At 36.5% G+C, this 1,073,258-nt stretch overlaps 1 protein-coding gene and 1 pseudogene across 2 annotated transcripts; both read right to left on the reverse strand.

The window, feature by feature from the left end:
- Positions 1-436,633: 436,633 nt before the first annotated feature.
- Positions 436,634-626,551, reverse strand: LOC132430509 (large ribosomal subunit protein uL6 pseudogene; annotated as a pseudogene).
- A 5,103-nt stretch (positions 626,552-631,654) lies between these two features.
- Positions 631,655-923,688, reverse strand: NXPH1 (neurexophilin 1). Of its 2 annotated transcripts, XM_060019884.1 has the most exons (3): positions 923,554-923,688; positions 922,526-922,689; positions 631,655-633,592 (listed from the first exon to the last, which is right to left on the reverse strand). In XM_060019884.1, exons 2-3 carry the CDS (start codon positions 922,577-922,579, stop codon positions 632,831-632,833), a joined length of 816 nt encoding a protein of 271 aa, XP_059875867.1. In that variant the 5' UTR covers positions 922,580-922,689; positions 923,554-923,688; the 3' UTR covers positions 631,655-632,830. The 2 variants fall into 2 exon arrangements, with proteins under 2 accessions (XP_059875867.1, XP_059875866.1); XM_060019883.1 differs by lacking the exon at positions 923,554-923,688 and having other exon boundaries at positions 922,526-923,204.
- Between the last annotated feature and the right edge of the window lie 149,570 nt (positions 923,689-1,073,258).

A 1,073,258-nucleotide genomic window follows, 5' to 3' on the forward strand; every position in this document is an offset into this window, starting at 1 on the left:
TGCACTGAAGTGAAAGCCACCCTCCTCCCTTACCACTACCAGTGAATAGAATCAGTGGCAAATCCTTAGGTAGTGAAACAGCAAGTTGTATTAGAAACTGCAAACAGCTCTATATTGTTGAATACAATGCGTAAAGTAAGGAACGGTAGAATATTATACTGATGTCATAGATTCGTCAGGACCAAAGACCTTCTGTGCCATGATGAAGAATTTAGGATTTTAGCCTACACACAGGAGGAGAATCCAGTGAAATTGTTTCTTCTGTTGGTATGTTTAATTGTTGAACATTTAATTGAAATATAATACATACAAAAGGGTATGCAAAATGTATACCTCAATAAATTTTCACAAAGTCAAAATGCATATGTAATCCCTACCCAGATCAAGAAGTCACAACAGTGCCAGTCCCTAGAAGCAGCCCTTAGGCTACTGCCAGTCATTAACAGGGCAGCCAGTTCAAAAAGTTACCTAATAAACTCCCCAGAGGGAATATATCTACTTGGAGGGAAGGAAGATTGAAACAAGTAGTTATTTTCTTTCTTGCGTTGTCTTTAACAAACAGGAAAAAGAGAAGCGTCACTGAAGTAGAAATAAATTCATAAGACACTGTGAATGAATGGAAACTGAGACAACTCAGATTTATACCTTTGTGCCATGCTAAATTATTCCATGGAAAAGGTTCACTCTGGCCCTCAGAGACATTTGAAAAAAAAACAAACAGCAAAAACAAGGAGGGTAATAAAGACTTCTTACATTATTGTGCTATAAATACTGAAAATATGTTTCCAAATGTGACAAGAAATATTATGTGTGACTGCAGATGCATAAATGGAGCAAATGTAATACTATTTCCTCAGAGGCACCGATAAAAAAAAGACTATTATAAAGCACTACAAAATAATTTCTTTATCCAAAAGCTTCGAAGCAGTTATTAAACCAGCTGTTTTCAAAAGTACACAAATCTGCCAAGTTGCAGTTGGGTAACTGTTAAATGTTAAAGAAGTGAATGATCAGCATGGAGCAGATGGTCTGGGAATGGGTGAGAAAATGGCAATGTTAATACCACCAGACTGAGATGTTCATTTGTGCTGTGGTATGTGCAGACTGGGTGAATAATGAAGGTTCTGTAATAATTGTGCAAATCCCAACATTATTAAATCTATTCAGCTGGGATTTCTTAATATATGTGAAGCACTTGATGTACTTGGAGAAATACCTCCTCTTTGGCTAAAGCTGTTCTCATTAACTTATACTGCTTTATTTGCGGTGACCTCGGTGTTCCCGTTAAGTAATGAGTGGAATAAGAATTAGAAATCCTCTTTCAGTCTAAGTATTAGAAAGGAGGGAAAATGTTAAGAAAAGTGTCAAAGCATGATTGTTGCAAGAGACTGGCCCACGGCGTTAATTTACCTATCAAGTTCAGTTAGTGTTTTTTTAGACTATTTAGGAGTTTATAATTAGCCTTGAACTTTTGGGGTTTGAGAAAGTTGCCTTTCCCCAGTCAATGGCTATTTTACCTGAAAGGGAAGAAATCCATATTAACATATTTTATGGTTTTTAGTTTAATCTGGGCATTTCCAGATTTTTACCACAATATCACTTTAAATATTTATGAAAAGTGTTTGTGGAAAGCAGTTATCTATAGCAGTTTTTCTCAACCTGCACTATCTTGATAATTGTTTTGGGGGCTGTCTTTTGCAGTGTAGAACATATAAAAGCATATCTGGCCTTGGCCCACTAGATGCCAGTAGCAACCTTTCCCCCCAAATTGTGAATGTACCAAGACATCTCCCATTCTTCACTGAGAACCACTGGTCTATAGGAAAGCCAAGGGAGCATGTGGCTCATTACTTCTGATAGAAAAAAGAAAAGAAAGAAAGTCAAAATGCCTTGAAAGTGCCAACAAAAGTTGGAATTTTTAACTGAATTTGGCTTTAAGGAAAATACTGGTACAGAGTCCCATGATAAGACTAAAATGCCAAATATAATACTTCGGTTCTATGAGTGTGAGCTATGTGGTGTTCCCAATTGTTGGGAATGAAATGAGATTCAAAAACAAGTGAGAATAAAGAAGATACAAGCTAGGTGTCTCAAAATATTCTCTGGATAGTAGTCCATTGAGATATTATTAAAAATAAAGAAGTATGAAGTCAAGTAGATTTTGAGATATGCTACATATTACAGCTTCACATTGAAGACTTATTTTGCCCAAAAGCATATTAAAGGCTCTAAGATGTCTTACAGTTAAAAAAAAATAACTTCAAATATTTACCCTTGGAATAACATGTGTGTGCATGTATGAGTGTATAATATATAACTTCTCATAGAAGTAGTATTCTCCAGATTCATTTTAAGCAGCCAAAATGAAGTCACAAAATCTGCATCCTACAGCTCATATCACTTACAAGATAGCCCATTAAATCTTTGTCTAGAGCTTACCCTCTGCTATTTTAGAGATCATTGTGAGAAGTTGAAAAGTGGCAGGAATGTGTTTGTACTGAGAGGTGGGGTGTTAGAGCTACGGCAAGCAGGGAAGATTGGCTGTAGGCAGATTCACTGATACGATACGAGCAAGACCTGACATGCCACGAAGAGCTAACTTTAACACTGGAGACCAATGAACTATTGTAAACATTAAACAAAAGCAAAGTTTATAGAAATTTAGAAGAGGTACAAATAAACCTGCACACAGGAAAGCCATTCATTCCAGTGCTAATAGTTACTAAGGCAGATGTTCATTAATGAACATATTCACTAATGAACTGATTATTAAGATATTCCATTTAGACTAAATGCACTGTTTTCTCTGTCATATCATACTTTTTTCTGCTTTTCAGATACTGTAAAAATGTATTCATACAAACACTAAGCAAAAACGGTAAGGAATTTGTTAATATTGTGAAGATTGCAGGATTTCATGAAATCTAGTAAAGTGAGTTTTGAGAATTAATACAATCAACACAAAGCTATTACCAAGTGAAGATTCTAGCAGAGTTAGCTCAGTTAATGACAGAAGAAGAAAAATGTAAAAGAGAAGAAGAAAAGAGATCTTTCAAGAGAGAATGATTTGAATATCAAAAGATGGAGAGCTTTTTGGAATTTTGATGAAGGAAGTCCTTGAAAATTCTTGCAAAAATGACCCTCCGCATCTTCACACTGTTAATTCCAAATATAGTGCTATCACTTAGTTTTGTCAGGAAAATTACTCCCTACAGTTAAAAGTTAGCTTATATTTATAATTATAACCAAAAATATAACAGATAATAGTTAACTAACCTATTTGTATAAATTTTAGTTTTATGCTTCAAAACAACCATTTGGAACAATCAGACATTCACAGTATGTATTATGAATTTTTGATCCCACCCTTGGAAACCTCTCTAAACGTGACTTTTTCTGTACCAACAAAGAGGAATGTCCTGAATCTCAGAAGGTATGAGACACTCTACCTGCAAAGGCCATATGACTCTTCTGAGATTCAGTCCTACATTTATAAAATCACTGTGTTCTGTTTAATTACATTTATAAAGAAATGTAAGTAATAAACGTATGTATAAATATATATAAACTATAAATTTCCTACACACTCTACACATTTGTTATTGCACACTTCAATTTTTATAATGAATATCTTAGATCAGTTTCAGAAAACAAAAAAAGTGTCATTTTGGAAACTTCTCTTTGTTAGTGTATTTTCAATGCTTTAATGGTTAAAAATCAGCCATCTGGAAAAAAAAACAACTCATTTTATTTCCTCATTGTATCAGATGCATAATGTGAACATTTTTTTCTGCTTAAAAAATCCAAAAAATATCCTGTTTTTACACTGTGGAAAGTTTGGAAAATGACAAATAGACAAAATGGAGAAAACCACCATTATCTTTATACCCAAAGATAAAGATGCTTAAAATTTTATCACTATTCCTCTAATCTTCCTTGTGTATTGATCAATTTAAATTAATCTGAGACATGTTCTCAAGACATTGAAAGCCTTTTGTAATCATTTTAATGTCACTGATGCATGTAACATACTAAATATTCTTGTCCTTGGCTATTTAAGTCTTATAAATATACTACTATAAAACAAAACTGTGCTATTGTTGTTGTTTTTAGAATCCCTAATGTGAATTTTAGATTATTCTCTAAGGACAGGTTTGTGGAAATAAAAAGTTTAAATGAAAGACTATGAAAATTTTAAAAATTTGTGTTTTGAATTTCCAGAATATTAAAAAAGTAACCTTAGGGAAATACTTAAGAAAAAATGTGTAGGACTAACATAAAGAAAAACGTTAAACACTATTGAGGGATACAACAGTAATCCTGAATAAATAGAAACATATAACTTGTTTTTGAATTTAAAAAATCAAAATTATATGCTTAATTTTAAACCTGAAAGATCAAACACATATGTTTATCTCTGAACCATCCCAAAATTCTACTAAAATGACAGCGATGGAATAAAGCACATATACAGCCTCAAAGACAAAGAGAGGAAGAGTTGACAAAAGTGATTTTGTGGAATATGGAGAGTCAAGGTTTGCTGCTCCACAGACTATATGTGAGTGTGGAAGGGAGCTGTGTTAGGGACCTCTGGGAATAACAAAAAGCAGGCTGGTTCTCCAATAAGGGCTCAGGAATTCAAGGCATCAGAGACTTTTGAAGGTAAAGGTACATGGTAGGGCTAAAACTGAGAGGATGTTTGGATGTCTATGGAACAGTTAGACCCTGAGATCTTCATCTGCCCAAGTATCCAGGTTTCTGTTCCTCCCTCATTCTTGCAGAAGACAAGAGGCTTTCATGCTGAAGTTTACGCTGGAGGCTTTGTACTCAGTAAAACCAGAAACAGGTTAGGGAGAGAGAAGACAATTTTCTTCCAACAAGGGAATATTCTCCAATCCAAGTATGTTGATAGCTAAACTTAAACTCATGAGGCAGAAGAATCTGATTCATCTTGTGGGAAATGGACTATAAAAGGGGGCAAACCACCCCCCTCCAAAACAGTCAACAAAACCTCTACACCCTAATCCTGTACAAACACCAAGATTATAACATTCTTAATGTGTTGCTATTACATATAAACGGACAGCCAAGGGTCACCAGATGTCTGATAAAATCCCTTAACATGAGCAATAAAAACAAAAGTAATAAATGGAATGAAGTCAGAGGAAAGAGGAAACTCAATAAGCAGAAAAAACTTAGAGGAAAAGTCCTATATATAATGTTACAGATAAGAGAAGATATTACATTATGAGACAAAACAAAGTACTATTGAGGGGAAAAGAATATTAAAGCAATGTAGGTCAAGAGAATGTCCCTAGAAATGAAAGATATGAAATTCTAACTTAACAGCTAATAGTTTGCAATTCAAATTTGAGGAAATCTCACAGGAAAGAAATATAGAGGAGAGAGAGAATAAAAGTAGAGAAACATTCTAACAAACTTATCATCAATTTTGTAGAACTCCTCACCAAAAAAAAAAAAACAAAAACAGAAAAAATAGAGAGAAAGGATTTATCAAAGGAATAATACAAGAAATAATATAAATAATAATAATATAAAACATTTCCTGAAAACGAGTTTATAGAACAGGAAGTCTCTAGTACAATGCATGAAGAAAGACTAACACCACTACATTATCATGAAGTTAAAATACCATAAATAAATAATCCTGAAAGTTTATATCAAGAAAAGAGTAACTTCTATATAAAAATTCAGAATTCAGTATAGATTCCATAACAAAAACACTATTTATCAGAAGGAAATATTTCAACCTAGAATTTTAAACCCAACCAAATGATGAATCCAATGTAAGGTGAGAATAAAGATATTTCAGGCATATAAATTAAAACAACTGATTTGTCATAAGCACTTTCTCAGCAATCTACTCTAAGGTATTTGTTCCTAAAATAAGACAGTCATCTTAGAAAGAAGATATAAGATCCCAGAAACAGGAGCTCAAACATCAGAAAGTGAAGGAGATTCCCAGGATAATATTGAAGGGAAGTCCCAGAATGCTAGCCACACTTAGGACCTAGAGATCTAGAAGTTCTAAGTGGGTCACAAGGCCAGGGCTCCTAATAAGATGATGAAAAGAGAGGACAGATAGGCAATCCAAGGAACTCAGATAATATTGAAGGGAAGTCCCAGAATGCTAGCCACACTTAGGACCTAGAGATCTAGAAGTTCTAAGTGGGTCACAAGGCCAGGGCTCCTAATAAGATGATGAAAAGAGAGGACAGATAGGCAATCCAAGGAACTCAGAAACTACTTGATTTGTTTGTCCATACAGGGAGTTTTATATTTGGGAAATTATATTGTATCAAAAATTTTACGCAGGGATAGAAATAAGCAGAGAAAACCCAAGCAAATGCGAATAAAAGAAGCAATTAGCAGGCTTCCCTGGTGGCGCAGTGGTTGAGAGTCCGCCTGCCAATGCAGGGGACACGGGTTCGTGCCCCTGTCCAGGAAGATCCCATGTGCCACGAGGCGGCTAGGCCCAAGAGCCGTGGCCGCTGAGCCTGTGCGTCCGGAGCCTGTGGTCCGCAACAGGAGAGGCCACAACAGTTAGAGGCCACAACAGTGAGAGGCCCGCGTACCGCAAAAAAAAAAAAAAAAAAAAAAAAAAAAAAAGAAGAAGCAATTAGTAACTCCAGGGGAAAAAAACGTTTTTATAAGAAAAGTGATCTTAGTATGTTGTCAGTTGTGTGGGAAAAGAATGTTGCCAAACATTGCTAGAGGAAAAAGAAGACCTATTTATTTAGTAATAATCAAAACATAACATGTGAATAGCCTTTGTTCTAGCAATTCCTCTTCTAAGGAATATGACACATAGAAATATTCTTCAGAAATTTCTGGAGTATAGGCACAAAGATTTTTGTGGTAGCAAATCAATACTAGGGTAAGAGACAGAGGGAGAGAGAAAAAGAGAGAATTTAAATATTTAAATACATATTAGTAGTAGTATGGGATACTATATCAGAAAAAAAGAGAGAAAGTTTTATGTACTAACATGGAATTATGTCCATGCCATATTACAAGTGGAAAGGTTGTAAACAATTTTATTGTCTTATTCCATCCATATATATTTATGTAAATAAATACATATACACATGTACTGGTGTGTATATGTGTGTGTAAGAGCCAGCTTATATTCATGAGTGTGTGATCTAGATGTATACATACTAAAGTATTTTCAGTGATTATCTCTGGGACTTAGAAATGGGGAATGGGGCAACTTTCACTTGCACTACTTTTTATGAAGTGTGTGTTATTTTGCAATAAAAATTAAAATACAGAAAATAAAGACAAGTAGAATTCATACCACAATCTGTCTTTGCCTCTGTCAATCATTTATTCTACTTTTCTCCTTATGTAGTTGTCACCCACAAAGTAAGGAGGGTGCAGAGTGAAATATTTATGTCTAAGATCCATGCAATCTGTTATTTAAAAACTGCAGTTTTCTGGGTATATACAAATGTGTCTTTAGTATATACAGAAAGGATATAAAATTAAGGTCCCTGGTATTTCCACATATGTTAAAAAGGCACATTAAGATACTTAAAATAGCGTGATTGGCTATTTAGAGTCCAGATGATTATATGTTGGAAAACATGCGCACGTTCCACTTCCTAACTAATGGACGTTATCATCCAGATGGATCTGGCTATAGATAGAAATGTTCTCCTAAGTGGTAATCAGTGCCTTTTGATAAAACATAAAATTACTTCTTGGTTGAAATAGTTACCTCAATTCTGGGCAGCTTCAGTCTCTTTCCAAAATATCTTGGCAAAAGAGTAAGTAAGAAACATGTAGGAAAATTATGTATTTCTTTTAAGTGGAGCATCTTTGGAATGTAGAATCTAGTGGCAATAGAATTGGATAAGCTGATTGGAAAGCTAGTTGTCTGAGGCACCTCTGGAATGCTGCTTTCTATGATTCATAGGATGTTGGTTTTTCTCCAGATATACATATATATCTATATGTATATGTGTATATATATACACACACACATATACGTAAAATATATAAATTAGTAATGAGGAATACCACATTAGTAATGAGCAATACATATAACTTTAATTCTATTTTGTCGTAAAATTTCACACATTCACAGTTTCCGGGACTTAAAACATGGAAACCTTTGTGGAAACTTATCCAGTTTATCACAGAAGGCCTCTCTGATAATGTGATATTTGAATGATGAATAAGAGGAGGTAAGGCAGTAAGTCATGTAGTTTTTAACAGAAGAACATACCAGGCAAGAGGGAGAAGAAATACAAGAGTTCTGAGTAGGAGAGTGGCCTGTTCAAGGAATAGTAAGGATGTCAGTGTGGCTTGAGTGAGGGAACAAAGGGAGAGTTACAATTATAGACCCAGACAAATGAATTTGTGGAAGTGCAATCACTGGGGCTGTAAAACAAAGTAAGAACACTGAATTTTACTCCAAATGAGATGGGAAGTAATCCAAAATTTGTGAGCAGAAGAATATCATAAACTGATTTTTTTTACATGATATGAAAAAGTTTGTGAGACAAATCATTGTTAATATATATAAAAGAAAATGTAGCAAATTTTAAAAAGTAGAATTTAAGGAAAAATATGAACTATAACCAAAATAAAAGACTAAAGTATACTGATAAAATAAAACCCTTTAAGACAATTTAATAGACCTGATAATGTATATTTCATACATATACACACACACATCTATATATCATATATACATATTTCATAGAGTGAAAGGAATATATACAATTCACAATAATTGTGAAAGACTGACATATTTTAGATATTGACAGAATACACTAAAAATTAAAGATACTTGGGTATTAAGTAATCAATGTAATTTTTAAAAACCTGTTAAAAAAGAAAATAGCATGTTGTAATCAATAAATAAGGAATTTACATTTATTTCAAACATACACACACATACACATAAAGACTTGATAGAAAATAACATGTGTACCAAGATAAAAGTACATATATATATACTATATATATAGTTTATATATATAAATCATATATCTAAATTATTCAGGATCCGTGTCTGTGGTCTGTCTACGTTCCAAGCGCACCTTTTCTGTCATATGGATAAGAACTGTTTTCAGAAGCAAGCCTCCTTAAAAACCCAAGGCCTTATTGTGCTTTGTGTAGTCTTAGTGAAGCCTGAAAAAAGCTACCCGATGAATTTCCCTCATTATGTGTAAGTAGGGCTTTTTCTTGAACAAAAAACACTATTAAGAAGCCTTTAAGATATTGGGAGCATAGACATCAATTATATTCTGATCTGCCACTTATACAACCAACCTTCTAGCTTCTTTATGAAGTCTATAAACAAGCAGGAAGACTTTGCCCTCAGGGAGACTATTATTTAGCTTGGTAGTCAAGACATAGTCATAAAGAACTAAGCAAACCACAGGGCACGTGAGTGTCCTATAGGAGTGATCAGATATCAGCACTTAGTGCTTCTTCAAGATGTGCCACAGTGAAAATGCTTTAATAGATGAACCAACTATGCATCTCCACTTTCCCACCTCCAGGTTTTCATGAAGAATGATTGCTATCTATCTTCCCTCCCTTGTTACTCTCAGTAGCCTCAATGAAGCATGAAGTCAGTAGTTTCTTCTCAGACACTGACCACCTGTATCTTTATAGTACCTCTTTGACCAATAATTCTCTTCAGATTCAATAAGTCACCTCAAAGGTGGAAGTATCGATACCATAATATCTCTTGACAGTAATATATACTCTGTCTGAGCTTCATCTCTGAATATTAGAAGTAAGTCTCATATTCCCTTTTCTGTCATTATGTTTTGGTGAAAGACAAATCATAATGGGGAAATAATTTTAATGAAGAGGATGATTAAAATGATGTGGTAGATTAACCAGAAAGTGCCTGCGTATAATAAATCAATGTCTAACTACAAAGATTTGCCATTGTTGTAAAAATACTCACAGATTCTTCTAAAATAGACAACATCTTATACATTTGAGAAGCCCCAAATTGGTATAAGTCCTCAAAATTTCAACGAGGAGCAATACCTACTCAATATATTAATTATATTTTTTCAAGTTGCATTAATATAAATTAATATTTTCTGTACATTCTCTTTTCCTTCCTAACACATGGGTCCAGATGGCTCTGAAAGATTGTAGTTTTTAGGAATTTAAATAACATTTTTACCACGTAACAGAATGTAGTAGGATAGAATCTCTACCTTAAAAAAGTTCTGAGAATATTTTGTGGCAAGCTAAAATAGTGGCTATTTTCAGATTTGATTTATATAATTATAGGCTGATTTAAATGACAGAGAAAGAATTTCAGTAAGGATAGAGTTTCCAGATTATAGTAAAAGCAAGATTTATTTTAAAAAACCCTATTGAAAAACAATAATTAAGAAAAATCAACTTAACACTATGATACCTCGTTATAAAAGTTAAAAAAATTTTAAACACTGGTCTCTCTAGTAAACAATAAAATTAAAATGAGACATTTTCTCCTTATAAACGTGACTGCTATTAAAAATGTAATACTTAAACATGGTGAATACATGAGTAAATGTACCGTGTTTTATATCTAGTAGAATTATAGGCAGGTAAAATTCTCTATAGTAAAATTTGGCTAAGTATGTTGAACATCATAAATAATTCCAATTCTAGAAATTCATTAAAATGAATTAGTCAAACATTTTCAATAAGAACTGGTAGAAAGATGTTAATGAAAAATGGGAAATAAACCCTCAACGGAGGGGCTGTTAAATTAAAGAACATTCATTGATGGAATTCTATGAAGCCATAAAAATTCTATTTTGGAAGGATATTTATTTCCAATGTACAGTTTTTATAAAATGTCTATAAATGCATGACTTATAGCATGTATATGATACACATAATATTAATGATGATGTAAACTTAATAGCCACAGTAGAGTTCTCTATAGGAACATTTGATTTCCTTTTTAAAATATTTTTGTCCTTGCACATTTTGTAATAAATAATATATTAATTTATAATCAGGAAAATATCTTTAAGATATGCTTTGATTTTACAGACCTCTTGGTATTAATATCTTTTGACCTCATAACAAATGCAAACATACCTAAGTATTTTCTCCAGATCAGAATACATCTACAGTTTTGTATGAACATTTCTATACATTAGGATTATTGCTAGACTGTTTATTCTCCCATAAGATGTGCAGATAGTACGTAGATTTTTCTAACCATTTAAACTATATGTATAACAATTTTTTTCTTAGGGTTTAAGAAACAAAAACACTAGCAAGGTATATATGCTGCATCTTAACTTCCATATGGATAAACAGACCCTTTAAAATCAGTAGATAATAAAGCATTAGAAAAATAGTAACATGTTACAAATAATATAATATAATTTGCAATCTAAGTGAATACATTCAACAAAGCTCTGGATTTTTCAACTGATCTCTAATTTCCAAAAATCTTTTAAGGAACATTGTGCCACTGGAAGATATATCCCTATGCTACTTGATTTCACACCATATAAATCTCCTTCTGCTTTCTCACAAGGAGCCACCTATATAAATTTGTTTCTCTTGGTAATAACAAAGGTGGGTTAATCCCATCTCAGAAGCAAACAAACCAATCAAAATACAGCAGTGAACAAGATGGTGGGTGAGCATTAGCAATCTTACTAAATAACAACTTTACCATCAAATGGTATTAACACTTTAAAAGAATTCAATTTTGACGGTAATTAGAATTATCAGAACATTTGTTAACGTACAGAAATATTGAATCACTGTGTTGTGCACTTGAAACTAACGTAGTATTTTAGGTCAATTATACTTCAATTAAAAAAAAAATAAAAATCAGTTTCTTGTACTAAAGGCAGTCATATTTTTGAATATAAGCCATTTCTGAATATAAGCCATTTGAGCCTAAAATTCTCATTTTAATTAAAACCTGTTTTAAAATAAAATATTAACTTTAACATATAGAAACATAACTTTTCTTTGTCTTGTTTCTCCAATGTGCTAATCTGATTTTTCTTCTACTAAAAGGACTTCCTTTTAAAGAAAATATTAAACATTTTTGCCAATAATCTCTGTTTCTATGTCTCATTTACTCTTTTGTTTTATCGTCTGGCATAGACTCTGTTCTCCACATTTTGTTGACTGGAATTCTGTTTTGTTTTTGAAATTGAGAATGGACAAGGCCTTTTGCAAATGTTATGCCAATACACAGCAAACAGTAATATTGGGGGAGAAAAGAATAGAGCACCATTTGGTATTCTAATGATTATCATAAATGTGCATGTGTGACACAGCCCATTCCAAATCCAATCATTAAAATGAGTAACAGGATGAAATTCTATGGTGTTCTGGGCCAAAGTTGAAAGAATAACTGTTGTCAGCTGCAGTATCATTTGTCTTTTTTTTCTCAGAATTCTGGTGATAAATATACAAAATGAAAATGGAGTTATCACTTTTCTCTAGTAGTGGTTCTGCCACTTTCATCCCAAATGGTAAATGGAAGTTGGTTTATAACCTTGTAGTGATCCACTACTTAAAGTCTTCCTAAGAAGACGTATAACACTGGTACCAAAGAATACATAAGGAAAAGACTACAGGTAAATATAACCCTGAATATCAGGGAAAAAAATAAAATTAATTAAAAAAAACAGCAAGCTGAGTACAGATTTTTGTTAAAAGAATCATGCCCCATGAATAACTAAGAAGCCCCCAACTATTCAACATTAAAAAATCATTAATAAAATTAATTGTATTCAATATGTTTTTCAGAAGAATATTAATATGGTCACCTCCACAAAGATAATAAAACACATAAAACTTTATTCTTAGTAAAAAAAATTAGTAAATATATTTTTAAAAACTTGACTAGATGGGTAATTCCTTTGTATTATGTTTAGAAATAGAAAAGAAGGAACAAATATGATAAAGGAATGACTATATAAAAAACATACTTGAAATAAATATTACAAGTAAAAAAGATTAACAATGTGGATATTATCAAAGGAAAGAACTAAAAAGAGAAGTTGCTAATGAAGATTAGAAGAATGAACTTTACATAATTAAAAAAAATAGAGATATTAAATAATTAGTTACATAACACTTCAAATTTGCTAACAAGTTTTAAAATTTAAATAAAACTGATGATTGAAAATAAAATTATAGATATTGACTAAACTGAAAAAAAGATCTAAAAACATTAAATAAATTTAATCGGCATCAAAAATTTACCTAATTATAGGTTTACAGCAGATTTTATTCAAACTTCTAGTAATATTAGAGCCTATGTTTAAAATATTCTTACAGAGAAACAGGTTAAAAGGGAAATTTCTACAACTGTATTCCAGTATTAGTATAAATTTAGCAGAACAAGGCATAAATGGTTTAAAAGGAAAATTCATAGAACAACTGTTCTTACTAACAGAACTGCAAAAATCATTATGTAAAAAAATCCACATAGACACTTAGAAACTTGTCACGGGATGTATATTTTACATGACAAGTTCATCAGCATTCATCTGGTGGACTGCTACACATCTCCTCACTCAGATTCAGGTCCCTGAAGCAACCATCTCAAATCTTTGCAATAACTACAGCAGAGGAAAAAGAGAGTTCTACAGAGTCTTATAAGTTAAGAGTGCCAATCATATCACATCTACTCACAACTGAATTCCTAGAAGAAACCATATGAATGTGCCCAAATACAAGTGGGTTCAGAAATATGGTTAGGAAACACAGATGCGTGCACACACACACACACACACAGAGTTAACAACCCTCAATAAAATAAAAATGTTATTTCTTCTTCAATGAGATTCAATCCAATCACTTGCAGAGAATACTGAGGATAATTTAAAACAAAAAGATTTAAAAGAGTGAATTGCTCTTACTACCTATTTGAATATATTATTAATCTCCAGAAATATCTAGTAAATAATATAGCATGATACAAAGTCAGATAAGCAGAAAAATAAGTGGACTGGAATAGAGAGTCCAGAAGTAGATGTAAGCAAATAAAAGGAAATATATGAGAAAATAAAGTTGACATTTCAGAACAGTGGGAAAAAATAGGGACTTTTTAATAGTGATGAGATGATCAGCTTGCCATTTGAAAACAAAGATTAATGCTTTCTCACTCCTTAGAAAAATATACTTCAGATGGATCAGAAGTATATATTTAATTAAATGAAATCATAAAATCATAAAAAAGTAGACAAGAAACATTCTTAATAAAAAGTCCTGCAGTGAGACATAATGGTTCAAGTTCCCATATAACCAGCAACTAGCCAAGTGATCTTGTGCTGCTGAGTCTCTCTAAACCTAGTTCTTATATCTGTAAAATGGACATATTAAAAACCACTAATTCATATAATTTTGAGAATAAGAATAGAAAACAATGTGCCTTTCATTTACCATAAGATCTGCCACAAAGTATTCAATAAAAATGATACTAATTATTATTAATATTATAATAATGATTGCATTATTAAAAAGGCACTTATCACATGTGGTTGAGACTTGATTTGGGAAGCTGAATTACGCACAAGTTTCATGACACCTTTCTTGTCAAATAAAAGGTAATTGAGTGGAATTACTAGAAGTTTTTTAAAATGTAAAGAGCTTCATTTTGTCAATCAGGTTAATGTTCTAAATTAAGTAATTACACATCATTAAATTAGTACTTATGAGATCCAATTAATAATTCATCTCCAACACCTTTACTTAAAGTTCTTTGGAATCACTGTATTTATTCAGTGAAGAGTGAAATAATTTAATTTGCTAAGCATTCACAATTAAGGGTACTATCACTCTCTTCATTAGAAAGAAGCATTACATGCAGGCAAATTGAGGTCACTTTGGAGGAAGGAACATCTTCTCTTGGAGATCTGTGAGATTTGGGGATTATTTTTTCTACTGCCTCAACCACATATTGTTTGCCTAAGATAAAGGGCATCAACCTGCCAGTTCTCCTAGAGAAAAACCAGAGGATGAAGCCTGAAATAGAAACCCTTAGACTTCAGTAACATTTTGAATATCTTTCCCTGATGAACGCCTTTCTCTGTGATTAACTATTAAAAAACATTAGAAGATTTATTTTATTGAAACCCTTTTTCATGAAGTTCTAAACATCAGTCAGATGCTTTTATACTAAAATAAACAGCTGTTTGCCATTGAATCACATGTTGCAGATTTAGGAACAGAAAATTACCAAACTCGTACATTATGATGTACTTAGATTGATCTTTATTCTGTTGTGTGAGAGGAACCTCAACAAACTGAAGATACAGAGTTGAAGACATGCCCTAAATCGGTGAGTGATTTTAGTAATCTCTTCAAGATTGGTCTTCGTAAACTGGGCAGAATGAAATTATGTTTTAATATTTCTTTCATGTAACTTTCAGAAAACATAACAATTGATGATAGGCCATGATTTTCTCCTAAGAAGAAAAGTACTCAAGAGAATTAAGGAAATTATATCTTGAGCAAGGTGGAATTTAGTATAGCAAGACTGGGTGGGAAGGATGTGCTGGAACATAGAACCAGCTCTCTCTAGAGGATTCAGTAGGCTTCTGGGGGAAAATATTGTTAAGTCAGGCAGGCAAAACATAAGTAAAGTAACTATAAAGCAACAATGAACAAGTGGTAGGTAGTGATAAGGGCAGAGGGGATTCAGGAAGTAGACAGGGACACAGAACTCAGTTCCCACAGAGAGCCCAGCAGGTGTGAATTAGAGCTTCCCTCATGAAGGTCTAAGCTTAAGGTTTCCAGTGCAGAGATTTGGACAAGAGGAACTGTGAGGCCAAATTATTACAACCAGAATTCATCATAGTTAGTTGAGAAGCCCGAGAGACAGTGCAGAGAACTTTGAATCTCTCAGCCCCACATTTTTTTTAATTAGTTGTGTTTTTATGCATACCTATTACTTGGAATTTTTAGACGCTTTGGGAAATGCATTGAGGTATGATTACTAAATTATAGCAGTAGGCTTTTATGGTATTTTCATATTTTTCTCATGCAAATGGGTGCAGAGACATGCAAGAAAAGATGGCTTCTTGCAACTAAAAAGAAAAGAAAAGAAAAGAAAAAAGCAGAGATAGAAAAGCAGGAGAAAAAAGCAAGACTAGACAATGACCAAAGAAGAAAAGCTAATTTTAAAAGAGAGACTCATTTTAGCCACATACACATCTTAATGTAATATTTAATGGTAAGATAGTTTACACGACTTGAAGACAGCTCTGAATATATTTTTGAGGGTAAAGAATGGAACTGTTCTCTTTTTAGTAGGTATCTAATTTGCCATCCCAGAAACGTACACATCTATTCAAGGAGAGAACATTTTCTTTAGGACATGTGCCCTTGATTTTCTTTCAAGGCCACTTTTATCTGAGAAGCAATTTACCTGAAGAAACTGGATTTCTCATATTCTCAATTTGGATTTTCTCTTTTCAGATCAAAGAGGCAATTTCTACTTTCACAAAGGTTTCTTGGTTTATCACCCTGATGGACTTTACATTTATTAAATGCTAATCCTCACAAGTTTACAAATAGCTGAACACATAATTACCACCATTACACTTCATTCAGCAGTCTGCACAGTTGGTGTTTGATGTAGCCAATGCTGCTCTGGGGTGGAGCAGTCAGCGCTTTTCAACAAGACTGAATCCGAAAGAGAGAGGCTGTGCCATACGGACTCCACTTTATAACCCTGCCTTACTAAGCAAACAATGGGAATCCTGATTCAAATATTAAAACTCTTGATTCCTGAGAAACAACACCAACCTCAAAGTGCACATACGGTCTAAGAAAAAAAGGGGGAGGGTAGCAGGTAACTTTGGTTGATATTTTGAAGTAAAGTAGTGGTTAAATAAATAAAAAATATGGAGATCTGAAGGCACTCCTTTTCTGACATGCCAGATAAATCTCTTTATTAGCTGAGTTGTGTGCTTCTACGCATAACCTATTTCCAGTCTATGTAAATTACATGATTCTTTCAAACCAGTACTGTCTCTTTCTGAAGAGAAGGAGAAGCAGAAGGGGAGAAGAGGTGCATAAGTTAATTTTTATTGCTTTCACTTGACTGAGAGTTAAGTTGGAGGCTTTAAAAAATCATGGTCTGGCTGAGTAATATTCCATTGTATATATGTGCCACATCTTTATCCATTCATCTGTTGATGGACACTGAGGTTGCTTCCATGTCCTGGCTATAGTAAATAGTGCTGCAATGAACACTGTGGTACATGACTCTTTTTGAATTATGGTTTTCTCAGGGTATATGCACAGTAGTGGGATTGCTGGGTCATATGGTAGCATGAAAAGAAATGAAATTGAGTTATTGGTAGTGAGGTGGATGGACCTAGAGTCTGTCATACAGAGTGAAGTAAGTCAGAAAGAGAAAAACAAATATCATACGCTAACACATATTTGCGGAATCTAAACAAAAAAAGGTTCTGGGCTTCCCTGGTGGCGCAGTGGTTGAGAGTCCGCCTGTCGATGCAGGGGACATGGGTTAATGCCCCGGTCCGGGAAGATCCCACATGCCGCGGAGCGGCTAGGCCCATGAGCCATGGCCGCTGGGCCTGTGCGTCCGGAGCCCGTGCTCCGCAATGGGAGAGGCCACAACAGTGAGAGGCCCGCGTACCGCAAAAAAAAAAAAAAAAAAAAAAAAAGGTTCTGATGAACCTAGGGGCAGGACTGGAATAAAGACGCAGATGGAGAATGGAGTTGAGGACACAGGGAGGGGGAAGGGTAAGCTGGGACGAAGTGAAAGAGCAGCACTGACATATACACACTATCAAATGTAAAATAGATAGCTAGTGGGAAGTAGCTGCATAGCACAGGGAGATCAGTTCAGTGGTTTGCAACCACCTAGAGGGGTGGGATAGGGAAGGTGGGAGGGAGACGCAAGAGGGAAGAGATATGGGGATATATATATACGTATAGCTGATTCACTTTGTTATACGGCAGAAACTAACACAACACTGTAAAGCAATTATACTCCAATAAAGATGTTAAAAAAAAAATCATGGCCTGGAAAATAAACCCACCATCTTTCATTTAGCCTGTCTTTTATTCACTAAAATTAAACTATTTATTTAGAGAAAGATGTTGCTTCCTTTTTGACCTTCATATTAACTTTACAACCCAATTCCCACATATTCTTTGAAAGTTGCTGAAATAATTTTTTGTAAGTCAAAGTTCAGAAAGCAACCCATAAGTGGGTCTAAATTGCCAAAATAATCTTTAATTATCTGGAAGAATCTAGTTCAATATAAAAGGATATATGCACGACTGAATGGATGTTCTCTTTCTTGCCCCATCTTACTCCTTTTTGACTGTCACATAATTTTAACCTCTGAAAGCTTTTTTAGTTATTTTTCTTTTTACAACATCTTTTAGTTATTGAAATCATAATTTAGTTTAACAAGTGAGGGAAAATATATATAAATTAGTAATCAGAAGTAGCCCCACTGACCTCCCACCTCCAGCTAGTGATAGGTTTGATAATATTTTGGTATATTTATAGATATTTTAATGGCTGCAAAATATTTTATCCTAGTATGAGCAAATAATTGTTTGCCCATTTTTGCCCTTAAGGATTTTAAGTTTTTACTAGTACATAAAATCAGTATCTTTAGTTTTTGCTATTTCTGTAGGATAGATTTCTTAGAGAATGATCACTAGGTCAAAGGCTGTGAACATTTTTTAAAACTGAAGTTTAAAAAAACTGCTGGTTAGGATGTCACCATATTAATGCAGGGTGACACAACTCAACCTGTAATACCTCTCCATCCAACTGCCCACACACACCACTCCCCACACTCCCCAAGCTGAGCCCTGCTTCAGACTAGCTTTCTGCTGTGAAGGGAGTGTTTGTGTCTTGATCTCTAGTTACTCACTTTGCACTTTTACTTACCCTCCTTTGCCACCCACTAACCTGCGTATCCAGGATTGAAGGTGGCAGAGGAGGGAGAGGGGACAAGAGGCAAGAATGTTCCTACTTAACTACTCTCGTCCACAGTTGGCAGCTTCATCCTTGGGTTTGGCAGGTATTTAAAAACAATGACTTCTTTAATTGGATGCTTTTAAGGAACTCTTGGAGATCCACCATTTCCTCTCCACCCCGCATTGTTATAAACCTTATCCCAACAGCAGTTTATACCAAGAGTGGAATGGTAGAAATGGTCAAGGGACACATTGTCTATAAACACAGTCAAACAATATTAAAGCCAATTAAAGCCAGTCTGCTTTTCATTATCATCATCATCCACCAGCCATTCTAAACAATGTGTTTGGTAGAGTATTTCTTTCCTTCCTCTCCATGTAAGTTCTAAACAGTTGTTGCCATTATTGTTGAATTTTAATAACATATATGAGAGCTTCAGATTAGCATAATTTTGTTAATTATGCTTTACTAAACATTGTAGTTTACATGGAAGTTTGATTTGGAGTACTCCCAATTATACAGTCATCCCTAACACACAGGCCCAGCTCCATGGATTCATTTTGAGAAAAAGTTCACAAAATTTAGAAATTACTCAAGTTCTCTTTGGGTACAATTTTTGTCTTCTACTCCTATAGTACTGCATTTCAACAGTAGATCCAAAATTAAAATAATACTGCAGTGACAGCAAACATGAGCTTTTATAATTTTGGCATTCTATGTGCCGACTTGGAATTTTCATCAACCTTTTGTCTGCAGAGATGTTTGAAAGCTGTTAGATTGGAACAATATTGCAATTTATGTTTTTCTGTTGTTGGTGTTGCTAACTCTAAATTTCTGGATTTGTCAAAGCTCTTTATTATCTTTCAGACTTTTCCTAACTATTGGCATATTGTTTCCTCATGTGAAAAACAATATTTGAGAATAAAATTAATGAAAAGTATCTTGAATTAATTATGAGTGAAGATAAATGGATATATTCTATTTAACATAGCATAAGAAGATACATTTTCTTGAAATCAATGACAAATTTTCAGAAGTTAAAGGTAAAAAACTACCATGTTCATATTTATATAATGACTGATAAGTCAATCTTTAAAAAATACATTAATGTAATTAAATGTATTCATCCATACAGTAATTAAAATGCATTAATTCATTACACTTTCCCTTTCCATTGTGTAATATTTCCTTTATGTCATTATGTTTTAATGTTTTTATAGGCATGAATACACACACAATTCAATAAATAAATTTTCACTGGCTATATTTCTTTTCTGAACATTATTTTAAATTTGTATAACTTCATGATTTTTCCTGAAAACATTTTTTTTCATACGGAGATTGGGATTTTAAAATATGATCTGTTCCAAGTGTCAAATGTACTAGGCAAATCACTGAACTACACTTTACTTGAAGCAGGCAATGCGCCTCTTTAATTTATTTATGACTTCACCACAGCTTCTAGATACCTGTGGCTTATATAATTTTTTCTTTTGTTTTGTTTTACTAGAGCAACATTATTCCTTCAGGTGATCTTTTTTGACAAGATCTGTAATAAAACCAGGATAATTTAATCTGTGTGTGTGTTTGTCTCATGATTACATTGGATCTACAGCAATATTCATGCATTTTTTGTCTCCCTTATTTTACCATAAAGAGTGTCCTGTTTTAAGGTGAGATCATGCAGGATCCTGTGTAAACCTATACACAGGATATACATAAATCCCAGTAAAAACAAAACACTCACTCTTTCAGTTTGAAAGTGATCCTACATCATTCATCTGCTCCCCTCTAGTGGGTCATTTAATCAAAAATGGTACCATATTGAGATCTAAATGTTTATCTTTGTTATGGGTAGATCAGTAAAATGACTGGATCAGACTTAGTGTTGAGCCATAGGACCTATACATAACTTCCATCCCTGCACCCATACATAATCCAGTCAAGGGCTCATTGTGCAAGCACTGGGATGGCCAAGGAGAGAGATTAACTGTCAACAGCTGGATGAGAACCAAATGTAAATGCCTCATCTGTAATGATGATCTCTGGTGGAAAAGATTCTCACATTTTTTTGTTCACTCCCATAGGTCCATTTACATGCCTTTTCCTCAGAACTCCTTATAGTGGATCTTCTAATCCTGTTTCTTCAAGGTCCCTGAAAATATAGCTAGCCCATACTCTGCATCCCAAAAATCAATGTATATTCTCATCTCAGGCCATAACTCCCTCCAACTGAAATTAATTATCAGATGTATTGCTTGAAGTTTTGCTCACAGAGAGGATTTTCCCTCACCGCTCTTTCACTGTCACCCTGAATGCTGGGGGATAGAACATCTGCAGTCTATTTTTGCCTCACACAAACACATGGAGTTGCCCATCCATGAGCCAGGTCAAGTGTGATTCCTTTTTCACCAGCTGGCTATGGAGATTCTCCCACCAGGTCATAGGCATGAGCTGAATGAGAGGTGATAGTGCATTAGAGGCAGGTAACATGAGGATCTGGGCCATCTGTTTGTGAAAATTAATTGCAATCTCTGGACTGCTCAGACAACCTCAAATTTGCCATTCCATTGTGCGCTGGATTGCTGCTCTCATCTTATGACTATGTGGATCTGATGATATCCAGCTATTTGATGAGTACCTCCAGTCTCAGGATTACTTAACTTTCTGTTGTATGTCACTTGGTCTCCACTAGTGCCCACTAGCATTCCAGGAGCTCCTTTATGCACAGTGGATAATTTTCTTCAAAAGATAGCACGGTTGTGCTCCAGCGCTCCAAGGATATGCACTAAGATTCTGGTAATATGGCTTTTCAGTTTCTGCATTTTATTTTTATCAACAATGAATACCTTTAGCAAGTGAGATCTGCCAGTTTATATGACTCAATGGTTAGGGCCATTTGCATGAAACCCTGAACCTGCTGCAAAGCTCTCTTTTGCATTGGGACCCACTGAAAACTGGAAAACTTAGTTGAAATGATATCCCCAAATATCTTACATATTTTATCTAAAATCCAAGAGACCTACTAAGAAATGTTGTTCCTCCTTTCTAGTAGTAGGAGGTGCAAGGTGCTATTAACTTGCTATTTTACTTGGAGGGCTTGTTCTGGAATACCCTAGATCACTGGACCTCTAAATTATCCCCATTATGGGAAGCCCTAAATCTTTATAGGGCTTATTTTCCACTATATGACACTCATATGTCTTACTAGAACAATCAGAAAAAGTAGACTTCCCTCTTACCAGGGTACAAGTAACATGATGACATTAACTTAATGTCCCCATTTGATGTTCTTGAGAATGTCCAGACAATCAAGCTCCCTGTGACTGTATTGTGAGAGAGACTAAGAAAATTAACTTAGCCCTGGGGTACACTTATTAATGTCTAATGCTGACTGCATTAAGTAAATGAGAATTTCTTCTGATCCTCTTTCCTGATAGGGATTGAAATGAGTACATTTACCAAATCAATAGTCACAAACCAAAGTAGAGGCTGTATTGGATTTGCTCAAGTGAACAAAAAATCTAGGACAGCAGCTGTAATGGGAGCTATAACTTTGTTAACTTTAAGAAAACTTACTGCCTTCTGCTGTAATCTATCTGGTTTTGCAAGGACTGGACTGGTGATTTAAAGGTGGATATGCTAAGGACCACTACTGCTGCATCTTCTAAATCTCTGAAGGTAGCACTAACTCTGCTATTTCTCTCATGATGAACTACTGCTTCTGATCTACTATCTTGGTCATGGCGTGGCATGTAGTCAGTCAGTAGATTTTCTGGTCTTAAGTTAGTAATCTACTTTAGCACACCCATATCTCTAAGCTCATTGAGTCTTCTCCAGAGCAAGGACATCTCATTTACTACGAGCCACTGCATTTTCCAGTTTCAGGGAGATATCCCAGAATCATGGCAAGAATGACTAAAGGTATCCTCACACGGATATTAACCCCCAAGAAACTAGAGAATGTTTTCGTATCAATAAACTAAGTCTTATATGTTGGAGCCCCTCCCTTCCATCTACCACTCTCAAGATCCGTTCCTAAGCATGCTCACTAACGTGTTGTACATATTAGTCAGATCTGACAGCTCTTCTGATAATTAATTCCTTTCCTTCTAAAACAAGGATAGTACTTGTCTGGTTTGGTCAGGTTGAAATTTTATCAGTTTAAAAGTCAATAAAGGGAATAGGTGGAAACAAATCTTAAGACATGCAAGTATCATTTTGAAGGAAATTCACATGAAATAATCTGTGAATGTTTTTCAGGCAAGGGAGGCTACTACCTTCTTTCCTGGAGATACAGAGTCAAATCAGAACATTCAAAGGGTCCAGGTGTCCTATATCCAGTGTCAACATACCTCCCTGTCAGGACCCTGATTCTGCCACCGAAAACTTGCCGAAGCAGTGAAAAAAGCCTTCTCTGCAAGTTGATTATTCTTACAATCAGTTTCTTACCTCCAATTGCAGAAGATCAGGGTCACTTTAAACCCTGTTATAGAGGAATACTGGGTTCACACCATGCTCTAAGTTGGTGGTCAGCTGATTTCAGTATGCCATTTTCTTTCTTGAGCACAACTTCATAGTTCTTGTAATTACCATTGCAATCATATCTCTAAAATGCTAGAGGGACTGCATAAGCCAGTTCATGCCCTCCACTTTCTAATTTACCACATGCAGTAAAGTTGCCACCTGCTGGGCAATTATCCAATTCCAGAATCTCATCCTAAGTATCTGCTTCCTAGGAACTATTTTGACATCAACTTTCTTAGTTTACGTTTCCCCAGGAGATCATATGGAATGACTCTGAGTGCAGGTAGTTTATTTGGGAGATACAGGGTACAACAGTAGGAAAGTAGAGAAATGAGACAGAAAAGAGAATGCAGCCAATAATATGGATGTTATTAAGCCAGCTTCAGTGGTGGGACAGGAGCTTAATCCTAACAGGATATGGTGCAAAATACACTCCCCTGAATTATTCTATCCAAGGAGAGAGGAAGCCTGGATACTGATGTACCAACTCCTGAGAATCATTGGGTATAGTCTAATACTGGGGGTTGTCAACTTTCAAGCACTTTCGGCCTGTCACAGGTCTGCAAGAGGCACTTCCTTACACAATTGTGTAAAAGGTTTTCCCAACTGGCAGTTGAAAGTTGGCAAAAACACAAGAACATGGTAAGGTCTGAAGAAAATGATTGGGAGTATAATATTGTCTGCTACAAAAAGCTGTATAATTTGCCTTTCACAAATTGGATTTTAATCCACTTGGGATTGATTATTTTTTTTTTTTAATGTGACATTTGGAACCAATTGTATTGGTGGGTTTTTTGTTTATTTGTTTTATTTTCTTTTTCTTTCCTTTCCCCTTCCTTTTTTCCCTTCCTCCTTCCCTCCATCCCTTCCTTTCTTCTTAAATATTCTTTTACATTTTATTCGCAAATGGATAGCTAATTGTCTCAGCAACATGTATTGAGACCATCTTTTCCCACTCATCTGCAATACCACCTTGACCATATACCGCATGTCCAACTAAGACATATATTTGATGCCGATATAAATAGTATCCTTTTTAAAACTTTCATTTTCTATTTGTTATAGGCTAACAAAACTTCAACTGGTTCTGTAAAATATTAAGTTAGTATCTGACAGATAAATTTTTGTAATTCATTTGTATATTCTCTTGATTGTTATGTATATAATGATGCTCTTCTTGAACTATGAGTTTGTTTTTTTTCTCTCTCTCTTTTCTACTCCTTATTCTCTTCACATGTTTTTCTTAGCTTACAGTGCTGACTAGAACTTTTAGTACTAATGTTGAATAGGAATAGTGGTAGTGACCATTATTTTCTTATTTCTGCTCTCAAAGAAAAAGCTTTCTGTGTTTCACATTAACTATGATATTTGTTATCTATTCCTCCTCCCTTAATATGGTTTTAACGAACATCTTTCTTACTATTTTTCTAAGAGTTTGCATTTGTTTAAATCGTGAACACATGCTGCATATTATCAAGGATGTTTTCTGCATCTATTAAGATGTTCATGTGATTTTTGTTCTTTATTTTGTGATTGTGATAAAATATAAGAAATGGAGTTTCTTGTGTTCATTCAGTCTATAGATCATGATGCATCATCTTCATTATCTTTTTGATATGTTATTGCCTTATTTTTCAGTGGAGGGAAGAGGGCTGCTCTCTATGTTCTGAGTGAGGATAACCTTTTGATACTGTTCTTTTTAGAGTTTGGAATCAAGGCAAAGAAAGATGAGTAGCCTGCTCTTTTTTTCCCTTCTTATCTGAAATTGTTTACATAAGACTGGAATTATTTGTTCTCTCAAATTGAGAATTCACTGAAGAAGTCATGTTGATTTGTGTGTTTGTGGAAATTTATTTATTTTTACTACTGATTGAATTTATCTTAAATTTACAGGGCTATTCAGGTTCTACTATTTCTTCTTGAGTTTGTAAATTATATTGTCTAAGAATTTATCATATCATAAATTTTTAATTTATGGCCATGTTTCTGATAAGTCTCATTTCTTTTTTAATAAAATTATTTCTTTTCACTTCAGGATTTTATTCTTTTGTTTTTTGGTGTTGATTTTATAACAGCTAGAGTGCAAGGTGTACTTAAAATTATCAATTAGTGAATTAATTTGATAAAACAGGCATTTGAGATTTATTAGTCCTGGTCTCTCTACTGACTGCTTAGGAGACGGGAAAATAGAGGGCTTTAAGTAAGAAGAAAATACTTCCATTATGTCAAGAAGGCCCAGGTTGTCTGAGCATTTTAGAACTGGAAAATAATGGTTAAATTTAAGAGGGTATTGGGACTTTAAAATGTCTGGCGATAAACATTGAAAAGCAGCTAAGATATAGAATTTGTTTCTAATAAGGGATGCACATCTAGTAGGGTGTGCTTACATGGAATAAGCAAGTGAAACATTAGGGAAGATTGCGCAGATACCCACTGAAAAGGAATTTGAAATGGATTTTATAGGCAATTTGGTGTCGTTAAAGCCAGTTGAGCAGTGTTGTGATTTATGAGGGTCCTTTTTTTTTTTTTTTTTTTTTTCCTGCAGTACGCGGGCCTCTCACTGTTGTGGCCTCTCCTGTTGCAGAGCACAGGCTCTGGACGTGCAGGCTCAGCAGCCACGGCTCACAGGCTCAGCCGCTCCGCGGCATGTGGGATCTTCCCGGACGGGGGCACGAACCCGCGTCCCCTGCATCGGCAGGCGGACTCTCAACCACTGCGCCACCAGGGAAGCCCCTTTTGTGAGTTTCTAATAGGCTTTTATTCATGGAAATATCATACAGTTCACCCAGACTATAAAATATATTAGAATGTAGTAAATTCCTTGGTAGTTGTAGGTATATCCACTTTATTTTCTTTAATTTTGTTACTTGGGGAAAAAAATGAATACTTTCAATTTATTGGTTACAAAGCTTTCTCTCTCTGTCTCTCTGTGTCTCTCTGTCTCACTCTCTCTCCTCAGTTTAATGGTGAAATTCCATAGGGATAAAAGAATTTAAAGAAGTGAAGTAACACCTATGGAGAGATAAGGCAGTTTTTAACTGTTGTATGGGAGGGCTGATGGCTGCCTTTGAAAGGAGAGTGGAGAGTCAAAGGAAATGTTTGAGGAAAAGCTGGAGAAAGTTTTGAGAGATGGGCCTCACTGCCCTAAACAGGTCATTGCAAGACACCTTGGAATTTCAGGGCAGGAAAGTCGAAGCACCAGTTCTCACTGAAGGGACCTGTGGAATAACCTGAGGAGAGTCTTGGAGTCCAGCCCATGTAACTACATTAGTCTTCTAATGTACTATTTTACATTTAGTACCTGAGCAATACACCAAGTGATATTTTATTTAGGTTTATTAAAAAATAGTTTACATTTGATAAGTTTAGCTGTGTATAACCTAGAATAGACTTTATCAGACTGGCAAGGAATTTGCGGCTATTAAATCTTTATTAAAATAATAGAATGTAGTGTTCAGTCTGTCTTTTGTGTTAGAAAACTGAACAGAGACCTTCCAAATGTTGCTAATGATCCTGTTCAATTATTTTTTTATTTAGTTAACATATATCACTTTCTGATACTGACAATCTATCTTAATTGTGGATGCCCTATTAATTCTAAGCAAAGAAATGTAATGATAATACCATGGTTGAGTTTATGAGATTATGAGAATGATATTAAAGCATATTTCATTAGTTGGTCACAAACATTCCTTCCTCTACATAGTTAGTTTAGGGGAGTGCGATGTCTATTATTTATTATACTATTTCAAATAACCAAGCAGGAGTCTACAGGCCTACCAGTTATATGGATAACACTAAAGTTCAATTGAACAGAAATTTATTAAGTGTGCTAGGAATTGAACTAGGCATTGTGGTACAAAGCAATCTGCACAAAGTCACTGTCTTTGATGTGTTAAACATAACTGATCAGATTTCCATTTCCTGTGACCTGAATGGAGAAATGGAGGAGATCAAATAAACAGCCCATGTGAAGAAAGGAGAAAAATTATGTGCAACTATATTTATCAGACTATATGAAATCATTGCATAATTTGCACTGCCTTCTGTTTGATTCTAAAATGAGATTGCAGTGGGGAAAAGGAAAAGTTTTTTAAATGGCTGAGTCATTGTAGTTAAACAAGTATAATTGTCCTTTTCATCTCTAACTGCCTGAATATGCACTCTTTCAAATCTTAATATTCTTTATAAATATGGGTGTATTTTCTTCCCCCCTTTACATTTGGATGTTTCTTACTGTGCTCTGATACGATATTTATATTTCTCTTTGCATATTCAAACTTAAAAACAACTATGTATATATTCCTGCATGCTTATGATTCCAGTCACCATAAACATGATAGTATATATTTATTGAAAATAAAGATTAAACCAGATCTTACTCTTAGGATGACTGTATTGAAATAATCATGTGTTTAAGAAAACAATTAAAAAAATAAGTATTACAAAAGTCTATTTAAGTAACATCTAATTTTAGACAAAATAATCTGATACTGCAAACAATTGGCTTGTAGGTTAACATCTTGTGATACCACATTGTGACTCAGTACCAGTAAACTCAGCCTTGGAACAAAGAGGAAATTTAAATTCATTTAATTTTCACAGTCCAAACATAGATCTTTGGGGGCAGACTGCCAGCAGTTTCCTTCTGTCAAAAAAAAATAAATATTGCATCACTCCTATCACAAAGACAAAAAACACAGCCAGCATTTTGAATACCGTATCTACTGGCTTTTATTCAAATATTCAAATAAGCAGTATCTTTTTCCTGTGGAGAACGAGTCCCCCCTCTAATTAGAGTATAAAAAATGTGATGGATATAATGCAAAATGTGACCATCTGCATTTCTCAGTCTTGTCTTTCCCAGTTAGAACTCGCAGGTGTCTCTTAAACAATGATGAATTAGAAGGAAGGCTCTTTTTTTACTCATTTGTCTGTTAACTACCTTTATGATAATAATGCATTTGCATTTTTAATTTCTTCAGCTGTAAATGAGCACCTCTGAACCACTTCCTAATTATTTTACAATTTTCTTGTATTGTTCATTATTCATGCTTTCTATTTACTAAATAAAAATGACTTTTCCTCTGAAGGACATTTGCAATTCTTATTATACCAAACATAGATCATTTGGCTTCGCATAAGAAATAAGGAGTAAGAGAAAATATAGAGACATGGCAGTAAACAAAAGCAATTAAACGGGCATACCTGTTCACCTCTACATATAGAACAGAGTATAGGACAGGGTATATAATCTGGTGTATTATAAGTCATGCTTATTGATTTCTAATTGATGATGTAAAGGTTTCTACTCAACTCATTTCAGAGAGTGGTACTACAGAAATGTGAAGACATTGTTGACTAGTAGTCAATGAAGATAGGAACCTATGTAAATATTTTCCTGCAGACTATGTACATAATTCTTTTTTAAAAAGCAGAGTGATGTTGTAAATGATATGGTGAAAGAGCTTACCAGCTACCTGGTGTATGTAAAGATTTATTCTAAGGTAATCTATAATGTGTTGGAGCCAGTTCCTACGGGCTTATGAGAACCATGGCTCACATCTCTTCCAGTTTTTTTTTTGCGGTACGTGGGCTTCTCACTGTTGTGGCCTCTCCCGTTGCGGAGCACAAGCTCCAGACGCGCAGGCTCAGCGGCCATGGCTCACAGGCCCAGCCGCTCCGCGGTATGCGGGATCTTCCCGGACCGGGGCACGAACCCGTGTCCCCTGCATCGGCAGGCGGACTCCCAACCACTGCGCCACCAGGGAAGCCCTCTCTTCCAGTTTATATTTAGTGAAATCACTGGTGGCCTGAAATTGGCGAGGGTGAAAATATTTACACCATGGAACTAATTGAATGCTAAAAATTAGGACTAGTCGGTTTACTAGCACACAGCTAGTTATGAGGCTTTTAAATTCCTTCTGCTTAGTAAAAGAATATAAGCAAAATAATAGCTGATGGTATCACTTTAGCAAGACTGTGATGATACAATTGAAATCAGAAATTGAAGAGGTGGTAATTAGAATGAGGTTGAAGGAAAGGTGGATGGCATTGTCCCTAGTGATAGCTCTAATTGACTTGCTTTCTTTATATGTTGACATATACAACTGCTAAGAGGAATCCCATTGTCTCCTTCTTAGGGGACTAATATGATCAGATAAATTTATATTATAGAATGCAACTTTTTTTTTTTTTTTTTTTTTGCGGTACGCGGGCCTCTCACTGTTGTGGCCTCTCCCGCTGCAGAGCACAGGCTCCGGACCCGCAGGCTCAGTGGCCATGGCTCACGGGCCCAGCCGCTCCGCGGCATGTGGGATCTTCCCGGACCGGGGCACGAACCCGTGTCCCCTGCATCGGCAGGTGGACTCTCAACCACTGTGCCACCAGGGAAGCCCCGTATTTATATTATAAAATAATCCTGTTGCTCCTTTTTCTCTTACTTCCCATGGTATGTCCATGTAAGAGTAAATCCATCCTCTATAATGGTTATAATGCTTGTGTTATGGTGAAAGTTGGTAGCAGTTCCATTAAGCTCCTTGAATTAGAAGGAATGCTTATGTAGGAAATTAGCAACCAAAGGAAGATCAAAGAGTTGAGTGAACTGTTCTAAGGAGATATTTATTTATTTATCTATTTATCTATCTATTTAGCCTCTGGTGGGAGGAGGAGTTACTATTTATTTGTGTGTAGTAGTTGTATGTACTTAACATATATATTCTCTGTGAAAACATTTTTTACTGAGCTTGTCACTTATCTCTCAAGCGCCTATTCTTGTCAGCATCCATTTAGTACAGAGGGATGGATCCAGGTTTTGTGAAAACTGAAGCTTAAACAATTTGGGGATCTCTTCTTCAGGAAAATAATATAAAGCTATGAATATAAAATTAGGTGTAAACTTGAATATTCAATTAGAATACAAAAGGAAATTACAAAAAAATATACACTTTAAAAGTACTGACAAATACCAGCAAAATCACAAAAGCCAGAAAATTATGATAAAAAATTGAAAATAGTTTTTCCATAGAGGAAAAAAAGTAATAAATTTAGTCTTTTCTTAGGTTGATCAAAGAGTGTTTATTATCACTGGTATTTTGATGGGTTTTGATGATAACTGAAGCCTCCATTTACAGGTTTACACATTGGATGATTTTAAGAATTTTTCAGACCATCTTCTGGTCCCACATATCTCAAACCTCAGTTCTTCTTTATCACCCTCATACTTCAGATACCAGACCCCATAGAACATGTTCATTCTCTAATGGCTCTTTATGAGTGACAAGATTTGAAACTTGTTTCATACTTAATGACAAATTTGCCTCTGGATATGGAGTAGGTAGGTGGAGTAGATTACAATTTAAATATCAAGCCACGCTTCAAATAGCAAGTATACTAAAATGCTTTTAGCAATAAACAAGTACATAATTTGTACATTTAGCTCCTCACCATCCAGTAAAGAATTAAATGTTTGTGTGGTACGTGGTACATGGTCTAAGATCCCTCCCTTTCTCCCTCTTTCTCTCTCTCTCTAACTTTGGACCACTAGCGGTACACTGTAACTAGAAAATAGTTGGGACTATATGCAGACTCATCATGGGAACCTGTTTAATGTAATTTAAACTTGATTATATTTATGAACCAAGCCAATGATATACTTTTATTTTGCTGTATTGCATATTATCATTCTACTTATGTTAGCATACCTGACTAAGAAATAAAGATACGTGACATCTCTTTTTTCCTGAATATGGTAACATGATTTCTGAACATACTTTGAAATGTTTATCTACTAAATTTAAGTTATAATTTTTATATACTGTGTCAATTACATTTATTTTTTCGTGTGTGATCTCTCACATTCAAATTTCATGAGTTAACATTTCAGAGGTACTTATGTTATTTAAGAAGTGTATTAATTTTTTATTATTTAATTTCTTTGGTTTATACTATGCTTTTTTCCTAACAACTACTAAACTTCCATATTTATCTAAATAGTTTATATTTGCAACATATAATTATGAAGCCTTCACTATAAAATATGTACTCTGCTGGACCCTAAGAAAACAATGATAAAAATAAATTTCTCATGCTTTTGATATTATTAAGATATATAGTTATATTAAAATAATTGGTCTTTGAACTTTTCTTTTCTATGATTCCTTATATGTGATAGGTTTTTCTCATTCAAAAGTGTCCACAGAACTTGAGGAATGAGTATTGTTTTAACGGGAATGTAAAATTTTAAAAGTAAATATTTAGTTTAGTTGGATTATGTTTAATTTAACTTCCAAAATAGGTTCTTGGAGCCCAGTCAGAAATTATAATTTGGTCTTTAATTTGTTTTGTTAAGAAAGGAAACAAACAAAAAATATCCCCCCAAAATTAAACGGCAAACTTGAGGCTTGCAAATAGTGTCCCTTGTCTCAGTTGAATCAGACAGAATAAGAGAATAGAGTGGGTACTACCATAAAGGAAGTTTTAAGGCCATAGAAGAGAGGCAAGACAGGGCAGTGGAATAGTATCATCAATTGTATGGTAACTTCTGTGAGCTGAACGATTTACCCACAGTAGCACCCATCCAAGAGATCTGCACAGGTGAGCTGTGATGAGGAACCATATTAACTTTTCTTTTCCGATAACACCTTGGTAAAAGCCTTAAGTTGAGAATATCATCATGCCAACAGCAACCACAGAGAAAATGTGACACCTATCTACATAGGCAGACTTTGCTGAGCCCTATGAAAATGTCTATTTTGGACAGCATTCTCTACAATGGCTCAGGACACTTTCAAGCTCCTAAACAGAGATTGAAATCCTTAAGAGAACAAAGTGAAGGATAAAGCCCCCAATGCCTATGCTTGGAAGTGACAGGCAAATGGTGAAGCTCCTGCTGGTGCATGATCTAATATGGAAACATGCACATGGTTATAATTGAATGAGGTCATTCAGTTAAATCTGAGCTTAGGACAAGGAGCATATTAAATTACTTTTGTTATATGCCTCACCATATTATTGCTATATGATTATAAGTGATTCAGTCAACAGAAATTATTGACCACTTTTGGGTGCAAGGTAGAGTGATGAAACATGTAGAAGTACAATTACAATCCCATTTAATCCAAAGCCCAGGATTTAATCATCTTAAATTATTAAAATTTCACCAGAAGCCACAAAAATAAGCAAAATTCATCTGACCCACTTAAATGGAAGCATAGACTCATATACTCTCAAACTTAGCAAGAGTCTTAGATGCCATGCTGGAAAACACATATTGCACATACAAATTTTTTAAATCAACCAAGACAATTAGTTCCTACTTCTTAGAGAAGCTTACTCAATTATTGATGATCTGTAAATATTCATTTTTTTAATGAATAAAATATGCTTACTTATAACTTTAATATTCTGGTACTTATTCTGTTTTCTAAAACTGCACACCATGAGTAGAATTTGTCTTCTAGATCTGTGGTCCTTTCTTTGTTTGTTTTTGCTGGGACATTCTGGACAAAGTAAATATTTGAAGTAGTCCCACAGGCATAACTAAATTTTTTAATGTGCTGTGGCATAAATGATGTTGGCCACGAAATTTCTAGTATTACCTAAAAATAAATCCCTTTCTTTTCCAGCATGTCTTTATTTTCTACTGCTGTGGAGAACTGCTACTCTCTGCGAGAAATAATTTTTTGAATATGTGAAGATGGATTTTATGCTACCAGCCCTAAAACTTTTTTCTTTTATGTGAAATATAATAATATGGAGGGACATATAATGAAAATAATTTAATGCGCTCTTGGTCCTGAGCTTGAATTTAACCGAATGATCTTATTCAATTTTAACCATGTGCACGTTTCCACACTAGACCATGTAACACATGAGCTTCACCATTTACACATGACTATTTACAATTATTCTCTTTTCCAGACTGTACAACTCAGATTCCTTCAATAACATCTCATATCTCATGTCACTGACTCTCATCATCATAGTGATTATTTTTCTCATTAGAGCAAAGAATAATTGAGATCTAATGTACAGTAAGCACTGATACGGATCAAAGATGAGCTAGTTTCACTTCTTGGTCTCCAGGAACTTACAACCGAGTGAAGCGTAGGTAGTTAGATGTAGGATGCAGCCAGTTTCTATGATTAAATATATTTTAGAAGGGAGTTAATGGAAATGAGGAAGAGGCTTTGCTATGTGTGTGTCTGGAAGGAAGAACGTTCAGGCAGAGCAACAACAGGTGCAAAGGCTCTAAAGCAGGAACCCTAAAGCAAGGAGGTTTAGTGGGTCTGGAATAGAGTGAGCAAGTTTCATGGGGACCCGTTCAAGCTAAAGTGACTTACCAAAGTCCCACTGCTACATCTTTTAGCTATGATTTTCCAACTATACTTCAAGGTATCTCACTGTGTGTGACAGGGAGTGGGGAACTGGGGTGGTGGGGTGGGGATTCAAAAATTACAGGCTAAAGAGAATGTAACTTCTTAAGAGTGTTATTTGAGTGGAAGTTTAGTAATTACAACATTACAGTTATTTTAAAAGCAAATATAATTATGGTGTTTATCAGCACTTTTCAAATTTGATGTGCACATAAATCACCTGAAGATCTTATTAAAATACAGATTAGGATTCAATACTCTTGAGACTTATATTTCTAACAAGCTCCCACATTATGCAGATGCTGCAGGTCCAAAATCATATTTTGAGTTGCAAGGTTTTCTAATACAATACGTATATTATTTTTCAAGATAAAAGTTAAAATACTCATGGGGGAACTCTATAGAATAAGTTCACAAACCCCAAGCTGTGTGTTTATTTCTCTATTTTTTTCCTCTAGAGATCTTACACCTTATTTGGACTGCACCCACCAGATGGTAATACTCTGTGCTTTCAGTTACAGCACACATAACCAATTCAACTCTATAACACAGGGCTCTGGGAGAAACATTAGCAAGTTAATCTGTCTTTTATGAGCTATCTTTAATAAGCAAAATTTGCAGTTCTAATTTAAAAATGAGTTGCAAAACCAGTTCTTCACAAGAGACATTTCAGAAATTATATTAATATCTATAATTAAATGAAAAGAACAAAGTACCCATTGATCAGCCTTCTACAGAGGCAATCATTATCAACTCTATTAAAAAATATCTGGGTTGGTAGAGGGACATTCACTACTGTCATGGTGTGAAACCAGTGCTATACTTTCTGGCATGAGTCTTAGCTTAGAACAGCTCATATATCCCAACTACCTAAGGGTCAATCATCCTTAATTAATTTATATGCCTCATCAGTGAGAAGCATCCATTTGATTTATTAATACGCCTCTAGAGAGCAAATTAGCTTCCTTGGCAGTTCCTGACATGCTTTGAAACAAGTACAAACAGAAATTTCTCTTGCTAGCTCTCTATCTGGCTTTGATAAACAAAATCCTTTAAAGCTAAGAAAAGATTTACACAATAGCATGGGTATGGTGACAACTGCAGAACTGAAGAGATTTTAGTCATAATCCAACTCAACATCAGCAGTGTTTCTATTAAGGAAATGGCAGCCCAAACAATATAAGTGGCATACACGAGTTTCCACTGCTGGCTAATGGTTAAACTAATTATGACACCCCAGATTTCTGGACTCATTGTTCCATAAGAGCCACACCCACCCCTCTCACCACTTTTCTAAACTAGGTTCTCTTAACAAAACTGACTTGTGACACGCTCCCTAATATATCATAAGTATACGTGCCTACTCACTTAAAAGTATAAAACATATATATGCCCTGTGAACTTTATGAATTCAACAAAAATATAATGTAGAATATAAATAATTAATACTATTATTATGACAGCCATGGCATCTTTCACATAACATGTTCTAATTCTTCTAAAGAAAAGTATGGTCATGAAAATTGATTCAGTGTATTTTACTAACTGCAAATTCTATATCAATTTACACAGTTCCCCCCTCTTTACATTAATGTTCTAAGAGAAGAGAAGGTGATACTTTATTAGTAGTATATTTCTGGCTACATGACAACTACATCAAGTGCTGTATCAGGGAAATGGCTCAGTCTTGACTTCTGAGCCTCTAGGACAAAGTTAACCAGGAGTCTATGGCAAAAGGACCAGACAAGGGTCAGACACTTAAAAAGGTATTCTGTGGGGTGAAGCAAATGAGGAAACTGTAATTCCGGCAGAGTAAAGCAGAGGTGTGGGTGAGGTTTCCATTGTAAAAACAGCCACTGGAAGGACAATGGACTCCAGCTCAGCCAGCATTAGGTAAGGCTGGAGAGGCAGCTCTCCATCACATAGGGATATCCATCTGTATCTGACAGTGTCATTCCCTCTAAACTCACAGGTTAATTTCTTCATGCCCAGGTTACATACTCCTCACTGGATTTATCCATGCAGCAATGGAACTTAATTTTCTCCCAGCAAGTTACAAAGTTATTTTTAGGGATCTTAAAGTTCATTTTCAAAATAATAAAACAGAGGCACAAAGACACTAAGTTTCTTGCCCAAGGTCATGCAGTGAATTAGTGGTAGAATAGCTACTAGACTTGGGTCTCATTATGTACAGATTATGTAATTGGAATATATCTGAAAGTCCACAAGTGAGTTTTGGGGTTTCCTAACTTCAACTTACTAGATCAGTGTTCTAACTAGCACAAATAGGATCTCAGATTTGTTTGTTTTTATTTTTAAAGGAAAAATTCAATTCCAGTTATATAGTCCATTGTGGTTGTATCTAGAATAAAACATGCCCTGTATTGTCCATCACTTAATATTTATTAAGTACTTATTCTCTCAATATCCTCAGATTGTAAGTAGCATTGAGGAGACACATCTGTTTTATTTACTTTGTAACTTGCATCTAACCCTAATATGAGATGGTACATATTAGGAATTCAATACATTTTCAATAAATGCGAAAATAGTATTACCCCACAGCTATTAGAATGGTTACTATTTTTTTAAAAAACACTAAAAGATAACAAATGTTGATGAAGATGTGAAGAAAAGGGAACACTTATGGGAATGCAAATTGGTACAGCCATTGTGGAAAAAAGTGTAGAGTTTCCCGAAAAAATTAACAATGGAATACCGTACGACCCAGCAATCCTACTTCTCAGTATAAGTCGATAAGGAAATGAATTCAGTATTTCAAAGTGATATCTGCACTCCCATGCTCATTGCACCTTTATTCATAATAACCTAAGATATCGAAACAACCTGTCAACAGATGAATGGATAAAGAAGATGTGATTTATAAATATATAAATTATTCAGCCATGAGATGGAACATCCTGCCATTTGCAACAACATGGATGGATCTTGAGGGCATTATGCTAGGCAAAATAAGTCAGATAGAGAAAGACAAATACTGTATGATATCACATGTGTGTGCACTCTAAAAAAGCCAAACTCATAAAAGCAAAGGGTAAATGGTGGTTACCAGGGCATGAGGGTAGGGGGATAAGACAGATGTTGCTTAAGGGTACAAACTTGTTAACTAGTAGTAAATAAGCCCTACAGATCTAATGTACAGTATAGTGAATATAGAGAACAATATTGTACTATAATCATCAAACTTGCTGAGAGACTAGATCTTAGTCATTCCAACCACTAAAAAGAAATGGCAATTATGTGACAAGATAGAGGTGATAATTATTGCTACAAAGGCAACATATTACAATATACAAATGTATCAAGTCAACATGTTGTATACCTTAAATTTACACAATGTTGCATATCAAATATATTTCAATAAAATAAAATGCTCCTCCCCAAGGAAAAAAAGCAGTGCATCTAGATGGTGTTTGAGATTTTTAAGTGACCCTTCTAAACTTTATCTCAGTGGAACTGAAACTGACTTTAAAACCAAAATCCAAATGCTGATGCCATGGCTTACATACTTCACTTGTCTTGATTACTAAATGGTTCGTAACCCAGATGACACATTCAACAAAGCTTTATTTTATTTCTACATGTAATACTTCATTTATGTAGTTTCTACATAAATTCCCTTAGATAATATTGCACTGATTACTAGTCAGTTGAAATATCCTCCTTCTCCTTTACTAGTATTGGTGAAAATACTACAAATATAATCAAATAGCTTTGCACATAGAATTTCTTTAGGAGATTTATTTTAAAATATTATATTACATATTAATTATTCTGTGAAGATTTAATCTGAATATTAAGAATCCTTGGGTTATCTTAATCTGTAAATGCATCACTTTGCCTGTAAGTGTAAAACATTTTCTATCCCGTAGGCTGGCAGTTGAGTCTTATAAGGGCAATAGTTTCTCTCCTCAGTCTCCTGAGTTTCTCAGCTGTCTTTAGACTCTAGTGTCTGTGCCAACTTTGTTGTCCTTTACTAAATAATATATATGACCCATCTAGTGCTGACCCCAACATGTAACCTGCATGGAGTCTTTGAGCTAGCAGGAGTACCCTCTCTGCTCAGTGCAGCTGAACTGCCTTTCTAACATCTGTTTTATACTCTCCAAATTGCTTAATCCATATTCTACTTTGTTTCTGGTCTTCTGAGATCACAGAGGCCAAAGCATATTTGCTGCTTGCTCATCCTAAATGATGCAAAATTCTCACCATATTTTTTTCCAGTCACATAGGGGATTTGATTCTCTGATTTTACAGGTGACTTTTGTTTCTCTCTTTCTGTGGTTTTCCTTTCTTTCACTAGAAAATTACTGCCAGTTTCTCATTACCTTCCTTTCTCTTTGAGTGGTTTTCCAACCTTCATGCTATTAACTCCCTTCCTCTCTCACAAGCTGTAAATTTTTTTGTTTATTATTATCCTGGTTTCAACCATTATTGGAAGTGCTACCTTAAACTGTTATAAGAAGTTCCACCTTCAAAAAATATGAACTCATGCTCATACTTAAAAAGTAAGAGAGCTAAAGTAAGACAGAGAACATTTGCAAGAAACAAATAGTTCTATATATCTGAAATTATTTTTGTCAGAACACAGGTACAGTACGTGCTGTAAACACTTTCCTATAACACAATATGCACTGAATTGCCCCTTTTATTGCTCACAAATGGAAGAAAGAAATAATAGTGAGGGAATGAAAATTACTGACCCATTGTGTTGATTATATATATTCGCTATAGGGTATTCTACATAGTGCCTGATGGGGAATCCACCCAACCATTTCATTCGATAAAGAGAAAAAAAATTATAAAGCCACCGTTTCCAAGATCCTCTAAAGTTTTAAAATAGAAATAAATAGATTTTATAAATGTTTTTCTTAACCCTGATAAAATAAAATGTTCATAGCAGGGTGTCTGGTAACAAACTGTCTTCTGAAATTGCGACAGGACATTCTACATGCCTACTGGCCATTTAATTTAATGGGATTTTTATTAGTAGTACACACACTGGTTATTTAAACCGCAGGGGTCTTTGCAGGTATAGGCACAAAGACAAGAGAAAAAGAAAAACCAAAAGCTGCAATTTCGGTTTGTAAAATTAAATATTTACATTTTGTATTCATTTATTTAAATTATATTCCTACTAACTTGTTTTTCCAAAGCATGGGGAAGAATATCACTTTTAAACAGGTGCAAATACCCAATATAAGGGATTTGGTTTTTTGTGGTACGCGGGCCTTCCACCGCCGCGGCCTCTCCCGCTGCGGAGCACAGGCTCTGGACGCGCAGACTCAGCGGCCATGGCTCACGGACCTAGCCGCTCCGCAGCACATGGGATCTTCCCGGGCCGGGGCACGAACCCGTGTCCCCTGCATCAGCAGGCGGACTCAACCACTGCGCCACCGGGGAAGCCCAGGGATTTGTTTTTAAACCATTCATTTCTTTCAACTCCCAAAGCTGGTAGTATTATAAGCAATTTGCACCTACATTTTCTTTAAGCCTAGTAACGGACAACTCAAGGTAAACAGAAATAAACCCGTATTTCTAAAATGAGTTTATTTTTTATAAATGTTACCATATTTTTCTTATGAATCATATATAAAATGCCAAATATGTATATTATGGTTTAATATCACACATCTAATTATAGATTTAATAGTCCAATGTTTCTATAATTTAGGAATTCTAGAATTCCTAAATCTATGCAATGAGATTCCATTTAGTTTCAGTTGAATACATGTGCTCAATGAGGTAATCGAAAGAGACCATATTACCATTAAACCAGCATGTTAGTGATCAAGGATTCTTTGAATTTTTTTCTTTTTCAAACACTTTCTTAAAGTTCTGCATAAATGTTTTACTTGAACTAAGTGTGAAGATCATTCAAAGAACTATTGTAAATCAGAATATAACTGAAAGGTCATTTTTGTGGTGTTATCAATTTTAATTTTTAAAAAACAGTGAAGATGTGTTAAGAAAAATCATTTTATCCTTCTTAGAACTAGGATATATTCCAACACTTAAAAAATTAATTTTAAAAAAATGAGAGGAAGATAATGAAGAGGAAAGGGAGGAGAATAATGGTGATGAGGATAATGAGGAGATTTGATTTTGGAAAACAGAGGATCTATTCTGACTCTAAATCAAAGTTCTTTGTGCTTTTCTGTGTCCCCTCCAAGTTTGGATAGTTGCTGAATGTTGAATTTCCTGCGTTGTTTGAGTCGTCAATGTTTCTGCATTACTCTTGATTCACTATTTGGTGAAACTAGGTTGACAGATATCATCCAAACCAAGACACTTCTGAAAGTTGAGAGCAGTGCAGTTTACATTGGCACAACAGATATTAACTAAGATTATCTTGAGAAAACGAGGAGGGATGATCAATCTTAGCTTCAACCATCAGACTTGTGACTTAGCTCTACCAAAATTGTATGATATGCAAGTGCTTAAAATCAAAATAGGTAAAATAGTTTACCCAAGAAATATATGTGATAATATACAGTTAATTAAGTTCAAAAAAATCTGTGAAAGATGTGATATGAACTAGATTTGAATGATAGGGAGGTTTTATACAGAGTAAAAGAAAATAAGAAAAATGAAAGAAAAAAGAAATGAGACTGATTCAGAGATAGGAAAATTTCACTTACTTATTTTTCAGGTTAGAAAGGACTTCCAACATGTTTCTTTTTATAATACAATTAATATTTGCCCTTTTAAAGCTGTCACAATAACTTTAAAACTGCCATTATAAGGGCCAGTATTAATATCCTCAATATTCACTGTGAGAAAGGAGGAGAAACAGCAGTTCTGGATGAAGTTTGCCCAAGACCCAGGAAAAAGACATGGTAAGTAACTGTCAGATGTTTGGTCATAGGCTTTTTTTCTGCATGAGTGGGCAGGACAATTTGAAAGCTGTGAGCTGTGCAATTTGGATGCTTCTCTCCTTGGTATGCGAGTCAATTGATGTAGGGTGAATGATTATAACACAAACTCTTCCAGAACTCTGCTAGTCATAAAGACAAAGAGTTTGGCTTTATTTTCTTTGTGGTCTATCAACCCTGTACAAGTAAAGAGGGAAAGTTTCAACAAAATATCCAAATTGTCCAATTAGATTTTTCAGCTTGATTATCAAGAGAGTAGAGAATACACCCATAATTCTGAAAAGGCCTGCTAGGGAGAATTTTACATAAACCAAAATCTGATCATGTTCTACTTTATTAAACAAGTACAAAAAATTCTGTATTTGCTCTTTGTTTATAGTAAACTATATATGGTATTTAGGATAACATATTTGTCATAGTGTAGAATGTTCTGAGTCCATGCTTTAATTAGGGTAGTTTATTTTTGTTGACCAGAAAACTTAGGAAGTAAAGATACATGATTTTCATTGAAATTGAGACTTTACCAGTGACTTGTTGGTTATATATATTGTAGTTAAGTGTTTGGGACAAAGTGCACAAAATTGTTATCTAATATTGTGATTATTTAATGGCAACTAAAAATCTTATAAAGGATTTACTCTTCTGTCCAAAATGGAGTAACAGAAGGCTAAATTTATTTTCCCACCTGCAACAAAAACGAACAAAAGATGGACAAAATATATGAGACAATGGTTTCAAGCCATAGAACACTAGGCAATGAAGAATAATGATCACTGATAGAGGGGGTGGGGGAGGGGTGGATCGTTCATGCGTCCCAGATGTAGAGAGAGTATCCAGGCAAAATGTAGCACAAAGGAACATAGACAAAGTCCAGTGGAATCTTTGAGTTGAAGAGATGGAGTTGAGAGTCCAGAGAGATTAAGACTACTCGAGCTCATAAAACAGAACACTAAAGGAAGCAAGTTGCACAACATACTCTTGAGATCTGAAGATCGTCCCTTTTGAGTATTTAGGTGAGGACTGATCAGTTTATATATCTGAGGAAATAACCTAATGCTGTGTAAAGAACCTCCCAAGTGGGTTAAAGGTAGCAATCCCAGCTGCCACAAAAGGTAGTTTGTGTGTATCTCCACAAGCCAGACTGGAAAACCTCATACTTCACAGGCGTTGAGTAGTCAGAGGATATTGAGAATAGTATTGGTATTCAGAAGAATATTTAGAAGTATTCAAAATAATGCCTCAGTAATAGGGGAATAAGGAGCCATAGACTAAACACTGCTGTGTTCCTACTTCTAGAAAAGGACAATAACTAAGCTGCAACCCAAATAAAACTCCAGAATATTTATAGAAATTAAAAATATCCAGCAAATATAAGATTAAATATACAGTGTCTGGAATTCAACAAAAAATTACCAGGCATGCAAAGAAGAAGGAAAATATGATCCATAATGAAGATTAATTAAAGCCAAACTAGAACTGACATAGATAACAGAGTTAGCAGACAAGACATTAAAACAGTTATTATAAAAGTATGTATATGTTCAAAAAGCAAAGTGGAGATATGGACATATTAAAAAGACCAAAATCAAATTCTTAGAGACGAAATGTACAATAATTGAAAAGAAAAATGTACTGGATGAGATTAATTGAAGATTAAACAGGGAGAAGAAAAGATTAGTTAACATGAAAGTATAGCAATAAAAACTATCCAAAATGAAACAAAAAATCAAAAGAGAACAATAAAGTATGAAAATAGCATCAGTGGACAGTGGAACAAATTCAACGGCTTTATATGCATACAATTTGTCACAAAAAGGTATGAGAAAGAAGGTAACAGAAGATAATTCTGAAGAAATAATGACTGAAATTTTTTTCCAAATTTTATGAAAACTATGAAACCCCCAGATTCAAGAAGCTCAACAAGTACAGGATTCTGAAGAAAACCACATAGAGGTAATTTACAGTCATATCACTCAAATCAAGTGATAAAGAAAAATCTGTAAAGTAGCCAGGGAAAGAACATATGTTATGTATAAAGAAACAAAGATAAGGGTAACAGTAAATTTCTCTTCAGAAACAATAAAAATTGAAAATGAAAAGATAATGGTGCGATGTCCTTAAAGTATTAAAATTTGCAGAAACAATCAGCCTAGAATTCTATACTCAGCAAACACATTTTCAAAATACAAGGGCTTAATTAAGGTTTTTCTTCAGGCACATAAAAGCTGAAGTAATTACTCATAAGCAGATGTGCACCACTCTAAGAAATGTTAAGGAAGTGTTAATGATACTGGATGTAAATACAGATCAACACAAAAGAATGAATAAGAGCACAGGAAATAGTAATCATATAGGTAAACATATGATATTTTCTTATTATTTATATCACTTTAAAAGATATTTGACTGTTTAGATAAAAAGTAATAATAATGCAATATGGGGATTATAATATATGTGATTAGAATATTTAAAAAAATAGACTAACATCTGGGAGCACAGAAATTGAAGTATAGTATTTAAGATTCTTATACTAAATGTTAAGTGGTTTACTATGGCTTGAAGGAAGACTGTGATAATTAGAAGATGTATAATATGAACCCTAAAGTTGCCCTAGGGACTTCCCTGGTAGTCCAGTGGTAAAGAATCTGCATTCTAATGCAGGAGAAGCAGGTTCGATCCCTGGTTGGGGAACTAAGATCCCACATGCTATGGGGCAACTAAGCCCACACGCCATAACTACTAAGCTCACAAGCCTCAGCTAGAGCCCATGTGCAGCAAACTACAGAGCCCACACACTCTGAAGCCTGCGCACCGCAAGTAGAGAGCTCACGTGCCTTGGAGTCTTGCATGCCACAACTAGAGAAGAGAAAACCTGCCACCACAACTAGAGAGAAGCCCGCACACCACAACAAAGACCCAACGCAACCAAAAAGACAATAATAAATAAAATAAATATTAAAATAACAAAAAAAAGAGGCAGAGCTTCTTTTAAAAAAACAAAAACAAAATAAAGTTGCCCTAAAACAACGGAACGAAGAGTTTTAACTAAGACAACAAAGATTCATAAATATAATCATAAAAATAGCCAATACAGAAGACAAAAAAAGAGGAAAAGGGGAACAAAGAAAAGATAAAATAAATGAGAAACAAATGAGAAGATAGACTGAAACCTAACTCTATTACTCTTCACATTAAATGTTTTAAACACCACAATGAAAAGGCAGAGATTGCATTATTGGATACAAAAGAAAGACCCAAGTACATGCTGCCTATAAAAATCACACTTTAAATTTTAAAAATGGTTAAAAGTAAGAAAATGCAAAAAGACATATGATTCTAACATAAATCAAAAGCAAGTTGGAATGGTTATATTAGTATCAAAGTAAATCTGAGAACAAAGAATATTACCACTAATAAAGGTTATTACATAATGTTAAGAAGGTTAATTCATCAAGATGACATAATGATCTTTAACATTAATGCATCTAATAACAGAGTTCCAAAATAAAGGAATCAAAAATTGAGACAATGGAAAGGAGATCTAGACAAACTCACAATTCAAAGGTTGTAATCTTCCCCCTCTCAAATGCTAATTGAAGAATCAGAAAAAAACAAAAAGCAAGTAGTTTTCCACAAAACTATCTTGCAACTTGACCCATTTGACCTATAAATCACTCCACCTAAAAAACAGCAGAACACATTCTCTGCAAGTGCAATGGAACATTTAACACAATATATGACATTCTGATCTATAAAACTAAGTGCAATGAATTTAAAGGAATTCATATCTATAAAAGTATGTTTTCTGATCACAAATGAGTTAAATTAGAAATAAATAACTGAAAATCTCTGGAAAATCTGCAAATATTTGGAAATTAAATAACACATTCTCAAAGAAAAATCATAGGTCAGAAAATAAATCAAAGTTGAAATTAGAAATTATTTTGAATTATACATGTCATCTAAACACTTGTGGAATGCCAACAAAATAATGCATATGGGCAAATTTATAATACTATTATTCTCTATTAGAAAACAAGAAATTTCTCAAAATAATAAGCTAAACTTCCACCCTAGGAAATTACTATTTAAGGGTAAATTAAACACCAAGTTGCAGAAGAAAGTTAAAAATAAGATCATATTGGAAATCAATGTAATACAAATCAGAAAAACAATAGAGAAGAAAGATTAGAGAAGAAATAAAATTTTCTTTATTCAAATATGACATGACTGTCTATTTAGAAAATCTGTGGGAATATAGTTTTTAAAGCCACTTGAATGAATACATGAGTTTAGCAACTTGTCAGTACCATACAAAACTAATTGTAGTTCTATATACCAGCAACAATCATAAATTAAAATAAAATAACAGTTCTTATATTATCACATATAATGTATTAAATATTTAGGGATGGAATCCACAAAAGATGTTTAATACCTGTACACAGAAAATACAATAAAAATTGCTTAGATAAATTTTGTTTAAAAAAAAAAATAAACTACATAATTGGGGAGCTAAAACAAGACCCTGGGCAGGAAGACTCAATATTGTTATGATCCCAGTTTTCACAATTTGATCCATAGATTCACTGCAATGTAAATCAATATTCTTAGCATACTTTTCAGTTCAAATTGTAAAGCTAACTCTAAAATGCAGATAGAAATTCAATTTCCTAGAATAGCCAAAATAACTTTGACAAAGAACAAAATTATGGGAATAATGCTGCTTACTTTCAAAATGTATTTTTAATGCCTCATTTTACAGAGTGTGTGGTATTGACGTCAAGATTGGTAAATAGATCAATAGAACACAAAAATGAGTCTAAAAGCAGACCCAGGCACATGTGTACAAATGATTTTCAACAAATGTTCAGACATTTCAGTGGCGAAAAGATAGTAGTCTCCTCAATAAATAGTGCTAGAATAATTGGATATTTGTAAGTTAAAAAAAAAAAATTTGATCCATACCATGAGTACATACAGAAATGAATCTGAATGGATCACAGACATAAACGTAAACCCTAGAACTACAAAACTCACTGTCAATATTTCTAGTAATAACTTTGCATTAGGTGAAGATTGCTTACAGATGACACCAAAAGAATAATTTATGATTGAAACAAAAATGATAAACTGAATGTCAAATTTAAAAACTCTGTGCTACTAAAATCATTGTTAAGAAAATGAGAAGAAAAATAAGCAGACTGTAAAAAGATATTTGCAAGGGACATATCTGAGATCGGACTTGTATTCAGAATGTATAAAAACTCTCAAAACTTAATAAAATAACCATTCAATACTAACATTGGCAATGTATTTGAACAGATATTTCAGCAAAGAAGATAGATGGATAATAAATGAGACTATGGGGACTTCCCTGGCGGTCCAGTGGTTAAGAATCTGCCTTTCAATGCAGGGGGTGTGGGTTCGATCCCTGGTCGGGGAGCTAAGATCCCACATACCTTATGGCCAAAAAACCAAAACATAAAACAGAAGCAATATTGTAACAAATTCAATAAAGACTTTAAAACTTTTCCTCATCCAAAAAAAAAAAATCTAAAAAAACAAAACAAAACAAATAAGCATATGCAAGATGCTCAACCTTATTCGCTGCTAAGGAAATAGGAAGTTAAACAAAAATGAGATAACACTACATGCCTATTAGAATGTTTAAAAATACAAAAACTGACCATACCAAGAGCTGGCAAAGATGTGGGAAAACTGGCAGTTTTATACATTTCTGCTGCGGGTGAAAAATTATGCAACCACTTTGCAACATAGTTTGGCACTTTCTTAAAAAGTTAAACATAACATCTACCACAAGATACAGTCCATCCACTCCTAGGTTTTTAGCCCAAGAGAAATGAAATCGTATGTCCATACAAAGTTTTACGCACAGACAAATGTGTCTAGCAGCTTCATTTTTTGTAGTCAAATCCTCGAAACTAGCTAAATGTTCATTAACAATTGAATGGATAAAGAAATTGTGGTGTGTCCTTACAGTAGAGTGCTACTCAGTAATAAAATGTGAAGATCTCTTTATACTTGCATCAACATTTGCTGAGGAAAATAAACTAGACAAAAAAGAGTACATGCTTTTAAATTCTATGTATATAAACTCAAAAATTCAAACTTATTTCTAGTGACAAAAAGTAGATCAGTGATTTTTGGAGGGTGGATGGGGATGTAGGGAGGTGTGGAATTTGGGGACTACAAAGGAGAGCAAGGGAAATTTTGGAGGGATGTCTATGATCACTATCTCGATTGTGACCATGGTTTCATGTGTTTATACATATATCCAAAGTTATTAAGTCACGTATTTTAAATAAGTACAGCTTACTGTATTCTATCTAAATTAAGCTTCTAAATATAAAACAAAATAAAACAAACAAAAATATATGACATATATAATAAAACAACATATTAAAATCTCTTCAGTCCCATCTGGAAAGTCTCGTACTTAGGATTGGTAATGCTGGAAGAAAACAGTACATATGTATGAAAAATTTCCTAGACAGGTATCACCTGTAACATTTTATCTTTTAGAAAACCTCCTTTTAACATAGCTCTTTGAATTGTGTTGACATTTACTTTCAAATAAACCCATACATGTTGCTGTTTTCCATTTCAGACTATAAACTGACAGTTGCTTTTATAAAATTTCTGATCATATCAGCCTTAATAATTTTTAAAGTTTTTTGTTATGGAGATAATTTAATCTTTATAATTCTCTTGAGTAGAACACAGTGATCTTTCTAGGCTCTACTATGTCCAGAAGAGTTTACACTCCTTTTAGTATATTCCCTAAATTTACTTACTATAAAAACATTGACTAAATAAATCTAAACCTACATAACAATTTTATAAAGAGCCTTAAGAATTTTGAAACTTTCAAAACTAATTAATTTCAAAAAGAGAAGCTACATGGACTAATAATCAAAGCATATATAGCAAGGAAAAGGTATTGATTTTGAGTCTGTCTTAAAATTTGAATTAGAAATAATCTCTTAAGATTTGTGACTTCATGCTTATGAAGCATGTTCTATGTTTTTCATAAGGAGGATATTATAAGACTAGCCAAGGTCAGCTGACTTGATTAGTTCGGTTGGAAAAAAGAGGTCATTTTTATAGAAAGAGTAATTATAAATAATCTTATTTCAAGGGAACCTCATCATAATGCTAGATTTAAAGGGTAGTATTACCTCCTGCCACAGAGGTTAACGGTTGTTGAGTTTTTATTTTAAAAGTCTTTATAGTCTGAAAAGCATATTTTTAAAATATATGAATATAAGTAATGAAGAATTATGTTGTAATGATGGTCTTCAACTTGTGGAACACTGACATTATACTGAAACTTTAAGTACATGTTTATTGAAAAATAATAACAGCCTCTCTATATCACCTCTTTTGAAATAGCTTCCTAACTTTTATCTCTCCTTTGATACTCTCTCCTCTTAAGAGAGCTTCTTTATTTCTGTCAACATGATGATTTTAAAAACAAAACCTGCTCATATTTATGTCCTCAAAAATATTCAGTCTGACAAGATAAAATGCATATTCTTTAGCACAGGCAAAAAGCCCTTTGAAATATAAGCCATTTCTACCTTTAAGCCTTATTGTTTACCTTGACAAAATTTAAGGAAATTAAAACAAGCATGGCATATGAATCAGAATAACTCAAGAAGAATGAGAAGACAAGGAGAGAGAAAATCAGTTAAAGAGGCTTTTTCAAGAGTCTAGGTGAGAAGTGGTAACTTAAGCTATGACAGTGGGAGAAGAGATTAAAGTTTATATGCGACTGAGGAGTTATATTTGACTGGAGTTGTGGGGAGTGGGACAGAAAGAGTTTACTATGAATACAAAAATTTATCTAGGTGACTGGATGTGCACAAAAAGGAGGAGAAAGTTTGGGATGGGGGATCATTTGTCTTAAACATGTTGATTTTGTTGAGCTGTGTGTGGCATTTTCAGATTCTGACATTGGCAAAACATGAGGATATATGTCAAAACCTGAGAAAAACGGCAAAAGTCAATGACACATAATGGAATTCATTAGAAGACAGATATTAAGCCAGATAAAGTAAGTGAATCACTTAGCAAATATTTTCAGTCTAAAAGAAGACAACTGAAAAGAGATTCCTGGCTTGAATGGAGGACCAGGAGATGGAAAAGGAGCAGTTAGTGTGCTACTGTAGCAGTTAGTGTAGTTTAAAAACCAGGGGTAGCAGAGATAAATAGTGCCCTCCAAATATGTCACCAAACAATTCCTTGCAGTTAGATGGGGCCACATGTATAATTGTGGCCAACAGACTCTAAGCAACAGTGACCTGAGGAAGTCAGGAGCCAATATGTTTCCTCCTTTATTCTCTTTTCTTGTCATTGTAACCTGGGAGACCAAACGCTCCAGATGATGTAAAACCAAGATGGAGAATACTGGGCTTCCCTGGTGGCGCAGTGGTTGAGAGTCCGCCTGCCGATGCAGGGGACACGGATTCATACCCCGTACCGGGAAGATCCCACATGCCGCGGAGCGGCTGGGCCCGTGAGCCATGGCCGCTGAGCCTGCGCGTCCGAAGCCTGTGCTACGCAATGGGAGAGGCCACAACAGTGAGAGGCCCGCATACCACAAAAAATAAAAATAAAATAAAATAAAGGAGAAAACTCCCCAAACAACCCACATTGAAACTGACATAAGCAAACATAAATCTGACCATGTTAATCCACTGAGATTTCAGGGTTCACTTGTCACTGAAACATGGCCTATCTTGTCCTGCCTAAAATGACAGTAACTAGTAATGTCATACAAAGAAAAAGTGGATTGCAAAAAAGGGAATTATTATATATAAACCAAGCACAATAAAATCCAATATAAGTCTACTGTAATTAGCAATCATGTTGTAATTGGTGATGTTAGTATTAATTTTTCCTGTGACTATCAGAGGCTGAAGCCAGATAGTTATCAGTTGTAGGATAAAAGGAGAGAAACAAGTAATCATAAATTGTTCTTTCAAATGTTTGATGATAAGTTGAAGAAAATACAGTGGTTGAAGGTGTGGCAAAATAAGTAAATTACACTCAAAGTTTTGTTAAATTAAAATGGGGTTGGAGGGATTTTAAAAATACTCTGAGATAGCAATGTAATTGAAAATGTCATCATTATAGTCATTGCATTACTCATATTTACTCTGTGATGATAAGAAAGTATACTCTTAAATTTCATATGGAAAAATAACAGGCAGTTCACTAACAAAGGAAAAGTAATAACCAATTGCTTTGATGTGGATATGGAAATTCTGGCAATTAGAAGTTATTATTGCTGATTTAATCTTAGTTCTAAATCTCATGAGTCACTATTTAATACAAACAATTTTTTTCTAAAGTACCTTACTTTTATTTGTATGAAAACAGCTTTGGAATTTTTATATAACCATGAAGTCTAAGTCCTCAGTTTTATGTTTTGTTTTGATCAAGAAATATGATATACTGATGTACCTTAAATCTTACATTATATGCATTAGGCTAAAATATAAAAGTTTTCCAGATAAAAAATTTGCTACTTAGAAATTGGATATTAGAATCTGTTGAGTACCTATTGCTTTTACTTAAAACTGCCTGAGTTTACTGAGTAAACTACAATGTACTTATTTTCACCTTATTAGAAGAAACTATCTACCAGAAGTTAATTCGGTAGGAAGAAAATTCTATAAGGGTTAGAACTTCACACAAGGGTTCTAACTGAATTTAGCTGGAGCAAGACTAATGTACTCTTTTAGCAGATCCAAGTGAGTTTCTTGACTCTAAGGAATATTCCTTTACTATTCTGCTCTTGCCCAGGATTATAAAAGAATGAGAATGGGCATGGATTACAAAACCAGCTTCAGCCTTTCTCCTAGTAGTGTCAGTTTCCAGAGGGAGGTTAGGTGATTACTGAGGCAGTGATAGAAGTGACTGTCCAGGGGCTTCTCTGGTGGTGCAGTGGTTAAGAATCCGCCTGCCAAAGCAGGGGATACGGGTTCGAGCCCTGGTCTGGGAAGATCCCACATGCCGCGGAGCAACTAATCCTGTGTGTCACAACTACTGAACCTGTGCTCTAGAGCCCACAAGCCACAACTACTGAGCCTGTGTGCCACAACTACTGAAGCCTGCATTCCTAGAGCCCGTGGCAACAAGAGAAGCCACTGCAATGAGAAGCCCGTGTGACGCAATGAAGAGTAGCCCCCGCTCGCCGCAACTAGAGAAAGCCCACTCACAGCAACGAAGACCCAATGCAGCCAAAAATAAATAAATAAAATAAAAATTAAAAAAAAAAAAAAAAGAAGTGACTGTCCATGTTCTGTCAGCCCATGATGCTACAAGCAGGTAACAATTATTATCTTGACAGTTATTCTCCCCTGTTCAAAGAACCTTTCTAACAAAACGGGTCTATAGAACTGCTTGAGCTCTGCTCGCATAAATAACATCACTGGAGCCAACCATTTTAAGTTAAACTAGGACAGGCGCCATCAATAATCCATGTTTTGTATTTGCACACTGGGGCACTCTATTATGTCCCAATGACAGTATCCCAGACATACTCATTACACATACATTCACTCATTTGTTCATGCATTAGCCTAGAATCCATTGCCTACCAATTTGTGTTAGGAACTGTGCTAGAAATACAAAACGTAGTAAGACAGAGTTCCAGTCCTCATCTGTTCACAGTAAAATAGAGACAGATGTATGAAAAAAGATGAGTGCAATAAAATGTAATAGGCACTATGATAATATTCTATACATGGGGCACAAAAGACAAAGGCAGCAATTCAATCTTGAAGGTCAGTAAGTACTTTACAGAAGTATTTATGAATGAATCTTAAAGTTCCATGCTTACTAGGAGGTGCCATAGCAGAGGCTAAAGGTAAGGATAAAGATAACATGCCATTTTAGGTATGATTGAGGCAAAGATGCAAACAGAAGCAAGTTGAGAGGTAAAGCTGGAGAGGTAGAGAAGAGCCAGGACTGGGAGTCTGGTTGCCTATGTAGAAGAAGTGGACATTATTTATATAGTCATTTGAGAGTCAACAAATACACAGATGCATCAAATACAATCTCCAACTAATATAATGTATTGTTATCTCTGTCAATTTATTTTAAAAAGTTATTTCTATATTTAAAACATTATCAACAAAACAATCAAGGCATTGTAGCATGGTAGCAAAGAATGTGGACTCTGGAAACAGATTGCCTGGGTTCAAATCCCACTATGGTACCAAATGCCTGTAGTTTCTGTGCCTACTTTCTCATTAGTAAAATGGAGATAAATATAACAGCTAACTCATGGGGCCATTGTGAGGATTATATGATTTAATATAGTTAAAGAACTTAAAACTGTAAATAGAATTTAATCAGTGCTATGTAAGTGCTAAATTAGCCAATAAAAAGGTCTTAGACCATATTTCTATAAGATTGACCCTTTGAGAAAGAAGCTTACACAGCTAATAAAATTTTTGTCTCAGTCCCTAAAAATATTTACTTATTACATAATAAAGTGCACATTCTTTAACACAGAAAAAAAAATTTCTTCAAAAGCTAACCACTCGTACGTTTACAGCTTCTTCTCTTGCTCCAATGCAACTTATGAAAAAATAATACAAGTCTGAAATGTATGTAGCAGTTATAACTCAATATTTTCCATCCAAAGATAAGTATAATTAAACTCTCAAGAGTTCAACTAACCAACTTTCAGAGTTGACCATCATCAAAATATACATACAGTTAATGCATTCCCTTCCTAGGATTGTAGATGTGGGGAATTGGATTGTGAGTAGTAACAAAATACATAGAAGGACAACCACTCAATATTTATGGCCCAGCTGAGGTGAGAAAGGGCAGTCTGCACTGTGGAGTAAATTACCAATAATTAAATAAATAGATGTTCAAAGGAATGCATACCTTATGGCTATATATACTATAGGACTGTCATGCTGATGAACATATTGTATAAAATGTACAATATCTAATATTGTGATAAGTAATTAATTTCCCACGAGAGAGACCTGTCTCTGGGAGAATTGGTAACGTAAGTGATTTTCATGTATGGTTTCCCCAATACATTTTATTCATTTAAAGTTGTACTTCATAAAATAATTTATACTGTAGTTCATGTTACAGTTTGGTTAAAATGAAAAAATATCACTTGAGAGTATTGGTTGTACATATGCTAGTAGAAAATTATACTGAGGAAGGTATGATGTATTTTTTTAAAGTCTAATGTACAATACTTCAATTATATTATTCAAAGATGGTTCATTCAATAGATATTTGTTAAGTAGTTTCTTTTTACTAGACATTGTCCTAAGTTTTAGTTAATCGGTGATGAACAAGATTAATATGGTTGTTGGCAGGAAGAGTTGCAGGTTCAAAAACCTAAAGAGTTGAGAGGTCTTGGCATGTTTGAGCAACTAAATGAAGCAAAGCCTGAAGGAGGAGTGTAAGGGTATATGAGATGAGTCAGTCAGGTATGAAGAATTTTTAAGTCCTACTTTGATTTGAATCTTATCCTAAAAGCAATGAGGGATATTTGAATTCCCATATTTACTCCACTCCTTCAAAATCCCACTGAAATGAATTAAAAATGGGAAAATATGACCAAAAGAAATGTGTAGTCCTGAAAAATAGGAAATGGTGAAATCAAAGTGCCTGCCTGTTTAAGGAGCTTTTGCATATGTAGTAGAATGGATTGTATTGTAAGAAGAAGAAAGACTGACTAGCCAATGTTTCAACTCTGAGCTATGGATCATAGAACCTCAAGAGGTATAAGTGAAGGAATTTTTCAAAGTAACTCCAGGCTCAAAGAAAGAGATATAAACATGAGCAGGTCATAGGGCATTTCATAACAAGTGGTTGGGGGCAATCTAACACCTGTAGAACTGAACCAGGTGCTTTACACAGAGCAGGGGCCATCTCCAGATTCCGCACCTTCATATATCAACAGTGACCAACGGCAGAGATCAATGAGTGATATGTAGAGGGATGGAGGAAGAAAGAAGGGAGCAGAAGCAAAGCAAAGTAAAGAATGCAGTGTTGTAATAGGTTCCTAATGGTCCGTTCTGCTAGAGAGAGAAGCTGTGCAGTGTGTGATGCAACTTTGTGTCATTTGCTATGGCAAGAGCAAATACAGAAAGAGGAGGCAGGCTCAGAGCAGGAATCAATTCCTATTATGTCATTGTTCTCTCCAGTATATGTATACCATTTTAAAATTACAGGTGAAGACTGATACCCATAAAATTCCTGGGAACTTCTGAAGCATCTGATCCACCAAAGAAAGAATTCTTGCCAAGCTGCCACCAACACCCCAATGCACCGAGATAAAGTGTTTTTTAGACCCTCAACCACTTGTCCGGCCCTAATGATGATTTGCCCTGATTACTAACCCACAATACTAACCAATGAGTATATTTCTGACCTTGAAGGATCCTTTATTTCACCTTTCTTATCTCAGATATCAGATTAAAGAAATCTCTATTTACTTCTGACACAACATCCATAGTATCTTTTCTCTGTTTTAATCTTATGCCTAAAAGCCCTATGCATTACAAGTTATCAATTCTTTAGTGAGTGAGAAGTTGACAGAATGTATCACCATTTCAATAACTATGACTCTTTTCCTCAAGGACATGAGAGTACAGAAGTAAAGTCAGGAAAGCCTGAAACTTCAAACAATTACCCTTTAGGTATTCCTGTTTTCACCAGCTTGGGAATCATTTTATATTTAATGAATGATTAATAGAAATACAGATGTGGTCTGGTTTAAGAAACTCAGAGTATATAAAATTCAAATGTTCAGAATAGATGGTCAGTTTCATTATATTTATGTTATGCTTCCTTTAGTGAGCACTTTTAATGCATTTAAATTATAATTCAATTTACCAGTGAGATGAGTTTTTCCTAACTTTGAAAATACCTGTATTCTGAAAAGGAAAATAGAGGATATATAACTTGCATTTGTTTTCATATAGAATATGAAAATAAGAAGCAAATGACACAAAACTGTTTTTTATTCCCCCAACTTTCTTGTATGTAATACAGCATTGTTAACTACATTCAAAATGCTGTGTATTAGAACCTCAGGACATATTCATCTCCTAACTGGACGTTTGTATTCTTTGATCGATATCTCCCCATTTGCCCCACCCCACCCCAGCCCTTTGTAACCAAGCTTCTACTCTCTGTTTCTATACGTTCAGATTCCACATATAAGTGATATCATACACTATTTGTCTTTGTCTGACTTACTTCTCTCAGTATGGTGCCCTCAAGCATTCCATCCTTGTTGTCACAAATGGCAGGATTTTATTCTTTCTCATGGTTGAATAATACTCTATGATATCAATCTATCTCTATCTATCTATCTATCAATATCACAACTTTGTATGATACCACATCTTTATTCATTCCCACATTAACAGACACCAGTTAAATTGTTTCCACATCTTGGCTATAATGAATAAGGCTGCAATGAACATGGGATTACAGATATCTCTTTGAGATTCTGTTTTCATTTCCTTCGGATAAATACCCAGAACTGGGATTGGTAGTTCTACTTTTAATTTTTTGATGAGCCTCCATACTGTTTTCCATAGTGGCTATACCAATTTACATTCCCACCAACAGTACACAATGGTTCCCTTTTCTCCACATCCTTGCCAACAATTGTTATCTCTTGTCTTTTTGATGACAGACAGCCATTCTAACAGATATGAGATGATATATCATTGTGATTTTGGTTTTCAATTCCATGATGATTAGTTATGTGTGAAATATCTTTTTCTATCCCTTCACTTTGGGCTGTGTCTGTTCTTAAAGCTGAGATAGTAGTCTCCTTAATCTACAAATTTGTCAATAATTATCACTGGTCACAGCATACTTATTTTATTAATTTTATTTACCCCTCTTCCTAAAATACAAATATGCCTGTTTGGCAGATGAAGTGCAGAACAAGAATGATAACTTAGTTTTAAAGCATTTGCATTCACAGAAAATATTGTGACTAAAAATTATCATTCAAAATATAAGATGTTTGGGAAATATTAAATGGAATATACATATGAATTCAATGCTTCAAATCTGAGGTAGTTCACCTATATCAGTAAGTGCCAACATCGCTACACTCAAGGACTTCTCTTATGAAAATGTTCTCTTTTAAGTCCATAATTTTAAATGTATTATTTGCCAAATGGCTTTTGCATCGTTATTTTGTCCATGGAGCCTCATTACTACCATTGAGTCTATAACAGTAGGTAGGTCTTGGGACTTCGTAAAGTAACTCACAAAAACAGCCTTAAGCAATTTCTAGACTAATGAGTTTTAATGACTGGCTTTCCTCTTATGTATTTCATGACAATGTAACTGAACCTTAAATATATTTTTGTATTATTAAATAGTCTGAAACAGATATTTACTTGGAAATTTTCAGAAGCTTTACACAGATAGGTGTAGTTCCTGAGCTTCTAAGAGGAAGACATCAAGTAATGAATTATTGCTTCATTACCTGCATAATAACTGGTGATCTTTTCAGGAAATGTGTCAAAAGAGCCCAAGGCTGCATCTGTGAAGCAGAACCCATTACACCTACTTTATCAATGTAAAATGTTCAGTAGGCCCAGGACAGACCACTTTGTGGGGTTTATCAAGAAGAGTGAAAGTGATCTTCCTAATTAATAGAATAGAAGGTCATAAGGATGATGAGGCATAATTGCTCTGGATACGTTACCTCGGTCTACTCTCTAACAATGACTAGATAAAAGTTAATGTTCATGATATTTTACTAGTTTATCCTGCGGAAAGAACTAATACTTAAAATTTCCTCTTTTAAAAAAATTTTTTTTAAGATTTGTTTGATGGGGACCATTTTTAAAATCTTTATTGAACTTACCACAACACTGCTCCTGTTTTATGTTTTGGTTCCTTGGCCCTGAGGCATGTGGGATCCCAGCTCCCCGACCAGGGATCAAACCCACACTCCCTGCATTGGAAGAAGTCCCAACCACTGGACCACCAGGAAAGTCCCCTGCTTACTTTAACTGAGACATTTCCTTTGTTAAAAAAGCATTAATATATATGAATTATTTTGAGGACTTGCCTTTTATTCAGAAGCCTTGAAAATGGCATACAACGGGCAATGTGCTGTTTTTAAAAATTGCTTTTTAAACCCTGTTCTTAGTTTTTTTATTTTTAAGTGGTAAACTTTACTCTCTAAAATCAAGAGACCATTTTCTTTCATTACAGTTATTTTTTACCAATCTTTCATGTTAGCAGAAAAGTTTAGGTTCACTCTGTTTTGATCCATTTTTTTGAGGGATGTAATTATAATAAGAAAATGATTCCATAGAGATACTTGATGTGGTAAATAATTAAAGAAAGCATACTGTTTGCTTTTTTGGCAAAGAGACATGTAAAATTCCATTCATATATTAATTTATTTTCTTGGATTTGGAAACCAATAATAGGCTCAGAATAGAAAATATTTCAAACTTAATTATTTGGTTAAAAAGTCAGAAACATAATATTTAAAATCTCTTTACAATGTACATCAGAAAGAGATGCTAGAAAAATATATATAGTGACCATCATTCAGGATCAGGGAAAAGGTGTACAAAAAACGAGATATCTGTGGTAGCACCTGTGTCTGACTTAAAATTAGTGGTGAGCTATTACTTCACGATTCACGCTAAGCCCAAAATATGTGATCTGAGCTCATCCTTACTCTCCCACTAACTAGTTTTCCTTTTTTGTCATATTAGAGCCAAGAGGAATGCCTAGAACACAGCTTTTCAATAGAAATATAAGCAATATAAGTGATTTTAAATTTACTGGTAGCTATATTAAAAAGAATTTTTAAAAAGTCACATTATAAAAGAAAAAAACTTTGACAGATGAATGGATAAAGAAGACGTGGCACAAATATACAATGGAATAATACTCAGCCATAAAAAGAAATGAAACTGAGTTATTTGTACTGAGGTGGATGGATCTAGAGTCTGTCATTCAGAGTGAAGTAAGTCAGAAAGAGAAAAACAAATACAGTATGCTAACATATATATGGAATCAAAAAAAAAGAAAAAAGAAAAAAAGGTTCTGAAGAACCTAGGGTTAGGACAGGAATAAAGACGCAGACTTGAGGACATGGGGACGGGGAAGGGTAAGTTGGGACGAAGTGAGAGAGTGGCATGGACTAATATATACTACCAAATGTAAAATAGATAGCTAGCAGGAAGCAGCCACATAGCACAGGGAGATCACCTCTGTGTTCTGTGACCACTCAGAGGGGTGGGAAAAGGAGGGTGGGAGGGAGACGCAACAGGGAGTGGATATGGGGATATATGTATACATATAGCTGATTCACTTTGTTGTACATGCACAATGTTGTACTAATACAACATTGTAAGGTGATTATACTCCAATAAAGATGTTTAAAAAAAAATAAAGTGACCTTAATTTTAATAGCATATTTAATCCAACCTAATAAAGATATAAAACAACACATGGAAAATATTGTGATTTCTACATGTAATCACTACAAGTATATACATTTTATATTATTTTCTGCCAAGGAAGGCTTTGAAATCCAGACTATACTTTAAACTTACAGCACATTCCAACTTGGATGTTAAATTTTCAACTGTTAAAGTAAAATGCACTCCCATAAAAGGATAAAGTTACATTTAATAGAAATACATTTTACACTGTGTATTAATTTCCTAGGGCTGCTATAAAAAAGTATCATAGAGTGGGTGGCCTAAACAATGCAAAAATTTGTCTGCTCACAGCTCTGGAGGCTAGAAGTCTAAGATCAAGGTGTTAGGAGAGCTGGTTTTAGTTTGAGTACTCTTGTTGGCTTGTAGATAGCTGTCCTCTCCTTATGTCTTCATATGATCTTCCCTCTGTAATGTGTCTATGTTCTAATCTCCTCATCTTATAAGGACACTGGTCATCTTGGATTAGGGCTCACCCATATGACCTATTTAACTTAATTTCCTCTTTCAAGATCCTCTCACCAAATACACTCACATTCTGTGGTACTGGGGGTTAGGATTTTAGTATATGAATTTTGAAAGAACATATTGTAATTGGGCTCATAACGCACTGCTTCAGTTTTTATATTGTAAGTAAAATTGATTAAAATTAAATTAAAAATTTTATTTTATCATACTAGACATATTTCAAGTGCATTTTTTTTGCTAAATAAAAGTATTACACATTAAATTTTTAAACAACTGCCAAAGTCTGAACACACACAGACATACACACATATACATTCATATGTCTACTTCTCATCAAGGCTATTTATGCACATCACATCTATAAAATCCTTCATGCTAGCTCAAACTGGTGTTCAAGTAAGAGCCATTGTTTTTAAAAAGTCAATGACAGTTATTGTGAGCTGAATGTTTTCTTTTACAATTCTGCTATTAGGGAACCTATTCACTATATTCATTTTCAATGTTTTGTGTGACTGTTTTCCACTGTTCTTTAACTAAGCAAATTGAAATAAGATATCAAATTTTCTTCTAGTAGCTTAGATGTATTTCCCTGTTGTATTTATACTCGATAGCAGCTATAAAACATTTATATTGGTGGACCTTCAAGATGGCAGAGCAGTAAGATGTAGAGATCACCTTCAATCCCACAAACACATCAAAAATACATCTACATGTGGAACAACTTGTTGTTCCTGTAGGAACAACTCCTACAGGACACCTACTGAACACTGGTAGAAGACCTCAGACTTCCCAAAAGGGAAGAAACTCCCCATGTACCTGGCTGTGTAGCTGACAAGATCTTGGTGCTCTGGACTGGAGTCAGGCCTGAGTCTCAACACAGGACAGCCGAGTTCAGGACAAGGGACCACCAGAGACCTCCCAGCCCAACGTAACATCAATCAGCAAGAGCTCTCCCAGAGATCTCTGGCTGACCACTGAGATCCAGCAACACCCAACAGCCAGCAAGCTCCAGGGCTGGATGTCCCATGCCAAACAACTAGCAAGACAAGAACACAACCACACAAATTAGCAGAGAGGCTGCCTAAAATCATAATAAGGTGACAGACACCCCAAAACACATGACTAGACGCAGCCCTGCCCACGAGAAAGACAAGTTCCAGCTCCAGCCACCAGAACACTGGCAGCAGTCCCCTCCACAATCCACTGAACCAACCTTACCCACTGGGGGCAGACACAAAAAACAACAGGAACTATGAACCTGCAGCCTGAAAAAAGGAGACCCCAAATACAGTAAGTTAAACAAAATGGGAAGACAGAGAAATATGCAGCAGATGAAGGAGCAACGTAAAAACACACCAACCAAACAAATGAAGCGGAAATAGGCAGTCTACCTGAAAAAGAATTCAGAGTAATGATAGTAAAGATGATCTAAAGTCTTGGAAATGGAATGGAGAAAATACAAGAAATGTTTAACAAGAACCTAGAAGAACTAAAGAGCAAACAAACAATGATGAACAACAAAATAAATGAAACTGAAAATTCTCCAGAAGGAATCAATACCAGAAAAACTGAAGCAGAAGAAAGGATAAGTGACCTGGAGGATAAAATAGTGGAAATAACTCCCACTGAGCAGAATAAAGAAAAAAGAATGAAAAGAACTGAGGACAGTCTCAGAGACCTCTGGGACAACATTAAACACACCAATATTTGAATTATAGAGGTCACTGAGGAAGAGAAAAAGAAAGGGTCTGAGAAAATATTTGAAGAAATTATAGTTGAAAACTTCCTTAACATGGGAAAGGAAACACTTAATCAAGTCCAGGAAGCAAACACAGTCCCATAAAGGATAAATCCAAGGAGAAACACGCCAAGACACACCTTAATCAAACTATCAAAAATTAAATACAAAGAAAAAATATTAAAAGTAGCAAGGGAAAAGTAACAAATAACATGCAAGGGGATCCCCATAACGTTAACAGCTGATCTTACAGCAGAAAATCTGCAAGCCAGAAGGGAGTGGCAGGACACATTTAAAGTGATGAAAGGGAAAAACCTACAACCAAGATTACTCTACCCAGCAAGGATCTCATTCAGATTCAACAGAGAAATTAAAATGTTTAGAGACAAGCAAAAGCTAAGAGAATTCAGCACCACCAACCAGCTTTACAACAAATGCTAAAGGAACTTCTCTAGGAAGGAAACACAAGAGAAGCAAAAGCCATACAAAAACAAACCCAAAACAATTAAGAAAATGGAAATAGGAACATACATATCGATAACTACCTTAAATGTAAATGGATTAAATGCTCCACCCAAAAGACATAGACTGGCTGAATAGATACAAAAACAAGACCTATATATAAGCTCTCTACAAGAGATCCACTTCAGACTTAGGGACACATACAGACTGAAAGTGAGGGCATGGAAAAAGATATTCCATGCAAATGGAAATCAAAAGAAAGCTAGAGTAGCAATTCTCATATCAGACAAAATAGACCTTAAAATAAAGACTATTACAAGAGACAAAGAAGGACACTACATAATGATCAAGGGATCAATCCAAGACGAAGATATAACAATTGTAAATATTTATGCATCCAACAGAGGAGCACCTCAATATATAAGGCAAATGTTAACAACCATAAAAGGGGAAATCGACAGTAACACAGTAATACTAGGACACTTTAACACTCCACTTTCACCAATGGACAGATCGTCCAAAATGAAAATAAATAAGGAAATACAGCTTTAAATGATACATTAAACAAGATAGACTTAATTGATATTTATACGATATTCCATGCAAAAACAACAGAATACATTTTCTTCACAAGTGCTCATGGAACATCCTCCAGGATGGAATGTATGTTGGGTCACAAATCAAGCCTTGGAAAATTTAAGAAAATTGAAATTCTATCAAGTAACTTTTCTGACCACAATGCTATGAGACTAGATGTCAATTACAGGAGAAAACTGTAAAAAATACAAACACATGGAGGCTAAACAATAAACTACTGAAGAACCAAGAGATCACTGAAGAAATCAAAGAGGAAATCAAAAAATACCTAGAACAATGACAATGAAAACATGATGACACAAAACCTATGGGATGGAGCAAAAGCAGTTCTAAGAGGGAAGTTTATAGCAATACAATCCTACCTCAAGAAACAAGAAACATCTCAAATAAACAACCCAACCTTACACGTAAAGGAATTAGAGAAAGAAAAACAAAAAAACTCAAAGTTAGCAGAAGGAAAGAAATCATAAAGATCAGATTAGAAATAAATGAAAAGAAATGAAGGAAATAAATGAAAAGAAATGAAAATAAATAAAAAGAAATGAAGCAAAGATCAGTAAAACTAAAAGCTGCTTCTTTGAGAATATAAACAAAATTGATAAACCACTAGTCGGACTCATCAAGAAAACAAGGGACAAGACTCAAGTCAACTGAATTAGAAACGAAAAAGGAGAAGTAATAACTGACATTGCAGAAAAACAAAGGATCATGAGAGATTACTACAAGCAACTATATGCCAATAAAATGGACAGCCTGGAAAAAATAGACAAATTCTTAGAAAAGCACAACCTTCCGAGACTGAACCAGGAAGAGATAAAAAATATAAACAGACCAATCACAAGCACTGAAATTGAGACTGTGATTAAAAATCTTCCAACAAACCAGGACCAGATGGCTTCAGAGGTGAATTCTATCAAACATTTAGAGAAGAGCTAACATCTATTCTTCTCAAACTCTTCCAAAATATAGCAGAAGGAGGAACACTCCCAAACTCATTCTACGAGGTCACCATCACCCTGATACCAAAACCAGACAAAGATGTCACAAAAAAAGAAAACTACAGGCCAATATCACTGATGAACATAGATGCAAAAATCATCAACAAAATACTAGCAAACAGAATCCAACAGTATATTAAAAGGATCATACACCATGATCAAGTGGGGTTTATCCCAGGGATGGAAGGATTCTTCAATATACACAAATCAGTGTGATACACCATACTAACAAATTGAAGGAGAAAAACCATATGATCACTGTAATAGATGCAGAAAAAGCTTTTGACAAAATTAAACACCAATTTATGACAAAATTCAACACCCATTTATGATAAAATCTCTCCAGAAAGTAGGCATAGAGGGAACTTACCTCAATATAAAAAAGGCCATATATGACAAACCCACAGCCAACAACATTCTTAATGGTGAAAAACTGAAAGCACTTCCTGTAAGTTCAGGAATAAGACAAGGATGCCCACTCTCACCACTATTATTCAACATAGTTTTGGAAGATTTAGCCACAGCCATCAGGGAAGAAAAATAAATAAAAGACATCCAAACTGGAAAAGAAGTAAAACTATCACTGTTTGCAGATGACATGATACTATACATAGAGAACCCTAAAGATGCTACCAGAAAACTACTAGAGGTAATCAATGAATTTGGTAAAGTAGCAGGATACAAAATTATTGCACAGAAATCTCTCGCATTCCTATACATTAATGATGAAAAATCTGAGAGCGAAATCAAGGAAACACTCCTATTTACCATTGCAAGAAAAAGAATAACATACCTAGGAATAAACCTACCTAAGGAGACAAAAGACCTGTATGCAGAAAACTATAAGACACTGATGAAAGAAATTAAAGATGATACAAACAGATGGAGAGATATACCATGTCCTTGGACTGCAAGAATCAACATTGTGAAAATGACTGTACTACCCAAAGCAATCTACAGATTCAATGCAATCCCTAGCAAACTACCAAGGCATTTTTCACAGAACTAGAACAAAAAATTTTATAATTTGTATGGAAACACAAAAGACACCAAATAGACAAAACAATCTTGAGAAAGAAAAACGGAGCTGGAGGAATCATGTGCCCTGACTTCAGACTATACTATAAATCTACAGCAATCAAGACAGTATGGTACTGGCACAAAAACAGAAATATAGATCAATGGAACAAGATAGAAAGCCCAGAGGTAAACCCACACACATATGGTCACCTTATCTTTGATAAAGGAGGCAAGAATATACAATGGAGAAAAGAAAGCCTCTTCAATAAGTGGTGCATGGAATACTGGACAGCCACCTGTAAAGGAATATGATTAGAACACTTCCTAACACCACACACAAAAATAAACTCAAAATCGATTAAAGGCCAGACACTATAAAACTCTTAGAGGAAAACATAGGCAGAACATTCTATGACATAAATCACAGCAAAATCCTTTTTGACCCACCGCCTAGATAAATGGAAATCAAAGCAAAAATAAACAAATGGGATCTAATGAAACTTAAAAGCTTTTGCACAGCAAAGGAAACTATAAACAAGATGAAAAGACAACCCTCACAATGGGAGAAAATATTTGCAAACGAAGCAACTGACAAAGGACTAATCTCCAAAATATACAAGCAGCTCATGCAGGTCAACAGCAAAAATACAAACAACCCAATCCAAAAATGGGTAGAAGACCTAAATAGACATTTCTCCAAAGAAGATATACAGACTGCCATCACACACATGAAAGGATGCTCAACATCACTGATCATTAGAGAAATGCAAATCAAAACTATAATGAGGTATCACCTCACTCCCGTCAGAATGGCCATCATCAAAGAATCTACAAACAATAAATGCTGGAGAGGGTGTGGAGAAAAGGGAACCCTCTTGCACTGTTGGTGAGAATGTAAATTGATACAACCACTATGGAGAACAGTATGGAGGTTCCTTAAAAAACTAAACATAGAACTACCATATGAGCCAGCATTCCCACTACTGGGCATATATCCTGAGAAAACCATAATTCAAAAATAGTCATGTACCACAATGTTCACTGCAGCTCTATTTACAATAGCCAGGACATGGAAGCAACCTAAGTGTCCATCGACAGATGAATGGATAAAGAAGATGTGGCACGTATATACAATGTAATAATACTCAGTCACAAAAATAAATGAAATTGAGTTATTTCTAGTGAGGTGGATGGATGTAGAGTCTGTCATACAGAGTGAAGTAAGTCAGAAAGAGAAAAACAAATAGTGTATGCTAACACATATATATGAAATCTAAAAAGAAAAAAGAATGGTTCTGAAGAACCTAGGGTCAGGACAGGAATAAAGACACAGACATAGAGAATGGACTTGAGGACACAGGGAGGTGGAAGGGTAAGCTGGGATGAACTGAGAGAGTAGCACTGACATATATACACTACCAAATGTAAAATAGACAGTTAGTTGGAAGCAGCCACATTGCATGGGCACATCAGCTCGGTGTTTTGTGACCACCTACAGGGGTGGGATAGGGAGGGGGGAGGGAGACACAAGAGAGAGGGTTTATATGTATACATATAGCTGATTCACTTTATTATACAGCAGAATCTAACACAACACTGTAAAGCAATTATACTCCAATAAAGATGTTTAAAAATTTTACATTAACTTTATATATTTTGTTCCATTTCTCCAGATATTTCTATTCAATGTTAAAAAATACTATGACATTTAACAGATATAAAATTATTACTCCTTATAACCACAGTACATATTGAAGCTTTATTAAAAACACTTTGCCCCTTTATGCACAGGAATTAGTAGAAGAATATGCCACTCCAAAATATGCTGCTTTGATATATTATTTTGAGCTGTAGGCACTTGAAAACTAGCAAATGGACTCCCATTATCTGCTTAAAGGCAGATCTTTCTTTCTTTGGAATTGAATTGTCCAAAATCCCTTCCCTGGAAATTTCATCAACCAGGAAAGACTGACTCTCATCACAGGAGAGGAAACTACAAGTTGATGCCACACGCAGACAAACTTTGTCACGAACTGTCATACCTTCCATCTATTCTGCTGAGGGCCCATTCATCTTTCCTGAAAATCATTGACTTTTCCCCAAGAGACCTACATTTCTCCCTTCCTTTTCCTGATCAATATGATATTTAATCCTGAATTCTAAGACATGTTAGGGAGTTAGTCACATGTTAATAAACTTCTGTTCGTTTTTCTCTTGTAAATCTGTCTTTTATGATAGGGGATCTCAAACAAGAATTCAGAAGCCTTTTCTGGGAGAGGTTTTCCCTTAGTTTAAATTATGTATATTTGATAATCATCAGAAGCTATATTATTCTCTTCTAATCTAATCCACAAATCCTTCCAGTGCAATCAATAGAAGAGTAAGCATTTTCAACTCAATTACCTCCACTTTTCATTTCTCCTATTCCTTTTCATTTGACTATATGGTAATCAAAATACTGAATGTGCCTTAACAGTTAAGATCTGATAGTATGAATTGACTTTAGGAATCTATCCAACATTACACCTATATCTTTTATGTAAATGTAAAAGTAGGGCTGGTCACATGAGCGAACAAAATAGGTGACCTGCTTCACCTGTGAGTCAGCTAGTTTGTGGTAAAGTCATCCAGCTGTTTCAAAACATCTCTGAATATTTATTATGATCTACTTATTTGCACCATTAGAAAATCAGTCTTGTACACTTTAAGGCATTTCAGAAAATGCAGGTCGCAATTGATAAAGGGACACATAACACCTTACTTATTATGTGCTAACAACTAGATCTGAAAGAGAATGCGAAGAGTAGAAACTAATACAGGAGTATCTGGAAATACATTAATGCTTGTTTTCCTCCCACATAAAATCCCATCAATTGTTCCTGCATCAGTTTTGGAATCAAATCATATTTTTGGCAAGTCATAAAACACCCTCCTCTTTCTTGCCTTAGCTTGTTATCTGTGTTTCAAGTAGTAATTTACATGTAGTTGCCCTAACTCCCTTGAGTTTGCAAACAAAACCATTCTCTAACAATGTTCTTAGCTTATTCATTCATTCTTCATCTGTCTAATGCCAAATAATTCTTCATAAGTCAGCTCTCAAGTTACCTTCCCTGCCCCAGAGCACATACATCCCATCTGGGGATTCAGAGTTCCAACAGGACTTTGAGTTTTCCTCTATCATAGTGTTTATGTGATTGCTTTCTCTTTTCTGTCAGTTTTCCAGGCCACCGGACCATGCAATCTTGTAGAGAAAAAACCGTAATATTTTGGTGCTCAGAAAAATGTCTATAAAAATTGGTAAAAGTGCAAAAGATGAGATAGGAACAACAGCCGTTGTTTATTGTGGGTTGGCAAAAACGATGTGGAGAGAGATCAGGGTCTATAAAGGACAAAGTCTTCTTAATACTTAACTCTAATTTTAGCTTTTCCCTGTGTTTGCACTGGCCATATAGGATGTCCAGCAATTCTGTGACTTATTTTGATCTCTAACTCAACAAAGACTGATATAAAGGTTGGAGTACAGATATGTTTTTAAGTTTTAGAAATCTGATACCTAGACATAATGGTTAGAGTTTTCAAATTTTTTTCTTTAAAAAATGTCTTAGACTGTAATAAACATATTGTCATTTGGGGGAATACTCGTGCTGATCCTGGGATCCTTCTGAGGAGTAAAATAGTTTGTCATGCAGCTTTATATTTTCTAAATGTAGCCTCCAAATAGAAATTTAAAAGACATAAAAGTCCAAGGAGATTCTTTGGGTTGGCTGATTACATTTCGGTCCAAGCACCTTCTTCATTAAGACTGACCGCAATGCTGTGAATTAAGTATCTCTGTGAAATGCTTTGTAATGGAGACCTCCATTTGAATAAGACAGTGTATTTTACAATAAAAATATATTTGTTTTCAGAATTTGAAATGCATAGACAGCCAAAGGTAGAAACAAACCATTCCTTATTCAAAATAAAAATCAGAAGACAACTGCTTTGCCAATCTCACGTTATTTAACTTATAGAAAAAACAGAATATTTTATTTCAATAGGAAAATTACAATCTAAGTATATGGTATATTTAACAACTAATTACACTGGTTATTAATAAGCATAAACAAATATTTATATGAGGTCCCCATAAATGTCATTAGTTTCAAAAGAGTCCTGTTATTCTTTTTTCTGGCCACACCACGTGGCTTGTGGGATCTTAGTTCCCCAACCAGGGATCAAATCCGGGCGCTTGGCAGTGAAAGCATGGAGCCCTAACCACTGGATCACTGGGAATTCCCTAAAAAGCTCTGATATTCTTTTCACTTTAATGGTACATTGCTGGAGAAATGCACATTCCCTCCAAAGGACGAAGTATATTTTTGGAAGGGCAAATATTTACGTCCTAATATTCAATGTTTTATTTATTATGGTAGAAAAAGCACAGATTTTGCAGTCATGCAGACATTAGTTCAAATTCTGGCTCCATCTTCATTTATTTTGAAACTTAGGCAAACCTGTTTTCTGAACCAATTTCCAAAAATTAAAAAAATTATATATGTAGTAGTATCTTTCTTATAATGGCATTTTTAGGACTAGTACAGGGCCTACAATACAGCAAAACCATGTAAATGATATGGCATCAGCACCAATATAAGAAGCATCGTTTTTGTTTTTATTGCACATTGCAAATAGGGGGATGCTCAAGGCTTTTCCCATCATTTAATATCTGAGCAAGTGAACCTTGGAATGCAGTTTTAGGGTCCTAGAGATGCTATTAAAACTCTAGAGGGAGAGTATTTTAATTATTTTATTTTATAAAGATTTTTTAAACATTAATATTTAAGTATAGCATCCACTTGGATATTTGAGTCTTTGGATTACTTCCTTCCATGTAGCTGAAATGCTGCTAAGCTAAGCAGCTTGGTTCTAGGGAGTATCTCCATCTTTCCAGCATACAATTATTAGTCTGAGGTAGACTGCCTTGACCACTTGTGTTCTCAGATTTTAGTCATCATTGGCCAAAACTATGAACAAAATAATTAGAAATCAAGAAAGCATTTTGGAGTATTGTCAGGCTAGGTCTCTGTCCAGAAGAACAAAGATCTCTTGTGACTCATGTGTGGTTAACAATGCTTACTTGGGTTATGGGTTCTACAAGGGGGTCTGAGGCCAAATCTTCATAGTACTAGGAAGTCTGCATAAGCTTAATCTTCTTTATAAGGATTCTAGGATGTGGGTTTTTGGAACGTACTTAAACCATCTTTCAATATTGTCATGATAAAAAATTTAATATCATTGTCATTGTTAATAGCACCAAATGAAAGACCCAGAGACAATGGGGAAACGTGTGACTAGGAGAGGTGATGGGTCAGATCATGGAGCTCTGACGGGAAGGACACCATCAGGTAAATGTACTGTAAATAGGTTGTAGACATTGGATACCTGACCTAGAGTGGGGCTGGAGGAGGGACAGGGGACTGATGTGCTTGATTCTACCTTCCTCATGTGGCTTCTATATAGGGAGATCACTCTCTGACCTAGTCACATTAAAATCCAAGTTCTATAGGTTTCTATATACCAAATTACATCAAAATTAAAATAAAACAAATATTTTGTTAATTGAATAAAGAAAAGATAGATAATATGCTACCTTTTTCTTCCAACTTTAATATTTAATTAATGTAGGTAAAAATAATATATAACCTTTTGCAATCTGTTACCATTTATAGATTACCTAGAAAATGATATGATTTATCACTTCATTAATGCAGTCATTCTCTCTACCATTTTTCTATATCTAGTGTACATGCTTTTTAAAAGTCACTTAAGAATATTAGTAAAGAACACAAAAATTTTACATTATGTCTACAAAAAACAACCCCTTTCCTCTAAAGAAAACACTCATAACGGGCTGACATACATTATATTTTAAAGCTTTGATTTTAAATGTACACTCAGCTTGGATAGAATGATTTTAGGGATGAAAAATAGTGCTTCTGTAACAGAGATAGAGTAAATTTCTCATTATAAAGGAAAAAAAGTATTTTATACAGTAAATCTGACTATATTACATTAAATATAAGGTACTTTGAAAAACTCTGTTCTTACAATTCACTGTAATGCTACAGTGGTTTTATAAGTTCTTTTTCTTTTCATTTATTTTTTTTTGTAGTTCATGATCTTTGAAATAAACTGCAAGTAGCTTTCTCTGAACACCGATTTTGTTCCCGTATGTAATAAATGTATTTGCTTCTGGGTATATTTTACATTTAAAAATAAAAGTCATTGATATATCAGTAGAGCATTTACTTCTTTATAACTCAGATCCATTCAGTTCATGTCTTTAAGCTGAGGAATATTTCTCTTCCACTGGAGAGGGCAAAGCCTTCCAGGTAGTTAGGCTGCATGACCATTTCTAAGAGCAGATCACATTAAGGACTTTTGGGGATAGCAATCGATTAAGCTATCGATTAAGCAATCGATAGCAAATCGATTAAGGACTTTTGGGGATAGCACTAGCCAGAAACAATTTCGGTCATACAATTCTAAGGCCTGATGAAGTACACGGTGATTTTATTAATTAAAATATAATAAAGTTAGAGACATGTTTAAATATTAATTGAAATTCATGAGGTTAATTAAAATACTCTGCAGACATCTCTAGACTAATAAAAATCATAGGAAATTCATTATTAGATAGGTTTAAATTGACCCACTGAGGAAGCTGACTGATGGAAATAATAGAAAAACAAAATCAGTTTACCAATATGCTTATTTAACATGCATTGAATTTACATGGTTAGTATCGCTCTCCTTTTAATAACAAATATAACACATTCAGTAACATTACATATTTAGAAATGTACTTTATTTTGTTCTCTTGGATTATTAGAAAACCAAATAAAACTTCTTTTCAAAGTACCTCTGGGCTTAATTTTTAAGATTCCCTGATGGAGAATTACATTCATGTATATGTTAGTGCCAAATATTACACTGTCAGAGTTAAATCATGAAATACTTTACAATGCCATTTCTAAATCCTGACAAGGTAACATGAAGCCTCAACTTTCCCAAGTACTAGTTAAATGATATGGAGCAAGTTACATGTTCAAGCTGAAGTATTTTTATAGGTCTATTTATTATAGATAATGGATAATAAATGTTAATCATTTAGTATGGTGCTTGGCATATAATAAACACTCCATAACTTTAAGCTTTCATAATGATCACCACCTTTGTAAATATTACAATCTGTAGTTATTGCCCTCAATGCAGTTGCGCTTGGTGAAGTACTTTCAAAGTGTTAAAAGGAGATTGTCTTTGCGTATAATGATGCTTATATTATGCTATTAAAAAATAGGAATGACATTTTGGGAGTGGTTCTTGAGGACACAGCAACAGATCAGTAAAAAATTAATTATAAAAATAAAAAAGGAAGAAAGTCACAACATTTTTGCAACATAATCCCCTTAAGGAAAATTTATTAGTATGAAGTTCTTGATTTGATTAGTTTTGACTGACAACTGTTCAGTATACATACTAAACAAAGTATATCTAAAGTGGCCCAGTTTAAATTTATATTGGAGGAAATCTTCTAAAGAAAAAATTTTAGATAGTAGACTAGTACTATGTTATGTGAAATTTTCAGGCATATAAATTTAATATTTCATTCCTGTAGATAATTTATATATTGTTATGCAAAGATTAAATATATTACCTTTTCTCCCATATTTCAATATTGTAGCTGAAATTTCTTTTTAGATATTAAAATTTCATGCCAACTTTGTATGACCTACAATAATTTTACTGAACCACTCTTTATATTTTGGTATCTAAGCTTGACTTATTTATAGAATGTTTAGATGCCTTACATTAATAATAATATCGCCAACCTTAATTTTGAGTTTAGAATTTATCTGTGTAATTTTTAAGGTATTTTCACATGTATGGATAATTTTTGTTGTGGTGGTTTTCCTATATCATTTTTTCTGTCGATCTATACTCTATGGTAAGGGAACAGCTTTCTTTATATCCATGTAGATTTCTTCATCTTTTCTATAGAATAAAATTTTTTCCTTTTAAAACTTATGACAAATTAATGATCTATTGAGAGTAGATCTTAAATGTTCTCACCATAAACACACAAAAATTAATTATGTGAGGTAATAGATGTGTTAACTAACCTTATTGTGGTACTCATTTTGCAATATATATATATGTATCAAATTATCACACTGTCACCTTAAATTTACACAATGTTATATATCAATTAGATTTCAATGAAGCTGGAAAAAAATAAAATAAACCTGTTATTAACATGTTAAAAAAAGAGTTGACAGGATGAGAGTTTAAACAAAAATCCATAATCTATAAAATAATCAAATACAGCTTAAAAAAATTACAAAAATGAAGAACTCAAGAGATCCTTTTTAAAGTAGATCAGACACAGAAGATAAGAAGATATTTAAACAGGAAGAAATATTTTTTGAAAATATGCAATTAGAAAATATCCAGAGTGAAGCATATGGAAGAAAAAGAGATATCGAAGAATAGAAGAGATACATGAGATCCAGAAGAAAAGCCTCAGAATGCAAGTAATTCTAGTGGTAGAAAAAAGTGAAAAACAGTGCAGGGGCAGTAACACAAGACATGCAAGCTAGAGACACTGCAAAATTAATGAGAGGGGGAAAAAAACTATCAGAATTACTGAAAAGAAAATCACACATGGGAGTATCATTTTAAAAAATACCTGAAAACCAAAGACAAAAAGCTTAAAAACACCGTATGTCTAAAATTATCTTCTAATATACAATATTATAATATACATATTATCTTCTAATATGCAATATTAAGAGAGCTGTTTGTTAACAGGAATGATGGAACATTAAATACAACGATTAAAAACTTTCAAGATGTTGAAAGAAACTTATCCATGTAAAACTCTAAATTTGTAGAAAATATCCTTCAAAAATGAAGTCGAAGTGAAGACAACTTTAGACAAATGAAACTTGAGAGTTTATCATCATTAGAACAAAATTTTTTAAATATACTAAAAATAATCATCAGAGGAAGGAAAATTACTCCAGAAGGAAGCATGATACCTCAGGAAGAGATATCATGTCATATTAAAATACATAAGAACAATAACACAAACCTCAGGTATAGTCAGGGGCAGGAGTTAAATATTTTAAGGTGTATATATTGTCTCAGAAGAGGTAAAGGTATAAATATTGTAAGAAGTAAGACAGCGTCTGTGAAATGAAAGAGTGAATCCAATCATAAAATAAAATTGCATTCTTTAATTACATAGCCTCAAATCATATAAAGCTAAACTTGACAGAACTGAGAGACAAATTTAAAATCATAATTAAAGATTTTAGCCTAGCTTTCTAAGTAAATAATAGAAAAAGAGACAAAAATTTAGTGAGTATGCAATACTTGAAAAGCACAGCTAACAGTTGATTTAGCGTCCTATACCTACAATTGCATGTAGTAGACATAATAATAGCCCCCATGATATCCATGCCTAAATCCCCAGAATCTGTGAATGTGTTACCTTATATGGAAAAAAAGGACTTTGCTGTTGTGATTAAATTAAGGACTTTGAGAGGAGATTATCCTGAATTATCCAGCTGAACCCAATGTAATCACATGGATCTTTAGAAGAAAAAGAAAGGAGGACCAGAGTCAGGAAAAGGCAAAGTGATGACAGAAGCAAAAGGAGAGATTGGAAGAGTCTACACTGTTAAACTTTGAAGCTAGAGGATGGGCCCTGGACACACGTAATGCAGGCAAACTCCAGAAACTAGGAAAGACAGGGAAACAGATTCTCTCCTACAGTGTCTGGAAGAAAGTGTATTCCCATTGACACATTGTGGATTTCTAATCTCCAGGATTATAAGATAATACATTTGTGTTGTTTCAAGCCACCAAGTTTGGGGTAATATGTTACAGTGGTAATAGGAAATAAATACACTATGAAATACATAAATTTTTGCCAAGTACTCATAACCTATTTTGCAGAACTGATTATAACACTAACTATAAATTCAATCTCAACAAAAGTAAATAAATTTAAATATTTTAAGTTTTTCAGAGTGTGCTCTCTGATCAGAGTGAAAATAAGCTAAATTAAGCTAAACCACTAAAATAAATAATAACTACAATATACTAAAATATTTGAAATTTAGGAAACATAACGATAAAATTAATGTGTCAAAGAAGATATGAAAATAAAGATTAGAAAATATTTTGAACTAATAATAAAAACATATGATATATCAAAGCTGTTGAGAAACAGGTAAGCCATGCAAAGGGGCAAATTAATAGACAAATTCTCTAATTCAAAATGAAAAGACTAATAGTCAGTAATATAGTGTTCATCACAAGAAGCTAGGAAAAATAACCTCAGAGAGTTAAACAAAAAAGTAGCAATAATCAATGTATAATGATGAGTTTGAAAAGTTTGTTTTCAAACTTACTTCAAAGACAAGTGTTAGAAGTTGGTTGAGTGTCCTATAAAAAAAAATAAATGTTCAAGAGAAGAAATGAAAGACTAAATTTAGTTTTTTGCAAAGACTAATAAAATTGATAAGTACGTAATGAGATATGAGACAACATACAGCATACAATATCAGGAAAGTACAAGGGGTCATCAATTCCAATCCTAGAGACATTATAAAAGATAATAATTCTAAATCAGTAGCATAAAGAAGAAAAATATTATTTGGTGGGGCTAATGGTGGACTCCAAAAGGGCTCATGCCAAGGAGTACTTCCCAGAGCTTCTGCTGCCAGTGTCCTTGTCCATACGGTGAGCCACAAAAAACCCCTGCCTCTGCAGGACACACTCCAACACTAGCAGTTCCTGGCACAAAGCTCCCAAATCCTTGGAATTTCTTGAGTGATAAGAGTGGCTTATGCTTACCCTTGTGAATCTGCCCACAAGAAAGACGGCTGCAGGCTCACAGAGTATCAAGGCAGCTCACCACAGAACCAGCAGCCATGTGGTTGACAGGGTCTTGGTGCTCAGGCCGGGTGTCAGGCCTGTGCCTCTGAGGTGGGAGAGCCGAGTTCAGGACATTGGTCCACCAGAGACCTCCCAGTTCCACTCAATATCAGATGGCGAAAGCTCTCCCAGAGATCCCCATCTCAACACTAAGACCCAGCTCCACTCAACGATGAGCAGGCTACAGTGCTGGACACCCTATGCCAAATAACTAGCAAGACAGGAAAACAACAACACCCATTAGCAGAGAGACTGCCTAAAATAAAAATGAGGTCACAGACACCCCAAAACACACCACCAGATGCAGTCATGCCCACCAGAAAGACAAGATCCAGCATCATCTACCAGAACACAGGGTACCAGTCCCCTCTACCAGGAAGCCTACACAACTGACTGAACCAATCTTACCCACTGGGGGTAGACACCAAAAACAATGGGACTTACAAACCTGCAACCTGTGAAAAGGAGACACCAAACACGGTAAATTAAGCAAAATGAGAAGACAGAGAAACACACAGCAGATGAAGGAGCAAGATAAAAACCCACCAGACCAAACAAATGAAGAAGAAATAGGCAGTCTCCCTGAAAAAGAATTCACAGTAATGATAGTAAAGATGATCCAAAATCTTGGAAAAAGAGTGGAGAAAATACAAGAAACATTTAACAGGGACCTAGAAGGACTAAAGAGCAAACAAACAATGATGACCAACACACTAAATGAAATTAAAAATTCTCTAGAAGGAATCAACAGCAGAATAACTGAGGCAGAAGCACGGATAAGTGACCTGGAATATAAAATAGTGGAAATAACCACCACAGAGAAGAATAAAGAAAAAAAGAATGAAAGGAATTGAGGACAGTCTGAGAGACATCTGGGGCAACATTAAATGCATCAACATTCGAATTATAGGAGTCCCAGAAGAAGAAGAGAAAGAGAAAGGGACTGAGAAAATGTTTCAAGAGATTATGGTTGAAAACTTCCCTAATATGGGAAAGGAAATAGTTAATCAAGTCCAGGAAGCACAGAGAGTCCTATACAGGATAAATCCAAGGAGAAATATGCCAAGACACATATTAATCAAACTGTCAAAAATTAAATACAAAGAAAAAATATTAAAAGCAGCAAGGGAAAAACAACAAATAACATACAAGGGAATCCCCATAAGGTTAAAAGCTGAACTTTCAGTAGAAACTCTGCAAGCCAGAAGGGAGTGGCAGGACATGTGTAAAGTGATGAAAGGGAAAAACCTACAAACCAAGATTACACTACCCAGCAAGGATCTCATTCAGATTCAACAGAGAACTTAAAAGCTTTACAGACAAGCAAAAGCTAAGAGAATTCAGCACCACCAAACCAGCTTTACAATAAATGTGAAAAGAACTTCTCTAGGCAAGAAACACAAGAAAAGCAAAAGACCTCCCCCCCCAAAAAAAAAAAAAAAACGAAAACAAGTAAAATGGAAATAGGAACATACATATCGATAACTACCTTAAATGTAAATGGATTAAATGCTCCAGCCATAAGACATAGACTGACTGAATGGATATAAAAACAAGACCCATACATATGCTGTCTACAAGAGACCTACTTCAGACCTAGGGACACATACAGACTGAAAGTGAGGGGATGGAAAACATATATTCCATGGATATGGAAATCAGAAGAAAGTTGGAGTAGCAATTCTCATAACAGACAAAATAGACTTTAAAATGAAGACTATTACAAGAGAAAAAGAAGGCCACTACATAATGATCAAGGGATCAATGCAAGAAGAAGATATAACGATCGTAGATATTTATGCACCTAACACAGGAGCACCTCAATACATAAGGCAAATGCTAACAGCCATAAAAGGAGAAATCGACAGTAACACAATCATAGTAGGGGACTTTAAGACCCCACTATCATCAATGGACAGATCATCCAAAATGAAACTAAATAAGGACACACAAGCTTTAAATGATACATTAAACAAGATGGACTTAATTGATATTTATAGGACATTCCATCCAAAAACAACAGAATAAACTGTCTTCTCAAGTGCTCATGGAACATTCTCCAGGATAGAACGTATCTTGGATCACAAATCAAGCCTTGGTAAATTTAAGAAAATTGAAATTGTATCAAGTATCTTTTCTGACCACAATGTTATGAGACTAGATATCAGTTAAAGGGAACAGTCTGTAAAAAATACAGAGATGAAGGCTAAACAATAAACTACTAAAGAACCAAGAGATCACTGAAGAAATCAAAGAGGAAATCAAAATATATCTAGAAACAAATGACAATGAAAACACGATGACACAAAACCTATGGGATGCAGCAAAGGCAGTTCTAAGATGGAAGTTTATAGTGATACAAACCTACCTCAAGAAACAAGAAATATCTCAAATAAACAACCTAACCTTACACCTAAAGCAAATAGAGAAAGAAGAACAAAGAAAACCCAAAGTTAGCGGAAGGAAAGAAATCATAATGATCAGATCAGAAATAAATCCAAAAGAAATGAAGGAAACAATAGCAAAGATCAATAAAACTAAAAGCTGGTTCTTTGAGAAGATAAACAAAATTGATAAACAATTAGCCAGACTCAGCAAGAAAAAAAGGAAGAAGCCTCAAATCAATAGAATTAGAAATGAAAAGGGAGAAGTAACAGACACTGCAGAATTGCAAAGGATCATGAGAGATTACTATAAGCAACTATATGCCAAAAAAATGGACAGCCTGGAAGAAATGGATAAATTCTTAGAAAAGCACAACCTTCCGAGACTGAACCAGAAAGAAACAGAAATATAAACAGAACACTCACAAGCACTGAAATTGAAACTGTGATTAAAAATCTTCTAACAAACAAAAACCAAGGACCAGATGGCTTCACAGGTGAATTCTATCAAACATTTAGAGACGAGTTAACACCTATCCTTCTCAAACCTTTCCACAATATAGCAGAGGGAGGAACACTTCCAAACTCATTCTATGAGGCCACCATCACCCTGCTACCAAAACCAGACAAAGATGTCACAAAGAGAAAACTACAGGCCAATATCACTGATGAACATAGATGCAAAAATCCTGAAAAAATACTAGCAAACAGAATATAGCAGCAAATTAAATGGACCATACACTTTTAATGTAATGGATCATACACCATATGATCAAGTGGGGTTTATCCCAGGAATGCAAGGATTCTTCAATATATGCAAATTAATCAATGTGATAAGCCATATTAACAACTTGAAGGAGAAAAACCATATGATCACCTCAATACATGCAGAAAAGCTTTTGACAAAATTCAACACACATTTATGATAAAAGCACTTCAGAAAGTAGGCATAGAGGGAACTTACCTCAACATAAAAAAGGCCATATATGACAAACCCACAGCTTACATCATTCTCAATGGTGAGAAACTAAAACTATTTCCTCTAAGTTCAGGGACAAGATAATGTTGTCCACTCTCACCATTATTATTCAACATAGTTTTGGAAGTTTTAGCCACAGCAATCAGAGAAAATAAATAAAAGGAATCCCAATCTGAAGAGCAGAACTAAAACTGTCACAGTTTGCAGACGACATGATACTATACATAGAGTATACTAAAGATGCTACCAGAAAACTACTAGAGCTAATCAATGAATTGGGTAAAGTAGCAGGAAACAAAATTAATGCACAGAAATCACTTGCAATCCTATACACTAATGATGAAAAATATCACGGAGAAATTAAGGAAACACTCCCATTTACCACTGCAAGAAAAAGAACAACGTACCTAGGAATAAACCTACCTAAGGAGACAAAAGACCTTATGCAGAAAACTGACACTGATGAAAGAAATTAAAGATGATACCAACAGATGGAGAGATATATCATGTCCTTGGATTGGAAGAATCAACATTGTGAAAATGACTATACTACCTAAAGCAATCTATGGATTCAACGCAACCCCTAATAAACTACCAATGGCAATTTTCACAGAAGTAAAACAAGAAATTTTACAATTTGTATGGAAACATAAAAGACACCGAATAGCTAAGGCAATCTTGAGAAAGAAAAACAGAGCTGGAGGAATCAGGCTTCCTGACTTCAGACTATACTACAAAGCTACAGTCATCAAAACAGTATGGTAATGGTACAAAAATAGAAATATAGATCAATGGATCAGGATAGAAAGCCCAGAGATAAACCCATGCACATATGGTCATCTTATCTTTGATAAAGGAGGCAAGAATATACAATGGAGAAAAGACAGCCTCTTCAATAAGTGGTGCTGGGAAAACTGGACAGCTACATATAAAAGAATGAAATTAGAACACTCCCTAACACCATACACAAAAATAAGCTCAAAATGGATTAAAGACCTAAATGTAAGGCCAGACACTATAAAACTCTTAGAGGAAAACATAGGCAGAACACTCTATGACATAAATCAGAGCAAGATCCATTTTGACCCACTCCTAGAGAAATTGAAATTAAAAAAGAAAAACAAATGGGACTTAATGAAAGTTAAATGCTGTTGCACAGCAAAGGAAACCTTAAACAAGAAGAAAAGACAACCCCCACAATGGGAGAAAATATTTGCAAATGAAGAAAGTGAAAAAGGATTAATCTCTAAAATATACAAGCAGCTCATGCTGCTCAATAAAAAAAAAAATTAAAAAAAAAAAGTGCAAAAATGAGCAGAAGATCTAAACAGACATTTCTACAAAGAAGATATACAGATTGCCAACAAATACATGAAAGGATACTCAACATCAGTAATCATTAGAGAAATGCAAAATAAAACTATAACGAGGTATCACCTCAGACCAGTCAGAATGGCCATCATCAAAAAATCTACTAACAATAAATGCTGGAGAGGGTGTGGAGAAAAGGGAACCCTCTTGCACTGTTTGGGGAATGTAAATTGATATAGCCACTATGGAGAACAGTATGAAGGTTCCTTCAAAAACTAAAAATAGAATTACCATATGAGCCAGCAATCCCACTACTGGGCATATACCCTGTGAATACCATAATTCAAAAAGAATCACGTACCACAATGTTCATTTCAGCTCTTTTTACAATAGCCAGGCTGTGGAACCAACCTAATTGTCCATTGGCAGATGAATGGATATAGAAGATGTGGCACATATATACAATGGAATATTACTCAGCCATAAAAAGAAATGAAATTGAGTTATTTGTAGTGAGTTGGATGGACCTACAGTCTGTCATGCAGAGTGAAGTATGTCAGAAAGAGAAAAACAAATACTGTATGCTAACACATATCTATGGAATAAAAAAAAAACTGGTTCTGAAGAACCTAGAGGCAAGACAGGAATAAAGATGCAGATGTAGAGAATGGACTTGAGGACACGGGGAGGGGGAAGGGTAAGCTGGGATGAAGTGAGAGTGTAGCATGGACATATATATACTACCAAATGTAAAACAGATAGCTAGTGGGAAGGAGCCACATAGCACAGGGAGATTAGCTCAGTGCTTTGTGACTACCTAGAGGGGTGGGATAGGGAGGGTGGGAGGGAAATTCAAGAGTGAGGAGATATGGGGATATATGCATATGTATAGCTGATTCACTTTGTTATACAGCAGAAACTAACACACCACGGTAAAGCAATTATACTCCAATAGAGATGTTAAAAAAAAAAGAAAAATATGATTATGTTAATGGTCATGAAAAATCATTTGATGAAATTCAACACACGTTTATTATAAAAGTCCACAACATAGTATGAAGATAATGGCTCTTTCTTGATCTGATAACGGGTGTCTATAACACTTCTCTACAAAATATAATGTTTACTTTTGAATTATTAAAAATATTTTCCCTGTTATTAGAAAGGATACTAAAATGTCCTATATCACCAATTTTGTTGGTTACTGCATATCCCAGACTGTACAATAAAGTATTAAAAGGAATAAGTATTTAAAGTTAGAGATAAAACTGCCATTATTTGCATACAAAACGATTGTGTAGAATGAAATTCATAAAGAATGTATAGACAACTTTCATAAATAATAAGGCAAGTAATGAGGTCAGTAGATACACAATATATAAAAGTGAAATATATTCCTATGCATTCCACATATTAGACTGTTTTATAACAACAAAAACTGTCAACAAAACAAATGAAATTATATGACTGCTAAATAGAAATCCTTAGAAACATTATTGAGAAAAAGTTAAAGAGGTCTAAATAAAAGACTGAATACACTTTATTCATGAACTAGGAGACTAAATAATATAAAGATGCCAATATGTCAATGTTTACTTAGAGAATAAATTGGATTACTGTCAATATCATAACCCTATTTGTAGAAGTTGATAAATTTATTTAAAAATGCATATGGAAGGTAAAGAAGCCAAAATCGCATGGAATATCTTGCATAAGAAAAACATACACTATCAGATACTAAGGTTTACTATCAAATTGTTTTTGGACAATATGTCATTGGCATGAGAAGAAGCAGATAGAAAAGGGAACAGGATAAAGACTCCATAAAGAGATCGCTACTTCTATGACCACCTGATTCTTAAGAAAATTGCTACTGCAAATTAGAATGAAGTGGATGACCATTTAAATATATGGTAATGCAAAAACTCAATATCCAAGTAGAAAAAAGTAGTTATTCACAAACCATACATAAAAATCAATTCCGGATAGACTGTAAATTTGAGTGTGAATGGTAAAGCAAGAAAGCTCATAGAAGATAACAAGCAGAATATCTTTATGACCTTAGAGTAGGCAAAACATGTTTTAATAGGTATCAAAACTTATTAACCATAAAAGTAAAATATTGATACATTAGACTGCAATTAAAATTTTGTGTTCAATAAAATTAAGAGAATGAAATGAAAACTATATGTGATATGTATACTGACATATATAAGGCACTTACCCATAACACATAAAGAATATTACGACTTAATAAGAAAAAGACAATCCAATTTATAAAAGATGCATACAGTGGGGTAGATATGACTTAAACAGGAATTTTACTAAAGAAGTCATGGTTAATTAATATATAAAAAGGTGTCAGCATAATTAATTAGCATTAATAATAAACACATTAAACCGATGATATGATAGATGTATATACCAACAGAACGGCAGAATGGTCAAAATGAAAAAACAGACTATGTCAAGTACTAGATTTTACAAGTCATTAATTTCTGTTCTTTTTTAAAAATCATATTGCTTTTTCCTGGTTCTCAAGGTTTATCTTATTTTTCTCTCTCTAATGACTCATGTTGCAAATGTAGCTCAATAATTATTTTTTTCTTTCCAAATATTAACATTTAAGACTATACTTCTCAAAGTTCTAATTTAACTAAATTTCCAATAATTTGATATGTATTTTTATTTACTTTTAGTTTATTTTAAAATTTCTACTATGATTTTTTTCTTTTCACTATTTTACTTATGAGTTATTTACATGTTTACTGTTTAAAGTTTCAAATTTATAGGGATTTTTCTTGGTATGTTTTATTTTTTCCAATTTACTTATACTCAGAAAATATGGACTGTATAATACAGACCCTATGATATAAATTTTTATAAATGTTACATGTGTACTTGAGGAGAACCTGAATTCTATCATTGTTGATGCAATGTTCTATATAAGACACCTATACCAAGCTTGCTAATTTCCCTGTTCAAATCTATATCCTTCCTGATGTTTTCTTTAACAGGTAATAATTGCAGAAGTTATGTCTAACTTCTCCCATAGTTGATTTCTCTGCTTTGCTTTATAAATATGATAATTTTGATTTACAAAATTTCAGATTTTTTGTTGTATATCTATTTAGAATCATTATAATTTCTTGAAGAAAGTGAACTTTTAAACATTATATATTTATCCTTTGTATTTCTTTTACACCTTAAAATCTCTTACATTATATCCTATATATATGAATATATAAGTGAAAATATTCATATCTACATATATTTTCATTAACTAATTTAGTCACTTGTACTGTGCTTTAGGTTCACCTTGTTTTCTCTATGCTTTCTTGTCATTACTACCACCTAGTAGTGACTATTAAGATAACATCACTTATAAGACATATCCTAATTTCAGCTGATAAAATGTGACAAATGTGGTAGTCCAATTATCTGTGGTTTTAAGCAGTCTTTGTGTGTGTGTGTGTGTGTGTGTGTGTGTTTTAATACACTCACTGACTAATGATAATATTCTTTTTAAGTGAGTTTGTTTAGCAGTCTTGCAATCTGAACTTGTGAAATGTAGGGCTTTTACTGCTGGAACCCAGGGTAGTTGGGTTTAAGGGTGTGTCCCTCAAGAGAAATCTTGTACTGATTTTAAAAGTTTTGTACTGATTCTGATATGTACTTTTGCTTGAAAAGTCAGAAATACAGTGTAGGAAAGCACTGGCATTAGGTAAACCATGCACTTTCTAAATTCATATTTTGAATTAAGGTGAGCCTGTGTATAGTTTGGGAACATAATATTTACTCTAATAATTATTGTTGACTAAACTTTTGGCATTATGAAACAAATTCTAAGATATGTACACTGATGACATTTTTGAATCAAAATAATTAAAAAAAAATTTTTGAGGATAGTGGATTTACAATGTTGTGTTAGTTTCAGGTGTCAAAATATCTTCAATGAAGTAGAAGAGCATGTATGGCTTTATGACTACAGAATTACATGGACATAGTAAAATTTGTTAACTGGCCAAAGAAGGTTTGTAACAACACTATTTTATGGAATTTTGTGGGTTTTTTCCCTCTGTTATCTGTAATAATTTCTATATTAATTCTAACTAAATTAAATATTCTGTCAAAGATGTTAAGATATACTCCATGTTTACTCTGTAGATCTGTCAGTTATTTTGAACATTAAAATGGTGAGGAACATACCATTTATGGTTATATCTTCTGTATATTTTTCCTTTGTAGAGAAAATGAATAATATGTGATTACAGTTAGTGTGAGCTACAAATCTCAGAATAATTAGTTTTAATGATTACCTTGCATTAAAATAGTCACAGTTTCCCTCTTTAAAAAAAAGAAAATTCCATTAAGATGTTTAAGTCCATTTTGAAAAAACTTACTTTATTGTATTTTTACATAAAAAAGTATTTATTTTAAGTGGAGAGCTCTTCCAAGAGCTTCAGCAAATGTATATACCTCTGCAACCTTGAGCAAGTACAGATATAGAATGTGGTCATCAATCTCAAAGAGTTCACAGCTGGGCTTTTGCAGTAAATTCTTCCCAAGATCACTGGCCCCAGACAACCACAAATCAGCTTCTTTTACTATTGATTATTTTTTCCTATTCTACTGTTTGAAATTAATGGAATCATAGAATATATACTCTTTTGTGCTTGGCAGCTTTTGCTCAGCATGATGTTTCTGAGATTCATCCATTTTTTTGCTTGTATATCCATTTTGTTGCTGTTTTGCTGTTCAGCCCTATTCCTTTGTGTGTATTCATCTCTTGATAGCCATGTAAGTTGTTTCAAGTTTGGGGATGTTACAAATAAAACTACTATGAAACTTCATGTTCAAGTACTTCTACGAACATACATTTTCACTTCTCTAGGTAAATAACAAGAGTTGAATTGCTAGGCCATGTCATAAGTATATGTTTAACCTTTTAAGAAACTGCCAAACTGTTTTTCCAGAGTGGTTTGTACCATTTTGTATTTCCAGCAGTATTGTGCTAAAGCCCCAGGTGTTCTGGTTATAATGCATCCTCTCCAACAATGAATGAAAAATTCACAATGCAGGCCATTCACCAAAGCTTTCAGTAACTGTAAGTTACCACTATTTTTATTATAATTGTCTTTAATACTAGTCAGATGGACATTGTAGCAAACTGTCTGGACAATTGGAGTTGGAGAGTCATGTTACTGCAAACAGTGAAGTTTTCTAAATGCATTGGGAATAACTAGATTTAAACAATGCTGATGGGATTGCTTTATTTAATAGTAAATATAAACAAGTGATAATGCTAGTTAACAAAATAATTTAGCATAATTCAGACCTTGTGTGTAGTCAAAAACAGTAGTGACCCTCACAACAACTTTTCTTTTTTCATTTATTTATGTTAGTTGAGCAATCTTTGTTGACTCCTGGGGATACTGAGGACTGAGGAAGTCTTTTAGTCCTCTTTCCTTTTGTTGTTCTTCTTAGTTATAAAACATAAGGGTCAAATTATGGTTTATAAAAGCATCATTTAATCCAGGAACCTAGGAAAATAGCATCCATTTCCTTTTGTTCCATTCTGCAGTGCTGCCTAGAAGTTGAGGAGAAAGGTAAATCTTCTCACTTCTTTTTTCTTTTTCTTTGCTCTAGGTTATATAGTCTGTCCCCATGTAGCCAATGCATGCCTTTATCAAAGAATATGTAAACAATTTAACAGACTCTATATAATCTTTCAATCACAAATGATAGTTTCAAAACAATCTTTGATTGTTTAATTTATTAAGTTTAGAATGAGACTTTTGTATAGGGACCCCTTTTATATAAGGAACCATTACATAAATGAAAGCATTTTTAAGTTGTAAAATTCTTAACACATCCTTCTGGGTAATTTTGGATTTTAAACAGAGTAATTAAATTCAGCTTTTCTTAAAAGTTGTTTCCTCATTTGTTTTGTTAGTCCTGAGGTAAAATATGAAATTGTATCCCTTTATCTTTTAATTTAAAATTTATTGATTTCTGCACCTTTACATGAACATACTTAATAGTTTTTTTTTAATTAATTTTTATTGGAGTATATGCACAAGTTTTCAAGTTATGTTAGGAAGACCTTGTTTTTATTTGTTTGCTTGTTTGTTTTGTTGGCTTGTTTTGATTTGGGCTTTTTTGGTTGATTATGCTTGTGTGTTAGTGGACCTAAGTGTCCAGCTGTATAAATGATAAATAAATATTAAACTGAGGAGGGACATAGGGACTTGATTACAAAGTGGCTGAAAACTCCTCAGCAACTTTGCTAAACTGGCATTTTTCAGTATGTACATATCTCAGAATTCTTCAGAGTTTATACTGAAATTAATAAGAGCGGGACGAAGAATCAATGCTGTATGTTTTGTTACGTACTTTGTTCCAACTAGCTGATTCTTAGTTTACATTGTCCTTCTTCATTTTGGGTTTCAAAAACATAATCTGATGCTCATTTTTGTGGCAACTTTTATAAGTACACTATACTTTATCAATACCTTTTTATTCATTTTTTTTTTCTTACTCTGTAAACAAGTATGGTCATCTCTTTTTAAACATATCCAGACAAAATTTAGTTGGCCTCATTGTTTTATTGAAAATGAAAATCACAAGATGTTGTAACTGTTGATTGTTTTTTTTTACTTTATTTTAGATCTACATATATTTTTTCTTTTCTTAATGAATGGAAGATTCTTTAAATTCTATAGTACTTTATTCACACAGGTGATTTCACTGTTGATTTTAGGTGGAGCATTATAAAATGCTGAGCTTTTATTAATCTCATTGGATTATTTTTGAATCTTGACTGTTAAGAGACTTAAAAGTTTAATAGCCAGGGTATTACTAAATCAAATTTCACTTATTTCAGTGTTTACATTGAAGTAAATTTGAGAATTCCACAATTACTTGATGAATTAATTAATGTATTAACAAGCAAGTTTAAAGAAAGAAAATCTTGTTATTTAAAATTTTTGAAATATTTGTATTAACAATTAACTTTATACATAGTACAGGCTAGACTTTTTTTCTAAAAGCAAACACTGAAATACATCTACTGGGAAAGTGTTAATAACCAGTTGACTAAAAGGAAGAGGTCTTCTCAGAACAGGAGCTACAAATTGTTAGATATGTTTGAAAGTGATCCCCTTTTGGCCACAAGGTTTCATGCTGAAGGCTTTTTCTAAGTTTTTTGAGGATTTAAAACAGTGAGCAGTAACATGGTAAAATCTCAGGAGACAATGTCTTTGTGAATATCTATCTTCCCTGTGAAGAGAGCAAAAATGTACCTTACGTATAAAGTTTAAATAGTCAGACCTTGAGATGCCCACAAAAGGAACGAATTTTCACTAGTTTTATCCTCTCCATAAATCCAGACAAATTGGTAGACTCTTCTCAAAGCTAAAGTACCAGGAGTATGTTCATGAATTTGCTACAGCAAATGAATAACAATATAGAAGAATCATGGAATGTTAGGCTAGAAGGAACCTTATAGACCATCTAATTCCAAACCTTATTTTTAGGATAAGGAAGTAACACGAGGGAACCACCTATTAACAGGTATCAGGCAATCACCCAAGTCCCTAGTTTCCTAACTCATTTTTCTTTATTATTCTGTAGTATTATTGATTTTTAATACATGTTAATTAATAATTTCATACATGGACTCTTCCTCTTTTCTCCAGGAGGTGTACAAACTTCATCCCTCCTTGTGTATCTAATAGATATTATCTTAATTCTTGTCCAGACCCCCCACCAGAAGAATAAACTTTGCATAGAGAATCAATAACCTAAGTTTTGAACAATGCTAATCATTGACTCAATGAACAGTAGATCAGGTAAGGAAGAAAAAAAATTAAAATAGTAAAGAAGTAATACAGTTATATCATATTTGAACCTATGTAATTGCTCTCCTTACTTTCTAAATTTGTGTTAACTTTTCCTTACTCATTTAGAGATGATACATGTTAGACTTCATCCCTAAAAGAACTGACAGTTTCTTGTATTGTTTTTGTTTTAGTTTCAAAGTAATAGTGTAGAAGTCAAGTAGTTGGTTCGCAGAATTAATGTTCTATTTTACTCCTAGTTTGATCTTCTTAATATTTATATTTCTACCATTTTTGATGTAATTCAAGTGAATAAAATCATCACCTGGCAGTCATTTGAGTGTGATTGAAATGTGAAATATGCAGACTAGGAAAAGGTTGAATTGGGAAATACATTTATCACATTTTCACTTCAGCATGACAATAAATCTCTCCATTAGGTGAAACCAGCCATGTAACTATCTGCTTCCTTTAAGTGGAAAGATATCATAAAATCTAATCTGTTTTGTGAAACAGTCTTGCATGAGACTAAAATAAGCAACAATCCCAAACTGACAAAATACCTAAGTATCACCCATTGAAGCTCAATCACAAAGAAAACATTGTAGACATTTTTTTTAATATATTTCTACATACATGGAATATTTCCACAGCAAATCTCCACCTCTTAGGGTTCAAATTTTTCCATTTCTCTTCACTGTGGTCATGCATGACTGGTATTCATATATTCTTAGCTGCTTACTTTGACAAGGGAGAAGCTAATGAATAAAAAAGGTTGACTAGCTCACTGAAGGTCACTTTAGCAGCAGTTAAGCTAGGAAGAGACCTGGACACCCTTCCTTGATTGAGATTCAATTTGTGCTACATATTTCTCCTGTAAAGGCTCAGATCATGCTCACATTTCAGCTTAAAGCACTGCAAGTTTGCTTTCAGTTTACTACATCCCTGTCCAGAGAAATCAGATGGAGAAGAGGAAGAACAGTCTCAGGGACCAGGTTGAAGACTCTTAACAGTTGACATACTGGCCAAATCATGAATCAGGTATCATAAATCAAGGTTTACCCCTATATTTTGTTCCACTAATTTTCCTGTAATACAATAAATATTTCTGTTAATATAAATGATAATCAGAATGCAGCTCACAAGTATTAGAACCAATATTGAAAGTCTGGTTTAGTTGATTTCAAAAGCTGTTTTTGAGCAATTTGACTCAGTCTCCCTTGAGGACTTCAGCAGACTGCATAAAATGTGCCTCAGAGTAGACCACATAAAGAGCCACTTCATGTCAAGTTTGCACACTTGCTTGACGGCATCCTACCTCAACCACCTTCAGTTTTTTGCCTGAGGGTTTTGCCATTCTAGAGGAGCATGCTCAGACCAAGGAAGGTGAGACATGCTAGGGTGTTAAAATACCTGGGCTCAGCCTAACGGTGGTGGGTAAATACCACAGCTTTCTTCCTTTTCCAGAGGAGGCGGGCAATCAGTTGCAGTATTACAAACCCAAATACTGTATTTGGAGGCTCTTAATACAGCTGTTATTGCAATTAGTATATAGAATTCATTTCTGTGACACTTTTAGAACTTAAGCTGTAGGATTTCATTGAACAGGTGATTCTATAAGAAAGGTTCACTGGTGAAATCTGCAATGTTGGAGGTGAGATTGCAAGCCATTTTAGGTAAGAGAAAAGAATAAGAAGAAAATTCACTGAGACTAGAATAATCTTTCTTTTTAGAAGAATCACCTAATTGGAGAAAAGAATCTACCTTAAGAAATAATGAGAGATAAGGTTGAACAGATAAGAAAGAGTCAGGGAACAAAACAAATTAAAGATTTTTGGATTTGATCTAATAAACCTTATGAAATGAATACAGGTTCTTGATTCAGGATACTCAGAAAATTATACTGTAAGATCAAACTAATATCTATTTTAGAGAGAAAGGAACCCATAATCAAATCACATCTAAAATATATTTTCAAGTATTTGCTGTGATATTTTTAGTAAATAAAAAGTAAATACCACAAATATAACAAAATTTGAAAATCTGCCTACGTAGTGACTTATTGTTTGTAAATAATACCACTTTAAGAAATGAAAACTTCTATCTTAGTGTTACATGAAAAAGGTATAAGATAACCATGGAAATTGCACTTATTCATAAACAATGATATCCCACCACTTGCGGTAGGCAGAATTATCCTGTTGATAAATGGATGACTCTAAAGAAAGGTCTTGAGGTATTAAAAAGATGACCCTTAAAAGGAGAATGTAAGGTAGTCATTATCCTGTAGATATTGCCATCAGTGACCTAATTGATCAGATTCTGGAAATCATTAAAGAAAGATCACTTAAAGAAGAGGCAAAATCAAGGGGTTGTGCAGCTTTATCATTTAAAACAAATGTGATAGATATATGGATGTTTACAGGACAGTTTTTAAAATTTGACTGAGATATTAGAAAATTTGCAGTAATTCTATCATTTGTAACTACAATTTTATTTTGTCAGGTTTTTTTCCTTTCATTGATTGAATTATTCCTGAAACTATACGAACAGTTCATTTAGAAACTATTTTAATATGAGATGTTAAAGTGAACAGTGCTTCTATTAAAACTAAAATGTATCTGCCTTTGCTTGCTATATAATAGCTAATATTTTCTATTTTAAGTGAAACTTTTAAATATAGGGAACAGAATTACAATGGGATTATAAAGATGTTTTTAATCAACAAATAAGCATAGTCCTAAATATAATTTAGAATATACAATCTACCTCAATTTTTTTTTTTTTTTAATTTTGGGCACAAATCCTTTGCATAATGTCAATTCCAGTGGAGTGGTATTAGTAATTACTCTGATTCCACAGTCTTATTTCCTATTTTTGATGAAGTTCACTATATGAATGAATGTGTAACTGCCAAATAAAAATAATTAATTATATATACATAGCTGAACATAATGTGATAAATATTGAAAACACTGCAGGCAAAGCATTATGCTTAACAGTGTCTCAGGAAGACAATTTCATGAGACTGGACAATTTCATGAGATTGAAAAATTCCATCACTTTAATGGTATCAGAATGGAGATAATCAGGAAAACTGGAAAAGAAATTTAATCACAATGAAGTATACTGTTATATTTTAAATTAGATGCGACCATTTAAAAAATTAAGTTTCCTAAATTTTTATACAACTAATTTAAATTTTAACTTACTTATGCAATTGTGATCTATAACTATATTATTATGCAATTATGTTATATAACTATAACTTTGATGATAAAACCAGATGACAGACCAGTGACAGTGACCAGCTATGACTAATGGTTTATGTCACCATTAGATGAGTCAGAAGTCCAAAGTTTCTTCACTATTTTTAAAATAATGGGCTCAGTTGATTTCTCCTTGTTGAAAGCATTATCATACTCCTTACCAGCATGTCTATTAGAATATTTCCTAAAATATCTCATCATAAAACATCTATAAACTTTATATGGCACTATTATAAAATGGAGTAACATTACTTCACCTTGAGATGCTCATAATTAAACAATCACACATGCTATGACTTCCAGGATCCCATAGAATAATGTTGTAGGATAGACAGTAATTCAAAGATATATGCCTGGTCTGATTGGTGTTCTCACCATTACTTTCCAATGAATGTTTAATTTACATTCAATTTATCTTTTCCATACTTTTGTCATACCTAAATGAGAAATTTGTATGCATTTTCCCACTTACCTATAAATATCATTATATAGCAATTGTTTTATTTATTTTAATTGAAGTAAAGTTGATTTACAATACTGTGTAAGTTTCAGGTGTACAGCACAGAAATTTCAGTTATACATAGACAAAGGCAAATATCATATGTATCGCTTATATGTGGAATCTAAAAGAAAATAAAGACACAAATGAACTTATTTCCAAAACAGAAAGAGACTCACAAACACAGAAAACAGAGTTATGGCTGCCAAAGGGGAAAGGGAAGTGGAGGGAGGGATAAATTAGGAGGCTGGGATTAACATATACACACTACTATGTATACAATAGATAACCAAAAAGGACCTACTGTATTGCACAGGGAACTGTATTCAATATTATGTAATAACCTATAAGGGGAAAGAATCTGAAAAATAGCAATTGTTTTGATACAATGAATCAGTGTAACATAAGGTGAATGGGCTACTGAAGTGTCAGATAGCATCAGTGAATCCTCAGGGAATGACAGAATAATTAACAAGACCTACATATTAGTTTTGGTCCTACAGTACTAGGAGTGTTATATTGGGCAATTCAATTAAATTTTAACCTGTAAAATGACCTTGATACATATATTATATTCCTCACATATTGAATGAGATAGCTACATTAACAGAAAGTACTTAAAATATCCTGGTCATCCCCTGTCTCATGTTTCTCAAACCATCAAATAGCTCAATAATTCAGGCTTTTACTTTGACCAACATCAGTAGAAATCACTTTAGGATTTGTGATGTCTAATTACCAATTATCTGGTTTTCCCTTATGGCCAGGGGGATATTCCCATGAGGAAATTTGAAAATCCCTTAAAGCAGCGTATCGTCGTGTGCATGCTCTTGGTATGAAAGCAAGAGGAAGTCTCTCAGTTATCTTAGACAATCCTAATCAAGTCATTCATTCATTCATTCATTCATCTACTCATTCAACATTAATGCCGTTGTTTTTCAATAGGCCAGGCATGGTGCTAGATCCGTGGAAATTAAAAGAAAATAGTTACCGTTTCTTGTGTAAAATAAATTGAGAATTCATCTGGATCAGTCTCAGTGAGTGTAGGAAACAGAATTCACTCCTAATAGTTAAGACGAAGAAACTTTCAAACGGGGGCTGCTTATAAGAGTATGACCAAGGTTAAGCAAATACATGAAGGACGGTAAAAGCTCCTGTTACCCATACAGTTGAAAGAATAAGCTGGGGGGAATAGAAATATAATTCAATGAGAATTGGAACCATCTAGAGGAGGGGTCACATAACAGGAGTTAGTAGTGGGAGGACCTAACTCACATAGCTGGGGTTGAGGGGGAAGTCAGGAGCAGAAAAGAAATAGCATTCTTTTTTGTCTCAACTTTTCACTCTCCTTTTGATGACTCCCATTAGCTAAGTCTAACCTAGGTGATGCAATCCAAAGAGGTCAGTCTCCAGGGTCTCAGAGAAAAATAGAGAAGGGTAAAAAATGATGGAGGTAGCCATAAAAAAAAAAGAATACCCAGAAAAGTATACTCTTTTTGCCACTCAGTCTTCATTCTTACCTTTTGTTCAGAAGACAGTGCTCTCATTTTCCAACACAGAAGTCCCACAGAGATCAACCACCTTTCAACAGGGGTGATTTCAATTTAGCAATACTCCCAACTGAAACCCTAATTATAACTTATCATCTTTATACAGCAACAGGAAGACAAAATTATCTGACATAAAATATGCATAGCAGCTTCACTCATCACCACTCATCACTTCTGTAGCTAGGCAAAAGGCTTCTTCCTCCCTCCCTCCCTTGCTCCATCCCCCTTCCTTTCTTCCATCCTTCCTTCCTTCCTTCTTTCCTTCCTTCCTTCCTTCCTCCCTCCCTCCCTGTCTCCCTCCCTTCCTTCCTTTCTTTCTTTCTCTCTCTCTTTTTTCTTCTCCATTCAATGTATCTTTATCTAATACTAGCACTTTATTTGCTCAAAGTTCTTTATCTACTGTGTTAAACTTTCATTTTGTAAGGATTTGAGTACTTAATGATTCTGTGCTTATCATATTGATAATTTTTCAATTAATATTTATTATTGAACACATGCATTCTAAGAGACACCATGGACATGGTTCTCATGAATCTATTATGTCATGTCAACCCAATTTTTCCTTAGTAATCAGGATCAATCACCACAGGCAGGTTAGCCACTTTCTATGACAGTTGTCTCACTGATATAAGAAGACCTAAAAGACAAGTGGGACTTCTGATTTTTCAATCTAGCAGAATTATGGCTTTGTTCCTTGAAGGGAGTCTTTCTCCCTTGGGAACTAGGACCATTGAACTCAAGGACAGAGCAACGGAAAGAAAAGAATTCTCTAAGTGAGCTATTACATGTATTAGGGAGAGAATATCTGTTACTTCTATCCCTTCAATTCTCAGATATAAATTCTGGCTCTTGGAGAAATTCTACCACATATTGGTCACTGGTTTAAAGTATATGTTATTTCTTATAGACCAGTACCCCAACTTCATACAGTGTTAGCTCCTAATCGTCATTTGTAAATAAGCCTTCAGTACACAATTCTGTAAAAGACAATTGATTCTGAGATCTGGGATACTTAATATGACCAATCAATTCTGTGGGAGTGAATCTATTGCCATGCTCATTTTGCTGTAAAATGAGTTTCTTGGCCAGAAGTAATGTCATGTGGAATATTATAGTGATATGTCAGGCATTCTAAGAGTCTGTGGATGGCATTTTTGACACAAGTGTTATGAACAAGAAAGGTAAACCCATATTTGTATTATGTCTCTGTTCCCATGAGAAAACCAAAACCAAAACAAAACATCACTGCCCCTTCCATGTTAGAAAGCATCCAGAGTAACTGATTTGACATCAGATTGATTAATCCTCCTGGAGAATTGTGTCATATGAGGGCTCCGCATCGTCCTCTACTAAGGCAGGCTGAGCACTTAGCATTAGATACATAAAGGTGAGCCTTGATGAGGGAATTCCAAACTATTGAACTCATGTGTAGCTTTTATCCTTGCAGCCATGAAACTTGGATCATGATCCCATTGATAAAACACTGGCTGGCAGTGGAAAAAGGCTAATCTTTCCACAATGGGTCATCTAGCCCATCTGATTATTGAGTATGCTTCTGCAGTAGATGCTCTCATGGATGTGCACATAGGATACACTTACATTAACCATCAATTGTGGCCATTTGTTTTACCCAGACCTCTTTGTTGATAATCTTCCAATCTTGCTCTTTCTGAGATCCTTATCCAATTTGTTAGCTACTGTCCATAAGTTAATGTCAATATGCTGTTCATATTTCTGTCCACTGAGGTTTCTTTTATTCCTGTCTTTCAGACACACTCCTTAGTAAAGCTGTCCTGCTGCTGCTTTCCCCTCCAGCTGGTGTAAGGATATCATGAAGAACCACAGACAAAGTAGGCATGCATTTTTATTTCTCCTTATGATCCATTGGTGGGTTGTAGGAAAGGTAGCAAGGCAAAAGTAGTGTGTATAATAGGAATCTAAGTAACTCAGACATGGGATTTACTTTTGCTTTCTGTATCTGCTTTTGGCCAGTTTTATAGATATTTCCATTTAGTGATAGAATTCTCCCAAGCATAACCCACTTTAGATCTGGTGATGTGGTTTAAATATCATCCCGTTCATGACACTGAGATCAGAACACGTATTTACTTTGTGTTTCATAGACATTTATATTCTCTCAAATAGTGAGCTTAGAGCTGCTTCTCAATTGGAGAATAACTTAACTCCAAAATCCTAGTGCTTCCCAAGAGTTTCTCTAACTGAGCTTTGCCAGGGGTTCCATGAAGCACACTGACTACTACAGATGCAGTAAGCAACACTGGGTACACTGTATCATTATGACCAAATGGCAGGGTTGCTTATACCACAATACGAACCTTCCAAAGAGCCCTTTCTTCCTCTGAGCCCCTCTCAAAAAGGCTTTCATGTTACTCAATAAATTGACCAGAGATTCACACCCAAATGTGACACATGTTGCCTCTAAAATCCAAAGAAATCCACCAAGCATTGTGCATCTTTTTTCATGCAAGTGAATCAAGGTGCAGAAACTTGTATTTCATTTCAGAGGGAATATTGCAACATGACCTAAACTACTGACTCTTAGAAATTTCACCAATGTGGAAAGCCTTGGTGGGAGCACTTATATTTTAACATATGGCATGTGCAGTTCTGATAAAAGTATCTAGGGACATGCAACTTCTTGCTTATCAGGTATGATTAGCAAATCTCCATCTATATAAGGGACTAGCATAATGTTATGGGGATGTTAAGACATTTTTGTTTGCTCTGGGCTGTGAAGGAAAGAAGGAAGGAAACAGTCTTGAGGCAAAAAAACGAAGACCTATTTCTCTCATAGTCAGTTGAAAGAACATGCCCTGGTGTTTCTGTATTAATCAGAATCGAGAAAAAAATGGCGACATAATTTATTATAAGCTAAACAAGAATACTTAGAGAGTTACAGGAAGCATTATTAGTAATAACAGCAGAACACCAGGTATAAAATTGAACTGTACAAGGCAAACTGGGTTACTTGGTTACACATGATCCTGACTTACTGATCTTGGTATAGAACTTCTCTTTGATTCTGATCATTCTCTAGAGTTCAGAGTGATTTTGTTAAAATACTGTCTGTTTGATATCACTATGGTATATTTTGATGGAAGGTATGTTTAATTTTCAAGCTGTTTCATATTATAAACAACAGTTAAATTTACCTTAAAAATCATACACTAGTTATTTAATGATAATTGGTTATTTCCTTGATTTTGTGGTCACATCAGAAATGTGATAAATACAAAACTGTAGTAAATGTAAGTGTTCATACATCTTTGCCTAATAATTCTCCTTTTTGTGATGTACAGATGTTTGTATATGCACAATAGCTCTGGTAATTTTTGCTAAACTCCCATTTTTATACTTCATCATTTCTCTCAGCTCACCAGCTACATGAATGCACTGCAGCGTTTTGGTGGTATTACAAGTGACCTTCTTATATTTCCCAAGTATTTTAGGAACCATTTCATTGAAATTCAGACCAAAATGAAAGCAATTTACTTTTGCTTAATAATAAGGGATCATCTGGCTTCAGCTGGGTTCCTATGACAGAGCTTAATAAAACATTTGATGAAATCTTGATTAGGCCACACAAAGCATGATATTTGGGAAACATCAAGTGTGATTTGCGTTTTTATATAACTCTAACCCTAATGTCCCTTGTGCTGAATTAAATAATCAGTTTAAATGTATGTACACTAATGATGTGTTTGTCATGAAAACAGAGCACACAATTCCTTCATCAGTGTGACAGGGAGGACGACTGATTTAATTCATTGCTTATCTCTAAATATTTTTGTGATGGAATGCTTTTGAGAGCTCCGATATTTTTGCAATGATCTTTTGTGTCTAATTTATATAGTCCATGAATCATAAGCAAGGTTTTATCCTCAGTGGCTTTGTTTTTCTTTATTTTCAGTTTGAGAACTTTGAAAGACAAATAGATAATTGGATGCACAGAGATGAAGCCAGTATGTTTTATAAAAGGTAGAAACCTCAATGCTTATGTGCCCTTTAAAAAAATGTGATTTCTTCTATTAGTAACAGAGCCATTTACAGCGAAGCTTTTAGTTACAAAGAATTTCCTTACCTCAGAGTTTTTGTGTACTTTTGCTCCCTTTCAACTACATTTAAAAAACGAGTCTTTGAGTATGTATATGTATGTATGCTTGTATGTAAGAGATTTTGTGTGTAAGTGAAGAGGTGTGTATAAGAGCGTAAGTAGTTGTGAATGTGGATGAGTTGGGAGAGGAGAGAATGTGCTCATGTTAGATTAACTGGGATATGATAATCAGTGGGACTAGTAAGTGCTTAATTAACTCACGAAACTAATGAGAAATTTTGTGTTTATAGGATATCTTTTTTTTTCACAAAAATGCTCAGTGAGATTTTCTTGATCTTATGCTAGAAGTATTTTCCACTGAATAATAAAATCCATCATGTTCAAAGAAAAACTAACTATTCTATCAGGCTTTATATTTGGTCACATCATAGTTCCATTATAGTTTAATAATTATTTGAGTATAAATTGCACTCATAAAAAATCAGTGATAAGAGCAGAGAATAAAAGTTCTTGAGATTATCAATCTATTGACCAATACCTTCTAGAACTCTACAATGTATCAAAAATATTACAGCAAACACCTGTTTTTGTTTGTTTGTTTGTTTGTTTCTCCTAGTGCTTTGTACTCAAACAGCTGTCTGGAACATTTTCAATGTTACAGAAAAAAAAATACCTTTAATTAATGTAGGTAAGGCATGATATAAAAAGGATAGAAATAAAGTAGTCTACAAATAAACACCTAGATTAAGAAGAATCTCTTTAGCAAACAATATAATGAAATGAATTTGGTGAATTCTGGATAAAATCCTCTGAATGGAGTAGATGTGGACCCTCAGAATGGAAAATCAAGACAGAAAATGAGTCATAGGTCCACATGGACATATTCATACAATTGATGTCAGGTCATATTAAGCTACTACCACATATTTGATTCCTGAAGTTTATTTTCAAATTAATCTCTCTCTTAATTTGAATCAGCATTATTTATTTTATTCTATTTTACTTATGTATTTTATTATATTTCATTTTTTTATTTATTACATTAGTAAGATATTTACTTGTAAGATAAGCTTTAACTTACTGTTTTCCCCAATGCAATATTCTATTGCCCTAATATCATTTATTTAATGGTGATTTTTTCAATACTATCATAAATGAAATTCCTTATATCAAGGTAAATGTAAATCTGCTTATAAGCTCTCAATTCTATTCCATTATTCTTTTTTTCCCCCTACTTCTGCTGCTATGCCACAGTAGATTAATTGATAAAATCTTATGGCATATTTTCATGTCTGGTAGGACAACATACTCCATATTTTTTTCTCAAAAATGTATTGGTTATTTGTTTATATTCATTCTCTGTGGCAGACACACTCTAAATGGATCCCTGATGACTCATAACTTTGTATAACTCCCTCTATTTGAGAGACAGTGGAAGCAATGACCTGCTTTTACCCAAAAGAATATGGCAAAGGTCATGGGTTGTAAAAGGGCCTGGGAAAGGCCCAGGTAGTAAGGAACTGTGTTCTTAGCTTACTGTGTCCAGAAACTAAAAGTGGCAGCTGGCCAGCAGTCAGCAAGGAAACAGAGGAGATGCATTCTGCCAACAACTTGAATGGTCTTGGAAGCTAATTCTTCCCCAGGCAAGCCTCCAGATAATAATGCATCCCAGGCAACATTTTGATTCTAGCCTGTGAGGCTCTGAGCAGAGGACCCAACTAAGCTGAAAGTAAGCTATCCCAAATTTCTGACCTAAAGAAACTGTGAGATAATAAATTTGTCTTGTTTTAAGCCATTGTTTGTTGTAATTTGCTATATAGCTCTAGGGAACTAACATATTCTCCAAAATAACTTTTAGAATAATAAAGTGTGTAGTTATGAGGGAAGGCAAACAATACAATGACATGCATGTTAAGGTAAAATCAATTTATTAGGGAAAACCTTTTAAGTAGAGGGTCAGCAAGATGAAGTATTAAGTCCCCTATGCTTTGGACATCTGTAGAAAGGTATGCTTAAGGTTTCATGCAAATGGAAATACTGTGATTCTGTGCTCCAGCAAAAAACCTTGCCTTTTGTTCTATATTTTCATTGGCTTCTCTTCTGATGTGATTATGCACATGTTGAATGTCAGCTATTTAGGGGAGTCATGAACACATACTGTGGGCTGGGCAACAGTAGTAATAGCATCTGGAGACTTGAAAGAACACTGATATCTTGCAGCTCCTCCTGTGTTCCAGGAATGGGGGCCCTTCTTTCTCCTTATTCTAATATCTCCATATGAGTGGTCTTGTGCAAGGGCTAAGAACTATCTGAAATTGAATGTCAGACAAATAGGAGAAGAATTGTAGACAAGCAGCATGCAAGACACAAAGGTTGAAAACACCCAGAGAAAGACAATGGGAAGCCCTTTCAATTGGGAGAAAAGAAAGCTACAGCCCTGTTAACTCATTGTCTGGCAAACCAAAAAAAAAAACACTGTCGTTCAGCAAACTGTCCTGTTGATTTCTCTAAAATTTTCAATAAGGTTTTCATTGGGATTATAGAGAATGGGTATAAATTAACTTCTGGTCAATACTGGCATTGCTCTAAAAATTATTAATCCAGATTACATAAATAAATAAACCCTTGCAACTATTCACACTGAAGTGGATCACACAGAGTTGCTTATGTAAGAAACAGCGTAATTGGAACTCAGGTCTAAAATTCGTAATTTTCTCTCCTGACAATGTTTTCTTCATACTACACATTTGAAACCACTGTGTATCTTCTGTATCCATTTTTTTCAAAACACATATATGGCATTTCTCACTGAACTTGCTTTGCCTTACACCTCTGTTTCAGATGCCTCTTTGGGATAACTCTCCAGTGGTCCCTCCCTTCATGCAAACATGCATGCATACCTATATTTTCTATAAGATGATCCCAAATTTAATATCCATGTTTGATTAAAGTCTGAATGGGTATTTTCTTGTCATGCAGTGAAAGAGATAGGAAGCTCAGTTTATTTATACAGAGTCACAAAGTTTCAGCATCTTTACAACACACTATGTTCAAGAACATAAGATGCCTTTCCATTATTCAGAGTTTTTTTTATGTCTTTCAGTAAAATTTTATAGTTATCCTCATATAGGTCTTACATATTTCTTTTTAGCTTTCCCTAGATATTGTATGATTTTGCTTCTATTCCCATAGATCCTTTCTGTTCATTTGTTTTTAGGATTTGTTATTTTTGTTATATTGGAGAACTCTTGAATTTGCATTTCATTTGTTTGTTTACTTGGTTGGTTGCCCATAGGGTCAGCTACCTTACACTGTTATCTTATCAGGTCTGGATTTTAAAAAATGTATTTCCTTATCCTTCAATAGTATTGGCAAATAATAATCATTATATCTGCAGATCAACACCCTTGTCAAAAAATAAGCAATAGAACTTAGACTAGTTTTCTAGCTCCAAATACAGAGCTCTTTTTTTTGTAGTAAAATTCTGTCTCTAAGCAAGAGAAGTTGGTTTAAGATCACTTTCTTCTGTTAAAATAATTTCCAATCCAAGCAAAAGCCAGTTTCTCTCCAAGGAAAAGCTGGTCTTGCTGGAATATAAAACAGGGTTCAATATTGCAGCATCATTAGAAAACTTAGATGGCAGTCTGAGAGGGAATCTGTAGTGGATGCTGTGGTTCAACAGTCATTACCCACTGCAAGTGTAGTCACTCATTCTCCCACCTACTGCCAAGTGTTGGTTGCTGAAAACTCACAGCTGAGTTACTCTCCAGGAACTGGCCTCCAATGAAGAGAAACGGTTTCTTTAAAGTTATGTTCCCTCCCTATAGGAAGCTTGCATCCCACAGCTGGTCAATGTGGGATCTCCCTCACAGGCTGAGATCCCTTACTCAATTTGGGAAAACTCTGAAAGGACATTCCAGATCCGAAGCTCTAGAGGAATGTACTGAGGTCTCTGTTGTATCTGCCATGCAGTTCAACTTCTTTCTCTGCTCCATCTTCATTATTTTACTCCCTGACAGATGTATCCTGAGAAGCTCAGGGTAATTCTGCTATATTATCTTGATGAGATATGCTGCCATAAAAAATTTAATTTAGATATATCTAAATTAGTAGACAGTAAGAATCAGAGAAATGTTGTGGCTGTCATGAAGAATACATTTAAGAATGGTGTGAACCCTTGTTTATACCCACTAATGCAGAGATGGAATATCCACCATGATACTAAAATATTAATTTGAGTTTTGCCAGAACTGGAAGAGGTTGTTCTATTTGCACTGCCACATTATAGTAGTAATGTGGCAGCAGTAGTAATTCATTGGCTACGCAGACATACCTCTAAGTAATTTTAGTAAATATAATATTTTCAATATATACTATTGGTGATTCAATTATAAAATAAATGCATGCTCATGAAATAGAGTTGTAGTGCTATGTATTGAATTGTGTCCCTCAAAATTCATAAGTTGAAACCCTAAACCATAATGTGATGGTATTTGGAGATGAAGCCTTCGGGAGATAATTAGGTTTAGCTGAGGTCATGAAGTTGGGTCCTTTTTGATGGGTTTAGTGCCCTTATGAGAAGAGATACTAGAAAGCTTGATGTCTCTGTCTTTGTGTACATGCACTGAGGAAAGGCCATGTCCTCCTGGACCTAGGAATTATTGAGAGTTTGAGAAAAAATCAGAAAGAGAATCTATCTTTCCTTAATTAAGGTTTACTTTGTTGCAAAGGAATCAGATATTAAGGGAATCATTAAAGCCCTTAAAAAGTATCTTACCCATAAGGCACCAAGACAACATTAAATATACAGCCTCTATAAAAATTTCAACAATAATAATCTACCCTTCAGGATTAGTTTGAATAAAATACCTCATTATTACTAAAAACGTAAAATTTAAAATGGGAATTTTGTTTTTCTTTCTAATCTTCTCACTTCCACCACTTTTTACCTCCCAAATCTGCTTCAAGCAGCCTGTTTAATCAAAAGGTGTAGATATTATATCATAGTGATAGATATTATATCAATATAGACATGAACTTATGAGGAACAGAGAGAGAGAGAGAGAGAGATACTATCCTGAATAGTTTTTTGAAATCTCTGAGAATCAGTAGAGGTTCCTCACTCTGCTTGCATTTTCACTAATTAAAGAGTGTTGGGTTTTTTTTTTTTGACAGAACTTATTAGAAGCAAAATATATCCACAGCCTAATTAAAATCATTTTACCTCATTTATCTTTACTTCCTCTCCTGTTTAGGCCTAGAATCACTGGCTTTTTGCCTTGAAACAAAAGCCAGTATAGACAATACTCTTTCCTCATTCTGTCAATCAGACTCATTAATTAATTAATTTAAGTTCTGAAAAATTTGGAACTGTTATCAGTGTCATTGCCTTTGGAATTATGAAAACAGGTGGCAGCAGTCAACTAATTATTAGAGCTTCAAAAGCTATGAGGGTGATGATCCCAATTACTAATTTTGATTCCATTCATTTCAAAAACTCTTCCTGTGCTCATATTTAAGGCTAAAAATGAATTATTCACATCTAATAGAGGAAGGTGGAATAAACACTATGCACATCACACATATTACTTAGTTTGAAAGCCTTTTATTAAAGCTTTTGAATGATTACTATTTTATATTTTGAAACAAATATAGATTACAAGAATGAATATAGCAAAATTTTATCCCATTTTTAAAAAATGTGAGCATGACGCTATTAAAACAAGTGAGCATGATCAATATGTATATATAAAAAAGGCTATCTGGAATAAATGTTATAGAAAGTATTCATAATGTGCTTTTTAAAATTCTCTAAAATTTCTTATGTATTTTTCAGCCTATTACAATTCCCTTTTCCTATTTCCTCAATATAAAAGTATCAGAATGTTAAATTATGTATTTAATAAGTATTACAAGTAAAAATATTAGAATTATTAAGTTAGCAAATTTTGTTTTTACCAGAAGACTTTCTTTCAATTTTAGTTTTTATGCTGACAAATTCACAAATTCAAATTCTAGGAAGTAGTAATATAGTCTACGTTGTCTATGCATTATAAATATATACATATTTATAAGCACAAACAGGTAGCATACTATTTTCATAATTATGTTAAAAAGCCATGGGTAAATTTCAAAAAGCAGGGAAAAATATTGATAGAATATTTATGTTAGGGTAACTATTAAAAAAATAATAGAGCATTTAAAATATTTTAAAGTATATTTTTTAAGTTGCTAGGAGAGTAGATCTTAAAACTCCTCATCATAAAAACAAAATGTGTAACTATGAATAGTGACAGATGTTAATTAGACTTATTGTGGTGATTATTTTGCAATATATACAGATGTTAAGTCATCATGTCACCTACCTGAAATTAATATAATGTTACATGACAATTATATCTCAATGAAAAAAAATTTTTTAATTTAAATAGATATCTGAGTGCACTGACACAGAATCTTAAAGATTTCATTTCTGACTCAATGACCTCCAATCAAAATACCAACAGGCAGTTCTATTTTTACTTTTTTAAGGAAACTTCATACTGGTCTCCATTGTGGCTGTATCAGTTTTCATTGCCACGAACAGTGTAAGAGGTTCTGTTTTCTACACACGTTCTCCAGCACTTATCGTATATAGATTTTTTGATGATGGTCATTCTGACTGGTGTGAGGTGATACCTCATTGCAGTTTTGATTTGCATTTCTCTAATAATTAGTGATGTTGAGCATCTTTTCATGTTCTTTTTGGCCATCTTATGTCTTCATTGGAGAAATGTCTATTTAGAGCTTCCACCCATTTTTTTGATTGGGTTATTTATTTTTTTGATATTGAGCAGCATGAAGTGTTTGTATATTTTGGAGATTAATCCCTTGTCGGTTGCTTCATTTGTGACTATTTTCTCCCATTCTGAGGGTTGTCTTTTGTTTTGTTTGGTTCTGAGGGTTTCCTTTGCTGTGCAAAAGCTTTTAAGTTTAATTAAATCCCATTTGTTACTTTTTATTTTCATTACTCTAGGAGTTGGATCAAAAAAGATCTTGCTGCAATTTATGTCAAAGAGTGTTCTCTCTATGTTTTCCTCTAAGAGTTTTATAGTTTCCACCCTTACATTTAGGTCTTTAATCCATTTTGAGTTTATTTTTGTGTATGGTGTTAGAGACTGTTCTAATTGCATTCTTTTACATGTAGCTGTCTGTTTTCCCAGCACCACTTATTGAAGAGACTCTCTTTTCTCCATTATAAATTCTTGCCTTCTTTATCAGAGATTAGGTGACCATAGGTGGTGGATTTATCTCTGGGCTTTCTATCCTGTTCCATTGATCTATATTTCTGTTTTTTGTGCCAGTACCATACTGTTCTGATGACTGTAGCTTTGTAGTATAGTCTGACGTCAGAGAGCCTGTTTCCTCCAGCTCTGTTTTTCTTTCTCAAGATTGTTTTGGCTATTTGGGGTCTTTTGCATCTCCATACAAGTTGTACAATTTTTTGTTCTAATTTTTTGTTCTAATTTGTGAAAAATGCCAATGGTAATTTGATAGGTATTGCATTGAATATGTAGATTACTTTGGGTAGTATAATCATTTTCACAATATTGATTCTTACAATTCAAGAACATGGTATATCTCTCCATCTGTCTGTACCATCTTTGATTTCTTTCAAAGTGTCTTATAGTTTTCTGCATACAGGTCTTTTGTCTCCTTAGGTAGGTTTATTCCTAGGTACTTTATTCTTTTTGTTGTGATGGTAAATGGGATTGTTTGCTTAATTTCTCTTTCTGGTCTTTCATTGTCAGTGTATAGGAATTCAAGAGATTTCTGTGTATTAGTTTTGTATCCTGCAACTTTACCAAATTCATTGATGAGCTCTAGTAGTTATCTGGTAGTGTCTTTGGGATTCTCTATGTATAGTACCAAGTCATCTGCAAAGAGGGACAGTTTTATTTCTTCTTTTCCAATTGGAATTCCTTTTATTTCTTTTTCTTCTCTGATTGCCAAGGCTAGGACTTCCAAAACTATGTTGAATAATAGTGGCAAGAGTGGACATGACCCAGCAATCCCACTCCTGGGCACATACCTGGAGAAAACCGTAATTCAATAAGACATATGCACCCCAGTGTTCATTGCAGCATTATTTACAAGAGCCTGGACCTGGAAGCAACCTAAATGTTCATCAACTCAGCCGTAAAAAAGAACAAAATAATGCCATTTGCAGGAACATGGATGGACCGAGAAATTGTCATACTGAGTGAAGTAAGCCAGACACAGAAAGAAAATATATGATATCGCTTATATGTGGAATCTAAGAAAAAAAAAAAGTACAAACGAATTTATTTACAAAACAGAAGTGGAGTCACGGATGTAGAAAACAAACTTATGGTTACCAGTGGATCAGGGTGGGGGGAATAAATTGGGAGGTTGGGATTGACATATACAAACTACTACTGAGATATATATATATATATATATATATATATATATATATATATATATATATATATAAAATAGATAACTAAAAAGGACCTGCTGTATAGCACAGGGAACTCTACTCAGTACTCTGTAATGGCCTATATGGGAAAAGAATAAAGAAAAAAAAGAGTAGATATATGTATATGTATAACTGATTCACTTGGCTGTACACCTGAAACTAACACAACATTGTAAATCAACTATACTCCAATAAAAACTAAAAAAATAAAGAACACATAAAAAAAAAGAGAAACAAACCAAAAAAAAAAAAAAAAAAAACAACTAAACACCACACACAGGCTTCTATGTGTGTCTGCTGGAAATTTGTCTGGAAATTGACCAACTTCAAGTTGATTAACATTTATCTGGAAATGTGAAGGTTCTAGAATAGTCAAAACACTCTTAGGAAAGGATAAAGTAGGATTTACCTGATTTCTAAACTTACTATAAATCTACAGTAATACAAAGAGATTGACATTGTCATAAAGATAGATGAACATCAATGCAACTAAGTATTGTTCCGAAATAGACCAGCCCATATATGAATGAATAATTTTTGTTCTATGTATCAAGACAATTTTATAATTAAAGGAAAAACTTTTTAACAAAACATGCTGAAAAACTGGATATCCATATGGAACAAAAATAATCTTAACCCCTATTTCATTTTATTTGCAAAAATTAATTTGTGATAAATCAAAGTACTAAAATGTAAGATCTATGTTTATAAAGCCTTTAATATAAAGCATAGAAAAAATCATGTAGAGTAGGCAAATAATTTTTGAACTAAGATAAAAATCACTCATTAAACATATAATTAAAACATAATAATAAATTTGGACTTCATCAAAATTAAACATTTCTGTTCATCAAAAGACACCACCTAGGAAATTATATATGTGATATATACTGTCAGATATATATATATAAAACAAATGGTAAAAAACTATCTCTAGACATACGTCTGACAAAAGACTCACATCTAGAGCATACAAATAACTCCTACAAATCAATAAGAAAGCAATAAAAGCATTTACTAATGGCATCTTTGTATAAACACTTCAAAATGAAGTGGGAAAAGACGAATCATCACACAAAAATGGGACATTGTAAATCAACTATACTCCAATAAAAATTAATTAAAAAATAACACTGATGAAGCTCAAGAACATTATGTTGAGCCAAAGAAGTGAGACATAAAAGAATACATATTGTTTCTTTCTATATGAGTACAAGAACTGACAAAATTAAGCTATGAACATAGAAGTGCAAATGTGGTAATTTCCTGAAGGTAGGGCATTGACTGGTAAAGAACACAAGCATATTTTCTGGTATGTATCTTGTTTTGGGGTGGTTGTTACTCAGACATGTAAAAACTTATGATTTATCAAACTGAACACATTAGTTTTCTGCATTTTACATATAAATTGTACTTCAACGAGTAAGTATACACAAAACTAAGGACTAACATGGGAGTCAGTGTGGTGAAAGCAAATTAGAGGACCGCCTGTATCTGGTTTCAAACCCAAGGATTGATAAGTCTTACAAATGAGTGAATGAGACATAAATAAAGAGCACATGGTATATATGTTATATAAAACTTTTTCAAAAAGGCAAAATTGATTTGTACTGTTTAGGGAGTCATGCTTATATGGCATAACTAATAATGGGAAGCAAGAAAGTGATTATCCTAACAGTCAAGATAGCAACTACATTTTGGAAAAGGTAGGAGTATACAGTGATCAGGATGTTGCATGAAGAACCTTTCGGGGTTCTGTCAATGTTCTGTTTTTTACTTATTTGGTGATATACTGGCTTTCACTGTGTGATAAAAGTATTGAGCACAGGAAAAAAAAATGGAGAGATTTCCACAAGTCAACCACACAACTGAAAATGTTGAACATAGTTTTAGTTACTATTGGAACTTTCAACAAGGTGAAAAATCGGTCTAAAATCAACCTAACATGAAAATTGGAGCTGGTTATTGGATTAAAAGGAATTTCTTTATGTGATAACACATGGACTACATGAATTTAAATTCCTTTTTCTTCCCATCAGACATAGTGGTATATTAATGCTGTGTTTAAGACTTGGTATAGAAAAGAGTGTTGATGGTATTCATATGCCTATTGCAATTATATCTGTTTATCCATAATGATGTACAGGACAAACTTATGACAAATCAAAAAAAAAAGCATAAACTAAAACACCTCTCCATAATACCCATCCATCAGAATATACTCACATAGACATCTGTTTACACACATGATTCTTCATACAGATTTACAGAATCCCAGATGCTTCTGAAATTATGTGCTGAATTACAGGTAAAGGAAGAGCTGCCACCAAAGGGAAAAAAATAGGCTTGCACATTTATAGAACAAAAGCTGACATGAACCTTTCTGAAGGTTTGAAAATGTCCAGTAGACTTTTTAATTAAAAAATTGTGCTTGCCTTTGCACTTTTATGTTGCACAAAGAACTAATACAGTTAAGAGCTTAAATAGTGTAATCCACTCTTGGCAAGATTTACAACCAGTTTTTGAAACCCTAGAGGCTCAAATATTTTAGTCAAGCAGCATTCTGAAACGCTGAACACTGATCTCAGCTTTCAGATTTAGTTACTAGTAAATGAAGCACTTGTAAATCTCATATATCATTTATCTTGTATAACCTAAGTGTAAGGAAACTATCAATAAGAGGAAAGAATAAGATTAATTTTGTGCTTTGACGCAGACATCAATTCAACACAGACATCAACACAGATGCAAACCTCAACTGCAGGTCCTGCAATTCAAGAATCACAGCTTAGATGAGGGAACATGAATTTAGAGAACTAAGAAAAAACAAGGCTATGAGGTTATAGCGAGAAACACATGGCATGCAGACTGTGTGCTAGAGTGCCATTTGTACCTTTACTGGATTATCTAAAACAACCCCATAGATATGTCTAGTTGCAATCACAGCAACTGAAAAGAAAAGAACACTGGAACAAGCATTTGTCCTCTAGCATTAAAATGATTGTTTATTATGTTCCTTTTTATTTGATAAAGAAGGAAATCAAACCATTTCAGGTTGGCTCCAGATATACGTATATGTATAGCTGATTCACTTTGTTATAAAGCAGAAACTAACACACCATGTTAAAGCAATTATACTCCAATAAAGATGTTAAAAAAAAACTGCATAGCACTATAAACCCTGCTACAAAACCTCAATATTACTGTACATTAATTTAAAAATAAAATTAAAAAATATATTCTTTTACAATAAATTTTTAATTTGGTTTAACACCAAGAGTTTCAAACTTAAAAAAACAAAGTAAAGATGTAAAGATTAAAAAAAAATATTTACAAAAGTAATACAGACCCAGAAATAATGTGTAAAAAACAAAAATCATTCTGATTGGCCTTTATGAAACTCTTTATCAAGGGCAATATAAATGCTTCAAATTAAAGAATACTAGTAATTAAAGCTCCTGTTAGTCTAAAAAGGAAGGATATTCATATTGGGTTATATTTTAGTTAAATAATTTATTTGAACACTTATAAATAAATATTATGATAGATGCATAGAATATTCCATTATTTTTTAATTCCAATTACTACATGGGATTTTTAAATGTTCTTTAGTTATAATACTAGGCACTCTCACTTTGTAACGCCACACTTGAAAATATAATTTTAGGGGCTTCCCTGGTGGCGCAGTGGTTGAGAGTCCACCTGCCGATGCAGGGGGCACGGGTTCGTGCCCTGGTCCGGGAAGATCCCACATGCTGCGGAGTGGCTAGGCCCGTGAGCCATGGCCGCTGAGCCTACGCGTCCAGCGCCTGTGCTCCACAACGGGAGAGGCCACAACAGTGAGAGGCCCGCATATGGCACACACACAAAAAATAAAAATAAAAAATATATATATTATAATGTATTATTTTAATAGAGTTTTTAAATTAAATACATATTTAATTTCAGTTGTTTCTGTTCTCTGAGATCATCCTATTGAAAATACATTTGGTATGTTATGCTCGAGGTAATTTTATTTTGATGCTTTGTATTATGCAGATTTTTAATACTATACTATAATTGTAGTTTTTATGCTATAAAACTCCAGTAATGTTGTATTATGCATGCCCTGGAATTAACATATTTAGCTATATCTCAGGGGCAAAAATGACATATGATGGTATTCTTCAATAATATTAAAAGTACATTGGAATAATCAGCCACATTAATAAGTTACTATTGCAGTGACACCATACTTCTCCAGGATTTTGAAAGAATGCAAACTACATCCCTGTATATGAATAAAATATTGTCTCAGTATATTGTGAGAGTAAACCCTCCATACATTTACTTTTAAGAGTAATTTTTTACTATAAAGGAAATGAATATTTTTCATTTTCTCTTGGTACTGATCCTTTAATTTACACTGGACATTTTTTCATTTTCTGTTATCCATTTATAAAAGAGTTGCTTTTCTTAAATAGCCAACTTTAGCAACTTTTCTTTATTCCTTTGATTTTATCTACTCATTCCTTTCTTCATTTAACCAACCCATTCACTGAAAATCTATTATGTTCCAAGCAATGTGATAGATACCAGGAGTAAAATAAAGTAGATTACAAACATCCTGCTCTCATGGAGGTTATAGCTAATGATGATATTGGTTTTTTTGGAGATGGATGACATTAATGTTAATCATATATTAAAGATAAGATTATAAGAATTATGACAGAAATGTATAATTTATTTGCTATCAAAGATCATAACAGTTAACCTCATCTAGTCTGAAATGAAAGAAGAATTCCCTAAGAAAATTACACTTGAACTGAGATCTCATGGTTGAGGAGGAATTACTCAGATGAAAAGAAGGGAACACAAACATTCTCAATAGAGGCAAAAACTTAAGTGAAGCCCCTGAGTCAGTAGGCAGTGCCCATTTGAAACAACTAAACTGATGTCAGACAAGGAGGGTGTACAAGATGAGACAGGAAAGAATAATAGTAGCCAGATTATGCCGAATCTTGTTCTTATTAATACATTGATTCTTTACTCTGTGAGCAATGTGACTGACTCATTAGAGGGTTTTAGGCCAGGGATGAAATGATTAAAATGAAAATATTAGGAGGGGCCCACTTAAGTAGTCCGGATTAAGGGATAATGGTATCATGAGCCAGAAGGTGACAGTTAATATGAAGAAGGATTCAAATTCTATTTAAGTGAAATATCAATACAATTTGGGGATAGATTGCATGTATGGGTGACAGGAGTGTGCACATCTGGTAGGACCACCCCCTGGTTTCTAACTTGTATCACTGGAAGAAAGTTAGTGTTATTAAATTACCTAAGAAACAAATTTAAGGGGCAAGAGCATCAGACTGGGTTTTCAAGTTGAATTCAAGTTACCTCCAAATCATTTAAGTAGCTGTGTGCAGTAAACAGTTGGAGACATACAGGTCTGAAGCTTAGAGGCAAGATCAGGGATATAGGTATAATATAGAGCGTAAACAGAAAACAAATCAGGACTTAGGAAGGAGAGATTTTCATTCAAAAAAACTACTGCAAGAAAGTGCAAGGGACTATTGCAATAGGGGAACAGAAGCTATTGCAATAGGAAGAAAGCTCCAATCTCAGAAATCTATAAGCATCTAAAAATAAAATAGAAAAAAACCTTTTAATATATTCTTTTTACAACATAAAGGGGTGGAGGTTGATGTAGGGAAAACTGGGGGTAGATGAAGAGCAGTAAACAGAAAGCAAGGCCAGCATGGCTTTGACAGAAATCTGTCTAACTATGGTCTTCGTGTATATCTGTATTATGTGTTCAACCCTATCTTCCAGTTTACTAATACTCTTTACAGTTGTGTTGTATCTACTGTTTAATCTTCTGAGAATTTTATTTCAATGATTTAGTTTACATTTCTATAAGTTCTATTTTCAAATCTACCTGATCGTTTCTGACAGTTCCTTATTCCTTACTCACTTAAAAATTTTCTACTTATTTCTTAAAATATTTCCTACATAATTATTGTATAATTATTGTATGTACCATCTGAGTATTTTCCAAAATCTGAAATATTTTTAGCTATTAATCTGATTTTCTCATGCTGAAGCCCCTTTGTGTTCTTTTTCCCTTTGTGTTTGCTAGGTTTTTTTTTTTGGCTCAAATTTAGTTGAACTTGTAGAAATATCAAGGGTCTACATTGTGAATGTTTTTCTTCAGGGAGGATTTGTAATTGTTTCTCCTTGGATACTGGGTTTATTATTGAGGCACTCTAAGAACATGTGTCTAATATGAGAGTTCTAACAGGTAGTGGGACTATAGTGACACAATTGCCACACTTACATAGCTGTTAAGCATTGAAGTTTCCTTACCTTGCAGGCTCACTTATTGCTCATCAGACAATTGCTCTGGTTTCATTTAATTGTGCTTTTACACTTTCTTTTTAAAACCCTTCTGAATCTTAGAGAATCTTTCCTTTGTTTTATTACAATCCTAAAAACGTGTGTTATAGTTGTTCTTCATACTTACTAATTGTTTTGCAGTGCCATTCTCCTAGAAATGGAAGACTCATAACACATTTTGAATAAAATTGATACTCCTTATCATTTAGGGAAATGACTGTAAACAACAAAAATGAGCTTAAAATGCTTTGAGAAAAAACCCTAATTTTCTGAACTTTGTTCATATGCTCATGTTTGATGTACCAGGGTGATGAGAAGTCTCCTAAGGTTTCCCACTTTTCACTGATAGAGTGGACCCCTGATTTATCATCACCTCTAAGATTTCACACAGAAGATGGGGGGGGCTCCAAGATGGTGGAGGGGTAAGACGTGGAGATCACCTTCCCCCACACAAATATATCAAAAATAAATCTACATGCGGAACAACTCCTACAGTACACCTAATGAACACTGGCAGAAGATCTAGGACTTCCCAAAAGGCAAGAAACTCCCCACGTACCTGGGTAGGGCAAAACAGAAAAGGAAAAACAGATACAAAAGAATAGGGAATGGACCTGCACCTCTTGCGGGGAGCTGTGAAGGAGGAAAAGAAGAAACACCCTCACTGGTGGAGACGTGGGGTGGGCGGAAGGGAAGCTTCAGAGTCATGGACGACAATGCAGCATCAGGGGTGCAGAGGGCAAAGCGGAGAGATTCCCGCACAGAGGATCGGTGCAGACCAGGACTCACCAGCCTGAGAGGCTTGTTAGCTCACCCTCCAGGGCAGGTTGGGGCTGGGAGCTGAGGCTTGGGCTTCGGAGGTCAGATTCCAGGGAGAAGACGAGGGTTGGCTGCATGAACACAGGCTGGAGGGGGCTAGTGCACCACAGCAAGCTGGGAGGGAGTCTGGGTAAAAGTCTGGACCTGCCTAAGAGGCAAGAGACCATTGCTTTGGGATGTGCAAGGAGAGGGGATTCAGAGCACTGCATAAACAAGCTCCAGAAGTGGGCGTGAGCCATAACTATCAGCACAGACAACAGAGACGGGCATGATATGCTAAGGCTGCAGCTTCAGCCACCAAGAAGCCTGTGTGCAAGTACAGGTCACTATCCACACCTCCCCTCCCAGGAGCCTGTGCAGCCTGCCACTGCCAGGGTCCCGTGATCCAGGGACAACTTCCCTGGGAGAATGCACAGCACACCTCAGGCTGTTGGAACGTCACACTGTCCTCTGCTGCCACAGGCTAGCCCTGCATTCTGTACCCCTCCCTCCCCGCAGCCTGACTGAGCCAGAGCCCCCTAATCAGCCGCTCCTTTAACCCCGTCTTGTCTGAGTGAATAACAGACGCCCTCCGGCAGCCTACACTCAGAGGCGGGGTCCAGATCCAAAGCTGAACCCCGGGAGCTGTGCCAACAAAGAAGAGAAAGGGAAATCTCTCCCAGCAGCCTCAGGAACAGCAGACTAAATCTCCACAATCAACCTGATGTACCTTGGATCTGTGGAATACCTGAATAGACAATGAATCATTCCAAAATTGAGGTGGTGGATTTTGGGAGCAACTGCACACTTGGGGTTTGCTTTCTGCATCTAATTTGTTTCCAGTTTTAAGTTTATCTTAGCTTAGTATTTACAGCTTATTATCATTGGTAGATTTGTTTATTGATTTGGTTGCTCTCTTCCTTTTATATATATATATATATTTTTTTTCCTTTTTCTCTTTTAGTGAGTGTGTATGTGTATGGTTCTTTGTGTGACTTTGTCTGTATAGCTTGGTTTCTACCATTTGTCCTAGAATTCTGTCTGTCCATTTTTTTTTTTTTTTTTTAGTATAGTTTTTAGTGCTTGTTTTCATTGGTGGATACGTGTTTTGGTTTGGTTGCTCTCTTTCTTTTCTAATTTTTTTTTTATTTTTAATAACTTTTTAAAATATTCTACTTTAAAAACTTTATTTACTTCATTTCATTATATATATATTTTTTTTTTTTTTTCTTTCTTTTTCTCCCTTTTCCTCTGAGCCGTGTGGCTGACAGGGTCTTGGTGCTCCGGCCAGGTGTCAGGCCTGTGCATCTGAGATGGAAGAGCCAGGTTCAGGACACTGGTTCACCAGACACCATAGCATCAAATGGTGAAAGTTCTCCCAGATATCTCCATCACAATGCTAAGACCAAGCTCCACTCAATGACCAGCAAACTACAATGCTGGAAACCCTATGCCAAACAACTAGCAAGACAGGAACACAACCCCACCCATTAGCAGAGAGGCTGCCTAAAATCATAATAAGGTCACAGACACCCCAAAACACACCACTGGACATGGTCCTGCCCACCAGAAAGATAAGATCCAGCCTCATCCACCAGAACACAGGCACAAGTCCCCTCCATGCAGAAGCCTACACATCCCACTGAACCAACCTTAGACACTGCGTACAGACACCAAAAACAACAGGAACTACAAACCTGCAGCCTGCAAAAAAGGAGACCCTAAACACAGTAAATTAAGCAAATGAGAAGACAGAGAAATACACAGCAGATGAAAGAGTGAGGTAAAAACCGACAAGACAAAACAAATGAAGAGGAAATACGCAGTCTACCTGAAAAAGAATTCATAGTAATGATAGTAAAGATGATCCAAAATCTAGGAAATAGAATGCAGAAAATACAAGAAACATTTAACAAGGAATTAGAAGAACTAAAGAGCAAACAAGCAATGATGAACAACACACTAAATGAAGTTAAAAATTCTCTAGAAGGAATCAACAAAATAACTGAGGCAGAAAAACAGATAAGTGACCAGGAAGATAAAAGAGTGGAAATAACTAACGCAGAGCAGAATAGAGAAAAAAGAATGAATAGAATTGACTACAGTCTCAAAGACATCTGGGACAACATTAAACACACCCACATTTGTATTATAGGGGTCCCAGAAAAGAAGAAGAGAAAAACAAAAGTGGCTGAGAAAATATTTGAAGAGATTATAATTGAAAACTTCCCTAATATGGAAAGGAAGAGTCAATCAAGCCCAGGAAGCACAAAGCGTCCCATACAGGATAAATCCAAGGAGAAAACACACCAAGACACATATTAATCAAACTATCAAAAATTAAATACAAAGAAAAAATAGTAAAAGCAGCAAGGGAAAAACAAAAACTAACATGCAAGGGAATCCCCATAAGGTTAACAGCTGAATTTTCAACAGAAATTGTGCAAGCCAGAAGGGAGTGGTAGGACATATTTAAAGTGATGAAATGGAAAAACCTACAACCAACACTACTCTACCCAGCAAGGACCTCAGTCAGATTCGACAGAGAAATTAAAACCTTTACAGACAAGCAAAAACTAAGACAATTCAGCACTACCAAACCAGCTTTACAACAAATGCTAAAGGTACTTCTCTAGGAAGAAAACACAAGAGAAGGAAAACACCTACAATAACACACCCAAAACAATTAAGAAAATGCTAATAGGAACATACATATCAATAACTATATTAAATGAAAATGGATTAAATACTCCAACCAAATGACACAGACTGGCTCAATGGATACAAAAACAAGACCTGTATATATGCTATCTACAAGAGACCCACTTCAGACCTAGGGAAACATACAGACAGAAAGTGAGGGGATGGAAAAAGATATTCTATGCAAATGGAAATCAAAAGAAAGCTGGAGTAGCAATTCTCATATCAGACAAAATAGACTTTAAAATAAAGACCATGACAAGGACACTACATAATGATCAAGGATTCAATCCAAGAAGATATAACAATTGTAAATATTTATGCACCCAAAATAGGAGCACCTCAATACATAAAGCAAATGCTAACAGCGATAAACAGGGAATCGACAGTAATACAATCATAGTAGGGGACTTTAACACCCCACTTTCACCAATGGACAGATCATCCTAAATAAAAATAAATAAGGAAACACAAGCTTTAAATGATACATTAAAAAAGATGGACTTAATTGATATTTATAAGACATTCTATCCAAAAACAACAGAACACACTTTCTTCTCAAGTGCTCATGGAACAGTCTCCAGGATAGATCATATCTTGGGTCACAAATCAAGCCTTGGTAAATGTAAGAAAGTTGAAATTGTATCAAGTATTTTTCCAACCACAACGCTATGAGACTGGATATCAATTACAGGAAAAAATCTGTAAAGAATACAAACACATGGAGGCTAAACAATACGCTACTAAATAACCAAGAAATCACTGAGGAAATCAAAAAATACCTAGAAACAAATGACTATGAAAACACAACGACCCCAAACCTATGGGTTGCAGCAAAAGCAGATCTAAGAGGGAAGTTTATAGCAATACAATCCTACCTCATGAAAAAACAAACATCTCAAATAAACAACCTAAACTTACACGTAAAGCTATTAGAGAAAGGAGAATTAAAAAAACCCAAAGTTAGCAGAAGGAAAGAAATCATAAAGATCAGATCAGAAATAAATGAAATGAAGTGAAAGAAGTGATAGCAAAGACCAATAAAACTAAAAGCTGATTCTTTCAGAAGGTAAACAAAATTGATAAACCATTAGCCAGACACATCAAGAAAAAAAGAGAGAAGACTCAAATCAATAGAATTAGAAATGAAAAAGGAGAAGTAACAAATGACATTGAAGAAATACAAAGGATCATGAGAGATTACTACAAGCAACTATATGCCAATAAAATGGACAACCTGGAAGAAATGGACAAATTCTTACAAAAGCACAACATTCCAAGAGGGAAACAGGAAGAAATAGAAAATATAAACAGACCAATCAGAAGCACTGAAATTGAAACTGTGATTAAAAATCTTCCAACAAACAAAAGCCCAGGACCAGATGGCTTCACAGACAAATTCTACCAAACATTTAGAGAAGAGCTAACATCTATTCTTCTCAAACTCTTCCAAAATACAGCGGAGGGAGGAACACTCGCAAATTCATTCTACGAGGCCACCATCACCCTGATACCAAAACCAGACAAAGATGTCACAAAGAAAGAAAACTACAGGACAATATCACTGATGAACACAGATGCAAAAATCCTCAACAAAATACTAGCAAACAGAATTCAACAGCACATTAAAATGATCATATACCATGATCAAATGGGGTTTATCCCAGGAATGCAAGGATTCTTCAATATACGCAAATCAACCAATGTGATACACCATATTAACAAACTGAAGGATAAAAATCATATGATTATCTCAATAGATACAAAAAAGCTTTCAAAAAAATTCAGCACCTGTTTATGATCAAAACCCTCCAGAAAGTGGACATAGAGGGAACTTACCTCAACATAATAAAGGCCATATATGACAAACCCACAGCCAACATCTTTTTCAATGGTGAAAAACTGAAACCATTTCCACTAAGATCAGGAACAAGACAAGGTTGATGCCCACTCTCACCACTATTATTCAACATAGATTTGGAAGTTTTAGCAACAGCAATCAGAGAAGAAAAAGAAATAAAAGGAATCCAAATCAGAAAAGAAGAAGTAAAGCTGTCACTGTTAGCAGATGACATGATACTGTACATAGAGAATCCTAAAGATGCCACCAGAAAACTACTAGAGCTAATCAATGAATTTGGTAAAGTAGCAGGATACAAAATTAGTGGACAGAAATCTCTTGCATTCCTATACTCTAAGGATGAAAAATCTGAAAGAGAAATTAAGGAAACTCTCCCATTTACCATTGCAACAAAAAGAATAAAATACCTAGGAATAAACCTACCTAAGGAGACAAAAGACCTGTATGCAGAAAACTATAAGGCACTGATGAAAGAAATTAAAGATGATACAAACAGATGGAGAGATATACCATGTCCTAAGATTGGAACAATCGGCATTGTGAAAATGACTATACTACCCAAAGCAATCTACAGATTCAATGCAATCCCTATTGAACTACCAATGACATTTTTCACAGAACTAGAACAAAAAAATTCACAATTTGTATGGAAACACAAAAGACCCGAAAGCCAAAGCAATCTTGAGAAAGAAAAATGGAGCTGGAGGAAACAGGCTCCCTGACTTCAGACAATACTACAAAGCTACAGTAATCGAGACAGTATGGTACTGGCACAAGAACAGAAATACAGATCAATGGAATAGGATAGAAAGCCCAGAGATAAACCCACACACATATGCTCTACTTATCTTTGCGAAAGAAGGCAACACTACACAATGGAGAAAAGACAGCCTCTTCAATAAGTGGTGCTAGAAAAACTGGACAGCTACATGTAAAAGAATGAAATTAGAACACTCCCTAACACCATATACAAAAATAAACTCAAAATGAATAAAAGACCTAAATGTAAGTCCAGACACTATAAAAGTCTTAGAGGAAAACTTAGGCAGAACACACTATGACATAAATCGCAGCAAGATCCTTTTTGACCCACCTCCTAGAGAAATGAAAATAAAAACAAAAATAAACAAATGGGACCTAATGATACTTAAAAGCTTTTGCACAGTAAAGGAAACCATAAACAAGACCAAAAGACAACCCTCAGAATGGGAGAAAATATTTTCAAATGAAGCAACTGACAAAGGATTAATCTCCAAAATTTATGAGCCGCTACTGCAGCTCACTATCAAAAAACAAAAAATCCAATCCAAAATTGTGCAGAAGACCTAAATATATACTTCTCCAAGAAAGATATACAGATTGCCAACAAACATGTGAAAGGATGCTCAACATCACTAATGATTAGAGAAATGCAAATCAAAACTACAATGAGACGGCTTCCCCGGTGACGCAGTGGTTGAGAGTCCGCCTGCCAATGCAGGGGACGCGGGGTTCGTGCCCCGGTCCGGGAAGATGCCACATGCCACGGAGCGGCTGGGCCCATGAGTCATGGCCGCTGAGCCTGCGCGTCCGGAGCCTGTGCTCTGCAATGGAAGAGTCCACAACAGCGAGAGGCCCGCGTACCACGAAAAAACCCCAAAAAACAAAAAAAAGCTATAATGAGGTATCACCTCACACCAGTCAGAATGGCCATGATCAAAATATCTACAAACAATAAATGCTGGAGAGGGTGTGGAGAAAACGGAACCCTCTTGCACCATTGCTGGGAATGTAAATTGATACAGCCACTATGGAGAACAGTATGAAGGTCCCTTCAAAAACTAAAAACAGAACTACCATATGAGCCCATAATCCCACTACTGGGCATATACCCTGAGAAAACCATAATTCAAAAAGAGTCATGTACCACAATGTTCATTGCAGTTATATTTACAATAGCCAGGACATGGAAGCAACCTCAGTGTCCATCGACAGATGAATGGATAAAGAAGATGTGGCACATATACACAATGGATTATTACTCATCCATAAAAAGAAACGGAACTTAGTTATTTGTAGTGAGACGGATGCACCTAGATACTGTCATACAGGGTGAAGTAAGTCAGAAAGAGAAAAATAAATACTGTATGCTAACACATATATATGGAATCTAAAAAAAAAAAAGAAAATGGTTCTGCAGAACCTAGGGGCAGGTCTGGAACCAAGACACAGTTGTAGAGAATGGACTTGAGGACACAGGGAGGGGGAAGGTTAAGCTGGGATGAAGTTAGAGAGTGGCATGGACATATATACACTCCCAAATGTAAAACAGATAGTGGGAAGCAGCCACATACTCTCTACAGGGAGATCAGCTCGGTGCTTGTGTCCACCTGTAGGGATGGGATAGGGCATGTAGGAGGGAGACACAAGAGGGATGAGATATAAGGATATATGTATATGTATAGCTGATTCACTTTCTTACATAGCAGAAACTAACACAGCATTGTAAAGCAATTATACTCCAATAAAGATGTTAAAAAAATATCAGGGTGCTATTAGAAAGGAAAAGTAGAATTTGGGTAGCCAAGATGGATAAATGTCCACTATATATGTCCTATATTATCTGGCTCCTAATTTCCCAACTTCATTTTGCTCTCCTTTCTCCCTAAATCATTACACATGGGTATTTTTTTTTTTTTTTTTTTTTTTTTTTTTTGCAGTACGCGGGCCTCTCACTGCTGTGGCCTCTCCCGTTGCAGAGCACAGGCTCCGGACGTGCAGGCTCAACGGCCACGGCTCATGGGCCCAGCTGCTCCGTGGCATGTGGGATCTTCCCGGACCGGGGCATGAACCCGTGTCCCCTGCATCGGCAGGCGGACTCTCAACCACTGCACCACCATGGAAGCCCCTACACATGGGTATTTTATTCTCTATAATCCAAAATATTCTTTCCCGTGTCAGGGTCTTTGCATGTGATGTTATCCCACCTGAAATGTTTTTCTCCCACAATGCTGCACTGATTGTCACTTAAGATTCTCAAGTGCCCAGCTCAAATAGTCACTCTTCTGAGAGACATTCCCAGACCATTCCATCTAAAAGTGCTTTCCCCTTAGTGACGTCCTGCTCATTTACTTCACTGTCCCAACCAACATTTGTTATCTGTTTAAATAGGATTTATACTTAACCCTCTATAATATAAAGTCTGTGAGAATAGGGAACTTTCATACACTGATTGTGGCCTGGTGGAATATTCAAACATATTAGATAATCAGTGATTGTTTTTTGAATGACTGTATTTAAAATTTATTATTAGACTTCAATTTCCTGAAGTCCTTGGTCACAGTAGTTTGAAGAAGTATCTGAAGCCTACTACTCTCTGAAGCATAGTAGTCTAAAGACTTCTTATTTGATATCTTTTTATACAAATATGAATCAATCATTAAATTGTTGGGCCCATGCCTATCTCAAATACCACATCTTTATCTCCCCTCTGCTCCTGACTGGCTACAATCTTGGAAACTCCAAGGTCTTGAATTCTCAGAGGATATACGCACTTCTCAAAGCCCCATTTTTTACTACACAAAAGAAAAAAGGAAGGAGTGTTGATGGGGGAGGGGAAGAGAAAGAGAGAGAGGGAAATGTCCATCAACCCATTAAGTATTTTCCTAAACATTCAGCAGGCCTTTCCAAAGGAGGAATTCTGCATTCCAGTGTAAATTATGGGTAGCTTTTAAAATGCATGTAAAAATTCTTGTTAATTATTTTTGGCAGAAATTTTATACAAAATTATGCTAAGTTAAATAAGCCAGAGACAAAGAAAAAAACTTCAGGATCTCACTTATATGTAGAATCTAAAAGAGGCAATTACATAGAAGCAGAGAGTAGAATGGTAGTTCGTAGTGGTAGAGGAAGTAGAGGCAATGGGGAGGTGCTGGTCAAAGGGTACAAAGTTGTGGTTATGTAGGATGAATAAGTCTAGAGATCTAATGGACAGCATGATGATTATACTTAATAATATTGTATTAATGCTGGAAATTTGCTAAGAGAGTAGATTTAAGGTGCTCTCATTACACACCAAAAATGGTAATTTTATGAGGAGATGAGATGTCAATTAGCTTCACTATAAGTAATCATTTCACTATGTACATGTGCACCAAATTATCATGTTGCAGACCTTAAATATATAAAATTTTATTAAAAAGACTATACTTCTACTTCCTTTAGTCATTTTAAAATGTAAATTGAATAAACTTTTAAACTATAAAAGTAATTACACATTCATCTTAGAAAATTTTCAATATAGAAGAGAACAGAAGTTTCCTATTACAGAACCACAGTTGGCAATTAAATGTTTGATATATTTAGACACATATTAGGTGATATTAAAAATTCTGTTTATAATCTGCTTTTTCTATCAAATAACACAAAGTGAACATTCTCCATGTTATTTGAAAACTCTGAAGTACTTATTTCATGATATACTCGCATTTATTTAACAACTTCCCTTTCAATTGGGCATTTAGGTTGTTTCCAGGTTTTTGCAATAACAAACAGTGCTTCAGTGCACACTTTGCACCTATGTTATTTTGTTCATATGAGTGGATCAAGAGGATAAATTCCTAGAAAAGGAATTAGTGTGTTAAAAGCAAATTACTTTTAGTGGATACTGACAAATTTTTCTCCAGAGAAGGTGTCCCTAATTTTACACTTACTAGAAGTATATGAGAGCAGTGGACCTCTTTCAGGTACCAATACTCTGCATATCAAAATTTTTTATCTTGAACAACCTGACTAGTGAATAATTATAGTTTAATTTTTATTTCTCTATTGCAAATTAAACTGTACATATTTCCAAATACAAAAGCATAACACTTAATGTCTTCAGAGTACATCAGCTTACCAATTACAATATTACCTAATTTGCCAATCCCTTACTATTAGATTCTTAGGTTATTTCCAATTAAAGCTATACCCTTAAATTTTATCTGAAGCTCTTTTTATTGCCTCAGAATTATGTGTAGAAAACTTAACATACACATATTTTTAGAGGTAGGTAAAAGTGATGTTTTGAGTGATTTCAATTTTGTTGTTTCTACTATTTTGTAGCCTCCAAACATCAAGGGTTAACAAATAAACTCAAAGTATCTTAACATAAATAACTGTGAACTGGAAATCTGGAGAGGTAGGCTAGTTTATCAGCTGTGCTCTATATCACTTTGCATTTCTGGACTTGGATGTGTCTTTTTTTCTCATGGTGCCTTAGTTGCCTCACCTGTAATGCATACACACCCATTCACACATGTGCACACAATTTCCAGAATTTCATGAAAATCAGATCTATTAATGTGTAGGAAAGCACTTTACAATCCATGAAGTACCACATGATTATTAGGATCCTTTTTATATTAATTATAATGAAGAAGAATTGGTTAAGGTAATTTAAATTCCCTCAAAAAGAGGATGAATATGAATACATTTGTATCTAACCTGAAAATACCTGGCTTTGAATATGTGTTTATGTGAGATTAGTCAGATCATGCATGTCTTGGGCTCTGTTAAAACATATATCTTAAGGTCATTCATGAAATAAATAATTAATACAATAATCACAAGGAATACATGAAGTGATGCTTATGCTTTTCCTTGTCTGCACTACACAAAGCAAAGAAAATAAGCATATTTTTATTAAATGGCTGAAGGTAAAGAAAGAGAAGGAAATACTAGACAATTGATCTTCAGTAGAAATAACTCTTCAGAAAGTCATAGAGCAGTAGATTCATGACCTGCCCCCACCATACAACATAGCCATATAAGTTGTATACAGATCAAAAAATATCTGGGAGGTAAACGGTTATAACAGAAATGTGAAAAAAATGAAAGAAATAAAAAGAGAAGTACAAAGATGATAGGAAATGACAAAATAAAAGAGACCACATAGAAACTGAATATATTTTCCCCAGGCTGTCATGTAGTACTTTACATTATAGCATCTGAAAGCCACATCTTTCTATTTACCTGTCTATATACCAAACAATATATACATATATAATATGTAACAAGAGCAATGAAAATATTGTTGATTTCAGTCATTTGGAAAGTGTTATATTTTCTATTAAACATAAAACTAGAAAAGAAAGTGGAAGGCTTGAAAGCATTTTTGAGTATATTACTCACCATTCAGCATACTCTTGTGTTCAAATTGCTAATAAAGCTTATAGCGCAATTTCTTAATGTAGAGTGTTATTAGAGAACAAAGGGTGGGAAATGAAAACAAGAAGTCATTTACATAAAGTACTTTCTTGAAAGAGTTGTCCTTTGGCAGTTCCATAGTTATGGAATCTCTCTCTGTCGACAGAGGTTCTTTGGGCATGTTATATACCTACAGCCTTTCTCTTTCAAGTCCTTTCTGATTTTGACCTTAGTCTGAGCCAGCAATTTGGATCAGCTCCATTTAGGATGGGATCTGTTATACTTTCTTGTTTTAATCAGCCTTAGAGTGGAATTGGAATGAGATGTATAAACTTTTGATGGTGCCAGTGTCTGCCAGTCTGTCTCACCAGCTTGAGTCCATCTAAGAGATGATGTTGAAGTAAAAAGGTTACTTTGTTTACCAAGCAAATAGAGGGAGGTGAGTAGTTTTTCCCAGAAATGTAGATGTGGTTTCTTCCTAAGAGCCCACATATTGGACAGAATTGCTGACTGAACTCTCCACAGCAATGTTCCAGGATTCATTTTTAATAAAGTTGCTTATTTCAGAGCATAAGCTCCACATTCATGCAAAATGCAGAAACCAGCACAGGAGGTTAAAAAAGCTGTTCTGCTGTAATAGTGTAATTTGTTTTTTGGCCATTAAATGAGAATGCTGGGATTTTAATTCCACTATTTGGTTTCCAGCATCTACTATAATTAATTTTCTCTTATTTTGTTGCTACAGAATCAAATGGAAACTAATGATGTGGAACCCAGCGTTGTCAAGGCAGTGATGAGCTTCATCTACGAGGTAGGGAAGCTCCTCCATCTGACAAAATGGCAGATGACTTGAGTTGTTTCTAACAATGCTGGGGTCCTGTGCCTTGCGGCAATGTTCTGCTCGAATTAGACCACCTAGGGATTGCAGTTCCAAACCAAAGCTGTTTTAAATCTTTCACTCACTTGCTTCTGTGCTCTTTTGTTGGCTTAATAACATATTAACTTATTTTGTATGCACTTTCTTTATCTGACTTTTTAAGAAATATAAAGTGTGGGGCATCTTAATAAATGTTTCATTGTTTCCTGATGACATCAAAATGACATGTAACAGTGTTTTAAAAATCACAATAAAATAGAGTTTTATATATACTGCATTTTAATTACTGAAAAAAGATTAGAAAACTTTTGTAAATGAATCGAAGATATTTACCATTAGTTCATTTAATTTTTCAGAAGGCAGAGAAAGCATGAAATCAAGATACTTCTGTTGACTAATTATATTTTTATTTATTTTTTTGGGGAGGGGGTTGGCTATGAAATTAATTACTAAATTCAATTGTTTGGTCCATAGCTTATTTTTAAGATCTGTCTGCCAAGTCACACTGGCTCTGTGGCAGATGTAAAAAATTTTTTTGAATTTAATTTGATTTATGTTTTTATACGGCAGGTTCTTATTAGTCATTAATTTTATACACATCGGTGTATTCACGTCCATGCCAATCTCCAAATAAATCACAGCACCGTCACCACTTCCCCGCCGCTTTCCCCCCCTGGTGTCCATACGTTTGTTCTCTACATCTGTGTCTCAATTTCTGTCCTTCAAACCAGTCCATCTGTACCATTTTTCTAGGTTCCACATATATGCGCTAATATACGATATTTGTTTTTCTCTTTCTGACTTACTTCACCATGTGTGACAGTCTGTAGATCCATCCACGTCTCTACAAATGACCGAATTTCATTCCTTTTTATGGCTAATATTCCATTGTATATATGTACCACATCTTCTTTATCCATTCATCTGTCGATGGGCATTTAGGTTGCTTCCATGACCTGGCTATTGTAGATAGTGCTGCAATGAACATTGGGCTGCATGTGTCTTTTTGAATTATGGTTTTCTCTGGGTATATGCCCAGTAGTGGGATTGCTGGGTCATACAGTAATTCTAGTTTTAGTTTTTTAAGGAACCTCCATACTGTTGCCCATAGTGGTTGTATCAATTTACATTCCCACCAACAGTACAAGAGGGTTCCCTTTTCTCCACACCCTCTCCAGAATTTGTTGCTTGAAGATTTTCTGATGATGCCCATTCTAGCTGGTGTGAGGTGATACCTCATTGTAGCTTTGATTTGCACTTCTCTAATAATTAGTGATGTTGAGTAGCTTTTCATGTGCTTCTTGGCCATCTGTATGTCTTCTCTGGAGAAATGTCTATGTAGGTCTTCTGCCCATTATTGGATTGGGTTGCTTGTTTCTTTAATATTGAGCTACATGAGCTCTTTATATATTTTGGAGATTAATCCTTTGTCCGTTGATTCGTTTGCAAATATTTTCTCCCATTTTGAGGGTTGCCTCTCCATCTTTTTTATGGTTTCCTTTGCTGTGCAAAAGATTTTACATTTCATTAGGTCCCATTTGTTTACTTTTGGTTTTATTTCCATTACTCTAGGTGGATCAAAAAAGATCTTGCTGTGATTTATGTCAAAGAGTAGTCTTCCTATGTTTTCCTCTAAGAGTTTTATAGTGTATAGGCTTACATTTAGGTCTCTAATCCATTTTGAGTTTATTTTTCTATATGGTGTTAGCAAGTGTTCTAAGTTCATTCTTTTACATGTAGCTGTTCAGTTTTCCCAGCACCACTTATTGAAGAGACTGTCTTTTCTCCATTGTATATCTTTGCCTCCTTTGTCATAGATTAGTTGACTATAGGTGTGTGGGTTTATCTCTGGCTTTCTATCTTGTTCCATTGATTTATGTTTCTGTTTTTGTGCCATTACAATATTGTCTTGATTACCGTAGCTTTGTAGTATAGTCTGAAGTCATGGAGTCTGATTCCTCCAGCTCTGTTTTTTTCTCTCAAGACTGCTTTGTCTATTCGGGGTCTCTTGTGTCTCCATATAAATGTTAAGATTTTTTGTTGTAGTTCTGTAAACAATGTCATTGGTAATTTGATAGGGATTGCATTGAATCTGTAGATTGCTTTGGGTAGTATAGTCATTTTCACAATACTGATTCTTCCAATCCAAGAACGTGGTATATCTCTCCATCTGTTGGTATCTTTAATTTCTTTCATCAGTGTCTTATAGTTTTCTGCATACAGGTCTTTTGTCTCCCTAGGTAGGTTTATTCCTAGGTATTTTATTCTTTTCATTGCAATGGTAAATGGGAGAGTTTTCTTAATTTCTCTTTCAGATTTTTCATCATTAGTGTAGAGTAATGCAAGAGATTTCTGTGCATTAATTTTGTATCCTGCAACTTTACCAAATTCATTGCTTAGCTCTAGTAGTTTTCTGGTGGCATCTTTAGGATTCTCTATGTATAGTATCATGTCATCTGCAAACAGTGACAGTTTTACTTCCTCTTTTCCAATTTGCATTCGTTTTATTTCTTCTTCTTCTCTGATTGCCATGGCTAGGACTTCCAAAACTATGTTGAATAACAGTGGTGAGAGTGGATATCCTTGTCTTGTTCCTGATCTTAGAGGAAATGCTTTCAGTTTTTCATCATTGAGAATGATGTTTGCTGTGGGTTTGTCATATATGGCCTTCATTATGTTGAGGTAGGTTCCCTCTATGCCCACTTCTGTAGAGTTTTTATCATATATCGGTGTTGACTTTTGTAAAAAGCCTTTTCTGCATCTATTGAGATGATCATATGGTTTTTAATCTTCAATTCGTTATTATGGTGTATCACATTGATTTGCATATATTGAAGAATCCTTGCATCCCTGGGATAAATCCCAGTTGATCATTGTGTATGATCCTTTTAATGTGTTGTTGGATTCTGTTTGCTAGTATTTTGTTGAGGATTTTTGAATCTATATTCATCAGTGATATTGATCTGTAATTTTCTTTTTTGTAGTATCTCTGTCTGGTTTTGGTATCAGGGGGATGGTGGCCTCATAGAATGAGTTTGGGAGTGTTCCGTCCCCTGCAATTTTTTTTTTTTTTTCAGTACGTGGGCCTCTCACTGTTGTGGCCTCTCCCTTGCGGAGCACAGGCTCCGGATGTGCAGGTTCAGTGGCCATGGCTCATGGGCCCAGCCACTCTGCAGCATGTGGGATCCTCCCGGACCGGGGCACGAACCTGTGTCCCCTGCATCGGCAGGCGGACTCTCAAACACGCCACCAGGGAAGCCCCCCCTCTGTAATTTTTTAGAAGAGTTTGAGAAGGATGGGTGTTAGCTCTTCTCTAAATGTTTGATTGAATTCACCTATGAAGCCATCTGGTTCTGGACTTTTTTTTGTTGGAAGATTTTTAATCACAGTTTCAATTACATTACTTGTGACTGGTCTGTTCATATTTTCTATTTCTTCCTGGTTCAGTCTTGGGAGGTTATATCTTTCTAAGAATTCGTCCATTTCTTCCAGGTTGTCCATTTTATTGGCATAGAGTTGCTTGTAGTAGTCTCTTAGGACGCTTTGTATTTCTGTGGTGTCTGTTGTAATTTCTGCTTTTTCATTTCTAATTTTATTGATTTGAGTCCTCTCCCTTTTTTTCTTGATAAGTCTGGCTAATGGTTTATCAATTTTGTTTATCTTCTCAAAGAACCAGCTTTTAGTTTTATTGATCTTTGCTACTATTTTCTTTGTTTCTATTTCATTTATATCTGCTCTGATCTTTATAATTTCTTTCCTTCTGCTAACTTTGGGTTTTGTTTGTTCTTCTTTCTGTAGTTCCTTTAGGTGTAAGATTCGATTGTTTATTTGAGATTTTTCTTGTTTCTTGAGGTAGGCTTGTATAGCTATAAACTTCCCTCTTAGAACTGCTTTTGCTGCATCCCATAGGTTTTGGATTGTCGTGTTTTCACTGTCATTTGTCTCTAGGTATTTTTTGATTTCCTCTTTGATTTCTGCAGTGATCGCTTGGTTATTTAGTAATGTATTGTTTATCCTCCATGTGTTTGTGTTTTTTACATTCTTTTCCCTGTAATTGATTTCTAATCTCATAGCGTTGTGGTCAGAAAAGATGCTTGATATGATTTCAGTTTTCTTAAATTTACTGAGGCTTGATTTGTGACCAAGATGTGATCTATCCTGAAGAATGTTCCATGCGCACTTGAGAAGAAAGTGTAATCTGCTGTTTTTGGATGGAATGTCCTAGAAATATCAATTAAATCTATCTATTCTACTGTGTCATTTAAAACTTGTGTTTCCTTATTAATTTTCTGTTTGGATGATCTGTCCGGTGGTGTAAGTGAGGTGTTGAAGTCCCCTACTATTACTGTGTCACTGTTGATTTCCTCTTTTATAGCTGTTAGCAGTTGCCTTATGTATTGTGGTGCTCCAATGTTGGGTGCATATACATTTATACTTGTTATACCTTCTTCTTGAATTGATCCCTTGATCATTATGCAGTGTTCTTTCTTGTCTCTTGTAACATTCTTTATTTTAACGTCTATTTTATCTGATATGAATATTGTTACTCGAGCTTTCATTTGATTTCCATTTGCATGGAATATCATTTTCCATCCCCTCACTTTCAGTCTGTATGTTCCCCTAGGTCTGAAGTGGGTCTCTTGTACACCACATATAGATGGGTCTTGTTTTTGTATCCATTCAGCTAGCCTGTGTCTGTTTGTTGTAACATTTAATCCATTCACGTTTAAGGTAATTATTGATATGTATGTTCCTATGACCATTTTCTTAATTGTTTTGGGTTTGTTTTTGTAGGTCCTTTTCTTCTCTTGTGTTTCCCACTTAGAGAATTTCCTTTAGCATTTTTTTGTGGAGGTGGTTTGGTGGTGCTGAATTCTCTTAGCTTTTGCTTGTCTGTAAAGTTTTTGATTTCTCCATTGAATCTGAATGAGAACCTTGCTGGGTAGAGTAATCTTGGTTGTAGGCTTTTCCCTTTCTCACTTTAAATATATCATGCCACTCCCTTCTGGCTTGTGGAGTTCCTGCTGAGAAATCAGCTGTTAACCTTATGGGAGTTCCCTTGTATGGTATTTGTCATTTTTCCCTTGTTGCTTTCAATAATTTTTCTTTGTCTTTAATTTTTGCCAGTTTGATTACTATGTGTCTCATTGTGTTTCTTCTTGGGTTTATCCTGTATGGGACTCTGTGTGCTTCCTGGACTTGGGTGGCTATTTCCTTTCCCGTGTTATGGAAGTTTTCGACTATATTCTCTTCAAATATATTCTTGGGTCCTTTCTCCCTCTCTTTTCCTTCTGGGACCCCTATAACGTGAATGTTGTTGTGTTTAATGTTGTCCCAGAGTTCTCTTAGCCTGTCTTCATTTCTTTTCATTCTTTCTTCTTTATTCTGCTCTGCAGCCATGAATTCCACCATTCTGTCTTCCAGGGCACTTAGCCGTTCTTCTGCCTCATTTATTCTGCTATTGATTCCTTCTAATGTAGTTTTCATTTCAATTATTGTATTGTTCATCTCTGTTTGTTTGTTCTTTAATTCTTCTAGATCTTTGTTAAACATTTCTTGCATCTTCTCGACCTTTGCCTCCATTATTTTTCCGAGGTCCTGGATCATTTTCACTATCATTATTCTGAATTCTTTTTCTAGAAGGTTGCCTATATCCTCTTCATTTAGTTGTTTTTCTGGGGTTTTAATCTGTTCCTTCATCTGGTACATATCCCTCTGCCTTTACATCTTGTCTATCTTTCTATGAATGTGGTTTTTGTTCCACAGTGTGCAGGACTGTAGTTCCTGTTGCTTCTTCTGTCTGCCCTCTGGTGGATGAGGGTATCTTAAGAGGCTTGTGCAAGTTTCCTGATGGGAGGGACTGGTGGTGGGTAGAGCTGGCTGTTGCTCTGGTGGGCAGAGCTCAGTAAAACTTTAATCCGCTTGCCTGCTGATGGGTGGGGCTGAGTGCCCTTCTTGTTGGTTGTTTGGCCTGAGGCGCCCCAACACTAGAGCCTACCTGGGCTCTTTGGTGGGGTTAATGGTGGACTCGGGGAGGGCTTACGCCAAGGAGTACTTCCCAGAACTTCTGCTGCCAGTGTCCTTGTCCTCATGGTGAGACAGAGCCATCCTCCGCCTCGGCAGGAGAGTCCCCAACACTAGCAGGTAGGTCTGGTTCAGTCTCTATGGTGTCACTGCTCCTTCCCCTGGGTCCCGATGTGCACACTACTTTGTGTGTGCCCTCCAAGTGTGGAGTCTGTGTTTCCTCCAGTCCTGTCAAAGTCCTGTAATCAAATCTCACTAGCCTTCAAAGTGTGATTCTCTAGGAATTCCTCCTCCCGTTGCCGGATTCCCAGGTTCACAAGCCTTACGTGGGGCTCAGAACCTTCACTCCAGTGGGTGGACTTCTGTGGTATAAGTGTTCTCCAGTTTGTGGGTCTCCCATCCAGCAGTTATGGGATTTGATTTTATTGTGATTGTCTCATTGTGGCTTCTTCTTTGTCTTTGGATATTGGGTATCTTTTTTGGTGAGTTCCAGTGTCTTCCTGTCGATGATTGTTCAACAGTTAGTTGTGTTTCCAGTGTTCTCGCAAGGGGGAGTGACAGCATGTCCTTCTACTCCACCATTGTGAAACAATTCTGTTGACTAATTATTAATAGCAAGGAAATTCTTGATTAGGTGGAAATTAGAACAATTCAGGATGTGCCTATGTCATCTTAAAGCTTGTGAATATCAGAGAGTAAAACTTTGAGCATTGGTGAATTAAGATACTTTTCCACATAGATAGTCAAAACAATATTATGTTCAATTTTATAAAGAAAAACAATGGTCCAGTACTAAGGGGATTTTGATATATATACCCAGAAAACTCTCCTGTGAGCTTGGAAAATTTTGAGGTTTAACACTCTTCTGAGAACACCACAAGAAATTATATCAGGATGTTAAGGAAGACAACTCTGTTGAAAATTATATTTAAACTAAAATATGAAGGATTAGTAAGAGTTAGATGTGGTATGATTGAGAGGAGGGAAGAGAGCTGTGCCAGGGACAAAGTCTTGAGATAGAAAAGAGCACAAGAACATACTGTTTGGGAGGAACTTACAGGGGACCAGTGTGGCTGTAGCGCAGTTGAAAGAAGAAAGAGTTATACAAAACAGGGGAAGGAAGGCTAGCAGAGGTAAGACTTAGGAAAGTTTTGCTCTAGGCTATTCTAAAGATGTTCGGACTTTATTTTAAGTGCAATATCAAGCCTTTGACAAATTTTAGAAGGGGGAATGGCAAGATCAAATCTGAAGTTTACTAAGATTATTCTAACTAGATTCTGGGAAATAGTTGAAAAAGGAGAATGTGGGAAGCATGTTGAAATGAGAACAGTTACGATAGCCATTATCACCTATATAAGATAGCCTTGTAAGCAAAGGTGATGGTTTTAACTAGAGTTACATTAGTGGGAAGAGAGAGGAGTTGATGGATGCAGGTATTTAGGAGGCCAAAGAGCAAATATGATCTTAAGGAATAGAGAGATGTCTTATCCCACGTTCTTTAGAAAACAGAGTCTGAGGAGGATTAAGTACTGATGTTTTATTTCAGAAGTACAACTGCAGGACAATGAAGATAACAAAAAAGTGAATGAGGTGAAGAAAGATATGAGCCACTTTGAAGAGACACAGGAATTTGTTCTGTTAATATGTCTACTTGTCTGGTAAGGCTTCTCTAAATTGGATTTCAAAAAGAAATTGTCTCAAGGTATTCCTTAAGAGTGAGGAAGAAGAGGAATTTATCTACCTGATTTTATCTCATTTTTTTGTTTTACAATGGTCAAAATTTTCTCCACATGGAGTTAATCCCCCTGCAATACCAATGGGAATATGAGGAGATGTCAAATGATTATGACTAATACTGTCTCAATCAACAAATTCTACTTGACCAGGGGGATAAATGATGATACCATTTACTGTGATGAGGAATTGGGGGAAATTTTCAAATTTTGTGTAGTAGAGAATTAAAGTTCTACATATGTGGAGGTTGACATAGCTATGGAACAAGTGGATTACACTCCAGTGAATATCAAGGGGAGGGATTATACAGGTTCAAAGTTCAGAACTGAGTTGACTTGTTGGTAGTTAAACCCATGGGAGTGATCAGGATGCACCACCCACTCTTAACCTCAATAAGAGGGTTTGAAGTAAGAAGTCAAAAGACCAAGGAAGATACACTGAAAAGAATCCAATACTCATGGTTAGAAAAAGGAATTTGAAATTAGAAATTGAATTTGAAATTTGAAGAGAAAGTTGGTAGAAAAATGTAGCTGTGTCTGTTGAGAGAAAAAATAAGGTAAGGTTGTTTTAAGGAGTTTTGGGGAGTTGCAAGAAATGGTGAGTAATGTAATCCAGAATTGAGTTGTCCAGGTCACAGATGAGAGATAATGAAATTTTAAAAGCAAATAAAGACAACTAGTTAACTAACAGAGTTTGTTTTAGTAAGAGAGAGACCATAGGAAATAGGAAAAAAGCCAATAGAAAGGGGAAGTTGAAAATAAGAAGATAGCTGTAATCAGTGGCACTGAGTTTTTAAAAGTGCAAAGAAATATCATTTAGAGGTTAGACAGGTCGAGAAAGAAAAGAAACCCAACCTTTATTTTTAATATAAAATATAAGAGAAAGAGATTGGCTATAGATATAGATAGGTGTGCCTATTTGGTCCTTTTTTATGATAAGTTCTTTTTATTTTATTTATTTATTTTTGAAGCATGAGTCAGGAGGATTAGCTAAAATGATGTAGTGATTTAGACAGGGCCTTGAATTTAAAGAAGAGTAGAAATATTTAAAATACTTTTGATAGAGAGAGTGCGAGAAAAATGTGTATACACAGATAGCTAAAAGGAAAAAAATTAAGGTAATGTTATGTATTGAATTGTATTGTATTGAATTCACCCAAAAAAGACATGTTGTAGTCCTTATCCTCAGTACCTCATAGTGTGACCTTATTTGGAGACAGGTAATGTGAATTACCTTTTAGAGGTAACCACATTAAAATGAGGTGATTAAAGTGGGCTCTTGTCTAATATGACTGGTGTGTTTGCAAAAAGGGAAAATTTGGGCAAAGAGACAGACACATGTAGAGGGAAGATGATATGAAAAGACACCAGGAGACGATCACCATCTATAAGCCAATTAGAGAGGCCTGCAACTGATGATCCTTACTTCATAGCCCTGAGAAGAAACCAATCCTGTAGACACCTTGATTTTGGACTTCTATACTCTAGAACTATTAGCCAATAAATTTCTGTTGTTTAAGGCACCCAATTTTGTGGTACTTTGTTAAGGAAGCCCTAGCAAACTAATACATTTGGTTTGCATGAATTTATTATCACCAATCTGCCCAATGGTGAGACTTTTTTCACAGCACACTAGGAGGTGCACTTTTTGGATTCCTACAGAGTTTGGGTTTTACTAACAGGTTGCAGGAAATTGACAAAACAACAAGAATATCTAGAGTATTGTCAAGCATGAAAGTTTGGTGTTGTGAATCATGGAACTAAACTGAAAAGGGAGAAAAGTAGACAGGCTGTGAAATACATGGAGACAGTAAGTTCTTATGATGCCAAAAGAACCACTGTACAAACAGAGATGATTACAACTCATAACCAGGAATAAATATAAAAATCGAAGCAAAAAAATAATGTCTGAAAGGTCAAAGCAAATATAAAGAAAGGAAAACATGGAAAAACTCTTCAAATCCATTTCAAAAGCCGCCTCCCCTCTAAAGCCTTCCTAATGCTCTTAACAGTTAGTCATCCCCTCCTATATATGTCCTCCTCAAATTTCATTCATTCCTTTTTAATTGAACTTCTCAACTTGTACTATATTTACTTCAGATATGCTCTGTGATGTCACAGTAAGGCATGAAGATTTTCTGCCCTATAACATCCAGTGCCTAATATTTACTATATATTGTTGTATGATTAATGACATGATAAGAGACTTTCTAAAAGTGATATTTGGAACACACAAACCAAAAAGAAACTAGAAATTGAATTTGAAATTTGAACAGAAAGTTGGTAGAAAAATGTAGCTGTGTCTGATGAGAGAAAAAATAAGCTAAGAATGTTTGAAAAAGATAAAGAAAAGATAAAAGAAAAAGATAATGGAAAGATCAAGTCTGTTATTCAGAGTTCATGCTGTAAGATTAGTAGATAGTAGAAAGTAGAATTACTGAACTTCTATTTTGCCTCTGTCTTTTCTGTCAAGGGGAATGAGCATCAGACTGAAAGCACAGATCTAACTTTTGGAAGAGGGAATTGAAGCCCACGATAAGTGAGGCTATAGTAAGAAGCCAGGTAACTTTTCTAAATGAGTTTGTCTCCTGGCTCAAATGAGTTATTTCCCAGAGTACTGAGAAAAGTCAAGTGAATTAAACTCTTCTTCATGATATTGGAAGAATTATATAGAACAGAAGAACTGCTGCAAAACTGGAGATAGATAATTGCCCCAATTTTAAGAAAAACATCAACGGAATTACAGATTCAAATGACAGATACCAAGGTCAGTGACTATTCACGGCCAGGTTAATAAAAGCATGGTTTAAGCATAGGAAGGGAGGAAAAGGCACCATCATAAGTTACAGAGAAATGAAACATGCAAAATTGAGTTCTAAACCAAGTCATCTGATTTCAGAGGCATGCACTGAACCACCATGCTTTAGATTTAAGGATTCATTTATGCATCCATTTACTTTTTTTTTTTTCAAAAGTGATTACTTAGCACATTCTAAATTTATACCATATGCAAGCTAAGGTCTAAAAGATAGAATTGCCCATATATATATATATATATATATATATATATATATATATATATATGTACACAAATATATTTCTACATTTCAGCACGTGATCTGACAAATTTCTCATGATATTCTTTCAGACATGAAGTGAAAATGTGTTATAAATCGTAATATAATTAGGAATACTATTGATGCAGATGTCAAGGTGGCAAAAAAGTAAGAGTACTGACTTTGGAACTCAGCTTCTGGGAGTTGAGTCCTCACTTTGCCACTATCTAATATCACAATCTAAGTACCTCACCTTCCTATGCCTCAGTATCCTCATTTATAAGAAGAATTCTAAAAACATTAACCAAAAGTGTTGTTGTGAGAATTTGTGAATGTATCTAGAGAACTTAGTATAGTTTAGTCTGGCATATAATAATCACTCATAATGCCATTAATTTTTCTTATTAATTTATATATCATTTCAATTTAAAAGGACTCTATCCTTGCTCTCTTCCTAATATACATTTTTATCAATGATTTGACACATGTTAATGACTTGTTAACCAAATTTGGGAACAGCATGAAACTAGGAGGTTAAGGAATGATACGAGTGGACCAAAGTGTTTTGTAACCAAGAACAATAAAAGGAATCTACTAAGGTAAAATGTATGGGTACAGAAGACAATTATTGTTTTAAGGCCACAAAATACATTGTACGTGTGCTAAGGACTTTGGACTTTAGTGAAGCAGCCTGCCTTAGCAAGATTGATGAGATCCAGTATTTCATTAGTTTGGTCATTTAGGTAAAATCTTAATTTATTAATATAGAACACTAAGGGGTGTTTTCCCATGGCTCAGTTAAGTGTTGTTTTCAAGTGACTACTTTAGACAGTCAGCATGTAAATGTGCAGGCACCCAGGGCTCACTTGAATACTATGTCTATGTGAACAGAAGTAGATGGCAAAGTTCTCCGGGGGAAGACAGCTGAGCCAAACATTCAGATTCTTGCTGTTTAGTCTGCTGAGTCAAAGTGCTGACTCAGCAGACTAAAGAGCAGGAATTTGAATGTTCTATCTCTAGCACTACTATGGCATACTCTATTCAGCCATGTGCTATTCAGGCCACACTATTTGCTTACTAGAATGTAAACGCTTTGATGACATATATTCCTCATTGAAAACACTACATTTTTATATGAAGAATGAATGAATGAATGAATGAATGAAATGCCACACCCCACTAATGGATCACAAAACTGAAGATCTACAAATAAAAGTTTTAGCCTTTACGGTATGTTCCTATATCCTTCTTTGAATTAACATGTTACTTTTGAAAGAGAAGGAGAAAGAAAAACTTTTCACCAAAAATTTGCTTCTAAGTCTGATGGATTGATGTTTTAAAATAAGCAACACTACTGTTGCTTAATATAGCAATAAATGCAGAGCTGTATAATAACAGTGAACCTGTCAAGTCTCTCTAGAGACTATTTCATAACCACATAAGCCATAAAAACAAATGTTTCTAAAGATTGAAAATTGCTTAGAAACATTAATGTTTGAAGTGTATTAAGTAAAATAGAAATAAATTCAAGAACAGAGTATTCATTATCCTGGAGCATTTATTCACATAACATAGTGAAAAGCTGATCATTAAAGAATTCTGACTGTCAACAAAGATTAATGGTATTACTTAATTATGTGACTTGGAAAATATTGTTGAATTCACCATTCAATTTGAAATTAAGCATATAGAGCATTGTGAATACTTTTGTTGCAAAACAAGATAAAGCATTAGAATTCCAAACTTCCATCTATGGCTGCTGACTGAGCTTATTGACAGGTTTTGTAAATAGGTAATCAGTCTTCTAATTTAAACTCCATATGACATAGACTGCAGATCTTATCTTTCCCATTTCCTTATAGGCATTGCTTTAACCTGAAGGATATTTTGCAGATTGCAATTCAGAAATTCTTTATGACTTCATCTTGGAGTTTTGCTAAAAAGCTGTACTGTATACAGGTAATCAAAAATGTTTGCATACTTTGGATATGAACTATTCAAAACACCCATTAAGCAAGCTAAAAAGCACACCTGTTATCATTAACAGATTTATTCTCTAATTTTATATGATTAGCACAATCAAATTAAAAGGTGAAAACAAATGATAATAACACCCTCTTTATAAAGAATGAGTAATTATTAGTGTAAATAGTCTTGTAGCAGTTATAAAACTAATTTCCCAGGAGTTATATGCTTATATGATAACAGTATCTTCATTCATAAAAAAGACTTCTTACAAGGAGGTAGTAAGGCCTTTCTATGCATTCTCATTTATTTTCATTGAAATCCACAAATAGATGCTTAAAGATTCTAGACAGTATTATTGTATTTAGATCTAGAGCTATGAACCATGGACTATATTTTGGTTTCCCCTTCCTTCTCTGCTAAAGTATTTGCTTTCACTCTTAACTGTTTCTTGACTTTTCTTTACTCCAGAAAATAATTTGTCTTTGTAGTTGTTATTGTGTTTCAGATATTTGTTAAAGTAATTTCCACATATTGTAACACAGGATAGGACTGTAATACTTCTATTTTGCTTGCTTGCTTGCTCCAGCCCTAGATCTTGATAAGTAAAAGTAAAAACTACACATTTTTTCATATATATGTGTCATAAATATTTCTTTGCTTTGGGGCTCCTGGGGGATAAAATGGGGGGTATACTTTAATTTACTAATGATAAACAGCTCTACATTAAGTGTACTTAAGCCATATGATAAATATGATAGTAAATGTAGTACAAATGTTGTACTTAAATACAATTAAATCGCGTTTAATTATACTGTATTATAGTTAATATTTGTACTACAAATATTAACAGAATTAAAATACTATCTAGGTTTCATCCTAACCACAACAATTTTGGCAAATGTTCGTTGCCAATGTATGATGTTATATGAAAATTTTCTAACGTTTATGCAAAATAATTAAAATTGAAGAATAGAAGCTTTCCTCAAGTTTCAAATGAAAAAGAAATGTTAACCAACCAGGATAATACCGAGGCTCAGGAATGGATGTAGGGTTGGAGCTGGGAGTATGCATAACATAGAAGAAGTGGAATTAGGAATGGGAATGAGAGCCAGAAATGAGAGAATGAAGTGAACTTTCTCAGTTAAGGTGTCAATCAAGAGCACTTTGGAGAAAAAATACTATTCTGTATCATAGTATGGGTTAGAGTCAGGATAGAAAAGATTTACAAAGAGAAAGCAAATTCCTATTGCACCATGGAAGATGCTTCCTCCACATGGGCCTGTTTCTTGAGCAGGTCTCTTAATAGACATCAATTTCTTCCAGAAAAAAATATTAATAGCTAATTATTTTAAGATTTCCTTAATTTTATTGGGCTCTTGAAACTTTTAATATTTGCCTGAAAATTTTTACCAGAAAATTAAGAAATAGTTAAGATATGTAAGTCTTAGTCAAATTTGATACAGATTGTGAGTTGTTAGGAATAAGGATCAATCATCTTTGATTATAGGAATACAGATTGAGTAAATTCTAAATTTAAAAAGAGTTAAATTTAACAGTGTGAGAAAGCCAAATGTTATAGAGCAATACAAAACTTCCACTCCAACAGCAGAAGCCTCTTAATCTTCATGAACATGACAACAAACTTTATTCATATCAAAATTAAAGGTCAGTGAAGTACTTTATGAGCACAGACTGACAACTTCCATCAACACTAACATATCTAATCCTTATGTGTTCTTATAAGCAGGAAAATTTGAGTTTTATGCCAGACATGTCAAATGAAAATATAGTATAAAGGAGAAAGGAAACATTTTGCCAATCATAATAAATTTAACTGACTCTAACTAATATATGTGATTTTAACTTTAAAATTGGATTGCTGACTAGCAATTCTTTCCATATGAATGAAAAGGACAAACTGAAATTTGCAAAACTTCTTTGAAAAGTAAAATGACTAATTAAAGACTTGGAAAGAGGGGTGAGAAACACAAGGTTTTGAATAAATGCTCTAGGTTTAGAATAGCAGTAGGAAAACAGTGCCATGTTACTTCTTTAAAATTTTATTTTATTTTAATTTATTGCCTGATGGAATCAGGCCATGTTTCAATCTATATAAAATGTGTTTTTCTTTTGTTTGATATCTATATTGCTATTAGCTCAAAGAGTAGTTAATGAGGAAAAAAAGGGTCTGTTACTTGCTTTCAGTCCTTATATTTAATCTGTGAATTGCAAGAATGCAGTAGTCAGGTACAGAGATACTTGATTATCATGTAGGCACTTTTCATAATTTTAACCCAATGAGAGTAAATCAATATGTAATTTCTCACTACATATTTTGTGAGCTAGATTGCTGAGCACTCTTAAATTGAGAGTTTGTCCATGCAAAGCTGACTCAGGCATGGATTTAACTGCAGGTACATGGGCCAGGCATTAATATTTTATTTAAGCTTATCACTTGATTCTGATGAGCAGTGAGTGCTGAGAACTGGATAAAGATTTTCATGAAGTTTTGTTTGCTGCCACACTTGAAAACTTTATTTTCTTTCCTTATATAAAATTTCAGTGTTGGTAAAAAAGGGACATTAAAAGTGATTCTTAAGAAGTTTTCAGTAAGAGTGTTGCTGATGTCTTTAATGAGATTTTAAATTTGAAACTGTTAATAAGATGCTATTGCTCATCATCACACAGTAAAAATAAGCTACTAAACCGACTTTTTTAACGGGTTACATTACTAGAGGAGGTGATTTTGGCCCATCATGTGTCATAGAATTAGATTTTGAAAGCACCACAAGAATCCCTTTGGAAGGCTGCCGATTGTAATACCCCAGGAATTTGTTTCCTCAACAACCGACAAAGGACCAAAAAAGAAAGGAAAAGATGAACTTAACAATATGTGCATTTTCAGAAAGTTACTGGATGCCAGTTCACCTCAAAACACATGCTAAACTGTCATTAGTGGTAATAGAAAGTGCATATGCATATGGAATTTGAAGAGGATATGCAGGCAAAGTGTTTTGAATATTATATAACATATGATGCTTCTCTTATAGTTTTGGTTAGAAAACGTGAGATTCAAATAGAATTTTCAATTGTAAACACAGTTCATATCCTTAGTTATACAGAAAACAGGAAGAAATTGGAAAGATTAATTATGAGAAAATCATATATAATCTGAAATCCTCTGTTGAAATTTTAAAATATGTGTGGCATTTTATGTTTAGAAATAGAAAGTAATAGGTAATTAATTTATTTTCTGATTCAGACCTGATTTCTGATTTTCTGATCTCAGGGAAACATACGATAAGAAGATACATTATACACTCTGTGCCACCAACACACACATGATCCTATTCCATTTAACAACTATATCTGAGGTTTTAAAATTTTTTAATGTTTATAACTGCTACTAAATAATGTATAGCACCAATATATATTAAATTTACTACATCACTTATTCATAAAATTTCATTGAATCATAACTGTGAAACTGATAGTTACTGTGAGGACTGATGGAGACACAAAAGACCCCAAATAGCCAAAGCAATCTTCAGAAAGAAAAATGGAGCTGGAGGAATCAGGCTTCCGGACTTCAGACTATACTACAAAGCTACAATGATCAAGACAATATGGTACTGGCACAAAAACAGAAATATAGATCAATGGAACAGGATAGAGAGCCCAGAAATAAACCCACACACCTATGGTCAATTAATCTATGACAAAGGAGGCAACACTATACAATGGAGAAAAGACAGTCTCTTCAATAAATGGTGCTGGGAAAACTGGATAGCTACATGTAAAAAATGAAATTAGAACATTCTTTAACACCATAAAAAAAAAAACTCAAAATGGATTAAAGGCCTAAATGTAAGACCAGATACTACAAAGCTCTTAGAGAAAAAAACATAGGCAGAACACTCTTTGACATAAATTGCAGCAATATCTTTTTTGATCCATCTCCCAGAGTAATAGAAACAAAAACAAAAATAAACAAACAGGACATAATTAAACTCAAAATCTTCTGCACAGCAAAAGAAACCACAAACAAGATGAAAAGACAACTCAAAGAATGGGGGAAAATATTCACAAACAATGCAACCAACAAGGGATTAGTCTCCAAAATTTATACACAGCTCATGCAGCTCAATATCCAAAAAACAAACAACCTAAAAAAAAAAAAAAAAAAGGCAGAAGACCTAAATAGACATTTCTCCAAAGGAGACATACAGATGGCCATGAGGCATATGAGAAGATGCTCAACATTGTTAATTATTAGAGAAATGCAAACCAAAACTACAATGAGATATCACCTCACACCAGTCAGAACGGCCATCATCAAAAAATCTACAAAATACAAATGCTGGAGAGGGTGTGGAGAAAAGGGAACCCTCCTACACTGTTGGTGGGAATGTAAACTGGTACAACCACTATGCAGTACAGTATGGAGGTTCTTTAAAGAACTAAAACTAGAGCTACCATATGGTCCAGCAATCCCACTCCTGAAAATTTATCTGGAGAAAAACATGGTTCAAAAGGGTACATGCACCCTGTGTTCATCACAGCACTCTTTACAACAGCCAAGACATGGAAGCAACCTAAATGTCCATTGACAGATGAATGGAAAAAGAAGATGTGGTACATATATACACTGGAATATGTCATTAAAAAGAATGAAATAATGTCATTGGTAGCACCACAGGTGCTACTAGAGATTATCATACTAACTGAAGTAGGTCAGACAGAAAAAGACAAATGTCATGTGCTATCGCTTAAATGCCAAATCTAAACAGAAGAAGACTCACAGACTTAGAGAATGAACTTATGATTACCAAGTGGGAAGGGTGGGGGGAGGAGGGATAGATTGAAAGTCTGGGATTGACATGTACACATTGCTATATTTAAAGTAGATAACCAACAAGAACCTACAGTAAAAAAAAAAAAAAATTAATTGAAAGAAAAAAGGACTGTCCTCAATCTCAAAAACAAACAAAAAACATGTTTAGTATTTACGGCTCTTAAAACAAACAAAAGTAATTGGTCCAATATTTACTAAGAACCTATTTGTATATAATATAAATATTATGGAGAAAAGGTATCAAACTAAGGATGAGACCCGGGAATAACAACTCTCTCTATATATATACATTATAAAATATATGTATATATGTATATACATGTAAAATTGTATTTGATCACTCCTCAATAAACTAGGTATTTGATATTTTCTTTATGTGTAGTTTTCAGAAAAACATTATGCTCTAAAGAATAAATTTCACTTGTAGGAAATAACTATAAATATGTACATGTCTACATGGACTTTTTCAAATAAAGGAGATTACATCATTGCATTAATTTTTCCTTTTGATTATGAAAGAAAGATCCATACATTATAGAAAATTAGGAAATATCTCAAGAAAATACAAAGTTAGAAGCACAATATCTAGATAGTATCATTATTAACATGCCAGTATAATATCTTTCCAGTCTAGCTTTTCTATAAAAAAATATAAATTTATGATTCTGTTACATCCTGATTTTCTACTTTATATTTACATTATTTTTAATGTGGTATCAGGCCATCAAACCTTTTTTTGTTTCTATGTTCACTTTTAATGAATAATAGTATATTGTGCATGTACACTATAATCCACTCCTCTACTGTTAGATTTTTATACTGCTTCCAATTTCTGCCATGTGAATAATGCTGAAACAGATGACTCTATAAGCAATTTATTTCCTATATTTTTAGTGATTGCCTTCGTATAGATATTTAGAATTAAAATTATTTAATAAAGGGAAATAATCGTAACTGAGCAGTCTCCTAAGCATAAGGGAAACCAATGCCATTTGGAACAGAATCATCTCACTCTATTAGATTTATCTTGTTAGATTTATTATGCCTATCTACTTTGAAATTTTTTTATTCATTGACTATGAACTACTGTATAAACTCACAGATAAATGGCAATGTGTTTGTGTTGATAAAGTATGTTTCTATAAATTTATCCTTACAAAACTTCAAATGATATTCTGAGGTTATACAAAAGATAAATGGAAATGATCACTATATTTACTTTGTTATAGATTTTAATTTTCATTAATTAAAAATCATCTCATTTACCTCAGTAAATACTTTTTCCCATTATCATTGTCAGTCTTGCTTCTTATTTTTATGTTTGGCTATTTTGTATTTGTCTATGAATTTTAAACACATACATACACATTTATATGCCAACAGTTTTGTTATTGCTTTAGTTAAAACGATAAGGATGATGGGATCATATGAAGCATACTTTTTTGAGGCTTGCATTTGTCCTCCATGATATTTTGTGGCAATCCACTGTAGGTCATCATTTTCATGGCTGTATACTATTCCTTTACTATTTAGTTTTAATCTTCATTTCTGTAAGTACCATCAAATTTTACTTTACTTTTAATGCAATCAGAATATTTTAAAATATTTTTTAAATTTTTAAATATTTACATTTAATGCAAAGTATTTTTTAAATAGAGGACGTTAATAGTTTTTGTTTTAAATTACTTGACAGTTTCCCCTTATTCATGCTTTTATTTTTATGCTATTTACTGTTTCCTGATGTTTTGTTTTGTTAGTCGAATAAATTGTTTTCTTTTTTATCTTCTATAATTATTAGGAAACTAATTTATTTTTATTAGTTTCTTATGATTTACTTAGGTTTATTAGATATTTGTCTAAGTGTATACTTTTGGAAGAAAACAATGATTTTTACACTTCTCTAGCTAAATAGGAATAAGTATCATTTAGTAAAATTTCTGGTATTTGAAATTTCAATTTGGGGCATGGGCTAGATCTTATTATATAATCATTATATTTAAGCTTACAAATATTTTCTTCAATTCTTTGTCCTTTATATTTATTTTATAGGCTTTTATAATATTTTTAGATGTGTACCTAATTTTAGTCATATTCATAAATATTGTAAATATCTAAGCATGTACCTAATGATTTCAAATCTTACAGCAGCACTTAAAGTACAACTTTTCTGTGAGTTCTGAATTGTTATCTATTTCTTATGATATACAAATGTATTTTATAAATAGAATGATATTAGGTTTTTGAATTCTTGCAAAGTATCTCTGTTCATTATGATGTCATCATTTACGAGAACTTCTCCGAGTTCAGAATTTTTTAATCAAAATCTTTGTCCCTTAAAAACCTCTAGACTCTGTCTTTTTATTTTTTATTACCATACAGGAGAACTGGATGCCATATTTATTTTGTAGTCAATATGAATGTGTTCTTTCTGGATGTTTACACATTGTATCTTTAGCATGAAATTTAAAGACTATAAGTAAATCTGCATCTATTTAAACAATTTTTATTAATCGAAGCTATTATTCTGGTTAGGGTTGCTGTCTTAGGCTCTTTTAAAAATGTAATATTTTCTTTAATATCTTGACTTTTTCCATATTCTCTGATATCTTTTATAGGCACAAATATAATTTTTGACATGGATCTCTATTTTCTAGTCTAGTTTTATTTAAAAACTTGCTTGTTTCAATTTAAAAAAATTTTTCTCTTTCATCTATTATGTGAGAGCTTGTTATATTTATCCTCCTGGTCATAGACTTGTTTTACTCCTATGATATATCTCCTTTTACTGCCTCCAATGTACATTTGAATTAGTCTATTATACTTTACTACTACTTTAATTTTCTCCTTTAATTTCAGTCATCCATTTATTATATACCTCACTCTGGGTTTGTGTGGGTGCACTTTCGCCAGTTTATAAAAAGGTACAACTACTTGTACTTTTAAGATAATTATATTTGTTTCTAAACTTTTATTCTTTTTCATGACAAAAATATTTTCAAAGCCACTTGTTTCAGTATTCAAGAAAGTACTCCTATTCTTTGTTTCTTGCAGAATCTTTTCATAGACAGTAGGATTTTCCTCTGTTTTAAAGAAAAAAAATGTGTTTTGTATTTACCTTTTTCCAGCAAACACTGGTGTAGCTAGAGCCCTCAGTGTACACTTACAATCTGTTAGCTCCTGATATTCATAGTCTTAGAGTGTATAACTGAAAGATTGTGATAAGATCATGCCCTAATCTGTTAGACCTTTTATCAACTCTTTTTATTTATTTATTTATTTGGTTGCACCGGGTCTTAGTTGTGGCAGGCAGGCTCCTTAGCTTTGGCATGCGAACTCTTAGTTGCGGCATGCACGTGGGATCTAGTTCCCTGACCAGGGATTGAACCTGGGTGCCCTGCATTGGAAGCACGAAGTCTTAACCAGTGCACCACCAGGGAGGTCCCTCTTTAACAACTCTTGAAAGTCAGATTAAGTTTTAGGGTGTTCATCATGCAACACAGTACATGAAGGAATGCACATTCTGGCATGATTCACCCCATCACCTTCCTATCTTACCAGGTTTATAAATTTTCCTAAAATAAAATGACATCCAGAATGCAATGTCCTATGATTTCACCACCTCATCTCAACATAATGATGCATTCTGGAATTCACGGTTTTTGAATAAATTAAAAAATAGGGGGCTTCCCTGGTGGCGCAGTGGTTGGGAGTCTGCCTGCTGATGCAGGGGGCGCAGGTTCGTGCCCCAGTCTGGGAGGATCCAGCGTGCCGCGGGGCAGCTGGGCCCGTGAGCCGTGGCCACTGGGCCTGCGCATCCTGAGCCTGTGCTCCATGGCGGGAGAGGCCGCGGCAGTGAGAGGCCCGCGTACCGCAGGGAAAAAAAAAAAAAAAAAAATAAGTGAGAAATGAATGGAAAATGCAACCAGTGGAGAGAAGAAGAAGACATAATATTTCTTGTTTCTTCAGAGTACTGTTTGAATCTATTGATTTCTGTTGTCTTTTTTTTTTCCCCATCATATTAATGCATTAGCTGTTATATTTGTTAACTGGTAAAGCTACTACTTTATATGACATTTAATTTCAATCAATCAAATTTTTTCATAATCTGAGGCGTCAAAGTATGCATGGTTGATACGTTGCAAATAATATAACAATAGGGTTCCTTCTCATTAGAATATTCTTACTTTCCAGACACATCCTATATTCTGAATAGCTGTCATTTGTCTCTCCAGATCCTCTCTCCACCCTTGCATTGCATCAATGGTCTGACTTGTATTCCATTGTGGCAAATATGAGAAACAAGAAGGAGGTGCCAAGGCCAACAGAAGAGGGAGTTCAGGGCATTTATTTTCTCAGCTTTCTCCCAGTCAGGTGACCATGCATTGGTCAAGGTTTACAGCATTACTCTTTTAATGACTACAGCTCCTTTTATCACACAGTCCTCTCTTGTGTCATGAAACCGAGGTCATTGCTCCATCCCTTGCCATTTTCCTAAACCGATCCACCTATTTGTAAACAACTCCTTCATTAAACTGTTCGCAAATTACCTAATTTGAATGTGTCATAAGTTTCTTGCTGTGACCTCAACTGATGTGCCTTCTTAGAGAGAGAACAGGCCACCTGGAAATAACACACACCCTACCATTTAGAAGTTATATGATCTGGTTAAATTGCTTTGTATCATTTAGCCTGTTCATCTGTAATCATGTCTAATGATATCTACCTGTGAAGATGTTGTGAGAAGAAAAGTGCACTTGGGACATGGTAGGTATAAAATAAATAGTATCTGGTATTATTTTTAGTTTTCATTGGCCAAATTACCCTAGTAACTAAGAATAAAAAAATAAATGCACATGTATATATATATATAAGGGGAAATAATATTATCAATTAGTGGCTCTTAAAATTTGTACTGATATTTCACTTCTACTTCAAACACAAAAGCATATGAAATTGTTTTCAAACAATATATAATGGCAGGTATATGCAAATTTAATCCACATCATACATTGTAATTTTTAATGCCACTTGTAATGAAGACTAAAACTCAAAACTGCTGTGAAAATTACATCTAGCAAAATAATGACAGCAAAAAGTGCATAGTGTTAAAATTTATAAAATATTGTCTAATTGATGCAACCCACTGTATATGGCAAAATTATCAAATTGTTGCTAATTTTCACATATCCGTGTATAATGACCTTATATAGTGTATCAAAGTGGTCTATTGTGGCTGAGATTTCAAAATGCAGTACAGATTTTTTTATGTTCATATAGTATTATCTTCTTCCAGTCATGAACCACTCCTGAATCATATACTACTCAAAATAACAACACTATAATATTGGCATTAGGTTCAGTCAAAAAATGTAAAGTTAACTATTAACATCGACATGGATTCTATTAATATGTGTTATAGTTCCATGGGATACATGAACAGATCTTTGATTTTTCCACTTCTGAATTTCAATATTGCTGTAGGTGTTGGAGACCTCTTTTAACTTTATAGCTAATTTGGTTCCCAATGTCCTCTCACTATTGTAATCATAAATAAGATGTACATAAACACTTCAACCTAAAGATGCTTTATGTTAGGGATCTTTTAAACAGTGAAGTACAAGTAAAATGTTTCAGTATATAGTGCCATCCTTGTAAAATTTATTGAAAATTTTAATAAAAACACTTCCAGTTATGATATATCATGAAAAATAGTTTTAAAAAACTGCTTTCTGGAAGCTCTTAAAATAATGTTTTCTTCATTTTAGGTAAGAAGATGAAGGGAAGAACCAGAAGTTAGAATATACTTCATTCATCTGCTCAACAAACATCAACTCTAATTCTGTGCCATGAAATGTACCAAGCACATTTCTTGGACTAATTAATGTTTTACAAATGAAACTGTTTAGGAGACGCATTAAGTATCCTTGCCATAAAGCTGGTAATCGAAGTAGCTAGAATTGAAGTCCAGACATTATAACTCCAAAACCTATCATCTCAACTACTAAATTACATATTTTCCCAAACTCAGTACTATTATGTACTTTTTATAAGATTCCAAAATTAATATGAAAATATATTCCCCAAATCACAAAATATGGTAAACCTAGATTATATAATATTTATTAAAATGTTCTTTTATCTTAGCATGTTTTTTCAATTACAGCAAAATAATTATAATTATTTTGATAATTCCAAAATCTAGAAGTACCTTCTCAGTAGACAAAAATATTATAATATATTCAGTGTAGTTATGGGGTTAAATGTTTTAATATTCTAATTCTCTGAAAATTATTAACCCACATTTGAAATAAAGTAATATTCCATTGTTTATAATATTTGTCTAACTAGAATACACATTCCTTGAATATGTTTTATAATGGTTTATGCCTCTGTAGCTTAAGAAACATAGAAATATTTTGTTTCAATGTGACAATTCGAAGGATTGTACGTAATGCTAGCCGAAATCCTGCCCCTAGTTTCTTAAACCTTGGGGCTGAGAAATACCTCAAGGGATTTAAAATAACCATGACAGTATATATAATGGCCCAAAATTGGGATACAGTTTTTCTTATACCATGCAAATGAATCATTCCTACCTTATTAATCACTGTTAGATTAGATAGATTTGAAAAAAACAAAGTTAAATAAAAGAGAAAAAACACTGTGCTAGAAGATCAGTAGCCTGTATGCTACTAAGAAAAGGAAATGTCCAGGATTTAAAGACCATTTAAGCAATTATTCTTATAACTTTTAGTACTTATGAAAATGGAAACTTACCTTTTGATTTATTTTACATGTTTTCTCTATAGTTATGATTAAATATTAAATAGGAATACCAAACAATTACTTATCATTATGGGTGTATCAGATGTGGCTTTCATAATCACCATCAGACATAGGCAGTATAATTATTATTTTCTCTAATATTAAAGATGAGAATGTTTCAAGAAATTTGTGGAGTTTTCCAAGACAAGATGACCAGTGAACAATGGAGACAGAATTTTCTCTCTTACTAATTTTTTAATGTGCTATTTACTTGTCTACTTCAATAATTATCCCAGCAAAATTATTTTAGCGATTATAAGTGATTTATAATTTCATAGAAATTTTCACAAGCCATCTATTAATGATGATTTTATAATTTTTTTCTGATAACAAAAATAATACATGCTCATTGCAAAATTCTGAAAAGTAGTGGAATATAAAAAGTATTGAAAAATTACCTGTGTGTCTGCTCCCAAAAGATAACTACTTTAATAACTCAGATCCGTCTTAATTTCAAAATGTTCCAGATTAGAACTCATTGTCTTTCTCTTTTTTTCCCTCTTTTGCAGCCCATGTCTTCACTCTTCTCATAGCTGCTGAAAGCAGAAACATAGGAAATATCCCAAATTTGTCATTTCCATCCATCCTTAGTACGTAATTAATCACTAATTTCTATAGGTAGTTACATCTCAGTATCACATTTTTATGTAACACTTCTCAATGCCTAAACCTGGAATGGTGCAATCTATTAGCATTGCCTTTGATGAAGAAGAGTGAAAAGCAGAGTCATCCTTCAGATATATTTTTCATTCTGAGCTATGTTTTGCCAGATATTTGTAATTCTTGCTTTGGACTTCAGACTTATTTGTTAATTTCATTAATGTTAGTAATATTTAATCCTATTAGTATAACTAAGTACAAATACTTAACATTAAATATGAGTTTTTTTAATGCTATGAATATTTTCAAAAAGTCTTATGTCAGTTTGACAGGTTTATTGTTTTTTAGGAAAATATGGTTGCTTCAGATTTAAAAATCAGTCATATTAACAGAATAAAACATAAAATATATGTAACTATCTCAAAAGATTCAGAAAAGCACTTGACAAACACCTATGTATCACAAAAATTATTACCAAATAGGGAACAGAAGGAACTTCTTAATCTGACAAAGCACAATAAAATAAAAACTACAGTAAATTTCATATTTAAAGGTAAAATATGAAAGTATTTCCCTGGAAAATAAAAATGAAAAAGATTATCTGCTATTACCTTTTATGTTTTTTTCATTTTACTGGAGATTATGCACACAGTAATCACTCAAAATAAATAAATTTTATACAGACAGGAAATGAAGAGATTTAATTGTCATAATAATAAGCAGAGAACTTGAGAGTCTATGTAGAAAATTCAAATAAATCTCTGGGTCAACTATTAGAATTAATAATTGACTATAACAAGTTTACTAGATATAAGATCAATACATAAAAATCTATTTATATACTAGGCATAAATCATTAGTAAATAATAATTTTTTTTTTTTTTTTTGCAGTACGTGGGCCTCTCACTGTTGTGGCCTCGCCTGTTGCAAAGCACAGGCTCCAGACGTGCAGGCTCAGCGGCCATGGCTCATGGGCCTAGCCGCTCCACGGCATGTGGAATCTTCCCAGACTGGGGCACGAACCCACGTCTCCTGCATTGGCAGGCAGACTCTCAACCACTGCACCACCAGGGAAGGCCAGTAAATAATTTTTAAATAGCTTTTACACTAGAATAAGATAAACATTAAAAAACGTAGGAATAAAACTAATGAAGAGTATAAAATCTTTACACAGATTTTTGAAGAATATTTTTTAAAAGAAATTAAAGACCTTAATAAAGATGTGATATATCACGTCAGTATTTGTGATGACAAAGTATTATAAAGATATCAATTTTTCCTAAATTGACTTAGAGATTCAGTTAAATGGCAGCAGCTTTTTTTTTTTATGGAAAATTAAACAACTGATTTTTAAATTTACATGGAAAAATAAACCCATGCAATCTTGAAGAAATAATGTGGTATAAAATCTTATATCACAGTAAAGCAAAAGAGAGTAAATTAACAGTAATTATGACTGTGGCATTAGTACAAGTAGTGCAGAAAAGGAAAAAAAGCCAAGTGGAGTGGAACAGATGGTACAAAAACAGCAAAACTGAGCAATAGAAAGATACATAGAGACATAGATAGGGATACTTAGAGCGATTGTGAAAGTATAGTTTTTACTGTAATTGGTCTTGGGTTAATTGATTAGGTACACGGAGAAGAAATAAAGCTTGACCTCTTTTTTACACTACTTTGAATCTCTGTTTCAGGGAGATTGTTGATCAAAAAGAGAAAACTGAATAATCGAGGTTCTAGAATAAGAAATATTTTCTTAACTATGAGATAGACTCCAAAAAGCACTAACCATAAGAAAAGTGATTTATAAATTTGACTGTATTAAGTATAGAAAATTCTGAAATAAGATAGTTATAATATATAAAAATAATACATAATAAAAAAGATGTATATATCAATAACCTGAAGAGGAATTACCAATAGAAAAATGGTCTGAGGAACTGAATACGTCATTCATAAATATGTTGAACAATTGGTCAGTAAGAATATAAACAGATGTTCATTCCCATTGGTCATTAGTGAAATGCTAATAAAAACTACAATCAGGTACCATTACAGCAAAATGTCTAAAATAAAGAATATTGACAAAGATTTGCATTGGGTGGAATTTACATATACTGTGACTGGTGGGAAATGTAAGTTAATTCAGAAACATTGGAAACTGCCAGCTATCTTCTAAAGTGAATTAATTCATTCCCTATGACCCAACAATTCCACTCTAGGTCTACACTTACAGAAACCCTCACATGTCCCAAAAGACATTGCAAAATGATCATTCAGTGTTTTTGCCAACAGTGAAAAGTAAGAAAACAACTCAATTACCCATCAAAACAAGAATGAGGTATATCCTTATAATGGAAGAGTGCAGTGAAGCTTCACTGTTACTCATATCTAATTGGAAGAATCTCTCAAAAATAATGTTTAGCTAAAGAGCGAGACACAAAATGGAAATATACTATATGGTTCCATTTTTACAAAGCTAAAAACATGCAGAACTAATATAGTGTATTAGAAGTTGGGATAGTGATTAATTTTGCAGAGAAGGAGAGACTAGTGATTAGGTGGGGATAGAAGAGTAATTTCTGGTTGTGGTGATAGTCTTTTTCTTGACATAGGTAATAGTAACATGGATAAGTTTACTTTCAATAGTAAAATGAACGCTTTTACGTATAATACAATGAAAGTTTATTTTAAAGTATAAATGCGCTATACAATATTTTTTAATTAAAAGGAAAAGCATTAGAAAGAAATACACCAATATAAATATTTTCCCCCCTTGTGGCAAAAGTAAGAGAGCTTTCTATTTTTTCTTTTAATTTTTGTGTTGTAAATTTGGTTTATAAATTTTGGCAAGTTAAACTTCTGTAGCAATCAAGAATTTTAAAAGCAATAGAGATGGATACAAGTTTTAAAATGATTACAAAAAATCTTAATACATTGACTGAATTTTATAACCATGAAATCCTTAATTATATTGATTTTTGGCCTTAACATTTGATTTTGATAATCTGGATTGGCTACCATCACAGACAATACACTAAAAAAAAGAGAAAGAAAGCAAGCTATTTTTATTGCTCTGTTAAACTATACCATTCCAAAATTAAACAGTATATGGTTCTCAGAAAACAGATTCCAATGATGAAAGATGCTACTTATATTAATAATTGAGTTGTACCACCTTAATATTTTAATTTGCTAAAATGTCAACTTAACTACTGTCCTTTATCTCAGAAGAACACACACTAGTAAAATTTCTATGTAAATACAAATATTGGGAGCATGACCAGATCTTTTGATGTCTCTTTCCCAGATATACTTTTATTTCTCATGTAAAATATGAAAACATTCAGTACAAATGTTCAGACAGTACTGGCATAAATCTAATTAGCATAAGATTATTCAACCAACAAAAAAGTAAAGAAGATTTTATGAGTGTGCCTAAATTAAACTTGTATTCATTCAATGTCCCACCCATTTATAAAATGATCATACTTCTTCTGTTGAACTATAGTAGTAAAAAAGAATGAGCAGACCAGAGGGCAGACAGCAGAAGCAAGAAGAACTACAATCCTGTAGCCTGTGGAATGAAAACCACATTCACAGAAAGACAGACAGAATGAAAAGGCAGAGGACTATGTACCAGACGAAGGAACAAGATAAAACTCCAGAAAAACAAATAAATGAAGTGGAGATAGGCAACCTTCCAGAAAAAGAATTCAGAATAATAACAGTGAAGATGATCCAGGACCTCAGAAAAAGAATGGAGGCAAAGAGAGAGAAGATGCAAGAAATGTTTAACAAAGACCTAGAAGAATTAAAGAATCAACCAGCAGAGATGAACAATATAATAAGTGAAATAAAAAATACACTAGAAGGAATCAATAGCAGCATAACTGAGGCAGAAGAACAGATAAGTGACTTCGAAGGCAGAATGCTGGAATTCACTGTCGTGGAACAGACAAGAAAAAATATGAAAAGAAACGAGGACAGCCTAAAACAACTCTGGGACAACATTAAATGCACCAACATTCACATTATAGGGGGTCCCAGAAAGAGAGGAGAGAGAGAGAGAACCCAAGAAAATATTTGTAGAGATTATAGTCAAAAACTTCCCTAACATGGGAGAGGAAATAGCCACCCAAGTACAGGAAGTGCAGAGGGGCCCAGGCAGGATAAACCCAAGGAGAAACATGCTGAGACACATAGTACTCAAACTGACAAAAATTAAAGACAAACAAAAGTTATTAAAAGCAACAAGGGAAAAATGACAAATAACATGTAAGGGAACTCCCTTAAGGTTAACAGCTAATTGCTCAGCAGAAACTCTATAAGACAGAAGGGAGCGGCACGATATATTTAAACTGATGAAAGGGAAGAAACTATAACGAAGATTACTCTACCAGGCAAGAATCACGTTCAGGTTTGATGGAGAAATCAAAAGCTTTACAGATAAGCAAAAGCTAAGAGAATTCAACACCACCAACCAGCGCTACAACAAATGCTAAAGGAATTTCTCTAAGTGGGAAACACAAAAGAAGAAAAGGACCTACAAAACCAAACCCAAAACAACTAAGAAAATGATAATAGGAAAATAGATATCGATAATTACCTTAAATGTAACTGGATTAAAGGCTCCAACCAAAGACACACCTGGCTGAATGGATACAAAAACAAGACCCATCTATATGCTGTCTACAAGAGACCCACTTCAGACCTTGGGACACATACAGACTGAAAGCGAGGGGATGGAAAAAGATTTTCCATGCAAATGGAAAACAAAAGAAAGCTGGAGTAGCAATACTCACTTCAGATAAAACAGACTATAAAATAAAGAATGTTACAAGAGACAAGGAAGGACACTACATAATGATTAAGGGATCAATCAAGAAGAAGATATAACAAGTATAAATATATATGCACCCAACATTGGAGCACCTCAATACATAAGGCAAATGCTAACAGCTATAAAAGAGGAAATCGACAGTAACACAATAATAGCGGGGGACTTTAACAGCTCACTTACACCAATGGACAAATCATCCAGACAGAAAAGTAATAAAGAAACACAACCTTTAAATGACAGAGTAGACCAGATAGATTTAATTGATATTTATAAGACATTCCATCCGAAAACAGCAGATTACACTTTCTTTTCAAGTGCACATGGAACATTCTCCAGGATAGATCACATCTTGGGTCACAAATCAAGCCTTGGTAAATTTAAGAAACTTGAAATCATATCAAGCATCTTTTCTGACCACAGAGCTATGAGATTAGAAATAAGTTACAGGGAAAAAAAACGTAAAAAACACAAACACATGGAGGCTAAACAATATGTTACTAAATAAACAAGATATCACTGAAAAAAGCAAAAAGGAAATCAAAAACTACCTAGAGACAACTGACAATGAAAACATGACGATCCAAAACCTATGGGATGCAGCAAAAGCAGTTCTAAGAGGGAAGTTTATAGCAATACAATCCTACCTCAAGAATAAGAAAAGTCTCAAATAAAAATCCCAACCTTACACCTAAAGCAACTAGAGAAAGAAGAACAAACAAAACCCAACCTTACACCAAAACCACCTAGAGAAAGAAGAACAAACAAAACCCAAAATTAGTAGAAGGCAGGAAATCATAAAGATCACAGCAAAATAAATGAAAAGGAAACAAAGAAAAGAAAAGCAAAGATCAATAAAACTAAAAGCTGGTTCTTTGAGAAGATAAACAAAACTGATAAACCTTTACCCAGACTCATCAAGAAAAAGAGGGAGATAACTCAAATCAATAAAATTAGAAATGAAAAAGGAGAAGTTTCAACGATGCCACAGAAATAGAAAGTATCATAAGAGACTACTACGAGCAATTCTATGGCAATAAAATGGACAACCTGGAAGAAATGGACAAATTCTTAGAAAGGTATAACCTTCCAAGACTGAACCAGGGAGAAATAGAAAATATGAACAGACCAATCACAAGTAATGAAATTGAAACTGGGATTAAAAATCTTCCAATAAACAAAAGCCCAGGACCAGGTGGCTTCACAGGTGAATTCTATCAAACATTTAGAGAAGCGCTAATACCCATCCTTCTCAAAGTCTTCCAAAAAATTGCAGAGGAAGGAACACTCCCAAACTCATTCTATGAGGCCACCATCCCCCTGATACCAAAACCAGACAGAGATACTACAAAAAAGAAAATTACAGACTAATATCACTGATGAATATAGATGCAAAAATCCTCAACAAAATACTAGCAAACATAATCCAACAATAAATTAAATGGATCATACACCGCGATCAAGTGGGATTTATCCCAAGGATGCAAGGATTCTTCAATATACGCTAATCAATCAATGTGATAAACCATATTAACAGATTGAAGGAGAAAAACCATATGATCCTCTCAATAGATGCAGAGAAAGCTTTTGAAAAAAATCAACACTGATTTATGATAAAAACTCTGCAGAAAGTGGGCATAGAGGGAAACTACCTCAACATAATAAAGGCCATATACGACAAACCCACAGCAAACATCATTCTCAATGGTGAAAAACTGAAAGCATTTCCTCTAAGATCAGGAACAAGACAAGGATGTCCACTCTCACCACTATTATTCAACATAGTTTTGGAAGTCCTAGCAATGGCAATCAAAGAAGAAAAAGAAATAAAAGAATCCAAACTGTAAAAGAAGAAGTAAAACTGTCACTGTTTGCCGATGACATACTATACATAGAGAATCCTAAAGATGCCACCAGAAAACTACTAGAGTTAACCAATAAATTTGGTAAAGGTGCAGAATACAAAATTAATGCACAGAAATCTCTTGCAGTCCTATACACTAACAATGAAAGATCAGAAGGGAAATTAAGGAAACAATCCCATTCACCATTGCAACAAAAAGAATAAAATACCTAGGAATAAACCTACCTAAGGAGGTAAAAGACCTGTACTCAGAAAACTCTAAGACATTGATGAAAGAAATCAAAGATGACACAAACAGATGGACAGATATACCATGTTCTTGTTTTTTCTTTTTTTTTCGGTATGCAGGCCTCTGTTGTGGCCTCTTCCGCTACAGAGCACAGGCTCGGGATGTGCAGGCTCAGCAGCCATGGTTCACGGGCCCAGCCACTCCACGGCATGTGGGATCTTCCCGGACCAGGGCACGAACCCATGTCGCCTGCATCCGCAGGCGGACCCTCAACCACTGCGCCACCAGGGAAGCCCCTACCATGTTCTTGGATTGGAACAATAAATATTGTGAAAATGACTATACTACCCAAAGCAATCTAAAGATTCACTGCAATCCCAAAGCAATCTACAGATTCAACGCAATCCCTATCAAATTACCAATGGCATTTTTTACAGAACTAGAATAAAATATCTTAAAATTTGTATGGAGACACAAAAGACCCCTGATAGCCAAAGCAATCTTGAGGGAAAAAAAACGGAGCTGGAGGAATCAGACTACCTGTCTTCAGACTATACTACAAATCTACAATAATCAAGACAATATGGTACTGGCACAAAAACAGAAACACAGATCAATGGAACAGGATAGAAAGCCCAGAGGTAAACCCACGCTCCTGCGGTCAACTAATCTATTACAATGGAGGCAAGGATATATTATGGAAAAAAGACAGTCTCTTCAATAAGTGGTGCTGGGAAAACTGGATAGCTACATGTAAAAGAATGAAATTAGAACACTCCCTAACACCATACACAAAAATAAACTTAAAATGGATTAAAGACCTAAATGTAAAACCAGACACTATAAAACTCTTAGAAGAATACATAGGATGAACACTCTTTGACATAAATCACAGCAAGATCTTTTTTTTCCCACCTCCTAGAGTAATGGAAAGAATAACAAAAATAAACAAATGGGACCTAATAAAACTTAAAAGCTTTTGCACAGCAAAGGAAACTATAAACAACACGAAAGACAACCCTCAGATGGGAGAAAATATTTGCCAACAAATCAAGAGACAAAGGATTAACCTCCAAAATATATAAACAGCTCATGCAGCTCAATATTAAAAAAACAAACAACCCAATCAAAAAATGGGCAGAAGACCTAAATAGACATTTTTCCAGAAAAACATACAGATGGCCAAGAGGCACATGAAAAGCTACTCAACATCACTAATTATTAGAGAAATGCAAATCAAAACTACAGTGAGGTATCACCTTACACCAGTTAGAATGGGCATCATCAGAAAATCTACAAACAATAAATGCTGGAGAAGGTGTGGAGAAAAGGGAACCCTCTTGCACTGTTGGTGGGAATGCAAATTGATACAGCCACTATGGAGAACAGTACGGAGGTTCCTTAAAAAACTAAAAATAGGATTACCATGTGACCCAGTAACCCCACTACTGGGCATATACCCAGAGAAAACCATAATTCAAAAAGACACATGCAGCCCAATGTTCACTGCAGCACTATTTACAATAGCCAGGTCATGGAAGCAACCTAAATGCCCATCGACAGATGAATGGATAAAGAAGATGTGGTACATATATACAATGGAATATTACTCAGCCACAAAAAGGAATGAAATTGGGTCATTTGTAGAGATGTGGATGGACCAAGAGACTGTCATACAGAGTGAAGTAAGTCAGAAAGAGAAAAACAAATATCGTATATTAACGCATATATGTGGAAGCTAGAAAAAAGGTACAGAACTGGTTTGCAGGGCAGAAATTGAGACACAGATGTAGAGAACAAACTTATGGACACCAAGGTGGGAAAGCGGGGCTGGTGTGGTGGTGGTCGGATGAATTAGGAAATTGAGATTGACATATGTACACTAATATGTATAAAATAGATAACTAATGAGAACCTGCTGTATAAAAATAATGAAATAAAATTCAAAAAAAAAATTAAAAAACAAGCAAAAAAAATCAAGTTGGTAATGATCTTTATTTAGTATTTCAGAAATTCACATTGCAGACTTGTTGAAACAGAATATAGATTAGAAGTATTTGTGAGATGTGCACATAGATTTGATTTTTTAGATGAGTCTGTGGTAAAAGTTAAATATATGCAGCAACTGGTTCATGTGAAACACTATGATAAGTTTAAAATTTTTTTTCCTCCCAATCATCAAATAAATATTTGAAGAGGTTAATACTACCTTTACTTCAAGAAGAGGGATCTGTAGCTTATTTGGGAACTTTCCCAGGATCAAAAACTAATAAATGAGAAGGTTATTCAACTCTGGGGTCTGTTGTGATTACAAATCTGTGTAGCAAGTTTAAACATTTAAAAATATGAATATTTTGGGAATTTTGCAGTTTCAGCTCTTCGTATTAGTAAAGCAGTGAATATAAATTTCATGCATATTGGGTTCTTTTGATGGCTCTTTGCACTGATCAGATTAATCAGACAATTGGTAAATCTTAGATGTTATGCGCATGCTGGCATGAATATCCATTTTTATCAAAAAGGCACTTTTTCCATTTGATGCAAAACAAACATTAGGGGATAGTATAATTGAAAAAAATGTGAAACCTATTGGGAAAGCCTAAGATGATGTGCTAAAGCTATACATTTTGTCCTCTAAAATAATATATACTTTTCCCAGACAACTTTTATAATGAATAATGCTATAATAACATATGTGTGGTACTTATAGTTTACGGAATTTCTAACCTATATGTATTCACAAAGATCACAAAATCACTATAAGGAAAGAAGGGAAAATTCTCTTCACCTTTTCACAGTTAAGCAAGAGGAGATCTTGACATATTGAAAGGCACTCAGAAATAAAATTGACATACTTTCATTTCAAGTTTTCGCTCTTCTTCCAAGCACACTATCTACCTTGTACAAATGCTTAATTTTGCAAAGTTTGTATTATCATTATTTTAAAAAACTTTATTTTGTATTTCAGCCACCTGAGAGGAGTATCATTTACATTATCAGGCACAGAAAAAAGCTTACCTGTGCATTGAGAATGTTGAAGTAATATTTTTCAAGGTTTACAATACATGATGCCACGTTAAATCCTAGATATGGATGAGTCCCTATTGCGGCTTTCTCTCTGGTCTAAAACCTGCTTCTCATTATCCCCACAGCTTCACAGTAACAACATAACAAGGCATTTAGCTGCCTGAAGTGGAGCTACTACAGTCCTGTTATATACATAGTATATATCAGCTACATTCATAAAATAGGCTTAGAATTTTTTTGGTGTATGTTGGTGTGATATAATTTATTGTTGCTCCTGTGGAAGGTGATCGTGGTTGTCAAGTGTAAATGTTGGGTCAGAGAGTCTTGAGAAAGGAGGACGAGAAGGGCCACAATGGTGCCTGCCCACATTTGGGTTACTAAGAAAGGCTGTAAGTCTTTATGATTTGAGAGACAAAGGCTCATGAAATTTTAATATGAGATATTTTAGAAGGTCCTGGAACAAGCAGAATTTGGGAATGTGAGGTGCAGTACAGAATCAACAAAAATGTATTTTCTTGACCCAGATTCCAGTACTGTTGTGAAAACTGTAAGGTTGGTAACTTTAGAGCACTGGATGATACAACACCTTTGGATGCATGGTTGCTGAGACTACATAATCTGTGAAAACTGCTGAAAAAAAGCAGAAGGAGTAGCAGAAAAAAAGAGATGCACAGAAGAGTCTGTGTAGTCAGTGATGTGCTGATTAATTTTAACAACTGACTTTCAGGGGAAAAAATGGTTTGTAGCATTTGCCAGTTTCCATGGTGTAAACACTCCCATCAGGGGTGATTTCAAATTACCAACATGAGGTAATTTCACATAGAGTTTGGAAGAGATGCCCACAAATAGAGCATGTGAATCACAGAAGCTGGCTGAAGCACAGAGGTGCATGTAGCAATTCCAGATTAACTGGTGATAAATAGGGAGCTTTTGAGTACCCACACTTTTTGGTTACTCTCAGACATACATTTCAAATGTCTGTGTATAATGAATACAATTTGAGCAGTTTGGGTGTCCAGGCCATTGTAATTTGACCAAAAACATTGCAATTGGGCTCTGGGCAACATCTCTGTTACACTTAATATTGCTTGATATAAAATGTAGTTTGAAATGTTCTGATCTTATCCCTAGGAACTTCAAATGCTGTCAGCTCTATTTTCTAAATGCATCTTGGATCCCCCGCCTGTCTGCTCATTAGTTCAACTTTATGTCCCAAGTGCTATTCTTGTCACTAGGAATATAATGATGAAAAAGACAGGAAAGTTTCCTGCCCTTATCATTTACTGCTTCAACTATGACAATCTTCTGATTTGTTTCAGTGTATATAGTGTCTTCATTCCATTTTAACACTGTGGTCAGGCTGATTTTTCCCCCCAGACTACAAAAATGATGACCTAATGCTCCCAATTATATTTTCCCCAAAAGTCCCTCAAAATTAGCCCCTGCCTGTCTTATTCTAATATCCCGACTCTTCCCTACTAGAGTCATGCCTAATATCTTGTCACTTTTTAAATATATGATAAATCCAGCTCTCTTGCCTTTGCACATAATGTACTTTCTGCCTGGAATGTCCTTCCCATCTCACACTAGAAACCCACCTTATATTCAAAAAAGATGACATACTCTGTAAAGCTTTCTTTGACTTATCCCAGAGAAAAATAGGTCCTCCATGTCCTACCCCTGCTTCTCAGAGTGCCCTCTCTAACAGTTATTTGTTCCGGATGCAAAAGGCCACCACATATGGCCACAAAAAGTGTGTACTGCCCAGCCTTAGAGGGCCCCCTTCACAGGAGAGTCTATGTTACGATTAAAGGAGTGATAATCGTAAACTATATAAATGGTGAATCTTTGCAACATGGCAACCGTGATATTTATATTTTCCCACAAAATGTAAAATCACCGTGGAAAGAAATTGTGTCTTGTCCATTTGTAAAAACCTGCCTATAAATTGTACAGAAGCCAATTTTTGTCAAAATGACAATAAATACAAAGAAGTGTGTTTACCAGCCTCTTATATGAGTAGGTACTACTAATGATCTCACTACTCAAGACCATAAGATCTGATGTGCTACTAATCTATAAGCCACCTCTATGCAAGCTTTTAATTTAAAGTACTTTCAGGTTGTTAAAAATGACCACACTTTAAGTTTGTTGTAGTTTATTGGTGCTTTATTAACTCTAATATACCTCTAGATCCATATAATCGGCATGTTTTTAAACTACTCCTTGTACCTAGAAAATTTTCATATAGTAACAGACAATAGTCTCTGATGAAGCTTTGATTCACAATTAATTAGTACAGCAAAAGGTTGTGCTTTTGGCTCTGTCCCTTCAGTAAATTGTGATATGACACATATTTGCATTTATTTAGCACAGCTGGTTTTCATGAATAGAGCACTTGCCCTCAGAATAATTTAAAGCAAATGCAGAATGGCTTCATTCCTAAAAGAAGAAAACCATCCTGTAAAGCAGGTGGCTTAAATGTGTTATGGACAAATAATATTTTTCATGCATGTTATCCTAAGGAATTCTTTTCAAAGAAGCTCTCCCTTGTTCACAAGTTGAAAACCCCATAAGGAAAGATAATTATCATGTGAAATTCTGCAATTCCATATTATACTATTCTTTGAAATGCAAATTTTTATACAGTACATTAAGACCATCCTATACTATTTTATTAGGTAATTATTCTAATCAAAACTATTAATCTGTTCTGTTGGAGAAAAAAATCTTATGTCAGTTTAGTGAACATAATTTTCAAATGAGTTTAAATCTGATTTGGATATAAATACTTTAAAATCATAGACTTTCTTGAATTCTGACTCATAATTTTTAGCATTTTATGTAAAATACTTTTTTCAAATATAGTTTATATTGTGGTGTGCTTCCATTAAAACATAAACCTGAGATTTTAACATAAAAATTTCAATGCACAATATAATTTGAAGAAACACTTAGATACAAGAAGGATGATGTGTGGGTGTGAAGATATATTTCTACTGAAACCAAACTAAAAATACCTTTGGAGATCTATAATTTTCCAAAGGCTTTGAATAGTAATCACAAAAGGATCTGGCATTTCATCCTAATCATATGTATCATCATCATACCAACCTAGTTTTTCCCACATATGTTAACATTATGTTCCAATGTACTTGGACAGTCTTCATATTTACTATTATGATGTTTCAACTAATTTGGACAGGTTTAATGTTTAGAATATTACTGTTATTGTGTACACCACACACATACTCCTTACGGTAGGAAATTATAAGAAAACATCCACCCTAATGCAATACTGTCTTTGATAATTTTCTATATTCATACTGCAATAAGTTATAAAGAAAGATCTTAGCCCTAAAACTACATTGAATAAAACTTAACCAGACTTTGAGGAATACTCAAAATTTTATTTAGGATTTTTAACTAATTCATGGTTTTTCACATTCTGTATTATTTAAAAGATAATACAAAAATACTATTATGTTTGAATTTGGCTCGATGGGACTCTCAACCAGAATTAAGATATAACCTGGGATTGCTTGTCTTGCCAAATCTGAATGGATTTATACAAGAGGTTTTTACTGCTGTTCTGCATGTGCAGCCATTCAGCAATGTTGAGTTACACTGCTGACAACACTTGACAACATGCTAAAGTCACTGCTGGAATCTAAATACCTAAGGGAAAAGGCTCCCTAAGGGAGGGTCTTCCACTGCTGTATCACCAAAGGAAGACTGGAATAGGCATCAGGAGTGTCAGGGTCCACAGTTTATAATCCCTGACATCTACCTGCTTGTGTCATAGGATACTTGTTTTGTTTGCCTACAATCTATCTAAGCTTGTCATACCCAATTCCTTTGTCATTTTTTTTTTCAGCTACTTGATTTTAAAGCCCTTGCTTTATTTCATTATGTTAGTAGAAAAACACCAATAACACTTCTACATATCCATAATAGGAATGTATATATCTTTATCATTCTTCCCTCCTCACCAGAAGAACTTATTTTCCTGTCTTATGAAAAAGAAGTAAATCTCCAACTGTCTTTCTAGGTCAGAGCTAGTTATTTTCCAGGTCAGAGGAAAGTCAGCAAAGAACTCTTTGGTACCTACTTCTGTAGTAACTTGGTAGCAAGTCGTTGAGAAAAAGATTTCAATTACTGATCAACCCGGTTAAGGAGTGTTCACTTGATTTTGGTAAGAGTCTTAACTTGGTTTTAGAAGAAACCAGACATCTGTTCCATTTGAGCAGAGATGGAAGGTGGTGAGGCTTTGGCTGGAGTGGCAAAGTGGCTGGCCTACCTGCAGCCCAAATCATGGTCAGGCTTTCACAGACCTGAATGATGAGAGCTGTATTTCCTTACAGTTTCACAGGCAAGGCCTAATTTTAAATTAACAGCCTGATGTGTTTTGAAAATATTTGTGTGACACAGTATTTTAAAATGTGTTCCCACAATATGGTGAGATTTTCTTTTACTGTGAATAGCGTTTTCTGCTACAAGAAATATTTTAAATTAAAAATATATCCAATGTGTTAAGAGATTGCATATTTACACTTAGCCTGTAAATGTAAACTGTACAGAAAACAACTGCCATTCAAGGTGGACCAAACAGTGTTCACAATGCCCCATGAACACAGGATTCCCAGGGACCCATGATGTGTGAGAATTCATTAAGACTCAGTGAGTACAAAGTAAGCATGTCACACTGACAGCCCCATTTTCCTTCTGAATTAGAACTGGATTCAAATGCAGAAAGTGGTGGTTTTCCTAGAAACACAATTACTATAGAGCCCTATATCCTTTATTATATGTGTTATTTTCTTGTATTAGCCAGCTACATATGCTGGAAGTGATTACATAAAAGAAAGGGAAAGACAGTCCATCCCATACTTCCTCTTTATTTCAGTCCTTCCTTACTCATTAGTAGGCTGAAGGTAGTATTGGTAGAAAGTGCACATATCAAGAAGTGAAATAAAAACAGTTGAGTTAATTTTGCTCATCATTCTAACTGTTCTAGTAAGAACAAAATACATATGCATATATGAGCCACGAAATACAAAATGTCTAATTTCAGTGATTCTACATATTACTCTTTTTTTTTTTTTTTTTTTTTTGCGGTACGCGGGCCTCTCACCGCTGTGGCTCCCATTGCGGAGCACAGGCTCCAGACGCGCAGGCCCAGCGGCCATGGCTCATGGGCCCAGCCGCTCCGCGGCATGTGGGATCCTCCCGGACCGGGGCACGAACCCGTGTCCTCTGCATCGGCAGGCGGACTCTCAACCACTGCGCCACCAGGGAAGCCCCATATTACTCTTATATTTACCTTTAAAACTCATAGCACAATATAACAATGAATGGTAGAATTCTTGTCAAAACTTTTCGCTTTAATTTTTCTTTACTTAGAATGGCATCAAATAGAAATAAAAGCAACTTGACAAGTCTAGAGAAAGACCATTAAAGAAAGAAAAAAAACTTTATATTTTAATAATATTAACAGAGCTTTTTACTTGCTTTTTGAACAAGCGGCCCCACAAGTTATTTAGCTGGCCCTGCAGGCAGCTATGAGATTGGAGATAGAGGATGAAAGGCTAAGAAATGGAAATAGGAAAGAGATCACCAAAACTGCAGCATAGCCTGCGAGCGTTTGTTAGGCTAAAAATAAGCCTAAAGTTCAGACATAGGCCACATCTTAGAGGTTCTTAAATATAAATCATACCAAGAGATTTCTGCTTGATCCCATAGGAATGTGAAATTTTGAGGAAAGTTAAGTGAGAGAATGTATAAGGAGAAGCATAATAGTATATGGACTGTTCTAGAAATTAGATGGAGCTGGTTTCAAATCCTAGCTCTATAATCTGGCTTCTCTGTCACTCTGGTCACATAAGGAACAGTCCTGTTGGGTCAGTTTTCTTAAGTCATGTGTAGATATTTGTAATACCCACCTCATAAGGAAATTAAGAGGATTATGTGAGGTAAAGTATTTTAAAAAATCTTACTTTAACAAGGACACATAAATAACCTTAAAAAGTAATAGTTATTATCATTTTGATCAGGTTTTTAAAAAGAAGGCAGACTGGGGTTTGAGAGCTGAATTAGAATATAATTTTTAAAATTAAGCCAAACTTTGTGAGGAAATGATCTAAACACAGAATATGGACTGTTGACAGAATAACCCAATTATAAAATGAACAAAATATCTGAATAAATATTTATCCAAAGAAAATATACAAATAGCTAATAAACACATGAAAAGATGCTCAACATCATTAGCCATCAGGGAAATCAAAATCAAAATCACAGTGAGATACCACTTCATACACACTAAGATGGCTAGAAAAAAAAGTCAGATAATAACAAGTGTTGGAGAAGATATGGAAAAAATCATATCCCTCACCTGTACTACCGGTGGGAATATAAAAGGGTTGCAACCACTTTGGAAAACAGTTGGGCATTTCCTCAAATGATTAAACATGGAGGTACTTTATGATCCAGCAATTGTACTCCTAGGTGTATACCTAAGGAAAACAGTCAATTTTAACAAAATTTTGCATGAACGTTTATAGTGTCACTATTCACAATTGCCAGAAGGTGCAAACAACCCAAATGACCATCAAAAAACAAATGGTTAAACAAAATAAAGTATATCCATATAATGAAATATTTTTCAGTCATAAAAAGAGATGAAATATTGATAACTGATACAATTTAGATGAACCTTGAAAATATTACACTGAGTAAAAGAAGCCAATCCCAAAAAAGCACATAGTATATGATTCTATTCATATGAAATGTGGAGAAATGAGAAGTCAGTAGAGACACAAAGTAAATTAGTTGTTACTTAGAGCTTTGAGGAAAGGGGTGAAGGAGGAGGGATGGCTAAAGTATAAAGGGTTTCCCATGGAGTTGATGAAAATACAATAAAATTGACTGTGGTAATTATCGCACATATCTGTGAATATACTAAAAACCATTGAATTGTATACTTTAAATGGGTGAATTGTATGTGTGGTGAATTATTTCTTAATAAAGTTGTTAAAACTCTTGAAATCAGGTTATTTAAAATATATTTTCATACCACCAGCAACAAAAGAAATTAAGACAAAATTATATATATATATATATATATATAAACAATAACTCTCTGCTTAATATCTTTTGATGTCACTCTGTTGGTCACTTCACAAGACAAAGTCCAGAAAGCATGGCATGACTACCACTTGCTGACCCCTCACCATCCATTTACCCATTAACAGATGTGCTCTGAGTTGGCTTCAGGTAACCACCCCATTACGACTGAGCTCCTTTTCTTAGGAAGATGCAGGTCCCACATCCAATGGTGGGACATGACTTTACTAGGGCAGCCCAAGGCTAAGCCAATAGCTGCATAGTGTCCCATGGCTGCAGGGGTTGGTAAAGAAATAGATATCTAATTCAGTTTGTGTTGGTGAAATACAAGAGAATTTTAATGGGGAATTACAGGAAAAATTTTTCATTTTTCTTCAGAGAAAGTCACTTGGTAAGCCTTTAAATATTGTCCCAGGAACACAGTGATTTTAACAACACACTAAAGAAAGCAAAGTATAGAAAAGCACAGAGAACAAAACTGATTGGAATATACCTGGTTCAGGATTTTTGTTCTAGGTATTTCAGGAAATAACTTTCTTTAAGGATTCACAGCTGTGTGAGTTCACTTTACCTTTACATTTAGCTAAAAGCAAGAATTTAGTCCCAACTTATCTTTGAGGTCCTCTGTATATTCTCAGCCATTAACCTTTAATTCTACTCTTGTAATGATTTGCTGCTCTTAACAAATACTTATCCTTGCACTGTTTTAGGCGCTATTGAATCTGTTTTTATTTTTTAAACATCTTTATTGGAGTATAATTGCTTTACAATGGTGTGTTAGTTTCTGCTTTATAACAAAGTGAATCAGCTATACATATACATATAGCCCCACATCTCCTCCCTTTTGCATCTCCCTCCCACCCTCCTAATCCCACCCCTCTAGGTGGTCACAAAGTACCCAGGTGATCTGCCTGTGCTATGTGGCTGCTTCCCACTAGCTATCTATTTTACATTTGGTAGTGTATATATGTCCATGCCACTCTCTCACTTCATCCCAGCTTACCCTTTCCCCTCCCCGTGTCCTCAAGTCCATTCTCCATGTCTGTGTCTTTATTCCTGTCCTGCTCCTAGGTTCTTCAGAACCACTTTTTTTTTTTTTTTTAGATTCCATATATATGCGTTATCAGGTGCTACTGAATCTTATCCAGCTGGGACCTTCTGATTTCCCAGCTGAAAAGTCACTTACTCTAGGAAAGCTCCAAAAATACCCATAATGATCATCTCAGTGAAGTCTTCCCCTATCCTAGCACTCTGCATAAAACTGTACTGTCATAAATTTTTCTTCATGCTATATATGTGAATATTCATTCACCTCTACTTTGCTGGTAGAGTGGAAGTGGTAACTACAGTAAGAGCAAAGAGCTGTTTTTATGAATCAGCATGAAGTTCTTACAATAGTGCCTAGCTATTTGTAGGAACCAAGAGAACATTTGTCGAATGAATGAATCAGTAACTATAAGTGAAATGAACAGAACTGCAACTGAGGTTTATATTTCAGGGTATTGTTTTAAGAAAAAAAGTATTTTAAATTAATCAAAACAGATAATAATGATTTATTAGTAAAAAAAGGGAGGTTCATAAAATTTGTAATGTTTGTGATAGATAAATATAAATATATACTAGTAATTGATAGTTATATATCATATATTTAATTAGAAGATGGGTTGTTTAATATTCAACAGACCATAGAACCACAAGTGTATGTTGAAAAACAGACTGATAACCTTTGACAATGAATTCACGCTGGCTTACAGTGTGCTTAATTAATGTTACATTATAATGAATGGACTGAAAAACTATCTAAAATAATCTATTGTAAAATATCAAAGCTTATGGAAATCCTTGAAGACAGTGACTATTTATTATTTTTTATCCTAGATACTCAATATGTGTTGTGATTAAAATATGCCAGAACACAGTCAGTGTTTCTACTGAAGAAAATTTAAGCCAGCAATGTTACTTAATTATGGAATAATAATGTCATATTGAGCACTAAACTTTTTAATAGGAAAATATGCTAGAAGCAGAAAATATTTAACAGGTTTGAACTTTTCACTCATTTGTAACAAGGACTTAAAATGCATATGCCTACAAATGTATAGAAATACTTCCTGTTTACCTTACAGCTGTAGTTGGTAAACTGAGGCCTGCTGGCCAAATCTGACCTACCACTTATTTTTGTATAGCCCAGCACCAATAAATTTTGCAGTTTTAACAGCTGAAAATCACATATGAATAATAATTTGTGACATAAGAAAATTATATGAAGTTCACAATTTTATTGGGACACAGCCATGCTCAGTTTCTTATATATTGTCTATGGCTATCTCCGTGTTTCTATGGCTATCTCCGTGTTTTTATGGCAAAATTGAATAGTTCATCAGAGACCATGAAGACCACACAGCCTAAAATAGTTACTATCCTTTCACAGAAAAAGTTTTCTGACCCCAACTTTAGGGAAATATAAATTATAAGCCATAATTTTCAAAGAACTTCTATAAAAATGTACATTATGTTGGGGTCAACTGTATTTTGACCCTAACATTATTCAAGACTGACAATTAGGACAATTAGAAATCTCATCTGGAAGTACGAATTTTGGAAGAAGTATCGTTTTCCATGGTATGCAAAAGACAGGGTTTTAGTATTAAGAATTTAGGAATTTTGTTGTTTGACTTTAGGGGAGAAAGGGAAAAGGTTGAGTGAGTGGTACAGGAGCTGTTGACAAATTAGGCTGCAAGACTGAGTAATGGACACAGAGCCTCTAACCTCCTTTCCACCTCAAGCTTCCTTCAAGAGTCCAGATTGAAAATCAGGACTATAATTAAATGAGGCAAAGTTGTTTTGTTTGGGGGCAAAGATAGGGTACCAGCAGTATTATACAGACTTGTCTTCTAACAACTGTATTTTGAGCTACCTTGGAAAATATATATTTTGCTGTGTTCTCCAGAGCTAAATAAGAGTGTAGAACTGACAGAGGGGATTAAGTGATAGGTAAACTATTTAAGAACTCTCTAATGATGTGCCTATTTAGATGATATCACCTTCCAGAGTGAATATGTGATTCTCTTATCCCTCATATGTGAAATTTCTGGCTTTAGCTGAGTTTTAAAGTAAGAAATTGCAAGTGCTATACCGTGGAATTTAAGGGGATTTTAAGGGACTGGAAAGATGCAAGAATCTGTTGTGACTAAAATACTTTTCTGTTATTCAAGTCAGGCACCAAATCTGTAAAAGTCAAGTTCAAGGAAGTCCATTTTCACCACCATTGATTTTCACTGAAAGCAGACTGTTTTTACCTCATTGATTTTGATGTTGATTGAGTCATGTTCATCTGGTTGGTCAGTATTTGGGAGCTTGCTCATTTTTGATGGGTTAATTTGTCTAGGATCACTTCAGTTACCTTCATCTAGAGCTACTCTTATTCAACGTTTTCTCAGGCCACATATTAAGAAACTTAAAGAGATATTTAATCAAATGGAATTCAGTTCTAAAGAATTTACCTAACTCCAAATAATTAATAGTTTACCATTAATTACAAAATTTGGATCACATATTATTTTTTAACCAGATGACATTGCAAGGCCATATAAAACATACATATATGTTATTTATGTCACAATTCATTTAAAAAATGGACACTTTACTGGGAAGAATGACTTCTACAGAAATATAATTTACACAAGTAACAAAACTGTAACTGACCATTAATGCTTGAAAATGGAAAGCAACTTCTGCAACCAAATAGGACTAACAACATTTAAGTAAATCTCCAAATCTGAAACTCATGATTCTGTTATTGTTCAATTATCATCATTCATAAACTAGCTTCTCTACCTACTGCATATACAACCCATCAAACAGAACCTTTCTGTCTAAACTAAATATTCTATCTGTGAATATTAGTATGCAATTCACAAGAGAGCATCTGGCTTATATCTGAGATAATAATTATCTTTTTGTGACACATTTATGCATTTTCATTTCATTAATTTTTATCTTGAAAATTTTCATTGTTCTGGTAGTCTAGTTTTAGAACAAACACCTGCTTTTACAACTCTTAGCTGAATCCTTCATGATTTTACGCTTAAAACATCTGACAATTCTATATAAGATTTTTGAGCCTTTGTTATTCCAGCTGAAACTATCCCATCTATCTTCCCTTTGTTTCCAACCTCTCATAAAAATATAAATCTTTAAGTGATTTGGAATGAATGGTGAATCAAAATTTGCTTTTTTCTATATCAGCAATCTCCTCCAATTAGCTTGTCCCATAAAGTGCAAATGATTTAGATTCCTTATAGAAATATTTCTAAAATCTCTATTAGTTCATGACATTTTCCATTGAAATCTTCAACATTGCTGCTGTTTCTGCTATAAGCAAGCGACTCAGAACACTGGAAAAACATTATTATTATTATCATCATCATCATCATTTTAGTTTACCATCTACTTTGTATGTCAAGTAAAATCTAAAATGTGAAACTAAATTTTAGTCATAAAAATTATATATTGACCAGTATACTCCTGAGAACCTAACTAGTCTGTTACCTATCATTAGATGTCCAGAGAGACATCTTCACATTACCAGAACACTCAGAAGTTCAATTATTTCCATACCATCCTTATGTTAGCAAAATTTCTATTATATTACTTCCTTTACTTACTGAAAAGATTTATGTAAACATCTTCTATGTATATATGTAGACTATTGAAAAGTCCTGGGAAAGGCAGCATCATTAATTTTAGGCAGCTTACAATTCTTTTATGTAGAAAAACATATGCAAATAGAAAAAAATAATGTATTATAATTATAACTAATATCACATGGCTACATAAATTACCAGATAAGAATTTTAGGCTATTAATATTATTGGTTAGGAGGTTAATTAATGTAGTGTGATGATACATAACACAATAATAAGAACTTCAGATTTCACTCTAACTGAATTGAGAAAACTATTGAAATATTTTAAGCAGCTAGGTGCCATGGATTGACTTGCTATTAAAAAAAAAAAAAATCACTGTTATTTCAATTAAGGCAACTGCATCATTCCAGATTCTCTGTTCAAAAATTCAGAACCATTTTAGACCTCTATCAAACCCCACATCCAATCTTTCAGGAAATTCTGTTATTTCCTCTTAAAAAATATGGCAAGGACCAAACCATTCCTCATCATATCTTTTGTTACCATTCAGATTCTAACCACCAAAATCTCTTAACCTGAACTGTCTGAATATTCACCTAATTGGTCTCCCTACTTTTTGAAGATGTTAGCCTTGAACTTTCATTTGATTGTTAGGTTCTGCTCTTCTATTCCCTTCAGAAGGATTGGTGATATTCAAATACTATGTTACTACCACTGTCTTGGCCCAAACAGAATGCATTCTTATATTTTCTTCATTCTCGTCTAATTAAGCTTTCATCTCCACTATTGGAATAGATCCTGGTCAAGGTAAACAGTTCTATTTTGCCAAATAAAATGCTCAACTCTTAGACCTCTTCTGATTTGGCCAACAGTGCATTTGACATGGTGGATCACTGCCTCCTTCCTAAAATACTTTCTTCAACTTGACTTGCAAGGTACCACATTACCTATTTAGGTCTATTTCCTTGCTTTATAGGCTGCCTCTTCTAAGACTCCTTTGCTTGTTCTTCTTCATTTTTCTGGGTTCTGAAAGTTTTTGAGCTCTGGAAATCAATTTGAGAGTTGGCATTTTCTTAGCCTACTACTTCCCAAAGTAAACGCATCCAATCTTATGGCTTTAAATAGCTTTATTATTCTGACAACACTAAATCTTCAGCTTTAGTTTTACCCCTTAATCTTACTATTTTATACCCAATTAACTACTTCCAAAAAGACCTCCTGATCTTCTGTCAACAAATCAGCTCCCACAGTCTACCACATCTCAATAAATATCATCTCCATTCTTGCACTTATTCATGCAGATTAAAGGTCATCCTTGACTACTCTTTATTTTTCTTCCCACTCAACATACATTCCATTAACATATTTTTCTCATTCTATATCCTTATTATTGCCAAAATTTGATCATTTCTCACCACCTGCATGTCCAACCCAACCCCTGGGTAAAAGTTAAGATACTTTTATACTCTAGAGTACCCCATCAGTGTAAATAAAATGGCTCCTTTATAACTTAAGCTACGTAATACTACTCTTCTGCTTAAAACACTCCAGTATTTTTTTAGTTTACTCAGTGAAAAACTCAAAGACTTAACATGAATTTTACATCCCTAGATGAACTGGCTCCCACCTGCCTCCTTGACTTCATTTTCTACCACATGTTCCCTCGCTCATTATGTTTCAGCCATATTGGCTTCTAGTGTCCTTAGATGTGGCAAATATGCTTCCATTTCTAGACCTCTGTACTTGTACTACCATCACCTTTTAGAACATTCTTCCCCCCTAAAGTCTTCACAGCTTACTCTCCTACTTCCTTCAGGCTTCTACTAAAATGTTAACATAATGAGGTCTTCAATGGAAACTATAAAAATGAATACTACCCCTAATCTGGAACTCTTTAATATCCTTGAACCTGCCTTAATTTTTTTTTTTTCAATCCTTAGCACCAATTAAATGTCAGACATTGGTGTTTCTTTTCTTACTCCTCAATTAATGTGTATGATCTATTGAGACTGGTACTTTTCTGTTTTGCCTGGTGCAGTATTCCCATTGCCTAGAACATATCCTACCCAATGGTAGATGTTTAATAAACATTTGTTGATGAATATATCTCAACACTTATATAGTATTTAATAAATCCTATCTTTTTGACAGATATTATTCAGGTCTAGTTTTAGTAAAATATTAAGCCATAACTGACTTTTCTAACTCAAGTAGAGATAGGAAGGGAGAGGGGAACCACCTCTACATTCTCCAAATTCCCATAAGAGGAGATAAAGAATTGAGATCAACTAACACTAGACAAATACTGTATCTATCTATCTATCTATCTATCTCTCTCTCTCTCTCTCTCTCTCTCTAAAGGAGAAAGACCACTTCCATGTCATGGCAAAGGTTTCATAACATTATGCAACATTCATCTTCTGTTTCTACTCAGATAAAGCATCTGACAGTGTTGTATTTCAAATGGAACTTTATTTTGCAACAGCATAGATTTACCGGTGGGAAAATTCTATTCCTCAAAAATGATATAATACCTTAAAAGTATTTCCACAGTCCCTCTTTTGAAATGTTATTTCATTTTGTGTGTTTTCAAGTGGGAGTTTAGTGTTCCAGATAGAAACATAAAATCCAACATAAATAGACACCAATAGCCTTTATTTATTTTACTATAAAACTCATACAACTGGAGTTTGCACAATTATCATTACAAGCTGGCAGCTTTCACAACAGTTTACTCTCATGGTTTTAGGGAAGCAATGGCTTTATGTTGAATGGTTTCATAAACATTATATATATATATATATATACACACACATACACACGTATGTGTAAACACTTACAAAATATATGTAGAAGAGCAATAAATCATACTCTTGAAATTATAAGTATAATCTTGTGGGTCTTTCAATATTCATGATAATTGGGAATCTGAGTTTGGGTTTTGAATCTTTCTCATTGAAATATTAGTCGTTTATTTTAATATAATAGATACTACACTTAGTATGATTTTTATGTATTCACATTATCTATGAAGTAGAGAGAATCGTTTGAATCCTTTAAATAACTAGTAACTATCTGGTGGTTTAAGCAGAGAATAATTATTCTGAATTGTAAAAATCTAAGCTTCTATCAGTTTGTTTGTTTACTTGGTTGAGGATTTCAATAAGGTCTGATTAAACCCAACTGGATTGCATGTATGGAGGAATTCTAAGCTGAGGTCAGGAATACTTTGCTTGGATTCCTGTCTCACTGGGCAATAGGAGTAATAAGAAAATTTAGTGTTTATTTAATATTTGTTCATCGATACAGAAATTATGATTTTCAATGTGGGATTCCATTGGAATTAACTTTTATTGAAACTATGGTTTCTTAAATAATCTGCATAAAATCAACTAATTCTCAGAGAAACCTTGCAAGGCAATTAAGTATTACTGTCTCGTGTAAGATGAGAAGACACAGAGCTTAAGAAATATGTTCAATATTGGTGAGTTGGTAAATGAGGAACAAGGATTTTTTTTAAAATCTATCTCAAAGTCCAGGGATCCTTAAGTTTAACAATGGAAATCATTGCAGCATATCAGCTTGGATTTTGCATAGAGTCAGGTGGTAGACAGAGAAACATCTTAAATGGTAACATATGTTAAATACTGTAACCATTGAAACAGGAAAAGAAATAGCACTTAGCTCTTACTCTGCCATTTGTTATTCCATCCTAAAGAACTTGGCACTGTATCAGGTGTGCATGCTCTTTACTGAAAAAAATCCAGAGTGACCCTACATATACACAGTACACATTCTGCACATACATACATGGTGACCCTAGCAAAACCTTGATGAATCAGTCTTATTTAGATTTCTTTATAATCAATATTTTTCAGCATCTTCCTATCAGTGACTAAGGTGTTTCCATTGTCAAAATGCACACACACATGCAAAGCCTTAGGAAGACATTCGAAATATTTTCCTAGCAGTTTGGGGAAGGTGTTGTATCACTGCTGTGAACCCTCAGCCTCACCCTTGGTGGGACATTGACTCACTCATCTGTATTTTCAATATCTTGTTTAACTGAAAAAGCATTGACTTGATATATCATTTGGTAGAGAAGGATCTGCAATTAGTAAGTTTTATTTATACCTGGAAAATAACTTCCTTTCTTTCTGGAGGTTTTTACAAAGTTCAAGTAAATGGTAATCAAATATAATATAATATAATATAGAGCATTTGTATTTATTTTTCTGTTTGGGTTTCTAATTAGCTTAAAACAGCCAGAAGTGGGCATGCATATGGTGCCTAATCTTCCCTTACTTAAAGAGACACTCATATTTCCCACTCCAGAGGCCAGAAGGAAAGCCTTTCCTCTGAATTTTTTCTTTTCTTTCCTTTCCCACTGGAAACTATTGCATCAATAACAGAAAGAGGAGAAAGGCCATTTTGACAGAGCTGCTAAATTTACTTTCATAGTTCACATCCATGCCTTATTTTGTCTTTGTCAATAATTCAATCTGGATGACTTGGCTGCATTTGAAGGGAAACCATCTTCAATCTCTGGATTAAATAAAAGAATAAATGTCAGGCACTCCTCCACAGGGCCATTATTTTCCCCTTGCAACTATCACCTGAATATCTCTCTCCTTTAAAACAATTTAATTTAGAAGTTCTCACAGACATTATGTATCCTCCACCATGGACTCTGAGAGGCAGAAATGACTGTGGAAGGTCACTTGACTCCTTTTCATGTATTCATTCCATGTAAGAAAGTGGAGAATTTTCTCTACACCTTAGCCTTGTGCTAAAATTGTGTGGTTGTTTTATCTTCAGTGCAATCAGATGCTGTACTCTAATGATACACACCTGCATTTATTAAATATGAAAACTGGTGATATACAAAATGATTTCCTGTTTTGCACAAGTAAGCAAGAATTACTATCAAAAGAAATGAATGTACTTAAAGAAGAAAAAATGGTCAGGATGTTTGAATGAGCCTGAACATAAAACATTTTATGTGAATGTCTGTTTCTTTGTATTATTTCTGGCAATTTTCCCCTCAAGTCACAAAAAAAGTAGCCAAGAACACAAAAGTGTTTGTTTTTTTTAACCTAAAAAAAGACACACATTCAGTGCTGTGTCATTTTTGTCATTATATGTTCAAAATACTAGTCTTCAGGAAATAACAAGAAAATTTTGAAAGCCTCTAAAAATTGGCTATTATTTATGATAATATAACAAAAGTTTAAAAATTGTAGTCACTAGATTGCCATTTGCTACTAGGTAGTTTTAGTCTAACAACTCAAGTCCTCTTTTGGTTAACACAAAAATTGTCTGATTAATACTAAATTAGACTATAAGTTCATCTGGGGCAGTAAGTAGATTACACATTCCTGAAAAGCAATATCTACATTTTCAAGAACAATTCTGTCTGACTACTCGTAGACTTTGTGTTCAATCTCATATCAGAGGTAATTCTTAAGTTATTTTACTTGCATCCCCAGTTTATTACTTACATACTCTCATTTCCACTGATACTGTTATATTCATCCACAGAGTTTATTGGGCTCTCATGGATCTGTCTTGAAAAATCTTAGCAAGACAATATATTCTAGCAATTAATTGGCTGTGTACGTGTGTCTGCATACATTGTGTGTGTGTGTCTGTGTGTGTCTGAGAGAGAAAGAAAGGAAGATGGAGAAAGAGTGTGTGCATAGTCAGAGTTTTTTATTCATCAGAATTTTTAAATATGCTGTCAAGTTAATTCTTATATCTGGGAAATTTAACATTTGGAGATTAAATTGATTTACTACTGATAATATTTCCATTGTCTTGTTTTATTTTCTTTGCTATTACAGATGTATTTTAAAAAGATTTGATATTTCTACCAATGCTTTCTGCAAGCATAATGTTATTGGGCATTTTGCAAAAATACCCAACCTGCTGTGTTACAATAGCACCACATGGTGACCAACTCCTTCTCATGAACAACCCCACGCCTTGCAGGCTTTGGAATGTGAGCCAAGTTCTAGGTCAATGATCTCCTGTTGCTTTATTCTGATCTTGCTTGTACGATTCCATTTCTGACTGGGCAAGTGTCATTCAACAACAACAACAAAGTCCTTGCCTAGAGGATTTAACACAGATGAACCTAGTTGTATGTGTCTTTTTAAAAAGAGCTAGCAGACTTTTGACCTTTTGTCATTTAGAGTCTGATTTTCACATTAGCTTACAGTGGCTTATGTTATAGTTACACCAGTGGAGTCTCATGTATGTTGAAAATTCATAATTTAAAAGCTTGATGATATAAACGCATTTAAATAGATAACATGCTCTAAGTTTTTAATGTACTCACATAAGGCAGAAAAGTGGAAATGAAAATGTAAAAGACCACTAGATAAAATATCAGAAATGAAATATATTTGGAAGCATAAGACCAGAGTAAGAATAACATATGCAGCAAAGAAAAGTAGACATGTTAAAGTAAAATTAGAATTGTGCCTCCTGGTCATTATGTCAAAATGCTTATAAAGACTATGAATATTTATTTCAACTGGATCTATATAAGTTGACTACTTTGAAAATTTGCTCCTCTGTAAGCTTTTTCTTATTTTCTATATGGAAACAGAGAATATGATAAGTACCAAATAAATCCAGATTGGTAAGATGTTTTTTGTCTGTATATAAGACAGTAAACTTGAGAAAAAACAAAACAAAACAAAAAACAAATGAACAACCAAAAAGCCCTGGGTGATGAAGGTAACTTATTTGGATACCCAGTTTTCAGAATTATTTATTTCCTATCAAGATATTATATGACTCCTTCATTGATGTTTCATATACAAAATTTTAAAAGTACCTTTAGTTCAACTAAAAATAAATGCTAAAAAGTTTTAGATAAGCTGCTTATTTTCATAAGCTACAAAGAATATAGATAATGAAAATGGAAAGATATTTTATACAGAAGGACATACTGATAACACTGATCAAAATTATTCCTTATAAAAACCGCTTGGTACAGATATTATTTCAAAAGCATCTACATAATTAGAAATGGCTGAAAACGTACTCATTTCTTGTGAAGTGTAGGTTGAAATCAACACTTGTGAGTCCTTTAGCAACAAAGATCAAAATTTGACTTTGGGGAAAATGGGGTCTCTGAGGACAGTATTTACGAAGATGGGTCATGATAAAGATCCAGGACATTGCTGATTTTTTGCTTTATTTTTCATGCAACAATATGCACAGCAGTGATAACAACTGACAGCTGCAGATTGCTTTATTATTTACTAAGTGCATCACATTCAATGTCACATCTGACTATGTCAAACACTTTTAGATATATCACCTTATCTATCCCCATTTTAAAAATGAGGAAAAGGAGGCCCATATAGCCAGTAGCTTACTGACAGCAAGGCATTCCAATAGTATGCCCCGTGCTCTTTGTAGATACTACTTTATATCCTGTATCATATTCCCTTTTTGCTGATAAACACTATCATAGCTATTTTTCCAAGTTTAAAATGTTTCAGATGGTAATAATGAGCAAAGAGAAAAGAAGACAGTGACAGCAATTAAGTGGAATATATATTGTCAAGCATATTTTTTACAAAAGATTTTTTAAAAAGCAAGGTAACTATTTTTATATAATGTATTCTGTGATAACTAAAAAAGTTAAAATAGAGTAGGTTGCTACTAAAATTTGGAAGATAGGTGACATTATTTAATTTATTCCAATTTTCAGAATAGACAAATACTTTATGTTTTGGGGTTATTATAGTAACAATTGTAAAAGTGGGGCAAACAAAATCATTCAAAACATTAAATGTGTCTTTTTAATAGCTATACCTCTTATGTACTGATTGCTAGTGATAATTTTTTTCATTAAAATTTGAAAGAGAAAACAGAACACTGTCATACATTTTAATCAGGAGTAGTTTGGGAGTTTTCAAAGACTAAGAAAAGTGCCAGGAATCCACTTTGGCAATCATTTCCCAATGTGATAGGATTAGTGAAGAATAGAATAGCTGAATTACATCAAGAGTGAATTTGCAGTTGATGATATCCTTGCAGTCCTGTCCTATTTTAGAAGACTTTTGTAGCTGAAAAGCAAATTTGGAAATCTTCTCAACGTTAGAACATCTAAATCTAAAACCTATTCAAAGACTACAACATATTTTACTAAATTTTGATGAAAATTCCATTCTGAACTTAATTTGTTCAAACTTGGATTTTAAAATTAAAAGGAAAATATGGTCAAAATTTAAAAAGTAAAAAAAAAAGAAGAGAAATGTATTACCAGCTACTCTTCAATCCTGTATTTCTACTAACCTTAAAACTATCTCTTTCCATATAAGCAATGAACCAAGCCAAATATTTCAGAGCCTCTCTGTTGAGGCTATGAGTGATGAACATTAAGAGTAATAGCATTCAGAGATGGTTCCCAGATTTCATTACAGACTGTCCAAATTTTCAACATATCTTTCTTCTCTTGGTCTTCAATCTAGGTATACAAATATAATGGTCACTAATCTCAAAATTCAAAAGAAGAACTATTTCACAATCACTTTAAACTTATGGTTTTATAGCAAGAATTCAAGAGGCAGAAAGTTCAGAGATTAGATGGGCGGGTTACTTAATACTTCTGGGCAATAATTTCCTTAACTGTAATAAAGGAACAAATGAAAACATCTATGCCAAAGAAACTCATCTTTCCTTCCTTCTTTCTTTCCTTCCTTCCTTCTTTCCTTCCCCTCTCTCTCCCTCTCTGCCTCCCTCTCTTTTTCCTTTCTGACCTCTTTTATCATTTTATTTTCTTAGTGATTCATGTGATAATATATATGAGTTTACTATAATGCATGTAAACAATATGATGTGTTCATGAAATTGCTGTCAATTCTACATATGATTGAAAATGAACCAATTTTCAGACCATTTCATTGGGTTACTGTCTTCATGAATTTTTTATATAAAGGTCTATATCAAACATATATTTTGCAAGTATTTTCTTCCAGTCTGTTTGTCTTTTCATTTTTTTAACCCAGCCTTTAAGACTAAAATCAGTGTTGTATAGATAAATGTCTCATTCTCAGCTACATGCACACAGCATTCTTTTCTTTTTGTAGCCCATATCGTTGTCCCTGGAATAAATACTGCCACCGTGGTCAACTGCAAGCTACTGGGATAAAAATTGGCTCACAATACTCCTAAAATTTGATGGTTCTTACAAGCCTCTATAAACTGGCTCTAGCACACCACTACCTAAAATCCACAATTAAGTAATTAATACTGAAGCTAGCAATATTTTAATATTTTAGAAAGTAATGTGATGTCTTTTGATTCAGATTTTTAAAATAGGCTACTTAAATAACCAAGAATGAATTAAATATTTTTGAGTATATTTTACAAATGAAAGCAGATTCAATTATTTGAATAATCTTCCTTCAGGCAGTAATATAATCAGAAGTGTTTCAAACTTTGGTTGTCACCAAACCTTTAGAAATTGTGATCCAGTTTCAAAAGCAATGAGCTAGAGCACACACATCAGTGGATTTCAGTATATTCAGAAGTGTGCAACCATGCCAACTATCTAAATTTAGAATAGCATCATCACTCGAAAATAAATCCCAAATATATTATCAGTCATTATTCATTTCATTGCCTCCAAGCCCTGGCATCCAATAATCTATTTTGCATCTCTGGAATTGCCTACTCTAGATATTGTTCATATAAGTGGAATCATATAGTATGTGACTACTTTCTTTCACTTTGCATAATGTTTCAATGTTCATAAACGTTGTTGTATGCATCCGTATTCCATTCCTTTTTATTGCCAAAAATATTCCATTGTATGGAAAGAGACATATTGTTTATCAAAAAAAAATGTACATTAACTCATTAGTTAATGAACAAATGTGTTGTTTTCACCTTTTGGTGACTGTAAATAGTACTGTTATGAAAATGCAGGTATAAATTTTTGTTTGAATACTTGTTTTCAATTATTTTTGGTATATACCAAGGAGCAGAATAGCTTCATTATACGGCAACTCTATGATTAACTTCTTGAAAATGCCAAACAGTAATCCAAAGCGGCTGTATTATTCAACAATCCTACTATCAGTGTATAAAGTTTCAATTTTCTCCATAGTGGCTGTATCAATTAACATTCCCACCAACAGTGCAAGAGGGTTCCCTTTTTTCCACACCTTCTCCAGCATTGATTGTTTATAGATTTTCTGATGATGGCCATTCTGACCAGTGTGAGGTGATACCTCATTGTAGTTTTCATTTGCATTTCCCTAATGATTAGTGATGTTGAGCATCCTTTCATGTGTTTGTTGGCAATCTGTATATCTTCTTGAGAGAAATGTCTATTTAGGTCTTCTGCCCATTTTTGGATTGGGTTGTTTATTTTTTTGAGATTGAGCTGCATTAGCTGTTTGCATATTTTACAGATTAATCCTTTGTCAGTTCCTTCATTTGAAAATATTTTCTCCCATTGTGAGGGTTGTCTTTTCATCTTGTTTATGGTTTCCTTTGCTGTGCGAAAGCTTTTAAGTTTCATTAGGTCCCACTTATTTATTTGTTTTCCATTTCTCTAGGAGGTAGGTCAAAAAGGATCTTGCTGTGGTTTATGTCATAGAGTGTTCTGCCTATGTTTTCCTCTAAGAGTTTTATAATGTCTGGCCTCACATTTAGGTCTTTAATCCCTTTTGAGATTCTTTTTGTGTATGGTGTTAGGAAGTGTTCTAATTTCATTCTTTTACATGTAGCTGTTCAGTTTTCCCAGCACCACTTATTGAAGAGGCTCTCTCTTACCCACTGCTATTACCCACAGAGTAATAGCATTGCCTCCTTTATCAAAGATAAGGTGACCATACGTACGTGGGTTTATCTCTGGGCTTTCTGTCCTGTTCCATTGATCTATATTTCTGTTTTTGTGCCAGTACCATACTGTCTTGATTCCTGTAGCTTTGTAGTATAGTCTGAAGTCAGGGAGCCTGATTCCTCCAGATCCATTTTTCTTTCTCAAGATTGCTGTGGCTCTTCAGTGTCTTTTGAGTTGTCATACAAATTCTGAAATTGTTTGTTCTATTTCTGTGAAAAATGCCATTGGCAGTTTGATAGGGATTGCATCGAATTTGTAGATTGCTTTGAGTAGTATAGTCATTTTCACAATGTTGATTCTTTCAATCCAAGAACATGGTATATCTCTCCATCTGTTTGTATCATCTTTAATTTCTTTCATCAGTGTCTTACAGTTGTCTGCATACAGGCCTTTGGTCTCCTTAGGTAGTTTTATCCCTAGGTATGTTATTCTTTTTGTTGCAGTGGTAAATGGGAGTGTTTCCTTAACTTCTATTTCAAATATTTCATCTTTAGTGTTTAGGAATGCAAGAGATTTCTATGCATTACTTTTGTATCCTGCTACTTTGCCAAATTCATTGATTAGCTCTAGTAGTCTTCTGGTAGCATCTTTAGAATTCTCTAGATATACTGTCATGTCACCTGCAAACAGTGACAGTTTTACTTCTTTACCAATTGGATTCCTTTTATTTCTTTTTCTTCTCTGATTGCTGTGGCTAAAACTTCCAAAATCATGTTGAATAATATTGGTTAGAGTGGGCAACCTTGTCTTGTTCCTGATCTTAGAGGAAATAAGGTTTCAGTTTTTCACCATTGAGAACGATGTTTGCTGTGGGTTTGTCATATATGGCCTTTATTATGTAGAGGTATGTTCCCTACTATGCCTACTTTCTGGAGAGTTCTTATCATAAATGTGTGCTGAATTTTGTTGAATGCTTTATCTGTTTCTATCGAGACGATCATATGGTTTTTATCCTTCAGTTTGTTAATATGGTATATCACATTGATTAATTTGCGTGTATTGAAGAATCCTTGCATTCCTGGGATAAACCCAACTTGATCATGGTGTATGATCCTTTTAATGTGCTGTAGGATTCTGTTAGCTAGTTTTTTCTTGAGTAATTTTGCATCTATGTTCATCAGTGATATTGGCCTGTAGTTTTTCCTTTGTGACATCTTTGGTTTCGGTATCAGGGTGACGGTGGCCTTGTAAAATGAGTTTGGGAGTTTTCCTCCCTCTTTTATATTTTAGAAGAGTTTGAGAAGGATTGGTGTTAGCTCTAAAAGTTTGATAGAATTCACCTGTGAAGTCATCTGGTCCTGGGGGTTTTTGTTGTTGGAAGATTTTTAATCACAATTTCAATTTCAGTGCTTGTGATTGGTCTGTTCATATTTTATACTTGTTTCTGTTTCAGTCACAGAAGGTTGTGCTTTTCTAAGAATTTGTCCATTTATTCCAGGTTGTCCATTTTATTGGCATATAGTGGCTTTTAGTAACCTCTCATGATCCTTTGTATTTCTGCAGTGTCACTTATTACTTTTCCTTTTTCATTTCTACCTCTGTTGATTTGAGTCTTCTCCTGTTTTTTCTTGAGGAGTCTGGTTAATGGTTTATTAATTTTGCTTATCTTCTAAAATAACCAGCTTTTAGTTTAATTGATCTTTGCTATTGTTTCCTTCGTTTCTTTTTCATTTATTTCTGATCTGATCTTTATGATTTCTTCTGCTAACTTTGGCGGTTTTTTGTTCTTTCTCTAATTACTTTAGGTGTACGGTTAGGTTTTTTATTTGAGATTTTTCTAGATTCTTGAGGTAGGATTGTGTTGCCATAAACTTCCCTCCTAGGACTGCTTTTGCTGCATCCCATAGTTATTGGGTCATCGTGTTTTCATTGTCATTTTATTCTAGGTAATTTTGGATTTCCTCTTTGATTTATTCAGTTATCTCTTGGTTATTTAGTAGTGTATTATTTAGCCTCCATGTGTTTGTATTTTTTATAGATTTTTTCCGGTAATTGACATCTAGTCTCATAGCATTGTGGTCGGAAAAGATACTTGATATGATTTCAATTATCTTAAATTTACCAAGGCTTCATTTGTGACCCAAGATATGATCTATCCTGGAGAATGTTCGATGAGCACTTGAGAAGAAATTGTATTCTGTTGTTTTTGGAATGAATGTCCTATAAATATCAATTAAGTCCATCTTGTTTAATGTGTCATTTAAAGCTTGTGTTTCCTTATTTATTTTCACTTTGGATAATCTGTCCATTGGTGGAAGTGGGGTTTTAAAATCCCCTAGTATTATTGTGCTACTGTCGATTTCTCCTTTTACAGCTGTTAGCATTTGCCTTGTGTATTGAGGTGCTCCTATGTTGGGTGCATAAATATTTACAATTGTTATATCTTCTTCTTGGATTGATCCCTTGTACATTATGTAGTGTCCATCTTTGTCTCTTGTACTGGTCTTTATTTTAAAGTCTATTTTGTCTGATATGAGAATTGCTATTCCAGTTTTCTTTTGATTTCCATTTGCATGGAATATCATTTTCCAACACCTCACTTTCAGTCTGTATGTGTCCCTAGGTCTGAAGTGGGTCTCTTGTAGATAGCATATATATGGGACTTGTTTTTGTATCCATTCAGCCAGCCTATATCTTTTGGTTGGAGCATTTAATCCATTTACATTTAAGGTAATTATTGATATGTATATTCCTATTACTGTGTTCTTAATTGTTTTGGGTTTATTTTTGTAGGTCTCTTCCTATCTTGTGTTTCCAGCCTAGAGAAGTTCCTTGAGTATTTGTTGTAAAGATGGTTTGGTGGTGTTGAAATCTCTTAACTTTCTCTTGTCTCTGAAGGTTTTAATTTCTCTGTCGAATCTGAATGAGATCCTTGCTAGGTGGAGTAATGTTGTTTGTAGGTTTTTCTCCTTCATCACTTTAAATATGTCCTGCCACTCCCTTCTGGCTTGCAGATTTTCTGCTGAAAGAAAAGCTATTAACCTTATGGGGATTCCCTTGTATGCTGTTGTTTTTTCCTTGCTGGTTTTAATATTTTTTATTTGTATTTAATTTTTCATAGTTTGATTAATATCTGTGTTGGCGTGTTTCTTCTTGGATTTATTCTGCATGGGACTCTCTGCGCTTCCTGGAGTTGACTGACTATTTCCTTTCCTATGTTAGGGAAGTTTTCAACTATAATGTCTTCAAATATTTTTTAGACCCTTTCTTTTCACTTCTTCTTTTGGGATCCCTGTAATTTGAATGTTGGTGAGTTCAGTGTTTTCCCAGAGGTTTCTGAGACTGTCCTTAATTCTTTTCATTCTTTTTTCTTTATTCTTCTCTGCAGTAGTTACTTTCACTATTTTATCTTCCAGGTCACTTATCCACTCTTCTGCCTCAGTTATTTTGCTTTTGATTCCTTCTAGAGAATTTTTAATTTCATTTATTTTGTTCATCATTTTTTGTTTGCTCTTTAGTTCTTCTAGGGCCTTGTTAAATGTTTCTTGTGTTTTCTCCATTCTATTCCCAAGATTTTAGATCATTTTTACTATCATTACTCTGAATTATTTTTCAGGTAGTCTGCCTATTTCCGCTTCATTTGTTTGGTCTGGTGGGTTTACCTTGTACCTCATCTGCTGCATATTCTCTGTCTTCTCATTTTTTTAACTTATTGTGTTTGGTGTTTCCTTTTCACACGCTGCAGGTTCATAGTTCCCATTGTTTTTGGTGTCTGCCCCCAGTAGGTGAGGCTGGTTCATTCAGTTGTGTAGGCTTCCTGATGGAGGGGACTGGTGCCTGTGTTCTGGTTGGGGGGGGGGGCTAGATCGTGTCTTTCTGGTGGGCAGGGCCACATCCATTGGTGTGTTTTGGGGTGTCTGTGAACTTTCTATAATTTTAGGCGGTCTCTCTCCTAGTGGGTGGGGCTGTGTTCCTGTCTTGCTAGTTTTTTGGCATGGGGCATCCAGCACTGGAGTTTGCTGGCTGTGGGGTAGAGCTATGTCTTAGCATTGAGACGGAGGTCTCTGGGAGATCTCTCGCTGATTGATATTACATGGGGCCGGGAGGTCTCTGGTGGTTCAATGTCCTCAACTTGACTCTCCCACCTCAGAGGCTCATGCCTGACACCAGGCTGGACCACCAATACCCTGTCAGCCACATGGCTCTGAAGAAAAGGGAGAAAAAAAGAAGGAAAAAAAATAATAAATTATAAAAAAGAAAAAAAGTATTAAAATAAAAAATAATAAAAAGTTAAAAAAAGAAGAGAGCATCCAAACCAATAAACAAATCCACCAATGATAACAAGTGTTAAACACAAAAGTAAGATAAATATAAAAATCAGAAACAAATCAATCGTAGACAGGAAACCCTAAGTCTACATTTGTTCCCAAAGTCCACTGACACCATTTTGGGATGATTCATTGTCTATTCATGTATTCCAAGGATGCAGGGTTTATCAAGGGGGTGGCAGGGAGGGGTATGGTAGTTATAATTGGAATGAGGGGCAAGTCTGCGGTGGCAGAGGCCATTGTGATGTTGCAACAGCCTGTGACATGCCGTGTGTTCTCCTAGGGAAGCTGTCCCTGGATCACAGGACCCTGGCCGTGGTGGGCTGCACAGGCTCCCAGGGAGTGGGGGGTGGATAGTGACCTGTGCTTACACACTGGATTCTTGGTGGCTGCAGCAGCAGTGTTAGCATTTCATGAATGTCTCTTGCGTCCGAGCTGATAGCTGCGGCTCACGCCTATCTCGGAAGCTCATTTTGGCAGTACTCTGAATCCCCTCTCCTCACTCACCCAGAAACAGTGGTCTCTTGCCTGTTAGGCAGGTCCAGAATTTTTCCTGGACTCCCTCCTGGCTAGCTGTGGCACACTAGCCCCCTTCAGGCTGTGTTCACACAGCCAACCCCAGTCTTCTCCCTGGGATCTGACCTCTGAAGGCCGAGCCTCAGCTCCCAGCCCCCACCTGTATCAGCCTGTGGGTGAGCAGACAAGCCTCTCAGGCTGGTGAGTGCTGGTTGGCAGCAATCCTCTGTGCAGGAATCTCTCCACTTTGCCCTCTGAATCCCTGTTGCTGTGCTCTCCTCCGTGGCTCCAAAGCTTCCCCCCCCCACCCCTCGTCTCCACCAGTGAAGGGGTTTCCTAGTGTGTGGAAACATTTCCTCCTTCACAGCTCCCTCCCAGAGGTGCAGGGCCTGTCCCTATTCTTTTGTCTTCTTTTTTTTTTCTTTTGCCCAGCTGGTATGTGGGTATTTTCTTGCATTTTGGGAAGTCTGAGGTCTTCTGCCAGTGTTCAGTAGGTGTTCTGAAGGTGTTGTTCCACATGTAGATATATTTTTGATGTACTCGTGGGGAGGAAGTTGATCTCCACATCTTACTCCTCTGCTATCTTGATGGTCCCTTCTTTTATTGTCTTTAAATGTTAACTATCATGGAGCCCATAATCAAAAATATTTTGGTTTTGATTTGCATTTTTCTTATGAATAATGATGTTGAGCATTTTTTATGTACTTCTCAGGCACTTTTATATCATCTTTAGAACAGTATTTATTTAAATCCTTTGTCCATGTTTTCAATTGGATTATTTGACTTTTAAAATTTGAGTTGTAAATGTTATTTATATATTGTAAGTGCAAACCCATTATCACATACATGATTGCAAATATTTTCTCCCATTCTGTGGGTTGACTTTTCACTTTCTTAAAGGAGTTCTTAAAGTGTAAAAATTTTAAATTTTAATGAAGTCCAGCTTATCTATTTTTTTCTTTGATTGCTTGTGCAATTGGCACCATTCCTAAACAAACATTGCTAAATCCAAGGCAACAAAGAATTTTTCCTAAGTTTTCTTCTAAAAGTTTTATAATTATAAATCTTACATTTAGAACTATGATTCATTTTAGTCAATTTTTGTGTGTGTTGTGAAATAAGGGCCCAGCTTTATTCTTTTTCATGTGGATTTCCAGTTTTTCATTTGTTGAAAATGCTATTCTTTTTCCATGGAGTTGTCTTGCCACTTTTTTTGAAAGTGAATTGAACATGAGGGTAAAGGTTACTTTGTGGACTCCAGATTCTATTCTACTGATCTAAATATTTATCTTTATTTCAGTATTACATTGCCTTGATTACTACAGCTTTTAGTAGGTTTTGAAGTTAGGATGTGTAAGAGCTCCAAGTTTGTTATTCTTCAATATCATTTTGATTATTTTGGTCCACTTGAATTTTCATATGAATTTTAAATCAGCTTACCAGTTCTGAAAAAAAAAAATGTTGACTGGCATTTTGATGGGTATTAGATCAAATCAGTAGATCAATTTGGAGAAAACTATGAACATGAGATGTCTTCCATTTATTTGAGTCTTCTTTATTTCCCTTCAATGATATTTTAATATCTTAAAGTTTTCATTGTACAAATATTGAAGTCCTTTTGTTTAAGTTTATTCCTAATTTTTTTTGATGCCACTGTATGGAGTTTTCTTCTTTTTTGCATTATTTATTGCTAATGAATAGATACACAATTGATTTTTGTATATTGATCTTGTATTTTGCAAACTTCCTGAATTTATTATCCATTAGAGTTCCTTGGTGCATTCCTAAGGATTTTCTATATATAATATCATGCTATCTATGAACAGAGATAGTTTTGCTTCATCCTTTCCAATCTGGATGCTTTTCATTTCTTTCTCTTTCATGCCTTTCTGATAGATTGACTCTTTTATACTTTTAAATTTCCTTTGTCTCTTGTAACTATTTTTGCTTTAAGTGTTTTTCCTCTGATATTAGTACTGCAATTACATCTCTCCTTAGGTTACCACTGCATAGTATATTTTTTACATGTTTCAAACTATTTGTGTTTTTGAATATAATGTATGTCCATTGTAGACACTATAAACTTTGATCATGGCTTTTAATTTGTTCTGTCAATCTCTGCCTTTTGATTGGAGTGTTTAGACCATTTACATTTAATGTAATTAATGATGAATTAGAATTCACATTTGTCATTTTTCTAGTGTTTACTTTTTTAAAAAAAATTATTGGAGTGTATTTGCTTTACAATGTTGTGTTAGTTTCAGGTATACAGCAAAGTGACTCAGTTATACATATACATATATCCACTTCTAGTTATTTACTTTAAACTTTTACAACCTCTATTTGCATATTTTTTCCTTAATTTCTTCCATTACTACATTCTTTTTAGTTAAACAACATTTTTTTAGTGTGACATTCAATGCCATTATTGTTTCTTAGTGTTTCTCTGGAAGATTTCAATGAATTCCTTAACTTAAGACAATATTTCTGATTAATACCAATTTATTTTCAATAGCATATAGAAATTTTCTCCACTATAGCTCCATCCATTCCCTTCCATCTCCTTTGGGCAATAATGGTTATACAAATTATGTCATTGCATATTGTAAGTCCACCAGCAGTTTTATAATTATTATCTTATGTAATTTTCTTTTAAATTAGATTGAAAAAGAAAAGACCTGCAACCAAATACATAGCTTTACTGTATTTACATTTACTTACGTAATTATCTTTACCAGTCTCTTTATTTCTTTTGTGCATTTGAGTTATTGCCTAGCATCCTCATTTCAGGCTGAAGTACATCATTTAGTATTCTCATAGAGCAGGTCTCCTAAATATAATTTCTCTCAGTTTTTGTTTATCTAGGAATGTATTTATTTCTCCTTCTTTATGGAAAGATATTTTAAGTACAGGAATCTTTGTTGACAAATTTTCTTTCAGCACTTTATTTTTATATTTAAGCTGCCTGTCTATGCCCATGTTGAGGTATATATGGTTCCCAGAGAAAGAGGACAGGTGTGAGGGCTGCTGCTACTGCAGGCCATGGGGAGGCATAACATCAGGGAGCATGAGAATGTTAGCAGATGAATAGGTGGACATGGCACAGTGCCAACATGGCCAACAGGGGTTGGGCAGGAGACTGGGAGGTTCAAGTGGAGATGAGGGCAGCAAAGGCCATGTAGGCCCACAGGGCCTACTCAGCACTTTAAATATGTCATCCCCTTGTATGTCATCCCTCCATAGATTTTAATGAGAAGTTAGCTATTAATTTTATTGAGGAGCACTTGTATAGAAATAATATTCTCTTGCTGCTTTCACATCTGTCTCTCTGACTTTTGATAGGTTAGCTGTGATGTGTCTGGGTGTAAATCTTCTTTAGTTTATCCTACTTGGAATTCATTGAACTTTTTAGATGTGTAGATTAATATTTTTCATCACATTTGGGAAGTTTTCGGACATTATTTCTACAAATATTCTTTCTCTCTTCCCTCTCCTGGTAATGTCGTTATATATATGTTTGTATGCTTAATGGTGTCCCATAGGTCTGCAACGCTCCTCATTTTATTTTATTCATTTTTCTTTCTGTTCTTTGGATTGTATAATATCAATTGATTTACCTGACAGTTTGCTGCTTCTTCCTTCTGCAAATTTAAATCTGTTGATCAGCTCTTAGAGTGATTTTTCATTGTATTTATTGTAATTTTTAATTCTAGAATTCCTCTTTTCTACAATTTTAACCTATTTGTATTCTCTATTTTGTGAGATATTATTCTCATAGTTTCCTTTAATTATGTAAAGATGATTTCCTTTAATTCTGTGAATATATTTATAATAGTTGATTTAAAGTCTTTGTCTAGTAAGTCCAATGTCTGGACTTTCTCAGGGACAGTTACTACTGACTGCTTTTTTTCCTGGGTATAAAAAATACCTATTTTCCTGTTTCTTTGGCTCTCTCATTTTTGCCTCATTTTGCTGGTCAAGAAATGAACATTTTAAATAATATAATGTGGCAACTCTGAGAATCAGGTCTCCCCCTCCAACATTTATTGTTTTTACTATTTGTTTAGTTACTGTTCTATTCTAGTTCTATAAAGCCTATATTCTTTCCCATATGTGCTGACTGAAGTCTTGTCTTGGTTAGCTTTAAATTTTCTTAAATCCCTTAATGCAACAAGTAACTGTCTTTGCCCAGGGTCTCTGTGCATTAGTGTTATGGCATGACTTCAGTGCTCCAATAGTTTACAGTTTTGCTTAGCCTTCACTTCCTGCTTGCATACTGCCTCAAGGTCAGCCACTGTTGAGACATTAGGGCCTCTTCAGGACTTTCCTGGCCATGTGCACATGGATGTGGCCTTCTATATTCCCAGGCACATGCCAGAGCTTTTTCAAAATTCCTCTATAGACATCTCATTACACATCTTTTTCTTTTAAGTTTTATGGTAAAGCTCTTATTTGCTCCAAATGGTATTGCTGCCCTAAGCAGTTTCCAAGTGCAAACAATTTCCACTGATATTTTTTACTTTTATTTTTTGATAATAATTTTGTGGATCATCTGTTCTTATAAAAAGTCATGTCGAATAAAGCTCCAAGGAGCTGCCACAAAAGGTCAACTAGTGAAAACCTCTGAATTTTGCATGTTTGGAGCAGTTCCAATCACATTTTGTACCCTCCACTGCCTGTTAGGCTACTGTTATTCACAACCACTACCGTGAAGCTGCCAGTTTTCAAGGATACACGTTGCTAGAAAGAGGGTTACGGGAATAGGGCAAGTTAAAACACTATAAAGCTCACTGTTCTGTTCAATATTCAGGTGTGTTCCTTGAATAAACACTTCTTGGACATTTGTAAGCCTTTGGCTAATTTTCTGAGTTCTAAAAAAGTTGATTTTGACTTATATGTCAGTGATCATGTTTTACTAGGACAACAGACTTTGGAAGTCCTTACTCTATCATTCTGAAAGTGCTTCTCTACATTAATATTTTTGGTTGCTATTCTAATTTTTAATTTTCTACTTTATTAAATAAATGAGATCTTATATATAAAAAAAAAAAACAAAATTTGTTCCTCTGTAAAAATTAGAGTATAGGGCCCTAAAGATTCAGAAACACACATTACCTACTAGTGATAAATGCCATTTTCAGAGTCCTTAGTACTACTATAAGTATTTACATTAAAAAAGTAAATTTTATTGCTGGCCATGTCCTGCGGCATGCAGTGTCTTAGTTCCCCGACCAGGGAGCAAACCCATGCCCCCTGCATTCGGAGTGCAGAGTCTTTACCAATGGACCACCAGGGAAGTCCCTAAGATAATTTTTATAATGCTTTCAAGTTAACACTTCTACACATTATAAAAACAATTCATATAATACATGACCTTTATCAAAAAGCAATATGTCATAGGCATTGTTCTAAGTGTCATACTTCCAATACATTCAACAATATTTCATCCCAGACATGCAGACATTGCACACAGATGGTGTCTGCTCTCATGTTGCATACATTCTTGTGAGGATAATAAAATAAATAAGTATATATATGAGCAAGACATACTGGAATATATCAATATGTCAATAGTAACTAATATCTTGAAAAGGAACAAAAGTATCCTGAGATATCGAGTGGTGGAACAGGTACCAATTTAGAATGTTGTCAGGGACGACCTCTTTGAATGAGTATCATTTGAAGTGAGATGCGAAGAACAAGGTAGAGATAGACATGCATAAATCACAGACAGAACATTTTGCTCCAACAAAGCAGCAAATAAAAATTTCCTAAGCCAAAAGCAAGTCTGCTATATTCACAAAATAGAAAGATGGGCTTTCTGGCTAGTGAAAGAAAATAAGACTAGAAGTTAAGAGGGCAGAAAGATGGGTAATGACAAATCATGCAGGGTAATAAAAAGTAATTTTATTTTAGATACAATAGGAAAACACAGGAGAATTTTAATCAGGGGAGTGATCTTACCTGATTTACTTTTTGTATAGATGTTCCTGGTGTTTTGTAGTAAAGAGAGTAAAGGAAGTTGAAAATGGAAAAGGCAGTCAAGCTAGAAGGCTACTGCAATATCCAGTATAACCAATTTCTCTCTGATGGTTGTAGTAATGAAGAAACTGGGTATATTGGACAGAACAAAAGGATAAAATGTGGATGCGAAACAGACAGAACTTTTTGACATATTGAATGGTGAGAAGAGGAAAGCTTCCAATGTGATTTATAGATTTTCACCTGAGCAGCTAAATTTATACTGTTGGCAGTTTTAGAAACATGATAAATAGAGTAAGAATTGGTTTGGCAGGTAAAAATCAAGTTTTCTGTTTTGGCCATATTAAATTTGAGGTACCTAATGTAGTACTGGCTACTTACCTTGTAGATCTCAGTGTAAAAGAAATTGTGGGGTCCTTGCTCATAAATTACAAACTTCAAAATGGTGACCATGGAGCATACAAGTAGGGAGCCTACCTAAGTACAAGGCTCTATATAACTGCACATCTAAGATAAATCCATTCCTGCCTTTAGAGAGTCAAGAAGATACTCCCATCAGGCAGTTAGTTGTATATATATGCTTTAGCTATGCAGGATCTACTGGGGAAAGCCATTCAATTCAAGGTGACCTACTTCAAGGTAGAGGTAAAATATTGAGGTTATCGACCTGTAACACTGTTGAAGTTTAAGTGTAAGGATGAAGGAAGATTTTGGAAAGGTGAGAGTTTTTTTTATAGGAGTAGGAATATTTTATCCAACCTAATTGGAGGGAAGGGAAAAAGTGAACAAGGATATTGTGAGATTGATAGATTTGAAAATGGAAAGTTGAGGGAGTTTAAATAATAATACCCCTCTTTCTGGAGGAAAAACGAAAATCAATTCATTGGCTGAAAGTGTATGTGTGCTCAAGTGTATTTGTATGTGTGAGTGGTGTGTGTGTGAATCAGGTGGATAGAGATTTAATGACCTAGAAGGTGTGAAATGATCATTTTGGGGGGTGAAGGTGCAAACCAGAGAAATTTAATGGGCATTTAGGACACTGTTGGAAGCCTACTTGAGATGTATGGCAATTATATTTAAATGAGACCAGCCAACACACTTGTAAGTTTTTATTTAGCATATTGCAGCTGTACAAGTGCAGGCATCAAGTAATAAATCTGGGGGTATAAGAAACGAAGATCAGAGTAAGGGGTTTGAGCCTGATGCAACGAAGTGTTCATTGTGAAAGATCACAGAAATATAGCTGAATATGCATTGAGAGTAGTGGTAATGATTAATGAAAATGCAATCACTTTAGTGATGTGGAAAGAATATGGTAAGGGTAAAGAATTTGGGGGTTAGAGGTTTCTAAAGGAGGAGGAGGTAGAAACAATTTGGAAATGGCATTGTAGACAAGGAAGAAACGTATCACCGCATTGCCATGACTTAATGACAGATGGTGCAATCGAGAAGGCTCATTGGAAAGGTTTGCAAAGACACAGAGGAGGACCTGACAATTGGGTCTAATTAGTGTATGTTCAGAGCCCCAAGGTTTTGATGATGATGATGATGATTAATCTAGGAGGCTGGGAATTCTGGTGGTATCTGTCATAAACAGAAATATGACATAGGGAATAACTTCTTGGATCTATTATAGGGATACTGGGTATGAGTTAAAACCAAAAGTCTTGGGGTAACTGGTAACAGACATCTCTTGAAGTATGCAGTGAAAGCCAAGGCAATGACTAAATCACAGCACTACTTTACTAGATTGACCTGCGATGCTTAAGCAGGTAAAAGAGGCATGGGACACAAGAATCTCTGCAGGCCTGTAGATTTAAATCTATGCTATCATTTAAACATTCATACAGCTTTATGAGGTAAATACTTAACCATTCCTTTTTTACAGAAAAAGAAACTGTGGCTTAAAATAAATTAGAAAATCTTGCCCCAAAATACTCAAAAATCGGTGGCAACATTTACCACCAACTGACCTCATGCTTTTGACTCTGGAAACTTTAACCATCATACAAAATGTCTCTCTTCTGATCTCACCCTTGACCTACAGTATAATACTGGTAAGTAGGTAAAGTATATTTGACTATTATGCCCCATTTTGCAGACAGAAAAACTGACTCAGTTTAGGATACGTGAATTTCCTAGATATACAGCTAATAAGTGACCCAGACAGGACTTGAACACCTTGCCCAGACCTGTAAAATGGGACTTTAAGATTCTAAGTAAACAATATCTCATAAAAAGATCTCTTATTAAAATGTGCTTGTTTTTCTGGATTGAACATAGTATATGAACTTAAATCTCTAATTCAAAGCAAGAAGTAGGAAACTGTCTACTTGTGGAATACTTTTGTCTCACAATATAATAAGGAGAAAGGGATTAAATGAAAAGCTCCCATAGATTTGAGAGGGTTCATCTGAGTGTAAAAGTACTGCAGTGACTGAATGTGTTTTATATATTGTAGCATTTTAAGATCTTGGGAGTATTACAAGTAAATGATTTAACTACTTTCAGCTGTCCTGTAAGTTGTTCATAATCACTGATTTTGCTTTTCAGACGAGCATAATAAAGTTCTCAATATAGCTCTTTCAATGGCAACAGCAGTGCTGACTCTTCAGTATGAGACGACTCAGTTATGCAGGATATCTTCACATCCAAGCGAAGCAAAAATTTTAAAAAAGAATGAAAGTCCATGCAGCGGCAGCCTGGTGTGTCTTTGGTTTCATTTTTGTTAGACAAAGGTGCTGAGTCTTTGAAAAGTTTGATACTTTTAATCAAATTTTTCATGATATCTATGACTTCTGAATGCAGTAATTCTGGTAAAATGACTGTTTTTCAATTTGGCAATTTCGTTTTACAGGTTGATTTACAAACCAACTCTGATATTATCAGATTATAATGCTGTGTGCCAACTGAAAAAAGATTAATACTATCAACAGAACTTCACTAATGAACTAAGATACTCTTGTTTGTGAGAACATCTGTGTCTCATCTTGATCACTAAGTAACCTCTATTTGGAAACTAGAGAAGATAACAAGGCAATGTATAGCGACAGAAGGACTTGGGCCAAGAATAGATCACCTGACATGGTCAGTGAACATCTGTTTGACCTTAGTGAAGTTTTCCCACCTTTCAGGGTTTAGCTTTTAACATAGATCAAATAATTCCATTTTATAAATAGAAATGTGTTAAAGAAAGATATCATGAGAAGATTTTTAAAAAGCTTTTTATAAAAATATTTTGAATTGATGCTTTTATAAAATTCAAGTTTTTAAGTATCACATTATTTTTAGTTTTTTTTTTTCTTTTTTTGTATATTGCCTTTTCATTTTATTGATGGTTTCCTTTGCTGTGCAGAAGGTTGTTAGTTTGATAGAGTCTCACTTGCTTATTTTTGCTTTTGCTACCTTTGCTTCTGGTGTCAAATCCAAAAAATCATTGTCAACACCAATGTAAGGGAGCTTATTCCAGATGTTTTCTTCCAGGAATTTTATGATTTCAGGTCTTATGTTCAAGTCTTTAATCCATTTTGAGCGGTTTTTTTTGTTTTTGTTTTGTTTTGTTTGTATCGTGTAAGGTAAGTATCCAATTTCATTCTTTTGCATGTGGCTGCCATGTTTTTCTAACACCATTTATTGAAGAGACTATTCTTTCCCCATTGTATGTTCTTGGTTCTGTGTCTGTTTTTATGCCAATACCATACTATTTTGATTACTACAGCTTTGTAATATAGCTTGAAAACCAGGAAGTAAGATGCCTCTAGCTTTGTTCTTCTTTCTCAAGATTGTTTTGGCTACTCAGGGGTCTTTTGTATTTCCATACAAATTTTAGGATTGTTTGATCTATTTCTGTGAAAATGCCATTGGAATTTTTATAGAGAGTGCATTCAATCTGTAGATCATTTTGAATGTATGGACATCTACATTTTAACAACATTAATTATTGCGATTTATGAACAAGGGATATCTTTCCATTTGTGTCTTCTTTAATTTCTTTCAACCATGTCTTACAATTTTCAGTGTGTAGGTCTTTCACCTCCTTGATTAAATTTATTTCTAGGTATTTTAGTTTTTCTGATGCAATTGTAAATGGAATTGTTTTCTTATTTTCTCTTTCTGATAGTTTGCTGTTAGTGTATACACACTGATTTTGCACATTGATTGTGTAGCCTGCAAATTTAATGAATCTGTAAGTTCTAGCAACTTTTTGGTGGAGTTTTCAAGGTTTTCTATATAAAATACTATGTCATTTGCAAATAGAAGCAGTTTTACTTCTTCATTTCTAATTTGAATGCCTTTCATTTCTTCTTCTTTACAAATTGCTCTGGCTAGGACTTCCAGTATTATGTTGAATTAAAATGACGAGTAGGCTTCTTGTCTTTTTCTTGAGAAAGAGGAAAACATTTCAGGTTTTACTCACGGAATATGATGTTAGCTGTGGACCTGTCATATATAGCCTTTGTTATGTTGAGGTATGCTCCCTCTACACAGAGTGTGTTGAGAATTTTTATTATGAATTTTGTCAAATGCCTTTTCTGCATTTATTGATAAGATCATATGATTTTTATCTTTCATTTTGTTAATATGGTGTATCAGATTGATTGATTAGCAAATGTTGAACCATCCTTGTATTCCAGGAATAAATCCCTTTCACCATGGTGTATGATCCTTTCAATGTGCCATTGAATTTGGTTTGTTAAAATATTGTTGCAGATTTGTGTAGCTATATTCATCAAGGATATTGACTTGCAATTTTCCTTTCTTTTCTTTTCTTTTCTTATAGTGTCCTTGTCTGGATTTGGTGTCAGGGTAATGCTGGCCTTGTAAAATGAATTTGGAAGTGTTTCCTCCTCTTCCATTTTTTGGAAGAGTTTGAAAAGGAAGTGTTAATTCTTCTTTAAATGTTTGGTAGAATTTACCAGTGAAGACATCTGTTCCTGGGTTTTTCTTTGTTGGGAGTTTTTTGATTACTAATTCAGTCTCTTTACTCGTAACTAGTCTCTTCTGATTTTCTATGTCTTCATGATGCAGCCTTAGTAGGTTGCATGTTTTTAGAAATTTATTTTTTACTACTAGGTTGTCCAATTTGTTGGTATATAATTGTCCATCATGGTCTTTTATGATCCTTTATATTTGTGTTATATAAGTCATAATATCTGCTCTTTCATTTCTGATTTATTTATTTTAGTCCTCTCTCTTCTTTTTCTTGGTAAGTCTAGCTAAAGTTTTGTCTCTTTTGTTTATCTTTTCAAAAGGCTAGTCCTTAGTTTTGTTGATCTTTTCTATTGTGTTTTTAGTCTATATTTAGTATATTTCTGCTTTGATCTTTGTTATTTCCTCTTTTCTACTAAATTTGGGTTAGTTTTTCCCAAATTTTTAATGTAAACCAAATTATACAAATCCCATCTTTAAGTTCCATCCAAGTAATTCTTCTCACTTTGCACAAATCTAAAATCCTTAACTTGGTCAAGAAGTTGCTGAATGATATGTCATCTGTCAATCTCATATATAATCTATAGATTATATCTATTATAGATATAATCTCAGTCATATATTATGTTTTTCCTTCTTTTTTTTTTTTTTTTTTTGGTGGACTTTTAGTTACTTGGCTATGCGTATAGTTTTCCACCTTCATGGTATTTATATATGTAATTTTCTTTGCACAGAATGCTCCATCTGAGCAACTCTTCATAAATTGTTCTTTTTTTTTTTTCCGAGAGGGCTTTCTCTGACACTTCAATCCAAATTAGGCTCCCCAACAACAATCTCAACTTAACTTTCATAGTATTCTAAAAAAATAAATGAAACGTCATTTATTACCTTTATGAGGAGATCCATCATGTTTGTTTTATTGAGCTCTATATACCCATAATGTAGCACAGTACCTGGCATATAGTGAGACCACCATAAATATTTACTCAGTGGGTGGATATATTCATGTATCAAATATCTGCACTGAATGAATAATTGAATTAATGGATCTATACTAGGTATAGTCTCTACTTTCAAAAAACTTAAAATGGTTTATATTGATAAAACATAATAACAAATATTGATATCTTAAATATTTAGAATGAGAATAAAATCATATATAAAATAGTTTTCAATAAAATGTGAGAGTCTTTGAAGATTCTAATATAATCAAAATTTTACTTCAGATATATCTGAACCGAGTGGCTCTAGTAGGTTAACCTATATCCAAAAAAGATCTTAATACAACTAATTGATTCATGAATACAAGGATTCTACTCACTACTTATATTTATTTATTTTTTTATTGAAGTATACTGGATTTGCAATGTTGTGTTAGTTTCAGGTGTACAGCAAAGTGATTCAGTTTTCTCTTATACATTATTATAAAATATTGAGTATAGTTCTCTGTGCTATATAGTATGTCCTTGTTGGTCACTACTTATATATAAATCATTATGATTTCCAAAATTTATGTCCACAAAAATTGGCCCACTGAATGAAATACTTTAAATGTGTGGAGAATGGTCTACCACCAAGTACTTACTTGTTTCTGAATGTATAATGTTTGCATCTTTGAATATTATTTGAACCTTAAAGTATGTTTATTGGTTTGAAGTCACTAGGTCATACGTAACATGGACAAAATTATATACAAAAAATCTGATTCAAGTACTCTGTTATTATCAACAAATAGTATAATCTCCTTGAAGCAGAAATAGCATCTTTTTAAAAAAAAATACAGACTACTATTCCTAGCACTTAGTACAACAGTTAAAAAAATACAATTTGTGTTGAGTTCTTACTATGTATAAATTTTATGGCACTTAATTTCAATTATTTCTCCTGACATACACTGAAGAAGGTTATACTATAATATTCCTTTTACAGACAAGAATACTGAAGCTAGAGAGATTAAATAAAAATTCCAAGAACACTAAGGTGACTATTGTGAAGAGACCATAACACATGGTTTATTATTCAAAGGAAACGAAAGGAAAGAAAAAGTAGTGAAATCAGGAACTCCTGACTATTAATTCACTTTTAACCTTCCCACACTACTGAATTAATGTATGTTTCTATATGGTGGTTATTATTATAAATTTAGCTCTAATATTATAGTTAAAACATATGCTGTCTTTAAAATAATGATAGTATAAAATGTTTGTATTTGTTTATATTGGAAAAATGCAAATTATACAAATAATACATTTGCAGTGTTTTGAAGAAAATCTTCCAACTCCAACTTGCCAGACCACTGAAATGCATGTGGCAGTCTTACCTAGCAAACTTAGATAGACTAAGTACAATATTACATATATGATCATGCTTAAATAATACATATACGATATACCTCACTAAAGAAGCTATTATGAGAACTAGTCAAGAAAAATTACTCACATTATATCACAAAAATAATTTAAAAAATCAATTCTAAGACATAACAGACTATTTTCTGATTAACTGTTATTACATCACAGCATATGAAAACAAAGCAGGATGTAGAGAATGTTTATTCTTGTTAACTAAATTAAGAAAAACAGTGATTGAGTCTGATGGATTTAAGAATAAGATGTATCATGTTGGGTAGAATAAAGTTTTATTTGTTAAAATACTAACGTTTTGACAATATTTTTTGCTGTTTCAAAGAAAATGGACAGTTTTGTAAACACTCTCACATCAGCAGGAATTTAAAAAATATTTGCTTTAGAGATTATCTTGCTCACAAATGTGATGCATAATGGTTAACACAACTGAAAAAATACTGTCAAAATTTTGTCAAATTTTAAAAAAATCCATTGGACCAGGAATCAAGTGAATTTCATTTAAACACCAGATTTCATAAAATTGCCCTTGTAGTGCATTAAAAAAAAAAAAAAAACTAGCAATAAGGATTTGCAGAAGTGCTAGCACATAATCTAAAACTTTTAACATATTATTTGAGTTGCCTATGTCCTTTCACAGTTCTCTGTCTCTATCTCTCTCTTTATATAGAGATTCTACTAAAATCAAATGCAATGGATTATATACACTTTTTCTCTGTGGGCATCATCTGTTTAGTAAGCTAACTAATCTGAACTTACTTGGTAGACGTGTTTATATGTGTGTGGTACGTGTTTTCTCTCTCTCTTCACTTCATCCTTCCCCACTTTCCTTCCTCCCACTTTTATTTCTTTTATTTTAGATGTTTCTAACTACAGAAAACTTTCGATTTTTGCCTTTAGGTTTTAGCCTCAGTACCCAGTAGTTAATCTAACAGAGAAAACACTTGAAGATAGCTTCTATTCATAACACTGAGGAAATGTGGCCTTTCTCTTTATTAACTTACTCACTGATAATATCATACTTATGTACGATACCAAATATCAGCATTTAAAAATAACTCAAAAGTCTGCATTCCATATTTTTTTCTAAGTTGATATTCAAAAATTTGATACATAGATTTTTATCTGCAGTGTCAGAATTGTGGGGTATACCATTTATCAAATGGAAAAAGTAAGGGAGTAGCACTTTGAGCTTTCTTGAGTCCCTTTTTATAGTTCTTGCATTGACTCACTGGTGACCTTCAGCAAATGGAGCTCAGTTGATCTGACTGTAAAACGAGGACAGGCTCACTGACCTGTCTTCCAGTGGTGTTATAAGACTCAATAAATCAGAGCCTACAAAAAGTTCTTTAAGGTTCTCAGATGAATTGTGCTACATCAGGGTGAAATGTCAGAGTAGAAAAACTGTACCTTTTATACGTCAGTTATTACCAAATGGGCACTACAAAACAGTATCACCTCACACCTTCATAAAATTATACTCAATTTCTGAAAGAATGCTTAGTTCAGCCAGTTTAAAATAGGATGTTAACAGATTGTCTTAACCTCAGAAAACTATTCCTTATCTCAAGCATTCAATAAAACTATTTTTGCCTTGTTATCTCTGATAACTAACATAAATAAGTCATTTTAAAACAAATTATGGATTAATAAATGCATTTTATGCATTTGCATATTATACTGTCTTTGCTTGCTTTACAGATATGCTATTTAGAGTTGATTAACAACTATAGAACCTTTGCCAACTCAATATATAAGAAGATGGTGGTATATTTTTAATCATCTATATCCAGAGTTGAAAATTAATTTTACTTTGATTTTTTTTTAAAACATCTACTGATTAAACTTAAGCAGCTAAACATCTTAGGCATTTAACTTCAATGTTGTGTCCTTCCCTATCAGAGCAAAATTGGGCATTTTCCTATACACAATAGAGGAAAAAAAGCAATTACTATCAATCAGTGACTAAGCAACAGATTGGAGTATTTAAAAAGACTCATTCATACACAGATTTGCAGCAGTGTTCAGCTCCTCTGATTAGATTCCATAGATTTTAAATTGTAGCTAATTAGGCTGTCATCGGTTCATTAATGGCTCTACTGATTCAGCACTCCCTCACCTGCATGCATATTAAAGCTCATTAGTTCCCTTGTCTAAAATACCACCTGCATTAATTGCTGCCAATGCACCAGGACTCTTCAGAAGGCTCTTCTGACAAGGATTCTACCTGCTTGGAGTGCCCCGTGCCCCTGGAAAGCTCTTCAGACGAGCTCACATATAAAGTTCATGGTGCTGCACACGTGGAGAGACTGCAGCTGTTGTAAGGGCAGTCAAGCCTGTTTTACGCTTAGCAGCAGGATATAAATAATTAGTGATGCCCTGCTATAGGGCTTAACACAGGCCACTGTATTCCTTTCTAAGTGTCTACTAAACCATCCCTCTCTACAAAATAAGCTCCCAAGTCATCTTTCTTTTGATTCTTGATTCTTTAAGCAGCTTCCACGAAATGCTAAGAATAAGCCAGAGGAGAAAGCTTAGTCTGTAGCTTTCTTTTACTACATGGTCACTGTCCCTTGTGAATGCAACATGAGTCACTGAGTAGGACATTTAAAACACTCTCAGTTCATAGCTGCCTCAATAAGTAACCAACATCAACTAATCAATTATATCCTCATGTGTTTTAAAATAGCTTTTGTATCTAAAGTCAAAATATTTATTTATATTTTAATATTTTTATTCCCTTACAGTGACATCTTTGTGGCAAAAGGATGAATTCAGAGTTACCATTAGAAATGCTCAAGAGAATTTCAACTACTCATGTTAAGAAAGGAGTCTTACTAAGGAAGAGCTGGCAAAAACGGTGATGGTTTTGAAGTTGGCTAGTGGTAAAACTAATTCTTATTTTCCAGCTTTTTGCATACTTTAACTTTCTCCTTAGTGCTAAATCTTTTAAGAGTAGGCTGCTACCAACTGCTAGTTATGGTTCAGAAAGTATTTCTGTGTCTTCCAAATGTATTATTCTAGTGATCTTTTGATTTGGGAGTTTGATTTGTGGATTCAAAGTGTCAAATTAGAAGAAATTCATGATGTCATGTGTACTGAAAACTATTTGTTCACACATTGTTTACAGTTTTTGATAGTTTCAAGTGAGAGGGAATATCTGAGCTCTGTTAATTCATCATAGGAAAAAAAAGACCACCAATAAATGAGGTTTGAAAAAAATAAATGAATGAGAAATTAAGTACCTAATAATTTGAGTTCTTTTTAAAAAAATCACAAACTCATACAAAGTGAAGAGCAGCTGGTTATTTTTTGGTAGTTTTTATATCAACAACACTGACTCTCCTTATAATAAAAGCAGCTGGTAGGTGCAAACACAAATCGTTTTTTAAATTTTGTTTTCTTCTCATAATATATAATGCTTTTAAGGCCAGATTTGTCAGTGACCACTGATTGAATAGAGATGGGATATTTACTGCCTTCCTGTGTCAAAAGATAAGGGTAAGCCATATTAAGGAAGAAGTACCAAAAGCTTGTTCTGCAAATGCCCATTTTCACTCAAAATTTTTTTGATATATTTGTAATTTAAAATTTCTCTTAAAAACTTAAGGATTTTACAGATTAAAAAAAATTTTTAATCTATAAAGAATGTTCTTTTCCATAAGGCATATATGATATTGACAAGGGCTTATTATGAAAAATAGACTTGTTACACTGTTATGACCTGTCTAGTGGAAAGCAGATGGAGAGAGGGAAAGGTCACTAAAGAATAATTTTTCTTTAAACTGTTACTACACATCCATTACTGTGTGTTTTCTAACCTTTTCCATCAACCAATATCTACTATAATCAGAAAAACATCACCTGTGCTGCCCAGGACATGTGCAGACCATAAAGCTCCAATCAGCCAAAATATAAATGAATACAGTGAATCCAAGATATAGATGAACGATTTTTAAGACCTAGATTCTAGACTGACATTTCGGATGAGAGTTATAGCAGCTCATAACAATCTTTCAACAGGCAACAAATTACAATGCTCATAGATCTAGGAAAGCAACTATTGTCACTTCATTTCATGCTTTGCTGTCCTACCTGGAATAATACAAGGTGGTGTCTAATACCAGCATCACAAATATCTTTTCCAGAATTAGAGTACAAAATCTCTTTCAATTTCCAAATTCAGGGACAAGTCACAGTTGCTTCACTGTTTGTGACTTATCTCACCACCTTTATTTCAATTAGAAACATTTAATGAGTACATACTCTGTGCCAGACACTGCCTTAGGTTCTGGAGATGATGCTGGAAGTAATATTATACTTGCATTATAAATTCATTATAATTTATATTAAAATTAGTAATATAAATTAACTACATTCATATTTATATATTATATAAAATGTTATATGCATATTATAATTATTACTAATTATGTTGTTAATATTTGAACCATATGAAACTGATTTGAAGAAAATGTAGTTTCATATACTTCAACCACATAAAAGGGCCAATAAGCACATAGCCTGAGGAGAAAAGCGATGTCTGACCATGCTTATCATATAGTTTGATGAGTATAATGAGAAATAATATTAAATATATAAATGCCACAAAGAAAACAAAAGGGTTAACTTTTTGGAGAATAGGATCAAGGAAGGCTCTGTAGAAGTACAGGAGCTGAGTTTTTTATGGATAAGTAGGAGTTCATGACAATGAGAGATAGAAGACATATACAAGGCACAAGGTCATGACATCATAAGCTTTGTTCGGGTAAGTACATAAATTTGGTACTACAAAAATATAATTAGGAAAGAGGCATGTAGGCAGGAGACAGATCTTTAAGACTTCTGAATACAATTGTGTGTTCATCAGTCTAGAACCCCATTCCCCAACCCAAAATATGTCTATGATGTGTAAAATACCCATGGCAGATATTTGCACTCTTCAAAGATTATTCAGGTAACCCAAGCCACAGGTACAAACAACCATTGATGACAGCTTCCTTTTTCCTCTTCCTGTTAATACTGATATGTCTACAATTTCAGTGGGATTTTTATATGTTATGATATCATTTTACTTTCTACTTACTGACTGACTTTAGTCTATGATTATATTGGACTCAAAATTGATAAATCAGAAGTAAGGAACTAATTTATTCATAGGAACAATGCTGCAAACAATGGCTAAAGTTTCTGAGTTGTGCCATAAAAAGTAATTAACCCATAATTATTCACTGATTGAATATGTATTTGTTGAGCATTTGCTGTGTGCAGACAGAGTTCTAGATTTGTCCCTAGAGTAGACTCTCAAATTATTTCCTGCCTAGGACAATAAACACTTGGAAACTCTAATGCACTAGCTTCTTCAGCAATACCAAAGGAAGGGCTTTCCTGACAGAGGGTTTTGGGCGGAGCACAAATATATTACACATTTTCATCTGTCACATGATCTGAAGAGAGAAAGTCTATGTAAATTAATATTAATACTATCTGCACCCAAAACTTATTATCCTTAGTACCAAGAAAATGTAACTTTGGAGACCATCCACAGTATTAACATAGTCAGATTTGGGATATTCTAAATATGTATCTTAATATTTTTGAAGGAAAATGTGCTCCTACTAAAGGAAGTATAAGTTAACTTTAGATCTTAATCTTGATGATGCAATGTATATCGTTAGTGATGAGTAGTGTATGGTACTGATATAAAGGCAAACTGACAGTCAACTTTTAAGTATACATGAAGATTTTCCTAGTTGCAAAAGTGTTATTATGGTCATCATTTACAATTTCTAACTGATACCACTATATACCAACTCATAAAAAAAACTTTTACTTAAGTATGAATAGACATATGAAAGAGATTTACTTTCTGCTCTGCATCATACTTAATATTATTTCACAGGCAATTTTTTCCACTTATGGCATAGTGACACAATTGCAACTAAGTGCATGATTCATAACAAAGTATTTAACTATATATATAATCCACATATATTGTTATAAGTCAGAGAATGATTATTTCATAATCTATTCCATACAGAGTAATTGACACACTCAGATAAAAATAATGACTGCTATAGTATCTCACACATAAAAAATTTTTATTAAATATCCACAGAATGCACTGATGAATGAATATGTGATAGTACTTCACAGGCAATAACACTGAATTTATAGCAGTTGGTAGTTGTATATTTAAGGCACAGAAAAAACATGGTGGGTTTGAGCATGTTAACATTGGCTTCATTATCCAATCCACTTATTCTGCCCTGTTTTTCTTCAAAGCATTTGCCATCACCTGACATAAGGTATGTGTTCATCTGCATATTTTCAGTTTCAACCTACTTTATAAACGAATGAATATTCTATGAAAGCAGAGACTTTGCCATTTTCTATACTGCTGTAATCTCACCTGCTCAGTTTCTGATATTGAGCAGCCATTAAACAAATTTGTTGAAGGAAAAATACATGAATGGGTTTTTAAACTCCTATACAACAGTTTGTACAATTCAATCAATGATAAATCATAAGACAGTAACTCAGTCATGACATCAAAAACTGTGAAGCAAAACTGGACCTACATCCAAGACTTTCAAGTTCCATTCTTTATCATATTATAAACTATTGATTCGTAGGGATTGGATCAACTATTCTAACAACGGCCTTAAAACCAGAACCTTATTTTAAATGTGTACTGCATTAGGCTTCTACTTCACCACAATATAAAACCCACAACCTCTGCTCATGATATAGTCATATATTTTGAACTTCACCATTAGTGTCTATTGAGGAAAATACTGAAGTAGAAGTAGTTTCTAAAGGTGTGGCCCTCTGTGTTTTTGGCAGTTGAGAGGGATTTGGTTTTATGGCTATGATTAGCAGTAAGCTTCACTGAAATTTTATAATTGCTATTTAAAATGAATGCTTATGTCAGATGAGACCATCCAGAATCCCAGATTTCACACTAGCAGCTATTAAGGTGAATCTCTGTCTTCCACTTATTAGACTGCCATTTATTTTTCTCTTATTTATGTATAGTGATTACATAATGTTAAAATTATAATCTTATCAAAGAAAAATATTTTAATTCAAAACACTTTTTTGCAGGTGTACCTTTCTTGAGATTTACTTTTCTCCCTGTCCTTTACCCCAAAAGCAGAGCTAAGCTTTTGAAAATCTTTAAGAAACAGACCTGAAGGATGTCTTTGAATTCTACAAATATGTGTGAAATATAATTATTTGATCAAACAAGAGAACTATACTTAACCATATTCACATTAGAGACTTTAAAATTTTAAATATGTATAAGGTATATGGTAATCTGTAGATTAATAATTTTGGATACATTTATGAGAAAATTTTGATCTGAAAAATTTAAATGTCATTCATGAAAGGACTAAAAGGATGTCACTGGCAATCAAAATTTTATTTGATATTTTAAAACTATAAGACAACAAAAAAAAATCTACATAACCGTAAAGCCAAAGCGATCCACCATATTTTCCATGTCTTTGTAAAATTCTGCTTAATAGTTTTAAAGTTGACACTCTGTAGGAAAATGAAGCTAAGCCATGGAATGAAAGCCATAGCTTCATGTGTAACATCAATCTCTTGTGTGATTTTTAATGCCATCAAAGTAGTTGTACCTTCTATAAGATGGTAGCTGAAAGCTGATTATGTCTATACATCAAACTTTTAGGAAGAAAAAAACAGAAATTAAATTAAATTGTTAGTAAGTTTGACATAAATATCTATTGTAATCTTGTTGGCAAATTATATTTTGTGAGTGTTTATCTGCATTTCTCTTCCCAGCTCCACATCAATTATTTCCCAACTATTCCAGAGTTTGGAAAAATCAACCTAACGTCAGTCAGACAAGTTATTCCTAAACAGCAGCATGGTGGCAACTGTTAGGTTGGCTTGTCCTGTCACACTTCCACAGATTCAGCTGGCAAGGAGACCATGAGTACAAATGGATTTAGAAAGCTCCATTACTTACAGCAATAGTAATCACTGGTATCATTTCCCTGATTCTAATTCCCGTAATGTGATAAGGCTCAGGTACTGTCTGCATATGCCATGAGTGTGCATGAAAAAGAGGAATGCTGAAATTAAGAAACCCTGAGATTATTAGAGATGCTGGCAAACCTGTTTATCCTCCCCTTAGAGAAAGGCATTGTCTTTGTTATCTTTAAATACAATCAAATATCTCCAGAAAGGGCACACAGACATCTTCACCTTTATTACCCTGAAGGACCTCAGGGAACAGGAGGTCTCCCTGTTTATTATCATGGAATATAAATAAATTTGATCCAAAGAGTCTTTGTCTCTACCTTTCCAGAAATGCCTTATTAAGCAATTCTTGATAAAATAATTCTGAAGCAGATGGGTTGGTAATTCCAAAATGTGTATAAAGGTGAGAGATCCATAAGAATTGTCTCCTAGTACCTAATAAGGTCTTAGAAATAATATTTTATATGGTTGTGACTGTACACTATCCAAGACTCTGAGAATATTCTGTTTACTTTTAATATTACCAAATATATATCCAAACATCCAGTCTTCTTAGTCAAATGCTATGCATTCACCTATCTTCTTGATCTTGCTTAATCTATCAGGTTGCGATAGGCTTTTTTTGTTTTTGTTTTTTTTGGGGTTTTTTTTGCGGTACGCGGGCGTCTCACTGTTGTGGCCTCTCCCGCCGCGGAGCACAGGCTCTGGACGCGCAGGCCCAGCGGCCATGGCCCACGGGCCCAGCCGCTCCGCGGCACGCAGGGTCCTCCCGGACTGGGACACGAACCCGTGTCCCCTGCATCGGCAGGCAGACTCCCAACCACTGCGCCACCAGGGAAGCCCCGCGATAGGTTTTTTTATACTTTTTTTTCCCCAAGGCCAAATGCTAACTATTTCATTTACTCTTTTCTAATTCTCACCTCTTCCCCACGCCAATCCTAAATTCAAGGGTGATTGTTCTCTCCTATGAAATACTAGAACATAATTCACATGGCACTTATCCATGTCTACATTATATATAATTATAGGCATGCACAGGCCACTTCACATTGACCACAGACTGCCAAGATTTTTGCATAATATTTTCTTACTCTGGTGATGTATAGATACAGATGGGGATAAAGATACGATAGAAAATATATCTAAATGATACAACACAATTAAAATGTTATGATGAAGAGTACACATTCAAGAGTCAAACAGAAACTTAAAATCCTGGTATTATGGCTTATCTGTTTTGTGTAAGGTTCTTAAGTTTATTCACATAAAATTATGATAGTATTCTCATGTTATTTTTAGGGTAAACTGAATTTGAATGTATATCTCTTTTCAAATTCCTAATGTATTTTCTTCTCCAATTTCAACAAGGATCTGTCTCCTTTGCATATTTCTTTAAATTATTTTTGTTTTCTCTTTTACTAAGTTCTGTTTTTAGCTTTATTATGCCTTTACATCTATCTTCTTTGGGTTTATTCTGTGTTTTATTTTTTAATAACATCATAACTGGGACACAGCTCATAAATTAACATCAAATATTATTTTCTAATGTAAGCATTAAACTATATTCACTTTAATTGCATTTCAAAAGTTTTACGTACAGTATTTGAATTGTCATTCAAGTCTAGTGAATTGTTTATTTCTATTATAAATTCTTAATTGACACATGAGTTATTCAGAAGTATGTTTTTCAAATTTTCTAAATAAATGGAAATTTATGGGAGCTTTGTAAGTTTACTTTTTTGGTTATTTTCTTTTGCCAGTTTTGTTAGTGTTAAATTTTTGCATGTAATTAGAGACCTACACATTAACATTTCTACACATTTTTTTATACATTTTTGTGGCATTGAGGATATAAAAAGACATTTTAGATACTCTTCTTACTTCCTGAGAATTGGAAGTGCAATAAAATTTTTTAAATAAAGATACATTAATTTTGCAGTGAACAGGGCCTTTACTGTGTCTACTCTATTATACTTTAGAACACAGAAGTCTCATTCATGATTTGTGAAATTTTCTAATTTGATAAGCAAAATATCTTGGTGAGTTTATATTTTTAATAAAATTGAAGTTAAACACTTGTGTAGAGATATACGTGTGTGTGTACTAAGTTTATTTGCTTTATGTTGTAACATTAGTATCATCTTCCCTTTTTATTTCTTCTTTTTAAATGCGTGATAAATTCTCCAGTAAAGGTATTTAAGCCTGGGGGTATTTTTTACGGAAAGATTTTCAATTACTAATTTAATGGCTTTATCTGTTGTTGGTATATTCAGATTTCTTTTTCTTCCTTAGTTTGTATCTTTATCTTTATCTTTATGGGATTTGTATATTTGATTTATCTAATTTGTTGCCATAAAGTTATTCATAATATTCTGTCCTAATTATTTAAAATTATTTAGGCAATTAGTGATGTCCCTTCTTTTGTTCCTAATTTTGGTAATAGGTTATCATATTTCTTTTCCTTATAATCAGCTTAACTGAAAGTTTATTACTTTTTTTTTTCAAATAACTAATTTTTGGTTTATTTTTTGTTTTTAATGTCATTGATTTTCATTCTGATTTTTATTATTTCTTTAGTTCTACATACTTTGTGCTTCTTTTTCTGCCAACTGGAGGTGGAAACTTTGGTTATTGATTTTAAATTCTATCTCCTTTCTAATATAAGCACTTAAAGCTATAAATTTCCCTCTGAGTGCTTCTTTATCTGCATCCTACCAATTTTGAGAAATTGTCTTTCTGCTGGGGTATCATTCTGTGTATTCCTAGAAACCTGTGAGTTACCATACTTATTCATTGCCTTTGAAAATTCTCAAATTGATTTGACAATTATTTATACCCTGGTATTAAGTTTATACTTTACATAACACCCTCCCCAAAATTAAAAAAAAAAAGAAACAAAAATGAACATGACAGATATCGTAAGCCTCATTTTCACCTTCAGTATAAAAAAAGTTTATAAAAAGGTCCTATTAAAAGGGAATGTGACATTCTAGTTTTAATAAAAGCATGATCTTCAAGGAAGAAAAGGTGAAAGGATAGAGAAATACAAGATAATACTGATGAATGCAGACGTTTGCCACATAAACTCGTTCCCCAACAGATCATAATACTAATCCATCAGTATATTTCCCTTTTAAACCACTCTAATTATTAACAAAGCAAAGTTCCTCTGTACTGCTGTTATATTTCAGAGAATAAATCCAAGTTTCAATATTTCTTTTGATCTTCAGAACAAGGTTAGATTTTGCTTGACCCTCTTATATATGATTTGGAATCTTCTGAAAAGCAGATTTACCTCTTTTGCATTCTCCAAGAAAGATTTCATAGTATGTCTGGCAGGAGGAGAGAAAAGGTAATCATTTTGAAAGACACCCAGAACATTCTCCATAACAAAGACATACTCTCCAGTGCAAAACCCTCATCAGAATCTTGTCTCAGAGGTGTGGATAAGGGCAATACGCTCACTCCAGCCTCCTATAGTCCTCCTGTTTCACCCAAGGGTAGGGGATAATTATACAAGAAGAAACACTTATGAAGGTCACAAGCCAATCACATGGGCCCACCAAAACACTGAGATTTAACTGGAAGATTACAGAATGCTACCTGCCCCCACCAACATATACATACACCTTACCACAACACCACCAAAGAGCCAGTATTACAACAGTGGAAACAGCTTAAAGAATTGCAAAATGCAGACTCTCTCTGTGGAGGAATACTTAGGGAGGGCCAAAGTAAATAGAGGAGGACAAAATCAGGGATATTAGAGAAATATGAAACCTCTGGCACCTATAGTAACGGAAACATTTTTAAAAGCAAAACCACTAGCCAGATTAACAGAAATTCTCACAGTACAGGACTATGTACCTCAGTTCCTATTATGCAACACAAGTTTCAGCTTTCAAAAAAATTACAAGGTGTGTTAAAAAGAAAAAGAAGATCCACAGTTTGAAGAGAAGAATTAAGCATAAAAACCAGACTCAAATATGACACAGATGTTGAAATTATCATACAGGTAATTAAAAATAACTATAAATGTTAAGGGCTATAATGGAAAAAGCAGAGAACATCTAAGAACAGAGAGGTAATTTAAACACAAAGACTGAAACTATAAGAAAGAATCAAGCCTAACTCAAAGTAACAGAGACTAGAATGATGGTTACCAAAGGCTGGGGTGTGGGGAAAAGGGGAGATTCAAAGAATAAGAAAGAATCAAAAGGAAATGTTAGAAATAAAAAACACTGCAAGAGAAATAATAACTTCATCAACCTTCTAATGCCACAAAATTTCTTTTAAAAGTCAACTTTATGTTATTTATTATTCCTAAGTGTAATATAGGTAATACTTTCTGATTTAAAACATAATGGTTCTAAATTCCCCAAGTTCACACTCTTGCAGCTATGATTCTGGTCTAATTCATAATCATATCTTATCTTTATTCATTCACAAATATTTCTTGTGTCCTCTCAATGTTCCAGGCAATAGGTTACACACTGACAATATAACAATGAACAAGACAGCTTTTCCTCATAGAGAATTTGATGTGTACTCTAGATGATCAAGTCATTTCCAATGGAGGTATGGTTAACAATTGTGAAAAAATATACATGCATACTGGATTTGATCAATGGAGTGAATGGATGATGGATGGTGGGAGACATGTTTTTCATTGTTGGAATGGGTGGTTACAAACAGGCAAAGAGAGAAAACTAGAATGACCCATATGGTGATGGACTAAAGTTGGAGACATCAGTACAAACTCATGTTTAGCTTAAAATAAATAATATATATTATATATAAAACAGACACAATATAAATATAAATATGTAATATACATTTTATATATATATATATATATACACACACCACACAGAGACTATAAATATTTCTAGACATCCATATACACACTAGTTAGGATACGCACATATATTTCCTTTCTTTGTCAGCTCAGAGGGCCTAGAAACAATGATACTCCAAGAGCAATGAGCATACCTAGAGCCTAGATCTTGGCTTATAATAAAATCTCTAATAACAGAAACAAAATCTTCTTGAAGAAATGGCTGATTCTATGACTGGGGCAGGAAATGTATAAATCTAGGCTATGTTTTAGTGTCAGAAAGTAAGGAACTGCTCAAGAAAAATACAAAAATGGAAATATGTCAAAGGGACACAGGAATCAACTGAAAGAGTTCCCAAAGGTCAAAGCTGAACAATTTGAGCAAAAAATAAATATCAGTTTACAACCCAAATTTAAAATAAATATCCATGAGTCTATATTGATTAAAATAATGATTATGATAAATAAGTTGAGGAAGAATAGACACATCCTCATACAGAAAAAAATCCAAGTGATTTATGTAGATATTCCACCCTGTGGAAGGTGAAGCATAACTCTCCACCCCTTAAGCATCTGCTACAATAGTCCTTTCTTTCCAAAGATTAATCTATGGAAAGAAGGGAAAAGAATAACTTTACAGTGGAGAAACCTGACAAACACTACCTCAGCCAGAAGATTAAGACTAACATCAATAGAGATAAATACTGTTGAGAGTATGTACCCTTCATATGTTGTGATGAGGACAGCACTTTGCCTTTAGGGTTTTTCTTTCAAAAACCAATAATTCCTGTTTATTCATGAGAAAAACATTAGACAAATCGCAGTTGAAGCACATTCTACAAAATATCTGAATAGTTCTCCTCAAGCTATCAAAATCATCAAAACAAGGAAAGTGTGAGAAAATTTCATTGGCGTAGGGGAGCCTAAGGAGACATGAAAACTAAGTGTGATATGCTATGCTGAAAGGGATCTTGGAATATAAAAAGGACATTACGTAAAATTAAAGATATATGAATAAATTATGGATTTTAGTTAATAACAATGGATCAAATAGCTTCATTATTTGCAACAAATATACCAGCCTAATGTAGACATTAATAATAGAGGAAACTGGGTGAGAGAGGTATTAGAATTCTCTGTATTATCTTCACAACTTTTTAATAAATCTAAATCTATTCTAAAATAAAAAATTCTATAAGCAAAGGCATCGCTGAAACTTACAACTTAGTAAAACTCCATGTAAAGTGAAGTAATTTCATTTTCATTGTGATTAACTGTTCCTCAATTTTGGGAATTATTGTTAATTTAACATCCTGAAAGGAAAGATAACTTTGTTCATTAAAAATCTTGAAATAGGGCTTCCCTGGTGGCGCAGTGGTTGAGAGTCCGCCTGCCCATGCAGGGGACACGGGTTCGTGCCCCGGTCTGGGAGGATCCCACCTGCCGCGGAGCGGCTGGGCCCGTGAGCCATGGCTGCTGAGCCTGCGCGTCCGGAGCCTGTGCTCCGCAACGGGAGAGGCCGCGACAGTGAGAGGCCCTCGTACCGCAAAAAAAAAAAAAACTTGAAATATAGTGTTTTCTGTACAACCAAAAAATAAAAAGGAGAAGAAAAATGGGGAGCCATTATGAAGCATGCTTATGAGGAAGTATCTATAGTCCACATGGCTTGGTAAAATAATCAGTATTCCTTTTCTCATTTAAAACTTGGATTTGCGTTGGGTTTCAGAGAAAAATTTCATCTGTTCAAGTAACTGTTTTTAGTTCAGAACAATGATTAAAGAGATATGATTTTGTCCACTTTCTGATCACTAATTTCTTTAACATATTCCATTGAAGCATCCCATTATGCAAGGTAAGTAGAGACTATCAGCCAAAGAATATCATCCTTCTAGCACCAGCCAAGTGTGAAATAATAAAAAAGGAAGAAACTGAAGAGGGAATTATTGCAACATAAAAGCCTTAAGCAAATATAAACTGAAGACATAATTAGTAACACTCATGAGAATATTAATATTTTTGAATACTTATACATCTTATTCTTGCAAAAATTGTCTGAAACTCAGTTGTAAAATGACACTGACAGAATGAATGAGCATGATTCAGCAGCCTGTTATGGCAGAGATTAATAGCTTCTGTTCTCAAACAAGTTAATCTCTGTGTAAAAATACAGTGCCTTTAGGTTACCTTAGAAGAAAAAGAATTAAATACTTAAACGATAGATCTTTGTGTGTCTGTGACTCATCATCTGCACTAATTTTCTATTAATGTTCTCTTTAAGAGGGTAAAAATCTTTGTGCATGGCATATACTATGTAGAAATCTACATAATTTATGTTAAAGTAGTAAATTGGTTAACATTATGGTTACAGTTACAGTTATGGCTATGGTTACAGTTAAAGTAACTGTAGACTAACAGACACTCAAAGTCAAGGACCTAGCTGACTGTGAAGTGTACAGAAGGTACCCAATACATTCTCACTTAATTTTCACTAACAATCATTCAATAATAAAGTTATTGGAACTGAATTTTCCATTAAGACATGTATATAAAAGAATGTCAAACAACAGATTTAAAACACCTTTTTTGTCTTTATTTTTCCTGGATAGAGCTGCAACAGAAATAAAAGACAAACTCTTTGCCATGATGTTTGGATGGGGACACTATGTCTGTCTATTGAAAAAGATTTAATGAGCTAATGAGCTTTACCTAAGTCATTCAACCATAACCCGGAAATAAGCAATCAGATCATATCTATTCTGAGGGGGTCCAATCAAAATAATCAAAATGAGACAGGTCAGAACTCAAAAGGATGGTTCCTAATAGGAACAACCTTTCATATAATAGTTAAAAGTCATATATACTGGAAATTGGAATTGCCTGTAAATTTCTTTAATGCTTGTAAGGACCACATTTCTGATAACCAAAGATCACATTATCAGCACCAATAACATTCAAAGCACAATTTGTATTTGGAGCTGTGCTATTAGGGATTAAAGATCATTTGCATTTTTACTGCCACTTAGGGAAAGAACAAAAGCAGAAAAGAATGAACTTTTATAGAGCACCCAATATGTGCTAGGCCTTATGCTAAAGACATTACATATATAATCATATTTATTCCTTATGAAAGTAATGACATAAATCAACTGCATTTGACAATGAGAAACAGGGTAAATGTGGTAAAAATTATACTTTACAGCTACAGAACCGGCATGTAGTAAATAGTAAAATTGGAAATAGTAAAGCTGAAATGTAAATGCAGGCCATTTTGGCATTCAAGCAAGTATATTACATAACAGACACACATTAATTAATATCCACTAGTTTAACTAGAGGTGAAAGCAAATTCATCGGAATCAGTGGGTGATTGAAATTTCCTAAACATTAAAAATTAGCTTGGATGAAATCTATCAACAACTGCAATAGCTTGTATAGCCCTAAAATTGCACAAGTCTCCTTCTAAGCTTCATTCTGGGCTTGCCCTCCATTAGTGTGCAGAGCTGGCAAACTAGATTATGTTGTTAGATGGAACATCCACCACAGCACTTTTATTGATGTGCTACATACATTTGCTTAAAGATCCCATTCTGATCTCTCACATTCTGTATTTTTCTCAAAGCAAAATGGAGCAAGTTGGATCACTGAATCAACCACTTTCATAAAGAAAATATATACTCCTATAAACATTTTTTTCTGGATCCTAAGAGGAATACACCCATACAAATGTGTGTATGTATGCATACACACACACACACACACATATATATATATATGCAGGTATGTATGTGTGTATGGAGGTATATATATGTGTACCTATAAGATTATCTTTTACTTTGTATTGTGTAGGCCTTTCTTTTGTTAACTGATATTAGAGAAGTCTTCTTTCATGAATTTAAAAGACATTTGGAGAAACATGAAAGTCCACCTCACCTTACAATTTATCCTCAAATGATTTTTCTTCTGTCTTTATCACATATTCTTAAAAAGAGAAAGTTGGAAAAGAGGAAGCTATATTAACTTCTCACTGACCTACCTCTTAGCTGAAGGGCTAATGAACAAATAAATAAAAGACTTCAAAACACACTATTTAAGTAATATATCTCCAGATTGAAGCTCTTTTACTCTTCAAGTGGCAAAATCATTTCTAGAGACCTAGACATATTGTGAGCACTGTTTCTCAGGATCTGTATTAGGGATTTGATTTCAATTCAACAAGCATTCCTGAATCCTTGTTTTGTTTTGTTTTCGTTTTTGTTTTAAACCAGGAACACACTGCACAATACCGGAAAATAACATTTGAACGTGAATTCTAACTAGATAAAAATGATTACAGAGATTTGGATAAAGGAAAGATAAGGCTGTGCAATCCTGACTCATTGTATGTAAATAAACAGAATATATTAAGGACAGAGCTAGATCCATGGGCCACTGATTTCAGCAACAATAGCTCACTCTTTTTAGTCAATAATCACCAGAGAATTATTGTTGATTCAGAAGAGATGGATTGCCATGAGAGATGTGATGTGTGTAGAGGGAGGAGATGCTGGGCACCTATCACCACATCTGCCTTCACCATACATCTGCCTTTCATAATCCTATTATTTCTCTTTTTCAGCAAGAGCAAATGAAAACATAAGTAAAAATGACTGAATATGTATCAAAGCCCAAGTAATTAAAATGGTGCATTTATATCCATATACATAAAATATATCTATTTATTTAACTTTTATAAAAATTGCAGAAATTACATTACTTTCATAGTAATTAAAGATGTTTATAGTGATTAAACATTATATTTTGGTAGATTTAAAAATTGATCAACCATGTCTTCAAGAAAAAGAGATTTTCCTTCACACGTCACAGGAATAACACAGATCTTAATTCTGACAAATCATTTTTTCTATAGCTTCTGTTTCCTCATTAAAATTGGTGGAAAATATATTGGTCATTGTCTTAATTTCCTCAATAAATTAAGTCTATTACACAAATCTTCCTCAAGTTATGATGGTGTTACAGCCTGATAAACCCATCATAAACTGAAAATATAAGAGAAAATGAATTTAATACCACTAAACTAGGGAACATCATAGCTTAGCCTACCCTATCTTAAATATGCTAAAAACACAATAGACTACAGTTGGACAAATCATCTAAGACAAAGCCTATTTGATAATAAAGTGCTAAATACCTCATGTCATTTACTGAATACTGTACAAAAGTGAAAAACTGAATGGCTGTGTAGGTACAGAATGATTGTAAGCATATCAGTTGTTTATTCTCATGATCGAGTGGCTGAGTGGCAACTGCAGCTCACTGCCACTGCGCCACTTCACCAAGAGAATATAGTATCATATATCACTAGCCCGGGGAAAAGTCAAAATTCAAAGTCGAAGTATAGTTTCTAGTGAATGCATATGACTTTCGCATCATTGTAGAATCAAAAAATCACTAAGTCGACCCATCATGAATCTGGGACCAACTGTATTGTACTCCATCCCACTCTCGCATCTCCCTGGAGGGAGTCCTTTGTGTGTGTCCTAGTCACTCCTCTGATCTCCTGATCTTTTAGCCTTTAATCTCAATAATAACCCCTCAGATTCTTAGATTTAGTTGTCTATTAATCTCTTATGTAGTAATTATGAGATTTTCTTCTCAAAGTTGAATGGTATAATGGCCTTATCAATGCTTTTTTAAAAAATAAATTTATGTATTTATTTTTGGTTGCATTGCGCTTTCCTTGCTGCGAGTGGGGGCTACTCTTCGTTGCGGTGCACAGGCTTCTCATCACGGTGGTTTCTCTTGTTGCGGAGCACGGGCTCTAGGTGCGTGGGGTACAGTAGTTGTGGCTCGCGGGCTCTAGAGCACAGGCTCAGTACTTGTGGTGCACAGGCTTAGTTCCTCCGCGGCATATGAGATATTCCCGAAGCAGGGCTCGAACCCATGTCCCCTGCATTGACAGGCAGATTCTTTTTTTTTTTTTTTAACGTCTTCATTGGAATATAATTGCTTTACAATGTTGTGTCAGTTCCTGCTGTATAACAAAGTGAATCAGGTATACTTATAAATATATGCCCGTATCCCCTCCCTCTTGCATCTCCCTCCCACCCTCCCTATCGCACCCCTACAGGTGATCACAAAGAACCTAGCTGATCTCCCTGTGTTATGGGGCTGCTTCCCACTAGCTATTTTACATTTGGCAGTGTATATACGTCTATGCAATTTTCTCACTTCGTCCCAACTTACACTTACCCCTCCCTGTCTCCTCAAGTCCATCCTTGACCTTTGTCCTGCCCCTAAGTTCATCAGAACCTTTTTTTTTTTTTTCTTAGATTCCATATATATGTGTTAGCATACGGTATTTGTTTTTCTCCTTTGGACTTACTTCACACTGCATGACAGACTCTAGGTCCACCCGCGTCATTATAAATAACTCAAGTTTGTTTCTTTTTATGGCTGAGTATTATTCCATTGCATATATGTGCAACATCTTCTTTATCCATTCATCTGTCGATGAAAACTTAGGCTGCTTCCATGTCCTGGATATCATAAATAGTGCTGCAATGAACACTGAGGTACATGTCTCTTTTGAAATTATGGTTTTCTCAGGGAATATGCCAAGTAGTGGGATTGCTGGGTCACATGGTAGTTCTATTTTTAGTTTTTTAAGGAACCTCCACAGTTGCTGTATCAATTTACATTCCCACCAACAGTGCAAGAGGGTTACCTTTTCTCGACACCCTCTCAAGCATTTACTGTTTGTAGGTATTTTGATGATGGCCATTCTAACTGGTGTGAGGTGATACCTCATTGTAGTTTTGATTTGCATCTCTCTAATGATTAGTGACATTGAGCATCCTTTCATGTGTTTTTTGGCAATCTGTATATCTCCTTTGGAGAAATGTCTATTTAGGTCTTCTGCCCATTTTGGATTGGGTTGTTTTTTTGATATTGAGCTGCATGAGCTGCTTGTATATTTTGGAGATTAATCTTTTGTCAGTTGCTTTGTTTGCAAAAATATTTTTTTAACATCTTTATTGGAGTATAATTGCTTTACAATGGTATATTAGTTTCTGCTTTATAACAAAATGAATCAGCTATACATATATCCCCATATCTCCTCCCTATCCCACCCCTCTAGGTGATCGCAAAGCACCAAGCGGATCTCCCCGTGCTGTGCAGCTGCTTCCCACTAGCTACCTATTTTACATTTGGTAGTTTATATAAGTCCATGCCACAATCTCACTTTGCCCCAGCTTACCCTACCCCTCCCTTTGTCCTCAAGTCAATTCTCTACGTGTGCATCTTTATTCCTGTCCTGCCCCAGGTTCCTCAGAACCATTTTTTTTAGATTCCATATATATGTGTTAGCATATGGTATTTGTTTTTCTCTTTCTGACATACTTCACTCTGTATGACAGACTCTAAGTCCATCCACCTCACTACAAGTAACTCAATTTCATTTCTGTTTCTGGCTGAGTAATATTCCATTGTATATACGTGCCACATCTTCTTTATCCATTCATCTGTCAATGGACACTTAGGTTGCTTCCATGTCCTGGCTATTGTAAATAGTACTGCAGTGAACATCAGGGTACATGTATTTTTTTGAATTATGGTTTTCTCGGGGTGTATGCCCAGTAGTGGGATTGCTGGGTCGTATGGTAGTTCTATTTTTAGTTTTTTAAGGAACCTCCATACTGTTCTCCATAGTGGCTGTATCAATTTACATTCCCACCAACAATTTAGGAGGGTTTCTTTTTCTCCACACCCTCTCCAGCATTTGTTTGTTGATTTTTTGATGATGGCCTTACTGACTGGTGGGAGGTGATACCTCATTGTAGTTTTGATTTGCATTTCTCTAATGATTAGTGATGTTGAGCAACCTTTCATGTGTTTGTTGGCAATCTGTATATCTTCTTTGGAGACTTGTCTACTTAGCTCATCTGCCCATTTTTGGATTGGGTTGTTTGTTTTTTTGATATTGGGCTGCATGAGCTGCTTTTATATTTTGGAGATTAATCTTTTCTCAGTTGCTGCATTTGCAAATATTTTCTCCCATTCTGAGGGTTGTCTTTGCCTCATTTATGCTTTCCTCTGCTGTGAAAAAAGCTTTTAACTTTGCTTAGGTCCCATTTGTTTATATTTGTTTTCATTTCCATTTCTCTAGGAGGTGGGTCAAAAAGGATCTTGCTGTGACTTACGTCATAGAGTGTTCTGCCTATGTTTTCCTCTAAGAGTTTTATAGTGTCTGGCCTTACATTTAGGTCTTTAATCCATTTTGAGTTTATTTTTGTGTATGGTGTTAGGGAATGTTCTAATTTCATTCTTTTACATGTAGCTGTCCAGTTTTCCTAGCACCATTTATTGAAGAGGCTGTCTTTTCCCTATTGTACACTCTTGCCTCCTTTATCAAAGATAAGGTGACCATATGTGTGTGGGTTTATCTCTGGGTTTTCTATCCTGTTTCACTGACCTATATTTCTGGTTTTGTGCCAGTACAATCCTGTCTTGATTACTGTAGCTTTGTAGTATAGTCTGAAGTCTGGAAGCCTGAATCCTACAGCTCTGTTATTCTTTCTAATGATTGCTTTGGCTATTCGTGGTCTTTTGTGTTTCCATACAAATTGTGCAATTTTTTGTTCTACTTCTGTGAAAAATGCTATTGGTAGTTATGATAGGGATTGTATTGAATCTGTAGATTGCTTTGGGTAGTATAGTCATTTTCACAATGTTGATTCTTCCAATCCAAGAACATGGTATATCTCTCCATATGTTTGTAACATCTTTAATTTCTTTCATCAGTGTCTTATAATTTTCTTCAGCAGGTCTTTTGTCTCCTTACGTAGGTTTATTCCTAGGTATTTTATTGTTTTTGTTGCAGTAGTAAACGGGAGTGTTTCCTTCCCTTTCAGATTTTTCATCCTTAGTCTATAGGAATACAAGAGATGTCTATGAAATAATTTTGCATGTTGTTACTTTACTAGATTCATTGATTAGTTCTAGCAGTTTTCTGGTAGCATCTTTAGGACTCTCTAGGTGTAATATCATGTCATTTGCAAACAGTGACAGCTTTACTTCTTCTTTTCTGATTTGGATTCTGTTTTTCTTCTATGATTGCTGTGGCAAAAACTTCCAAAACTATGTTGAATAACAGTGGTGACAGTGGACAATCTTGTGTTTTTCCTGATCTCAGAGGAAATGATTTCAGTTTTTCACCATTGAGAACGATGTTGGCTGTGGATTTCTCACATATGGCCTTTACTATGTTCAGGTAAGTTCCCTCTATGCCTGCTTTCTGAAGGGTTTTGATCATAAACGGATGTTGAAAGTTTTCTCTCCATCTATTGAGATGATATGGTTTTTCTCCTTCAGTTTGTTAATATGGTTTATCACATTGATTGATGTGTATATTGATGAATCCTTGTATTCCTGGGATAACCCCCATTTGATCATGGTGTATGATCCTTTTAATGTGCTGTTGGATTCTGTTTCCTAGTATTTTGTTGAGGATTTTTGCATCATGTTCATCAGTGATACTGGCCTACAGTTTTCTTTTTTTGTGACATCTTTGTCTGGTTTTGGTATCAGGGTGATGGTAGCCTCGTAGAATGAGTTTAGGTGTGTTCCTCCCTCTGGTATACTTTTGAAGATTTTGAGAAGGATAAGTGTTAGCTCTTCTCTAAACGTTTGATAGAATTCGCCTATGAAGCCATCTAGTCCTGGGCTTTTGTTCGTTGGAAGATTTTTTTTTTTTTTTTTTCCTGCGGTACGCGGGCCTGTCACTGTTGTGGCTTCTCCCGTTGTGGAGCACAGGCTCTGGACATGCAGGCTCAGTGGCCATGGCTCACAGGCCTGCCGCTCTGCGGCATGTGGGATCTTCCTGGACTGGGGCACGAACCCGTGTCCCCTGCATTGGCAGGTGGACTCTCAACCACTGTGCCATGAGGGAAGCCCCTCGTTGGAAGATTTTTAATTACAGTTTCAACTACATTGCTTGTGATTGGTCTGTTTATATTTTCTGTTTCTTCCTCATTCAGTCTTAGAAGGTTGTGCTTTTCTAAGAATTTGTCCATTCTTCCAGGTTGCCCATTTTATTGGCATATGATTGCTTGTAGTGATCTCTCATGATCCTTTGTATTTCTGCAGGGTCAGTTTTACTTCTCCTTTTTCATTTCTAATTCTGTTGATTTGTCTGCTCCCTTTTTTTCTTGATGAGTCTGACTAATTGTTTATCAATTTTGTTTACCTTCTCAAAGAACCAGCTTTTAGTTTTATTGATCTTTGCTACTGTTTCCTTCATTTCTTTTTCATTTATTTCTGACCTGATCTTTATGATTTCTTTCCTTCTGCTAACTTTCAGATTCTTTTGTTCTTCTTTCTTTAGGTGTAAGGTTAGGTTGTTTGAGTTTTTTCTTGATTCTTGAGGTGGCACTGTATTGCTATAAACTTCCCTCTTAGAACTGCTTTTGCTGCATCACATAGGTTTTGGGTTGTCAGGCTTTCACTGTCATTTGTTTCTAGGTATTTTTTGATTTCCTCTTTGATTCTGTCAGTGATTTCTTGGTTATTTAATAGCATATTGTTTAGCCTCCATGTGTTTGTACTTTTTACAGTTATTTTCTTGTAAGTGATATCTAGTCTCATAGTGTTGTGGTTCAGAAAGGATACTTGATGTAATTTCAATTTTGTTAAATTCACCAAGGCTTGATTTGTATCCCAAGATATGTTCTATCCTTGAGAATGTTCCATGAGCACTTGAAAAGAAAGTGTATTCTGTTGTTTTTGGATGGAACGTTCTATGCATATCAATTAAGTTCATCTTGTTTAATTTGTCATTTAAAGCTTGTGTTTCCTTATTTTCATTTTGCATGATCTGTCCATTAGTGAAAGTGGGGTGTTAAAGTCTCCTATTATGATTGTCTTACTGTTGATTTCCTCTTTTATGGCTGTTAGCATTTGCCTCATGTATTGAGGTGCTATGTTGGGTGTGTAAATATTTACAATTGCTATATCTTCTTCTTGGATTGATCCTTTGATCATTATGTAGTGTCCTTCTTTGTCTCTTGTAGCAGTCTTTATTTTAAAGTCTATTTTGTCTGATATGAGAATTGCTACTCCAGCTTTCTTTTGATTTCCATTTGCATTGAATAAATTTTTCCATTCCCTCACTTACAGTCTGTGTGTCCCCCTAGGTATGAAGTGGATCTCTTGTAGACAGCATATATACAGGTCTTGTTTTTGTACCCATTCTGCCAGTCTTTGTCTTTTGGTTGGAGCATTTAATCCATTTACATTTAAGGTAGTTATTGATATGTATGTTCCTATTACCATTTTCTTAATTGTTTTGGGTTTGTTATTGTAGGTCTTTTCCTTCTCTTATATTTCCTGCCTAGAGAAATTCCTTTAGCATTTGTTGTAAAGCTGGTTTAGTGGTGCTGAATTCTCCTAGCCTTTGCTTGTCTGTAAAGGTTTTAATTTCTCCATCGAATCTGAATGAGATCCTTGCTGGGTAGAGTAATCTTGGTTGTAGGTTTTTCCCTTTCATCACTTTAAATACGGCCTACCACTCCTTTGTGGCTTGCAGAGTTTCTGCTGAAAGATCAGCTGTTAACCTTATGGGGATTCCCTTCTATGTTATTTGTTTTTCCCTTGCTGCTTTTAATATTTTTTCTTTGTACTTAATTTTTGATAGTTTGATTAATATGTGTCTTGGCGTGTTTCTCCTTTGATTTATCCTGTATGGGACTCTCTGTGCTTTCTGGACTTGAATGACTATTTCCTTTCCCATTCTAAGGAAATTTTCAACTATAATCTCTTCAAATATTTTCTCAGACCCTTTGTTTTACTCTTCTTCTTCTTGAAGGGATCCCTATAATTCAAATGTTGGTACATTTAATGTTGTCCCAGATGTTTCTGAGACTGTCCGCAATTCTTTTCATTCTTTTTTCTTAATCTGCTCTGTGGTAGTTATTTCCACTATTTTATCTTCCAGGTCACTTATCTGTTCTTCTGCCTCAGTTATTCTGATATTGGTTCCTTCTAGAGAATTTTAAATTTCATTTATTGTGTTGTTTATCATTGTTTGTTTGCTCTTTGGTTCTTCTAGGTCTTTGTTAAACATTTCTTGTATTTTCTTCATTGTATTTCCAAGACTGGATCATTTTTACTATAATTACTCTGAATTCTTTTTCAGGTACGCTGCCTATTTCCCCTTCATGTGTGTGGTCTGGGGGTTTCTTACCTTGCTCCTTCATCTGCTGCATATTTCTTTGTCTTCTCATTTTGTTTAGCTTACTGTGTTTGGGGTCTCCTTTCCACAGGCTACAGGTTCATAATTCCCTTTGTTTTTGGTGTCTGCCCACAGTGGGTAAGTTTGGTTCAGTGTGTTGTGTAGGCTTTCTGGTAGAGGGCACTGGTGCCTATGTTCTGGTGGGTGGGGCTGGATCTTGTCTTTCTGGTAGGCAGGGCCACATCCAGTTGTGTGTTTGGAGAATCTGTGAACTTAGTATGATTTTAGGCAGCCTCTCTGCTAATGGGCTGGATTGCATTCTTGTCTTGCTAGTTGTTTGGCATGGGGTGTCCAGCACTGGAAGTTGCTGGCTGTTGAGTGGAGCTGGGTCTTAGCATTGATTTCGAGATCTATGGGAGACCTCTTGCCAAGTGATATTACATGGGGCCGGGAGTTCTCTGGTGGTCCAATGTCCTGAATGCAGCTCTCCTACCTTAGAGGCTCAGGCTTGACACCAGGCTGGAGCATCATGACCCTATCAGCCACACAGCCAGATACATAGGTAGTTTCTTGCCTTTTGGGAAGTTGGAGGTGTTCTGCCAGTGTTCAGTAAGTGTTCTGTAGGAGTTGTTCCACTTGTAGATGTATATTTGATGTTTTTGTGGGGAGGAAGGTGATCTCCATGTCTTACTCCTCCTCCATCTTGAAGCACCCTTCAGCAGGCAGATTCTTAACCACTGCCTCACCAGGGAAGTCCTTCAATGATATTTTTCTACTTCCCCAGTCCCAAAAGACCAATTATTCCTTTTTTTTTTTTTAATGCTTGGCTTTTTATTATTTATTTATTTTTGGCTGTGTTGGGTCTTCATTTCTGTGCGAGGGCTTTCTCTAGTTGTGGCACGCGGGGGCCACTCTTCATCGCGGTGCACGGGCCTCTCACTATTGCAGTCTCTCTTGTTGCGGAGCACAGGCTCCAGACGCGCAGGCTCAGTAGTTGTGGCTCACAGGCCTAGTTGCTCCGCTGCATGTGTGATCTTCCCAGACCAGGGCTCGATCCCGTGTCCCCTGCATTAGCAGGCAGATTCTCAACCACTGCGCCACCAGGGAAGCCCTCTCCTCTTCTTGACTCCAGTCGTTAGTCATCTTCCCCACCATAGCACAAACACATATGTGCGCACATACACTCACAATCATTTTCATCTTCATTAATCTAATACTCCAGATTTTAAATTTGGTCCTTATTTCTCTATGTTCTATAGATTCTTTCTCTGAAGAATTTAGTCTATTCTTAAGGCTTCCACATGTATCCTAATACCTTACAACTTCATTCACAAATATCTAAGTCTACATGTCTTATATTTATTAAAACTGGACCCCTTCTCTGTACCCCTCCCAATCAAATTCTGTCAGGAGCATTCCTTTTCTCAGTTAATGTTGACACCAACTACTAGTCTCATAAGGTGGGCAGGAGCAACTGCCCCAGAGACACTGTGTAATAAAAAGTTTCCCTGAGGCTATTTCTCTTTTGGAGTGTGGGTATATGGAGTGCAGAAGTGAATCATTGATAATGTAGGGACAGAGAAATTCAGAAACTTTTCCTATTTAGTAACTTTACCCTTGCTTTGACTTTGTATTTAAAGGTAATGATAAACAACTATTAGCCTCTATTACATGTCAGGCATCCTACTGACTGTGTTACATTGACATATTTCTATTTAATCTTGACGATGAATTTGCAAGTTGGATACTCTCATTTCCTGGGTAAGGAAACTGAACCAAGTAAAGCTAAGTATCTTGTCTGGATGTCATACAGGTATTTTCCAAATACAAGTCCATTTGCCTCAAAAACTGCTTTTTTATCTCTATAATCTGTCACCTGTAGCTTCCAAGAGCAATTATTTGGGGACCCAAAGACTTCAAATGCTTGAAACTGGCACCTTGGTCTTATTTAGTTTAAGGAAATTGAGCTGTAGGAGGCACCAGTTAAAAGTAGTCTTTTTCTTACCTTGATACCAAGACTTAGCTGCTGAATCATGAACACTATTCTACAGTACATCATATCATAATAAGATTCCATTTATAAACCATTATGCTTAAGCACCATTTTATTCTTTTTTTTTTTTTTTTTTTTTTTTTGCGCTACGCGGGCCTCTCACTGTTGTGGCCTCTCCCATTGCGGAGCGCAGGCTCCGGACGCGCAGGCTCAGCGGCCATGGCTCACGGGCCCAGCCGCTCCGCGGCATGTGGGATCTTCCCGGACCGGGGCACGAACCCGTGTCCCCTGCATCGGCAGGCGGACTCTCAACCACTGCGCCACCAGGGAAGCCCTTAAGCACCATTTTAATGGCTGTTATTCATAAAGAAAAAGTGTATCTGCATTGTTGGAATCTGAAATCCAACCACTGGTCCTTGAAAAGGTACTGTAATAGGTAGGAATTGCTTCCAAGTAGATTTGGGTTACTGTTTTATACAGGTGAGGCTTTGGTCTGTTCAGTGGGTAAGAGCATTTTTTTATTTTTTTTAAATTTTTTTTAATTTTTTATTTATTTATTTTTTTTTTGAGAGCATTTTTTAAGAAGGTTACAGTTTTGGTCACCAAGAAAAGCAGCTTTGCACAAATAACTTCTTGTCTTATAAACACATGTGTGTGTTTTTCTATGCAAAAATCATTTCTTAAATACTTTGCACCAGTCCTTGTACATTGATCAGTGCAAAATATTTGCGAGACTGCTATGTCATAAACAACTAAAATATTAAATATGGAAATATGTTCTCTTTCTCTCTTTAGAGCCTCAACACAATGCAAGGTTATTCTTCCCACTTTAGATATAGAAAAGTCAAGTTCAGGTAGTTAAAAAATAATATTCTCAAGGTAAAAATAAACGCTCTTAAATAGAAAAGTCAGGATGTGAATATGACTAAAAATACACATTGTAATATTGGTGACTCAGTAATGTCAGCTTTGTATGCAAAGGACAGTATGATATTACTGTCACTGTATAGTGTCATATCACGGGTTACAATAATAAAATTAGTTTATAGCAGTATTTTATTATTGCTCATATATCAGAGTTTAGGGCTTAAACTATATGGAGACACCAGAGGACATTAACGGATAAAAAGCTTCTGAGGGCTTCCCTGGTGGCGCAGTGGTTGAGAGTCCGCTTGCCGATGCAGGGGACACAGGTTCGTGCCCCGGTCTGGGAAGATCCCACATGCCGCAGAGCGGCTGGGCCCGTGAGCCATGGCCACTGAGCCTGCGCGTCTGGAGCCTGTGCTCCGCAACGGGAGAGGCCACAACAGTGAGAGGCCCGTGTACCGCCAAAAAAAAAAAAAAAAAAAAAAAGCTTCTGAATATAATGCAAAATATCTCTAGGTAACACAGCAATTAAAATTGCTCTTTGACTTGTTCCTGTTCAGTGACCACTCAAAATGAAGAACTCATAATAATATTCCAGATAGTTGTTCATATCAAAAAAAAAGTTCAAACCCACTAAAATTTGGCCTTATTAATATTCTAGAAATAACACAAATAGAATCTTTTAGTCAAGAAGCCATTGCAGACTAAATTTAAAGTTAATACAGATCTTATTCAATAGAGTTGAATTAAAAAAATATTAGAGTCCCTTTCCTTTCATGTTTAATCATTTACATTTTTAGTTAAAAATACATAGAAGATTATGAAGATTATGTTATTTGATGTACGTGGGCTTTTTTTAATTTTGAGAATTGAGGGAGAGAGACTAAATACCTTTGCATACTGAGATGTATTTATATTTTTCTGCCCTTCAAACATGTTTTCAATTTTAATACTTAAATGTGAACAGCAGTTAGTCCACAATTTAATCACAGATGATCAAGAGAATCAAGTTTAAAAATCAGATACTGTGCATGTGGTAGCTTCTTCTGCCTTCAGTTTGCAATGCTTCTACAACAAACACACAATAGTTTTACATGACTGTTACAAGCCTCCAACTAAGAGCTGCTAACTTAACAAGAAGCTAGCAAATTCTTTAAAAAAGAAGGATTGTGTTTGGATATACCCTGCTGTGTTAAATAATTTAACTGCAGTAATTAGCAGTAGGTTTTTCAATCTTCCCATGAGAGGTAGAAGAAAGGAGCCTCTAGGGAAGAGAATAGAAAGAAAGCAAAAACTAGAGGGGAGCTGTAACAACTGAGAAGATGACATGCTGCGTGATCAATGGCCACAATTGTCATAAATATGTTTCATAGAAAGATATCAGAACTTTATACAGTGCAACACTTGAAATTAAATCCATAAGGTATTCATGAATTAGAAATTAATGTCTCAGCTCTGGCAGTTTTACCTTTAAAAAAAGATAAGTACAGCAGGCACACATTGATTTAATGCTAAACATTAGAATATACTTGTTTATTAGATGATTTCAACTTAGTGTCTGACTCTTTTCCAAATCATGGGTTTCATCTATTGGAAAATTAAAATATAACATCCAGAGCATTTTCTTTTTTAAAGATAAACATCACAAATCTGTACTTTAAGACACTAAAAAGAATTTAAACAGCAATTTTAAGAAACAATTTTTATATTAAATTGAAAGTATTTTGGTTTTCAACGTAAATTATTGTAAATAAGTAAAAGAGTAATAATGTTAAATTATTAAATATTCTTTGAAATATACCTTAAGTAGATTCTTTGTTTTTTTAAGATAAATATATATATTTTTAACATCTTTATTGGAGTATAATTGTTTTACAATGCTGCATTAGTTTCTGCTGTATAATAAAGTGATTCAGCTATATGTGTGCATACATCCATATATTCCTTCCCTCATGCGTCTCCTTCCCACCCTCCCTATCCCACCCCTCTAGGTGGTCACAAAGCACCGAGCTGATCTCCCTGTGCTATGCGGCTGCTTCCCACTAGCTATCTATTTCACATTTGGTAGCATATATATGTCCATGACACGTTCTCACTTCGTTCCAGCTTACCCTTCCGCCTCCCTGTCCTCAAGTCAATTAGCTACGTCTGCCTCTATATTCCTGTCCTGCACCTAGGTTCTTCAGAACCATTTTTTTTTAATTCCATATATATGTGTTAGCATACAGTATTTTTTTTTCTCTTTCTGACATACTTCACTCTGTATGACAGACTCTAGGTCCATCCACCTCACTACAAATAACTCAGTTTTGTTTCTTTTTATGGCTGAGTAATATTGCATTGCATATATGAGCCACATCTTTATCCATTCATCTGCCGATGGACACCTAGGCTGCTTCCATGTCCTAACTCTTGTAAATAGAGCTGCAATGAACATTGTGGAACATGACTCTTTTTGAATTATCATTTTCTCAGGGTATATGCCAGGTAGTGGAACTGCTGGGTCATATGGTAGTTCTATTTTTAGTTTCCTAATGAACCTCGATACTGTTCTCCATAGTGGCTGTATCAATTTATATTCCCACCAATAGTGCAAGAGGGTTGCCTTTTCTGGACATCCTCTACAGTATTTATTGTTTGTAGATATTTTGATGATGGCCATTCTGACTGGTGTGAGGTGATACCCCATTGTAGTTTTGATTTGCTTTCTCTAATGAGTAGAGATGTTGAGCATCCTTTCATGTGTTTGTTGGCAATCTGTATATCTACTTTGCAAAATGTCTATTTAGGTCTTCTTCCCATTTTTGGATTGGATTGTTTTTTTGAAATTGAGCTGCATGAGCTGCTTGTAGATTTGGGAGATTAATCCTTTGTCAGTTGTTTAATTTGCAAATATTTTCTCCCATTCTGAGGGCTGTCTTTTCGTCTTATTTATGGTTTCCTTTGCTGTGCAAAAGCTTTTAAGTTTCATTAGGTCCCATTGGTTTATTTTTGTTTTTATTTCCATTTCTCTAGGAGTTGGGTCAAAAAGGATCTTGCTGTGATTTATGTTATAGAGTGTTCTTCCTATATTTTCCCCTAATAGTTTTATAGTGTCTGGCCTTACATTTAGGTCTTTAATCCATTTTGAGTTTATTTTTGTGTATGGTGTTAGGGAGTGTTCTAATTTCATTCTTTTACATGTAGCTGTCCAGTTTTCTCAGCACCACTTATTGAAGAGGCTGTCTTTCTTCCATTGTATATTCTTGCCTCCTTTATCAAAAATAAGGTGACCATATGTGCACGGGTTTATCACTGGGCTTTCTATCCTGTTCCATTGATCTATATTTCTGTTTTTGTGCCAGTACCATACTGTCTTGATTACTGTAGCTTTGTAGTATAGTCTGAAATCTGGGAGCCCTATCTTTTTGGATTGATCCCTTGATCATTATGTAGTGTCCTTTGTCTCTTGTAGCAGTCTTTATTTTAAAGTCTATTTTGTCTGATATGATAATTGCTACTCCAGCTTTCTTTTGATTTCCATTTCCATTGAGTAACTTTTTCCATTCCATCACTTACAGTCTGTGTGTGTCCCTAGGTCTGAAGTGGGTCTCTTGTAGACAGCATATATACAGGTCTTGTTTTTGTATCTATTTAGCCAGTCTGTCTTTCGGTAGGACCATTTAATCCATTTACATTTAAGGTAGTTATTGATATGTATGTTCCTATTACCATTCTCTTAATTGTTTTGCACTTGTTATATAGGTGTTTTCCTTCTCTTGTGTTTCCTGCCTAGAGAAATTCCTTTAGCATTTGTTGTAAAGCTGGTTAAGTGGTGCTGAATTTTCTTAGCCTTTGCTTGTCTGTAAACGTTTTAATTTCTCCGTCAAATCTGAATGAGATCCTTGCTGGGTAGAGTAATCTTGGTTGTAGGATTTTCTCTTTCTTCACTTTAAATATGGCCTACCACTCCTTTGTGGCTTGCAGAGTTTCTGCTGAATGATCATCTGTTAACCATATGGGGATTCCCTTCTATGTTATCTGTTGTTTTTCCCTTGCTGCTTTTAATATTTTTTCTTTGTTTAAATTTTGATAGTTTGATTAGTATGTGTCTTGGCATGTTTCTCCTTGGATTTATCCTGTATGGGACTCTCTGTGCTTCCTGGCATTGACTGACTATCTCCTTTCCCATATTAGGGAAGTTTTCAACTATAATCTCTTCAAACCTTTTCTCAGTCCCTTTGTTTTTCTTTTCTTCTTCTGGGACCCCTATAATTCGAATTTTGGTGCATTTAATGTTGTCTCAGAATTCTCTAAGACTGTTCTCAATTATTTTCATCCTTTTTTCTTTATTCTGCTCTGCAGTAGTTATTTGCACTATTTTATCTTCCAGGTCACTTACCTGTTCTTCTGCCTCATTTATTCTGCTACTAATTCCTCCTGGAGAATTATAAATTTCATTTTCTGTGTTGTTCATCATTTTTTGTCTGCTCTTTAGTTCTTCTAGGTCTTTGTTAAATGTCTCTTGTATTTTCTCCATTCTATTTCCAAGATTTTGAATCATCTCTATCATTATTCTGAATTCTTTTTCAGTTTGACTGCCTATTTCCTCTTCACTTGTTTGGTCTGGTGGGTTTTTGCCTTGCTCCTAATCTGCTGTGTGTTTCTCTGTCTCTCATTTTGCTTGACTTACTGTGTTTGGGGTCTCCTTTTCGCAGGCTGCACGTTCGTAGTTCCCGTTGTTTTTTGTGTCTGCCGTCAGTGTCTAAGGTTGGTTCAGTGGGTGTGTAGGCTTCCTGGTGGAAGGGACTGGTGCCTGTGTTCTGGTGGATGAGGCTGGATCTTGTCTTTCTTGTGGGCAGGACCGCCTCCAGTCGTGTGTTTTTGGGTGTCTGTGACCTTACTATGATTTTAGGCAGCCTCTCTGCTAATGGGTGGGGTTGTGTTCCTGTCTTCCTAGTTTTTTGGCATAGGGTGTCCAGCACTGTAGCTTGCTGGTTGTTGAGTGGAGCTGGGTCTTCACATTGAGATGGAGATCTATGAGAGAGCTTTCACCATTTCATATTATGTGGAGCCAGGAGGTCTCTTGTGGACCTATGTTCTGAACTTGGCTCTCCCACCTCAGAGACAAAGGCCTGACACCCAGCCAGAGCACAAAGACCCTGTCAGCCACACAGCTCAGAAGAAAAGGTAGAAAGAAAAGAAAAAGAAAAGGAAAAGAAAGGAAAGGAAAGGAAGGAAAGGAAAGGAAAATGAAAAATATGAAGATATTAAAATAAAAAAATACAAATTTTAAAAAAATTAAAAATTAAGAAAAAAAAGATGAGAGCAACCAAACCAAAAAAGAAATCCACCAATGATAAGTAGTGCTAAAAAGTATACTAAAAAAAAAAAACCAACAACCAAAAAAAACCAAAAAGTAAAACAGACAGAACCCTAGGACAAATGGTAAAAGCAAAGCTATACAGACAAAATCACAGAAAGAAGCATACCCATACACACTCACAAAAGAAGAGAAAAAAATTATATATATATATTAAAATAAAAAAGAGAGCCACCAAATCAATAAATAAATCTACCAATAATAAACTCTAAATACTAAACTAAGAAAAACATAAAACCAGAAACAAATTAGATGCAGAAAGCAAATCCCAAGTCTATAGTTACTCCCAAAGTCCACCACCTCAATTTTGGGTTGATTCATTGTCTATTCAGGTATTCCACAGATGCAGGGTACATTAAGTTGATTGTGGAGATTTAATCCGCTGCTCCAGAGGCTGCTGGGAGAAATTTCCCTTTCTCTTCTTTGTTTGCACAGCTCCTGGGGTTCAGCTTTGGATTGGCCCAGCCTTTGCATGTATGTCTCCTGAGGGCATATGTCCTTCGCTCAGACAGGACGGGGTTAAAGGAGTGGCTGACTAGGGAGCTCTGGCTCACTCAGGCTGGGGGGGAGGGAGGGGTATGGAATGTGGAGCGAGCCTGTGGCGGCAGGTGCCAGTGTGGCTTTCCAACAGCCTGAAGTACACAGTGTGTTTTCCTGGGGGAAGTTGTCCCTGGATTATGGGACCCTGGCAGTGGCAGGCTGCACAGGCTCCTGGGAGGGGAGGTATGGGCAGTGAACTGTGCTTGCACACAGGCTTCTTGGTGGCTTCAGCAGCAGCCTTAGCATTTCATGCCCGTCTCTGGTGTCCACGCTGATAACCACAGTTCACGCCTCTCTCTGAAGCTTGTTTAGGCAGTGCTCTGAATCCCCTCTCCTTGCGCACCCGAAAACAATGGTCTCTCGCCTCTTCGGCAGTTCCAGACTTTTTCCCGGACTCCTTCCCGGCTAGCTGTGGCGCACTAGCCCCATTCAGGCTGTGTTCACGCAGCCAACCCCAGTCCTCTCCCTGGGATCTGACCTTCTAAGCTGGAGCCTCAGCTCCCAGCCCCGCCTGCCCCGGCGGGTGAGCATGCGAGCCTCTCAGGCTGGTGAGTGCTTGTCGGCACCGCTCCTGTGCGGGAATCTCTCCGCTTTGCCCTCTGCACCCCTGTTGCTGTGCTCCTCTGTGGCTCTGAAGCTTCCACCACCCCCACGCCCAGTCTCTGCCAGTGAAGGGGCTTCCTAGTGTGTGGAAACCTTTCCCCCTTCACAGCTCCCTCCCACTGGTGCAGGTCCCATTCCTATTCTTTTGTCTCTGTTTTTTCTTTTACCCTACCCAGGTACTTGGGGAGTATTTTGCCTTTTGGGACGTCTGAGGTCTTCTGCCAGCGTTCAGTAGGTGTTCTGTAGGAACTGTTCCACATGTAGATGTATTTCTGATGTATTTTTGGGGAGGAAGGTGATCTCCACGTCTTGCTCCTCCACCATCTTGAAGGTCTCCCCACCTTAAGTACATTCTTAAAATGAATGAGATATTTAAGAAATTCATCCAAATTGTTAAGAATCTGTACCTGTTTTTTTGCAGGACTAACTGTAGACCTAAATAATCTTTAGAGTGACAGGTAATTAAAATCAGAAAGTAAAAGATTATCTATAGTCTATCATTTATCTAGCCATTCATCCACTTCTGTCTATCGAATCTATTTAAAATGAGAGTTTAATCTTTGAATTATTATCAGTATAATTACTAGTCCTCAGATTGTTATACCTGGAGCAAACATATGTGATAAAAGATAATGAAATTTGTTGTAATTTAAAGAACTTATCCATATATACAAGTAGGTTGAGCTTCATCTCTCAGCAGCACCTATTTTTAGAACATGAGTGAAGTAATAACCATCACCCACTTTAATCCCAAATGGTGAGTTTGTTTCTCAATAAAAGGGAAGGTTTTTATATTTTTTTTAAGAAGTGAAGTAACTTCGGGAAACCTTGTCAGCACTAGAACTGTTAATGCATAAATCCTTTTCAATTTTTGAGCAGGATATTTCATTCTTCTCTAATTCTGCTTAGGATCCACTTTGGTAATATTTTCTGCCTTAGATTAATTACCCTGATCTAATTCATTTTGTGGAGGACAGCTGTGGTATGTGGGTTGCCCACTGATGTATTGTGTTAAATGACGCCCATCTGTCATTGCCGCATATCAGCATGGATTCAGTGTCATCCACTTCATTGGTTCTGCTGAGATATGAAGTACAGCTACAATGTTTACTACTGTTGTTAATTTAATATCTACACCTTTAATAACCTGACTGCTGTCACTCGCTGAACAATGATACATGATGGGCAGCAAAGAACCAGATAGAAAGCATTAACTAGACAGCACAACAGATCCTCTGGCACAGTTAATTAGAACACTACTGGACAAAGTTGTTATTGGGGGCCCTGTAGAACATTCCCTTGGGAAAGCTTTATTGAGAAATAAAGTTAAAAGAATCCGTGATAATAGCAATTTTGACAAATTTAATCAATATGTTTTCTTAAAAAACAATTATTTTTTAATTATCATTTTATCTTTCAAAGAGTTAATCATGGACCCTTTATTTCTTCACACTGTTTTGTTCTTATTTTACCTCCACTCCCCAAGCTTTCAATAAATGTGTTTCTTTGGGTTTGACTGATCCAAATGTAATACACCAAATCTAATGGGTTGGGTTTGAGGTTTTCCTTCTTGGTCAAACTAACCTTATTCCAAAATTTGGGGGAAAGATACAAGGATTCCAGAGTATATATATATATATATATATGTGTGTGTGTGTGTGTGTGTGTGTGTGTGTGTGTGTGTGTATATAATATATATTTTATTCTGTTTTCAAAAGAGTAATTAAATATTAATATATGCACATGATTGCTTATATAACATGGTAAAATGAAAATTAAAAATATGCATGTTTAAGTCCTAAATATATTAAAAGATGACCCTATGAAGTATTTTAAATTATATAAAAAATTGATAGAATGAAAGAATAAACATACCAAATTTTTATTTTAATACTTCTAAAATACTTTAAAAAATAAAATATTAGCCAAAGAACATGTAACTTGACTTTTCTATTTCCTTTTAGCTCTAGTTTTTCATATTTTTCTAGGTTAATTTGACTTACTGATTTACATTAATATTCATATTTGAACCATTCAAAAAATCTCAATCTCTTCTCCAAATTTTTTTCTTTTTTTTTTTTAATTAAAGTGCTCAACACCACTAGTCACCAGGGAAATGCAAACAAAACCACAATGAGATATTATCTTACACCTGTTAGGATGTTTAAGTGGTGACCTAAATAGGAAGGAAATCCAAAAAAGAAGGGATATATGTATATGTGTAGCTGATTCATTTTGCTGTACAGTAGAAACCAACACAACATTGTAAAACAACTATACTCAATAAAAATTAATTAAAAAGAAGAGAGATAACAAATGCTGGTGAGGATGTGCATAAAGAGAAACTTTGCATACCGTTGGCTGGAACATAAATTTGTGACGCTATTATAGAAAACATAGGAGGTTCCTCAAACAATTAAAAATACAACTACTATATAATCCCACAAACTCACTTCTGAGTATAGATCCCAAGGAAATGAAATCAGTATCTCAAGGAGATATCTGCACTCCTATGTTCACTGCAGCATTATTCACAATAGCCAAGATATTAAAAAACCCTCAATGTCCTTCAATAGATGAATGGATTAAAAAAGGTGAGAGATATATACATATATAATGGAATTTTATTCAGCCTTAAAAAAGAAGGAAATCCTGCTATTTGTGACACCATGTATGAATCTAGAGGACATTGTTACACTAAGTGAAATAAGCCAGACAAAGACAGAAAAATCCTGCGTGATCTCACTTACTTGTGGAATCTAAAAAAGTTAAACTCATAGAAACAGATTGTAGAATGGTGGTTACCAGGGCCTACAGGGTGGAGGAAACAAGGAGATATCGGTCAAAGTATAAATTTTCAGAGAGAAGATGAATAAATTTTGGAGATCTAAAGTACAGGATGATAACTCTAGTTAATAATGTTTTGTATACTTGGAATTAGCTAAGGAGAGTAGATCTAAGTGTTCTTAGAACATTCACACACACAGAAAAGAGTAACTGTGTAGTGATGAATATGTTAATTAGTTTAATTGTGGTAATCATTTTACAATGTATACGTATATCATCACCACCTTTGACACCTTAAATATATACAATATTTATCTGTCAATCATACCTCAAGAAAGTTGGGAAATTAAATTAACTCAAATTTAATTAAATTTGACAAGAACTTTAAAAAAAACAAAACAAAACAAAATACATATGACCCTTGAACAATGCAAGGATTAGGGGCCCCAACCCACCACGCAGTTGAAAACTCACATGTAACTCATAGTCTGCCCTTTACACCTGTAGTTCTTCTGTGTACCCAGCTCCACATGCGCAGACTGAACTAACCACTTATCAGGTAATACTATAGTATTTACTACTGAAAAAAATCAAGACATACGTGGACTCATGCAGTTCAAACCCATGTTGTCCAAGGGTCAACTGTAAATAAATAAATAGGGTAAGTTTCTGACTTCTTCAAGAAGTATAAAAGAGTTTGATCATTACTATATATACATAATAATCAGCCCTTCAAAACATGCTGAAAATAAAAAAACATTAAAATTTTTAAACTTTTTATATTATATAGTCACAGCATTATTTAGATAATTGAGTCTTTAGAGTTCTTTATGAATAAAATAATGTTGTATTGCAAAATAATTTTAATTTTGAGAAGTTCTAATTTATCAACTTTTTATTCTATGAATGGTACTTCTGGTGTCATATCTAAAAATCTTTAACTCAGTGTCACAAAGATTTTTTTTCCTATGTTATATTACAGAAATTTTGTAGTTACAGATTTTAAAATTGTGCCTGAATGATTTTGAGTTCATTTTTGTATATAATTTGAGGTAATGATATTTACTTTTTTGCATCAGATACACAAATGTTCCAGCACAATTTGTTGGCAGGACTACCTTTTTCCTTTGAATTACTTTTCCACACCCAAATCTTTCTGTCATCTAGGTCATGCTGGTTTTTCCTCTTTTTAAACCATACCTGCCCATAATCCATCAAGGATTTTCAGGACCCAGTTCAGACAAGGTCTGCTTCTATCAAATAGGTGATTACATATTATAAATATCAACACTTGGATCTCATTAAGTGTCCTTAGATAGTTTTAGCTTTTGAGTTTGCTTACCATTTGGATTTAGATTATTTTTTCTGTGAGGGAGAGAGTGTGCTACTGGGCATACATTTTACATTCTTTTAGGTTAAGCTAAGTATTTATAAGAATGGTGATTGGTTTATCTGTCATCTTGTATTTTATAGTGAAGAATTTTCCAAACTATCTAGTTGACCACCTTGGTAGAAATAGAAGAGATACACCCTGCTCTTTCAATTGACTCAAATCTTACTCTTATCTTTACTGAAGTTGACATAGGGAATTAATAATGTTATATAACATTCTTTCTATGGAAAGTTGTCAATTCCTTATATCTGACTTACAAACACAGTTTGGAATTCAGCTCACATGTAAATTTGGCCCAGCCATAGCTTCAATAAATCCCTTCAAAAACTATTTTCACAGATACAGTTAAAAAGTATTTAACATGGATGATATCTTCTTGGGCTCCATAGTGAACCTTAATCACCATTTGTGGAAAACGCTTTAGACAAACTCTCAGAAATATTTAAGCATTGCTAAAAAAGAAAATTAAGCCACCTCAGATAAGCTCATGCCAGTTATAGAAAGAGTTAGTTGTTTCAAATTGAGTTTTTTTTTCCCCTGTTGCTGAATGAAGTGTCTTATTTGCAACAATTCTAGAATAGTGGTAATATATTCACAGAAGGATAAATTGTAAAGAAAAATGAAGTAATCTGTAGTCTGAATTAATAATAGTGATGCTTCAATCTCCAATTTTCTCTGACCTATAAAAACAAACAAGCTTGTTCTAAATACTTACAGAAGAGCCACTTGATTAAGAGACTTCTAGGGAGAAGGAAAGCTCAGTTATAAGTATGTAGAAGTTAATGAGCAATAAATTATTTTAACTATAAACTCCTGATAATTTTTTCCTGAGTTTAAAAATATTACATTTGTTTGTACTCTGTACTTCTTGATATCTCATGACCCAAATGAAAGCAAGTAAAAAGAGAGACTTTTTGTCCTTCACATTTCTGTATCTGATAGAATGCCTTCCTTCAAACATCAAGGAACTCGGGCTTCCCTGGTGGCACAGTGGTTGAGAGCCCACCTGCCGATGCAGGGGACACGGGTTCAAGCCCCAGTCTGGGAAGATCCCACAGGCTGCAGAGCGGCTAGGCCCGTGAGCCATGGCCGCTGAGGCTGCGCGTCCAAGAGCCTGTGCTCCACAACGGGAGAAGCCACAACAGTGAGAGGCCCACGTACCGCAAAAAAAAAAAAAAAAAAAAAAAAAAAAAAATCAAGGAATTCTACTAATGTGTTGGTGTGCACTAGAGACAAATGAATGGATTCGCTTCACTGATCTCTAGGTCTTTAATGCTTTATTTTGAACCAAAAGGTAAGAAATGATAATAAAGCAAAATGAAGTATGTCAGAGGAGCCTATGGGAAACCGGCTTCTAAATGGCTTCAGGAGCTAAAAACCTGTGTATACCCAAGTGGAGCATCTGCTACTTGAACATGAGGAATATTATTTACTGAATTTTCTCAGGAGAATTCAATTGAAGTTATGCTTTAGAAATCATACAAGTTGACTGCAATCTAAAATACACTGTCTCACTTAAAACATGGACACACACGTGTGTGTGTGTGTATAATGTTTATAGACAGTTTGATCCCAGAGACATTAGGACTGGGATTTTATTCAAGCTCTGAAACTGACTATGATGTTGCATGTTTTACTTAGCTGTTTGGTATAGGAGATATGCACCCCCGCCAATATGTTCCAACTTAGCACTCCTCTCTTATGTATTTATAAAATACCTAGATAATACTGTTCTTTTTTTCAATATGTTCAATCTGTGTACTTATCAAATTAATAAGACATAAGAAGATACAGAAAAGGTGATAAAGGGTAAATTTCATGGTACCAATTATTCCAAATATTTGGTGTACAGTCTCTACTCAGGATCCTCCCACAGGAAAGAAAGCAAAGTCTGGGTGTAGGGAGCTGGGAGCACTCTTTATTGGCGGGGGTTGTCAGTGTCATATTCATAAGCAGGGCTGGACATTGAAACCTGCAAGTCCTAGGCAGCATTTAGTAAAAGAAATGTAAACAGCCATGGCACTACATTAAGTATTCAAGCACCTGAGACATGTTAGACAGTTAGAATGTACCTGACTTTTTTCTTTCCTCCCTACCTCAGGACTCTTTAAAGCAGCAACAATAGCACAAGCACCCTGTTTCTAATATTCCAAATCAAAATTTCCTCACTTAATAGTAATAACAGCAACAGCTAACATTTATCAAGTGCTTACTATATGCCAAAAACTGTGTAAGGATTTTTATAAACATCTTTTAAAAAAAATTTCTCAGAACAGCTTATAGATTAGGTGCTATTGACAACATCTGAACACTGAAACATGGAGAGGTTGAATGACTTTTCTAAAGTTACAGGCTGAGAAGCAGCAATCATACTCCAAAGCCTGAGAGCTTAACTACTATCTTATACTGCCACTGTAATGCTTCACTTTTAAAATAAATGATGTTTCTACTACCAACTACCACCAACACAATTAAGTTACTGGCAATTAAACTGAGAAAGGAATGACTGAAAGAGAAAAAAAGGAAGTGGGAAAGGAAAAGAAAATAGAAATAGGCTTACCCGATTTATTATTTGTAATAGGTATCATCAACAACTGCCTTAGAAAGTATTTAATATTACTCATACCACAGGCTGGCCACCACAGGAATTAGATTGGAGATTAGATGAATGAGGCATGAAAGTACGCTTCTAATTATTTGTGGAAAATCTGCCTTCACCCTTCAGGTTTATAAATTCTTAAGACTAGGTAAAAAGGTTAGGAGTTTTCATTACAGAATACATTGGTTTTTATTTTTGTTTCAGTACAGTAGGAATGAAGGTTACATATACTTCCTCTTCAGTCTATAGTTAGAAATGTATGTTTTCAACCTCATTCCTTAAATAAATGTACTGAACTATATTTAATACTTTGTGTTAAACATACAATACCAAAAATTAAAAATTAAAAATCTGCCTCTGTGGGGAATATCTTTGTCTAGTAGGCTCCATCCAAATGGAGTAACAGAACAGTTTTAAAACAATCTGCCTGGGAGGGAGATGCAAGAGGGAGGAGATATGGGGATATATGTATATGTATAGCTGCTTCACTTTGTTATAAAGCAGAAATGAACACACCATTGTAAAGCAATTATACTCCAATAAAGATGTTAAAAAGTAAATAAATTTCATATTACATTAGTCATTAAATTTTTACTCAATATTTATTTAGTAACCAAATTAAATAAATATAGCATCTCAACTTAAAAAAAAACCAACAATATGGCTAAAAGTACAATGTTAAATAATCTAACCAACGAAGATTATTTTTACACATATTATTTCTTTTTATTATCGTTTAGTCAAATCCACTCTCAAGGGTTTTATTGCAACAACCTCAGTGGCCTGAGTTTCCTCCTAGTTCCAACCTGAGAGGCCAAGTGTTTGTGGGACCATGTTAATGACTCACAGTAAGTCAAAGTCTGTTGTTTGAGTGACCATCAGAGGAGTTTAGATGTGGGTTTAGCTGTGTTTACCTGTATAGACTGCTCAAACCTCTGTAACATGTCTAAAAACAACTGTGATAGCTATTTGCTTTGTTAACTGTGCATCTCTTATGGATATTGCCTCTTGAGGACCTATTCTATCCTTGAAATATGTATACATATACCCAACACGACTCCTAAGAATTTACCAAGATAACGGAAACATATCTACAAAAAGACCTGTAGAGCAATATTCATAGCAGCTTTATTCTTAGTAAGCAACAATTGGGGTAAAAAAAACAGAGCAGGGTTTTGTAATATAAGAATGGATAATAATAATTTGATATACATTTTCACAATGGAATTCTACTCAGCACTAAAAAGGAACAAACTTAGTACATGCAACAACATGGATGAAGACCACAGGCATTTGGATGAATGAAATAAGCTAGACACATAAGAGTGCAAACTATTATTCTATCTATATAAAGTTCAAAATAGGAAAAACTGATCTGTGTTATAAAAAATCAGAACAGTGATTATTTCTGAAGAGTGTGAGGTGAGGACTGATTGACTATGACTTTCTAGAGTGATGGAATGTTATAGTATTGATAGAGATGTGGGTTACACAGACGGATGCACTCAAAACTCATCAACCTGTTTACTTAAGATCTATACGTTACACTGTATGTAAATTATATCACAACAAAATAATAAAAACAGTATAATGATACCAAGCTTTAGTGAGGATGTGGAACTTCTGGAAATCTCACACACTGTTGGAGAGAGTGTAAATTGGTACACCATATTATAACATGTTTTGCAGTTAAAGAGCCAAAATTCCATTCCTAGATATACATGTCCTAAAATATATATGCATATATGCATCAGAAAGTGTACGTATGAATGTTTATAGCAACATGGTTAATATTAGCTAAAAAGTGCTATAGAACTAAATGTCTATTAACTACTGTATAAATTATGATGTTTTTATACAATAGGAATATTTACAGCAGTATACAATATATGACAAAAACATAGTGAATTTTATAATGTTCAGTAGAAAAGCATAGTACAAAATCATACATTTGCTATTATTCCAGTTACATAAAAAGCAGGCAAAATAATATAAATATTAATATATGTAATATGTCTGCTTAAGAAGTAAATATACAATAAATTCAAGGAAATCATTATAATAATTCAAGGTAATGGTTAATTCTATGGAGAAGAGTGGTGTGTGATCAGGAAGAGATACAGGAAGCTTCAAGTTGTTAAAAGAGTTTCTTGATGAATGGATTAAAAAAATGTGCTGTATGTAATACATATTGTTGAATATTATTGGCAATAAAAAGGGTTAAAGTACTGATACAAGCTACAACATGAATGAACCTCTAAAACATTATACCAGTCACAAAAGAATGCATATTGTATGACTCCACTAGCATGAAATGTCCAGAATAGCGAAATCTGTAGACAGAAAGTAGATTTGTAGCTACTTATGGCTGGGATAGAGAAGAATAGAGAGTAACTGCTGATGAGTGCAAGTTTTCCTTTTGGGATTATGAAAGTGTTCTAAAAGTACATTATGGTGATGTACACAGTTTTGTAAATGTCCAAAAAAAATCATTGAATTATATACTTTAAAAAGGTGAAAATCATGTTATCTAAATTATATCTCAATAAAGCTATTATAATGCAATAGTTTTCAACACTTGAATTCCTCATCTGTTTCTTACCATACTATGGAAGCCCCGCTAGGCCTCGCAGAGTCTTACAGGTAACCACACATAAAATTTGTTTACTATTTCAGTATACAAATCATGGGATCCCAAAGCCTCTTGGTTGAATTATGGCCAGATATCCAATTCCAGATTTTCCTGATTACCCCTAGTTTGTAAATCACTTCGGCTACCTATTTGTCAGGGTCCTCAGTTTCTAATAACAGGAACAAAATATTGCTAATTTTAAAAGGCAAAGAAACGTTAAACATTTATTTGATATTCATAGAATCTCCAGAAATACTGTCAAACCGGGTTTAGAGCTATGCAGATAGAAAATAATAATGTCCCAAATTCTGCTTCAGCATAAGTCTGCGTAGGTGTCACTTACACAGTTGCAGAGCATCAGGTTCCACCTGATGATGCACCGGTGGTGCACTGCGGCACTGACAGAACCACACCTCAGTTGCTCAAGGAACTCAGTCCACCTGCCACCCCCACTTCCACCAGGGAATTCCTCATAACCTCTGAGATCCACAGTCAGGTACATCTGAGAAGAAGAGCACTTATCTCAGCCTAGCTGCAAGAGACCCTGACAAAGTCAATATCTGGCATTTTCAAAACCCAAGAGTTGGGGGATTCCCCCATAAAGAGGGTTCAGATGCTGGGCAAGCCAAAAAATGTGTCAAATATTCATGACAGTCAAGGCAGTAATTTATGATGGTTTTGAGACAGAAGCAAAGAGGAGGTGATTGTCAGGGACTATGAGAAGATGAAGTGGAAGTTACTATTCAACAGATATAAAATCTCAGTTATACAAATAAATACATTTTAGAGATCTGCTGTACAGCATCATGCCTATCATTAATGATACTGTACATTTAAAAATGTGTTAAGAGAGCAGCTCTCATGTTAAATGTTCTTACCACAATTATATATACATGTATATGTATGGTGTGCATATTTATATACACACACAAAGGTATGTATATATATAAAGTATTTAATATGAAAATTAGCCTTTATGTTCCCAGACTATACCAAAATATTTCTTCTTTATAATAAAAGATTATTTCATTAATTATAATGTAATTAAGTATTGAGCCTTAAGCTCATGGTTAGTAAACACTGATATGCTTTTATATGTGAGGAAATTGAGCGTTTTGATTAATTACTTAAAGATTAGTTGATTAACATCAAATGTTATACAGTCAATATCACTTGGGAAGATACATATACATATCTATATATAGATATGTGTACATATATACATATAGATATATATATATCTACCTTACATGTATTAGTGTAACTTCCTTTGAGAATAAATAAGTAAAGGCTGGTTTGATGTCTCTGTGTTTCAGTGTAAGGGAAATATTTCTCACCCTTTTAAGTACCACACTTGGCTGTACAAAAATAATTTAACAGCTCATATGGGTGTCAACTATTGCCAATTAAATTCTGATTTTCCTGCCTTGGCGCTACCCTACCTCTAAAAGTCCATATTGCCTCTGATAGTGAAGAATTTACTACTCATAATCCCACCTATTACAGTGTTTCTGATTTCATGAGCCCTTTATTGATAAATAATTCAGATACATAGCTTAAGGAGGTAATGCCAAATCCAATCCTAGAGTGTCTTCCTGCAAACATTATAGGCATAAGAATTTATATGACTGATGAACATAAACATTATTTACTTTAGGAAACCTGTTTGTTCACACTTGAATCACTTCTCTGTTATAAATAATATGCAAAATGGCAGAAACAAGAGGTCCCTAAACCACCTTCTCAACTATTTGGGAAATCCACTCTTCAACATTCATAACTTTTAATTTTACCATCTGACTCCCAACATTTCAACTCTCAAATCTGCAGCCAAAAATTTCAGGTCATTTCATAGAACATCTCTAGCTTCTTAAGACACACATTTTAGGTAAACAATTTAAAACAAGGACCCTTTCGGTTATACCTTTTCCAGGGTATGATGATTCCACATAGTTAAAAATAGCCACATATGCTAAGGAAGTGAGAAAAGTGTTTATATGAATTGGATGATACAAAAGACCACAGAAATGTTGTATCCTCATTTTCACACTTGAGATTTTCTAAAGGCACTGGTCACACTTAAAATCATCCCTACTTGGATTATTCACTTGTTGATTCTATCATATTCCATTCCTCAACTGTACACTTTTTAGAAAGAGTCAAATCAAATTCCTGCTTGGTTAACTCTCCAGAGACCCCAACATATTGTCATACAGCCAATGAGCATACACTCAGCTCTCAGCTGATAATGAACACTGAGCAAAAGAGAAGGCACTTTTTTATTTTATTTTAACATCTTTATTGGAGTATAATTGCTTTACCATGGTGTGTTAGTTTCTGCTTTATAACAAAGTGAATCAGCTATACATATACATATGTTCCCATATCTCTTCCCTCGTGTCTCCCTCCCTCCCACCGTCCCTATCCCAACCCTCTAGGTGGTCACAAAGCACCGAGCTGATCTCCCTGTGCTATGCAGCTGCTTCCCACTAGCTATCTATTTTATGTTTGGTAGTGTATATATGTCCATGCCACAAAGAAGGCACTTTTCACCAAATCATAAAGGAGTTCAGATAATCTAGAAAGTTGCTGTCAAAATCATATGATTTATTTCAATTCATTATTCATTATCCATTTCTTCCATTATTACTGAAGTGACTATAAGCATACTAGCTTTTTTATATAATCCTTTACAAAAATATTTACACAAAAGTAGAATAGTTCAATAAGTCCTCATATATCCACATGTAGCCCTGCCCGATTTCAACAATTAACAAGGTATCACCATGCTTACTTTATCCACACCTTAGGCTTCTTTATCTTTTTTGCTGCATTATTTAAAAGCATATACCAGAGATCTGTAAACTATATGGAATGTTTTTACATAACCATAATAACATCATCCTATTTTACAATATTTATAACAATACTTTGCAATTATCTAATGCTAAATCTATATTAAAATTTTGCTTGTTTTTTTTAATGGTTTAGTATTTCAAATAAGGAACAAATAGGTATATAAGTTCCATTTGGTTAATCTATTTCTTAAATATATCTGAATCAAAAGAAACCTCCTTCAGCTTCTCTATTTTTCCCCAGCTTTATTGAGGTATAATTGACAAATAAGAAGTGTGTATATGTAGTGTACAACTTGATGTTTTGATATACATATACACTGTGCAACACTCACTACAATCATGCTAATAAACATATCCATCACCTCATATAGCTATTCTTTTCTTTATTTTTTTGTGGTGAGAACACTTAAGCCATACTCTCTTAGCAAATTTCAAATATACACTACAATACTGATAACTACAGTCTACTTTTCCATTTTTTTGTGAAGAACTTTACATTTTACTGAAATTGTTATTTTCTTGACTTGTCTGCCCATTCATTTTTCTTACCTTTTATCTTTGCAGATATAAAATCTATAGTAGATGCTCAATAAATTTTTGATGAATACATTAACAGCTGGGAGAACAAATGTTTACTAAGGCCAAGTTTAATGTTGAGTCCTAATTTTATTTTAGATTATAATCAATCACAATGTTCTCGTTCTCTTGAAAGATAAAATTCAGACCTGGCACACACATATACCAAAAAACCAGTGCTCTCTTTTATCATGCCTTTCACTCCTGGAAGATATTATCAGTTCAGTTGTTGCTCATATTCATGCTTTGTACTTCCTATTGCATCACATTAGAAGGAACAAGACACTTGGGTACCCTTCTTTTGAGATGCTAAGGTTAATCAGTTGAAATAGTTCATGATAGCCTGATCTCTCTATTGAATTCACCATCAACTTTTTATCTTGTATTTTTTGTTAAACTTATCATTATTGCCAGAATATATCACTTTATCTAATTCTGTCATTCTTTCCACATTTATTAGTAGAAATTCTTCTGTTTTATTTTAACCTTTTTTTAAATCAACTAGTACAGTCAGTTATATGGGCATGCAACCTATGCAGTCACACAGTATCCCATGTTCTAAAGGACCCCATGCTTGGCTTAATTCTCTGAGGTTGTCATCTTGAAATGTTAATTTTTGAACGGTGGATCCCGCATTTTCATTTTGCACTGTATTCCTCAAATTACAGCTGTTTCTGCCCACTGGTGCTATTTAGCCGCTACACTAAAATGGGGTTCATAGAGAAACAGAAAGATACATGATTAAATTTTCCGTTTAATTGCTGATTTTCAGAGAAAGAACTTGGAGACCTAGTTAATTTCAATGGTAACCAATTTTTTTTTCTGTCTTTCCATTGCTTAAGAATTATAATTATACTCATCAGTTTTATATATGAACGGTTTGAAAATCAGTTACATTCATTATTCTTTATGATGATCAAATTTTCCTATCATTGGTCCACGAGAGGTCCTTCATGTTGGCTTTTATGTACTTTTGGCACATTGGCTATTAGTCTTAGGTAGCTTTCTTACTCTTGTGGAGACTAAATGTCCCAGCCTCATCTTGCACAGTTTTCACTTCAGAATTTATTTTATCTATTATTTTATTGCAAAATACTTATTGCAAAATACTACTTGTTTACAAGAAATCCTGAAACATTTTAATTGAGAATTATATTTAGAGTTTATAACTCACACACTCAATGTGATTAGTACTTTGTGATTGTCAATGTTTTGATGTTTTTGACGGAAGGATTAGGAAATATATATATTTATATGTGTATATACATGTTTTTATATGTATATTTAAACCTATCTTACTTTGAATATTTAAAATATTACACACTTCGGAGTGTCTCCAAAACACAAGTGAATATCAATTGTACAGGTCTTTCTTAGAATTTCAGAACTGAATGATCACATTAAGCGGTTTGTAAGTAGCAAAAATCAGCTGTTTATCCCTTCCTTCATGCAATTTGGTCTGATATTGTAATCTGCAACAGTAGCAAATTCATATGATTATATTCTTGTCTTCTCTACTTATTTAAAGAATACAACAACATCTGAATAGATACTTGTGGCCTGCTTATAAACCACAATTTATGGAGATGAATTTGTTCTTTTAAGCTGCTTTGGTTTTGAATGTATTCTAAGGGAAGAAAAGTTAAGAGTTTCTGCTGTAAATAAAGCAGGCTATCAATAAACTGGAACAGCTTACTCTGTTCTATAGCTATGTTTTGCTTCCTCTTGAGATTATCACTGAGCCCATTTCACATCAAAACATAAATAATTCCTACAAGTTATCAAAAATATTTTGGAGCTTAGTTTAATACCAACATTGCCCCTCCAAAAATTAAAATAAAACAAATCCAGAATGAAGCAAAAGATAAATTTCCACACTTGTAAGCAAAAATTTAAATAAATTTTAATATAATTAAAATTGTTTTTTAATGGCAAATATACAACTTACTGAAGTCTTTTTTTTCCTCTGACATTTTAATTAAAAAAATGGAAGTTGGTAGAAGCCAGTGTCTCCAGGGAGCCAGCATTATACATTATGGTAAAGAGAAAAATGAAGGTATCTAGCTGGTTACTTTTTAAAATAAGTTTTATGTCTGTTTCCCCAAAGAGGACATTTCCCACAACACGTTTTTTTCAATAATTATCATGGTATTTGATATTGTTTTACACAAATAAGCTTTTCTCCCCTGTTGCTCAATCATTTTATTCACTTTTCCCTCACTTTGCTCAAACGATTTAATTAATCATAGTGTTCTTTGAATTCTGAAATTTACATTTCCTTGAGCAAAAAGAGAAAAAGAAAAAACTGAAGAAGCAAAGACTTAGATGAACCAGTTCACCACATCTACTAATATGGGGTTACTCTTTTAAATTCAATTACACCTGCCTAGCTTCTACCACTATGCTCTATACTTACAACCTATGTATAAATTCTCACGGTATCAGAGTAAACTATACGTGAACCCATTCCTTGGATAGTATAAAATAGTGAACTACCTTGATCACTGTAAAAGAGATACTTATAATAATGTAGGAATAATTTGACTTGAAAATTAGAACTTATGAATCCCATTCTCAGTTGTATTCCTAGTTTCCTCTGTCATTTATGGATGGGTTACAAAAAAATGTAGATGAGTTACAAAACTCTGGGCCACAGTGTCCTCAAAAGTAAAATGAAGGAACTAATGTTTAAAACAGTGTGAATTACATAATAATTAAATTCCATACATCACGAACTTTCATAGAAAATACATGACCTAGAGACAGTGTCATTAGAAGTATAGAGTATTTTTTAAGCAAGATCACTAGTTAGTACACTTTAGTGCATAACAGAATCAAAGTTTGTAAGACTAAAGCAATCCTATCATTATTTCTACCTAATATTTCATGTTTCTATAGTACAAAAAGTTTGTTCTTGGGAGAAATTACTGTGTTATTCTTGGACACTTTGTATATAATATGGTAAGAATTTTGTAAATAATATTGTTTTGCTAACTTGGGGGGATGGTGTTTTCCCCAATTTTGCCTAATATTACTTAAGACCTGAATTCTCTTGATACTTGTTTTGAACTTTGTCTTACTTCCTATTTCTTAAAAGCCAACCATGATACAAGCACCAGTGAGGTAGTGGAGAAGGTAAAACAGAAAAGAGATGCCAAGAAAATGTGCCATCGGAGGACTGAGCAACTTGGCTCCATTTTGTGAGGGAAACTCTGAGCAACCATAGAATATGCTACAGTATTTTTCCACTCAGCATGGGGAAGCAGTGGTATTTATTCACCCACCCCTTTCCTCATTGTTGAGGGAACTTGTAGCCAGGGAAATAAAAGAAAGAGAGAAGATAAATATTATCAGTATCAGACATGAGAGGGAAGACGTCATTTTATAATCCCATATATATTAAAAGGATAAGAAAATATGACACACAACTTTCTGCCAATAAATTTGAGACAAATTCCTTGAAAGACACAAATTACCAAAACTCACTTAAGAAGAAAGAGAGTTTATAAAAAATCCCAAAACTCCAGTGTTGAGCAGTTGGAGTAGAGGCACGTAGAGGAGAAAGAATAATATTCAGTAAGAGAAAAGGAGAAAAGTATGTCAGAGAAATAGAAAAGATCTTTGAGGATACAATGTCAGAAAAGCCAAAAGAGAACAAACTTTTACAATATGATGAAATATTTCAAGGTGTCTAATAATGACAGTGTTTGGCAAGTTATGGCTGACCTTTCAAGAAAGGTTTCAGGAGAATAGTAAAAAGGTAGCTGCCAAATTACAACAACTCAAAGGTATATGAATAGTGGGGCAGTTGAAGTAAGAATATATAAAGTACAATTTCAAGAAGTGTATATATTAATTGAAGTTTAGAAAAAGGGTAATTTAAGGGAAATCAGATTCCAGAAATTGCTTCAATAGTCTATTTTCCATTCATTCAGTACCATTTGGAAATGTTTCTGTTGTGTACACTGTGGGCATGGCAATTATATTTATCCAACAAAAATGAGATATATTTTCTGAAAAGTAGTATTATGAGTAAATACATATATCAGAGTCAGTTTGGGAGATGTATTACAGGATGAGCAAAGGTTTGAATTTCTGCAATAGGGTGAAGATTTATGGGTATAATGAGGTCATTTTAGGAATATAAATTAGCCTTTAAAACCAAAATGCATAATTGCTATGTCTGTATACATGCCATTTTTCTAGGTGATGTTTAATCAGCAAAGAATTAAACATTGTCTTTGCCTTTAAGATCTCACAGAAGCAGAAACCTAGACAAATATATACAATGTAATGTCTTAAGTCCTTGAACAGTTTTCAGAAGCCTACCTCTGTGGCTCATCAGAAAGAAAAACTAATTTTTCAGGAATGAGTATGTGCATGGATGCATGAGTTTATTGAGACTGGGAAGTTTGGGAAGTCGAGAGGGATTCCAGGAGAATAAGGTAGGAAAAGTCTGCCTGGGAAAGTCTGAAAGCTAAGTGTGAGGATTCACTCCTCCAAATAACCAAGTTACATTTGTGTTAAAGTAGAAAATATAACAACATCTCAGACAACCATGGAGATACTTGGAAAGGTGTTTCAGTGAAGAACAAAAGACAAACTTGCTGAGGTTTCCAGGTACTGCATCTACTTTTGTAATCAACAATAGATTTTTCTCTTACCTACAAGCATCTGGTTAATTTTCTTGGCTCTGAGAGTAAAATCTAACACCCAGCTTTGTCTCAGGCTTGAAGCAATTATGACTTACCCTTGCCCCATCCCCCCAAAATACCTTGGACTCCCTGATTCATCCATGCTAGATTTGTTTTCATTTTCTTGATACAGTCATGACAATTTACTCCAAACATTCTCAAATGCACTATAATATTTTTTTTTTAGTTTCAAACACTTCACAATTGCCACCCTCTCTTAATGTAATATTTTTTTTCACCTGATTCATTCTCCCTTTACCTAGTACATTAGATGAGGTATAGACTTTCCCACAAGGACAGACTAAAAGAGAGATCAAGTTTAACAAGACTGAAAGCGACCTTACCAGTTCAGTGATGGTACGTAAACTCTTGTCCATGAAATCATCTGTAGATGTAGACACCTAAGTTGTAGACCTCTCAATGCTAGAGTGCTGCCACAGAATGAAAGAAGGAAGGGAGTTACTTTGCTTCACTACCATAAGCACATTTCCCCTCACATTTCTTTCATAAGAACTTAGGCTGTTAATGACACCTAGCTGCAAAGGACACTGGAATAGAAGCCTTTATTCTTGACAACCATGTGTTCAGCTAAAAATCAAGGGTTTTCTTCCTATGAAAGAGAATAGGAGAAAATATTGGGGTGTGACTGGTTGTCTCTGCCATACTGTATCCTTGGAATATCTAAATATTCAAGTGTGTGTCTTTATGCAAACAGAGAACACTCACCCCCACCCCTACCCACCCCTTACTGAGGAAACTACCACCCAAGCAACTTTAGGGACTGCATTTACATAAAAGTCTAGGGTGATGTACAGTTCTCTTTATCAGGTGTGAATGTTGTTCTCATGACCTAGAAAATTATAAAATAAGAGCATTTTGTCTGCCCCTATCATTCCTAGATACAACCATGGAGCAGAAATAAGGTAAACACAATAAAAATTCATATTCAGAAAAAGGAAAAAAGGCAAACACAGGAATGACTGATAAACAATAATAATGAAATTCTTTGGATGGTGACTGAGACAATTTCCTGTTCTGGGAACAGAATGAGTTCTTTGGTGAGCTGATCATGCAGTCCCTGGTTCAGCTCTTTTGAAGGAATTTCCTTATTCATTTTCATCTGTAACCCTTGGCTTTATTTCTGGGAGGTTTTCTCATATCACTTACCCTCTGTGGACACAGCAGGGGTTGGCTTTTGAGACTGTATCCTTTGTGGACCTGAACATTTCTCTTAGACTGAGTCATACCAGAACTCACTTTAGGTCAAGGAGGAGCTTTACGTGTAGAACTGACTTTTATAGGCCAACCTTGTAATTTTCTTCAAAAACTCTTTGGAAGTAAGCTTTTTTCCCCCTCAGATCCATGTGCAAATACCAACAGTCAAATATTCTCATTCAGAAATATTTTTAAGCCTAAATAATACATTCCTTTACTTTTTGGCCTCTGTGCTCTGCTCATTTCCCTCTCAAGTTAATGATGGCACCAGGAGGCCACTTGAAACAATAGCTTTGATTGGGAAAGCAACACCTTAATTTGATTTTTGTCAGTGGTCTGGTCTGGTTCTCATGTACTAGCAGATAATCTTAGTAGGAAATGGTTGAAAAGCTTTGGGAAACAGGCTTATCTTCTCTTATGTTGCCATTTTGGTAACAACCACATTGGTTTCAGGACTGCAAGCAGTTGTTTTGTCAATGTGGTATTATCAAATTACCAGGTTCTAAGTTAATTTAGACATATCAAGTTCAAGACAGTGCTTGAATTTACATTAATTGATTACCACCTACTTCAGCTAAATATTTTCCAACAGTACTAGCCAGACAGAGATAAATTAAGGACTTTGGATAAGTGTATTTATATTCTAAGTTGGCTATTTTTCTAATAAAACAGAAATTTGAGAGTATGAAGTGTCACTATCAAATATGTAGTTTGACTCATGCATTTTACATATGCACAAACTGACTAGGCTGAGTTTAGTTCCAAACTAAAATCTTCTCATTCTGTATCTAGTACAAATTCTACCATAATGCATCATTGCACAACTATTTGTGTAAATATCATTGTCTTGAATTTAATATGCTTAAAAAATTTAACTGTATAATGTATGGTTTAAAAACTAGTAGGCAGTAAATTTCGGTATTCTGGTCTGTTTCTCTGGTATGTAGTATGTTTGATTTCTTAGGATTAAATATATTGAAATAAGAAAAATTATTAAAAACACTACTGTGTAGTTTCACCTGTTCCTGAGTGTCATTAAATGGAACCATATAAGTTGTAAAAGAAAAAGAAAAAGGTTAAGAACTGTGTTTTTCATTATAAATTTTCATTGCACTGTAATGAAAAATGAAAAAGCAGATTAAAAACTGATTTAAAAATTAATCCTTAAATCTCTTCCTTAAGTGATTTTGCTTTTCAATTAATAAGAAAAAATTTTGAGATTTCATATTATGTTCAATGAGATTTGTGTTACTGTCATTTGCTGTTGCAAATAAAATGGGTTTAGTTTACTTTAAAAATGAAAATAATCCTCGAATCCCATTGTAGTAAGAGATGTGATCAGTAAGAAAGAAGTCACTAATCTGCATATTACATGTAGTCACACTGTTTTGCCCTTGGAAACACTAGTATATGTATATGTCTAAGCTAGAAAAAAACTGAATAGTCAAAAATAAAAGAATATTTGCAAAGTTAGGAATGAAGTTCTAGGGAACATTGATACTTTGGCAAAATAATTACCCTGTATACACAGTTCACAACCTCACTTAATTACCTCCAAAATAACCTTCTACTAGATGCCACATTTAACCTTTTTTAAAACCATTTGAAGGCATTATTGAATTTCAAGTTTATAATATGTAGCGAATAAAAAAGTCTGCACAGCCTATCTTTTAGAAGATATGCATAAGGGTTTTATTCTTTTCAGGGAGTAAAAAATATCATTAACCTTCAGAATAAATAATAGTCATAAATACATATTTTGCAACCTTATTTGTCAGGGATTTATTGATTTTCTGTTACAGGATTAGCACTATACAGGCAAGAAAGTACATAATCAGAGAAGAGTATAAAGTAATTCTACCTTCAGTGAGTTTATAATATGTTTATGCAGACATGATCCAGGCCTTAGGAGATCTACTAGTTACCAATAATTTTCAAAATAAAGAGAAAGGCAAAAGGAAAGGTCAAAAGCTTGGTGCTAGGTAGATCTGGGTCTTAATATTGAGTCTTTTGTTTATTAGTTGTGGAATTTTCTACAGCTAACTTAACCACTGAGTCTTAATTTTCTTATCTATAAATTGAGGATAATGATACTTATCGTTCAGTATTATTGTAAAGTAAACATGATATGTTTAGTAGGCAGCAGTGAATATTCAATTAACAAAAGAATATAGAGACAGTATTATCACATAAATAATATGTGCAAGTGATAAATTGAGAATAGGTAAAACTCATCTGTGCAATAATGCTGGTATATCCACACAAGAAATCCAGGGGCAGAGTTTTGGATGCTTATGACAAACTCCTAAGAAGAATTAGGTACTATTATTATCCCAATTTTGCAAATGAGAGAAGTAAGTCATGGAGCTCAATGATCTGCCTTAAGCTAAGTAGCTACAAAGTGAATAGATAGGATTTGAACCCAGAAACAAAAATAGAGTTTGAAACCTTAATCAATGTGTCAAACTGCTTCTTATTCGCATTTGATAAGTTGAGAAATGGAAATTTAAGCATTTTATTTAAAACTGCATACAGTACAATTAGTAAAATCATATAGAAAAATGAAACAAAGGAAACAGCAAGGCAATTTAAAAAGAGAAAACTTAAAACAAGAGTACTGTATTAGTGAAAAATACATTAAATGTATTTAAATAAATGCAAATAGGATGAGTTTACCTATGAAAAGGAAACAAGAAACATTTTAAGACTGATTAAAAGATGAAATGCAACCATATGTTCTCTTCAACCTGTACACTTTGCTGTAAAATGACTCAGACAGTTTAAAAGTAAAAGAAAGATTAACAATTTTATGAGTTAAATGCAAACAAAAGGATAGGCTAATGAGATAATACCAGACAACTTTTCTGTGTCCTGAGATCTGAAACTAGAAACCCTGATGATTACCACTGACTTTTCAGTTTGTTTACTTTGATTAATCTAGTTTGCATCTCCAGTAGCAGAGCCAGCCTACTTTCCTCTTTAGTTTTCCTCACATCATTCCATTGCTGCCAACCAGCCAGTTCCTCAGACAGAATTCTGAGGGCAAACTTCTCCTTGACTTCAACTTGTCCTTCACCACCAGTTTCAAGTCAGTCATTAGGTCTTGTACTCAGATATTTCCTAAATTCACTGTCTTTTCTACATGTTCACTCCCTTATCATTCCATTTCCTTTCCTGCTTCCCAGCCATAAACATCCCCCAGCCTATACTTTTATTTCTTTATTCAACAGCAACAATGAATAAATCTAAATTAAAGGCAGACTGTGTGTCAAGAATTTTGCTAGGTATTAGGTCTAGAGGGGAGCAAAATTTGCTACCCCAATCTCTTTGGCATGAGGATTAATTTAGGCTAATTATTTTCAAGGCCCAAAAAGCTCAGGAAGAACCTTAAACCTTCCCCCTAACTGCCTAAGGAATGTAGATAGAGGACCTGTTCCAGAAAGGAGCTCTCACCGTACATGACTATACTATGAACTAGGTATGTAAACAAGGAGGTACACAGAGAAAGAAAGAGAAAATGAGGTGCATATGTATCCTGAGTTAAGGAATGGGATAAAGGTCTAGGGCTTCCAAGGACAAGGGGGCCATTCACAGAATGATAAGAAGATTACATGTTCTGGTAATTCGATGTTTCCCCTGCTGTATTCATGCGATCACTTAGATAAAATTTAGCTCTGGTAATAATTCTTTTCTGGGAAGAAAGCCCCAATTTAAATTCTTCTAGGTAGTTAAGGGAGGGGCAGTAGTGAACCCAAAAGGTCTCGACTGTCTTTAGCTCAAAGTAATTCTCATGCTAAAATGACACATTTTGGGGAGGCTCATCCTGAACCTTAACAAGACCACCTAATGAGTGATGAGTAGGAGTTATTTATGTAAAGGTCTTGGGGGTGAGATGAGGTAAGAGTTTTATAAGAAGGGGAAACAATACGGAACAAACCTTAAAGAAATAATGAGCTTGATGCAATTCAGGAGCTTAATAATGAACTGTGTAAACTGGAGATTAGGATAATAAAAAGGAAAGCTCCAAAAGATGAGGGTGCTGAGTTAGGCTAGGACTAGATTGAGCCAGCAGTACAGGTTAGAATGCAACTAGACTAATCTTGCTAAAGCAGCAGTCCCCAACCTTTTTGGCACCAGGGACCAGTTTCGTGGAAGACAATTTTTCTATGGACCAGTGGCGGAAGGGGCAGCGGGGATGCTTTAGGCAGTAATGAGAGTGATGGAGAGTGGCAGATGAATCTTCACTCACTTGCTGCCCACATCCTGCTGTGCGGCCCGGTTCCAGGGGTTGGGGACCCCTGTGCTAAAACATAAATCTGACGGTCTTTTCCCTGCTATAAATCATTCAACAGTTTCTCATTTTCGTCAGTAACCCATAATATGACATGCAAAAGCCTTCATATCCTTCTTCCTACTTACATGTCCAGGTTCTTCTTTTACCCTGTCCCTCCTGGATCCACAACTTCTATTATAATAAACTACTTGCAGTCTTCCTACTGTGCCAGGCTTTTTTTCTCACTTAACCTCTTGACGTATTGCTCTTTCCTTAAGTTTACACTTGGCTAATGTCTATCATTATTTTTGAACAAGTGCCAGATATTCCTATAAGATTTCTGAGCTCCACTGCACTTACGTTAAATGGACCTCCCCTGTGCCTCTCAGCACTTATGTGATATCTCTATGATGTTACTCATCACACCATTTTATATTTGAGGTTTGCCTCTCTCTGCAAACTACCAGCTTCTCCCACACCATACTATGAACTCTTGATACGGGGAAGAAATACGCATTAATTGTCTTTGTTTTCCCAATACTTCTCAACATACCTGATACATATTAGACACTCTAAATAACTAATTGATTAATTTGTTATTGGACTAATGAATATGTAAGAAAAGGAGTGACTTCACAAAGGGGCAGGGGAAAAAATATTGCCACCACTTTCACATTTGTTCTGTTCTACAAGCAAACTCATTTGCCTTATATTTATATCCTGAAAGAAACCTATGTTTCTAGCTTCTCTGCTGCCCTATGAGCAAAGTTCAGAGTTGAAATTACCATTTCATATCCAAGGTAGCATGCACAAAATGCTAGTTGTCTAACTTAATAATTCTTGGATAATAGGACTTGAATGGGTCATAGGTGGTGATAGATAAAAGGATAGGTCCAAGAAAGCAGAATCTAGAAATCTGTTTTTGTTTCCTTCTGCTGGTGTAACAAATTACCACAAACTTAGTGGCTTAAACCAGTAGAAACGTACTATCCTACAAAGTCCAAAATGGATCTTTCTACTTCAAAATCATGGTATCTGCAGAACCACATTCTTTCTAGAAGATCTAGAGGGAAATCTGTGCCTCGCCTTTTGCGCCTTCAGGAGGCTGCCTGCATTCCTTCGCTTACGGTCACATGACTCAAAGCTCTGTTCCCATCATCACATCTCTTTCTTTGACTCTCTTGCTTCCCCTTTTCCCCTGTAAAGAACCTTATGATTATATTAGCCCACTCAGATATCCAGAATAATCTTACCATCTCAAGATCTTTAAATTAATCACAACTGCAAAATCTCTTTAACCATGTTCATTAGTTTCCTAGCTAGGGCTGCTATAACAAATCACCATAAACTGGGTGACCTAAAACAAAGCACTGATTTGTTTTAAAGTTCTGGAGTCTAGAAGTCTGAAATCAATGTTTTGGCAGGGTCAGTTCTTTTTCGAGGCTGTAAGAGAGTATCCATGCTATTATGCCTCTCTTGTAGGTCCTGGTAGTTACCAGAAATCCTTGGTGTTCTTTGTCTTTCTACATCTCAGTCCAATCTCTGCCTTCATTTCATATGGCATTTCCCCCCTTTAATATCTATATTCACATGGCCATCGTCTGTCTGTGTGCAAATGTGTCTCTGTTTTCTCTTCTTTCAAGAACACCATTCATTGGATCAGTGCCCATGCTAACCTAGTACAATCTTATATTAATTAATTACAGTTTCCAAAGAAGTTTGCATTCTAAGATTCCAGGTGGACATGAATTGGGAGGGACACTATTCAGCCCAGTATACTATGTAAGGTAACATATTCACGGGTTCTAAGGCTTAGGATGTGGACAACTTTAGTGGGCCATTATCCTGCCTACCACAAAAGCCAACATCAAACTGAAAACAAGAAGAACATGTCAAGGGTGAGAAGAAGCAAGAAGCAGTGAACACACAGAAACCAGAAACATTCAGAGCCAGGTTATAGATGGCAGCCAAACAAGACTGAAACAAGAACATCAAGACTTTTGTAGGGCCAGAAAACTTTCTGGCATCAGGACAGAAGCCATCACTGTTATTGTCAAGAATATTCCACTGAGACAACTTTCCTGAGGCAGAAGGTTTTCAACAGGCATAGATACCTGGCCTAGAAAATGGTGCCCTAAAATCTATAGTTAAATCATGCTACAGATGGAAACTTCTTCCTTCAATGACCTCTTTGCTTCTCCTTAGCTGGCCTGAGCCTATCCTAGCCTTCAAAGGACCTAAAGAATTTTCAGGAATCAAGATGATCTGAGACATTAATAATTGGGTAGTCTGGGCATATGAAGGGGAACCTTCTGTTATCACCTTGCAAATCTTTTGTAAATCTAAAAATGTTTTTTAAATTTTAAAAATAATAACAATAAACCTAAGGAGTTAGAATATAGTACAGACTTGAGAGAATGTCCACATACTGATATTAGCCTCATGAATTTGGAGTGAAAATTGAAGGTTTAAACTATTAAGTGATTTAGAAGAAAAGAGGAGGAAAGAAGAAGGAAGAGAATGACAGAAAGAAGGAATGGAAGAGGGAGGGAGGAGGTAGGAAGAGGAGGATCCTTGACAACAACATCATTAGGAAGACTACAAGGGAAGACTAAGAACTGTATCTGTTCCAGCAAGACCTCTCCATCATTTATCCTCAACATTCACAGCATCAGCACCACAATCAGCCTCAGTAATCACTGGGACTCATCCCATCATGGCTTACATCCCTGCCTCAGGCAACACAAGAAGCTGAAGTCTCCCCAATCATCCCTATTCTACCCAAATTTCATGGTCTAATCTTACCCAGTCTTACACCGTTTGCACCGCCACACTTCTGGTGTGCATCCGTGAACTGATGATCCCTCCGTAGCAAAATATTCTCACTCATTTTTTTGAATGTTCATTTCAACGACCCATTCTAACTGAAACTTGGCACTCCCCTGAGAGCTATTTCCCCGTGTGAAGTAGTGAATATTCTATCTCACACACCCCTATTACGGAAGGAGGAGTAAAGGCCCACTTCTTGCTTGTCTTACCATTTCAATTTGAATCATTTGCTTCATGTTTGGACCATGGATTTTTTTGTGGGGGCAGATGGGGAGGGGAGTGGGGGAGAAGTGGTGGTGGCAATTTCTAATGTTGTTTATTTTCTTGCTCGATATCTCTGCCATATCACATTCTGATTTCTTCCCTAAGTCATATGAAAGCTTATCTTGAATTGTTGTTTGGGGAAACTTCATATTACAATCATTTTTTCTCCTTCTCTATTTCAGTTGGTTACCACTAAATGGTTCTGCTTAGCTGTTGTTCTAGGATTTCTTTTCAGTAACTTTCTGGATTGGAACCATTACATTCTTTCTTACTTACTTTCATTTGCTCAAGTATATTATATATTTTAGTATGTATTATACATAATACTTGTATTCTATACACCTTGGTGTGATACATATAAACACATATAATTATAATATCTATACTCTATGTATATCAATATTATAGGTTTATGTTTGACTGACTTCTCCAGTCCATGTTGTCTGTAATATTTCTAATTCTACTTCAGCATATTTCCATTTTTAAGCTTTATTTTCTAATTTTTGTTTTTAAATACAATAATTATATTGAATATATTATTATTCAGGCAAGTAACACCGACATTTGAGAATCCTGCCCTCTCCCTGCCCCAAAGAGAGGTAATCCCATAATGCCTGGATAAGAATTTGTAGTATAGAAGCTATAAATACACAGTACCTACTGTTCACTTAACCTAGCAAGGAGGAGTAAGGAATCTTTTACCTAGAGTGGGAATTAATTAGAGGAAAAAAATAGAATATAATTATATTCTTAGAGCAAGTACTGTTGAGCTAAGCAAGTTACATAGGCATTGCTACTTTATTTGTTTGCCCTTAGGCTTTTCATATAGGTCAGGGGATAGTAAACTAGTTATTAATTTTATCAAAATATTCAAAGTGTATCAAAAACGGCTTATTTTTCCATCTGCTCTGTTTATTTTATCTGCAGATGATATATTACTTTGTTGTTCTAGAAATGTCAAAGACAAATTTGAGAATTTTCAAAGAAGTTGTATTCTGAATGAAAAAATTACTTATGGATATTTGCACTAGAATCAGGAAGATGTATTTTATTTTCTATATATTTAATTCGTAGCAACTCTTTAAAACAATTTCTTGGGATTCAGGTTTTGGGGGAAATTATTTTTTTTTCCTACAGAATAGTAGAATCAGCGTTTATAAGACTAGTATTCTTGAGGCATTTTCACAGTTATTATATTTGTGTTATATAAAGAATTTAAATAAGTTGAATGGAAGAAAAGCTAGTTCCTATATGACATCAGGGCATTGCACTGAGTATATAGCCAAAGGGAGGTATGCATGTCTGGCCCCTTCATCTCCCTACTACTACCTATTGCTACAATAGGGCAGTTTGACCTGTTTCTAAGAATGAAGGCTATTTTGAGGGCAAATATTATAGTTTCTCTATATTCACATTATTGCATTCTTATCTCAGCAAAGTATTAAAACACAATATAACTTAATAATACTGAATATACATACTAAACTCTGATTTTCAGCACATGATTATACGGGAGTAGGAATTTAGGTAATTAAAAATAAAGTTGATTGTCTAGATCAATAAAAGAATAAGAAATGACTGCGACTGAAAAACTGGTTTTGTCAATTTCTGTGTTCTCTTAGAGAAAGGTTGTGTTGACTTAAAGAAAAATGCACAACGTAAGAGTTGTGAGTTTAAATTTTATTCAGGGTCTTACTGAGGACTATATCCCAGGCCATAGCTTCTCAGTAGCTCTGAGGGGACTGCTCCACGGAGGGAGGGGAGAAGCCAGAACATATATGATTTGGCCAAGGGATACGTGCAGTCAAACATACATCTTGGTGAAAGATTACTGCTAGTCACAAGGAACAGTTACTTCAGTTAATGATTTGGTGCTTTTTCTATGTATGGAAAGATGCAAAAATCTGGGTTAATCAAAAATTTTCCTGAGCTATACATCTAACTACCTAAGGGCCTACTTTTTCCAAAGCCCAGAGCACCCCATCATGGATTCCTCTGAGGGTGTGCTGTCAACCAGCAACTGCAGTGCCTAATGACTTAATCCTTGGAGAACTGGAAGGTGAGCAACATTCTTTGTTTTAGAGTTGCAAGGGAGGATATTACTATTTGTTAATTTGACCAAAAAAGGGAAACACAGACAAATGCCAAAGAATACTAATTTTGAGGGTGAGAACAAAAGCACGGATATGAATCTGACTGTATGTGTGTACGTGGGAGTGTGTCAAAGATAGTCATGTGAGTATGTCACATGTATAATGTTTTACTGAGACTCAGAAATACAATGAATTAAAACTGCATTTCTCTAAGTTCCTGATTCCATTTAAACCATTCTCTTCCCAACAATTAGCAAATGTTGACTTGAAATACAGGACTAAAATTTTATTTAGTATATCTAGGAATTTTTTAATGTTATTTCCAAATCTTCTTAAAAAGGCAAAAACAAGAAAGGACACTTGTACTCACACTAATAATAAATACAGGAGCAGAATCCAAGAGTAAAGTAACTGCCCCCCCTAACTATTGGGTTCTCCTCCCGGAAAAGACAAGTAGAGAGTAGAATGTAATTTCTAAAATGGATCCTTTACAAAGTCTCATTGTGGTGCTTAATGACACATAGTTCCTGATGAGCATTCCAAATTACAAGGTAGCTGTTCAAATAGAATTTAAACCAAGGGCTTCATTGATATGCTTCCTAAAACAAGGGGCTCTTTTAATTAGAAAAGTCTACGCTGCTTTCTTTCCTGGCAGCATTTGTGGGAGCTCCCACCAGAGAGTTCTCACAGCAAACAAACACTGGAAACACACAGAGATTCTGTGCTTTGCATAGTTCCCTTAGCCTTCACACTCTCCATAGCTATAAACCTTCCAGAGGACAGAAAGCAATGAATGTTTTCCCATCAGATTTTACATAGTCAGGGGAATGTCTCTCTGTTATTTAAAGTGCATAAAATACAATACACATGACCTTATTTCCCCTTTTTATGAGCCTATAGCTATATGATACTAGGATGGCTCACTTGGTCTTTGTTCGCTGTACTCAAGGGAGAGAAAAGATAATTAGCAAACATACTGCTTAGTATCAATTATACCTTCCACCCTTAATCAGATTTGATCATTTTTCTCTGCTTAACACAAAAAAGCTGAGTTGCATGAATTTGTGTACACAGGTTGGAATCATCTACATAATCTGCTTCTGTCTAGCCAGAGATTCTCCCTTATTTGAGCCTTTTTCAAGGTCTGTAGATTGATAGCTCAATCACTATCTGATTCATGCATTTATACATAACATTGGTGTTATTGAGATACAAGTAATCTCTCCGAAATAGCCTGTTATTTCCATGACAATAATGCAGAGATTCCCACATACCCTTTACTCAGTTCCCCTCCACGGTGATATCTTGTAAAATTATAATACAGTTTCCACTCATAACCAGGATACTGATGTCAATGCAATTCACCTATCTTATTGAAAAATTTCCCATTTTACTTGTACTCGTGTGTGTGCACATGTGTAATCAGTTCTATGCAATGTTATCACATGTGTAGACTTATGCACCTACCACCATAGTCAAGATGCAGAAAAGTTCTTTCGAAACAAGGTTTTTTCGTTCTTGCCCTTTGAAAACTACACTCACCTCCCTTTCTAACGCCCACCCCCCATCCGTAAGCCCTGGATATTATATTTATTTTCACAATCACATTTTATTTATAATCAGATCTACTGACTTTAATACTATTATTGATGCAGTTTCATTTTTTTAAAAATTTAATGTAAATTTTCATAAAATATGCACAAAACTTAAAAAACAGAAAGGTATAATACAGGTGTTCCAGGAATATGGAAAATATGAAAAATCAATGAAGTTTAGGAAATGTTGCAATTGGTGATAAGAAGATGATGATGGATGAAGTAGGATGAGGAAATTACTTTAGTCAGAGCACATGATATACATTTAGGAGCTAGAGCAGCAGTGGTTCTCAGACTTTAGTGTACTTAAACACATAGCAGAATCACGTAAAAGATGTGTTAAAATAATGCCATTTGCAGCAACATGGATGGACCTAGAGATCGTCATACTAGGTGAAGTAAGTCAGACACAGAACGACAAATATCATATGATATTGCTTATACACGGAATCTAAAAAAAAGGGTACAAATGAACTTATTTACGAAACAAAAGTAGAGTCACGGATGTAGAAAACAAACTTATGGTTACCAGGGGATGGGTGGGGGGAGGGATAAATCGGGAGATTGGGATTGACATATACACACTACTACATATAAAACAGATAACTCATAAGAACCTGCTGTATAGCACAGGGAACACTACTCTATACTCTGTAATGGCCTATATGGGAAAAGAATCTTAATAAAAAGAGAGGATATATGTATATGTATAACTCATTAACTTTGCTGTACACCTGAAACTAACACAACATTGTAAATCAACTATACTCCGATAAAAATTAAAAAAAAAAAGAAAGAAAAAGTCGTGTTATACACTGATTGCTAGGCCCCACTGCCAGAGTGTCTGACTCAATAGGTCTGGAATGGGGTCTCAGAAATTCCATTTCTAAAATGTTCCCAGGTGATGTTAAGCTGCCAGTCCAGCTTTGAGCACAACTGGAACAGAGTGTAGGGCTTGTGTTAAAGATGGGGCCTGTGAGCTAGGGCTTCACATGAAGAAAGATGCCCAGCAGAGGAGCCTTTATTTTATTGGCAGAGTAGAGCCATTGTAGCTTTCAAAGCAGAAGATCACATGACTAAAGCAGACTTTAGAAAGAATTATCTAGTGATAACTAAGCTAAATAATTTAACACCAAAACATATAGAAACAAGTAGGATGAGTTAAGAAATTAAATAAGGTAGCAAAGTATTCAGGTGAGAAATAGATAGAATCCCAGAATCCTTATTAAAGAGCAGATACTCCAATACCTAATTAGAAGGTAGTTGTGTGGAATGAGATTTATACTGACCAACTCTTTTTTTCTCCTTTCTTAGCTTTTCTATGTCTTCCTTAGGACTGTTTTCTGAATTCCAAAAAAAACAATCTTTTCAGAAGGAAATATTTCCAAACACATATTAACCTTTTTAACTTAAAAATCTTCACTTATTCCTTACACTCTGTTGAGAATGACTACTGAAACTTCTAGAGAGGATGAAAACTATGGTTTGCAACTGTAGTTTGAATTATAAATATTATCTGGCTTAATTGGCCCTTGAGAGTCTTGAGCTAAGCCTACAAATTCTAAATTCTCCGTTAATCACCTTACTTTTCCTTGCTTCTTTCTCATTGTCACTCTTATATCTGTTTTCCATTTTCTGTTTTTTCTACCAAGGTTGTCAAAGTAGACAAGTACTTTTATCAAAAACAATTGTAATATTAAGGCAAACTAAACTACAAAGAAACAAAGTTTGAGATGACACTGCTTTAGATTATACTGTAGAAAGATTCTGAAGGAATTCTGAACCACTATGTATTAAAGAAGTGACAACCCATTTTGCTTTCCCTTATTAATTCAAAGTGCAACACAAGCATTTGATCATCTTCTGACCAAGCTCCTATACATTTCATCTTGACCAGGATTTCTGAGAGCTCTGGGATCCTGATTGGAATCCTTGGTTGTGTATCTGAATCAGTTACTAAGTTTACATACTGACAGAGAAAAACCTTAATTTCCCCCTGTGGTATTTTTCTGAGAAAAAGTGATCAAAGAAATTAAGATTTATAAAAGCTACTTATGTCATATAAATCAGACATCACTCAGCAATGGCTATATCACAAGTGAAGAAAACACAGGGTACCTCATTATAGAAATAATCTATACTGTCTGCCTAGTAATAGCTCTCTCTGCTTTCTATAAACTCCAAGCACAAATATCAGACTGGAATGTCTTTCTGGAAAGCAGTGTCTCATTGGAATTTATATAAATTTGAGAAATTTACATACCTCAGGGTAAGAAAGACTCAATTTTTCATTGCTGTGTAGATAAATAGATGGCTATCTAAATGGCTAGGAGTATTGGGCATAGGAAAACTAATGGAAACTCAAGTGAAAGCATTGCATTTGGAAGTAGGCAAATCTCACAAGGTTGATGGTGACTGTGGATTGCCTTAATCTGATAATCTCAAATTTGATTTTAGGCTTGCAATAAGAGTGGGCTTTGAAATAATTTTAAGATTTTCTTTAGATGATTTTGAGACATGGGTAAGAAAAGGCAATTTCAGAAGAGAGAAGAAATAGCAGGACAACGGAAACTAAACACTACTGTTAACTGTGATTCTGTTCAAATTCTACTATGTTCAAATACAGAGATATTGATTCACAAATTATGGTCAAAAGCTGCTTTTCACACTCTCTTCACGAACCAACTGAAATGTTTTCAAAGAGGACAGAAATAAAAATATTTGTTTCAGTTTTCTCCTTTTGGTAAACTAAATAATTTGATATAGTAGGCCAGTTTCTGGGGAGTTCTATAAATTTTGAAAATAGAACATGAAATCTAGGGGTATAAAACAGGGTATAAAATAGGTGTAAAGACAGAAAGGGGCCTATGCCACATTCCCATAGTTTCTTTTTTTTTTTTCCAAAACAAAAATAGCAATTTATTTTTAAAAATATTAAGACAAAATTAATTATACAAAAGTGTTTAAAAATACCAGAAAGTACTGAAATATATAAAGGAGAAAGTAAAAATAACCTATAGTAATACCTCCCCAAGAGGTAACCACTATTATAATTAATTTTGGGGGTGGGGCATGCCACACAGTATGCGGGATCTTATTTCCCCTACCAGTGATAAAATCCATGCCCCCTGCATTGAAGCATGGAATCTTAACCACTGAACCACCAGGGAAGTACCCTAGTTTCCAATTCTTTACCAAAGAAATGCCTGTACACTTGTCGAAACTTATAATTAGTTTAGATTACAGGTAAAAAGTGATGTTAATTTCTTCATTTCCGTTAAACTTACTTTGGTTGTCTTTAATCCTACCCCGTGAATAGCTGACTCTGCCGTTTTATTGGTATTATCTTACCAATTCTGTAAGGTAATGTAGGGTTTCTGACTCAAGGGTTTGCCACTATATTTTTAAAGGAAGAAAAAAACCTCCTCTCTTCCTAATTGTGGTTCTCATTTTAATAATTATCATAAAACAGCAAAATACTGTTTATATTTTTCTAATTAAGCATTAGAATTTATAAAGAGTTGGAGTTCACAACATAGGCCTGATTTCTTTCTTTTTTAGGCAGGGTCCTACTACGTTATATTTAAACTGATGTATAAAAGCAGAATTCCAGGGCTTCCCTGGTGCCGCAGCGGTTGAGAGCCCGCCTGCCGATGCAGGGGACACGGGTTCGTGCCCCGGTCCGGGAAGATCCCACGTGCCACGGAGCAGCTGGGCCCATGAGCCATGGCCACTGAGCCTGTGCGTCCAGAGCCTGTGCTCTGCAATGGGAGAGGCCACGACAGTGAGAGGCTTGCGTACCACACAAAAAAACAAACAAAAAAACCCAGCATTTCAAAGTGTTAATCTCCAACAAGGAATTATAGTAATTAGAAGTTCAGCTACTTAGAGCCATTTGCTAAATTTGCTTGATAAATCTGAAATTCAAACAAGGGAGTTAGTTATTTAATATGAATTTTTAAATGCACTGTTATTCACAAAACAAGTAGATGAGACTGGTTGACTCCAAGGCTGGGCATATATTTTGTCCTTATATTTTGACTCTACATGGATGGATCTTCCTTCTTAATAACTTGATGTGTCCACTTGGATCCATCTCAAGGACCACTACCTTAACTTAGTCTTTGTTTCTATCCAGTTGCTAGTTCTGATTACCTATGCTGTATACCAAATCACTCCCAAGTGGTGGTTTGAAACAACATCATCCATTTTGTTCACAAACCTGAGGTCACAGGGCTCAGCTAGGCAACTGTTTCTGGGGATTACATTGGGTTTTAATTAAATGGTGGTTGGGGTAGGGTCTTCTTTGGAGGCTTCTTCACTAATACTTCTCATGACTGGCTGGGAAGATGCTAAGAGCTGTGGCTCTTTAGCCACTCTTTCTGCCTCTATGTGGTCCACCACAGCTCTCTTTACATGGTGGCTTCAGGCTAGTCAGACTTCTTCTATGTATAGTATTTTATAGAGAACAGCATACACAGGACACAGCAGCTCTACTCTGGCCTCATCCAAAGGAGTAGCACAACTTTTTTCCAGAGAGCAGTGACTTTTTTCAACAACTGCATTTCCTGTCCCTGGAATGACCAGCCTGGAGGAAAGGCAAGGATGAGTGAGACTGAATATTGCCATCATCTCAAGCATTCCCTTGTATGGCCCTAGGGGACAAAATTAAAGTTTCCCAGAGTACAAGGAAGCCAGGAGATCATGCATTTACACTGGTTTTATACTTAGCTTTTTTTTTTTTAATTTATTTACTTTTTTGGCTGCATTGGGTCTTCGCTGCTGCGCGCAGGCCCTCTCTAGTTGCGGTGAGCGAGGCCTACTCTCCATTGCAATGCATGGGCTTCTCACTGCTGTGGCCTCTCTTGCTGCAGAGCAACAGGCTCTAGGCATGTGGGCTTCAGTAGTTGTGGTGTGTGGGCTCAGTAGTTGTGGCTCGTGGGCTCCAGAGCGCGGGCTCAGTAGTTGTGGCACACGGGCTTAGTTGCTCCGTGGCACGTGGGATCCTCCCAGACCAGGGCTCAAACCCACATCCCCTGCATTGGCAGGGGAATTCCCAACCACTGTGCCACCAGGGAAGCCCCTATATTCAGCTACTCAGGCAGTTTTACCCTGAGGTCTTTTTTCAATTCATATCTCAAATAGAATTGCAAGACTATGGGTACCTACCAACAGACCAAGGAACACAGCCAGACCACCAACATCAAAGTCAGACACAGTTGTGAACATGTTTTTTGGGCAGACATCACAGTCTAGATTATAATGCTAATAAAAACAAAACAAACAAAATAAACAACCAAACCAAAAAACAAACAAACAACAAAACAGGCTAAGTGTACCCTACTGAAAGACCTGCACTATCAGAGAGACCATCTCTGTCCTAATCGGCAACTTACTGCATCAAAGCTGCCAACTTTCTCTAGTGTCAGGCCACCTTAGACAAGATAGTTTTTAACTTACAAAGGATACAAGTAGAAGGCCAAGATATTTCCCCAAAGCATATGTGAGCTATGCAGAAAGATACAGGTTTTCCAGTGAAGACATGAGGAATACATGGCACAAAAAGGCTAAGGTTTTCCTCTTTTGTAGCCAACTTTAATTTCTGTACCACCATTCCAAACAAGCAACAGAGTACAGACTTTTCACCCCTTGGTTAAATTTATTCCTATGTATTTTATTCTCTTTGATGCTATTGCAAATGGGATTATTTTCTTATTTTCTGGTAGTTCACTGTTAGTGTATAGAAATGAATTTTCGTAAACCAGATCGATTTGTGAGATGGTTAGTGGTATGTGCCAACTTGGCTAGGCTATAGTGACCAGCTATTCAATCAAACACTATTAGAGGTGTTGCTGTAAAGGTACATTGTAGATGTAGTTAAGATTTACAATTAGTTGACCTAAAGTAAAGGAGGTTTTTCTTGATGATGCTGGTGGGCTTCATCCAAATGGTTGAAAGGCCTTAACAGCAAAACTGAGATTTCCCTGAAAAAGAATAAATTCTTCCTTAACAGTGCAGCTTCAGATCCTGCCCCAGAGTTTCTGGACTGTTTGTCTATAGATTTCAAACTTGCCAGCCCCTTCCAATAGCTTAAAATCATTTCTTTGAAATAAATCTCTATCTCTATGTATCTATATAGCCTACTGGTTCTGTTTCTCTGGAGAACCTTGACTGATAGAATTGGTAATACAGTGGTCATATAATTTATCATCCAAGCTGGTTCAATTTTGAGTCTGAAAGGGACACTATTAATAATCATGCCAGGAAACTGGCATAAACCAGACCTTTGCCAGGCAAACCATGACCAAGGGTTCCCTTAGGTAAATTGATTCTTATTCACCCAGGGCTATCAAAATAATCCAACTGAGAAAAAGTTGTTTCTGGTTTTGTTTTATTTTAAGGGAATCTAGTTTGCTATCAAAAGTGTTCTGGGGCTTCCCGGGTGGCGCAGTGGTTGAGAGTCTGCCTGCTGATGCAGGGGACACGGGTTCGTGTCCCGGTCTGGGAGGATCCCACATGCCGCGGGGCGACTGGTCCCGTGAGCCATGGCCGCTGAGCCTGCGCGTCCGGAGCCTGTGCTCCGCGACGGGAGAGGCCGCGGCAGTGAGAGGCCCGCGTACCACACACACACACACACACACACACACACAAAAAAAAAAGGTGTTCTGAACTAAGGTAAAGAAACAAATCACTACATAATTTGGAAAGAAACCACCTATTGGCATTGTAGAAAGTATTTTTCCCTCTTTTGACATTTGTAAAGGTCAAAAGTTTGGAATCTTACAATTACTTTGCATTTGAAAAGTGATGAATCAAAAGGTAAATCAGAATCCACCCAAATAATGGCAGGCATTTAAACCTGATATATGGTCTTAATGCACTTGTCCAATTATCCAGGTTTAACCCTCCTCATTGTAGCCCTATTCAAATCTTTTATTTTTGACACAGAGAGGTTTTACATCACTAACTGGCTGAGAATCAAGAAAAAAATGATTTTTCGAAACTGAATGCTGTTAGAGCTTGTATTTAATCTATATTTGTGTCAGACTGTCAACTGTAAATAACTTTGGCAACTGGGGAATACAGTCTATCACTGCCAAAGTGTGCATCTACACCTTTTTTTTTTTTTTGAAAACTAGCGAATGCAACTCCAGAATCTTATTTTGGCTCTCGGATGAATTTGACAAAAAATGAGTCACGTTCGTGGCTGGGACCTTTCGATATCTAACTTTGCCATACTGATGAAAGCTGTGGCTTGGTATATTAATATTGCTAAAACCTCTGATAGTAATACTGGAAATTACATGAATATTAATTAACTTTTTGTTATCTTCATGTTTTAACTTCACGTGAAGCTTAAAGGTAACCTATTCCAACATTTTGGAAAATATCAATTAATATAATTGACCATTTAATGAAGTAAAAAAAGTCATACTATGGACCTTGTCTTCACACTTGCTCCTCCTTTTATATATCCTCTTTTTCTCATGAGAATTTTTGGAAGGAAGCATAAATACCAAAAATGTAGAGACAGACAGAGACAGAAAGAATAGGGACAGATAGCCATACAGAAAGAGAGAGAAAAAGAGTTGTACAAGTTATCCAGGGAATCAGGGTTGCATTTTATAAGTAAATTTCAATCCAAAGACTTAATTAAATACTAAGTTATAGAAAATGCCAGCGAATACATTTTACAGTGACTCTTCTGGGTAAAGGAATAATGGCATATTTAACTAGTAAATTAGTTAATATTAAAGACACACAGACACAGCTAGTGACATTTTAAAATTCCCTTATGTTTTTAGCATATATATGTGTATATTTTCTAACATACTCTTTCATCTGGTCACATTTGGAATTCTTATACTTAGAGAAACTGAGTCCATATGTATTACTTGAGTCTAAATAACACTGACAGAATCTTAAGACATGATATAGAGCTCTGGTATTTTCATATTATTGATGAAATATCAAAAAATTAACAGAGTGCTCTGGTTAATCAATAAAATTATCAACTGCATAAAAATTTGACCTCAAGGGACCAAACAGAAAACAAAAAGCAATGAAATTATAAGACAATAGCAGGAAAAAGAGAATCTGAGGATAATTTGGCTTAAATTAAATTTGATTAGAACTATAATGATCATATCACACAAACAGAAAAGTTACTACTTTACTTGAAGTTTCATTTCTAATTTGTTGGTTAGCACTAATACAATGTCTCTAGGAACTTTGGGGAATCTCCTTCTTTTAAATGTTTTCAACTACTATATATACATTTATAATTATTTATTCACCCATGACTCTGCATGGCAAATTAAACAACTGAGAACTAGAGATAGTTTATTCTTGGCCTATGACCAATATGTGTGATATTTGGTGAGTAATCAAAATCTCTGAGTCTCAGCATTCTCAACTCTAAAGCAAATATTTAACTATACATTTTCTATGTCCCCAATATTTAAAAACTATGCCCAGAGAGCACCTAACTGGTTTGAACTGTGCATATTGGTATGCATATATGAACGTACAAATGTTTTATATAACAAAGCACTTCTGAGTACTGAGTTTGATGGAGTGATTTGGAGTGAGTGATGTGCCCTTAACTAACTAGTGGTAAATCACTGTGGTATTTGATTGATGGAAGGAAAGAGCATGATATAACAAGAATTTTAAAATTACAAGTACAAACAAGGAAAGTATTAAGTGATGCTATATGAAATATTTGCAAGGAATATGAATGTGAAAAGTGAGAACTGCTGAACTTTTAAATTCTGTGGTTTTATTGTGTGGGGTCACACTATATGATTTTGATTTCATATTTGGCTTGGTTAAATTATTAAAAACACATTGTCTGAATTTACCTACATGAAAATTAATACACTTGCATATGCATGTTCACATATGTACACACAAAAACATTAAAAAATTTTTAAATCACATTTGAGTGGTAATAAAAAACATTAAACTTAGACCACAGAGAGAGAGAGAGAAGAGAGAGAGAGAGAGAGAGAGAGAGAGAAACCAACCAATCAAGAAACACTACAAAAACATAGTGAAGAGTTTATAACTATAAATTTGGGGGAAATGTCTATTAACTTGTGATAATATAAAAATACTGTAAAGATAAAGGTTTTATAAGTTAACTTTTAATATTACCTACAGCATATTTGTTTTCATTTTTATATCTTAAAATGAAAACTTCAATGACATAGACTTTTTTTAAAATCAATTAGTATATGGGGAAAATGCAGTTAAAAAAAGGTAACTCAAAGACTTAGTTCTCTGAAAAGATTGATGAAATGGGAGAATTGCTGGCAAAGAAAATTAGAAAAAAAAAGAAAAAAGAAAAGTATTTAACATTAAAAATGCAAAGGAACGTGACTATATTTGGAACAAAGACATTATAAGAAAATACACATAAATCAGTATTTTGAAAGTATGTATGAAATGAATAATTTAATGATACAGTTAATTTAAAATGATTAGTGAAAAGGCAGACTTTGAATATCATGAGAGTCAAAATTTGAAAAATAATTATAGAACAATAGTTACAGTACAAAGGTAAATCCAGTTGGATTACTAGAGAATTCTTTCAAACTTTCAAAAAAAAGTCTTACGTTCTTTAAACTGTTACAGCAAACAGAAATATCAGTTCATTTTGTAAAGCTAGCATGATTTCAAAATTTAATGATAACTGGCACTCATTCCTTCACCCTGCCTCTTTCTGCCAGCTCAGACACAAAGCTACAGACTGACACTACATAGAAAACACCACAACAGAACATAGGGTAATAGCTATACAGTTTTGGAGTAGGAGAAGGGGGGTTTGTAAAGATGTCAATGAAGACAGAAACTATAAAAATATTTAGAAAAGAAAAGCATGTGAACAATTCAATTAATTAAAACACAAATGAAAATTCACCAAAATATCGGTTTCAATATTTGTTAAAGACTGCATAAGTTTACTAAGTAGGCAAACTTCGTCCACTGCCATTTTACATCCAGCCCAGTCACTTCTTTTTTTTTTTTCTTGTAGTGGCTTAATAGGCTTATTCTTTTTTTTTTACATCTTTATTGCAGTATAATTGCTTCACAATGGTGTGTTCGTTTCTGCTTTATAACAAAGTGAATCAGTTATACATATACATATGTTCCCATATCTCTTCCCTCTTGCGTCTCCCTCCCTCCCACCCTCCCTATCCCACCCCTCTAGGTGGTCACAAAGCACCGAGCTGATCTCCCTGTGCTATGCGGCTGCTTCCCACTAGCTATCTATTTTACATTTGGTAGTGTATATATGTCCATGCCTCTCTCTCGCTTTGTCACAGCTTACCCTTCCCCCTCCCCATATCCTCAAGTCCATTCTCTAGTAGGTCCATGGCTTTATTCCTGTCTTACCCCTAGGTTCTTCATGACATTTTTTTTTTCTTAGATTCCATATATATGTGTTAGCATATGGTATTTGTCTTTCTCTTTCTGACTTACTTCACTCTGTATGACAGACTCTAGGTCCATCCACTTCATTACAAATAGCTCAATTTCGTTTCTTTTTATGGCTGAGTAATATTCCATTGTATATATGAAGTCACCTTTTCTGGCAATTTCCTCCTACATGAAAGCTATCAGACGACTCAGCAGGAGTTCCAGTTAACACATGCTCATTAAAATCACCTGAGGAGCTTTTGGAAAATAGCTGCTTGGGCCACACACAGACTATTACATCAAAATCTCTGAAGACCTAGGTATGTTTTCTACTTGTTTAAAATAAAAGTATTTTTCATAAGTATTGGCTGGGTTTTTCTTTAACATTTTTAGAGAAGTAAAAGGGCCATTACTTGATTACTAAATAATCACAAAAGCTGCAGACTCCTGTTTAATATCATATAAGTAAAGTGCTTTTCCATTTTTTTGGCATCGAAATAACCCTAATATATAGTTCTACCTTGTAATTGATTGTGTTTATTTTCATCTTAAATGTATTAAAAGTAACTTAAGTATGTATTCGTTTATTGATAGGAAGAAGTGCTGTGGTAAGGGTAGAAGAGAGAAGGAGCAGGGTCAATGTACAGCATGAATTCTAAATATATCCTAAAATTTCTCTTCATTTGCCTGTCTCCTGGAAGTCTGTACAGCAGCTGACTTCAAGTACCTCTTTTCTCTGTTCATTATATTCTTGTTTACTAAATTCTCAAAGTCTGACCAACCCAGGTTTTTGCCCTGCCCTCTTCCTACTGGTTCATTTCTTTGTTAGATGGATCACTGTCAGAGGTTCTTTGAGATTATTTTATTTCTGTCACAATTATAAAAGTCATGCTGGGGCTTCCCTGGTGGCGCAGTGGTTGGGGGTCCGCCTGCCGATGCAGAAGACACGGGTTCGTGCCCTGGTCCGGGAGGATCCCGCGTGCCACGGGGCGGCTGGGCCCGTGAGCCGTGGCCGCTGGGCCTCTGTGTCTGGAGCCTGTGCTCTGCAACAAGAGAGGCTGCAGCGGTGAGAGGCCCACGTACCGCAAAAAAAAAAAAAAAAAAAAAAGTCATGCTTAGTAAAATCAATCATACTTTCCAAAAAAGGATAAAAAATTTACTGTAATGCAACACATTTTTTTAAGATGATTAATAATAATGGAGTTGATGTGGCAAAACCATTACATTATCTTAAAGAATGTTGAATTTTAGTGTTATATTTTTAAAGAAATCAGGAACAACTTGTTGGAAAGAAGGATAATTGTGGAAGATAATTTTTTAGTAGAGTTTTAAATACAGATGTTATGTATTTCTACTTAGATGACAAAATATATATTTACTTCATTCCTCATAATCACGTTAAAGAACTTTCAACAGTCAGGTTGTGTTGGGTAGAGAAAGACTAATGTCTTCTTTAAGGCAGAAACTATATTTTTTCTTCTTCTGTACTTATATTTACTCCCCATAACACCTAGTGCAGTGTGGACTACAGGTAAGCACTCAAAAACTGTCTGAGCAAATGAACAGTACTAATATAGCATGTACTAAGAGATAAAAGAGTATCAAACAGTGACAGAAAGGATTGTCAGGAGGAACATAGCAATTGATCAGTAGTTTCAAGAAAACATTCAATATTGTTCCCACAACAACAAAAGAGGACAAACACAGACAAAGATCAATTTTCCTTTTTATCATGTATTTCTAAGCAAACTCCCCATCACTTTTCACCTCTAACATGGTAAATGCAGAAGGGCACATTTGCTCTGTTCCTGCATGCAGCAAATTAGCATAATTACTTATTCAGGTCCCCTCCACGCCTCCACTACCTACTAGTGGCATTATCATACACAAAAGGAATATGTGGAAAGACACGTCAAGGGATGCAATCAACTTCAATCTACGTTTACCATTTGGGCCACATATAGCTAGCAATATATTGAACATCCTCTTTCAAAGTTATCTTATTTACAAAGTAAATATCTCTACCACTATATTTAAAAAAAATAGAGACTCTATATATTCAAGAAGCCCAGTTACCTTGCTGCTTTTATAAAACGTCATCTGACAGGAGAAATAGCATTTGAACAACGCATGAGTTGCTGGGAGCAGGGATAAGATTTGTCAGAGAGGAAGAAATTTTCCTCTGCCCTAGGGTCCTAGGTTCTTCTGGCTGGTCTTCATTAAATTGGCATGAAACAGATTAACAGGAGAAAATCAAACACAATTTTAATAACGCGTATACATGGGAGGGACCCGGGAAAACTAACTCACCAAATGGCTGAAATCTTCACCTTAAACACCATCTTCAGCTAAAGACCAAAGAGGGTGTTGGGGGTAGTGGTTTGGGACTTCAAAGAGGAGGAAGGCAATTCACAGGGAGAAGGAAAAACAAATGTTTGGTAAATAGATGTTTGCTGGGCTAGGCAGAGACAATGGGACACAGAGTGCACTCTGATCTCCAGGCCCTGCCAAGTTTTCCCCACCACACCTAGCCCATATTCATTACAGATATCTCTGGTGATAGCTCTATTCCAGGAACAGGACTGCCAACTAAAAACTGTCACTTGCCATCTGCCTCTACAAGGATTACGTCACTAGCCACTGCGTTTGCTGACCTTCGACACACCCTGAAATAAGTTCAGGGTAGAGATCGGGAATGAGGTACTCTGTCCTCTGGGAAAAACTGGCAGAAAAGACCTTCAGATAGTTAGATATTTTCAGAAAAAGATTTTATGAGCCCAATTTCTTGCATCTTCTCATATCTAGAAAAGCACTAAAATCATTAACGGAGACATTTGCTCCTCATGACTAGCGGCACCCTTCTTATGAAATGTGTGCCTGATTGCACAAATACCCGCTTCACCAAAATCATACATGTACTGACCTTCCCCACTACCTCCTCTGGAGCAGTTCCTCAGAGCAATCTGAGAGGCTGTCTCCTGGGCTATGGTTGTAATTTTGCCCCAAATAAAACTTAACTCACAATTCTCACCTTGTGCTTTTTTTTTTTTTTTTTCAGTCAACAGGCCCTTTATTTCAATTCTTTAGGCAGCTAAGGGAGAGGTAAAAATAAAGACTTCCTAGCCTCTGTTTCTTAAAAATAATCAGCGTAAATTAACCCTCATACCAAAGAAACACATTTTGGGGTGGCAAATTTTACTCACCTACAGATTGAAGAATAGAATAGGAAAGAGAAAAACATAACTGGGGAGCAGGTCTACATTGACTATATATATATATATATATATAAAAACATACATATATATATATATATAAACATATATATGTATTATATATAGTAGGGGAGGAAAACATTTTCCTTCTTCCCTTCTAGGTTGTTTGGCTGGTCTAATAATTAAATTGACATAGGACAAATTAACAGAAGAAAAGCAAATTTAATTTTGTACACACAGGATACCCAAAGATATGAGGCTCAAAGAAGTGAGCAAAGCAGGCAGCTTTTATATCTTTTAGACAAAAAATAAATTTGTGAGGAATTGACAAAATAAAAGGGTTTGGGTCTTAGGTAGCTAATTAGTGAAGAAGTAACAGGTTTATACAGGCTTCTCAGCCTTGAATTCCCTGTCTCTCATGATAAGACTGTCGCTTTACCTCCTGGTACAGAGAGGGTATCTTTCACATGAGATTTATTTTCTGCTTTTAGGAGGACAAAGAAGAATCAGAGTGTCCTTCTTGTACTTGTTGTTTCTTAAGTAACTTTAATTCAAAATAATCAATTTGCCGAAGTGGTATATTTTGTGGTAGATACTTTGCTCTCCTTCAATATATAAGAGAAAACAAAACAAAAACAAAAAAGCAGTGGATAATACTACTCTTCCAAAAAATTAGCTTTCATTAGTCTTTGAGAGAAAAGTAGAATCTAGCACTGTGGCATCAGACATGGCTTCATAATTTTTCTCCAGTTAGACTACAAAGAATTACCTCAAATAGTGACAACTTAAAGCAGGTATTTTCCCACCCACTATTAAATGAAACAGAGTTGGAAATTACATGATTTATACTCTGCTTAACAGTGACCAATAGAACATTCATTCACCCATTCAACAAACATTTTAACTCTTATGTAAAAACCCATCCAGAGCAAAAAGTAAAACAAACGCTATGTGAAATGTGAAAGCAAAGGCCTCTTGATAGTAAAAGGGGAGAGTGATTAAAACCACATAGTTCAGTGAAGGCTAAGAGAAAGAGAGTGAAGTGGAGCAGAATATGCCACCCCAAAATATGCCCCTTTAGCATAAAGATTATTTTGACCTGGTTGTTAAAAACAAAACAAAACAAAAACAAACAGCAAACAAGGGAGAAGCTCTGAAAACCAAGTAGTAGTTATCTTTTTGTGAGAGACATTAACATTTATAGGAAAAATATCCATTTGTACAGATGTTTCTCTTTCTGCATTAGGAAGAGGAGAATGTCTAAATCTCTAGAAACTCTTATCAATGGAGAAAACAAGGACTTAAATCTGCATTAGAACCTTATCCTTGTTTACTGTGCTTTAGTTAATAACCTCCCATGACTAACCTTTTCCCCTATTCAACATCTTCTGTCTCTAGCTGGAGACGGTATTTAAGGTGGTGACTTGGGCCATTTCAGGGAGTTACTTAGTTTTTCTGGGTATCTCCCATGTATACAGGAGGTATTCATGTTATTAAACTTCTGTTTGTTTCCTGTTAATCTTTCTTTTTATTATAGGAAGTTCTCAGCCAATACCTAAAAGGGAAGAGGGAAAATTACTTTTCCTCTCCTACAAGAGCATGTCTACACTAACTTTCCAGGAGGAATGGGGTTTGACAGGTGGTAAGAGAAAGCAAAGAGGGGAAGAATGACAGAAGTGATCAGAAATTCCCAGACTAAGAGAACAGCAGAGAAAGTAGTCAATTGCAGCTAGAGTGCAGAGTAGACTGAGTCATGCAGCACTTACTGCTGGAGATAAGCTGATTAAAGTATGACGATCAGAGAGGCTGATATACTGGAGGAAGAGAGTCTGGTTAGACAATTTTTTCAATAGCCATTAGATAATTTTGTCTGAGCAGGGTAAATCTGACCTGCAGTTGCTCAATTAAAGAGGTGTAACTTAAGATATATTACATAAACTATTTAGACCATAGCATACAACTATATGGGTTGGATTTTATTAATTCATCCAAAACATATTTATTAGATGATTGTTATGTACCAGGGATTGTGCTCATTAAATTAAGGGATACATAAGTGCAAAAGGTCACCCAGTCAAGCAGTGAAGACAGGATGAAGCATGAGAGTGTATATAGGGAAGTGTGAGAAAAAGCATCTCATGGTTCTTAGAAATGGGTCAATTTCCCATACATATGCAGCCTAACAGCATATGTCCCACTAGCCTAATGACTAAGATAATATCTTTTTGGGGTGAGGAGAAGGCAGGGAAGAAATGGAGGAGAGAGTAGACAACATGTAATTTCTTATTGTTATTTTCCAGCCTAATGACAAATAGAGAAACTTTAGAACAGAGGCTCCGGAGGGTCTTCACTGATTTAATTAAAGTATATATCCTCATATTTCTGACATTACATGCCTTTTTTCCCCCCTGATTTTCCTTCATAGATACAAATTAGCACTTGTCATTACAGGCTTGTCAGCAGTACGCAGGCAACTCAAGAACTCTGCATTTTTAGCTCTGGAACCCAACCTAACACGTGGGAAGTAACACAAAGCTCCCAAGAAGAAAGAGACATTTTAAAGAGAAGAGCAAAGTCCTTAGTCCAAACTCTTTGTGTTGAAATTTAACAGTAGGCTTGAGACAGGGTATAGCTGAAGAGAAATATTTAAGAATTTTAATATTGCAAGTAAAGGGCAATAGTGATAGAGAGATCAGGAAGGTGCAAGATGATAGGAGCTGCTGTCATTACTCTGTCCTCTCCCATCCCTTCCCTCTTCCTACTGTTACCCATCCTTTCCCCTTCTAACATTTAGTTTTACACCATTTTGCCTCTTCTAATTCTCATTTGCAATTGGACATAACCCTAGCCAAATAATATTTGGTAGTTATGAATGTGTGTGTATGTATGTATGTAATATCTAGTAATTATGTATGTACTTGCATGTGCACGTGCATGCACACATACACACACACTCAAAGACATGTGTATCCAAACTAGTGGGATTTTGTGATTGTTTTTTCCATCCAGTTCTACCAAGACCCGTATTTATGCCAGGAATTCTTTGTTTTCTCACTGCGTTACTTTATAATCTGCCTGCTTATACTGAGACCACAGACTCACCACCAATTCTATTCTTCACGATTAAGTCATATTCCTATCAAGATGAATTCACAAATAAATGACCTTCCCTATTCACCTGTGCCACCTACTAGGTGGGGTGTAGCTAAAGCTCTAAGCCTCAATTTTCATACCTAAAAACTAGGGAAACTGCACCTATTTCTTAGATTTCTTACTAAAAATTAATTGGGAAAATATATAAAATGTAGTGATTAGTACATAGCTAGTTCCCATTAAATGTCAGTTACTTTTATCATCATTATCACCATCTTTATCATTGAAAAATTGAGAAAAGCAAAACTTAACAAGCAATCCTGGCTCTCATCAAGTTCTTTTTGCCTTTTATCACTGTGTTTTCGGATTTTTAAAATTGATTTGGCCATTCTCATAAAATTTGTTCTATAAGTCTCTGGTTTCCAAATTGTGTGCCAAGGTGCCCCAGAGAGCTACAAAGAGCACTCTGATATATTTTATGTTTTCAAGAGAAACAGAAACTACCAGCTCATGATCACACTATATTTCTTTCAATGGCATCATCTCTCTTCAGAGCTCAGATATTACTAATTTCTTCAAAGGCAAGTACAGTGAGAAAATCAATGTGGAACAGGAAAAAAGGATGGAGGTCTCAAACCTGAAACCAAGTTCCGAGGAGCTGTGCATTGCCCACAAGGTGCACACATCCCATCGGTAAATAATGTTGGTTATTTGAGAAAGTAACAGAAATATTATTTTAGTCTTTCAACTTCTTTTCAACAATTAACTTTTCAACGTACTGTTAGGTTGTTAGATGTAAATATGTATTAAGATGCTTAGAACTAATACTCAAACAGAACTCTTAGGTGTTTTGTTTTGTTTACTGACACAGGGGTACCAGGAAAAAACTGTGAGTGTCATGAGCGAAGAAAATTTGGGATTCCTGCTGGAAGTGGTTCTCAACCTTAGCTGCTTATTAGCATCATGTGGAATAATTACATACAAATTTAACCTCACCAGGGGATTCTGCTGTACCTGACAATTGAGAATTACCACCATAAATCAAATGTTTACTAGATGACAAAACTAGAGAAAAGAAAACCTTCTATAACTAAGTCCTTATTCAACAAAGTCAAGCCCATCAAGATTACATTTTCATGAACTCCCAAAACTAACTTCTCACCACTGCTTACTGTCCCATTACCCACTTCTATTTTGACTGCATTTTTGTCTACCTTATGTTAAAATAAACTTTTGTCTTTAAGGAAAAGGCAGGTCTTTAGAACAGAAATTCTCAAAGTTTAACAATCTTTCTCTGAAGGAATTTGTTAAAATGCTGATTCTAAGTCCCCTTTCTCAGAGATTCTGATGTAGGTGGTATTAGGAAAACACAATAGAAAGTCTGGAGTAGAGAATACATGGAATCAATTACCAAGAGCTCCCCAAGAATTTGAAAATAAGAAGTACTTCCGAAAATTAAACCGTAAAATGAGGATATGATAGCTCAGAAAAAAAGTCATTTTAAGGTTCAAAAGATTAAGATATGATTATAATTGGATATATTTAATATATTTTTAAAAATACCCCTTAGTAGAATAATAATTTTTCAGTAGTGTAGGCTTACAAAGTGGTACCTGAAAGACAGACATTGCACTGGTTTGACAGAGCCAGCTGAGGCTGGCTTGTGAGAGCTAGGCTGTGTACATCTGTTCCCAGCTGTACATTCAGTGATATTAGTAACTTGAATTTAGCCATGGTGATAATATGTATACCACAGAAATTGGCACACACTACAAATTAGGATTTTTTCCTCAAGAGCCAGTTTGTTAAACATTTATCAGCAGGCCACTGGATATTGAGAAAATCTACCAAAACATGATTGAGGAAGGAAATTTCCCCCATGGCTAAGATGGAAAAGTATACCTACCTAGCAAATCTATCCTTGTTATGGAGACAGATATAATTCTATGCATAAAGTCTGAAGATCTTTAATATTCCTATCTTATAAATAATTTCTCTTGCATTGTTTTAAAATTTTGATAATTCAGCTTCACATGAAAATTTCTCTTTAAAACAGAAGAACACTGGACCATCTGATGTCTGTTCTACCTGATGGCAATGTTCCTCAGTGTAAATGAGTAAGCTGCTATTTAATTTATATTACAGTGAGAATTTTGTAATCATGATTATCAGTTTACATCCAAGAAATCCTGGGTACTGATAATATTGTTTCTACAGAGTGGCTATATGGTCAAGGATGTCATACAATGGTACTTCATAACCATCCAGTTGGCCATCTCTGAAGACACACCAGAATCAACACAACTTCCTTCAGAAGCAATCTATCTAAGATGATTACAGAGTACCTCAGCCTAGACCCATTGTACAACTTCACAAAAAGTTGTCAGAAATTAATAATGCCACAAATTGTCATTTTATCATGAAATAGTCACATCAGTTAAATTCATATTTAAAAATCGTCTCTTTCTCCTTATGGCCATTCTTGAGGTCTTCACAGATGGAAAGACAGATATACGCCTTCAACCACCCTACACCCAGGCAGTGAAAACACAGTCAGCAGAAATAAAAATCCATATAAGCTCAAATCTTCAAAGTGCCAGGACCTTACTGATTACTTGTTAATTTGGATATTTGAATTTAGTTCAGCACTAGAAATAGCTCAGGTACAAAATATCTATCCTAAAGGAGCAGAACAACATCATTTGTCTACTTATTATTTTATCCTAGGGGTTCTACTGCTTTGGTAAAGAAATCTGAAGCTAAAACTCCCTTGATGATGATCAGATTTATCATGTTCATTAGAAGAGATTACTACTAAAGTTTTTTTTAGAAGAAAACCCATTATAAATTGGGGCTTCATAATAATGTATGATTATGTTTCCAAAGATGGCTTCTGGCATGTATCTATAGATCCATACGGATGGTTTCTCAGGCCTAATGATTTACCCTCATTGAGACAAATGAAAAAATAACCCTGTAAAATTATAATTACTTACTACATCTTAATCTAGATAGGTTTTTAATGATAATGCTTTATGAAACTATATTCTTCTGATTCTAATGCACTATTTCAAAACAACCTAAGTCGATAGCAAATGAACAAAAATGATTAGTGAGAATAGGAAAGATACATAGAGCTTCTAAATAAATGGAGCATTTTCATGAAAACTATTAAATTGATGAATTAGATTAAAATTTCACTACCATTAAACTCTGTTTAATAAATGTCAAATAAATACTTTAGCAGTGCTGTACAGCCTTCATGACTGTCACAGTAACTGTCAGGGAAGGCATTACCAATTGTTTTTGCCTTTTACATGTTCTACCTAAAAAAAAGATTTAGTTTCCATGCATGATTGTAATTTTCACCCCTGCTGATGAAACCAAATTCTGAACACCACTGGGCTTGAGCAGGAAAACTTTGAGACCAGGTTAAAGATTTCTCCTAATTTCCTATCACAGACTTTATATTACTGTCCTTCTATAAATCCTTTTAAGACACAATCACATATTAGGGTATTACTGGGGCTCAGAGCAGGTTGCCCCAAATATGCCACAATGGTATATTGATTACTTTGAATTAAAGTTACTTGAGAGGGACTTCCCTGGTGGCACAGTGATTAAGAACCTGCCTGCTAATGCAGGGGATATGAGTTCAATCCCGGTCTGGGAAGATCCTACATGCTGCGTAGCAACTAAGCCCATGCACCACAACTACTGATCCCACAGGCCACAACTACTGAGCCCATATGCTGCAACTACTGAGTCCATGTGCCACAACTACTGAAGCCTGCATGCTCTAGGGCCTGTGTGGCACAACTACTGAGCCTGCATGCTGCAACTACTGAAGCCCATGCGCCTAGAGCCTGTGCTCCACAACAAGAGAAGCCACCACAATGAGAAGCCCGTGCATAGCAAGGAAGAGTAGCTCACACTCACCATAACTAGAGAAAGCCTGGATGTAGCAATAAAGACCCAACACAGCCAAAAAAATTTTAAATAAATAAGATAAAAACTGTGACCCAATATAAAAAAAAAAAAAAAACAAATAGTTACTTGAGAAACTGCCAGTGCACAAAGGGCAGTCTGACCCTCCTCTGATCCCCTGAAAGCAGGAAACAAATCTCCCATGTGAAGGCACCCTCCCTATATAAGGAGGTAGAGAGGCTTCCTTGTTGCCAGAGATAGGGAATTCTTGGCTGAGAAACCTATATAAGCCTTATTACTTCTTTACTAATTTACTACCCAAAACCCAAACTCTGTTTAGCTTTTTCACTAATTAAGCACCCAAAGTCTAAGTTTCTTTGTCCTGTCAATTTCTCACAAAGTTGTTTCTTTGCCTAAAAAGTATAAAAGCTGTCTGTTTCGGTCGCTTCTTAGGTTCTATTTCTATGAGACTTCAGTATCTACAAATTAGTTTTTTTGTTTTTCTGTTAAACTGTCGTGTGTCAATTTAATTATTATTCCCCTTCCCTGACAGTATTTTTTCAGTACTGTAGATAGAGGATATGTGTTCAATATATCAGCTCCCCAGGATAATCAATCTGTGTAGCAATGTTTTATTCTCAGACCTACAAGCAAGTGGAGAGGATTGTTGACTTGGCCAGAGCAAAAACCTCAGCTAGGCTTTTCAGGAACAAAATAGTAGATATAGCAAGAGGGCAATCTGCTTTAACAGCTAATGAAATGTCTCTTTCAGCAGGAATAACTGATGGGTTTGTTGTTTGAACTGCACAATGTAAAGATGAAGGAGATCTGATAGAAAAAATAATAATGATATTACAATATGATGGCTGCTGTATCAGTCTGAGTCCATGGGTGAGTATAATAAACACTATAGGCATGTAGTGCACGTGAGAAATAGACCACTTTCCTTTATGATTGTGAGGTTAAAATATTACAACATGAGATTAATTAAGAAAGTGTGGTATCTATTCAGGATTAGATTAACAGACTAATGGAAAACAGCAAAATTTTAGAATCACAAATAACCATCTGCGGGAAATTGAAATTCAAAACAAAGCAGTCATACAACAAATCACTGGGGCAAATGTTGACTACAGTATTATGGTTTTCCATGTAGGAAAATCTATTAGATCACACACCATATAAGACATGACAAATGAAATAAAAACTTAAATATAGAAATTGAAACATTAAATATTTAGAAGAAATACAATGGAATTCAGTTACGACTGTTCTAAGTTACTTAAACAAGACAGAAGAAGCACATCATATAAAGTAAGTTAAATTTGGCTTCAATAAAATTTAAAATTTCTGATTTAAAAACAGTACTACAAACCAAGATATATGCACAGACTAGAAGACTATATTTGTAATGTATATAACTAAAGAGTAATGTCCATAATATATAAAAAATTCTTACTAATCAGTAAGAGAAAAATAATCAAATAGAACAATGGGCAAAGTTAAAAATAACAAATCACAGAACTTAAATAGAAAGTACACATTTAAAGTATGTTCAAGCAGTTGTTAATTAGGGAAGGGAGGGGATGTGAGACCAGGGAGAAACAAACAGTCAAGATCAGCCTTGGGGCAAGGTCCTGTTTTCCCATCAACAATACACATAACAATATCTTTAAGCTATTTTGCAGATGTCAAAACCCCCTCCAGGTGGGAGAAGTTAACGATTAAACGATGGTATGCTGCTCACAGACATGTAGACCCCAGACCAGTTGGACCTGAAGGTTGGTGATGCTGACTCCTACTTACCTCACCACAAACCCATCAGAAGAATGAAAGCCTGTTACTGCCTTGATCCTTATTGCATACCCCTGACCAGGAGCCCTGACTATAAGACCTCTCCCTATTCCCCAGGGAGGGGGCACAGTTCTTCAGGCGCTAGCCTACTGTGTCCCCCCTTTGCCTGGCAAAGTAATAACACTATCCTTTTCTACTTCACCTGCCCCCCCCCCCCAAAAATAAAGTATGTTCAAAATTCCCTAGTTATCAGGGAAATGTAAATTAAATAATCATGAGATATCATTTAATAATGATTACAGAGGCAAAATTTTAAAGTCTGAGAGTACCAAGTTTCTGCAAGACTGTAGAGCACCAGTAAATCTCATACAACACTGAAGGAGGCATTGCTCTTTTAATGGAAGCACTTTGAAGAGCAATTTGGAAATAATTATTTAGAAAAATATACACATTCCTTACACCTCAGGAAACATACTCCTCACAAAATACCCTGTATTCTTGGTCCTAAAGAAATCCTTGCCCATAACGCACAGTAAGTCACAATAGAAGCACATTCATTGTGACATTATAATCGAGAATTATAATAAACTTTAACATTTTAATAACCAAGAAAATGTGTAAATTACTTGTGGTATATTCATATGATGGTATAATATAAATATATGTATATAAAATAGAAGTGTTAACATGAATAAATTCAATAAATATGATGTTGATTTAAAAAGAAACTTCAGAAGGATACAGTAGTATACCATTTATATAAAATTTAAACTCATGAAAACAATGCCATCTATTGTTTATAGACATTTTTATACTTTATGTATACATACATGGGAATGATAATCAACAAAACAAGGATAGTTGCTATACCTAGGAATGATAAAGTGGGAATAAGAGAAAGACATTATGTAATTTTTTTTCTTAAGAAGTAATTAAAAAGAAGAAAAATATGTCAGGCTATAAAGATTTGAAAATTTATGTTGTGGGTATACAGAAATTCATTATATAATTTGTGTATAATTTTTCTTTGTACTTAAATTTTTCACTAAAAATTTGTATAAATAAAATATGGCATTAAAAATAGTCATTGGGAAGCTTAAAAAAAACAAAAAAAAAAGCTGTATTTTCTTGGCCAAAAGTCAGGGGAGAAGAGCACTCAGGGAGGGGAAGGGAAGAGTTTGGGTCTTCTTTTTCCCTGAAGATATTTACTGACATGGATAGGGTGGCTGATAGGTTGAATAACACTATTTAAAAAAAAAAAATCTTAGAAAGTATATGTATATAATTCCAAACTTACATAAAAGTTTCAAGAATAAAGGTATTCAATGTATACCCTTTATATCAATTCAATTATTGTTAATATTGTACAAAATATGCATACACATAACTAGTTTTTATTTTTCTGAAATATTTGAAAGACAATATATCATGCTCTTTACCCCTAAATACTTCAGCTTATCTTTCCTAAGAATATGAATATTCTTTAAGATAATGGCAGTATAGTTAACAATTTCAGTACATAAAACACTGATACAATACTTTTATCAATTTTATCAGCTGACCCAATGATGTCATTTATAACATTTCCCCCTCCAATATATTATCTTATCTAAGGTCAGCTATTTCAATTATTTGCCAGGTCTCCTTAGCCTCATTTAATATGGAACATTTTCATAGCCTTTCTTTATTATGATATTAACATTTCTAATACAGTAATCCTCCTACCTTTTAAAAATAGAACTATCCTGTTTTTTCTATCTCCTCATTACATTCTCAGCCAAAATAAAACATGAACAACTTAGTGTTCTCCTCAGGGTATCACCTCTGGATGCATATGACATCCTCCTGTTTGTGTGCCCATCATCGATAACATTAATTTTGCTCACTCTGTCAAAGTGTTGTCTAATTAATTTCTCACTGTATAACAATTTTATTTCCTTGTGGCTATTAAGCAATCTGACATTTTTAAGACCATACAAATATCCAGTTTCTTATTAAGTTTTCCTCCTAACCTTAAAATCTACAGATGAACATCTATGGATGATTCTTGCCTGATCAGTCTTTACAGTGATACTTGCAAAATACTGATTTTCCAGCTCCAGCGCTCTGTCCATATTTACCAAACAGCACTTGGCATTCTACTGTAAGCAACAGCCCAACTTTTTGCCTTATTACTTAATTACTTAACTAATAGATGGCTATACTTATTTACCATTAATATAGACTCATCAATTCCTATATTTGCAATGATTTCTAATTCATCTTCATATTTCATTATTTTGGTGCTCAATTTGTCCCATATTTTGTCAGTAGGAGCCTCATAAGAGTGGCTTCTTTATCTTTTTGACATGTCCCTATTATTTTTTGAGTAATTCCTTACTTTTCTGCATAGCAATATAGTCCAAGTTCATTCTGTGTCTTTCTTGTTCCAGTCTTGGAATGAGCCAGTTTCGTGAGAAGTAAGTATTGCTTTGAGCAACACTTTCAACTGTTCCATGGGACTAGAATAACAGGCTGGAATCCAGAGTTTAATAAGAGAAAGTGGTTCTGCTGAAATACTTCACTTTGGATCAGAGCCTTAAAAGACTGCACCCTAAAAATGAAAGTCAACTACAGCTCAATTTCAAATCATCTCATTCTCTCAAATTAGATTAAGGTGATACTAGAGTGCTATGCCTTAACTCCCTTCCAGAATCACATAAAAAACCTCTCTGGAGAAAAATTATATTATTCCAATTAACAAATTCCCTCCCAAAACAATTTTGAAAATACATCTGGAACACAATTAAAAAATAAATAGGCACACAATGAGGAAGGACAACAGGAACAATATTCAACAGACACAACAGACAACAGAAAGAGATACACAGAGGCTCAAGGTATTGCCATTATCTGACTTTAAAATATCTATAAAGATATTTGAAAAGGAAAGGAAAAGCAATACTGAGAATTTCAGCAGAGAAATGAAAACCATATATAAGAAACAAAAATATAAAACGATATTATTGGGATTAACATACATACACTACTACATATAAAACAGATAACAAACAAGGACCTACTGTATGGCAGAGGTAAATATACTCAATATTTTGTAATAACCTATAAGGGAAAAGAATTCAAAAAAGAATACACACACACACATATACATAACTGAATCCCTTTGCTGTACACCTGAAACTAACACAACATTGTTAAATCAACTATACTTCAATTTAAAAAATATTAATAATTATAATTAAAAATATAATTGATGGCTTATTATTTTAACAGGAGTGAGAAAAGGATGCCTACTATCACTGTTTCTACTGAACATTACATTAGATGTCTTATCAAATGTAGTAAAACAAGGAGAATGAAAACTTAAACAAAAAGATTGGAAAGGGAAAATAACAATAATTAATCTCATATGGTTGTCTATAGCAAAATACTACAATATGCACATAGGATTAAAATTAATAGGTGATTTTATTAAGGTTGTTGCATGTAAGTTCAGTTAACCATGAACACATCCTTAATATGCTAGAAATAAGAATATAGGAAGTTTAAAAATTAAATTTGCATTTTTAATTACATTAGAAATGTCACTGTCCATGAGTAAATGTAGCAAAATATGTGCAGGGTTTCTATGGAAAAATCATAAAATTTTATTATGAAAAATTGAGGAAGACCTATATAGAGGGATATGACATCTTAATGGTTTAGAAAATATACCAAAGTATGCATGCAACCTCTCTACAAATTGATCCATAATTTAATAATATCTCATTAATCCTTTAACTGGACAAAGAGATTATAACATTTATATATAAATGTAAGAGTCAAGAATAGATTAGCAATACTGTATTGTATATTTGGAAGTTAGTGAGAGAACAGATCTTAAAAGTTCTCAACATAAGAAAAAAGTTCATAACTTTGCGGTGATGGATGTTAACTAGACTTACTGGGGTGATTTCACAGTATATACAAATATCAGATCGTTATGTTGTATGCCTCAAATTAATATAATGTTATTTGCCAGTTATATTTCAAAAAAATAGACTAGCACTCTTTATTAAGAATAACAAAGTGGAAAGACTTCTTTTATTGGAAATCAATACATCTGTGTCAGTAATTAAGACAGTGTAGTATTGGAAGAATGATACACAAATTTACCAATGGAACAGAATGGAGTGCCCAGACACAGAAATACAGGCACATGATTTATAACAGTGATCCTGCATAGAAGAGGGAAAAGTGAGCTATTTTACTAAATGGTAAATTTACTTGCTGAATTGTGTATCCATATTGTAAAAATATAAGAATTTGACTCATACATGACCAGACACAATAAATTCTCAGGGGAGTATAGTTCTGAATGGAAAAGGCAAAGTGTTACACCTAAAAATGACAAAATATAATATTTTTATGATTTCCATGTTATGGAGAAATTCTTTAAATAGGACACAGGAAGTAATTACCATAAAGGCAAAAAACTGATGAATTCTATAATATTCAAATAAAGAAATTATGTATTTTCCTCAAAAGACATAATTAAGAGAGTTAAAGGCAAGCTACAAACTCAGAGAAGATATTTATGATATATTTAACTAAAAAATGGTTCCTATGTAGAAAATTCCTTCAAATTAACATAAAGAAGAGTCAATCAAAAACAAAAAAAAATGGGCATGAGCCTTAAACACACTTCAAAAGAAAAGGTTATCAAGTGATCCAGGAAAAGTTGTTTGACCTCATTAAGAGTAAGACCAGACACTATAAAACTCTTAGAGGAAAAACACTCTTTGACATAAACCACAGCAAGATCTTTTTTTGACCCACCTCTTAGAGTAATGAAAATAAAAACAAAAATAAACAAATGAGACCTAATGAAACTTAAAAGCTTTTGCACAGCAAAGGAAACTATAAACAAGACAAAAAGACAACCCTCAGAAACGGAGAAAATATTTGCAAATGAAACAACAAAGGATTAATCTCCAAAATATACAAACAGCTCATGGAGCTCAATATCAAAAAAACAAACAATCCAATTAAAAAATGGGCAGAAGACCTAAATAGATATTTCTCCAAAGAAGACATACAGATGGCCAAGAGTCACAAGCTCAACATCACTAATTATTAGAAAAATGCAAATCAAAACTACAATGAGGTATCACCTCACACCGGTCAGAATGGCCATTATCAAAAAATCTAGAAACAATAAATGCTGGAAAGGGTGTGGTGAAAAGGGATCCCTCCTGCACTGTTGGTAGGAATGTAAATTGATAAAACCATTATGGAGAACAGTATGGAGGTTCCTTCAAAAAACAAAAATAGAACTACCATATGACCCAGCAATCCCACTACTGGGCACATACCCTGAGCAAACCATAATTCAAAGAGTCATGTACCAAAATATTAATTGCAGCTCTATTTACAATAGCCAGGACATGGAAGCAACCTCAGTGTCCATCGACAGATGAATGGGTAAAGAAGATGTGGCACGTATATACAATGGAATATTACTCAGCCATAAGAAGAAACAAAATTGAGTTATTTGTAGTGAGGTGGATGGACTTAGAGTCTGTTATATAGAGTGAAGTCAGAAAGAGAAAAACAAACACCATATGCTAATGCATATATATGGAATCTAAATAAAAATGGTACTGATGAACCTAGTGGCATGGCAGGAATAAAGATGTAGACATAGAGAATGGACTTGAGGACACGGGGGGTGGAGAGGCGGAAGCTGGTGCAAAGTAAGAGTAGCATCAACATACATACACTACCAAGCCTGTGCTCTAGAGCTCGCGAGCCACAACTTGGGGGGTTGATGGCTCAATTCAATCTAATTTGGGAGGTATTGTGAAAGTTATTCTGTAATGGGACACAAGTCACTGCTGAATAAAAATGGGGAAAGACTGATATTGATGTTTGCATTTATCTACGAAATTATGTAGTGTAGCACTTAACATCTGGACTCAGTACTTAGAGGGCCTGATTCTGCCACTTGCTGGCTCCATGACCAAGTGGAAGATGCTTAGCCAATCTCTGCCTCAGGGTCATTATCAATAAAATGGGCATAATAAAAGGCTGATCTCAAGGAGTTCTCCTGAGTGTTAAGTCAGTTAATTCATAAAGCACATAGAAGAGTTCTTGGTCCCTTTAATAAGCTTTTTGCTCTATTATAAACATTGCTTAATCAATGTAGGCATGTTCCAAAATTAAATCAAAACATATTTTATTACAAAGATGTAGTTTACTTTTTAAAAATACAAACTCATTATTTTAAATACTTTACACAGTATTTGCATGAACAAACTCCTTTCAGGTTTTTAGTTTGTTGTTCTATCCTCTGCTAGAGCTATGATTTGGAATTTGCCTGAGTGAGACAATCTGCAACTAGGTATGAAATGACTAAACCACAGACAATCTTACTGTCTTCGTTATTTTCATCATTGAAACCAGTCTCTGTCCAATTAATTCAGCCACAATAAATAGTGAAAGTTGTTAAGATAGCAGAAATGATTAGTTTAACCATCACAGTTTTCTTTATGAATTATATGTATTATAAATAAGCCTCTGTCTTCTTGATTAACTCCATTGAGTGTATACAGAGTTAATAAACAATATCAGAATTCAAATAGAATTATAACTTCTGTGTCTTGAGCTTCTACCACTTTTTTTTGTTTTTGCCTCTTGTTTCTAAGAATAATAGAGGTTTCCACATTGTGGAAGACTCAAATTCTTAAGCCATATGCCTTTTTCTTTCTTTTTCTTACCCACAATGTTGTAAGTTGCACCAAATTTAGAAATGAATTGAATGCAGTTGTACCACTGGGTTTCCACTTTGTGGAAATGACTTTTAGTACTTAAATCCCATGAGTATTCTATGGAGACTCACACTTTCAATCTCATAGCTAATTTCTTCTTAAGTTTTTAAAACTCTTTTTTTTTTTTTTGTAAAAGAAACTTCAAAATGAAGAAGAAAATGCTCAGTTTCCGGAGAGTATGTTTATAGTTTCTCATATATTGGGATTTCTCAAATAAAGAAAAAACAAGAAGGGGAACAATAATAACTTGCATGAAGCATTTGTTTACATAATATGCAACAGGCAACCACATCTTCTTTACTGAGAGTCAGTCAGCTTTTCCACAAAGGGTAATAGTTCCTAAGAAATCCAGCTATTTTCTACCCCCACCATTCTTGTGTACATTTGTGCATATGCATGGGGGTGTGTGTGCATGTGTGGTGTGTGTATACATGTGAATGTATGGGTATCAGTCAGTATTCTCCAGAGAAGCAGAATCAATAGGAGAGAGATTGGGGAGGGAGGAAGAGGGATGGAGGGAGAGGGGGAAGGGGAGAGAGGGAGAGAGGGAGAGGGAAAGTTATTCTAAGGAAATTGTCTCACATGATTGCAGGAGCTGACAAAAATGAAATCCGTAGGGCAGGCTCTCAGTGTTATCTGCCCTCCCCTCCTTCTGGCTGCTCCTGCATATGAGATGACACTGTTGCTTAACTTTGGAGGGAGCCCTGAGACAGAATAGTAGAGAGAAGCTGTAGAACATAGTTGATGTAGGTCTCTGTCATGTGACTGGAACCCTCCATTGGAGCTACCCAGAAATAAGAGATAAGCTGAGTGTATGTTATGGTGGCACCCAGAGCTAATGTACTTTTAAACTGGTGAGTTGAAACTCCTGGGATTTCCTTTCTTTATTGAGTAACTTGAGTCAAAAATATTAGGAGAAGGCAAAATTACCTAATATAGGTCAGAGTATATGACCTAGTCAGTTCACTCCTTGGAATTTATCCATGAGAAATGAAGTATATGTTCACACCAACACTTGTACATAAATATTCATAGCAGTTTTATTTATAATTGCCAAAATGTAGAAAAAATATTTATAAATAGGTGAATGGATAAACAACTTGTGGAATAGATATAGAATAAAACTCAGCAATAAAAATGAACAAATTATTGCTAACCTAATAGCATGGATTAATCTCAAGATAATTATGATGTGTTTAAAGGGTCAGTCAAAAACAGTACATACATGGAAGCAACCTAAGTTTCCATCGACAGATGAATGGATAAAGAAGATGTGGCACATATATACAATGGAATATTACTCAGCCATAAAAAGAAACGAAACTGAGCTATTTGTAATGAGGTGGATGGACCTAGAGTCTGTCATACAGAGTGAAGTAAGTCAGAAAGAGAAAAACAAATACCGTATGCTAACACATATATATGGAATCTAAAAAAAAAAAAAGGTTATGAAGAACCTAGGGGCAGGACAGGAATAAAGATGCAGACGTAGAGAATGGACTTGAAGACACAGGGAGGGGGAAGGGTAAGCTGGGATGAAGTGAGAGAGTGGTATGGACTTATAAATACTACCAAATGTAAAATAGATAACTAGTGGGAAGCAGCCACATAGCACAGGGAGATCAGCTCAGTGCTTTGTGACCACCTAGAGGGGTGGGATAGGGAGGGTGGGAGGGAGACGCAAGAGGGAGGGGATATGGGGATATATGTATATGTATAGCTGATTCACTTTGTTATAAAGTAGAAACTAACACACCATTGTAAAGAAATTATACTCCAATAAAGATGTTTTAAAAAACCCACAAAAAACAGTACATACAGTGTAAGTCCATTTATATAAAATTCTATATAATGCAAATTAATCTATAGTGACATAAACTGAGTCAGTAGTTCCCTATGAATGGGATGAAAGGGGAGCAGGAAGGGGCAGGAGGGAGGCACCCAGAATAACACAAAGAAAATTTTGGAGATGATGGATATGTTCATTATCTTAATTATGGTGATGGTTTCATGACATATATATATATGTGTATATATGTATGTTTACATATATGTTGAAACTAGTTATACATTTTAAATACGTATAGTTTAGCATGTGTCAACTGTACCTCAGTAAAGATGTAGAAAGAAATATTAAGAAAAGACAAAATTTACCAAAATTTACCTCTTTGACTCAATCTACCTTTGTCTAGACTAATCATCTAAGATGGGTATCAGAGTTAGCTGGATGCTCTCAGTAGACTCTACTTGTCATCCTAGGTTGGCTACCATATCATTTGACTTGTGGAAGATTATGATTTTATATAGAAAAACAAAGAAGTTAGAAGGGAATTTATGCCTAACCAGCTCTCATCAAATTGTAAAGGGTGTTGGGAGAGAAAGAATAAAAGTCAAATGAGTGTGATTAATTTAAGAAACCATCTGGTTGGGTTCACGTAAAAAAAAAAAATCTTTTGGAGGCTTTTCATAAGAAATAAGAAAAACTAGGGAAAATATTTGTTTTCTTTAAGGATCTTATTTCTTTTCTACCAAAAATACCTCTATGATAACTATTATAGGTATTTTATTTTGAACTGTGTAAACCAGACTATATATTAACATAAAGCTCTTTGATGAATATATTTTCTTATTCAGCTCTATCTTGCTAAAACTATCTTGCTATCTTAGATATGTGACTAAGTTACAGGGTTCTCATGGCACAGAATGCTGATTTCTAAGTGATATTCTCCCAAAATCTCTACTATAATCATTTGGTTTCTCTTGACTTCTCATTATCATACTCCAAACATTCCACAAATAATTTTATTAATGCAAACTATATGTTGGCCATTGTTCACTAATATTTTACTTGTAGGTACTCAATTATTCAACTCTGTGTTACAAAAAGGATAAGTGAAATATAAAGTGATCTGCTTAGGATTTTTGTTTTGTTTTGTTGTGTTTATTATGGGTCCATATACATAACAAAATTTATGCTTTTAACCACTTTAAGTGTATAGCTTAGGATTTTTAAAAATATTAAATTTCTTTAAAATTGTCTAGATCAGGAGTTGGCCAACTACAGCTCACTCACCAAACCCAGCCAGTAACCTGTTGTTATAAATACACTTTCACTGGAACCCAGTCATGCTCATTTATTTACATATCATCTATGGCTGCAGAGTCGAGCAGTTACAACAGAGGCCATATGGTCTGGAAAGCCAAAAATATTTACTATCTGTCTAGTTACAGGAAACTTGCCACCCTTGGTCTTGAGTATGTAAGTTACTTGTACCACTTAAGAACATTTGAAGATTGCTATACTGATAGTCAAGAGATTTAGCCAGTTATAAGACTCTTAAACCATGTCTACCATTAACTGTGACAACTGAAAAGTCCCATCATGTTTTGGTCATCAGTCTCCTCAAATTGCATATGTTGGGTCAAATAATTTCTATAATTCCTTCTAACTTGAACATATATTAACTAGAACATTTAATTATCCAGGGGAGGTTGTTAATACTTCTGGCTTCACTGATAGTGTCTCAATTCTTTGTTCCTTAAGTCTTTTGGAGATTGAAGAACATATTCAATAAATGAAAATCTCATAATGCAAACTATTGACATTTAAATTATTCACTGAAGTTTATAATTCCAATGAGCTAAATATATGTTAAAATTTTAATATTCTATAATTAGCATAATTTAAAATAACAAGCTAATCATAGCTATATCCTAAGCCTTCAGCAGCTCAGCTCTTTACCAAATGCTGTTGTAGGTGAAAACAAAGATTTGGCATGCCTAAGGTTTAGAATTACTTCAGAGTACCACCCTAGCTCCGGATTAGTTCAAAGCATACAGGTCTGTATTTGGTAAGCTAATAAGCAAAATAAGTGAGTTTTATGAAACATGATAAGAACAACAAAATGCCTTCTAAGTCATGCTTAGAGTAAAAGGCAAAAGGAAGAAAAGAATATTGATACTATTCAAAGCAGATACACTGTTACAAATTTTTAAAGAAATAGAAAACTGGACACTAGGTGGCTATAATCTTATTTTCATGTTTTCTTCAATGAAGAATGAAAATGTACTGTTTATAGCGGAGATGAAGCCACAGTAAGTGGAACAATGGAATGAAAGTACCTAGCATGTTAATTTAACCCAAGTCTCCAGTATTGACATTAAGATACTGAGATAACTTTCAGGTAGAACCACAGAAACACTCTTAGTGATGGTGTTTTCTCACATATCATGGAAAACAGAAAGGTGAGAGAAGATGGGATAAGTTTAAATGTCCTGATTTGCAAGGAGAAAATAAGAAAATTCTAGAAATCACAGATCAGAGAACATATTGTTTTTCCCTGACAAAACGTTAACACATACATACATACACACATACAAAATTCCGTATTTGTGTGCCCTTAGGAAAGGATAAGGAAAACCATAATCTCTAAATTGGTCAAGAATATGTTACAGCCAAATTACCTCATCTTCTACTTCAATGGAGTTATCAGAACAGGAGAGCAAAGGATGTTATATTGCTTATATTCAAAAAGCTACAGAGAAACACCTTAGCAGTGAAAGAATGCTTAATAAAATAAAAAGGCCTATATAAACACACAAAAACATTTCCACCATCCACAACTGCAGTCTGCATATTTAGCCTTTTGTTATTGAACAACAAACATGAAAACAAGAAACACTGTAAAGCTTTTGAATAGCTGAATAGCCTGCTATTAACCAGAACATTTTCTAAACACTACTCTTCAGTTGTATTAGTGAACACATTTGCATTTCTTTGAGTAATAAAGAAACTATTATGCTATCGGCAATACAGTATATCAAAATTTCTTTAAAAATAAACTGCTATTGACATTTATTGATTCTATTGACTTGAAACTTAAAAGTCATCCACAACAAATACAAGACTTTTGAAAGTATGAAAGAACTTATAAAACATTTCCTAAAGCCATGTTACTTTACCAGTGAAGAAATTAAGGCTTTATAGGGTAAAGAAAATTCTCTAAATTCCCATGGATAGCCAGGCAGACTAGAACCCTGTCTCTATGTCTATTCCATTTAGTCATTTATATTGAATTTGCCAGTTGGTTATCAAGGCTAAACTCCAAAACTTACTTAGGCAAAATTATCTAAATAAATTGTACTTTCCTTCACTTTCTTTTCTATATCTTTATATATTGAAGAGATCACATCAGTCAAAACAAATGATCTTCCCTAATTCTATACGTTACTCATCTTATAGTGTGGAAAGGGACAGGGGGGGAGAATGTTCTAATTAGTCATCAGACCTGTCTCATCATTAATAGTAACTAAAGTTGTGCATATATGTCAACAGAAAAAACTCCTAGAAATGTATGAGAAAGAGATATGACATAAAATGATTTATTTAATATTTTAAACTGTGGTCAATCATTGGATACAGGATTGTTCACTGTTAGAAACTAAAGCTAAGCATCAAAGTCTTTGAGACTTTTATATATATATATTTTTAAGACTACTAAACACTGGAGTAAAATTAAAGGAACTAAGGTTAGAAAGTAATCAACACTGTGTTTTCTCTTTTAATTGAAAAGGAAAACGCAGTTCTGGTTCAGCAACTGTGGCTTAGAATTTCTTTTAATTCTCTCCCCACCTCTTTCTTTTCAAGAAATTTCTTTATTTAGCTGGTGGAGATAACCAGTAATGCAAGCTTGAGTTACCAAATAAAAAAGGCATTAATAAAAAAGCACTGCATCCTCATTTCTGATATCAGAATTATATTTTTTCTTTATTCAAATCAGAACAAAGATCTTTACCCTTCCCATAAATAGGGTCATTATAATCTGTCTTTGTATATTTTTTAGGAATATGTAGATATTTTCTTCCCAGTTCATTAGCTTCATAATAAGTTTTTCTTTTGTTTTATGATTATTCATTTTACCAAAGACCAATGTTTTATCTTGATACATAGCTTTAAAAATCAGGTATTTTAAACATCTCCAGGTTTAGCTTGCTGCTGTTTTAAAGAGATAGTTTTCCTTTCTATCAATCAACCTCCTATCCTTCTTTCCCCACCAAAGGGGAAAAAAATATGGAGAAGAGATGCACGAAGGTCATCACTGAAGAGTCATAAACCATTGTGAATAATGTCAGAACTATAATTTAATTAGTGCCCCATCTGTCACTTTCTGTTTGACGAGCACTAAATGTCCAATTATCATTTAATATCTGCTCTAATCAGTTCTGGCAAATTTTGCAGGCACACAAGAGATGACATTAATAGATGAAAGTGAGGCTACTCTTGCCACATTAGCAGAAAGAAATCTTGAGCAGCACTAACTTCGAATCAGGAAGGTAAGAATTTATTCCAATTAGTGGTAATGACATTTTATATAAATGATGTTGCCGGGAATCAAAAAAAGAATTCAATTTGTTCTCTCAAGAAGTTAAGGAAGTAGCCCGGCCTATGGTTCTTCAGAAACTATTCTATAGATTCTAAGATAAATAAAAAAGTTAATCTACGTAATCAGCCATTCCTGATGCAATATCTTTGAAAGCCATCTACTTCTGGGTTACTCATCTACCTTTTGCAAACTAGTTTTTCCACAGACATAGACATTATTAGGATGCACTGGATCCATGGGGAGTTTTGTAAGTAAAGCATATACTGAGTCTATTTTGGACACTGTCTTCTGTAAAAGAGGAACAAGAATCAGTAAGGGACTCTCCACTTAAAAATGATAATACTTCAAATTTTAGCTAATTTATATAATTGTGAAATGAATAGAAATCTTACAAATTTGTTCCCACTGGCAAAAAAATTTAACAGCAGTCCATTTGTGGCTACTCTTGACCATTTTGGTTTAATTTTTAAAAATTGGAATTATAACTCAAAGGCTTTTAACTGTTGTGAAATTATTAAAGGTATGCAATAATTCGTGCAGCATTCTTCTTATCATTATTAACATTTTTCCTAGTGATTCTTCCTTTTCTTTTACTTTTAAAATGAGAAAAAAATGTTTTTATTGTTGACTGAAAAGGTGAAAACCATCAAGAAATTTCACATTTTCCAGAAAATAACTGCAGCAGAAGAGGTTATTTTAGATACAAAAAACTGAGGTCAAGAGAGTTGCTTAAGTTGTTTAACACTGGAACCAACAAATAAAGATATTTTAAAATTACTTTTTCCTACAATGTTTCATATTAACTATAAATGTATCTTTAATCAGAATTTAGTATGAGGTATATACCTCCAAGATAAACAGAACTGCACTCTATTCATCAACGAGAAAAATTATTAAACATCTATTTTGTGCCCAATATGCTAGACATTGTAACCAGAGAAAAATTGGGCTAATTTCATTTACATTCAAAATAGTAAAATTCTGAGTTTGAATATTTGGGATTATGATCTAGTTGAGTGGCTTCTGTTAACAATAACAGCAAAGCACAGAGTTTTAGATCATACAGATTATCTGTATATGCTTATAAAGTAAAAAATCTGATAAATATTTCACACAGTTTAACACATGGTCTACTCACTGTAGTCTTTAGAGCCTAATCTTCCTCCAGCTATGCCTCTCTTCTTTTTCCCAATAATGTATACGCTTCAATGAAAAAGGACCAGTAATTTATGTCTGTCTGCCTAAAACTTAAGCAATAATAGAAGGGAAATTCTCAACTGATATCTCACGTGCCCCCTAATGTAAATGTTTATAAACACATGACAGATGAAGTGTCTTCCTCTTGATTTAAAATTGAATTATTAAATTTTCCTACTACATGTTTTCATAAGTGATCAGTAAAGGCTTTCCTTGACTAGGTTTTTCCTTTAATGAGAAATATATTTCATAAAAAATTTGGGGCCCAATTTCAATTTTCTTCCTAAATGAAATGACTTGTGGGACTTCCCTGGTAGTCCAGTGGGTAAAACTCTGCACTATCAATGCAGAGTTTTGATGGGGGGGCGCGGGTTCGATCCCTGGAAAGGGAACTAGATCCTGCATGCATACAGCAACTAAGAGTCCACATGCCACAACTTAAGAAGCCTGCACACTGCAATGAAGATCCCACATGACACAACTAAGACTCAGTGCAGCCAAAATAGATAAATAATAAATAAATATTTTTTTAAAAAAGAGAACTGACTTGTATCTCCACAACAAGTAACTCTTTCCACAAAAATGCTCTCAGGAACCTGAACTCTATATGCCTTCTGGTAGTTGCTCATAAGACAAAGAAAGGTTTTAGACAGATCCTCTCCAGTGATCAGGACTAAAGATTTAAAATAAAGCTCCTTACTTTACACTGTATGTCTAAACTATATTTCTAGCAGGAAGAATATCACTAATAGATTTATATTCCTATAAGATTGAAGCTGAGATTGAACTGACTGTTTGTGGCTTGATTTCAGCAAAAATTTGTCAGGCTACTGTGCTTCTGTTTGACTCCTAATTATTCAGCCCACCCCAAAACACAGTTTGGCTCAAAGTATTTAGAGAATAGAATCTTGCTTTCTGCAACTTTGGCAGAAGTAGGAGAAAAGGATTGTATCACTACTGTACATGAGGGTGAGCTCTCATTATGTGCATCTCCATGTGTATCTGTTGACCTCTAACTTGTAAAACCCTGCTGAGCTTATAAGCCAGAACTTTGTCAGACTTTAAAAAGCACTAGCAGGGGGATCCTGAGTCACGACTTAAGGAAGTTCTGTTGGGAAAAAGAAAGTAAAATCAAGCAGCAAATTTAAACCCCAAAGTAATCTTTCCCCATGGGAACATATCACCATATTAGCCCTTTTCTGTGAGATGGAATATTATTGATCCAAAATGCCACCATTACAGAGCATGCTTCAAAGAGCAGCCTCAGTTTCAAAGAATAGTGTAAAACACTGTAAAAAAAAAAAATGTTTCTAGAATCTTAACCCCGTATTAATGAAACATGTTCCATTTTAAGTGTTTGTAGCTAAGGGGCTCATTAACCTAACTCATCAGTTTGTTTGTATCCCTTTACTAAGTAGTTACACTAGAAATATTTATCCCAGATACCTTGATGAACTAGTAGACAACACGTTCCTAAACAAAAAAGACATGGGTTCCATCTTGGTTTGGAAGTCAATCTGGACACTTCTGGTGTGATGTCAGAAGTACCACCTTTATAAGCGAAGAACAGCTGTCAGAGACTTGAAGACCTAAAGACAGAAAGCTCTGATTCCTATACTATACTAGTTTACTCATTAGCTTTTATACTCAGTTCCTCAGTGTTAACTTTCTGTCCATCTTTGACTTAGGAAATTCGCTTAGGACTATACTATACTTACAGGACTATACTATACTTACAGGACTATACTATACTTACAGGACTATACTTACAGGAAACTAGAAAAAAATAGCTATGGTATATCAGAGATGTGCTAACTCCCAGGACGGGAACATGTGTTTCCTGCTGTCTCTGATCTTGGTGGTCCCAGCGACTCATAACCTCCTGGGAGGCATCATGGGGGAAGAGAAGCTTGCAAAGAGGCCAGAGCCCCTTAATCAATAACCTTTCATTTCCCTCCCTCTGAAAAGTGCCAAATCACCTCACAACCAGAGGGCATTCACTCCAATTCTCTCTCAAATACTGTGTTTCTAATGAAACACATATTTAAATCACAAATCAAATAACACAGTAGGTGAAGTGTCAAGAGAGGTCATTTCTCAATTTTCTAAATTTCTGTGAATTTTAATTAAGACCTCTGAAAATCTATATCATTCTGTAAATTTATTCTTTTCACTTAATGATGTGAACTTTGTGTGATTATTCACTTGCAGAAGGGAAGTCCCCAGGGGCAGCAGAGAGAACCCGGTGGCCACCCATCTGAAACACTCATCTTTTGATAATCTCCAGTCAAGTCCTAACCTTTCTGCTTCTCAAGGCAAACGTTTAACTTAATGGAAACAGTGTCATTATTCTTACAGGTTAGAAAATATTCTCTCGACTCCTACATTTCAGGAATTATAATGTATATATTATTAATTCAAATATTTAGGTTATAATTTTCTCCTAATATGACCTGTTATAAGCAAAAAGTCATCATCCAGACCTGAAAGAGGTAAGTTCAGATACATATTTCACAGTAACATTGTTATTGTTTAATGTAATTGTTATTCTCTCACTAGGGGTTTGAATTAACCACAAGGGTGCTATTTAGCGTATTTCTGCTTCTTTAAATATAAGAATGTCCCAGGAGTCTGAAAGAGGTACTAGAACTTCAGAAGTACAGAACTCCAACTCATTTTACTGTCTCAAAAAGTATCCTAAATTGGGCTCCTTGTTTAAAATCTGGCATGCATCACTTTGAATTTGTAAACACTAAGTTCTCACAATCCTGAGTCAACACTTATTTCCAAGATCTTCAGAAAGGCAAAGGTAATTTGATCCATTCATAGACAGAATTACTAAGACAGAGAAAACATTGGGAAATTTGCAAGGACAAGTACAGTAAATAATATTCCCTTATTAAAATTCAAGCTATGGCTAAATTACACAGGTCATGAAAGAAAATAGCTTGTTTACATTAAGAAAAGAAAATGGACTATGGACAACATTATGGAAAACAACAATATAGGTGATAATCATGAAAATTTAATTTAAAGAAACACAGGCCCCACTTCTTTAAATATAAGTTTAGAGCTTTAAATTTAGTATAATTTTATAAGACTGACAAATTGTTTACCTTGCAAGAAATACAACACAATTAAAATTGTAAAAGGATTTTTCAATATTAATTTTGATGATTAATGAATTCCAGTATTAAACAAATTTAACATCTGAAGATAAAAAATAAAACAAATGGGTAATGGATATTGTGCTTTATAGAGTGTATAAACCTTTAATTAAAAAGTAACTAAAGAATTGAAAAAAGAGATTTTTTAATTTATCATGCTCGTTAATAACTACCTTGTACTCAATTAAGACATGCATGTTTTATAAGAAAACTTAGACGAGACTGATAGCTTTGGGAAATGGAAAAAAAGAACAACTGAAAAATTGGATTTTCCCCTCATATTTTTAGTAAGAAGCCTACATTGGTTACTTTTATATTGTGAATGTGAAAAAGAAAGTATAGGAATTGTAACAAACTCCTAATGTTTAAGTTTTTAAGAAGTTTTTATGAGTTTCAGGAAAAAAAATCCATTCTAAGCCTCTTTTTATAAAATGACTTTAAAACATATAATGGCTAAACGTAATTTTAAAACATACTTTACTGTGATTTTAAACATATCACTTCAATGAAAGATATGGGATATGGGAGGGCAGATAAAATCAACATTATAAGCTCCACTTAGAATATTCTCAATTAATTTATTTGAGTATAAATCACAATTGAATCAATGGTGCAAAAATATGGATATGATTTTAACAGCCAAATGGAATAATTTTTGTCTCTATAAGTATATATTTTGTCTATATATGGAAATATCTCTTATTCTCTCTCTATAAAACAAAATATGATAGAGAACTGATACAAAATAATTTTAAGTGATAATAGCTCAGTGATGTATTAATGATTGTCAACTACTCTGAGCTAGACACTATTCTGGGCACAGGGGATTTAGCAGTGAATGAGAACAAACCCCTTCCTTCATGAAGCTTATAGTCAAGTTCCCACAATTAAGTCCTAGTTTTCCTTTATATTAAGAAAACATTTTTAGTCATTTTTATTTTTAAGCTGAGCTCACCATAAAAAAATTATAACATGGGCAGAAATATTTATTTTTAGGCTAATATGATTGCTATTTGTAAACAAATTAATATAGTAATTTCCCCCCTTATCAATTAAGGAAATGATTTATTTGGGGGGGGACTAGATTACTTGCATAAATTCTTTTTTTCTTCATTTCATTTTGCCATATAGATAAATGATTTTTACATTGAATAAGCATGAGCCACACAGACAACTCAAACATAACATGAATATATAAAAGGAAATTTACACAAAGCTCAAGTGTGAATTATAAAAGATATGGTAAATTTCATGTTTTGGTTTCCCAATATAGAGATTTATCTTACTCTTTCAAAAAAAGCAGGAGGTCTGTCAGCTGAATGAAGAAAGATACCCATCAACTGAATGAAAAAAGGTACCCATCAACTGAATGAAAACAGATACCCATCCTCAATGTTTTAGGGAAAAATGGTAATGAAGATATAACATGTACATATTAAGGGAACTATTTTTGGTTTGGCAACCTGTAATTTTTGTGTAACAGTTAAATATGCATCTGTTCTCTTATTTCCAGTGAGGGAAAAACATGATAACCATCTGAAACCATTTTAGTGTATTTTTAAAGCAAATATGCTTTTTACCCAAAAATAATTCACTACAATAGGCATAAAATGAAAATGAAAAGAGACACATGGGAATTTACAAAATTAAACACTATGGCAAGTTTTCTACTTTCCTACATTAACAAAAGAGTTAGCCATTAGGCCTACTATTGTTCTGTGAATTTATTACCATGATCAGGATTAAGAAAAAAGCCCTTAAAGCCAACCTCTAGGAAAAATAAAAAATAAAAAAATAAAGATATGCTTTATCTTAAAGATGCTCCTTTTTCATTCTTTGTTTCCCCTCCTTTTATACAGCTGTGACATCACCAAGTAGTACTTATGCTTCCATTCCCTTCTATACATCCTGCTCCCAAATCTTTCAGTTTCATACATCAAAAAATACCTGGCCAATCTTTCATTCTCAGCCTTTAAAACAACTGATGTGCTAATATCATATATACTCTGGAGGAATGTCCTACAGAGCTTTAGAACAGGCTATGACTTATGTTCATTGTCTGGACTCTATACAGTTTCTCGTCTTCACTCAAATTATTGCATCATTAGTCGAGGTGCATGTAATGTTTTAATTTTCAAATGGTCTACCTCAGGCTAATTTGTGAATTCCATATAAAAACTTTGTCCTGCATTCTTGGTTATGGATAGGCAGAAAGTAACCAAGGAGTTGAAGACTAAAAAAAAAAAAAAATAGAACAAATTCTAATTTGTGCCTTGAACAACTGCAATACCGAGTTTTGGCTTCCCAGTTTATACTTTACCTTGAGTTTTTGCTGTTGTTAATTTTTAAATCAATATAGTGAAAGTATATGTGCTCATGTACAAGGCCCTGTCTGCTGAAAAATGGTTTCAGAGAAAAACTGTATAATTGTCTTGATTCCCCTTTCTCCTCCCACCTACACTTTTAAATTAAACATATATATTCAGGTACATAAAACTTTAAAAGTATGAAATTTGTATTTCAACAATATACCTTAAATTGGTCCTAGTATACAGTAAAAGAAAAAATTTAAATCATCCAATATATTATTATAATAGGAAGCTTCCCATAGGAGGAAGTGATACTAAAAACAAGAACAATTAGGATTAATTGAATTACTGAGCAATGAAAGCAGATCCAGGACTATCTGAACAAAACACAAAAGAGTAGTAATATAAATATTCCATCCTGACAGGAGGCTTCGCCATCCAGAAACACAAGACCCAGCTAAAGCACGCAAACTCATAATTTTTTTAAGAGGAAAAGGAGACACTGTTTTGGTAGATTCAGACGAGCTATGAAGAAGGTCACCAAGAAAATCTAAGTATCTTTAAAAATTACCTTAATCTCTTTGGTACAGTGTCTCAGAGCAAGTACACAGCACTGGAAGATGACATTCAGACACCCCAAGACTGTGTTTCCTCAAGTTATTGACACTCACTTCATTTATACCTTACCACTGCATAGGTTTCCACAGAAGAAAATATTGTTGTGGGCTGGAAGTTTTTTAAAAACCCATTTAATGTCACTAATTCATAGAGATAAGAATAAAACACTACACATTTATGCGTATATGTATATAACATAAACTTTCTGTAAATGGAAAAGCATATGTCCTTACATTTCACAAAGTAGTTGTATTACTTCTAATATAAACACTGCTCAAAAAGTGAGGACCAATAAATATCCAAGTGCCAACAAATGTGCAGACTAGGACTCCCAGGAGCACAGGTTTTCAATGGTTTTCTAGACACTTCCTTGTATATTTCCTTATGCAACACAAACAGAACAAGTAATCAAGAAAATCAGATTTATAAAGCTCTTCTCATGATAAGAAAAAAATTTTAGACAAAAATTAAGAAAATGATGACTGCCAAACCATTTGCATTCACAGACTTGTGCACTACTTGCCAAAGTCTTGATATTTCGATTATACAGAATAAGGACAAATTAATTGAGTATATAAATACATGATAGGTAACAATAATTCACATTTGTTATTTTAGGCATGTTAGATTTCTTAGAATGTTCTTAGATTTTAGTCTGAAGGGAAAAATTTCATTTTAGGAAATAAAAATTCACAGCTAGAATTAAAAATTATTTTTCTCATAAAAATCTGAATAAAATATGGAGTTAAACAGCTGTGAGTAAAAGTACAGAAGAGAAGGTTAAGTAAATTAACAAAAAGGCAGAGTCAAAGGAAAAAGAAAATGAGTGAATGATAAAAGAAGGACGTATTTTTAATAGCAAATACCTACTTAGTGCTTGCTGTATGTTAGGCAGTGTCACAGGCTTATTTGTGTATATCTGTTTGTGTATGTATTCTAAAGCAAACCTATTATTCCCATTTTGCAGTAAGGAAATTGAAATATAGAGATATTTACCAACTACTCATCGTTGGTGCAGAGATGGGCTTGAACCCAGGAATCTGACTTCCAAGGATGTGATCTTATGTGCTATATAATATACCACTCCTCAAGAACACTATTAAAGAGGATATATACAAGATAATTTAGCAGAACAAGGAAAAATAAAAATATAAAAAGATCAAATATGACTTTGGGATTAGTTATTAGTTGGGAGACAAGAAAAATAGTTAATATCCTTCACATAAAGCAATCTAAAGTTGTATCAGTGTCAAAGAAAGGACAGGCAATTTTGTCCTTTGCCTGTGAAATCAAATTTATGATGTCCAATGCTGTAAATGTTCAGCAATAGCTGTTATCTATAAATATTTAATACAAATGAAGTCATAAGTATAACTCAGACTAAATGCTAATTAAAAAATATAAAGAAGATTGGTAGTTACTTTCCATCCCAAACTTCCAGATGGTGTTTAATCAGTATACGTGACTATATTAGAGAATAGCATAATTTAAATAATAATTCAAAAGCAATTTGTCAGTGACAGCAAGCCACACTGGTAAAGATTCTGTGACTTTATCACAGTCCTTTTACTACATAGTTCTTTTACAATTATCTACTTTGCTACAAATTTTGATGCTGCTGGTTTAATAATTCTAGAGAAGTTTGTCTTTAGGCCTTGAGAAAACTTAAGTAATACATAAACCACTCAGAGCTTTAAAGAAGCTAGACTTATTTAACTACAAGCAATATAAGAGGGCTCCAGTCATCTTTCCAGTCATCTTTTTAATACTCTACTTCTGTTAAATAATAATTCCAAAGATAAAAAATCGTCTCACAAATAATCTCAAGTGGAAGACATGAGAACGCCTTTAATCAGTTAAACACTCAGGAACAATTATTAACTGATATCAATAACATATATGTGTTCAACATAACTGGGCAGAGATTAACCAAGTGTAATTGATTTGATTAATAATATTACAGTTATCCCTGTTCAATTAGGTGTTAAGTATGTATGTGTGTATATACATACATACATACATATGTATGTACATGTGCATGTATTTTATAGATTCCTAAAGTTCCAATACTAATTTCATCTCTAGCTGAACTTCCTGAACTATAAATATACAAAATTAATTCACTAAAATTAATGACAACTTATTTATAAATTAAAACTAATGTTTATCCATTTGGTTTGGTGCAACTTGAATTTTAATGTGTAAGGCTTTATATATAATATAATGTAATACTGCCTTAAAAAAAAAACTACATAGCTTTTCTTCTTAAAAAATTTATTTAGTAGAAATAAAAGGTTGGCCTCAGTTTGCTTAGTCCTCTATCTTACCCATAAGTAAAATCATAAAAATTCCCATTGAAAAAATAAGAGGTTATAAATTTATAAATGCCCTGATAAAGGACTTTGTGTTGTGGCTAAGAAAATGGTGCCAGACAGTGCTAGAGTTTAACAGAACTCTAGAAATCACCTAATGTGATGACTTTATTATACAAATAAAGAAACTAAAGCCTGGAGAGATTAAGTGACTCAATGAAGTTTTCAAAACCAGTTTTTCTTAGAACTAACTAGCATGCCCACTGAATCATAATCCATGGCCCTTTAAAGCATTCAAGATGTGCTAACATACAGACTCTGGAACAACAGTGTTCTAATAGATGTTAATACCTAGTCTGAAAATAATACAGAAAAAATTCCAGCAGGAAGGAGATTTCCGAGAGAACTTAACTATTACTAAGGTATAGACAGATTTTAAAGAAACAGAAAAGGGTAGGAGAGTAACCCAGGGCTATGAACTGTTAGTTATACAAGCTAAAGGGATAAGAAGAGGGGAACCTGGTCAAACAGGGAAAGAGAGAGTCATGTATGGAAGACAATTTTGAAAGAATTGATGTTTCACTGGGGACAAAAATAGAGGTGACAAAGTAGAGTTGAAACTGGGGGAATGAATAGCTCAACCTCTTCCTTTCCTTTTTTTTAAACATATTTGTTGGAGTATAATTGCTTTACAATGTTGTGTTAGTTCCTGCTTTACAACAAACTGAATCAGTTATATGTAAACATATATATCCCCATATCCCCTCCCTCTTGCGTCTCCTTCCCCTCCTCCCTATACCACCCCTCTAGGTGGTCACAAAGCACCGAGCTGATCTCCCTGTGCTATGTGGCTGCTTCCTAGTGCTGTGAAAAATGTCATTGGTAGTTTGATAGGGATTACATTGAATCTGTAGAGTGCTTGGGATAGAATGGTCATTTTTACAATGTTGATTCTTCCAATCCAAGAACATGGTATATGTCTCCATCTGTTTGTAAGGTCTTTAATTTCTTTCATCAGTGTCTTATAGTTTTCTGCATACAGGTCTTTTGTCTCCTTTGTTAGGTTTATTCCTAGGTATTTTATTCTTTTGTTGCAATGGTAAATGGGGGTGTTTCCTTAATTTTTCTTTAAGATTATTCATCATTAGTGTATAGGAATGCAAGAGATTTCTGTGCATTACTTTTGTATCCTGCTACTTTACCAAATTCATTGATTAACTCTAGTTGTTTTCTGGTAGCATCTTTAGGATTCTCTATATGTAGAATCATGTCATCTGCAAACTCTGACAGTTTTACTTCTTTTCCAATTTGGATTCCTTTTATTTCTTTTTCTTCTCTGATTGCTGTGGCTAAAACTTCCAAAACTATGTTGAATAACAGTGGTGAGAGTGGGAAACCTTGTCTTCTTCCTGATCTTAGAGGAAATGGTTTCAATTTTTCCCCATTAAGAACAGTGTTGGCTGTGGGTTTGTCATATATGGCCTTTATTATGTTGAGCTAAGTTCCCTCTATGTCTACTTTCTGGAGGGTTTTTATCATAAATGGGTGTTGAATTTTTTCAAAAGCTTTTTCTGCATCTATTAAGATGATTATATGGTTTTTATCCTTCAGTTTGTGATTATGGTGTATCACATTGATTGATTTGCATATATTGAAGAATCCTTGCATTAATCAGTCAAACAAAGAGGGAATCAGTTAAACAAAGAGGGAAGAAAAAGTCTCTTGCCTCTTCGGCAGGTCCAGACTTTTCCCCGGACTCCCTCCTGGCTAGCCGTGGTGCACTAACCCCCTGCAGGCTGTATTCACGCCGCCAACCCCAGTCCTCTCCCTGTGCTCCGGAGACCGAGCCTCAGCTCCCAGCCCCCGCCCGCCCCGGCGGGTGAGCAGACAAGCCTCTGGGGCTGGTGAGTGCTGGCTGGCGCCGATCCTCTGTACGGGAGTCTCCCTGCTTTGCCCTCCGCACCCCTGTTGCTGCGCTCTCCTCAGGTGCTCCGAAGCTTCCCCCACGCCCAGACCCTGTCATCGCCTGTGAAGGGGCTTCCTAGTGTGTGGAAAGTTTTCCTCCTTCACAGCTCCCTCCCAGAGGTGCAGGTCCTGTCCCTGTTCTTTTGTCTCTGTTTTTTTCTTTTTTCTTTTGCCCTATCCAGGTACGTAGGGTGTTTCTTGCCTTTTAGGAAGTCTGAGGTCTTCTGCCAGTGTTCAGTAGATGTTCTGTAGGAGTCGTTCCAAATGTAGATGTATTTTTGATGTATTTTTTGGGGAAAGGTGATCTCCACATCTTACTTGTCCACCATGTTGAAGGTCCCCCTTCTCTTTCCTGTTATTAGCACAAGCAAACCCGCATGGAAAGGCAATGAAACCTGTTGCTGTAACCCATACTGTTCGGCCTCCCAAGGCAGATAAGAAAGTACTGAAGGGTAGATGAAAGTTCTAGGTACGGCAGACTGAAGGTATATAGCAATAGAGCCATAGAAACTTTGGAAACACTTAGATAAATAAATAACTAATTAGCTTTGTTCACTGGACATTATAGAATCTTAACTGAGACTCTCTAAGATGGAATAGAGCAATCAGTGTGTTTAGAAATCTGAATATTTCTTTTCAACACACAAATATTTAAATCTTGCATATAAATAATAATGTATAATCATGGCTCAGGAAACCCTGGAATACATTCCACTTTCCATAAAATTTTAAGATCTTAGTAGAATTCTCTGAAACTCACATGTAGTATTTCTAGAAGGTTTCTGATATTCTGGAAGCATTTTAAAGAATCTGTTTCCAAATTTCTTGCACCAGAAGAACCAAGTAATATGATTTGGTAACTTTCTCTGGTTCCAAAAAGAATCAACAATCCAACAAATATAAAAGCAGTTACAAAATTCTACTCATTCTTTATCACAACTCCAAAGCTTTTCCCCAACAGTTAAAAAAAAAAAGAAAAGAAAAAGAAAAGAGATAGACATGAAAGTCTATAGTTACAAAGTTACTCTAACACTAAATTTTTGCAAGATTCTTAGGCTATGCATGAGTGATATAATATCACTTGAGGGTAGATTGTGATACATTAAAAGATGTTTTCACTAAACCCTAAACCAACTACCAAAATAACAAAGAGAACTAATAAGACAGTAAGGAAAATAAAATTTAAACATAAAAAAATCCCAAAGAAGGCAGAAAAAGGGAACAAAGAACAGATGGATAAGTAGAAAATAGATAGTAAGAGAATAAAATCTAACTATATCAATAATCATATTAAACTATTGTGGTTTAGACACTCCAATTAAAAGGAAGAGATTTTTCAGATTGGCTAAAATAGAAAATTACAAGTGTATGATGCATATAAGAAATACGTTTTATAAAGATGCAGATACATTAAAAGTGAAATGACAGAGAAAAAAATAGACCATGTTAATAATTAGCCAAAATAAACCTTCAGTGTCACACAAGGTAGGTTCAACACAATTAATCAAAATACTATAAGATTAATAAGTGTTCATGTCCTTAATAACCAAACTTCAAAGTACTTAGAATAAAAACTGTTAGAACTGCCAGGAGAAATATACAAATTCACCATTATGGCCAAATATTTGAATACTCCCCTTCAATAATTGATATAAAATGTAGACAGAGTAAATCAGTAAAATTATAGAAAACACTTTCAACCAATATGACCTAATGGACATTTATAGAACACTCCATTCAACAATAACAGAATATACATTGTTAAGATAGACCATTTATTAAGATAGACCATATTCTGGGTCATAAAATGAGTTTCAATAAGTTTAAAAGGATTCATATCATACATAGAACGTTCTCTTCCCATAATGGAATTTAATTAGAAATTTATTTCTAAAATACAATGGGAAAACTATGAAACATGTAGAAACTAAATTTAAAAATTCTAAATAATCCATGGGTCACAAAAGACATCAGAAAGAAAATATTTTGAACTGAATGACAATGAAAACACAATATATCAGAACTTGTGATTTACTGCTAAAGCAGTATATGGGATTGGAAGGGGCAGAATTTACAGCACTAAAGGCCTATATGAGAAAAGAATAAAGTTCTCAAATAAACAACCTCAACTAAAGAAACTGGAAAAATACAAATAAAATAAACCCAAAGCAAGCAAAATGGATAAAATAACAAAAATAAAAGTGGAAGTCCGTGGAAAAGAAAATAGAAAAAAAATATAGAAAACTCAATGAAACTAAAAGTGTTTTTTAGATTAAATTAATAAAAATTAATAAACCTCTAGCCAAATTGATCATAAAAAAAGAAGAAACAAATTACCAGTATCAGGATTGAGGTAGTTGATATCAGTAGAGGGTCTATAGATATTTACAAGATAATAAAGAAACCTGGTGATAACTTTAAATTTGACAGGTTTTATGAAATTAAAATGGTCCTATGAAAACAGAACTGTGAAAGTTCACTCAAGAATAAATTAGCTTATCATGAATAGTTCTATATCTACTAAAGGAATTGAATTTGTAGTTATAAACCTACTAACAAAGAATATTCCAGTCCTATTGACTTTATGGGTGAGTACTACCAAACCTTTAAAAAAAAAAGAAATAGCCGCATAGCACAGGGAGATCAGCTCGGTGCTTTGTGACCACCTAGAGGGGTGGGAGGGAGACGCAAGAGGGAGGAGATATGGGGATATATGTATATGTATAGCTGATTCACTTTGTTATAAAGCAGAAACTAACACACCACTGTAAAGCAATTATACTCCAATAACTATGTTTAAAAAAAAGCAATAATATCAATTCTATACAATCTCTTCCAGAAAACTGAAAAGCAAGCAATGCTCCTCAACTTATTCTATAAAGCAGCAATACCCTGATTCTAAAACTACAGAAAGGAGTTACAAAACAATAAAACTTAGCAACTGATAACCTTCATTAATGTAGATGCCAAAGTTCTAAACAAAATTTTAGCAAATTGAATTCAACAATATACAATATAAAAAGGATAATACATGTCAAGAGGAGTTTTTCATAGGAATGTAAACTTGGTTTAAAATTCAAAATCAAAATCAATCAATGCAATTAACCATTTTAAAAACAACCAAAAATGATCACTTCAGTATAGTCAGGAAAAAAACTTTTATAAAATCTAATATTCATTTCTGATAAAAGCTCTATCAAAAAAAGAAAAATCTCAATCTGATGAAGGGGATATATAAAAATCCTACAGCTAACATCTCATCTCATGGTGAGAAATTACATGCTTTATCCCTAAGATTAGGAACAAGGCAAAGATATCTTCTCTCACCACATCTATTCAACATTGTACTGGAGGTTCTAGCCAGTGTGAAGAAAAAGAAGTAAACAGCATTCAGAAGTAAGGAGAGGAGTCAAACTATCTTTGTTTGCAGATGATGTGATCATATATGTAGAAAATCTGATAGAATTCACAAAAATCTCCTGGAAATATTATACAAGTTTAGCAATATTGCAGAATATAAGATCAATATATCAAAATAAACTGTATTCCTATATACCACTAATGAATCATCAGAAGTTGAAATTTAAAAACACCCTTTTCATTATCATTAAATATATGAAATACAAAAAGATACTTAAGGTCTACAAATCAGAAATTATGAAATAATGAAAGAGGAATTAATGACCTAGTACAAGAAGAGATACACTGTGTTAATGGGTTAAGATATCAGTTTTCCCTAAATTGATGTGTATATTCATATGTTGGTAAATATAAGGAAAAAACATGGATTCAATCCATTCTTCAAACCAATACAAAAATAAAAATTGATCAGAGTTTTAAGGATTAAAAGTGAAACCATACCAAAAAAGAAATACATGTTTGAATTTCTCTGACTCAAAATCCAAAAGAAAAAAACTGAATTATTTTAACTTAATTTAAAAAACAATAACTCAACTGCATATTCCTATGAGATATATGTAAAGATCAAACAAAGCATAGAAAAATTCCATAATCATACTGTTAATAATAATATTGGGTGTTGTCATTGATATATTTGTGTATGTATTAGAATAAATAATGATTTTAGTGTCATTAGGAATGAAGAGTTCGCTTTAGAAAAAATATAAATGTAAAATTTTTCCCCTCTAAGTGAAAGAAGCCAATCTGAAAAGGCTATATGCTGTTTGACTCCAACTATATGACATTCTGGAAAAGACAAAACTATGGAGATAGTAAAAAGATCTGTAGTTGCCAGGGACTGGGTGGGAAGGAAGGATGAATAGTCAGAGCACAGGGAGCTTTAAAGGCAGTGAAATTATCCTGTATGATAATGGTGGATACATGCCATTATAAAACCACTGCACAACACAAAGACTTAATCCTATTCTAAACTATCAACATTGGTTGATGATGATGTGTCAATAGGTTCATCTTTTGTAACAAATGTACTACTCTGGTGCCAGAGATTAAAAATAAGGGAGGGTGTGCATGTGTGATGGCACGGGATATAGGCAGGCATACCCCATTTCATTGTGCTTCACTTTATTGTACTTTGTAGGTGTTCCATTTTTGTACAAATTGACGGTTTATGGCAACCTTGTGCCGAGCAAGTCCATCAATGCCATTTGTCCAACAGCATTTACTCACACTTGGTCAATGTGACCAAATATGTCACATTTTGGTAATTATTGAAATATTTCAAACAGTCCACCAGCAAAAAGATAGTGATTTGCTAACGGCTCAGATGATGGTTAGCATTTTTTAGCAATAAAATATTTTAAAATAGAGGTATGTACATTATTTTTAAGACATGATATTGAACACTTAATAGACTACATGACAGTGTAAACATAACTTCTATATGCACTGTGAAACCAACAAATTCATGTGATTCACTTTATTGCATTATTTGCTTTACTGCGGTCTGGAACAGAACCCTCAATATCTCTTAGGTATGCCTATATATGGAAATCTCTGTATTCTCCACTCAATTTTGCTGTGAACTTAAAAATGCTCTAAAAATAAAGTCTATTAAAAATTCTTCATATTTCTTATATTTTACCTCTGTATTGCAACCTCAATATGAGTTTTAACCTGAATAATCAGAAAGGGAAGAAAAGGAACTCAGGTATTGTTAGTTTCTTCACTAGTGGTCAAGAATTCTGTTCAAGTACAGAGATGCTCTTTGGGAGCTGTTTGAACTAAATACACCAACAAGGGAAAAATCAATAAAGTTGTTTAAATGGTTTCTCAGGGACCTTTGTGATTATGGAATACTACTTTTCTCCCAAGACCAATAGCTGTACATATTCTGCATTTTTGTGTTTTGGTCTGAGAACAATAACTAAACTTATTCAAACACAAACTTGGAAATAACAAAAAATGTAAAACAAAGCTACGTATAGTCTCATTGTTGTCTCTGGCTGAAAAATAGCTTTAATTTCTATTTTACTTATGTATAATAAATCATTAAAACTCTAAAGGAAACATCTTTTGAATGTAGTTCCATTCTTTTTCCTTTATTTTCTTCATTAATGCAGAAGGATCTGTACACACTAATATTCTTAGAAAACTAAGTGAGACAGTATTCCATATGATACGTGATATTGTAGATTAGAATATAATGAATTGCAAAGTAATCCTTTAGTTATTAGTCTACAAATTAATGGAAAGTCTGCATGATATGAGAGAGAATTTTCTCTTCATGATGAAGACTAGAGCTCTAAGTAATATGTTCTTTTTATAAATTTTTATTTTTATTTTTTACATTAATTGAGAAAAGACAGTCTCTTCAATAAATGGTGCTGGGAAAACTGGACAGCTACATGTAAAAAATATGAAACTAGAACATTCTTTAACACTATACACAAAAATAAACTCAAAATGGATTAAAGACCTAAATATAAGACCACATGCTATAAAACTCTTAAAGGAAGACATAGGCAGAACACTCTTTGACATAAATCACAGCAATATCTTTTTTGATCTGTCTCCTAGAGTAATGGAAGTAAAACCAAAAATAAACAAATGGGACCTAATTAAACTCAAAAGCTTTTGCACAGCAAAGGAAACCACAAACAAAATGAAAAGACAACCCACAGAATGGGAGAAAATATTTGCAAACAATGTGGCTGACAAGGGATTAGTCTCCAAAATCTACAAACAGCTCATGGGGCTCAATATCCAAAAAACAAACAACCCAATCCAAAAATGGGCAGAAGACCTAAATAGACATTTCTCCAAAGAAGACATACAGATGGCCAAGAGACACATGAAAAGATGCTCAACATCACTAATCATTAGAGAAACGCAGATCAAAACTACAATGAGGTAACACCTCACACCGGTCAGAATGTCCATCATCGAAAAATCTACAAACAAATGCTGGAGAGGGTGTGGAGAAAAGAGAACCCTCCTGCACTGTTGGTGGGAACGTAACTTGATACAGCCACTATGGAGAACAGTATGGAGGTCACTTAGAAAACTAAAAATAGAACTACCATATGACCCAGCAATACCAGTACTGGGCATATACCCTGAGAAAACCATAATTCAAAAAAATACATGTACCCTGATGTTCACTGCAGTACTATTTACAATAGCCAGGACATGGAAGCAACCTAAATGTCCATCAACAGATAAATGGATAAAGAAGATGTGGTACATATATACAGCGGAATATTACTCAGCCATAAGAAGGAATGAAATTGAGTCATCTGTAGTGATATGGATGGGCCTAGAGTCAGTCATACAGAGTGAAGTAAATCAGAAAGAGAAAAATACCGTATATTAAAACACATATATATAGAATCTAGAATAATGGTACTGATGAACCTACTGGCAGGGCAGGAATACAGACACAGACATAGAGAACGGACTTGTGGACACAGCAGGGGAAGGCGAGGCTAGGCCAAACTGAGAGAGTAGCATTAACATATATACACTACAATGTGAAAAAACATAGCTAGTGGGAAGCTGTTGTATAGCACAGGGAGATTAGCTGGGTGCTTTGTGACGACCTACAGGGGTGGGATGGGGAGAAAGGGAGGGAGGCTCAAGAGGGAGGGGATATATGTATACATATAGCTGATGCACTTTGTTTGTACAGCAGAAAGTAACACAATATTGTAAAGCAATTATAATCCAATAAAGATGTAAAAAAAATCTACAAACAATAAATGCTGGAGATGAGGTGGAGTGTGGAGAGAAGGGAACCTTCCCACACTGTTGGTGGGAATGTAAATTGGTACAGCCACTATGGAGAACAGTACGGAGGTTCCTTAAATAATGAAAAATAGAGCTACCATGTGATCCAGCAATCCCACTCCTGGACATATATCCAGAGAAAAACATGGTTTGATAGGATACATGCACCCCAATGTTCACTGCAGCACTGTTTACAATAGCCAAGAAATGGAAACACCAAAATGTCCACTGACAGATGAATGGATAAAGAAGATGTGGTACATATATATAATAGAATATTACTCAGCCATTAAAGGAATGAAATAATGCCACTTGCAGAAGCATGGATGGACCTGGAGATTATTGTACTAGGTGAAGTAAATCAGACAGAGAAAGACAAATATAATATTGCTTATAGGTAGAATATATATTTAAAAAATGATACAAATGAACTTATTTATAAAACAGAAGCAGACTCAGAGACTTAGAGAATGAATTTATGGTTACCAGCAGGGAAGGGTGGGGAGGAAGGATAGATTAGGAGTTTGGGATTGACATGTACACACTCCTATACTGAAAATAGATAACCAACAAGTCATTTGTTCATTAAATACTGCTTTATAAAAAATCTGGTGAAAATTTAAATTATGAATAATTTTTTTTTTTTTACAAAAGCAATAAATTTAAACATATCTACAGAATTCGTACTCTTGGGACATTGTTTTACTCATTTAAATGAGTGACCAAGAAATGTTCTCTGATTCATAAATCCATTTCAAGTTATTTTAAATGGGTGAAAACAAGTGAAATAAATCAAGTGCTGTAATTTTTGTATATCATCATGCCTTTAACATCATGTACTCCTAACAGTTACTAGATTTTACCTGTGTGATGTCATGTGAAATCAAGGGGTAGAACAAAATCTATTAGCTAGAGGACCTTCAAAATGGAGGAGGAGTACGATGTGGAGATCACCTTCCTCCCAACAAACATATGAAAAATACATCTACTTGTGGAACAACTCCTACAAAACACCTACTGAATGCTGACGGAAGACTTCAGACTTCCCCAAAGACAAGAAACTCCCCGCGTACCTGGGTAGGGCAAAAGAAAAAACAGACAAAAGAATAAGGACAGGACTTGCACCTCTGGGAGGTAGCTGTGAAGGAGGAAAAGTTTCCACACACTAGGAAGCCCCTTCACTGCTGGAAATGGAGGGTGGGCGGGGGGGGGGGGGGGAACTTCAGAGCTGTGGAGGGGAGCACAGCAACAGGCATGCAAAAGGCAAAGCGGAGGGATTCCCACACAAAGGATCGGTGCCGACTAGCACTCACCAGCCTGAGGGGCTTGTCTGCTCACCCACCAGGGTGGGTGGGGGCTGGGAGCTGAGGCTCTGGCTTTGGAGGTCAGATCCCAGGGAGAGGACTGGGGTTGGCTGTATGAACACAGACTGAAGGGGGCTAGTGCGCCACAGCTAACCAGGAGGGAATCCAGGAAAAAGTGTGGACCTGCGTAAGAGTCAAGAGACTATTGTTTCGGGGTGCGTGAGGAGCGGAGATTCAGAATGCCGCCGAAACGAGCTTCAGAGATGGGCGTCAGCCACAGTTATCAGTGCAGACAGCAAAGGTGGGCATGAAATGCTAAGGCTGCTGCTGCTGCAGCCAACAAGAAACCTGTGTGCAAGCACAGGTCACTATCCATACCTCCGCTCCCAGGAGCCTCTACAGCCCGCCACTGTCAGGGTCCCGTGATCCAGGGACAACTTCGCCAGGAAAACACACGGTGTGCCTCAGGCTGTTGCAATGTCATGTTGGTCCCTGCTGCCACAGGCTCACCCCGCATTCTGTACCCCTCCCTCCCCTGGGCCTAAGTTAGCCAGAGCCCCCTAATCAGCTGCTCCTTTAACCCCCTCCTGTCTGGGCTAAGGACAGATGCCAGAGGGCAACCTACACGCAGAGTCGGGGCCAAATCCAAAGCTGAATCCCAGGAGCTGTGCAAACAAAGAAAAAGGGAAATTTCTCCATGCAGTCTCAGTAGCAGCGGATTAAATCTCCACAGTCAACTTAATGTACCCTTCATCTGTGGAATACCTGAATAGACAATGAATCATCCCAAAATTGAGGTCGTGGACTTTGGGAGCAACTGTTGATTTGGGGTTTGCTATATGTGAACGACTAGTTTCTGATTTTTATATGTATCTTAGTACAGTTTTTAGCACTTGTTATCACTGGTGGACTTGTTTATTGGTTTGGTTGCTCTCTTTTTCTTTTTCATTAATTAAACTTTTTTTATTTTAATAATTTTTAAAAATATTTTATTTTAATAACTTTATTTTATTTCTTCTTTTTCTCCCTTTTGTTCTGAACCATGTGGCTGACAGGGTCTTGTGTTCCGGGCTGGTGTCAGGCCTGAGCCTCTGAGGTGGGAGAGCCAAGTTCAGGATATTGGACCACCAGAGACCTCATGGCCCCACGTAATATGATTCAGCAAGAGCTCTCCCAGAGATCTCCATCTCAATGCTAAGACCCAGCTCCACCCAACGACCAGCAACCTCCAGTGCTAGATGCCCCATGCCCAACAATTAGCAATACAGGAACACAACCCCACCCATTAGCAGAGAGGCTGGCAAAAATCATAATAAGTTCACAGACACCCCAAAATACATCACCAGACACGGCCCTTCCCATCAGAAAGACAAGATCAGCCTCATCCACCAGAACACAGGCACCAGTCCCCTCCACCAGGAAGCCTACACAACCCACTGAACCAACTTTACCCACTGAGAGCAGACACCAAAAACAATGGGAACTACGAACCTGCAGCCTGTGAAAAGACAACCCCAAACACAGTAAGTTAAGCAAAATGAGGAGACGGAGAAATACGCAACAGATGAAGGAGCAAAGTAAAAACCCACATGACCAAACAAATCAAGAGGAAATAGGCAGTGTACCTGAAAAAGAATTCAGAGTAATGATAGTAAAGATGATCGAAAATCTTGGGAAAAGAATGGAGAAAATACAAGAAACAAGGACCTAGAAGAAATAAAGAGCAAACAAACAACGATGAACAACACAAAAAATGAAATTAAAAATTCTCTAGAAGGAATCAATAGCAGAATAAATGAGGCAGAAGAACGGATAAGTGACCAGGAAGATAATATAGTGGAAATAACTACTGCAGAGCAGAATTAAAAAAAAGAATGAAAAGAATTGAGGACAGTCTCAGAGACCCCTGGGACAACATTAAACGTACCAACATTCGAATTGTACGGGTCCAAGAAGAAGAAGAGAAAAAGAAAAGGTCTGAGAATATATGTGAAGAGACTATAGTTGAAAACTTCCCTAACATGGGAAAGGAAATAGTCAATCAAGCTCAGGAAGCACAGAGAGCCCCATACAGGATAAATCCAACGAAAACACACCAAGACATGTTAATCAAACTATCAAAAATTAAATACAAAGAAAAAATACTAAAAGTAGCAAGGGAAAAGCAATAAATAACATACAAGGGAATCCCCATAAGGTTAACAGCTGATCTTTCAGCAGAAACTCTGCAAGCCAGAAGGGAGTGGCAGGACATATTTAAAGTGATGAAAGGGAAAAACCTACAACCAAGATTACTCTACCCAGCAAGGATCTCATTCAGATTTGATGGAGAAATTAAAACCTTTACATAAAAGCAAAAGTTAAGAGAATTCAGCACCACCAAACCAGCTTTACAACAAATGCTACAGGAACTACTCTAGGCAAAAACACAAGAGAAAGGAAAGACCTACAATAACAAACCTAAAATAATTAATGGTAATAGGAACACACATGTTAATAACCACCTTAAATACAAATGGATTAAATGCTCCCACCAAAAGACACAGACTGGCTGAATGGATACAAAAACCAGACCCGTATATATGCTGTCTACAAGACACCCACTTCAGACCTAGGGACACATACAGACTGAAAGAGAGGGCCTGGAAAAAGATATTCCATGCAAATGGAAATCAAAAGAAAGCTGGAGTAGTAAATCTCATATCAAACAAAATAGACTTTAAAACAAAGACTATCACAAGAGACAAAGAAGGACACTACATAACGATCAAGGGATCAATCCAAGAAGAAGAAATAACAATTGTAAATATTTATGCACCCAACATAGGAACACCTCAATATGTAAGGCAAATTCTAACAGCCATAAAAGGGGAGATCAACAGTAACAAAATCATAGTAAGGGACTTTCCCTACTTTCACCAGTGGACAGATCATCCCAAACGAAAATAAATAAGGAAACACAAGCTTTAAATGACACATTAGACAAGATGAACTTAACTGATATTTATGGGACATTACATCCAAAAAAAACAGAATACATTTTCTTCTCAAGTGCTCATGGAACATTCTCCAGGATAGATCATATCTTGGGTCACAAGTCAAGCCTTGGTAAATTTACGAAAATTGAAAACGTATCATGTATCTTTTCCGACCATAATGCTACTGAGACTAGATATCAATTACAGGAAAAATAGTGTTAAAAATACAAACACATGGAAGTGAAACAATACTCTACTAAATAACCAAGCAATCGCTGAAGAAATCAAAGAGGAAATAAAAACATACCTAGACACAAATGACAATGAAAACACAATAACCCCAAACCTAAGGGATGCAACAAAAGCAGCTCTAAGAGGGAAGTTTACAGTAACACAATATTACCTCAAAAAAGAAGAAAAATCTCAAAAACACAGCCTAACATTACACCTAGAGAAAACAATTAGAGAAAGTAGAACAAAAAAACCCAGGGTAGGAAAAGGAAAGAAATCATAAAGATCAGATCACAAATAAATTTTAACAATGAAAGAAACAATAGCAAGGATTAATAAAACTAAAAGCTGGTTCTATGAAATGGTAAACAAAATTGATAAACCATTAGCCAGACTCATCAAAAAAAGGGAAAAGGCTCAAATCAACAGAATTACAAATGAAAAGGGAGAAGTAACAACTGACACTGCAGAAATACAAAGGATCATGAGAGATGACTACAAGCAACTATTTGCCAATAAAATGGACAACCTGGAAGAAATAAGACAAATTCTTAGAAAAGCACAACCTTCTGAGACTGAACGAGGAAGAAACAGAAAATATAAAGCACTGAAGCACTGAAATTGAAACTGTGATTAAAAATCTTCCAACAAACAAAAGCCCAGGACCAGATGGCTTCACAGGTGTATTCTATCAAATATTTAGAGAAGAGCTAACACCTACCCATCTCAAACTGTTCTAAAATATAGCAGAGAGAGGAACACACCCAAACTCATTCTATGAGCCCACCATCACCCTGATACCAAAACCAGACAAAGATGTCACAAAATAGAAAACTACAGGCCAATATCACCGACGAACACTGATGCAAATATCCTCAACAAAATACTAGCAAACAGAATCCAACAGCACATTAAAAGGATAATACACCATGATCAAGTGGGGTTTATCCCAGGAATGCAAGGATTCTTCAATATATGCAAATCAATCAATGTGATACACCATATTAACAAATTGAAGAATAAAAACCATATGATCATCTCAATAGATGCAGTAAAAGCTTTTGACAAAATTCAACAGCCATTTATGATAAAGACCTTCCAGAAAGCAGGCATAGAGGGAATTTACCTCAACATAATAAAGGCCATATATGACAAACCCACAGCCAGAATCATTCTCAGTGGTGAAAGCTGAAACCATTTCCACTAAGATCAGGAAAAAGACAAGGTTGCCCATTCTCACCACTATGATTCAATATAGTTTGGGAAGTTTTAGCCACAGCAATCTGAGAAGAAAAAGAAATAAAAGGAATCCAAATTGGAAAAGAAGAAGTAAAGCTGTCACTGTTTGCAGATGACATGATACTATACATAGAGAATCCTAAAGATGTCACCAGAAAGCTACTAGAGCTAATCAATGAATCTGGTAAAGTGGCAGGATACAAAAGTAATGCACAGAAATCTCTTGCATTCCTCTACACTAATAATGATAAATCAGAAAGAGAAATTAAGGAAACACTCCCATTTACCATGGCAACATAAAGAATAATATACCTAGGAATAAACCTACCTAAGGAGACAAAAGACCTGGATGAAGAATACTATAAGACACTGAGGAAAGAAATTAAAGCTGATACAAAGAGATGGAGAGAAATACCATGTTCTTGGACTGGAAGAATCAACATTGTGAAAATGACTATAGTACTCGAAGCAAGCTACAGATTCAGTGCAATCCCTATCAAACTACCAATGGAATTTTTCACAGAACTAGAACAAAAAATTTCACGATTTGTATGGAAACACAAAAGAGAACGATAGCCAAAGCAATCTTGAGAAAGAAAATCAGAGCTGGAGGAATCAGGCTTCCTGACTTCAGATTATACTACAAAGCTACAGTAATCAAGACAGTATGGTACTGGCATAAAAACAGAAATATAGAACAATGGACCAGGATAGAAAGCCCAGAGATAACCCCACACACATATGGTTACTTTATATTTGATAAAGGAGGCAAGAATATACAATGGAGAAAGACAGCCTCTTCAATAAGTGGTGCTGGGAAAACTGGACAGCTACATGTAAAAGAACGAAATTAGAACAATCCCTAAAACCGTACACAAAAATTCATAATGGATTAAAGACCTAAATGTAAGGCCAGACGCTATAAAACTCTGAAAGGAAAACACAGGAAGAACACTCTATGAGATAAATCACAGCAAGATCTTTTTTTTACCCACGTCCTAGAGAAATGGAAATAAAAACAAACAAATGGGACCTAATGAAACGTAAAAGCTTTTGCACAGCAAAGGAAACCATAAACAAGACAAAAAGACAACCCTCAGAATGGGCGAAAATATTTACAAATGAAGCAACTGACAAAGGATTGATATCCAAAATAAACAAGCAGCTCATTTAACTCAATATCAGAAAAACAAACAACCCAACCCAAAAATGGGCAGAAGACCTAAATAGACGTTTCTCCAGAGAAGATATACATATTGCCAACACACACATGAAAGGATGCTCACATCAGTGATCATCAGAGAAATGCAAATCAAAACTAGAATGAGGTATCACCTCACACCAGTCAGAATGGCCATCATCAAAAAATATACAAATAATAAATGCTGGAGAGCATGTGGAGAAAAGGGAACCTTCTTGCACTGTTGGTGGGAATGTAAACTGATACAGCCACTATGGAGAACAGTATGGAGGTCCCTTTAAAAACTAAACATAGGGCTTCCCTGGTGGCGCTGTGGTTGAGAGTCCGCCTGCCGATGCAGGGGACGCGGGTTCGTGCCCCGATCCGGGAAGATCCCACATGCCGCGGAGCGGCTGGGCCCGTGAGCCATGGCCGCTGAGCCTGCGCATCTGGAGCCTGTGCTCCGCAACGGGAGAGGCCACAACAGTGAGAGGCCCGCGTACCGCAAAAAAAAAAAAAAAAAAAAAAACTAAACATAGAACTACCATATGACCCAGGAGTCCCACTACAGGGCATATACCCTGAGAAAACCATAATTCAAAAAGAGTCATTTATCACAACGTTCATTGCAGCACTGTTTACAATAGCCAGGACATGGAAGCAACCTAAGTGTCCATCGACAGATGCATGGATAAAGAAGATGTGGCACATACATACAATGGAATATTACTCAGCCATAAAAAAAATGAAATTGGGGCTTCCCTGGTGGCGCAGTGGTTGAGAGTTCGCCTGCCGATGCGGGGGACACGGGTTCGTGCCCCGGTCCGGGAGGATCCCACATGCTGCGGAGTGGCTGGGCCCGTGAGCCATGGCCGCTGAGCCTGTGTGTCCGGAGCCTGTGCTCCGCAACAGGAGAGGCCACAACAGTGAGAGGCCCGCGTACCGCAAAAAAAAAAAAAAAAAAAAAAAAAATCAAATTGAATTATTTTTAGTGAGGTGGATGGACCTAGAGTCTGTCATACAGAGTGAAGTAAGTCAGAAAGAGAACAACAAATACCATATGCTAACACATATATATGGAATTGTTTTTAAAAAAAATGGTTCTGACGAAATTAGGGGCTGGACAGGAATAAAGACGCAGACGTAGAGGATGGACTTGAGGACACAGGGAGGGGGAAGCATAATCTTGGACGAAGTGCGAGAGTGGCACTATCATACATACACTACCAAATGTAAAATAGATAGCTAGTGGGAAGCAGCCGCATAGCACAGGGAAATTAGCTCAGTGCTTTGTGGCCACCTAGAGGTGTGGGATAGGAGGGTGGGAGGGAGATGCAGGAGGGAGTGGATATTGGGCTGTATGTATATGTATAATCTATTCACTTTGTTATACAGTGGAAACTAAACAACATTGTAAAGCAATTATACTCCAATAAAGATGTTTAAAAAAATCAATTAGCTAAAGGAGAGATAAGATTGAAGTACATTATTCTCAGTAATCCATTTTAATACCAAAGAACTCAAATAATTTCATTTATATCTGGAAATGAAGCAAGGGAAATAAGGTTTGTAGAGCATTCATTCTATGCCAGCCCTTGGCATGCAACTTAAATGCACACTTTTACTTGTCTTTTTAAAAAAAAAAAAAAAAACTGCTATTATTAGAGCAGGAAAGGCATTTTGAGTTGCTCAAATCAAAACAAATAGACATATATACAAAAGAGAAAACTCTTAGTCTGAATAAAATATAAAACATATCGGTAGTATATGTGGGAAAACTAGGTTGGGGAATTGGGTAGAATTTATAGAAGCTAAACTCCCAGATTTACTACTGGGGTTATACTACAGAAACAGAGGTGTATCACTGCCAGTGGACACTGGATGTTATCACAAATACCAAAAGTACTGCTTCTCTACCTCAAACTCTCCCCAGATTCAAAATCCCCATCAAGGAATAAACTGGCTAACATTTTATCATGTGACCTCAGCCTTGCTGTCAGAGTTCAGGGAGCATAAGTACTTAACCTTTGGATCTTGGCTCTCACAGTCAAAGAATGACCCTTCCTCCCCTGGAAAATCCAACAGTTACATTCCTATTTTAAATTATATGAAAACTGATTTCAGTTAGGTCTCTACCTACTGATCAATATATAGAACATTGCCAAAAACTACACTTCTAAAAATACTAGATAAAATGAGGGCCATATATTCTATGAGACTATCAAAAAGCAGAGGATTCAAGGTGAATTCCATTGAGAAACTAGCACTTTCAAAGTAAGCCGAGAGCTATGGCAGTTTTCAAACGTGTGATCCACTGCATGGTCTGAGTATGGATGGATGAAGGGACAGTCCTGTCATAGAGAAAGAAACTTTTCAGTGACAAGAAAAAAAATCAACTGATCTTTAGACAATATATTGGAAGGAGAAAGAGGCCCAAATATTAAAATAAAATTCTCAGCCCAACAATTTTCCCTCTATCTTCCCCCTAATTTTGCTGGAAGAAAAAGTGGCGATGGGAAAGGACTAGAAAGCAGAGAAACTACGTATTTTGCTTATCATTGCAGTGCTTGGGCTCTGGAGCACTGACAGAATTGAAAGCACAGGTGAACCAAAATAATCTAAAACAGTGTATCCAACCTATTCCCAGCTCAAAGGGACAAAGTCAAATGGCAGAGGTGTGGGGATTCTAGGTTGAACAAATCACAGGTAAATTCAATCTGATCTAAGCTTTGGTCCTGGTTCAGCTCAGCTTCACTCAAAGACAAATCTAAATGATAAACTCACCTTACCCACTCCCTGGAAAATAAAACAAAATGAAATTTTACTTAACTCTCCATTTTTATTTTATGCACAATGTCTGGAACACGATAAAAAATATATATAATGCAAGAAGATAGCAGGCAACTGTAACCCATAAACAAGAAGAAAAACAGTCACTAGAAAGACACCTCCAGATGATCCAATTTTTGGATTTAGCAAATAAGAATTAGAAAAGAAATGTAAACATGTTAATATTTTATAGGAAAATATAGATAGAGGAGTAAAGAGATGAAATGTTCTAGGTATGAAATGAAAACTCCATATAAAAGAACTGGAAAATACAATATCTGAATTAAAAAAAATATATGATATGCTTAACAGAAGATTGTGCACTGAATAAAAAAAGGATAAGCCAACTTGTAGACAGATCAACAGTAATTAGACAAATTAAAGCATAAAAAAATAAAGGAATTGACTATTTAAACCATGAGTAATAGCAATATATTTTGGGAATTGTAACACAGATAGAAAAATAGGTGAAACACTAGCACAAAGAATGAAGGGGGGCTAAAAACATGTAGAATGTTGTGAGGTTCTTACTTTGTATGTCAAGTAGTATAACATTTCAAAGTAGTTGGTGATAAATAAATAAATCAAACATAAAATAATACTAGAGCAACAGCCTATATGCTGAGTTAAGTTGAGATGCCAAGATTCAGAATTAAACTAAAGAGTGTACCAAACAGGCATTTCAGGTTCTTATTAAGCTGTGCTTTTTCCCCTAGTTGTATCAATATTTGGTGAATACACTCAAAATGTGGTGTCTCAAATCTAGACACATCTAGAAGTTGCACTGGGCATTCCTTATGCACATATTTATTAGAGCACATATTACCACAGAAATTATCAGCTATAATAGTATTTAACAAGTTTCAATATCTAACAATTCAATATTTGATGTTTCAAATACTGTCCATTGCACAGATTTAGATAATTGGAAGAAACTGAAAAGAATTAAACACTTAGTAGGCACCTATAAAAATACAATTTATCGGGCTTCCCTGGTGGCGCAGTTGTTGAGAGTCCGCCTGCCGATGCAGGGGACACGGGTTCGTGCCCCGGTCCGGGAAGATCCCACATGCCGCGGAGTGGCTGGGCCCGTGAGCCATGGCCGCTGAGCCTGCGTGTCCAGAGCCTGTGCTCCGCAACGGGAGAGGCCACAGCAGTGAGAGGCCCGCGTACCGCAAAAAAAAAAAAAAAAAAAAAAAAAATACAATTTATCAACATAGGTAAAACACAGTGCAATTACACTGGTGACAAAATAAAAATATTGTTCAAGTAAGTGCGTAAACTACCATTAAGATTATTGTTATTACACTCATGTTACACAATTGGGAATAGGAAAAAAATTCATAAAAAAAAATATTCCTGGAAAGATTTGTGTATGTGTCTGGGGAGGGTTGTTGGTGAACATGTCTTCGGAAAACATAAAATTTGAAAAACCAATGGGAAATGGGAATTCGGCGTTCCAGATCTAGGATGATGATAATGACAGCTAATTCTTTAGTAAAAATTACTTACTTAGCATCTTCAATATGTAGTTCTTTAATATAACTTTTGATTAAGTATCCCAAAAGTTACTTAATATTAAGAACTTAATCATTTTGCTGGAACTCAGAAAAGTTACTCAGGTAAATGGTTCACATACAAACACCTGGTAAATGAAATTCCCTTTAAAATGTAAATTATTTTATTGGGTTTTGGATAGCTTTTTAAAAAAATTTACCTTCTGCTTTTCAAATCCATGTTCTCTAGTGGAAGATTTGGGGCTGGCTTCAAAGACAAAGGCTGATGCCTATAAAAGGATGACTTAGAGAAGTGCCCCAGGAAGTAAAAATAAATATTCCCAAGGGACTGGATATAGGCAGGAGACTGCAGGACTATTCCTTCAACTAGGAGCCAGTGCTTTATCCAAAGTAGGGAGAAAAAAATTCAAACTAGTTTGCATATCCTTCTAAAGTTTTGTTTCTGTCTTCCACGGTATCAATTCATTGATTTATTCATTCAACAAAAATTGCACAAGTTCCTACTCTTTGCAACCACTGTACCAAGTGCTAGAAATACAGACGTGAGCAAGAACGGTAAAATCTCTATTTTCATGAAAATAATAGACTTTTTCTAGTATGCATGATATCACTTAAAATTCGTTTTGATTTTAGAATTTATTAAACAGTTTTCTCCTATGGCCAGACTAATTACTATACACTCCAGTGGATTCAGAATCCAAAAAATACCCTGTTATAACAAACAACTAAAATTGTTTTCATATTCTTCTACAATGATAGCATACATTCTGCAGATTGAAGTCACTTCTGAATCATCAAATGTGCACTTATTTCCATCAACATAATCAGTTTTGTGCAAATATGTTATATTGAAAATATAACGCTTTGCATAAATTTTAGCTATATGCCTTCAATTTTTCACAATAGTGTATTCCAGGTAAATGAGAATTCATTTATTACCAAAATGTTCATGAATACGACTGCAATCTAGTCAAATTAAACTGTTTTAAAGTACACATTGTATAATATAGTAGGCATTGAATAAATAGCAGTTATTGTTGTTAATGGAGCAATTCTACAAATGTACTGGAATTTTTAAAAATAAAAGTTGTTTTGAAAGTGGTTCTGAGTTTTATCCATACTGGCTTATTTATCAGCTTATAGAGAGTATTATTAAGATATATTATGTTTTGAAAGTGAAATGCTGTATCATAAATTTGTGACTTTAAGGATCTGGCATAGAAATTACTATGGCATTATTTTGTTTATAACAGGCATGTTTATCTCTCTTATTATAAGCCATAGTATGAACTTATTCTCTTTCCACATGTTAGGCTCAGCCCAATTTTTGCTACCTAAGTTTATGTTGGACAATATGAAATTGAGATTTGGCAACTAAGTTGGGTTATCAATGAATTAGATAGCCAACCCAGATGCTTTGTTACCAAAAATTTATGTGAAGGGCTGCAGTATTCAAATCAGTCACAGTTTAGTTCTCAACACTGATCAAATTAATTGGCTAATTGTTAAATCACTACTTTGTTTTGAGCTACAAAGACACACATTTAGGGCCTCTGTGCTGCATATTTCAAAGCACTGAGAGCATTTCTAATCTAAGCAGTACCCTAGAGCCAGAGACTTACTGTTATCTTAGAGGGTGACCTACATGCTGGGGATAATGCAATTAATAAAAATTCCCTTGAGTTTGAACTGAAAATGGAAAATACTTTTCTATTTCTCGGAGTCATTGAGATATACTTTGTTTTCTGAAATCTTATCTGTACAAAATATTCAGAGCTAAACAAATAAACAGTTCAGAAAAGCTAAGAAAGCAATTTTAATTAAAACAAGTGCATGTCTTTTGTTTTTCTCTTTTGAAAAATTCCAAGACTGACAATAAACCTTAATATCCAGATTGTCTTATATGTGACATTTGCTTTCATAAACCATGCAGTTATCAAGAGCTAATCCTGTTCAGAAACTAATCAAGGAAGGTGTTACACAAATGCAAAACATATGATTAAAGAGGGGGAAAGCAAATCTCAAAGAACTGAATATTATAATAAAATTGCCACTGAATGGAGATGTGAAGACTTCAAGCTCAGTTTAATTAGGCCACTGAGTGGAATCCCCTAAGACCAACAACAATTGAACAGCTAATAATCAGTTTGTTCTTTACTGATTACCAGTTAATCATGTCCCAAACACAATTGTGGTCCCCTCTCTAATTATGAATACATTTTCAGTCCTCTCCTTTAATCTCTACACTTTTTATGGGTGCACAAATCTTAATCAGCTAACTGTAAGAGTGCCTACAACCGTTAGTGAATGCCTTGAAATGCCTTCCTACTGTTTAGGAAGTAAACATTTGCATCCGTTTGTGCCACAGTCGTAAACATTAACTGATCTTAGGAGGGAAAATCGGAGCTTAGGAGGCAAGTACACATCAATGTAGGGCAGATTCTTTCTAAATAAAGATTATTTTTCTTTATGAAGTCTTGCTCCTTATGGAAATCTGGAACATCACACATACAGGAAGAAAAAATTGCCTGTGGTTCTACCATGAAAAGAGAATCGCTGATAATATTTTCATTTATTTTTTTCATATATGTTTGTGGGAGAAATATATGTCTCATGTATATGTTCATATATTTATAAATAATAGTATATGCTACTATTAAATTTCATATATACATTCTCTAGATATAGTTCTTACATATTTAATAATTGCATAATTTCCTTTAAAGTAGTACAAAATAATTTAATAGTTATTAGTAATCATTTAATTTTTCTCTTTTTGATATTACGAATAACTGTTTGATGCCTTAGGATTTGAAAATCATTGATAGTTATGATTATTTCCTACAAATATATTGAAAAGAAATGAACTTAACATTTTGTTAAATATCCTTCCAAACACCAAAGATCAAAGAAGCATTTTAGCTTTGGGGGCTCAGGTTCTTCATTCGGTTATAAAAATTTCCTTCTGTAGAATGCTATTATTTCTTCTCTACTTAAAAAAATTATCCTTCTGGATTTTTTTTAATAGTTCAGCTGTGTAGATTCTGAATTCCATAGCTGCTACCACTTTTAAGTATTCTAACCTAGTACCCTGCTCATCTTCATTCTGGAAATCACTTCCATGTGAGTACACTTCCTCACTAGTTCAGACTTTGGTGGTATCAATGCAGCTACTTAATCTTTACAAAATAATTGTCAATATCTTCATGGACAGCAAGAGCTATCATTTATTTATTGGGTGTCATCATGTACCAGAAAATTTATAGCCACTTCTTATGAGTTAGGTTTTATTATCATCATTTTTTCAGATGAAGAAACTGAGGCTCAGAGAAGTGAAATAATTTGCCTACTTATAACAGCTACCAAACAACAGAATTATGTTTCAAACATAGATTTATGAGTCCAAAGCTTGATAACTTCATTGCATGATGTATGCCTTCAGTCTGATAGTTACCAATATAGTAGTATAGGAAGATGGTAAGGGATGGGGAAGTGAAAGTGCTGGGAGTGAGGGAGGGTGGTGGTGATGCAGTGGGTTAAGAGGTAAGGAGGTAATATACAAATTGAGCCAGCAGACTCTGCATATTTGAGTCAACCCACCTTTACTCAAGGTCTGTTCTGCTATTTACCAGCTCTATAATATTATGTTTTTAGGTCTCAGTTTATCTATAAAGTGGGGATTACAAGTACTTTAAAGGATTGTCATGAGATAATGTGTATAAACTGCTTAGTCCAATACTTGGTACTTAGTAAATCCTCCATATCTAACATCACCATCCTCCTCAGTGTTGATGTCATCTTATAGTCATTACTGTGTCGTTGATTAAAGAGCTTCCAAACGCAAATAAGCCTGTGCAAGAAAGTAAATAGAAATGGCTAGAATTTCCTAGGAAAATAAGTGCAAATCTATGCTAACTGATGCTAAATGCCAGAGAACACAAACTCAGAATAGGATGGAATAGGGGGAACATACAGTCCAAAATTCCTGAACTAACATTTGATGATGGAGTTGAAGGAAGAAAGGTGTTAACTAAAAACAAAAACAAAACAAAAAAAATCCTACTTAGTTGACAAATGAGATTTGAATTAGTTAATTAAGTTGTATACTTTCTTATTTCCTATTGTATTTATAAAATCACTTTCTTAATCTTTTAGAACTATTTTTTCTCTTGCTTCTTCCAAAAGGAAATTTCTGGTGCTTATCAGAGAGATGAATAACTATTTACTCTGCTATTCTAGTTAAAAAATGTATAAGGCCATAGAGTGGACACTGTGGTGAACTACCCAGTCCCTCATGCAGGACTGAAGCATTCATTCCCTTCGCTTGCTGAATTGTTGGAGTTCAGTAACTGATAGCCAAGTGCCACTCCAGAAATTGCCCTCAGCCTAAGGAAGCTGCCTTGCTCAAGGTTGTGCCCTCTACCTGGGCACAGCCTGCATCAAATGACTGATCCATGGGGGTGGGAGAGGGTATATGCAAAGGCTCAGCCCCTTTGCCTCATTTGGGACAACTCTGAAAGCCGTCTCGGCTCCAGAATTCCCTATGGGATTGGCTAAAGCTTGTGATCCAACTGCATGAGCTATATTTACTTCCCCTTTGGCTCAGTTCTGCTTCCCTCACTTCTCACAGATGCTGTTTCCAAGAGCGTTCCCCAGTAAAATTCTTGCATGCAAATCTCAGAGAATGTTTCCTGAAAATCTAATTTATGGCAGGTCATTTGAAAAATATTTTCCTGGCTCATAACCTCACACTTTTATTTAAGACAAAGTTATTCAGGTGTCTGAGCACATTTAATATATATTATTTCTGTGAACTGTACAGCACAGGGAACTCTACTCAATATTCTGTAATAACCTATATGGGAAAAGAAAAAGAATGGATGTATATGTATGTATAACTGAACCACTCTGCTGTACATCTGAAACTAATGCAACACTGTAAATCAACTATACCCCAATATAAAACAAAAGTTAAATAATACTGGAGGCTTAGTTCTTACTGTTGAAAATGAGGGAAGAATTTACCTTCTTCCTTTTCTCATAGCATTTACTTCAGAAAATGTGTAACTGTAAATCCTTTCTCTGTCTCTTTGAACCGTATGTAAAACTTTTCAAAAAGGTAAATATGCCTCTTTCCTGATTTAAGCCCAGGAATGTTTTTCTCAAAACCTGGGAGCCACCTCCTTGAAGTTTAAACATTAAGGGAGATAGTACCCTTGTTTCTCAGTTTCTGGTGAGACTGTAGGAGCCTAACTTCAGTAGACCCCTTGCTCCCAGTTGCAAAACTACCTCCTGTCATAAAGATTGGAGAAGCTTATGTTTCCTTTGGATAAAGCCTATTATCTAACACAGATGTTCATCCCATTACCAAGTGTTACCAAGTGAATTCAGGATGAACTATGGGCTGTCAAGTCCTCTTCCTTGAGGACTAGTTGTTTATCTTGAGAACAGGTATGTAATGGGCTGTCTTGGCTTGGCTACATAAAAGGGTGAGATTTCATTCTGTCTTTGCAGTCTCTTTAACGAACTCCCTGGGATGTGCATCACACTGTGGTTTAACGCTTATTCAATAATAGAATTGTTTTCTTTCTCTTCTACCTTTGTGGAGAGGTGTTCTGGGTTGAAAGGAAATTTGATTTTAATTATATTTCCCCAACAATACTACATGATCTTTAATGGCATAAGGCAGCATAACAATGTCTGCTGCTATGACTGAAGGAGAGAATGGGCTACATGGAGTCCTGCACATATTATAGACCTTGACAAGCCTGAGGCTGGTGGCCTATCTGCTATGGTTCTGCTTTCCTTCCTATTTAGCCTAAAATTTCCAAATGTTTCCAGTGTTTATTTCAGAATAAAACAGAAGTATTGTCTCCAGAAGTCCCCATCAGTTGAAATGTTTGTGATGCCTGAGGAGGGTGGAAAGACCTTCAAGGCATCTCATGAGGACAGGTTGTTTATGCAAGCCTTCAGTTAATGATGAGGAGGCTGTCCTCTCATGGTCATGACAAACAGCACTAAGTAGTCACAGTTCTCTTTCTTATGGAGCTGGGATGTATCCTCAGAACCATTCTCTTTTTTTTTTTGGCTGTATTGGGTCTTTGTTGCTCCGCACGGGCTTTCTCTAGTTGTGGCAAGTGGGGGCTACTCTTCCTTGCGGTGCGTGGGCTTCTCATGGCAGTGGTTTCTCCTGTTGCAGAGCACAGGCTCTAGGCATGCAGGCTTCAGTAGTTGCAGCATGCAGGCCCTAGAGTGAGCAGGCTTCAGTAGTTGTGGTGCGTGGGCTCAGTAGTTGTGACTTGCAGGCGCTAGAGCACAGGCTCGATAGTTGTGGTGCACCAGCTTATTTGCCCCGGATCATGTGGGATTTTCTCAGACCAGGGATCAACCCCATGTCCCCTGCATTGGCAGGCGGATTCTTAACCACTGCACCATCAGGGAAGTCCCAGAACCATTCTTAATACAGGATCACAAGCACCTACCACCAATAAATCAGCATTGGCTCTTGAGATGAGACCTATGTTCCACCCATGATTTATGGAAGTTGTCAGCTGGCACCAGAGAAAGTATATAAAGTCTGCAATTCTCTGCTAATTCATAGCAGCAATAGAGATCATGAAAGTACAGGTAGGCTGCTTGAATGAATCGTAGAATATTAGATCTGAAAACGGTGCGCGGGAACCTATATGAAGTAAAATCTTGTGTGTGCATCTCTTTCCAACTTCACATTCAATGATGTCAAGTATTTACACCATGGAAATAGACACACATTACCAATCAAAACCTATTTTATTTCATTGTTATTTTCTTATTTGTTTTCCATAGAGTCAGTTTTCAAACATATACCAGCACATCATTGGCTGAAAGCTACTTAAGAGTGAGGAACACTGAACAAGTGAGCGCTAGGACAAGAAGACAGTTTCAGGCGACTACATTTTACAAATTTGGTAGAGTACAGCCGGGCTATAAGCAGATTTTCTTTCCATATCAGTCTTTCCATATCAGTCTTTTTGAAGTATATATAAGAGCCTTCTAGTAATATTAGTTTAATCATCAATGATGAAAATTAAAACAATTGTGGAAAATACAATAGTTAGAATAATTATTAATATTTTAATAAAAATTCTAACAAGTATTGCTTTTGTTTTTTTCAACAAACTGGCTACTTTTACACAAATTATCTCAAGTCTTTTCATAAAGAATTCTTAAGGTGGTCTTTTGAACCCCATTAACAATGGAGAAAAACAAATTGGTTAGATAAGGGAGGAACCTGTCTAAAGTTACATAGCTATAAATTGGTCGAGGCCATGGTTCCAAACAACTGTTGGTTCCATGTTAATGATTTTTTATTACACACCATGCTGATCTCACTTTCTACTTTTTAGATTATAAAAATATAGAAAGGCATGGCATTACTACAGGAATCTCTTAAAAGAATGAAAAAAAGTACTTGAAAAAAAGAAAATCCTATATAAAGAATACATCTAGCCATATTTGGTCTGTGTCTTCAATTTTAACGTTGCATCTTTTGAACAAATTTTTTCATATATTTAAAAAATAAGATACAGAATCTAAAGAAAAAAAGGAACGAATAGGAAATATTAAGTAAATAAACACTATCTAATAATATTGTATTCTTATTATGTGCTTGGATACTGCACTAAGTTTTTAACATACATTCAAATATCACCTTCAACCCCTATTGAGTTCCCATTTCAAGTCAGCCATTGTTCTAAGTGCTTAGATAAAAAGTGACCAAAAAATTTTTCTAAGTCCCTGTTTTAATAAAGCAAAGATTTTGTTTTTTTGTTATACTAACATAGGAGCACTGAGGCTGAAGCTTAGAGAGGTTAAGTAAGTTGCCCAGGTTTACACTGTTGATTATTTACAGATTCAGAACTGACAGCAAAGATTCGTCACTGATTTCAATGCTTTGCTACTGGTAGGAGGAAATACCCAACATTGTTACACCATATGATGCTGTGAAACTACATAGCTCTAGAAAGTGCACATTTCCGTGCAGGCCAAATTTAAGACATACTAATAAAATGTTATTTTAAAGCAGGAGTAGAGAGAAAGAGAGAGAGAGAGAGAGAAACTATTCTCAAAAGAGCATAAAAAATTGGTTGCAATTGCCAATTTTATCATATGATATCTCTTATATGTGGAATGTAAAAAAAAAATGAGACAAATGAACTTATTTACAAAAGAGAAACACTCACAGACTTAGAGAACGAACTTATGGTTACCAAGGGGAAGGTGCAGGAGGGTTAGATTGGGAGTTTGGTATTGACATGTACACACCACTATATTTAAAACAGCTAAGCAACAAGGACCTACTGTATAGCACAGGGAACTTGTCTCAATATTCTCTAATAACCTAAATGGGAAAAGAATTTGAAAATGAATGAATACTTCTATGGGTATAACTGAATCACTTTGCTGTACACCTGTAACTAACACATCATTGTTTATCAACTATAATATAAAATAAAAACAAATAAAAATACAACATTAAACCTAAAAGCACACAATTTTTTAGAGAAGTTTTACATTCACAGCAAAATTTAGAGCATAATACAGAGATTTCCCACATACCCCATGCCCTTATAGATGCATAAGCTCCCCCATTATCAACATCCTCCATTGAATGATACATTTCTTATAACTGATGAATTTATGTTGACATATTATAATCACCTAAAGTCCGTGGTTTACGTTAAGGTTCACCCTTGGTGTTTTCAGCAAATACCTAATCACGTTTCCAAAATTATGGTATCATACAGAGTAGTTTTAAGACCCGAAAAATTCTCTGTGCTCTACCTAGTCATCCTTCCCTTTCCTCAACCACAAACTCAATAAGTTTGCCTTTTATGGGATGTCAAATAGTTGAATCATACAAGATGTAGCCTTTTTATGTTGTCTTCTTTCATGTAGTAATATGCATTTAAGCCTCCTCCACGTGTTTTCATGGCTTAGCGGCTCACTTCTTTTTAGTGCTGAGTAATATTCCACTGTTCAGCTACGTCACTGTTTATTCATCCACGCACCTACTAAAAAGCATCTTGGTTGCTTCGAAGTTTTGGCAAGTATGAGCAAAGCTGTAATAAAGAATCAGGTGCAGGTTTCTGTGTGGAAGTTAAGTTTCCAACTCCTCTGCATAAATACCAAAGTGTACCATTGCTGGATTGTATGCTAAGAGTAGGCTTAGTTTTATAAGAAACTGTCAAAATGACTTCCAATGTGTCTATACCATTTTTTACCCTCATCAGCAAAGAATGAGAGCTCCTACTGCTCCACAAGCTCACCAGCATTTGGTGTCCTCAGTGTTCTGGATTTTGGCCATTCTGATAGGTGTGCAGTGGTATATAACTGTTGTTCTAAATTGCATTTCCCTGATGACATGATACAGGGCCATCTTTTCATATGTTTGTCATCTGTCTATCTTCTTTTGAAGCATCTGTTAAAGTCTTTGGCCTGTTTTTAATCAGATGTGGCTGTGTTCCAATGAAATTTTATTTATAAAATAACTGACAGGCTAGATTTGGCCTACAGGCTATAGTTTGTTGACCCCTCACCTAGAGGATACACAATAGAAATTTGAGACTTATATGACCACATATCATGATAATGTGGCAATATTTTTGGCACATTAATTCAATACAGACTGTTAATAGACAATAAGGAATCAAAATGGTTCCTACAGGCTTTGAATTGAAGGATTGATTTAATGTACATTTTTTTGGAAACAAAATTCCTTTGTAGAACCTACAATTTGTTAAAGTAATAAATAGAGTGGAAGTGACAATGCAAGCTTTTCTAGAGATTGTATCTCCCAAAGGAAGTTGTGAGCTTTCAGGCAATTATTGAAAGCACATAATTACCTCCTGTGTGTTTCCATCATTTGTAGGGCTCCTTTCACTTTAAAGGCTACCTAAGTATTGGGTTAATTACAGAGGAAACACTAGCACAATTCCACTTGTGACTTTTACCCTGTCTTGTTCATTCTACTAACAGTAGGGCACAAATAAAATAACTTTTCTCATTCACCTTTATTTGAACAAAGAAGAGTAGACAGTCTGAGTTTTATCAATAGGACCAACTAAATTGCAAACAGGTTGTTTTTAACTTTATAAAAATAATGTTCAGGATACATTTTTCCTGATATTGCCTTTTTTTTTTTTTTTTTTACTAAACCAGAGAAGATAAGAACCTCCTCCTTTTTTCTCCCATTTCTTCTTCATCTTCAATAGTTTCACAGTCTACATCTGGTGGAGGGGAGAAAAAATTGCGTACTCCTTGGACAGTGGCTCTTGTTTGAATGGCAATATATCCTCTTGCAGGGAACGTGTTGTGTCTGTAAAAAGTCCTATAAATGAGTTCAAGGTAATAGAAAACAGTCTACAGATGACATGTTAAAGTAGGTGACTTCTGGTTCTACTTCCTTCCTGTATCGTCAGGAGTGGTCTGAGGCAAAGTTGTATAATAAAAAAAGAATAGAAACTTCATTCTTCATTCTCTGCCTTCTCAGTATTTAAACTCCTTCATGGAAAGAGGATTTGGAAATATTCTTCTACTCTGTGTTGTGTGACCTTAGACAAGTTACTCATACTCTGAGCCACAGAAACCTCAACTATAAAATAGAGCTAACAATACATTCTGCATAGTTCCTTTAGCTATGTTCTCTCAGTGATACACTCAGTCTTAAATATCTTCTGCTCTGAGTTGCTGGACCTGGGAGTCTGTACTCGTGTAAAGCCTGTAGATTTCCCAGGCTCCCAAACCAGGGAGCCAAACAGATTCTGTTAAATTTTACCAATAATGGCAAGAGATAAAAAGACAGAAATAAGAGAAAAACTTTTGCTTCTGACTCTGACATTGTTTATGCTATGACAGCAGTGAGGTTGAGGTGATTCCAAGACCTACCTACCCAGCAGCTTTTCAGAGGTTCCAGCCTTTTTCAAGAAAGGATATCTTTCAGACAATCCAGTGCCAATTAAAACAGCAGCTCCAGCAACACATTAGCAGTTAGATGCTCATGGGATCCTGTGAAGTAGTTATCTACTGCTACGTACCAAAGTACTCCCAAACTGTTTTTCACAGCTAAAAAGGAGAAATATTTATTATCTCACATCATTTCTGAAGATCAGGAATCTGAAAATGGTTCGGCTGTCTAGTAGTTCTGCCTCAGTGTCTCTCATGAGATTGTAGGCAAGCTGATGACCAGGCTGCATCATCTGAAGGACTTCATTTAGGTTGGAAAATCCACCTCCATGATGACCCCCTCTCTCACATGACTACTGATTTGGGGGTGCAGTTTCTTTCTGGTTGTTGACAAAACACCTCAGTTCCTCATCATATGAGCCTATCCACAGGCTGCCTGAGTGTTGTCACAATATGGCAGCTGGCTTCCCTGAGAGGCAGAAGTCATGGTATCTTTTATATTCCAGCCCAGAAAGTGACATATCTTCACTTTTGCAACAATGTGTTGGGTCACACAGACCAGTCATCATCATGAAACAGTGTGGGAAAAAAACACACAAAGGCACGAATACCAGGAAGCAGGGATCACTGGAGACCATCCAGGAATCTGGTTATTAGCCTGTTCTTAAAGCCCTTCTAACATCTTATAAATCAATCAATCAATCTCTCCCCCTCTCTCCCCCTCTCTCTCTCTGTCCTTGTCTCATATCTAGAGTGGTTTCTGTTTTCCTAGCTCTACCTTGTCCAATACTACTTCCCAGCACTTACCAAGAAATTATAATGTGAGAATGGACAGTAAAAAGGTGGCAAAAACCTGGCCTAGGGGATGACACTCAGTAGGCACTATTATTCCCACTTTAATAAAATCAATGAAAAACATGCATCTTGGCCTTCTATGATTCCCCTGGAAGAGTTAGATCCTTTATCTTTTATGGTTTTCAAACGACTTAACAGTACTTCCATTATAACTCTTAAGGTACGTTGTTAAAATTAATCCACTTACACATCTGCATCCCCATTAAAATTTGAGCTCCTTCATGGCAGGAATCTTACTTTACGTTTCATTATGTCTACAAAGTCTACAGTACCTAGCACAGTGTGTGACTCATAATATGCACTCAGCAAATGAGGAGGTGAGGAATGTGTGGGCTTAGGGTGGGGAGAGGAGGGGAGGGGTGGTGATTCTAATCCCCTCCTAAATGAAAAAAGAATAGCTGACTTGAACTGAAAATGTTGAGATCACTTAAAGAACCATTTCTGAGAGAGTAGTATTTAGACATTTTTAAATCTTTGTACCAAAAAGGGAGGTGGAAATATTTTTTTTCTGTTTTCTATTCTAAAACTTAAATGTGCCTTTTCAAAATTACTTCAGTATGCAATTATGCTTATAGAAAGATAATTTTTATTTCAGATAGTGAAATAATAAAATGTTGGAGTGGGAGGAAGGCAAAAACAGGACTTAATTTTTTAAATCTTTCTCATAAAGCAACCTGGAGATTGGAGCTCCCTTTGAAACCATTCATCAGTTCTGTACTATCCAGAGAAAGATGGTGAATTAGCAACTGTGTGATCAAGGGCTGTCTGTTATCTCTTTTGTTAAAATGCCCTTTCTCATAGACAACTCAACTCATTCTTCTGTCAAGGAGTTAACACACCGTATCAAGAGCCTACTAAGATGTCAGTATGTATGTGTGTGAACCCATGCACGCTGGAAGCTGTGAATAGGGAGAGAAGTCACTCTCTGTCAAAGTCACTTTGACAGTCACTGTGGAAGTAAAGGAGACATATTCACTATCTAACAAAATCCAGGAAAATGTGTCTTCCTCACTTCTACCCTCCAATCCATTGCAACCACATCTAACTCAGAAGAAACAAACTTGTACCCAGAACTTTAGCTACAAGGCAATCTGATAAATCTAGTCCTATCTTTAAGTATTCTAATCTCTGCAGCAAAGGTAAGTACACAGAAGAAAGTGGGATTTTGATTTCACCTTCTAGCAGACCATATCTAGCACACTTTAAATTAAAAATTAAACCTAGTCCAAAACTGTAAACTACTAATGTTTTGCATTCCAGATTGTGATGTTCTGTTTTTACCTGGTTACACAACTATAATTAACAAGCTTAATGCATATCTTGACGTAACAGTGTACCTTTTCTAAAATTAATTATTCAGGAAAAATGATATTTTTCTGTGCTAAATCTTAAAATGTTATGCATAACTAGAAGGTTAAAATGTCCATATTTGAGTAAGAATTATGAGTAAGAGAATACTCTCTCCAAATTTTTATTTAATTGTTTCATAACAGAAGCTTAACTGAACACACAGCTGCTAATCCAAAGACCATAATATCCAGCCTCCCTTGCTGCTAGGTATGGTCACATCTGGTCAGTGAAACAGAAGTGGAAATGTTGTACGACTCTTCCCAGGTGTGTCCTTAAGAGGAAAGAGTGTGCTCTTCTATGCCCCTTCTCTACCTAGCTGCCTAGAACTTGAATGTGACAATCAGAGCTATGTCTAGCAACCATACTGAACTGTGAACATCAAGATCCAACCCCGAAGAATGGTTAACAGTGAGTTAAAGGAGTCTGAGTCCCTGATGATGGAAACATGGAAGACTATATATATATATTTTGTTTTGTTCTGATATTGTCAAAGTAGAAGTTGTCGATGATGTTTGAAAGTTAAATCTTGCTTCTGTTCTCAGTCCTCAGCCCATGCAAAATTTCTCATATCAGGAAATTCTTGGAAGTTAGCCCAAATTGTATGCCTGTTGAGGGCTAACGTGACCACGGGACACTATCTAAAAATCTGTAAGTACTGCCACAAGCCTGCACATTAACATGGGCTCATTCATTCATTTATTCATTCACTTGCTTTTAATTCAGCAACTATATGTTGAGTGTATCAGTAGGCACTGAACTGGGCTATATCCATTTATATTATATTTAATTATATTAAATATATTATATATTATAATAATGTTATATTCATTTATATATTTCAAGCATCCACATGGAAATCTATGACCTCATAAGGTTACAACACTTTTCTGAGCTATCAAGTCAAATATGTAATCTAAGATTGTAATACTTATAAGGAGTATAGGCAGCCATTTCTACATTATAATGTGAAGGGCTAAGCCTGGGGGTAAAAGTGGTAGCAGAAAGGACAGCTTGGCCCCAAATAATTAAATACAGAGGAAGAGACAGGCAAAACATTTTTGTACTTTGCAAATGTGTTGATGGCTGATTATTGTACTTTTATGTATAGCTAATTAATCTCTGCAAAGTAAAACTTGAGGACAGTTGCTTTTATCCTGGGGAAAAATCCATGTGCTCAATTAAGGGTGAGGACTACTGATTCTTGCATTTTAAAATTAAGAGCTGTGAGTATGTGTCTATGTGCTTATGTGCATTTGGAGAGGGGTGGTCTATGGCTCCACAAATTATAAAAACTATCTTTATACAGATACTTTGTGTACTTAAAGTAGGGATGATACAGTCTTTTCTCTCATCTGTGATGACCTCATTTCCAGATCTTCAGAACTGCACTTAAATTACTTTTGAGGTAAATAATATTAAAAGCTGAGAAAGAATCTAGGAGATAAATTATCCCCAAGGAGAGTTACGGCAATCATTACTCTATCATAGAGCTGACAGGATACCCCCGTTAACTGGGAATGACATGCAGAAAGAGAGGTTTACGACACACAGTGAGCCACAGCCCTTAAGGTCACTGATGCGGGGACAACTTAAGCCTGATGAGACAGCGCCTTTATGTAAGTTCAAAGCTATATCCTCCCAGGATTGCTTTTCATATTGACTGACACCTGAAACATGGGGATCAACACTGGAACTTTGCAGAGATGAAAAAGCAAGGCAGATGGGAAGCAAAATGACAAACTGAATTAGTGGGATATGTCAAATATTCAGCTTCTTGAAGACACAAAACCCTTATAATACAGGATTATAAATCTTTAGCCCTGAGGAGAGGAGATTTATAAAATCGTATGGGGAAAAAATAAATGGTTCAATGCAAACAAACAGAGCACTTATTACACAAGCAGTTTTCATCAGTATTTTAAGAGTGGTATTGCTCTATAACTAGGGAGCCTTTATAAATACATGCATTTTAATATGTTTATGTTACCTATTATCTTTGCAGCTTATGTAACAATTGGTATCCTTGGGTGTCATGTAACACATCACTATTCCACTTACACTTGATGGACTACAACAAGTCACACAGTCCTGTCTGAATCCAACAGAGAAGTAAACAGCAAACCTACCACATAACTGGAAGGAGATAGAACAAAATATCTGTGAAGAGAGAGACATAATTGCTACTGCAAATTGTATCTAAAATTTCAATTTGGAATAAAAAGTTAGCAACAAAAAGTAAGAACAAACAAAAATTAAAATGATTTCTCCAAGTTATAGTTTTAAAAGAGAACTATACAAAATGTATATATACATATATACAGAGAGAGAGAGAAAGGAAAAAGGAAAAACTACTTATAGTACCACTTTGTCTAGAGAGAAACTGATAATCTTTGTAGTCTTTCAATCATGTACAATGTACCGAAGTTTATTTAACCAATCTCTGAGTATTTGTTTTTAATTTTTCCTGAATAAACATAAAATTTACATATTATATATGTATGTGAAATACCAAATATTAATGCATCAAAAAATGTATGAAATTTGCAAATTACCATAAAAGTAAGGAAAATAGAAACATCTTTATATGTACTAATATCAAGTAACACATCATTTATTTAGGATATATTATAGGATATATTATAGAGAGAAATAGTCATTTCTATTTAAATGACTAGAAACAGTCATTTCTATTCTATTATAGAGAGAAAAAGTCACACATATATATATGTGCCATACATTTTAGTGTTTGTGTGTGCATATATATGCATTTATAATATATACATACAGTTTTGTATCAAACTTGTAATAATTTATATTCTGACTTCTTCCATGTTGGTAAATGTTAAAAAATGATGTTTGATAGCATACTCCATATTATGGATATATTATAATATTTAATCAAGTTCTTACTTTTGCACACATTTTCCAACACTCAGAAATGACACTTTTATAATCACTAGAAATTCACTAGAATGTGAGCACAAAGAAAACTGTGGTCATTTATGTTCACTGGAATATCCCTGATGCCTAGAACAGTGCCTGGCACATACCAGATGTTTAATTATTATATACTGAATGAATGAATAATGAATGAATGCTTCGGTTCGCATCACAATACAAATTCTTTGTTGAATTCACTAAAAGTGTTCTGTGGTATACTGTTTATGCAGAATTGTTGCAATCAAATAGTAACAACACTATTTTGTTCAACTGTCATTTTTTAAAAGTATGAACCATTTAGATAAATGTAATCAGTGTGAAAATGCCAATCATATGACATTTACTCCAGTAATAGTATTACATTTAAGAAGTTTTCCCAAAATATTTGCAGGTTATGTAATTTTAAAGCATTGTTTTAATGAATTTTTGTTTGAAAATAACTGAAACTGAGCATCATTTCACATTATTTGTTATTGTTTGTATTTTCCCTGATATAAATGTTTGCTTACTATTGGCCAATAACTTTGCATTATCATTCATTTTATATTATTTAGTTTGATAGATCTTTAGTAACTTCTCAAACTACAAAGAAAAAAGAAATAATTACATAATTCTTAAAACATTTCCAGTTGAATATGTCTTCCTTTTTACTACAATTTTTCTTTGTGTGGGCTTTAGAATATCTCTTAATTATACACTAAAGTAAGAAGAAAAAGTTATTTGTACAAAAAAGTGACCATTTTCAGATGTATCTTACTTTTTTCTCTACCTTTTAATATATGACTAGAATAATGTTAATATTAGGGACTTGAATAAAATTCTAGGAAAATAGTAACAGCAGAGAAATTATATTGTACCCTCTCTACTCTCAGGATATCAGCCTACAGTAATTTTTTTCAGGATAATTCTGTCCACAACCATAATTATTTTCATAAGTGTTAAAGCTATTCACTTAAAAGTATATCACTTCTGCTACTGTCATGATAATATAGATTTATGAAAAAATATCCTAATTCATTAGCTTAAAATGAGTGACAGACTCAAATGTAGAAAGAATTCAGCTTCTATCATTCCAGAAGTTAAAAAATCCTGAATACATTTTAAAGAAGACTTTGAACACTAACTAAAACATGATGTAGCTACAGCTCAGTTGTTCCTTTCCTCTTTTTAATTTAACTCAATTATGTTACTTGCACTGAGGTAAATAGTGTAATTCATTAAAAATGTCAAACTTCACATTTCACTTCCTTGACTGATTTCAACTATTTAGAAATTATGGCTTTGTACTTGTTGCCACGTTTTAGCAAACACCGCAGCTTGCATGACTTCTACTCTTTTGTGTCTTTATTGTATTTTTTTTAACTAAAGCAGGGACACTCTGGGCTACGTTACTTCCTTTCATATAAATATTTATAATTTTTAAAAGGCCAACAAATTGACTAAATTGCCTTTAATGACATTTGTTTCCTCCATCTCTGCTCACTGCTCAGTATTCCTTTAGTATTGAGGAGATACTCAGATTAGCCGAAGTGAGCATTTTCTCTCCTACTCAGAATTTGGGGGATTGACTAATATAAGATGCCTGGAGAAAATAAAACAGAGCCTATGCCCAAATACTTTATGAATGTCAGACACAGAAATTATCCTTTCATCACATGGGCCCCCAACATCTACAGAAGAAATAAAACACATAGGATGCATCTGCCATAGAAATAGAAATTCATATACTTTTCTTTTCATGGCAATAGCTAGGTTCAGCTTTTATAAATAAGAGTTTTAATATTAATATAGGATTCTGCTTCACCTAAAAAGAAGTATCATACTTAAGTGTGAAACTGCAACCATAACTCTATACATTTGTAAATTATTTTTACTTCCAACTACCAGCATCTTTTTCAGCTGACTGTTGTAACTGTTATAAAATATCCACCTCAACACTTTAAAGATCACACTACTCACAAAGTTTGACTAAGAGAAACAATGATAATAATGTGCTATATTATATCTCTAAATAGATCTATGTTAGTTTGATAATGATGAAGGAAGAGTTGGACTCCATTGTTTATTGTATTTGTATGAGCCCAATAGTTATTAGAACTTTTGGAAGTGGTTGGTTTCATCAGTCTACTGAGATAACGATGTCTCTGTAGAAACATCTTTTAAATATTGTTCTTTAGCCTAGCCAATCCTGACACTTCTACTGACAACATAAAATTGTCCTTTCTCTTGGATTAATCATTTAGATAATAAATTATCTACAGTTAATGCTCTTCAGCAACATGTTTGTCTTCTAGGAAATTTTCTTGGATTAGGACAAGATAAGATTAAAAGACAACTTTTTTCACCGACTCTAAAATAAAAATTTCCTATTATTATGTTACCTTTTCCAAAATACTAAGCTTCACAGGTATTGTGGATTAGTTCAATCACAACATGCTTTTGAGCCTTTCCCCCCTTGCCTTCTTTACTGGAGAAATAGCAAGTGAATGAGTAGAATTCCCTGTGTTCCTAGACCTTTCAGTGGTGTAAAGGTTTACGCAACAAAATCTGGCCAATCAGATGGAGTCTTAAGTCCTGTCTCCTAAGCAGGCATCTGCCCTCATTTTTCTCCTGCCTCCTTCCTCCTGCCTGAAATGCAGATTTGATGTATGGAAGGAGAGTAACCATCCTCCACTATTAGGACAAAGGCAACATGTGAAGAAACAGCAGAAAGGAATAAGTCTATATTCTTGATGAATATTAAGCAGCTGCATAAACTCTGATTTACCTACTTTTGATTTCCTCATTACAAAAGGTAATAAACTCCTTACTTTGTTAAGCCACTTTTTTTTGAGGTATTCTGTTACAGATCCAAATAGAATCCCACTCAGTGAACTAGCCCTTCTAAAGGGGTGAGAAGATCATAAAAGGGAAAGGAAAGAGAGATGAGACACCATCCATGAGAACCTCTGACTTGAATAGAACTATAGGTTAACTGGAAGAGGCCTTACAAATATTATCAAGGCTTCTCATTTCATAAAGGAGGAAACTAATGCCTGCAGTGGTGAGAGAAATTGCCCACATCTTACACTGTACACAAAAAGCAACTCAAAATGGATTAAAGACTTAAACATAGACTTCAAAGTGTAAAACTTCTAGAAGAAAACATAGGGAAAAAGCTCCTTAACACTGGGTCTTGGGAATACCTTCTTGGATGTGAAAACAGAAGCAGGAACAGAAGCTTTTGCACAGTAAACAACTGAAAGAGTGAAAAGGTAATCTGGAACTCCTGTAAGTCAATAGCAAAAAAATTCCAAAATAACCCGGTTAAAAAATGGGCAAAGTGGGCTTCACTGGTGGCGCAGTGGTTGAGAGTCCGCCTGCCGATGCAGGGGACACGGGTTCATGCCCCGGTCCGGGAAGGTCCCACATGCTGCAGAAAGGCTGGGCCCGTGAGCCATGGCCGCTGGGCCTGCGCGTACGGAGCCTGTGCTCCACAGCGGGAGAGGCCACAACAGTGAGAGGCGCTCGTACCGCAAAAAAAAAAAAAAAAAAAAAAAAAGGGCAAAGTACCTGAATAGACATTTCTCTAAAGAAGTCATATAAATGGTCAATAGGTATATGAAAAGATGTTCACCATCACTAATTATCAAGGAAATCAAAAACACAATGAGATATCACCTCACATTGTTTGGATGGCTATTATCAAAAACCAAAAATAACAAGCACTGGTGAGGATGTGGAGAAATGGAACTCTTTGTATATTGTTGGTGGGAATTTAAAGTGGTGTAGCCTCTACAGAAGTACGGGAGTTGCTCTGACTTGCCTGATATATCAGAATGTAGTTGGTCTAACATGCCTGCCAAGGCAGGCATCTGCAAACTTTTTCTGTAAAGAGCCAAATACTAAATATTTTAGGCTTTGCAGGCCATAAAGTCTCTGCTGTTACCACCCAACTCTGCCCTTGTGGTACTAAAGCCTTGTAGCAGACTTCAAGTCAGGGAATGCTCTGCATATTGCATAGAAAATACAAAGAGAATTAATTGAGCTGGGTCCCAATAAAACTTTATTTACACAAACAGCTTGCCAGATTTGTCCCTTGGGCCTGGTCTGAAGCATTCAGCTTCTAGAGGTGCCACCTGCCTGAGAAGAATGCTTGCTTTTTTCTCCACACTCATTTTTTTGCTTGTTGAAGCCATTGCAACTTGTGGACCTTAAAGCTGCCACTTTACCTAGGTCGCTGTTTCTGGAGCAGGTGGCCTTTAGATGAGCTACAGGGAAATAATCACAGTAGTGTGTATTCATATTCATTTCACTTCCGGTTAGCCTTTCTCATTCTGTTCTGATCACCCGGAGATTGAAATGCCACCCAAATGCTTAAATTCCTCAAGTTCAGACTCCATGACAGACCACTTCTGGGATTATGGTGCTTTTGCTTTTGTCCAATCTTTTTTACTCTAAGAATTAAAAATAAAGCCCTCCTCCTCCTTCCCTTCTCCCTATCCGTGATAGAGCGGGCAGAGCCCAGAACTGATTTCTTCCCTTAACTTTCCTATTGCTGTTACTTCTAGCTCATCATCTCCCTCCAGAGTTCATTCACCAGATTTCCTGTCAGAGCTTTTGCTAGATAGGATCACTTTTTTAGTTTTGTTTGAGTTATGCAAGGATCTACATGAAAAGAATCTAGCCTGAGGTATCTAGCTTGAAATTCCCGCACCCATCCTCATAGAAGCTAGGGCACACCATCAAGGTGCATAATAAGTACAGAACAATTTCCAAGGATGTTATTTATGTTTCCTCTTTTCATTTAACCACAAGGCAATGGTATGTTCAATCCCTGAAAAGGCAAAACACATCTTCCCTGGAAATGAGCTATTGATTGGTTTATACTAATCTGCCCATGAGGAAGAATATAAGGCACAGAGCAGCTGATAGAAGATGAATGCTCACACCTCCTTACAAAAATGTCTGAAAAAGTTAGACTTTTCTAAGTTTCAATACTGTCTTCGATCCTAATTTAAGCATTCCAACACCAGGGTACCTTGACATCTAGAGAGAGAAAGATAAAATTATCAGAACACATGATAACATAGGATGCATTCTGAAATGCACCCTGGAAAACTCATTAAATATCCTCCAGTCTTCTCTAATTATCCCAGTGGCCTACCAGGAGTTTCTTGTAACATCCTAATAAAAAAGATATTTTTATCTGGCAAATGTTCAAGCTTTCATCAAATTATTTGCAGCCAAGAATTCCATTTCTTGCTAAATAAAAAGATTTCATGTATAGGAGATTCAACATAAGGTAGCAAAGAGCTTTGATTATTATATTTCAGAGCCTGGGAGTCAAATGTAAAAGCTAAAAGAAAATTCTGTTCCTCTGTGGGAGAACACTCCACAGAACAAAGACCTTTTACTACCCAGGACTTTTCTGAGTTTTTGATGTTGATTTTCCTCACTTTTCTTTTCAAGATCAGAATGTCTCTATTAGTGCCTTTTAGACAGGAATATCATGCAGAGAATTGAAAGGGCACCACAGACTGAAAAGCATGACTTATTATATATATTATATGCATTGCAATTTATTTAATTATAAAGTTATTCCAATTCATGTATATTTTGCATTGGCTAACAGTATTTGCTAAAAACCCCCAAACTGAAAAACAAAAGTGAAAACTGAGTCGATCATTTGCTTAAAGACCCTGCATTATTGAGGTTTCATTTCTAAATGAGAGGAGTAGAAAAGACAAAGAGGAGGAACATATAATTTTATATGGTACCAAATGTGTGTAATATGTGTTAATATATCAGTATATACATAGGTATATGCATATATACAAAGGAAGGACTATATGCATGGCTCTGTGTTTATATGTTCATATGTATATAGATAGATATATAAAGCCTGCGTGCCTAGAGCCTGTGCTCCGCAACAAGAGAAGCCACCGCAATGAGAAGCCTGCGCACCGCAACGAAGAGTAGCCCCTGCTCACTGCAACTAGAGAAAGCCCACGCACAGCAAGGAAGACCCAACGCAGCCAACCCCGCCCCCCCCACACACAAGCTCTAAAATCACACATGTGAGTTGCTATGAAGCCTTGGACAAATAACTCAGCATTTCTAAGCATCACATTCTACATCTGTAAAATGGGTAATACAAGAGCATCTAAATCACAGGGATGTTGAGAGAATAAGATGAGTAAATACATGTAAAGTTTTTCAAGCATGTTTGGCATAAAGTAAGTATTTTTTAGAAGTTAGCAATTGTTATAAATAGCACTGTTTGCAGAAAACAATAAATGAGTAGGCATCTAAAATCAACAACATTTCAATGAAAATAGGAATTTAGGTAACAATGAAGAAGGGCTCCATGTTTGATGTCTTTATAACTCAAGTAAATAAAATCACTATTTCAAATGCTTTCTCACCTTACAGACTTTGCTTATTAATAACACAGTAGATCCAATAGTAAATGGGTGTCGGCTTTTACAAAAAGGCAGTGGCAGGGAATTATAAAAAAAAGTTAATGCAGTTCCTAGTTTGATCACTCTATATCTCCTCATATATTGATAGGTTGACTGATATTTCACACACACAATCACACTCCACCACCCCTTCTGTCTTTAAAAAAAATCTAATTTCCTTTACCTAAAGTTGTGATTTTAGATTTCATTGACTGACTGGCCTATTGTTATGTTTTATGTTCATTTTTTTAAAAATACCTTTAAACATCTTCAAATCAATCTTTCTCAGTAACAGTGACATTGTTTTCCTGAGCACTCTCAATTACTCCATAACAAACTGTGATGTTTTATATTTTTTTCATAACCAGTCCATAAATTCTTTCACCTCCCTTCATGATAACTGCTGTGAGTTTTTTCACATGAGATTCCACTTATGAGGTCACTTGTAACAAATGTCTCATGAAAAGTATCATTATGCATTGGAGTAAGTCTTCTATCTGAGGCAAAGCAAGTGTGGCTCTCTTTAGAGGGATTTTTGTTTGTCTATTTTTTGTGTGTGTTTGTATGTTTGGTTTTTATATTGTTTTGTTTTCCCTTTTGCTTGCCTCTTTACACATATGACCCAGTTGGCTTTTGGAGACACTGTCACAAATAACGCATAAAAGAGAAGTTAATTTTTTTCTACAAAGAGGTAAGATGTGTTCTCAATTCTCACATTTCCAATAATTTCCAAATATTTTTGCCATCACGTCATCTAGAAAACAGGGCCTAACATTTACTGCATATGTCATAGTTTCTAGCAGAAAATCTTTGAAGAAGATGGTCAAAAAAATCAACTTCAGAAAGATGTTCACCGGCTACTTTCAAAGGCAAAAATGAAAGAAAGAAAAGATGAATTTTGTTATATAAAAACTTTAGATCTTTGTATATAGAATGAAAAAATGACTGATATTTGCCAGGACAGTTTTAACTTCTAATATTCTTACCCCTTGCTCATAAGTACACAGTCAGGATCTGTGCCCCTAAGCTTGGGTCTAAATGTTGTCAGTTTAATTGTGGCTGACATCGTATTAAACAAGTGTATAATCAAACACTTTCTTGGTCAGATACTCACCATAATTAGGATTCTTTGCCATATTTGCATCTCTCTTTTATGTTAACAGAAAAGGCAGTGAGTACCTTTTTCTCATTTTAGTTTCCCCAAAACCTGATGGGAAGAAAAGACAGCAAAAGAATTCAGAGGATGAAATATGAGGGAAATGTGTATTAGAAAGTCAAAAAGCATATTTGTTGGTGGCACAGAGTTCTGTCTTGGTTCTGAATAGCTTTGAATTTCTTAGGTATCTCAGCATGGAAGGTACAACTGGAACAGTCATGGCCAGCTCTGCTTCTGAGGACCATCCTACCCCCTCCACACCTTCTAGTTCATTTTCTCTGCATCAGTGAGCAGAAGAGGATCGGGGGAGGCAGGGGAGAAATGGCCGATCCACTTTGGGGTACCACCCTCCTTATTCAGACTCCAATTCTCAGCCACCGAGTAAGTTTTAAACAATTATCTGAAGATTGCAGGAATTGTGTTATACGTTTCCATTTCCTAGAACACTGAGAGCTCTGACTTTGTGACATCCAGCCTGTCGAGTGTAACAAAGGCAGGACGTATTTGACAGGTGAAGAAAAAGCTGCTGTCTCACAGGTCTACAACAAAGTGGATGAAACAGTAATAAAATAACGTGTCATATAAGATTAAATGGGACATACATGACCTCAGCTCAATGCTACCTGTGGATTCATAAAATCTGTATCAGACACATGGAGAAGATTCCATGGTTCAAACACAATTGTACTGCCTCTAGAAAAACGTTAATTAAATTTAAAGCAATGGGATCCATATTAGCAGAAAATAAGTGCTCCATCCAGCACTATTTATTTTTAGCCAGCAAAAACTAGTTATTGTTTCTTCCTATGCTCGTCTGCCCTAATCATTTATTTGACACACAATCACTGTAAGAGTCACGTGAGGTGTGTTTCTTTCTCCTCAAAGGCAGTCAGCTCTCATCCATGTCAAACTGTACATGGTCCTCGTCAGTCATATGAAAGTCTATTCAGGCATAGTGATTCCCGTGGTCCATACTCCATCATACTCTATTATGCCAGCACTTTACTGCATCATTGTCAGTCAGGTCCACCCTTTTTTGCTCTTGTTCTACTACCTTCACACTCATAAAAGTAGCAGATGCAAGCACGCCATTAATGATGGTCAATTTTTTTCTTAGTTTGCACAGATGGCTGAGTGATTTTTATTCATGAGGAAGCCTCAAATTTCAGAACTTTAACAGGGTTAAGAATCTTCCATCATAAATGGAACATCAAATTACTTATTTATTCATCAATTTAATATATGGTTCCTTCCAATAAGTTTTCCAAGTAAACTTGAGAGGAGTTATGTTCCCCTTCTCTTGCTGTAGCTATTATTTTAAGACCACATTCCTAGTTATCAGAAATGAGAAATATCAAGTATACACTACAGTATTATCAACTATAATCACATGGCTGTACATTAGATCTCCAGAACTTATTCATCCTGCATAACAGAAATTTTGTACCCTTTGACCAACATCTCCACCCCCAAGCCCCTAGCAACCACAACTGTACTCTCTTTCTTCTTTTATGAGTTTCAGTTTGGCATTTTTAGTTTTCACATATAAGTAAAATCATACAGTATTTGTCTTTTTGTATCTGGCTTATTTCACTCAACATAATATGGTCCAGGTTCACTGATGTTGTTTCAAATAACAGAGAATAGATATCAAGTGTTCTAAACATACACCAAAAGAAAAAAAAAAAAGGTAACTATGTAAGGTAATGGATGTGTCAATTAGCTTGATTATAGTAATCATTTCACAGTGTATATGTATATCAAAACATCAGATTGTACACTTTAAGTGTATAAAATTTTATTAAAAAAGAGAATCTCCTCAAAAGGGTGTTTGTATTTTATACTTCTGAAATGAGTGTTAGCCTACGTCCACATAACCAGGTACACATTTTAAAAACGTATAGAGGCAGTTTATATTTTTGCTAACATGTGTTTACTATTTAGTGTGCTTCCCATAGTTCTAATTAATTTACACATTTAGCTCACCCTTTGAAGAAGGTGTTAATATTTTCCCAATTTTACAGATGAGGAAACTGAGCCTCACAGCAGTTGATTAGAGATTGAATTATGTTCAATACATCTAAGTTTGAACATCAACAGTAGCATTTACTTCCTGGGTAACTTTGGGGAAATAAAACTCTCTAAGCTTTAGCTTCCCTCTCTATAAGTGTGAAATAAAAATAATCACCTGCAAATTCTATTGTGAGAATAAAATGATATAATATCTGCAATATGTCTGGTGTACAATTAGCATTCAATAAATGATAAATATAATGGTCACAGTTAGAGGGGTATAATGAAGGAGATATTTTATGTGAGTGGCTCTGCATTTATCTGCCCCACACCAATTACCATTTTAAATTACCATCTTCCTTCTAGAACTAGCATGGTATAAATTTGACCTTCATGTTTCAAATGTACCCATTTATTTCATATATCTGTGATCAGGTGATGAGGTTGAGGCCTTGCTCACTCCCAAATATGGCATCCAGAAAATTGTTTTCTATATTAAAAATAAACATACAAAAAAATCTGTTCCTCCTTCACAGCGTATACTATCCAGTTATACTACCTTCTTCAATTTTCAATTCATTCCCATATTGATTTTCTGGTTATCCACTTTCTTTTCTGTTGTATCTCACTTAACATCTTCTTTATTAACCTCTTCCATTATCCTAGGGAACTTTAATTTTATATAAGCCCTCCCTGTCAACAATTTTGCCTGTTCTTTTTTTTTTTTTGGCGGTACGCGGGCCTCTCGCTGCTGTGGCCTCTCCCGTTGCGGAGCACAGGCTCCGGACGCGCAGGCTCAGCGGCCATGGCTCACGGGCCTAGCCGCTCCGCGGCATGTGGGATCTTCCCGGACCGGGGCACGAACCCATGTCCCCTGCATCGGCAGGCGGACTCTCAACAACTGTGCCAGGGAAGCCCGCCTGTTCATCTTTAATGACATCCTTATCCACTCTTTTTCACTCAAAAATTGTCACATTCTGATTCTACACCTGAAATCAACAACTCTTATATCCCTCTCACTGATCAAAGCTTCCAATTCTTTGCACGCAAAATAATTAAAAACTCATTAAGGCCTTGAATTTATTTTAGCCCCCAGTTACACTGAACCATGTAGCCTGTTCCTGGCTTTACTTCTTTCCTCATTTATCATACATTTCACGGTCCATCACCATTGTCACTCTCTTGCATACACCCTTAATACTCTGACACTTGTGTCCACCCCGCAAAGCATCATCTCACAATACCAAACTGAGCGCTGGAGGAGAAATTACAATGGGACAGATTGTTTTCGCTATAAATTCATGATCACCAACCACAAGTGGATCCTTAAAGCTGCCAGGCCATCTTTCTAGGCTTTTCTAGACATCTGGATCTTTCGTATGCCTTATCAACTATCTCATATCTTTGCCACTCTCCTCAAACCTTCACACTCTCCTCTATTCCCTCAGTCTCAATACAATGTCCTTACTTCACAACTCACAGAGAAAACAGAGCCATCGACTTGGCTTTTTCCTCAAATCCCTACCCCAATCCCCAAGTTTGCCTGTATCTGCACCAATCTTCTCCTTCTGTATTTTTAAGAAAAAGTCTCCCTGCCACTTCTCAATAAATAACTCTGTAGTGTATGATCAATATTTCTTCTCTTCCCATCCTCTCAGGAATCTTGCACCATTAATTACTGACTTTCTTCATCCAATCTTAAACTTTTCTCTTTATATAGAATACTTTCCATCCCTATTTAAATGTAGTCTTGTCTTTCCCATAGCACTTCTAAAAATGAAACAAAACAAAAACCCTCTTTAAACTCCATGTCATCTTTACGGTCTTATTTCTACCAGGTTTTCCAGGAAAAGTCTTGGAATAATTATTACTTAACATGGTCCTTCTATTGATACTTTCTTAACCATGTTTCAGGCATCACTTCTAATTCCAAATTAGCCTGCAATCCTTAACACCACAAAAACAACTCTGCATTTTAAAATTTTATATATATATATATACACACACACACACATATATATTTTTCAATCCTGTCTGAAGGGTAAGAATCAAAGCCCAAAAGCTAAAAGCTGCTCCTGCAGAGGGATTCAAACACAGCAGAGAAGTGCATTTTTAGAATGATCCACTACTGTGAGGTATTTGCATTTTTTAAAATCTTTCCCTGAACAATGTGTGATTTCATATTTGAGTTTACTAGGTGAAACCTCTAAATCTACTTTTCAGATAAGATTCAAAAAAAATCCCCAAACAGTTGATAATGCTTCAAAGCCATTTGACATAAGACCTCATCCTGAGGATAAAGATATCTTATTATACTCAATAACAAAAGGACCTGGAGATCACCAAATATCTAAGGATTATTGTAACCATCCAGCTTTCTGACTTGCAAAGTTTGGAAAACTGCATAAAACCTCAACATCAAATTTAACAGTCTTGTATGTGTGTGTGAGTATGTGTGTATGTACACAGTAGAAGGAAAGTGAGAACAAAACAAGCACCTTTCAATCCTGCTCCTTTTAAAAATGTTTTGTTTCAAATTCTTAATTTAATAAACCTATTTTTTCAAACTAATGAATGGCTCAGATAATTAGAGAAACCAATAAGCTTTAGAAATGATTATATAACATGCACTGACTCTTTTCCCAAGAAAAAAAATATGCGATTAAAAATAATATATAACTGGGGATTTTTTTCCATGTTGAATTTCAGAAACCTGTGCCTAAACAAGAGGAAAGGGGCAGTTTGAGTTAACAAAAACGTCCTCTCTAGTGATTGACTTTACATTTGTTAATAATTACTCTACTGTAATACTGTTGTTTAAAGAAGCCACTTCTCTGAATGATATCTTTTTGTGCAGCCTAGATATGACCTGAAAGGAGCATATATTCAGAATCAATATTTCTCAGTTCTAATCTCAACTCTCACTCTCTTTTGACAGTGTGAGAACCTTAAAGATGCTAGACACTTCATCAAAGGGTCATAAGATATGTTAAAGTTTGAAGCACACATTTAAGTCATCCATCTTCTCCAACATGTATAACAACTCATCTCAACTTGGGCAGTTCCAGTAAAGACCTCTCTAATTTGCAAGAAGCAAAATATCAATTGCCTACAGTTATCAATTGGCTACTATATGACAGTAAGTTTTCTGAGAGATTTCACATGGGTTATAATAACTGATTTTTTAGGCTCAGGAAGGGCCTTTGATTACTCAATCAAAGTTATGTTGAAGTTAGTAAAATGTTGTCATGATGGCCTGATCCTGGGCCCATCTCATCCTCTTCTGAAGCTAACATTCTTTCCACAGTGGATTCAAGGATGCTTTTATATGACCACCGCCTATTGACCTAATTCTCTACTATGAAGCAACCTAAAATACTTCTTGTCTTTCAACTCATAATAGCCAATAGTAACAAACACATCGACCATTTCTTAAAGACTTCTTTTGTGTCTGGCACATTGTTATGATCTTTAGAGTTTGGACAGCCTAGGTTGTCTTTCATTGACCCCTTTACTTACTTAAGGTGTCATATTATTTTTCATTTAGTCAAACTTTGAAACAGTCATGTTTACATTCTTTCTATACTTTTTTATATTCACATTCTTCTTAACTGATTGCAATTTAATATCTACTTTCACAGTTTTACTCAAATTGCTTTATCAAATTTATCACTAATGACTCAAATCAATACATTCAATAATTTGGTTTTTATTCTGTACTTTTGTTGATGTTTTCAAATATTTGGCATTCATACTAATTCATGTATTTTAAAGTAGTTTATAACAATTCCTAGACAATGAACAAATGGAGAGAGAGCAAATCTCAGATGGAGCATTCAGGGAAGAAGGAGAAAATAATGACCAGTGGGTCACGCATATGATCATTGTATCAGCAAAGCATCTTCAAGTCAAGCACTGCTCTAGAGTGGCAAAGACTTTTATGTTCTATTAACCTCTAAATTCTTCAAAGATTGGAATAATGCCACAGTCCTTCACCTTGTACATGATAGGTGTTTGCTAAATATTTGTTGAGCAATCTTCATTTTTCTCCTGCCTTTTTAGCATCATTTTGGTGCAATTTTTACTGCATTGAAGTCAGTTACATTACACTAAAATTTTCTCTACACCCAAACTGCTTTTAATCTTTTAGATATCAGCACAAGATAAAAACTAATGCTGACTTGCTAAAAGTCATTTAGGGTGAAAGTCCCTTTTTTCAGGCCCTCTCTCCATCCTCTGCTTTAATCATTTTATTATACTTATTCCAAAGCAACTAAATTTCTGAAGATATGAGTCACTGTCAGTTTTTTCATTCCTAGAAGTTCCTTGAAGTTCATGAGTAGAATATTTGATTATTATGCAGATAGACGTGGATATAAAGCCCTCCAATTTGTGCCCTAATCTGTTTTCAATTTCTTAATGCAGTCTCTGCCCAGTACATTAGATTATACAGAATTACTACTGCATCTAGTACTTACGGATTCATAGCCTTAGGACATTTTTCTGCACCATTTATTAAGGGTGAAAGTAATTAGGAGACAGAATTGATAAAATGGATTTTGTTTCTCTGGTTAAATATTCAGAATGTTTCTAAGATGGCTATGAAACAATTCAGTGTGAAACAGTCCAGGTGATATGTGTGGTATACAGTTGTCACAAATGATGAAAGTGGCTCTTCTGGCACCAAATCTGAATGCTAATGGGGCACAGGATGTTCTCATCTCTCAATGTGTGCTCTTCTGTTTCTTCCTTCTACAAACATATACATGCATTTTCCTGTGATGCTATTAACTGTGGCATAGAAATATGGCTCTCATTTTATTTTCACAATGCCATCTTTAAAAGGAAGTGCTTTCCACTTAGGGGCACTTAAAAAAATAATTTGTCATTCTAAGAGAAAATGTAGACAGTTGTTTAACATTAGCAGCCTCCCTTATTTTTGGAGAACTGAAATATTTTACCCAGTGAAGCACTGTTGATATCTCTAAGTTACAGCATGGAATCCAGGAAACAGCAATGATTTATGTATTGTCCTGTCTGACTTTACTACAACAGATGTCATTATGGCATATAATGGTATGGAATAAATTGCCGTAAAAGTGAAACAACGTATATTTCAGGAATCACTCAGAAAACACAGCACTTGTGTCTAAAACTGAACTGAAGGATGTATCAGTTAAAGGATTTTGTTTAAGTATAAAAAATATTTAGAAGCACTTTCCAAATGATGAAGTAAGCACCTCCAAAAATCTGCTTCTGCATAAAAGCAACAATTATACTGGCAAGCATTGTCTACACCAATTTTTTCAAACTCTAGAAATTAACCGAAGTCTTACAATAGTCCAAGGAGTGTTTATTCAAGGAAAACAGCTGAAGGTCAGAAATAACAAAGCTTGGTGGTATTTCCAATACTCTCTCCCTAACTCCATAGTAGCCTTGAAGATCAGCAGCAATGCAACCATTGTATCTATGAATACTAGAAGATGAACAGTTTTTCCCTTAGCCTAGAGGGAACATAACGTGTTTGCAACTCTCCAAAAAGTGCCTACCCAGAAAAATTTTCATTATGTGACATATATGGCAGCTCCCTAGAAAAGCTCTATTCTCAGAGTTTGTCTTTATTTCACCTGACTCAGAGCTCACTCTGCAAGAAAAGCATTATACTCAGGGTGGAAAAAAAAATCAGAGAAAATTGTTTAAGAATACTGATGTCTGAGAAGGTGAAAGCAGTTGGGATAACAAGAGATTAACAAAAAAGATTTTAAAGTATGGTCTGGAGAATGAAATGTCCAAGGGGGGCTTTGAAAAGCTTTGACATATACCTAGAGATCTAGAAGGGCACAAAAAAGTACAGAGGTGTGCACATGTCCAAAAGAGTCATCAGAAGACCCTAATCTCTCATCTTCTGTTGACCTTGAGGCTCTTCACAAGTAAGAAATGAAGGTAAAGGAAGGGTTGTAAACCATCACAGTGTTGAAAGCATGCCCCAAAAACATAGACTTCTGTGACAAAGGCCAGTAAATTTATTAGTACAAAGAATTAAACAGTATATATGTCCAATCATTAGATGACTACTAAGCTAAGTGAGCAGAGATATCAGTTGGCCACATACAACAGAGAACACAAACTTTACAGAATTATTTCAGGAAAGTCACTAAGCAAACAAACAGCAACAACATAAACAAAATATTGTAGGAAGGAAGTGGATAATCTGATTTCCAGATTTGTTACATTATGTTCTTTTAGAGGTCCAGTATTTAACCCCCCAAAATTTGTGAGAAGTACAAAGAAACATAAAAGTATGTCTCATACCCATGGGGAAAAAAACCAGTCAATAGAAATTGTCACTGAGGAAGCCCAGAGATTGGACTTACTAGACAAGGAATTGAAGTCAGCTCGTAAGTATGTTCAAAGAAATTGAGAAAATCATGTCTAAAAAGTTTTAAAAAATGGGAAAACAAACTCTCTTCAAATAGATAATATGATTAAAAAGATAGAAATTACCAAAAAAAAAGACCAAATAGAAGTTCTTGAGTTGAAAAGTACAATAACTGTTATTAAAAATATACTATCTGGGCTCAACAATGTATTTGAGCTGGTAGTAGAAAAAAATCAGCAAATCTGAATACAGAAATATAGGACAATAGAGATTATCCAGCCTGAGAAAAAGAAAAAGAGACTTCCAAACACTGATGAGAAACATTAATTTGCATATACAAGGAACTCATCAAAATCCACGTAGAATACATTCAATGAGATTAACACCTAAATACATCATAGTCAAACTATCAAAAGCATACGACAGAGAAACTTGAAAGAAGCAAGAGAGAAGTGATTCATCATATACAAGTGTTTCCCCAATAAGATTACTATCTGATATCTCATCAAAACTTATGGAGGCCAAAAGACAGTGGGATGACATATTCAAAGGGCTCACAGAAAAGTGTGTCAGCCAAGAATTCTATAGCAAAGATGTACTTAAAAAATGGGAAGACATTATGACAGTCTCAGATAAGCAAAAACTGGCAGAATTCTCTGCTAGCAGACTTGCCATTTGAGAAATACTAATGGGAGTCCTTCCTTCAGGCCGAAATGAAAGGACAGTAAATAGTATCTCAAATCCATCTGAAGAAATGAAGAGCACTGGTAAAGTTAACCACAAAGGTAAGTATAAAACACAGTATAAATGTAGTTCTTTTTAAATCTTTTCTTCCATATAATTTAAAAAGCAATTGAATAAAAGATTAATTTTAAAATTACATTGATGGCATTGTGATGTATAAAGATGTATTTTGCTTAACATTAATAGCACAAGGGAGTAGGAGAAAACTGATCTATATCAGAGCAACGTTTTTGTATATTACTGAAATTAAGTCATAGTAATTTGAACTAAATTGGTTTAAAGTAAGATGTTAATTGTACAAATGATCAACAAGAGTATGGTTAACAAGTATATGAAAAGATGTTCAATATCACTAATCATCAGGAAAATACAAATCAAAACCATAAGGAGACATCACCACATACCTGTTAGGAAGGCTTTTATCCTCTAAGCGAAAGATAACAAGTGTTACTGAGGAAACGGAAAAATTGGAGCCCTTGTACACTATTGGTGGGAGCACAAAACTGTTAAGCTTCAATGGAAAATAGCATGGAGAGTTACCAAAAGTTAAAAATAAAATACCATATGATCAAGCCATCTCACGTTTGGATATTTTTACAAAAGAACTGAAATCAGGATTTCAAAGAGATATTGGCACTCTCATGTTCATTACATCACTCTTCACAATAACCAAGCTGTAAAAATTACCTAAATATCTATAATGGATGATAGGAAAAAGTGTGCTAAATACATACAATAGAAGATTAGCCTTTGAAAAGAAGGAAATCTTGCAATCTGTGACAACATGAATGAAACTTAGAAGATATTATCCTAAATGAAATAAGCCAGTCACAAAAAAATAAATACTGCATGATTCCATTTACATGAAGCATTTAAAATAGTCAACCCATAGAAGCAAAGAGTAGAATGGTGTTAGTCCAGAACTAGAAGGGGAAATGGGGTGTCTCTAATCAACAGGTATACAATTTTAGTTATGAAAAATGAGCAACTTCTAGAGATCTGCTGTACAACACTGTGTCTACAGGTAACAATACTATATGGTAAACTTAAAAATCTGTTTAGAAAGTAGGTCTCATGTTAAGTAGTCTTAGCAAAATAAAATAAAATTGCCCCAATAAAACCATATGTGCCTTTTGCTTTCTTTTTAGGAAGATTGTTTATTATTGATTCAACATCTTTAAAATTTATGGGCCTATTCAGATGACCTTTTTCTTCTTCTGTGAGTTTTGTTTGTTAGCATCTTTCAAGAAATTTGTATGTTTCCTTAAAGTTATCAGATTTGAGGCCATAGTGTTGTTTATTATATTCCTTTATTATCCTTTAATGCCCATGGGATCATGACTGATGACCTTCTTTCATTTATGACACTAGTAATTTGTGGCTTTCTCTCCCTGTCCCCAATTCTGTCCTCTTGATTAGCCTGAAAGAGTTTTATTGAATTTATTGATCTTTTCAGAGAACCAGCTTTTGATTTTGCTGATTTTCTCTGTTGATTGCCTGTTTTCAATTACATTGATTTCTCTTTTTTTTTATTGGAGTATAGCTGCTTTACAATATTGTGTTAGTTTATACTGTACAGCAAAGTGAATCAGTTATACGTATACATGTGTCCCCTCTTTTTTGGATTTTCTTCTCATTTAGGTCACCACAGAGCATTGAGTAGAGTTCCTTCTGCTCTACAGTATGTTCTCATTAGTTATCGTTTTTTTTTTTTTTTTTTTTTTTGCAGTACGCGGGCCTCTCACTGTTGTGGCCTCTCCCGTTGCGGAGCACAGGCTCTGGACGTGCAGACTCAGCGGCCATAGCTCATGGGCCCAGTGGGATCTTCCCGGACCGGGGCACAAACCCATGTCCCCTGCACCAGCAGGCGGACTCTCAACCACTGCGTCACCAGGGAAGCCCTAGTTATCTATTTTATACATAGTATCAACAGTGTATGTATGTCAATCCCAATCTCCCAATTCATCCCACCCCCCCCTTTCCCCCTTGGTATGCATACATTTATGCTTCTCTGACTTTTATTATTCCTTTTCTTCTGTTTGCCTTAGGCATACATTATCCACAAATATTTGGGTTTCTTTCAGGATTCTTAATTCTATGTCACTGACCTCTGTGTCTATCCTTATGCTAGTACCACACTGTCTTGATTACTGTAGCTTCGTAATTAAGTTTTGCAATTAGGAAGCATGAGTTTTCATACATTTTTCTATTTTTTATTGAAGTATATTTGATTTACAATATTAATTTTCAGGTGTACAACATAGTGATTTAATATTTTTATAAATTATACCTCATTTAGAGTTATTATAAAATATTGGCTATATTCTCTGTGCTATACAATATATCCTTGTCACTTATTTATTTTATATATAGGAGTTTGTACCTCTTAATCCCCTACCGCTTCTGTGCACTCCCCCCTTCTCTCTCCCCTCTTATAGACACCAGTTCTCTATATGTTAGCCTGTTTCTGTTTTGTTATATTCATTCATTTTATTTTGTAGATTCCACATATAAGTGATACATACAGTATTTATCTTTCTATGTCTGACTTATTTCACTAAGCATAGTATCCTCCAGATCAATCCATATTGTTGCAAATGGCAAAATTTCATTCTTTTTTTATGGCCAAGTAACATTCCATTGTGTGTGTATATATATATATATATATATATATGTATATGTGTATATATATATGTGTGTGTGTGTGTGCACGCACATGCATACACACACACACTCCATCTTCTTTATCCATTTCTCTGTTGATGGACACTTAGCTTGCTTAGATATCTTGGCTATTGTAAATAATGCTATGAATATTGGGGGTGCATATATTTTTTAGAATTAGTGGGGTTTTTTCTTCAGATATATATCCAAAAATGGAATTACTGGGTCATATGACAGTTCTATTCTTAGTTTTTTGAGGAACCTCCATACTGTTTTCTGTAGTGGCTATACCAATTTACATTTCCACCAACAGTGTACAAGGGTTCCCTTTCCTCCACATCCTTGCCAACACTTGTTATTTGTGGTCTTTTTGATGGTACCCATTCTGACAGATGTGATGTAATACCTCACTGTTGAGGTATTTCTCTGATGATTAGCAATGTTGAGCATCTTTTCATTTGCCTGTTGACCATCTGAATGTCTTCCTTAGAAAAATGTCTATTCAGGTCTTCAGCACATTGTTTGATTTTGAGTTGTATGAGCTATTTATATATTTTGGATATTAACCCCTTATCAGACATACCATTTGCAAATATTTTCTCCCATTCAGTAGGTTGTCCTTTCATCTTGTCAGTAGTTTCTTTTGTTGTGCAAAAGCTTAAGTTTAATGAGGTCCCATTTGTTTACTTTTACTTTTGTTTCCTTTTCCAGGGGAGACCGATGCAAAAAAAATATTGCCACGATTTACGCCAAAGAGGGTTCTGCCTATGTTATTTTCTAGGATATTATGGCTTTAGTTCTAACATTTAGGTCTTTAATTCATTTTGAGTTTAATTTTGCATATGGCATGAGAAAATGTTCCAGTTTGATTCTTTTACATGTAGCTGTCCAGTTTTCCCAGTACCACTTATTGAAGAACCTGTTTTCCCCCTTGTATATTCTTGCCTCCTTTGTCATAGACTAACTGACCATAAGTGAATTAATAACCAGAACTGGTTTACTTCTGGGCTCTCTATTCTGTTCCATTGATCTATGTGTCTGTTTTTGTGATAGTACCATACTGTTTTAATTATTGTAGCTTTGTAGTATGGTCTAAAATCAGGGACTGTGAATCCTCTAGCTTTGTTCTTCTTTTCCTCAAGATTGTTTTTTCTATTTGAGGTCTTTTTTGGTTCCATATGAATTTTAGAATTATTTGTGAAAATATCATGAGTATATTAAATCTGTATATTTCTTTGGGTAGTATGTACATGTTCACTGTACTAATTTTTGAAATCCAGGGACATGGGATATCTTTCCATTTATTTGTATCATATTCCATTTCCTTCATCAATGTCATGGCTTTCAGAGTATAGGTCTTTCACCTCCTTGGCTAAGTTTTTTCCTAGGTATTTTATTCTTTTTGATGTGAATTTAATGGATTGTTTTCTTTTTCTGATAGTTCATTATTAGTAGAAAAGAAACAGATTTATGTATATTAACCTTATACGCTGCAACTTTATTGAATTCATTTATTAGGTCTAATAGTTTTTTGGTGGGGACTATAGGGTTTTCTATGTATAGTATCATGTCATCTCCAAACAGTGACAGCTTTATTTCTTCCCTTCTAATTTGGATGCCTTTTATTTCTTTTTCTTGTCTGATGGCTGTGGCTAGGACTTCCAATAATATATAAATAGAAGTGGTAAAAGTGGGCATCCTTGTCTTGTTCCTGATTTTAGAGGAAAATCCTTCAGCTTTTCACCATTGACTATGATGTTAGCTGTAGGTTTGTCATATAGGCCTTATGTTGAGATATGTTCCCTCTATACCAACTTTGATGAGAGATTTTATCATGAATGGATGTTGAATTTTGTCAAATGCTTTTTCTGTATCTATTGAGACAATCATGTGATGTTTATCCTTCCTTTTGTTAATCACATTGGATTCACATTTTGTTGGCTCACACTGATTTATTTGTTAATATAGAATCATCCTTGCATCCCTGGAATAAAGCTCACTTGATCATGGTGTACGATTCTCATTATATATTGTTGAATTTGGTTTCCTTATATTTTGTTGAGTATTTTTGCATCTATATTGATCAGAGCCATTGACCTGTAATTTTCATTTTTTGTAGTGTATTTGTCTGGTTTTGGTATCAGGTAATGGTGGCTTCACAGAGTGAATTTGGGAGCATTCCCTCCTCTTTAATTTTTTTTTTGAATAGTTTGAGAAGATTAGGTATTAGCTTTTCTTTATACATTTGGTAGAATTCCCCTGTGAAGCTGTCCAGTCCCGGAATTTTGTTTTCTGGGAGTTTTTTTTTTATTGTTATTATTATAAATTCAATTTCACTACTAGTGATTAGTCTGTTCAGATTGTCTATTTTCTTTTCCTGATTCAGTCTTAGAAAATTGTATGTTTCTAGAAATTTATCCATTTCTCTAGGTTGTCCAATTTGTTGGCATGTAATTCTTTGTAGTATGCTCTTATGATTTTTTGTATCTCTGTCATATCATTAGTAATTTCTCCTCTTTCATTTCTAATTTTATTTGGGTCCTCTCTCTCTTTTACTTGAAATGCCTGGCTAAAGGCCTATACACCACACTTCTTTTTTTTTTTTTAAGTCTGTTTTGGATATTCTGAGCCTCTTGCATTTCCCTAAGAACTTAAGTTTAGTTTCTATTAAAGATATTAGTAGGAATTGCATTAGTTCTATTAAAGATATTAGTAGGAATTGCATTAGTTCAAAGTTCTAGAACTTTCCTTAACTTTACTTCCCAAGTGTTCATTTATAGTGTGTAGAAATACAATTGATTTTTGTATATTAATTTTGCATCTTACAACTTTCCTGAAATTGTTTTTTAGCTCTTTTTTTGTGTGTGTGTACATGTGTGCACTTCTTATGTTTTCCTATATACAATAGCATGCCACTGGTGATAGAGATCATTTTATTCTTCCTTTCCAATATAGATGTCTTTTATCTCTTTTCTTTGGCTAACTGTCCTGGCTAGAAACCCCAGTACAACTTTGAAAATAAATAATGAGAATGAACATCATTGTCTTATTTTTATGTAAGAGGTGAAGCTCAGTATTTAAGTATGATGTTTAGAAGTAAGTTTTCCATAGATACTCTCTATGAAGTTTAAGATGTTTCCCTCACTTTTGAACTTAAGTGTTTTATTATGAAAGAATGTTGGATTTTGTTGATATTTATTCTGGATGCATAGATGTAATCGTTTGTATTTTGCTCTTTATTCTATTATTATGTTGTATTATGTTGACTATGTGAAAATAACTTTGCATTCCTGGGATAAATCCCACTTAGTCATGGGGTATAATCCTTTTTATATGTTGCTGAATTTAATTTCTTAGTATTTTGTTGAAGATTATTGCTTCTATGTTTATAATGGGCTTTGGTCTATAGTTTTCTAGTGGTCTGTAGTTTTCTAGTGATGTCTTTGATTTTGGTATCAGGGTAATACTGACCACATAGAATGAGTAGGAAAGCAAACAATTCTCTATTTTTTGGAAGAGTTAGTGAAGTATTGGTGTTAATTTTTCCTTAAACATTTGGTGAAAGTCACCAGTAAAGCTACCTAGACCTGGGTTTATTTTTGTGGGAAAAAAAATTGATGACCTTTTTAAATCTCTCTGTGATATGTCTATTCTGATTTTCTGTTTCTTGAGTTTGTTTTGGTAGTTTATCTTTTCCTAGGAATTTGTTCATTTTCTCTAAGTTGTATAATTTTTGGTATATAACTGCTCATAGTACCCTTTCCTAATCCTTTATATTTCTATAAGGGCAGTATTAATGTTCTCTTTCATTGCTGATTTTTGTAATCTATATTGGTGAATCTATCTAAAGACTGTAAATTTTGTTGGTCTTTTTGGAGAACCAACTTTTGGTTCTGCTCAATTTCTAAATATATTATTCTATCTATATTTTACTTATATTTGCTCTAATCATTATAATTTTCTAACTTCTTGCTTTGGGTTAATTTGCTCTTTCTCAAGTTTCTTAAGGTGAAAAGTTAGGTTACCAACATGATATCAATCAACTTTAATACAGGCTTTTACAGCTGTAGTATTCCCTCCTAACACTGCTACATCTCTATCACATAAATTTGGTATATTGTGCTTTCATTTCCAATTATCTCAATATATTAATTCTCTTGTAATTTCTTCTTTGACTCATTGGATATTTAGGACTGTGTTAACTTCCAAATCTTTTTTTAATTTCCCAAATTTCTTCCTGTTATTGATTTCTAATTTCATTTCATGATGATTTAAGAACATACATTTTTGTGAATTCAATCCTTTTTAATGTTTTGAGTCTGCATACATTCTGTCCTGGAGAATGTCCCATTTTAACTTGAAAAGACTGTGTATTCTGAAGTCACTGGGTGTATTATTCTGTAGATGTCGATTAGGTCTAGTTGGTTTATAGTGTTGTTCATGTCTTACATTTCCCTGCCATTCTGTCTAGTTGTTATATTCATTACTGAAAGTGAGGTATTTTAGCCTGCAACTATTATTGTTGAATTGTGTTCATCTTCCTTCAATTCTGTTTTACTTCATGTATTGTGAGCCTCTGTTACAAGTTTTATATGTATTTATAGCTATGTAAGAGAATAACTGACTTGAAAGCAACATGTTTTTATGCTGTCTGGTATACTTAAGTTTGAAATTACCTTTACTAGTGTTCTTTATATTATTGTGTGTATTTGAGTTATTGATTTGTGTCCTTTCATTTCAGCCTGAAGGACTCCTTTAAGTATTTCTTGTAGGGCAGATCTGCCAGCAAGTAATTCTCTCAGTTTTTGTTGACCTGAATGATTTAATTTCTTCCTCAGTTAACAACTTACTAGGTGTAACATACAATAAACTGCACATATTTAATGTGTACATTTTGATAAGTTTTGATATATGTATACACCCATGAAACCTTCCCTACAGTCAAAATAATAAACATATTTTATATATTATTAGAATTGCTATAATACAAAATACAGACAGTAACAAATGTTAGTGAGGATGTGCAGAAATTTGAACCCATACATGGCTGGTGTGATTGCAAAATGGTGCAGTGCAGCCTCTTTGGAAACAGTTTGGCAGTTCCTCAAAATGTTAAACATAGAGTTACCATTTGATACAGAAATCCCATTCCTAGATATATACCCAAGATAAATGAAAACATGCCCACACAAAGATGAGTCCATAAATATTGTTCATAGCAGCATTATTCATAATAGTCAAAAATCTGAAACAACCTAACTGCCTACCAAGTGATGAATGGATAAACAAAATGTGATTTATCCATACAATGGATTACTATTCAACATTAAAAGGAACGAGTCACTGATACATGAATGGATACTACAACATGATGAACCTTAAAAACATTAATTGAAAAAAACAGTCATGAAATATCACATATTGTATGATTCCATTTACATAAATGTCCATAGTAGAGAAATCCTCAGGGATAGAAAGTACATGAGCAACTTCCAAAGCTTGGAGGACAGGGGAATTGGAAGTGATGCTAATGAGCTCAGGGATGATGTTACTGTTCTAAAATTAGATAGTGGTAACAATTGCACATCTCTGTAAATGTACTAAAAATCAAAGAATTATATACTTTATAAAGGTGAATTATATGGTATGTGAATTATAGGAATTATATCTCAAGAACGTTATCATAAAACAGTAATTTTTACTCAGCTTCTGAAATCAAAGGACAAAAAAAAGTCACTTAAGATCTCAGAATTTAACTCACAGCATACTAAATAACCTCAAATATATGTCAAAATATATGTCAAAAATAATGTCCTTAATTATGGAATTAAACTTTCTGAGTAATAAATTTAGGACTACCTAATGTATTCCTGAGGACACCAATATGTGAAGAAACAATAAGTCAAAGTACTAAACAGTAATAAAATAATGTTGGTTAGAAGTAGACCTCTGTATCTGGATATTTCAAATATACAATAAGGATATGTATGTATGTTTAGAATAGTTTATACCAAGGCAATGGGTGAAGTTGGGCTCCTTTTTGGAGAATAGAAGATCTCTACCTTAGAAGGGGTCAGAAGTTTTTAATCAATTTCATTAAGTTGACATATACATAATCATCAAAACCACCAGGGGAACAGAATTTCAGAAGTTAAATAAAAAGTTCCTGAATAATATATTTACAAACAGGGTTATTCCAAAAGGAAATTATTAAATAGTTCTAATTTAATCTGAAAATTAGGCTGAAATATGAAGGAAGCATCATATTTTTTTTAATGTGAAAACTTCAATTCTTATGCCAACTATTTATTTCTACCACCAAGAAGACAATTTCCTCCATAAATACAAGTGCCGAACTTGCTCAGAAATACATTTTTGGATTGCCTCACTATAGGATTTGGAGAGTACAGAAAGCATATGCTTCCCCACCTCTCAATTTGAGAGAATTTCTTCTAGAGGTATCCTGAATATATCAATAAAATGTTTGTCACTACCAGGAGAATTGTAAAATATCTGTGAAACACATTCAAGCATATGGCATGTTATACAGAGCTGGGGGGAATTATCCAAAAGTTAAGGGACTGACCACACAACCAATTCACTGTCTCCCTAAGTTTTTTTTTCAAAATTAAAAGATTAATTATTTTTAGAGCTTAATTTGCTTACAGGGATTTGGAATTTAAATGCACTGTAAGAACATTTTGGTTTTTTCTCCTTAAAAACTAACTTCGCAGTAAGTCATAGGACAAACTGCTACCAACTTGAGTTTTCAGTTAAAAGACTTTTTCACAGGTTTTTTTAAGAAAATTCCTTTTTAATAAATCACATTCAACTCAAACTTTCACACCTAGACAGACAAAATCAGAAGGCTCAATTTTTAATTAAGTGGGTTCAGCATCTCCATACCTTTATTCTCCCTGTCATATTTGGTGGTATTTTACTTAATATGTGGGCCAGCAAATATGACAATGGAAGATCTTAAAAGTCAGAAGGTACTTTCCTAAAATTAGGAAAATTGTTTATTTTTCTACTTAAAGTACAAAATATGTTTATAAGTATAAAAGTATATGATGTATATGGCCTACATATCTCTCTTGGCACAGTGTCATTTAACATACATGTGCATTGGGGATATAATAGTAAATTCAATAAAAGAACCTTTGTCCTCCCAGAACTTATAATCTAGATAGGAGAAACAAATAATAAGCAAATAAATTTGATATGGCATAGCACACGGTGTTAATTTTATGGGGAAAAATAAAGCTAGGGACAGGGATAGTATGCACTGGGGAGAAGAGATGAACTTTTAAATAGAGGGGTCATAGAAGGCTGCATGAGAGGGTAATATCTGAATATCAACTAAAGGAGTTTTTTGGGGGAAGAGCATTACAAGTAGAGTAGCAGCAAGTGCAAACATCCTGAGGTGGCAGTGTATCCAGTATGTTGGAAGAACTATAAGAACAAAAATAAATTATAACATCACAAATATAATTTCAGAAAACGTGGTGAAGTACATGTGCATGTGTTTAACAATTTGAGAGAAATGAGATACTTCCTTTGCACTAAAATATTAAAATTAAGGCATCTTAATCTAAAGATTGGCAAATTATTTACTCAACAAATATTTATTATGCATCCATAAGGAATATGAAGTATGTAGTTGGCAGATACAAATTTAAAAATAAGATTGGAGTTCTGCTACCATTTATGTTACCAAGTAACTCTATGTTTTGCATATGTCAAACTCTGAGTGCCCTGAGTCATAAAATAGTGCTGGATGTATTCTAAAATTTCTTCAACTTCATACATTACATGAACTGGAAAGTTTGAAGATCAATTGACCATCTATCCCGCCCAGTTATTGCGACAGAGGCAGCGGGTTAGATATTGGTATATAAAGTACATTTAGGTGCCTGCCTTGGAGAAGAGAATAGGGTTAGGGGAAAGAAAGAGACCAAGACTCCGCACATGGTAAAAAGTAATGTCCTGAACCTGGTGATGGCAGTTAGGGCTTCAGGAGTTCAGAGCAAGGAAAGATCACTTAAGGTCAAGTGCACCCTAATAAGTCTTCGTGGAAAAGATAATACTTTAGCTTGAGAAATGGTGGACTTGGGACAAATACAAACTTGTGGGAAAGTGGAACCTGAGAACAAACAGTTTGGACTTAGAGTCCAAACGTAAGCTGAGGATAGACTCTGGAGGTTTCTGAGATGGAAAATACCATGAAAATATAATTTAAAATGAAACATCTTTGAAGTCAAGGGTCTTAAATAACAAGCCATCATAACAAAGCAGGTCAAAATGTCATAAATTTCATATGCCAGACAGACTCTGTAACAAGAACCAAAAAGCTGACTGAAGAAGGGTAAAATACTCTGATATCACTAATTTTTTAGTCTGATGACAAACGAATAAGGTCGAGAATGTTTTGCATAAAACCTATTTTGGTTTTGAACAAACAACAGGTAGTAATATCCAGCAGGTATTTGGGAATAAAGTTGGCCTTGAACAAAAATCATACTAGGATCTTAAAATAACAACAGATACCCTATATTCACAACCTACTATCTTATAAAACTTATCACATGGCACTTACTTAATCCTACACCAACTCTATTAACTTTCTTTTAAAAAAGGACTTTGAGGTTTACATAATCATACACCATATTTATGGTCCTTCTTTGAATAAAAAGTGAAAGTAGGATTTGGTCTGACTCAAAGGTCAGCCTCTTCAATGAGGCTAAGGCTCATAAATATAAAATCCAAATAAATATGTTTACAGAAATCCAAGTGTGCTAAATGTGATGAATAAAGAATTACATGGGAGGTTTAGAAAATTAGTGGTATTAAATCAAGGAAACGGGACTGATCTACAATTTCAAAGGAAAGAACACTGGGCAGCAATTAAGGGGAAGGAAGTCTTTTAGTACATTTAGGATCAGCTGGATGAAGGCTTGCAGATGGTGGAGGGAGTACTGATTGTGAGCAGAAGAAATTACAAAGAGCCAAATTCTGCTAAAACAATAAAGTTATCCGGTGAAATCTGGGAAATTCCTGCTCAGACCTTGATCTGTCCTGAAAGGTGTTAAATATCACTGGCTTAGAGACTTCAAGGCCTTGAGTAATGACCATAAGGATATAATTTCAAGGATGATTTTAATAACTGATTTTAAATTGTTTCAAGCTTCATTGTAAATAATATATATTTTTAATTATGAAAATTTTACAAGTAAAATCTTTCTGAATTCCTTATTCTGGTTCACTCATCTTTAATTTTCACTTTTGCATCATTTGCATAAGGTTTTAACTATTTTTCTAAAAGAGAATAACTTGTTTTATCTTATTAGATAAATAACACAATTTTTTGTGACAATAAATCATGGCGTAAAAAAAGCACTTGAGAAAAAGTGTAAAAGTCATCCAAAATCACACCAGAGACAGCTGCTTTTAATATTTCAAAGCTTATATTTTGAGGTTGTTTTTCTATTCACATATATAAACAATTTTAGGAGAGACAAGGAGAATAGGAGAATAGGAGAGACAAGCTCTGCAAAGTTGTAAAAATTTCCACAGATATGCATCAACAACTTTTCTTCTTTATTTTATTTAAGTTCTTTCTGCTACTGTTTGGTGCTATAATCAACTTGCTGATTGTACTAAGTGCTTCAATTATGTTCAAGAAAAGTAGTTTTATACTTTACAATTTATTATATATTATAGACCTTTTTGTCATACATCTCTTGACTTAAATAAGATGGTCATACATTAAGTAAAAAAGAAAAACTATGTATTATTTATTAAGGGACGTAAGTGATTACATTGACCCATGAAAATGAGAACTTCAATTAGAGGGACAATTTACCTCTTAATCACAATGAATGCATTAGGTGTAGAACACAGGGTCATATAATGATAAGTGAAAAACTTATAGAAAACATACCTATTGTGTCTCTTATTCTTTGTCCTAGTAAAATAATTAATATTAATGATGATCTGGTAAACCAATTTAGAGACATTATGGCTTAAGTCTTGGTACAAATTAAACCATTGCTTTAGTTAATTAACATTATGACACTAAAATCTAGACTATCACAGGCATGAAGTAAATATTTACTAAATGTGGAATAAATGGAAGAGGATTCATTAATCCATTCATCGGTCAACAATTATGGAGTTCTTACCGTATATTGTATGTTGTAGTATTACCGGGATACAGAGAAAAACAAAATTACTTTTCAATTCTAGAAATTCACTATATAATGGAGAAAAAAGGTAAATAAATAATTATAAGACAATATGTAAGTGCTTTATAAAAGCATGCATGGATGCTTACATTTGCCTGGGTGGTGGGTGAAATGATGCACAGAGTAGTGACAACTGAATTGACTTGTGAAGGATGGGTAGAAATTTACTATAATTGTTATTATTATAATTTTAATTTTGTAAGTGAAGAAAAAAATTTCAGAGGAGTAATTGTCACAGATCTTGTAACTGATAAATAGGAGAGTAAGAAACAAAAACTCCTGTTTTTCTATGTTATAAACTTTAGTTATCCCATCATACCATATTAATAGATGCAGAAGCAGAACTCTGGGAATCTGATTGACATCTCATAGTTAATAGCTGAGTCAGGGCAACAAAGAGCCTTAATGTAGACCTCAAGTTCTACATTATTGTTATTTATTTTGTCTAGACACATAGAACAGAGGAAATACGTCGACAGATGAATTTGTATAACTGAATTAACACTATGAACATTTCAATGCCTGGCTGATATCAAAAGTGGGAGAATTAAAAGCCTTTCCCCAAATGTGTATTTTTGCTTCAGTTGTGCCCCAAACTCTAACTAACTCTTGAGAAAGTCCACCAAATACAGGCAATGTGTTGTCATGGACAGATGTAGCCTAGAGGTCAGAGGCCCAGAATGGCCCTGAATAATGCATTGCTGTGGTTTCCTATATGATCTTAGGCAGGGCAGCCACTTATTACTGAAAATTCAGTCAAAATATATTTAGCATCCACTGTAGGATGCAGACCACTGTGATTGGAATACCACAATACGCAGAGCACAGCTTTTATACTCTAAGGGTCTGCCGCCAATTATTCTGGCACTTTGTCTAAAAATCAGAAGAAAAAAAAGGGGGAAATTTCTGAGGCTGTTACCAGTCGTAATATTTTATAATTTATGTATATGAATCTTGTTTTTTAAATTTTGTCTATAATAGAAATGAAATTATGGCCAGTAGTAAATAAAGGCTGACTAAAAATTACACTTGGTATATTGTCTTTGATTCTAGCATTTTATCTGTATAAGTTATTTTAATAATTTGGCGTATTTCTATTCTAAAATTCCATGTGGGGTTACCTAACAGACTCTCTACATCAGAAACTGCATGATATATATAACCTTTCATAATACTCAGATGTCGCATTTTCTTGGAAAGGAATTTCATCTTGCCTGATAGTCTTTTTTTTAAACTTATAAGCATAAAATTAAAACACCAAACACCTGTGAAAATTGTTCGCTGAGAGAAATTTATGTTATGCATTTGATAGGATACTAACAAGAACATTTCTTATTATTTTTGAAATATATAGCTTTTCTGTTACTCAACTTTTTCAGTTAAAATGATATAAAAAAATCCTGAATGAGGGCCCAAAAGAAATTATTTTAAAGTCTATGCAAATTAAAAAAAATAATATTTTAGAATATAATTATATGAAAATTAGAAAGTTATAGGAACATTAGAAATCAACTAATTTATGACCATCTAAAATTTCTTTTCTGATTTCTAAAAATCAACTGACTAATCTTAGAACATTGCTTAACGCTTTCTAGAGTGGTATAATAAATCATTTAGATGGAAATGAATTACCTATTTTCAAAAACATTTTTTAAACACTGCAGTTCATTTTGGGCCAACTAGAAGTTACTGAATTGTCATATCTCAGTCCTCTTGCCTCTACAGAACCTATAAAAAGAGTCACTAAAAATTTTTTTTTTTAGTTTTTGTTTTGTTTTGTATCTGTGTATTTCTGTGAAATCTGAATCCATCTGTGATTCAAAAGAAAAAATTTTTTTTTTACATAGGACCAAAGAGATAGATGTGTATAGTAATGATATATAAATTATATTTACTATTATAAATTATAATTATTATTATAGTAATGATATATAAATTATTCCCTTAAAATATGTATTTCGTAGACTTTTATGTTTTCATGGGTATTTATTTGAATTTTGTAAAATTAACATGAAGTACTTTTATAAATAATAAGTGATATAAATGGAAATTAATGTATGCATGTGAGCAAGTTTTAGTTAAGCCCCAATTCATGGCCCAGTTCATAGTCTTTTTCCCATATGAGAGTAATAGCTCTTTGTTTCTCAATTCAGAATCCTAGGCTGTGAGTGAGGTAAAGCAGTACTTTATTCTACACAGGCACAGAAATATAATAATAATCACCACAGACTGGACAATTACTCTTTAGAACATATTTGTTATTCCCCACAAAACAGCTGAGGTTGAAAAAGGTTGTATAACTTGTCCATTATCAAAAATAAATAAATATGGGAGTCAGATCTGAATTTCTGTCTGTCTGGTAAGGAAGTCCCTGCTTTCTCTCTTAGAAGGCTTCTTCCCAGGTAGGAAAGTGCCTTTTTGTGTAGGGATGCAACAGAGAAGACAGACAAAACTTCTTGAAGGTGTAAAGAGCTAGCCTTTGATATTGACTGGCTCACCTCTTCCTAGAAAGACTTTAATACCACAAATTCCCAGAAGTTTACCCACTGCAGGCAACCTATCTAACTGGGGCTACCTCTGGAGAGATCCTTTATATCTGGGTAACTTAGGGAAGCATATGGCCAAGAATACCTGTTGCTGTTGTGTTTATTTATGGGGAAAATGGAAAGAGAACGAACAAAATGGGAGAGTAATAAAACTGCCTTGACTTAACAATTTGATTTTCAATTTGACAGGAAAAAACAAACAAAAGAACCTGTATTTATTTTTTGAAACATTTGTGGAATGACTAAATTAGGGTTTGCTGAATAATAAGACAGGTGGCATAGAGAGGTAGCCAGTACCCTGTCCCTTTAACACTGTGATAAATGTTCATAAAAGCAGAGGCTGGGTGTCCATCTGTCAGAGGTGCTTTAGAAAAGACTTATATTGGCTGACCTTCTGGGTCCTTCCATGTCTGAAATTAAGTAATTCTAATTTTAAAATTATATTTTCATGAACTTTTTATTTAGGGCAAAAAGGCATTGTGGGTAAGAAAAATAACATATGAATGCAAATATATTCCAATACATGATACCCATCAATTCCCTGCCAAAATGTTCATTTATATAGTTGGCATTCTTCTTGTCTAAATATAGTAGGTCTGAATTGGGAGAAAACAATATATTTTATTTTTAACATGCAACTAAATGTTAAATTTCCTTTGGTTGTTATGAAATACTTTTTATTGCAATAAAATGACACTGGCAGTTCTATCTAAAAATAAAATATGACTATAAAATGTATTCATCAGTTATTTTTTCCCTCTTTCATCATTTAATTGCCTGATTTTCCATAAATATGCTAAAAAAGGAACAGAATGGATTAATTGAGCTCAATTTACTTCTCTGGACAAAATCTGAGCAATTAAAGAGATCAATCCTATTTTTTAATATTGGGTTGGCCCAAAAGTTCATTCGGGTTTTTCTGTAAGGTGTTACAGGAAACCCAAACGAACTTTTTGACCAACCCAATATTTTCTGATTCCAACATTTCCCAGGTTAGAATGTCCTTCTCTTTTTGTTCATAAGTCCCACACATTGCTTTATTAATTTAAAAAGTTTTATTTTATTCCGCTAGCCGTGGTTTTATCTCTCATTGTTGTATCATTCAACAAAGTAGGATACTTAAAAAATAGCTTTAAAGTTAAAGAAATTAACAATATGCCCTTATATTAATGATAATCTGCTGAAACACCCTGGTTTGCGTTGTGCTATGATAAACTAAACCAAAGCAGATCTGTTCTGAACTATTTTCAACTTCAGCACATCAAGTAAAACGGCTGCTTGTTCCATGCGTTGTTTGTTCTAAAATGTGAAGGATATTTTAAATTAAACATCTGCCTGCACATTTCTTCCATAATCACATTCATCTGAGGAAAAAAAGCACAAACTCCACTGACAGCATTTTATGACCTTTAAATATACAACATAATAACATTTCCTTTAGATTGACAATAAACCAGGTACTCAGCTTTGATATAATTTTCAGAAGGCTTATGTTTCTAGGACCACAATTTGCTTCCTATCAGTGCAAAGAAATGTGAATGACTATAACCAATGGGCTCAAAAAGATGTTCGAGGAGTTTATTTTTTTCCCTTTATATATTTAAAATTTTTTTAAAACCATTCACATTTCCCTTTAATTAAAGGTAATTTCAACCTCTTTGCCTGATGTCAAAGCCTTTTATAAACTGGTTCCAATATACGCTTCAAAATAATCACAACCAATATTTTAAAATCTTTTTCCTTTTGAAAATTAGCCATCCATTTTTCCTCAAGTGTACCTGGCACTGTCTAGCTTTTGCACGTGTTTTTCACACTGCTTCACTTTCAGCTGCTGTGTCTTTCCCTTTCCCTTCCTCTACCAAATAAGAACATGCAAAACATGGCAATAGGTCATGACCTTCCTTTTTTTTTTAATATAATTCTTATCCATTAAACACCCACAGGCTAGTGCAGTCTACAATGTTGTTTCCATTCTGTGTATTCCTACAATGTCTCATTTCTTCTCTTCTTTTGGAAGCCAATACTATGGACTTGTTTAAATAATTTTTAGAATAATATATAATATATATACACATATATATTTTATAGTAGTAAATCATTTGCTGTTACACTATCTTATGTCTACATCTGGTGTCCTTAAATAGACTGTTACTTATTGTAAGCAAGAATCATCTAGTATTTTCTTACATACTTCTTACACTTTCCAGCCTTTTTTATTGGTTTACTTGACACTAGAATCTAGTGTCTTCACATTAGGAGAATCAAAATAAATTTTAGTTCTAAAAAGAAAATTGTGACCCTCAAACCAGATTTCACTTATCTCTACCTTGTTACCAGGAAAGGAAAGATCTAATGTGGAGAAGAGCTGTATCTGTGTTCTAAAAATTTATTCTAAAAAGATACAGTGCTTCTTATCCATATAAGCATCTATATTTGAATCAATTTATTATGATAATTGAAATGAGATCATTGCAATGAGATATCAGATATTCCTTTGTTGTAAAACAAAAGAATTTCCTCAATCATACAAGAATACTTTACTCCATAGTTTTTTATATTGGCTGTACCTGAAAAAATCATCTATTGTGGCCAAAAAGTTTGTTCGGGTTTTTCCATAGCATCTACAGAAAAACTTGGATGAACTTTTTGGCCAAACCAATATAAAACATTTCAACACAGAGATGCTCATGTCCCTATTGAAATAATTAAATTACAATCTGTAGAGATGAATCTCAGGCATCTATAGTTATTTATTTTTTTAAGTTTTCCAAGTGATTTTAATAGGCAGGCAGGGTTAAACACCACTAGTTTAAAGGGACGTGTGGTAAAGAAATGTAGCTGGGCGGGTGGCAAAGAGTGAATAAGCCTTGCCCTAAAAACTGATTCAAAGAAATATATGAGCACCCACTACTCCCATTCTGGAAGACAGATTACAGATTAGACACTGACTCTCTCTGATGTGCATGTAACTGCCTACTGGCCCAACCTCATGAAGCATATAAATTCCTTGGCTCTTCATCCTAGTGACACAACTGGACTGGAAGTATAAATTATTTCTGGACTATGAGGTAAATAATGCCAGTCAAATTAAACTCAGTTCATTAAATTAAAATAAATTATATAGCAGCCCAGCCGGCGATGCATACCCTCTCATTGAGAGAGCACAGGGAGTGGCCAAGATGGCAGAGTAAGAAAACCCTGAGCTCACCTCCTCCATGGGCACACCAAAATTACAACTATTAACAAAGCAACTATCAATGACAACAACCTGAAAACTAGCAGAAAAGATTATTCACAACTAAAGATATAAAGAAGGAACCACAATGAGATGGGTAGGAGGAGTGGAGATGTGGTGTAGTCAAGGCCCACATCCCCATGAGAGGATGGAAAGTGAGAGATGTAAAAAGGTATTCCATGCAAGTGGAAATAAAAAACAAGCTGGAATAGTAATATTTATATCAGACAAAATAGACTTTAAAACAAATATTTTAACAAGAGCAAAGAATGACATTACATAATGATAAAGGAATTGATCCAAAAAGATTTAACAATTGTAAATACATATGCACCCAAAATAGGAGCACCTAAATATAAAGCAAACATTAACAAGCACAAAGGGAGAAACTGACAGTAACACAATAATGGTAGGAGACTTTAACACCTCACACACAGCAATGGACAGATCATCCAGACAGAAAATCAATAAGGAAACATGGGCCTTAAATGACACGTTAGAGCAGATAGACTTAACAGATATGTATAGAAAATTCTACCCAAAAGCAGAATACACATTCCTCTCCAGTGCACATGCAACATTCTCTAGAACAGATCACATACTAGACCATATAACAAGTCTCAATACATTTAAAAGACTGAAATAATGTCAAGCATCTTTTTTGACCACAATGCTATGAGACAGAAATCAACTTACAAGAAAAACATTTCAAAAACACAAACATGTGGAAGTTAAACGATATACTACTAAACAACCAGTGGGTCAATAAAGAAATCAAAGAGGAAATTAAAAAAATACTTGGAGACAAATGAAAATGGAAACCCAATTCAAAATCTACGGGATGCAGCAAAAGTAGTTCTAAGAGGAAAATTTATAGTCATACAAGCCTACCTCAGGAACTAAAATAAATGATAGAGTCTACTGCTACAGCCTCTGTACTTTCTTTGATTACTGCTTTCTTGGGTTATGCTTAAATTCTGTATTTTGCTATCAGAAATGCCTGTGGTCTCTGACCCCCATGATTTCCAGTGATATAAGGGAGCTGAAAGAAGTGGACATTGTATGGGTTGATCTCTGTAGGTCTGGAGATAATATAAATGAGGCAGAAAATGGACTGCTTTATGACGCATCAGAAGCACAGCTTTATTACTATTATCTGCTAACCTAAGGTAAATTTAACTAAGGCTATCTAAAGCAGTGACTCTCAAGCTTTAGTGGGAATAGGAATAATCTATGATGCTATCCTTTTAGGTTCAGCTGATCTGGAGATGTGCCTTGGATAAACATGATGAAGGTGTTCCCTGAACCAGTCCCTGTAAAATATTCTCACTCCAGTTACACATTAAATTAATATAGGACCCTTTAAAATAGTACCATGTTGTGGATCCTGTAGAGAAGTAAATCAGAATCACTGGGAATAGGACCTTGCTATTTTTAAAAAGCTCCCTAGGAGATTTTGATGCACAGTACAGCCAATGACTAGGGTCTGGAATATGCAGAGTCCTCAGATGTCACATTATCGGGGGATTCAATTTTACTCAAAAAGCACCAATTAGAAAAGAAATATACCTTTCCAATAAATTATGAAACAATAATTATAAATAACAAAGCATCTCTCATCACTAAATTACATTGGAAACTGAGCAGTCAGAAACAAGAGTGATATTAATTAGAAGGCAAAGCAGAAAGAGGATTCATATTTGTCTTAAGACTAAGTCTCTCCTTGCTCTAGAGTTGCCTCTGCCACACCCCACACATCCCAAGGACACCTGCTCAACCAATCATTGTTACTAAAGTATGGAATGTTGGTGTCAAGTCAAATAACTGGACTGAAAAGGTAGACTAAACACCACCTTGACCATGCTGTAAAAAATGGTTATTTAATTTTAGTGACTTAAATTTAATATTTGGTTGATTTTAATTGGAAGAGAAAAAGGCAGAACTGTAAGCAATTAGGCATCCTCTTCAAATTCCCCATGAATTTTATAGAACCCTACTTTAAACTCTGTCCCATTTATTAAGCTCTTTAAAAGAGTTGACGTGTGTGTATATGTGGTATGTGTTTGACAAATACTCATTGGAAATTTGAGATTAACATTAAAAATATTATATCTTTCTATGAGAATGTGGTTACTAGCAAAGATAATATGTGGAACAGACCATACAAATATGATCCAGTATAATAACCATTATCCAGTAACATTTTGATCACAGCAACATACAAGAGGTAGTTCCCAGCATAAAATTTCCTCTACTTCCTCCTCTGTTCTCTTACATCCATTCTCTTAAACATGGATGAACAAATAAAGCCCTGAGCAACACTGAGAAGTATGTAAGTTTTTCTTTGCACCTCTTACACATTGTTTTCTGAATTCATTCCACTTTTGCTTGAGCAGGAGAAATTATTATTATAAAGAAAATAACAAAAATAGCAGAAATCCTCAATCAGTAAAGGTGTAGTAGGGAGCTGAGTTTCACCTCAGATCACATTCATCCATTAGTTAATTCACTCATTCAGAAAACATTTATTGGCCAGTGGTATGCAAGGAATTGTGTTGGATTCTGAAAAAACAACCATGGTCTTAGCCATCAAAGAGTTTATATCTTGTGAGGAAGACAGGCTCATAATCCTAAAAATGAACTGCAAAAGCTGATAAATTCTATGAAGAAAAATAAAAACTTCTCTGAAAGAAATAAGATGAAATATAAATCAGAATGGCACCTCCAGGCTTTAAATATTGGAGGAAAAAATGAATTAATGATAAAGTATGAGACGGAATAAAAATAAAGAACAAAGACAGGGAGGAGAAGAATCAGAAGGGGGAGATTTGGAAAACAGAAGAACAGACCAGGTGTTCAGATAAAAGGAGTGGGCAACTGTGTTAACAATGGTGGAGGGCCAAGTAAGTTCAAAGTAAAGAACTGTCCTTATGGTTTTAAAACCTGAAATTCATTGATGGCCATTGATAAGGTCAGCTTCAGTGAAATCATTGCTATTGGGGCAATTTACAATGGATTGAGGAGTAAATATATGGAAAGTACATATGGATATATCTTAAAAAAGATGAAAAGTATGGATGGATATGTTGAGAAGTTCTACTGTAAAGGAAAGCCTAAATTTTGGGTAAATTCCACAAAAAATGTAAAATCACATTTATTTTGGTTTTATTTAGTTTTTTTTTTACAATGGCAGCTACTAGAACAGGTTTTTATGTTCCTACGAATAATTTACTAGAAAGGGAAATACGAAAGATGCAGAAGAGAATGACAAGAGGGAACAATAAAAATGCGAGGGCAGATTTAATTCAGAACCTAGTTGGAAGGACTGCCCTCTGCCTGGATCAAGGTCAACACGTTCATTATATAGGCAACAGAAAATATGAACATAAAAAAAAATGCAGTGAAATGTCCACACCTGATTGTAACTTTTGTTGTAACTTTTTAAATCAAGAATGAGAAACAAATTAGCTGAGTGTGGGAGGAGGAAAGAGGAGTGAGAGATTTGAGAAAAGAAGAGGAGGAGGAAAGAGTCACTGAAACATGAAAGGAAGCTCACTAGTAAAATTTGAAGAATAAGATGAGGACATCAGCTGAAAGAGGGATGAGACAAGGAAACAAAGCTAGATGTTGTAACCAAGTAAAGATGCTAAGAAAGAGTCACTGCTAAGCATGGAAAATAAAACTTTTAAAATTTTAGACATTGACTTTTCCATTCTAATGTGTGATAGCCCAGTGATCTACAGGAATAATTCTCAGCTGGAGTGATTTCCTTCCTCTTCCCACAGGGGACATTTGGCAACACCTGGGGACATTTCTGTTGTCTCAACTGGGAGAGTTTTATAGGCATCTAGTGGATAGAGGCCAAGGATGGTGCTAAATATTCTACAATGCACTTGATGCTCTCTGACTCCAACCAAAAATTATCTGTCAAAATTAAGAACCCCGATCTAAGGGAAGACGACTTTAGAATTTTCTGCAACTGGATGCTAAGATTTTAGTTACAGAAATATACCACCTTTAGTTGAGATTTTAGTTTTTTACAAACCTGTAAGTCAACACTGTTTTGTTTATTCCTAGCTAAACATTTTCTATAGCAATTTAGGTTCAGTTTATTTTATTCTCTCCTTAAAAGAATTTGGAAAACAAGTACTGCCTAACATTTATTAAAAACAGTGTTAATAAGTATAACTTGTTTAATCACTCTCTGCTTTCTTATTCATATATTTTCCAAAACAGAGTTTACTTTTTGAAAACAGAGGTTTACGTTTTGCACACAAAAGCATTCCCATGACAATGACTATTACCATAGTTTGGCAACGTTCCAAAGGCGTCCAGGAAGAATGAAACGGTTTGTGTAGAAGGAAGTAGTTTTATAATGTCAGGGGCAAGGGAGAGGATGCTATAAATAATGTTAAAAATGTTTTCCTTAGAAGTCTAAATACAAATCCCTATAATACAATTGTAAACATGTCTTAAATCAAGTGTATTCTCTATTGTAGTTGCCAAAGGACCTATAATTCATCTTGGCTTTGAATAAGAGACTGTGGCTATGAATCAGCCAAGAGCTAAGCACAAATGAAATGAAACTATACATCCCTACGGTGTTGAGAAAATAGTGAAGGGATGTTCTCAGGGGGATATCTATAATATCCTAAGTCTGAACTCTGTATGTATGTAGGTCAAACTACTCAACATAGACCATGAACTCAAACAGGACAACTGTTCCATAAATAAGTTTGTGGTAAAAAAGAGATAAACTTAAAATGCATACACATTTGAATCCAAGAATTATGCTAAAGATATCTTATTAATAGTAGTAATTAAATTCTATTCCATGAATCTTTGTTTCAAATGCTTTGAAATCATAGTAATCATGTTCCAGAAAGTTGAAGATTTGCAGGTTTTGACTTTCTTTCAAAATTATAAAGAAATTTTTGTTCCTTGGGATGAAGCAAAACAAGGATTATTTTATCCTTTGAAAAGTTAGATGATTTTATTGTAAAAACATATGAACAGGTCACCCCCTCACCTGCATGTGACTAAATGGAATATAAGTAGATTTTTTTTAAAAAACAATCTTCAACAGAAAACTGAATTTTTGCTCATATAGTGTTTAAGCCACACTTTAAACTTTTTAAAATTTGAGATAATTGTTGAATCACATGCTTTTGTAAAAAATAACACAGAAAGAGCTTGTGTACCCTTTACTCAGTTGTCCCCAAAGGTAAAGTCTTGCAAAACTACAGTGCAACAACACAGGATATTGGCATCAATAAAGTCAAGACAGAATTTTTCTATCCCCCCCCTTCCTCCTAAACTGGTGAGAGTCACTAACCTGCTCTCTATTTCTACAATTTTGTAATTTCAAGAATATTAATGAAATCACACAGCATGAAGCCATCTGGGATTGGCTTTTCTTCACTCAGTAAAATTCTCTGCAGATTCATTCCAATTGTTGCATTTATCAATTCTTTACTCATTTTTATTTTATTAGAGTAGTATTCTATAGTAAGAATATACTAGTTGAACCATGCCCTTGTTGAAGGAAATATAGGTTGTTTGCAGTTTGGGCTATAGAAAATACAGGTACACATTTTTGTGTGAACATAGTTTTAATTGCTGAGCCATATTAAAGTTGCATGTGTATATTTTAAAGAAACTGCTTAACTGTTTAGAGTGGCTGGACCATTTTACATTCCCACAACGTGATGAGCAATATGTGAGTGATTCAGGTTTCTCAGTCCCTAGCCAGAATTTGGTGTTGTCACTACTTTTTATTTCAGTCATTCTGATAGGTGTGTAGTGATATCTCATTTTGGTTTTAATCCACATTTCCCTTATGGCTAATGATGTTGAACATATTTTCATGTTCTTTTACGCCTCCTGTAACTTCAGTGAAATGCCTCTTCATGTTTTCTTCTAAATGAATTTTTTAAAAACTCTTGAGACTGAGAGTTCTTTATTTATTCTATACATAATCCCTTCTCAGAAATCTTTGGTTTGCAAATATTTCCCCAGTCTGTAGCTTGTAGTTCCAACCATTTAACAGGGTTTTTTAAAGAGCAAAAGTTAATTTAAATGAAGTCCAATTTATCCATTTTTCCTTGTATGGACACTGCTTTTGGTGTCAAGTCTAAGAAGTCTTTGCCTAGACCTAGATCCCAAAGAATTCTCCTATGTTGTTTTTCTAAGAGTTTTATAGTTTTATATTTTAAATTCAGTCCACAATCAATTTAGTGTTAATCCTTGTGGAATATGTTAGTTTTTAGGAACTTCCCTGGTGGCGCCGTGGTTAAGAATCTGCCTGCCGATGCAGGGGACACGGGTTCAAACCCTGGTCTGGCAAGATCCCACATGCTGCGGAGCAACTAAGCCCATGCGCCACGACTACTGAGGCCCACGTGCCAAGAGCCCGTGCTCCGCAACAAGAGGAGCCACCACTCACTGTAACTAGAGAAAGCCCGTGCGCAGCAACAAAGACCCAACATAGCCACAAATAAATAAAGAACGAAAGAAAGATGTTAGGTTTTGGACGAGGTTTCTTTTTTTTTTTCTGCTTATGAAAGGCTATCTTTTCTCCACTGAATTGCATTTAAAACTTTGTTAAAAAATCATTTAGTCATATTTGTATGGGTCCATTTCTGTGTTCTTTCTGTTTTATTGATCTGTGTGTCTAACTCTCCACAATACCACATGTCTTGATAAGTAGAGTTATAAAATAAGTCTTAAAATCAGGTCAGCTGAATTCTCCCATTTAATTCTTAATTTTCAAAATAGTTTTAGTTATTTTTGTTTCTTTGTTTTTCTATATAAATTTTAGAATAGTTGTGTCTATGCCTACAAAATATTTTGCTGGGATTTTTATAGGAATTGTGTTACAACCTGCATAACAACTTGAGGAGAATTAAAATCATCACTATTTTGAGTTTTCCAACCATGAGTAAGTGGCTTTATATTTATTTAGATATTTTATTTATTTCATCAATATTTTGTAGTTTTCAACGTACTAGTTCTACACATGCTTTTTTTTTTAATGAAAACAAATGACTTAAATTTATTTTGATAGACAATTTTTCCAAACCTAAAGCCCAGTGAAGTTGGGAGAGAAGGAGGATAACAAGTGATCCTCAATGGTTGAAAGGGTGGGATAGATTTAGTCACTATATATACAGTTAAAAAATAATCTTGGTAAAGAAAAAAAAAACCTTCCTTCTGTTTAGCCTATCAGTCTATCATTCTAGTGGCTTTCTCATCTGCCATACCTCCTGTGTTTTCACAGTGATTTCTAAATATTTCTAAATATTCTGGATTTCTAAATATTCTGTCTTGTCTCATTCTCTAAACCTACCACCCCACAATGCTGCCAGGGTGACCTCATTAAACTGTACATCCTATTTTTTTTTAACCTCTCCATGACTTATTTATTTTATAAATAGAAGTTTTTACATTTTACCCTCTTCACCCATTTTGCCTACTTTCACCCCTCACCTTTAGCAACCAGCAGTCTGTTTTCTTTATTAGTTTGTTTGTTGTTTGTTTTTCAGATTCCACATGTCTATACACGTTTTTAAAATGTATACCTGTTTTTCATTTTTTGTAAATGTTATTGTGTTGTAAATGTAATTTTATATTCTACTTCCTGTTTAGAGAAATTCTTTTAGCGATTCTGTTGGGGTACTTGTGCCGGTGACAGAATCTCTTAACTTTCCCTCATCTGAGAATGTCCGGATTTCCCTTTCATTCCTGAAGGACAATTTGGCTAGATAATAGGATTTTGGCCTGATAGTTCTCCTCTTCCAGCACTTGAAAAATGTCCTGCATCTTCCTGCCTCATCTTTCTGATGAGAAGTCTCACCATTTGGAACTGTTTTCTCCCTATAGATAAGATGATCTTTTCCATTCATGCTTTAAACTGTTTCTTTGTCTTTAGTTTGCAGAACTTTACCTTTGTTCCTTGGGGTGGATTTCTTTGTGTTCACTCTGTATAACATTCACTCAGCTTGACTTTGTAGGTTTATGTCTTTTGCCACAGTTGGGAAGTTTTCAGCCATCATTTCTTCAAGTGCTTTTTCAAGCCTACTCTCTTTTTCCACTTCTTTTGGCATTCTAATGGCGTGAATTTTTAGATCTTTTGTTATAGTTTCATAGGTTCCTGGGTCTCTTTTTCCTCCCCATCTATCTTCTCTTTGTTTTTTACTTTGTGTACTTTCTATCGTTCTATTTTTAAGATGTCTGATTCATTCCTCTCTTCCCTACATTTTGTTCTTGAGACCATCTGTTTGCTACCGTATATTTAATTTCTAAAATTTCCATTTTTTCTCTTCTTTATATTTTCTATTTCTTTACTTAGACTTTGTACTTATTTGCTAAGATATTTTATTTTTCATTTGTTTCAAACATGTTTGTAATTGTCAAAGCATATTTATTACGGCTGCTTTAAAGTCTTTGTCAGACAATACCAACATTTCTGTCATCTTATTGTTGGCATCAATTGACTATCCTTCATCCATCACTTGTTGATATTCCTGGTTCTTGGTATAATGAATGAACAGTTAGTGGCAACAGTTACTGTATTTACTACTTGTAAATAGAACAGCAGGGATGGCTGTTAAAAATATATTGTTGACTGCTGCAATGTAGGAAACAGAGTAAGATACAGTGTAATACTATTTTCATGAACTAAGAACATATTCAGACAAAATATTCATGTTGTAAGAACTTATACAAATAAAAAGATAAACACTAAGGCCATTAGATTTGCTGTACGGTAATGGAGAATGAGGATATAAAGGATATGGAATATGACAATAAAAGAATAGATTAAAATTTGAAATATAACTATTTGAAAATGGTTAGGAGTGGCACTGTAAGAATATGAAGTATTTGCATGCATCACAATTAGATTTCAATACTATCAATATTTATAATGATAGTTCATAAAAGCCTGATGTAATAAGCATAATAGTTAGAGATATGAAACTCACCAACAAGTGTATATACTAAAATAAGAACTAAAAAAATAAAATGAAGTAGGTGCTAGGGAAGCCTAAGGCTCATTGCTGCTGCTTATTTTTCTATATACTTTTATTTGCTTATATGGCTTTTGTATTTTTAAAAAAAAAACTTTTAAATACCTGAATCTTCTGGTATTATAGATTTTATTTCAGCAAATTTGATCTAATGTAGCAAATTAATTGGTGCTTTCATAATTATATAACTATTACCTGGAGAACTGTCTGGCATTAGTAAAGGGCAACACATTAGTGGAAAAAAACCCATAGTATTAATTTTATAGGAGGATTTAATTTACCTTAGCATCTCCAAGGTGCTTCGTTGACATTTAATAAATAATTTTATAAAGATTTACTGGGGACCTACTATGTGCCATGCCCTTTTTAGGTGCTGAGGTCACAGTAGTGTATAACAGAGACAGGATTCCTGCCTTACTATCAAAACAATAGCCAAATCTTGAATTATGCAGATTATCAAAGTAATTCATTTTCTTTTCCTAGTGCTGACCTTTCTGTATTCTACTAAAGATAATATATCTTATTTAAAAATCTGTATTTATTTTAAATGGATACAGTGAACTATCTAGTACAAACTAGTCATGTGGAACATTTCATTAGGAAAGAACTGTCAATTCTTATACACTAGATGACATTTCATGTTTCACAATCACTCTAATGATTCTCTGCTTTCCTTCAGTGTTTTATTAAACAGATGCCATCTTTTAAAGTGTCAGCAAAAAGGAAACATAAGGACGTAATAAAATATACTGCTGACTCTTAAAACAAGGACAGGTCTTTGAATAGGTTAACACTAGGAACTGATTTCAGCTCCCAGAGATTTTATTGTTGTGTTTTTTAATCATTATTTTTTTCTTATGTATTATCTTCACTGATGTTTTAATAAAGTTACTCAAGTCCTCTTGTGCAAAACCTATCATAATTCTTACTTTAAAACCTTGTTTTCTATGGTGTTATAAAATGACTAATCAGAGGGTTGATAAAATAAACTTGAAAAGAAAATCTCTTCCTTTAGCCAATGCTTAATATGCCCCCAAATTTTCCCTACATAAATCCTATTAGGTTATTCAAACAGTTAATATTATATGATATATGTAACATTAAAAAAATACACAGTTTACTGTATAGGGAGATCAACTTAATCTTGTGCAAGTTCCTACCTAAAAATCTAGGAAAATATACCTGTAATCACTCTGATGACAGCTCTCTAGGGTTAGTGAAAATTATTAAAAAATAATTTGTTTTAACCAGAAGGCTGGATTGGTTACTATATCTAAATTAGTGTTGGAAACAAAAAAATGAAAAAAAATATTTTTAAGCATTTAAGCATAGATGAGTCAAAAAAAGTCATGAAAAATTAAGAGAAAAAGAGAAGACCTCAGTTGAATGTTAAGCTAAGCACTGAAACTGGGATATTGCTGAATTTCAGTATCCATAGTCTCTTACTGCAAGGAGGGCTGGAGAAGAAGTCTAGAGCTCTCTCCAGGTACGGAGTCTAAAAGATTTTCTGGAGTCTCCCTCCCCCACCCATCATAACTCAGGGGTCTAAGAAGGCTAAAACATTAGTGTGTAATGATCAACTAGTAATAGCATAGAAAATAACATCCTTAACCTGGAAATGAATAGCGGCAAACAAACATTGGACCTAATAATAAAACATTAGAAGCCATCTCTTGTAAAGTCATAAAAAAAATAAGAATAACTAACATCAAAAAATATCTTGGAGATCCTAACCAGTATAACCACACAGATAAAATTAGTAAGTAAAGATTGGAAATAGTGAGTAAAACTGCCAAAACATTCAAAAGCATCTGTATAAAACAGTTTAGAAGTAGTAAGAGTTCAGCAAAATCTTGGTTTAGGAGATTGACATGCAAACATTTCTAGACTCCAGCAATAACAAATTAGAAAATGTGACTTTTAGGTAGACACCATTCACACCAGCAACAAAAGGTGATAAAGCCTCTAGCAATAAATCTAACCTATCTGTATAAGACACTTAGGAAGGAAATTATGAAACATTAAAGCATAAAAGAGAATAAAAGAAAACTGGAAAAACATGAGAGTTTAACATGTTTGTGGATTGCAAGATTCTGTATTAGAAAAGATGTCAATTTTCTTTAAATCAGCATATAATGCAATTTTATTCAAATTCCCAGTAGTATTTTTAATAAAAACACACTTGACCCTAAAATTCATGATATAAAGACCTAATAATAGCAAAAAAAATTATGGGAAAAAAGCCAGAGTTTTTCTTACTAAAATTTAGTCATAGTAATTGAAGATACCATGGTATTTTTAGAGAGATAAATAGATCAAAGGAATAAAATAGCCAAAAATAAAAAGATTGAAGCATATATGTGATTAGGTAAACCCTAAAGTCAGAGATGACAGGACACTATCCAATGAATTGTTGGACAATTCTCTTTTCATACGAAAATAAAGTAAATAATATCTTTATCTCCCTGCTCTCCTTTTGCCTCTCTCCACTTACCTACCTCTCCATGCTTAAATGTGGAAACCAATTTTTTTTTTATAATTCTGTTTTATTTTTAATTGGGCTATGCTTGTTTTACAATGTTGTGTTAGTTTCTACTATACAGCAAACTGGAGTTCCCTGTGCTATACAGCAGGTTCTTATTAGTTATCTATTTTATACATATTAGTGTGTATATGTAAATCCCAATCTCCCAATCCATCCCACCCCCCACCCCCTGCTTTCCCACCTTGTTGTCCATACATTTGTTCTCTACATCTGTGTCTTACAAACTGGTTCATCTGTACCATTTTTCTAGATTCCACATATATGCGTTAATATATTTGTCTTTCTCTTTCTGACTTACTTCACTCTGTATGACAGTCTCTAGGTCCACCCACGTCTCTACAAATGACCCAGTTTGGTTCCTTTTCATGTCTGAGTAATACTCCATTGCATATATACATACATACATATATATATAGATAGACAGATAGATAGATAGATATCTCACATCTTCTTTATCCATTTGTCTCTTGATGGACATTTAGGTTGCTTCCATGACCTAGCTATTGTAAACAGTGCTGCAATGAACACTGGGGTGCATGTGTCTTTTCGAATTATGGTTTTCTCTGGGTATATGCCCAGTAGTGGGATTACTGGGTCATATGGTAGTTCTATTTTTAGTTTTTTAAGGACCATCCATACTGTTCTCCATAGTAGCTGTATCAATTTACATTCCCACTAACAGTGCAAGAGGGTTCCCTTTTCTCCACACCCTCTCCAGCATTTGTTGTTTGGACATTATTTGGTGATGCCCATACTAAACGGCGTGAGGTGATACCTCATTGTAGGTTTTTTTTTTTTTTTTTTTTTTTTTTTGCAGTACTGCCGGCCTCTCACTGTTGTGGCCTCTCCCATTGCGGGGCACAGGCTCCGGACGCGCAGGCTCAGTGGCCCTGGCTCACGGGCCCAGCCGCTCCACAGCATGTGGGATCTTCCCGGACCAGGGCACGAACCTGTGTCCCCTGCATCGACAGGCGGACTCTCAACCACTGCGCCACCAGGGAAGCCCCCCTCATTGTAGTTTTGATTTGCATTTCTCTAATAGTTAGTGATGCTGAGCAGCTTTTCATGTGCCTCTTGGCCATCTATATTTCTTCTTTGGAGAAATGTCTGTTTAGGTCTTCCGCCCATTTTTGGATTGGCTTGTTTTTTTGCTATTGAGCTGCATGAGCTGTTTATATATTTTGGAGATTAATCCTTCGTCCATTGATTTGTTTGCAAATATTCTCTCCCACTCTGAGGGTTGTCTTTTCATCTTCTTTATAGTTTCCTTTGCTGTGCAAAAGCTTCTAAGTTTCATTAGGTCCCCTTTGTTTATTTTTGTTTTTATTTCCATTACTCTAGAAGGTGGGTCAAAAAAGATCTTGCTGGGATTTATGTCAAAGAGTGTTCCTCCTATGTTTTCCTCTAAGAGTTTTATAGTGTCCAGTATTACATTTAGGTCTTTAATCCATTTGGAATTTATTTTTGTGTATGGTGTTAGAGAATGTTCTAATTTCATTCTTTTACATGTAGCTGTCCAGTTTTCCCAGGACCACTTATTGAAGAGACTGTCTTTCCCCCAGTGTATATCCTTGTCTCCTTTGTCATAGATTAGTTGACCATATGTGTGTAGGTTTATCTCTGGGCTTTCTATCCTGTTCCATTGATCTATATTTCTGTTTTTGTGCCAGTACCATATTGTCTTGATTACTGTAGCTTCACAGTATAGTCTGAAGTCAGGGAGCCTGATTCCTCCAGCTCCGCTTTTTTTTTCCTCAAGATTGCTTTGGCTATTTGGCATCTTTTGTGTCTCCATACAAATTTTAAGATTTTTTTGTTCTAGTTCTGTAAAAATTGCCATTGGCTATTTGATAGGGATTGCACTGAATCAATAGCTTGCTTTGGATAGTATAGTCTTTTTCACATTATTGATTCTTCCAACCCAAGAACATGGTATATCTCTCCATCTGTTTGTGTCATCTTTGATTTCTTTCATCAGTGTCTTAGAGTTTTCTGAGTACAGGTCTTTTACCTCCTTAGGTAGGTTTATTCCTAGGTATTTTATTCTTTCTGTTGCAATGGTGAATGGGATCGTTTCCTTAATTTCTTTTTCTGATCTTTCATTGTTAGCATTTAGGAATGCAAGAGATTTCTGTGCATTAATTTCATAACCTGAAACTTTACCAAATATGTTGATTAGCTCTAGTGGTTTTCTGGTGGCATCTTTAGGATTTCCTATGTATAGTATCATATCATCTGCCAACAGTAACAGTTTTACTTCTTTTCCAATTTGTATTCCTTTTATTTCTTTTTCTCCTCTAATTGCCATGATTAGGACTTCCAAAACTATGCTGAATAAGAGTGGTGAGAGTGGACATACTTGTTTTATTCCTGATCTTAAAGGAAATGCTTTCAGTTTTTCACCATTGAGAATGATGTTTGCTGTGGGTTTGTTGTATATGGCCTTTATTATGTTGAAGTAGGTTCCCTCTATGCCCACTTTCTGGAGAGTTTTTTTTTATCATAAATGGGTGTTGAATTTTGTCAAAAGCTTTTTCTGCATCTATTGAGATGATCATATGGTTTTTCTCCTTTAATTTGTTAGTATGGTTTATCACATTGATTGATTTGTGTATATTGAAGAAACCTTGCAGTCCTGGCATAAATCCCACTTGATCATAGTGTATGATCTTTTCAATGTGTTGTTAGAATCTGTTTGCTAGTATTTTGTTGGGGATTTTTGTATCTATTTCCATCAGTGATATTGGTCTGTAGTTTTCTTTTTTTGTAGTATCTTTCTCTGGTGTTGGTATCAGGGTGATGGTGGCCTCATAGAATGAGTTTGTGAGTGTTCCTTCCTCTGCAATTTTTTGGAAGAGTTTGAGAAGGATGGGTGCTAGCTCTTCTCTAAATGTTTGATAGAATTCACCTGTGAAGCCATCTGGTCCTGGACTTTTGTTTGTTGGAAGATTTTTAATAACAGTTTCAATTTCATTACTTGTGATTGGTCTGTTCATATTTTCTATTTCTTCCTGGTTCAGTCTTGGAAGATTATGCCATTTTATTGGCATATAGTTGCTTGTAGTAATCTCTCATGATCCTTTATATTTCTGCAGTGTCCATTGTAACTTCTCCTTTTTCATTTCTAATATTATTTATTTGATTCCTCTCCCTCTTTTTCTTGATGACTCTAGCTAAAAAGTTTATCAATTTTATTTATCTTCTCAAAGAACTAGCTTCTAGTTTTATTGGTCTTTGCTATTGTTTTCATTTATTTCTGCTCTGATCTTTATGATTTCTTTCCTTCTACTAATCTTGGGTTTTGTTTGTTCTTCTTTCTCTAGTTCCCTTAGGTGTAAGGTTAGATTGTTTATTTGAATTTTTTTCTTGTTTCTTGAGGTAGAATTTTGTCTCGAGGCATTTTTTGATTCCTCCAGTGATCTCTTGGTTATTTAGTAGCGTGCTGTTTAGCTTCCACATGTTGGTGTTTTTTATGGTTTTTTTCCTGTAATTTATTTCCAATCTCATAGCCTTGTGGTCAGAAAAGATGCTTGATATGATTTCAATTTTCTTAAACTTACTGAGGCTTGATTTGTGACCCAAGACGTGATCTATCCTGGAGAATATTCCATGAGCACTTGAGAAGAAAGTATACTCTGCCGTTTTCAGATGGAATATCCTATAAATATCAATTAAATCTCTCTGGTGTATTGTGTCATTTAAAGCTTCTGTTTCCTTGTTAATTTTCTGTCTGGATGATCTGCTCATTGGTGTAAGTGAGGTGTTAAAGTCCCCCACTATTACCGTGTTACTGTTGATTTCCTCTTTTATAGCTGTTAGCAGTTGCCTTATGTATTGAGGTGCTCCTATGTTGGGTGCATATATATTTACAATTGTTATATATTCTTCTTGGATGGATCCCTTGATCATTATGTAATGCCCTTCCTTGTCTCTTGTAACATTCTTTATTTTAAACTCTATTTTATTGGATACAAGTATTGTTACTCCAGCTTTCTTTTCTTGTGATTTCCATTTGCATGGAATATCTTTTTCCATCCCCTCACTTTCAGTCTGTATGTGTCCCTAGGTCTTAAGTGGGTCTCTTGTAGACAGCATATATACAGGTTTTGTTTTTGTATCCATTCAGCCAGTCTGTGTCTTTTGGTTGGAGCATTTAATCCATTTACATTCAAGGTGATTATCGATATATATGTTCCTATTACCATTTTCTTAATTGCTTTGGGTTTGTTTTTGTAGGTTCTTTTCTTCTCTTATTTCCCACTTAGAGAAGTTCCTTTAGCATTTGTTGTAGAGCTGTTTTGGTGGTGCTGAATTCTCTTAGCTTTTGCTTGTCTGTAAAGGTTTTGATTTCTCTGTCGAATCTCAATGAGATCCTTGCTGGGTAGAGTATTCTTTTTTTTTTTTCTTTCTTTTTGCTGTACGCAGGCCTCTCACTGTTGTGGCCTCTCCCATTGCGGAGCACAGGCTCCGGACGCACAGGCTCAGCGGCCATGGCTCACGGGCCTAGCCACTCCGCGGCATGTGGGATCTTCCAATACCAGGGCACGAACCCGTGTCCCCTGCATCAGCAGGCGGACTCTCAACCACTGTGCCACCAGGGAAGGCCTGGGTAGAGTATTTTTGGCTGTAGTTTCTTCCCTTTCATCACTTTAAATATACCATGCCACTCCCTTCTGGCTTGCAGGGTTTCTGCTGAGAAATCAGCTGTTAACCTTATGGGCGTTCCCATGTATGTTATTTGTCGTTTTTCCCTTGTTGTTTTTAATAATTTTTCTTTGCCTTTAATTTTTGTCAATTTGATTACTATGTGTCTTGGTGTGTTTCTCCTTGGGTTTATCCTGCCTGGGACTCTCTGTGCTTCCTGGACTTGCATGGCTATAGCCTTTCTCATATTAAGGAAAATTTTCAACTATAATATCTTCAAATATTTTCTCAGGTCCTTTCTCTCTCTCTTCTCCTTCTGGGACCCCTATAATGTGAATGTTGGTGCATTTAATGTTGTCCCAGAGGTCTCTTAGGCTGTCTTCATTTCTTTTCATTCTTTTTGCTTTATTCTGTTCCATGGAAATGATTTCCACCATTCTGTCTTCCAGGTCACTTAACCATCCTTCTGCCTCAGTTATTCTGCTATTGATTCCTTCTAGTGTATTTTTCATTTCAGTTATTGTATTGTTCATCTCTATTTGTTCTTTAATTCTTCTAGGTCTTTGTGAAACATTTCTTGCATCTTCTCAGTCCTTGCCTCCATTCTTTTTCTGAGGTCCTGGATCATCTTCACTATCATTATTATGAATTATTTTTCTGGAAGGTTGCCTATCTCCATTTCATTTGGTTGTTTTTCTAGGGTTTTATCTTGTTCCTTCATCTGGGACATAGTCCTCTGCCTTTTCATTTTGTGTGTCTTTCTGTGATTGTGGTCTTTATTCTGTGGGCTGCAGAACTGTAGTTCTTCTTGCTTTTGCTGTCTGCCCTCTGGTGGATGAGGCTGTCTCTGAGGCTTTTCCCAAATCTTAAATAGTAGTAAAACTATTAGAAACAAATATAGTGAAATATTTTATTTATTCAGGATTGAGAGGGATTTCTCAAACAAGATATAAAATGTAGAGTGAAATGATGCGAGAGAAGCATATTAGTATTCAAATTCAGATATTATTTTTGAAAGTAGACTTAGCAATCCATTTTTACAAAGTATGGCTACAGTGAAAATATGTCTCAAATCACAAATGGCAGGAAGCTTAGTAATTGGCCAACAACCCCAGATGCTATGGTCTGAAATGTATCATCCAGCTCATGAAAAGGCTGCATTCCTGCCAGCTTCTGAGGCCAGTGACCGAGTGTGGCCAGATACAGGGGCCAATGCTTTCCTGGAGACAGTGGGCTCCAACAAGAATTCACTTGGCTTGAGGATTCCCCAGTACTTTTGCTGAAACCTTTTTAGAATTGCTCCACAGTCTAATCCTTTTCCTACTCTACCTTCCTTCTTTCCCTCTTAGGTCCTCTAGATTAGACCTGTCACCTGGTTTGACAGATCTCCCAACCTCCTCTAACTCTGGGCTCAGTTTTTCCTCACACTTGTGTTTTCCTCTTCTGCAGCTAATCTCACTTTTGTGTCTGATTCTCCAAGGACATGAATTAACACACAGTGGCAAACACCAAGAAGTAAAAGCAGAAGTGCAAGAAGAATAAAATTAAAATTTAACATTAATTTTTGTTTATAAGATGTAATAGAAAATAAATATCCACAAATGATCTTAGAAGCATGATATCACTCGCACATTCATGGAAGAAAACCAATAATCATTAAGATAATCAATCACCTACATAAGTGGTTGGTCAACTTTTTTAAAAAAAAGAGCTAGATAGTAAATATCTTTGTTTTCTTCTGCCAAGGGGCAAAATTGAGAGTGTTATATAGGTACTTAGAAGCCATTTTAAAATACATCTATTTACAAATGGAAAAAAATCATTTCAGTTCCTGGCAAAGACAGAGGAGGAGGAGGGAAAGAAAAAGAGGGAGGGGTAAAGGGAGGGAGAAGAGGGGAAGAGAAGGGGGAGGAGAAGGAGGGGGAGGGGAGAAGGAGCAAGAGGAGGAGGAAAAGGAAGCGGGAGAAGAAGAGAAAGAGGAAGAGGAAGAGGAAGGTCATGACAGGCAAGACAACTGGCCAGATTTGGACTCTGGGCTGATCCCTGACAAGGGAAGAGAGTGCAAGCCTATGAGAGTGGTGTTCAAAACTTTGTTTGGGTATTCCTACAAGAATTTTGAAAAATTGTTTCCCTTTGTATATGTTTAGGATGATACCTGACGTTTTCATCTTAAGTTTGATCATTGCAAAGGATGTAATTATAGGTACAATTCTATTGTACATGTCCTTTAAGGATGTTTTTATTAAAAATTTAGAGCCTCAGCTTTATTCAATTTATGGAAAACATATATGTCTAATAATCCAAATGACAATGCTAGTCATTTCTTTCTCAAATTCAGACTCACTTCATGTCAGAAAAAAAAAGATGACTTTGCTTTTCATTTCAAATATCATGTTAAGAAGCATCACTATTAAACTCATCTCAGTTCTGATTTTTAATTCTAAGTGATGTGATAGATAAAAATATGGGTCTATAGACAGATGTATAAATGAGAGATGGGCAGATGAACAGATAATTGCTAGACAGAGAGGCAGACGGGTGCATGAACAGGTAGAAAAAATATTTTCTCTTTTGATTTTTTTCCCTCTTTATGGTGTCCCAGAGATTTTTATACCTTGGAATTGTGCCAAAATAGGATGTGGAATGGACTGGTGAAAGTTGCCCTGTTCCTCTGTGAAGTTGTAGCAGAAGGGTTCTGAAAACAGAGGTGGGAGTGGGAAAGCCACACAGATTCTCTACTAGGTCAGATGAGTTTTGGAAAGGGTACATATGGAATTTAAGGATATGGAAGATAACGCTCTCTAATTCTATTTTTGCCCAGGCACCCCCCACCACAGACACACACTAAAAGTGGTTTATTACCTTCATACTTACAAATACTCTAATTTGAAAATCACTGGTCTCAGATCCCAAATGCTCCATTTATAACAATCATAGTTTAACACAAGAAGAGTTTGCTGTTTGTGGTGGAGGTTTGAATAAATATGTAACTCTGAGCTTACAGACTTAGGAAATTCTGCGACGCTGCACACCAGTTATTTCCCTCTCTCTCACCCAGTTGCTGTTCTGTATAAATATGTCAGTAGTAGAAGATTCTCATTGTTCAACCTCCTCTTCTATCAACCTTCTGTAAGGATAAGTCCTTATACTGGGAGATGGCAGACTTCACTCTGCTGGCAGTGCCTGTGGTTTATAGTGAGTCACAGCTTGCTAACTGCTTAACTTTTTCTCTCTACTTAAAAGCTCCAAGGAGTCATGAGACCACCCTGAGGACACAATTGGATGTCAAAAGAAGGGTATGATTTTCCCATCTCTTATATGGATGTAAACATTCAAATGGAAAGTTAAATTAGGAATCTTTGAAATGCATTTTTCTGCAAAGGACATCACTGAAAGCACAGTAACGTTTTCACTGAATATAACATAAATTATCATATACTGTTTAAATACTAATAAAAATAAATTAGTTCTCATATGAGTAGTGTAGCACACAATAAGAACACAGGATGTTTTTCTTCAGTTCTATCAGAGTTGATAGAGCAGCTAACTCTCCTCTGAACATTCACTGAGGATACCTTCTGATGAAATAAACAGGTTTTTAAAACCTTAAAGACCTAGATATAAATGAAAAATATAAGAAAACAACATTGTCATTGGAATTACTAACAAAATGCTTTGATAAAATCTACCATTAAAATGTGATAGAACATGACTAGATGACTTCCCAGTCTCATTAGCTTAAACATGACCTTACAATAAACAGATGCTTCTACAAAATGCAGTTTGCAGGGAGTATTCAAAATAAACACGACAATTACCACTGCTGGTTCCAGGACAGTAAAACAGGTAGTGAAACCCAGCAACCTACGGGAACCTGGGTGAGCCTAAGGCTATCAGTGTTCTAATTTATATCTTTTGAAAATAAATTGACTTGTCAGAACACACACACACGTGCGCGCACACACACACACACACACACGTAATTAATCTCTTTTATGCAAATACTCTGATCTCCAGTATTTACTAAGCATTCTAGACATGCCATATCATATTTAAGTACCCAGTGTGTATATATTTTTATGTAGTCTTAGAAAACATGCTTTTGCTGTTTTACTTAAGTGAACTCAGGTTAATGTATATTCTAATAAAAGGACAGCTTATAAACAGACTCCTAGCAGAAAACAGCTATTTTTGTCATTCTATATTTTAAAAGGCATGCCTGAATGGTTTACTGAGTTATAAAAGTACATAAAAGTTTTATTAGTGTTTTATTAAAGGACTAGATGCATAAAAAATAGGTGACTTCCCTGGTCCTACTTCATAAATAAAAGTGATCTCCCTGGTAATAAATGATCTGCTTCTTTTGTGGTCTTGCTTCTCGGTCTTTGATTACAACAAAACACTTGGCATAGCATTTGTGATCAGTACAACTCTCCTCTAAAATAACTTCCCTATTTAATGGAGAACTTGCATAGGAGAAATTGTACTTGTTTTGTTCCTTCTAAAGTTCTCCACTCCTGGTTGAACTTGTGACTCTGGAAATTCTGCTAATTTGGAATGCTTCCTTGGACCAGGCAATGCCTGCGGAAAGGTATTTGGAATGGGACTTCTCTAGAGATCAGATACATCAATCTGCGTGTTACACATTAAGCAATACTATTCAGAATGTACACACACACACACACACACACACACACACACGTCAACCAGAAATTACTAATGCATGAAAATGGAAAATAGGTTCAATAGAAAGAGTCCATTATCTAACAAATGATGTCCTTCCAAAGCATATTAAAATTCTACAAATCTTAACAGGACTGCTTTATTAGAGAACAGTTGCTTTGCTTCTGGAATCACTGTTTCAGAGGCAAAGTGTGTCTCATTTCACTTGCGATTTTAGAATGAGAGTCAAACCAACATTAAAGAGTGGCATATTTGTTTTCTGAAGGATATTCCCCAGGCATGCCCAAAGTCAGGCTGGCTTCTTGTCTGTGCCATTGTTTGCACATTTTGTAAATATCACTTGAGTTCTTCTGTATCCTATCTATCGTAAACTCCCAATTTCCAAATGACCTCCCAAATTTACTGCCCCACAAATACTGCTTTATACCTTGAAAGACACAGATTTTAGATTAAAAAAAATATATATCTTCAACAAAGGTCACCTAAACACCATCTTCACAAAGGGGAGACATTTCTACTGTCTATTCTATCTCCATTTTGACTGTGGGCTGCCTGCTGCCTACTTTGCATTCTGTTGTCCAAAAGGCTTATTAATGGGGTCTAGAGGGAGGCTGTCAGAAATGGCAGACTGAATCAAGGGATTTTCCTTCAACATCCAAATGACACACTGAAGCTAGAGAATTAAACAGATGACTAACCAGTGCCCTTTTGTCTGAAGATGAAAGTGGGATTGCCAACTTGCAAACCAATGACTGACATTTGGGTGGATTAAACCATCTTGCTATTGTACTGCTAGTTTATAATCACTACTGCTTTCTTGATCTCAAGTGCCTCAGCAAAAGCCTTCTCAGTTTTTAGAGTCATGTTTGTAGAAACCCTCAGCTGAGCTTTTGCTGTAAACATTTATCCACCAAGAAGCAGTTCTCTGACACTAACTGAGAAGAAGCGTTGGCTTCTAGGTATTTAATTAAAACATTAAGGGGAAAAGCTTTCGTGTGAACATTCACAAGTACTTTCCTATAGCTGAGGGTTGCTATAATTGAGTTTCCCTTCAAATGCAACCCTCCCCTCCCCAGCCTTCTCTGAGAACAGCAATAGCTTGAGGTTCACTGTGCCTCACGCTGTTAGTTGTGACTTTGAGACTTTGCCCCATGCTGTCACTTTCCTGATTCTCTCAATCTGGTTGTTAGCTTTAATTTCTAAAATCAAGATTGGATGGCAACAAGGGGCTTTAATGAAGAGTGAAAAAGTCATTTGTTAAACAGCATTAAGAATTCTTATTTGCACTGCTGTACAGTGTGGTCAAGCTGAACACTTTCTGCGTTTATGAATCATTCAATTTTCCTTAACACATAATTAATGTTAATAAGGAGAAGGCATTGTACAGGAACTTAATTCATCATAATAGATGCTGACTCTAGGTGTAGGTTCCTGGGGTGCCACCATTTTCATTGTAAGGTATTGTGAGTACCATGTATTATAAGGAAGGACATGAAGAACAAATCACATATGGTCATTTGATTGTTGACCAAGTTCATACAATGGAAGTACTTAGTTTCCCTTAAAAGTTGCATTTTGCAGTGAAAAGATAGTAAAAAGATATCTAGTAATGCCATATTAGTGAACCTTTCTGAAGACTATCATTTCTAAAGAACATTTTTAAGCTACTCTGTGCCTTGGACCATTGAATGTAATAAAGGGAGATTGCCCATGCAATTCTCTTCAGTGCATCAAGTCAATTGACAGGAGCTTTATTCCCCTTTCATAAAATGTAAAGGTACAGATTTCACAAAACATCTTGAACCAATCAAGATGGCAGCAGCCAAGTGTTGCAGGAAAGATATAAAAGTGGTTATAGCATCTCTGTTAAACTCATGTTTCATATTCAAAAGTGAATCATTTGCAGGATTCAACAAATTTCCTTTAAAGATAATGTGGCTACAATTTTTACTTCAAACTCATAATTTAGAACAGTCAAATTTACTTGTTATGAACAAGTAAATATTTCAATTTAACAAGAACTTACTGAGGACTTATTAAATTGGTAACACTATACTAAGAAGTAGAAATACACAGTCATATAGACACAAAAATACCACATAATGCCCAATTTGTGGAAATTATTTATCCTTGATAAAGAAAATTCTTTTGAAAACTTAAATAAAAATGCAGGCTACATATATGTGCTAAATTTTAAGCAATGTAGACAATAAATTGGCATAATATTACAGAAGGGGAAATGTGGATAGAACAGCACGCCAGGCTATGTTCCTCTTAGCTTCTGTAATCCTGCTAGCTCGTGCAATAACAGGAGTCCTAGACCCATCCAAAACTTAAGTAAGAATCAAGTCCACTTTCACTATAGTCACACTCTGATGGGTTCCTTGGTATTTTCTTTTGTATCTGAGTCCCTGCCTTGATGAACTGCCATTTACTTGAGTTCTGAAATTTCTTTCCTACCATAGTCTCAGTCTTGCCTTTAATCCTGTTCTTAAGGCATACATGTTTCTGTCTCTTGAACAACCGTATTAATAGCAAACACCTGTCTGCTTCAGCATTCTTTTCACTTGTCAAGATTCCTGTCTGCTTTCTTGCCATACTGCCTTCTGCCCTCCATCCAGTTGACTGTCTTTCATTGCTTATAAATGCCATTTCCTGGTTAAGCATCAAACCTATCTGACTTACTACCAATAAAAATCTGTAATGAATATGACCCACTCCCCACAGTACATGTATGTTCTGGCTATTACACTATCAACTGACCTGAAAAGGTCAATCTATGGTATATTTCTTCTAATATATTATTCCTCAGTGTTTTCCCTCTAAGACAGGACATGAGGAAGAACCACTTGGGATAAAGGGAGTTTCAATGAGAGCACCTCACTTGACATTATTCTATTTTTTTCTCCAAGAAAATAGATTTCTCTGTGGCTTACCCACTTCAATACCAGTCTCTGTGTAATGACCACTGTTTTTGACATCTATTCCATTATCTAGCTTCTCATCTACACTTACTTAATTTTTGGTATTAAACTATCCATTTGGAATTTCAGTACAATTCATCAAACACTGAGTGAACACCTACCATTCGCAGGCACCGGGCTAAGTGCTGGAAATACAAAGGTAAAAACACTGTTCCTGATTCTGCAAAAGTTGTCATCTAATGAATACAACTCTGTCACTACCTCAAAACTGGAATTAACTCACTTTCTACAGTCAAAAGTGATCTCAACAATCACTTTTGTTCTACTTACTAGTAGCAAATTGCCACCTTCACTGGTAGATAACGCAAGATTCAACTTCCAGGAAGGCGATTCCAGACTACTGTCTTGAGTATTTCCAGGACTAACTCCCTGAGTTGGAGCTTGAAAGATTAAGATTCATTTTAACCAACTAGTGTATAAAAATGATACAAAAACTAAGGACAGCATAATACTCACCCATCTTAAAATTTTTTTTTTCTATACAATGCAGGATTTTACTTCCCAAATGTACCCAACTGAAGTAAGACATGGTAGCTGAAATCTAGTCTGTATTCTCCTCTCCAATATATACACCCTGGCTTGTAACTGCATATGACCACACAGGACATTTTTTCTAATTTATCTACCAAAAACTTGTTTCCCAATTTGTCCAAAGGGGCATAAAAGCAAGCAGCAGACTGAGCCTACTGACTACTCTTTAATTCTTTAGTATTCTTAACAATCAAAATTCTCAAAAAGGTATATGACACCTACTATATCCATTTTCTCACTTCCTATTTATTTATAACCCATTCCACCCGGGGTTTTATGCCCATCTTTTTGCAAGACCCATCACTGATTTTCGTGTTGCAAGATTTAATGGACACTCTTCTATGTGCACCTAACTTAAAATTCTTAGCAATGGGCACAGTTGGCCATTCTCTTAAAAAAAAAAAGTATTCTCTCTAATCTTCTGGGAGATCATATTTTCCTGGTTTTCCTTCTACCTCCCTGAATACCCTTTCTTAGTCTCCTTGTTGGCTATTTTTCCCTGTACTTATCTTCAAAATATTTTATTTATTTAGTGAGCATCTCAGGAGCTGTTCTTTTTTCCATTTACACATCCTCTTTAGGCAATAAAATTTTGTGGCTTTTAAGCAGCATCTATATGTTCTATATGTTCCAAATTTATAACTGTAGTTGTACAGCTCCAAATTTAACTTTATAACTCTAGTTACAAAGCTCCAAATTTATATCTCTAGGTAAGGCCTCTCTTCGCTCCATTCTCCCATCTTCAACTAATTAGGATTATGGCAAGTGAAGATGGTTTCTGTCTTCCATGGTTGTCAGCGCTACAACCCAAGGGAAGAGAGTTTTTTCTCCCTCTGTGCTGACACAATGTAAGGTTTCAAAAAGATCAGCAATACGCTTATACAGAAACTGCTGAGGACTGTGCTAAATTAAAATATATCACCCAGATTTGCACTTTATTACCCAGCCAATTGTTTTCAAAGTGACTTTTTTACAAAGAGGCTTTGAGTGTAGTTAACGTTCTGCATTTAACTACTTTTCTTGAAGGTCCAAAATATCAGGGAATATTTGTTGTCCACATTTATGTTTTCTATATTCTCTACAATACCTAGAATAGTGGTTCTCAATCGTTACTGAACATTAGAAATTCTGTGAAGCTTTAAAAAAATCAGAACCTAATATCACCCCTAAAACTCTGATGTAATAGAAACGAAATGGCACCCAAGAATGTCTATTTTTAAAGTTTCCTCCTAAATGTCGACTGACAGATGAATGGATTAAGAAAATAATGAAATAGTATTTAGCCTTAAAAAAGAAGAAAATCTTGCCATTTGTGACAACATGGATGAACCCGGAGGACATTATGTTAAGTGAAAAAAGCTATACACAGAAAGACAAATACTGCCTGATTTCACTTATATGAGGTATATAAATTAGTCAGAGAAGCAGAGATTAGAATGGTGGTAGCCAGGTGCTAGGGGTGAAGTGGGAAGATGTTGGTTAATGGGAAGAAAGTTTAAGTTATACAAGATGAATAAGTTCTGGAGATCTAATGTAATATGACTATAGTTAAAAATACTATATTTTATACTTGAAGTTTACTAAGAGGGTAGATCTTAAATATTCTCACCACACAAACAAAAAAATAAAGAAAGAAAATGCTAACTATGTAAGGTGATGGATATGTTCATTTACTTGATTGTTCACTATGTATATAGTAGAATACATACCACCACTTAATCACCATATCTGGTTTCCTAGATGAATCAGGATATAGTCAGCTTTGCTAAGCACTGGAATATAACAGTAGATGCTCAAAAACATTTGTTCAATAAATCAACCAATATATCTCAGTAATCACAGTAAAAAAAAATAATCACATTATTATTATTTAAAGAGTTTCCTTTCTTCTACAGTACAAAATAAACAGCTATTGATGGACTTGGCAAGAGATCAGAGACCTCAGTTTTATTTTGAAAAAAATCTAGAAAAGGCTTTGTGGATTTCTTTCCAACAAATCTAAACAGGCAGTGATTGCAGTATCCACAATTAATAGCAGGTACACGACCATTTAATAAGACAGCAATTGATTTGGGGTCCTTTTCATTTAGAAGCAGGCATAAATTAGCTTACATAATGTTGTACCAGCAAATAAGGTTGTTATTTTGATCCAAAAGGTGATTACTTTACCCTAGGAAAGCCTACCCTTAAAAAGGAGATCAAAAGGGTTTGGATGGAAGAAAGGATAAATTATATTTTAATTCATTTACTTGATGTATTCATTCTTCTAAAATATTTAACATGAATTTTGTAAACTTTTTAATCAGGTAGAGAAAATTTCAGAAGACATGGGAATAATTAGATGGAAAAAAATTGATTTTACTCAGCTACCTATGAACTCTGTCATTGTTAACTCTGTTGCTTTCAACTCTAATTGAAGAGATCTATGTAAATTGCCTGTATGAAGTGATTTTTTTCATTCAATACTGACATACATCACCTATCCTGAAGAATTAACCCCAAAAGGTACAGATGGAAAAGAACCCACCATAATTTACATATGTAATGTAATTCCCTAGGATGTAATTTTGTACCAGAAAATAGGTAATTTCTCTATTGTTGTGAGAATTTTAATAGCTAAAAAGAAATAATGGTTTGTTTTGCATCTTATTTGGAAGACAGCCCCCTAGGACTAACTAAAACTCTGCCATATGCCAAATATCACCCCATTTCCCTATGTACAAAATGAATGCTTTACTATTGTTAACAGTGTTGTTCCTAATAGTTCAAAATGATCCTAATATATCAAAAAGGATACAGAGACAAGAACTTCTGAGCATTCCTTGATGAATGCTGTGGCCAGAGTGTGAGGATATGAGTGCCCATTGCTCCCTGCAGCCACCTTGTAGATTTCCTCTCTAAACTACCCAGAACTGGTGCTACCAAAACAAGAACATCTACTTCAAGCAAAAAGGTATATGAAGGCCTTTTTTATTATCCTGCCCTTCAAAATGTCTGAAATATATTCATTGTAGGAATAATAAGTCTAAATTTATTATTTTAAATTACTCCCTGTTTTTTTTTTTTCTTTCTTTCTTTTTATGTCTACTGTTTGGTTATCATGATTTCTTCACCTGAAATTATATTCGAATTTTTTTTAAATTTTTAATGCTTAATAGATTAAATTGGTCAATAAAAATAGAAAAGTACCAACATATAAAAATATGCATTTTAAAATACAGGTCACGCTATCCAGTTGCATATGCATGCATGTGCATACACACACACACACACACACACTCATGCCCTGCAAGAGCCCCAAAATATTCAAAGTGTTTGCATTTCTCAGGACCATATTTTCCTTGATTGTGTGCTCTAACAATCTTAGTGTCAGCAATTTTAAATTCCAGTCATATATCAGATTTGTTAAAATAGCTTTTGCTTTCTAATATTTTCCTCTAAAAGAGGTTTTATTTTTAAGGTTTGGAAATAGATTCCTGTGCCCACAATGAGTACATAGGGCACACTGAAAAGCATATCTCAGTTGAAGTCCCTTTGCCTGATAGGGACTGCCTAAATGTTTAAAGACATTAGCTCCCTGCAAATGACATTCATTTCCTGCATATGCAAATTTTCTTAATGTGAAACCCCCCATAACAGGTAGAATGTATAAAGTTAATGAAGCCATGTAATTACAATCACTATGGTGACTGCAATCCCCTGAGAACAATAATGTGATAATATACATCAGTTCTGAATTTCTTTGGAAACAACAGCTTATAATTTAAAAATAGATAGTAAAATATTTTCATTATCTCCCTCTTAACTCCTAAGGCAGAAGCAGGTACAAACAGATTATGCTCTTTACTAACTGAAAATAAGATGATAAGAGAAAGCAAAAATACAATGTTAGTAATTGTTTATTTTCAACTTTCAATGCCTTCATTTGGCCTCATTTTAAAGGCTTTTTCCCATTTAATCAGAAAAACACCAGGGTCTTTGGAGCCAGATTTTGTTTTTCTTAAATCCTGATCTTGTTAATCCCAGGGAGGCTACATAACTAGCATTTACTGCTGTTGTGCTAAAATGACATGACTTGTAATTGTAAACCGGGTAACAAAGTCCTCAAATATTTGTCAGTGATGTGAGAGGCCAGGGAGTAGGAGTGAAAGGATGATTCTTAGGAATCGTTGCTGTGTTGATTTTTTAAAATTATAATTATTTTGTGTTTTCTGAAAGAACAGGAAGCAAATAAACAACACAGGTGAAAGTCTACAATTTTGTAGGGTTGTCCTGACAGTTGCTAAGCCCATATTTAGCCAACGTCAAGATAAGCATAAAGTATATTTATTCCAGGAGATTTTTTGGGAGTATTAGATACATTCAGTCCTAATTCTCCCATTATTTCACATCCCTATGCATTTATTTCCCTGAATACCAAAGAAAGTGCAACCCCTGTTCTTTTATATCACTCAGGAAAAAAGAACGTTACATTCCCCTATGAAGACAATGAATCAAACTATTTACGCCTGGAGCATCACAATGTTGATGAGTATAGCCCACAACTGAACTTCCCTTTAAACACCTACCAGTTGATTCCACTTAGTGCAACTTCCACTCACTTACTCAAAATGGAGGGCCTTTCTTAATCAAGCAGCAGGTTTTGTGTAAGAGTTGGTGGCAAACAAATATACACTGAGAATTCTGTGTTCCTAAAATAGCTGAGAAATACAGTTCCCTGAAAATTGAAAACTTTTTCATTCAGCTTTATGCAATTACATGTTTTAAAAATTAACCACTTGAAACTGTTTTGAGAACACTGATTAGTTTTCTTAATCTTCCAAATGAAATTCAATACAACCCATTAGAGATGGAACTAGTCATGGTTAAGCACTGAAAATAATGTATGTATTTATTGTTGTTTTAATTTAAAAAACTAATATTTCTTAGAGCAGTTTTAGGTTCACTGCAAAATTTAGCAGAAGTACAGACAGCTCCCACCTACCTCCTGTCCCACACACTTACAACCTCCCAGACTATTAACATTCCACACCACAGTGGTACATTTGTTACAATCAAAGAATTTACCTTGACACATCATTATCATCCACAGTCTGAAATTTACATTACAGTTGTACATTTTTGGTGATGTACATTTTTTGGTTTTGACAAATGTACCACAACATTTGTACACCATTGTATTATTATACAGATTAGTTTCATTGCCCCAAATATCATCTGTGCTCCACCTATTCATCCCTCCGTCCCCCTAACACCTGGTAACCCTTGGTCCTTTTGCTGTCTCCATAGTTTTGCCTTTTCTGGAACGTCATATAGTTGGAATTATACAGTGTGTAGCCTTTTCAGATCGGCTTCTTTCACGTAGCAATAGTAATATGCATAAGTTTCCTCCATATCTTTTGATGACTTCATTATTTCGTTTTTAAGCACTGAATAATATTCCATTGTTTGGATGTACCGCAGTTTATCTATGGATTCACCTACTGAAGGGCTTTTTGATTGTTCCCAGTTTGGCGATTATGAGTAAAGCTGCTAGAAAAATCTGGGCGCAGGATTTTGTGTGGACATAATTTTTCAATTTACTTGGCTAAATACCAAGGAACAAATAACGTGTATTTTGACTTGACTAGCATATTTTTGTGATGGTAAGCTTTCATAAATTGGCCTCTGGGTCAGAACAACAAACAGAGTTGGGTGATGAAATGTGTGGATTTAGGCCAATGTTTAAAAACTAAAACTAAAAACCTTAAAACTTCCTTTTTGTCTGATTCACTAATTATTCAAAGAAAACACATGGAAAATATAAGAAAACAAAGTAGCTACAGAGATGGTATTTGGACATACAATTAGTGCATTTATTTGAAGAGTCTGTACCATATTCCCATGGAAAGTAAATACAAAGCCCCTTTGAATTTTCATGAAATCTGCCCTTAAGGTTAAAAATGAAATAACTAAAGAATACAAGATGTTTTATATTAAGCCAGTCAATTCAATACGAGATCCTTTCTGAACAGTGATGCTAAAGGAAGTGTGTGTGTATATCTATCTATATCTCATGGTGTTTATTTATCGTTTGAACTTTGAAAATTAGAGAAATTCCTTGGGTAGTCTTGGCTTGACCCTAACACTAGATGGCTGCTGTGTTTATACAGACGGCAAAAAGCAATGAAAGGGTGTTCAACATCATCAGGCGTGTATTTGGTCTTTATACCACCTCTCCATCTCCTTTGTTTAAAACCTACTCTAATCAGTTTTTGCCTCCAAAATTCCATCAGATTTGTTCTTGGAAATGTTACCAGTCACCTCCACATTACTAAATCTAATGTTGATTTCTCAGTTTTCATTCTATTTCATCTACTGCTGCATGCGAAGCAGTTATTCACATGTGTCATCATGTTTACTTTCTTTTAGGACAGCATACTTTCGTAGCTTTCCTTCTACTTCACGTTCCTCCTTCTCAGGATTCTTGGCAGGATCCTCCTCATCTACCTCATATTTTTGTGATGGTGTAGCACAGAAATGTCTTTGGTCATCTTTTTTATTTGCACTCACTTTCCTGGTGATGTCATCCTGTCTCAAGCTTCATCACCACAGATGAGCTATCTGCAATAACCTAAGCTTATTATTCCTTACTAACATCCAACACTGGGAAAAGCTTATCTTTCCTCAACTTTCTGACCGAAAGAACCAGACACCTTTCTGAGTAGGTCATCTTAAATCATGTGCTTATGTCTGAACCAATTGCTAGGGCAACTGTGACATAATTAATAGTGTTCCAATTAGAGTCCACACCTAGCACCAAGGTTGAGAGTTTCATAAACAGAGGAGCATGCAAAAAGTAAAGGAACAGCATGAAGCTTGAAAGTGTTTATGTTTTGAGGGAATGGTTAATGATCAGTGTAGTTGGATCATTAAACTGCATGGAAGTTTCTGGTAGGTAATGAAGTTGAAAATATAGTTTAGGACTAGCATGGAAAGGAATAAAAGCATATTATTTTGAAAAACCAAGTTAATATGCTCCAAGTATCATCCCTTTATTTGTCTTAAAACTCAAAATCACTAAGCTTAAAGATGTGAAGATTAAACATTCTACGATGCCGCCTCAAGTAGGTATGTGTGCTAACATTGGTTTGTCAAAGACTATTGGTTTTGTAATAATCATTTAAGAAAGGTTTTAAGCCCATTAAGAATACATGTTTAATTTTGTTTGAAATTTTGACATTTTAAAATAATTATTTAACCCATTAAATTCTGACTGAATAAAATTTAAATAAGATATTTTTATTGGGAGGTATAAAGGCCTTTGGAACCTTGCTATGCTCAAAAAATTAGAGATCCTATTTATTAGTATTTCATAAGCCAATATTTCCATGAGGTAATGATGCCAATGTCTTCCTAATAGAATTATGATTGGTTTGAAGCTTTGCATTTTATTCGAAACTTTCAATAAAAGTTGCAAATTAAGTACTATATGTTTGCTTTTAGTAAAACTGGAAATTATCCTAATACTTGTCAAGATTATACTAGTATTGACCTGGATTTCATTCACTTATAGACTAAATGGTCAACAAACTTGCATTTTTGCTAATCCTGAACTATGAGAGAGAAATAACCCAAAAGCCACCAATAACATTAAACCATAATATTATTAATAACTATGCATTGTTTGAATGATAAACATATATCATTCATTGTTTCCTTTTCAAAAGGGCTGCTACAGATTTGACTCCAGCATCTTGTTTCACTATACTCCATTAAAAGGAAATCCACAAGGATTCATTTTATATTGACCCTTTCCTCTGCATTTCCTGTTTCCTCATTACAGCTACAATTAAAAATACTGACAGCAGCTACAACCATGACCCCCATACCCTCAAACATGATGAACTAAATGTGTACTGCTTCAGCATATGAAAAAACAAAACAGAACAAAAAAGGGCTCCTCATTGTTTCAGGTCTCTGGGATTTGGTTGCGTCACATTTGTAATTGAAGAGGCTGAATTATATCCAGACAGCCAAGCAGCATGAAGCACCCCTCAATAATTGATAAAACATTCAGATGCCATACTTTCTTTATTTTAGTCATTCAATGTTAAACCACAGCTATAAATTTCATCACAGGATCTCTCATTCCTTGTACTATGATTACATAGGAAGTAGCTCTGAGATTCCCCTGTCAAATTTATCTCTGAGTAAGTGATCCTATTCTATTTTATTTCAGTGTATGACTCCCCAGCCACTTAAGGCATATCAATAATATTTATCTTACTCTCTCAGTAGCAGACTAGCTCTATGATGTCTCTGGCTGTTCACAATCTGAATAGCATTGAAAACACTATAATGTTACTATTTGCCATTTATAAGCTAACTATCATTTGCACAACAGTACTATGACATGATAAAATTGGTTTTTAGAAAATTGTTAGACACCTGAGAGCAAGCTAATATTGTCTGGAATAGGGATTGGATTGTTCTCTGGAATGGAGTACATTAAGAGTTAAATGACCAAGAACTACTTGGAAAGAGAATTCCCTGACTCTGCCTTATTGAAGGGGAGGATCAGGTGCACATGCCAGAAAGAATGATCAGCTAAGAAAAGCCTGCAATATAAATTCAAATTTTATATGTAGACACCAACTAAAAGTACAGGAGGAAACACTGAAGTTGAGTGAAAATTTAGTTCTCTCTATATTTCAGTTACCCAATAAAGCTCTTAGTTGGGTTTCAAAAAGTTAGGCAAAATATTTGGCTTTGTTTCCTTCCTCCCTGCCACTCTTTTTTCATTCTTTCCTCCCTCTCTGCTTACCTTCCCTACTCTCTTCCTTCTTTGATTACTATATTAGAAAAGCCATTAGCAAAACTCAGGCGCTTTATTTTTCAAGGTAAAATTCATGTTTTGTATTTCAAACGTATAGAATATGTTCATTTCACCTTGATGCTTTCCATCCACTTGTCAAAATCCTACCTGGTCTATTTGAAAAAGTAGAACTTAGGTTAACTATAAAATTAACATATTTTCATAGGAAAATTAGAACAGAAAACAAACAGCATGCTACCTATTCCAAGGAATTTTCCAGCAATTTCTTGGGCAGAACAAATTTCATTTTCCTCTGAAATTCCAGAAGCCATTCTTGGAACTCTTTTATGACCCTCTTTACATTCAACTCACATAATAATCACATAAATTTCTATCTACTATTCTAGAATGCAGGCTAAGACCATGTCTTAGGAGCCATTGATGGTCCACAGTACTGAACATATAAATTCTGATTTTAAAAAGAATGCAGTGGCTTTATATATTCCTTAATATGATTTACAATCATGTCTCCAAAGTTACAGAAAGATTCCTCTAGAAATAATAGAGGCGGAAGCTGAAAAAGAAAAACCCTCCTCCAAATAACTAGATAGTAGTATGAACAAGAAAATAAGGCTAAATTAACCAAGAAAAGAAAAATGTGATAATGCCAAATTCAAGCATTTTGAAACAAGAGACTTGCCAACATGTAAAATCTCCAACTAGCTTTCAGTTTTCACAACACAGAGCACTTCATTAAAAATGAACAACCTTAGTCTGCTCCCCAAATGGAAATCTAAGTAAAAATAAAGACTTGAAAATAAAAACCAATACTAGAATCTTGCATTTAAAGTTGGAAAGGAGAGCTTCCCTGGTGGCGCAGTGGTTGAGAGTCCGCCTGCCGATGCAGGGAACACGGGCTCGAGCCCCGGTCCGCGAAGATCCCACATGCCGTGGAGCGGCTGGGCCCGTGAGCCATGGCCGCTGAGCCTGCGCGTCCGGAGCCTGTGCTCCGCAACGGGAGAGGCCACAGCAGGGAGAGGCCACAGCAGTGAGAGGCCCGTGTACCGCAAATAAATAAATAAATTAATTAATTAATTAATTACATAAAATAAAATTGGAAAGGAGTCTTGGGAAAAAAAAAGAAACAGACTAACGCCTGATGGTGGTAAAACCCGTATGGTTGTAGTGTATGTTGTAGGTCCAATTAACTGTCAGCATCATCAAGTAAGAACCCAAAAGATAGTCAGCTTTTGGTATTGCTACTTGGAGAAGAGTACTGCCATACACCATAAACAAATAACAGCCAATGTCTCCATGGGCAGAATTAAAAGAATGAGAAGAGAAGGTTGTTTATATCATCATGGTTTACATAATTGAAAATTTATTGTTGGGGGTCAGCAGAATGGAGTGCTAAAAAGCATGGGTTTTGAAGTCAAATAGACCTTGATAACAAATCCCGGTACTACCTATGTAACTTTGGACAACCTACTTAACCTAAATGTTTTTATCTTTAAAATCAAAATACTGATACATTTGTATCAGGAGAGTATGTATGCTTACCACAGGGGTTACATAGACAATCATTAAATAAACGGTCACTATTATCAGGAGAAACATGACTTTGATACTCCACAAAGTAGCAAATAAAAATAGGCTCATGCTATTACACCAAAGAAGAAAGGAAGGAAGAACTTTCTGATCATGTGGTTAATGAAACACTTCAGGACACTAAAATGAGAGGTATAACTTCATACCTAAAGATCACCTCCCACACCTCCATTTCTGTAACTGGCAGTCATCCCAGATTCTCTTGGGTGCACTGAGTTTCCAAAAAAAAAAAAAAAAAAAAAAAACAATTTCCATCAATTTTTAGTGCTGTCAACTAGAAAATAAGAACAAAAACAAAGTGTCAGCATCAAACTAAGTTGAAGATCAAAATGCTAAGGCTGACTTTAAGAATGCTTTCTACTATATGAATGATTAATTTTATAAAAAAAAAGAAAAATTTCTGCCCTGAGTGCAAAAGAATGTAACCATTACTGAGCTATAAATACCCCAGGCTGAATGGCGTGGGGGGGGGGGGGTGGATAGAGAAGAAAAGGACAGTGAAACCCATGACATCTTTCAAAAGCCCTTTTCTAAATCAAAAACAGATTATTCACCAAAGGCTTTTTGATACCTTGAAGGGTTTCTTGGCTGTTTCTTTGGAAGCTATCATTCACTAGTTCACACTGACGCAACATTAGCTGTCACTCAGAGATGAACTTAAAATTGCTGCCACATGGATGGAAAATCAGTACCAGGAAGAAAGTGCCTTTTGTAAACTCAGAAAACATATTTTTTTTTAAATGGAAAGGCTGACCATATGATAAATGCTTTTCGTATAATGGATAAAACCACTCTCTACTTGAAGAAGCATGCACAAGCCCTCTGAGACCTGCAGCTCTCAGATATTTTTCTTCAGATCACATGCAACATTTAACTTTACTGGATGCCTTCATAGCATCTACATCTTGCATTTCTCTCCTTCATCTCCCCACTTCCTTTATTTTTCTGCTTCAAGAAAGAGCAATTAAAGTAACTTGTAAGTTAGAAAATAAGGCTTTGAATAGAGATTTAAAAGGAGCTAGGGGTTATTTGGCAGGCACTAGATAAATAACGTTTTTAAAAGTATAAAGCATTTTATGGTTGATTCCATTTAATTCAACAAATGTTTGTTGAACATCAAACATATGCATGGCTTTGTGCTAAGGATCATAAAGAATATGAAAAAGGAACAGACAAGAAATTGACCTTCAAGGGGCTTTAATGTAGAAGGCACATATTTTAAAGTGCAAAAATGATTTGCAGTTTGTTGTTAATGCCTCAATAGATCTAAAAACAATTCAGACAGATCACTGTCAGGGGGAGGAGTGGGTGTTGTAAAAAATGAACAAATACTTCAATGGTTTTCAGAGAAAGCTGAATGGAGCTTTCTCTGATAAAACCACTATAGTAGTGGACCTCAAGTGGCAAAAAAGACATTCTAAGTTGAGAGAACAATCACAGGTGATGGATTCTGATGCTACTGAAACTTCAAGACGAGTTGTAATATAAGATAAATGAGAAGTTATGGGAAAGATCTAAAAAGGGAAATTTGGCATTAAATCCTAGATTTACATGCTTGGCTAGAAAATTTGGATTATAAGAAGCCTTTACAATTTTGGAGCAGTGAATTTACATGATCAGATTTATAGCTTATGAAGATAAACAGACTGTCATATAAGGAATGACTGGAGGTACAAGATACTGGCAAGGCCAATTTGAAGATTATTTGCAGTAGGGAATGTAAAAAGACAGGACTGAAGCATGCAGTGGGGATGGACTGGAGGGGACATATTTTGAAATGCCTTTTGCGGGTATAATTGACATATCTTGGTCCCATAGGGAGACTGACTTGAGGATGATTCCAAAATGTTAAGGCTAGTTTCCTGCAAGAGAAGTAATTTCTAATAAATAATTACGGAAGAAAGTAGGAATAACAGGCCCAGTTTTTGACAGATTGAGATTGATGGCAACAAGAGATTATGAATTAGTAGGTTGTTCACTCATTCAGCAAAATTCTGGGAGAGATTCCTATGTATCGTACCAGTACCAGGCATTAGGTATACGAAAAGGAATGGACATAAAGAAAAGTACTGGGCTTCCCTAGTGGTGCAGTGGTTGAGAGTCCGCCTGCTGATGCAGGGGACACGGGAACACGGGTTCGTGCCCCGGTTCGGGAAGCCATGGCCGCTGAGCCTGCGCGTCCGGAGCCTGTTTTCCGCAACGGGAGAGGCCACAGCAGTGAGAGGCCCGCGTACCGGTAAAAAAAAAAAAAAAAAAAGAAAAGAAAAGAGAAGTATTTTAGGTTACTTTATCGAACTATATCACACAATAATCCCATTTATTGGCTGTCATAATTATTCTAGCATATAGTTTAATTAATTAGACATTGAAAGCTTCTGTTTTCACCCAGTCTAGAATTTCAATAATTCTATAAAAATATTTGCTTTTGCCTCAAGCTCAAATGGTCACAGAAATGTAAACATTGAGGACAAAAGTTTGAAGTGATTGCTTTAGGTCTTCATAAATCAATAAAATGCACAATGAACTTTGGGTGTAAAAGAAAAGCTAATAATTCAGGCATGCATTTTTTAAAATTATGTAATAAGAATATATGGCTAACATGTTAGACCCTGGACGTCCCTAAACTTAAAATTTTGATGAACTAAAATTAAGGACAATGAAGAGAAAAACATATAGTGTTGATCTTCAGTAAGTGGATTATATTTATATATTTGACTAAACATGGAACTTGTTTTACAGCCTTCATTGTGAACTTTCCCAGCATGATTTAATAAAACTGTAGTCTGTGAATATACAAACTAGTGTAAGAGTCATTACTTTCATTAAGAATATTACAGTGAATAAATTAACCCAAAACAATAAAACCTGAGCTGTTGATCTATGTTAAGTCATTTACATCTTGTAGACTCATTTTGGGTAGGGAAGAATAAATGTGTTACGGTGGATGTTTCATTAGCCCTTGAATTTCAATTGACTTTGAAAGCACAGAATAAGAATACAAAAGCAATAAATATCATCCATAAACAAGAATATCATACAGGGTTGTGGCTTTTTTTTAACAAGATGTTCTGTGCTATTACACTTTAATAGTCCTGCTGAATATGAAAAAAACTAAAGAGGACTGCTGTAGTGCCATCACTGTATTCTGCAGCCATATTTTATCCTGCTTTATTACATCACTCTGCATTCAAAGCTACATACAGATGTCTCATGGGAAATGCCAAAGATGCTGCAGGAAACCTTAAATGTAATATATTAGCATCTTTCAGCATTCTGTACCTGATGCTAAGGAGCTTGGCTTAGGCAATGCAAAATAAATACTCAGTGTAAGTCACATAATAACAGCACATCACATCCACTGGATTTATAAGCCTGAGTATTTGACAGATACAGATATTTTAAAGATGTTTTCATTTAGCATCTTATTAGTATCCTGGTAGATACATACTAAAAGGACCAGCTCACTGCACTCTTGCGGGGAGAATAAAGCCAAAGAGATTTCCTTTCACAGCTGGCCATGCGCTGCTCTATTTACACTACATCCCTTGGGGGATAAGATTTCTTTTTACTACTGTCTAAATCAGTGTTATTTTTCAAAAGATGTATATCTCCTATACCAGATCAGAATGAGAATTCTAGATTTTAGTGTAGACAATGCTGAATTAGAATCTCATTGGTGGTTCAACAAAGAGCTCTAGAGATCAAAGCAGCAAAAAACAAAATAAAAAAACTCTTTGTAACAAATATTAAGAAAAATTTTAAACGCTCCTTGAATATAGCAGTTACAAGAAAGGGCCTTTTAAGACACATTTGGGAATGGGCTGAATTAATACATGGTAGGCCCCATTTGTCATAGTTGATGATGCCTCCAGAACAGAAACTCTGTGCTAGCCTTCTACAATCATGTAATAAAGTACTAGCAGACATTCAGGATAAGACTGATGAGAACAACCCTGAAAATCTCTCAGCTACCTGAAGAGTTTGTAATCCAGATTCAATTCAGGTACTTCAACATGAAAGACCTCAGGGGCTAAAACAACTTATGCCTGTCTCTCTGTAAAACACCTGTATACTTCACTTAGGCCCCTCACTTGACAAACTCTCCTCTTCCTTCAGCTCTCTGATTTGCCACTTCCTCAGAGAAGTGTATCTGGACCATTCTGTCTAAAGCAGCCCCCACTCCCAACTCATTTTCTTTCTTTCTTTCTTTCTTTTTTTTTTTTGCGGTACGTGGGCATCTCACTGTTGTGGCCTCTCCCGTTGCGGAGCACAGGCTCCGGACGCGCAGGCTCAGCCGGCCATGGCTCACAGGCCCAGCCGCTCCGCGGCATGTGGGATCTTCCTGGACCAGGACACGAACCCGTGTGCCCTGCATTGGCAGGCGGACTCTCAACCACTGCACCACCAGGGAAGCTCCCCAACTCATTTTCTTTTAATCACACTGCCTCATCTGCTTCTCTATAGTATCAAAATCTGCAGTCATTAGGTTTGTGGATTTGTTTCCTTGCTTACTTGTTTATGACTCTGACACTAGACTATTTTCTCCAAAGAGGGAGGGATCATGTCTGCATTTCATGACTTCATACCAGCATCTTGCACAGTGCACAGCATATGGTCAGGTTTAATCCATATTTTGTAAAGGAGTAAAAAAGGAAAGATCGAAAAAAGGGAGAAGGAAGGAAGAAAAGAATGGAGAAACGAAGGGAAGGAGAGAGGGAGCGAAGGGGAGGGGAGGGAGGGGGAGGGGAGGGGGAGGGAGGGAGGGGATGGGACAGAGGGAGGGGGAGGGAGGGAGGAAGGGAGGGAGGGAGAGGGGAGGGGGAGGGAGGGAGGGAGGGAGGGAGGGAGGGAGGGAGGGTTCCCCCTCTATCCTTAAGCATACCTGATATAAGGAAGTTGAGGATCATTCTTAAACATATTATACTGCCTTTATTCAATTAACTGGTTGTTAATATAGTGCTTGAGTATACCCTACCACAGGGCAACATAATAACAATAATAACAACTTACATTTCTGAAGTTATTATGAGCCTGAAACCATTCCACTATTCTAAGCTCACTGTATCTTTTATCTCATTTAATCTTTATAAAATCCTAGATGGTAACAATGAATTATTCTTATCTTTGTTTTACAGTGAGTAAACTGAGGCACAGAGAGATTAAGTAACTTGTTCAAGGACCCAGTTCAGTAAGAGACAAGACCTGGTTTTGAAGAGGGTTTCTGGTTCCAAGTAAGGCCTCTCAACATAGGCTCTGCAGGTCTCTTAACAGGCAATCTACATATGATTCTGCAATTATAAGGCTTGTGGAATTGTTCCTGGAAATGGATATTGAATATACGACTGTGTTCAGTCAATAGGCATTAGAATGTTTCTCTTTTGCCTATTCAGTAAGAACATAAAACAGCAACAGGGAGATACCAGAATTGAAAAATGTTTGAAAAGTTTTTAAAGGATATTCAAAATGTTTTTTAAAACTTGGCCTTGAGTTTAGTCCTGAGATTATTTTTACTCTCCCAAAGTCCTCATTTTCTGTTGGTTCACAAACTGGCCCCTGTACATGGAGGGCAAGGAGAGACTGAAGAAAATGGCAGACCACTCTAGATTGGTAGGTGGCAATTTTAACAAGCAAGGGAACTTACATATGAGGCTTGTCTTGGGCAGCTGCACCATGAGTAGATTTCCATTCCACTTACCAGTATCTTCAAAGTTTATAGAGGCCTTAATTGGGTCCAATCACATATTCAGTTAGGATGGTCTCAACAATGCCTTGCTCTGTCAAGGCTGTGTCCTTAAAATGGGAATGGTGGATGGAATGTACATTCCAAGGACAGGGCCAGGAGAGAGGAGCCCCCAGTTCTCTGGGTTCAGCTTGCAGGTCAGCTGGCAGTCATGCCATCTCAACAACCTCCTCCAACAATACTGTGCTTATAGTTTCACAGAGCAATGAATGACTATCAGAAATCCTAAGAGGTTTCTGCACACTACTCAGGTCTCGATAACTTACCCCACCTTCTCCTACCCACCTCAAAGAAGGTTCTCCCCTTAGTATTGGTTGGTGAGTCCAATTACTAAAAGGTTTCCTCTTTTGGTGTGGGGAGGATGAAGAAGGCAGAGAGAGTGGATTTTGTTCTATGCTGCTCAAATATAAACCAATCATTGTTTTCAAGGCTATTACTAGAACTACTGTGATAACAAAGATGGTAATAATAATAATAAGGGCTAAAATGTATTAAGTTTTTACTCTGTGCTTACCAGACACTCTGTTAATCATTTTAACAAGATTTTTCCAACAACTAATCCGTGTAATATATATTCCAGTTACCTCCATTTTACACAAGAAATGGTTTCAGAGTTATTTGGCCAAGGTCTCTATGTGAGTGGTGGATCTGAGATTAAAAATCCAGTCAGCCTGAGTTCAGACTCAAAGGTCCCATAGCCACCTGCAGTACTGCCTTTCCATGGACCAAAAAGCATCCTCCACCACTACCTCAAAACACCTTCCTCCTCACATGAATATGGGCAATACACACACACACACACACACACACACACACACACACACACACACTTTCTCTTCCTCAGGTTTCTGCTTAGGTGTTGGGACTCATTGGCTCTACAGAACTGGAGAGGAACCACTCATGGGCACTCTCTAATGCTTAGGTTTGGTTTATCGTAGGAATACTCTAAAAAATACTTTGCTATTTCTGTACTAACATAATGAACTACAGAGTTCTTTTCCAGCATATTTTATGTACAACAGAGTCTCATGATATGTAGCATCATAAAACAAAAAGTTATTCCATATTCAAAATAGTTAAAGGTTGTGTGAAGTGTGAGGGGAGACGTGACTAAGAATAAAGAGGGGAAACCCAGTAAAATTAACCCAGGTGTTTTTTGAAAAGGTTAAACTTCTAAATGGAATTTAATAAATGCATTTCTATGATGATTAATGATGCTGAGCATTTTTCATGTGCCTATCTGTATGTATTCTTTGGAAGAAATGTCTATTCTGCTCTTCTGCTCATTTTTTAATCAGGTTCTTTGTGTTTTGATTTTGAGTTATATGAGCTGCTTATATATTTTGCATACTAACCCCTTCTAGGTCATATCATTTTGCAAATATTTTCTCCCTTTTGGTAGGCTGTCTTTTCATTTTGTTGATGGTTTCCTTTGCTGTGCAAAACCTTGTAATTAGGTCCCATTTGTTTATTTTTGTTTTGGTTTCCTTTGCCTTAGGAAAGGGATCCAAACAAATATTGTGATAATTTATGCCAAAGAGTATTATGTCTATGTTCTCTTCTAGGAGTTTTATGGTTTCCAGTCTTAGTTTTAGATCTTTAATCCATTTTGTGTTTATTTTTTATATGTTGTGAGAAAATGTTCTAATTTCATTCTTTTACATGTAGCTGTCCAGTTTTCCCAGCACCACTTACTGAAGAGACTATCCTTTCTCGATGGTATATTCTTGCCTCCTTTGCTGTAGATTAATTGACCGTAAGTATGTAGGTTTATTTCTGGGCTTTCTATTCTGTCCCACTAACCTATGTGTCTGTTCCTGTACCAGTACCGTATGGTTTTGATTACTGTAATTTTGTAGTATAGTCTTAAATCAAGGAGCATGATACCTCCAGCTATGTTCTTTTTTTCTCAAGATTGTTTTAGCCAATTAAAAGTTCTTATTTTTACATTGCTATGTATTTGTGTGAAGTACTGCCATTATTCAGCAGAATTTTAAAATTAATTAGTAGGTCTCCTGAAACTTACCACCAAGTGTCCTGCTTACAAGGTCTACTCTCCCTTGCAAGTTGTAGTGCCTTTTCTTTTCAAGATAAAATCGAAGCAACCTAAATGTCCATCAACAGAGGGATGGATAAAGAAGATGTGGTACATAAATACAATGGAATATTACTCAGCCATTAAAAAAATGAAATAATGCCATTTACAGCAACATGGATGGACCTAGAAATTGTCATACTGAGTGAAGTGAGTCAGAGAAAGACGAATATCATATGATATTGCTTATATGTGGAATCTTAAAAAAAAATGGTACAAATGAACTAACCTACAAAACAGAAAGAAAGTTATGGATGCAGAAAACAAACGTATGGTTACCAGGGTGTAAGGGGTGGGGACGGATAAATTGGAAGACTGGGAATGACATGTACACACTACTGTATATAAAATAGAAAATTAATAAGGACCTACTGTATAGCACAGGGAACTCTACTCAGTACTGTTTAATGGCCTATATGGGAAAAGAATCTAAAATAGAGTGGATATATATACATATATATATATATGCATAACTGATTCACTTTGCTGTACACCTGAAACTAACACAACATTGTAAATCAACTATATTCCATGAAAAATTTAAAAATAGCCCATCATATTTTAATTTCTAAAATCAAACCATGTTGTATATATTCTGCTGGCATATGAGGTAGAATTGCCACTGAACAAAAAATCTCACTCTTAGACATAACCTGATATATATTGATACATTTGTTTAATCAAAGAGGAAAAACAGGAAGCTATTCCCAGAAACTGTATGATAGCTATAGCATGACTACTGCATCCCATAATAATAGTTCTTACATTTTGTTTCTTTTCTGAAGAGTGAAGAAGCAGGCTCAAGCTTTTGATAACCACCACAGCAAAAGACTGAAAGCATTCTCTCTGTAACCCTTGTTAGGTATGTTTGGAAGGGGAGAGAAGAGGTGAAGTAGAATTCAGCTTCTCATGACCCCATATTCTTCTCCCATAGTACTTCCTCCAGGAAACTGTGACTTATGAAATTGAAGGGCAAATGGCATCAACTTTGTGCACATTCAGAGTCCTCATGCCCACGGCAAACTGTGCTTGAATTGAGGTCCTACTGTGTCCCTATTGTGAGCAGAGCAGAAGAGTGACAAGTGACAGGACATGGGTCCCCATGGACAATAGGAATCGTTAAAAGTAAGTTTGTTTTCCTCTGTCTCCACTGAACATAGTCTATTCAGTGAAAGCCCAAAGTATTAAATGGAAATTTCATTTTTATGTAACAGAAGCTTTAGATATATTAAAAAAGAAAAAAGTGTTCTTCAAAGGCTCCCTTTCTTTGAAATAGACAAAAAGGAAAGGTGAAATTCATCTGAGAACTGTTCAAAGTCGCCATAATCTCAGTAAAAGGGGAAAAAATGAAAATAAGTTCAAAACCACCTTTGTTTCTTCAGAAATATTTTACAAATAAAATCAGGGAATATTTGCTTAGAGCAATAAAGCCAGCCTCAGCAGAGAATGAAAGTGATACACATGGATGTTTACAGAAAAGTGTTCTTCATTTGAAGTAAATTTACTTTACAGAACATTGAATTTACACGATTAAGGTGAATAACTATTAAATTTCAGGAAACAGGCAGCCATGAATGCAAGAACCTTCTACCTAAAATACATTATAAGGCATATTTCTGAAATATCTAAGAAAATGTGACTTTATTTAGTACAATAATGTAATAATTCATGGATGATCGAGAAAAGCACACTTCTAAAATACTGAGAGTATCATGGGCCAGAGGAACGAATTGGGTCATCAACTTTCCTAATTAATTTGTGATCATTTGTGGTCATTTGGCATACTGGTGCCAATTTTATGTTGTAATACAAAAAGATAACAGAATTTCACCAATTTTGTTAAAACATTTTTAAACTGATACGAAGGGATTCTTGCATTCTCAAGAAGTATCTTCTTGACTCAAATCACAAAGGAATAAACTTACTGTAAGCTAATAATGCTTGGGTCGGGTGAAGGGTGTTTCAAAGACGTTTGATCACTAGACTTAAGGTAGGAGAAGTCACGTACGTTTTTAGAGTGGAGAATGGAATTGGCCATACTCTGCTCAAGTTTCCAAAGTGGGGAAATGATGTCTCATCCAACCCAAATAGTTGATGAAGGAACTCCTCTCAGGCTTGGGCACGGGAAAGGAGACTAGAATGCAGGAGGCTATTCTAAATTACAACTCTATCATCTTTGGCTAAAACAGTGTCTGACAATTAGATGAAGTGGTGTAAGCAGCATTTACTTATAAGAGAAGAACCTGTGTTTGGAATCTTGTTCTGCACTATTAAGCTAAGTAGTTCCAAGAAAGTTATAACATCTTGAAGCCAGTGTTTTCTCCTCTGTGAAATGAGGGTTGTAACATCTACCTCTCAGAGTTCTTTTGAATAGTAATTAGTACTTAGTACTACTTACTGGAAAGTAAGAAATTGAACAAAATATGCATTAATACTATATGTATACACATACATATGGAAATACACACATATACATGTGTATATAATACTTATGAGCACAGACAAATGTTTTAGCTATCTGGTATTCAGTGTATTCAAAGGATAAATACTATGTACATAGGTAGAAAATGACTTTAGTGTTAAATACTGCAGGGAATATAGAAGTATACCTGAAATACCATATGCTCCTTTCTTCAAAGAATTTATGTGTATATTATTTTTTATTTGCTAACTTAACCCAAATAAAAATTCTAGGCACTGGTTTTACCATCCCTTTTTTATACAGGAGAAAACAAGGCACTGAGTAGTAAAAAAAAGTAGTAACGGTAGCAGTAGTAGTAGCTGTTGTTGTAGTCCAGTAAACAAAATGTGATGCTATATAAAGTTTGTGATCATGAAAACAGGAGCTATTACAAGGAAGAAATGGGCCTATCTAATGGATGGTTTGAGTGAAAAATTAAAGGAGCTTAAAAAAAAAAGGATATTTTTGCATAGGGAATGAGTATTGGGCTTGAGCCTAATGGATCACAAGCTTAAAAAGGGCTATTCTGAGATATATCTGGGTTAAGATACAGTGGAATTGGGTATGAGTATCTTGACATCAACAGTCAAGCAGTTTTGTTATTATTGTTTATTGGTGACACTATCATTTAAGATTTTTTAAAGTGGCATGAGACATTTGATACAAAATCTGACCCAAAAAAATCAATAGATAAAAGTAGAGAGAGCCTGGAATTGTGGGGAGCCATGAGGAGTTTTCAACTGTTTATATTCTTTCCAAAGTGGGAGCAATTTTTTTGTTTTTGTTTTTTTTTGGTGGAAGGGAAGAGAAAGCTGATTCTTTAGTGGTATATAGATAGGAATTCAAAGTTTTAAAGGATGTTTGAAGACAATACTTTAAAATATTTCATCTTTTGAAAGCACTTTCACACACATTATCAATAAACTCTCAAATAACATAAAAGGTGGAACAAGACAGATATTTCTTTCATTGCCGGGTATGAAAACTAAAAAACATAAGAACCATAGAATTTGCTCAGTCACAAATGTAGCAAGTGACAGACACCAAAGTGCAACCCATATTGCCTATCTCCTAGTTAATTACTTTTACCCCACTGTATCACACAATCTCTCAGATATATGTGTCACTGTTCCCTTTCCCGTATCAGGTAATTTTCTAACTTGCAGTATACTTTCTCTGAGGGGGCTTTTGGAAATTATAGAAATAATAATCATAGAATATTTAAGCTTCATGAAAGGTAGAAATGTGCTTTATAAATATTAAATGGTAGGTGACTAGGAGTATAAAATAATTTTGCTCTAAGCTGCTAACAATGATTAAACATACTTCTTTAAGAGCTGCTCTTTTGAAATTCTACTATTTAAATCCAGTGCTTACTTGGCAACGCCCTCCTTTAATGTTGCCTTTTGTAATGCCTGCTTCCTCCTACCCATAAAGTCTGTTAGATTATATTGACATAAATAAATGTAGGCGATATTATGCTTTAAAAAAAAAGATGGTGTTAATTGGGGACCACAGAAAAGAAAAACACTGAGAATGAATGTCGCGAGGATATTTTAAATCCAAGAGAAGAACTGGCTTTGCTGATTGTTGAGAATAGTCTGTCCATAAGGAAGAGTGATTCCTAATGAGGATGGATGTACCACCTAAGTGTATACGAAACAGCAGCAGCAAGGAAGAAATTGTGATGCATGTAGAGAGCCTTTTCTTTGAACCATGCCTGTTATAAGGCTACGTTTGAAGCCAGTAGAAAGCATTCTCCTATGTATTGTACAATAAGTAAAATGGCATGATGGAAACAAATATCATCAAGCTCTAAGAGCCTAGAAATTGTGAGTTCTTTGTTTTCTGAACAAGAGAATTTTCCACTATCCAAAAGTCTGACAAGCAGACACTGAATTCTTTACTCAGTTGAGAATTTTAGTTTCATAATAAAGATGAATTGATACAGGATGAAAAGCTTATTTTGTAGGGGGATAAAACACATTTATGGGGCCGAGTATATTAATAACTAATGATTTTACTTCTAATTTTATTGAAAATAATTGAGGCAGATAAAACAACAAACGTAAGAAAAGCATGATCTCTATCTACCTGATAGAAGCCTATAAATAATTATGTGTATTTGTTTTTACTTTCCAGTGATTTCAAAGAAAATTTAAATATATATATAGATAGATAGATAGATATAGGAAATATTCATTCTCAAAACTGCACTCAAAATTTGCAGAGAAAAAAATTACAATATACAAGTTTTTTTGTCTGTCATCCTATTATAAAAGGATAAGAAGTTCTATTTCATTTCCAAATAACAATAATACCACCTTATGGTTATATGGCACATTTTGTCTGAGAGCATAAAAGGTCAACTCAATGCAAGGTATAACAGGATTTTATCATTAAAATTAATGACATTTCTGGTGGTGAAAATTCAAAAGTGATAAATAGCATCTGATTTTTGCTAGGCTGGCACAATGCAGACACTGAGAAAAATTTAAAAATTTGTGACTTTGTATTTTCAGATATATAAAGAGATAAGGAGAATCATCTGGAAACTTCTACAAATTTTACATAAATTTTTCAGGAGTCCAGTTTGAATCCTAAAGGTTAAAAATATGTCATACATAAAAGGTTCATTTCAATTTGAAGTACTCATTTGAGACCATTTAAAATCTTTTCTTGGATTTGGAAATCTGTGAGATGGATACATTTCTAGGAATATCAAAGATGAAAATACTGTAGTATAATCTGAAATTCTCACACATCTCATCTGTCATAACATATTTCATATATATTTCAATATATTCTCAATATATTGGTGACAGCAGTAAACTCAAAATTATACTTTGGTCCCAAATTGGTGCAGCCACTATGGAGAACAGTATGGAGGGTCCTTAAAATAATACTAGAGTTACCATATGATCCAGCAATCCCACTCCTGGGCATATATCTGGAGGAAACTATAATTCAAAAAGATAAATGCACCCCAGTGTTCATTGCTGCACTATTTACAATAGCCAAGACATGGAAGCAACCTAAATGTCCACTGACATATGAACCAATAAAGAAGATGTGGTATAGATATGCAATGGAATATTACTCAGCCATAAAAAGGATGAAATAATGCCATTAACAGTAACATGGATGGACCTAGAGATTATCATACTAAGTAAGCCAGACAGAGGAAGACAAATATCATATAATATCGCTTATATGTGGAATCTAAAAAAAATGATATAAATGAACTTATTCATAAAACAGAAATAGACGAACAGACAGAAAATAAATTTATGGTTACCAAAGGGGAAAGTGGGGGGAGGAATAAATACGGAGTTTGGGATGAAAATATACACAATAATATATATAAAATAGATAAACAATAAGGACCTATTATATAGCACAGGGAACTATACTCAATATCTTGTAATAATTTATAAGGGAAAAGAGTCTGGAAAATAATATATACACATATATATATATATATATAACTGAATCAGTTTTGTACACTTGAAACTAACACAACGTTGTAAATCAACTATACTTCAATTTAAAAAAATTATACTTCTGTCTCAATCAATGGATTATCTGTGGTCAGTAGTCCCCTGATTATTTTATCCATTGTTATTCTCCAGAAAAAGACATAGTGATATATTGTTAGTAAAGAAGATGAAAGACAAATGATAATGTTATATGTGCTTCCTGTAGTTGTCACTTATTAGTGATCCCTACACTGATTGATTACATTGATTACACTATAATTTCAGATGACACTTTAAAATATATAAACATATTCTCAAAAGGTATATTATATAACCACCACCTCTTAGAATTTCAGGGGAATAATGGACCCTAAGAATCATCTAATCTTTTGCCTAATTTTATAGCTAAGGAAACTGGAGTGCATAGAAATTAAAGTGACTTTGCCTTAGGTTTTGCAATATAAGTTGCTAGCAGAGCTAGTTCAAAAATTTAGGCCTGCTGATTCACTTTACTTACGTTATTCTATTGATTTAAGAGTAAATTAAGACGTGTAATTTATTTATTTGTGTACATTAAACAGATGTAAGTCTCAGAGAGCAATGAAATTTTTAGCATAGAACTGTTTTAATAATTTCTTACATGATTGATTTAATTAATTAAATCAGTTCTAACACTGCAACTAAAGTCACTGTGACCTGAATAAAATGTGACTGACCTTCAGTGAGTAATATGTACCCACTCACTCATTAAGTCACTATATAGTGTGTTTCTACTAAGTGCCAGGCAGTGTTTGAGGCATTCAGAGTATAGGGGTAAACAGAAATAAACCAGTTTTTATGCAAGTAATTTTTTTTTTTTAATGAAGACATGGCATAAAATAAGTATGCTAGTTCATGATAAGCACTTTGGAGGAAAAAAAAGAAAAATACTATGTAAGCAAGCCTAAGGCAAGATGGAGTTTCATTTGAATAGGGTGTACAGAAAGGTCTCAATGTAGAAGCTAAACCCATGAGGAAGAACATTAACGGCAGCAGGAATACCAAATGTGCTGATCCTTAATAGGAAGCGTGGCTGGTGTGCTCAAGAAACAATGAAAGGTCTAGAGCAGTGGTACATGGGAGCACGTTACTAGTAGAGGAGATCAGAGAAGGGAGGTAAGCAAGCCATGGATTGGGGAAGATTATTAGGGTCCTGAGGCCATGGAGATGTCTTGGACTTTTAGATTTAAAGCCTTCAAAGAGCTTTGAGCAGAGAAATGATTTGATCTTTCTTCTTTTTTTTTTTTTTTTTTTTTTGCGGTACGCAGGCCTCTCACTGTTGTGGCCTCTCCCGTTGCAGAGCACAGGCTCCGGATGCACAGGCTCAGCGGCCATGGCTCACGGGCCCAGCCGCTCCGCGGCAGGCAGACTCTCAACCACTGCGCCACCAGGGAAGCCCTGATCTTTCTTACATTAACAAGATCACTCTGGTTGCTGTGTAGGAGATAGACTTTAGTGGAACAAGAGTAGATGCAGCAGGAAGAACAACAGGAAGCTACTGCAACAAAGCAGACAAGAGATGATGCTGGCACCGAAGATTATTACACCACAACTAAGTACTCTGGGAAATCCATTTCCTATAGTGTAACAGCTCAGTCAGGAAACAGGTGGATCATTCAAATGTTATTTGAGGAGATTTTAATAAAGAGATTATTTCCAAGGGTGGACCAAGGTCATTAATAAATAGTGTAATACACTGAGGCTAGTTATAACAGGGAAAAAGTACTACCCTCTAGGTCTAATGGGAGCAAGCTAGTACTGGAACCTAAAGAGGATAGCTATACGGAGAAGGCTTCTCAATGGAAGTAACAGCCAAAAGGGACACTGGTCACAAACTGGCAGAGAGACATCCAGGGGAATTAATACCCCTATATCAGTCTCCTCTCTCCTTTGATCTCCTATTGGTACAGCCTGTTGACCAAACCCAAGCAGAAACCAGAGGGTAAGGAAATGCTTTGATGAGTCCCCCACAGGTTAGACTTTTGAGAATGGAACAAGGTGAAGAGTAAACTGGAAGCATAAACAGAAGATTGTCCTAACTCACACCAAGTACACTCACACACTAAACTGTTAAGAACTTACTATATCTTGTTTAAACACATACATGCAGAAATTTGAAATATATATATTCCAGGTAATAATTCATGAACACAACTAATTCATTAAAGTCATTAATGTGTTCTTACTCTTGAGCAATGATGTGTAAAGTTTAAATATTATGGCTTTTTAATGAAATTATTCTATTCAGGATGTCAGTGAAAAAATGATGTATGTGTGCTCATCTCTGTACTGTCAAATCAGACATTCAGGAATTATTATTAGGAGTTATTGAACATGTGTCAGGCATTTAAGAGATTTTCCAGAATATAAAAACACTGAATTCACTCAAAGTTCTACTTATTTTCTTAACCAGTTCCTCTTCTCTCTCTCTTGACCCTTATAGTTCCTGCAGTCTGAACAGATATTTCAGATGCCAGAAAACCATCTCATTTTCCAAGATTAGGTAATATCCCAAGGTGTTTCCTACTTTCAGATTAATTCATAGTAAAATTAGTACCTCTTGGACCAGTAGAGTTCCTAAAGAGAAAATAACAGTACAACAAAAATAAATATTATGTTTTATGTTTTTTAATTTTCTAAGTATTTCTGCATATAAGAACTCAGCTGGTAAGGAAAACATGAATAGTAAAAAGTACTTACAAACTTGGCCGAGGAGGCAGAATCTTTGGGTTTTATAAAAAATATATGTTGTCAGCAGTCCAAACAAAGATAACAGGCAAAAACAAGAGTCTAACACAAGTTCAAATTATTTCAGTTACTCAGAAATCACCTCCTGTCCCTATAATTCAGTGATGATTATAGTGTAAAGTTTCATGGCAGAAGGGCAATTTTCTCTGCCCTCTCACTCGACTATTCAGATGCTCTTCTGCTGTGGTTTGTAGGTGTATTTCCAGTTATTTAGCAATTAAACTGAACCAGGTAAATAGGAATGGAGAACCCATTTCACTGATAACTCACTGGAAGGTGTTATCTTTCTTCCATTTCCTGTTTTTAACCAACAAGCCATCTCCAACCTATATCACAAGAAATATTTGATACTTGTTTTTGCTTCTATAAGAAAATATATTCCAGGTTCTACTATGATGCATGGTCATTACTTTCTTTAATAGTCCACAAAATTCTATTTATTTGAATTATAGCATTACAAGAATTATAATTGCTTATTTTGCCCTGGGAAAATATATTATCACTTCCAAGAGGGGAGTCAGCAAACTGATATGTAGTTTGGACTGGTGGAGTGGAAAGAATATGTGCTTTAAAATCAGAGATTTATTTTATTTTACAAACACTTATATATTGCTCACCATGGGATTCTAAACACTTTATAAACGTTAACTTATAACAACCCTATGAAGAAGACTTTATCCCCCAAGGATCATCATTCTCAATCAAATTTCATGAATAAGGATACTGAGGCTCAAGTGGTTAAACAATTGACCAGGGCTTCCCTGGTGGCACAGTGGTTGGGAGTCCACCTGCCGATGCAGGGGACACGGGTTCGTGCCCCGGTCCGGGAAGATCCCACATGCCACAGAGCGGCTGGGCCCGTGAGCCATGGCCGCTGAGCCTGCGCGTCCGGAGCCGTGCTCCGCAGTGGGAGAGGCCACAGCGGTAAGAGGCCCGCGTACCGCAAAAAAACCAACAATTGATCAAAAGTCACATAGCTTATAAGTGGTAGAATGAGGATTTTAAATCAATCAGTCTCTATTCCCAATATGGGGGAAACATATTCTACCTCAGTAAATTGTAAGGATTCAATGAGATGTTTAAGGGCTACCTCCTCTCCCTATGTTCTGCTTCCTTCCCTAGACAATGAAACATGCTCAGTATTCTTCCTTAAAACAAATGATTTAACAAACAAAAAACAACATTGTCTTACTCCACTTTCTTCTCTAAGTTTACCTGATTTCTCTGCTATTCATTGTCAAATTTATTGAAAGGACTACAGCTGATACCTCTATTTCCTCATCCACCCTTTACTCTCACTTACCAGCTCCTCCACTCTGTCTTTGAGTCTTCTCCTCTTCACAGAATCTGTTTCTATTAATGGTCACTAATGACTTTCAAATTTCAAGTTCAATGGAGATTTTTAATCATTAGTTGGTCGCAGTCAACACATCTGATCACTCCTTATTCAGATTACTCTTTTCTTTTGGTGCCCTTGATTCAAAATTCAGAGTTCTGTCCTATGCTTCAATTTTCTCATACTACATACTCTGCTGACATGATAATATCCACTACTCTGACTTCAGTTTCCTTGTATGTAGGTGCTTGTGAAATACCGTGGGTTCCAGTGTTAGTATCTCTTGCCCTAATGCCCAGCTGCCATCAGCTGCTGACATCTATAGTAAATAAAGCCTATGACTTGTTTCTGGATTTATCAGGCTAATAGCGCTCTTACCTAGTCTGACTAGGGAGACTACTATTTTGCCATGTGATATATTCAGTGGTCTTCAGATACCCACCTGGGCACCCTCTCTTCAGTCTCACAGCATTGTGGATACTGCAGAGGCATAACTGCTCCCTTTCCTCCCCATTTTCTGGGACTATTTTACCCAACTGGATAGACTTTGTTGTGGGGTGCTAAGCCAGATCACATCCCAGATATCTGCTTCCTCCTTCTCTAGGCTTAAAGGAAAACTAGAAAGTCCTGCAGAAAATTGCAAGTATGCCTTTGTCCTTTTCCAACTGGTCATGTTACTGCCTAACATACCAGCTGGGTGGCCACATGTTACACTGGCATTCCCTCTAAGGGAAACTTGATTTTTTTTCTAACATGTAGGTAAGAAAGTGAGAAACAAACACGCTTGCTCAGAACTCCTGAAAAATTATCTGGTTGTTTCTATTGCTGGAATTATGATGTTGTGGACTGAATAAGAGAGGAGGGGAGGAGTAAAAGGACTGTTTTATCCTCCACTTTCTGTCTTTGCAGAGCCGGCTCCCCTCTGGCAATGGGAATAGCTACTTTCATTTTTCTAATACATTTCTGAACTTACAATTTGTTCTTCCCTATCCTGTGGCTAAGATATAGACATAGCTGATATAGATTTGTGACAAATACAAGTTCTATAGGTCCTTTAGAGCCTGTTGATCGATAAAAGAAGGTTAAATGAGATAGAGAATTAAACATGTTTCTAACTCTGGGGAAGTGTTCCATGGGGTAATACGGGCCAGTATACTGACCAGCATTAGCTGGTCACTCTGACCCTGTCCACTTGGCCCACCAGACTCTAGGGGAGAAACTGAAAGGAAACACTGCTAGTGCTCTCTATGACACAAAAGGATAACCAAGTAGAGGTTTTATGCATAAATTCACTAAATCTCCAAAGACAATTTTAATGACTTCTATTTCAGAAGTTGGAGATATGACATGATATGATTTCTGATTATGCCTTTCTGTGGAATTCTGGAACCTGTGGTAAAGATCACTGAAAGTTTGAAAACGGCATCTCTAAAATAAAATTGAGTAGCCTATGGTCATGTTTATTTGCCAAAGGCATGGTTGATGATATAAAAATATGATCTATCTCAGCTGGCTAGGCAGCATCTTAATAAATGCACTGACTCATGCTGTGATTTCAGTCACCTGAGATGAGTTTTTTGGATTAAACCCTTTTCCCCCTGATTCCAACTTATGTTTTGTCTTATCTTTACTACCTTCAGCAAATTTATGTAGACAGCCTGTGCAAATGGTGGAAGGAGGATAAAGAAACCTCTTTTGCTTTGTAAATTTGCATTTTGATTTGTGTGATATTAAAATTGTTCAGAGGTGGTTAAAATAGGGAAACATTTACCCAGAGGTAAGAACCTGAGTGAAAATGAGAAACAGCTGGGGATATCCAGCTAAATGGGTTTCTTATAAATATCCATTGGAATTATCTGCGACAAAAGAAGACAAAGATTTAGAAGTGTGATATACCAAAGGGCTCTAGAAATTGCTTAAAACAGATCTTTTCAGGCTAAAAGTAGAAAATAGGGCAGTGTTAAGAAGGCAATTATCACCTGTAATCTAAATATCAATTGATTACACATGTGGTAACTAATGGACTCAAACTATGAAAGTGAACTAAAGCTTCTGCAAGGAGTGAAAATAGCATATTCCCTCATTTATTCAAAAATTATTTATTAAGAATCTGATATGTGACAGACACTGGGGCTTCAGTGACAAACTATAAATTGGTGAGACACAAAATAAGCAATGAAATACATGAATAAGCAAAACACCCAAAGGTTATATAGTAGGTTCTGTAGGAGAAGTAAGCAGATGTTTTGACAGAAAAAAGTTCAAAGTGGGGAATGTATTCCAGATAGGATGGTCAAGAAACACCTCTCTCAGGGTGTGACATTTCATCTGAGATCTAAGGAATAAGAAGAGCCATGGGAAAGTGGTCCAGATAGAGGTGAGAGTGGATATAAGGATCTAAGGCTAGAAAGGCTCCATGTCTTCAAAGAAGACAAAGAACAATGCAACTGAAGAAAAAGCTAGGGGGAGTACAATGGGTGAAAACCCAGACAAGAGTTAAAGCATGCAGTATCTTATAAATCAGGATAAGGAGTTTCGATTTTATTTGAGCACAACAGAAAACCATTAAGAGGTTTTAAGTAGGGAAGTGATGTGATCTGAATGGTTTTTCAAAAATATTTGTTTTGTGGAGAACTTAGAAGGAAGAAATGAGAAAGTCCTCAGACTAATTAGAATACTAACAGTAACACAGGCTAGAGATGATTGGGGCTTGGACTAGAGAGGGGCAGGGGAGGCAAAGAAGAGTGGATTGAATAGACATGTATTTCAGAGGTAGAACTAACAAACTTGAAACTGAGCAAAAACAGTTTACAGAGAAAGATGAATTAAGGATGATTCTTGGCTTGAGCAAGTGATGGTTCCATTGTAAAAACAAACAACAGCTTGTGGATAGAGTAACCAGATGATCTGGGTTTTTTCAACAGAGGCTTTTATCGCATCTTTAAAATATCACAAGAAGGTCTTAGGAGTCATCGGGCATCTTACTGTTTCCATAGATAGACAACTCTTAGACTTTATTCATCAGCCTGCTGGACTTTTCCTTTTTCAGAAACATAGACACCATCTCCAAATTTTCTGATATTCTCATTTATAACTGTTCTGGCTTGCTGAGTCAAAATAGCTAAATTTGATACATGTTTAGTACTGTTTCCTTCAAGATTAACTCATCATTCTGGACTCAAGATAGTGAACAAAGAATACCTTGCCTCATGCAAACCCTGCAGATGTAGTTTTCAACCAAGAAATTTCTAATTTCAACAAGAGACCCGTTCTACATAATGAGGTTGATGGGCAAGTGGCACAAATCTCATCTTGTAACAGGAGCCCACTGTGACACCCTTGATCATGTTCTATGCATGACTATAGATAGTGTGAACAGTAACCACTTCCTTTCTATTTCCCTACTATTTGTCAATGCTGGGGTCTCTTCACTCCAAGGAGACTGAATTCTACATTGATGTGCCTGAAGTTCCTCCACAGAGTTTCTCTGGGGTCCTTGAAAATAACTGTGCGTCCTTTCAGAGTGATGTCAACATTTCCTGGAATGTCAACAGTCTGATGAGAATCATCTTTGTTCTCACAGTAGAGGTAGCAAAAATCGTAAGTGATCTGTTTTGAATGTATTATGTTTGAATTACCCTAGGGGCGATGTCAGGAAGACAGCTGAATATATGTGACTGAAGCTTATAGAAGAGATCTGGACAAAAGATACAAATTTGGGAGTCATCAGCATGGAGGTAAATATTATTTATGGTCATAGGACTAGGTAAGATCATCTAAGTGCCATTTGTTACGACGAGTAACATATGTGTAGAAAACCTGAAAGTCTTTTGAGAATAAAATCTGAAACTTAAAACCATTTTTGCTAAAGAAATCATCACAGAGGAGTGACCCACACTAAATTTGGGTTTTGTTTCTTGATTCACCTATGCCTAAAATTTATTCTGTTTAGTTGTACAGGCTTCTTGCATTCAAAGAAACTCCCGTAATTCTATCACTTTATATACTATTTTCAAAGAATAAATTAGCATGTTAAAGACGTTGGTGATTTACATGAAGACTTCGTCAGAATAGTTAAATCTTCAAAAGACAAAGAGCTGGCTGATGAAAGTGTTGACAAAGGTAAGGGTTATGTGTTGAATGACAGAAATAGCTTTCACAAAAATGCAGTTCAGAGTGATGACTTGGAATGTCAGAAATAAATGATATTAGTTACATTAAAAGTTATATATTTCTGTTGAAACAATTATTGAAACAATCTGTTGAAACAATTATTCAAGAAGATTGGGGATACATATCTATGTAATAGTTTATTTTTTTTTAATTTGTAGGTTAAAAAGAATAAAGGCTAAACTTCAATTAACCATGTGAGGTAGGTACTTAAAATAAAATGTAAATTTAAGCTGTGTGGTAATCAGTTAAAATCAGATAGACCTGAAGTGTAATCCATGCCATCACGTCCCAGCAATGTGTCTTTGGAGTCTTACTATCTATGCCATTTGTCAAATTCTCATAATAACAGTCTAGAACATAAAGAGCTTTCCTCAAACATTGTTTGAAGGGATTTTTCCCTGTTACTAAGCATATTACAAAATTATTTTAATAGTTGCACAAGGGTCCATTTACTGAAAGTTCTAAGCCATCATTTATCTATTATCCTTCTGTTGGATATTTAGAATATTTTTCATTTTACATTATTATCATAATTTTTTATTTGTTTTGAATCTCAGCCCTTGGTATTCTGCAGAAGCTCTGCTATACATGCCCCCACCCAAGTCTATTCACTTGACCCTCTCTTACAAGATGTTTAGATAGCCTCTACTCCTTCACTCTCCTCTCATACCTCCAAGACCTCTTCTCTATTTTCCCCCTCAGCTTGATGATCTTGCTTCCTACGCTAAAAAAAAAAAAAAGAAAAGAGAAAAAGAAGCAAACAGAAGAAAACATTCCAAGCTGCTACAATCAAGTCACCTATTTGTATCTGTGCCTATACATTCTGTCTTCCCTTCTGTTACTTTGAATGAACAGCCTGTGTTTTCACTGAAGGACATTTCTTCCACTTGTACACCTGCTCCAACACATTGCTCCAGGAATTTTTGTCTTGGACATTATAACTTTCCCTCTTGACTAAATTATTCCAAGGGCATACAAGCATTCTGCTATTTCTCCCATCTTAAAAAAAAAATCAGAAAACAAAATTCAGTACCACATCCTTTTTCTACCTTATCTGCTCTCCTTTAGAGGAAAACGACTAAAAGTTTTCTTTATAAGCTGTCCTCAGTTCCTTTCTTTCCATTCTCTTGAATCCTGTCCAATTAGCATTTCACCCCATAGGCCATCAAAACTTCCCTCAAGGTTATCACTACCTCCATATTTTAAGCCAATAATAAATGCTCCATCCTCATCTTATCTAAAAGACCAGCAGTACTAATAAGGCTGAGGATGGTCTCCTTAATATACTCTCTTCACTCAGCATCCAGGTTTTCATGTGCTCTTCTTTCTCTCCCAATTTTTATAGCTTCTCCTCATTCAGTTTTGCTGAGTTTACAGTATCTCATGACCTCCAAACACTGGAAAAGCTCGAGCCTCAGTTCTACTCTTAAAACCTCTTGATTTTATACCATCACTGCCCTGTGATCTCATCCAAGACTTTTTTATGCTGAAAATTTTCAAATTTATATCACCAGCTCAGACCCCTCTGAACTCTACACTTAGATGTACAACTTTCTAGTAAGATATACCTGTTGGATGTAAGAATTTCAAAGACTAAACTCATGATCCGTACCTCCAAACCTGCCCTTCCCACAATTTTTCTAAAAATCAATAAAATCAATCTTCTTAAAATTAATCAGTATATCAATACTCTGGTCTTTCCCACTTCTCAGGCCAAAAAAAAAAAAAGTTATTCATGATTTGATTGTTCTTTTTGCCTTTTATACTTTTCCTCTGTCAACACATTCTTTCCTTTCTACCTTCAAAATGCAGGCAGTGTCTGAACATTTTTCATTATTTCCATTACTCCTTTCCTAATACAAGCTATCACTATCACTCACTCAGATTACCATAATAACCTTCTGGTTCAGCGGTGTGCACTTTTACCCACAAGGATCAGATAGTGAGTGTTTTAGTTACTGCAGGCCATAAGGTCCTGTTGTAGCTACTTACCTCTGCCACAATGTGAAAACAGCTATCTACAGTATGCAATTTAATGAATGTAGCTGTGTTCCAATAAAACTATTTACTAAAACAGGAAGCTGGCCAGATGTGAACTATGGGCTGTAGTTTTCCAACACCTATTCTAGTTTGTCTCTCTGACTCATCTTTCTTTCCTAATATCTATTCTCAACACAAGGGCCACAGTGATCCCTTTGAAATGAAAATCAAAGCACATGATACATCTACTTAAAACTGCTTGTGCTCCCCATTTCACTCACAGGAAAAGCCAAAATTCTTAGTATAGCATACAAATTTCTAAACAATGTTTCCTCAATTTTGCTCCCTGTGATCCAGCCACATTGATCTTTCTGCTGGTCCTTGAACTTGCCACATGCATGACGGCATCTGTCCTTTCTATGTCCTGTCTGAGAACCCATGGAACTGCGAAGCTCACTTTCCACCTTCTTTAGGTCCCTGATCAAACGTCACATTTTCAAGGAAGCCTTTCCTCCCTAAGAAATTACCATCACCCTCCTCCCAACATGCCCCATTCTCTTTTCCTGCTTTATTCTTTTTCCACCATTACCAGCTGGTATGCTAAAAAGTTTAATTTTTATTTGTTCCCTCCTCAGAATACGTCCCACTACAATATTGGGATATACTTGAGGATAAGTTTGTTTTAATGGTTTTCTATTTTATCCCCAGAATCTAGAACAGTTTCTGGTATATGATTTGGGACCAGTAAATAAATATTTGTTGAATGAAGCAACGTAAATGAACATGTGGAGGGCAAGAGAGAGTTCCTGGCCTAGATGTACCGAAGAGAAATTACTGCATCACATGGTAGAAGTTATTTAAAACTTCAAATGTAATATGCCAAGGTTTATCTCTAATTTTTTTACATAACGTTTTGATGTCCTTTCTTCCCTCTGTCTCTGTGATGCTTAATTTTTTGTGTCAATATGATTGAACTAAGGGATGCACTGATAGCTGGTAAAACATTATTTCTGGATGTTTCAATGAGGGAGTTTCTAGAAGAGGTTAGCATTTGAATTGAACTGAACAAAGCAGATGTCCCTCCCCAATGTGGAAAGGCATCAGCCAATCCCACTGGAGGCCCATACAGGGCAAAAAGGTGGAAGAAGGGTGAACTTCCTCTCTCTCTGGTTGATCTGAGACATCCATCTTCTCTTGCCCTCCTGATTCTCAGACTTTCTGACTCAGACCACTACTTACACCATTGGTCTCCTAATTCTAAGGCTTTCAGACTCAGACTGAATTCCACCACTGCCTTTCCTGGGTCTCCTGTTTGCAGACAGCACATCCTGGGACCTCTTGGCCTCCTTAACTATGTGATCCAATTCCTATAATAAATCTCCTTTTATCTCTATCTACATCTATATTTACTATTGGCTCTGTTTCTCTGGAGAACCTTGACTAATATAGCCTCCAAAATGAAAATGACTGTTTATTTAACATGCTTTCAGTATTACCCAACTGAACTACATGTACACGGTCATATCTATACTATTTCTAGTTATACTAATCTCATATTTTTCTCCTATTATGCTCACAAACGAAACAGGTCCAATATTTTACTTAGGAGCAAAGAACTTCAGAGACAACTTTAAAGCATTCTGTGTATTATAGTACTTACCCCTCTAAACTCTAATCATTATTTTCATTGTTGACAACTCCTATTAGATCAGCATGCTGTTGAGTATATCTAACTAATTTAACTAGTAATTTAGTAACTAACTTAACTGGTAAGACCCAAGATCTCCCAATTTCAGGTGTGAGAAAAGCACAGAATGAATGAATGAATGAATAAACAGATGAATCAATGTTTAGCAGTACTGGCATCAGGGCTTGGGCTCTCTTACTTCTAGTATGGTCTTCTCTCCACTACAGCATGCTACTTTTACAGTGACTTCACAAATACTTGTTAAGAGGTAGAAAGTCCCCTAAACTTCGACTTCTAAAAACAATGACAGAAAACCAAAAGCCCTACACACCCAACTGCCATTCTAACTAGACAACAGATAATTCATGAAATGAAAAGACTAATAAAAGCAAACCACAGAATTGGTTTCACAAAGTTATTCTGAAAACAAATGCAGCAATAAATTAGTCAGTGGCTGGGTTTGAAAAGAGAACCTGGACAGAATTAAAAGGGCTGCTCCTGCATAGCACAGGGATATCAGCTCAGTGCTTTGTGACCGCCTGGAGGGGTGGGATAGGGAGGGTGGGAGGGAGGGAGACGCAAGAGGGAAGAGATATGGGGATATAAGTATACGTAGAGCTGATTCACTTTGTTACACAGCAGAAACTAACACAACAATGTAAAGCAATTATACTCCAATAAAGATGCTAAAAAAAAAAACAAAGAAGGGCTGGTAGATAAATGCCTTCCATGATTCTATAATAGTAATTCTTAAATGTATTTTAGTTTTGGTTTCTGAACCCCTGGCATCAGTATCACACAGCATGCTTGTTAAGAATTCAGAGTTTGTGACCCCCAACCCAATCTCCGAATTTCTGGAGAGCTAATCCTGGAATCTGAATTTTAACTACCCCTCAGATTCTTATATACACTTTAGATTTACAGTCAGAGCCTTGCTACTCAATGTGCTCTGGAACCAGCCACAAGGACACCACTGTGGAAGGTGCTAGTGATGATGCATATTCTCAGGCCTCTCCTCAATCCTACCCAAGTCTTCATTTTAACGAGATCCCTGGGTGATATGAATGCAAATTAAAATTTAAGAAGCACTACTCTTGAGATCACCTTTCCATACGCAATGAAACATAAAGGAACTATTATTTCCCCTATTAGCTAGTCTTTCTTTACACTTTCCACTAATCGCTCTCCAATGTTACTTTAGAGCCCTACATGGAAACCAGACCATTAATTTACATAAGATAGAATTATGTAATACATAAAAACAGAATGGTCGAAGAGGAAAGGACCTTAGAGAGCACCTCTTTGAACTCCTTCATTTTACAAATGCAGAGAAATCAGACCCAGAGAGGTCATCTGGGCTCATGAAGATAACTGATGGTTAAGCCAAGAATATATTTCAGGCCCCCTGATTCTGATTTCCTGGCTAATTATATGCTGCTTCCTTCCAGAAGAATTTTACTCATAATTGGGGTTTTATTAAAAATTTGGCCTTTAACTTATACAGTTTTTTTCAAAGCAAAGTCAAATAGTTAGCAAGTAAGAAATCCACTGTTAGTCAAATGTGACATCATCAGTCATCCTAAAAAGGAGACTAATTTAAAAAAAAGGACTAGGCTCCTCTATAATCAAGAAGATTATTTTTTAATCTAATTCATTTTTCAGAATAATTACTCAAAATGAATCACTGTCAGTTTATAATAATAATCAGAGAGGAGTTAGAAAATATTGGTGATATTGCAGGGTTCAATTTCTTCCCAAGATAAGAAGATCAAATCAATCCAACAACTGGGAATTGCATTACAGCTATTTCTAAATGGAGTTTAGCTGCATCATTTTACATTCCAGGTCCTTTGGTCTCCAATGTTCAATTTTCTTGTGTGAAAAATATATGCACAGTGGATATAAGATGGTATTTTGGAACTAATTACAGCCTCTTTCAGCTTCCTAAAGGAGGCTTTCTTAGCACAAGCAAATGCCTTCCTTTATTTCTTTCTTTGCTTTTTGTCTAGTCAAAAAGGAATGACAAACAACTCAGTCCTGAATGATTCTCTTTTGAGTTGTGAAAGGGACAAATAAGAAAGGAATGTGCCAGTAAAGCAATAATACAGTGAATTTACATATTAATGATGATCCACTCACACAGGATTTGTTTCTCAAATAAACAGCCTAAGCTATTCTGCCTCTCCTAACATGTGAAATCATTTAGTATAGTGCCTAACACAGGGGTTCTAAATAAATATTACTGTTGTTTTTTATAAACCCCAGACCATAACATAAGCATTTCCCCCAAGTATTAAAGCAGATTTTTAAGGTCCAGTTAACTCTTTCAGAAGAGAGAACATTACATAACTCAAAATGTAACTGTTTGTACTTAGAAATTGTGAAATAATGTCGCTCAGGACGCAGTTTTAACAGAGGAACCCAATTGAGTGGATTCAGAGTGTGTGCTGGGGGAAGAAAACTGTGCTGACTCATGGTCCATCTGATATTGTTTTTCTGACCAAATGCTTCATTATATAAGAATTTCTTCTTTGATATGGCCACTTGCTGTTAAAACTGCTCACCGTGACCTCAAATGTCACAAGAAGCAATGCAAGCACATTGGGTTACTATTTGTGAGACAGATGACTCAGTTAGTCTAAAATGGTTTTAGAGGAATTGATCTTGAGATAGGATTAGATAGCCAGTTGTTAATTTTTTTTAGCCTAAGCCTCAGTTTCTTCTCTAAATTGAGGATACAAATATCTACTTAAGAAGGTTTTTACAGAAAGGATTAATGTAATGCTGTAGGAAAGGTTTATATCAACTGCCTGACCTAAGTGAGACACTCAATATTACTGATCTCCTTCTCCCTTTATACATGCCGGTCTGGTGACTTCTTGTCTATGTTTGTAAAGACAGTAAAAACTATTGAAGTTGGCAACCTCTGTTCAATCCAAGCCAATTTATACATACAAGAGTAGACCAGCCCTATAATGGGCAGAACTGCCACAAAGGATAGTCAGCAATCAGGATAGTACCCCCTTGATTATGTCTAGCTCTATGTATGCAAACACATTTGGAATTCAGTCAAAACAACTGACACAAGAACTTTGAATTTAAGAGTCTTAATTTCAAAGAGTAAATGAATACCAGAGCTTCTATCTTGCCCAGCAATTTTTCACATGAAAGCAATAGCTAATTACTTTCTCAGTAGAAAATATCAGACTTTGGAAGTGCAAACTACTTGTAATTTTTCAGTGGTCACCAACAGTCTCAAGTAAAACCTAGTAAAAGCAGATAAATAAAAGGAAATCCTACAAGACTGAATTTAGCCATATTTCTATTTTATACACATGTATTTCACTTAATTGAGCTAAGAGGATACAGTATTCAATTGACGGTTTTAGTCAATTCAGGCTTTACAACAATGATTCAGTCAAAGGTTCATACTGGCAAACTCTGTAGCCTACCAACCCAGTGAAATATTGAAATCTTTGGGAGTATGTTCTCAGGCTGTGTAAGCATCATGAATTTAATTCAATAAAACTTTTTTTGCTAGATTTTTCTCTGCTAATAAAAGAGCTTCAACAGGAGACACTTGATGTTTTAGCATACCACAAAAATCAAAGTATATGTTGTAGAATTAAGGACTGGGCTCTTAAGAAACACAGCAAATAGTTAAGCCACTTCATGAATGTAGTATGCATATCTATACTACACTGGACAGTCAGAAGCTTGAAAAATTAGCTACATTGTAAATAGTGGTTTGACTGTACTGTGAAAATGATCTAATTCAAACTAAGAGGATAAAAAAATATATTATTATGAAAGAGAAAATCTTGGGAAGATGGGAATTGTGTCAGTTTGCTAGGGCTGTCATGACAAAATACCACAGACTGGGTGGCTTAAACAACAGAAATTTATTTCTCACAGTTTTGGAGACTGAAGTCCAAGATCAAGGTGTCAGCAGATTTGGTTTCTCCTGAGACTTCTTTTCTTGCCTTACAGATGGCAGGCCTCTTGGTGTGTCCTCACACAGCCTTTCTCTATATGTGTGCATCCCTGGTTCTCTTTCTCCTCTTATAAAGGATATCAATCATGTTGGATTAGGACTCTACTGGTCTCATTTTAACTTAATCACCTTTGAAGGTCCTATAGCCACATATAATCACATGAATTAAGATCACCCAAACAACCTCATTTAATTTAATTACCACTTAAAAGGCCCTATTGCTGAATATACTTACATTCTGTGGTACTGAGGGTTAGAATTTCAATATAAGAATTTGGTTGGCATGGGAAGGGGATGGGGATAAGGGACACAATTCAGCCCACAATAGAAATATATCTGCATGTGGCCAGGTCATGGTTCCTGCTGTGAATTTTCTACTGTTAAACTGATTTCCTTTTATGAAACAGTGAATTAGGAAATTCTTGCATGTTTTGTTACATATCTATCATTCTTATTATCACTCTTGTAGGTCTTTAGGTTAGCTATTGATAGGACACAGATGGTATATATTGTCAGACCTTTTTACTATGACTAAGAGTTTTGTAAAAATCTTTTACTTGGAATGAAGTTAATAGACGAGCATAAAACTAAACAACACATTTGGCATCCAAGCTTCCTTCAAAATTCTCATTGGAACAAACTGCCAGGTTCAAACAATACAGTAACTTTCTCTTTTCCCCAAGTCAAAGGATAGGATTAGAAGTGTTGTCAGAGAAAATGTAAATGTCAGTGTTATGTAAATATAGACTTTGGAGGATTCTCAGAAAGAACCTTTGGTTGGTATTTCTGTATAGATTTAACTTCTAATAAATTGTAAGTCATATTGTGAAATGTGAAACTAATGTAGAGAACAGTAAATTCATTCAATGCTCCATAATTTTGGAGCCCTAAAAGGTGAATTTCTCTAATTTCTTTTGCTACAAAGTAAAGAGTAAGCTTTAACAAACTTTTTCGGTATTTGTTTCCTTTGGAGAAAAAGTAATTTGGATGTTAGATATAACACAAACTATTTTAAATATCTGCATTATCTTGGCTGAGCAGAGCCGTAAGCCTAGTTTCATAGGAACTGATGGTCTTTCTCTGATCTTCTGTCTGATGCACTAGTTTCAGCCTGACACTATGTCTATGACTTCCTCCTATAGCCTATTAGGATGGTACAAGACACCATCTGCCCTTCTGGGTTTCCCTTCATACAAATCTGGGTTCTACCCTCTCAAAGACAAGAAGGGGGTTTCTTTGCCTTTCCCAAGACATGCTGAAAAACGTTTACTTTAATACTGCTATGTTTTACCACATATTTCATTTTCATTTCATCTCTATTTCATTCTTTTCCTAACTAGTAACAGTATTTTTTACTAAAAAAAATTAATACGAGAAAATGTTTCATTCTGAGAACACATTAAGTAACAGTAGAGATCAAGGTTAGAAGGTTTATAAAATGATCACAAATATTTCAAGACAGATAATTCATGCTGAGCATAACTGTAAACATCCAAATTTTTTTTTGGCCAAGGATCAGGGTAGGGAGAATCATTTTATTCTCTTATTTGTAAGTGGTCATTTAGTTGTAAGCAATAAAAACCAACCCTCCCTCCCCAAAAAAGAAAAGAAAATATTTTAGGATTCTTAGTTCACAGAATTGAAGTTTAACATTCAGTTATAAGAAGAACAGAAATCATCAAAGCAGCTCTAGAGAGTTTTATCTCTTATAAATTGAGATACACAGAGACTGGAAATGCTACTAAAATAGGAATTTGCTAGAGATTACCAGATAATAAAGATACTGCAAAGATTTATGGCAAAAGAATGAGAAAACAAACATCCCTTAACTAAAATGCCATAAAATAATTCATTGTTTAGATCACTGGAAGCAAAAGATGGAAGAGAAGAGAAGAGATTTATCCCATAGAAATAGTCCTAAAATAAGCATGTATCACCAAGATGGCACAAAGTTCTAAGATTTTCTTCTAACTTTCAAATCATACTGAATAGAAAGAAAGCTTTGGAAAAGTTAGTGGCTAAAATGGACTAACCCAGAGCTTTATCAGCATTTTTAAAAGATATGCTTTTATAAAAAAAAGAAACCACGCAATAAAACATGACAAAATACAAGAAACAACATGGCCCTCAACTTGGCTTATGCCATTAAGATCCTATACATTATTCTGTATAAAGCAAAAGATGTTTTACCCAACCAACACTAATCTATTCATGTAGGAACACTGACATTAGCCAAGTATTCAAGTCCACCTACAAACTTTCACCTAATTTATTATATTTAATATTTATACAATATTGTCTAACTCTATATCATATAAAAGTATACATTTATGAAAAAATATTACATAGATATATTTTATTTACAAGAAAAAGTACATAAAGTGTGACTCTGGAGAAAAATATAGAAAGGTAGAATAAATGGGCCAAAATAATTTAAAAATATAATTGAAGAACATTTCTGAAACTAGAGTTGAAATTGAATACTTAAAAGATAAAGCAAATTATATACAAATATGTTTTTATGTTTTCTTTAGCCTCTTCCATAATAATACTCAACTTTAGAATATAGTAGAGAAATATCTAAAAAAATTTGAAAGGATGGTGGCACATCCTTTATGTATAGGCAATTTGTCTTTCAAAAATACAGTAACAAACAGGCATTCTTTAGCAAGCCTGACACTGGGAATATAGCATATATGAAAATTATATTTGATGGTAAGCTAAAAGATTAATCAAACTGAAGAATCCTAGAATGGAGATATGTGATGAACAGATTTCAGAACTATAAAGCTAATACTCAATAAAGGAGAGAATTAAGGTTTCATAACTGTAAATAAGCAGTAGGTACCTTGACAATATAAAAATAAAAGTATAATGAAACAATATACTATAGAGAAGGAGGAGAAAGAAATAAGTGAGATAATGTCCTTATAATTTTTGTCAAGAATTCAATACAGACTAAAACTGAAATATTAAGAGAAACACAATAATGAATTCATAACCTTAAGTGTCTTCATAATATTCTTTTACAAGTTGAGAAATTTCTTTAGATACTTATGTCATTTATTATAGAGAAATATTTATCAGAAATTAAGCAATTCCCTCAGTTTCATCTTATTTTCTTTTTGTAAGTACATTTACTTAATGGTTTATATAGAATCAGGAAGAATGAAATCCCAGGTTTTAAAATTATTTCTATTTATATGCTTTTATATTTTCATAGAGATAAGTCTGGAACAATGTTACCCAGTTGTTAACAAATGATTATATCTCAAATACTTTGTTTTCTTTTTTTTTCGTTATCCAATGCATGGTTTGGACTGCTTTTATACAACAGTTGCATATAATCTTAACAGAAAAGTCGCCATTCTTTCCAAAAATTGTACTTCATATGATAGCATATATAGAGTATTTAAAATATCAACTCATAAAATTATAAATTGGAGGGACTCATAGTATCTATCTTAGAGGTCATATGAAGATTTATTGTAAAAACTAAGAACAGTCCCTAGCACATAGTAATCATGCAATATGCATTAGCTACACCTTCAGCTAACCACATCTATGCTAGTAGAGCTATTATTTTTACTTAAGTGAGAATCTGATAAATTATAACTTGCAAATACTACTCATATTTTTTTCTCTTGAAAAATAGAACAATAACTACTAAGCATTATTATGGGGGTTAAAAAAATCATTACTTAAAGGCAGATGCTGGGTAGTTGTCTAGGCTAACTCTCTAAGTGATTCACTCTTTCATACCACCTCATTGTACCCATTTATAATTAAATACCTGCTATGACTAAAATATTCTGTGAGGTACTCTAGACACAGTAGTGAACAAGAGAGATTGCAGGTAGGCATTCATTTCTCATCAATAGTAAAAATTCTGTATGGTAAATCTTATAATATAAAATTTCTAATGTCCTGATTAGCATAGTCAATATATTTCAATGTTGACTATGAAAGAATTCAAACGTTTAAACTACATTGTTATTAAGCTTATTTGCATCCATGTATAAATTAATTCTGATACAATATTCAGTCATAATTTTTTGAAAGCATCAATAAGCTTTTAATATTTAATACTGATTCAAATGAGGTTTTGACTTACATCCTCATATGTTCCATATCATTTCTTTCAGAAGACTATGAGGCTATGCTAAAGAAAAATGAGTTGTAAGGTCAAGAGATCCCCATTTCCCAACAACCAATGACTTCCCAGTAGAAACCACTACGTGTTCTTACTACAACTTAATTACTTTTTGACAAATTCTCTTAGTGTTTCATAAATTAATAAATTATTTTAATTAAGGCAATGCATTTTTTAATAAAAGGGCTTTATAATATACTGGCTCTGAAAATAATAAATTACCAAATATATAATGTCAAACACAAAAAATTCCAATAATGGACACATTCCCTATAAGTTATCTCTGTTTAATAATGAGTACACGGCTTCCCTGGTGGCGCAGTGGTTGAGAGTCCGCCTGCCGATGCAGGGGACATGGGTTCGTGCCCCGGTCCGGGAGGATACCACATGCCACGAAGCGGCTGGGCCCGTGAGCCATGGGCGCTGAGCCTGCGCGTCCGGAGCCTGTGCCCCACAACGGGAGAGGCCACAGCAGTGAGAGGCCCGCGTACCACAAAAAAAAAAAAAAAAAAGATGAGTACAAACCACTACCTAATACAGTCGTTAAGGGCCAAATTTTAAATTAGCTTAAAAATAGGGAATTTTTTAGATTAAAAGTTGAATACTTAAGCTAAATATTTGCAAATCCTCACAGTTATAGTAAGAAAATTATGTTTTAGATGTTCAAGTCTTAAATATTTAATAATAGTAATTTGCCAGCTTGATACATGATTCACATAAATACTTTATTACTAGCAGTTTAGAGAAATGATGTTACTTTTGTAATTACAATTCACTTCTTTATCTTTTGATAGTGAGTGAGTTTTATTGAGTATGCTTGAAAATGTAAAATTCATAGACTAATTCTGAAATGTTATTCCAATAAAGTAAGTTCACTCTTGAGAGGAATTTTATCAGAATGATAAAGTGGTTTTAGTCAAGATGTGAATCCAAGTCATTACGGGAAAGCGATAGTCTCTTTGGTTAGCAAGGAAGGTGTTGGAATTGGGTAAACAAATAAAAACTAAAATGTTAAGTGAACAGAGAATCAGGAGCATGAAAAGCCTATAGTAGAATGTCTTATCACACCAGCTAGGTAAGAATTATAAAAACTAAACCAGGAATAAGATTGCTAAAGAGAAGTCTTAACAAAATATTCCAGCTGAGAAAAAGATGCAGCAACTAGAAAGGGAAGCAGGCAGTAGAAATTGCCTTTGAAGCAACTTTACTGCCTCCAGAAGGAAATGTTTTCATGGGTATGGCATTTTTTTTACCAAAAGCATAATGTTCAGACTGGAAGAGGCTTGGCACTCTCAAACGCCTCTGCTGGGAAAACAAATAGGTAAAATTTTTCTAAGTTTCAAATACATAGCACATAAAAAATTTTCAAGCAAACATGCCAATATCATATGATCACCACAGATGTAATATTTACAATTTAATATGAATATGCAAAAAAGATTTTCCTCCAACAGTATTTTTTGAGAGAACTGATCAGAGATTATTTTAATAGAAAACCTAAATAGTCAACAAAAGGCAGTTGGCTAAATTAATTATGATAATGCTACATAATCATAAAAGCTCTTTTGAAAAACTCCGTAAATTGATATATATAGGGACATAGATGGCTGTCATGTATGGTGAAAAACGCAAATTGCACAACTATATGTATAATGTGAATACGTTATATATTCATATAATTATACATATACTTATACACATGTGCTTGCATATATTTGTATGCATAAATTATAGATTTTGTGTATAGATACATGTGTAGAATAAATAGCTAGATATTATCTATATGAGGGATTTTTTTTTGCATAATCAGTTTCTGTCTCAGTCAAGGTTGAGACAAGATCCAAAAGTTTTACCATTCCCCTCCAAATCATATTTATTTCATAAAGCTTCAGATAACTTTTTACTCAAGATACTGTAGAGAAAAAGAAGGGAAAACATTATGTAGAGCATAGAAAAATAATTTAATAACCCTCATGGGACATTTCTGTTCTCTTGCCAAATTCTCTTGTCATTTGTCTTCTCTCCCTCATCCTCATCTTCAATCCAGCTCTCTCTCTTTCCCTCATATTTCCTCCCTTTCTCTCTCTCTCTCTCTCTCTCTCTCTCACACTCTCACTCTCACACACACACACACACACACACACACACACACACACACACACTTTCCTCCCAAGGCTCCTTATTCATCCCCTCATGTTAGTCTCTAAACCATTATTTTTTAAGCAGTTTTGCTTTTTTGCATTCTCACATTTCTAGCAACAGTGGATATAAAGAGTTCCTATTTCATAAATGGTTATCTCCCTGGGAAAAATAAAATTGCAATATAGTCTTTTGTGTATGAATACACATATGTTTTAAAAAATTATTGCATGGTATTCACCAAGCTGTTGATAATAGTTATAGTAAATTTCAGGGAGTTAGGTTGAGAACAGTTAGACTCACAATCTGTATATTCATAAACGCCTGGCTTGTTCAAATACTTTGCAATAAAAATAAACTATTTTGTATATTTTGTGTAAAATGAATATTTCATTCCAATGTTTTCACTCATCTGTGTTATTCTTACAAGCTCCTATCTTGTCTTCTACCTCTAATCTTACCTCTTTCAATATACTGTTAATAGTGAAACCAGCATGATTATTTTTAAATGCAAAATTTATACTATTGCTCATTTTATACTCCTAAATGAATTGGTTTGATCTTAGGATAAAGGTCACCTTTCTTAACAGAACTTATAGGCTTCTTATGAACTATTGTTACCTTTTTCCTCTTTAACCTCATCTATTGTCATTCTTTTGTCATATTTTTGTCTTTAGGTCTTTTAAAGGTCAATTCTTTCTTCTATGATATTTAATAATTTTTTTCATTGCTAAAATTTCTCTTTCCCTTTTCTTCCAAATCCCCCTATTCCCCACCTAACTCCTATTCAGTCTTCAGGATTATACTTAAATGTCCTTTCTTTCATTAATTCTTCCCTGAATTCACAAGTCCCAGTAAGTGCTCCTCATATATTCTTACAGCACAATGAATCTTTGCTCTTAACACACTTGTAACACAATACTTTTTAAAACTTCTCTATATTCTTCATTAGATACTAAGTTCCCTGAGAAAAGCCATTATATGCACTTTATTCAATGCTACATCCCAAGTGCTTGGCATGTAGGAGGTGTTAAAACAGATGTTTCAATAATAATCATTAAACCATGTGGTAAGTGAACTGAATGTCTATTCACTATTCATGTAATAAATAATATATCAGACTGGCTCTATCAGCCAAAATGGGATAGCTTGTATCAGACTAACCTTCCCATCAAAAGCAAAGGTAAACTTTGAAAAATACAAAAAAAAAAATATCCTTTCAAAGCACAGAAGAGCAACTAAGATGCTCAGGATTTGAGAGACAAAGGTCTTAGAGGAAAAAAAGAAAAAATGTATTGAAGAGAGTTCTATGTTCACCACTGCTTTTTCCTCAGGGCATTTTTTTTCTCTAATTTGCATTGCAGGGCATAGAGGGCAAACAGAAAGTTGTGGCTTGGAGGGTGCAGGAGTCTTACTCAGTAAGGAAGTCAAATTTGGAGTTTGAAGCTCCAATGAAGCAAGAAGGAAGGCAGGAGCTCTTGGAGGTAAGGAGACAATAAAAATGAGGGTCCATTATTTTACACGGTCTCCCTCAAGGCATTTGGGGATTCCTCAACTGTACCTGCACTGAGTAAATATTTAAAAGGTAGCTGCTATGAGGATAAAATGAGTTTCTGAAAATATTAGTGTTAATGAGACAAAAGTAGAAGTTTAAAGTCCAGCAAAGAAGAAGAGTAGACCGGACACAGCAGAAGAGAGAATTAGATAACTGAAAAAGTGGTGAGTAGGTGAGTAGAAAAGTATCTAGATTGAAGCAAACACATGAATAAAAAGAATGGAAAATACAGAAAAAAGTGAGATACATGGGGCATAATAAAAATTCTTTTGAAAATTAAAAATAAGATGAAAATTTTAAAAAAGAAATATAAATATATTAATAATTGGAGTATAAAAATGGTAAGAGAATATGAGGCAGAATAAATATTCAAGTAGGTATTGGTCAAAATTGTAAGTACTGGCCAAATTGATAAGTCATATCGTGTCACACATAACACAAGCTCTTTGAATTCCAAACATGATTAGTTTTGTAATTTTTCTGTAACAAAAAAATTACACTCAGGTACATACATCATGGTAAAACTGCTATAAACCAGTGACAAGGAGAAAAATGAGAGAGGCAAAATCAAGAAGGAAGGGATTATTGTCAAAGGGCTAACAGTGAGATGGACAGCTGGATTTTTAAAGAAAACACTGAAAGCCAAAAGACTATAGAATGACAGCTTTAAAGGACAGAAAGTAAAGAACTGTCAACCTAGATCTGTATTCAGTAAAAATATCCTTTTGAAATGAATGAAATAAAAAGTTTTAAAATAAAAACTTTTTCCATTAAAAAAACAGAAATTTGTATAGATGAAACTCATGAGAGGAAAAAACCTCAAAACAATTCTTCAGGGAGAAGAAATACAATTCTAGATAAAGGTATTATAACATACAAATAAACAAAGGCTACCCAAAAGGATACATTTCCATATAAATCTAAATAAATATTGACTGTTTAAAGCAGTAATAATGATTTCAAATATATGTGGGAATGAAATGCATGAAAACAACAAAACCAAAGCAGAAAGGTATGAAGGAAAAGAAATTGCTAGAGATATTTATAACTATCATAGAAGAGGTAAAAGTATTTAAAATGTATTCTTATAAGTATGGATGTTATAATCTCTACATTTAGTAATTCATTTCTGATAAATAATACACAGTGAAATTGACACTGTTGGAGATCTGAGCCTAGGTCATAATAGTTGATACAGTTTTTGCTGGTTTCTCTCTCTCTCATTTCTATCTCTATCCTCTCTATCTCTATTTCTCTAGGTGCTTCCCCCAGAAATCCATGCATCATGCTGTGGGGAAGCCACATAGCCACATACCAATTCCCAATATATGTGTTTCCGTCATATTTCCAGTTGGGGTTCTAGCCGATGGGATCCCGGCATCAGTCACCAAACATATAAATCAGTGAAACTTCAGATGATTCCAGTCATCAGCATTCAAGTTGGCCCAGGTAATGTCGAGTGGAGCAAAGACAATTTATCCCACCTAGCCTTACCTAAATGGCTAATTTCTAAGGAAAATTAATGTTGTTTTTGTTTTAAGGCAATAGATGTAAATAACAGAATACCAAGTGTTGGGAAGAATATGAAAGAGCTGGAACTCTCATACACTTTTAGTGAAAATATGAATTGGTACATCCACTATGAAAACTATTTGTAATATATGCCAAAGAGTAACATAAAAAATATCCATGACCCAGTATTTCAATTTTAGCTGAATATCCGAATGAAATATATATGTATAGATATAACATACATCATGCATATATACACTGAAAGACATATTCATAGCAAAATTTTCATAATATCTAGAAACTGGCAACAATCTAAAAGTTAGAATGAATAAATAAATTGGGGTTTATTCATACAACGTAATACATTGTAATTTATATAATACAATGCAATGTTACTATACCATAATATAAAGAACTAATGATACATTCATCAACACGATTATCTTTACAATCATAAAAATGGAAGCTTGACATAAAGAAGTATATATGGCATGATTTAAATGTGGAAAAAAAGTGTCTGGTTAGAATCCAGTTTAAAAAAAGAAAACAGAAACCATTTTAGTTATTTCATACGAAGAGCATTTAATATAGGGAATTAGATACAAAAGTAATGTAAAGCCTTAGAAAGAAATAAAAGGAAACTAGGATACTCAGAGAACAGCAAATGAAGGAAGGTGACATAAACTACTTAGACTAGAAAAAGAAAAAGAAAATTAATGTAACTGAGAGTCCAGGACTGCTATGCTGCTGGGCCTGCCTAAGGAACCACCGCCATGGCTGCTACAACAGAAGCCGAAATGCTAAACAACCACTGGCACTACGGAAGCCTGCAGAAGCCCATCCATGTTGCTGCTCCGGACAGAACCAGAACCTCGAATACCCTGCCACTGAGACTGAGAGAGCGCTCACCGCTGCTGTGTGCTCAGTGACTATCTGTGTCAAGCTGCTGAGGCTGCTGGAGTGACCAAGGTCATGATTTCTCATACTACTGCTGCCCAAGCAGATAGCCAGGTACCTGTACTTGCCTATCTCAGTGACTGTTTCCTGAGACTCTACCAGGAGCAAATAAAAAGTGGTTCTCCCTTTCTTCCCTGTTTTAATAACATGTCTGATCTTCCCGTTTGAAGAATTTAACCAGAAACCTACTACTGTCAGCGAGGCCTGTTTAATCTTGCTTCTAGTTGCCTGCAGTATACATACCAGAGAGGATACAGTGCAGAATAACCATCATAGTCCATCCTGCTACACCCATTTAACCAGGGAATTTAATATAGCATTAAAGTATTGAAAAAGCCAGGAAACAAATAAAATGTGTAAAAAAACGACTACTCAGACATTAACATTAATAACTCAGGAAACTACTTACTACCCCTAGGTCAGGAGAAGCGAAAGGGAAAATCGTGTTACCCAGTGCCCACAAGCACCATGCTCTTGAGACTGCTGGAGCTGGCAGACTGCATGTGGGGATTAAGGAAAGGGAGGATTCTGGCTCACCCAACCAAGAGGATAGAGGTGCTATTCACTGAAATATGCAACGTTAGAGAAATATAATCAAGTCTTCTTTGCAGAAAGGTAAAAGTCTATGTACCAATCCCATTGGTGCTGCAGTGGACCAGGAACCCACAAACATAGCAGAGGGGAGCATGAACAGGCAGAAAAGTTGAAGAAGGCCAACTAACAAATAACCGACACAAGGAAAATGTTTTGTTATTAAAAATATAAAAAATATTAAGCAATTAACATAAATTAGATTACTAGCAAGTCAATATTTTTGTGTTAATTTGAAATCTACAGTTATTAAAGTTTTCAGGAATATTAACAAGCATTTAAAATTATTCCAATGGCAATGTACATTTATGTACACAATAATACCAAATTCCATGCAGATTGATGAGACTAGTGTTTGCCCTAGAAATTATAAACAGAACTAATGTGGAAATTTAAATATAAACATTGCAGGTCAAGAGGTAATATGAGATACTAAATGCTTTCACTAGTTAATCTCCATGAGAGAGTAAATATCTTCAGATAATGATTTCAATCATGCTCCTGAACAAGCAGCTCTGTGATTTAAATATCTAAACTCAGCAGTTTTCCTGTTCATTTGCATTATCCAAAAAGACTTCTTCCTGCTCATAAAAGACACTTTGAAAGTAGGTCTTACTGATCTTGAATGTTTTCTAAAACTCATATTCTATGATATTGGACTCTATCTCCATCATAAGAGGTGATGAACCATGTCACCTGTATGTTCTCCACAAGCATTCATTGAAAACCTACTACCTTACTATGCTCTATGTGTTGAGGGAGGAAAAAAGGAAAAAGTGAAATTGATAAATCTTTCTGCCCAATAGGTATTTCAGTCCAGTAGATAACTGACTACTATATTTGAAAAACTCAAAGGAGACGGAATTGTAATGTTTGTTTGTTTGTTTGTTTAAAGAAGCTGGACTTCTGGGGGGGTAGGAGTTTATTAATTTATTTTATTTATTTTTGCTGTTTTGGGTCTTCGTTTCTGTGCGAGGGCTTTCTCTAGTTGTGGCAACCGGGGGCTACTCTTCATCATGGTGCGCTGGCCTCTCACTATTGCGGCTCTCTTGCTGTGGAGCACAGGCTCCAAACGCGCAGGCTCAGTAGTTGTGGCTCATGGGCCTAGTTGCTCTGCGGCATGTGGGATCCTCCCAGACCAGGGCTCGAACCCGTGTCCCCTGCATTAGCAGGCAGATTCTCAACCACTGCGCCACTAGGGAAGCCCCAGGAATTGTAATGTTTAAAGAAGAGTAATGCTAAATGAGCCTGGGGAGATATATCACACCCAGTCATTCACGGCTAAGGGAGCAATATCAAAGAGTTTGGTCTTTATCTTAAGAAAGATAGGATGATATTAAAGAATATTTAATGACGTAGTGTCAAGATCAAATAAGTGTGCTTTGAAGGATCACTTTAGCTGCTATGCAGAGAATGGATTCAATGATGTTACTGCAGTGGTTAAGCAGAGAGACACTGGTGGAACTGACATGGACAAAGTGTTATGGGAAAGGAGAGTGGTAGGCAGATTTGAGACATTTAGTGAGTAAAATCAATATAAAGTGTTTATGGATTGGATGTGGAGAGTGGTGAAAAGGAAAGGAGGCACTGACTATAATGCCAAGGAATAAGACTGGCAAGAATGAATGAACACTGATACCAAACACTAGAGCAAAACACCTCATATCCTTTTATATTTGACTCTCATCCTCACTGCGACACCAGAAGGGGTTTCTCAAAGGCCCTTAATCATATTCTGTCTCCAAAACCAACAGTTATTTCTTGGTTTTCTTTCTTGGTGTTCTCTGAGCTATTAATAGGTACTCTTGGTTTCTCATATTTCTTTGGTCTGATTGTTCCCAATATTGAGTTTTCTTGGAGGATTTACTCTTAGCCAAATCTTTGGCCATGTTTCCTGTTTTCATTGATGGTAACACTAACCCCCCGCCCCAAGTACTGTAGTCAAAACCTTAGACTTGTTTTAACTCCTTTCTCTCCTGTCAAATTGGCTGACAAGTCCTATTGATTTTTACATCTAAAGTATCTCTCTAATTTTCTCATACTCTTCATTACATACCTCCATGTCTATAGCACTTTTCTCCTCACAGTTCCCACCAACTCAAAATCTATCCCTCTCCATTTCAGTTTATACATGGTTGACATATTAACTGTAGATATCGTCTTAATTTTCTGTTCAAAAAGATTTAGTTTCTCTGAGAACAAATTCTCTACACCATCACCTACTATACAATGTTCTTTTTTCATCAGCTACTAACTTACATTCCAATCTCGATGGCAACTACCCACTATACTAGCCATTCTAAGATTTACCAGTCCATATAAGACAGTATTATTTATGTTTTAACAAGTACATACACATATACCCATGAAAATACTAGTTCCATCCATGAACTGAAATCTATGACTTAGGAAGAGAGGTGAAAGGGAGACATATTTTGTTGTTGAATCATTCATGTTTTGTACTGTGTAGTATGTAATACGTCTTAAAAATATTCAAGTCATCTTTTCAGAATATAAAAATGCAATGGTGTCATTTTATTTCAATAGGCATAATATTTAAAGGACAAATTTAACCTTCAACAATATTCATACAGTGAAATTATACCTGCCTTTGCAAATAAAATCAAGTTACCTTAAACCCAAAGAATTTTGTGCTAAGCAGTCTTGGGAACCACAGAGAAAATATGTGATCTTGGCATTTCTTGGAAATATTCCACCTTAGAAAAGCTAAGCCAATATCATCCATTTAGCTTACTCCTAAATTTTAAACTGGACCCAAGATTTATATTTATATGTAATTAGTGTACACTTAACATAAAAAGTGAGCAGTAGAGTGAGATAACTACCTGCCATGCCAACCTATTTCCTTTTTGCTCTTTCAACATTTCTTCTGTTTTACTTTTTTAGATAACATTTCAGTTTTCCTCTGGAAAATCAACTGTTTTCTTTTTTAGTCTGTGTAGTCTGAGATGAGTTGATCCTAGCTGTCTCGGGTGTATGAGTTTACCCAACAGGGAAACCAAGAATCAGTCAGTGAACTTGACTGTGATCAATTCACAGACGGGCAGAATGTGCCAACGAATTCGTTCCTGGGCTTTTGCTGCAATGTTTAAGAAGCACTCCTTCTGTGTTATTAAGTAGACTATAAGCTTAGAATTGCCCATTTCTTAACTGGGTTGTTTGGGGTTTTTTTTTTTTTTGAGATTCAATTGTATGAGCTGCTTATATATTTTGGATATTAGCCCCTTGTTGGTCATATCATTTGCAGATATTTTCTCCCATTCTGTAGGTTGTACTTTAGTTTTATTAGGTTTTTGTTTGTTTGTTTGTTTGTTTTCCGCGGTACGCGGGCCTCTCACTGTTGTGACCTCTCCCGTTGCGGAGCACAGGCCCCGGACACGCAGGCTCAGTGGCCATGGCTCACGGGTCCAGCCGCTCCACGGCACGTGGGATCTTCCCAGACCGGGGCACGAACCCGTGTCCCCTGCATCGGCAGGCAGACTCTCAACCACTGAGCCACCAGGGAAGCCCTGTATTTTAGTTTTGTTGATGGCTTCCTTTGCTTTGCAAAAGCTTTGAGGTTTAATCAGGTCCCATTTGCTTATTTTTGCTTTTATGTGTTGCCTTAGGAGACATATCTAAAAAAATCTTTCTACAATTTATGTCAAAGAGTGCTCTGCCAATGTTCTCTTCTAGGAGTTTTATGGTTTCAGGTTTTACATTTAGGTCTTTAAACCGTTTTGAGACATTGCTTTTTGTTTTGGTATATGGTGTGAGGAAATGTTCTAATTCTTTTTCATGAAGCTGTCCAGTTTTCCCAGCACCACTTACAAAAGAAACTGTCTTTTATCCATTATATATTCTTGCCTCCTTTGTCATAGATTAATTCACTGTAAGTGCATGGACTCCCAGCATATATGTAGGGTGCACTGTGGTGGCGTGACCGCAATCAGAGATCCAGGCAGTTTCTGAGGTGCTGCCTGATTATATACCAACAATGGCCGCTGCCACCCTACTCAGGCTCCACCTCGGGACCAGGTTGCCTCTGCATCCCATGGTTGAGGCTTTTTCCTGGTCACGGCTGCCCCAGATCCAGTACCACACTGTGATACTGGGGTGTGCAGCAAGGTGGTCTTGGGACACCCAGCAGCCACTAGAGCAGACCTCTCCTCCTCCTTGCCTCTGGGACTAGCCTGCACAGGCGTGAGCATGTGCTCCTCCCAAGCAGAGTCCCAGCTTTCCACAGCCCTTCCATTTGTCCCAGCAGTCCTCCAACCAGCTGAGGCAGCTTCTCTTCTCTGTGTAGGACCCCAGGACTGAGGTGTCCAACTTGTGGCTCGAAATGCTCATTCCCCAGGGCCAATCTCCACCCACGTAATCATCATTTTCCTCTGAGTCCCCTCCCAGAGGCCCAGGTCCCGATCAGGCACAGGCACACTTTTCTTCCCTTCCTGTCTGACTATGTGTATATCTTCCATACAGCCTTGGTTGTATAGGAGTCCTGCTGGTTTCCAGTTAGCTTCCAGTGAGAACTGTTCCACATGTAGATGTATTTTTGACGTGTTCATGGTGGGAGGTGAGCTCCACATCCTCTTAGTCCACCATCTTTATCCTGCCTCCTACAGTGCACTATTTTTCATTACATTTCTTACAATTGTAACAAAATATTTCATTATTATTTATTGAAAAAATTATTATTTACAATTATTAACTCTACATTTGTTACTCTTACTAGGTTATAAACTCAAACGACAGCAGTTTACTCCTCTCCCCAGTCCTAGCAGACAGACAAAATGAATTAGAGTCAATTTCCAATAAACATTAAAATGCTTGGAAAATTGTATTTCAAATTCTGTTGTACTAAACACTTCAAGTAATGTTGATGGTAAACTGCCTCTTATTTTGTTGTTGTTGTTATAAATTAGCTCAATATAGAGACCAGCACCTAAAACAGAATGTCAAGCCTTGATTACATTTTCTGACCAAGCCAACTTGTTTGAGTCTCAGTTTTGGTAAGAATAATCTCAAGATTAAAAGTCACAAATGAGCTTTTAAAACTATTCTGAAAGTATATTGTCCAGAGAGAGTTCACATTTTCAAAAGAAATATTATATATGCTTCTATAACATGTTTTGAAATGTAAGTTTGAAGAATGTGCAATTTCTGGTATTGTTTTCTGTAAACGTTTAGATATTTTGCCCCTTCAAAATATATCCATAAGATTACATTCATCCCTTAATGCTTGTCTAAACGCCACTTATATGAATAACTTTACCTTTTGGTTTTCAAATACCAAGTTTTTTTCAATTATGTCCATATTGGATTTGATTTTTTTAATTGTGAATTTTAGCAATGGAAATAAGTGCCATGTTTCATGTGATAGCATTTTCATCATTATTTCAGATAAATTTTGCCTGAACTTATATCTATTGTGGGAGGTGGGGAAGGAGAGCAGATGAATATTAAACATATTCAACATAGATACGTCAGAAAGATTTCTATGCAATTTGTTTGCATACTTTTAAAATTTTCAATATACAATCTTACATTCTCCATGGCTGACCTTTTGTTTCTTAAGTGAATTTTATTAAAAGAACTACTTCTATCTCATTATTCTTTATGCTATCCACCACCTGCTAGGATGAAGCTACAGAGCAAAAGCTTATTACCATTAAAATATGTCAGCATTAGTAAGTACCACTAGAATTTTACAACTTTTATAACATACAGCCATTTATTTAAAGTTGCAAGCAGATTTTCTTTCCTTATTCACATTTGGCACCCTTGTAAAAAAACACTGTCCATAGAAGTAGATGTTTATTTCTGGACTCTCAATTCTCTTCCATTGGTCTATTTGTCTATAAAGACCAATATAGAGACATATGCCCATGTCACACTGTTTTGGTTACTGTAGCTTCGTAGCAAATTTTAAAATTGGGAAGTGTGAGTCCTCCAACTTTGTTCCTTGTAAATATTGTTTTGGTTATTTGGGCTCCTTAAGTTCCATATGAATTTGAGAATCAGCTTTTCCACTTAAATAAAAAAAAAAGCTTATCCCTAAGCTTAAACATTTTCAGTGTTTCATAATTGAGTGTGATGTTAGCTGTAGGTTTTCCATAAATGCTCTTTATCCTGTTGAGGAAATTTTCTTCTATTCCTAGTTTATTGAGTGTTTTTACATGAAAGGGTATTGGACTATCTTAAGTGTCTTTTTTTCAATCAATTGAGTTTCTTTTTTTCCTTCTTACTAGTAAAGTGGTGTATTACATTGACTGATTTTCTTATGCTGAATCACTCTTTAAATCCTGGGATAAAGCCCACTTGGTTAGATTATATAATCCTTTTAATATGCTGTTGGCTTTGGTTTGCCAGTATTTTGTACCTGTATTTATAAGGGAAATTGGTCTGTAATTTTCTTTCTGATTATGTCTTTAACTGGCTTGATATCACAGTAATTTTGGCCTCATGGAATGAATTAGGAAGCGTTACCTTCTTTTCTATTAAACATTTTGTAGAATTCACCAGTGAAACCATCTGGTCCTGGACTTTTCTTTGTTTAGATGCTTTTGATTACTATACCAATCTCTTTGTTATAGCTCTGCTGAGATTTCTTTTTCTTCTTAAGTCAGTTTAGATTTAATCTGTCAGTTTAATTTGTTTTTAAGAATCTGTCCATTTCATCTACGTTCCCTAATTTGTTGACATACAGTGTTCAGAAAATTCTCTTATCATCCTTTTTACTTTTGGAAGGTTGGTAGTAATGTCCCCACTTTCATTTCTTATATTAGTTATTTGTGTCTCACAAGAGCTTCTGAAGTAACATTCAATGAAGTCTCAATTTTATGTCGTCCTATCCAGTAAATATTAATGCAATTAAGAACATGTATTTTATCGTTCAGTGATGTAAAAATGTGTGACATTTTTACCTCACTATGCCTAAGGAAATCATCAGAAATTCATATATTTAGTGAAAAAGATGTTTGTTTTAGAATCTTTACAATAGTAAACACAATCTAAATTACCAGCATTAGGAATTAAATAATACTAACTATGGTATCTCTTTGCAATTAAATATTATACAGATAACAAAAATGTAACATTATATTTAATGTATTTATTGAAATGGAAAACCTCAAAATATAAAAAAAATTTAAAGGGATATAAAATGTTGAAATGTTGTGGAAAGTACAAAGGTACCCCTAAGTTTTGAAAGATGACACAGGACATAGTTTTTGCTCTGATTTTCCTTGGTCTTACTGTCAAAGAGGATTCTGGACTACGGATAAGCTAAATATCTGACTTCAAATTCTCTACCTTAGGGAAAATAATTGAGCCAAATGAAAAATACTTAATTTGCATAGGCCTGAACATGAGTCATGGCTCTATGAGTTGGCTAAACTATTTTAGCTTGTGTTTGCCTAATTTGTGTATCAGGCTATCAGGAGCACAGCATTTTCTCACATTTTCAAAATTATGTTTTCCTGTAAACTTGACCAGCCTCATTCACTCCTTCAGAATAGTCTGAATTGAAATTGTGGATAGTGCTTTAGTAGAAAGAGTGTGACTTTGGTTTTTGCTGATTTTTAAAATTTTAAATACTTAATTGTTAGGATTTTTAAATTTTACTATTCCTTGAGGCCTAATGGAATTTAGCACAACTACAATAAACAGAAACATAAAATTATCTAATTATGTTACATGTTTAGAAAAATGCAAAAATACGTTCTTCTACTTAGACTGCATCAATGCCAGTGAAGCTTGCAATGATCAATCAGTGCCACTCCTGCCTTGGGCCACAAGGCTCTGGGGTTATATCCTCCACCTTGAAGAGAGAGCTAAGAACGGTATATTATCTCACCATTCCGCTCACTATGCCAAAGCTGCTCACCCCCTTTCTTCCCAGGCACCCTTCCTACATAAGCAGATCTAAAACTATTTGAGTGATGCTATTCCCACGTTCATAAAACCTAGAGGATTTCCTTGCAGGAATAATTTGGACTTATTCTGCTAACAAATTTGTTATAATTTTTAAAATCTGTGAGCCCCAAGAAAATACTATTAAAGATATTTAAAATATTGCTACTATTACTACTGCTGCTGCCACTGTTAATAAAAAAGCAAACATCTGAAATGATAAACAAGAGACAAAAGAATTCTTAGTTTCTATGATAGATACTGTCATTACCAAGCAACCATCTGGTCTACTAGCTTTCAGTTCTGGACCACAGAGGGCAGAAAATGAGCCATGTACAGCATTTTCCTTTAACAAACAGCAGCACTGTTATCTATCACACCTATAAAGCTCTTAAGTGGCTCCTATGAGCTCTTTAAACTGATGGAAGTCTTGCCTTCCAGTTGAAGACATACTGCCTTAACACAAAGGCATGCCTGCTTAATATAGTTGAGTCAAAGGCCAAGGAGGAATGGCTTTAACTTTATTAACTTTCCCAGTAAAATGCAGGTCTAGAATTTTATGGCATACAGATGAGTCCAGGAATGGGAAGGGATTCCTGAAGAAAGGCCACAGAGATGACGGTGAAAACTGGTGCTGTTAACAGTGGACGTGTTCTAAATTTTTCTGTTTTTCCTTGGTGGAACTACATTTAACATTCAAAGAATGAGCTCTCTAAGCCAGGGCTATGGAAGTTCTAATATATTCTAAGGCGGGGGTATAAGTATTTGCATAATTCAATATTTTTTCCCCATTTGTTTGCTCTACTCATCTCCATAGAAATTTTGCAAGGTTTACATGAGAAACCCCAATGTAAAGTATCTGTTGTATGAAGACCAAAACATTATCAAAATGGTATTTCTGGCTGGTCAAGTCACCACACAGGTGACTGATTGGCAACCATGGCCTTTCTAATTGCTCTGCAATAGCTGAGCGGTTGTTTAACAAGCTGCTTCATAAATGGTTTCAAGTATCCAAACTGAATAGTATCAGTTTAGTAAATTCACACCAATGTGGACAACGAATCAAGCCTAGGTGGTCGACCTAAATGAGCTTGTATGATTTAAAGGAAAAGGAAGCACTAATTTTGGGGACTTATTATATGTTTGTCATTATGCTGAGCAATACATTTTGTCATTTATTTCTCACTCAAAGCCTGAAAAGTAATTTTTTTTAATTTCCATTCTACTCTTGAAAAATTTACACTCACAAGAGTTAAGAAGTATGTCTGAGGTTACATGTTTTTTATGTGGGAGAACCCAGATTCAAACTGATCTGTTCCTTCCAAACCTAGTGTTCCTTATCTCACACTGTTTCTCACTAGCACTAATGTTCATGGCCAACTCAAAAGGGCATTATTATAATGAAGATGATGGATCTAAAGCCAAGTTTGAGATGGTACCCCTCACTATAATTTCCATTATGAACAAAAGAGCAAAAGAGCTGACTTTTTAAAATACCATGAGCTAAACATTTGACATGCATTATCTCATTCCTCTAACAATTCTATGTGAGTTCCTACTATTAAGTCCATTTTACAGATAAGAAACTGATATATAAAAAGATGAAGAAACTTACTGAAGGTCTTTTAGCCAGTACATGGTAACAACCCAAAGCCAGAACTGCTAACCATGCTGATGGGAGGTGGGCTGTATGTTTGTCTCCTTTTTAATAATTCTTTCATAGTAAATCTTTCATTAAATACTGTTTCTTGTCATTACTTTCACTGCCTCTTGTCACGCTCTATTATTGTAGCTCCTTGACAAAAATACAGAGCAGATATATCTTCTTAAAATGCCCAAATGATTACCCACAAACAAGAAATTTGATATTGACCTTTATCTCTCCCAATTAAGACTATGCCAGCATGAGAATTGGGTAACATAACTTTGTTCAATATCTCAGTTTCTATACATTATACATCCATATCTTTAAGCATTTTTCTTGATATAATTATGTTGACAAGTAGAAACTTTAAAGAAAAAAAGCATTTTAGTAAATGTTAGAAACAAAACATTCATTCACTCTGGGCTTAGTCAGAAACCAAAGTATGCTTTAAGTATTCCATCAAAGGTTGAACCCATGTACACTTACAGAAGGATAATAATTAAAGTATCCTGTTAGTTAAAACTAAGATATGTTATTTGACATAATCTATCTGCTTATGTTACACTTTATTTTGTGCATGCTCTTTAAAATCTATCTTTTACAGTGACCACAACTTTTTACTATGATACGCTCAATTTGTTTAAAAATTCTCAGATTTAATGCATTTTGTGTTACTTTATCACTAGAACTGTATAATGGAGAAGTAAAGTAACAGAATATGATTTAAAATAAGAAAGCACTTTCAGAAATCAGGCAATAATGGTGTTAGGAGGATATTCAGAAATTTAAAAATATTCAAAATACAAGAGAAAAGTAAACACAAATTACATTAATACAAATCTGCTCTACTGTATTTTATCAATGAGTCAGAATTAACCTCATCGGTCTTTCCTTGAAACTATGCACCATCCAAATATGTGTTCACTGTATTTTTTTCTTGCAAACAGATTTGTGTTTGGTCTTTACTACTCAAATAAAAACTATTTTCTTATTTATAAACAAAATCTGTGTGAAAACTGGAGCTTGCCTAAACCCACTGTAAAAGATAATTTTAGAAATAGCAGCTCACTTTAGATCACCATTAGGAAGCGGTAGAACTTTGTATGGGATAGGGGAGTGGAACGGTAAGCACTTCTGAGAGGATCTCAGGAAAAAACCTTGCTTAACTTACAAACAGGACTTCTGGGCTAAAAGAAACTGATAGCCTTAAAAGAAATCAGCTGAGAGCCCATTATAACTTTCAATAATGCTTATTTGATAAAAATTTGTCAACACAATGTAATACTTTATAGTTGGAAGAAAACAAGACATTAGAGTCAAAAAGACCATTTGTACAGATAAGGACATATCTGTTCTAGGAAGAGCAACAGGTGCAGAACCTTGTGCAGATAGAGTGTGTCTGCTGCACAAGGTTCAAAGCAAGGTGTCATAGCTTATTTGACTGCAAAAGTAGCTTTATTAACTTTTCTGACATCTCCATTATACTGTGAGTGACCTGAAGGGAAAGACTGTCTTACTCATAGCTGCAAACCTAGAATAGCCTGGTCCATCATAGGAACCCAGTTAACATGTACAGAAAGGAAAGAATTAAGCAGGCTCCTCCTCTTGCTAAGAAACATAGACTATTCTGCAAACAATTTATAACAAGGTTTTTTTGACAAGTGAATATATTGATCCAAGTCTGGAGAGGGCCTGATAGAAGGAAGAAAGGAACAAGAGTTTAAAACAGTTGTAGTATTTTTAAAAAAATGAATGCAAGGCAATGGAAACAGGGCATAAATTAAAAAAGAAATTGGGGGAAACACCGCAAATGTTACAAAGGTAAATTCTGTGACTGCATATGACTTTTAAGAGAATGAGGGAAAACATAAGAATGAGAATGACTCCCCAATACTGCCCTATAGAAAATCTTTTTCCTAAGCTCTAAATTTATATTTCCAACTACCCACTGTTTGAAGACTCCCAGACAGTTCTGTCTCAGCATTCCCAAATTAATTTATTTTTAGACTCTTTCTCCATGTTCCCACCCACATAAATAGTCAACCTGTTTTGTTTCCCATTCTTGCCTTGTAACCAATACCATTGCCTCACCAATGAGTCCTCTCATTAATGCCATGAAAAAAGTCTGTAAGACAGAAAGCAAGAGTCTTTTTTCATTAAGTAGGGAAATAATAGCTTGTAAACGAGTTAAGGTTTTGAGTGACAGCTTTAGTTTTAAAAGTATAAAGAAGTTTATATGTGCTTATGTAGAGAGCAGGAGTATAGGAAGGAAGAATAATATAAGAGCAAAGAAGAAAATACAATAAAATGGACACAAACAATGCATTAAATTCCCAGGTAACAATAAGGGTCACAAGCAGACAAGAGATTTGCCATTCTCTTTTCCCTTTAGCTATTTGGCTTAAAAGAAGAAAAGACTGAGTACCAGGATCTAGGAGGGGAGTACCTAAAGGCCGTCTGTGAAAGTATAAAACTCTTGCTCTTAACACAGACGAGATGACTTGCACTATACAGGAAAGGATCTTGAGGAAAGATCATTAAAAACTCCAGAATTGGTATTTTTCTAAAACCCTAAGAGCCAAACCATTTGAGACCACCTATCTATGTCTGTTAATGACTCTGTGATATATTTGAATCTCAAAATAAACATCATAAGGAAGACACAAGGAAAAAGGAGAAGAATGATTCTAAGAAATAGGAAATATGGGGGATATTGACAAAGATGTAATAGATGCTTCACCATCATCATCATCAATGGCTTTATTGATACTGCCAAAACTTAATAAAAAATGAAAATAAAATATGAAAAAAATTCTACTCATAATAAAACCAAAAACATAAAAGTCCAGGAATAAACAAAACATGTAATATGCAAGAGCATGGAAGAACTCTAGACAGCAATACTGAGGGGCAAGAAATAAGCACAACAAACAGAGAGTCATATACATGACCTTAAATTTGAAGACTTAAGCATTGCAAAGATGTTGTTTCTCTCCAAATCAAACAATAAAATTAATCTAATCTGTCCCCAACTAAATACTGAATTTTTTACTGGAGTATGAAAAGCAATTCTACAGTTTATTTGACATAAAATACAAAAACATTTAAAAAAAAGAAGAAATGTGGGAGGAACTGTCTTTCTTGAAACTTATTTAAAAACAAGGATAATTAAGGCATAAAATTTTAGCATATGAATGAAAATGGAATAAGAAGATCATGTGTTTATGTATGTGTATGTGTATATATACCCTAGGGAGTAATACACACACACACACACACACACACACACACACACACACACACACACAGTATGAATTTAGAATATGATTAAAGTGACTTCTCCAAGAAGTTCATAATGTGTTATTGAGTAAGTGGTATTGAGATGATAAACTTATGTGTATAAGAAACAAAACAAGCAAACAAAAAACTTAGATCTTATTGTATTAGTTTTCTAGGGCTTTTATAGCAATGTACCACAGACCGGGTAGCTTAAACAACAGAAATAATTTTTCCAACAGTTCCAGAGGTACAGTATCAGGGTATAAACCCTGTTGATTTCTTCTGAAGTCTCTTTCCTTGGCTTGTAGTTGGCTACCTTCTCCCTGTTTCTTCACATAGTCTTCCCTCTGTGTCTGTGTCTAATCTTCTCTTCTTACAGGGCCACAAGGTCCATTGGGTTAGATCCTACCCATATGATCTCATTTTACCTTATTTAAGGCCTCTCTAAAAGGGCCTTATCTCCAAATGTAGTCACATTCTGAGGTACTGAGGGCTAGGACTTCAACATATGTATTTTGGCGGGACACAATTCAGCCCATAACACTTATATAAAATGCATTTTAAAGAATTAAGGAATTTTTTTTTCAAAAAAATAACTAAAACAGTACTCTTTTGACCTCAATGCATAGGTTTCAGAGATTCTATGGACTTCCTGAAGTGTCGGGCAAAACTTTCTGTGTTTGAGCATTTGTGCATATTTTTGAGTGAGAGGCTTTATCTTTCATAAGCTTTATGAAAGTAGCTGTAATTAAAATTTTCTTTAAAGTTTAGAACATTAAACTAGCAGAACATATAAGTGATATTTACATAATATTGAAGTAGGTAAAGACTCCCTAAGCTTAACAGCAAAAGCACTTACCCTAAAGGAAAATATGGATGGATTTGACTATGTAAATATTAAACAATTTTTATGGAGAAAGAAACTGTTAACAAAGTTAAAAGTAAAATCCTGCTGGAAATAATTATAGCATAGATAGGGAGGTAGCATAAAATGGAGTTAAGCATACAGGTGTGAAATGGGATACACACACACACACACACACACACACACACACACACCCCTTTAATACTACCCTATGACTAGCTATGTGACTTTCCAAAGATTGTTTTTCTCTCATTCTTTAAGTCTAAAATGGAGATCATAATACTACTTTATAGGGTTATCAAGAAAATTATATAGAATAAAATTTGTAAGAAGTTCATGCGACTTGCATGTAGTATGAATCAATAAATATTAAGGCGGCAAAGATTCTATATAGCAATATAGATAATTGTATAGGATTCTTTTTAAAAATATGAAAAAATAAACATCTTGAAGAAAAATTGACATCAGACATGGACAGAAAATCTAGTAAAGTTGAGCAAATGGTGAAAATATCAAGAAACAACGTGCAGCATCACACTCAGAATAGCAAACAGGCCAGTACAAGTGGCTTAGAGATGGTTCTAAATAGAACCTAGTTCATACATTATTAATGGATAATGCCTAGCATATGATAAGTATTTAATAAATAAGTATGAAATAAATAGTTCTTACTTTAAAAATATTAGGTAATAATTTAGCCCATATTAATGTTTTAGAAGTTAAGAAAAATAGAATAAACCATATGAATAAGTAAGATTAAAAGATAACTAATTTTAAAGGAAATAAATGCATGAAGCAAATGAGAAGACAGGATTTAAAAGGAACTCTAAAAAAAGAGTGCCAATCAAGACAGTAGAATGACTTATAGCAACTCCAAGTTACAACAGCCTAAATATTTATAACAGAAACTCACAATGGTAACATCGTAAAATATTCCACAAGAAGGAGAAGGGTGGTGGGAAAGGAAGAATCAGTTGGAGTCAATCACTCATAAAAGTAGAAAGAGTTTGTCAAAGTCTCATGTTTTGGAGAGTCCCACTCCTAAGGAAGGTGGAGAATCTCAGCTCCTTTTCCCACCCTCACTCATCCTTTCCCATGACTCATTCTCCTTTCAGCTCATATTGTCATCACAGGTGCTATGGCTCTATAATTAAAATAGGGTCAACTGTGTCACTTGCAGATGGCACAGACAGCCCAGGATCTCACCTTCCAATATGGCAACCTCCTCCTTCATATGTTCAAAAATGATCCTGATTGGTTCATTGTGAGAAGGAAATTAGATGCCGTATGTGAATGCACTTTAAAATTAAAGTGCAATAGAATATTTTAACATTATAAGTAATTATTTTGAAAGGGTGATTCAAAAAACATCTGACCATTGAGGTTTGAAAGGGTTCTGTTTAATGACTCAAACTCCTGTGACTCTCACTGACATTTAACCTCATCATTTATCTCACAGCAATGTATCATCATCACTCCACTTACACCTATCTGGAGAACTGGGATGCCAGCCTTCCATAAAGAGCATAGCAGTTCAGGAACCCCTGAAATCCTAGCTGACAAAAAAGGATAATGAGGCCACAAAACTGCTAATACTCCTATACTGGAAGATCCGAGTATACATTGATGTTTAAACATCAATGTTTAAGATCTGAGTATAAATCAATTAAGCATCTATGTTTTTGGTCCAATCAATTAGAAGAAAAAATAGATTACCGTGGAGTAGGAATAGGGAATGCAAGAAAAGGAAGGAAAAGTAAAATATGTGGACCCACATCACAATAGCAAGAACGTTATGTTCCAAGCCTCTAAGAGGGGAGTACAATAATTGACAGTTTTCACTCATAGGAGATCAGAGGAAAAAGCCACTTTAATTACATCGCTTAAGCCAGCCTCCTAACTCCCAGACTAGCTTCCCTTCCCCTAAGAAATGCCACTTCCCATTAGCCCCCATGTTTGTTAGTCTGAGTGTTTTACAAAGTGGACCATCGCATCCAGGAATTTATGAAACAGATTTTTGCCATAAGATTGGATCACTGTAAGCAGATGGGGTAATGTGAAGCTTCAAGTAACAGAAAGAGAGCTCCTTCTAAATTATTCATAGGAAATATGCCTCCAGACTGAAGAAATATCCCACGTGAGATGAACCCACATCAGCACACACACCTGCCCTATTTTTATTTTTCACTTTGGTTTGGCACCTTACACACACAAAGTCTCTCTGAGATTACTATGGTTTGGTTGACTGACAATCACTGATATTCCATCATTGAAATAAGAACTACATTAGCCATGCCTTTGATGTGCCCTGCATAAAGTGGAGATGGCAGAATATGTCCCTGAATATATGCAGCCTACATCTAACTGTGACAAGATACAGATTTCTTCTACACTCTGAGTTGCATTACTCGAAATGTTAATTTTCATGAGCTGAGATTGTTTTTAACCCACCAAATTAATTTTCTCAAACAGTAAAGTACAGTTGATAATCTTAATAATATAAAACTCTCCTCATTATTTTTCCAAGTTTAATTTTGCCCTATTTACAGCCCATTTAGATAAAGCAAGTTAAAGAGGCCATTCTTTTTGTGTATGTGTGCTAGACTGTACACTAGCATGTAAATGAGGAATATCTCAGCTAGGTAGGCAATTATTCATACTGAATATGTATTTGTGTCTAAATATTTATAAATGTATACATATCTTATTGCCACTTTGCAAAAAATACACCTGCATTTATTCTTAGGTGGGCTCAAGAAGACATTTTTCTTTTAATTTCTCTCAGAAGTAAAATTGTCTAGCTCCAGAATGTTGCTTACCATTACTGGTTGTGGCCTTAGGGACTGTTACTTTATTACCTTTCTGAACTGTACTTCAAAGAAATTAATTAATTGATGCTCTTAGCAGCCTCATCCTGACAAAAACATATGATACTCAAATGTTAAACATGGAACCTCAGATGAAACTGTCAAGAAAAAGCTGAAAGTGGTTATTAATATGGCTTTTGATAAATATCTGCTCAGCCTCACACTGTGCCTCGTCTGTTTTCATCATGGAGAGTAGTTAATCTGATTGATGAAGATCCTGGTTCAGACTGTCTCCCATGCTGAGTTGAATAACGGCACTTTATTTTTCCAAAAAAATTTCTTATTCTCAAGTGGAGATGTCTGTGCTTTCTCATTTGATTGTCTTCAGGAGCACAAACTTTAAGTGGGGTCCCTGACATTCCCTAAGAAGGTAGGAGTCCCTTACTGTCACACAACCCCATAAACATGAGAGATGGGGCTGGTTTCCAGGCCCTAGCTCTTCGCAAAGTGAGGGTTAATGAGAATGCTGTCAAGTACTCACGCTAACCCTCCAGGCATAGAAGAGCAAGCCCATCAGGACAAATCAGGCAGCCGGCACACATAGGCTATAAGCTTGGCTCATTATCATTATCCACCATCTCCCATGAGCCGTAACTTTTTTTTTTTTAATCATAATTCAAATAGTTCCACTTCTAGTTAAGCACAGTCGCAATGGCTGACACAATACAGAATGGGCTGTGCTTCATGGCATTCGTGCTCTAGCTATGGTGGAGCCTCTTAACTTCCCTCTTCCCACCTGAATTGCTAAGTGTTGGCACTCTTCACTGTCCCCAACTTAGTGAAAAAGAAATCTAATGCAAGAAGATAAGTCAAAAACTAGTCTGATTAGAAGCAGTAAAAGATCAGTTTTAAAATAATCTCTTAGTATCAGAGTAATGGCTAATTAGGGAAATTCAAGAAAAGAATGGAAAACTTTTCTTTTTTTGTAGTCAACCATTTTGGATAACAAACATGATCAAATTACGAATCAATGCTTGAGTGAAAGAGAGAACTCGGTGCTGAAGTCTCCGTTCTATTGGTAAAAGGTCTACAATCACGCAGGCATCTACACTGTTGCATTGAGTTCATTATCACAAATCAAGCAGAACAATTGCTTGTCATTTTATTTGTTGATGCAGACTTCAACATCCTTGTGCACCATCTAGATATGTAACTTGGACCTTAAAATTCTGGAAGCTATGCACTCTAACTTGTCCAACAGTACCTTTTCTGTATCAGTTAATAAAGGATTGTTGGATAAGAAGCTTCTCTTCAATTATTTTCTAAATGCCCTTCTAAATGGTATGTGTGTATATGTTCATAAACTTCATATATACGTAAACCCACTTGCACACAGTCTCTAAAACAATGTGCATCTTAAAGAAATCAGTACTATTTTACATTAACTAATATTGAGTGGATAAGGTCAACACACTCTGAAATAAAACTGGCCTCTCTCTTAAACATATCTCTTACTGATTAGGACTTTTTGCTCTCCATATTAACCTTAATCATCTGGCTGGAGATAGCATTTGCTAGTTTTCTCCACTATAAAGTCATTTTTTTCTCTCCCTTCTACAATGTATTCTTTGGAAGGAAGTCACAATGCACATTCCACCCTCAGTGGGTGGGGAGTTATGCTTCATCTCCTAGAGGGCTAAGTATCTACAAAAATTATTTGGAATTTTTCTGCATTGCAGGTTTGTCTATTCTCCCTATTTATTTATTCAATCATTTATTTATGTCAAGACTCATAGATATTTATTTCATAATTTCAGTTATAAATTAATTATACTTTATTTTTTTTGCTCAAATTATTTCAGCTTTGGCTGTTGGGAGTGCTTTCAATTTATCTCTGGCCATCAGGAGTGCTTTGAATTTCTTTCAGCGTCATTTTGACATAATTCTGTCACTGTAGATTTTGTGGGGTTTTGGGGGGAGTGGGGCACACTCCCTTACTTTCTAATACTACAAGATGCTCCAGGCTCATCTTGTATATTTCCTATCCCTATTCCTAGAATCAGCCACATCTCCAAGGAGATCCAGTACCATTTTTGGAGACTGGTATTAGAAACCAAGATCTAGGTACTAGGACTATTGGAAATTATGGTTTAATTGAAAAATCTCCATTTCAAAAAACCAATTGTTATTTTGTATGTCTCAGATGATATCATCTTAAAATAAATTGGGCATGGGGAGCAGTGTGAAACCTTAGGGGAAATTTAAATCATAAATTCAATGATGTGACAACCCACAAAACCTGTATAAGTGTTTCTCCTTGTAGAAGTACACTTAAACACTGAAATACTATACCTAGCCAAAAAGAATGTTTTTTGAGGTATTGTTTCATTTTACCATTTGACTGTTTTCTTAAATTAAATGTTTAAAGGTTATTCCATACTTTAATTCCGAGTTAGTAGAAGAGGTAGGGGGTAGTGGGTAAGACAGGATGAACATTAGTGACTATCAGAAAAATTAAAAATGGAATTAAAGAACCTTGATAATGCCTTTTTAAAATTAAAATCAGTAAATTTAGTTGCATTATAAAGATATTGTTTTACAAAAAAGATAATTTGGAAAGCTTTTCTTTACAATCAAATACTTCTTAGATAAACATACAAGATTCCATTATTCCATCAGAGTAATTTAAATCTCGAAAATATAAAGTTCGTATCAGTGGCAACAAATTACTTAGTTTCATCCAAAAAGGATACCCTTTCCCCAAAACCCAGTCTGTTAAACCAAATGTTATTTATTCAAGAATGTGGAATTTAACAAGTGATAAAAAGGCCAGGATACTTCACTCAAGAGTCAAAGGAGGTTTTCATTCATTTTTTTACAACAAAAGTACAGATGAAGATATATAGAGAAATGCAAATAGAACCAGTGTCAAATGTTTATTAAGAATGATATACACTGTATTATATGAATACTTAGCTAAATAAATTGGTAAGGCAGAACAAGAACCTAAGAGATGACTCTGAGGAAGATAGAATAAAATTTCTTATATTTCATTTGAACTAAAAATGTTTCTTAAAAATAGTATGAATTTTAGTTCAAACTATTCTTGTTCTGTGAAGCTTCTTTGACTACTTCAAATGTATACAGTATATATATGGTATTAAAATATACAGTATACCCTGTATTTACTGATTTTTATATTACTTAGCACATTGAATTATAATTGTGTTTTACATGTCTATTCTCTCAATTAAATTTATTTAATGTGCTTTCAACAATATTTATGAAGAGTTTATGATAGTTTTACGTAATGGTTAAGAGTACAGGCTCTGCAATTAAAATGCTACATTCGGATCCTGAATCTACTACTTACAAAGTGTGTATTGACCTTAGGCAAGCTGATTCACCTTCCTGAGTCTTAATTTCCTCTTGAAGGAAAGGGTATCGTATCAGGATATGTCATATATTTATCATTTATAGCATATGATATGTTGTTATCATCATAGTTCTAGATGAGAAAATGCCCTGTATATTCTGGAGATTCAGTGCTAACATCATAGTTACTGCCCTCAGGGAGTTTTCATTCTATTGGACAGCAAACGAGTAAAAAGCAATTTTAATATACTATTATGATAAGACATACACAAAATACCAAGAACATACATGAATGGGCAAGTCACATAGAATTTGGGGATTTAGGGAAGTTTGACCCTCATTTCTTTCCTATTAATAGACAATTGGGCTAGTTGACCTTCAGGTCCCTTTCGGCTCTCTTTGTATATAGCACAATACCAGGGACAAAAGGCCAGGAGTACAGCCACAGTTGTTGAGATTTTGGTTCTCTCCCTTATAAATAACAAAGGTTACCAAAACTACACAGTTGAGGAGGCCTGCGAAATTGCAAACTTTCCTCGATTTTATTTTTATAGAAGCTTTTATACTTCTAAGATGGGAATTTTCACTTGGGCACTTTATAAAAATCCATCTGTTGATGAGTTAATGCTTCAGACAGCTGACAGCTGATCTCCAGAGTTGTTCTCTATCTACTCATCATTTTGTCCTATCAGACCTCCAGTTTCATGATCCTGCACAATTATACCTTAAACCAAATGTAGTTAGACAGTAATGCACAGCTGAAATAAACCTTCAATGTATAGTAATGGTAAAGAAACATTTGTAACTTAGTGATTTTAAATCAAAATATATTTAGGTAAATATAAGTCTATTCAAATTGCCTGTTTCTTATGCGAGTTTTGACAAATTCTACCTTTCAAGGAGTTGGCCCATTTCATCTAGGTTATCAAATTCGTGGTCAGAGTTGTTTATAAATACTGCTAAATCTTGTTGATAATTTTTTGCAGCTATGTTCATGAGATACCTTGACCCGCAGTTTTCTTTTCTTGTAATGTCTTTTTCTGGTTTTGGTTATCAGGGTAATGCTGGGCATCAGAATGAGTTGGCAAGTATTCCTCTGCTTCTATCTTCTGGAAGAGATTGTAGAGAACTGGTATAATTTATTCCTTAAACGTATGGCAGATTTCACCAGTGAACCCATCTGGGCCTAGTGCTCTATGTTTTGGAAAGTTAATAATATTGGTTCAACTTCTCTAATGTCCATCAAACTGTCTATTTCTTCTTGTGTGAGTTTTGAGAGACTGTGTCTTTCAAGGGATTTGGTCCATTTCATCTAGATTATCAAATTTGTAATCACAAAGTTGTTCATATTATTCTGTTGTTATTCTTTTAAAGTCTATAGTATCTGTAGTAATGTCCCTGCTTTCGTTTCTGGTATTAGTAATTTGTGTTCTCTCTCTTTTTTCTTAGCCTGACTATAGGCTTTTCAATTTTATTGATTTTTTTTTCCCAAAGAACTACCTTTTGGTTTTACTGATTTTCTCTAGTGATTTCCTGTTTTCAATTTCATTGATTTCTACTCTAATTTTTATTATTTTTCTTCTGCTTACATTGGATTTAATTTTAATTCTTTGTCTAGTTTCCTAAGGTGGAAATTTAAGTTCTTGATTTTAGATTTTTCTTTTCTAATATATGCATTCAATGCTATAAATTTCCCTCTTAGCAGTTCTTTTACTGCATCCCACAAATTTAATAAGTTGTTTTTATTTTCATTTAGTCTCAATATTTTAAAATTTCTCTTGAGATTTCTTCTTTGACCCATGTGTTATTGAGAAGTATGTTGTTTAATCTCCATATATTTTGGGATTTTTTAAAGCTATCTTTCTGTTATTAGTTTCCAGTTTAATTCTACTGTGTTCTGAGAGCAGACATTGTAAAAAATTTTGTTCTCTTAAATTTGTTAAGGTGTGTTTTATGACCCAGAATGTTATGTATCTTGGGAATGTGTCGTGTGAGCTTCAGAAGAAGATGTATTCTTCTGTTGTTGAAGTAGTCAGTAGATGTCAATTATATCTAGTTGCCTGATGTTACTATTGAGTTCAACTATGTACTTACTGATTTTCTGCCTGCTGAATCTGTCCATTTCTGATAGAGAAATGTTAGAATTTCCAATTGTAACAGTAATTCATCTATTTCTCCTTGTAATTCTATCAGATTTTGCCTCACACTTTTTTTAAAATTTGATATTTTTTCTTCCTTGTGGCTACATTTATAAAAAATATATATTTTTAAGTATAGTTGATTTACAATATTGTTGCCTCACACGTTTTGATCCTCTGTTGTTAGGAGCATACATATTAACGACTGTTATGTCTTCTTGAATTGAACCCTTTATCATTATGTAAGGCCCCATTTCACCCTGATAACTTTCCTTGCTCTGAATCTTCTTTTTCTGAAATTAATATAGCTACTCACACTTTCTTTCAGTTAGTGTTACCATGGCATAAATTTTTCTACCCCTTTAATTTGAATCTACTTGTATAGTTATGTTTAAATTGGATTTCTTATGGACAACATATAATTATGTCTTTTTTTTTTTTTCCTATTTTTTGACCAGGCCACATGTTATGTGGGATCTTAGCCCCCCAACCATTCCTATTTTTTGTCTGCTGCTATCTGTCTGCCTTTGTGGTTTTAACTGAGCATTTCAAATAATTCCATTTTCACTCCTTGTTTAGCATATCAGTTATCATTCTTTTTTTTCACCTGTTTTATTGGTTGCCCTAGAATTTATAATATGCATTTACAATTAATTCAACTCCTCTTTCAAATAACTCTATACTGCCTCATGGTAGTGCATGTCCCTTATAATAATTCTAATTCCCCTCTCCTATCTTATATCATTGCTGTCATTTATTTCATATATACATAACCTTATATAGGCTTACTTATTCATAAGTATAGATAATTGAATGTAGTGTTGCTGTTTTTTTGAACAAACTGTTATCTGTTAGACCATTTAAGAAAATAAAAAATTATACTTATTTCTTCAATGCTCTTACTTTCTTTATATAAATCCGTTTCTGACCTATATCATTTTCCTCCTCTCTTAAGAACTATTTAATGTTTCTGTTTCTTTTTTTAATGTTTCTGTTTTTAATGTTTCTTTTCTGTTTTGGGTTTTTTTTAACATCTTTATTGGAGTATAATTGCTTTACAATGGTGTGTTAGTTTCTGCTTTATAACAAAGTGCATCAGCTATACATATACATATATCCCCATATCTCTTCCCTCTTGTGTCTCCCTCCCTCCCACTCTCCCTATCCCACCCCTCTAGGTGGTCACAAAGCACCAAAAAGACAGGCCTACTAGCAACAAATTCCCTCACATTTTGTCTGTAGAAGTCTTTATTTCTCCTTCACTTTTTTTAGTGAGATGCAGTTGATATACAATATCACTTCACTTTTGAAGAATAATTTCACAGGGTAAAGAATTTTTTAATTATTTTCTCTCTCAACACCTTAAATATTTCACTCCACTCTCTTCTTGCTTGTGTAGTTTCTGAAAAGAAGTCACATGCAATTATTATCTTTGCTCCTCTATAGATAACTTTTTGTCTCCTCTGGCTTCTTTCAAGATTTTTTAATTCACCTTTGATTTTCTGTAGTTTGAATTTGATATGCCTAGGTATAAATCTTTTTTGCATTTATCTTATCATTTATCCTGGATCTATGGTTTGGTGTTTGACATTAATTTGGGGAAATTCTCAATCATTATTGTTTCAAATACATCTTCTTTTCCTTTCTTTCTTCCCTTTCTGGCATTCCTATTATACCTATGTTACACCGTTTGTAGTTGTCCCACAGGGCTGGTGTAATTTATTTATATGTTTTTAGTATTTTTTTTCTTTTTGCCTTTCAGTATTAGAAGTTTCTTTTGACACATCCTCAAATTCACAAATTCTTTCCTCAGCTGAAAAATTATCGTTATATTTTTGCCCATCAGAGGCATCCTTCATTTCTGTTAGTGTTTTTAATCTCTGGAATTATTTATTCTTTCTTAAAATTTCCAATTCTCTGCTTACAGTACTCATCTGTTCTTGCATGCTGTCTCTTTTATCCATTAGAGCCCCTAGCATAATAATCATAGTTGTTTAAGTTCACGTTCTGATAATGCTAACATCCCTGTCTTATCTGAGTCTGCTTCTAATGCTTTGTCTCTTCAAACTGGTTTTGACCTGTGGTATGCCTTGTAATTTTGTCTTTATAGTCAAACATGATGTACTGGGTAAAAGGAACTGAGGTAGATAAGGCTTTAGTTAACATGGTGGTAAGTATGGGATGAGGGGAAGCATTCTATAGTGCTATAATTAAATCTTAGTCTTTTAGTGAACCTATGCTTCTGAACTGTGAACTTCACAACTGCTTCTCAGGTTTTCCTTGTCATTTTGTGGGACACTATACCTATAGTGGGCCTCCCCGACATGGAAAGTTACAGTGGGCTGAACCTTATTTCCCTTCCTCCACGTGGAAGGATATAGTGAGCAGGTGTTGAGCATTTCCCTTTCACTAGATCAGTTTGACTCTAATAATACTTCAGTAGTCTAGGTTCTTAAATAGCTTCTTCTAAGGGAAGGCTTTGTTAAGAAGGACAGGATGCTCTGGCATATTTCAAAATGGATCCTGTCCCCTCTTGCTGGAAGCATGAGGGTTTCTTCTCAATATTCACCATGAGAACTTAGTATAGCTCCTGGAGGTAAAACTCACAGAGCGTATCTAGTCAATCCCCACCACCTCCCACCCTCATGACTGGGTCTCCCTGTGGTTTTTACCTCTCTGAGTTTTCCACCCTGAGTCCCAACAACGTGTCAACTACAGTTCAGATTTTCCTATCCCAGTACTGCTTCCTGTGGAGATTTCTGCTTGAGAATTTAGGCTCCAGCAAGTTGTGATTCTTCATGTTTCCCTGTCTGTCCCTCCAATTTGGTGGCAGTGATTTGCCCTGCGACCTCACTTCTTGGAATAATCTGACAGTTGTTGACTTTTCAGTTTGTTCAGCTATTTACTTGTTAGGACAGAGTGACAATTTCTAAGCTCCTTATGTGCTGAACTGAAAACTGGAAAATTATCCTTATATTTTTGTTAGTCTCTTTAAGATAGAATACAACTGAATTTTTAAATCCTATCTTTTAATTGCAAATTTTTGTGATTATTGATACACTTAGATTTCTTCCTCGCATTTTCTCTACTCTTTTTCTTGTTCCTTTTTCCTTTCTTCCTCCTCTGTTTATTTTGATGTATTTGTCATTTTTCATTTCATTTTGGATATATTCGATTTCTATTCTTTTAGTGATTTTGGCATTATATTTAACAAAAGTTATATTTTTCAGTAGCTACATGCTCCTTTTAAGCAATACAGGAAAACAAATCACTCTCTCTCACCACCTCCCTAACTTACAAGGTAATGTTGTTCAGCATTTTAGTTATATCTTTTTTTCATATAACACTGTAAATGTTACTGTTTTTCATGCAAAGTTTATATATAACATACATATTAACCAGTACCTGTGTGCATCATTTATTCTTGCTTCTCAGCCTTTCCGAATTAAATCAAATTCCTTCTCCATGAAATATATTCTACAGGAAGAATTTTTGGTGTAAGTTCTATTAGTGTTAAATGTTTCTACTTCTGTTTGTCTGAAATTGTCTTGATTTTAAGCCCTAATTCTCAAAATATAACTTTGCTTGTTATATAATTTTAGGTTACAAGTTATTTTTTTTATCAGCACACAGAAAATATGATTTAACAGTCTTCTGCTGTGAGTTGGGTTGCCAGTTTACTTAAAAATAAACTGGGTGTTTTCTCCTTTTAATTCCTCTCTGACTTCTAAGAACTTAATTTTATACCTGGTGTTCTAAGTCTATGATATGTTTGGATCGGAGTATCCTTTTATTTATCTTGTGTGAAATAGTTAAATCTAGTGGGTCTCCTGAGTCTGTGTTTTGTTGTCTTGGTCATCAATTTTTACTTTGAATATCATCCCTCGTATGTTTTACCTATTCTTTGTTGATTAGATATGTATTAGACATGCTCATTCTAATTTCAGTGCCTTCTAACCTCTCCTTCATATTTTTCATCTCTTTATCTTTCTGTGCTGTTTTGCAATTCCTCCCTCTGAATTTCACAAGCTTACTAATTATTTCTTTACCTGGGTCGTTTTGCTGTTTAATCCAACCATACCATTTTTAATTTTTGTATTTTCCATTTCTGACGTATTTTTCTCTTTAAAATATTGAATTTATCATGATATTGCAATATTTGAATGCTTTATAGATTTATTTCAAGTATCAATTGTTTTTGGCAGCTCTAGTCATAGAGGCTAGGTTCCTCCCCTATTTTGTGATTCTTATCTCTGGTTTCATTTTCTTGTACTTTATGTTAATATTTTAAGTTGTGTATTGAAAATGCATTCCTCCAGAGATGATATGCTTTTGCTTGCCAGGCTTCTGAGAGCACAACAAATTCAGGGCCATTTTTTAAAGTATTTTAGATTACAGTTGTTTTGTGTTTTATTTTTGTTTTCACCAGATATAAACAAATCTCAAGTGAGATCCAGAAATTGCTTTCAAATACTCAAAGTGAAGTTCCTCCCACACCCTCCCCATCTAGCACCAAGTTTAAATAGACACATTTTGTTTATTTTCCATTTGGGGGGTAAGGTTATTTTTAGTTCTCTCTTATATTGAGCTTGTACTCATCTGGGGTATCAGCTTTATTCCAGTGTCTTCAATTAGGTTTTCTACTTGGGCAGGTTGTAGGATTAGTCCTCTGACCTCTCCCTACCTCATGGTTATCAAAATAAGCTTCGTTTATCACCAGAGTGAAGGAGGAATCTACAGGTTCAAAACTGGCTTGAGTGCACCCTTACCTTTATGGATTGCAACATTCATGCTGTCTTTGCCTTTTGAGGATTCTTCATTTTCTAAGAAATTTATTAAATTTTCTTCCAAATTTGTCTGTTTGTTTATTAGCATTTGTTGTTTATGTTACTGCAACTGCTGTTTTCAGGGAGATGCTTATTCAGGTTATCAAGTTCTCCAAACTGCAGAAACAGAAGTTCCCATTCTTTCCTTAATCTCTCTCTTAATCTCTAAGTATCAGGATTTTATGCCCACAAATCCACTGAAACCACCCTTTTCAACTCCAAAGATTCCCATGTTGCCAAACCCAAATTTTATTCAATACTTCTTACTCAATACTCATCATCATATGACACTGTTACACTTCATTCTTTTTGAAGCGCTTTTTTCCATTGGTTTCCAGGTATCACACTTCCATGGTTCTCGCCTTTTCACACATATTGCTCCTTTGCAGTCATCTCTTTCATCCTCCCCCCTTTATTCTTTAGAGCATATTCAATCATAAGTTGAAATGATAAGTTATTTTCTTACATGTTGTAGCTCCATTACATTTAGACTCTTAACCATCTTGTTTATTGCTATATTCTCGAAACCTAAAATAATGTCTGACACAAAAAAAATAGTGCACCAGTGTGAAAAGCAGCTTAGCTAGTGTTTTAAGGGCAGTGGGGACTCTAGGGCCAGACTGGGCTCAAATCTTCATTCTACTGTGTGCTACAAACAAGTTACCAAATCTTCCCATAACTTACTGTAAAATGGAGATAATAATAGTATCCACCTTAGGACTAAATTGAGTCAATAAAAGTGCTAGAGCAGTTCCTGGCATAAAGTTAACACTCAATAAATATCAACATGCTATTGTAGTAGCAGGCAGCAAATAAATGTTGAATTATCTATGAAATAATTAAATAAATTAAAAACTTAGGAGCTAGTTATTTTTAAGATAGAATAGCTGGTATTAGATCTATTTTCTTTCCCTCTATGAGAAAACGTTCTATAAAAAGAGAATATCCCCAAAATAAAAAGGTATATCATTAAGGAGTTAATTATGGGCATGCTTACTTCAGAATCATAAACTAGGGTTTCCGTAAATATTTCAAATAAAAATGTTAACAGAGATTTTTACCATTGATTCTATGTCACATTTGATCAGTTACATTTCATTTTGATATTGTGTGGCAAGAGTTATTGTCAAATAATCAGAAATAATTGGGGTGAAGAGTATGATAACATTTCTGTCTTTTATTTTTATTCAAAAAATAAATATCAGTGAATGGTCTTCGTCTACTTCAGCAAGTTGAAATACTTTTACATTTGACTTGCTCACTGTATTAGTCAACTTCAAGTAAGTTTTGCTGCAGTAGCAAATCCACATTCTCAATGAGTTTACCTTACAAGGGTAAAGGATTCTCACTTCGTGTCACATAATCATTGTGGGTTGGCTGCAAGGTAGCTTCTTTCCTCCTAACTTTGGGACTCAAGCAGCCTGGACTAAAGGAGCAGCCCCTAGCTACAGAATTGTGTCTTATGACAGAAGGAAAAGACACTATGGCAGAACCATACAGTGGCTCCAAGGTACATACTTAGATGTTGGCACAAAACCCCTTTACTCACATTTATGGCCCAGGCAAATCATATATCAAGAGTGGTGTCAGTGAAGCAGGAAGCCATAATCATCTTGTGAAGAGGGGCAATGCAAGTCACATGTCCAAACATGATATTGAAAGTGTAGGGATGTATAATCTCAAAATACAGAGGAAATAATTATACTTAAATATCTCCCATACCAATATTAGAAGGAGGTGGGTGGGGGCACACATGTAATCTAAATATATACTTTAAATCATTCTTGAAAGACCATTTTCATAAACAATAAAAGAGAGCAGCTTTCATTATAGTTAATTCATCAATTTAACCAGTCATAATGACAATACATATTATTACATTATTTGCCTACAGTTATTACAATTAATTATGAAACTGGCAAAAATGGACAATTTGTGTTATGCCATAGTCTGTCATTCATTGGAAACAGAAGTTAGGGCTCCTTGATTAATGAATTTAGACATGTAGTAAGACTCAACTTCTTCTAAAATTTTCCTATATAAACTGTACACTTTTTTTCCTCCTACTGCTTAATTTATGATATTAGTTTCTTGAATAATTAACTATACCAGGAACTGAGATACAAGAAAGATAGACTCAGCCTCCTTTATTTTTCAAAGCAAGACATCCAGAGACAAAGATGCAATAATTTTTGTAATTTCATGGAAATTTTCAGGGGAAAGTACCAATTTCACGGTGACATCTAGGGAAATGTGATGATTTCATGCAGATTTAATTCTCTGTGCCTAAACCATCCACAAACACAGCTCACATGAGTGTAAAAACAGACAGCTTTCTGTAGAATTTTCAGTATTTTAATTATAAAAATGAATGAAAAGGTGAAGTAGAGAACTTTGAAAGAGAATTTGCTATTATAAAAATTAGAGGAATAATCATATATTCTCTTGAAGAAAACTATTCAAAAATATGAATTTAGATTAAAAAAACATTTCAAATCAAAAACAATTCCCCATTGGCAAATTTCTAATTTAATTTTGGTACAAATTGCCAATTTTTCCACAAGTAACACAAACTGTCATTTGACAACAGCTTACAAAATCAGTTTGATTACTGATGTAAAAAAGACTTTCAGTTAACTTTTAAATACATTTAAAAAATATTATATCATAAAAATGGGAGGGCTTCCCTGGTGGCGCGGTGGTTGGGAGTCCACCTGCTGATGCAGGGGACACGGGTTCGTGCCCCAGTCCAGGAAGATACCACATGTCGCAGAGCGGCTGGGCCCGTGAGCCATGGCACGTCCGGAGCCTGTGCATCCGGAGCCTGTGCTATGCAACGGGAGAGGCCACAACAGTGAGAGGCCCGCGTACCACACACACACACAAAAAAAAACAAATAGGGAGAAGACTCAAATCAAAAGAATTAGAAATGAAAAAGGAGAAGTAACAACTGACACTGCAGAAATACAAAGGATCATAAGAGATTACTATAAGCAACTATATGCCAATAAAATGGACAACCTGGAAAAATGGACAAATTCTTAGAAATACACAACCTTCTGAGACTGAACCAGGAAGAAATAGAAAATATGAACAGACCAATCACAAGCACTGAAATTGAAACTGTGATTAAAAATGTTCCAACAAACAAAAGCCCAGGACAAGATGGCTTCACAGGCGAATTCCATCAAACATTTAGAGAAGAGCTAACACCTATCCTTCTCAAACTCTTCCAAAATATACCAGAGGGAGGAACACTCCCAAACTCATTCTACAAGGCCACCATCACCCTGATACCAAAACCAGACAAAGGTGTAACAAAGAAAGAAAACTACAGGCCAATATCACTGATGAACATAGATGCAAAAATCTTCAACAAAATACTGGCAAACAGAATTCAACAGCACATTAAAAGGATCATACAATATGATCAAGTGGGGTTTATCCCAGGACTGCAAGGATTCCTCAATATACGCAAATCAATGTGATACAGTATATTAACAAATTGAAGGAGAAAAACCATATGATCATCTCAATAGATGCAGAGAAAGCTTTCGACGAAATTCAACACCCATTTATGATAAAAACCCTCCAGATAGTAGGCATAGAGGGAACTTACCTCAACATAATAAAGGCCATATATGACAAACCCACAGCCAACATCGTCCTCAATGGTGAAAAACTGAAAGCATTTCCACTAAGATCAGGAACAAGACAAGGTTGCCCACTCTCACCACTATTATTCAACATAGTTTTGGAAGTTTTAGCTTCAGCAATCAGAGAAGAAAAAGAAATAAAAGGAATCCAAATCGGAAAACAGGAAGTAAAGCTGTCACTGTTTGCAGATGACATGATATACTATGCATAGAGAATCCTAAAGATGCTACCAGAAAACTACTAGAGCTAATCAATGAATTTGGTAAAGTATCAGGATACAAAATTAATGCACAGAAATCTCTTGCATTCCTATACACTAATGATGAAAAATCTGAAAGTGAAATTAAGAAAACACTCCCATTTACCATTGCAACAAAAGGAATAAAGTATCTAGGAATAAACCTACCTAAGGAGACAAAAGACCTGTATGCAGAAAATTATAAGGCACTGAAGATGATACAAGTGGATGGAGAGATACCATTTTCTTGGATTGGAAGAATCAACATTGTGAAAAAGACTCTACTACCCAAAGCAATCTACAGATTCAATGCAATCCCTATCAAACTACCAATGGAATTTTTCACAGAACTAGAGCAAAAAATCTCACAAGTTATATGGAAACACAAAAGACCCTGAATAGCCACAGCAATCTTGAGAAAGAAAAACTGAGCTGGAGGAATCAGGCTCCCTGACTTCAGACTATACTACAAAGCTACAGTAATAAAGACTGTATGATACTGGCACAAAAACAGAAATATAGATCAATGGAACAGAATAGAAAGCCCAGAGATAAACCCACACAGATATGGTCACCTCATCTTTGATAAAGGAGGCAAGAATATACAATGGAGAAAAGACAGCCTCTTCGATAAGTGGTGCTGGCAAAACTGGACAGCTATATGTAAAAGAATGAAATTAGAACACTCTCTAACACCATACACAAAAATAAACTCAAAATGGATTAAAGACCTAAATGAAGGCCAGACACTATTAAATTCTTAGAGGAAAACATAGGCAGAAAACCCCATGACATAAATCACAGCAAGACCCTTTTTGACCCACCTCCTAGAGAAATGGAAATAAAAACAAAAATGAACAAATGGGACCTAATGAAACGTCAAACCTTTCGCACAGCAAAGGAAACCATAAACAAGAAGAAAAGACAACCCTCAGAATGGGAGAAAATATTTGCAAATGAAGCAACTGACAAAGGCTTAATCGCCAAAATTTACAAGCAGCTCATGCAGCGCAATATCAAGAAAACAAACAACCCAATCCAAAAATGGGCAGAAGACCTAAACAGACATTTATACAAAGAAGATATACAGATTGCCAACAAACACATGAAAGGATGCTCAACATCACTAATCATTAGGGAAATGCAAATGAAAACGACAATGAGGTATCACCTCACACTGGTCAGTATGGCCACCATCAAAAAATCTAGAAACAATAAATGCTGGAGAGGGTGAGGAGACAAGGGAACCCTCTTGCACTTTTGGTGGGAATGTAAACTGATACAGCCACTATGGAAAACAGTATGGAGGTTCCTTATAAAACTAAAAATAGAACTACCATACAACCCAGGAATCCCACTACTGGGCATATACCCTGAGAAAAACCATAATTCAAAAAGTCATGTAGCACAATGTTCATTGCAGCTCTATTTACAATAGACAGGACATGGAAGCAACCTAAGTGTCCATGAACAGATGAATAAAGAAGATGTGGCACATATATACAATTGAATATTACTCAGCCATAAAAAGAAACAAAATTGAGTTATTTGTAGTGAGGTGGATAGACCTAGAGTCTGTCATACAGAGTGAAGTAAGTCAGAAAGAGAAAAACAAATACCGTATGCTAACACATATATATGGAATCTAAACCAAAAAAAAAATAATGGTCATGAAGAACCTAGGGGCAAAGCGGGAATAAAGATGTAGACCTACTAGAGAATGGACTTGAGGATATGGGGAGGGGGAAGAGTAAGCTGGGACAAAGTGAGAGAGTGGCATGGGCATATATACACTACCAAATGTAAAATAGAGAGCTAGTGGGAAGCAGCCGCATAGCACAGGGGGATCAGCTCGGTGGTTTGTGACCACCTAGAGGGGTGGGATAGGGAGGGTGGGAGGGAGGGAGATGCAAGAGGGAAGAGATATGGGGATATATGTATATGTGATTCATCTTATTATAAGGCAGAAACTAACACACCACTGTAAAGCAATTATACTCCAATAAAGATGTTAAAAAATATTATGATATGACTACTCACGGATCTGTGTACATATGGATATTGCTATGTATGATCTTCGTTACTACATCAGGACATAAACAGCCAGGCCTTCAGTTTCAGTTTTTGTCCCACATAAAAATGATAAATTCTCACTAAATCTTTTTCAGACACAGAGTTCTTATAACAGCTGACAGCTAATAGAAGCAACACACAAAGAAATGATGCAACAAAAACTTCTTAAGGGTCAAACTACCTCCTGCATAAAGATTTTCTTCAAAGCCCCCTTCTTAGTGTATCTCCAGAACCTATTATTTTTCGATTCTATGTTAGCTCATTAGAAGACCTCACAAGAGTCTTTTCATCTTGGCAAGAGAAGGAAATAAAGGAATTAGGTTAAGGAAGCAATAGGAATATACAAGGTAACACAGTTATTAGTGTTCTTGGCATCTCCTAACCAGACTGCAGCAACTGAAACTTCACTGTTTAACTGCCTGCTTTACACACAATGCAGTTATTCACACATGAAAAAATATTCAGTAAATATTAAATTACAAAACAAGGAATTGTGTCTGTGAATATAATGTAATAAGAGGTATCCTGATGATGGTAACCAGACCAAAAGTAAAACCAAGAAAAAAGTACTAAAAATGACTTGGGTAGGTAACTATTTTAAAGTCAACTATGATTGTGGAAAAGTTAAGGTGACTACTTTAAAATCTGCTAAAATTGTGAAACATCTGTATTTTTTCCAGAAACACAACTCACTTTAAGTATAGGGACAACCTGTGTATAATTATATTTGCACCTTGACTGTTTTCCTATGAGTGAAGTTACACATTTATATCTGTACACCCATACAAACTCATGAATTATGTCAAGAATCACAACTCAACCATTTTCAGACTTTTATGATAAAATAAAAATATACCAATGAACATTTCTAGTGATTATGACTGCTTTGGTTTTCTTTATTAGTGGTAATGGGAACTGAATTACAGCAATTATTCTCCATATAATTCTCTCCTTTCCCTTTAAGTTGGCAAGACACATTATTTTCTCTGCTATCCCAGTTAGTACTTTAAAAATACCTTATTAACTATGTACTTTTGATTATCAAAGACACTGTTGCCAGAACATACCAAGCACAGAATAGAGTGGCACAAATAGGGTGTGGGAAGGTAGGTAGATAGTCAGGACCAGATCGTGCACAGCCCTTCAGCTGGGAAATGGAGGTCAGATTGTATTTTAGAAGCAGTAGGAAGCTTACAGCATTGTTTTTATAAGCAGTGTTGGAACATGCTCTGATTTACATTTTGAATATGTCCCTCTGGTGTACGTGGAGAATGGTTTGGAAGTGGGCATGAGTAGAAGCCTTGCATGTCAGGCTAACGTGTCTGGAGTAATGAGATAATTGCTAACAGTAGAGGAATAGGACCAATTCTATACATTTTCTAAAGAGAATTCTTTAGAATTCTAAAAGCTATTGGAAAGCTATTGTAAATAGGCAAATGTGTGTGGAAACAATATGGCCTGAAGCAGAGAAATGGCAGTAGGAGTGAAAAATACAACACCTACATGAGAGAAAACAGAAAAATTTGCCTATTTTGGTAACTTAGACACGGAGGTTAGGATGAGAGGACAAATAAAGCCATTACCAATATCTTATGCTAGCAATCTGTAGGGGATAACAATTTAAGAAACATAAGATGTTGAACAGAATTTGGGGGAGCAACTCAAAGTTTGAAGATGTTGTAATAAAAAATAAATGACATGAAGACATAGAACAAATTGTTGAAAATCATCTGTAGTAAAGAAGTCTAGATTTGACAGCCATTAAAATAGCTAAAAGTCATAAGAATACATAAATTCACTCAAGGCAAGTATAAAGATGAAAAGAGAGATGGTGATAGAACCTTGAACATCAATTATATGTAAGCAATGGGTCAAGGCTGAAAGCATATACCAGGTCTCTCTAAACAGCCTATGATAATATCTTCTGTAATCAAGTGAATAATGCATCATGTGATTTAGGCTAATTAATGTCCCACAATTCTAAATAGCAAACTGAGGACATTTAGTCCCTATCTTAATATCTTAATAACGTCTGATAATCAATATACTCAACTATTTCTAAATGTCTCTTCAGTGTCCTCATCAATAATGGATATTGAACTTTTATATTTTGGCTAATGTTCTCAAAGACATGAGATAGCACCAGTTGCTGGTAGCAAATTTTTTTAACTTGCAACAGCATGAACACAAATCTGTTAAATACACTGACATTATCAATGTGGAAATAGCTATTATGGAATAGCAACTGATCATCACTACTGAACCCGAAAGACCATGGTTGGTTCAGGGAAAGTATTTCCTATGGTCAGACTAAATTATTGCCATATGCATTATTTATTTTCTCTGCACTGCCATGACAATAACAACTCAGAAAAAACAGGAATGTTTGGCATTGGGGGTCTTGTAAATGAATATGGATTTTTTAAAAAGCTCTCAAGCAACACGTGGGTGAGGAGTACAACTCGAAGCTGTAAGAAATGGAATTATAATAAAAATTATTTCAGTGCTTCTAGGGTAAAATTTGGACTTTCTGATTCTAGGTAAAGTTATTATATCCTAAATGGTAAAGCTGACTATAGGTGCAAGAAAACTTGGGTCACTTGATAATACTAATTATGCATTATTTTAAAGCAATACTTGATATAACGTGACCCTTATGAAGAGAGCAACCAGTTACAGTTTTGCTCACCACTGTGCCTGGAACTGAATAAATTTTAAAATATTTATTAAATCAATATATGAATGAATACATGCATGTATACAATGCAGTAATTTAACCATAACACTAAATTCATGGTAAGAAAGATGTTCCTATCAAAAAAAAAAAAAAGGAAGCAACAGAGAACCCAAGAAACTCTAATTCCAGTTGAAGAGATTAATTTACATTTTTTGTACACATTCATATCAATGCCTCTAACTCAAAGTGATGTTTCATATTTTATGGATTTCTGGGGAAAATAATACTGACTTGTTTGCTTCTCAAATTATTTTTTTCTTTAAAATAAAATACAGCTTACAACTCTAACATATTCTCCTTAAATGGACTGGATAACATATGTTGTTGAAAACAGACATACTTGATTAGACAGCCTAGTTAACTGATAGTGCTGGCTAATGTGATCAGTGCATATAGCTGAAACAGTCAATTATGAAACTGAGGAAGACAAAATGAAGGCCAATATTTCAGAGTTCTATTGCAGAGTGAAATAAATGAATAGTTACCCTGGTGTTTGGATTCTGTTTGAAATGTTACATGTGGCATTTTCCCACAAAAGATGCAATTAACGTCACGGCTGGCACTGTCATACTGCATCGGAAACACTTCACTGGATGTCTGTCAAAATCAAAGCAGCTGTCATAATTTAACATAAAGAAAACTATTATAAAGAATTTCCTGTATACTGATGTGAAGTCAAACCAGTAATTATACAGATAACAGCCAGAAATTCAGACTAGAAAATTAATATATTTTTCCCCGCAAAATACTTTTGCTTTACCCTTTCTTGAGATTTTTTTTGAAGATGTGACTTTGAAAAAGGAGCAACTCACAAAGTTGGTAGTACTATTATGACATTAACTTGCCATTCTAAGGAGCAAAAGGCATTTTTTCCCCACCAAGTGCCACCTCAGTTGCCTGCCGTAAAAAATGTAGCATTTTAGTTCTTATAACTTGCCTATCCTTAGGACAACATGTTACTCCTTTCAGTCTCAAGATGATTGGGTTTCTACAGAGACATTCATTCCGGTTATTGAGAAGAAGCATAGACAACTCACAAAGCAAGCAAGTGATCTTACAAATAAAGATAAACTTCAGGGACCTGAGATTGTATATATTGTATATTTGTGAAATACAAGTACACAATTTCACACTTGTGAAATACAATTTCCTTTTTTCTTTCACTATTCTACAAATAAAAAGCTTTTGAACATAAAATCTAAGAGAAGATACATTTATGCATTTCTGGAATGTAGTTAGCATTTTGCAGGTGCCTGTCTGTGAGACATTTAAAGATACATTGTAAATAGACCTGGACCAGAACTTTTTGATATGACCTTGAGAGAGTCGTTTTACCTTCCTAATTCCACATTCCTTTGCTTTCAAAAACAGGGATTTTTCCCCTTCTTAATTTAAGCTTTAGAAAAACAAAACATTATATGGTTATTAAAAATATACTATCCCCAAGAGATACTGATTTTAAGGTCACATAAGTATGGGAATCATATCTACTTCACCCCCTTCTCAGCGACTAAAACATCTTTCATTTGAAGTATATGACAAAAATTTGTTTTAATTTGAGGAACGCCGTGAACTGCACCTTACTGAATAAGAACAAATCATCTTGGTATCTATGAGAAGCCTTTCTTGGAAGAATGGATTGAGAGTTAGTAGCTCAATACCTAGAAAAGAAGTTCCAAAGACTTTTGTGTTTTCAGAATTTAAAAGATAATTTACCAACTCATTGGTTAAAAGACCACTACAGACTCTGCAAGGATCTGAAGCTGCAAGGACTCATTACCCATTACTGCAGGGCACAGGTTGCATCTGTCAGACCAATCTCCAGACATAATTTTGTTTGGCAGTAAGATAAAATAATAATAATAGATCAATCACATGCCAATTGACTTCAAAGAATCCAAAAGACCCCATTTGAACTATGTAAATTTTTTTGACAATAAAATATAAAATACATAAGCAAGTTTAAAAGGTAGAGTTGCTGATATTCCTGTTAATAAGATAAGTGAGAATTTAGGTAACTGATTGAAAAAATAAGAGAATGGTCACCAATTCTGTGTTGTTTTTGTCTGGGTACAAAGTCATATGATGGCATGTAGAGTGTGGGAGGAGTCTGACCAAAGTGCCCACTCCCCAGAAAAACAAAAATCACTTTAGTTTGGAAAGGGGAGCTAAACTCTGCTTCATTTGAAATTCTGTCATTTTTTTTTTAAAAAAAGGCTGCACAAATCAATCAACAAAACTTTTCAACAAATAGTGATGAAGCAATTGGATATCCAAAGGCAAAACAAATTAAACTTAACCTAAGAATCACATTTTATACAAACATAACTCAAAATGAATCACAAACCTAAATGTAAAATTAAAACTATAAAGCAAAATGAAATTTTGATAAATTGGACATCGATAACAGTATCAACTTGCTTTGCTAGAGGCCCTGTTAAAGGATGAAAATACAAGCTACAGACAGAGGACAAAATACGCGTTTGCAAATCACATATGCAACAAAGGATGAGGCTATAGAATACATAACTCCCAAAACTCAACGATTTAAAAAAAAAACAATTAGAAATGGGAAAATCACAGGTGTGAATGTAGAAAGGTAGAGCCCTCTGGAAAACAATTTGACAGTCTCTTTAAAAATTAAACATGCAATTACCATATGACTCTGCAGTTGTACTTCTGGGCATTTATCCCAGAGGAAAGAATAGTTACACTCACACCCATAAAAAAACAGTACACAAATGTTTATAGCAGTTTATTTGTAATAGCTAATAACTGGAAACAGCACAGATGTCCTTCAACAGGTAAATGATTAAACAAACCACAGTAAATCCAGAGCAGAGAATACTACTCAGCAATAAAAAAAAAGAAGTACTGATACACACAAAAACTTGGATAAATCAGAGAATTATGATGAGTGAAAAAAAATCAATCCCCAAAGGTTCGATATTATATATTATAGACTGAATGTTTTGTGTCCCTCCAAAATTCCTATGTTGAAGCCCTAACCCCGCAATGTGATGGTATTTACAGGGTTAGATGGGGTCATGAGGGTGAAGACTTCATGATGGGAATAGTGCCCTATGAGAAGAGATACCAGAGAGCTTGCTGACACTCTCTCTCCATAACGTGAGAACACAATTAGAAGGTACTCTTCTCCAAGAAGAGAGCTCTCATTAGGAACTGAATCGGTCAACACCTTCATCTTGGACTTTCCAGCCTCCAGAACTGTGAGAAAATAAATTGCTGTTGTTTAAGCCATCAAATCTATTATATTTTGTTATGGCAGCATAAGCAGACTAAGACACTGTATGATTCCATTTATACGGCTTTTTTTTCTGGTACGCCGGCCTCTCACTGTTGTGGCCTCTCCCATTGCGGAGCACAGGCTCCGGACGCGCAGGCTCAGCGGCCATGGCTCACGGGCCTAGCCGCTCCACGGCATGTGCGATCTTCCCGGACCGGGGCACGAACCCGTGTCCCCTGCATCGGCAGGTGGACTCTCAACCACTGCGCCACCAGGGAAGCCCTATATGACTTTTTTGAAAAGACAAAATTATGGGACTAGAAAACTGATTATTGGTTGCCAGGGGTTAAGGAATGGGTAGGGACAGGAGAAAAAGTGTGGCTAAAAAATAACAATATGAGGGATTGTTATGGTGGGGAAAACGTTTTGCTTCTACACTCTCTCAATGTTAATATCCTGGTTATTGTATTATAGCTTAGAAAAATGCTGCTATTGGAGCAAACAGAGTAAAGGGTACATAAGATCTCGCTGTATTATGCTTTATAAGTAATACATGTGAATCTACAATATCTCAAAATTTAAAAAAGTTTAATTAAAACTGGATATGAATCTCAAAGAAAGAAAGGAAGAGGGAGAGAAAATAATAGGGTCTAGTATTCCCAGTAAGAATCAAAAGATACAGATGAATCAGGATAAAATTCCTACTGTAATAAAGGAGACTCTGCCTCCTTTTCATACTTACTAAAGAGAGTAGAATTTAGAAGGGATTTGGTTTGGAGAAAGTCCCCTCAAGTAAAGAATATTCTTTATTTTCAAGATGCATTGCTTTTTAGAATAACCCATCAAGCATCCAAAATGGTCATCTGCCCTTACAAATTGCCAGGGATTTTACTGTTAGCTCAATGTTCTCTTTGCTAAAGTATTTCATATAACAACATTTGCTTTATGGGTTTTGTTAGCCAAGGTATCAATGAGAAAGAAGTTCCTGTGTCATAGACAAAAAACTGCAAAACATTTTGGGGTATTATGATATATAAAAAGGGCTTGATTCTACACTTCACGAATGAAATTGAATGCCAACCTTCCTCTAATAAAATAAATAAGTAAAAGAGTAATCGGATAGAAAATTACATGGTTTGCATTACAGGTATTATCACTTGTCAAAGGTAGAAAGGGAGGGAAACAGCTGAACTCTTCACTATTCTATTTACTATTTTATCCTTTTACCAAGTACATTTCCATTAAATCTGGGTTTTATGGGCTGATTTCACAGCGGAACACCCAGAAACAGCCTTTAGAAAGGAAAGAATTGTCTTTTTAAAGTGTAAAGGAATCCATGCATTTATTGATTTTCTTGTCTTTCCCTTCAAATCCTTTGAAATATGATCAAAAAAGTGTCTCCATTTTATATACCACAATCTCCCTTTAATAGCTTTTTCTCCACAACAGAGTCAGAGCTCTGCCTTTCTAACTAAAGAGGAAAAAGCTGTCTCAGAGGGAAAAATAACAACAAGTTAAGCCAACTCTAAGCCACCATTAAACATGTGAACATTTGGAAGGTCAGGAAAGGGCTGTCTGGTGGCTCAACTCTGTCTTGGCTACTCTGCCCAGCAGAGCCCCACAGGGCACAGACCTAGATGACCTGGTTGATTCTTTTCCCTCATTTCCTAGGCACTGCACACCTACCCTCATTTCCCATGCTACACCCATGGTATTACAATACCTCCCAGTCCCAGCAGCAAGAAGGAACAATCTTCTGTCAAGTCATGTAATGTTTAGGCCCTTAAACATGTGTCTTAACTAGTTCCTGATTTTTGAATTCCACCAACAAAACTCTTGCCAGAATATATCAACAAACACAATGTGGGGAAATTTCCAGATATGGAAAATTTGTTCTCTCACAAAAGCATTTTTGAAATTATTTTTAGACAGCTCTGACAGGTAGAAATAACTTTTTATATTGAGGTGAAAATATGTGCCAGATGCTTCTAATTCTAATCCTTGGGGCTATTCAAGATAAGTTAATCCCTCTCTTATGTGACAGCCTGCATAATACTTGAAGACAGTAAACATAGCCACCCTAAAATTTCTCTTCATCATGTCTTGTCCCACTCTATTCTCATATGGCTTTAGCGTTACTCTAAGATTTCTTCCATCCTGATTTTTACCTGTTGGGTAAGCAACCATTAGACTGTAATCGTTTTAAAGAACAATATCCTTTGGTAAATGTGTGGGTTAAGTATGGATTCAAAACTTGACTCTGGCACTTACTAACTCCATGGCTTTTGCAAGTAGTCCACCCCTGTATTGCCTCAATTTCTTCATTTGTGGAATACTGAAGACACAAGTACATATCTCATAAGGTTTTCACGTGGATTAAATGTGTTCATACATGTAAAGAATCTAAACAGTGGCTGGCAGATAGTGATCATTAACTGTTTGCTACCATCATCACTGCCCCTGATATACTCTTAGAAGCATTAGGTGAAACAGGATGGTCACTACACTCATTCTTCACTAATCTTCTTTAATGTGGGCTAAGCTCTGATTTGACTTTTGATACTTAAATAACATATAACTCATTAAGTCTCTAAGAATTCAAGAAAATGGACAAAGGATAAGCACCTAAGGCTTTGATGAAGAAGTTGGTCTTGAAGTAGATACTAGAATAGAATTAAGTTTGGACAGAGCAATGTCAGGATCCTTTTTAAGTAGGGTAAGTTGGAAATGGTGTGTGCTTGCAGACCATCACATAGCCTGCCTAGTTGAAACAGAAAAGACAAATGATTGATTAGAGAAAGATAATTTGTAAAAGGTCCATTGAAACCAATGCAATTATGAAAGACTTTGGACTCTGCTGCAATGGGAGTTTCAGGTAGAGCATGGTCTGTGCTCACTCTAGGTTTCTGACACAGCTAGAAGCAGGAGGAAATTGGATATTGGACTAATATTAATGTCTAGTACACTGCCTCTGTAGTTTTCATTTTTTTAACTAGGAAACAACTCTTGTTGTTTAAGTTAGTTTAACTTGGATTTTAAGGTACTTACAACTAAAAAAGAGTGAGGGGCCATATAGCAGTGTTAACATAAAGCATGGGCTTGGCACCAAATGGAGCTGAATTCAAATCCTGCATCTGCCATTTAAGAGCAAATTATTTAACCTTCCTAATTTCTTCATTAAAAAAAAAACAAAAAACAGAATTTCAAAGGATTGTCATTGGTTCTAAACAGAACACATGGAGTGACATTTTTCTAAAGAAAAAAAAAAACATCTGAATTGGCTGAGGTGGAGACAGAAATACAGAAAATTGCCTTTTGGGAGGGGTCACATTTACCTTGGCAAACAGCTTGTATGTAACTTTGACATTCTAATCAGAATTACAGAAATAACTATATTAGTTCTATTTTCCTATCCATCCCCGACTCCCCTCAAATTAGATATTTTGGTCCCTGTTAGGAACTGCTTTATTGAAGCAGGTCCCTGCCCTTGGTCTATAAGGAATCTCTCTTTTAAATTATATTATCTGATTTTATACACACACACACACACATATTCTCATATTCAGTTCTACCTCTTCAGAAAATGTTGAAAATGTTATGTGATCAGGAGTGTGGTGGTATTGCAGGTTCTATGCAATGTGATTCAAAGGAGCATAGACACTACCCTTTTGACAATTTTGCCTAGGAAAAACTTAAATGACCTCATTAATTCCTTTCTGGTTCAATGGTTGAAGAAATTCTCCCCAGAGTTTGGCAGTGCAACCACAGTGTAAGTTACTACATTCTCACCTGAATATGGGCCTTGACTCTTCCACCATTACCTACCCATGTCTGCTTAAATAGTTTTAGGTTGAATTACGGAGCTAAGAACAACTCTGTCACGGATAAAAATTGTACTTAGCGGCAAGGAGAGAAAAGGTCCATCACCATGTGATCTCTACCTTCCGCAAGGGAGAGAGCTAGAGTACATTTGTAAATGACTTTAAAATGTGAAACAGAACAGGGAGATTTCCCTCACCACTCCCAGGTCCCACTGGGGTCCTGACAGCCTCACCCTGCACTGGGGAGTATCCTAATGAAGGAAAGGAGAGAAGCCCTGTTGGTGAGATCATTGTTACACAAATCACTGTTATTCACAGATGAGGCAAACTTGCACTTCCACACCCTGCCAGCTCTTTCTCCCAGCTTTACTTTCTCAGACACACTATTATTAGGAATGACATCTTGGCACAGAAAATGCCAATTATCTAGCGCTGTAATGACATTTCTGGAAGTACTGTATAAGAAAATGTTCCATAAAATTGTGTTTTAGGGGCCAGGTCAGGGACTACAGAATAAAAGAGATAAAATATCATTTTTGTGAGTTTATTACATGAAGAGAAATCATCATAACTACGAATCTGAAACTGAAGTTGATAGCACTTTCTATTTACTTGTCAGGAAACTAGAATAAGATGGGAAGGAAGTCATATTATTTTATTTCATTCTTTACCTTGTAAAAGAAAGAATTCTGGCTTTAAGCAAGCTGCAGTTATTCAGTACTATTTAAGGCACACAAAATAATGCAGTGACAACACATAACACAGAGGATTAATATGATAATAATAAATATGAGGACCAGATCATGACATAATTTTTAAAAGGTAATTTTATAACCATATTTTGGCTATAATATTGGCTATAATATTTTAGGTTAGTTGGCTATAATACTGGGTACTTGGCTATAATATTTAAATAAGTATAATATTTATTTAAATATTTTAAATATATAATATTTAAATTTAGGTACTTGGCTATAATATTTTAGGTTAGTTGCAGATAAGCAAGCAAACGTACCCTTTGCATTCTAGAAACTGATGCTTTCAAGTACACTTATATGAAAGAATTAATGACCACGTTCAGTGCTGTTTTTATGAAAAGTACATATAAGTTCTGGAACATACTCATTCCTCATCTCCTGACACCTCGTGATTCTTCTCCAATAAAACTGAATTTAATGATTTAGATTTAATTTGATTAACGTTAAATTTTAAACTCTAATGAAATATCAATTTAAATAAATCATAATGCTTAACTATTAATGAGGATTAAAAAGTTAAATCATAAAACTTAAATATTAATGATGAGAGAAAATGTATAATCTATTGAATTCCTTAATACAATGAATATACTTTCTCATAAAACAATGCCAAAATCCACTACCTACATAAAATTCTGTACCTTGGCCATGTTCTCATTTCCCTCACTGTCAACAATGGAGAAGAACTAGCAGTATCCACAATGATTTTAAGTATTTTATTTTGAGTGGAGAAGAACTACAAAGGCACAGTAGAAATTCTACTTAACTACATTCTAAGAATCTATTATCAAACATCCCCCTTGTTTGCTGGTATTCTTCTGTGATAGACAACAATGAGATATTCTGTATTCATTCACATAAAGAGAAATGAGACTGATGCACTAACTTAAAGGAAGGTGTATTACAAAAATATTGTTTATATTATACAGGAATAAATGAAAAGGACTATATCTATTTTGACAAATGGTAATTCTTCTAAACTAAAAAATAATAAAACTATTCTTGTTGAATAAAGCAGAAATTCATAAAGTAAAAATTAGTCTCCCATGACCTTTGACCAGTCCTACACTTTAAAGACGTATTTACCATATTTTAACTAATCCCCGATGACGTATATCAATCATTTAACTTCTATTTTTACACTGTTTTAGTACTTCTTATTTTCAGCAATGTGGTAATCAACATTACTGAACACAAATCTTTGCACACAGTGTTAGCGTCTAAACACTGAATCCCTGGAACTGGAGTTGCTGAGTCAATGAGGTCTGCACATTAAGAAATCTTGATAGATATAAACCAGACTTAAAACTGAACAAATTTACATTGCCACAAATAGTGTATGAGAGTTTTTCTTATTTTAATTTACTGAAAACTGTCTATCAAAAGTATTCTCTTTCTTTGCTAAGCTAGTTAATGATTTTCTAAAAAGTGTTTCATTATTTTACATTTATTTAACTAGGAAGACTGAGCAGCCTTTTATATGTTTAGCAGTTTTTACATTTCTTCTTCTATGTTCTTTGTAACTACATTTAGAAAAGTGAAAAAGATATTATGACAAATACATTAATATTGCTCCCAGTAAACAAAAGAATTAATGGTGACATCTGTCAATATTTCCTTATTTTTAAGAAATAAAAAACAGCACTGATGAGGTTGAAGTTCTTTGCCTTCTCCAAGTTTCCATCCCTCCTCTTTTCTCTTTTCCCAGACACAAATTCACTGACTCGTATTTGAGTATATACTTTCTATCTACATATTTCTAGTTATATACCCTTAGTGGTTTTGTTTTATATAAATGTCAAATGGTACTTATTGTCCTATAACTTAGTGTTTTATTCAACATTATATATTTTTAAATGATCAGTATTGAGACTGTAGCTCTAGCTCATGAATTTTAACTGCTAAATATTTCATTGTATATCTCATTTTATTCATCCATTTTTTAAAAAATTGATATTTGTGTTGTTTTTCTATTTGCCTCTTTAAGAATAAATCAAAAATTTTATACATATTTCCTTGAAAGGAACGTGAAAGTCTCCCTAGGGCAAGGCTTCTTAAATTTTAATGTTCACAAAAACGACCAGGGGATCTTGGTAAACTCTAGGTTCTGATTTAAGGGGTCTGAGAGACTACATTTCTAACATATTCCCAGGTGATGCTGCCGCTACTGGTCCAAGGACCTCACTCTGAGTTGAAAGGGTAGCATGTAACTAGAAAAACAATTGCTAGGTATACCATGTACGTAGCAGATATCTAGGAGACAATAAGTAGTTTTCAATACTAGTAGATGTCTAAGAGAATTTCCCCCCTCATTCTCACCAACACTTAGCACTGGGATACACCTTTCTTTTAAAGTGTGTAGCATGTCATATCTGGGAATTTCTTTCAAACAATTGAAGCCTATTGTGCAAATTTTAATTCATTTTACTTTTTGACTTGATCCTAGTTATTTTTTCCCTTTGATTGAATCATACATTGTTATAAATTAAACAGTTTCTCTTCAAAGAAAACAAGAAATTGCTAGTAATGTCTGATGCTTTAACAATAGTTCTATTCAAATCAGTCACTCTAGATACTCACACTACGTTTTCATTTACTCCAAAAGGTGAGCCAATTTCTCCTGCCTTGAGCTGCATTTCTTGGAGAGTGGTATCAACATAAATAGAAATAAAAATGGATATTACTGTGTTGAGATGACAACCGTTACCTGGTTGATGGCAATTGTAAGGTGCCACTGCCTTTAGGACACATCATGGTTTCAAAAATGTCTAAATGAAAAAAGTGCATTTTATAACTTCTTATGGTGACATGTCAATTATCCCAACGCTATTTATTGAACAGGTAATTATTTTTCCACTGACCTGTGGTATTTCTTATATTCAAGATGCATGCATGCTTGGGTCTTCCTCAGGAATTTCTATTCTTTCCACTAATCTATTTCTTTATCCCTGCATCAGTAATATATATACTCTTCTATCCATGAGAGTATATGTCTTGATAACTAGATGGGTGCATCACCACAATACTTCTCTTCTCTTTCTTAATGCGTATTTTCTTTATCATCTTGGTTCTTCTTAGACATTTATTATTGTATTTGAACTTTAAATTCAGCTACTCAAATTCCATATGCAAACCATATTGGGGTTTTGACAGGAATTGTAGCAAAATTTTGGCATAAATTGAGCCTTCTCATCCCTCAGTATTCTTCATGCTGATATATCTTTCAATAGCATTTTAATTTTTTCACTAATATTCTGCACATGCCTTGAGAAATTATTTCTGAAAACTACTAGTTTTATGGCTGCTGTGAAGAGACTTGATAGTCCCATTGAAAATGCTGGTGACAAAATATTTTTATATGTTAATCCTTTTATACATCACTATTTCTTAATTATCTTATTCTAATTGGATTTTCTATGTAGGCATCATAATATCGATAAGAATCAACAATCTTATTTCTTCTCCCACCCATATCCCTCTCCCTCTCACATTTTTCTTCAATAGCTTTGACCAGTACCTTTGGTACAATACTGAATGGAAAGAGTGGCAACAGGCATTCTTGTCCTGTTTCTGACTTTGCTGAAATGCTTCTAAAAATCATGATTAACTTGCTATAGGTAAATACACTTTATCAATTAAACGCATGCTCTTCTATTCTGAGTTGATTTAATTTTTTTATGAATGAGTGTTAAATTTCACTAAATGTCTTTTGTTTAACTTTTAAAATTATTACTGGGTTTTATCCCTCAATCCATTAACATGGTGGCTTCCATCAATAGATTTTTTCTGACATTGGCTCACCTGTTCATTTGTGGAAAATGCTCAATTTGGTCAAGATATTTTTTATTTTTATATACTATTTCAATTTGCTAGGAGTTTATTTAGGAATTTTGTGTCTATGTTTCTTCATGAAGCTAAGCTGTAGCTTTAGAGTCTATCAAGTTCTTGCAATGTTTTCCTGTCAAGGTAATAATAATCCAATGAAAAGTTGGAGAAGATTTTTCATATTATTCTCTGGAAGAGTTTTTATATGATATGCATCATGTGTTCCTTTGATGTTCAAAAATAAGAATTTCTGATTTCAAGTTTTTTGAAAGAAGATATTTTAAATGTTAATTTAACTTATATAACTATAAAAGTTCTAATTAGATTTATATTACTTATTGAGCCATATTTTCCTGGGAAGTTGTCCATTCCATCTGGGTTTTCAAAAAAACTGACTTAAAGATATAGAGGCCATTCCATTTTTATTTATTTATTTATTTATTTTACTTTCATGCTTGAGGTATAATTTATAAGTAAATTGTATATATTTTAAGTGTATATCATGGTGATTTGATATATGCATACACTGTGAAAGGACACCCCCGTCTAGTTCATTAACACATCCATCACCTCACATATTTACCTTTTTTTGGGTGGGAGCATTTAAGCCTATTCTCTTAGCAAATTTTAATTATAGAATACAATATGCATCAAAAAAAACCATGTGGGAATAAGCCTACCTAAGGAGGTAAAAAACCTGAAACCTGCACTTCCCTGGTGGCGCAGTGGTTAAGAATCCGCCTGCCAATGCAGGGGACATGGGTTCGAGCCCTAGTCCAGGGAGATCCCACATGCCACAGAGCAACTAAGCCCATGTGCCACAACTACTGAGCCTGCGCTCTAGAGCCCACGAGCCACAACTACTGAACCTGCGTGCCACAACCATTGAAGCCCACGTGCCTATAGCCCATGCTCCGCAACAAGAGAAGCCACTGTAATGAGAAGCCCACGCACCTCAATGAAGAGTAGCCCCCGCTCGCCACAACTAGAGAAAGGCTATGCCCAGCAACGAAGACCCAACACAGCCAAAAAACGTTTCCCTTTAAAAAGGGAAACTTGTTTTTTTAGCAAGCATTTTTTTTAACAAGAGATTGAAACAGTAAAATGCAAATGAACTGTGGAACTCAAAAAGTTCCAGTTGCTAAGTTGCAAAATGAACACATAATGGAAAAATTCATTGACATTTAAAAATATAAGATTACTTCTTTTCACTGAATTCCTCTACTTGCATCGGCAAATAGAGAGTGGTGCACCCGTCTCAGGGCTTCAGTAGCCTTAGCAAGATCTTCTTTTAACGTGTTGTACTGCACCACATCAAAATGCTGTTGCTTTGATTTCTTATGGAAGAAGTGAAGAAATCTGTCTGAAAACTATAAGACACTTATGAAAGAAATTGAAGGCCACACCAACAGATGGAAAGATATACTACGTTCTTGAATTGGGAGTATATTGTTAAAATGGCCATACTACCCAAGGCAATCTACAGATTCAATGCAATCCCTATCAAAATACAATTGGCATTTGTCACAGAAGTAGAACAAATACTTTTAAAATCTGTATGGAAACACAAAGAACCAAAATAGTCAAAACAAAATAGTCTTCTTGAGAAAGAAGAACAGAGCTGGAAGAATCATGCTCCCTGACTTCAGACTATACTACAAACTACAGTAACCCAAACGTTATGGTGCTGGCACAAAAACAGACACATAAATAGAGAGCCTAGAAATAAACCCACTCATTTAAGTCAGTTAATCTATGACAAAGGAGGTAAGACTACACAGTAGAACAAAGAGTCTCTACAATAAATGGTGCTGGGAAAACTGGACAGCTACATGAAAAAGAATGAAATTAGAACATTCTCTAACACCATATACAAAAATAAACTCAAAATGGATTAAGGACTTAAATGTAAGACCAGAAACCATAAAACTCCTAGAGGAAAACATAGGCAGAACACTCCGACATAAACCAGAGCAATATTTTTTGGATCCTCTCCTAAGGCAAAAGAAATAAAAGCAAAAATAAACAAGTGGGACCTAATTAAAGTTAAAAGCTTTTGCACAGCAAAGGAAACCAACAACAAATGAAAAGACAACCTACTGAATGGGAGAAGATATTTGCAAATGATATGACCAATAAGCAGTTAATATCTAACATATATAAACAGCTCATACAATTCAACATTCAAAAAACAAACAGCCTGATTAAAAAACAAGCAGAAGAACTGAGTAGATATTTTTCCAAAGAAGAAATGCAGATACTTTTCATATGCCTACTGGCACATGAAAAGGTAGTCAACTATCACTAAACATCAGGGAAATGCAAATCAAAACCACAATGAGATATCACTTCACACCTGTCAGAATGGCTACCATCAAAAAGAACACAAATAACAAATGTTGACAAGGATGTGGGAAAAAAGGAACTCTTGTACATTGTTGGTGGGAATGTAAATTGGTGTAGCCACTGTGGAAAACAGTATGGAGATTTCTCAAAAACTAAATAAAGGACTACAATATGACCTGGCAATACCACTCCTAGGTATATATATGAAAAAAAAACCCCACTAATTCAAAAAGATACATGCACCCCAATGTTTATAGCAGCATTATTTACAATTGCCAATATATAGAAGCAACCTAAGTGTCCATCAGCAAATGAAGGGACAAAGAAGATGTGGTATAGAGGAGCTAAAAATGCAAACAGCAGCATAAGTATCTTTACAAACCAAGCAAAGAACTGTTACAAAGGCTTTGAGTTTGGAGTAGGCATTTTAGGGCAATGTGAGAATACAGGGGTATCTGTAGCTCAGCCACTAAGAGTGGATTGAAATGAGGTAAAAGGATTATGCACTGCCAGATCATGCAGAAATGTATGTCCCATAGTAAGTAGTCTGTATTTTATTCTAAGAGTCATGGTTAGTCGTTCAAGAGTTTTCATTAGTTTTGATTTGAGACCAACTTGCAATGATATAGAGAATCAAGGGTAGGGCAGGATACAGAGAAAAAAGGGAATTAGAGGCTGTGGTTGATTTGGAGACCTAGAAGGGAGTGAAAGTAATAGAAATGGAAAGAGGGGGATAAATTTGTGAAATATTCTCAAGGCAAAAATATCACTAATTACTGAGGTCAGAAAAGGAATCAAAGCAATTGGAGGGATGATAGTTTAAAGATTAAAGATAATGAATATAAAATACCTGGCACATAGTAGGTATTTAAAACAGTAAATTTTAGTTTCATTACTTCCCAATTCATTGTTTTCTAATATAATTTCAATTTTTGTGATGTTTCTGACACAGAGAACTACTGCAACAATGTAATTAAAATTATGTTTTTCAATGACCACCACAGTTTATAGATCTATGACTGTTAAAAGCATAAAAAGCATATGTTAAAAGCATAAAATTTCAAATAATAAAGCATGCCCTCCTAAAAACATTTTGTTCCCAGGGAACAATTTGCTATTTTCATAGCGAAACCAGGGGTGTGTATGCATCTTTGTGTAAGACAGAGAGACATATAACACCACTTATTTTTCCCCTGTAATAAAGATTTTGGAGGAAAATTTTTAATATTCATTTTTGTCATTTTGAATACAACTTCCCTAATTAGCTGTATTATACAGATATATTTTACTACCTGCCTGCACTTGGAATTATTCTCTACACCCATTCCACTAATTTGAACTTTTTCCAATGGTGGTGTTTTCTATTTTTTCCCATTAGGCAATATTTCACAATGAAAATCTTTGATACAGACATTCTTCCTAATTAATAATCTGATAAACAGAAACTCTAGCAGGCACACACACATGTATTCTTTGTGCTTTTTGGGTGAAATTGTTCATTCTGTGCTAAGAAGTACATATGTATTATTCTAATAATACAGAAAAATATGTTAAATAACAAAGTTTTTTATTGTTTTGCATTTTATTAGCTTTTATTTTTGTTTTGTTTTTTTTTTGACAGAGACTTCAAAGACTATTAGATATTTTAACATTTCTCATCCACTTTTTCAGTCCATCCTCAGAATATCACTGTGTATTGTGCAGAAACTGCTTGGGTCCTCATTAACAAGCCTCACTGCTGACTCACTTTCTGATAAGGTTTTGTGAGCTTTTAGGATTAAAAGACTTCAGAAACTAATCCTACTATTTCCACAGCAATGCCATTCTGCAGTATTTCCTCTGCCAATTCCTTTCTCTTAGATGTGACATATACCAGTATGAATAACCTGACAAAGTATCATACTGCTTGATACCTTAATACAGTGCTGAGTTTTTATTATTTATTTAATTTCTGAATAGATAGTATATGCACATGACACAAAATTCGAAAGATTTAGAGTACACACATTAAAACAAATAATGTGATTGATCTCCCTCCTTCCCCTGTCCCCTAAACACTCATTTCCCTGTTCTGGAGGCAACAACTTTTATACATTTCCTTCATCTCCATCCAGAAATATTCTATTTATTTACAAACATATACATGTGTGTGTGCCTGTTTGTGCATAAATGCATACATACAAACCTATTTTATATATTTGTGTGCATCGATTAACTACCGCTACAGCGTTCAACACCCCAAAATTAGTGGCTTAAAATAACAACCATTTTCTTTACTCGTCCTTTAGTAATTTGAGCTAGGCTGACATCACCTGGGTAGTTTTTCCACGAATGTCCTTTGGAGTCACTTAAATCATCAGGAGCTTAAATGGGCCCGAAAAGTCAGACATGGCCTCACTTCCATTTCTGATAATTGGTCCTGATGGTCCAGCTGGACCTTTGTTTCTACATGGTCTCTCATCCCAGAAGAGCCAAGCCTGGCTTCTTCATATGGTGGTCTCAGGATGTCTAGAGGGCAAGATTGCATATATATGGGAGGAGGAAGGGTAAGCTAGGAAAAAGTGAGAGAGTGGCATGGACATATATACACTACCAAATGTAAAATAGATAGCTAGTGGGAAGCAGCCGCACAGCACAGGGACATCAGCTCGGTGCTTTGTGACCACCTAGAGGGGTGGGATAGGGAGGGTGGGTGGGAGACACAAGAGGGAAGAGATATGGGAACATATGTATATGTATAGCTGATTCGCTTTGTTATAAAGCGGAGGCTGGCATACTATTGTGAGGCAATTATACTCCAATAAAGATGTTAAAAAAAAAAAAGAGGGCAAGAGCAGAAGACACAAAGACTTGTGAACCCTAGGCTTGAAAATCATCTGTACTCTGTTGGTCAAAACTAGTCACAAAGTCAGCCCAGAATGAAGGGAGGGGGAATTGATGCCACCTTTTTATGGAAGAAGCTGCAAAATATTGCAGATATGCTTTCATAAGCATGTGTGTGTGTGTGTGTGTGTGTGTATACATACACAAATGCATTCATACAAATGGTAAAATATCATACAACTGTTTTACACCTTGCTCTTAACAGTATAACTTAGTAATATTTCTATGGATACATATAGATCTTCTTCATTTCTCAGTTATCTATTAGTGGTCATCCATTAGTGTTTCCAGCCTTTTACTATTATACTGAATGCTGCAATTAATTTATATGTTTATTGCATCTCCACACATATGAGCCTACCTATAGAATACCTAGTGTTGATTTAATGGCTATGTGCATTTTAAATTTTGACACATATTTGTAAATAACTTTCTGCTATGAGTTGAAATCTGTCATCTCCCCCAAATTCAGTAACCCCAGTACCTCAGGATATGACTTTATTTGGCAACAGTGTCAATGCAGATATATTTGTTGAGATGAGGTCATATTGGAGTAGGGTTGGTTCCTAATCCCATAGGACTGATGTCATTATTAAAAGGGGAAGTCTAGAAACAGATACACAAACACAGGAATGCCATGGAGTTGTGCTACCACAGGTGTCTGATAATGTCAGGGAACTACCAGAAGCTAGGAGAAAAGGCTGCAATGGATCCTTCCCTAGAGGTTTCAGAGAGAGCATGGCCTTGATTTTGAACTCTGGGCCTCCAGAATTGTGAGATATTAACTTCTGTCCAAAGCCACCCAAACTTTTGCTATAGCAGTTGTAGAAAATTAACACACTCTCCATGAATACTGTACCAATGTATATGTTTGTTAGCAACATGCATGAGTGTACCCCTTTCTCCACGTGCTTGCCAGTTTTTGACTTCTGCCAATTTGATAGGTAAAAAAAAATCTTGTAGCATTTTTTCTATTCCTCTCTTTTAAGTAAGACTGAGTGCCTTGGGACTTCCCTGGTGGCGCAGTGGTTAAGAATCCTCCTGCCAATGCAGGGGACATGGGTTCGAGCCCTGGTCCAGGAAGATCCCACATGCCATGGAGCAACTAAGCCCATGTGCCACAACTACTGAAGCCCACGCGCCTAGAGCCCGTGCTCCACAACGAGAAGCCACCGCAGTGAGAAGCCCACGCACCACAACAAAGAGTGCCTCTACTCGCTGCAACTAGAGAAAGCCCGCGTACAGCAAGGAAGACCCAACGCAGCCAAAGCTAAATTTAATTAATTTTTTAAAAGACTGAGTGCCTTTATCATGTATTTGATTGCCATTTGTATTTTTTTTCAGAGAATTAGCAACTTGGAATAAACTAGGTCTTAGAAATAAAATTTCAACATTGTTTCTCTAAACAATACATTTCTTAGTGATTTAGTGGTCTATGGAATAAAAATGTGCTTAATTATATAATATCATTTTTTTTTTTAAGCTATCGTCTCTCACTTGAGAACACTGAACTTTATCTTCTTTCTCAACCCGCCCTCTTCTTTATATTCTTGCTCCAGAGTACTTGTGCACTTTTATCAGTGTTACCTATGCCTCCTCCAAGGTGTCAGAAAAAGAGTTGTGTGCGTGTGCCACAGTGATGGTGACGGATCACACAGGCAACCTCGACAAGGAAATGTATAATTAGAAGTCAGTAGAAGTACCTGATAATTACAGAATAACTGCCCTAGCAGGAAGTAAATGGAGGCTTTATTTTAAAGGAATGAACATGTGTTCTGAAGCCCACTCCTTGTTAACTAACCAAGGTATGGAAAAAGGGTTCTGAAGGCAGTCAACTCTATCCCAGAGAAAGTGCTATACTTTGGAAGGGGACAGCAGTAAAGTACTGATGAGGGGCAGGGCCCCTGTCCCATATGAATGAAATGTAAAAGCATTTCTGTGGCTCAGTGGTCTTTAGGCGGCACCTGTACAGTGTATCATGCCCAATTCACTGTTTGTTACATATTGTTAAATAATAATCTCATTTTCTCATTGCATGAACTTGTATTTAAGACTTTTGTGGAACACGGAGAATTGTTCAGTCAAATTAGATTTATAATCCAATGAAGAAAAAATGACAGATTGTAGTCCAAGTGGGGAGACACTGACTTTTTAAAAAATCATTCTATAGTTTTGGGTGGAAATTCTGAAGATTATGTGTAGTGGAAATCACTTAGTGGTTCTGAACTGCAATGCAGCAAATGTTTTGTTGCCTGAAGTATCAGTGACCCCTATGGAAAATCACATAAAATCCTGCCGATAACTTATTTTATCCCACTATTGCAAATGTTTATCCCTATCCTCTCTCCCTAACTATTGCTTTCAAAAAGACTAACAAAACCAAATTACCTGATGTTACTTTTATTTTTCACATTCCCAGTATAACGTTAATAGGGACGTAAAATCCAAGACATGGGACATGGGCAGAAGAAATTTGAAGAAAAATAAGAGTGAAATCATAAACTGCTATTTCCTAGATAAGCAAGGACTGAATTAATCAATACCATGCAATTTAAAGTGTGTATAACATCATTTTCTTTTTATCAAATGCTGTGTAACAAATCACTCCAAAACTTAGTGGCTTAAAACAGTAACAATATTTAGTCTCCTCACAGATCTGCAGTATGAGAAGGACTTGGTGGGGGCAGCTTTTCTCTATTCTATTTAGTGTCAGCTTGAAAACTAGGGATGGAATCATCTAAAAGCTTGCTCACTCATATATCTGGCAGCAGATGCTGGGAAGACAAATAGCTGGGAGCTTGAACCGCTTGGGGTCTTCAGGCAGCTATCTTTTTGTGGCCTCTAAATGTGGTCTCTCTAGCATGGCAGCGTCAGGAATCCCAATTTCTTACAATCTTACAGCTCCCTAGATACATTTCCTGAGGGAGAGCGCCAGGTGGAAGCTTAATCCCCCTGTTATGACATAATCTTAAGAATCACATAGTGTCACTTGCACGACATTCTATTCATCAAGGCAGTGACAAAGTCCCACCAGGTTCAAAGGGAAGCAAAACAGACTCCACTGCTTTTGTGGTTTGATGAGGTTCTAGGATATGTAGAACCAGAAATATTACTGTAGCCAATTTTTAAAACTATACTCTGCCTCATATGTCAAGTTAGTAACTAATTTTACCCTGGACTACTTTCTACCTCTTTACAACCCTAGCTCTTATGTATTGCTCCTCATAGAACTAAATAAACACAAACCACTGTGATAAATTGGGCTCTATCACAAGTACGTTTTGAAATAATACACACATAGATTAGATTAAATGGAATTAATGTATTCAGTGTATCTTCCCACTACCTAGTTTCGTCTGTTCCTTATTAAATTGCTACTGTATTTACACAAATTCATTTTTTTTTAAGTACAAGCTTCTTAGCAAATGCAAGTGACTAATTCAATCTGGTTTATTATAAAGAAGATAGAGCTCAGGAATTTTTACAGGGTCAGTTAAAACAGAGCTGGACGGAATGGCAAATTTCACTCTAGCTCCTAGCTTTTGTTTATGTCTGATTCAGCTAAAACTCAGATTCATTTTTCCTTCTGCTTCCAAAGCATGAATATTAGGTACTGGAAAAGATCGATTAAGAAGTTCAAATGGAAAATAAGAAACCTGTTCCAACACTTCTCTGGGAGGGCTTTGAAGTTCATGGCTAGGGGGAGTTATGAGACTACAGATTTAAGCTACTTGTAATGAAACAGATGGTTTTCATTTTACCAGTTAAACTAAATTCTTGCCTTTAGAAATAACTTTTCTCCAGAACTAGTGTCGTGGTGTAAAAACTTTTTTTTCTTTTTCTTTTGCTATGATTTGGAATCTCTCTCGGAGTAGAAAATGAGGAATTTTTAATATTAGAAATCTATAAAATGAAGTTATATAATTAATATTGTATCAGGAAGTCAACTCTTTTCTCTCAGACAGATGATTGATAAAAAGATATAGATATATCTCAAAGGACATGAATGAGCATCTATGTCATTTCAAAATCATATATAACCCATATGCATAAGAGAATGTTAAATGGTTACAATGGGGATATCTAGTAGTATAGCAGAAAAGTCCTTGGATTTGTAAATTAGAAAACAGAATTTGATTCCTGAGTCAATCCTTGAGTTGTTCTGTGACCTTCAGCAAATCACTTTAATTAATCTTCCCACCTATAAAATGGAGATATTAACTGTCTTATTTCTTGCACTATTTTGCTATGAGGATAAACTGGCATCCTTCAAATACATTGAAGTCACTTTGAAAATACAAATAATGGTATGATTGCATGGTTATACAGCTAATACTGGACTTGATATCTTCCTTTTCCCAATCTGCCTATACTTGCACCATGATAAAGAGCATCATCATTCACTCAGTCACCCAGTCCAGAAATCCAGGGTCTCACTAGACCCTTCCTCTCTTAGGTGCTCTCTATCCTGAGTGCCCTTTTGCATGTTCCCCAATGCCAGGCCTACACTTTCCCTGCTTCTGGGGCTGATTGAATTAATGCATGCTGTGCAATAATTATGAAGCTTATCCTCTGAGAAACATTTTATGACATTCTAGTCCTATTAGAGAAGTGGAAGTTTGGGTGAATTTTAAATAATTTCCCTGGATTTCCTTTTGTAATATGCTCATTGATTTAGGGTAAAAATTACCTTTACAGCATTAGTAAGCTGATAATAAAGCTGATATGTTAAATGTGTGGGGCAAAAATAATTAACCTTTTATTGTTAACAAGTTTTCACCCTGTTAAAGAAAATCTTCATAATCAAATTAATATAATTATGTAGTCTCTATTCTCTCACCATAATACAATAAAATTAGACATTAATTTAAGAATATGAACCCGTGTCCCCTGCCTCGGCAGGCGGACTCTCAACCACTGCGCCACCAGGGAAGCCCCTGACTGAATCTTTAGGTGTCTTCTGGGCTCCAAAATACAAATTCTACATCTGCAAACACTACTATTACATAACCCACACCATCTCCATAATAGTTTCCAAACTTTAAAATACCCAACCATTTTGAGTCATAACGGATAGTTATAAACTTGTACTGGTGTTTGTTCTGTTGGTTTATTCATTCATTCATTCACTTACTTATTATTTCCAGGCATTACAGCGTTATAAAGCCCCATTTTAATGTTTATAAAGAATAGGGTGTCAGAAAAGTCCCTGGATGGCAACTAGCTAACAGGATGTGTAGGGGAATAAGTTCTTAACCTTTGGGGCCAAACAAGCCCACAGTTGCTCTGCCTTTTTTTGAGAAGCCAAGCATCTTCCTAGTAAAAATACTTATGCCAAAATTCCACAGAAGTCTGAAACTCTTTTCTTTTTAAATAAGCAGGTAACTCTCAAATAATTTCAGATTCTCAGATAATTGCCTAACATAACGTGGGTGTTACCATCACTGAACATCAAGATAAAATATGCCAATTTTGATAAAGGTTGCCTCAACATACCTTTATTAATTGGTGAATAAACTTGAAATAGAACTCTAAGACTATAAACTTTTATGTTGTCCTAACTTACCCACAGGCTGCATTCCTTTACCAATTATATGTAGTAAATCAGACATGAGTTTCTATGCATCTGAATACGTAAGTCAACGGTGCATGGAAAGTTGTAAGCTCAATTCCAGTTCAAATCAATGAGTAGAGCTCAGAAGGCCATGGAGAAGCTCAAGCATGAAGCAAGCACCATGATATAAATATAAACTTGACTCTTACATGCTAAACTTTTCTCTTTACAGTACCAAACTGCCTAATCAAGAAGGTCAAAGACTGCAGACAAAGTGAAGGGCAAAATAATGGGGTTAACACACTAGAGGCGTGAGGCCCATTCCACACACTCTTGTTTCACGTGATACAGCAGGCATATATCCCAGGCTTTCACAGATTGTTAAACCAAATTAAGAGTGGTATATACTCTACACTCCTGAATAGTAGTAATTTTATCTCATTTTTACAAGGGCTTTCAAAAAAACTGTTTCTTGGAAACAGTTTAGTTACATTAGCTCCTTGGTGAAAATTCCTTAGACATGAGTTTGTAAACCATAAAAAATCAAATCCTAGGGCTTCCCTGTTGGCGCAGTGGTTGAGAGTCCGCCTGCCGATGCAAGGGACACGGGTTTGTGCCCCAGTCCGGGAAGATCCCACATGCCGCGGAGCGGCTGGGCCCGTGAGCCATGGCTGCTGAGCCTGCGCGTCCGGAGCCTGTGCTCCGCAGTGGGAGAGGCCACAGCAGTGAGAAGCCCGCGTACCGCAAATAAAAAAAAAAAAAAAATCAAATCCTAAATATGAGCAGATTCTTACACAAGACTTTCTTTATATACGGTATAATCAAAAGCAGTGTAATACTATCACTTGGAAATATCTCGGCAGAAAACAATAAAACAGGAGAAACTAAGATAGCTATATATTATTGATAAATTTAAGGTGTGTCAAGCTGAAATTCCAACAGAGCGTGGTAGTCATAATGCATAGCATTGATTTTCATCCACAGAAATTGAGAATTCACTTACACATACCAGGGATCTCACAAATGCTTGAAAGCTTAATGCTGAATATAAGATCTGAATAACTGACTATGACATGTCTCTCAGAATTCTAACACCTAAACCTTTGTCCTTCAAACTATTTCATTATTATATGACAGATACTCCCTTCACCTTATACTAAGATAAGTATCCCTCTGATATCCAGATGCTGATACTATAAAGGATGGTTTGGTTTGATTATGTCAATCCTAATCATAGCCTAAATCCCATCTCTTCTTTCATCTTCAGACACTACTGGATTATAAACTCAAAAAAATTGACATTCTATCTCTGTTAACCTTTGGAGATACTCAAGGAACTATTCCTTGTTTGTGAAGCCATCTAATTGCTAATCTATAATCCTTTTAATATGCTCTGCCTTTTGGATTGATCCATTGCCAGCTGACCTAACACTGCCCCTAGCTATATTAATCCTATTACTCACATCCTATTACAGAGTATCAGTGAAACTCTTTAATGAATCCTGAAAAGCTTGCTTGCCAGATACCAATATTAAGGACGATTACACATGTATTCATTCTTTTATTCTTAATTATACAGTTTCTGATTGTATTAATTATATTCAGTGGGATTCAGAGTTTTTCTTCTCCACATCTATCTGTGAGCTTACACTAGGTTTTGGAAAATATCAGTTTCTAAATATCATTACCATACCTATTGTTTTGATCCTTCTTAATGGTAAATAAATTCACAAGATAAAAAGTTGTAGTATATTTTGAGAGTAAATCCTGTTGTAAGATAAATAAAGTGTGTTGGGTATGGTAGAATTAAGTAGGGTTTATCAAGAGTAGGTAAAGTATCCTAGAGAAAGGTCTGCATTTTGAGTTCCTGATATATTCACAGTACCATTAATCCCCTAATAGGATGGATAAATCTGTCTTGGATGATAAGCCTACTTGTTAAGGGAAGTACATTCTCTGCTGAATTAATCACCCCATATGAAAACGGAAAGTGTCATCAGCCTGAAAAACTATGATACTTTATCATCAATTTTAGTCTGATGAGTGGATAAAGAGAATAGATTTTTTTAATTGAAATCTATTGGCAATGAAACTCCTTTTAAAAAAAAATCTGAAAAAGTAGGTTTATAGAAAAAGAACACTATTGTTGTTGATGATGATGTAATTGTGTTTCATGAAAGAGTAAACAGATGGGGTTCTATGGTGATTAAAGGTCCTGGGGACTGGAGCTTGTGGTTAGATGAAGAGTTTGGAATCTGCAGAATGGAAGCAAGTGTCTATATAATAAGAGTCAAGCCAGTACCAAGGAGCTATGGGTCTTGGAAGTACTTAGAATCTTGAGAGACAGTTAAAGACAAATATGCACATACATGGGTGTCGTTGCAACCTCCCTCTAGAAATTTTGTTATGTAGAGCACATTCAATAATGTAAAGCCATCACTGCCCACTAATATATACTCATTGCCCCTTTGCCAAATCATAATGATACCATGAGTTATATTTAAAGACTAAGGTCTTAAGCAAAATTTTACATTGGTCTATTTCTAGTCATTGATCATCAGAAAATACCACCACCGTGTTTCCACCTGGGTATTCGAGTGTATGAAAAATAGGATGTCAATGAAATACAGGACATCAGGTTAAATCAAATGGATACGTTTCAAATATTGCATGGTACATAAATGTACAAAACAAAGCATTTACTGTATATCTAAAATTCAAATTTAACTTGGTACTATGTACTTTTATTTACTAAATATGGCAACTCTAGAGAAGGGGCCTGAAAGTTTTGGGGAAAAGATAGAAGAAACAATCTATACCAATACTGCAGGTGCTTCTTTAGATATGGCTCTTCATGTGCTGGCTCAACAGTAAGGAAGCTACCTCCAAAGATGTGGCTTTGTGATAATAACTTTAAAATTATCCATCTTAGTGTTTCACCATTTTGGTGGACACTTGTTTTTTCTCTCCCTGGCTTTACTTTTTAATTTTCACTTTGAAGCAGTATTATTTAACTCAGCCTGTTGAAACATGATTTAAAAGAAAGACTACATACAAAAGTAAAGTAATATTGAATTAAATGAGACCTTTCGCTGTACAGGTGCAATTTTCAAAACAGCAAGACAGAGAGATTTTATACAGTAAAGTAAAAGCATTTAGAATTGAAACTCATACCAACTAAAATAAATTCACACTTCAACTATGACCTTCATAGCTCCCTAAATGCATTTTAAACAGTAGGTTGCTTTTATTTTTATAGTGTAGAGCTGCATGTAATCATAAAGGAGAATGGCAAATGTATACACTGAGTAAGTTATACAGGGAATATGACAGGTCCACATTCTGTCACCTGCCGGCACTACTTCTATTCTGATGTGTTTATCGGAGAACTAGAACTAGAGTTTGACAAACAGTACAAAGTTACGGTGAAATAGGCATATAAATGCACGTACCCACTCTTGCACATAGTCCACAGTTACTCAAAGTCACCAGCTCTGGTAGAAAGAGAACTGAGGTATAGTTTAAACTGAATAGACATAGGGAGTTTTATATGAGGTTTTTTAAAAATATAGTCCAGGAGGTTCACAAATTCCTCTTTTACGGCACTACTGTTTATTTTACTTAGCAGTTTTGCCATTCCTAGCTTTCTGGAGATCCTTAATACAGAGAAATTACCTTAGGTCCAGACATCCAAATATATGATATCTCTTTCCCTCTCCCTCACAGATACACTGAGATTTTTTTACTCCTTCCTTTATTGATTTCATTCACATCATTTTCCAAACCTCTATTATAACAGTCATTTTTTCCACAGTATATCATTGTTATAATTTTGTTATTTCTTATTAGTAACTTGTTATTATAGAATCATTAAATTCTATAAAGTTCATAGCATCCTACAATTTACTCACTAATGTTCAAAAATTTTAAAACATTTTCCAAGGGTATTATAGAAATTTAGAGACAAAGATCAAATGCATGCTTGGTAAGGAAATCAATACATATCTTGAAAGACTCTTCGGAAATATTCAGTTTGTGTATATTGAAAAACAAAACAAAACAAAATCCAGTTGGATTCAATGCAATAGGCCAACAGATGAGTGGTAATATACAGCCCTACTCATTCAGTTTATATATTAGGAAGTCAGTGAATAAAACTATTAATAGCAAGATACTTTCCAAAAAATAAAAATAATAATTTAGGTCATTTGCTGAAGGACAAGTCATCGTCTCTTTTTGGACCAGTATTCAAAATTAACGTTTTACTGGACCGAAAAAAAAAACACAAAACCAAACAAACTAAAAAAAAACACTACATGGTCAAAAGTAATATATTTAGAATTCTAGGAATAAAATATTTTCCCATTGCCTTTTTTTGTTTCTGTTTTTCTATTTTTTCTGACCGAAAAAAATTCACTTAATGGATAGATCTTGATTATAGAACTCTGAGCTTTGATGTGTCTGCTGCAACCACCCAAGCAAAATACATAATATTCCCATCACCACAGAAAGCTTTCTTGTGCTCCCTTCTAATCAATCCCCAATCACAGATAACTACTGTTCTCATTCTATTCAACATTGATTAACCTGGTCTGTGTTTGAACTTCATAAAAATGGATTCATTCAGTATATCTGCTTTCAAGTTCTTGTATGCTAGTTCCAATATCTGAGACATCTTGTGGTCTGATTCTACTGACTACTTTTTCCCTTGACCTTTAATCACTCCCATGTCTTTGTATGGTACACTGGTTTGTTTCAAGTTATTTTTGGTATATCAGACATTGTAGATGAAGCATTATAGGAGCTTTGGACTCTTCTGAAGTGTATGGATTTTCCTTCTAGCAACAAGTTCAATTGATGACTTATCTTCCTTTATACATTTCTAGAAAGAGTCTGTTTCAGTTTTGGTCTTAGTCTGAAGCAAAAGTTTCAGTCCTGAAATTTAATCACTAATCCTAAAATGTGGTATTATTTTGAGTTTCAAAATAAAACCCACAGTATTTATTACCAAATATCTCAGATATGGGAGAATTCAAACTACAGTGGGAAGATAGTCAAATTCATGCTGAGCTATTCAGAGTTCAGCTGTTGTTTTTACTTGGACTTTTGGATTCCCCTCTACATGTGTGTAGGACTTTAGGAGAGGATATCACAGATGTTTTGGTTCCTCCTCTGTGAATTCTTACTATTTATAATTCTCTCTCTTAATTGATAGCTGCTTTTACAGCCCTGAACTCCATACTCTGAGACCAGAAGCTTTCTTCTTTACTTCTAGCTACCCCTTACACACAATATTGGATATGCTCTCTGGGGGAAAGTCACCTTAATATTGATACATATTTCATCCAATGGTGTTTTCTTACTTTAAGGGTTAGATGCTCACCAGTTTCTGCTGGAGTTAGTTTTCAATGTCTTAAAATATACATTTTAATATTTTTACCAGAGATTATAATTGTTATCTCCATGAGGGATAGTCTGGTAAAAAGCCAGTTTTCTATTTCTAGACACAAAACTCCAAAAAGACAATTTTTGAATGCATTAAATTAACATTTACCTCTTCTGCATCAGTTATCATGACAGGTCACAAAGTTGTAGAGGTGCATCAGATATGACACCTTATTTGGTGAAGAAAACACACATGAGGCTTTATAATAAGCAAATTTATAATCAATGATATATATATATACACAAATATTGATGACAGATATATCACTTTTGAACAACTATCTTATCTCATTAGCTGAACATGTACTAATATTCTTTTAACTGCAAGCATTTGCTTTTATAAAACATGTATAACAAAGATGCACAAGATATACAATCTCTAATCCTTCTCTCACCCTTACACAATATACATATTTGTGTTTAGTGTGACAGAAACGACAGAATCTAAAAAGAAAGCAAAGTGGACACGTAATTTTGTTGCATAGCACTGAAAATTACATAAATGTGAACATTAAGGTATTTTAGGAAGATATTTGACAATATAGAAACAAAATTTAGAAACAAATTTTCATATAAATTTAATGAGGATTTCTGTGTACCTATAAACCAGAGATTATGCTATAATTATTAGAAAATATGAAAAGTGTCAAAAGAGGAATACATACAGTGCTGTGCTAACTCAGAAGGGTGGCTAATCAAGCATGCATTGGTAAGGTTGATAAGAAGTTTATTAGTGAAGCTGTCTCAAAGAAGATAACATTAATGCTAAGCAAGCAATCCTGTGAGCAATCCTTCAGAGTTTATGATAATGATCGAGAAATAGTTCCCTTGGCTTTCCAATGATGTGTGAAATGCTCCTGTTGTACAGACTCAGTAAAAGCTGAAGCGAGTAACTGAATAGAACTATGGGTTCTTTGAAGTATTGCTAGCGAATAGACACACCATAGTATGGTGTCATCTCAGGAGGTAGATGAAAAAGCTAAAAGATGCTTTAGGTTTTACTTTTCAAAATTACTAACAGTGGAAAAAATAACATTGTCATTGAATACAATTTTTGTGTGTGTTACAATTAATTTTGGTGTGTGGCCAGTGAATGACTTAAATTCCTTGGCTTTCTCTGAAAAAACATCTCAAGAGGGAAAGGAGAAATGGTTCTTAATTTTGTGGCATTTACAAAGATCTATGGCATCTAAATTATCCTATAAAAACTTATTCTAAAATAAAGGTGAAGAGAATTATGATAAATTTAAAATTTAATATTCATTATACAGTATATGAAACAATACTACTACATTTATATTCTTTATGCATACTTTATAACAAGTGTATTTCATCACCTCCTATAATCAATGTAATGAACATGGTATATTTATACCTATTACAGTCCTATTTTTTTTTAATAATTAAATATACACACAATAGTTGTTTCTCTACTTTAGAACATCTATTTACTCATGACTATGATTTATTTAACATTGAACTTGGCCAGAAACACAGAAAGAAAAAATAGTTTTATTCTGAAAAAAAAGAAAAAAGTGTCACCCATTACAATATGCAGCATTGAAAAAGTGAAATTGTCTCCATATGTATGTATATTGGGTGGAGGAAGAAAGAAAAGGATATTATATTTAAGCATAATAAAATATTAGCTTCATTTTATGGAAGGAAAAAAATTTTAATTATATTTAATGGACCTATTTTCTGAAACTTAAATATTGCTTTGATATTAACATAAATGATATTATTTGGTTTCTAACATCAAATAATCATCCATTTATTAATTCACCAAATATATGTTGAATGTCTCCTTTGGGGTAGGCATTGGTCACACACCAGTGAACAAAACAAACAAAAAACTTTGCCTTCATATAAATCCTAGTGTCAGAGGCAGACAATAAGTAAAATAAAGAAATTATAGTGTTTTAGATATTGATGATTCATATGGCAAGACCTAAGACGAAAAAGGAAAGGAGGATACAGGGTCAGTGAGGGAAATTGAGATTTTACTTAAGATGGCCAGAGATGGTGGTTTTTAACCAAATACTAAAAGAGCAGCAAGTTTAAAGGTCCTGAGGTGGATGCATGTTTGGAGTGTTCAAGGAATAGCAAGGAAATTAGTATGCTTCTAGTGGAATAATTTTATTGGGTTTTGTAGGCCATTTAAAGAGGAAGATATTGTAGAAGAGGAAGATACTGAAGGGTTTTGAACAGAGACTTCTTGGCCTGACTTATTTTTAAAAGATTTTACTACAGCGACTCTGTTGAGAATAAATGTTAGAGAATCGAGGACAGAGGCAGAGAAACAAGTTAGGACAGCACTGAAATACATGGGCAAAAAATGTTGCTTGCCATGTCCATGCTGGTAGCAATGTTGATTACAGTGGGATGCGGTGAAACTTTGGAAATGTTATAAATGTGGAGTCAATAGAATATGTTAAAGATTGGGTTTTAAAAGTGAGAAATGGAGGATTTAAGGATGATGTTGAAGCTCTTGAACTCAGTAATTGGGGTAATGGAGTTGTCATTTAATGAGATGGGGAAGACTTTGGATAAAGCAAGTTCTAAGGAAAGGTCCGAAGTTCAGTTTCAAACATGTTAACTTTGAGACATCAGTTAGGCATTCAAATGAAGATGTCAGGCAGGCATTTGGAGAAAGTAGCCGGGAGTGTAGGGAGAGGACTTTTTTTTGCACTCACGCAGCAGAGTCTAGTTTATTTTAAGACATCAGATATGATGGATTTCTAATAAGTGCTCCTGCGGGGCAGAGGCAGCCCTCATCAGGAAAGCTGTTGTCTGGGCTTCCTCCAGGCTGGTACCTAGAGAAGGGCCTTCTTGGGTGCATCCAGCCCCAGCATGTACATGTTCACCTCCAGTCTCCTTGGGGAAGGGACACATCACCTCCTGGCACATACAGGGCCAGATGGACAAAGTAAGTGCTCCGTAAATGTTGAGAGGAACTGACACATGAAGTGGCCAACTGCCTTTGCCCATCTTCCTCAGCAGCCAAGATGCCCAAAATGTGTCAACAGGATTTCACATGTATCAGTGTTGCTGCTTTTCTTCTGATCGTCACAGGACAGTCAGATGTCCGTCTCAAACTGAGCATCATCCACAACTGCATGCTTCCTGTCATGACTATTCAAGTTGTTCAAATTGTTTACTTCTAGTTTGGAGTCTTCAGCCGGGGCTGGTGACTCCTGGAAAGAAGTCCTTTTCCATATTTGTTTATATCTTGGGAGCTCTGTCTCAGCCTTAGATACAGTGGCTACTCCTTATATTTGCCTTCTTATATTCTTTACTTCTCTCTTTCCCTTAGTAGGCAATCCTCTGTTACGTATGATAATTATTTATATTAAACTTTCTATGTTCATATTACTATGTGGTTCTGTGTTCTGATCTGATTTTGCTAGTACAATGGTATTTAAAGCCAGGAACCTCAAACAAATAGAGGGCCTCCTATAAGAAAAGAGCCTTGCACTCTCCAACACCTAAGGGTTGAACAGATAAGGAAGACTAAGCACTGGAATCTCATAAAAAGGTGACAACAAAATAAAAGACCAAAAGGAGATGGACATCCAAGTGCAGAAATTGTTTCAAGGACAAAGGAATGATCAGTTCTGTCAAATGCAACTGATAGGTCAAGTAAGACACAAACTGAGAATTAAGCATTGCATTTCACCATGTGAGTCATTGTGATCTTGACAGTAGTAATTTCCATGACTGCTTGGAGAGAAAGGCAGATATACACAGGTTTAAGAGTAAGAAGAAAGGAACTGAAGATTGCAAACTTAGATTTAAATTGTTAGAGGATGTTTTCAATTATGAGAAGTATTGTAATGGAGTATCACGTGAATGGAAAAGCACAATCTAAAGATCATTCTAATTGTTATTGTTTATGATAGGAGAACTAACAGCATATTTCACTACTAATGTGAATAATCATTGTGATAGAAAAAATTAATGATGCAGGGAGAGAGAGGCAACTAAATTATTTTGTGAAACAATAATTCTTAAGATTTGAAATCACTTGTAATGGTCATCCAACAAGTTAATGGAGCATTTAGGATTAGAACTCAAGATTCAGGCCAAAGTCCTGCCTGCTGCAAGAAAAGCTTTGATGAATCAGAATTCTGATGTAAAAGTGATACAAATTCAATTACATATAATATTTATATATAATGCTTATGTATAAAATTAAGCACTTAACTTATGATATAACTGCTTAAAACGGTACTTCATTTTGAAAATAGCTATAAACAGAAAATTATTTCAAAAAAGTTATGAAAATTTTTTATAATTGCTTTAGACATTGTCAGCATTTAAGGATCATTCACTTTAAGGCTATATAGCTATGTATATTTTATGTGATCACAAATGTGAAAAGAAATATGAATAATTTAGGTGTGTATAACCAGGAATATACACATGAGTAATGAGTGATAAAACAGCACCTACATTTAATGTGGCCTGTGTCTCCTTACTGTTAATCACAATATACTTATGCATGAATTATCTCAAGGAAAGAGCCATAGTTAGTTCAAGTTAGTAAGATTTAGAAAGCCACTTTAATATATCTACTGCTTTGTTATATTTTCTATTAGTGGACATTATGAGAATAGTTAATTTTTTCTGACTACAGCACTTCATTTCACACAAAAGCATAATTATCAGATATGGGGGCTCCATGTTTCTCCTCCCCGCCAGCCTAGCTACATAGTGTAACCACTTCTCCTTCTCTGCAGAGTATTATTTTGTGTATTATGGACAAAGAATCATGGAGTTCTGATTGATCTGAGCCACAATCACTATTGAGCCCCTCCTGAGTTCTTCTGCATTGCTTAGTCCCGATATTTTCAAAATCATCACTGTGTGAGGAAATAGCCAGTAGTACTTACAATCAACATGAATATTGTTCTTTCAAGTCATGTGGATCTTCCAAAAGAGTCTCTTTTTCTTTCTATCTAACATATACTACCAGTTAAACCATAGGACACTGACAGAAAATAATAATAATACTGATTTCCTCAAGTCAACAGAGTGTTCTGCACCCGGAGAGCATATTAAACTTTTGTCTTGCTTTTTCTTTCAAGATGATGTAAAATCTTAGATCCATTTTTTATATCCTTTGTGAAATATGGTAATGCTTTGTTTATTGGCAATCTGACTCATTTGATTAATATGCTACAATAAGTACTGCATATGCTGACAAAGTTTCTAGGCAAGAGTAGCTGATCATTCGTATTTGGCTATGTTTTTGTTTTTATCAGTCAATTTTTGCATTAATTACAAAGTATTTATACTGATTTATGTAAGCCAGTACCAATAGTGCTCAAAGCTCTCCTTTGGATTTCTGACATCTTCCCCAGCCATGAGCCAAATGAAATCATCCATCTGAAAAATTTACCTGCGTGGACACCAAAATGTATCTCTCCAAATATTAGTCCCTTTTCAGGTTCAAAGAAGCACTCATTAACTGCATAAATATGCACAGACTGCAAATGGCCTTTAGTTGTCTGTATTTGATTGTGTTGGTATTTACCTTTGAATTCTAAAATTGTGTTTTATATATAATATTGTACACAAAATAATAATATTTTGAGGATGTTTACCATGCAGTACCTTTTGTCTTCTTAAAAATAATGAAAGGCCTCATATAGAATTCAATAATACACTAATCTATCTACCATGTACTCTTTCAACATCCTATACTCTGCTGTATTGTATGAAAATATTCAAATACTTTTATAAAAATAAAAAGTTTCAGATACATGGACAGCTAGCATGAGTTACACTAAAGAGCCTCTGAAATATATTATTATGTAACTTTTTGATTGAAAGATGTTTGTAAATGTTTACAACTATCTGATAGGAGAATTGATCAATCTGACAAGCTTAAATGGCATTATGTTCCACAAAACAGTTATAACCTTGAGGCAAAGCCATCAAATAGAAATAGCAACATTAATCAAACAACAGCTCTCCACAATAATTGGAACTTTAGTAAGTGTACTGAAGCAAAACAGTTGGTTAAAACTGTATACAATGCTGAATAAGCAAGCCTGTCTTTACATTTGCTGTAATAGAGAGGATCTTCCTCAAAATGATGGACTCTAATCCCTTCTGGGAGCTAAGTTTCACCATCAAATCAGCCTTGCTTTTCTGAATATTGCAATTCAACAAGTAGATACATAAAATGTGTTGAATGATATATTGAACTCAAGTTTGTCTTTTTTCCTTAAGTGATAAAAAGATCAGACCAATGAAATTCTTATTGTAATACTGTATGTAAACCAGTCATATTTTTTAAATTATTTCATGGCCAAAATTTGTAAGTGTTGATTAGTTTCTGTGACAAGGACACTTTTTAATTGGAAAATTATGAGGGTTTAATTATTAAATACATATTGGTCAGCTAAAAATATGGCCCATCTATATTACTGTTTTATTGCCAACAAGTTCAACATAAATAGACATTTTCAACTATATAAAGCATAAGAGAAGTCAGCCATTGTATTATAACCCATTATTCATTTTTTTAACTAATGTTTGAGGACTTTCTCTATACTAGTATTTCAAGGCTTCCAAATGTTCCATGGTGAAAATATGAAGTCTAATTCTAGATTTCTAATGCTCTCTGGATATAGCTACTCAAAACATAGGTTACTTCTATATCAGCCTATATCTACTGCAGTCTCCTTTGATGTCCATTACTTTCCACGTCTGAGCAATTTTTCCTGTCGTCCCCTGCATATAGTAGTCTTACACCATCCTTCCAACCACCAGATATGTTCATTCTACTCCTTATTTCTCACTGCAAAATTCACTTAGTTGTGAGATATTATTCAGTCAACACAAGCCAGGCACTGATCCATACACTTAATTTTAAGACTATGTTTGTTTTCTCAATGTAAGTTCACACTTATTTTATACATGAGTGTGTCTATATGTCATTTTCTTGGATGACAAAAGAACACGGGTTAATGTCCAAATACATGAAAGAGCTATAAGCAAAGTTCATCACTGCTGTTTTTTTATTAATAGCTATATTGTAAAGCGTAACTCTGTAATAATCTAATCTCTAACCCTATTATGTTGGAGAAGTGTCATGCTGTGAAATATTGCCCAGAATGAGTCCCTTCTGCCAAATGTAAGCCAGAACTGTTCACATATTTGTATAATACTGAGAGGCAGTAATGAGAGTAATATAACAGGAAGATCTAAATTAGAACACATATTTTTTCATGACAATAGAAATGCAAATATGATACTAATTAATTAATATGCTAATATCTCTTCTCTATTTATGGATATTAACTCAAGTCATCTTGGATTAATACCTAAGCAATATCTTTACATTCTGTTCTCCAATGAATAAGTACGATTCCTGAAGGTAGGAACAAAGACTAACCTATATTCTATAACTTTTTCATAGAAAATGTGCTGTTCAATAAAGATGTGATTATATTAATATAACTGTGGTATTGCTTAAATCTATTAAAATCTCAGACTTTATTATCAGGTGCTATGTTAGTTGAGGAAAATAAGGCTGGAAAAAACACCTTTGACTTTTTCTAGGCATAAGGGTTATCAGGTAACTTTGCAGTTACTTGTGAATCTAGTCATTAATTCATTTAGATTACCCACTTACATAATGTCAGAAAACTGAGTTTCTAAAGGTAGTATACGAAGAGCTTTGTTGTCCTACTCTTTCTACTTGCGTGTGTGTGTGTGTGAGAAATTATCTACAATAAAATTTTAAAATGAAAAAGAAGGAAATGCCAATCTTCTGTTATAGAGAAATAGATACGTCTTAAAAAAAAAACTTGACACAATATAGATTTAAGTGTCATAGAAAAAAGCTAATATTTATAATCTAGGGATGCTATCTGATTTTCATTCTGTCAAACTTTTTCACACAAGGATATACCAGCATCTCCCTTGAAAATATGTAGAAATATATTTTTTACTGTGGCTGATAGAGTACAATTAGAATACATATTGTCCTGGTAATTCCTAAATAGAAATCTGATATGAGCTCCAAGGGATATTAAGAAAACAACTCCCTGGTAGTAGAATTCTGTGCCAGGTTACCAGAGAAGGTAGCAAGGATGCAAAGGCGGTAAAGAAAAAATACTTCCTGGCAAGCCATTTACCAAAGCGAAGAAATCTTAGGATTCTATTTTTTTTTTTTTATGTTACTTGTAACACAACACCACCATAGTGTTTTTCAAGGCAAAAACAACTGGACTAACAACAAAGCAAAATATACTATTAGAGCATGACAACCAATTTAACTAGGAGGGGAAATCCTCTTCTGTTTGGAGGAATTCTAATTTTCTCATATTAAATAGCTACTATCTACTCTGATGAAGAATTCAATTTCAAGCACAAGAGGAATAAAACATCAGTCTTAATAATAGATTTCAATCTGGAATGGAAGACAAACAATAGGTGCATGTATTAAAATATGTTAATTTTACTGTTCACATAAATATCATGTTTTTAATGTACTTTGACAAACTGGAAACAATCAACATTAACAGAAAATAAATGTCACTAGTCTATGCGTCCAGTTGTTAATTCACAAGCAGATTATTGTGTTTATTGTCATGCATGCATTTATAATGAAATAGCAGCAAAGTAAATTAATCTTAAAAAAGTAAAGAGTGGCTGCTTCCCACTAGCTATCTACCTTACATTTGGTAGTGTATATATGTCCATTCCTCTCTCGCTTTGTCACAGCTCACCCTTCCCCCCCCATATCCTCAATTCCGTTCTCCAGTAGGTCTGTGTCTTTATTCCTGTCTTACCCCTAGGTTCTTCATGACATTTTTTTCTTAAATTCCATATATATGTGTTAGCATACAGTATTTATCTTTCTCTTTATGACTTACTTCACTCTGTATGACAGACTCTAGGTCTATCCACCTCATTACAAATAGCTCAATTTCGTTTCTTTTTATGGCTGAGTAATATTCCATTGTATGTATGTGCCACATAAGTCAGAAAAAGAAAAACAAATACCATATGCTAACACATATATATGGAATCCAAAAAAAAAAAAAAAGGTTATGAAGAACGTAGGGGCAGGACAGGAATAAAGATGCAGATGTAGAGAATGGACTTGAGGACATAGGGAGGGGGAAGGGTAAGCTGGGACGAAGTGAGAGAGTGGCATAGACTTATATATACTACCAAATGTAGGAAGCAGCTTCATAGCACAGGGAGATCAGCTCGGTACTTTGTGACCACCTAGCGGGGTGGGATAGGGAGGGTGGGAGAGAGATGCAAGAGGGGGGAGATATGGGGATATATGTATAGCTGATTCACTTTGTTATAAAGCAGAAACTAACACACCATTGTAAAGCAATTATACTCCAATAAAGATGTTAAAAAAAAATTCAAAAAAAAAAGAAAAAAGTAAAGAGTGGGCGCTATAGTTGAATTTATCAGCACTCCAGAACCTAAAAGAAATAAATGGGAAAAAACAAGAAATCCATTTTATGTATATTCAATTACTAGCACAAAAGAGTTCAACTGAATATGTGGGAAAGTTGCCAGAGCCCTGCGAAAATGTATTCCTTTTAACCTGTCAATAGGAAACGCCATCAGCTTGATAGAATGACACTGATAATTCCATTCACAAGGAATGGTCAATGTAAAATATGATTTTCTTAATATAAAGGGACATAATACTGATAATTAAATAAATTTTTAATAATGAAAATGTCACAGATATATAACTGCTATGAATCATTCATACTTGACTTGAAGTAAAAGGTGAAAAATGGTAGACTCATTTACAGAATTTCCTTTGCCTATTTTGGAAGCATTTTATCAATTTGATTTAAGCTGTAACCACAGTAATTTTATTCTGTCCTTAAATGCTACAGAAATTGAATAAATGACAGTCATGATCAAATGATGAGCCAGCAAGAATAAAACCAATTTTTAGAGTACACTTCTCACTAACTGAGCATCATTCCCAGAGATGCCATGGGTATTATTTAGTAACAATAGTTCCTGAAGCACTTCATCTTATTTCCATTTTTCATTTATTCAACCAACCAATATTAACTACTTATTTACTAGATGCCAGACAACAGTTAGGTTCTATATATAAAATAATCTATTCAATAATTTATTCTTTAGACAGTTCAATCATTTAAAGTGGGTGTTGAAAGTAGTTATGAGTATTTGGGGGAGGAGCAGAGATTTTGTTATTGTTTCTTAGTAATTATGAATAAGATTGTTTTTAAAATATAATTCTATCAATACTGATATAGCAACACAATTCATCTGTTATTCATCTATTATTCATTTATGCTTGTTAGTGCTTAGATTTTTAAATGTTTCTTAACTGAATATTTTGTAAAGAAGGGACATGTATTACAACAGGAAGTTCTAAACATGAGCACAATCCTCTGCATAGAGGCACTGTTAAATCATTTGTCAACAAAAATAACATTTTAAGTAAATCTAACACAGCAACTTCAGGTTTCCAGAGCTGTGAAGTACTATGCAATTTGCTATAACTTGGGAGAAGAAGCCATTTTGGTTGATTTACATCATCCTTCTCCTGAAGGGAAAGGGGGATAAATCCTACTCTGCTGCTTCCTGACTCTATGACTTTTAGTTTCTTAATGACTCAATTTCCTAAATTAAAGTAGAATTTTTTTCATCACGAAAAATTAGAGGACTAAAGTAAAAACAGCTGACCCATAGATAGTATTCAATATATTGTAGGGTTTTTTCTCTCCCATTTTCACAACTGCCCCAATTTGTAATGCCTTGAAAACCTTCACATTCCCTAGCAATGGGTAGCAAAAGGAAAGAATATCTGCTTTAGTGTAGATTTGGCCCTCTTGGAATTGCTGCATTCTCTACATACAGTCAGTAAATGGAGTGTGATGTAAGGCTTAGGCGGACGCCATAAGGAGAAGCCACTGGAGTAGAATTCTGATAGTTTTAAATGCTGCATCTAAAATAGTTTCATGTACTTAATAGCTTTCCACCCCTCCCCTACCAACTATATTTCAGAGAAGAGAAACTTATCAACTCCCTGCCATTTCCCTTCTTGCTTCTCTATCCATATTTTCTTTCAATTCAGCTAGGAATAGGTGTTTCTCCTCAAATTAAAGTCTTCATACCTTCTCCCTAAATAATACCAATCATCCTATAGTCTTCAAAACCACACCTTTGCTAATGACCCCTTAACTTGTATCTCTACCTTGAATATCCATTCTGACCTACAAAATCAAATAGCCAACCACTTTGTGTTGTGAATTCTCTCTGCCCCATCTTCCTTGGTCACTTTTCAGTTGGCCCTTCTCTAAGACATGGATTATAGCTCTCCTTTTCCCCCAACCTTCCACACAATCATGGATATACCATTGTAAGTAACACTTTATCACAACCACAAATAACCTAAAATGCATTTCTCTGTGCTCAAATCTGAGGGCTGACTTGACCTATCTATGGTCAGCCCAAACTCCTGGGCCTCAGCATTAGACAGAGCTCTGGGATCTTACTTGCTCAGATATATGCCTCTTCTGGAACTTCTTAAGTGCACCCTCTTTGTAGCAGGCACCTATTAACTAGGAGAGTATTAAGATTCTTCCTAGTTTAGCACATGGTTGCTTAATCAGGAGTGAGAGAATCCACATGTTTGGAGAAGATCTGATTCCTACCTATTAGGCACTCTGAAGGTACTAAAGTATCCAGGAAAAAAAGCTGAGTTGATCTCATGTCTGCTTGATGTACATTTTAATACTGTTCCTCTTCCCTACTTCTACCCAAACTATCTGCGTAAGACTTCTAATGAAGAGACGTGAGGATATCAAACTTTCTCAGATAGTACGCTAAGCTTTTGAAATGAAGTTATTTTTTTAAAGTGGAAGTTAATTCTAAGTTAGCTTATGCTTTTTACCCCTAGAGTAGGATAAGTGTGCAATTGATTTTAATTTAATATTCATGGTGTATTATAACTGCCAGAGAATATAAGAATTTTTCTAAAGAAAGAAAGCTCAGACTGGACCTAAACGTACCCTTAGAATTATCATCAGAGTTGCAAGGACATTCTGAAACACTAAAGAGCATGTATATAGGAAGTAACTGATTAAACATAGTTTTAAAAGGCAGTGCCCACACCAAACATTCAAAAGCAGTTATATGCTATGGAGACCTCAAACAGAGCGTTTTCACTACGTCATGATCTACTTGGTACAAAAGTAATGCTGCAGTATCTCCTCATACAGATTTTCACCTGGAACATTACCACCCAGATGTTGGCTGACCCTTCCCAGTTCAAACATCACTTCCTCGGAGGGAACCTCCCTAACCAGTTATTTAAGCATATACCCCCCTCCCTCCTATAGCATGTATCACTATATGAAATTACCGTTTATTCATTTGTGCTTTTTTCTCCCTCCACCATAGGAGCACACTCAAATATAAGTTCCACAAGAACATGGACATTGTCTACATTCATCACTAGAGCAATGACAACCATTCCCCGCATATATGTATGTATTACACTTACCTACAGCACTGTGTGACACAGAACTACTTGACTCTTTCTAAAAGTCAGCGTCCTCACCTAGAGAGTGAGTCTAAATCTTAATCTACAAGATTGTTGTAAAAGTAAAATGTGTGACAATATTTTATACATGGAAAAATCATTTACATATAAATTCAAACTGCAAATGCACATTGATCCTATAGTGATATATAAAATGAACATTTAACAGGCATTACCGTTACTAAGTGGTACCTAGAACCAGTGTGAAACTGTCTGATTAACGCCTCTGAGTCCTTGGCTCACAAGGTACAATTTAAGGGCTATATTATGAACTACAGAGGTTTTTCTTTGTTTTATTTTCCCCATAAGTGTTGTCCCATGTCTCAAGTTCTCCTCCATTTATTTCCATTAATCTGCTAACTCACATACTGCTGTTAAATAAATGATGAATTAGTGTTGCATCTCGCTGTGGCAAATTCTATTAGCTCATTGTATAGAAACGGTTTAACACTTAAAATGACACTTCTTCTTCAAGCAGGTCTAATACTTTTAAATCAATTTGCAAAAGGGCTAGTACTTTGATGCCAACTTTATTTCATTTTATTTTTAACCTAAAAATTTCGAGAGAAAACAAAAAAAATATGATAGCATTTTCCCTTTGATCCTCACATTGACGGCAACATCATTTTTCTCAATAATAAAATAAGTTGGTCGAGGTCATTAAAAGGCAAGTAAGAAGAACATAAGAGATGCAAATGAATAAGTTTATGATGGCATATTTTGCTCTTAAAAAGTGAGTTTTAGTCCAAAGATCCCAAGCATGTTTTGCAAACAGAGATTAAAAGGCGTCAAAGGGATATATGAAGACAGAGATTTTAGGCCATACTTAAGTGGTTTAGCTGGATAAACAAATCACAAATGTGAAGGAGTTTATCAGGTGTATCATAGAGGATTTGTCAGTAGTTTTTCAGATCAGGACCCATTCAATCTTGCACAAATGTCACCTGCCCCAGAAGCCTTGCCTGACCTCTCTAAGCAAGATAAAGCACTTTTTCCTCATTCGTGTGAACATGAAAATCTCTCACCTTTCTAAAAAAATTTTCTTAAAACATTTCTTTCTCCCACTGCACTGAGAACTCCTGGAAGGCAGGAAGTTTATATTTTTAGGTTGAATGGTTATTGAATGACTAAAGTTTTCATAATATACATCTATTTTGTTATGTTAAACAGAACTGGCTTTAGCGCCTATACAAATATGTGGGTCATTTTTCCTTACTACTTCATGTACCCCTGGGCTTTATTTTCTGAGGCCTTATGTTTGCTTGTAGACATTTTTTCTCTTCTATCTCTACTGTTATATGTACATGTAGCAACATTTATTACTCTTATGTCTAGTTTAATATGCACATGGAAACCACATAGGTTCCTCCTGGATGAAAATAAGACTATGTAGTCAATTCCTAAGCATCTGCCTGACTATGACTCTTGGGGAAGGACTTTGTCACATCTATCTGGGATTCTTCTGGCCTTCCTTACCTTCCTTCCTTACCATTTTTGACATATCTCAGATGGAATTCATTCACTCTTTAATTGAATTCTTATTATGTTTAGACTTATTTCAGAGATTAGGAAGCTGGACCACACAAAGGGTTAACTAATTTGCCTAGGCCTACACAGCTACTACTAGCAAAGCAGAGACCAGCCTCCGCTCTGCCTGACTCCCAACCTAGTGTGCTTCTCATTACCGCTCTGTGGATGAAAGTTGTCTTTCTGTCTTACTACTTATCCAACATTTTACTTGACATATTTTTTTAAATGCTTTTTGTGACTCTTTAAAATACTTTATATTGGAACTTCTAGACACATACACATGGACAATGCGCTTGTCCTAACATTAATACTAAGGGATACAATTTCCCAAATTGTCAAAAGAATTATACATGCCCCCACACTCATGCATCTAAAGAAGAATGAATACCAACCAAGATATCTGTTAAAATACCGTAAAGATATGTTTAAGTACTTCATGGATTTACAGGCTGGAATCAAATTGTAAAACCCGAAACAAGAGCTTGCTAAATACTCTGTCACCTGTTAGAAGGCCACTAAACAGGAATTCATTTATTCAACAAATAATTCTGGAGGCCATGTATGTATCAGGTGTTATTCTAGGCACTGGATTCAATAGTGAAAAAGACAGGGGAATATGTGTTCTCATGGGCTATACATGTGTTTTATGCATTAGCTATAGTGGTTCTCATTCTGATCTTTAAATAAACCAATGTCTTTCCTACCACTAAGTCTTCACACATGCTTTTGCCCTCCACCTGGAATATTCTGCCATACCACCTGCTCAAGCAACCACAAAACCCATTATACCTGGCTAGCTCTTATTTGTCTCTCGATTCTCATAAACACCATTTTCCCTCTCAAATAATACATTTTTTCCTCATCAGAATCACATTTTTTTTTCAACCAAATGTTGAACCAGCACTATCTAGAATTATGGTTCCCTTTCCCCCAAGATCAACCACAGAGAAACAAAAGAGAAGAAATACCAGAGAAAGAAAATGTATGAGAAATCCATGGGTTGATGGGAGGATTTTGTACTGGTATGATTTTGACTTGGGGCAGAAGGCAGCCAGGACAGTTGCAGGAGCTTAAGTTGGAAAGAACTTTTAGAGTTTTTTTTTTTTCTTAACCCTGCAATTTCCTTAAAACAAAGAATGCTTATCTCCTAATAGTCAAAGACTCAGAACTTTTGCCCAAGCATTTTTTTTTTTTTTTTTCTTTTTGCAGTATGCGGGCCTCTCACTGTTGTGGCCTCTCCCGTTGCGGAGCACAGGCTCCGGACGCGCAGGCTCAGCGGCCATGGCTCACGGGCCCAACCGCTCCGCGGCATGTGGGATCTTCCCGGTCCAGGGCACGAACCCGTGTCCCCTGCATCGGCAGGCGGACTCTCAACCACTGCGCCACCAGGGAAGCCCTCCCCAAGCATTGTTACAAGTAAATCAGTACTGTGCAAATGTCCTTTGTCCTTTCACAGTTCCTTGAGGAACTGTGAAAAAAATAAAGATATATTTCCTGGAAGCAAAGGGAGATGAGTAATCAGTATTTACTGAGCATATTTTCCATGCCAAATTACAAAGTGCTATGTTGTCTTTATCTTCTTCAGTCTATTCTCTTCCCTTGAGTGGAAGCCTGAGTAATCACCATTTTAGAGATGAGTAAACTGAGACTCGTTAATTACTTAACCATATCACTGTGTTACAAGGATCTAAAGAGAATATAAACCTATTTATATATAATTTCAAGGCACAAGCCTTTTCAAATACACCAAAATTCTGTTAAGGTATTCAAAGTCATAGTACAACACATAATACCATCGATTGTGCGGTGTTCTAAAAGTATTGTAAGTAAATATCCCATAAGCAAATAAAATTTTTTGTCATAGATTTGTTTTTATTTTTATATTTGACATTGTTCATGAAAATTCTATCATCAATAGACATCACTAGTCAGATCCTCTAGCAGCAGAATGTAGGTGATAGAGCCAGACACTCACTTAATTTAGACCTAAAAACTTGTTCTGAAAAAAAAAAAAAAAAAAAAAAAACTTGCTCTGACTTGAATCAAGTTGGAAAAGAAATTATTTCTCTATATCCAGGAAAAAGGGATCTATTTCAACTACCTTGTGTTTTTTAATAGGGATCTAGCTCTTTGTTATATTGTTTTTTAATAGCACCTAGCAAAAATACTATAGGCACCACTCAAAACATGCCTGGGAAGTATAACTATCCACGTGACTTAGAGTTTTATTAGAAATGCAAATTAATATACACAAAAGCTAAGAGAAACCAAGATTACCCACAGAAGAAAATCTCTTTGTTTACCAGGGCTACCTCATGTTTACATACTTTTTTCCTGTCTTGACAAAGTGTTAAATATTAAAGAAAATGACTAAATACGGGTGAACTTAAAAAAGGTTGCTGGATGCAAACATAGTGATTTATTAGGTGACAACACATGCAGAGTAAGACTTCTCTGAAAAACATTTATAATAGTGATAACACTAAATATTGTAAGAACTGCACACATCCATTTGCTAGAAATGCAGGTACCCTTTTGCTACTTTCCCTTCTCCAGTCTTTCATTCTTCCAGAATGGCATTGTACACTACAATGTGTTGAAGACACAAAACCTTGGTGATTTGATTTAGTCATTAGCAAATGAGCAATTGTCCATTGCCGTGGTCCTGTCATTTCAGATGTCTAGATTTGACTAACAAATCAAATTTTCATTTCATATTGAAAGTGAAAAGAGGAATCAGTGTTCCTCTCACACCATCCTAAGGTATTTAGTCACTTATTCATTTTTAGAAGAAAAATTCATTTGTAATTGTTAAGACTACCATTCAATTCTATTCACTGCCACCATTTTACGTGATAAGTCACTTGATCCTGACTCAAAATCCTCAATTAATTTCAATAGCAATTCGGTGTACATATTTAATACCAAGATCAAGGGGGATGGATTATGTTCCCATTTCACAGCGTCTTCTGCTATCCTAGGAATCATTTCCCCTGCAGACACCACCTAGTTAGACTGAAACAATTGTTGTGAAGGGTTGCTTTGTGTCACATTCATTTTTAACTAGTAATCAGAAAAACCTAATTCGATGTTCTATTTTCTTATTCCTCAATTTTTGAAAGTAGAGGCTTAAAAAGAATTCCTCCTCACTTGTTTCAATTATCAAGTTTTGTTTTAGTGAAGATATAAAATTTGGGTGTTGATTTCCCTGACATCTCAAACCAAAATTTTTAGGTGAAAAAAAAAAGCTATTAGAAACTTAGTTATTTGTAATAAAATTATGCTAGCTCTACTTGACTACAGCTAAAGCTTTAGAACTAAAGCTTTGAAATCTGTCACATGTCTTAAAAATAAAATTGCTTGAGTAGCTGAGGAGAACTGTATTAAAATGCAAATTTCCAGCTGTTAATATTTCTTCAAAAACCAATAATCCCTCAAGGCCACCAATGTGTCATAATACTTAATGGAAAAATATCCCTCAGGCAGAATGGCCTTTCTAAGTTGACTTTTGATTAAACTTAAAATATTATATGGTAAAAATAATTAAAATAAAAAAGGAACGTAAATATAGGACTCAAATGAAAAGTCATCCAACATGCAATGAAATGGGATGGGGAGACCCATCTTATGTCACTAATTTATGAGAAATACACCCTGTTTGAAAATTACCCATAATAATTGGTAACATAAAGTATATGCCTCTTCCAAAACCATTCAACAATTACATATTTGTGTTGGTTTAGTGTATGAAAGGATATTCCATTTTGGAACTGGTAATAGAATTATTTTTGGTAACATATACTCATTGGACAGAATGACAGAAACTAGACATAAGAATTAAATAGCTATATTTTTTATACAAGACTTCCATAGGTATTAGAATACAGAATAGTGGAGTTTTGTGAAGAGTTTATCTATTGTGTGATATTTATGGAATTTATAAGAAATGAGACCCAATTATTTTAATATTTTATGAAAATTTTTGAATGTTCAGAGAAATTGAAAGAATTATACATTGTACATCTATATATCTCCTACCTAGATTCTACAAATAACTTTTTTTTTTACTTGCTTGGTTACATGTGTAAGCATTTGTACATTATAATGAGTAAGATTCTTACTCCAGAATGATTGATCCTGCATTGGTAAGGGTCTAGCCAATTCACTGGTTAATTAACTGAGTGGTTAAAAATTGAAAGATTCTCCTTGACATAGAATTTTCTAAAATTCACATTTTAAGTAGCTATATTAGAGCAATATCAATATATGGTTAGGGTAATTCAGTCAAATCTCTGATCCAAATGTGTCTGTGAATCTATTAAAAATAATAACCCAAATAGAGCAAATAGATGAATCACATTACTTAAAACACCTTTAAATTTCTCCTAAACAAAGAAAACCCTTGATCTAGTGTAGTTTTTTAATGTTATTTGTAGAATCTAGGTAGGAGATATATAGATGTACAATGTATAATTCTTTGAGAAATTAAGTAGTCCAATTCACTGATCTTCAATCCACCATAGGTAAATACCTCTAAATTTCTTCCTGTCATCCAAAGTGCTTTCTGTCACATCAACTGTCATTACTTTGCTCCAAGGTGTTATTTGCCTACCAACTAATGGCAACAAAGGGAACTAGTCATGAATTGCATGTGTTCATCAATGAAAACACACATCCACTATGTGCTAGACAACCTCACAGGTGCAGCTGAATATAAGTGCTCCCCGGTTGCAGATAAATGACAAGGAGCATGTAACAAGTAATGTTTTAGATCTGAAAAATTCTGATTAATAAGGCACAAATGGTGTTTACAGTTAAAAAAAAAACTGTAAAAGAACTAAAACTTTCCACTTTATTTAATTAATATTAAACTTGGTCAAATAAACAAGTTTTTATATGGCACCTCAGATTTACTTAATGCTACATAGAGTGATCTTTAAGACCTGCTCTTCTAACTATTGATACCCCAACTACTTTTTTTTTAACAAAGTTATAGTTGTGTATACCTTACACATTAAAAAAAAAATTAATGACAAATAAACTGAGAACAAATCAGAAACCATACCACTTTTGATATTTATATGTCTAATAAATGGGTCTTTAAAAAATAAACTAGGATTAATATTTGAAAGATTCTTAGTTTACCAAGATCACTTGAAGAAAATAATAAATAAAATAATTTACTTTAGAATAACCCCCAATTCCTAAGATGAAAATCTTGTGAATATAACAGCTGTGCTTTCTCGTGACTTTCCAGCATGAAAACAATATTGATATTTAAATGAATCAAAATAGAAGTAAGTGCTTATGCAGGAAATCACAGCACAAATAACACTATATACTCTATCTCCTTAAGTAAACTATATTCTAATTAATTAATAAAGCCCATTGAGCTACTTCCAATCCTCCAAACTATTGTGAATAGTTCCAGGGAGTTGGGAGAATTATTTGTTATCCAAATATTCCATGTCTCTGACCATGAACTCATCACTACTTCCAGTAAATTTGATAGAGATGTTCCGACACTTATCTTCTTCCCCTCAATCTTCTATTAAATATACTGCTGAAACAATTTTCCCATTCCTGATTCATTTCAAGAATGAAAAGAAACCTTGAAACAATCCCCAAAAACAAATTCACTTTTCACGGGTTTGGAGCAGGCCCTATTCTAAGAGAGAATACATCACATTCTGATTGTACATCATATTCCCTTATCTCTTCTGATACACAGTATGAGGTAGCAACAACCTTATATTCCCAATTTTTCTTTTCTACTTACCCAATTCATGGAGAAAACTATATGTATATATAATATATACTCAGTATGTATTCTTATATAAATATTATACATATATATTTAACTGTGAAAAATGATAATCTACTCAACAAATGGAGTTGAAAAAATTGGATGCCCCCCCAAAAAAAGAAAAATGAACCTCAAACATTATCTTAGCCCATATGCAAAAGTTGATTTGGAATATATCATCAAATTTATTTGATGATAATACATCATCAAATTTATATCATAAATTTAAAAATGAAAACTGAATCTTAGACTCATTAAGATTTGTGTTCTAAGTCCCTTCTCCTTCAACCTGGGTAGGCTTGTGACTGCTTGACCCATAGATGTTGCTGAAAGGTTTATTCATGACTTCTGAGAACAGGTCATAAAAAGTGCAGCAGCTTCTGCTTTGATCACTAATTGAAACTCCAAGCCATTATATAAGAAACTCAACTACTTTGTGGCCATCATACTGTAAGGAAGCCAAAGCCACATGGAGAGGTAGTGTATTATAGTCCAAGTTGAGCCCAGTCTTTGAAATATCTCAGGCGTGTGCCAAGCCTCCATGTGTTTGCAGCTCCTAGTTGCTCAAGTCACCCCCATTCTATTCTTCCCAGCTGAGGCTCCAAATATTATGGAAAAGAGACATGATATCATTACTACGACTTGCCTGGATTCCTGTTCCACAGAATGCATGAGCATAAAAAAATTTGTTTTTTCTGACACCACTACCAAGATAGTTTGTTACCAAGCAATAGATAACTGGAATATATACATGCACAAACTTCATATTTATAAAAATTTCCTGTTTAGAAAGCACAGGGAAATTACTCTTTAATTATACTAACAGAAGCAAATTGCTGGTAACTTCAAATTTTCATAACCTGTTCAGACTGAGTTCTGTGTCATAATAGAATTTTTTTAAAATTAATTTATTTTTGGCTGCATTGGGTCTTCCTTGCTGCGTGCAGGCTTTCTCTAGTTGCAGCGAGTGGGGGCTACTCTTTGTTGAGGTGTGTGGGCTTCTCATTGCGGTGGCTTCTCCTGCAGTGGAGCACGGGCTCTAGGTGCGCCGGCTTCAGTAGTTGTGGCACACGGGCTTAGTTGCACTGTGGCTTGTGGGATCTTCCCGGACCAGGGCTCGAACCCGTGTGCCCTGCATTGGCAGGGTGATTCTTAACCACTGCGCCATCAGGGAAGCCTGATGACAGAATTTTAAATTTACTTAGCTCCACCATTTGCTAAGATAAATTGTTTTAAAATAATTTTTGTAAAGCCTAGTAAAACACCATAATATCTTAGTTACTTCTTATTTTCTCTCTCAGCCTTAAGAAATTAGTTTTTATAATAGCTGAGAAGTTTGGGGGTTTTTTCTTCCTCACTTTATTGGTTTTAAAAAAAAAAACCCTATGATCTTCCAAATCTTTTAAAAAAGAGTGAAAATGTTTCCTTATATCTACTCAAAAGAGGAAGGATTAAAAAAAAAAAGAGGAAGGATAAGAATCAGTGACCAATATAGTAATTATTTTTGTAGTTTACAAAGTCCATCCGTATGCATTTTTATTTGTTCTTCGTAACTACTCAACAAAGTAAGGAGAGAAAGTATTTATTTCCCCATTTTATAGGTGAGTAAGCCAAGTTCAAAATAATTGATGTTCCAAGGTGTCAAAACCGTTCACTAAGACAGCAATTTTAGGTCTCACTCTGACAGCCTTGAGAATGTACCTTTGTAGTAACTGTGATATATTTTACCACCTTTGTGTAATTGCTTTTGCTACTGTTTTCTTTTCTTGCTTGTATAAAATTGTACAAAACACTGTTATTTGGAAACAATACTGTACTCACCATAAGATGTGATTTCTAGGGGTAGGAGGAACGAACACCCAAGAGCAGTGACTATATGCCAGGAAGTGTTAAACTAATACTATCTCCATTTTGGTAATGATAAAATTCATTAACAAGAACACGTCAAATTTTAGAAATAAAGAAGCACAGAAAAGTTTTGTAATGTACTCAGGATCCCACAGGTAAAACACGTAAAGTCTGAGTTAATGCCCAAATCTTACTAAATCCAAAGGTTTCCGCTTTTTCTATGCCAGAAAGTCCTCTTGAGAATTACCTGTATGTCCATTTCATGTGTCAGTGTGGCCAGGTTGCAGTCCTCAGTTATTCAACCAAACACTGATCTAGGTGCTGTTTTGAACATATTTTAACAGATGTGATTCAATTCTATAACTAGTTGACTTTAAGTAACAGAGATTATCCCAGATAATTGGCGTGGGCTTGATTCAGTAAGTTGAAATACATTAAAAGCAGAGCTGAGGCTTCCCTGAAGAAGTAGGAATTCTACCGGTGCACAGTAGCTTCAGCCCATGCCTGAGTGTTCCAGCTTGCCCTTCCTGACAACCTGCCCTATGGATTTTGGACTTGACTAGTCAGCACTCACAATTCTGTAAGGCAAATCATTTAAATAAGTTGTTAATATGTATCTCCTATTGATTCTGTTTCTCTGCTTGGACTCTGACTGATACATACCCAAACAGTTAAATGTTCTGAACCTTTGTTTCATAAAGTTGATCTCTGTACCAGGAAAAAATTCTTTCTAAAAGTGGTTTCTTGCTTGATCAGTGTTGCTCTAGTCCTAGTTACCGGCCACCTCTCTACAGTTTGTTAATCACCCAATAGGTGTTATTCGCATATTTACAGGATCTTCAGCAGTATCCTGGATGTATTGGGAATACACTGAAGATCTTATCTGCTTTTTACCGCTAGGCCAAGGGAGTAAAGAGTTTTAGTAAGAAAATAGTGAAAAGCATCAGTGAAATTTCAGTTCACTTATGATTGCAGAGTGAATTCATGATTCCTAAATTCTCCTAGCTTTGTCATTCAGTTACTACTCCTGCCATTAATAATTTTAATTATATGATAGACAAATTGGAAATTGACAAAAGGTCCAATGAAGGTAAGCAAATTCTTGCAGGTTTTCAAAGAGTAGCTAGACTGTCATCTCTACCCAACAAGCACGGGCTTCTGATATCTTGGTAAAAAATTATGTCTAAAGAGTTTAGAAATAAGAGGATGAAAGGACAGAAAATGTATTTCCTTTTTTTTCTTTAGAAGTTGTGTAGCTAACTCAGGCCTATAAATAACTCACCCTTGTCCATATGTTAGAGCTGCTCAATTATTTGAAGGTTATATTTTGGGTTTTGTTCTTACTGGATAGAGGTTTTTACCCCACCTATCTTGATGTTTCATCTCCAATAAAGACTTAGAAAACAAAGATTCATCTAATCAATTATGACAGATGTCTAAATATCCAGGAATATTTTCTAGATTTTAAAATTGTGAAATTGGTCCATCATGGTCCCATCAATTGCTCTGTAATAAATGCATAGCAGCTGATAAGATTCTTCCCTAATTGCAGGCTACCATAATGAGTAAGCACATCATACAATCTTTACACAATTTTCTAATGCCAGAATATAACAAATCTCCCCAAACAGACCTCTAAAATTATAATGCAATTCACTATGAAAGCCTCCAAATCCTAAAGTTGCTTTCAAGCATAGTTTTGTGCTGCCAGCTGAGTCGCTGATTTTTCAGCTCTCTCTTATAAAATATTTCCTTTTTTCCTGTTTCTGATCCTCTACCTTGCTGGGCAGCCTCAAGCCTGGTAGGATTCTTTAGTCTCAAACTAATTGGCAAAAATCCTCCTGGGAAGACGGATTTCCAGCATTTTAACATCTCAGACTATGTCTGTGATCTCGCCTATATAAGGGCTGTTGGACATAAGCAACTCAATGTTCAATCTGTCTAATGGCAAAATTAATGTGAAACTTGATTTTATTGTTATATTTTTCCTAGAGCCCCCCGGTGCTTGCATATTAACATCAGAGTGAATTTCATTATTTTTCTGAGTTTATTATATTCAGAACACTTAATCTTTTTTATACATTCAAACTAGAATACCATTCTTTTATTTTCCAAATTGTTCTCACAGAGATTATGTACTCTCAAAGTCATATTAAATCCTAAAGCAAGGAATAAAGTTTGGTTTTCTGCTATTTAATTCAATTTGCTTATGTATATTTGCTCTGCCTACTTTTTTGTTTTTTTGCTTCCCTTTCTTCTCATTCCATACTTGGTGACACCTCTCTAAAAAGAAATAAGCTTAAAGAAAGGAAAAATAAGCATACGTATGTCAGAATAAATGCTCTGACACTTATGTGTTGACAATCCCTCCCTCCCCACCCTCATATCATTGGCTGGCATGTACATCATGCAAAACAGCTCGCAGTTTTGAGGGGTTTAGAGGTTCTCAGGTGCAAAGTATCATTACAGAGTAATAATAATGCGCTTTTGTCACACATCAGTCTGGACTGGAACCAGGATTGACTGAGGAGTCTGACCTCATGACCTCAATTGTTTTTAATGTCCTCTCAGTTCTTGTTTATTGTCCTCTCTATAGTTTTCTACCATTTTTTTTTTACAGAGAAGAATTTTATATTCCACTCAAAGTATTTCAAAGTGATGTTCTATGTAATTATAAATCTGTATCTGATATAAATCAGATCTGTAGCTAAATGTATTATACAAAGCACTCGAGTCAATGCTGTTAGCTTTTGGAAGGTGCCCAAGTGACGTGTTTTCCAAAACAAAACAAAGTCCTGTTTCCATAAAACTTATTTATAGAATATGAATACCAAAAAAAAATTCCTGAAAACAGCTAATTCCTTGTTTTATAATAAGTAAACTGCAACTTATTAACAAAGTTTCTCAAAAATCACTTTAAGGAAATTTCACGGAAGCTCAATCTCCAAAAATCTTATTTTATACATTGTAAATCTTTGAAAGTGACTTACAACTAATAGAACACAAAACTTATTTAAAATTAAGTTGGTATTAATTTATATTACAGTTCAAATTTTCCAAACTATACAGTAAATGAATTCCAGATTTCAAAAAGAAAGCCTCCAAATAAAATTTTATTTTAACTCATAAAGTTATATTTAAAATTTATATACTTAGAGAAACTACAATACTCTAGGCCTATAAGATAAATAGGGTTTCAAAATCACTTTCAACTATATACACTTAAATATAATAAATATGCACATATAAATGCATACATTTGGCTAAATTAATGAAGTTATTATGAATTCCTACAGCAAAAGTCTATTTCATATCTGCTTTCTAAAGATTGGTTGGGCTTATGCAAAATTAATCCACATAATTTTATGATGACATCACTATTCTAGAGTTATTTACCCTTACTAATTTGAGTAAGGGCTATGAAAAAGAAGGAAAACAAATTTCTATCATGGAAATATACCAATTTGCAGCTAGAGGTGCCTCCTGTTTGTTGTAATTTAGATATATCTGGAAAATGCTGGTAAATATTGGATATTCCCTAAATATGATTTTATTCAAAGTAATCTATCATGAAAAATGAAGAGATCATTTCACGATAAGATTTTACTGGTGTAACTGTGAAACAAACATTATCAATCATTTACTCTGGGCTTAGCTCATTAGAAAGAAGAACAAAATCATTGAACTATTGTTGCTTGAGATAACACTGCTTGAAATTAAGGGATAGCTACTTTTTCGTTTTTATCATTTTCAGGAAGCAATGCTCTTTGAACAAAAAACATTTTTTAAAATGCTGTTCATGCAGCAAAGAACTACTATAATTTTAAAACTGCCATTCACTAATCTTCTGTGGGTATAATATCTTATATCCAGTACCAAAGGCTGGCGGCCCAAGAAAAGCAAAAATCACCCGCATTCCATCTGAATATTGTAGCTGATTTATTACTTCATGAGGTCTAATCAAAGCCCCACCCTCACCCTATAGCTTAATTTTAAAAATCAAATTGCTTCTCAGTAATTGTCTGTTCTATAATACACTTAATAGTTGCAGCTTATCTATTTCTCAATGAAAAAAGAAAATTTTAGTAAGAAAAAGAGTTCAGTACTTGTATGTATTGATAGTTGCATGGCAAACACCTCTGGCAAGAAAATCCACCACTAAACCTCATATTGTTAATTTACCAAGCCCTTGGGTGTGCAGCACAAAAGTAAAGAAAAATGATAACAATTACGTTAGTGAGTTCTATTCAAATTGGTCCGTATACAACTTTGCTCTCCCTCATGAGGAGAGACAGTGCTAAACAATAACAGGAAACCAGGCTGCAAGCTAAGAATCTTGGCTTTAGTTGAAATTAGATATGTGGTTACTACACAGTCAAGCTAGTACTGGTGATGCAGGGGTGTATAGCATTAGACAAAAATAGACTAAAATCCAGAAGTGGTCTCAGGGTTGAAGAAACTAAGATTCTTTATTTCCTAAGGATTTAAGTCTTTAACTCTGGGGACTTGTCCTAACACTTAATTTAGTCAATTCTTTGACGATCTGATTTCACATTTCCTTAATACTTGTGAGTATCCATCCTAATAAATGAAATTCTTCTGCAGTGCAACCTGGAAGTAGCTATGGAAGTAAAGTAAGGGACTGCAGAACAACCAGTCCTTACCGAAGTAAGCCAATTCCTTGACCTTGAAAACTACAGCTGATCACCAGCCCAGAAGCTACGTAACTTTTATTTGCATAAGTGATGTTTTGGTCATTGTTAGTGCTTCTGATAAGACTTGTACACTTTAACTTATAAGTCATCTGATAACTGAGTTTAAAGGTTAGCATCTGATTAGCACCACAGCAATACTCTCAGAACAAGAAGCCCTCAATTTGTTTTTATATTCTCCTGGCATAAAGTGGACAGCTGTTGAAAGTCAAGGCTTCAGAGAACCTTGTTCATTCCAGTGAACATTGTTCCAGTGGATCCAAACAGGATTTTAAAAGATGTGACAACTAACAGTATCATGGACATTCAGCATCTCCTAATTCATCTAATGTATCCTCCTCTTAATCATCTAGAGCAATAACAAGTAAAAAAAAAAAAAAAAAAAAAGAGTAAGATAAAAAGACAATTGATTATTACAATATTAACCAATATAAAAAAGGCACATAGTCATTTGAGAACATGAAAACATGAGAATTCAGGGAACAAAAGCTTCAGCCTCAACGTAAGGCCAGACTAGTCCATGACCCAGGTAAGAGGAACACGAGAAAAATCACCAAGTTGAAGCTGAATTTCCAAAGAACATTTGGTGTCAGGAGCATACACATTATTTTCAATTTGTCAGAATACATGACATTTATATATTAGTTTGGATTTCCTCTGGAGTAGAACATTGGCATTGGGATATTTCTGGGCTAAGTATTATCCTCATTTTATTTTACCTCAAATGAGTGTAGTGGAAAGTAAACAGGTTTGAGGCGTGAACAGAATGAGTTTGAATTCAAGACCTCCTTTGTATCCATCCTCTCAAACAAATTATTTTTCCTCCCTGAGACTTTTATTTAACTTTAAGAAATGAAGTATTTAATGTCCACATCACAAAGATGTTTTCAAGGTTTACATGAGATAACGTGTGTTAAATATTGAGCAGTTGCTCAATCATCTATATTCTGCTTCCACAATTTAAAATGAATATTAAAGGGATGCCAATAGCAATATTTGAACTTACACTCCAATATTCTCTAGAATCTTCGCTTTTAATAAAACAGTAGTTATCATGAGAAAAACCATGATTTTCCATCCTAAAAGATGGGGAACAGTATCTGTAAGGGTAAGCCTACTCTCAATTTTATTAAGGCACTCCCCAGAACTAACCACTCCACCCTTGAGCACCTTCTGAAAACTTATGGACAGTTTAGCTCCAAAATGCATAATAAAGAGGAATTTCTCATATAAACAACCTAACTTTACACCTTGAAGAGCTAAAGAAAGAGCAAACTAAGTACAAAGTTAGCAGAAGAAAAGAAATAAAGATTAGAGCAGAAATAAATGAAACAGAGACCAGAAAAGAAGAATCAATAAAACTAAGAGTTGTTTTTTGAAAAGATAAACAAAATTGACAAACTTTTAGCTAGACTAACCAAGAAAAAGATTCAAATAAATAAAATTATAAATTAAAGAGGAGACATTATAACTGATACCACAAAAATACAAAGGATCATAACAGACTACTATAAGCAATTATATGCCAACAAATTATATAACCTAAAAAAAATGGATAAATTTTACTAATAATTGAATCATGAGGAAATATAAAATCTGAACAGACCATTAATGAGTAAGGAGATTGAATCAGTAGGCAAAAATGTCCCAACCAAGAAAAACCCAGGAAAATATGGCTTCATTGGTAAGTTCTACCAAATATTTAAAGAATTAACACCAATCCTTCTCAAACTCTTTCAGAAGGAAGGAAAAGGGAATGCTCCCAAACTTATTTCTCCAGGCCAGCATCACCCTGATAACAAAGCCAGATAAAAACAGCTTAAGAAAAGAAAATTACAGGCAAACATCCATGATGAATATAGATGTAAAAATTCTTGATACTAGCAAACTGAATTCAACAGCACATTAAAAAGATCATATATCATGACCAAGTGGGATTTATGCCTGGAATGTAAAAATAGTTCAGCATATGCAAATCCACAAATGTGATACACCACATTCATAGAAAGGAGGATAAAAATCACACAAATGTCTCAATAGACGAAGAAAAAGTACTTGACAAAATTCAGCCTTCTTTCATGATAAAAACTCAGCAAATTAGGTATAGAAGAAATGCATACCAACAGAATAAAGACAATATATGACACACCACAACTAGTATCATGTTCAATGGATGATCAGATTGATCCTCCAAGAGCAAGAACAGACTGATTCTCTAAGATCAGGAGTAAAACAAGGGTGTCTACCCCAACCACTTCTATTCAATGTATTACTGGAGGTCCTAGCAAGAGTAATTAGGCAAGAAAAAGATATAAAAGGCATCCAAATAGGAAAGGAAGAAGTAAAATTATCTCTGCTTGCAGACAACAAATTAGGAATGTAAAAATGGAATGTAAAAATAGTTCAACATATGCAAATTAACAAATGTGATATACCACATTAATAGAAAGGAGGATAAAAATCAGTTTATTGGTGCTCTTTAGTGTTTTCCATGTATAAGACAGAAAACATTAAGACCACCAATAAACTGTTACAAAACACTATATACATAGTGTATACATAGAAAACACTAAAGACTGCCAATAAACTGTTAGAACTAATAAACAAATTTGGTAAAGTTGCAGAATGAAAAATCAACACACAAAAATCAGTTGCATATCTATACACTGACAAGAAACTACCTGGAAAAGAAAAAATAATTCCATTTACAACAGCATCAAAACAATAAAATATTTTGAAATAAATTTAACAAAGAACATTAAAGACCAGTACACTGAAAACTGTAAGACTAAGACTTTGATGCAAGAAATTAAAGAAGACACAAATAAATGAAAAGATATCCCATGTTCATGGATCTGAATGATTAATATTGTTAAAATGGCCATGCTACCAAAGCAATCTATAGATTCAATTCAATCTCTATCAAAATTTCAATGGCATTTTTCATAGAAATAGAAAAAAACTATCCTGAAATTCATAAGGAACTGCAAAGTTTTTGAATATTCAAAGCCACCATGAAAAAAAAGAACAAAGCTGGAGGCATCACACTTCCTGATCTCAAACTAAGCTACAAAGCTATAATAATGAAGACAGTATGGTACTGGCATAAAAACAGACACATAAACAAATGGAAGAGAATAAGGAGCCCAGAAATAAGCCCATGCATATATGTTCAACCCCTTTTTGATGAGGCAGCCAAGAATACACAATGGGGAAATGATATTCTCTTCAACAAATGGTGCTGAGAAAACTGGATGTCCACAACTTGCAAAAGAATGAAATCAGACCTCTATCTTACACCACTCAGAAAAATTAACTCGAAATGGAATAAAGACTTAAATGTAAGACCTGAAACTTTAAAACTCCTAAAAGAACAGAGAGGAAAAGCTCCTTAACATCAGTCTTGACAATGATTGACTGATTGATTTATGGCTGCGTTGGGTGCTGTGCGTGGGCTTTCTCTAGTTGTGGAAAGCAGGGGTTACTCTTCATTGTGGTGCACGGGCTTCTCATTGCGGTGGCTTCTCTTGTTGTGGAGCATGGGCTCTAGGGTACACAGGCTTCAGTAGATGTGGCATGTGGGCTTTAGTAGTTGGGGCTCATGGGCTCTAGAGCACAGGCTCAGTAGTTGTGGTGCACGGGCTTAGTTTCTCCGCAGCATGTGGGATCTTCCCAGACCAGGGCTCAGACCCATGTCCCTTGCATTGGTAGGCAGATTCTTAACCACTGCACCAAAAGGGAAGCCTAATGATGACATTTTTATACACAACACCAAATGCCCAAGTTATGAAAGCAAAATCAAGAAGGGCTACATCAAACTAGAAAGCTTCTGCACAGCAAAACAAAATAATCAACAAAATGAAATGGTAACACATGGAATGGGAGAGAATACTTGAAAACCATATATCTGATATGGAGTTAAAATCCAAAGTATATAAGGAACTCATATAATTCAATAGCAAAAGAAAAAAAAAAGAATGCAATTAAAAAAGACTAAGAACCTGAAGAGACATTTTTCCAAGGAAGACATACAAATGGCCAACAGGTACATGAAAAGGTGCTCAATATCACTAGTCAAAAAATCAAATCAAAACCACAAATGAGGTTTATTCCTAGATATTTTATTCTTTTTGTTGCAATGGTAAATGGGAGTGTTTTCTTGATTTCACTTTAAGATTTTTCATCATTGGTGTATAGGAATGCCAGAGACTTCTGTGCATTAATTTTGTATCCTGCTACTTTACCAAATTCATTGAGTAGCTCTAGTAGTTTTCTGGTAGCACCTTTAGGATTCTCTATGTATAGTATCATGTCATCTGCAAACAGTGACAGCTTTACTTCTTCCTTTCTGATTGGGATTCCATTTATTTCCTTTTCTTCTCTGATTGCTGTGGCTAAAACTTCCAAAACTATGTTGAATAACAGTGGTGAGAGTGGGCAACCTTGTCTTGTTCCTGATCTTAGTGGAAATGCTTTCAGTTTTTCACCACTGAGGACAATGTTGGCTGTGGGTTTGTCATATATGGCCTTTATTATGTTGAGGAAAGTTCCCTCTATGCCTACTTTCTGCAGGGTTTTTTATCATAAAATGGGTGTTGAATTTTGTCGAAAGCTTTCTCTGCATCTATTGAGATGATCCTATGGTTTTTCTCCTTCAGTTTGTTAATATGATGTATCACGTTGATTGATTTGTGTATATTGAAGAATCCTTGCATTCCTGGAATAAACCCCACTTGATCATGGTGTATGATCCTTTTAATGGGCTGTTGGATTCTGTTTGCTTGTATTTTGTTCAGGATTTTTGCATCTATGTTCATCAGTGATATTGGCCTGTAGTTTTCTTTCTTTGCGACATCCTTGTCTGGTTTTGGTATCAGGGTGATGGTGGCCTCATAGAATGAGTTTGGGAGTGTTCCTCCCTCTGCTATATTTTGGAAGAGCTTGAGAAGGATAGGTGTTAGCTCTTCTCTAAATGTTTGATAGAATTCGCCTGGGAAGCCATCTGGTCCTGAGATTTTGTTTGTTGGAAGATTTTTAATCACATTTTCAATTTCAGTGTATGTGATTGGTCTGTTCATATTTTCTATTTCTTCCTGATTCAGTCTTGGCAGGTTGTGCATTTGTAAGAATTTGTCCATTTCTTCCAGGTTGTCCATTTTAATCTCTCATGATCTTTTGTATTTCTGCAGTGTTGGTTGTTATTTCTCCTTTTTCATTTCTAATTCTACTGATTTGAGTCTTCTCCCTTTTTTTCTTGATGAGTCTGGCTAATGGTTTATCAATTTTGTTTATCTTCTCAAAGAACCAGCTTTCAGTTTTACTGATCTTTGCTATCATTTCCTTCATTTATTTTTCCTTTATTTCTGATCTGATTTTTATGATTTCTTTCCTTCTGCTAACTTTGGGGGTTTCTTGTTCTTCTTTCTCTAATTGCTTTATGTGCAAGGTTAGGTTGTTTATTCGAGATGTTTCCTGTTTTTTAAGGTAGGACTGTATTGCTATAAACTTCCCTCTTAGAACTGCTTTTGCTGCATTCCATAGATTTTGGGTCATCGTGTCTCCATTGTCATTTGTTTCTCGGTATTTTTTGATTTCCTCTTTGATTTCTTCAGTGATCAGAAATTAAAGATGATACAAATAGATGAAGAGATACAGCATGTTTTTTGATTGGAAGAATCAACATTGTGAAAATGACCATTCTACCCAAAGCAATCTATAGATTCAATGCAATCCCTATCAAACAACCACTGGCATTTTTCACAGAACTAGAACAAAAAATTGCACAATTTGTATGGAAACACAAAAGACCCCGAATAGCCAAAGCAAATTAAGAATGAAAAACAGAGCTGGAGCAACCAGGCTCCCTGACTTCAGACTATACTACAAAGCTACAGTAATCAAGACAGTATGGTACTGGCACAAAAACAGAAAGATAGATCAATGGAACAGGATAGAAAACCCAGAGATAAACCCATGCACATATGGGCGCCTTATCTTTGATAAAGGAGGCAGGAATGTACAGTGGAGAAAGGACAGCCTCTTCAATAAGTGCTGCTGGGAAACCTGGACAGGTACATGTAAAAGTATGAGATTAGATCACTCCCTAACACCATACACAAAAATAAGCTCAAAATAGATTAAAGACCTAAATGTAAGGCCAGAAACTATCAAACTCTTAGAGGAAAACACAGGCAGGACACTCTATGACATAAATCACAACAAGATCCTTTTTGACCCACCTCCTAGAGAAACGGAAATAAAACCAAAAATAAACAAATGGGACCTAATGAAACTTCAAAGCTTTTGCACAGCAAAGGAAACCATAAACAAGATCAAAAGACAACCCTCAGAATGGGAGAAAATATTTGCAAATGAAGCAACTGACAAAGGATTTATTTCCAAAATTTACAAGCAGCTCATGCAGCTCAATATCAAAAAAACAAACAACCCAATCCAAAAATGGGCAGAAGACCTGGATAGACATTTCTCCAAAGAAGATATACAGACTGCCAACAAACACATGAAAGAATGCTCAACATCACTAATCATTAGAGAAATGCAAATCAAAACTACAATGAGATATCATCTCACACCAGTCAGAATGGCCATCACCAAAAAATCTAGAAACAATAAATGCTGGAGAGGGTGTAGAGAAAAGGGAACCCTCTTGCACTGTTGGTGGGAATGTAAATTGATACAGCCACTGTGGAGAACAGTATGGAGGTTACTTAAAAAACTACAAATAGAACTACCATATGACCCAGCAATCCCACTACTGGGCATATACCCTGAGAAAACCATAATTCCAAAAGAGTCATGTACCAAAATGTTCATTGCAGCTCTATTTACAATAGCCCGGAAATGGAAACAACCTAAGTGTCCATCATCGGACGAATGGATAAAGAAGATGTGGCACATATATACAATGGAATATTACTCAACCATAAAAAGAAACTAAATTGAGCTATTTGTAATGAGGTGGATAGACCTAGAGTCTGTCATACAGAGTGAAGTAAGTCAGAAAGAGAAAAACAAATACCGTATGCTAACACATATGTATGGAATTTAAGAAAAAAAAATGTCATGAAGAACCTAGGGGTAAGACAGGAATAAAAACACAGACCTACTAGAGAATGGACTTGAGGATATGGGGAGTGGGAAGGGTAAGCTGTGACAAAGCGAGAGAGGAATGGACATATATACACTACCAAACGTAAGGTATAGCTAGTGGGAAGCAGCCGCATAGCACAGGGAGATCAGCTCGGTGCTTTGTGACCGACCGCCTGGAGGGGTGGGATAGGGAGGGTGGGAGGGAGGGAGACGCAAGAGGGAAGAGATATGGGAACATATGTATATATATAACTGATTCATTTTGTTGTAAAGCAGAAAGTAACACACTATTATAAGGCAATTATACTCCAATAAAGATGTTAAAAAAAATGCTTCATAATAGGAATTTTGGATTAAGAGACAAAACACATGGGGAAAAAAACCCAATCACATTTTTTAAAATATAAATTTATTTATTTATTAAAATAAAAACCACAATGAGAAACACACCTCACACCTTTTAGAACAATTATTACCATAAAGACAAGAGATAATACATGTTGCTGAGGATGCAGAAAAGAGAGAATCCTTGTGCACTGTTGGTGGAAATGTAAATTGGTACAGCCACTATAGGAAACAATATGCAAGTTCCTCAAAATCTTAAAAGTACTAGAATTACCATATGATTTGGCAATTCCACTTCTGGGTATATATTCAAAGGAGAAAAGATTACCACCTTGAAGAGATATCTGCAGCCCCACATTCATTGTAGGATTATTCACAAGAACCAAGACATGGAAAAAATCTAAGTGTCCATGGAGAGATGAATAAAGACAATATGATATATAGACGTAGACATAGATATATACAATGGAGTATTTTTTAGCGATGAAAAGTAAGGAAATCTTGCCATTTGCAACAACATGGATGAACATGAGGGCATTACTTTAACCAAAATAAGTCAGACATAGAAAGACAAATGTTGTATGACCTCACTTATAACTGGAACTTCAAAAAGTTGAACTCATTAAAGCAAAGAGTAGATTGGTCATTTCCAAGGGCTGTGGAATAAGGGAAATGGGGAGATGTGAGTCAAAGGGCACAAACTTTCAATTGTAAGTTTAATAAATTCTGGAGATCTACAGTACAGAATGGTGATTATAATTAAGAACACTTTATTGTACACTTGAAATTTGCTCAGAGAATAGATTTTAAGTGTTCTTATCACAAAAATAAAGTAACTATGAGGTGATGGATGTGGTAACTAACTTTATTGTAGTAATTATTTATATATAATCTTTGACTTTTACACCTTAATTTCTTTTTCATTTAAATTTACACAATGTTATCTGTCAATTACACCTCAATAAATCTGGAGGAAAAAGTGCATAATGTCTTAATTAAATGAACTCCACGGCTCAATGTACAACTGAGTAAAACTTGACACCCCATTTGTTACAGACTCAATTCATTTACCACTCAGATTTGGTCAGCTGCACCTGCTCCCTAGGCATTGGCCACTTGATCAAAGGTGGGTCCGGGCCATCATCACCTTGTCCTCATCACTATCACCCCAGTTTGTTCAGGCTCCTCTGCAACAGGCATAAATTAATGCACTCTCAAGAACTTAGTGAATAACATTATAATTTTAAAAGTAGCTTATGTTCTCCTTATATGTTAAAAAAATCATTCTCCCACCATCACATCCAACTTCTTAATTATGAAACACTTAAGAGTAGGAAACACCTAATGTGTTCATTTGCTATCATATACCTTCCTTTAAAACCTATTCTCATATTTAAGTCTTTGATTATTGTAAAAGTATCTATAAGAAAACTGTTTCAATTTTTTTTTCGCTTTTGCTTTTTCCTAATTCTTTAATACTACTACATTTGTGGCTTCAGAAATATTTGAAAATCCTGAGAACAGGCACAATAGCATTAAAAGGTTTAAAGAAGCTATACAATGAATAGATGGGCAGTGAAATTTACAAAAATGTGCACTGACATTTTAGGAGAAGGCCTAATTGTATTTTTTAAATATAATAACTAAGGAATATTAAATAATCAATCTCATTCTGCCTGCCTCACACTTGAACTTCTTTCCCATTATCTCAAGTGAATTGTTTTGTGAACTTCTGTCAGGTTCACTCAATCTCTGCTAATGTTTTACTGATGTTTTGATTCAATGTAGCAGATATTTTATCTTTTCTTACATTTTCAAACATCTATTTGAGACACTATTACTTTTCCCAGAATATGCTTGTGTTTGGGTAGTAATGAAGAGAAGAGAAGGGCATAGACAATTTAAAGTATGGCTAATCCCAATGCTATGTAGATCTAATTTTATAAAGTAGTTTAATAATTATAGTCAAATACAAATAAACATGGTTTTCTGTGAATTTTCTTCAAATGAAATGACCAGGTTCTGTATGATCTGACCTTACCTGCCTTATGCAACTCATTTCATGGCACTCCCCTCATTTCCCCCCTGCATTCGTTCTTTGAAGATATAGTGCATCTTTCCTCCTGAAGGCCCTTGGACATGTTTTTATTTTTGCTAGAATGTTGTTTCTACTCTCTCCTCTTTTGCATATTAATCGCTTCTCCTCTTTCAAAGCTCAAACCAAACATCACTTCCTCAATGTTGTCTTTCTACAGCTATATATTAGGTTGTGCAGAGAAGCAGAACCAAAAGGATGTGAATAAAGAAAGATTTATTTTAAGGAATTGGCTCACACAATAGTGGGGGATGCCAACTCCAAAATTTGCAAGGCAGTCCAGCAGGCTGGAGACCCAAAGAGTCGATGTTGTAGTATTGAGTTCAAAGGCAATCTGGAAGCAGAATTCCTTCCTCCTTGGGGACCTCAGCCTTTTTTTCTCAAAGCTTTCAACTGATTACATGGGGTCCACCCATATGTGGAAGAGGTAATCGGCTTTACTCGAAGTCTACTGATTTAAATGTTAATCTTATCCAAACAATACCTTCAAAGCAACATCTACACTAGTGTTTGACCAAATATCTGGGTACTGTGGTCGAGCCACGTTGACACGTAGGATTAGCCATCACAGATTGACAATTCTCCACACACAATTTGGCCAAGATTCCCTGTTTTCAGTGTCTACTCTTGTCATTATTTTCCCTTATAGCACCTATAAAAATTGTAATTCAATGACCCGTTATGTAATTACTTGTATAATGTATTCTTCCAACTCTGAAATGCTATGTCCATTAAACCAAAAGCCTACTTACAAGTTGTGTCATGTTTATAGATGAATACTCAGTAAACATTCAGTCATCTACTCAGTAAGTTTTATAGAGTCTCCTCTTAGTAATTGGTACTGAGGACTTAACATTTTAAAAGACACAGTCTCTACCCTCTTAGAGAGTAGTAAGAAGGACAGTAAATAGGCAGTTTTAATGTAGTGTGATAAATGTCAGCTGGGTTCTGTGCGAACTTACAGAGAAGAGGCACTGAACCTAACCTGGAGGTTTAGGGAAAGCTCTCAGAAAAAGTGGTACCTAAATGGAGACATCAAGAAATAATAGTATTTAATCAGGCAAGGTTATATGCAAGGGAAGGGAAAAGCTACCCAAAGGTGAAAACATACTTGGAATATTGATGAAATTTTGGAACTCTGTAGGATAGAAGAGTATGTTAGGGGTAAACAGAGTGGCAAACCTCAGTGAAGTTTGCTCTTGGACTGTGAGGGTAATATTGACACTATCCTGCTCACTGTTAAGAGTTCCAATTTTCTATATTCCTGGCTCCACTTCTTCCATATGTAGTTCCTCTGACAACTCTACTAGGTAGGGTTCACATGACTGTTGGTAGAATGTATTTTTTTTTTTTTTTTCTTTGCAGTAGGCGGGCGTCTCACTGTTGTGGCCTCTCCCGCTGCGGAGCACAGGCTCCAGACGCGCAGGCTCAGCGGCCATGGCTCACAGGCCCAGCCGCTTCACGGCATGTGGGATCCTCCCGGACCGGGGCACGAACCCGCGTCCCCTGCATCAGCAGGCGGACTCTCAACTACTGCGCCACCAGGGAAGCCCTGGGATGTATTTTTGATTCATTAAAACTGCCAAATATTTCCCTACATTAATACGTTCCAGGATTTGCCTACATTAATTTTTTCAGAGTCTAGAACTTTTGACATTCTCAATGAATTTTTGTTCATGATAGTGAAGACTCATATTGTACCCAGTGAAATAGTTATAACTTAAATAGTCCCTAAAATTAAACTTAGAATATTTTTTATGTAGGGTGACTACAAGTACTTATGCAAATACATAATTTTAATTCTTAATGTTATTATTTAAAATATTCAAATTTTTTAAAAAAATAACCCTTTCAAGCTTTTTAAAGAGTCATTCAGGCAACAAAATAATTATCTGATGCATAGCAGGCACTGGGCTAGGTAGTGAACACAAAAATAAACAAGATACAGCTGAATTCCAGTGAAATTTATTCTATTAAACACATTATTTTATACATTATATATGACTCCACTATCATTAGTTTTATTCAACATTATCTATTTTTCCATACCCCCACTGTAAAAGGCAGTTAATTCACGTTGAAAACACTAAAAGCTTAGTGGATTGGTGAGGTGTAGAATTAAAAATGAAAGGAGTGGTTGCTAACTGGTATATATAGAATGGCAGGTAAAAAAAAAAAAAATTTAGAGAATTGGAAAGGAAGAAATAAAATTGTTATTATCCACAGACAATATAAACTATATTTTAAATCCCCCCAAAAGCTCTGGTTGAATTACTGGTATTAATAATAATAAATTTTAAAAGCCCACTGAATTCAGATTCAATTTTTTTTTTTTTTTTTTGCGGTATGTGGGCCCTCTCACTGTTGTGGCCTCTCCCGTTGCGGAGCACAGGCTCCAGACGCACAGGCCCAGCAGCCATGGCTCATGGGCCCAGCCACTCCGCGGCATGTGGGATCTTCCCAGACCGGGGCACGAACCCGTGTCACCTGCATTGGCAGGCAGACTCTCAACCACTGCGCCACCAGGGAAGCCCCCAGATTCAATTTTTAAAAGTCAATTGTATTTCTAAATACTGTGAAGCAATATTTAGAAAAAATTAACATACCATTTAAATATATCATTAAAAAGAAAGCAATAAATCTGATAAAGAACATGCAAGATCTCAGAGTAAAACTGTAAATCATTAATGAAAAACTAAAGAAATTCTCAATAAATTGGGTAATATAGATTTTTATGCTTTAGAAGATCATACACACAAAATCCCATCTCCTCTTTCTCTAGAAACTATAGAAAGATGCACAGCTTGTGCACAATGAGGGCATAGCAGCAAGGTGGAAATCTGAATACCAGACACAGAACACACATGCTCCAACCAGGGGAATAGAATAAGCAAGTCCCAGAATGACAACTGGAGAACATCCAGTCCAAACTGGAGCAGAAAGATGGAGGGATTTCAGAGAGATGTCTCCAAGGAAATGGGCAAGGGAAAGGGCAGAGGGCAGAATTCTAATAAATTTGGATTTACATAAAATATTTACAATTTTGATGGAAAATATTTACAATTTTGATGGAAAAGTGATGACAGAAACCTGAGCAAAGGAAAAAATAATTACAGGAAAACTGAACAAAAAACAGAAATGCAATCTATAATATACATTTGGGCAGGAAACATACTTACATAGCTCTAATAATATGAATGTTGAATATTGATTTAAACAACTGGATGCAGGAGGGCTATCTTATCTTCTCTAATAGGAAATCAATTTTACATGTAAAATTGACAACCAAGTGGTATGAGTAGAAACACATTACTTAGCCATATGAAGTTGCAAATTTGGGAAGGGGTCTTGGAAATATTGATGACTGGATCAAATATTACATTTTCCTATAAAGGAAAGTAGATATATGTACCTATAATTATATGTGTATATTTATAGATATGTACATTAAAAATATACATGTATTACTTTGATACAAATAATAATTTTAAAATAAGACACTGTCCCTACTTTCAAGTTGACCACAATTTTTTAACTATCTCTGAGATCTCACTCTTCACAGCATTTTAAAATCTTATTAATGTGAATAATATTTAACACCAAATATTACAGGTGTTTCCAGATATTCAATTAAGAAACTTGCTAAACTGGGTTTATCTCTGAGATGGTGTACTTGCAATTCAGACCAGTTACCTCCAGAGGGTGGCGATGTCTTGCTTTCTAGTTATCCAATGTATGGCAATATAAATATATCCTTTGTTCCCTAATTTAAAATTGTTTCCCTATTTACTTTAATGAATGTGAGATTTTGATTTCCATTTATTCTAGAACAATTAGGATTCAGATGTCACATACTGGCAACCAGCATCAAAAGTGTTGATTTGGGGGGGGCTTCCCTGGTGGTGCAGTGGTTAAGAAACCGCCTACCAATGCAGGGGACATGGGTTCGAGCCCTGGGCCAGGAGGATTCTACATGCCGTGGAGCAACTAAGTCCATGTGCCACAGCTACTGATCCTCGCTCTAGAGCCCCTGAGCCACAACCACTGAGCCTGCGTGCCTAGAGCCCACGCTCCACAACAAGAGAAGACACCGCAATGAGAAGCCTACACACCACAGCAAAGAGTAGTCCCTGCTTGCTGCAACTAGAGAAAGCCTGCGCACAGCAATGAAGACCCGACACAGCCAAAAATAAACTTATTTTTTTTTTAAAAAAGTACTGATTTGGGGAAAAGTCCCTATTTGTGTTATACCCACCCTCCCAATCCCTGTCCTACCATCATTCCCCTCTCCCTTTATGTGTTTACCTCAACCTGCCTGATTCCTAAAGATCATTGCTTTTAGAATTCCAGGTAAGTATCAAAAAGTAACCCTAGGTCTAGTATTTTACCTTTCCGCTATTAATGCCACTTCGATGGGAGAGTCTGTTTTTCATCATTAGCTTTTTCAAGCTGGGTAACACAACTGTTGTTTCTCTGGAGTATGAGGTATAACTATGCCAGTTGCATCATATAGTTAGATTTTATTTATGTATCCAGCACACAGAAAGAGGAATCCCTGCATCCAACTTCTTGCTCTCAAGATTACTAATATATCCTTTCTTCATGCTTGCTTTCCTCTATTTTATTTTGCTGTTTATATCTATTTAAATACTGAACTCCAAATCCTATAAATCTTTTGAATTTTGCCATAGATATAAGGAATTAGTGATTTATAAACACAACTATATTTTAATCAAAAGATTCATTTTACAGCAGTATAAAAACTAAAGGAAGTCATTAAAAAAGCATTGTTTCTATCTCAAGATTCACCTTAGTGCAGCAACTGTCTACCTGTATAGTTTAGTAACCTACAAATCATTATTTTCCTCTAGCCGCAAATGCAGAACAACATAAACGCTAACAGAAGTATCTGTGAAGTTGGAAATGTTCTATATCTACACTGTGTAATATAGTAGCCATTAGCCACATATGGTTATTAAACACTTAACATGTGACTAATGCAACTCACTGAATTTTTAATTTAATTAATTTTAATTTAAATAGCCACATTTGGCTAGTAGCTATCACATCAGACAGTACAGGTCTATAGACTAAAATCAACATGAAAGTAATTCTTTCCCACAGTGTGCCCAAGAGAGGAAAACGTTGCACACTCTCCTAGTCTTGGGGCACTACAATGTGCATTAGCATGGTAAAAGCCCTAAGAGGGCTTAGTAAGAGAAACTGGTTTGATTGATTAACCCATCACTTCTCAAAACATATTCAGCCAAGGACCCCCCTGTATGAGTTACTACCTCATGAGACTTTTATTCCAGGGAATAGAGTTTAGAAAATGCAACTCTGAAAGTTGAACCTAATAAATTAATAATATTTTTGTGACAAATGCAGTAAGCTCAAAAATTTTTCTAGAAAGAAACTAATTAGGTGGTACACAGGCTTTGACATCAGACTACCCGGTTTCAAATTCTGACTCTAGCTTTTGGCAAACTGCCTAAACACTCAGTCTCTGCAGCCATAAATACAAGGGAAAATGAGTATTCCACAGGATTACTTTGAAAATAAATATGATACCATATAAATTACATAGAACTATTGCTGGCATATTGAAGTTCTCAATAAACACTTGCCATTATTATAATCTACTATTCTTTGGCAAGGTCTTTTATTTATCATTCCTTATGGTATCAATGTGTGCATAATAAACATAATTATGCTGATATCAACACAATATCAATATCAAAGACAGCATCATACTAGCTCACTCCACCTTTGCTATGAACACTTGAATTAGGTAAAGAACCAGAAACTTTAGATGTGGAAAGAGAAAAAGTTAAAGACTGCCGACACAAGAGATGTTACAGAGAAAGTTAAGAAATTTCTCCTATAGAAGTCTTTAAAATGATACCTAACAAAGGTTCACTTAGAAATGCAACCAGGTCTTCCTATCTTGGCTCTTACACGTGTAAAGGCACATACTGCAGCGATTTCAATTTGCATAGAGAAAACCAGAGTAAGTAAAGAAGTAATCTGGATGAGATACTATTATTCCCTTTTTATCCACACCTCAACCCTCCCAAATGGATTCAAGAAACTGGGATTGTTAGTTATAGGGAGACCCAAAGTTGTTCTTCATATTTTACAATGATTAAATTTCACACTGTTAGGTACCCAATGACAATAAAAATAGTTGGCTATTTATTCTGATCAGTAATTGATAATAATTTTTGACATTGAGTAGTATGATACACATATAGATTATATTGATATTCAGCTTGAAAGACAGTAATTATAGATTTTTTTAAATTTTGTTTTCTGTTTTTTTCCCATTCACTCTTGTAATAACTGCCATCTTCTCATAGCCATTGCTTCTTCAACCATAAGACAATGAGGGTAAATAGGAGTGCCCTTGCAAATATTTGTACTTACTTCATTGTATTTATTGAGATGCTACCGTTGCTTGGCTAAGAACCATCTTTATTAAATTCTCATGATTCAGTGATTCTTAGATCAACATGATTCATGATTCTTAGATCAACACATACTAATAGCTTTTTCTCTCTCTCTAGATAATGGAAAACTGATATTTAAAGGTATTAGCTCTACAGAAGGGACCAAAAAAGTAAAAAACCTGTAATAAAAAAGGCTCCTTTATGATAGTTCCTTTCCCAAAGCAAACATGGGAAAGTTTGCAAAGTCCATGTATAAGAATTTCCAATTTCTATGTTTTAAAACAAAATTATGGACTTCTTAATGACAGAGACTGTATTTTGCTTCATGAAGCATGCTTAGCTACTGTTTGGAAATAAGGAGCCATCTGAAATTAGAAAAAGCTAGAGCTAAAAGTGCTTCGAACACAAAAACCTGCAAAACAAACATACACTCATCAGTACTTTGACATCTAATGCAGCATTGGTTCCGGGAAACCTTGAGAAGTATAAAAGTTCACTACTAACAGTCGTTTAATTGTTGGGTTAATCCATACAACTAGTATTCTGTGGCTACTTCTCAGTCCCCTAAGGTTTTTAGCTCCCACTTGTGGGAATTCAGCATGCCTGGCAAGGAAATTCTGCCAAGGGTCTAGAGTACCAGACGAACTGACTAATTTGTTTGTTCTGGGTAAGCAAATCCTATATAAGCCTGTCTAAGACTCTGGACCATGGTTGTAAGAAGGATAGCAAAAGGGCATGCTCATTCCCAGTTCATAAGTGTAAGGTGAAGTTACAAATAAGAAGACAAAGATAGAATCCATTAAAAAAAAAAAAAAAAAGACAGACTGGGCTTCCCTGGTGGCGCAGTGGTTGAGAGTCCGCCTGCCAATGCAGGGGACACGGGTTCGTGCCCCGGTCTGGGAAGATCCCACATGCCGCGGAGTGGCTGGGCCCGTGAGCCATGGCTGCTGGGCCTGCGCGTCCGGAGCCTGTGCTCCGCAATGGGAGAGGCCACAACAGTGAGAGGCCCGCGTACCACAAAAAGAGAAAAAAAAAGACAGACTAAGTATGATTAGATTATTTCATTCATGCATTCATTTATCCATTAATTCAAAACTGATGATTAAGCATCTCCTTTGTGTTAGGTGTTGGTGATAGGTTAGTGAATAGTGTGCACTAAGGGACAACTACTTTTTCCATAATAATTCATTTAGGTAGTAAATTCAATCACAGTAATGAGAGGTGTCCAAATAATGTGCTACGCCTCCCTCTCATTATTGAGAAATACAAAAATCGGAACTAGCAAGTTAAAACAGATCTTCATCATCCATGCTGATGAGAAAACTGCAAAAACCTCAAACACCTAGCTCAATTGCATGTAGCCGGGTCATTCACTGGTAAATCCTAATTAGATCTCAGGTTTCTTGATTCTCAGTCTAGGACTTTTTCCATGCTACAACTTTTTCTGTATTCTTCTATGAATAATGGCCCTGTCACCTTAGGATCCTCAAACTCAAGGAAGAGTCGACTCTGATCAGTCAATAGAAGAGTTGTATCTTGATAAAACACTGATTGAGATATTGGTGAGCCCAGGAAACTTTGTTGCATCCTTAAATCATTTACAACTCCATCTGGGCAGAGAGCCAACCCTGACTTTGCAGGACCTGATATCAGGGTTTCCTCTAAGTACCAGTACGGAGAAGAAAAAAATATGTCCAGTTACCTAGCACTGTGCTCTAGAACAGGGATTGGCAGAGGGTCCAACTGCAATGCAAAATTTGCATAAAAGGAAAAGCAAACTATTTTAATTGGGTCCGGTATTCCACTAAGACATGGTCCTTAACAGTACTCCTAACTGCCCTTCGAATACAGTTCTTAAATTCCTTTTGAAAAAAAAAAAAAAAACATTTCTAGTCTTTAAGAAGTTTATAGTAATACATCATAATGTGAGAGCTCTTTATTTTCCTTCCTTTGCATTGTAAGCTAGAAGCTCCAAAACCACTATCCTTGTGATTTAGTATGGCAAGTGTAGTTTCTGTAGTCAAAAGGTGTGCTTTTCTTCTCCTGCCCATCCTTAACCTAAATGGCACCCTATTATACCAATCAGAAGTGTAACAAAGCGTTTCAGTTCTTTCCAAATCTAAAGGAATGATCTGTGGCAAATAGGAAATGCCCTTACACAGCCAAGGAAGGTAATTTGAAAAAAAATGTAATGAGTTTCAGGTTCATGAAATGTGATATTGACAACAACAGAAATAAATTGCTCCTATTTAACTGCAGTCCAGTGCAGAAGAGATCAGCATAAGCCATGCTGATGCTGGACCCTGAGAGACAGACTCTATTAAGACCCAAGTGCTATTAAGGAGACAGACTTACATTGTAAAGTTGCAAAGGTGGAAGAGAAGAAGAAAGCCTCAGTCTATACATCTCAGGGACTTGACAGCACTTGGATTCTTATAAATCTGTCTAAGTAAAGTTATTAAGTGGCTGAGAAATGTACCGCTGGCAGCCAACCTGGGACAGCAATGGAAAATGGATAGCCAATAGACAAGACAGACAAGTAAAAGGACCAGGAAAGATGCTTGCTCACAGATTCTGAGAGGTAATAAACACTGCAAATGGGATTTGGGCTGCATCTTTCTGCACTAAGAAACAGCAGATTCTGAACAGAAACTAAACAGTTGCATTATCATCTGCTATTTCCTAAATATGGTTGAGTTAGAAGATCTGAAGTCTATTGGAAAATGGTCTAGAATTTACTAGTTATAATAAATGTGCAGAACAAAGTCAAAGAAAAGACACAAGGAAAGCTCATTCTTTGAAATCTAGGAGAAAAATTAAAAGTAATAAAAGGAGCACATCATCACTATGAGTTAATGCCACTATCCATGGTTATTTGTTATGTTTGAAGTACATAAATGTCCAGAATGGAGGCTGCTAGAATGTACAAGATGAGCCACATCTTATCCCATAGATGTGTTTTGATTGGTCCAAGCTGTGTAAACCAACAATATATTGTTAATTTTTAAAATTAATTTCCATCTCTTAAAAATGTTTTTTTTTAAATTTCTCATACAATTTAATTTCAATCTCTTAAGAATATGGAGCCCTCTTGGGAAAAAAAAAAATAATCAGATCCAGAAACACTGAGTCTTTATTCCTACACTGCAACAATAAGCTGCCATTTATCACATATGCACAGTTTTCTTAAAGCAAAGTTAAGAGAAAAATTAAACATTTCTTAGACTCATCTTTCTATCAAAATTTAAAAATAAAATATAACATTACCAAGAGGACCATGGATTTCAAGAAAACTGGAAGACTACATATACACCTTCTGAGAAGTAAAGACTAGCACTACATATATAACCTGCAAATAAAATGGTACGAAAAAAATTCAACTTAGTCAATTATGGATACCATTTTGTAAGAGTCCCCATGTACTTCACTCATATATGCTAGTAGGCATTAAATTTTGCAAACCTGGTCTGAAGAAAAAGTCATAATGGTTTGGATGAAGAAACCCAATGGTTAGAAAAGTCATTGAACTTCTCTCACATCACTCTCCCACAAACCACAGCTGCACTTTATTTCCCAGCATTTCACATAAATTGTTGGCTTTTAAATAATAATCCTCAATGTAAACACAGAAAAAAGTCAGAGGATTATCTTCCCAAATTTTTATGAATGTTACAGAGGTGTCTTTTAGATTCCAGAAGAGGGATTTCTGTGAACTAGATGAAAAGCATTCATGTAGTGATATATACTCCCTTTGCTGAATGAGTCAAGATTGCCAGAGTCTTTGCATATGGAGGAAATTAGACTAGAATAACTCAAAGGTCTACATTGTTAGAAACGTAAAAGGGAAGAGGGAGGAAACATTTACTCCTCATACTATTTCTGAAAATTAATCCATAAGCACAACGTTAAATGCAACAAGAGGGGGGACATTTACCCCATTTTACTAAAGGCATAACATTTCCAAAACTAATCTTCAAATACAGTAGCAGTTGCCACATTGGTCTGACCATCAGAAGTGATCCCTATCATACAGATAACCCATTTCAGGACTCTAATTGAGTAGGACTGGGGCAGGACCTCAGTTTCTGTATGTCTTGAAATGCCACAGGTGATTTTGATTATCATCCAGTGTTAGTAACTACTGAACTATTTTATATTACAGCTATTCTCAAGAATGAATTATATACTTATATTTGTGAATTGTCTGAACAATGACATAGACTTATAAAAACCTTACCAAAAATTCTTAGTAAGAATCCTACAGACCTAAGAGAAAGACCATTCTACTGACAGTAGTAAAAATAATCATTTGGAATTCATCTTTTAAGTGTGATTGTTAGGAAACTTGAATCCTATGACATGTTCCCTTCACTTCTAGTAAATGATTTAATCCCAAACCAAAGTAAAGCATTACAATAATAAGTAGTAGTAAGAACAGTACCAAAAACAGCAAATTAAAATAATAATCACTAGGCTTCAAGTCTCAGTACATAACACATACATAGACAATGCACACATTGTTGTCTTTGTTCAACTTCAATTACCCAGTGAGATGGCTATTATTTTTCCCATTTTATAGACAAAGAAACAGACTCGAGATTAAATAATTTACAATTTATTCTTTTTGATGCAATTTAAACAGGGTTTTGTTGGGTTTTTTTTTTTTTTGCTTTCTCTGTCTGATAGTTAATTATTAGTGTATAGAAAAGCAACAGATTCCTGTATATTAATCTTGTACCCTGCGACTTTACTGAATTAATTCATTAATTTTAATAGTCTTTTTGTGGAGACTATAGGTTTTCTATATACAGTTTCATGTCATCTGCTAACAGTGATAGATTTAATTCTTTCTTTCCAATTCGGATGCTACTTTATTTTTCTTATCTGATTTCTGTGGCTAGGACTTCCATTACTATGTTAAACAGAAGTGGTGACAGTGGACATCCTTGTCTTGTTCCTAAGTTGAGAGGAAAGGTATTCAGCTTTTCACCACTGAGTACGTTAGCTGTGCGTCTGTCATAGATGGCCTTCATTATGTTGAGGTATGTTCCCTCTATACCAACTTTGATTAGAGTTTTGTTTTGTTTCGTTTTTTTGCGGTATGCGGGCCTCTCACTGTTGTGGCCTCTCCCGTTGCAGAGCACCGGCTCTGGACGCACAGGCTCAGTGGCCATGACTCAGGGGCCCAGCCGCTCCGTGGCATGTGAGATCTTCCCGGACTGGGGCATGAACCCATGTCCTCTGCATCGGCAGGTGGACTCTCAACCACTGTGCCACCAGGGAAGCCCTGATTAGAGTTTTTATATGAAACGATGTTGAATTTTGTCAATTGCTTTTTCTGCGACTATTGAGATGATCATGTGATTTCTACCCATCCTCTCGTTAATGTGGTGTATCACACATCAATTGTCTTGAATCAATATCGAACCATCCTTGCATCCCTGGATTAAATTCCACTTGACCATGGTGTATGATCCTTTATATTGTTGGACTCGGTTTGTTAATATTTTGTTGAGAATTTTTGCATCTATATTCAAAGATATTAGCCTGTAATTTTATGTTTTTGTAATGTCTTTGCCTGGTTTTGGCATCAAGTTATGGTGGCCTGTAGAATAAACCTGGGAGTGTTCTACCATCTTCAGTTTTTGGAGTAGTTTGTGGATAGGTATTAGCTCTTCTTTATATGTTGGTAGAATTCCCCTTTGAAGCTATCTGGTCCTGGAATTTTGTTAGCTGGGAGGTTTTTTGTTTTGGTGTTTTATTTTTATTATTATTACAAATTGAATTTCACTATAGAGATCAGTCTATTCAAATTGTCTGTCTCTTCCTGATTCAGTTCTGGAAGGCTGTATATTCCTGGAAATTTATACATTTCTTCTAGGTTGTACAGTTTGTTGGAATATAACTGTTCATAGTATTCTCTTTTTATTTTTTGTATATCTGTGGTATCGGCTGTGATTTGTCCTCTTTCATTTTTTACTTTGTTTATTTGGGTCCTCTCTCTCCTTTCTTCTTGATGAGCCTGGTTAACGGTTTATCAATTTTGTTTCTTTTCAGAAAAACAGCTCTTGGTTTCATTGAACTTTTCTATTATTTTTTTGGTCTCTGTTTCCTCTCTGACCTTTACTATTTCCTTCCTTCTGCTGATTTTGGGCTTGCTTTCTTCTTTTTCTAATTCCTTCAGTTAGTATGTTAGGTTGATTATTTGATATTTTTCTTTTTTTTTTTTTGAGGAAGGCCTGTTATCACTATAAACTTCCCTCTTAGAACTGCTTTTGCTGCATGCTGTGGATTTTGCAAAGTTTTGTTTACATGTTTATTAATGTCTAGGTATTTTCTGATTTCCTCTTTGATTTCTTCATTGACCCATTGGTTTTTTAGTAGCATATTGTTTAGTCTCTCTCTGTTTGTTCTTTCCTCTTTTCGTTTTCCCTGTGATTGACTTCTAGTTTCATGTCATTGTGGTCAGGAAAAAAAATGCTTGATATAATTTCTATCCTCCCAAATTTGAGACCTACTTGTTTTGAGGCCTAGCAGGTGATATATCCTGGAGAACGTTCCATGAGGACTTAAAAAGAATGTGTATCCTGCTGTTTTGGGATGGAATGTCCTACAGATATCTATTAAGTCCAATTTGTTTATTGTGTCATTTAAGACCACTGTAGCCTTATTGATTTTCTGTCTCAATGATCTGTAAGTGGGGCATCAAAAAAATAAATACAATACTTAGGAATAAACTTAATCAAGGAGGTCAAAGATCTATACTCTGAAAACTATAAAACACTGATGAAGGAAATTAACGATACAAATTAACAGAAAGATATCCCATGTTCTTGAACAGGGAGAATTAATATTGTTAAAATGGCCATATTACCAAAAGCAATCTACAGATTTAATGCAATTGCAATCAAAGTACCATGACAGTTTTCACAGAACTACAACAATTAATCCTAAAAAGTATATAGAATCACAAGAGACCCCAATTACCAAAGCTACCTTGAGGGAAAAAAGAACAAAGCTAGAAGTATCATGCTGCCTGATTTTAGACTATACTACAAAGATACAGTAATCAAAACAGCATGGTTCTAGCACAAAAACAGACACATAGATCAATGGAATGGAATAGAAAAGCCAGAAATAAACTCACACACTTGTGGTCAATTAATCTATGACAAAGGAAGCAAGAGTATACAATGGAGAAAAGAGTCTCTTCAAGAAGTGGTGCTGGAAAACTGGACAGCTACCTGTAAAAGAATAAAATCAGGGGCTTCCCTGCTGGTGCAGTGGTTGAGAGTCCGCCTGTCGATGCAGGGGACACGGGTTTGTGCCTTGGTCCAGGAAGATCCCACATGCCACGGAGCGGCTGGGCCCGTAAGCCATGGCCACTGAGCCTGCGTGTCCAGAGCCTGTGCTCCTCAACAGGAGAGGCCACAACAGCAAGAGGCCCGCGTACAGCAAAAAAATAAAAAATAAATAAAATCAGAACATTCCCTAACACCATATACAAAAATAAACTCAAAATGGATTAAAAACCTAAATGTAAGACCTGAAATCATAAAACTCCCAGAAGAGAATATTAGGCACAATACTCTGACATAAAACACAGCAATATTTTTTGGATCTATGGCAAAGGAAACAAAAGCAAAAATAAATAAATGGGACCTAATAAAGGCTTTTGCACACTGAAAGAAATCATTGACAAAACAAAACAAAAAACAACCTACAGGATGGGAGAAGATATTTACAAATGATATGACCAATAAGAAGGTAATATCTAAAATATATAAACTGCACATACAACTCAATATCAAGAAAACAAACAACCCAATTAAAAAAGTGGGCAGAAGACCTGAATAGACTTTTTCTAAAAAAGACATACAGATGGCTAACAGGCACATGCAAAGATGCTCATCATCGCTAATTATAAGATAAATAAAAATCAAAACAACGAGATATCACCTCGAAACTGTTAAAATGGCTATCATCAAAAAGTCTACAAATAACAAATGTTGATGAATATGTGGAGAAAAGGGAACTTTTGTACACTGTTGGTGGGAATGTAAATTGGTGTAGTTACTATGAAAGACAGTATGAGGTTCCTCAAAAATCTGAAAATAGAACTACCATCTGATCCAGCAATTCCCCTCCTGGGTTTATATTCAAAATAACAAAAACATTAATTTGAAAAGATGCATGCACCCCAATGTTCACAGAAGCACTATTTACAATAGCCAGAATAGAGAAATAATCCAAGTGTCTATCAACCAATAAATGGATAAAGGTGTGACACAGAGACAGAAAGACACACACACACACACACACACACGCACACACTAGAGTATTACTCAGCCATAAAAAAGAATGAAATTCTGCCATTTGCAACAACATGGATGGACCTAGAGAGTATTATGCTTAGTGAAATAATTTAGGCAGAGAAAGACAAACATTGTACGTTATTATCACATATGTGGAATCTAAAAAGTGAATTTATATAGCAAAACAGAAAGAGGCTCACAGATATAGAAAACAAACTAGTAGGGACTTCTCTGGTGGCACATTGGTTAAGAATCTGCCTGCCAATGCAGGGGACATGGGTTTGATCCCTGGTCCAGGAAGATCCCACATGCCGCAGAGCAACTAAGCCCGTGTGCCACAACTACTGAGCCTGTGCTCTAGAGCCCACAAGCAACAACTACTGAATCCATGCACCACAACTACTGAAGCCTGCACGGCCTAGAGGCCATGCTCCACAACAAGAGAAGCCACTGCACTGAGTAGCCCGCACACTGCAACTACAGAAAGCCTGCATGCAGCAACGAAGACCCAACACAGTCAAACTAAAATATAAATAAATAAATTTAAAAAAAAAGAAAAACTAGTGGATAATAGGAAAAGGATGGGGAGAGTGGCAAGACAGAGGTGTGGGGATATGGGATTAAGAGATACTATGTATAAAATGGATAAAAAATGAGGATACATCACAGGAATTATAGCCACTATATTGTAATAACTTTAAATGGAGTATAACCCATAAAAATACTAAATCACTGTGCTGTATATCTGAAACTAATATTGTAAATCAACTATACTGCAATAAAAAATTAGAACTTAAAATTTAACTAGTTAGAGATGGATGAGATTCAGCCACTGCGATGCCCAAGCCCATGGTCTTATCTGTTTTTCTGAGCATTTCAGGCTAAGAAGGAAATGGGTATCTTTACAAGCCTAAGTTAGAAACACAGAGTAAGGGAGTAACAGCATTGGAGAGATTCAGGCTCGTTAACTTCTATCCCCTCTCTCCCCTCATTGCCATAATTAGCCCTTCACCCATGCTGCCTGAGTGAGTAGTTTCTCCAGCCTGTCAGACAAGGCAGTAATAAGCAGCCTGTCATAGAACTCCCATTTTGAGTTAAAAGTAACCAAAATCACAAAACTTTTTTAAATTTCATTTTAAAGTCCAGGTTGATTTTAAGCTATTGAATTTTCTTCCCCTCACTAGCAATACTGAAAAACAGTAAGTAGCCCATGAGTGCTCAAATGAAAAAATCTCCATCCTATTTTGCTTTATTTTATCCTCTCCAATTTGTAATGCATTGCAATTTCATCTACAATTTGCACTCTCACTTTTATAGCAGATCAATTAAAGATAACTGGACAAATGCTCGATTATATTCTGAAAGGAAATTTTAATATTACCTCCTGATAAAAGCTGAATCTTATCAAAGATGTAATTTCTCTTATTTTCATTTTACTTACTGGGAGTTTTAAGTATTGTAAATCAACTAAGTGGTTTTTATAATATACATGGAATTCTGTTTATCAGTTCTCTATCACACATGCTAAATAAATAATAAAGAATAAAACTGGAAAAAATGAGTCACAGAACTAGAATTCTAGTAACACCCTGACATTAAATATGAATTTCATATTATACAAAAGCAAGCAAATTTAGCAAGAGTTTGAATAACTTAAAGAAGAAAAATTCTTTCAAAGTTTCCAGAAATATCTCAAAGTTGAGAAGAAAATCAACTAGTCTAATTAAGAACAACTTGGCACATTTTGACACGCCCTGTGTTGATAACTCATGACTTTCTGTTGTTTTGTGAAATAAGAGAAGATTAAGACATGGAAGCTAGCAATAGTTGTATGTAGTTAAAAGATACATTTTAAAAATGCCACTTATGCATCATTGAAACTCCAACTATCAATACATTGGTGGAACTATGTACAAATCAATATATCTATTTTCAAAGACAATTTTGCAGTATATTTTAAAACTCAAACTGTGCCCACCTTTTGATCCAGATTTCCAGTTAGGGATTTCTCCTAGAGAAAATTCTCAGACATCCTCACACAGGTAAAATTCAAAGATAATCATCTTGATTTTATACATAATGTAGTGACATCTAACAATAGGAGACTGGTTATAATATGTTCCATATCACTTAGGTGCAGGAAACCTTAGATGGATTATTTTTCCTAAATCACTCAGGTTTATGCCCCACTTACCAATGATACAAAAACCTTACCATAATCATATTTGGCAGCGGGGCATTCCCACTCCCTACAATACACAAGTCTCCAAGGGCTTACGAGGTTGAACTTTGGGTTCTCCTTCTACTATACCTGGCTGCCTTAGAGCCTGCTCTCTGCAACATATGAACCCTTGAAAGCCTGGTGGACAGAGGGGCCAGAAAAGCAAACCTGGAATCAGCCGCTACTTCGCCCCTTAAGGTCGCCATTCAGAGTAACCATGGCAACCCGAGCCATCCAAGTCCCCACTTTCCAATCTCTGAGCAAGTAGACAAGTCTCTGAAATTTCCAAACCAAATTTCTCCTTTGCCCAATGACAGGAAAGATCACTGGAGCAGACACGATCAGACCCTGCCCCTATGTCTTGGACCTTTTATTGTTCTCTGATGAACTTCCCTTTGTCTGAGGAATTTTTCTTTTTTTCCAGAGCCAGGAAAAGGCTTCCTCCTACCTAGCAGTCTGGAAATTCCAGGGAATTAACACCACTTTCCCACTGGAACAGGCCTCAACCCGCTGAAGGTGGTAGCTAAATACTCCAGCTCTCTCACCCTTCTGTGGTAGATGAGAGGAGAAGGGTTGCAGAGGTGAAACTGAGTCAGGTGTTTACACCAGTTTATAGTTTCCTTACAGGATTGAGCTCCAGTTGCCCTTGGGGGACAGTAGGCTGAGTAATAGTGTACCTTTTGTCTCCTTCCCTTCCCTGCACCACCTCTCCTCTCCCTTATTTTCTGTACTTCCCAAATGAAGCTCTGGCACTCAAATTCCTTTCTCAGTGTCTGCCTCTGGGATAACCTAAACTAACACAATTTTCTTTTTCTTAGATCTGGGCACTCAGCCACTTCAACTCGAAGAACTAGCCTCTCTCAGTGGATGAAGACAAAGCAAATTCTTATCATCATCACAAAATACCAAGGTTAGGGGCTTTCCTGGTGGCACAGTGGTTGAGAGTCCGCCTGCCGATGCAGGGCACACGGGTTCGTTCCCCGGTTCAGGTAGATCCCACATGCGGCGAAGCGGCTGGGCCCGTGAGCCATGGCCGCTGAGCCTGCGCGTCCGGAGCCTGTGCTCCGCAACGGGAGAGGCCACAACAGTGAGAGGCCCGCGTACTGTGCAAAAAAAAAAAAAAAAAAAAACCAAGGTCCCCAAAGATCATCTGATGCAAAGAAGCCCACATTCAGGACACAAAAACTGGCTACATTTTTGGAATAAGAAGGGAAATTTACTTATCTCTCTACTTATTTTTCTGGTTTTCTCTAGCTATAGAGATAATAACAAAAACAAATACTCAATATCTTGCCTCACGTAGGAAAATATTATTCTATATTATTGTTCCAAAATAATAACATAATTTTTTATTTTCACTGTGTTTGTATTTATATTTATATATAGCATAGACATGAGTGGATATGCTAGCTTTTTTTTATGTGAAACAAATTACTCCATACTTTAGTGACTTGAAACCATACTTATTAATCCTCACAATTCTTCTGGTCTGGGTTTATTTGCGTGATAGCTGTATTCAGATATCAGACAGATACAAGTGAACCCACAGGTCAGATCTATCCTTATGTTGGTGGTTGGCAGGCTTTTTTTGAAAGATTTTCTCTAGAATATATGACTAGGGGTAGAATTACTGGACTGCATGTTATCTGCACCCTCAATTATATTAGATATTGCCAAATTCCTTTTTATGAGGTTATACTAATTTGTATTGACATCATGTATGAGAGCTATTAAACTTAGACTTTTACTGGAGTTGAAAAAGTCTCTCACTGATGTCTTATTTTCACTTCTTTACTATTAAAAATATACACTTTTTCATATGTTCGTTGGACATTCAGATTTCCTTTTCTTCAGATTGTCTCTTTATGTCTTTTGCCCAGTTTTCTTTGGAGTTGTCTTTTGCTGAATATAAGAATCTTTATATATTCTGCGTCTTGGTGTTTTGGGGGGTACCATGCATTGCAAATTTCTTTTTTAGCCTCTGGCTTATCTTTGAAGTTTGTGTATGCACTTTTTTTTTGGCTTGAATGTAAATTACTCAATTAGTAATAAAACAAATTATCAATGTTTTTCTTTTTTGTTTGTTGTTTTGTATTTATTGAGGCCGGATAATCTGAGGCATCAATCCTCCAAGTACGGGTGTAGAGTTTGAGTTCTGCTGGCATCAAAAAAAGTACTAAAAAACCATTTTCACATTTGTAATACAAATACATATGTGTTTTATTTTTCTTTCAGAATGTTACATAATCTTTGAAAAAAATTTTTTTCTGGAACAAGAAAGGGAGTTGGTTGCATTACAACAACCTAATTGTAATCAAGGGACTTCTTCCTTTTCATACAGAATCGAGTAAATCTGCCTGGTACATTGACTCAACTCCAGAGGTCATGGAGTCAACTACCAAAGCTGGTTCTAAAGAGAGATAAATAATTTCTTGCTAAATAACAAATTTTTAGTTATTGAGCTAAGATAATAATCAAGTCTCATACGTCACGACCTGGGCTGATCAGCAGCAACATCACTATGGAATTCCCCGCCTCATGGTACAGTATCCTGCTGCCTGAGCTCAGCAGTGGAAAGGGAAAGTTCCTCCTCTCCAAACACCTAGCATTGCCCCCAGAAGCAGCAAACAGGAGAAATACATTTTTAAAAGAGCAGACAAAATATAACTAAATGAAAATTTCTTTTTACTCCCCTAATCCAAATCATATGAACATCTTTAACATACCAAAATCTAAGTGAAAATAAATGTGTAACAGCCATAAAGTGTTCATGCACTTATTTCTACTAGAAAGATATTCCACAGGAAAATATGACTTTACTATAGAGTTCAACATATAATAGATTTTAGATACCTATCAAGTGCTCATTTGCATTTACCCTTGTAATGGTTATAATGGCTACATGTATAATCTAACTTTGATGCTGGGCTTTGAGATAACTCATGTAGATCTCAGATTCTACACCCAGATTTGGAGGTCAGTCCTTTCCTCCTCTGTGTCAAAAGCATCCAGTTTCATTTTGATTTTTCTAGTGCAGATGAACAGATGATATACATCAAAATAGTTCAAAAACCCACAAGAAAATTAGCAACTGAGCAACCTGTGGGCAAAAATCTCCAAAGTGAAGAAATAGTATAACCTAAAGATTATTTTGGGATGTTGGTTCTTATGATAATGAGTTGAAATAACTAGAATTAGAGATTATACAATGTGAAAAGGGCCTTTTTCAAGTCGTACTTACTTCTCATAAATTTATTAAACACCCACCACATGCTACTCATTCATGGTTCTTAAAGTCTGTTGAAGAACCTCAAGTCTCATGAAAGAACCTCATTCATGGTTCTTAAAGTCTATTGAAGAGATGGACAATAAACATTAAAAATAGCAATTATGTAGTAAGTCAGGTAGTAAACGTGTTTTGGGGAAAGAAGAATACGAATAAACAGAATAACAGGAATGGGTTAGTTCTGAAATGAGAGTCATATAGAAGAGGGATCTCTAATAAAATTTAGAGAGGCAGAGATATTTGAAGTAGTTTTAAAACATTGAATTACTTGATTCTCTGATGCCAGGTGGTAAAATTACCCAAGATTCTATGAGCCAGGATATGGTTACCATGGGTAGGCCCTGTAACAACTATCAGTTTACAAAATTTGACTTTAAGGATTTATAAATGTGTCACTTAAAATAGCAAATGAAACCAAAAAATAAGAATCTTAAATGGACTATCCTATAGCAATCAAAAATAATTTTATAGAAAATTATTTAATGACATCGAAAAATTCAGACTCTATTTACTGGGAAGGGAAGTTCACAAAATGATATGAACAGTGTTAGCCTACATTTATAATCCTATACACATGGAAATTTGTACGGAAAGCTATGCCAGACTTTTAATAGTGATATCTCTTAGGGAGAAACAATGAGAGTTAGTTTTTATTTTCTTTTACTTTTTGATTTGCTATTTTATAATAATTTTTATCTTAGAATAAAATGACAAAAATAAGAAAACCAGATCTAAAGTTTAGCCAAAGCCTAACAGTGTGTTATAAGATTGTAAGAAGAATACATGTAGATCTAAGTTATATTTTGGTGCTAAAATTGACTCAGGAATTTTTTTCCAATGCTAAGAGAAGAATCCCATAGGTCATATAATGCCAGATACCCATAGATTGTGATGGGTTTTGTATTATCAACCTTGGTTTATTTTGTTCTATTCTTTAATCTTCAAACTGCTCTAACTTGAGCTTGAATGGAATTTATATGCTCTAAGTTTATATCTGTACATATGAACTATACATAAGTTTATATACTTATATAGAAGCTATAATTATTTACTTTGAAACTCCTAAGACATTCCGATTAGCAAAGCCTAACATTAATAGATTACGACATGCAAAAGTAATTCAATGTATAAGTGGTATTTACCAGTGTCTTTATTAGTATGTGTTCTACCAGAAGTAGACTGTTGGACAAAGATTTTAGTGCAAGTAACTTATTTTGGAGATGATCCCAAGAAATGAGTCAAGGCAAATGTAAGAGGGAAGGAAAGAGAACCAATAAAGGATGAATTATCTGGCAAGTTACCACTGTGAGTTACAGGATCTTAACTTCTTTGAGGAACACCTCATATAGACCCCAACCTAGGGACAAAGGAACTGTAACACTTATACATCAAATTTCCTCCATAACAGGTTGAGAGGGCTGCTCCTAGACTTTTATTAATTCTCTGAATTTATGGTATGCAGTGAAGAGATAAGGAAGAGGGGATATGGGTGGGGTATTAACCAGCAGTCCTCTTCATTACAAGTACTTTGAAGGCTCTGTTTGTAAACATGGTACAAATAAAGAAATGGGAAATTGATATGGAGGATGGTTTCAAAATATAGGTTATTTTATAGTATTCATAGGATAAAATTTATGCTGATGACACACACTTTAACATCTTGCCCTCCTACTGACAAAAAAGAAAGTTTAAATTTGCTTCTTGAACAATGAATGGAAATTTACTAAGTGGTGTGGGGGGCAGAGAAAGTCTGGGGACAACAATTCAAGCAGGGAAAACTGAATATTCAGAGGTAAGCCTACAAGCACATAAGGAAATGTTTGAAGTGCAGCAAACTGTCCAGTATTACTGGAGCACTGAATGCCACAGGGAAGGTGACACTGAGTAGCCAGGAAACAAACCCCACAGGACCTCTTATTCTAAGGTATTAGCAGTTTATTCTAAAGGCAATGGGAGACCACTGAAAGATTTAAGTCAAGATTTAAGCATTTTTTAAAAGAATTTTCTGATAGGAAATTGAAGAAAAATGGGAAAGAAAGAGAAGCAGCAAATTGGGTTGCCAGAAATAATGGTGGTTTTCACTGACAGTGACAAAGAGAGAAGAGAACATTATTTCAAAGATATTTAGGAGGCAGAAAACTGAGGAAGAAGAAAATTTTACAGAAAAAAAAACTAGATTTGCCTTCATATACTAGATGTATAAAAACCGAATGACAGGCAATATCTTCTCTGGTCTGAAATAGAAAGTTCCTTATAGCTAATGTTACATATTATGGTATTTTGTACACTATATGTTTTAAATTATTATTTCTTTACTTAACTAAATTGAGGCATGTAATTCAATTATGAAATTGAAGGAGGGAGGGGTAAAGGGAATGAAATATTCATTAGGAAGCATTTCCCATCAACCACTTGTTCATGCTTAGATCAAACTGATCTAATAATTTTTTGTTAAATTCATCAGTTTTCATTAGAAGAGTAATTGTAGTTGGTAAAAGGTAATGGTTACAGTGTGTTACACAATTAACAGACTGTGAAATGAACTAAAATATGTTCTCTATAGATGATTTTCTGGAAACACTAGATACTGGGTTTAGGATATATAAATGTAAGATTTTGCTAAACACTATCATTTTGTTAAATCAAATCAAGGCTTATTTATATTTCCATTGAAAACTAGTGCTGTCGTTTAGACTTTACAAAAACTGATGATGTTTTAACAGATTGGTCAGGGCTAAGAGAACGAAGTTTGATTTTTGTAAATGATCATGTCTGTACAAAAGACCAGAGGAAATAGCTTGGACTCATGTTAAACCTAGCAGGTCAAAACCTAATGTGTATACTTCAGCCCTGAAAACCCAATTGTTAATTTTCTATTTTAGTAGTTTTCTATTTATAAGTCAAAATAATTTATAAAATTATGTAAAGAATAATATTGAGAAGAAAACACTATTATTAAAAAGAAAATATTTGCAAAAGATTCATGTGATAAAGGACTGTTATCCAAAATATACAAAGAACACTTAAAACTGAACAGTATGAAAACAACCCAATTAAAAAAATGGGTCAAAGACTTTAACAGACACCTCACCAAAGAAGATATACAGAAGGAAAATAAGCATCTGAAAAGATGTTCCCCATATGTCATCAGGGAAATGCAAATTGAAACAATGAGATACACATCTATCAAAATCTGGAACAATGACAACACCAAGCGCTGACGAGGATGTGGAGGAACAGGAAATCCCATTCATTTCTAGTGGGAATGGAAAATCATATACTCTAGATGATAATTCGGTGGTTTCTAACTAATATAAACAAACTCTTGCCAAACAATCCAGCAACTGCTCTCCTTGGTATTTATCCAAAGGAGTTGAAAACATATGTCTACATAAAAACCTGCACACAGATGTTTACAGCAGCTTTATTCAGAACTGCCCAAACTTGGAAGCAACCACGATGTTCTTTAGTAGGTGAATGGATAAACTGTGGTACATCCAGACAACAGAATATTATTCAGCATTAAAAAGAAATGAGTGACCAAGCCATGGAAAGACAAGTAGGAATCTTAAATGCATATTGCTAAGTGAAAAACCAATCTAAAAAGGTTACACACTGTATGCTTTCATCTATATGGCATTCTAGAAAGGAAAAAAAAATAAACTATAGAGACATGAAAAGATCAGTGGCTCCAGAGATTGGGGTGGAGATAGGGATAAACAGGCAAAACAAAGAGGACTTTTAGAACAGTGAAAATACTCTGGATGATACCATAATGATGGATACATGTTATTATACATTCGTCCAAACCTATCGACTATACAACGTTGAAAGTAAACCATGGTAGACTATGGACTTCGGGTGATTATGATGTGTTAATGTAGGTACATCAATTGTAACAAATGTACCACTCTGGTGGGGGAGGTTGGGAATGGGGAGACTGGGGGAGAAGGGGTGGGAGTATATGGGAAATCTCCATCTCCCCCTCAATTTTGCTGTGAACCTAAAACTTCTCTAAAAACAAAGTCTTAATTTCTTAAAGAGTTCAAAGTCCTTATTTATACTTTATTTTTGAAAGAATTTTTGATGGAACTCTAAATTGACAGTTATTTTTTCCCTTTGAACACTTTAATGATGTCATTCCATTGCCTTGGGTCTTGTATAGTTTCTGATAAAAAAATATTTTATTTCCCTTATGCTTATTCCCTTGTGATACATGTATCTTTTTTCTCTGCTTTTTAACATTTTATCCTGATTACTGGTTTTAATCTATTTGATTTTGATATATGTGTATCCTGTTTGGGTTTAGTTAAAAGGAAACATCTGAAAGCCACACTTTATTAAATATTCTCCAACATTTACAATATGTGGGTTGTATTCCACAGCATGGAAATACTATAATTTTAATCATTGATTCCTTGCTATTCAACATTTAGATGCTACTTCAGCTCAAGGGTTTTGTTTTTTTAGAGAGCAACAAGTACAGGTGGTTTATATAAACTCATCAATTATCAGGAAATAAGAAGCCATAGTGGAAGTGAGGAAAAGACCTAGATTTTCCGGGGGTGGTGGTTTCCTCACCCTATCTCCACATGTAAATGATAGAAATTATATGTCTTTCATAACAATTTCATTTCAAAAGTAGTATGATAACCATAAGAATAAAAACAGTCAATACACTTAATTCTCATCAGATGAACAAAGATTTAAAATACATCACTTTGAACGTCCAAGACAATTTAAGCATACAATAGAGTACTTTTTCTACATGATAGGTGCCAAGTTGCACAAATATAAATCATAGAATCAGTGAACCACTGAAGTCAGCAGTCCATATACAAGTTGCTTATCAATGTGAGCAGTTTCTGACTATCCAAATAGAGATAGCAAGCTCACGGATATATGTCAGATCTTTAAAGGTTCTATAAACTCTTCTTGTTGACTACATTTCTTAGTATTTATAATGAAAAACTTCAGTGGGGTACAAGTGCATAAAAATCCAGAGACTACAATTCTGCAATGAGAATGAACATCCCCAAATCTGGAAAAAAACAGAATGGGAATTAAGAAACTAAATCAATTACAAACTCAGATTTTCAGATCTGAGGCTTAGAAACCAAGATCAATTTTAAAAATTTAGTAATTACTATAAATTCTTCTCTATCCTGCACAGATTTCCTGAAGAAGTCTGAAGGATGAGAAAGGTGTAGTATTACCATATAGTGCCTGGTACAAGACATGTCCTGGCAGCTAAAATGAGTGAAATCTTGATGGAGGGACCCTACAGAGGCCTTAGACATACTGTTTGTAATATTCACAAAATGCTTAAATACAAATGGAATGCACTGAATTCCATTATATTTGCTCTTCATCATTCAGAATCAGCGTTAATGCTTGTGGTGGGTCAAATGACATCATTTGTGTATATTTTGATACGTACTCAGAGCCACATCTTTTGGTCCAACAAACCTACTTCACTTAAAATTTCTGACCATGTACTGAGTATATTTTCAGTCTCTGACCAGCTGTGGCAGCTCAGGTTATCATCCCTGAGTAATAAAGTCTATCTTTTTTATTTTCTTTATTTTTACTGCCATTTTAAAAAATAATCAGAGGGTTAGTTTCAAGGTAAAAGGGTCTATATGGGAATAGGTTGTCACCTAGCATTATATATTCACAGTTAGAACCTGAGGTTTAAGAGATGTGGTAGTATTTATTGATGGTTAGAGACTTGAAGCTTACATTTTAGTTGAGATGAAGCCAAAAATTCCCTTTTCACGTATTCACCATGAATGTCCATGAAACATATTGCTTCCATTTAGATTGTGAGCATACGTAAACAATGACTTTGTAGTATTTAAGACGTAATTCCCATATATACTTGTTGAGACTAGTTTAGATGAAACGTTTTTGGGATATAGGAAATTTGATATTTGATGTAGTAAATATCTAACTTACTTAATTGCATATAGTTACGTATTTTTCTATTACTACATCAATACCTGCTTTGCAATGTCTTAGGTAACTATCCTTCATCATGCCCACTCTCCTATGGTGCGTCCTTACTTCTCCAGCTCCTTTCTTAACACTACTTCCTCATATAAAGCTACTGTCAGTATCATGGTTCTCTTACATGTTTGAATCTTTAATCGTATTGTGCCTTCTTCTGAAATACTGTTCCTTCTCTTGCCTGCTTGAGCCTCTTTAAGACCTACTTCTCGTTCAATATTCAGGTGAAGTTTCTCTTGCAGTAAAGTCTTTTCTGACTAGCCTATGGCCCATCTTCACAGAATGACCAGGTCCTTATTTGTGTTTTACTAACTACTTAATAAATGTCCCTTGAGTGAATGGATATATATATAAATAAGTCATATTTGAGAGATAGCACAAACAAAATATTAAAGTCTACAGTTCCAACAAATGTGAATTCCGACTCCCAGGAAAAAAGTGGACCTCAACAATTTTTCAAAAATTTTGGTATCTTTCATATGATAGAACTATGATTTGTACTGTATAGTTTCAAAATAAATATAGGGTATGATGCTTAAACCTAAAAAAATCAAAATGTAATTGGGGAAACTAGACTATGAAGTAGTTATTGTTCACTGTTCCAAAATATCAGCATTATAATGGATTTTAAAAATATTTTCCAATAAAAGACTGAAATAATACATTCCAAAATATTAAAGAATTTTCTGGGCAATAGGATCATGGTAATGTTGGTTTTGTTTTTCTCTGCAATTTCCTGTTTTTATAGGTTTTTTCATTAAGCATGAAATTTTTCCAATATTAAAAACGCAAAAATATATTCTTTCTGACAAAAATGTAAAAGGAGTTAAAAACATTACTATTCGAGTAATGCAAATTTGGAAGTGGAAAACACAAATTGATAAGCAGTATTTGGAAAGGCAATTTGGCAATATATCAAGACATAAGAGCTGAAACATACCCTTTGACACATAATTCCCCACAAATATACTAAAAGTTATAAAAAGACAAGAATGTCCATTGCAGTGTTACTCAAAATAATTTAAGAAATAGATGCAAAACAAATGTCCCCAAAAAAGCAAATGATTTAGTAGATTGTAATATATTATTTTGATGAACTAATCTGCATTCATTAAAGTAATGAAAACTATGGAAACATGGAGAAACATTAAACACACTGTAGATTAAAAGCATAATACTTATTATTAACTGTAACTACAATGATGTAAAATATATATTTGTAAAAACGAAAAACATGCAAGGTAAAATATCTATGTTACAGAAAGGTGCTATGTGTTCTTTCTTTGCAAAACTTTTAATGTCATAGTTTTGTTATTGTTTTTTAATTTAAACAATGATTTTTAAATAGAAGGTAAACTATATGATTCAAGTAAATTATTTTCTATGAGCAGCATTTTTCATGTCATTTTAAAATTCCTTATATATGAGCTCTGTTCACATTATTTAATGCATATATCAATGTCATGGGTCCACTTAATCCCAGGTTTAATATCCTATATTGTGATACTGCCTTCTGTATGATGTTATATTATTTAGAGGATTCCACTTTAATTCATGTTAATTCTAAGACTACCTATCAGACATTTAATGGATACATTCTGTTTAATTGACATGTCTTCAAATATAACCACCAACAAATTTCACTAGGATAGCTTCTGTTCTTAAAAATCTTACTCTGTTATCTCCTTTAACTTCTTTTTATACCCTGGTTTATTGATTCTTAATCCATTATCAAATTTAGGAGACCCCCACAATGTTAAAAATTCACTTTTCCTTATATTGTCTGGCTACTGTTTTGTTTATTTTTTAAGAAAGCTAATTTACAGAAAAAGGATTACTTGGTTATTTTTTAACAAAGTAAGAAAAACCACAGAAACAATTCCAGAAAAGCAGGAGAGCACATAAGAGACTGAGACTAAGAACTTGGGTCTCTCCAAATGACTCTTTGTGGAGCATGTATCCATCTAACACCAGATGGATAAAACTGGACAGGATGGCAGATGAAGGGGTAATTCCCCAGTGGGAGTACTGTTTCCCCACTCTCATAGAGCAGGTGTACTGAAGACAGAAGAGATCAGAACTTGTTAATAGGACAGGCCAAAAAATTCAGGAATTTGCAAATTGAACAGGTGAAAATGTAACTGGTGATAATTGAAAGCTAATTATCATCAGCTAGCAACTGGCAACCAGGTGTTCTGAGTCACCTAAAAGGCAAAGCAGGGAGGACTGTGAAGATATTTGCTTTTGGCACAGATGAGACGAGTGAGTTTCCTGTGTGAGGCTTCAGTATAGGAGAACGATTAGTCTGTTTACTGCTGCTATGTTTTAGCGTGTCTAGGCGGCTAGCCATGAACGAGAAAGGGTTGCAAAGCAAAGTAGTTATGGCTTTGGTATAAGAAGTGCCTTATACTTTTTCTAAATTAGCTTTTTCCAAATGAGTGAAGCAGAGACATATAGTAACCGCCAAAGCCACATCTACTGGCAGTAGGCCATCCTGGGATTACAGTGGCTTTACTCTTTAAGTAGTGCTAAACACAAAAAGTTTTAGGAAAAGAAAAAGCTCTAGGTCAATTGATACATACATTCCTTAAAGCCATTTTTTAGAAGCTCAGGATTAGATAAATTAATGTATTCAAGGACATAATGCTAGTAAGCAGTAAGTTTAGGATTCAAACTCAAAACTGCCTGTTCCCAAAATCCATCTTTTATTGTACAATCTTGCGTTTTTATTTTTTCCTTGCTTAAAATAAGAGTTTTTTCCCCACAATTCTCTGTAACTCTAAATATTACAAATTATAGGCATTACCAAAATTATTAATAAAGGTCTATATTCAAGTACAACATTTATATAGAAAAGCACACACAGCTTACAGGTACTGCTCAATGAATGTACATAGGGTGAATACACCCACCTAACTCTCCCCAGCCAAGAAACAGTACTATCAAGTCAAAAAGTCCTTTGTGCCCCTCTCAGACATGACCTCTTCACCACTGCAATAATTTGTTTCCTGATTCCTAACATAAGAGATTTCTCCTGCCAAGGTTTGAATTTTATTTATATGGAATAATACAGTTTGTACACTTTTGTTTCAGCCTTCTTTCACTAAATGTTCTGTTTGTGAGATATGACCTTTCTATTAGTGTAGAAGTAATTCATTCACATCCATTGCTATACAGTATTCCATTATATTAATATATCTCAATGTATTTATCCATCTTACCTTTGGAGAACATTGGGGTAGATTCCAGTTTCTATTACTATTAATGCTGTGAACATTCTTTTTTTTAATTTTAATGAACATGTGTATGCCTTTCTGATGGTTATTTACCCAGATGTGTTAATACTGAGTCATAGGGTTTGGCTAGGTTCAGCTTTATAAGATACTGTCAGTTCTCCAAAGTGGTTGTACCAATCTGCACTCCCACCAGCAAGCATGAGACTTTCTATTACCCCCACTACCTTGCCAGTCCTGAGTAATACCAGTCTTTAGTTTCAGCCATTATGCAAGATGTGCAGTTGGAACTCATGGATTTAATTTACCTTAATTTGAGAACTAATAAAGTTGAGCTTCTTTTCATATGTTATTTTGACCATTTGACTAACCTCTTTTGTTACGTACCTAGTTCAAGTATTTTGCCCTTTTTTTTTCTTCTTGACTTATAACAGACCATTATATATTCTAGATAAGAGCTCAATTTTTCCATTATACAATAATATTGTACAATCTTCTTGAATCTCTGGATTTTTTTTTTTTTTTTTTTACCACATAATGGGGACTTTGGGTGAAAAAAAATTATTTTTATAAAGTGTAACATAGCTTTCCTTTCCGTACTGTTTATCAGGGGTTTTTTTTTGTCCTATTTAATAAATATTTGTATGTCCAAAGGCCATGAATATGCCTGCTCTCCTGTGATTAGTTTTAGAAGACTTTTCATATACATTTTCAATTGTCTCACCAGCACTTATGGAAAAGCCTATCCTTTGCCTGCTGCCGTGAAATTCTGCCCTTGTCATAAATCAAGTGTTTGTGTACATGTGGTTCTTTATTCTGCATAGCTTTCTGGTAAATTGATCTATTTTTCCCTCCTTGCATGAATAAAATAATTTTTGATTAATAGAACTTAACAAGTCCTGATAACTTGTTTTAGGTCTTAGAGCTTTGATCTTTGTCCAGTTTGCCTTGGCTATTTTCACATGTGTAACCATATGAACTCTAGACTAATCTCCTCAATTTTACCAAAAGAAAAAATGTTGAGATTTTGGTTAGAATTGCATTAAATCTATGAATCACTTTAAGGAGAACTGACACTTGTATAACATGGAGACTTCCAATCCAAGAATATACTATATTCTGACATTTAATTAAGTCTGATTTAACATCAAGATTCCACAATTAAATATGATTTTTGCTTTAGCTTTTGTGTATACTCTTTATCATATTAAGAAAATTCTTTTCTACTCCTAATTTTCCAAGAGTTATTATCATGATTCGGTAAAGAAATTATCAAGTGACTGTTCTGCATCTATTATTCTCTTGATGTACTGAATCCATCAAACTGTCAGAAGTTTGCATTCCTGGATATAATATCCTTTTCATATGCCACCAGCGCTCAGTTTGCTAATATTGTGTTAAAGATTTTTGCATATATGTTCATGAAGAGTTTGGTATGTAATTTTCCCTTTTTCTTTTAAAGCCCTTGTCAAATTGTATTATCAAGATTATACTGACATGTTGGTGTTCACTCTTCTTCTATTTTTGGAAGAGACTGTATAGAATTGATATAATTTCTTCCTAAAAACTATTGGAAGAAATATTTCACCAGGAAAGTCACCTGAGCCTAAAAGTTTTCTTTGTGGCAAGTTTTAAAATTATGCAGTGTTTTTTTAATACATCTGCTACTTATTATTTTGTTAGTTTTGATTATTTTTCTAAGAGCTCTCTCATTACTAAATTTTCAGTTTTAATAGCACAATGTTGTTCATAATATTCCCTAATAATCATAAGAAAGTCTGTAGAATTTCTACGTATATTAATTTTTCATTACTGATACTGATGTTGAAATTTTATACCTCTTCCCTCTCCCTCCCTATTTCCCTCTCCCTCCCTATCTCCCCTCCCTCCACCACCCTCCACCTAGCTTGCTAGCACTGTACTGATTTTATTTATCTTTATAAAGAATTAACTACTGGCTCTGCTGATCCTCTCTACTGTTAGGTCTGCTTATTATTTTATTGATCTTTGCCACATCTTTATTATTTTTCTTCCTTCTAATTTCTTTAGATTTAATTGACTGTTCTTTTTCTAATGTATGGAATCAATAGATCAGTACTTATATTTAATCTTGTTTTTAATATATTTAAAGCTGTAAGTTTTTCTATTAGCCCTGATTTGCTGCATCCCACAAGCTCTAAAGTGGTATCTTTTCATTATCCCGATATTAAAATATTTTATTAAATTTATTATGATTTATTTCTTTACCCAGATTTTTTAGAAAAGTTACTTAATTTAAAATTTTCAATGTATCTTTCTGTTAAGTTCTAGTTTAATATCAATGCCAGAAATCAGTTTGTAATATTTCAAATCCTAAGATTTGTTAAAGCTTGTCATATGCAGCATTATGTGGTCAATTTTGGAACTGGAAATTTGGGGAATTTTCCAAATTCCAAAATTTGGCAAATTTGACAAATTTTCCAAGTGCCCTTGAAAGATGACATGTTTTGCAATTATTAGTTATATAACATTACACACATTTTTTGTGTTTCTGTGTATATTTATGTTTGTATAATATATACAAGTAAGCTTACATATATTATACAAACTTGTATTAATTATATACTTGTTTGTTGCATTCTTGAAATCTTCTACATACTTAAAATCTTCTACACACTTATCTTTTGTCTGTTTATTCTATTATTTATTCAAAGAAACACATCCAAATCTCAGACTATGGAATTAGGAAGTTCTCTCTATGTTATTGCTTCATATGCTTTGAAGATATGTTATTAGATACATACAAATATAGAATAATATGTCTTCCTGATATACTGTCTTAAATTAACCCTCTACCTCTAGAATGTGTCCTTAAAATCTACATTTTAGGGGGGACCTTCAAGAAGGCAGAGGAGTAAGACGTGGAGATCACCTTCCACCCAACAAATACATCAAAAATACATCTACATGTGGAACAACTCCTACAGAACACCTACTGAATGCTGGCAGAAAACCTCAGACTTCCCAAAAGGCAAGAAACTCCCCACATACCTGGGTAGGGCAAAAGAAAAAAAAAAAAACAGAGACAAAAGAATATGGATGGGACCTGCACCACTGGGAGAGAGCTGTGAAGGAGGAAAAGTTTCCACACACTAGGAAGCCCCTTCACTGGTGGAAACGGCGGGTGGGCGGGGGGGACGGTTCGGAGCCATGGAGGAGAGAACAGCAACAGGGGTGCAAAGGGCAAAGTGGAGAAATTTCTGTCGGTGCCGACCAGCACTCACCAGCCCGAGAGGCTTTTCTGCTCACCTGCCGGGGCTGGGAGCTGAGGTTCTGGCTTTGGAGGTCAGATCCCAGGGAGAGGACTGGGGTTGGCTGCGTGAACAAAACCTGAAGGGGGCTAGTGTGCCACAGCTAACTGGAAGGGAGTCCAGGGAACAGTCTGGAACTGGCTAAGAGGAAAGAGACCATTGTTTCGGGGTGTACGAGAAGAGGCGATTCAGAGCACTGCCTAAATGAGCTCCAGAGACAGGCATGAGCTGTGGATATCAGCGCGGAACCATCAATGGACATGAAACGCTAAGGCTGCTGCTACAGCCACCAAGAAGCCTGTATGCTAGCACAGGTCACTATCCACACCTCCCCTCCCAGGAGCCTGTGCAGCCTGCCACTGCCAGGGTCCCGTGATACAAGGGCAACTTATCCGGGAGAACACATGGTGCGCCTCAGGCTGGTGCAACCTCACGCCAGCCTCTGCTCCTGCAGGATCACTCCGCATTCTGAGCCCCTCTCTCCCCCTGGCCTGAGTGAGCAGAGCCCCCTAATCAGCCATTCCTTTAACCCTCTCCTGTCTGGGCAGGGAACAGATGCCCTCAGGCAACCTACACGCAGAGGCAGGGCCAAATCCAAAGCTGAATCCCAGGAGCTCTGTGAACAAACAAGAGAAAGGGAAATTTCTCCCAGCAGCCTCAGGAGCAACAGATTAAATCTCCACAATCAACTGGATGAACACTCCATCTGTAGAATAACAAACTGGACAACAAATCATCCCAAAATTGAGGCGGTGGACATTGGGAGCAACTGTACACCTGGGGTTTGCTTTCTGCATCTAATTTGTTTCCAGTTTCATGTTTATCATACTTTAATATTTAGACATTATCATTGGTAGATTTGTTTACTGATTCGGTTGCTCTCTTCCTTTTTTTTATATATATTGTTTTTTTTTTCCTTTATCTCTTTTTGTGACAGTGTATGTGTATACTTCTTTCTGTGATTTTGTCTGTATAACTTTGCTTTTACCATTTGTCTTAGGGTTCCGTCTGTCCGCTTTTGTTTTGCTTTTGGTATAGTTTTTAGCACTTGTTATCATTGTTGGATTTGTCTTTAGGTTTGGTTGTCCTCTTCTTTCTTTCTTCCTTTTTTAAAAATTACTTTTTATTTTTTATATTTAATAATTTTTTAAATTATTATTTTAAAAATTTATTTTACTTTACTTTATTTTTTTCTTTCATTCTTTATTTTTTTTTCTCCCTTTTCTTCTGAGCCGTGTGGCTGACAGGGTCTTAGTGCTCCAGCTGGGTGTCAAGCCTGAGGTGGGAGAGCTGAGTTCAGGACATTGGTCCACCAGAAACCTCCGAGCTCCATGTAACATCAAACAGCAGAAGCTCTCCCAGAGACTTCCATCTCAATGCTAAGACCCAGCTCCACTCAATGACCAGCAAACTACAGTGCTAGACACCCTATGCCAAACAACTTGCAAGACAGGAACACAACCCCACCCATTAGCAGAGAGGCTGCCTAAAATCATAATAAGGTCACAGACACCCCAAACACACCACTGGACACAGTCCTACCCACCAGAAAGACAAGATCCAGCCTCAACACAAGCACCAGTCCCCTCCACCAGGAAGCCTACACAACCCTCTGAACCAACCTTAGCCACTGGGGGAAGACACCAAAAAAAACGGGAACTATGAACCCGCAGCCTGTGAAAAGGAGACACCAAACACAGTAAGTTAAGCAAAATAAGAAGACAGAGAAACACAGCAGAAGAAGGAGCAAGGTAAAAACCCACCAGACCTAACAAATGAAGAGGAAACAGGCAGTCTACCTGAAAAAGAATTCAGAGTAATGATAGTAAAGATGATCCAAAATCTTGGAAACAGAATGGAGAAAATACAAGAAACATTTAAAAAGGACCTAGAAGAACTAAAGAGCTAACAAACAATGATGAACAAGACAATAAATGAAATAAAAAATGCTCTAGAAGGAATCGATAGCAGAATACCTGAGGCAGAAGAACAGATAAGTGACCTGGAAGATAAAATAGTGGAAATAACTACTTCAGAGCAGAATAAAGAAAAAAGAATGAAAAGAATTGAGGACAGTCTCAGAGACCTCTGGGACAACAATAAATGCACCAACATTTGAATTATAGGGGTCCCAGAAGAAGAAGAGAAAAAGAAAGAGATTGAGAAAATATTTGAAGAGATTATAGTTGAAAACTTCCCTAATATGGGAAAGGAAATAGTCAATCAAGCTCAGGAAGCACAGAGTCCCATACAGGATAAATCCAAGGAAGAACATGCCAAGAAACATATTAATCAAACTATCAAAAATTAAATACAAAGAAAAAATATTAAAAGCATTAAGGGAAAAGCAACAAATAACAAAGGAATGCCCATAAGGTTAACAGCTGATCTTTCAGCAAAAACTCTGCAAGCCAGAAGGGAGTGTCAGCACATACTTAAAGTGATGAAAGGGAAAAACCTACAACCCAGTTTACTCAACCCAACAAGGATCTCATTCAGATTTGACAGAGAAACTAAAACCTCTACAGACAAGGAAAAGCTAAGAGAATTCAGCACCACCAAACCAGCTTTACAACAAATGCTAAAGGAACTTCTCTAGGAAGGAAACACAGAGAAGGAAAACACCTACAATAACAAACCCAAAACAATTAATGGTAATAGGAACATACATATCAGTAACTACCTTAAATGTAAATGGATTAAATGCTCCCACCAAAAGACACAGATTGGCTGAATGGATACAAAAACAAGACCCATATATATGCTGTCTACAAGAGACCCACTTCAGGACACATACAGACTGAAAGTGAGGGGATGGAAAAAGATATTCTATGCAAATGGAAATCAAAAGAAAGCTGGAGTAGCAGTTTTCATATCAGACAAAATAGATTTTAAAATAAAAACTATTACAAGAGAGAAAGAAGGACACTACATAATGATCAAGGGATCAATCGTAGAAGAAGATATAACAATGGTAAATATTTATGCACCCAACATAGGGGCACCTCAATACATAAGGCAAATACTAACAGCCATAAAAGGGGAAATCGACAGTAACACAATCATAGTAGGGGACTTTAACACCCCACTTTCACGAATGGACAGATCATCCATAATGAAAATAAATAAGGAAACACAAGCTTTAAACGATACATTAAACAAGATGGACTTAATTGATATTTATAGGACATTCCACCCAAAAACAACAGGATACACCTTCTCCTCAAGTGCTCATGGAACATTCTCCAGGATAGATCTTATCTTGGGTCGCAAATCAAGCCTTGGTAAATTTAAGAAAACTGAAATCATATTAAGTATCTTTTCTGCCCACAATGCTATGAGACTGGATATCATTACAGGAAAAAAAATATTTAAAAAGTGCAAACACATGGAGGCTAAAAAATACACTCCTAAATAACCAACAGATCACTGAAGAAATCAGAGGAAAACCAAAAATACCTAGAAACAAATGACAGTGAAAACACGATGACCCAAAACTTATGGGATGCAGCAAAAGCAGTTCTAAGAGGGAAGTTTATAGCAATAAAATCCTACATCAAGAAACAAGAAACATCTCAAATAAAGAACCTAACCTTACACCTAAAGGAATTAGAGAAAGAAGAACAAAAAAACCCAAAGTTAGCAGAAGGAAAGAAATCATAAAGATCAGATCAGAAACAAATGAAAAAGAAATGAAGGAAATGAGAGCAAAGATCAATAAAACTAAAAGCTGGTTCTTTGAGAAGATAAACAAAATTGATAAACCATTAGCCAGACTAATCAAGAAAAAAAGGGGGCTTCCCTGGTGGCGCAGTGGTTGAGAGTTCGCCTGCCGATGCAGGGGACACGGGTTCGTGCCCCGGTCCGGGAAGATCCCACATGCCATGGAGCGGCTGAGCCCGTGAGCCATGGCTGCTGAACCTGTGCATCCAGAGCCTGTGCTCTGCAATGGCAGAGGCCACAACAGTGAGAGGCCTGTGTACCGCAAAAAAAAAAAAAAAAAAAAAAAAAAAAAAAAAAAAGGGAGAAGACTCAAATTGGTAGAACTAGAAATGAAAAAGAAGTAAATACAGACACTGCAGAAAGTGAAAGATCTCATGATCTCACAAATGATCATGAGCGATTACTACAAGCAACTCTATGCCAATAAAATGGACAACCTGGAAGAAATGGACAAATTCTTAGAAAAGCACAACCTTCCCAGACTGAACCAGGAAGCAGTAGAAACTATAAACAGACCAATCACAAGCACTGAATTTGAAACTGTGTTTAAAAATCTTCCAACAAACAAAAGCTGAGGACCAAATGGCTTCACAAGTGAATTCTATCAAATATTTAGAGAAGAGCTAACACCTATCCTTCTCAAACTCTTCCAAAATATAGCAGAGGGAGGAACACTCCCGAACTCACTCTAGGAGGCCACCATCATCCTGATTCCAAAACCAGACAAGGGTGTCACAAAAAAAGGAAACTACAGGCCAATATCACTAATGCACATACATGCAAAAATCCTCAACAAAACACTAGCAAACAGAAACAGCACGTTAAAGGGTCATACACCATGATCAAGTGGGGTTTATCCCAGGAATGCAAGGATTCTTCAATATATGCAAATCAATGTGATAAACCATATTAACATATTGAAGGAGAAAAACGATATGATCGTCTCAATAGATGTAGAAAAAGCTTTCAACAAAATTCAACACCCATTTATGATAAAAACCCTCCAGAAGGCAGGCACTGAGGGAACTTACCTCAACATAATAAAGGCCATATATGACAAACTCACAGCCAGCATCTATGCAATGGTGAAAAATTGAAACCATTTCCACTAAGATCAGGAACAAGACAAGGTTGTCCACTCTCACCACTATTATTCAACATAGTTTTGGAAGCTTTAGCCACAGCAATCAGAGAAGAAAAAGAAAAGGAATCCAAATCAGAAAAGAAGAACTAAAATTGTCACTGTTTGCAGATGACATGATACTATACATAGAGAATCCTAAAGATGCTACCAGAAAACTACTAGAGCTAATCAATGAATTTGGTGAAGTTACAGGATACAAAATTAATGCACAGAAATCACTTACAACCCTATACACTAATGATGAAACATCTGAAAGAGAAATTAAGGAAACACTCCCATTTTCCACTGCAACAGAAAGAATAAAATATCTAGGAATAAACCTACCTAAGGAGACAAAAGACCTGTATGCAGAAAACTATAAGATGCTGATGAAAGAAATTAAAGATGATACCAACAGATGGAGAGATATACCATGTTCTTGGGTTGGAAGAATCAGCATTGTGAAAATGACTCTACTTCCCAAAGCAATCTACAGATTCAATGCCATCCCTATCAAACTATCACTGGCATTTTTCACAGAACTAAAACAAAAAATTTCACAATCTATATGGAAACACAAAAGACCCCAAACAGCCAAAGCAATCTTGAGAAAGAAAAATGGAGCTGGAGGAATCAGGCCCCCAGACTTCAGACTATACTAAAAAGCTACAGTAATCCAGACAGTATGGTCCTGGCACAAAACCAGAAATATAGATCAATGGAACAGGATAGAAAGGCCAAAGATAAACACATGCACATATGGTCACCTTATCTTTGATAAAGGAAGCAAGAATATACAATTGAGAAAAGATAGCCTCTTCAATAAGTGGTGCTGAGAAAAACGGGCAGCCACATGTAAAAGAATGAAATCAAAGCACTCCCTAATACCATACACAAAAATAAACTCAAAATGGATTAAAGACCTAAATGTAAGGACAGACACTATAAAACTCTTAGAGGAAAACATAGGCAGAACACTATATGGCATAAATCACAGCAAGATCCTTTTTGACCCATCTCCTAGAGAAATGGAAATGAAAACAAAAATAAACAAATGGGGCCTAATGAAACTTCAAAGCTTTTGCACATTAAAGGAAACCATAAAGCAGATGAAAAGACAACCTTCAGAATGGGACAAAATATTTGCCAAAGAAGCAACTGACAAAGGATTAATCTCCAAAATATACAAGCAGCTCATGCAGCTCAGTATCAAAAAAACAAACAACCCAATCCAAAAATGGGCAGAAGACCTAAATAGACATTTATACAAAGCAGATATACAGATTGCCAACAAACACATGAAAGGATGCTCAACAACACTAATCCTTAGAGAAATGCAAATCAAAACTACAATGAGGTATCACCTCACACCAGTCAGAACGGCCATCATCAAAATATCTACAAACAATAAATGCCAGAGAGGGTATGGAGAAAAGGGAACCCTCTTGCACTGTTGGTAGGAATGTAAATTGATACAGCCACTGTGGAGGACAGTATGGAAGTTCTTTAAAAAACTAAACATAGAACTACCATACGACCCAGCAATCTCACTACTGGGCATATACTCTGAGAAAACCATAACTCAAAAAGAGTCATGTACCACAACATTCATTGCAGCTCTACTTACAATAGCCAGGACATGGAAGCAACCTAAGTGTCCATCAACAGATGAATGGATAAAGAAGATGTGGCACATATGTACAATGGAATATTACTCAGCCATAAAAAGAAACGAAATTGAGTTATTTGTAGTGAGGTGGATGGACCTAGAGTCTGTCATACAGAGTGAAGTAAGTCAGAAAGAGAAAAACAAATACCGTATGCTAACACATATATATGGAATCTAAAAAAAAAAAAAAAAAGGTTCCAAGGAACCTAGGGGCAGGACAGGAATAAAGACGCAGATGTAGAGAATGGACTTGAGGATACAGGGAGGGGGAAGGGTAAGCTGGGACAAAGTGAAAGAGTGGCATGGTCTTATACATACTACCAAACGTAAAATAGCTAGTGGGAAGCAGCCGCATAGCACAGGGAGATCAGCATGGTGCTTTGTGACCACCTAGAGGGGTGGGATAGGGAGGGTGGGAGTGAGATGCAAGAGGGAGGGCATATGGGGATATATGTATATGTATACGTATAGCTGATTCACTTTATCATACAGCAGAAACTAACACACCATTTTAAAGCAACTGTACTCCAATTACGATGTTAAAAAAATTAAATCAAATTAAAATAAACTCAAATATGAAAGAAAATGAGATATCCATATCTTCTTTGTGTAGAAAAGAACTTTTCACTTTCAACAAAAATAATTCATTTTCTTTGTAATAAAACAGAAAAAATACAGAGAAGTATCAAGAAGAAAATGAAGAATATTTGCAATTCTACTGCCCAGAGATTTCTGGGTATTCTTTTCAGTCTTAAATAATTTTTCAATTACAAAAATTTGAAAAGAATTTTAAAACAGAAAAGCAAAACCAGAAATAAGAAATCCCTTGCGATGTCACCATTCTGATATGTGTAATAAAATATCAGCAGAGGTTTATATTCCATTATTTTTCTCTTTTCCATTCCCTCTTCCTCCCTTCTTTTCTTCCTTCTTTCTCCCTCAAAATAATAGTATCATAGTTTAATACTCTTCTGTGGTCTTCTTTTTTAACCTTTTTTGGACATATCAAATATTCTGTATTTCAATAAATATTCATCTAAAACCTGAAAAAAAAAACTACTTTTTATTATATTAGCTGTATTAGCCTCTTTTGGTTAGTATCTTTTACATTTTACTTTCAACTTTATCATAACTTTAAGCTACCCCTTCTTGTAAGCAATATCTAAATTATTTTTAATCTTTTAACTTATTCTGGCAATATTTTTAATTATGGTATTTTATTCCCTTTATGTTTATGCAATTGTTGATAATTTAAGGTTTAAATATTACTACTTCACAAATACACACACACATACAAAACACATCTGTATGTATATGTATGTAAACTCCACAAGTTATTATTTTTATTTTGATCATTCAGTATTTGATTTTCCCCACATATTTACTCTTTCATGTCATAAATTCTGTGTGATTTGATAAATCTCCTAATGAGTTCGGATTATTTTTGAATACAGTGTTACTAATTGTTCTTTCTCAGAAGTTACAAGGAAGTTCACCAAAACTAGTAAACAAAAAGGTATTTGTGAACCATGAGTCAACACAACTCACTATAGATACAGCAGTAACTTGAAAAAAGACCTCATTTAAATATTGGAGAGATGTGATGGTCTCAAGCAGAGGATTTTAAAGTAGAAATGAAATAGATATAACCTTATCATCCTCCTTTTGCAGATGAGAAAACTAAGGCTTTGAGAGTTTATTCAAGTTTACTCAGTGGAAGAACTGGGATGGAAGCCAGTCCGCCTCCATAACCTGGGCTCCTCAGAAAGGAATAAGATAATGCAAATCAAAACTACAATGAATTATCACCTCACACAAGCCAGAAGAGCTATAATTTAAAAATCTACAAACAATAAATGCTGGAGAGGGTGTGGAGAAAAGAGAACCCTCCTACACTGTTGGTAGGAATGTAAATTGGTACAATCACTATGGAGAACAGTATGGAGGTTCCTTAAAAAACTAAAAATAGCATTACCATATGATCTAGCAATCCCACTCCTGGGCATATATTCCAGAAAAAACCATACTTCAGAAAGATACATGCACCCCAATGTACACTGCAGCACTACCAGAGCCAAGACATGGAAGCAACCTAAATGTCCATAGACAGATGAATGGAAAAAGAAGATGTGGTTAAATATATACAATGGAATATTACTCAACCATTGAAAAGAATGAAATAATGCCATTTGCAGCAACATGGGTGGACCTAGAGACTGTCATACAGAGTGAAGTAAGTCAGAGTAAGAGAAATGTTGTATGATATCACTTATATGTGGAATCTAAAAGAAATGATATAAATGAACTTATTAACAAAACAGAAACAGACTCAGAGAACGAACTTATGGTTACCGGTGGGGAAGGATGGGGAAAAGGGATAGTTACGGAGTTTGGGATTGATATGTACACACTGCTATATTCAAAATGAATAACCAACAAGGACCTACTGTATAGCACAGGTTCAACACATACTGTTTTGAACTCTGATCAATATTATGTAACAACGTAAATGTGAAAAGAATTTGAAATAGAATAGATACATGTATAACTGAATCACTTTGCTGTATACCTGAAACTCTCACAACTTTGTTAATCAACTCTACTCCAATATAAAATAAAAAGTTAAAAAAATTCCTGTGCAATTTCTGACCCAAATTAAAGATCTCACAAAATGGAATCTATATAAAATTCATGGACAGAATACACAATATACAAGAGTTTCTTTAAAAGTTTTTAAAATTTTAACTTAAAAATATGCCTTAGTTTAATCCTGCCTCCATGAAAACTGTGCTGTTCCTTCATTTTAAAATTTCAGTTGCTTACAGACATACTTCTATAGTCTTAGACATACACCTTCATATAACATATATCAAAATTGATTTGTTCATGTTTGTTTACTTGCCAGTCTCCCTTCTAGACTAAGTCCATCAGAGTAGAGAGGACTTTGCTACACATTCTGTATCTCCAACACTTAGTACAGTATGACCTCTGTAAACATTTATTCAGTGGTTTTAAAATTTCATACAAAGATACTTTATTGGCCAGAGGAATGGACCAGGATTTCTAAACAATACTAAAAGTCAATCTGAAGTTGAAAGGCATGAATTTATAGAAGCAGCAATCTGTTTTATTGTAGTATTTTCTCCAAAACCTCTGTGCTACTTGGGCACAACTAAAAATAAAACAGGTATTTGGGTTCACCCAGGAATGGGATTCTGCCAGAGTGGTGTGACAAAAGGAAAGGGAAAAGAAAATTATATTAGTGAGAGTTTTTTGATGTGATAGGGCTTGTGATTTAAACTGACTATGAGGGTGGTGAAGAAAAGAGGAAGCTGATGAAAGGAAAATGAGTCAGGGGATGGAAGGATCTGTAAAGATTTAAGAATAGCCATCATGAGAGTTACTGACAAGTAAGTTGGAAAGAGGAGATTTGGGTTAGAAAGCTGTATTCCTGAATTAGCAATTACAGGATGGAGCACTTACAGGGCAAAATATGACAATGGAAATAGGTTGTCCAGGTGAAAGGAAAAGGACGTAACTGGAAATGAGGAGGTCAACGAATTGACAAGTGAAACACAGTGATCTACTTTCCACATAGATTATAAAACACTCAAGTCTGGAGCTCTTTTCTTTCAAGGGGAATTGGCCACTCAGCCTCACTCCTGTATTCTCTAATGTTTCAGATGTAGTACTTCTGTGGAAACCCTAGCATCAAGGGTTTGAAAAAAACATTGGTTTAAGTTAGTGAATGGTATTTCTTTTAAAAAAGTAATAAATTATTTCCCTCATTTTTCTGCCAATGTCAAAGCAGACAACTGTTCAGTGGAGAGGGTCTCATTTAGGGAAGTAGCTCCTGAAATGACACATGTCAAACCACAGTTACATAAATCCATTAAAAACTAGTTTGCATATTTTCATTGTTGAGCCACTACTTCAGCATCAAAATGGTAGTACCTTCCCAGCAGCGCCACTGTTACTTCACCCAAAGCTAAAGGTGGTGTGAAGAGAGGACCATTATACTTTACCCCTAGTTACAATCCTGGATTACCCACAGGGGAAAGAAAATGTTCCTCTACCTATAAATCCTCATTCTTTCACACATACTAAAGGGAGGAAAGAAACTCCAGCAGGCTTTCGTCCACAAGAAAAGGCACAAAGGGTTAAATTTTACATGGTTTGCCTCTAAGGACATTTATATTCTCATTATTAAGGAAGCAAAGCAATATACTAAGGGTGCAGTTTGTGAAAAGAGAATAAAACAGCACAAATAGAAACAAGACAAATAACCACTTCTGAATTGCTAGCAGAGGGTGAGGAAAGGTTAAGTACCAAGTAGTTTCCAGGAAAGATTCATAGAACTAATTCAGCTTGCTCTACTTTGGCAGGGAAAAATTCATGTCCCTGTAACCACACCAATAGTTTGGGAAGAAGAGTGAGTCCTCTTGCCCTACACACAGTAGGTCACAGACATTCCAAGTAATGCTGGATTATTTAAGTGTTCATTATCTTCTTCATGAGTTTCCCCTTAGACCTTTCTTCTCTACCTTTTCCTTATTCACGTCCATGGTTTGGTCATTTCACTGCTCGTCAGCATATAAATTAAAGAGTTGGAACTTAGGTTAAGTTGAGATTTGTTAGATTCTCTGAGGAAAAAAGGTAGGAGAGTAACAGCATGTTTAGGAATAAGGCTCAGCTAGTGATTCAGAGGTGCCCGTTATTTTTTTCCTGCCCCTACATGTCCTCCCTGGAGAACCTTTGTATTCTCTCTTGTTAGGCCCTCTGCTCTACATCCCTACTAAGTGGGTGCTGGCCCATGTGACCCAGCACCCTGGCCTTAAATGATGGGAGTGGGCTAGTAGTTGATTCAAGATGAATTAATTAGTATTTCTTTCCTGTAATTCTGGAATTGTGTTACAGGGATATTAGCTATTTTTATTGGGGTCTTGACTGGAGATATTGCACAGAACTGTGACTGGGACCTCCAGTTCACACGTAAAGAGAGCCAGTCTTTAGAGACAGAAGAACTGAAACGGGTGCCTGAGAAAAGCAGAGTTAAGAGATCATGCAGGTCTGGAGGAAGACATAGCACAAAAACTGACTTTCTAATTTCTGGTTCTTGTAGCTCACATGCCTGCCAATAACTCCTGGCCCTGAGTTTAAAGTCTGACTCCTGAACCTTTCCCAAAACTCCTCTCAGTTTTTCTCTTTTTAAGTAAGTTGAATTCTGCTCCTAATGTCTAAAAAACACTTTGTATCCAAAAAAATCATGACTGGAGCATTAAAAAAACTTGGGTCCCAATTAGTATTAAAGATTTTTTTTAAACTAAACTATTGCCATGTGCCAGGAAGTGATATCGCATTGTATATGAATTAAAGGGTCACTGAAGATTTTATTCCATCAATACAGATATATGGAAGGTTGAAAAAACTGTTAAGAGGAAAGAGTCTGACAGCTCTATGAAGGATGAATGGGGGAGAAGGTCTGAACATGTGATTAATAAAGCCAATACACTCCCAGTACAAGGCAGCTTCAGTTTTGACTGCATAATACATTTCACTTTGGGAAAAATTTTAATTACATCATGCCAAGAAAAAAAATTAAAGATATAAAAGAGACACATGATTGAAGAAGTAAAGCTAGTCTATCAAGAAGCAAAGTGTCATGAGCAGAAAATGAGTCATCTTTACCACCCAAAGACCTAGATCCCAGAAGCATCTACTTCCTTGCCTTGCCACAAGCAGAATCACCACTATTCCCTTAAACAAGGAGAGAAAACCTCTGACCTCTGCCTCCAAATGGTGAATTATTAATAACAAAAGTGAGTATCATCTATAGCATTGTAGTATGCCTATCACACTCGAACAGCCCCTCTCCACCACCACCATGCTCAACTGCCAAGCCCCAAAAATCCCTCCAACACTGAATTCTGTAGTATCTCCCTCCCCTGCTCCCTCCTCCCCTCACATCCTTACCACCTGATGTGTTGAATGCCCCCCACCCTAACCATGACCATATGCCTGATAGGGCCCAACCCATGAGCTCCCTTAATAAGATTTATCAATGACACTCACTGCCTACAGGATAAAATCTCAACTCCTTAGCCTGGCATACAAAGTTTCTTAGGATCTGGCTCCTGCCCACTTCTCTAGCCTCATTCCATGCCAACCCCTTACATACTCGTTCTAACTAATCTCAACTGTCAGAATTCAACATGTTCCCTCTCACTCTGCCCCACTGCACATACTGTAACTTCTACCTGAAATGTCCTACCCCTTCAGTTCAACAGGCCTGACTATCAGTCACCTTTAAAAACTCAATTCAGATTCATTTCCTCTGGAAACATTCATGAATTGCCATTCCCTCCCTGCTCTCTGAGACTGCACAGGCATAACTGTCTATTTACTGTGCTTTCTCCTCTATTTCACTATAATCTCTTTAGGAAAGGGACTATCACACTGATTTCTATCTTACCAGCATCTATCATAATGCTTCTCCCATAATATAAGATGAATACATGTCAGCTTGACAGATATTAATTTGTTTGGTTTTGATAGCTGATATGTCTAACAAGTTCATTGTGGGCCCTCTATTTAATAGGATTAAAATTTAAAAGCTGTTTGGCTCTTACTTCAAAGCTCACTTTTACTGGATTATTTTTAGAGATAACAAAGTATATTATTGATATTAATTTCCTTCATGATCCAGCCACTCATCTGAACTTTAGTCTAGAACAAGTGGTTTCTCTGCACAAATGAAATACAATTTTTAAATGTTAATGATATTTTAATAAGAAAAGATAACAACTCTATACAGGACAAGAAATCTACTCATTGGCTTTATAACATCTTAATTAGCAGCACAAGTAAACAAGGCATAGCCTGATTTTATTTTGCCCATACGATGCAGTTCCTCTTTCAGAGAGGCAGTTCTGATTGTATTAGCATAGCCTGTCAGGTATCTAAAACCCAGGTCATTACAGTCTTCCTCATCTTGGGAAATGCGGCTGCTCATCTTTAATAAGAAGACTCTCCTAGGAAAAAGACTCCCAGGTGGAGAAACCCAACATTAGATGCAAAGCAGTGTAATTCTGCTCAAGATGGCCTTGAGATGGAACCCATTCATGGATTTCAGCATCCATGAAATTGGAAGAATAACCATACCCTGAAAATGGTTTTATTTTCTTTTAGCAAGTAGAATAGTACTTTCTTGCTTTGCTGCTTCTTGAAAGTTTTTGTATCTTCAAGTGGCATTAAAACCTAGAGAATGGAAAACAAAAATTGCAAGCAATTGCCCAGCTAATGTGTGCCTCGGATGCAAAGTCGGGGAAAAGTAGAACATCTTCCAAGAGTGTAATCAGCTTGAAACGAGCGATAAAAATTCGATTATCTACGAGTGCACATTTGTGCAACAAACTGCCATCAGCCATGTATGGCCTAGGAACCTATTTGTTACTTTCAAATCATTTTGACTTTCAATAGAAAAAAAAATCACAAAAACATCAAAAATATTTTTCAGGTTTGTCAATGCCTACCAAATACAGCTTTATGCATCATTTATGAACTTCAAGTAAATGCTCTTAACATAATTATCCTTTTAGTATAAAACAAACCATTTTACAGTAATGTTTTCAAAATATATTTATGAGATGATAATTACTGTTTCTTGAAACAAAAAAAACATGAAAAGAAATAAACTAGATTTCATGGTCAAAACATTTTAGAAAGCTCTGAGTAAGCAAAGGTAAAGAGGTTTCTTTACTGTTGGATATCTTAGAGACTTTATTGGACCAACATGCCTTGAAAACATCCATGAGAGAAATGGTTTTCCAAACTCATCTGACCATTAAATCTTTTTTCCAGGAGTATTGCAAGAGACTATTATTCTACATTTCCCTAATAAAGGCCATATTAAGTATTTGTGACCAAACAGTAACAAAACACACAATCTCCATGGTACTTCATTGGATTTTGCTTCTGTGTTTCTGTGTTTTGTTTCACTTCAGTTGCTATTACAATATGTTGCAGTGATTCAGGAAGAGCCAATTCTCAACATAATGTCAAGAGACTTCTAACCAGATGGTCTGATCACTTGGCTTGGAAATAAATAAAATCAGTAATATTAGAGGGGAATACCAAGTTATCATGAGGTCCATTATGACCAGCATTTTCACTGTTCATCTCCATAGCTCATCTCTAACCCACTTCCACTTCCACGTTTTTCCAACCAGAGAGTGGAGTAAATTCTTTCTGGATAATTATTCTCAATCTAGGCACTCTGTAGATTACCTGAACTAAAAGAATTGAGAGGACTCTATTTTGACCCTAAAACTCTAGAATTTTCAATCTTAAATCACATAACTCAAAGCTGCATAAAGATAATGTGCTCAAACTTCCCAGACCTGGTAAAGTCCCTGTAACGTCACTACAAAATAACCACTTTCTTCTTCTAAAATGTACCTGGATCAGCAATAACGTGTCTGTATTTCACTGGTTTGTTACTCATTTTTCTTCAAGGTTTTAACTTTAGAATAGATTTACATCCTAAGACGGTGAGGCTTTTTGTATTTTGTGTTAATTGATGTATCCCAAGTGCCTGTAACAGTGCCTGACATTTATTAGACAGTATAAAATATTGCTGGGTGAAGGAATTAATTTTAGAAAATAAACTCCCTTATTTCTGACGTTAAAACCCTCTTCTAACTATTACAAGTAAAAGGAAAGTCAGCAGAGGTGAGGGAGATTGGCCATTCTGATTTTACTCAATACCAGCTGGATCATTACTTAGATCCCAGGGTTATATAACAAATTCTGCTCTTTACAACTATAAATGATAAGACAAGTGGTATTACCTTGCCCTTTGAAATTAAAAAAAAAAAATCGGCTTTTGTCAGCCAAACGTGAAGGAGTATCTCTCTGAATGTCTCTTAGAATTCTTGGGGGCTTACATCCCTCCTAGTCATCACTGCCTTCAAGTTCTTTCCTCTTAATTAGTTCAGCTTCTCTTGCTGTCCCGTATATTCTGTCCCTTTCCTTTACTGAATCGCTCCATCCTGGAAAGTATCCTGATTGCTTCATTTCTCAAAATAGCCACTGATGTAAGGCTATGTCTGCAACTGACTTTAACTGGAGATAAGAGTCAATGGATGAGACTGACATCACAGCAGAATAAGCAAACAGGAATTGAACACTCTGTATCGCTGCTCTTAAAATTCCTTTGGCTATCCCACTACAAGGAATGTGCAACTGAGCATTCTCTTCACAGATTCCTGTGTTGGTTTATAAAAGGATGCTCAGAAAAGAAAATTAAAATATCAAGAAAACTAAAATATTACCCTATTGTCCTACCATTTTTTTCTATACAGGGCTCCTCATGCAAAGTTGTTAAAACTCTATGTAGATTCATTGATAGATGCTTTTTCACTTAAAATATCTTAAGCATTTAGAAAAATGTTGTATTTTTTATATCTGCACAATAGTCCATTGGTAAATATACTATAATCAATTTAATGATTATTCCAGTAGATACTTAGCTCACATCTAATATTTTTCCACTGAAAGTTAACACTTCACTAAACATATTTTTACATTAAATTAGTTCAATATTTAAGATTTTTTCTTTACGATTCATCTTCAGAATTGAAATTAGTAAATCCAAAAATATGAACCTTTCTATGGCTCATTATATGTATTAACTGCTTCTGAAACAGTTATATTTTTTCTCACATTATGATGCTTAAAACTTTACTACATCAGCTTTTTTATTGTTTGATCGGAACCAAATATTTGCTACTACCAAGGTTATTGAACTTGAGAATAACAGAGCTGACACAAAGCATCTGAGTTTGGCATGAGGTCAGTGGAGGCTTCTGAATATCTTTCATCTTCCTCTGTTTGCCTGGGATGACCTGCTCTCTCATTTACGAAGCAGTCACCTTGCAGGCTGTGTTCCCCCAGGTAATAAGAAATAATTGTGCTTTTAAATGATGTTTTTTGGGGTCTGTTGTTATCTTTGCTAAGCTACACAGAATGAAACAGATTTCTTCTGTAACATCTTTCTAATAGCAAAATTATACATATTTACTGTAAAAAGATGGAAAGATATAGAAAATTATAAGGAAGAAATGCTTAATTACTTGTAGTATCACAAGTTAGCAATAATCTCTTAACATTCAGTACATTTCTTTCTGAATGTATTAAAACATTACAATGTCACACTCACAGTGTTGCTACCACCACATCACAACAACCAGGACCATATCTACCAACAGTCTACAATCCTGAGTTTTGCAGGTTACATCATACTATGAGAATTTTTCATACCATTAAATACCTTTTGAAAATATAAATTTAAAAAGCAAGTAACATCCCATGGTATGGATACACGATAATTTATTTAAGTTATGTTATTAGACATTTAACCTTTTTTTATCATTTTGCATTGTGTTCTTGCATGTTAAAAGATGTAATAAAAGTCCTTAAACTTAATCTTTGTATAGAATTTTGATTATTACCTAAGGATAAATTCTTCAAGGAATCTGAGCCAAAATTTATGAGTTTTTTTTATAACATCTTTATTGGAGTATAATCGCTTTACAATGGTGTGTTAGTTTCTGCCTATAACAAAGTGAATCAGCTATACATATACATATATCCCCATATCCCCTACCTCTTGCGTCTCCCTCCCACCCTCCCTATCCCACCCCTCTAGGTGGACACAAAGCACTGAGCTGATCTCCCTGTGCTATGCAGCAGCTTCCCACTAGCTATCTATTTTACATTTGGAAGTGTATGTATGTCAACGTCACTCTCGCACTTCATCCCAGCTTACCTTCCCCCTCCCCGTGTCCTCAAGTCCATTCTCTACATCTGTGTCTTCATTCCTGTCCTGACCCTAGGTTCTTCAAAACCATTTTTTTTTTTTAGATTCCATATATATGTGTTAGCATACGGTATTTGTTTTTCTCTTTCTGATATACTTCACTCTGTATGACAGTCTCTAGGTCCACCCACCTCACTACAAATAACTCAATTTCTTTTTTTATTGCTGAGTAATAGTCCATTGTATATGTGCCATATCTTCTTTCTCCATTCATCTGTCAATGGACACTTAGGTTGCTTCCATGTCCCGGCTATTGTAAATAGAGCTGCAATGAACATTGCGGTACATGACTCTTTTTGAATTATGGTTTTCTCAGTGTATATGCCCAGTAGTGGGATTGCTGGGTCGTATGGCAGTTCTATGTTTAGTTTTTTAAGGAACCTCCATACTGTTCTCCATAGTGGCTGTATCAATTTGCATTCTCACCAACAGCGTAAGAGGGTTCCCTTTTCTCCACACCCTCTCCAGCATTTATTGTTTGTAGATTTCTTGATGATGGCCATTCTGACTGGTGTGAGGTGATACCTCATTGTAGTTTTGATTTGCATTTCTCTAATGATCAGTGATGTTGAGCATCCTTTCATGTGTTTGTTGGCTATCTGTATATCTTCTTTGTATAAATGTCTATTTAGGTCTTCTGCCCATTTTTGGATTGGGTTGTTTTTTTGATATTGAGCTGCATGAGCTGCTTGCACATTTTGGAGATTAATCCTTTGTCAGTTGGTTCGTTTGCAAATATTTTCTCCCATTCTGAGGGTTGTCTTTTTGAAGTGTTTTTCAATACCATGATTTATAATTTTAGAAAACATTCATTTGTTTGTCCATCATTCTCCTCAGTGTAGTCCACATATCAATCTATCTGCTATCCCTGATAATGCCACATCCTTCCTTTAGGCATTAACACCTTCATTTCTCACTGAACAAAATATTATGGATTAATGTAATCAACTGTTGGATAGATTCCAGAAAAGAAAATAGTTGTGGTTCTTACTCAGCTCACAGATAATTTATAGCATAGTGTATTTTTACGATTACCATGACCAATGCACAGTCTTTTTAGAGGGAATAAGAAGGTGAAGTGATACACATTAACTGTTTCTAAAAAGCTTTATGCTACGCATGCCATCTAGGTATGTCGGTGTATACATTCACTATAATACATATGTATCTGCAAAGAGAAATGCGTTATTCTAGTCATCAAGGATATACCAGTTTTACACAAAGTGACAGCTATCTGAATTACGTGGGAATAAAAAAAATCACTTATTACCCACATTGAAGTTACTGTCATAAGAGTCCTAATAATGTCCAGATTTACAATGCCAACATGGACAGAAATACTGATGCCCTAAATGAACAGTACCGCTGACTGACTGGGGGAATATTAATATGATCTAGGATCAGAAAAACTGATCAAATCCTGGGCTTCAGAGTCAAAGCAAACTTTGGCTATATCAACTAAGTTGGGCACCTGGTTGATTCCAAATTGATCTGATAATAGAACATGCATCTCCCTTCTCTCACTCTGGTTAAGTAGACCAAACCCCAAATTAGCATCCGGGTAAATGATTTATAGAGGAAAACAAAGAAAAAGCAGCTAGCCATATAAAATCTCCAGGTCTTGCTATTTCTCACCTGTTAAATTTTTCTGAGATCAGCTTTAGCTAAGAGTTGACCACGTTTTGTTTTGTTTCGTTTTATTCAAATAATGGTAAAACAAAGGGCATATTAGTAATTGATAACCTGCCATTTTTTGTGTTTCTCCAATTGAAAATTCCCTTGTCTACTTCCCAACAAGCCAATTAAGCAGATCTTCTAAACCTGACTTTATTGCAAGTTTCTAATCTTGCTCATAACCTAGGCAGTAAAGGTTTAGGGAGTGTGATTAGGCATTACATTCTAAGATGTCACTCATATTCTTAACCTAAATTGTCTTACTACAAACAATTTATATTTCAGTCTTGAAGCCAGATGGACAGTAGGCCAAATGTTTTCATCTTTCACTGCAACCCACTTGATGATCCTTTAAAGACTACCAATACATGGACTCCACCCTAGAGGTTTAAGTGGTGTGAGGTGGGGATCTGAGTATCTGTATTTTTATTTTTAAAGCTCCCTTGTCGAATCTAACATGCAGGTGGTTGGGAACTACTGGTTTAGACTAAAGGTGCATTTATGGACACATAAACATAGGTAAAAAGGAGAGTTATTTATGAATAAGTTTGACTCAAAGATCTTCAAATGCTTATTTACTTGCTTTAGTGGTAAATTTAAAATAAACAATATTGTGTTGTCATTAACATTATATCTGGATTCTCAGGTTAAAAGATATCCTGTATTAAAATCAGTAATAGCAGCTAGCATTCGCCGACAATCCACTATGTGTAAAGCACCATACTGGGTTACTTTATAAACTTTATTTAATCCTTATAACCCTCGGAGGTAAGTTATCACATGTATTTCACAGATTAGGAATCCAAAACTCAAGAGAGGTAAAATGATTTATACTAAGTGAAACCAAAACAGCTTAAAAAGCAAATCCATATAAAACATCTTTCCCAACCTCCCTCTCCTTTCCAATTCTACCTTCAATTTCTTAAAAACAGGTCCAGCTTTATATCTACTTGTTGTGAAATCAAGTCCACACGTTTCAGAGTGTGGGAACTGTCCTCCTCATATAATTAATATAAAGAATCAAATGCTAACATAATGTACTTTGGCTTCAAAAATATTTCAATAGGGGCTTCCCTGGGGGCGCAGTGGTTGAGAGTCCATCTGCCGATGCAGGGGACACGGCTTCGTGCCCCGGTCCGGGAAGATCCCACATGCCGCGGAGCGGCTGGGCCCGTGAGCCATGGCCGCTGAGCCTGCGCGTCCGGAGCCTGTGCTCCGCAGCGGGAGAGGCCACAACAGTGAGAGGCCCGCGTACCGCAAAAAAAAAAAAAAAAAAAAAAAAAAAAATTCAATAATGGGAGCAAACTTTAAGAAAACACCCTCAAAAATTCATATTAATTATTTTCTCCCTATCTTGGAAGGCTTGAGTCCAAAATGAGATGCTTCCTGCCTGCTGAAGAACAGGTGGAAACAGGAAGCTATTTAAAGCCATAAATATGCTCCAGAGTGATGGCTTACAGGACTTACTTGCACATAAATCACCTCAGAAACAGACCTAAATCCATGCATTTCCATATACTTTTCAGCTACTAGTAAATAGCAACTCTGAACTAAAACCCTCATTTAAAAAAAAAAAAAAAATGAAAGGACCCAAAACAGTAGAATCCTTTACTATCAACTGATAAACAAAATTTGTTCAAAAATAAAAATCTTTCCTCCAGGCTAAATGTTTCATCAGCCTAGCTTCAGCTAAAGGGGATGTTTGACCCATAACATGTCATGCAAATTAGTAGAAGATGAACCTCTTATGAGTGAAGTCCTTAGCACTGAAGTTATAAAATCATGTTTAGAGACACTGTATTATCAAGTTATCCCCTTCCTGTTTCACAAGAAATCACTTTTCAGAAATCAGGAGGATGTTCATGTTTACTTCCTTCACAATCTTCAATAAAGAACCTCTTTTACAGTAGTTTTTAATCCACTGATTAGTGGGAAAGTATATCAAAGAACATTTCATCTTCAAATATCAAGTGAAAGAACATTTTTAAATATTTATAAGAGAGTGGTATTCTTCTATTTATATCATGCTAGAGTTTTTCTAGAAAACTGATGCCACCTCAGCACCCTATCTCAAAGTCAAAGACATGAATTGGATTCAGGCTCAAGGAAACCATTTTGCACAAAATATTGTCATTCAGTCCTTTCTGCACGACTCCAAACTAACTCAATCCAGTAAGAGAAAATATGTCTATAACATTTATTTTGAATAATGTCAGTTCCTTCATATTATCATTCTTAACGTGCTTAAGTTACTTTCTTTTCTTTTCACTTTTAATTAACTGTACTGACCTGTGTATATGGACTTCACAATGTACTTAGTAAGAAATAAGACCACAGTGTAAAGGGTAATGGACTGAGAGTCAGAACACTCAAGTTCAACTCCCAGTTTTCTCTAGACTTATGCCTTGATCCAATGACATAACACTTCACTTTCCTCATCTCTCATATTCTGCTATTAGGGCCAACCTAGTATCAGTTGAGAAGACAAATGTGATAACAAAATAAAATTACATATAGGAAACAATTTTAAAAACACAATTTCCCAAAGCATGATGCAAAGAAAACTGGTCCCATGAAGTGGTGTGTGAAAAGAAAGGATGGCAGTCAAGTAAGTTTTGAAAATGCTAGGAAATTCACAGTTGATATTCAAATGCCAAATATTTTAAGAAGTCCTATAGTTATAGTGAGGAAACCTGTAAAACTTGATTTTTGCCTCGTATTTCCCCAACTAATTTGACCATGCTACTTTTTGACTGTGAGCATCCTGCTGCTTAGATGTGCTATAGAGTATAATTTGGAAGATGGTGTAGAGTACATTAAATTAAAAATTATTGTGATATTGTTTTAACTAGGCTTAATTTGGAACAAAGTTAAATTTCAGTTAAGTGTATTATTAAAACTGAGTTTCTAATTTATTAATTAGAAAAAACACTGTGCCCAAAATGTAATGACCAAATTTTAAACAAACAGAAAATTCTCAGTTTAAGGGATGTTTTGACACTGTGATTTCCCCCATATCATGAGTGGCTATAAAATATTTTTTCATTTTGTCCTAAGCAATAACAACCCCCCAATTGTTTCTTCTAATGGGAAAAATATTAGATCAAATTCTCTAATCTTTCTAACCTCTAATATCTTTTATATAATCCCTATAAAAGAGGAAACATCTCTCCCCTGCCACTACTCCAACACAAACCCTGATTTCCATAAGGAAAAATCTATTCTGAAGATAACTCTTGGCCTCTCTCTACTCCTTCACTATCTCCACCCCTGAAGAGCAAAGTGGTGTACCTGACAAATAACTAGACACGTTCAAGTCTGCAGTACCCTTTCTTCTACTTGAGAATAAGCTTGCCCTCCAAGAGTAAGAATTCTCACCCTGCTCAGTCTTCCCTGGGCAGGCCAACCATGTGGAGAAGTGCAATGCCCCAACCACTGGTTAAAAGCCTCTTTCTGGGGTATGAATATCTGATGGATTTGGCTCTCACAATAAATTACATTCTTATAGAGAGGTGCTATCAGTGAGAATTTATCTTTGACCTCCAAATTTATTCTTTACTTAATTTCTAAAATTATGTAGAATCTGGGTAGAAAAGAATGTTGCTATTTTGGGAGAGTCTCTTATCAACCCGAACAATCTGACTCACAAATTCTCATCAAATTCTAAGCAGAAAAGAATAAAAGCTATCCAGTTGCTTCATAGAACATGCCCACAGATGAGCTATTTGTAGGAGAGACCAGTTTCACACTGGTCTGATATTTTCAAGTTGTGCCTTCAAAGTGCACTGGACTGATTAGGAAAATTCTGAAATGTATGTATCTTGAGAAAGAGCTCACTAAGGTCACTTTTTTCTATAGTAATGTTTTCAGTTTGAGCCCCCCAAAATCTTTTGTTCTTTGTCTTAGAACCAAGGTAGAGTGCTTTAATTAAGGTTCCCAGTTAGTGTTACAGCTTTCAGAGGATGCTCAACTTACTTCTATGCTCTTTCCAGTCCCATGTGTAACAGTTACCTCTGCTTACCTATAAGCTCCCTTTATTGGCTGTCCTTCCTTCCCAATCTCCCTTCTCTACTTTCCAAATAAATACTTGCATTCAAACATGTGATGCAGGATCTATGAATGGGGGAACATATACTAAAATGCCCTCCCATACTATCTACAGGCAAAATATTTTATTTCTTCATCATGGCTCCAAAAGCAATACACCTTACATATTATATCATGTTATTATCATATTATATTACCAATCATGTGATATAAATTGCTTTTACCCTTCTACAGTATGTCAACTCTTAAAAACATTCATCTTGGTCTTCTCAGCACCTAGCATGATGCCTAGAATAATATAAGTGCTCAATAATTACTTAAGTGAAATGTTAAAGTATAACCGCAAAAAGGCAAAACTATAAAGACAGTAAAAATATTAGTGGTCACCAGGCATTGGGGAGGAAAGAGGGATGAATAGGCAGAGCACAGAAGATTTTCAGGGCAGTGAAAATATTCTGTATTCTACCATAATGATGGATACATTTCATTATACATTTGTCCAAACCCACAGAACATACAACACCAGGAGTTAACCTTAACGGAAGCTATGGACTTTGGGTGATAAAACTGATAAACCGACATTCACATATCATTAACAAACATACCACTCTGATAGGGGCTGTTGATAAGGGGGGAGACTATGTATGTGTGGAACGAGAGGTATGAGAATCTCTGTACCTTCCCTTCAATTTTCTGGTGAACTTTCAACTATTCTAAAAAAATAAACTCAATAAAGTTAAAAATTAAAAAAAATACAACGGCAACAAATAAAGAGCCTAGAATTTTAAAATACTATTTGATCTCTTCAAATTCTTCTAATAAAGTGAATAATCATTAATATGAAAGAAAAAAGACATACATTCTGGGTAGAATAAAGCTAAGCAACAGTTGAGAAACAGAATATTAAGCCAAGATTATAACCGTGCATTAGCCTTGCCAGATAAATCTGTGGTATGTCATAAACTAATCGTCTTTATGTGAAAATCCATATGCTTTTTAACATATGTATTTCCTTGCAATTTATTCACTTTAGGGAAAAAAATAGTTTATCTGGTTTCCATAGCATTAAAGATCGCTGTTACTTTGCTCATTATGCCTTACTAATGCCAAACTATGCTATGTACACATTTCTATTCCTATATACATGCAAATGCTACAGTAAATAGTCACCTTGAGAGAGAAAAGGTCCTCAAGTCACAACCTCAGTTATGTCAAATCTCTGATATTGCTAGTGGGTTGTTAGTATAAATATTATATCATGGCCCCTTGATTCAGGATAAGGGCATAAATATAAAGCAAGTACATTTTTAAATTCTAATAATTCAGAAACAAGTTTACATTAATTTTTCCAGGTCAAAGTTAAATAGTTCACGTACATCATTTGGAAAAAAATGTTTATATAACCTTCTTCAAATACAAACTCAGTGGTTCTCTATAAATCTCTTTATACATCTTTACCAACAAGAAAAAATATATATATCAGCATTTTTTCTAGGTGTCTAGGAAATCAGTACCTAAAACCTGTTTACATCCAACATGGATTTAATTATGTCCAAAAATTAAAAACAAAATAATAGTATTTAAGATGAACACCCTGTTTGGACTCAGACTAAATCTCTCTAAACCTCAGTTTCACCATCAGTAAAACATGAATGATTGTAACTATGGATCTCACAGCATTACTTTTAGGATTAAAAGAGATAACTGATGTAAAATACCTATGATAGTGACTGAGGCGTAGTATACATTCAATGAATGTTTCCTACCTTTTAAAGTCAGCTATCAAATTGGAAATTGGCCACCTTTGAAAACTAACAATTCATATATGCCATGTAAGTATTCTGGCGTGAAACTTTCAGAGGATAGATGAATAAACTAAACATGCAGCTGTTTTGAGGCTGCTGATGAGAATCTACAAGATTTTGCCAGAAAGTTCTGACATTTTATTTTGATTCTGTTTCATATAAGTCAATTCCTTAAAGAGCTGGTATATTTTACAGAAAATAAGACCCTTCCTAGATTAATACATATGATCCATTCGCAAACAACATGACAAAGGCCAGATTTCACTGATTAACATAAAATAGGAAGCTTAATAGCACAAATGCCTCTTAAAATCTTAAACATTTGCAGATAATTATTTGATTTTCTATAGAATTTAATGCAAGCATCAAAACAAAGCTGGAGTGTAAAGGTGATTCACAACACAGAGTACTAACCACTAAACGATTACGGCTAGTAAAGTTGATTCAGAAGGAAGCATATTCTACAAGGAACCAAAATACTCAAATTAGCTTTATTTTCTCCTAATATGTCAACTGGAGCCAGAAATGTAATTTCTCAAAAGAAATGATGAGGCAAACTTCTGAAGCAGACGCAATTCATGAAGAAACTGAAAGCTGAAGACTGTCCACTGACAGCACTCTCAAAGGCTGGGCTCTAAGTCTTTCATTGAAGGAGAATGTGGGTGACACACCACAGTGTCCACAACAGCCAACACATGGCTGTCTATCAGGAACACAGTGTAAAAATAAAGCCATAGATAGGTTAAGGATAAAAGGATTTTTAAGAATTACACTGTGAAAACACAAATCAAAAGAAAGATGAATTGGCTGTATTAAATTTAAGTATACTTAAGATTCCTGAATATTACCAGGAATAAAAGGATATTTCATAATGAAAAAAGCCTTGATTTGTCAGGAAGCCATAACATACTTAAATGTGTATGTAACTAATAGTAGAAATTCAAAATATCAATACATGCAGCAAAAAGTGGTACAAGTGAGAGAATAGACAAAACTAAAAATAATAGTTTCAGGCTTTGACCAGTCCCTCCCATCAGGAAACTAACACAAGCCTCTTAGACAGCCTCATCCACCAGAGGGCAGACAGCAGAAGCAAGAAGAACTACAATCCTGCAGCCTATGGAACAAAAACCACATTCACAGAAAGACAGACGATGAAAAGGCAGAGAGCCATGTACCAGATGAAGGAACAAGATAAAACCCCAGAAAAACAACTAAATGAAGTGGAGATAGGCAACCTTCCAGAAAAAGAATTCAGAATAATGATAGCGAAGATGATCCAGGACCTCGGAAAAAGAACGGAGGCAAAGATCGAGAAGATGCAAGAAATGTTTAACAAAGACCTAGAAGAATTAAAGACCAAACAAACAGAAATGAACAATACAATAACTGAAATGAAAACTACATTAGAAGGAATCAATAGCAGAATAACTGAGGCAGAATGGCTAAGTGACCTGGAAGACAGAATGGTGGAATTCACTGCTGTGGAACAGAATAAAGAAAAAAGAATGAAAAGAACTGAAGACAGCCTAAGAGACCTCTGGGACAACATTAAACGCAACAACATTCACATTATAGGGGTCCCAGAAGGAAAAGAGAGAGAGAAAGGACCCAAGAATATATTTGAAGAGATTATAGTAGAAAACTTCCCTAACATGGGAAAGGAATTAGCCACCCAAGTAGAGAAAGCACAGCGAGTTCCATACAGGATAAACCCAAGGAGAAACATGCCAAGACACACAGTTATCAAATTGGCAAAAATTAAAGACAAAGAAAAATTATTGAAAGCAGCAAGGGAAAAACAGCAAATAACATACAAAGGAACTCCCATAAGGTTAAGAGCTGATTTCTCAGCAGAAACACTACAAGCCAGAAGGGACTGGCATCACATACTTAAAGTGATGAAAGAGAAGAATCTACAACCAAGATTACTCTAGCCAGCAAGGATCTCATTCAGATTCGATGGAGAAACCAAAAGCTTTACAGACAAGCAAAGGCTAAGAGAATTCAGCACCACCAAACCAGCTCCACAACAAATGCTAAAGGAACTCCTCTGAGTGGGAAATGCAAGAGAAGAAAAGGACCTACAAAAACAAACCCAAAACCATTAAGAACATGGTCATAGGAACATAAATATCGATAATTACCTTAAACATGAATGGATTAAATGCTCCAACCAAGAGACACAGGCTTGCCGAATGGATACAAAAACAAGACCCATCTATATGCTGTCTACAAGAGACCCACTTCAGACCTAGGGACACAAACAGACTGAAAGTGAGGGGATGGAAAAACATATTCCCTGCCAATGGAAATCAAAAGAAAGCAGGAGTAGCAATACTCATATGAGATAAGATAGACTTTAAAATAAAGAATGTTACAAGAGACAAGAAAGAACACTACATAATGATCAAGGGATCAATCCAAGAACAATATGTAACAATTATAAATATATATGCACCCAACATAGGAGCACCTCAATACATAAGGCAACTGCTAACAGCTATAAAAGAGGAAATCGACAGTAACACAACAATAGTGGGGGACTTTAACACCTCACCTACACCAATGGACAGATCATCCAAAATGAAAATAAATAAGGAAACACAAGCTTTAAGTGACACAACAGACCAGACAGAATTAATTGATATTTATAGGACATTCCATCCAAAAACAGCAGATTACACTTTCTTCTCAAGTGCGCACAGAACATTCTCCAGGATAGATCACATCTGGGGTCACAAATCAAGCCTCAGTAAATGTAAGAAAACTGAAATCATATCAAGCATCTTTTCTGACCACAACACTATGAGATTAGAAATCAATTACAGGGAAAAAAATGTAAAAAACACAAACACATGGAGGCTAAACAATACATTACTAAATAACCAAGAGATCACTGAAGAAATCAAAGAGGAAATCAAAAAATACCTAGAGAAAATGACAATGAAAACACGATGATCCAAAACCTATGGGATGCAGCAAAAGCAGTTCTAAGAGGGTAGTTTATGGCTATACAAGCCTACCTCAAGCAACAAGAAAAATCTCAAATAAACAATCTAACCTTACACCTAAAGGGACTAGAGAAAGAACAACAAACAAATCCCAAATGCAGAAAACTATAAGACACTGATGAAAGAAATTAAAGATGATAACCAACAGATGGAGAGATATACCATGTTCTTGGATTGGAAGAATCAATATTGTGAAAATGACTATACTACCCAAAGCAATCTATAGATTCAACGCAATCCTTATCAAATTACCAATGGAATTTTTTAAGGAACTAGAACAAATTATCTTAAAATTTGTATGGAGACACAAAGACCCCGAATAGGCAAAGCAGTCTTGAAGGAAATAAATGGAGCGGGAGGAATCAGACTCCCTGACTTCAGACCATACTACAAATCTACAGTAATCAAGACAATATGGTATTGGCACGAAAACAGAAATATAGGTCAGTGGAACAAGATAGAAAGCCCAGAGATAAACCCACACGCACCTATGGTCAACTAATCTATGACAAAGGAGACAAGGATATACAATGGAGAAAAGACAGTCTCTTCAATAAGTGGTGCTGGGAAAACTGGACAGCTACATGTAAAAGAATGAAATTAGAATACTCCCTAATACCATACACAAAAATAAACTCAAAATGGATTAGAGACCTAAATTTAAGACTGGACACTATAAAACTCTTAGAGGAAAACATAGGAAGAACATTCTTTGACATAAATCACAGCAAGATCTTTTTTGATCCACCTCCTCGAGTAATGGAAATAAAAACAAAAATAAGCAAATGGGACCTAATCAAACTTAAAAGCCTTTGCACAGCAAAGGAAACCATAAACAAGATGAAAAGACAACCCTCAGAATAGGAGAAACTATTTGCAAACGAATCAACGGATAAAGGATTAATCTCCAAAATATATAAACAGCTCATGCAGCTCAATATTAAAAAAAAAAACAGCCCAATCCAAAAATGGGCAGAAGACCTAAATAGACATTTCTTCACAGAAGACATACGGATGGCCAAGAAGCACATGAAAAGCTGCTCAAGTCACTATTAGAGAAATGCAAATCAAAACTACAATGAGGTATCACCTCACACCAGTTAGAATGGGCATCATCAGAAAATCTACGAACAACAAATGCTGGAGAGGGTGTGGAGAAAAGGGAACCCTCCTGCACTGTTGGTGGGAATGTAAATTGATAGAACCACTATGGAGAACACTATGGAGGTTCCTTAAAAACTAAACATAGAATTACCATATGATCCAGCAATCCCACTATTGGGCATATACCCAGAGAAAACCATAATTCAAAAAGACACATGCACCCCAATGTTCACTGCAGCACTATTTACAATAGCCAGGTCATGGAAGCAACCTAAATGCCCATTGACAGACGAATGGATAAAGAAGATGTGGTACATATATACAATGGAATATTACTCAGCCATAAAAAGGAACGAGATTGGGTCATTTGTTGAGACGTGGATGGATCTAGAGACTGTCATGCAGAGTGAAGTAAGTCAGAAAGAGGAAAACAAATATCGTATATTCACGCATGTATGTGGAACCTAGAAAAAAGGTACAGATGAACCAGTTTGCAGGGCAGAAGTTGAGACACAGATGTACAGAACAAACGTATGGACACCAAGGGGGGAAAGCGGTGGCAGCTGGGGGTGGTGGTGTGATGAACTGGGAGATTGGGATTGACATGTATACACTGATGTGTATATAACTGATGACTAATAAGAACCTGCTGTATAAAAAAGTAAATAAAATAAAATTCAAAAAAATAGTTTCAGGCTATTATACTCTTTTATCAGTAATAGAGAAAACAGATATGCACATAATTGGTAAGGATATAGAATACTTAAACATTATCAACCAACTTTACATAAATGACATTATACAACATTATAACAAACAATAGCAGAACACATACTTTTGCCAAGTGCATATGAACCAGCTACTAAAATAAACCATATGCTGACCCATAAAATAAATCTCAGTAAATCGAGACACTGAAACCATGCTGAGTATATTCTGACCGTAATTGGATTAAAGCAAATATCAGTAACAAAAAATGTCCGAAAAATTCACAAATATTTGGTGACCATTTCTAAGTGTACCATGGATCCCTAAAATGATAAAGAAACATAAAATATATCAAAATGAAGAAAAATGAAATCAAAACAAAATGTATACACATATAAATCAATGGAACAGAACAGTGTTCAAAAGGAGACTCCATATATACATTCAATTAATTTTTGCAAAGTTGTCCTAATAATCCAATGGGGAAAAGATAGTCTTTTCAATAACTGTTGCTGGAAAAACTGTATGTCCTCTTGAAATACTTCAACCCTTACTTCATACCACAAACAAAAGCCAACTTCAAATGCATCACCGGTCAAAACAAAAAAAGTAAAACTCTAATGCTTCTGGAAGCCGACCAAGATTTCTTAGGCAGAACACCAAAAAACACTACCCGTAAAAAAAAACCAATAAATTAAACTCTGCTCTTCTAAAGACACCACTAAGAAAATGAAAAGGCAAGCTAAGACCAAGGGAAATTATTTGCAGTGCATATAACTAAAAGCTAGTATCCAGAATATATTAAAAATTTCTAAACTCAATCATTTAAAAATGTGCAAGTATTTCAGACACTTAACAAAAACAAACTATCTAAATAACCAATAAGCATCTGAAAAGACACTCAACGTCATGAGAGATCATAAGGAAAATGCAAATTAAAATTAAAAGCATAATCATATTGAGACACTATTATATATCCACTAGAATTGCTAAGATTAAAAAGACTGACAATACCTTATGTTGAGGAAGACATAGGGCAACTATAACTCTTATAGAATGTTGGCAGAAATGTAAAACGTATAACATAACTTTATCATCAAATCCAGGAATTCCAACCCAGCAATTCCATGCTTAGAAATGAAAACAGGTCCACAAAAAGCAGCTTTTTTCTTAGTAGTCAAAACTGGAAGCAACCCAAGTGTGAATGGATGAGCAAATTGTAGTGTTTCTATACAATGGGATATTACTTAGCAATTAAAATAAAATTATTGATTCATAGAACACACAACAAATAAATCTCAAAAACATAATTCAAAGCAAAGGAAGCCAGACAAATATTTTCTCTATGTGAAATTCTAGAAGAAAAACTAACCTGTAATGAGAGAGGGCAGATTGAGTGTGGTGGAGGATTGACTACAAAGGGGTATGAAGGAGATTTTTAGGGTGATGGAGATGTTCTGTATCTTGATTGTGATGGTGGCAGTTACAGTTGTACACAACCTTACTGAACTATACACCTAAAATGATTGCACTTTATACCTCAATTAACGTGATTTAAAGTCTATATTCATAAAAAGATATTACATTTATGACCAAAAGCAAATATCACAATAGAATACAAGTTGTGAAATCTACTTTTTTCTTAATGTGGATTCCCACAAACATTTCCTGAGACAAAGGTTTGAATGAAAGTAGGTTATACTGGAGATGATTATAGAAGGCATCAGTAATGGAGTGAAAAAGTGAGACAGAGAAGGGAATTCAATAAGGTGTGCTCCACGAAGTAAGTTACTACTGTGGGATTTGGTGAACCAGTGTACAGCGCACACATAAAAAAAATTATCCCACCTGAGGATCACTGGTTGAGGGCTGTTCCAGTCATCTTTGGAAGCCTGTCCCTGTGCTCCTGCAGAGTGTTAGTTCCTGGGCACATCTGACCTGCTGCACAAGCAGCAAAGCAGGCTCCAGTAGACAGAGAAAGCCTTTGGGGGAAAAAAAAATGCAGGTACTGACAGTTGGAAGTTGAGCTAATATGGACTGAAGTGGTAGGGGAGCATGGACTTGGGCAGGACACCGTCAGTGCCTGCTACAATATTACCAGAAAAGAACACTCAACAATTCAAAATACATTGGTGATTCAGAAATTTTAGCCATACAGGTATTAGAGTTAAGGACAACTTCGGATCCTTTATACTTTTATTTCCACTTTGTTTTCAAGACTAAGACATTTTTTTTTTTTACAAATATAGAGATGTAAGCCACAGGAACTGACCACAAAGTCAGATATATGCTATTCGAATATGCTGGAAAATGCAAAATTCATTGTATTTAGCCATCAAATTAAATACACATCATTGTGAAGAAAATATACTAATTCTTTTTCCCCGCAATAGTCTTATTTGGCATAGACCTACATCCTCCCCAGGATCAATCATTCACAGCAATATATTTAGAAATATAGTATTTAAGACACTTCACTGTTATAGCTAACAATTATTCTATAACAAGAGAGCACTACATGTTATCCCAGAGGCTTAAGAGAATATAAATTCCCATATTCGAAGTGAAACAATTAAATTTTTTATTATTGTTTTGTTTTTTTAATGACATAAGAGTCAGCATCAACCAATGGCTATAACTGGCTATTCAACTACCACATATATTTAAATTTCTAAATGAATATAAATTCTACATATTCAATCTCCAGGCACAATACTTTTGAATCAATTGTCTGATAGTACATCTATATGGATTAAATGCACTAGCCAGGACATAATTACATGAGCATTACACAGTCCATTTTTTCTAGACATATGAATTACTATAGCCTTTCCATTTCGTGATTAGTAGACTCTCAGTTTTCAGAGTTTTGATTGAACATTTCTGGAAAAACTGAGTTCAGGTCTAATGTTAGTACTCACAGATTTTGAAAAGGCTTGTAGATTAACATAATTCTGGTGCCAACACCTGATTTTAAAGTATGCCTCAAATATGCTTCCAGACATTTTAGGATGAGGTAATATTTTAAAAGTTTAAATTAGTTTTTCAATTTTTATTCAGAGGTTAAATATTAAAATGAAAATCTTTTCTAGCCATATCAAAAGTATTTTTAAAATTGCAAGTGGTTAAGTATAAAATAGATTCACTTTTAAGTAATGTTCCATAACATCTTTCAAAATTTCCTATTGTTGCTAACATAGGTTCGGCCTATCAGTTCATAATATCTTATTACCCAATTTTGCTGTTCTTGACCTTTTTTACTTTTAAAAACTTTTGTAAATATGATGGAAATTTGGATCTTTCTTCCAATAAAAAAGGAATATGTATACAATTGGCAGAATTTCTTGGCCTCCATAAAAGTCAGCTCTGGAACCCATACACTACTTGCAGATTATATGCAGGTCTGCATAGACATTAACTGAGCTTAAAGGTGAACATGAAGAATTTACAGGTACATTTTCCTATTTACTTGTTCCCTCCAATTTACATCAAAGCATATTTCCCTCAGATTTTCACAATGGATCAGTACAAGTCATACTATATGAAAGAGTTCTTCATGTATTTTTAAAATGCAACATCTAAAGACAGAAACATCAAACCTCACAATGCTTTTAAGAGCAATAAAGTGACTGTCAGAATGCACAAAGTATACGGACTTCTCAAAAAATAAAATGAATTCTTTTCCCTTCCACAGTTCCAAAGAGATAGAACAAACTTATTAGTTAATCAAGATCAGAAGGGGCATGCTTATTTGTAACTTCCAGCTAATTCCAAAGCAGGTGTTAAAATGTTTGTTTCTACAAAGCATCTATCTTTATATGTAACCTGAAGATAAAAAATAAAAAAGGCATCACTGATTTCTCTCACACATCAGAACCAGTCCATCAGTCAATCCTAGGTTCTATATCCAGGATCTGGTGATTTCTCACTGCCAATATTGCTACCCCTATGTCCTAAATTTGAGCCATCATCATCTCCCACCTGCTTTATTACAGTAGCTTCACACCTGGCCTCCATTATATTCCGTTCTCCACATTGCAGTCAGAGTGGTCCTTTTAAAACATAAATCACATCAAGTCACTCATCTGCTCTAAACCCTCCAAAGGTTCCCTCCAGTGCTAACTCCGTTCCAGTGACTCTAACCATGTTGCCTTTCCTTAGAAGCACACCAAGCCAGCCTTTGACTCAGGCATTTGCAACTGCTTTTCCCTGTCCATGGAATGATCCTGCCCTAGGTATCCATATGACCACCTCCATCACTGACTTCAAATATCACCACAGATGAGCCACTTTTCCAAACCACCAATATTAAAAAAAGAAAGAAAGAAAAAACCTAATAAACCTCTACACTCTCTCTCTGCTTCGTTCGTCTTCATAGTATTAATTCCCACCAGACATACAATATATTCATTTGGTAAATGCTTTCTCCTTCCACTAGATTCTAAGCTGCCTGAGGGCAGGGACCTTGTCTGTATTGTTCACTGATGTATCCTCAGGACCTATACCAATGCATGACACATAGTAGACATTCCATAAATCTATGTCAAATGAATAAGTGAATACTTGAGTGAAAAGTTAAGCAGATGGCTCAGTACCACCCCCTCCTTGGCCTCCATGTCCCCCTCTAAAGGCTCAGAAGGCACCTCTTTGGAAATTTAGGGATTCTTGGAACACGCTTGTAAACCATGAATCTAGTTCTAGAAACATTTTTTTTTTAAACAAATATACAAGCAGGAGCTCCTAAGAAGAGTGGGCAAAGTATAATTACAGTGTAATGGAAAGAGTGTTAGACTTGAAGCCTGAGTTAGGTTGAGCTCTATTCTCACTACCAGGCATTTCCCTTGACAGGGCCCTGTAAAATATCCTCAACATTCTATTCCTTTCAGTGTGCCAGTGCTTGGAAATAAGCTCTATATTTATTCATAACCTGTAAAAACATGACTGAGAAAGGGAGGATAAAAAGAATGATTAAAGGTGTGAGTTGAAAATATTTACCTTTTCACCATCTCCTTCATATCTCTATAATTATCCCTTTCATCCAAAACCATTATTTATAAAGGTTATTTAAGCCAATATAAAATTAAAGATTTATATTGGGGCTTCCCTGGTGGTGCAGTGGTTGAGAATCTGCCTGCCAATGCAGGGGACACAGGTTCGAGCCCTGGTCTGGGAAGGTCCCACATGCCGTGGAGTAACTGGGCCCGTGAGCCACAACTACTGAGCCTGCGCGTCTGGAGCCCGTGCTCCGCAACAAGAGAGGCCGCGATAGTGAGAGGCCCACGCACCGCTTTGAAGAGTGGCCCCCATTCGCTGCAACTAGAGAAAGCCCTCACACAGAAATGAACACCCAACACAGACAAAAATAAAATTAATTAATTAATTAAAAAAAGAAGACTAAGTAGTCATGGCTATAAAAAAAAAATTTATATTGGATGGAAATCATCATATAGGTCACAAAATCCTCCTGCATTTTAATAAATTACTTTGTCCTTCAGTATAGGTATCTCTAGATTAAAACATGTCTGTTTCAGAATCAGTGTGCTAGGGCTGCACCTTCCACAAAACAGATAGCAACACCTTCTATCAAATGAATGAAAATATCTAGCAGATGTTAATTTCAAGTCACATTATCAATTGTGGAATAGATGTAATTTTTACCTTTCTACAACTTAATTTTTATCTTAAGCCCAAACTCTACCATACAGAGAACACTAAAATCTCAGCCAACTGAAGCCAATTTAAGCCTATCTAGGGGCTCTCCAACCTATTCCCAAAATTACAAAAAACTTTCACATGGTGTTGGCAAGAGATGACACCTGATCCTCATTCCTCATCAGCCCACACAGGCCTCCCAGGGACACACATCCATCTGGGCTCCAGTAGTCAGGTCTGGTAGACTGCTCCTGCCAATCCTGTCCCAAACTCAAGGCCTTGTGGGTATACTGGGCTCTCTCAAGTTTACACCACTCTAAGATAACAAAAGAAAACTTCATTGTTTTCATGACACTTTTTATATCCCATTTCCAATGGCCTAGATACTCTGCACAGCGATCTCAACTCTGCTGCAAGACTTCCGCTTCCCTAGATTCCATCCCAAAATATTTCTATTCTCAGAACAAAGCCCGAGAGCACGAGGCTCTTTCCCAGAATCATACTGGTATTTATAATCTTGCCTTCCACGAGTAAATTCCTTTTCTTCACCCTGTAAACAAGGAGCACCTATTCTGAGTGTGAGAAATGAGTATGGAGGAACTGGCTCTGTATAATCTTAACTTTTTCTATTACATATAAAGTAGAATTTGTGCTCTAATGCTCCAAGGTCTCCCTTTTTATATACTTCACCCAAGCTAAAAGAAGAGAAAGCAACAAACACTTTTTTTGGTCAAACCCAATAACTCTGCTAAATTTTGAAAAAAAAAAAAAACTCACAGAAGCAGCGAGTTGGAAAGCTGTAGTTGCCTATGTCAAGGAAAGCCCACGTGGTCCAAAGAAGTAAATGCATGTATGGAGGGGTTGGGAGCATTACTTCAAAAGGCCCTGCATGAAAAATAGCTGGCAAATACCAAGGAAGGAAGGAAGGAGGAAGGGAGAAAGGGAGGGAAGGAAAAACCTGTGAACTCAAGAAAATGAAGAACTATATTTGTAAACTCAACTCATCCCTTAGTTTTCATAACTTACGTACAGTAAAATATTATAAACATTACAGATTGAAACACAAGTGTTATTTTAATGATATATTTGATTTTTCCCTAAAATCTGTGGAAAAATGAAAAGGTGGAGCTCAAGCTCAGTTAACAATGAAGAGAGGGCTCATAAATTATTTACGACATGATAGAATTTCAGGACAGTTAAACCAATGGAGTATAACTTGCCTTCACACTTAGGGGTTCTCTCAAAGTGTGCTAATTTTGAACATGAGCAAAACATGAGTAAGAGAAAAAAGAGGAACACATATCACTGTTACAGGCAGAGGGCCAGGGTATTAAGAGTATTCTAAATCCCTGTTTTTGTGTTTAGAGCTAGGTCTTTAAAAGACTTGAGGAATTAAAGCAAGAAAATTGTTACAATTTTTTCAGTGTGTTTGTTTCAAGAATAAGACGCAGCAAAAGAAAAACTAAGTATGTCAGAAAAGAAGATTGAGCAAATCCTTCCGAATCTCCCCATCCACTAAGCTTTACATAGAAAATAAAATGTGGTTTTGTTTTCCCTCTGTGAGAAAAAGACTTTAAAGCTTAGAGCAGAAGGGCAAAAAGACACATTTTGAAATGATACAAAAAGCTGACTGAAAACCATATTAAAATTACTTGACTCATTTTTGAGGAAAAATGGAAACCATGGTCTGAAATTTCCTAAACATACAGGAAGATTTCCCTGAAAGGAGATTCTGACGCAGGGACTGGGTGACGGTGACACTGACACACACGCGCGCGCGCACACACACACACACACACACACACACACACACACACACAGGTTTGGGGGGCCACAACGGGTTGGCTGGCCTGGGCTGCCCAGCCACCGCAGAGGCAACTAACCAGGCCACACGGGACTCTGAGGGGCCTGGACAAGTAAGAGAAACAGCAAGCCGCTGAAGAAAAACAAATGGATTCAAGGAATTTTTCATCTCTTCTTTATATAATTATACTATATGTTCATACTAGATGTGCTAATTTTGCATATACGTTTTTCACAGAGTAACAGAGAAGTAGCAGCTTCAAAGTCAGACTCTGGGGTCCTGAAGATGGGATTTGACTCCTGGATGTATCACGAGTTGTACTGCTTTGGGCGAAGTCACTCCATGTCTCCAAGCATCAGACTTTTCACGGCAAGGGGGGCCTCGGAAGAGTCTCTATAACCTCGGCTTAAGTGAGGGGACACACGGAAATGGCCGGGCACAGTCAAGGGCTCATCCTTACGTGTTCAACAACTATTAGCCATTATCAGAAACTTGCACTCCTTTCTCTTTTGGGTGAAGAAAGTAAGAGAGAATAATAACTGCTTACCTCACGTAACAGGTTTATGAGGCACTGCGGCTCAGACGGCAACACAGATACTGAACTCGGCTCCTCCCACGGACAAACTGAGTCGACAGCTACATAGGAACGATTTTCTCTTGAGAAAAACCCCCAAAACTCGTGGAGCCGCTGCTGCACGGCGGGCGAGCAGACAGAGGGAAACCGCATCAACGCAGGTAGAAGGCTGAGACACAGTCTTTCCACGGTGACCCACAATCTGAGCGAGCTCAGAACCTGAAGCTTCTCCCTGAGGACCGAAGGAGTCCTACTCCACGGCGGGTACGCCAACTATTAAGACCTGCACCTGAGAGGCAAGCCCTTAAAAGGCCTCGCTTGGAAAAATCTCGAGAGAGCGCATGCCCATGAGCTCGCGAGAACCACGGGGTGCGGCCACGGAAGGACGGCTCTTAAAGGGTCCGCACACAGACTCACCTGCCACAGTGCCCAGCACAGAAGCAGCCCTTTGAAAAGTGCCATAGTTTGTGTGAAAGAAGCTTATTTGCTAATTTTAAAGCAGGTCGACTGAGGGGCAGGGGCTTGCTGGGATCCCCTCTGGCAACGGAGGCTGGTGGGCACCATCTTCACTAAAGCAGGCAGGAGCCATTTTTTTTTTCTTGTTAAAATCAAACCCAAATGGAGAACAGGCTTGAAAATTCCCTGAGCAGGCAAAACCACTTAAGTAATCCAAACCTTAATTTAGCTTATTTTGCAACACTAACTTGACCTGAGTCATTTCATGCTTATGGCTCTGGAAATCATAGGCAAAACTTAAACCGTTTCCCAAAATTGATATGAGGTAACCGCTAACCAATGCCCTATCACTGAAGAGAATTCAAATATAACCAGTCACTGTGAAGAATAAACAGTCACTGCCTTCTCACTACATAAGCTGCTTTATAACAATGTACTCCTGATCCTCATTCCATGTTCTGGTTTGAGTGCTGCCAGTTTGCAAACTGCCCTTTTGGTGTGTGCACAATAAACTTTTATTAATTACTACTTCAGGGATTTATTGGTCTTACTTCTGTTATTTCTGAACATTTACCAGTTCATAGCATTAAGAGTGGGATCCAAAGAAGACCCCGTATGACCCTGAGGCTAGTGAGCAAACTCATGCTGGTACCTACAGAGTCCACTGAGTTCACTACTTTCTTGTCAACCCTGGAATTTGAGGGTAATTCTCTTTTGGGCCCAGGCTCTGCTGCCTTTGCATTTTGAGCTGTCCCACTTTATTGTGCATACCTCTATTTTGTTTGTTAAAGCTTCTTGGTAAGTCACCCCATTCTGTTCAAAAGTGAGGAAAACGTGAGTCCCGGTGTTTTGGAACAGCTGTTAAGAAACTCCCCTTGCAGTTATGAACTCTCAGGGAATCTAAATGCAAAGATGGTTTCCACCTGGTCTAAAACTTTTTCTCCATCTCGCTCAGAAAACTCCTGCTTTCTATATGTATACCCCCTATGGATCAGAATCTTGTGCCTTTTTGGAAAATGGGTGAACTTTTGGATAATTTGGAATTGTGGTGGCCACTTGGAACTTTAATTTGGATAAGTCTACCTTGAGGCACATTCTTGGCAAGAGAAAATCTCAGACCTCCCAGAGACAATGGAATGCAGTCTTTGATCATACAGAGAAGCTTCTAAAAGACAAAATGACTCCAAAAATAGCTCTAAAACCATACAAATAAAAACTCTTTAGGAAAAAACTTCAATAAATAGTGTTGGGATAACTGGACAGCATATGTAAAAGAATAAAAACCGGACTACTATCTTACACTGTACACAATTTCTTTTTTGCCTTCTACCGAAAACTTTTATAAAGTGCATAAAAGAAATTAATTGTAATAATAAAACTGAATTTCAGAAAATTGGCAAAGTGAATCTTGGCAGTAACAGAAACAATGGTAGATATATATGTATATTACATATACATACATACATATTTAAAACTTATTTGAGAATAGAGGCTCTCTAACAACTTTCTGGCATTATTTCTTGAAATAGTCACTCTCTCAATGGCCAAATTTACTCATGTGTTTGGGTCAAGGAATTTGAGTATCAAAAATCAGTAATTCCAGTTGTCTATTGAGGCGCCTTACACAGAATTAGGAATTAGAAATCCAGCAACTGTCAGGTGAGGTTGATGTGAACAGAGCTTTGGCTGTATGTCTAATTTTGGGAGAATGTACACTTGGCACCTCCAACCATGACAGCCACTACAGCCAATGAAACGAAGTCTCTGTATCCTTTGCCTTCAGGGCCTTTACAGTCATCCTGCAATCCAGCAGTAATAAAGGGCATAATCCTCTAAATGCAGAATTATAAATATTAAACTGCTTTCCATCAAACTTGGCCAGTTACTTGGCACAAGTACTCTCCTAATTTTAGGTGATTTCTCTAGACTTTGTTCACACAAACACATTGAAACTAAAACTCTCATGGGATTTCTGTTCTTTGCCATCCTAGTAAAAATAAAAGTAACTGTAAATTTGTTACTTAAAAGTATCTCTGATAGTACTGGATATAAAAAGCAATGATACACCACAATTTTAAATTGAGAAGGACTGTTTTCCTTATGCTCCCAAGCCCTGAAATCATTCTTTGATATGCATGTGACTCCTGAGAAAAGCTGACCTAGCAATCAGTTTTTCAGGATTCAGTTCTGTTAAGGTCCTCAATTTTTGTCACCTACAAACTAGGTAAATAGTAATATTTTTTATGCAAATTAATGTGTTTAAATGTTTAATTTTTGACCTGATTTTCATTTTATTTGAATAAAAAATAAAGATAAAAATAAATATAAAATAGATAAAAAGACTGATAATTGAATAAATATCAATAAATGTCTGAAACTAGTACATTAACCAAGTCTTTCCAAAGTTAATAAACACAGCCATTTGAATTTGCTTCAGGCTAAAACTTGTCATTCAGAGTTGATGGTGGAGATGCAAATTGTTTCTCCAAAGAGCTGTTTATATCGGTTAAGCTGCTGCTTACATGTAAAGCAGTGGGGAAAAGGGAAAAGACAAACACTTTCTCAGGCTTCTCATGATTTTTTTAATCTATCTGTGTAAAAATATGGCTTACAGTTTATTGCTGAAATGTAGGAACCTGAAGACTCCTGTCCACAGTTTTAAATTTAACAAGTATTTCAATTACTTCCAGAATAATCACTTCCAGAACTTTAGTACTGTACTATTAATAGTTATGCCCCTTCTACTCATGCAGAGAAATTCTCACAGGAGTCATGGACCCCAAAATGCCCAACTGAAACCATACCATGACAATTCATTGCTTTTTATCATAAATAGATAAAGCAGTAACTTGTATCATTTTTCTTCCATGAGGTGAGAAGTTGCAATAATCATTTCTTTATAATAATTTCAATTTTATTAAAATGTTTCTGAAAATAACAATAAATGATGACACACCCATGTTTGCATCAGATGCTATCTATTTCCATCTTGACTTTTTTTCTATATCTTAGCAAAGGTGTGAAAGAATATTTAAGACTCTAGAAAAAGCAATTTCCTTAGGGAAGCTTTAAGTTTATTTTTTCCAAATAACAAATGATTTTCTAGCATAACTAAAACTTAACTAACCAGTTTGTTGAAGCAACAAGTTGGCCTAGTAAAGTTTTTAATGCGAACCTTTGAATTTTCTTACTCATCATCTTTCTTCATCCTCTTCCTTGTCTAAAACAGAAGTATATTAGATACAAATAATCTTTTGAATCAAAGTTCTATATCATCACAACTTTTCTATATCACAGATGGAGGTGCTGATGATATAGGAGTTAGGGATATGTGAGTACAGGCCCAGAAAAAGTCTTAGAAGTTTAAATTTTTAAAAATTGGAATCTTCATTAGGGAATTGCTAATTTTCTCCTTTTTCTTCTAAAGAAAAACTACAGAAAAATAATTCAATGCATTGTTAATTAGCTGCATTCTATATGTTTATAAAAATGTAAAAGCAATATTTCATAAGAACTTTGGAGAGTAGGGCAGATGGGTGAAGACTGGAGCATATTTTTTTTTTTTTTCTGAAACATATTTTCATCTTATCTTGAATGCTGGATTACAGGACAGATTACACCACATAATGAAAGTCACAGGCCACTAATCAAATGATCCAAAAAAAAAAAGAAAAGATTTTTGCCTTCTTACTTATCCTCCTTTTTGTTAAGAGAGAACTGACTCTTAAGTGATCACTTTGATAAATAAACCCCAGAATAACAAGGTTTAATCTGTGGAAAATATGTTCTGCAGCTGGGACTCAGGAAGCTCTTCCTGCCAATTGTGCCAGAGAAGTCTGTTGTAACATCAGCTTCTAAATTCCACAGCAAATTAATTAATACATTGATATAAATGGTTGTCTAGCTATGTTGCAGGATTTTGAGAGATGGACACTTAACAGAATGATGTGTCTTTAATTGGCAATTAAAGGCTCTCTTCAGTCAAATCAGTCATTGAGTTCTCACTTTAGAACTCTGTGGTATTGGGTTCCCTGTAGAACTTCTATTATTCTCTGTATGAAAACATACTTACCCCTATGCAGCATGAAGGGAAAATTGAGAATGGGTGAATGTTCTTAATTTGACCTCTTTGGTTAACCTTTGAGAATTTTCATATCCCAATCCCCAATTTGTGACCTTAAGTATGGGTTATTACTTTACATATTTTTTCTTCTGTTTATTTTGCTGGGATTGTGTATGGTAATTAGTTTTAAAAAGTAAAGCTTAATGCCCCAAAATAATGCTATAGAGATAAATCGATCCCTTTTGCTATATGTAAATTGAGCATAGAAGCCCTTCACTGTAATTGTAATTTTCTCAGTTGAGTCAATACAGTAGAATCAGGGAAAGTCAGCCACAATCTTCAGACATCTTGGCTTTCTTTTAAGGAAAAAAAAAAAATTACCTTCTCAATATTCTGCTAAATAAAGACGCTGTACAAGAAAACAACAACAACTAGCTATAATTAATTTAGGAGACCTCAATCATCTCCTTATTGATTTTTGGTATTCTTGGACAACTAGCATGACAGCAAACCAAAAATGTATGTAATACTGAATGCCACAACTGTTTCCCAGTTTTGAGACTTAAACTCCTAAGTTGTTTTGACTGGGCAACTAATAGCAATTTAGATAGTTCTGTACAAATTTAGAGACATGAGATGCAAAACCATGACTGTATTCCAACACATTTTTCTTGTCAGAACCATTTAAATCACCATCTTACACAAGTACATATTGAAACTCAAATTTAAGCATTTTATTTTTATGTACATTTCATTTGTCCAGAAATAAAATATCTAAATACAGACAGACTGTAATGTTGTATATGTATAGCTGTCAACAATACTTGAGCTGAATAAATGCTTTGTACATTAAGTTTGTCTTTTTAATGGGGTTCACAGCTACATTGATAGAATGGATTCCTCATATCCTTTTTTTTTTTCTTTTTTAACCAATAACAAGCAGAGAGACAAGTACATAGTTAATATTAATAAGCAGCTCAAATAACACTTGGTTAAACTATGTACAATACAAACCATTCATACAAATGAAGACTAGGATATTGAATTTGTTACAATATGTGTAGTAAAGATAAGACAGACACATAACTTACATGGTGTCTGTCAGGCATTTCCCTTCTTATATAATGATCAGAACTTATTTTAAGCAACCTTAGCTGGTCTCAACTTTGCAAAAGTCCAATGATTGGTGATGAAAGCTGTAATCCAGTGTCTGCCCACGTGTAAATTCCAAATGTTTGCTCATCTTTACTGAGAACAGGCTCCCTCCATAGAAAAAAGAGCCATCTCGTATCACCTTGAATGTGCCTACTGAATGCTGGAAAAAGTTACTACACTTGTTGTGTTCATAAAATAAAGAATACTGAGCTCTAAAGACACATTTTTTTTTTCCAATTTTAACAAGCATATACTCCTACAGTAGTATTTACCAGTACAGCTACTCCAAGCAGTAGAAATGCATGAGTGGGGATTATTGATTAGCATGTACTCAAGACTTTAAAGGAGATTTCCATAACAGCAAGTGCTAAAAACCATTCACTGTCTAGTTAATCCTTTTGCTTGATGATCGTTTATCCTGAACCATTATGAGTCAGACAACGAAAGCCCTCTTGACAAGAATCATGACGGATGCCAGCTGAAATGTATATGAGGGTGTGTCTGTGTACATCTATGTGTGAGAGCATGTCTTCAAGTGTGGCTTTAGAATCTGTGGTGATTTACAACTATACTGAGAGATGAAGCTGACTGGGCAGAAATTACATCAGATTGTTTTCCACGAGCGTATTTGCAGCCAGTTGACGAGAGCAGCAGTGTAGACACATTCCAGGCAACAGATGGGACCTTCCTCTTGAGGTAACAGCCCTGTCATGTGACCTTGAATTCCTCAGGCTTCAGTCTCACCCCTACATTCATCCTCATCCAGAGGGGAAGTAAGGTGTGTCGCTGTGGTAGTTGTAGTCGGGGCACACTTTCTGTACGAGTTTATAATCTGTACTATAAAAGGAAATGTAAATACAGATCACCTTAAAGGGCTTGGAGCAGAGCCAGGACACATGACTTTGGGTCTGCTCCTGGTAACAGGTTTTTGAAGGGTCATAGTTGCAGAGTGTGTTCTTGGTAGCCTTGTCAACCTTTTCATATTCAATGCGACAATTAAAGGACTTGGAATCTTTGGCATCAATCACGGTTTGCTGTGCCAAGTCGAATTCCACTATTTTCGTAGGGGGCACCAAGCTGACAGATACGTTCCCTTGACCAGTGGAATTATGCCTGAAATAAACACTAAATGTCCCATTGCCATGATCTACAATTTTCCCAGTTATCAATAGGTTTAGCTTCACTGTTTTGATGTTGGAATGAAAATCACCCCATCCAAACATTTTCTTAAACTTGCCCGTCTTAACAATGGGCCTTCGCTTGGCCCTGGGCCGAGGCTCTTGAAGGTCTGTGGAGTTCCTCAGCCAGTCCCAGAGGTCTTGCTCAGAATAAGGTTCTGGGGTGTCATATCGCAGGTCTAAATCTGTATCATTTTCTTTGCCACGAAAAGTCTGTGACAGGAGTCGGCTGATAGACAAGTCTTTGCTGCTTTCTGTCCATATATGCTTTAGTGTGGATTTGCTGCTTCCTGATTTTAGAAGTTCTGACTTTCCACCGTTTGTTAAATTGGCACATGTGACCTGCAAATGGAACAGAAAAATGGCGTTTACATCTCTGTATCTGAGAACACCCAACACAAAGATCCAAGCCCTTTCTCAGAGGCTGGGAATTAAAGTACCTTCAGCACCTAGCCAATATTTATTAGGCCATGATAAAGTACCACTTCTATTTCATACAATGATGGGAGAGAGGGGGTGTAGGTGGATAAAAGCCACTAAACATGACAGAAAGACTATATAAAAACATTTGACGAGAAAAAGGCCACCTAACATGAATAAAGCAAATTAAATTCAAACATAAATCACACTAAAGTAATTACTTCTCAGCACCAAAATCCAAACACTCTTAAAATAAAATTTTACAAACGATTATGTTACTTTTTTACTTCAAGATCACCATAAGCTTTATAATAGTATGATTCTCAGAAATACGTCGACTGACGTACTATAGGCTTTTGGTAGTCCACAGCCACAGTCACATAAGGAAAGTTAGTTTGGCAAGGAGGCTGTAGTATATTTTATCTGGTCAAAACAAAATAACATGTTTATGATCACCCATTATTAGCAAGAAACATACTGTATAAGACAATTGTTTCCATTAAGGAATTTAAAATGCGATCTAGGAAGACAAACATTAACTGATAAGAGTAGTGCAGATCTTTTGATTTTAGAGTTTATTTTTGTCTTTGTTTGTTTTGTTTCAATGAAATTTAATCAATTGGTCAAACATCCAAATCTGTACTTGCCTAATTCTATAGGCATTGTTCTTATTGCAGCCTCTATATTTATCTTTAGTATAAAAGAAATGAATACATATCCTAATCTCTAGAATTACATAGATAGTTTCCCATTCTTCAGGTGGCAAAAAGAATAAATACAAGCATGCATTTGGTAATGGCTTGGTACTTGTGTCTCATCATCAACACAGTTGATCAAGGAGAGGGGCTGTAATGAGATGCATCATGGTGCGCTGGCTCATGAAGCAGTAATGAAATTGTCCCAAAGAAGAAGTGAAAAGGGATTTAGAGTTCATTTACCAGCAGCATATAGGGAGTAAAAAAAAAAGGGAAGTGTCAGATTTCAAGGAGAAAGAACCAACCTATTGAAGAGGATGCTAAGATTCTGATAGCAGAACAACCTCTGATTTTCAGGTAGAATAGAAATTTACTTCTAAATTATACTCTCCACAGCTATAGTGATTATGACTCTGGAGTCTGACACCCGGGAATTCCAATCCAAGCTGTGATCCTTCACAGCTGTATAGTGTGGGCAAGTTGCTTAACTTGTTTATACTTCTGTTTTTCTCTTCTACAGAGTAGGAGAATGATGCCGCTTTCCCTCACATGGCTGTTTTGAGAATTAAATAGGACACTCCATTTAAAGCACTAATGGACAGTCACCTGGACACGATGAGTGTTCAACATTAGTATTCTAACTATTATCATCCTCAAACATTTTATCTCTGAATTCCACTGGCTAATATTTTATGTAAATGAATAACTTACAGTAGGATTTGAGAGCAAAGGGTATCTTTATAAGAAAATCTCCCTTTTATATAACCAAAAACCTAAAGCAAACAATTTAAATATATATATACTTTTGAAAGTGCTGCTGTAACAATCTAAAAACATAACAAGTTGAGTAGATAGTAAAACTCAGGTTAATAAGACATGAGCATAAGTTCATCTATTAAACTGTTCAACTATCAAATGCAATGAATGTATTAGCCTTCAATGGTGTGATGTGAACAGCTTCCAGTGGTGCAGACAGTCAAGAAACCTCTCTGGAATATCTCAGTTTGGGTACAGAATCAAAGCAGGTTGTAGTCATCAACACTGCCTTCAATATTCTTATTCTCTCTTCTCTTCCCTTTCAGGGCAATGTCTCAAAGAGAATACCAGTCATGAAAAATCAGGGAGGGTCCTTAGGAAAGTCCTCAGATCTGTTCAGTATACAAAACACTGATTCATTTTGTCTTATTAATTCAATAACTATATAGTGAGATTCCACTAATATTCAGTAAAATAATAGTAATACAAAGGTAAATGAAACATGGTTCTTGCCCTCAAGATGTTCAAAATCTAATAGTGAAATCAGTTAAGCAAATAGCAGTGTGATGTAACCAACACTATGTATGATATTCTTGGAGTCATAGTCAAAGTTAAAAGGTAGAGAAGATGTAACAGAGGAGATGATACTCAGATCTGGCAGATAAAAAAGAGGTTCAGAACTTCAACAGATAGTGAATAGGCCAGAGAAGTTCTCCTAAGTATAAGGAACATACCATGTAAAAGTAAAAAGTTGAGAAGGAACATGTCACACGTAAGAATGGAAAATTGTTCCTTACCTCTGAACATTAGGGAGAATTGACTGGGAGGATAAAGAGAAGAAAAGGTTGCAAGAAGTCAGCAGAACCTGAAGAAGGTAGGCTAGGGTCAAATTATGAAGGTTCTAGGGTCAATTTGTGAAGGCATTTAAAATTATTATTATATATGATGGGGAATCCCTAAATTTCGGCATGTTTTGCTTTTAAGTAGGTCATCCTGGCTGTAGAAAAATCACCGATTGGACATTGAAAGGTGGATTGGTAGGGAGAGAACTTGAGGGAATAATTAGTTAAATAACAAATTGCAATACTTCATTCGAGAAAGTAAATGAGCTTGAACCAAGGCAGTGGCAGAGAAAAAGAAAAAGAAAAAATGGATATAAGAGATATTTTAGAGGTAGGATTAACTCAACTTGATGATTTACTGGCTAAGCAGGAGCAGGAAAAAGTTGCAAATTAATGAGTTTGCTCACATCTGTAAGGAATACAAAAGTAACAAGTTAAAAAAAATATAAACACTTGAAAAGAAGCCTCTTGATTTTTGAATTCACTACAAAGGACCTTCTTGGAGCAAGTTTCAGTAGTGGTAAAGAGACGATGTAAGATGACAAAGAACAGCAGCAAGCTTAACACATCTACTCCCAGATGCAATCAGGAATCCTTGGCTTTCTCACTCTATTATATTGCTTACATCTTAAGCATTTTCATTTTTGCAACACATAAATGTACACATAAAATTGAAATCGATTTTGAGCCTTACTGAATAAACAATACCATTTTTTTTAAAAAACCCTTATACTGAGAACACCCTGTACCATTGATTTTACAAACACAATAAAAGAGTTTCTTTTTAAAAGTCACCTAAAGATCCTTCCACGTCAGTATATCAAATGATAACAGAGGTGGCAAAGACTATGGCATAAAATGAGACCAAAAGAAAAATCTGACAATTTCTAATTGACTAAATTCCAAAAAGGCAAAGCATCGTGAACCTTCTTTTCTACAAAGAGTAATTTTTCCTATAACATTGAAAACACCAAAGATACTTCCTAACTGAATATAATTTTCCAAGGCAAAAGTGGCCAACGCCCCCCCACTCCAAAGGAGTTGACCCACTAGTCCAGTGATACCATTTCCACAAATTATGTGATTTGCCTGTTTTAGAAACAATGAGAATCATAAAGACTCAACATGATTAGGTATATGCATTTTAAAGCTTATGTTTCTTTTGAGAACATTCAAATATAGGTGCAAAGAGAAGGGTCATTTTCTTCAACCGTAAACAAAGACAGAGCTAGGATCTAACATGAAGGGAGCATGTATGAGGCAGGACCTGTGTGTGGAGCTGGGGAGAAAAGACTACTGTTGACTGGTGGGAGTGTAAGTATATAAGAAGTTGCAATGATCTTGATCTAGCTCCTCCTTTATATACCTCAGGGTCATGCTTTCGCATTGCTTTCTCTAACATCTTTTCATTGCAGGCTTACAATCATAATGTCAATATATTATCTTTTAAAATATTGTTGAGGGCTTCCCTGGTGGCGCAGTGGTTGAGAGTCCGCCTGCCGATGCAGGGGACACAGGCTCGTGCCCTGGTCCGGGAAGATCCCACATGCCGCAGAGCAGCTGGGCCCGTGAGCCATGGCAGCTGAGCCTGCGCGTCCGGAGCCTGTGCTCCGCAACAGGAGAGGCCACAACAGTGAGAGGCCTGTGTACCGCAAAAAAAAAAAAAAAAAAAAAAAAAAAAAGATGTTAAAATATTGTTGAAAGGCACCACTTGGGAAAAATAAACTTCACTGCCACTTCAACTATGCTCCTGCCCTTATGAGATTTTATACAAACATTTCACTCTTTTACATGTACATCTCCAACTAGAGGCGCCTCCAGATGTCTGCGTCCCTCTTTTTACAAAAGAGCAATAAGATGCCTTTTAATTTCTACCAAACCACACATTTACTGTTGATCTATTACTGTTCAATATAAATTATCTCAAGATTACTTTGAAAATCATGTATTTATTTCATCAACTGTATGAGTATTTAAGCCAAACAAAAATTTTAGATAACCTGATGCTTAAGCAGTATCTCTGATCAGTGAATAACTAATCAACAAAACGGCCTTGCTCTGTGATTGCAACTTCATTTTGGCAGCTTTATGATTTCCTAGGTTGAATATATGTTGCATACTATTAACTGCTATTGGTTAAGGACATACTATATTCCAGACATTGTAATTAGCATCTTACATATGGCATTGCATTTCATTTAAACCACACACACGCACTCACTCATTCACTCACTCACACACAGACTTTAAGATCAATATTGTTATTTTCAGCTTACAGGCAGAGATATGGAAGCTCAAAAAAGACTTATCCAAGATTACTGCTGGTAAATGAAAGAGCTACTGCTTAGCTACTCCACAGGGTATTTCCTTTATTTTTAAAATCATTTTAATCATTCAATTGTACATTAATATATGTTTATCAAAACATTTAAACATTATAGGATTTATGAACTAAAAATTAAAAGCCTATCTTCATCATCAACCCCTGTTCCCTTAAAATCCCACCTCTCTCTCCAAAGGTAAAACCTCAAATTTTTGATGTATATTGTTTCTAAATATTTTCACTATTTTTTCATGTATAAATATTTTACATAAATAGTGTCATATTTTATGATTTGCATTTTGTATTTTTCCAGTCAACAAAGTATCTTGGAGATGCATACGTCTTAGTACATCCAGGTATATCATCTTTATTAAATGGGAAATAGAATTTTAGAATATGAATGTATCATACTTCTATTTTGGGGATACCTTTTGTGATAGATCCCTAATTATTACATTGTTTCACAGCCAGGTTACCTAGACTTATTTTTTTAGCCTTGATTCCATTGGTTTTTCTGTTCATTGTTGCTTCAGATAACTTACTCCCTCCTCTCTTGAGCTGGATTTTCATTTCTATGGTTGTATAGATTTGTGTGATTCTTTTAAAAAGAGTTCAAAAGAGATAAACTATCTGAGTTGTCCCATGCCTAAAAATGTCTTTACTGGCCATAGGCTTACACTGGGCAGAATAGTCATTCATCTCTTAACTCATTTTGTTGTGTTTTATTTTCTTCTCTCTCCAAAAAATTTAGGATTTTTTTCTATTTCAGGTATTGTGAAATCCCACAAGGTGGGCTACGTGTGCTCATGCTTTCTCCAGACCCTTTCTTAACTAGTTTAGGGAAAAGCACACAGATATTTATAGACACGTTAGACTCTTTTTCATAGAGTTCCACCAAGAGGACTATAATCTCTTTGAGGGATGCTCTTTCTGTATTATGCCATTTTGTAACTTGGGAGAGAGAGTACCTCGCATAGAGTAAGTAATCAATAAATGACATATATGGTTTATATTCTTATTTACATCTATTTCAATAGTGAAGGTTCATTGATTCTTTAGCCACAACCAAGATTTTGGTGGGATATGTGGCCCATAGAGGTTTCTCTCCTACAAGTTTAGAGCATAGACTTCATTGACAATACTTGGAGTTCCTGTATTATATGTGATAAGCCAGAGGAAATGGGTTAGTATTTTAATACATCAAAAACACATCATTTCCTTCTGCTACAAAGCAGTGCTCCAGGAGTAGCAGTGCTGCCTTAACAATAGAAAAGCAGAAAAGGAACTCATGCCTCTCCCTTAACCTAGTAGTTGCTGGAGGCTGTATTGCATAGGAACTAAGAAAATGGGGTTTGCAGTCAGAGATCACAGGGCTAAATCCAAAATCTGCTGCTTTATCACCAGTGACCCCTTAGAGCCATATTGTTTTCCAACTAGAAAATAGAGATGATACCTTACTCACTGTGTTTTCGTGAAGATAAAATAAAAGCTTTTATATGTGGCACAAATAAAAGTGTGGAAAGTAGTATGAGTTCAACACCTGAGAGCTATCATGCTTAGCTAGGTTATGAAGCCCCGAAGAAAAGGAAAACAAGGCTTTCAGAATGCGCACGGCTATTCTATCCCCATCTTCTGACTGGAGACATTACATCTGCTCAAACGGTCCAAACAAACTGAGATGGAAATTAGCATAATTGTAACAACTCTGTGGTCATCTTTAGTAGTAGGTGGTGGTAGGAGACCACCCTGATTATGTACATTACAATTTAGTATTGGCAAATATTGGCAATAATTAATCTTTAACCTAACAACTTTAAAAGAAGACATTCTGATCAGCCTGCACATTCCATGCCATCCTTAAAAACTAGAAACATGGTATGTTTCCATCACTTGAAGAAATGGCTAAGAATTTTAGTATGTTACTCCATGAGTTCTCATGATCCCATGCAGGATGGCTCACTTCCAACATAGGGCACCAACTATTCCCTACATTATTGTATTGGAGATTGGTCCTGAGTCATAGGTAATTGAGTACCTCACAAGTTTGTATAACTATACAGTTAGTTTTCCCTTTGATTCTTCCTCCTGTAGGTCCTCTCATGAAAATTATCTTGAAAATGTTTTTGGTTCTTTAACTGCAGGAGAAAAAGCATGCCTTGTGAAGAGCCATGAACTACTGTTTCTGCTACTGAGAAACAGAATTTTTCATCTTACAAAAATATTGTCTCTTCCCTCATGCTCACTTTATAAACATATAGATATAAGTTTTGATATATAGACACATTAACGTTGGTGAGAAATTAAAAATTATATTCTACATAGTCCCACTTAACCCATTCTCTCAAAACATAATTACAGATTACCTTACCCAGATTTGCATTGCAAAAGTTGCTTCTTTTTTTAGCATTTTACATTACTTCCATTTAAAATGTATAAGGAATATCTCATGTGAGTACTCCTGGATACTTGGTTATAATAATGAACAAAACACTTAAAATAACATGTTGAAAAACTATTTCCTGTCTGAAACAAAGCCACTTCAGCATTATTTTTTCATTATGCATAAAGAGATTTTAATTTGTCAGTAAATCTAGCTGTCTTTAAGGAAAAGACAAATACTGCATATGTAGGAATAGCTGGGTTAGATTCAGGGTCTTTCTTTCTGAACTGGAGGCCAATATGAGTGATTGTCCATAATAAGGCATGTACATGGAGGCTTTTGAAAGTTTATAGCTTCTTAAAGTCCAACAAAGTACACACCTATCTAGAATGGACCAAATGAGGAAGGACTGACTCACTTTCCAATCCTATTTCCAGCAACCTATACATACATATGTTCTCATATACAGCGATGGTATAAGAGAACATACTGAATTCAGTTTATCCAATAGAACTCAAATTCCTCAGGAAATAATAACTTTGATATTTTTGAGACAATATGCCTACTTAACACCCTTTGATTTTCCAGAGGTTGATCTGAAAACCCTCCAAAAGACAGAGGAAGAAGTCGTTATATAAAGAAAGTGATAGAGACTAGTTGCAGTGGAATATCATCCCTGTACCATTTAGATCCTGGATTCATTCAAAAATTCTTCTAGGACTTCTTTCTTATCAGGCTAGAAGGTGTGGAGACTGATCAGAGCTTCACAGGTACAGAGTGGACAACAAGGCAGACGATCAACCCAGAAATACAAAAGGGGATGCAGATTCTGGAAATACGGTCCCTCCACATTCCTGTAAAAGTACTGTAAACTGGGAATCTCTAGCTTCCCGAAGTGGAACAAATCCAATGTCCTGTGAACAAACAAAACCAACAAAGAGAATCGACCCCTCACCCTTTTATCAAAGGATGGTGATGCTGGAGTTTTAGTTAGGTAAAACCTTTTGACATTGAGTAAATATATATCTTTGGATCATGCCTTGACCAGAGCAAGATGTGGTAAAGCATATCCAGCCTAGAGCACCAGGCCCCACTATGGCTCTAAGGCATAGCTCAGGGAAGACACAACTCATGCACTGAAGGAACTTCAAAGGTCCCTATGTCCATGAGAAAACAATTCCCTTGAAAGCTCTTAAACCAACCTGTTCTTTTCTGAAGTCCCTCTGATAAGATTAGCATCCGTTCTTTGATATTTGTTTCTTCCATGTAACATTCTTAGCACTCGGGAAACACAAATCTCTTACCCAATTATTGTCAGTTTGGGAACCAGATACACCATGAGTCTGGGCTACATTTCACTTCGGTCTTGGCCCTACCCTTTCCCCCTATTCCCAGTTTCTTAAAGCATGGCATGTGGAATCTCATATCAAAAACCCAAGTGCTGAGGGAAAAGGATGCTTAGGCAGAGAGATCTCATCAACAAGGAAAAAGATGACCTCTGGATTTAGGTGCTGTGGCTTTAAGTTAATCAGATGTAAAACTGAGTGGTATGCCTAGATTCCAAAAAGAAAAGTACTTGGCTCTTTCTGTTACCAAGGAAATTAAGTGGACCGTTTCACTAAATCAAAGAAGGATATTCACCCAGATTATGTTACAGGAGGAGAAGAGATGGGTCATGGAGAGATAGAGCAAACAGAGCCCAAAGAGACTGAGGACGATGTAAGAGTAGTCACAATAGAAAGGATGGATGGAGGAAAGTGTGTGTGCAAGCAGAGCTCTGAGATTCCCTTGACCTTTAATGTACTTTAAAATGACTTATCACAGCATTAATGTGAACTGCTGTGAACACTGTGGATAGAAGGAATCATAGGAGAATTGAAAGAAAGACAGGCTGTTAGAGTAGAATTTCCTCTCCTCCCCGACCCCCCACCCATTATGTCCCCACATGCATACTTCCAAACTCTGAGAGGGCGTTTACCCTTTTCAAAAGAGCTGGGTAACACTCCACCTGCCACTAGAGGGCACAGCTAGGACATCTGACAGCTGTCTCTATTCCTGGTGCTGAAGTCAGATGGAATTGTGTCACTAGGGGCCCCAGAGCTCTTTGAAAAAAGAAGATGGACCAGGAACCTTTGTGGTACCTGCTGACTGTTGCAGCCCCTGGAAGCTACCTCTTCTATGAGCTGCAGAGACCAGGAAGGTCACTGTTACTCAAGAAACTACTACAGAAGCCATCACCAACTAAAGAAGCAGTTGTGAGCCTTTGATTCCTCACAGAGGGTATGTTCAGGGTCTAGGTCAATGCAATGTATTTCTACAACTCCAGCTGCATTTTGGCTGCTCTTCCCTTTGGCCTCAGAGTTCAGATCACATCGGACTTTTTTATGTGTTCTCTTTCTTCCAACTTCAGGACCTTTGCATGGGCTGCTTCTCCATCCTGGAATCCTTTCTACCCACTCCCATTTGCTTAGCTAACTCCTACTCACCCTCTAGCCCAACCTAAAGTTCATTTCTACAGGAATGGTTGATCCTCTCAGAGCACCTTGTGCTATTTTTGTTCATAAAAGTAATACTATTATCTATACCTATACCTATATCCTTATCTATCTATCATCTATCTATCTATCTATTCATCTTCTTTCTCTGAACTGTCATCTCCATGGGGGTGGGAGTGGTCATTTAATACCTTAGTCACTATTACTACACTTTATAAAATGCCAGGTTCCAAGTAGGTGCTCTATAAATATCAGCTGAATGAATAAATGCATGTTTGAATGGAGTGCCTACCTACAACTAATGATGTTCCTTCATAGATGAGCTTGCCCCATAAACAGATAAACAGCTCATTTTCTGGCATAAATAAAAGTGTTTATATTGTAAGCCTTCATGGAGGCTTTGTGTAATTCTGTAAACATCCACAGTGGTGCAAGAGAAAAGGTGATAGTTTTCTAAGAAAATACAAGTGAGTTGATGCTATAGGTCATTATAACCAGACAGGAATGTTACATCAAAAGTCTCCAAATAAATGTGAGTATTATTTAAATCAAAGTGAAAAGTGAATAAGAGCAAAAATGCCTATATGAACATAACTATTTTGCAGGCTTTACAAATATCAGAAAAGCTTAATGAAACAATGAGTGTGGTCTCTTGGATGGCAGGAAAGTTAGTGTCATCTTCTGGATTTTCTCTCTTGAATTTCCAGAAATTTGATGCTAAGACAGAAATGAAAGAAAATGCTGATGGGATTCTAAGAGCAGAGGTTCCTTCAACAGGAATCTGCCAGACTTTCCGGGGGCATTATGTTTGCACTATTCAAGTGGATACTGTATTGACAAATAATAATTGAAATAGGCAGTTAGGCATGTGTTAGGCTATTTCTTTGCATAAATGCCCACTTTCTTGGAAAATGCAGTGGGGTTTTATAAACTTGAAGCAATACAACCAGTTTTATGGATGTGTTTGCAAAGGCTCAAATGGAGCTATAAAAATGTTCATTAACAGTACAAATTAAATTGTTATTAAAAAATATGAGTCTTACAGGAATGTTTGGCTTTACTCTAGAGTTGACAGAGTATAAATACAGTACAACTGTGACATTTCTGCTTTTTGTCTATATCACTAAAATCCATGATTGTTGAGAGTTAGAATCACAAAACATCTGAAGCTAAAAGGGACCTTGAAAATAATTTCATGACTTAGGAAGCTGAGTCCCATAGAGCTGAAGTAACTCACCTAAAGTTCCCACGGTGGTTAGGGGCAGAGTTAAAACTATAGTGAAGGTTTCCTAGTATTCAGTCCACTCTTCTTGAGTTCTAAAGTTTCCATAAGAGCTGGTACCTTATGTCTCCTCCAGAGTTTACTGAAACTGGAAATCAGGGTGTCAACTTCAAAATAAGGAACTGGCTTATCTTTGCTCTTAATTTTGTGGAAGGAGGGGATACTATGGAAATTTGCCATCGTTTGCTAACCCTGAAACAAAGAGGCACTAACCCAGTGAGTGTATCTCAATTACAGCTTGGAGTCTCCTGGATTGACTATGTGCACAAACCTATGCTCAGACCTCCTGAGACTTAAGTCTGAACAGTGACTGCTCTGAGGGGAGAGAGAATCAAAACGAGCAAACAGTTGTCATAGGTTTTCAGTTAAGCAAATGATAACACAGAGGGAGTTATTCTTTAGTCTCTAAAAGAGAAAGTGCTTTATATTTGTTTCCAAAAAATTTGTCAGTTCCTATTTTCAGAAGACTTATTATTTTTTTAAAAAAAAAGCAAAGTTAAAGCAAAAGTTTGTCAGATTCTCTCTTCTATAAGTCCATCAGCAAGCATTTGTTAAATAACCATGATTTTTTTTAATTTTAAAAAATTAACCTCAGGGAAGTTATTGTACTCAGTCTAAATCTGTATGTCTGCTCATTCTAGATAACCTACATCAGTACTTTAGACTCTCTTATAGATAAGGTCCTACTACTTTGGAGCTGCCCTCCTGTTATGAGCCTTGAAAGTCAGTGATTCCCAAAAGAGATTACTAAAGTAAAGCCAGGGTAACGTGAGCTGTAATATATACTGAGGATTATAGCAGAATTGGTAGAGGGGGTGTTGGAATGTGTACTGTATTAAAAAGCTTATTCCAAGTGTATCATTGATTTGCTTCTAGTCAGAATATTTATTTCATAGTTTGACATAATGTTAAAGGAAGGTGTGAGATATATGTTTTTTTTCTCAAAGTGGAGGCTGGTTTAAACAGTCAAGAAATGTATTTACAAGTGAAATCATCTTTTGCTAAGTAATCTTGGTTCTTTAGACAGACTGCAAGCATGATCTATCTTAGTTGGAATCTGCACAGAAAACAGTATTTATGTTTATATAGTTTTGTAATTTAAAAATTTCAATATAATTTCCAACTTACAGAAAGTTGCAAGAAACTTCCATACACTCTTTACCCAGATTCACCAATTAATTCCATTTGATCACACATCATTTTATTGCTTTCTCTCTCTTTCATTTATATACACATGTATATTTATATGTACATGTATATATGTACACGTTTATATGTACACGTGTGCGTTATCTGTATTTCTGTGCGTCTAGGCCATTTTCAGAGTAAGTTGGAGACAGCATGCCAATTTACTCTTAAAGAAGTTCTAAAGTAATTCCTGAGAAATATTACATTTTCTTATATACACATAATACAGCTATCAAAAAAAATTAACCTTGATACTTTACTATAATTTAATCTATAGTCAATATCAAATTGTCCCAACAATACCCTTTACACTTACTAATTTTTCTGGTCCAATCCACTGTCATGCATTGCATTTAGTTCTTATGGCCATTCAGTAGCCTTTCTTTCTGTTTCTTGTCCTTTACATTTTTGTAAAATGTAAACATTATAGGCTACTTAATTTGTGAAATATTCCTCAGTTTGGGTTTGTGTGCTGCAAATCACTTTATAATAAAGTTCTAGAGCTTTCGACTGACAAAGACGATAATGGGAAAAGAGTGTTCCTGGATTTGACAGTGAAGGAAGCAATGCTTTGAGTAGTTGTAGAGAGAATAATATTATTGTACTATGCTAAATCATAGCCTTGCAAGTCATTTGGACTATTTAATATAATTTTACAGATAATTAATTTGCATTACGTATAATTGTTTTACTATTTTTGATAATAAACTCATTTAATTTTGTCATTTTATGGCTCTTTCATTTCACATTTTGTTTAAATGAAGCTAAAGTTTAAAAAAAAAAAACCTGTTTCCTGGATTAACTAATCAATCTGAGGCTGACATTCTTTTAAGTCAGAAGGATTTTTAAAGTAATATTTGCATAGTATTTACTTTCCAATCAAAAACTAGTATGTTATATGAGTAGATTGAACTCTGACAACCTCCCTGGGATGTTGATACCAATAATCCAATGATAGGTTGCAGGAAACTAAGACCCTAAGTCTCTGGCAAAGAGACTTCCTTCGAATCACACATCCAAGAAGCAACATTCAGATTCTGTGTCAAAAACCCCAGATTGCTCTGTTGTTACCACAATGTACTGCTATTTAACAAGAGTATACATGGTCATTCAGTTCCTTGAATGGGCATGAGCCAATTGACCTTGACCAAGTAGAGGTATCCTCATGCTTCAACCCTGTATGTAGAACTTCAAGTATTACTTGAATCATCATTCTTCCAAAAGAGCTGACTAGCATATCACTGTTCATTACCCACCAGGTACTCAGGTATACAGACACTCAGTTAATTTCAAAGCAATAATCTCTTAAACCTCAATTTTATCATTATAATTGATATGAATACCTTGCCCCAGCATTATTTTGAGAATTAGAAACAATGTATGTGAATATTTCTTCTCAATAAATGGTAGTTGTTAATAATACTTGCTCTGATTTGGTGTTTTTTAAACTCATCCAGATAGTTACATTGATCCGTGTGGTTATTTTGTATAGAAGAGTCTAATTTCCATAATTTAACGTCATGTAGAAAAAAACTGTACATTTTAGGTATCTTGGAGTAGTGGTAAAAGCAGGGGCTCTGGAGCCAGGCCATAGGCTCTCATCCCAGCTCTTAAGGCAGATGCCCTTGTCCATGGGAATTGCCTAAATGGTGACATCCCAAGTCATTCTGGCAACCAGTGCACTGTTATTCCCTTGAAGTGGTAATACTCCAAGCGCAATATGATTTTCACTAATGATCCTAGTTTTAGAATGTGAAATTATGACTTTACAAAGAAACTTGATTTAAACTGTAGATTTTTAAAATTTTCTTTTCCTTCCTTCCTTCCTTCCTCCCTTCCTTCCTTTCTCTTTTCTTTGTTTCTTTGTCTTCCTTCCTTTCTTTCTTTTTAATGATACAGTATAGAGAAATACCACCCAATGCCCCCATCAGAGTTGTACTATCTAATCCATGACATTTTCTTTTTTTTTCCCCTATACGCGGGCCTCTCACTGTTGTAGCCTCTCCCTTTGCGGAGCACAGGCTCCGGACGCGCAGGCTCAGTGGCCATGGCTCACGGGCCCAGCCGCGTCCGTGGCATGTGGGATCTTCCCGGACCGGGGCACGAACCCATGTCCCCTGCATCGGCAGGCAGACTCTCAACCACTGCGCCACCAGGGAAGCCCTCCATGACATTTTTGATGTATTCTTTACAGAGCATCCCATTAGAGTTCCAGAGAAACCCTTACTTTCTATTATGTCAACGACACCTTTGTTCTCCTGGAGCCATCATCAGGTCTCAAGCACTGAACCATGAAGCAGTATCTCTGTAACTAGGCCAAATAGGCCATGACCTGACAGGCTATAAAGTGGTCATTATCTCCTATTAAATCTGAAATCTGTGCTTTGCATATTTTAAAACAACTATCCAGTTGCGCTATAGAGGTACAACTGCCAAATGAATAATTAGATTTTTAGGAAACTATAAAGAGAACCCAACTGCTTTCTACTGTGCCAAAAACAAAGTCAATTCAGATTTACTTTCTCTCCTCCCCTGTTTTTATCCTCACTCTCTGGCAGTCAGACCAAAAATATTTTAATAACCGATAAATAGACTTCTATTGCATAATTTAACTGTATAAAACCAAGTCGGGGTTTGTTACATGGGTGCCAAAGCATTCCATGTTGTGCACTTTTGGGCTGCTTTCTTGTATAGTTGCACAGAATACTGTAGATGGTTGGCACCTAATACTTGCTTTGTTTGGTCACTGTGATTACAAAGAGGGTTTTATAAAATGTAAAATGACTGAATGGGCCACTTAAATGTCAAAGCTCAGAAGAGATTTGCTTTTATGGTTTAAAATTTGTGTCTTTTTTTTCCTTCCCTGCTCCCTGGAGATGTCTAAGTAACTCATTTTGCATAGCTTTAATGGTAGAGATGTAAGGGACTTTAGAAAGATTTGTAATAGGATTGAAATATAACTATATAAAATATCCTATTAACTCTTGCCCCCTGTTTTACATTTTGAAGATTTTTAACTAAACTCTTGAAGCTCAGTACCTATGATGTCATTAAACATTTTTCACTTCAGTGGATTGTGACTCTGGAAAATTTGTAACTACTCTTGTCAGCAGGGGATTAAACTTTCAGGGAATAAATTAAATTGGGTTAAAGTGTCTAACAGAGTTTTCAGATGAGTGCTTTATTCAAGTAGCACAGAAACATGTTAACTTTGAAATGAAACTCTAGTTAGGTAAATAACTTTTGTCAAGAACCTATTGCTTAGGTGCTGCACTGCTCTAAGCCTACTTTATTAATATTGGTTTGCAATCTTCAGTACAGGTGCAGAAAGGAATTTTAAATGCAATTAAAGCTGAGCTAGAAGGTCACACAACTACGTTTTAATCAAAAGCTGAGTTCATGCCTGCTTTACATATAATATGTGCAAAGAAAGATCCCCTTTTCACATTGAATATGACTACATAAATACTCTGTTTTGAGAGAGGGCAAATGCGCTTCAAGAAGAAATGCAAAGGAATAACACTGTCGCATTATAAGAAATGTTATAAGCACCTAAAGAAATACCGTGCCAGGAATACATTAATATATTATTAAGTATTACGAGTTATGACTTTTTAAATAAACTCTGAATATGTTTATATGTGTGTGTGTGTAAGTACACACACACATCAATATGGGGTTTTTTTGTGTCTGTACACACACACATATACATACACACGATCCAGTTTTTTAATTTTATAGTTTAACATTTATTAGGGAAATCTAGAATCTATTATTCTCAAATCCATTTAAAACTAGACATAAATGTTGTAAAAAGCAAAATGTTTGCCATTATTCAATCGTATTCACAAGTGGTAGCATAAAATAAGGCAAGAAGATAGGAAATGAGTATACCTGGAGGCATCCTTAATTCAAGAGAAAGGATGTATCATTTCCAAAGTCGTACTTTTATGCTCCCTTGGGAGCCTATGAATGGAGGAGAAACATAGGGAGAAAGATGTAAGAATAAGAAAACTTGAGTAAGAGAAGAAATGGCTACCTTTCCTAGCACGTTCAACCAATTACCTTGGCGTGTTAAATCGTTAACAACTGTATCAGCACCAGGATGAGTGCTGGGGCACCTGACTGTCCCGGAGCCTTCCTTCTGTGCTAGTCAACTCTTCAGGTGCTGGACTTTAGGGAGGGGAAGGAATTGTCTTGGGGGGAAGGGCCAGAGGCTAGAGTGGCCAGAGTGCCCAGAATAGCAGAGAGAAGTATGGGGGACACTCTAATGGCTCAGGACAGTGGCTATTTACCAATTAATACATAAGTATTTAAATAGTTTAACACTGGTGCCTACTAGCTGAATATCCATCCTCTTTTCTTCATCAGTCACAGTTCACCATTCATCAGCCTACAACACAAATACAGGTTATCCTTGAATACCATGAGGGTTAGGGGCAGATCCTCAGTGTAGTCAAAAATCCCCACAGAGGGACTTCCCTGGTGGTTTGGTGGTTAAGACTCCATGGGTGGTTAAGACTCCATGCTTCCACTGCAGGGGGTGCGGGTTCGATCCCTGGTTGGGGAACTAAGATCCCACATACCGTGTGCTGTGGCAAAAAAACCCCAAAAAATCCCCATAGACCTTGTACTAGGCCCTCCATATTTGCAGTTCCTCCACATCCGTGGTTTCAGCCAACCACAGATGGAGTGGTACTATAATATCTACTACTGAAAAAAATCTGCGAATACATGGACCTGAAAAAGTCAAACCCATGTTGTTCAAGGGTCAACTGTATATCTCAACAGTATTCATTTACCTCCAAAGGCCAAGGAATTCAGAATAGCTAAAAGGCAATGGAAAGCACAGAAATATACTTTCTTTACTAGTTACACTTCTGTAATGCATTGGTATAATTCTTCTGAATTATTGCTATCTGATAAAATAAACTGGATCAAAATCTACTCTACTTAATTATGTTTAGTTATAAATTTTCTAAGTAAATATTTTTGTTAAACTAACCCTTTCATGAGATTATGAAACAATGTTGGTCCTTTGGTTTTTTTTTTGTTTGTTTTTTTTTTTTTTTTAAATCCATTAATCCTAATCCCACAGCTTAGGGTTTGGAAAAATTATATTAGCTCAATTCCCTTGCCTGGTACTTTTACACAGAGAATTATAGATTAATGTTATATTCAGAGCTGCCTTGAAGGGGAAATGACATAAGAGGGCTTCCTGACGTTTGGGGGTGTGTGATATGGAAAAGAGGAGGCTGAAGTCACCCGACACTCACACTACTTTACTACTGTGAGGAAAGTGTTAGAGAAAGATTTGAGGTTAACATCTAGAGAGGCCCAGTCTGTCTCCCTGTCTGCTTTCCCCCTTTGTTGTCTTCACCGCATAAACCCACATCAGCGTTCAGCACCACAAGTCACCATCACCTCAATATGCATATGTCAATCACATTATACGTGCCCAGCACTAAATATTATAAGCAGGATTTCAAGTCCTAGTAATGCATTTAATTTGGGGACACATCTTCCTCCATCAGTCACCTCAGCTCACTATTCCTGTATACTGCCCCACACTTGTAGCCTGTTGTATTCTGATTACAAGTCTACCATTTTCCCGATCTGGAATGTTCTCCTGAAGACTCTTTCCTAATCTGTGTTACTTTCTTTTTCATGACTTCAAATTATGACTCTATATAGCCTTCCCCAATCACTCTACTTCGAATTAAAAGACAATAACTTTGGCATTTTTTGCCTTCTCATAACTAATTACAGCAGCCTGAAAAGAAACCTGGCTCAAAAGTTAGAGAGACACAAGTTTAAATTCTGGCTCTGCCATTGTGTGACCATGAACAAGATAGCTAACCATTCTGGGCCTTAGATTCCTCATCTGCAAAATTAGGAATTCTAATACTATAATCCACAGGGCTGATACAAGAAGTAAGTTAGATGTTTGTGACGTGAGATGTTTGTGTGTCTGGTACAGAGTAATTATTTGATCCAGAGCTATTCCTATTTTAGGGGTCTTTTTAGGTTTTAGTTTAATTTTTAATTTGTGCTTTTCCTTCTTCCCTCATTCTGTTGCAGTCTTACCAAGGGCAGACTGCTCATTTAACACTTTGTATCTTCCCAAGGCACAGAGGGAAGAATTCTTATTCAGTGGGCACTCTACCAATATTGACAGACTTTTCGAAGGAGTTTGAACTGCTCGTTTGTCTGAGCAGTTGATTTACTTTGCTACCTTAGAATGTCATGAAAATGTAACAATATGAAATCTGGTGAGATTATGATAGCTGCTGACACAAAGATTTATTACCTAGATGAGATATTTAATATATGCTTATTTCAGGAAAACAAGCCTTGTAAAAATGTTGGATATTTTGCTGAAAAAAAAGAAGAGACAGAGGGAATTGATCCTGAAATTAAGCATACTGAATTTAACATCGATTTAGGGATGCATACTTAATTGTGTTCACTGTCAACCTAAACGTAAAGATAGTTGAATCTAGTACCTAATAGGCAATACCAGTGCTGTGGTCACATTAGCACACATTCAGTAAATCAAACCTGACCTCTCATCTCTCTTTTGGCAAAGGACAACACTGAGCTTTCAGAAAAAGAAAAGAAAATAAACAACAACAACAACAAAAATATGATCAAGTAGACTTTCTGGTTGTGAAACCAGAAAATGAATGGCAAATAATATAAACAACTGTCTCAGGACTGGAATTCACTCAAACCAGTATCCCCGACCCCAGCCCCTGTCTGCTCAAATTCACTTTCTATACTGTAACCATATTATTCTTCCCAAAATATGCTTTCAACATGCCAATTATCTACTCAGAAAAGTCAATGGTCTCCTAATCTCTGTAAGATATTATTTAGCCTGGCATTCAAGTTCTTCAAGGATCAGACTCCTATCTACCTAAGCGTGTTCCCTATTATCATCAAAACATATCCCGGTCCTTCCCAGTTCATTCTTTGCTCCTTCTTGAATTTAAGTCTTTGTTCATTCTGCAGCAATCTGCATCCCCCACTACGTGCATGTCCCTACACATGTACACACGTCCATGCACACTCTCATGCCCATACACAGTACCCCTTTTCCTACACCCTTACGAAATATACATACTCTTCAGGCCCAGAGGCAGTCTTGCTTCCTGTCTTGAATCATGCCAGACCATGCTGATATCTCTTCTCCTGAACATACATAGACCTCATTGACACTTAACCTGACAATAATATGACTTAACTGGGAATTCTCTGGCAGTCCAGTGGTTAGGACTCCGCACTTTCACTGCAGGGGGCATGGGTTCGATCCCTGGTCAGGGAACTAAGATACTGCAAGTCACGCGGTGTGGCCAGTAATGATAATAATAACATGACTTAACCGTATGTAGTGGTCTGTCCTATGACCCCAATCAGATTATAGCATCTAAAGGGAAAAGTTGCTGCCTTCATTTCAATTTCCATGCCTGCCTCAGTGTCAGGCTCATAGGAAAAATACAGTAAATCCTTTGACGGAAAATCATAATATTTTGCATTATAAGTAAATACATTTAACCCACTGCTGGACTAGCCGCACAATAATATTTGACTGGTTTCAAAGTGAAAACAGAGAAAGGCAAAGCAAACCAAATATGCAAACATCTGCAAGGCTAGTGGAGTCAATAAATAGGTATGTCAATAAAGTTTTGGTTTTCATCTCTAGGAGTATTGAGTATCAAGGTCGCTCATATGCAGTCATTATTTGGAAATGATTCATTCTTCAGATTTCCTTTTACTAGAAACACTCCTGGGATATGACTTGAAAGTTATTTTGCTTTATCTAAGTTTAAAACTGCTGAATATGGGGGGGGGTGGGTAGCAGCAGGATACAGGAAATAAAATTTATTTCCCATGGAATACAGTATCCTTGCATTATCACAAACCATGTTTGACATGCTTCGTTCAGTAACCACGTAGGCAAACCTGCAAAGATTTATTTGTTTGGCAGTTGATCACACTTGACCTCTAATGCCATTTGATTAACAAGTTTCCCCTTGAGCCTGTTTTACTGAAAAAAACAACAAAAAAAAACAAAAACAAGGTTTAATTCCCCAATGTTAGAGAAATGTGCCTTTTTAAAATGTAAAATGTGACTTGTAGAAGAGAGAGAATGAACCTCCCACATTAGTAAACCACTCTACCCTCCCACCACCACCTTACAAGGAGGCTTGATTAACAGATAAAAATCCACCTCAAGATTCCCAGGTAGGCAAGGAGGCTCATTTGCCCCAGCTGCCTGGAGACATTTTAACAGCAGGAACTTTGAGCTTTTAATGAAAATCAAGTTGAACAGTGTGGCATCAGGAAGCTGCCCAACCTGTCTGCCTGCCAGAATGAACTGCTCAACTGGCAGCACCCTCCTCTTCTAATCAAGAGCTCAAACACCCACCGTACAAAGTCCCAGAATTGTTCTTAAAACCAATGCTGATACTTAAGAAGGCTCTAAAAACATCAATACAGCCTAATTATTCAATTCTCTTCATAGGGCAAAGAAGATTCTTTTTTAACCCCTACAGTGATTAATTTATGCCCCAAAGCATAATATTTGATTACCCCTCTCTTAGCGTATATAACGTGTGACCCTTAATACTGGTCATAAAATTATTCAGCCACAATAGTCAGTTCAGCGGCTTCCTGAGGCAGTAGTTCAACTGTTTGGCTGCCTGCTGGTAAAAATATATAGCCTGACATTATCTCAGAATTTACCTGCTACTTGTTTTATCAGTACATGTTTGACGTAAATGATTTCTAAATTCCTAGATAATGATTGAATCCAGTTAAAAAAAATAGAAAAATAATTTGTCTATAAAAAGCCTGATATTCACCAGTGTGCTCACAAAATGGGATGTTTTAATTGAAGTGAATGTTCTCATTTAGTCAGAAATCTTTTGGGTTTTCCACTCTTGTTTAAAATCTTTATAAAACACATTAATCCATGTTTCTGGCTCAGTAAATACAGTATAGTGTGCTGAGTATAATTAATACTTCTCTGATAACTGTACCCCCCAGAGTATCTCAGGATCTTCATACTGAACATTAATTATGATGCTCAGAAGGGTAGGTGGCGAAGAGGGAAGTGTCTAGGTTTGCAATGCTTAAATCATATAACAAATCCTGGAAATATTTAGGCTGTTTACGTTGGTTTTATTTCTTTTTACTTTACCTCATTCCACAAAGGATTTGAAGCACTCAATAAACCACATAACGTTTTTGTTTAATTGAAAGTATCCAGGCAAAGGGAAAATGTGGATGGCATACAAATGAACAAGCAAAAGGATAAGAAAGGTACTTGCAAAGAGGCCATGACGCAGTGCTCAACAGATGTAACATGGACTATATGATGTGGCCAAGGCAGAGAGGAAAATGGGATCAATCACAAAGTTCATAGCATTCAAAAGATTGAAAAACAACTATAACAAAAATCTCTTGTTTTGGAGATGCACAGATTTATTCCTTGATTATGTGTACTCATAATAATAATTTTATTATTATTTTATGATAAAATAATTTTATGAGGAATATCATAAAGAAGACACCACTGGGTGATGTCCTGCTTCTCACACTTTAACGTGCATATGGACCATCATGGGATCTGATTAAAAGGCAAATTCTGACTCAGAATATCTACAGTTGGAACCTATGATTCTGAATTTCTAATAAGCTTTTGGGTAAGGCCAAGGCTGCTGGTCCATGGGCTGCTGATATTATAATATCATTTAGTAATCACTTCTATAAAAGTAATCTTAGGGCTTCCCTGGTGGCGCAGTGGCTGAGAGTCCGCCTGCCGATGCAGGGGACACGGGTTCGTGCTCCCGTCGGGGAAGATCCCACATGCCGCGGAGCGGCTGGGCCCGTGAGCCATGGCCGCTGAGCCTGCGCGTCCGGAGCCTGTGCTCCGCAACGGGAGAGGCCACAGCAGCGAGAGGCCCGCGTACCGCAAAAAAATAAAGTAATTTTATTAGTAAAGTATAAAAACATGCATTCCCGGTACACATTAACATCTACCTTGACCCAAAGGCAAAATTTAAAACACCTAGGTGAGTAAAGGGTGAACAACATATCTTACTTCATATCAGCTGAATGAACTAATAGGCGTTAAGTTCCACATATGTGACGATTTTTTCTGAGTGAAGAAAAAAATTAAGAGTTCTTGATAGACTGATTCGGTTGTTTGTCACTATAGTGATTCAAAATGTGTGAGGAATCTTTGTGATAGCATGTTATAAATATTTTCAGTTTCAAATTAATTCAATGTAAAATTTGCATATTCATATATACGAATGCATATTAAATTATTTAAAGATTTATATTTTCTATCCAAGCAAAGTTTCAACCATTGATCATCTTCAAAAGAAAAAATCTTTCATTTGCAATATTGAAGCAATTATTCTAAACTATGTAAAAATAATAAGAAAGGACATTTTTTAAGTTAATTGTTTCTATAATACAATTTATTTATTGTTCGGAGTAAATCATGAAACAGTAGAATTACAATGTTAAAAGAAGACTCCTCTTAAAAAAGAAGAAACTGAGGCTCAGGGAGATTAACTGACTTTCTCATGGTCACACAGCTAACAAATCCCAGAGTTAGGCCTTTGACTAAGTCTCTCACATGTCACACTGCTTCACTATCATTATTCAAATTGACCTACGAACCTCAACAGCATTATGATTCAATATAGTGGAAAAAATAGAAAACATAGAAAGAGGGGCATATTCCATTCAGTCACTGAATATGTATTAAGAACCACTGACGTGATAGTGGTAGTCAATGACGTGATAGTCATTGACTTGGTGGCCAAAGGACAGTATGCAATAATGGATAGCATTTTCTTGCTATGCTTTGATTTACTCAACAAACATGTTGGATCAGCATGCTCAGTTGTGATATGTGCTGTCTCCCAAATCCAAATTAGCCAACCAAGCTTTGTGCCACCATAATCTTTGAGGACTAAATTAAGGCAGAGAGAAGGTGTGTCAACACAACCCTAACACAGTACTGTGAAGAAGGACTGTTGATCTTGTTAGGTAAAAGTAAATAAGCACACTGCTGGTGATCTTTGCAAATTGTTACAGAGACAAAAGCATTTTCCAGATTAATAGTTTTGCACCAGGTCCAAGGAGCCGTGTTGATTTGCTTCAGTAAAGAAACCACATCTGGAACTGCAGCTGCAATTGGAATCACTGCCTGGTTATATTTAAGATAATCCACAGTAATTCTCTAAGATACATCCATCTTCTTCAAAGTGCAACCAAGTGAATTCAATGAGGGTATAATGGAAATCACTACCCCTGCACATTTCAAGTTTTTGATAGTGGCACTGATCTGCAGTTTTTCTAGGGCTATAATTCTAATTTAGGTTTGCCATCCTGGCAGAGAAAGGAATGTCTGTCACGCAGCATTTTGTCAGGAAAACCAAAACCAAACCAAGTATTTCCAAAGAGAGCCAACAGCATGGGGGACTGGTTTCATAGGTATTGAAGGACTACAAAAGCACAAAGGGAACACTAAAGCAACATGGACAAATAATTATAAAAAGCAGCTACCACCTCTAAGGCTAGAGATATAGAGGGCATGGGTTGTGGTTATCAGAAGTTAGAAGGTAATAGGAGGGACTAGAGACTCAGAGAGCTGAACAGAGGCACTGCCCTACTGGTGCTGGTAGTCCTGAGGAGATATAATGTGATTGGTTCTGGGAAGGCCGAAAGAAGCTTCTATTCAACTTCTGTTGCTAGCTATATGCTGACAAGAACAGCAAGCAGAATATTACTCTCCTAATATCCAGTCTCCCCCATGTACTCCATGTTGGCAGAACCCAACAAGAAGCCAACTGGTAGAGAACAGAACTCTGCAAAGTCTTAGCCCCGGTACAAATCAGAGTATGGAAGGGTAGCTTTAGAACCAAGAGACAACAGCTTGATAATAAGTATGTATTTTATATGAAGAAAACAAAATCACAGAAAAATTACATTGGTTCAGGAACTAGGTTTTAGCTCAGCCACGTTGCTAACAAACTGTAAGAATTTTAGCAGGTAATTTCAACTTTCTGAGCATCAGTTTTACTTGCAAAAAACACTGTAACAATACCACCAATGCTTTCCTTCCAGGAGGCATAATGTAGGTGAAAGCACTCTGAATAAGTATAGAGTGCTATATAATCATAAGCTTGTCTCATTATTATTATCCATACTAAATGGAGCCAGGAAAATATAGATGAATGAAACTTATAGATAATCTTAAAATCTTCTTTTAGATGGTTTTATATTCTTTCCCATTTAACCAGTCTTTACAGGGCACATGCAAAATAAGTAAGTTCCATGTCTAGCCTTCTATGAAGATGCTAACAAACAGTAATGTGAATCCAAAGACAGTACCAGGGGAGAAAGATAGGATATGAGGAGCTTAGTTAATTCTCCAAACAAACGGCCAGTTTGACTAACTGAAACATAGACACAAACTGTTTATGTATAACCTGCTCCTCCTGAAAGCTGAATTTGAAAATTTAACTATTGCTTACAGAAATAGTAAAAATAAATAAGTAAATAGTAGGCCAACTTAAAATAAATAGCAAATTTGGTATAGAAAAGACTTTCTTTTCATGATACATTGAGGTCATAAATAGTTATTTGGGAAGGAAATAGTTAATAGATAAATTGATGCACTTGATTCAATAACTTTGCAAGTTAAGAAACCACAAAATTAAACAGTGAGAACTACAACAATTGGAGATGCCTATCAGAGACTTTTGGGTAACCACTCACAAGATTCAAAGTTTCATTCCAGACCAGATAGAATTAACAGACTTGATTGTTATTATTTTATAATTTTAGATCTGCTAAATTAAACTGAAGAATCTCTCTAAAAGTATGAGCACTTATTTATTCAGCCAGCAAATATTTACTATCTTCTTTATAAGAAATTCTAGGTTCTAGGATACAAAAGTGAGAAAGAGCTCTGATATCTATGCAGATGATGACACCACAAAAGAAGTGGAAGTGGGAGAACAATTAACTTTACCTGAAGGCTCTAAAAAAGGATTTTTAAATGTGACATTTAAGCTGAGTCTCAAAAATTTAATTCAAGTTTGCTATTTAGAAAGTAGTAAAAGGGCAGTAAAGAAAAAGGCAGCTGCATTACAAAGGCAGAGAGGCATGAAAGGCAGCAACATATCAGGAGGACAATAAGAAGTACTGTGTTGTGGGAATTTAGGATGCAAGGGTGGGAGTGGAGGGTACAGGCAGCCAACGGAGATGAAACTGGAGAAAAAGTCAGGGCCAATGAATGAAGGGATTTGTTACCATGATAAGGAGCTTGGACTTAATTCTGTGGGAAGCAGGGTCCCAATGCCACCTTTAATAGGGGAGTGAAATGACCTAATCTATCGATTTTCACACGATAGCTTTGATACTAACAGAATTTGAATTTTATTAAAGAGAAACCGGGGTTAAGAAGAAATATTGCAGTTGTCTAGGAAAAAGACAGTAAGGACCTATATACTAAAGTTGTAGAAATAGAATAAAGAAGAGGAGTCTGGTCTGGAGATATTCCTTATATACATCAATAGGATATGCATCTGAATAAGAGGAAAGGCTGGAAGATAATTCAGAGGTTTTGATATTGGGAGATTAAGAGTTGAGAGAGTGGTGAAATTTCCATTCAAATAGAGTAGAAGTCAGCAAACTTTTTCTGTAAAGGGCCAGATAGCGTAGGTTATTTTAAGCCTTTGAGAGCCAGACCGTCTTCAACACAACTACTCCTTTCTGCTACTGAAGCACAAAGGCAGCCATAGGCAATACGTAAACAAATAAGTGTGGCTGTATTCCAATAAAACATTTTATGGATGTAGATATTTGAATTTCATCTAATTTTCACATCATGAAATATTTTCATTTTCTTTTAAAGATGTGAAAATTATTCTCACCTTTCTGAAAGGCCATGCAAAAACAGGCAGTGAGATAGATTTGGCCCAAGGACCATAATCTGCCAACCTCTATAATAGAGAAAGCAGAGGAAGGAACAGCATTCGGGTTAAGTTTAAGGTGTTGTGGGACATCCAGGTGACGGTGTGCAGAAGGCAAGTGTTCCGGGCTGGACCTCAGTGAAAAGAGGCAACCAAAATGCTCTACGAACACTGTTCTTCATGGTCATAAAGAACCAAAACTATATGAGAAGGCAAATACAACAGAGAAATGAAAGACAATATCATACCCTAATGCTGTTTTTAAAGTACTTTTTAATTGAAGGTAAGGTAATATTTGAGGATTTTATATTATCAAACCCAGACACTTATCTCTATAATAGGCAGTTAGAAGCCATGGCTAAAGAACTAAAGGATTTATGACAGAACTTATAAAAGTAATGAAAGACGATAGAGTACAGGAACTGTCTAAGAAGCAAATAATGTTTCATCCTTTATGGGTGAAAGACAGAAATGAAGCTGGATTTAACTTTAGAAAAGCAATTTCATTTGTTACCTGTCAAATACTGATGCAAAAGATAAATAGAAGTCATAGAAATCTTCTTAGACAGTATGCAACACTACTCCACAGCCCTATGCTTGTTAAGTAACATTCAAACCACTCATACAGGATCCTAAATAGGAATAGTTTACAATTCATTTTGGTAAAGAAAGGATGACAGTTTCTCAGACGCCTCACTGGAGAGCTTTTGGACATGTGCTGCCGTGTCTTTCACAGGCAGAGTAATGAAAAGTAAATTTATCTTGAGGTTTTACCATTTATTTGGTTGAGGCGCAGTATCTCTGGTCCACATTGGATTTTTAACAGATGAAATATTTCCTAAACCAAGTAATTTGATTCTGTGCAGATAGTAACCACAGGCAGTATAATTAATTTCTTTTATATCTTCAACACAGTAAGTAAGTGGATCTTCCCTTTCTAACCATAAGACAAAGCCAGACACAAATCACTGTGAAGAGCAAGGTGCATCATGAAGATTAAGAAATCTCCTATGATGCTGTGGATCCAAGCTATTCATTGCCTCATAATAAAGGTGAAATGTTAAAAATCATTTTTTTAATACCAGGTCAATTTCCAATGCAAAATGGCCCAAATAGAAGAAGACAGATTTCGTTTTTTAACTTCTATTTTTCCCATTGTCAAAACCCTATCAAAAACCCCTTTGATACAATAATAAAATATTGTTGATATACTCAACAATATATTCAATATATTCATAACTGTTAAAAATTACTTTTTTACATGACAGTTACTGCTTAGTTAATTCCTTCTCAGTTATTCTTCTACAGGATAATAATATTGTTGGTACTTCATAAGATAAAACATTGACACTAAAATGAATATTTTATTAGGTGAATTTCTATAAACAAAGGGAAAATCAGGGATAAAAACTGAGCAGCTTTTCTACTAAACAAGTATCAGTTTTAAAACCTTAGAGTCAGGTACATGTAAAAGTATGAAATTAGATCACTCCTTAACACCATACACAAAATTAAGCTCAAAATGGATTAAAGACCTAAATGTAAGGCCAGACACTATCAAACTCTTAGAGGAAAACATAGGCAGAACACTCTATGACATAAATCACAGCAAGATCCTTTTTGACCCACCTCCTAGAGAAACGGAAATAAAAACAAAAATAAACAAATGGGACCTAATGAAACTTCAAAGCTTTTGCACAGCAAAGGAAACCATAAATAAGACCAAAAGACAACCCTCAGAATGGGAGACAATATTTACAAATGAAGCAACTGACAAAGGATCAATCTCCAAAATATACAAGCAGCTCAATAACAAAAAAACAAACAACCCAATCCAAAAATGGGCAGAAGACCTAAATAGACATTTCTCCACAGAAGATATACAGACTGCCAACAAACACATGAAAGAATGCTCAACATCATTAATCATTAGAGAAATGCAAATCAAAACTACAATGAGATATCATCTCACACCAGTCAGAATGGCCATCATCAAAAAATCTAGAAACAATAAATGCTGGAGAGGGTGTGGAGAAAAGGGAACACTCTTGCACTGCTGGTGGGAATGTGAATTGGTTCAGCCACTATGGAGAACAGTATGGAGGTTCCTTAAAAAACTAAAAATAGAACTACCATATGACCCAGCAATCCCACTACTGGGCATATACCCTGAGAAAACCATAATTCAAAAAGAGTCATGTACCAAAATGTTCATTGCAGCTCTATTTACAATAGCCCGGAGATGGAAACAACCTAAGAGCCCATCATCGGATGAATGGATAAAGAAGATGTGGCACATATATACAATGGAATATTACTCAGCCATAAAAAGAAACGAAATTGAGCTATTTGTAATGAGGTGGATAGACCTAGAGTCTGTCATACAGAGTGAAGTAAGTCAGAAAGAGAAAGACAAATACCGTATGCTAACACATATATATGGAATTTAAGGGAAAAAAAAAGTCATGAAGAACCTAGGGGTAAGACAGGAATAAAGACACAGACCTACTAGAGAATGGACTTGAGGATATGGGGAGTGGGAAGGATAAGCTGTGACAAAGCGAGAGAGAGGCATGGACATATATACACTACCAAACGTAAGGTAGATAGCTAGTGGGAAGCAGCCGCATAGCACAGGGATATCAGCTCAGTGCTTTGTGACCGCCTGGAGGGGTGGGATAGGGAGGGTGGGAGGGAGGGAGACGTAAGAGGGAAGAGATATGGGAACATATGTATATGTATAACTGATCCACTTTGTTATAAAGCAGAAACTAACACACCATTGTAAAGCAATTATACCCCAATAAAGGTGTTAAAAAAAAAATCTTAGAGTAAAAACCTATATGTGTTTTCTATTTGTAACAATCATTAAGCATTTACCTAACCAATATGGGAGAAATTTGTGATAAGGGGAAGATAATCAAAAACAAATAGAGGGCTTCCCTGGTGGCGCAGTGGTTGAGAGTCCGCCTGCCGATGCAGGGGACACGGGTTCGTGCCCTGGACCGGGAAGATCCCACATGCCGCGGAGCGGCTGGGCCCGTGAGCCATGGCTGCTGAGCCTGCGCGTCTGGAGCCTGTGCTTCGCAACGGGATAGGCCACAACAGGGAGAGGCCCGCATACCGCAAAAAAAAAAAAAAAAAAATAGAAACATATTTTCAAGTTTAAATTAGAAACCATAATAAAACCTAGTCTTTTCTACAAGGTATCCCAACAACTAAAAGTGAAGAAAAGCCACAATCAGGATTTGTTCTTAATATAATGGACCAAACAATTACTATATCTGTTCTTACTCTCCAAATTTAATTACTTTAATCACTAAATTGGCTGAATTAACACCTTTATCTTATTACCAGCAGAGACACAGCTTTAAAGTATTTTCATTGGGCCAAGAATTTAAGCAGGACACTAAAATGAACAAACTTCTGAAAATAAATCTTTTCACTGATGGGTATGATATAATCAAGATGGGCTTTGGAGACATTCTGAGCTGGGTTCAAAACCAGCATCTGTGGCTAATTAGCTATGTGTTCTTGGGCAAATTACATTAATCCAAGAGACCATTAGGTCTAACTCCATCTAGTTTAACATCAGTCATCAGCAGAAACTTAAGCTTCCTGGGTTATCCACTATTACCTAGATCTGAGGTTCTCAATTTATCAGATTCATGGCTCCCTTTACATAACAATAGTTTAATCACTCTGAAATAAAACTCATCAATATTGTAACCTATTTTTCAAAAAATCAGTATAGTGTCTCGTAAGATGTATTCCAATATGTAAATATACGGATACTACTACTCTACAAGACACGTTGGTATCAGATGCTTGAACTCATCCATAGAGCCATCAATAAGATAATTACAAATGTAGGTAGATACAGATGTGAGGCATTGGCCACTTAAATACCATAGGTGACACTGCCGTCAATGACTTGATTTTTCCAAATGTGAACATCTATTAGCACAGTTCAGTAGAGAACAAGTACAGTATTTCCTTCAATATACACAATACTTGCATTTCTAGAAAATTTAGTATAGACTAAAACTATGCACAAAGGATTTGTGTTTATATAAAATATATAATTGTAAACAGATTTTTTACCTCTATAACTCTCCAGGAGGGTGCTCATAAGTCACGTAAAACATGGGTGGGAAAATGTGTGATTGTGCAGAACTCATCCACACATTACAAGATACCTCACATCCCTGCCTCCGATAACCTTCTAATGACTTCCTTTTCCCTCTTCTACTCTTGCTCCTTGCACCACCCTCTTCCCCATCAATTCATCACATAACAGTGAGAGTGATTCTTTAAAAAGTGTTTATCAGACTTCGTAACTTGGGCTAAACCCATCAATGATTTCCTGTCACAGAATACAATCCAAACTCTTTTGCATGACCTTCAAGTCCTGAATGATCCTGCCTGTAGCCAACCTCTGTGACCTCATTTACCAGTATCCCGCTTGCTTCATGCTCCAGATAGACTGGCTCTCTTGATGGTCCTAAAACTCATCAAAATTATTCCATACTTGGCATTTTATATTTGCAGTTCTCTCTTTATGGAGCACTCTCAGCTGAGTTTTTCTCTCACTCCTGTACCCTACCTGACTTCTTCACCTGAAAGGTGAATTTCCCAAAATGGAGATTGGTTCACTTGCTCCTCAAATCATCATCCTGCCTATCTTACCAAATGGCACATCCAGTTGGTTCAGGCTAAAATCTTTGACAATTTTCTCCTTATCCAAATGCTTTTGTCCACCTAATCAATGAATAAGTCCTTTCCTCTTTATCTCTAAAACATATCCCAAATTTATCACAGCAACTGCTACTATTTCTCTCTGAGTCATCTCTCACCCATAATATTTTACAGGCCGCCTAGTTGGTCACCGTTGCTTCCGTTCTTACCCTCTATAATCCTTTCTCCACACAGCAAAATCAGATCATGTCATTCCCCCATTTCAAGAGATCCACTGACATCTTTCATACTTAGAATAGAACCCAAACTCTGGCCACAATAATCTACAAAGGCTTTGACATCTGGTCCCCTTGCCTCATCATTCACCTTCCTTCCACTCACTCTATATAACCAGCTTTTTTCTGATAAAAGAACAAGTCACACTCATTCTCACTCTAGGACTTTTGCTGTATCCTGCAACTATATGCCTGGAAATTACTGTGACACATATTTGAATGGCTGGCTTCTTCCTATCATTCAGGTGTCAGTTTAAATGTCACATCCCCAGAAAGGTCTTTCCCAATCTACCATGTCTGAAGAAATCGCCACTTACTCCCTTTCACAATATCTTCCTTTATTTTCATCATAGAACTGATTAGTGTTGGGGTTTTTTTGGTTTTGTTTTGTTTTTTTGCTTACCTATTTATTAATGACTATCCCTTGAATATAAGACCCATGGAAGCAAGAATCTTGATGAAATTAACTATAAGTCTGTACCCAATGCCTGAGAAGTCATTACTCAGAATGAACACTGAAAAAATATTTGTTGAATAAATAAATGAAGGAGTGGCTCAGTATTCTAACAAGATTTTCCTGGAGAAAATTCTTTAACTTCACACTTTTCAAACTGGAGTATGTGCATCACCAGAAAACATGAGTCAGTTTGTTCAAACCCCAAGAAAATATGGAATACCTTCCAAGTATTTAAACAATATATTTATATAAAAAGATTAAAATACATAATGAATTAGAATATAATATTTATATGGGTTTTTAATATAAAACAAGATTTCTGTGAAACTTCATAATTTTAGCACTTGCTTCAGACTATGCCTCCAAATCTCCCAATATAAGGTGTCATTCTTCTCAGTTTTTTTGTTTTGTTTTGTTTGTTTTTTTGCGGTACGCGGGCCTCTCACTGTTGTGGCCTCTCCCGTTGCGGAGCACAGGCTCCGGATGCGCAGGCTCAGCGGCCGTGGCTCACGGGCCCAGCCGCTCCGCGGCATGTGGGATCTTCCCGGTCCGGGGCACGAACCCGTATCCCCTGCATTGGCAGGCGGACTCTCAACCACTGCGCCACCAGGGAAGCCCCTTCTCAGTTTTAAGGAGTACATATGTACTCCTTAATTTAAAAAATTAGGAAGCAAGGCATTAAGTAAGGCAAATGGTTAGGAAGCCCCATGTTTAATGTTATATTAAAAACATTACCATATAGATAAGCAAAGTTTCCTATTTGTTGAGTAATTTCTAATATTGTGAATCATAACATTTGTGAGTTGTTTTTTCTTTATAGAACAGCTATGAGTGCCGCTAGTTCCTGTCAGTGGTAGAAAATGTTAACTCTGGTACCAAATACTTAGTGTATTAGAGGTCAAGCTGGAAGACCAGGACCAAGAGACATACAAATTTCCTTAACAAGGAAAGCCAGAGTGGTCTCATATCTACCTACCCTTCAGGAAAGTAAGAGGTAGGGGTGATAGAAATAACAGTGCAATAAAGTCTAATGACGACAATCTGCTGAATAAGGGATGAAAAGGTGTTCAACAAGCAGGTCAGCAGTAACTTGTGACTCCCACTAAAGTAATGATGACATCTAGGAAGAAAATATAATAATGATCATCCTGGTAAACAAATTGCATTCTGTAAAACAGTGGGTAATACCAAAACCTGGCATTGAAAACTGTCTCTGTCAATAACTAACTGTGTGACTTTGACCCAATTACTAGCCTCATCTGTAATATGAACATAATAATACCTAACTCTTAAGAAGATTGGTAAGATTACATGAGACAGTATATATCAGAGACCTAGCATCCACAAAGCCCTTGAACTATAGCTATTATTGTTACAGAATAATGTACCTACCATTACAAAAATTAAAAGTATCCTATTCTAATTCCAGATTTAATATAAAAGGAAGTTTGGTTTAATATTAGCAATGAATATTTCACGTTTTCTAAAGGAAATGTTTTAATAAAAGTTCATACCCTACTGCTGCCAGACATCTAAAATTATAGCCAATGGTTTTATAAGTCTAAATCATCTAATATTGGGGTTTAAAGTAATATTGCATTCAGAGATTTTCTTTGCTAGATGGACTGAATAATCAAAACAATCCCAAATCCTATCCTGAAGTATTCACTTTTTAACTTAATTTAGCACTTATTTTTTCAATCAAATTCTCATTTTCTTCAACTTTTTTTTCATGTCTACACCTCTAAGAAGTTAGCAAGCTACCTAAGGCAGAGGCTGTTTTGTGTGACTGCTTTATATGAATTTTTAGTTACACAGTGGGGAGAATAAGTTGGTGTAGGGAGGGGAGTGAGATGAATGTTTACAATGCCTGGGTTTTGTTAATTATAACACGAATTCCTCTATTCCTTCCCTGCCAAAACGTAATCAATTGAATTATGAATCAAATATCACTCTATGAAAAAAATAGGTAAGTGTTATCATAACCTGTTTAAGCAGAAATGAAATATTCAGGATTCAAAGTTTCATGTTTTCTCCAATCTGACATGGTGCTAGGTCTAGGTCCAGATTAAATGTTTAAAAGAACTTTTTCCTCCACCAAATGGACAGGCTGAGAAATGAAATCATCATGCCAGAAAAATGCCATCCCAGTGGTTGCTCCCAGACAACCCTGCTGTATTTTCTGCTGGGACATAGAAAAAGCTCATTTTCCCAAAGGAAGCTGTGGTTCTTTGACAAGCACACATGACATGGGTGGCAAGAGACAATTCAACCTCTCCCCACATGCACGTAATGGCACCTGAAACACAAAGACAACTCTGCATCTGCGCTTGGGAGAGAGTGAAGCCATGAATGTTTTCCAACATCACAAGCACTTTCATAACATGCAGCTTGAGGATGTACCCATAGAAGTGCATTTGGTTTGCCCCAGAATGTTCTAGGAATGACAGGTTATCATCAACGCCCCCATCCATCAGGGCTTGCTGGTGGATTCACTGTCTGTTTGGTAAGCAAGACACTACATTTTTCAGAAAATCACTTTTACAAATGTAATCTTGACTTGAACCTTCCATCAGAGAGCAGTAAGTTTTCCAAAGATATGTATTTTAAATTACATATTGAATGATTACATGAGTAACAAGAACCATGAGTGGAATGACCACATAATTTGTTATTCAAACCAGGACACTTGAGAGCGAAAAGGGAAACTATTAATAATTATGCCAAAAACAGAGGAAGAAATCACATAGGATTTCTTAGGAGAAAAAGTTTAAAGCAAGCATATATTTATTTATGCAAACTTGTAGACTAAAATTTGAACATTGTGGGGGAAAAGGATTTTTCTGTAATGGAGGAGGCGTGGTAAAGTGATACAAGGGTTGAAGGAAAGAAAATAGCAGAAAGAAAATAATATTGATTGATTGCCTGCTTTAGACCAACCTTTTAAATAATAAAAACTCCAACAATTATAGTATGTATGGTAATGATAACCTTTTAGACAACAATCTGTGAGGAAAATATTAGCCATGTTTTACAGTTAAGGAAACCAAAGTTTTAAAGGGTTAAGTCTCGTGCTTTGTGACCACCTACAGGGGTGTGATAAGGAGGGTGGGGGGGAGACACGAGAGGGAGGAGATATGGGAACATATGTATATGTATAGCTGATTCACTTTGCTATAAAGCGGAAACTAACACACCATTGTAAAGCAATTATACTCCAACAAAGATGTTAAAAAAAAAAAAAGGGTTAAGTCTCTTGCCAAAGACCTGTAGATAAAAAGATGGAACTTGGATTCAAACACGATGCTAGCTCATTAAATTTGTTCCAAAGTTACTATGATTTTATGAATCTCCATTTTATAAATGGTATTACATCTCCATATTATAAATGAGGAAACTGAGGCTCAGAGACTGTGTCTTGTTCAAGGATTCACATATAATATGGAATGTGGATTCAAATTCAGGCCTGCCTGATTCTTAAGTCAATGTTCTTACTTCCAAAATATCGACTGGGATTTGTTCAGGCTTTGTTTGTTTGAGTTTTGTATGGGGGTTTTTCTGAGGGGAATGAGGCAAGGATCTCTTCCCTTCTTCTTACGTGGACTCTGCTTAAGCTCCATTTGCACTCTAAAATTTCCCCTCCTTGCCTCCTTTTTTCTCTTTTCCTCAGAGCTCCTTCTAAATATTTAATCAAGATGTCAGAACTGGGCTTGTCAGAAACCTTAGCTTACTAGTAAGGAGATTCCGTAGTGTATCCTTCACATCACTTGCAGTCTGTGTTTCGTCTAATTTGTGTTCGTTTACATACCCTTATTTCTTATGAAATTCATTCAGTATGGGGCATTTCATCCTCCACATCAGCTTATCCACAGCATCTCATTCTGCTATACTTGCCCTACTTTCAACTTGGCTTGAGAAGTTATCATCACCCTTTTCTAAATAGCATGAAAATCTATTAACCACACTGTGTACACAAAGATGCAGGGAGGTAACACAAACCACTCTCACACTATGAGCAGATTGAAAGGAATTTCCCCACAGTATTATATGAGAAATTTTAAGTAGCACTATTCTAGACAAGAGGCCAAGAAAACGAATGAAAGAAGAGTATACCAAGGGCACATGTAAATTCCTCTTGAGTTCTTACCCAGGCAGTCTTGTTCCGTTAATAAGAAACAAACTATGCTCTGATGCTAGTCGTTGACGATTACATTCATCTAGACTGTATTCTGAAGTTAAATACCCACAAAGCAAGACTTGTCCCCATTCTGCCTACTTCTCTCCATCCTTGTCACCAGCACCCTAGTGCAAGCCACCACCATCGCTCACTGGGGGTGCAACAGCTTGTCAATGGTCTCCAGGCTTCCACTCTTGCCCCTTTTTGGTTAATTCTCCACCCAGGAGCCAGAGTATCTTTTAAATCTGTTTATCAGATTTTGTTAGTCCCTTATGTAATTCCCTCCAGTTATATCCCATAGCACTTAGAACAAAATCTGAACTCCTTATCCCAGCTTACAAACCCCAATAGGACCTTGCAGGCTCCTCCTACCATCCTATCATACTTTTTCTCCAGGCCCACTTCAGCCTCCCCGACCTTCGTCCAATACCTGAAATGGGCCAGGCTGTTTCCAGCCCCAGAGCCTTTGTATATACTATTCCTGCTGATGGACAGGGTGCCTCCCCAGATGGTGGCTTGTCTGGTGCCTCTTGTTACTCAGACCTTGGCTTGAAAGTCGCCTCCTCCAAAAGACCTTCCTTAACCTAAAGGGCAGCCACTCCATTATTCCCTAACATACTAATCTCCACATAGCACCTAATACTCTCTGACAGTTTATTTTTTATTTACTTGTTTTACAGTTGCTTACTGCTTATCTCCCCTACTGCCAATGTAAACTCCATCAGACTAGAGAACATGCTCATCTTAGCCACCACTGTATCCCCTATGTCTAGAAGAACATCTGGTGCATAGCAGGACTCAGAAAGCATTAGTGAACAAATAAATAAATTAGTCAACCAATTTATTTATGAATTTTTGCTTTACCTTTATATCATAATAACTGGATAAGATTTTTTTGATTTCCACTTTTCAATATAAAAACATATTTGATAACAAAAATATTTTCTTATGATTACATATGACTTTTAAAAAGTGTGTTTACCAATGTCAAATTGTATAAATTCTTTGATTCTGTTTTGTGGATGTGACCTCAAAAAGTTCCAGAAAGAACTCACCACAACTACAAGCTCTCGCATAAACATATTGTAAAAAACTAGTGAGGCCTTGAATCTGTATTTTAGGAAGGCTCAACCCTTAATTGGGACTGTGACCAATCTTGGTTTAAGAGGCTTTCTGATAGCATGCTATCAATTAAAGGACACAAAATCCTGCCTCTAGAAGTCTGTATCTGTAGCTGCACTGTAACTCTAGAGAGTTAAACCTTCATTGAATGCACAGAACTGGTCGAATGACCAGGTTAAATGCTTTCTTACCAATAAAATGTTTAATTAAAAAAATTTCACTGGAAAGTTAGTAAGCATTTTCCTTAAAGAATATATCCTACCTTCCAATAGGGTTGCAGAAACACTAGGGCTGAGTGATCCATATGTCACCCCAACCAATTAGAGTCATAGTCAAGTGACTTTCCTAATCGTTAACTAAAAAGAAGTCTCTGGAGGAAAAAAGTAAGTCCCTCCTTGAGGACCTTATTCAAATCTGGATGGACGGCAAAGGAGCAATGCAAGAGCCTATGAGCACAGAGACTCATGTAAGCTGAACAAAGGTAATGGTATCAAGAAAGTCAGTAAGCCAGGAGCAAGGGCACCAGAGGTGGGTTCAAGCCCACACTGCCCTTGACTTCAGGGAACTTCAAAAGAAAGCATCAGATCACTGATGTTGACAGGGTTGTCACAAACAGGGCATTAAAAACATATATATGTAAGCTGAAATACTGAGAAGCAGAAATAACTAAGGTTGTTTATTTCCCAAGTATGTGGTTCAAAATTCTAGCCAAGACTTGTTTAGAAGGTAAACCACAAGCAATTTTCACAATTAGAGCTTCCTTTGTTCCAAATCTGCTCCATCCATTTGATCATATTGCTGTTTCTTGGCTTAACTAAAATTATTTTTATCTTTGAACTTCAATGTACCTATCTGCATATGTGGAAATGTTTGCTGATCTCCTTAATTCCTTGCACTCATTAGTATTCCTTTTCTTGTTCTGTGTTATATATAATGACATTGCAAACCACTCCTGGGCCATCACCAATATTTACCAAGACTGAAAATATTAATCACAGGTATCTTCCGAATCAAAGCAACCAACGCTGTAGTAATTGGTTTTAAGATATAAATAAGACAGAAGGGCCATGGCCAGAAAGAATAAATAGCTCACCAAATTCCCCTGTGCATAGTACGTACGTTCCACTTATTGAATAACAGACTCTCTCTTGCCTCTACTGTCTTCAGCATTCAAACGAGGTTTCTAAGCAGAGGGAGCCTACTAAACAAGATAATCAGGTCTTAGGTTTAAAGATAACCTAAATCCTTCACATTCTTCTGGCAGACATTAGCAGGGGACTCAGTAATAACTGCCAACTTTGGAAAGCCTGCCACAGGGAGATGAGTCTAAATTGCTTTGTTAAAATAACCCAAACTTCTGTCTCAAAATATCCACATTGCTCTATTGTAAGAGGAGAAAATTTGAAACGTGGTGAAGAAAGGGAAAGATTTACCACATTTACCTACTCTTATCATGTTCTGTTAGTAAGGTGACAATAAGCCCTGATTCTTCTGGTACAGTTCTATTTTCTGCCTGTTGTCCCTGTGCAATTACTAATTGTAGTGTCCCCTTTCATTCTCAAAAATGTTGCAATTTAGATAATAAATTATATGGTTATCCTGTGTGTTCAGTAGCAAGTACTATGCTCATGATGGATCCACAGATAGACAGAGAAAGAGAGAGAGAGAAAGATATTTTTCTCTATTCCACCATTCTCCATTCCACAGAGGCTAATCTGTATCACCTGTATTATTGTGTCCCTTCTGAGTGATTTTGGCCACTCAGAGGCACTAGCAGGAAATACGAGGGTGGGAATAAAGAAAAGTAGTCAGGATATTTATTCCCTGATCTCACTCCCTGCCTGGCTATGGTCTAGCTGGTATGGTCCCTCTACTAAAGACCACAGCTCCAAATGGCTCTTTTGTACAAGCACAGTCCTATATCTGGCTGAACCCTTCACTCCCATTGCTTCTTCAGATCTAGACTTAGCAATGATTCTGTTGCTAGCCCTACAATGCTTCATAATACCTTGTAGATGTCCTTTAACCTTGTCCATACCTTTGTAGAGTAGTTTCTTTCCTCAATTTCCCATTTGAGTGTTCCCTATGTTTCCTGCCTAGAAGCTGACTAAGGGAATTTTTTTTTTTACTTCATCTACACAGAAATCCTATGTATTAGAAAGCATACCCATTTTACTTGCGAAAAAATTAAGGTACAGAAAAGCTACTTTATTTTTCCAGCTAGATAGAAGAGATTCAAATCTGGGTGCCCCGGACTCTGAAATCTGTGGGTTATCCTCCCATATCAAGCTAGTCAATCTACAGACTCCCTTCCTATATTAGATAATGACGGACACAATAAGCTCTAAAATTCCAGTGATATATGAACATATATTTATTCAACAAATACTTTTGAGCAAGTGACCAGTATGAATTAGGTAATGTGCTCATTAGGAAAAGCACTAGAGGAGGTCAAAACAAAAGCCATGGAAAACAAAGGTACCTTGAACATTAACTGATATCAGGTTTAAATGGGACAATACAGCAGTCAGGAGCATCTTTAGAAGGATGTGCCTGGGAGCAATGATCCGGTTCTGTAACACTTATTGACTACCTTCTGATAAATGGAAATCCTGATTCTTAATTGCGTCCTAACAAGGAAAATTTATCTGCAATCTCAAAATCAGTCTCTCAATAAGACTGTCAGATGATAAACTGGGTAACAACAGGACCCATGCTTCCCCTTTTCTATCATGGGCTCCCCCTCCGTTTTAAGGATGACTAAGTCTTGATGAGTGCCAAAGTCTCAAAGGTAAAAGAAGATAAATCCATTTATCTCATTTGAATACAACACGTTAAGTTCCAATATCACTTACTATCATCTCTTTTGCCTGCTGAGCCCAGATCAGTTCAAGGACCTGTGACCCTTTCTTTCCTTAACTATATTTCCCAGTCCTGTTGAGAAAGTTTGGATTTGAGAAATTTGCAGATTGGTTTGGACTAAGGAGAGGAGGATGTGAAAAATAAAAGCAGAAGCAGCAACCTAAGATACTATGCTAATTGGAAAACATGACAACCACATTTACCAAGATTCATTCTATAGTATATTAAATAATAGGAGAGAACAAATTTATTGAAAATGTTGAGTTAACCATAAGATATGTAAAGGAATTTATGATGTATAACAAATCAGTTCCATGACTTACATTAGTGCTATTTTTAAAGTTTACATTTCTATTTATCAAGTTTCTGAATAATGAGTTTTACCCACATTGAGAATATCAAGTCCCAGGGCATCCGTCAGCTAATTTTGAAGATATCCTTTTATACATAGAGCTCTGCAAAGTAAGCAGGGGTCCCTGTCCAAGATGCCAGGGAGAAGCAGGTCACAATGCACATTTCATAATAAGTACATTTATTAAAATATCCACATTCATTTTCAAATACGGAAGCTTTAAATTTCCTGACATAAACAGGATAGAGCAAGACTCTCTTTACTTACTTTTTTGACATCAAGTTAACTATGCATACGCTTGTACCATATGAGAAAAACAGAACGACACAGCCCGATGGTTCTGATTTCAAAGACGAAGAGAAATGAAACTACATTTATTTGTGTGAAGTCTGACCAATAGACTTAGTTCCAGAAAGAAATATTTTTCAGAATATGTCAGAAGAGGGCTAACTTTATCAATAATAATGATTCTAGCTGATACTGAACATTTACCATGTACCACCTCATGTGCAAATATCACCATATTTCTCCTCAAAAATCTCATCAAAATTATTATATCAATTTCACAAATGAAAAAAAAAAGGATGGTCAGTGCAGTTATTTCACTTGCCCAGGATCACTTTACTCCTAAGTAGCAATACCAGTATTTAAACCCATTCCCCTCTGATTCGGTGTCCATGCATTTTGAGGGAAACGCTCAGACACATAAATTTGACAGAAAGAACCATATTTCTATGGTTAGAAAAATGAGGCTAAAATTATGTTTCAATATAACATTGTAGCATAGTTTTAAGTCAAAGAAGGGAGCTCTTTTGGAGAATGCGAGTCCTTTATTTAGAACTTCCTAAACTATACCATACTGGCAGTGATTTACTTTGTCTTTACGAAAAATCTATCTTATCAAATTCTTGCCCACTTTTTTTGGTTAAAACAACTTCTTGGGCTTCCCTGGTGGCGCAGTGGTTGAGAGTCCGCCTGCCGATGCAGGCGGACGCGGGTTCGTGCCCCGGTCTGGTAAGATCCCACATGCCGCAGAGCGGCTGGGCCCGTGAGCCATGGCCGCTGAGCCGGCGCGTCCAGAGCCTGTGCTCTGCAACGGGAGAGGCCACAACAGTGAGAGGCTCGCGGACCGCAAAAAAAAACCCAACAACAACAAAAAAACAACTTCTTATAGGCAGAAAAATTAGCATAATTTGTTCACCATAACATGTAAGCCAGAATAAAATGCAGCATTCTCAGTCACAAATACAATAGTGACATGAATGACATCAGTTCAAGTTTATCATAAAATTAAGCTGATTTGAAGGAACCTAGTTCGAGTTGCATTCTCCTAACACAGCATTTTTAATATTATCCTCTTCCCTAATTTGACAAGATTAGCATTAAAAGCAGGTGAAAACATGTCACTAGTCCCTTTGTCTTTAACATATTCATGGTGCTAACCATCTTTGGTTTTTCACTTACTTATCAGAGCAGGAAAACAATTCTCATATGCACAATTGTATAAAGAAACTAAGATTTTCTGTGTGCAGATGACCTTCTGTTCTGTCAGACCTCTCCATCGGTCCTCCAACACAGTCAGGCACTTTCCAATATTATTTTCCCAAAGGTCATATTCAAGTGTAACAAATCCACCTGACATTTTCTACATTATTTGCATGTAATTTGCTTATGCCTAAACGGACTATGATTTTGAAGAGTACAAATCTAATTTAAATTTTCCTGAACTACCACAATGAAATGATAACTGTGCTTTTTGAATTTTGACAGCAGTACAGAATTTTCATTAAATGTAAGTAGAAAACACCGAACACTTAAGGAATGGAATATATTCTAAGTGCAAACTAGAAGCAGGAAGCTTGTAGGTATAAAATATCAGGCACATTTGTTAAACTTAAGGTCATACCTAACAAGGAGCTTTAGAAATGCAAAGAAAAAAAATGACTCTTTTTGATTGGGTAGGAAGAGGGTAAAGAGTACCTTATTTATTTTAAGGAGCCAGGAATGTCCCTCTACCTCAAACATAACCAATTAGAAAATAACTCCTTTGGGTAACATAAGCTGTTAAAAGCAAACAAGCATTTTAAAGGAAACCCACTGAGAGATATCAGTTTATTAAACCTTTGTGTGAATGAGTTTAAGAGAACATTATCTAAGAACAGGTTTTGAAGGGAACAGGTAGAAACTGCTCCTGAGAGAAAAGTGAAGGCCACTAGCAAGAAAGGGAAGGGAGGAGAAGACAAGGCTAAGAAATGAGAAGATAAAGTTCTTCTACTTCCAGTTCTGCCCAGAACCAGTCCAAAATACACCTAATGCAGGTAGACAAAATAGCACAGTGAATTGGAGTTATTTAAAACTCACATTTCTGATTACCCATTCTCCAAACCCACATGTTATTTTTGTTGGAAGATATTTAAACAATTAGCAAAGCAAACACAACCCGTGGAAGATTCTAAATGTCACCAAAGCAGCAAAATTAATAGATTTAAAAGAGGTAAGCAAAATCGTTGCCAGGGGAATAGGATAAATAGCATAGGAAACTGGACAGTGGAGAAAATTATTTGGAATTTTCTTTTCACAGTGACAGAAACTGGTTTTCAAATATAATTAATGATTAGGTCTGGTTTGTTCTTTAAAGTACAGCTTCTTCAAACATATACAATCTCTTCTTGCAGTTACAGATCTGTAAGTCTGCCAGGGTTGTTAGGAAGAAAACAATGAAGCTCTAAACATCTAGAATCTCTAGTACTTAGTACCAGGAGACCTAGATTTTTCTCTTTTATTCCAAGCAACAGTCCTTTCTTCCAACCTATACACCATCTTGAAACAGACTGAAAGGGATAAGATTATGAATTAATAAAATCAGAGTATGGCCTGAGAGAAAACAGTCAAGAAAATAAAAAGACTGAACCTAACCTTTAGCATCCCAGTATCACATATCAGAGGCCAAATTTCAAAGCCAGGATACCAGTCAAATGTCTTCCTGAAAATAAGCCCTGGTGTGACGAAACATATACAGACTATTGTGGTAATCACAGCTAACAGCAAAGGTGCCTCGTAGGCAGAAATAAGAAATTAACAAGCCCAGAAATGTCCTGATCTGTAGAAAATTGCTACCCATAAGCCTCACTACAGGTGCTACGAATTACAAATCCAACCCATCTTTTCAGCTCATTTCCCAGTGACCTCCTTCGCATGTCCTGCACACAAAGCTAAATTATTCACTGTTCTCTAAATATGATCCAGTTCCTTCACTCTCTGTGCCTGAAATGCTGTTCCCCAACAAATTTCTAATTCCAAATCCTACCTGAACTTCAGGATGCAAATCACCTGCCATCTCCATAAATATGAATAACACCAGATTTAGACAGATCTCTTGTCTGAATTATTATGATAATCATCATTTTCTAACATATTGTTTCTACTTTTTTGGACATTGTATTTTTCTCTACTAATCTCTAAATTCCTTGGGAATAGACTTTCATAGTAAATATCCCAATGTCTTGAATATAATTTGTGTTAATAAATATTTGTTAAATGAATGAATGACTAGTTAGGATGGTATATAAAATGAAAATAGATTAGGGACCTAGGAAAAAACAAGTTTTCTTTTTCTTTAATTAAAAGAGCTTTAAGGATTTAGGGAATATAAATTCTAAGTTACAATGACAAATAAAATAGAATATTAGATCTTGGGAAACTTTGGAGATTTAACCCTGTTCCTTTCTGTGTCAGTAACTGAGTGAGGGGTAGTGCCCGGATTTCTTGAAGTGAAATCAAGGGCTCTTTTTGCTGCAAGCTGCCTCATGGTAAATCCATCTTCTCTGATGTCTGAAAATACTCAACATCACATTCAAATGACTTGAAATATAAAAAGGTTAATAGTGTGTGCATTCCTTTAAATGGCATATTTTGTGTTACATTTCTGAAGAGGCATCACTCATCCTTTATAAAATGCTACAATGATTTCTTCTGACTACTGGTCAATACTTCTATTTATTCATGCCCAGAGTCTACTCAGTGTGTACTCATTTCCACTAAGCACTGAGGGCATGAGATTATTTTCAATTTTGTATATGTGTGTTGATCTCACTTATGCTTATTGCAAGTGATAGTTTTGTTTTTTGTTTGTTTGTTTATAATGGTCTAAGAGTAGAAGAGGAAAGTCTTACCTTTTATTTTTATGATATTTATATAGACCAAAGAAATTTGGTAAAGTGAAGGTAATCTCTTGCAATCATTCCAGAGACTTCATTAAACATTAAAATACAATCATTGAATTATTTTGTTTGTACTGTAAAGAATTCCCAGATGAGTGTGCCCCAAATCCAGTTGTGTATCAGAATCTTTTAGAATGCCTTTTGAAAACACAGATTTCTGATCTGGACCAAAGACCTACAAAGCCAGAATGTATCTCTTAACCACTACCCTGGGAATCTGATCCCAAGGAGCTTCTAATGCATAATTTGGTTAGGGAATTACTACTCCAAAAACCTGTGCCCCTTGTAGACGTTTGAATTCCTGAATTCTCCTCCAAACTGCATACCCACTCAGATTTTGCTCTTCTTGCACCAGCCACATTAGCTTGGAGCTATTCATTCTCACATCCCCACCCAAAGTATTCTAGGGGATTTTTTATGTCCCTGTGTTTGGATTAGACTCTGGCCTCTGATTCTCCCCAGGACCCTGAGAAACCACATTCCATCGTCATTACTTGCTCTGACCCTTGCGTGCCCTTTCAATGACCCAGTCTCACCCAGGTATACCACCTCTACCCCCAGGACTCTTCCAGACCACTCTTCTGCTAGCCTGCTCACCCATCACTTCTACTCTTCTCCTGTTTCTTTCCTCTCCTGCCTCTCCCGTCAAGCTCCCATAGTAGAGGGAGACTTAGCAAAAGTGGGCTACACAGGCGATATCTCCAAACCATCTAGGATCCAGCCTGACAAGGTGCTAATGTTTCTCAAGGATTGTGACTTCCCTTTAATAACAATTATAAAATTCTTAATGTAGTAAAAAAAAAAAAAAATTAAGACTGCATGTTTCCATACGTTTTATTTATTTTTTAACATCTTTATTGGAGTATAATTGCTTCACAATGGTGTGTTAGTTTCTTCTGTATAACAAAGTGAATCAGCTATACATATATCCCCATATCTCCTCCCTCTTGCATCTCCCTCCCACCCTCCCTACCCCACCCCTCTAGGTGGTCACAAAGCACTGAGCTGATCTCCCTGTGCTATGTGGCTGCTTCCCACTAGCTATCTGTTTTACATTTGGTAGTGTATATAAATCCATGTGACTCTCTCACTTCATCCCAGCTTACCCTTCCCCCTCCCTGTGTCCTCAAGTCCATTCTCTACGTCTGCGTCTTGATTCTTGTCCTGCCTCTAGGTTCTTCAGAACCATTTTTTTTTCTTTTTTTTATGTTCCATATATATGTGTTACCATATGGTATTTGTTTTTCTCTTTCTGACTTACTTCACTCTATCACAGACTCTAGGTCCACCCACCTCACTACAAATAACTCAATTTCATTTCTTTTTATGGCTGAGTATTATTCTATTATATATATGTGCCACATCTTCTTTATCCACTCATCCCATGATGGACACTTAGGTTGCTTCCATCTCCTGGCTATTGTAAATAGAGCTGCAATGAACATTTTGGTACATGACTCTTTTTGAATTATGGTTTTCTCAGGGTATATGCCCAGCAATAGGTTTGCTGTGTCATCCATACATTTTATATTATGAAATCAAAATCCTTAGACTTGGTAGTTCACACTGAAGAAATGCCTCCCCTCATGTAATTGCCCTCCACAAGCCATATCTCTCCCAGAAGACCTGTGACCTTACTATCTAGTCATGGATACCCACGGTCTGCTGATCCAGTAGAGGTTAGGACAGTGGCACTGTCTGACCTAATGAGCTTTCCCCACTCTGAGCAGTTTTATTAAATTATATATTAAAGCATATATCTTACATATGTATTATAATAAATATGAGGTCCCTTGGGTCTCTGGGAAGCTAAAGAAATTGCATTAGTGGGAAAATTGTCTCAAAATATTACTTAACTTTCACTGGAAAAAAACATAAATCAATTCCAGTTGAAAATTAGTATTTCTGCATTGTATATCACCTTGATTAGAAAATAAGTACAGGAGTACCTCATTTTATTATGCTTTGCTTTATTGCACTTCACAGATACTGGGTTTTTTTACAAATTGAAGGTTTGTGTCAACCCTGCACTGAGCAAGTCTTTTGGCACCATTTTTCCAACAACATTTGCTCACTTCACGTCTCTGTCACATTTTGGTAATTCTCATATTTCAAACTTTCTCATTAATATTATATCTGTTATGGTGACCTCTGATCAGTGATCTTTGATGTTACTATTGTAATTGTTTTGGGGCGCCACGAACCATGCCCATGCAAGATGGTGAACTTAATTAATAAATGTTGTGTGTGTTCTGACTGCTCCACCGGCTGGCCATTCCCCAGACTCTCTCCCTGTCCTCGGGCCTCCCTAGTCCCTGAGACACAACAATACTGAAATTAGGCCAATTAATAACCCTCCAACGGCCTCTAAGTGTTCAAGTGAAAGGAAGAGTCACATGTCTCTCTTTAAATCAAAAGCTAAAAATGACTAATCTTAGCCAGGAAGGCATATCAAAAGCTAAGATAGAGCAAAAGCTGGACCTCTTGTGCCAAAGATGTGAGTGCAAAGGAAAAGTTCTTGAGGGAAATTAAAAGTGCAACTCCAGTGAACACACAAATAATAAGAAAGCAAAACAACTTTACTGCTGATATGGAGAAAGTTTTTTAGTAGTCTGGTTAGAAGATGAAACCCGCCACAATGTTCCCTTAAGCCAAAGCCTAGTCCAGAGCAAGGCCCTAACCCTCTTCAATTGTATGAAGGCTGAGAGACATGAGGAATCTGCAGAAGAAAAGTTTTAAGCTAGCAAAGGTTGGTTCATGCTGTTGAAGGAAGAAGTCATCTCTAGAACATAAATGTACAAGATGAAGCAGCAAGTGCGAATGCAGAAGCTACAAAAAATTATACAGAAGATCTAGCTAAGATAATGAATGAAGGCGGCTACTGTAAACAACAGGCTTTCAATGCAGATGTTGAAAGAAGATGTAATCTAGGACTTTCATAGCTAGAGAGGAGAAGTCAATGCCTGCCTTTAAAGCTTCAAAAGACAGGTTGACTCTCTTGTTAGGGGCTAATACAGCTGCTGACTTTAAGTTGAAGCCATTGCTCATTTACCATTCTGAAAGTCCTAGGGCCCTTAAGAATTATGCTAAATCTACTCTTCCTCCTCTATACATGGAAAAACAAAGCCTGGATGACAGCACATCTGTTTACAACATTGTTTACTGGATATATTAAGCCCACTGTTGAGACCTACTGCTCAGAAAAAAATATTTCTTTCAAAGTATTACTGCTCATTGACAATGCACCTGGTCACCCACGAGCTCTGATGGAGATGCACAATAAGATTAATGTTGTTTTCATGCCTGCAGACACAACATCCATTCTGCAGCTCATGGATCAAGGAGTAATTTCGACTTTCAAGTCTTATTATTTAAGAAATATATTTGGTAAGGCTGTAGCTGCCATAGATAGTGATTCTTCTGATAGATCTGGGCAAAGTAAATTAATAACCTTCTGGAAAGGATTCACCATTCTAGATGCCATTAAGAACATCCATGATTCATGAAAAGAGATCAAAATATCACCATTAACAGGAGTTTAGAAGAAGTTGATTCCATGGATGACTTTGAGGGGTTCAAGACTTCAGTGGAGGGAATAACTGCAGATGTGGCAGAAATAGCAAGAGAACTAGAATTAGAAGTGGAGCCTGAAGATGTGACTGAATTGCTTCAATCTCATAATAAAATCGAAGGGCTAAGGAGTTGATTCTTATGGATGAGCAAAGAGAATGGTTTCTTGAGATAGAATCTAGTCCTGGTGAAGATGCTATGAAGATTATTAAAATGGCAACAAAGGATTTAGAATAGTACATAAACTAAAGCAGAAGCAGGGTTTGAGAGGACTGACTTCAAATTTGAAAAAAGTTCTACTGTGGGTAGATGCTATCAAACAGCAATGCATGCTACAGAGAAACTGTTCGTGAAAGGAAGTCAATCAATGCATCAAACTCATTATTGTCTTGTTTTAAGAAATCGTCACAGCCACCCTAAAATTCAGCAACCACCACCCTGATCAGTCAGCAGCATCAACAACAAGGCAAGACTCTCCACCAGCAAAAAGATGATAACTCACTGAAGGCTCAGATGATGATTAAAATTTTTTAGCAATTAAGTATTTTTTAGTTAAGGTATGTACACTGTTTTTTTAGACATATGTTATTGCACACTTAACAGACTATAGTCTAGTTTAAACTCAACTTTTATATGCAGTGGAAAACCAAACATTTCATGTGACTCACTTTATTGAGATATTCACTTTATTGCAGTGATCTGGAACCAAACCTGCAATATCTCTGATTTATACCTATACTTATTCACGAATGGTGATATGATATGATAGAAAGATCTCAAAGCTAAAAGTAAAAGGGCTGCTTTTTATTATTATTATAACTCTGAAACTAAGTGACTTTGAAAGGCCACTTAATTCTCTCACAAATATCTATTTATTTAACTACCTAATATGTGATATAATAAAAATATATGTACAGTGTCCCTCGGTATTCAAGAGGGACTGGTTCCAGGACCCATTGAAGATTCCAAAATCTGAGGATGCTCAAGTCTCACTGTCAGCCCAGCCTCCTCAGGTTCCACATCTGGGGCTTCAACACTGCCAACCTTAATCATAGTACACAATTCAAGAATGTGGAATCTGAAGATACGGAGGCCTGGCTATATTTGTTCTTCATCCCTGGTTCCTGGCACAGAACTCCTCATGTAATACAATAAATTAATATTTGGTTTTTTGTCCAGATTACTGCCACAGAGCTTCTAGGACCCTTAGAATTTCCTGAGTGATAGAAGGTTAGTGGTGTCTTTTATTATTTACAGCAAGTCCTTATTAATTGTACTTGAGTTTATGTTAAGGAAGTGACTCCCGGAGGATGGGAGCTGGTTACCAGAAAAACCAACAATGTGCATGTGCTTCCAGGGTTAGAACTTTCAGCTCCACCTCCCAGACTTCCCAGGAGGAAAGAGGGGTTAGAGACAGAGTTCAATCACCAATGGTCAATGATTTAATAGATTATTCTTGTGTAATGGAATCTCCATAAAAACTTCACATGAAGGGGTTGGGAGAGCTATCAGGCTGTTAAACACACGGAGGTGCTGGGAGAGGGCATGGAAGCTCAGCAGCCCTTCCCCACTCCTTGTCTTATGCTTCCCTTCCGTTTGGCAGTTCCTGAATTATATCCTTTTTAGTAAAACTGGTCATAGTAAGTAAAGTATTTTCCTGAGTTCTGTCAACCATTCTAGCAAATAATTGAACCTAAGGAGGGGACTGTGGGAATCCCAATTCATTTTCTGTTGATCAGAAGTACAGGTGACAATCCTGGGGGCTGTGGCTGGCATCTGAAGTGGGGCTTGAGATGTTCAGGGACTTGAGTCCCTGAAGGGTCTCAAGTCTTGAAGGACTGAGCCCTGAACAATGCAGAGTCTTCACTAACTCCAGGTAGTTAGTGTCAGAATTGCAATGTGTGAAAAACCTACACATTCAGTGTCAAAAGTGTTGAGTACGGAAAAAGCTTTTCTTTAACTGATATAAAGGAAATGGACAGGGGTAGCAAAATCTATGAAAAGAGTACTGGACGCTAGTATCAGCTCTATCACTAACCAGCTGTCTGACTTTGAGCAAATCACTTTACCTCTCTGAACCTCAGCTTGCTCATCTATAAAATAAGGGATCGAATTAGATATTCTCTTAATTCTCTATTCTGTCCTAGTTGAAGTATTCAGAAGGTTTCTGATAGCTTCGGATCACAGCAATCCTTTTCTAGCACTAACATTCTGTTAATAGAAATTTCCCTCATGGATTATGAGGGAGCTGTTTTAGCACTTCTTTTCTTATAAAAGATGCTGATAGCAGGTACTTTCAACTGAAGCTACCTCATTAGCAGTGGCAGCTCCAGGTGTTAACTTCATATCAATAACTCTTACAATGATCTCTTGTATTATGAGAATTCTCTCCTTTGATTATTGCATGATGATGCTACAGTTTTCCTCAGTCACTACCAAGTCTCTTGACAAAGTACTTCATTTTCTGAAACATATCTACACCATCTTCCTAATTCTACCAGGAACATATTTTGTTTTCATTTTGTTTGCAGATGCTTTCCTGTCATCAAATGCATTTTACCTGAGCATGTGTGTATGCTACCTAGCATTTATACTTGAATCACTTGGGGAAATAATCTATAAGCCATGAGATTTGTTTTGCTCATTGAAATCTGCAATCTTAAAGTGTATGGCTTGAAGGAACAGACTCCCTACCTTTATAACTTTAGCTGCGGCTAACTGTTCATCTGATGTCACACAGGCCCTGCATTTTCCACACTCTATGCTTTCTGCACTTGCTATTTCTTCCATCTGAAACAAACACCCTCTCTCCTCCCTTCATCACCAGTGCACTATTACCACCTTTAATGCATCGCCATATCCCCAAGGCCTGTTATAACACCTTATGCACAAAATATTTGAAATGAATTTAACTTCTTTTGTACAGTTACCAAGATAGGCAAACCCATAAGTGGCACTGAATGAAAGGTTTCTCATGTTGGTGGTAGTAACCACACCATGAATGAATACAACCCCATGTCTGAAGAAATAATATATTTTCAAACATCTGATTTAGATTAAATCTTAATGAAAAGGATGAAACAAATAGACCTGGATGATATGTCCACCAAAAAACAATCCTTCACCCAATTCAGACACATCTGATCAAATATATATTAATCTTAACCAAAGGACTTTCAACTCATACCAAAAATAATAACAAAAATTAGTTTATGACAAACACAAATTAAGAGAGAAAATTGAAAATAAGATTTGAACAATTCTTCTGTGACTGGAGTGCCCCTTCTTTATTTTACCTGATAATTTATCAATTAAACATATTAAACTGATTAAGATAAAATCCTGGCCAATATGTAAGACATACATAAATAAAATGCAGGTCCTATTTCATAAAGATTTCTAGTACCTCAGCACCTTGAGAATATATTTGTCTAGTCCACCAAGCCAAAAATTGCAGTGAATTACATTTAAATGTAAATATTTCTAAAAGTGTTAGGGAACACTGAAATATCATGGTAAGTTAAGTAAAGCAAAGATAAACCTAGGAAGGTGAATAAAAATAAAGGGAGGAAAGGGCTGAGAATAAAACAGATGTTAGTACTAGAGCCCCAAGCAATTCTGCTATGGGACCACTTTAAATAAGCAAAATTACAACAATAAGAGAAAATCATTTATTTTATTATGAGTAGTTCACGTCCAGACCACCAACCTAGAGGCAATGGTGACAGCCTGAAGTTGCAAATTGCAGAAGCAGCAATTAGTACAAGATGACCCATTACCCAGCAGGAGGCCCCACAGGATCTACTGGGAGTCTATGATTTGGCTGAGAACCGTGGAGTGAGAGAAGTAAGAGATGGGATCCAGAAGAGAGGGTTGCTCCTGAACACTAGCAGTGCTGCCCATTGGTGCAAGCATCTCCAATGCAGCCTTCAGGAAACAACAACCAGAGAAAGTTAAAATGTAACTGGAGAAAACCTATACTGTAGATGCAGAAACTGTATATGAGAAACTCCCACAGACTTCCAGAGATATTCTGGAATTGAGGACGGTGCGTCAGAGAGGCTAAAGGGTAAAGTCCAAGGTCCTAGGCAGAAAACAAGAAATGGAAAAACATCCCTACTCTGGGGAGAGATGTAAACTTATATATTGGCAGTTAGACTGAGCACCAAGTGGTGGGGTATACTGAGCCTTCGGACTGCCAGCATAACCTTCTTTTGTACGCATAAACCTGGTGAGTCCTTTGACCCCTGGGCTACTAAATAATAGTACTAGAAATCTAAGAAACTTAGGAAATCACTTTCTCTAGAAAGTGCTTGAAATAAGGATGAATTTCTTCCTCTTGTTCAACAGATTATCTTAGAAATTTCCTCCAGCTCCTTCACACTTTAACTCATTCTATATCTATTACACACTAATTCCTTGGCCAACTGTATGGCACCATAATCTAATCATATTGATTACATAACATGTTGAATTGAGTGCACATTTTCCCAATTCTTTTTATATGAGTAAGCTTTATATGAATAAGTTTCAAATAAGCCTTGATTAATTTATAGTCTGCAAATGCATGGTTTTATTATCAATAAAAAATCTCATTTTCATAGCTAAATCTATCTTTGGTTTTCTTGTTCTAAATTAAATATATTTGAGTTTACTTTAAATTTGAGGTCTTGTTTCTTTGGAAACCAAGGATGGGCAGAAAGGTTCATCTCTTCCCTTTTCCATTTCACAATTATGAGATGGGCTCCATATGGCTTGGAGTTTTTGTCAGATTTCACATTCTAATACCTTGATCATCTGGTTTTGTGCTATCATAGTTCTTTTCCTCTCTAGGGAACTTCATGTCTGTTGCTTGCATCTGTCCCCTGATTTTCCCTGTAAATGTCTTAGCAAATAATTTATTTAATTCCTACTGTTCCTATTAACAAATTAGCACTTTCTCTTTGGTCCGTAATTTCTTAAATGAACTTCTAAATATCTTTCCGTTAAAAATCTATACAGTTTCTATATGCATACTCCGATAACTTTTTACTTAAATGGAATCCAACTGATACACATACTCACTAAAGAATCAAGAATTCTTACATCATAACTTTAGGAAATTCTGCCGTTATCAATCTGGTTAAATGTAGCATGGGGGATTTCTGCAAAAATTGCCCTTCATAATTGTTCTCTTAGTTTCTTTAGGTCTCAATACCAGATTAGGAAGAATAAAGTACATCTATAAACCTACTGCTCTCTGTTGTCAAGAGAACTCTGATCTCTCAGACAGGACACCACAGATGGCTATGTTTTAACCTGTAGCACTAATTCAGAGACTACAACTTAAATGAGGTTCTTGAAATGAACAAAATACAGACATCCAATATTTGCTCAAGAATATAAATAAACAGGGTTAGTTTTTCTGCACTGGCCCATATACTTTAGAATGACAAGTAAATTTACATTTGGTTCAGAATCTTTTCTCCCCCTTAATGACTTTAGTTGGCTTTTTCTAGTTCTTGATAAATAATAAGATTTGAAACAACAGAGTATAACACTACAGGTCTCATCCCTAAGTTTTCTTCTGGCCTTAAATTCCCATATCATGAAGTATCACATTTATTTAAATAAGTATTTTACCCATTTAAGCAATTAACCAATATGTCATAAACACTGGGAATTATACAGATACAGCCAAGCTCTATATAAATCAATAAGCAACCCTTGAAATGTTGAGTCGTGGGCTATCACTTCTTTTCTTTTCTAGTAATGTAAATGTATATATTCAGCATTTTCTCTATAATATCCATGTGTTTCCCTGTACTTAGACTTTGCTAGGCAAAGCAATACTTTAAAGAAATGTATTCCAATAATATACAAACAAAAGGACCTTTTTATCCAAAAGGTCTTTTCTAACATTTTTTTCCTTACTAATATAAAAAATCACAATTTTATAGGTAAGGACTGATTTGGGGCTCTCAGGAGGATCATTATGCAAATGACTTCAGTTTTTGGCTGCTCACTTTAGCTCACACAACCCAACTAAGGTACAGAGCTCCAGAACTCTATCTTTTGCTCTGAAAGAATACCTTGAACAAAACTTAAACAGTGCTTTTAAGCTAGTTCCATTATAGCACGTAACAGGTGCCTAGGATAACACACATCTTAAGAATAGGAAGGCATAATTCCTTCTGGTTATTCAATCTATAATACTCTTTTTTTAAGGCTGTCTACAAACTATAGTAGCAACTCTTTTGAAATGTTAATACCTAATAAAACTTTACACATTTTTTAAACTAAGACATCTGTAGCACTGACCACAGTAGTTAAATTGTTTAGAAAACCATCTAAGACTGTGCCTGCAATTCTAGATCTTAGCCCTACAGCTTGGATAGTTTACACACGGCCAAGCAGCATAGAAAACTTCTGAGAATTAGTTGTGGATGGAAGCAAGGGTGGGAGGCAATGAGTGAAAAAAGAGAGACTAAATGGAAATGTGTGTCTTTGACTAGGGTTGAATTGACTAATTTATTGGAAGCCATTTAAAACTTACAACTGGCCTTTACAATACCTGAAAGAGATCCATGGTTGTCTATACAAGACCTTCATATCTTTGTATATGTTACCCTTTTCGGGGAATATACCATTACCGTAACCTTCCTTTACTTGGTTAACCCATACTCATACTGTAGGAGGCTCTACAGATAACCCAATACTCCACCTGTCCAAGCTGTTCCCTTAGCATCCTGTACTCATCACACTGAATTGAAGTTTTCCATTAATTCTGCAGTGATCAGTGACCAATGCATAAGCAGAGGCTGTGTCCTCTATCTCTAAAATCTCAGGACCTGGCCCAGTTCCTGGCACACTGTAAATGCTCATTACCTGATTGCTGAATGAATCCTTTCCCTTTAGGAAAGGAGCAAGGAATGTCAGGAAATTGTAATTGGGAAAAGACAGCTAGTACACTGTATATCAATTCTTGTCTCTAAATAGAAGGGGACCGATAGAACAATTATTTATTAAATAGTTGTTGTATGCCAGGGCATTACATATGACATCTTAAGCATTTTGCATTAAGTATTCTTAATCCCATTTTAGAGATGAAAAAACTTACCAAGATACTAAGTAACATACCCAATTCTACAGTAAATAAATGGAAGAGCTGGAATTTGAATGTTAGGACTCTGACACCAGAGCTCCTATTCTCTTACCTTCACCCGAGACTGGGAAGATTTAGCCTACGCTAGCTTTGTTCTATTTTAGGACTTACCCATGCACACCATGTCCATAAAACCCTGTCAGCAGTGGTAGGAAAAAGTCAGGATTGCTCTGTCACTAAGTTGGCTTAGAAAAAGCACATATTTCATCTGGAGCTGGCTACACTGATAGGGCTTGGCTATAAGATACCCCTTGAAAGACTGGTCTTGGTTTCTAGGTCAATTGTTCCTGATGAGCGTTCGTTCATACCTCATCAGAGTGATGCACGGAACCTCATTAGTGGCATCCCTTCTGTGATAGGCCTCCAGAGAGCATGATTTACTCTTTGGTGCACGCTGCTGGCTGTCAGCATGATTCACCCAAAATTGACAAGAACCTGCTTCATTAACGCAGCTACAATCCCACCTCTCTGTCGCTATGGTCATATATTACCAGTTGGTTACCAGAAGCTGCTGATCAACTTCTCCCGGGCTTCTGCTTTAGTGATGCCCAGAGCCCTGGATTTCTTTAGGGTTAGTTTACTTCCCTTTCTGCCTCCAACCCCCAGACCTTCAGTGGCTCTCCATCTGAACACACCCTTGTATCTTAATAGAGATTGAGTTATAAAAATGAACTTTCTTTTTAAATATGATACATTTTCTGAACATAACAAAATATAGCAAAGATCCGTAGAGTGACATAACAGCAATACTTTCAGGAAATGAAGGCACTTTAGAGAGACAAAGTGACCCAATAAGGAGTCAAGAAATCTCCCACATAGTGTGTGTCTTAAGCAAGCCACAAAAATCTTGCTAATCTTCAGTTTTCTCATCTGTACAATAGAAATATTAAGAAATGCCTTGCAGATTTGCAGCAAGCATTGAATTGAGTGTTTGTGTGTGTGTGTGTGTGTGTGTGTGTGTGTGTGTGTGTGTGTGTGTACCAGGAACTCAGATTAGAGTTGCATCTTATAATAAAATAAAGGTATGATTCATGTTTTCACCACAGATTTATACCTCATTTAAAAGATGAAAAAAATCATCTTTTAAATTTAGGTGCAACCCCAATACTGTATTTTGTTTGCAAATTCAAATAGATGATAGATCCTTACTCTGTCACATGAATGTAGCTTTCCAAACTATAGCTCTCTTTAACTTCTTTATCAGTGAGTAAGGTACTGATAATACTGATCTCCTTATTTTAGCCTCAAATTGTGGCCTTTTCTAGTCTTTTGAAGATATTCAACATTTAATCAGCATTAGCCATAAAATAATTCTGGGAAGGTTACCAAACATAATCATTTCCAAGTAGCACTATCTCCCTGCACCTACTATCACTACTAATGATAATGATAACAGTACTTAATAAATATAAAGCATTTATTCTTTGCCAAGCAGTGTTGTAATCCCTTTGTATTTACTCAGTTAATTACCACACATGCATGCACATACATATAAACTATATTGCACAGAACTGTTATTATCCCAAATTTACACAGGAAAGCATGAAGCACAAAGCAGTTACGCAGCCTCCCCAAGGTAACAGAGCTACTAACTGATGAACCTGGAATACAAACCCTGGTACTCAGCTCCAGGACCTGTACTCTTTTGTTATTGTTGTTTGTCTGATAATACATTTTTTAATTTTTATTTTATTTATTTTTATTGAAGTATAGTTGATTTACAATATTATATTAGTTTCAGGTATGCAACATAGTGATTCAATGTTTTTATAGATTATACTCCATTTAAAGTTATTAAAAACAGAGCCCATACTCTTAACTTCCATGCTACATAGCTTCTCTAACTTGGAAAACAACACGTGCAAAACTACACTTGGCTTTCCTAGATAAACATACAACCTCAATATACACTTCAATTTTTAAGAATATATCCAAAATATTTTTCCAGAGTGGCCTCCAATTTAGGAAGATTACTAGAGGATCTATCATCAAATTATATTTGAAAACTTAATGCTATTGTCAGTATTTATTTAGTTTAAAAGCCTACATCTCAATTGAAACTGTTTATGTTAATAATACTTGCTTCTTTTTATTTTGGGATATCTCTTTCAAATATCTTTTGCTTTTATTTATCATGTATTCCTTTTTTAGAGCCAATTTGTTTCCTTTTATCAGGCTTAAAATAATTATATTCAAATTGGCAGTGGTATTTCAACACGACATACGAAAATAGAACAATAATGCCTAATAATTATTGAGAATTCATTTTGTGTCAGCAACTGTGCTAGGATGTTTTCCAGATATCATCTCATTTTGTACCAGCTTTGAGAGGTAGAGTTTATTTCAGTGTTCTCACATGAGGATATATAACTTGACAAAGGAAATCCTGATGCTAAGTGACGAAGATGCAAACCCAGGTCTGCCTGATGCAAATTCATGTGCTTTTCATTCTGCCACCTTGTCCCTTCCCTTAACAGCACACGGGAGAAAGCAAAGATGCTGGGGCTGGAGAAGGTCATGTGGAAAGAGATAGCAGAGGGGACCATGGGACAAGAAAGGTACAAAATCCTCAAAGTTGGAAAGTGAGAAAAGACCCCTCATGCAACCCACAGCAGTTGGCACATAATGTTGAAACTACTTAGGTCACTTCCATAAAAAAGCTGATACTTGGCTTTGGTTATCACTTTTTATTTCTTCAAAATATAAACCTCTTTTATTAACTGCCTCAACCAGCCTAGCAATTGAGCTGTATAGAGATTAGAAAGCAACTGGACAAGACAATTTAGAATTTCTCTTTTAAGTTCTTTTCTAAAGAGGCAACAGAGTATTTACATTTATTATTTCTTTTATCCTTAAACACTTTCTTCAAAAATAGTGAAAGAATTAAGATTTACCCAATAACTTTATGACAGAGCCAGCACCAGACCCAATTTCTCCGAATAGGAATGTTTTTCTGAACCAAACTTATCTAAGACATTAGAAGTATTCAAAACAAGACCTAGAATGACCTCAGAAATCATCAAAGAATCACTCCTTCACTGCAGAAAAGAGCTTCATTAAGAACTCCAGGAATATAAATAGCCATTCTGTTTTTAAAGGCCTTAATGGGAGGCAATTATATGACCTTCCACAGTCTCTCATTCCAGTGCTCTAAAGTGTTTCTCTCGCTAAAACTGAGGGAAAGCATCAGTAGTTTCATTCTTTCTGGCAAATATAGGAGCGAGAGTCCCTGAAGCCAAACTCTACTGGCAATCAGAAAAGTGCTTTTAGAAAGCTCAGGCACATATCTGTCCAAGAAAGCTTCAATGGCCGAAGACAGCTGGGTGCTTAATATGATAAAATCCTTAGTCAAACATATGGTCTTCTCCACATGATAGTACTTTCCTATAATAACTTTCCCAATTTTTTTCATATAGAAATCAAACTGTTTATTTAAGCAACACAATACAGAAAAACAGTATGTGCTATGTATTTAACATATTTGTACAGAAATATTTTTGCTATTATAATAAGGGATCTAAAATATGCACATCATTTATTAGAGCTGAATGACATGTACCTGTGGAATGCCTGGCTTGACTTTGTCCACAGACCAGGGTAGGGCAATTTTTAAGGGACCTCTTGTTAAAGACCATGATGACAATTCAGGAAGATGGGAACATCACAGATAGGTCAGACTACATCAAAGGTGATATCATCTTGGGTGCACCTAACACACCACATATTGATCGCAAGATTACAAAGCAATCCCAGAGGGATGCACATACGGAAAGATGTTACAGGCCAGAAATCCTTGGAGAACTAGGAACAAAGACACCCCTGTCCCTATCCCCTTATATTGAACAAAAAAACTCTTCTGTGATGCAGGTATTTCAAGAATCAAAAAGTTGTTCAAATTGCTTTTATATTGTTATATGCTGTGTATCAGACCCTGTTTTACCATTGACTTCCATTTCAAAGACTACGTTTTTCTTTAAATGAGGATATTGGGCAGCCTAAAAGTGAAGCAAATAGAATTAATGTTCAATTGAAATAGTGAAAGAAGAATTTAAGTGAGATTAAATGGAAAGGAAAGGAGGAAATAGGAAGGAATTGGTTATGTTGGCAGAAAAGATGAATGAGAAGGAGTTTACATGAGAATCTTTGTGTTGGACAATTCAGACAATGGTTTGTACCATTAAAAGAATCTGGAGGTCACAAAAAGTACTGAATTTGGGTTAGTTAAGTTCAGTCTTATATAAACTTGGGTAAGTTCAATCTGGCTTTAAACACTGGTTTTAGGTAAAAATGTTTAATAAGAAAAGAGGTGATGGAACTTGTGAGAGACTTCAAGACTGAAAACGTAGATTTGGGAAAAGTGAATTTTCCAGAGGAGACTGTTGAGATAAAGCCAAGGATACTCCTCCTCAACAGAGGAGACTCTGTTGAGATAAAGCCAAGGATACTGCCTGAAGTTATTGTACATAACAAAATACTAAACAACCATTAAAAATCATATTTTCAAATAATAAATGAGACCTGTTTTGTGGCCTAGTATATGATCTGTGCTGGAGAATGTTCCCTGTCCACCTGAAATAAATGTGTATTCTGCTGTTTCCTATGAGCTGAGTAAGTTTCCATGCTACAGAGATATGCAAAAAGATTATAATATCTATTAATATTAATATACAATTTCACAATAGTATATATGATTATATATATACTTATATATAGCATAGTGTGTATATATATATATATATATCTCATAGTGTACATGTATAATCCTCTTCTAAAAGGAAATCAAGATTAGGATGAGGGGCTTCAAGAGATGGAAGCTACCTCCATGAACCAAGACCATCAGACACTGGAAACCTGATTATTTCTTTGTATTACAGGATTAGACTCCCTTTAGCTCAGTTAGGTTTGAGAAAGCTAACTTTGGGTCCCCTGGCTGATGAGTCCAGTAACTAATGCACTTCTCATGAATTTCCATAAATTACAATATTAGGTTAACTTTTAATTTTGTGCGGGATACCTTTTGTGTTGGTAACTGAAGAACCTGGAATAAATTGAATACAGGTCTTTTCGCCTCCAAACTGTATGGTATGTGACAGAAGCAGACCTTAGCTATTATTTGTGTATAATGACTTATACAAAAAGCCCACTGTAGATGAAAAAGCCACAGAATTTTTGAGGAAGAAAGGACCTTGGAATTCATCTACATTAGGGCCAGACAAGTAATAATCATGTGAATCAGACAGATTGTTAGGACTAGAGAGAGTATGGGACGCAGGGTGGAATGTCAAGTGTGTGTTCCCTCTAGAGGATTTAAAAAGGAAAACTGTGTGCATTATGCCAAAGGAGAGAGAAGGAAGAATCAGCCAGCAGACACCATGGGGAACACTTCACCTCATTTTTACAAGTAATAATATTTGATACTCATATACATAAGTGACTCCAGGTATATGAAATAACTCCCAGGGCCCAATTTTCTAGCTCCCTGTTCAACCACACCTTTATGACCCTGACCTTGTTGTCAATCATTTGTAAGCAGTCATTCTGTCTCCCAGCACATTGAAATATTACACCCTTATCGGATCAGAGTATTGCACCCACTCCATCCATTCTTTAGCACTTACTGTACTATAACCACTGAACATCCTGAGAAAGAGAAAAACAGGTAACATGGATGGTCTTTAGTAGACACACCTTCACTTGTTTAAAAAGGCATTACCTGTATGGAGGTCCTCAAAATATTAAAAATAAAACTACCACATGATCAAGCAATCCCACTACTGGGGATATATCCTGAGGAAATGAAATCAGTATCTTGAAGAATTTGTTCACAATAGCCAAGACGCAGAAACAACCTAAGTTCGCCAACTGATGAATGAATAAAGAAATGTTGTATAAATATACAATGTAATATAATTCAGCCATAAAAAGGAAGGAAATCCTGTCATTTTTGACAACATGGATGAACCTCGAGGGTATTATGCCAAGTGAAATAAAGCAGACGGAGAAAGACAAATGCTATATGATCTCACTTATGTGTGGAATCTAAAAAAGAACACACAGAACCAGATTGGTGTTTACCAGGGACTGGGGATGGGGGAAATGGGGAGATGTTGGTCAAAGGGTACAAACTTTCAGTTATAAAATGAAAACATTCTGGGGATCTAATATACAGCATGGTGATTATAGTTAATGATACTGTATTTCATACTGAAATTTGTTAAGAGAGTAGATCTTAAGAGTTCTCATCCCCTTCACACACAAAAAGATAACTACGAGAGGTGATGAATGTGTTAATTACCGTGATTATGGTAATCATTCACAATGGTAAGTATATCAAACCATCACATTGACACCTTAAATATATACAATTTTTATTTTTCAATTATACCCTAGTAAAGCTGGAAAATAATGCACAACCTTTTTGTTTCACCTTCCAAGTAGTTAATGATTACACACATTTATGAATATTTAGTTAATAACACTGGCAGTAGTACACATATAGCAAATTATGGCTCTGGATAACACTGCAGTATTAAATAGATTTAAAACAGTAGTCGTGGTTTCGTGGAAAAAGTACTGAACCTAAAGTCAGATACCCATAGTTTAAGCCCTGACTCTGACATTTACTTTCTATCTGACATTAGGCCAAGTAACTTCACTTCCCAGTTTTCTTATTTGCAAAAGCATAACTCAATAATGCCAACCTATGACCCAGAGTTGATGAAGAATTAAAAGCCTTTCCTTCACAAACTTTACAAATATTTCTACATATAGGTGAAATTTTTAATTTTTCACAATTTTCCTTTAAGAAATAAAATCATAATTATGTTTGAAATTGTCCCTGTACACTTTCTCATTCTGGTTAAATAAGCTCATGAATAAGTTTTAGTAACTTAAGCCAGACTCATCTCCAATGACACAACCTGTTTTGACAGTTATAAACTGAATTAAATGACAAGCAATGGCCCGCCTTTCTCATTTATGGGAATCACAGGCATTAACATCATTTACTGTCAGTTACAAGTTTATACAGCAGTGCTGAAGCCAACAGGGAAACAAATACAGACTATGCAGCTCCTCTTGATAGCTCAAAAAATATGTAATATCTCAAAGAATATGCAATACTCATTTTAACTGGAAATACGAGCCAAGGCATAGAGCACTTACAAAGTCATTTTCAATTTCCTGAGCAAGTTTTTGGTAAGAAGCTACCTGAAAAGTCTTTACATTTTTATTTACTTAACGTATGTTATTTAATTTACTATTTTAAGTTAACTGCTTCTTTTTTTGTACGTGGTGTGTACCAGATATCTATAAGTTTTCCTCAGTTTTAAGATGCATAATTCTATGTGTCAGTCATACTTCATAGTTTATTATTTAGAAACATGTACAATGAATTATTTTAATACTATAAAGGACCTACGGCTTCTTATCATTTAGGAAATTTAAAACTTAGCAATATCATTATACTTGAGGAATTTTTTATTTTTATTTATTTATTTATTTATTATTTTTTTTTGCGGTACGCGGGCCTCTCACTGTTGTGGCCTCTCCCGTTGCGGAGCACAGGCTCCGGATGCGCAGGCTCAGCGGCCATGGCTCACGGGCCCAGCCGCTCCGCGGCATGTGGTATCTTCCCGGACCAGGGCACGAACCCGCGTCCCCTGCATCGGCAGGCGGACTCTCAACCACTGCGCCACCAGGGAAGCCCTACTTGAGGAATTTTTATCTCAATTTGGTTATTTCTTTTAGTTGCTACATATTTGGGGTATAATTGAACCAAAGTCATGAATTCCATTTACATTTTGTTTTGCCTTTGTTTTGCAGTGCACTTTTAATGCCCTCCTCTTTATTAATTATTACTCAAGGCAGTTGTTAGATTCAACTAGATTGCATTCTTTTGATACGTCTGGATTTGATGAGTCAAATTGTTATTTAAGAATCAGTAGATGGGGGGCTTCCCTGGTGGCGCAGTGGTTGAGAGTCCGCCTGCTGATGCAGGGGACATGGGTTCGTGCCCCGGTCCGGGAAGATCCCACATGCCGCAGAGCGGCTGGGCCTGTGAGCCATGGCCGCTGAGCCTGCGTGTCGGGAGCCTGTGCTCCGCAACGGGAGAGGCCACAACAGTGAGAGGCCCGCGTATCGAAAAAAAAAAAAAAAAAAAGAATCAGTAGATGCAGGATATTATCACTTTGAGATTGGTGTTACTCCGGATGAAAAAATGACTTTTTATAACCCATCCTCAGTCCCAGCTATTCTCCATCAATATCATTTTGTGTGTTGTAACTTTAAGAGAAGGGTGGGAAAGGGAGGGTGGGAGGGAGACACAAGCAGGAGGAGATATAGGGATATATGTATATGTATAGCTGATTCACTTTGTTATACAGCAGAAACTAACACACCATTGTAAAGCAATTATACTCCAATAAAGATGTTAAAAAAAAAAAGAGAGAACTAAAATTTTCAAATCCATATTGTGAGGATAAAATAACTAATGAAATGTTCTAAGGTTACAAAATGAAGACACCTCAATATTCCAAGTTATTCTTGCTTTGACTACTTATTATTCAGACATGATTTGGAGAGGGAGCAATCACGCTGCTGTCCTTTTCTATGCCACTGAGCAGCTTCTTAATCAAAAGAGATTACCTGAGGAAATGATCACTCCATCTAAGGTTATGTTATGTATAATGGCATTAGCCACTTTTTAAAAAATAAGGGACTGATATATAAATTATGTCCTCTGCTTTTCATGAAATTGGCATTTCTCTTCATTTGTAAAAGTAACCATTTTTAAGATGGAAAACTTTGACACACAGAAGACAAATAGGAAAACTAAAAATCTAATATTTAAGCTTCAAACCTAAACCTTAAACTGGTTCCTACACTGCATTACAAAGATGTTTGCCTACTTCCAAACCTATTATTGGAAGGGTTGTGAATCGTTTCTTTGTCTGGTACAGCTGCTTCAATCGTACATAAATATTTCACAATTATTCTTGTGCCAAAGAAGCCATCAATTGCTATTATTGAAAAGGATTTCTGTTCTAGTGAGTGGCTTCACTGCTGTCCAATTCATTTTAAATTTACATTTCTTGTCCTCAGATGCCAAAAAGTGAGTTTTACATTTGAGTCTTATTGATCTAAAAAATTCAACAAGTTTGCCATTGTAACTGTTTTCAAAACTTATAGCTACTTGAATGTAGGAGAGTTGTTCTTAATATTGAGCAGTGGTGTGTTAGCTGTGCACACTCTGTGTTCCTACTTAATGTCTTCTTTCAGAAGTTTCACATATGTATTTATGAAAGTTAATGTATAGTTTTAGTTTGTGCCCTTCTCTACTCCTGACTAGTTCTGTAACCATTAGACAGGTACTCAACTTTTTAAGTCTCACTCCTTATCTGGAAAATAATAGCAACAACAAAACAAACCAGTGCCTATCCAGCAGGGTAGTTTTAAGGATTAAAATGAGATAATGCACATAAAACATTTTCCCAGGGCTGACACATAACAAGATGCTAGATATATGTTAGGCCATTACCATTATCATATTATGAGCAATTTAATTAATTTAAAGTTATATTGCCAGTTGCAGAAAGTAACACAGGGTATTTTTCCAAGCACGATTATGCCATTCCTATGTGTTCCCAAAAGACTCTACACCAGTCCCATCCCAGCACTTCTCTCTGTATTGTGGAGTGTCCTGAATTGCTCACTGGTGTGACCACTCACACATCCCTAGCACTGGATGATGAGTGTCATCAGGGCTGAGACTATCTGGTTTACTGTGCATCTTCAGGCAACTTCACAATAAGCAATAATTTTGAGTTGGTTAAATAAATAAATAAATGCATTTTTTACTAGATTATATTAATCCATTCCTCTTAAAGGCTATTTCCTTCTGATTTTTAATAAAGGGTCTAAGAAATAACAACCCTTAGTACTGGGGACATCCAAAGGTTTTCTGAATAGTAATGTTTCCTGGACTAATAAACCTGTTTAGGTTCCTTTTCACCTTTACTTAGTTCTTAGCAGTAGCACTGTGGTTATCTTCCATTTTAACTATGTTAATTAGCCTACAAAACCTCCAGGGCTCTCCCACAGCCCATCAGGTAGGGCTCAAAACCATCATAGACTCATAAAGCCACCTGTCATTTGGCTCCAAGTCATGAAACAAACCCAGTTGCCAGTTTATCCAGTTCAAACTTTTCTACTTCAGCCAAAAAAAAAAAAAAAAAAAAAATTGTTCTTATGCCAACTTTCCCTCTACCGTTCTTCCATGAGTCACAGCATCCAAATATTAAAGATCTGATACAAATCTTACCTGTATAATTTATCATTTCTTTTAGACTATTCAAAACTAATCTATCCTCTCCTAAAATATTCTTATACAATCAAACAATTCTGCCTCACATTGTTTTATAGATACTTTATTCTATATTATTTTATTTTCTCATATGTAACCTAAATTGATTGACCTTTTTTTCATACTAGGGTATAAACACCTGGAGAACAGGTCCATATGTAATATTATAAAATAATAGACTTCTGAGTTGAGAGCTGGATATAAATAAGTTGTTATAAATAACTGGTGTTATAGGAACAAGGATGGGTTTCAAATGATTTTTTTAGTCTTACTTGATTGTATATTGTACAAATCAATGACAAGGATAGATAAGGGGCTTATTTTTTTTAATGTTTGAATGTGGCCACATTTAATCTACATTTTTTTTTAAATCTCAAAATCAGTTCATAACCAGCAATCAGAATAAAACAAAGTTTCCTTGGTGTGGTGTGCTTTATATCACAGTAGATTTATTGCAGCTGTGGTTACAATCTGTTCTGATATGATAAACATATTAAAACTCAAGAAAGACTTCCTTAAATTCTTAACACTACTAATATTCTAAATGGAAATTTGTTCATCCACTGGGTACTTACTATAAATTAGACACTATGATAAGTACCAAGGATAAAAAGATGAATAAAACATAGCATTAGGAATTCATAATTGAGGGGCTTAGATAATGTATGAACATATAAGTATTAGGACTAATTTGATTCAAAATTTACACAGAAAGTATACATGAGTGTACCTATTCGTTATATTGTATTTCCAAATTCATCAAATACTTGTCTGAAAATGGGTGTGTAAAGTGAAATTAATTTTGAATTGTTGCATTTTACCGATTTTTTTCTTCTCCTTCTCAGCATTCGCATTCTTATTGAGACCAAGAAATTTTTAATTTCTGAAACTTATGATATTGGAGTTTTCTTTGATGTCTCTTGCTGTTAGACTGTTGATTATAAATGATACCTTATTCTCCAGCCTGCTTCCCTTCTAGCTGCCATGACGTCATCTCTGATTTGGCGGGTTCCCACTCCACCATCCCCAGCCCTGCCTCTACCCACTGCCTCCTCCGCTCTCACATTTCTTGTCGTTCCCAAGACAAGTGCTCAGACGCTTCCTGTGTAAGGAAAAGTCCTGCAAATCACTGCTGAAAAGCAGTTAGGGATGACCAAAAACAACACTAATTGGGGAGTTTCAAAATCTCTTACAAAATTATCAAAGCGAACTGTCCTGGCTATTCCCACACACAATGATTTCTCTCACTTTAGAATTAGAATTAGAATTTCTCTCACTTTAGAATTCATAGCTCATTTTGCTTGTAATATTTCTTTGCCATTTATACTATCTTATGTAATTTATGGTACTGTTTTTTGCTCTTTTAATTCAGAATTGCATGTCAAACGTTTGTTGGCTTTTATAGGTAAAATGCTATGTTAGGTAGATATTATGAGACTAAGAAATGAGTGAAACACAATTGCTGCCCTTAAATAGCCAAGACTATATGTCCTATAGGACTATATGTCCTATAGCAGCTAGTACAACATCATCTGCCTAAAAGTTCAATAAGTCTTAAATCAGAGAGGCTTATTCTGCCATACATAACTGGAATAAGGACCAAAATAAAAAATGCATTAATGGATTTATAAAGAAGAACTATAAATTCATTGATGAAGAACTATAAGTTGACACACAATACGTAGAGGGGTTAAGAGCATAGTGAGAAAATGAATAAGACGGACCTCAGCCAAATACTGGCTCTACTGCTTATAAGCTATCTGATTTTAGTAAAGTTACTTAATTTATTTGAGTCTATTTTCTCATCTCTACAATGGAGATCATAATACCTCACTCACAGAGTAATAAAAGAGAAATGAGATAATGTAAATAAAGTAATTTACTCAGTGTCTAGCACATATTAAGTATTTCAAAAACAAGCTTATATTCATTATTCATTTACTCTACAAATATTACTAAATACCTACTGTGTGTTTTTGTAATACAAAAACAAATAATATTTCAATATTCACTGTCAATCACGCTTACTATTCATATTATCAGGAGTAAAGTAGATAAGTCTTCCTTAGCAACATTTCCTACATATGTCTGGCTTCTATAAGCAACCAAGACATAAACCTAAACTGAAGCCAGTGATGTATGTCACTTAAATTAAGAGCATTCATTCAATAAAATTTTATCTTACATCTAATTTGTGCCAGCAAATTGCTGTGCACTGGAGATACCAGAGATCAGATGCTACCATCTCCTATATTTTTTTCATGTACTCAGAAATTGGTCAATTTCCAGAAAAAAAAGATACAGTGGAGAATCTCGCCTTCATGGGTAGCTGAATTTTTCAGACTATGCAATAAACAATCTGGATAATTATGGTTTCTTGCCTTTGGATCTTCCAAACAGCTTTCTTTGCATTTCATTTTTCTTATATTATGAGACCCAATCATCCACCCACCTCCCCACCCTCCACAAGGGAGACTGTCAAAATCATTCAGCCGGTAATGCCCCAAACCCCTTCTTTCATATTCCCACCCTGAATATCCAAATCTCCAGCTCAGAGAGACAGATCGAATCACCATGGATGTCAGTGGGAATGATTTGGAGCTGACAAAGGTATTACATATACAGTACCTCCCCCGAAACTCAAAATATATGGCTAAGCAAAGAGGTGACTTGAGTGGGAATGAAAAGATTAGCAGAGATGAGACCACCAAAACTGTAGCCATTGCCTCATGCCTCATGGAAGGTTTTATGGGCTACACAAATCCTTCTATCAACAGCTGGGGATAAGCTGATTTCCAAAGGAGTGAGTTTTCCCTTTGCACCTGAATCTCTCAGTGTGACACTATATAGTAATAAATTTGTATTATATGTTCCTTTAGTAGAATGTGGTCTTAATGGTGTAAATTCAAATTAGGAATAATAAGATAATCATATTCATTTTGTAACCTTTTAAAAATCAGATCATTTTCAGAACAGTCGAGCTGTAATAAGTGCTTGTCCCTTCTCTCTTTGTCTTTAATTCCAGCTAAAAATCCTCCCAGAATGTCAGTTAAAAATGTAAATACTAGTTGGAATCTGACCTTATGAAAACTGTAGTAAGTGAGTCACTTGAAAAAAATCTAATAGAGTTTGTTTTTTCCAAAAAGAAAAAAAAAAATTATTGAACACTAATTCTGAATTCTCCCAGGAAAAATGGCAGAAGAAATTGAGAATATCCAAAGCAACTTGAAGAGTTTGTCAAGAGTTAAAGGCTAGAGGGATCTTTGACTTCTAATGTCCTCCTGGTATTCCATCTTCTGCAAATAGATTTATATATCAAGAGAGATGACAAAAGCAAAACTACAGTGAAAGCCCAATTGAATCCAAGATGGTTAACTAACTGTTGTGTTAATATTACCACTTTTAGTCTACATTCTCCTAATGATAATAGTTAACCCTGGCCAAGCAAAAGTACATGGAGGGGGAATAGTCACCTGTGTATTATAAGAAATGAAAATAAGAAAACGTCCAATGGTACACCATCTTTCTGATAAAATGAAAAATCCTCTGAAAAAGTTCTTCTATCAGTTTATGGGACAACTTGACAGTTAAGAAAAGTCCCTGAGGAGGTGGATAGACTCCCCTTCTGCATTTGAGAGGGCAAACATTCCCCAGAATCTAGAGGAGAGAAATGAAATATAGATTGTTAGTACAGACTATGCTTAATTGAAAATCCTGCCATTCCTATGATTGAGAAAACAGTACAACATATTTAAGGGAAATCAGAGCCAGAAGCTGAGAGCCTGCATGGATGTGTGTATACCAACAAGGTTTGAAGTCATTTGAGTCAGTCTTAAGAACTGTTTTATGATAGTGCAAAGCCTCCCTGTTCAGAGCTGGCAAGCACTGTAGAAATCATCCAGTCAAACTCTGTTTTATGGTTGAGGATATAGAAGCAACACCGCACAGAGCATCACTGGAGTACAAAGTGGCTTTTTAAAATTCTACCACCAAAACAACTACTAAAACATATATAGCCTGTAAGAGTCAGATAAAATTATACTGTAATTTGTATGTACCAAAATGTGTTCAGTTAGGAGCATTTGTTCTGAATGAGTGACATGAAAAGATGACTCTGAAGTAAATACCTACTAATAATTCCAGCTACGCTTTCAGATTTCTACAAGAACAGTAATTTCTCTGTACAATCAGCATCTCCAAACAAAAGCACAGAAACCTAGGAGTCACTTGTAGCATTAAGGAGTAGAGGGATGGAGAAGTACACCTAAGCATGTTTTCCCTTAAGTTGTATAAAAAGGATCATCTGAAGACAACAAACTAAGGTACCTATGTGATCATGGGAGAGTAGGTCACCCAAAGAAGAGATTATTTGAATGCTACTCTCCAAAAATAAGCTCCATATAAGAAAAAATTTATCTATCCTTATTTTGCTAAACTCTGGTGCCTAGAATACGGACTGGCACATAGTAGATACTCAGACCATGTGTTTAATAAATTAATGATCTTAGAAACCTCCTGAAATTCTAGTAACTGAGGATTAGCATAGTGAATCTTGGCACATCCATGTAATTGAATTTGAACAGACATAAAATATGTTCTAGAGGTATATTTATTGATATGGAGAGATGCCCATGATGGAGGTTTCTCTCTATGATGTAGGTTGAATGACTAAAAAGAGATCATAAAATCATAGGAAGTATGATTCCATTTATTTCTATATATAAGGTAAATAAAATATGTAATGGCTCTATTAACATATAAACACTTTGAGGAGTATATATCAAAGTGTAGCATCGGTTATTTCTAGGTATGGAGACATAGGTGATTTTGTTATAGCTTTTTCTTATTTCTATGTTTTATAATAATAATTTATTGCATGTGGACTTTTCAAATCATTTTTAAAGGAAGCTCGGCCCAGTGAAGTTTTACATGGAAGGCTGATTTGGTCAAGTAAAGGTTGAGGCTAAAGCTAGGAGCTCCAGAAATTGAAAGTCCTTCATAGAATGGTGAAAACTTAAAAACTGATTAAAAGAAGTAAAAATCCTCTGGGATTAAAAAAAGAAAAAGAGCAGGGAATGGGGGTGTGAGGATAAATGACCCTATGTTGTTCTGTGTGCCAGAAAAATAATACCAATAAAAAGTCAAAATAGGAAAGACTCTCCAAAAGAAAATTATACTCACTCTCAATAATTTATACACTACACAAAAAAAGTGGATGAGGTAAATACTTTAACCATAAATTATCCACTACAACTGTTTTCAAAAATGTATTGAAAAAATGCTTCTAGTGTTCTGATAATGATCAGAGAGTTGATAAAACTCTGATTTGGAAGGGTTTTGAAACATTTTCCTTCAAGTATCACAACATAAGATAAAGACAAAATATGAACTTGAAATGATGAACCAAAGTTACATGTTCTAAAGTCAATCATCCAAAAGGCTTGCAGGTACAGAGGAATTCTATTTGACAACTTAAAATTACAGAATTCCAAAGTAAATCTCATCTTTTGCATAAATCTTCAATGATTTGTTTCCAACATTTTATCCATGCAGTTTAATTGTGTTTATCTTCTTCACATTTGACCTCATAATTAGTACAATGAATGTCTAATTAAAGCTAAATATTTGCTGCTTTGGCTCATCTTAATGGCCTCCACCTTTGTTGCAATAGCACTGTCATTTCTCTTTTTCTAGTCATTGCCTATACAATACCGAAAAATGACAGGCATGTTGTCAAAACTGAACTGATGGATGTAAGAGAATATTGTCATGTGGCAACGTAAAATATTTATTAAAATGGCAAAGAGAGCATAATGTATTGTAATATATAGACAGGCAAGTATATTTAAAGTCAAACATAAGAAGAAGAGGGCTGCAAAGACCCCACTATATTCTCATACCTCTGGAAGTAAGGTTAGGCAGGTATTGTAGAAGACAAAGTTGAAACACAGAAATTGACCAACTTGCAACAATGAAAAGATGATATTAAAACTCAGACTGCCTATCTTGCTGATTATTGCTCATTCAAAGATACTGAGTCTTTAGATCACAAGACAGTCTTTTAAATTTTATAGAAATCTCATGTGGTAGAGGCTTTTTAAATTGAATCTGCTTTTTCTATGTAGATGAAAATCACCTAGTAAACCTTAATACTTTACTAAGAAGTCTTTTAATTTGTCATATTTTCAGCTAATAATTTCGTTAGGAAAAGAAGAATAAAAGAAGACTTGGAAGTTTTTAATTCATTTTAATCTCAAATTTTGCAGATAAAGCATTAAGAACAAAAGTCGCTGGATAAAATTTTTCTATATCACTCAAAGACTGCATCTTTTTCTCTTTTAAATAAAAAGAAATTAAAATAAATTCACTGCTTCCTATTTGTATAGCTGCCCCAAAATACCAGCAACACAGCTCCTGAGTCATGAAGACAGACACCCCAGGTGAATGGGTTTCACTAAGTATCACTGTCCCCAATATCCAGTTTACGCATTACACATCACAGCTTCTCAGTCCCTCCTTAATTTAAGTCCTGTTTACCTGTACAGAGAACAGCATGGAAAAGGGGGTGGAGAATAAAAGAGCATTTGGAGCTTCTGTTTCTGGCAAGGTGGCGGATTAGACATCCCCAAAATATCCCCGCTACCAAACACCAAAAATATTTAAATGTATATCTGATTCTGCAAACAAGTAAGGAAAATAGTCATAAGAGAATAATGAAGTAGGAGTAAAGTAGAAAATTTTAAGCAATAACTTAAGCCTGTGGCCACAATAAGGGTGTCTGCTAATCCAAGAAATCTATTTCTAATATAGCCAATGAGGACAAGAAACAAGGTCTTGACTCACTTGCAGTAGACGGGGAACCTGGGCACATAAAGCTGGAAAAAAAATCCCTCTCTAAAGGGCTACACAATCAGTGAAAAAGTAAATTAAAAAGAATCCACCCTCCAGAAGGCTCTTGGCTGGAGGAACAGACTCCACGCTGCTGAGAGCTGTTCCAGAGGGATGCTGCCAGAGGTCCTGTTGGAGCAGAGGATGACTTACCACTTATGTCTGTTGGAGACTTGTTGCCAGATCAGAGACTGTCTCTCCTACTGAGACTTCTTAGAATGGTCCATTACCCTTTTTCCCTACTTTGACTAAACTGTGTTGTATGCTAATTGTGTCCAGTAAGCTAAGTAATTTGTGATTTTTTTTAAAACTCCACCCTCCAAAGGGAGATGGTAAGGAATTATTTTTCATGGTCTTGGTTCTGTATGTGTTTATGTGTATGTCTGTGCACATGCAGGGGTGTAGAAAGGCATAGTGGTTTTTGTCTGTGTCAAATAGGTGAGTTCAGTGTAAAGTTTTAAATAAAGGGGAAAAATAAAATAAGATAAACATTGAATATTACAAAAGGAAAGAAGTTTTTAATGTAAAAATCACATAACAAATAAAAAGCACAAAAAGGATAGCAAAAATAAATTCAAATATATTGATAATCACAATGAGTGTAAACAGACTAAATTATCTAGTTAAAAGAAAAAATTACTCAGAGAATTTTAAATTTTTTTCAATCAAGCTTTGGGTTGTTTTAAAGAGATGTATATAAAGGTTAAGAAAAACTCTATAAAATATATCTATTAAATGACATCAAAAGCAAAGAATATAAATATATCACAAAGATGGATTTTAACTCAAAAAAGCATAGTGGTGAAAAAAGTCCTCATAATAATTATGCTTTAATCTAAGACAGGGACATACCAATTTGAAGCTTGTATGTATTTAACAACACAGCTTCGATTATACATAAAGCAAAAATTAATAGAAGTACAAGATATTGACAAATTCACCTTCATAGTATTGGCTTTCTGAGTAGGTCCCTCTCTCAATAATTGATAGATTAAGCAAACAAAAGAAAAATGAATTAGGTTCAGATGTTTCCAAGGCAATTTACACATTTGATCTAATAAACATAGAGAAAGAAACATAATAAACATAGAAGGCAAGAAAATAATATATATACCTATATATGTGTGTGTATATATATATATATATATTATATATATATATGGCACCAAACTGGTCTTATTCCAGGTATGAAGATTAATATATCATTATGAAATTTATTAATGCATTTCATATTACCATATCTAACAAGAAAAATCATATGATCACCTTAACAGATTAAGGAAAGCAAATGGGAAAATTAAATTGATATTCATGATTTTCTTAAACTCAGAAATCAGGAATAGAAGAGAATGCCTTGAACTTGATAAAAAATATAACCATAAACAATACAATAAAGCTTATATGCATATTTTCTTAAAAGAAAAGGATGTTCTCTATTAGCATAGACAAGAAAATGAGACAAGAAAATGAAACAAAATAGCTCAAAATAGGAAAGGAGGAAACAATATTGTCATTAGTCACAGATTGTAAGCATAAAAAGCCTGAAATAATATACAAACATACCGTAAGAATTAGTAAGAATTTAACAAGATGGCTGGATATGAAATAAATGCAAAAAAAATCAATTGCACTTATATGTAACAGTCTTAAAGAGTTAAAAATGTGTCTCTAGTAAGTTTATTTACAATAAGAAATTAAATAAATAATAGGTACCTAGTAACACATCTAAGCAAAGTGGTGAGTAACCTTCACAGAAAAACATAAAATCTTTGCTAAAAGATATTGAGGAAGACCTTTTTAAAAGTAGAGGAGTTGCCCACATTCATGGATAGAATGATTATATTTAAAAGATGTCAGTTTTCCAAAATTAATTGATTTAATATGTATCAAAATCATATCTACAGGATTTTTAAAGGACTTAACAAGATGATACTAAGATACACACAGAAAAGATAAGACGTACACTGCAAGTGTTAGCACTTATTATAAAAATAAGTACTTAGCACTTATTATAAAAATATAATCAACACAATATGGGATTAGCAAAAAAGATGACAAAGAGACAACAGAACAGAAAGAATTGGACCCACAAATACTATAGGTAAACTTGATACATGACAGGTGGAATTGTTGATCAGCAGGAGAATAACAGTGCTGGTAATTCCATTTGGAAAAAAGTCCATAAAATTGTGTAACTACCTTGTAACATACCCCAAAACTCAATTCTAGTTGTATTAAACACTCAAATATAAGAAATAAAATTTTTAAACTTTTAGAAGAAAATATAGAAGAATGACTTTAAGATCTCAAGATAGGGAAAGATTTCTATAAAAAGACAAGGGCTTCCCTGGTGGCACAGTGGTTGAGAGTCCGCCTGCCGATGCAGGGGACATGGGTTCGTGCCCCGGTCCGGGAAGATCCCACATGCCGCAGAGCGGCTGGGCCCATGAGCCATGGCCACTGAGCCTGCGCGTCCGGAGCCTGTGCCCCACAACGGGAGAGTCCACAACAGTGAGAGGCCCTCGTACTGCAAAAAAAAAAAAAAAAAAAAAAAAGACAAAACTTGAAGAAGAAGATTGAAGAAATTAAAAGATGAACCAAAAATCAGAAGGAATGTATCAGTAGTAAGTACATTATGTATCATCAAGGAAGGATTGATATCTAAAATTTATTTTAGTAAATTCCTACAAATAAATTAAAAATACAAAAAGTGAAAAAATGTGCAAGTGATATAGAGAAGCATTTAACAGAAGAAGGAATATCCATAACAAATGAAAAGATGCTCAAGCTTATTAGTAATCAAGAAATTGTAAACTAAAAGCACAGTGAAATATAGCCTTATACACAATATATTTGCAGAAATTTAAAAGCTTAAAAATGTTGCTGAGGGTATGGAGACTTGCAAACTTTTACATAAGACTTGTGGGAATGTAACAGTTACAGTCTTTTGGAAAAATAATTTATCTAACAAAATTAAAGATGTGTATCTCATTACCCACTCATTCTAATCCTATTCATATAAGCTCTAAGAATTCTCCCACATGTATACTAGGAGAAAAGCAAGGGAATCATAGCAGTGTTGTTTATAATTTTAAAAGATCTAGAAACCACTCAGATGTTCACCAACAAGAGAATGAGCACTATCTTTATTCAGTGGAATACTCTACATCTGCAAAAATAACAAATGAACTAGAACTGCATTTGCCAGCAAGATGAATCTCACAGAAAGTACAGTAAACAAAAAGGTAAGCTTCCAAAGAAGACAATCCATTTATGTAAAACACATAAATATGAAAAATTAGATACAGTGTTTAGAGATATAAACATTTAGAGCAAAATCATTACGAAAAGCAAGGGAACAATTTGGAAAAAAAATTTAAGTTAGAGGTTACCACTTGGAGAGGAGAGAGGTGTATTGGGCAGGTAATACACGGTGAGAACCAACGGTTATTTTACTCTTCTAATTCTTTAACTGTGTGGAAATTATCATATTACTTCTTATATTTAGATATTTTAGGTAATTTATATCTTTTTAAAAAAACTTTATCTTTTAAAGCATGCGACAACATCAATTCGAGACAGATTGAGCACATTCTTATAAATTCCAATATGGCAGAAAAAATAGATCTTTAAAAAAGAATTCATCAAAAACTGTAGTCATCAAAAGAAAGGATGCCATAAACAAGCCAGAAATAGAGAAGAATTTCTAAAAGAGACAATAAAGATGGCACAAGCTAACAGAAAGAACAGTGAGAAAACTTCGACCCAAATGGCCTGAGAGAAGGCCATTGCCAAGGTGAGAACCTTTCTTCCCAAAGGAGCTGCAGAGAAACTCCAAGCTCAGGAAATTTAAAGAGCAGGATAATGATCAGAACAATTAATTAAAAGACCATCCGTCAAACAGCAGCTGCTGTGCCAGTATTGGTCCTTCTTCTCTGAGACAAAAGCAAAGCAGCTGGAAACAGGGGCTTTTGCTTGCCAGGATAAAGCTTAAGAATTACTTTCAAAACAAAGGAGAATCTTCCCTGAGAGAGTTTTTAGACGAGATATCCAGGCTGGAGGCAAAAGAAAACCAAATTTCCACAAAGGAAATTGGAATGTGAGGCCCAGAAGCGAACACACCAAACTTCTCAATCCCCAGAGCAAAGACTTCCATCCTGTTGTTGCCCAGGAACCCAAAGGAAAGCCTTCTATGAACAGACACTATTGTTATCACATAAAATGTAATACCAATACAAGACCAAAAGCATTAATGAGATAATATGAATATTTATATTGGTAAAAGGCATAATCCACATACAGTTACAAATATTGTAAATCAAACAACATAGTATTCGAAATTAAAACTCTTTAGATATATAAGAAGATATTATCAAAAATTATAATCACAATGGGGCACATTAATATACTGCTATGCAAAAATAGTAAAGTAATAAAATTCCCAGGGGGAGGGATAAATTAGGAGCTTGGGATTAACATACGTACACTGCTATATATAAAACAGATAACCAACAAGAATCTACTGTATAGCAAAGGGAACTCTACTCAATATTCTGTAATAACTTATATGGGAAAAGAATCTGAAAAAGAATGAATATATGTATAACTGAATCACTATGCTGTCACCTGAAACTAACACAACATTGTAAATCAACTATACTCCAATAAAATTTTTTAAAAAAAGACTTAGAATGAAAATATAAGATTGTAAAATATCTCAAAAATGTTTAAATTGGTTACATATTGAAATGATAATATTTTGGAAGCATGGGATTAAATAAAATATGATAATAAAATTTAAAAAATAAAAATAAAATTCTCAAAAGTAAAACTTTAGTTATTTTAATACTTATTAATTTACAATAAGTAGATGTGTTGAGAAATTTTGTATATGATAGAAATTATGTGTTATTTCAAATGTCCTTTGCAATAATTATAATAAAATCTGAATATGCATTAGGCTAATAAAAAAAAACTCACTACATTCATGTAAGTGATATTTAAACTATCCAAATTCTCAGATTTACAAACAAAGGCTAACCAGAAATTTTCTAAAGGCTAACATAACCCAATAGCCAAACAGGAGGAGGAAAGCATAAAAAAGATAGTTTCAGAACATCTCTTTTGTGCATATTTATGTAAAATTATTAAAAATCAGCAACAATCCACCAGTTTCTTAATAAAACAGTGCATCATAGCCTCAGATGAATTCTCCAAGAAGGCAAAATTATATGTACATATATGCATATATATTATTAAAAACTGATGCCAAAGTAGATTAGCATAAACTTAATACTTATTCCTGATGCTAATCATATTAAGCTGGAAATGAAAGGAAATTTCCTTAACTTAAAAGATATATTCCCAGATATCCATAGCAGAATACTAGGAATATTCTCATTAAAGTGAGTAAAAAGAAAAGGATCTCTGCTACTACAGTTACTATTCTCCATTGGTTTAGATATCCCAACCAATGAAATAAGACAAGAAAAAAATGAGGAATAAATATGGAAATATGGAACTATAAAGAGAAGTCATTATTTGTTGATCATAATATTGCCTATCTAAAATAACCAAGAAAATCAACAGAAAACTTTATAATTAAAAAATTCAGTCCAGGGCTTCCCTGGTGGCACAGTGGTTGAAAGTCCACCTGCCGATGCAGGGGACATGGGTTCGAGCCCTGGTCTGGGAAGATCCCACATGCCGTGGAGCGGCTGGGCCCGTGAGCCATGTCCTCTGAGCCCGTGCGTCCGGAGCCTGTGCTCTGCAACGGGGGAGGCCACAACAGTGAGAGGCCTACGTACCGCAAAAAAAAAAAATTCAGTCCGATGGCCAAACAAAAGACAACATTAAAAAATAAAAAAGCTTTTCTATATATTTTCAGTAACTAATTTTTAAAACATTTAGAAGTCCCAGAGGGAACCAGTAAAGCACTCCCACACTCAAAAGATCTACCAAATGAATGGAAAAAATGCCTACCTAAGGCATATCATTTTAGTTTAAGAATGCCCAGGATTAAAAAAAAAATCTTAAAAGATTCCAGACAGAACTAAAGGGCCACCTACAAACAATTTGGAATGAGAATGACATCAAACTTTTTAACAGCAATATTGGAAGCTATAAAGTAATAAATCAATGTCTTTAAAAGTTCAAGAGGAAAATGACTCCCAAATTGAATGCTATCCTCAAGTATGAGGTAAGAATAAAGATACTTTTAGTCCTGCAAAGTCCGAGAAAAAAATGTACCTCTTTTAAGGAAGCTAATTGAGAATGCCTCAAAATGAAGGAAAAAGAAATCCCAGTGGACAGAAGCAAAAGGAATTCCTATAGTATGAAGAAGAGCCTAGGGATAACACTTGTACTGTAGACCTAGAGAGAAGAATGGAACAGGAAGATGGAGGGCTCCAGAAGGAAAATCTCCAAAGGGAAAGAAATAAAACTTATACTAACTACCCAGTGTGTCTGACTTTATTGAGAAGGGTTTCACATATTTGGTTGTGAGTATAGGCAATTCACAGAAAACTAGGCAGAGAAAAATAAACAATTATTAACTTGAATAAGAATGAAGGGATTGTATAAGAACAGAAACAAAATTATAGTATATAATATAGCTCATGTGAAAAATTATAGTCATAATATTGTGCCTTAATAATAAATTAACTTAAAATGTGATGCAACTATAATGTAATGGGAAGGAGAGGCATGTACATGTAAGAAAGTGAAGTTATCACCTAGTGTAGGAAGTAAATATCATAAACAATGTCTAAAAAGTAAAAAACACCTTACCAGCAAAGCATGATATTTAGAAACAGATATACATAGCTGAAGATATTGCTAAAAATGTTGAATGTTGTTTCGGGGGTGGGAAGTGGAGTGGAGTAGTGCAACTCCAGAAGTAGGCTGGTAAATGCTTAAAATTTGCTCTCTCAAAAAAAATCAAAACGCTGATTTGCAGTATGTGACAATTTTTGTGTTGGAAATACTCTCACTGTGGCTGATTTAAAGCTACCAATGTGTTGTCCCTGAACACAGAATTGGGGAAAAGCCCACAAAAACTGGCTCCAGTATATCAGTGTTCTAGATACAAGGATAATTATTTTTTATTTGATGTTAAAAGTCTGTACATGTATTACTTTAAAATAATAAATAAGTAATTAAATAGATTAGTCGGTATGATAGCTTAAAATAAAAAAGTATTATAAAAATGATCTCATTATCATAAATAATAAAAATTATAAAATACCTAGGAATAGGAATAGATGTTATTGGAAATGTTAAAGATACACATCAAGAAAATTAGCAAATTTAACTAAAGATATTTAAAGGCCAAAAAGAGACTTTGTTCTTACACGGAAGACTCAAGTAATTAAAATACTAAGGCTTCACAAATTAATTTTTTAATTAATTGGAAGCTCAACCTAATCTAAATAGTTTTTAAATAGAATTTTATATGCTGATCCTACATTTAACGTAAAAAGAGTAAGAATTATATAAGACTATCACATAAATAAAAACAGTTAGCATGTGCCGTAGTATGTTAAAACATACCATAAAGCCATATTTATTTAAAGATTATATTGTTGGCATAGGCACAGAATATACAAATACACTAATAAATGTAATACGCAAATCAGTGAGGAGAAAATGGACTACTCAAAAGCTACATGAGGACCACTAGATATTCTTAAAGGGAAAATATTAAGCTGAATTGTTAATTTAGATTTCTACTTCATATAATATTAAAAACTCAATTTCAAATAAAAATCTAAACATTTTTTAAAATGTTAAAAGCATTTAAAACACAGATATTTCTTTAAATTTGGAGTTGAGAAGATCTTCCTAAATTAGACATAAAACCCAAAGGCCTTAAAGGAACGAATTCACACTGACATAAACAGTAATAACTTCTATGGATTAAAATAAAACAGAATCAAAAATTAAAAGGCAGGTAACATTGGGAATAAAGGTCTGCAACATACATTATGAATCAATATCTATATAAAAAGAGTTCCTATAAATCAATAAGAAAAAACAATCCAGTAGAAAAGTAGTCAAAGCATAAGATCAAACAATTCACAGAAGTTAAGTAAATAGTCAATAATATAAAAAGGATGCTCGGCCTCACTAATAATTAATGTCAATGAAAACAATGATGAGAACAATTTTTAGCCACCAAATTGGCAAAAATTAAAAAGGATGTAGAGAAACATTTTCTTCCTTCCTTCCTTCCTTCCTTTCTTTCTTTCTTTCTTTCTTTCTTTCTTTCGCACTGCTAGTAATAATGTAAATTGGTACAATCTTTTGGAGGAAAATTTAGCAATATCTTTCTAAAGTAAATGCTTAGGCTTTTTGTCACAGTGTCTGGGGTCAAGGTGTGAAAGTCTATTTGCATACACAGAATCTAATTTACCAGATAATTCCTCATATGTCCATTTGCCCGTATAGATGCAGCTATCAGACAACAATTTTTCTAAAATTAAACCAGTTCTAGACAGGTCTGAAGTTTGATAATGTGATATTACAAAAGTCAGAACTCTCAAAATATTAATTCCATCATTAATTAGTCACTAAAGGTTTCATTTTTAGTTTATATAAAATTTTAAAAATAATTATGCAGTTATTTTTATGTATACGTAGCTCTCACAGAAAAAGAAATGTACCAATCACTTATTGACAGCTTGCTCCATGCCAAAAACTATATTAAACACTTTATATAAACTTCATTTCATAGTTTCAATATGTTTATGAGGTAAGTATTATGATCCTCACTTTGAAGATGTGGTTCAGAGAGCCTAAGTAACTTATCCAAGGTCACACAGCAACTTAGAGGGTAATTCAAGCCCACATCTCCAAAGATCTCAACCCCTATGTCATGATTGTAAAATATGAGCAATAAAAAAGTTGCAAAGGATAAAGAATAATGCAGTCAAGACTGTTAAAGTATGAATTTTTAATCACATAGAATTAACTATAGGATCCATTGTTAAAGTCATACTACTGAGACATTTAAAAAATCATTCACTGAATTAATATTCACAACACTATACAGAGAGCAAGGGAGCTTTTTTTTTTTTTTTTGCGGTACGCAGGCGTCTCACTCTTGTGGCCTCTCCCGTTGCGGAGCACAGGCTCCGGACTCGGAGGCTCAGCGGCCATGGCTCACGGGCCCAGCCTCTCCGCGCCATGTGGGATCTTCCCAGACCAGGGCACGAACCCATGTCCCCTGCATCGGCAGGCGGACTCTCAACCACTGTGCCACCAGGGAAGCCCCAAGGGAGCTTTTAATGTGCTCTTTTCTCTCCCTCTTAAGAAAACCTCAAAGTGTTTATCTATCCAAAATTACAACTACTTGTGAAAATTATTTATGATACCACAATCAATCCCTACATAAGGCAGTCATTCATTCTACTGATGCTCCTTTAAAGGTTCCCACTGTAGATTACAACTTCTTAATATAATATCTTACATAATTCCTTGGTTTGCTGTTATATTTAAATAAGAATAGCACCAGCAGTGGCTAATATGCAAACTTCAAGAGACTTCCTGGCACCAGGAGGACTCTAATTCTCTCCAGGGATTGCTGGCCCACACAGTGAATGCAAGCAGCTACAGACGGGTGGTCTCTCTGCTTTTTCTGATACGTCCAAGACAATGAGCTTTGTAGTGCCAATTCGTGTTCCTAGCTGTCTGACACGGTTGCCAAGGTGTTTGTTTGCTTTTATTAGTTCATTGTAGATGCTGGCTCTCCTCCCAGATTTGCTGCTTTGTTTTCCCAGCTCGTGTTTGTTTGGACCATCTGCTTCACTAGATCAGCATTCTCCTCCCCAGGTTCTTCATCTCTGTTGCTACAAGTTGGGGTATTTTCTTTTCAAAGTAATGGCCACCTACACCTTATCCATTTTTGTATTCAATGCTCCAATTCTCTTCAGCAGACTTTTCATTTTTGGAGAAGTCTGTGTTATTCAGTTTGAGCGTCTAGAATGGGATTTCTATTCCAGGTATGGGCTGAGCTTGTTCAATGCAACTTTGTAACCCAATACCACATTTAAAATAAATTCCTTTGATTTGCTTTATATCATGTCACTAGAGGTCCTCCTATTAATATTATATTTACCTAGGTAGATACCCTATTTCTTTTCTGTCTTAAACCACATACCTAACAGAAATACCAATCTCTATTTTAGCAATAAATTCAATGAAGCTGAAGAGCACGTGAAGCACTGTGAGTTCATTCCACAAATTAATAAAGGTTAGAGTAGCTAAAAGCCTAAAAGATGACAGGCACCATATCTAAATGACAAGAAGCTGTCAGAGGAGCAGATCAGTCTGTGGTAAAAGCTCACCAGGGACAGTCCAGCCTCACTGGCCAGAACAGGAAATAAGTCAGTCTCAGCAACAGGCAAGATGAGGGATGTAAGGTGTGAGGGGCATGGTTTTTAAGGGATTGTAGCCACACAAAAGGCAGAGATCCAGAAGTTCCTTGGTTTGTGTAAAATATGACCACATGCGTGTGGTCTGTGCCAAGTCTCTGCTCCCTAGAAGGAGAGGGCAGACCAAAGTTAGCACTGGAGTACGATACACAGGGTTCCCAGGGAGAGGAAGCCAGGATGTTCACCTAGAACTGTAACACAAAATAAGGTTATGGTCGTAACATCAAAGCCACATCCCTCGTTTTAGAACTTGAGGACCAAGTTAGCAAAGCTGGCCTGTTCTTGAACCTTCAATTATTACTCCGATTCCAAAATTTCACTGATTGTTGGTATCCAATGCCCTTAGAATCTGATGAATTGAGTATTCAGTTGGGCCTATGTAGCCCAAATTAAGGGAAGCTGAATGACGTAGATCAGAAAACCAAACAGGTCACTATGATTGTAGGCCTTTAAAACCTGATGTTGAGGACTTAAGCTAGAGGTGGAATATGTCAACCTTAGAACATATGTTCAAATACGAGACTTGCTATCCAAGGCCACAGCAGACATCAAAAATCAATCACAGCACGTTTTCCCACTGACTGCAGATACATTCTCATTGTCTCAGCCTGTAACTGATGCCACATACTAATTGACTGGAATTGGCGTTCCATTGGAAGTGAAATCAATTTGCCGTCCTTGATTTGCCCTTTCCTTTTTAATCCTTTGCTCTTCAGTTTTTATGGAAAAATTTAAAGGAATGTCTTTATCTCCTGTAGACAGATGTAGTTTCTTTACCTAGTAACGTGGGAAGCTGTCTTGAAAACATCAGAGGCCCTATTGGAAATTCTGCTGACTGACGAATACTTTTGCAGTCCAAAAAGTATTTTTTGCATCTTATCTGGAAGAAAGTTCTACAGATAAATTTCTTTAAATATTCCCATAGTGTCCTGAGTTAAACTTTTGTTTAAAGGGAACACAGAGAAAAACACAAGGAGCTTTCACTTACATTTACCCAAATATCCCAAAGGGCTGTGGCTGGAGTTTGGCTATTGAGTGAAATAGTCTCCTGAGTCTGTAAGCTCAAACACCATTCTTTTCAGGGTGTAAATGAAGCTGGGCACAATTAGGCAGAAAATTATATCTTTAAAGGAAAAAGAAAGTCTATGCAGGCTGCAGTCCAACTTCAATAAAAAATAAATGGGAGAAAGAAAAGCCTTACCCTTGGATAAATAAAGTGACCTTCAGCGGGTATAAGTAAGAAGCATTACTTTTAAGCATCTTATTCCTTGGATTCTCTCTTTCTCTCTCAAATAACACTCTTTAACAAATAACAGATAAAATTAATACACATTTTAAAACTCAGTTAATTCAAACAATTGGGCAACCTCTTTGTTGGACCAATATTTTTAACTGTTCAAAAAAACTGTTTTATCTTTTCATTGGTTAAAAACTTAAGATAAATGCTTCCAAAACACAATTCAGTAGAATGAGATACAATGTCCACAGGGTGTTGATTTCTTTTAATATTTTCTTTTACTTATTTAAATACTACAAATGTATTTAGACCTAATGTTGCCACAGTCACTCTCTAACATTCCAGGAGATAACTGAGCAATGGTTCTTCATCCAAATTATCTAGCTTGATATGTCTTTATTTTCTTTCTTCTATGACCATGGCATTGCTCTTAAGATTTAACAGCCATTTTAATAATGAAGGAAGTCTCAGAAACCAATTACTAAGATCTTGTAGAATTTAATAGAATAATTCAAATGCTGCCCAAGAGATTGAATGTATTTATAACACCAAAAGGAGAAAGGTAGAAAAAGAAACTTGAAAGAAACTCTAAAGTTCTTTTGAGTCCAATAGCTGTCTAAATAAATGGAATGTGATTTGAGATTTTAGGGCAAAAGGCAGCAAAGGCTGCTGTGTATTAGTTCTTAAAGAATTGTACCTCCAGCCTGCTAATAGCTGTTATTCCCATAACCTTTGAAGAAATGCACATAGCACTCAGGCTCCAAGTTTCCCTTCACCTCAGTGACAAAGCATTTTTTCTATTTGCAAGTCTTATTCAGCATTTTGGGTTGTTTCTTAAAAAACTGCCTACTGGTTGACTGCTTCAGATAGATAAGACTTCTAGACCGCTTTTGACAAAAATAATTACAAATCACTATTTTGAAAAATTCCGAACGTTATAACTACATCCTCAAAATATTGTTTGTGTTCCAGTAATATGCTGATGATAGGAAGCAAAAGAGTCATTTCTACATATGGTAGAAAGTTATAGAGAAATTACTAGGTATTCAAGTACTTCAAAAATGCCTGGCGAAGGACTTGGAACTTCTGCATTCTGGAGTTCTCAATACTAATTCTTGGGAAAATCATCAGATATTTGGACCAGAGATGAACATTTTGTGTCTTCTTGCTTTCCTAATAGATAAGCAAATAAATATAAACCCTATCGTTTCCTGGTCCATTTTCATTTCAAAGAAAATCACTTAGTGAAGGAGAGGCAGCTCTCTTTGGAAAGAAATCTTCTGGACAATCTCTATAATGCAAATGACTGCAGAATAAAGATTTCACTCCAAAGGATTTCATTCCTATAACCTTGTAAATTAATACAGATGTGGCCACGTCTTGGACCCAAAACACTCAGACAAGTGTGATAGCAAAACAAAACAAACTTTATCGTTATCAGGGAAAATATAAATAAATAGGAGTTATCATGAGACAGATTTCAGCCATCAAACTCAACTTTCAAACAATTAGAATTGCCCTATAATAGAATAAACATCTCCATTTGGGGGAAAAAATCCCTATCTACAGATGTTCTTAAGCAAAGACTTTTTAATAAATACGAAAACTGGGCCCAGTATGTAACCTAGGAGTTCAGATTCTTAAGCAAATACTTCACACACAAAAATTATTTATCTTTAGTACAACCTGACAAGCCACTTCCACCTATAGAACTCATTTTTTCATCTGCAAAAAGAAGGTTCAACTGAAATGGGGATTGTCAAATATGTGCATTGTTGTCAGTTCACACAGGGCCAGCTTGATGAGCCACGGACTGTATACAAATCACAAGTCTTCTCCTCAGTTCTTATGGGTAATTGGCTGGAAACTTCTTTTTACAAATTACTGAAGCCTACTAAATATCATTTTGAATGGTTTATTAAATGTTTCTAAAATTTCTGAAGTTCCCAGTTCATAAGCAAATGTTGGCTCATTACTAGAGCACATTGAGGCTGAAATTAACTCTTCTATTAAGAAATTTGGTTGTCACACAACACTGGGGTATAATATGTATGCACTTTCACATTCCCACAATTTTGGGGAAGGAAGCTTTGTTGTCAGATCAACAGGAACATCTTGAGCTGACTGTAGCTTTCACTTGCTGTTCTTATTTCAATAATACGTTACGGTTTTATTAATTCCATTATTATTAATTGAGTTCATATGAGTTGTTTGGTTGCATGTGCAAGTGCATGGATTCATCATTGGTAATGTCTGTAAAATGTTATTAATTAGTCTTCCACATAGTAGACACATAAATCCATGACATTTTGAAAAAGAATCATCCAGACATCTATGACCAAAGTGATGTAATACCGCACAGAGCAGTAAAGAATCTTCCGCAAAATATATTTGCCTTGTTTTCTTTTCATCACTAGGTACTCGAACTACAAGAATGCGGATCTAAATAAAGTATGTCTCAAAAAAATTATATATTAAAAACTTTCTAGCAAACTGGAAGATTTCTAGGAGCCTTCAGAGCCCTACTTTACAATTCCAACTCTACACCATGGAAACCCTTCTCATGTTGGGAAGGAAGGCTTAAGGGTGAGTTGAAATGACGCAGTGTTAACTTAGAAGAAAGCTAGTCACACAGCTGCCATATTTGAGGAGAGCACTTTCTAGTTCAGAAGAGCCATGAGGAATCGAGAACAGAGAGATTTCATGCGCCAGTCACTGTTCCAGCTGCTACATTTGGGAAACAAAAGGATGCTCACCATTAAGTGCATAAGTGAGAAAAATCAAAGCCTAGCACCTAAAGTGACTGATATCCTACTCACCTCAGGTAAGCTTCAGAGTAGCCAGAAGTGAGGCTTTCGGAGAAAAAGACTTATAGACACAGAATTATAGGTAAACTTACACGTACACAGGTGAACAACAGGACCAAGAACATCAATACTGAAGTCAATAGCAATTTTAGAAAAACTACTGCCAGCCATGAGATAGATGAGCCATGAGATGTTTTATATTTTAAATAAATCTTCCTCAAGCTAAAATTCTTTGCTTAGTCACCATCAAGAGATTTTTCTAATTTGGTATATTTATTTTAAATAAAGAGATTAATTAGAAGGCAGAAATTTTCAATTATGAGTAAATCCCTGAACCCAGCTACCAGTCCCTGGAGAAAAAAGGAAGTACAAGGCAACTTTCCACTTTGCTGCAGCCATCTGATGGCAGCTCCCTGAATGGCAGGTACAAGGTCTCAGGGCTTACGAGAGTTCTAGCTCTTTATGAGTACTGTAGATATCTCAGGGTGCACTAAAGAATATCCTGTAACCTACACATGTTTGAGCGTGTCCTCTGTCAGACCACGGGATGGAGGGCATTTGTACTATGAAAGATGCAATACTCATTTTGATCAAATACATTTGAAATAATGCAAACACATTAAAATTACAAGTATGATTTTCATGTCCTGACTGTAATTATAAGGTATAACTTGCTTCTAACCAGAGAACATTGGGAAAGAATGGAATAGAATTAAAATGAGTTAATACCTGGAATATCCAATAATCCATGGCCCTGTTGATGCTGACCACAGTACTTGCGAGTAACAATGTTGGGATGACAGAAAATTGTTAAAGTGCTTGTGAGCAGTAATTTCATGTACACACTACTAACAAAACAGCAACCCAAAGCGAAGTAATTGAAAGTGAAAAGTTGAAATAGCACTAATTCTATTAATAATGGCATGCTGGAAAAAAAATCCCTGTGTTTGTACTTTCAAACAATAAAATGAAGTCAAATTATGCATAATCTTCAATAGTTTGACTTTGTTTGGCTCAACATCACAGGCAAAAACAGAACTAAAAAATTCAATACTCATAAAAATCTGTTCAACATTTTTAAAGAGAGTGGGCATATTTCTTTTGGTGGTAAAAATGACAACTTACTGAGAACGTTAACTAATGACTTTTATTACCTATGCTTATAAAATATTTTTATAAATATCCTGTCAAACTGCCTAGTTCTTTTTGCATTACTTCTTCAAACTATTTGTTTGTTGTTTTTTTACTTTGGTCAAATCTTAGATCATTCATGGGAATGCACTGCATTTGGAACAACATTCAGTATTAAGCACAAAATGCAGCATTAAATGTCTTGAGAACAGCGAGTAATTACAAAACGTAAAATTTTAACGCTTCAGTTGGCTTTTCATTCAGTATTGGATTCAATTTAACTCAACCCTTATAATTTTAGAAAATTTCTTAGTAGTAATGACTTTGTCTGTGAAGTCTCTTACCTATTACAATACTATTATATCAGTGTGATGCTACAGAACTACTCTCAGGAAGCCCCTTACAACATGAGTTGTTCTGGCAAAGTTAAGAGTATATTTTCTTTCTAAGACTTAGGGGTGAAATGTGGGGGAGGGAACTCTTCACCAAGCCCCCCATCTTGGCTTTTTTAGCACAGTACAACCAAATCAGGCAAAGAGATATATAAATGTAAAGCTATTATATAGGGTAATCAGGGCAAGCATATCTAATTCTCAGAGAGAAGTGTTGTAGGACTTAAATTATCCACAGTGACTACCTAAGCTGATAAATGTACCAGATAATTTCTAAACTCTCTACTTCACTTTGTCTATGTAGCTACAACTGTGTTTAGAGTTCTCCACACACGGCTTTAAATTGACTCATTTGTAATATACTGCAGATGGTATTTCCTTTCATTACTGAGTGTTGCTCTGCACTGTGTCACAACTTCAGCCTTTGGACAGCAATTTGAACATTTTCCACCAGTGCACCCTACGTTATAGACAATAAATACTGTGTAGTTATTACCTACCTATATAAAGAGCAACTTCAGTAATTTCAATGAACAGCTTGTAATATTATTTCATAGAGCAAAGTTAAAAATGAGTTTGCATTATTTTCAACTAGCTCTGAAAACCTATCCAAAGATTTTAAATGAAGTGGTATCTCCCTCAACTGCACATAAGTCATTATAAACCTTATGTCAGAAAGCATTCATTATGGCTCCTACCAATTAAACTTTTTTAGCAATTATAAAGTGGGTATAATGTCTAGAAGTTGTTCTCAGTTCAATAAACTTTCCAGAACTATGCTAACTAACCTTTTTTCAATGTCCACACACTGTAATTTTCAAAACTCTTAACTTTAAAAACTGGAAACTTTTGTGTATAAAAGGAAAACTTAAGAAACAAGTGTATAATGTTTTGCATTTCTCTACTGGATTTTCATAAATATATGATTAAAAATTTTCTGTGACCATAAGATTCTACAATAATATGTATAAACAATAATCTTTCTTAGAATTGTTTTGATAATGCAACAGTATTTCTGAAATAGAATCCCATGTACTTGATTTGTTTTTATTCATTCCTTAGTTCTTTTTATTCCTTCCTTCCAAAAACAGCACAAAGCTATTAGAACAGTTCACTAGATTTGTCTTAAATTTTGCCGAGACTTAGAATGCATGTGGCCTTGACCAATCTCATTAGCCTAATGATAGTGAGATATATGAGGTTTCATCCTCCCATACCATATGGGGTCTGGCTTCAAGGGAAAATGCAGCCATTATAAAATAACCTGGGCAGCTAACAACTGTAACACAGTCTGTTCAAACCAAGACATCAAATCTCTGCTAAATTTACACATTCCAGTTCCAAACTTACGTTCTTTGTTAATCCAGGAAACATTGATTTGCATTTCTTTTTTATCCTAATCCAACGACCTTTTTGTATACCACTCAAGAGCATACTTGAATCTCCCTGAAGATAACCTATGCATTGTTTTTTGGCATATGAATAGAATCATTTCTTTCACATCCCATAGTTCTTAGTCCCCTTTCTTTACACTTACACAGAAAGGCCTCATTTAGGGCTTCCCTGGTGGTACACTGGTTAAGAATCTGCCTGCCAATGCAGGGGACATGGCTTCAAGCCCTGGTCCGGGAAGATCCCACATGCCACAGAGCAACTAAGCCTGTGTGCCACAACTACTGAGCCCGCGTGCCACAACTACTGAAGCCCACGTGCCTAGAGCCCGTGCTCCGCAACGAAGAGTAGCCGCCGCTTGCAGAAACCATAGAAAGCCTGCGCACAGCAATGAAGACCCAATGCAGCCAAAAATAAATAAATAAATTTATTTATTTAAAAAAAGGCCTCATTTAAGTCAGAGGAAATAAAGTTCTAGTTTAACTAGTAAATTTTTTTCAATCATATTACCAGAAGTGACATTCCTGCCACTGACGTTCCTCTTTTTTAAAAAGTTTGTTTTGTTGGCTTTGAGTTCTTTTTTTTTTTTTTAATGTGTGCTATTTTGTTTATGATGACTCTTCTGACCTTAAATTATCAAGGAACAATGCCTAAGTGCCTCAATGTTCCCTACCTGGTTGAATCACTTAGAACCAAGTACTTGCGTAGAATTTCACTGAAATGTTTGAAGACAGATGACATCTAACTCTGTAATACATTAGTGATGTTTTTATTTGCACCGTCTCATCTCTCTTCACTGTGAAAACCTTTTGAGGAAATATTCTCAAGTTGTCAAGTCATCCACATATTCTCCCTTTACATTTCCCTTACTTTGATTCAGGAAAAAAAAAAAAACATATTCCTTATGATAAAAAAAATAATAATAACTTCTGAATACTTTAATGATTCTAGCTGTCATGATTTCTCATTTTGACTTTGGCAATTATCTCATATATACCCAAGATAACCTATCCAGTCTAGACATTACTTCTTCCTTGTCCTCTTTTCATAAAAATACTTTATATCCGTGCCGTGCCTTTCATCTTAAGAACCCAAAGTGGTTCTTTTTCTCTAGTATGCCTTTATATTCTTTAGAGACCAAAGAGGCTTTTTTTTATTATTATTATTTTTGTAGCTCTAGCCTTCTTTTATGGGTTAAAAATCTGGTCTGGTTGCTAAGCATGGATGTGAATTCACTCTCTAGCAGCTTCTACCCTTTCAGTTTTAAAATGGTTATTTTTTTTAATCCATTGAAGTGCATTTGACTATCATTTTTAAAAATCTCCTTTTAAAAGTCAAAACGCAACTCTCTGGAAACCAATGAATCTCATTGCCACGGTATGGTAGGTTCTCCTGCTCCAAGATCTATAATCATTTCTTCAGTGTCAGTAATAAAATGCTTCAGTAACCTCTCCCAGCCCTTTGGCAATCGGCCTACTAGTGTCAGGCCATTCTCCCTGCAATCCTACTACTCAAAGAGCCAAGACTGATGATGCTGCTACCATGGCAACTTGGAGCATTGAAGGTCTGGAAGTCTTTTCTTTGTTTTATATGAGATATTAGCTAAAGAATGTATATTGCATAATTAAGAAGCTTATTTTGTTGACAACTTCCCCAAGTATATTTTCCACTCCCATATATACTTACCGATATACATATGGCCTTTATTTCTAGACTAACAAGTGGTTCCTTATCCTGCTTCATTTAAGCAATGAGCATTCCCTTGTTACCTTGACCAAAGTCACACACAAGTGCCCGGTTACCCAAAAAAATTACTGGGACACCAAGTGTACATGAAAATTTGCATGAGTCGGCAATTTTATTCTTCCTTCCAAGTAGGCCAGTTCACCTTAACATGGATTAATCAATTACTGCGTGCCAAACACGGTGCTACGTATTAGAATACAAAGATTAAGAAAATCCTAGCCTTGTTTTCAAGGAGAAGATAGATAGGATGTAGATGGAAACTCAAGTGCTTGCTCAAGGGTCCTCCAGGGCAGTGAAAAAGTCATGGATTCTAAGCAGGTGGCAAGTTACCCTCTGCAGATAGAAGGACCTGGACTAGAGAAAGTATTAGAAGTTGCCGAAAAGAAAGTAAACTGCATGACAATGATTACATTCTTCTGAAATGTCAGATTGATGCTCTATGAAATTCAACAAAGTTGCAGGTCACAACAGAGACTAGGACCCAAAGCCATGTAACTCATTATGTTTGTCCAACCATGCTGCATCACACCCACTATGATGTGCATGCCAGCACTTCCTTTACCAAAAGTTTCTTGCTCTTTTCAGGATTGATTTTCCTTAACAGCTTTAATGCATCCTTTGTTTGCAGTGAAGTCTGGTGTGCTTAAAGAGAAAGAGGTCTCTTAGCAGAAATGTAAAGAATAATGGGTCTCCCCAAAACATGAGAAATAACAGCACCTTGCATTTCCTATACTCCTAAACCAACAAAAAGAAAAGCAGTGTCCATATATCACAGAGAACAGATTCACAAACCAAAAGAAGATTATGCAACTAATTTGAAGGTCATAGAGAAAATCAGTCATCTCAAGATTAGAGCCCAGGCCACCGACTCAATGTTTAAAATCCCCCATTATGTCACTTATCTAATGGAATGTGGGTTAATCTACAATTGCACTTTGCCAAAATCCTTTCTAAAAATCTTTAGCTTGACATTGATCTAGGATAACAGATGATGCCTGAATCATAAGAAGCATTTCAGACTTTTTATCTCTTTTTGTGATAACAAAGATCTGAAAGCTTTGTTAAGAAAACTGGTTATGAGCCAGTTGCTGCTCAAGCCTCTGGTAAATGTTCTGAGAAATAGGGAACTGTACAGTTAAAAGGAGTTGGTAGATTTCTAACACAACGCTATCCTCTTCAGAAGATCTGTAATTCATATATTTTATAGTTTACTTGAGACTATGTTCCACAGCATTTCTTTTAGTCACTGAGAGCTCTGGCAGAGGTTAATTGACCAAAGAAAGCATTTATCATTCCAGGTTTGTCATTTAAGCAGAATGGTACCATCCGCATAATATTTTCTGCATATTTGGACCTAATATGATGTACAATTTTATAATGGAGTAGGGAAAAGGTACAGAGTTTTGCATAAGTCTTCCCCTAACTTCCTACTAGAAATAGCTACTAATGCATAGCCACTGATTATGACAGGTTCTTAAAAAAAAAAAAACAAGAATCTTTGATAGTGGAAATTAAAAAATTAAAACATAATTTTGCAATTCAATCAAGTCACATTTTGTTTATATCAAATTATTATATGGATATATGTATTGACTATTTCAATAATTGATTATAAATGCATGAGTTTGCAAAAAAGAGAGAAAAATATTTGTAATCTTACATATGGTCTCAGTGGTCAACACAATTATAGACACATAGGATTCTCAAACTGACACCATAATATGTAACTTAGAACGGTCCTGTCTACATACTCTTTTTAAAATATAAGGGCCAATAGAATGTGAGTGTTGAGAGAAATACTGTACATCACTTAGTCCAACCACTTTTTTATGGAAATAAAAATTGAAGCCCAGGGAAGTCTTTTATGAGTTAGGAGTCATGACTTGAACCCAGGTTTTTCTATCTCCAAGCTGCCCATAGGAGCCATCCTCAACTCAGCTTTTCTTCTCAATACTGACTTGTGCTTCCCCAATGACCACTGCAATATCCTCCCAGAAACCTCTTGTCTGAGTTTAAAATAACCTCTTAAATTTCTTAACTTCTAATCCCAAATGCCTTTTTGTTAACTTCCCAATTTTCTTAACTGCTCTGTATCTTTTGACTCTGATGAACTTCACTCCTTTGTAAAACTCCATTTATCCATTTGTTCAGAAATATTTATGGAGTGCCTGCTGTTTTTCATGTCCTCCTTCAATTTTTCCACATGACACTAACCTATTTCCTTCTGACATGGCCTGCTCTGTCTGCTCTGTGGCCACCACTTTTTCTTCCCCCCACCTAAATTTCTAGGCATTTCTCAAGACTTCTCTCAGTTTCCCTTTTGTATACTCCCTTACTCCTAACTTGCATCCAATTCCATGATTTCAACATTCACCCTCTGTGACTAAATGACAAAGTGACATCTCTGGTCCAGCTCTGTCTCCTCAGAGCTTGGGCCACCTTCCACAGCAAGTGTTCACCTGGAAAGCTCAGATTCACTCAAAACTAAACCTGAAACTGAATACATATTCTCTCCTGAATCTAAGTCCCTTGAAGATTTTCCTGTCTTGATATAAAATGTGACCACATCCAATCAGCAAGGCCTTAATGTCACACTCATGCTTAAGAGAGTCCTCTGATGCTCTGAGTTAAACAAATTGCCGAGAGTTGCCAATTATCCCTGCACATCTGCTCCTTTTCCACTCATACTGCATCTGCTTTAGGCTCCAAGGCCTGATTTATTTCTCTTTCTCTTTGGCTCAATTATTATTATAAAAATCTTCAACATACCGAAAAATTAAAAGAATAACACAGTGCTCATCTGTATACACACAAACCAGGTTTCATGATTTGTAACATTATATCATATATATGTATCATATATATTTTCTTTTTCTGTACCTATATCTGGATCTAGCTATAAGTATAGGGATAAAGATACGGATGAGTATGGGTATAGGTATAGGTGTGAATATACATATAGACATAGACAAGATGTAGATAAAGATATAGATACAATACAGATATACATATATATATATATATATATATATATATATATATATACACATTATACATACACATATATTTTCCCAAGCAATTTGAAAGGAAGGAGCAGATATTAAGAGACTTCTCAGCACACATCACTCATCTCTTAAGAATAAGAATTTTCTCTTATATTACCACAATATCATTATCAAAACTATAAATTAACAACAATCCACTAATGTTATCTAAAATCCAGCCCACATTCAAATATCCCCATTGATTCCCCACCAAATGGCTTTTATAGCTATTGTGGGGGTTTTTCTTTAACTATGATTTAATCACAATTTACAAGTTGTAGTTGTATTTAATTATCCTATTTCTTTGATCTCCTTTTTATTTTCTTCCCTCCTGTTTATTATTCATGACAGTTTACTTTGTCTAAGAGAATGTCAGATAACTTGAGTATATCTGATTGTTTACTTGAAATGCATTTGTCTTTTACCTCTTCCCCTATAACTTGTAGAGGCTAGATCTGTTCCAATCACTTTCTAATGGGTCCTCATTATTTCATCTAATTTCCCCAATCTCTTATATACTGAGTGAATCTTTATCTCCTCCCCCGTCATGTTTTCATTCCTTGGCTAAAATCCTCCCTGTTCCCACCCCTCTGCACCAACCCCTCCCAACCACCATTCCCCTCCTACATCATAAAATCTTAGTTTTCCTTTTAAGACCTCCTCAGGCTGGTCTAACTGTTCCCCTGGTCTAACTGTTTATCCCTAACTGTTCCCCTACTTAAACCTTGGTTTCAGACAAACTGCTCCCTGGAGCATACCACGTACTTCCCTATTTCCAGCTTTTATTCTTTCTGATTTCAGCATGCTCTCATCTCTTCGAGTCCTACCTTCCAGACTTAGTTCAAATACTTCTTTCATGAAGCTTCTCCAGACCACTCCAATGCCTACAACTATTTTCTTCCTCTGAACTCATAGTCCTTAATATTCATGTGACATCATTCATTTGGCAATTAGTTATGTACTGCCTCAGAACAGTTGTTTAATACTTTCTCATAGATCATGCATCTCTTGTACCATATAACTGTTCACGTACTGCTGTATAAATTTCCACCTGGTCCCTTGACCATATTTTAAGTTCCATTAGCATAGAGTTCACACAAAGTTCTTTTTAAGTTGATGCATAATATTACTTGAAAACAGGTACTCAATAAATATTTGTTATCTGATTTGTTAATAGATTATTAAAAAACTAACCAAATGAGAATTCCAAATGAGAAGTACAGTTTGAAAGAAGATTAATCTCTGTCAAATCATCACTAATATTCAATAAGTACTTTGAATTTTTATGCTAACTAGTAATAAATCCAAATGTCAAATTTCAGAACCATACCCTTCAGCCACTGGTAGCCTAAAGTAATGGAAAAAGAACTGGACGTTAAAGGGCCTGAGTTCAAGTCACAGTTCTCGCCACTCTAACTGTATGCTCTTAGGCAAGCTACTTAAATACTTTTGATCTCAGTTTTATTGTCCATACAATGGGAGTAATAATGATAGTTACCTTCCCTGCTTGTTGAAGAAAAATGAAATAATTATGATACAAGTGCATTAACTCAATCCCTAGCTACTGTGATGTTCTCAATAACTGTTGGTTGAATCTAATTCATGAGATTTCACTCTCTTGCTTAAAGTCTAGAAGAAATGACAATGCATTTCCTGTTAAAAGAGAGGCTCTTCAAATGCTCAAAATCCAGTCACTCTAAGAATGTGTAGATAGTCACTCTGAATATTAAACGTGCCAAAAATATGACTACTCATTGAACCGTGAGAGCACAATTATCGACTAGCTTGTACGAAGTGACTGCTCTGTTTGTATGTCTTAGAGAGGAGAGGGAATTTCATGACCAGAGGAACTGCATATGTTTCAGAGGCACACTAACCTAGTTGGGTCTGCCTCACCCACTCACAGGTTTGGTAAACAAGTGCAACTCTAAATAAGTTGTAGACAGCAATAATAACTACCTCAAAGGTACTAATATTAAGTAAGATGATCCATGTAAAGTGTTTAACCTAATACCATCTGTATAATAAGTGCTCAAAGGTTGCTATCATGTTGTTGTTTCTCAATGCAAACCCTAAGCAAAGAGTTGTTCTCAGAAGTAACAGATGTAATTTTCCAAGCTCTTTTTTCCTCACCCTATTCATCTGCTGCATCCCATCCTGTTTAGTCACACCTTCCTCCATCACCATTCTCTCCAGCCTCCGAGTCCTTGCCTGTGCTATGCTTCAGCTCTTGGAAGGACTTCTTCCACGTCACCTGCCCAAATCCTAAAGATTTGACTCTAGCCCTGTCTCTTTCATGGATATTATCATTTTTCAATCTTTGATGGCCTTGCTCTGCTTTGACTTCTCCAGTGACACTCATATCACATTTAGTTATATACTGACTTGTATCTACTTTTGTTTCCACAATAAAGTTATCTTTTCTACCAACTGAATTACAAATATTTTGAGGGCAAGGATGATGTCTTGTTCTCTAGCTTAGTTCAGTGTCATGACAATAATTATTTGTTGAATTAATACAGGTAACTGACTGTGACAAAAGCCCCTTCTGGAAACTCACAGATTTTGTGAAACTTTAAACAGTGATAGTTTTTATTCATAGGTTATGAATCATCTATCCAGAGGTAGATGAAAAACACAAACTGGAAGAGATTAGATCAAATGGCAACGTTCAATTCTAAATCTCTCCTGTCTCCACAAGGCCCTTAAAGCGACAAATCAAAAATTTTAACCATTTGTGAAAGACTGCAGATGACTTTTTGTGCTGTTCAAGCAGAAATATATTAGGATTCTTCAGGCTTCAAGTGACAAAACAACCTAATCCAATTATTTTAAGGAAAGGGGGAATTTTTTGGTTCATATAACTCTGAAGTGCAGAATTAGCGTGGGCTGTTTTGACATCAAATGATATCAGCAGGGTTCAGTTTATCTCTCAGCTCCCCTCAGCTACAGCCTCAGCTTCAGAAGAAGTCAGGATGGTGGCAGCAGCTCTAGTCTGTGTGCTTCCTGGTTGAGCTCCAGAAGGGTGGCAGTATTCTCTTCCCAAAAGTCACAGAGAAAGTCTCTCTGGTTGAATCCAATCACCAGGACAAGAAGAGACAGCACACAGACCTACTGAGGCCCACACCTCCATGCATGCCCACACCTCTGGGTCACGTGTATTGCTAGTTGGCTTCCTGGGGCCACACAGACTGAGAGTGAGCGGGGGTGGCTCCTTAGAGGGAAATGAATACAGGTATCAGAGGGTGACTGAATGCATACTGGAGGAATATTTCCAGAACTCACGGACGGTTATGCACATAGTAATCTTTCAATAAGCTCATTCACTGACTTAAGCAGGTTTCTCTTCTTCCATTAAGTGCTAAGACTGTGCTTCTAAGCTTTTTTAATGTCATGGTATACAGAAAATAATAATAGTCCTGTGTTACACTAAATGCGGAGAGAGTCAGTGTCTCAACACTGCATGAAGGGCAACCTGTGAGTGGGAAAGCTCTAGCTGGGAGGCAGCATGATTTTGTGGAAAGACCACCCAATCAAGTGAAGTCTCAAGTGTTGGCTTTTAGATCCAGATTTACCACTTACTTATTGTAAGTAGTTGAGGCAAGTCTCAATTTCTCTGTACTTTAGTTTCCTCATTGGTAAAATAAGGATAATAATACCTGTCCAGCTTACCTCACAGAATTGCTGGGAAAAAAGTCACATAACATAATGCTTATCAGTGTATTTTATAAACTACAGAGTGTTATACAAATGTGAGACATTATTCCTATTTTCTGGGACTCGGTTTTCCCATTTGAAAAATAAGTTGGGAGATAGGAGATCTCTCCAATACTTTTCTACACTGAGTTTATACTATTATCTGATTTTGCTTCATAGCTAACTGAATCCATAGGTGTCAATGAGGTTGCTCAACGTAGATACAACTAACACTATGAACACATGTTGGTCAACAGGGTCAGCCAGGATATGCAAACTTATTAAAGCTTAAATTATTGATCCCATTACTTTAAAAGATATCTGAAAGAACACTAAGCCTCATTTGCCTAAGCAAACATAAACAAAGTAGGACCAGAATTAACCAAAACCATAGTAAAGTGTTCACAATGGACATATAATTATAAGCTTCAGCCCCTAAGCAGGAACAAATGTTAACAGAAACATAGAAGCAAATTACAGAAGTTAAGTGGGGGGAATAGAAGATTTCAAGGGCAACCTGGACAAGGAGACAAGACAAGGAGTGCTGACTATACAGAAGGCCTGATTTCTTCTGAATAGAAATTAGTGCTCCGTCAAAATGAAGAACTATGCCATGAACATGTGGCATATGTAGAAATGTTCACCACAACAGACACAATCAAGCTCAGTGAGTTCTCAACTTCCTTTGCAAAAAGAGAAAATAACCAACTGATGCCACAGGAATTCATTAATCCCACCTCTCTTGTCCCTCCTAAACTCTTGCTGCCTAAAAATAGTAAAATATAAAATGAAAAGATTTGCATTTTACAATTTTCCTTTTCTACCATACCCCTGCTGTGAAATGTGCTTTCGGAGAAGAGAAGAAACTGGGTCCAGACAACTTCAGTTGAGGTACACAGAATTAGACATAACTTGAATTCTGTGTGGCGTGCTTAGCATAAATTCAAACAAATAAAATAGAAAAAAAAATACATAGAATACAATGAGTTCTTCTTACGCAGATTCAACATATAGTAATACAGAATTAAATATCTTGTATAATCTCAGGAGGCCCTCAAGATGAAAGAATGATACAGTGATTACACTTCTGGGAACAATACATTAGCAAAAGGCTGAATATTGACTCCTCATTTGCAGCCCCTTTCCTAGTTTGCAAGCAATATTTAAGCTTCACAAATATCTCAGTGCCTCAAAGTTTGCTCCATTAAAAAAATACAGCTAAATTGGCCTCTTCCTGTCAATACAAGGACATAAATAGTATGAAGGGAAAATGCATGTGGAAGTGTTTGAGCTCCTTTATAAAAAGTTAAGAAAATATTTAATTATATAGTCAGTTGGACATCCAAATTCTGCTAGAAGAGTGTTAATGTTCTCAAAGGATGGATTCAATGGCTATTTTGATCTTCGTTGCTCTGAGAATCAGTGCCACACATATCAGCTGTGTGAATACAGTCAGTGACTCAGTGACATCAATTAGTTGAGTGAAATATCAAACCAAATGTTATCATTCCTAACCTCCATACTGCTACCATAAAATATATCCCAAATATCCACATCCCAATCATAAAGTACAAACATGATTAACCATTCCACCTTTTCAGTTGGTGGTGCTACTGTCAAAGACAAGAGAAGACATAGGATGGACAGAAATCAATGATTCCATATGGGCAGAATAACCTAGTAGTATTATAATTCTACAGTGAATGATACTTTTATCCATTTAGTAATGCAAGCCCCAAATCTAGGAGTTACCCATAATACCTCCATTCCTTAACCCCCATATCTACTCCAATGAGTTTTTACCTCATGCACCTCTAAAACAGAGTTTCTCAGTTCTCAGCACTATTGACATTAGGGCTGGATAATTAATTCTTTGTTGTGCAGGCTGTCCTGTGCATTGTTGAGTGTTTTGCAGCATCCCTGCAAAACACTAGGTCTCTACTTGCTAGATGCCATTGGCATCATCATCACCCTGCCCCCCACTCAACTGAGATGACAAAAATATATATGGCCAGATACTGCCAAATATCCACTGGGAGGCATAACTGCTGCAGCTGATAACTACTGGTCTTAAACCGTCCACTCCTCTTCTGATCCACTGAAGCCCTGTGTAAGTGGCCACCATCTCTTGGACACACAACTACTGTAACAGACTCCTAATTGATCTACCCATATCCACTCTGTTCCTCTCCAACTTTATAGCCACACTGTAGCTAGAGTGAGGTTTATTTATTTATTTTTTGTTTTCTAACAAAAATTTAATCATGTTAATCCACGCCCTGCTTAAAATAATTTAGTAACTTCTGTTTGTGTTTAGGGAAAAATCTTTTTTTTTTATTGAGGTATAATTGACATATAACTTTATATTAGTTTCGGGTATACTACATAATGATTTGATATTTGTATATATTGCAAAACGATCACCACTATAAATCCAGTTAACATCCATCACCATACATAGTCACAGAATTTTTTTTCTTGTGATGAGAACTTTAAAGATCTACTCTCTTAGCAACTTTTGAATATGCAGTACAGTATTATGAACTACAGACACCATGCTGTACATTACATCCCCATGACTCATTTATTTTATAACTGGAAGTTTGTACCTTGTGACTCCTTTTACCCATTTCAAAGTCCATCCCCCATGTCCCACCTCTGGCAACCACCAATCTGTTCTCTCTGTATCTAAGAACTTCCTTTTTTTAAATTCCATATGTAAGTGAGATCACATGGTATTTGTCTTTCTCTTTCTGACTTGTTTCACTTAGCATAATACCCTAAAGTTCCATTCATGTTGTTGCAAACGGCAAGATTTCAGAAAAATTCTTAACAATTGCTTGAGCCAGTCCTTACCTACCTTTGAAGTCTCTATCACTCCATAATTTCTTTTGTTCTCTCTATTCAACAGCAGCCCTGTTCTTCCCTTAGCTTGTCTTAGCGGGCATTCTTCCACCTGCCTTGGGGCCTTTGCACATGCTTCTCCCCCAGTTCTAAATACTCTTACCTCCATATCTCTTCATCCTTCATTCATTCTTCAAATACTGAATGAGTGCCTAATCACTTTCAGGCACTTTTCTGCAAGCTGGGACTTCAGCAGTAAACACAAACCCCTGACCTCTTGGAGTTTTCAACCAGTTGAGTAGAGATGGGGAAGGAAAACCAAACATAAATAAACAGGTAAAATTATAAAATGTGAAATGGCAGTAAATACAGTGTAAAGGTGATGTGGAGTGCTGACGGAGTTAAAGTTACTGTTTTGAGTAGGGTCATCAGGGAGGATCTCACTGATGAGGGGGCATCTGGAGAAGAGTGTTTGGGGCACAGAGCAGCAAGACGAGAGATTCTGAGGTGGAGTTTACCTGTGTCTTCAGGGAACATCATGGAGGCCAGTGTGGCTGGAGAGGAATATGCAGGAAGAAAGTGGAAGAAGATGAGGTCAGATAGGTAGCAAGAGCCAATCACATAGGGCTCTATAAAGCCAAGCTAAGGACTGTGAGACTCACTCTAAGTGAGATGAGAAGTCATGAGGAGAAAGATTTGAGTAGAGGTCGAATGTAATCTGGCTTTCATCTTAATGGGATGACTCTGGCTTCTATGTGGAGGACAGACTGTAAGCAGCAATAGCAGATATAGGGAGACTATTTAAAGGTCTACTGCTTCACCTATTTGACTCCTATACTTTCTTTATATCCCTGTTTCAATTCCTCAGGGAAGTCTCTCTAATCTTCTATATACGCTTGTAACCCATATATCTGTCATTAACATAGCACTTGGCATCCTTGCAATTCTGTATTTATCTGTGTGATTATCTGATTAATATTTTTCTCCTCCACTAGTCTACAAGTTCCTTCAGGAAAGGGATTCAATCAGTTTTTCCTTCTCCAATGTCTAGCAGAGTATAGAAAACAGGTGGTGTACAATAAGTAGGAAGGAAGGAAGGAAGAAAGGAAGGAAGAAAGCAATAGAGGGAGGGAGGGAGGAAAAATATAGACACAAGAGTTATTTTGCCAATTCTGGTATGTTTGCTTCAAAATGATGCAATAATTTGGGGCAAACAGAGTAGGAGTTTTCGCCAAAGATACAGGAAAGGTTATGCCCTACCATCCGAGGAAAGTGTGGTTCACCAAGAGATATCAGTAAAAGCTAACATTTATTGAGAGCTTACTAGGTCTCAAGTACTTTATTTAAATTATCTTGTTGAATCCTCTCAACAGCCTTAAGGAGTTTGTATTATTACATTTTTCAGACGAACAAATGTACACAAGAGAGGTTAGTTACACAGCCAATAAGCTACAGATCTTAGAGTTCAAACCTTCCTGTTTAGCTGCGATGCACACTGCCTCCTGCAGGGACAATCAATAGCAATTTTATTAAAGATTTAGCTCCTGCAATCCCGTTTCTGAAAATTCATTGTGTCAAACAAATAGCAGGGTTCAAATACAGATGAAATTCTGCCGCACATCTAGTGTGTACATTTCCCCCAACAGAAACAATTCCAATCAGTGTCATACAGTTCCATTTGAAATTTTAATGAGGCACAACAAGTAAAAAGGAGAAAGGGAAGCGAATGGGAAATCAGAGCCACCTAACAGTAGATCTAAGAAACTGTATTTGCTGCAGTGTTAAAGCACTAAACAGAATTTTTCATCTCAAACACCATTTAAAAGACCTTGGTTTGTTTAATATATTAACAAAGAATATAATTTAATGTCACTTTAAGGCATAGAATAATTCTTATTTCAAAGTGTTCAATAAGAACAATAATTGCCACAAAAATGAACCTCTCCTTTTGATAAATCTTTAGAGAGAAATAGGAAAAAAGTTTTAGGCTATACTTTGGAATTCTTTCATCACAGCTGCATAATGAAACATAAAGTTTCTAAAATATTTATGGAAACTTTCATTATTTAAATATTTCCAGTGAGTTTTATTTTCCCAAGGAGAAACTTTCTTTTTTTTCTTAAAAAATACATGTATATGTATATATATGGTTAGAGATAGAGACAGAGATACATATGTATATAGGTATGTATATGTCTATAGATATGAATACATATATAGCTTCCTCTCATAAACAGCTGGCAGGAACATAAACTGGTTCAACCTTTTATAAGGCAATGAAACATACACGAAATTTTTATAACTTTCATATTCTTGATTCAATAATACAATGTCTATGATACTATACATAGAAAATCCTAAAGATGTCACCAGACAACTACTAGACCTCATTTATGAATTTGGCAAAGTTAGGATACAAAATTAATAAACACTCTTGCATTTAAATCTTTTGCATTTCTATACACTAACAACAAACTAGCACAAAGAGAAATTAAGGAAACAATTCCATTTACCATTGCATCAAAAAGAAGAAAATACCTAGGAATAAACCTACCTAAGGAGGCAAAAGACCTGTACTCAGAAAACTATAAGACATTGATGAAAGAAATGGAAGATGACACAAACAGTTGGAAAGATAAACCATGTTCTTGGGTTGAAGAACCAATATTGTTAAAATGACCATACTACCCAAGGCAATCTACAGATTCAATGCAATCTCTATCAAAATACCAATGGCATTTTTCACAGAACTAGAGCAAATAAATTTAAAATCTGTATGGAAACACAAAAGACCCTGAATAACCAAAAAAATCTTGAGAAAGAAGAACAAAGCTGGAGGAATCATGCTCCCTGACTTCAGACTATACTACAAAGCTACAATAATCAAAACAATATGGTATTGGCACAAAAACAGACACATAGATCAGTGGAACAGATTGCCCAGAAATAAACCCATGTACTTATGGTCAATTAATCTCAACAAAGGATGCAAAAATATACAATGGAGAAGGCAGTCTCTTCAATAAGTGGTGCTGGGAACACTGGACAGATATATGTGAAAGAATAAAATTAGAACATTCTCTAACATCATGTACAAAAATAAACTCAAAATGGAGTAAAGACCTAAATGTAAGATCGGACACTGTAACACTCTTAGAGGAAAACATAGGCAGAACACTCTTTGACATAAATCACAGCAATATTTTTTTTGGATCCATTTCCTAATGTAAAGAAAATAAAAGCAAAAATAAACTAATGGGATCTAATTAAACTTAAAAGCTTTTGCACAAAAAAGAAAACCATTGACAAAACGAAAAGACAACCTAGTGAAAGGCAAGAAAATATTTTCAAATGATATGATGGATAAGGGTTTAATATGCAACATATGTAAACAATTTGTACAACTCAACATCAAAAAATCAAAGAACCCAACTGAAAAAATGACCAGAAGAACAGAATAGACATTTCTCCAAGGAGGAAATGCAGATGAAAATGTGCTCAACATCACTAATTGGAAATGCCAATCAAAACCAAAGTGAGATATCACCTCACACCTGTCAGAATGGTCATCATCAAAAAGAACTCAAACAACAAATGTTGGGAAGGTTGTGGAGAAAAGGGAACACTTGCATACTGCTGGTGGGAATGTAAATTGGTGCATCCAATGGAAAACTGCATACTGTGGAAAACAGTATGGAGGTTGCTCAAAAAACTAAAAATAGAACTACTATATGACCCAGCAATTCCACTCCTGGGTATATATCTGAAGAAAAAGAAAACACTAATTCAAAAAGTTCCATGCATCCCAATGTTCATAGCAGCATTATTTACAATTGCTAAGAAATTAAAGCAACCTAAGTGTCCATCAACAGATGAATGGAAAAAGGTGTTTTATACACACACACACACACACACACACACACACACACAATGGAATACAACTCAGCCATAAAAAAGAATGAAATTTTGCCATTTGCAGCAACATGGATGGACCTGAAGGGCATTATGCTAAATGAAATAAGTCAGACAGGGAAAGACAAATGCTGTATGCTATCACTCATATGTGGAATATAAAACAAACTAGTGAATATAAGAAAAAAGAAGCAGACTCACAGACATAGAGAGCAAACTAGTGGTTACCAGTGAGGAGAGGGAAGAGGGGTGGGACAATTTAGGGGTACAAACCATTAGGTATAAAATAAGTGACAAGGATATATTGTACAACACAGGGAATATAGCCAATATTTTACAATAACTATAAATGGAGTACAACTTTTAAAAACTGTGAGTCACTATTTTGTACACCTGTAACTTATATAATACCGTACAGCAAGTATACTTCAATAAAAATACTAATAATAATACATTGTTTAGTCATTTATCTTATGACTATACAGAAAGATTTAACTATAAGTGTAGTTATCCTGGTATTGTTTACAGTAAAAACAACGAAGATATAATCTATCTAACTAGAGACAATCAGTCATAAATTATGGCACATCCAGATACTGGAATACTGTTCAGCCCTTAGAAATGATGCTGTAAAAGCACATTTGTTGACTTGGGACTATGTTAACAGTACATTATTAAGTGAAAAAAAAATAGTTAGCATAGGAATTCCCTGGCAGTCCAGCGGTTAGGACTCTGCGCTTTCACTGCTGAGGGCATGGGTTCAATCCCTGGTTGGGGAACTAAGATCCCACAAGCCACGTGGTGTGGCCAAAATAAATAAATAAATAAAAATTTTAAAAAAATAGTAAACATGTTTCCACTTTTGTAAAAATGTACATGTTATACACAGAAATAAGTGTGAGAGAACAATTATCAAAATAATACTAGTTGTATATGGAAACTGAGATTATGAATTATATGTGTGTGTGCTTATAATGTATGTATGTGATGTATGTCTGTGTGTCTATAGATACAAAGATAAATATAAATGATTTTCACAATTTTCAATGAAAAAAACTGGCCAAGGTTTACGTTTCTGTTCCAGGAAAAAAAAAAACTACAAATCTTAATTTTTACAAATTGAATCCTTTATAGCCAGTTAAAAACTATGAGAAATAAAATGTATACAACAAAGTCAAAAGCTTAAGATATTTAATAAAATGCACTTAATAAAATAATATTTACCTAACAGTCTCGCCTAACTATATATTGAACCATACATAAATAATGGTTACTTATTCCTTTTTACAAAAATATCCTACATTAGCTAGTCATTTTACCTCATCTGCATTTTCCTTAGGTCTTTTTAGAATGTTCAGAAGCTACATCAATTGCCTTTCTATAATAAAAATACGACTCTGTTCCCACTCAGCTTGTTAAGAAATCAAAGAAAGAAATTAAGTTAGTTTGGCGTGATCTGTTTTTGATGAACTCATGTTGCCTCCTAATTATCACATTATTTTCCTCCAGATGTTTGCAAATTGAGTGAGCACAGAGATTCTCTTTGTTGACATGCACCATGAAAGCCCTGGACAATAGACTATGTTTGAAAGCTTTCGAGTTACTGAGTTTGCTAGCATTTAAAATGGCTGAAGAAACAAGTGTGCACATACTTTAACACATGACTATAATTATTAAAATTGGTTATGTAAAAATAATGAGCTAGCATCTCACAGGGAGATCAGCTCAGTGCTGTGTGACCACCTAGAAAGGTAGGATAGGGAGGGTGGGAGGGAAATGAAAGAGGGAGGAGATATGGGGATACATGTATATGTATAACTGATTCACTTTGTTATACAGCAGAAACTAACACACCATTGTAAAGCAATTGTACTCCAATAAAGATGTTAAAAAAAGATAATAATGAGCTAATGACGAAAAACACCTCTGAAACCTATACACTAAGGAAAATGCAGGATCATGTGCTCTTAACCACCTAAACAAATACAAAGTAATAGCAGCATGAAAATGCAAACATACAATTACAATTATATAAACATAGACACATATCTATATAGCTACAGGTAAAAACACATACATATCTGTAATTTGGCAACACACTGATCATCTTTATTATGGTTTATTCAGTTTATGCAGTTTCATTGCAGCATATAGTCCTCTGGTGCATAATTGAGGCCTAACTTCGGGCAAAGTAGCAAGGAAATAAAGCTGCATTGTTTCCAATACTTTTATCTATTATCAGCAATAACAGTGAGTGGACAGAACATCTGCCAAGACTATTGACCTCCAAGTCTCTTTATCTACAAAGCAAGGTTAATGATTCCAGACTGGGGAAAGGGTTTGATGAATGAACGAGACATACTGTGAAAACAGAATACTAACAAATTAAGTAGTAATCTAATATCAAAAAAAAGGAAAAATCAAGACATAAACATATAATAATTTAAATATTCCCTTTGAATTGTAACAGAAGTGGAAGCACGAGTTACTGTGGAGCTGCAGAACTGATTTGTTTGTTTTATAACCTAAGAAATATAAATGCCTATTAATTTACTCTTGGCAAAATTGTCCAAGTCAATACTTTCGTAGATATAATGTGATAGCATTGGAACACTTACGAAATTACAAGGCAAGGAAAGTTTCTCTTTAGTGCTCCTATAAGCCATTACTCTATCTCCTCTCCTCACAGCTATTTTTGAGAGAATGACAGAGAAGCAAGAATTCACCAAAAAATCCTTTATTACAGCCAAAATCCCTGAGCTGGTTGATTATATCACTATAAATATTCAAAAAGGAAAAAGAAGGAAGGAAGAAAGAAAGAGCGAAAAGGAGGAGAAAGTAAGAAACAGAAGGGAAGGGAAGGGAAGGAAGGGAAGGGAAGGAAGGGAAGGGAAAGAAAATAAAGAATATAAACTCAAATGATCAACATGCCTATAAAATAAACTCCACATATTCGATTACCTTTGTAACACCCTGGATTCCCAGGGGGTCATTCTTGTTATTCTTTATTATCTTGAAAACTTCAAGAAATTCACAATTTTGAAATGTTTATAAGTACATCCGACTTATTCTGCAATTACATTCTCTTCCTGAGTAACATGTGTGCTGGGAATTTCCTGACACCACAAAATAACTTTCCATATTATTGTAGACTTTGTAGTACTAGGTCAAACAACAAAACCCTGCTGAGAAGCAGACACTCAGTGGTTGGTTAGCTGCATCTACTAGCTAACCAAGGCTCCCATCATCACTTAGCCATGAATTTCATTTAACTGTAACAAAATTATAAATTCCAATATGAGTGGAATTTCTAACTAAGTGACCACTTGGAATATTGAAAACATATTTCTTCATTGTGCCACAAAGATCAAGGCACAGAACATAGTCTTTATTTTACTTTCCCTTTTTTAGCATCTTCCTTCACAAACTCCCACCAAGCATGTAGGATTCTCACACTGAATCTTGGTGACTCAGAACCCTCCACTGCAATTCCTTCAACTAACCACTACTCAGTGATCCACCATGCACACCGTGCTGTCTTCTTTCCTCTGTCAAGATTCTTGTTTTACGCCCATTTCTTCAGAGATTTGATTTCTGGCAGGTAATCTGTGTATGATGATTGTCTCTCCCATGTAACACATTTATTTTTTTAAGATGCTTTCTGAAGACAAAATTATTTAACCCAAAGGAAAATTGGGGATGGGGGGACCGTAAGCCCTCGGACTGGCTGGTAGAGAGAGATTTGGGGTAAAAGGGAACTCACAGAACCCATCAAATCATATCATGTAGATAGCTATCTGGCCTTCAGTCAAAAAGTTATAAGTATTGTGCCTGTACTCCTAACAAGTCAAGGGTGATATAATCATGGGAATGAAGATTTGGAAATAGATACTAATGAATTAAAAACAAATGGGGAGGGGCTTCCCTGGTGGTGCAGTGGGTGAGAGTCCACCTGCCGATGCAGGGGACACGGGTTCGTGGCCCGGTCCGGGAAGATCCCACATGCCGCGGAGTGGCTGGGCCCGTGAGCCATGGCCGCTGAGCCTGCGCGTCTGGAGCCTGTGCTCCGCAACGGGAGAGGCCACAACAGTGAGAGGCCCACATACCGCAAAAAAAAACAAATGGGAAGAATGTTTATAGGTGTATAAAATGGCATTGAAATGTAAATTACTATCTAATTCAACCTTCATGTTGTACCATGGAAAGTGCTTGAATCACATACAGCTGTATATCTCAAGCTATGCTTTGGTTCATAAATAAGCACTCAGCTCTTTTTAGAAAGTTCAAAGAGAAATACTTGCCACCTCCCATAATTGGAATCATCGCTCTTAATGCTGATAGCCAAATGTGAAATTGCAACCAAACTGTCTCAAAAAAGCTATAAAGTACATTTATTACTGTTAGCAATATTAAAATAAAATGTTATATTCCCTTCAAAGCTATCACTCTAGCAAGCAAATAAATCAAAATTAAACTTCAAAACTCATACCATGTCCAACAGCAATACTTCTAAATCAAACAAGTAAATTTGAATAGTGCAACACCTTCTTCACCAAGGGATTTGAAAGTCTTAGTGGCAAAAATAATCATCCTCATTTACTTTAACTGCAAAACTGTTTTTCCTTTTCCTAGCATTAAGTAAAAGACAAAGATAGTTCTCCCTTAGAACTGCAAAATCAGAAAACTACAGTCTCTGTTATGAGGCATTAATAGAAAAACTAGCTCTCAGAGCTTAGAAGAAATTTTATCATGTAGAGCTCATTCTTGGCTTACATAAAATCATGAGACCAGTAAAATCCAGGTACACAATGGAGGATTACACAGGTGATAAGGATTTTCCTTTGTAATATTAGTTCAAAGATAACTGTCCAAAATGTCACCAATAAGAATGTACTTTGGACCATGAAACATCTTTGCCCTTAAGCCCTTCTGAGAGTATCTCAAAGTACTGCACAGTCATAACCCCAGTCTCTTCCCCTCTAGAAGATCTGTTTGCATGACACCAGCTTCTTGTTATTTGAGGCAATTCCATGAATTAGCTTAGGCTTGTGTTTCTCTTCCTTCCTCCGCCCACTGACAATCTTTTAGACTGTTTCCTAATTGTTACATTCTCCATCTACAAAGAGAAGAGCTGTAAAGCTCTCATTTATGATGACTGCCCTAGTTTTAGAGTAAAAGGTTGAAGAATCATCAAAAGGATGTTTTTGGTTTTTTAGTTGCTTACATATGAGTTTCTAAGCTTTTCCTAGCTTAGCTAGCATGGACATCAACTATACCTAGAAAGATTAGAAAGCCTGAGTTATATCTTTGGACTGATATATGGTTAAATTATACATATATATATATATAAATATAAATAATTTAGTTGTAAATAAATATAAATAATGTAAGATAAAAATTAATAAAATAAAAAACATATATATATATTTTTTAATTTCTCCGGCTCTCATTTTAATGCTGTATCACCTATACAAGTGATTTTTAAATGTGACCCAAAACTCCCCTAGTGTAACTGTCAATCACAAAATATGACTCATTGGATTTATACATAAATTACTAAAATTATTTGTAATCATTTGCCATTCATATCACATCAAAAACATATTTTTATTTGGGGTTCATTTTCTCTGAAGTTTGTGGTAGTTTTATGGTGGGGTAGTTTTGTCAACAGCAATGCGTAATGCGTGAAAAACTTCCAATTTTTCAAATTGGCATAACAAAAAAGACAAAACCGGGCTTCCCTGGTGGTGCACTGGTTGGGAGTCCGCCTGCCAATGCAGGGGACGCGGGTTTGTGCCCCAGTCCAGGAGGATCGCACATGCCGCGGAGCGGCTGGGCCCGTGGGCCGTGGCCGCTGAGCCTGCGCGTCCTGAGCCTGTGCTCCGCAGCGGGAGAGGCCACAGCAGTGGGAGGCCCGCGTACAGCAAAAAAAAAAAAAAAAAAAAAAAAAAGACAAAACCCCCATACATTTTAAAGGCACAGAAAAGGCTTTTTCACTTGAATAACTTACTCCAATTTCTGTATTTTAATTCTACCTCTGTCTCTCCGTCTCTTGCCCCTTCCTTGCCACTACCCTCATTTCTATTACTCTGATATAAATCTCACGCATTTTTGAGAGTTTGTCCTGATGAACAACATGACGTCTGAGTCTCCCATTTATCCCTGAGAATAGCTGAGCACTTCCTCCTTGCTAGCTAAGCAGTTAACAATTGCTGGTTAACAATTCAAGTAAGAAATCTGTATTTGTTTCCTCAGGCTGCTGTAACAAAGTACCACAAACTGGGTGGCTTAAAACAACAGAGGTTTACTCTCCCATAGTTATGGGAGGTAGAAGTCAAACATCAATGTGTTGACAGGGCTATACCCAGGCTAAGACTCTGGGTAGAATCCTCCTTACCTCTTCCTAGCTCCTGGTGGTCACTGCCAATCCTTGGCACTCTGGATTGCAGCCATATCACTTCAGTCTCTGCTTCTGTCACCACATGGCATTCTCCCTCTGTCTCTTCTCCTCTGTTAAGTACACTAGTCATACTGGATTAAGGGTCTACCCTACTCTAGTATGGCCCCATCTTAATTTACATCTGCAAAGACCCTAGTTCGAAATAAGTTCACATCACAGGTACCAGGGGTTAGGACTTCAACATATCTTTTGGGGAACACAATTCAACCCGCCACATCACCTCATAAAGGCATAGTCAACCATAACAAAACAAAGTTGTCTAGCAAAACAGTTCCAAAGGAGAGTGTCAAAACTACTGCAACTAGGTATGTGGAATATCCAAAGTATTTCCTGGAGGACTTAATGGTGAGTTTTTTTGGTATTTGTTTTTTGCGACACGCGGGCCTGTCACTGTTGTGGCCTCTCCCGTTGTGGAGCACAGGCTCCGGACGCACAGGCTCAGCGGCCATGGCTCATGGGCCCAGCCGCTCCACGGCATGTGTAATCTTCCCGGACCAGGGCACGAACCCATGTCCCCTGCATCGGCAGGCGGACTCTCAACCACTGTGCCACTAGGGAAACCCGTGATGGTGAGTTTTTAAAGAGAAGAGCCAAGGTTATTTTCAGAGCTAAACCGAGTTCTTGTCTTCCTAGCCAGTTCTCCTAAGAATAAGTTGCAGAAGTCTATTGCATTAATAACCAAGGGCAAAATGTAGTATGTAGTAATTATACTGATAACATGATCAACTAATGAAGTTCATTAGTCTAGCTGATGGAAACAGGGCTTTATTGACTTTTTTATTTGTCACTGGTAAATGAGTACTGTAAAGACAGACACCATCCAGGCAAAGTATGAAACAAAATGCCTTCTTTCAGCATCTCACTGGTCTTAATTAAATTGTGCTTTTAACTCATTTAAGCTAAAATTATCCAGAGCATGTAAAATTTAAATACCTATTTAAGCAATAATACATACAAGTATGTATTAATTACAGACAGGTCAATCATTTTTCCTAAATTTAAAATGACCCAAGGTGATTTCACACTGCTCAGGTTCAAACTACTTTGAATTAATTTTATTAATATTTACTATATCATTAAATTTCTTGGTCCCAGAACAAACCAGAATCAAAGCCCCAAGTAAAATTGTTCAATAAAATATGTCTTCAGATTATTAAATTTACTTAAAATAGATTATACCCCAAAAACACAAGAAAATAGTCATTAAAGGCAGCATTCTACTTCTCAAGATAGAAAAATATCTAAGAAAAGGAAAGCTGATCATCTTCAATATTCCAAGGACCTACATGTTCTCCTTGTGTAATCACAGGTTCTTACCAACTCTATGACCTCATAGGTTCTTCAAATATTGTCATCAGTATCACTTCTTGATTTACACATACTATTCTATACATATTCACTGATCAAACAGGATATACACTTAGATTTGAACTAAGGACCCTGTGTAAATATTTCAAATTTCTGTATAACGGAGCCAATTCATTTAACAAGCTTTGAAAAGGCAGAGTGTGAGAGGGCAGCAGTCCTGTACATTTGCCTATTATAAAAAGAGGGACAAACACCATGTCTTAGCTTCCAATGCCTGTGAGGGATTTTATGTTGTGCTTGTACCAGACTGTTTTCTTGATCCCCATTATGCTGTTAGCTCAGTAGAGGAAACAGACAGTTTAAAAAATGTCAGTGGGAAGTGTTTTAATATTGAGTGGTAAATCCCCAGAGGCAAATGTAAAATATATTCACATTGTTAACAGTGCCTTTGAAGCAGGGACAAGATTGTTAAAATAAGTGACTTGGGTTTCTTTCCTTTCATTGAAGTTGTTTGTGGTTTGAGGTTGCTTGGGGTTGGGGAAAAGGAAAAATGTTTCCCATAAAGTGTAATTATTTTTGTATTCTTAGATATTTTATATTGTACCTCAAAATATAAAAACCTTCCTTCTCATCTTCCCTCCACGTTTCCTAAAATTTAAAGTAAAATATACATAGAACAAACAGTGATTTTAAATTGAGTACTGAACACCTCAAAATGTAAGCTTCTCTGTTGTATTGTGTTTAATGGCATCATTGTAGGTCATTGCCACCCTGACCCCACAGGCAATCACCAAGAACTATTTTTACATATTTAACACAGGAAGGATTGTAAATATTCAAAGACAATCTAATTAGTGTTCTAGAATTGCAGAATCTGTCTTTCAAGGAAAAAAAATATGGCCTCATTTCACACATTGTACTGAAGAAAATAACAAAGGTATCTCAGACTACAGTCTCTGGAAATTAAAATCAAGAATAGGTACTTTTACAGAGCTGGAAATAAAACTATTAAGATCTTCTGAAACTTCCACACATCCCTTTCTGATGTCTTTGATGCTCTTTCTCCCTTATCTCATTTGATTGTTATTGTCCTCTCTCTAAAAGATTTAACTTATCTATTTGCAAAAGTGATTAGGTTTTTGGTATCCATTGCAACTCCTTCGTGGGCAAAATTGGTATTTTGATCTCTGACGTTGAACATCTGCAAACTAAATTTATATGCATGGTAATGACACACAATCATAAAGGATGTGAAATAATCTGTCTGTGTTACAACAGATGTCAATTTTTGTTGCTTGTTATTACTAAAAGGGGAAATGGAGCTCCTCTCTGTGATAAGTCATGTTGCTTCTAATTCCTAGCAATAAATGCACCTAGAGTATGTGCAGAAGTGGCACTCAGCCTGAATATCCATCACCATTTTGATTGTTTGAAATGCATCTGGTCCCTTTGAGTATATTTACTGTGATTACCCAGTTCAAGCCTTTTCACACTATTGTATGTGTCATCAAACGACAGTAATGAAAATAACTGCAACCATTATTATAGGTTTTAGGACTTTGCCATCTGTTGAGTATTAGCCTTTGCCATTCCCCAACTGGCATTCCAGTGAGCCAAAATTACACAGAAGCTACCCCACAATACTGTATTTCTATATCACCTTTCATTTCACACATACCAAAGATGAGGCATCCCTTAAACAGTTCTACTAGAATCAAGTAATTAAGAATGAATGTGAATAAACTCACTTGATGTGATTTCAAACCTTAAAGTACAGGTATAAAACCCTAGAAATAAGCATAGCATATGCTACGCAGTTCCAAGAAGTAGCAGTGATGTATAATGCTGTGATATTTGAGCATCAATCTAAAATGGTAAAAAATGACAGGTATGTTATTATTTCCATGTAATGTAAATTATTTTGAAGAAACCTATATATCTCTTTTATGTAATAAGTAAGTATGGTTAGGCTTATGTTAGGCTACAGACTTCTAATTTGCCAGAATGTCAGCATTTTGACCAGCCATAAATTTGTTAGGATTTGATTTGTATTCACAGATCCAAAGAATGATATTTGATTAGGCTATTGTCAGCAGTAGTCCATTACCATACTAGAACCTTAGTATAACACCTTCTTTTAAAAAGTATTCAACAAAAATTCCAATCAAAAATAGGGTGATAACAAAACTCAAAATGGATTAAAGACATAAATGTAAGGCCAGACACTATAAAACTCTTAGAGGAAAACATAGGCAGAACACTGTATGACATCAATCACAGCAAGATCCTTTTTGACCCACCTCCTAGAGAAATGGAAATAAAAACAAAAATAAACAAATGGGACTTAATGAAACTTAAAAGCCTTTGCACAGCAAAGGAAAACATAAACAAGAAGAAAAGACAACCCTCAGAATGGGAGAAAATATTTGCAAATGAAGCAACTGACAAAGGATTAATCTCCAAAATTTACAAGCGGCTCATGCAACTCAATATCCAAAAAACAAACAACCCAATCTAAAAATGGGCCCAAGACCTAAACAGACATTTCTCCAAAGAAGATATACAGATTGCCAACAAACACATGAAAGGATGCTCAACATCACTAATCATTAGAGAAATGCAAATCAAAACTACAATGAGGTATAATCTCACCCCAGTAAGAATGGCCATCATCAAAAAATCTACAAACAATAAATGCTGGAGAGGGTGTGGAGAAAAGGGAACCCTCTTGCTCTGTTGGTGGGAATGTAAAGTGATACAGCCACTGTGGAGAACAGTATGGAGGTTCTTTAAAAAACTAAAAATAGAACTACCATACAACCCAGCAATCCCACTACTGGGCCTATACCTTGAGAAAACAATAATTCAAAAAGAATCATGTACCACAATGTTCATTGCAGCTCTATTTACAATAGCCAGGACATGGAAGCAACCTAAATGTCCATCGACAGATGAATAGATAAAGACGATGTAGCACATATACAATGGAATATTACTCAGCCATAAAAAGAAATGAAATTGAGTTATTTGTAGTGAGGTGGGTGGACCTAGAGCCTGTCATACAGAGTGAAGTAAGTCAGAAAGAGAAGAACAAATACCGTATGCTAACACATATATATGGAATCTAAAATAAGAAAAAGAAATGGTTCTGAAGGACCTAAGGGCAAGACAGGAATAAAGACGCAGATATAGAGAATGCACTTGAGGACATGGGGAGGGGTAAGGGCAAGCTGGGACGAAGTGAGAGAGTGGCATGGACTCATATATACTACCAAATGTAAAATAGATAGCTAGTGGGAAGCAGCCGCAGAGCACAAGGAGATCAGATCAGCTCGGGGCTTTGTGACCACGTAGAGAGGGGGACAGTGGGGTGAGAGGGAGATGCAAGAGGGAGGAAAAGGCTTCCCTGGTGGTGCAGTGGTTGAGAGTCCGCCTGCCGATGCAGGGGACACGGGTTCGTGGCCCGGTCCCGATCTGGGAAGATCCCACATGCCGCGGAGCGGCTGGGCCCGTGAGCCATGGCTGCTGAGCCTGCGCGTCCAGAGCCGGTGCCCCACAACGGGAGAGGCCGCAACAGTGAGAGGCCAGCATACCGCAAAAAAAAAAAAAAAAAAAAAAAAAAAAAAAAAAGGGAGGAGACATGGGGATATATGTATATGTATAGCTGATTCACTTTGTTATACAGCAGAAACTAACACACGATTGTAAAGCAATTATACTCTAATAAAGATGTTTAAAAAAATAGGGTGATAAAATATTAGAAATTCCAAAATGCAAAGGAAAAATTATAAACTTAAAGCTCAAACTTTGACTGAAAGTTATATTTTGCAATATTGTTTGTTTCAAAGTCCCTTTTGCACAATTTTAACCAGACAAGTGTGAGAGAAAAGCAGACTGCTATGGAAAAGAACAAGGCAATCATATAGTAAGAAAGCAAGAACAGTGCAATTAAAGAAGAAATGCAGATGAAAATTTCTCTAATTGCAAATTCTCACACTCCATTTGTACCCCTCTGAGAGTCCACCTCAGTTTGGGTATATTTTAAGCACTCAAGAAATAATTGCCGAAGATAACTGGAAATTAAAGGACTAGGCTACATTAGAAATGGCCATAGAGAATGTTGAATCAACAGATTTTTTTTTTAAACACAGGGTGTTTTATAACAACTGAATACAAATCACTCCTTATTACATAAAAGTTAGAATTTATTAAATAGCACATGACCCTGACCCAGAAAATACCAACTTTGAAGGCAGATGCCAGTTCAGTCTTTAGAAGAAGGGATAGAACCACTCACACTGTTTTCATTTTTTTCTCAATTACATGCAGTTTTGCTAATACAACATAGCTAACACTCTATCATAATTGCATTTGTCCCATGAGAAAACAATAATCTGGGGCATTCATTTTAAAGAATGCAAAAGAATAGATTTCAATAAGAATTTTTTTTTCAGACAGATCTGAAGACTAACTTTTCTCAATTAGTTTTCCAGAAAGTAAATGAAAAAAGAAGGAAGAATAAGGAAAAAATATAACCAGGTGTAATTTTTTTTAATTAAAAGAAAAACCCAACAAACAAAGGAAGAGAGACTGAGGAGACTGCACACTGTGACATAAAATAAAATGTACTATTTCTTAGGATCCTAGAAAGAGTGAGAAAATTATGTACCTTTCAATGTCACTTAGAGAGCAACCAAAACAAGTTAAATCATTTTCTATCCAAAAGTAGACTTGGAAAGATAATTCTAACCATAATAGGTAAAATCTGAAAAAGTAACATGAATTGTGGAAGACCTAAGCAAATGACAAAAATGACCAATAAAACTCAAAATAATGGAGGCAGACTCGAGTGGTCTTCTTAAGTAAATGGGTAGTACTTTGTCTGGAATGTAGCTGATGACACAATTATTGATCCAATTTTAATGATGATGTGGTCAGCTGAATAAAAAACAAAAATAGTAAGAGCAATAACGTCTCAAAAGTTTATGGTGGCTACTGAGGTCACTAAGAACACCCTGTAATACCCACTGCTCCCTGGAATAATATTTACTTACTGTATTTCTATTCAAAATGCTATATACTCCTGAATAAGTTTCAAAGTAATGAGCTTATTTCCTTTGAAAATGTTCCAAAGAATTTGGACAAGCCATAGCACTTTGGTGTTTGACCCATGCCTGCTCCTTATTTGTGGGCAATAAATAATTCAATTCAACCAATATCTCTTAGGCATTACTAAGTTCTAGGCACCGTGCTAGGAACTGCAAACAACACAAGGGTAAATGGGACTCAAATATTGTTGAGTCTGAACTATTTATATGCCCAACCAACAGGAGCATTGTGTTGGAGCTATAAAGGTGGCCCCTGTCTTTATGTGGATTATAGGAGAGTGGAAAAAACTGACATTAAACAAGTCATCACAACAAAGTGTGAGAATGATAATCCCCTCCCTCCAGACTCAAAATCTACTGGAGAAAGCAGGCACGCAAACACAAAGCTAAGGTACAGCTGACGTGAGAGATGCTTAAAATAGAGAGAAACGAGTTGTGAAACAGAGTGAAGCAAGGCATTAATTCTAAATGAGGACATTCTGAGGGAAGGAGGATTTGAATAGGCTTAGCAAGATGGATAATGATGGGGGAAGGACATTTGAGACAAAGGGACCAAGTACGTAAAGCAGTACCTGTTGAAATGACAGAGACCAGAGGATGGATCAGAAGGTTTAAGGGAGATAGAAAGCCATGAAAGGTTTTAAAAGCCAAGCCAAGGAACCTGAGTCTATTCTGTAGGCAAGGGAAGGCAAGTAACGTTTTTCGAGTTAAGCAATAATGTGATCAGACCTCTGGTTCAGAAAGAAATTTTTGGAAAGCTTTTCTGGACCATTTTAAATACAGAGAGAAATGACTACAAGAACATATACTAAAATATTCACAAAAGTGGTATTTTTGAATGATAACAGGTAATGACCTCTGCTTATTGATACTTCCTAAGTGTTTCGCAATCAACATGAATGCCGTCAGTATTTTTTAAAGCCAGTAGTATAATTTTCTGATATACTATATCCATCAATATAAATATACTATTTATTATTACTATTACCTAAATAAGAGGTTGGAGGCCAAAAAAAAAATCCAAAGCCATATTTAACTTTCATTATTGATTAAGCCAAAATGCAGCCATTGGTCTTTGGTCAGGACTTTTACTGAAATTGATTTAAAGCCAAATATTTCCAGCAGCCAGCAAATGATGGCACTTTCCCGAATACCCTGCAGTCTAGTCTTCGAATAGCACTGTGACTCCCTGAGTTACAGGAAGAAGAACCAGTTGGATCACAAATCTGGGAAGTAAAGGAGTTTCTCATCACAAAGCATGAAGGCATCAGATAAGCACAAGGGCACACTGACTTCCTGGTTTTACAGAATCAAGTCCTGATATAATATATTCCAGGGTGACTAGATGTCTCCCTTTAAAGGGTTCAGTCCCCATATTTAATAAAAGGCAATCTAGATATAACACTGGTGAAGAAAAGGAGCAGCATCACTTACCTCTCCTGGTATAATATTACTTGCTCTCCACTTGCAGAGGAAAAAAAAAAAAAAAAAAAACAGTGAAGGGACTTCTGAGAGATATCATCCTGAAGAATGGGTATCACACACTGAGAACTTTGGTAACTTCAGGGTCACTGGATATTTCACTTTGGTGGTATTATTTTAGTTCTTTTCCCTTAATGTATTAAGAAGTAATTTTGAAAAAAAAAATTCTTCTTTTTACGTCCTCTTAGTCTGGTTCCTCTATGACTTAACACCATAGTAGATTAAAATTCAAATAATAAAAAAGAAGTTTGATTACTTTTTAAAGAGAGATTTAAAAAAATACCCAAAGCAGAGGAATGATGGTAATATTACATAAACTTCAGGAAAGAAAAGTATGATCACCGTACAGAAAAAAGAAAAAATATATATATACACACTTTTCCTTTAACAAATGGAATATCTGCATTTGTATGGAGTCTCCTGAAGAGAACAAAACAGTCTATTCATATTATGCAATAAAATTTAAATATTCTTCTCTAATCAAAGGTCAAACATAACTCATTAATTGTTGAGTGGAGAGAAGAGTCAATGAAGGCAACTGGCTTAAAGTTAACTTAGGTCTGGTTGGTCAGTCCACATAATCCACAAATCTGCCCTGAACATCTCTGTCTGATTAACCCACCCCACCCTGAGTGGACAGAGCCTAGAAGTTGCTGCAGGTCTGCAGCAGGTCTGTGACCCAGTTTAGGTCAGAGCAATGGACCTCCCACCTGTCAAGTGAATGGCACAGGAATGCAATAACCAATAACCAGGCCTAAATAGATCAGAAAGGAGAGCCAACACCACAAGAAACCAAGTGGATCAAGCACTGAGTGAGCTGAAGCATAAAGAGGAAATAAACTGAGCCTTGCAAAATCCTCTGAGCTGTTTTCCAAATTAGCTTTTTACATGGTTTCTCTCAATCACTGGCATGGGTTTACCAGGATCCATTAAAAGAGTCAACACAGGGAAAAACAAACAGGCAGAGGCCCCAGATCAAGCATGTACCAGCGTCTTGCAATTGGTCTTTTTTCGGTAATTACTGAATGAATCCAACTTTTAATTTGAGGACCAAATAAATACATATTTTCTTAGTAAGGGATGTGTGGATGTTAGAAATACCCTCTACCATGCCACTTTCTCCCTTTCAACTAATATTCCCCACAGATAGGTCTTGTTCCCCCAATCCTTTGTTCTTTCACTTCTTAAGCTCTTTCTTCAAAATTAACCTATTCTAGAATCGGCTTCATTATTATGACTAAAAGATACATAAATAATCATTAAAGCTGGAAATTCTATTTACTGATAAATTAACACCAACAACCCTTCCCCCCCCCCAAAAAAATCCCTACTGCTGAGGATAAGATGGGCACAACTAGATATGAATAAGGTTGGTTAAGCACCATTTCAGGTTGTTACTTTCCCGCTCCATTCACACTAGCCTGCAGTACTAGTTGAGTAAACCAGGTCTTGACCTCTAACTATAACAGTGATGGAAGTGATTGAACTTAGTATTTGGCAGGCAGATGAGAGAAGAAAGCGTTAAAGGCAGAAAGACAAATAGGTGTAAACAGATGCTTGCCAAATAGGTGATCCTGAGTTAGACTGCAGAAAGACATGAAATGGCAGACACAGGTATCTATCAGACCATGGTAGGTGTCATATACTAAGACAGGAATCTCAGGCTTTATTTGGGGGGCAGTGGTATACTCTTGTACTTAACAAGCAGGGGAGACAGGATGAAACTAGTAAGTTATAGAGCTTACTATGGTGGCAATATGGAGAAAGAGATAAAAAATGAATGAGACTAGGGAGGGGGGAGGGTAAACTGGGACAAAGTGAGAGAGTGGCATGGACATATATACACTACCAAATGTAAAGCAGATAGCTAGTGGGAAGCAGTCACATAGCACAGGGAGATCAGCTCAGTGCTTTGTGACCACCTAGAGGGGTGGGATAGGGAGGGTGGCAGGGAGATGCAAGAGGGAGGAGATATGGGGATATATGTATACATATAGCTGATTCACTTTGTTATACAGCAGAAACTAACACACCATTGTAAAGCAATTATACTCCAATAAAGATGTTAAAAAAAAAATGAATGAGACTGGAAGAGCAGCACAACAATAGGAAAGAGGAGAATCCTGAAGACTAGGACAAAAGCAGTGGCAGAGAATGGTTAAGAAGATGAAATCATAGAGTGTGACGACATTTGTTACCGCTATGGCACTCCCTCAGCCTGAATGCTCAGCCCCATGCTACCTGTAAAATATCTTCTTACTCTCAAGGTTCAGCTCAAAGGTTTCTTCTCCCATGAAGTCATCTCTTTGAGAACTCTTCCTTTGTTCTCTCACAGCCTTTTGTTTGCTCTGTACGGTCAGGCCACTCAAGGTGGCTGTTCTCTTGCTCTTGGTACATCCCCTGCTCTACCTGCTTCACATACACCCTACCCACATGACTGACCTTCCTACATACTTATCCCACCCCAGCTAAGGAGTGTTCTAACTTTACATCAGAACATCTCCACCTGTTAGCTTATTAAAGAGGAGGTGAGGGGTGTGCCCCTCTCCTGGTTTCCCTGGTAACCCTTGAGCCAACCTGACATCAATTCCCCTTGTAACTGGTGGCCGCCCCACTACCCCCACCAGCAAAGACTGCCACCACATCCTGCCCATCGTCTGCCACATTTCCAGGTCCTTGCTTTAGAAAGGTAATGATCCCCCATCATTTAAGCCATTGATGTCTCTGTTGCTGACTCCAGGCTCTCTCTTCAGTCTTAAACTGGGCAAGTACAGGCCTTGTAGGCCTGTGGGGTGCAGCCCAGCATCCTCTTATAACATTTAGTTCATTCAGCCCTGTGTTAGAGTTAGCCCTTTACATGTGCACTGCCTCAGTTACACCACAAACTCCCTGAAATAGGGTCCTTGGCTGATCCATCCAGTCATTCTCCTTCACCCAAGAACGTCTAGCACGGTACCTTGCACATAATAGTTTGGACGAATAAATAAAGTAATTGAAATGCCTCAAAGAAACACTTTGCTAGCTTTGCATTGCTATAGAGATAATGAAATTCCAGAGTGAAAAGCAAGCATAAAATGGTGAGGAGCAACTGGACTAACTTCAGAAAACCCAAACTAAGCTATAGAGAAAAAAAGGAGTAATTGGAACATGAGATATTTCTTAGTAAGCACTGACATTTTTTTCTTTATCGAAATATTTCTCTGTGCATCTCCCTGCAAATCATGACAATAGTAAAAGAGATCCAAGGCCATTTTACTTGTAAACTGAAACAAACAAAAAAACTGGCATTATACAAAGACAATTGTGATTCACTGAGAAAATAAAATGTTTTACCTCTCCCCTCCCTCCACTTCAACATTAAAATGGAAAAAGAAAATTCCCTAGTTAGCAATAAACACAAGCCCTTGGGGCTCCAGAAAAGTCTAGTTATGAGGGAAGAGGGGGAAGTGGCAAAGATACAGCTTCTCTCTTTTAATTACAACTTTACCACCAAGGAAAGGAACTATGTTTATCTTCCCCAATATTAACTGAAGAGGAGGTTGAATACTAAGCCATTCATTAACAACTTATCAGGCATTTTGGATCTCATAATTGAGAAGGGGTGAAACACAAAAGGAGAACCATCTAGGGTTAATGGCTTCCTAAGAATTCCTCAGTATTAATACCACTCCCCTTAAATCCCTTTGAGGATAGCTGCTTAGATGCTGAGAGAAAATAATTGAACAATTTCATGGTGACATTAAACAGCAGCTCATAATTGACCTCAATATGAATAGCAATAAAGATGGAGAGAACAACATATGCTCTATACAGTGAGTGTGGGCAGGATTCAGATCCTAATGCCTTTAAGTCCAGCAAGGAAGGAGCACATGAGAAAACCGCTTAATAATCATACAAAATCTATCTGCTTTCTATCGCAGAGCTGGACATTTTCATATTACCTCTGCTAATTGACTGCACTGAAATGATAGGACCACTTTCTGCAGCAAAAAAAACTCTCAGATTTGCACCTATCTAGGAATTGACCAATTTGGTAATGCCACTCGTTTCCTAAAAGGGCATTTCAATTGGCCAAACCAAAGTGAAGTGTTGTGCAATTTTCTGTATAATCAGCATTAACATCAGCTAAAGAAGGACTGGTCTTCAACTGAGAAAGCATGCTGCCAACTATAGAGGTTATAGCTGCTACTCCCTGTCCCGTCCTTTTATATCTTGGATCTGACTATATGAGCAGAGCTGGAGACACTTACTCAGACTGTTCTGATTCTTCTTTAGACAACTCTGAAGTCCGGGTGTGCAAATAGAGAGAGGCTGTTTGGTTTTTAACACTGGCTCCCCTGAGTATCTGTCCCCACAAAATAGATCATTCAGAGTCAATTCAGTAGCCCCCCTTATCCACGGGGAATACGTTCTCAGATCCCCAGTGGATGGCTGAAACCGTAGACAGTACCAAACATTACACTATTTTTTCCTACATATACATACCTATGATAAAGTTTAATTTACAAATTAGGCATAGTAAAAGATTAACAACAATAACTAATAATAAAATAGAACAATTATAACAATATACTGTAATAAATGTGGTTTCTCTCTTTCTCTCTCAGAATATCTTATTGCACAGATTCAATGTCTTTTCCATCTTAACCAAGCACTTATCAGGCATTGTGGCCATAATATTTGCAGTTTGAGGTGTGACAGCAAAAACTAGCATGAATTTCTTTTTCCTTCTTCCCAATTTCAGAATAGAAGATTCTTCCTTATCACATCCTCAGCATACAATTTTATTTTCTTCCCTTATTAAGTCAAGAGCTTTTACCTTTTCACTTAAAGAAAGCACTTTACAGCTTCTCTTTGGTATATCCAAATTGCCAGCATCACTACTTTTGTGCTTTGGGGCCATTATTAAGTGAAATAAGGGCAGTTGATCTGATAACATAGAGGACTAAGTGACTAACAGGTAGGATACGCGGGGCAAAGGGATGATTCACGTCCTACGCGGGATGGAGCAGGAAGGCCGGAGATTTAACCACGCTACTCAGAATGGTGCACAATTTAAAATTGATGAATTGTTCATTGCTAGAATTTTCCATTTAATATTTTCAGACTGCGGTTGACCATGGGTAACTGAAACCATGGAAACAAAATCAAGGATAAGGGGGACTACTGTATTTAGAACACTTGCATATTAAAATGTGTATTAAAGGAAATTCTAGACAAAAAGGAAATAAAAAATACTACCAAAGTGACTCAACTAGTAATCGTATAACTAAACTCACTATCTTCCCTGACCTGTTCTTGCTGTTGCATTCTCTAACACAGATGCTCCACCATTCACCAGATTGCCCACCCCAGAGCTGGTATTGCCATTGGTTAGATTCCTATATTGGCCCCCTTACTGGTGTCTCACCCATCCCATCTGCCCACCACAAATATGTCTACCTAAGCAATTTAGCTAATTAACAAATCTCACCCTTTAATGGCTGAAGCCCCTTACTCCAGTTGAAGACCTACCTCTCCTGTTTGTTGCCTTTCTCTTTATTCTCATCTCCTGGTCTCTCCACCCTCTCTAACATCATTCTACATTAACCATTACTGAACTAAATACTTATAGTTACACACTCATCTTGTAGTGCCAGGCCTCCTGCATTTGCGTATATTCTTCCCTCAGCTATGAATGGCCATCCCTACTTGGCCCACTTGGAAAGCTTCTCTTTAGCCTCAATACTTTGCCTAGGTTATCACTGGCTCTGTAAATTCCTTCCACAAAACTACCCACATAAGCAATACTAGCAGTCCTTTTTCTTTCTTTTTTTTTTTTGTAGTATTCCTGCATCTTGTGCACAGTTCTTTGATCACATTTATCCTACCATATTATGAGCACGTATTTCCTGTTCTCCTCTACAAAATGGTAGCTGTTCAAGTGCTTCTCCTGAAGTCAAAGAGTGATGAGAAACATGGGCTCTGGAGCTCCCAGATTTCAAATCCTGCGCCACTCTTTACCTAACCTCTCTGTGACTCAGTGTCCTCAATTGTAAAATGAGGATCAGGTCAATATATACCTTAGAGAGCTATGGTGAGGATTAGAAAATCTGATTTCTGTAAAGCATAATCAATGTTTAATGAATGCTATTTACCAGATTGAAAAATCAATGCCATTCATATTTCAGTTCCAGTGGAGACATGGTAAAGATCTAGACATGATAGTTGAACTGGACTGCAAAAACTGACTTGGAGAAAGATAGTAAAGTTCATTCCAATAGAAACACTCTGGCAGTGGTGGATACTGGATTTTGTGAGCCATTTAAGCAGCAAACAGTCTTTCAAGAGCCCTAATACCTACACGTCTTCATTAACTCCTTCCAGTACTGCTATTCTGTGTCTTTTCAAACTTTGATTCTCAAGCACATTCATCCTGGGACTTCCCTGGTGGCGCAGTGGTTAAGAATCCGTCTGCCAATGCAGGGGACACGGGTTTGAGCCCTGGTCCGGGAAGATCCCACATGCCGCAGAGCACCTAAGCCTGTGTGCCACAACTACTGAGCCTGCGTGCCATAACTACTGAAGCCCACGTGCCTAGAGCCCTGCTCTGCAACAAGAGAAGCCACCGCAATGAGAAGCCCATGCACCGCATTGCAATGCAATGAAGGGTAGACCCTGTTCGCCATAACTACAGAAAGCCCACGTGCAGCAACAAAGACCCAACACAGCCAAAAATAAAAATAAATAAATAAATTTATTTTTTTTAAAAAAACATTCATCCTTTCTAAGGTCTTATTTTCATACCAATGCTGTCTTTCTTGTCCTGAACAGAACTTCCCCAGGTAAGTTAGAAAGAGCTAATGAGCTTAATTACTAATTCAGCAGGAAATAACTTCCCAATCTCAGCTTTACTGCTCATCTTGGAAAAAACATAATTTCATGAGTCCTTAAGCTTACCTAACTTTATATCATTATATCAAAGAAATAATACAAGATCCCCAGGAAAAAATGTGTAATGTTTAAGTGGATACACATACATACCATTTGTCTTTCCTGTGATATGCATGCCACAGACATGTCAAACTTATAAACTAAGATTTTTAAGTTTTGAGTGTTAATACAATATTAATTTATAAATTAATTCATCTGAGTAGCTTAAAAATCATTGAATCTATTACTTATCTGTTCTCATAATAACCTTTTAAGAATAAACAACACATTGTAAAACTAAGCCACGAATGGGTACATGACCCATTAAAAGCAGTGGTGAAGGGTAGTCTTTGTTCAATGCTCTTTTTTAGGACATGAAATTTAAAATTCAAAAGAAAAACAGCTCTGCCAAAAAACACAACAAAAAACTAAGCTCAACTAAATACACTCTAGAATCAGTAGATATGAGTTATATCTTCACAAATTGTGGAAAGTTCCAGCTTTAGAAATTCAATTTTACTAAACACCTTCCAAATACCTAGCAGATTAAGTCAATATCTTATACCCAATTACCAATTTATAATTACAGTGTTTAATAGGTTTCCTCAATATAGACTAAATTATGAAATCCCCACATACATATATTTTCTAAAATGTTAGACAATTTCACTAAATTATTTCCAAATGGTTGTCATTTTTCAGCTTTTCAACTTGTGGTAAATATGACTTTAACATCCATTTTTTTCTCAAGTCAAAAATAAATTATTATTTGTAAATCCAATCACATTTTTTAAACGTACTAAAATTCAGTTCATGCATTCTTTAAGTCCATATTTGTCTTTATTTCCTATTTTCTTATACTGGGGTTTCTCAAAATGAGATAACTCTAAATTCTTAAAATCAAAGGTTCCTCTTTATACCACAAAAAAACTTAGTATTGTTCTAGATATACGTATGTTTACAAGAAGACTGTGATGATGTTGCAATTAAAAAATTGAGGCCAAATAATCCACCAGAGTGACCTTTAAGTTCTACTTAATGGTGTATAAGTTAAAAGTTTGTTTTTGTTAGCCTAGGTAGCTTTTAGTCAGGTTCTTGAACTCTGGAGTTTTACCTAGGCTAGCTCATCTTTTGGCTTCTTTGCTTCCTGCCTTGCTAATTAATAGAAATACATACTCAGCCAGCAGCAAATTCATGAAGTTTATTCCCCATGAAAACCTAATGAAAAGGCTGTGCCTCCACAAGACAATAATTTGTTTAAATTTGGAAGTGCCAAGTGGAAACAGTATTGATTCTTTGGGGACATCAGGGCTCTATTAAGTACAATCTTCCTTCACTGAACCTCAGTAAAGTCAAGTCGTCTTCCAAAGAAATACAACTAGCTACCAACTCTCCCTTGAGAAGACTCACTGAGACCAAAACAAACTTCATTTCTCTTCCCATCAGTCCTTGCTGTCATTTTGCGGAAATCAGCTGCTGAGGTCAGAACCTATTCAATTTATTTTTTTCATGGTCTTGTCCCACAAACAAGCAAAGAGGAACATATTTTTAAACTTGAATGGCTGCTTTATAGGCATAGAGACTATGCATCTATACTGCTGAGGTAACTGTAGTTAAGAAAATATGCTTTCTTCGTTTCTAGACTTCTAAACTGGGTAATGTTAACTCCCTTCTCCAGCTGGTCAAGGCAGTTATCTTCTCCAGCTGTTTACCATTTTTAACAATAACATACTCCTGCATGTCTGAAATATGGGAAACTTCAAAACAGCCCTTTCATGTCCCTATCCAGAACAAACATCAAAAAAATTTCCTCTTTCTGCAAATACCAGAAAATGAAATAGACTTATTGCAAAACTACCGTAGCTTGTGGACGTGTCATTTCATTTTTATCCTCTTATGCTTACATTTACCATTCAAGCAAATGTGGAGGTGGAGAGGGTAGTCCAGTAAAACATATGACTCTAAAGGCAGATAGTCATTAGGGATCTTGAAGAAGTCCAGCCTCAGAGGAACCCTTTTAAAAGAAATTCCCTAAACCAGTGGACTTCACAATTTGTTGCTATCATACCCTCCAAAGAATTTTGAAACATTGTATCCACTCACACATTTTTAAGTTGACATCTTAAAATTTTATCAAAAGCTGAAGTGTTGTAAAAGATATGTATTCTGGCATGTGACATATTGTATACCTGCTTTAAATATACTTTTCATCAAATCCTCAGTACTATGTAGTTTAGGTCTTTTGATTTACAGAAAATGTCTGCATAACCAGTACCTTAAATAACAAAACTAACATCTCCACTTGTAACTCAGTAAAAAATGACAAAAAGAAAAATAAAAAAAAGTCAGTTCTCATTGTTAAAACAATCAGCTATATTCTAGATGTTAATACTCCTGTGACAACTTTGTCACATCTGAATTTTAATTTTAAGGTAACTAGGGAGAGAGATAGAGAGCCAGAGAGACAGCAAGACAGCAAGACAGACTGTTACCTACATATTATTTAACGATTACCAATTGTTTCAAGCATTTTCCATTTATTTACTCATTTTTTTAGGTTTTAAAAGCTCCTACGTTCCCCTTTAATAGACTCCACAGGCACAATTTCAAAACAAGAAATTAAAGAAATCCCCCGTGGTCTAGGGGACTAAAGGGCAATTTATCTCACAAAGGAAGAGAAATAAACTTTTTTGTGTTTTACAAGATTTGCATGTGAAAACGCATAAAATGACACTAATTCTATAAATGTGACATAAGAGTTGCACCTAGAATTTTAATCATTTTTCTAATCAGTCTTCAGGGCAGCATTTTAGGGGACTAAATTATGTTGGCAATAGAAATACGATTGCTGTGTATTCCCCAAAATCCTACAGTTCTGAGTCACTTCAGATAAACTGTTTGAAGGACAATTAAGCCACTTTTGAATGTCTGCTACAAGCCCATCATTGCTATAGAGGGAAATAAGACATACAGAAGAAAGAGTGTCTTCCTCTGAGAAACAAGCAATCTGATTGGGGAATAGGATTTATACACCAGAAACAATTAGGAAATCATTCCAGGAACCCAACAGAATTGTTAATGCTATGAGTTATTTGGATTAAAAACATGGAACTTGGAATCTACCAGACCTGAGATCCAATTCTGGTTATAAATTACTTCTCACTGACCTCAGCTTCCTTGTCAGTTAAACATGGACAACCAGGACAGGGACAGGCAAGCTACAGCCCATGGGCCAAATCCTGCCCAGAGCCTGTTTTTGTATGAGTTGTGAGCTAAGAATAGTTCTCACATTTTTAAATGGTTAAGTAAGTTTTTTAAAGAATATTTGATAATATTTTTAAAATATATAACATTCAAATTTCAGTGTTCAGAAATAAAGTTTTATCAGAACACAGCCACACCCGTTTATTTACATATTGTGTATAGCTGCTTTTTTGTTAAAACAGCAAAGTTGAATAGTTGCAACAGACGTCCTGTGTCCTACAAAACTTATAATACTTTCTATCAGGCTCTTTACAGAAAACTTTGCCGAGACCCTTGTTGTACAGAATTAAAAGAAATAGTATGGGAGGACCTTCAAGATGGCGGAGGAGTAAGACGTGGAGATCACCTTCCTCCCCACAAATATATCAGAAATACATCTACATGTGGAACAACTCCTACAGAACACCTACTGAACGCTGGCAGAAGACCTCAGACCTCCCCAAAGGCAAGAAACTCCCCCACGTACCTGGGTAGGGCAAAAGAAAAAGGGAAAAACAGAGACAAAAGAATAGGGACGGGACCTGCACCAGTGGGAGGGAGCTGTGAAGGAGGAAAAGTTTCCACATACTAGGAAGCCCCTTGGCGGGCGGAGACTGCGGGTGGCGGAGCGGGGGAGCTTCGAAGCCGCGGAGGAGAGCACAGCAACAGGGGTGCGGAGGGCAAAGAGGAGAGACTCCCGCATAGAGGATCGGCGCCGACCAGCTCTCACCAGCCCGAGAGGCTTGTCTGCTCACCCGCCGGGGCGGGCGGGGCTGCGAGCTGAGGCTCAGGCTTCGGTTGGATCCCAGGGAGAGGACTGGGGTTGGCAGCGTGAACACAGCCTGCAGGGGCTTAGTGCACCACAGCTAGACGGGAGGGAGTCCGGGGAAAGGTCTGGAACTGCCTAAGAGGAAAGAGACAGTTGCTTCGGGGTGCATGAGGAAACGGGATTCAGAGCACCGCATAAATGAGCTCCAGAGACAGACGCGAGCCGCGGCGCGGACCCCAGAGAAGGGCATGAGACGCTAAGGCTGCTGTTGCCGCCACCAAGAAGCCTGTGTGCGAGCACAGGTCACTCTCCACATCTCCCCTCCTGGGAGCCTGTGCAGCCCGCCACTGCCAGGGTCCCGTGATCCAGGGACAACTTCCCCGTGAGAACACACGGAGTGCGTCAGGCTGTTGCAATGTCAAGTAGGCCTCTGCCGCCGCAGGCTCGCCCTGCATCCGTACCTATCCCTCCCCCTGCCCCGGCCTGAGTGAGCCAGAGCCCCTGAAGCAGCTGCTCCTTTAACCTCGTCCTGTCTGGGTGAAGAACAGAGGCCCTCAGGTGACCTACACACAGAGGCAGGGCCAAACCCAAAGCTGAACCCCAGGAGCTGTCCAAACAAAGAAGAAAAAGGGAAATTTCTCCCAGCAGCCTTAGGAGCAGCGGATTAAACCTGCAAAATCAACTTGATGTACGCTGCTTCTGTGGAATACCTGAATAGACAGCAAATCATCCCAAAACTGAGGCAGTGGACTTTGGGGGCAACTGTAGACTTGGGGTTTGCTTTATACATCTAATTTTATGTTTATCTTAGTATAGTATTTAGAGCTTATTATCATTGGTAGATTTGTTTATTGATTTGGTTGCTCTCTTCCTTTATATATATATATATATATATATATATATATATATATATATATAGTCTTTTCCTTTTTCTCTTTTTGTGAGCATGTATGGATATGCTTCTTTGTGTGATTTTGTCTGTATACGTTTGCATTTACCATTTGTCCTACTGTTCTGTCTGTCCATTTTTTTTCTTAGTATAGTTTTTAGCACTTGTTATCATTGGTGGATTTGTTTATTGCTTTGGTTGCTGTCTTATTTTTTTAATTACTTTTTTATTTATATTATTTTAATAAAATATATTTTTTATTTTAATAACTTTATTTTTTTTAATTTATTTTTTTTCTTTTCTCCCTTTTCTTCTGAGCTGTGTGGCTGACAGGGCCTTGGTGGTCAGCCAGGTGTCAGGCCTGAGCCTCTGAGGTGGGAGAGCCGATTTCTGGACATTGGTACACCAGAGACATCCCGGCCCCTCGTAATATCAATCAGCGACAGCTCTCCTAGAGACCTCTGTCGCAACACTAATACCCAGCTCCACTCAACGACCAGCAAGCTTCAATGCTGAACACCCCGTGCCAAACAACTAGAAAGACAGGAACACAACCCCACCCATTAGCAAAGAGGCTGCCTACAATCACACTAAGTTCACAGACACCCCAAAACACACCACTGGACGCAGTCCTGCCAACCAGAAAGACAAGATCCAGCCTAATCCACCAGAACACAGGCACCAGTCCCCTCCACCAGGAAGCCTACACAACCCACTGAACCAACCTTACCCACTGGGAGCAGACATCAAATACAATGGTAATTACGAACCTGCAGCCTGTGAAAAGGAGACCGCAAACACAGTAACATAAGCAAAATGAAAAGACAAAGAAATACACAGCGGATGAATAAGAAAGGTAAAAACCCACCAGAACAAACAAATAAAGAGGAAATAGGCAGTCTACCTGAAAAAGAATTCAGAGTAATGATAGTAAAGATGATCCAAAATCTTGGAAATAGAATGGAGAAAATACAAGAAACATTTAAAAAGGACCTAGAAGAGGGCTTCCCTGGTGGCGCAGTGGTTGGGAGTCCGCGTGCCGATGCAGGGGACACGGGGTCGTGCCCCGGTCTGGGACAATCCCACATGCCGCGGAGCGGCTGGGCCCGTGAGCCATGGCCGCTGAGCCTGCGCGTCCGGAGCCTGTGCTCCGCAGCGGGAGAGGCCACAACAGTGAGAGGCCCGTGTACCAGAAAAAAAAAAAAAAGACCTAGAAGAACTAAAGAGCAAACAAACAATGAGGAACAAAACAATAAATGAAATTGAAAATTCGCTAGAAGGAATCAATAGCAGAATAACTGAGGCAGAAGAACAGATAAGTGACCTGGAAGATAAAATACTGGAAATAACTACCACAGAGCAGAATAAAGAAAAAAGAATGAAAAGAATTGAGGACAGTATCAGAGACCTCTGGGACACATGAAATCCACCAACATTCCAATTATAGGGGTCCCAGAAGAAGAAGAGAAAAAGAAAGGGACTGAGAAAACATTTGAAGAGATTATAGTTGAAAACTTCCCTTATATGGGAAAGGAAAGAGTCAATCAAGTCCAGGAAGCACAGAGAGTCCCATACAGGATAAATACAAGGAGAAACACGCCTAGACACATATTAATCAAACTATCAAAAATTAAATACAAAGAAAAAATATTAAGAGCAGCAAGGGAAAAACAACAAATAACAGAGAAGAGAATCCCCATAAGGTTAACAGTGGATATTCAGCAGAAACTCTGCAAGCCAGAAAGGTGTGGCAGGACATATCTGAGTGATGAAAGGGAAAAACCTACACCCAAGATTACTCTACCCAGCAAGGATCTCATTCAGATTCGATGGAGAAATTAAAATCTTTACAGAGAAGCAAAAGCTAAGAGAATTCAGCACCACCAAACAAGCTTTACAACAAATGCTAAAGGAACTTCTCTAGGTAGGAAACACAAGAGAAGGAAAAGACCAAAAATAACAAACCCAAAACAATTAAGAAAATGGTAATAGGAATATACATATCGATAATTACCTTAAATATAAATGGATTATATGCTCCAACCAAACGACATAGACTGGCTGAATGGATAAAAAAACAAGACCCATCTATATGCTGTCTACAAGAGACCCACTTCAGAACTAGGGACACATACAGACTGAAAGTGAGGGGATGGAAGAAGATATTCCATGCAAATGGAAATCAAAAGAAAGCTGGAGTAGCAATTCTCATATCAGACAAAACAGACTTTAAAATAAAGACTATTACAAGAGACAAAGAAGGACACTACATAATGATCAAGGGATCAATCCAAGCAGAAGACATAACAATTATAATTATTTATGCACCCAACATAGGAGCACCTCAATATATAAGGCAAATGGTAACAGCCATAAAAGGGGAAATCGACAGCAATACAATCAGTAGGGGACTTTAACACCACACTTTCACCAGTGGACAGATGATGCAAAATGGAAATAAATAAGGAAACACAAGCTTTAAATGACACATTAGACAAGATGGACTTAACTGATATTTATAGGACATTCCGCCTAAAAACAACAGAATACACTTTCTTCTCAATTGCTCATGGAACATTCTCCAGGATAGATCATATCTTGGGTCACAAATCAACCTTTGGTAAATTTAAGAAAATTTAAATCGTATCAAGTATCTTTTCCGACCACAACGCTATAAGACTAGATATCAATTACAGGAAAAAAACTGTAAAAAATGCAAACACATGTAGGCTAAATAATAAACTACTAAATAACCAAGAGATCACTGAGGAAATCAAAGAGGAAATCCCAAAATACCTAGAAACAAATGACAATGAAAACACAACGACCCAAAACCTATGGGATGCAGCAAAAACAGTTCTAACAAGGAAGTTTATAGCAATACAATCCTACCTCAAGAAACAAGAAACAACTCAAATAAACAACCTAACCATACACCTAAAGCAATCAGAGAAAGAAGAATAAAAAAGACCCCAAAGTTAGCAGAAGGAAAGAAATCATAATGATCAGATCAGAAATAAATGAAAAAGAAATGAAGGAAATGATAGCAAAGATCAATAAAACTAAAAGCTGGTTCTTTGAGAAGATAAACAAAATTGATAAACCATTAGCCAGACTCATCAAGTAAAAAAGGGAGAAGACTCAAATCGGTAGAACTAGAAATGAAAAAGGAGAAGTAACCACGGACACTGCAGAAATACAAAGGATCATGAGAGATTACTACAAGCAACTATATGCCAATAAAATGGACAACCTGGAAGAAATGGACAAATTCTTAGAAAAGCACAACCTTCCAAGCCTGGACTGGGAAGTAACAGTAAATATAAACAGACCAATCACAAGCACTGAAATTGAAAATGTGATTAAAAATCTTCCAACAAACAAAAGTCCAGGACCAGAAGGCTTCACAGGCGAATTCTATCAAACGTTTAGAGAAGAGCTAACACCTATCCTTCTCAAACTCTTCCAAAATATAGCAGAGGGAGGAACACTGCCAAATTCATTCTATGAGGCCACCATCACCCTGATACCAAAACCAAACAAAGATGTCACAAAAAAAGGAAACTACAGGCCAATATCACTGATGAACATATATGCAAAAATCCTCAGCAAAATACTAGCAAACAGGATACAACAGCACAGGGCTTCCCTGATGGCACAGTGTTTAGGGATCCACCTGCCAATGCAGGGAACACGGGTTTGAGCCCATCTGGGAAGATCCCACATGCCATGGAGCAACTAAACCCATGCACCACACCTACTGAAGCCTGCGTACCTAGAGCCTGTGCTCTACAACAAGAGAAGCCACCACAGTGGGAAGCCCGCGCACCACAACGAAAAGTAGCCCCCACTTGCAGCAACTAGAGAATGCCCATGCCCAGCAACAAAGACCCAATGCAGCCAAAAATAAATAAATAAGATAAATTTTTAAAAATAATAATAAATATTAAAAAAAAAAAAACGAATACAACAGCACATTAAAAGGATCATACACCATGATCAAGTGGGATTTATCCCAGGAATGCAAGGATTCTTCAATATATGCAAACCAATCAATGTGACAAACCATATTAACAAATTGAAGGAGAAAAACCATATGATCGTTTCAATAGTTGCAGAAAAAGCTTTCAACAAACTTCAACACCCATTTATGATAAAAACGCTCCAGAAAGCTGGCATAGAGGGAACCTACCTCAACATAATAAAGACCATATATGACAAACCCAGAGCCAACATAATTCTCAATGGTGAAAAACTGAAACCATTTCCTCTAAGACCAGGAACAAGACAAGGTTACCCACTCTCACCAGTATTATTCAAGATAGTTTTGGAAGTTTAGCCACAGCAATCAGAGAAGAAAAAGAAACAAAAAGAATCCAGGGCTTCCCTGGTGGCGCCGTGGTTGCAAATCTGCCTGTTAATGCAGGGAACATAGGTTCGAGCCCTGGCCTGGGAGGATCCCACATGCTGCGGAGCAACTAGGCCCATGAGCCACAACTACTGAGCCTGTGCATCTGGAGCCTGTTCTCCACAACAAGAGAGGCCACGATAGTGAGAGGCCCATGCACCGCGATGAAGAGTGGCCCCCGCTTGCCACAACTAGAGAAAGCCCTCGCACAGAAACAAAGACCCAACACAGCAAAAAATAAATAAATTAATTAATAAACTCCTACCCCCAACATCTTCGTTAAAAAAAAAAAAAGAATCCAAATCAGAAAAGAAGAAGTAAAGCTGTCACTGTTTGCAGATGACATAATATACACAGAGAATATTAAAGATGCTACCAGAAAACTACTAAAGCTAATCAATTAATTTGGTAGAGTAGCAGGACACAAAATTAATGCACAGAAATCTCTTTCATTCCTATACACTAATGATGAAAAACCTGAAAGAGAAATTAAGGAAACACTCCCATTTACCATTGCAACAAAAAGAATAAAATACCTAGGAAAAAACCTACCTAAGGAGACAAAAGACCTGTATGCAGAAAACTATAAGACACTGATGAAAGAAATTAAAGATTATATAAACAGATGGAGAGATATACCATGTCCTTGGATTGGAAGAATCAGCTTGTGAAAATGACTATACTACCCAAAGCAATCTAGAGATTCAATGCAATCTCTATCATTTTTCACAGAACTAGGACAAAAAAATTTCACAATTTGTATCGAAGCACAAAAGACCCCATATAGCCAAAGCAATCTTGAGAAAGAAAAACAGAGCTGGAGGAATCAGGCTCCCAGACTTCAGACTATACTACAAAGCTACAATAATCAAGACAGTGTGATACTGGCACAAAAACAGAAATATAGATCAATGGAACAGAATAGAAAGCCCAGAGATAAACCCACGCACATATGGTCACCTTATCTTTGATAAAGGAGGCAAGAATATACAATGGAGAAAAGGCAGCCTCTTCAATAAGTGGTGTTGGGAAAACTGGACAGCTACATGTAAAAGAATGAAATTAGAATACTCCCTAACACCGTATACAAAAATAAACTCAAAATGGATTAAAGACCTAAATGTAAGGCCAGACAGTATAAAACTCTTAGAGGAAAACATAGGCAGAACACTCTGTGACATAAATCACAACAAGATCCTTTTTGACCCACCTCCTAGAGAAATGGAAATAAAACAAAAATAAACAAATGGGACCTAATGAAACTTCAAAGCTTTTGCACAGCAAAGGAAACCATAAACAAGAAGAAAAGACAACCCTCAGAATGGGAGAAAATATTTGCAAATGAAGCAACTGACAAAGGATTAATCTCCAAAATTTACAAGCAGCTCATGCAGCTCAATATCAGAAAAACAAACAACCCAATCCAAAAATGGGCAGAAGCCCTAAATAGACATCTCTCCAAAGAAGATATACAGATTGCCAACAAACACATGAAAGGATGTTCAACATCACTAATCATTAGAGAAATGCAAATCAAAACTACAATGAGGTATCACCTCACACCAGTCAGAATGGCCATCATCAAAAAATCTACAAACAATAAATGCTGGAGAGGGTGTGGAAAAAAGGGAACCCTCTTGCACTGTTGGTGGGAATGTAAAGTGATACAGCCACTATGGAGAACAGTATGGAGGTTCCTTAACAAACTAAACATAGAACTACCGTATGATCCAGCAATCCCACTACTGGGCATATACCCTGAGAAAACCATAATTCAAAATAGTCATGTACCACAATGTTCATTGCAGCACTATTTACAATAGCCCAGACATGGAAGCAACCTAAGTGTCCATCAACAAATGAATGGATAAAGAAGATGTGGCACATATATCCAATGGAATATTACTCAGCCATAAAAAGAAATGAAATTGAGTTATTTGTAGTGAGGTGGATGGACCTAGAGTCTGTCATACAGAGTGAAGTAAGTCAGAAAGAGAAAAACAATTACCGTATGCTAACACATATATTTGGAATCTAAAAAAAAAAAAAAAAAGTGATTCTGAGGAACCTAGGAGCAGAACAGGAATAAAGACACAGATGTAGAGAATGGACTTGAGGACACAGGGAGGGGGAATGGTAAGCTGGGACGAACTGAGAGAGTGGCATGTACATATTTACACTACCAAATGTAAAATAGATAGCTAGTGGGAAGCAACTGCATAGCACAGGGAGATCAGCTTGGTGCTTTGTGACCACCTAGAGGGGTGGGATAGGGAGGGTGGGAGGGAGGCACAAGAGAGAGAGGATATTGGGATATATGTACACGCATAGCTGACTCACTTGTTATACAGCAGAAACTAACACACCATTGTAAAGCAATTATACTCCAATAAAGATGCTAAAACAAAATATAGAAATAATATGAATGAAATGGTTAACACAGAACCTGGCATATAAGCACTCAATAAATAGTAAATATTATGACTCTCTTGTAAGAAGCTGTAATTTGAACCAAATGTACAACTTCAAGAAACAACTTTTTTTATTTCTAGAAGAGACTTATTTGAAGAAATATTACAACATATAAAAACTACATAAAGTCTTAATTCCCACTCATACAGCAGTAAATTTGATATAATGCATAATAAAATACTTTTAAAATCCAGAATGCACAAGGTACTGCTTAGTTTGATCACTAAGTCATTAATTGATAAGCAAAGGTAAACAAGGCTACAAAAGGCATGACTTACCCATTAAGTAACTGGCCATTAAGTTCCTTTAAAAAATGGAAATATTGGTCTGGTCTAACTTATAACCATGCAAACACAGATAGAGCCTGTCATGCGTGCATAACGAAGAACTGACTGCCAGAGGAATCACTGCTCTATCATCTATTCCATAACATTTGAGTGGATGGAGACACATGATGTCCCATCTGCTAAGGACACTCTTCCCTCTGCTTATCCCAGGCTCTCTTCTTTCCACCCATCAAGTCTTCCCTTAAATAACGCTTCCTCAATCACTCTATCCTAGCATCACCTTTGTTTCCTTCATAGCACATTTATAATTATATATTTAGGGAGCCACTTGCTTATGAGTATCTGTCTCCTCCATTAGATTCTTAACTCCAAGAGAAAAGCAATAAATCTGTCTCTGTCGCCATTATATGCTCAGCTCCTAGAAGACTGAAAAGTGACCTGGTGAATAAATGCTTGGAACCCTGCAAGTCATCTTTAAAGGACAACTTGTCCTCAAACATAATGAAGTGCAACTGAAGGTACTATGGGAAAAACAAAAACAACAAAAACAGCCCTTTTATTCTTTCTTTCAACCCAGAATCAGAAAAATACAACGTTTATTAGTTGTTAGCGAACTTTCAAAATGAACAACAAAAGTATTTTGAGTACCTGCTATATTCAAGACACTATTCTAGACACCAGAGAAATATAAGTTTTACAAGCTAAAGTGCTGACTCTCCAGAACTACACAGGACGAACACAAAATTCTAATACAATGCAGACTTTGAAAACGATAATAATGGAAGTACAAAATGTTATAGGGTTAAGAGAGGAGAAGAATGCTTATTTTGGCTGGAGAGGTATAGAAAGTGTTCTTGGAGGAGATGGGCTTTAATCTGGATCTTAAAGCATTATTAAAACTTCAAAATGCAATTAGGAGGAATAGCCTGTTTTCAGTCCAACAAGAGGAAAGACACATTTGGGAAAGTACAGAATGTGTTCAGTACCATCTGAGCCATTTTAGTCAACTAAGGAAAAGTGATGGTTAAAAATGTGGTTTCTAGAATCAAACAGTTTGAGTACCAATCCTAAATTCACCACTTACTAGCTCTGTGTCATTGGGTATATTACTCTACCTCAGTTTTCTCATCAGCAAAATGGGAATAATAATATTACCCTCCTCAAATTGTTCTTGAGAAGGTCAGTTAAGATAAAACACAGGAAGATAAAACGCAAGTCTTATCTCATGGTAAGAGCTTAACAAATGTTATCTTTGATTGTTCTGATTATCTTTCCTTAGTACCTTACCTGTGAGAAATACTATCCTGTTCTTTCCTTTTTGCTTTCCTCATGCTATTCTGAACTAAGCTATTCCCTGGCAGCAAATTAAACATTTCTGAAACAGCATGAGCACTTTAAAGCTCTTGGGGTGCCATTGTGTACAGAAGCAATATCTAATTGAATAGTAGGCTAATAGCCTCAGAAAGTTGCTGCAATTTTTTTTTAAAAGTTGAGTTAAAAATAGGATCAGTTCAGGCAGTGAGAGAATGAGCTTTATGAGTGGGCTTGACATTCTTCCTCAACACTCTTTAAAAGTTACATATCTAAACCCACCTCAGTACTTGCCTCTCTAGTGATGCTAGATATCGTCTCAGTTACCCCGAAATGTCATTTCAGTGTTAGGATCCAAGCTGTTTTCCAGCAGGGTCAATCTACAACTATGGAAAGAAAAGTGAAGCTTTAATGTTGGGTCAAGCCTTCAGGTTTACTGCCACTTGTCAGGGCCTATCAGGGCTCATAACTTTCCTGCTATGATGGAAATGTTCTAAATCTGCACTGTTGAATATAATGCCCTCTAGCCCTGATAATTCCACAGATGGAATGTGACTAGTGCAACGGGAACTGAATTTTTATTTTACTTAATTTTAATAAAGCTCAATAGACACATGTGACTAGTGGCTACTTATTGGACAGTACAGATGGAATGCTAGCCCTGCCATCAATACGTTTGTCCTTTCCACGAATATATTCTTTAACCAGTACCAGCCAGCCTCAGTTGCACATTTTAAAAGCATTCCTCTGAGAACCCTTGAAGATCTTCCATCAAGATCCCCTTCTGAGTCATTGACCTATCATGTTTGTGTCACCCATGCTGCCATCTCCTACCCCTGAAGTCCGGTGTCCAAAGCTGATTTCTTCACCTTCACCTTTGCTGAGTATGGGCTGGTCCTGGTACTCTGTCTGGTGCATATGCTCCCTCAGATACCACTCCTCCATCTTCTGTCTTTAGCAAGAGTTTACCACATAGTCAGCTGTCTTCTCCTGGCTGCTGATGAGCATAGCTACTTTCTCCCTGTGGGTAGTTATACTTTAGGAACCAATATTGCACCCATAAAAAATTATAATTTCCACAGGTTCTACTCGTAAACCTTACACCCTGTGGCTTAATATAATAGAAATGGCCAGGCCTGCCAAACAAAGATAGTTCAGCTCCACCTCTAATTCTCTGATTCCCAGATTCTATTTTAGGCATCTATTCTCATCTTATACTTTAAGATTTGTCTACCTTTTTGACTATTCATCTATAGTCTGCTTTCCATAGCCCAGAGCAGAGTAAAAATATTTTAGAAGTTAAATTTCCTTTTTCTAAAGGTCAGTTATCCAGGTGTGAAAGCCAGCAAACTTTATTCCACCAGAAACTTGTTTTGAATCTTTTTTTCTGCACTGATAACAATATACTGCTTTATTCTAAATTACAAACATGAACAGCCTAGATATTTGCTCCATGAATTTCTATATAATGCTAATATGTAAAGGAACAAAAAGAAAGATGATAGCATGCATGTAATTAAATTGTACATTTATCAAATGTTATTTCTGTAATTACAAACAATGAAGTGCTAGAATGCTCTGAAATTTTATGATCTTAAAATAGCATTTTAATTGCCCCTCCCTTGTTTCTCTATACTTTAATCCAAGTGTAGTTGTATAAATGTGTTTGAAACCAATTAGGGGAGGGTGGCTGCCCAGCTTGTTCATCTTGGAGCACACCAGATATATACAAACAGACTCCCAAGTACCATGCATGTGCCAGGTGACTCCATTTAAAATTGATTGGGCAGACATCTAACCCAAGTCAAACCAATCAGACATGGTTTCAAGCTAGAACTAAGGGAAGAGACTCAGGCCTTATCTGCGAGAGCTGTGGGTTATGAGGCCTGGCAGCCTTGAGCAGCCGTGTTCTCAGCCATGGGGATGTATGGTCTACTATGCAAGCAGAGGCCAACATGCAGAGAGAAGCAGAAATTTAATTCCTAATTTCCTGCTATCCCAAGACCCAGCTTTCCCTGTCCTTCTTGCTTTACATTAGATGTCCCAGTACAGTTCCAATAAATTCCCTCTCTTCTGAGTTAGTTCAAGTTATGTCTCTACTATTTGAATCCAAGAATGTCAATCAATACAATATTTTTAACAAATTTTTAAAAAGTCACCCCTGAATAAATGCAGCATTGTAGAAAAGAATTGTTTTGCATATATAATTCCAAATATATATGCAAACCCAGAAAATTAAAAATGAAGGATCCCAAGCAACTATATAAATGTATATATATATATATACATATATAAATATATTAAATGTTTTATATATATATTAAAGTTTATGAGAAACATGGTGCTTGAGATTTGACTAGGCATTGAAAAGAAATGTCATTTTGAATTCTCTGACGTGTAAATGTTTAATTGTATTTTGAAATTGTATATCACTAAAAATAGTAAAGAATAGAATTTTTAAAGCATGTACAGTATGACTCAATTTTTATAAAATTATTTCATATTATCTATCAATTATCTTTCCACCCATCTATTTATATATTCATAGACAATTGCCTGAATATTTACATAATGTCAACAATGAGCTTTTTTCTAAGGGCTATACTATTACATGGCATTTTATTATTTCCTTCACAGTCTTATGAATTAAAATTCTCAAGTCAAATCAACTGACATACCTTATCTCAGACATGTCAAACATGGCTACATGTGTGTAAATGCATAAAAGCAAGGGAGAAAAACTAGCCAAGGTAAGACCCTGGGACTGCTCCAACAGGAATGCAAAAGGCTTGAAAGTCACTACTTTTATTCTAAGACAAATATTTTATACTATGTAAAGCTTTTGCTCAATATATATCTATTCATTATTCTCTTAACATGACATTCATACTTCTGGAATTTGTGTTCATGTTCTTCCTCGATTCGCTTTCCAATTTTCAGACTCGTATCCACCCTTCAAGACTAAACAAAGCCTATATTGTTCTTGGAATCTTCTCTGAGCAACTCAGTACTCAGGAACCTCATTTCCTCTCAGACACCATAGTCTTTATTTGCATTCCAGCAATGGGACTCTGAGCACATGACATGCAATTTCAGTAATGAAGTTTCTATGAATCAATCCTGAATTACAAACTAAACTATCTACTCTTTGAAGTCAGAATTCAATTCTTAAACCCATTTGTACCACTGCCTCCCTCCACAATTTTCTCCCGTTCCACTCTCACGCTCTGAGGCCGTAGTACAGTTTCCCAAACACAGTGTTTTGGGATCAGAATTTTCAGTATTTCAGGTTCTTCATTGTTTGGGCATTGAAATTTTATTTTAGTCAACTAATTCCATTCTATCTAATCAACTAAGATAGGGTGTGTTCACACAGACTTTCTATGTCACTGTATTTCTTCATCTCTATAGCAAACTCTGTGCCAAATTCTTCCACAATAACTGGTAGTGTGACAATGTCTATTCCACACTGAGTTTGCTGAATTATTACTCCAAATATCCCCATGGAAAAATATTTGATGAAGGATCAGTTTTATGACTCCAGGCAAGCATCTACCTAGTCAGGTCAAGAAGCAGGCATTTCTAAAACTCAATAAAACTCCCCTGATGAAACCAGGGCAGTGTCACAAATTGCAAATTGTCATGAAAAAGAATCTGAAAAGATTGCCAAGGCTGGAAGTCTGCCTTCCCTGCCCAATCACTTAAGAGAGTAACACCAACTAATTGCAAATGCTCCAACATATGTGATGCATACTCATCCTTTTATTTTTACAACACAAAAGCAGCTTCTTGAAATAAAGCAGTCCAGCCAAAGCACATCACATTGCCAGATTGAGGGAGAGAATGAAAATATATTCACAAAACTGATTTAAGATGTAAGGCTTCTGGGCTTCCCTGGTGGCGCAGTGGTTGAGAGTCCGCCTGCTGATGCAGGGGACGTGGGTTCGTGCCCCGGTCCGGGAAGATCCCACATGCCGCGGAGCGGCTGGGCCCGTGAGCCATGGCCGCTGAGCCTGCGCGTCCAGAGCCTGTGCTCCGCAGCGGGAGAGGCCACAACAGTGAGAGGCCCGCGTACCGCAAAAACAAACAAACAAAAAAAAAGATTTAAGGCTTCTTAGATATGAGACACTTAGATTAGATCAAAGAAGGGCAGGACTGGAGCATGGTCTCCTGGTTCCTATGACTCTCTCTACTAAACCTGACTGTGCCGTCAATAACCCTGGTTATGACTTACCCAGGGATAAGCATATCAAGTTTTACTGAAACAACTGAGCTACTCTGTAAGAAATTCTATGTTTTATGAAAGCCCCAGTTCAAGAGCCCTAATGAAGGATTGTTTGTAGCAGAAACACAAAGCCAAGTGAACTCCTCACCCCCCGAGGCAGAGCAAGCATGCCTCATTTGGAAACCAGAAGTAGAAATGGGCACCAATAAATTGAAGAGGCACGCATACTTGTATATTTTAAAAACACAAAAGAAAGAGGTGTACTGAAGTATAAGTAGCCCGGCTAAAGCGTCTCATGTTACCAGAAATAAAGTGATTTTACGGAAACAAATTATTGATATTTCCTAATAAAAAGGGATCTGTAAAACACTGTGTAGACCTATTCTCTAGACTTTGAACACTACTGACACCTCTGATACAGAAAAGCAATCAAAATGCAAAAGGATAACATTTCTTATGCTTAGAGTAGCCTTAAGTCAGTTTTAGGGTTTTGCTTTTGTTTTTATTTTTATAACATAGAAAGAGGCATAAATTGTACTGCTTACCTAAGCAATTCCTATACGGTCAGTCTAAAGAGAACAAAATAAGCTAGAGAAATATTTCAAGATCCACAACACAAAGAAATGTAAGATTGTGAATAATGAGAAAAGACCACTTAGATAAACAATAAAGTGAGCTACCTTGACCACAAGAGTTAACATCTAGTTCACTTCATAATTCTATTGTGGTCAAGGTAGCTCACTTTAAATTAGTGTTTATCTAAGTGGTCTTTTCTCATTATTCACAATCTTACATTTCTTTGTGTTGTGGATCTTGAAATATTTCTCTAGCTTATTTTGTTCTCTTTAGACTGACCGTATAGGAATTGCTTAGGTAAGCAGTACAATTTATGCCTCTTTCTATGTTATAAAAATAAACACAACATTGTAAAGCAATTATATGCCAATAAAGATATTAAAGAAAAAAAAGAGGGACACAAACAGCTTCAGACCCTAAGGACAGTCTCCATTCTGATCCCAAAGATTCCACTTGGAATCAGTGGTTAGTGATGTAATGTCACAAATGCGTTTTAAACAAGTCCTCAGAACCCATAATATGGATCATATTTTCAGGTCCCTTTATCCCTCTATGATAGAAATCAATACTTTATCTTGGGTTAGACTTCTGGGTGTGTGTCGGTCTCTCTGTATGAATGTTTGGTTCACTGGATCTTGACCCCTTATAAGACATCTCATTTATCTTTGATCCTCTAATGAAACCTAAAGTAACAACTTGCACATAATAAAAATATGAGTGCATATTTGTTAAATCAGAAAAAAAATAATTCATTCTGCTGAGGAAGAAAGTTTGTAAGTAAAGAAGGAAATCTAACCTATTCTGAGCTCCAGCAGTGACTGGGGCACAATATTATTGATGTTGCAATATAATCTTTTAATTTTCACAACCAAAAAGTTTCTAAGTATGGAGGTTAAGAGTATAGACTCTGGAGTCTGACTGACTGCCTAGGGCCACATCCTGGCTCCACTTCCTAGCTGTATGAACTTCAGTAACTTTTTTAACCTCTATGCCTCAGTTTAATCATACATAAAATGGGGATGATAATAATAGTAACTAACTCACAGACCCGTTATGAATATTCATTGAGTTAATACATGTAAAGTACATGAAACAGCACTTGATGCAGAGTAATAGCTGAAGAAAACTTAACTTATTAGCTTATTAACAGTTTGGAGGAACTGTCCAAGACCACACAGATAACTGCATTCTGACTGCATGCCATTAGCAACTGGAAGCTTGAACACCTCTTCCCATCTCTGCAGGAGAGCTCGGTGACCAGGCTATGTAGCATGAAATAACTTCCTCTCCACTGCCTCTTAGAGGAGTCCCAATAGGAGAAGAAGAAGGAATGGGATGGGGCTACCTGCCTCCTCATGCTTTATCACGTCTCAAGTCCCGGCCATCTGGCAAATGTCTGGGAACCACGGTCACTGCACTTGTTGCTCTGGCCCCTCCCAGACTTGTTCTTTTATTCCTTGGTTCAAAGCCTTCTCAGAAAAAGGGAGTGCTGCACCCTTCATCAAGACAATGCAAACCCCAATTCTATCACTAACTTTTGTGCACACACAACTGAAACCCTTTGCAGCCCAATCTCTCCATCTGCAAAATGGGAATAATAATAAAAATAACGATTGCAAACATGTATGGAATGCTTAGAATCTATGGAGCACTGACCTTATATCCTTTACAATTCACACAATCATATGGTAGAAGTACTCTTAGTATCCAAGCTTTACATATAGATAAGGAAACCATTGTATGGATAAGGCATATAACTTGTCCAAGGCTACAAAGCTGACAAATTGCAGCACCAGGATTCAAACTCAGACACTCTGATACCAGAGCCTATGAACCACTGCACAATGTCTGGTAATACAGTAGGTGCTCTGTGAATGCCAGGTCTCTGCACCCACTCTATGAAGTCATGATGAACCTGGGTACTGGCAGACAATATAGATGTCAGTGTAGGAGTCCTCCTTATACCCTTGTGGGTAAGTATAGCCTCTAGCCCCAGCTTGAACAGATTCCCCAAAATGACTTTCATGCTCTTCATGGATTTGCCCTGCTTATCCTTCCAGTGTCATTTCTCAACATCTCCAACCCCACCTTTAGTGACCCTCTCCCAACACCATGACCACCAAACTTCACCCCACCTGCATGGACTTCTGTCAAATATGTGCTTTCTCCTCCTCCATCCTAACTCCTCTGAAAAGAAAATTTCAATGAACTTGGAGCATTCTAGGATGTTAGACCAAAAATTTCTGTGATTGCAGAGGTAGAAGGTGAATCCCATTTGGTGCTTGAGCACAACTCCTTTTCCTGCTCAAGGGTTTGGGATTTCTCAGAAGTGAAGATATAATCAGAAACCCTAGAGGACTGGGTGGATTGATGGTTAGGTTAAACAAACAAACACCTCCAAATGTAAAGGAAAATGTTAAGAATATAAGAATAACTCCATCTGCCAAGTGCTAGAACATAAAATATTTCACTGATAGAAGGCCTGAAGTTTGAAGGAAAGAGTTTTCCTAAATGGTCCAGAAGTAATTTAATTTGTTGAGAAGCCTAAAAGGGCTCAGTATCATGCACAGCTACTTTTCTCCCTCCCCACAAAAAGGAAAAAAAAAAGGACCAACACAAGTCAGACTGCATGAATAGAGCAGATTCAGCTTGGATGTCAGGGAACTTCACTCAAATGTCAATCATCATGCCAGAATTCTAAGCTACCCAGAGGTTTGGCTGGATCACTGCCAGTCAGTACTATGACTGATATCTTTTTCTTCAGACATCGCAACATTCAAAAATAAAAGGAAAATATGTTCAGCTGCTGCCTCTTCAGCAGCTTTGCAATTTTCCAAGGATCAGCCCCTCTCCTATTCTCAGTCCCCTAATCTCCAAGCAAAGTAATAGCTTCTCCTTGCCTAGCAGGAGTCAGGAGACTGCCTAGCCAAGCAGCCTCTGGTCAGTATTTCAAGAACCCTTGGTTTCCTAATCTTTTCCTGCCAGGAATAAATCAGTGGATGTTAGTTAAATGCAAGACTCCATGTAAAACCCTCTTTCTCTCCTTCTTTGTCCCTTCAATCTTTCAAGGTGTCATAGATAGTGGAAGTATAAACTCATAATAATAGCAGCCTGTGACTGTCTCCTCCAAACCCCATATTTAATCAGCACTATCTTTCACCCATATCCATTCTCTAAAGTGTTTGAGAACCCTGATGCACCTTCTTTCTGTTCTCTTATGTGAAAGGTCCTAAGTCCAGTCTACATCCTTATGTCCCCCTTCCCACGTGAAGCAGGCTACAGGGACTCAGCCTAATTTGTACTCCTTAACTAGCAGTCACCACCTATTCTACACTTTTCAGTTCTTGGTCAAAGCGGCAATGGAATACCATAGACTCTTCTCAGCTTGTCTCTACTCACCGCTCCTGATGACAAAGTCCTAAGTCATTTTTTAACATAAAGGCATAGTTTCCACTCTCTATAGGTACTGAAGCCGGGGAATTCAATGCTGACAAATGCCTGACTCCCTTCTAGCGGCCCCCAAGGGGTCTGACAGGGCTGGCTGTAGCTGGACAAGCCTTCAGATTTTCTAATAGCCAACTCGTGATCTATCTTCTGCAAGACACACTAAAGATGCTTCCAGTGATCAAGGGGAACAATCATGTGGATCAAATGAAATCAAGTGGATAAAATGAGTTACATTCTGAATTTTGAGTCATAAAACCTGAATTCCATGAGCCTTAGACTAATGTCCAAGTTTCTGACTCTACCATGATGAGTTATAATTTAAGGTACGTCTTTCCTTGCCTTCTCTGAATCTTAGTTTCCTTCCTCCCTTTTAAGGTAGATATTTGGTTGCTTGCCCTTTACCTGTCCAGGATACCGTAATAAAGAAATAGTAAATGCTATAAAATGAAAGGGGTAGAAAGAAAACTCGAGTTCAAGTTTTAGTTCAGTGACACACAACCTTGCACTTCAAGTCATTCCCCTGAACTCTTACAAGCATGTGGTACTACATGGTCTAAGGTGATGAAGAACTGGCTCCTGCCTACTCCTGCCTAGCATCACTGAGCACCATTTGTCTCTTTCCTTGTCCTACTCCATCCATACCTGACTTCTTTCAATTTTTTAAAATAGAGACGGCTTTACCCTGACTCAGGACTTTATTTACTAATATTCAGCCTTTCCATCACCTACCACAGTTTTTTCCTTAGATAACTCTCTCAATCTTGTAAGTCTCAACTGAACTATAGCATTTTCAGAGAAGCCTTCCTTTATCCTCATATTTCTTTGGCTTCCCTCTATTTTATGCTTTCATAGCAGCTAGTACTCGAACCTTGGCAGCAAGCACAACTCTTGTAATCATTTAAGTGTTTCTGTCCTCTTCAGAGAGATTTTGCCTGCCTTGATCTCTGCTATGACTCCAGTACCTAGCTCACTGACTGGAATATGGTAAATACTCAATACAAATTTAGTAACTACCTCCTATTCTGAAATCCTCACTACTTTCAGAGGGCTATGTTTATAATACATTGTGTGAAAGCACTTTATAAACTGCAAAAGTAAATAGCAAATTGCTATAAAAATCAAAGTCACTACGTATTATCTTTGTATGTTTTGAATTCCAAAAAATCTCAAATTGTAACTGAATCTCTGTGTGCTGAAGCTATGGTTGAATTTTCTTTATTATTGACTGGAACATGGCTGCGATGTGAACACTACCCTCCCCTCCTATAGAAGGAAGTACACTATGATGGCAGGGAGCGGTATTAGAATTTTTTTTGCAGGATAACAAATTACCCCAAAACTTAGTGGCTTAAAACAACAAGAAACATTTATTATCTTTCCCAGTTTTGTGGGGAAAGAATTTGGGAGTAACTTGGGTGGGTGTTTCTGGCTCAGAGTATCTCATGAGCTTGCAGTAAGATGTCAGCTGGGACTGCAATAATCTGAAGGTTTGAGTAGGGCTGGGAGATCCACTTCCAAGGTGCTAATCCATATGCTGACAGGTTGGTACTGAGCAGATGCCTCAGTCCCACCCTACATGGGTTTCTCCACAAAACAGCTTGTGTCCTCGCAACACGGTGACCGACTACCCCCAGAGTAAGAGAACCAAGGAAACAAGATGGAAGACACAATGCCCTTTAAAACCAGGCCTTCAAAACGGCACATTGTCACCTTCGTCAAACAGACAAGCCGAGACTTACTATGGGAGAGACTACAGATGGGCATGGACACCAGGAGGCAAGGAACATTGGGAGCCGTCACATCTGGCTTCCACAGACTTGTTCTCCGTCCAAAGTCGCTGGCACAGTGCATCGTGCACAGTACGTACTCTAAAATAAATGTTTGATGGGATCTATAGCTGGAATCACAGATAAACAGATGAAAGAGCGGAGCCAAGGAGTGGATGTTACCTACTTTCTGAGGCTAGCAGTGGAAAAGTCAGAAGAATGCTAAAGCACTTGATAAAACTGCACATACATACTCCCAAATCACCACAGCAAAGATTGCAATGACTGGTTTTGGAAGGGATGCAAAACAGGTGTTAGTGACAGTGGGAGAGACATGTGGCCTGGAATAATTCTCTAGTGTCTGAACCTAGTCTTACTTCTTAATCATTTGGCTAAGAACACAATGCATGGATAAATAAACTCTTCTATCACAAAAAAAAAAAAAAAATTTGGTGAGAGGCTTAGAAACTGCCAAATTCTTTTTTTTTTTCCTGCATTATCCTTATTATGGAAATTTATAATTTAGCTACCCTCGCAAATGTTATGCAAATACATTAAACAATACAGGGGCGATTTGAGCCTTTAGAATTCTTGACTAATACAAGCATTACTATAATTATCACTTCAAAGTTCTAATAATAACGTTATTTGCATTTTCTTTGACACTGTTTTTGGAAAGAATTTCTAAATACTTGAGTAAATATTTGTAAATTATGACCATGAAACAGTAAAGGCCATTCAGAGTAAGAAGGGAATATTGCAGACCAGAATTGATTACTTTAATACTCAAGCTTATTAGTTCACTCCAGAAACACAGCTCTGACCCTATAGGGGTTTATGATCTAATGAAACCAAGAGCAGGACAGTATTTCAATGGAGAACAACCAGCATCCACACAGGAAGCAAGTCAAAAACCTGGTATTTATCCTGGACACCTCCTTCATCTAATCATTAATATCCCCTAAATCCACTCCCTACTCTCTGCTCCCACCAGCCTGGACCATTGCAATAAGCCCACGCAGGTTTCAACACACATACTCTAAAGACTCTCATCCGCACTCCCCTTAACAACCACACTGACCTTTTAAAAAACAAAGATCTAGCATGTCTCTGCCCTTTACAAAAGTCTTCAATGGCTTTTTACATCTTGACTATTGAGTAAAGATAAAAATTGTTAACATGACCCACAGAGTCATGTCTGATGTGGTCCAGATGTAACTCTCCCATTTCACCTGACAAGACCCCTCCTCACATGCTGTGCCCAAGCCTTCTTTCAGTCCTAGAACATTCTTGTACCACTTTATTCTCTGGACTACCTTGTCTAGAATGTCCATCATTACATCCTTTCTTAAAAATTGCTTCTTCAGGGAAGCCTTCTCTCAGTGGAAAGGGCTCAGTGGAAATTAGTTCTTCTTATTATACACTTTATAGCACTATGTATCGTCTTGGTAGCTCTTATCACAACTGTAATTTTTACTCTTCATGGGAAATATTGAGTAGTGTTGATATCCCGTTTTCTCCAACCTCCCCCCATTCCCACCCCAGCGGCACAGACAGTGACTACTGTTCTTGTTGCTGTGCTTCCAGTGTCCTACACCAGGCTCAACACAGAGTCCATGTTCACTGTGTGTTGATGGACTGAATAAATGAAGATTTCAAATGCATGCCCAGAATGTAGCTTAGACTGTGGCAGAATTTGATGCACTTATTTAAGAAAAATAAAGTAAAAACAAAAGCATAATGTGTCTCTTGATGGATTCGTGTATTACTATCAATGGCTAGAGTAAAAGGAGATAGAAGCTACTCTGGACAATCAGAGAAGAGGGAATCCCGATCCCCGATTTATTTGGGAGGTTTTCACAGGTAGCAAAATCTTCCTAGACAGACTTGAAATGTAAGTTTGTTGATGGCAGTTCTTCTCCATTTAGAAGGCTTTCAAACATTCAGTGGGAGAGGGAAATGGGAAAAGAGGAAGTAAGGGGAAAATACGATGTGACAAAACAATACATAATAGATTCACCAGTATTTATAAAGCATTCTCCTTTGCCTACATATAAACCATTGCTAGCTAACCTTCACTGAATAAGAGCCTATTTCCTTAAAAAGAAAAGCAGGATGATTGTTCAATGCCTTACCTTTGGGTAGAATTAAAGAAAAAGTAGCCAGTGTTTCTCAGAAATATAGGAAAGCATTACAGAAAATTTCATTAAGGGCATTAGACCTACCCAGATAATGCAAATGGAATAAAAATATGCATATTGAAAATATGGACCACACAGAACTTATGTTCTGTCTGTAGAAAAGTTAGCAGCAGACATTCAAGAATAGAGTGACAGCATTGACTATAGTTAGAAGTAATTTTGTGTACTTCAACTCTTTTAAAAAGCATTTATATGCTTTGTATTCATTTTAACAAATTCTAAACATGAAGTCCAAATTTCTATTAGGACAGTCACATATAAAAGAAAAGAATTTTAATGAGTTTTCTCCCCAAAATTCCCAGAGGTACAAATCCACATTAAGGATTAATGACCTGTCAGCTTGTACTTAAAGGACAGAAGAGACATTTCAGTTGTAGAAATTTAAAAATAAAAGAATCTGAAGTAAGAAAGCTTACCATTTTTCCCTTTTGTGTCATAAAAAGAACCGACCTGATTTATTTGCTTTAAATTGGCCAAAAGAACAATGTATTAAATGGTTGGCATTTTAAGCAAAAATTCACTCTGGACAAAGTTTTATGACAAAATTAGAAAGCCTGGTCAGAAATACTCTTTTAGTCACTTAAATGATGCAGCATTAATGTCAGAGTCAAGCATAGTATGAAAGGGAGAGGATATTTACATTGTAGATTTAACAAAAGGTCTTCAATGACTGCAATGTCTTGGAAGGAGTGCCTCATACTCTTAACCAAGCATGTCTGGTGGTAGGTGCCATAAAATACTTGAATAGCTATTTCAAACCATCAGTGCAATTTTACCCCTATTTTTTAAAGTCTTATCTATTTCAAGTAAAAGTTAATGCTCAGTTTTGTGATTCATTTATACTTAACACACGGCCACGCCAGACAAGCTCTATCTGTGGTACTATGAATCTCTTTTTTCCCCTCTGAATTGAGAAGTGATGTTATGACAGCAAAAGACAGAATCCAAAGACTAAAAAGATCAGGTTGAATTTGAAATTCAGAACCTTCAGTGTTTAAATAGAATCTAAATGTGGAAGGTTTTGTACTCTCCCAGCCGCAGTGTGCATGACATAACTACAGCAGGAAAACAACCCATGGTGAGAGTCATGTGATTGTAGTCAGTGTCTCATCTTCCTTTTTGTGGGCATGGCTCACATCAAAGAAGTTAACGGATTCCATTTCTTCCCTTCAAAAAGAGACAATTTCCGTTGTCCAGACTGAGCAACGTTTATCTGAATCTCCACTTGCTCTGTGAAAGCATCAGTGTGATGGGAGAAAATAAAATCACCCAGTTTTGCCTACAAAATGAAAAATAAATCTAAATATTTGAGTAATTTATTTCTTTAGCTTTTCATATAAATATTTAGTGTCATAGAGAAACAGAGTACTTGGAGAAAAAGAGTACACTGTGTCCTGATTTTAAATAGACAATATGTACTCAAATCGACTTTTCTATAGCATTTTTGTTCTTCTAGTCCTGCTCTGAGCCAGGAATGGTTACAGGGCACATCATTAAACAAGAAGGTCCTAGAAACATCTTAAATTCTCAATAAATCTTTATAACATTCACAGTTCTATATACCACTGGAGTACACATTAAAAGGTTTCCATGACACAGAGTTGACCTAGCACTTTCTACCTTCCAGGGGCTTTATGCAGTCACTGACAGAACTGTGTAAAAATCAATTTATGTTCAATAAGGTAAATGTCAATGATATCTTTAAACATGATAAGTCAATGGCATAGTTTATTTCTAGACATTCAAATTTTGATAGCTGATGACCTTAAATATTATTTGGGCATGATCCAAAAGTTCAGAGACATTTAATAAGCTATAATTAACTGGAAGAAAGTTCTAAAGTCATGGCATTCTCTGCTCAGAAGCTTTCTGGGGCTCACGACTTCCTGTAGAAGGAAGGCTCATTGGAATAGCTGGCATTTAAGATCTTGCATAATCTGGTTCTAAACTACGCTTTTATCCTGATTTCACCCCTCCGTCACCCATGCCTTATGCTCCAAACAAATCTAACTATTCCTGTTGTTGATCACATACCACATTTTCCCACTCTGTCCCTCAGGGCTCCCTTTTCATTCCTTCTGTTGACTCTTCAAGTCTAAATTGGGACAATCTATTCAGAAGGCAGTTTGATAGTATGTGTGTCAACATCATTAATGTTATTTTATATCCTTAACCCAATAATTCTACTTCTAAGTCTCAGAAATAATGAGCTATAGATTTTTTAATGTACAACAATGTATTTTATAATAACAAAAGGAAAAAAAAAATCCTGGAAGGTACCTAAGAACAAAATATTAGAGGATTATATTAAAAGTCATTTTCATCCATTTAATAGATTATTGGTTAGCTGTTAAATGATGTTAAAAGAATTTTTAATGACAAGAAGAAATGTTTAAGACATATGTTAGGTGAAATAGCAGAATAGAAATTGCATAATATGATCTTAATTATGTTAAATAAATCAGAAAAAGACTGAAAGGGAATATATCAAACTGATAACATCAAGATAATTCTAGATCTTGAAATTTGGGGTAATTTTTTTCCGCTGCTTCTATAAACTCTCCTCTGCTTTACAAAATTTCTGCATATATTACCCTTAAATCAGAAAGAAAAAAAAACGCACTGAAAAGATTTTTTTAAAATCCTATATTTTAAGTAGATGCTTACATGCCACCCTCTGTGAAATCTTCTCAAATGACCCTTGATGGAATTAATTCCTTATTTCTCTGTGGTCCCATACTATTGTGTAGTATGGGATATTTTTTAATCACATTTTCTGCCCAATATATTTGTTGAATTTCACTGAGAAAAAAAAAAAAAAAACTAACATAGATACGTCTTAGAACTTCTAAAAACAGACTCAATTGAAGAGGTATTTTCTATATATATTAGACTGTACCTGTAATACAGTTTTATTTTCACATTGCCTTGTTTAGCACATCTAATATCAGAGTCTCCTTTACAAACCAAGAATCATCAAGCCTACACTCACAGCTCTACATCTGCAGTTTGTTTGAAAACTTACACCTTAATTATAGACTTTCTTCCTACCAAATGCTGTACTAACATTATGGAACAAGGTGCTAAAATGTATGCAGGGGTTAAAAAAAATAAACCAGTAATTTTATCATAAGCACAAGAAGAAAAATCATGGCATAATTCTCCCAGCAAGACTATTCTCCTTTTTTCCTCCAAATTGGATATACAGATGTTTGTATGAATTAATGTTATAAATTTCTATATAACATCTTGCAAAATTCTCAGCTTAGCTTTTTAAACATTAATATTTGCTATAATTTTCTAAATTTGCAGTATATATATACATATGAAAAAAATCCCTTGTTAATATATATATACATATGTGTGTGCATATACATACATATGCATATATATCAATATTTATATATATATCTTTGTTATAATTAGAGAATTGGAGGGAGTTGTCAGATAAGATACATGAAACCTAGTTAAATTTGAATTTCAGATACATAGTGATTCTTTTTTTAGTATCTGTATATCCTATTCAATATTTGGTATAATCTTTTTATACTAAAATATTGTTCGTGTTTATCTGAGATTCAAATTTAACTGGGGGTCCTGTGTTTCTATTTGCTAAATCTGGCAACTCTGGGTGGCAGAGTGATTGCATATTTAGAGATTTCTCAGTCTGGCTAAATAACTTCTTAAACCTACCCCTGGGTAGCATTTCATTTAAACTCAGCAGTTAGTGAACTCAGATATCTGAATTCTCCACATCCCTCCCAACTAAGTTTAAAAAAGAAAATCCACTAACATTGATGCCAAGGAATCACCAGGACTCCCTAACCTCTCCAAATTCCAGAGCCTGAATTCTTTCTTGCCAAGTCTACATGGGAGAATTATATACAAATTATCAAGCTCTGTTGTGCCTTACACTTTTATTTTTATGAAGTTATGCTTAATAGAGGAGCCAGAAATATTTGACTTTACAAGCTCAAAAATTTTTTCAGAGTATTTAATGCACAGTAGAGAATCAATTCTAATGTGCCCTTGTTCTTTTATAGAACAGTAGAGGGATATGTCTAGAATTTGTCATTGTTGGATTCTTCGTTGATGTTAAACTAACTACTTTCTTCAGATTTTCTAATTAATGTGACTCCATTTTCCTCAGTCCATTTTTTATGGATTTCCTTCTATGTCTCATAGCCCGCTTAAAATCAACATGCCGTAAAATGAGTTCATTTTCCCAACTTCGTTCCCCATAACTTCCCTTTTTCCTGTATTCCCAATTGTTCATCCAGAAATTATAATAAGGAATCACAGATATACTCTCAATTCACCCTCTTCAACTAACCCCTGCTCAATCCCCATACCTTATCAGTCAAATCTTTTCAGATTCATCTCTTAAATATATCTGTTACTGGTCCTTATTCCTACTTTCCATCCCCACTGTCCCTGCCTTAGCCTAGGCTCTGCTAGGCTGTCTCCAGACCAGTGTTTCTCAAATTTCAATGTGCCATGAATCACCTGCAGATCTTGTTAAAATGCAAGCTCTTATTGCATAGATGAGGTGGGGCCCAGAATTCTTGTTTCTAACAGATCCTTGGAAATACTGATGCTGCTGGTCCAAAAAACACACTTTGCACAGCAAGGCTCTAGGTTATTTTTATAGACTATCAGTAAGTCTTCCTTCCATTCCAACCAGTCACCAAATTGCTGTCACTATTCTGGGCAAAATTTTCGTGTGACTCCTTTTTTTTTTTTTTCTTTTTTTCGGTAAGCGGATCTCTCACTGTTGTGGCCTCTCCCGTTGCAGAGCACAGGCTCCGGACGCGCAGGCTCAGCGGCCATGGCTTACGGGCCCAGCCGCTCCGTGGCATGTGGGATCTTCCCGGACCGGGGCACGAACCCATGTCCCCTGCATCGGCAGGCGGACTCTCAACCACTGCGCCACCAGGGAAGCCCCGTGTGACTCCTTTTGCCTACTGAATTATGAAGACATACACCACCCAGGCTACCGTGACAGTTTCAGGTCCAGTTCCTCTCCATCCCCCAGACCCACACTGTAAACTCTGATCCCACTCCACTTCCTTCTGCTCCTGAAACTCTCCTTTCGCACTTCTAGGCCTTTGCCTAAAACATCCTTAGAGTAATCTTCTTTGCCCTTAATGGCTCCTTCTTTTTGCTAAAGTTCAAATGTCACACTTAATCTGTGAAATTTCTAGCACCACTCAGTAGCAACTCCCAACACATAATACAATTATCTGCACCTGCCACAATAGGGTATTTGCACGTACCACTTTGTGCATGCACTGATAACAATAATGCACAGGACTTACTATGTACTAGGTACTATTGCATGTATTTTATGTGTAATCATCATAACAATCCTATAAGGTAAGTACTATTATATCCCCATTGTACAGACCATGAACAAGGTATTAATGGCGATTTTGCTCAGATCACACAGTTTCTTCATGCCAGAGTCAAGTTTCAAGCCCATGCAATCTGATACCAGAGTCTAGCATCTTAACCGTTGTACCACTCTCCTCTATAATTGTATCTCACTTCAGTTATTAGGGTGAACCATATGAAATTACCAGTATTTTACTCTTTTATACCTACAAAACAGCAATCCCCTATGATTCAACTTTTTCAATAAATTAAGAATGATTCATGGACAGATGCCACATCTTTTTCTCCATAAAAATCCCCTGGATTAAGCAGAGGTCTGGGACATACCTGACACTTAATTAGCCTTTGTTAAATGAAGCCAAGATAGTAACAGCTCCATTTACTGAGGAGTGAACACATGCTGGGCATCATACCAGGTGTTTCACACACATTGTCATATTTAAACCTCATTACAACATGTACTGTGGATACTATTATTTTCACTATACAGATGCTACCTCTATGGCTCCTAGGGGTTAATGCCCATGGACACAAAACCAGTAACATAGCAAAGTAGTACCCAAAGTAGGCCTGCCCTAAGAGGCAAGTTGTCAGCCTTCAGTGTTAAGTAGAGTAGGACCTTGAAGAATATCTGTTTTTCTAAGTCAAACATGAGTTCTGGCTTCAAAAAACTTGCATATTCTAGGATGAAGACAAAGCTCTCTTTGTCAGCCTATTTTATATATTTTTTTAAATTTGAAACACAAAAATAGAGACAAGAGTAAATAATCTCCCATGAACCCGTCACCCAGCTTCAAAAATTATCAAGAGGGCTTCCCTGGTGGCGCAGTGGTTGAGAGTCCGCCTGCCGATGCAGGGGACACGGGTTCGTGCGCTGGTCCCGGAGGATCCCACATGCCGCTGAGCGGCTGGGCCCGTGAGCCATGGCTGCTGAGCCTGCGCGTCCGGAGCCTGTGCTCCGCAGCGGGAGGGGCCGCAACAGTAAGAGGCCCGCGTACCGCAAAAAAAAAAAAAAAAAAATTATCAAGAGTACACCATTATCGATTTCACCTACCCTCCCACACTTTATTTATGTGTTTATCACTGAACTATTTTAAAGTCCGAAATATCATATTATTTCACATGCAAATTCATCAGTATATATCTCTAACAGATATCTTAAAAGAGCCAGAAGACAGTTACCACACTTAACAAAATTAAAAAATATTCCTTAATATAATCTAATATCCAGTCTATGGTCAATTTTCTTGATGTTAAAAAATGTCTTCTTGCAGTGATGTGTTTGAATTAGGATCCTAGCAATGTCTACCCATTACAATTGATTGCTATGTATGTTAAGTTTCTTTTCATCTATAATGGTTCCCCCTCCCTTTTCTTTTCGCAAGCCATTTACTTGTTGAAGAACCGGTAGCTAAGTCTAGGGGCTTAATTAGATTCAAGTTCAATTATTTTTGACAAAAATCTTCATAGGTGGTGCTGTATATGTCTTATGACACCAGTCAGGATATACATAATGTCTAGTGGTCCTAAATTTAGTGAGATTAAGATTGATCAGTGGGTTCAAGAATTGTCAGCCTGATCCACTAATTATTCTGTGTTCCAACAAATTTTATCAAAATAGTTTTAGAAGTCATTGACTTTTATTTTCAAGAACCAATATTTTAAGAGTTTTAAAAATGATAATATTTTGTGATTCTGTAATTCCTTTTCCATTTATAAGATGGGATTCTTATTGATTATCAACCACCTGTTATGTTGGTCAGTAAATGGGTCAAGGTACAAATGCAAAGATATCAAATGTTGCATTCAGTATTGGCTTGGAAACAGATAAATGTCTCAAGTCTCAGAAATTATTATTCATATCAAGACAAATGAACAAGTCCTCCATTAAATTACGGTTGACATAGACCTCAAGTATCGCAGGGTACTTGGTTCTTCGAAGAACATTTTGGCATTGATTCAATAAAAATTTATCCTATTAAAAGTAGGATTTTGCTAAGGAAGTGAACTTTCTTTTATGCATTATGCAGAGATATTTAATGACCTGGTTTTTGACCAAAACATCAAATTTGGAGATCTACACACAAACGAAGTAGAACCATAGTTAAGAGGTCATAACACTGTGAAGAGAAACAAATAAAAAATATTGTCCTCATCATATTAATATAGCCAATCCTACAAAAATATGGCCTTTTCTTTATGTAGCTACATGATAAGTTGCTATGCTCTGCATTGTGTAAAAAACATCATCTATAACATTTGCACAGAGCATCAGATAAAGAAATTCATAGCAGCAGGAAGAAGAATGTAGCTAATGAAAGTACATCATTAGCTCTCTATTTATTGACAAAGGAAATTGGGTCCCAAAGAGAAACATACAAGGAAAATTTTAAACTGAAAGCATTTGAGGAAATTAAAGCCCAGCATCTAGGTTCAGGACTAGTCATAGGTGACAGAGGCCTCTACCATCCATAGGATTTTTGTTGTTGTTGTTTGTTTTTTTTGCGGTACGCGGGCCTCTTACTGTTGTGGCCTCTCCCGTTGCGGAGCACAGGCTCCGGACGCGCAGGCTCAGCGGCCATGGCTCACGGGCCCAGCCGCTCCGCGGCATGTGGGATCTTCCGGGACCGGGGCACGAACCTGTGTCCCCTGCATCGGCAGGAGGACTCTCAACTACTGCGCCACCAGGGAAGCCCCGTAGGATATTTTTAGTCAGTATCTACATAATCTTCTCCATTCTATTCACCTGTATTTAAAGGGCTCATGATAAGTATAAATTTTAAAGCCATTATGTTTCTCCATCCTTGGAAATAGCATGGGACACTGGAAAAAGCCTTGCCCTGCAGTTCAGCAGATTTAGCTCCTAATTTCTACACCCACACTAATTATCTGCTTTGGACAAATCCTCTCCTATAAATATGAAGAGATTGGATGAGATGGTATAAAGCCACTCCTAGCTCAAACTGTCTATAATTTTGTTAAGTGCTATCCAGAAAAATGTACACAATTGAGTTAGTTCAATGAAATCATTCCCTGAGCAACGCCAAAAAACCATATGTTCTCCTCGAACTAAACTGTTTAGATCTATTATGAACATCACAGTCAACATAGCCTCACTAGCAGAAAACTAACCTCAGAGAGCAGCAAATACAGTCCACCTCAGAGAAACATACAGGCTTCAATCTAGTGGCACTGAATATCCAAGGTGAAGAGAGCAATAGAATTTGAAAATATTTGGTGCAAATCACAATATTTCAAGATTTTGTGTCATAATTTCACGTTTCTCCTTTATTTTGAGTCATTCAAGATATAACATCAATAAAAATGTCCAAGTTTTGAATAAAATAAAGTTTCCTCTCCCTTATCTTTAAATATGTCTGACTAATAGTCGTCCTATAGGAGTGGACCCATTTTAAGAATGGCATACCATGTACACAGGTGTCAGTCATTGCAGGTCCTACTCACAGCCTCTTCCATGAGGAAACGTCCTGCTCACAATTCCCAGGCATGGTACTTACTAAGACCTCTGCCAGAGATGATTTGACCAGATGTGGAAACATGAACCTACCACAAGTAATTCAAACTTAGCAATTGACCTATAAAAGGACCTGTTATTTAAAATAAAAATGGTACAGGACTTCTCAGGAAATAAGTTTTGGAAAACCCAAAAGACATTAAGAGTTATTTGGGAGAGCTAAAACCATAGTTAGAGTTGAACCATAAGACTTGGAGTAAGCTAAAAGTATCAGGGACCAGAGACAATCAGTAAAGAAAACTAGATAGTAGAAAAGGTGTAATGGAGGTAAGAGAAAAGCAAAACTTCTATCACAGATGTCTATGGGGGGAGAGAAGAAAAGAAGCTAGTCAACAGAGAGGCTTGGATTTCTCACAATGTTCTCACTGAAGTTCTGGCCCATATGAATCCCTACTCTAAATATTCTTCTCCTCAAAGTAATCTGAGTAAGCGATGGGTCTCCATCCACTCAACCGAGGTTAAACAACAGGTTTAGTTTGGGAACAATTTCATAGTCATACAAAAGAGTCACACAGAGAAGCTTTCAATGATTCCATATGTTCAATTATCTGAGTCATCAGAAGAGATGATGCCAAAGAACTAGAGAGCATAGAGCTCCCTTGCTGGTCTCTGTGGGAGACTCAGAAACCACGATGCTGTGCTTTCTCGGAAACCAAAGCAAACAAAGAGGAAGCAATAAAGGCTGGATTCTCTTGACAGGGCCTCCTTATCTGGCATCATCCTACCTAGTTAGGAGTGGTCAAAGCCAATGGAAATTTCAAGAGAAATGTTAGCATGTTAAGGCATACAAGGAATCCTCCATCTCTAAACCAATAAAAGACGTTATGCTACAGCGAGATTTGTGGGAGAAGACTGTATCAAAAGAACCATTTTGGGCTTCCCTGGTGGCGCAGTGGTTGAGAGTCCGCCTGCCGATGCAGGGGACACAGGTTCGTGCCCCGGTCCTGGAAGATCCCACATGCCGCGGAGTGGCTGGGCCCGTGAGCCATGGCCGCTGGGCCTGCGCGTCCGGAGCCTGTGCTCCGCAACGAGAGAGGCCACAACAGTGAGAGGTCCTCGTAACGCAAAAAAAAAAAAAAGAACGATTTTGTTATTGATTTTGTGAACCTACAATTCACCAGGTTATGACCGTAAACATGTAAACCAACTGTAAAGTTGTTTTTCCCAGAATTCTGGTAAAATGCAACAGTGGGCCAAGAGACAATGTCAGCTTATTCCACCAAATATGTGATGGGAGCACCTAAACACACCAGTAAAACCCAGAGCTCTTTAATCAGATTTAAGCAGCAAATGTGAATTCTACATTTCAATTCTTCTGTTGGCTCATGCTCTCCTTGGTGTTTTGGCTTTAAAAATGCCAAGATCCTATATTGCATGCATGCTTAAAAGATGGGTATAAGACAAACTCTTTCCAGCCATTTTCCTGGGAAATACTCTTGAGAGAGAAGAAATGCACACTCTGTTGACAGCAAAAGCACATTTTACTTGTTTTGAAAGGAACCACCCACGGTGACAGTGAGCTGGAATCTATCCGTCTTCACTCTCCAGGTTTCTGAAAATGACCGTTAAAATCTGTGAGAACTGTCATAAGCAAAAACACACCAGGTCACATCTGCTTTGAGGTACCATTTTATAAGTCAGAGGTGATCAGACTGGAAAGAGTTCTCAGCACAAGGGTCCTATTTTATCTCTACTATTTGCTACCTCTGATCCAAAGTTTAAGGGGACTCTTAACATCCACTTCCTGAAAGGACACAGTTCAGAAAATAACAGAAGAAAATTCAGTAGAATGACTGCCCATGCCTTCTGGAATGAGCAATTGAAGTGTCAAGTAAACAAAGAACAAAATAATCATATGCCTCCTACTCCTTCATTTATTCCCAGCAAAGACTGTTTCAAACTCTGGTTTCTAAAGATCACGGTCCTCTGCGCAAGCTTTCTAAGCATGGGCAGCAATTGACTAGCTCTATCTAATGAGATTAAGAACAAAAATGGGCCACACTTCACCTAGATTGAGTTCTGGAATAAAAGAAAAACATCTTGCCTTAATGAATTGCCAGTCAGCAAAGCATTCAGGTGATGCTTATCCTCTTCCCTCCTTCTTGATTTTCTCTCCCTGTCAGGAGTTTGGAGTAGACGTTCGACCCAGCAGGGAAGCTACAGTGTTTACTAACTGAGATGGCAGCCACAATCCCTCGATTTGAGATATGCCTCCAACTAGGTGATGCCAACTTTCCTTCCAGATGGCTGCTAAGCACCCACAACCAACGACCGACACAGCTCCTGGCAGCAGTTAGAAAGAGCTGTGAGCAATGTCACATTCCGAGGAGAGAGCCAGCAAATCGCGTCTTCTGTTCAGCTATTCTCAAGCACCAGAGGATTTCTATTTTTATTAACAGGACCATTTAGAATAGGCACGAAATTAATTTATTGCTACACTGGCTTAAAATATTTGCGTGTTTATTATTTTTGCAGTTGGCATGAATCTGTTTTACTAGAAGAGATGAGGATGGAGAGCAGACAATGAACAAGGACAAACCACACAGCCCTGTCAGAGCAAGTGTTTGGCAACGTTATTGGTACTCTTGCCCAAGGAGCAGGCATTTATACACAAAGCATGGGCTAAATCTATAATTTTTATGCTTTGGATGCAATAGGAAAAACAGGGGTGGAGGGTCTTAGTTCCATGCAATGGGACTGAGATGGACACTTGCCCTGTCTTCTGCCCAAGTTCTGACTAACACTGAGCAGTTCTGGAATTAACAAACTAAAGAAGCATCACTTATTCATTTGTTTTGGCTGTTTGCTTTGCTCTTTTAATTTGAATGGCCCATCAATTTTTAACTAAGCTGTCTCCAGGGTTTATAATTTGGGCAGGCCAGGTCACCCGGATAAGCAGCATTTCTTAAGGAATTTCTGTGTGCATTACTAGTAGAGCACAGTGGCTGTGAACTCCAGGTAAAGAGATAAAGCATTTGCTGGTGAAGTTTGTCCAAGAGTGGGAGGGAGAGGGAGGAATTTCCAAGAGTGTAACCCCTCCCCCAAACCAGAACCACCCCAAGGTAGCTTTACTTCTCCTGAAATCCTTTCCCTGTACCAGCCCTCATACTACATCTCAATGTTTTTCATGTCTTATTGGTGGTAGTCAGAAAGTACTTCCTAAAGTCTCTTCTCAATTCTTTTTGCTTTCTCCCTTCTTATGTCATCAATGAAAATTATAACATCAATATATAGTACTTTCATAAATTTAGCTTTCTGATATCCAGATACTGTATTATACCATACCATGCCGTACCATACCATACCATATTTCATTGTCCATTCTAGAAGCATATGTACGCAAATCCCTAATTGAGTGGGCATTCTCAAAGAGCTCCAAGAATTCAAAGCTAATAGTTGAATATAACCCACACAAAATAAGGCTGACTTTTTACTTGAAATATAGTTTCTTCTCTTTTTAACACAGTGTTGTTTTTCTTCCCCTAACGAAAGAGTGCTATACACTAAGAAAGCAGCAAAGATTCCAAGGAGCCAAAGTTTAGAACGGGAGCTGGTAGTTTTCTTTGCAATGTGTGATTGAGAATCAGTTTCATTTGACCTTCTGAAGCTTGACTAATCCTATTTTAGATTCGGAAGTCAATGTTCTGTCTAGCTTATAAAGTCAGAAGATTTAATTTTTTTTTAAAAAAAAAGCAGAGGTAGGTGTATGCTGGTGGATTAGGATTCATAACTTGACTAAGTATCTGCTGGAGCCATTTCTAAAACATGATGCTTGCACTGTATTTATCTCACTTTTAATAGCATCTTTTCTGCTTATTCAGGTAATACGTGTCATTTATTTTTAAAAATGTGAAATTCAGAAGAGTAAAAAGATACACATTTAAATCCTTTATATTCTCAGAGATACCTGGAGGTATATCTTTCTAATCTTTTTGAATATGTGCATATACATATACACATTTTTAAACAAAATTGGGCTCATACTAGATATACTATTTGTATATCGTTCCCAATTATGTTAAATATATCCTAATACTATTCCATCAATTGTATTTATTTTTAAATTAGTTTCTAAAGTTTCCAGTTAACATTCTTCAAAAGCCCAAAATGTTAATCATTAAAGAATATCTGTGGGACTTCCCTGGCGGTCCAGTGGTTAAGACTTCACCTTCCAATGCAGGGGGTGTTCGATCCCTGGTCGGGGAGCTAAGATCCCACATGCCTTGCAGCCAAGGGACCAAAATATAAAACAGAGCAATATTGAAACAAATTCAATAAAGACTTTAAAAATGGTCTACATCAAAAAAAAAAATCTTAAAAAAACAGAAGAATATTTGTAAAACCACATTCAAGAAACTGATGGTTTAAGGTAAACAAAAGAAAAACATCATTTCACTGCACCCAGAGGTATATCCAAAGTCATGCAGGCAAAGGAAAGTAATTTCATCAATTACTTTAAGGAAATTAACCAACCTCTAAAACCAGAATATACAGAGGCCACCTTTTGGAGAGTATCCTTTTGCTAGGGTGCTTTTGTTAGTACTACTCATACAACTCACTTGATTTTCAAGAACCGGTCTTCTCTATCTGGCCAGCTTCTCCAAACTTTTCTTAGAAAGTCTCTTTTATGTCTTGGGAGGAAGCTGAAGTATAAAGGTTAAGAATATAATGTTGGGCTTCCCTGGTGGCGCAGTGGTTGAGAGTCCGCCTGCTGATGCAGGGGTCACGGGTTCGTGCCCCGGTCCGGGAAGATCCCACATGCCGCGGAGCAGCTGGGCCCATGAGCCATGGCCGCTGAGCCTGCACGTCCGGAGCCTGTGCTCCGCAGCGGGAGAGGCCACAGCAGTGAGAGGCCCGCGTACCGCAAAAAAAAAAAAAAGAATATAATGTTGACCTTGTGCAAGTTATTTAAACTTTGTGTGCTTAAAGTTCCTCAACTATAAAATGGGGATAAAAATATTCCCTTTCTTATAAAACTGTTATGAAGATCATAAGTCAATATATAGCAAGCACTTAGAATGTTGCCTGGAACACTATAGTGATCAACAAATGGTTAGTGTCATTATCTGCAACTCTCATTTGGTCACTTAATCACACATTGTTTTGGATTTTTTTGTTTCTTGGCAATTATTTTTGTTTTCCCATTTTCTGTAGTTTTACCATTTGGGCACAACACTCTTTTTATGTAAATACCTCAATTTTTGCTTGCCCAGTGCTCTGCTCTACATTTTCTGTCTCCTTCCTTCCTGTTGAGAACGCATGGACCTTTACAAAACCTGATTATGCCCTCTAAAGCCTAAGGCTTTTGATTGTCAGCCTGGAGTTCGGAAATAGTCTAGCAGAAAAGGCAACCTCAAAAGATTCAGTCTGTGGATCTGTTTCTGCCAACAGGCTTCCTACACCATGTGACTCGACCCATTTGATAATCTTTGCTCATTTGTTTTCACCCTTGGGCTGAATGTCCCTGGGCATAGAGGGCCTGTCTATCAGGTGGCAGTTGAGTTGAAAATGAAACCTACTACTACTTTCCCTGGTACACTATTCTAATTACAGAAAACAGCCCAGAGGAATGAGGAGAAACTGAGAGAGAGAGAGAGAGAGAGAGTCACAAAGGCTTCCCTCATCTCCGCAACTGAGTGTTATGAGAAGAGGCGAGGAGACCTCACCGCGCACCTAAGGGCAGTTTCCCACACAGCCAGCTCAGCAGTTGTCAGTGGTTCTCACTCACCAACCAAATCTCCTTGCTGGAATCATTTTTCTCTTTTAGAGCCTCAAAACACCAAAACACAAGGAAGCATCGAGTTACAAGTATCAGAGCCCAGCTGATTCCCTATGTGTGCATCTGTGTATCCTACCGGGAGAGTATAGAGGATTCCCGTAGTTATAATTGGCGCTGCTGCCCTTCGGCTTAGAATTCCATTCCTTGAAAAGCAGACGGGTTGCTGTTGTACTTATGCTCATTAATATTTCAATCCAGAGGGAACTGTTTCCTAAACCCTAGGAGAGGTAACGGAGGTTAGCGTGGCAAAAAGCAGCCAAAACGCCATAACCTGCAGCCAGATGTGTTATGAATAACAATGAGTGAAAGAAATAATAAAAATGGATAAGGAGAACAAGCTTCTAGTGTTAAAAAACAAATTAGCAAATTGAGGGGTCTTGTTTAAGTACGTGGGAGCTAAATGCCTAAGAACAGCCCCCGACCTAAGCAGCTTGCCGAAAGGGGCTGCACATAATTCAACAACTCTGCCAGGAAGGTCACACACAAAAGCTTGAGAAAATCTGATCTAATAGATAAACTAATGGCCTGGAAGGAAGTTATAGAACCAGCAGCTCATCCCAGACTCCTCTCCCTCTCCCCCTTTCCTTGACATTCCCTCAGGGCCCCATTGCCTTAGAAAACGAATTTAACTAACACACTGCAGAAGGGGTAATAAATACATGCCAACAGCCTACCATTGGGGGGTTCAACAGAAATAATACGGGTTCAAATGAGTAGCTGCTTCCAAAATGAGAGCATCTCTGTGACAACAAAGTAGACTCCCTTGCAGTCACATCAAACACAGTCATGCAGATCAGACCACCTTTTTTCTAGAATTAGAGTGTGTTCTTTCGAGGGTCAGCGTTCAGCTTCTCTGGTTTTCAAATGTCAGCAGTCTTCGAGGTACCTACTGCCAGAGAGGAAAGTGAGTCTGTGACTGTCTTTAGTTTCATAAAATGAGGTTGGGTCTGAGAAATTGAACCTTACAACCTGTAATCCTTTAATAATGATAAACTTCTACATATGCTGTTAGTTTTAATATGACCTAACTATAACTACATATACGGAAATTAGTGGGTGTTAAGATGTTCCGAAATGAGTAATGTTGACCTTTCACATAGAATCCTGTTTGGGAGCTGAGGCATCTAAATGAAATGAAAGGGAGCCCTTGTGTTTTCTTAATAAATAATGAATACCTAGAATTAAAATGGCAAATATATGGCTCTCCCATTACCATATTTCCCTCCATGAAAGACAGGGAGGGAATCATCGCTCCTGTCAGTCTCTCGTGCCAGCCTGGCTCTATTTACAGAAAACCAGCACCTCCAGAACCACTACAAATGGCTCAGAGTCGGCAAGCAAGTGGAGAACTGGGCCAGTATGTCACACCCACTTTAAATTGGTGACCTCATGCCTTCCGTAGTCATTGAAGTATTTGAGTTTCTGTGACTGAACTCTGTGTCTCCTTAGAGTTGCCTTGAAAGAAGAATATGAGATAAAATGGACAGGCCTAAATCGATAGGGGGCTACACTTAGATCTGCATGGGCACCAGATCCAGTGCAAGCTATTAACGCTGAATGGATTAACGGCATCTCAAACCTCACACATCTGTGGATTTAACTGCTGCAAGTTTTGGGGAACTCGGCTAAGACAAAAATTAGTGTTTTCAGCATAAGTCAATCACTACATCTTAAGGAATTAGGAAGAAAATGGGAACGAAAAGCATTTATATTTTTATTAAATTTTGGTATTCAAATAATGAGTTTGGTTGCAATTTTTAACAAAAACACATAAGACAAAAGCATGGCTTGCTAATCTAAGGGAAATTGTAGATGCAGATCTCCTAAACTACAAAGGAGGCGGCAGAAGAAAGAAAAGACACATAGTTTAATCAAATGAAGATACTTTTGTTTTTATATTGATGTTCTAAAATTATTAGGATGTGATCAATATTCCAATTTTTTTTCTTTTTCCTGTGGTTCACTATACCTCCATAAACAAAACAAACACCAAAAAAAACTATAGGAAAATAGAGAATCAACAAAAAGGGCAGTCAGCGTTGAAACAATTAAAAGCGAAAGCCAGCAAGAAAGCTAGGCAGTTCAATCAATTGGTTCTGACTTGAATTCTGCTGTAGGCTGAAGAAATGTAATTTTAAAAATAACAAAGAGAGATTTTAAAAAAGTTATTAAATATCAGTAACACTCACATAAAAGGAAAGGGTGGGTTTATAGGTGACTTGGGCCCAGGAGAAGTAAGAATCTAGCTCAGTTTGGCACCTTCTTTAAAATTTTGAAAAAGTGAAGCTGCTTATAAGAAAAGGCCCCAAGAACAAAGAAAGAGACCAAAGCAGAAGCACTGTTAATAAATATCCTGAATAATAAGCAAGTTTTATTTGTTCCCGTCTCTTAGACATAAGATAAAAAGATCAAATCAAAAAGTTGTTTCACCCTTAACCCTTATTAGGCTTCTCTTTCAAACCTCAGCTACTCTAACTCCTCAAGTCTAGAAGGATTTCCAGGGAGTCACTGGAGAAAAGCGCTCTGGAAGAATTATTACTTCCACCGCCGTTACACAGGAGCTCCTGCGTCCCACAGGGACATGTTCACGTTTGTTCTGCAAAACACAGGCCACATTCGGCCCCATGAAAGCTGATGACAAAGAAACCCATCCAAAACCGAAGTAATTATAAGAAGTTAAAATCAAAGTGTTTCTCAGGTGCAAATGTCAAATAAAAACATCTCTCCCAGATTTAATTAAGAAAATAGCAAATTAGAGAAGGCAGGAGAGAGACTTGTAACAAGAAGTCTTTGTGTGAAGCACTTTGAGTCTTTCTTTCTACAGCAGGACCTGGGGGCAGGAAGGAGTAGATCCTGGTCTACACCAAAGAGATAAAGGGTATTCAAAGCTGGGAGTAAACTAGGAAGAACTGCTCAGAAAGTGAAGAATTGCCTGGATTAATTTTCTGTATTCCTTCGCGTAGTACTAAATCTGCAGGATACTTTTGCACAAGGAGGAAAATACGGCGCCTGGTATGCTCTTGAATACTGAGATGTGAGCTGGGACATTTATGTAGCCACATGTAAGCGCTTTGGCATATGGATTTCTTTGGGGATTTGTCCTGCCTTTAGAGGGTAGCAGCTACTTGAGAAGGAAATGTTTTTACTGCACCAGTTCTGGGCAACACTCAAGAAATACCTTTAAAGAAAATAACACCAGATGAAAACCTATTACTGCCAGATACATCAAACACAGCATACTAATTTTTCCTCCCAACCTTAAAGGTATCAGCCATGTTCTACAAACCAGGAAAATGGGCCCTGAGGGGGGGGGGGGTCAATAATTTACCCAAAAATTATAAGGACTGCAAAAGAGTCACTGGGATTTTGACCAAGTCCATCACAGACCCCAGACCCCAAAGCAAGTATGCTCCCAGTGTATATCATTCATGCCTCTTTTGGAAGGTTTTAAAGGAAGAATTTAACTGATCTTGTTGTAAGATATTGAGAGTAAGCCTGTCTTTGGAAAAAGGGGATGACTTACTTTTTTTTTTTTAACATTTAAGAGTTTATGGAGCACAGACGTTTAAGACTCTGATAAAAGCAAAGGGCACACACACATGACCAATGCTGCCTAATAACCATAGAGGCTTCAAGTATCCCATGAGCACATGAACTTAAGCCCAGGTTTTTAACCCCTGGATTAATGATGCTGCTATTTCTTGTGTCTTTGTGCTACATTATAATGTCTCACTCTATACAGTCACTCTGAACAAGAGAGAGAAAAGTGCAAGTTCTGGGGTTAGACCATTTGGATTAACATCCTGCCTTTGCCATTTAATAGTTGTGACCCTGAACAAACTATATTACCTCTTTATATCTCAGTTTCTTCATCTGTAAAATGGGGACAATAATAAATGTTTAACTCATAAGTTGTGAGAATCAAATGAGCGATCATGTATAAACCTTTTAGCCCAGTGCCTAACACAGAGTAAGAAAAAAACAAATGTTGACTATTATCATTAACTTTGAGTTCACTATCAAGGCATTTCCTCCCTTTATGCAATGTGATTTTGTGTAATTTCATTAGTAAAGCAGCATGTGACAGACTGTATTTTCTAAATATGGCCAAAATAACATCTCCCATCGCATGTAGTCTTCTACAATGTGACCATGCCACTCCCCCATAAAGAGGTAGAATATGTGTCTGACTAAGTAAAGCTATACCACCTCTAGATGTAGCCCTTAACTGGCCAGTTAGCTTTTACCTCCTGCCTTTTGGAACACTCTCTCTTGGAACTCAACCACCACGCTTTGAGGAAGCACAGATAACCTCCTGGAGGTACCCATGTAGAGGGAATGATCACGGCCCCCAGCCAACACTTGCTGCTGAACTCCCAGCAAACAACCAGAGCCAATCTGCAAATCAGATAAGTGAGCAATCTAGGAAGTAGATTCTCCAGATTCCGGAGCCCACCTACCTCCACATGGAGCAGAGTTAAGCAGTTCCTTCGAAATTCTGCTTAACTGGCAAATTATTGTTGTGCCAAGTCACTACATTTTAGGACAGTTTGTTAGACAGCAGTAGATCCTCAAAAAACAGCACTTTATATAGTCACTCTTTTTTTTTTTTTCCACTTTCCCGGTGCTCACCTTCTCTAAGTGGGTCCATCATGGAGATACTTCTTGTTTTAGAATCTATAACTATGATACGTGCTTAGTACCTGCTGTTTGCCAATCACTGGACTGTTCTGGATGGAGGGAGGAGGGAAGAATAAATAAACTCATTCCTGTCCTCAGGTAGCAACAGTGTGGTTAGGGAGAATGACTAGCTGTATGCGGAAGTAACCAAAATACAGTTACCAAATACTTATTACCAAATACTTAACCCCAGTGCAGGGGTTACAAATGATAGAAGCTTAAACCAGGTCCGTCTGCTCCACATACAGATAAAAGTCTAAGCAGGGAGTACACAGCCAGGACTGGGTTAGTTATGAAATGCTTCCCAAAAGTTAGATTTAAGCCAGATTTTTGAAGGACAGCAAAAACAGAGTAGATATACCAATGGCAGGCAGAAAATATGTTCTGTAAGTTAGAAATGGCATATGTGAAGTTTCAAAAGTAGTAATGAACAAGTCATTGACAAGACCTGTGAAGGAGACTGCTTAAATTCCAGCAAAGGGTCCTTGCCAAGTGAACAAAGAAATGAGGCTGGGGAGATCAGAACGAAGGGTCAACAAATCTCGACTCCAAGCTTTTACAACCTGGTGTGTTAGCCTTGGGAAAGTTTTTCTTTTCTCCTTTCAGACCGAAGCCTTCTCTCTAGCCCTCAAAGACGAGCAGCCTGAACAGTGACTTAGGTGCTTCTGTTACATAATGCTTGGTCTCTTCACAAACCAGCTTGCTGTGTTTTACTCAGCAGTCTGTCATCTCTTTTGTGGAATCAGGATTGCTCAAAATCTAGCCGTACCTTCTGCCTGGTGTCTTCTGTCAGAGGTGCCTGAGAGGATTCCTTATACATCCATCAAAGAGGCACACTTCAAAATGGGAACTAAAAGCAAAGTGACCATATCAATACAAACTGCTCTTAGTTGATTCACAAATGTAGCTGCCAATGGAGTGCTGGGCAGAAAATAACTCCCACTGGACTTCAGTCTATCAGCTCTGTGTCAGTTTTCCCCCACCAGTGGGCTGTGTTCACTCCTGACCATTCAAACCACAGGTTCTTGACACCAGCACACCTGGGTTGCACGCTACCTTTTCATTCAGTCCTTCTATTGAAGACCTACCCTTTATCAGAAATGAAGCTGAACGGCAGGGCCCTACCATACTGCCATCCAAGGGCTATCCTTCCCACTGTCAAACTTTGGCAGAAAATGGCATCTAGATATGTCCTGATCTACAAGAGACTTACAGCCCATGTGAATCAGGAAATCATGGCAATTTCCCACCAATTTGAGATCCCCCTCTTGAATTCTAATAGAATCAAATAAAATTTTAAACTGCAATTAGAAAACCTGAGGTCTCACTGTTTCTCTCTCTTCTAAAATCTTCCTGCATATATTGTTACAAACCCTATTGTTCTGGGCCAGATTATACCATTTCAAGCAAAGAGCATTCCTAGGGAATAGGAGGACTGAAAACTGAAAAAACATTAAAGAATCCAGGAAATAGATCAACCATGTTCTGTTTATTTGTAAATATCAAAGCAGATATCTCTAGAACCTCTTTTCTTCACAAATACTGTTTTGCTTTTCCTGAACTTTGAAAATGAGAAAGAACGTTGAAGTATGAAGAAAATATAAATAACATATACTAATAGAATAAGAACCCTTCTAAGTGTATTCATATATCACAATTCAGGGTGCTGAGAACTGCTGCTCACTTACCTACCCGCACATACCCAAACGTGTAAACCCCAACAGCACAACACCCTCAGCTTCAAACCCGAAGAACACCAACGGGCTCATCCTGATGGATGTGAGCTGATCTCACACCATATGGTCCACCTCTCTCCTCCACTGATGAGTGCATCATCTCCATGTTTGGATCACATCTGTCTCATTAGACTGGAGGACTGACTGCCCCTGGCTCTTACTGTATTTTTAGACAACTTCAGCATCATCCTAAATGCCAGCAGGCTAAGACCTAAACAATGACAGTATGCAAACATTTACATAGCCTTTTCCTTTTTTTTTTTTTTTCCTTTCTTGATTTACAAGCTCCCTGGGTCTCACATCCTGTTGGGACCAAGATTTTGACTCTTCACAAACTTAGCTCCCGCCCTAAACACCCTATAAATCTCTTAAGGCTTTGTGGATCACAATCACACCCTGGCTACTAATATGACCTTTTCAGCTCTCTAGAGATTCAATACTAAATTCCACAGTTATATCAAAGAATTTCTTCTAAGAAATGTGCTTGGAAATATAGTTGAAAAGTTTTCCCAGTGCCACAAGAAATACCCAAACTAATCAGAGTACTTATGTGATGATATGGAATTAGTAATATGTCTCAGCTAGGGAGGACTATAGACTTTGGCATCTTTATCAGATGATCATGACACAAGATGATTGATTGCCTTCTCTGGGCATGTTAGCTGGATGGTTTTTGGTGATTCATTACGTTCATGGAGATAAGCTGGTTGGAAGACTGAAAGACAAAGAGATTTTGGCTGGATAGATGAACCTGGACCTGGGCTGCTACATAATTAGCACCCTGAGAAAGTTTCCTGCGTAGTCCCTCTCTTCTTATAAAACCAATCCTAGACTAGGACTCAAACTTGGGTATAGTCCCAATAAGCCAAATAGTCATGAAACTGGCCCAGGCTTCAAGCCAAGACAATGCCAAGTAACATTTAATTTAAGAAACATTTGTTTAACAATAACCACGTAGCAGGCAATTTCTTTTTTTTGTTTAATTTGTTAATTAATTAATTTATTTTTGGCTGCATTGGGTCTTCGTTGCTGCGCACAGACTTTCTCTAGTTGCGGTGAGCAGGGACTACTCTCGTTGCAGTGGGCAAGCTTCTCATTGCAGTGGCTTCTCTTGTTGCGGAGCACAAGCTCTAGGCACTTGGGCTTCAGTAGTTGTGGTGCATGGGCTCAGTAGTTGTGGCACACAGGCTTAGTTGCTCCGTGGCATGTGGGATCTTCCCAGACCAGGGCTCGAACCCGTGTCCCCTGCATTGGCAAGTGGATTCTTAACCACTGAGCCAACAGGGAAGTCCCTACCAGGCAATTTCTGCTTCAGCATTTAAACATAGAAAAATATTAGATTGTTTCTGCTTTTCTAATAGATACAACAAGCAAAAAATGTGCACTGTCTCCCTCCAAAAAAATTTTTGAAAATTGTATAAAAAGCTACCAAATTTCCAATATTTTGGGATGTCATCTTTTTAAGCCCCAGTGAGGAGATAACTTGTTTGCCCACTGGAATCCAGTTTCCACTTAGTACATTAAGGGTTGAGAAATAGATTTGTTTGTCCAGTTCTGCCTTTTTCCCTTTCAGCCAAACAGAGTCTGCAGAATCTCCAAAGGCAGCTTCACTAAAACTGTTTTTCAGTTTCTGGTCCTTTTTGATAGAAGGGGTCATTTGAGAGGGATCTGGTGCCAAAGAGCTTTCCCCCACCTCCCATTTTGCAGCTGCATTTAGTTTTTGTTAAATGGCTGCCAGAGCTCGTCAATGGACTTCCCACATGACCATTAATCCATACATCTTCAAAAAGGAAAAAAAATTTTTTTTCTTCCAATCTGATTTGGTGCTTTCCTATCTGTGTTACATATATCCTGAAATGTAATTTCCTGGGCAAAGAGTAAACACAAGCAGTTTTCAATTAAGGGCAGCTGAATGGTGACATTGAAGGAATCGTGGAAATAAGTACAATGCACTAATCATGCAAAATTGAAAAACAAAACAAATTGAATATTGTTCTATGCACTCACATTCAATAGAAAAACTTGACAACACCCTGTATATTTTAAAATCATGCAACCAACTGTCCACTGTAGAGAGAAAACAGTTTAAGAAATCATAACTCCACACTGCACAAGGTTAATACTATTTAAAATGCAAAAGCCAGGGAGGTGGTACCATATTACATGGTATTTTCACCATTTAGGCACCCAGGAGCAGATATGTCTATCTTTCACCTTGACATCTGATTGCTGTGCTAATGCCATTTAAAACTAGATGGAAGAAAATTATATTCTCCTAAGGAGCTGCCTGATTCTTTTCTTTAAAGAAAAGAAAAAAAAAAAATAAAGATAGCCATTTTGATTCAAACAAAGTGCTACACAGAAACCACTGGGCATACATCGCATCAGGCCTCTATAATTTTTGCTTGCTATTGGTTATTGCTGGGATAATTGCATAGGAAAACTATTTGTGTAATTGTCAGCAGTAATACTCCTGGACCAAGGACCAAGGCCTCCTGCAAATTTCTACAAATCATTACTCTCCTTACAGTTTGTGGGGGTTTTTTTCTTTGTTTGTTTTTTTTCCTGAAGATTACTGGAGTTAAATCAAATGGAATTATGGTTCTCAGACTTGGGAAGCTTCACTTTAATTTCTGAAAAGTACAGACAAATTTTACAGCTAAGCAAACTTGTGTCCTTTGTTTAAGAAAAAGGGACTCCAGAGGGTTGAGGGGGGAACAAAATGCACATCTTCAAAGCCATGGATCTACCTGAACAAACTGAAAGCTAATCTGGTGAACAGGGTCAAAGAAGCCATTAGACAGTTTAATTCAAAGGGGTTGGACATGGGAAAAGACATTTGACAGTATTTGTACAACTCTGTTTTCTTGCTCATTTGTTTTCTCTTCCAAGTTGTTGTAACGCATTATAGGAGTACAGAAACAATGGATTATATACTTAGAGTAGTAAATAAGGCTCAGCAATACACACACACACACACACACACACACACACACACACACACACACACGATGCATTTCCCTTCTTCCAAAATGGTAGTTCTCCCTTATTTATAATTTAGCACCTTTTTATAAAATATTATAAACACATTATTTGTTCTGACTAGACCTTTCCACATTTCTCATAAAAACAGTCTTGATGAACACTGGTAAAGGAAAATTTTTTAATTCCTGTGAAATTGTTTGGCATTTAGTATATTCGCTTTCAACAAATTTGTTTGGATTTTCCAACGTTTTTATCATAACATACAGTAGCAAAACTTCTTTAATACTTTAAATTTTAGACAAAGGATGTAAGCAGAAAATTTATTTGCAAAAGAGGAAACACAGATGATAAGTAAACATTTACGAAATGGGAATTGAATAGGATATGACGGTTGGCCTATTAAATTAATTAAGACATTTTTTTCATAATAATCCTTAATGTTTGTGAGGATTTGGTGAAACAGACATCCTTTTATACAGCTGATAGAACAAAAATCAGCAAGATGTTTCTGTAAAATAATTTTATAATACATAGTGAAGGTTTTAGACAGTATAGTCTTTGAAAATGAACACCTATCTTACAAATGACTATACTAAATATAATTTTAAAACCTAACAAATATTCACATATAAAAATACTTATTATTCAAAATAACAAACATCCTTAAACAATCTAATTGTTCAACAACAGGAGCATATCAAATAAGTTATGGTACTATGTGCAATGAGTTATTTTCCACTCATTCAATGGTGTTTTCAGATCCAAAATTTTTAAATATGGAATGATCTGGAGAAATATTCATATAAAGTGAAATACAAGATTTAAAATTGTACATGTATGTGATTCTAAAGTCATTGTAAATAGAAATATGGATAGGAAAAAATACTGATAATTTCTGAATAATGGGATTGCAAATAATTTTTATTTTCCAATCTGTGCTGGTACTTTATCTTGTTTTGCATGTAATATGTTCATTAAATAGTCATTGTTTTGGATATAGATTACTATACTTTCAAAATCTACAAAATACAGAAGCACTGTACTTCCCAAAAAGCCTAGAGAAGAGTTTGCCCATGTTTCTCTGGCTCTTAAAAAAAGACTTCAGGGATGAAAAATGTGAGCTAACTCTACAATGTGGATGCTTGGAACTGAAGTGTCGAATACTGAGATCCTTTTGGAATGCCATTTAAAAATATATCATTAATTTTGTTTTAAGTTGAGGTTGCCAGTGAAGTTATTACCATAAGCCAGATCCCTGCACCCTCCTTTCACCCCCAAGCATTTCATATTCTGTCACTTCCCTCTGGAATCACTAATTGTCTCCTAATTGTTTCTATCCCCTACAGCCATTGATGGCTGTCACTGGGAAGACATTCTCTAGTGCCTTTAGCCAAGAAACAGAGTCAGTCAGAAGCTTGTACCTATTCCTGCTTTCACTAACATCTCCAGGTCACCTCAGGCAAGTTTTGTAACCACCTATTTCAAAATTGGGTTGCATATTATATTCTTCCTCACTGAGAAACAAAATAAGATGTAAAGATCACCAGATACCAACTTGCATTCTATGGTTTCAGTTCTCACTGTTCAGTGTCTAGTGTGTCTCTCTGCCTTAAGGAAGCTGACATAATTTAGGAGGAATTCAAGAAATAGTAGTAGTTTAGCGGCTACAACCACATATGCAAACTGGACTTCCTGGATGTGAATCCAGCTGTCATTCACTAGCTATATGATCTTGGTAAATTCACAGACTCTCTGTGTTTCTATTTCCTCCTCTGTAAAAACAGATTAAATGAGTTAGTTAACACATATACAGCACTTAAACCATTTCTGGTATAGAGCAAATGTTAGCAATTATTATTAGAAAGCTGTAGTGCAAGCTCTGACAGTTGGCTTTTCTTTTCTAATGCAGGTACTTGATGTAAGTTTTGATTGCTGAGGAATCCGCTCCAAAGGGGCATTCACTTCAAAGACAGATATCTCAAATGAACACATTTCTAGCCATAGGACTAGATAAAGAGCCAAAAGCCTCCTGCCTCATCCTCCCTTCTAGGCTCCCTCGTTTTAGAGATCTTTGTTGATTTCTGATAACTAACCATTGGGTGGCTTGGTTTTTTTTTTCCTTTTCTGGAATTTGAATTCCTGCTTTTATGTTTCAAATTCACTGATAAAGAGTATGCCCTCGAAATCCTAGGTCCTGACCCCTTGATACCCAGTAAAAGCAGAACCCTGGACCCATGTGTCCTCTCTCTCTCTCCCCTTCAACCTCACTGTGTGGCCCCAGGTATTCCATGTAATTTCCAGGACTTGTAAATAATACACTTTTTCAAAGTTTCCCAGGTAGTTATTGCTGAGGGCGACTTGCAATCATAGTAAGAACCACAAGGGCCAGGCCAGACACAATATTGGCTGAGACTGGCACAAAATAAAAATGATGTGTCTTCTCTCTTCCAAGGTTAAAAATATGGTAACAAAATTCCTGGCTACCAAAACGTACAGATTACATGTTGGAGGGTCTGTTCATAAACAGTTCCATTTTCCACGAAGGGAAAAAAATCTAATCTATTGGGTTAGTCTTAGAGGTAACTTACTCAAAACAGAGTAGCACACTGGAGTTGTTAAATACTTAGTTTTTATATTGACAGAGCCTCATTAAATAGGTTTGATATACAGTATACTTACTCAGAATAGAGCCAAGATAAATGAGGATTCCCAAGTAGTTTTGCACATGTTTATATCTGTCTGTGACGTACAGATTTAAAATACTTACATTTCATTTTGGCTCACGTCAACCGCAAGTTAGCTCAGCACAATTTAATGGAGAAGTACGTTGCCTTTGCACTTAATGAGGCCACATTTGATAAGAGACTCTGATGGGATCTGGAATCATAACAGTAATGAAATCCAAGGTTTGGATTCTTGGTTCATTAGGCAACAAGACTGGCTCTTCAATATACTTGTTTCCAAAGAGAAAAAAAAAAAAGGCCAACTTGTTAGATTTTTTTCATTTATTTTTTAAGATGCTAGAGAATGAGTGGGCTTTTATCTTTCAGTTACTAAACAAAGGAGTTCTACAACAGCTTTGACTTAAAATAATGAATCTTAACTATGAATCCTAACTATCATTTAACTACTCCATTTACTTACTGATGAGGAACTGAGGCCCACGGATATAATGTTCTTGCCAATGTCAAGAGCTTGTTAGTGTCAAAAGACAAGACCCAGTATAACGACAGTAATTGTTAGTATTTATTGAGCACTTAACGAACCACAATGTTAACTCATTCAACCCTCAAAACAGTCCCATTTAACAGGTGATAAAATATGATGGCACAATAGAATTAAGCGACTGGCCCAAGGTCACACAGTAAGCAGCAGACTATATTGAGAACCCAGGAACTCCAACTCCAGAAACCACACTCTCAACCCTATACAATACTGACTAGCGAAATGACCTGAAAGTTCTCATGTCAAAGGCCGCATCAGACACATATTACTCAATCTGACTGGAAGTCAGAAAAGATGAATACAGTCATCCCTCGGTATCTGCAGGGGATTGGTTCCAGGACCTCCAAAGGACAGCAAATCCGCGGGTGCTCAAGTCCCTTATAAATGGTATGGTACAGTTGGCCCTCCTCTGATCTGCAGTTGCTTGAATCCAGGGATGCAGAACCCACAGCTAGGGAGGGCCGACTGTATCCCACTCTCTCCAACCCCAGCATTTATACAACCACCTAATAGCCTTCTTATGAGCTCACAAGTTAACCAGGTCAGAGGGTTTTGATACCTGGAAAAAATATCCTGATTGTTAGCCATCACATTCTTCTGGATTCCTTTTAACAGAGAATGGACCTTATGCAGATGGAAATTTTCTTGGAGAGAGACTATCACTGCACAGCTTGCTCCTTGAACCCAGGACAATGCTAAACAAGGTACCCCAGCAACAATGGAAGTATTGATCACTGAGACTTCTGGCAAAGTCCATGAGTCGGAAACTTGCTTTCTAATGTGAATGTCATTTTATTGTATGTGACTTTAGAAATGTTGCTAAATTCCTTCTCTAAAATGTTGGGAGAATAAGATTTACACCTCTTCTATTCATTCATCCACTCATTATGTATCTATTTTGTACAGCAGCCAGGTGTCTGTCACTGAACTACGTAAAGGCAGAAGTGAATTTATTTAGGAGACAGTGAAGCTTGAGCTTGAGGGCCCCTCACTTCCCTGGGCCCCTTCAAGGGAACAGCTGGCAGCGGGGGACAACAATGTGTTCTCATAATCATATATTTTTCCAAAATTTGCAAAAGAAGATACTTTAATTACAATCAGTTAAGGCCACTGTCTCTTTCCCGCTTGGATTGCCCCTCTCTCTTCCTTGCTTTCCTGTGTACTGTGGCTTTGGAGTGATTGCACAGATTTTTGGCATCCACCTTAGGGGAAACTGAATTGTGAATAGTTATATTTAGTTGGATTTTAATGGGATATATTTATGTGGCTTACAGTCACCTCCATGTAGATCTAAATTCTTGTTAACCATCTCAGTTTAGGAGTATTTCCAGGAGTTCTCCTACTTCTCAGTGTTCCCACTCATCTAGCGTGACCACACAGAAGTCCAGGTCCAATGCCATTTTACAATATAAAAATGCTCCGCAGCCTCTGACACCAGAATTATATGGATAAAGAGACACAAGGTTTGAAATGTATAGAGCCAGATATTACTACTACAACTACTACTACTACTATTACTGTTATTATTATTATCATCATCATCAAAATAGAAATGCCCCTAAAGGGTCTAATGCTTTAAGCTCTCATTAGCAGGCATTAGTTGACAGTTCACTGAAACCTAGACAAGCTGATGGTAGGGGATGGAAGAGGGATGAGGGGTTCCTGGGAAAAGCAGGCAAGCAAAAGAGAAAATATTTGTCCTGACTAAGTTCTGGCTCCTGCTACCTGAGTTAGTGGTTTGAGAGTTTTTAAGGAGTGTAAGAATCACCTGGAATTTTTGTTTGGCAACGTATACTCCTGAGCACTACTCCAGACCTACGGAAACCGAGTATCTAGTTGTGAGGTCAGGGAGTATGCATTTCAAGAAATTCAGGTGATTCTAAGAGAGGTAGTCCATAGATCACACTTTGATCTAAAGAGACAAATTTCTAAGAAAGCTAATCCAATTAACTGAGCTGGAATATCCGCAGATACATGACCAGAGGCCCAACAACAACCTGTGAAGAATATCCCCATCCGGTTTCATTAATGATCTGATGGGATCTAGTTTTTTCCATGTTTACAATTTCCTTTCCCAAACTCAATTGCCCTCTGGGGTGAGTAGGCGAAACATACATTTATGTACTCAGTTTTGTAAAGGAAGAAAAAACAACTCCAGGTATGTTTTAATATTCTTTCAAAGGTTAATGTGTAGATGTTCTTGGCACTTACACATCTAAATCATTACTCCAAAGTGCATAGTCGTAATACATATGAAAAAGAAATTTCTGCATTATACAATGATCCAAGAACAAGCTTACAAGGTGTGCATAATCATTGATATTTTAATTAGCTTGCATCAAAAGATCCCTGACCTTTTGTTCTAATTTTTAGGGTAAATCAAAAGAGCAACAACTGGTCTCCCTGCACACCGTGAGCATTTAGCCTACACAAAAAAAGGTGACTATTTTTGTTCATCAACATAATTAAACCCAGATATGGACTGACCGTGTCAGACTCTGGCCAGAAGCTAACTTGTATGAGAGCTTGACATAATCATATTGAGGGCTAACAGTGCTTAGTTGCCATGAACTAAAAAAAAAAAAAAAAAAAAATACACAAAATAGTGTAGGTATATATTCTCTGCTGCATGTTAATAAGCTAATTGGAGTCTAAGCAGTTGATATTTATAATTTCTATATTTTAATTGTGAAAATCATCAATATTATAATCGCTGAGTGATATTTCCTTTGACTATTAAACTACTAATTGACCTAATTGAGCAGAATATTGCTAAAAGCAAATACAGTATTTTGTTTTAGCTAGAGAAGAAGAAAATTATTTGGAGGCTAGTATTTTGTTTTAATTTAATTAGAACCATTGTGTATGCGGTTTCTATGTTTGTATGTCCTCTAAGCAAAATTCCATGTTCAACTCTAGAAGAGGAGAGTTTTTCCTGATGAAGTTTACATTATTACTTGGGACATTTCTCTAGTGCTATTTTTCCTTCTTTCTGCTAAAAAAATTTGTTCTGAGCAATATAAATAATTGGAATTTTTACTATAGATGTGCAGTATATACATGTACAAGACCATCTAGCTTAACACCATTATTAACTGATGAATAAAAATATGCCCCAAATCAGAGAGTATCCTTGTGACAGAGGCAGGGCCGGAACTCAACCTTCTACTCCCCTATTAATGCTCCTATTTCCCAAGCTACTCTCTGGGATAAAATTTTCCTTAAATAATATTTCTCTTTCTTTATTTCAGACTTACACTAAAGAGATGTTTCTCTGGCAGCTGTTTGATAAAATGTTGCTCATCCATTAAACTTCAGTTCATAATTCCTATCCCGTGAGAGCAGAAAGATGCTGTTCCCTTCAGCAAAGCAGCAAAGACAAGCAGATACCCATTAAGAAATTATTCTGTTAATGTCAAGCTTGACTAAAGTGGTCAAATAGGCTTCCCTGAGCTTCTATATTCAAGGAAAGGGCTGTGGGGGAGAATAAGACACATTGCATATGACGAAGCATTATATATATTTACATTTTCCAAAGGGTATATGTACATAGTTTTTCTTGACTTTTGAAAAATCCACAAGATAAATCTTTTATGTCTAGGATATATATAAATTGGATTACAGATGATGAAAACCATTCTTTATATCATAACATAATGTTCCACTTAAAGAAATAATAGGCACTGTAGCACTGAGGAATAAAATAAAAAGGAGCATAATAAAAATTCTTGTAAATAAAAAAGCCATAGAAATCCATCTAAATCACACCATCATATGGCTTCGTAATTCTGCTTTATAACATTACACTGCACTCTTAACTTCCCTAGCCTTTGGTTTATAACATATGTGTATGGTATCACCAGATAGTGATTGCTTCAAATGCAGAGCATCCTCCCATGAAAATCTCTATCTTGAAAGGATCTTGAGTCTTTCCAAGAATATAAGAATTCAAGGATCCAAGCATTTATGTGCTTGTCTGTATAAAGCAAAGGTTTTCAACTGGGAGTGATTTTGTTTCCCAGGGGACATTTGGCAATATCTAGGGACATTTTTTATTGGCAGTGGGGTAAAGAGTGTATTGGCAACTGTTGATTAGAGGTCAGGGATCCTGCTAAAATTTCTACCACGTGGGACAGGCCCACAAAAAGGAATTATCTGACCCCAAATTTTCCAGGCCAAATAAGCTAAAGTAACAGCTGCTGTGAGTTCTTTAGAATGACATAAAGTTTTTAGTCACTTAACTTTCTGAGAAATGTGTGTTTAAATCTTATTGCTTGTGTCACTACCTAGGGTTACTGGGCAGATTTCTTAGTGAGAGGCAACACATGCAGCAGCAAGAACATGAGGTTTCGGAGCTTGGAGACTTGGTTTCAGAAGATGCAGCTCTCTCTCTAATTAACTGTGTGAACTTGGGCCATTCACTTAACCTCTAATGCCCTCAATTGCTTCATTGAAAAAATGAGAGAATCAATTTAATTCTAGAAATCCCTTCCAGCTCTAAAATTCTATTATTCAAATGAGAAGGCAAATCACAACTTTAGAAAAAAAATTTTAATTAAGATACCTGGCTATGCAATTATTAAAAATAAAAAACCTGAAGAGTACATACATTAACCATTAACTGCACTGCTTCAATATATTTGTGAGCATTTATTGAGAATCCATTATATGCTTAGCACTCTACTTGTTGATATAAAGATATAAAAGAAGGATTAGACACTGTGCATCTCTATGAGTAAACTAGACTGAATTATTAAAACCCATTAAAGAGATGGGGTTTTTGCCAGAAGTAAATATGTAGATCCTGAAATCAGGATATCCCAGGATCTTTGGTAAAATACAAATTCCTGATCCCTTTGTCTTAATGGGTTGGGATTTCTAAGGATTTGGTCCAAAACCTGCCTTATTACAATCACTTCCAAGTGAGTATGTATACTATAGTTTAAAACTCACTGAATTAAAATTAATGGATAAGAGAATCAGAGAAAGAAACATTAATGGCAGGTCAGAATAGTTAAAGGAAAGTCCCTAGTAGGTAAGATGAAGTATAAATAGATGGGGTTTAGAAAGAGCCAGGAAAGGTATTCATGTGGAGATTCAACATGAGCAAAGGATCAGATGTGGGAGTGGATGAGATGGGCTTGGGAGTCAATGAAGAGTCTCAAGACATCAGTACTTGTATTGAACAGAAATAATAAAGTGAGTTAGTTGTATACATGGATGGTAGAATCAATTTGAAAATGTCTATCCCCCCAAAGGACAACCATCCTGGAAAAAAAATTAGTTCAAAGATGTTTAAATCCTATTTAAGTGTTGTCTGACTAAAATGTGTTTCACTGATTTTTAGGCCATATATGCAATTCAAGAAGAAAATAAAATTACTCAATGCATTAAAACTTCTAGATCTCAAAGTCTCCTAATTCATTTTATTTCTCAAAAGCCCATGTTTATTTGCTGAATAAGTCTTATTTCCCTCTAGTACCCATATTATTTTGCCAGTGTAAACCCATACATAAAATGACATTCCTATACTGACCATTTTTATACACTTTAACATGATTTTTCCTCTTGAGAGGTGGGAACTGAGAGTTCCCCCCCCCCAAAATCCAAGGATATTTCACTCAAATAGTTGTATAATATAAATAATTATATCTGTTAATTTGTTAAATGGACTACTTTATTGATTGTTAATTTATTTCCACTATGGTCAGAGAATCTTTTTCGTGATTTGAATCCTTTTAATTTATTGAAACAGTTTTATGACTTAGAATATAATATCCAATATCTTCGAACTTGTTTCACACATTTTGTCCATCTTTGGTTGTTTTGAGTAAAAGTGTGAATTCAACCCCCATCGTTTCATTTTCACTGGAGGCAGAAGCCCCAATTCAAGTAGATTATTTAAATATATTACTATTCCTAAAAATTAATTGACTCAATGCCATTAATATTACTGTTAAACCTTATATGGGAATATCAGCTCTTATTATAATTATGGAAATAATAGACTGAGTTTATAATGTAGTTCTCAGTAAGGTCTTAATGTAATATATTTAAATGTCATTTTTCTCAGATTCTGATAAGAACCACTGAGTCTCCCATGGTATTGGAGATGTATTTTGACCATCCAAGGTGGGAAGTTAATTTCTTAAATTACTTCCCATGTGATTCTATGATTCTGTGACATCATTCACCTTCTTCCCCAAATAAGAAGTACTAGTAATTTGTTTTTAAGATTATTGGACCTAGAGACTGTCATACTGAGTGAAGTAAGTCAGATGGAGAAAGACAAATAGCATATGATATTGCTTATATTTGGAATCTAAAAAAATGGCACAAATGAACTTATTTTACAAAACAGAAATAGAGTCACAGATATAGAAAACAAACTTATGGTTATCAGGGGGCAAGGGGGGAGCAGATAAATTGGGAGATTGGGATTGACATATACGTACTACTATATATAAAATAGACAACTAATAAGAACCTATTGTATAGCACAGGGAACTCTACTAAATACTCTGTAATGACCTATATGGGAAAAGAATCTAAAAAAGAATGGATATATGTATAACTGATTCACTTTGCTGTATACCTGAAACTAACACAACATTGTAAATCAACTATATAGAATAAAAATTTTTTTAATAAAAAATAAAATAAAATGAGGGAATGGAAGCAGATACTCTTTGCTCTGAGTGCACTTCCACAAAAAAAAAAAAAAAAAGAATTCATATATTCAATGCCAGGTTCTAAGAGTTACCAAAGAAGAGAAAGATTCAGTTCCTGCCCTCCATGAGCTAAAAGTATAGTAAAAGAATAATAAGTGTTATCATCACATTTACTTATAAAAAAAGTTTGCAACCTGCATTTATGTTTGAAGACATGTATTTGGTAATATTATTAACAAAGCTTATTGATAATTAATCAATACAAACTTTACTTCCAACACTAATAATACCTTAAGTTTATATCTAAATGTCAAAAAAATTCTGTTGCCCAATACTGCATTTCATAGGCATCCTTATACGTCATCAGAGGGAGTCATAGTTCCGAAACCACTGTGAGAGCCTAGACAAGCATTTAAAAAAAAAGGGCTTCCCTGGTGGCGCAGTGGTTGGGGGGTCTGCCTGCCGATGCAGGGGACACGGGTTCGTGCCCTGGTCCGGGAAGATCCCACGTGCCGTGGAGCGGCTGGGCCCGTGAGCCATGGCCGCTGAGCCTGCGCGTCTGGAGCCTGTGCTCCGTGGCGGGAGAGGCCACGGCAGTGGGAGGCCCGCGTACCGCAAAAAAAAAGCTTTATACAAATTTTACAGATAACTCATATTTATCTCATTTAGGAAAGATACAGAAAGTAAAGATTTAGGAAAGATACAGAAAGTAAAGATAGGTGTAGATCATCTGGTTTTTCTGCTTTTTTATCCATCACCGTTTTCAGTTAAACATTTTAAGTTAAACACCGTTTTAAGTTATATAAGTGCACACAAGAAAACATAGTAGCCTCCTTCTCACCACTCCCCACTCCCCAGTCCTATTCTCCAGCAGTAACCACATTCAACATCTTTTGTTGTTTTTCCGGTAATTGCCTTAATGTTTCTAACTATAAATATTGCTTTTTTATTTATTAAGCTTAGACACTATTCTCTGACATCTTGTCATTTTAGATAAGAATTTAGCTCTTTTTCACCACTGCCCTCAACTCCTTCTTTTCCACTCACCCATCTTTTCGGTAGAATGAAGTTACTATTTGGGGTTACACAGGTAAGCAGTGTTTAAATAATTCTGACTGTGTAATATTGTTCATCAAGCCAAACGATGTACAACGATGACATTTCCTTTACTATCCATATTTTCTTGAAGATACTTGTCTCATTTCCTTAGATTTACATGAACGATCACTAATATTTTCTAAACGTTTTTACAGACCTTTCAAACACCAATCATATTTTTCATGTTCAAACACATTGGATAACCTAACAATTTTATTTCTTTCCTAGAGACCTCCTTCCAGTGGCCCTCCACCCTTCTTTTTAAGCCATACTGGTTGCTGTCCAGGCCTAAAGCACTGCTGTCATCTTCTAACATCCCAACTGAACTACTCTGACAATATTCCCAGGGCAACGTTTGAGCAGATATCTTTGTCTGCCAGACTGCAGTGCCAGACCTTCCTTCAAAAGTACATATAATAACTTCTAGGTAGGTAATATGGAGAACTTCCTTCATTTAGGAAGTGTGGTGGAGGGGAGATAATACTTAAATACTGTTTATTGACTTCATTCATGCCATGGACACTGCCAAGTACGTGACATACATTACATCATTTATTTTCACTACATCTCTTTGAGGTTGGTACCCATTATTATTAACCCCATTTTACAAATGAGGAGACTGAGATTCAGAAACATTTGATACTTATCCAGTATCACACATGTAAAAAGTACCAGAAACTGGTTTCAAACCCAGGTTTTATCTCACCCCTAAGGTATGTTCATAACCGTTTTAGTGCACTGTCTCCACAGTGTATGAATGTATTCAACTCTGATTGCTGGACAAGACAGGAAAGGACTAGAAGAGAAACTGAAGGCTTGTGCCTCTTAAGGAAAAAAATTATTCCCAGGTCGGCCATTAGCTGATCAGACATCCTCAGGCAAATCACATGACATCTAACAACAATAATCATTGTAAGAGGCAACATTGATTGAACATTTATTCCTAGCACTTTTGGATGTTTTATCTCATTTTAGTCCCATGAGAATTTTTTTTTTTGTGGTACGCGGGCCTCTCACTGTTGTGGCCTCTCCCGTTGCGGAGCACAGGCTCCGGACGCGCAGGCTCGGTGGCCACGGCTCACGGGCCCAGCCGCTCCGCGGCATGTGGCATCTTCCTGGACCTTGACACGAACCCGTGTCCCCTGCATCGGCAGGCGGACTCTCAACCACTGCGCCACCAGGGAAGCCCCCATAAGAAGTTTTTTGATGTAGGTGTTCTTATTGTCATTGTTATTATTGTTACTATTATCATTTTTAGTCTCATTTTATAAGTGGGGAAGCATACCTCAGGGTTCTATCTACTTCTCTCACCTTTCACGTGAATGAGTTGAATTGATTACCTCTAAATCCTCTCTTTCTAAAAATACCTTCCCTTGAAACAGTTACAAAGTAAAACCTACAACTACATATTGGATTTGCACACTTCAGAGAGAAAGATACCAATTACAGAATTTTAAAACTGGAAGAAACTTTAGGGATCACCTCTAATTGCCTCATTTTTCAAACAAAGAAACTGAGGCTCAAAAAAATATTAATTGGAGCTTCCAGAGTCACACAGCTAGTAGAGACTAGTACCCAAATGTGAATAATTCCCAATTTAGTGCTTTTTCCTACATCGAAGAAGGCAGGGAGATGGCACATAGAGAGAAAAAAGGAAAGAAGAAAAGAAGGGAAGGGAAGGAAGAGACAAGACAGGGAGATAAAGAGTAAGCAATGTGGAAGTCCCTACCACCATCTATTCATCATTCAACTAATTGAGAGACCCAGAAATACAGAGTACAAAAGTGAGTACAAAACATTCTATCCTTAGAAGGAGTTTACAATTAAAAACGAGGAACAGTATGTTAAGACATTATTTTAAAACATAATAATAAATGTCATAATTTGCGAATTCAGTCCAAAAACGAGAGTTGAATATATAATTTGGCATCTAGAATCTAAAGAATCCATGATGGAACTCTCAGTTTCAGTCACCCACCATGTAAGTGTCACCATCTCAGTAAACGGCACCACTATTCAGTCAGCTACTCATGGCGAAAATCAGCAAGCACTTTCAGCTCCTTCACACCCTGCATCCAATCCATAAAATAAATCCTCTTGATCCTATTTCCAAGATATATCTCAAACATATTCACTTCTCTCCTTCTCTGTTTCCACAACTCTAGTCTAAGCCACGCTATTCTCTTGCCTGGGCTATGAATACAGCTTTTTATTTTTTTTATTATTATTATTTTTTTGCGGTACGCGGGCCTCTCACTGTTGTGGCCTCTCCCGTTATGGAGCACAGGCTCCGGACCCGCAGGCTCAGCGGCCATGGCTCACGGGCCCAGCCGCTCCGCGGCATGTGGGATCCTCCCGGACCTGGGCACAAACCCGTGTCCCCTGCATCGGCAAGCGGACTCTCAACCACTGCGTCACCAGGGAAGCCCTGAATACAGCTTTTTAAATAGTCTCTCTTCTTCCACTCTGGTCCCATACAATATATTTTCTACCTAGCAAGCAGGATGTCTTCAAAATCAGGTGAACCAGATGAAGTCACTCCTTTGCTTAAGCCTACCAATGGTCATAACAGCCTTCTTTCTGTAGTTTATAACTGAGCTCATTAAGTGCTTTTCTAGGTAAACTCAAGAAGGTACAACCAGCATCCCTAAACAACCACAACCTACTAGCAAAAAAGAGCCATCTGTGACTTCAGTAACAGAATATGATACATGATATGGTTCTTAGAAGAGCAGACAACAGTATCAGAAAGGTGCATTGTCAGTTAAATCTTCACAGTGCAAAAACAGAAATATTCTAAAATCATTTTCTTATCACCCTAGAATCCACTTACTGTCACCCATCTTTGCTGCTCTCAATGTTTTATTAGAATTGAACTTCAAACACTCTGTATTATTATATATATGTTTATGTACTCTGTATTATTATATATGTGTTCAATCCCCCAAATAGAAGATAAACTCTTATTTTCCTATCTTAAATCTCCACATTCATAGGGATAGAAAGAAGAAAAGAAAAGGTGAACAGAAGTGCATGATCTTAGCAGTCTGGTAATTCAGTCAAGTGGGATTGGCTGCTATTAAACACAGTTACAAGTGTGATTATGAAAGCGGAAGAATGAAGTATTAAGGGAGAATTGAAAAGACAATGCTTGTCTGAGAAAGGGATCATCTAAGTTGAGACCTGAAGAATAAACAGAAGTTACCAGAATCACTTGGATAAAAGGGGGAGCTGGGTGGAAAGTGGGAAGGAGACGCTTCCGGTAGAGGAAGCAGCACAGTGGACAAAAGATGTACAGGACATGATTCTGCCATCACATATACCTTAATCTGTTCACATCCACCACCTTTGAAAAACTCAGCCTTTTTGCATAACCATAAATTGATTGAAATGTATCATTAAAATTTTACCTTGTCAAAAAAGGCCCTGCCTGAACCCCCCTATATGAAAGAGCACCCCAGTCACTCTTTCTTCCTACCTTTGTTCCAACCCAATACTGACTACCACTTGAAGTGGAAAATATTTATTGGGGGTTTCTTTTTTCTTTCTTCACCCACTAGACTCTAAGCACCATGGGAGTAGGATCTTGGTTTGTTCTTATTTTTGTTTTTTCTGTGCTGTACCCCATTCAATCCTGGTCACCAAGGCAGGTTAGCACATATCCTCTTCAGGCCTGTATGATAGGAATCCCACTTATCTCATTTCAATCTCTTTTTCTGTTAAAAAAAAAAAAAAAAGAGAGAGAGAGATAAAAAGGGGAAAAAGGCCCATCATCATGGGCTTAAATTGTAAAATCCTTTTGATAAATTTTTCCAAAATCCCAAGTGAAGCATGAGATTCTATTATGTATATCTAAATTTGTCCTTACTGTTTCCATGGGTTGCTTTTTTGCTACAAACCTAAAGGTGACAAACATCTAAACTATATTTAAAACCAAATCACAATTACTATAAAATGCATAATTTGAGCCAGATAATCTTTGCTGTGCAACTCTCTGTCTGTCTATATCTTAACGTCAGCTGGGCATAAATGATGTCAAAGCATCTGGATAAAAAGAAAAATAGTAGTCAATGACCCAAACTTCTTGGAACACTGCACTTCACATTTATTGATTTGGGCATTTCTAGATGTTAAAGGTGGTACACACAAAGCAAACTGGGTGCTGTGTTGGGGTTTTTTTTCTTTTCTTTTTGTTTGTTTGCTTGTTTGCTTGTACTTTTCACACAGATATTTTTGTGCCATGAAAACAAATTATCAAGACAGACAAAAAATAGAGTATAAGTAAGCCCCAACTTAGTAACTATAATGACCCACATTGTAATTTTTACCCTACCAGTAACTTTGAGCAAATGACTTAACCATGCCTCAGTTTCTTCATCAGTCTGGGGTGAAAATGCCCACCTGATACAGAGCTGTGACAGGAATAGAGTGATAAAATAGGTCTGAAAACACATCAAATATTTGAGAGTATTATAATTTATAAATGTAAGGTACCATTATTGTATGATATCTCTTCTTTGGCTTACACATTATAATAGGCTTTTCCTCTCCACATTCTCAAGAACTTACAATAACATCTTTCCTCATTTTAGAAACTCTGCTTTTATATAAAAGATTATGAAATACCTTAGTTGCAGATCCCTCTTTCCCATTAGCTACCAAGCAACTCTCATTATAAGTAACTTAACGCATCAATGTGGCTGGGAGATTATTATTGGTGTGGAGAATTGTTCCATATAGTCTACAATTTCTTTATACCCAAAGGTTTCCAACCTAGTAGTAAATGGATTGTACTGTGCTATCAAAAAGAAAAAAAAATTAGCAATCACTTTATTAGAAAATGGAATGTTTCCAATAGCTCATTTATGGCCCTGAAAAGTACTAGAGCCTTTTTCATTACATTTCCTTTGACAATGTGGTATTTTCATAATTTTTCTCTTTGAGGCACCAGTGTCTGTTCAGAATCCAGTATGACCTCTAACTATTTCAAGTGGTAACTAAATAAATACATGAACAGTAGAGAAATTCCATCTATAAAGTGATAGCTTGATCTATAAAATAACACCCATATTGATTTTTGTGTGTTTCCAATGACTTGACTGATGTTGTTTTTCATTAAATTAGTAAGTTTTGGCATTGCGGAAACACAACATGTTGTTAACATTTGTTCAAAATTGGAAAAGAATTTTCTCGCTTATTTGTTTATTCTGGGGCTTAGTCCTCTGGTTACCCTAGATTAATTTTCAAGGTCAGTGAACTGAGGCATACTTCTAACAGCGCTCACCAAGTTTTAAAATAGTCCCTCTCTCATCAGTCTCTCCTTCCTCCCCTTGGCACCAAAATATTGATCAGCTCTCTCAGTGTCCTACAGAGGTGACCAGGATGCATGCCTAGGAGTGAGCAGCAGCCTGAAGAAACATAAGACTGATGCTGTGAGGTTCTATTTGCAATTAATTTGCTTTCTTTTGAAGGAAGAAATTTTTTTCTGACTACAAAGTAATATATGTTCATTGTGGTACAAAATTCAGAAAAGGTATAAATTCTAAAAAAGTAAAGAAATTACCTACAATTCCACTAACCCTAGCTAGCCATAAACAAAATGAAATTTTCAATTTAGTTTTCAAATGTTTCCTTACTGATTCCTTTGATGTACATATTGCCCTGAGCCAAAGAAAACTATGTTGATTCTTCAGATTTGTCAACTAATGTTGATTTTATACATATATCTGGGGGGAGGGGTGGAGAGTAGCAGATTATTTGCACTTCTTAATGCTATGAGTTACGTTCTTATTTTAGAATGTGTATGTTAAGAGTTCCCCATCACCAATAAATGTATTGGTACCAGAACACATAGGAGAACAACAGATGAACCAGCAAGAGGAACTTCACTGTGGAGCTGATAAGGACCAAATGTAAAGCTAGAAGAAGAAAGATAGATGGATTCCAGGGGAAAATAAGTAATAAAAGCAGACAAAGTATGTGGGGTTTGATGTCACACAAACCTGGATTCTTGTCTTTGCTCATGGCTATGTGACCTCAAACAGGTTACTTAATTTCTCTGCACCTCAGTTTCCTCAACTGTATAAAACAGGCATAATAGCAGTACCTACCTGAGATTTAAAAGTGTGAATACATGTAGAGCACTTAGAACAGTGCCCCTCAGAGAGGAAGCACTCAGTACATCTTAGTTGCTGACAGTAGCAATAGTACAATATTTATCAGACTCTGAGCTAAGTGTCTTGCATACATTGCCTCATTTACTCCTACGCTACCCTATAAAGTAGGAGGAAACGATAATGTACCCAGAACACTTTATCATTCAGAAGCTTGAATTACAAATGAAAAAACTGAGGTTTAGAAAACGTTACAGTTTCTTGCCCAACACCAGAGAATTTTAAGTGATAGAGCCTGGATTTTCACCCAGTGCTTATGACTGCAAATGACACTCCTTTTCTAAGTATGGCATCAGGACCACCGTCAGTATATCAGTATAATCAGAATATCTGTAATGGGGCCCACATAGGTTTAACAAGTTCCCCAGGTGTGTTTTAGGCCCCAGATCATGGCTCAAAAATTCTGAAATTTTATTCGGAGCCCTGCACAAAGCAGGTCCTCAGAAAATATCAAACGATAATCTTGCAGCAGGTGAGATACTGCTCCAAAAAGAGACCAACCAGATACAATGTAGAAGCAGGGCTGCAGTGAACATCTGCCTTTTTTCCCGCCTAAAGGTGTCTGTTTGCACGTGACTAATTTTTATCTTACGCTTGATGAATTGATACATATATTTAATTATATCATGTGTTGTCCCATCAATACCGCTTTGCAGCTATTTTACATTCAGCCCGCATGCCAGATTGAATTAAATGGTTTTTTTAAAGCCTATAAAGAGGGAAAATATCTTTCCCTGGTTGGTATTTTTTACATACTGGTTACTAAGAGTCTGTAAGCTAAAGCAGGTAGTAAAGTTCATTTGCTAGTGAGGAAGCCAATTTGACTTTTACGGCTATTAATATTTTATGGGGCACAAAGCAGAATTATTGGTGTTGCTCCTGACTTAGACACCTCTGTAGCTATCGGGACTGAGGGCACCTCCACTTGGGAAGCAGTTCTCCTGACCACCCCTAAGGGGACAAACGATCACAGACAAACAGCTTCCAGGTCCTGGTCATAAGATCCATCTATCTGCAGTGATACCTCCTATGAGTCACCAAGAAAAGTTATTGCTATTGCTTTAATACTAGATGTGATATATTATAGGCTTTAAGTAATCTCGGATGGGGTAAAAAGGACTTGATCACTTAAGAAAAGTCATTATCACAGCTGAAGCATCCCCAAAAGATATTAATTCAACATCTTTCTTGTGTGCCTACTATGTGCCATGTATTGTTCTATAAATGCCATTTACAGTAGTGAGAAAAGGCAGAAATAGGCAAAAGGATCCACTTTCATGGGTCTCATATTCCAAAAGGGGGAAGGAGAGAGTCCGATAATAAATACAAGTGGATTTGTCAGGTGATAATACTTCTGAGAGGGAAAGTTAGGCCAGATAAAGGGTAGAGAATAATTAGAGGGAGGGTGTGAGATTAGAGATAGGGTGGTGAGGGAAGGTGTCTCTGATATAAGGTAACACACTAGCAATTACACCATACACTTCACTCAGGTAGGAAGAGAGATTTAAGGTTTGAGAATTTTTCTACAATGTTGCTGTATGTGTGAAAATGTTGCTTCATTCAACAAATAGAATATACTTACTCTAATGTGGTATTTCACACATTGACTTATTTTGAACTTCACAACAGAACACCCTGTTGTTGTTGTCATTCATTCATTCAATAACTATTTTTTTATTATTTCAAATTTCCAGGTACTGCACCAGGATTGAAAAATAATAGCCCATAGTTACGGAGCATTTACTAAATGCAAAGCCCTGTGCGGAGCACTTCACATAGCTTTACTGACTGGCAAGTCAGATATTATTATCTCCACATCACCAATAAGGGGTGAGACCCTGAAGGGTTACTGAACGCCCAGGTTCACATCTCTGTTTAGTGCCAGGGCTCAGACTGAAACCAGGCTTTCTGATCCCCATTCTAGTTTTCCTAAAACTAAAACATACAAAACTTTAGATTAAATTTTTTGCCTGCTTTGAAGGCAAATGAGATACTGTATATCCCAGAATAAATATACCTCATTGCTAAACGAACCTCAAAAAGTCCTGCCTTCAGACAAATAAATCAGTATTAACTTCATTTACAGATGAAACTTTCACGAAAAGAATTCAGTCAGCCCAAGAAACAGGCTAGTAACTTTATAGTACAAACCAGATGTCTGAACAGATGGTCTCTCTAATCAGAGCTTGTCAGCAGGGGTGGGAAAGTGGGTAAGTCTGTATAGCAGCCTTCCCTCTCACCTCACCCACGAGACCATCTCCCTTGTTGACTCGCCTCATCCCTCATACCAACTCTGGACCCAGCCAGGCCAGTCTCCACGGTTGCCTGCAGAATCCCTACAGCAGCCCTCTCTCCTGCCCACCCCCCTCAGAGTAATCCTCCTGGAGCATGTGCTGCTCACCAGAATGGCTGTCCAAACTGTTATACAGTAAGATCAAAGATTTTAGGAATCCACTCTGTCTCAGCAGCCTACTTCATAGAATCTTAAAGGAGAAAAGAACCATAGACATCATCCTAGACCAACCTGCTTCGTTTACAAATGAGACCCTGAAAGAATGCAGGACTTATGGCTAGTTAGTCCTAGGACCCACCAAAATGCACATTTCCTGCTTTGAGTCAATTATTCTTTGTACTCTACCACTTTGCTTTTTAGGTCTTAATATTGTAAAAGAACAAAATCTCTAATATTAGTATTTGGGGCATTTGCTACAAATTGATAGGAGATTTGAAGGGGCGTTTGACTTTTTGACATTTCTCAGTTCACATTCCTTGGCCAGCCAGCTATTCTGCCCATTCATGGGGTAAGCAAATTTCCAACATACTCTTCATGATGATTGGTTTTCTCTATATCTTATTGAATGATGGGCCCACAGGAAATTTCCTCGACTTCTTCCATTATTTGTAGGGTGACTCTGATAAAGAATGAGCTAAAAGAAATCAAGATTGTTTTCCTCTACATAATCATATCCTCATAAATAACCAGTGATTATTTCAAAGTGCTCAAATATCAACAACTTACTTTTCACAATATCTTCATTTTAAAGGGGATAAAACAAAAGTGACACAGAGAAGGGGTGATCACACAGCTAACCAGTAGAAGAGAGAGATCAGAAACTAAATTCAAAATATTCTCAGCTTGATATGAATTACTCTGAACCACTTCTTCTGATATACAAAAAGGAGGAAGTAAAAATAAAAACTGCAAACATTTACGGACCACTGACAATATGCCAGGATATTCCCTAGCTCATTTATACTCACAACATCCTATAGGGTAGGTAATTATTATTATCTTCATTATACACCTGAGAAAATTCAGGATAAGCAGAATTAACTAAAATTTGACGAAGGGAGTAAATTTAATAAATGGCAAGGCCAAGACTTGAACAACACAGGCTGCTTGATCCTTCAGTCCACACTTAACTAGTACTACTAGTGAAGCCTATTCTTGCCAGCATGAAAAATAGGTCACGGCAAGTGTAGACCCCCATCATAACTCCTAACTAGCCTCCTTATCTCCAGTATTCTTTCTGAAATACAATCATACAAATGATTGTAAAAATACTAAAAATGTCCATCATGTCTCCCTTTACCTTCCCATATATACCATGCCCACACCTTTCTTGTGCTACACCTCCTGCCTTGAATCTCCTCCTCTCTCCCTCTGGCAGGCAGAATTTTGCCGCCCCCCCCCCCAATGCCACACCCATGAATACTTTTCCTTATATTGCCAATACTTTTCCTTATATTGCCAAAGGGACATTGCATATGTAATTAATGCTACTAATTAGTGACCTTAAAATAGGGAGATATGGATTATTTGAGTGAGTCTAGTGTGATTACATGAGCCCTTAAAAGCAGAACTTTCTCTTGGTTAAGGGTAGAGGAGGAAATCGGAGAGATCTGAAACATGAGAAGTTTCAACACCCCATTCAACACTTGATGATGAAGGAGCCACCTGTCAAGGACATAGGGACTTGCCCTACCGCTGCAAGGACCTGAACTCTGCCAACAACCAGTGAACGTGGAAGAGGGCCTTGAATTTCAGATAAGAACTGCAGTCCCAGCCGATACCTTGATTTTAGCATGGTGAGACCCTAACCAAAGAATCTAGCCATACCCTGCTGAACTTCTGACCTACAGAAACTGCAACATAATAAATGGGTGTTGTTTAAACTGCTAAATATGTGGTGATTTGTTCCAGCAACAACTGGAAACTAATACACTACCTTCTGTCTTACTAGTTTCAACTCCTTTTTCAAGGTCCACCTGGGATAGGAAAAACAGATATCTCAACTTTAAAATAAAACTTCAAATATTAAACAAGTATACGCAATTTCCCTGATATCTCTCCTTTCAGCCACTAAGCCATTCCCTCTACTCTTCAACAAAATAAAAACTTTGTGCTTCTCACTGGTAAACTGGAGCTGTTCCTTGAAAGAAAAATGAGGGGGAAGAGACCACTGCAAAAAGGAACATATTTTTCATATGGAAATGAGGCATCATTTCAGACAAAGAGTCTTAAAACAAAGATAATTCAGTATGGTCCATGCCTTGCACTTCAGTTGTGTAGATTTCATGTTAAAACGAATCATGTGTCTGTGCTTGCTGTTTACTTGTGGGATGCAATCTGCTGGAAAAACAAACGCTTTTCTGCAATCCAAAGTCATGCCTAAATCCCACCACATCCTCCGGAAATATGTCCAGCCTGTAGCCCCAGGCTGCGTGGGCGCTCCCGCCCACTCCAGCTCCCCACAGAGGTGTCACCCCAGCAGGCAGCCCAGGCACTGTGGAGAAGGGCACAATCTGTGCTGCTGCTGGTGGGCACTGCCACAGGCCTCCAAACTCACCCTTCAGAGGAGGAAAGGTCCTTTCAAGAGAAGCTTTTGTTTCCTTCCCTCCTCCAGCCTCTGTTTTCTATAAATGAAATGGCTTCTTCACACCATAGCTCCTCTCTCACTCCAAGTATCAGTTACTGTGCTTTCAGAGTTGGGTCAAAGAACCACCCTTGTGAGTTCTGTCAGCTACAAAGTGAAGACTAAAGCAAACAAAAAAATAGTCTACCAAGAGAAGCTTTTTCCCCAGGAATATTTTCACCAATCAGTTAGATAGCATGTCATGGGCCATTAACAGTGGATCAAAATCCATCCAGTAAATTCCCATAACCCATGCTCCTTCTTCTCCCAAACTCTCCCACTAAAAAAGCACATCGAGTTATGTGTGTCTCTTTGCCATGATAAATCACTGTGGTGGGGCTTCTTAAAGAGGGACAAATGTGTGTCAAACAATTGCAGACTGGATCCTGGATGAGTATGCTATTTGGAGGACATGTCAAAGATTTAGCTAATCCAACAAGTCCACTTCTCTCCTTGCCAGAGTTTGGATCCATGAAAATACATCCATTTGGGAGCTCATAAAGAAGTCTCATTCAAAAGTGTGGACCACTTGCACTAATTCCTGCCAAACTTAGAAATAATTAAGTCCTTGTCTCAACTAATGACCTAAGTCCTCCCCTTCTGATTCTGTGGGTCTGGATTGTCTTCTCTATTGGGTTGTCAAAGCCATACTTGCTGTCTTTTTTTTTTTTTTTCAGTACGCGGGCCTCTCACTGTTGTGGCCTCTCCCGTTGTGGAGCACAGGCTCCAGACGCGCAAGCTCAGTGGCCATGGCTCACGGGCCCAGCCGCTCCGCGGCATGTGGGATCCTCCCGGGCCGGGGCACAAACCCGTGTCCCCTGCATCGGCAGGTGGACTCTCAACCACTGTGCCACCAGGGAAGCTCTTGCTGTCATTTTTTAATGAGGAGACTGTTACTTCATCAAAAAGGACAAGATTGAAGCAGGAATACCAGTTGCATGCCCTGAAGATAAGATCCTGAAGGCAACTCATAGACCATCTGAGCTTCCCTGATGGTCAGGGGGTCTCTGAGTCTATTGCCTGCTCCTCCTCCCTGTCTACTGCTCAGTCAACATGCATGGATCAGGCTTTTGATTCCACGTGCTCTGAACATGAGGTGAGGTGACAGGCCAACATAGGGGGCCTGGCAACAATGACCCCAACTGGAAATCTCTGCATAATAAGGAGCTGCCACTCAAAATGGCTTCACCTTTTACTACCCAATGGCCATTATTTCTCCAGCTACGCATGAAAGAGGAGAGGGTTGTTAGGTTTGGCTTGGTTGAATTTTAGGTAGCAGAAAAATTCTGTGCATTTTCTTTTTGAAATTCTATTGGGAAATGACTATAGGGGAATTCATGACTGTGGTCCTGGCTGGTATTAGAAGAACAGGAATTAAAAGTTGTGACAGTCTATATCATCCAAGCAGAATAATACATTTACCTCTGCTGAGACACCTCTGCATTGTCTCTCTAAAGAAAAGAGAGTGCCCAATATCTCAGAGGGCCCCTTATTTGGGCAAAGAAAGGGAAAAAAACAGCAAGCCTCCCTGTAATTTCCAAAGGGCAGTTGCCAAGTCTGCGTAAGTAAGGAGGAGAAGGACGGGGCAGGTGAGCCTCTGAAGCAGACCTTGCAGACCGACCCACTACAGGCAAGTCCTGCCTGGGGTGCTCTTTTTAAGAGCTTAGTATCCTGGGGAAAAGAGCCAGGCCTCAAGAGGCTACTGACTGAGAACTGTCTGGGTCACTGTGTGCCATAAGGACTCACAAGCATGGACATAGCTTTCCTGAATCCTTGACATACCAAAAACACTGGTGTTTCTTACAACCTGAAAATATGGACAGGGGCATACAGGTCTGCAAAAACATATGACGAGTAGAGAAGGACAACAAATTGGGTCCAGGCACATGTAAAGAAGGGGTAAGAGGTGAGGGGCAAAGGGAAGCTGATGAAGCTTCAAAACTGGGTCCAGAAGGGGCAATCTAAGTTTAACTCTGCCATTCCTTTATTTATTCATTCATGGAACAAATATTTGTTGTATGCCTACTCTGTATCAGGTCTCTTAAAGATCCATGGTGCAAAGTAGAATACAAAAGCTCTGATGGGCTTCCCTGGTGGCACAGTGGTTGAGAGTCCGCCTGTCAATGCAGGGGACGCAGGTTCGTGCCCCGGTCCGGGAGGATCCCACATGCCGCGGAGCAGCTGGGCCCGTGAGCCATGGCCGCTGAGCCTGCGAGTCCGGAGCCTGTGCTACGCAACAGGAGAGGCCACGGCGGTGAGAGGCCCACATACTGCAAAAAAAAAAAAGGAAAACAAGCTCTGATAAATACTGAAATAAGAAAAAATATTATTTAACTCAAGGTTCCTCAAATGTATTTAATCCTTAGAATCCTACTTTTTTCTGCCTAAGAAAATTTAGACCATCTCAGAGAATTAGTATTCCCTGGAACAAGGTTTTGGAAATACTACTATAGAGCAAATCATACTTAATTCTCGTGAAAGAGCAAGTGTACAGTTAAATGTATCAAATCCTTCAGTCATTTTCATACAACCCTGAGATTTTTTTAAAAGTACTCTAAGAATTTTCATATACAGGAGTTAGGAGGACCCAGATAAGATACAGATACCACAGAGGTCAAATAAGCAACATCTTCCACTATCAGGAAATTCTGAGTATGCCTACAATAAGGTACCACGTGTGAGAGGCAGCAATAGGTTCCCTGCCTTAACTCTAGAACATGTAGGCTCAAGATGGACACTGAATAGGGGCCAGCAGCCACAGGACGTCCTGGGATAGCACTTTGCCAGCACTGCAGGTTACATTCATTCATGCAATGATCCTGTTGAATGCCTGTAACCTTCAAACATGAAACACATCAACTCTTACAATTCTTGAAACTGCCATCCCTGCATTATTCCCATTTTACAGATGAGGAAACTCAAGTAAGTAGAGGTAACTTGATTTGCCTAAAGTCACATAGTGAATACGTGACAGAGCTGAGATTGAAATCCAGGTCCATTTGCCTCCAAAGCCAATGCCCTGTATCACACTGTAACACTCTCTAAGGGGAAGTCCCACGGGGGCCCAGAAGATTCTTCAGAGCCTCTAGGCCTTTGAGCTCAGAGCCTGGTATAATCACACTCACCATCAGAAAGATGGGGTGCACATAGGGCCTGGACCTGAAGGTGGGAAGCAGCAGTGGATCCACTTCTGGCCATTTATGGAAGATACAGGCTGAGAAAACCAAGCTGGAGCTGCAATTCAGCTTTTAAATAGGAAAATTAGTTTTCTATAACCTAGGAGGGAATTAATCTAAATGACAACTGAATAAAATTAACAATCACAAAAGGCAGACTTGAATTTTAAGTCCCTCACCAGCATCGTCTGTGCTTTAAAAGAATGGTGCTGGAGTTGATTCAAATTCATGAACTTATCTCTCAAATAACTGTCTACTCTATAAAATCAATAATGCGTACTCAATAAAATAATAGTAACTGCATAAAACAAACTAGATCCATTTTCTACGGGACTTTAGCAATGTTGTGGCATAATCAGTCATCACATTCAATTGTATGAACGAACTGATTTACAGGCCCAACCACGGTGCAATCAAAGTACATTGGTGCTATGAAAACTACATACCTCTGGAAAACTAGCCCAGCAGAGAGTGGGACCAAGGGACAGAGCTAGACTCAAACTGACATCACTGATTTCACACGAATGGCCTATCTCCCACAGGTCCTTATTACCTTTGTTCAGTTATGACTTGTCTTCTGACATTCTCTCCTCAAACTCTGAAACACCGCCTCTTAATTAAGAACAATAATCACCTATATGTATCTAGGTTTCTAGTTTTTAATACGTAATGATAAGGACTTCTGCTTCCTTTCACTTCCCCTCTCCAAGGCAGCAGGGCCAGTATCCTACACTGAGGCTCTCCCATGCAGCCACGAAGTCATGGCTCACAGCACTGGACTAGTGCCTTCTTGGAACATCTTTCCTCCTGTCCCCTTCCTCCTCCCATTCAAATCTTCCATATCCTTAAATTCCTTCCATGACTACTGATCCCATCCCTCCTTGTGCTAAGGAAACTCAATGATCTTACTTCTCACTTGGTGACAATTACTTTGTCATTGTCTTATGTTGTCATTTAATTCTTATTATTTGGCTTAACATTCCATTAGGCAGAAGAGGCCAGACTATGCTGCGGTGTATAGGAAAGAAACCCTGTATCTTAACTGTGTAACCTTTCGAAAGTTTATTTTTCACTCACATAAAGTCTAATGAGGGATATTAGAGTCTCTTCACCATTCCCGGACTCAGAGACCCAAGCTCTCTTCATCTTGTGGCACTGCCATCTCAACACCTGACCCTCAAGGATACCATGGTGAGGGAAGAGAGAGTGTGGAGGTAGCTTTCTCAGTTCTTCAACACCCGAGCCCCGAAGTGACACACACCTCACCCTCTAACATGTAACTGGCCAGTCACACAGCCCACCTACCAACAGGAGGCTGAAAATTATAGTATTTCCATAGGTTCCAAAAGAATAGAAGGCCTGGATATGGGTGAGCCTTAGTATTCTCCAGCACAGTGAGTTTGCATCGTGTCTCCCAAATAGACTGGGCCATCAGTAATGCTAACGGAAGTTAAACTGAGCTCTGGTTGTTTGGTGGTGAGCTGGCTTGTCTGAGCTCCCGAGGCACTCATCGCACACATGGCTGGAATTCTGCCAAAGTTCTTAGAACTGTGCCTCGTATATAACAGAACTGCTTCAGAAAGTATTTATTGATGGATTTAATCTGAACACTGACAGGGAAAACATCATATCTGATCAAGTTATGTCTCTTCCACAGCTCTTTGTCCCATTTCCTCGCTGCTGAAAAAGTGCAGCTTACAAGACAAATGAACGTGGCAGGGATGTCAGAATCTCTTGTGGCTGTCTCAATCGACTACATGTAAATGCTACAACTTTGAAACTTCCCCCTTCACTGCTTTGTACTCTAGGACAGAGGAAATCAACAATGACGGACAAGACCCTACTGAGGAGAAAATGAACTGACAAAACTTGGCAAGAAATATGTTTATGATACAATACAGCACAACAGCACATTTCCTCTGAGCTGCCTTCCACAGAAAGACTCAGAGCTGAGACACTGTTATCCCCATTAACAGATGGGGAAAGTGATACCTGAAAAGGTTAAGTTTCTCCGTCATAGTCAAACAGCTGCCCAAGAAAAGCCAGGGAGAGTACCTTGCAAGGTTGCAGGCTTGGAGCTGTTCCTATTAAATTAGATGATGTTCATTCGTCACTGACAGCTTTGGGGGAAAATGGATCAATAAGCACTTCCCTTTGGGTCACTTTCCTACTGTGTCAGATTTATATCTGCAAATGTTTAAAGAGTTCCCATTTACCTGGGGTTTTATGACTTTGTTATAATTGCCAGAGCTGAGAGAAAGCTGCCTTCCGTCTGGCTTCTCCTCCTGCAGGGAGCAGTCCAAAAACCATGTCATCTCAATCATAGAACAAAAACGCTTTGAAGGAAAACAAATGCTGCTTTTTTTTTTTTCCTTAAAAAGAAATTGTTGAATTGTCTGGAAAAGTCAGACGGTGACTTGCAAAAAAACCTTTCTTCTAGGTTGACTGCCTAGATCACTGCAATGGATTTGCTGAGTGCCCCATCCAGGTAAGCATGAGAGAATGGAAGATTATTCCGGAGTCTCATGACACCATGGTCAAGCAGCTTTTCAGTCCAGACTTCTCAATTTTAAATTTGGGGTCTATACACCCATTCTTTTTATATAATAAAGAATATATACCACACATAACTTTATAAATAATAATTAATGAGCATTATGATGAAGATAGTTGGGGAGTGACACTAGCACATTTATCTATAGCTACTTGATGATGCGGCATTGAGTTTTAGATATTTTCTCATAAACATTTCCATTTCAACTTACATCTTAATTCATATGCAAGTGCACGCCCACAAATATATACTCTTTCATGTTAACAAACAGTGAAAATCAATAAGCTTTTGTTTGCCTTTTTCTTGTTTTTCAACTGCAACATCCCTCAGCCCATACCTGGCTTTCAACTAATGCACACAAATATGAAAAGCTAAAAAGATAGAGGGAAAAAAAGAGAAGAAAGCAGAGGAAAAGGAATGCTGTTTTATAATTTACCAAGATAGGAGTATTGACAATTCAATCTTATAGCAAAAAAGCTGTGAATGTGCTTGTTCTGTGTTATAACTCTTTCTTTGTGCAGTCCATTCCTTTTCGCTCCTCGGAATCCCCTAGTTCAAATGTGTTTTCAGTTTAAATGTGTTCATTGGGAAAAGTGACCACTAAAGCAAACGGCATGGCAAAGCCATTCTGAATCTGAACCTTGAATTACAGAATATGTAATACTTAATCAGCTCACTTTGGAGCTATCTCTGTACAACAGGGTAGCTTTAATTAATGTCTGTGTCATTTGCTTCACCATTTTAAAAAGTACGCTTTCTAAGTGTATTTAACACATTTCCTGTAATTGTCTTGACACAGTTTTTTTTTTAACTTGCCCTTATAAAGTATACAAAAGTAAAGCTCTATTATCCCTAGCAAAATAATAAATAATTCAAAATAAGTAGATACTACTAATGATGCTGAGCTATACTGCTCTGAAGCTTGGATCTTCAGAGCAAAGGAAAGGCTGATGGGAAGAGGACACGTATCAATTAAACACCTCCTCTAAACAGGTCCTCTACCACATATCTCATTGTGTCATCACAAAAATCCTGTAACATTGATATTATCTCCATTTTGAAAGAAAAAAACAGTCATGAGGTGGGAGGACCTGGGGAAGGAAACACAAAGAATTTAAGAACTTGCCCTACATTGCTCCCAGTGGAAAATGGTTAGGTTTAAACACAAAGTTGTATGGCTCCAAAATCCAAGGACTAGAAAGAGCTACTTGGAGCTAGAAAATAAATGTATATTTTACAAATTCTTCTCTGTTCTTACTATCAATATTCTTTCCTCTTTTTTAAAATTATGAGTTAGGACAGGCACATATGAAAACACTTTGGAAGAAGTGTGACATCACAGTAACTGTGTTGTTGACAATGAAGACACTTCTAACACTAATCTTAATTAGGATAACATTCCTTCAACTTGTCAAAAAGATTATATATCCAGTACCCAGCTCAGTACTAGGGATAATTCAAGAGAAGTAAATAAATTGTTCTTCATGTGGAAGAAAATAAATCTGGGGTTTTCCTTGAATTCCATTTTGATCTGTAGTTTTTAGTGATATATTCAAAATTCAACTTCATTCCAGTAATATTTTGGCACACCCACTACACACAAAGTACTGTGTCATAATCTAGCTGAGGGCATACCTCAGGCTTACAAAGTGCCGTAAATACGACTACTAAAATTCAGCACCTAAGCATTGATATTTCTACCTACCTTTTATCTGCATGTTTGACACATATTTCAATGGTGGAAAGAAGCTGCTTCGGGGCATCAAACATACGTGAAACTTTCCATTTCTAATACAATTTTGTTTTCTAAAACACAGTCCCAGGCAGCTCTGTTCACGCCTAGCAGTTCTTCAGAGATGTCAAGGATCATCTCTGTAGCCCTCTCCCCAGTGCATGTTTTACATTATCTCAAAAATTTGCCAGGAACTGCCTCTACATAAACTTGCCTAGTAGAGGGTAAGAAAATAGGTGTTATTCCTCTGCCTCCTCCCTGAACCCTGCTCTACTATTTCTATAAACTGAAGCCCAGGCACAAATGTGGGTAGAGATCTCTTCTGGGAGGGCGCCGGATTCCAGTGCCATAGTTCCTTTTAAAGAGAAACAGTCAGAGCACCTCTTTAGTCTGCGTGAGTATCTGCCTGCTTCAAACCCAGAGTCAGATCACAAACAACGCATGTAAGAGCTACTCTGTAAGGACCACTCCAGACTCCACTTCTCTCACCCCTGGTCAGGAGGTGGGATCTCACAGAAACAAGCTTCACATCTGCGCAGCACTGCGTTGTGCCCCCCAGCCTCTGTCCTGCAGCCACGTGGACCTTCATACTCTCCACTTTCTCTTTCATCCCCGGCCTCCAGTCATGCCCTTTCCTCTGCTTGCATCTCGTCTCATTCCGACCAGTGAACTCCTACATAGTCTTCAGTTCCCCATGTATAGGTTACCCTTCCTCTGAGCCCGCACATCTGGGTGAGGTAGCTCTCCATGCCCCTGCAGCACCCTGTCCTTCCCCTGTAGTGGCCTTGTCACACACCACCGTTGTTCCCTGCTGAATTGCTCTCACACACACTAACCTACAAGCTCAGTGAGGGCAAATACTGCCTCTACCTCCTTCACTATTGGTTTTTTGGTGCCTCATACTATGCCTGCACTAAGTAGATGGTCAGTAGTATTTGTGGATTGAATTAATCCATCAATCAATTAACGTCTATCTATAGTTTATGTATGATTTGTTAGATAGTAATAGATAAATCCTACCAGATTTAACCCTAAAGGACAAAACAAACAAACAAGACCCCTAAGGCGGCTAAACACAGGATGCTCATGGGAAAATAGCTGCTTTCTTTCTTTTCCATCTATTCTTCTATACCCTGGGTATTGGACCTCTTTGCAGTTATTTATGGTTTTGTTTGATAAAGAGCTTTATAAACCCATTTGAATGGGGATAGATGACAAGAGACTCATTCTCTTTCTCTCTTCTCACAAAAGTTCTAAACTCAAAAGACTATAGAGTTCTACCTCCTCTTGGCAACTAGCCATAAGGGCAAGAATAACTTGGATAAAGCTATTCCCCTACTCAGGTGTTGAAATACTTTCCTTAAGGAAAAAAAAGAAATTACTTTTATTGATCAACATACTGAAAATCTCAGCAGGATCAAGATATTTCTGAGCATCAGATAATATCTGAAGAATTTCAAACAATACTTCATACAAAACAATTGATTTCCTTATCAGCAAAAACAGTATTAGATAGTCCCTTGAGGCTCACTGTAATGCTCTTTGATCTATGTTTATTCTGTTACTTCAGAGTGGACAACTGAGCAAGTTGTCTTAATTGATTGATTGACTGATCGGCTTATTGATTGATCATACCAATGCCTTAAGGTCCAAGAGAGCACCCAGCCAATGACGTGAGATACTCACCAACTCATAAACAAATCCCAAGTAGACAGAAGATGAGAAATGGGGGGAGAGAAAAGAGTTATGATAGATGATCTAAAAGATGTGCAATAGTGGAAGAGGAAAAAAAAAAGAGAGCTTACTAATAATGGGAAGAAAGGGGTATTAAAAAGGCTTTGAGGGGGCTTCCCTGGTGGTGCAGTGGTTGAGAGTCCACCTGCCTATGCAGGGGACGCGGGTTCATGCCCCGGTCCGGGAAGATCCCACATGCCGCAGAGCGACTGCGCCCGTGAGCCATGGCTGCAGAGCCTGCGCTCCACAACGGGAGAGGCCACAACAGTGAGAGGCCCGCGTACAGCAAAAAAAAAAAAAAAAAAAAAAAAAAAGGCTTTGAGAACCAGTGGGATTTGAGCAGCTCCCTAAAGATGCCCAAGATTTAAGCAAGCAGAACTTGGATAATAGCATATGGAGTTACAGATGAGAAAATAAAAGCAAAGGTTTGGTGGCAGTAAAATATATGACTAAACCAGAAGGTAATGAATAGTCTAGCTTGGCAAGAGTATCAAGTGTGTGTGCATGAGTGTGTGAGTGGCTGAGTGGGGCCAGGAGGGTGGGGAGTAAGAAGGGAAGAAGGGAAGATTTAGAGGGAGATAAGGCTATAGAGTAACAAGCAACACATGGGCCACGACAAAGGAAAATGTATATTTTATTCAATTTGCCCTGACTTGGAGGGCCTATGTGATGAGATCCACATTCCATATGTGAGTTTATAGACATCATTAAAATGCTCAATGTCTCAGGTCTCCCAACTGTTGAAGGGGGAAGATGCTAACACCTGCAATAAACACACTTCCCAGCAATGATTCCAAGTACATACCAGGTCTTACCTAAAGCACTTTAGAATACCTTGGTAAAAAGTAATATGGAGTTCATAAGTTGTGTTTTTTCCTATACTCTTAGCAGAAAAAAAAAAGCCAGTTTTTACTGTAATATATACATTCCATTTCCTCTCTGTGATAATCAGCTGAAACTGATACATACTCATAGAATGTTTTTCTTGATTCCCAAGACTGTGAGGTACTTTTGTAAACAATATATGAAGGAGTCTCTTTAACCAACTGTTCAAAGATCCACCATTTAGCTGTGAAATGTAGCAACTCTCCAGGACTCCTTGGCAGGAAATAAAATATTACTCTTCAGAACAGCATACAGTGCCATGTGCCCCATGATCTATCATTCAATAAATATTAATTGATGACGATGAAGCAGAATAACACAGACTAGTGGGAGTTCTGCAGAACTGTTCTCTTATTTATCCCACCTCCCACCTAGACACACATCTGCCCAGAAATGCAGATTTTTTGCCTCACTCAAAATTGGTCCCCATGGGAAACATTTGCAGCCCAGCTAGATTAGAAACTAGTAAAATGTCATTTTTCTCTGGCAAGCATTTTGTAAACTACAAAGCATCTTACTCTCTCTTTCTTTCTCACTCTTGCTCTCCCTATCTCGTGTGTGTGTGTGTGTGTGTGTGTGTGTGTGTGTGTGTGCATATCACTTTCTGCAATGCTCGGTTTAATCTGATGTTCTTGGAAAGAGACAAGAGGCACTAAGTATGCAGCTGTTTCTGCGTGGGACAGAGGACATATGGGCCATATGAATTAAACTGACTGTAAAATATTTGGAAAATAAGACAGTAAAGTAAATTTCCCTTAGAGTGTGTAATCTGTTTTAAGTCATCTCAACTGAACCACTGACTTGTAGCCAGGGGAGAGGAGCAGAAGGGTAGGAAGTGGACTAAGCTGGACATTCACCTGAGGTGAAACACAACAGCGTGGAACTGGAAATCTTGATATGCTGCCTTGCAGAGTGCTTGTTTGGATCAGAGCTGACAGTGTAAAACACCAAGGAGATGGCAGGCCCTACCCATCTGACACATATCCTCAGTCATGGGAGCAGCGAGAGGGGGAAGTGAGGTTTTATACACCATCCTGAGGTAGTATCTAGGGATGGATTCCTCTGTTTGGTTTAACCATTTTCCAGTACAGCAGACAAAACTCCAAAGCTTGTCTATAGAGGTAGAAAAACTGAAGACTGAATTCCAAGTCTGCTATTTATTGTGTAACCTTAGAGACGTTACTGGACCTCTCTGAGTCATCCTTAGAAATGAGAACAATAATAATTTATATATAGGCTTCATAAATATTAAAGGCTTAATAAATGTCTGGAAAGGAAGAGGACCTATGAGGGAGAAGCAACACATTATCTTCAGTCTAGTAATCGAAGAAACAAAAGAAACTGAGAACAGGCAAGATGTGAAGGGTTTTAGGTTTAATTGTATACCCTCTAAATCCATAAATATTAAAGTTATAACCTCCAGTACAGCAGAATATGACTTTATTTGGAAATAGGGTCTTTACAGATGTAATTTGTTAAGATGAAGTCATTAGGATGGGCCTTAATCTAATATGACTGGTGTCCTTATAAAAGGGGGAAATTTGGACACAGAGATACACACAGAAGGAAGACAATGTGAAGAGATAGAGGGGGAAGATGGCCATCTACAAGCCAAAGAGAGAGTCCTGGAATAGCTCCTCTCTCAGCTCTTAGAAGGGACCAACCCTGCTGACATCTTGATTTCAGACTTCTAGCCTCTAGAGCAATGAGACAATAAAATGTTGTTTAAGCCACTCAGTATGTAGTACTTTGTTATGGCAGCCCTAGGAAACTAACACCCAGAACAAGGTACAGGTAAGTCTAACAAACCATGTGATATATGTAGTTCTCTGTGAAATCCTTAGTGGTGAGCTCAAAGGGAATTCACGGGGTTCAAATGACTCTTCCCTAATTTTCTCATCCTATCACCCACCACACCTCCAAATGACCCTTGTTTCCCAAACCATAATGAAATTCTACAGCTGCCCAAAGGTATGCAATCCCTTACCTGAAACCCTTAAGGCTAGATGTGCTTTGGAATTCAGAAATTTTCAGATTTTATCAAAACATTATAGTGCACGTAGCATTTATCACGTAAAACTCCCAGTGGGATATGGTGATACACCCTACAAACAACATATTAATGTGTCTGCAACTAAATTTGTGAATATTAACACTAATGGGGATAAACAGAAACTACATGTAGCCTCACATCACTTCAGGTCAGTTTTGTTGCCAAATGAATTAAAAACCTTCAGATTTTAAAGTTTTGTGGGTTTCAGAATGGCAGGTAAGGTACTGGGAACCTATACATATTTTTATTCCTCCATATCCCTGTATATTCTGTTTCCTTCACCGAGAATGTCCTGCTGGTACCCTCATCCCTGTAAAATTCCTATGCCATGCTTATAACTCAGTTCAAAGAGCACCAGTCCCAAGAAACCTCCCCTCATTACTTAGGCAGTTGGGCACTTTCCCAACCTCCTTCCATGATATCTTCTAAATACGTATCTCTAATTTGGCAATACTTACATTGACTGTGTACACGTGCAAAAAGAACACCTTTCTCCAGGTCTTTAGAGATAATGAAGGTCAATGCTATATATCTTCATCTTAATTTAGCACCAAGGGCTACTTGCTAGTAAAGTACTAAGTGTGCCAGAAGTTTCTAACACTTAGCATTTGAAAACGAAAATTAGTGTTTCTAAGAATGTACTTAGAATTCTGGTTCAGTTTTCTACTAACAACTCTGGCTGCCCTCCAATGCTGGTCAACATTGAAAAGCTCCTTCTCTGCATACACATAAGCAAATACATGGAATCTGGCATTTGGAGAAAAAGCCCTTTATTACCAGTACATTATCAATACTCTAAATTGGATGTAGCTTGCATTTGTTACAATTAGTAAGAAATTTCTATGAATTTAGCTTCATCATGAATTTACTTTGGGTTAACTGGTTAATCCTTTAGCATGAAGAAAGGTGTATTTACATCAAAATTATTTGAGCCTATAGATTTTACATTACCAGACTAGGTATTATGATTCAAATATTAGCCATATATTTCACTGGCCATATATTTCACTAATCCTAAAGTAAATTCATCATAATCACTCTCTGAAATTTTCCACCACTGGAAAGAGGAAGAAGGTGGAATTGGTGAGCCATGGAATCTTCAGCCCCTCCCAAGTGGGCTGTGTTCAAAAAGTCTGAGAACCACTACCTTAAGGTAAGTTACTATACTTTTATTTAACCTCCATATTCTCACTGCTTACCATGGAGTGGGCATTTAATAAAAGACTGCCAACTGATTGAATAAATGAATGCTTTAAAAACCAAAAGGGCCACAAATAATGTACAGGATTTAGCTCACAACCTCCTCCAGGTATAGCAGTGATACACTGGATTAAGATTATTATATGATTCCTGTGCTTCTTAAAATACAGAGGAAATTGTAATGTTCTCTTGGCTTCCCTTTAATGCTATATTTGGAGAGGAGCCATGGCAATCCCTCTGGTTCCTTCCTGTCATCTCCTTCAGAAGCACCAACTCATTTGGGCACTCGGGGCGGGGCGGGGGGGCTAGTTTGGCAGCTGTCAAGCTCTGGATTATGCATCTTGAGCCCTGGCATCTGCAGCTGTAGTGAGACTCATCTCTAGCATCTGCCCTGGCTGGGCTCCAAAGGCCAGAGCTGCCGGGGCAGGGTCACCCATTCCTGGGCTGTCAGAACTTCCTGGTGGCTACTTTCTTTCAGTCAACCTTGATAAAAGGAAATATGCCTTCAATTCAGTCCCTTGGCCCATGTCTTATTGAAGCTGCTTGCACTAGACTGAAATTGTGCCAGAATCTTCAGCAGGGTCTACAAACCTGCTGTGTGAGGATTTGAAGCTAAGAATCTAATTCAACACCAGAACAGAAATAACTGTTATTAGCTGTATTATGTTGGTGCCAGTGGCATACAGCCCACAAGTTCTCTGGGGCCAAGAGAGTCAGATAGAGATGGAAAGGTCTTCCTCAAATCCTTTGGGTACATCGTGCGGCATCCTTTTTTTCCTCTACTATTAGTCTGTTTCTCTCCAATCTCTGTAAAGTGAAGGAGACATTTCAAGGTCTCTGGTTGAATGAGTGATCAGTCTACCCTGCACACAGTGGACTCACATCTGAGAGAAGGGGCAGGGTGCCAGAGGCCATTAGACCCAAGGCTACTTGCAGCAGAAATCTGAAATCAAAGGCCAGGACAATATTCATAGGCAGGACAGTTTCCACACTTAGAAAGGAAATGCAAAATTTTGGTTGACAGACTCTGACATAAGAGTAATGGGCCCTAAGGAAAGGGAGATAAACCCTGTAGGAATTAACTCAGAAAGTCACCAACACAAAGCCTGATAAAATAGCAAAGATTCGTAAAACAGGTATTCATAATGCCCCATTTCACCTGTTATCTTTAAGGGTTAGAACGATTGCTTAATGCTGCACACAATGCATTATTTCTTCAAAGCTTTTGTCTGTAATTGTAAATCAAGTCTGATTTATTTTTTGGATTCCAGTTAAAGCCAAACTCTGTTGTTCTACTTAAAATAAGGTTTGTTTGCACAGTTGAGAACAGCTGCTGCAGCCTCTCGTTTATTGATCCAAGGTCAAGGAAGCAAAGATCAGACCAGTACCAGCATTACTACAGGTATTTATTTCCCAAGATCCCATGACAAAATAAATGGAACCTTCCAATGAAAGGGTTCAGAAGTTCAAACTTAAATGAATTGAAGCCAGAAGACAAGTGTTTATTGAGAGAGACTATAGCTCCAGCTAGGAGTAACAGGTACCCTAAATTTATACTAGTCCCTCACTTTGACCCTATAACAGAATATTTTACATAAATATTAATGGTGGGTATATATAAATACATACACATATAAACATATGCCTATATAAGTATCTTTTAAAGTTATATATCCCTATATTTTATGAGTATATGTTTATATAATTACCCAAAAAGAAGCAGGCTTTCTATGCTTTTATTCCCATACTTCTCACCCTACCTACAATGAAAATTTAATATTTCTTCAATCATGAAACTTCAAAAACATTCAAAATACTATGCCTTTCCCTGTAACCCTATATTTTAATGGAGCTAACATTGGAATTGTATGTGCAGAATATGTCGGAAAAATAACCCTGGATTTATGTCCCAATTCTACTATACACAAATGTCTCAAACTCTCTGAGCCTCAGTTTTGTCACCTGTGAGATGAGAATGATAATTACCTCAACAGAGTAATTGTGATAATTATATGAAATAATGTTTATGAAAGTATTTCACTTAATATTTGTGTACAATGACAGACACTAGGAGTTACTAATAAGACTATGATTATATTCATCACTGACTTATTAGCAGTCATTTCAGGGGCAGAAGTAGGCAAAATGTCAAGTTTATGTTTCTTGGCTCCCCAGACTACCTTTACGTCACACCTGGCTTTCCGCCCCACTTGGCCTTTTGCTGGGTTTCCTTGTTTATAAACGTCGTTCCCAGCTATACGCAGGAGCGCTGCTTAGAGTAGTGCCCGGCACACAGTAAGACTATCAGGGTCTGTAGTAAGCACCCTAATGTTTGAGATCAGCTCAGATTCTGAAACAGTAAGCATCTAAATGGAACCCTTCAATGCAAGATTTATAACTACGGATTTTTCATTAACTCCTTTTCTGATGAAGTTTAAAAGACCTGTCATTAAGCAGATGCTTTCAGAAGAAATAATCATTGCTAATTCTCAGCTACATGATGAAATGTTGTCCCCCATACTTCCTGTCCATCACCACACAAAGGCATTGATGAGACGTCCCCACACTGGTTTCACTTTTGTTGGAACACGTGTTAACTATTTTACTGGTATTAGTGAAGCTCACAAACAATGAAACTCATGTCACACTGAGGAGACATATCATGCCCAACTTGCCCAGTCTCCTTTTACTAACTCTCTTCTCCCTCAAATAAAACACAAGCTTCTACCCACAGCAGACCCTTACAAGCTCCCTTACAAACCCCACAAGGAGGAAATGGAGAGGGAATATAATAGGGAAAATCAGACCCACCACCAGTTTCCTAAGGGTGATTCTAATTACTACAGACCCTAGGTAAAGGAAGATGTTTGTCCTCAGAGACAGAAAAGAGAAAAAGAGAAAAAGACACTCCACATATAATACACTGTCTATGACAGGGCACAAGTTGACACTGTCTTTGGAAAATAAACATGCTCCTCCAAAGCAAAGTGTTTATCCTAGACACCACAACATATTTATTAATGTGGAATTAAGCTACTCAAATTATACAAAATCCCTTCCAAAATTAATTCCATCTTGCAATATTAAATCAGCATGACTTGGATTTTTCAATAACCTTGTGGAATCAACATTTTAATTTTTAAATAATATATGTGAGTAGGTTTTGTAGTTCATTCCAGGCTGGTAAACAGTGGACTCCACAGTCATGCACTAATGGATAATATCATTTAATAAAGATATCAAAATTATGCAGTGTTGGAATTTTTGTTCCATGGTGCTTCATGCCTATTTCAGGCGAATCTGATTCTAAAACAAGGAAATACCCACAAAAATTGAGTTGTTTTTTATAAATATCATTTGTTGGGATTGTGTTACAAGACACTGTTTTGTAAAAATCAACTTTCTCTTTTGCCACAGACCCAGTCCCGTTGCTTCTAAACATCCCCCACCTCCCCAAATGATAGTGGGAATGTTAATAACAGCCTCAGATTGATTCCTCTCCTTTTAGAAGACCCTGCCTCCTCCCTTCCATGGAGATTTGAGAACCAATGAAAAACCTACAAATCACTGTACTATGTATTTATTTACACAATGTACATTGATTGGCCCTATACAGCACATGGGGCCAGACACTGGGCTTAGAAAGAGAAAGAAGTGGAGCCTCTGCCCTGCAGGATTCACATTCTAGACATTAGACATTTAGGAGACAGGTGTTGAACAAATATGAGATCACATAATTGTATTATGTGATTGTTCGTCACATAAGTGACGAACAATTTCTTTTGGTCCTTTTGGTACTTTTCATACTCTATCCACAGTGCTCACCCCATGATGGAGAAGTATTTACATTCTCTCTCACCATGTTGAGCTAGGTGGGGACTGTTTAACAATAAGTATAGCCCTCAGTGAATGAATGCTTACCGAAACAGACTGAACGTTTGTGCTCCCTCAAAATTCATATGTTGAAACCTAGTCTACAATGTGAGAGTATTTGGAGGTGGGGCCTTTGGGAGGTGATTAGGTCATAAGGAGCCCTCATGAATGGGGTTAGTGCCCTTATAAAGAGACCCCAGAGAGTTCCCTCGCCCCTTCCACCATGTGAGGACACAGCAAGAAGATGGCCATCTATGAACAAGGAAGTGGGCCCTGATCACACATCAAATCTGCCATTGCCTTGATCTTGGACTTCCCCAGACTCCAGAACTGTAAGAAACAAATTTCTGTTGTTTATATGCCACCCAGTCTGTGGTATTTTGTTATAGCAGCCCAAATGGACTAAGACACTTATGTGGCAGGCACTGTTCAAAGCATTCTGTAGATATTTGCTTCATTTAATTCTGGCAATTACCCTTTGAAGGAGGTAATATTATTATCATTTCTATCTTATAGACGAGAATAGCAAAGCTTATGTAACTCAAAATGGCATGCCACGCAATTAAATGCTAACAATTAAAACTAAAGCAATCAAAATGCTAACCTAAGTCAGACAACAAAGAACCACTAACTCCTTGTGCCCTTAGCAATCTAAGTTTGTTAGCTGAAAACATCTAGATTTTCTCTTGGGCTGAAATACACCTGTAAATATGCAAGTATTCATCTAATTATAATTTTGCTTCACAGGTAGACAACTAAATTTATAACAGAAAAAAAAACTAAGTCACAATTATCTGAGTAGTGTTCCACTGAAAAAATGTCAGCCATGATTTAATAATTATATGCTGGGAACTGTCTAAAGTTGAAGTCAGAAACATTGGATGGGCATCAGGTGGACTAGTAACGTAAGATCCACTTAAATCAGCTTGGCAAAGCACAAGCATTCTTTTCAAAGGGTGTTCCTGATTTCATCATTAATCAGCTTATTCTCCTTTTTCCCTATTGACTAGCCATCTACTTCAACAGAGCACTCTGGCTGTTTCCAGAGCTTTCTCATTCAGCCTTTAAATTAGCTAACTGCCCAGCCACAAGGCAGGTAGCAAATATGCCAAACAAATCACGAGGCAGGAGGCACTGAGGAAAGACTGCTTATTTTCCTTCTGCTCTCTCATGAGGAGGGAAGAAGTGACAAATGCTTGTGGGTTGGTAAACTGTACTAATTTACAAGCCTGCTGCTATCTTTCTAATGCAACACTCCCTAGAGGAGCTCTGAGGAGTGATCTAGTTGAAGCTTTCAGTTTCAATCAATAAACTTGGAAGATTTTGAAACATGGGCTCCTATTTAATACAGTAAAATCCTACATTTATACCATGGGGGGAAGGATTAATGTTATAATTTTGAAGTATAAGTTAAAGAAATTAAAACATGAATTAATATAGTGCTGGCCATGTTTTGTGAGCAAAATAATAGTAATAACCAACATATTTATACCTCATTACAGCTCAAGATATCCACTAAGATGCCTTGAAGGCATCTTAAAATCATCACCATCATCATCATGGCTACTATTCATTGACCATCAGACACAGTTCTGAGTGCTTTACATATGCTCAAGATCTCCCCCTTCACCTTCAAACTCTTTTTCCATGTAATGTTTCATATCCTAGTGAATGAACCACCACAATTCGATTATGCAAGTCATAAATCTGAGTCATCCAGACACCACCCTCTCCACACCTTCCAAATATAATCCATGGCCGAATCCAATCAATCTAATACCCTATATCTATTTCTAATACACCAGCATCTCTCTAAGTCTACCACAGACACCTTAACCCAAGTCTCTCACCTAAACCGTTGCGATAGCTTCCAAACTGGCGTTCTGGTATTCTCTGCCCTCCCTCCACTCCCCATTAATCTTCCCAGAGCAGTCACTGGAAATGCAAATCTGGTCACATCACACACACCTGCCCAGGCACTTAACATCCTTCAAGGATTAGGTCCTGAACCATTACATGGGCTGCAGCACATTGCGGAGTCTGGAGCCTGCTGGGGTCTGGGGTCTGCTCCCGCCTCAAGCAACCACAGCGTTTGTTCACATCCTTCAAATGTACCATGTACCATCTACCACATTGTCCCCCATTTCTTCCACCTGGAATGCTAGCACCACCATCACCTTGCTTAGTTAATGCCAATTCATCTGTCAGCTCTCATCTCAAGCATTACCTCCTTGGGTAAAACTTTCCTGCCTTTCTTGTACAGACTTCTCACTCCCCACTCAACTCAAATTTCTCCATTCTATGCTCTCATAGGACCATACTCATTTTCCCTACTATCTGTTCAGGGAGATCAGGGATGGTGTCTATCTTACTCACTAATGTCTCTTCACTTCCTAGATCAGTAATTAAGTAACCAAAGCAAGTATTCATTAATTAAATAATTTAATATACTTACAAATTACACTCCAAATACCTTTTCCCATTTAATCTTCACAAGAGCCGTATAGAAGAGATATGAAATAATATTATCCCCATTTTTATAAATGAGGTGATCAAGACTCAGAAAGGCCATGTCCCTTGCCCTAGGTCTCAGGCCAATGGGTGATGAAGCCAAAGCTCAAACGTGGGTCTTTTGACTTTCTGGTTCTCCCAAAACACTTAGCTGCCTTGCAGATAAGAAATTGTATGTACATTGTCACCAACTGGCATAATGGACTGTGTGATAGATCAACCCACACAAAGGAAAAAGAGGTAACAGTCATTATAAGAATTGTACAACTCAGCAAATGTGCTAAAAATATAGGCTTGTCCACTAAGGTAGGTGAAGCTTATAGCATGTAAATTATAGTTTGATAAAACTGTTTTTGAAAAGCACCACAACTCTTAAGTGATATTTTGGAGTTCAACCCAGAAAGTACCTTAAAAGTTGTTAAAATACTTGAACACCTTCTCTAGAGACAAATTTAGTGCTTCTTCAAGTCATGTCCTCACACCACATGCACAGAACCACACTGGATGCTTGTAAAAGTGCAGGTGCCTAGGCCCACTTCCAGAACACCCTCATCAAAATGGCTGGGGATGAGATCCCAGAAACCTACATTCTTAATTTGCATGGGAAGTGGTTCATATGCACATCAAAGTTGAGAAACAGTGATCTGCGTGCAGCTGGACTGCTTGTAAAAGGCAAGTGTCCTCAAGGAGAAGGCTAATCACCTGGTTAAGACCTTGTGTGGAAACACCTGCATGCTCTTCAAAATTAATTTTCTAGCAGAAAATGAGATTTCTAATAATTGAGAAAAAAAACCATTGTGTCTTACACAGTTATGCAACTAACAGCTATTGAATGTTTAGTGTATGCAAAACTTTAGTGCAAACAGAAATCTTCAGAAAGTCACATGGAAACCTAATGGGCACAAAAAAGTGCAAGTTTTACAAAGTTTTATGAAAATTATCTAATAATATATAGGACAATATATCTCTAGAGTTTGTTAATATGAAAAATATGGTTTTAAAACTATTTTTCTTACATGGCTTCCACCAGAAACCTCTGCTGAGTGGCTCAGGAATCCAATCTGCAACGTTGAGTTCTATTACTTCTTCCTAGATATAGGTATTCTAGTGGTGTATTGCTTATAAATGACTGTTTTGGCCACTCAGGTTACTCTGGGGCTAATTACAAACAAACAATAAGGACCTAGAACTGGAGAGGAGGCCGAGGCAAGCCTTCAAGAATCAAGCAGGGCTTCCCTGGTGGCGCAGTGGTTGAGAGTCCGCCTGCTGATGCAGGGGTCACGGGTTCGTGCCCCGGTCCGGGAGGATCCCACATGCCACAGAGCGGCTGGGCCCGTGAGCCATGGCCGCTGAGCCTGCACGTCCGGAGCCTGTGCTCCACAACAGGAGAGGCCACAACAGTGAGAGGCCCGCGTACCGCAAAAAAAAAAAAAAAAAAAAAGAATCAAGCAGGTTGTCAGCACTGAAAATAAGCCTAGGTCACTAGGAAAGCTTTAAAGATCAAGTTGGAGGTGTAAATGAGGTTAGGAATTAGAAACAGGTAGGAAAGGGCATGTATAAACAGAAGAACAGCCAGCAGAGGCTCAGAGGCCCAGCATTCTGTTGATAAGCAGGAAAACTTGGATTCATAAATGCAGAGCAAAACCAAAAATCTAATCCAAAATGACATAAAATTAAAAGTTAAAGAAGTTTTTAATCTTTTACTATGTTCAGGGTACCATGTGACAGAATGTCATTGACCCTTTCAGGGCTGTGTAGGGTAACAGGACATGTAAACAGATGAACCCCAGAACCAGTGATTTCCTTGATACACCTTGCTCTCCATTCATTTACTATTAATCTTGAGACAGGAGCATGTCCCAGCAACGATTAAGAGACAGAAACTGCAACTGAATGGCTGCAGCCTCTGTGATGCTGCCGTCGCTGGACATACTTGTGTTTCCTGTTCTACATCCTCTCAAAGTAAATTTGATGCCAAGTAAATCTAATTGAGTCTTGTGAGCCTGACTGAAAACCAGACCTTGAAACCTATATTGATGACTTCTTGGATTTCAAGAAATACAATCTGTTAGGTAGACACATACATACATACATACATACATGCATGCATAGCTGGATGAATGATAGGTAGGTAGGTAGATAGATAGATAGATAAAAGAAAGAAAAGTTAGTAAAATATTGGCCTGCCTTCAAGGAACTTGTGATCTAATAGGGTAGAAGTCAAGAACAATATTGTTATCCTAAAAAGCTATATGAGAAAAACATAGCACCCTGGAGCTTAAAAGGAGAAGAAGGTTATTTGAAAATAGGAAAGGCTTTGTGGAAGGATTTGTTTCTGAGATGAGGTGGAATTGGACACATGCCACTGGGGAGAAAATCTTCCAGCAAAATGCATGCCTGAAACAAAGGATGGTGGCAGGAAACAAAGTTGGAGGAACACTGAATATTCACTTCAGCTAGGCAGGCAGATCAGTGCTAGTAGAAGTGAGGAGAGCTAGGGCTGGAAAAACATTGTCAGGATTATGACATAGAGGGCTCTGGAGTCTGAACTGAGGGAATGTGCTTTATTAGGGTAGAGCCTGAGGAGATTATGGAGGAGGGTGGTGATATGACCAGAGCTGCTCTTCATGAAGGCTAACACAGTGATGGTGTTCAAGGTGAACCAGACCTCTCATTGGCAACAGATGTACTGGTTGGCGGGCCATGTTCACAGTCAAGTAAGAGGTACTATGGGTCTGTACTAGTGTAGTGAGATGGAAAGCAGAAAAGAGATATAGAAATGTATAGATATAGAGAATCCACAGACTGCCTCTTCACATTGTCTCCTTCATATACAACAGGAAATGTTAAAAGGGAGTAAGGGAGTAGATTTGTGGTTTGATTTGGATATACATAATTTTAGAAAAAATTGGAGAAACATGGAAAACAAACAGGAGAATAGTAACAACTTTGTGCTAAAGTTTAAGGATTTTATGTAATGACATTATATCATCAAATTGGACGATAGTGAGGCTTGCACGTGAAGCCATGAGATAATGCTGACCATGCATCACAGGCGAGAAAGTAACACAGAGGCTTCATAGTGGAGTAATTCAGAGTAAGTGCCAGAGCCAAATGACAAGCGTTCAGATCTTGGCTCTGTCACTTACTACCCATGTGACCCTCCTTGGGCAAGTTCTTTTACCTTTCTGTGTCTCAGTTTCTACCTCTGTAAAATGGGGATAATAGTAGTGCCTAGTTCACAGAACTATTGAAAGGTGTTCCAATTATCAATTTATTTCCTCAAAGCTCCAAATTTAACCTTCGTTGCCTGCTCTGCACAAATGGAGTTGGGCCCTTTAAACATTTCTCCTTTGCCAGCTGGCATGATGCTAAGCACCACCATTAAAGAGCAACGGAGAGACACTGGAGAAGGAAGGGGTTTCCCTCCCAGTGCCAGCTTGTTTCATTCAGCAGGCTCCCGCAGCTTGCAGTCTTTTCAGCATCCGGCTTTTGTAGGGACTGAGTCTTCCAGCACCCAGCTTCTGCAGTGTGCGACAGCCAGCAGAACCGGCACCCCAGAGGATGAGTTCTGAGCAGGTTCCACCTGTTCCACCTGGTATTTCCTCTGCTACCCAGTGTGCCATGGCCACACCCTCTTCAATGGGGTCTGAATCTTAATTACGGGTAGGGGGATCCATTTTCAGGTTTATTTCTACCTTGGGAGCTCTATCTTAGCCTGAGGGTAGTGGCAGTTCCTGTATTTGCTAATCCTATATTTTTTACAGTTCTCTTCACTTCTTACTAGCCAATTCCTCATTACTTCAATCCCTTGTTATGCTTATTAATGCTTTATATTTTACTTTCACTATTCAAATTACTGTGTGGTTTCTGTCTCCTGGTGGAGCCCTGACTGATGTAGGGGGATTAATAAAATCCTATTTGTTAAGTATAAAACAGTGCCTTGTACATAATAAGCACTTTTAAAGTGTTTGTTACATTAGTCTTTTAATATGAGGGCCAGGAAAGAAAGGAATAAGTATAGTTTTAGATCTAGCATCATATAAGTGTCCCCTCTGACCTGGTATCCTTGGGAAAAGAAAAACTATTTGCTTTCCTTCTTTTTTACTTACGGCTTTTGCCATTAAATATGTTTAGTGCAATAAAACCTATTGCCTGTCATACTAGGTAAAAACTAGGCATTTACATTAAATAAGTGATGTTTAAAACAAGTATATAGTGAAAGCATATATATTTTAGTGTTTTAATTGGTGAGCAATGTTAACAGTGGCTGAATGATAAATTAAACTTAAGTTTACTAACATCTCCCTATTTCGTAAAAATCATTTCTATTTAAATGGCTTTCCATATAACAAGATTAACATGTCTAATATATTATACTTTTTAATGTACTTTCCTACATATTTTTTTAAATTTTATATTCATAATGATCCCATAAGTATTTAGGGAAGATATTATCCTATAATTTCTGAGATAGGGAAACGGAAGCTAGAAGTCAAATGACTTACCTACAATCCTGCAATGCAATTAGTGACAGATGTAGGAACAGATCTCAGATCTCCCAGTTTCCAGCCAAATGTTTTTTTATGCCCTCCACCGTATTAACTCCCAACAACGATGATTAAGACTGATCCAATCTCAAATGACATCTTGAGTTAATTTTTTCTCTAAATGTGGAACATGGCAAGACAAGTTTAAAAGATGCACACAGGCCAACCTGAGGGGTATATAGGCCTTGGGCCTTACCCTCTGATTCCTGTCTCCACCACTGGTGTCCACAACCTTGGAAGGACCTTGTATATGTCCCTTTAGAGCTACCTTATCTCTGTGATGGGAGCTCTGAGAGATCTCAGCTTGCTGCTCTGACTGTGACCTAGGGCCAGTCACACAGCCCTTCTGGTTCTCAGTTTCTTCATCTCTAAAATGTTAATTGTGTATCAGGTCATCTATGAGCTTTCTTCCTCCTCTAAACCTCTATGATCCTAAAACCTATAAGCCACCCACAATCTTATTTTCTTCATCTATAAAATGTACAATTGAACTGGATGTTACATTAAATTCCTACCAGTGCCCAAGTACTTTGATTCTAATACTTGAAATACAACTCCAGAGTTTCAAGACTGTTTTAATGTGTCATTTGGGAATCACTGTACAATTTTTTTCCATCTGCTAGATATCCTAATTCCAAGGGTTTAAATGGGCCCAGAAATCTAGGTTCTAGAAGGTCCTGGGTGCCAGGGACTGCATGGCTGGGTATGATCATCACTGCTCCCAGGCACTCAGGCTCCTTGTTTCACAGTCGTATCTTATATAGCACAACTCCTAAAAGCTTCCGGAAACTGATCATTTGCCATTTCATTACTCAATAACAAATTAAAGTTTCTCGTTTTTGCACTGTGCACATGAAAAGCCCAACTTCAGTTCAATGGTGAGAACTGATAGCCACATTATATTATGAAATTTAGAAATGACAGATCTTTAGTCCTTGAAAGAGCCAGATGACAAAAATCATATTTGTGATAGCTGACGGATTTTTCAAAGCTCTAAAAGCAAAAAACAAAAACATGCTGAAGATCCCAACTCAAAAACAAGTATCATTAAAGGATTTAATAATCCATGATCCCAGGCCAGATCTTTCAAGATTAGGGTTACAGAGACCTCATCTATGGCATCTATCTTTGAACATTATGGTTTTTTTGTTTTTTTGTTTTTTTTGCGATACGCGGGCCTTTCACTGTTGCGGCCTCTCCCGTTGCAGAGCAGTCTCCGGACGTGCAGGCTCAGCGGCCATGGCTCACGGACCCAGCCGCTCTGCGGCATGTGGGATCTTCCCAGACCGGGGCACGAACCCGTGTCCCCTGCATCGGCAGGCGGACTCTCAACCACTGCGCCACCAGGGAAGCCCTGAACATTGTGTTTTATTGGAGACTTCTTAGAGCTAAGAGTATAAAGACTAGTAATCAAATTCAGACTCTGTAACTACAAGCTGGGGGACCACCACCTACTTGCTTAACCTTTGGTCATATGCCTGAAAAATGAAGAGGTCCAAGTGGAGAAAGTCTGCATTAAAATTTTATGATTCTGTGAAAGGTGAGGCTAAGAAAGTAAACTGTGTTTGTATTTCGCTATCAAGATTACAGATAATGCACCAGCTGGTTCCAATGGTTACAGACAGTGTTATTACCATTCTAGTTAAGAAACAAGTTCCTTTCAAAAATTCTATATTACAGCAGCAGGCAAAACTGAGCAGTCTAGACTATACTGTGCCCTTCACAAAAGAGGAGGCTTGTGTTTGAAAATAATAATAGCAAACACTTACATGCCAGGCACTGTTATAAACTTCAAAACCCAGCAATTCATTTAATCCTTACAACAGCCAACTAACGCAGCTACTGTGTCTGGATCAACCTGCCCCAGGTCACACAGCTAGGAAACGCCAGGCTGGGATTCAAACTCAAGCAGTCAGATCCTAAAGATCTGTGTCTGTTACCCTGCCTCTGCCCAGTTCAACAAACTTAAAACCTTCCCAATCAGGATCTACGAATCAATCAGTCATCAGTTCTCAAGAGAAACCATAAATAAAGAAATTCAAATGCTTGATTCAATGCTGTTACCATCAGGGGCTATTTGACAGATGGGATTTGATGCTGTTGAAGAGAAACTGAGATTTAAAATGCAAGAATGACCACTGCTTAAGTCCACATTTCCAGAACACTGAGCTTTCTGTCATCTGAGCCTTCTGCTATCTTTTTAAGTCCATGCGCTCCCAGACACCAAAGAAAGCCTTGCCTTGTTTTGACCCGTTTTGGTTGCAGAATCTTGACCCTGGTGATCAGGAAACTTCTGCCAGTGCGAGTCTGCACATAACAATGCCTGGATACAGTATTTTAACTCTCAAATATATAAAAATGACAGAAAGATTTGTTCAGAATGTTGGAACCCACATTCTATTATGAAAACATTATTCATTTTATTTTATAGTCACTAACTTCACACAAAGCAAACTGTAAAGGACACGAAGAGGGTTTTCTCTCCATCTGTGGTTCTTCCTTGTGAGGGAAGTGGAGATCACCTGTAACAAAGGAGACTACAGAATGAGTCTCTTTGCTGGTTCAGCCCCTCCCTCTCCTGTGAATGAAGTCCAGGGTGGTGTGGAAGCCATGCCTAGGCCAGCTGTACAGGCCCACACTCACAAGTGTTCAACTATGGCATGGAGAGTAAAGACCCCCAAAACAGACAGACCTTTGAGGCCTATACAAGGCTGAGGCCTTTCCCCAGCCCAGCAGTATAAGGAGCCCAGCTTTTGCTGTTCTGACCTAGTTTTTCACCAGGCATTAGTATCAATCACAGAACTTGGGGGCATCTATCTCTGTGCAGACCTGAGAGGCCTGGGAAGGTACTGGGAAGGTACTGTACCCACTCACTCATTTACACCCCTATCTTTACACTGCTTCTTTTAGTAGATCAATAGTAAACCAAACTGTAAGTAACTTAAGCCAAATCCAAGTCTCATTCTTGATGATCGTCAAAACAGGCCTTTGTGGGCTGGTGAAGCTCAGTTGAGATCTCTGCTGTTTGCATCAAGGGCCCTTATTACCAAGTCTTGGTCTTTGCCTGAGCACTTGCTGAAAGTACAGTCTTGGAGCAATGGCTGTTTGCTGTGAATCTAGGGAGTGGCTGTAGAAGACTGTCCTGGCTGGGGGTCTCCTGGTCTTTCTGTCTGAGTGGTCTCAGCTGGAAGGAAAATTCTTATGCTCAAACAACTTGTTCGGGCTTCCCTGGTGGCACAGTGATTGAGAGTCCGCCTGCTGATGCAGGGGACACGGGTTCATGCCCCAGTCCGAGAAGATTCCACATACCGCGGAGCAGCTGGGCCCATGAGCCGTGGCCGCTGAGCCTGCGCGTCTGGAGCCTGTGCTCCGCAACGGGAGAGGCCACAACAGTGAGAGGCCCACACACCGCAAAAAAAAAACAACTTGTTCTTTTTTGTAGTGGTGATGAGAGGGTTTTTAAGCCCCTTCCATACAAATGGTCTCTTCCTACTTGATGTAGGAAATGAAAAAGAATCCTCCACTGGCACAGCAGCTCAAAGATACTTTCTGTCTCACACCATTAATCACCACCCCGGCACCTGGAGCGGGGGTTCCCACTAGCATTACTGCCTCATCTCATCTTGTCTTATATGAGGTTTACATTATGTAGAATCTGTTCACTTCATGCTAAATATTCCCAAGTCCAAACTGCTAGAATGCCAACTGCCAAACTTTATACTCTCGTGTTAAACAAATATACACCATCTGATCACAGATGAAATCCCAAATTCTCAGTGAAGCCACCCACACACAAGCATTATCTACCTGACCCTAACCTAGACTCTATTTGTTCATAAAACTGACATCACAGTCAAAAGAATCAAAGACCCTTTCCTGGGTCTACATCTTATTGCTCTATCTAACTAAGCTCTGAGAAAGACTTGGAACAGTTTCACATTTGATATCTTCCCCTAGGACTTGGCACTTAATAGCTCCTCAGAATAGTATGATCATTGACTGCTAGCAATACTGAAGTTCATGACACAAAACTATCAGTATCTAAAAAGGCAAAAATTTAATTGTGCTCTAATTCCCCAAAAGAACTGAAAAAGAGATTGTTCCAATAAGAACAAGTAAAGTGAGAGTATTTTCAACTTGGAAAGGATTTTCCACAAATGGAAATTTCAAAAACAGTCAGTATTATCCTTAAATTGCTTTTGGTTTGCAAATGTTATTAACCTCACCCAAGGTTGGGTTTATATGATAGACAGAAACATTTTCAAAAGTGAGGGGAAAAAGCAGGGATATTGATAAACCAGTAGTCATTAAATTACTCTAAATACCCAATCTCAGCCTTGACAAAATCCATCAACTCTATTTTTTCTCACTGAAATTAAAGTATTTAGTCATAATTTGACCAATTTCTCCCCCTCATTTGGCTCTTCTGCTTGATACCTTATTAGTTAGTGGTAGGAGCTGGTTGACAGGTATGATAATGAAAGCTAAATGATCAGCAAACCCCAAGGATATCCCTTTCAAAATGAAACTGATGTCCATGTAAATAAGGTACTTCTAATAATAACCTGCATATGTACAGTGCTTCATGGTTTAAAAAGCATTTTCAAATACATTAGCTCATTTGATGCAATATTTTCACAAGATAAGAAGAGCAGGGATGATTATCTCCTACAGAAGAGGAAATGTCAGTGTAATGTTACTACTATAAGGAAACAGGTTAAATCTTTTGTTATTTACATATCTCCTTTACGTATATTGAGAGAGGCATTGGTCATTAAATAGATTTATTTGAGCATGGTGGAGGGCACTACATTTTTCTTGCGCTACTGTCAGACATTGTTCCACGACAAGTGTTCTCAAGGCTTAGCCTGCGACATAATCACTTGAAGGGCTTGAGATTGCTGAACCCCACTGCCTGGAGTTTCTGAGTCAGTAGGCTGAGGGGGAGGGTTGCATTTCTAACATGTTCTCAGGCAACACTGATGTGGAGGGTCTGGTGAACCACACGTTGAGAACCACTTGTCAGGTACTCAAGACACAATTCTCTTTCGTCTCCCCATGACCCTAAATGAAAATTTGAACAAGTAAAAAGGCTTTTCTGCTCTCTGTTGGGTTCTTTTAAATTGCAAATACAATTGCTCTAAATTATAAACAATCTTAATTCAGAAAGTAGAATGTCTAGTCTATCATATTAATCAAAACTCTGAACTTAATTTAATATTAAAACATCTCCCCTCTTCCTCTTCAGGCTCTATCAGGCTGAAAGACAGCAGAGTAGGAAAGAGGGGCATGGCTGGTTTGGGGATTTCTCTGCCCTGTGCTCCCTACCATGTATACCAGCTCCTCTGTGGTTGTTGAAGGGTATCTCATGGAGGTAGAGAAAAGAGAGACAAAGGGTGAAGAAAGACCTTACATGAACTGGTACTGCTGTAACAGCCTTCACATGTTCTTGGTTAGGAAGAGTTTGAAGCTGACTCTATAGTGGATGCTCTAATGGGTTACTGGGAGAATCTCAAGGCTGCAAGTTATCTGATATATTTCTATTCTAAATAACTGTCACCTGCTCCTTCCTCAGCCTCTAGAAATCTAATGTTTGGGTTTTTTTTAAATATTTATTTATTTATTTGGCTGTGCCAGGTCTTAGTTGTGGCATGCGAACTCTTAGTTGCAGCATGTGGGATCTAGCTCCCTGACCAGGGATGGAACCTGGGCCCCCTGCATTGGAAGTGTGGAGTCTTAGCCACTGGACCACCAGAACAGTCCCTAGAAATCTAGTGCTGACCCTCTAGAATCTTGCCTCAGGATCCCTTGGTCCCTTCAGGAGGCCTTATTGGAGATACATGCGATCACCCATGTTAGCTCTCTCTCCCATGGTTCACCAGAAACAACACCACAAACCCTGCCTAACAAATTCCAGGAATACACACCAACCCCATGGCAGCCATAGGCCATGGTACCATCCTCATGCATGTGTAAGCCCTGGTCCTCTAGGTCTTCTCCCAACTGGAAGGGACACACTTCAGGTTTTCCAAGTAGACTTACGGAAATCTCTTTCACGAAGCTTGAGGCAAAGGAGGTAATACGCACCCCACATCCCTGGGGTAAGGGAGGGTACGATGCACAATACACCATACCTCTCTTCAATTACATCTCTTCACAAATCTTGACTCCTCTTCCTTCTCCCCAGACCCTGTCATATTTTCAGAGTGTGACAGAGGCTAGAAAAGTAGGGAATTTGTTCCTGATTATTGCTTCTATGAATTCAACCTAGGTAAAACCAGCTTTGGAATATTTTATCCATTATATTGTTATGTGTAATGGTTAATGTTATGTGTCAACTTGGCTAGATTATGATGTCCAATTGTTTGGTCAGACGTCAGTCTCAATGTTGTTGTGGAGATACTTTTTGGATATGATTGACATTTCTATCAGTAGACTTTGAATAAAGAAGATCACTCTCATAATGTGGGTAGGCCTCATCTAATCCGTTGAAAGTCTTAAGGGAAAGACTAAGGTTTCCAGAGAAGGAGGGAATTCTGCCTCCAGACTGCCTCTGGACTCAAGACTGCAACATCAACCCTTGCATGAAATTCTAGCCTGGTGGCCTAACCTGCAAACTTCAGACTTGCCAGTCCCTACAACCATGTGAGCCAATTCCTTAAAATAAATATATCTGTAAGCCAATCTCGATAGATATGGATAGATAGATAGATAGATAGATGATAGATACAAAGATAAATATTCGATTGGTTCCGTTTCTCTGGAGAACCCTGAAAAATGCATGATGTCTACTTGAGACTTCTATTTTAACATCCCTTTTGAAACCTCACAAAAATCTATACTATCCCCATTTTACATATGAGGAAATAAAAGTGCAAACTTAACCAAGGAGACAGCTTTCAGTGAAGGTATGGTCAGGATGTGGCCCTGAGATTTGAACAGGTCTCTCTGATTCCAAGGACCATATTCTCACCACCACAAAGTATTACCATGTGCCCATAAAAGCTGAACCACTAAATCAGTTGCATCTCATATGTAGATTCACCCATGAAATTATGTACGCCTAGAACAAGAACAGTTAATTCAGTGATTTAAGCTCAAGATAATTCTGTCAACTTGATTGAACCGGCACTTCTCAAAGATCACCATTTAGATGACTGACTGCATTTTATTTGCCTTGTCAAGATATTTGGGGAGGAAATATACTTGTAACAATAGTAAAAAAAAAATTCAAAGCAACCATTTTCTGAAATCTTTACTATGTGTGATCTTAACTCTATACACATTGTATTGTTAAATATCTATGAAGAAGGTATTATTAGCCTCATTCAACAAAGAAACTGAGGTTTACAGACGTCAGTTAAGGTTGCACAACAAATAAGTTTAAATCCCAGCTCCCTCAGAAATAAAATGAAAAACATAATACATGCCTCACAATTTGATACAAAGAGAGGAAAACTGAATAATACATGTAAAAGTCTTTATCACAGGGTTTAACACATTCTGTGTATTCAAGAAATATTAGTTCCTTCTCCTCTTTGCAGAAATAAATATCTACCTAGAGAAATTATACTTGTCTGCTAAAAATTTTATTCTGCTGTGAAAATTCAAGAAGGAATTAGAAAACAAAGTTGGGCCAATACATACCTCCTATGAGCTTGCTGACCACCTGATTCTCAGTTAGGCCTTCCAAAATAGGAGAGAGTAAAAAATCTAGGATACATAGGTATGGCCCTAACAGAAAAATACTTTTAAAATCAACTAACTACTCCCTATGCTTTCCTTCATTTAACTTTTGGATTCTCACTGTTATTTAAGCCAACAAAATTAGGATTAAATGCCCCACCCTATTGATCTTACCCAGCAGTATCCCCATGTTACTCCTATTGCCTCAAACATGCAGAAAATTCTCTCAACTTAAAAGAGGGAAAGAGTTCACTTTCTTGCACACATGAGGATCTCATCTGAATAGAAGCAGCTTCTTCCAGACTCTTGTTCTTAAGCCAAAAAGTGGACCTTGACCTCACCGGAAAGTTTCCTTGACCATATAATCTTTCTGATTGCATATATATGAGCATTTTATTATGTTGCTCACCTCAGTGAGTTGAAAATAGGCAATTAATTTTCCTCTAATCCCCAAAGTGGACACTAACTCCAGGTCAAGGTGGGAAAATATATTGTAGTCATATAACAATGAAGTTTATTCTACTGTCCAGATTCTGCTCAAGGCAAATTAGCCTGAGCTGATCCTTCATTCTATCAGGACAAAATGTTCTTTCTTCACATAGTACAGACAAATATTCCAGGAGAATATAAGGTTCTGGGAACAGCAGTAAGCAAAGTCAAAGCATAAGGCAGTCTGATTATTTATCATTTAGTTACCCGCTGCCATCTTTTATATCAGCAAAGGACTAGGTTTGAACTCTACCCTTCATTCAGCAGTGTTGAAATAGCCAGAGTTATATATAGGGTTAAAACTTCAAGTCATTTAAAACACACTCCCTTCCATGGCTGTTACAGAAGGCTCAGAAGGAGACATTCTTCCAAGCAAGCTAACAGTTGTCCCCATGTTATTTAGGAGACATAAAATCCCATAACATAACCCTGGTGACAACTAAAATCTCCTAGTTCAAAGGGCACAATCCCTTAATCAGATTTGTCCTGCCTCACAGAGACAGCTGAGATGGTGGATTATCCATCACATGGAGAGCCAAGATAAGCTCCTGAGTGATCACGGATGAAACAGGAAGGTTTATTCTTTGAAAATGAACTTCCCATGCTCATTGACTCTGATAGATTACATTTTAGAAGAGTGTAAAGAAAAGGCCTTTCCTTCTTTTTTCTTACTGTCTCTTTCACTTAGAACACTCTGGCTACAAGGGAAATAATCAATAAATAGAGCTTCCAGCCAAACTTAAGGGGATAAGCTAGTAAATGCTAAGCTTTGGAGCATTAAGAAGGCTGATTGTGCAGTGTCAAAACAATTTCCATGTCATTAGCTCTAACTATTCCCTCCACCAATGGGACTGACTGTCAGGAACAACATCAGCATGATTTTGCTTTGCACCCCCAGGCATGACAGCAACTACGACCATATAACAATAATGATGGGGCTTCCCTGGTGGCGCAGTGGTTGAGAGTCCGCCTGCTGATGCAGGGGACATGGGTTCGTGCCCCGGTCCGGGAGGATCCCACATGCCGCAGAGCGGCTGGGCCTGTGAGCCATGGCCGCTGGGCCTGCGCATCCGGAGCCTGTGCTCCGCAGCGGGAGAGGCCACAGCAGTGAGAGGTCCGTGTACCGCAAAAAAAAAAACAAAAACCAAAAAACAATAATGATGATGAAGCCACCTTCCATATGTGTAACTTATTCAATTATATGGATTTTATTTACATACCCATGGATTATGTAAGCTCCAAGAAGGCAGGAATCATGTCCGTCTTATTTAACATCATGTCCTGCAAAAGCCTGTCAAATTGCCTGGTTGATAAATGTCTCTCGACTAAATAAATTAAATACCTCATTTAGTCCTCAGAAAATAATGTCACTGGAAGTGGATTCCTGGTTCCATTTCACAGAGAGTATAACTGAGATTCAGGGAGGTGAGCAGTATGCTCGAAGTACACACTATTAAGTGCCTGAGCCAGAAGACAAACTAAGGTATTCTGATTCCAGGTTTAGCGTTCATCCCCTCCCTATAGTGCTGCCAAACTTGATGAGAGCTTTATCAGGGATAAGGCAAGTAACAAGATTAGCAGATCAAAATGTAGCAATAACTACGCCTCTGAAAAGAATGGCAAAAAAAAAAAAGCTAAAATTCTAAGGTCAGATCACAATAAAAGTGCAGTGAGGAGTCAAGTTCACGAGATTGGTCATTATTAATCAAATTACAGATCAGCCCCAATAGCCACATATTTTCTTTCACTTGCACTCAAGAGACCCTCCTGTAAAACATTCACAGAAAAAGATCGATACCTCTCTGGAGGTAAGTAGCATAAATTATGTCTCAACATATACACCACAGGAGTTTTACTGAGTGTTGTATACAGTAATTGCATTTTATAGATGGCTGTGGAAAGCTTCAGTCCTCATTGATTTTGATCATAAACTAAAAGGCGACAAAAAGAAAAGAACAGCACTTTATATGAAGAAGTCAGTCAGCTGAAGCTGCAACAGAAAATGGAAATTTGGCTTTGCTGAATGTGATCAATTCATGTTTCTTGGAAAATGAATGTAGATATTTGAGTGCTTTCATTATGAGCCAGTAGCAAGACTTGAACAGTACTATGAGAATCTCTGTACATCGAACAGTGGTGGTACCTATCAGCAGGATTTAAGACGACAGGAAGCCGGCCTAAACTAGAGCCCTTTCTCACTTTCCAAATTATGGATGCCATCAGAATGGCTTATGAGCCACATTAACTGGATATTTGTGTTTTTATTATTGCATTTAATGTGTCTTTGGGATTTACAATCAAAATTAAATGGAGATTGTGATGTAATCTGGGACCATCAGTATGTTGTTAACATTTCTAATTTCCAGAAGCATATTTTTCGAGCATTTCTCTCTTGATTTCCTTCATTTCTTCATGCCCTTCACAGCAAGCAATTCTGAAGGGATGTTAATGCAGCATAACAACTCTTTACCCTTTTTCAAAGCCAATTTTGCAATATGGGCAAAATGATTGGAAATGAAGTCCTAAAAACACTGAAACCATCTGTCAGGGACTCAGTTAAGAAGATCCACACTGTTTCACAGCCAAGGATGGGGATAAATTATGCCTGGCTGGAAATGTCCAAAGCAAGTGGATTCCCATTCAAGCTTATTAGGATAAATTACAAAACCCTTTTTTCTTCATTGCCCTGGTAAAAATCATACTTTCAGATGATGATAAACCATAAGTCACACTGATGAGAAGAAGCAAAAAAAAAAAAAAATGTTTTTCTAATAATAAATCATACTTAAAGCAGGTGTCACTAAAAGATACCACAAGTTTCTGTCAAAATGTCTGTAGATCTATTTACATTTATAGACACAATCCTGTGAAATGTTCCTGTGCATTTTGTAAAAATAACCCTGTTAATATTTAATCACAAACTCCAGAAGTACTTGACTAATATTTATTCATGAAATGTATTTGGTAAAATATTAAAGGACTGGAGGGTGGGGCTGTTGTGATTAAATTATATCGCTTGGGATGTCAAGCTTCAGAATAAGTTAAACACTGTGCCTCCTTCCTCCCTTAAATATTTATTGCCATTATAAAAGTATTGACATCTTACATAGAAAGCAGTGATTCTCACATTTTTTAACACAGATTTTTATACTAGTGAACAGTAGTAGTCCAAATGTTCCCATGAATGTTGGAACTGATGTACTTCACAGAAAGCCAAGATCTCCCAAGTGTAAGTGTAGAGCCACACAAAATGAATCATCACTTCCACATTGCTTCACACACACAAGGTTGAATGAAAATGAAAAATAGGGCCCTTTCTATGAAGTATAAAGTAGAAAGTTTGATTACAAAAGTGCAGTTGGTGAGTTAAATGTGTTGCAAAAACAGCCTGTGTATATAGAGGACAAACACAGTTACTTCCCTTCCCCCAGACTCCTGCTAAAATATTGGAATAAGTGAACTGAAAAGTTAGTCCAGCAATTTCTGTGCTAATTAGAATACCGTTCACGGACTCTTCGTTTCTCTTGATTTTTTTTTCATTTAATCTTAATCTGAAGCACTGCCAGAATAATTTCATTAATTTCTCTCTAAGTAGTACACATAAAGCCCTTTTTTTAATAGAAAAGTGGCTGAGTATATTGTTTGGAGAATTATGGAATTTGAATGCCCATATCAAGAGTTTTCCTTGAGAGAGATGTTCCAAAGAGCAAGATTGGTAGGTAACTGAGAAGAAACCCCTCTCAAGGCTGGGTCTCGGGGTTGTGAGTTTCTGATTTTACTAATGAAGATGCAGTAGGATTAGGATTTGAGAGGTAGAGGAACCAAGGTACAGGCTCAGAGAATAAGGTGGAATGTGGCTAAATTAAATCAAGGACCCAATCACTTTAAACCAGAAGTCAAGTCAAAATAGGATCCAGCAAAACTATTGAGATGCAGAGAAATTTTCCTGATTTTAGCCATTAAACGGGTCCCTGAACCTACAGCAGATTTGAGATAGAGATTGAGTATCCAGCTAGGGAACTGGGGGAATGTTTTGGCAGGTCCTTTCAACAACACCCATAGCACTAAATCTAAGTGGTTTTGTCGACCAGAATCGCAAGGCAGAAATCTTGAGCTTTTCTTCGTAAGTTGGGAGCTCCTGATATTTGACAGGCAACTATTTTCCGTGGGGCCACTAGTAGCTAAGAGAAGGTTCCCTCTGCACAGCCCACAGACTTATGAATGAATCAACCACTCAAATATAGTAACAGCACCGCCCACTCAACCATGAGCCCCACTTAGACCTCCAGGGGTGTTGTAGGCGCTAACTGTGAAAATGGCTTTCAAAGTTCCCAAGTGCAATTTGAGGACACGGGGAGAGGGAAGGGTAAGCTGGGGACGAAGTGAGAGAGTGGCATGAACATATATACACTACCAAATGTAAAAGAGATAGCTAGTGGGAAGCACCCGCATAGCACAGGGAGATCAGCTCGGTGTTCTGTGACCACCCAGAGGGGTGAGATAGGGAGGGTGGGAGGGAGACGCAAGAGGGAGGAGATATGGGGATATACATATATGTATAGCTGATTCACTTTGTTATAAAGCAGAAACTAACACACCATTGTAAACCAATTATACTCCAATAAAGATGTTAATAAATAAATAAATAAAAATAAAGTTCCCAAGTGCAGTACCGGCACATCATACACAGTCAATAAATTCTAGTTCCTTTCTCCTCCTTCATTAAGGTGGTGAGTGGTTTAATGCCCTGGACAACGGCACCAGAATTTTCTGGGAACTGTAACAGACTGACATCATAAAAACTCAGATACCCTTGAATGACAAAGAACTTCTTCCATCTGAAAAGGCCACCCACCTTCCAGAAGGTCCCGTATGGAGCACTGAGGGAAGAAAGGGACATCCCGCAAACAGGCCAAATCCACTCTAACACATGGGGAGGCGGAAGTCACTGTGATTTTACCCTCACATTTCAGTCCTGCATAATGGGGCTGCCAATCACATGAAGTTCCCTTAAGCAGGCATTCTATATCCATGTTCAGAGCTCCATGTGTTATGATTTGCAAATTCAAGGAACTCAATAAAATGCCTCTGAAAGTCTTGAGTCTGAAGACCCTACATCAGAATCAATATTGAGAGTTGAGACTTACTACAGAATTCAGAACAGTTATTGAAGTTCAGTAGGCTGCTAAAAGAGTTGATGGACAATTGCATAACAGAACCAAAAGCACTAAACTTTATTTACCGAACTCTTACCATCTTCCATAAACTACATACCATGCAAAGCATAAATTATTTCATTTAACCTTCATAATCTTTGAGATGAGTCCTACCATCATGCCCATTTAACAGATGAGGAAACTCAGTCAAAAGAGGTTAAGTAACTTATCCCAGGTTCCACAGCTAGTAGGTGGCAAACCTACTCAGAGATGCTGATGCAAAAGAATATGTGAAAGAGGCAAGTCACCCATTAACTTTCAGAAGAACAAAATAATCTAAATTAAAACAAAAGACACAAAATGGAATTATTATGTAGCTTCTGCTAGCATTGTTAAGTGGATACAGTTGGAAGAAAGAACACAAAACTAAGAGATGTACGGCTTGGGTTTCAGTCACTTTGATTTCTATGAGAAGATTAGCTGTACTCTCTAAGACTTTCCATTTTGGGGGTAGCGCTATTTATTTCAGGGCAAGCTGGTGAGTAAAGTTAAATATAAAGATTTTTATTTCAAGAAGCTTAAAAATCTTCCACAGTGATTAAAGAGTTATAGTACTCATTCACAAGTAGTTCTCCACTTATGGAGGTAGAGTTATAAAATGGAAGGATAAGGGACTTCCCTGGTGGTCCAGTGGTTAAGACTTCACCTTCCAGTGCAGGAGATGTGGGTTCGATCCCTGGTCTGGGAGCTAAGATGCCACCTGCCTCGCAGCCAAAAAACCAAAACATAAAACAGAAGCAATATTGTAACAAATTCAACAAAGACTTGAAAAATGGTCCATATCAAAAAAGTATTTAAAAATAAAATAAAATGGAAGGACAAGAGAAAGGCCATCCAGTGATGGGTCTACCATCATATAAACCAGTGCGCTGATGGTTTTTGAGACAGAAGAGAAGGAAACTAATATCAATAAGACACACACCATATGCTAGGCATTTAACATATTCATTAAACACATATTTACTGAGTAACTATTATAGGCCAGGTTCTCTGCAAGGCTCTCAGTATATAATGATAAACAAAATAAACACAGTCCCTATTCTTAGATGCATAATTTCCAGTCAGGGAAAATAGACATTCAACAAATAATTATTTAAGTAAATATAAATTCCGAATCATAAATGCTATGAGTGAGAAATAACAAAGGGCAGGTAATTTAGATAATGAAAGGGGTCAGGAAGAAGCATAGCTAAGGAAATTACAGTTAAGTGAAGAACTGAAGAATAAGTAGGAATTAATCAGATCCAGAAAAATGGGAAAGCCTGTCCAGGTAGAGATGACTGCATACCAAAAATCCCAAGACAACAAGAGCATGATGTGTGCAGGAACTGAAAAGACTGTAAAGCCAGAGTGTTGAGAATAAAGGTAGAATGATCTAGGAGAGGTAGGCAGAGGCTAGATCCAGCTTATCATGCATGAATTATCTCAATCAATTAAGTGATAGATGTAGGTCTTTATTATGTCCATCTTACAGATGAGGAAAGATTCAGAGAAGTTAATGAATGCTCTGAACATACACAGCAAGTCATTGGGGAGTGTAGTCTTACAATGAGAATGTATCCTTGTAAGGAATGCTCCTTTCCCACCCTGCCCAGAGAATTCCTTCCATCTGAGGGACCCCTCCAGCAGAACAGGCGAGCCTTTCTCTACTCCTGCAAAAGGAGCAAGCAAAGGAGTTTGGAACGTGAATGAAGCACTCAGCACCTAGGCTGTGCTTCCTCTCTTTCTCTTCCTTAAAGAAGCACACATTCTGCTCTGCTCCTCCAAGTCATATATTAGGAGTCTCGCAGTGCCATTTTGCTATCTGTGGCTGATGTGAATTCTGTCTAGTTCTGCCTTCAGAAAGGAAATTCACTTACAAGCAGATAAAAAACATACTCTCCAAAATCAGTTTTATCAGAAATAAAGGTGATATTTTGAAGTCATCTTCCTGACACCTCTCAGTTGGTTCTAACTCAGGTAGGGGAAGATACTTGTGGGAGTATCTTAGATCCCATAATATTTGTGTAATTTTAAAATCTAGGGAATAACTCTTTTTCTAAGCATTTAATCCTAGCTAGTCAGGTTGGAAAGGGAAAAACCAGGTAGGTTGAAATTGATCTTTATAACCAGCATCAATGCCAGATAAACACCAATGATATTTAATCCACAAATGGTCCTGGCAGCTACTATTCTTGTTTTTATGACATTGATTTGAACCTATCAACCTTTGCTCCTCTCATTTTCACAGAGGATCCTAATCAATACCTGAATCCAAAATGTTCCCTTCAGGAAAACAATTTATAGTTATCGCCTCTTGTACTCTGTCTCTGATGTATCCCTTAAAATGTATTAGCCTGAGGTTGGAGAAAAAATAGGTCTCCTTTTTTTAATACTATATTTAAAACACACAAGAAAACTGCCAAATGGGAAGTTGTCTTTTGAGCCCCCTCCCCGACTTACCCAAAATACTACACTTCTGCCCTAGCCCACCTCAACCTCACTACATCCTGAAACAGAATGGAATCTCCTATCTGGAGAATAGGATGGTTCTTTGTGTCACCCTTCTGTGGAGCAAGAGGAAGTGATGAGAAATCGAAATTCCTCTCACAGGAACTTCTGAAATCTCCATGAACAGGACACTCTAGAGGATGAGTTGACAGATTGTCATTTAGTTTGACTTCAGCTTTGGGTTTGGTGTCTTAATAAATGTACTTCATGCTCATGATTACCTCACCTGTCTTTTTTCCTTTGGTCAGAAGCTTACATATTTAGCAAGTTGCTTAGGTGATGGTCTCTATATCTAAGTATAGTATGGAATGACAGAGGTTCAAGGTCATTGTTGCAATTTGACTACATTTGGAATGTAATCTGAAAGATGAAGAAGTCCATTTCTGGATGAAAAAATATTTTTCTTGGATGAGAAAAGACCATTATTTTTATTGAAGGAAAAGAAAAAAATAAACACTCCTACATATGCCCATTTTCCTATTATTACTCCCAAAGGTGATAGCTTGTTGAAGATTTTTTCATCATTTTTAGAGAAGCTCTGTTCTATGACCATTAACCAAGTTCAGGATAAATAATCCAAAAGCAACTTATGAAGGGGTTATATTGTGTACAGTTTAAAAAGAGGAGGGCTAATTTCATTTCATTATTGCTTTAATTTCTGAAATGTTTTAAAAATATATTTTTTAAATCTCTAACTTATTTTTTCTTATTTTTTTTAAAAAGAAAGTCCAAATGCTTTGTAGAACTCACAAATGAGGCCAGAACCTATTTCTTGAGAGCTGCCATCACTGAACCCTGAATCACAAGCATTGCCATCATCCAGCTTGATGGTATAAACCTAGACAAGCTACAGCAGATAAAGCAAAACAAATATTTCATGCACAAAAATCAAACTATTGTGTTGCACCACACTTAAAAAACTAATACAATCCTGGTACACAATGCCTAAGACATAAAGTTGCATTTGCTGAGCACAGTTTGAAAACTGCTGTGACTGTGTGAGGTAGGGCTGTGTGTTAGTGCCTGTTGTAACCCCAGCATGAAGGTACCCCAGGCAGCATCGTGCCTGGCACATGGACAGCATGAAACACATTTCTGTGGGTCTGAATTTGTTACAAGGAAAGAGGATGGAGGATTTGATGCTTAATGAAACAGGTGTCTCCATAGACAAGATGGCTCTGTAGAGTGCAACAGACATTTCTGATGTCCCCTACAGGCCACTTCTTAAAAGAAAACAAAGGAATGGGTGTGTCATTTAGCCTAGCTGCTGGCTGTGGTTGCACAGGCATTACTATAAATTTCCAGTTGTTTCTATTAGAAAAAATTGATCAAGGCATTGAGAGATTAGTCTTCTTTGCAGGGTTAGAATCACAGAATGTTAAAGTTTGAATGGATCTTGGAGAACATCTGGTCTAGTGGTTTTCAAATTGTGTTCCAGGGGACCCTAAGGTGCCACAAGGGTGATTTTGCATAGCTCCTTTTATATATCTCATTTACATAAAAGGGTTTCATAAGATTTTATTAGCAATGTGGTTTCAAGTGCTAAAAACAATGCTTAACATTCACTCATCTAATTCAACCTTCCAATTTTACAAATATGGATGTAGAGTCCAAACACCCAAGATGTTGTAGCAATTTGTTACAGGATATAAACAAAAACCCAGACATGCTGAATCCCAGTCTAGTGCTTTTTCCACAGCACTATTAATGCTGGGAGTTTTCGGTACTTAAAGTACCCGGCACCTAACAGCTCCTCCGAGTCTAGGAAATAGAGAAGCAGAAATCTGCAATACATTATGTTGCTAACAGCTTTTATTTGTGTCACACTAGGCAGTTTGCAAAGGCATCCACACCCATTTATTTATTTATGTATATTACAACAAACTGCAAGGTATTCAGAATGGGTATGTCATTTCTTCTGATGAGGAAAACTAAGTTTCAAAGAGATCAAATGTAGTTGAAGTTAACTGAGGCAAAGAACACAGTCCTAACCATTCTGTCCAAGGCTCCATCCATTACAATACGGGGGCGAGGCCAACTTACCAGTCTCTTGGGCCACTCCACTGCACTATCACTGAAGCATCTCTTACCAAGGATAGGAAATAGAATTCAACACATAGGCTAATTCATTGATAGGCCATATTAATAAGTATTCTGAGATTGAGCGCAGATTTAGTAGAAAGGCATCAATGACCATAAGTAATGTCAGCCTTTGGCACAAGAAGGAAGAAATGGGGGCATGTGTGTCAAGTCATCACCATTCTTTTATATATATATATAAATTTATTTATTTTATTTATTTTATTTTTGACTGCGTTGGGTCTTGTTGCTGCGTGCAGGCTTTCTCTAGTTGTGGCGAGCAGGGGCTACTCTTTGTTGCGGTGCACGGTCTTCTCGTTGCGGTGGCTTCTCTTGTGGAGCACGGGCTCTAGGCATGCGGGCTTCAGTAGTTGAGGCTCGCGGGCTCAGTAGTTGTGACACACAGGCTTAGTTGCTCCGCGGCATGTGGGATCTTCCTGGACCAGGGCTCGAACCCATGTCCTCTGCATTGGCAGGCGGATTCTAAACCACTGTGCCACCAGGGAAGCCCAACCATTCTTGATTTAAAATGACAAAAGTTCAAAAGAGAGAAAAAGGTCAGATACTAAGATTTAAATCCTGAGCTAGGGCAGTTAGCTTTCACTTTAAGGCCCATTATCTGCCAGTTTAGGCTCGGGAAGCCCAGAAGGAGACCTCAAGTCCCCCAAAGTCATATAAACAATAAGTGCCTCCTCACCTAAACAACCCTAAACAACTCCCTGCTAAAAACAGAAGTGGGCCTGACCAGAGGTTTGACTGTGTGGGAAATGGACTTTAAAAAGGGAAATGAAACCACCCTCATTTCACTGAGGCACAATCAGATGGCGTGTTTGGACACTGCTGACAGTGGCCAGATTCCACAAGCTCGTTTGTGAAAGCCATTGAAGCTCATGGAAACACTCTCCCTGCAATTTAGCTCCAGCTGTTCAAGCTGAGGCTGCTCTTTAAAGTGAAGCAAAATAGTGAAAAAGCTGAAGTTCAGCAGTTTCACTCTGTTGGGCCAAAGCTTCTGCATAGTCCCAGCCCATGGATTCTGCTACATTGGCCAGATGCTCAGGGCCTCCCAAGCCAGTCTTATAGGGAGCTCCATCAAAAGTCCACTGGACTCCATGTGTATTAGGTGCGGGCAACAGGAAGTTGTCCAAAGGGGGCATCAGGTCCTGGTCAGCCTAATCTGCAGCACTGAGTCTGGTCTACGCAAAAACTTCAGAGGAACTGAAGTCATTAGGATTCATTTTTAAAACTAGCTACTAGAGCAAGATAAAGCACTTTTATATGGTGATGGAGGATTTATTTTTTTCAACTTTATAAATTACTTTCCTTCCTCTGAATGCCAACTTCCTCACAGTAGAAGGACTCTTAAGTTGTAAACAAATCCAAAAGCAATGCAAATGAGCTCACTCTCACTTCTGACCTCCAGGTTTCATTTCATAGTGTTTATTTCATTCCCCAATACTCCCAAAGCTTCAAATTAAAAAATCTTTCCCCACCACCCAAAAATGTTTCTATGGAAGTTTTTTTTTTTCTCTCCCAAGATGTTTCTATACATATCTGCTCACCATTGCGACTGGATAAATCGCACCTTTGCTAATGCCTCTCTGATATATGCTCCATGGCCTAATGCAAAGAATTTGCCTTCAGCCCTGGACAGTCACTCCAGCATTATTTATGAAGCAGTTTATTCTACATGAGTTCTGCAAAGAAGAGAAAAGAGTTGACTCTGGTGATCATCACTGGTTATTTCTTTTATTTTTTTAGATATTGACTGAAAAGCTAGACCCTGAATGGAAGTTCAGAAATCTCCACCATCGTCCATGAAAGAGGCTGCTGTGGCTCATGAGATGTGGATATAATGCAGTATATGTGGGACCCTCATCCCTGAGCACTAATGTACAAATGAAACCTTACTACCTGAGCCTCTCATGTCCAGTTTCTGTCAATAATTGAAGTAACTGGAAGATAAAAAAAAGAATCTCACCATGAAATGAAAAGATAATTCCTTCAGAAACATCATCTTGACAACAACTAAATGTGTGGACCACAATTGCAAACACTTAGTGAATCACTAAGAAAAAAAGATTTAATTTCTAGGACTGCTTGGCGGTGAGGGAGAGTTTGCCTTTCACAATGTACAAGTCTTGGGGACTCATTTTTCTTCTTATAATTCCCAGGTGGCCAAGTTCACACAATGGGATGGATAGATTTAATAAAGATCAACTCTAGCTTCTGGAAAGTCCAGCTTGCAGTCATTTTTAGCAGCTATACAGGGAGTGCTATGGCATGAGTAAGCCACTTAGGACAGTGGTTTAGTCCACTGAGATTTACTGCCCAGCTCCCTGACACCCCAGTGTTAGAAATTCTCACTGATGACAACGAACATATAAAGTCATATTATTTTCCCTGGAGGCAAATAAAATGCAGAAAAATTCTGGACTCCAAAAGAAAATTATGTCTGTTTTGAACCATGTCAAGTCTCTAGAGCATTGGGCATACTGTCACGTAAAGATGAATTTGCCCCTTATTTTAGGAGTCTTTGAACTTTAGGCATTAATAAGATCTCAGACCACATATATGAGCAGAGGAAGAATCACAGAATTTACTAGGGAGAAGGAATAAAAGTCCCATCCAATCTTATTTTCCTTTTTTGGCTTTTAACTTTTTAACTGTGAAAGAAAATCCACAAAAAACTTATGTATAGTTTAATGAGCTATTATAAGGTAGACATCCTGCAACCACCACCTAAGTCAAGATATAGACCTTTGCCAGCCTAAGATACTGCATGCATGTGCACCATCCATATCTCAAACACCATCTGCCTCCCAAAAGTAAGCACTATTTTTATAATAATCACTTTTTTTCTATCACATAAGTTCTATCACATAAATACACATTCCTAGACATAATATTTTAGTCTTGCCCATTTTATTAAATCCGATACATATTTTAGGTCCCTTTTAATCCACAGATTTCTCAACCATCCCTTTCTTTCCCTTACAATTTTTTTGTTCTAGGATCTGGGGCATTTGACCTGCAGAGTTTCTCACAGTTCAGACAGTGCTGATGAACATGGTACAGTTCAACATGTTCCTCTGTCTAGTGTATTTCTTTCAAATTGGCAGCTGGATCGGGAACCTTGGCTAGGTTTGGGTTCCATCCCTTTGCAAAGACTCTAATTACTGTGGCCTTTCACCAAAAAGCATTTAATGTCTAGTTATCTCTCTTTCTCCATTAGCTGCTGTTGAGGCTTAATGCTTAAATCTAGTCATTCATTTGAGGTTTGTAAAATGGTGATAGTTAAATTTTATCCTTTTTTTTTCATTTATTAGTTAAAAATTTTTTGTAAATATGTGCTTCCCCTCATCTACTCTTTGGTTTCCCCGTGGTTCATATTGGAAAGGCAGGATAAATGTTTCATTCTTTCCCTCTACTTACCATTTTCAAGAAAATGAATTGGCTCCTTAGAATCTTCTGAAGATGGTTAGGTTTTTAAAATACAATTATGTATCCATGGATTTAAACATAACTTATAGGTTTCATTCAATTGCAATTACCTCTTTTGAAGCTTAAATTGTCCCAATGGGAAGCTCTTAAAGTTGGTTCCTGAGTTCTTTTGACAAACCCCAGTAGTTTTTGATAGCTTCCTAGCTTCATGGTATGACAAGATGTTCCAGATTAATCTTGTGCATTTCCTGCCCCAGACCTAGAATTGACCAATTCTCCAAGTTCTAGTTTCCTTTTTTTAAACTTTTTAAAAATCTTTTATCTTATATGGAAGTATAGTTAATTAACAATGATGTGTTTGTTACAGGTATACAGCAAAGTGATTCAGTTATACCCATACAAGTATCCATTCTTTTTCAAATTCTTTTCCCATTTAGGTTATTACAGAATATTGAGCTGAGTTCCCTGTACTACACTAGTTTCCTTTAATGGGAAATATTATTTTAAGGCCACCACAATCTGAATGTTAGGTGTGCCCTCTGCACACGCATTTTTATAGTTATTTTAATCTACATTTTATTGCGTACTGCTGTTTTATAAATTCTTACTCCCTCTTAGCCCTCATTTAGTCTTAGTTCTATTTTATAACTGTATGTTTAATGTTCATCACTAGTCCTTATGGCAATGTCTGTCTCTCTAACTACTTTCATTGTCTGAGGATCATTCTCTAGTAGATTCCTCAGAAAAATCTGATGGGAAATATATTCTTTTTATGAACTATATTATTAATATTGTATGTTAATAACAGTCTGTGCTCTTTATACTTGAAAGTCAGTTTTTCTAGCTATAAAAATCTTTGGCTCACATTTTTTTCTTCATATTTCCTAAAATATGTTACTCCATTTTCTTCTAGCATAAAGCATTGCTGTCCAAAAAACAGTGTGATGATAATCTAATTCTCTTTCCCTCATAAGTCACTTTCTGTGTCAAGATGCCCAAATGACTTTACTCAACAAAGTTTATTGGAATATATCTTGGTATTATTTGTTCAGGATTGATATTCTCAACTACATTTTCCAATATGTGGTTTCAAATCGTTTTTTAATTTTGGAAAATTTTCTTGAATAATGGTTTTTCATTCATTTGTTCTGTTCTGTTCTCTTCGTTTACTTCTTCAGAGATTCCTTTAAATTGATACTGGATTTTCTTTCATTCAAATTTTTTTTATTTCTTTCTTCATTTCTTTTTGACCATTAAAATGTTCCTCCTTTTCCCCTCATATTTCTTTTAAAGCAGTATCTGTTGTGCTGATTTATTTGTTTATTCTAGTTTAGTCTTTTTTTCTGAACTGATTCTTCTTTTATTTCTCATTCTTTCCTGAGTTAAAGTCCCTCATTTCTAAGTATGTTTTATTTTGCTTTGATTGATCCATTTATTGAACCATTTTCTTCATGTTCTAGCTTATTTTTAAATAATATATTACAGGTTTTTTTAAAAACTATGTTTTTCTGGTGGCATTTTGAAGGGAGTGGGTGAAGTGGTAAATTTTTTGCAAGTGCCCACACAATCTAATGCCTAACTAAACAATTCAACTTAAACCTTGAGAAATTTCTATCTGCAATGTCTCCCCAGTCATCATGCATTCATTCTTCTATTCATTCAACAAATGTCTAATGAGCACCTACTATATGTATGCAAAAAGGATCAAATTATTAATAAGATAATTACTGATTAATAAGATGAATGATTAATGAGACAGACATGGGCTAAGCCATTACAGATTTACAACCCAATGGAGGAGTCAGAAAATCAAACAGGTAAGTATAATGAAGTCCCTGAAGGCAATCTAGCTCTGTGGTCCAGTCCTCAATCTTCTTCTACCATAACATACATGAGGGATAGAACAGCAATAGGCAATAGGCTAACTAGGCAGTGATGATTTTGCAGTTCATTAAACATGTTTCCTTAAGGCAGCATATCAAACAGCTCTCCACGTGATTCTGATACAGCCATCCTCCCCACCACCACCCCTGCGGCAAGAGGAGATCCCTATAAGAATCGCTGGTCTATCTATCTGATAAGGAGTTAACATCCAAAACATTGTATATAAAGAACTCATAGAAGTCAACAGCCAAAACAAAAATAAATAATCTAATTCAAAAAAGGGCAAAGAACCTGGACAGACATTTTTCCAGGGAAGATATATGAATGGCCAATAGATACATGAAAAGACACTCAACCTCACAAGTCATCAGTGAAATGTACATTAAAGCCACATGAGATATCACTTCATGCCTGTTAGAATGGTTATCATCAAAAAGATGATAACAAATGCTGACATGGATAGAGAGAAAAGGGAACCCTTGTTCACTCTTGGTGGGACTGTAAATTGGTACAGCCACTACAGAAAACAGTATGGAGGTTCCTCAGAAAATTACAAACAGAACTACTATATGATCCAGCAATTCCATTTCTGAGAATATACGCAAAGGAAACAAAAACACTAACTCATAAAGATATTGCATCCCATCTTTACAGCAGCATTATTTACAACAGCCAAGACATGGAAACAACCTAAGTGTCCATTCAATAGATGAATGGATGAAGAAGTTGTGGTGTGTATGTATATACACACCACACACACACTGGAATATCATTCAGCCATAAAAAATGAGGAAATCCTACCATTTGCAACAGCATGGATGGAACTTGAAAGCATTATGCTAAGTGAAATAAGTCAGATGGAGAAAGACAAATACCATATAATTTCACTTATAAGCGGAATCTAATTTTTAAAAAACCAAAAACACCAAACTCATGGAAAAAAAGATCAGGTCTGTGGTTACCAGAGGTGGGAGGCATGGGGAGGTAGAATTGGAGGAAGGTGGTCAAAGGTACACACTTTCGGTTATAAGAAGGTAAGAACCAGGGATGTGATGTACAGCATGCTTACTATAGTGAACACTGCTGTATGATATATAAGAAAGTCGTTAAGGAAGTAGATCCTAAGAGTTCTTATCACAAGGAGAATTCTTTTTCTTTTCTTTTTATTGTATCTATATGAGATAATGGATGTTAACTAAACCTATTGTGGTAATCATTTCACAATATATGTAAATCAAACCATCATGCTGTACACCTTAAACAACAAAAAAAAAGAACCATTAGTCTAACTCAAGCACGAATATGCCATTAAACTCAGAATTGTATTAAAATGCCCACTAAAGACACGATAAAATTAAGCACATTGGCATATTCCTTTTTTTAATGGTACAGTTCACTCTGTCCTATAGTACATTAATATGTGTTTCTAGGCAAAAAATCTAGGAAGGAAAAAGAATTACTACTGTTTTCCCAGTCTTCCTTACCTCAAGGAAATATAAATTTATTCAGCTGAGATGATAACCTATGGTCATCAGTCACCTGCAGTCTAGCAACACAATTATAAAGAAACAAAAAAGGGTAAACACAAGATGGAGTAATATACCAATCTTTGAGCAAACCAGAGTTTTCTCTTTTTTCATTGTTTATGGGAACTGTGGAAACTTGCTGTCCCGGGTCATCTACCAGGGAAGTGCCTTTTTAGAGCTGTACCTCAGACTGTTGTCTCCCTTTCAGAACCAAGAAGGAGAGGAGGAATTCTTCATCTTCTCACTCTCTCAACTAAGCAGACACAATGTATTTGGTATACTATTTAACATACAGACAAACCCCAAGTCTCACAAAAATGTGACCACATTTGAACTTAGATACCTTCCTTTAGATAAAATCCCCAGTCAATCTTCAATTTGAAATAAATTTGTAACCTGCTCCAGAAATCAGCTCTGGGAACAGCTCTACACTGTTTTTAGATTTTAAATGCAATGATAGATTTATTACATTTATTAATAAAAAGCATGTTAATATATCTATTAACAGAAAGCATGCCTTTTGTTGACATACTTTACAGCTAAGGTTGAAAAAACAATTAATGTGGTCCTTCCCTGGTGGCACCTGCCAATGCAGGGGACATGGGTTCGAGCCCTGGTCTGGGAAGATCCCACATGCCGCGGAGCAACTAAGCCTGTGCACCACAACTACTGAGCCTGCATTCTAGAGCCCGTGAGCCACAACTACTGAGCCCACGTGCCACAACTACTGAAGCCCACACGCCTAGAGCCCATGCTCTGCAACAAGAGAAGACACCGCAATGAGAAGCCCACTCACCGCAAGGAAGAGTAGCCCGTGCTCACCGCAACTAGAGAAAGCCCACGCACAGCAACAAAGACCCAACACAGCCAAAAATTAATTAATTAATTAATTAATTATTTTTTAAAAAGAGAAAACAATTAATGTAAAGAATTGCATTTCAGGATGTCAGATCAGAAGAAGTTTAATGTAAAAATATATCATTAAAAACTAACTAAAATAAAACTGTAGGCATCAAATAATGTGAAATATGAATCTGGAAATTCTTGAGGGGAAAAGAACAAGCTAAGATTTGAATAATGTTAGAAAGGGAAAAAAATGAATTTAGTCTTATCTCAGATAAGAAATGATTTAGGGTAAGAGGGTTCTGTAGGGAGAGAGCCAAAGGGCCTATCTGAGGTGGGGACATGAAGACACACATCCGGGTCTGAAAGAATAGAAAAAAATTTAAAAAACGGGTCAAGTACTTCAAGTACCAAGAAGGTGATCAGTTAATACAGAAAGAAGCAGGGTTTTCTTACACTTACTGACGCCACTCAAAGTGTTGCTAAGAACAGGTGCCATAGTCAGGGATTCATGAACTTCCTTTAAAAACATACAGAACAGAAGAAGAGAATATAAAATCTTTACAACAGAGAATCCATAAATATTTTCATATTCACAAAAGGGAATATGACCCCCCAAAAATGTTAAGAAACCTGCCATAGAAGAACTTAAACTGCTTTCAGGATCAACAAAATCATGTTAGTATTGTTTCAGACTCAGCCCCACTCCCATTGTTCTAAAACCAACCAAACAAAAATATTCCCTGTTGGCAAGGTGAGTGGAAATTGGAAAGGTTGGGCGGGGTGGAGAGGACATGGCTATTAGCTGGAATAAAAACGATTAGAGATAAAGGTCACAGAATCCAAATGCCTGTTTGAGATAACATTTTACTATGACTAAATTTTACTTCAATCAAATCGTTCAGCAGTCCCTAATCAACAAATAGATATGTGATATCCTCATTTTAATGGGGGAAAAGAGGAAAGGAAAAAAGGGGGTAGAGAAGTTAAAGAATGTTCCCACCAAAGAAGAAACACTTTGAACACTAAATTTCTCCTTTAATCCTACAATGATTATCATGCTCTGGGCTGCAGAGAGGGAGGGCATTTGAAGGCAGCCAGCTTCATGTAATTCACAGATGGTTATTTTTTCATCCAGTTTAATTTTCAGTATGGCTAGTGCCATTTCCTATAAAGGCTCTGCATTCTATGTGTTTCTTACGATATAACTGTAAATCACATCCAAATTAGCCTTCATATACCTAATCCCAAATCTTCCCAAATGATCCATTATTTTTAGACCAAAACTACATGGTACAACTTTATAGTTTGATTATGGAACAGGAAGGCTCATATTAAAGGGAAACATCAAAGAAAGCATCAAGTCCCTGAGATTCCCTCTAAGGAGACCAGGCCGAAGAGTTTAAATGGAGCCTGTAGGGGACAGGCCAGAACAGGAATCAGGTTCCACATCCTACAGCTCTCTACACGGGATCTAAACAACTGAAGTTTAGGGATTTCTGAAGGAGTCTAGGAAGGTGGAAACAAAAGCAAAGAGAAGAGCACAGTACAGGAAAACCACACCTCATCACCCTCCAAATCAGAGTGCCTCTACACGACCAGGGATGGCCTCCTGCAAGTAGAGGTGATACCCAGAACCAGGACATTGCCAGCAGCATCCCCACTCTCACACCTTCTCCCATCCTTATACTCAGGCCTCTGTTGCATTTATTCAGTTCACCTTGGGAGAAGGTTCCTGTAAGAACTAGTGTGGCCACAGTTTCATAAGGTATTCATCTTGAACTCCTGCTGAGAGGGAAGGAAAAGCCAGTGTAAGGTGGATAATATACTAAAGACAGTGAGAAGATAATGTACATGACAGTGAGGATGGAAAAAAGAAAAACGAAAAAGTGTGGGCTTAGATGAAGGAAACTAGAAGAAAAAGGTGAATGATTAGGGCTGGGTTGAATAAAACCTGTGAACTAGTATGTAACTGCTGAAATCGTGTTTTCTAATATATGGAGTGATTGGAGGGAGATGTTCACAATATAATGATCAACCATGAGAGCAGGTTAAAAATAGTTTGTAGAATCTACTCATTTTTGTAAATATGTATAAACATATAGAGGTTAGTATACTTGTATACCTATTATATTAGATGTGTGTGTGAAAGATGGGAATAGAGACAAAGGCCAAAGAGATAGGAAAATATACCCAAAAAAAAAAAAATTCTAGCATGAGTTTATTTTGTGTGATGGGATTTTGGGTGATTTTCTTATTTTAATGCTTCCATGTTCTTTCCATATATGCTTTTTATATTTTCCAATCATGTGAAATATATAATAATAATAAATAAAAACAAAGAAAGCTTTGTTACTACTTCTTTTTCTGTATCCTTTTTCCCAGCACCCGTCTGATGGAAACTCATGATATGACTGTTGGTATTCACTGAAGAGAAAGAAAAAAATAACACAAAGCATGCATAAAAGTCATCACGATCCTAACATTGTCTTTACACACCTGATTCTTAATTCCGACCAGGTCCTCCCATGCTCCCAATTACAATAAGGAAAATAAACATCATGAAAGAGAACATCAAACTGACACTTCTGACAAGGCAACAGTTAAAATTCATGAGGGTACATTTTGCTGTTAATTGGCTATCTACCATTAAAAACCTGGCTTTTTGATTAAGAATAGTCACAGCAGGTCCTTGTAGATTGGCTAATGAGCTGTCCACTCACTGGAGAGTCCAGCTATTCATCAAGCCCCTGGGTAATTTGAAAGGAGCTCAAGATACATGCAGTTGAGAAGTTAAGTAAATGGAAAGTCTATCATTGCTGGGGTTTGGCAACTTGCCTCCTCTCCTAGAAAGCATGGCATGTTAATATCTACCTTAAGCCATTGTCTACTGCCTAAGAATGACATTAGAATCTAGTAAATGAGAGTATAAGCTTATTTGTATAGAAAACAGTATAAAGAGATAGAATACTGAAAAAATAGGACTATAATTTGGTGGAGGGAGATAAGATGTTGGAACTGACAGTACAGCACAATAATAAGTGATATGGAAAAAAATCCAATAAGGGAGCAATTTAATTTAAGTGGGTTTTAATCTGAATCTTCCCACCCACATACCAGTTTTAGACTGCAGGAGGTATAAAAGGACACTCAAGCCCAGCAATGTCAGCCAACTGCCATCTTGGCAAGAGTGCAGACAAATAGTCACCATGCAAAAATCAATAGCAGTGGGAAAAAGGCTTTCTTGTACATTTATGATGGATAGCACAGCCTGGGTGTAATGCATTGAAACAACTGACTTAGATGATGTGGACTGCTTTGGTCAATGATTTTCAAGCCTTGGTTGGGAACAGCTGCACTGCAAAAGCATTTACTGTTCTAGGCACCTGACAGCAGCTATTCCCCTACATCAGAGAATTAATCCAAAGGAATTCCCTGAAAACTGGAAAAAGTAAGAAAGAGTGGAAAGGACCATCAGTTATGACATATGTGAACACCATTCTCTGCTTCTGCAACTGGAGGGCAGCACATAACACTGATAGTCTTCTACCCGTTTTATGTAGGATCCACGAGGTGATGTTTCACTGAGGAGGCAGATTGGCTCTGCTGTTGGACTATGGGAAAACTGGAACATCAGAGCAGCAACGGCTTTTAGAAACCTGTGGCAAGGCCAGAACTAAAACCAAGTGAGTTTCCTTCTTTTAGTCCAGATCCTTGTATTCAAGCTTTCTGTCTCCACCAGGCATAGGGGAATCTATTGTGGCTGAAGGGCTGGCTCCCTCCGCAGCCTAGCTGCACTCTTTATTAGGTAGAGAAGGATGATTGGCAGTCAACAGCTCCCCTGCCTTGGCCTGGTGAGTTCTTCTATCTGCTCTCCTGCCATGGTGGCACTCTTGGGTTGTGAGATCCCAGCCAGAGTCCCTTTCCTACCAGGCCAATGCACCCATCCAGGAGCGTGACATCCACAGCATTTCCAGACACCAGAGCCTCTGAGAGAACTGGAGGCACTGAGGCAGGCAGCCTAGTAACAGAAACACGGGCCCACAGAAGAACAGCCAATCCTCACCCAGGCTCTGATACAGAGTCAGGGTGACTCTGGACAAACCATCCAACCCCTCTGTGGCCCAGTCCCTCATGTGTAAAATAGCACTGATCTTATCTCCCTCAATGGACGGTCAGGAAACCAAATAAAATCATGAATATGAAAGTACTTTGAAAAATGTTCACTCATAAAATTACAGAATTTTAGAATGACCTTAGAGATCATTTAATTTAGTGCTACCCCTTATTATACAGATGAGGAAACCGTCCCCAACTGCTTAAATGACTTGAACAAAGTCAAACAGAAGCAGAGCTTCTATACAATTCAAAGCATGATTATTACAAATTAGTATAATTCCAATGTGACTGCAAATATATTAATAATGTATTTCTCTTTCTTCTTAGCACAAAAAAAGCCACATTGCCTATAGAAATAAAATGAAATAATCAGGAAGGCCACCAAGTTTGGAATACATGATGAATGGCTTATTGTAATTACATTGTAAACATGACAAAATAATATTATTTACATTTTCAGTTTTTATGGCCACACCCTAGGACAGCAAAAAATAAATATATGGGGGCTTCCCTGGTGGCGCAGTGGTTGAGAGTCCGCCTGCCGATGCAGGGGACACGGGTTCGTGCCCTGGTTCGGGAAGATCCCACATGCCGCGGAGCGGCTGGGCCCGTGAGCCATGGCCGCTGAGCCTGCGCATCCGGAGCCTGTGCTCCGCAACGGGAGAGGCCACAACAGTAAGAGGCCCGCGTACCAAATAAATAAATAAATGAATGAATAAAAATTACCCATAATCCCTCTCTCAGGAAAAATATCAGCGTTAACATTATGGTAAACACCATTTACCATGAGATTATACTCTACATACTGTTTTATAATCTGCTATTTTGCATGAGAAGAATTAAAAATGCTAGTCTTTATCTTTCAGCAAAGTAACATGTGGTGAAGCATGTTAATGATGAAAAACATAAAAGAGTAATTGGTTTCATGAGAAAAGGACATAAAGTTCTTGATCTATTCTCCAGAGAACAAAAGTTCTTGATCTATTCTCCAGAGAACAAAAAAATAAATACACATAGCTTAAGAAGTTAACAAGTAGTGGCTTCTCCAGTTAGTTGAAGGCCATGGACAAATCCATCCTCCTAATGTTCCATGCTAAGTCAAGATATGTTCTGTGGTAAGCAACAAAATGAAATCCTAAGAAAAGTCACTCTTATTGTATTTAAAATCTATTTCCAAAGCAGTTACTGACTCAGCAGCTCCAACCCTGAGTACAAAACTGAGATATTGCGCCTTTTAACATTCATCCTTCCATCTGTCTTCTGAACAAAAGATCAGTTTTATGAGAATATATCTTTTATATTAATGATATGTCTGTGACCCAGAGTTTTTACTCCTCACAAATCCTTCCTCTCAGAGTGAGGGCTCATGCTACTTATAAATTCCCTTAAATGCAATCTCTATTGTAGAGTGCTACCTCACTGGCCTAATCCCCACCTTAAAGAGTGAAATTCAAAGATGACATGTCCTATTGTTTGTTCTCTTTAATTCTGAAATTCTAAACTTGGCAATTCCACATAAACCAATCAGATCCAATTTGGATAAATCCAAGCCTCCTAAAATAGCTATGATTTTCAGATACAAACCCAGTAGAAACCCAAACGCCATCATTTTACCTCTGCCCACTACTCAACTGCCCGAAAAGGAAACCCAATAAGTTCCAAATAGTTACTCCTTTTCCTGCTCTTGCCCTAACCTCCAGTTATCTCTCTGAAACACAGAATTGTATAAGATCTCATCCCCATGTCCATGCCATCCTGCCACTTCCTTCTTTTTTACTAAAAATGTCATTTTTCATCGTCCCAGAGACACAGCTGGTAGGGAGGAGAAGACTTCACAATCCTCAGCCCTGAAAACATTATACAAAAAAACCTTACAATAGGTTTTTACGATTATTACAGGACATTTGAAACAACTTGGTAAAGAGCCATTATAAAAATCCACATAAAAAAAAAACTGTAAAATACATAATCAAGGATCCTAAATGTAGGTGCTGCTTTTATATTCACCACCTCATCAAGCTTCAGTATAGGTCTGCCCCTTCCCCACTGGCCCAGCCACTCCCTAGGTCTCCCTTCCGGAGATCTATCTCCTTACTCCAAGTTTTGCACTACAAAAGCTCAAGTTGGCCTTGTATGGCCTAAAATTCAAAAGTGTTTCAGCTTTAAACAAAGTACAAATTTTCTGAGAATTTTGAAAAAGCACACCCTGAATCAAGTAAAATTTTCCCTTTGTAGGAAAATTATTTCCAGTTTAAAGATTTATCAGGAATGTTAGTCCGTTACTCTTGACCATATGTCAAAAACTATAAGTCCTTAAATCCCTCCCATTCTTAGACGATGTGTGCTAACACCACTTACACATGCAGCAAATGATTGGAATCTATATTTTAACCATTTTAGTGGTCAATGTAGGTCCCTGGATGATCCATTTGGCAATGCAAGTACAACATAAATGGCAAATACTAGAGTCTTTCCTATAAGACTGGCAGGTTGAGCCATAGTCAGCTCAGCCCAAAATTACTTTCACTCAATTTGCCTGTGCCTGAGGTAGATTTCTACAGCACATGTACTTTATTTAGACAAGACATACAACCCATATTGTCTAATATTTTCGATGTTAAGATACATTCAGAGGCCAAATAGCAGAGTGAGAGGGGCATGTGCTTTAGAAGCAATCAGAAGGCAGGTAGAATCTCAGCTCTTCCAATCATAGGCCACATGGACTTGAACAAGCCCAACATCACTGAAGTTCAGCTTCTTCACGTAAAATTAGAGTAATGATGATAACATCTTATAGAGATTGTTGCATGGACTAGAGATAAGGTATATAAAATGCTCACCATAATGTCTATGGTAGATGCTATACATATGGTAGACGTCTATAGCTAGCAATAATAGTAATGGTGTGTATTTTACCCTCAATATAGTAAGCATTTCAATCCACAATTAGAAGCGTAAAGATTTCTGGGAGACTCCATAGTGAGCTTATTCTGCTTATTCATTGTGAAGTTACTTTAGATAAGATGTAAGTTATCTGATTAACTGACGCTGATTGTTTTCTGAAACCATACGTTGAAAAAGAAAGATAAAGACTAGTAGTCTTATGAAAGGGTAAGGGGAGAGGGAACCATTACTGGGCAAACAAGACTCAGAAGAGAAACAGCTGGCAGCACAAAGACATATTTGTTGCTCTGTACCACTATGTCCTAGATGGTGGTTCTCACAAAACCAAGAGCTCCTGAACTAAAGCTAAATCACCCAGCACAGTGCCTGGTACCTGATAAGTACTCCGTAAAAATGTATTGGCAAAGATTATATTTATGTCCCTGTGATTATTATCACAGAGAGTTCATGGATCACTTTAAGAAAAGTCATTTTCAAAGTCTAGATAAATTTACTATGCAAGTCCAGCAAAGTCCAAGTCTTAAAATTCCAGAGACTGCAGCATCTCAAAAATTCACACTAGTGCTTTAAAAAAAAAAAGTTTAATGTGTTCACCTTTTTCTCTGTATGATATGAAACTCTAAGGAAACCTACATGATTTTTCTACATTAATATTTCTTTTTTCTGTCTTAAAGATACTTGTGACTTAAATTTTATTTTCTTTTAGGTGTACTTTGAATTTATGAATTAAAAAATAAGCATTTCTAGTTTTTTAAGGAACCTCCATACTGTTCTCCATAGTGGTTGTATCAGTTTACATTCCCACCAACAGTGCAGGAGGGTTCCCTTTTCACCAAACCCTTTCCAGTATTTATTGTTTCTAGATTTTTTGATAATGGCCATTCTGACCGGTGTAAGGTAATACCTCATTGTAGTTTTGATTTGCATTTCTCTAATAATTAGAGATGTTGAGTATCTTTTCATGTGCCTCTTGGCTATCTGTATCTCTTCTTTGGTGAAATGCCTATTTAGGTCTTCTGCCCATTTTTTATTTGGATTGTTTTTTTGATATTGAGCTCCATGAGCTGTTTGTATATTTTAGAGATTAACCCTTTGTCCGTTGTTTCATTTGCAAATATTTTCTGCCATTCTGAGGGTTGTCTTTTCATCTTGTTTATGGTATCCTTTGCTGGGCAAAAGCTTTTCAGTTTAATTAGGTCCCATTTGTTTATTTTTGTTTTATTTTCATTACTCTAGGAGGTGAGACAAAAAAGATCTTGCTGTGGTTTATGTCAAAAGGTGTTTTTCCTATGTTTTCCTCTAAGAGTTTTATAGTGTCTGGTCTTACATTTAGGTCTTTAATGCATTTGGAGTTTATTTTTGTGTATGGTGTTAGGTAGTGTTCTAATTTCATTCTTTTACATGTAGCTGTCCAGTTTTCCCAGACCCAGCAATCCCACTACTGGGCATAAAGCCTGAGAAAACCATAATCCAAAAAGAGACATGTAGACATGTACCACGATGTTCATTGCAGCACTATTTACAATAGCCAGGACATGGAAGCAACCTAAATGTCCATCGACAGATGAACAGATAAAGGATATGTGGCACATATATCCAATGGAATATTACTCAGCCATAAAAAGAAACGAAATTGAGTTATTTGTAGTGAGGTGGATGGACCTAGAGTCTGTCATACAGACTGAAGTAAGTCAGAAAGAGAAAAACAAATACCATATGCTAACGCATATATATGGAATCTAAAAAAAAACAAAAAAATGGTACTGATGAACCTAGTGGTAGGACAGGAATAAAGACGCAGACGTAGAGAATGAACTTGAGGACACGGGGAGGGGGAAGGGTAAGCTGGGACAAAGTGAGAGAGTGGCATGGACATATATACACTACCAAATGTAAAATCGATAGCTAGTGGGAAGCAGCTGCATAGCACAGGGAGATCAGCTTGGTGCTTTGTGACCACCTAGAGGGGTGGGATAGGGAGGGTGGGAGGGAGATGCAAGAGGGAAGGGATATGGGGACATGTATATGCATATGGCTGATTCACTTTGTTGTACAACAGAAACTAACACAGTATTGTGAAGCAATTATACTCCAATAAAGATCTATTTTAAAAAAAGCATTTCAACACAAGCATTTAGTTAAAAACAAGATTTTTATATCAATATCATAGAAGAGAAATAGTCTTAAAACCACAGATAAAACGTAACAATCTTAAAAAATGGATTAATTGCCTTATGTGTTTTTCCAGAAATAGAAAGAAATGAGATAAATTCCTCTAGATGAAATCACCTTTCCAGAATTTTATCTCAGGTAATTGTTCACACTAACCCCATTAGAATTATTGCTCAAATCTAAGAACTGAAATTATCATGATAGAATAACTACCAGGGAAAAACTTACAAATACAGGAAGAAAAAGTATCTTCAACAGATCAACTGCAAGCAACACAGAAACTTAACCCAAAGCGTTGAACCTTCTACCTAAGGCCAGTATTATCTCAGAGGCTTTCAGGGAAAGTGCACAACCTTAGGTGTGCAGAAGCATTCCAAGCCATAGTTCCCTGATCTGCGGTGAGTGATGGTGAAAAATAGAGTAGCAGGACATGGGACAAATCTTAGGTTACACAACACAAGTTCAAAACCAATAACCAAGCACAAGATTGTCTACTCATGGACTAGATCTCATTGGTAGAATGAGATACATGAAAATAAATGCAGGTTGTGGCAAGCATGGCTTTTATCTAATGGTCAGCAATTTCGGAGAAAAGGCTTTCAAAGATAAAATGCAAATAGGCTTTAAATTTTTGAACTGGTTTTAAATCTTCAATTTCTGTAAGCTCATCTGCCTACCCATTTTAGAAGAAATTCTAAGATAAGATCACTCTTACATGGCTGTTTGCTAAGAAGTTTATCTGACTTCACTTTTAATGCTCTAACCAACTTCCAGATTTGATTTCATACAGCATCCTATATGTTATATTCTGGAAGGATTTATGTTTATCATTATTCTATAACCTGATATATTTGTTTTAGAAATTTTGGTGGAAGCATATTAAAACATGGTAAAAACACTTCTTATTTTTTCTGCTTCATTTAAATGGAGTATGGATGGATCACAATTTCTTTCCTCTTTTTTATTTTTGTGCAGTTTATTTCACAACTAAATGCTCAATAAACTGTATTAATTAACTGCATACAAATTACAGGTATCCCTACAGAGTGCAATCAGTAACACTGATAGCACAAGGTGCCCCAAAACTTGGAACTGGCCTCAAAATATTAAATAGCAGTGCTTGGTAATAAATTTGTAGCAGAAAATAGGCAAAATACCTAGGAAATCCTTTCTTCCAAGAAAATGTCTATTCATGATTATTCACTTTAAATCAAAAAGTTCTAAATTAAATGGCTGCTATCTTGTTACTGATCACCATATTAACCAACTGGTCCTAATTACAGCTTGATACCTGTGAACTACCAAGATGTCCTAGCAAGATCTAAAGACATTATACTGCAAATTCAACATTTTCATACATAGGCTAAAATGCCCTGGCAAAGGTTTCTACCGCCCCCTACCCTACCCCTCACTTAGCTTGTTTATCTGCTGTCTCAGGCTCATGCTTTTAGAAAATTAACAATAAACTGTTTAAGATATAAGAAAGTCTGCAAGAAGATTCAGTAAACTCGGGAAATTTGTGTCCTAAGGGGAGCCATAATAAAATCCTACGTTGAAAATATCGCAGAACAGATAGGAAGCATCTGTAAATCGCCAATTATATGCAAATGTGTATGCTCTGGCCTTAGGGAGATTCCAGAAGTGGCCTTATCACCTGCTGCTTCCTATGGCTCCTCATTTAGCTGTATTTAGGTACTAACACACTTTCATAGACCTATAAAAGACATTGACCTTCCAAACCAGATTTGAGTTAAACTTCGCCATACTAGAAGAGGCCCAAAGTAGTCGCAAACTTCCATATAAAAAAATGTACTCTACAATAGGAAGATTTTGCAGGACTCATACTCAAATAATAAAAACAATTCACTCAACTCTAAGTGCCGCACAGTGTGCTAAGTGTTTTACATTTCTCTCATTTGTATTATTCAGCGTCAAAGCAGTCCTAGGGGAGGTATTATCTCCATTGTACGGATGTAGAAACTACTACAGTCTAGAAAGATTAAGGAAGTTAACTAGTTAGCAAGTAGCAAAGCCCGTATTTGCATCAGCCCCTAATGACTCCAGATCCTGGGCTCGTTACCACTACCCTACTCCACCTCCCCCACCCATAACTGGGGGAAACAAATGGAAAGAAAAGTGAATTTCCAAGACTAAGGAACAAAGGATTAGGACTCAGCATCTCCTAAGTTTTCTGGGTCTAAAATTATGTTTCTTTCTTTTTTTTTTTAAATGGGTAATATAAATAATATCACAGGAAGTCAGATAAAAGCGATTTTTCACAACTCATCTTCCTTACTAATATATTGAAAACTAAGAATATGTGAATTCATAAAGTCCCTTCAAATCTTTATCTACATGTGAGACTAAAGAAAAATGGAACATCAATAGCTCAGAACTCCAGCAAATGTTGCAGACACCTTTATTCTCCCAAAGATGTCTACATTTTACTTTTTTTGTTCATAAAAAATCATAATTAAAATTGCAAAGAGCAGCTTAATCTCATTTTAGTGCCTCCATACATCACTGGTTCCACTGACCTAATAAAAAGAGCTCATCTTTCCCATATCAATTGATGTACCAAATCACTGATTAGCTAGTGTCCATTTTGTGCACAGATAAGGGTGGTATTTAATATATCAACTCCATTAACTGCTTAATGCCATTTTTGAGATTTAAGAAAGCAAATTCAAAAGCCTATTCAACAAACTTCCTGACAATATGATGGTCCTGGTCTTGATTTCCTTTAACTCATTAATTTCTTTTGTATTTTGTCACCAGTTTTCAAGATGCTCAGGAAAGTCAGGGAGGGTCAAGAGAGGCCAATAGTACAAAATCCCTTTTCACTGCTTCCCATTTATCACAGATCATTTCATTAGGAATGACCTGAATGAATTGATGCAAGTCAAGGAATAGCATCAAGGTTTCCCCTAAACAACTAAGAACAACCCATTGAAATTGCCCTATCCACTCCATTAGAGACTTTGGAGTGGATGAGAAAGGGGGAGGGGCTTCTCATCCCCCCCCACCCCAAGTTCAAGGCTGTGAGCACAGCAGACTCCAGTGTTGCTAATAACATGCCAACGCTGTCACTTCTGCTCAGGGGGCTGCTGAAATCCCCAAGAGAGTCACACTGTGTGACATGAAGCCAGCTATCGCTAAGTGAGGTCTAGAGAATAATTAGAAAACAGGCATTTTGACTTTTAAATATTCTACTGTCTTTAAGTGGTTTAAATAATTTCTAAGCAGAAGTGCCACCTGGGAGAGCAGGGCGTCAGCAGCAGAATGGATGTTGTTGCTAACAGCCAACAGCTGGAAAGGGACTGTGACAATGGCCCCTGCTTTGCAGTACTTTCCTGGTCGCCTGAGCTACACTGGCTCTGGAGTCTAATAGCACAATATGGGAAATGAGAGCTCATCTATCTACTTGTCAGGGGCACTGCAGGCAATCCACATACACGCCTTCCCAGCTTGGCCTGGGCTGAGCTGGACCATGACCTAAAAGGAAGCCTTTCAGGGGTGAGAGGTCTTTTATGGCCTCCACGAGGCACAATCCCCAGTGTCACCTGAGCATAGAGGAACAAGTAGGAAATTCCACTATTCTAAATTCTTTATAAATATATCACAATGAAAAGGGGCTATATCAGAAATTCTAAAGGAAAATCAAGTGTTTCTGTAAGGATGCCACGATAACCCCCTGGATGCTTTAACTGTATTTCTCTCTAGCTTTTCCATCAAACCAAGAACCCCTTGTGCAACTGAAAGCTTTTTTAGATTCTGGGAAGACCTACTGTGCTATATCTTTTGCTGTTGTCCTTTCCATTATAAGTGCCACCATTCCTTAAATTAGAGCTTCTTTCCCCTGCCCCCCATGCCCCAGTTCTAGTACCTACATGCACCTCTTAACTGGTCTCCATAGCTCCTTCTCTCATGTCTAACCTTTGTCGTACCACCAGATTAATTACCCAAATTACACTTTGATTCTAACCCTCCCTTACTCAAAAAAAAAAAAAATTTTTAAGTCCAAAATCTAAACTACTTAGGCTGACATTACGGCCCTTTAGAGTATATACAAATGAATCCTTGGCAATAAGTAGAGCCAACCCAGTGAGCAGTACACTCACTATATGAATTCTCAGGATACTTCCGAATGAGCTGTCAAGGACAGTCTTCAAGGGAAAGAAAAGAAAATGGCATGCAATACATATCTAGGGAGGGCTAGGAAGGAAGGAGATTAAAGGGATTGACTATCCAGGTGAAATTGATAAGATCTGGCAGCTGGTTAGATATGGGGAGTGAAGAAGAGGGAGGGGTGAAGAGGACTGAGAATTGACAAACCTCATTAGTCAGAGTATGAAGAAGCCACTTCACAGGCAGAGAACAAAGAGAAGGAGGAAAAGAAGATAAGTTTCTGGGAAGATACTGATATAAGCAAAAGAGAGGGATAGAAATATGAATCTGGAAATCCAGAGAAAGGTTCAAATGACACAGTGAGAGAAAAGGTGCTGGTATGGAGTAGCGGAAATAATAAAATAATAATAACAGTCAACATTTATTAATGGTTTATTTTCTGCCAGGTACTGTGGAAAAAAACCCTTATGTTCTCATTTAGTCCCCAAACCCCTCAGTTTACAGATGAGGAAACTGAAGTTCAGAAAGCTTCAGTGACTAACCCAGAAAGGAACCTGGGCAGTCCATAGAAAAAGAACTACAAATGGCTTTAAGCACATGAAAGGTACTCAAATTCAGTGAAAATTAAGTAAAAGCAAATAATAAAAATAAGTTCCTATTTTTCACCTATGTAAATACTGATGATCAAAATCTTAGTGAGGATGTGAGAAATAGGTCTCTCGTACACTATTGGTAGGGATATCATTTGGGACAAAACTTTTGAAGGGCAACTTGGAAATAACTATCATAATTTTAAATTTACCCGACTTTCGACCCTATAATTCCACTGTTAAGAATTTCCAGTATTGGTATATTTGCACATGAAAGTTGGGAGGGCCGTGAATCCTAAAGTCAGCAAACAATAAAGCTATTTGGATTTGGGGGAAACTCAGTGACCTAGATAATACTATCTACTTCGAATTAATGATACTATCTCCAGAATCTCTACAAGGCCTTCCTTGGCCTCCTAGGCTCCTTAATTCTTTTCAGTTACCTTTTCCCTTTTTCTTTTCTTCTTGCTTAAAACCTGGTAGTACCTGAAGTTATTCTTTGTAGAGCTGATGTTTTAAACAAAGAAAAAAGAGAGAAAGAACTGGAGAATGAGCAATGGATTTGTGCTAACTAGCATCTTTTCCCGATCATGTGATGTGAGAGAGGGAGTATGAAGAACTGAAAATTGAACATTTAGACAGCAAATGCTGAGGGACAGGATCCACTCTCCAAATGTTCTCCTCCTCTGCAACCCAATGCTGAGATCACCTCCAAACAGCCCTCAGATCCTTGTGTGTTTTCCCAACGCTCTAAATAAATAAGAGCTACCACATTTTTAATAAATTTAGTACTCTGTCAGCAGTGTAAGCTAGTCCTTTTTAATACATAATATCGAAAATTTGCAGACACAGAGAGCCAAAAGGAAAGAAAACAAAACATGGGGAAATGTAATGAGGCTATAATGTGTGCCAGATACTTTCACATATATGATTTCATTTATTTCTCACAAAGTCTTGGGAGGTGGTTATTATAATCTCCCTATTTACAGATGCAGCAACAGAGCCTTGGCTGTTGTTAAGTAATTTTGCCAAAAATAGGCAGCCAGTAATTGGGACTGCTGAGATTCAAACTCAAGTATGTCTGGTCCAAGGCTCATGCTGTTTCACTTTCCACTTCTCATTATGCCAGGAGACAAAAACTTTGAATGCAAGAAGTAAAAACCATTCAAAACCTTGCAGACTCATTTCACTTAACCTACTACTCCTCTGGAAAGATCAGAGCTAGGCATGTCCAATGGTCAGTACAAGGTTTGAAAGTTGGTCTCCCCACTGAAAACTTTCCTGTTGATCCCATTGTATTACTAACGAAACAGACCTGCTTCAGGAAACTCCTAAGCAAAATATCATGCAAAGAGGAATCAGTTTTGCTTTCAAGGCTCAAACACTTAGATTTGTACACTGTTGCTTGATTTTTAAAAATCTGATTCTTAATGGAATCTAATCCAAAACAACCAGAGGGACAAGAAAAGGTATAAAGAGAGCCCCTCTTTACCTTCCTCTTCCTTTGGAATAGAAGGTCTAGGGCCATTAGGAAGAAGGAATGAAAAAGAACAGAGTTGCAAAATTGGTACATGACAAATTTCAGATAAAATTAATAGAAGTTTAGCTTCAAATACTTAGCCTGGGTTAAAAATGATAGATTATATCATTCTTTTTTTTTTATTGAAGTATAGTTGATTTACAAGGTTGTTAGTTTCTGGTGTACAGCAAAGTGATTCAGTTATACATATATATTCTTTTTCAGATTCTTTTCCATTATAGGTTAATACAAGGTATTGAATATAGTTTCCTATGCTATATTTGTAAATAAAACATTCATTAAGTTTCTTTTATATGCAGAGATGCTTTTACTTATCTGAATAAAACTAACAAGGGAACTAATAGGAAAACAAGAAATGTCACATACTAAACTGTAATCCTAAGGAAAGCCACTTATTTCATTAAACTTTGGAGGCCATCATGGCATAGCTCAGTTTGGCTAAGCATCCATATTTTATATGCCTCGTGGCTGCTTTCATTTTCAAAGGGTCTTCAGCCCTATATCATTCATTCATGAATTCATTCATGCAACAAATACTTATTGCCTCTAGAGCTCTTTATTGCTTTCTGTCATTTTCTTCACAGACACACAGACTTCATAATGGGATTTATTCCTACTACCCAACCTTACTCTTTCCCCCTTAAATTTTCTTTACCTTTTCCACTTCATTTTGATGCATTTGTCTCCCCAACCTCACAGTTCCTTCCAGCCTTGAGGACCCACAGTGGGCCAGTTTAATAGACTGGAATAAAAGCTGAAGTCATTAGTGGGAAAAAGTAGTGCGTGCTTTTGCATTAGTATTTCTAGCAATAAGTAGAGGGCAGGGTAGCGGACAATTACATTTTCCCAAATTACACTGAAAATGCATTTGAACATTTCAAAACTCTGGCACTCAAAGTTGTTTTCACTGTTGATGAAACTGTAATTATACTATTGGGCAATTTAATTAATTTTGTGTTTTATTACAAAAGTCCACGATTCTGCCTAAATAGAGTTAAATTAATGGAATATAAATTGGTTTGTCACATCTCCAAGAATTTTCGTGAAGGGTATTTGGCTTTAATTTGTAAAATCCAGTAAAGTCTCTACATGATAAAATTAATCATCTTTCTCTATCATTTCATCTAGAATTCAGGTAAAAAAATGCATAATTTTATGTTCTCATTAACCATTTTTCCTGCAAAATACTAAAATTCTTAGATAAGCATTAAATTATTAGACCACAGAGACAACTCAAGATGTTCATTAAGTTGACTCCTTCTGCTTGAAAAAAAAAAATCATTAATAGATCAGCATCAAAAAGCTACTATATGATAAGGAGGCTGTTTTATGTAATTGTAAGTGTATGGATAAGAATGCCCCAAGACAATAATCAATTTATAAATTTAGTTTAAGAAAAAGAGGGGATCATTTGCTCCTTCTTAATCTTACCCCAAAATTCCATTTCCATGCCAGAAACATCTTTCAAATAGTTTTGTAAAGTGGTTCTTTCCATCAAGATTATTTTAACCTGGAAATGTGCTATGTTTTACCCAAAATTCCTCTTCCACTAAATTACCATAACTTTCCTTCTCTCTCCTCCCTCTCCTTCTTTCTTATTTATCGCAGGTTACTCTTTTCAAAACCCTATTAAGTAGTTAAGCAAATTTCACAATCATCACTTAACAGATGAGAAAACTGAAACGTGGAATGCTGAATGACTTTGGGAGCAGTTTAGTGTAGGAGAAATACTGAAGAATTTGAAGTTAGAAGTCCAAGATTCTATTCCTTATTCCCCCTGTAATAAACTAGGTGTTCCTGGCTTAGTCACTTCATCATTCTTCAGCTCATTTTCCTTAGCAATAAGATGAGACTTAGTATAAATCAACTCTAAGGTGCATTTCATCTCTAAATTCTAAACCTTGTCTAACACTGAGAGATTCAGAATTAGGATACAGGTCTTCAATTACTCATCCAGTCCTCTCTCCACTGCTTAAGTCAATAAACCTGAAAGTCAAAGATCCTCCCTGCCTCTTTGGAACATCTTTGTTCATCATTTCACATCAACACAATTCAACAGACTATGAAGGAAAAAGCAGAATATGTACAAATTCATTAGATATCAGTTCATTCAGACCCCCCAATCAATTCATTATTTTTGTGGGCCAGCAATTCTTTTCATAATTTTAAAAAATATATCAATTCAATTAGAGCAAATCTCAAAGAATTAAATAAAAACATTTAGTATGACTTCATGAAGAACTGCTCCGGGAACCTGGCCCAAGCATTTGACTCTCTGTCTGACCTTAAGCAAGTAAGTGAACTAGAATTGGTCTGAATGATTCTTAAATTTTTCATAGCTCTGAAAAATTTAATTGTTTTAATCAACGGCAAAAAAGATTATAGAAATGCCTACCTTAGTCTTCAAAGAAACACGCACATACACAGAGAGGGTAAAAATGGCCTTCACCTGGTCTTTGCCAGAAGGCTGAGAAGCAAGGGTAGATATGCGAGTATTTTACGTGGATCCTCACTGAGAGCTCAATCCAAAGAGAATGCTGAGGAAATCTAAGCATGAACAATGGGGGAGACTCAGTAGCTATGAGATCTAATGGGCCAATGAAATTGGCTCACCTACCTTCTGAGGCTCCTCTCAACTGTTTTTGAAAAAAAATTCAGCAAGAATTAGGGTAATGAAAAGCATCCTACCAATGAAAAATATGGTGTGTGACTAGACCCTCAGTTTCTCAACTATGTCAAGGATGTGGGCCTCCAGGCTGAGCTGTCACGGTACCATGATTCATTTTTTTTTACATCTTTATTGGAGTATAATTGCTTTACAATGGTGTGCTAGTTTCTGCTTTATAACAAAGTGAATCAGTTATACATATACATATATCCCCATATCTCTTCCCTCTTGCGTCTCCCTCCCTCCCACCCTCCCTATCCCACCCCTCTAGGTGGTCACAGAGCACCGAGCTGATCTTCCTGTGCTATGTGGCTGCTTCCCATTAGCTATCTATTTTACGTTTGGTAGTATATATATGTCCATGCCACTCTCTCACTTTGTCACAGCTTACCCTTCCCCCTCCCCATATCCTCAAGTCCATTCTCTAGTAGGTCTGTGTCTTTATTCCTGTCTTACCCCTAGGTTTTTCATGATTCTTAACTACCCCTAGGTTCTTCCTGATTCTTAACTACATCGTTTGACAAATGGTTTCCCCATCAACGTATCAATTCTGATCCAGCATATACCAGTCACAGATTGTATCTGCAGGTTGTTTCTTTCCCCCATTTAGGAAGAAGCTCTGGAACTGCCTGAGAAAATTAAACTACTTAGACTAGAGAAGTAGAGATTTGTTTCATTTGCATCAGTTGCCAACTATTGCAAAATGGCTGTACCGCAAAGGGCATTTCTTTAAAGACATCAGAAATTAAGTGGAAAAGCCAAGAAGTAATGGCGCTTCCATAACGAAAGAGTTTGAAAATACCTCTTAAAAGCCATTTTTAAATGTAAAAAACCCATAGCTCCTACAAAGTGTTTTTAGAGGTCCATCTGATGAGCATAAATATTCAGTTGAGCTTTGTGGATATAAGAGATTCTCTGTTCTACATGTGAGGTGCCATGTTTGAAAGTATACCTAGGATAACGTGCCACCATTCTGATAATTTAATATAGTTTGAGAGTTGAAGAGTTTATTTAGTCAATGGTGGGGAGGGTGGTGCAAATGGAGAGTTAGCATTGGCAAGGAAATAAATTGAAAACATAAGTCAAAAGCAAAGCCTTGTTTTCAACAAGCTGGACCTTAATAAGTGAATAGATATAAGAGGGCAACAATAGCTTAAATTACAAGTCTCATAAAGCCAAAAAATTGTTTCCTTTTATAGTTAATTTAATATAGCTTTATGAATTTGGATGCACAAAGTATGAGAAATAGAAAAATCAACTACTTTTGTTTTAGTTCGTTTTTCTGCTCAAAGTCAAATAAGCCAGAAAAAAAGTTATGTTTTCAAGCCTGTCGAATTCCTTTTCCTCCATGATTCACCGATCCCTGGTATGTCATGTCTGGCCTGGAAGAGAAGCAGATGTCATTCCAATAAGACCTCTGTTTCCTTGAACCTGCATCTTCATTCATCATTTTTGTCACATGCTGAGCACACACAGCCACTTGGACCAGACTCAAGGTCCCATTGCCTCTGTGAATTCTAAAGAGATGGGCAGATTACTGTATAAAATTGCTCAAACTACAGCAACCTTGAAATCAAGTAAAAATGATGAACAATCACAACAATTATTTATTATTCCCAAGCCAGGGATCAATGAGTTAATCAGCTATCACCAAGATGAACCAGAATTCTTTATCTCCTTTACAAACTTTATGCTTTTAGGTCAGATCCCCCTAAGTCAGTATATTAGGCTTTCACCCTTATGTAGACAGGGAGTAGCAAAATAGTATGAAATCCTGTGGTTCTTAATTTCTCTTGCTGGCAAGATGAAAGTCAGCAGACTTGATTCTAACTCCTACATGTGTGACCCAGGTAAGACATTTAACTATCCTGTGCCTCAGCTTCACCACTTATAGAATAAATTACCAACAACTAGCTTTGTTCCTTCCCATTTCAGAGCAGAGGCTATATCTAGAAAAGTGCCTTAAAGAATTGTTCTTTTCTGTAAGAGTCAGCAAATAAATGATTGGCAAAGAAACAGCCCTTAGGACACATGGCAAGAAAACCCTGCATCTCATATTTGGTTTGAATGACTGACAAGTACACCAATGTGCATTGTAACAAGTCACTTTTTATTTTCTAGGTTAGTGGCTTCCAACAGCACCTGATATTTAATATTGGCCCAAACACTTTTGGAAGAAGTAACAGAAAGTGGACGCTGATAAGCATCAGGCAATTTCCTCCCAACTTGTGCTCACAAATGGCTTGTGAATGTTAAAATTCCAGGCTGGAACATTGCTCAAATTCTGATCCTTTCTGGGAAGTGCCATTCTCTCTGGACAGTAAACGTCAACTCAGGCTACAAGACTGTGCAGATGGTATTCAGAAAGAGGGAAGTCTGTTCTCATTGTGAGCTGAAATGCCCTGGCTTGGAAATAAAGCTTTACCTTTCACCCTTCTGCTAGAGCTGTTAACAGCCTGGATTTCCATTCAAAGATCCACTCCTTTCCTTTTTCAATGGCAACACAAAGGAAAATAGGACCAGAGATTACTCACCAAGACACAATATTCAGTACATCAATTTTCTCCATGCATGGAATATTACTCCAGCTGATTAAAGTCTTGGGATTGGCCTTTTAAAGTGGCCACAAGTTGATCTTTAGTTTAAGCCAATTCATTTTCTTTTCAGACCTACACTACAGTTTTGCAAACACAGCTTTAGTCCCCTTTTGTTAAAGTTACATATAGGAGAACTAATAATATAATTCGTAGAATAATTCAGTGACTCATTGGGGGCCGTATGGAAAGTAACGGCATGGCATAGCATTACAAGGCTCCCTCTGATAATCTGAGACACAAGTATTCAGTCCATCTTGCCCACAGTTCACTCCACAGTGCATAGAAGCTCAGATGATGAAATCAGTAGTATAAGTTAGACTTCTAGATTCCAGTTTCTAAAAATTGTCCTTGTCTTTTGCATTTATCAGAGAAAAAAGATTTCTACATAATTTCTCCACAGACCTGTTTCCTGTCTCTGAGACAGGAAAAGCACCCCCCACCACAAAATGCCCTGTTTACCACAAGCACATAAATATAAGGCAGTAGCTAAGAAAGATGAATGTCCAGTTGCGGTAACCCCCAAGAACTGAGAAATTCATGATTTACCAAAAACCTGTTATAACACCCCATGGGGATGTTAACTCTGGTTTCAATATTGAGACTCCAGTCAACACTGATTGCTAGAAAAGCTGCCTCATCCTTTCCACCTTTACCTTGAACCAGCAATATTTCTCTAGAACCATGTGTCCCTTTTTAAAGGGCCCTTTTGTACTCGTTCTTAATTTTGAGGATAGCATAGATTAAGGGAAGAGAGATACAGTAGGAATCAGAAAGAGGAGCTAGTGGCTAAAACGTATCATCAGAGGATTTTCTACATCCTTCTCCACGAATGGTCCTAATTCTACCACTTCCCCAGTCATTAGAAGCCAAAACTGGAAAAGAACTAAGGGCTTAGAAAAGATGAAGAATTGTGTAGCAGGGGAAGCAAAGTGCACAATGAAGAGGAGAAATGCAAACCAAAATCACAGTGAGATATCACCTCACAACTGTTAGAATGGCTATTATCAAAACATAAAGAGATAAATGCTGGTGAGGATGGTGAAAAAAGGAAACCTCGGCATACCATTGGTGGGAATGTAAATCAGTACAACCACTATGGAAAATAGTATGGAGGTTTTTCAAAAAATTAAAAATAGAATTACCACATGATCCAGCAATCCCACTTCTGGGTATACATCCAAAATATATGAAATCACTATCTGGAAGAGATATCCACACACCAATGTTCATTGAAGCATTATTCACAATATCCAAGACATGGAAACAACCTAAGTGTCCACTGACAGATGAACAGATAAAAACAATGTGAGAGATAGATACACACATATATACACAATGAGAGTATTATTCAGCAATAAAAAAAGAAGAAGGTCCTGCCATTTGTGACAACATGGACTTTGAGGGCATTATCCTAAGTGAAATAAGTCAGACAGAGAAAGACAAATACTGTATGATCTCACTGATATGTGGAATCTAAAAACAACAAACTCATAGAAACGAAGAGTAGAATGATGGTTGCCAGGGGCTGAGAGGTGAGGAAACGGGAAGAGGTTGGTCAAAGGGTACAAACGTTCAGTTATAAGATGAATAAGTTCCAGGGATCTAATGTACACCATGGTGACTATAATTAACAATACCATATTAAAAACTTGCAAGTTGCTATGAGAGTAGAGCATTAATGTTCTTACTGTAACAACAACAAGAACAACAACGAAACAATCATATGAGGCAAGGGATGTGTTAACCAACCTTACTGTGGCAAATATTTCCCAATATATACATGTATAAAATCATCACATTCTACACTTTAAATGTATACAATGTTATATGTCAATTATATCTCAATAAAGCTGGGGGGAAAAGCTGTGAGAGAGAACCAGCTCCAACAGACATTAAATAAAGCTAGACAGCCTTTCTAATTAACACAGCGTGGTACTGGTACATACAGAGGCAAACAGACCAATGGAAGAAAAACAGATGCAAGGATATTTAGTATACGATAAAAGCGTCATCTGAAATCACTGAAGCAAAGGTGGTATTTTAAACAATTGATGGTAGTCTGTCTGCCTATCCATTTGAAAAAATAAAATTAGACTTCTATTACACCATACATAAGACATAAATTCAAAATGGATCAGGGTTCTAAATGTAAAACAATAAAACAACCATGTATGTACAAGAAGAAAATATGGATGAATTCTTATATTATCAGGGTGTAGGCTAATTGATAAATATGATCACATTAAATAAATTTAATTATAAAAAAAGGAAATTCTGATACATGCCGGAACATGGATGAACCCTGAGGACATTATGCTAAGAGAAATAAGCCCTGTCACAAAAGGATAAATATGGCATGATTCCACTTATACGAGGTACTTAGAGTAGTCGAATTTAAACAGACAGAAAGTATAATGGTGGTTGCCAGGGCCTGGAGAGAGGGGAAAATGGGGAGTTGCTCTTTAATGCGTATAGAGTTTCAGTTTTGCAAGATCAAAAGAGTTCTGGAAATTGGTTGCACAACAATGTGAATGTACTTAACATTATTGAACTGTACACTTAAAAATGGTTAAGCTGGGGCTTCCCTGGTGGCGCAGCGGTTGAGAGTCCACCTGCCGATGCAGGGGCCATGGGTTCGTGCCCCGGTCTGGGAAGATCCCACATGCCGCGGAGTAGCTGGGCCCATGAGCCATGGCCGCTGAGCCCACACGTCCGGAGCCTGTGCTCCGCGGCGGGAGAGGCCACAACAGTGAGAGGCCCACGTAAAGGTTAAGCTGGTAAGCTTTATGTTATACTTTACCACAATTAAAAATAAAAGTAGATTTTTTAAAAATTTTAACCATCCTTGCCAGAGACCAGCACGAACTAGATTCCTAGGGAACAATTCCTCATGAGATTTTCCCAGAAAAGCAAAGTAAGAAGCACACTCATCTCCTGAGCTGTCAGAGGGAGCAATCTGCATTGACGCTTCTTACCAAAGAGGATCCATTTAACTTTTGCCAATGCGTTTGCAAAACAAAGGAGAATTCGTGAAGCGTCTCTAGTATCAATCCCCACAGCCACCACCTCACCCTCTCCCCCACTCTTTTTAACACTTTATCAGGCACCAACTTCTACAATCCCATGAAATCTGGAAAAACCAAGACATGTCTATAGGATGCCTACTGTAAAAACAGCTCAAGCATTTGAACAAAGGCATGGAAAATGCTTCCTTCTCCCCTCTTCCCACCACACACTAAATGGCTTTGCCTAATTGCTTGAATTACCCATCATGAATAACCCCCAGTAGAGGTGTGAAAGAGAAACCTATTAAATCAACATCACATATTCACATTCCTAGTCTCAAGGCCTTGCAAAGCCCTAAAAAAGGAAGATATAAAACATGATGGAGGGTCAAGGGTGTCAATGAGTTTCTAACGCATCAAGAACCAAGACATTAAGGAAGAAAATGATGCCTTCAGGAGATCTAATAAAATAAATAATGGGAATAGGAAGACTATTCAATAGGTCCACGGGAGCAGCTGCTCGAAGTTTTATCAATGATAGTAACACACCTAGAGAAAGAATGTATCAAAAAGATCGAAAGGGTCTGTCAGCATAGAAAACAAGGATTCAGAGAAGCAAGCAAGGTGATGCATGCTCAGCACTCTCAAGGATAGGAAGACACTAGACAGAAAAAGGGAACCTTTGACTCTACTTTGGGGTCTGCCATGCGTCTTATGAAATAACCTCAAAGTTATATATATATATATACACATATACATTTATAAACACACACACATACACATATATATTTATATGTATAAAGTTTTGATTACTAATTGGACTCTCCAGAGCTACCATATTGAAAGTAATGTGCTCTGAATAGTGTTTTAGATACTCTTCTCACAGCAAAAGGGCATTATCAAAATGATTTGCTGGTTAGAGTGAGTCTTTCTGTGTTAACTCTAGGAGCACTGGTAACGTTCAGTTTCTGGGCCCTGGACCAAAGCAATTGCTCCATGCTGACGCCACCCTGCAGGACTTCTGCATAGCTATCAGCCAGTCCTTTTCTATCAGCTTTTCCCATGACTGTGTAATGCACAATATTTAATTTAAAATGTTACCAAATTTTTAAATAAAGAGTATGGGATACATTCCATGAAGCACATTATGGTAGTGAACCTGGTTGCCCAAGTTCATGAGGACCCTGAATGTCTCATAAGAAAGGGAACGTAAAAGATGGGAATGATTTCCTTGCCTATTCAACAATCTTTCATAATCATAAGCCTTTCATAAAGGCTTATAATCAACCTTTTTCAGCCATTTGAGGGTTGAGTTGTATATAAGATGACCATATAATTTACCATCCCCACCAAAACACTTTTGAAAATGAGATGGTATTTTTGATATAAATGATAGGCATAAAACAGGACTTTCCCAAGCAAACAGGGGTGTATTATCATTGTCTTACGGCCTTGGTCATTCAATATTCTTGACATATCTACTCAGAGAGAGGACTAATACTCTTTACAATTTAAAAAACAGCTAGAAATTTTTGAAACAGAGTGATCTCAATACATTATTCAATAAACAAAATAATCTCCCAAAGACAGAAAAACTTGTGATGATATTGGTCTGCTCATCTTCCCAAAATAATTTGTTCAGCTCGAGGTTAGTAAGAAAAAGGAACTCCTACTGCTTCTGATAAAGCCATCTGTGCTTCGGAAATGGCTGACAGGTACCTCCAGAAGAAGCAGTCAAAAGTCATTAACAATCAAAATCATGACAATTAAATACAAGGATCTATCAGGGTCTTATTATCCAAATTTCAATGAAAAGAATTCAAACACCCTCTCTCTCAAAGAGAAGAGCAGTTACTTTACTGTCTAAGTCCATTGGTTGCACTCTGCTATGAGGGTTCTCAAACCCTATTTTCTGACTGGCCTACAAGGAAAGGAATGGAGATAATAATTAGAATAAGCTTGAACCCCCAAAATTTTTCAAAAGCACATTCTTCTCTCATTGCAGATTTTCAGCCAGACTATGTATTCTGGGAAGATCTGGCATTTTTAAAAGTTCAAAGTTGAAAGCCCACATTCTATAAATAAATCTACAATGAACTGCTAAAAGGTTTATTTCTGATTTCTTATTTCACAAACTAGGAACTAAGCATAAAAATACTGGGTCATAAAATGCTTAAAAAGTAGATTACTAAAAACTAATAGAACACATTATTATCTATTGAGCCAATGATGGGTCAAATGGCATTTGGAATCCTTGCAGAGAATATGAATATGACCTTCATGTATACCATTTACAGAAAGCAATTTTATTTACATTTTTAAATCCACATAAAGGTGAAGGATGATACTGCTGCAAAATGGAACATTTAATTTTTTGCCCCAAGGCATAACTAAGCTTTCCCAAGGTCAAATGTAGTACAAGACTGAAATGACGCCAGACTCTCCACCTTCATCTCATGCCAGAGGGCTTCTACTTTGGGCAGGAGTATCTTGGATCTACCTTTATTCTTCAGAAATAGAAAAATTCCTAAATTCAACATAGACCGAGTAATTCTATAAAATATTTTGTGAGCACTTTTCTATTTTACTTTTAAATCACATATCCAGCCCACAGTGAAAATGCCTATGCTAAACTAGTTAAATGTTTGGGGCTATTTTGACTATAAGGTATTAAGCTAAACAGATTTTCTAAAGTTTCTTAATTTGTATCAATGTGCAAAGATTTTGCTTATAAAATAACATGGATTTGCATCTCTCTTTTATATCTGTCAGCTCTCAGAAACACAGAACTCACAAGGATAAATGCCATGAGAAACACTAGAGTTTATGCCTCTTACATGTGGTTATCCCCTTACAAATAAACTCTACTCTCCTCTCCCTACCTCCTCCTGCCCGGACATGGCAAATAATTCAGAAAACAGGTGTGTGATTTGTTAGAAGAGATATGGATGTCATGGATCATTTTAAACTCCATCACAGATGACTGTAAGAGCTGTGCTTTATGCCTGGGTCTCACTTATTACCTTACCCTGAGGCCCAGGGATCATTTTTCATATTGGTCAGGTCAATAGATGCAGAGTTCCTAAAGAGACCGTGTCCCACACACGCCATCAGCAGAAGCTAGAGTCACAACCATCAGTGTCAAATCTGCATATATTACCTTTGTATCCCCCCTTTGATGCACTACATCTAATAAAACTACTAAATTACAGTAGTACCAACAGCGTTTTATGTACACATCCAGTTATTCAAATAAGGTCTATCCAGAGGGAGGGGTAGCAAGAACTAGTCACTGAAGTAGAAAGCAACCCAGTTCCTACTTTCAAAAAATATTTTAATCACACACACACACACACACACACACACTATGGTGTTGTAATTAAAAGCAGTGGCTCAAGAAATAGACTATCTGGAAGAGAATCTTTCCACCTTGCACTGTTCACTCACATTCTCAGTGCCTCAATTGTTTCATCTATAAAATGGAGTGTTATTAATGATATGACTAGGATGGGTATATTAATATATTAATATTTAGTGATATTAATAGTACCTTACTGATGGTACCTATCACCTTACAGGGTTAAGAGAACTAAATGAAAAAAAAAAAAATCCATGCTAAAGTCCTGGCACAGTACTTGGCTCAGGGTATAAACAAGAAGGTAGAAGATTTTATCTTTTGCAGTCATCTCCACACCTTCCCCACTTTCAAGTCAAATCCAAGACACAAAATACTATCTCTGTGTAGGAACCCTTCTTGGGTACCCAGGACAATGCCTTGGAAGGAGGCATATGGTGGCCTACAGGAGATATTCTGAGCAGCATATAGGAAGGGTGCTGTGCTCTCAACCCTCTAAATTATTTCATCTAGTACTTCTGGGGAGCTAATGTACTGCCACATACAAGCGTGCAGCTAGAATGAACTTCACCAGAGAAAAGCAGCCTGTATCCCCTGTCCAAAGGTCTTTGGACTTTAAAACCCAGTGGGCTGTACATTTTGATTATGTTGTGTGCAAATTTTAAGAGAATTTCAAGTGTTAAAAAAAAAGTAAATAAAAGAAAATACTGTTCACAAATTAATCAATACTTAAAATTAGATCTTAATAAATGCCCACAGTGTTTGCCACCTGAAATTAAAACATCACAAGAATTCTCATTTCAATTAGGCAATCTGTTCATTGGGCCTGCCGATGACTTGTCTCTTCATTTCTATAAACACTTGGGTAGTTGCTGTAGAAATGGCCATTTTCTTGTGTTTTAATCATAATGGTTACTATTCCCATTAAATACATATGGCTTACGGGACAGCCCTGGGCAAACGGTACAGCAATCAACCAGCTGCAAGAGGGAAACAAAAGATAGGATTGGTCTTAGGGCAGAGCGGTGTTTCATCCCTGTAACAGCTGTGCTGGAAGCATGGGAACCTGGTCCAGAAACCTTTCCCTCAACTTTTTTCCTTTACTATTGATTCACCACTGCTATGTGCCACACACCTTTCTAAGCTCTTTGTAACACATTAACTCAGTTAATCCTCAATAACAACTCTGTTGGGTAGGAGGTATTGTTAGCCTCATTTTACAGATTAGGTAATTAAGATCTGAGAGGTTAAAAAGTTTGCCCAAGGTCACAGAATTAAGAAAATACTTTGCCATTCTCTTCCCCTCTTTTCTCCTAATAAGTCTTTTATCAACACCATTTCCCTTAAGAATTGAAGTGAGAGAGAGAGACCGGAGGGGGGTAGGGGCATCCAGGATGAATGAAAAGGGCCTATTTTCTCCCTCCTGTGGCCAGGTCTTCACTGGAGCAAGAAGTCACCCACTTTTTCATCATTACTTTTCTATTCCTGATTAGAAGAGTAATGAATTCATTGCTGACATTGCACAGGTGCCATGATATTATCCACCTAGCTAGAAGTAGTGGTCTTTGGGAGGATATCAGCCATCTTTTGGCATGTTGATTTGCTGTTAAAACTTCTCATTTTTTTCATCATTTGTTCAAGGGGGGAAAAAATCCATCAGTCTGAGAAACGTGCAAATCCATCTGGCCACACATTAGAGCTCTTCTAACTGTGAAGGATTTCAGTCAAGAATGCAAGGCAGGATTAAACATCTCAGGCCAAATCATTCACTCTTCATGCTTCCACACTCCAGAACATTTCAGCCTGACAGCAGAGCTGCAGATCCAAAAGTGGTAGCTCAGCTCATATGTGCTAGTGCCAGTTCTGCTTTAGTTTGATAATGGCTAGAGATTGTGGCTGCCTCTGGTGCAGCTACTCGTAACACTGCCTTACTAAACCATCAGAAATAAGGTTGAAAATCTAATATGAGGTACTCATCATTCAATTACATATTTCTTGTGAAAGAGGCAAAAACTCTGCCATGTTCTGCAAAATCTCAACATCAATAGCAATTAAGTTTCACATCAAGAGCAGAGAAATACTACACTGACTATCCATGAATAACTTCATATGCAGTGGTTTGCATCTTTCTCTACATTTAATGCTGTAAGACAATAAATGATGGTGCCCTGGCATAGGAAACTATTCACAAATAAGCAGAAAAATTATGTGAGTAAAGGTATTTTATATTTCCAGTTTCAGAGATCATGTAGTCGGTCCTATTACCAACAGCACAACTGCTCCAACAACAAATCACAACTCATAGTTCAATTCAGTTTTAGAATCAAACCTGGGATTAGTTATGGCATTTTCATTGAAAACTTCTCAAACAAAAAGTGTAATGGATCTCATGTAATCTGATGCATGTTTTTAAGAGTCTTCCATCAAGTATGGAGCAGCATCAGCAATGTATATAGATGGTTGGTAAATTAGGGCATTGCTTCTCATTTAGAGGAGATGTTAACACAATAGTCTAGTGGCCATTTATACAAGAAGAAAAAAATATGACCATTCTAGAAGTTTACCTAGTAAACTTCGAGTGAAGTGGGGGAAAGGGGGAAGAAGGCTTGGAAAAGGTCACTATGGTTTTAGGCTGCGTAAAATTCTCAGTCTAATAAGGCAGGAGAAAAAAAATGCTTCATTCCCCAAACGAAATGCATAGTAAGGAAAAAAAAAATCCATAGTGGGGCTTACGGCTTGTCTTTGAGATCATAAACTAAGTAACAGATTAAAGGGAAATGCAGTCTTTAATATATGTTTAGAGGGGGAAAAAAAAAAAGAATGAGGATCTCTCATTTTTCCAAATTTTGTCCACATCAATGAAAAACATGAAGAGATTTATTTTAATAATTTCACTATACTCAGAAAGACTATTTTTATGAGTCTGATGCTAAATTAAAACCTCTATCCATTTTCCTATTCAAAAAATGCATATAAAATGTCCAGTGTATTCAATGCCAATAAATATATGGTTGATCATTTTAAACAAAATAATAAAGCAATGTTGGAGGGTGTGTGTGTGTGTGTGTGTGTGTGTGTGTGTGTGTGTGTGTGACTTCATGGTGACCCGTGGATCTCTTTGTAATCTAGTAAGTCAATAAATTCATCTTTCCTAAAATTTTGATTATGTACTTAGATGTTGCCTTGGAACCTTACGATCAGTTTCAAAACTGGCCAAGTACATAAAAGAAGAAGCAGCCTTATGATTAGCACATCAGTGAACAAAGATGAACAATAAATTTCCATCACACTGTTAAACTCACTCAAAACAATCAAATACTTCATCGAACCATTTACAACTACCGATTGCACACCAAACCTGATTTTATATTCTCCCTATTTTAAATAGGTGTAATATTTTACAAGGGCTTCACGAGTAAGAGATTGTGAATGTAAAGCAGTCCATTAATTTTATATAAGCTGTTTTATATACCTGTGGGCCTCTAATAGCATTCAGCTACAAGGTTACAAGGAGAAGTATCATTTACTAAAGTTCAGTTGGAGAGGTTGGCATATATATACATCACTGAAATTCCAGCTATCGTGCCAGTAGTTCTTCTTCACCTAAATTGCTTTCATTCTATAGCTGAAAATACTGACATAAACAGGAAATAACGTAGTATCAGGTAACAGATTCCTATCAAGGAAATGGTACTGTCAAACCCAAGTTGAAATTTCAGGTCCAACAACTTATGAAAACAAAAGAATTCCCCATTATAATTTTGCATGGAATCCTTCAAAGAGGAGATGTACAGATATCCAGTCTTGCTCTTATGTGTGTGCGTGTGTGTGTGTGTGTGTCTGTATGTGTGTGTGTTTAACCTGTACATGTAAAAGGGTCTTCTAAGCCAGGACATTTTCTCCAAGACTTTCCATCATAAGTTTTCTGGCAATAACCTATCTTAGAGAAGGAAATCGGTGCCTTCTTCCCTTTAGTCTATGGTTTTCAGTTTTATTAAAATTCCTGTTGATTTGCTGCATGATGTCTTTGTGTTGGCTCTGGAAGGCCCTGTTACTCTATGTGTAAATGTGCATTGTGACAGGTTAGGGGCAGGGATAGGCAGAAAAATGTAGGGCTTTGCAGCTGTTTCCAGCTAGCTGCTCAACGTCCTACATCATACTGCAACTTTGCCACATTTAGCCTGGTATATATTTCCAGTGAGTGGCGAGCCTGGCCTTTTTTCCCACTAAGTTGGTACAAGCTAATTAATGTCTTTTTCACTTTATTGGGATCTCTCCTGAAAAAGGCATGACTATGGGGTCTGGTCTCACAGAGACAGTCTTTTAGACTTGAGAAAAGTAAATTAAAGTGACATTTCTGTTAATATCAAAGCAGGCTTATTACTTCAATATAAGCACTTCCTTAATTTTCCTTTCTCAGCATGCTACATAAATATAAATAAAAAGTCCTCCACTGGATTTATGTTACATATATCTCACGGAGTTTAATTATAAAACCTCTAAAAATGAAGATGGTGGGAGGAAATGATGCCAGTAGATCATACAGTGCTGGTGTTGTGTTGGCTAGCTGTTTCTGCTGGCAAGGAAACAAAGACACTCAGGTAATTACAATGTACCATGAAAGGCTGGGCTCCAAAGAAAAGAAAATTCCAGGGGAGAAGGGTATTATTATTACTTTAGTGGCTGGAAGTCCACAATTTTAAATTTTGTTCTCATCAGTATTATTATAAATGTTATTATAACTATGATAGTTTTACTGCAATTAAGGAGGAGGAGTTAGGGTTTTTTTAAGGGCCACACCCTATCTTCTCTGCAGCATTGATCTGCTGTAATAAGGGAAAGGCTGCCAGATGAAGACCAAGCACTCAAAGATACACACACACACACACACACACACACACACACACACACGCGCGCGCGCGCGCACACGGGCACACACACACACACACACACACACCTCACTTGACCATAAGAACTGTGGCATTTCAGGGAACAGTGAAGACACCTCTACAGGAATACAAGTTTCATCCCAGCAGCTGCCCAGCAGGAGCGTCAGGCAACTTCTAGGAGTGAGAAAGGCTGTGCCAGGGCGTGAGGGCTGCAGAATGGAAGAGAAATGGGGAGACGCTGTGCAATATACTCGGCAGGACCCTCAACAGTTCGGCGACTCCAGTGGGTGCAGGTGGGGCCCATTCCCACTCCTGGAAAACTGCAGCTGACTGGCGCGCGCAGGCAAAAGGCCAGCACCTCACCTGGAGCTGGAAGAAGGCCGTTCTCACCGGGGACCTTCGAGAATACCCTGGAGGCGTTATGCCTAAACCTTCCCCTCCCTTCCTATTCAATATTCGACTTCCCTTCACCTCCAGATTCGTTCTCTTCTCTCGGGCTTGCATTTCTCCAAGCTGGCTTCTCACACGGGTTGATGGAGCACTACCTGCCAGACCCCTGCTCCTTTAATACTGCGAGGATTTGCAGAATCGGGAGTCCAGAAAGGACTGGCTCTGACGCTAAGGCGAGAGAAAAGGACGGAACTTCCCAGTCAACCTTCGCCTTTGACACCGAGAACCCCTAGCGCCAACGCTCGGTACTCTCAGGCTTATTTCTGGACCAAATCAACCGTGTGACCGCCGCCAAGGAGGAACTGCTCGCACTTCAAGTGACCGCAGTGTCCGCTCTAGAGTGCTCGGGAGGCCTGGGGGCGGGGGGGGGTGGGGAGTATGCAACAGAAGCCGGAGCAAGAGGGCGAGGGGAGGGGGAAGAGGAAGAGGAACGACGGTTGTTTATCAGTGTTCGAGGGGGTAGGGTTGGTGGAGTGTTTGTTTTGCTAAGTAAATAAGGGGAAACTGCCCCCCACCCCATCCCGGGTCTAATGATGATAGATCCCATGCTGCTTCGGGCCCCAAGCCGGGGAGCCTAACCACGGAAAATAATGAGGCTGCATCCCCATTCGTCTGCATTACGGGCGAGCCAGGCACTTTCGATAACAAATATATCGATTCCCTTGCTCAGGCCGTTGTTTCGCCTGCTCTCCGTGAATAATTACTGCTCCTCTGGAAATTCATAATAATTAGGACTCCGCACCCCAGCCCACCCCACGCTGCTTTTCAAAGGCGCATATCTGGTGGGCGACTTGGTGGCTCCAGCCGTGCTCCCCGCAGGTGGGAGACAGGGCAGGACTCATTGTTCCCCACTTGGTTTTACTCTTTCGAGACAGTTGGTTCCCCTCCTACCTCAGTTTCCTTGTCTGTCAAACGAGTCTTTTACAGTGTTAAAGATGCTTGCCGCTCTACCTCACAGGATTCGCGTTTCTGTTTGGGAGGAGGGGTAGATTTAACGAACTGTGCGAGGCAATGGGGGCAGGCAGGGGAGGAGAAAGTGGAGGAAAAGAAGGATTCACCTCTCCTCAGGACAAACTCTGTGGCGACCACGTGACGCCGCCACCAGGGAGGGGGCGGGGAAAGGAGCGCTAACGAGAGGCTCGGACCACAGGAAACCTTGGGGACCTAGCGATCGGAGCTTAGTGCTCCCGGAAGACTGGGAGGAGGAGGCGGGTGGTTCAGGTCGCGACTGGGCGGCAGCGAGGTGTCTGCGGAAAGCGCGCGCTCTGCTTGCAGAGGGGCCGAGCCCGCACCGCGGCTGGGAGGGAGGCCGGGCCGCGGGCACCATGCGGGGCGGAGCCTGTGGCGCTGTCCGTGGTTCTGAGGGATCGCTCTGCGGGCCCGGCTTGCCTAGCCGCCGGCCTCCGGCCAAGGCCCCATTCACCCTCCGCGCCACGGCCTCCCTCCGGAGAACCGCTGTTGTCCTGCCGGCTGCCCCAGAAGCATCGAAGCTCGGCGGCGTCAACGAAGAGTTCCCCAGAAGCCACGCTTCTGGTGTGAGGCCTTGGGGTCCAGACGCGAAAGGGCTGCACCTGTGTTTTCGTAAACCCGTTGGGACTGCTGGAGGTCACCTGAGGCTAAAAGCAGACACTGGAGAGCGCAACTGTGACGGCGGTGACTCAGGCTGGGAAACTTTCCCAGGCCCGAACTCCGCGGCTTCGGTCAGAGGGCTGAGTTTCCGAGTCGAGGGTCTGAAGCCTACGTCGAAGGAAGTTTCTCGCTTCTAACTGAAGAAGATGACTTGAAATGGCCTTGAAAATCAATGGGTGGGAAAGGGGGTCTGAGAACGGGGGCGGCATATGTCAGGAGGACGCCCGCTTCCTCCGGTGGGGCGAGGGCGCGCAGCCTCTCTTCGCGCCCCTCGAGCCGCTGTCTTGATCCTTCCCGTCAGAATCCATTAGGGTCGCGGGGATATTGGGCGAAGCCCGGCCAGAGTCAGGTTCGGCAGGGACGAGGAGAGCCCCCACGAGCCAGTTTCTAAGGAAACACTCGGTTTTTACAAGCAGCAATTTGTTTTACTGTGGGAGAAAAACAGCACCAGAAAAGCCTCACGGTTCTCCATTCTCATGCAGATGCAGCGGTGTGCTCCGGCCGCGGCCTGCTTATCACCCTCCCCACCGTATTTCCAGCTGGAACAAGTAAAATACGCTCATTAATTTTAAAGGAAGTGGGAGCCGGCGAAGCCTTTTCGCTAGCCGCGGCGGGAGGGGCACGTGCAGCGCGCTCTCTGCTCCTGAGGCCCTAAGGCACTCACCATCCCCAGGCCCCAGCTCTGGGCTCCGACCTGCCTTCCTGAGCCCCCGACCTGATGCCGAGGAACCTTCTATAACAGTGGGACCCCTAGAAGGGGAATTCTCTCCGCCCCACCCCCACCCACCCCCCGCCAGCCCCCACCTCCGAAGTAAACAAAACATACTAGGGAAAGCTCTTTACAGAAGAGGCAACCAGGTTTGGAGCCCGCAGCAGAAACGCGGCAAGCTCATTAGAAGTTTAAACAACAGCCAGCAACCCGCGAGGGCAGACAGCAAACTTGGAAAATGCGCCAACGCGCTCCTGGGCGCGCGGAGGGGCTTGAAGAAGCCGCCAATACATATCATCTCAATAAAAAGCCGCTCTTGAAAGCCTGGCATAGTAATTGAGATGGGCGCTCTTTCCTGATCTGGGTTGGCATTTCCTCATCTCGTGCTGACAGAGCCAGCTCAGGAAATTGCCGGTAATATTCATCTGGGAAGCACTTTCATTTAAGGTAATTCATTCGACTTTCACAATAAATTGAGTGACATCCTTACGGCGGAACCTTTTTATCCTTGATTAAGTGCTTGCCAAGCTTTGGTTCCCACTTTATTGTCACATTCCTTCAAGCGGAGTCGTCAACCTGCCCATCGGCAGCAGAAAAATGCGCGCGCGCCGTGTTTACCGAGCTCCGGGAGGGGTTAGTGCTGACTTAGAGAAAAAGAGCTGGTCTGGGGCTTGAGTAGCGGGTAAATCAAGATCGCAACTTCCCGCAAACTGACGGCAGGACTGGCTAGAAGTATGTAGGGGGAGGCGAGGGAGCAGACCCGCCTTGCCACCCAGCTGCTCTGGAAGTCGCTGACCCGACGGCGCCCGGCAGGCTAACTCGCCTACTTCCCTCTATTAATTAAAATGGCGCGGACTGTTAAGGTCTTAGAATGAGATCTGAAGCTCCCAAAGGACGAGGTTGCTTTAAGAGAACTTACCTGAATCGAATCAAACCTAGGCATTTTTTTAAAAAAGAAAGAAAGAAAGAGAGAGAGAGAGACAGACAGACAGAGAGAGAGAGAGAGAGAGAGAAAGAAAGTAAGAAAGAAAGAAAGAAAGAAAGAAAGAAAGAAAGAAAGAAAGAAAGAAAAGAAAGAAAACGCTTCCTAGCTAGCCACTTGAGAGCAGGCAAACTTTCACAGCTTCCATCAGCTTTCTTTATGGGAGGAAGAATGCAACAAGAGGGTTATTCTTCATTCTCAGGATTCCCTTTTGACCCTTAATATCACTGCGGCGACAGTCAAACTCACTGAGAGCTCTTCAGACCCAGCAATTCCAAGCAAGGCTGACAAGTACCTAGGTATCTCAGAACTAGGCGAAACCGGGAAGGCATCCCTTTGCCAATGCGTGGCCCCTTCTCCCCCACCCCCTATAAAAATCAAAGAAGCCCAAGAGAGAAAATTGCTTATTTGAAAAAGCAATATCCAAATGCTTTCATCACTCAAATGCCCTTTTGAAAATATTGTGGTCGGTGGTTATTACCTGGACAATACTGTCAATTTCTGTAGTCTGCAGAAAATCTTCCCTCAGATAGAAAAGTAGGACATTGGTCACCTATCTCAAAAAAATCAACCAATTTCCCTGCCACCTGATATATTTTTCACCCAGACAACACATTCATTAAGGAGGAAATAGTCGCCAACAATTCAAAGCCAGATGGAAATCAACTTCACACAAAGAGGAGCCACAAACTTAATGGCTTTCTGGGAAAACACTGCTGAGAAAGTTGGAGCAATTCTAGTTCTCTCCTTCTAATACTGAAAGCTGTTTCCCCAAAAGTATCACTAGAAGGCCCCAGACCAGTATAATCCTCCTGGAAGTGAGTAGAAGTGCGACCCACCCAAGCGCTTTCCACACCCCCAGAGAGCTGCTTTCCTGGTCAGTGGAGAGTTGACTATTTCAGGGAAATGCCTGGAGTGGTAGCAACTTCTCTTCTCACAGAGCCCTGGAATAGGTCTTGAGACTGATGAGTTCTCACTTTGTGCTGCTGGGGCATAGGCTCCTTTAAAAATCTAGGTTTAATCCTTTATCTGGAAGGCTGATCTAGGGCACAAGAGTCAGGAAATTCAGTGGGATTGGGTAACTTATAGTACTGCCTCCGAGAGCTGACCTTAATAGAGAACACTGAATCACTGCTGTTAGGTAATGTGCTTTTCTTTTCAGGAATAAGCTGAAATTAATTAAAATGTTCAGCGGTCAGCTGGCTTAATTTTCAAAGAATGGGAAGTACACATACCTAGTCCAAAGGATAGACATTGGTGATCTCTTTCCTGCTACTTTTCCCTTAGCTTCCACATTTCTTAACAGCTACCTTCATAGTGAGTGGAATTCACCCAAACAGTCTGGCTTCTAACAGTGTAGAGGTAGTATTCCATGAATATATTAACCATGCTTTAATCTCTGTTAAACAATTGGTAATGGAATTCATATTTTCAGGATACCCTAAATTCAAGGGAATAGATGAATCAAAATGTTAAGCACAAGTTTGAGAAAGAACTTTCCATTTTTGCCCATATCGGTTAAAAAAGCGACTAGGATTATTAGCAAATTAATTTCCTAGCAAAAATGGTGGGAACTAAATTGGAGGACAAGGGGCCTCTTCTCAAAATAGACTGTGGATGTGTGACTTGATCACAGTAGCATCATTCAACCTCTCAGCAGAATCTCTGGACTCAGTTTCTGAGTGACGTTTTTGTTAACATGCCCTGGGAGTGCTATTTTACTTAATTCTTGACTCTGAAAATTGCCACAGGTGAGCCCCCAAGCAGGACACCTCTGCCTTCTGCTGGGAGGTGCCCTCCCTGTGTGCTCATGCCTGTCCTTCAGCTCATAACTCAACTTAGGACCCTCATTCTTCCGATCCAGAAACCACATTGCCCTAGATTATCCAGTGTGTGCTTCAATTCTGTTAAAATGCTATTATCTGTTACCCCATTATATCATACTGAAAATATCCTGGAATCAATCCAGAACTGACAGGAGAATAAAGATTGCAGGACTTTTTTATTTTTAACAAGTATTATTACACTATAATTTCCTCTCCTGCTGAATTCAGAATTTTAAATCTGCAATTCAATAACATTCAGTAAACAGAAGATTTCCTTGCCTTTATTTATTTTTTTTTAATGATTTCCCACTCCCCTGCATTTATGGCTGGAGTTAGCCCTGTGGTGATTTTTGAGTATCCTAGCTAATATGCTTCAGGAGGTAACTTTGCAGACACATCTCTAATTTCCCATTGCAGTATTAAAATAGGCTTCTAGTTTGAAACAGGACAGACCCATCTCTCAAAGCACAAAAAAAGACTCAAAATTCTCAAACTAGAACAGGCATTCAAAGAACCCTGGGCCAAGAAACATACTTTGAGAACATTCACCTAAATACAGGCTGGGAACTGTGGCTTAAATATGGAGCACTGATCTGCTGGATAGAGAGTTATTTTTCACTTAAAAAAAATATCTTCTTAAAATTGGGAGTATTTAAGGTATGTCTCTATAAGCAGAAGCCTCAATATTGTTGCATAGGAGATACCTAAACAAATCTTGATCCTGGAACATAATGTGTGATTATTCCTTGGGAAATATAACTGGGATTCGAGGGGCTTAAAGAGAAAGGTGATACTGTGGTATCAGCTATGAGGCAATGTACAGAGTGCCCCTGTCACTTAACTTGTGGTGTGAGTCCATAAGGACAAAAAAATTATTCATTTAACTCCTCCCTGGATTGTGGCAATTCAAGGGGAAAAATAAAATAATGGTTCTGCCACCCCTGCCTTTTTGGAGCGTAACTTGAAGCATCTCCTGACAACCTGCAGGCATCTATTGCAGTTTCTTGCAAAGGTCTGGGATGTTTTGGGGTGCGGCTCCAAACAAATGATAAATTCAGTTACTGTTTCTGGTATTTAACAAAATAGATGGAGAAAGAAGCTTTGACCACTTCTTGGTCTGTCTCATTGCCCCAGAGATTTAATCAAGGGTTTCTACGTATTTACTTGCCGAAATCCAACCTGTCCTGACTGCCCAATTCACCCTTCTAAATTCATTTCCATGGTAAAAGTCAGCTTCTTGCTCCTCCTGGAAAACAGCTTGGGATCTTGCCGACAAATAACCATGGGACTGCAATCCCTGGAAATACTGCCTTGGGTCACAGCCACCAGCCTTTTGTTTTTGTGGTGCGTGTGGTTTCTAATCCCCGACACACAAAACAACTTTAGATCGGAGAGAAAAAGAATGGACTTCTAAATCGCCTTCTCTATTTTATTGTTCACATTTTGTATTGTTTTGAGTGAAATTGGAAAAATTGTCTCCTTTCTCTGTATTGCCAAAAGGCATTCAGGTAATGAAGTCTGTAACTAAACGGTAATTGAATCAGCATAATTTTCACACTGAATGGTTTTCAAATGCTCCCAGTTTACAATTAAAGGAGAATTAATGCGCTTGTTGTTGAGAACGCAGCGCATTAGAATAAATCCAGCACTGTTGTTGCAATGAGTGGAAAACGGTTTAACTGCCAACAAACACATTTAAAATTTAACACAACGTATTGATTTCACTTCTACTTTTGACAGATTATTTTCCAGACTATCGAAATACTTGTTCCAAGCAATAACTGCACCACAGCCGCGAGCTTCTGCCGTGTGTGAGCACAGTTCAAGGACGTTACGAACAGTCCTGAGGTTCAGGTCCTGCGTAAAGGTATGCAGAGGAGAGGGGCAGGAGGGTTTCCATGGTCAAGGGAATCTTTAATATTCTCCCTCTGTAGCTTTCACTTTGGGTCCCTCCCCCTTCTTTCAACAAACAATTTCTGTGTTTCCTCTGGCCAAACTTTCTGCCCTGCTTCTCTAAGCTCTCAATGTCAGTGGGTTTACTGGACACAGGTGGGCAAGAATGATTGAAGATGAGAAATGGGAAGGACACTTTTTGCAGTGCGTCTGCGTTCTAGCCGGGGAAGGCACAGACTTCGGTAAAGGAGTCAGAAAGGCAGTTCTTTTGGATTGGCTGCCCGGGCTTTCACCTGTTTACCCCAAGGTGTCCTGTAGGCGAGGACACTGACGCGCAGCGCCCTCTGGCGTCCGCGGCTGCCATGGTCAGGCGATAAAGGTGCAAACACACGCAACACTGAGGGTTCTTGGATTCCAGCTGAAACCCGTTTACACACATACCCTTACATTCATATTCACACACACGTATACATACACATTCATTAGCATATACAGAGTTCACACAACTAGCAGCCCTGCAGTCACAGGCACCAGGGCAACAGCTGGGAAACGCTCTCAACTGCAGGTATGGCAACACTTTTGCTCCAACGATTGTGGGTTCTGAAGCCCTTGGGGTTGAGAAGGCACCGCTCACCCCATTCCCGTTTATTCAACCCATCATGCCGCCCCAGCGCTTCTTGTTCCTACTCGGAACACACAGAGCCCTCAGTGCGCTCCTGCGGCCCAGAGGTAGGTTATGGGGTTCTGTGCACTGAGCACAACTTCACCAACAGGATAAGACTGTCCCTGGCCCTCCCTGAAGTCAGACCCGAGAAATCGTGCTCTCGGTCTTGGCTCCACGCCGTGTCCACAGCTACCAATCCACCACCACCACAACAATAAAGTGCTTCCCTCAAAGCCCCCCACCCCGCCCACGCAAACCCCAGTTCCAACAGTGGGCAAAGTCCGGACCTCAGAAAACTCGGCTCTGGGAGGACTCGGATGGTAGCTTTGCTTAGTATTTTCTCCCTAGCGACAAGGTCTGCCACTCCCTAATAAGGGGGCTCAGCACTGGAACTGGGGTTTGGTTATCTGGTGGGAAGGAGAGATTGGGAGGAGAGAGAAGGGGAGCCTCTACATGTTTGCTGGAGCATCTCTGACCCAACTCCATCTGGACGCTTGTGGGGCTCCTAGATAGTTAAACTTGTCCTGTCTGAACCCTACAAGTCGAACAAAGTTACCTGCACTTCTTTATGTGCCGCATCTCCAAACTGGGGGTTAGGTGGGTGGATTTACTTTCAAAGTCGGGGACCTGGGCAGATTCATTGCTTTCCATTCTCCACCTCCATTTCCTTTCGTTTAAACTCTGGATGAACTAATAAGAGTTCCCTGTCTTCCACCCCTTCTCTTTGCCTTCTCTCCCTATAAAGCATCCCGTCCAGCTATCTCTTCGGTTTCTGGGTATCTAGGGCGCCCTAGACGCGGTTTAGAATCAATCGCAGGAGAGGAGGGGGTACTGGAGCAGGAAACGAGGGTGGGAGCCCCGGAAAATCCCACAGGGATGGGGAGATCAGTTTGACAAAGTTGTTCCAACACCGTCGCTAGGAACGTCGCTCTCGCTGAATTGGCGGTCTCACCCTCCTCCCGCGCGCCCCCAGTTGCCTGGCCTTGCGACCAGGGTGTGATTGCGGGGGCGCGGGACTGGCAGCGACTTACCAAGTAGACGGTGGGCTGCAAGAGGAGAAGCACGTACCAGCACGTAGCCTGCATCCTCCCGCGTCTCAAACTTCCTCGGCGGTGCGTTCGCTGAGTCTTTGTTCCTTCAAAAACATAGATCCACCTGACATCCACTTTATAGAGCAAGGAGCGCTCTCAGCAGCCTAGATACAAATGAAATTAGACATCCCATGACCACGCGGGCAAGGTTAGGCTTGGCAACCAAGCGCGGAAAGGGGGTCGTGGCGGGAGGGATGGGCCAAAAAAAAAAAAAAAACCCGGAGGTGGGGGAGGCAGGAAAAACTGAAAAGCGAGCAAATCCAGCGCCTGAAACCCGCGAGCGCGCGGTCCGCAGGCAGGCGGGCAGGAGGGTTGGAGGATGAGGGGCTCCTTGCGCCCTGTGCTGCTCGGGTGCAAGTTCCCGGGAGGTGGAGCCAGGAGGTGGCGGGGCACACAGAGCCGCGTGCAGGCTGGTTCCGAGACCAAGCGTCTCTGGCAGCGAGACCTGCCCTAGTGTTTGATGGCCGGGAGGCTCGGACTAAAGGCGGTGGCTGGTTCTTCGCCAGCCCTGGCAGTGCTCACACACGTACACACCAGCAGAGAGAGGTGGAGAGAGAAAGAGAGGGAGAGCGAGCGAGAGATATTGAGCGAGGGGGGCGCGGGAAGAGGAAGGGGTAGGTAGGGCTGACCAGGATTAGGTACCGGGTATCTCCACGCGTTTGGTGCGATGGGGGTGGGGAAAGTGAATGCAATTTGCATATAGGAAAGCCGGCTTCAATTTACCCATTCGAGCGCCCTGCACACACACAGATACCACGCGCATACACATGTACTACTTTTTTCGAGCGAAGGGGCACAGCCAGTCGCTAACTTCTAGAGTGGAAGCCTGCCCGGGTCTGTGAGGGTCACCCCTCAGGCTCACTCTGTCTCCCAACCAGTGGCCTTCCCCGCTGCCCCTTCCTGCTGCCCCACCGACCCCACCCCAAGGTGTCCCCCATATCGGGACTGTGGAGGCGGAGGGTACGTACCGCACAGGACTGGGGGCGAATCCAGCAAGCAGGGACCGCTCTGCGAAGGCTCCATGGAGGAGCTACTCGGGCCTGGCGTCTCCGGCGTCCCGAACATGCCCTCCCTGGCGCTTCATCTCCATGCTCGGGCGCGGACCGGTCCCGCTGCCTTGTCCAGCCTCGGCAGAGTCCGCGTCCCAGTACCCGGGTCGCGCTCAGGATTGGTTCCGCGGGAGCCTAGGCTTGGCACAGTTGGATTCACGGTGCAGGAAACTTAAGAGGCAAGAGAGGGAGGGGAAGTAGAGGGGGAAAGCGAGGAAGAGAGAAAGGGAGGTAGAAAGAGAGGGAGGGTGAGAAGCGAATGCGCCGGGCTACTGCACCGGACAGACCGGGACTGCCCGCGTTGGATGTGGGACGAGCGGTCCGAGGCTCGCTGATTCCCGAGGCTGCCGAAGGATGGTAGAAATGACTTAAGGGGAGGAGACTGGGCAAGTCCTCAGGACTTGAACTTGAGATATAAGACACTGGCCTTTCGGAAGAAAACAGCCACACGGCAGGCGCAAGCAGTCCGAGTTTCAGAGGGAGGGGTGGGGTGAGCTGAGCCCCGAGGATCCTGGCGCAGCCAGCAGCTGTACCTCTACCGGCGGCCCTGAGAACCCCGAGAGCCACTCCGGAGCGGAGTCGCAGGCTCTATCCGTGGTCCTGCCCGGCCACTGGGGGACGCTCTGGAGTGCGCTGGGGTTCTCGGCGCCAGTGCCGTGGTGCTTTCTCCGTAGGTCCACCGCTCGGCTCGCCTACCTTCCTGACTCGGGCAATTACATCGGCACGTGGGCGAACGATTCCTCAGAGACCAATTAATACCCCGTGTAAATGGATCCCGCTCCTAGGCTCTCGGCGGGCTGGGCCCGCAGGGAGAAGTGGCTCCTGCGGTGTCTCTGGTGGCCGCAGTGCACCCTTCCCAAGGGTCGTGAGGAGGACTGCGACCGCCAGAGGAGTGGCGGGAAGCGTAGTGGGGCGGTGCGTAGGGCGGAAACGGGAGCCGGAGGGTGCAGGTCTCCCCAGCCCGCCTTGGGCGCCTACGCGGGGCACCGCGGACCTGTAGCTGGGAGGCCTGAGACCCGGGCGCTGCGGACCGCCAGCCATTCAGCGCGCGACAGCCGAGAGGACTGGGCGACCTTGCGCGCTCGACTCCTAGCCGTGGGCTGGGCAAGGCGGGGGTGCGGCCTGGGAGTGGAGGTGGGGTGATAGGGGATGCTTGCAGCCTTTGCCACCTCCCTCGCTCCTAAAACCTCCTCCTCGGCCAGTATCTCCCAGTCTCCACCTCTTTGCTCTGACTCTCACTGTCTCTGTTTTTCTCAGTCTCTCCCTTGCTGTCTCTCTCTTTCACTCTCATTTCTGTGTCCTCTTTCTTGTACTCCATGCCTGTCCCTCGGCGTCTTTCTACCTCCTTCTGTGTCTCTCTCAGGTTTTCTGACCCTCTCCGTCTCTGCATATCTGTGTCTCTATCTCACCCTCACCATTCCCTCTCAAACCTTGTCCTTGTCTTCTCCCCTTCACCCTGTCCATCACACAACCAACAGGCCAGCTTCACCCGTATCCGGTGAGATCCCGGGACCAGGCCCTCTCTGCCGGCGGGGAGGCCAGCATCTCCTCAACGGGTCCAGACTCAGTCCACAAGTCGGAGCAGACATTTTTCCTCCTCCTACCTCACCTGTTAGTTACCTCATTCCAGGCCAGGCACTAGCGAAGCCTGCCCTTCGCTTATGCCTGGCCTGGAATGGTGCACTCTGCGGGATGACAATTCTATATAAGTGTTGGTTTGAAATTCATCTCAGGAGCCCCAGTTAGTGACCATCAAAATAGAATCGTGATTTTTAATGAGTCCTGGGGAGTCCTTTCCTCCAGCATGGCTACTGGACACCTCAGGCTCCAGTGTTTCTGCTTAGGTCAGTCGGGGCCCAGACACAATGTACCCTCTACACAAGAGGTCTCCCCCAACCACAGGTTGAGTTCCCCGAGGGAAAGCTGGTACCCCCACTCCCCAACAGAGCAGTGACAATCAGCAGAACCACCCTTTCCTAGAGCAAATGCAGAAGGAGCCTTGCTGAGACCTTGGCCTGGAATCAGACCTCCAATTTAGATCCCCACTGTAGGACGTACCTGCCAGGCACTTCCAGGCCTACACTCTCCCTTACAAGCTAAAAATAGCTCTTTAAAGAGCAAGCTCTTCTAATCTCCAAAGTTGTAGTCTGCCTCTGTGACCTCTTGGAATTCATTGGGGCATATGCAGAGTAAAGCAGTGAAGCACATTTTCTAATTGGGACTTTGAAAATGCACTTTAGAAAAAAACACACATTTATATATAGCATGGTTGCAATGTTATCTTGGCTATCTTCACTTCCCAGGTTTTTCATGCTCTTAAAAAGTTTCAAGAAGAAAAAAAAGTACCCATATCTGAGGCTGAGGGTCAAAGTAGGGCAAAGGAAGCTTCGTCTGATTCCACCCTTTGGGATTAAGCAGGCCACCCTAAAATTGATCCCCACTTGTACATTAGCTCCCAGCACTCCACTGCTGGCATGTGGAGCTGGAGTGAATGCTGCCCACAATGCTGCCCTCTACCCACATGCCCAAGCTCGGTGCCCTCCGAGCTGAACTTGCATCTGACCTTAGGGAAAAAGGAGAAAGAATCAGGCCAGCTTTGGGATATAACAAGTTCTTTTCCTAAACCTTACTTCAAAAACATTCTCCCTCTAGGGCCATTTAGCCTTAAAAAATTACTGCTTGTGAAACAGAAAGACGATGAAGGACCTTAAAATCTCTGTCTGAATGGGACTGATTATTGAAGAAAAGCACCACAGGCACCTAGTAATGGGAACTGGTCTGACACTTTGTTCTATTACACAGGGTGCCAAAGAGCTTTTTATGGTAATGACCTGAGACCTTCTGCCCTGACATTCAACTCTCATGGATCCTACAAGACCCTTGGCCTGGGATATGAAACAACAGTGGACTGTCATGTTTGTCTCTTTGTACAAGTCTTCATTTCCTGTAGTACTCAATCAGAAAAGGACACTAGGCCAAGTAACAATGAAAAACTTATTACTGTTTCTGCTAAACCTCTCCAATTTTAATAACGTAACATTGGTGGAGTGGGGGTAGGGGAAAGAAGGATGGCTGCTTCACCCTCCTTCTTTCCTATCATTTGCTTTAAAAAGAACTAAAAACATTAAGGGCATGATTCTCATACGTTCTTCTGTTTCAAGTAGTACGCTACTCTAAAATGCACTCTTAGAATTCATCCACAATCAGCCTTACCAGGATAGAACAAAAGTGTGATTATCCTTAAGAAGTATAGTACTCATGCCATTTTTTTCAGACTTTAGTCATGTTGAGAATCCTTTCAGAAATCACTCTCTAAATTTTATGTGCTGCAACTTAATACACATATAAATTTAGCATGAATTATAACCACAGTAAAACATAGTCCTCTGCCCTTGGCTTTTCCCCAATCTACCTGATCCAATCTGAAATGAATATTATAAAGCAATAATATATGCTTATCCCCAAGAAATATATTTTTAAAAGAACTAAAATGGGCTGACCTCAAAAAGGAAACAGTGATACTAAACAATTTTCCTGATAATTAAAGCCAGAACAAATTAAAATTAGAATTCATGTGAAATAAAATGATAATCCTGTTAACTGTAATTAACTGTTTTGGTTGATTTGTTTCAGTTCATTTGTATGATTCTCTTCTCTGAGTGGGAGAAGGAGGACAGGAGTTAAAAGTTTGAATTATCTTGGGGCTGGGAAGAAGCAAGAAAGAGATTAATTTTGAGTTCTACAAAACTCTGCCCTAAAATGAACCTGCCTTTAAAATGCATGAATACCGGGCTTCCCTGGTGGCGCAGTGGTTGAGAGTCTGCCTGCCAATGCAGGGGACACGGGTTTGTGCCCCGGTCCGGGAAGATCCCACATGCCGCGGAGCGGCTGGGCCCGTGAGCCATGGCCGCTGAGCCTGTGCATCTGGAGCCTGTGCTCCGCAACAGGAGAGGCCACAACAGTGAGAGGCCCACGTACCGCAAAAAAAAAAAAAAAAAAGCATGAATACCATCATCTTTTACCCAAAATCCAAGTAAATATGTTGTTATGAAGCACCCAGCTGTGGTCTTGCTTAAGCTGCAGGCCAAATTAAATCACTTTGTACACAGTAAGTGCATTGTACCTATTTTTCCCCTAATAGTGCTAAAAACTTACGAAGCATGCATTATCTTGTCTGCCTTGACCACAGTATAACCTGGTATTTACATGTGTTATGACCTTGGGAAAGTACCTGAAGATTCCCATGACCTCAGAACCTTCCCCTATATAATGAAAAAGTAGGCTTAGATGATGTCTAAAGTGCCTTCCTGTTCTAAAATACCTTTATTTTGTTTTTGTATGATTAAATGTGAAGTCATCTCAGGTTTAAAAAATTTACTTCACAAATCACAATTTTATAATGTATTATGATTTTCAAAAATATTAATAATTTAAAAGAATATATTCTGTTCAGTGCATTTCAAAGATTTTAAGTCAAGCGTGTTTGTAGGTTTGAGTTCAAGGCCTTTTGGGGGCATTCCTTCTCTGCCCCATCCTCATACCCTTTCTTCTAGGTCAAAGGTTGGCTCTACTGTATTAATTAAATAATTTTTTATATAAATTGTTCTGCACATGTTTTTGATGTCATTGATTTATGAGACTCTACACTCAGAGTGGCATCTTTATTATACATATGAATATTTATTTAAAAGACCCAAAGCCATTTCCACTACTTTTGCAGAATTCTTGAATGTCACTCAGGACAATTAAGAACCCCCAGGCCCCTCCACACCCCACGATATTTTGCTAGTGGAAGGAAGGAAGTATCATCTGCAAAGCGATTTGATATTTGAATGTAGTAGAACTTGGTTAATAACTATGAGGCATGTGTGCTAAATTACTTTTACAAGAATGTTTTAATAACAAGATCACTGGACTAGAGAGAAAAAATAGTCGACAAGCTCTGGAATTTAAAAATAAGTAAATTTAAAGGGAATCAAAAAGCTTTACGTAGAAGGCATTTTCTTTTTCTAGAGGTAATTTATATGCTCAGTCTTTGTAACCATATTTCATTTATTCTGCTAGGCTGAGGACAGAAGTTTCTCAAAGGTAGGGTAGTTTTAATTATACTCACAGACTTTAAAAAGAGAATGAACACAAGAGAAATTGAAGAAAATCAGTGTTAAAAACGCAGTTGAGGGACTTCCCTGGTGGTGTAGTGGTTAAGAATCACCTGCCAATGCAGGGGACATGGGTTCTAGCCCTCGTCTGGGAAGATCCCACATGCCGCGGAGCAACTAAGCCTGTGCGCCACAACTATGGAGGCTACACTCTAGAGCCCGTGAGCCACAACTACTGAGCCCGCGTGCCACAACTACCAAAGCTCACGCGCCTAGAGCCCATGCAACACAATAAAGAGTAGTCCCCACTTGCCACAACTAGAGAAAGACTGAGCGCAGCAACGAAGACACAATGCAGCCAAAAACAAATAAATAGCTAAATTTAAAAAGGCAGTTGAATGTAAAAAGATGGGAAGATTGGGCTTCCCTGGTGGCGCAGTGGTTGAGAGTCCGCCTGCCGATGCAGGGGACACGGGTTCGTGCCCCGGTCCGGGAAGATCCCACTGCCGCAGAGCGGCTGGGCCCGTGAGCCATGGCCGCTGAGCCTGCGCATCAGGAGCCTGCGCTCCGCGACGGGAGAGGCCACAACAGTGAGAGGCCCACGTACCGCAAAAAAAAAAAAAAGATGGGAAGATTGGGGTCATCGCCCAAAAATCATAATTAAAAATTTTTTAAAATACTGTGACTGGTCTTCCCTGGTGGTGCAGTGGTTGAGAGTCCAACTGCCGATGCAGGGGACACGGGTTCGTGCCCCGGTCCGGGAAGATCCCACATGCCGTGGAGCGGCTGGGCCCGTGAGTCATGGCCACAGAGCCTGCATGTCCGGAGCCTGTGCTCCGCAACGGGAGAGGCCACAACAGTGAGAGGCCCGCGCACCGCAAAAAAAAAAAAAAAAAAAAAATACTGTGACTAAGCAAACCTTCGCATTATAATCTAATTACAGAAACTCTTCATGGTGGTCCCTCCAAGGATTATTAATTGACAGTTCTCTAAAGCAGAATCATTAAAGATAAAAAACTTGGTAACCAGTGTTCTCTTAACAAAGTGAAATACATTATATGCTTTCAGCCAGGAAGAATACTAGGACTCTGAACCACGTTGAAATGGAAGAAATCATGAGGAAAAACTGCAAGCTCTGTGATTACCTGAAAATCAGAAGCAAGTCTGAAAATGCATATTTCATCTCCATAATCTAAAGTATGTGGATATTTTGAAACATACATGTTTTTTCAGCTTTTATTCTGATTTGGCAATATAAAGACAGAACTTCAAAACAAGGTGATTTATACAGGCAGGGAACAAATGGCCCCTTCAGCCCTAAGATCCTAATGATAAGAATGTCTTGGATTAGACATCTTTTAAATAAGCGATATCACAGGGATGCAACAACCCTCTCAATTTCCCTTTTTTTTTTTTTTTTTTTTTTTTTGTGGTACGCGGGCCTCTCACTGTTGTGGCCTCTCCCGTTGCGGAGCACAGGCTCCGGACGCACAGGCTCAGCAGCCATGGGTCACGGACCCAGCTGCTCCACGGCATGTGGGATCTTCCCGGACCGGGGCACGAACCCGTGTCCCCTGCATCGGCAGGCGGATTCTCAACCACTGCGCCACCAGGGAAGCCCTCAATTTCCCTTTTTAACATCAGATTAATGAAAACAACTACACCAGAATTTCACCATAATTAACTTCAAGGTTATGCCATAAAAATCAAAAAATATTACATTTTTCTGCTTCCTCTGGCTCTAATAATAAAATGCTTTTGATAAAATTCAAAGCAAAATGGTCTAACATCAAATTTTGTATTAAACTGGTAGTAATTTCTCCAAGCTCCATAGATTTCAATAGGATAATAATGCCTAACATTTACTGAGCGTCAGGGACCACACCCTGGGTTCTATTTACGTTATCCACTGTTTTCCTAGTGATTCTGTGAGCATCAATCAGCAATTTAGTTTTAAAAGTAAACCTCTCAGGTTAGATAAGATCTCCTTCTTCACACTGGTTCTCCATGGAAGCCAACTTAAAACAAATTTCAGCGTCAGTGGACCATTCATTCCTACCCCCTCCATCTCGTAAGTCTCTTCTCTAGTCAGTAACACCATCCTCTCTCCAAATTTTTCAACTAACCCTCTAACCATTCCTTCTCAGATTATCTACAGGCTGCTCATCTTCATATATTAAACACTCGTGCTTCTCAGGGCTCCATCAGTAACTCTCTTTGTCTGTTTTCACTCTGATTAGACAATTCTGCGTATTTCCACAGTTTTATTTATTACTTAACACCCAATGACCAACAGGTTCATAAGTCCAGCTCTGACATTTTTCTTGACCCAGCTATTCAATTGTCTATATGTCCTAGAGATAGATGTCCTAGAGATACTTAGAATTAGCATGCCTAAAGCTGAACATATTATATCACTATGTTGCATGCATATCCTGTTAGTTGGTGTGATAGATTCCTGGAGTTCTCTACTTATAATATGATTAAGTGACCCTTTGCCAAGTGACCTCTCATTGAAATGGAGGAATATACCTCCCCGTATATGCAAATTTTCCTCTTTTTCCTCTTCCCTTTTTCTTTCTTTCTTCCTTCCTTTCCTTCCTTCCTTTCCTTCCTTCCTTCCTCCCTCCCTCCCTCCCTTCCTTCCTTCCTTCCTTCCTCTCCTTACTTCCTAGGAAATCCTTCTTTAGGATTCCTTTTAATCCTAATCAGAGCCTTCAAGAGGTATAGCATGTTCCTACCTGATCCTCTAGTCAGCAGAAGAATAGCAGACACCAGGTAAAAGCTGCATCCTTCAGCATGGGTCCTGAAATGAAAAACACATGAAGCAGACCAGAACCTGACCTGTGATCTGGATCACAGCCACCATAGCTGACTTGTAGCCCCGCAGATCCAAAAGTAAGAAATAAATATTTGTTGTTTAATCATCAATATTTGGGGATTATTTGTTTTACAGCATTATCATGGTCAAAGCTGATTAATTGGTGACACCACTACTTCACTGAAAACCTAAGAATTAGATGTCTTTATGCCATCTTTTTGTTTCCTACACATCAAAAATAAAATACCAGCACCTCTCAGTTTTTTACCTAATTATCTCTCATTATCTCTCCTCCCTCCTCTGTTTCTGCTCCTGCTACTGACTCAGGATCATATCATCAGTCATCTGGTCTATGGCAATGGCCTTCTAGTCTCAGCCTTTTGAGTTTCTACCTCCATACAGATGCCCCCTTCCATGCCACCATAAAGCTATAACAAAAATATGTGCACATCACACATTTGTTTAAATCTTTTCACAACTTCCCACTGCTTATAGAATCAAGTCAAACTCCTTAGCTCAGCACAGAAGACTGCTTTCGAGCAGGCTTCTGTCCACTCATCCATCTTCATATCCTGTCCCCTGGCCTCTGCTTGACTGTTTCACATTCATCAATTACAGGATCCTTAGAACTTCTAAATACACAACTGTATGTCTCAACCTGTGGCCTCCACACCTTCTTTCCTTTGCTTTGAATTCTCTCAATTCAACCTCTATATGAACTCTTAATCTTCCTATATACCTCCGTTCAGAGATAACCCTTCATCCTCTCCACTTTTCTCAGAGATCTGTGCACCAAAACATATTATTAATCATTTACTCCATGCTGTTTAAATCTTCTCTACTGGACTGTGTCATTCACTTTTGCACCCCTTGCCTACCCTGAACTGGATTGAGCTGAACTTTCAGCCACACTTGGAAAGCACAGTGTCCAGAAAACAGCCTAGTGTACCTCTTGCAAGACAGCACATCAGAGGCTCTGGAATAGCAAGTCTTCATCTATGAAGTGCTCAAATATGCACAATTGGAAAAAGTTTCAGGCAAATCTCAGCCTGGTGAAATGAGAGAAAGGAATAGGACCAGAGTGGGAGGCTTAGGACTGAAGACAGAAGCTCCCTCACCCTAAACACCCTCTAACATTCTTCTCAGAATCAGGGGCTGATGAGAAATTTAGTCTGAATGGATTACTCTATGACTGACTCATTAACCCTTCTCATTTCCAGGGCCAAGCATGACATGGAACCCCCAAATCCCCAGATGTCCCTAAATTCTAGTTTCATTCTGCATTAATACACTGTAAATCCTGTATCACATTTCAGTACTATCAGACCCTGCCTTAACCCCTTCACCTTCAGCACCAGATAAAAGAGAGAAGGGGAGCTAGAGAGAGGGGAGCTCAAGAAAGGAAAATGAACACCTTATCATAACTACCACCAGCTTTGGATCTGGTAAATGGGATTAACTAGACCCATAGGAAAATAGGACTCTAGACTTGATGGCTCTGAGCTTCTGAATGAACCTGGCAGAAAGGAGAACTGTGAAGCCCACAGTCAAGAAAATACACTAGCACTTTTTCCCATCACAGTTAAATTCCTGACATCATAGTCACCTGTGGCTCCTGCTTCATGATCTTTGAGGTCTCACTAAGCTCCCCTGAATCATATTTCCATCCCTGCACTGATAGGGCTCTGAGGTAACCTGTAGCCTACATTTAACTGAATTCAATAGCCTTTCTCAAATTTTACATCATCAATTCTCCACAAAACCATCCTTATCAGGTTTCTTTTCAGCCTCTCTGAGTGTTCCTTTTTGTCTCCTATGCTGGTTCCTCTGAGTAACTCTCCCCAAACTGTCAGTTTTTTAGTTTCAAGCCACCCCTTTGAACCTAAACTATAGCCTAACATCTTCAGCAACCAGAGGGTATCATCATTCAAATGTCCTACAGTTGTCTGACACTAAACATACAAGAGTAAACTCACTAATACTCCCAACACGCCCCCAGCACACACACAAAGTCCTATTCACCCTAATTCATTAGTTACCCTAATTTCATTAGTGACACCGAAATTTTCTTTCCACACAGCCTTTAAACCTCAGAATTAGCTCTCACTGTTTTAGTATGTGTCTCATAGATCAGTCATGTACATTATCTCATCACGTCTTCCTTCAGATTATCTCTTTCACCCACCTCCTTACGACCAATTCTAGATGAAGTCTTCATCATCTCGTATCTGGACAGCCGCCTTCTGAAATGTTTTCCCTGGCTATAGTCTTTCCCAAGTCCCATTAATCTCACTACTGTGAGCACCATAATAGTAGGGACTATGTCTTATTCACCTTTGTACTCCCAGCACCTAATATGGTGCCAAACACATAATAGATGCTTAATAAATATTTGCCTGAAGCATGGATTAAATTCCTTATACACCTCCAGATTATTTGTTGTTATTTTTTTTAAAGCTTTCCTTTTTTTAGTTAAATTTATTTATTTATTTATTTTTAATTTGTTTTTGGCTGCATTGGGTCTGCATTGCTGTGAGGGCTTCTCATTGCAGTGGCTTCTCTTGTTGCAGAGCATGGGCTCTAGGCCAGTAGGCTTTAGTAGTTATGGCACACCGGCTTAGTTGCTCCGCGGCATGTGGGATCTTCCCAGACCAGGGCTCGAACCTGTGTCCCCTGCATTGGCAGGCGGATTCTTAACCACTGTGCCACCAGGGAAGTCCCTGGATTATTTCTTAAATAACACATTTGCCCTTTTATTCCATTGCACACCAAAAATAAATAAATAAATAAAACTTCTTTCATTTTCCCATATATAGAGGGGGCTATTTTATGTGTTCACTTATTTTTTCCAATAAACCATTTCTTCAAGAGAATCTTCACTCAGACACATGGTAAATAAAACAGAAACTCAAAGCCTCTCTGGTTGAGTCTGGGAGAGAATGCTTAGATCCGCATCTATAAACTCTCCACTCCACCTCCTCTCCTTTGTTCCATCCCCAAGCAATCCTAGATAACTGTCCAGGATACTCTAAGACAGTAGTTTCCAAACCTTAGTTTGCTTAATTTTCACCTGGAGGAGGTTATTAAAATGTGCCTTACCAGCCCCACTTTCAATTACAATTTATTGGTCTGGTCTTTGACCCTGAAAAGGATGCATTTTAACAGCATCCAGGTGATCCTGACAAACACTGTCAGAAGAATACACTTTGAGAAACCTTACTCTAGAAGCAGATGGACTGGAATTTTAAAACTCTATCTCACAGGATGACATCTGAACCTCTCGTGGTAGCAATTAAAGACTGTCAAAGCCTCATGAAAAGATGACAATTGAGTAAAGATTGAAGGAGGTGAAGGAGTAAGCCATGAAAATATTTGGAGTAAGAGCTTTCTGGGCATAAGGAACGGCAAGCGAAAAAAGCTGAGAAAGAAGTACAACTTCATATATTAGAGGAACAGCAAGAATGCCAATGTGTCTGGGGAAGAGTGAGCCAGGAAGAGATGGCAAAGAGATGAGGTCAGAGGTGACAAATTTGAGTAGCATCTGTAGGGCATTGGAAGGATTTGCCTTCATAAGTCCTTATAGAACGCTCTTACATTGAGCAAAGAAGTGACACATCTGACTGACATTTTAACGAGATTATTCTAGATTCCATGTCAAAAACACCTTTAAGGGGAGAAAGAGGGGAATCAGGAAGAACAGTTAGGGACCGTTGCAATAATCCAAGCAAGAGGCAATGATGACTCGGTGACATGGGTTGTGGTAGAATTGGTGAGAAAATAACCAATTCTGAATATATTTTGAAGGGAAAGATGACATAATTTGCTGATGGATTGAATGTGGAATATGAGACACACCGTTGTCTCCAGGGTTTTGCCCTGAGTACCCTGATTAATATGAAGAAGACTGTGAGAGAAGAAAGTAAGGCAGAGGGAGAAGAAAAATTGACAGCTGAGTTTCAGACATGTTAACATGTTAAGTTTGAGATGTATATTAGACATCCATGTGGATGTATTGAGTATTATGAGTCAAGAATTCAGGGGAGGGACTTCCCTGGTGGTCCAGTGGTAAAGAATCCGCCTTCCAGTGCAGGGGATGCCGGTTCAATCCCTGGTCAGGAAGCTAAGATCCCACACGCCGCAGGGCAACTAAGCCCACGCGCCACAACTACTGGGCTCTCGCGCGCCTCAACGAGAGAGTCCACGTGCCGCAAACTACAGAGCCCATGCGTCCCGGGGTCCGCACGCCACAACCAGAAAGAGAAAAACCCGCCTGCCACAACTAGAGAGAAACCCAAGCGCCACAATGAAGAGCCCGTGCTGCGACAAAAGATCCCGCATGCCTCAACGAAGACCCCGCATGCCACAACTAAGACCCAACACAGCCAAAACAATAAAGAAAATAAATTAAAAAAAAAAAGAATTTGGGGTAAAGTTTTGGGCTGAAAATATAAATTTAGATATTATTTATATAGAAGGTATTTACAGACCTGAGATCATCAAGGGACTCAGTGTAGATGAAGACGAAAAGAGTCCTTGAGCACTTCATTGTTAAGAGGTCAGGTGTCGGGTGGGTCCAGGGAAGCAGACTGAGAGGGAGTACTCAGTGATGTAGGAGGAAGCCAAGAGAGAGAAGTAGGCAACTCAATCAAATGCTTTGATAAGTCAAGTAAGATTGGAAATGACCACTGAATTTAGAAATATGGAAATCTTTGGTGACCTTGGCAAGAGCAGTTTCAGTGGGTGGATGAGGGGGAAGGTGAGTGGAGTAGATTCAACAAAGAAATGTAAAGAGAGAGAGTGTACACAGAGAGTATAGACCACTCTTGCAAGATGTTCTTCAGCCCTCTTAACTTCCTTCTCCCTGAGTCTCTGTACCAACTAGTACCAGTCTGCTCATTTTGGCATTTTATCATATCTCACCCTCAGTGATATTTAACTCCTCATTATGTTTATACCTTCTTTCTAACTAATTTGGAAGCTCTTAGTGGAGAGGATCAATAACTCCTTCTACATCTGCAACAACCCCCCCACTCAGAGCTTTGCACAATTCTGTGCCTACAGTGAGTATTTGAAAATATATGATGAACGACATAAATATTTCTCTAATGGCATTCTCTGCCCCCTTTTCTAACTCTTCTGCCTGATTATAATTTTAAGCAGAGTGTAGGTCAAATTTCTGATCTTCATTTTGACCTTTAGGGACCTTCATGAAATGGTTCTACCCAAAATGTATCTTTTAGCATTTTCTTATATAGCCCTCTGTTTCAGTCAGGATAATTTATAGACCATATCCTGAAAAGAGGAATTTTTTTTTTTTTTTTTGCGGTATGCGGGCCCCTCACTATTGTGGCCTCTCCCGTTGCAGAGCACAGGCTCCGGACGCGCAGGCTCAGCGGCCATGGCTCACGGGCCCAGCCGCTCCGCGGCATGTGGGATCTTTCCGGACCAGGGCACAAACCCGCTTCCCCTGCATCGGCAGGCAGACTCTCAACCACTGCGCCACCAGGGAAGCCCAAGAGGAATTATTTTTACATGCCATTTTAACTATAATATTACCCTTGTCTGGAAATTCCTGCTCCATCCCAAGGGTTTTTCTCCACTCTGAAACTAACCAAGAAAGAACCCTAATTTTTTCTTTTGGTGCTCTTTGCTTTAACATATAGTTACTCCAGATTTTAGGCTTATCATCTGTAACTCAACATCATGACGTATCTTGCACTATCTACTGGATTCAAAAATTCTATTTTTATATACCTTCCACTTAAAAAAACAACTTAGACCAAGCTTAGCATTGTTTATTCTACCGATCAAATGGCACTTTCAGGATCAATGAAAAATCAAGTGAGAAAATAGAGCCACACATGAAGACACTTAATGAAGGTTTAATATATGTTAGAATGAGTAAATAAACAATGGATGGATGGATGGATGAAAAGGGCTTTACACTGAACAATTATTTCATACATCATACATTATCTTCTTTAATCCTCTCAAGAGCCATAGGATGTTGGTAGCATATATTTTATAAGACTATGATGCAATATTCTTAAAGAGGTTGACCTGCCCAAGGTTATTCCAAGACATGGAACCTAAATCTCCAACTTTAGAATCCAGTCCTTTCCTCTTTCCACCATAGTTGCTCCCTGAATAAAAATATAAAACTACCTGATACCTAATTCAAATTTGTTTTCCAAGCCTTTTCACTTAGAATTGAAGATGTTTTGCTAAATGTTTTTCAATGAAATTAAATTCTTTAATTCTATTTTTTCCTCTTTAATAACATATGAACCAGTAGTCTTACAATTGGTTTGATAATTTAACTTAACAAAATATCAACAAAACAGTTCTTTGACAACTTCCTGCTTTTGATCCTTTCCACCTTGAAAGCTTATCAAACTACTACTAGCTCAAACAGTAATGATTTACAAGTCTGAGTTTCTGAAAATCAGGATTAAAATGTTCTCTGGGAATACATTTCCTCTTTGGAGTGGACTTCTTTTTGCCACAAGAACTTCCTCTCAGATTTCTGATCTTAAGAGAAAAATCAAAGAATAGTTTAGGGACTTCTCTGGTGGTGCAGTGGTTAAGAATCCGCCTGTCAATGCAGGGGACACCGGTTCAAGCCCTGGTCCAGGAAAATCCCACATGCTGCGGAGCAACTAAACCCATGCACCACAACTACTGAGGTGCGCTCTAGAGCCCAAGAGCCATGACTACTGAAACTCGCGCGCCTAGAGCCCATGCTCCGCAACAAGAGAAGCCACTGTGATGAGAAGCCCGCACATGGCAACGAAGAGTAGTCCCCGCTTGCCGCAACTAGAGAAAGCCTGCGCACAGCAATGAAGACCCAATGGAACCAAAAATAAAATACACTTAGTAAAAAAAAAATTTATTAAGCAAGAGATTTCTGAGCCTAATATGAACTGCACACCTGAAATATAGTTCTTAAATGTTCCTTTTACTTCCCCAGTATGGAAACTTGCGAATTTTGAAAGCTTTCTTAATCCTCTTAGGTCATTGGGGCTCCATTAGAGATCTGAATGAGTAATGACTAACAACTATCCCAACATTATTGACTCCTTCAAGGTTAGCAACAAAAGTCTGGCAATCTTATTTGCCTTACTTTTAGTCATGGGCTCTAAGGAAAAAACAAGGAAAATTTATATGGCCACATACGATGCTATGAAAGAAATACATTCTCTAATGAGATGGACCAACTCCTTACGGCAGTCAAGGAGTTCACTCAGCATCCCAAGTGCCTGCCCAAGAGACCCTCAATCTGTAGCTTATATCCTAAAATCATCATCTGTCCCAAAACTTGAAGTTACACTGAGATCTTCTAAGGAGTTGTATATAAAACCGAAGTGCTAATTTTTAATTTTTAAAATTATCTTTGATAAAGAAATATAAAATTGGAATAATTTAACTTAAACTTTACTGTATATTAGTAATTATTTTTCTCATTTTATATCATGGTAAATTGTGAATCTGCAATGTAGAAATATTGGATTTTAGTTTCTACAATTCAAAATAAGATGAACTATATTAGATATGTGTTAATTTTGTGAAACTGATATTCTATGTGACTATACTAAGGTATTATTTTATCTTTAGACTATGTATCTTTATATTTTAAACCTCAAGTTTACTATTTCTACCTTGTATCTTAGGTTTCAGAATTAATTAATGAGAGAGAACCTTTCCAAGTATTGCAGAAGAATTCGACAAATAAGCTGATTGAAAAACTAGGTATATGCTTTCTTTTATCATTTTCAAACAGAGAATAGAAATGTAATAATGATTAACCCTGTGTACTATTTTCTCTTTTGCCAAATCTTAACTGACTTCCAGAAAGTGGATATCTTCCAATGAAAATGGACAAAAACAACCCTCAATGAAATGATTATGAAATGGATTTTCCTGTTGAAGAGTCAAGATGAAACACGAAGATCAGCTTATGCAGCAGACATTTTTCATTCTTTTTTACAACATGAGCAAGTGGAGGATGAAGGAACAGCCTTCACCTTTCATCATACGCTCTGCTATGCTCCAAGATTTACCGTGACCCTTTAAATTAAAAAAAAAAAGCTGCACAAAATAAGGAAAGGAAACTGTCAGTCATTGGAGAGATGACTATCAAGTAGTATTTTCATGTGGATGGTTTACAGTGAGTTGATGACTGTTAAGCAAACTAAGACCATGACTTTAAGGATCAACAAAATTTGGAAATGGGAGCATCCAAACAAAGGAATGCTGTTTCTATAGTGTAGTTTGTTTTGAAAAGTTAATGCCCAGTGAGCACTGCATAAACTCTATTTCACTCATGACAAAACTGAACTTGGATTCTTAGCGAGCTAAGCCATAGTCAGAGGAGAAAGAAAGCTGATCATTTGCATCAGTGTTTAATGTAAAATTTCACACTCCTCTTGGTTCTGACAATGGTGTGATTTGCAAAGGGCTCTAATTGTGGTCAATTATTACAGTCCTCTAGCGCCACCTCGTGTTTTCCACATATTGCTGTAGCGCGGCTTGCCTATTAAACCAAACTAAAATTTCTTACAAAGGAATCCTCACAGCCCAAATAAAAGGAAACAGGAAGACTTCATAGCTTGATTTTGAAATCTTATAGTCAAGGTATTTTCATTCTTTTATTTTACTACTTTAAAATTGCTGAAGGGCTCTTGTCATTTTTGTTGAATTCAAAGTCTTTTACACCTTTGGGGTTCATTCCCATTGATAAACGCCTAGCCTAATCACCATTGCTTTCTAGCAAACCAATGCAGTTATAAGATTGACCTTGTTTTTGATAAAGGTAAGCCACTTAATAATTGATTCATTTTAGCATTTCAGAGTGGAAGATCTACACATATAAGTGCTGTGTTTACAGAAAAAGCCAATGAAACATGAAGAAAAGGGTGACCGTTGAATACCCAATTTTCATGAAATGAATTTTTAAAAATTGGTTGAGAACACTCTCAGGTTCTTGTTATTATAAATAATGGTGTCTACATGTGCCTTGAGAAAATATCCTATTATTCTTGTTCTGCTTTTCTCTTTCTCAAATCTCTTTATCAAAGTAATCCAACAACCAGAAAAATGTCCTTGCTTCTAGATAAGAAATGCTAGGATTGAGTCAGATAAAAAGTATTGTCTAAGGAAATAGAATTGCAGTCTGGATCTTTCAAATCCAGATGCACACCAGGCTAATAAACTAGCTTAGTCAGCACATGGAAAAGCCAACATTTCTGTGCAACTCTGGTCAGGTAACAAAGGAGGAAGGAGAAAGCTCATCATTTCGGCCTGAATGGCCTTTTTTTCCCATTTTCAGTCAAGTCCATGAATGGAGAAGAATCTAAGTTCCCCATAAAACTGCTTTAATTTCTTCATTTACAAAATATAAATGGGAGCAGAAACATGACAAAGGCATTTGATGCTCAAGGAGAGATGGGATATCACCTTGCACTCAGCTTTTAAATAAGTATTTCAAAAGGGACATTTATTTTGTACCAAAGAAAATTTAAAATGTTTTATAAAATTAATACCTTTATGTTTTGAAAAATGATGAATAAATATATCATTTTGTGTCAGTACGATAGGAGATACATCCAGGCTAACTTAAAAGATGCCATAAGGTTCACATGTGCCCACATGTCTCCCCACTCACTCAGTGAAGTGGCAGCTTCCCTTCTTGCTGAACCTCGAATTCTCACTTTATAGCCAGTGCTCTGATTCAGATAACCCCAAAGCAATCAGTTCTCAATATTAAATCCTAGAGGCAGAGGTAGTGAACACCCTAAAAATGTATGCAAAATATTGTGAGTGTGTATATATGTCCCTTTTTTTTTTTAGAAACTGTGCTTCAGAGCTTTAATTATGTTCATGAGTGTCCCTACTCTGACTCAGAAGAGCTAATGAGCACTGCCCCTAGTTTTTATCTAGCCCCTCAATTATCTTATTATTAGGGATTCATCTACTAGAGTCACACCATTCTCCTGACAGGACACAGAGAATCCACGAGGAAGCTGGATTTTTTGCAGGTAAATGCTGCCTTACGTGACCCAGGACTAAAGTATCAGGTTCTGTGATTAGAATCTATGTTTGACAGAGCCTGGGCTCTGGGGTAAAGTAGATCTGGGGCCACAGTCCTGCTTTGTCCCTCACTCTGTGTGACTGTGGTCTGAGCCACCATTATCTGCTGCCTGCATCCATGTAGTCGCCTGACTGCTTCTGCTCCTGCCCTTCCTCAGTCTGTCCTCAGCGCAGCAGCCAGAACAATAGTTTACATTGTGGTCCCATCATCTAGCCCCTCTGCCCCAATCTTCTCTTGCCTACCACATCGGCCAGCAGGGGAGCCGGAGAAGTTATATGGCCCCACTGTATGCAGGCCCTGTACCACCTCCACTTCCATTCTCATCTCCTACCACCCTCCTCCTCCCTTGGGTTCTCTTCTCCAGCCACTGTTCCTCAAGCCTAGTAACACTCTCTCCCACGTCAGGGTCTTTGCAGTTCCCTCTGGCCAAACGTCCCTCTCCTACATACCCTCTCTCTCTACTCCCTCAGTGCCCCTGGGTCTTTACTCCCATGTTACCATTTCCAAGAGTTCCTCTCTCATCCTAAATTCCATCACACACACACACACACACACACACACACACACACACCACTGTTGCACTTGCCGTCTCCTTTTCCCTGCTTTATTGTTCTCCACTGCATCCATCACATCTGACATATAATTCCTTAGTTTATTTTTTTCTCTCTCCTTTGATGCCTAAGCACCATCCCCTATACTCTCAATCTCCTTAGAATATGGGTGAGCAAACTTTTTCTATAAAAGCCCAGATAGTAAATATTACTGGCTTTGTGGGTCATGTGGGTCTCTGTCACAACTTCTCAACTCTGCTATTATAGGGGAAAGGAGCCATTGGCAATATGTTAACAAAGAGTGGGGCCGTGCTGCAATAAAACTTTATTCATAAAAACAGATGGCAGGTGCTGGATTTGGCCCATGGCTGCTCTAGAATAATAAACTCCATTAGGCAGAGACTTAATCTGCTTTATTCACTGTTTTATCCCCATCACTTCGAAGAGGGCCTGGTACAAAGTAGTTCCTCAATAAATTCATTTGTAGATGAATTAATGTCCCTAACCAAGGTACCAGTTTCTCATCAGTAACATGAGGTAACAATATCAGCTTTGGGGATTATCAAAAATAAACAGTTTGTGTAAGTATGTCACACAACTAGCAGACTAGCTACATAGTCGTGGTTAAAATTATTCTGAACTCCATACCCCAAGAAGAATATGAAAAAACTAGAAGACAAACAGGATTTAGAGGAAAACCAAAACTGTATATTTGAGAAAATACTGAAGGGAGAGACGGCATTTTGTCTGGAGCAAATTTAGAGGAAGATGGTCATTGCCTTCCTAAATTTGAAGATTATTTTGAGCAAGAGAGATTCTCTATATACTTTGTGGCACCAAAACAGGCAGAACTAGGATCACTGGGTAAATACTGCGTGGAAATGGAAGTCTGCTTATTGAAGGCATGCACTTTCTAATCACCCCTGGAGGGCAGAAGCCACATTCATTTTCTTTACTGATGTACCTTAATGCTCTAGCAGGAGGCCCTAAGGTGCACAACCAGTCCTAATTGAATGGATGATTGGGAATGAAGAGTGAATAACCTAATCTTCAGAGCTGACCAAAGCTGGAACAGGCTCCCTCAATTTGTAGCTTGGAAGGTTCAAGAAGGAACTTTTCAATCACTTGCTAGGGTACAGCAAAGGTGACATTTTACATACAACTATGGTACCTTTGCCACAACTAAAGAACTAACACCAGTGCATTACTATGAACTACACACACTTTGTTCAAATTTCACTGGCTTTTCCACTAGTGTCCTTTTTCTGTTCCTCGATCCCATAAAATATACTAGATAACATTTAGTTGTCGTGTCTCCGTAGGCGCCTCTTGACTGTAACAGTTTCTCAGACTTCCCTTGTTTTTAATGACCTTGACAATTTTGAGGTATATTGAAAATTGTCCTTCTATTTGAATTTGTTTATTTTCTTCATGATTAGACTGGGGTTACAGGTTTGGGAGATAAAGAACACAAAAGTAGTGTCATTTTGAATCACATTATACTAAGGGTACATTTATTAACATGACTTATGACTGTTGATGTGAACATTGATCACTTGCCAGAGGCAGTGTTGGTCAGATTTCTCCACTGTAAAGTTACTCTTTTTCCCCCTTTCCATAACCTACTTTTTGAAAGCAAATTACTATAGAGCTCACACTAGGTGGGTGGAAGGAACTGAGCTCCACCTCCTGGAGGAAGTCTGTTTTTTGTTTGTTTGTTTGTTTTAACATCTTTATTGGAGTATAATTGCTTTACAATGGTGTGTCAGTTTCTACTTATCTCTATAAATTACCTGGAGTTCTGTAAGGAAGATTTGTCTTTTCTCCCAATTCGTTTACTTGTTTATCAATCATTTATATTTGAGTATGGACTCAAAAATATTCATTTTATTGCTCACATCCTTCCAGCTTTGGCCACTGGCCACTCTTTTAGGTTGCCTCCAGTGTCTCTTAGACATGCTCCTATCTTTTTGTTTTTTGAGCATTTCTCAACTTCTGGCACTACAAGACACCCCAGGCTCATCTTGTGTTTTCCCTGCCCCAACCCTAGAATCAGCCATTTTTCCAGGGAGCCCTAGTTCCTTTTATTAGAAAATAGTATTAGAAACCAAGATCTATGCTCTGAGTACGCTTGTTGCTACTGGGGTGTCACTGCTTCTAGGCCCTCTCAGCAGACAGAGCTAGAAAAATACATGTATGTATACTCACCTATGTAATATGGGTTATAAAAATCTATAATTATTTCTGCATCTATCCATCTTTATCTATATTAAGTTAAACACAGTTTCATAATGATGATTCTGTTTTTAATCCAGTATCTCGTGGTACATCTACCCCCTCTTGCCCTCTCCTTGCTTATCTGTAACCTCTCTCTCCAACTTGGAGAAATCTGGCTCCCATCACCCACCATCCATTTTTTCATTTGTTCAAAACTCCAGTATACATGCATAGCAGTTTCTGAACTGTTAACCCAGCTATGCCTTTTTATATTAGGCACTTTACATATATGTTATTACATCTTGTCTTCATGACAACACATTATATAGATAAGGAGCCTGAAATTAGAGCTTTTAAATTACTTGCCCAAGGTCACACATCCACCAAGTCTGGAGCTGGAATCTGAACCCAAGTCTGCTTGTTTAGAAAGCCAATGATCTTTCTGTTTTACATATTGCTTTCCAATATTATTTTTAAAAAGAGGAAACTAATCTGTAATACACAGTTTGAAAATAAACAAATATCTCGAGCTTTTGTTATAAAGATATTCAGGTTTATCATAAAAATCTGAAAAAAGTTATCTACAGTTATACTATATGTACAATTTGGTACACTGCTTTTTCTTAAATAACATATGTGCATTTCTACACCTACTGAATACTTTGTAAATATAATTTTTTTTCATTGTACAATTACACTATTTTATTTAGTATTTTTAAATTAGGTGTTATTTGCTTCATTGTTAAAGGTACATGCTTGCAGAAAACGAAAAATATAATAATGAGTATTTTGGCCAAGTTTACCCACAGTAGCCTGACTCAATCAACCAGTCAGTCGAATGTGTAAAGATAATTTTTAATGACTACTTAATGTTCCATCTAATCAGTAGACCATAATGAGCTCAACCATGTCTCTGTTGTTGGAATGTAGATAGTTCCACATTCTTTACCAACATAAAAAGTGCTGAAACTCATTTTATTTCTCCAAGAGATAGCATTACTGGACCAAGGTGTTTGAGGTTTTCAACACACTTTGCCAAATTGCTATCACAGGAAATTGTACTAATTTAATTCTCCCCAAATTATCAGAGTGGCTGTTTCACTGACAAATTTTAATATGATTGTTTAAGAGCAATCTCTATGCTACTAATGGCCATTAGAATTGAGTCTTGCTTCTATCATGATCAACTACAATCTAATTTACTCAACCTCCTACCTCCAGGTATTAAGTGATTCTAACAAGAGTTAAGCTCTGTGTATAGGATTCTGTTTAAACAGTGAAAAAGTGCATGTGTCACTTGAAATGTGAAATATTGTTCTTATTACTAAATCTTCTGATATTTATTAATACCTCTGCCCCTAAGGCTTAATCTTGATTTGTTTCTGACCCTAAGGCTTAATCTTGATTTCTTACCACCCCTTAATTAAGGACTCTTGGTAACATCAGTTAACTAAATCAACTACTGTTTATATCTATAGTTGCTGGTCTATCATGCTCTGACTGTGGCCCTAAGCTTATTATGAGGAGATTCAGAATCTATGCGCAAACCAAGAGTTATTTATAGATTGAATAAATAGTATGTATCCTATGAAGACAGACCACTATTTTTCCAATGTATGTATATATTGTTGTGCAAAACAAATTTATTTCAAAGCATTGTTGAATTCATAACAGCTTTTGTCATCAAATGTTTTCTCAGCAGATCCTAAAAACACAACTGCTCTTATGGGGATTTTAGAGATTGGAAGACATTAAAAATGTTTCTTAATATTCAAAAATGTTGGAAACTATTTAAGTGGGTGTCAGAGCACATGTGTACATTTGGTGGAGATAGGAAAGGCAGGTACTTACTGAATGCCATTCAAATGGTCCTTCTTTAGCTTATGTTCTAAGTTGGGTACAAATTTAAGTATTCCTTTCTGAGAAGCTCAAGTACTGTCTTCTTTCAATGAGGAATGCTGCAGTAGTCTAAAAAAAGAATGACAACAGCACCACATTCAGAGCCAAAATTTTCCTTAAGCCCAAAGTATCTGGTGTGAATGCAAGCACAGCCCAAATCTTCCTCAGTCACTGCACGTGTGTACTCAGTCTTGGCCACTGATCTCAGACATTTTCCACAACTTTCCACAACAAGTGTCAAGAAGAATTACAGGGAAACTGAGCTATCATCAGTTCATGGGGTGTTTTTCTGGGATTCCTTTGTTACTATTTATTTATTTATTTTTATTTTTTATCTTTGACTGCATTGGGTCTTTGTTGCTGCATGTGGGCTTTCTCTGGTTGCGGCGAGCAGGGGCTACTCTTCGTTGAGGTGCGCGGGCTTCTCACTGTGGTGGCTTCTCTTGTTGTGGAGCACGGGCTCTAGGCATGCGGGCTTCAGTAGTTGTGGCACATGGGCTCAGTCATTGTGGCTCGTGGGCTCTAGAGCGCAGGCTCAGTAGTTGTGGCTCACGGGCTTAGTTACTCCACAGCATGTGGGATCTTCCCGGACCAGGGCTCGAACCCATGTCCCCTGCATTAGCAGGAGGATTCTTAACCACTGTGCTACCAGGGGAGCCTGTTACCATTTAAATATCCTAAAAGCCTGAGTGACCATACTAAGGCAGGCACCAGGCAAGAAAAAAAAAGGCTGATTTTTTATAAAGAGAGATGGAAGTGCTGTTACACAACTCTGCCTGTAAGACTACAAAACCTTACAGCTTGTTTTATAGGGAGGAGCAGTGAAGCAGGAAATTGCTAATGCAACAAATCTGAAGAAGCCAGAAAATGTGAGGATACCAAGCAAGAATGCTGAGATTTTAATACCTACCCAAGGCCCCTGCAACAGAGACTAAAGGGTTCAGAAGTAAACATTCAAGAAGTGAAATACCACTTAGCTGATTATAGATTTGAGCTTGATTAGCTCTAAAGAATCTTAAGAACAAAACAATGGGGTTAATCTATATATTTAGTTAACAGGCATTTTCCTCACCAGCTTCGATTTGCCATTACTCTTATTTCTAATAAAGCATGTTAACTATCACATATAACATAGGTGGTAAGCATATATTCACAGTTTTAGCATTTTGTAGAACTTATTTCTCAGGTATTTAGGCTGTACAACACACAGTATGTCTTTAAGCTTTATAAAAACCTAATATTCGGGCTTCCCTGGTGGCGCAGTGGTTGAGAGTTTGCCTGCCGATGCAGGGGACACAGGTTTGTGCCCCGGTCCGGGAAGATCTCGCATGCCGCGGAGCGGCTGGGCCCGTGAGCCATGGCCACTGAGCCTGAGCGTCCGTAGCCTGTGCTCCGCAATGGGAGAGGCCAAAACAGTGAGAGGCCCGCGTACCGCAAAAAAAAACACAAACAACAACAACAAAAAAACCTAATGTTCAACACACAAGAATTTCCAGAGGATGTGTGAATTAATCCATTTCCAGATCCTCAACTTTCACATATACTCTTTCTTAAAATGTATTTGCTTAGCTATCATTCAGACCTTGGTTTCTAGATACCATTTACCTATAAAAGGAACTAGGCCTCCTTGGAGAAATGACTGATTCTAGGGACAGGGCATGGAAAATACAAGGTAAGCCTGGAATACCTTGTAGTGCCAGAAAATAAGAAAGTGGAAAGAAAGAAGAAAAGAAAGAAAAAGTGGGGGGGGAAGAAAGGAAGGAAGGAAGGGAGGGAGGGAGGAAGGAAGGAAGGAAGAGATGGGAGAGTTGGAGGGAAGGAAGATAGAAGCATGTCAAACGTACACAACGCTAAAGAGTTCCCAGTGTCCAAAGCTGGAAGAAATTGAGCAACAAAATAAATAATATCAGTTTATAACCCAAAGAATAAAATAAGCATCAGTGAATCTGTAGTCATATAAGCAAATGAATGAATAAATCAATAAATGGAGAGGAGACTATTTTCCTTATATATTTGCTTGGCCAAGCGTGAAGCCAAGAAAGAATGAGTGAAACAGAAAATCACCATTAGAATGACACCATAATAACTCCTGCAGATAAGATACACTGACAAATGCTAAAATTAGGAGGCAAAACTTTAATGTTAAACAGGATAGTTGAATAGCCTCTCCCAAAATATTTATTAATTACTGTGATGATGGTTTTAACATTTATCCATATTTTCTGCTACTCCTCCCTCCAGGAGGTGGAGTTTCATTCCTCTCCCCTGAGGGTGGGCTGGACTTAATGACTCTCGTCTATCAAATAGAAGATGGAAAGGGAGAAACCATAACTTTATGGTGGAGAAACCCAGCATACACCACTTACCCAAGTGATCAACGTTAATACCACCATGATAAGTCATGTTGATGTCACGTACCCCTGACCTGATACAATGAAAGCACTTCACCTCTGGGGTGTTCTTCTTAAAAATGCATAACCCCAGTCTACTCATGAGAAAACATCAGACAGACTCAAATGAATATACTTTATACAAAATACCTGAAAAGTACTCTTCAAAAGTGTCAAGGTCATGAAAGACAAGGAAAGACCAAGATATAGTCACAGATTAAAGAGTTTAAGAAGACACAAGAACTACAGTTGACCCTTGAACAATGCACGTTTGAACTGCAAAGATCCATCCATACACAGGTATTTCTCAGTAGTAAGTACTACAGTACCACACAGTCCACAGTTGGTTGAATCCAAGGTTTTGGAGGAACCAGGGATATGGAGGATCGACTAAATTATAGGCAGATTAACCCCCACACACAAACACACATGTTGTTCAAGGGTCAACTGTAAATGCAACATATTATCCTGCGACAGAAAAAAAGACATTAGTGGGAAAACTGGTGAAATATGTATGAATCTGTGAAGTCTGAACCAATGTTAATTTCTTAGTTTTGATAAATATACTATGGTTGGGGGAGATGTTAACATTATCAGAAGCTGGGTAAAGGGTATGTGGAACCTCCCTGGACTATTTTTGCTACTCTTTATAACCTAAAATTATCTCAAAATAAGAATTTTTGAAAACTGATCTGCTTGAGAATGCTTCTCCTTCTGACGGTTTTCATGTTCTTTCTTCCCCTTTCACAATGACCTGTCTCCCGCTTGACAACAACAACAAAAAAAATCAAAAAACACTTCTTCCCCCTACTTAATTCTTGCTGTGGTAAACTGCCCCAGGGTTTAAAACCACCTGCAAAGCAAACCAGGGGACAAATTTGAAATGCCTCTGAGGATAAGTCCATTGGGAGGGAAGCAAAGAGATCAGAAAGTGGCAAGAAGGACTAATAATGGGAGCTAAACCTCTCCTCTCTCCTTTTCTCTCTATTCTGTTTCTCTGTGTCTCTGTGTCTCTCTCTGTCTCTGTCTCTCTCCCTCTCCCTCGTGCTTACCTCGTTTCTCCTATAAACTTACCAACCTAAAAATTTTAATTCAAAACTAAGAAAGTTATCACAGGGATATGTTCACACGTTGATCTGAATTTTTTTAAAAAAGAAAGTCTAATATTTTTCTGGCAGAAAATAACTTTGATTTGGCTGAAAGGTTCAACAGCAAGGACTGACTTTGCTAATTAAATTATATGTTGGACACTTGAATCAACTCGAATGGACTATATTTGAGACTCCAAAGTTCTGAGGCAAATATATTGAAAGCATGTACAATATGCCAGAAAATATGTCTTTTGCAACGATTTAAACTTGATTTTAAAGTTTTATACATCCATTTTTAGATGTGAGGTTGTAAACAGTTTTAAAAATTTTTTTTGGCGGGCGGGCAGGGGGTAGAGAATGCAAGCAAAACTTCTGAAGACCAATATAGTAGAAGGGGGAAAAAATCACTGTGCCTACTTAACTAATTGAAGTGGCATTCTTATGAGCACCACTCATAAGTGTTTGGTCTGCGGGAGTCATGGGGAATGCTAAGATACAGGCAGATATGGAACAAGACAGAACAAGTGCCTGAACTACAGAGACTCAGAGGGAAGGGGCCAGATGTTTATCTACTCTGGTTTTTAACCCATCTTGGGTCTCATATCCTTTTGAGAATTCTATTAAAGTTATGAACTTCCCCCACAGAATCACACATGTAACAGCATACTCTCTAAATTTTGCGTACAATTTGAGGAGGTTCAGGAAATGCCCAGAGGACCCAGTTAGGAAGCCTTGGTATAGAGAAATGGATAAATGTCTATCCACATGTGTGAGCATCGCAAAGAATTTTTGCATGCACTATAAATCTCAGTCCATGTGACACCAGCGTAATGACCTGAGAATGAGGCCATGCTCAGGACTGGGCATGTCAACGAGGTATAGCATTACTACAGTGGCCACTCTGCCTTCCTCCCCCTTCTACACCATCTCTCTCAGCCATTATCCCCCTAAGCCTGCCTTCTTCCCTCTGCCCACTTCCCACCCCCTGCCCAAGTTCTGAAAACTTAGTATGAATTGAAATTTGGCCCAATCACTTAATCTGACAGCCTGCTTTTGGAATGAGAGCCAATGATAGTCTATAAGGTGCCTGCAACAAAGTTTTAAAAGTATCCCCCTTTGGGCATGAATTTTAAAAGGTCCCCTCGAGGAAGATGTAGGCCCTCATTTAGGTCTTGGCAAAGATGACACTTTTGGACAAGGAAGAGATTACCCCTTCTGGTCAGATGGAACCCTGCAACAGGGCACAATTTTTGATGAATAGGGTGAGCTATACTCCAGTAAAAACAAATTTTTCTTTAAATAGCATGAGCTACATTTTAGACCCTCAATCATTCCTCAGCTGCTCTTCTGAGCAGTGGACAAACTGCACAACCGTAAGTGACAGTTTTGTTTATCTTATTATGAACACTGCAACTATTCTGACCTGGTGAAAGTGCCAATTGTTCTGTCTTGTTTCTAGAATGGAGAGTCAAAACTGTCAAAAAGAGCCCAGCCTCTGCTAGTGTGACTATTACATCTTCCAATTTGGAGATAATCTGCCCTGAGAATCAGTCCCTGGACTCTCTTTGGGGTCCATTTCCACCTCAAAGGGGTTCAGACAAAGACACAGCTAAACCTGTGAATTCCTCCATAGATACAGGTTACTGGCCTGTAAGGAACCCCAAGACTCAAGCAGGTCACCTAAGCCTTGGATTGATTTTCCCTTTTCCCCTGTTTAACACTCACTAGCACAGTTCCAGAGTGGCCAGACAAACCCTCGAAACAGTCTAGAGTCTGGACTAGCAAACTGATGACAAGATTATGGATATGGATAATTCTTCTAGTCTAACGATTCTCAAAGTATTATCTATAAACTGGTTATCAAAGCCTTTTGAAAACTTCCAGTGATATTAGATTTTTTAAATTGTGATAAAACATACATAAAATTTACCATCTTAACCATTTTTAAGTTTTTAATATTCTTTTTTTTAATATATCTTTATTGGAGTATAACTGCTTTACAATGTTGTGTGAGTTTCTGCTGTACAACAAAGTGCATCAGCTATATGTATACATATATCCAATATCCCCTCCCTCTTGAGCCTCCCTCCCACCCTCCCTATCCCACCCCTCTAGGTCGTCACAAAGCATCGAGCTGATCTCCCTGTGCCTATGCAGCAGCTTCCCACTAGCCATCCATTTGACATTTGGTAGTGTATACATGTCAATGCTACTCTCTCATTTCATCCCAGCTTCCTCTTCCCCCACTGTGTCCTCAAGTCCATCCGTTCTCTATGTCTGTGACTTTATTCCTGCCCTGCCACTAAGTTCATCAGTACCGTTTTTTTAGATGCCATGTATGTGTGTTAGCATACGGTATTTATTTTTCTCTTTCTGACTTACTTCACTCTGTATGACAGACTCTAGGTCCATCCACCACACTACAAATGACTCATTTTCATTTCTTTTTATGGCTGAGTAATATTCCATTGTATATATGTGCCACATCTTCTTTATCCATTCAACTGTCAATGGACACTTAAGTTGCTTCCATGTCCTGGCTATTGTAAATAGTGTTGCAATGAACATTGTGGTACATGTACCCATGTATATTTAATTTTTAAAAAAATTATTTTATTTATTTATTTTTGTCTGCATTGGGTCTTCACTGCTGCATGCAGGCTTTCTCTAGTTGCAGTGAGCAGGGGCTACTCTTCATTGCAGTGCACGGGTTTCTCATTGCAGTGGCTTTTCTTATTGTGGAGCATGGACTCCAGGCACTCGGGCTTCAATAGTTGTGGCACGTGGGCTCAGTAGTTGTGGCTTGCAGGCTCTAGAGCACAGGCTCAGTAGTTGTGGCACACGGGCTTAGTTGCTCCGCAACATGTAGGATCTTCCTGGACCAGGGTTTGAACGCATGTCCCCTGCATTGGCAGGCAGATTCTTAACCAGTGAACCACAAGGGAAGCACTACATGTATCTTTTTGAGTTATGGTTTTCTTGGGGTATATGCCCAGTAGTGGGATTGCTGGTACCATCTTAATCATTTTTAGGTATACACTTCAGTAGTCATATACATTCAAATTGCTGGACAACCAATCTCCAGAACTTTTTTCATCTTTCAAAACTGAAACTCTATACTCATTAAACAATTCTCCCCTCCCCTGGCAACCACCCTCCCACTTTTTGTGTCTATGAGTTTGACTACTCTAGGTATCTCATATAAGTGTGATCATACGGTATTTGTCTTATGACTGGCTTGTTTCACTTAGTTCATCCATGTTGAAGCATATATCAGCATTTCCTTCCTTTTTTAAAAAATTTTTAAATTTTATTTTGTTTATTTTTTTAAACAGCAGGTCCTTAATAGTCATCAATTTTATACACATCAGTGTATACATGTCAATCCCAATCGCCCAATTCATCACACCACCCCCCTCACCCCCCTGCCGCTCTCCCCGCTTGGTGTCCATATATTTGTTCTCTACATCTGTGTCTCGATTTCTGCCCTACAAACTGGTTCATCTGTACCATTTTTCTAGGTTCCACATATATGTGTTAATATATGATATTTGTTTTTCTCTTTCTGACTTACTTCACTCTGTATGACAGTCTCTAGATCCATCCACGTTTCTACAAATGGCCCAATTTCATTTTTACGGCTGAGTAATATTCCATTGTATATATGTACCACATCTTCTTTATCCATTCGTCTGTCGATGGGCATTTAGGTTGCTTCCATGACCTGGCTACTGTAAATAGTGCTGCAATGAACATTGGGGTGCATGTTTCTTTTTGAATTATGGTTTTCTCTGGGTATATGCCCAGTAGTGGGATTGCTGGATCATATGGTAATTCTAGTTTTAGTTTTTTAAGGAACCTCCATACTGTTCTCCATAGTGATAGTATCAATTTACATTCTGACCAACAGTGCAAGAGGGTTCCCTTTTCTCCACACCCTATCCAGCACTTCTTGTTTGTAGATTTTCTGATGATGCCCATTCTAACTGGTGTGAGGTGATACCTCATGGTAGTTGTGATTTGCATTTCTCTAATAATTAGTAATGTTGAGCAGCTTTTCATGTGCTTCTTGGCCATCTGTATGTCTTCTTTAGAGAAATGTCTATTTAGGTCTTCTGCCCATTTTTGGATTGGGTTGTTTGTTTCTTTAATATTGAGCTGCATGAGCTGTTTATATACTTTGGAGATTAATCCTTTGTCCGTTGATTCATTTGCAAATATTTTCTGCCATTCTGAGGGTTGTCTTTTTGTTTTGTTTATGGTTTCCTTTGCTGTGCAAAAACATTTAAGTTTCATTAGGTCCCATTTGTTTATTTTTGTTTTTATTTCCATTACTCTAGTAAGTGGATCAAAAAAGATATTGATGTGATTTATGTCAAAGATTGTTCTTCCTATGTTTTCCTCTAAGAGTTTTATAGTGTCCAGTCTTAAATTTAGGTCTCTAACGCATTTTGAGTTTCTTTTTGTGTATGGTGTTAAGGAGTGTTCTAATTTCATTGTTTTACATGTAGCTGTCCAGTTTTCCCAGCACCACTTACTGAAGAGACTGTCTTTTCTACATGGTATATCCTTGCCTCCTTTGTCATAGATTAGTTGACCATAGGTGTGTGGGTTTATCTCTGGGCTTTCTATCTTCTTCAATTGATCTATCTTTCTGTTTTTCTGCCAGTACCATATTGTCTTGAATATTGTAGCTTTGTAGTATAGTCTGAAGTCAGGGAGTCTGATTCCTCCAGCTCTGGTATTTTCCCTCAAGACTGCTTTGGCTATTCGGGGTATATTGTGTCTCCATACAAATTTTAAGATTTTTTGTTCTAGTTTCATAAAAAATGCCATTGGTAATTTGATAGGGATTGCATTGAATCTGTAGATTGCTTTGGGTAGTATAGTCATTTTCACAATATTGATTCTTCCAATCCAAGAACATGGTATATCTCTCCAACTGTTGGTATCATCTTTAATTTCTTTCATCAGTGTCTTACAGTTTTCTGCATATAGGTCTTTTGTTTCCCTAGGTAGGTTTATTCCTAGGTATTTTATTCTTTTTGTTGCCATGGTAAACAGGAGTGTTTCCTTAATTTCCCTTTCATATTTTTCAACATTAGTGTATAGGAATGCAAGAGATTCCTGTGCATTATTTTTTTTATCCTGCAACTTTACCAAATTCACTGATTAGCTCTAGTAGTTTTCTGGTGGCAGTGGCATTTTTAGGATTCTCTATGTATAGTATGATGTCATCTGCAAACAGTGACAGTTTTACTTCTTCTTTTCCAATTTGTATTGTTTTTATTTCTTCTTCTTCTCTAATTGCCGTGGCTAGGACTTCCAAAACTATGTTGAATAATAGTGGTGAGAGTGGGCATCCTTGTCTCGTTCCTGATCTTGCAAGAAATGCTTTCAGTTTTTCACCATTGAGAATGATGTTTGCTGTGGGTTTGTTGTATATGGCCTTTATTATGTTGAGGTAGGTTCCCTCTATGCCCACTTTCTGGAGATCTTTTATCATAAATCGGTGCTGAATTTTGTCAAAAGCTTCTTCTGTATCTACTGACATGATCATATGGTTTTTATTCTTCAATTTGTTAATATGGTGTATCACATTGATTGATTTACGTATATTGAACAATCCTGGCATCCCTGGGATAAATCCCACTGGATCATGCTGTATGATCCTTTTAATGTGTTGTTGGATTGTTTGCTAGTATTTTGTTCACGAGTTTTGCATGTATGTTCATCAGTAATATTGGTCTATAATTTTCTTTTTTTGTGATATTTTTTTCTGGTTTTGGAATCAGGGTGAGGGTGGCTTTGTAGAATGAATTTGGGAGTGTTTCTCCCTCTGCAATTTTTTGGAAGAGTTTGAGAAGGGTGGGTGTTAGCTCTTCTCTAAATGTTTGATAGAATTCACCTGTGAAGCCATCTGGTCCTGGACTTCTGTTTGTTGGAAGATTTTTAATCACAGTTTCAATTTCATTACTAGTGATTGGTCTGTTCATATTTTCTGTTTCTTCCTGGTTCAGTCTTGGAAGGTTATACCTTTCTAAGAATTTGCGCATTTCTTCCAGGTTGTCCATTTTGTTGGCATAGAGGTGCTTGTAGTAGTCTCTTAGGATGCTTTCTATTTCTGCAGTGTCTGTTGTAACTTCTCCTTTTTCATTTCTAATTTTATTGATTTCAGTCCTGTCCTTTTTCTTGATGAGTCTGGCTAATGGTTTATCAAATTTGTTTATCTTCTCAAAGAACCGCTTTTAGTTTTATTGATCTTTGCTATTGTTTTCTTTGTTTCTATTTCACTTATTTCTGCTCTGATCTTTATGATTTCTTTCCTTCTGCTAACTTTGGGTTTTCTTTGTTGTTCTTTCTCTAGTTCCTTTAGGTGTAAGGTTACATTGTTTATTTGAGATTTTTCTTGTTTCTTGAGGTAGGCTTGTATAGCTATAAACTTCCCTCTTAGAACTGCTTTTGCGGCATCCCATAGGTTTTGGATCGTCGTGTTTTCATTGTCATTTGTCTCTAGGTATTTTTTGATTTCCTCTTCGATTTCTTCAGTGATCTCTTGGTTATTTAGTAACGTATTGTTTAGCCTCCATGTGTTTGTGTTTTTTACGTTTTTTTCCCTGTAATTCATTTCTAATCTCATAGTGTTGGGGTCAGAAAAGATGCTGGATATGATTTCAATTTTCTTAAATTTACTGTGGCTTGATTTGTGACCCAAGATGTGATCTATTCTGGAGAATGTTCCGTGCCCAGTTGAGAAGAAAGTGTAATCTGCTGTTTTGGGATGGAATGTCCTATAAATATCAATTAAATCTATCTGGTCTATTGTGTCATTTAAAGCTTCTGTTTCCTTTTTTATTTTCATTTTGGATGATCTGTCCATTGGTGTAAGTGAGGTGTTAAAGTCCCCCACTATTATTGTGTTACTGTCGATTTCCTCTTTTATAGATGTTAGCAGTTGCCTTATGTATTGAGGTGCTCCTATGTTGGGTGCAAATATATTTATAATTGTTATATCTTCTTCTTGGATTGATCCCTTGATCATTATGTAGTGTCCTTCCTTGTCTCTTGTAACATTCTTTATTTTAAAGTCTATTTTATCTGATATGAGTATTGCTACTCCAGCTTTCTTTTGATTTCCATTTGCATGGAATATCTTTTTCCTTCCCCTCACTTTCAGTCTGTATGTTTACCTAGGTCTGAAGTGGGTCTCTTGTAGACAGCATATAGATCAGTCTGGTTTTTGTATCCATTCAGCAAGCCTGTGTCTTTTGGTTGGAGCATTTAATCCATTCACGTTTAAGGTAATTATCGATATGTATGTTCCTATGACCATTTTCTTAATTGCTTTGGGGTATTTTTTGTAGGTCCTTTTCTTCTCTTGTGTTTCCCACTCAGAGAAGTTCCTTTAGCGTTTGTTGTAGAGCTTGTTTGGTGGTGCTGAATTCTCTTAGCTTTTGCTTGTCTGTAAAGCTTTAGATTTCTCCATCGAATCTGAATGAGATTATTGCCAGGTAGAGTAATCTTGGTTGTAGGTTCTTCACTTTCATCACTTTAAGTATATCATGCCACTCCCTTCTGCCTTGTGAGTTTCTGATGAGAAATAAGCTGTTAATCTTATGGGGGTTCCCTTGTATGCTATTTGTCATTTTTCCCTTTTTGCTTTCAATAATTTTTCTTTGTCTCTAATTTTGCCAGTTTGATTACCATGTGTCTCGGCATGTTTCTCCTTGGGCTTATTCTGTATGGGACTCTCTGCACTTCCTGAACTTGGGTGGCTATTTCCTTTCCCATGTTAGGGAAGTTTTCAACTATAAGCTCTTCAAATATTTTCTCTGGTCCTTTCTCTCCCTCTTCTCCTTCTGGGGCCCCTATAATGCGAATGTTGTTGCACTTAATGTTGTCCCAGAGGTCTCTCATGCTGTCTTCAGTTCCTTTCATTCTTTTTTCTTTATTCTGTCCCACAGCAGTGAATTCCACCATTCTGTCTTCCAGGTCACTTATCCATTCTTATGCCACAGTTATTCTGTTATTGATTCCTTCTAGTGTAGTTTTCATTTCAGTTATTGTATTGTTCATCTCTGTTTGTTTGTTAATTCTTCTAGGTTTTTGTTAAACATTTCTTGCATCTTCTTGATCTTTGCCTGTATTCTTTTTCTGAGGTCCTGGATCATCTTCGCTATCATTATTCTGAATTTTTTTTCTGGAAGGTTGCCTATCTCCACTTCATTTAGTCGTTTTTCTGGGATTTTATCTTGTTCCTTCATCTGGTATATGGCTCTCTGCCTTTGCATCTTGTCTATCTTTCTGTGAATGTGGTTTTTGTCCCACAGGCTGCAGGATTGTAGTTCTTCTTGCTTCTGCTGTCTGCCCTCTGGTGGATGAGAGCTCCTTCCTTTTTAAGGCTAAATAACCTTCCATCATATGTATATACCACATCTTGTTTGTCCATTCATCCGCTGATGAACACTGAGTTACTTCCACCTTTTGGCTATTGTGAATAATGCTGCTATAAACATGGATATACAAATACCTCTTCAAGACCCTGCTTTCAATCTTCTGGGTATATGCCCAGAAGTGGAACTGCTGGATCATATGGTAATTCTAGTTACAATTTATTAAGGAATCATCATACTGTGCTTCCACAGCAGCTGCACCACTTTACATTCCCACCAACAGTGCACAACTATTCCAATTTCTCCACATACCTGACAGTGCTTGTTTTCTGGTTTTGTGGTTTGGGGTTTTAACAGTAGCCATCCTAAGGGATGTGAGGTTTTATTTTTGAACCATCAAACTGCAAAAATCCATTGTGCATGAGACTGGAAGTTCCCTCACTTGGGTCAACCCCAAATCTCCTGTGTTTTAGCCTCTTTTGCAAAATTGGGATATGCCTTCTCCTTCTCATCTTACAGAATAAAAGCAAACACGGTTGCTCCATACTCATGAGAGGAATGATACATACAACTGAGATTACTTCTAAAGAAATGGCAAGATATTCCTAGGAGTGCAGCGGAATAAGAGGAAAACAAGGAGAACAATGTAAAGGAATTAGAAGTTCATGGGAAACTGAGCAGGAGCTACGAATAATCAGACAGAGAAACTCATGGTGTGTAAAGCTCACACCTGCCTTAAGGTGAGTAGCCAATAGCAGAAAGCAAAACACTCTGGAGAAAAGAAGTTCACTCATGCTGTTCCTTGATTATGGCATGGCTCCTCCAGCCTGAGAGCCCTTGCACAGCAGTTACCTCTGATGCAAAGTTCTTCCTCCCATTATCTGTGTAGATAATTTCCTCCTCTTCCTTAGTCTTTAATTGACTGTCATCTTCTCTTTAAACCAAGCTTCAATCATCCTATTTATATTTGTAACCCCCATCAACCCCTGGTATGCTTGATTCCCTCTTACCCACTTTTAACTTTCATTTCTCTCACAGCTTTTATCAACTTCCAACAGATCTTGTGATTTACTTATCACATAGTGATTTATTGTTTATTGCCTCTTCCCTTCACTAGAATGTAAGCTTCACAAGGGCAGGAATCTTTGTCTGTTTTATTCATTGATGTACCTTAAAGTCATAGAATAACGACTTTATTATTCTATTCTTACTATGGGTTCAACCCATAGTAAGTGTTCAATGAATATTTGTTGAATAAAAGGAGAGGAGAAATATGTGAAAAGGAGGGAGAAACAAAAAAAATAGAGTAATATGTTCCTTGTGCTTCAATAATGATGCCCAAAGCTCCTAAAGTGAAAAAAAAGGGGGGGGGGGAGAAATGTGGCTTTATTAAGCATATGTGCTAAAATTGCTCATTATGTCACAGTCTGAGCTACTCCTGAAAGCAGAACTTGATATAAAGTCTTGAGCACAGTCTATGGTCCAGGGAGCAGCAGTGAGGGACCAATGAGAGTGAAACAGAGAAACAGGAAAGAACAATACAAAGATGCATTACTGAGTTTGTCACTGCTATAGGTGACTCATGCTTGATCTTCCTGTGACCTTTTGAGGAGCCTTAGGAAATGTCAGAACTGTCCACCCCAGAGACACCAGGGAGACTGATGCACTTTATCCATTAGCTTCTGTCTCCAGTGGTCAAGGATAACTCCACCTCCAGAGCTTAGGTGGAGGTCAAGCTCTTGACACTAGAGGCAGGAACATGATATATGCAGCCCGTGAGGTGAGGTACCACCAGATGACCCCTGTGAGAAGCTTCCTGAACAATGCACAGAGCTAGTCACTGAAGCCTGGATAAGAGGAAAGAGGATGTAAAGTGGTTCAGAGGACTGTCTTACACAGGTGCCCAGCACACACTTGAGGCACTCTTCCTGACCACATTTTGAATCTTTCCTTAGCTCAACCCCTCCCAAATACTTAATGCTTCAATATCTTACATTGGCCCTACCTTGAAACCTACCTCAAGGAAGAGAATGAAAATGAAATTGAGATGTGTATGGTTTCCAAAGGAGAAATAAGGTATGGGGAGGGCCAATCAGAAGATAATTTGCCAGTGGGCTAGGAACACCCTAAAGAAGGCAGCAACTGACCCCAAAATGAACTAAAATGACTGCCACCTTAAATGCTCTAAGAGACTCAATCCAGAGATCAATGAGTATGACAGATACATTATGAGCAAGTCTTTAAATATTTCTGGAGGGCTGGAAATATGGCAACCCTCACTCATGCCAGTGAGGCCACAAGCAGACTGGGAGAACTTGGCATTGGGCAGAGCTGTGGCAGGAGAGGGCTGTGGCAGACCACGTGCTCCTGACTCTCACTAGGGAGTGGGGAGAAATCACTATGCATGTTTTGGGCCAATAATAACTCCTCATTGATTGCCATTCAGTGTCAGAGATTAGCCCTTTCAGTCACTGACAGGGCCCATTGTACAGGGTGTGGGAATGCAAAGATCCCGAAGGGAAACATCCATTTACTCATTCAAAGTCCAACGAGAACAAGGGAGCAGAGGAAGAAATCGAGGCAGAAGGAGTAAGTGGTTGAGACTTGGAGAAATCTGGCAGGTCAAGGCCAATGGAGATGAGAGATTTGGCTCCTCAGAAGGGTTTAGTTAAAAAAATAAAGAAGGGTGAAAGCAGGTGGGATGTAAGAAACAAATGGGATTTTTCACTAGTAGAACTGAAAATAGTAGAGAAGAAATGGATGAAGTAAATCAAACTAACATAGACAGTGAGAGGCATGCATGTGCACACACACAGAGCAGAAACCATAGACATACCTGCTGCCCTCAAGCCTTGTCTGCCCAGGTGTTAGTCCTTGCAGGAAGCCCTGCCCAGTGCCCCCAGGCTGAGCTGGCATCTCTCCTGTGTATCTCCCCCACCATAGCCCTCCTCCTGTGGTATGCAATTGACTATTTACTTGTCTGTGTCCCACCTCAGAGTGTTAACTGCTTGAAAGCAGGGACCTTGGCTCTTCTTTGTATCAGTGTCTAATTCAAAGGAGATTCTCAGAGAATGAATCAACTATTCTTCCCATGAAACAGAGGTGTAAAAACAAGTCCAGTAAAGTCAAACACAGAGTGAAATCATTGTGGTTACAGATGAAACAAAACATACAAAAATATGAAATTCTTATTTAAAAAAAATACAGATTCTTTGCTTTCATACCAAGAGATTCTGACTCAAACTTTCTGGCTATCTCTCCAATTACAGTTCCAGATTTAGAAAGAAACAGCTCTTCCAGGAAATTCTTGCCATCAAGTATTTTCTTCAAATTCTGAGTAAACACTACTATTATTTTCAGCTTTCAATCAAGAGTAAGAGAAGAATGAAGATGGTTCAGACACACAGAGATTTCTTGGTGACTTCAGTGATTCTGACACAGTAGTGGGTTTGACAGAAGCCAAATGAACGTGTACTTCTACAAGCCCACCTAGAACTTTCGATACAGGTGATCCATGGGCCACACTGTGGAAAAGCTACTGGGTAAGCTGCAGACAGCAAACCCTATGCTGACCAATGCTCTTACAGTGATAATGATGTCCAAGGGCACACAAGTATCATCAAGAATTTTCATCAGTAAGCGTGTTCTCCTGAGGCAGGAGGGGCCAGTAAACACCGTGATCACATGCAGGGCTGTCTGTGTTCATGCCCAAGAGGCAGAGAAGAGAAAGCAGGCACATCCCTGAGGCACTGCTGAAACAAATGGACATGATAGGCTGGAAACAGTGCTTGAGAGTTCCTCACAATGCAAAGTGTGTTTAAGTTCTTCGGAGAAAAGTTTAATGGTCAACAGCAACAAAAAAATCAAATATGCCTAATAAGGAACTTGTGTTCATTTTCTTGGAAACACTGAGGAGCTGTCTGTCCTAAGATAGGAGGGACTGGAGGGTGGAGATGCACTGGAGAAAGGAGAACATAATGAACAAGCAGAAGCAAAATAGAACAAGACTCCAGAGGGAAGCCAGTGCTTTTGGCCTGGAGAGTTTCACTGACGGATTTTATAAAGGCCCCTGACAGTTAAACCTTGCACACAGGTTTAAGAGCAATGCCCAAGTCCACCATACAATGATGAACAAAGACTGAGTAAAACAGAGTTATGATAAAATCTAGAAATGAAAAGCCTTCCTGCTACTGAGTTGGCATCTCCACCCATTGCTGTGTCTTCCATGACATTGTACATACAGCATATTTTATAAATAAACATATTTATATACTGAAGCATTTACCTTTTATTTTCAATGTTTAGACTTACATAAAAGTCACAATAATAGTATAGAAAGGCACCATATACCCTTCACTCAGCTTCCCCTAATGTTATCATCTTACATAAGCACAGTGCAATTCTCAAACCCAGGAATGAACATCGATATTATATTATTAGCTGATCTAGTGACCTTATTCAAATCTCACCAATGTTCCTACTAATAGCCTTTTTCTGGTCCAGGACCCACTTGAGGACCACACTTTGTGTTTAGTTGTCCTGTCTCTTTACTCTCCTCTAGTCTGGGACAGTACCTGAGTCTTTGTCTTTTTTATAACCTTGACACTTTAGAAGGCCACTTCTCTTGTAGAATATCTGGTTCGGTTTGACATTCTCTCATAATCAGACTGAGGTTATGTATTTTGGGCAGGAATACCACAGAAATGAGACTATCCATTTCTCACTGATGTATTCTTAAGGGACTTGAGAAGAAAGCAGAGAAATCAAAACAGGAATGAGGGAAATGTTAAGTTTTTTTTTTTAAAGATAAAAAGGTGATGTTTTCAGAAAGAATAATAGACTGTTGACAGAAAGTAAACGTCTTAGGTCAGTGGGAGTAAGGACACAGTGAAACAGGATCACTCAAACATTGCTGGAGTGAGAATAAATAGGTACAAAAATTTTAGAAAGCATTTTGACAGATATATCACAAATCCTAAAATTTTTTATAAAACCTTTGACACCAAAACTTTACTTCTGAAACTCTATCCTAGGAAATAAGTGGAAACTTTGCTATTTATCAGTGCCATTTAAAATAGAAAGAAAATCAAAGAAAAATAACAACATCATTACAGTAAACAATTGGGATTTTTTGCTACACAGTACCTGAACATCCTTCTGATTTAGTAAGGGCAGATCCCAAGAGGCCAAGAATTTAGGGCCCTGATTCCCACTATGGAAGACAATCAAGGCATGTAACAGCGACACAGGCTCGACCAATCAGATACTTACACCTGGAGTTTTGAATACTGAGGGAGCGATGCAAACAACCAGATGCAGTCAGAAATCAGCAACAATTGAGGATGTTTATCCTGTAAATTACTGAATCACAACATCATTTGAATTCATATGTTCACCATGTGTCATATGTAAAAATTAGGACAGTCATTGGGAAGTAATTGGACTTTGAGAACTATCCTGAGGATGTATGATGCTATGGACTGAATTGTGTCCCTCTAAAAGTGCTATGTTGAAGCTCCCCAATGTGATGGTATTGGAGACGGGGTCTTTGGGTGGTAATGAAGTTTAGATGAAGCCATGAGAGGGGGACAGTCATCATGGTATTAGTGCCCTCAGAGAGCAATCTCTCTTTCTCTCTCTCTCTCTCTCCTTCTCACTCTCTCTCCCCCATGTGTGGACACAGTGAGAAGGCAGCTGTCTATAATCCAGGAAGAGAGCCCTCACCTGGGAACTGTATTAGCCACCACCACCTTGATTTGGATTTCCAAGCCTCCAGAACTGTGAAAAATAAATTCCTGTGATTTAAGCCACTCAGTTGATGGTATTTTGTTTTGTCAGCCCAGGCTGAGTAAAACATATGGGAAGATTTGGAGAACTTTATTTACTTTGAACCTTCAACTGCCACCCTTGTCTGATGGAACTGCCCCTCCTATACTTGAAGACCCTCTAGTAACCTCGTATGAAGAAATTGCTTTGCAAGGAAAAATCAGTTCTCCTTATCCTTCACTTCTCTACACCACTAGTCTGATAACTAGAGTCAGATCCCACAATGTCTTGGGAACACAATGACAAAGTCAATCACTTGTGGAGAAGGCTTATACACCAATGGAATTGCTGGAATCTACAAAAATCTTGGGAATATGTGTAGAAATGAATTCTAAAGATGCTCAAACAAGTGTACACAGCATGAGTACATTCACCAGAGATTCTGGATTTGATAAACTAATTCAAGTCGCTACAAGTGGGTTTAACTGGTGTTTGGATGATTTTCCCGAAACCTAGACATAACAGTGGACAACACAAAATGAAGTCGGATGCCATAAAAAAAAAAAAAAAAAGCACCCTTAAAATAAACAGGAAGAGGGCTTCCCTGGTGGCGCAGTGGTTGAGAGTCCACCTGCAGATGCAGGGGACACGGGTTCGTGCCCTGGTCCGGGAAGATCCCACATGCCGCGGAGCAGCTGGGCCCGTGAGCCATGGCCGCTGAGCCTGCACGTCCGGAGCCTGTGCTCCGCAGCGGGAGAGGCCACAACAGTGAGAGGCCCGCGTACTGCAAAAAAAAAAAAAAAAAGAAGAAGAAAATAATAATAAACAGGAAGATATACAAGAGTTCATGAAATAATACTGGAATGGATTAATCATAGGCAACTCATCAACCATCTACCCTCTAACTATGTCCTTCAAGGGGATCTGACACTTCATTCTCCCAGGCCTTGAGAAATATACTGGTGAGAAGAGGGCTAGTATCTGAAAAGCACTTAGGTGGTTTTGCCTAAGGTCAGGACACTGGTGGGAGACACTGCAGTGCAATGGGCTCCCTGACTTCCAAGAGGATGGGAGGATCCTGAGATGACCGAGGCTCTGGGGTGCCACTGAACCACCCCGCACAGGATGGGAGTGGCTGCCAGAAACAAAAAGGAGGGTCAGGGTGAACATCAGAGTGTTGTCTTGCAGGGTTCTTTGGCAGAGAACACTGACCATGAAGTTCTTAGCACCAAAATATACAAGCAGATGACCAAAGCCCTTCTTGATTTGTATAACTGGCAGGTCTCCAGGCTGGTAAATAAGAGCCTAACCTGAGCATAAAGTATCAACAATCATAATACCTCACAGATGAAGAGCTCCTTAACTGAAGGGGGAGTGGGAGATTGTTTGAGGAGGACTTTGCAACAATACCAGACTTTATTGTGAAACTTCCCCCAGCCTTCAAAGGAGAACAGAAATGTGAGGAGTTCTTACACCTGTTTTCTAAAGTTTCTGGTTCCAGGCTGCCCCCAACACAGTATAGGGCTATTTGGTTATACCACCCACTTCCTGATTATACCCAATCTTGTGAGCAGCATTTCCAAAGATGCACAATGAGAAAGTTATGCCATAATATGGGGGATTCTGTAAATAACATAAGCTAATTAGATCTTTTCTGGCTGGGAAGAAAAAGATTTTGCTCTCAGTGGAAAAGATTTAATTTGTCTTTGGAAACACATCCTGCAACTAAGTGGAAAGGTCTGTCATGCTTGTAAAGATGATGCCAAGTGCACAATGTGTAGCAAGAAACCTCTACAATTTACCCATAACAAAGCAAAGGGAAGACAGGCCTTCTGACTTCTGGAGACCTTTTTTGGCTACACACACACACACACACACACACACACACACACACACAGGCACACAGAAAACCAGAGAAATGCTGTGCTTCCAGACTAAATATAATAAAAATCCTACTACCAGGAAATTTAAAAAGAAGTTGTTTGCAATTAGCAGTGAGAATCCTCTCAATGTAAAAAGCACATGCCAGTTGACCTACATACCTAACTAAGGTAAGATGGATGAAATTGTGTCTACTCTGTGTCAGTCATAAAACTGAAATAGCATAAAATGCACTGCTTGATTGGAAAATGGGAAAATACAAAAAAGACCCCTTGAGAGCCTCATGTGTCAGTCTTTCCTTGTCCTCTGGGAGAGAGAAGTTTAAATTCTCATACAGCTTTTAGAGAATACTTAACAAGTGCAGTCAGAAAATAAAGCAGACGCTGGCGGCAAGGATAATAGTATGAATAAACTGGAATTATTACAGAATTTTGTACTCTGTTTCCACCCATGAACTATTACTTCTATTATTTTAAAAGATGCAATCCATATAAATTCTCAGGTGCATTCTCAGGCACCTTGCAAACTGCTGTCTAAAGATAGCACATAACAGGTTAAATCTTGAGAAATTCTTTTTAATTTTACTGATGTTATCGTGCAACCTAATTATAAAATTTCCCCATTTAAGGGGAAAAAAGATTTCAAAAGAAAAAAGGAAAGATTTTTAAAGTTCCACGGATTGGAAATAGTTTAGCAGATTTAGGAATAAAAACTGTTAGAAAAATTTTAGTATTATGGTAACTGTGTACACAATGGTGCTAAAGAAAAAGAATTACAGAAGCTGCCAAGGTCATAAAAATTAATTAGACACTTTACTTACATAAGATATTACCTATCTAGGCAGATATCACAAAGAAATTGTTATGGAGTATTGTGTGTGTTTGTGTGTGTTCAAACTCACTGCTCACAGAAAGACAAGCCCAGGGATGAAATATACACACATCACACACATTTTGGGGTTGCATGGTTTTTTTTACTCTCAAGGAAATGCAGCTTTACTGAACTCAGTGCCATGGAGATAGGAAGTAGGTTTCTACTACATCTAGTAAGGGGGAGAAAAAAAGAGAGAGAGAGGAAGGTGAAAGACTTGAAGAGAAGAAAGTGTAGTTATATGGCAATACCATTCGGCCTCAGAAGCAATGAGCCTATTTCTAAAAAAAAATAGATTATTGCTTCTCTTGTGCAAAATCTTAAAGGAGCCTCCTGAATGTTTCTTCCAAGCCCATTGTTTCTTTATCACTTTCCCCACAGGAGGTGTATTGGTGGCAATGTAATTGCAATCGTTTTTTCTGCCTATTCATTTCATATTCCCCCCTCCCCCCGCTCCCCTCCCCCCCCCGCTCCCCTCCCCCCCCCACCTTCGCCTTCCAAGTCCTAAAGTTGTTCAGGTTAAAGTCCCGCCTCATATTTACCAGAGTTCTCGCTTGTGGGCACGTGGATATGTGTTAAATAGGGTGGGAGGGGTGTCGGGAAAATCTAGAAGCCTAGTTGAAATTGCCTGATAGAGACATAATCTTTGACAGGTGACCAAATTGGGTCCTCCTAACCCTGTCTGCCTTGGTGACACACGAGAGCGCCCTGAGGCAGCACTGAGGCTCGTCCAGCGCCAGACAGAGAAGAGATGTGTGCGTGGAACAAGGGGCTGGAGCGCTGGTTCTGAACTGCGGGTGACAGGTTGCTGATGGGCTGCAGACTGACATGAGGCTGGAAAAGACGGAGGGCAAACTGCTTACGAGCCATTGTTTGCACCGGAAATGGGTACCCAGTACAGAGACCGGAAGGAAAGGTCAGTGGGGGGAATGCGTGACTGACGCGCAAGGAGAGGCCTGTGCAGGCGGCCAGGAGCAGCGGGGCGCTGGCAGCGTGGAGATGCCAGTTCAGCTCCCGCAAAGAGCAGCGCCCCTAGGCCGGGCTCAGGGTTCCCGGACTGGCGCGCAGTCTGGCGGCTCCCCGAAGCACCAAGCCAACGTCTGCAGGCCCCGGAGCCCTGTTCAAGGACCCAACGCAGCTCCTGGGTGTTGCTCAGTTTTCGCTGAGAGACCGCAGCGGCCGTGGGGGGGTGTAGGGGGAAATAGCGTTCTGATAACCTGGGTGTCGAGGATTAAGCTGTGGCTGACGCTTCCTGTGGGGGGGGGGGAGGGGGAAGGGGGCTGTGAGGAATCCAGTGACGTGGGTGCACTCGGGACTCCCAGAAAAGCCCTGCAGGCCCCCCAGATTCAAGCTATAGGTAAAACCTAGAGGGTAAAAGCTAGAGGAAGCTCACGGATGAGGAAAACTGAAATGACTCCCAGGTCTGTTTGAGGGTATTTTAATTTAGATTATGAAAGGAAGAGTCCCTGAGGTCTGAGACCCTCCTTTAAGGGCAAACACCTGAGATACATATCTGAACGGAAGTGTTCACAGTCCAAGGCTGAAACATCAATGGGCATTCAGACTAGATGACCCTGTGTCCTCTACTCCATGTCACACTGTCCCTACATGCTCTTCCACTTGGTTACATGGCATCTATGAGGGAGTGAAATGGCAAACAGGTCTCCCAACCTTCTCTTTGTGTGTCTGTTCTTGATAGACATCAAAGCCAACATGATTAGAAACAGCCTGACAGCTCTATCAAGACAAAAGGAAACAATTCTTAACGGGCTCAAGGTATTGAAAACAACTCAGCTTGTAAAATAATCTATTTCAGACAGCACTCTAGAAAACACAATTTTTTAAAACCACATTATGAGACTATTAGATATCAGCATATATGGAATGAAGGCTGCATTTTAAAAAAGTCCTTTACAAATCCCTTTTCTTCTAAAGCACTCTGAGTCAATTCCATAAAGTTGGCCTGTTACACTTAAATTCTTTCAAATACCAGCACTCTAACAAAGGCTTCTATTGAAGACCTGCATGACTTGTTAAGAACTATCACCATAAAAATATTATCTCGTGGTCTTTGATATTTTCTAAAGTAAAAGAGCAAATAGAATGTAACTCTGGTTTGAGTTTAACTGCATTCCAATCCAATTAGTTTTATAAATTAATAGCTGTTTGTATCTTAACAGTAGGTGATGTTTAATTAGTCAGTTTATTGTTTCCAGTCTTAGTTCAGAATTTCACATTCTGAAGAGTTAGAGTTTTAACTGAGTGTATGAACATTCATCTAGGAAACTGTTTATGCTCAAACTTCTGTCAGAACACTGTGGTACATTAAGATTCCCAGGTGTAACAAAATTACAATATTCTATCTCCAAAATTTATAGTACTTATGGTAGGAACTGCAAACAAGCTGCCTATGGTACTCCAGGCCTGCAGATACATTGTTGTTTATCTTTTCTTCTTTTCTTTAATTTCTTTTCATTTCTTTTCTTTTCATTTCGTTTTCTTTCTTTTTCTCTTTCCAGGACCATATATATATTTTATACACACACACACACACACACACGTGTGTGTGTGTATCTCCTATATATATATATAGGATTACTTGGCATCAAACCAAGTAAATTCAGGCAGATCCCATATTCAGAACAGCAGAAGCAGTGGAGTCCCTGTGAATGGACCAGCTGCTCTCCCCTTCTTTTCCATCCTTGCTAGGCCTATGCCATTTACTTGCTTTAACTGTCAGGCCCCTGTGTGTAGTTTTCACATTTGCCACTCCTCAAGGGCTTGCAGTGTTGGTCTGACCTGAAGGCTATATCTTTCTTAGAATTTTCCACATATTTGCAGTAGAGATTCTGTAACTGGGTTGTGCAATAACTCTCTCCCTTTTTCTCACCAAGTGCTCTGGGAATAATATCCGTTCACCAAATATTAGGACATAAAAGGAATTAAGACCAACAGCAGCAAATGCTTTAGTGCCAATAGACATCAAAATATCTACACATGCCTATGATTGGGGCTAAACATTTAAGGGTAGAAGGTGTTATCAAAAGGAAGAAGAGGAAAAAATGACATCTAGAAAAGAAGGCAAAAAATGGGTGAGTGAGAAGGAGAAAGAGAGGAGAAGCAAACTCAAGGAGGGAAAGACACTCCATCCTGGACCTCTGGTAGAGAAACACCTACAGGGCTACCCACAGCTCCTTCAGGGTCAGCTCAGGTGTCCCAATGACACCAGTTATCTACCCAAAATTAAAGCAACACATTAGAATAAAAATGAATAGGGAGGGGGAGGAGAGGTTTTTATCTACTAGATAACAAGGTTATGCAATCACTTGGAAATTGAGTAGAGATATCCCATTTGTTCCACACAGATCCATTAAGGAAAAGTAGTTCTCCTGGGCTTCCCTGGTGGCACAGTGGTTGAGAGTCCGCCTGCCAATGCAGGGGACACGGGTTCATGTCCCAGTCCGGGAAGATCCCACATGCCGCGGAGCCGCTGGGCCCGTGGGCCATGGCTGCTGAGCCTGTGCGTCTGGAGCCTGTGCTCCGCAACGGGAGAGGCCACAACAGTGAGAGGCCCACATACCACAAAAAAAAAAAAAAAAAAAATTAAAAATTAAAAAAGATTAAAAAAAAATAAGTAGTTCTCCTGAAATATGTTCATTTCTCTCAGGGTTTTGCTCGTTTGAGTGCTTAAGCCAACCTAAAAGTCAGTAATAGACACCAATCTCATCATCTTCTAAACCAACCACTCTGGCAACAGAAAAAAAGCTAGTTTCATTATTTCAGCTTATTCCCAATATTTAATAATAGAAGATATTTTGAGGGCATTAACAGGGTTACTTGTCAGGAACTACTTTTACATAGGCTAAAAACACGCCAGGAGTGACACTTGAAATTGATCATCCTTTTAGCCATTCTGTCAGGCTTCCGAAAATTAATGAGTGGGCTGCAGAAGGGAAGTGGCTTACCAGAACATCGCACAAATTTGCTGATCTTGACTTGCTGGAATTTTGCTTACCTAATGCAAAGCTGAACACTTCAATTCTCTATAGTGTTTACATTCTACCTAAATCTTCTTTTGGGTTTCCTGCATTCAATGTTGCTTCCTCCTCAGGCAAGTAACAGTGAAATACAAAAGGAAGCCACAAAAATCACTGTCCTCAGCTGATGGGATGACACAACAGATACTTTTCAGGCTTAAACTACAAAAATCACTGTATTTATATAAAAATCAAGGTTTCAAACGCTGTATGATATTTATTCAACAATACTAATTGGGTGAAGATGATGTTCAGATCATTACTTGAGATGCAGCAAGAAACTTACCTGGGTGAGGAAGTATCTTGAGCAGGAAGGTGATTCTCCCATGGCAAAGTTTAGCTTTTTCACTCTGTAGGAATGACCTCAGCCATTTTTCCAAATATGAAAACTCAACTTCATGCTCTGTGGAAGATACAATATTCTCTGTCCCTAAAATACTATAATTTACTGAATTAAAAAGAAAAAGGAACTAAAAAAATTCAAAGGTAACAAGTGACAATCATTAAGGCATTCTCCAAATTATGACAATTGAATAATAAACATCCCACATATATTTCTCACTTCACTTCCCCTAAAAATCCTAGACCCTGACTAAGCAGCCTTAGCCACAAAGCTGTCTCGGACAACACTGCCGCCTAGTGGGTCTTTGAGGAAACTATCAGATCCCATAGGTCCTTTTTTTTTTTCTTCTTTCTTGGATCATTCATAAGGGAACTTGGGTAAAAGTTACAATTCCATATATTTCTCTTCCACGCTTATTGTTTACTTTTTTAAAGTTTTTCTGTTTCTCTTAATTTCTCTTTAATTCCCTTTCTCTTTTCTGTTTTGAATTCTTACCAAATTCACATTAAAAAATTTTTAACTTGCTTTCTTTTGCTTTCTTTGAACCCTTTTCTCTCTATTGCTTTTGTAAGTCTAAAAAACTTGATAAGAAAGCAGCAACTGGGACTTCCCTGGTGGCACAGTGGTTGGGAATCCGCCTGCCAATGCGGGGGACACGGGTTCGGGCCCTGGTCCGGGAGGATCCCACATGCTGTGGAGCGGCTGAGCCCAGGTGCCATGGCTATGGAGCTTGCGCTCTGCAGCCCGCGAGCTCACAGCTACTGAGCCCACATGCCACAACTAAAGCCCATGTGTGCCTGGAGCCTGTGCTCCGCAACAAGAGGAGCTCCCACTCTCTGCAACTAGGGAGAGCCTGCGTGCGGCAACGAAGACCCAACGCAGCCAAAGTTAAAAATAAATAAATAAATAGTTATTTAAAAAAAAAAAAAAGAAAGCAGCAACTGTTTAGACTTCAATAGAATAATTTTTGCCAACTTCTAAAGCAATTAGGGTTTCAAAGTTATCTTCTGAATATATTTACTAAAGTTGTCTTCTAAGTTTGCTTTCTTCCATACCTCAATTACCACGATATTTTTAAAAAATTAAATACAATTAACACTGCAGTTAAAATCATAAGAGTTTGTGTTAAACTCCGACTCAAATTTCAGCCCAACCACATATTAGCTATGCAAACATGAGAAGTTGCTTAAACCTTCTTGTGCCTCAGTTTCCTCCTCTGTAAAATGATGAAAATCATAGTACTTACAGGAATATTGTGAAGTCAATTAATACTTGTAAATGACTTAAAATAGTGCTGGCATAGATAAAGCTCTAATAACTTATTTTATTGTCAATATTGCAATATTATTTTCTGATGCTACTTCTTAATTTTAAATATTTGCACTTAATCCATACTTTGGATTCAATAGATTTTGTAGCTTGGCCTGGAGCCATAACTACCACATGTAACATTGTTCCAATTAGAAAATATGTTTATGTTTTTTTACAGTACTCTTAAACTATTAGAAAACATCATAGTTATAAATTAATAGCTATCTGTTCACATTAACTTCACAGCAGCCAACGGATCATTAAGTAGGGGACTGAAAAGGATCTGGTTGCAGAAGAGATTAGAAAAGAATAATTTCCTAAAGTATTTTGTCTGGGTTTTTGGTTAGAATTAGGAATCTTGAGAAGCAGAGAATAGAAAAAGGAAGGATACACTCCAAGTGATGAAAATAGCATATGCAAAATCTTAGTGGAATGAGCAAGTTGAAAGCTTACAATTTAGATAAATCTCTGCTAAATAATAATAATAATATTTTTAAATCACCTTGGCAATTCAGTTCATTTTAATGGCTCTTGATATAGACTCTTTTTCTTACATTCTAGAACATTAACACTGCTGTCTTCAAATCCAAACTGTGATCTAGATCCAAACAGGAAAGCGGAATGCACGGTCAACACTCTTTTCCCATTATGGTATTTAAAGTAGATGGAAATTGAACATATTAAAAGAGACTTGCCTTCTACTTTTCGTAATGTTCTATACTGCGCATGAGCTGATGCAGGAGATCTGAGCAGTGGGGGTGGGTAGCAATAGGTGTATGCATTCGTGACAGCAATCGGAATCAGATGCTTCATTTATGGACTCATAGCACATAAAAGAAAAAATTTCAAGCACTTACTGTAGCTGCTGCTGATTACTGACTATTCATTACAAAGGTATTTGGCTCGTGCCAGTGTAAACCCAATGTTCTTCATAAAGAAAAGTCCATCATGCAGTTTTCCTATAAATTATACAGCTCCCTGTTTATTCTTCTTCAAAACCCATGCCCTGCTTCATAATCAAGAGCTGTTTAAAGGTTCTCACAGCCTAGGGATTGTAGCTAAAATACTGGAATCACACAATTAAAGGGAAGAAAAAACTAAATTAAGCCTCCAAAAAGGGATGCTGCCCAAGTTAAATGCTTCCCTTGTGCCCAAGTGAAACTCACTCTGACAAGCGGGCCTAAAATGTGTTCCAGTAATTGCTTCTTTCCCCAGCACTGCTGAGTAATTGCTCTGCAACTTTGCCCTTCCGGCACACACACAGAGTTATCATGATGTGATCCCAAAATTATACCTAGACTGAAGGAGCAATGTTTTATAAATCCTGCAGATGAGAAGAATGGGAAAGATTACCAAGAGAACCAATTCAGCTTTCAGTCTAGCAACATCTTAGGCATTCATCCAGAAAGGAGAGAAATGCACCCAGAATACCATCAGGGCTTACACTTTATCTTTTTCTGTGTACAGTAGTCCACACAGCCAAACACAATGCATCCAGATGCTTTGACTTCTCAGTGTCTACTCCCATATCAAGAACTAGAGAATATAAGAAATATCTTGCTGGATCAGACAAATGGCTTATATCAGGTCACCCGTGAGAGGATATGTTCATCCTCCCTGACATCAATCTCAAAAGAGAGAAGGTTCGCCCTGAAACACCCCTGGGGATTTTCTCTCGTTAATAAAGCTGATATGCATATAATATATTGCTCCTTTTCCACCCTAAATCTTTCCTGACTCTATATGCATTTTCAGCTTGTACCCACCTCCTGAAGTTGCGAAAGTTACAAAGCCTGCTATGATAAATAGTATCTCGTCTGTTTGCCTTAAAACACCCTTTGTACTGATGGCTGGCACGGTGGGAAGCACACAGAAGATATTTGCAGGGGAAATGCATAGTAACGCGAATGGGCTGGATTAGAATGATGCAGGGTCTGACCCTTAACTGTTAATGCACCACCTGGTCTACTCCCCTTGACTGAGGGCCTCAGGATGCCAACCTGAATATTTTGGCTTGGAAGGAAAGATAATCACATGATATCTGGGTCTCTTGCTTTTTAAATGTTGATTCCAAAAGATATGATACAGTATTTTCAGTGATTCCACTGGCTTAGGGGTATGGTTAGAGCGACTAACTCTTACCACCGATAAAGCTGATAGAATCCCTTATCACATGGCACAAAGCCATCTGGAAAATAAACGGGCAGGTTTTGCTTCAGTCTGTTCTAACCTCACTTTTTGATGAAAAGCAAGTTGATCATCATCTTTTCTCTGTTTCCTTTATCCTTTGTAGCCATTGAGCCTTCCACATGTCCTGCTGCATACTGAGATATCTTATTGAAAATTTCTCCTTACTTTCTATGACCAATCAAATAAAATGTAAACTGAGAAAATAGATTTGGGGTAGGTCATTTGTAAGTGTGAAGCTTTGGGAGAATGCTTGAGAGACAAATTCTAAGACCATCATGGGAAAATCACCAGGAATCCCAGGCTAAATTATTTCTACTCCCAAACCAAGCCTTCTGTCACCAACTGAATGTTGAACTGCACGTAGATGAGGCAATGTCTTGTAAATGGAGTTGAAACTTCGGTTTGTATGGGGTTTGTTCACTGGTTACACTAATTTTTCTCAGGTTTTAAGTAAAGAAATCTATGTTATAATAGTTTTCACCCTGTGAGAGTGCCTACTTTACAGACCAACTATTCTAAGTTATACCTTAGTTAAGAGAGGAATACTCATACTGCCACAAGCATGCATTGATGATTGATTTTCCCTCTTCCTGAAATAACCCATCCCATTCAATGGTTGAACAGTAAGATAACTGCTCTTCAGAAATATGGACAACATTTGATACTAATGTTCATTTTCCCTCTGCTGCTGTCACAGCTTATCACTCTTATTTGATGGTGGATTGACCCACTGCTTTGACTTATTCTGGTACTTATGTGACAAAGGCTAACCCACCAAGGTCAGTGGTTGGGTGTCATCCATCATATTGCCAATACGTCTGCCATGATTGATAGGGATGATACACCTCAAGGTCCCTGAATTCTGTTACTGTCACATTTTTTTCCTCTCAGTCACACCAGGACTGGAGCTCAGGTACTGTGCCATCTCATCTCCTAATGGCCTTCTTGACTACAATGGCTTAAGAACTGGCCTGCTTTCATGGGGCAGTGGGAGAACAGGGTGTTCAGGACTAGTGTTCTTGTTGACTCAAAAAGTGTGCTGACATGTGTACGACCTAGGGTGAGGACCCAAACTGAGCTGTCATCCTTTGCTTGAGTGTAAACATGGATGATTTTTACCCAAATTCATAGCCCTGATAAATAAATGCATTCGAAACATTAAAGCCTGAATGATGTGAACAAACCCATTAAAGTAACCTTGAATGTTTAGCCAAGTTAGCAATAGATCAGTGAATTTTATAGCTAAAAAATTAAAAAAGAGTAATCTTCTTGTTTTTGTAGATAACATGCAGTCTCAGAGACATGATTAAAATCCTAATCCTAGGTCAATAAACACAATATTCTTGATTCTCAAGCTTCTCTTCCCAGCAAACCTGACAACTCCAACACAGGCAGAAGCATAGATGTCGATTATGGAGAAAATGCAATGGACTGTGTGTACACTTCCTCTTCATCGTCTTCTCCTTTAAATCAGTCACACACTGAGTCTCCAGCTTCTATTGAATTAGGTTACAAAGCTTTTTTGTTCTTACCTGTCGCTAAGAAAAATCATTCATGGCATCCTGGATCAGAACTAGCGGAGACTGCATGAATCAAAAAGGTAAAAATGTTCCCTCCCCAGGGAGGCTGCCAGCTGTCTCATTGATTCAGCGCTGCTCTTGGCAGATTCTGAGGCTACCCTGGCACCAGTTCCAAGAGTGCCGGATAATAAGGCACCACAATGCAAACTGTTACCAGGGAGGAACAGAACATCTGGTCTGGAACAAAGGCAACGTCCATTGCTTAGAAGCAACCTGGCCATCCACGTCCAAGCGTGAATACGCCAGGCCCTGTCGCCTGAAAGAGGGGGTCCCTAGAGCCAAATAAGTGAAGATGAAATAGAAACAGTAAGGAAAAGAAACCCTGAGAGAGAAATAACATTATTTTCTCATCATTTTTATCTAAATGTAGAAGGATAGTTAGTATCAACTAGGATACTTTTTCTAGGAGCTTTATTTTTTAATGTAATCAACAATGATAAAAATCGAAATTTTAAAGAGCAATAATCAGTTGATTTCTCTTTATTCAGTGTGCATATGTGTGCACGAGTGTGTTTAATGGCCGAAAGGTTCTCTTGTCATCCCGCTGTTGTAAGCAGAGCTAATGACTGGCCTCTGTTCTGTGGAAATATTTTAGCTGCCAAGGACCCACTGATGTGGGCAGCAAGTCTGAGAACAATGAGAAAGGAACAGCACCCAAGGGTGCCTACCATGTGCCTTCCACCAAGCTGTGCACCTACACCAGGCAATTTAGACTCTGAGACTGTCCAGACTCTATCAGGTTTTGTTGTTGTGTTGCTTTTAGTACTAAACACCACCTTCAGAAAAGGAGAAGAATCTGACTTCCAGTTGCTTTAAAATCCAGATTTTCTTTTTTTTAAAAAAGGCTTACCCTGTTGACAAAGCCCCTGTCAGAATGAGAGTCATTATACTCCACGGAAGGTTTGTGTACTTCATTCCTTTCCAAAGCCATCTGTCTGAATTTAATTCACTGATAATTTTATCAGTCTCCCCATGCTTTGCCTGAAACCTCTCCATTGCATTTTTTATTCTTCGCAGATGTTAACTCTTTGAATGACAGTTTCAATGCATTGAGAATTTTGATGAAGATACACATTCTCTCTGAAGGATCTCCCTCCAATGTAACACTTTCCAATTGCCCCACTGCACCAACAGTTGTGCTTTCCAACAAAAGTTGTGCCTCTCCTGGGCAAAGACAATCTAGATGCAAAATTGTATCCAGGACATTGCTAAAGTAGCCGCCTGCAGTGGCATCATCCCAGGGACACTCAATACCTATCATTTAAGACGCCTTTTTGGAAATTTGAAATTACAGTACATTTTATAGAAATAGTTCTAACCTTTCTTCCTACTTAATATTATCTTTAAGAAAATACAGGCTATTAAAAGATACTATAGATCTATTTTAAAATTAACTGTTTGAAGCATTTGGTTTTTTATTTAAAAGAGACCATTTAGGACTTCCCTGGTGGCGCAGTGGTTGAGAGTCCGCCTGCCAATGCAGGGGACATGGGTTTGTGCCCCAGTCTGGGAAGATCCCACATGCCGCGGAGCGGCTGGGCCCGTGAGCCATGGCCGCTGAGCCCGCGGCACTAAAGACAGAGAAAATCTGGATGTGTTGTCAGAAGGAGGGAAAAGGAGGTCCTGGATTAGGGCAGGTGTGATTGGAATGAAATCCAGGGAACTGGTTCAAACACTCCAACCAAACAGATGGGAGATATACTTAAATCAAAAGAAAGACCCAGGTGGGCTGATCAAAGCAAGTTGACTAAAGTGCTCTTCAAATTTGCCTTTTTTTTCAGTTAACTGTTGGTTTCCCAGGTGTCACTACCATTTCCCAAAGGAATCTAAGCCAGCTCTTTTTGGAAGTGTCCTCCTCATACTTGTGATCATTTTTTGACTATTAATTTAGCACTGATATTGTTCAGGGCAGTTAGAAAGTTCTTGATACTCATTTTGTGTTTACAGACCCAGAGTTTCACTGGAAGACACCATTCTGAAAGCCTGATACTTGGGCAAGATAGAGGCCAAGAAAACAAGGCATTGACTCCATGGTGGCCCAGGTCCAAGGGCATGATAGATGAGAGTGGTGGGAGAGGAAGTTTAGTGTCTTAATTAAAATAATGTAGACAGTAACTGTAGATTAAAATGTCAAAAATTATCAAAAATGCATTGCTTAAAATTGGGAATGATGATGATAATGTTGATGGTGATAATCATTGGCCTGATGAGGGACAATGTGATACATGAACTAAAGATCCACATCCTCTCAGGATATGATTTCTGTTAACTTTCACTTGCCTAGAGAATTATCTATGACACTAAAACAGGTCCCCAGCCTAGAAAAGCTAAATTTAGAGCAAAGTGTATAAATACTCCCCAAGGAGGAACTTAGGAGAGAATCTGGCTTAATGCAGTGTGGTAGCGACTAGCTAGTAGTTCACTGAAGCCCATTCCCTTTTCCTCCTATGTACATAGCTAAACACTATTCCCCAGCCTCCCTGTGGGTAGGTGGGCTCTACAACAGACTTCTGCCCAATTGTGTGTCATCAGAAGTGATATTCCCTACTTATCAGTCTTAACATCTTCCAGCTTGATCCTCTGCACTCCCTTTTATTGTCTTCTGATCAAGTGGAGCAGCAGAGAACTCCAAGGCCCTGGGAATAATGGGGCCACTAGAAAAAAGGATTGTGTGAAGCAGAAGTTTCCATCAACCATTGCTAGAATTTAGTATGAATAAGAACACTTTCATAAATGATTATTGTGTTCAGCCACTGAGGATCTGGGGGTGCTCTGCTACAGCAATTAGCCTACCCTGACTGATACACATTTGAGGCTTTAGAGTCAGATAGACCTAGGCCTATGTTTCAGTTCTTTCATTTCACTACCTCTGAAAACTTACAAGTTACTTAACTTCTTGGAGACTCAGTTTCCGTAAAAGTAAATCAGGGAAGGGGACTTCCTGTCAGGAAGGGAACTAAGGGAAATAAATCAGTCAGGGAACTAAGATCCCACATTCTGCTGGGCAACTAAGCCCGTGCACCACAACTACTGAGCCCACACGCCTCAACGAGAGAGCCTGTGTGCCACAAACCACAGAGCCCACACGCTCTGGAACCCACGTGCCACAACTAGAGAGTGAAAACACGCAAGCCACAACTAGAGAGAAGCCCGCACACCACAAGGAAGAGCCCGCATGCGACAACTGAGACCCGACGCAGCCAAAAATAGAAATAAATAAATAAATAAAATAAAAATTAAAATGTAAATCAGGGAAAATAGGGCTGCTATGAACATAACATAAAATAAAATGTATGTAAATCTACTGGCACATTGCCTGGCAATAGAAACCATACAAGAGAAGACAGCTATTATTATCTCTGGTAGAAAGAAGGCATCATTTGTATGGTCTTATTAGCCAGCATAGAAATGGTCTTGGAGAATGGGATAAGAAGGTAGATCTAGAAGAAATGTTCTCCTCTAGTATTTTCTAGAGAAGGAAACTGCAAGTTTATATTCATCTATTATCAAATATTTCCTTGTAATTAAAAGGATATCTTCTTACTCCCAAAGAATGATGGAGAAACCTAAGTTTTAGAGTTGAGTTCAAGTTCCATTTCTGGGATATCTACCTCTGGCCATGATGGAATAACTGGTATAGGAATTACACTCCTATTGCAAACTATGAAACTGTACAAAATATATGAAACAATTGTTGTCAGGTGTTAGAAAACAAAATGCATAGGGTTGTGATCTTTGACAGAAGGAAATTATGTGAGGTGAGTTTCATGTTGACCCACATTTCTATTGAGGGTACTTTCTGAAGTGAAGTACAGAAAGTGGCAATCTCATTATGAAGAGGACACAGAGTTTGGAATTTAGGGTTGCTTAGGAGGCGAGAATTTATAGGCAAAGTTCCTTGAGATGGTGGAGATCCCCAGAGTTCTACACAGAGGTGCCCTGAAGGACTTTGGCCAAGCCCTGGACTGTACTTCTGCAGGGTGAGACGCAGTAAGACTAACCAGTTGCTGGGAGGTGAGTCCTGAATAAAGATACTAGAAGTTGTAAAGTGCTGGGAGACATTGGAGGTTTAGCCGGTCAGAGTGGAATAAAGAGACATTTAGTACTTTGGGCATTTAGTTAAGACCCCAGCAAGGCCAAATGTTAGAAATAAGGCATACTCTAGAATAAGGTACGTGCTCTAGGACTGGGGGGGAAAACTGAAATAAACCCTCTCTAACAATGTCTAAAACATCTACAGTAGGGTTTTTCAACCTCAGCACTACTGAAACATTAGATCAGATAATTAGTTGTTGTGGGATGCTTTTCCTGTGAATTGTGGGATGTTTACCAACATTCCTGGCCTCTACCCACTGTCACTGTCATATGTCATTGTCACCCCAAGTTGTGACAACCAAAAATATCTACATACATTGCCAAATATCTCCTTGGGTGGGGGGAGCAAAACTACCGCTAGCTGAGAAGCACCACTCTATAAGCTCCAAGTGATCACCACAGTTTAACTGTCTGCCAGGAAAGAACCTCAAATTCTTTAAAGAAAACAGCATAATCCACAAATCATGTCTTGTGCACAATGTCCAGTATACATTTTAAAAACTACTGTACATGCAAATAAGCAAAAAATATGACCTAAAGTCAAAAGAGAAAAATAGCCAGTGGAGGCAAGCCCCCAGGATGCAGCAGGTTTTGAAATTATCAGAGAAGTACTCTTAAAAAGCTATGATAGGGCTTCCCTGGTGGCGCAGTGATTGAGAGTCCGCCTGCCGATGCAGGGGACGTGGGTTCGTGCCCCGGTCCGGGAGGATCCCACATGCCGCGGAGCAGCTGGGCCCGTGAGCCATGGCGGCTGAGCCTGCGCGTCCGGAGCCTGTGCTCTGCAGCGGGAGAGGCCACAATAGTGAGAGGCCCGCGTAGCGCAAAAAAAAAAAAAAAAAGCTATGATAAACATGTTCAGAACTTGAAATTATGGATACAATGACTGGATAGAGAATATCAGTAGAGATATGAAAATTATAAAAGAACCAAATAGAAATTCAAGAACTAAAAAATAAAATATATGAAATTAAAAATTCACTAAATGAGCTTAACAGAAAATTAGACAATGGAATTAGTAAGCTTGAAGATAGGTCAGTAGAAATCACCCAAACTGAAAAACAGAGATTCATAAAAAAGATTTTTCCAAATAAACATAAAATGTGACTGTAAAAAGATGTTTAATGGACATAGAGTCTCACAAGGATAGGAGAGAGAGAGATTGAGGCAAAAAAATATTTGAAGAAATAATAGTTGAAATCTCCCCAAATTTGGTGAAAAACATCAACCCACAGATTCATAAAGCTGAGCAAAACAAAAATAGTACAAGCACAAAAAAGACCATCCTTGGGCACAGGATAGTAAAACAAACATCAAAAAAAAAAAAAAAGAAATATATTAATAGCAGCCAAAGGGGGAAAATTATTACATATGGGGGAACAACAATAGGGAGACTCTGACTTATTAGAAACAATGAGTCAGCATCTTTAAAGTGCTAAAAACGAGAATTTTTGCTTTCAACAAAGAATAAACTTTGTTACTCTAAATAAATTTTGATTTATTAATTAATAAATGTTAATGATAAATAATACATTAATTTTTATTTAGGTTATTTTAACCTAAAATAAGGAAACAGAAAAAAGCAAAATATATAAAACACTGGACATCAGTCAACAAAGGACAGTTATCCCTGAGAGACAGGAAATAGTGATTATCCCAGCTTCCTGGCTTGAGAGTTTCCAGGCCACCACTCAAAGAGGGAGAAACCAAGCAGAGCCCATCAGACTTTGTGAGTTGAGGAGATGAAGTTAGAGTCCAAGGAAAACAAAGCAGATGGAGTTTGCAGGACAGAGGACCAGAAAGGAGAGATCTGCACAAGGAAAGAAGCCTGGAAATCTCCAGAGAGTCTTCTTCAAGTGTTTAACACATTCATTTGAGAAAACTACCTGAAGCCCTGCAAATCAGAGGGAACAGTACTCAAGTGTCAGACAGGACAAAGACTGGTTATCACCAGCCAGACTGGAATACCACATTACTCTGGGAGCATTGGGTAGAGTACTCAGAGGAGTATTGCATTAGACACGGGGAATAATTATCCCTAGACTACATGATGCTCTGGTCAGACTCACGAAATTGTACAAGCAAGACCCAAAAGGTTCAAACTGTTTCCAAGCAACTTAACTGCATCCTGGAACAAAGCACAAGGATATTTATAAGAATACAAAAATATTCAGCACTCAATAAGATAAAATTCACAATTCTTGTATCCAATTCAAATTAACCAGGAATACAAAAAAGCCAGAATATATGACCCATAAAGAGGAGGAAAAATCAATCAATTGAAATCCATCCAAACTGAGACCAATATTAGAATTAACAAACAAGAACATCAAGATAATTATTATAACTGTATTCCATATGTTCAGAATATTAAGCTGAAACAAGAAATATTTTTTTAAAAGGGAGATTCTCTGAAGCCAGAAATTTGGGGCAATCAGACTTTAAGATTTGAAAACCATGATGGCTATGATGAAAACTACACTGGATAAGAATAACAAGAGAGGTAGCAATGGCCAAGAGCATGGAGTCTCTCGAGATCACTGCTGGAAGTAAGTGGCTGCAGAGACTCCGTCATGGCAGCTCCGGCGGGTAATGCCAAAATTTAGAAAAACAGAAATAATAATAATAAGAGATTAGATATTTCGAAGAGAAGAATAGTAAACTGGAAAAAGCAGCAGTACAAATTATCTAAAATGAAACACAGAAATAAATACTCACAAAAGTAAACAGAGCATCTGTGAGGTATCAGCCAACTTTAAGTGACCTAATATTTTTTGTAATTTAAGTCGCTGAAGGAGAAGAAAGGGAGGAACCCAGAAAATGCTTGAAAAAATTATGGCCAAAATTTTCCTAAATTGATGGAAACCAAAAACTTAGAGATCCAAGAAGCTCAACAAACCCCAAGAACAAGAAATATGAATTAAATTACCAAGATACATCTTAATCAAATTGGTAAAAATTAGTGGTAAAGAAAATCTTAAGAGTATCCTGGGGAAAGGGGGCGAGGGTAGGGAAAGGGAGAACACGTTACATAAATATATATGTTATAAACATATATATAAATAAAAAAATAAATATATATATATATATATATAGAGAGAGAGAGAGAGAGAGAGAGAGAGAGGGACAGAGAGAGAGAAAAGAGCAGATTTCTCATCCAAAACAAAGCAAGTAAGAAGCCAATGGAGCAATCTCTTTAAAGTATTGAAAGACAAAAACATCCATCAACATAGAATTCTATACCTAGCAAAAATAAAGGCAAAATAAAGTCTTTTTGAGACATGGAAAAGCTGAAAGAATTTATCACCAGAAGACATGTAATACAAGAAATGTTAAAGGAAGTGTTTCAGGCCGAAAGAAAAAGATATGAGATGGAAATATGGATCTATACAAAGGAATGTAAAATACTAGAAAAAGTAGCTACATGGATAAATATATAAGATTTTATTCTTATTTTTAGATCAATTTAAAAGAGAGTTACTATTTAAACAAAACTAATAGCAATATATCATGAGGTTTATAATATATGTAAATAAAAATGTATGACAAAAATAGTCCAAAGGCTAGAAAGAGGAAAACGGAAATATGATTATTACATTATACAGTAAGCTATATAATATTGATTCTAAGTAGACTATAAGTTAAAAATGTATATTTTTATCCAAGATCAATGTCTTTTAAAAATGAGATGTAGTTCCAAAGTCAATGTAGGAAATAAAACAGTATTATAAAAATATTTGATTAATGCAAATTGCAATTTACAACTCACTTTCTGTGTGACCTTATGCAAGTTATTTCAACTTCTTTTTTTTTTTTTTTTTTTTTTTGATACAAGGGCCTCTCACTGCTGTGGCCTCTCCTGCCGCGGGGCACAGGCTCCGGACGCGCAGGCTCAGCGGCCATGGCTCACGGGCCCAGCCGCTCCGCGGCATGTGGGATCTTCCCAGACCAGGGCATGAACCCGTGTCCCCTGCATCGACAGGCGGACTCTCAACCACTGCGCCACCAGGGAAGCCCTCAACTTCTTTTAATTTCAGCTTCCTCGTCTCTCATTAAATGTATTTAATAATATTAAATTGTGATGATAAACCAGGTTTTACGTTCACTAAGAAAAAATCATATCTTAATAACTTTATGTTAATTTTTATATTGCCTGTACCAGGCATAGTGCTTGACACGTATATTTTTATACTTACTAAATTTTTTCTTATACTCTACCTTGTAAAGTGACTTACTGCCTGGCATATAACAAGTATTCATAAACATTTTTTTTTTTTTTTTTTTTTTTTTTGTGGTACTCGGGCCTCTCACTGTTGTGGCCTCTCCCATTGCGGAGCACAGGCTCCGGATGCGCAGGCTCGGCGGCCATGCCTCACGGGCCTAGCCGCTCCACGGCATGTGGGATCTTCCCGGACCGGAGCACGAATCCGTGTCCTCTGCATTGGGAGGCGGACCCTCAACCACTGCGCCCCCAGGGAAGCCCTATTCAATAAACATTTTTAAGTGAATCCATTGCAACGTACTTTACAAAATGATGAAATATAACAAGAAAACAAATGTATCAAATCAACTAAATGTCATATATTTCTACTGATAAGCAGTAAGTAAAGGGAGGAGTGCACATGTTCGTACAAAAAAGAGGTCTCACTAAGAATATTTGAAAACGAAAGCAATGCTCCACTTCTTTGTCTCAGCGACAATGGCATAAATATCAAATTTTGTCTTACAGATGTCCTTTAAAATACATTTAACCCTCCGATGATTTAAAACTGTCATAAGTTAAGTCCTGATGACCTCAAACAATTGTTCTTCCCAAGTCAGGTGGTCTCTGAGGACTCTGGTTAGTAACAAATAAAGAAAGGAAGAAGTTAAGAGTTTCTATGTATTACTCACAGATGGCTGTATGATTAACAGGCGCTCAGGCTCTGGAACTGTTTGGTTATGAAACACTTTAATTTAAATGTTAAGTAGGAGAAAAAGCAAGAGATGCATCTAAGAAGATGCATCAAGACAGTCTTCAGATCTGAGGAATATTTACTGACCTACAAAGATTCCCATTCACTCCTCTCATAATTAAAAATGGTAATCGTCATCAGTAATGGAGCACAAATTCTGTCAGGCCCTGAATCAAGTACTTGACGTATGTTTCCTAACTCAATGTTTACAACTCCATAAACCAAATGTTATATATACCTAACCATTATATGTATGAGACACTAAAGCTTAGGGATGTCTACTGATTTGTCCATATTCACACATTTAAGTGGCAGAGACAAACTTGAACAAAATCAGGTCTGATTACTAAATCCAGGCTCTCTTAAATACTTGACCCTACTGCTTCCCTTATATTTATTGTGGAAATGAGGAAATCTGATATCAGTGAAGAGCATTCACCTTAAAAAGTATAATAATATGTTCTAACATATCTTAATAGTTTATAACCCAATTAATTTCAGTCTGAGATTTTGGGAGGTCTCCAATGATTTACGATATAAATAGCCCTCTCTCTCTCTCTCTCTCTCTCTCTCTCTCTCACTCACATACACATATATAGGGATGAACACACTTTAGAGTTAGTATAATGAGTGGAAAGAACACAGGCTTCAAAGTCAGCTAACTTTGGTTCAGATTTTGGCTCCACCACTTACGATCTGCATGACTTCGACAGAATATTTAACTCTATTTTTCCTGATCTATAAAATTAGAATAACAAAGTTTACCTTGTAGAGCTTCTCAAGGTTTAACTTAGCATTTACAGCAGGTCTCAGAACAGAGACCAGTAAATATTTCATATCCGCTTTCCTCCTACAAAAACTCACAAGCATTTAAAATGAAAGACTCTTAGCTACAAAGAAGTCCCTGTTAATTAGGCATTGCCATTTGATGTGTGGACAGTATTGGAGAGCACAGGTCCTGCTTTGGTCTCTGGATACCTAAGGGCTGTGTCTGCCAGGTGGCAGAAGATGTGTGATGACAGATACACGGAGGGCATCTTGACTGGGGAGAAGAAAAGCATTCCAGAGAAAGCAAATAGGATGGACACTTCCCACAGATGGACACAAGACATTAGATAGAAAATTCCTACTGTCCATGAGAAGGTAATGCTTAATGTCTCTTCCAACTCTTGCGAGCCATGGTCTTACATTTCCCAGGAGAGCTCTGGTCCAGGTTAGAGTTACAATCACACAGATCTCAGATTCCAAGCAGTAGTACTAAGTTAATGTGTACCTAAATTAAACTGATTCTCATTTGAGTATCATAATGAAGAAGGGCAGAAACCAATTATAATACAATGAATTTTTAAAAATCCATCAGTTCCCACAGATATAAAATATATCTTACATGTATGTGCTTATGTATGTGTATGTGCGTTGTAATCATAAATAAATAATATTTTTAAGTGGGGTGGAGACAGAAAAGCTCTTATTTACAGAAGAATTCTAATAAATGTAGAAGGGTCAATAGAATTAGAAAATCACCACTGGCAAACCACCATGGTAGTAACTGATTCAGGTGAGAATCAACAATAGATGCCAAAACACGGGTGACAGACTGTTGAAGAAAAAGATATTCACATAGTCTGAAAATATAACTCTACTGATTAGTTATTAATTTCAAAGAGAAAAAGATAAGCTTGATAGCAGGAAAATCTGATGGACTCCACCTTAATTAAATGATCAACTTAACATCACCAATTATAGGACAAAATGACCTAATGTGTCTCTTAAATTAGATGTACTGAGAAGAGCACATCACTTCTGTAATATTCCTGAAAAAAAAAAAAGTTTAACCTTTATCATAATAAGACAATCAGACAAATCCCAATTAAAGGACAGTCTGCAAAATAACTAAACTTGACTCTTCAAAAATGCCCCCAAAAGGGCTAGGAACTGTCCTAGAAAGACCCTAAAGAAGTATGACAAGTAAATGCAATTCATGATCCTTGACTAGATTGTGGATTTATAAATTCTGAAAAAAAAAATTAAGCCTATGAAAGACATTATTGGGACAATTGTGAAATTTTGAATATGGACAGTATATTAGATCAATAGGTCATAGTGTTATGTTAATGTTAGATGTCTTGAATATGAAATAATGTTTGGTTATGTCCATTTCTTAGAGGATATAGGCTGAAAGGGGAAGTGACATGAATCCCGCAAGCCTGAAACTAACTCTCCAATTGTTCAGGGAAAGGGAAAAAAAAGTGTGTGTGTGTATGTATAATTTTATGTACCTATATAATTTTGTATACATAGCTGAGGCCGGGGGAAGCCAATTCCTAACTCTGGCAAAGTGTAAAGTCTAGACCTTTATTCTTTTGAATTGCCTCTCCACTTGGAGCCAGAGAAGTGACTACCAGTGCCCGTATAAGCCTGGTCACTCTGAGCTCTGGCAGCACACTCATTTGTAAGGCCACATGTGGGCTCCATGGGACGGCAGCATGTATCTTTATCTGAATTTATTCTCCAACTGGCATGAAAGTGGGTCATTATATCCGCATCTGAGAAAGGTCAGACTTCAGAGCGTTTCTCAGCACCCAACCTGCTCTTCCTTATATCATTACACTTTACAGGGCTCCACCAAGTCTATTTTGAGATATTTTTTTTAATGAGGAAGTTGGTATGGTGTCTGTGATCCATTGAAATATATTTGCTAAAAGACAGACTCCAGTCTGATGCCCTCCCACTCCTAGTGTTCCCTCTGCTTGACCCTCAACAATTTTAAACCTGGAACATATACAGGAATCTGTTAGATGTTGAAAGAAATAACATGGGCAGGGAATTCCTTCTGGCGTAGACTTCCCTGACAGATTTCCCTGCAGAGTATGGATCGTCTCTCCCTTTTCCCTACATACTTGCTCAGCTCTGTGCTATTTATAAAAGTGTGTGTGTGTGTGTATCTATATATAGATATATAGATACACACACACACATATATATACATATATATTTTTTATTACTATGTTAACCTGAATCCAGAAAAAACAAAACAAAACAGGAATTTCCAATGTTTCAGGGTATCTTATACAGATTGCCTGATCTTTGCCTGCATTTCTGTTGTCTCACCTCTAAAATAGTAATAATAAGAATCTCATTGAGTTGCTTGGGGAATGAAAATGTGAACTTCCTGCTTGATCAGGAACTCCTAGAGAGTAGGGACTTCCTTGTTCATCTTTGTGTCACAGCACCGAGGACTTTAAATACAAGTTTGATGGAATGGTGCACCTGAATGTAAATGATGCCTTAACAAAGATAGTCCCCTGCTCCCATATGGTCTAGGGAAGAACATTTTGACTAATAAGTTCTAGAGATATGTGCTATTACAGTTGATGTGGGTAGTACCATTTTCTTATATATGTTTGTGTTGCTGCCCTTATACTGAATGCCAACAGTTATTAGATACAAGAAAACACTGATTTGAGTTTAGAACATATGGCATTGCTGTCTAATTAGACAGTTAAGATGAACAGAGAGATAAAATTATTTTTCACATATTTTTACATGTTAGATCAGGGGTCAGCAAACTGTTTCTGTAAAAGACCAGGTAATAAATAGCTAGGCTTTGCAGGCCATGTGGTCTCTGTCACAACTCCTCAATGCTGTCATTGTAATGGGAAAGCAGCCAGAAACAGTACATAAATGAATGAACCTGGCTGTGTTTATGGACACTGTATTTCATATAATTTTCACGTCTCAAAATAGTCTTTGATTTTTGTTCCAAACATTTAAAAATTTTTCTCTGAGCTAAGACCACATAAAAACAGGCATTTTTCTGTCAGTATATTACTTGTTAGGGTACTACCTGTGCTAAGATATTACATGAATTTAGCATGCATTTTTACATCAACCTAAAATTCAACTTCTGAAAGCAGAGTTAAACAGATATTGAATTGAAATTCATATTTTAAAAAGAGTGAAGACAGTCATAAGTGTTCCTTTAAAAGGCAAGCCTTTCTCAGAAATTTAAAGTTTTGTTTTTCATTGTTTTCTAATAACAATAAAATTTCTAAAACTCCCAGTGAACTGTTAGAATTGTTTTCACAGCATGTGATTTAAAGTGATTAAATTAGGCATGCCTCAATAGATCTTAACAGCTTATAGGTACCACTTAACAGCATATTTATTCATTTATTTTATACAATGATTCCCCCCAATACTAACAACCTTAGAGCTTCTGTACATTTTTTTGAAAAACAAATATGTATTTTTTTCCTTGACATGTAACCACCCCAATATATATCAACATCTGGGAGAACTATACAAGCCTGGTAAGGGAACTACAGTGAATAAAGAACTCTTATAAAGGAAGAAGGAACATGTAAGATGATTGTTCACCCCCGTCTTACAGATTTGTCAAAATCTTCAAGGCTCTATACTTTGAACCTGTGTCAATATTTTTTACACGGTTTTGCAAGGGGTTGGGAGAATGGTAATTATTCATTTAACAAATATTTACTGAGCTCCTCTTACATGCCAAAGATTGCTCTGGCATTCACAAAGCAGTGATCAGCCACTCAAGCTCTAGCGTCACAGAGCATACAGTCTAGTAAAGGAAAATAGACAGATAAAGAAGAAACATGTTAGATAATGATGGGTGCCATGCAAAGAATTTTAATAGGCTAATGGGACAAAGAAAAAATACCAGGGAGGCTAGTTAAACCAGGTCAGTAAAAGGCCTGTTAGAGGAGGTGATACTGAAGTTGAGGTTTAATTTACAAGAAGAAACTTGTTGCATCAAGAACAGGGTAAGTGCATTTGAGACAGAGGAAACAATTAGTGCAAAAGCCTAAGATAAGTTAAGTTGGTCTACCTGAGAAACAAATAATATCTGTACAGCTAAAGCACAGTAAGTGGAAGTGAGCTGAGATGAATTCAGATCGGTAGGCACAGGCCACATCAAGCAGGGTTTGGTAAGCCACAGTAAGGAGTTTGGATTTCATTTAAGTGTGACGTGGCAAGAACGTAAGGAGGGAACCCAGTGAAGATGGTGTCACGGTAGTCCAGGCCAGGGTTGATGGTGGTTTTGACCAGCATAGTAACAATGGAAATGGAGAGAAATGGATGTGGAAAAGGTAGATCTGGTAGGATAAAGACAACAGATAGGTATTTAAATCCTGCTAAAGGATTAGAGGTGGGAGGAAAGGAAGAGAGAAATAGAGGATGATTCCTCAATTTTTGGTTTTGGCAACTGGATGGATAAGGTTGCCATATGCTGAGAAAGCAAGACTAAGGGGAAATAGGTTTTGGGTGGGGGCACATCAAGAGTTCTGTTTTGGAGACTTCCCTGGTGGCGCAGTGGTTAAGAATCCGCCTGCCAGTGCAGGGGACACAGGTTCGATCCCTGGTCTGGGAAGATCCCACATGCTGCGGAGCAACTAAGCCCGTGTGCCACGACTACTGAGCCTGTGTGCCACAACTACTGAAGCCTGCACGCCTAGAGCCCGTGCTCCGCAACGAGAGAAGCCACCGCAATGAGAAGCCCAAGCAACACAATGAAGAGTAGCCCCTACTCGCCACAACTAGAGAAAGCCCGCGTGCAGCAACGAAGACCCAACGCAGCCATAAATAAATAAATAAAATTAAAAAAAAAAAAAAGAGTCCTGTCTTGGTCATATTAAGTTTGAGATACTGTATTAGTTTCCTAGTACTGTTATAACAAATTACCACAAATTGGGTTGCTTAAAACAACAGAAATATATTCTCTCAAAGTTGTGGATTCCAGAAGTTTGAAAACAAACTGTGGACAGGGTAATAAATCCTAACGGATTCATTCCAATCTTACTTCTATTGAAAACTGAAAAGAGCTCTTTGATTAAGAGAGACAATAACATAACGATTAAGAGCAGATATTTTTTGCAGGTAGATAGCCTGGATTTAATTCCTGATGCTGCCACTTACTAGCTTTGAGACTTTGGGCAAATCTGCATGCCTCCATTTCTACATCTGAAAGTGGGGCTACAATGCAATTCTGACACTAACTACTTGGAGTTTCGCAAAACTTCACAGGTTAAGGGCTCAGGCCTCCACAAGACAGCTCTCACTTCAAACACCAACCATAAGTTCAAGGGTTCCCAGGCCAGCTACACCTCTGACCAACTGGCTACAAATTTGGGAGTTCCCATTAATAGGTTTAATAATTTGCTGACACAACTTACAGAACTCAAGAAAGTGCTATACTCTTAACAGTTGTATTGTAGCAAAAGAATACAACTCAGAAACAGTGAAAAGATGAAGTATATAAAAGGATATTTTGGGAGGGTTCCAAATGCAAAACTTCCATGTCTTCTCCCTGTAGAGTCAGGACACATCCCTGGACTCACTCAATCTTCTGTGTCCAGAGTTTTCATTAGGGTTTCACTATGTAGGCATGATTGGCTGAATCAGTGGCCACATGATGGAAATCAATCTCCAGGCCCATCCTCCCACCACACCAGGAAGTTGAGCTGGTACTGCTTGGCTCAAAGACCCAACCCTTTAATCACAAGGTTGGTCTTTCTGGCATAGTTGGCCCCAATCCTGAAACTATCTAAGGACCACCATGAGCCATCTCATTAGCATAACTATCATGAATAACAAAGGGACCACCATGAATGGCAAAAACATTCCTATAACTGAGGAAATTGCAAGGATTTAGAGGCTCCCTCCCAAGAAACAGTAAAAAAAGTCAAAGTTCCTTATACAACAGGGCTAATGACAAAACCTACCTCAAAGGATATTTTTAAGAATTAAAAGAGCTAATAAATATAAAGTACTTAAAACATTGCCTGGCACTACAGAAATGTTAGCTACTGTTTTTCATTTAATATTAGATATTTTTATATATATTCGGTAAGTACTATTAAATCTCATATTCCTGTTACATTTTTCCCTCCGAAGAGAGATCACAGAACTTGACTTTTCCAAATGTAATAGATCCCATAGGAAATTCTTGCAAAGGCTGAGCTATATGTATTTTTCATCTATCTTTTCAAGACCTGTGACAAGTTTTTAATATCACCATTGTGTACCAAACAGAACATGGTTTTCATAGAAGGCCTAAAAAATGTTGAGTGACTGGGAGAATTACTAGCAATCAATGTTCCTAATTAAACCTTCCAGCTACATTTTAACATAACCAATTTATATTTTTCATTTTTAATTTTTTGTTTCAACAAATATTTGTTTAGTGCCAGGTACTATTCTAGGTGCTGAGTCTATAGCAGTGAGCCAAGCAAAGTTATTGACTTCATTGAGCTTGTATTCTAGTGGGAAATTCAGATAATAATCACATTTTAAAATATATATATTTATAACATACATCTAGTATCTATTTAGTATATCTAACATATAATATACATTTAATACATAGTAACATTTCTATAATGAAAAGTAAAGCTGAATGAGGGATGGAGAGTGATGAAGTATTCTATATTTAATTAGACAGTCAGAGAAATTTTCTCTGAGGAGGTAATACTTAAGGAGAATCTGAAATGAAGTGCCTCATATGTGTCTTCTGACCTGTTTTCTGCTGTTTATGCACCCACAGTTCTGCCCCACTGGTTTCTGTACATACAGTCTTTCTTCTTCACCTTGTACATAGACCAGTTCAACCTTGTTTATAGCTGTGCACTTTTTTCATGTGTCAAGGTGAGTTTGAAATTCAGTGGTGTTCTACACCTAGTCATTTTGAGTCAGCATCAAATGTAATAAAATTGTAATGCCTGTATTGATGTTTTAAGGATTTTAGTCAGAGAGAGTGCTTAAGAGGGTGATTTTGTGGAAAGGACATAGGAGCCAACTTCAGCAAGGCAGCTGAGTAATCTTTCCCTTGAGAAAGCAGCAGAGTTATTTTTTATTTCTTTTTTATATTCTGCAACTTCAGATTTCAGTTAATATTAAATTACTTAACAGAGAGAGTTTGGAATATGGTTTTCTTTATATTCCATTTAACTTAACATCATTTCTCTATGGTGAAGTCTCTTTGCTATAAAAGCTCTTTTTATAGATAATTGAGCCTGAGAGTAAAATCTAGGCATTTGAAGGAAACATAGCTGATTCTCTTTCCAAGGGAAAATAATCCTGGCCTCCTTCCTGGAACCAGCGAAGTATGAGGCAAATGACAGTCCTTGATTTCGATCAAAGATCCAAGACTATTTCCTTACAGTTGGGGGCAGATCACCAAGTGAAAGCCTGTTTCATCTACTCCACTGTCTATTCAAGGCACACAGCACTCAGATAATAAATGATAGGCCACTGAAGCCATTAACAAGGAGAAAATGCATTGATAACTTATCTTCTCTTCACAAAAATTCAGCAGAAATATTCATCAAACCCAAACTGTGAAAGGATACATAGATCAAAGAAAGGAAGAAGGGAGTGGGTGCAGGGGAGGGAGGGAAGGAGAAAGGGAGGGAAAGAAGAAAAGAAAAAAAAAAGAAAAGTCATCAGCAAAAAGGATTTCCTTATTTACTCTCAGAAAATAGCACTAGAAACAGATAAACTCCTTAGTTAAAATCATGGAAGGGGTTATGTTCTGCTTTATTACTGGATAGCAGGGTTGTACATACAGACCATTACAAACTGAATCATATGAACGAAGCAGCATATATGTACAATCAAACCGTCTATTAAGACATGGAACCACAGAGCAGAAACAATCACCGTGGAAAGCAGTGCAGTGACAATACAACTTTAAATCCATTTGATAGGCAAACTATATCAGTTTAAATTTCTCTGGATGAATGAGTTTGAAACTCGTTATCTATAGAGCAGCCTATCCCATGATACCACTTTATTTATTCAGATGGAGATTGGAGAATATGGGTAAACATTACAGCTCCAGCCTCAACATGTTTTGTAGATAAATCCTGTACTGTTGTTTGTTCTCTATGCCTTTGCATAAGTTCTTTTCCACTGCAGAAGAAAAGAGTAGGGAGTAAGGGGAACAGTGAAAGGGATATCTTTAAAAGACACCATGCACAGGACTATGAAAAGGCAAGATGTGTTTACCATGCAGGCCATAACAACACTGGAGGGCATTCTGTCATTTAACATTCCCACTTTAGCGTTTTAAATAGCTGGGAAGTGCTCTAACCTCTTCAAGCAGTCTATCAGACAGTAAGATTTCATTATGTCTAAAGGCACCATTTAGCCAGGACACACAACAAAGTAACGTCACAAAGTGTAGGTCATAAAATACGTATTTTTTTTAACAGTTGAATTTTCACATTTTCCCTTTTCTCCATTGGGAGAAAAGGGAAACCCTAGCCAGTTTCAGTTGAATGAAGTAAAGTGTCTAAAATGAAACTAAGGAACAAAATGTCTCTGTGAAAGTACAATAAAAATAATTCTTGAAGGAACTGTGGTTGAAGAAGGTTGGAAACATCTTCTATGGAGAGGATGAGAGCTGGAATACAAAATTTACATTCAATGTAAAAATTTCATAACAACGCTTATGAAAGAGTTGCAGATATCTTTTTTCATTTACTGAAAGGCACAGATGGATTCTCACTAAACAAAGGACTCTGTCTTGATAAATGTCTTAACTCTTCTGCTGAAGGTTGAACCCTCAATCTTATTTGTCCATTTCTTTGTTTACTCATGAACATTTTGCTATTTTAGGTGGGAAAGAGAGTACAGTGATCATAAAGGTTTATTTTTTCCCCACAAAGAAGTTGTTCTTGGTGAGTTCACTGATTTGGGGGTGAAATACTCTATCGGGGATTACTTGGAGTGAACAGCATACTTATCTGTTGAATGTGCCACATGCATTTAGCATTATGGGAGGACTGGAGTCAGGTATGGGATATTGGTGTGGGATCTGGAGCACATCACAATCTCCACTTGGTTTTTGTTTTGGTTTTTTTCTATCTATAAAATGAACATTTTAGATTATAATCCGAGTCCCATTTCAGTGTTTTAAGATTTGTCTTTATTAAGAACCTCCTACAATGGTACATAATCCTTTTAAAGAGTTCCCAGCTAATATGAACTATTCTTTATCAAACACGTGTTATCACTTTTAATCCTCACAACAACCCTACAAGGTAGCTACTATTATTTTAACATTTAAATTATTTTTTAAGTAAAGAAATAAGCAAACCTAAAAAGATTAAATGGAATTCTCAAGGTTTCATAGTTATGAAGTAGACGAGGTCTGTCAAATCCAGGTCTATATGATGGCAAAGATAGCTTCTTAACCACAAGGGCATATTACTACCCTTAGGGAAAGTGATCATCGATCCCAGGGCCTCATTTTACATTTGCCAACTTGTAGTTTAACAAGGTCATGTAACTTGCCCAAGGTCACACAGCCAAAAGTATCAGAGTCAGAACCTGGATCCAGGTTCATCGTCCTCCAAGTTGGTGTATATTACCGTATACCACACTGCCTGTTTCATGAAGCTGCAAAACAGCACATAAATGAGCAGGAGATTAAAATGCCCTATGATTCTAATTATCAGCTTTAATAAACATAAATTCACATAACTAGAGAGATCCTAACTGAAGTCCAGGGTAGGTGAATTTTCCAAAAGCAAGAGAAAATAAAACAGACCTGATAAGGACTAAAGACTATATTAGAAGGGCTTTAATGCCATCTGCTTCTCTTTCCATCAACTTGCAACCAAAATGATATCTAAATTCCCATTATTCCCTGCTCCTGGGAATAACCTAGATCCAAAAATATCCTGAGTCCAAGATCTATGGAGAGCCTCCCTAGTGCACTGACCCTACAAAAACAGCATGACCGTAGAGAAGCAATTTAAACGGACCATCTCAGTTTCCTGCAGAAGTCTCATCATTTGTTGCCAAGAGCATGTTTTGTAATGGTGAAGAGCTTGATGCTTAAAACTTTAGTCAATTTGAGCTGTCATAATAAAAGCAGCAGCTCCTCTGCACAGAGGGAATATGTACATATATTTTGTCGCATCAAAGATGACCTCTCCTCCAATTTGAGAAAAAATAGTCTTTAAGCTAAGATTAAGCAGGAAAAAACTCCCAATAAAAAAGGAATATTTTTCAAAAACTTGCAAGTGACTGCAAAGCCAGTTAACAAAGAAAACCTTGTCACCTTAAGTATGCCATTTGTTATCACACATGCTGGAATACATCTATTCATCTTCTTTTAATTGCTTAGCTGCACTAGAAATACAAAGCAGCTCACTGATGCAGAGACTGTGAAAGAATATTTTGTCATGGAAACTTTGAAAAACCTTTCAAAGCAGGAGCCCTTCTCTGGTGATATGAAAACTTCTAGCTGTTTGCTGGGCATTGTATTCAGCTGATAAGTGTCTGGAATAAGAGGCCTTCTCTCTGAGTGGCTTTTGCATATATCATCTTTTGCTCGCAGGTGGCTGAGAAAATTCCTACAGTTTTCCAAGCCAAGTTTGGGAGAGCAGTAATTTGATGTTTCATTCTCTTTTCTTGAAAAATGACAAGATTAACCCTCAGCAGACAAATACCTGATTGCTCCTGTGAGCATATCTGAGACCAATCTTTGGACATTTATGAGCCCATCCTTCCTCTAAATAATTTTGCCAAAAGTAAATACTGAACATGTATATACATTTTTTTACTTTTTTTTAAATTGAGTACTTACTATTTATGAACCAGGTGCTTTAACTATGTTATTTCACTGAATCTTTACAGTAACTCTAAAACATCTATTTATAGATATCCCAATTTCACTAATGACAAAACTGGTAATATAATTTTTGTTTTTTTTTTTAACATCTTTATTGAGGTATAATTGCTTTACAATGGTGTGTTAGTTTCTGCTGTATAAAAAAGTGAATCAGATATACATAAACATATATCCCCATACCTCCTCCTCTTGCATCTCCTTCCCAGCCTCCCTATCCCACCCCTCTAGGTCATCACAAAGCACCGAGCTGATCTCCCTGTGCTGTGCACCTGCCTCCCACTAGCTATCTATTTTACACTTGGTAGTCTATATATGTCCATGCCACTCTCTCACTTCATCCCAGCTTCCCCTTCTCCTTTCCAGTTTCCTCAAGTCCATTCTCTACATCTGTGTCTTTATCCCTGTCCTGCCCCTAGGTTCTTCAGAACCTTATTTTTTTTTTAGATTCCATACACATGTGTTAGCATATGGAATTTGTTTTTCTGACTTAACTTCACTCTGTATGACAGTCTCTAGGTCCATCCACCTCACTACAAATAACTCAATTTCATTTCTTTTTATGGCTGAGTAATATTCCATTGTATATATGTGCCACATCTTCTTTATCCATTCATCTGTCAATGGACACTTAGGTTGCTTCCATGTCCTGGCTACTGTAAATAGAGCTGCAATGAACATTGTGGTGCATGACTGTTTTTGAATTATAGTTTTCTCAGAGTATATGCCCAGTAGTGGGACTGCTGGGTCATATGGTAGTTCTATTTTTAGTTTTTTAAGGAACCTCCATACTGTTCTCCACAGAAGCTGTATGAATTTACATTCCCACCAACAGTGCAAGAGTGTTCCCTTTTCTCCACACCCTCTCCAGCATTCATTGTTTCTAGATTTTTGATGGTGGCCATTCTGACTGGTGTGAGGTGATACCTCATTGTAGTTTTGATTTTCATTTCTCTAATGATTAGTGATGTTGAGCATCCTTTCATCTGTTTGTTGGCAATCTGTATACCTTCTCTGGAGAAATGTCTATTTAGGTCTTCTTCCCATTTTTGGATTGGGTTGTTTGTTTTTTGATATTGAGCTGCATGAGCTGCCTGTATATCTTGGAGATTAATCCTTTGTCTGTTGCACATATTTTCTCCTATTCTGACGGTTGTCTTTTCATCTTGTCTATGTTTTCCTTTGCTGTGCAAAAGCTTTTAAGTTTCATTAGGTCCCATTTGTTTATTTTTGTTTTTCTTTCCATTTCTCTAGGAGGTGGGCCAAAAGGATCTTGCTGTGATTTATGTCATAGAGTGTTCTGCCTATGTTTTCCTCTAAGAGTTTTAGTGTCTGGCCTTACATTTAGGTCTTTAATCCATTTTGAGTTTATTTTTGTGTATGGTGTTAGGGAGTGTTCTAATTTCATTCTTTTACATGTAGCTGTCCAATTTTCCCAGCACCACTTATTGAAGCAGCTGTCATTTCTCCAGTGTATATTCTTGCCTCCTTTATCAAAGATAAGGTGACCTTATGTGTGTGGGTTTATCTCTGGGCTTTCTATCCTGTTCCATTGATCTATATTTCTGTTTCTGTGCCAGCACCATACTCTCTTGATTACTGTAGCTTTTTAGTATAGTCTGAAGTCAGGGAGCTGGATTCCTCCAGCTCCGTTTTTCTTTCTCAAGATTGCTTTGGCTATTCGGAGTCTTTTGTGTTTCCATACAAATTGTGAAATTTTTTGTTCTAGCTCTGTGAAAAATGCCATTGGTAGTGTGATAGGGATTGCACTGAATCTGTAGATTGCTTTGGGTAGTATAGTCATTTTCACAATGTTGATTCTTCCAATCCAAGAACATGGTATATCTCTCTATCTGTTTGTATCATCTTTAATTTCTTTCATCAGTGTCTTATAGTTTTCTGCGTACAGGTCTTTTGTCTCCTTAGGTAGGTTTATTCCTAGGTATTATATTCATTTTGTTGCAATGGTAAATGGAAGTGTTTACTTCTCTTTCAGATTTTTCATCATTAGTGTATAGGAATGCAAGAGATTTTTGTGTATTAATTTTGTATCCTGCTACTTTACCAAATTCATTGATTAGCTCTAGTATTTTTCTGGTAGCGTCTTTAGGATTCTCTATGTATACTATCATGTCATCTGCAAACAGTGACAATTTTAGTTCTTCTCTTCCAATTTGGATTCCTTTTATTTCTTTTTCTTCTCTGACTGCTGTGGCTAAAACTTCCAAAATTATGTTGAATAATAGTGGTGAGAGTGGACAACCTTGCCTTGTTCCTGATCTTAGAGGAAATGTTTTCAGTTTTTCACCATTGAGAAAGATGTTGGCTGTGGGTTTGTCATATATGGCCTTTATTATGTTGAGGTAATTTCCCTCTATGCCTACTTTCTGGAGAGTTTTTATCATAAATAGGTGTTGAATTTTGTTGAAAGCTTTTTCTGCATCTATTGAGATGATCATATGGTTTTTATTCTTCCATTTGTTAACATGGTGTATCACATTGATTGATTTGCATATATTGAAGAATCCTTGCATTCCTGGGATAAACCCCACTTGATCATGGTGTATGATCCTTTTCATGTGCTGTTGGATTCTGTTTGCTAGTATTTTGTTGAGGATTTTTGTATCTATGTTCATCGGTGATATTGGTCTGTGGTTTTCTTTTTTTGTGACATCTTTGTCTGGTTTTAGTATCAGGGTGATGGTGGCCTCTTAGAATGAGTTTGGGAGTGTTCCTCCCTCTGCTGTATTTTGGAAGAGTTTGAGAAGGATAGGTGATAGCTCTTCTCTAAATGTTTGATACAATTCGCCTGTGAAGCCATCTGGTCCTGGGCTTTTGTTTATTGCAAGATTTTTAATCACAATTTCAGATTCCATGCTTGTGATTGGTCTCTTTATATTTTCTATTGCTTCCTGGTTCAGTCTTGGAAGGTTGTGCTTTTCTAAGAATTTGTCCATTTCTTCCAGGTTGTCCGTTTTATTGGCATATTGTGGCTTTTAGTAATCTCTCATGATCCTTTGTATTTCTGCAGGGTCAGTTGTTGCTTCTCCTTTTTCATTTCTAATTCTATTGATTTGAGTCTTCTCCCTTTTTTTCTTGATGAATCTAGCTAGTGGTTTATCAATTTTGTTTACCTTCTCAAAGTACCAGCTTTTAATTTTATTGATCTTAGCTACCATTTCCTTCATTTCTTTTTCATTTATTTCTGATCTTTATGATTTCTTTCCTTCTGCTAACTTTGGGGGGGGGGGTTGTTCTTCTTTCTCTAATTGCTTTAGGTATAAGGTTAGGTTGTTTATTTGAGATGTTTCTTGTTTCTTGAGGTAGGATTGTATTGCTATAAACTTCCCTCTTAGAACTGCTTTTGCTGCATCCCATAGGTTTTGGTTCATCTTGTTTTCATTGTCATTTGTTTCTAGGTGTTTTTGGATTTCCTCTTTGATTTCTTCAGTGATCTCTTGGTTATTTCATAGTGTATTGTTTAGCCTCCATGTGTTTGTATTTTTCACAGATTTTTTCCTATAATTGATATCTAGTCTCATAACATTGTGGTTGGAAAAGATACTTGATACAATTTCAGTTTTCTTAATTTCACCAAGGCTTGATTTGTGACCGAAGATATGATCTATCCTGGAGAATGTTCCATGAGCACTTGAGAAGAAAGTGTATTCTGTTGTTTTTGGATGGAATGTCCTATAAATACCAATTAAGTCCATCTTCTTTAATGTATCATTTAAAGCTTATGTTTCCTTATTTATTTTCATTTTGGATGATGGTAGTTTAGTTTTTAATGAGTAATGAAACAGCAAATCAAACCCAGCCCTTCAAATCCAGGGTCTTTCCAGCATGAACTTGCTCTTTGTCTAACACAGCTCCTGCACCCTGAGTATGATGGAAAGCTTGAAAGTGGTTCATTTGGTTTTTCTTCAAACTCTTTCCATTCTTCAATGTTCTACCAAGAATTATGGGAAAGTTATAATCCAGGCCTTCCAAGAGGGACTGCTGACCCCTGGGTGTTCAAGATTATTCCAAAGGGGAATATAGGCACAGAAATTTTAAGGAACTCAATTTCCCGATTGGATCCTCAGTTTCCACATGTAGTCTGTTCTTTCCTAAAATTGATCTGCAGGAGAATACACCTGCAGTTTTATCTACTGAGCTTTCCTTTCTCTGCCCCACTCCCTTTTCACAGTTGCTCTTTTCCCATTTTACCAAAGCATACCTCCTTATGGTGTATTGTCTCAGAGGATAATTTGAAATGTTGCTCTCTAAGAAGTATTTGCTCGTTAAGACACTCTAAGTTCCCCTTCCCATGAGACATACACAGAGACACAATTCTTCTCATGACGAAATAAGCTTTTAATAATTTCTTTATGTTTTGCAAGAGTATGTACCACAAATTTAATGTTTAATTTGGTTTTATAAATTATTAGTTAATAAAAATGTTATAACTCAATAGAGGAAAACAATTTAAGTCAAAATTTTACAAAATTATGAAAAAAGTAATTCCAATTTATAAACATATTTTGGCAGCAGAGAAATATGATAGGAGAATCAATAAAAACTGTCAAAAATATATGTATTTCATTACAATAAAATTCTGTGGGGGAAGTGAGAAAAAAGAACAACGTAAGATCACTAACTCTTAAAGAGTTTGTTCTAGTAATTTTAAATGAGTGGTGGTAGAAAACTGTGGTATTAACTCCCACAAGACACATTTTTAAATGATGAATTTAACAGTTTTATTTTTAAAAGAACATAGTTTTAAGGCCAGTTCAGGTCCTCACAAAAACGCCATATTGATTTGCTATTCTTGACAAAGAATGAGGACAGGAACTAGGATACGTGAAGACAAGTACCAAAGGCCAAAATTCAGACTGTAATGAATGCAAGTAGGTTGATATAATTTCCTCTTCTCCAATTCCATTATATTCATTTCATGAAAAATGCTTTCATATTAAACTATTTCCTCTTCTTAATATCTTTGTCATGTGGGAAGATATCAGCATTTTAATGATTTATTTAAACTGTTTTGATAATCTCTGTCCCTTGATCGACACTTCTACTTCACCTCTTCTCCTCTAGTTACAGGAACTGAGGATAGGAATTGTCAGCAAATCAAGTTACACATTGTTGGAAGGTTACTGTGCCAGGTTACCGTGCTATTATCTTTCTGACAAAATTTATAACAAGGTGCAACCAGAATCCATTTATAATCTACCAGTAGGAAACAGAGAATACCATAGTGCAGATTTTAGAAACAACAGAAATAATTGATATTCAAAGAAATGCCATAATTCACGCTCAGAATTGATTTTCCTAGCCTTTTTGCTGAGATTGTCAATAAATGAAATGGCTCTTTAATTCAGCAATGGTTGCAGTAATATGACACATGTCAACTAAGAAATTAAAAGATGCTTTATCATTCACCACAATTACAACTACTTTCCTGAGCTCTCAACATAAGGCAACCCATTATATCTGAGAATTCAGTTCACGTGTCTCTGAAACCTGGAAGATTTTTGTGATAGTATGTTCTCACCTGTGTACTTTTCCCAAGGTGTAGACAGAAACATACACACACACTGCATTGTAATGAGATGGCATGATCCTCATTGGTAACACATTTCACTTTCTATCATGTGTCTATAAATTTAGAATTTATAGAAAGATATGATTAGGTGGGAAAATGGTTTTAAATATACAAATCATCATTTATTGTAAAATACGGATTCATATTCTATGACTACATAAATAATTTTTGCCAACATCTATTGAATGCTATTTACCATGCAGTGTTCATGCTTTACATAGCATATTATTTAGGCACCATGACAATCCTATGATGTAAATACTTCTATTACTTCCATTTTAAACATAAGGAACCCAGGGTTTAAAGGATTAATTAAATTGCCCAAGGTCTTTTGGCAAATAAGCCACAGAGACCCAGCCCAAACCCAGGACTGAAAGCCCTGGATTTAACCTGCTCTGTTCAATATGGTGGCCATAGCACTTGAAATGTGGCCAGTCCAAACTGAAATGTGCTGTATGTATAAAGTATACATCAGATTTCAAAGACAGGATGTAAAAAGAATGTAAATTATCTGAAGAGTAATTTTTAAATTGATCACAGGTTGGAAATAATATTCTAGATATATTGGATTAAATTTAAAATATTGTTGAACTTATTTTCACTTTTTGCTTTTAAATGTAGTCACTAAAATTGTTTAATTATGTATATGATTCACAATATATTTCTGTTGGACATCACTGATCTTACTATATCTGAATGTATTTATGTATGTATACGTGTGTACATATTTTTTAATTTTTTTATTTTATTGAAGTATAGTTGATTTACAATGTTGTGTTAATTTCTGCTGTACAGCAAAGTGAATCAGTTATAAATGTATATACATATATCTACATTCTTTTTCATAATCTTTTCCATTATGGTTTATCACAGGATAATGATTATAGTTCCCTGTGCTATACAGTAGGACCTTGTTGTTTATCCATTCTATATATAATAGTTTGCATCTGCTAATCCTAAACTCCCAATCCATCCCTCCCCCACCCTCCCTCCCCCGTGGCAACCACAAGTCTGTTCTCTATATTTGTGAATCTGTTTCTGTTTCATTTGTGTCATATTTTAGATTCCACCCATGAGTGATATCATATGGTATTTCTTTCTATTTCTGACTTACTTCACTTAGTATGATAATCTCTAGGTCCATCCATGTTGCTGCAAATGGCATTATTTCATTTTTATGGCTGAGTAGTATTCCACTGTGTGTGTGTGTGTGTGTGTGTGTACACACACACACACACACACACACACACACACACACACCCCATATCTTCTTCATCCACTCACCTGTCGATGGAAATTTAGGTTGTTTCCAAGTCTTGGCTATTGTAAATAGTGCTGCCGTGAACATAGGGGTACATATATATTTTAGAATTATAGTTTTTTTTACTGATATATGCCCAGAAATGGGATTGCTGGATCTTATGACAACTCTATTTTTAGTTTTTTAAGGAACCTCCACACTGTTTACCATAGTGGCTGCACCAATTTACATTCCCACCAACAGTGTAGGAGGGTTCCTTTTTCTCCGCACCCTCTTCCGCATTTGTTATTTGTAGACTTTTAGTGATGGCCATTTTGACCAGTGTGAAGTGGTACTCGTTGTAGTTTTGATTTGCATTTCTCTAAAAATTAGAGCTTCTTTTCATGTGCCTGTTAGTCACCTGTATGTCTTCTTCGAAGAAATGTCTATTTATGTCTTCTCTCCTTTTACGATTGGGTTTTTTTTTTTGTTATTGAGTTGTATGAGCTGTTTGTACATTTTGGAAATTAAGCCCTTGTCAGTTGCATCACTTGCAAACATTTTCTCCGAGTCCATATGGTTTCCTTTGCTGTGCAAAAGCATATAAGTTTGATTAGGTTCCATTTGTTTATTTTTGCTTTTATTTCTATTGCCTTGGGAGCCTGTGTATATATATATTTTTTAGTCGAGAAGAACGTTAAAGTATAAAAAGATTTAAAACCTTAGTCTGTAGTAGTATGCTCAGGCTGCCACCACAAAATATGATAGACTGGGTAGCTTAAAGAACAGAAATTTATTTTCTCACAGTTGTAGCGGCTATAAGTCCAAGATCAAGGTGCCAGCAGGCTTGGTTTCTGGCAAGAGCTCTCTTCCTGTCCTGCGAATGGCCTCTCACTGTGTCTTCACATGGCAGAGAGAGGAGAAGAGAGCCAGTGAGCTCTGGTGTCTCTTTCTCTTCTTATAAGGGCACCATCCCTATTGAGTTAGGGCTTTATTACCTCTATTATACCCCAAAGACCCCATCTCCATACACCATCACACTGGCGTTAAGGTTTCAACCTCTGAAACTGAGGGATGGGGTTACAAATATTCAACACATAGCAAGTGGTTATTGCTAGATATTGAATTCTAGTGATTTTATTTTCCTGATAATTTTATGCAATGTATTTCTCTTTCAATCAGAAGGCATACACATATTTCCACTTTTCAAAATGAAATTTTACAATATTACTGTGACTGGAAACAATAGGATCATTCTTTTAGATTTTTCTCTCATACTGTAATTTTATGATAAAAATTTAAAAGATTGTCAATATTAGGCATTTATTTGTAACTTCTAAGTGGCAAGCTGTCCCCGATATATAGGAGACTCTGACAAGGACCAGAACACCCAAGATAGTAGCTAGGTGCTCAAAGGTTTTTCACTACCCCCTGGGAGACCCCCGGCCTCTTGAGCATGATACTGGTGGCTCTGGAAGCATGAGGAAACAGGAAGGATGGCTAAAGGGCACAGCATGCTGAGGATTCCAGGCAGGAAGCTCAAAGCCAAGGCATGGGCAGACATGAGGACTGACCTTGTTTATCCTTCACATTATTTGAAATATTTATCTCTTCGTACATAAATACGGGATATTAAAAATACACAAATGGATACACTTGTGTGTATAATATAATAATATATTATTATTTATATGAAACCTGATGAAATTTTCAGACTCATTTAGCCAGTTGTCAAATGACCAGAAAAGCAGCCAGGAGCTATGGACCGAGATATTTTAGGAAAATGGAATGTTAAATGGGAGAGACAGATTAGTTACAAGCATTTGATTCTCAACAGATTTCACACCTCCCTCTCTACCCCCCCATTCCAATAGCCATATCTGCTGGCTATTGAATAATGAAGTTTAAATTCTCTTGGACTGTTATCATAGCTGCAGCAGCAATCTTTTAACATAGTGCTTGCTCATTCAACTCCTATTATAAATTCCAGTGAAATAAAATATCACAAAGTCATTCAAATTCATAGACTAAAGATATATCTGTAGTGACAAAGTAAAGTATAGGATAAAATTCATTATCCTGATAAACTGATGAACATGGACAGTCACTCTGAATAATTCGAGCTAAAGGAACTTTACTCCCAATGGTTGGATATTTTTGGCCTGATTTATCCACATAATTGCCTCAGCTCTCCATTTAATTTTGCCCATGTCAACACAGCAAAGTCTCCATACTTGATTTTGAAAGCTTCACTATTTCATGTCACATTAGCAAGAGAGATGCACATAGCAAATTCTGGATGGGTTCTGTGACAAATGACTTCTATGGTCTGCACGTGTCTCTTCAGTGACAGCTGCTGGGAAGAAACATCACCTCCCAGCTGCACAACTGGATCCTTCTCTCCCTTGTGAATTAGGAGGAATTGAATGTTTGGCCTTAAAGTGGCACTTCACACTCCTCTCATTGAATATCACAACTGTGCCCGGATGAAAGGAAACAAAAGACCCATCACTGGCAACTGATGCAAGAAAAAACAGCTCTCTCATTTCAGAGATAATAAGCAGGATGTTCCCCTGCAGCCTTTCTTCTTAATTCTCCTTATTGTATTTTATTAAATGATGCAGTTTGAAATTAAGGCTCTGGCAACCTTCGTGCACACTCTGCATAAACAAGCAAAACAGAAACACAGTTCAAAGGGCAAATATAAGCCCTTCCTAAGAGCCATCTGCTTTCTTTTTGTTATGAAACTTCAATTCATCAGCAAAACTCCAAAGAAAATATTTATAGCAGAAGTGTAAACCCGCATTCTGAAGCTTTGAGTCAGGATTAACAGAACATTAGAAAACTTGGTTAGAGACCTTCAAGATGGTGGAGGAGTAAGATGTGGAGATCACCTTCCTCGCCACAAACACATCAGAAATACATCTACATGTGGAACAACTCCTACAGAACACCTACTGAACGCTGGCAGAAGACTTCAGACTTCCCAAAAGATATATATTTTTTACTTTTTCTCTTTTTGTGAGTGTGTATGGGTATGCTTCTTTGTGTGATTTTGTCTGGATAGCTTTGCTTTTACCATTTGTCCCAGGGTTCTGTCTGTCCTTTTCCTTTTTTTTTTTTTTTTTTTTTTTTACTTTTTAACTTTTTTAAATAATTTTTTTTATTTTAATAGTTTTAGTTTATTTTATATTTTTCTTCCTTCCTTCCTTCCTTCCTTCCTTCCTTCCTCCCTCCCTCCCTCCTTTCCTTCCTTCCTTTTTTTTCTCCCTTTTCTTCTGAGCCATCTGGCTGCCAGTGTCTTGGTGCTCCAGCCAGGTGTCAGGCCTATGCCTCTGAGGTGGAAGAGCTGACACTGGTTCACCAGACACCTCCCAGCTCCATGTAATATCAAATGGCAAAAGTTCTCCCAGAGATCTCCATCTCAAGGCTAAGACCCAGATGCACTCAACGACGTGCAAACTACAGTGCTAGACACCCTATGCCAAACAACTAGCAAGATAGAAACACAACCCCGCCCATTAGCAGAGAGGCTGCCTAAAATCATAATACGGTCACAGACACCCCAAAATGCACCACCGGACATGATCCTGCCCACCAGAAAGACAAGACCGAGCCTCATCCACCAGAACACAGGCACCATTCCCCTCCACAAGGAAGCTTACACACCCCCCTGAACCAACCTTATCCACTGGGGGCAGACACCAAAAACAACGGGAACTACGAACCTGCAGCCTGTGAAAAGGAGAGCCCAAACACAGTAAGTTAAGCAAAATGAGAAGAAAGAGACTCCCTATTGTGAGAACACCAGAATCACAACTAGCTGCTGGACAATCACTGACAGGAAGACACTGCAATTCACCAAAAATGATACCCCACATCCAAAGACAAAGGAGAAGTCACAGTGAAATGGTAGGAGGGGCGGAATCACAGTAAAATCAAATCCCATAACTGATGGGTGGGTGACTCACAGACTGGAGAACACTTATACCACAGAAGTCCACCCATTGGAGTGAAGGTTCTGAGCCCCACATCAGGCTTCCCAACCTGTGGGTCCAGCAACGCGAGGAGGAATTCCTAGAGAATCAGACTTTGAAGCCTAGTGGGATTTGATTACAAGACTTCGACATGATTGGGGGAAACAGAGACTCCACTCTTGGAGGGCACACACAAAGTAGTGTGCGCATCAGGACCCAGGGAAGGAGCAGTGACCCCCATAGGAGACTGAACCAGACCTACCTGCTAGTGTTAGAGGGTCTCCTGCAGAGGTGGGGGGTGGCTGTGGCTCACCGTGGGGACAAGGACCCTGGCAGCAGAAGTTCTGGGAAGTACTCCTCGGCTTGAGCCCTCCCAGAGTCTGTCATTAGCCCCACCAAAGAGCCCAGGTAGGCTCCAGTGTTGGGTTGCCTCAGGCCAAACAACTAACAGGGAGGGAACCCAGCCCCACCCATCAACAGTCAAGTGGATTAAAGTTTTACTGAGCTCTGCCCACCAGAGCAACAGTCAGCTCTACCCACCCACCAGTCCCTCCCATCAGGAAACTTACACAAGCCTCTGAGATAGCCTCATCCACCAGAGGGCAGACAGCAGAAGCAAGAAGAACTACAATGCTGCAGCCCGTGGAACAAAAATCACATTCACAGAAACATAGACGAGATGAAAAGGCAGAGAGCCATGTACCAGATGAAGGAACAAGATAAAACCCCAGAAAAACAACTAAATGAAGTGGAGATAGGCAACATTCCAGAAAAAGAATTCAGAATATTGACAGTGAAGATGATCTAGGACCTCGGGAAAACAATGGAGGCAAAGATCAAGAAGATGCAAGAAATGTTTAACAAAGACCTAGAAGAATTAGAGAATAAACAAAAAGAGATGAACAAAACAATAACTGAAATGAAAACGACATTAGAAGGAATCAATAGCAGAATAACTGAGGCAGAAGAATGGATAAGTGACCTGGAAGACAGAATGGTGGAATTCACTGCTGTGGAACAGAATAAAGAAACAAGAATGAAAAGAACTGAAGACAGCCTAAGAGACTTCTGGGAAACATTAAATACAACAATATTCACATTATAGGGTTCCCAGAAGGAGAAGAGAGAGAGAAAGGACCCGAGAAAATATTTGAAGAGATTATAGTTGAAAACTTCCCTAACATGGAAAAGGAAATAGCCACCCAAGTTCAGGAAGCGCAGAGAGTCCCATACAGGATAAACCCAAGCAGAAACACACCGAGACACATACTAATCAAATTGGCAAAAATTAAAGACAAATAAAAATTATTGAAAACAGCAAGGGAAAAACGACAAATAACATACAAGGGAACCCCCATAAGGTTAACAGCTGATTTCTCAGCACAAACTCTACAAGCCAGAAGGCAGTGGCATGATATATTTAAAGTGATGAAAGGGAAGAACCTACAACCAAGATTACTCTACCCGGCAATAATCTCATTCAGATTCGATGGAGAAATCAAAAGCTTTACAGACAAGCAAAAGCTAAGAGAATTCAGCACCACCAAACCAGCTCGACAAAAGTGCTAAACGAACTTCTCTGAGTGGGAAACACAAGAGAAGAAAAGGATCTACAAAAACAAACCCAAAACAATTAAGAAAATGGTCATAGGAACATACATATCGATAATTACCTCAAATGTGAATGGATTAAATGCTCCAACCAAAAGACACAGGCTTGCTGAACAGATACAAAAACAAGACCCATCTATATGCTGTCTACAAGAGACCCACTTCAGACCTAAAACACATACAGACTGAAAGTGAGGGGATGGAAAAAGATATTCCACGCAAATGGAAATCAAAAGAAAGCTGGAGTAGCAATACCCATATCAGATAAGACAGACTTTAAAATAAAGAATGTTACAAGAGACAAGAATGAACAAACAAGAATGAACAAGAATGAACATAATGATCAAGGGATCAATCCAAGAAGAAGATATAACCATTATAAATACATATGCACCCAACATAGGAGCACCTCAATACATAAGGCAACTGCTAACATCTATAAAAGAGGAAATCGACAGTAACACAATAATAGTGGGGGACTTTAACAACTCACTTACACCAATGGACAGATCATCCAAAATGAAAATAAAAAAGGAAACAGAAGCTTTAAATGACACAATAGACCAGATAGATTTAATTGATATTTATAGGATATTCCATCCAAAAACAGCAGATTACACTTTCTACTCAACTGGGCATGGAACATTCTCCAGAATAGATCACATCTTGGGTCACAAATCAAGCCACAGTAAATTTAAGAAAATTGAAATCATATCCAGCATCTTTTCTGACCACAATGCTATGAGATTAGAAATGAATTACAGGGAAAAAAACGTAAAAAACACAAACACATGGAGGCTAAACAATACATTACTAAATAACCAAGAGATCACTGAAGAAATCAAAGAGGAAATCAAAAAATACCTAGAGACAAGTGACAATGAAAACATGACGATCCAAAATTTATGGGAGGCAGCAAAAGCAGTTCTAAGAGGGAAGCTTATGGCTATACAAGCCTACCTCAAGAAACAAGAAAAATCTCAAATAAACAATGTAACCTTACACCTAAAGGAACTAGAGAAAGAACAACAAAGAAAACCCAAAGTTAGCAGAAGGAAAGAAATCATAAAGATCAGAGCAGAATTAAATGAAACAGAAACAAAGAACACAGTAGCAAAGATCAATAAAACTAAAAGCTGGTTCTTTGAGAAGATAAACAAAATTGATAAACCATTAGCCAGACTCATCAAGAAAAAAAGGGAGAAGACTCACATCAACAGAATTAGAAATGAAAAAGGAGAAGTAACAACTGACATTGCAGAAATACAAAGGATAATGAGACACTACTACAAGCAACTATATGCCAATAACATGGACAACCTGGAAGAAATGGACAAATTCTTAGAAAGATATAACCTTCCAAGACTGAACCAGGAAGAAATAGAAAATATGAACAGACCAATCACAAGTAATGAAATTGAAACTGATTAAAAATCTTCCAACAAACAAAAGTCCAGGACCAGATGGCTTCACAGGTGAATTCTATCAAACATTTAGAGAACAGTAAACACCCATCCTTCTCAAACTCTTTCAAAAAATTGCAGAGGGAGGAACACTCCAAAACTCATTCTATGAGGCCACCATCACCCTGATACCAAAACCAGACAAAGATACTACAAAAAAAGAAAATGACAGACCAATATCACTGATGAATATAGATACAAAAATCCTCAACACAATACTAGCAAACACAATCCAACAACACATTAAATGGATCATACACCATGATCAAGTGGGATTTATCCCAGGGATGCAAGGATTCTTTAATATATGCAAATCAATCAATGTGATACACCATATTAACAAATTGAAGGATAAAAACCATATGATCATCTCAACAGATACAGAAAAAGCTTTTGACTAAACTCAACACCCATTTATGATAAAAACTCTCAAGAAAGTGGGCATAGAGGGAACCTATCTTAACATAATAAAGGCCATATATGACAAACCCACAGCAAACATCATTCTCAATGGGGTAAAACTGAAAGCATTTCCCCTAAGATCAGGAACAAGACAAGGATGTCCACTCTCACCACTATTATTCAACACAGTTTTGGAAGTTCTAGCCACGGCAATCAGAGAAGAAAAAAAAATAAAAGGAATACAAATTGGAAAAGAAAAAGTAAAACTGTCACTGTTTGCAGATGACATCATACTATACATAGAGAATCCTAAATATGCCACCAGAAAACTACTAGAGCTAATCAATGAATTTGGTAAAGTTGCAGGATACAAAATTAATGCACAGAAATCTCTTGCATTCCTATACACTAATGATGAAAAATCTGAAAATTAAGGAAACACTCCCATCTACCACTGCAACAAAAAGAATAGAATACCTAGGAATAAACCTACCCAGGGAGACAAAAGACCTGTACGCAGAAAACTATAAGACACTGATGAAAGAAATTAAAGATGATACCAACAGATGGAGAGATACATCATGTTCTTGGGTTGGAAGAATCAATATTGTGAAAATGACTATATTTCCCAAAGCAATCTACAGATTCAATGCAATCCTTATCAAATTACCAATGGCATTTTTTACGGAACTAGAACAAAAAGTCTTAAAATTTGTATGGAGACACAAAAGACCCTGAATTTCAAAAGCAGTCTTGAGGGGAAAAAAACGGAGCTGGAGGAATCAGGCTCCCTGACTTCAGACTATACTACAAAGCTACAGTAATCAAGACAATATGGTACTGGCACAAAAACAGAAACATAGATCAATGGAGCAAGATAGAAAGCCCAGAGATAAACCCACCACACCTATGGCCAACTAATCTATGACAAAGGAGGCAAGGGTATGCAATGGAGAAAAGACAGTCTCTTCAGTAAGTGGTGCTGAGAAAACTGGACAGCTACATGTAAAAGAATGAAATTAGAATACTCCCTAACACCATATACAAACATAAACTCAAAATGGATTAAAGACCTAAATGTAAGGCCAGACACTATAAAATTCTTAGAGGAAAACAAAGGAAGAACACTCTTTGACATAAATCACAGCAAGATGTTTTTTGACCCACCTCCTAGAGTAATGGAAAGAAAAACAAAAATAAACAAATGGGACCTAATGAAACTTCAAAGCTTTTGCACAGCAAAGGAAAACATAAACAAGACAAAAAGACAACCCTCAGAATGGGAGAAAATATTTGCAAATGAAGCAACTGACAAAGATTTAATCTCCAAAATTAGCAAGCAGCTCATGAAGCTCAATATCAAAAAAAACAAACAACCCAATCCAAAAATGGGCAGAAGACCTAAACAGACATTTCTCCAAAGAAGATATACAGATTGCCAACAAACACATGAAAGGATGCTCAACATCACTAATCATTAGGGAAATGCAAATCAAAACTACAATGAGGCATCACCTCACACGAGTCATAATGGCCATTATCAAAAAGTCTACATACAATAAATGCTGGAGAGGGTGTGCAGAAAAGGGAACACTCTTGCACTTTTGCTGGGAATGTAAATTGATACAACCACTGTGGAGAATCCTATGGAGGTTCCTTAAAAAACTAAAAATAGAACTACCATATGACCCAGCAATCCCACTACTGGGCATATACCCTGAGAAAACCATAATTCAAAAAGAGTCATGTACCACAATGTTCATTGCAGCTCTATTTACAATAGCCAGGACATGGAAGCAAGCTAAGTGTCAATCAACAGATGAATGGATAAAGAACATGTGGCACATATATACAATGGAATATTACTCAGCCATAAAATGAAATGAAATTCAGTTATTTGTAGTGAGGTGGATGGACCTAGAGACTGTCATACAGAGTTAAGTAAGTCAGAAAGAGAAAAACAAATACCGTATGCTAACACATATATTTGGAATCTAAAAAAAAAAAAAAAAGTGGTTCTGAAGAACCTAGGGGCAGGACAGGAATAAAGATGCAGACGTAGAGAATGGACTTGAGGACATGGGGAGGGAGAAGGGTAAGCTGGGACAAAGTGAGAGAGTAGCATGGACATATATACACTACCAAATGTAAAATAGATAGCTAGTGGGAAGCAGGTGCATAGTACAGGAGATCAGCTCGGTGCTTTGTGACCACCTAGAGGGATGGGACATGGAGGGTAGGAGGGAGATGCAAGAGGGAGGGGATGTGGGGATATATGTATACATATAGTTGATTCACTTTGTTATACAGCAGAAACTAACACAACATTGTAAAGCAATTATACTCCAGTAAAGATTTTTTAAAAAAAAGAAAACTTGTTTAGATTGTGTCAAGTACTAACCAACCTAGAAGTAGTCATTTAACCTGTCTCATTTACTCATTTAGCCTTTTGTTCACTTGCTCATTCATTGAAGAATATTTCTTTAAGACCCTTAATGTGCCACGAACTGTGGCAGGTGCCTCTGTTTCCACATCATTAAGTGAAGATAATAAATATACCAGCTATGCCATGCCTACCTCTCAAGACTGCTGAAAGTACTGCTACAAACTATAAAACAAATAAAAGTATCTGTGTTTATTTTCCACTAATAAGCCACCAGAAGAAAGTGCAAGTTATTTAGTTACCTATGCAAAAAATTTAAATATGATTATAACTTAGAGGAGATATTATTTTAAATGTCCACTAGCACAAACGTTCTGCTAATTTTCACTCTGGTAAATGTAATAAAATACTTTCCTCTCCCTATCCTTACCCATTGCTCTCTCAAGGGAGGGAAACCAATGATTCAGGCACTATAAATTTTCTTAATCACATTGAATAAACATACAAGTAAATATACCTAACAATAATACTGACATATAATCCAATTTTGCTAAACAAAATGTCACTCTGAACTTCCATTTTCATTTTCCTCACAATTTATACCCTTCTGATCTGATGGTAGCTTATAACCATGGCTTATAGTGAAATAAGACAGGACCCTCGAGATTTTGCGTGAAGAGAAAGAAAACTTCATGGTGTTCAACAACTAGGTTGGGATGAGGATATCTGTTTCCACAGCATATTCTAGTCTATCCTAACAAATTTAGAAATTGTACCAGTGATAAAAGGCCATAACAAAGAAACCTAAAATATGTAGCAATGGCTTAGTAATTAGACAGAAGGCAGTGACGTATCCAGTGTTTGATCCATTTTACACAGTGGGAAAGCATTTGGTAAAATTATTTCCTGTGGTAATTTGGGAAGCAGACAATATGCTTCTGAGCCCACTGGTTTAGGGGAAGAATGCTGAAAGCAAATTTTAGCTATATTTGACAAAAGTTTACAAGGATGAAGTAAGCTCAAACAGAAATGAAAGGAATGGGAATAGCCCAGAAATTTAGGGACTTGCAAAAAGAAAAAGTGACTACTTCTAGAGCTCAGAAATTAAAACTGGGAATCTCCAAAGACTGCAACAAAAATCACAGTGAATCTTTCCTGTCAGATGAAATGACTCAAGACAAAGATCAAGTTAAGTGTGTGAATTTCCCACCTATTATCCAGACATCTTCAAGATAGCCACCATAAAGTTGACAGAGAAATGCATGGAAGTGTGAAGCAATGAAACAAAGCAGATTGTAGAACTTTGTCTAGAAAAGAACTTTAGGTGTGATTACTGTCACATAGACCTTGTTGGAAGCAAATACATCAGAAGCCTACTATGTCTGGGAGGGAAATGCATTGCCAAATAAACCATGAGTCTGCACTTAAAAAACTATTGACATTTTGAGACTTGCAACTCTTGGGTCCCCAGTGTTCCATGAGAAAGAAGGTTGCTGAGAAAACTGTGCAGCTACCAAGGAGACCATGTTCCCCAACACCCACTTCAGAGGTGTTAAAGAGACTAATGGAAAAGAAGGAACATCTCAGAGGGCACAGCTTGCAGCCATGGAGTACAACAGATGAAAGAACTGCTCTCAAGCCTCAGAACCAAGGCCTAATCCAGGAACACACCACCCCAGGTGAGAGAAGCCTTCACCAAGTCTTCCCAGTGGGATTTCATCATTGCTGTGTGTCCTCAGTCATCCCCTTTCCAAGTAGGAATGTGTACTGTAGTTATCCTGCCCCTTTCCACGAATATATATCCAGTAGAGGTGGGAAGTCTATATAATTTTCCTTTCAGTTTGTAGATCACCTGATCACAAAGAGCTTCACATAGTCCTCATGAAGAGGCCCATGTATTCCATAGAACTTGATGTAGTGACTGGATTGGACTTCGGGATGTCTCTCCTAAGGCTGGCTTGAGATGGCCTCTGTGTGTGAATAAGGGAGTAATTGGAGACTTGATGACTAGAAGGGAAGACAGTGGAGAGACTATAAGAGCCTACCTAATATTAACGTGTTTCTCTACATTTCCAAGCCCCAAAAACCTAAGTGGGATCGTGCAATCAGATCATGCCAGTGGAAGGTGAGCAAAAGGGATATGTAACTTCCCACCTAAATATTCTCCTGTTCTTTCCTTTTCCCTGTTCTGGTGACCTGGGAGGCTATGTAATCCAGACAGTGTAGCTACAAGATGGAGAAGGGGTATAGTGATTACAGTTAGTAACACTGTATTATGTCCTTGAAAGTTGCTGGAAGAGTAAATCTGAAATGCTCTCACTACAAAAAGGAAATGGTAGTCATACATGACAAAGGTGTTAGCTAATATCATGGTAGTAATCATTTTCCAATACATAAGTATATCAAATTAACACATACACTTTAAATTCACACAATGTTGTATGTCAGTTATATCTCAATAAAGCTGGAAAAAATGGAGGGTATCAGATTATGCATGACAGAGAAATATGTATTATTTGTGTAGAGTCACTAGGATTCAAGGGTTTATTTGTTACCACAGCATAGCCTAGATTAGATTAACTAATATATTATGCAATATAAACCTCATCCTCATTCTCCCCGCAAAATTTTTAGCAGGGGCTATGCTGATGACTAAACTTTTTGGTGTGAATAAATGGAGAAGAATGGGTCTGAAAAGATTCTGTCAATGTTTGGGTAAAAGTGAACTAACTGAAAATATTACGCGCAAATGAAGATGCACATTGCAATGAGAAACAGCTGATACGTAAGCGACACTTAAGTAACTGCCTCTTGGCTCCCAGTGTTCCTCTCTCTGGATACAAGAAGCAGATTTCAAAACAATCACCATGGGATATCCTAGCTTCATCCCGGGCCAGAATTTGAACACATCTGGGTATATCTCATATAATGGTGTGGCAAACTTCCAGAAGTGTATTTACTGGGGGTACAAAGGAGCCTCCTAGGAAAACTTTCATCCTTAAGAAGGAAAGAGCTGGGCACATCAAAGTTCACCCAACACCAAAGCTTTAATCACTGAAGGGGAGAAATGTGCTGGGCGTAACATGGCATCTTCACACATTTCTTTCTCTGGTCCAGTCTCTAAGCCCTAGGAAGACAAGGGGCTATAAATAAAACCTAAGATTTATTTAAACTTCTTCAAGATATCTGGTGTATTGTATGTAACCACGCAACAGAGAACAGAACAAACAAGGCATTTCTGTAACTTTGTCATTCTTCCCTGGACAAAGCTTTGGCACCTTGAAACACTTGTTGAGGCCAGAGTACCAGCTAGTAGTAGAAAGATGGAGCAATAGCTGCTACCAGTGCAGTGTCAACATGCCAGGTGGAACAGCAGTGTCCCACAGAACTGGTAGTAGGACCCAGCGGGTGCTATCTGGCTGACCACCAGATTTTCATGAGCACTTATGAAAACACTGCCTAAGGGCCCCAAGAAATAGTCAGGGCCAGAGAGGGAGGACTTTACCAGGAAATGAATTCTTGGGTGAATGAGTGGAGGGTAGAGCCAGAGAAGTCTCACGTAGCAGTTAGCTTTTATTGTATAAAAATACCCCAAACGTATGGGCATAATATAAGAACCATTTATTATTTCTCACAAGTCTAGGAGTCACAGCTCTGGTGACCTGGGCTGGGCTTGGTTTATCTCATCTGGGCTCACTCATGTGTCTGTGGTCAATGATCAGGTCAGCTGGGGACTTGCTGAACCAGGTGGCCTTGGCTGAAACGGTTCAGCTTTCCTCCAAATGTTTCTCACGTACCTCCAGTGAATTCACCCAGGCTTGTCCCCATAGGTGGAGGCAGGGGTCCGGGAGAAAGAAAGAGAAAGAGCAACACAGCACAGAACTTCTTGAGGCCTCGGCTTGGACCTGGAACACCATCAATTCCACCCCATATTGTAAGTCAAAGCAAATCACAAGGCCGGGTCATATTAAGGGGTGTGGGTATAGACTCCACCTCTTGATGGGAAAATCTGCAAAGTCATTGAGAGGGAGGCAGATGCTGACAGGGAAATGATGGACACCGTTTTTGCAATCAATCCACCACATCTGGGTTATTGCTTTTATCATGATACCGTATGTATGGGAGAAACTTGGACTCTCCATAAGTTTCCCAGAACTCTAAAGTTGGAAGGATTTTAGTGATTATTGTTTACTCCAACCTAATTTCAGAGAGAAGAAATCTGAGGCCCAAAAAGGTTATGTAATTCGATTAATTTCTCAGAGGCAAAGGAGGAATAGAAATTACTTCTGATTCAGCTCAGAGCTCTTTCTACCACACTGCACTATCCTTTCTTCCAAGGATACCTTTAGGATACAACAAAATTTGGTTTTGTTCTCCATTTTTTTACCCACCACTTTTGCCATGAAACAGTTATCTGGAAAAGCACCAACAATAGCCAATAAAGACTTTTGGTCTCTCAGCCGTGATACTCTCACTGAGGCCCCGTCCTGCTCTGCTGCGACTTGAGCTCTGCCTGTGAGTATAGTGCCCGAGCCCTCTCCCACAGTGAATTTCCGTGGTCCTAATTATCTGCCCTGTCACGTGATTCTCCCTCCCTACAGAACCAACCTGCCCCAGAGGGTCCCAGAATTTGCCAAGCAATGTCTATACTTGCCTCAACATTTTATGCTCTTAATGCTTCTAGAACTGTCCTCACAAACAGTTGCTAAACTTATTTACAATTTTCCCTTCCTATTTGCATAGTTACAATTCTGTGCTCCTCAACTGTAGTTTTTCTCCAGAATCTATATTACAAGTCAGAAAATTGAAAGTTCAGTACATATTTCCTACCTCAAAGGATTATAAACCCATTTTAACTGACAAGCTGTTAGAAACATAGCTACCCCTTACGTTTTTTTTTCTTTCTTTCTTTTTTTAACATCTTTATTGGAGTATAATTGCTTTACAATGGTGTGTTAGTTTCTGCTTTATAACAAAGTGAATCAGTTATACATATACATATGTTCCCATATCTCTTCCCTCTTGCTTCTCCCTCCCTCCCACCCTCCCTATTCCACCCCTCCAGGCGGTCACAAAGCACCAAGCTGATCTCCCTGTGCTATGCAGAATGAGAGGGATCAAGGAAGAGAGAAGGTATAGCTTTCCGGCAATGGGATCTTGATCCCTTAAGGGCATGGAGCCTCAGGGCAGGGTTGTGGGTCAAGTACATCAGGTGCTGTCACACTCCTAGGCAAGCACACTTGGAAATGAATTGGTACTGAAGAGAGCTGCTCCCTGTACACAAAGCATGACAATAGACAGGAAAGCTTCAGATTTTTAGTCATTTTTATGGTTCATCTCTGTTTTTATGGACAGCCCAGCAGAGTTCACCTCATTAGCCATTACTGAGATTTTAATTCTTGAGTTAATCCTGTGTTCATTCATCAGAATGAATATTAATATCTTTCTAATGTAATTTTTAATTAAATATAGCATCACCATTATAACAGCGCAAAGATCTAAATAGAGTTTGAAAGAGAAGACAGACACTATCACAATAAAAATCAGCAAATTCTGCTCACATTCTTTTCAGAAGGCTGATCACCTATGAAGTAAAGAGAATAAACTGTGAGATAATGTAGGACAGATCTAATTAAGATAATGAGCTACGATTATGGACATGATTTTCCAGGGTTAGAGATCTTAACAAAAGGCAATATATGGATATATTTTAAATACCCTCTTTGGTCTACTTACTTATATTAGCTATGCCTCTTAAAAGGGAAAATATTCATCAAAAGTAATGACCCTGCGTCTAATGCAAGTGCAGAGTTTTAACTATTTTGCTATTACTTATGCATTTAATACCTTGACAGACTTTTTTAATTTACTTTGTATATTTCACCGAAACAGTTTTTATTTTTTAAACCATGGCATTCAAGGGGAAAGAGACACTAGGATCAGTGTTCTCTCTGCACCTTGAAAGCTATATCATGAAGATATTTTAAAGTGGCTAGTACAGATTTAAATGGATATTTCTGGAAGGAACTAACTAATTAGCCTGCTTTCAACAGCAGCCGTGGTAGGCAAGACAACCAGGGGAAAGGTGTCATTGAGCTTTGTAGATATACCAGGGTGCCAGCTTTCCTTCTCTCCAAAGATAGAACAACGACCACTTAATCCTTGGTCAATGACAGTTCAATTAGCAGAAATCAGTATTTCCTGAGAAGTGTGGAAATGCTAAAGGAAAGCCCCGGAAGGGTCTGATGGCTGAATTACTTGGTAAAGATCAAGTGTTGCACTTTGAAAACTCAGGCACTTGGACAGGTACCCACTAAAGCTGATGGGGAGAAGGAATTTAATCCAAGGGATGTTAAGAGTTCTGCCCCCTAGAGTCAGCCTCGCATGTATGCCATTCACAGTTACTGTCATTTGCATCAAGTAGCATCCTATGGTGGGTCTGTTTTAGACCATGCAGCAAGCTCAGCTCATTACCTGCAAGAAAACTGTAACTCTGGTTCTGTGTTTGACTGCAGTGCAGTGAACTCCTAAGCTCTATTAACTCCCCAGCCTCCAGGACCCTTCAGCCTGTGTGGCTACATCAGTGGCGCTTCATTGAAATCTTGAGACCCTAAGGATCTTTGAAAAACGTTGGACAAAAGAAAAGAATGAATGTCTGAAAGACATAAATGATGCGTTTGAAAGCAAAGAAATTTTCAGTTCCCTGGATTTTTATTGAATCTTGCTTTGCATTCCTTTTCTCTATTATATATCCTCTCCCTCCCTTTCCTTCTCTCTCTCTCTAAATCTACGAGCACACACCACCACATCTGTGTGGGTTTGTAGAAAGAATATTGCTAATAAGTCAAAAGACATGCTTTTTCTAGTACTGGCACCAACTCTTCCTAGCTGTGTGGGTCTGAGTAAGTCACTTAACCTCTCTGATCTTCCATTTCCTCGACTCATATTAAAAACAAAAAACAAAAAAACACTGTCACTTTGTAGTACTGATGTGAAGACTGAATGATATCATGAAATTTAAGTACATTTAAAATTATAAACCATCTAGTCTACATACTCTTAAAACATAGTGCTGTCAATATGTTCCCACAATGTTAGATAATTTGGGAAGCAAAGCCACTGGATGGTTAGCTTATAACCAGTGATTAACTGACATCTTAAGGAAGTAAAATAATGATTTTCAGGTTTGGCTTATTTTTTTTTCAATATATTAAAGTATTTTTATTATTGTTATAAAGGCATGATTTACAGCCTAAATCGTTAGACTATGTTGCGTATATATATATTTTTAACATCTTTATTGGAGTATAATTGCTTTACAATGGTGTGTTAGTTTCTGCTTTATAACAAAGTAAATCAGTTATACATATGTCCCCATATCTCCTCCCTCTTGCGTCTCCCTCCCCCCCTCCCTATCCCACCCCTCTAGGTGGTCACAAAGCACCAAGCTGATCTCCCTGTGCTATGTGGCTGCTTCCCACTAGCTATCTATTTTACATTTGGTAGTGTATATATGTCCATGCCAATCTCTCACTTTGTCCCAGCTTACCCTTCCCCCTCCCTGTATCCTCAAGTCCATTCTCTAGTAGGTCTGTGTCTTTATTCCAGTCTTGCCCCTAGGTTCTTCATGACCTTTTTTTTTTTTCAGATTCCATATATATGTGTTAGTGTACAGTATTTGTTTTTCTCTTTCTGACTTACTTCACTCTGAATGACAGTCTCTAGGTCCATCCACCTCACTACAAATAACTCAGTTTCATTCCTTTTTATGGCTGAGTAATATTCCATTGTATATATGTGCCACATCTTCTTTATCAATTCATCTGTCGATGGACACTTAGGTTGCCTCCATGTCCTGGCTATTGTAAATAGAGCTGCAATGAACATTTTGGTACATGACTCTTTTTGAATTATGGTTTTCTCAGGGTATATGCCCAGTAGTGGGTTTGCTGGGTCATATGGTAGTTCTATTTTTAGTTTTTTAAGGAACCTCCATACTGTTCTCCATAGTGGCTGTATCAATTTACATTCCCACCAACAGTGCAAGAGGATTCCCTTTTCTCCACGCCCTCTCCAGCATTTATTGTTTGTAGATATTTTGATGATGGCCATTCTGACCAGTGTGAGATGATACCTCATTGTAGTTTTGATTTGCATTTCTCTAATGATTAATGATGTTGAGCATTCTTTCATGTGTTTGTTGGCAATCTGTATATCTTCTTTGGAGAAATGTCCATTTAGGTCTTCTGCCCATTTTTGGATTGGGCTGTTTGTTTTTTTGATATTGAGCTGCATGACCTGCTTGTAAATTTTGGAGATTAAATCTTTGTCAGTTGCTTCATTTGCAAATATTTTCTCCCATTCTGAGGGTTGTCTTTTCGTCTGTTTATGGTTTCCTTTGCTGTGCAAAAGCTTTTAAGTTTCATTAGGTCCCATTTGTTTATTTTTGTTTTTATTTCCATTTCTCTAGGAGGTGGGTCAAAAAGGACCTTGCTGTGATTTATGTCATTGAGTGTTCTGCCTATGTTTTCCTCTAAGAGTTCGATGGTGTCTGGCCTTACATTTAGGTCTTTAATCCATTTTCAGTTTATTTTTGTGTATGGTGTTAGGGAGTGTTCTAACTTCATTCTTTTACATATAGCTGTCCAGTGTTCCCAGCATCACTTGTTGAAGAGGCTGTCTTTTCTCCAGTGTATATTCTTGCCTCCTTTATCAAAGATAAGGTGACCAGGGCTTCCCTGGTGGCGCAGTGGTTCAGAGTCTGCCTGCCGATGCAGGGGACGCGGGTTCGTACCCCAGTCCGGGAGGATCCCACATGCCGTGGTGCGGCTGGGCCCGTGAGCCATGGACACTGAGCCTGCGCATCCGGAGCCTGTGCTCCGCAACAGGATAGGCCACAACAGTGAGAGGCCCGTGTACCGCAAAAAAAAAAAAAAAAAAGATAAGGTGACCATATTTGTGTGGGTTTACCTCTGGGCTTTCTATCCTGTTCCATTGATCTCTTTTTCTGTTTCTGTGAGGTTTGGGTTATTTTAAATGCAACCATCAGAGCCCTGGTTTGAGATCTGAGGATCTGGGAAGAAGCCTGAATACAGGCATTGCAACAAGAAGTTATGGGATCTTTTCCAAGGACTTATATCCATCAAATACATTTAAATAATATTACCCACTCTTTCCCTTTAACACCCATGCTCATCCTATTAATTTTCTTTTCCTCTCTCATCTCAGGATCCAATATGATAGAGTAGAAAGAGTATGTGGACCTTTAGGCAGAGATACCTGGCTCTGCCACTTAGCAAGTTATTTAACTCTCCGAGCCTCAGGTTTTTCATCTGTAAAATGGGTTCACAGATATGGTCTTATCTACCTTAAATTAAAAGCACTTAGGACATAAATGTTAGGTTCCTTCGATTGTACTCCAATTGTTGGAGATTAGGAGTATTAGAGCAAAGAGGACCCTCTAAAAAAAATTTCCATGTGTTATAATTGGTCTCTCCCACCTCCCTATCTGGACTTGTTCTTCCTGGAACTTGACTTTTATTTACCCTTATCTCCTAATTTGTGTGGCTTCATGCACCCCCAGCTGCCTAGTTGCCACCATCCAGAAACTGCAGTTTCCCCCATATTCCCCAATTAGTTCCTCCCATTTCTTCCAAATCTGAGATCAGCTCAGCTAATTACTAATTGCTCTATGTAACATGAGGTTGAGAGTGACTGGCAGCCCATTAAATTTCCAAGGATACTTTTCTTTTAAAAGCCACATTCATTGCAGTGCTAGGAGCTGGGACTGGCACTGGCCACAGAGTGGAAGGGTTCCACTCCTTCTCCTAAACATCAGATACAGGGGATGAATACCTTCCGGAGAGGTACTTTGCCAGCCTACCTAGCTGTATATCCATCTGCCTTTGAAGTCAATGTCAAGCCATTCCACCCTCTACCTGTCTTCTACACTATCATTAATCAACTGAGATAATACCCAGGATGACAAACACAGCAAGTCCAAAGCTCAACTAATTACGTTCCTTGCTAAACCTCTATTCCCTATCCTAGTAAATTAAACCACCATAACTCTAGTTTGAAATTTGGTAGTTATCATCACATCTTTCTGTACCACAACTCTGTCCTGATCCAGATACTGGTTTCTGGCAATGGCCTCCCAGTCAACCCTCGTTCCTCTAGTCTTGCTTCCTGCAATCAGCTCTCAACAGGGTAGACAGAATGGTCTTTCTAAAGAGCGAATGGAATCAGTTTATGCTTCTATTCAGAATGCTTACATGTGCCCCCCTGGATCACAGAACAACATCCAAATCCTCAGTCTGTCATCCTCAGTGAGCATTTTCTCCACCCCTCTCACCAGTCATTCCCAGTAACATCCCTTGTGCTCTATGTGCAGCTCTGATCTGTTAAGCACCTCCAGGTCTGTGCACTTGCCTCTCAGAGTGTCTTCTCTTCCCTCCCTGCCTGGTGAACTCCTGCTTATCCTTAGGTATTTAGCTCAAGGGCACCTCTTTCTGGGCTCGCTCTACGCCTTCCCTAACCCACCTCCATCTTACTCCTTCCCTATTCCCCTATGTCTCTGTTTTGTACAAAACTCTTTTGTAATGAGTGTCCAGTGTGTTTACAATTATTTGCCAACAAGTCATGGTAACCTTGAAGAAAAGAACTGCACTTTCGTCATCTCAGTATCCCTAGCGACTGCTGTGGAGCCATCCCCTCTTCTAGTTATACATATTAAAGCATCCTTCAAGCAAGTTTGTGAGGATTTCACGGTGATGGAAGAAAGCCCGTTTGGGTGTCCAAATTTTACTTTGCCCAGCACTAGCCAAGAAATAGTTGGAAGACAGTGTAAAGTAATGGAAATAATAGTTGTCTTAGTGTCTAAAGTAATCGTTTATAATTCAAAAAAAGTATTAGTTACATGAGCCTTGGAGTTCTTTGTTTTCCTGTTTTCCTTACTTAGTGCCTGAGTTTCCAATCCTTGTCATCCTCCATTTCCTTGCCTCCAAACGGAGCTGATTTAATCATGTGTAGCAGAAGTATGTCTCTATATGTTACAGGGGCTATAAATCTTAAAATTCTGGTTTCAATTAAAATGAATGTAATCCCAACATTTTGCCTCAAGGTATTTCATTATAGCACAACAGTAATACCTGTCATATGTTGACACTGCACAAGGTGTTATTCTAAAGAAACTGTAATTTAGGATTTTTTTTACCAACTCTTTGTGCCTTATTCGCATCTCTCTAAAGTTTGATTCTCACGGTGCTATGCCAATGCTTTTTATTGTTTTCATTGCCATTTAAGGCACTTTCACCTGAGAATCATGTCTTTCTTCCTTCTGATGATATCATTCAGTCTTCCCTGTTGAGAACGTTTATTTGGGAATACTCTGCGAGAATTAATAGCAAGCAAAAAATATATCCAGGATTTATTCAATTTATATTGAAATATCAAGTCAATAGCATAAATGTGGCTGTAGAATATTTTCTATTTTTCAAGGTCACAAAATTTGTAAACCTTTTTAAACCAACTAAAAATATAAATGCATTCTGTTTTCCTCTGAGCTCTTTTATTATTTATGTGTATTCACCACCACATAAAACAGAGGCGGCTTTCATAAGCAATAGAGTGCAGTATACAAGATCAATTACATTCAAGATTTTCCCCACTCAATTAAATTAATTTCTGCGGATGGGGGAATGAAGGGGATACTTTCATAGGTATGTGCAGGAATGATTTGTTTGTCTGAGGCATTTGTGGTTATTGCTGTTGTTGTTAGGTATTCCCTCTTATTATATTTTTACCTCTCTTATTACAATTTTATTAAAATTGTCCTTATACCCTGATTTTTCTGCATTCTGATGTACTACTTTATGTTGTATTGATAACTATTAAAGATTCATTCCTAGTATTTGGTTACAAAGGGTAGGTTCTATCAAGAGTCCTAATAGGGTGGACAATCTTTAGCTTGGATCTCACTTGGAAAATATTAGCTATGGCAGTTCATCCAGATGTTTTTGTCATGTGGGATTAGCAATAACCTAAGCCAGACTGTTTCTAACTTTACAGCAGGTTAAGTTTTATTGAAAATATTCATTTGTCTTAAAATGCTGCCTCTAATAAGGCTGTAAAACACCACTTTGTGGGAAATGCTTATATAGTTAAAAACTACATTTTCATAACAGCTAATGAAGAATGCACAAAGTCCCAGACTCTTAAAGAGCAAAGAAAGGGAAAAGCTGACTCCAGTGTTTAGGTGTTCCTGAATCAACTAAAACTGGACGAATGTTGGAACCAGAGATTCCCAGAGGCCTTCAGCCATTTTCATGTGAAAATGTAAATTGATTGCTGATCCTTCAGCTCTATCAGCAGTGAAGGATTTTTTTTTCCTTTTTTTTGCAGAAAAAAATTTTAAAGAGGTAATACTTCCAAATTAAATAGAGTATTTTAATACTCTATTTTCAGGGAAAAAGTGAAAGGCAAGGGGAAGAATATTTCAAGAAGGCTCAGTCATGGTAAACATCCCGGTTCAGCCCTCTGCTAGGGCAGGCTACTTTTTTTTTTTAATATATTCTTCTTCAAATTCTCTTCCCTTATAGGTTATTACAAAATATTGAGCATAGTTCCCTGTGATATACAGTAGGTCCTTGTTGGTTATCTATTTTATATACAGTAGTGTATATATGTTAATCCCAACCTCCTAATTTATCCCTCCCCCCACACCCTCTTCCCCTTTGGTAACCATAAATTTGTTTCCTATGTCTGTGAGTCTCTTTCTGTTTCGGAAATACGTTCATTTGTATCATTTTTTAGATTCCACATATAAGTGATATCATGTGATGTTTGTCTTTCTCTGTCTGACTTCACTTAGTATAATCTGTAGGTCCATTCATGGTGCTGCAAATGGCATTATTTCATTCTTTTTTATGGCTGAGTAATATTCCCTTGTATATATGTACCACATCTTCTTTATGCGTTCATCTGTCGATAGACATTTAGGACACTTCCACGTCTTGGCTATTGTAAATAGAGCTGCTATGAACACTGGGGTGCACGTATCTTTCTGAATTATGGTTTTCTTGGGATATATGCCTAGTAGTGGGATTGCAGGATTATATGTTAGCTCTATTTTCAGTTTTTTAAGGAACCTCTATACTGTTCTCCAGGGTGGCTGTACCAATTTACATTCCCACCAACAGTGTAGGAGGGTTCCCTTTTCTCCACACCCTCTCCAGTATTTACTATTTGTAGAGTTTTTGACGATGTCTAAGGCAGGCTACTTAGCACAGGGTTTTATATCAGTTTTCAGATGGAATCTTATGGAAATACACGTTATACGAGGAGATCCCAGCCCAGAATTACTATGGTTAAGATCCTCTATAATGAATACCATTTCAAGTAAGGTCTCCATAGAACAGAGCCACTTCTGTGTACCAACTATTTGTGAATCTGACTCGGCAAATGCTCTAAAATAAGCCTACTCAATAAATGGTGTCCTGGTCTCTGGATATGTAAAATGCCTTCTCTATCATACCTACTTGTCTGAACTATACAATTTAGAACTCAATTTTACTTCCTTGAACTGATCCCCATGTGCCATTATAGTCTCAGGAATTAAAAATGAAAATGGATGCTTGAGAGAGAAGCAGCTTTGGGTAAACTCCAGTCACTGTGTTTAGCATAGAAAGAAAGAAGTTTCCACGTGCACCCAGGAGTATTCCTTACACCCATCCCCAGTACACAGAGTTCTACAATTTTGGCTTTATCCATGATCACTGCAACCCCAGAGTACAGCCAAAGCAAGCAGGTCATTCTGACCTGGCTCTGTCAGCTCCCTTCACCCATGACTCATCACTTTTCTGCCAGATAGACATCAGAATTTAGTCCTCAGGCTCAGCACCCTTTCTCTCCCAAGGTTGCCGTGGAAAAACATCTAAGAAACCTTTGCTTTTAATAATAGCAGACTTGGTAATGAATACTAGTCTTTTCACTGAGGACAAATTGGGAAATGCTGTTTTTAGAACAGCTTCTTAAAAGCATCAAAGAGCTAACAAGAGAGAGGAACACCCAGGCCAAAGGGGAGAGAACCCAGAGTTGGTGGGCTGCTTTTGCCTGTTAACATTTATCTATCTGGAGGGGGTAGCTGAGATTCTGAGCTGCACAACTATACATTAATAGCAGCAATCCCCACAGTTAGAGGACCAGGAAGACAACAGTAAGAGTCCAAGGTTGGGAAACGTGGTAAAGTACCCTCTACTTTAGGCTGCAACCTCAAAAGTCTCCACCCTTAGAAAAAGGGGAATCCCAAAGAAATAAAAATGTCATTATTCATAGACAATATAATTGACAATGTAGAGAATTAAGAGTCTACAAATGAGTTATTAGAATTAATAAGTGAATTTAGCAAGGTCACTGGTTATCAGACCAAAATTAGTTCTATTTCTCTGTGCCAGCATGAAACACTGGAAAACGAAGTTTTTGAAACAACATCATCTACAGTAACATCTATAATTCAAATACTTAGAAATAAAATTTTTTTAAGATACGTAAGACTTCTATACAAAAAAATATTATTGAAAGAAATTAAAGATCTAAATAAATAAAAGGATGTACCATATCTATTCTCCCCAAATTAAACCATATTTTCAATGCAATTCCAATCAAAATTCTAGCAGAGTGTGTGTGTGTGTGTGTGTGTGTGTGTGTGTGTGTGTGTAATGACCACCTGACACTCAAGTTTTTATAAAATGCAACAGACCAAAAATAAACAAGGTAAGCATAAAGAAGACAAAATTGGAGGATTTACTCTACCAATTATCAGGGCTTTTTAGAAAGCTATAGGAATTAAGCCAATGTGCTACTGATACAATAGTAGACATATAGATCAATGGAGGGGTAGAGAGCCCAGAAAAAAAAAAAGCATGCATATATGGTCACGTGATTTATGACAAATGTGGCACTGTAGGGCAGAAGAAAAGGGTCATATTTTCAAAAGATGGTACTGAGTCAACTGGATATCCATATGAAAAGCAATGAAACTTGACCCTTACTTCACATCATACCAAAAAATCAATTCCAGGTGGATTGTAGATCTACATGTGAAAGGTGAAACAATCAAGCATGTCAAAGATAACATAGGAAAAGAACTTCTGTGACCTTGAGGTAGGTGAAGATTTATTTAACAACACAAAAAACACTAATCATAAAGGGAAGATTGATACACTGGACTTCAAAAAAATTAACCATTTCTGCTCATCAAAAGACACCACTAATAAGAGTAAAAAGGCAAGACACATGATAAGAGAACATATTTGTAACACCAGCAACAGACAAAGGGCTGGTATCCAGAATACATAAGGAATGCCTACAAATCAATATACCTGTCAGACAAATGGGCAAATGACTTGAACAGACACTTACCAAAAGAGAATACCCAAATAGCCAGTAGACCTATGAAAATATGCTCAACTTTCTAATAATCAGGGAAATACAAGTTAAATAGAGTATCAATCACAGCCAACAGAATGGATAATATTCAAAAGACTGACAATACAAAGTGCTTACAAAGATTAGAGCAACCCTAACTCTCATACACTGGCTGTAGAAATCTAATTTGGCAGAAGCAGTTTTGAAAACTCTTTGGCATTATCTATTAAAGTTGCACATATATGTGTAACCCAGAAAAACCACTCCTAAGTTTACACCCAACAGAAATCTGAGCACATACATACCAAACAACTTGTACAGGATATTTATAGAAACATTCTTTTCTTAAAAAAAATTTTTTGGAGTACAGTTTCCTTACAATGTTGTGTTAGTTTCTACTGTACAGCAAAGTGATTCAGCTATACATACACATATATCCCCTCTTTTCTGGAACATTCTTAATTACCAGAAATAGGAAAATAGTAAAAAAAAAAAAAAAATCCATCAGTAATATAATGGACAAATGGAATAGTCATACAATGAAATATACCTATCCTTTGTTCAATGACTTTAATTCATTCCTGAAAACACTGCTACTAATTACTCTGATCACTAATTCCAGTGTGTGGAGGGGGTTTCCCCACATCACCAAGCAATTCTCAGTGCCAGCTGAGTGTTTTACAATTCAACTCAATTCTGACACTACCAACCTAGAGACAGCATCGTATCCCACAAGATAAAGACTCAGTCCTACAAGACTGCATCCCTCTCCAGCCTCAGTTATCACCTGTGCTTCTGACTGACTAGCTATAGATTGGAGGCTTCAGCAATCCCCTCCTTAGGTTTGGTTAAGTTACTAGAGTGGCTTACAGAACTCAGAGAAACATTTTACTTACTAGATTACCAGTTTATTATAAAAGGATATAACTCAAGAACAGCCAAATGCAAGAAGTGCATAGGACAGGCATGGGGAAAGGGTGCAGAGCTTCCATGCCCTCTCAGAGTGCCAGTCTCCCCCAATGTCCTCGTGTTCACCAAATCAGAAGCTTTCCCAATCCTGTTTTTAGGTTCTTATGGAGACTTCATTACATAGGCATGACTGATTAAATAATTGGCCATTGGCCATCTAGTCAACTTCCAGCCCCTCTCCCCTCCTCAGTGGGTTGGAACGTTCCAATCCTCCAATAACATAGTTGGTTCTCCTGACATCCAGACCCCATCCTTAGGTGAGATCCAAAGGTTACCTCATTAACATAGCGAAAGACACCTTTATGGCTCTCATCACTTAGGAAGTTCCCACAGTTTTAAGACCTATGTGCCAAGAACAGTGGAAGAAGACCAAATACATATTTCTTATAAATCACAATGTCACAGCTACTAAAGCAAAAACATTCAATGAAAAGTATTTTTGTTAGTGTTAATGGAAAAAACTAATGCATTTTATTCCAATCATAAAGACCCAAACAATATTCACAGATAGAATATGTACCAAATGAACAACAAAAACAAGTTTATATAAGTGAAAAACAATAGTTAAAAAGCAGTTTGCACATAAAATATAACGTGATATAAGATTTACTGTATTCATTCTTTTTTCTTCTTTCTGCATCTTTATTTATGTGTTTACTTATTTACTTAATGAAGTATAGTTGATTTACAACATTGTGTTAGTTTCTGGTGTATAGCAAAGTGAGTCAGATACATATATTCTTTCTCATATTCTTTTGCATTATGGTTTATTATAAGATATTGAATATAGTTCCCTGTGCTATACAGTAGGACATTGTTGTTTATGTATTTTATATATAGTAGTTTGTATCTGATAATCCCAAACTTCTAATTTATCCCTCCCCTCCCCCCTTCAGTAACCATAAGTTTGGTTTTCTATGTCTGTGAGTCTGTTCCTGTTTTGTAAATAAGTTCATTTGTATCATATTTTAGATTCCACATATAAGTGATATCATGGTATTCTGCACCATTTTTTATAACAACTATTCAGCATTTTGGGGGTTATGGTTTTTGCACTCAAACTGCACTTATAAACAAAGTAACAGCATAGTAAAACAAAATAGAGGGCAAAATAAAGACTAAACATGAGATTTCTTGGAAGCAAGTAGAAACACAGCAGTCTGAAGAGTCATGGGAGATAACACTGCTGCCTCTCTCTTGTATCCATTGAAAACAACACATTTTGGGGCTTCCCTGGTGGTGCAGTGGTTAAGAATTCGCCTGCCAATGCAGGGGACACGGGTTCGAGTCCTGGTCCGGGAAGATCCCACATGCCGCAGAGCAACTAAGCCCGTGAGCCACAACTCCTGAGCCTGTGCTCTAGAGCAAAAAGAGAAGCCACGGCAATGAGAAGCCTACACACGGCAACGAAGAGTAGCCCCCTCTCTCCGCAACTAGAGAAAGCCCGTGCACAGCAACAAAGACCCAATGCAGCCAAAAATAAATAAATAATTTTTTTTTAAATAATAAAAACAACACATTTTGGGTTCATTCAGATGTGACACACAATTAGAATTTGTTCCATATGATATTCTTTGACTAGGAACAATTGTTCAAAAATTTTGGTGAATATGTCTGCCTGAAATCAAATGTTAAAACATCACTTCCTATAGCATATTAATTGAGTATGCTTTAGGGCTGAAAAAGTCATTTTATTAAATAAAAAGTCATTCCAAAAAAGTGGAATAAATTTTCAAAAGCCATTCAGTTGTTAACTGAATAGTCATTAGGTCGGGTAAATCAGAACTACAATGAAAATGAATAAGCTATTGCTACATGCAAGAACATGGATGAATATCAAAAACATTGTTGAGGCAAAGCCAAATAAAGACTAATGTATAATGTGTTAAAAATTATATAAAATTCAAACATACAAAACTTATCTGTAGTGTTAGAAATCAGATTAAAGGATACCGTTGGGGAAGAGAGAAGATATCCTAACTGGGAAGGGCATGAGGATGGCTTCTGAGGCATGGGCAATGTTCTATTTCTTGATTTAAGTAGTAATAACCAGGGTATGTTTTTGTGATAATTCATTCAGTTGCAATACTTGTGTTTTCTGCATTTTTCTGTTTGGATGTCATACTTCACTAAAAATATTTATTTTAAACAATTCTTTAAATATGGTTGAAAATAGCAACAAAAATATTAAGTACCTAAGGAATAAAACTAATAAAAGATATGGAAATCTCTTAAACTTTGTTGAGCAAAATGAAAGCAGACCTAAAGAAATAGTAATGTCTACCATATTCAGAGACTGGAAGAATCAATGTTATAAAGACTTAGTTCTCCTCAAAGTGATCTATAGGCTCAACACAATCTCAATCACAATACCAACCGATAGTGTGTGTGTGTGGGGGGGGGGGGTTTGACAAGATGATTCTAAGATTTATAAGAAAAGGCAAAGGTCTAAGAATTGTCTATATTCTAGACATTCCAAAAGGAAAGAACAAGGTGGGAGGATTTTTGCTGCTGGGTATCAAAACTTAACATAAAACTAAGGTAATGAAAGGATTATGATACAGTTGAAAGATTATTCAAAACAACCGATGAAAAAGAACAGAGAGAACACAAATAGACCCGTACACATAAAACCTCTTTATGACAAAAGTGACATTGCAGAGCAGTGAGAATGACCATGTTTTTCATAAATGGTGTTTCTACAACTGGGTAAACATATGGGAAAAAATGAAATTGGAACCCATCTCACACCACACAAAAAGTCAATCTCAAATCTATTATAGACCTAAGTGTAAAAGGCAAAATAATGAAGCATTTAGATGATAATATAGAATATCTTCATGACTTTGAGATAGAATATGATTTATTAAACAAAGGAAAGAAAGAATGAAAGGAAAAAAGAAAGACAGAAAAGCCACCAAAAATCTTAGTAAATTAGACTGTATTGAATTAAGAGCTTCAGTTATTAATAAAACTGAACTTCAGTTCACCTAAAAACACCATTAAACGAGTGACAGGCAAGCCACAGGGTGAAGGAAACACTAATTGTAGTACTTATAATCAATCAATGTAGGACTCACATATTAAAAACTTTTACAAATCAATAAGAAAATGACAACCCATTTAAAAAATGTGCAAAAGACTTAAACAGGCACTTTACAGCACAGAAAATCCAATGAATAAAATTAAATATAGGGAAATAGCCTTACCTCATTATGTAACCTTGGAAATGTAAAGTAAATCTACAATACAGTATGACTGAGCTGCCACTGGAATGGCTAAAAATTTTTAAAAATCTGATAATATCAACTGCTTATGAGGATGCTGACCAATGAAAACTGTCAAACACTGCTGATCATAGTATAAATTAGTATAAGTGGAAAATAATTTAGCATTACTAGTAAAGTTCAAGATATAAATATCCTATGACCTAGTGTTAAACTCCTTAATATATACCCAACAAAATGTACATGTACGAGAACGTTTTACAACATCAGTATTACATAACAACTCCAAAATTTTTTTAAGTGCCCATCAACAATAGAATAGATTATGGAATATTATACTGCAATGATAATTAATGAACCACAGTACACATCAACGTGGATGAATCTCAATACTGTATTATTGAAAGAAAACAGACACATAAGAGTACATACTGTGTGATTTCATTTACATGAAGCTCAAAAGTGGGTTAAATAAATAAGCCTTATAGTATTTAGGAACGCATTCTTCATAGATAAATCTATAAAGTTATTCTAGTCGTCAGTTAATTAACTATTCAGTCTCAGGAAGATGTATAAATCAAATTCCTGCAACCATATTAATTCATGTAAATCTAATAACCTCATTATTTCAAGATTCTAAGTCAGCACTTCCCTGCAATTCAGCAGTTAGAAAAACTGACAAAAATTACTGGATTTACCTGGTCACATTGAAAGACTCTATGTTAATCAAGAAAGTCAACATTAGACATTGTTATTATTTCTTCCAGGACGTTCCTTCCAGATTTATCAAGGCAACAAGCAAAAAAGTAAACCTACCTTATTCCCCAGTGACTTAATATACTACATTTTCCCCTAAACCAGATTTGAGATCCTCTAAAACTCTCAGACTGGTTCCACCTTGCTTACAGGGTAATACTTGTTCTGGCTGGTGCTACTGGAGCCCAAATATCACTCCTTCATTTATTCTGGTCACACAGAATGCTTTCCTTTCTATCTCACCCACCTTCAAAGTACAGCTTCCCTGCACTGTCCCAGCCAAGAACCTTTCCAAGACCTCAGTGACATCCCTCTTTGAACTCCTGAGGCATGTATAGTGATACATCATCTTGAATTGCTAGCTATCATGGGCTTGTCCTATCTCCCTAACTACATATAAATTCTTGCAAGATAAGGATCGAGTTTCCCCCTTAGCTTGTTTTTCCCACAGCTTCTAACATAGTTCTCATCCCCTAACAGGCCTGCTGAGTGAGGATGGCAATGTAGGAACAAGAATGTCTGCATTAAACAGCCTGCTGGAAAACTACTAAATGCTAAATGCATCTTAAATCACCCTGTGTCTCACCCACAGAACACCAAAACAGACAGAGGGAGAGAGGGAAGCTCCATTAATCTCCTTTGCTGAAGTTCTATGTTTTACAAACTACACATAGTTGATCTCTTCATCTTTGCCTTGTCCGGAAGATGAAAAAGGCTATTTATTGTTGGTTCACTCTGTTCCCAGTCCCAGAAGGCTAACTTGCATGGCCCTCACGAGCAGACTGCCTTCCTTACCCACTGGCTTCCAGCAGATTACAGAAAGAGTGAGGTCAGGGTATTTTCCTTCCACCTTCCTCCCTAAGGGGTCCCCACAGGCAAGCTGCATCCTTCCACCAAGGGTCTCAGCAACCCTCTTCTCATCCTCACTGTGTCTAAGTCCTGGTAACCCCATCCCCTCCCCCAAGACCTCGGAGTGATAATACTTTTCCACCCTGTTCTCTGTATCCAGTGGTTTCCCTATACCCTGCTCACATATCTGCAAAACTCTCTTCAAATTATCCAATTTGAATGGGTTCTTTCCTGTCAGGACATTGTCTGATCCTGATGTTTTACTTTATGATCTTTATAATTTTAATCTTTATAATATTTATGATACATTTTCTAGTTTCAATAAATGAGCACACTTACTATAATGTGTCCTTCTCTTAATGATTCAGGGTCATCAGTGGGGCTGTCAGAGATGGTACGATTGTTTATCAGTTTTTACCATCCACACTCTGCTTTAAAGACATTACCTCACTTAATCTCCCCATTCCTCCAAAATAAGTCTATGATATGGATCTGATAAGTACCTTTTACAGAACCAAGGCAGCACACCTGTTAAGAAATAAACTAGTAATGTGAACCCAAGTGCTTTGCTACAAAACCTGTCCTTAACTAGTACATAAAATTGGTCCCTTCCCACACTGTATTGTCTTAATGGGCTAGTGACTCATGTTGATCTAGTGATTCTTACACTCGGTGGTCCCCACTGTTGCTCTTTCTGAGTTGCAATGAAGATTTACATACCTCCGCTAAAGGATTAAAACTGAATCTGTATCCCGATACCAATCTGACAGTGACTGCCCTATCCGTTCACCTGACTCTGGCAGTCACCCTTGACTGTCTCATTGGCTGCTTATAATCTTCTATAGGCCAAGTTACATGAGGTGCACCCCTACTGGAACTGTGAAATAAGAGTAACAATTTCTTGAATAAGGGCCTAAAAGATTTTGGAACATGAAATTTGTGAAAGCTACTTTCATCACTGGGCAGCTCTATTTTAGACACTACTAAACAACACTTTAATGTGTAAAGAATATCATATTGTTGGGAGCCCAAGCCACATGGAAAGGACACAGGTAGAAACACCAGTTCACAATGTCCCAGCTGTGTCCAGCCTTCAAATCAGCCCAAACCAGGTACCAACATGTGGAGGAAGAAGCCTCCAGATGATTCCCAGCCCCCAGCCATTCAGTCACCCCCAGCCACTCATTTCTTCCCAGCTAGGGTCTCAGACATTATAGAACAGAGACAAGCCATCCCTACTGTGTGCTGTGCAAACTCCTAACAACAAATTTCATGTATGTAAAAAACTGGTTTTAGCTTTATGGCACTAAGGTTTTGGATGGTTTGTTATACAGTAGTAGATAACTGGAATACTGACTGTTAGAAATAAAACAGGAATTGAGATGCTATGTTATAAATTATGGGGAACTAGGAAGAATCAAATCACCCCTATATATATATATATATATAGAGAGAGAGAGAGAGAGAGAGAGAGAGAGAGAGAGAGAGAGAGAGTCTATAGTCTCATTTAAATACTGTATATATTTTAAAACGTGTGTGTATACACACACACACACACACACACACACACATATATTCTGCTGTCTGTTAGCAGAAGACTCTGGAAAGCTAGTTGGACTATGTTCTCTTCCCTCCTCCAAGGCCATACCTGAATCTTTAATCTTACCACCCAAAGACAAGCAACATGAAAAGACCAAAAAGCATGAAAGATAACAGGATTTATCACTGCTGCAATGTGGAGCAAGGATAGACAAGAAAAGTACAGATCTCTGCAGAGAGCACACCTATTAATAACTCTACCAATTGATGGTATAATTAATAATCTAAATAGCCAATAAAAATAACATTCCCTCCTCTTCAGTAAAGAGCTGCATAAAGAACTTCCACTCCACCCTAAGGGCCATTACCAGCTCTAAGGTAAAATTTTGTCAGACAACATTTTTCTATTTATTACTCACATTAAAATGGAAGTTGCCTTCTTAAGCTCATGATGTCCAAACTCTGCCTGCTATGAGGAGGCATGGATGAGGCTGGTGACAGCCTTCAGCTAGAAAAGTTCCTTGGATCTAAGTCAGAAGGAAGGTGCATTCCCAAGGCAGTTCAAACATACATCACCAGGACAGACAGGCAGGGTCCTAGTGCTAATGGACCAAGGGCATAATCCAGGAAGATAAGAGCATAGGTCCAATGAACAGGGTGAGGGTGAAATGAGAAAATTGGTAGTTGAGTAACTGCATGGGAGGGATGAACAGACAAGAGGTAACATGTGCTATCACCCTTTTAATGAGGCACAGGTGCTTGACAGTGTGGCAAGCAAAACAGGTGAAAGGTAATAATCAGGGTCAAACTCCCTGCTTGTTCTGCTTTGTGAAATAACCATCAGCACAGCCCCAGGCAGATGCCAGAGTTGATTCGAAAGCAGGTGACAGCAAAGGGAAAAGAGTAAAAGAGATGATTTCTAGGCAAAGGAAGGGCAAGAGCAAAGGCCCTGAGGCAGGAGATACCGGGTATTCAAGGAAAAGCAATCAGGCCAGCAGGGCTATAAGAGATGAGAACAAAGGGCAAACAAAGGCCAGACAATGCCAGGCCTTGAGGCTACTATTGGGTTGGCCAAAAAGTTCGTTTGGGTTTTTCCATAAAATCTTATGGAAAAACCGAACGAACTTTTTGGCCAAGCCCATATTAAAGACTTGAGCTTTTCTCTGGGTGACCACTGGAGAGTTTAGAGGAGACAAGTGAAACTGCCTGACTTCTTTTTAGCAGGATGACTCTGGGAGCTGTATTAAGAATAAATGGAAAGGGGGACTTCCTGGTAGTCCAGTGGTTAAGGCTCCATGCTTCCAAGGTAGGGGGTGCAGGGTTTGATCTCTGGTCTGAGAATTAAGGTCCCTCATGCCGCATGGTGCAGCCAAAAAAAAAAGATAAGTGGAAAGGGGCCAAGTTAAAGCAGGATGGCCAATCTGGAGGCTACTGCATTATTCCGCCCTCGATACACTGGCGGATTGAGCTGAGTAGTGGAAGTGGTGGAAGTGGTTGGTTTCTGAATATATTTCGAAAGTAAAACCATCAGAATTTGGTGACAGATTAGAAGTGAAATGTTCCCCTTTCTTGTGATGTTTTTCTTCATAGCACTTATCACTTTCTGACATAGTACACATTTAACTTTTAATATTTTTATTCACCTTCCCTCACAAATGACAGCTCCATGAAGGTAGGGAATTTTTTGGTCCATTTTGTCCACTGCTGTACCCCCACTGCCTGGTACATAGTAGGCACTCAATAAATAGTTAACTAAATCTATTCATCCGAAGAATTTTTATAACTTATTTCACTCTTCTCACATTCTCTTCCTTTTATAAACATTATTATAGGTTTGATCTCACTATTCCACCATGAGTCACTTACCACAGTGAATCCACTTTAAATTGATCCACATTGTTTAGAAAGTACCACCTAAATTACTTCTACAGTTTGGTAACCCTATTCTGATAACTGGTATAAACAAGCAGCTCTTGACGTGCTAGACATGGAATTACGTCATTGCTGAGTTCTAATCGACTTCATTTAATTAGTGTGGATGTCGGTGAAGCATATTCAGAAAGGCAGATAGTGTAACAACTACTCGTGTTGAGGTAATGTGCCTGTCTTCTATTTTAAGTGTATGATCTGTTCATAAAGCCGCTTTGATGCAGCCATTTCGATGCCAAGATAATATGATGAGACCCATCTGAAGGAACACTTTGAAGCAAGAACACTATGACACTACCTAAAAACAAACCATCAGATTTCCACCTTTCATCTTCTACCAAGTGGTGAGCTTCACTCCCTCTTTGAGATTCCAGGAACTGATGTTGAAGACAAGGTGGGCCCAGGAACGAACTGAGGGATGGGCTGAAGTTACATTCTATCTTTAAGGACTCATATGTTTGCTACATTTGCAGATCTTAGAAAGGGACGTCAAAGATTCTAAATGGAATTTCTCTCATTCTCTGATATTCACCTATATCTTGAATGATCTGCACATTGCATAATCATCTGCTTTTATTTAAATTTCTTTAGTTGTTTAATAATGGCAGATTGTTCTATTAGGCATAGAAGACAGACTGAACTCCTTTGCTTTTTTGCAATGCTTCCTTCTTGTTAGGCCAGCTTACTTGATTAGGTGTCTATAAGACCCCAGAAATGAGGGAAGTGAGGGAGGGTATCAGGGCAAAGCAGATTTCCTATTCTCAGTTTTAGACACACAAGAAATCCTCAGTTGGAATTCTAATGGTTTTCTTAGAGCTCTCAATTATACTTTGTATATAACACTGCAGTGAGCTATCACTATACTCCATTTTTACCGAACTGGTAAAATGTGCCATGAATCAGAATATACATTCCTCAAAGCACATTAGGCTATGGAGTCTCGAGAGAACACCCCAGCCTTACTGCCTTCTTTCTTTATCTTCTTCAACTATTCCAAAGAATTTAAATTCCATCTATCAGGAAAGATAGAGATAGCGTTTTTACAAAAAGATTTAATGAAAATGGTATTGACTAAAAAATATCACAATGCAGACCTATTTAAATAACTCCAGGCACTGAAAACACAAAAAAAAGCTTTGAAACATACAATTATGAGAGGTCAAAACAATTCCTTGTACTCTAATCATGTAAATTTGGAATTTGCTTAATCCCAGCCAAATGCTTATAGTTGATTTAAGGAGATTAAATTATACCATAGATTTTATGTCTTAACCAAGAAGTATGAAATGGTAGAAATGGCAATAATTCCACCAATGGTAAAGTACACTTGTAAGACTGTTTTGCAATTTATCCAACAAATATTTATGGAGCACCTACTAGATGCCAGGCACTGTTTTATATAGGCACTGTTTTATATCCTGGGGATACAAAGGTAAACCAGGCAGACAAAGCGCTTGATATCATAGAGATAACTTGAGAGTGTGGGAGACTGGAAAAAACAAGTACATAGATCAATATATTGATATAAGATAACTGCAGGTTATGACAACTGTTATGGAAAAGACAATAGGGATGCAGAAATAAAGAACGAGAGGGGGAGGGGGAGGGATAAGGTGTTCAGGAAAGGTTTCTCAGAAGAGCCTGAATTGGTGAGGAGAGAACTACACTAAGATCTAGAGGATGAGCATTCTCAGCTTTAGTAAAGCAGGTTTTAAGACCAGAAGCCTGGAAGAAAAGGTCAATGTGGGTGAACAGGGAGCAAGGAGAAGAGTCGTAAGCAGTCAGTTTGAAGAGAGAAGCAAGAAAACAAGATAATGTAGAGCCTCAGAGACTTGTGGTTAAGAAGTCTGGATTTTACTTAGAGTATAATGAGAAGTAACGGGAGTTTCAGTTATTATATGTTAAAAGCTAAAATATAGCACTGACTATGAACTTGCACTGTTCTAAGTGCTTTACAAATATGTACTCATTTAATCATTCAACAAGCTTATGAAAGAGGTGTTGCTACAGCTGACTCTTGAACAACGCAGGGGCTAGGAGTGCAGATGCCCCACGCAATCAAAAATCCACGTGTAACTTCACGGTCAGCCCTCCATATCCAAGGTTCCACATCTGCAGATTCAACCAGCTGTTAAATTTACTTACTGAAAAAAATCCGCATGTAAGTGGACCCTCACAGTTCAAACCTGTGTTGTTCAAGGGTCAACTGTACTAACCCTATTTTACAAATAAGGAAACGGAGGCCCAGAGACATTTCATCACATTTCGTCACACATGCTTGTATAGAGCAGAGCCAGGATTGTAACTAGGACGATCTATCTTATTTATTTTAAAAATTCACTCTGGTTGCGATGTGGAGGACAAAATGTAGGAGGGCAGGAATAGTCCAGGCCTGAGATGATGGGGTTTTAGACCTAGGAATGACAGTGAAAGAGGTGAAAATTGAAAATTGAAATAAATGCTCCAAAGGTTACAAACAAGTTGCTGAAATGGAGAAAGGTAAGGGAGCATGCTTAAATAGTGAGGTCAAGGAAGGCCATTCTGAGAACAGGACATTTGACCTGGGACCTGAAGAAGAACAGAAGAAAGCATTCCAGGCAGAGGGAAAACATGTGCCAAAGTCCTTGGATAGGAGAGAGTGTAAAAAGACTAGTGCAGATGGGGCTGCATAAGTGAGGTTAGAAAGGTAAGCAGGGCTTGAAGGTCAGAGTCAAAGAGAGGACTTCACTGTATGTACAATAGGAGGCCCTTAGAGGATTTCAAGCAGAAAGGTGGTATCATCATATTCATTCAGATAGTCGGTTAACAAGTATATATTGACCATCTGCCATGTGACAAGGACTATTAGGTGCTGGCATATACATACCCTAGAATATGGGGAGAGATATAACAGACCATCCTCTATGTCACTGTTGTGTGTTCCAGAATTCATCCTCCCTCTAGCGTATATAGGGGAACATGAATGAGGGGGCAATATATCTAAAATACAACTGTAAGTCAATCAAATTTACTTTGACTCTTTTTTTTTTTTTTTTTTACTTTGACTCTTAAATGCTTAAGAAGATAACCTAATCTGGTTTATCCTCGTAGTAGCTGCTGAATCAAGGCTCACTGACTCAATGTACGAAAGAATAAATGATAGTAAAGCCAACCGCAGCTCTAAATAGTAGACTATAAATGAATCAAGCATAAAATGGTAAGAGTTCCCAAAGTTAATATTTTCCTACAGTCATTTATAAATAATTCAGATTTCTGTTTGCACCACCTGTCAGTGTTTCTGGGGAAACTAAACTGAGTATGTACCTGCCTATGACTCCACTTCCTGACTGATAAGCCACAGTGGACAAGGATACAAAGCAGAGAGAGGCATCCCTCTCCACATTCTCTCTGGTTGGATCCACTTTCTTGTCCAGAAACTTGGATAAGGAGAGTCTCACCCTTCCAGGAATTAAGGCAGTTTGGGTGTATGGTAAAGACCCCAAACTAGGAAGCCTAAAAGCCTGGTTTAGGTTCCTCACTTTGCCCCTTACTCGGGTTTCAGGGAAATTGTCTTAAATATGCTGACACTTAGGTTTCTCATCATACTTCATAGGGGGAAAAAATAGCTATAGACAGATTAATAAAGATTATCATTGCAAATAATGTTAAATGCTATGAAAAAAGATAAAATTCAGCACTATGGCAGAGACTGGGAAATGTGGGAATTCTAAGTCAGCCAGATAGTTTGGAAAAGGACTAAGCTGGAGGTGCTATCACTCTGCACTAAAGGGAATATCAAGATTTTACAAATCACAAGTTGTGAATATTAAATGTAGGGAAAAATAGTAAGCCTAAGTAAGTGCTCATTCATTCAACCATGTGTAGAAGCTAAGGGTTGTCTGAGAGGAGTGGGGATTCAGAAGGCAAGGGTAAGGACCTCACCACCATGAAAGGCAAACCAGGAAATAATGACAAAGTGAAAATCAAGACTTACCCTGCTGCTGTCTATATTTCAAAAGGGAGCCCAAATCCAGGCCACTGTGTTGTCAGTTGCACAGGTTCTAAACCAGAGGCTTCAGTAGTCAAGAGATGTGCTTTTTATTTCTTAATCCCTCCTGGTTCACACTGAGAGAATAAATAAGTTAATTTATTTTTAAATTTAAGTCTTGTAAAAACAACACAACAGGCCCCAAATGGAGTCACTTACGTTAAACCCCACGTCGCCAAACCAAAACATAAATTAATTAGTTTCAGTTCTCCCAGAAATGGAGTCTAAAACCAGTCAATCAGGAATCACCTATCAGCACTGAGTAGGTAATCTGCCTGACAGACCCCCGCCAATCCTTAAAGGGAAGTGACCTTGCAATGACCAACCACTTTGTTGCCTAGTAAATGTCCTTGTTCCTGCTCCCTTCTGCTTATAAAAATCTCATTTTGTATAGATCCTCGGAGCCCCCTTCTATCCGCTAGATGGAATGCTGACTGATTCAAATCGATTTTTGCTCAAAAAACCTCTCAGCATGTTATGGGCTTCCCTGGTGGCGCAGTGGTTGAGAGTCTGCCTGCCGATGCAGCCCCGGTCCGGGAGGATCCCACGTGCCGCGGAGTGGCTAGGCCCGGGAGCCATGGCCGCTGAGCCTGCGCGTCCGGAGCCCGTACTCCGCAACGGGAGAGGCCACATATGCCTCAGTTTATCTTTTAACAGTCCTGGTTTCAGAAAAGGGTACCAGAGGAGACCCCCGAGGACCCTCTGGAGCAAGAAGCAAGCAGGTGACTGTGCCTGTGAGCCCCTTGAGCTCGCCGCTTTCTTACGGGTGGTGGGTGAAACCCTCCTCATTCCTACCTCAGCAGCTTTTGTATCGCGAGCTTTCAAACTTTCTTTGAGCGGCTCTTTTTCCGGGCTGGGTCCGGAAGCCGGCTGGAGTCCAACGGCTTCCGACTTAGAAACCAGACCGTGTCTGGGGTCAGCCTGGGTCCGACTTGGAAACCAGACCGTGTCTGGGGTCAGCCTGGGTCCGACCTGGAAACCAGACCGGATCCCGGTCCAACTTAAGCCGGACTAGGTCCAGTGTGAGGCCTCAAGGGAACAAAATTTTGCTTCAAGGCTGAACAAGCAAGTTAACCTTACCGAAAATAATCTTGAATTGGCCACAGTGGAGAACTTTAACCCTGGATAAGCTTATCCATTACTACGGGGTGCCCTGGAGAAAAAGGGTCTCAGCCAAGCACTCACCATAATGGGTAGAGCGAAAATTATTTTTCCTCCTCAGCAGTTTCTCATGACCAGAGTAAGAGCCGCTGGGACACCCCACTCGCTGCAGAACCTGCACACAGAATCCTGGGAAGACTGGCAGAAGTGAGCAAGGGGTGAGAATTCTCACCAAAGTCAGCTCTTCAGATCTCTCTATCTGTGGTGCCTGGTGGAGAGAGGAAGGTAAAATTTCACGTTGTCCCTTCCTTCCCAAATGCAGATTGACAGGAAAAAAAAAAAATTAAGAATTACATTTTGAATTGGGACTTGTGAATTTGCTTTCGGGTACCCGTTGGTTGTGGATCCCGTCTCTTCCGCAGACAACTATTGCCTTCTTGTCTGATCCGTTTTGTGTCCCGAGAACTAGAGTTGGTAGCTGTCAGGTTGGGGGCCCCCAAAATACAGGCAGACAAAAATGTGGGTTGCTAGAGTCCCACAGACTGTTGCCAGCTCTCAGGGGAATTGTCTTTTTTATGGTTATCTTCAGGAGTGGCTCTGGATCTTGGGAGGGTAGTATCTTTTGCACGTTCTTTGGGACGCCTTTTGTATCCAAGAGGTTGTTCCGTACTACCAGGAATATTTACTGTTTATCCCTGCAGAAACCTGACAATCAATTCGAATCTATTTTTCCTCAGATAAACTCTTAAAAATTTTAATATGCCTCAGTTTATCTTTTAACAGCCTGCACTGCAAGCAATTGCATGGCAGCAACATAATCTGCTTCAGAGAGGTAGCTCCAGAGCCAGAGGAAGTTAGAGCTTTTCTTATTTAAAAGAAAAAAATATCAAATTCACTAAAAAAAAAACACATTGTTCATTCACCTACTTAATCATAATTATTTTAACTCATATTATAAACAATAAGTTAGAGAGACCAAATCTGAACAGTAAGACTTCCAACTGGCCCTCAGAACATTATCAAATGGAAAAGGCAGCCATTTTTAAAAAACAGCTTTACCAAGCCCTCGGGAAGCTGGAAGGCAGCTGAAACCGTCATTAGCACATCCAGCCACCAGATGTCACCATTGGTTTAAGCAAGTTATGCTCTACCTAGCTCTAGGCTAATTTATACAATTCATACAATTTTGGACCTCAGAGACATTAAATGGCATCTCGCCTGGACAGCTGATAAAACTGAGGCTCCAGTTAGTTCCTAGCATTCATAGAGTAATTTTTTTTAGGACTCAGTCTAGCATCTTCAAATTCCCTTTCTAGTGCTGTTACCTGTACTTTTATTTTTTTAAAAAAACTGAAACCAGTTTAACGACGCCCTTCAGGCTAGTAATCTACAACTAAGAAGAATTATATCGAAACAGTTGTCTGTGTCAGGGAGCTCAGATCCAGGTAATAGTGTTTATTCACCGTTTCCCTTTTTAAAATGCCACGCACAGGCACAGTTGAAACACATCTTCACAAAAGGAAAGGAAGTAGTGAAGAACTTGCCAATCAAAGTCCAATTAAAATGTATTATTTTAGGCAGGTGACATTTAAATAGTAGTCCGTAGAAGGCAGTTCATATTTCTGAAATTTGCAGATGACTTTTTCACCATATATGTGTACCCAGGATTACTTTATTCCTTAGTTTCTCTATTTTTTTGGTAAGTATAAAAAAGATTAAATGTTAATATCTCTTGTTGCTAATCCTTTGACATCTCTCCGTAGAACAGCAAGTAGTCTCCATTTACACAAATCCATTTTCCCTCCAGCAAGACTCCTTGTGCATCCTCACCTTCATTCAAATATCCCAACAAGCAATTCTTTCACATTTCTATCACCTCCTTCCCATTTGCTCAACTTCTACTGCCTTCTCAGGGCGAAATCATCTAATAGTTTTTTATTCCCTAAAGTTATCTTGGAAGTTCCTCATTACATAGAAACCATCATTATTGTTTTTCCCACTAAAAATAGAACCAAGAAACAATACGTGACAAGGGCAAGGACCAAAGGGGAAAGCAAAGAAATGTGTGCAATGTAGTTTTTATGGAAGAAAATCCCAAGAATTTACTCCTGGTTTGTTCTTATTAAATCACATAATTCTGGCATTGTGTTTCTTAGAGCTCTAGGAGTTTTTAAATTATTTTCTTAATTGAAGAATAGTTGATTTACACTGAGTAGAGTCCCCTGTGCTATACAGTAGGTCCTTATTGGGTATCTATTTTATATATAGTAGTGTGTATACGTCAATCCCAATCTCCCAATTTATCCCTCCCCCCATACCTATTGTTAATAAAGATGTTGGCTTCTATGCTCTGTGTTGAACCAAAAAAAGTTCAATTGTAGAGTGATCTATCAATGTTTCCAGTAATACTGCTACACCAGTTTCCTTTTAATGGCTCATCAGTTATGCCATTGCTGTGAAGGTAATATGAGGAGACTCATTTAGCAACATATTATTACATCATCTTAACATGAAGTAAGGCTCATCAGGCTGTATTAAATTAACCTGAATTTTGCAGTATGTCAGCAGCATTTTATGTACATTAATAGCAGAGTTAAATGTTCCTTGGGGGATTCTGTTGAAGAAAAATGATTTCAAAGTGGTGTTTGGATATAATTTTGTAGTCACTATTTATATTTTCTTCTACTATCATTGTGCGGTTAAGATTATTATGTTGCTTGTGAATAGGTAAGACAAAATGGCAGCCAATTATTAATTGTTTGGTGTATTTTTTTCTTCTCTGACCCATTATAATAAATACAGTTTGGAATACAAAAGAAAAAGAATAGTTGATTTACAATATTGTGTTAGTTTCAGATATACAGCAAAGTGATTCAGTTATATATTTTTTTCAGATTATTTTCCTTTACAGCCTGTTACAAGATATTGACCATAGTTCCCTGTGTTATACAGTAAATCCTTGCTGCTTATCTATTTTATGTATAGCAGTTTGTATCTGTTAATCCCATACTCCTAATTTGTCCCTTCCACCCCCCCCACTTTCCCATTTGATAACCATAAATTTGTTTCCTATGTCTGTGAGTCTGTTTCTGTTTTGCAAATAAGTTCATTTGTATCATTTCTTTAGATTCCACATATAAATGATATCATATGATGTTTATCTTTCTCTGTCTGACTTCACTTAGTATGATAATCTCTAGGTCCATCCATGTTGCTGCAAATGGCATTATTTCATTCTTTTTATGGCTGGGTAATATTCCATTGTATATATGTGCCACATCTTCTTTATCCATTCATCTGTTGATTGACATTTAGTTTGCTTCCATATCTTGGCTATTGTAAATAGTGCTGCTATGAACATTGGGGTACATGTATCTTTTCAAATTAGAGTTTTCATCTTTTGGGGATATATGCACAGGAGTGAGATTACTGGATCATGTGGTAGCTCTATTTTTAGTTTTTTGAGGAACCTCCATACTGTTCTCCATAGTGGCAGCACCAATTTACATTCCCACCAACAGTGTAGGAGGGTTCCCTCTTCTCTACACCCTCTCCAGCATTTATTATTTGTAGACTTTTTGATGATATATAGCTCTATGATTTTGTTTTTCTTTTATTTGGCAAACAAAATTAAGCTCACTATTCAAACAAAATAACAAGGAATTGTGGGAGCTGCGATGAACAAAAATGCATAGTTGATTTATTTCCTAGGAATAATAGTTAATGAGTTTGGATAAAACTTGCTGCTAAAAACAGGACATTAAAGATAATTTAAATATATTCAGTGCAGTCATTCATTCCAGTGTCATGCACATTAAGTAGCTTTTTATCTCTGAGGTGCCATCACAGGAGCTCTCGGACATTCAAAACAACAGCGTTATATCATTAACACATTTCTGGTCAATGAGTTGAGTAATGTAGAACTTAGGAAAATATATATTGCCATGCTCTTTCGAATGAGTTGCATATTACTTCCATTAACATAACTATATTGATCTAATTTCCTTATTTTCAGTAGAGTGCAGTTTAGAAATATAAAATTGACAAATGAGAGCCAAATGAGGAGAGGGGTCTTACACAAAAGGTCATAGATGACAAAGCCTCAATAAGGAATATCCTAGATAATTGCCATGATGTAGAAATGTTAAGTAGTATGCATTTAGTTTAGTTTTATTTTTTTTAAGAAAGAAAATCTTACATGTTTTAACCATTTTATTTCAGCAGACTAAATCTGTTGGTGGTAGATAATTTGATCTCCTTTTCAGAGAGGTAGTTTGAATTCACCTAAGTATCTAGGTTATTTTTCACATGGACTGTGGGAAGGTCAAATCAGAGCCTACCTTAAGATATGTACTTGGATCCTACCTCCAGAGATCCTGCTTTAATTGACCCAGAGTGGCCTGAGCCTCAAATATTTAAAAGCTTCCCAGGTGATTCTAATATGCAGACAAGGTTGAGGACCACTGCACCAAACCTTACATCTTACATAAACTGATGTTAACACACTCCTGCTTTATTTTCAGTGTTATTTATAAAGGGGGTTAGTTCCAAGTTTGGTTTAAAATGTGCTTTTGGAAGTCTGTCAAATTACTGCAAAAGGTGATTATAAACTAAACATTCTTTACAGCCAAAGGAAAAAGAAAATATAATTAGTAGATGCACCTTCACTCATCTCTGAAGTAATCAATGAATCCATTACAAAATTCCCAAGAGCCAATTCTTTGGACCTTCCAAAGAACGTTACTGGTATTACAACAAAAAATTTTTAAGTCAAACAAAAAAATCCAATATCAAATAATTTGGGGTTAAATCATACTTTTCTTTTCTACCGATTTCTTAGAAACATGGTAATAGGCTGTAAGTCCCCAAGAGGAACAGAATTCCCTGTGTAGCATGCAGTAGATGTGTTGAATGATTCAAGGAACCATGGGCCTAATGTTTTATGGAACACACTTTAGGAAATGCCATCCAAGGATGTCTCTTTTAAGGCAATAATAAATAAGACCTAAAACCAAAAATGTTATCCAAAGATTTTACTCTGCAGGTCTGACATACCACTTGCTTCTTAATATTCTCTTTTGGATGTATCATTATATTGCCTTCAAATATTTGGAAATTTTCTACTACAGGCCCAGCATAGCAGTTAAGGTTACAAACTTAGGAGCAAAAATTTTTAGCTTCACATACAGCATTTTTTACTTAATCTCTCTATGCTTCAGTTTCTTCACCTGTCAAATGGGGAAGTGTATCACACCTACTACATGGTATGTTGTGCTTGCTAAACTTAGGTTGTTGACATTCCATTACAATAACAAGAGTGATTTAAAAGTGAGGTACCAAACTGCCATATAAAGAATTTCAAAGGAAATTTCTGAGAATCCATGCCATAACTTCTAAACCCTCTGACCCACTTTGAGAATATGAGAGGATTGAGAAAGGGAAGGAGGAGGGATATTTGTGAAGAGAGAGCACTTTGGAAAGAGCTGTTGCCTAGTTAATAGGCTTCACCACCTCACTCTGTTGAGAAGGACTCAGATGGGTCCCCTCGGTGACCCTGAGTGGTACATCCCTGCACTTTGGGGACTCCAGGCCTGCCATCTGCCTTCTGTCCAGGAAATCTAGAGGACCACGGATGGTTGACTAACTGCTCTGGGGGCAGGTCCATCTGCATTGCCAGAGGTTTTCAGGGTATAGGACATGAGAGTGTTTCCTTGTGGACCAGAGGTAGGCAGCTGATGAGAGAGAATCTGGCCCAATAGGCGTCCAGCAAGAGGCTGGAGGTGAGGCCAGATTCCTCAGGTCCAAAGCAAGAGATGCAAGTGGCCACCTGGAATCCAAGTGGCTCTGTCAGCCAGCAACAAGGGAACTGCGGGAGGGAGGTCACCAGCAAACATAATCATGAAGACTCCACAAAAGTGCCCCAGGAGGAAAGAATCAGCTTTAAACCTAAAGGCCCAAGATGAGTAAATAAAGGCTAATGAGGGCCTCTTTCCCGCAGACTTACCAGGGAGCAGGCTCTTGCTGGGCCGAGGGAGGTTTGCCTGTTAAATTAAGGTCAGAGCTTAGTTAATATCTTGGGCCCCCAAATCTAATTACTGAATTGAGCCTTGTTCATGATCTTAATTGACAGGAGGAAGATCTATTACTTAAACATGAGCAGAAAAGTCATGGGGTCTGGAGAAATTTTCATCCAGGAGCACCCAGTGATTACTGGGGCAGGAAAGATGAAAATAAAGATGATTTGATGATTTGCTGTTATACCATGAGTCCTGCACCAGCTACATTACATATTTTTAAATATATATTTTATATATATAATATATATTTATACTTACATATTATAAATATATACTAATATACAACATAATGTATATAATAATATACATAATAAGTATTATATATATATGTATTTTTAGGACAAAAGTTTCATAAATTCTCATGAATTGAGGGACGATAATGCCCTCAGTTTTACACCCATGCTATTCAAAATGTGGTCCATGAACCAGCCGCATCGATATCATCTGAGAGTTTTGTAGAAACACAAAACCTCAAGCCTCATCCCAGACCTGTTGAATCAGAACCTGGATTTTAACAAGATCCCCAGGGGACTCATATGAATATTAAAGTTAGAGAAGTATTACCTTATACCACCTGGCTGTCCATAAGAAAATCTTCGTGAGATTTTAATACCTACTGTGACATAACCAGTCCACTGAAGTTCATCATAAAGGACTCATAATAACAAATATGTTATAGCACTTTGGCATTTTCAAAACTCACTTTATCTCTGTTATACTCACAATTAACTGGTTAATTTTTAATCTGGTTTAGTTTTTTCATCTGTACACTTTGTGCACATGCAACTCGTCAGACAAGTGACAATAAAACCTGTTTCTAACACCTGGTGTTCCCAGACCACCTTCTAATACTAAAGGAAGATTAGATAGTTCAGTGTCTGTTATTGGGCAAAATACACTTATCAGCTTATCTTTGCAGTTTAGCCACAGAGCTTCCAGATGCTGTGGGTAATAAGTGAGACAGCTTTCCAGATTATCGTAGCCTCAGGAAAACTTGCTTTCCCGGCCTTATCAGCAGAAATGGAGACAAATTACCCTTTGGCTCTTCACTCCCCTTTATATCAGCCTCTCTCACTAACTGGGAGCCCCTGGCTACAATAAAGAGGCAAATTACCATCTGAGTTTTGGTGGGTGGATTCAAGGACAGAACCTGCAAACATAGGTTTCACTTTGGAGAGCCAAATAAAATGCAACATCCTACCAGAGAGGTACCCAAGACCCATGCCAGGTGTGAGCAGCTGGAGGATAACAAATCAGTATTTATTGGATGAATAAATAAGTCATAAATTAATACTTACATAAGATGAATCAGTCTGCAATTCATATCTTTTAGGCTAATTTGTGTTCCTAAATCCCTATAGTTCCCTGATGAATGAAATCTTATGCCATATTTCTTTTTTCATTCCTTCTCATGCCTGAACTCATCCTATAGCTGTAGGGATTCCATTTGTTTCAGGAGAAAAATATTATAATCCAGACAAGGCCACTGTCATAAGATCACTAGTTGTGGTGTTGGAAGTTCAATCCAGGTTGCACCACTTGTAGGCTGTATAATCTTGGGTAGTGACCTAACTTTTGGAGCCTCTCTGTCCTCCCTTGTAAAACAAGACTTGTCTATAGGATTGTAGACAATCCTATAGACAATACCTTGTTTATAGTATTATTTTGTGATTTAAAGAGGATAACATCTATGGAAGTTTGTAGCATAATGTGGGTACGTAGTAAGTCCCCAATAACTTACTGTACATTTCTCATTACCTCACCCCCACCCTAGATACATTGTTCTGGCTTTGATGAAGTCTTATCCCTGTCCATACTAGATTCAACTCCTGAGGGTAATTTAAGTTATCTACCTCTGCAAAGTGTTCTTAAAGGCAGAGCATAGAATTTGCTTTATTTTTGTACTTTCAAGTCCATTTGTTCATTCATTCACACATTCTTTCAAATGATCATTTACCGTGTACTTAGCAAGCATCAAATATAATCCCAATATATCCAACTAGAAATAAGCCTCATTAAGAGAAAATTCTATAATGGGTGCTACAATCAAAACGCTTGCTGCTTGTTCTGCTCTGCATCGAGGTCCACATGTATAGACGTTCATCCACTCATAATGCCAATGGAAATGGATCAATAGCAAATATCTCAAGAGTAGATATATAAAAATTCTAATAGGTCACTTCATAATAAAACACATTTGAGTAAAAATGACAGATATATACATCAGGTCATATTTATGTCCAATTTTTTCCAGAAAAAAAGCTCAAAATATTACACTATCTGATTCAGAATGGGACACCTGTCAACATTTTTAAACTCCATTTGGTGAGAAGTGGCCTTTCCTAAATACAGTCTAAATTCTCCAGGATGTTGAGCTATAGATGCCGTGATTCTTCCTGAGTAAGACCATTAAGCATCACACTCGGTAAGTACACACAGGACATTTTGTTTAATCCTGCTCATATTAGATACTTTTACATTCACAGGCACTTTAAAATCTTCAAAGCCACATGGATCAAACTAAGAAAACTAACACCAACAGTCTGTAGGGAGCTAGAACACTATTTTAGGTGTTGGATTAGAAACAAAAATGATTTAGCCTCAGTTGCAAGTGACTTTATAACTTGTAGCTTCTGGGGAGAAAAAAACTAACTCAAGAAAAAAAAATCTAACCTATAAATTTTGTAGATGCTTTCAACAATAAAGGCAGGAAATGCAAGTGAAAAATAAATCTCAGAAAGAAGGTATACTTTGAAAGATAAAATATTAAGTCCTAGGAACATCGGTGACTACAAAGATGAATGAACCTAGTTGAGACAGTAGTTGGAGACTTTGAGGAGAAACTTCCTAGTAGAAGAAGGGTTGGCAAGAGATCCAACTGAGCAGAAGGTGGGATGCAGGAGCAGAGCTTGGGGCTTCTCTTGGATTGTGCCACATCTCTAGGTTTTAGGAAATGAGCACGCTGAAACACAGACCATCAAATGTTTAAACACTGTTCAGAATTGTATCTCATCCTATTCAGCTGGCAACAGGATTTCATGTATTTCCAATGAGCTTCACACACTTTAAATCTAGCATAAATAAGGCCTAATCCTTATTTAGGATTCAGGTGAGTCATCTTGATTCCCCAGCATTCTGTAAATATCTGCTCAATGGGGGATGCTGAACTGAACTAGAATTTTGTTTAGATGTTCCTGTACCCCAAGATTTTGAAATTAATTGTGACCTTTTAGTGTATGTATGTATGTGTGTGTGTTTTCCCTCTAATAGAAATTAAACTAACGAAATAGACTTTATTAAAAGGGCCCAATAAAAGTCGCTCTATAAAAAAAGTTTAGTTGCTCTATAAGGTACCTTCTGCTCTACGAAGCCTGGCTGGAAAGAGTTGGCTAATAGCAATGGCTTTCAATTAATTAAATCAGCTGAGCAAACTGTCCATTTTAAAGTTATTTCCCATTTCTCCTGATTCTTTGCTCATAGAATAACCTGTAAAGATCTAAAAACAAAACTTAATTTGAAAAAGGTTAATTTTTAGTGACTGGAATAATTTCAACATGACTGCCAATAATTTTTCATCTTTATCTAGCTTTTTTTAATCTATCATAGTAAATGATACTAAGTTACAGCTTTTATTAATTTGTTTTTAATTTGCAATTTTAACTAAAATTATTGTCAGTAAAGGTCATCAAGTTTTCTGTAATTTTTGCAAATCTCAGTGAAATTTTATATGTGCAGAAAGACCATCACTATATATCTATATGATTTCACTGGGCAGTTTTAGAATTATCATAACTACTAGCGTATCTGTTTAGTAGTCATGGCTCTTAAATCTATAAACACACTACACTTTAATTAACTATATAAGAGAATAAATCAGAGTAAGAGAGTTTGCTTTAAGCATACTTTTTGTGAGCAGCATTAGAAATATAATCCAAAAAATTGCAATTGGAAAGAAACAATAACAAATAAACATAACCTAACAGTATCTTATTAATATGTGCTCAATGAATGTCTGGCTGAATGAATGGACACAGAGAAGACAAATAACACAACTGTGGAATGTTTAAGTTTACAGATGAAGAACTATAGAAAAACTTTCTGTACATAGAGGAAATAGAAGAATATGTTTTTATATTCAAGGGATCTCAAAGTTGATAAAAAATGTTCAAGTAGCTGCTAGAAAGATAGGAAAATAGAGAAAAATCATTTGGGTCAATGTATGAATGTTTTCATTCTCCACTATTGACTTGAAATAATAGAAAATATTAAATCCAAGAACAATTACAGGTTTAATGTATTGAGGAAGAAGGAAATTTTAATTAAATTTTGCAAACAGAATAAATCTCATTTAAGTATGAATGCCTCTTCAAAAAGGAATTAATAATAAAAATGCTAATGTAAGTTGAAAAAAACCAAGAGCACTGAAAAAAATTAAGACAAAAAGACAAAATTAATTTATAAAGACAGATTATTCCAGCACAATAAACACCAATAATGCAATAGCAGAGAAACATAATAGGAAGTCAGGAAGGAACTAGTTTCACAGTAATAGATTTACAGAAAGAAAAAAATGTCTGAAAGAGCCATTAGGAAATTTCCTGGCATAATGTGGGTTAACAGAAGCTGAACATGACATTTATTTTATAGACAATACACACACAATAGTATGGCCTATGCCTTAAAAAGGGGTTATTTAGAGTTGACATTTGCTTCTTGTTGAATTCCTTAAGGAAAGCTAAGTCTAAATTAAGAATTTCACCTTGTGATTTTTAAATTGTGTTTCCAGTAATTATATATGAAAAATGAAAGGTCAAAGAAAAAAATAACTTTTAGAAAAATATGTATCTATCAAAGCGCTTCATGTTCCAAGTCTTTAAAAACATCTATAAGATGACACAGCCTTAACAAAGATCAAATAACGATGATTTTATCTTCCTAAGTAAATCCCTTTTCTATTTTGATAAAGGAGAGAAAAAATAATCATGAAGTTCTTCCAAGCTCACTACAACTCTTAGCTTTAAAAATTGGGGAGGTGGATCATTTTCTATGGGCAAAATAATTCAAAAGGTCAGGAACTTTTAAAGAAACATTAATTTTGTTCTTGTCACCGTGAATGTAATTGACTAATTTACTTCTGCATCAAGTACCATTTCTTATTAGTGCCTGAAATAGTTAATGCCCTCCTCCTCCCCAGCAGGTGCTTACTTTCTGACACACTTGATCTGTTTTCTGCAATCCAAACCCAAAATTAACTGGAAAAGAACAAAGTGAAACCTAATCTTCACCCACAAGAATAACTCTAAACACAATGACCATCATGCCAGACAAAGGAGACAAATTTTCATATTTACAGTCTAACATCGCTTAAAAATACTTTGAGGTAACTCGTCCTTTAAACATTCAAGGTTAAGGTGTTTCTGGTTGAATTACTAAACTAGCTTTAAAGTAAAATACATGGTTCTGTTGTATTTTTAATTATGCTTGGCTAAACATCTATCCAAAACAGTAGTAAATTGCACCAGTTTCAAGAGCTGGGCTGTCTCTGCATTTTATGAAAAGTAAGAGGAATGAGGGTCCATGGTGCATTCTCCCAGACTCTTTCTCAGTCTTCTGGATTCCTCAATGGATATTTGATTTAAAAAATTGGTGAGGGGGCTTCCCTGGTGGCGCAGTGGTTGAGAGTCCTCCTGCCGATGCAGGGGATACGGGTTCGTGGCCCTGTCCAGGAAGATCCCTCATGCCGCGGAGCGGCTAGGCCTGTGGGCCATGGCCACTGAGCCTGTGCTTCCGGAGCCTGTGCTCTGCAACGGGAGAGGCCACAACAGTGAGACGCCCACGTACCACAAAAAAAAAAAAAAAAAATTGATGAGGGAAGGAAGGCAGGGAGGGAGGAATGAAAGGAGGGAAGAATAAAGGAGATTTTTTGTGTGATTTAAAAGTGCTTGAACTGTCTCAAAATCACTGGCAAAACAAGCTAATCAAAGGTTATATTAATTTTGGGGGTACAGCAGGCAGGCGATCTCCCACCTGAAAAATAAAGGGACTTCCATCTGCCTTTCCTTAAGGCCTAAAATTTCTCATATATAACAAGGACTTTTATAACCACAATTAGTTTAAGTGTGAATTGTCTGAGTTGCTATGACTGAAATTTAATTTCACGTAGCAGTGTTTCTCAAATGTGATCAATTACTGGCCATGTCATGGTTTCCATGAGACAGTGCTGGTTTGCACTTGTCCTACCAGAATAATTATTAGTAGCAACTCACTTCACTCTCAAAAGTGTTCTGGTTTAGAAAATAATTTACACATGGTCACTCAACCAATGACTAATTGCATTTGAAAATCCTGGTTCTTATAAAAAATAGGGCTTCCTGCGTCCTACCTTGCACCTAATAAATTAGGACCCCTGAGGGGCAAGCCCAGAATATGCATTTTAACAAGCACCCCCTAGGTAATTGTTAGGATTGCTAAAGTTTGAGAACTACTTCATTAATATATAATAGAGGATATTAGATTTCCTTGAGGAGAAAGCTGGAAAGACCAGTGAATGAAAATAAACAGGGAGAAGGTGACATTAATGATATACCTAAAGCCACCAATTTATAATTCTATTTATTTGGCAAGTTTCTTTATAGCCTGTATCCACTACCACCAGAACATCTACTTGTGTCCCAGTGGCAGTGGGATTAGTAAAATGGTACAGGTATGAGGAAGCTAGCACTGGAGGACTTCATCCGGCTTATGTATTTACACTTGTTTTGATCCTCTGTTTGCCTTTACTCCAAGTTTTTGTATCTTTACTTCTTGTCCATCTGACCCAGTTCTCTCACTAAACCAGCTACACTAGATGCTGTTTTTCATTCTTCCCCATGCCATCTCCTCTGTACATCCAAATTTTAACTTTAGAAAAATAAATACAATTTTTCCAATAATTAATGCTGAGTTTTTTCCATTGCAGAATTAAGGGAAGAGAGAGGTCAGTGTAACCCCATGAAGAAAGAGATTTGCTTGGAAGTCTTCCTTTCTTCTTATAGTTTTCTTCTTCACAAATAATTGATGATTTTTTATTAAAATTAAGCAACCACATCTAGGACCACCCCATACATAGGTAGTCTTTTATTTCTGTATTATCTAACTAATATTCTTTGGTTGTGAAGAACGTAAAACAACACTGGCTAACTTAGACAACAAAGGAAGATTATGGGAGGGGTTTCAGAGCATTTCATGAAATCCAACGAAGGGGTAAAGGACAAAGGCTTAAAAGGACAGGAATTGGTGAGCTTCCAGGGCATCAATGAGTTTATAGATCTCTCTCTAGAATTTGCCACTAATGTGACTGGGATCAAATCGCTTTCCAACTCTCTGTCTCACCATTCCAAATGTTAATCATCGAGATGCCAAACATAATCAAGTGGAAACTCCCAGACAAACATCTATGACTAGGTAGACAGAATCACATAGCACAGATAAAATCTCCTGGGCCTATGTCTATATGCAAAGAAATAATCTCTCTGAGAAAGGAGAAATCACAGTTGACCATACAGCTACCCCAAAGCCATCTGCTACAATCCGCCCTCTGGCTGCCCAGAACACACACACACACACACACACACACACACACACACACACACACACATTCATTCATGCGTTCTCTCTGTCTCTGTCTCTCTCTTTCTCTCTAATACATACCTTTTTTTCCTATATCCAAAACAAAAAAAAAACAAAAAAAAAAACCCCACTCATAACACACGATCCAACCAATTCTCACACAACAGCAATGGGAGACAACCACAGTCATTTACAGCCACTGCACACAGAGGTGAGATATTGGCTGTGTAGCCCAGGACCTCTGGCTTGTGTCCATTCCTCTTCAGTTCTGTCACAATCCCATCTCCGTATTCTACAGCCTATAGACTACATGATAAATTCAACCACTACTTAGATAACATATACCCCTGGAAGAAAGAGGAAAGAAAAGAAAAAAATAATTATTTTAATTATCATTTTAAAAGGAAACACGAGAATAAATAGCACACTTAGCAAGCAAATACTGGTGCAAGTCCCCCATTCTGTGGGCATGCACAAGAATGCTGCTGACTTATAAGATAGATTTCTTCTCAACTTGTTCCAAGTTCTCCTGGCTTTCAGCCAACACCACAGCTTGCCAAGGATCCTTGCCCTGATAGCACAAAGAATCTAACATATCTAGGTGGTAGTTTCAGCTCCCAATTCAATAAAACCTACACTTTTTTTAACCCTTAGATGAAGCATCCCTTCAATGAATACTGATTTCCTTACACTAAAGAGTTAAATAATTTTAAAGAATTAAAGCCAAAACTCTGAAAGTGAAAGAGTAGCTGTAGTATAAGAGGTGTCTTCACCCCTAGGTCCTAGGTTGCATTCTGGCTATGAAAAGAATATCAAACATATTGGTCACTGGTTCTGCTCATGTTCTACATCCTACATCAGAGCACACCAATGTCACAAGGGACTACTTCTTAGATAGTGTTGTGGCTAAGTTTCCAATGAAGTCTAGCTTCATCAGGGTGATTGGATATCTATACAGTTAAGGCCAGGCAGTTAGTAGCCTATTGCCTTGCTTGTTTTGTGATGCAGTGAGTTCATTGGTCAGAAGCCATGAATGGAATCCTGTGATGCTTTAGAGGCATGTAAGCAGGGAAAGAGAATCCAAATCCAGAAAGACTATTCCAGTGATGATAAATGCTGTTCCTCCATGATGAAAGGGCGTTTCCAACTCAAAATAATTTATGTGCCACAGGATAGTAGATCAGGTCCCCTAGAAGCACATTGCTAGTCACTGTTGCTAACAGTATATGAATCAGTTTTGTTGAAAGGAAATTTATGTTGTTGACTCCAAGCATTACCTCCATGCTGGCCATCATAGCTGTTATATCCATGAACCAATAGACTAGCTGGAGAAGGAGGATGACTGGCTCCCATAGAAGGAGTCATTTTGTTCTCCTGGTTATTAAGAACCTCTTAATAATGCAGGCCTCCTAGTGAGCATTCACATGAACACAGATGTTCTCACACTATGGGCCCATTCTGAAAGGTCCATCCATCCTCCCCTTCTTGTCATCAGTTCTCCAGTCTTGATCCTTCTAAGTCCCACCATCTAGTCAGACGAGAACAACAAAATTACCCAGTATGTACTCATTCAACCCTAAGCATTTCTAAAATATTGCCACTGTCCCAAGCCCCCTGCCCCAGTATATCCACCATTGCCCAAGTCAATCTGGTTCTTTCCTCAGAGACATCTCTGACTCCCTGCAATTCAGCAATAAAAGGGTTAACATCTGGCACAACAGGGGGTCTTCAGCCCCAGTTTCAGTGATAGATTCCAATTGCCTTTCTTGTTACAGATCTTGAATATCACCTCTGTGCTCACCTCTGAGCACCTCTGTGCTTAAGAATCAGTGTAGATCCTGACCTTAGGCAAAGTAGACAATAAAATGTTTCCTTCTAGACAAAGTGAACATAAAATTACTGCTCAAAATTTAACTATTGTAAGCATTTCCCTTCTCAGATGTAGTTCAGGGCCACCCTGAGGAACAGCAGCACTTCCTCTCATCTGTCTGGTGCCAGCGTATCATGCAAAGCCATCTGTACACCAGGTTCAAGTTACTCTGTCCCTGGTCCACTAGTCATAGGAAACTCCCCAGGAGTCATGAAGAAGAAAGAGTAATGTAGAAGTGCAACTACCTGCTCATACAGGTACCTGTGTCTTCAGGCTTCTCATAGACTCAGCCCCATAGGTTTCTCTTCCATCTCAACCCACTTGATGTGGATTACTTCTGGGAATGCCTGGCTATTATGCTAAGTGTCTGAGACAACACTATTTCATGTCAGGCATTGAGGTACCATGGCCATCTTATGCCAGATGGTTGAGTGATTCAGTCTCTACATGAAACTAGCAATAAGCCAGGACTCATTTCTCAATGAAGAGTCACTTGATAAAAGTAGCCTTTGCATTTTCCTGAACACAGAAGGTCTCCTCTGCGGTGGTCTTGCTGGGGCTTGTCCTGGACTCCATACAGCTTTTGCATGGGCCACAGACTATTCCAGCAGCACTGGATTCACTAGCTCACAAGAGCCAAGGCAGAGATGCTTGCCTTGCTGCTAGGACAGGCTGGACAGCCCCCTCCCACTTTGGGCCCCATTCCAAATGGACAGCTTTTGGGGTGTCACCCAGAAAAATGTCACAGTATGACACCCAAAAGTGGCAATACTATGTTTAAAATCCAAAGAGGCCCCAACTCACTGTGCCTGGTAAATTCTCTTTTTAAAAATATTGTGGGGGCTTCCCTGGTGGCGCAGTAGTTGGGAGTCTGCCTGCCGATGCAGGGGACACGGGTTCGTGCCCTGGTCCGGGAGGATCCCATGTGCCATGGAGTGGCTGGACCCGTGAGCCATGGCCACTGGGCCTGTGCGTAGGAGCCTGTGCTCTGCAGCAGGAGAGGCCACAACAGTGAGAGGCCCGTGTAACGAAAAAAAAATATATATATATTGTGAATGAATGTTTCACTACCTCATATAAATTTACAAACTCAATATTTAACTTCAAAGTGCTGAATTTTCAAGGTGCTGCTTTATTATAGTAATCAAACTTGGTCATATTTTTTCCCACTTTATTTCATTCATTCATTCATTCATTCCTTATTTAAACTTACCTGCTTACAAAAGAAATTGAAAGTGTCTTGTCATGTCACATTATTGCTTTTTCCTAATGGTAGCAAGTAGTTGCAGAGTAAGATAGTATCTTATAAAATTCAAGTAAATTCATTTAGCTACATTTAGTTTCTATGTTATGAATGCATATGCAAAAATATGCCTGCTTGGAAAACTATTTAAAAAACATTCAAAAACTCTTAGAATCTTTAGCTTTTGTGTGAGACAAGCAAAATAAGTTATCACCCTGCCTGAACTAGAAATCATCTTTTGCCATTCTCTCTCTTTGGAAGCCACCAAAGCTAAGACTTTTAAATCTAAATGTCTTTAAGGAATTTTTTTTTTAACAAACCACTCTTTTGTCTATTCCCTTTAAGAAAAATCAGAAGTAAATTAATATCTATGTCCCTATTACTTTTTTTAAGTGGTTTTAACATTTATTTATTTATTTATTTTTATTTTTTTTTGCGGTACGCGGGCCTCTCATTGTTGTGGCCTCTCCTGTTGCAGAGCACAGGCTCCGGACGCGCAGGCTCAGGGGCCATGTCTCACGGGCCCAGCCGCTCCGCGGCATGTGGGATCTTCCCGGACCGGGGCACGAACCCGTGTCCCCTGCATTGGCAGGCGGACTCTCAACCACTGCGCCACCAGGGAAGCCCTTAACATATGTTTTTGAGTGCACCCCAAAATTGCTTCACTTCATTTACTTCTACAAGTATCTATTGATCACCTACTAGGTACAGGTTCTAGGTGAGGTCATAGAGAAATAAGACTCAGCCAATAAGCCATCAAAAGATTACAGTCTAGGGCTTCCCTGGTGGCGCAGTGGTTGAGAATCTTCCTGCCAATGCAGGGGACACGTGCTCGAGCCCTTGTCTGGGAAGATCCCACATGCCGCGGAGCAACTGGGCCCGTGAGCCACAGCTACTGAGCCTGCGATCCGCAACAAGAGAGGCCGCGACAGTGAGAGGCCCGCGCACCGCGTTGAAGAGTGGCCCCCGCTCGCCGCAACTAGAGAAAGCCCTCGTACAGAAATGAAGTCCCAACACAGCCAAATAAATAAATTTATTTTAAAAAAAAGTTACAGTCTAGTAGGGATTATAAATAAGTAGACATAAAATTACAATATACAGATGGTCCCCAACTTACATTAGTTCAACTTTATGATGGTGCAAAAGTGATACACATTCAGTAGAAACCATGGTTCGAATTTTGAATTTTGATCTGTTCCTGTGCTGGCGATGTTCGGTATGATGTATGATACTTTCTCACGACATCGGGCATCTCCCAGTCAGTCACGCAATCACAACCATTCTAACCCAGACAACCATTGTGTTTTTTTACTTTCAGTATAGTATTCAATAAGTTACATGAGTTATTCAAGACATTGTTATCAAATAGGCTTTGTGTTAGATGATTTTGCCCAACTGTAGACTAATGCAAGCATTCTGAGCACGTTTCAGGTAAGCTAGGCTAAGCTATGATATTCGGTAGTTTAGGTGTATTCAATGCATTTTCGACTTACAATACTTTCAGCTTACAGTGGCTTCATCGGGACACAACCCCATCAAGACCCATCATAAGTCGAGGAAGATCTGTAGTTTGTCAGGGTCTAAGACAGGACTAACAAGAGGGTGCTGGAGTATTGGGGGTGTTGGGGGTCAAGGAAGACTTTCCAAAGGAAATGATATGTAAACTGAGGCCTAAAGGAAGAAGTAGGAGCCACGCAGACCAAGATGTTAGTAAATGAAGGAAAGAGAGTGTGTTCTAGGCAAAGCAAAATTATGTGCAAAGACCCAGACACCACAGAGAGCATAGCATTTTGGAGTGCTGAAGGCAGTTCTGGAAGACTGGCTCTTAGAATTGGGGTGGTGGTGCTGGTGATAGTAGAAGGACAGGGAGGATAGTGGAAATATATGTGTGGGAGACATGGTTTCTTGCTATGCTACAGCCCCAGTTTCCATTCTCTGCTAACAGAGCCTCAGATAATTGGCACAGATCCAGGGATTTAAGGACAGTTAGAGAATGAGTCAAGGTAATTTTTGTTTCACAATCATGAGTCTAGGGTTGGGCATGTGACCCAGTTCTGGCCAATGAGATCTAAGAAGTCAGCTGAGACTTCCTTTCCAGGCTAAAAACAGACCCTCCCAAGGAGAAAGCTGTTGTCCTCTGCTTCCTTATCTAGGATGCTCACATAGGTCTTAAAGACTGTGTGGAGCTGCTACAGCCATCCTGTGATCAAGGAAAGACCCAAAGAGTTGTGAAGAGCTAAGGCATTATCATTTAGCTGAGCTGATAAACCATCCCTGGAACTATCTTTGTCTACACTTCTTGGTACAAGAGAAAACAAAATGCCTTCATCATTTCAGTCTATTTGTCTGTGTTCTGTTACTTGCAGCTGAGCATCTTCCTAAGATTTATATGGAAACTGAATGGATAAGCTGGGGCCATATCATGCAGGGCCTTACAAGCTATTCTTTTTTTTTTTCCTTCAATTGCACTAATGTTGATTACTTTACCAATCATTACTTAAGTGCCAATTCTGCATTAATATAAGCTAAGGGGCAGATATGCATCCTTATGTTACAGGGATGACACTGATAATCAGGCAAATCATAGTGACAACGGCTAACAGAGTGCTTGCCATGTATCAGGAGCAGTTGTGTGTTTCCTTACAAGCTCTTCTAACCAAAACTCTTTTGTTTGCAAGTGACAAAAACCTACTTCTAACTGACTTAGGTAAAAGGAGGGACATTATAGGAATGTACTGGGGTATCTCATATGACAAGGAAGGGTGGAACAACCAACTTCTAGAAGGAAAGGGGTACAGCCAAGGGTTAGGGACAACTTGAACCAGGGCTTCTAATAGCACCAGCAGCTTGCTCCCTGTCTCTCATATCTGCTTCTCCCCATGGGTTCCTGTACCTCGTGAAGAACAAGGCCATTGACAGCTCTTGAGCTTCTCCTCTTTTAGCTGCCACGCCCCAGGAAGGACAGGCATATGTGCCCTCTAGTATTAAATTTAAGAATCTCATTTCATTTCCATGTATAAAGAAGTCATTGTGGGTGGCCGGAACACAGCACAGGAGACCAACAGAAGAATTTAAGCAAAAGAGAGAAATAACAAAATGTGTACTTTAGAAAGATTACCCTAGTTAGTCTCAGGCTAGAGAATGGGTTGGGAGGGTAGTTCTGGGATGAGTGGCAATTGCCATAATTTATATGAGAAGTAACAGAGCTTAAACAAACATAGAGATGGTGTGGATACGATTATAGCTCTTATTTAAACAGTACTGATCTAGCCATTATTGTTAGTCCTTTCCAAACCACAATAAAGAACACAACTTGTCTACGGAAACAGGGAATGGTGGGGAGAGAGCAGAGAGCTGTATATATAATTGGAGTTTTAAGCAAAGGATTTGGGAAAAGAATAATCAATTTGCCTGCTCTTATCCTAATCTAACTTTTTTTTTAAGTCTAGTCTTAAGATTCTACTGGCTTCAAATACTGCTGAGGCTAATGCTTATTCAATACTGATTTAACATAAAAAATGATTAATTCTCAAGTTTCTTTAAGACATCAAATATAGAATATGAAAGTTCAGTGACCCATCCGTATCATATGTTCCTACCAATCTAACATATTTTAGTAGAAATCATTTACTGTATGTTTTGCAGAAAGAACACAGTTTACCTGAAATCATAGGCAGATGAAACTTCAGGATGTATTAAAGTGCTGGTAAATGAAAGTAAATAAATAAAAGCATAGTCATGAAATGAAAGATGGGCCAAGTACAATTATATATAACAGTAAAAATAATTAACCCAAGTGAATTACCAAATGTGCTAATGGTGCAATTTAAAGATGAACTGGGTGATTTAATTGTTATCGATGTGATTTCTGATACAGAGGCTTTTTTTTTTCTTTTTGTGTCTAGATCTGTTCTAGATGGATGTTTCTTCAAGAATGGACCACAAACCAACAAACCAGGGAAAAAAGACAAAGGTGGGAAAAGGTCAGGTTGAAAAAGGAAAGGAAAACAGAAAGAGCAGGGAAAGGAGTATTTCCTCATTGTAAACCAATAAGTATTTACTGCGTCTTCTCTGACCCAGGCTGCATGCTGGGATTGGCAACAAAAGTTAATAGGCCTTACTGCTCCAAGCCTACCAACTGTTGGAAGAGGTCAACCAGAGGATGTGACCACCAGTTAACCAAGAGCTGGACCTGGGCAATTGGAGGCTTCTTACACCCTCCCCTGTCCTTGGAATTTACATTCCGCCCACCATTCTCACAGTGGGAGCCATTTCAAGGACAGAGCATTGAGAGAGCTATGTGTTATTGAGACCATCTGGACAGTATATGCGACAGAACACCATTATGTACTCTGTATGTACTCCTAAGATTCTAGTGGGCAAATGAGGACATCTGCTCATCTTGCAGCCGCCCAAGACTAGCCTTGTACGTAAGTTCCCTTGCTTATTAACTGCCACCTACCAATATAGAGTCACCTGCCTTTTTCTTTGGTCTCTCCTTTCTCTCTGCGTGGGGGTGAGGATGGGGTCGGGGTGTGGGTCAGTTTCAAATTTCACCCGGGGAGCTCCTGAGGTTGTGAACTAACACCAACCAATTCTTAGTAACTCTTCTCGTGGTCACTGAGTAAAAACATAGTTACTTACCACTATTTGCACAGGAGGGAGGAGAGAATGGAACACAGAGTTCCTCACAGAGTTTTGTGTCTGGATCCTGTGAGCCCTCCCTTAGTGTCTGTACCTTACCAAAGCTATTCCAGCCTCTTTGTTCCATAGAGCCAATGGTTCTCAAAGTTTAGTGTGCATTGGAATAACCTAGGGAGATAGCTTAGAATCCAAAATCTTGGGCCTCAACCCAAAGGTTAATCCACCAGGTCTGGGATGGAGGGTACATTGTAAATGAGCCTCTCAGGTGCTATTCATGCACAATGAAGTTGAAAAATCACTACCCTAGAGAGACAGATTCCAGGCCAACAGAGGAAGTACACATTCTCATTTGAATTTTTAGAAATGCAGAGAGTGGTCATAGTCATTGGGAAGGTTGAATATATATCAAGAAGGCCATTTCATATTAGAATAAAAATTGTAAGATTATATTAGAATAAAGATTGAATGGTAGTGGTAATAAGGAATGGTACCCACATGGCTTCAAACATTTTTTAAACTCTTCTAATATTGTTTTCTGCTTTACATAATGAAGAGGTATTTCTGACCTGAGAAAAGTAGAACATTTATGACTAAATCTTGTGGTTAAAGCAGAAGGCTTAAACATAAATAGCAAACTCACCACGGTTAGCAACAGGGCAACAGAATGACATGTTGATCTTTATAAACTTATAGTTGCTGGAGTCCCACTCCAGACCTACTGAGTCAGAATCTTTGGGGATAAACCCCAGCCAAGGAGCACTTTGATACACTGTAAGAGCTGAGAACCACTGCTTTAAACTTGGGCCACAGATAAACTACTGCCACCTGAAGGAAATGTACCTAAATTTCTGAATGATGGTTTCCTTTGCAAGCTGAATCTACCATGCTAAACTGTTGAACTGACAACCACAATGATAAACATTAAAAAATAAATACATAGAAAATGTTAAAATTATTATCAGCATATTTGTTTATTTTTATTCAAAATATTTTAAAGCCTAAAATATAATTAGGTTTATATAAAGTTTTATCATTTATAAAGTATATTCACATGTACTAATTAGAGTAACATTTTAGAATGGAAGTTACTGTCCACATTTTACTCATGAAGAAACGGGCTTAGAGAGAGTAAATTAGTCCAGCGATTCCCAGGTTTGTTTGCATGTTGAAATCAGTCACCTGGGGAACGTCAGAAAATACTGATGCCTGTGTCACAGCCCTAGAGAATGAGATTTAATTGGTCTTGGCTGTGGCCTGGGTCTTGGAATTTTTTAAAGAGACCCTGTGATTCTAATTTGCAGACAAGTTTGAGAAACACTGGACTAGCCCCAAATCACTCAGACAGTAATTAACAAGGTTGGAGTTCCGGCATTCTGACGTTAAGTTAATACTCATGGAATTGTATTTGGCATAAAGATCAAAGATAACCATTAACCTCAACTAATACTTATTAAGTTTCTCAATAGAACAGGATTTCCAAATTTCTCTGGTCATAAGAATCACCTGGGTTGGGTGTTAAAAATACAGAGTCTCAGGACCTTCCACAGAATTTTCTGATTCTGTAGGGAAAAGGGCCGAAAGGGCTGGAGAATGCTCATGTTTCACAAGCTGTCTTAGTCTCTTTGGGATGCTATAACAGAATACTGTAGACCGAGTGGCTTGTAAATAACAGAAATTTCTCATAGTTCTGGAGGCTGGGAAGTCCAAGATCAAGATACTGGCACATTCATTGTCTGGTTAGAGCCAACTCTCTGGTTCATTGATGGTCCTCTTCTTGCTGTGTTTTCACACCAATCCTACTCATGAGAGCTCTGCCCTCATGACCTAATCACCTCCCAAAGTCTCTACCTCAAAATACCTTCGCATTTGGGGATTAGATTTCAACATATATACAGATTTGGAAGGAAACACACATTTATAGTCTATAGAAAAATTGCTTACATGATTTTTAGGATAAAATAAGTGTGGAAGAAACTATAACAAAGAATATCAAGCCATATCAGTATTACATAATAATAGTTTTTGGGGTTTTTTTAAACATCTTTATTGGAGTATAATTGCTTTACAATGGTGTGTTAGTTTCTGCTGTATAACAAAGTGAATCAGCTATACATATACAGATATCCCCATACCTCTTCCCTCTTGCGTCTCCCTCCCACCCTCCCTATCCCACCCCTCTAGGTGGTCCCAAAGTACCGAGGTGATCTCCCTGTGCTATGCGGCTGCTTCCCACTAATAATAATAGTTTTGAATATCAAATTTAGGTTTAAAAAAATGGCTAAGAATTAATGGAGAGACCTTACCAACACAAAGCCAAGAAAAATAACTGACAGCCACCCTCAGAGGGCCTAGTTATATACAAACTATTCATTCATTAATTCAACAAACTTTCATTAAACATCTAAGATTGTACATCTAAAGCACTCTGGTAGATGTGGAGGGGACACACAAGATGAAGAAGTCAGAGTTCTTGCCTTCAAAGACCTAATTACCTATATACATCTCTTGTGGGAAAATACAAACTGAGCTGGGTGTGGATTGTAAGTCCAGTAGTCCTTATTTTCCTGATTGAGAAAGCTTTCGATTAAGATTGTTTCAGCAAGCCTTTAATGAGAACTCTAACAGGCATTTGGGAGATACAGAAAACCTTGTGGCAGCCGTTGTGGTCATGATAAGAGAAGGGCCAGAAGGTGCTGGGGAACCTTAAACTCGGAGTTCAAGGACACCTTCAGTGAGAGTTTGGCCTTGGCAGTTGCGGATGGCGATCATTCTTGTGTGAATGAGTCCAGGGGCGGGGGGATGGACATGGGGGCTGGTGAACAAGAGAGGACAAGCAGAAATCAGTGTCGGAAGCTCAGGAAGGTGAATTAGGACTGATGAAGGTTTTGAATTTCTTGATCAGGCATTTGATTTTGATGTAATCTTTGGAAGATTTTGTAGTTGCAACTGAAGCCAGGGAATCATAGCAGAGTTTAACTAACCTCATACTTAAAGAGTAATTCTAAGGCATTTGTTCTGTCTTCTATTACTTTACACTCCCCCTTCCATCATCGCCCAGGACACCCACACAATCATATACACACATATGCAATTTTTAGCATAAAGGAGGTACAAAACTAAGTACTTAAAATACTTATATTGCAGCAATCTAAACTGGCTTAGTATTGATGTAAATACACAATTCTAGCTGGAAAGAAGTTTTAAGTTCCAGGTAAGAAACAGCCAGGGTTGGAAAGACAATGGAAATGGAAATAAGACTGAGAACAAAGGACAGAAAAACTGAGAGACGCCAGAAAAGAAACTGTAGTTTCTTGTAGTGAATCATAAACTTACAGTGAAACAGAATTTAATGGCTAGTTGAGTATATGAGGTAAACTACTAGAGAGGAATTCAAAATAATTTTAAGGCTTTTCAGCTTGCCTGAACACATAAGAGGAAGAGCTCTGAGAGGAAAACATGGCTGAGTCACCAAATTGGGGATAATAAATCCTTCTTAAACAAATAATAAGCCATCCTACTAGTGATATCCTGAACCTAAGAGTAAAATAGAAAACTCTAGATAGATATGAAAGGTAAATTCATGATCCCCTTCCCACTCAAATCTGAACTACCTCTGACCCTCAAAGAAGTGCAGAGTTTCTTAGAACCATATCTAGCTTTTCCACCCCCAAGGCCTTTCTGCACGTTCCCATAACCCGCTCAAGATCGTCATCCAGGAATAAAATCACTTGAAATATGAGGAAAACTAAGTAGAACTTGAGCCAGTGTAAGGCTCTCACCATCAGGGAGTGCCTCAGCTTTACTTAAGCAATTCACATTTGTCTTGACAGCAGCAGCAAGTGGGAGGAAGCCACAGACTGTTAGCACTGGGAGGAATCTTCAAGGTTAGTCTAGAGGTTAGAAGCATAGAATATTAAACCAATAAGGAATTTTAGAAATCATATAACCAGTATTTCCAAACATCTTCAAAGGTGAGGATCTCTTCTATTTATTTCTAGTGTTAAAATTTAAATCTTATTTTTGCAAATTATAAAATTCTATATGTACACTGTAAAAAATCCAAGCAATACCACACAGTATAAGTGAAAATGCAACTTTTCCCCTCCTCCAACATCAGCCAAAAGGGATGACTCCCTAGAGACAGCCTCTGTTAACATTTTAGTGAATATCATTAAAAGCCTGTGCTTTTAATGTTATATATAAAATATTTACTTAAATAGACTCATATTTCACATGATGTTGTGCAAGCTGCTATTTTCACTCAAAAAAAAAAAAAGAAAGAAAACATCTTGACCTCATTTTTTTTAACAGCTGTCAGTGTTCCAATATGTAAATGTACCATAACTTATTTAACTAGCCCTTCCTTTAGAAGGACAATTTACTGTTTTCAAAGTTTTAGTATTATAAACAGTGTTGTGATGCTCATCTTCAAATGTTCACTTTTGTACACTCACCTAATTATTTCTGTGGGAAAATATCCTAAAAGTGGAAGTGTGACATCGTAGGCATGTACAATTAACATTTTGCATGCATTGCCAAATTGCCCTCCATAAAGGTGTGTAAAATTTTTGTTTCTAACCTAAGTGTCCATCAGTGGATGTGTGTATTAAAAAGTTGTGATATATATATATTTAATATATATATAAATATTATTCAGCTATAAAAAAACAAGGAAACCCTACCATTTTCAACAGCATGGATGGACCATGACAACATTATGCTAAGTGAAATAAGTCAGAGAAAGACAAGTACTATATGATCTCACTTACATGTGGAATCTAAAAAAATCCAAAAACCAAAACCACCAAACTCACAGAAAAAGAGATCAGACTTGTGGTTACTGTAAGCAAAGGGTGGGAAGAGGAGAAATTGGAGGAGGGTGATCAAAAGGTACTAACTTTCAGTTATAAGATAGGTAAGTACTAGGGATGTAATATACAACATGATGACTATAGCTAAGATTGCTCTATGATATATAGGAAAGTTGTTAAAGAGAATAGAGTCTAAGAGTTCTCATCACAAAGAGAATTTTTTTAATTTTTATTTTACCTATAGGAGAGGATGGATGTCAACTAAACCTATTGTGGTAATCATTTCACAATATATGTAAATCAAACCATCAAGCTGTATACTTTAAATTTATACAGTGATGTATATCAATTATTTCTCAATAATACTGGCAAAAATTTTGTTTTTATCCTCAGTTTATGAGAGTATGGCATTGTCCATATCTTCATCGACACTGAAAATTATATTTTTCATGTTTGCCAGTATGATAAACAAAAATCTTTTAAGTTGAAAGTTTTTTTTATTGAAAAATGGCTTTTTAAATTTTTTACTATTATAATTTCTTCTTTTGTGAATTGTCTGTCCCTGGCCTTTGCCCACTTTTCAGTTGGAGTGTTCATGAGGACCCTTCTTCAATATTAAAGAATTCCTAGACTCTCCCCCACAAAATAGTAGTAATACACATAATATTGACCAAGAAAATACATAATACAAAGTTACTGTTAACTTATTAATGGAAGGACTTCTACTTCTGATCAAGACAGAGTAACGGAGATCAGATGTATGCTCCTACCTGAAATAAGTAAAACAGATAATGTCACTCAAATACTGGATATTAGGGAAAAAAATATTTATCCTTCCTTCCCTCCACCCAAGCCGCTGGCAACTGATTTTTTTTTTCTGTCTCCATTGTATTGCCTTTTCCAGAATGTCATATAATTGGAGTCATACAGTATGTGGCCTTTTCAGACTGGTTTCTTTCACTTAGAAGTATGTTTTTAAGGTTCCTCCATGTCTTTTAATAGCAAATTTCTTTTTTAACACTGATTAACATTCCACTGTATGGAGGTACCACAGTTTGTTTATCTACTGACCTATTAAAATACAGCAATCTTGAGAACAAAAAATGGAGCTGGAAGAATCAGGCTCCCTGACTTCAGACTATACTACAAAGCTACAGTAATCAAGACAGTATGGTACTGGCACAAAACCAGAAATATAGATCAATGGAACAGGATAGAAAGCCCAGAGATAAACCCACGCACATATGGTCCCCTTATCTTTGATAAAGGAGGCAAGAATATACAGTGGAGAAAAGACAGCCTCTTCAATAAGTGGTGCTGGGAAAACTGGACAGCTACATGTAAATGTACGAGATTAGAACACTCCCTAACACCGTACACAAAAATAAGCTCAAAATGGATTAAAGATCTAGATGTAAGGCCAGAAACTATCAAACTCTTAGAGTTTTCTCTTAGAGGAAAACATAGGCAGAACACTCTGTGACATAAATCACAGCAAGATCCTTTTTGACCCACCTCCTAGAGAAATGGAAATAAAAACAAAAATAAACAAATGGGACCTAATGAAACTTAAAAGCTTTTGCACAGCAAAGGAAACCATAAACAAGACCAAAACACAACACTCAGAATGGGAGAAAATATTTGCAAATGAAGCAACTGACAAAGGATTAATCTCCAAAATTTACAAGCAGCTCATGCAGCTCAATAACAAAAAAACAAACAACCCAATCCAAAAATGGGCAGAAGACCTAAGTAGACATTTCTCCGAAGAAGATACACAGATTGCCAACAAACACATGAAAGAATGCTCAACATCATTAATCATTAGAGAAATGCAAGTCAAAACTACAGTGAGATATCATCTCACACCAGTCAGAATGGCCATCATCAAAAAATCTACAAACAATAAATGCTGGAGAGGGTGTGGAGAAAAGGGAACACTCGTGCACTGCTGGTGGGAATGTAAATTGATACAGCCACTATGGAGAACAGTATGGAGGTTCCTTAAAAAACTACAAATAGAACTACCATACGACCCAGCAATCCCACTACTGGGCATATACCCTGAGAAAACCATAATTCAAAAAGAGTTATGTACCAAAATGTTCACTGCAGCTCTATTTACAATAGTCAGGAGATGGAAGCAACCTAAGTGTCCATCATTGGATGAATGGATAAAGAACATGTGGTACATATATACAATGGAATATTACTCAGCCATAAAAAGAAACAAAATTGAGTCATTTGTAATGAGGTGGATGGACCTAGAATCTGTCATACAGAGTGAAGTAAATCAGAAAGAGAAAAACAAATACCGTATGCTAACCCATATATATGGAATTTAAGAAAAAAAAAGAAAAGGTCATGAAGAACCTAGGGGTAAGACGGGGATAAAGACACAGACCTACTAGAGAATGGACTTGAGGATACAGGGAGGGGGAAGGGTAAGCTGGGACAAAGTGAGAGTGTAATGGACATATATACACTACCAAACGTAAAATAGATAGCTAGTGGGAAGCGGCTATCAGCTCGGTACTTTGGGACCACCTAGAGGGGTGGGATAGGGAGGGTGGGAGGGAGCGAGACACAAGAGGGAAGAGATATGGGAACATATGTATATGTATAACTGATTCACTTTGTTATAAAGCAGAAACTAACACACCATTGTAAAGCAATTATACTCCAGTAAAGATGTTAAAAAAAAAAAGACATCTTGGTTTCTCCCAATTTTGGACAATTGTGAATAAAGCTGCCATAAACGTTCATGTGGAGGTTCATGACATGTATTCAACCCATTTGCATAAATACTAAGAAGTGCAATTGCAGGTTCATATGGTAAGAGCATATTTAGTTTTATAAGAAACTGCCAGACTATCTTCCAAAGTGTCTGTATCGTTTTCCATTTGCACCAGCAATGAATAAGAGTTCCTTTTGCTCCACATTCTCACCACTGTTTGGTGTTTTTTAGTGTTTTGGTTTCTAGTAGGTGTGCAGTGGTGTCTCGTTTTAATTTGCAGTTTCTTAGGGAGGTATGATGTTGATCATTTTTTTTAAATATTTTTTTTTATTTTTTGGCTGCGTCTGGTCTTAGTTGTGGCATGCAGGATCTTCACTGGGGCATGTGGGATCTTTCGTTGGGGCGTGCGGGCTTCTCTCTAGTTGTGGTGTGTGGGTTTTCTCTCTCTAGTTGTGGCGTGCAGGCTCCAGGTAGTGTGGGCTCTGTCGTTGTGGTGCAAGGGCTCCAGAGTGTGTGGGCTCTGTAGTTTGCAGCACGTGGACTCTCTAGAGATAAGCGAGCTCAGTAGCTGTGGTGCGCGGACTTAGTTTCTCTGTGCAGATAGTAAGGGTAATTCAGGTGAAGCATGGGCCAAACATTTGGGTTAATAATGGAGTAAGGCTGAATTAGGACTATAACCCCTATTTCCTAATTCCCAATCAGATGCACTTTTCCCCTTCTACTTTTAACTCCATCACTTACTTGCTTTGGCAGAGACTGTTAATCATTTCTCAAATATTTATTCTTCTTTTCTTGCCCAGCTGAAGACTATATTTTCTAGCTTCCTTTACAACAAGGCATGGCCATGTGACCAGGTTCTGGCCAATAGGATGTGACTGAAAAACTTGTGTGTAACTTGGGT

The sequence above is a fragment of the Delphinus delphis genome, chromosome 9 (assembly GCF_949987515.2).
Source record: "Delphinus delphis chromosome 9, mDelDel1.2, whole genome shotgun sequence".
Classification (NCBI taxonomy): domain Eukaryota; kingdom Metazoa; phylum Chordata; class Mammalia; order Artiodactyla; family Delphinidae; genus Delphinus; species Delphinus delphis.

What these genes read in the sequence shown, in the direction of transcription:
- NXPH1 (XM_060019884.1), bottom strand. Translation starts at nt 922,579, where the DNA reads ATGCAGGCTACGTGCTGGTACGTGCTTCTCCTCTTGCAGCCCACCGTC. An exon ending in TGCAGCCCACCGTCTACTTG is followed by an intron (nt 633,593 to 922,525) that starts GTAAGTCGCTGC and finishes TTCCATTTGCAG; the next exon opens with GTCACATGTGCCAATTTAAC.